Genomic DNA, 1,110,639 nt, shown 5'->3' on the forward strand with positions numbered 1-1,110,639 from the left:
TCCCAAGGCAAACCCAACAGTCTTGTGTGGAACAGACTTTGAAGGATTACAACAGAGGACAGGAAACAACTTAAAATTGGATATCTGATATGAATGTTAATAAAGTTGGTTGTCTTAGCCCTTCATGAGGGCTTGGATGTCCACTATCCAAGATGATGACTCCAGATCCGTCATAAATCAGGGCTCCTTTCTCATCACCTTTCTTCCCCAAGCCTCTGCCTGCTATTACCTCCCTTCCCCCAGTGGTGAGCCCTTAGGCTAACCCAAAGGACACCGAAATTTTCATAAAAATCATGCAAAACCATTTTAGGCCTCTCTTTGACTCAAAGGCATCCATAAAAATAGAACAGGATGTATAATCAAAGGCTCATTAAAGTGTCTTCTTAAAAAAAGAGCAGCTCCCCACTTAGTAGAAGGTCTGCCTTCCTTCTAGGAGGTGGCAAGACTATAATTTTGAAAGGCAGCACCTTTCTTTCTTTGGTTCCACCATGATAAGTTAATCCGAGGATTTATTCCAATCATGGTGGAGGGACTTTAGGGTGCTTAAGGTTTTCTTAAGCATTTCCAGGTGGAGTTTAAAGGTATCCTTGTATCTGGAAGAGAGAGAGGAGACCTTACCTGCAAACCAAGATAGCCTTTGATTTGTTGCATAAACAAAGAGAAGTTCAGATGATCTCATGGACTATGTTCTCCCAGGCATCCCCACGTCTTAATGAGATGGGTCTACAACCTAGTGGGATGGATCTTAAAACTAGAATTCCAAAGAAGACGACATTTTTGGGAAAAGGAGGCGGAGTAATACAAGTCAAGGAGATAGACAGCTATGTTAAAATTCACAAATCTGCTATGGAAAGGTTCCTGGAAAACAAGTGAGTGAGGGGACCAGGACAGGAGGGAGGATGTGTTGTGGTCAGAGAAGGTTGTGTTCTACTGGAGGGCATGGACGGTGCCACCCAGATGCAGATAATGGGAGGTTCCAAGAGCAGAGTGCCAAGAGAAAGTGTTGGGAAGATCTTAAAAAGGAGTGGGGAAGCAGTTATCGCTGTGATGGAAAATCATCTTTTGATCTCAAGTGAAAGGAAAGAGGGAAATGCCTCAAGTAGATCCAATGGTTAATTTGCGGGTTTTATTTAATTTTAGCCCCTGGTACTGATTCCTATATCCTTTTTAAATAGTAGGGGACCTGATGTAACTTTAAAGAAAATTAAAAGTTGGCCTAGCTTGAAGTCATTTTTAAGAAATTTAGTATCCATTTAAAGCCAAAGAATCACAGAGGAGAGAGTATAAAGTCTGTTGCAAATGTGTGCATTCTGACTAAGACTAATATAGATCTCAAGAAATCCCCTCTCTTAACTCAATACAACACAGCCTTCTTGTGGTTTCGGCTCCTTCCCCAAATGACATTAGAACCACCCACGTCAGAGGGTGGAAGCAAGAGGTGCAAGAAGCGGGATATTAACAGAAGGCATGGGATCAGCTTGGAGATATTTGGGCATCCTTGTGAGCATTTGGTGGCTTGTTAAGCTCCAGGAATTGGCTGTGCTTTAGCCTCCTGCCTTTCTGTACTGAGCGACAGATCAGCTGGCTTGCTTTCCTTATCTATTAAATAGGGTCATCCTCTTGGTGTCTCAGATCCTTTGTGTCATTCTCTTAGTCAAACGAAAGATCTGTATGGTTTAGAATTCATCTGCAAATAGGAAAAGAACCCAAGTAGCAAGCCAATTCCTTGAGCAGCTCTGACGCCTCACACAGGATGCTCACGTGGAAAGTCCCAAGTATCCCTTTATTCAATAGAAGTCAAGTGATGTCTCCACCTGATTTAAAAAAAAAAAAAAAGGTAATGCAATGGAAATAAATCAGTATTCTTACACAACTCAGAATTGTATTTTAGAAATAGAGACAAAAGATAAACGGTAAATCAAACATGAATATCATGTGAATATACATACAGAAGAAGAGTATCAAGGAGGTCAGAGTCCTGACAGAGTGACCAGCTGTTCTGGTTTGCGTAGGACTGAAGGGATTCCCAGGACATGGAGTGTTCAGTGCTAAAACTGGGAGAGTTCTAAATAAACCAGAACGGTTGGTCACCCTGGTCTACGATGAGTGAGGTTAGTGACAATGCAAGAGTCAGAAGAGATTTTTTTGTGTGGCCAGCACTAACTACACAGTCAGGGAGAAGCCTAGGAGCTGATCTCCATGCTGTATATTTGAAGGATGATATACTGAAAGTAGAGCGCTCAGACTCCTGCTTTGCTTTTGTTCTGTCTGGAAAGAAGAATGATCTTCAGGCCAAGAAGAATAAAAGCAAAACTGGTTAAGGGTCTACCAAAGCTCAAGATGGATGTAGAGTTAATAAGAATTGACCCAGCTGTTTGAAATGAAATCAAGAGTGCTAACCCAGGAACTTTGAACCTGAAAGAAACAGCAACAGAAACTACCAAATCCTGTGGACAGTATTTAGAGTTCTCAAACTTGAGTGTGCTTGATGTCCTCCTGGAAAGCTTGCTAAAGATGCAGCTTCTGGGACCCCACCTTCAGATAATCTTATTTGATGGGTCTCAAAGTTGGGGGTCTGCAGCCTCAATAAACACACCAAGTCATTCCCCTAAAGGTGGACCTTTATTGTCCACTCTTTGAGAAACACTCTTTTAAAGAACATTGGTGAGCAACCAATTGGTGAGCAAACAGTTGGTCAACACCAACCATTGGTGGACAAACAAACAAAAAGAAAAGATTAGAGATTAAAAAAAAAAAGAAAACATACATATATAGATGTCTATATATACATGTAGGCACACATACATGTTTAAATTTCAAATAAGAAATTTCTAAGATGGATTTCACAAATCCATCTTAATGAGCGGCTTAATGAGCCACTTGCAGGTCCTGTCAGATGCAGGTGATGCCTCTCCGGAGGACAAAGCAGCTGGTACTGGCAGAGGCCACACTTGGTCCTCTGATGCCCAGACTCTCTAGAGACCTTTGGGCTGAGCATTCTTCAGAACCATCTGTTTGGAGTCAATGCCTCCACCCAAAGGAATGAACTTCAAGGTAAGAACTGAAGACACCCTGGACAACCAAAGCTTAATATATTATCACTTGGGTGTATTTTTGTCATCAGCGGGCCAGACAGTTGCAGGTATGCAAATCAGAGTTCTGGAAACCACACCACTGAAAATGCCTGGGCTGGAACCTCATCTCCACCCAGACAGCTTATATTCTAATAATGGCATTTCCTTCCTATCTGGTTGCTAATTCTCTGAGATGCAAACAAAAAAGAAATGAGAAAAAAAGAAATGATCTGCCAATTAGCTCTATGGAAAAATTCCTCCAATTAAGTGAAATAAGTCAGACAGAGGAAGACAGATACTGTATGACATCACTTATATGTGGAACCTAGAAAATACAACAAGCTAGTGAATATAACAAAAAAGAAACAGACTCACAGATATAGAGAACAAATTAGTGCTTACCAGGGGGGAGAGGGAAGGGGGGAGGGGCAAGATGGGGTGGGGAATTAAGAGATACAAACTATCATATAAAATAAGCTACAAAGATATATTGTACAACACAGGGAATATAGCCAATATTTTACAATAACTATAAATGGAGTATAATTTTTAAAAATTGTGAATCACTATACTGTACATTTGTATAATATTGTACATCAACTATACTTCAATTAAAAAAAAAGAAAATTCCTCCCAAATTAAGATTTGTATCTCTTCTTAACTTTGGTTTCTGAAATAATAGCTAATATGTGCATCATGCTTTATTTCTTAACTAAGTCCTTTATGCATGTTATTATATCTTTATCCTCTCACCAGCCCCATGAAGTAGGTAGGTCAGAGAGAGTTTAATGACACCTGCGTCCTCTAGGCTGAGAAGGGGCAGAGCACAAATAATCAGAGCTGAGACTCAACTCAGTCTCCTGATTGCAAATCTGAAACCACAGCCCTCTGAACTGGACAATCATCCCCTTAAATCCTTCGGGGAAAAGGGGAGCAGTGCAGATTACTGAACGAGCTAATTCCTCCATTGAAGAAATGGCTCAGACAGTCGTGGCTGTTCTCCTGATCACCGTTATATTTGTGTTTGCTTTTTCTTAAAATTAACTTCATTATGTTCCTGAGTGGCGGATGCCAATGCGTATCTGCAGGGAATTACAATTCTGGGCTGGAAGGAAGCTCCCTCTTGGACGCCTTGCAAGACCCATCAAAGAACCTGATGGAAATTGAGCCTGTCATTAATGAGACAGGGCAATTTGGCACAGAGAAAACAATCTTCTAAAATGACTGTGTCAGCAACCTCATTGGACTCCCCACTGAAACAGAGCAGGGACCTGTTCCCAGAGGGCAGGGGCCATGTGGTTACACATTTATATGCTCCCTGGTACCAAGCACAGTGCCACAGGCAGAGTGGGTGCCTAGGAATGTCTATGAGATGAACAATTCAGGATGGGTACATGATTTGTGAGCTAGAAAGAGGTGCAGAGAACAGAGCCAAAGAATAATAAATTAAGGTCTGAGGGTTTTCTTCCCAGCTCCAGCCTTGTAAGAGCATTTTACTCTTCTTTCTCACGGGTAAAGTGCTTTAGTGAAGAATAGGACAAGCTAAGCATTTATTTTTCAATAATCTATACAAAATCTGCCAGAGGTGGGTAAGCAAGCAAAGCAATTAAACCACTTTAACAACAGAGGGGAAGCAGTCCAAATTCAAAACCGAGAATCCTAGCTAGGAGAAAAAGCAGTTTAGATCACTTCCCTTTGTAAAACGATCCCACTGGCTAACACAAGGTTGACTATGCTTAAGGGTTAAATGCATTACCAGCTGGCAAACCACCTTCTGGAGAGAGAAAGAGGAAGCAAGGGAGGCCAATGCTTCAGAAGTAACTTATTTAATAAAAATCATCTCCCCCTCACATTTCTGACACCATCGGGCAGTCACACCATCCTGCCTTGGGTCACCAGACTTGGCTCCGTGAAGTCAGAGGAAATTATAGAAATCCATCATGGCTGAGTTTTCTGAGCTGGTTATTACTCGCTGCTTTTTATCTTCCAAACGGTCCCTAAATTTAATTGCTTCGTTGTAATGGATTAACCTCTGAGGTCCACAGTAGCATTCACATTGTGTTCAAAGGGAAAGTTGCAGTTTCTGAGCTCGGTGGAGGAAGTTTCATGAGACCAAAACGTCCCTGCTCAGTTCTGGGTAACTCTGACAGTCACTTGTCTGCAGAGGTCACACAGAAGTCCAGGCAAGGAGTAACCCCAAGAAGACTCTTATTTGACCTAAAGGAATCAATGCACGCCCTCCAAGCTGATTTCAAGATGAAAGAGGAGTGGACAGTGACCATGGGGATTGTCACTCTGCAAATAGATATTAAAAACACTTGGGCTTCCCTGGTGGCGCAGTGGTTAAGAATCTGCCTGTCAATGCAGGGGACATGGGTTCGAGCCCTGGTCCAGGAAGATCCCACATGCCGCGGAACAACTAAGCCCATGCACCACAACTACGGAGCCTGCGCTCTAGAGCCCATGAGCTACAACTACTAAGCCCACGTGCCACAACTACTGAAGCTCACGTGCCTAGAGCCTGTCCACAACAAGAGAAGCCACCGCAACGAGAAGCCCGTGCACCGCAACAGTGGCCCTCGCACGTCACAACTAGAGAAAAGCCCTCTCGCAGCAATGAAGACCCAATGCAGCCAAAAATAAATAAATAAATAAAATAAAAATAAAAATTAAAAAAACGCTGGTTTTCGGGGAGGATTAGACACAGGTCCTACTCTCCTGCTTCATTTATGCCTCTACCTCTTCTAGACCTTTCCCATCAGCAAGCAAACAGGCTCTACTATCTCCCATCTATAAAAAGGTGCCTCTCTTGGCCCCAGAATCTTTGCTATTCTTTAAAAACAAAATTCTTCCAAGTATAACTTACATTCCCCTCCCACTCAAACGTCTCTTACCAGTGACCAACAACCCTCATGGAGTCAGGTTCCATAGACACTTTTTTTGGTTCATCTTCATCACCTTGGTAGCGGCATTTGATACAGGGGACTGGTCCCTACGTCTTGAAACATTGCTCCCTCCTAGATCCCATGAAACCCACCCTCCCCTGGTTTTCCTCCTACCTCTCTGGCCGTTCGTTCCCATGTCCCTTCTCTTGTTTTACTCCTCCTACTTACCTCTCAATGTCAGGTTTTTTCCCTGGGCCCTCTTCTCATTTCTCTCTATCCTTCTTACCTATACTTTCTCATCTGTCCTTATGGCTCTAAATGCCATCTATACACTGATGACTCTACAATGTACATCTCTAGCATCTGACTTCTTTTCTGAACTTCAGACCAGCATATTCATAGTTTATCTGGCCCAAATTTAAATTCTTGAGGATTCACCATCTCAGGAAATGAATCCTACCCCTCTTTACCTCTAATCCACTGGCCTGTCCCGTTGCATCTGCCTCCAAATTATATCTCATTGGGTTCTGACCCAGGGATTAGAGCAGAGGAGAAGTCTTCTTAGAGTATCTGGAAATCATGTTTAATTTTCATATATGTGTTGGAATTGGAAAGGCAAAATCAAGAGGGGTCGGGTGTGGAGCAGATATATCTGGCTTGAGTTCAGGGCCTGTGAGCACAAAGTCTGGGAGACAAGCTTGGAGAAAACAGCATACTGCAGTGGTCACTTTTGCAGTGTCCATAGCCAACCCTCCCTCCTTCTTTCATTCAACCCATTTCTTCCGCGAATATTCACACAATACCTTCTGTGTGTGCCAGACACAGTCCTGGCAGCTGGGGGCATAAGATGGAGAACCAAGGGAACACAACCCCTGCCCAGATAGAGCTACAGCCAAGTGAAGGAAATAGATATTAACAAACACAGACAAATGCTGTATTTCTTTGATTCTAGAACATTATCAGTTGTAAGAAACACTACTTCACCAAAGGTATACGTAAGCTGTAAGACGCAGCCCAGTTCGGAAGCCTTAAAATATTGGGGAGGAGATATGGCACAAAATTGTATAATTGTGAGACATATTATGAAGAAAAAGTACAAAGCACTATGGGAGATGATCACAGGGTGTAGGTGGGACTAATTTAGACTGTGAGAGTCATAGAATCCTTCTTGAAGGAGTGATATTCAAGCTGAGATATCCTTCCTTGAAATTCCCTTTGACTTCCATGTTACTTTGAGGAGTCACTGGAGCCTTAGGTGGTAGATAGTTTTGACATGGGAACACCTCCATCATATTTAAAACAAATCTCTTTTTAAATAATGTAAGGACATTTTAACACATTCTCTTCTCATATGTTTGAAGAGACAGAGCATCATTTGATGATAAAGCAAGAGTAAGTTCTCTGTCCCAAGCCCAGTCTTGCCACTAATCTTCATCATGCCAGGCAGTTCACTTCACAGGCATGGTCTGAGCAACAAGGATGAGAAAGAACAAAAAACTACAAAATATAAATGCCCACATACACAATCAATAATAATAATAATAACAACAACAATGACAACAGGCCATGTAGGACCAACCAACCACATCTTCCTAGTGTTGGTGGTTGATGACCCCTCAAACCTATTTCTCACTCATATAATGATCAGCAAAACCCCAAGTGTGACTCTGCCTAAGACTTTTCCTCAGTTCCCTTCAAACCCATATGGACTTTGAGGTAAATCTAATCCACATGTTTCTGATTCATTTACACTTAACTCATCAAAATGTTGTTTTCTAACAGCTATTTGATGGCCAAGAAGTCATTCTTAAAGCTCTTTTCTTAGAAATAGGATGTTGTGGTTTGCAAAGAGAAAAAAGGCTGAGCCCCCAAAGGTTTAAATTCGACTTGAAACTAAGAAATGGTGAAGTTTGGGCCAAATCTGGTCTAATGCTTTCTCATTATTCTTAAGAACCTTTCTGCCCCAGTTGGTTTTTCAACTCTCGGTTCAGTGTGAAAATGCTTGGACTAGGCAGGGTTGCTGGTCCAGGATGGCCTTTGAGATGAATTTGAACTAGAAAATAGGATGTGTTCAAAAAGGATGTTTTTCTGTTGGCTCATTTTCCCTCCCTTGAAATTCCCTTTACCTCCATAATTTACAGGAAGCCTCTTGTCAGATAAATGGCAGCTCCTTGACTCACCCTGGGGTGCTCCCCCTAGGGTCAGGCTACTCATAGTACTTGGAACCACTGCTTCTTTCTTCGTTTCCCCTTCTCAATGAAAGCTCTGTGTCAAAGCTTTCAAGAAAACAAAAATCCTGGAGCATGAAGAATTTCATGGCCCTGCAAAGAAACAGAAGATACGTTAGATCAAATTTAGGCTGATAAACTCACCAACTCCCTTTAACTTGACTTTAATTGAAATGACCCTTGTAAGGAGGACTAAAAATAAACACTCATTCATGGTTTTGCTCTGGAATCCCATAAAATCTACACGAATACACTACTTCTGGTTTACTGTAGCTTCTCAAGACACCCTGCCCAGATGGATTCGATTCCTGCCATTTGGAATTAAGACAAACCTTTAGCAGCCCTCACAAGCATAGAAACTCTGATCTTCCTCCATGTTTGTTTCTCTTTGGGCAGCTTCCAGACATGGGCCATTGGACACACGATACACTAGTAAGATGAGTTTATGAATTCTCTCTGGTGAAGGAGCAAACTGTGTAGTCTGGCAGCAGTAACTAGGACACAATAAATGTCCAAAAAAATATGTGTTGAATTAATCTCTATCAACAAAACTCAGTGGGTCTACAGACCTGGTGGAATAGAGAAGAGGAAGCATATTCGTACTTTGCAAAGCAAAAGAAGAAATTGGCCATGTAGGGAGGGAATGAAATGAGGAGAAATGCAGAGAGAAGGTACCTAGTTAAGTCATTCTGCAACCCCAGCCATTGGCTTTTCTCCCGATATCATATATGTATATAAAATGTACACACACACACACACACACACACACACACAATGGAATACTACTCAACCATAAAAAAGAAAATCCTGAGATTTATGACAACATGGATGGACCTTGAGGGCATTATGCTAAGTAAAATAAGTCAGACAGAGAAAGACAAATACTGTGTGATCTTATTTATATGTGAAATCTAGAAAACAAAAAAACAAACCCCACCAAACTCATAGAAAAAGGGATCAGATATGTGGTTACCAGAGGTGGGAGGTAGCAGGCGGGAGAACTGGATGAAGATGGTCAAAAGGTACAAACTAGCAGTTACAAGGTAAATAAGTCCTGGGGATGTAATGTACAACATGATGACTATAATTAACACTGCTGTACGGTATATTGGAAAGTTACTAAGAGAGTAGATCCTAAAAGTCCTCATCACAAGGAAAAAAACTTTCTTCTTTTTTTTTTTTTGTATCTTTATGAGGTGACAGATGTTAACTTATGGTGGTAATCATTCTGCAATATATGTAAGTCAAGACATTATGCTGTACACTGTAAACTCATACAGTGCCATAAGTTAATTATATCTCAATAAAACTGAAAGATAGATAAATAAATAAGTAAATAAATGCCAGCAGTTACAAAATTTTAAACACATATATTTTCTTTTATTGAAGTAGAGTTGATTTACAATGTTGTGTTAGTTTCAGGTGTATAGCACAGTGATTCAGTTATATATATATAAATATATATATATATATTTTTTGAGGATAGTTCCCTGTGCTATACAGTAGGTCCTTGCTGGTTATCTATTTTATACATAGCAGTATGTATATAAACATATATATATTTTATGTGAGATAAAAGTTTTTGTCTTTTACTGATATCGATAAATATAGATTGGGCAAATTAAATAAAGCTAGAATTAGTGATAAAAGTGCAGGAGAAATATCAGTTCTTGAAATGGGACAAAACTTGAATCAAAGTCTATCAATAAACTCTCATGAATTTTTATAAGTTTGTGAATTCTTTATGGAATGTGACTGATATAATCTCTGTCAAAAATATATGTATAGGGCTTCCCTGGTGGCGCAGCGGTTGAGAATCTGCCTGCCAATGCAGGGGACACGGGTTCGAGCCCTGGTCTGGGAAGATCCCACATGCCGCAGAGCAACTGGGCCCGTGAGCCACAACTACTGAGCCTGCGCGTCTGGAGCCTGTGCTCCGCAACAAGAGAGGCCGCGACAGTGAGAGGCCCGCGCACCGCGATGAAGAGTGGCTCCCGCTCGCCGCAACTGGAGAAAGCCCTCGCACAGAAACGAAGACCCAACACAGCCAAAAATAAATAAACAAAAACAAAAACAAAAACAAAAAATGGCATTAAGACAAAAAAATCATACTCAAGCTAAGAAATTCATGATAGAACTATAAACAGACCTCTGAATAATGAATGTGCAATCTGATTATAAATTTAGTGTATGGCGCAGAGCCTCTGTTCACCTGTCCTATTCCTTAGGAATTAGTTGCTCACAGCACATAGCTCAGAGCTAAGCACCTTCACAGGTAATTGAAAAAAGGCCTGACTCTTGACCAAGTTAAGTTAAGCCAAGTTAAGCCTTTATCTGTATTTCTTTCATGTACACACACACACAGACACACATACACACACCACAGAGACACTCACATCTGTAGTTAGATTAATGCCTCATTTATCTGACATTATTGTTAGTACATTTCCCAAATAAATAAAGCTCACCCACTGAAAGTTATATATTTTAATTGGAATCACAAAACTTTCTAAAAGAAAATACACACTACTCAAACTTCTTAAACATAAAATTCTCAATATAATATAAACTGTAAACAATGAGTCATGATGGTTCTAATTATGAACATCAGTCATTTTACTGGGCCCTCAGACTCTGTTGAGGCTATTTATTATTTTTAAACTGCATTCTGAACAGCTGAGGCAGTGAGACCTCTCCCCCTCCTTCAGTGCCGTGCATTTGATGGCAAATTTTGCCTTCAGAATAAAACCTGAGGGTTGATCTCTGAAGACAATAGGTGTTCTGCTTGGGAAGGATACAGGTGAGGTTGAGTTTGAGATAGTATTAAAATAAATAGTTTGGTAACTCTAGCCATCACTCCCATTCAATTCTTGGGGAAACAAAAAAATCAGCTCCACCCAGGAGTAAAACACAGTGAAGGTTAATATCCCCAAACGGAAGTCCTCTTTATTTTGCTCCTTTTGGGTTGCCCAGCCTGCCCATGAGGGGTACCCCATGTGGAAACATGTGCCCTGCCCACGTAAGCAGAGTAGGGAGGCTGTCCTCCTATTTATGGGAAGGGACCTTTAGGCAAACAGTCCTGTACAAAAGCAGGGGAACCTTAAACCAAGGATCATCCAATGTGGAAGGAAAGCTGATTCCATAAAAGGGAAGGATCAGGTGAATAAAGAGATCAACTGTTATTCAGAGAACAGAAGTGACATTTTAAAAAAAAGTATAATTAGTATTTGCAGAGAGTTTTAAGAAGATAATGCATTCAGAAATGGAGAACAGGATGCTGCAAAAAAGAAGCATTCAAAGAACAAGAAGGAGTTCCTGGAAATTAAAACATAATAATTTTCAAAATATAACAGTCACACCAATAACAGAACCAAGGTAGTTGTCTGGAATCTATAACTGGGCAAACATTCCATAATATAGAGCAATACAACAAAGAGATGGAAAATGTGATAGGAAAATTAAGAGACCATGGAAGAAAAATCTACTAAATCCAGTCTATGTCCACTAAGGGTTTTAGAAGTAGAGCACAGAGACAAGGGAGAGGAGAAAACAATCAAAGACAGGAGGGAAGGATAAACGTTCCCTGAGCTGAGGAATGATAAGAATGTCCAGATTGGAAGGGGCCCATAAAATCTCAGAAGAATGCCTAAAAAGATCCCACCTCAAGGTACAAGAGATTTCAGGATTTTGAAAAATAAAAAGAAAGGCTTAAAAGCTTCTGAGAGCAAAAGCAGTTTTTATAAGGGAGTTTAAATCAGAGTGACATCAGACTACGGTTACAGTAGATGCTAGAAATCAATAAAGCAGTGCAAACACAGAGTTTGGAGACAAGAAGGGACCCAGAAAATGCACCTGTGTATCATAAAGTAATCTGGGGGCTGACACTGCTAGCTTCTTGCCTTCTTTACCATTTCCTTAGGAAGGGGGATATCAATGTACCCAGCTAAAATTATTCACATCACCAGACTCCCCTGATGCTAAGAGTGAGCACATGACCCAGTTCTGGCCAATGAGTGTAAGCAGAAGCTGATAACTGGAACTTCCTGGATAGTTTTTTCAAAGGAACAGAGTCAATAGCCTGATTTTCTTTGTCCATTTGTCCCTTTGCTCTTCCCCCTGCCTGCTTCTCAGAATGTGGACTTGATGCTTGGAGGTTCACAACCATCTTGTGACCAAAAGCACCACAGTTTACACAATAAAGATGCTAATAGAGAAGGGTGGGAAAAGCCTGGATCCTTCAGGAAAAATAAAATCATAAAAGTATTAAAAGAAATGTGGGGAAATTTTAAAAAATAGTCTTGGAGGAGAAAGGACCATTCTAAGTGTGACACAAGATGCATAAGCCATAAAAAGAAAGATTAATATATTTGATAAATTAAAACTTTAAAATTACCGTACGGGAAAAAGAACCTCATAAAAAGTCAAATAATTAAAGACAAACTGTGAAAAAAAAACATAGCTGCAATTCTAATCATAAAAAGATAATGTCTTCAATATATAATGAAATCCATACAAATTGGTACAGAAAGAAAGACTTGACTCAAAGAGAAAAATAGGCAAAAGATAAGAACAGTTCACAGGCAAAAGAATACTATCACCCTTGTATGAAAAGATGTTCAACTCATAAAAAGGTTAATGTAAACTAAAACTATGGTGAAATACCATGTAGATATAGATATACAGATATATAGATATAGTCTTGTTCAAGCGTGTATATTCATAAAATATTCTGGACAGATAAGTAGGAAAATTGTTCCTGGAAAGAGGAAGTGGATGACTAAGAGACAACGATGGTGGAACATTTACTTTTCACCATATACCTCCTTTTATAAATTAAACGTTGTATTTTGAGGTAATTGTAGGTTCACAGGCAGCTTTAAGAAATAATACAGAGGATCCTTGTATCCTTTACCTAGGGTCCCCCAGTGGTAACAATTTGCAAAACTCTAGTACATTATCACAACTGGGATATCACTGGTGATACAGTCAAGACACAGAACATTTTCATCACCACGGGATCCCTCTTGTTGCCCCTTTACAGCCACATCAACTTCCCTCTCACCCACAATCCCTCCTTAGCCCCTAGCAGCCACTAGTGGACATTTCAAGAATGTTACACAAATGGAATCATATATTATGTAAACTCTTCGAATTGGCTTTTTTCGCTGGCTTAATTCTCTGGAGATTCATCCAGGTTGTTGCATGTATCAATAGTTTGCTGTTTTTATGGCTGAATAAGTTTCATGGTACAGCTTTCACTCATTGAAGGATATAGGATTAGCTTCCAGTTTGGGGCTATTTTGAATAAAGCTGCCATAAACTTTCACGTACAGGGTTTTGTGTGAACATCAGTGGTTTTTTTTCACTCTGGGCTAAACGCCCAAAAGGGTGGCTGATGGGTGGTATACTAGTTGCAGTTTTTCTAAAGAAATTGCCAAATTTGTGGCTGCACCATTTTACATTCCTACCAGCAGTGGAAGAATGATCTCGTTTCTCCACATCCTCTCCAGCATTTGATGTTGGTATTTTTAATTTTAATTTAACTGATATGTGTTTAGTAATATCACATTGTGGTTGTAACTTGCATTTTCCTAATGGCTAATGATTGTTGAACAGCTTTTCAGGTTCTTATTTGCCATTTGTATATCGTCATTGGTGAAATGTCTCTTCCTGTCTTTTGCACATGTTTTAATTGGATTTTATTTTATTTTTTACTGTTGAGTTTTGAGAGTTCTTTATATATTTCAGATACTAGGCTTTTGCCAGATATGTACTTTGTAAGTAATTTCTCCCTGTCTGTAGCTTCTCTTTTTATTCTCTTAACAGGGTCTTTTGCTGAGCAAAAGTTTTGAATTTTAATGACATCCAATGTATCATTTTTCCTTTTGTAAATCATACTTTTGGTATCAAATCTAAGAACTCTTCTCCTAGCCCGAAATCCTGAAGGTTTACTTCTATGTTCTTTTCTAAAAGTTTTATAATTTTATGTTATATATTCAAGTCCATTATTCATTTGAGATATTTTTGTGTAAGATAGGAAGTTTAGGTCAAGTTTCTTTTTTTTTGGAGGGGCCATGGATGGCCAATTGTTCCAGCAGCATTTGTTTAAAAAGATACCCTTCCTCCTTTGAATTGCTTTTGCACCTTTGTCAAAAATCAGTTGGGCATATTTGTGCCCATTTCCCTAATGGCTTTCATTGATGTACGTGTCTGTCACTCCACCAGTACTACACAGTCTGGATTACTATAGCCATAGGATAAGTCTTTAAATCAAGTAGACTGATCCCTCCCTGTTTATTTTTCAAAATTGTTTTAGCTATTCTAGTTCCCTTGCCTTTCTATATAAATTTTACACTTGATCTTAGCCAAAAGGCCAAGAAGTCATTCCATATGAATTTTAGAATAATCTTCTCTATATCTACAAAAAGCCTTCCTAGGATTTTGATAGGGATTGAATTAAACCTGTACCTCAATCAATTTGAGAAGAATCAACATGTTTACTATGTTGTCTTCTTATACATAACATGATATTTTTTCTCCATTTATTTAGATAATCTTTGATTTCTTTCATTAGCATTTTGTAGTATTCAGCATACAATTTCTGAACATGTTTTGTTAGGTTTACATCTAAGTGTTTCATTTAGTTTGAGTGATTTAAGTGGTATTGTATTTTTCATTTTGTTGTCCATGTACTCCTTGTTAGTGTATAGGAATACAACTGATGTTTGTATGTTTATCTTGTATCCCGCAGGCTTGCTGAAATCATTTATTAGTTCTAGGAGATTTGGGGTTTTTTGTAGATTCCTTAGGATTTTCTACATGGACAATCATGTCATCTCCAAATAAGAACAGTTTTATTACTTCCCTTCCAATCTGCATGCCTTTAATTTCATTTTCTTGCCTTATTTCACTGGCTAGCACTTCCAGAACCATGTTAAATAAGAGTGGTAAGAATGGACATTCTTGTCTTGTTGTCACTCTTAGGGGGAAAGCGTTCAGTCTTCCACCATTAAATATAATGTCAACTGTAGTTGAGGTCTTTATTAAGTTGGAAGTTCCCTCTATTCCTATTTTTCTGAGAGTTTTTATCATGCATGTGTGTTCAATTTTGTCAAATGCTCTTTCTGGATCAATTGATATGATCATGTGATTTTCTTCTTTAGCCTGTTAATGTGGTGAATTACATTGATTACATTCTGAGTATTGAAGCAGCTTTGTATCCCTGGGAGGTACAAATGACAAGGATTATTAATGCAAATAGGTTGTGGTATCTTTGAGCCTCACCTAAAGTGTTCTTTCTCTGAGCTCCACCACACTTTCTCTCCTGCTGAAGAGGTGGTCAAGGCTGGCTGCAGTGGACACCGATCCAGGCAAAGATCACCAGGCCATGGTGCCAGCAAGTATCACAGGGAAGCAAGCATGCCAAAGAAGAGAGTGCTGTGGATGCACCAGGCTGCGGGGAGGAGGAGTAAGGAGGTATGCCCACCATGACAAGTTTGCTGCCTGCAGATACCAATGGGATACCAGCCTTCAGCTGGCCAACAATTCTTACTTGAGAACAATGTGGCTGATTAATTCTGACTAACTTTGCCCATAAACATGCAAAGCATGAAGGGAGTATGCGTCCAGCTATCAATGGAATGCAGTACTTGGGCAGAGACACTCAAATCAGCTTACTTTGCCTTGCTACATTCTAAGAATATATTCTGCATTTTTATTTGTATGGAACAAATTGTCCTCAACAAATCCCAGGCTTTGTCACATTAATCTAGTGCTCAGTCATAAAAATACCCATAGATCTTGAACACTACTCATAGGCTAGAGTAATGCATCTGTGAAAGATGAAATTTAGAAACTATTCCTTTTAGCCCAACGTCTGTATAACAGTTAAGCTGCCTGGAGAAAACAGGCAATATTTTGTGTGTGGAGGATCTCTCTCTGCACCTAAGACCCCAACGGAAACCAGAAAATAGAGTCAAATCTCCATTTAGAAGCAGAGGCCATCTGTAAATCTACTTCTTTCACAAGAGTCATCTAGAGAGGGATTTATATATGTCTAGTGAAAGTGGGAAAAAATTGTCCAGCATTTTAGATGGAAAGGGTTCCATTTTTTGTCTATTTTTTCTTCCTTAGATCAGTATTTCTCAAACATGTTTCATTATATCTCCCTCTAAGGCAGCTTTTAGGACATTTCTTTCCTAATTGTCCCCCTCCATCCATGAAATTTGGATACCACAGATATATTGTTTAGTTTGATGGGTAAGGTTGAGTTTTGGGGGACCACAGTTATTGTAATATCTAATTCTCTCCCAACCAATTTTTCCCCCTGGGGAGCAATACTGCCTTGTTAAGAATGCATATCTTAGATAAATGAGTATTTAGATTCTTCACAAAAGCAGAAGAAAGGAATATTCTAAAACCACTTTTAAGGTTGCTCCCATATCCTGTCCTCAGAATTGCAATGACAATTATTCTCCTTTATCTGGATTCAAGTATACATACTTTAGTCCAGAATCAAGTAAAAAGAGATTTATTATAATCAAAGAAATGTCAGGGAAGTCAGTTTTGGGAAGTCAGTTTCAGAAAGTCCTAAAAGACTGGGAAAGTCACGATCAGGCAGCTACCTTCTCCTTAACCTAGTAAGTTCTAGGTGAAGGCTCTCACCTGCTTTTGCCCATTGCTGTGTGTCTCCTGCAAAATCCAAATGCCTAAATCCTTCGTCCACACAAACTTCCAATGTTCCTTCACTGTTATGTTAAGGATGAGGGATAATAGAGGGTGAGTTATATGGCACCATTTATTGTAATATTTGATGGCTGGACTCAGATGAGATGTTTAAGTGGACAAGCTTTACTTAAGACATTATATAAAACCTGGCGTTATGTCTTGGACTCAGAGTCCAACAGATTTTTGGCACATGAACCATGACATATTTATCAAGGGTGGTTAACTGCAATGTGGTATTGAAGTTGGGTATCTGATTCACCCACATTAAAGATTTCTTTCATTCATTTCTATTGGACTTGAGCAGCCATAACAATGATGTCAGGTAGCAGGAAATCTAAAGCTGTGTGGTGGCAGCTCAGCATGCCAAGTTACCAAGGTTTGCCAGGGAAGACAGTTGCTGGGTTTGAGGACACCTCTAACAATCTCTCCACAAACTGGTTTAATGAGGAGTCTCAACTCATTGGGAGATAAACCTGAAACAGTCTGCTTTATTGAGTATCTGCCACCAACCAGGCTCTGTGGACCTGCCCTTCCCCCTGGACGCCACACTACTAACCATAGCTGAGATGGCAGCATACGTGTCCCATCACCTTCAATTATCAAAGCAGTCTCATTTCAGCTCTGTGAGAGTCAGTGCTGTCAATGTAAAATCTCCAATTCCATATTCAAGGGGAACATTTCTCTTTCCACCTTCCGGACTTCAGGGTAGGATACACTGGGAGTTCAACTGGCTTAGCCAGGGGAGAGAAAGTGAGACATGGTCTGCTCTCACACACCTCCTCCTTCCCCTTCTCCACTCTCATTTTGGGGTGGAGAGCAGAGGGTTAGAAGGTATATATATCTTCTTACGTGGCTGCTCACAGTGAGCTTTCAGACTTTTCCCAACTTCATCTTGGTTGGTCCTACCTGCTGACTTGGCTCATTATCTATGAACTCAGAATGGTCAGGTGGTGGTTCCAACAGCCTTGCTGATAAGGGGCTCAATTTAGAGATGCTCTGCTAGGCATAGGTGGTCTCTTGAGAGATGAAGCCACCTCTTTCACTTGTCCTCCAGCCAATGGATTCACCTACTTGCTCTGATATTCCAAAACTATCAATACTTTGGTCTCTGGAAAGACTATGGCCCCAACTCCCAATTACCCTTCCCAACCCCAAATGTGGGGTCCATGACACATATAGGATCTATTTCCCATACTCTCAGGAACTATAGAGAGGCAGTCCTTGTCTCTGCCGGCAGCACACTGTACCATCTGCCCCCAGGGTTCTTTCTGCCTTTCTGGTCACCCTGGTATGGCTTCTCAAGTCTGGTGACTTGATGTCACAACCAGGGAATTAAACATCTAACTTCTTCTACTTGCTGGACTTACTTTCAAGGGATTACATGAAAACTTATGAGGGATTCTCTTGAGGTCTCCATCCTTCGGCTTCAGAAAGTAAAACTTCCTTGGGAAGGGAAAGGGAGGATGACTTGAGAGGCTCATGGCACTCCCTCAAGTAGGAAGTCTCATTCCACCCCCCATGGCCCTCTGATATCTACTGGGAAGAGGGATGGAGAGTAGCAGAAGCCATGCCTCTTGGCAAGCCCGATGGGAGTGTCTGATCCATTAATGATGTGAAAACAGGATCTCTCTCCCCCGCTACATGGCTTCTTTCCAAGTCTCTTGGTTCTTTTTCTTCCACAATGAGAGCTTGCAAATATGGCTTTGGGTTGCTATGCTAACAGATCCGGCCACCAGTCCACCTGACCTCAACTCTATTGCTCAATTCCAACTACCTCAATCTCTGGGTCTCAGTGCAAATTTTCAAGAGAGGGAATCTGATTGGCTCCGTCCTGAACAGACGTTCACTACAGTTTCAACCTAATGTGAACAAAAGAGCAGGTCCCCACGTGAAAACACATCTTCGTAGTCCCACTCATTCACCAGGGTCTAGGTTAGAATTACGGTATCATCACATCAACCAAATTGAGGCATTCCGGAGAGCAAGAGGTAGAGTTACCAATAATTCTCCAGGGACAATAGCATACTTTGGGACTGTCCTGAACAAACAAATATATATATTCATCCAACCCAGAGGAATTGCCAAAGAAGGAAGAGTGGGTAGACAGGTGTACCAGGTACATTTATGATGTAGTGAACCACAGATTAGTCAACAAGCTCCCTGAGAGAAGGAACTGTGTCTTGTACACTTTTATATGTTGGAGTCTTTCACAGTGTCTGTCAGATAGGAGACACCTAATGAATATCTGTTGCATAAATGAAAATAGAACAAGCTCCAATATCTCGGTGAAAAAAAATGTAGTTAATTTTAACATGTGAACATGGAATCTTTTTTCCTGTAAAAGGGAAAAGGTTCATATTATTCTGAGAGATACTTTTATAGTCTTGCTGATCAAGTTGCCCATACAATGCAATGAGAATTTTGAAGCTTGGGAAAGTACCCTGCTTAGAATTTAGCCTAAAACATAACCTGCACCAAAGCAGCATCTTTTATTTCTAATGAGACTCTTTCATTTACAACATTTGTCATTCTCAACTTTCTACGGAATTTCAGCCCTTATCTACAGGGTTATATTGGCAATCCTATGTCAGGAATTTAGGCAGAAGTGTGGTCTCCCTCCCTTGTGGTTGGACACCCTCTGCTGCAGGATAATAAAACAGAGCAGAAAAAATGGAATATGGCCAGGGTTGGTGGATGAAGGGATACAGAAGAGAGAAGTAAGAGAGTAAAAGTCAAGAAGATACCCAAAGACAGGAGTAAGTCCACAGCCAGGAAAGAATTGAGAACAAGCTCTGAACATCATCTCTGACGGGTAGCAGGTAGGTGGTACCTCACAGTGCTTGTGAAAGCTTACCAACTCCTGCTACACTCCTTCTCAGGGACTTCCAGCTCCTCTCCCATGTAGGCTTTCTTCAGGTATCTGCAGCCCTTTCCATACACCCATCTAAAGCCATCTCCAAGAGCAACATCTTTGGAGCCAGCAGAGGCACCCACATGTGGCTGGGCTGATCACCCTGCCCCTCCTCCACCCAAGAATCAGGGTGTCGCTCTCCTTATAGCTGTTAATATGGCCTTGGTCCTCTAGCCCTGTTCGAGAAGGCATCTCTGACTCCATAACAAAAATAATAACTATCAACTCTGTGAAAAGAAACTTTCTTTATTTTGGAGCATGAGACCATTATCTTATTATATATTATTTTGTTTTAAATGGGTTTATATTTAATGACTTTCTGTGAAAATTAGAAGTGATTTGTGTAACAAGAGAAAGAGAAGAGATAAAGGGGGGAAAAAATACATCACCTCCTCCCCCAACTCTCCTTTCATGTTTTGAAGCCACATTTTTTAATTTATTTAAATTGTCATAGATACTTTTTGTGGTTGATTCTTGTACTTATGAATGTTCAAGTTGCTTTATCTTTTTTCCTCTTAAGACTATATAATTTTAATTAAAATATGGGCTGAGTAATGTGGATTTCTCTGGGAGGAAAACCCCCCTCCACCTCCTGATCTTGTTCTGTGGGAGAAGCTCTAATGCCAAGCATTTCCCCTCTCTGGGTGGTTGAATCACAGACATAAAGCCTCAGAGTATTTAACTTGGCTTCTGAGAGTCTCCTTGCAAACTTGAACTTAATGAGGACAGGAAAATTATTACAGAGGTGTTCTTGATGGCGTCCAGAATGAAGGCACATTTGCCATTGGCCAGTGACAACAAGGTTTACCCCACTCTGTGTCACTGCCAACCTCAGGCTCCCAGAATTTCCCTGAGGCCTAGTTGCCTCAAAAACCCAATAAACAGTCCAGATTGTTTATTGGAGAGGGGCTCTGCCTCTCCCCCACCACTCACCATTGCCCTGGGTGGCATGACCACCCTTGCTTTTAGGTTGGGAAAATGGCAGACTCAGGACCATGTGTATGGAAACACTGAATTATCCCCTGTGAGAAGAAAACAGAGAGAGAGAGAGAGCGAGCCTCAAGAAATCAGTTAATCTGGGAATGAGAACATGAATGCATTTATTGCGTAAGGAAAATAGAAGGGTTACAGGTTTTGGTGGGTTTTTAAGATTTCAAAATGTTTTGTGGTGGTTTATGCCCACACGATACCATGTTTTAGACCACAGGTTGGCAAACGCTGGCCTGTGGGCCAGATCTGGCCAGCCATCTGTTTTTATAAATAAAGTTTTATTGGAACACAGCCACACCCACTTGTTTACACATTGTCTATGGCTGCTCTTATGCTCCGAGGCTGAGTTGAGTAGTTGTGACGGAGACCACGTGCGCCACAAAGCCTAAAATATTTACTATCTGGCCCTTTGCAGAAAAAGTTTGCCAACTCTCGTTTTAGACCAACATGGAGGCACAGTCTCATCTTCCTAATTTAACAGGAGGACATTTATATATCAATGCAAAAGTAGAACCTAGGACCCTCCGTTGTAGCTTATGATCACATCATTGTTTTTCTGCACCCACGAGCATGTCCTAGAGTGGAGGTAAAGAGCAGCATCCCGCCTCCACGTTCACCAGGTGTGTAACTTTGGGCCAGCCCCTTAACCTCCCAAGTCCCAGTTTTCTCATCTGTGTATGGCGGATGAGATGGCAGATGGGATGGCGATTGCACCTCGCTCATAAGGTTGTAATGAGATTACGTGAATGAACACACCCTTTGTATTCATGTCAAGAGTCAAGGACACTGCCTGGCCATAATGCAGCCTCCACGCACATTGGCTGTTGAGTGGTCCTTTTTCATTGCCGAGCCATCCTTCAACAACCAACATCCACGAGACATGCATTTCTCAGAAAAGGGGTAACAGGAGAGCACGAAAAAGAGGTAGTCACCCATTGGCAATTTAGCAAGATCTAAGTTCCTACCTCTTATTTATTTTTTCTAAAAATCATTCATAACCATCCATGAACTGGATGTTCTAGGATACGGCCTGCAGAATAGCTCCTATAAAATCCAAACTAACAGTGAACAAGAATGATAATACTTATTTGCACTGGAATCTGTTCAATTCAGTATCTCCCTGGATGCAGCTACTACAACTCACTCTCATGCCCCAGTGGGTTCATTGTTCCTTAAATAGACTCACCCCTGGGCTCAGCACCCAGCTCTCTTCAAAGGGATCAATAAATCAGTGGCTCTCCACGCATACTCACTCGTGTGCCACAAAGTCAGATGCACAGTGTCTGGGCAGACCCTGGCTTAAAAACAGGAAAGCTAATCAAGTCATTGCTCCAAGGGAATCCAAAGAACACGGGAGTAATTTGCCCCAAACACCCAGCGCTACATTGCCCCTCCACAGAACAGCTGAATCAATTAGCCTAATTAAAAGAGGTGGACAATTACTCCCGCAAATAAGTTGCCATGAAAGGCATGTCTTAATTTGGCCTAAGGGAAAGCAAAGAGCTTGCCCCTGTGTCTTGCCAGAGTCTATGAATGGGGAATAATTGGCAATTTATGCGTGTGTGTTTAAGGCCATGGTACAAATATGTTTTCGTTGACAAGCAGCTGAGGCTTTCCCTGGTATAAAGAGAGGGTTCTAATTAAGGGACAGTATAATTGTGTGTGTTGGCTGAAACTCCGCGTGTGTACCGTGGGTGTACACTTGGGGGCCTGGGACAAACCCCACTGTGGGGAGCCTTGGCTGGGGCCAAAATCGACCCCTGGGAGCAAGACCTCACATCAGTCCAGTCAGCCTCTGCTTCCTTCTCAGGGGACGTTTCCCAGCTCAGCAGACTTTGCACGGAGGGTCTGAGGACTCTACCGCAAGCATCCTAGAAAGACAAGCTATGAAGTTAAAAAGTAAAATTAAAAAGGGTGCCTTCATCCCATGGAATCCCATTAGGAATAATGCTGGAGAAGTATATCTCTGAGTGTAGGAAGGTAATCGAAATTACTTGATAAGAAAAAAACAGCTGCATGATGGTCTATGTCATCATGGATGTAGCCACCTCGTTCTTCCATCCACAACCCAGCATCCAACCTCTGGGACCGTCCCAGCCCTCTGCCTGCCCCCAGCCCAGCCCCATCTGCAGGGAGAACTCCGAGACCCCTGCGTGGCTGAGAGGGCTGTAGGTCCTTGGGATCCTCAGAAAGGGACGTCTACAAACCCAGCACAGCTGTCTCCTGCCCGTGTTGGCCCCCCTTGGGCAGTGTAACTTTGATATGCTTTTTTTTTTTGAAGAAAAAGAAAGAAAAATGTCTCTTTTCGATGTCTTTCTCAAAGATCTCTTCCACAACAGGAATGAGGACTTGAACAAAAGAAGGCTATGGGGAAGAAGAAAATCCTTGCTATACTTGGGTAATTGAAAAATTAAAATATTGAAATAATCACAGGATGCAAACGTCTCCCAACACCCTCTTTCTAGGTTCAGGGAAGGACCCAGAGCAGTGTGATTATGAGCCGAGGGGCAGGACATGGGATTCTCAGTCACCCTGGCTTCCTCCTCCCTCAACACCCCACCCCCACCCTGTTTTCCTGGTCCCTCCCATACAGTGCGGCTCTTAAGCCCCTACTGTTTGCCAACTTTTCCTTGTGAACCCAGCTCATCTCCACTGTGGGTTTTTGGACCCTGGACTGTGTCTTACACTCTCCTTTCCTCTAGCTGGGGATGATAAATGATTAGCTAATGACCCAGAATGGGGGAGAATCGATAGACCTAAAGGATCCTTGAGAAGAGGGGGCTTGAGGTGATGGAGGGACCCAACAAACACAATCTTTTAATTGACCCAGGACTAGGGCTGCATGCCCTGCGGATACGAAGAAAATCAGTCCCAGTCCCTCTGTGCTGTGACAGGGCTCAGTTTTTGAGATAGTTTAAGAGGCAGTAGAGCTTGGGGTTAAGAGCATCAGCTCTGAAACAAGCCAGAGGGAGGGAGGAAGAAGGATGGAAGGGTGGAAGGAGGGAAGGAAGGAATGGGGCGTGAAGTGCTAATACCAGTTCCATACGAGCCATGTGCCGAGCCATGTGCCATGCCCTTTACAGACATTATCTCACTGAAGCCTCCCCTCAAACTTATGGAATTTACCATCCGAAGAAGAAGGGAATTTTAAAGAGAGCCCTCTTGCTAAAAATCAGAAGCCATATCATTAAACGTCCCATTTGATCTGTAACCCTCAGCTCATCTGGGACCCTCACCCCCATCCCCGAGCATATTCGATCCTCAAACCCCATCTCACACCTAAGATGAGGCTCAGAGATGTGTGGGAGGGAGGGAAGTGTCTTCCTTCTAAGTTATTCGATCATTTTTAAAAGCTAACATTTGGAGGATTTTCTTTTAGTGTCATAAACTGTAGTGTGAATGCCAAAATCTCTACCATGGCTACCAAAGCGCCGAGTCAACTTACCATATTACCCACCATTATCCCCATTATACAGATGAGGGTCCAGAGAGATTCAATAACTGGCCCACGTTTCCAACGCTAGACCGTGATGGAGACAGGGCTCCAAAGCCACGCGTGTTGGTTTGTTGGAGTGCTTGGCTTTCCACTCCACCACACTGCCTTTCATCCCCGCACCCCGGAAGCCCCACCACCACCCATCTCCCCACCCCCGGCCTGGGCCGGGATGCAGATCTTCTTTTGTGTCCAGAATCATGAACCAGCTTGAATCAGTCCCTTAGCAGCCTTAACTGTGAATGTCCCAGTAGCTTATTGTGTGGAACTGTCTGGAAAAAAAATTGGTCTTGTGAAATGGAAAAAAAAAAATGAAGTCAGATAAGATGCTACAAGAAAAAGCTTTCTTTTCTGACAGGTGCCATTTTTCTCAAATTCACATGGCTTTAAAGTGGACCAGCTACTGCTTCTTTTAATATAACACAAGGATCAGGTAAATGGATCCATGGTACCAGTTTCTATTTTCCACTTGCTTTGAAATTGTTTACATAATGTGGGCATGGTCAGGTGTTTGTGCGGGGGAGAAACTCTGGAATTTGGGACAGCGAGATCTCGCTAGGAGAGTCTGCCAAGGCCTGAACGGGACTTTGAGAACATCCTCGGGCTGTAGTTTTCATGAGGGCTTGTTGAACTCAGATTCTTGCTAAAGCCCTGTTTCTTTTCCTTGCTCTTTATTGATGAAGTTTTCCTTTGAAACCTAAATGCACGAAGCAACAGATCCTTCCGACCAATCTCAAGAGGAGGGCCATAATGAACCAGAACAGACTCTCTTTTCAACTTTTTAGAAATGGGGGAGGGGTGGCAAGAATTTTTATCTTACTTTGTCAAGGGACAGCAAGCTTCCATGGTTAGTCATTTTCCCATTTGATGAGCACACAAGAGACTGAACAGAGCAGGTAGATACCTCCTTGTTCTAGCCCTGAGGTTACTCATGGACAAAATGATTCTAGTGTTTTCTCTGCCCCTTCAAGTCTGACAACCATCGATTGTCCCTCATTTCTCAATGTCTGTCAAACGAATGAGTTTTTTGGAAAGAAATAATATTTGCCACCGTTTAAAAAGGTCTATTGTGTCCCAGACTAAGACACAAGTAGCTAGAGGTTTGGATGGAGATGGGGGAAAATGGGCTGGCTGGAGGCCGCTCTCTGGACTCAGAGCATCTTGGGTCCACTGCGGTCCGATTGTGACACAAGCTTGTGGGCTTTGGCCTCCTGGATCCAGAGACACATCTGCCAGAGTCAGGAAGAAGACAAAATTCTCATCCATCCTGGTGATCAGCAAGATAGAGATAGACAAAAACAAAAAATAAACAAATGAACAAAAACAGGTAAGACACACAAAAAACAGTTTTAAGCCAGAAAACTGCCCTATTCCTAAGTAAAGACAGCAAGGATGCCACACCCATGTCTACACCTTCCCCACACTGCAGAGTAAGTCAAGCCCCACAATGGTATGTTCATGCCCCATCCCCAATAGCATCCCTGGGTAGCAGACTGCCTCAGCTGCCTCTCCATAAGGCTCCAGGACATGGATTCTCACTCCAGGAACCCACTGGGGGCCCCCAAAAGTGAGGGCTTTTTCCAAATAACATTCTGGGGTCCTTTTTAAACCTCTGTATCTCTGCTAAATCTGCAAGGCTCCATGGAGTTGGGTTGGAGCCAAGGTGGGATTAAGTGGAATTGTAGAAGTTTTCCGAATAAACAGTTTCCTACTATTAGCAACTTTGCACCTACAGCAAAGGCTCAACTTTTCCCCCTCCTTTTCTTAGCCAAGAAGTGTATATAATAATTCTGTTGTGTGAGATAAATTTGTTGTGTGGATGCGTGTGCATGTGTGTGTAGTGGGCCACATATGTGTATGCACCTCTATACACAAGAACTGCAAGGCCATATCCATACCTTCCCTGCACTGCAGAATTGGCCAAGCCCCAAAGAAATCTGCATTTTGGATGCCTACATAAGTGTTTTCAGTGTGTATGCATGTGTGCATATTTCTGTGTATGCGTATGTATGTGTAAACACATATAAATATATATCCTTTCTCTCCTTATTGATTCTCTTCCAAAGATTTCATCAGATCTGATAACCATTCTTTTCTATTCCTATCCAAACCAGGTTTTCTGTTATGTCTGCTTCAAACATCACAAAACAAAGGTTAATTTTTTTTAACAGCCTCAGTCATAGGACCTAGAACTGCTGTTTCCCCTTCCTTGCTGGCCTTGACCTCGCTGGGATATCTCCCAGCAGAATTCCCCAGAAACACGCCATCAACCGGGTTGCATGGCCAGGCATCTCAAGTCCTCCTTCTGGGTTGTGTTATAAATTTTGGCTGAGACATTGACACATGTCAACATGTTACTTTCAGTGACATGTTTGTTTTTTCTTTGTTAGCTTTGGTTCAAGGCCGTGAATCCATTTGGAGAATCGACGTTTCCAAGCCTAAGTAAAAGTCTTCTAATCTGCTTCATGGACTTTGGGGTTTCTCAATGCCTGCCCCCTCCTTCCATTGCTCTCCCTCCCCTCTTATTTTTCTTAGAAATCCAAGTGAAAAGGATATTTGGTGATCAAAGGGATTTCAACTGGCAGGGCATGAATGAAACAAACCAATGAGCTCCCGGTGACCTCTGTCTTTGGTTGGATCTTGATGAGATCCATCCCTGGTACCCACGTTTGCTGCCTCTGGGGGGACCGCAGCCATCTCTCTGCTTTTTCATCTGAGCTCTGTGATTCTTTTTATCTTTTCAATGGCAACAGCGATCTGTGCTGAGGTTTTAACCCTGCTTTGTCAAGTCTCTTCTCTCTTTGGTCATTATTCAAAAGATCTTTGATCTATTTGAAGTCAGACTCCAGGGTACCTGCAGCATTCCTTCCAGGAGTTTTGAGAGCTCCAAAGCCATCTCCCTTTGCCCAGACGGGCTGCTTCTCTGCTCATTTCCTTTTGCCCTCGAGACAGTAATTTCCCTTGGTGGTGCTTTCATTAGCTGTCGTGGAAAAAGACGAGCCACAGCAGCTCGGCTCAAACGTGGCTTGGGAAAAGTGGCCTAAAAGTGAAGATGTGTTATGCATTCCTTGGGGCCGGCTGAAGGTGGCCAGCAGGAAGCCAGTTTATAGCAAAAGAAACACGGTTTTGTTGCCTCTTTCTTAAAAAAATTCTTCTTGGGATTTGAACAAATAATATTAATATAAAGCTTGAACACACATCTTAATCATCAACCTTAAATCTAAATCAGTTTTGGCTGTCCCAGAAGTCCATTTACAAAGGGTAAAGATTTACCCCCATTAGGATGGCCTAAGGAATTAGTCACAGACTCTAAAAAAAAAACTATAGCAGGAGACAGCATGTGAGAATGAAGGGGGCAATTAAACCAGAAGTCAGACAACTGGATTCTAACCCCAGAACTGCTTCTGTGTGGCCGTGGGCAACCTATTTAATTACCCTGGGGTTCAGTTTCCTCATCTGTAAAAGAGGAGGGGGGTGAACTTAAACCTCTAAATTTCTATGTTCTGAGCAAGCAAGCAATATCATAATAATCAAGTGTTCTCCTAAGGCAACTACTTTGAAGGAAAAATATATTTATTTGGATATACAAGTTCTGGTGTTTGCTTTAAAAAAAAGATTTTCATTGCTTTATAGTCACACCTCGTATATTCCAGCTCCTGTTAGAAGCCTTTTATGACTCTGTCATTCATAAATTTGTCCAAACTCTTTTTTAATCCATTTACATTTCCTGTCTGAACCGCCTCTCAGGGTAATGAGTTCCATAACTTTATTATGTGCTAGGAGAGTATTATTTCCTTGTTTGCCCTAGCTTACCTCAAGCTTCCAAACTGCCTGCTTGCCCTGGTATTTCAGAATTGGGTGAACAAGTTCATCCATAGTCTTTGCTTTATAAACTGGAGTTAAAATCATTTTAGGCTGCTTCATAAACAACAGCCCACCCCACACCATTCCCCTAATCGTTATAGTTACTTGTGCAATAAATGTGGAAGCTGATGCTGTTAAGAAAGTCCTGGCTTCCAATGACTGAGAGTCAGGAGAGCCTGAAGGCCTAAAGCTTGGGCTCTAGAGTCAGACAAACCCAGGCTCCTATTCCAGCTCTGCTATTTGCCTTGTGGTCTCTCTGAGCCCCATTTCCTCATCTGGAAAAGAGAAAACAGTCCCTACGTCAGAAGTTGTTATAAGAGTTGACTGATATAAATTTTGGAATGTGCCCAACACAAGCCAGGGACGTTGTAAATATCTCTCCAAATCTAGTGGTTGGTTCGGTGATAGTTAACGGATGCCATGACACTAGATATTGGTTCGGTGATAGTTAACGGATGCCATAACACTAGATAGAGTTTAATGGGCAAGGTGTTCTAGAATCATGGCTCATATCGTGAGCATGGGTCTAAATAAGTGGTTGACAAAGAATAATCTAAGCTTCAATGCATGAAAAAAGCATGCAAGGGGAGTGCCGTTCCATACGCGACCAAGTGGGTAGGATTTGAGGGGAGATCTTCGGCAACAGATAGATAGGAAATGTGATCTCAGCTTGAGCTAAAATGGTATCAGATCATGGACAATAAATGTTTACAAGGTAGTAGAGGATGTTTTAAACCAAAGAAGGCAGAGGAAGCCAATATGCTCTTTCCAAAGCAATGGCCTGAGTGTCTCAGAGAATAGAAATTCAACATCTAGATCTTACTAACAAGTTGTGTGACCTTGAGTAATTCAAAGCTGTCTCTAAGTCTAGGTTTCCTTGCACATAGAATGGAATCAGTCTAGTTCACTGACTTACAAACCCTGTTCCTTAGAACCTGTATTAAGGAAGAGAGGAAAGAGAGAGGGATGAGGATAGGATAAAGTCCTTGTTCCTAATTCAATCCAAGTAGCTATCTTTCTAAGGTCCTAAATGGGCTCATAAAGGAAAATTGCATAGAACCAAAATCACACTTTAAAAAACCCTTAAATCACCCCAATGTATACTGTGATAAGTTCAAGGAACCAAAACCAAGTGAAGAAAAGCAAAGTCACCTCTCCTGTCTCACCCTGACTCTGGGGTATGCCATCATTGAGCCAAGGGCCAGGCTGACTTCTCTCTCTCTCTTTCTCTCTGTCTCTCTGTCTCTCTGTCTCTCACACACACATACACACACACATATAAACATACATATGGTTCCATAAATGCATGAACTAAAGCTATTACAATGAACTTCCCTTTAAGATTTAAAATTTGGTTTGTAAAAAGTCTTCCTAAGCTGGAAAGAAACAACTGATACCACTAGATTAGATGCTGAGGTGCCTTCCACTCTAACAGAATGAGATTCCAACCAGAAGAATGTAAGCCCTGGCTCCAGGATTCTTATTAGAGAGGTTTGGAGAGAATCCTTAAGAGGAAATTGGGACAATTTATTTGCACACCTAATCAGACAACCAACCGGTGTAGGAAGTGTATGGAAAATAAGCCAAAATACATAAGCATTTCTGCATGAATGCTGGAAGCCTAAGAACAACAAAAAGAAACACTTGGCATCCAGTAGATCCATAACCCAACTGGTGTCCCCGCAAGAAACTGGTTACAAGAAAGGCATGCAGAAGACTCCATAGTTATTCTCTGAAGACATGATCCCAATGTGTATTCAGCATCAAAATGACCAATAAAATTTCAGGCACATCATCAGCATGACTGCTTTTTAAAAAATACATAGATGCTTTATCCAACCCCTGAATAAAAACATGGTGCAACCCAACTAAGGTAATTTGCATCATTCTCATTCTTATACCTCAGAAAGATGTAATGAGCTGGGCAAGGCAACGCAGAAAACAAAGAGAGAAAACAGGGCAAGAGGAGCAAGAGGAAGAGAGGGAGGGAGGGAGAAATGAAGGACAGACTGAAGTATTTCAAAGAGGGGTATTGAAATAATTAGAGTGATAGAAGATTCTTCAACAGAGAACGCTTGGAAGGGATGTTACCAATATCCACAAACTATCGACAGAATTACAAAGGAGAAAACAAGGTGGCCACGGTCTTTAAGCCCATTCATAAGTCCTTAGAGAAAAGAGTGTGGGGACTCACCAAAAGCATACTCTATCCAATAAAGCAACATATATTTAAAGGATATCTCACAGGTATAGTGTTCACATTTATCCACAGGAAATGCTTGGAACTGGTTATTCCACCAGGAGAATTCAACAGATGTTATAAATAATTCAAGAAAAGTTAGAAAAAAATGTAGATAAATTTGAGAATTTGATTTAAGGAGAATGCAGCTCTTTATACATCTTTGGCCAAAGAACAGTCCATTTCTTATAGGAAACGTTGTCATCTTCAACCTGGAGCATGATTCTGGAGAATACTACTCAAAAGTCTTCACATTTCCGCATTAGTTTGCTAATGTCCAGAGGCAAGGACCAGCTCTTACTCTCCTTTATGTCCTTTGAAAGCTCCTGTCCAGCACAGTACCTCATACATATTCAGCAGTCATTTATATTTGCTGAAAGAAAGTTAATTGCATTGATTCATTGAAAGAGCTGGTTAAGTATGGTCTCTCTACAAGCTTTCTTTCTTTTTTGGGGTGGGGGGCCACACTGCGTGGCTTGCAGGAACTTTGTTCCCTGACCAGGGATGGAACCCATGCCCCCTGCAGTGGAAGCACAGAGTCCTAACTACTGGGCAGTCAGGAAATTCCCTATACAAGCTTTCTTGGTACTTCCAATGTTCCCTTTGGATCCATAAGATCAGTCCCTAATAATCATTACATTTCCTGTCATCTGGAAGACATTCTTTCTGTGTTTTTTTACTTCTTTAAAAGATCCAACCTATTTGGTTCCCCAAGCATTCCATCTAATAAGCCTTTTATAAAAGTATGTGATTTGAATAACAACAGAATAAATGTAGCCTTGGCCTATTGTGATACTAGGAAACAGCCAGTGCCAATCAATTTCAAAACAAATCCCAGAGTTAGTGCATCCAAACACAATGGCAGTCAACCAGCAATTTTCTCCAGAGCATGACCATTGGTGCTGAGCCTGCTAAAGAAAAGGAGTATTTGTGAGCTTTCAGGATTTGTCATCATGTTCTTCGAGGAGCTACCAACCCGATGTGAGAGATGGAAAGTCTAAGCCCAGTTCTATCATGTAGGCACCTGTGGCCTCAGGTGAATGATTTAGCCTCCCTGGGCCTCATTTTCCTCATCCGTAAAGTGTAGAGTTTACTGACTCAGGTCATAACACCCAAGTCCCAGAACTGGATCCTCTTAAATCTATTGGTTAAGAAAACTAGATTTTTTTCTGTTTCCAGAAAGTGAGGTTTTGATTTCTATATTTGAGAATATAGATTCTCTAACTTACTCTAATTTCATTACAGCTCCATGAGATATTTGGAAGCCCAGAAAAGATTGTGTGGGGGGATGGGGGGGGGGAAGGTGGGGAGGGTTGCATAAGGCGAGAGTTTAATACTACCCTCCCCTTCAACTCCCCTGATTTGAGAAGAAAACCAATCTTCTCTGTGATGTGACCGCACTTCATATATTTCCATGTTCATATTTATCAATGAGACAGCCCTTAAAGAAGAAATATTCCTTCCCAGAATCTTCTTAAGATCTATCCTCTACTGCACTACTGGGTGAAAAACTCCTGGAGAATAGACACTTTAGGCCACAGTCCTGAAATGGTTCAAGAAGTGGAAAAGCAGAGTCCTATGTGAAAAGAATGGGGCTAAGAGAGCTGTAAGAAGAAGCTGGCCATGGAGAAATAATAGAAGTCTTACTGGGGAAGTCAGAGAGGTGAGGCTCATTCTAGATAGCTGCAAACCCACAAGAAGACAGAAGCCTGCCTCAGAAGATGTTACAGTCCTTCCAGAATTCCAGTTCTTTACCAGCAAATAGAATAGACATCAATGAATGACGTGCCATGCAGCACTATAGCAATGGGCCAAGACAAAGAAGATGAGGACAAGAAAGGGCATGCTCTTCAAAGGCTCACGGACCAGCATGGCTAGTGATTGGCTCCTAAAAAATGCTATGAGAGTGTTTGTAAATAAATAACATAGAAATAAAAACCCTTGTAGTTCAAAACCCACATGAAATAAGAGCCTGCCACAGACATCTTGGAACGCTTTCAGCATTGCTATCTACAAGACTTATCCATTCATATAAGCAATAGGCCTAAGATGTGACTGTGTCCTAACAAGAATGGATGATGAAAGGTCTTGTGCCCTTGCAGCCAATTTCATAGGACCTGGAGACATGTTTTGCCCTGTGGCGAAAGAGGATATAACAAAATAGAATATGAGGACTCTACCTACAAGAAGATCACAATCCAATAGGTGAAGTAAATTATGCACGTGCCCAAAGTTAAACACCTACCCAAGAGATGCCATCAGACAACGTAAGAAATAGCAAAAGACTAGTACAGACAGTATGTGTGATAAATAAGAAGAATGTGGATGTAAGCAGGTTAGGGACGTTTTCATGGAGAAGGGCTTTGAATTGTGGGCATGAGAGGCATAGTGGAGATGAAAGGAGAGACTTCCAAAAAGCTAGAAGAGTGAGTATAGATAGGCACCAACATCAGGGAAGAATGAACAGTTCGAGCAGGCTAGCACCATTTGGTGGCAGTAAGATATGACCTTACAGTGACTGGGTAGATCAGTTGGCCAGACTAAGCAACTCAGACTTTATCCTGTGAGTAGTAGGGAACCTTTGATGATAAACAATGTAAGCTAGGCTCTTGGTCATCCAAAATTCCCTAAGTGAGTCTAAAATAGTGATCATTGTTCCTTGCTCTATTGAGTCCTTTCTCCTTGTAACCATAGAAACACTCTTCGGAGTTGCCCGCATCACATGTGGTTTTAACAGATTTTCATCCTAAATTACAGGCATCCTTGCAAACGTGAGGAGGATCCTAGAATTGGAAGAAGTCTAAGAAGTTGCCAAATCTATTTCTCATCAATGCAGAAACTTTTTCTACAAGACCCTCAAGAGCAACGTATTCCCCAGGCTGGTAGAATACATTGAAAGTAGGAGGAACCCAGGAAAGGCTGGTGAGTAAGCAAATGAATTCAACCACTTCTTAAACTTGGTCATTCGGATCTCACTTGCAGGATTGGGCAGCATTTATTTCTTAGAAAGTTCTTTCTTCCTTTGAGTTAAATTCTGTCCTCCTATTTCTACTGCCCATTGGCTCTAGTTCTGTCATCCAAAGAAACATAAGAAATTTACTCATTTTTCCATGTCCCTGCTCTTTTACTATTTGGAGACATTTGTTGGGTCTTAGCCTTTTCCTCTCCAACTAAACACCTCCAGTTCCTTCCTAGAGCTCAAAGGAACCAACCTGCTATTGTGAATAATGCTGGATTCCCTTTTCTCCCTCTTCATTCACTGAGAAAGATGGGTTGCAGAAGGGATTGGGTTATAGATTCTAGGGGGAGGTGTCACCCAGAGGCTAGATCAATGAGTTCCTGAACTTTTACATACGTGCCATGCTTCCCTGGGCTGTGTGTTCTGACCCTGCTACAGCTGAGGCCACTTGGCCATTTTCCAGTGAGCCTGATCCTTTCTCCCCGCAAGCTCGCAAACTCCCATGCTATAGGAAGATCTATGTGACCTGTCATCTTCCCACTGCTTCCATTTCCATCAGATGGCGTTTTCCCGGGAAGGAGCTTTCTCAGCGCCCCGCTGGCAGTCTTTACACTAGCCTGTCTACTCTAAATCGCAGCCATTACCATTTAAGCCCACTTCCTCCAGCTTGGTCCCCAGCGCCTCAAGCGAGCAAAAGCAGCTGGTTCCTCACCCTCCACAGCATCATCCTTCAAATCCTCGAAAGCCATCATTAAATCACAATTCCACCAATGTCACCACACCCCTAAGCTTCAGGGAAGGCTCGGCTACAAACCAACCTTCCACCTTCTAAGCAGAGGATCGTAGTCAACATTTCTAAAAAGCAAAACAGAAAGCACTTGAGCTCATCATACTTAATAAACATAAATACGGTTTCTGGAATTTTGGGTTTTTATATACAGTAATATTTTTTAGTTATGGACAAATATGTCCTATAAGTACATAAATATTCTTCAGGCACTGAAATATTAAATGTCTTTGTGTTGTGGGTTTTGGTCAAAAGAGTTTGATAAACACAGTTTTCTGCCAGCGCAAAGCTGTGGCTGTCCCTAGTTAAGGGCTATGTAATAAAAAGAGGGATTCTGAAGGTAGACACCACATCCGTCTTATTCACCTAGGCATCCTCACTCAGTATCTCCATGAAGTAGGTGTCTAATAAATATTTGCTAAATGAATGAAAACCACTCACTGGCTCGGTGACCTCTGAGACTCAGTCCCCTCATTTATAAAATGAATTTTCAGCACTTCTTGGTAAACTTTGAGTCCCCTCAAACCCTACCCTAAGAATCCATGACTATCTCTGGGTCCTAGAAAATGCTTTTGCCATGGCAAAATTTCATTCCAGTAACATCTTTCTTCCCCCAAATTCACACCGTACAAATAACCACCACTGGGTAGGAAGTGTAAGGATAAGCTGGTGCTGAAAAAAGGCTAAGAAAAAAAAAAAATAAAGTAAATCCTGCCCAGTGTATGTCAGGCTGTGGTTTGTACTAGATTAATGAAAGCCCCACATGGCATAATTGTGTTTACAGTGGGCTTATAGGAGTTTTCCCTCAAGGTAGGGAAAGGGGATCGGGTTAAACAAATTATTTAGCTTTTCCTGACCTGAACTGGCAACAGGGATGGGGAACGGTAGTTGAGGAATGGCCTCCCCAATTCCAGCCCAGATTATGCTCACCTTGAGTGCTTTTGCAACTGGAGGCTGGTCTTCCATCAGGGAGGCAGAAAGCAATTCCTAGGCACTACCCTAGAAGGTCTAAAGCCGCAAATTGTTTCCTGTGGGCCAACTGTACCTTGTCCAGTTGTGTAGAAGACTCTCAGCTACAAGGCAGCAAGTAACTGGTATTACAGGAATGAAAGGTCCCGCTTTTTGGATGGAAAAAGTGAAGCAAATAAGCAAATTTGATTGCCCAGAACTAGAATCCTGTTATCTTTATTGCTATGACTCGGCTCTTCTTCCTGAAACAGAAACACTTCATGGAGTTACACGCAGCCCACATCCACAGGAGGGTGACACCCTGAAGTTCTGATAAGAAGGAAACACAAATCTTATCTGCTGAGTCTATACAACACCAAAAATCTGATTTGAATGAACACTTTACTCAATGTATTGGATGAAGGATCTATAGCTCCGGCATAGTTGACTTTGGTCTAAAAGCAAATTAATTTTAACTACAGCTTAGGGGATATGGATATAATGTTGCTTGGTTTTTATGTGTGTGTGTGTGTGTGTGTGTGTGTGTGTGTGTGTGTTTTCAGTCAATCCATAGCCACTGCCAGTTTCTCTTTAGTCTCTGAAGATATTTTTAGGTATGAGACTGTACTAACAGGATGTATGTAATTTATTGGCAGAACTTTCCTGTCAACCCGTCAGTCATTTCTGATTCCAAATTACACGGGCCCAACCCAGGTCTGGGATGCATTCACATTAAATGATTGCGGATCGTTTATTTCAGAAATGATAGGTTGGAGAAAATGTGCTTTGCACATGAGAAATGAAATCCCACAGCACATCAGGTTTCCTGTTTCCTTGAGATCCTCCTTTTTTCCATTTAGTCTCTATTTTCACTTTTCCTCCCTCTCAATGAAAGGTCTTGAGAGGATCCAAATACAGATCAGGAAAGGCCTAACTACCCACTCCCTGGCCCGGGGTTGCATAAGACCACACACGCTCCCGGAGGGGAATAAGGAAGGAATCACAGTCACGACTGACACTTGGTACGGCCCCTGGGAGCTCAGCAAGTCAGGAGAGGCGGTGTGATGACCCGCCTTTGCAGGCTCAGCTGGATTAGGTGACTTGGCCAAGGTCACACAGAAAGGATGAGGATGCAGGAACGTGAGCACGTGCTCTCACGATGGTGTGCTCTTCTCTTCCCACTGTTTGTGAGTTCCCTCGTGGTTCCTTTTACCCAGCACCACATCTGTACCAATAAGCCAAATCCCGTATCAGTGTGGGTTCAGTCAGAGAAGCACAGCCTCTGTGAATGTCATGGAGGACGGGATACCTTCTGCGGGTACATCTTGCTGTCATGGAACTGGCTTACCGAGCTTCTCTAAATCCTTTGCCTGCTGTCAGTGTGGGCAAACAGGAAGGGAGGATGAAGGTGAAGTGGGAAAGGTCAGATCCAACAGGAATGGTGTGCAGCCCTTACCACCTCCAGTCTTTTCTTTTTTTTAACTGAATGGAAGATTCTTTAAATTCCATAGTGCTTTACAATTTTCAAAATTTCACACACATGATTTCATATAATCCTATAATAACCCTTTTCTCCCCCTACGCCTATATTATCCACCCCCCCACTGCTAACGGCTAGTTTGTTCTCTATATCTATGAGTCTGCTTCTTTTTTTGTTTTATTCACTAATTTGTTGTACTTTTTAGAAGCCGCCTTCCAAGTCCATCCATGTTGCTGCAAATGGCAAAATTTCATTCTTTTTTATGTCTGAGTAGTATTCCATTGTATATATATATATATATATATACACCACATCTTCTTTATCCATTCATCTGTTGATGGACACTTAGGTTGCTTCCGTATCTTGACAAGTGTAAATAATGCTGCATTGGGGTTCATGTCTCTTTTCAAATTAGTGTTTTTGTTTTTTTCAGATGTATACTCAGGAGTGGACTTGCTGGGTCATGTGGTAGTTCTATTTTTAGTTTTTTGAGAAACCCCCATACTGTTTTCCACCATGGCTTCACCAATTTACATTCTCACCAACAGCGTGCAAAGGTTCTCTTTTCTCCACGTCCTTGCCAGCATTTATCATTTGTGTTCTTTTGATGACAGCCATTCTGACCAATCACCACCTCCAGTCTTGATGGTGTGAGGCCTTTCCCTGGGGAGCTGCACTCAGGCCTGGCCCAGGAGTTGAAGAAGCTGGGTGAGGAGTTCTGGAGGCCTGGAAGCCACCCTGAGCCAGCGAGGCTAGCCAGCAGATCAGCCCCAAGAGACCTGCTCATACTTCTGTAAACAAAGCTGGCCCATAAACAGATATACAGTTTGGACTTTGTGACTGTTCTTAGGTAATTTTTATTATTATTGAGATTTTATTTATTTAAGTTTTTAATAGAGGTATAATTTACATTTTATGAATCTTAGGTGATTGATACTAATAAACGCATGCATCCATGCATCCATTTAACAGGAACCCCTATCAAGGTACGCTCCATGACTCCAGAAAGTTCCCTCCCAGTCAACACCCCTCCCCCGCCACCACCAGAAATAGCCACTGCTCTGATTCCCTTGGCAGTAGATTCGCTTTGCCTACATTAGAACTTTATATAAATGGAATCATACAGTACTTACCCTTTGGCGTCATGGATTCTTTTATGTAACATAACATTTGTTAGATTGTCCATGTTGTTACGTGTATCAGTAGATCATTGCTAAGTAGTATTCCATTACATGAATGTATATGAATCGATCCATTCACCCGCTAATGGACATTTGGGTTGCTTTTACTCTGAGGCTATTATCACACAATTACTATGAACATTTTTGCACAAGGCATTTAGTGGGAGGGCATGTGATTTCACTTGGATAAATACTTATGGGTGGAATTACTGAGTCATAGGTAGAGGAATATTTAATTTCATTAGAAACTGCCAAACTATTTTTTTTTAAATGAGACGTTATGGGTTGAATTGTGTCCCTCCACAATTCATCTGTTGAAATCTTAACCCCCACAACCTCAGAATGTGACTGTGTTTGGAGACAGAGTCTTTAAAGAGGTAATTAGGTTAAAATGAGGGCATTAGAATGGGCCCTAATCCAATATGATTGATGCCCTCATAAGAGGAGATTAGGATACAGATACACCCAGAAGGAAGACCTGAGAAGACACAAGGGGATGATGGCCATCTATCCACCAAGGAGAGAGGCCTCAGAAGAAACCAATCCTGCCCACACCTTGATCTTAAACTTCTAGCCTCCAGAATTGTGAGAAAATAAACATCTGCTGTTTAAGCTAATCAAACAAAGTTGTGGTACTTTGGTATTGCAGCCCTTGGAGCCTAGCCTAGATGCTTGGCTACCATTTCCAACTCATCCCCTGCCACTGTCACCTTCAATTGTCCCACTCCAGCCACCCTGGACATTTTGCCATTTCCTCCGCACGCCAAACCCACTCCCGACTCTGGGACTTGGCGGTTGATATACTCTGCCTGGAATCCACTTCCCCCGCATTGCTGCCTCCCTTCTTTCATCCTCAGCTCAAATGTCACCTCCTCAGAGAGGCCTTCTCTGACCATGCTACTAAAACAGTCCCCATCGCCCCCCCATCCCTCTCCATCACCAGCTAACTTTTTTACTTCACAAGAGATTTGACTTTCTAACGCATTACATCTGTCTTGTCTTATCTCCCAAGGTAGACTGTAAGCCCTACAAAGCAGACATGGAATTGTTCAACACTGTACATTTGGAACCCAGAGAAGAAGACCACAGAGGGTACTTAGTAATTATTTATTGACTGAATAGTTTTTGTTTTTGTTTTTGTTTTAATTTATTTATTTATTTATTTATTTTTGGCTGTGTTGGGTCTTCGTTTCTGTGCGAGGGCTTTCTCTAGTTGCGGCGAGCGGGGGCCACTCTTCATCGCAGGGCGCGGGCCTCTCACTATCGCGGCCTCTCTTGTTGCGGAGCACAGGCTCCAGACGCGCAGGCTCAGTAGTTGTGGCTCACGGGCCTAGTTGCTCCGTGGCATGTGGGATCCTCCCAGACCAGGGATCGAACCCGTGTCCCCTGCATTGGCAGGCAGATTCTCAACCACTGCGCCACCAGGGAAGCCCGACTGAATAGTTTTTTAAAAAAGAGAGAACAAGTTCTATGCACTGCCTGGCACAGAACCGTTGCTAAACAAATAATGTTATTATAATTCTAAAGCTATGCAATCATTGAAACCATAAGAAAATATCATCACGTGGTTACAGTTCTCAATTTAAGACACAAAAATGGACTTTAAAAAACAAGTATAAATTATAAGCATGTTAAAAACATCCCCATATTCAGGCATTAATTAGGTTTCTCGCATTAAGCATAGTTTTCTTTTCCATTCTTTATTTAAATTTTTTAACTCTTTTCTTAATTGTAATCTATACCCTGAAATTTTTCTGCAAAACAAAACCTCCGTGGTTGAAAGCCTTGCAATGAAATAATTTTAAGTAACACCTAGAGTTTTGTATTTCCCATGTCTTCAGGGTCTGATAGCTTCTGTATGCCTGTTCCCAGGATGTTTGGCTGTGCTGCAATTCCTACCCCTAGATTTCATGAGTATTCCTTTGTAGCTAAAATAATCACCTTAACTCACTGAACTAGAATGATTCTCTTATTTAATAGAACTTCTTCACTGGGTGTCTGTATCTTTCAATCAATCATAAAAAACTAAAAAGAACAAGTCTTCTGTCTTGTAATCTTTTTTCACTTAACTGCATAATGTGAAAATCTTTTCATGTCAACAGGTATACACATGAATGACTTTAAATGGCTACATACTATTCCATTGAGTGGCTAAAATATGAAATCTTACCAGTCTTCTATAATTTGACTTTTAAGTTTCAAGGCTTTGCTTTTCTCCTTACAATTTTTCTTGCACTTTTTTCACATCTTAAATAGCAGTTTATTTCCATAAACTGAATTGCCAAGTAATTCTTAGCTTATTTTAATCAAGTAACTGCAGAGAGCAAGTATACCCTCCCACTGAAAAGATCCAAGAAGTGGGTAACACTGAGCATTACTAAATGTAGCAAAACCACTACCCAACTTTAAAATATATAAAATGATCTTATCTAGAACTTGTTCTAAAAGAGCTGGATACATATTTTCCCCTTAAAAAACAGTAAGTGATGTTCCCAGTAAAAACATCTTAGGAAAATTAAACTTTAATACTTGCTCATTAAATAGTATAAACTTTAAAATCTCTTTGTTTTTTTTTAAAATTTTTATTTCATATTGAAGTATAGTTGATTAACAAAGTTGTGTTAGTTTCAGGTGTACAGCAGCCTGATTGAAATCGTAAACTGGCTTTTGATTAAAAGACAGAACTTGTATATTTTCTTGTGAAACTTGAAAAGGTAAAAGACTTAAAATGAAAGGATTCAAAATAGTGGGGCATTTTATAAGTTCATGGTGTCTGTAATATATCTGAACAGGGAATGGGCTTCAGAATGGGATGAAAAAGAGCTGATGTCACACAGCCTCTGTCCCGACCAGTGCAAGGACAGAGCTGGATGGTGCTGGTCCATTCTGCTGGCTTTGGCAGAAGACCGTGCTTCTAAGAGCCAGATCTGAAATCTCGGATGCTAGTTATCCCTAATGAGGATAATTGGATCCCTCTTTCTCAAATCATAGGCTTGAGAAATTCCTTACTAAAGTGTTCCCTAAAATTAATTTTATTTTTAACTTCATTTTATAGCTGGTGCTCATGCAGCTCTGACTATTGAACTCAGGTAGGTGTGCTTTGCAGAGAGGGGCTGGTGGAGGTGCAGGGGAGCCCATGTTTCTCTCTTAGCTTGTTTTTGCCCAATTGTTACTCAGCCTTTGAACGGAATGGATTCTAAAGGCTCAGAGTGCTCCATTAGCCACTCTAATTATTCCAGAAAAATTGAATTTCCAGGAGTTTAAGTTATTTGAGGAGGGAGAATGACAGGCAAAGGCCTGTGGTCTACAAGACAGAACCAAGAGGTTTCTGGGGTGTCAGCACAAATCACTGCATTGCTCTGGGCCTGATGAGAGGGTTGGGCTAGATGTTCTCTTGTATCTCCCTAAATTCTGAGATTTTGTGACCCAGTTGTCTCTGGGAGAATTCAAACTTCTTTCCTAAAAGACTTAATCACTTCTTAAGTTAATTTGGAAATTCTCACTTTAGCTGGACACAATATGTTGAAAAAGAAAAAAAAAAAGTCATTCCCTTATGACTTCTGTTAACTTCTGTAGAGCAAGCAGTTAATTCTACTTATACTTGGGCTTGGGAGCTCATAAACAGCACATTCTCAGCCTGGGGGCTCTGTGAATCATCATAGCCTCGCCGTCATTTTAAATAATTCAATGGAGTTTAATAGCAAGTGTTTAATTCAACACACTGACTGGAATTCACCAGTCTAAGGCACCCTAGACTGAAGATATTGTGGGAGATAACAGAAATTAATGAGTTTCTTTCTTACTTCATTCAGATGACCAGCTGAAGTTATCTCCCTTGCCTGAGTTAGGGAACTCCCTAGCTCTCCTCTCTTCGGCTTCCTGTTCCCCTTGGGCACCCATGTGCATTTGTGATGTGTGCATATAGGTGTATGGAAAAGCTCAGCTGATTGGAAATCCTGCAGGACTTTGGACAAGGGAGTGAAGATCAGACCACAGAGAGTTAACCTAAAGCACACTACTAACTTATAGCCCACTATTTCTATAGCAAAGGAGCAATTTTAATGCAGAAAAAAATAATATGGCGGCTCTGCTATATCACTTGGATTATAAAAACTGGGGGAGAGGAATCTTCAAAGATGGGAGAGACCTGAGTGACTGAAGCAGTCATGTTCACATTGTATGGAAGGGAAGCATGTTAGAAGACAAATCCCAGAGCCGACGGCAAGGCAGATCGCTGGAATCTTCCCTAGATACCTGCTCAACCTTGGGGCCCCCAGGGACCAGCTGGCTGGGCAATGAAGGGGGTCTAAAGTGATAATGTGGTACTGAGTTTGCAATTTACTTTTCTTGACTTGTTTCAACCTGATTTCACAGACGTAACAATGCTCATTTCACACTACAATAAAGTATTGAATAGGAACTAGGGAAAGGGGCAGAGAGATCTAATTCAGGGCTGAAGTACCATAGCAAGACTGGTCCCAAACTTGAACTTTTAGAGGACATCCCCTGAGGAATTGTAAGAAACGTACATGAGGGGAAAAAAACCTGGTCTAATGCTTTGTCTATGTCTTAAGACTTGTGAAAAAAGATATTGAAAGCTGTAGCATCAGAACTCAATCCATGCAACTGGACTTGGGAAAATGTCATCCTAGGAGAACCTGCTCTGTTTCTTAAATCTCCATTTGTCATGTGGCCCTAGAGAATAATCATTTGTCATCCAGGTAGAAGTTCATTCCTACAGTCTCCTGCTGCAATCCAGTTTTGTAAAGAACGTAGCTTCTATGTGAAGCTTAATTGCCTCCATCAGTGTTTCTGTGAAAAAAAATACAAAAGAATACAAACTGGGGATACTGCCCACTAATATCTCATAACCTACATTTTGTTTTACTAGTACGATTATTTTAACACTTAATTATATAGTGTTTAATTTATATTATTTATACACATTTCAATAAATTTTCAATATGGATAATATCCTGTATGCTTCTTTTTTCTTAGTGGTAGATATCCTTTACATACTTACTTTATGTATTTACATATATAATTACATATCAATACTTTAGAACTTTAGGCACTGAGCTTGCAACATTATAATGCAATAAAATGACTCAGAATAGAAAATTAAAAAGAGAGGTTCTAAAAAAATTTAATTGGAGAGGGGATATTGTTTTGTTAAATGCCTGCAATGTTAGAGTAAAAACATTTGAAAACTAAGTTAAGCTTGAAGCTCCCTTGCAGCCTTGGCAGAAAGGGAAACATATATCCTAATGAGACAAAGCCTTTCCCCTGTGCTAAAATATACTTGGAATATTACACAGAGTCCTCTATTTGAGACCTTGAAAATATAATGGATGTCCTCACCCTGAGTTTTATAGAAGACACAAAAATTGTCTTCAATATGGCCATAAAATAAAATCTGAGGGTACATTATCCATCAAGATGGACAGGAAACTTGAACAAGGGGGCAAAACCCAGCTCTTTTCATGGCAGTTGCCAGGACGATAACAATAACACTAGCAGTGAAGGTAAGATTTCCCCAGGGAAAAATGAAAGTCCCACAGGCAGACCATAAATAACTATAGGAAGAAGCTCTCCACCCTGACACAGAGGATCTTATATTTGAAAGGATAAGTATGAAAATCCAGACATAACCTAATCCTCGCAAGTTGTGTTCAAGAGTCACTCAATTCTCTATGTTTTTAAGGTCTTGCGAAAAACATTAAAATTCTAATTCTTTTAAAATGAATTGGAGCCACTTAAAGCTGTGTTTTGTTAAATCAACACACCATATTATTTTGGTCAATTTCATCTACTAGTGAAAAAGCAAAGCAGTCAAACCACTGATTTCGAATGGTGTAGATACCTCCAAAAAGGAAAGCAATCAGCAAAAAAAAAAAAAAAAGCCTTCCATCTCTTTCCTTCATTGTACCAGAGCACCAGTTACTAAGAATCTCAGATGAGTAGAGAAATAACTATTAAAAAATTGAATTCTTGTCTACACAATGCCAAAACATCTAGTAAGTCTGGTTAAAAAAAAAAAAAAAAGTCAACCCAGATGTTTGGCACTATATAGACAAAACATCCAGATGACTGGCTGAACTTGCGAATAAACTGCTGAAATGGGCCAGATGTTCCGGCTTCTTTGGGCTTCGGAGCCTAGGGGGTCCTTGGGGACATCAGGAGAGAGCAAATGTTCCCTCTGGAGCTTCACCACCTGCATGCCTTCCTTGGAAACTGAAGTGGGGTGTAACAGCGGGGTTTCAATTAAAAACGTCAACGACTGCTTTAGAAAAATCAAGGAAAAAGTACAAAAAGGCCGTAATGTGATATTTATCTGAAATCCATGTTTTGGGAAGTCACTGAGTCACATCTATCTTGAGGCACTGTGGTTGCATATCTAAATATTCTTCCCCTTGAGACTTTCTCTTTCAACCCAAGTTCTGGGCTACCCTTACCCAACCCAGGGGACAGTGGTTTTTTACAGGCAACCGTTAAAGCTGAAATCTACAGCTCTCTGTTTCCCCACATCAATTTTGTCCCTTCCTTGCTCCCTTCTTCATGGTTCCTGTTATATCTTTTCTTTCCTACAGAGGTGTGCTAAGTAGGAAAGGGAGAATCAGAATCAAGCCAGGGATTCTTCTGGTACAGCCCAGCCATGGGCAGACCTGGCAGAAAGGCCCAATGCCAGAGCTGGCAGGGCAAGCAGAGGGGACAGAGGGACCCGGATGCTGAGGAATGCTGCCCTCCACAAGGAAGAGACCCATGTGGCTGCCAGCCAGCCAGCAGAGGCTCCAGCAGCACTCAGGCGGGTATTAACTGACAGGGTGGGACAGAGCCACAAAACCCAGAGTCCCCTCCAGCAGATTTGTCTAAAATGGTGCCTCGCAGGAAACTGAGGGCAGCAGGAAGGGAAGAGTCTCATTAACTACCATGTGATTACTGAGTTCCCAACTGTATTTAGAAAACAGCTTCGGCTTCCATCAGAAAGTTCAGATATGCCTTGAATCCATGATCTAACTTTTGTTTTCAGAAAGGGGTCTGTTTCGTTTCTTTTAAAAAACATCATTAAAAAGATTTCCTTTGAGTCAGTCTTTTCTGTAGTCACCTTCCTTGGGAGACTTTCTGCTTCTCTGTAAAAGAAAAGCTGTGATTGCTTTCTTGTTCCCCTCCAGAGACACTTATTCAGACAATTTCCCGACTGCCACTGGAGGAGGAGTTTCTGCGTCTCTCATCAGGATACAATTAACAGAACAAATGAAGTGATGTGGGAAAGAAAATAGAAAAAGGAGTCATTCCCACTGTCCCTCTTGAAGTCGTCCCTGCACTCTGCTGGGCTGAAGGAAATCAGAACAGCGAACTTGAGAGTTGAAAGAACATTAGCTACACACCCACCCCAAGACCCATAGGACACATCCCGATTTCACTCATGTCAAAAGATGGCACAGACAGACAGGAAAATTTAAACACAAAAATAAAGTGTTATTTTGCTCTCTTTGGATTAACAAAAAACTCCTTCTCCCATTTCTAACCACCCCCTCCCCTGGCTCCCTCTCCCCTCCCCTCGCCCCCTCCTCTCTCAGGGGTTGGCTTTATTTAAAAAACTATATTTCTGCCCAGGCATTCAAAAATGCTGAGTGCCTCAAGCAAAGTAGTAGAATAAGCATGTTTCTTACTGCTTCTTGGCAACTCTGCGGCCCAAGACCTGCTTCCAATTAGGGATCATGTGGCTTCAGTTTAGTATTATCATGAAAATGAAATTACCACTTTAGAAAAGTCAAGTTATTTTGGAAGTGAAAACTGCAGGTCAGAGCCCACCAAAATTCCAAAAAATTTGCTCAAGAAACATCTTATTGAAGGGTCAAACTGGTCTGGCTGATAAACATCCTAGGGTTTGTGATATGTGCCTCTCCTCCGGCAGCTCCACCGCCGCCAACCCGGACCTAGGTCAAGTTCATTGTCCTTGGGAAAAAGGTATCCCTCTGATGGCAGATCCAAGCTTGCTCTGCTTGCAAAGCAATAGCACCGTCTTCTCTGATCCTCTGATGTACTTGAACCAGTGGACCTCATGCACTCACCTGGCTGGGACATAGTCTACCTTAGCTGGCTCTTTCTCTCCTGAGGTTTCTATTCCCTGCCCAGCCCCGACCCCCCCACCCCCACCCGCCAGCAAGATTGTAAATTCCTGAGAGCAAGGGCCATGTCTTTTTTTGTAGCTTCATAAATTCTTAGAACAGGAAGGGACCAGATCCAATTGCTTCATTTTAAAGATAAGGCCTATTAACTAGTTCTGGCACACACGCTCTGAGGACTGAGGTCTCTGTCCGCAGCCAGGTCATCCCTGAGCCCACAGAATGTCTGACAACAAGGATGCCCTTCAAAAGTGTTGCAGACCAGACCCGGGAGACCTTGCCTATCAGCACAGTGGTTAAGACCCTTGAGAGTCAACCCAGCCAAAATAATACATAAATAAATAACTTAATTAATTAATTTTTTTAAAAGTTTATTAAAAAAAAAAGACCCTTGAGATTGAGAAAGACTGGGTTCAAATCCTGGGGCCATCACCAACTAGTTCTGTGACTTAAGACAAATTGCTTTACCTATTTTAGCTTCATTTATTCATGTGTAAAGCTGGGAAAATAGGGTTTGCTGAGGATTAAAGAAGGTAATGTACGTATTTAGTCCATGCGCCTATCATTAGGAAGCACTAAATAAATGGATATTGTTTTATTGTCATTATTATTTGGCGTGTTTGATGGAACCCAAACAGAGGGGTTTCTTTTAGAGAAAGTTCCAGCGTTTGTCATATGAAAACATGGGTTTATTTGGAGGAAATGGTCTGTATCGGCTTTTTGGAACCATCTCTGTTATTATGAAATTCCAGGAACTGGAATAAAATAACAAGGGGGTGGGAGAGAGGGTGAGTGGATGGCTCACAAAGCAACTGGAACCAACCAGCCCGGGGGTCACGAATTGAATGAGCACCCACTGTGTGTCAGGCGCTGTGTCTGGTGCTGCAGGAAATCCAGGCCATGTTAGACGTGGCTCGGTCTTCAAATGCTCACAGTCTACTTAGAGACATAGAATTCACGGGAAGAAAACTAAAATTCCAGCTGTGGGTAGTCTGTCTCAAGGGGTCTGTTGATCACAAAAACTACAGAAGTACAGAAGAAACAGGATGCCTTCCAGGTGGTGTGGGCAGGGAAAATGTCACAGAGAAGGTGAAACTTAAAGAAGGCTTTGAAATTTTGCCATTTGCAGCAACATGGATGGACTTGGAAGGTATTACGCTAAGTGAAACAAGTCAGACAGACTTGATGACATTGCTCATATGTGGAATCTAAAAAATACGACAAACTAGTGAATATAACAAAAAAGAAGCCGACTCACAGATATAGAGAACAAACTCGTGGTTACCAGTGGGAGAGTGAAGCGGGGGAGGGGGGCAACATAGGGGTGGGGGAATGGGAGGCACAAACTACTGGGTGTAAGACAGGCTCAAGGATGTACTGTATAACACGGGGAATACAGCCAATATTTTGTACTGACTGTAAATAGAAAGTAACCTTTAAAAATTGTATAAAAGTTAAAAATAAGATAAAGTAGATTTTGAAGCACTGGGAAGACTGAGCTAGGTGGAGATGAGGAAGCAGCGCTCCTTACGCTAAAGGAAGAGTCTCTGTGAAGTCCCAGGTGTAGGGATTTCAAGATGTGTTTAGAGGCAGTGAAACCAGCCTGGCTAAAGGTAGAGGTACACCTACAGGCTTAGGGAACAGAAGATTAGAAGAGTTGCTTGAACATGCACTGTGAAGAGCTTTGAATGCTTCGCTTATCACAGGGCCTTAGCATGACTGTGCCGAGTATGAGTCACCTTAGCATTGTGCGGTGTACAACCTAAACAACTGTCCTTAGCAGCTTGGTTAAATCTTTGGACTTCAGCTTGCAGGTGGCCATGAGGCACTGAAGATTTTCGAGTAAGATATCAGGGTCTGATTTTTATATATGTTGTTGAGGACATTGCACTCAACTTGGAAGAGCTTTAGAAGTGGGTATCACCAATTCCATGGAATAACTGACCACCCATTACCAATTTGGGTGTGGAGAAGGAGAGAAGTCATGGTGCTTTAAAGCCCTGGCTCTTTACGATTCACAGTCTCTGCACCTTTGGAGTTTAAGGAATCTTGGTCCAAGTTAACAATTTTTCAAAGCTGACTGGGGAGAAAAATCTCAGAATAGAACATATTCCATCTGTCCAATCCTTATTGTGGGCTGTTCTAAAATTCTCCTTCTCTAATAGCAGAATGTCTGAAAGAGTTTAGAGGAGGAGGGGCAGGCTGTGGGGCTGAGGAGAGAGAGACGCAGCCATGGTACCATCTAAACCTCCTCAGAGGCGGGAAATGAAGGAGCAGGTGGAAACGGGGACTCGGTCACGATTCTTCCATTTTCCCTTTCACTGTCTTTGAGAACAATCGTTCTGTGACTTACGTCAAAAATAGAGACAAATCCGGGATTGTGCCAAGAAAAACTCCCCTGGATGTAGCACAATACTGAGTGTAACGTGAGGTGGAGGGCAAGGAGGGGAGACTATTACAAAAGGAAACAGCCATGTGTGGTCCTCCTCACACACATTGGCAATTGATGGGTGAGTTTCTGTATCACAGACTACTTCAAATGCCATCCAGCTCAAGTCTTTAACCCACTGCACCGGGCAGACAACCCCACGGCACCCGGAGGCTCCCAGGCACCCCCGGCCCTGGGTTCCTCGTGTCATAGCTCCTACTGACCACCAGGGAAGACTGAAACTCAAAGGAGAGCAGAAATTTTCTGCAAGGCAGGAAAGGTGTGGAGCAGATGCTGGAGATGGGGGTGCCAAAGGGATGGAAACAGATGCCTGGGAGTTTCTGCCATCAACACCTACTTGTAGATTCGAGTTTCAGCCGTCATTTGCAGATGCCTGTGTAAAATAATCCATCTCCCATGACCTCAGTGGAACATGACTTGGCTGGCGGGGACAAAGCCTCCTGAGGAGAAAAGCAGCTTGCCCAGATCTTCACAGAAAGCTGAAAAGATCCCAAGATGGGCCCCACTGCTTTAAGGCAGGAGGACTGGAGAGAGGTCAGGGACCCCAGAGCTACACCAAAGGAGCCTTTTCAAACCCTGTGGTTGACCACAGGAGAGAGAAAACGTGGAGGGAGAGCCCAGGGGTGGAGGGTGGCTCTCCCGCACACTCTCCCAGGCCCCTAGGGAGCACCAGGGACCATGTCCGCATCTCCTCCTCCTCCATCTGCCACTCTCGGACACACCCAAGAGAGTCAGCTGTTTCCTCAGGAGAGAGCAGCACAGGCAAAGCCCAGCTGACCCCACAGAATCCCATCCCAGAGCTGCCCCCAGCCCAGGGCAGACCCCTAATGGATGTGCCTGGCGGGACCCCGGGAGACCCAGGCATGAAACCAGAACGGAAAAGAAAATGACTCCAGATTGCTGACAGGCAGCCCCGCGTCCGTGGATTGCAGAGGCGGGGGTAATGTACAAACACAAACCGAGCAGCTACCAGAGTGGGGTTCTGGGTGGCTGGCATTCCACCGGCACGGCCACCGGGACGGCAGCAGGGATCAGAGGCATTTAGCCTTTTTGCTGTCATTTCTTGCAAATGCTGCTCGGACCATCTAGAGATCAGGGCCTTGCGTAGGATTCCAGAGCACCACCGGGGCACTCGGTGTGCTGAAAATTCAGGAGGAGAGGATGCCACGAGGCTCCTTGCCTGTGGTCAACACCACTCATTGTGATGAACGGGACATCCGCTCATTTCTCTCTCCTGCCTCTTTCTCTCTTCTGCCTTTTTCTTACACACAGAAGATGTGTGTGTGTGTGTGTGTGCATACATATATACATATAGAATACTGTAAAATACATAAAATATAACATAGTATAATACAAATACAATAGATCCTTGTGTATCAGCATAGTAGTCAAGATCCTTGAGACTGACTTTCGGGCAACGGCCGGTTTTATCAGCCCAGCACTTTGAAAATCAGCTCAGAGCAGGGTCACTTCGAGATCTCTGTGCTACCAGTTTTCAGGAGGAACCAGGTGTATTCCCCTTAAGCGTTCCAAAGGTTCTCTGTGAGTGGATTCTTTTATTCAGCTCACAAAACCAGAAGCTTCCAGTAGCTTCCATGACTGTCACATCAACAAGCTTCCAATGTTGGGCAAACAGTTGGTAACATCTGGCAGAGGCTGGCTCACACTTGAAGATGGGGAAGGGTCTCCTCGAAGTGCCACAAGCTTCTACCTCCTTTCCTGACCTTCTCCTCACCTCACCTCTCCTGCCATAGTGTTTTAAGGATGAACTGTTCCTCCCCACCATCCCAGCTCCATCCACGTCTCTAGATGGATGGCAGCAGGAGCACACCTCACTCTGCTGGGTTGCTGATGCCTCACCCTCCTGGTCTTTTATATCACTGGAGATGTAGAGATAAAATTCTGAAAAAAGTGCTCCAGTATCTCTGGGCATTCAAAATATCCACAGAGGCCATGAAATCTGAATTTGTGCATCACCCAAGCTGTCACCACCGCCTGGAATCACCCCCTTGTCCTCCTGTACCTACTTCGTCTCCAGCTACAGATGCCCGTGTCAAATTCCTTCAAGAGGTCCCGAGCTCATTCATGCATCAGTAAATGTTTATTGAACATGCACTACGTGCCAGCACTGCCTGTTCTAGGCCCTGGGAATAAGGCGGTAGGCAACACTGCCAAAGTCCCTGCTCTCCTGGGTCTTACAGTTAAATAGTGGAAAAAGAAAATAACTACTTCATAACATGGCAGAGGGTGATAGGGGCTAGAGGTAAAAATAGACTTGGTTAAGAGGATTGAGAGTGAACTAAAGGAATTGGGTAGCACAGCAGATGGCAAGGGGCTGGTCAGAGGAGCCCCTCTGAAGGGGAGACACTTGGCAGGGATTGAAGTGCAATCAGAGAGCCTGCACGAGGACATTGTTCACCTATTAAAAAATCCTGAATTCCCTATGGCAATGAAAGGTGGTAATACAAATTAAAGTTCCTACATTATTTCAGCACCTAATCACTTATCACGTGCTTTACACTCACCACTTCGTTAGCTTCTCGCTACTCTATGAGGTGTTATTTGCACTTTAAAGATGCTGATATGGAGTCCCAGAGAGGGGAAGGGACTTTCCCAAGGCCATTCAGAGAAAACCCAGTGGCAGGGTGGGATTAGAACCCGGTTCTCCTAATTCCCAGCCAAATGCTTCCTAGGAGAATAGATAATGTTGGACGACCTCACTGTCAGGCATATTTTTGCTTAAGACTTCAATCAGAGATACATGCCCCAGATATATACCCCTGTCTGTGTGCAGCCCCAATTCCCTTCCAGCTGGACCTAAAATATAACCACATGGTTACAAATAGGCAAATAACTCACTGAAGCACCATAGGTATCCCACTCTTAGATAAATAAGAGCTGAATATATTCAGTCAGAAAGGAGGTAAAGAGCACAGAGTGCCCACTATGTCTACTATATTTGCTGTAACTACTACATACATGTTTGTGGACTTGCTCACCTCTGCATGTTAATAAATGGATGCCCCTGGACTTTTGACACTTGGGTCCCAGCTTTCCCCACAGACAATGGACTATAAGGTGGAAAGTTGCCAGTCCTATGTGACTTTGGACAAATCTTTTCCCCTCTCTGACCTCAGTTTCCTCTTTTGGAAAATGAACACTTTGAATTAGATGGTCTCTAAGTTTCTGTCACTTCCTGACATCTTACAATTCTATACAAACTCGTATTTTTTAGTAATAAATACAGATATGGTCCTAAGTAAGCCCTTGCGTGCTGTGCCACATCGTACCTGGCTAGAGACTTTCAACAATACCTTATCACCTTCTTGATTCATTTTTTCAGCAAAGAGACTCTTCCAAAACTAAAAAATTCCTGAGCGTTGCTGAGACGAGGCGCAGAGAATGTTCATTTGTTTTTCTAAATCAGTGTCAGTTGCTGACTAAAAAACAAGGCAGGGTTAAGCCTTTGGGGATGAGTATGAGGACAAAAGGGAACAACAGGAAACGGGAAGAAAACAAGCAAAGGAGAAGAAAGAGTAAGAGAAGGTGAGGAAAGGACGGAAAAGTAGTGGTGGGTTGTGGGTGATGGAGGGGTGTGGGCAGGGACAGGAAATGTCCTGGAAAGTATTTCCAGAGCTTTGTGATCTGTTTCTTGTATAAGGCATACGGGCTTCATTAATAAGAGTGTGTGTGTGTGTGTGTGTGTGTGTGTGTGTGTGTATGTGTCCTGAAACATGTATTAATCATGCTGGTGACGAGCAGATGAAATCAATGATTCCTGAAACTTCCTCTGAAATCAACTCAAGAGACCACGTACGTGATGTTTCCTCAAACTGGCACCAACGTAGTCATCCTTCATGGGCTGGTGTCCAGGACCCTTTTCTCTTAGGCTTACCCCTCACTTCAGGATCCACCCCCAAACTCTCCCTCCTTCTCCAGCCCCATCACTGATTTCTCCTTCTCTCCTGGAAGGGGAAGATTTGTGTCATCTCCCTAGCCAGCTTTAACCAAGGAAAGTTTTTACTTCTCAACTTTCACACATTTTCTATATGATTTGAGCCTTTTACTCCACTTTCTTCATTCTGGTTCTTTTTTTCATTGAGGTCTTTCCATTCATTTTACCTTCACCTACGTCTATAGCATCTTATATCTTATGGAAATAATCCTCAAACTGGGTGTGTGTACTCCTACGAGGTCCAAAGACTTTCTTTCAGGCAAGAATATTGCAAGAGGGGGCTTCCCTGGTTGAGAATCCGCCTGCCAATGCAGGGGGCGCGGGTTCGATCCCTGGTCTGGGAAGATCCCACATGCCGCGGAGCAATTAAGCCCGTGCGTCACAACTACTGAGCCCCCGTGCCGCAACTACTGAAGCCCGTGCGCCTAGAGTCCGTGCTCCACAACGAGAGAAGCCACCGCAATGAGAAGCCCGCGCACTGCAACGAAGAGTAGCCCCCTCTCGCTGCAACTAGAGAAAGCCCACGTGCTGCAATGAAGACCCAACACAGCCAAAAATAAATAAATAAAATAAATAAATTTTTAAAAAAAAGAATAATGTAAGAGAATACTTTTCCAGACCCTAAACTTCCATAAATTCTCTTAGATCAGCACCACCGGTCTGTGGCATCTGTTTTCACTTCCCCTTTCAAGGTCACCATTTTCTTACTTGACAAAATATGGTATATTTCTTGCCCATCCAAGTCTTGCTTTGGGGTATGACTTTGGTGAGTAAAAACCTCTGGGACACCAAACAAGGAGCAATTTGATAACGCATTGTTCCGAAAGGAACTCCTTGACAGCAAAGCAATGAGGACTTTAGTAAGAATTATTAAAAGGGCAGAACCTTTTTTCTTCCAGGAAACCAATTAATGGCAGGACTCTGTGACTTGAACTGTGGGACTATCTACCTATCTACAAATTAGAAATAAATAATTGCCATAGGAACATATCAACAAGTATATTTGAATTAAAATTTTAAGTTAGATTTTTTTTCCTGACAAAAGACAAGGCTGATTCGACGGATTTATTTGAACATGCGAACCACCTTTGCCAAGGGGGTTTTATGTGAGTGGAAATGTTCTCAAACTGAATGAGTTTCTAAGGTTATGACAAAATATATGTAAAGCACATATGCAATATGCCAGAAATTATAACATTTGCAACTATTAAACTTACTAAAATATTTTAGACGGTGTAATAGATTGTATTTTTATTTCCAATTGTTTGCTGCCCCATTCTTATAAAAGGAATATACTTGGGTCAGGCTCTGCCCTATGACCTGCTTTGGCCCATGGAATGTGAACAGAAATGATGTATGCCATAGCTGCACAGCAGCTTTAAAAGTCACCACATGGTTCTGCCAGAGCTCTTTTTTTCCCTCTGCCACAAGCATGTCATGTTCCAAACAGCAGGTGCTGCTTCAGCCTGGATCCTGGAAGGAGAAGACATATGGAACAGATCCATAAACAACCTGCAGCCAACGTATCAGGTAAGCCAGAAATAAGACCTTGTTACAATAAACCAATAAGATTTGGGTACGTTTGTTATAGCATCATAACCTAATAAAAGCTGACTAAATAGAGCTACAATATGACCCAGCAATCCCACTCTTGGGCATATATCCAGAGAAAAACATAATTCTAAAAGATACATGCACCCCTATGTTCGTTGCAGCACTACTTACAATAGCCAAGACGTGGAAGCAACCTAAATGCCCATCGACATGAATGAATAAAGAAGATGTGGCACATATATACAATGGAATATTACTCAGCCATACAAAAGAATGAAATAATGCCATTTACAGGAACATGGATGGACCTAGAGATGATCATACTAAGTGAAGTAAGTCAGACAGAGAAAGACAAATATCATATAATATCACTTATATGTGGAATCTAAAAAATTATACAAACGAACTTATTTACAAAACAGAAACAGACTCACAGACTTAGAGAACAGACTTGTGGTTACCAAAGGGGAAAGGTGGGGGGAGGGATAAATTAGGAGGTTGGGATTAACATATGCACACTACCATATATAAAATATATATATAAAATTGTATATATATATAAAATAGATAATCAACAAGGACCTACTGTATAGCACAGAGAACTCTACTCAGTATTCTGGGATAACCTATATCAGAAAAGAGTCTGAAAAAGAATAGATATATGTATATGTATAACTAAATCACTCTGCTGTATACCTGAAACTAACATACTGTAAATCAACTGTACTCCAATTATAAAATAAAAATTAAAAAACATAAAATAAAAAAGGAAACTGACTAATTATAGATAACAACTCAGAAACATCTGACGGGAAGGGCAAATAACTTTTCAAAATTTATTTATGGAGTATGAGAGTGAAAAGGTTGCCAACCTCCATTTTAGATCAATGATCATTTCCCATTAAGTAAACCACTTTTACACATTTTGTGCAGCTGTGGCATACATCACTTCTGCTCCAGGTTTATGTTAGACGTGAGCACTGGAAATAAAGACATGAAGAACACATATTCCCCAATCTTAAAGAAATTAGAGTCTAATACAGCAGAGATATACAAGTAGGGTACCCACTGCCTGATGAGCATGACCATAGATATGGGTCCAGAGAACAGAAATATCACAGAGAAAGGAATGATTCAATTTTTCTAAGATAGAAGACACTGGGGAAGAATCACTGGAGGAGGTGAAGTAGGGGAGGACATTTCAGTCAGATACAAACGCCTATATAAATTCCTAGAAATGTAAAAGGAGGTGGTATGTTTTTCAGAAGTAGAAACATCTGGCATTGCTGGGTTCCACTTTTCAGAAACAGTAGAGGGAGCCACAGTCTGTGGCAGACAGACCCTAGATCCCCACCTCCTATTGTTCACACTCTCGTATAATCCTCTCCCTTTGGGAATGGAAAGGGCCTATGACTTACTTCTAACCAACAAAATATGGCAAAAGTGATGGTATTGATTCTAGTCCATTACATAAGACTCTTGGAACACTTGCCCTGGAGTTTTTCCTTCCCTTGCCAGCTGTGAGAAAGCAAGTGCTCTTTAAGTAAGTGGAAGCTCACATGTCAAGAAACTGTAGGAGGTTCCTAATAGCCAAAGGAGACTTCACTCCTGCAACCATAAGGAAATAAATTCTGCTCACAATCAGAGTGAATTTAGAAGTGAATTCTTCCCCATCTGAGCCTCTGATGAGACCACAGCTATAGCTGATAGCTTGATTGCAACTTGGTTGAGGCTCTGAAGCAGAGAACCGAGCTAAGTCAGGCCCAGGCTCCCGACACACAGAAACTGTGAGATAATAAATATGAGTTGTTTCAAGTTGCTAAGTTCATGGTAACTTGTTACACATCAATAGAAAATTAAAACACAGTAAAAGTGTGGGGAGGCACTATTCAAGGAGTCTAGATTTTATTACATGGTTAATGAGGAGCCAAGATGATGGCTCAAGGGAGGGAGATGATACAAAAGTAAGTTTTAGGATTGTCACTCTGACAACAGTGATGGAGAAGGACTTCAAGGGACAAGGTTAGAAGCCTCTCATCTTCCACAAATCCAGGCATACAAATGAGTATGTGACCTCAGACCAAGAAATATCAAGAAACATGTATTTATTGAGCATCTACAGGGTGCTGTGTCAGTGAAAAGAATTGTATGAAGAGTCACAGAGCATGGTCCCCACACTTCAAGATTCTTATGTCAAGAAAGGGAACAAGATAGATGTGCAAACAAGGATTTGTTTGCTTTGTTTCATTTTGTCTTCTTAACTGACATTAATCAGTAAGTAGATAGTACTCGAGAGGAGGGATGGATCAAAGTCTCTTCCCACAGGAGTGGTCAGGGAGGGGTCCTGTGAAGAGTGATTCTGAGGTCCATCTTGAAGGATGAGTAGGATTTGGATGAGCCAGGTAGTGTTTCATGGCCAGCAGACAGTTTCCTGGTGAGAGAAAATACAAGTTGGTTTGGAGAGAAAGCCTGGAACTGGGACTTTTGGAAAGGACTTTAGAGGGAAAGACTGAAGTGAGAGATTAGTCTTTCCCCTTCTTATTTGTTTACAGTGCTGACTATATTTTGTAATTTGTTGAAGGGCCACCCAAGAAGGCTTCATGGAGGAGGTGAGACGTGAACTGGTTCTGAAGGATGGCAGGGCTTAGATGAGCACCTAGAAGTAGAGAGAACCTTCCAGTGAGGAGCAGGGTGTGGCAGTGTAGTGGGGATTCAAGGAACATAAAGAAGACCTATCTGTTTGAGAGACGGGAAGGAGAATAGAAAGAAATACAGGGAGAGAAGGTTGAGAAAGTTGGTCGGTGTCACATTTTTACCTCAAAAGCTTTAAGATCAATCAATATCCTTTTGAGCTTGTACATTCTTAGCCCTTCCACGATCATGTTACTCCCTATTCTTCACCTTTTAAAACTATTAATAGTTTTCTATTATCTTTGGGATAAAGTCAATACTCCCTCCCATGACCTACAAGGCACTGCCCAATCTGGCCTCTGCCTACCTCTCTGGCCTCAACTCATACCCCCAAGACCCCTAGCACCTGGCCTCACTTCCTCAGAACACCCAACTTCTTCTGTCCTCAGGTCCTTTACACAGCCAGGGTCAGCAGATGGAGGAGGAGGAAGCCATGTCCTAGGCAGTATTTCCCTGGACTCTCCTCACCTCAGTTTGGAGTCCTTCTTTGTCTTAAGTGCTCATGGCACCAGCTTGCTTCACAGCACTTATCATGCGTGTCATTACAACCCTGGTTAAGGAGTGGTTGAGTGTCTGTGGGTCTAGCTAGACTCTAGGACTCTAGTCTGTGTTGTCCACCACCATATTCCCAGGCTGTGTTGTGTCTGGCACAGAGCTGGCACACAATAAATATTGACCCAATGAGTGGGTGGATCCATGGGTCCACCCTCAGCTGGAGTGTAACCCAACATAGATGACAGGAACCAAATCTTGAAAGTGATGCTTCTACCACTCATGCTCACCCACCTGGGACAGAAGCACCACTGGACACAAGCACAAACCACTAACTGGCAGTGAGTAAAATACTTCTACAGCCATCCCTCAAAACAGGGAAATAAGAAAGGAAAAAGAAATAAGGTCCGGATTGGCATCACTGCATGCCATATCTCCATGGCTGCATAATGCTTCTATTGGCAAGTGTTCACCACAAACTTATGGGTTGTTTTTTTAAAATCACCCCTCAATAGGTAAGAAACCAAGAGATTATGATACACCTGGAGTCACATGGCAAATTGACAGTGGAACTACAGGTTCAAACTCAAAACCACGAGATAGTCAACATAATCAATGAGCAGGCATTGTTCAAATGTGAGCTCTTTGGTTTCATCTGGTGATTTCATTCCAATTGTATGTAGACTGAGAGAAACCCCAGTCTGGCAGAGGACTTAATATTCAGAATGTAAGAGGATTTAGGACTTTCTGGGGTTGATGCCAAACTCTGTGCTGAGGACAGACAGTGAGTTAAGAGGAAATGAATGCCTGAGAAGGGTGACCTTTTTGAGAGAGGTTAAGGGGGATAGGAGAGAGTTGATAGGACTCAGGCTGGGATGCTGAGCGTCCCAGGAGGTGCCTGTGTAGGGCATGGGTCAATGTTTGGTGCTTTTAGAAACTCAGAAGGGTGGTTTAAACATGGGGCCACTAGTCTGAGTCTTCATCCTGGCTCTTCCTGTCTTAGTGGCCTCAGAAAAGTGACTTAATCTATCTAGTTAACTAGTACCTGCATTATGGGCTTGTTACAAAAATTAAATGGAAAAATTCTTATCAAGCCAGGGTGGCAAAGTTGAGCCACCCTGGGCCCACTGGCTGTTTTTGTAAATAAAGTTTTATTGGAATACAATGACACTCATTTGTTTACACATTGTCTGTGGCTGTTTCACACTGCAGTGGCAGAGTTAAGGAACCACAGCAGAGAACATATGGCCTGCAAAGCTGGAAATATTTGCTGTATGGTCCTTTATAGGAAGAGTTGCTGATCCTCAATATGAAGCATCTATTACATGTTTAGTGTAATAATTTAGTACTAACTGTGTACACATTTAAATATTTATTACACAGCCTGGCACAAAGTAAGTGCTCAATAATTATTAGCTTTTATTATGGAACCCCCTCCTGTCAGATGAAGGCCCAGAGAGAGGGTAAGTGGTTTTCCCAGGGCTGCTGAGCTAGCTTGTATTAAAGAAACAGGGTTCAAGAACGAGAATTAGGTGCCAAACAGGGCAATCAGGAAACTTGCCCCCAGAGGAATGCGTACCCAGGACACAGGAAGTTCAATTCAAGGATTCTGTATGTCAAATCCAGTGTCTTATGAGTTGAGCTGGCTATAGAACCAAAATTGATTAATTGAGAATGAAAAGCTAAGGAGAATAAGTTTCCTCATGTGTTTTTCCTTATTAAAAAAATCCAGGAAGACCGGTCTGGAGAGAAAAGCTATTGTAAAGGATGCCTTTGACTCCTGAGTGATGGTTGTGACAATTTACCCAAAAGTGATGAGAACCTGCTAGCAAATCTTCATCTTAACTAAGGTTGGGGGCTGGCTGGTCATTGCAGTCCACGATTTCCCTTTCAGGAAAGTAGATGGAAAAACTTTGCATTTAATTGTGTGTTGTAACCCAGCAAATACAATCCAGAAGGTAAATAATGAAAATAGGCACTTTCAGGTCAATGATGTCTTTGTACAATCAAATAACCATTTGGGTGCGTCTGAGGAGAGGTAGTTATTGTATATCAGAAGTCTTTGAGCAAGCACGCAGTTTTAACATGAGGCAGCAAAGCTGGAGGCAAAAATAAGCTTGTTACTAGGGTTTATATTGCTTTTTTTTTTTTGCTTACTCATTAACACACAGATGGCAAATACTGGTCCTGTAAATATTGATCGTATGTGCTACCATTCCTCTATCCATGGCAGACGTTACTAACTGATCTTGGCACATTTTCCCACTGATTTCAGACTGCTTCAGAATTTACTTCAATGCCATGCTCTATGAATCTACCAGGTGACATGCAAGATGAAATAAAATTGCCATCCCCAGCTGCATGGCGCATGGTAGGGGCTTATTAAATTTCTCTTGAATGATGAATAATTAATTAATTAATGGATGAATAGGTAGGTGATTCAATAATGGACCTTTCTAAATGCTGCATACTGCTTTGTTTGTTCATATCATTGATCACAAGAGAAACCAATAAGGGGTTGGAGCAGATTGTGGGTTTTTACTGGAGAAAAACAACTCCAGCGCATCCTTGGAGTCTTGAACTAATGGTGACAATGACATTTCTAAAGAATTGAACGTGGGAGGAAATGGCTCTGGAACCAATGTGTTGCAATTATCCAGATGTATGGCTCACTACAGTGAAGCCTCATTCATTTGTTCATTCAATAAATCTTAATTTCCTTAGTCAGGACCCCAGCAGAATACAGATAATTGTAGAAACAGATAAACTCAAAAGGAGTCATTTTCTGAGTTTAATGAAGAGACTATTACAAGGGATAGGTACAGGATCCTGGGAGTAGAAGAAGGGAGGTTTTACCATCCCTGGGTTTGACAGGGGCTGTGGCTGCAGCTCAGAGACTCAGCCAGCTCGATGCTGATATTCCCTGGTGCTTTCATTGGCGTCCAAAGGGAAGCTGGAGGGCCAGGGAGCATGTGTCAACCAGGGTTCTCCAGAGAAACAGAATCAATAGGATATATACAGACATGTATGAGATTGATGATAGGCATTGGCTCATGTGGTTATGGAGGCTGAGAAGTTCCACAATCTGCTGTCTGCCAGCTATAGAACAAGGAAAGTCAGTGGTATAAGAGAACTGGGGGCCACGGTGTAAATCCTGGAGTCCAAAGGCCCAAGAACCAGGATCTCTGACATCTGAAGGCAGGAAGAGGTAGACATACCAGCTCAAGAAGAGAGAAAGAGAATTCACTCTTCCTTGGCCTTTTTGTTACAGTTGGGCCCCCACTGAATTGGATGATGCCCACCCACGTTACTCGGTCTATCAAATCAAATGCTAATCTCTTCTAGAAACACGGTCAGAAACACCCCTGAGAAACAATACTTTACCGGCTATCTGGGGATCCCTTGACCCAGTCAAGTTGGAGCATAAACTTAACCATCACAGAGCCCATGGACATGGTTCATGGCATCAGCCCCGGGGCACAGAATGAGGTGAGAAAAGGTACAGAGTGCACCTGGAGGGGCAAACAGAGATACCCAGCTCGAAGCCAGGCAGCAGCATTGGTGAGACCTTGTTCTGGACACTGAGGACTCAATAGAGAACAAGGCAGACAAGGTCCTGGCTGAAGGTGACAGTCCAATGGTGAGAAGAGAAGGACTGAACTAATGAATAGGTGAAAATAACATGGTTTCACATATTTTAGAAAACCCAAAGCTGGTGGTATTTTACCAATATTGCTTTGGCTACTTTTTCCTGAATTAAAAGATGAACTATCACCAGCAGATAAGGCAAATGCCAACAGAGACCATTCTGACTGATTGGCTGTCCATTCTTGAAAAAGAAACGAGGCACGATTTTCCTTTTTTGTCTTTTAATCACATGCTCGCTTCTCAAAGTCATTCACTCTTCGATAGTTTGAGAAAACAGATTTTTGGTTTTGGAATGGGTGCCTTGTTTAATCCTGGTTTCTGCAATCTTGGTAAATCAGGGAGAAAGATATGTCCAGTGGGCAACACAAGAATGTTTTATTTGCGTAAGAAAAAGAAAATAGAGATTTTTTTTCCGAGTTGCAGGAATCAAGTCTTGACCATACTTTGGTGTTTCACATCCATTCATCTCTTTATTTCCAATCTGTTCTGGATTCTATCCAAAGAGAACTATGACATTTCTCTTCACCGATACTATTTTAGAGCTTAATGCCCTACAGGATCTTTCTTAAATATTGTCAAAGGAGACAGGATTTGGCCAAGGGTTTTGATGGTTTTCTTGGGGGGATCTGAGGGAGGGGTTGGCAAGTGGGAAAGGGGAGAGTTTCTTTTTTTATTTGAGTGTGTTGCTTTGTTTTCTTTTGTTTTTTACCAAGATACCAAGTCCCGATCCCCAAATCAACAAGCCATGCCCAAAGTTACGAAAGTAGAGAAGGGCTGGCTGAACTTTCAAAAAACTTGCAAACAAATTCACAATCCGATGGGTTCACAGTCTTCCGCAATCACAAATCCTACAGTGAATTCCAGAACAATGAAAAAAGAGAGAGAGAGACATAAAGACCCCCAAACCAGCTGAGCCAGTATTTAAAGCCTTTTTAATTTAACAGAACTATTTTTTATGGTATCCAGGATATGTTTCTGGCTTTTCAAGCTGTCACATGATCTCTCGTCCAGATGTGCGGGTGTATATCTGGGACGGGACCGGTCACAAGCTGCAGTGCTTCCCTTCGGCTTGTAGCTTGTTCCTGTAACTCAGGCTAGTCCTATCCGCTCCAGAAGCCCCGCATTAACCTGTGGTAGAACAACAGTCACACAGGAGGGGATAAAGTTAACCAAAACACTCACGTGAATCTGGAAAAGCAGATAGGCAGCGGGTGGGGCTGGAGGGGAAGGAGCGCCAACTCAGAAGAGGTTTATTTGTCAGCTCCACACAACACTGAAAGTGAAACCTCCAAGTGTGCAGGTCTGAAAACTTCCCTTTTTTTCACCTACTGGGAACAGCTTTTACCCGAGGACAAGCCTTCCCCAGGAAATTAGCAAATGCCTCTGTTTGGAACGTCAGGTGGCAGGAACCCACAGCAAGGCCAGCAGTGCCTCAAGAACCGCAGAGAACAGGGCTTCTCCTTCAAAGAAATTTCTGGAAGCCCAGGCCTTCACCGCAGAGCAGGCGGGAATGGGCAGCCAGGGGGCAGCCGCCTGCCTGGAGCGTCTTTGCCGGTGACCTCTGTGGGGACTAACCCGTCAGGCTGCTTGGAGAGCTTCTGGCAATCAGTTAAATTGGTTAAGCCTTGGTTTCTTCGCGTATGAAGTGGGGTTATTAATAGAACCCGCCTTGAAGGGTATTTTCAGGATTTGATGGAATCGCTGTGAAAGCACTTAGCACAGCGCCTGTCACAGATGAGGGTTTTGATTCATTCTTGAGTTCAAAAATATTGGCATGCCATCTGTGCTAGAGGCTTGGGGACATCTGTGAACAAAACAAAGATCCTGGCCCCGAGGACCTTACTTTTGGGGGGAAAGGGGGTAAACATCATAAGTAAGCAAACAAATGTGTGTGTGCAAAGGTGGTAACACGGGCTACAGCAAAGGGACTGTGGGTTTTCTGTGGGTTTTCTCCCCCCTGTAAAGCAAGTAGAGCCCAAGGTCCCCTTTATGATTCTCCACTAAAGGGGCATGAAAGGTAAGAGCCTGAGATTGATTAAGGGGGTCTTTATAGTCTTTTCTGCCTGAACTCACACCCTTACAGTGCCACAGCACAGTTGCCAGAAGGGAATTCTGCCGGTCCCTCCCCCAACCTATTCCATTTTCAGGACACTTTTCCCTCTGCCTTGCAGTGTCAATCCTTCCAAAGCCTCTGTGCTCCACTCGGTTTGACTTCAGCTCCAGTGGTGAGAGGGAAGATTTATTTCCACAACTTTCTGTGCAGAGTGTTTCACAGAAGATGTATTGTTCTGAGTGAGATTTTCACCGGGGCAGTGGAAGAGACGAGAAGTCTCCCCCCAGAAATACTGTCACATTTCTTCAAAATCATTGACTCTGAAAAAGAAAGAAAAACCTATAATCATTTCAGTTACATAGTATGCAGATATCTATATTGTATGTTTAAAAATATGTGGGAGTCTGACATAACCCACATATACACACATTAAATCATATAATCTCGGGGTCAGAAGGGTACGACTAGCAGAAGCCCTCCTCTCGCCGTAATGCGTTCTGAATTACGCCTGCATGAGGTATAACATGGGTTACAGCCAAGGAGAAACATCTACCCTTCTGCAATCTAGCCAGTCTGCGGAAATTCTGCAGATGGCACCCTACAAAGGTAGGATCTTAATTCACAGGCTGAATTATGATAATTAATTTCAAAACACTTTCATTTAAGGTGAGTTTAAAGGCAAAGAAGTTAATAAAATTACTCTTATTGAGTTTTCACAGTGGTTTTCATCTCTGGGTACACATTAGAATCACCGGGACCTTGGTATTTTTAATCCATACCTGTAGAGAATCTGTTTACAGCAAATTCCAGTGTTCACTATGCTAGGTTCATTTTTGCAACAGAAAGAAATATTCTGCTTATAATAATGAAAACTTGCAGCAAGAAGGCTCATATATAATTTCCCTCCAACAATGTTTAAAATATAAATCACTCCCCTCTCCACCCCATAGTCATACCCTGATTATTTTTTCATTGGCCTTTGCAAAAGGCCTTTTGACTCTTCCTGTTGCAGTCGTGGGGAGTAGTTGAAAGAAATCGTGGTTTAGGAACCCAGAAACATGGTCTTCCCTCCTTTGACATCAACTAGCTGTATAGTTTTAGGTGAGGCCTTTGTGGCCTCAGCTTGCTCCTCAATAAAATGGGCAGATTGTACTGGGCAATCTTGAAAATCCCTTCATTTAGAGAGAAAGCATGGAAATTATGGAAGGAGTCAGAGAGATGGGAGTTTGAATCCTGCTCGGTCCCTTCCTAGACCTTGGGCTTGTCTCTGTTTCAGAACAGCCATTGGTAAACACGTCCTGGGAAAATGAATTGAGATGGCATGCATGAAGACTCTTTGCGAAAGACACAATTAAATATTCATTTCCATTCCTTATGGTTCCCTTCCTCCCCTCAGGCCCCTTCCTGAGTTGACAGAAGACTCAAGTAAAATACAAGAAGTGGTTAAGAAACCCACCCAAATGATGAAGGAATTTCTACTTTGGCACATTTTTTTTGTCCAGTAAATTATTCTTTTCTCTCCAGGTAGCCCAAAGGAGACAGGGAGTTGCTCATGCTGTCAGCAGGCCTTCAACATTCAACGTGCTTCCTAGAGTTGATGACTCCCTTGGGGACCCTGATGGTGGGCATTGGGGGCTACGGGAGAGATGTTTTGGAAGCAAGCCCTGGATGGAAACCTCCAAATCACATTCTGCAGTCACCCACTGGTTATTCCAGCGTTAGATGAGCCCGACTGGTCTCAGCAACTGCCTTTCATTGCATCAGGGTCAGGCCCTCTGAGTAGCAGCTTTGGGTAGATCTGATGCTTCCCTCTTCTCATGGGAGGGAAGAGACTATTCATTCAAAGAGGGCAGAAAGGAAAGCAGACGTTTTCTTGCCATCTCTGAAAGCGGTATTCCTTCCAATAGCCCGGGTATCCTGGGAATTTGCCCAGCCCTCTATGCAAAGGGCTTTCTACCCTAAAAGGAACCATCCTTCCGATGAGTCCAGCCTGGCAAAGCCAGTGGTAGATAAAGCAAGCATAATTCCTTGCCATCTTGAGCCATCGTAACTATAGAATATAAGCTTGGTGTGTCGATGGTGTTTTGAGCCTGGCAGTTGGAAAAACATCTACATCGGACTCGTTCCCTGAATGAATATGATCGGGGGTGTTGGGGTGGATGGGAGAAGACAAAAATGAACCGGAGCTGTGTGAAATTCATCAGTTTCAGTTCACAGGGCTTTGAGTTAACTTCTTTCAGTTTCGATTCATGCAGGTTTCCCTCCTTTGGAGAGAAACTTTGACTTTCAGGTTGAAAGAAGCTAAACGGAGCTGAAACCACATTATTTGACGTACTTTCAGGTTGAGTCGAGAAGGAAGGTGGAAAGGTTGCCCCATACTCCTTCCAATTTCTCCTACAAAAATCTGCCGCTGGTTCACCTCCCCAATTCTGTGATTCCTGGTCAGCTGTCCTCCCAGCTAGATTCGAGTTGAATTGGGAACCCAAATTCCTATTTATTTAGCTTCTCCTGGAGGTCCACTCCCCGAGCCCAAGCCCACCCCGGAGGGAGCAGAACCGGTCTGTGAGGGAGGGGCAAAACCTACCCTGAAAGACCCACCTGCCCCCAAATGTCACTCTGTTGACCTTTCTGAAATCCCCCTTGGGGCCTGGAACGGTGATCAGCAGAGAATCTGGGTTGGAAACTCACCTCCACAATTTACTATCTGTATGACCTTGGCGGGGTGGGGGAGGGGAGGTTGTCAATCGCCAAACTCTTGATGCAAATGTTGATGATTTCTTTAAATTCCTAACATTCGTCTGACTACCTCAAAATCACATTGTTGCTCCAAGTTTGGTTCAGTTATTCAACATGTTTAGTGAGGACTCCTTCATCAATCTCTAGCCCAGTACCCTTAAAATGCTAAGTGGTTTGGGGAGAAGTCGGTAATGGAGTAGTTAAGAAACATGTAGGAGAATGGGAAACTCTTAGACAACAGAGAGGAACGAAGATGGGCGAGTACTCTGAGCGCGGGGAGCCCAGGAGGGAGCTGGAGGTTTATGAAGTGGAGCTAGAGGGCGCTGAAGCCAACTCCAGTTATTCCACAATCTGGCCCCAGAGAGGAGTTACACTCATACAAATGCACTCAGTTCCTCCGAAAACCAAGCAGCCCCTCACTGGAGACTGTGACCGCAGGAGACCCTCTCGTGGGTCTGACTGAGGCCATCTTTCTTTCCAAATTACATCCTGTCCCCTCTGAGGGTCCCGCTGAGGAAATGGGTCACAGGGCAGCCAACACCCCTGCCCCATGTTCCATGGCATTTCCAAATAGAAAGAAGGAGGGAAGGAGGGAGACAGAGAGAGAAAAAGAGAGAGATTATCCTCCACGTAGGGGAAATCACTGCTCCCAAGGTTGCTTTGATTTCCAGAAATTAATTAATGTGCATCCCGACAAAATTCCTGCTGCACGTGGGAACCACTGTAGACAGGGATCATTTACTGGAATGAGAAAGCAAGATCGGGTACAGAATAAGAGAAGGAACTCTAATGAACACAGACAGGCCCCAGTCAGTGAGAATGGGATTTGCTCAATGTTTCCAGTAACCAGAAGGTCTACATTACATGGTTAGAAGAAGAGCCTCAAGGAGATTCTATCGGGGATGGTTTTCTCTCTAGAAGAAAAGCAGCTCAAATGTTCAAGGTCTGACCTGGGCTCAGTACCGAGTCAAGCTCATCTTTGACGATGTAAGTTACAGGAGCTGACTCCACAAGCCACCCAGGATACTCAGTTCCTCATGCATACATCTGAGACCCTTGCAAAGTCAACCCAAGGGCCAACGACTGAAGCATACACACCCACTTTGGGAAGTGGGGAGCCTCCACCCTGTTCAATGGCCTGTAGGATGGTGACTCAGAGAGGCAATGGTTTGGGGGTATGGAGGTACTTTTAATGAAAACCCTTGAGGCATGAATCCAAAACCCTTAGCTTGAACCCAAAGACTCCCTGTTACCAAAGCAAAGGTTGCTGAACGGCGTTTCCCCAGAGTCCACAAACTTCCTGTGGCAATGATCACTGACTGTCTTTCTTCTGCAGTCCTTAGATGCGTGATTTTTTGTGGGCCAACTGGCTGCCAGATTAAAGACTGCACTTCCCAGCCTTCCTTGCAATTGTGTGATTGGGTACCTCAGTCCTGGTCAATGAAGTTAAAGTGGTGTGTGTAACTTGCTGGGAGTGGTTTTAAAATCAAAGTCACGCCCTTTGTCCCCACCTCTCTCCCCAGCATTTTTCTGTCCCACTGGCTGGAATGTGGCTATCGTGGTTAGAGCCCCAGCAGCAAACTGGGACCAGGACATATTCTAGAGAAGCCACGCATCACGGAGTATTCAGATGAAAGATGCCTGAATCCCTGTTGCCACGGAGTCCAGGGGTGCTCTGGACTGCCTGCCTCCAAACTTATTGAATGTAAGGTGTAAAGAAACTTCTACCCGGTTTACACTGCTGCTAGCACCTAAACTTAGTCACGACTGATGCATTCCCTTAACATGCTGCGTGTTTTCTCGCTTCATTTCCTCTTCCAGGTATTCCAAAATCTCCCCTTCTAATAATTTCAATTATTCAGTTAACAAAGTTAAAATAATCAGAGCTAGCCTTTGTAGAGTGTTTATTGTATGCCAGGCACTGTTCTAAGTGCTGTATAGGAATTAATTTATTTGTCACCACAACCTGTGAAGCAGGTCCTGCTTTTTTTTTTTTTTTTTTTTTCTGTTCAAGGATGTTTATCATGAGAATGTTTGCAATGGCAAAAAAGTAGGAAATAAACTATACCAATGGGGGACTGATTGAATAATTGTGTGTGTGTGTGTGTGTGTGTGTGTGAAAGGGTTATGCAGCTCTCTCTATATTGATATGGGACAATCTCCCAAGTGTGTAGCTAGTGAAAAAGGCAAGCTATCAAAGTGTGTTTTTACCAATCAGGAAACTGAGGCATAACTTGATGTTACATTTCTTACAGATGGTTTGATACTTGAATCCAAATTATCTAACTTCAACTCTGAAAAGTAAGAGAAAGGGATGGATTGGCCCGGGTCTTCAGCTGCCAACTGAGGTTCACAGTGGTGGGGGGAATCTATCCGCTGAGCAGAAAGTTGAATCAGATGATTTCCAAGATGCATTCTGGTTCTAAAAGTTCCATAATTGCATGACTAGGAGACATTGTAAGATCCTTAGGTCACCAGTGAAGATTCACTGATGTGTATCACACTTCTCTTCCTGAGAGAAAGAGAGTCAACTGGAACCTTTTAGACATATTTTCAATGCCTTTGTTGCAGGATGATTCTAGATTCATCAGAAACTCAGTCAGAACTTGCATTTTCCCAAGTTTCTGATGAATCAAGCCTCGTCTCCATCCAGTCATGATTCATTCAGTCAAGAACAAACCAACAAAATCCTTTCCATGTGCAAGTCACTATGCTACCTGATCAGAAAGACATAAAATAAAATAAAATAACAAGAACATGACACTGTTCATGCCCCCAAACCCTGTGAACTCTTAGCATAAAAGAATCATGTAAAAGAGTCTTAGGCTTGAATTCAGAAGAACTTGGCTTATGTCCTGGACCTTAAGAAAGTCACTTTTCCTCTTTGAGTATCAATTTCCTCATATTTGAGTTGGGATTGATAAGACTTGGATGAAAGAGTTGGCATGAAGATTAAGTAGCACGATTATAACACGCTGTAGATCAAAAAGCACTAAAACCATGTATAATTCTTAACTGCTCTTTATAATCTTCATAAACCTCTTTCACACACATTTTCTATATCATTTATTCCTTATCACAATCCAGCAGGATGTGTCACGTGAATAATGTCACCCCATTTTACAGAGGAGGAAACTGAGACCCAGGAACATGAATTAACTTGGCCAAGTTCACAGTCATTCCGTAAGAGTCAGCCCTTCGAGCAGACACCTTGAAGCTGAAATCCTGACTGTGCCGTCTCCAGATGGTGAAGCCGCAGACAGGACACTTAGCGATTTTAACATGAGCTCTGGAGCCAGGCTCCCTAGGTGTGAATCCCAGATCTGCCACTGCATCCTGTGCAACTCTAGAAAAGTGGCTTAACCTCTCTGTGCCTTGGCTTCCTCATCTGTAAAATGGAGATGGAATAAGGTTAGAAGTGTGATGGAGGTTTAAAGATTCTCTACAGTATTTTGTTCACATACTGAAAGTTTCACTTTCAAATCTCTCCACTGTCTTTCTAAAGGACAGTCCTGTGCTTGGTTTGAAGGAGCTTTCAAGTCTGCTCTTCCTTCTGTTCATGAGGGTCTGGTGTCCACACCTGTTGCAATGGCCCAAAACCTCAAAGGAAAAGGACATCATAAGAGGTACATTGATTCCTCAGCTGGGGGCCAGAACCGCAGGCTGAGAGCTCACCCCGTGCAGAGAATTTCCACCTCTGAACAGGGAAGAGTAGACTCTGCTGAGCAACAGAGGACAAGCAGGAAGGAGGGATCAAATCCTAACTGTCCAGGCTTGACTCTCACCATGTAAACACTCCCTGGCTGCACACGGACACCCACGGCCACACTGGCGTATACATTTACACTGGGACCAAGCAGATGAATTGGCTCAATTCACTAAGACTCTTGTTTAATTTGGAGACTTGAGCGTCCAACTGCCAAGTGAAATGCCTGTCTTAGAAAGCGCCTGTGTATTTTAAAGGAACATTGCATGCATTTTAACCAGAGATTTCCGCTGTGTGTTTATTTCCAATAGTAGAAGTGCCAAAGGGTGGTAAGTTTGTTGCCTCCCGTCTGTGGTTTTTGGGACAAGATGACTGGCCCGCCTGAGGACATTGAATGATGGGCTACAAGGAGTGAACTGGAAATCAGTGGGGTTCCTCTGTGCCCCATTGTTCAGCAACCAGGGAGAGGAAGGGGCTAGTTTTGATCTGAAGTCTAGGGTGCTTGCTGATGCTATATTTTATCCAAGCCATCAATGTAATGTTTGAATATTGCTTTGCAGTTAGAATTTTTTCACATGCATTCTGTATGTCACTGGGCATCAGAAAGGCTACTGGTCTGGTTACATCCTGGGGCATCTCAGGTTATGCACACAGCCTGATGCTAGCAAGAGCCATCACCCTACTTAAACTGATGCCACGTCCCGGGTATGTGGTCTTAGATCACTTAACCTCTCTCTGTGTCTCTTTCCTCATGTCCCTACATGTGAGGTTGTGAGGATTAAATGAGTTAATGCATGTAAAGCATTAAGCACCCAACCCACAGTGAGCGCTCAATAGGTATTAGTGACAACGATGCTAAAGATGGTCATGATGATAAGGGTGGAGGTGATGATGGTGATGACAGGGAGGAGGCTTCTCTCTCCTCCTTTTTGGTAAAATAACAATAATAATAGATTCCAGTCACTTGAGGTCTATTGTGAGCCAGGAAGCCACCCTGATGGGCACTTTATATACATTGTGTCTAATCTTTAACAACCCCTATGTTCTAGCTGGGAAAATGGAGAATCAGGCTGGTTAAGTAACTGGCCTAAAGCCACAGCCCTAATAAAAGGCAGAGGGTTTGGATCTGTGGAAACCTCCCTACCACAGTGCACACACCTCTGCTGCATCTCCTGGACAGTTTAGTCCTCTTAAATGCTTTCCAGAAAAGGAGGTGTGTAATATAAATAAACGAACATACAAACAGATCTTTTGAAAGCTGAGTTCTTGACCGTTTCCCCTTCCTCTCTACATTTTGTTTCACTTCTGTCTTGACTTTTCTACCTCCTACCAGGTTCTGTTCCCAAGTTTCCTGTTCACAATACCCCTCGTTAAGAAAGTGCTTTTGTGACCACCTAGAGGGGTGGGATAGGGAGGGTGGGAGGGAGGGAGATGCAAGAGGGGAAGAGATATGGGAACATATGTATATGTATAACTGATTCACTTTGTTATAAAGCAGAAACTAACACACCATTGTAAAGCAATTATACTCCAATAAAGATGTTTAAAAAAATAAATTAATTAAAATTAAAATTAAAAAAAAAAAGAAAGTGTTTTGTGAAACAAGAGTTTTTCCCGAGGCCCCAGGTTATGGCAATGCCAGTTTGGAAATCCTGGGTTAAGTGGACAATGTATTGATTGGAAATGACAAAGTTGCCTGACTCATTTCAGTGGGCCTGCGGGGACTGAGCACCTGGCATGTGCCGGCAACAGTCCTATGTGTACGAACAAAGCCCCTGCTTCCACCGACCTGCATTCTGGAGGATGATACCTGCAGCTCCCATACACACAACAAACCATCTTATCTTCTGTGTTTCACTAAAGCTGCATTCTTTGCAGGGAAAGCCATGCAGTTCAAAGCATTCATGTCTTCAGCCCATTCTGGAGTCAAGAATTTCAGAATCCAACCCCAGCTGGGAGAGACAAGGAGTTGGGGACACTGAGATTCAAGTCTTGGTGCTACTTTCTTCACCTGTGACCTCGAGCAAGGATTAGCCCCTCTGATCTTCAGGTTAGTCCTTTGCAAGGGAGGTGACACCCAATCCCTCCGTAACAATGCTTTGCTTTTGCCCCATACATTTAACCATCACATTTTACATCAGCATTTCCTTTCATTGTGCCAAGCCCGGCCCCCCAGGTCATGGGAGACATCAGCTCCCTGGATCTCTGTGGAGCGCAATGAACTAGTAGCCACCACTGCACGCTGACCGTTCAGGGGCTCCGCCCCCTTGTGCTGATCGGGACCGAGAATTCCAAAACACAGGCAGCAGCAGGTGCGCCGCCGGCTGAGCTGAGAATGCGGGGTGGCCAAGGCCTTGAGAGGAGACTGGTCCATCCTAGACAAGACAGCATGTGCCCCCCAGACCCTCTTGCTAGCCCACAGTTGCTGCCTAGCTTGTTGATGGAAATAAATTAAGTGAAAGCCATTTAAGCGAAGTGGTGTTTGTGTGTGGTTTCTCTTAGTCAATATCCTGTAGCTAGGTCCTTGTTTTGACGTTTGGGTGTAGTTCCTCAGAATGAAACCTTGACCCTGCAAAACCACTGAAGTTCTGCCTGTGGTCAGGCTGCTTCCTCACTCAGTCCTGCACCCAGATGGAGCAGATTAACCTAGTCTTTGAGATTAACCTAACCGACACCAAAGAGCCCTGAATTCAAGTCCCACCTTTTCACTCATGAGCTGTGTGACTTTGGGAAAGTTACTTGACTTGTCTGTGCCTTGGTTTCCAAATCTCTGAAATAGGGATAATAATATTGGGGGTTGTTTTAAAGATCCAATTAAATAATGGATGTGAAGAACTTAGGACAGCAAGCACTTAGAAACTGGTAAAAGACCAAAAAAAATGCATAATAGCTAATTCTTATCAGGTAGAGTCGGGAGGAAGAAGGGAGGGGGCTCAGGAGAAATAGCTGTGCCCAGCATACATTAAGCATAGGCCCTGGGCAAAAAGGCATGGTAATCTAACCTTGTTTCTGAAAAAGAATGGATATGTATATCCATTGCATGGTGGGCGACAACACTTTCTTCCTAGTGGGGAAGCAGGCAGGCCCAGACCTCAGAGCCCCACAAAACAGTGGCATCTAGCCTATCTTTTTAAAAGCCTGAGGGGTTTCATGTCCCAGAGCAGGCCAGAGGGACCCAGAAGTAGTTTTATATATATATATATATATATATATATGTATATCTGATTCACTTTGCTGTACACCTGAAACTAACACAGCATTGTAAATCAACTAGACTCCAATAAAAATTTCAGAAAAGAATCTAACCTTGTTTCAAGTACCCACCAAGAGCTTGACATCTTCCAGACATCTTGGGATAGATATACATTTCCTGATTTTACAGATAGATGAACAACCATGGCTCAGACACACTAAGACGCTGCCGTCACACGGGTGGCTAGTGAGTGTCTTGAGGAAGGGGACCACTTGGGGCTTATTCATCACTGTATCTGCCATCCCATTACCCGGCACCTTGTTGCTCTGCCTGCCTCGCCTGGCAGCAGGTCCCTCCCAGATGACCCGTGTCTTATAGGCAAGAGATGAGATGATGCCCAAGACGTGGCCATGGCAACTGAGGAAGAGGGAAGTTATTAAAAACCCTACTAACCAGACAACTTCTGTGTCCCTCTGGCCTGCTCTGGAATGTAAAACCCCTCAGGCTTTTAAACTGACAGACCAGATGCCAGCAGTTTTGTGGGGCTCTGAGGTTGGGCCTGCCTGCTTCCCAACTAGGAAGAAAGCATTGCCACCCGCTGTGCAATTGTCCACACAGCTTCCGTCTCGGGCATATGGCCCCCTCCATCACCCACCAGCAGGAAGGATGCTCCTGTCTCCTACCTCTGACTCACATCCCACAGTCATCTCAACTCCCATCTGATAACACTCATACTGGGACCCTTTTTTGCACGTGGGATTTCCTCCTTCCCCCTTAAATCTCAGGGATTAAGACTGCTGGCCCCAGACCGACACCTCTTCTTGGCCAAAGCTGGTTCCACCCCTGAGCGTTGCTCTCCTCTTCACCACATGCCTCCCCTTTCCTCACCTTTCTGGCCAAGCCCCACCTTGGAGCACTTCCTGAGGGTGGGACCTATGTTGGAAGTTGCCTAGCCCAAGCCAAGGCCACATGGTTCCAGGGCAACTGAGACAACAGCACAGTGGATGACAATAGAAGGCAATGAGGGAAGATGCACAAACGGGACGGAGCATCCGCAGGAAGGACAGGTGGTCTGGAGAAGGTTTCGTGGTGGAGGGGCAAATAGACAGGTAGGATATGGACAGGCCCAACTGGGTGTGGAGGAGATGCCTTACTGAGAACCCTGGTGCACTGTGGGTGAAGAGGTAAACTGGCGTAGCCACCAAGGAAAACAGTGTGGAGGTTCCTCACAAAATTAAAAATAGAGCTACCATATGATCTAGCAATTCCACTTCTGGGTATTTATCGGAGGAAAATGAAAACTCTAACTCAAAAAGATATCTGCACCCCCATGTTCATTGCAGCATTATTTGCAACAGCCAAGACATGGAAGCAACCTAAGTGTTCATCAACGGATGAATTTAAAAATGTGATATATATATATATATATATATGAATATTACTCCACCATAAAAAAGAAGGAAGTATTGCCAATTGTGACAACATGGATGGAACTTAAGAGCATTATACTAAGTGAAATAACAGACAGAGAAAGACAAATTCCATATATTCTCACTTACATGTGGAATCTGAAAAAACAAAACAAAAAACCAACCCCAAGCTCCTAGATACAGAGAACAGATAGATTGGTGGTTGCCTGAGGTAGCAGGTGGGGTGAGCAAAATGGGTGAAGGGGGTCAAAAGGTACAAATGGCCAGTTGTAAAATAAATGTCCTGGGGATGTAATGTACAACATGTGACTATAGTTAATAATACTGTAGTGCATATCTGAAAGTTACCAAGAGAGTAGATCTAAAAGTTCTCATGACAAGAAAAAAAAATTGTAACTATGTATAGTGATAGATGTTAACTAGACTAATTGTGGAGGTCACTTTGCAATATATACAAATATCGAATCATTATGTTATATACCTGAAACTAATATAATAGTATATGTTAATTACCTCTCAATTTTTAAAAAAAGGAGATGGCCTGCTGAGAAATCCTGAACCAACTGTTACATCTGGAAAGGGACCCGAGGGATATTGCACCAGCCTGATAATGATGAGACAGAGACCCCAAAGGTGTGACAGCTCCCCAGCCCACCTGGAATCTTGGAAAACACATAGGTTTTGAGGTCAAATAGTCATGAGTTCTAATCCTGCCTTTGCCCTTCTGACCTATGGCACCTGGAGAAAGTCGCTCAACCTCCCAAGCCTCAGTTTCCTTATCTGCAAAATGGGACTGTCAGTATCTATCTCAAGAGAATTGATGAGAGGATTAGTGGCTAGATGTGCATAAATCACTGAGCCCTGAGCCTGGCCATATCCTGAGCTACATAAATGATTCTCTACTGTCCTCAGGATCAAGGGCAAACCCCTCACTCCATGCTTACGAACTCTCATACAAACATATCCATTATTGTAATTTAATTTTATATTCAGAAATTGATTTTTTTTATTGTTGTCATAATACACACCACAAGATACAAAGTTCAACAAAACCTTAGCCAGTAGGGATGCAAATTGAAAAAAGGCCCAGATCTGTCCACAGCAGGAGTCAGGGTTCAGTCAGCATAAAATTGTCATGCTCTCAGTAGAGGGCAAGGGTCTTTAAGATTGAAAATCTTGGACTTGGAGGTCTCCTTAAGGCCCCTCTGGCTACAAGAGTCTAAGTCTGACTTGGGGAAGGCTGGGAGGAGCAGAAGAGAGAATCTTATCCTCCGAGCCTGCATGGGATCGGGGATTGAGGTATGAGTGCCGCACGCAGGTCTTGTCTTCCTTGTCTTCCCTGCAGTGGGGTGTAGGAGTGGGGGCCATAGTAGATTTAGAAGCAGAATGCTTTCTGTGAGCCCCTTTACAACAGAGGACAAATGCCGGAGTCCAAATGACCATCAGTATTCCAGAACTCTCCAGAGTCTTCCTGGAAGTTCTCAAGCCATTAGCCAAGCACTCTCTCAACATTTAGAAGGGGAAAAAAAAAAATTGGCATCTTTTGCTTCCAGAGTACATACTATAAATCTCTGTACCCATCTTCCACCTACCTTCCATCTCCCCTCCCACTTGAGCCAAGCACTCAGAGGATCCTGGGTGGCTTCTGCATCCCTCACACCAAGTTCTAGCTTTCTGGAGAACCAGGGACTAGCCACTACCACTTCCACTGGCTGGACTGCATAGGGGCGTCTTAGGCTTGGTTAGGATATGATGTAAATTGTAGAGATTGAGAAGCAGCCAGACCCCAGCCTTCCCTTCCCCTGCCCAGAGGATCCATCTCCTGTCACATCTGCTTAATCAGAGGGACTGCAGACCCATTTTTGCAAAAGTAGGTTAAGGTCAGAGACAAGACAGCTGCAGAAAGAAGCAAATTGCTTGTGGATCCCCACCTGGGCTATCAGCTCACTCTGGTCCTGGAAATGACTAGACCATGTTTGGGCATCCATGTTGATCAGCTGGCCTCCAATGAAATTGGGTCCCAAGGAAATCTGAGCTTCCATCTCCTTGGAGCTGTGTTGACTCTGGGTGCACCTGTCTTATTCACGTTTGTGCCTTGAGAGAACCATGTGGGAATGGAGAAGAGATGCCCCCAGGCCAGCCTGGGGAGGAGCCTCTGTCAAGTGTATACAAGAGCCATGCTTACAAGGCCAAGTGTGGGAATACTGGATAGCCCAAGCAGGTCATACCCTTGAGCCATGGATGCATCCTCCCCTCACCTGCAACTCCAGCCAGCTGTCTTCATAATAACTGTGTGTAGACAACAAACAAGCCAGGTTAGAGTGTGGGTGGCTCAGGGAAACTCGTCCCCACGACCATAGAAGAACCCAAGCAGCCCTGGGGGTAGAGATAGGCTAGCATCATCTATAAGTGTGGAAAGGACCACTCTTCTCAGCAGCTCCATCACTGTGAGTAGCAAACACCTTCTCTACCCACTCAAGTGCTGGCCAGGATGGTAAATGATCATTCAGGGCTGGAGAAACTGTTTCAGGGAGAGTCCTGATCCCAGACCTGAAAGCAACATAGGGATTTCCCTGAGCACAAGGTTCTCCTCCCCAGGGCCTCTCTCCTCTGGTCCTGAGCTCTGGAGGCGGCAGCCCTGCAGCAGCTTCTGTGACGGGACCGATTGGAAGAGCCTCCTACCTCTGGGCTGGTCGGGGCCCAGGTTTCCACCCATCACATCATTGCACTGACCGCCTTGTGGAAGTGGATGCTCTCAGAATCAGCTGGCTAAGGTTGGATGATCTAGGTGGAGAAAGAGCTTTCCTTTTCAAATCTGGTTGAATTATGTTTTTATACCATTTCTGCTGTAACTATTATGATCACACTTACAGTGCAACATGGGCAAAGATTCGTGTTGACCACAAACAAGAACCTCATAGAAGACAATGTAGTGACACCCCCCCGCTACACGATATCTACTTAAAGGACCCCCTAAGGGCTCCTCACCCCCGAAACCTCTCTCTAGCTGGCTTGTCACCATCCAAGGAATTGCCCTCTTTACAGTTTCATTCCTTTGGGTTAAGGTAGTGTTCCCTGTCAAAGTATAAAAATTCCTGGGAGGATAACACATTGAGTATTGGTCTCCAGCATCTTAGAATCCATTCATCATGCTTTCATCACCCTCACCCAGACCATCGCAGCAGCCCCCTTGCCAGCTGCCCTGGTCTGCTCTTTCCTCCCTCCCACTCATCTTCTCTTCTGCCACCGATTACTTTTAAAAAACTCAGTCCTTGTCGCTTCCCTGCCTAACAACCTCCCCTTCTCCTATAGAATCCAACTCAAACTCCTTAGGGTTCAAGGTCTCTCATTTTTTAGCCCCTGCATGGAGATGGAGACTCTTCACTTCCGTCACCCACACCCTGAGCATTTGTTTCCCGAACAAACAAGCCTCTTTCACATATCTCTTCCCCAGGGTGTTCCATTTGCCCTTCCTCTTCCCATCCAGCTGAATTGAGATGCACCTGAAATTGTATCCCAATTGGGCTGGGTTTCCACATCCCACGCCATGCTTCTATGCACCCGCTGTCCTGCCTTTCTCTTCACCCAAAGATTCTTTTTGGATCCCTCTAGAAAGACACTCATCCCAGGGGCCCATGATTATGTTTGGGTCTATTGAATATAATATAAAGAATAGATTATATTATATTCTTTCACATATATATATATATATAAATACAACAGGTATGATAATATTCCTTCCCCCTTTCAACTGTGAGCTCTTTGCGGACAAGGACTTTGTCCAATTCATCTGTTTGCCCCAAATCCCAGCACCGGCTACACAGCCAGCTTTCAACAAATACGTGTTCTCTGCCACCCCTGACAGTCAGCTAGGAGATTTTGATATGGAAAAAAGGAGTGATGGGGCAGAGTGGGGTAAATGCAATAACATACTTTGGTCTGAATACAGCAAGCAGTCACTTGAAGCCTGGATCCAGGAGAAGAATCATAAAAGGTAAGAAGTCAGGACCGGCATCACCTTCCAAGTCCTGGCCTCCAGGTCAGCCCAACCTTAGCAAAGACTGCTAGCCACTTACAGCTTCTAAAAACTCTCTGCCAGAGTTGACGTCATTCTATCTTTTTTTTTTGGCTTTGTTGGGTCTTCGTTGCTGCTCACGGGCTTTCTCTAGTTCCAGTGAGCTGAGGCTACTCTTCGTTGCGGTGCCCGGGCTTCTTATTGCGGTGGCTTCTCTTGTTGCAGAGCACGGGCTCTAGGCGTGCTGGCTTCAGTAGTTGTGGCTCACAGGCTCTAGAGCGCAGGCTCAGTAGTTGCGGCGCACGGGCTTAGTTGCTCCGCGGCATGTGGGATCTTCGGGGACCAGGGCTGGAACCCTGCAGGGGACCAGGGCCTGTCCCCTGCATTGGCAGGCGGATTCTTAACCACTGTGCCACCAGGGAAACCCCGTCATTTTATCTTGACTCCCAAATTTAAATTTCCAAATATACGTGTGTTATTTTTCTGTCATCAGTTTCTAATTTAATGGCGTTAGAGTCAGAAAACGTGGTCTGTGTGTTCCTCATTTTTTGGAAACGTAGTAACCTTTATTGCATAATATATGGCCAATTTCTATAAACATTTACACAGGAAAGACTATGTAAGCCCCAACTGTGAGGCACAGGGCTCCCTGTATGTCCACCAAATCGATCTGGTTCTGTGAGCTGTTCAAATCCTCGACAGCTGTACTAACTCATGGTCTGCTTAGTCTAAAGTCCATTGTATTTAACATCTGCCCCTGTGATGGTGAGATTCACAGCCTCTCCTCCTAATTCACTCTTTCTCGACAAACATTATCTGCTCACACTTGCCTCAAAGAGTTGTCAGCTCCAGGGAAGAGAGGGTTTGTGAACTACAAAGCGCCCCATGCAGGTTAATTATTACTGCTGAAAATTTTCGCAACGCCTCTCACCATCTTGAGAAGAATAAAAGCCTTTTTTTTTAAATTAATTAATTAATTAATTTATTTATTTTGACTGCGTTGGGTCTTCATTGCTGTACATGCTCTTTCTCTAGTTGCAGCGAGTGGGGGCTATTCTTTGTTGCGGTGCGAGGGCCTCTCATCGCGGTGGCTTCTCTTGTTGTGGAGCACAGGCTCTAGGAGAGCAGGCTTCAGTAGTTCGGGCTTCAGTAGTTGTGGCTCACGGGCTTCAGTAGTTGTGGCTCACGGGCTCCAGAGCACAGGCTCAGTAGTTGTGGCGCACGGGCTTAGTTGCTCTGTGGCATGTGGGATCTTCCCGGACCAGGGCTCGAACCCGTGTCCCCTGCATTGGCAGGCGGACTCCCAACCACTGCACCACCAGGGAAGTCCCCTAAAAGGCTTTTTAATAGTTCTTTTAGGCCTTCTTCCCACCTTCCTCATCATTGCTTCCATGGCTGAACACCTACTGTGTGTGGGCTCTGCTCACTTCATTCTTGGGTTTCCCCTCCGATGCCCGTGAGGAGGTGTCATTAGTCTCAGAGGGAAGAGCCTTGCTCAGATCCCAAGTTCATAAAGCAGCAGAGTCTGGAGCACAGCCCAGGTTGGCCTGCTTCCAAAACCTATGCTTTTATTATGTTTTGTTTCATTGCTTAAATTCTTTTTCTAATGATGAAGTATTTCATATGTATACAGAATCATATACATAACACTATATAGAAAGTATAAAGAATAATCCCTACCAAGCAGCCTTAAGCATAGTACATTCTAGATGCTTTTGAATCCACCTGTGTGCCCACCCCATTCTCATTCCCTCCACCCTTTTCTCTGGGGTATCCACTCTCCTTAATTTTATGGGTATTTTTTTCACCTTGCTTTTTTCTCAGTAGTTTTACTATGTGTGTATATATTATACATAGATGTGTGTAATAATATATTATTGAGTTGTGCATAACTCTGAACTTTAGTTAAGTGGGTTCATACTACACATATTCTTCTGCAACTTGGGAGATTCATCTTTATTAATTTGACTAGAGGGATATATTCATTTTCACTTCTATATAATTCCACTGTATGAATGTATATCACCATTTATTTATTTCTCCTACTACTGGTGGATATATAGTTTGTTCCTACTTTTTGCTTAACAATGGTGCTGTAAATATGCTTATCTCTTGGTATACATATGCAAAAGTTTCCCTAGAGTGTAAATACTAGGAGTGTGTCTTAGCTTGGGCTGCCATAAGAAAATACCATAGACTGGGTGGCTTAAACAGCAAAAATTTATTCCTCACAGTTCTGGAGGCTAAAAGTCCAAAATATAGGTGTCAGCATGGTCATTATCTGGTGAGAATTCTCTTCCTGCTTGTAGACAGCCACCTTCTCACCACTGTGTCTTCACATGGCAGAGAGAGACAGTAAGCTCTCTTATAAGGGCACTAACCCCATCATGAGGAGCCCACCCTCATGGCCTCATCTAGACCTAACGATGTCTCAAAGGCCCCATCTCCAAATACCATCCCACTGGGGGGGTTAAGGCTTCGACATGTGAATTGAGGAGGGGAGCACAATTCGGTCCAAAGCAGAGTGGAATTGCTGGGTCATAGGTTACACCTATCTTCAACCTTATTAGATATTGCCAAACTGTTGTCTAAAGAAGTCAATTCAAACTCCATGCTCCTGACCTGCTTCCTAACTCAGCCACCTGCCTCCTTCAGTATGCCTCCCATTAACATTCTTCACCCAGATTCAAAATGTTCTCTCTCCAAGAGCTTAAGAATCTTTTATGTGTCATGATCTGTTTCTCTTCCCTGCCCCCTTGCCTGGCCACCTTACCTTGTTTGTCTCCTCCCACCATCACTTCTCCCCACCTTCCTGGTGATGACACTGGCTGACACACACCCACACCCTACCTGTGCTCCAGGAATCCAGTGTGCTTCCAGGGGCAGAGAAGAAACTAACATTCCTCTCTCAAAGGTATGTGGAGAGATGGTGCCCCAGCCTTCCTACAGTTAACCACCGTGAACAAGCCAAGCAGTGACAGAATCAGTGGGTGCTGAAAATCTTAGAGGTGGAAGAGGTCCAAGCAATCGTCGTCTACTTCCCCTTTAACACAGGAGGAAATGAACTCCCAGAGGGGAAAATGTTTTGCCCAAGGTCACCAAGCCAGTGAGGGGCCACTGGGCTGGAACAATAAGTCCTGTGTTGTGAGCAGAAGTTACCATCCCGGCAGTTTGTAGGGACAGGGGTGACATTATTCTAATTCTGGTTTTTGGATACAAACAGTGATTCTCATCATAGTCTAAAGAAGAAAATTTAGGTTGTCCCAAATGAATCACCTGTTTGGGGAACTGATTTTTGAGGGCTAATTTTACGTCCAACCAAAGCAGGCAATAATCAGTACATTATAGCAAGGGGTTTGTTTATAGCATAGGACAATGAATACCTTCTTCATATCATCATTCATTCAAAAAGTATTTCTTGAACAGCTGCTATGTGCCATATTCTAGGCACTATACCAGGAAAGCGGGGGAGGGAGGGGAAACAGGTGAAAATCCCTGCCTTCTTGGATCTTACTTTCTAGTGGGTGATAACAGACAATAACAAACAAAAAAAAAAACACAAAAAACGAACAAGCACATAAATATCAGTGTGTAGGTGTCTGTGTGCGTCAAGTGGTAGCGACCACTATGAAGAACAGCAAAGCCAGGTAAGAGAGAGACAGAAAACAAGGGCCAGCAGGGGGCGCTGTTTGTAATGAGGCCTGTGGGAGGGTAGAAGGAAACGAAGTCAGAAAGATGGCAGGACCAGATAGATCATTTGGGTTTATCTCTATTCATTGCTCTATAATAAATTGCTGTAGGCAAACTTTGTGGCTTCAAATATTTCAAATGTATCATCTTGCAGTTCTGGAGGTCAGAGTCGGACATGGGTCTCACTGGGCTGAAATCAAGGTGTCAGTGGGGCTGGGTTCCTTCCTGGAGGCTCCAGGGGAGAAACCCTTGCCTCCTTTTCTAGCTTCCAGAGGCTGACGTCGCTCCCTGGCTCCTGGCCCCCTTGTCTCTACCTTCAAAGCCAGCAGCAGGATGTCAGGTCCTTCTCACCTGAAGTTCCTCTGACCACCTTTCCATACCCACAAGTCCACCTCTCTGATCTCAGCCTGGCAGGGTTCTTCACTCTTAGGGACTTGTGGGATTAGGGTTGAACCCATTCAAATCGCCCAGGGTACCTTCCCCATGTCAAGGCCCATCCTCTTAATCACATCTGCAGCATCTCTTTCACCACGTGAGGTAACACACAGGCTCCAGGCATCAGGCCATGGACATTTGGGGGCCATTAGTCTGCCAACCACCAAAACCACTGGAGGATTTTGGTAGAAGAGTGACCTGATTTCTAAACGGCTGCTTGGCAGGGAACAGACCACTGGAGGCAATGGTGGGGGGCGGTGGCGGGGACAAGGGGACCAGCTAGGAAGCTGTTGCAAGTACCCAGGGCAGAGGAGGTGGCGGGGAAGGAGGACGTGGATAGGAGCCGTGGAAGTTTCAAGAGGCCTTCTTTCTGCGGGTATATTTTAAAGGTAGAGGCAATAGGATTGCCTGACCAACTGGACGTGGAGGGTGGCAGGAAGAGAAGAGTTGTGTAATTCCAAGGATTTTGTTCAGAGAATGGAATTGCCTGTCATCGGAGGGAAAGACGCTGAAAGAAACAAGGGGTGGGGAGGGATGAAATCAGGTAATACTTCCACCCACAAGAGTTAAGCTAATGCCTCTGCTCTGGCCCCCAGCTTTCAGGATTTTATATTTCAGTTGGGAAATCAAGACACACAAGATAACACAACTGATTACTTCTGATACATCAGAACTTACACTTACAAGTGAACACTATCCCCAAAGCTGTCATCTCGGGAAGCCATATACATTTATCCCAAGGCTGCCCAAACAGCCAAACAGCCAAAACAGCCTTGGAATTTCTTTCTAGGAACTGGATTGATTTACGGGCTGTAAAGAACATCAGCCTTGTCATTTCTCCCTTAGAAGTTCAGTTTTAACATTGACTTTATTCACCGGACCCGACTCAACCTCCAAAGAATTAAAACCGTGTTCCCAGGATGATAATTGGCCACCACGGAGGAAAGTCACATCTCTAGCTGTGGCCATGCCACTGGAAAAGTCGGCTACCATCTCCAGGGAGGACGAATTTCCTTCTACAGACCAGTACCCCATCCAGTGGAAGTGAGAGCCACTTCCCTCCAGAAGCTCCAGTTATGATGCCATTAATATTGGGCAGAGATGGTCTTCTTAACAGCCCAGCCCTCATCTGGGTGTATAGATTTGGGTATAATATGGTTTAAAATTGTGCAATTTGGTGATAGTGGATCATCCATACATTTCACAAGAGACATTTTTTCTCTGGTTTCCATACCAGGCATATTCATGTTTCTCATAAGCTACTGGATTGTTCAGATTGTATGGTCCTAGTGAAGATGTAACTGGTCATATTTCTTCCTTCACTCCACAGACTAGAAAATTTTCTGTTTGCTCATTTGTAAAATATGGAAGCTTAGTTTCTAGTGGGTGCTAACAGACAATAACAAACAAACAAAAAAACACAAAAAACCAACAAACACAGTGTGTAGGTGTCTGTGTGTGTCAAGTGTATCTTCTTAGGGTAGTTTTGAGGAGGAAATCAGACATTCCATCTAAAGCACTTCACATGATGCCTAAGAAACTCTTGAGAAATTGTATTAACCTCGGTCCATGTGCAGGATCACGTTTACCAGATCACTGCTCACCTTTTACTTTTCCCTGGAAGAACTTACTCCTTTCAGGCTACAACTGATTGTATTGCTTGCTTCTGACTCTTGCCTGGTTTTCCCAACATTCCCTTTGAGTACCTTAGCTGTCCAGTTGGTTGTGAGGATCAAGCGGGTGAGCAGGGGTCTTCTTTTCCTACCTTCACTACCCTTCCCCTTTCTCCAACGACTGCCAGGCCATCCCAAAGACAGGCAACGGCCCTGCCAAACCAACGTCCTATAAATTATCAGCCCTGCCCGCTGCCTTCACGATTGACATAATACAGAGGTAAACTCCTACCTGGACTTCACCTGCAGAGAACAACAGAGACTTCATAGGCTCCAGGTAGGAAACTTGGTCTTTGCTGATACCTGGATGCCCAGAGAGAGAGGTGAGATCTACCTAAGAAAAACTTTGGGTCTCCATCCCTTTCATTTAAACCAACACCCACGATTTCCATTAACCTGAGGAATAATTACGTGGCGATGCCAGGAGTACCTTTCTTTTTTTTTTTTTTTTAATCAGTCATCAATTTTATACACATCAGTGTATACATGTCAATCCCAATCGCCCAGTTCAGCACACCACCATCCCCACCCCACCGTGGTTTTCTCCCCTTGGTGTCGATACGTTTGTTCTCTACATCTGTGTCTCAACTTCTGCCCTGCAAACCGGTTCATCTGTACCATTTTTCTAGGTTCCAGAAAGAGAAAAACAAATATCGTATATTAACGCATGTATGTGGAACCTAGGAATACCTTTTTTCTCTCACAGGGAATTTTGGGGGCATTTTAACAGGGGCTTCTGGAATCCATGCGTGGTTCATGTTTCAAATCTGATTCACTAGTGGCCCAGTTGTTTGGAATTTTAGTCCAGTGGGGGAGACAGTTTTGTCCAGAATATCCTTTAGAAGCACCCCAAAATGACAGTGAATGATGGCTCATTTTCTCTGTTTGTCCATGAGTTAGAGTGGCCCTAAGGGCAGCGTGAGGCCCTCTCTACCCCTCCTGCCCTCTTTCTCCTCCTCCCCTGTCCCCGCCAGGCCCTTAAAGAGGAGTCATGACCCGTGGTTGATGAGATCATTGTCCGCATTAGATGAGAAAATGGATTTTTAAAATTCTCCACTCTGCTCCTGGCACATAATAGGCCCTTTATTAATGTCAGGGTAATTGTTTCTCCCATCCCGCATGTTTGCCCACCAAAACCATGAAGTTCAGACCCCAAAAGACAATCTTCAGAGGCTCTGAACTGGCTGTGAAGATCCCCATCCTCCAGAACCTTCCCCAGCCCATTTATAATATCACAGTCTCACTACAGCTGCTGATGGACCAGCCATGTCCATCTTTCTTTCTGAGTCTCCAGGACTTTATAGAAACTTCCAACCACTTGATTTGACAAATGACTTTCTGAGTGGAAGGGGGTTTTACATTTAATACATATCATAAGAGACATCAGAGCTATGCTCAGGAGATCAAATAGTTTCTTCAGCTAAGAATGTAAGCATGATCCCCATTAATATCTTTCCAACAAAGGCCCTGAGCTCCCCACCCCCGTTCCTCTATGATCTCAGTTTATTAATGTTGCCGTCCCCTCCCCCTTGTTAAGCTGCCCTCACCGCAGACTCTCATTCCAGTCTGATGTACACCCTCCATAGAACACACCTCCTTGGCAAGCATTTAATGTTAAAAAAAAAAAAGTCCTTCATCATCAAACAACTGAACACCATCTCCTGGGAAATAAAATCTGAAAAGTTAAGAAGGGAAAAAGAGAGGTCTGTGATTATTTTAATCTTATTCCAGATGCTCAAGTACGCTCCCAAACAAAACCCAAATTAAACGTGAGCCTTATTCAAAGGGATGATGACCGTGCAAGTGTCTGAGACAAGGTTCGGCAAATAGTAGGTGCTCAGTTAATATTTACCTAAAAATAAGTAAGAACATCCATACAAGCTGTCCCATGGACCACGCTCTGTCGAGCCCCAGCCTGAACAGACAAGATGGGTTCCTGTTACTGCAGTCCCCACCAGGACCCAGGGTGCTGTGATTTTTCAAAAGCACCTTCATGCTTACTAGCTGCTTTGATTAATGCAGCGTATCGAAGCTTGCACCTGGCCTTGAGAGAAGGGGGCCTCTCCCAAGTCCCTCAAAGACAGGATTAACGCAGACACCCCACACTGACACACACAAACACTGGGAAAATCTGGTTCTCGCAAGGTTTTGGAAGCATCTAAAGATTTTGGAATCTCTGTCAGCACTACAGAAATTGCTGAGATCGGAGCTCTGATTCCTTATCAAAACTAGAGGGAACGAAAACCTCTTTACCACCAACATCAACACCAAAAGTATGTCAGAAGAGTACCGACATTGTAGGATGGACACTTTGGCCCCTTTGGTCAAAAGGGCCAATGTATCAGCCAGAAAACTTCCCTTTCACTTAGCCACTCCAACCCTGAAACCAATGCCCAAGTCATGTTGTTCCCTGGGCCTCAGTTTATTGCATCTATAAAATGGGAACAAAGAGGTTGGCTTCGTCTCCCTGCTGGCATTCTTGGGAGAATAAAATTAGACAGCCTGAGAAAGATTTTTCAAGAATGGAAACTTACACATACAAATTGGCAGCCACCGGTGAAGGACAGATGATGTGGGTACCAAAGAGGGCCAGAGGGAGCTCCTTGCCAACATGGTACTAGGTAACAGGAGTAAGGATGCTCAGATCATCACCGGTTGTGTTCTTCCTTCGAGGGCTCTGTCATATCACCCAGGTTCAGGTCATTGGCGGTCCTGGATGTGAATCCCAGAGCTGTCATCTACCAGCTAAATAACTTCATAACCTGAGCTGGCCCCTTGGCCTCCCGGGCCCTTCACCTCCTTCCATACAAGGTGGACTAACATCTCCTCCCTCATAGAGAACAGCCAGATGTAAGGATCCAGTGAGGGAACGGAGGCCAGCGCACAGAGGTGCTTCACAGATGTTAGCTCAGCCTGCGAGTTTGTCCTTCAAAGAAACCATTCTGCTCTCAGAGACCCTCAGAGGGGAGGAGGAGCTTCCCTACAGCTGCCTGTGGAAATTTGTCTCAAGTTCTGCCTCATTGCTCTGGGTCTCCTTCCCCCACCCTCTCTGTGGCACTTCCACAAGCCTTGGAGGGTCTCATGCTGGGAAGCAAATGGCCCTTCGCCTCATGCTCTGTCCCCTGCTGGTAGAGGCGGTGGCTGGAGGGGAGGGAAGATGGCCTGATGTGGTCGCTGGTGGCAGCTCTGGACCGATGGCTCTAGCATCTCCCGCGGCCCCCAAGCAGTGCCCCAAACAGAAGGGGGAATTGGATGAAATCCTCCTGCACGGTTTTCCCATCTGCATTTCACCACCCTCCCCCCAGCAAGGCCTGGGGCTCCACAAGAAGTGCTGCACCAGGTCATCCCCCCGACCTCCAGAGCCTCCTGTCAAAGCCTCCTTAGACTCGGAACTCTGGGACCTGGATGGGATTCAGAGAGCATCCTATCTGGATGCTAACCTGGGTCACTGAGCCCCTTAAACATCCTGGCAGGCAGTAATAGGGGTACTAGAGACACTCTATTTTAAAAAGCTGTTCATAAAACATACATGTGCCCCATGTGAGACTGGACAGGCTAATTATGTCTCCGTTTTTTTTGGATGGAATTGCATCAATTCAATATAATCATTCTGGTTAGCTGGTGCTGATAAAAGTTCTAATAAGTAGTATATCATTTTTAAATGCAGCAATTACTACTGAATGAATGCTGTTTGTAGCACTGACGAACTTTTCTTTTCTAAACAAGGAGTCTACAGGGGAAAAATGATGAAAAGGCTCCTTAGTGGCAAAAGGGGCAAAACCCACCAACCTGTCCCATTTTACAGGTGAGGAAATAGAGTCGCAGGAGTTAGGCCTCTCCCAAACCCGAGCAGCTTCTCTGGAGTAGAAGCAAGATTCCATATTACAAGCCCAGAGTTTTGCTTCCAGCGCTGTTTGTTCGAGCTGCTTTGTCCCATCCTGGGCCCCGTCCTCTCCACACACACCTGATAATTACCAGGTTATACCAAACAAGGAAACTATACCTTGTTAGCCAAACGATGGACACATGTCAACAGGCCCTTCTAAAACTGCGTTGTCCATTAGGTAAATACATGTGGATATTTAATTAATTAAAATTAAACTTTACAATTCAGTTTCTCATTCATACTAGCCACATTTCAAGTGCTAGGTAGTCACTTGTGGCTGGTGGCTACCATACTGGACCGTGCAGATATAGACCATTTCTATCATTGCAGGAATTTCTACTGGGCAACACTGGTCTAGAAGCAGTGACTTTGACAGGAAAGAGTCCAGACCCTGTGGGTGGGCAGGGCTTGGAGGTACTTCATACGTCACCCAGGCTCTGCATGGACTCCAAGTCTATGGGTCCCCAAGGACCTGGAGACTTTGAGAGAGAAACAGCCTGAAGGACCACCCCCCTCCTAGACTGGTGCTGTGGTTTCTACAACCAGAGCCTCTCTTGAGATTCAGCCAGCCTGAATATTTACAAGTCACTTTGTCACAGGTGAAGAAGCCCTAACATGGGCATCAGAGAGGGGGTTTCAGCCCCAGGGCTGCCTTTTACCAGCTGTGTGTCTTCAGCAAATAACTCCTCTTCTCTGGCCCTCAATCCCCCACTAGGGAAACCATTCTGTCTTCTGAAGCCTGAAAATTCGATGCTGCCCCATCCTCAATTCATTCATCTCTCGTGGGTCTGTGTCTTATCTTTCTTGGGTGTGTGTGCATTTAGAGAAATGTTCATCTTGATCAAGGGCATGGTGGAGAGGGCAGGGGAGATTGCCTTGGCCAACATCAGAATATGTTTTAATGTAGAGAAAAACCTCTGAAGAGACTAAGGCAGCAGAGGGCCTTTGGACTACTGTTTTCCACGCAAGAATCCAGTAGATGGGGCTGCTGCATAGAGACGATGTCCTGACAGGCTTTGCCTTAAGCTTGTCGTAGTGGGTGCCCAAGCTCAGAGGGGAGGAAATGTGTCTTTTTTGTCCTTGCAGGACCCCAAATCTCTCCATATACCCAGACTTAATAAGTCACCGCTAGAAGCCTCGGTACAAGCCCAAGAAAGCCCCTCGTGCCCTTTCTGTGCCTTTAGCCCTGATGAATTTTCCCTTTCCCCTTCCAAATTATAAAACTGAAGCTATTTTCTCCAGTGCCTTATCTAGCAGCTGTCAAAAGTTGGAACCTGACAAAGATCAACAACTTTTTACTAGCTCAAAATTCACTCCTGTCCCAGGTGGGTTTTCCCCTGCTCTGCCCTCCCTCTCCTTCCCCAGTGAAAACTTTCAAAGTCCACCAAGGTTGCCTGAGACCCTGGCCGTGTGCCTCTTTGGATACAGAATGCTTTTAAGGAAATAAAAGTGCATCCCTGCCACTCACTTTTTCCTAACTGCCTCATTTTCCTTCCCAAGTTGACGATGGGACTAAATCCTCCTCCCCAGATGAAGGGTGATTGGCAGCCTCGGTCCACAGTCTCTCACCATCTTCTGAGAACAAGACTCACCCAGCCTCAGCACCACAACTGACAGCAAATGGTTCGTTGGAATTTCCAACTCCTATGATTTCTCCCTTCAGTTCTTCAGAGGAAAAGATGAGAGTAAAATATGTCAAGAAGGCCCCTGGCTGTGCGTGCCCACCGTGGGAGTTTTGGACAGAAGGGTGCACATCCTTTGCAACTTCACAGTGAGACTTGCACAGAAGGGCTCTTTTCCTTGTAAATGGCCCATTTAAGGCTTAAAGTTCAAGAGCGTACCTGGGTCCAGCCTCACTAGCATCACCAGGCCCCAGGCTTTTCAGCGCTGGGAGGAGAGGGGGGAGGGCAGCAGAGGATGGCGACAGCCTGGCAGGGACCCCTTCTGTTGAAACCAGAGGGACCTGTTCTGGTAAGTGAAGCTGCGTATGGCAGCTCGGCTGCTGCTTAAAGCGATGGATGAGAACAGGTGCTGTAGGTGGAGGGAGATTTCATTCCCTGAGGTTGGTCTCCAAGCTGAATAGACAAAGGAGCAAGAAATGGGGAAAATTCTCAAGCAAAATAAGGAGTATTTGCTGGTCTATCTGAGTGAGAATTCTCAAAATATTTTCCAAAGCTCCAAGCTGCTTGGGGACTGCGGCCACAGTATAGAGATAATTGCCCCATGTTCATTAGGAGAGCCTGTGTGTGTAAAGGGAAGAAATAGTCAAGCTTCGGGGCCAAATGTTGGTTCAAATCCCAGCTCCATGAGCTTCTGTTTGGATAACTTTAGATAAGTCACCTGGACTCTCTGAATCTTCATTTTCTCATCTTTTATAGATTGATTATTGCCAACAGTCAATGAAATAATCTGTGTGAAGGCACTCAGCACTGTGCCTGGCATGTAGTAAGCACTCAGATGTTAACTACTATCTTACTTTGCAAATAAAATAATACCACAACGCCCTTCTAAGTAGAAATAGAGATGTATGAGAAAATTCTCTCTTTCCACAAGCTACGGGAATTTCTTTAGGATTAACATCCTAACACTTGTGGAATTTAAGACTGACCCCCCCCAAAGAAAAGTCACAGGGGAGCTTGATACGTGCTCCCTAAAATTTGCTTCCCGTTCTACCCAACAGCCCTTACGAGTTTGGAGTTCTACCAATGAAGCCACGTGGTCAATATAAATGGCAGCATATTCACCAAAAAACAAATATTTCTCAGATCCAGTAAAACCCTGTGAAAACACCACGCCCTTGCCCTCTAAATCAAAATCAGACACGGAGAGACTGGGTCCGTCCTTGTTCTAGCCCTGACTATAATAAAATGACCCTACATTCATGCTATGGAATATTTTGGACCCCACTTAGAAGATCGTAGTGGAGTATGGGATCTGTGTGGGGTGTGTGCCGACAGCCCTGAGGTGGGCAGACACCGCCCTGATGGTGTTAAACAGTATGTGCCTCGTTCCCATTCTTGTTTCTCAGTCAAGGTCAAGTAGATATTCTTGGAGCAGTTCAGTGGCAGCACAATTCCCGAGGGTTCTAACCCCAGCCCAACTCTGACTCCTGCAAATGAGAGTCACATTATCGTGGGATTAGAACCTTGAGTTTGCACAAATAGTGAAAAGGGAAGGAAGAAAGAGAGTGGTTTCCAGGTTTGAAGACCTCAAGATTTTCTAACAAGAAATTCACTATGACACGTGTCCCGAGCGATCAATAGCATGTTGCCACTCACAACTGAAAAGTGCGCTGGTTTATTCATTCATCTCACAAACTTTTATTAAGCACCTACTATGTGCCATGCCCTGTGCCAGACCCTGGAGAATCAAGAATGAATTAGGCACAGGCTCAGCCTTCAAAGAACTCACAAGGGTACAGGGGAGACCGACCATGCAGGGTGACGAGTGCTGTGCAGGGTGACAAGCACCGTGCAGGGTGACAAGCACCGTGCAGGGTGACAAGCACCGTGCAGGGTAAGCACAGGGCACTGTGGAGCCCACAGGAGGGAGAGACTGTTAGTTGTAAGCAACTCTGCCTTGAGCCAGGAGGCCAAGGTCCTGAGATGGGAGAGCCAGCGTGCAGGGGAGGCCTCCTGGGGACATGGAGGAGGAGACAGGCTCAGGTAAGAGCACCTGAGGCCAGCACAGGCAAGAAGGATCAAGTGCAAAGGCTCTGAGGCGGGAGCCTATGATGGGCATCGCAGCCTGTATGGAGGTGGGGGGACGCTAATTCCAAAGCCCACATTCCTCTCCCACACTCACGATTTCTCTGATAGTTACACTTATATTCCAAATGCACAGTCAAAGCACAATTAGCACTGAATCTGAAAAAACACAATGTAGATGCTTATTCTGGAACCAGAAAAGACCTTCAGGTTTCCTAGGAAGTTTATGACCCTACCCCTCAAACACTGAAATGAAGGCCACGTATGAGGTTTCAAAGCTCTCTAACGAAGCACATGCCTCAGCGTTCTTTGATAATAATATCTGAACTCTCTCCTTGAAAATCAGGAAACATTTCTTCACGTGGCCTCTTGTCACATTGTAAGCCAATTGGCTATTAGTCAGCATGCATCAGGAATAGAGCGTAATATCATTCATTTAATATAATTGTTTTAAAACCTCATAGAGTGATAGAATGAATAAAATGCCCGAGGCACTGCACTTAATCCCCTCTCTAAGTCAGCAACTCTGAGTGTGAACGCTGGATGTGAGCTGGTTGAGCCAGTCTACATGCAGATCCAAAGCCAGCTGAGCCCCGCACTTAGGTAGGATTTGAGAGGCACCAAGAAACCTGCCCTCAGTGGCAGAATTCCAATAAGTTATTCATATTTTGAGTGAAGGTAGTGGGAATTGGGGGTTTTGTTTGCTTGTTTTTCCTTTTATTTTTTTTATAAAGCAGTGGAAACCTTCCTTCATGTGAAATCTTGCAGAGTGCCCCATATAAAATCATAATAGCAGATTCTTAAATAGTATTTACTATGTGCCAGATGTTTTAACTTATTTAGTCCAACAACAACACTGTAAGACAGATACAGTGTACTGTTACTGTCAAGATTTCCCAGGTGACAAAACTGCGGCACAGAGAGGTTAAATGACCTGCCCAACATCACGCAGCTGGTAGGTGGTGAAGCTGGGGTTTGAATCAGGGTGGTCTGGCTCCAGAGCCCACCCAATACTGACCCCTCTGGGTGGTCCCAAGGCAGAAGGCAGCATGGCCCTGGTCGGAGCCCAGGTGGAGGGCAGGGTTTCCAGGCTCCATGGGGATGGGGTCACCCTCAGGCACATCCATGGAAGGATTCCATGAAACACAACTTTAAAGCCACTGGATTGAGGTGTTATCTACCAAGGGTCACTTTACGATAACACCTCCTTCTTGGAAGGAGTGACACGTTAGTGCATTAGTATGAATCCGTTTTCAAGAACCTGGTTCTAAGTCCAGGGAAGTAGTGATGGGGACATCCCAGCCTCAGGGCAGGGATGCTGGCAAGGGCAGAGCTGGGTCCAGGGAGGGCTAGACTCCAGAGTCTGAATAGTAGGAGGAGAGGGTGATGGGAGAAATGGCACCTCCAAGACCACAAGCTCCCTGCCTGGCAGGCGAGCGGGAGATCAGGCTAAGAGCAAGGTGCCTGTGAGGCCCATTGGGAAGGGCCTTAGGGCAGGCAGTCTTCTGGTTGCTGAGCACAAAAAAAGGGGGGTAACTCCTGGCAGAAGCATAGCGTGACTAGAGTTGTAGGGGGTGGGTGAGAAGAACAGTCTGACGTGAGAGTGTCAGGGCTCCCCGTGTGGTGACACTCAGAGTTTTTCAGTTTCTATATTGATAAAAAATTTTGCAATTTTCAAAATTGCAGAACAAATAGAACCATGACTCATACTTCACAATTTGCCTGGCAAATTTACTGTAGTATCATGATTCTGACCATTGCATGTTTTTCAGGGGTGATGAGACATCAGGATAGAATATTTGGCACAAGAAGTATGTGATCGTGGGGATGGTGGGACACACATAACCCCCACCTCATGTCTTATGTTCAAGATTAGAAACCAGTGATTATGTGGATTATGAGTCTCAGTGGACCTGGGGGTACAAGTTTTGATGTATCCACGTGTGTCTTTTTGGTCTGCTTTTTAATCAGCTCTGAGCCACATTTTCATCCTCTGTAACTTCATGAGATTAATTACTTTGGGCCCACCATTAAAAGTATTAAAATTTTGAATGGATTTGAAATTTGAATGTTTAAATGGTAGGAGTTTGAGTAGAAACTTTCAGGATAATGTAATTTAAGAGCTGATGATATGCACAATTACATCTTGACACTTTAAAGGAACAATTAAAAAACCAGATTTCTGCCCTTTGGTTTCTAACTGAGGAATCAAGTCAGAAAGTCTATAGTCTCTTGTGGAAGAAATAGACATGGGGGACCAAGTCTTGTCACTGTTAGATGGCACCTAGCATCATGTCAGCAACAGAAGACATAATCGATAATTTGTTGAATGAATGAATGAATGATAAATACATATATGCAAACACTTAAATATACAGTCTCTACAAGTTGAAATACAGGGCCCAATCTTACTATACTTAGGGACCATTTTCCTATTTACGATTTTTCTGGTATTTGTTCCTTTTTAAATGTGTTCATTAATCCTAGAAATGAGTTTATACAGAAAGAGAAACTACTTTATATCTTGCGTTTGTTCAACACCTTTCACTCAGATCTCATTGACATTGTCCATATTTTCAATTTTCAGAGCACCAATGGGCTGTCCAGGCCCAGGGTAAAGGTCATGGTCTCCAATATCTCACACCATCACGTTTTTCACTCTCTCTCTCTCAGGGGCTTTTGTGGAATAGAAACTATTCTATTAACTAAGAGACTAGTTCTCCTTAGAAGATGATTCATTTGAATAGTCTGAAACTAGTATTTGGTGAATTGCCTACCTCTACAGGCATTGGGACAGACCCTTAATTTTTATTTCATTTAATCCTCCCATGTGTAATTTTGCCCATTTTTAGGAGATGAGAAATTGGGGTCAGAGAGGTTTATCCAAGCCACAAAGATAGGAAGGGGCAGAATTGGGATTCCAAGTCAGGCTGAGTCCAATGCCCGTTACCTTTATATCAAGGACAAACAACATTAGTTCAAATGGTGGTGGTTGGAAATGAACACCTTAACAGGGCTAGGAGCCAAACCAGGGATGCTAACGAGGAGGGCTTTTAGGCCAGTGGGTAGAGCTGATATTTGGGGAGACCCTCCTGTTGCACCTCAATTCTCACTGTGTAGCAATTTGGCCAGTTGGATGCTGCAGGGGCCTCCTAACCAGCCAGGAGCCCACTCTGGTCCCCCTCCAGGCCACCTTCCACACTCAGCCAAAGTGATTGAATGTCAATCAGAGGAGGTCACTGCCTTGTTGAAAGCCCTTTAGCACCACCCATTGCACTCAGAATAAAGACCCCAATCCCCACATGCCAGAGGTCCCACCTGAGCGGCCCCACCCACCTCTTTGGGCTCATCTCCCCCTTCTGCCCATGCTCTCTGCTCTCCAGGCACCAGGCATTCACTTCCTCCTTCTTGCCACAGGGCCTTTGCACATGCATCCCCCTCCCTGAGAGCCCCATCCCACCTTGCTCTCCACTAGGCCACCTTCCTCCCCCTTTTCCTGTCTCAGCGTAAATGTCCCTCCCTCAGAGAAGCCACTCTTGATGATGATCAGCTTAGGCCCCCTGCAGTGCATCCCAGGGCACCTTGCCCTGATCTTTAATTTATCACTGTTAGAGTGAGATAATTACCTGCATGATCATGTGTTGAATGTCATCTCACACCCCGCCCAGAGGGAGATTTGGCTTAAGTGACACCAGTGAGGCAGGAACCCATCAGTCTTGTTCATCACTCTATCCCCAGCTTCTGCTTCAGCACCTGACATATAGGAGATGCTCAAAACATGCTTTTTCCAGCCAGGAGGCAGTTCATCACAAAATCGGGCACTTGCCCATCTAGCTTCAGGCCCAGGAATCCCCAGTCATACTTACTATCTGATTTCCTTGAGTTTTATCGGAACCAGTGTGTGAGGAGCCAGGGGAAACAGCGTGTAGCACCCATGTCACAGGAAACCGTTTACCACTTGGTGATCCTCCCTCCCTGCCACGTTTTAATAAGCTTAATAGCAACGGCAGCCAACATTTATTAAGTGCTACATTAGCCAACATTTATTAAGTGCTACATTCTCAGCAGTGTGTTACGAGATTTTCATTCAGCCTAAGTCCACAAGGCATGATGCCGTTTCACTTACATCGGATCCTGGCCTGGCTCCGTTCACCTTCCAGAGACTCCGTCTCACAGGAAAAGCCCCCATTCGAGGCCTGGCCTGCGAGGCCCAGAGGCTTGGTTCCTCTCTGATCTCATCCCTGTGACTCTCCGACCCCTCACTCAGCTCCAGCCACACCGGCCTCCTTGCAGCTTCTAGAACACTCCTGGCAGGGAAACCCCCAGGGCCTGTGCACCTGCTCTTCCCTCTGCAGGGAGCCCTCTTCCCCCACCGCAGAGAGCCACGGCTCTGGCATCATCTGCTTTAAATGTCTCCTTCTCTCCCAGCCTCCCCTGACCACCATCCTGCACTCCCTTGGCCCCTTGTTGCTACATTTTCCTCCATCAGGTACCACCATCTAACATACTGTTAAGTTAGATGTTATATTAGTTATTATGTATCTGTTTATGTACTGTCTCTCTCCCCCCCTTGGAAGGGAAGCACCATGTGGGGAGGGCAGTGCCTGCATGGTTTGCGGCTGTGCCCTCCTGCCTGGCACAGACCAGGAGCTCAGCAAACGGTGACTCCACCGGTGAAGCATCTCCTTTCCTCCCAATGCTCATCCTGAGGGATGCACGTGCCACCCCAACACCTTCCAGGCCACCTGTCTCTGCCGAGGCTAACGCTGCCCCTGCACCCTCTAGAGGAAGAGACCTGGAAACTCAGCCTCCAGAGATTTGGGGTGCACCACGGTCCCCAAAGTCTGATCTGAGGCAGGCGTCCTGTTTCAACTTCCCATTTCTTCAGTGAATCCAGAAGATGAGTTTCCTTCCCCATCAGTCGTGCATTTGTCCATTGTTTTAGCCGAAGCCATCACTTACTCAGATGAAGGAGGCCCCACCCTTGGGGGACTCAAAGTTAAGAAGCCGCCTCCCAACAGCCATGTGAGCTCCATTCTGTTGAACGTGTTTTCCTTCTCATTTATTTTTCTAATCTCAGATATAGATTTTTGCTACCTTTCAAAATATGGGGCATTTAAGAAAAGCAGTCTTTTCAAAAATTGCTCATGGCCAGAACTGATTGCACTTCTTTCATACCTCCCAGTCCCAAACTCCAGGGGTGAAAGGGCTGCAGCTTGGTCCCAAATAGGAAAACACAACATTTGTTTTAACCAGGGAAGGGTTGTGTTTCCGCACATAGGACAGGTTCTGAGCCCTGGGATAGCAGAGAACTTGATCATTTTTCATCTCAGACACCACATCTCTGAATTCTTTCCCCGACCCACGACTGCTCAGCATTGCTATTAGTAGCTCCAAATATGTTGCTCGTATTTAAAGCCTTGTAGTTATCACACAATAAATACCCCAAACGTGCTCCCCTCGCTCCCCACTTCCTGCCTCCGTTCCTTCCACTGGTTTCACAGCTCTGTCCTTTTCAAAGTTGTCCCCTGTACTTACGACGACCCGTTTCTTCTGCTCCATCAAACCACCCTGCTTTCAAATCCCTCCCTCCCTTTAAATCCTTCTTCACTCTTGAGTGAAACCTTCTCCTGGGGTCTCACAAGGAGGGCCCCTCCCTCCTGCCACCCCTCCCTGACAAGCTGGAGAGGAAGGAGTAATAGTAGAACTGAAATAATACATCAGTTTCAGCTAACCTGAGCCAGGCACACTTTCACTAGGTGTTTCAGATCTTGGCTCTTGGGGCACATGAGGATCCAAAAGAGCAAAAGCTGAGGACTTTATGTCCCCAACACCACAGCCTGGAGCGTCAGAGTCAGTACCTGCTTTGGAACGGACAGGGTATGGACTTGCCTACACCCTCCGATTAGAGGAACTAGCAGGGCATCGTGCACCCATTAATTCATCAATGTCATCTTTCAGTTATGTAGCCAATAGTGATTGAGAGGTTTAGTTGTTGGATCGCTGAATGTTTTACAATCTAACTTTCAAGCATGCCCTATCACACTGCAAATCTTCTCACAAGAAATTATGTCTTACTGAATGCAATTGAATTTGATAAAATTCAGTTCCTTCATTTGAATCTCCATGGTATTTTTCGAGGTAGTAAAAGAGCACTGGGCTAGGGCTAAGGAGAACTGGAGAGGAATCCCGTCTATCCTACTTAACCGTGGGAAAGTCACATGACCTCTCCCAGCCTCAATCTCCCTTATCCATAAAATGGGTGCGATACCAACTGCCCTGCCTACATTACAGGAGTTGCTGTATCTTATTCATCTCAGTGTCCTTGGCCATCAATACAAAGCCTGATCTATAACAGCCTTTCCAAAAACATAGATGACACTGAAAAGATGGTAGTTACATTGAGAAAGTAATAACAAAGGACCTTTTTGTTGAGTCAAGCATGACAGACACAAAAGCCTCACCTCTACCTGACAAAATTCAGTGCATCCTTCCAGACCTAATTCAAATGCAATTTTATCCACGAAGTGGCCCATCCCCGCAACCCCAAGACAGAAAAGAGTCAAGGAGGTTGTGTGGCGTCTGGGACACTGGGCCATACCTAGGAGGTACCACGCCCTGGAATAGAGCTCTTGAGAGCTGCCATGAGGAGAGACCCAGTGCAGGTTGCGGAGTCTGGAAACCCAGGTCCTGACCAGGAGGAGGGATGAGCCAAGGACCCAGAGCAGAAAAGGACTCTGAGCTATGAGAGCAGGGATGGATCAGATGGGACATCTGAGGACAAAGTTGGGGGTTTTGTGGAGTCAGTAGAGATGGTCTCAAGGGGGAAATGGATAAGGACAGACTCACACTCTGTGTGTCTGGAATGTTCTCTGAATCATGCTGGACGGAGACCAACTCTCCCTTTCTCAAATCCCATAGCACTTTGCACTACTTGGGGCACTGCCCACACTGCCTGTCTTTGTGGTTCTTTGAATATGCGCATCCCTCCCCTAATATCAACTCTTTGAAGGCAAGTCCAAGCTTTACTCATCTTTGTACCCTTTTCTCAGTCCACACCCAAAGCCTAGCCCAGTGTCTTGCCTATAACCACTCTAATAAATATTTGTTTGATGGATTATGAAAACATTATCCTCTTTGGTTTCCAATAGGATCAAATAAAACATGGTCCAAGATACTATAGAACCTTATAAACTAGTTCACTCATCTAGTTTTATCATCTGGGTTTTGCATTTTCTCCCTTATCCTTTAGCATTTTACAGCACACAGTGTTCTCCAAGAAAATCACTCACTGCTCACCGGGCTGTGTGTTTCATACCAAATAGCATAAGCATGGCTACCATTTATTGAGCCTCGTGGCAAAATGGCCAGCTGTTGGCCAGAAACATTTGGCACCCCTTAGAGAGTGCGGAGTTATTGCTCAGAGGGGCTGCTAAGCTGGGACTACATTTCTCAGCTCTCCTTGTACCCAGGTAAGGCCATGGGACCGGTTCTCATCAATGTAACATGATGAAAGTGGATGCATCTCACCTGTAAGGATTTTAAGGAACAGTAGGGCTTCTCCACTCTCTCTTTCTCCTTTGCCACCTGAAGTCAGAGGACTTGGAGTTTCTAGGAGGTGGGGGAGTCACAGGATGGAAGCCTGGATCCCTGAGTCACCACGTGGAGGAAGGCCTCCTGCTTCCCTATTGAGTCTATTACATGGGCAAGAAATAAACTTTAATTATATGAAACCACTGGAATTTGGCACTTAACAGTTACAACAGCTAGCGTTACCTTAATTATTTCACTAAACCCTTGTAATGGCCCTGCATGGTAGGTACTCTCACCAACCCTCTTTGTATTTTTCAAATCAGTGAACTAAGACACAGAGGGGCTAAGTTACTTAGACAGCGTACCAGAGCTAATAAGTGCTAGAGCTGGAACTTGACCAAGATTTGCCTGTTTCCAAATGCCGTGTTTTTCCCCATTACCTTGTCCTGTCTCCCATCCATCAATGACCTTGGACTCTGTCTTTGACATCATTTTTAAATTAGGGGTTTCTGGGCTTCCCTGGTGGCGCAGTGGTTAAGAATCTGCCTGCCAACGCAGGGGACATGGGTTTGACCCCTGGTCCGGGAAGATCCCACATGCCGCGGAGCAACTAAGCCCGTGTGCCACAACTACTGAGCCTGCGCTCTAGAGCCCACAAGCCACAACTACTGAAGCCCGCGTGCCTACAGCCCATGCTCTGCAACAAGAGAAGCCACCGCAATGAGAAGCCCACACACCGCAAAGAAGAGTAGCCCCCACTCGCCACAACTAGAGAAAGCCCGCGTGCAGCAACGAAGACCCAGCACAGTCAAAAATAAATAAATAAATAAATAAATAAATAAATATTAGGGGTTTCTGACCTACACTCTTAAAAAGAAGTTTAGATATATGTCTCCCCTTTCCTTCACAGAACTCCTTCCATCACCTGAAAGAATTATGAATGCCAAGCCCTGGAGTGTTCTACAAAGAACTTAATTTCTTCCTCACCTGTTCTGGCACAATTTTTTTTTTTTTTTTTTGCTACCAGAATTGAATTATTTCTCTAAGGAAATATTTAAACTTAATACTGCTTGGCTTCTGTGTTTTTCACCAGGTATGAAGGGTAAGAAGAGAATTCATTATGGGTTTTGAGTGGGAGACAGGAAAGAGAATGGGGAAAAAAGAGAAATCATATGGATTCATCAAATCCCCCCTGGTCCTTGCTTGCTTCAGTAAGCTCTCAAAACCTTTGTACTGGTTCTCAGACACTTTGTTGATACAATTTATGCCACCCACGGGTTTGTCTGTATTAGTTCTGTATCTTTTTCACCTTCTGACTGAGGCATTTAAAAAGTTCAGATGACTTATCCAGAATCATATAGTATCAAGGGACAGAACTGAAAAGCAAATTATATCAGCATGAAAAGGAATAGAAAGAAAGGTCAGTATAAACTCATCTGCAAAAAGGAGCTTTTAAAATGACAGGAGTTTCTTTCTTTCTTTTCTTTCTTCCTTCCTTCCTTTCTTCCTTTCTTTCCTTCTTTCTTTCTATCACCTTTTACATATAAAATTAGTTACACAATTTAGAAAGAAAAAAAAAGGAGTAGGCAATCCAGATTTTTTTCAGTGGAGGAGTGTTTTGCTTTCTAATTATTTCATCTCCTCGTTTTATATCAAGTCGTGTGTTGTCATCATTTCCTTGGCCCTTAATTTGCTATTCCTAATCTTCTGTGGGTTGGGAAACGAAAAGATAGATACATACATACATACATGGATAGATAAAAGAAATTGTGATATAACTCAATAGAACTTTTGAACTCTCTACAATGATGGAAGTTTCTCTGTGTGCTATCAACTTACCATTATTGAGTCCTTGAAGTACGGGTCGTTCAGCTAAGGAATTGAATTTTACATTTTATCTAATTATAATTAATTTCAATTAAATTTAAATAGCCATGTGTGCCTAGGGGCTACTGTCCTGGACAACACAGGTCTTGAACAAGGTGCTAAATAAGAGTCAATAAAGACTCGTCTGAAGCTCAAGGGACACATATTTTGAAAACTCAGCAGCATTATTTTTTTTTAATTTACTTCTGCCCTGATATGAGTGAATAATGAAGCCAGTGGAAAGACCCTCCAGCAAACCCGGGCATGGGAGGGGAGCTGCACAATGATTTGGCTCAAGAAGGACAGTTCAGCTTTCGTGATCATGGAAGGAGGACAAGGGTGCTGAAGGTGAGAAGCAGGGAAGCTCAGTCAGGGGTGCGCCTGAGGCCAGGGGAGCCTGGAGAGAAAAGCTGCTCTTTTCAAGGAGCCCTTCCATCCTGGTCACTCAGGGCAGGGAACAGGGCAGACAGAACCTCCCGAGACACCCAGGACCAGCTCAGAGAGTCCCCTCAAGCACAGCACACGCGTGGCACCAGCCTGGATAATGACAGCATGTTGATGTGGGGTTTGGGGCTTTTTTTTAATCCCCAGACTTGCTCACAAGTTTTTCCAACACGAGGCTTCAAGCGACCAGAATTGGCATCAACACTCTTCTCTATCCCTACCCTAAGAGTCAAGGATCCTTCTAATGTCGTTGGGAAGGTTCAGGGTCTATGACCTGCCTAGATACCGGGTCTTCCAGGGCGTCTGTGTCCTGTAGGGGATACTTGGTGACTTTCTGAATAGGATGGAGCAGCCCTGCTTTCTGAAGGGAGTCCATCCATCCTTTGCAGCTTTGTCCCAGGTATTCCCTGGAGCTACCACAACCTCAGCAAGTTAGACCTCAAGGATCCCGCACCAAATTCAGGGTCTATTGTGTTCAGAAATGGCATCTGTCCATCTCTGTGCAGGGGGAGAGAGCCTCAGTTCTGAACATTGACACACACATACGTCTTTCCTGGCCAAGGATAACAGTGCTTGTCTGCGACCTGCGGGTACATGCCACTGACTAGCTCGCCCACCTACTCCCTCATGAAAGGGACAGCTTTGGCCTCAACCTCCCATACTTAGGCACCAGGTCCTATTTCAGCATCAAATCTGTGCAGTTCTTTTCTTTTTGAAATAAAGATATGCATAGATATAGAGTCATGTGTCTATTTAATAGAATATAAAAGCAATAACTGATCATTGAAGAAAATGTAAAAAAAAAATAAGCAAAAACATCCAAAGACCCCCATCCAAAGGCAACCTCAGTTACCATTTGTTTGTTTCTTGCCTGCCATTTCTCTTTGCACAGAGTGTTTCCCCTCTTGACCTAGTTGTAAGCATTTTATAATCAGTATCTTGGTTTTTGTTCCATCATGAGCTTTTCTTGTAATCATACAGATTTAGCAAACATCATTTGTAATGTCTGCAGAGCATCCCGTTAAGAAGAGCTACCATATCCGCTTACTCATTCCCCTCTTGAAAGACATTTTTTTCTAGCATTGCCCATTTCTAAATTATGATAGCAAATGACTCTGTGTGTGCAAAGGTTTGCCCCCGACACACACCAGTTTTGGGAAACTCTCCTTAGGATGGAATCATAGAAGAGGAATTTCTGAGTCCAGGGTCAGGAAGATGGGGAGCCAAGGTCCAGGGTGGACCAGAGCCAAGTTTATGAACCAATAATCTTGACCTTCTTGGCATTCCAGCTCCCAAACACAAGACCTACTGCTACAGGATTATTGGGGCATTTATTTAAAATCCAGGTTCCTGACAGTTGCTAGGTGATTGCTTGATAATCACTGCTTCTGATCGACTGGACCCCCAGGCAGGAACACATTTTGGAGTACGTCTTCCTGAGCTTTCTGTTTATCTGTTGCTATTAAAACTGCAGACAACAGGGACTTCCCTGGCAGTCCAGCAGTTAAGACTCCTCACTTCCACTGCAGGGGGCACGGGTTCGGTCCCTGGTTGGGGAACTAAGATCCCACATGACGCATGGCAAGGCCAAAAAAAAGAAAACTGCAGACAGTAGGCCTATTCTTTTTTTTTTTTTTTAACATCTTTATTGGAGTATAATTGCTTTACAATGGTGTGTTAGTTTCTGCTTTATAACAAAGTGAATCAGCTATACATATACATATGTTCCACATCTCTTCCCTCTTGCATCTCCCTCCCTCCCACCCTCCATATCCCACCCCTCTAGGTGGTCACAAAGCACAGAGCTGATCTCCCTGTGCTATGCGGTTGCTTCCCACTAGCGATCTATTTTACGTTTGGTAGTGTATATATGTCCATGCCAATCTCTCACTTTGTCACATCTTACCCTTCCCCCTCCCCATATCCTCAAGTCCATTCTCTAGTAGGTCTGTGTCTTTATTCCCGTCTTGCCACTAGTAACCTAAGTGTCCATCATCGGATGAATGGATAAAGAAGATGTGGCACATATATACAATGGAATATTACTCAGCCATAAAAAGAAACGAAATTGAGTTGTTTGTAGTGAGGTGGATGGAGTTAGAGTCTGTCATACAGAGTGAAGTAAGTCAGAAAGAGAAAAACAAATACAGTATGCTAACACACATATATGGAATCTAAGGGGAAAAAAAAAAGTCATGAAGAACCTAGTGGCAAGACGGGAATAAAGAAATAGGCCTATTCTTAACCCTTGCCTCTTGGCAGGGGGAAAAACTCATAAGAGCAATCAGTTCATTTCCTAGTTCCTTTTTTGAAGTATTCACTTAAATTTTTGTTTAAATCATCCCACATAAAGATATGGAAATTGAGATCCCACTGATTAAAAGTCCTGCCTTTACCTTACATGATCTTTGAAAGTTAGCCCTTCCCCATGCGGATTTTTATTCCTTTTATTCAGTATTTCCCTTGCTGAGCCCGTCTACAATTCCCACTGCCAGCACTCTGGAGTCTTTTTACTGGAAGACACGGAGGGGGTCTCATCAGTTTTAATCATGAACCTCAAGGAGGTAACTGGAATGTTAGTCATAGAACATTACACGTCCACCAAAGGAAAAGTGTTTGGGAATTGCTGATGGGATCCTCCAAGGAGGAAAAGTGAACCTGGCTCAAACCCAAGATGTGCAAAGAACACTCAAAACTCTTCCATCTCCCTGAACCCAAGCCTGCTCCTTCAGTGTTCTTTTATTAGGAACGATGAATTCACATAAAACAAAACTGAGAAATAAAGACAGAGACAGAAACCAAGTCAAAAGCAGAGACCAATTTTGGAGCACGCAGGACTTCAGGATGAGCTGGGTGTGATCCCAGAGGCTGCCACCCAGTGGAGTTCGAGGGAAGCATCTTGCCTGCCGCATCCTGGCCCCGCGTCAAAACGGCTTTCTCAGGGGAGGCGCTGAAAAGGTGTCCGGGTATTAATTTGTCTGTTGTGAGAGGTTTTAGTGCAGCTGTAAATCACTGCAAATCACAAACAGGGCCTCCACGGAGGTATCCCTGAGCGGCTTGAGCTTGGTGAGGCCTGAAAAGAAGAAACTTCCGTCCATCGCGGGAGGGGTCGGGGGAGCCAGACTACAGGCCAGTGTTAATCACCTGATGTGGTTAAGAGGCAATGGCTCTGGTCCCACAAAATCACCCCACAAAAGTGAACCTGGCAGGTGTAGTGTTTTGGTAGTTGAGAGATTTTTTAAGGAATCGTTTCTCAAAAGTTAAGCTGTGTTGAGACTCAGAGGCTGTGGTTCAGGGTTAAAAGGCCCGGGTCAGGGAAGGGCCATATTCAGTTGTCTGGGAGAGGCTTCCTTTTAATATTAGACAAGCAATCAGCCAAATCCAGAGAGAGAAGTTAAGAGGCTGGCCATTGAGATGGGGACCTGGCCAGGACACGGGTGTCACTTTAAAGTAAAACAGTTCCCTAGAGTTTGAAGTTGCTTCACGCAAGTCTTCAATGATACTCAGGCCGGTGCGTGGCCTGGTACGATGAACCCACCCCAGGGTCCATTCTCTAGTCTTTGCAGATGAAGAGAACAGAGGTCGAGGCAGAACAGCAGGAAGCAAGCGCTTGTGATAAAGCTTATTTTCTAACTTTCTATTATTAAGACGCCCCTTCTCTTTAGAGTGGGTAAGAAAGGCTGGAAATCCCAGGTCCAATCGCCAACCACCCCAAGGGTGGTCCAGGAGTCTGTGATGTTAACCAGCCCCCTTCCGCATCACATGATTCCGATATCGGTGGTTGAAGGACCCGTTGTGACCAGGACTCCCCAGAGCACCAAGCGTGGCTCCACTCGTGGCCCCAACATAACACTTGCAGAGGCGAGCAACCCTCAGATAAGCTCTGTGCTCCTAGGGTGAAAAGGCCATGGTTTCTCGGCCCTTCTTTTGGAATGAATCACAGAAGGAGGACTCTGCATTTATTCTTTGTGCGTACAAGCCAGTGACTCAATTCTGGCAGCAGCATTCTTGTAAGATGGCCTTTGGGGGCCCCATAAGCGAAAGAGATAGTCAAATGCACTAATTCAGCTAGCTGACTGGGGCCACACCTCCCCCTCAGGGTGAACCTTATCAATCATATTATCATTCCCAAATACTTATCCTCCCCTCCTCATTCCAGCAGAGCTGCAACCAAGTAATATGACATAAACAAGAAAGAAGTGTTTATTGTTTTAAACCATTGCACTGTTGGGGGTGTTTTTTACTGCAGCAAAAGCTGCTTGACACACACAGCTCTGCTCCTTGTTAGACACAGCAATGTAGGATTTTCTTTCACCCAGCATACTTCTTTTAGACACCTACTCTGTGCAAGGCATTATTCAAGGATAAATGTACAAACCTTACAAATATAGCATCTGACCACCCCCTGCCATTCAGCGTTAGCCCCTTCTGCTACAGAAACAAATTATGTCATTCCTACTCAGAGCCCTTCAATGGTTCTCCGGTCAATTTAAAATTAAAGCCCAAGTCCTTTATGATGGCCTGGAGGGCCCACAGGGTCTGGCTCTTGTCTCCTCTGTGACCTCATTTTCTACCACCTCTCCATCAACCACTTCTGCTGCCACCCTGGCTTCTTTGCTGTTCCTGAAATATGCCAAATGTGCCCCTGCCTCAGGGCCTTTGCACTTGCTGTTCTTTCTCCCTTGACTCTTGTTCCCCAAGATACCACAGGGCTCACTCCCTCCCCTCCTTTAAGTCTTTGCGCAAGTGTCACCTCTTCACTGAAGCCTGCTTTGACCACCCATTTGAATTGAACCTTCCTCCTTTGCTCTCCAGTACCCCTTCCCAGCCATAACTCGCCCCTTCGCAAATATCACCATCTAAGTAGTTCTCAGAGCATGGTGCAACAATCCTGAAGGTCTCCAAGACACATTCAAACTATTTTCATGATAATATGAAGATGCTATTTGCCCTTTTCCCTGTGTTGAAATTTGCACCAATGGTACAAAGGCAGTGGGGGTAAAACTGCTGGCACCTTGGCGTGAATTGGGTTAGGCACACCAAACTGTACCATTGGTCACTTTGTCCTTCACTGCCACACTCACAATAGAAAAGGTGCTAGTTTCACCTAAGAATGTCCCTGAGGAAAGTGTGTAGATTATTAATTCTACTAAATCTTGACCCTTGAGCACATGTCTTTCTAATATTCTGAGGAATATGCACAAAGCCCTTCTGTTACCTATCAAGGTATGATTTTTTTGTCTCAAGGGAAAGTATTCATGTGATTGTTTGAGTTACACGCTGAATCAGCTGCTTCCTTCATGGACTACATTTCACTCGAAAGAATGACTGACAGAAAAATTATGATCATTCCGACTTGGACATTTGACAGATATTTTCTGGAAGGCAATTGGTATTTGCTGCCAAAGATAAAATACTGGCTTTCAAGCAAAAATTAAAATTTTTGGAAGACTTGTTATCTGTCAGTTCCCAAAACTTAAAGACTTTTCTGGTGAGATTGAAGGTGACATGCATAAGTGTGATTTTGGTATTGGATCATGAAAGGTATGAACATTGGGAAGAATCTGCATAACTTGGTGAACCCATTCTTTCCAAATGATCAATTCGTAAGGCATGGGTAAAAGACCCATTCAAAGTGCAAGGTAGACCAACAGATTTTAATGAAATAGAGTATTGATATGGTTTCAGATTCGACATTGCAACCAACCTTTAAGAGACTACTACTTGTTGAGTTCTGGTGTAGTATCAGAGAAGAATATCCACAATTAAAAGGCTATTCAAATACTCCTCCTTTTTCTAACTACCTATCTGTGTGAGGTCAGATTTTTCACCATCTACTTCAGCCAAAGCAACACATCAGCACAGACTGAATGCAGAAGCAGATATGAGAATCCAGCCGTCTCCCACTTCAACCAGAGAATAAAGAGATCTGGGACTTCCCTGGTGGTCCAGTGGTTAAGACTCCGCCTCCCAGTGCAGGGGGGTACGGGTTCAATCCCTGGTCAGGGAGCTAAGATCCCGCATGCCTTGGGGCCAAAAAACCGAAGCATAAAACAGAAGAAATATTGTAACAAATTCAATAAAGACTTAAAGAAAAAGAATGGTCCGCATCAAAAAAATTAAAAAAAAAAAAAAAGAGATCTGCCAAAATGTCAAACATGCCACTCTTCCTCTAAATTTCTGTTTTTGAAAAAATAGCAATTTTTCACTAGATATATGTTATTTATCCTAAAATGTCATGAGCATACTGTTGCCTTTCAATTTTCATATGTGAATATTTTGGGTAGCTCAGTTTTGATTTCTAGTATTGTAAATTTCAATAGCGATAACCTACACAGAAAAAAAGTTCTTTGAGATCCTCAATAATTTTTAAGGATAGATGGGGGTTTTGAGACCAAAAAGTTTGAGAACTGCTGCTATATATAACTTCTTAGTTATTTTTTGTCTTCCTCTTTTAGAATGGAAACTACACTAAGGCAGTGGCTGTTTTCTGTCTTGTTCACTATCCCCAGAGGTTAGAAAAGTGCCTGGTATTAGTAGGCAGTCGGTAAAGATCTGTTGAATGAATGAATGAATGAATGAATGCCACCCAGCCACACCCTCCACTCCTATGAACATGTCTGTGGCACAGTCCACAAGGCCTCGCTAAGGCTTGATACCCACCCATCTGCTCTCAGATATTTTCCAACTTCCTGCCCTCTCCAAACCAAACCATTCTCGCCCCACTGAACCATTCTGAACTCCCACTCCACCGACCTGTCTCACTCATCCTGACCCCAAGGCCACCCCTTGCCTTGTCTGTGTGCATCCACTTGTCTTCCCACCAGCCTGCAAGGTCCCGGGGTATCGTGTCATGATCCCCTATCTCTTCCTCAGCTTGAAGCCCAGAGCCTAGCACTGAAGAAATGCTGTTGAAGTGAAGAGATGCTTTTTAAATGAGTGAATGATATACCACATGAGCATCCTTTCACACGAAAAAGCACATGTGTACAAACATGCAGAAGATCCAGCAGCCAATCAAAACCTTTCTTCAGTACTGCCTGGATCCCACACATTTCTGTACCTATAGCTCAACCCTTGACTCTCTCCTGAAGGTTCTCTGGCTGACCCTCACTGGCCCATGCACCAGAGCTAGTATCCAGGCTTCTGCCTTGTGGCCGCAGGTCCAGGCATTGTTCCCTTGCAGGAGTCCTTACCTTGGTGATAACAGTAGCATTTCTTGAGCATCTACTATGTATCACTCATAGATACATATAATCCCCCCAGACCTTCCAACAACCTAATTAGGAAGAACCAAAAGGAACTAAGGGCCGTATCTAATTAATTTGTTGTATCTCCAGCCCCCGGCACAGTGCCTGGTACACAGTATGTGCTCAAACAGTATTTAGAGAATAAATGGATTAATGAATGAGTCCCACCCCATTTTACAGATGAGCAAACTGAGCCTCCTCAAGGGTAGGCATCCCATCCATCATGTGATCCTCTCTCCAAATATTCAGGGCTGCCAATGGTATACACCTGGCTTTGCCCCCACAAGCCTCTCTACCCAGTTGGACAAACCCAGACTTCAGGTCACAGACCCTCCTGGTCCTAGCTCATCCCAATGTTCATTCAGGAGCAATCTCTCACTGGCAGCCACCTGAGACAAGGCACCTCAGGCCTCCCAAACCTGCCATCCTTGGCCGAACAAGCAGGTGTGTTTTCAAGGTGCATTAAACCTCTTGCAGGAAATCTCTTGATCTCAGCTTGGTCCAGACCAGGGACTAATACCACCAGGACCAGCTTGCAATGCAGAGAGCAGCAAGCCGACCACAGGAAGCCATCCTGCTTTCAGCGAGAATGAAGCTGAGAGCCCTTCTTTCAGGAACTCCTCAGCTTCCGCTGCTGGGGGAAGAAAAGTGAAGAAGGAGGTCGGGGAAAGGCAGGCTGACCTACACACTCAAAACGCACCCAGCCTCCCCACCCGTGGCTACCGTTTTTTGCTGGAAGGTAATAGACACGTGACCTGGCCAAGCCTAGGGTGGCTTGCTTTCTGAGGGCTTCTAAGAGCTGCACCTGACCAGACGAAACAGAGCTGGGAAGGAGCTAGGAAGTCCAAGGTTGGCCTCCCTCCCCTGTGCCCAGGTCCCCTGGGGAGCTGGCCATAACCATCCTCTGCTCACTTATTGCCACTTACAGCACAGGGAGCACGTGTGCCATTGTGAGAGCTGACCGTGCATCAGAGAAGGAGCGCCAGGGCCCCAGGCGGGATTGGAAGGCCCAGGCCTGTGTGTCACCAAGTTCTCTGGTACTCGTGGAGGTCAAGGGACAGTACCTACTTAGCGATGGGGGAAGAGACACAGGAGGATCGGGCCCTTCCCGGCAAACTCCCCAGACAACAGAATGGCTGTGGTGCCTTCACCAAAAAAAAATTTCTTGCTTTATCACTTTAAAAGTGATACATTTGGGCTTCCCTGGTGGCGCAGTGGTTAAGAATTCACCTGCCAATGCAGGGGACACGGGTTCAATCCCTGGTCCAGGAAGATCCCACATGCCGTGGGGCAGCTAAGCCTGTGCACCACAACTACTGAGCCTGCGCTCTAGAGCCCACGAGCCACAACTACTGAGCCCGCGTGCCACAACTACTGAAGCCCGCGCGCCTGGAGCCCGTGCTCCGCAAAAAGAGAAGCCACCGCAATGAGAAGCCCGCGCACCACAACGAAGAGTAGCCCCCGCTTGCCGCAACTAGAGAAAGCCCGCGCGCAGCAATGAAGACCCAACCCAGCCAAAAATAAATAAATTAATTAATTAATTAATTTTAAAGTGATACATTTTAAAAGTAGAAAATTTGACTAATACATAAAAGCACTAAGAAGAAAACTGAAATCACCTGTAACCCCACCCACGACCTAGCCTGTGAACATTTTGTACAAATCCTCCAGTTTCTTCTTCTACACGTATCTTTATTTTGTAACATATTGATCTCATAATGTTCAGACTGTTTGATAAATGGGTTTTCCACCAAGCACTGCATGGTAAACATTTTCTTCATCAGAGTAAATAAGATTTTGCTATCTTAAAAGCATATAGAGTAGTCCATCATCATCTGGAATTTATTGAGACATTAATTTTTTTTAACTCTGCCCTCTCATTGAACATTTTCACTTTTCTAAACAATGTGCTGAAGATCTTAAACGTAAATTGGGCACTTCAATTATTTCCTTAGGAGGGTGACTAGAAACGGAATTATTGGGTCAAAAGGTGCACACATCGTTACATTTTTAAAACAGACATATTGAGGTATAACTGACATACAGTAAGTTGCACGTATTTAAAGTTTTGTAATTTTTGACATAGGTCCACACCCATGAAACCATTGCCACAATCAAGGTAATGAACATGTCCATCACCCTCGTAAGTTTCTCTGTGCCCCTTTGTCATCTCTCCCTCTCTCCCCTTCCCCCCCTCCCCGGCACCACTGTTCTGTTTTCTGTCGCTGCAGAATAGTTAGCATTTTCTAGCGTTTTATGCAAATGGATCAGACAGTAGGAACATTTTTTCCCTCTCCCTTCTTTAATTAGCATAATCATTTTGTGATTCATTCACATCGTTGCACATATCAATAGCTCCTTCCTTTTTATTGCTGAGTGGTATTCCACACACGCTTCTAACATTCTTGATGCATACCGCCAAACGGTCTGTGGGGATCTTCTTGAGGCCCTCCATCATAACAGTACAGTGATTTGGAGTTGATCACCCCTGAAAAGCTAGCATTGAAATGCCACTTGTTCCAAGAACACCATTCTGCCTCCTGAACTGCCTGGCCTCCAACACGAATTACCAGAAACAAATAAAAATGGCCAAGAAGACATGCAGGAGCAAAAGGGCTGGGGAGGGCAGCCGTGGGTTCTTGGGGTCCTGATGGTTCACACCTCAGCCCTCCAAGCTCAGAAGGGACCCGTTTCCTGGATACTGCACTGTTGGCAGGAACCTGCACTAAATCAGCTTCTGATTGCTGGCAGTAATGGGCATTCATGAGCAGGGCTCTGGGACAATACAGACCACCCCAACAAGTGTTGGGGGGTGCATCTGCCCTCCCTGTAACCGTGCATGAACATTCTATTGATACAGACAAATGTAACTATAAAATAGCAAAAAAACAAACAGCAAACAAAGAGTATTTGCTTTGCTACTAGACTGTAAAACCGCTGGAGGGTAGAATCTATGGCTGACTCATCTTGCTCCACAGCCTCTCACTCTGGTAAATTCTCAATACACTTTCTCAAACGCTGTGGCCTACATGTTCTTTGAAATAGCTCAGCTCCTGCCCGGCACCACAGAGACAGAAATCAGATGACCGCAGGGCAGACCAACTGGGGGCTGCTACATTCGGGAAGGCTGTGTCCTTGAGTAGCTGTGATGGTTAATTTCATGGGTCACACACCAACGTGTTCATAATAAAAGCAAGAGGAATGCTCATGACAATTTCAGTTTTCATTTCTGTAACTGATCACGTGGTCGTAGCTACTGTTTATAATTACCTTCTCCCACTACCCGCTCTGTACTCCCTTTGCCATCCGCAAGCACCTCAGCTGGTTGTGATTCTTTCCCTGGTGGGATGACCCAAACCTTCATTCCTGAAGGGTCTGAGTCATTAGTAGCCCTGTCTGGATTGGGTTGTTGTAGTTTTCCATTGACCTTAATCACAGGACATGGAAATACTAAGAGACTAATTTCATGGGCATGGAATAATCCAGGGCACGGAATACTAAGCCCTAAGCGATCTCCTATATTTCAGACACACCCTTCCTTACCTTCACTATGGAGGCGCAGTCTTATTTCCCCTTGGGAGTCATGTTCAATCACCCCGACCAACACTATAACTCACTATAACTGTGTACCTGTTGATTCAGAGGAAGGAGGAGGCCAGAGTGGCTGGGTGGCTGTCTTAACTTCCAGTTCAGTGGAATCATTATTATGTCTCCCACTGGAAGCCTTCCTCCTTCTGGAGCTAAGACCTCTAAGCCAGCAGAGCATAAAGTCACAGGAACGGAGAGCAAAAACTTTGATGGTGGGTCACTAGGAGTGTAGCCTTCTCCCCACTCCCCTCCCACAAGCTTCTCCGCTTCCTTCAACATACAGCCCCATGTATTCTCTTTAAAGCCACTTTTGGCCTCTCCAGCTGGAGTCAGTCACTACCTCTGTCCCCCTTGTTTTCCATTTTATCGAAATTATTTGTTTATTCATTCGAGGAGTTTATTGGGAGTCTCCCATGTGCCAAGCACCCTGGCCCTTCCCCACATGGAGCCCAGAGTCTAGGGAAGCCAAAGGACACTGAAGACAACTTATCTGACCATATGTTAGGAGCAGTGATGGAAATGTACAAGGGGTACCACAGGCCCACTGAGGAAAGGCGCCTGTCATGGGGTGGGCAGGGAAATAACAAAGGCTTTCTGGAGGAGCTGGGCCCTAAAATAAGCCTTAAAGAATGGCTAGGAGTTATCCTCTTCAGGAGCTCATAATAGCAGTTATCCTGTGTGACAAAGGAGGCAGGGGGCAGGGAGCAAAGGCAGAGAGGTGGTGGGGTGGGGGATGGGTGCAGAAGGAAGGATCAAAACACTTACCCACCAGGAGGACCAGAGGCCAATGCAAAGGGCTGAACGGTCACTCTGGTGGTCAGAAGCATCTACTAAGGGACAAAGCTGGAGAGGCGGGTACCAGCCAGGGCACCAAGGAGCTTGTACTCCATGGTTAGTGGGCCAAAGGGAGCCTTGAAAGCTTGGCTAAGTGACTTAGATGTATATTTTAGGCAAATCACTCATACATCAGGGTGGGAAAGCGATGAAGGAGGATGAGACCAAATCAGACAGACTGGCTATGAGGAAATTGCAATAATCAACGAAAGAGGTATGAAGGACCTAAACTAGGGGAGTCTTGGATGGGATGCAGAAGTAGAGATGAGTATGATGGATGTTTCGAAGGTAAAATTGATAAGACTCCGTGTTTGATTGCAGTGTGGAGGCAAAGGAGAGGGAGACTCTTAGGTTTCTAAAGTGGCTCGAGTGTGGATGGTCTGTCACCTTCAACCAGGACAGATCTGTACCTTATTCACCTCTCCAACCTCAGAGGCCAATAGAATGTCTGAGACATAGCCAGTGCTTGAAATTATTTCTGAATGAATGAATGCATCAGTCAAGAATAGGGCCATAGTCTTACCTCAGTGTCCAACTCCAAGGGGACATCTACACAGAGTGCAAAGTGAATAGTGCCCTGGAATTGGACAGCTGGAGGCCCTGCCCGGAGACCCTTGGCTTGAGGATGGTCCCCTGTCGCAATAGCCTGAGCTTCACAGGGGAAAGTGCTAAATGAGGACTCGCTACAGCAAGGAATGGAAGAAGCCAAATAACCATAAGTAGAGGTGACTTAGACCCTTGTCACTTTCAAGCTATTGACAGCTTATCAGGTCTATGTGAGCAGAATCCCAGGAGCTTGACCTAGAGAGAGAGGAAAGGGTTTGGAGAATTTAGTCAGCAAGAGGGACTGAACATGGACAAGATCCATGTTTACAAAGTCAAGAGGTGGTTCCCCCCTCTTCTTAGTATAAAGAGGTTATTGGAGGTCAACTAAATGGAAATTCTAGTTCCTATAAAAGGGACCACATAAAATTGTTGAGAGGGAAAGATCAAAGACTACAATAGATTTTTTGAAGTGTTCAATTGATGATGCCTGATAGAGTTACCAGAAGTTATTGGGTATTTGTACAGGATGGGAGAGTTGAGTGTTTTTACCCTCCATCCCTTCTCTTTTCGTCTTGGTTGAGGACTCCTCCATGGGCTTTATGGATTCCCACTGGGAGCCTTCCTAGCCGAGTGTCCTTGAGCAAGCTTTCCATCTCTCATTCTTCAGATTCCTCCTGGTAGAACAGTCACAGTAATACCAACCTTGGAGGACTTCTATAGGGTCGAGTAAGATCCTACACATAGTATGTGCTCAATAAATGTCAGAGTTTATTCTCAGAGGCAGAACCCCATCATTAACTTAGAACAGATCAACCTTTCTGAGTTTCCCCACAAAAAAGCATGACCATGTTTTGTGAGAATTCAATGAGATAAAGGAGCGTTTTGTATCCTGGGAAGAATTTTCTAAAGAATAAAATGGTGATTGTTGAGTGGGAATGAGGAAGGAAATTCAGGCCCCCAATCCTCCTGGAGACAGTGAGGATTTTCACTCAAAGAGTGCAAAGTTTTGTCTTTCATTCAAGACCTGTGATTCAGATCAGGGATCTGCACACTGGGTTCCTTGAGGGCTGGCCTTGGAATCTCCCTCCAGGACCACCCAGGAGTCCGAGCAGCCACAGGACGCCTGCAGCTTGTTGACTTAAGAATATGAACCATTGGAATGTACTACACCTGTCTGGACTGGCTACCTAGTCTTTTAGTCCTTCAAGGTGTTTAATTTAATCTGCAGAACTCTATACAGGGGACCCTCATTGCCTCTGAGGTTACTGCTTGCTTTTGTAACATCAGGCTTGGAAGTTATAAAATTGCAGAGTGCGGGAGAAATACCAAGCCCCTAACCTTGTTTTGACCACCTACCAACTCTGTGGTCCTGAGCAGATCATTTCACTTCTCTAAGCCTCAGTTTCCTGGCCTATAATATGGGGCTTCGAATACCTGTTTATCTCGCAAGGTTAGGAGGATCAAGAGAATATTTTGTGCAGTATAAACAATTTTATAAAATAAATATATGAAAATTTTCTGTTCATTTCTGCTATATTAGTTAGGTTAGGTGACACTATGCTCCAAGACTACAACAAAGAGTCATTTCTTGTTTAGTTAAATTTAAATGTGGATTGGGTGGCTCTTGAGGGCAACTTTCCTCCACGCAGTGATTCAGGGATCCAGGCTGCCTCCATCTTGAGATGCTAACACCTCAACATCTGGCTTCCTGTATTGTGGAAGAGGAAGAGATGGATGGTGACCCATCCAGGATGTTATCAAATGTCATGCTTGGGGTGGTGTACAGCACTTCTGCCCACATCCTATTGTCAGAAACCAATCACGTGGCCCCAATGTAACTGGAAGCGAGAGTGAGAAATTTAGGGGAACCCATGAACTAATTGGTGAATACCACTATCTCTGCTACTTCTGCACTAATGGCAATGAATTCACATGTTAAGGAAAATGCAGGACAAAGTACAAAGACCTTAGAATCAGGCAAGGCTGGATCCAAATCTAAGCTTTGTTGCTCACTAGCTGTATGAGCTAGTTTGCTCAACTTTTCAGAACCTCAGTTTCCTTATCAGCAAAGTGATTCAGATATATACATATATATTCTTTTTCGGATTCTTTTACATTATATGTTATTACAAGATATTGAATATAGTTCCCTGTGCTATACAGTATGTCCTTGCTGTGATATGTCTTTAGAATGTACTTTCACTCATTTGTTCTAAGCACTTTCTTCAAATGAGGACAAAGTGGGCGCTAGAGTGTGCTACTGAGAATTACAGATTCAATATCTTGTAATAACCTACAATGGAAAATAATCTGATATATATATGTATATATACATATATATATATATACCTACATACAAAACTGAATCATTTTGCTGTACACGTGAAAGTAACCCAATATTGTAAATCAACTATACTTCAATTTTTAAAAAAATTATAGTAAGCTACAAGTAAGAGAAGCCTGAGAAACAGGAACATAAATAACTTAGAAGTCTCATTTTTCCTCATGTAACTACAAGTCCACAAAGAAGGCTTTCTCAGCATTAGTCCTGTGGCCATACTCTCAGAGACCCAGGCCCTTTCTGTCTTCTCCCTCAGCCATTCTTATATTGTGCTGTCACCTCAGCATCACATTCTCACTCCAGGCAGGAAGAAGGAGTAGGACAAGGGGGGTCCCCACCCCCCTTCCAAGGAGTGCCACTCAATGTTTCATTTGTTTCTCATTAGCCAAAGGAGTGTCACATGACAACTGCTTTCTGCAGGGAAGCTGAGAAATGTAGGTTTTTAGCTAGGCACATGGTTCTGATAGTAAGGAAGAAAGGAGGAATGGACATTGGGTAGACAGCTAGCAGTGTAGACCAGATGGTGTCTGTGACCAGCTGATTGACACAAGGGATAAAGGAGTGATAAAAAGTCTAAGGGGTAAATCCCCACGTCAATCATCTACATCCACCGTAATGCTGCTGTTACTGACCAGGGTCCTTGGACTCCTTAATCAATAGAAATTGATAAGAGGCCAGATGAGGAATTCAGGGAAGGTTTTTATTTTGTTTTGTTTTGTTTATAAATTTGTAAATTTATTTGTTTGTTTGTTTTTGTCTGCGTTGGGCCTCCATTGCTGCACACGGGCTTTCTCTAGTTGCGGCGAGCGGGGGCTACTCTTCGTTGCGGTGCGCGGGCTTCTCATTGCGGTGGCTTCCCTTGTTGCGGAGCATGGGCCCTAGGCACACAGGTTTCAGTAACTGTGGCACGTGGGCTCAGTAGTTGTGGCTTGCGGGCTCTAGAGCGCAGGCTCAGTAGTCACGGTGCCATGTGGGATCTTCCCGGACCGGGGCTGGAACCCGTGTCCCCTGCATTGGCAGGCGGATTCTTAACCACTGCGCCACCAGGGAAGCCCCAGGCAAGGTTATATTGGGGCTTGTGCTGCAGCACAAGGGAGCAAAAACAAGTAGCAAGTACCCTTGCTCGCTACCTGTGGGGGGGCGAGCTGGTCCCTTAAATGGGGTGAGCGTAGGGGTGGATCAGTGGGTCGGGCCAGAGGGGTAGCTTAGGTGGTCTGCCCACCCCTTTGGTGGTGCTGTGTGCAGGGACCATGCTCAGTACCCTACTTTTGCTCCCGGCACCTCAGAAGTGGCAGCTGGGTTTTGGACTTTTTGTATCTTATTGTTCATAATTTGCCCCACCTGCGCATGCCTGCATTAATTTTTAGTCCTTGATTTGTATTCTGTTGCTCGAGGAGATGTTTATCTAGGTTCAAGCACTGCAGTAAAGAGTCCCAGGTCCCAGCCTGTCTCACTGCCTTGCCATCACTAAGCCGCAGTGACACGCAAGAATAAACATCTAGGGTCAGCTGGGGGTCAGCTAAGAGGCTCTGCTAATCTAGGCTGGGCTAACTCATGTGTCTGGGAGTTGGCTGACTGTTGGCTGATCTAGACTGGCCTCAGCTGGGACACCTGGGATGATCTGGCTCTGCTCCTCAGCGTCTCCTCCTCCAACAGGTTAGCTTGAGCATGTTTCCATGGCAATGAGAGGCACAAGAGAGCAAGAGGAAACATGCAAGGCCTCTTGGCATCTAGGTTTGGAGCCAATGCACATCACTTCCACTTTATCCTGTTGGCCAAAACAAGTTCATGACTAAGCCCAGAGGTAGCCTTGGAGGTCAATGTAAAGTTATATGGCAAAGGCATGGATACAGGAAGGATGAAGAATTAGGATCATTTTTACAGTCTTCCCCATCCCCCTCCAGGGGCCATGGGCCCTCAGACCTAGGGGTTAAAAGTGGAACTAAGTGGCTAAAAAGTATTCTCTAGGCAGTAGTGTTCATCACATTCACACTCATTCACAGCTCTGCTGATAGGAGAGTACATCCAAGCAGCACAATCTCTTTATTTCCTATAGCTCATTTGGGGAGTTAAATGTTTTCCCAGGAAGTAGAGAGAGAATGTCAGAATTTATGAAGGGTGGAAGAGCCAGGATGACAAAAGTGGCATCAGGGTGAGAAGGAGGAATACAAATCCTTTAGCTGCAGAAATGGCCCTTCACCTGAACTTGGAACTGATGGAAAACTAAACCTGTTTCAGAGCCGCCTTTCTGCACAGAGCTGCTATTGTGCAGTGGGTGGTACGGATTTAGCTAACCCTACAAAATCCATTTCCCTGGACACATCCTGCAAGGTTTCTGTGGCCCCTGGTGGTAAAACACCAAAATGGAGCTCATTCGTTAAAGAGCGCTGTCGTTTGGCTCCATTGCTCCTAGGGGCACACACTGGAGGAGAGAATTTCTCCTCTGAGTCCTTGGGCTTGTCTGCTCATGATCTTGTAAGTCACAGCAAGGAAAGAGGAAAACGTGGGAGAAATGAAACTGGCCAAAGGAAACGGCCAACTGTACAGACACGGTGCTTTCAGGAGAACGTGACAAGGACCTTCTTTCCCCCCAGGGAGAAGGACAAGAACGTAGTCAGCATAAGGCTTGCACTAGGATGAAGCGGATTGGGTTGCAAGAGGCCTGAGTTCTACTTTAGATAAGTGAGTACCCCTCTCTGGGTCTCAGTTTCCCCAAACAAGCAGATGAAGCAAGGTGGGACTGAGGTCCCTTCCAGCCCTTGGAGTCTGTGTTTGGGGAAAACCTGGAGGCCATCACTTCAAGGGATGTGTATGGTACCACGCACGTGTCCTCCCCGGAGGGGAGAAGATGGCAGGCAAGCTGGACATTGGCATGACTGGAGAAGAGTAAGAGGCCCCAGCCCAGGAGAGCAGACCCCTTACAGTAAGACCTTAGGAGGGCAGAAGGGGCTGTGTGGTGCATCTCCCAGGTGGGGACCTCAAAGAGAGGGGGAGGTTCGGAAAACAAACTTTGCTTTAGAACTCCAGAGGAACCGAGATGGAATTCTCTCTGCATATGTGTGGGCAGCATTCACAGCAGACAGCCTCAGCTCCCAGATCCAAAAGGGTGACCACATCCTACAGGGATAGCCAGATGGCGTTTTTGAACCAGATGTACAGTTCTAAGAGGAGAGCAGATTATTATATTTAGTAATTCAATGTCGGGGCTCAGAGCCCTTGAATGAATTAGATCTAAACATCCAGTCATTGACCAAACATGACCTGATCACCCACTATGTGCCAGTGACACATGGGGCATCTCGTTCCCTTCCTGCCTCCATGCCACGGATGACAAACGCTGTAACCTCTCAGCCACAGGTGGAGACTCCGGCCAGGGAGACACCATGGAGCTGCAGATCAGTCTTGACCGGAAACACAACAGGACGGCCTCTGTTTCCCCAGCCTCCCTTCTAGACTGAATTTCCTGCCCTGAAATGCTGCCGACAGCCAGGCCAAGGAGCCAAAACAAAACAAAAAAAACCCTTTTAAAATTAACGTACTAGGATATGGAGCTGGTGGGAGGAGGGGATGAAAAGAAGGATCTTGGAAGAACTCCAGCTATTTTATTCCAACTTTTTCATTCCAGTTTGGAGATCTGGGACACATTGATTCACAACTTTATAGCTCTTATTCAGCATTGATTTATGGGTTGACCAATCTGGGCCTAATCTGTTGGAGAAGGATTGGTTTTTCGGTCCAATAATGTTATATTTATGAGCCCATGAAGTGCACCGGGGCTGCAGCCCAGCCTGGAGTCAATAGAACAGAACTTCTAAGATCTCGGAGAGGGGTGTTCACAGACCATTTTCTGCTCCCAGATCATGCTTAAAGCTCCCCTGTACATTAAAGGCTTCTGGTGTCATCTCATATTTGAACTCCAAACTGCCTGCCCATAAATCTTTAATGACCGTGAACGGCTCCGGACAGTTGGGAACGTTCCTGGTTCCGTTTGCCTGTCACTCTCCTCCCCCGCGCCAACCCCGCCCCCCAGGTCCTTCTCTGATTGTGGAAGTGACTAGCCCGAGCCTGGAGCTGCAGACACCGCCCGGTGCTGGCTGGAGACTCACAGCTGCGCAGGCCAGGGCAGGATTTGAATGTGCGCCCGGCCAAGGCCATGCAGAGTTCAACGGGGTTATCGTGTGCTTCCGGTTAGACTTGTGGTTATTCTGGTTCAGTAACTATAAAGAAATGAGTGGCCTGGAGAGACAGGAACTTGTGGAGAAGCCTGCCTGCCGTGGTGAATAGGAAATAGAGCTATTCAGAGAGCATGCATTTCTGTGTTTCTCTTTGATGGGAAAGACATTTTCCTTGTCACCCTCTGGGCAGTTTTCTGTTCTCAGCCACCACCCGTGGGTCCTTCCCAGCCTGGTCATTCTGAGGATGCCTCCGGCAGCAACCCCACAGTGGGTACCAGTCGTCAATGTCCATTGCCAGCCTTGACCCCCTAATTCACCATTGGAAGTCTCCAGACAAGGGGGGTCACTGCATGGTCTGTCCTTAGAAGAGAAAAATCTAGCAACAGCAAGACACCACTCAGAGAAGGCACCAGCCTCTGAGGGATGAAGAGAGAAGCTGCAAATTCTAAATTTCAGAGTCCAAGCCCTATAAAGATGACCAGATCGACCTATAAAGGGAGTTTTTAGCATCCTGGGAAGATCGTTTACCATCCCTGGATGAGTAGTGCAATGGATTGTCCAGACCGGGAATCAGCAAACTTTTTTTTCTGCAAACAGTCAGATAGTAAATATTCTTGGCTTTGCAGGTCACATACGGTCTCTGTCACATATTCTTCTTCTTTTTGCAGGATTTGAAAATGTAAAAATCATTCTCAGTTCCCAAGCTAAACAAGAACAGGTTATGGGCCAGGGTTGCCTGACCCCTGGTTTAGAAAACTAAAAAATGTTGTTTTCATTTAAAAATGCTAATGCGTCCTCCGTGTGTGTACACGTGTGTGCTGAGTGTAGGTGCGTCCACTCTGTGCTGGAGGAGGCGGACTGACAGCTCATCCAGCAATGGCAAGATTCACTCCGGGGAGCCAGGAAGAGTGGCAGTTGAAAGAATACAGGATTCAGGGGACATCTGCTCTGCCTGCCACCCTTGAGCAAGTCACCCGACCTTTGTGACGCTTCCTGTACCATCTGCACAGTGACAGGCCAGATGCCATCTGAGCTCCCTCCCAAGTGCGATATTCCATTTGGCCATCTCAAACGCTTCTGGGAACCAAGTGGGATGCAAGAGAAAGGAATGGATAAAATCTGTTAGATCCGTTCACTCCAGCACAAAGCCCAGCCAACTTTGAGGTGACTTAAGGAGACCATCCCCCATCGGAACACCCCGCTTTGGGAGCGGAGCCCCCTGGCACGAGCCTTGCTTGGGGAGACCCTGAAGGAATGCTCGGCCCGGGAGTGCCAGCCTTCCCTGCCATGCTCACCACGGAAACAAGCCATGCGGCCCACGCACCACGCCAAGAATCCAGGCAGCTGAATGAGCCATGCCATTGTGGGCAGACACCGAGGCTCCCAGAAAACAAGCAAAGGCGAGGCCTGGAAGCTGCAGCGGAGGCAGGTCGTCATGACCTTCCCTCCCGGGCCAGCACCAGACTGGCCGGCCAACAGGTCTTCATCTCCATCCAGGCGGCCCTGCAGCCCTCAGGATGCAGGAGGTGGCACCCACCGCTGCCAGACTGGATGCCCGGCGACGGCTCCCTCCGTCAACATTTCTGAGCACCAGCTCCATGCCTCAATGCTGCCAGGCCCCGTGAGGATGGGGCAAATGGGGGGAAATGCCTGCTCCAGAAGAGATGGCTGGGCCAGAGTCAGTGCCCTCCGGAGAGCACGAGGGCAAGAGACACAGCCCTTGGCGCATTTTGGAGGAAGCAGCTGGAGCAGAGAGCCTTGGGTGGTGCCCCTGGTGGCCCCTCATCAGAGGTTTTGCACGTTTGTTTTATGGAAATGGTTTGAGCTGCCGGTACCCCCCAGCCAGCCTCATCCATGAAAGCCAAGGTTAGAGTCAGCCTGCTTGCTGCTTGCTTCTTGCTGGGGCCCTTGCTTTATAGGAGGCTTAGCAAATGCCCCCTGGGACTTGGGATTCTGATGCAGGTGTCACAGTGACCTGCAGAAATCCTTGCATTTTCTGGCTCTCTACACAGAGTTGGTTGTTGGAAGCCAGGTGGCCCGAGGGGGTAAGGAGTGAGGGAAACAAAATACAGTTACGGCCAAGTCCCCTTGTACGCGTAATGTGGCGAATGACATCGACCTTAAAGGACCCGAAGGTTATCAGTATTTCAGAGCCACCGAGGCGGCACAACTCTCCTGGCCTGTCCTCATCCAGTCTTTCCTGTGCCTTGTCTCATCCTCCAGTATCTCCTCTGCCTCTCCACGCCCAGCACACATGACATCATTGGTACTGTGGCCCGGGGGTGGGCGGTCCCCTGTTTATCGTTCCAGTTTGCTGACATTTTCTGATTCTTCAGGGACCTGTTACTTCCAGAGAGCAATTCTGCTGTCACCCTGGGGAAGAATCATCAGCCAAAGGCAGTTCAACAGTCCTGGGTCCTTGACCTACTTCTGAAAAGAGAAAGTCCAGTGTGAGAGGCAGCCCCAGGTGGTGGCACAGCCAGGGCCTTGGAGACAGACAGATCCAGGCTCTGTCGGTTACCAGCTATGCGACCATGAGCAAGTCACATGACCCCCTTTCGCCTCAGTTTCCTGATCAATGAAATGGGCCTTATAGGCGCTAGCTCCCAACTTTGCTTACAGGGATGCTGTGAGAAGTAAACCCAGTCCTGTACATAGCGCACAGCACAGGGCCCAACACCTGGTACGAGCCCGGTCAGTGTTAGTGCGGACGTCCTTTAGATAAAGGAAGATGGCCAAGGGCAAGTCCAGGGTTGGCTTCCTGCTCCCAGAGTGGCAGCACACACCAGTTAACCTACAGTTGTCCAGAGCTTAGCAGCCCGCCAAGAAGGCTCAGAAACCCAGCCCGTCTGCACCTGGCAGCGAGGCCATCTCCTGGGGACAGTATCTCATTGCCACACTCTGGACAGTTGAGTGGCATCAGATAAGAGAGCCAGGCTGCCTGCTGTGAGGCCTTGGGCTGGGTGCAGAGGGTCAAGCAAGCACTCATCTGCTGGCACAGGCACTGCCCACGTGGGTCTCCCTGGTGCCTGCTCTTGGGTGCTCCCGTGGCCGACCCGTTCCGCTCTCGGATAGAGAGCTGCTTTCTTCAGATACACCACTGCTTTGACTCGAGTTCCTGCTGGGACTGTCACTTGCTTATTTGTTGTCAGCTGCATTCCTGCTCTTCTTTGCTCTGTCCTGTGTCATAAGGGCTGAAGCCCCACAAACTGCATCTCCCAGACTCCCTCCAATGGGCCCCCAGCTAGGTTCTGGGAAGAGGAGGCGCTGACAGGGAAGGCGGGAGGCGGGGAGAAGCAACTGTCTCCCTTCCTCCCCCGTGGCTCCCCGGTGGCAGGTGTCAGGCAGTAGCGACAGCACAAGTGACAGCCGAGGATGACGGTGGCAAGGGCTGCAGCCTGGCAGGGTCGCTCCTGGGTTCCTGCTGAAGCAGCTCAGCTCTACCGCCGGGGCCTTGGCATCACACTGGTCCTGAGTCCCCTTGGCATCTCCAGCCCAGGGCTGGTAGCGCTTTCCTGCAGTCACTCCTCTTTGGGTACCCACCTTCCCCTCCACACTCCTCCAGCCTTCCAACACCCTTGCTCCCGATTCCTGAATGAATGCACAGCCCTCTGTGTGCAGAACCCAGATGGCCTCTGTTTCCTGACCAGACCCAGACTAACTCACTGTTCGAGTGACCATCCAAGATCCACATCTTCAGGGTGGTGGCACACCTCTGTCTGGCCCCCCACGCGCCGACTTTAAAGTTCCACCTTCAGAAGGCAGACTTGTTTCTATTTCTCCCTTTTTCCAGTTTCCTGGATGGAACCACCCCAAGGTCCCCGTGTTCCTCCCGCCATCCACTCACTTCCCCTTTTGGAACCTTGATGAAGCCACAGCAACAGCCTAAAGCAAGAAGTAGGAACGTATGCCTTGGATCCCACAATTACACCTCCAGGAATTTACATGAACAACATAGTCACAGAAGAGACAAAACATGTATCCCCAGACACGGTCGTTACAGGACTGCTTATGATTGTGAAAAATCTTGAAGCACAAATAGAAGATGGGCTAAGTAAATCTTGCTTCGTATATAACGTCTATTTTTTAAATAGAAAGATTTTCATCATCTATTATCAAGTTAACGAACAAAACAGGCTACAGAGCAGCAGACATACTGTCCATCTGTAGAATTGGACACACATGTATGTGTTTCTATTGAAACACAGATGTTTCATATAGTAGTTGCCAGAATACTGACAGCAGTTATCTCTTGGGGGTGGAATTTGGGGTGAGTTTTATATTCTTCTTTGTTCTCCTCTGTGTTGTCTGAATTGTTACAACAATTGACAGGTCCCTTTCACAAAACACTTTGTTTTTTAAAAGGCAGTGTGCTGGGAAGACAGCAGTGAACAAAACAGACAAAAATTTCTTCCCTCACGGGAAGCTGACATTCTAAGAACAAAAAATAAAGTAAGACGTATACTGGGTAAGGTGGATATTGGTGCGAGGCAAAAAAGCAAGAAAGGAGAAAAAGAAATGCATCTAGGGAGAGGAGGCTGATGGTTAGGGAGCAGATTACAACTTTTAAAAGGATAGTGATGCTTGAGCCAAGATCTGAAGGAGGTGAGGGAGCAAGCCATGTGATATATCTGGGAAAGAGTGGTCCAGGCTGAAGAAATAGGCAGTGCAAAGGCCCTGAGGTAGGAATGTGCCTGGTACACGGGAGAAGCAGCAAGGAGGCGTGGGTGACCCGAGTGGAGGAGAGTCATAAGAGATGAGGTCAGGCAGGTAACAGGAGACCAGATTATGTAAAACTTTGGCTCTTACTCTGAGTGAGATGAAAGCCACTGAGAGTCTTGTGCAGAAGAATAACCTAGTCAGAGATATTTTTAAAAGACCACCCTGGCTGCTCTGTGGGAATGGAGAGGGAGCAGGGAGCCCATTTAGGAGCCAACTGCAATAACTCAGGTGAGAAAGGATAGAGTGGTTTGGACTAGGTAGTAACAATGGAGAAGTGGTGAGAAGTGGCTGGATCATGGAACTCTCTAGAAGGTAGAACCAATGTGATGTGCTTTTGGATGGGATATAGGCATGAGAGATAGGGAAGAGCCAAGAATTACTTCAAAGTTAGAGTGAAAGAGTCCTTAAATCACTGCCCCACCGAGTGGAGAATCCCTTCTGCTGAAGCACCAGCTGCTCTCCATCCAGTCTCTGCTTGGCGCCCTCCCAAGACAGGGCCCTCACTACCTCACACAGCTGAGTCCGGTAACTGCTGGTAAAGCCTTCCTTGGCTGAAGCCTGCTATCCTCCGCCATAGGTCTTACGCTTGCCTTCAGCGTGCCACCTTGAACCATCGTGTGTTTGTCTCATGCTATGCCCACCCGAACGACACCCTAAGCCTTGGGAAAAGCAGGTATCAGGACAGGTATCGGAGGGAAGTTTCAATCTAGAATCTACAAGACTAGGGAATTCCCTGGTGGTCCAGTGGTTAGGACTCCACACGTTCAATGTCAAGGGCCTGGTTTCAATCCCTGGTTGGGGAACTAAGATTCTGCAAGCCGCACGGCAAAAAATAAAAAATAAAAAATAGAATCTACAAAACTAGATTTCCTTTTTTCTGTCCAGCACCTTCAAACTGATATTTTGTTTGAACTCAATTCCATCCCACCCCCCAGCCCCCACCCCAGAAACTGTCAAATTTCCCCTGGCTGTACCTTCTGCAAGATGAAGGCCATCCTGCCCTCCTAACCTCCTTCAGCCCCATCTTCAAAAACCCTAAACCAGGCGCAGTCTCTGAGGCCCCAACTCACCCAGGACGGGAGCTCAGACTTTTCTCTGGTCTGCCTGGATGGAATCAGTGTTATGTCAGTTCCTTCCTCTGATATCCTCAATCTCAATCTCATACATAGAAATATAAATATATAAATATATATGGGGATTCTGATCAAATGATTCAGTCCCTATATCTAAATTTAGGATTTATATGCCAGCCCCTCTTTGTTCTTGAAAGATTTAGGTTTTTTGTTGCTGTTTTTAATCTCACACAAAAGAAGTCAGTTAAAATTAAAACAAAAGACTGTTCAGATGAGTAAAAACCAGAAGCTGATGCCCTCAGGTGTGGCACTGGCATTCCAGTTCAGCTCTTTCTTCCACTAAAGAGCAGAAGAAAGGCTGGTCCCTTTGGGCCATAGATTCTCTTCCTGGAAAAGTGAAGGGGTTAGTCCCTCAGAGCCGGAAGGCAACTCAGACCTGAGTGTGTGATTCTCACTCCACCTGGTGCCCCCTGACTTAGGACCCAGGAGAGAGGAAGTAAAAATGCCCACTGACCATAAAAAGGCATTTGGACTACACTTTCGGGAGGGCAAAGCCACCATCACGTCCATGTCTGATTCTGATAGGCAGATGCCATCATCCCCATTTGACACAGATCAAGAGACTGAAGCTCAGAAGGGTTAAATAACTCTCCCAAAGTCAAACCTCAAGAAGCCTGGCCTCCTGTGACTGCCATTCTCAACCACTCCCTGCTGCTTCAAATTGTTTACATGCTGGGCTTGATAATCCCTCTCCTTGTGGGACACTGGGCTGGGAACCCCTGGAGGGCAGGGCCTTTATTCTATTCATCTTTGTGCCCCCCAGGGCATCAGCATTGTAGATATCCAATAAATGCTTGTTGGAATTGGTTTGAACTCCACGGAAGCTTTTTTAGAAGTGGGTGGTTAGACTTAATACGCCCTGGCTTTAAAAAGAAAAGTCCCCCAAAGAGATGCTTTGAAAGTTTAAAGGTTGTGGAATCCAGGCCCCTGCAGGGGCAAAGACAAACAGCAGTTTCTGGGGAACAGTGGCAATGCAAAGAGCAGGAATCCCAGAGCAGACAACCCCTACCCACTACTACACAAAGTGTGTCTTGGGCAAGTGGTATCAGCATCCCCTGGCGCTGATTAGAAATGCAGAGTCTCAGGCCCACCCCAGAGCCGCCGAAGCAGAACCTGCATCGTAAGCTCTCCACGCCAAAGTCTGAGAAGCTCTGGGGGTGCCAGAAACTGCAGAAACCTGGCAGCTCACCAGCTGTGCGCCCTGCAAATGCTCCGGGTGGGGTTTTACTCTGTGCAATGTGGTTTCCAATGCTTGGTTTGTTTCTGGAAAAAGAGCAGTAGATTTGCTTCTGGCAAATGAGCACACTTAATTAAAATTCTAATTCAATCCGGAAGGCGAGAAGGGCCCTCTTCCTTATGGGAAGTCAGATCCTGGAGGGCATAGGTTCCTCCAGATTTCTGAAATTCCATCTAGGTCTCCACCAGGGGACACTGACAAAGTCTGGAGACATGTTTGTTTGTCACAGCTGGGAAGGATGGTGTTACCGGCATCTAGGAGGAAAGGCCAGGGATCCTGGCTTCCTCCTTGTTGGCCAGTGAATCGGTTTCTGCTCCAATCCAGAGAAAAAGGGTGGATTTACCAAATTTAGGGAGGTCTGGGAGCTTTAGAAAAGAACCATGACAACCTTTAAAAGCTTATTCTTCACAAGCACGAGAAAAGTTGAAATAAGACTCAAGGAGTAAAGTAAGGCTGGGATAGGTAACTGAGAACAGAAAGAGCAGGGGAAGGAAGAAATGTGGCACCGAAAGGCCAACACCCAGAAAGTACATATAAAAATCTTGTTTATTACACAAAATACTTTCTTATTCATAAGAAAGACTTAAATACCCCCCTTCTCCAAATACATCAGATTTTTCTCACTTTATTTTCCAAACCTCTTGAAATGTGGTTATAATGAGAAAAAATAAACTTCTTTTCCCAAAAATATTTTTTAAAGAAATGTGTAAAAGTCACCAGAGATCAGATACCACATCAACAACTCAAGAAAGGAACACTGGAGCTGCCCTTGAACTACTGCTTTTGTAACATGCTTCGCACTTGCCTTCCCTCCACGGGACTCAGAAGTCACCAATGTGGGTCGGGAAAGGATGGTTCTCTGAGCATCTTGCCCAGGGTCCCACCACAATCTTCAGGCACTTGTCCAGCCAGGAGCTCAAGGCCTTCTCCAAAGCAAGAGAAGGACATCTGAAGGGCCAGGAGAGCTCCCAGGAGTGGGGCAGGCGGGAGAGAGTCGAGAACGAGCCTGGCACGGCAGAAAGTGCAAGGAGCACCGTCATTTCAGATTGAAATGCGAGGGGAGGTCCATTCCTTCCCATAAGTAGGTTGAGCAGAGTAATCCCGTCCTCTGCTGGGTTTGCCAGGCTCAGGGATGACACAGGCAGGGATGTCTGGTGCATTCGGGATCCCTTTACTGCGCGGCTCGGATACACAGTGTGGGGGCAGCTCCATCAGTTGCCATCCGGGGCATCTGGCGGCGGCTGCGGCTGCGGCTGCGGCCCCAGGGACGAGGCCAGTTTGGTGAGGGCCCTCGCTATGACGTCCAGGTGGCCATTCATTGTCCGCAACTCCACCAGGATGTCCCCGACGTTGGCTTCCAAGGTCGCGGCGGCGGCGGCGGCGGCGGCGGCGGGCCGGGCGCAGGGCGGCGGGGAAGCGCCCGGGTCCTCCGCGCCCTCCTCCCTGCCCGCTGCGCCCGTGCGCGGGGCGCAGGTAGCCGGCCGATCACGCTCATCCCCGCGGACGCCGGGAGGGGTGGTCGAGGGGCAGCCGGGCAGCCAGTCGACGAGGCGCGGGGCTCCCTCCGGGGAGGCGGCGACCACCGAGTAGAGGCCGGCGCGCCGGGGGGCGCCCGAGCCCGAGGCGGGAGGCGCAGGGGCGGCGGGGAGCGGCGGCAGCAGCGCGGGCAGCACCGAGGGCCCCGGGGAGAACGCCTGGGGCTCGCAGGACGACGAGGGAGAAGGAAGCGCGGTGGTGGAGGGGCCTGGCTCCTCGGAGGAGAGGAACAAGGTGGTCGAAGACTGGGAGTCCAAGGTGCTGGGCTCTGAATCTGTCAAGGAGGAAACGAGAAAGGGTCACTCGGGCATTTATTGAGTGCCAGCTGTATGCCCGGCTCCATGCTAGGTATAAAGGAACTGAGTTAGAAGGTGGAAACTTATTTCCTACCCCCAGCCTTGTGATCCGATAAGGAAGAGTGGGTTTCAGGAGCACGGGAATCCATAGGCAGGGGAGACCATGGAGTCCAGCAAGGCATCCTGGTGGGTAAGGCTCTCTACTGAGGTCTAGAGAGGGGCACTGCTGGGAAGACAGCGAGGGAGTTCCAGGCAGCGGCGGAAGTTGCAGCCTGTTCGCAGGCAGTCTTGCCAAGGACAGTAGGTCAAGGACAGCTGTGAAAGGAGGACCCCTCCACCGTCCTCAGAAGCAGACGTGTGTTAAGCAGAGGGCTCCCTCCGCTGTCCCAGCAAAGCCAGGCTCTCAGGGGGAAGTTGAAAGAGTTTGCGGCCAGGAGCCAGATCTCAGCGCTGTTTCCCACTCTGCCAGAAAATGCCATGGAACCTTGGGCCAGACCCTTCCCCCCTTGAGGACTTGGTTTCCTATCCCAGTGACCCCCGGGTCCCAACCAGGACTGATCAACCTGCCTTCAAAAGTCTTCAGCTTGAAGCATGGGTCTAAGTTCACAGGGGGCCGCACTCAAAGACTCTATAAGCCTCCTTTTGTGAGTTCTCCCCTAATCCCCTGAGTCCCCATGTAGAAAGTGGGCAGCAGCTCTTTGCAACTGGGTATGGCAGCAAGGTTTACCAACCTCAGATCAAAGGATCCACCTCAATGCCAATGACCTCAGCTGTTTCGGCCGCCCTGTTCCCGCCTTTGGGTAGATGGCTCGTGCTCACCCTGGAAGCGGTTCTGAGTTTTACTGGAGCCCAGTCTCCGAAGGCTTGCTCCCAATTCCAGCTGGAGGGTATGCTCTTGGCTCGCCTCATTGGCAGTTTGGGTGCCCACCTTTATGCCCTGCCCTTGAGGGGTTCCAAGCCTTTCAAAGGCAGAACTTGCTCTATTACCTCAGCCTGTTATCTTGGGTGTGGGGGGTGTGGGGGAGAATGACATGATGACAGAGCCAGCGAGTAAACACGTTCCCCAGTGCTTGTGAACATGTGTGCTCTCGCTGCCCCTCATGAAGCTGTTCCTTCATTTGGGAGCTGAGTCTTGCGGAGACTCAGAGCAATCATCTGGCGAGAGCTTGTTCCCTCATCCTGACTTCAACCCTACCACGTTCTCACAGTACTCACGGGTCCCAGATGTTCCAATGTCCAGTCGGTGTGGTTGTGAATTTGGTCTGATGGGAGCAGAGAAGCGATGGCTCCTCGGGGACCCAGTTGAGGAGAGCCACCCGTGTGCCTGAAAACTCCTCTGATGGAAATTGCATGGGCACTTTCTGCTATTGGCTTTCACGGAACTGCCTCTCTTCCACCAGAACTTAAGGTCCTCTGGTTTCTGTGAGGCTCTTCTTTTGTTAACCACGAATCGCAGACACTTCTGGGCACATAACCCTCATGAGTTGAAAAGAATCAAAGAGAAACCCTACAAACTGTTGGCTCTGCTTTTGCTTGAGAACGATGTTAATAAGCTTCACACATAGCAGACAAGAGGCTGTTATATTTAATCAAATAAAAGTCTAACAAGGAAAATGAGATAGAGGCAAGTACACAAAATGTTCTAGCGCAGTGTTTCCTGAATTTTCATGTGCAGGTCATTCCCCTGGGACATTGTTAAAGGGCAGGTTGTGCTTTGGCAGGTCAGGACTGGGGCCAGAGACTCTGCATTTCTAGCCAGCTCCCAGGTCATGTGGGTGTTGCTGGTCTGGGGACCACACCTTGCAGAGCAAAGGTGTAGACCAAATATACAAGGTTGGCAATAAAGCTTAGGGTTCACAATCATAGAAACTAGAGTAACCAGGGGTAGAGGAGCAACCTAGAAGCCCCATATGATCATGAAGATAGTAATAGTAATGATGCTGATGACCTCGCCTAGCTATCAGAGGAATAAGAGAGGTGGCCTATCCTGCTGTTAGTTTGATGGTTTTCCAGCAAAGCCTTGAACCAGTGAGCACTGGCTTAGGGAGGAATGAAGGTTTCTTAAAGAGGAAAGCCCTCCACTGCTGTTTAAGCTAAATCTTCAAAGATTTCTGCAGTGACCATGCATGAACATGTCTTCCCTTGTCACTGACCTTTAGCAGAAAGTGACTACTTCCTCCCAAGCCTGTAAGTCAAGGTCTTCTGAGTACTTTCTGTTCAATCCTATTGCTGAGTCAGGCTGAATCATTGCTTGGCTGGTAACTATGTACCTTGAACGGCTGACCTTTTCTATCTTTTTTACACCCACTTGGCATTCCCTGTCACCACCACTTAAACCCACCTGCCTGGGCCTAGGCTTTCCCTGGGGAACGCCTGGGGAAAAGGTGAAGTGTGCAGCTGGCTACAGGAACCTACGATTCATTTGCAAATAAACCCTTCAGATCATCCCCTAAAACCTGCTCCTCTTGCTACCTTCCCCTTCTCAGTAAGTGACCTTCCCTTTGTTTAGCCAAACACCCAGGACAAACCCTTGACCCATCTCTTTCCCTTACTCCCCACATCCAATCTGCCAGCAGTGGTTATAGCCTCTGCCTTCAAAGTATATCCAGCATCTGATCAATTCTCACTGGCTCCAGGCAGTGGTCCAGCTACTGGTGGCTGAGCTGAGACCAGAAAACAGGGCTCCTGAGTTCCAGGTCAGTGTTTCCTCTGCCACACCCAAAAGCTTACTGGATTTGAATGAATCATTTAGAACTCTCCCCTGGCTCTATTGTGTCTCCCCAGCCCTCCTGGCCACCCTCCACCATTTGCCCAGGAAAATTGTTTGCTGAGTCTTAGCCTCTTTTTTTATATAAGATAATAGCTACATTTATTCATTAAGTTGTTCAACAAATATTTATTGAGCACCTACAATATGCCCAGCAGAATGCTCCACAGTGTACAAAGCCAGACCTAAATCCTGACCTCACTGTGGAGGCAGAAAATAATCAAATAATTGCATAAACAAATGTGTAATTGCAACAGTGATACAATCTACATGCTATAAGCATCTAAAAGAAAAGGGAGGGTTTGACCTAATCAAGGAAGATTCCCTGAGGAAATGCTGTTGGAGTGGAGTAAGGATGAGTAGTTAAGTAGGAAGAGGGGAGAATGTTGATGCATGAGCAAGGGCCTGAGGCAGAAGGGAGTGCTGCAAATATGTGGGACTTCCAGAGAAAGCCAGTTTGCTGGGAGTGGAGAGAGCCAGGGGAAGGAAGTGTGAGGTGAGTTGAAGCTCAAAAAGGAGAGCAGGGGTCAGGAGATGGAGTGTATGATAAACACTGCCAGTATTGCTCAATATCCATTTTCTTCCTCCTTTTCAGCTGGTCCCTGACCACTTAGCATAAAGATTACATTTTCTAGCCTCTCTTACAACTAGCTCTAGCCATGTCACTAAATTCTGGGCAGGAAAATGTCAGTAGAAGTGCTATGTACAATTCTTTGTTCCTGTGCCTGGGTTTTGGTTGCAATGGCTGGTGCTCAAGCAGCCTCTTTGGACCATGAGGTAGAAACCACATGCTGAGGATTATAGAGCAGAGAACTGAGTCCCTGAGAATTTTGAGGAACTGCTATACAAATTCTATCTGGCTCAACTGTAGCCTTTTTGTACGAGAAAATAAAATCTTATCTATTCAAACTCCTGTTAAATTGGGTTTTCTGTCACTCACAGCCAAACCAAATTCTGATAAACATGGCTTTGCTGAATTTATTAAGGGCTTTTGTCATTATTCTATGAGCGATGGAAAGCTTTGAAAAAGTTTTAAACATAAGTGTGTGTGTCTGTATGTGTGTGTGTGTGATATGATCAGTTTTGTATTTTGAAAAGTTCACCTGGCTGCATTGGGCAAGAAGTAGACAGAATAGAAGCCGGGGACACAAGTTAGGAGGTTGCCGTTGCAGGTGAGAAATTACAAAATGACAGTGGCTTTTGCTAGGGTGGTAGCTAGAGATGCAGAGAAGTAGACAGCTTCTAGAGACAGCTGTGACCCAGAAACATTAGGATTTACTATCAGCAGGGATGCAGGAGGTGGGGGAAAAGGCATCAGAGAAATGGGTGCCCTCCTGGCTGCTGCTTCAGTGCAAGGTTCCAGAAATTCTGTCTGCAGAAGGGGAACTTTCCCTTTCTTGTGCTCTGGAGTCTGGGTGGCCCCTTCCCAGCCCACACCCAGCCATGCAGCATAGCTCAGCTCTGACACACCTCAGCAGAGGCAGCCCGTGGGAACATTTTCCCAGGAGCCTGGAGGGAGGAGAAACAGGGTAGCCTTGGGCAGGGAACCAGAGAAGCAGAAGTCTGTGGGAAAAGGATGAAACCTGTCTGGGGGAGAAGTAACATCTCTCAGCAGTGCAGCCAGGCCCTGGCCTTTGAAGGTTCAGACTTGGCTGGGCCACTGCCTGCTTCTTTCAGAACCCCCGGCACACGAAAGGGAGGGTGAGTGTCTGATGAACTAAACCCAATAATATTCACTCCTTTTATTTTCCAGAAACGTCATGAGACCCACAGGGCAATCTTCTGGTTTTAAGACCTGGTGAGTCACGCCTACAAATACCTCTGACTCAGTGTGATCCCAAGCTCTCACCAGGCATCTCCCAGGAACGTGGCTCAGCAGGAGAGCTGGAGCAGGACAGCCTGGCAGGGGAGAGAAGGGCTGGTGTCTCTGGAGGGGGTGAAAAGGGCCGGCTGCAGTACAGACCATGGGATTCCTGACTTGACACTGACTGCTCCCAATAACAGCCAACATTGACCGAGTGCTACCTCCAAGCCACATGCTAAATTCTCTCTTCTAATCTTCATGGAAGACCATGATGTGGATTCTGTTTTTAATCCCATTTTCTTGTGTAGGAAACTGAGGCGCTGTTATGTTAAGTACCCTGCTCACTGTCACAGAGCCAGGATATGAATCCAGGCAGCTAATGCCAAAGGCTATTGTGTGTGAACTCCCATGCTTTATGGAGTTCGCAGGGATGAGACAAGGGCTGAGAAGGAGAGCTAACATTTGTGGAGGGTCTGCTACACTCTACGCTGATGATTTGTCACCTTGACTGCATATTCAAATCACTTGGGGAACTTTATAAACACTACTGATGCCCCAGCCAATTAAATCACGATCTCTGGGGATGGTGCCCAGGCATCTTATATTTCAAAAGCACCCATTTTATAAGATAACACGAATACGCAGCTAGGGTTATTCGACAAAAGCAACTTTCATACGTTTTCTTATTTAATCCCAACAGTGGCCTTCGTCCCATTTTCAAGCGGAGAAACTGGGGCTCACAGAATTTGGATAGCTTAGACAAAGCCCACAGCCACCGAGACCTGATCTGTATCTGGCTGACTCCCATGCCATTCATGTTGATTCCATTCTCTCTCATATCTGGGCCTCCTCCATTTTTTTTTTTTTTTTTTTTTTTTTTTTGGGCCTCCTCCATTTTGAAAGTGGGTGAACTTTCTTAATGTAAATGTCTTTTGCAATTTGCATCTTTTTTGTTCAGGTGCAAGTACTGTTTCGGCCAGCTGTTGGAGAGTAGCAGTGCAGTCTATAGCTACTGAGTATAATGGGCTGGTCCAGGGGCCTCTGAAACCATGGCTATGGCTTCATCCAGGCTCTGCTACAGCCAATGGACCAGGACATCTGAAGAGATGCCCAGTAGTCCTGGCCAGGATGTGCCTGTGGACTCTCCCAGAACACCACCCATCCACTGGAGTCCCTGCCTCTGAGGAGCCACCCTCTGAAGATCAGAAGGCCCAGCCCTGGGGAAATCCTTAGTCTCTGTTTCCAGCAGCATTAGTGACTTCCCAAGGATGACATGGGAAAAGTCATCACCCTTTTACTTCCATGTGAATTATCCAAGCCTCTAATTTCCTAGTGGCTGAGGGCTGCGCTAATGAGAAGGGGTGTTCATCATCAATCAACTTAGTAAAAAAGCAGCTGGGAAGGCAGAAGGGCAGCCAGAGACTGATTTGAGCAGCCAAAAGATTCTCCTGCCCAAAGAGTGCTTTTTAAAGAGGGGAGGAAAAGAAGTGACAGCAGGGGTCTATCCGCCCATGCTCATGGCAGGATTATTCACATTGGCCAAAAGGTGGATGCAGCACATGTGGCCATGGATGGATGGATAAACAAAATGTGATATTGATGTAATGGAACATTACTCAATCTTAAAAAGGAAGGAAATTTTGATACTTGCTACATGGATAATGCTTCACATTATGCTAAGTGAAACAAGCCAGTCACAAAAGCGGATACACAAGATATTATATGATTTCTCTTGGGTGAGGTTCCTGGGGCAGTCAGATTCATAGAGGCAGAGAGGAGGATGGGGGTTGCCAGGGTTGAGGGGAGGGGGCGTGGAAAGTTAGTGTTTAATGAGTGCAGACTTCCAGTTGGGGAAAATGAGGACATTCCCGGAGATGGATGATGGTGAGGGTTACCCAATAATGGGAAGGTACTTAATGCCACAGAACTGTACGCTTAAAAATGGGTAAAATGGTGAATGTACACTGTATATATTTTACCACAATAAAAAAAAAACAGGTGGGGGAGGTGTGACACAGTAATTCACAATTTTATCCATACACTTGAAGGAAGGTCTATGTAAGAACTTTCTGGGACGGTTTGTAAAACAGGAATAAGAAAAACTGGTAAAATAAATTACTGTTGAGAACATTATAGAGCAGATGTAAACACCCCGAAGACTCCCCTAAGAATGAGAACCCTTTACCCAGATCTGGACCTAAACATCACTGCATCATTAAAGACCGTTCCATTTTCAATCAGCAGGGTGAAAAGTTCTAAAATAGTTTTGTTGTGGATATAGGTTAGAAGAAAGGAAAGTCTGGAGTCTGACACTTTTAGATCCACTTTTAGACTCATTCTACTTTTGGAAGCAAAGTGATGTCAACCCTCCAAGCATTTCGCAGCCAAGCTGCTGGCTCCTCAGGGTCCCCCTTTCTCACTAGCACCACTGGCCACCGAGAAAAAGTAGGAATTGTTTCAGTTCAAGAGCCTCAGGTCCTCAGCCCGGCCCCTAGCCGCCCCACCCCTTCCTCATTCACTCTGCCCCAACTATTTCTTGAAGGTATCAGACATATTTCGACCTCAGGGCCTTTGCACTTGCTGTTCTGCCTGGCATGCTTCCCCCCTCGAACATCCCCATGGCTCAGTCTGTCACCACCTTCAGCCTTTGCTCAAGGTCACCTTCTCCAGCGGTCTTTTCTGGACACCCTAGTTGAAAGGACTACCCTCATTCCCCCACATCAGTTTTCTGTCCCCCTTGCCCTGCCCAAAAGATGCTGTCACTGTCCCATTCATACCCTGGGGCTCATTCCAGGTGGAGGGAGTTATATGAGGCTTGGGGATTGTGGCCTGAAAGACAATTTGAAAGAGCTGAAGTGTAGGGTGCCCAGGGCTGGGAGACTTGCATGAAATGACTTACTAGGTAACAAGGACAGAGAGCTGAGCAGCTGGTCTGCTAAGGTAAGGAATTTGAGCTTGAGCAGGCAGAGGGGAGCCACTGAAGGATTTTAGGCAGGAGAGTGATAGATTTGATTTGCATTTTTAAGCGATTACTCTGGCAGCCGGCCTTGTAGAGGCTGAACTCAGGGGGTGAGGCTGGAGGCAGGAAGACCAAATGTAAAAGGAACCTCTTGGCTGTTCAAGGAGCTAAAATGATACTACAGCAGAAAGAGACACAAGCGTGAAGTCCAGCCAACCAGTATTAGAAGCAAATTTTTTTTTCTAGGAATGGATTGAATTTCAGCAAAAAGAGACTTTCCTGCCACCCTTTATAGACAATACAGTGAAGGCTGCCTTCTGCCCTGGTTCAAGTTGTCCACCCTGGGACTTTCATGCATCAATATTCAATAAAAGCAAGCGTGGGTTTTATGGGATTGTTTGTTATGCGCGGAGCCAAGCTTTTCTACTCACTCAGACAGAACTGCTCTGCCAACGTCTAAATTGGCCGTTTTTTGCATATAGGGTGTGAGGGATATCTCTATGTGTCTTTATGAGCACATCCATTTGGAAGGAGACATATGTGACTATATATAATATCTTTATGTGATTTTTTGAAGAGATGTTTATACAACCTGTATATTCCTTGGCATGAATATGTTTGTAGCATGGAGAAAGGGAGAGACAGAATGCAAAAGCGATTCCCACACCATAACCGACTTTGGCTCACGAAGAAAAATGCAAAATAGATTATGTTCCCTAGCAATGCCTCCAGGGTTGAAAGATTTCCAAATCCACCCATTTAATCCTTCCTCCTGGAAGGGCACTCACCTTTGAACTTTATTTTTTAAAACTATCATTAAAAAAAATAACAATCGCACAGCCCAGACCAGACCCTACTGCAGCCCAGGCTCCCCGCCCCTATCCCACACCCCAACAAGAGAGCTAACCAAAGGGGTCATCTCGCTTGCAAAAAAAACAAACGAAAAAACCCCGCGGGCTGCTTGATGAACTTGATGGAAAGAGTCAGGCTGTAAAAGACGGCATTTTGGCTTTAACAAGGCCAGGAGCCCGGAGCGCTGCCAGCTGGGTAGTCTGAACCAACCCAAGAATATTAGAACCTGGGGTCACCCGGAGCTGGGACGCCACCAGGAATGCGGGGAGGAGAGACGGTCTGGCGGGGGGGCTGGCGCTGGGGATCACTGGGGCCCCGCGCTGCCAGCTCCTTGATGCAAGTCAACAGGCGGACAGAGAGGCCAGGAGAGCTGGGCGGGAGCAGCGCTGTGCCCGCAGCACGGGGCTCGCCTGGGCCCTCTTCACAATACCAGGCTCCAGCACCCCTGGGGTAGGGCAGGTGGACACACACGCGTGTCCACTCACCAGCTCAGCAGGTACAGCACATCAAGGAGGAAGCCTCCTTGGCTTGTTACGATGCCTCCTTGCCATGCTGTTGACCCACAGGAAGTAAGGAAGCAGTGGAGCATCCCACCTGAGGAGGAGGGAGGGGCGATGGTCCCATTTCCCAAAGCCATAGGCAGCAAGGTTCTCAACAAGGGTGTTCCCTGAGTCAAGAGCCTCGCTCTTAACATCTGATGCCTCTGGTGTCTGTCACCTATTTCCACAGTTCCCCCACCCCACCCCCAGCACATAGAAGCAAATGACCCCAAGAAATGGCCCTATGAGTTCTCTCACTGCCCCATCCGGACACTTTTAATACTTGATCCTTTCTCTTGAGAATTCCCTGGAGATTAGATCACCCAGCTGTGCCACTGTGTCTCTCCTTAGGAAAGCTTTTCTAATTTAGGTCCGAGCTTTCCCTTTCCTTCATTCCATGCCATCCCTCCTAATGATAACCCCTTGTGCCAGGCTCAATTACACACAAAGCTCAAATGAGCAGCCGCAACTCTAAACTTGGCCCTGTCCATTGGAAGGGGAGGTCTTGGGCATCTTGCTCTACCCAGAAAGAAAGATGCTGTTTCCCAAGGGGGAAACAAAGCCAAGGATGGGGGGGGTGGAATATCCTGCAAAAATAAAAGTCAAGAATGAAGAAACAGGGACTTCCCTGGTGGCGCAGTGGTTAAGAATCCGCCTGCCAATGCAGGGGACATGGGTTCGAGCCCTGGTCCGGGAAGATCCCACATAATGCGAAGCAACTAAGCCTGTGCGCCACAACTAAGGAGCCTGCGTTCTAGAGCCCGTGAGCCACAACTACTGAGCCCTCGTGCCACAACTACTGAAGCCTGCGTGCCTAGAGCCCATGCTCCGCAACAAGAGAAGCCACCACAATGAGAAACCTGCACACCGCAACGAAGAGTAGCCCCCGTTCACCGCAACTAGAGAAAGCCCGTGCGCAGCAACGAAAACCCAATGCAGCCAAAAATAAATAAATAAATAAATAAATTTTTTTTTTTAAAAAAAAGAAGAAACAGACCAGCTCTGGCTCCCCCAGGGCACTGGGGCTGGAGCCTGATGCTGCATCTTCAGCCAGGCCTGTTAGGACCCTGCCCTGCCCCAGGCATGCGAGAGCAACAGAAGTGCTTTGATTTTTCCCTTTCTAAAAACGTCCTCCAGCCTGACCCTACCTACGCTCTCACTACAGGGTCAGCAGAGGGTGAAATGAGAACATTCTCTCGGAATTTCCTGACTTCTGTGAATTTTTCTCAAGATCTGGCCATGAGTCAATGTGAGGCACTGTGACACATGGTGTGACTTGCAGTGGCTCCCCTCCCTTCTGGAACACCGTGAAAAGCATCTCCCAGCTGAGTAACTGAGGACGAAAATCCATAAGGCCCCCCCGCCTTCCCTGCAACTTTCCTTCTATATTGTCTCCAAATTAGAGGAGATATGGAACTATATTTTATCAGGATATTAATATTCTCTAGAAGCACGGAAAGATCTGTATTGATGCAGTTGACTTCCTTTGCAGAATTAAGCTCTCTTGTATGATGTTTGTTGGTCTTTATGTTTGGGGTGTTTAGAGAATGGGGCAGGGGGCGGAGGAGAACAGCCGTGGAGGAGACAGGAGGAGATCGTTCAGATTTACAAAGTCCTGGCAAGATCCTAGAACATCCCCTGAAAGATCCAGGTGAACCGGACTAGGTAGGCAGGTAGATTTATCGGCTCAACTTTATTGATGTTGACAACCAATCTGAAATAGCCAAACAAAGCAGATTAATTATAATTTTGCATGTGAATTATCTGACTGCCAGGACTGGATATCACTTGCCAGTGGAGACCAGCTACAACCAGTATCTGCTAGTGATAGTTTATAATTCCCCCCCAGAGTTTGGGGGGGAAGTGCTCAGATCAATGACATCTTTCAAAAGATCCTGGAATTAAATTGAAGGGAATACTACTCAGCCATTAAAAAGAATGAAATTTTGCCATCTGCAGCAACATGGATGGACTTGGAGCATATTATGCTGAGTGAAATAAGCCCGACAGAGAAAGACAAATACTCTGTGATATCACTTCTATGTGGAATCTAAACAATAATACAAATGAGTGTATATGCAAAATAGAAACAGACTCACAGATATAGTGAACAAACTAGTGGTTATCAAAAGGGAAAGAAAAGGGGGAAGGACAAATTAGGAGTAGGGGAATAAGGGATAACAAACTACTATGTATAAGGCAGATAAACAACAAGGATATATTGTATATCACAGGAAATTACAGCTGTTATCTTGTAATAAATTTTAATGGAGTATAATCTATGAAAATATTGAATGACTATGCTGTACACCTGAAACTAATGTAATATTGTAAATCAACTACACTTCAATTAATTAATACGAATGGAGTGTTAAAACGAGACTGCTAAATGTTTGTGGAGCCTGGCCTCACTCGGCGTTCTTAGGAACGTGTGTGGAAGCATTTTGCAAACTGTCATATGCTACGCAAACAGCAAGGAATCACCATCCTTAGGGTGTATTAAGACCCCACCTTGGGACCAAAGAAGATTAAGCCTTTTATAAATACAGCAGAGAATTTCTAACCATCCTAGTGAGTGTAGGGGCGAGTGTTTAGGGCCTAGTGCCTCTCTTTCAAATGCAGGAAACGAAGGGCAGACCCTAGGGGAGTCACCCAGACATTGAGGAAAATGAGGCACCTCGTACCCCCTCTGCCTACGTAGCCCCTTTCCCTCCTTAGACCCCCAGGAAGAGCATCCTCGGTTGTAGAAAGTCGAACTTGGGAAGGAAAATCCCAGTTTGAAGCAAAATCTCTCAGACCTCCTACACCTTCTGCTATTCTGAGGTAAACGGAAGATAAATATTTTCTGGGGCTCTTTCAACCAAGGTGAAGTAGGTAACTTTCCTCTCCCCGCCCCCCGTTTCTTCTCCTTCTCCAAAACCCCCTCCCTTCTCTTCCTGTCTTCTCACCACCATCCAAAGAGACCACTCTTCGGTTTTCTTCTCGTTCTAGAAAAAACTGTTTTTCTGAATTGCTGTCTTTTCACTGACTTGTGAAGGCAAAACAAGAGAATTAAATGAGGCCATTGGGTAAGAAGGAATCAAATCTTAAGTGAACTATGATTTCTAAATTTAAAAAAAATTTTATTATATATTGTAGATTTTTAATAGATTTATTTTAAATTATTTTTATTATAACTTTATATATATATATATTTATCATTTATTTTTTTAAACTAATAGAACCTTTCCTCTTCCTAGCCGACCATCTACCATCTTTTTCGTAGTTTGCTTGCTGAGATGCGGCCCCGGGGCAGGCACTGCGGGAGCCGGTATTTCTCTGAGCCGGGGGCAGCCTCTCTTACTGGCAGGCCCTGTAAACATTTTCCTTCCGACTCCGCCCCATCATGCTGTGGTTCCCCTCTATACAAAATGAGCAAAACAGAACTCTTCCCTCCCACAGGCAGGAGATGAGGTGGAATCCTTGCAAATTTGTCAAGTGTTTTAAGGTCCTTGGATTAAAGAATTTACTTGAGAGAAGAAAATAACGATTCCAGAGTGGAATTCCACTCGGTGGTCATGTGTTCTGTCCCTCCCGCCACCCAATCTCCCCCCACCCCCGTGTCTTACATGACTTGGAACAGGACCCCGTGAGCTATGAGGGGTTCAGAAATCCTTTAAGTCATTTCTTGGCCTGCTCTTCTTTACCTTTTAATAAATTCTAGTTCTGCTCCTGCTTTTTTTCTTCTTCACGCAGCCAAAACCTTCTCTCTCCTAATGTGGATTATCAGACGAGGAGCCAGCTGGTTGGAGACGGGCTCCCTCCCATCTTGCTATTTCCTCTTTGTCTCTCACCCCTGCCTCTCCTTTGCCTGTGCTTCCCATCACACCCCCTGTTTTTAACATGCCATACGTTTCGATAAACTGAAACAAGTTTGACTCTGGATTCTTGGCTGTAAAATTTGCTTCGGCCTCCTGGATTGGTACTCTCTGAAATGGAGCCTGGTGCCTCCTCGGGAGTGCGGGCCACTGGGCGGTGATGGAGCTGGGCCCTGCTGTCCCCGAGGAGGCTCCTCCCTACTCAGGGCTTCCCGACCTCAGCATCCCACATGGAATGTGGGAAAACACCGAGGCAGCTGCTAGGGCGGCCGTGAGACGGCGGCCAAGAATGCCCCCGGCCCTGGCCGCAGCTGTGTCCTCAACAGGTGCTGGCTGGCCGCCGGGCATGCCTGCATGTGTCACCCCCTCTTCTGGACACACAGAAACATCCCAGACCAGGGCCACCGACGTGGCCTCTCTCCATTCACCCCGCCAGTCCTGAGGCCACAGAGATTTCGGGCACAAGACAGTCCCAGGTGACAAAAAGCAGCCAGAGTCACGTTTCCTCTGCCCTCCACCCTCCGCCCTCAGCGTGAGGCTCACTGGACAAATGAGAGCAACTCCTCCAATGAGAGGCACCTTCCCGGCCTCGCTGCAGGAAAGGAGGTGTTTCCAGAGAAGGGCAAGGCTGACCCTTCACTGGCTGGCTCCGATCACGGCTCCAGAGAGGCGGCCACCCCACACTTTCTAAGCTTGGGGACAGGACAGAACCTGCCCCTGGGTCCCCTCTGTCACCCCTCCTGCCTTTCTCTCCTTCACCTGCCCCAGCTTCTCACCTCCCAGAGCCCACCCTCCTCTCAGGGAGAGTTAGTTACCCTGGTGGGGCGTGTGTGCGTGTGTGTGTGCGTGTGTGTGTGTCTGTGTGTGTGTGTGTTGCCTCCTCAAGACAAGAGTAGGGACTGTGCCATCTACAGTCATACAGCAGCCCCCCAACAATGGGTTTTTGGGGGGTTTATTATTATTATTTTTGTTGTTGGAGTATAGTTGATTTACAATGTTGTGTTAGTTTCAGGTGTACAGCAAAGTGAATCAGTTATACATATACATGTATCTACTCTTTTTTAGATTCTTTTCCCATATAGGCCATTACACCAACAGTGTTTCATTCATCCCTATAGAAATAAAAACCAAATCAGAAAAACATCACGTGTTAAATCCCGTGTGTGTCTGTATATAAAATCTCCTCTCCCAATCCCGTGTGCTTTGGGAAAGATAGTATTTACTTGTGTCTTCCTTATCTATATTTTACTCTCTTTTATTGTGTTTTACTTTCCATTTCCCAAGGCCTGTTAAGTGGAGTACCATGAAAATTCAGTTCAGTAGAAATGCTGGAACATTCGGAGCTGAACAAAGTTAAACAGGACTTTGTGGCATCTTAACACAGTAAAGGGCATGGCAATCATCCACGAGAAATGTAGAATTCAGGGTTTTCCAAATCTGCTTAACCTCAAAACCCCGTCTTTGGAGGAATATTTCAAGGAACTGGCATCCCTTTGGTCAATGCTTCAGTAGACATCAGCGCCTCTCGTGAATGAGGTACAGCACCCAGCAAGGATCGTGCACAGGCCAATGCTCATTAAAGACCAACGCCTCTGCCTTCCTTCAAGCCAGAAGAATAGAAATGCCTCATCTTCCAGAACTTTTGACAATTACAGGAGGAAGAAGCCCTTTGGCAAATGAGGGATTTGCTCCGGTCTTTGTGTTTCAGCCTGGGATAATGAGGGACTATCCAAAGCTATTCTTTCCACCAGAGGCCCTCATAAAAAGCCAGAGCCCTCAGTTGTTCATCACCAGCAGTACCAGCATCAGGGCAACAAAAGCATTGCAAAGCCTAGAAAAGTCCAGATCTGGCAGTGAGCCGTGATGACTCTTTTAATTACAACTCTTACCCTCCTGCTGGCCGCCTTCTTGGACTTGGTCTAACTTCTTTTGAGCCCCCTCATTAATCAACTCTCACCTCCTGGCACCCCAGAGGCTCTCTTTGGTGGTCCATGTGACAAGGTTCTGGGACTTGAGTCCCTCTTCTGGATGCTTCGAACTGCCCTACAGCCTGGACATAGATCCATGAGCCAATTTTGTTTTCTTCAAATCCGGGGGAAGAGAGGAGTGGTCTGCTAGCTTCCTGGGAATGTTGGCGATGTCGGAGAGTTGGGGTAGGGAGGGGGGAACTGTCGGGGCCAAGCCAAGGGATGGGATCAGGGCATTTGGAGAAGCCAGACCAGTTCCCACAGGGCACCGACTTGGAAGCTTTGTAAACAGAGCTCACTTGGCAAAGGATCTGTGTGGCCACTGCCATCCACGGCAGCATCGCTGCTGGCAGAGTGTTTACTCCCATCACTTCCTCCTCATTTCCCCCTGACACTGTCCCTACAAAGAAGGATGGGAATTGGGTGAGAATCAGGCAGACGATATCCTCTGGACAATCATCAGGGTTTCTAAGAATCACACCAAGCCGCTGCCGGCCAACTCATGTTCCTTCCTCTTCCCCTCCATGGGCGTGAGTACCCAGTGAGGCAGCGAAGAAGCACAGCTCAGGAGCCGCCCACGCTCTGTGAGACGGTGTGGTCGCTTTGCAGCTTGGAGCCTCAGTGTGTCCATCTGGGACATGAGCACAGTGGTTCCCTCCTGGCTTGTCTCACAGGGGCCTCTGAGATGCACGATGGGGAGAGGGGGCTGAGAGAACTAAAGACCAGTCTCCCCTCCATTTCCCCGAAGCTTTCCATTCCTGCCTCTCTCCCTCATGAAGATCAAATCCAGACTCCCTCTCAGCCAACACATGAGGCCACAGGAGACCAAAGGTCCCACCTCGTTAGATTCCAATCACAGAATTACATGGTGAGAGTCCCCTGAGCTGCCTTACCTGGGACTACAAATCATATCATAGAAAAGATAGCCCCCGCCCCCTTACCACTTACCCGCTCTAACTACGCCTGTCTCGTCTCCTCTGCCAAGCTCTTTCCTGGGAAGCTATCAGGACTGTGGCTGAGCATGTGTGACTTTGACCCTGACAAGACTGAACCCAAGGCGACCCTACCTCCATCTTCCTAACTGGTCCGTATGGAGGGAGAAGGCAGGACCACAGGGAAGAGAGAACAGAATGGGTTCATTTCTGCCCCTTCCCTACCCCCCAAGCCAGCCTCCAGATCAGTGCTTCCAGTTACAGACGCTCTGAAGCTGGTTCCCAGAATATAAGTTAAATGGAAGACGCCCAAGTAGAGAAGGTGCCTTTCCCCAGACAGAGGAGCCCTCCAGGGCACCCACGAAGAGCTCAGGATAAGCCCTTCCCGTTTCTGTGCTGCATCTCCTTTACCCTCCTGATGGTAACTCACAAAGCCTGCATCAGCCCCGCCTCAGACTGCAGGGTCTGTAGAAGGAGTCCCAGGCCTTCACACACCCTCTCCATCTGCAGGGACCTGACGGTGGTCATTGTTCTCCGCCTCGTATTTCCCTTCCCTGAAGTCCCAGCAAAACCGCCCGAGCTCAGAGCCTTGGGGTGACACAGGGAAGACACCAGGAGAACCCCAAGCTGTAATGTGGGAGGGTGAGGACCCACTAACCAAGACGTGAGAGAAGTTGGCGGGGGGGGGGGGGGGACACAGGAAAGGGAAGGAAAGGAGAAAAGACAGGAAGGGGTAGGAGAGAAGGGAAGGGAAGGGAAAAGATAGGAAAGGAAAGGAAAGGAAAAAGAAAAAAAAAGAAAAAGAGAAAGGGAGGAACATTTCACCACAAAACCTTTAAAAATGAACTCTCTTCCCCAACGGAGGGATGCAATGGGGAGGGAGGCCACAAAAGGGAGCACAGACAAGTAAACATAAATACGGTTATTTTAGGGCTTGGTGGGGAATGGACGCTGGTGGTCTCCAGCTTCTTCCTGGTGGGTCGGCGCTCATCCCAGGGAGGAACCCTGAGCCATGCCAGCCCTGGCCTTGCGGCCCGACGGGGTGGCCGACGTGGAACCGCAGGGCGGCCCCAGGGGCGGAGGCTCAGCCGCACCTCAGAAAAGCCAGGGTGTAGGTGTGAGCAGCATATCTGGCCGAGGAAGGGCTAGTTCTCAAAGCCCCCATTCATGGACCCTACGCGCAGGATCGGCAAACAGGAAAAAAAATTGTTTCCCAGTCGGCCTCGCAAGGTGGGTTCCTGTTTATTAATCAAAGACCACATCAAGAATGCAGGGTTACAAATGTTCCTTCTCAGGAGCACAGAAGCTGGTGGCTGGATGTAAAAAAACTAAAAATCCCAAACGGTGGACAAAAAGCTGCCGCTAGGGGGGCGGGGCCCCCCCGTGTTAGTTTCCGAAGGAAAATTCTACAAAAGGATGGGGGGCCCAGCAGCAGGCGTCCGTTGCTGAGGGCAATGTGCTCTCCATGGGGCTGGAAACAGGCCTCCTGTTGCCGGAAGCTCTTGGGTGGTGGGGTTAGCGGCTGCCCCGCACCCCCTTTCTTCCTGCTAGCCCCCTCTTCTTCCTTCTGAGCCGGTAGCAGTGAGAAACGCCCAAGGGGATTTTTTTTAAAGATAATTAGCAATTAGTTCCCTGTGGAAATCGGGGAAAATCGAAAGGAGGCCCTTGGAGAAGGTTCAGAGAAATTCATTCACCAGGCAAGGCTGGGCCAGACCAAGAGGGTTTCCCCCCCCCCCCCCCGCCCCCGAGGGTCCCCATCCCGCCCATCGGAGACCAGGCTGCGCTTCCCACCTACAGCAGGGACCGTGGAAAAGGAATTAAAGAAGCAAACTGCAGATAAGACGGAGGCTCCCGCTCTCCTTTGAAGCTTAATTAAAGCAAACTGATCAGCCTTACACTGGGCATGCTGCAGACTTCCCAAATGGCAGCGATAATCGCTAACAGGGAGCGATGTTATTCCCGAATCGGGGATGCACAGGAAGCTCGTTCAGGCTTCCAGTGCGGGTAGAGAAAAATCTGAACTGTGATAATTAAATACAAATCGCGCCTGGGGGCAAACAAATAAACAAAATCCTTGCTCTCTCCAGATAAGGGGGAAAGGCAGCAGCAGCAGTAATGGATTTAGGGCCATCTACATTTAATTTCATCCTCTGGCAGATCTAAACTGATTTCTGGGTGAGGGGGATCAAACAGACCTGTCAGCAGATCACAAAGCCGTCTCGAATACGTGCAGGGTGTACCCCATCCAGCACCCAGACCACCGGTACGTTTTATGATTTCTTGACAATACAAATATTTGGCAGTGCTGAAATCGCCCCAATCAAATCAACCTGGGGCTTCATCTGCAGTTCTGAGGTGCTCTCCAAGAGTTGGCTGGAGCCCAGCCCCAAATAACCACGGCTCATCTTATTCTAATATTGCAGGAAACTATGTCCTCCTTCCCATGTCTGCTCCCCACCCTCTGCAGGGGAAGAGAAGGTCTCCACTTGGTGTGCGTGGTTGTTGCCTTTGCTGTTGACTTGGCCGCTCTTGTTTTCCACACACAGGGCAGCCTAGTGGCCTGAGTCAGAAGACCAAGACTCAGACCTTCCCCTCTAGCCCTTCAGCTGCAGGCCCTCCACCCTCCTGCCTGCAGAAGGAGGCCAAGGCCAAGTTCAGGCTGGGAAGCCAGAGGGGAGAGCAGGCGTTTCTGAGACAGGGCCGAAGTCAAGGCTCAGAAGGGTCCACGTGAAGAGGGGCCGTGTAGGATGAGCAGGGAAGGGAAACAAAGCAGGAGCTGCTGCAGCTGTGATGCCTCAAGGTGCCCAGGGAACACCAGGCAGGTAGGTGCCATCATCCATGAGGCTGCTGTTTGCTTCTTCCACAGAATAAGATTTCACCTGTGTTAAGACACTGACACGTCTGCCTCATCTTTCTCTTTGGAATTAGAAGTTCTTGGAGCATGCAATGTGGGTTTCACTCAATGCCATTTTGGCTTTACTTAGAGAAGATGGTATAATTTTCCCTCTTCACAGGTGAGAAAACAGGTACAGAGAGGTACAGAATCAGGAGGGATCCAGGCAGGCTTCCTGGCCTATAAGGAGGGGCCCTGAAGATCTTTCAGGAAGCCTGGAGAAATCCGTACTTGCTTGCTAAGCACCTGTCTCCAAAAGCCTCAATGTCAGGGGTTACCCGTGAACCTAACCCATGAACTTGATGTATAACTTCCTCCATACGCCCATAAGCTTCAATGACTCACCAACATGTGGTGAGGATGAGGTCCTGGACAGCAGCTAAAGGACCATGCATTCCATCCTTACCCCGCTGAGCCAGGCCTATGAACAGAACAATTTCTATCAGACCCCAGCCCTAAGTGCCCCTGGATCCCAGAGAGTGGAAACATGAAAATCAGCCCTGTTCCTCATCACATAGAGACATCCCCCACCCCCCACCCCGGAAAAAAAGTCTCAGACAAGCCCCATGGCAAAGCCAACAAAATTCAGTGTTTCTCCCCAGGCCACACCATGCTACAAAGTGACTACCAACCCCCTTCTTTTAGTGATTGCCTTGTTTCCTTCCTCCTGCCTGGGAGATTGGTGAGATACTAAGTTACTAAACGGGCTGCACTTTGTGTTCGTGTGCCTGCAGTCCGGAGTAGACCTGGATTCCCTGGTCTCTCCCTGCCATCATTCAGTCTGAGCCCAGAGCTTATAATAAGCCCCTCCCCAGGCCTTCCTCCTGAGAAGCCCGTGGCTCTTTGGGGCATGTTCCCCTCGCTGCAGCAAGTTAGTGAACCTGGCTTTATGTGGTGACTTGCATTCTTGGTGGTTCTTATCTGTTGGAAAGAGCAATGCCGGGGGGGGGGGGGGGGTGGGGGGGTGGGGGGGGGTGGGGAAGTAACTGAGGCTAAGCCTTGGGTCTGACCACAGCCTCTGCAAACCCAGCTTCCACTGGGTTGATACTGATACCCTGCTGAGATATCACCTCGTTATCAACACCTAGTTTTCCACAGGGAGGTCACAGGCCCCAACCGTGGGGTCAATGGCTCTGTATCTTCTTCCTATTTCTCCTGGAGGCCACTTCTCCAGTTTGGGTCCAGGGTTCTGAGAGGGGAAAAGAGCAGAGGGTTACCCTCTGAGCTCAGAAATGTACGTGTTGACTTTGTCTTATTGTTGCTATTTTTTTTAATTGAAGTATAGTTGATTTACAATGTTGTGTTAATTTCTGCTGTACAGCAAAGTGACCCAGTTATACATATATATTCTTTTTCATATTCTTTTCCATTATGGTTTATCACAGGATATTGAATATAGTTCCCTGTGCTATACAGTAGGACCTTGTTTTTTATCTTATTGTTGCTATTTTTAATTTTTACATTGAAAATAGTCCTTTTTTTCTGATTCAAAAATAATAAACAGTGCAAAAAATTCTAACTCTAGAAAAACATAAGAAACTAAAACTAACCTGAAATCCACTAGTCTGTTAATCACCACTAACATTTTGGTAATCCATCTCTTTATATCTCTGTCCGTGAACATACGTATGCTTTCTATATAAGTGGGAGGTAATACGTACTGGTGTTCTTATATGGTGCACACCTTTTTCTCTTTTATGGTCTTTTTTCTTATCTCCCACCTCCCCGTCTTCAACACTTCCCCTGCAGGGCACCAATGCTGCCTAATATGCCCTCCTCCCACCCTGATCTGCATGCTGCTTTCTCCACACAGCAGTGGAGCATGATAAAAGCCCTGCTCCCAGGAAAGGTCTAGATTTTGACAATGGACCCTGGACAAAGAGACAAAGACGGAGATCCACACTTGCAATTAAGGAACCTCTGATAAGAAGTCAGAAGACCTCTAACCCGTAGATGCTGAATGTGGTGTTATCATTTTAAAGACTGTTGCTAGGCCATAACTGAGTTCTGCTCAAAATATACCAACTGGTAGGACAAAAGAGCAGCCCCAGATGTCCTCCTCTTCCTCCCAAAACAAAGTTGGATAGGGTGGGGCGGGAGAGGGCGTCCTATGTGGGTTTCAACACACCCTGTAGCCCCTTTAGATGGTACTTCCAGTCCGTTCTCTGTGTGTGGCAGGGATCTGGACAGGATGGTACCAAACCAGGGTGTTACTAGCCTCCTTGGTGGCTCCACGCCCCACACACATCTCCCCACAGTTGAAAAGAACTCCTCAACCCTACCAAACAGAATTCCCCTCTGCTCCCACAGAGCAGCTTCTTGCTTTCTCTCATTTCTAATTATTTAAGATCGTTCACCGTCTTGTGTAACATCCTCAAGACATCAGCCATGCTCAATGGCCACTTCCTAATGCGCTGCTTTCCACAGCATGTGGGAAAGATGGATGTCATTTTAATCAACTCTATTTTTTGCAAATGCAGATGTACACTAAAGATGAATTTGATGGTGGTTATTTGTTTAAGAATCAATTTATTGCATAAGACAGGGATATCCTAATTGGGGCTACAAAAATACATGATTTGCACCCAACATTTCAGGAGCATATTTGTTGCATTAAAGAGAGATGGGGGCGGGGGCAGGAGTGCATCTGGGTCCCTGTCTGTATGTGTGTGTTTCTGCATCCATAAGCTTGGGCCTCTGGTCTCTGGCCTTTTAAATCAGGACCAGGTTGCCTGCCACATACCTCTCTTCTGCCTGTCACTCACCAGAAGCGGCCCCTTGCAGGCTGGAACTCTGCTGTGCAAACAGGTGCGGCAGAGTTCATCCAAAAGAGTTAAAAAAAAAACAACCCCAAAACAAAAGCTTTCCACTCAGAGCAGGCAAGCTTTACTTTTTTCAAGTAAGTGTTACTTAACAGAAGGCCTTGTAAAGCTCATAAAACCCTGGAACATCTGGTAAACGGTGTCAATTTTACACATTCTCCAACACAGGGTACATGACTCTTGTTTCCACTGGCGTAACTCAAGGATACTGGTGCGTCTCCGGGCATCCTGCCCATCCTGATTTTCATGGGATGGTCTCAAGCCAACAGGTCATCTCTCCTTCCACCAGCCCAGCAACAGACAACAGAAAACCTCAGAACCCAGATCCAAGAGGCAAGGGAGATGGTGGGGGAGTGGAATCAGCCAAGGACATCACTCCTGCTGTGACAGGCGCACACGGCACACTGGGAGACGGGGGAGGGGGCACAGACTAGGGTGCTGCATGTGAGGGGCAGGATGACTTCTCTGGGTGGCTTTAAAATACCATGAGAATCTGCGGTTTTAATATTTAGTCATTTATCCCAGTCGTTAAACATACCACCTTTGGCCTGAGTTGGATGCCAGGGGTTGAGGGTTACTCAAAAACATTTAAAATCAATATTTCCAAAGTTGTCTGGAAATGAGGTCACAGTCCCATCAGCAGATGCTATTTGCTATACATGTTTTTATATTCTGGCTAGTGAGAACCCCAATGGCTCCACTCTGAGATTCTGACTTTGCTATCAGAAGAAGGCTTCTTGCTTCCCTGCTGGACTGTCTTCCCACTGTGTGACTTTCAACCCTAGGGACGGCCGTAAGAAAACGTCAGAGAGACCATCTAAATTTTGAGTCCCCAAGCAAACATCTCAGAAAGCAAAACCTCACCCTTTTGCAAACCCTCACACTCTTGCATGTCCCTTCGGGATGTATTTAGCTCTCAGGATTGTCCCAAAACCCAGGCATCAGGCAGTGCATGCACCCAGGAATGAGCCGAGGACACCTGGCTGTAGGAGGACTGACTGTGTATTCTTGGGCAAGTCCCCCACTTAAGCCTCAATGTCCTCATCTGAGAAATTGCTCTGTGTTTCTCACAGGCTTGATGGGAGACTCAAACAACTTAATACACATGAATGTGGTCTGTAAGACATTCCACAAGGGTTACTTACAGTTATACCTGCGTAATTGCTGACCATTTTGTCTTTTCTATAGTCTTCCCTAAAAAACCCAGTTCTGGCTAATGAATTAACAGAAAGTCTGCTGAAAGATTTCTGGGAAAGAATTTTTGCTGCTGATGAAATACTGAGGTTAGAGAAGAGAGCTCTCTGGTATACCCTCTTCCCTGTGCTTCCTGACTTTGAAAGCAGAGCTGCAGCAGCCATTCTGTCATCATGAGACTAGTGGAGCTGCAGCAGCCATTCTGTCATCATGAGACCACAAGCCCAAGAGTAAAAAGTCCATATGTTGAAGAGGGGAGGGAGGAGGCATAGAAAGGGCTTGGATCCTTGAAGACATCACCAAACCAGTGCCAACAAATGCCTGCTTTTGGACTTCTTGTTATGTGAAAAGAAAGAAACTCTACTTATATAAGTCACTGTCAGTTTTCTGTTCCTTTCTGTTCCTTGCATCAGTCCCTCTGTTAGCCACTTTCATATGACCTTGTATTTTCCTCTGTAGAACTTATCACAGTTATAATCACTTAATATATTATTCAATCCTTAGTGTAATTATCTGCTCAATGTCTCTATTCCCATCTAGACTTTAAGTTCTGTGAAGGCAGGAACCACCTCTGCCTGATTCACTGCTGAATCCTCAGATCCTCGCTCACTGTCCAACATATAGTAGTTGCTCAGTAAATATTGGTTGGTTAAGTGAATAGCTCTGGTTCTAAATGGACGCTGGTCACTTTGCTTCTTACTCCCAGTAGTGTTTAGGTTCTGGGGACGTGGAGAGGCCACTCCACCGTTTTACTTCCAACGCTAACTTGAGTCAGAATTTTATGCCAGTCAAGCCATCTCCCTTGTGGAAGATAACACCCAACACCGAGCCCTTAGAGGACCCTCAGTAAATACTTGTTGAACAGAATTTGCAGCCTCCCAGAGTGGTTTTCAATAAACAAATGCATTCTGCTTTCTAAAGTCTATTTGAATCCTTTCTTCAGAAGTCTGAGCCTCAACCCCAGCTTTGAGAGCAGGAAAACACAGGAAAATAAGTAATACCCACCCATACAGTTTCTGGATTTTGCTTCAAGAACAAGGAAGAATATTTTCTCAGTGAAAAATCTTCCTTTTCTTGCAGCTCCCTGGGCTGTGTTACCACTTCTAGCCTCAGCTGGAACTAGCAACCCAAAAAGCAGCCCCAGAAAAGAGAAGAAAAAAGAATTAAATCACACCACCCACAAGGGATCAGGAGTTTACAATATAGTTTCCCCGTGGTTGGCTGCGAACACCGTCTGGAGGGTGGTCTCTCCCTCCATCGCTGGTCCCCGCGTCCTGCCTGTGCGCCAGGGGTATATATTACCTTTCCCTCTGTTAAATGCCAACACACAAACTCCTGGAAATGGTCCATCAGCAATTCCAAGACAGGATCCCCCACATAAGGCAGGAGGATCCTGAGTTCCAGCTTCCTGTCTCCATTCATAATGTACCTTCCAAACGGAGAGAGAGACTGGGTCCTGAGGGTCCATAAAGCATAACAGTCAAGAACCAGGATTCCAGACCTGGGAATTCTGCCACTTCCTGGTTATATAATCCTGGCGTTTTATCCAATCTCCATAAAACTCACTCTCTGCATTGCTCAAATTGGGAAATAAATGAGATAACCCATGTAAAAGTGCAAGCTTGCCACAGAGTAAGCCTCGAAAAAACTTCAGATATTTTTATCCAGGCTCAACCAGACCCACACTTAACCTATTAAACCATGCTTCGGGAGTTGTTAAATGGCCTTCAAGATTTTTCTTCCCAATTGGCCAGTTCCCCCAGCCCTCTCTGGTCCTGCCTATGTTGCCTCTGAGTGCACCCGCCTCTCCTAGCCTCACTCTCTAAACGGGCTACTCCAGCTTGAGAGATGCCTTTTACAGCCTTTGTGGAGCCTGGAAATGGCTATCTCGGTGAATACCTTAGTCACCCTGAACTTTGCTCTCCAGTTCTCTGCCAGGCAAGTTATCTCCCCTCAGCTTGTTTGCATCCTCTGAACATCAGGGGTAATAATTGCTCACTTGCAGGATTGGTATAAGGTAGAAAAATTAAATAATATTTGCAAAGTGCCAGGCACATACTGGGCACTTAAATTGTACTTAATATTGCTAGTATTAATAAGAATATCATCATCATCAATATTATTATTCAAGCTAATAATTCAATAATAATATTCAATAATAATATTGATATCATTGACATAATATTGATATCATTCATAGCAATATTGATATTCAATGATAGTATTAATATTCCATAATATTATATGTTCATTATTATTATTCATATCATTATCATTATTAATATTGTTATTCAGGATTCAAGTTAGCATATGCCTGAGTTAACCAAAACAAACAAACAGACACACAAACAAACCAGAAGTAAGGGCAAAAAAATTTTTTTTTTTCTTAAAGCCGAGATGCAACTTGGCAGTCGGCTGGGGTCTGGAAAGGGAGCGGGCCAGCCACCCAGCACGCTGCAGCTTCCTGGGAAGATACTGCTTTAAAACCGAAGCCCCATGGGCAGGGTCCAAAGATGCCTGGCCCATAATGGCACCACCACACAAACAAAGAAGAATGTGTGCTTGCAGATACCTGTACAGATTTGGATGAAATAAAGTCCCCAGATGGACCCCACCAAGCTTATATTTTAGAAGGATTTCTTTCTCTCTCTATCCCTCCATGTGTGTGTCTGTCTCTCTCTGGCAATATTCTGGACTCCTGAAAATAGAGGTTTATTATGGAAATGCTGACAGACCCTTAAATAGAGCACTGTATTTGCAACACTGTAATTATGCCTCCATTGAAAAGCTCCAAAGAAAACATGATTTCCTTGAGCAAATAAATCACGCATGGCTCTAAAGGCCCAGATTTAAATCATTTGAACCATAAAGAACAGTCGTCTTCCATATATAAAGGGAATATAAATAATAATGACTGAAAAAAAAAAAAAAAAACTAGGCCTATACCAGGGAAACATAGACAAACTTTTACGGTCTTCATAAAATTGGACCCACGTCTCACTACCATCCGACTGCATAAGTAGGCACCAGATTAGCCTTAGGACAGTGTTGATTTGATTGGCCTAGAAACTGCCCCTGAATAAATAAGAGATCCATATCTTCTCCCATGCACACCCGGCACAGGACTCCCATTTCTCTCTGTCTCCCTCCCTCTCTCCCCCTCTCTTATCCTGACCATACCCTACCTCTCCACCTCCGCCCCCCCTCCCCCCCCACAGCCCTGCCCCTCCCCCCCCCCCCCCCCCCCGTCCCCATCCCACCTACAGACAGGCTCTCACTCCCCGTGGAAAATGACTTGTGCATTTCTCTGTGCTCTCAACACACATCTCATTGAAGACATGAGACCACCGATCCTTGAGACCAGCACCTTGACAAGCAGCGTGTGTTTGACATGTAACCTGTGTCTGCAGCCTGGGCAAAATTCGCTCCAGATTTCACAGTCACCATACCAAGCACTGAAAAAGGGGCCCTTCTGTGACTCTGCAGCAGCTCCCAGCAGTAATCAGAGAAGCCCAACACGGTACTGGAGGACAGGCTTTTTTTTTCTTTTCCAGCCAGATTGTGGTTTGCTTATTTTCAAACAGTTATTGATACTTCCAAATGGCAGTCACTAAATGACAGGTTTCATTTAGATGATTATCAAAAATGAAACTCGTAAAGTTTGAGGCTATAATTCCTTTTCTTAATAGCAAAAGAAAACCTGCGTTATAACTATATAGACCTCATGTGCTTATCCATACTTATTTATACCTACAAAAACCAAAAGTGTTCTATGGCTTAGTTTTTTTCAACAACATAACTATATCCAGATATTTTTCAGATGTAATTTTCATATTTGGGGGTGAATTCACTCCTACGAGGCCTTTCAAATTACAAATGAGAGATTCAATTATGTTCCTTCTGATTTTCTTATCAAGTTTGTTTTATTATATTCTGATCCTTTGAAAATTGGGTAACAGAGAGTAGCCTAAAGCTACATACAACCCCTATAAACTCAGGGCCCCTGTGACCCCCGGCTTGGTACAGGGCTATATTAAAAGCAATTCAATAGAAAACAAATATACTTGAAAGCAATTTAAATCACTTTTGCTTCTTTTTAGAAAAACTAAATTGGGGATGGTGGGGGGAGACACATGTTTAATATAATAAAACGACTTTAAAACCCTTGTATGGACTAAATTGTGTTCCCCCTAAAAATCATATGTTGAAGCCCTAACCCCCAATGTGACTGTATTTGGGGATGGGGCCTTTAAAGAGGTAATTAAGGTTAAATGAGGTAATAAGGGTGGGCTCTAATCCGATATGACTGGTGTCCTCATAAGAAGAGGAAGAGACACCAGGGATGCACGCACACAAAGAAAAGGCCATGTGAGGACACAGCAAGGAGACGGCCACGTGCAAGCCAAGGAGAGAGGCCTCAAGAGAAACCAACCCTGCCAACACCTTGATCTTGGATGTCCAGCCTCCAGAGTTATGAGAAAGTAAATTTTGTTATGGCAACTATGGCAAACAAATACAAGGCTCTTTAGATGTCTTTCATGCTTATTCTCTCTCATACCTGTCATTGCTTCCCCCACAAAAAAAAATCCACTTCCTCTCTCTCTATGGCCCTCAAACTCTCCCAAATGCCCATTTCACCCCTGCTTTCACTTCTCCCTTCCTGCTCCCCTCTGGGGCTCAGCTCTCTATTATCAACTAGGTCACCCTGGCCGTCTTAGCCTTAACCCATCTTATCCTGTCCAATATCAAAGATCCCAGAAAATTAAAAGCCTTCCTCCGAGAGATGGATGGGGAGAGAGGCTATGAATATTATCGCAATCTGCTGTCCTTGTTACAGACTTTAAGATGATAACGTAGGAGCAACTAGGACAAGAAAGAAAGGGATGAAGGTCCAAAGGACAGAAGTGCAAACAGTGCAGCAGCACTGCCTACACGATGTCAAACGTTCAGTAGAAAAGACCAATTATTTCTCACCATTAAAAAAAAAAGAATCCAAATGTTTGACTAATATGTTTGCCATCCTGACAAACTGGACTGAAAGCTTTGACATCCTAGCCACCTGGTATGAAGGTAGCCTGCTTGAAAAGGGTGTGTTCAAGTCTTATCACCAGGCTGGCTCTCGCCAGGCGGAGGCGGAAATGAAGCCAGCCTCATCTGGCCACCCCTAACAGAAGAAAAACGAGGGAGAAAGAAGGGAGCCATAAATGCTCAATGGAATAAGGACCATTTAAAAAGCACCAACAGAAAGTCTGATTTTTGTTTTGGGATGGGCTTGTTTACAATTGACAACCAAAATATTTAGAAATGTCGCGGGGAGAAAAGGTCACCACCAACTCTGACAAATTCTACTGTTAGCAGAGTGCCTGTAAATCTGGATTCAGGCATCTGGGTGCAATTAGGACAGCATTTCCAACACACCCTTCACCTTTAAAGCCCTTTCGCCAGCATTAACTAATGAATCCTCCCAACACCCTGGGAGGGGAGGTGTGATTATTTCTGTCTTGGAGAGAGAGGTAAGGTGGCCCAAAGAGGGCTCCACCTTCCCCAGGCCTGAGAGAGAGGTGACACCTCTGTTGTAGGAGCCACCCAGAGAGGAGGCCACCAGCTTACAGCTGCTGGTCCCCAAGGACAGACACAGTTCCTCTCTCTCGGGGTGAGGAAAGCTCATTTCTGCACCCACATGGGGACCTGTCCTCCAACCATTAGTTTGCAGAGTCTTCTTGCAACACGTGCTGGCTTTGTCTAGTGTCAACTCAGCTAAGCTGTAACTGGGATTCCCAGAATTCCCTTCCCTCTATGGCTCCAGATTAGGGCTGGCCACCAAAGAACTTGGAGTGGGATTCGGGGGGTGGAAGGCAAGCAGCCTCCATCACGTGGGGAAGGTGGTGTAGAGCACCAAGCACCTTGGTGGCCTGCACCTGTTGTCATTGGTCCGCTAGCCCACTTTGTTGGAGGAGAGCCTGCAAGATCGCCTCCTTCAGCTTCTCTGAGTCCTGGGCCAGGCATGCGTGCAGTTCCACGGAGAGACGGGCACCTGCTTCTGCAGGGCATCCATATGGTTAAGGTTAGAGGTGACGAGTGATGCACACGGGTCCCAGGATGTCTTCATGGGCTTCTTGAAGGTGCGTTCCAGTTTGTCCTTGGCTCTCCCCCGCTTCAAATTCAAGCTTTTCTTCCCAACTGTCGACACTGACCTGCAGTGACTTCAGGCCACCATCAGACGGAGGCAACAGCCTTCCATAGATTTCTTCACCAGTTGCAGATGGGTAAGCTATAATCCTTACAGAAAATCTCTTATTGACCATATCGCTCAGAGTGGTTTGGCTTCCTTGATCAAACCCTAACTGACACAGAGCATTTGACTAATTATGCGATCACAGAACCTCCAAACAAAGTGGGGCCCCCACCAGGAATCTCATCCCCAGGAAGCCTACAAGGCATGTACGATGTGGAACACAGGCCGGATGGACTTCCCAGTTTCCTCCATTTCTCTCTCGTAGGTAGTCTGCTTGGCCTCCTCCCCTGTGAACCAGGATCAGAAGACCTGTGAATCGGAATTCTAACCCAAAAGCACATTCTCCCTCATACTTCCTCCCATCAAAGTGACCCCAGCCTGTACTCTTACAGGTCAAGTGTTTATTTAATGAGGTGCTGCCTAAAAGATACTCCACCCACGTACATTTCCAGTGTCAAGGGTGAAGCTAATTTGGGGTGCAGTGGATTCACTAAGCAGTTTACATGTTTTCCAAGAAAGGCCAAATCGGGAAGAAAGAGAGAAAAGATTCAGTACAATCCTCCCAAGGGGCCACCATTTATCTAAGATGAGTGCGGCCATATTGCCTCAAATCCACACCATAAGGAGCACTGGGGGCATCTATGGATGAATGCTGGTCACTTGCCTATTTGCCCTCAGTCCCCACCATTTCCTTGTTCTCTGTATTCAAAGTGGGAGACCCCAGGAAACTACCAAGGCTACCTCGCCCACTGCCACCTGCTTGGTTTGGCCAAAGGGAAGCCCAGGCAAGAGATTGGAGGGTGGATTGGAAAGAGAAGCCAGGTGTTCACTTTCACCCCATCCTGTACTTCGGGCTGAGTCTTCCCCATTCAGCACAACTGTTGAACTTCCCATGGAACCAGATTCCAACAGATAGCCCAGGCTCTTGAGCTTAGGTAATGCCTCTACTCCTCCAGCCCTAGAAAGGAAGAGTAAGCTGTAATTGCTAATATTGGGGTTGCCTTACCCTCCAAGCTTGCTCTTGCAATTCTTCTAAAAATTCTTTGTAACTAATTTCCCCTATTAAATTTCTTCTATGATATTACTCTGCATGAGTTTTGTTTTTTCTTGAGAGACCCAGGCTGATGCATTTGCTTTCAACCCTGAGGAATAGAATTTGCCAAAGCTGACTTCCTTCCAAGATTTCTAAGCTCCCTGGACGAGTATCATTTTGTAAAATTATTGTAGATAACAACACACAAAGTGTTGCAGAAGAGGAAAACTGAATGATAACTCTGCACCCAGCCTTTTTGGGTGGGGGTGAGCAGAGTTGACTCAAGTCTCCCATCTAACCCAATGAGAGCAGACATGTACTAGAGGAGTTTCTCAAGGGATGGCAATGGGTTTCTACTCATGGTAAGTAATGGGTTTCCACACTGTCTTACCTGAAGTTCACAGCTTTCATATAATCACCAGCATATGACCTGCTAGGCCCTGGAGAGTTGTGATAGACAACAATGCTACTGACCTCAAGAAACGTCCAGTCAAGTAGTCAAGCGTGATCATGTGTGTGCTCATTCTAGGATCAGCCCTTACCAGTAAAACAAAGGGAAGTCAACTGGCCCCCCTGGAAGGAGTTTGTGGTTGTGGCTTAGAATGACCTGCTCCAATCAAGCCAACCAGATCAGCTCATTGTAGACTAAAACCTTTGAAGTCACTTGGGTAGGGCTGCTCATAAACAGAAAGCTGGACTCTTCAAGTTCAACCTCACAGCAATGCCCATCGCTAAGGTCATTCAGATAGAAAGGGCAGCGACATGCACCCCCAGGGAGGAAACCATATTCTTCCTCTCAAACTTCAGAGCCCAGTCTCTTCCAGGATTGGACATTCCAGCCCCTCCTTTCACTGCCCTGTGTGCTCTGATCATGCATCAGTCTAATCAACTAAACCTTCAAGGCTTGCCTTGTCTTACATGTTCAAAAGGGCTTATCTTCCCTCTTTCTCCTTCCCTAAGCCAGATACTGACCCCGCCACTCTTCAGGTCCCTTAGGATCATGCCTCCATCTCTTCCTTCTCAATCAGCTCTGTGTCTTTCCTCAGCACCTGGTAGGCTCTGAGACACTGAAGTCCTTTAATGAGTCTTTGCTTTTTGAATGAATGATTGCATGGGTGCACGGATGATTGGTTTGGAGTGGGAAGCAACCACGAATGGATTCCCTAGGAGTTGTCTGCAAAGCACTGGTCTAGAAATCCTGCTTTAAATATGGTAACACATCCACCCTTGATCATCATTAGAGCTGAACGGCAGAAATAAGACTTACAAGGAGGAATGCGGAGTAACGCTGAAACTCCATCCCTGGGCACAGACCAGGACCAGGGTGTGCAGAGGTGACCAGACCTGCAAAACTGTGACCAGACCTGCAAAACTAGTTTCGTCCTAAAATTCAGCCAATTCTAGAAAATCAAGATGTCTAAGGAAAGGTCTGAAGCATTCATTTCGCAGAGTCCCCCCATGAAGCTGGTTCGGTGTGGATCCAATATTTTAAAATCTTCCACTGGCACTTCCAGTTGTAGAAAATATGGATCACAACAGACTAGAGGCAGATGGCTCCTCCGTTTTCCTTTGCCAAAGTGGCCTGCAAACCCAACACCCGCAGACAATGCCCTCTCTCTGCAGAGGATAAGTTAGACCCCAGGGAGGTGTCTGTTAGTAGCTGCAAGACTCTCCCTTTTCCCAGACTTTAAACTTTGGCCTCTAGCTTGTTAAAGATAGAAGGTAGACTCCCGTGGGGCCCAGACTTGTGCCCAGCCTACTAGAAATAATCAGGAAGCCAGAGATGACTCAGCGTCTACTTTAGACCCAGGATGACTTTTCTACCAGCCAGCGCTATTGTTCTGAGGTACCCAACCCTTGGGGTTCCTGACCTTGCTTGCCTTGACCTCCAAGACTTGTTTGCCCTGTCCTGCCATGACAAATCTACTAGTTGGGCCTCAGGCCTGACCTCTGAAGACATCAAGTTCATCATTCCTGGCCTGCAGACCCCTAGTCTCGATTCCTGATCCATCTCTGCATGTCCGGCCCTGACAGGAGCCACCCACACCTCAAACTGTGAGTACCTCTCCCTCAGGAGACAAACAAAACAAGACATAAACCAGCAAAAACCCTAGATAAAGATTAGATGGCAGATTTGCAGTGGCGTGGGCGCCATGCAGAATTAACACGGAATGCCTCGTGCCGTAAGATGAGACCACAGCCCCCAAACAAGCCACCTCCAACCGTCCCCCACTTTGCTGAGACAGGGTGGCAAAGGCCTGCCCTCTCTCTGCCTTCTAGGCAGGAAGTCTTATATGGCTCTTGCATTCCATCCAAAAGACAAAAGAGGGGGTGGATTTCTCTGAACCCTCGCCAGGTCGCGTTGAGGTGGGTGTTGGGTCTTTTGAAACCGTCAGAATGAGTATGCTTCTGATTATGGGGTTCCCAAGACTCTGAGCCAGTTTTTTTTAAAAGCACATACATTTTCTTTCTGGACCACAGCCACGTTGCTCTGGCTATGTTAATCCCCCCAGTAGCCACGGTGCTTCCCAGGACATCCAGGGAGTTGCTTGTTTTAGGGAAATCCTGTTAGATTGAACTCTGTTCAAGAATGTGCCCAGTGTGCTTCAGCCCAGAAGCAAAGTGAATTTTGCCTGGAGAGTTCAAAGCACTTGGGTAATTGGGGGCCGGGCAGGGACGTGCATCTGAGGGGTCAGTTAGCTCAGCCCTGCAGCATCCTGACCTGCGATCTTGGGGATGAACTAGCTACTGGAAGATTCTCAAGATGACCCAATTAATGAAAGAGCCAGTTAGTACTGATGTGGTGTGGGCAGCTGTCAAGTGGGCCTCACTCCACCTTGTGTTCCAAGACCTTCCTCTCCCACTGGGTTCTCTGGGCCCTCTCTGTGCCCGGGAATTCTCAGCGCAATCACTTTGCTGATAGGGGAGTATGTTGACCTTTCCAAACGTTTACCAGAACTTGCCTGACCTGGGTCCCTATGCTGATAATAGGGTATGATCATTAATCCCCGTTAATGTACTTTTAAGGGTAACCTTAAAAATAACTGGAAAAGGACATTTCCTTTATGATGGGAATTTAACCACACCAGTTGTTTGCCTCCTTCATCCCAAGAACTCTCCACTTCTGATTCAAGACCACGTAGAGGTTCACCATGACGGGTATGAAAAAGCAAATCGGAGAGGCTGTATGCTATAGTGGGGAGAACGACACCGCTAGGAATCAGGGACTTCTGTCTCCCGGCTCTGCCATTAACAAGTTATGAGATCCTGGGCACTCACTTCATCTCTCTCGTCCCTTATGTACATGAAGTCCAGGAAGGTCCCAGGAATAATGGCAATTTGGTGGTTCAATAAAGTCACACAGCCCTGAGGACTGCCTGTAAGGGGGTGCTCTCTAAATATTTGATGAACAGATGTGCACCGACCATAGCCTAGCCTGCAGGAGAATTAAGACCTTATGACCACTTACGTATACTTGTATGTTTATCAGATTCTTTCCCAATATTGGGTTTTCTTTAGTTGAGGGAGGGAGAGGGAGAAAATAAAAGAAGGGGGGAGAGACATAGAAAACAATGAGCTGGAACATAAAACAGGCCATCAAGAAAAGAGAAAGAAAGCAGAAAGGGAGAGCAAAGGTAGCAGCACTGAGGAAGAAATGAGCTTCCTTCATAACTTCATTCAACCCTGCTTCCCTTTCTCATCACCAGTTCAAATATACCACACGGCATATGGCCCTGGAGTTAATCAAGCTGCGAGACAATGTTCTGAATTGGAATTAGACTCTCTACCTCTCCTTTTAGAAAAGGTATTTAACCATGATTACTTTCAAGGAAGAGATTCTGGGCATATTATGTTGTGCTCTTTAGAAAATAAGATTTTATAAAATGTGAACATTGGGAAATTTTAGACATGATCAGGTTTTACTGAATAAATTGCTGCATTTATAAAAGTTAATAAATGTAATAAAAGCACACTACTGATATACATGAGGCTCAAATTTGCCAATAGCCTTTTTTTGTTATTAAAAATCTATCCTCCATCTGTGACTACGAGTGAATTATATATGTAATATAACATAACACAAAAATGAATTGTATATATATGAAGTACATAAGCTATCTCTACATGACACAGACAATATTACTTATTAAAATACTGGAGCATACTAAAAAAGACAAACAAACAAACAAAAAAACAAAGGTATTTAGCTTTTCTATGCCCTGACTTCCTCCTTTATAAAAGGAGGTCAACATTAGTACCTAACTCCATGGGTCGTTTGGAGGACTGAGAGTGTAATGCATGTTAATCTCTGCCCTGCTAATGGATGTTTAGCCTTCCTCACTGAAGACTCGCTATTTGTAAGCTCTTGTTAGTATTTGGAAGGAACACGATGCCCTGAACTCTTGACAGGCGTCTAGAGGAAGAGGTATTCCTTAAACAGGAGAACAAGGGCGGTGAGCATTGCAAGGCCTCTTGGGTTGAACCCTGTGACATGGGAAAATGAGCTGTACATGATGAGCTCCTTGAAGGACATGCATGAGGTCGATTGATAAACCCCAAGTAATCCGCAGGCGCCACGTTACCCGGTGCGCTAAGTGCATCCCCCTCTAAAGGTCAGGTCAAACTGATCAGACCTTGAGATTCACCCTTGCATTGAGGTGAGATGCCCAGGCTGCATTGTGAAATGTGATGGTTCTTGACCAGTGAGTTATTTTTAGCTGAGAATGAACAGATAGACTAAAGCTCTTCACAACTTAAAAGGTTATCTAGAGATCAGGTCAGCTGAGGCCTGGGGCCACCACCTTGCTCCAAGGGAGTGAGGATGGGATCCTGGGGGTGTTTTCTTCTCAAAGTATGACTTGGGATTTTTATCACCGATGATAATGTTGTAGACTCACAGCTAGGACAACACACTGAGCTACCAGGGCCTAAAGAAGTTTGAGTGTAAAAGAAAAATTATCTAACAATGTGGTTTAAAAAAAAAAAAAATTCCATAGAGTTCTCTTCTGAAGAACTAATTAAATAAAATCCATAGTCCTCACAATGGCTTCAATCTTCTATGTGACCCAGCCCCTTTTCTGACTCATTAGTGGTCATGAAATCAATGTAATAGATTGAAACAAAATTTTTATGCAATAAATGAGAAAAGGATAGAAAATATCAGTATTTCATAAAACTTGTATTTCCATTTTGTGGAGGTGTTTGTAATGTCACGATCTAAAATAAATTTTTCACTCTGGGTCACCGTTAAAAGGGTTGAAAAGTACTGATTTAGAAGAATTTATTATAGTCCTGATTTGGGGTGATTAAGACCTGAATTGAAGTGGAAGCTATGAGAGAAAGAATAACAAAAACAATAATAACTATTATTATTATTTTATATAATCCTCACAATAACCCTGCTGGGTAGGGTTTATTGTGTTATCCTGATTTTTCAGAGACGGAATAGTAGAGAGTAAGTCACACAGCAAATAAGTGGAAGAGCCTGACTGGAACACAATCTGTGTTCTTGGTTTCTCTGTTTACTCCAGATCCTACGGTCCTACGACTAGGCTATCTGCTTCTTCTCAAAGGGGACTGAGGGAGGCAGAAAGCTAAGAGAATTCAGAGTCAATACTGACACTAAGACTTCAGTCCTGAGTGGCTAAGAGAATGCTTGTACAAATGTCCAAAATGGACACGTCAACAGAGATGATTGGTTTGGGAGGAGAGTGGGATAAGCGTGAATTTAAAGTGATGGAGGGACATCCAAGTGTCTAAGTTTCAAGTCAAAAGCGAACTTCAAGCCCTTGGGAGAGATCACTGGGATTTGGGTTTGCACATCTCTGGGTCAGAGCCAGCACCTGTCCCCTCCGTGCAGAGGAGCACCTCCTATACCCTAGAAGGGCTGGCTGGCCCTTGTGAACTATGCACTGGCCTCATCCTGGTGCCAGTATCCTACTGACACCTTCAAATTCTGAGGAACCATCGGCCTTTCCCTGTGAGCACACCTCCTCACCCCCTCTAAACTGTAGTCCTCCACTCAGAGGTCATAGAACATGCTAGAGTCACTTCCTGTTCTGCAGCTTCAGTCTCTGAGGGCCTCTCAGACCTCCTCTAACTCCATCCCCCATTGCACGGAGAAGCATTCATCAAACCTCTCCCTGGCCTCCATGATCAGCCGTCCTGCACAGCTCGCGCAGTCTCTCTTGCTGCCATGTGAACTGGTTGCTCTCAGAAGATGTGGGCACCAGACAGGCTGTAGCCTTCTGCAAAAAGTAATGACCCAGGGCAACCATATGTTGAGTTAACTGAAAGTCAACCTCATGCCAAAGGCAAAAATTAAGGCTCACCTATGGACCAGGGGTCAACAACATGTAACTAACACAGTTTTAAAAATTCTTGCACCAACATCAGTGTGAAGCAAACTCAGCTAGTGGATGACTCCTCTCCCTCCTCAGCCCAAGGGGACCTCAGAGGTAAGGCATACAACTAATGATTAAGGGGCTCTGGAGTTAGAAAAATAAACTACGACAACAAAATATATAAATGGCTAAGCTGTTCACCTAGGCCATTCCTAACATTTATGGTTAGGCTGTGCAGTCAGCCGAATAACGGTCCTCCTAGAGATATCTATGTCCTAGTTCCCAGGACCTGGGAATGTTACCTTATATGGCAAAATTGCCTTTGCAAATGTTAAAGATTCTTGAGATGAAGAAATTATCCTGAGTTACCCAAGTGGGTCCTAAATCTAATCACAAGTGTCCTTATAAAGAGAGAGGTTGAGAGAGATTTGACACGTGAAGAGGAGAAGGCAATGTGACCACAGAGCAGAGTTTGGAGGGATGTGGTTAAAGCCAAGGAATGTTGGCAGCCAGCAGCAGCTGAAGAGGCAAGAAACAGGTTCTCTCCTCGAGCCTCCAGAGAGAGTATGGCCCTACTCACACCTTAATTTCAGCCCGGCAATATTGATTACAGACTCCTCGCCTCCAGACCTGTGACAGAATACATTTCTGTTGTTTAAGCCACTAAGTTTGTGATAATTCTTTACAGCAGCCATAGGAAACTAACACCGTCTGGAACACAAAGAGATGTGAAAATGCCTGGTGCAACAAATGGTACATAAAAGACACTCCATAAAGGTTTGTTTCTTATTTGCAAGTATTTCTCCATCCCTTCCTTCCTTCATGTGCTTTCTATGTTCTTATCCTCCTTTTAAAAAATATATCCAGTCTCTAGGGCATAGAAAAAGGAACACAGGCTTTGGAACCTTAGCTCAAATTCCACCACTACTCATTAGCTGAGCTTAGGCTAGTCATGTAACCTTCCTCAGTTCTCACATCTGCAAAATGGGGATAACCCCATTTGCTATGCAGGGTTCTTGTGAAAAGCAAGGGAGATAATACACATCAAACTTTATGCAGTTTGTTTGCATCATGTACCCATTTATTATATCTTGTCGTTTCAACTTTCCACATTTGGGGGAAAAAGAAAATGAGAGAAAGATCATAATAGCAGAAAATAACTATTTAAATTGTGTTAGTAATTAAGCCTGGTGTTTTTCTCTATAGTCATTTTCTACAAAGAGCATATAAGATGAAGGATATGAATCTACTCTTCCTTCTGGGACATTCAACCTCAGGTGATTCTGCTGAGTGCATGTTCTGAGTACAAACCCAACATTTAAAGACATATTTTGTTATAGAACATGGTCCCTGAACACAGGTGCACTTCTTCATCTGGTGCCCAGCCCCAAAACAGCAGCATGATCCAACATAGAGGAAAAATCACCGGGATGCCTGACACTCTCCAGTGTGTGCCTTTCTATGGGATTTAAACCAACATTATTAAGCATGCATGGTATACAGCTTATGGCTGACTTCAGAACGTGGACCCAGGGAAGATGTGATTCCGCTGTACTGACTACTTAGTAACCTCCCACACATATATGCACTTGGCTGGCCGGCCCTCTCCTTCCATCCCCCAGGTAAACCATCCCTCACTGAACTCCTATAGGCACCAAAGGCTATTAGCTTTCTGGTCTTCTGGCCACACTGTAACTCTGGAACAATTATCCTGCTTGCCTCTTATCTCCATCACATAATTTCAATGCAAAGTTGCAAAGAGGCATAAAGATTCCCCAAAGTTGGGGAAATGTAGAAAGCACTAAAAAGTCATGAAACTCATCAAACACCAAGTTACTGCTCCTTGCCCTCAGCAATTCCCTCAAAGAAGACAAACATATTTATAGAACATTGGTCTTCCTACAGCATCTCCCACTTCAAACATGATTTCTTTTAATTACCGCAGAACTTATTGCTAAACAACCATGTCTGCATCCGATAGCTTTTTGGGAGGTTATAACACAGATAAGCAGCTCTACTGGAGCCATAACATAGCAAAAACCTAGTCACACCACTGAGAAAAGAAAACCTGAAATGTGCCCTACCCGCCTTAAAATGGGAGTCTTTCAGGGGGAAAAAAAATGTCTCTGGCTTCTTTAAATATCTCTCTGTATTTAATTTCACTGAAAACCACGCTTCTGGTCCCACGGTGCCGGCAGCCTTCTCATTACCTCCAGCAATTTACATTGCATCTTTTTTGAACTCTGAGTTCCCGGACAGAGTGTGGTGCAGCAAATTAGTGAATCATAAAAACTAGAGTCGGAAAAGGCCTCTGGGGTCATAGGGTTATCCTCTGCCAATTCTAGATGGTTCTCTGTGGTTTATTCCTGAGTGCTTTGTTCAAACTGGTTTGAAGTCAACAGTACATCCCACAGGGAGGGGAAAAAAGAACAACAATATATCTCTTGCCTATCCATGCCCCTAGCCAGCCCAACCCAGGAGAGGGAAGCCTGGGGCCACCAGGAAAGGAGGGATGAATCATGGGATACGAGGGCTGGAAACGACTTTGGAGGGCATCTCATCCAACATCAAATTTCACAAATAAGGAAAATGAGGTTCAGGGAGTTTAATGCACAAGCCTCAAGGATAACATGAGACCCATGACAAGGATAGCACATCAAAGGTACTCAACAAATATTGGTTCCATTTCCTTCATCAGTTCATCTTGTGCCTTGTAGTTGAGTTGGTTGTATGCCCACATTAGACTGCGGCTTGTGAACTCCTTGTGGGTGGAGCCCCTATTTTATTTATTTTTATATCTCCCAGAGTGCCTAAATCACTGCCTTGTACATAAAGGATGGCTTAGTGAGTGCTGGTCATGTTGCATTAAGTTACTACAGAAATAGGTTTTCTTATACAGATCTCACTAGCTTGCATCCATGTGTGTCCCTGCCCCCATCTCGTAGACGTAGGAACAACAATCCTACATTATAGGATCAACGTGAGCCGAGCTTTCTATGGATGCCACCCAAAATGGACTGCACTGTCGTGGGAGGTGTGTCAGGCAAAGAAGGGAACTGGACATAGACATAAAGAGGGGACTCAGGAACCCAATCTAGGTTTAGAGTATTGACCTCCGGGGTGCCATCCCACCTTCAAGCTTTTATGATATAAAAGAGCTTTATTTCCAACTGCACATAAGGTTTCAACTAGTTGAATCCCTTAAAAGTCAAAGCCCTCTCAAGACAGACCCCTCTAGCCTCTCACCCTTATAAATCAAAGACATCAGAATATGGCTCCAACCATGGGTATAGGGGGAAAGAGTTGTCCCCAAAGTTTTCTCCCAAATGCACCTCTTGATCTAGCTGAGAGACTTCAAAAGTTATCCTCTGACACACTTTTTGAAACCTCATTTAACATAGTCGAAAGTGGAATTCGTTCTGTGAGTTGGTTTGGCAGAGAGATGAAGTCACATCAAATCCATATTCATTATCGACATCCCATATGTCATCTGGGCAGATGAATGGGGGCTCTCGTGTGGGAGAAAGGGTACTTCAACGGAAACACTCCGGGGCTCACAGACACCTGTCTACAGTCTTCCTGTTTTGCCTCCTTTTTTTTTTTAAGAATTTCTTTTTATATATATATATTTTAAATTTATTTAGTTAGTTAGTTGTGCGGGGTCTTAGTTGTGTCAGGCGGGGTCCTTACTTGCAGCTTGCACGCTCCTTAGTTGTGGCATGTGAACTCTTAGTTGCAGCACGCATATGGGATCCAGTTCCCCAACCACGGATTGAACCTGGGCCCCCTGCATTGGGAGCGTGGAGTCAACCACTGAGCCACCAGGGGAGTCCCTGGCCTCCTTTTAATTGATTTATCTCAAATACTGGCCAGCCAGGGAGACTCATCCAGTTCAGCTGAAACTCTCTCATGTTTAATACTTCTCTTCCCACTCTTAGCACCTAAATAGGCCTTTGAAGACATTTAAACCTTCTTATGTGTTTTTAAAATTAACTTAGTTAAAACTGGGAATGTTATTGTAGAAAAATTAGAAAATGCAGGTAAACAAAAGAAAAACTCTCACCTCCTGGAGAAAATTGCTATGATTATCTAGTAGGTAGGCTTTCAAGCCTTCTTTCTCTGTCTTAGTCCTTTAGAGCGATAGGAATGAGGGTACTTAGAGAATAACTTTATTACCAAGGCTCCACTGAGAGTCAGCTGTAACTTCTAGGTCAACCTCACTCTTGGATACTTGGACAAGCCAACAGTAGGCGTGTGTGGAAAAAACTTACAGAAATGATACAGGCTGTTTCAAACCAAACATCCTCTCCCTCTTGGAAATTATTCAGATTTCCAATCATTATCAATAGAGCTACTCCACATGTAGCTTACTGAACATGTATAATGTGCCAAGCATCCTTCATCTCGTTGAGTTGACATCTTCTAGAGCCTTCCCCGGGGTGTGATGGTAAAGTTTTAACAACTGGCGAATTTGGGGGTAGAGCCCTGACTTGCAACATTTTCCATTTTCTGTGGTGTAAATACTCCTACGGATTTCAAGTTATGACTCAGAGTTGGAAAGAGGAGCACAGCATCCTATAGTGTTTCTGCCACTCAGATGTCATAGTCATAAGAGATGATAGCAAAATAGAGTCACGTAATTAGGAAGTGGTGAGTGTTGTGTGTTGTATATTTATTACTTATGTTTTTAATATATTCAATGGAAAGTTTATATAGCTTAATTTTCATTAATGGCTGTGTTTAACAACTGGCTTGCAAAATTCCTGAAAAGTAATAGATTGGTTCTCGTGAGCCTGCACACCATGGAACCTTCCTCACCAACTCTTCTTCACCAACTCATCAGGTGTAAATAAAACCTGATTCATGAGCTTTTGTTTGACCTGGATTTAGGTTTTCTTTCTCTATTTTCCATCCTCAAGATATTCTTCTCCTTCCCCTCCTCTTCTGATCTTGTCTTTCGGCAACAGGAGATATTGGGATGGGAAATGGAAGCTAGACTCCAGAGGGAAGAGCTTTTTCTATGGAACAAAGATTTGAAGAAAGGGAGAGCGTTAAAGCCAGAAACGTAAGGCAAGTTCAAAAGCCATGCTGTCTAACACGGTAGCCACTGGCTGCATGTGGCTACTAAGCTTAGAAATGTGCATAGTTTGAATTGAGTTGTGCTATAATTGTAAAATACGCACCGGATTTTGAAGACTTAGTTCCAAACAGTATAAAATATCTCATTGATGATTTCATATTGATTGTATGTCGGATGATGCTTTGTATCTGTTGAGTTAAATTATATTATAAAATTGGTTTTACCTGATTCTTTTTACTTTTTAAAAAGACATCCACTAGAAAATGTTAAGTTACATCTGTGGCTTGCTTTATCTTTCTATTGGACACCACTGCTCTAGACAGTTACCAGGAATCAAGGATAACCTTTGCCGAAGGTTATTTTGGGTTATTCAGCCCTAAGTTTCACAAGCTGGGGGCATGGTCTCTGAAACCTGCTGGCTTGGTGAGAAGGCAAACCCCAACCCTAATCCTTAGCATCTTTCAGGAACTCAGGCCGACCCTGGCTTATTTAGTGACAACACTTAGGGACAGTGTGAGCAAGAGCCAGCGCCAATAACACACTGCTGTTGTCATACCACCTGACTTCCTTACTGCGCTATCTCCCCAAGCCCAGCAACATTCACCTGGATCTGATGAGAAAGACCTGAAAACACCTGCAATCAAGTTATAGCCCCCAGCAGTTATTAAACACCTATCATGTGCTAGCCCTGAGCAGGGGCTATGACAGAGTGGGGGTCAGGAGTATTAAAAGAAGTAGATCCACAGGTATATGGCCAATTGACTTCTGACATAGGCGCAAAGGCATTTCAGGAGAGAAAGGAAATTCTCTTCAATAAATGTTGCTGGAATACATAGATATTCCTATGCCCAAAAAATGAACCTTGAGCCATACTTCACACTCCATACAAAAACTAACTCAAAATGGATCCTAGCCCTAAAGCCTAAAACTATAAAACTTTTGAAGAAAACATGGGGGAAAATATTTGTTACCTTGAGTTAGGCAAGGTTAACTGTTGCTGCAGTTAATTCTTTGCTAAGAATCCTAGCAAGTAGACCAGATCGATTCCTTTTAAGATCTGGACCCATATGGCCCCGGTCCAGGGCCAGCCACCAGCAGCCCTCCCACCTCTCTCTAGAACCTTCTCCCCCACTCCCACCTGTACTCCCTCCTGCCAGCTGTTCTGAGCACCCTGTGGGGAGCACAGTTCTCAGCCACTCCCACCCACGGAGGAATTAGTGCCTGAAAAATGTTTGTGTTGTTTCTCTCAGTGGGACCTGCATTTTTACAGATCTGTGGAGCAAAAAGACTCAAAAGGATTCATTTCTAGAGGGGACATTTCAGACTCTATTGGGACTTGTGGGACCTTTCCATCACCTGGGCAATGGGCCACAATCCCCTCTCATCTTCTGCAATCACAAGTCAAGAGACCCTTACTCGGGACTTCCCTGGTGGCACAGTCATTAAGAATCTGCCTGCCAATGTAGGGGACACAGGTTCTATCCCTGGTCCGGGAAGATCCCACATGCCGCGGAGCAACTAAGTCCGTGTGCCACAACTACTGAGCCTGCGCTCTAGAGCCCATGACCTACAACTACTGAGCCCATGTGCCACAACTACTGAAGCCCACACGCCTAGAGCCTGTGCTCCGCAACAAGAGAAGCCACCACAATGAGAAGCCCGCGCACCGCATGGAAGAGTAGCCCCCACTTGCCGCAGCTAGAGAAAGCCTGCACAGCAATGAAGACCCAACACAGCCAAAAATAAATAAATAAATTAAAAAAAAAAAAAAAGAGAGACCCTTACTCTCCAGTTGTGGGAGCTGCTGGCAGAGGGAAGTCGAGCTCATCTCTTGCTTCCTTTCAAACTGACCGCTCAGGAAAGAGCAGGTGGAAGGAAAGCCCTGGAGCTTTTGCTGCCTGTTGGGAACCCAGTCATGCTGGCCACCACCTAAGTTCCACCTGAGATGGTGAGTTGCAGGCTGAGAAGTGGGTAACAAACCCAAAGTCCTATTGAGACAGGCTGGGACCTGGGACCCTTTGCTGCAGCGCCTGCACCTGGACAAATGTCTCCTCAAGCAACAAAATACAAAGAAACTATAAGGGACTAAAAATAACTGCATGCATGCACAGTTGGGGCAAAGTATGGACAACAAGATACAAAAGCGAACAAACAAACAAAAACCAACTACCACTTCTGAAGAGCTGAGAGCAAAAACAGGGTGTCAGGAGCCAAAGCAGGATGCTGTGCATGCACCACCACCACCACCCCCCCCCCGCACACAACAGCAGCAAAGGGGCTGGCAGACCACCTATGTCACCCTTCCGTCCTGACCCCTGAACACGCCGCTGCCCTCACCCCATGTAAGAAACCAGCTCACCACCCCTGCTGGGGAGCGGGCAGGGGGAATTGTTACCTGTTTTTGCTCCCCCCGTGCTGCAGCAGGGGCCCCAATAAAGCCTTGACTGAATTTCTTATCTGGCCTCTTATCAGTTTCTATTGACTGGGGAAGGCCAAGAACCCTGATAGGTATCACTCTGGAGGACACTCCCCGCGAGACTATGCCTGCCCAAGAGTGGCTTGGAATCTACTGGAATGGAATCCTTCTTCCCTCTAGGTAATAATGACGGGCCAGGTTAGCTCCCGATGGGGCTAGATGATGAGCCAGGACCTTGACTCAGAACCTCCTGTGTTTTGACATGGCCCAGGTCAGCCCTGCAAGCCAGCCCTCTGGAGTCTGAACCACCCAGGGCTGGCTGAGCCCCAAGTCAGAGCAAGACAGAAAACAACAATGTTGTTTCTGGAGTTTTTTAAACTGCTCTTTAATCTTTGGACAACTTAACACAGGATCAGGAAATCTCAGTTGGAGGAACAGTAGAAGTATTCTAGCCTGACTACCTTGCTGACACATAATCTCAGCTCCATCATCCCTGTCTGTTCTTTGCCTGAATGCTCCCAGTGACAGAGTTCTATTTTCAAACAAGCCCTAATTGTTAGAAAGTTCTTCCTTATACGCAGCTGTGAAAAAGAATGAGGAAGTTCTCTTTGTACTGATGTGGAAAAATCTCCAAGATATACTATCAAGTGAAAGGAAAGAAAAAAACACAACCCAAAAAAACTGGTGTTGAACAATGTGTACCACATACTAACTTTGGAATTTTTAAAAATGAGAAAAACGAGAAATGACATTCATATCTGCTTATATTATGTGCATTAAGAAATTCTGAAACAATATACAAGAAACTTGAAAAATAAAGGTTACTTAAGGCGGAATGGGGAGAATGAAGCCAAGGATAATGAGAGGAATGAGAGCTAACATGTATTGTGCAATTTACTGCGAGCCAGGAGCTACTCTAAATGCTTCACATGTATGAACCCATTTAATCTTCTCTACAATCCCACATCATTATTCCTATTTTTCAGATGAGGACGCTGAGGCTCAGAGAGGTTAAGTAACTTGCCTAAGGTCACACAGCTAGTAAGCAGCATGGATGGGATGCAAATCCACGCAGCATAGCTTCAGAGATCCAGCTCTAAGGACCCTGCCAAACTGTTCCTTCCAGAATACAAGGGTGAGAAGGAGGCTTTTCCCTGTGTCTGTATTTGTTTTTATACTTTTTGTTAGTTTGGTTGTTTGGTTAGTTGGTTAGTTGGTTGGCTGGTTAGCTTTTTTAACCACATGACTATATTAACCACGTACTAAATAAAATTTTCTCTGGTTGCTATGAGGAAGCAATGTTACAAGCTGGGTGGTGGTGGTGGGGAGTTGGAAAAGAAAGGAAAAAGGAGAAAAAAGAAATGAAAGTTCGTCCTTGAGCTGAGAAAAACAAAAATAAAAACCTGAAGCTTTTTGCTTTTTTGTCCTGGGTTGGTTCTCTGGGCAACTACCAGCTCCTGCTAAATGGACCCTTTCCCAGAAATGGAAAAGGACATTCTCAGTTCTTTCTGCTGATTCCTAGATGCCCTAGACTTTCATACCCTTCACCATGCTGGTCTGTCTTCCTCAAATACACTCCAGGATATCACTGTCCTCTTAAGGGTGAGGCCCCAAACTTGAACCCAGGTCTCCAACACTGGTCTGGCCAGTATGATACTCCCTTGTTTTGAGAACTATATTTCTACTAATGCAGCTTATGTTTACACTTGCTTTTTTGGACTCCTCATGTTTCCATTGCAATTAACTAAAATGTCCAACAACTATTCCCACGTGCTTCTGCTTATTCAGCTCTTCTCTGTTCCTGCCTGGCTGAGTTGTTTTCTGAGCCCGTGTCTAGGATGTTAAATCTCTTCCCATTAAACGTTCTCTTGTTAGTCTGTTTGACCCATTGGTCCAGCCTGCCTCAGTTGGCTCCTGAAATAGTCAAGATTCTTCCCAGCCAGACAGGTTTCCATTTGGCAGGTAAGGAGACTTAGTCCCAGAGAGGGGTCTTGCCTAAGATCTCACAAATTGTTGGTGCCGGTGGGGAGGAATGAATCAAGAGCCTTGACCTCCATTCAGTGCCCTTTCCAGGAAGCCCTGCTGTCACAGGCCGGTGTCTTCAGAAGACTCCGTCCTACAGGCATGACATAGGCCGCCTCTGACAAGAACCAGGAAAGAGCGCACCGAGGTAGCCCTGCCGGTTGAGTGTTGCAGTTAAGAAGGGAAGGCCGGCATGTGCGTGGCACATGTTCATAGTTGGCTGGTGATTATAGCAGCTTAAAACATCATGTTCTAGATTAGCTGCTTGGGGTTTTCTGAAGCTTGTGCCGAAATCAGAGATGCCGTGGGGATGAGATCTTCCTTATCTGTGAAGTGATGCGATGTGGAGTTATTCAACAAGCAATCCCCAGAGACCACAGACCAAGGAACCGTTCCAGGAATTCCACTCTCATCTGCCTGCCCGCCTGCCAGATGTGCAGGTTGAAGTGTGTTTCGATGTTCCGCCTGTCTTCTCTCCAAGAGATGGGATCAGACAGCTATTTCGAGGATGAGTCCAAAAAAGGAGGGGGTGCCTACCTAATCCTTATGCTGGTACAATATCTGATTTGGCAAAGTGGGTAGAAAAAGTGAAAACTGGAAAATTCCCTAAGATAAATGAGTCTTTGGTCATGAAGACCCCAGGAGACAGGGTAAGGGAGACAGAGAAACCTCAGTTGGGCTGATCCAAGTGGTCCAGGACAATCACCCATGGGAAAAGTCAGGAAAGTACAAGTAGCAATGAGTGAAAATGCCTTGGAGATGAGGTGACTCCAATCAGACTCGGAGGCCAGCCCTCTGCAAAGGTCATGGAGGGTTTGTCTGAGACGTGAGACACACCTCAATGTCTCGAATTAAGTCTCAGATGCCATCAGGAAATTTAGCTTTACTGGATCAGGTGGAACTTACAATGAAAGCTTACTAACCTAGACCCCAAGACTGTGGTCTCCAATTCTGACCCTGCCTTACTGGAGGGGCTTTTGAACATTACGTAACCAATGAGCACCTCCATTTCCCCCCTTTGGTGGTGACTCTTGGGAAGGTAAGAGGCCGAATAAGAGAGATGATTAATAATCCCCACTCTGCCTGCCTAACTGATGTCCTATAAATACAGAGACAATAACGTCAGGAAATTCTTCTGAACTACTTCAAGAATGACAGAGAATAAATACGAGACATTGTTACTGCCATTAACCATGAAACTCATAAAACTGCCTATGGGGGTATGTTTTCTGAAATCCCAAAACACAACTTTTTCTCAAGTATGTAACCGACTTCACAATGTCAAAACACTTAACAAAAAGTCCCCGGGACTCCATCATGGGAAATTAAATCTCTGGAAAAGTAGAAAGGCCTCGAAAATATGCCCTTCTGACCCCAAACCAGGAGCAGGTTAGTGCGAGAAGCGGTCTCAAGTATGTTCAGTTGTGAACTGGGTGCAGCTGGCATCTCTTAACGGATGAAACTGGTTCCAAGAATGAGTCATCCTGATTATACCCTTGGGACATCATTCATAAATATCATCTGTCCCCAAAGACTTCCAAAACACAGGAGTAACGGCAAAACACACACACATATATACATGTAAGCAAGGTTTCTAACAATCGGGCCATTGTCCAGTACAGAGAAACCGGGCACACCCTTTACCTAAGATAAAAAGAAAATGCGAAAGCAATCAAATGAAATCTGTCTTGTCCAACCTGAAAAACGGCAGTTGGATTAGAACATTGTCTATGATCCGTTTTCAGCGAGCCACCTTTCTGGGAGCATTTCAGCAAGCAGAACAACTTTTTGGGGGCCAGTCCTCCCCGCCTAATGAAGAAGCGTTCCCTGCCACCTGTACCCAGGTTCCCTTCCATGACTGTCCTCCCCAAATCGGTCCCATCCTCACTCAAGGAGCCCAACACCTGGTTAACTAAACTTTCTTCTTTCCTATAAAATGCGGTCTCAGAAAAATAGCTCTCTTTTTTTCATAGGGAATAAAACTTCAGAAATGTTCATTTCAGCCTTTCGGGCTCCTGTAAGCTCTTAGAGATGGGGCGAGGGAAGGCGAAGGGGATGTGTACACTATCCTCTCCATCTCCTCGAGGAAGAGCCTGCGGTTTATCACCGTGAGGGCGTCTCTCCCACCTCCCCCTTCAATCCTGCACAAACAGAAAGTCGGCAGAGGACTAGCCCTACGCAATGGCCACTTGACCCCGCTGCAGCATCTTACCCGGAACAAAGCTCCCCAAGGATGCCTTTCTGCAGAAAGACCTGAGAAGAGTCAGCAGGCCACAAGGCCACACAGCATAAGGCCAGGTGTAGAATGTATTCATCCTTGCGGAACCTGCAGCCCTGGGGTAGAGGCTGGGAGGCTTCAGACTGTCTCTACCCCCTTGGTGTCCCCGGTAGGGTTCAGGAGCCTTCTGTGTGGTCCCCATAGAGAGACACACATAGAACTCTGTCCCCACAGCCTTTCCCTCTACTCCTCTCCCCACTGCATTTCAGGAGTTGGGAACTAGCTGGAGTCCTACCCTCTCACGTGCAAACCCAAGTGTGGCCATGACCCCTACACCCACATGCTGCTAGAGCACCCATTTTAACATACAAATGACGCCCCCCCCCCATGCCTACCCTTTCCAGGGCATTAGACAACCAACTTCCCACTGGACACACATTTTCTAATTTGCCCCCCCCACCCCCCACCCCCCCCCCCCCCGGGAGTTTTCGCCCCAAGTAGAAAGAATTCTAGTGTTATTCTGCATATTCAAAACACTCAGGCAAAGAGAGAGGCAGAGAGAGGGAGGGAGAGTCTCACAGGCCACCAGGGCTGGGAGACACCTCCTTAGAATAAGCCAGACGCAGCCACTAATTTTTTTTAAATTTCTTCAATGGTTATAGATCTATTCATTTTTAAAAATTTATTCTGAGTCAGTTTTGGTAATTTAATAGGAAGTTATCCATTTAAATGTTCAAATTTATGGCATAAAATTATTCAAGATAGCCTTGTATGTATAGTTATGTCCCTTTTTTTCATGGTTTGCTCATGCTTTCTGTTCTTTCTTGCTTAATTTTGCCACAGATTTGTCTTTTCAAAGGACCAGCTTTTGACTTTGTCATCCCCTCTTGAATCTTTGTTTCTGTTCCTTTAATCCCTGCTCATGCTAGTATTTTCCCCTTCCTTCCACCTCACCTTTATGCTTGCATGTCTCCTAACCTCCTAAGTTGGACACTTCACTCATTAATGTAAGGACTCTTCTGTTTTCTAGTTGTAATGCCCACTCTCACTCAGGTGGTAATTTGTGTCTTCTCTCCCTTCATTTCTTGGTCCGTCTAGCTACATGTTTGTCAATTTGATTGATCTTTTCAAAGAACCAACTTTTTGTTTCATTGAATTTCTTTATTGCTTTTCTGTTTTCTCTTTCATTCATTTCCACTCTATTCTTTATTATTTTCTTCCCTCTGTTTGTTTTGAGCTTAGTTTACTCTTAATTTTCTAGTTTCTTAAGGTATAAGCTAAGGTTATTAATTTGAGGTCTTTCCTGTTTTCAAATATAGACACTTAAAGGTATAAATTCCCTCTAGAAACATTTATGGAATGATGGAGTAAGAACCTCTGAAAATCAACTCTTCCATAAAAGCAACAAGAACATTGGCAAAAATGTTACAAGCAATTTTTTTTTGGAATTCATAACAATCCAAGGAGCATTATGACTTTTAAAATCAACTTTTCCATTTCTGCAAGAAAGGCAATTGGGATTTTGAAAGGGATTGCACTGAATCTGTAGATCAATTTGGGAAATATTACAGACATAACAATATTAAGTTTTCCAGTCCACAAACACAGGATATCTTTCCATTTATTTGAGTCTTCTTTAATTTCCTTCAACAATGTTTTGTAGTTTTCAATAGATAAGTCTTGCATTTCCTTGGTTAAATTTATTCCTAAGTACTTTCTTCTTTTTGATTCTATTATAAATGGAATTATCTTCTTGGACTGTTCATGGCTAGTGTTTAGAAATATAATTAATTTCTGCATATTGATATTTTTCCTGCAACCTTGTTGGACTAGTTTATTAGCTCTAAAAGGTTTTCTGTGGATTCCTTAGGATGTTTTATATATAAGAGCATGTCATCTGCAAATAGAGTTTTATTTCTTCCTTTCCAACTTGGTTGCCTTTTATTTCTTTTTCTTGCCTAATTGTCCTGGCTAGAACTTCCAGTACAACATTGATTAGAAGTGGTGAGAGCAGACATCCGCGTCTCCTTCCTGACTTTAGGGGTAAAGCTTTCAGTCTTTCACCAATATGATTTATTTTAGCTCTGGGTTTTCCATAGATGCCCTTTATCACTGGTGGGAATATAAAATGGTAAAGCTGCTTTGGAATACTGTTTGATGGCTCCTAAAAAATTTAAACATAGATCTACTATATAACCCAACTTCCCACTTTGGTATATACCCAAAATAATGGAAAACACATGTCCACACTAAAAAACCTGTACATGAATTTTCATAGCAGGGTTATCCATCATAGCCAAAAAGTGGAAACATCCCAATGTCCATTAAGCGATGAATGGATAAACTAAATGCGGTATATCCATACAATGCATTATTCATTCATAAAAAGGAATAAAATACTGATACAAGCTACAACATGGGTGAATCTTAAAAACATGCAAAGTGAAAAAAGGCAAACACAAAAGATCACATAGCATATAACTCTATTTATAAGAAACATCCAAAATAGGCGGTCCATAGAGGTAGAAATTGCATTAGTGTTTGCCAGGGAATGGGGGAAGGGAATAAAACCGATTGACTGGTAATGGGTATGGGGTTTCTCTCTGGGATGATGAAATGTTCTGAAATTAGTGGTGAGGGTTGCAAATCTCTCAGAGTTATACTGAAAACCACTGAACTGTACACCTTAAAGGGGCAAGTTTTATGGTATATGAAGTTTATCTCAGTAAAGCTGTTATTTAAACAAATTTCCTTCTAAGCACATTAGCTGCTTCATATAAATTTTGATGATGTATTTTGGTTTTCATTCAGTTAAAAATATTTTCTAATTTCCCTTGTGATTTCTCATTTGACCCATGGGTTATCGAGACATGTGTCATTTAATTTTCAAATATTTGGAGGTTACCCATATTTATTTCTGTTGTTAACTTCTAATGTAACTCCATTGTGTCCAGAAAAATACTTTGTATCATTTAAATGCTTTTAAATTTATTGACAGTTTGCTTTATGACCTGGCATATAACCTGTCCTGGAGAATGTTCCATGTATGCTTGAAAAGAATGCATTCTGCTGATGTTGACTGGAACGTTCTATAGATCAGGTCAAGTTGGTTGGTAGTGTTGTTCAAGTCTTCTTATACCATTGCCAGTTTTCTGTCTAGTTACCTATCAATTATTGGGAGTGGGGTATTAAAGCCTCCAAATATTTTTGTTGAATTATCTATTTCTCCCTTCAATTTTGTCAGTTTTTATTCATACATTTGGGACCTTGTTCTTAGGTGTGCATAAGTTTATAACTTTTATATCTTCTTGATAAATTGACCAGTTATCACTATGAAATGTCCCTCCATGTCCCTTAATAACATTTTTTGTCTTACAGTCTATTTTGTTCGACATTATAGCTCTCTTATGTTTACTTTTTATATGGTATATCTTTTTCCCATCCTTTTATTTTCAACCTATCTGTGTCTTTGAATCTAAACTGCATCTCTTTGTAGATAGCACATGGTTGGATCTTGTTTTTTATCGAATCTGACAAGCGGCCTTTTGATTGGAGTGTTTAATTCATTTATCTTTAATGCAATTATTGAAATCTTAGATTTATGTCTGCCATGTTCTTTTTCTTTTCTGTATGTCTCATGCTCTTTTTAGTTTACTTGTTCCTCCTTTACTACCTTATTTTGTGTCAAATAGATATTTTCTACTGTGCCATTTTAATTCCTTCGTTGAATTTTTAAATTATTTTCTTAGTGGTTAGTCTAGGGATTATAGTTAATATCTTAATGTATCACAGCCCACTTTGGATTAATACTAACTTAATTCCAGTACAATATTGAGTTTACTTCAATATAACTCTGTTACGTAACTCCTTTTTGCTATTTTTGACGTATCTATTACATCTTTCTGTAAGCCCCAAAATACAGTTTTAGAAATTTTGTTTTATGCAGTGATCTTTTAAACCTGACATGAGAAGAAAAGAGAAAAATATATAATACAGTCTTTTATATTTACCTCTGTAATTACCTTTTCCAATGGTCTTTATTTCTTCATGTGGATTCAAGTTACTCTTCCATGTCATTTCTTGTAAGGTAGTTCTGCTAGCAATGAACATTCTCAGTATTTGTTTGTCTGGTAAAATGTTTCATCACTGTCACTTCTGAAGGACAGTTTTTTGGATATAGTATTCTTGGTTGATTTTTTTTTCTTTCAGTGCTTTGAATACGTCATCCATTGCTTTCTGACTTTCAGTGTTTCTAATAGAAATTCAACTTTAATCATGTTGTTCCTGAGTATGTATTGCATTGTTTTCTCTTACTACTTTTAAAGTTTCTCTTTGTCTCTGTCTTTCAGTAGTTGTACTATGATGTGTCTAGATGTCACTACAGTCTTGGTAGTTCAGGTAACTTCACCTATTTTGGTCTTGATCATACAAGATGCAGATACAAATTGTTTTTATTATGTTCAACCCATGGTCCAGGAGCCAAGCAATGTGCTATCATATTTCAAATTTAATCTTCATAGCAATGCTGGCAGGGAGGGAAGCCTAGTCATGCCCATTCTGAAGATGTGGAAGCTGAGGCTTAGAAACATCTCAGTTTTTAAGTGGTAGAGATAGGATTTAAACACTGACTTTAGACTCTACGGCTTAGTGTTGAACATAGTTCAATGTTCTCCTTCAACTGGGATGTCATCCAGCTGAAATAAAGTGGGGAACATGGGACGAGCCTTGAGAAAAGTGATAAGAATAATGCAAGATTTAGGAATAGAAAACTTAACTATTGGGGATTATTTGGTCTAGAAAGGAGCTGAAATAACAATATTTAATATCTGAAGTGATATCAAGGTTTGCTGGTAAGCACTAGATAATTATTTTCACTGAAGGGGAAAAAGCAAAACAAAACAATAGAAAGTGCATTTCTATTGAATATTTCATCGGGAAAATTTTACTCCTTTCAAGGATTCACGAGATGTTAAAGTTTGTTGCCTGAAAGTTTATGTGATCGCATTCTGCAGTAACTCATTGCTTTTCATGTCTCCTTCATATATAGCTTAGGTGAAGGCAAAAGTGGCTTCCCAAGACTCTTTCAGCCCTGCCTGCACTTCTCAAGTTAGAATGACAGGCTCCCCATCCAAGCCCACCAGCGTCTGAGCTCCATATGCCGCTCACCTCTGGTCCTCCACATCGCTCTCTGGTTCACGTAACTAATTAAAGCAAGATTCCTGTATGAAACACCCCTCCAGGCAGGGCCAAACCTCTCTTGAAGAAATAGGCCACCATATGAGTTCTAATACAGAGATGTGTAAAAGCCCCACTTGCTCCAGCTAATCTCTCTGACCGAAAATCCCCTATTTGATTTAATACTTTGAGGTAAGGAATGTGCATCACCTTGGGCACATCTATTTAAGTACATGTGTACCTCCAACTGGCTAACCATCTCTTGGAAAGAAGGAGTGATTCTGAGATAATACCAGCTTAGATCAGGAGAAATTCAATTTGTGGACAAAAAAAGAAGATAGAGAGGCTGAGATTTTGCCTTGATGGAGAAATGAGTCAATGGGGGCTGAGAAAGGAAAAACTGATGAGAGAGGAGGGCTAGCTGACATTCAGAAAACACCACTGTAGACCAGGGATGTGATACTTGTCCTTCACAATTGTCCTTCAGCCCAGCATGGACTCAGATCACGCAACACCTATGCCTTGGGGCCAAGAGTCTGAAGCGAAGACCTAAATGCTGTGCAACTTTGATTGCACCTCAACCAACCAGCTGGAATCATAAGCATATGTTTTTACATTCACTTTTCTATGAACTTCATTTTGCTAGAGATTTCATTAAAACCCACTTCCAGTCTTGATATGTGCAACATGAAATCCTCCAGATGAATTGGGTCTGTAGATGGTGACAACACTCTCGCCACACTCCATGGATCAAATTGCTCTGTATCCACTTAACTTGGCCGGAATGTAAAGGCAAACGCTGAGCAAATGCTATGAAATCAATAGCTACAGAGTGTTGGTTTCTTGGGTTTTTTTTCCCCCCTAGGCAGACCCCAGAGGAGACTGACACACAGATTAGACAAATCACTTTTCATAATCCTAAGGACTGCAGCATGGCACATCCAGAGTATTAATCAAAGGCTAGGACCGAGCAAAATGTGAATTAAATTTCTTAATGGAGAGAGACGTGAACTTTCTATTCTCAGATCTCTGGCTGTGGACGTCTCTAAGGCAATGAAAAATTCAGCTACCCAGTTTATAATATTCTGAGAGATATATCACCAAAGTGACACAACTTATCATGGTTACATTTTCTGTTTCGAGAACTTGGTTTCCGATGTGCTCGAAAGGAGCTCAGGGGCTGCTGGCAGAGAGTTTGAGGGTAGCCCGTGAAACACAAGGTCTTATATATTTGGGGTCATTTAAAGATTCCTTTCACCAGTGTCTGGGGGCCTGTCCTGGGGTCTCAACCAGACTCCAGGGTCTTAATACTTTTTATTTAGTCCATGGAATTGCAAAGAAGTGAAATCTTTTGCTTTCTAAGCCAGCAGAGCGAAGATGAGCTTCAAAGAAATTAGACTGAAAGCAAGTGAGATTTAATACTAAAATTGAAAATAAGCCTGCACCATGGCCTTTTCTAAAGGTCAAACTCACACCACCTAAAGTCCCGGCTAGGACCTTGGTTAAGTTAGGGATAAACAGCAAGAAAAAAAAGTCAGTCATTGTGTTTGTGAAACAAAGGTTTTTTTTCTCAGCCCTCACAAAGATATATTTTGGGGTATGTGGCAGCGCAAAGTCTATCCAGGACAACTGTCTATCTTAGAAGGCGTGGGCACAGCAGCAGACACACCGGATTCCTCCTCATCCGGGACTGTCTCCTGCTCCTTGTGGATGGATGGGGCTACAAACACACATGGAATTTTTATAGGACGCAGTGTTTGTCGTGGACAACTTTCTCCTGGGGAGTTAAAAGCCTTTTATGGGCATTATCTGACTTATCCCCTGCAACCTCGTGGTAGATGGAGGGAGGAGAGAGGAAGCCAGCCGTATAGATTGGAACACCAATCAGAAATCCACAAAGCCTGTTTTAAGAAGTATCAGTGACTTGCCCAGGAGAAAGCAAGCTGGTGGAAAAAGAAATCAGAGGCATTCAGCTTTCCCAAGGAGACAGGGGCTGCAGGATTACACACCTCACACACACACACACACACACACACACACACACAAAATCTGGGCCTCCCTGGGACTCAAGATTACAGTGTACACCTTGCAGGATTTTGATGAAGACTCAGGGAGATGACCTAAGTAAAAAAATAAATAAATAAAATAAAAATAACTGATCCATAATGAACGTCAATCCCCTCCTAAACCCTTCCCTTTCCCTCCTCACTGCCATATCCCTCTAGAAATGGGCCACAGAAGGGGGCAGAACATATGAGGCAGCCAGATTGGCAGCAGGAGGAGCGAAACTTCTAACAACCCCTCAAACAAACTGATTATAGATTCTGTATATTCTGGGCTATACATTGCCCGTATCCATTAAAGCTCATCTCAAATGTATTTTGCATTTTGTCAGACTAAGAGTGCACTGAATCACTGGCTGAACCTTTGGCTGCTTCTGCCATGCCCGTCTGCTCCTCTTCGCCTGTGGTGGGTGGAGGTAGATTTCACCCCCTCCTCACCCTCCCCAGCTTGGAGACCCAGGGATTTTATCAGCATATGTGCAGTAAATCTTGAAGATCTATCCCCACTTGAACGCAGTGTGCTGTAGCACACCGGGTTACAAGATGCATAATTAGAACTCATTCGGCTGACAGATTGATGGGGGTGTAGCAGAGGCCAGATGGCAGTAAATTAGGCAGCTAAACACAGCAAACTCTGGCATAACATCGGCACCAAGTTGCATGTCTTTTGCAAAGCTTCTTCAAAGTGTATCTGTTTTAGGAGGTGTTTTCTTTTCAAGGTACCTCAGCATAAATACTTTTATGGGGAGTTTGTCCTCCTGGTTTTCGCCATTCCACTGCCCCAACTACTTCAGAATCACCTACTTAATACATCTAATATATCACTATGGCCTATTATTGGATGAACAGTCACATGTATACGTGACAACAGTGACTTCTTAGTAGGACTCAGAAATACTCTCCCTAATGAACTGAAAAAAAACACCCTAACAAACTCATGATTTTTGTACAAATGTTCTGATGACCTCATTCTCTGAAAGTCAAATTGGTTAAGAAGAAAGTTAAATTCCAGAGTGTTCTGAGGGATAAATAAATAAACCTGAGTGCTACGGGTGTTCTCATTCTAGATAGGACAGCTCGCCAAGATCTCACATAAGACAGACAAATTCATGCCTAAGTACAGGCAGCAGGATCTTCTCCCCCAGGGTCTCCTAATCTTTTTCACCTTTTTTCCATCTCTGCTTAGATTTCTGCAATTTTGAGAGCATTTTTCGAATCCCGGGCTCCTTTCTGTGTATTAATGAGTCTTCCTCCTTGCCTGTGTCTCTCAACTTTCTCTAAACCAGGGGTCTTCAGGAGATTTTGTGTGTGTGTACCCGCAAAAGAAATTTTTAAAACTACATTTTTCAGATAACATCTACATTTCATCATCGTACATGTAGTTATAAAGGATGTACCATCTGGCAATTGGTGCTCTCTACTTACTTGTACTTTAGCTCTATTCCATCAAACCCTTATTGCAACAGATTCAGGTGATTCCATTTATGGGAAATGTCTGCCATAGGACCTAAATGACTAAGCAGTTCTCACTGCCAATCCAATTAGCCAAATCAGACTCACTTTCTCACAGAGAAACTCGAACTTCATTTTTCATTTCAAATAAGTGTGTTAATATGTGTCCCCATGGCAACTAACTCATTTTTGAATTGTCATTCTAATAGACAGACGAGTGGGTAGATACTGATGGCAGACACAGACATACATACATGGAGACTTGCCATGAATTTGTTATGGGGTAGAATAAAGCTCTGCCCCTTTCAGTATTTCTCCCCAAATCTCTCTTTGCTTTGTTCTCCTGGGACTTTTCCTGGGGTGAAATGTCTTCACAAATTATCCCTTCATTCAGAGACCCAGAGGATATTTAGACCCTGGGGCAATGCTCTACAGTGACACTGGGGTGGGTGAGAGGATGCCTTTTTTTGTAACATCATTGTAAAGGAATGATGTTCTCAGGCTGTTGAGCTATAGAAAAGATGGGAGTGAAGGATCTCAAAACCCATGCCTTGGGCTTCCCTGGTGGCGCAGTGGTTAAGAATCCGCCCACCAATGCAGGGGACACGGGTTTGAGCCCTGGTCCGGGAAGATCCCACATGCCGTGGAGCAACTAAGCCTGCGCGCCACAACTACTGAGCCTGCGCTCTAGAGCCCGCGAGCCACAGCTACTGAGCCCGAGTACCACAACTACTGAAGCCCGCGCGCCTAGAGCCTGTGCTCTGCAACAAGAGAAGCCACCCAATGAGAAGCCTGTGCACCGCAACAAAGACCCAACGCGGCCAAAAATAAAAATAAATAAATTTATTAAAAAACAAAAACAAAAACCCATGCCTTTAAAGCCATGTGCATCTGCATAACCCCTAGAGAATCCAGGTACCCCCAGAAGGATGCATACTGCACTGAAGATGCTGTTCTTGATCAAGCACACAAGATGGGGGTCATTCGGGGGCCAGCAGCGAGAAGCACCTGCTGTACCACCATCTGCCTCTGTTATTCCATCAGTCAAGAGCAAGGGGTGTCCCCTCTTCACTCACTCATTAATTCATTCAACAAACACCTGCTTTGTATGAACCACAGTGCTCTGTAGGCTCCCTTGACATTGTGTCCCAGGGATCCTCTTGAATGATCATTGTCAACAAAATCTGGAGACTCCCATCAGCCCTCATTTGTGATAACTTCAGATCATAACAAAACCAGGGTGTGTGTAGAGACAGCCACTGGTTACTTGGGTAGAAAAACCTGCTTTCGGTATTTCCAGACACTTGAGCCATCTAGAATTCCAGATCCCAAATAAAATAAAATAAAATAAAAGGGGTGGGAGGGGTGACTGAGGGAAAAAGTCATATCCTAAACTTATTGTTAAATTGCTAGGAAGTGTGAGTGATGAAAATGCCCAGAAAATATGATCCTTTGGTGAATTGGGATCTCACTCATGTTTAATTAGGTCTCCTGTGAGACATTTAAATCTATGGGCAGCTATCAAGGGTGAGAAGTCTGCTCCAGGGGCCCCCAAATGATTTCACCTTCACTTTCATTTTAGTGGTGGAGGAAAGCCAGGACATTTGCTAAAATATCTGAACTGTGGGTGTGTGTTTTAAGGCCTGTATGCGTGTGGCGGTCTCCATGGAGGAAATTCAGAGTCCCATGATCACTTTCAGCGTGTTGCTTACCAAAAGCCAGGGCAGCCACGCTGGAGGTACAGTCACCTTGTACATGCCCTGGATTTCTCAGTTTCCCAAAACAAGGTTTTTGTAAGAAGGATGGCTTAGAAACGACTATACTCAAAATTTCTTCAAGTACTTCCAAACCTCCTTCAGGCTGAAATCTAGGTGCTTCCAAATAAACAAAAATAGTTTGCAAAGCACTCCCTAGCTTCTTCACCCCAAACCCATTCAGAATAAAAAATAAACGTTGTATTTTTTTTTTTTTCCTTTTAAATTCTACCTCATCATCACAGGTTTGGGGACTAGGGACAGGGAGGAAAAGCAGTGGACCAGAAGGCAGGAGACTGAAGGTTTAGTCTCAGCTCTGTGCAGGGACTAAGGAGGCTCTGGACAGAGGTTGTGACTCTCCACCCCACACTTCCTTGCCAAGTGATCTTGGATAAGTTACTTAACTACTCTCTGCCTTGGTTTTCTTATCTGTAGAGTGAGAAGCTTCTGAGTGGGTTGTCAAGAACTACAGGAGATACGGCACGGGAGTGCTTAGCCTGGTGCCAGCACGTACCACGAGCTCTGTCATGTTTGCCATTACTGTTGGTGGCATCGGGCAAGTCACTTAGTTTCTCTTCTCCTGCCAATGTGGGGAGGAAGAAAAGCACATTTTATGGTTTTACCACAATAAAGTTTTACTGCAAGGTAAATGGATCAAAAAGCAGTTCCTCCCTCCATTAAATTGCAAATGTCTTGAGATCTAAGACCAGAATCTTGCTTTTATATTCTACCCCAAGCTCCCCTGCCCCCTCCATTGCCCATCAGTACCTTATACATGGTGGGCATCCATCAATACATGTTCGTGGACTTGAAGTATCTCTAAGTTTAACTTTGCCATAAGGGAGTGAATGAGTGAGGCCGATTTTGGGGGGGTGTTAAAGTGTGTCTGGGAGAGTCTGTCTGAGAGATAGTCGGTGTGTTTATCTGTGATTGAGAGAGGGATGGGGGAGGGGTGGCCACACATGGGTATAAACATTTCTGTAATTGCTGAGCCTGCTTTCACTGACCCAAAGACTGAATCCACAGTAACATAAATCTCCAGCTGGCAGATAGAGATGCTGTTATTAAAATTCTAAAAAAAATAATAATAATAAAGAGGCACATTTTAGATCTCAAATGAATCAGATTTTTGACATTGATCTTCCAAAGATAAGTCCGTGGTGGGGGGGAAATGAGTTGCATGTTTTCCATCTTTGCCCTTCCTTGCCTTGTTTTATTGAAAAAATACCACCTAGGAGAGAGCTTTTTCACTTCAAAACACAACAAAAATCAACCCCTGCTTCTCCACAGGCCTCCCCACCACCTTCCCTGTGAATAATACCAAGTGCAGATGAAGCCCTTTGGGACAAGCCTGGGTATCTAAGACTACCTCAGAAACCTGAGGTTAAAAAACACCTCTAAACAGCGGATGTCCATTTCTATGTCTTTTTTATCTTGAAATAAAGGAAAGATAAAACAAAACCAAAACACCCAGTGTTTTACCTGGCATGTGTGTTTGTGCTGACTCACTTCAAGAACATCCGGTGAGGGGAGAAAAACCCACTTCACTTTTACCTCTAGAAAATTCCCTTTTCATGGGAATGAAAATCCCGGCTCCCATGAGCTCAGATCTGGGGACGTGGGGACGTGGGTCGGTCTTCCTGCCCTGAAGCTACGAGCCCTAGGTCAAGGCAGTGCTTTCTCTCTAACCAGATCATATTTTTCCATCTGAACGGTTTTATGATGGGGGCTTAAGCAACTTCCTACAGCCCCGTTGTTGTTCTTAATTTCTTCGACTTGGAGTGGAAACCCCTACAGGGAAGCTGTAAAGAAAATAAAAGAAAGAAAGGAGGAAGGGAATGTTCCTCTTCTCTTTCCTCCCTAGCCCCCCCTCATAAACATCCCACCCCATGTCGCAAAATGTATGGCGAGCGTTAAGCCTTGGCAGTATTTTGACACGATGCGCGGTCCCTCACTCCCCCTCTATTCCTTTGAGGTTCATCTTGCAGCCCAGGGCTCTGTTCCACTGCCAACTTGGTGGGAGTGTTTAGTGACTGGAAGGCTGTGGCTTGCTCTCCCCAGAACTTCACACTTCATTTTTCCATATCCCTGGGAACAGCAGCAAATATTTCACCAGCCTGGTTTGCTGGCTACCAACATAAATCAGACTTAGGCCTCAAAAAAATATCCAGGCCTGTCAAGGCATTAAGCTTTTATTTTCTGACTCCATCCAGTGGTAAATGAGAGCTTGTATTTTCCTTGAAAACTGTAAAGGGATTTTTAAGGATTGTCGCTGGATGGCTGCCAGCTCTGAAAGATACAATACGTAGTGTAACTGGTTAGGAAAGATTTGAAAAAGTCTTAAGTATGAAAAATGGCTTTTCTGAAAGGTTTTTCAATGAAATGAGAAACGGGGCTTAAATTTCATATAGATTTTTTTTTTCCTTTTTTTTTTTTTTTTTTTTTTTCTGGAAAGACCTGAACTATTCATGAGAAAAGCATTAGGAAGAGACGTGTTCTCAGAGAAATGTGAGTTATATTAGTGAGGCGTGCTTCTCTCCCTTGCCCCCGTTCTTCCTCTCTTTCTCTGTGTACACAGACACTTGGGCCGCTTCATTAGGTCAGTTCCTGCCATCATTACTGATGATAGGACAGCAAGAACAAACAGACTGGACAGTTTTATGTGCTGTGTATTAATTGTTTCATAATTGAGGCCAGCAAACCAAGTCCGCTTTGAAAACGCTGGCTTAAAATTCTAAGCAAGTTTGCAAGGTGCAGACCATGCCTCTGAGATCGCTTCTTCATATCTCCCCTGGGTGAGGAATCCAATCTCACACTCCAAATGTCGAGAGTTTTCTTGCACTGGGAAGGGCAATGGAGTTAAATAGGCAGGCATTTGCACCAAAACACCATGCAGGTCCAGGAAATCTGGGAAAAGGTGCAAGGAACCGGGCTGAGATCACAGGAACTTGGGGTAGAAAAACAACCCCGCTTAGATTTTGTGATGTGTCATGTTTCATCGAGGTACATGTTGAATTTCAGTGGAGTAGGATGAAATGAGAATAAATGTAATCTGCCCCCGGTTTCGTCCAGGTCATTGTATAGACTTGCCACCTGGGGTAGCAAGGAGGTGAGGGAAGGCAAGGAAGAAATAACTAAGGAAATAGTGAGCCTCTAGGTTGAAGGTTTCCATGTAGCATTTAAAGCAGGATGAGACTGATCAGGAAGGTAACAGGCCATGTGGACGATGCGATTTGATTTTTGAATCAGGGACCTGGGGATGAGGTGAGTGAGACTGATGGAAACACAGTAGCCATGGATCCAAGAGGAGGAAATGGCAGGTGTGTAGCAGAGTGTCATAAGGAGAAGAGCGGGGAAGACATACCCCGGGCTGACTTTGCAGGGACCCACAGCCCATCCGTCCTGCTTGTGCAGTGATTGATGTACACGGCTCCCACCAACCCCAAGTCGTTAGTTGTATTAAATCTTGGGTGTTCCCAAGGTGGGACATTGTTTCCCTGGGTGCTTTGTCTTCTTGAGAGAGTACAGAAGAATCTGAAAGCAGACTTTCTGGACCAAAGCACTTTGAGCCATGGTTCAAACCTCAGTGCCAGCCCAGAATGAACCCACTTCTACGTTCCTTCCAGCTGATCTGGCTCCACACCTTCAACCCCTTTGGTGGCACCTGGAGCCAAGCTTCCAGCGGCTGAAGCCTCTGCAGCCACAGACCTCACCTCCGGCTCCCACTCAGTGGTCTGTGACCACCTTCCGTTAGTTCTTTCGATTTGCTGAGCTCTCACATGCCTCTAGCATTTTCCCTCTGAAAAGTGTGTGAAATTCAGAATGGATTCAGATTTATGGACATGGATGTCCATAAATCAAGTTTTATTGGGACACAGCCGTGTTCATCTGTTCATCTCACATACCGTCTATGGCTGCTTTCACGGTAGAACAGCGCAGTTGGGTCGTTGTGACAGAGATCGCGTGACCCACTGATATTTACACCTGGCTTTTTACAGATCAAGCTTGCTGCCCTCTGCACCACTTCCCTTCATCAACCATGCACACCCACGCTGAGTCTGGCCAGCCCCTTCCTCTTCCTTCAGAGCTGCCTGCAGACTAGCCCTCAGGCTGGTGGTTCCCGTCGCGCACACTCTGAACTTACCCTTGCAGAGCGAATATGTTGTAAATTGAATTCATTTCTAAATGCTTTGTCATTCAAACTACAAAATGGCAAAACTACTAGATGAAAAAATTAAAAAGTCATCCAGCCACCATAAAAAAAATACCCTACTTGAAAACTGGAATCACACACCCAAAATGTTCATATTGGTTATCCATAAACAGTGATATTCTGGATGAGTTGAATACACTTTTGACTTATTGGCACTTTCTAAATTTTCATAATATGCATCTTCTAAGTTTTCTCTGTAATGTACATGTTCTAAGTTTTCGAGAACATATATTCTATAATGTTTAAATATGACTTTTAATGGGACTTTTACAAAAATATATATTGAGCACCTTTTATATGCAAGGCACTGCGTTAAGTGCCATGGAAATAATCCATGCCCTCAAGGAAGTCTAAAATCTGGTAGTTTACAAAAAATGGACATGCATAATGATGCTGACAATATGCCGACTTTGCCTATTTTGTTTGAGTATTCAAGAGAGCAACTATCATTTGCTGAGGAAATAGGTTTAAGTGTTATGGAACAATGTATATGTGTCTATGTCTGTCATCCCCTATTTCATCTACCCACCCCCTCCCCCCTCCCCCCTGCTGCACCCCCCAACCCCCCCCCCCCCCGCCTAGGGGCACCCACTTATTTATCAGAAGTCCTTGAGTATGTCTCTACCCTTTTTTAAAATGGAGTGTATGTGTTTTCATTTACATTAAAGATATTCTGCTATAATATCATTCTTTAATTTTTACATTCTTTAAAAGAGTTATTAAAATTTCCCAAAAAGGTTTTGAGCAGTCTTCTGTTAGGTTGATTCCCAGATTTGTGGCGGGTTTAGCTGCTACTGTGAGTGGGATCTCATTTTCTATCATCTTTTCTAGTTGGTTATTGCCGGTAGGCCATGAATCTTGAATATGGGCCACCTTGCTGGGGAAGGGGAAAAGTCAGTAAAACACAGAGCAGCCTCCTACAGATCACCGGGCCACAAACTACGGAGTTGAGTCTGCACCTGAGGTCTAAGAGCCTGGGGTAGGGTGGGGCGGGGCAGGGAAGTTGTCTCTATCTGTGTCACCCATCAGCGAGCCCCAGGCTCTTCACAGCTGAGACCCCTGTAGGCCTGCTGCGTGCACCTGGCATTTCTTGACACCACACCACCACCACTCTGACTATCCAACCTCACCACCTACACACACCCACCAAGAAACCCATCCTTCCCTTAAAAAATCCCCTACAGTCTCACTGAGGCTCTAAGCCCGTCCTCTCTGCTATAACTCTGTGGGCAAGAAGCAGCACTGACAGAGCCCTTTTTCTCTTTATACCCTCCCAGCTATCCTGGTAGATCGAATGGCCTCTAGTATCCAGCAGACCCCACTGGGTGGAGCTCGTGATTCTGAGGGCGCTCCTACCGGTTTAATAAGATCTGGAGAAACCTGGAATGATCTGAGCACCCGAGGTTTCCGGTCTTGGCCTGTCCCTGTTACCACCACCACTACCTGGGCTGAATCTTTTCATGGGTATCATAATGTCCTAGTTCTCTCAGGGGTTTGCTGAGAACAAGCGCCATTTTGGCAGGAGTCACACGAGCTGGACAAACAGATACTCTTTGTCCACATCCATGAAATGTTGGGAAGAAGCTTTTGAAAAGCTTGTCAAAGGGCTCTAGATTATCAGACCATCCTTAGCTAATATTTATGCAGGAATAAGCAATGCTACTTCTTACTAGGGCCGGGCCCAACTTTTCCCAGTGATTTGCCCTCTAAGTACAGTTAGTCATCCAAGTTCTTTCAATAACTAGACCAGAGGCTCTCAATCACCTGGGAGCTTTGAACAAATACCAATACTTAGGCCCTACCCAAGAGAAACTGAATCAGAATTTCCCCATCTGCTGGGCCAACGGTACCATGTCGGGTCTCTGAGCCCAAGCAGGACGCTTCTGTCTGTCTGGAGAGATGGAGGAGTGGGGTGGAAGGCCTGTCCTCTGACCCCACCTCTCTCTAACCACATCTAAGTTAAAAACCACAAAACCAAGTACACAGGCAAATGAGGGTGATGCCATGATTCGAAGGAAGGGGGCGTGGTGGGGTGGGGAGGATGGATAAGGAAGAGAGGCCGTGTGTGATGGAGAGAGTCCTCTTCAAGGTCAGAATGGACACTTCACGGCGGAAGTGATCTTTGAGGGTCAGGGGAAGGACGGTGCCACCAGCGCCCAGGCTGGAGAGGGCCGAATCTCAGCTAAGTCCAGGCCAACTCCAGGAGTTCCTGCCCCTTCCTCCCTGCAGACCCAGGCCACCCTCCGGCTCCTCCTCTGTGCCCCCTGCCTGGCTCACACTCACTTCATCACCGCCTATATACTTCTTGGGTGTCCCACCCGCCTCTGGCTGCCGCGTGAGGGAATTCACTTCCTAAAATGCCACAGCAGCCTCGCGGGCGGATCAGGGAACAGCCAGCAGGGTTGGCCACGTGGCTCAGGAGGCCATGTCTCCACCAACTAGAAGTGCCAGAGACTCATTCTGGGTGCCCTTGGGGCGGGACGGTTTGCTCACCAGAGGTGTTTACTAGAAAGGAGGAAATAGCTCTCCCAGGCCTCCTCTGATACTTTCACCAAAGTTACAAAGAAACAGAAAGAACTCTACTTCCATCTCCGTTTTCCTGCTCCAACGACCTCTCGTTCCCAGCCAGGTTCTCTTTGCTTCCTGTCTGTAATAATAAATACCTTCGATTGCATGCTAGCTAGCATTGGTGGCAGCGCGCTGAGGGATTTCTGTGTGCACTCTTCTGTAACGTTCCACGCCTAGATGAAGAAATTGGGGCCCAGGGAAATTAGGCGGCTTGCCTCACATCACATGGCCAGTAGCTGGCAGAGGACAATTTGGACTCAGGCCCATCTGAGACCAAAGCCAGAGCAACCACCACACCACGCCGAGAGCTTTGTAGGCCAGAAACCGGGGTCATCAGTAAAGTCAGAGCTGGTGCTCAAAGAGCCCGACTATCTTCCACCAAACTCACCAGAACTCAGAGCCACTTGGCGGCTCTGGAGGGTAACAGTATAAGCTAGAGTTGAAAGCACCCACAGGCTTTGGAGTCAAACACTTACTTGACTAGCCAAGCTTCAATTTCCTCATCTGTAAACTAGGACAATAGTACTTACTTCATAGAGTTGCTGCAGAAATAAAATAAGATAATCCAGGGGAAAGGTTTACTACAGTATCAGGCACAGCGTAAGAGCTCCATGATGTAGCCATTTTGTTATCAATGGTATTATCTTTAGAAATATAATAACCACCAAACATTTTCTCACTCGTTCGGTGAATATTTACAGAGGGTCCTGCACCAGTCACTGAGGTACACAGTGAAGCAAAGACAGAACAGTGCTGTCATTGGTCAGTTCATGCTCTCCCCAGTCGGAAAGTCCACTCTGCAAAGCAAGTTGCCATCGGAAGGCTGCCTGCAAGTTGTGGATCATCAGAGAAAGACGGCAAGTGTCTTTAAGTTGTGACAACTTGAAGTGGCCCCTTCCCTTCAAACGTCTTTGGAGCCAGGGTTCAGGATGGCCTATTGCATGGAGGAGAATTGGGGAAAGAGGGAACTAAGCCTTACGGAGCACTTCCTGGGTGTCAGGTGCAACGCTCCTTGCTTTCATGCAGGGAAATGTCTCCCTATAATTCGTGATGCAGGAAATGCTTTTAGGCAGCACCTGACATGCTCTGGGCATCATGAAGTCAGAGCATTAAATAACACTGACCCCGCTGTGCACGAGAAGAAATAGACCCGTGGTGACAAGAGCTCTGGAGACAAATCACTTTGATTCTCTCTGTGTCTGTACCCCTAACTAGCTGTGTGCTTTGAGCAAGTGATTTATTCTCTCTCAGCCTTGGTGCCTTTAGCTGGAAAAGGGATAGAAATAACAGGAGTAGCTGTCTCATATGATGGTGGAGTACATGCAAAGAGGGGCTCAACAAACTTGATCCATTACTGTTGCTTTCTGTCAATCTTCTTTACTACACCAAGGAGAGAATCTCGGTTGGCTGTGCTGGTAAGTCTAACACTTGCTAATCTGACCTCTAACAAAAAGAGAGCAAGCCTCAGGCCCACAGAGTTCCACAGACAATAGTACCTAGCTAGGATTTAACAAGCTGACTTTTTTCTTCATTGTGGGGTGTGTGTGTGTGTGTGTGAGAGAGAGAGAGAGAGAGAGAGAGAGAGAGAGGGAGGGAGGGAGAGAGAAAGATTAACTTCTAATTGTGGTAAGTGATACTGGTTTTTCATTTCTGCTAGTAACAGAACGCTTCCTTTTAAAATAAACATCTTTTAATTAAAAGAAGAAATCAACTTAAATGCAAATATTGAGGAAATAAAAGGACAGGTAGCAGGTGGATATGACAAACACCTTGACTGTGACATTTGAATGATGGAAGTTTGGCAAAAAAGGATAGGGCAGCCCCCACGTCACGCCTTCCAATCTTCCAATCTCGTTAGAGACGAGACCCCAAAAGCTTAAGAGCAATGGAGCAAAATGAAGCTTGGAGGGAGGGGTTGTGCCTCTCTCTAGCACCCCTGCCCTTTCCCAGTATGTGCTAGCAACAGACCTATGTCTTTGCTTTCCAGCCACCCATTTTTCAGACCCCAAAGAGACCACTGCCCGTCAGCCATCCCCTTCTTCTAAGAGGTCATGCACCATGACTGTGGTTTCATTCCCTGGAGTTGCCTCCCAGGCTGAGGGATACGGCCCCATCCCCTTGGCAGGATCACGCAGGTTTTCAAGTCTTCTTAGAAACACAACTACAAACCGTCTCTAGGTGTGGCCTACTTTTGCACGTGGCTCACCTCACTCACAGGCCATCGGGTCCAACTGCTTCCTTCCTTAGATGGCAATGGGGGCCCCTGGCTGGAGTTCCTCACGTTCCAACCACACATCTGAGATAAACGAGCATCTCATAAAGTGGGACAGACCAAAGCCCCATGAAGGATTCTGTGTCTATTGTGGCTCTGATTTCTGTCTCTCACGTTAGAGAAAGGGGAACTCTGGGTAGATATTGCTGGATAAACAGTGTTCTTTGGCAAAGCTGTGATGGTGGGTCTTAGAAGTCAGTGAACTAGGGGCCCCAGGGGGCGTGTTGGGAGAGATAAGAATCATAGTATTTGAGATGTCAACGTTCCCTAAAACTACAGCCCCACGATTCTGCTTCACACACAAGGGGAATGAGGCTGAGAGGTTACTCGACCTGCCCAAGGTCATAGGCATCCTAATCAGAACACTGCCACGTTTCCCTTTGGGCCTCTGAACCCAGTTTGACCCTGGGCCTCATTAAAAATTCTTGCCATGTCTTCTTTCTTCAATGGATAATTTAAAATAGGAATAATAAATATAACACCTCGTTGTATATGTGTAGCACCTTTCTTCCAATAAATGGTGTTCTTTCAGCTTGCCCACCCATGCTGCACGGAGCGGAAGTGTTTCCACTGTGGACTCTGACACTGGTTATTGACTGAACCTCGCCTCAAGCCCACACACATACCCCTATCAAAGGTATAGCTCACGGGACAGGGCCCAAGTCCTACAGGGAGCTCTGTGATTCGCTACTTCAGGGTGGTGTTAAAAAAAAAAAACAAAACCCAGCTCTCACACATCATATAAATGAGAGACATATTTAGAAAGCTAAAGTTTTAACTGTTTTTCTTCTATCTAATTCTTTGATTCTCCATGGAATAACAGGCCCTTTTGTGTTTTTAGTAGTTTTTGCTGTAGCGTTTGTAGAATAGTAGTGATAACCATCATTTATTAAATGTAATAGTGATTACCATCATTTATTAAACTTTGACATTGTAGACATTTATATCCAGTATCTTATTTAATCTTCACAAAAATCTTAATGATATAGGTATTATGCTGCCTTACGAATGAAACAAACTAAAGCTCAGAGAAGTAATTGCCTGATACAAAAAAGTAAAGTCTTCTATTTTTGACAATAGGGTCAACTAGATTTTCAAGGAATTCCTAAGAGCACTACATAAAATATAAAATCTTTTTTTTTAATGCATGACAGATTTGGCTAGAAAGTGAAGTAATTCTTTGTGTTGCAGAAATGACCAGAAAGCCCAAATCCAAAGGAGTCATTAGGTGTTGGACTTAGCATTTCCCACACGTGAGGGACAAATCCTGAAGCCCAAGCTGAGTGAAAGGTCAGAGCAGAGACCAAGAATACTGAAGGGAACCGTCTCAGTAAGTGAACCGGCAAAACCCTGATCCCACAGAACAGGAAGGAGGAGATCTGTGACCACTTGTCCTCAGCTCTGTGTGGAGCAGAGAAAGAAAAAGAAAAAAATCCCCCCCCCCTTATTTCTAATTACAGACCTGGACTTTCATGAGTTTGGGGCCTGAATATACACAACCACTGCGGCTGGAAGAAAACATTGAAATGTTAGTTTGAACTGGTTTCAACTTGGTGATACCCTCAGGCACCTGACAGAAGCAAATTCCAATTTTCTGTGGAAGAAAATACTCTTAAATGGGGCCTCAATGAATTCCTACACGTTAAGTTACAAGGAAAATGACTTTTTTTTTTTTTTGTCACTAAACACACAAGGAAAAAAGCCACACTGAGAGTCAGCTGGAAAAAGAAACTCTAGAATCAGACCTTCAGAGACCACAGATACTGGAATTAATCAAACACAGAATATAAAATTAGTATGATTAACATGTTCAAAAATATGAAAGGAGATTGAAAGTATAGCAAAGGAAAAAAGAGACTATCATAACTGGCCAGATTTGATAAAAGATCAGATAGAAATTCTAGAAATGAAAAATGTGATCACTAAAATTAGAATTTTAATGACTGGGCTAAAACAGAAACTAGATGAACTAAAATACTGAAGAGATTACACATACTCTAGTAGTAGAGGGGAAAAAAGCAATGGGAAATATGAAAATGTTTAAGAACCTTAGAGAATAGGTGAGGCTATTCTATAGGAAACAATAAAGAGAATGGGAAAAAGCAATATTAAAAGAGATAACGACTGAGAATTCTCCAGAATCAATGGAAAGGTGCCAGTGCATGGATTAAGAAAGCCCAGAGGATCCCAAGCAGGATAAATAAAAAGAAATCCATTCTTACACATATCACAATGAACACAACAACAAAAACAAACAGAAGATCTTACAGCAATCAGAGAGAAGAAGCAGATAATCTGGAAAAGAATGACAAGCTGACAGCTGAATTCTTAAGAACAGCAGGGAAAATTAGATGCATTAATATCAACCAATTAGTATCAAATAACCAACAATTTAGAATTCTAAACAAGGAAAGCTATTTCCCAAAGGTGGGGGGAGGAGCAAAAATTTTCAAAGCATCACAAACTGTAAGAATTTACTACCAGAACACTCTCACTGTAGGAACTTCTAAAGGAAATGCATTTTAGAAAGAAGGAAATTGATCCTAGAGTGTAGGTCTAAAATGCACGCAATTCGGTTAGCAAAGTAAAACGTTGAAATGTGGCTAAATCTTCATAAACATTGATGGTATAAAACAACAATAATGTCTAATTTATGGGTTTTTTAAAATTAAGAGAGAATTAAAATCCTGGACAACTGGGTATAAAATTGGAGGAGAGCAATTAGAATTCAACGGTTCTTTGCTTCTTTTATCTTCTGGAAAGAGCTTAAATATATTAATTTTCAACTTTATTATGTTAAATATCCATATTGAAATGTCTAGGGTAACCTCTGAAAGAACTGGAATATGGAGAAAAATGAAATTGGGGGTGAATGAAACCAATCAATTCAAAACAAGGAAGCAAAGGAGGAAAAAGAAAAAAAAACAGAAAAAGCAGGAAAAATATTACTAGAAAGTGCAACATAAGATGATAGAAATGAATACAAAGAGTTCAATTATTACAAATGATTTAAATGGACTAAACTCTCTAGTTGAAAGACAAAGACTATCAGGCTAGAGACTGACCTGCAAGGAGTAGTTGGTCCAAGTTGAGGAAGGGCAGAAATAAGTTTGAGAAGGTGATGCAAGCAGTACCATGTCACACAGCGATATAAAAGCTTAGCATTTGACTTTGATTTAACAGGGCTTGCTAGTGTGAAGCATGGGACAGAAGGCTGTTGTTTTCCATTATAAGACTTTTTCTATTATTATTTGAATAAATTTTTGTTTAACATTTGCATGAATTATATGGATAAATATTTTAAAATTAAAAAAGACTAAAAGAAAGAATCTCAAAAGACCAATCCTTTGGTTTGATGATAGATAGAAAGATAGATGATGATGATAGATAGATAGATGATAGATAGATAGATAGATAGATAGATAGATAGATAGATAGATAGATAGATAGGAGATATTTTCCTTTATACACTTCTGTTTGTATTATTTGAATTTGGGACAGTAAGTGTTATTTTTGTGATTTAAAAAAAACTCAAAAATAGGCAATGGGTACTGTAGAATTTTGAGTCAGGGAGACTTGAGAATGGGTTATTATTCAGGGAGTAGACTAGAAGATGGATTGAGAGATCAGGAGACAAAACCTAGAATCAGAGAAATAAGTTGGAACAACTAAAACGATTGTCTGGACCCGTGTGATAAATGTGGCATGGAAAGAAAGGAAAAATCTAAAAGGAAAGAAGTGATGGTCTTTGTTGACTGTTCTTGTTCCTGCAGGTCAGGGGTAGTGAGAGCAACTGAGTTCTTGAAGATGAAGGAAGAGGCAAAAATTACTTAATGAATGATGATGACAATGCTTGTTCTAGTCTGCCCCTGCAGGAGTCACTTCTACCCTAAGCCAGCTTCAGACTCTCTATTTGGAGAGCAAAAGATTTACTTATTGGACATTCTGGAGTGTTTGCAGTGACCCCCAGTTGTACTGTAAACCCCTCCTTGGTATCTTTCCTGGAAATAATTTGGCATAACAGAGGACCAAACACTACTGTAGCCTTCAGAGCCTCCAAAACACAAGCCAACTGGATGAGAACGGGGGGAAAAAAATGCTCATTTGCTATTCTTCTGGAAGCTCCCCTAATCCCAGTCCACAACACTGGAGGATCTGGAAGGATCTTGGAATTCTGGATAAATTGTCGAAAAGGAGAGGACAGTACCTCAACCATGCCACAGGTCCTGGCATAGGACGGGCAGGTCTGCTCTCCATGCCCTAGACCAGGTTCTTCCTGGAGCCACGTTATCCCGTGGTTGGATAGGAGACTCTAAGCCCCAAAAGGCAAGGAACCAATTACCTGAAAATGGAAGCACCTTTATCATCATTTCTGGTGCCTCCAGAATGGTATCCAAACTGGCCATTCCCCAGGCCTTCTAGAACTTCACTTGTGTGACCTGAGAAAGTCACTGAGTGTCTCTGAGCCCGAGTTTCCTCATCTGTAAATGAGGATGGCAGTAACAGGCGTCTAAAGGTTTGTTATAAGGGTTAAATGGGACAATGATATAGAAATCAGGTGGCAGAGGTTTGGCCAAGGTATTAACACTTATTTTTTTAATTAGTGGTTTAAAAAGAGATGATAAAGAGAGCCCTTCTATTTCTGGAGAAATGCCAGGAGAAACGTAAAGGGAAGAGGAGACAGGAAAAATAAAGGGTAGAATCAATAGGACTGAAATAGCGGGAATGAAAGAAACGGAATCTTCATGAATTCAGAAAATATACGCCTGGGCTATTATGTAAAGTGTGCTATCAGCGATCAAAACAAAGATGTCAGGAGGGGAAGTCTTGTCTCTGCAATGGGATCGTAAGATGTTTGAGGCAAGAAACTGTGATTCTTCACCATGGCATTGAGCACAGGTCAAACCTTATTTTAGTTCTAAAAAACTCAAAGTATCTGTTGAGTAAATAATGAATAAGGGAGAGAGTGAATGAATGAGAGGGGAAAGGGGGTCGAGGGAGGGAAGGAAAGAGCACAAACTCTAACACAAGGCAGGTGCCCTCTCCTAGGGTTGGGATAGCAGCTCTCACATGCCAAGGAGGGTGTCACCATGTTATCTATTCCAAAACAAGAAGGGATTCTGAACCTTGAGGCAATTTGGACATCATTAACCAGAATCCTTTCCGAGAGGCTAACATTGTCCCTGAGCTTCGTCCCCTGCTCCCTCATAGCATGTCCAGGGGTCTGAGCCCTAAGAAATGACCCAAGGGCTAGCGATGCACTCAAAGAAGCATGGCCATCATTGGCCTCGCTAGTCACAGGTAGAGAGGCACGAGCTAGGCTGAAGCTTTGGTGCCCGCACTGCTCCAGATCTGGCTCCCACCCCAAAGCCAGTGTCCCCCAGAGGCTGAAGCCCGCCCTGGCTCTCATCACTGGTAAGTAAAGTGGTTTCAGACAACCTTGTGCACAGAGTCAGGACGTGGAAGGAGTTATTTCTTTTCCCTGCAGAGAGTTGGTTCTTCTGATAAACTACAGTTTGATTTTATTTTATTAATGCCAATAGTGGAGTGTGATTTCTCATGATTAGGCTTCTTTTCCTCCCGCCTCTTTAGACTTTGGCTATAAATAGGAGCTTCTTTGTTCTGTCTCCTCTGGGCAATAATTGGAAACATAAAGTGGGGGAGACACCCTCATGCCCTTCCGCATCTCTTGGTTGTTTCTCCACAAGTAGGCAGTCGCGCAAACAAACAGGCTGCTGTGTTTGTATTTTCTCTGAAGTCACAATTTCTTCCACTAAATGTTTACACATTCCAGCATTTCGGGGACTTGAGGACCAAGACTGATGGTATTTTAGTATTCGTTTGAACGCGCGCACTTAATGTGCTTGGTTAATTGTAGTAATTAGTAGTCTTTTCATTCCAAAGCCGTTGCTGAAATTAAATCAGGGTTGTTATTTCTTTTAACGGACTACCTGAAGAATTTTTACTTTGAAAATGAATCAGGATTGACAGACATGAAGTTCAGCTCTGCCACAGAGGAGGAAGGGACAAGGATTCTAGGGACCTGGGGGTCTTTGGGGAGAGTTCCCAGCCTCATTTAGTCCCTCCAGATTTCCATCTGTCAGTAATCACAATGCCCAGTGTGATAATGACTTATCACCCAAACCAAGACACTTCTGAGAATGAAATGGGGTCCCATTACTGATTTGAACAGGACCACAGTCCTAAACGGTCCCAGGCAAGCCAGGACTGTGGTCTCCCTACCCCACAAATGCATAGCTCTTTACACAGGACATTCACTATTTGATCTCATCTGCTCCTCCCCACGAGGGAGGGATCATTCCCATTTAACAGATGAAGCAACTGAGGCTGCAAAGTTAATAAGCCACTTGCCCCAGGCCCACCAGGCAGTGGATAAAACCACACTCAACCACAGCTCTTCTTCAGAGCCATATTCTTCGTCCACCACCCTGACCCACATTCCTTCTGGTCAGCCAGGAACGGCCACAGGGTTGAGTGGTAGCATGTAAACATCTGTGGCAGAACCGGAAGATGGATGGGAAGGTGGCAGAAGGAAGAGCCGCATTAAGGAGCCAGCAGGAGGTCCCAGCCAGGAAGGCGGGTGGACAGCCAGGCTGGGTTTCTGAAAGAGGTTGACCTCCCTCAGGGGCCACGGAGATGGCTACTCTTGTGTTCTGGCCCCAGATGCCACCCCCCAGGTATGCATGCGGCTCAGCTCCAGGGCTCCTGTGTGGCCAAGGGAGCTCTAATTATAAAGGCAATGGCTGTCGTGACAGAATTTTCCAGGAGATAATTTTTTGGGAAACTCCCTGGACTGAGAGGGCTGGCCATACACAGCTGGGGGCTGTTGCGGTGACTCTCTGTGTGTCACCCTCCTCTGTGACTCATCGGCCAGGCAGCACTGCTTCTCTCATGTCTACCTGTTTCTCTCCACCTCCCATCTCTCCTGCTCCCCTCATCCTTCCCACTTGGTGAAGGCAAACGTCCTCTGCTCAGTTTAACTAATTCCCTCTGATATCAGCGTTTCTATCTTTACAGTTTGGCGTCCCTGTGAAGTTTCCCTTTGTACATTTCCCCGTTCCTGTATTCCCATCATTCAGGTATCATCACTCAATAACCATTCGACAGCAGTAATGCTTTTCATATGGAAAGAATTGGTTTTTTATTGATGGCAAATGTTGTGATGAACGTTCACGCCCACTTGGAGCCAAAGGAGCTTTTTATTGGATGAACCGCACTAAGATGTGGTTCCAAGAAATGTCTTTGGAGTGTGGACTGAGATGTACTTTTGGGAACAGGTCTTGTGGCGGGGGGCGGGGGGAAGGAGGGCAGCCTTTCCGTTTATCAAAATCTCATCCATCAAAATGTATAATAGCAACAGTATTAATAACCCCATAGTTGCATAGCACTTGGTATTTTTCCAAGCACTTCCCTGGAATATTATCATTTCCATGTTACAAGTTAAGCAACATTGTAACAGGATGGACTGCCCTCATGAGCAAGGAGTAAGCTGATAAGTGGGTCAGTATCCCATGAGAAGGATAATTTTCAGCATGTGTGAAAACCCATCTTTGGGTGTCTCTGAAGATCAGAAGTCCTTCCCAAGCTAAACTCTTCTCAAGGTCCCCTTTGCCCGGTCAAAATATAAAATGATGGCCGCCATGTCCAGGCACAGGACTCATCTCAATGCCACCTCTGATGCAGTTAAGCATCCTGACACGTAGCCCAGATGCAGTGGGAAACCAAGGTTTATTTAGCAACATATGCCATTGGCATAGGGTGTGGCCAACAGAATGTGAACGCCATGTACTGACTGTCCCAGACTAGAGCCCTTCTCCATTGAAACTAACAAGAGAATGGCAAGCATTGGATGATGGAGGTGGTGATGCTAATGTATCCCATCCACATTAGCCAATTGTCCAGTTTAGACTCCAACCCACCTCTGCATTCCTCAGAAGCTAGCCTTAGCACTGGCCTTGGTAAAACAAGGGAATTAAGGGACTAGATAGGAACTTGGAAGTCATATGGGGCTACCACCATCACCATTTTATTAATATGGAAGCTAAAGCCTCAAGACTGTGGAGGGACTTGCCCTAGTCAGCAAGGCGAGCCAGGGCGTAGCAGTACCAAGAACCCAGCACTCTGATGGAGAATGTGGCTCTCTTCACTCAGCCTCCCACATCGAACCAGAGAATTTCCTAACTCACCCTGCCTGGCTTTTCTTCTTCCTTCTTAACCCGTTGGCTTTCCCTTATTACTGGTCTGCAGCTGGGACTCAGGGACTCGCCAGTCTATCTGGGTTAAGAAGAGGGTATCGTTCTACACATTCGGTTTCCCCAGACACCACTGCCCATCCCACACCATGTCCACATCCTTCATTATAAGGGAGCAAAGCTCCCGGATCAGCAGGTTGTAGTAGAGGCACTTGGAGGCGATATGAACCAGCAGGATGCTGAACTCGACAGGGTGCGTGGGTAGCATCCAGCTGCTGAGATCTGGTCCCAGACACGCTAGATCACGCAGGAATGCACTGGGAGGAAAGGTGCTTTTGTTTCTGCACCTGCTTCCATTATTCATGGGTGTCCCTCACCAGGTCGGCAGCCTCGTTGCTTGTGTTACTAATTGGCTCATAACAGAACATCCAGACTTTCTGGGGCTCAGATTTTCTATCCTTTCAGACCTAACCCTCCCTGGCTCGTGTTTCAAGGGATGTTTTCCTGCCTACCCTTTTGGCTTTCTCTAGTTCTTCGTCTGCTCTTTCTGTTTTGCTTGGCTTATGAAATGTCATATTTCATTCTAAGCCAGCAAGCTGCTCCAATAGCAATTCCATTTCAGTCCCAGAGCATCGAAGAGGGGGCCTAGACCACGATTAGCTTCTCTAGACTCTAAGATCGTAGGAAATTCCATCCACTGCGTCCGCAGCTAATTACCCGTGCCATATGCAGGGCTCTTCATTTATATTTTGCTTGGCAAACAAAGCAACTTATGGGGATTTTCCTCCTCAGTGTCCCCTCAGAAATCAACCATCTAATGCTACTACCACCACCACTGAGTTAAGGAGGAAGGCAAGGCCACCAGCTGGAGCAGTGGTGACTAATAAGGCTCTGGCTTCATGGCTGTTATGGCCTCTCTGCTCGGTTCCATCTAGTCCTCTGTCCTCCCAGCATCTGTCAGGCCGGGCCTTCCTCAATCCACCTTTTCCAGTCTGGTTCCTCTCAGGTTCCTGGTTGAAGATAACTTAGGGGTTGCTTCCTCGTACATACATGGCCATTGCTCTTTACATTAGGGGTATCAAGAATGAAGTACCTATTCTGGGCCAGAGACACTGTGCTAGGCACCTTGTATACATTATGTACATTATCTCACATGATCTGCACCATGATCTTACATGGGAGATGTGAGAACTGAACTCAAAGAGAGTCACGATTACCCAAGGTCCAGGAAAGATTTAAATCATAACTGCCTAATTTCAAAGCCTGTGCACGCTCCAATATTCCCCCAGGTTTTTTCAGGGAGACGATTTGTGCAAGTGGCCCTTCACCAAGAAGGAGAACTTTGACCATCAGCCAGCTTTTCTCCTTCACCTTTGTATTTAGCTAATTCTCATCGTATTGCTGAAGCTGACAACCAGGGCTCTCCCTTCAGGAACGCAGACCCAGTAACCATTTATGATGGCGATCAGCACACACATTCCAATGAATAGATACAGCTTGAGGTGGGATCTCCAAATCGAAAACAGGAAGCCCTCCAACTTCAGCAACGTAGTCCCAAAGCACAAGCCATTCCCAGGTGTAGCCTAGAAGATTCATCTGTGGTTTCTATGTGTGCTCAAACATGGTAAGAGGCTCCAGGATCTCCAGAGATGCCCTAAAGAAAAGGTTCCCAGGTACTTTGCAGAGGCAGAAAGAAAAGGTGCACTGGGCCAGTTCACACCAGCTGGTGAGAGTCAGCTGTGCCCATCGCTTCTCAGTTCTGGTTGTAGTGACGTCGCAGTGGTAGTTTGAACTTGGCCAAGGAGGGAGTATTTACACCACAGAAATCGGCAAACTACACATAAGGGTTTTTGTTTTTGTTTTTATTCTGGCGAGCGAGTGATGAAACATTTACCAACTTTTGGAAGGACGGGTGGCATAATGAGAAACATCTGAGTAGCCAGTTTACATGGGGGGCTTTGAGGGGCTCCCACAAAGCCTCACCTGCTCAAGATTCATTAGCCGTGTTGTCCCTCCACCAACGAGGGCTATACTCCCAGCCTGGATCACTTCTCGGGACCAGACCACAGAGGCAGAGGACCTGCCTACCTAGGACCCCACTTGTAGGCCAGGCTTTCTCTCCTGCCCTGCCCTCAAATGCAGTGGCTGCCCTCAAATGCAGTGGCCAGCACCCCTTGACCCCATAAGGAAACTGCTACTTGGAAGCACAGGCACGGCTGGCAAGGACCCAGGAGGACCACGGGTCCATCCTGAGGAGGACAGCATCTAAGTCTGAAGCTCTCTTACTCTCTAGATCCCTGGTTGTAGGAAGGAGCTACAGGAACAGTTGGGGAAAGGAAGGAAGGACTTTGCAGAGGCAGGAAGCTGGGTTAAAACTGCAAACTCCTGTGTTTGAGATTTCCCTTTTCACCCTCCAAGTTCTGGGAAAGAACTGTTCTAATTTGAGAAAATCCAGGCCAGGTGTGCCCCTCCCCCATTGTACCGTGAAGCCTCCTCCTTCCTGACAAGGACCCCAAGTGCCCCTGCACTCAGCTCCACAATTTAGGTGAAGCATCTGAAGGCAAGAGTGGCAGAGAGGAGTCAGAAAGGAGGACGGAAGAGGAAGAGAAACAGAGGGTAGAGGTAAAGCCAGAAGCAGAGGAGGAGAGTCAGAGACAGCACCTTTGCTTTGGAAACCAGAGTAAGGAAGGAGGAGAGGGTGGGGCTAAGAGAGGACGAGGATGAGAGCAAATGCCACCATCTTGCTCGTTTCTACCATGAGGGCTTTCTCAGTGCAAATGCATTCTGCAGCCAGCAGCTGGATGAACCATCCTAAAATACTGCTTTCAATAGGTCACTGCCACAAACTTTCAATGGCTCCCTTTGGCCCCAAATCACTAGCTTTGCGCCTCAAGTCTCCCTTATCTGGCCCCAATCTCCCTTCTCAAACACACCTCCCACTGAGCTGTTTACAGAGGACAATTCTAAATTAGAAGAGAAGCAGAGGCAGGGCTGCTAATGCAAAATGAAACCCTTGATTGAATCCTAGAATTTTTTTTTAAGTAGCTGTAAAGAATATCATTGGGACAATTTGAGAAATTTAATATATTACTGTTTGTGACATAGTAATATATTTAAATAATATATTTTAATACTTAAATACTCATACATAATATGATATAATATATCAACATTTCCTGGGTGGGATCATCGTATTTTGGAATATATGATGAAATATTTAGGTGTAAAGTGTCATGATGTCTGCAACTGACTTTAAAATGGTTGAGAAAAAAAAGAAAAAGGGAGTAAATGTGGTGAAATATTAATTAGTGAACAAGCTAGGTGAAGAGTATTTATTTTAAAAAGTCTTTCAACTTTTCTAAAGATCTGAAAATGCTCAAAATTAAAAGTTGGATTAAAAATAAAATAACAAAGCCTAAAGTAGCTCATGCCCTCCATCCACCATCACCACCAGCTTCCCCAGTCATCTCAGAATAAAATCCAAAGTCCATCACAGCCTATGACTGGCAGTCCATGAACTGGTCCTGGCTCCATCTCCTACCATTTCCCAGCTCTCTCACTACCCCCCAAGCTCATGAGCCTCCCCGCTGTTTCTAGAACCAAGCATGGGCATTATAACTAGAGAAACAGACAATAATATATAATCTGATAAAGATCGATTATGTGTGAGTGAAAGAAGAAAAACAAAGCATATGCCTGCCTCAGGGCCTTTGCACTTAATAGCTCCTGTTGCTTGCAACAGTTTCCCCAGGGGTTATAGCTTACTCGCTCACTTTATTCAGGTTTCTATTCAAGTATGACCTCTTCAGAAAGATCATTCCTGGCAACCCTACGTGAAACAAAATCCCTGCCTACTCCATTATTCTCTATCCCCTTTCTTTGTTTTTTGTTTATGCAAAGCACTTAGCACAACTTGACATTATGTTATTTGTTTTATTATAGGTTTACTGTTTATCTGCCCTTGTTATAATCTGCAGTGTCTAGAAAAGCAGATGGCATGTATTTTATATTATATAAATAAATGAGTGAAAAACTGAACTGCTCTTTATATATTAATTTGATACATATCATGCCTGACTATGTATTGTTTGTTACCTTGTCCATGTATCTTCCCTCACACCTAGTTCTGGAAAGCTACTTTTTTTGTTAATTGATTCTTTTTTATTTACCACTTGTCTAAGTGACAGTGAGCATAATCATTCTCATTATAAATTAATTTGAAAAGGTAATTTTCTAATTAATAAATATATACCAGTGTAAACTGTGTTCTTATAATAAAATAATTATAAAAGCTGCTGACAACTTTGGAAAGAAAACAAAGGTATTTGTTAGTGGCGAGACCTCATGAAAAATCTGATGGTCTAAATAAGAAAAATGCACAAGCACAATTTCCCCTACAAGGACACTGGTAAATTACTTTTGATTTAATAATTTTGCCTAAGGATCATTTCAGGCATCATATACACAGATTCTCTCTGTGGAAAGTGCACAGTAAGAGAACTTCTGTTGACGGCCTAGCTCGACCATTTACTGTTTATAGAAACTTGGCCAAGTTGCTTAACCTCCCTGAACCTTTGTTACATTGCCTGTACAATCATTACCTACCATACTTTGCAGATCTATTGCATTAAATAAGATCAAGTATACGCATGCTATTTGTAAACTTTAAAGCACTGTAAAAACATAGTCTATTATTTTATCTCTGAGAAAGATCTGGAGAAAATAAACACGTCGAGTACCATTAAAAATATTAATAAAACTAACAATAGTGCTAGTTATAAAAATGTGAATCTTTCTATACTTATTCTCCAAAGCAGCACCGTCCAGTAGAACTTTCTACAATAATGCAAATATTCTATACCTGCACTATCCAATACAGTAGCTATTAGCCACATGTGGCTACTGAGCACTTGAAATGTGGCTGGCGTGACTGGGGAACTGCATGTAGAATTTTAAACTAACTGTATTAATTTTATTCAGACTTAAACAGTCATGTGGCTGGAGGCTCCTGTATCAGACAGCACGGCTCTAAAGCATCATTGCTTCAAATATGTTTTGCAGAAAACTCCTACTTGGCCCTAACCATAAAGGGATTAGGTTTTGCAAGCATCAAGACGCCTGGTGATGGAAATCTTGTGGTTTGGAGTAAAGGAAAAAGTGTGGAATGAAGTGAAGACGGGAAGAGAAGGAAAGGAGAGGATGGCTTCTTTGCCCTGTGGCCTTGCTGATTTTGAAAAAGCAAACAGAATCTACCCCTTTGGAATTCCAGCATCCCTTCTTATGTGCTGTGTGACCTTAGAAAAGATATTTAACCTCTCTGAGCGTCAGTCTTTTAACTATAAAATAGGAATCATGATGCCTACTTCAGAGGCATAAATAAGCTTCATAGGAGTAAATGAAACAGATAAATGATACAAAGTGCCTAACACAGTGCCCTGTACAAAGCAAACTGTGAGCTCTCTAATTCTCCCTTCACTCCAGGAACACAGGAGATGGGAGGCAGCACATCAAGTCTCTTGCCCTGGACCACATGGCTGCTGGGCAGCCTGGCCATGAGTGGGCATCCCTCTAGCTGCATCCAGCCTCAAAGCAGCCCAGCTGGCACACACCCAACCTCCCACCCTCCCTCCATTCATGCCTCCTGAATGCCCTGACCTCACCCAGCACTTTGCTCTGAAGATCTCTGAGGGCTTCAAAGACGCCTCTTTGGATTCAATACAAACGATGTTCCTTCTGGGTATGTACACAGGTTGGGGGAAGGCTAGTGGGTGGGGTCCAATCACCCCTCAAAATGAAGCCACAACTCCCTCTGTTCCCTGCGCTGCCGTTTCCTCTGCTGTTGGTGGAAAAAACGCAAAGTCCGTTTCATCCCCGTGAGGGCCTGGGGGTCCCCTGGGACAGTCTCACTCCCTAAAAAGCAGGTGGTGGTGGTGACCCCATTTTTCACAGGTGTGGCAAATGAATATTTCCAGCAAACTGCTTAAAAACCATAGTTTCCTCTGGATTGCCCAAGGTAGTCCCATTTTCAATTATTGTCCCGTAACCCTTCAAAATAGCCCAGAGTTCAAATGTCCAAGTCTCATCCCTTAGGTTGCCTTTCTCCCCTGGAAGCAGCACCAAAATCTTTGTTAGATGGTGGGCTTTCAGTGTTCAGAAAGCATAATCACCGTATGTCCGTGATGGTTTAACCCCACGAGTGCCAGCTCTCTAACACTCCTCCCTTGAGAGACAGGGTCCCTTCTCCTTGAATCTGGGTGGGCTTGTGACCGCTTGGACCAATAGATATGGTGGGGTTTCCCTGGTGGCGCAGTGGTTGAGAATCCGCCTGCCAATGCAGGGGACACGGGTTCGAGCCCTGGTCTGGGAAGATCCCACATGCCGCGGAGCAACTAGGCCCGCGAGCCACAACCACTGAGCCTGTGTGTCTGGAGCCTGTGCTCCGCAACAAGAGAGGCCGCGATAGTGAGAGGCCCGCGCACCGCGATGAAGAGTGGCCCCCGCTCGTCGCAACTAGAGAAAGCCCTCGCACAGAAACGAAGACCCAACACAGCCAAAAATAAATAAATAAATATATTTTTTAAAAAAATAATAACCTTCCTTTCCCTTCCCTCTCTTTAAAAAAAAAAAAAAACTAGATATGGTGAAAGTGACACCATGTGATTCTGAGGCTCCGGCATTAAAGGCCATGCAGCTCCCCCCAGGACGGCTGGGACACTTGTTCTCAGAGCTCAAGCAAGTACAGGAGAAACCCAGCGACCCTGAGGCACCACACGGGGCAGGCCATGCAGAGGGCCCCCAGAAGGCAGTCCCGGCTCAGACTACCCTTTGTCCAGCCCAATCCAGGCACCCAACACACGTGTGAACACGCCCCCAGCCTTTCAAGTCTTCCCAGCTGAGGCCACTTGTTTACAGTGGAGACAAGCCTGTTCCAATTCCTGACCCACAGAAGCTGTGAGAGTAATTAAATGTCGTCCTCCTGCACCACTATATTTTGGGGTGATTTATTGTTCAGTAACAGATGACGGGGCCCAAGTACCATGTCTCATAGAACCCAGGAGTCTGGAAAACTGAATTCCACAGACTGAATGCCCTGACTGTCGGGGGTAGGGTGGGATGGGGGACCTATGCAGTTCCCACTGGGACTTGTTGATTGAAGAAGAGGCAAAGCCGGACCTACATAAGAGTTGTCTGGAGTAGAATTGGTTGGGGAGAGGAAGCACGCAGAAGAAGACATTTTCTTTTTTGCTTTAGTATAATTCTGGACCCTTTGATCTGTCAAATAATTTTTTTAAATAGAGAAATCGATAGCAGAACAAAGACTTACTAATGTGATTTCAGTGGATGGCTTTACTCAAAGATTTTCATGTTGAAATTTGCTGGTGGTGGAGACGGTTTTTTATCTTATGTTTCGCTAGCATTTTCTCTTCTGGTCACCCCCGTGTTTTTCGGGGTCCTATGGAGCACGCTACTCGAGAATGAAGGCCAAAAGTGGCCATTCTGAGTTGCAACGTGTCCTTGCAACTCAAATACTTTGTGTCCTTAGAGGGACTCAAACATCTATGGCACAGAAGGAAGAACCCTGGGCTGAGAGGAGGAAGTCACCAATATGATGCTTAACCTTGGGCAGCTCATGTTCACAAGCCCAGGCCTCAGTTTGGTTATTCACAAATTGGACTCAGTGATTTCCAAGGTTCGTTTTCTAACATGTTGGAGAGAAAGCAGTTAATACTTATTAAGTGCTTGCCCCGTGGCAAGCACCATGCTAGGCCCTCTATCTAGATTATTTTACTTACTCCTCAAAAAAAAAAAAACAAAAGCCTAAGAACCAGTGTCCCCATTTTGCCTGTGAGGAAACCAAGGCCCAGTGGGATGGAGGTTTCAGCCGCTGGGAGGTGGAGGGATGGAATTCTAGAATCAACAGGGCCACCCTCAGGGGACGCTCCCTCCCCTCTCTGCCCCACAGTGGTTCCCACACCTTGTGCCCAGAGGCTTTGAGAGTCTGGCTCTTCAGTCAGTTCTAATCCTCCATAGTTAAGAGGGAAGGTTCTAACTACATTCCTTTGTACTATCATCAGCTACTTAAAGTGGCAAGAAACAATAGACTCTTTCTCTGCTTTCCTGGAAGGGTGGCTCTTGGACCCTTGCTGAGTCTCTGAGTGACAACCAGGGCAGCCGTTCCAGCCTGACTGCCCCCCAGGTGCCCTGGGCAAGTCTAGAGGAATCCTGCCACCCAGCTCTTCCCTGCAGAACTGTTAAGCGGCGTGAGCTTCTATCTTCCCCTTAACAAGAGTCCCCCAACCCTAGGTTATTTGGCATATACTCGGTCCATCACAAGACTCAACAAAGCATATAATGACTGTTTTTCCAAAATACCGGGGACTCCTCTTTCCTTGACAAACACACACCTTCTCCATTGCCAGGATGTTACTTATCCTTGTGTTTTGCTGAAGAGGGTTCTAACTGTGCAGGATGCCTCATGCCCGAGATCTCTTCTCACACACCTGTTACTGATGTCTGAATCCTGAAATAATCACCCAATGCTGACCAAGTCTCACTGCAATGGGCACTGAGAGGGGTCATTGAGAACTGTGATATCTGAGGGTGTGGCTGCAGAGTGGCTTTGCCTCTCCTCCCATGAAGATTTGTGGGTCTACTTCCCCTCCCCTTGACTCTGGGCTGGCCTCTGTGACTGCCTTTGACCGACAGAACACAGTGGAAGTGGCCTTGCCCATCTCCTCTTCCAAGGTGGACCTTAAAAGATGTGCAGCTTCCACTTCTGTGCCTCTTAGAAGCCTGGGCTGTGGAAGAATTCTGACTACCCTGGGACTGCCATGCCGTGAGGAAGCCCAAGGTAGCCCTACAGAACTGCCCGGCTGAGCCCTGCCTGCATTCCTGACCCACGGAATCATGAGCAATAAAACAGCTGTTGTTCTAAAGCACTAAATTATGGTGTAGTTGGTTAAGCAGAAGCATAGCTAACCGAAACAGAGTATAAGAGGATTAGAGCACCAAACTCACAGTACAGATGACATAATGGTGTCATTGGGCAATTGGGTCAGAATGGTAAGGAAGTCTTCATAGAGGAGGGGGACCTGAAGGTTTGTAGGAGGGGATGGAGTTGGATGAGTGCAAGGACAGGATGTGGGGAGAGGAAATTCCACAAGATCCAACTACTCCACAGGCCTCTGGGAAAATGCCCTGAACTGGACTCCTCGTTTATTTCTACTGCAGCCACCTGACTGCAGAGAGCAAACCCGTAACTCTGGGACATCAGCCTGAGTTTGGCCCAAAGTAACCCATTACAAGTAGAAGATTTCTCCAGAGTCCTGTTTTATCTCTCCAACTCCCATGAATTCTATATTGCATTCCATACTTTATTCATCCATATCTTAATATAAAAAATGTTTGAAATGACTTACCAGTTAGATTACTTAACTTCACCCTACCCCAACCAGTTCAAGGAAAATAGATACTCCAGGAAGAGGGGTCAAAATGAGACGTGAGACTGTGTAGCCCCAGAACACACATGCACCCCGAGGCAGGCGTCATAATCACACATCTTCAGTAGACAAATCTAGCCTCTGGCCTCCCCCTTCCTGTCTCATTCCCAGCTTTAAACTACCCCTAGGTTCACAAGGGGCCCAAATCAGGAGACACTCGGAGGACTCCCTCCAGATGTGGATTAAAAATTAAAGTCACCTGATGCTTTAGCTCTTCTATCTCTGATCCACCCTCCAGGTCAGCCACCCGTAGAGTGTTTGGAAAGCAACCTAGGGTGATTCTCAGCCTTTCCAACACACTGGAATGCTCCCCAAACTTCTTTTTCTTAGACGGTTCACACACACACACACACTCACACACACACACACACACACACACACACTCTCTCTCTCTCTCTCACATCTATAGCCTGTGTAGATACGTTGACACTTGGAAGCAAAAGAGAGGAAAGCTTTTATTATTGTTTGCCATTTGAAAATGATTATCTAGCAGGATGATGTGTATTGAAGGAGACGGCCTGCAGTTAGCATCCCGGGGAGAGCTCCCTTCCTAGACCTGGGTGAGCCTGCACTACCTCCCGGCTTCTCGACTGGGGACTACCTGGTGCCAGACTTGGATGTCGACCAACACAAATTAAAGGAATATACTGCCTCCTAGACAGGACGGGGACGCGGGAGAGTGAGAATGCTGAGAATTTTAAAGGGATCATCACCTCAGCAGGAGACGAAAATCAGCCTCAGAAAGAGCAGCTATCCCAACAGATGGTCACCTCTAGTTCAGAAAGTCTTTGGTTCTGGGTTACCGCGTGATTCCAGATGCTGTCTCTCTTGCACCCCACCACCCCCCCATCCCAGCCCAGGGCCTCCACCCCTCCCCACAACAACTACTCTCTCCTCTCAGTCCTTTCTGGAAATACAGCCGTGCCTTATTTAAAATCGTGAAGCCCTCGCACTGTTGGTGGGAATGTAAATTGTTACAGCCACTATGGAGAACAGCACGGAGGTTCCCTAAAAAAACTAAAAATAGAACTACCATATGACCCAGCAATCCCACTGCTGGACATATATCCTGAGAAAACCATAATTCAAAAAGACACATGCACCCCACTGTTCACTGCAGCACTATTTACAGTAGCCAGGACATGGAAGCAACCTAAACGTCCATCAACAGATGAATGCATAAAGAAGATGTGGTACATATATACAATGGAATATTACTCAGCCATAAAAAGGAACGAAATTGGGTCATTTGTAGAGATGTGGATGGACCTAGAGTCTGTCATACAGAGTGAAATAAGTCAGAAAGAGAAAAACAAATATTGTATATTAACACATATATGCGGAACCTAGAAAAATGGTACAGATGAACCTATTTGCAGGGCAGGAACAGAGACTCAGATGTGGAGAACAGACATGTGGATGCACCGGGGGAAGGGGAGGGTGGGAGGAATTGGGAGATTAGGATTGACATATATACACTACCATAGATAGCTAGTAAGAACCTGCTGTATAGCACAGGGAGCTCAGCTCGGTGCTTTGTGATGATCTAGATGTGTAGGATGCGGGGGTGGGAGGGAGGTCCAAGAGGGAGGGTATATATGCATACATATAGCTGATTCACTTCGTTGTACAACAGAAACTAACACAACATTGTAAAGCAACTATACTCCAATTAAAAAAAAATTTTTTTTAAAGGAAAATGAGAAAGGAAAGAAGAAAAGGAAATAAGTAAAGCACGCAGGCAGGAGGGAAGAAAGGATTCCTTTCAAGAATTGGACCTCTTTTCCCTGGGTTCCATGTTGTCATTTATCTTCATATTTTCTCTCATTTTGCTAAAGCTCATCCTGCAGTAACTAATGTATATGTATATTAAATCATCACATTGCACATCTTAAAAAAATTATATTGTACAGCCTAAATATGTATAACTTTTATTTGTCAATCATACCTCTATAAAGTTGGAGAAAAAATAAAATAAAATAAAATCGTGAAGCCCTAAAACGACACTCTGTGGGAAGGCACTTAACCAACTTGTACTCAAAAATGAATCTAGAGGGACTTCCCTGGTGGCGCAGTGGTTAAGAATCCGCCTGCTAGTGCAGGGGACACAGGTTCAAGCCCTGGTCCGCGAAGATCCCACACGCCACGGACCAGCTAAGCCCGTGTGCCGCAACTACTGAGTCTGCGCTCTAGAGCCCGTGAGCCACAACTACTCAAGTCCTCACGCCTAGAGCCCGTGCTCCGCAGCAAGAGAAGCCACCGCAATGAGAAGCCCGCGCACCGCAACGAAGAGTAGCCCCCGCTCGCGGAAACTAGAGAAAGCCGGCGCGCAGCAGCAAAGACCCAACTCAGCCAAAAATAAATAAATAAATAAATAAATAAAATTAAAAAAAAAAAAAGAATCTAGAGGTGGGAACAGGGAGTCAGGGCTTAATGGGTGCAAGGTGTCTGTTTGGGAGTGACAAGAATGCAGTGGTCATACAATGTGGAGAGCGTACTAAACGCTACTGGATTGTTCACTTTAAAAAATGGTTAATTTCATGCCATGTGAATTTCACCTCAATTTTTCTTTTAAAAAAAAGGATCTTCCAAGAAAGAGTAAATCCTTCTAGAATCCTATTAACCAGCCCACATTTGACTGGACCTCAGTCCCCTGAGGTGCTCATGGGAGGCTGTGGGGAAGAAGCGGGACCCACATTATCCGATGGTTTCACGTCTTGGCAGGACAAGAGCTTCAGAGGCTCCCAGGACAGAGAGAAAATGAAATCAGCAAGCTACCCCATAGGCTAAAATTAACTGACCCTATCTATGACCTGGACTTGGCAAGGGACTGAACTTCTCTCTTGTTCCTCCTCTGTGAGCCCAAACGTGTCTTATGAGACTACCAAGAGGGGCCCATAAAAGTGATGATAAACTCAGGCCAAATCTGGGGCGGGCTATATATTTGGCTCCTATAACTTCATTTCTTTCTCTGCTACCAGCAAGCAGTCTCCAGGAAGTCCCCATGTCAGGCAATGCAGAATTTTTCTTAATATATGATTTTCATCTTCAACAGCCCTGGCCAGTTCAAAATAAAGAGAAGAGAGGATGCTGGGAGCATGTCCCCTACAAATTTTAAAAAGAAAATGAAAGAGGTCTTGTACTCCAACAAGTCGATGTGATACTTAGAAAAGAATCCTTTTGGCCGAAGAATATTTTTACTTCGTGTGTCTATATAAGTAGGCTTTTTTTTTTTTTTAATAGAAAGCACATCACTAGTGTCTAAAACCAAACGTGGTTTTGATTGAACCAGACTTAGTTTATATCTGAAGCTCATTGGCTAACAATAGAACTGGCTTTCCCATTTGCCAACATCAATGTTGACCTGTTTTCACCTAAATTTTATAGTTGTCAGAAAAAGAAACTGTGCGCTAGTCAGTGGCATACCCTGGCCTTTCTCAGCCACACTTGCTTGCATTTTTTGCAGCTCCTTTAAATTCCCCTTGTCACAAATACTAACAATAAGGTCAAGTATTTCAGTGAGAAATATTGAATTATTATCCAACTTTGTCAAACAGCCAAGAGCCTACGAAAGCTAACCACGAACTGTAGAAGGGCGGATTAACCTCAGGCCTCCCCACCCTGCCTCCATGGCTCGAGGAAGGATTTTTGGAACCAGGGGGGCACCGGGAGGGTTGGGGGGAATGGGAACGGGATGGCTCACAATCACGTCCCAGCCCCCATCCCTCGGGAGTGTCTTGTTGCTCTCGTTTGCTGCTGCAAAGAGCCAGCTTTGATTTTTCTTGGAGAGGGTTCCAGGCACCCTAACATCTCAGTCATGCCAACACCACGAGGCTGCCCAGCTCTCCTGATCCCCTGGCCGTATCCCTGTCCATCAAGGTTAATTTCTATGACAACATAAACTTCATTGCGTAGCCAGTAAACTCAAACCTGATGGAACTTGATGTGGCCAGGACGGAGAATGATGAACGGGCAAAATGTCAGGGCTGGAAATAGAACTCGTTTCGCCAGCCAGTGGTTTGGGAGGCATAGAGATGGATTTATGTGCATGTGCATGTGTTTTATTTGCTCTAATTACTGTAATAGATTTCCATTAATCAATAAACTGCCTCTTGCAGAGACAGGAATAAAATGCAAGGCCCCTAACGTAAGCTTCAGGTAGAACCAGGACCCTCTCCCTCATTTTCACTCTAGCCCATAGCAGCTAAGAGCACGGATCCCCTATCACCTCAAGGGATCTGGGCAGGGCAGGGTTCTTGGGCAAGAGAGAGAGAGAGAGAGAGAGAGAGAGAGAGAGAAGAATGAGGATTGGCTTTCAACTGGACAAGGAAGAGATTAGCCTGCAGGAAGGCAGCAGCCCCAGGACGAGATGTCAAAAAAATCATCCCAAGGAAATTTCCTGCTCTTTGAGCAGGGTGTGTGGCTTTGGAAGGAAGGTTTTAGTGGTTCCAAAAAACCTTCCTTGAAATGCAAATACACTGACTCCTCAAAGGTGAGGGTCGGGACAGTTTTGTTTTATAAAAGAGGACGTCCACAGCGCAGGGGTAACTGGTGTGGGCTCGGAGAGAGATGCGGGGTCCATGGGAGGTCCTTCAGGGGCATGGTGGGCCTCCAAAAGAGGGGTCTGGAGGACTGGGTAAAGAAGACCCCCAAAATACGGTTTTAAAGTTTTATGCAGGGTCGGTCATGAGCATAACTCTCGTGACGTTCTTTGACTGTGTCTCATCCAGAGCATCAACATCTCCCAACCATTTATACTTGTCACGCTACTGAATGCTGAAGGGTCCGATGTGCCAAATCATCCCTCCCTTTCTCATCAAGACTCCGGTCCACTTGGTAGTAGAGGTTGAACAATCAGTCGGATAAAATATATCTATACTTTGTCCTGAAAATTTGATATTTTGTGCTGTCATCCCTCAAGATTTCTATAGTGGTACTTTCTTTTGTTAAACATTAAGAGCGCACGTTTTTTTCTTCATGTTGTATATTTTGATAACATAGGTATTTCCTCTGGTTTTTGATGATCTGATATTGAATCTGGTTTCTGAAGTGGGACTCGTATCCCACAGAGGTTCTGATACTGCTCATCCCACCCCCCTCACTCTAACGCCTCTGAGAATCCCTCTTGCCCATCCTATCGGTGGAAGTGTGATTTGGAATGCTACTGAAGGCCACGAGCTGGGGGCAGCCGTCTCACCCTCTTTTCCTTTCTGGAGAGCTGTCCGTGGGATCTCCACGGTGGGGATCCATTTGCTGCCAGGTACCACACTGCAGGGTGGACGTGGGGCTGACACGAGCTCAGCTGCAGACCCAGAATGGCAAGGAATTCCTCAGCCTTCCAGATCCAGCTCAAATGTCATCTTCCTGCTGTGCCCAGGAGCTGCTGCCTGAATGGGGCTCCTCTACCCTTGGCTCACATCACTGTTGTGGCACTGCTATGCCATGTTGTCACTTACAGCTTTATTTTTCTGTCTCTCTGAGCAGATGGTGAGTTTCTTGAGGGCATGCGGTATGTCTCATTCACTGCCATTTCCATCATTTCTAAGAAGTGTTTTTACATCAGTGTTTACTGAATGAATAAAAATGCAGCCCCTCCCTCAAGGTCGGATGAGAATTGGGGATTGTGAAGCAAACAATGACAGCTATTCTCTCAAGCAAGGGATAGGGTAAAGCTACACATTCTTCCTCTTCTTAGCCCTCCACCTCCTTCCACCCTGTAAATGGCTTTGCACTTGTGTCTGATAATCAAGGGGCACAATAAGGCTGTGTCTATCATTAAACAGGCATCAGATGATTAATTACGTTCTAAGTTTTGTGTGATAGCGCTACACCTAGTACCTGTGTCTTCCATCCTTGTCCCACTAGCACGGTTTTCTTCTTGCATCTTTAAAATTGAAGAGATCTTGGTTATAGGTAACTCAGATAGTAAGTAGATAAAAGGTAAAATTTAGATGGAAAATCTTTTTTCAAGATTAGCTGTCATGTACCATTTGTTTAGATGGCTAGGATATCGTGTTAATGAAGTCCAGAGTGTGGCCTCGTCTCTATAGCCAGAGCATGAAAGAGCGAATAGAAATACCTTGGACCACAACAAGGTCATGACATCTACCCTTAGCATTGAGGACAAGGGGGCCTAGGGACATCAGCTTGAACCATGTTGCCAACAGATAGATTATCTTTATCCAGGAAGGAATGACACTGATGCTCTTAGACGGAAGTTCTCACTAAGTCAGACCTGGGAGCTTTATCTATGATTTTAATGACGTCATATATAGCAGGTCATTTTCAATAAGGTGAGCTGGAGTATGGTATGTTGGAAATTAATTCACATGAGTATAAGAAATTTTTAACAGAATCAGTATGAGTTTATAAAAAATGGAAATAGGTTCATAAAACGTACAGAAGTAAATAAGTGCTCAATGAAAAGACAACACAGAAGAAGCTACTCTTATAAAGGAAGGAAATGTCTCTTCCAGTGAATGAGTATGAGAACGGCTTGGAAATAGATTCCAACCCTTCACGTCCCCTGATATGTCTACAGGGTGATCCTGCGTAAGTGATTTGACCTCTCCGGGGTTTCATTTACTAATCCTCTACAAATTGGCCATTTTTGCCAATTCTGTGAGAAACAATGGACCTCGTTCTCTCTCTCTTAATGCTAGGCAGACTCTACCTGCCTCTTAAAACTCCCAATAATTTCTCCATTCTAAAAGCCACTCCAAATCTATAGGTAAGAGTTGCTGCATGGAACCTTAGCATACCATCTAGAAGGTAATATATCACTGCCCACATTTAAGGAGAAGGTCAAGAGAGGTTAAGTGGCTTGTTCAAGGTCACACGTTTAGTTGGTAGGGATCTGGAACCCAGATCTTTTTGCCACTAACTGCTTTCCCCCTTTCTTTCTTTTTTTTTTTTTTTGAATTAATTAATTTATTTTTTGGCCACGACGCATGACATATGGGATCTTAGTTCCCCGACCAGGGATTGAACCCGTGCCCCCTTCAGTGGAAGCACGGAGTCCTAACCACTGGACTGCCAGGGAATTCCCTCTGCTTCCCTCTTTCAATATACCACTCAACCCCTTAATGCAGAGTTGGCTTCATGACTGTGACAACAAGAAAGAGAAAATAGAAGACCAGCTTTCCCCCTTTGATTATATGAAAATCATCCACATTTTCAACACCAAGCCTCCCATATACTGTGGTAGAAATGAAAGGCTTGTATGACTAAATATAGATGCCAAGTATCTCACAAATACTTAAGTGTTCCAGGAAATGAGAAATGGGAAATGAAATTGGCTATAAGCATAAATCAAAACTATCCAAATTGTCTCTAGAAACTAATCACTAACTTTTTAATCTCTGTTTTGGGCAACCTGAAACATTCAGGAATTCGCTTAAGTAAAGAATGGCATGACAAACACCTCTTATTGGGATGGATTAAGTTGAATAGAGATGCTTTCCAAGGTGCTTTGTAATGGTGCTTTTTTAAGCCTTCCACCATACTGCTCTGCCTAGAGTAGGTGTTCAATAAATATTTTCAGAAAGAAGAAAGGAAAGAAGGCAGAGAGAGTGAGAGGGAGGGAGGTCATTTCTGTTCTCTTGGGATTTCAGGAAAATGGGATATTAATTCCATATAAAGTAAACGTAAGGAAATAGTCTAAAAAATGCTTTAAAACAGTTGGAGAGAAGCCTACTTGTTCAGTTAAAGAGATTTAAATGATTTAGGGCAGAGAACACCGGTGCCCCATTCCCAGGCTCCTCCAGGCCCCTGCACAAGTACACAAAGCCGTGCACACACCAGATATCCCATCTCAGGCCTGGGGCCTCCAGGATCAGCTCTCTCCAGTACACAGCACTGCCTCTGAGTGATGCATTTCAGAAATGGGGCATCTGGGTGCTGCCCCTTTATCAGGTGGTAAAAAGGATCCCAGAGCCACTCCTGGAAACAAAAGAGCTGAAGTTGACAGGAATTTCTTGGCTTGGGCTTTCTCTTCTAAGATGAGGCCAATGCTGACAAATTAGGTTCATTAATACCTTCTGCAGTAACAAAATTAACATGAAACTCAACACACCTAAATGGAAAACCTTGGAAGAGATTACAGACTGGGGACTGAGGTTGGGGTAGGGTCAACATTTCTGTTCTGAATGTGCCCGTGTATTTTAAATTTATAGTTTATGTGATGTGATGTCTCTGAGTTCCTACAGGGAAGAACCCGTGGTAAACCAATTGCCAAACTTAGCCATGATGTTCAGTAGAAAATTAGTTTATAAAATATGTAGAAAAATATTACTTTCAAAGAGCAACATTTTTTTAAATGTTAAAAGAATATTTTTTAAAAAGCATTCCACTTGGGGCTCCAGCTCTATTGTGATTCAAACTATTTGGAAACCTTATTGACTCATTTTAAGAGAATCATCTTAGTTATTATGAGTAACAATAATAGGTCCCATCAATTTTATACTTACTATGCTGTGGACACTTTGCTAGGCTTCCTCATATCTCATTAACTCATTTACTTTCTCCATTATACAGATGATAAAGGAGATTGTGTCTAAAGTTTTAGCTTAGGAATATAGTCTCTGGAATCAGGCAGATCTAGGCTTGAGTCTTAATGGCTGTGTAACTTGGGCAAGTCTGAGCCTCAGTTTCTTCATCAGTAAAATGGGGATAAAACCAATACTACCTTCTTCATAGGCTGCTGAGAAGATTGAGATAAGTCATGTGAAACATTCAGCCAAGTGCCAAGGGCATAGTCCAGTGTGCCATGAAAATTAAATGTTGTTAAGTATTATTATTATTATTATTAGATCACATTACCAGTACCAAATACAACTTTTCCCCAAGAGGAAATTAAAACAATGGCCATCAGTGCCATCCCAAGAGGGGAAGGAGGTAAATCATCTTCTGTCTCCATTCCTTTCTCCCCGGGATGTTCGTATTAGTGAGATGAGGGCCAAGCAAACTTCAAGGACAGCTACAGAGGACGAAAATTGTGAGAAAAGAGTTGCTGGGGTGTCCTTTGTGCATTGCAGGGGAGGGAGCGGCAAGCAGGAAAAGGAAGGACCAGGGTTTAGGAGGATGATGGGAAGAAGAAAGGCCATAAGGAGGACTTTTTGGACCTGATTACCGGTACGAGCCTCTCTACCTGCTCCTAACGTCCCTTCCTTCTCTCAGTCCTGCAAACCCCAAGGAGAGACTGTCAGGGAGTACCAGGCACCCCTGCTCTCTGGGAAGCAACTTCTGGGTGGCATGAGCCGGCAGCAGTGTGCAGCCTTGCCCCACAGAGCCCCACAGCGGCTCTGGCAGCTCCCTGGGAAAGAAGAAAGCAGCGTCTTACATGTGTGGCGTATTCTAAAACAAAATAAGAACTGCGAGATTTGATGGACTCTGACAGGGGGAAGAAGGGAGTGAAAAAGATGGAACAAAGATGCCATTTTAAAATTATTGGCTTGGGTTCAGGATTTCACTATTTTCTATGGCAAGGAGCAAGTAAAAAAATCCCTCCTATTGATGACTATTTTTTTATAGTCGGTGAAAGCCGAAGGGCTCGGGGCTTCCGACTATTCCCTCCTGGGGCACCTGGGAGCCGGTCCTCTGGATAACTCAGAAAAGAGCTGGATGGACAGCAGGCAGGAGACTCAGAGGTCCCCAGCAAGCAGCATGAAGGAGGCACGGGTGCAGGAGGACAGACTGTGTTTTCAGCTAGGATTCTGTGATCTTCCTGCCAAACGGGGGTTTACAAAGCAAAAACCTCCAGAGAATTCTCATACTTTCTGGCTTATTCTCCTGGTGTTCATCTTAACAGGAATCAGCTGTTTGCCTTCTCACTTCTCCAGCATGTTGCCGAGGAGAATTTAGCATCTGGTCTGGCTATTATTAAAAACAAGAACATCCTGCTCCGTTGGGAGAACAGCACCACTGGCAAGAAAAGGACAGAGATATTTGCATTCAGGATTCCAAAGATGGGTTTCGGTTCAATATCTGCTCTCCCTCCTCCCCACCCCCTCTCCCCACCCAGGCTTTCATTTTAAAATTTCCCAATGCATCTGTCATTTGCATCGTGGTCTCCTCTTTCTGAAACAGAGAGATGGAGTGTACTTTTTCCTTTCACTGGGAGGCAGGAATCACTGGAGTTGTTCAAACACTGACCCACTCCCGCTGTGTGATAAAGTTGAACTACCAGAGGAAATTTTTTTTTTTTTACAACTGCGGAAATGAAAAAGTAAACAAGACTGGGGCTGCATCGGTATTCAGGCTCCAGCTTCTTTGTTGTTGTTTTTGTCTTTTGCTTTTTTTAAGCATTGGGCTAGGAGCCTGAAGGAACCGTATAATATGAAAAACCCTGAGAGGTTTCATTAGCCAATAAAAAAAAAAACTGAGTTCCCATTAACCACTTAACTCCTTGCTAAAGTTCCGCCCTTTCTTCCCTCCTGGATCCTTCTCTCCCTCTGATGCCCGTGAAGAATAGAAATTTGGTCCATCGGTCTCTCCCCGCACAATCTGAGTTCCCAGTGTGTCCCAGAAGTTGTGGTGGAGAATTACATTCAGTAATTATCTCTGCATTTCTCATCTGTAAAACCACTAATAAGATCTTGATAAGGAGTCAGATTTTCTATGCCCCCAAATCCACACCCAGGAAGACTCCCTGAGCACACTGCTAAAAGGAGAAAGGTCATCGTGATTTTCAAGATTTCAATACTAAATGACTGTTAGAGAAAAACAGAATCGGGCTAAGACATTGCTGGAATATGTCATGATTCTCACAAAAGGCTCCTCTCCTTTCAGGGCAGAAGAATAGAGAGAAACTCACAGAGAAACAGAAAGTGAAACTGGCCAGAGTTGTTACACTGTCAGAGATGGATGCAGTTATAAAAAAAATAAATGACCTAATTTAGGAAGGAAAGGATGTCCAAGGAGATTTAAATCATAAAACCGTTGTATTAAGGCTCCCGCGATTACACATGTCATGCGGTTTTGTGTGTTTGCTTTTGCTGTTTTTAAATAAGACATTTGCACATTTACATCAATCCATCATCCGATTGCATTTTGGGAGTTCCTGGTACCCTCAGCTCTCAAAGACCCCCTTCAGCTCTGCCACTGTATCCTGTATCTCCTAACTCCACTGATCCCACTCTATCTTCCTTCCATCCCCGCATCCGGGCTACCTCTGGTACTTTGGGTTCTCCAGTAGAAATGTCCCAAGGCAGAAGGAGTACAGGGCCACATGAGACCTTGTTGCAATTTTGTGTTCTGGTCTCATTTAGTGTTGTGAAGACAAAACTAGTTCTTGAAGGGCTCGTGTGGAAGAACTTGTGCTCGTCCCCATCCCTCCCCCCTCCTATTTTTTTAGCATTTTGCTAGATGGTCTTGGTTTCTCTATAAGGATGACAGGTTGGGGGGTGGGGGGCAGGGGTGGGATTCTTTCCATCCTATTGGCTGTGGAGTGGCACAGAAAGACCTGGGACAAAAAGACAGCAATCATGACGTGAGCTACCTTTGCAATGCTAAAACATAAAGCAGGTTTTCCAGAAAACCCCACTGAGCGGTCAGACATCATTGCAACAAGATAATAAGCAAATGAAATTAAAATAAATTTTAGTAAAAGTTCAGTGAGTTTCCAGAAACTTGATCCTTCTGCTTTCCAACTGGTTGAGCATGTCCGTCCAGGACAGCAGGGCCGGTTGAATCACAAAACGCTTGTGAATAAATGCGTTACAAAAATGAATAATAACCCTTCTTAGATGTTCATGTCACCGTGCTCCTGACATCTCAGGGAGGCGTCCAGTGTCCCCTGTCCCTTCTAAATAACCTATTTGAAGAAGAGTAATTGCTTGTGGGATGGTGTGTTTTTTTGCAGAATTTGAGGCAAATAAATGCTGTGTCAAGGGGTATCTGTGTGTGTGCTGAGCTTCGTCTTTCCCTGAAGGTTGCTCTGGCACCTCTTCCCATCCCTCCACCTTCCTCCCTCCCCGCCTCCCTCCCTTCAGGTGTGCGTGCACCCATCACACACACACACATACATACACACACAGACACACACAAACGCCCCTTAGTACACTGCCCTTTACATCTTCAGTGGATCCTTTGCCAAATTTTGATGAATTACTTTTTTAAAAATTTCATTTCCAAGGCCTCCCGACTGAATGCTGTGAAGCCCCAGGGGAGCCACAAAGAAGCTGGAGGAGGAGGGAGATGCCCTCGCCTTTGCTCAGAGCTCATAATTTAAATGAGAGCCATCCATGTATTGGTTACTAGCTGGCCTTACTTAAGCATCTTCTGCAGACCCAAGGAGAGAGCCCAGGAAGGAAGAGCAGAGGTGGTGGAGCAGGGATTGGAGTAGCCCGGTGCCCCCAGCACCAGTGAGCAACCAGCTGTCACCCACAGGTCCTCTGCACCAACACCCGGACAGCTCAGGCATCCTTCGAAGGATCCTTCCCGAGCCCTTCGGACCCGATTCGAGGAGCAAATGCGTGTGTTTGCCTGGGGTCTCACAGGAGAGCTGGCCCGCGCTCACTGAAACGGAGGAAGTCAGTTGTCCCCAGAAAAACTTAGAGCCTGTAAGATAGCGATCTTAGCATACCACCCGCCCCTCCCCTCCCCCCCCACCACCAAAAAAACCCTGTTTCCTAGGACAGGTCTCTAAAATGGCTTTAAGTGATTGGGTCAGAGATTGAAACTGGATTGCCCACTGTTAACCTGATCATCTAGGTAGGGTTGTTTGCTTACATCAGACCAGCCGGTACCTGCATTTGCACCCTGGCTCTTGGCTGGGTCAGTGCAATGAACCACCCGCTTCCAGAGGGGATGAAAAATCAACACGTGCAGATCTGTGGGCCCTGCCCTCCCTGTGAACAAGGGCTTCCTCTACCTCCTCCCTGGCCTTTTCAGACTGTTCTCAAATCCCATAAATATAAACATGTGGCTCTTCAACCGCATCTGTAGATAATAACTTCAGGGGGCTTCCTGTTTACACGGCAATACCCATTTCCCAGCCAAATAAACTCTGCGACAGAGAGCTGAGGTGTTTATGGGGCCAGTCTCGGCCGGGATCGAGTTAACAGGAAACACCCACTCTCCAAGAAATGTCTGATGATTAAATATTTGTGGGGCAGGGGGCACAAAGGGTCAAAAACACTGGAGAAATTGCTTTCTTCTTCCGCCTGTCGTTTCCAGTGAGAAACAGAAGCGGCCATGATAAATACAGCCCAGCCGGCCAGGCCTAGCAAAGCCCCACAGCCGTGCTGTTCGCTGGCTGCAGGGCCCGTGAAGCGGGCAAGATGGAGGAAGTGCAGACTGGAGAGTCAGGAGCCTCTGTCCCAACACATACAGCCCTCAGGGTGCCATCAGGTGGAGGGACAGGGCAGGCGGATGGGCATCCATCCCTGGGAAGTCCCTCAGTCTCCTATCTGGCCGTCCTGTTTCCATGAGCAACGTATTCTCGCACCAGCTCTGTCCAGAAAGCCTAAGAAGTTAGAGCCTTTAGCCCAGTTGTTCTTAATCGGGGCGATTTTGCCCCCCAGGGAGCACCTGGCAACGTCTGGAGACATTTTTCATTGTCACGACTGGGCAGACGCTACAGGCATGTAGCAGGTAGAAGCCAGGGATGCTGCTAAACACCCTACAATGCACAGAACAGTCCTCCCTGCACACACGCCGAAGAATTATCCAGCCTGAAATGTCAGTAGCGCCAAGGTCTAGCCCAGTGCCTTTCCGTAAACCAAGAAACTGAGACCCCGAGGAGGAGAGTGACTTGCTGCTGCGGGATAAAGCTGGAGAGGCCGAGAAGGCCACCATGCCCACCTCCTGTGCAGTGCCTTTTAAAGCCACACAGATGTTTAATTTAAAAGGATAAATAAATATACATCCTCAAAGAGTTGCAAACAAGTTCCCTGGCCTAAGTTCACCCAAGTGCTTTTAGGATGTCTCCCAGGCTTAGAAATGAGCTGTTTCCAAGATCTCTCAGAAAACAGTGCCAAAGGGGTAAGAATGAGCAGATCTAAAAGGCAGCCTCTAACTCCTAGCGTGATGTGGGCCCCCCGCCAGTGACTGCGCTTGTCGGCACCGAGGTTTCCCCGTCCCTCTCTAGAACTGTGATAAGCCAAGGCATACGGACAGCACGGGACAGAAAGCAAGCAACCGCTCTACCCCAGGCCCTCGACCTTCTCGCAGGGGAGGGACTTACCAAAAATAAACAGTGGCCCAGAAAAAACGTCTCCAAACTAGAGTTAACCTCACTAGTAGTAGAATTTTACTGAGGCTAGAGCTCTCCAGGCCAAGGTGCGTTTTCACTCATCCTTGTCTTTGGTTGACTTTCTGTTTAAGAACCCAAAAGAGATGTCAGAAGGAAAACAGACTACCCCTACAGCTGGGCTGCTTGAGCTCTTGTGACTACAGTCAAGGGTTCACTTGTCGGCCCCGTTCATGTGCCCAGAGATTCGCATCATGGAACCATCGAGGCTGCTGTCTTTCTACCCTGACTCGTCCCCTGGCTGGAATAAGGGGCTTTACCCAAGGATGGGGTGAGCACTCCTTCCTTCAGACAACAGGCTGATAAGGAAGTGAGCACGCTGCTAGATTCTTCACCCACCCCTCTCTAGGGGTAGGACAAAACAAGAACCCAGCGCTTACCAAGACGGTTTTCCTCTCACCAGTAACATAGGATCTCTGCTCTCATCCAGCCCTGGCAAGTCCTACGACCAATAAGTGCCCAGGTGTAGGCAGGAGTAGGCGTCAGACTAGAGAAGAAACCGCGGATGAGAAAAGACCCAGTGTACACACATAACAAAACCAAAAAAGCCATTTTATTGAAAATTAAATTCAAACTTCAAATTAATATTACAATCATGAGAAAAATGCCAAATAATTCAATTTACAGTTGCAACATACAATACAAATAGTCCCTTTGAAGTTAAGAGTAAACTCATCCACAATCATGACCTGTGGCACAAAGCAGAATTTGTACAATATGTGCACGGAAAGCAAATCTTGGGCAACAGCGACTGGAAAAAAATAAAAATGAAAAGCTTGTATTTACACAAAATGCTACAAATATTTTTGTTCCACAGAAATCTAAGAATGGTAAAGCATATCCAAAAAAAATGGAATTTTATTCAAAATACCTAAGAAATTACTGTAAGTTATGGTTTTGGCTGATATACTTCAAAGTACTGCATGAAGAAGCAAACAGTTATTTGTAAACATGAAGTAAACAAACATCTAAAAAATTCTCACATAGAAAATATCTTTCAAATGTGTTATCTTTTTAAGAACAACAAATTCAAGGTTTGGAAGAGTCGTCTTTTATTTATTTTATTTATTATGGTTCTTTCGAATGTCATAGGTATAATTAATGTTTTTGCTAATGCTTTGTGTTTCCATGTATTCACCTAGACTCTGAGTCAGTCCCTTTCCTGGGAAGGGAGGGAACTCTTTCAGCCAGCACACACGTCTCTTCCCCTCTGAATCTGCAATGGACGGGCCCCAATGGTGTACAGTTCTCTGCTCACTTTTAAAAGGCCCTGGTGGGGGTAAGACAGCCTGAAGAGCGAACCACAGCTGATACTGTTGAGTCTTTCAGTTCAACCTGGATGTCATTTCACACAAAAAAAACTAAAGCTTCGGTACCTGTTCTGGAACTCTGACATAGGTTAGAACAGGTTAAAAAAGTGGCTGTATTGGTCATGCTGTAAACCATGCCTTTTTAATCTGAAGGAAGTAGAGTGCTGGCTAGTTCATGGTTCCACAGTAGCAGTTAAGGCTTTGCTTTGGTCTTGAAATCACAAATCATACACGTGACCCAGTGCAAATTAAGGATTTGGTTAAAAAAAAAAAAAAAAAGAAAAAAGATAGAAAAATTTAACCCCCGGGCTAAAAAAGGGCTGAATTTGATCTAAGAAATGTAAATTACCCCATTGGAATGGTTTGAGTGAGGGGAGAAGGAAGAAGTGCTTGAATTTTTCCCAAGGAAAAAAAAGAAAACTTTTAAAGTGTTTCTGGGTTGCTGCCTGCAGCCACTATACTAACATTTCAACACAAAAGCATCCCTCAAGTCACTTAGTATGTGTACTGTAAACTTAAAAAAGCCCTTTCAACATTAAAAAAGAATGTACAGATATAGTACCTTTTTTATTAAATAGGGTACAGCTGGCACTGGCAGTAACATTTTTTCTGTCAATTAATTAAGATTGAAATGTGTAACCAGACACTGGCTTTTTTAAGTGCTACTGAAACAAACACACATATTTTACACTTACAAATAAATGGACAGTAGCTTGCTTCAAGCTACCACACACAAATAATAAATAGTATCAATTACTACTTCCATCTTCAGTAATAGAAAAGTGGCTTATTTATCTAAGCATACTTGGTATACAACCTTTAGAAGGCAAAGTGTTTTGTTTTGGTTGGGCTTGGTTTTCCCCTCGATCTTTATTAGGAGGAGTCAGGGTGAATTCCCAGGCGAGGAGCACAGGTCCAATGCCCCACGAGCTGTCCCAAGATGCTTGGTGCTCTATGAGGTGGGCTGGACGATGGATGACCGGGGAGCAAGGGGCCTCTGGGGCTGGAGGCAAATCTCTATAAGGTTCTGCCTGGGGGCGGGCACAAGCTTTAAATGAAAGGGCCCTGACCTGTGGGGGAGGTGGGTGGGGATCTGCCTGGTGGGGTCGTGAAGTGGTCCTGGCTTGGATCAAGGATCCACACTTGAGAATCTGCCACGTGGCCGCCAGGAGTGGTCAAAGTGCATCCGACAGGAGGGCTTCGGCTCAAATTCATACGCAGTAGTAGACACCAAATTCCACCTAGCTCTGCCTTCCCTTCGCCCCCCCCCCCATGGTGAGAAATATGAATATCAGAGGCTGTATTCTGGGTCCCCACTGCCTGTATGTTCTCAGATCAGCTGCCTGCTGGAACCTGCCTGCTCCTTCAGAGGACCCTGCTCCCAGAAGACAAGGACTTAACTCTGCTCCTTTAAATGCAAATTCTGTGGGAAGCTGCCAGTGGGCCCCGGGCTAAGGCAGATTTGGGTTCCCCTGACTTACTGTTTGGTAAGGCGTTTTGGGTAACGCTCCCTGGGGCAGTTTTGCTTTCCTGTACCGTGTGTATCACGACTGATCCTTCAGCCACATGTGTGGCTTTAAGCTGACTACGTCTTCACTGGTGATGTCGAGTTTTGCTTTAACTATGAAACCACAGAACATTGTTCTGCAGTTCAAGGATTCACTTGTGCTTGTCTTTTTAATATGACAAGAGTCATCATTATTTCAAAGAAATTAGGAAACCACATCACTCCAGCATTTCATGCCGACAAAGCGCAACGTAAGTGATAAGGACTAAGGGTTGCTTTTTAAATCTCTGATTATTGCTTTTTAAAAGGCAAAGCTGTGTTAGAGGCAATCAAAGATCTGAAAAGAACTAAACATAACATTTCCTTCATACATCACAAAAACAAGCTACATCTAAAATATTTGGAGATGGAAGTATTTTTAAAAATCACATTGTGTCTGGATGAACTGAAATTGCTTAGCAATATTTCAGATATGGCTCTAGCCCACTGAAGAAATTTGTTATTTAATAAAGAGCACTTTTAGAGACCGAAGTCAACATATCAATACACTAAGAAATGTTTCAAGGGTCCAAATGTCATTAAATAATTATAAATATATCTTTAAAGTTATATGACCATTCACGTTAGCAAGTTACCTCAGATTTTACACATATTCATAATTTAAAAAAAAAAAGAAGACAAATAACACACAGCCAAACGCAAACACTATCTCTACCATTATGGCTATAATAAGGTATTGCCATTTTCAGTTTTGCATAAAAGAAGAAGGGGTTAGGTGGGAAGGGGGCAGTCCAGGATCGGATTTCTTTTTGGTTAAATGGGAAAAGGAAAAAAAAAAAAAAAAAGTATAAAAAGGTAAAATAAAATAATCTATCCTGATCGGTACTTTTTGAAGTCACTTTCTTAAAGTAGGAAAAAATTAAAATAAAAAACAACTGAACCAAACAGTTCAAATGAGTACTTGCAGCAAGTGTGAAAGCCAACGTTTGGAACAGTTACTCTGAATGGATGGCACGGGGATGGAAGCGTTCTTTCTGCCCCTCTTCCCTTCGTGGGCACCTGGACCGGCTGTGTCAGCAGGTCTGCCGAGGGCACTGGTCCACACACAGCGGCACCGCGGGGGTGTGTGGTGTCAAAGCACAGGGGACAAGCGTCTCTGCTCTTCCTCCTGAACTTGGGAGTCCCCCTCTCTGAACTGGCATCTGAACAGGTTACTGAGGATAACAGACCAAATGACAACAGCAACAGAAGTACCTTTTCTCCTTTGTTTGCTCGCAAAGGCACATGTTTAAATAGAGAATGATCTGAAATCTGATTAGGATTGTCTCTCTCGGGCCTCTTGCTTCTCAAAAGCTACCCTCTGAGGGTTGCAAGATCATGACAGAGTGAGTGAATGCCAAAAAAAAAAAAAAAAAAAAAAAACCTTCTAAAAAATAGGCACTTTGTAGATAGGCTAGTTGATATACATATATATGCACTCTCTATATATGTATATGTCGATACATTTGGGACGTGGCTCCCAGAGACCGCTGGGCCACTGCTGAGGAAGTTTCAATAGGGCCGCCAAACAGATTCATCCATTCTGCCACTAGAATTCAAAACGGTGGGGGAACTGCTGTGGCTTCCGTCGGCGTCAACGCCATCGCTCTGGTTAGGCAGGTTTGGGTTTAAGAGCGTGCTGCCGTTCGAGGTGGTGGTGCACGGCGGTAGCATTCTGGAAGGAGACCGGTCCCCCCCGGGCACCACGGGGAACTGATAGGATCCTGACGAGGTGCCATAGTAGAGATATGGAGTGCTGCTGGTCTGGAAGGGTCCGCTCTGGCTTTGGGAGGAGCCGGGGTAGGGTGGTGGCAGGTAGGTGTGGTAGTGAGTGGTGGCGGACATACCGAGGGACATGCCTGAGGTGACTGGCGGGGTATAAGTAAAGGTGGCTGGATAGTGCATTCGTGGGTTGGAGAAGCGGCTCTCAGTGAGGGATGAAATGCTTGAGAACTGCCTGGGGTCTGAAAAAGGGCCCAGTTCTGAAGCACCTAAAAATTACAACAGAAGATGGGGGGGGGGAAACATCTGTAAATAGCAGTTAAAATCATGAAAGAATTTATTTTTTTACAAGAAAAAAAAAGAAAACTTTAGCTTTCCCCCAAAGGAACAGCAAGCCACAAACAGACTTTCAAATGCACCGGTCACTACACAGACTTCTGGGGTTTTTTTGTTTGTTTGTTTTTTCACTTTACAGTCTTAGCGGCATTTAGTCTCAAGTTCTTCACCCCCAGAGAATCCCAAAGGGCTTTAAAAACCCAAATGTGTGCTAGGTCGTGTGTGTAAACCAACCCAACACTCTAATCAGACAGATTCACTCACCAGACTGTAAGACTGAATCCTCACTGATTTTTTTCCCCTCTCTTTTTGTTCCTTGTTGTACCTCAGATATTTGAAAGTGACCTTTTTACTAAGTCGGACACGTTTCTTTTTCTCAACCCAATATAAAGAAAATTCCAAAGTGATCCGTTTTGTTATTGGTACTCTTAGCAGGGCCCCTTCGTCAATGAAGGAACGTCAAAAAGATACCCTAGCATGGGCCTATCACTTCAACTCTTAAAATAATGTGAAATCCTGTTTTATTCCTCATCTTGGTAACAGATTTCAAAAAAAAGCAAACTAGATTTCAATGTTTTCTGGAACTATCTTACTTATCTGGGGGTGTATAGGGAGTGTCTGACCCTTAGAAATTCTCCCAAGGGTCATAAACTAGCAGGTTTTGAAAGTGGGTGGGGGGAAGGCTTGGTACCTAGGAATCACTGCATTTCAAGTCTTGATGGGAGAAGTAGGACCTGATTAAGGCCATGTGCCAACAGCAGCTTTGGGGAAAGGCTCGCTGGTAGAGGAGATAAAACAGGAGGGCACCTGACCATCCACCTTCCCGACCCCTGTACTACATCCTACAGAATTAGCTTCAGGCCAGTTTGAACTGGGAACCTGAAGCAAAGACAGTTTTCCTCTAAAATGTAAAGTCCTTTAACTTCTAAAGCTAACAGGATGCCTCCTTAATAGGTATTTCTGGCACTTAACTTATGAAACCACAGTTAGAAACTACTTCATGTGGAAATTAGTTTTCAGAAATGCCAAAAACTTATAGTTGTGATCTTTAAAGACAGGGTTATGAATTTCTAACACTGACAGAATTGTGACAAGCCGTTTTATAATACCAGTGTTCTTAAGATTTTGTTCACACCTAAAATCTTCCAATCCTCTGGATCTCATACATTTGCTTTTCCTACCGCTTTTATCTGTAAGGGAAAGCACTCAGTAATTCTTGAAGGTCTTAGCGAGCAGGTACTTCTTCAGCTTCAATTTTATTTAGCCACGTTCTTGGATACTACAATACTTATTAAACGAATCATCCCAATATTTTTCTTTCAAGGTGCTGATCGAGAGTTGTTCATTTTTGTTAAAATGCACACTGCCTGTGTTCTTTATAAAATGCTCGGGGCAAGCGCCGTGATGTGCACTGATAGCAAGAAGTGACTACTTCAAAGCAATATATCGTTAACAAGGTGTTTCTCACTCATCGGACAGTCCCAATCAGACAGCCCCACCCAGCCCAGCCCAGCAATTGTGAAAAGTCTCACCTGCCTGGCTCTTCTTACTGAGAGTGGAAGGCCAGAGGCAGAAGTCAGAGGTGGCAGTGTCATCATCTGTAAAATGAGGGGATGAGCTCTAAGTTCCCTTCCGGCTCTAACGTTCTATCACCGTGAATCCCAAGACAGGAGGAGAAGCAACTGCCTTGGTGGGGGAGGGGGGGGAGGGAGGGGGGGAGGCAGAGAAGGTCCCACCCCTCACAGTACCTTCCCAGAATCCACAGGCCCATAAGCAGAGAGTAAAAAGCTGGTGAGCAGCTTCTAAGACCAGAAGCAAACACTTTCAAGATGACAAACCAAAACTAGCACAGTCTGGGCAGTTACTCTCTGCTTTTTATAAATTCTTCCATCCTCCACTGGCCTCTCCCTAATCCCTCCCAAATATGAAATTCTGACAAGCTCAGGTGTGAAAAGGTACAAGAAGTGATTAGGACAGAATCGCCAACGGGGCCAGATGAGATTTGCCATCTCCCTGCCCTGTGCTTCTGTAGTGCCTGACACGATACAGGCCCTGCACGGAGACCACAGATGTTCTCGGCCAGCCTGATTTTTCACTGCAGGGCATCTAGGTGAACTTGAGTTGGCAGAGTTAAAAGGGTATAGGCAGGCCACCTCTGTACTCTTTAAGTTCAACACTCGGCCCGTGAGAGAAACCAGAATAATGTGAGCAATTTCAAATGGAAAGATGTCACCCTTAAAGCATCAGCGTTTGCCCCCCACAGGAGCACAGAGCTCACACAGGTAGGCTCATCAATGTAAAAAATGCTTCTCGTGGGTATTTATACTTAAAATATACTGTCATCATAATTAAAATTCCAGGTGGTTTCCCTGATTTTGATGCAGAAGCCTCATTAAAACCCTTTATGTGGGACCCTGCCAGTAAACTCCAGTGTGGTTTTGAATTTCTCTCTCCACCTCCCACCCCCAACTTCTCGATTTTACCTGATACACTTGTCTGATGTTTTTATTATCCATCACATGCCAGGATCACTCTACGTTTTTGGTTTCTAAATGCCAGCTAATGCAAATTGACATTCATTTTTCAATTAATGAGCTCTGGCTGTGGTTTATAGGAAACAATGCAACAAACTTCCGCTGGCTTTACAGAATTTTGACCAATGACTTCTAGTCATTTGAGACTGTCATGTCTTGAGGATTAACTCCTTCTGGGCAAAGAGAGCTCATGAGGACTTTAAAGGGATTATATGGTAATCTTTATAAGTTACAAAAAATAAAATTTTCTGGAACTTAGTTATTTCGTGTTACACTGCAATGTGTTCTGTAGGAAGAAATGTTAACAACTTGCTGCAGTATCATGTGAGATCTCTTATATAATAATCAATGATGGGGAGATGGAAGGAATTCTAAACTTAAAAAGAAAGAACTTAAACCCCTTCCTAACCTTCGATTATTTATAATAATTATTACAGAAGCAAAGGATATAACTAAATTTTCTTTCATTGAATGGGGTTGTACCTGTACTTCTAATCTCCGTTCTGTACAAGAACTGAGTTTTTCTTTTAGACCATCTTCTCAGGTTATTTCGACCTTGTGTCCTAAACTATTCATACCCATGTCACCAGCCACATTACGTACAGCTACCAACTATCTATAGACCTAGATATTATATCAACTAAAGTAAAGAAAATATAATATCTACTTATTAAAAGGATCAGGATGAAAGCCTGGAGAGTTCTAAAAGTACTCTTACCCCAATCTAATTTTAGAAATGTAAAGCCAAAGCTCAGTAACGGCCCCAGTGATCTGCCTTGTAGCCTTAGAGCCAGTTTAAAACTCCAGATTACAACCTACTGATTAAATAAAGCCAGCATTGCCAGGAGTTACTTGAAGCCCAAGATAAACATGGTGCATCTTCCTGATAGGCTTGTCTTACCCAGCATGGAGACAAGGGTATGCTGTACAGTAAACACGTCCATGATATAGAGCAGAATGCAACACTTGGGTGAATTTTCAGACAAACAAAAAATGACTTCAACAAAATTTTGCACTTGTGAAGCTTTAAACTATGCCCCCAGATTCCCTAATGTACCCATTTGTCCTCCTCTGCTAGTTTGGGGTACTCTGGTGAAAAAAAAATCCAAACCCCTCGTTTACTGTTTAGATGATCCTAATCTAACCCGCTGACAAATAGGGAAGCTCAGCGGAGAAGGGAGCCAAAAATGTGCTCTACAAAAATCACAAAGCTCCAGAGAGGCAGAACCACAGCTAGACAAGACCTCTTCGACCTCTAACCACTCTGCAGTCTTAGTCACCCTTAAGGAATTCGGTGGACACAACCACAGATATATATTTGCTGTCTTACAAGCCTATCTGCCGAAATAAATTTGCCTAGAAATATTTAAGTAGGTTCTTCTGGTGCCCATGTGTTGCCCAATGAGAGCGACTGTCCTTGGGACACTATTTAAAAACTCTTTCGGGACTTGTTGATCTAATCTGCTGAACAGTGAGCAACTAATTCAGTTGTTCGTGGCATAATGTGAATGAGACCAAGGTCAAGGGCTTGATTCCCTTAGGACCTGCTGGTTCCCTACAGATGCATTTCATTCCACAACTGCTCGCTGCACCCTTAGCCAGTCAGACAGCTGCAGATTTATGTAGTTATCATAAATAGAGCTGCAAGAACCTTGCTCACTGAAACGGCAGCAGCGGCAGTTTTTCACCACCTAGGGTACCTGGAGAAGAATATATTAATAAAATGCCCGTGAAGCTCAAATAAAAATAAAATCGATGTTAAAAGTAAAAATTTCTTGCTCCTCTCCGCCAAAGTCTATGGGGAAAAAGGAAATGGCCTCCCTTTACCCAACCAGGTCTCTTGGGTCTCCCAAGCAAGTGAAAAGTGTAGGGGAAAGGAGTGAAACCAAGATAAGGGAGAATAAAAGAGAAGCTCTGATCTTTTATTCTTGCAGCCTGCAAGCCTCCACTCAGCGCCTTCCATACTCCGATGGCTAAGGAGAGTTATCTTGGGTCATGCTTGACTCCTAACTAGAGTGAGCTGCGGAGGGCAGTGATTGTCTAATCCTTGTTCGTCTTCCCCTTTGGGGCTTAATAACAATGATACTTGATGTTTCTAGGCCTTTACCAAGTACTTTCACATGCATTTTCTTATTCAGTAGACCGTCAAGACATAATGGTTGGTTGAAAATGGGCCAGGAGAGCTCTCAAAAGAATGGAAATAGGAGTTTGAAAAGAATAGCAGACTGGGGTACTTGCCATTTGGGGCTGTCAGCTAGGAAACATCGTACCCATGTATCACCCCCTCTCAGCGGTGGAATTTACACATCCCAGCCAAGGAGGGCAGGTCGGGGCGGAGAAAAGGACAAGGGGCCTTGAATCCAGGTGGAACACAGATGGGCAAATGCAGAGTCCTCTGCCCTTTTTTAATGCAAGGGCAAAAATATACAGAATGAAAAGCCATCATACTTCTCGGCAATGAGGCGTTAACTTCAAAGCTTCATCGAGGCCTTTTCAATGGTAGGAGTTGTTGCCACACCAAATCTCAAATAACGTCCAGGTACTTTTTATTAACCCCCTCGCAGCATCCTTTCTATTGGAACATATAATACACGAGATCTCCACAGAGCCGCTCTCCTCTAACAATCTTCTTCCCCTTCTACATTTTGGCTGCCACCTTCCCAACTGCTCTATTATATAATTTCCTATTTCACTCCTGTTCGAAATAGCATTTATTTTCCATGTCACTCTTTCGGGCCCTCAGCCACTACTTTACTGAATTATTAGCTGTTTCGTAGCCTGTGCTCTCCAACTACAAAGTAAGCTTTGGATGGTAAGGATGATTTATTTTCCTTTCATATCCCTCAGAACCGTCTACATTACAAGAGCTTAAATTTTTTTAAATATAAGTGTATGAATGGATGGATAAATCAACAAATAAGTAAATTAGCTGGGGGATCAGGAACTCTGCACAACAGCTGGTACATTTTTGACGCATCAAGAAAACAGATATTATAATAAACATTAAGCAATGCTGACATTAAACCTAAAATGTAACTCAAATGTGATTCCATACCTATAAAACCTCGTAAAACTCTCTTTAAAGGGTGTTCAAAGCTCTCCCCAAGCATTGTTACATCAGTTGACCTCACGTTTCAGACAGGGGCCCGCAAATGGCAGTTGCCACTAGTGAAAGGATTCCTCTGTTTTGCCACTGTGCTGTTCCCAATATCCTAAGAGCCCGTATCTGTGTGTAAGTCTACACTGGGGAGCCACGGGGAGAAGAGAGGAAAGAGGAAGAGGGCCAGGCCAGAAATGTACAGCCTGCGGGAAGGCGAGTCAGCAAGCTCCTCTCCCTCTGGACCCCAAGGTAACTGCTGCCACTAAAGTCACGGGGTTTATTTGCAGTGGGTTGCAAAGCTTGCTTCCTGTCTGAATTTCTAGATAGTATATAGAGCCAGTATGTCAGCATCATCCAAAATTGTGGATGACCTTTATAGATGAAGAGATGGCAGCCTGGAGACACGTGGATCTGCGTGACATCCCGAGATGAAAACGTGGTCCTCCTGTCTCAGGCCCGAGTGTGCTACTCCCTGTCTGCATCCCTGACAGTGCTTGCCGGCGGGGAAACGGAGAGCTTCGGCCTTGAGCTTCCTTAGATCTGCGTTCTACAAAAACACACACAGAAGGGGAAAATCTTCCACCTTTTCAGGCCACACAGGGGCAGAGCCTTGAAACCAGAGGGTGTCATCCCGACCCAGCACAGGTCACAGCCACCCTTCACCAGGCGTGACTGAGCAGCTCTGCAAAGGGGGCGCAGAAAATAAGGGTGAGGCTATTGGCATAGTCAGAGCCCTCTGTTCTACTCTTCCACGGTCACGTCCCACTACTGCTGGGTATGAACCTTCCTCTTTGTGGCGGGACAGGTACTCAGGACCCTCACTACAGCTTTGCTCATCCCCAGACTCACGGCCACCTCTCTTTTCTCTGCCAGACCCGGGTACGTAAGCACTGCCTTCAAAGCTTACCGCTACACAAGGACTTCCCAGGTATACAAATCCCTATCACCTTTTCTTTACCCTATACATCTGGAACGTTTACAGATGTAAATTTTACCACGCCATGCATTTTAAAGTATCATCACTGGTTTTAGAGAAGCATTTTCATTTTCTAGCTAAAGGGAAAGCAAATGAAGAAGAACCATGTACCCTTCTTTGAGATCCTACCTAGTAGGGGCTTCCCTGGCGGTCCAGTGGTTAAGACTCCTCGCTTTTACTGCAGGGGGCGCGGGTTCGATCCCTGGTTGGGGAACTAAGAACCCCACACACTGTGCAGCCAAAAAAAAAAAAAAAAAAAAAAAAAGCACCACCCCTACCTAGTTCACGGTATGGTACTGAAAAAAGACGAGTACTTCCAAAACATCTACTAAACGAATCAGTTACTAGCATAGACCCAAGCAAGCAACATGACAGAAGCAGAAATGCTATGTAAACATTACCTAAAAATCAACTTTCGACTCTACGCAGAACATTACTTTGCATTTTCCACATTGAGGTTTTAAGAGATGTTTACATCAGTTTTCTTACTTTCCCTGAATTTGTCCCCTCACACTAAAATGATCAAGTATCAATCACTAAATTAGTTTTACTTTTAATTTCATTAGATAATAGGTGGAAAAATATACCCCACGTGGGAGAAATGTAATGGATCACATTGATGGAGAAGAAAGCAGCAAAATGAGAATTTGAAATCGATTTTTTGAAGATAATGAGAGGTCAGATTAGCAAGCTCCATAGTTTTGCAAAAGAGAGGAAAAGTGCCTCGACTATCCAGTATAAATATTTATTTTCCGTGTTGTAATGAATTGTACTTTTCCACTGCACGCTAACAAATTCTGAAAGACCAGCTGATCCCAAGGCTAAGAAAGTACGCTATGCTGAAGGAAAGAGAGAGAAAAAGGAAAAATAAAAATAAAGCAAAAAACGCACAACCTGGCAATTTTCAGAAACTTCAACCATCCCTTAAACCCACCCAAATTTTGAGGATATGGTTGGAATAATACATTTCCTCCTGGTGAGAAGGAGAGAGGCCATAGATATGCAGTGCGTGTGTGTGTGTGTGTGTTCGTGTGTGCACGGGGAGGGAGGGTAAGAGAGAAGGAAGAAACCAAAGGGTGAAGGGGGGAAAGAAACGGAGGAAAAAGGAGAGAGATCTTCTTGCTAGGCCTTGATTAAGAACTTTTTAAAGGCTAGGAAGGGTGGAGAGTCTTTGAAACCAGATCCGCCACAGGAAGGAGGCCAGCACCCAGGACACCGTGTCTTTCAGAAGGGGCCACCCACAGTGCCGCGGTGGTCATATGACTGCTCTGTCACATCCTGAAGCCATTTCCAGCCCATGCACACGTCTGTGCTCCCATTTAGAGAGGATGGGATATATTGGGAACACACATATGGAAACACTTTCAGAGAATCAGTTTCCATGAAATTCATAATGAGCCAAGTGGCTTCAGATGTGGTTGCGTTCCTCCGATTAGCCAGAAAAAAAAAGAAGGAAGAAAAGGAGGAAAAAGGGACAAATCCACCCTTTCAGACCTTATTTCAGTTTCAGAGAAATTAAAAACCACTAATGACTTATGGCTACCAAAACACAGAGCCACAATTAAGACAGGAGGAACTAGGAAAAAGAGGGACAGAGGTTTAGAAGCTATAGCCTTTCCCTCCTAAAAATAACAGCTTCAATATCAGTAATCTTGTCTTAAATCAGGGGGAGGCTTTCCTGTGACGGTATCTGCCTAGGGTGGCATAATTAATTTTCTGACATCCTGGCAACACGCAGTGCGCACGCGCACGTGTGGGGTGGGACCACGCGGACAGAGGCAGAGGCTAGAAGACCGGCTTTTATTCGATAACATATGTGGCCAATTAAGATTATTTTAAAAATTGCAACTAAATGATAAATTGTTCCTAAGTAAATCTTTCCAAAAAGCCTGAATGCAGAAGGGACAGCCTGGTATTTTCCTGTAGCCTGTGCTAATGGTAACTCAGACTATATTAAAAGCAGAAATTTATGAACTGGTTGAGATGTTATATATTAGACAATCAAGCTTAGCTGATAGGAAGGCATGAAATAGAAGAAGGGAACAACTGGGGGAGGGACTTTAAAAAGGGACATTGAACTGATATTAGTAAGTTAAGACGTTATTTTTATATTAAAACCAAAGCAGATATACTATGGAGGAAAATTCACATTAATTTTAAGGTATAACAGGAGACAAGAAAATGCTCTCCAGGCAAGAGTTGGGGTTGTTTTGGGTTACCTCAGCAGATTGGGGGGCGCAGAGTGGGGAAGGAGCCGAGTTCCCTCTGCCCTTTGGGGTGCTTCAGTGGGAAAGTCTTTCAAGCTTGGTACGTTGTTTAGGAATGCCCTGAGGATGGGCTGGGAACCATCACTGGCTGGTGCTTAACAGACCAGTCTTTGCTCCAAGCATAGGAATCCTCCAAGTGACTTTGTAGTCACAGCATCCCATGGTGTCACAGGTTTTACTAAGGGGAAAGAGATTCGAAGGTTCCCACCTGCAGAGGATCTGTACTCCATGGGAGATGTCTACGCACATTACGGTGAGTCTACGCACATTAAATCCTCACCCCAGCCCTGGGAGGGAGACAGTATCACTGACCCCACATTATGGATGACAAACTGAAGCCCAAAGAAGCAAAGTGATTTCCTCAAGGTTACAGACCCAGTAAATGGTGGCCTGGGACCTGGCCCCAGACCTAGGGGGCTCAGCTGCCACAGTTCCCTCCAGGGTTCAGGGATTCTGTGTCACTTTCATGCGAGTTCTAACATACTGGTGGCCATGCCTACCTGGAGGGCAATGATGGAAAGGGTTCTGATCAATTGTCAGTGACAGGCCTGGGGATGGAGGTGGGGATGGGATGTGGAACTGGCGGGGGGGTGGGGGGGGCTGATCCCTGCCACCTATTTTCCGTGCTCGACTCAGCCGCAGAATTCTCATATGGTCCTTACCGTTGATGTTCTGAGTGATCGTAAGCAAGTCACATTTTATTTATTCCCCAGGTTCTCTCATTGGGTAAGACTCTTGTGAGAACGGGCAAAAGTACACAGCAAATAGTAAACATCTCCATCTCAAAAGGGTATTCCTTCATACGGTATTATTTGAATTAGTAGAGCCAGAGATGAAGGAAAATTTAAAAATTGGGTCCAAGCTAGGAAAGACGTGAGTTGAGAATTAGAATCCTGAAACTCCTGATTCACTCCACACACCCAGCTCCAGGCCCAACCAAACTCTCCTGTTAAAAAAAAAAAAAAAAAGGCCTCTTGCAGTGGGAAAAGGAGGCTAGGAGAGCAAATAATCACCATAGCAACCACATTCCACCATCCCCTAAATGCACAGACTGTTTTCAGATCCAGCTCGATTCTCCCCTTCTTAAAGTAGGTGCAGATAGACTAAATCCAGCACCAATGCAGTTTCAGACTCTCCCTGTGACTGACTCTAGCGCTGACCCAGGAAGGCTCCAGGCAGCAGCTGCCTTGGAGGTAGCATCGTTCAAAATGTGACAAGCTCGGGGCACCATTTTTTTCAAATAAAATTCCCTTCAAAGGGCTTAGCGCCCTGGTGTGGTCCCACAGCCCTGAAGCCATCCTGAACCTTAACGCCTGTGTCTCAAACCACCCGATGTCCCAAGACCCAGAACGTGAACCAGATGACCAAAGTGCTCTGGTTCAGGCTCGAAGTCAGCTCCACAAGGTACAGCTCTCCCAGGCCTGATATGACCCACGTTAATCTGGGATCAAAGCCACAGGCTTCAGCCTCAAGCTGTGTCCTGCCGGGACCTGTCCTTACCTGTGCCCTCTCTCCCTCTCCAGTCAGATGCATCCACTTACCAGCTCCCTCTGCCCATGCCCTGGGATGGGTTCCTGTCCCAGGGAGACCATGTAAGAGGCTTCCTGGTTGTGCCTTAGAACCAAGGTCCACTTGTGTGTGTGTTGTATCTGCTGTCCAGATGGCTTATCAATCCTTGTCTCATCCAACTTGCTGGTTCCTCAAGCTTTCCTACCCATTCTGTGACTTCATGTCACGCTTTTTTACTCGGGTTTGTGTGTATGTTTCTAGATCTCTCTATTAGGCACACAGCAAACATTTGCTGGAGTAACAATCCTGTCCCAACTTACCTTTCCAGTCTCGTTTCTCACTCTCCTTCTTCGGGAGCTCTACAGTCCATTCAGACTGGACCCCTGTCCGTGTTCTGTCCTGTCCACCTTCCATTTTCCCTCCTTCAGGCGCCGGTTTTACGTTATTCCCCTCAGCCCTCAGTGTCCGCACCTCCACTCTATCTCAATCCCTTGAAATTCTAAGCAGCCTGTAAAATCTACCTCACAATCCCCCTCTGCTTCCAAGAGTCTTCTCGTGTTCTTGCTTTAGCCCAGAGTGACCCCTCCTTCCTCTGCACCTCGTTCTTCACTTATATTTCTCTTCTAGGCAGGCATGCACGTGCAGAGGACCTACAATCGCCTCACCACTTCTACCAGCCTGTAAATTCCTTGAGAACGACAACTCTGTCCTACATATCTTCAAACGCACCGTAGCTCCTCTCAGAGTGACATTCGGAAAGTTTTTAAATGTGTGTGAGAGGAAAAAGAGATGGCGATGCCAGGTTTGACCTAAAGCCTTGTCTCTAACTGCATTTTGCCTGTGCCTTCTGATTTCTGCCTGTCTATCTGCAGCCAACGGCTTTTCCTGACCTACTACACCTGTGGTTTACTTGCACCGAAAGGGCTCAGTTTAGTTCCAGACCCACGGCACTGCTCTGCCCACCGGTTTTGGGGTGCATCTCTCGTTCTAACCTGTCCCCTGGGTTTGCTCCCTTACACTAAGAGCAAAAATTTGTTCTGGCTTTTTCAGTCCCAAGCAAACTCTCCTGTCCCACGTCAACACTGACTCTCAACACTGACTCTCAAAAATAATAGTTCAATTAAAAAATCGTGTCGCAAATGTGTACATTGCTTTTTAGGTTGTCACTGTTTTTACATACATCTGGTTTTACCTTCACAAAAAGCCCAACTGACGTGGAAGCTGAGTCAAGGAAAGAAGGCACCAACTCAAGGACGCAGCCAATTAGTGGCAGAGCCAGGATGGAATTGCTGGGTTTCCTAATTTGTCCCTTTTCCCCACTCAACTTGTCCCTTCAGCGTCTACTACTTTTCATCCTAAGAGAAGTCCTGACAGGGAGAAAGATGGTATTTCTTTAACAACAGGGATCATCTCGACTGAATTTTTTTTTTTAAAGTGATGACCGGCAATGCCTTCTCACATTGAAGGTTTATATCCAATAATATCAGAAACCAAACTACTACCTTTCATTTAACTGAAAAACTGACTCACTTTGAAAAGAATTTCTTTTTCTTTGTTGCTAGGATTCAGCCTAAAACCATGTACAAGTCTTCATACTGTCCTGAGACAATGCTCCTTATGTAACTTCCGAATCCAAACACAGTGTTGCAGTAATGCGTTCCTCTGACATTCTGAGTTTTTCCACTCAGGCCCTGCACACGGAATTAACTCAAAACTTCTGCAAGAAAAACGTCCCTTTTAGAGTTTGATTTGGCATCCATTTCAAAGAGCTGTTTGTATATTTTAGAATATGGAGAATTTTCCTTTGATTGAAACCTCTCTTTTCACAATGGACAAGAGATGATTTCTCTTCTGAGTGATTTAAACAAAAACAAACACATCTTAGTTACATAGAACCTTGTTCTCAAAGTGGGTTTTTTGACACAAATCAAACCCTACAGATTGTAAAGCATTTGGCAAAAGCCTTCAAACAGCCAAAGCCAAATAGTGAAATTTTCCTTGTTGTAGGAAATAAACAAATACTAAGGCAAATGGAAAAAAAAAGAAAAAGAGGACCTCCTTTCACTTTCTACTCTGCTCGATAACGTTGTCCTCTCAACACACACACCCACCCCTGCAGAGGGGTTTCATCCTCAATGTTTATTCCTGGTGCTATAGTAATAAACCTGCCGCAAATGGACAATTTCAACATCTGTTTGTGGCTGCTCCCAGACTCCTTGTACTCCTTTAGGACATGAAGACGGCTGTCTCCCAAGTATAAACAGACACACCTAATTACGTATTAAGGTGTCTGAGAGGAGCTACTTGTTTCGATGACCAAAAAAAAAAAAAAAAAAAAAAAAAAAAGAGGGCCTGGTCAGCTCCATATCCTTGAGAGAAACACACAAAAACACAACAAATAGTCCAACAGTAGCTCCTCCAACAGTGGAAGTTCTCTGCCTGCCGAAAACCTGAGCCCTATTTTTCCCCAGCCTGGGAATACCGTCCACTGAGTGCACTCTAGATGTGGCCCAAAACAGCTGATGACCGGCCAGGAGAGATGGTGCTGTCACAGATGTGGAGCAGAGTCTACTCGGTCTATTCATAAGGATTTAATTCGAGGGTGAAAAGAGGAAAGGGGCAAAGGAGATAATTCAGGGTTAGCTTTTTTTTTTCCTTCAGATCACAATGGCCATGTGCAGCAATAGCAAAAAAATGTCAGTGGTCTATTAGATATGTAGCAGGAGAATAGGATTCTAGAGCCTTGGGCTAGCAGTCGGGGTGGGGAGGGTTCTGGTCACAGCAGTGTCCCTAATGGGAAGGGTGATCATGGTGGAGCCCCCTCCCCCCGCCATTCTTCGTCAGTAAAATGATGGAACTTGACTCAATCATCTTTATGGGTTTCCAACTCTAAAATTCTAATTCAGCTACGTATTACAAAACCTTGAGAATTCCAAAAGTACCTTTAAAATTCTATTAGAAGTGCTGTTCCTCTAAAGAAAGGTGCCCATTCATTAAAAAACAGTATTACAGTCTTTTTTAAAATGAAGTATATAAATCCACTGTGCGAAAAATACCAGGTTTCCCTCGATATACAAAATGCCGATTAGAAAATTAAGTTCTTCCACAAAATAAAAAAAAGTATAATTGTTAACAACAGTTTGCAAGGAGGCCAAAAGAAAATGGGAACACTAATAGCTTTTCAAGAAAGTTTTTCGTCATTAAATTTAGCAGTAAAGGGGGTTAAAATTTGCTTTAGGCTCACACATTCAGTGAGAGATACGATGTGAGCTATTTCTCTTTCTTCTTTGTTCTAGACTTTTCCAGCAAATTGTTTTGATCTGACCTATCTGAAATTAAAATAAATATTTATATCCACCTTTCCAACTCTTGCAGGATAGGATATATTGTTATGCATAATTTAAGTAGCTTAAGTTTCCTTGCCCCACACATAAAAATATATACTTTCAGGTTGTAAGATTTCATTAATATGTACACTTTTCATCTCAGAATAAAATTCAGGTTTACAAAAATCAGAAGGTGGATTATTTCCACTGTTGTTTCTGGTAGGAATCTGGTGAATTTTACTTTATTTTGGGTTCTCTGACCTGTAAGCATGAACATTGGCTACTTAGGAAGGATTACTGGTGTTATGTCCCCCGAAGATAGCCTGAAAAGACCAATGCGATAAAAATCCCTCTTAGGATGACACCCAACAGGCTTTGTAGCAAAATCTGGCTCTGATGTGGAGACCCCTATGACAACGCATGGTGGGGAAAGCACACTTGGAGCCCAAAGATGTGGGGTTGAGTCTTTCCCTCCCCCCTCTCCCCATGTGACCTAGAGGTCAAGTCTCTGAATGTCCCCAAGCCCAAACTCCTACTGGCAAAACAGGGACTATAATAACATCTATACCGATGAGCTTCTGTGAGGTTAAATGAGAATGTCTGTGAAAGTCTTTTCTACATATTTAAAACACTATCTAAATATTATTATCATTATTAATACTGAGTTTTGCTATGCACTTAATTTTACTATCACCTTTGGATATAGTTGCTATTGTATAATCCTTCCCGTTTTCCTCTGCACCTAATCTGTTGTAACACGGTGTTCTTCTTCTGTAGGCTTTAAGTAACTTCTGCCATCGGAAAAGTCACTGTTATCGATGACGTGAGCGTCCTGGGTCTTTTCAGCTTCCTCTTGGGAGTTGCTGAATTAGAGCAGCAGAAGAGTTCCAGCTTCCCCACCACGAGGACGATTCTTCCTCCCTGGTGGTGTCTTCAGTTTTTCTTCACACGTTCAGGGGCGCCTGCCCGAATCTCCGCGTCTCCTGGCCGACCCAGCCTTCAGACCAGCATCCTCTGAGCCTGACGTGCTGCTGGAGGCCCCTCGTCCTCAAACTGCACTGGGCCATGGTCCTTGTCACACCCAGTGTGATGCCACCGGAATCCACAGTCCCGAGCCGCAGGTTGTATTTGTACAAATCTCTTTATTCGTCCCCTGTTTCCCTCAAGGCTAACTTGCCTATTTGTTCTATTTGTTAGAGCTCACTTGCCACACTTTTCAGTAACTGCAGAGTTTTACCTCAGTGTGAATGGCTCCAATTTGCCTTCTACATCATCTCAAGTGGTACTTGCTTATTCGATTTTTACAAACTTTCAGAAAGATTCTTTTTCCAACTTCCAAGCGGAAGTTCTGTTATTTACCATTTGAAATGTTACCTTTGTATTAAAATGTTAGCAGGAAGACCCTTGGGTGGGGTTCACTTTGGTGAAATAGTTTTTCTCTTAATTTAGGCACCAGGGAACATGGCAAAGAGCAGGGCAATGCCACGAAGACACCTGCAGGGACCCAGGGCGTAAGCTGTGGCTTCAAGCTGACACTTCAAATACTAGCTTGGAAGGTCTGCACAGGGGCTGAAACACAACCACACCGCCAGTTTTCTAGTTCCAAGGTCCCTAAATAGAGGCCTGGTTATCCATCTCCTTGCCCACTTTTGTAGTGATTATCAGTATAATACTGCAAAGATATAGCAAAAAAGAACAGGACCAAAGCCTTAAAACTGGAGGGCACCATGAGTCTGATCAAGACCACCCCTCGTTTGAGGAAGAAGCAAGTCTGACCATCAGGATTCAGACCTGGCTCCTGGGGAGAAAATAGCCCTCCTTCTCAAGCCTGTTGTCTTTAAGTTTTATTCCTTTTAAAAAGTGACTATTTTTTTTCCCCAGTGGCCTGTTATTTGGTGTTTCTCAATCTGGTTTTGCATCCTCCTTACACTGAGTCTTTTGGTTTCAATCTTCCTTGACTGCTCTACTCTAAACGACAAAGCCAGAGAGAAAGGTTAAGAACGAGCTTCCACAGCGAAAGAAATGTCCCACCTGTTATCCGGAATTCCAATCCATCAAGTTTTCAGAGCCCCTGGAATTATTCTACATGTCCCATCCTAGGAGATGCTGATGCCCTTTGAATCGTACCTTATTTGGGGTCCTTTGGGCTTCCAAAACTCAATATAAATCCATCAAATAAAATTTAAGCGGATCAGGTCACCGAGAAATATGCTCCCCAGACTCTGATTTTACTGCTCTCCTTCTTTCCTTTAAAACAAGCTAACAAATGGTGGTAATGGTTTTCAGGACACACCTCCCTCTGCACCTTGGCATTGCAGCAAGAAGAGGATGCTGGTGTCCACGGAGAGCAGGACTTTTGTTACTTTTCAAACAGGAAATGTCAGAAGTGCTCATATCTTCGTAAGATCTGGAAGCTAATTACTAGAACCACAAATGGAAGGTTTGGGGGTGGGGGGAGGGAAGACTCCCTCTTGAAGGCCCGGTTAAAGTATTTGAGAAGGGAGTGATCACTGACTACAACAGTGACTCTATACGAGAGTCTCAGCTGTTTGAAGATTCCTCCTTTAACCCTAGTTTGTGCTTATGAGATTCTGCTTAGAACAAGTCTCTCATCCCTTATCAACTCAAGTTCTTCCCAATTTAAGCCATGTCCCCATTTCTCAGTCCTCTGGGAGGCAGCTGTCCGGGGTTGTCGACTCCATTCCCAGTGAAGACAAGAACTGGTGTCTCACCCAGCTTTCCGTGTCTCAAATGCAGGAGATGAGCTAGCAAGCCTGATGTAAGGAACCCCCAGCCCCTCGCCCGGGGGTCTCCTCCCTTCAGGGCTGTTGCCACACACGCTTCCCTTGTGATCATCTAATAGCACCGGCACAGCACTTCACTCCATCTTAAAAGCAGTGTATAGCATATAGTATATGAAGGCCATGAAAGACATAAAAACACAATACCTACATTTTTAAGAGGAGGACATACAATGCGGGTCAGTCCCCCTAATTAATCTCATCAGTGCACTTCACTGCACTGCACTATAGTCGGGGTTTGCACGGTGCCAAGGAAGGGGAGCTACTGGAAATAATCAGATTAATGTGTCAATGAAAACCAAATCAAACATTTCAGCTCTCAAAATGGATTGCTGGCCTGAATTTTCCAGGTGGGTGGTTCTGTATTCACCTAATAAATCAAGCAATTCCTGAATTACCACTTCACTCTGGGGTGTATGAACAGCGTCTAAACATTAACTACGGTTTTATAAGATGCAGTATTATTCCTTTTAAAGTAAACTAATGACTGGGGCGGAGGGAGCATTACTGAAACATTTGGATGATACAGGGGTATTTGCAAATACCCCCTCCGATCCGCGGTCTCTCCATCCCCATCCCTTCCAGGTAAGCACAAACCACCGTCCTGTCACCAGCATGACTGCCACAGCCTCCCAGCCACACCCTTGCTTCCTCCCTCATCCTCCTACACAATTCTCCCCCAAACAGCCAGAGTGACCTTTGGAAGATAGAAATCCGTTTTTATCGTGACCTTGCTTAAAATCTGCCAGTGGCTCATCACTGCAGGTACCTGCAAATCCAAACCTCTAATCCTGACCAGCGAGGCCCTGCATGACCTGGAGCCCATCCCTCTGACGGCATCTCACCTTCTACACACTCCAGCCACTGGGCATTCTTCTTGCCCACTGCCTGGGGTGATGGGGCAGGGCTACACCTCCTGGCTATTTGGATCTCAGCTTAAATGCTTCTTCCTCATCACATCACCCTGTTTTATTTTTTTCACAGCACATATCACTAGATAATATTTTCTTATTTTCAATTGCCTACCCTTCCCCAGGAATAGCTAACATGTATTGAGTGCCAGGCATTATTCTAAGGGTATTACATATATTAACTACCTTTGAGTCCTCATAACAACCTTTCAACATTGGTGATATTATTATTACTATTATTAGCCCATTTTACAGATAGAAAAATTGTGGTACGGACAAGCTAGGTAATAACCCCAAGATCACACAGCTAGTGAGTGAAGAGGCCTGTATTTAAACCCAGGGAGTCTGGCTCCAAAGACTGAATGTTTAATCACCACGTCATATGCCATTAGAAAAAGCTCCCTGAGCTTTTATTAATCACCGTATTAATAAAGATTTTTATCATGTGGACGTAAAACACTATGATAGCAATGCATCACTAAAAGGAAATTTGTTATAATTCTAATCATATTTTCTCTAAATATATCTAATTTCTTTAATATAGAAAGTCTGGTCTCTGATCCCATTTATTCTGTTATTTACAAAATTCACCTGCCCTTTTGTTTTAATAACCTTTAGCTTACAAGATTCTCATTTCTCCAGTGAGATAAAGTACACTTCATTATAACCATCCTCTGGTAAAGAGTGTGTAACACAGATAAGTTGCATAAAGCCACGCAAGGGTGTGTAAAATGTCAATGAAATTAAGTTCCTTAATTTTAAATTAAAGCTGGGGTTTCAAAATCTGTCTGCAGACCCTGACACACATGCACATATATGAGGCTTCACCATGTACAGAAGCTCAGCTGTGGTCAAGTGTCAAGTTCTTTGGCATTAATTAACCTGATCTTAGGTTGCTTCTCATCAGAATCAACTGAAGCACAAGACAAAGCTTTCCTTAACATCTGTAGTAGTTATTCCTATAAATTTAGTTCATAAATCAAATACCATACTAGCCTTTATTCTTATTATGGGTGGCAGTATCCAGTTTTCTGATGTGCTTTCAGGCCTTAATTTAGAATCACAGACATTCAAAGCTTTACGAATATCTAGCCCAACTAACTCATTTCACACCTGAGGAAACGAATACCCATGGAAGTTAAGTGACTTGCTCAAGAACTCAGAGGCACATCCACAATTAGATGCCAGGTTCCTCAATTCCTAGCCAAGTGCTGTTTCCAACACACGTCCAATGATGCTATGAGAGTTTAATCACTGTGCCATATGCCTGGGCCTTAGAAGAAATGTTTTTCTGATAAACCAAGTCAATTCAACACAATTTTATTGAACAACTGCTATTTTATCACTGTTGGGTTCTATTCTCTTTGGGGATGCATGTCCCAAATTTAAATGCTTCAATCATTTGCTGGATTGAAAAGATTATTTAAGACTTTACAAACCCTTCAAAGAGATACTAATCCAATTATATCAATAATCACATTGAATGTCAATGGTCTAAATGCACCATTAAGACAGAGACTGTTAGAGTGGATCAAAAAAAAAGACCCAATTGTATGTTATCTACAAGAAAGGCACTTTAAATATAAAGGCACACAGAGATTATGTAGAGCAATGGGAAATCTCATTCATTGCTGGTGGGAATGCAAAATGTACAACCACTTTGGGAGACAGTGTGGCCGTTTCTTACAAAACTAAGCATACATTTACCATGCGATGCGGCAACTGAACTCCTCGGCATTTACCCAAAGGAGTTGAAAACTTATGTCCACACAAAACCTACACACAGATGTTTATATATTGTGAGGTACTCACAATACCCATGAAGTGGTATGGTGTTATTGAAAGACTTGCAGTAGTCATAAATGTACATTGCAAACTCTAGGGCAGCCACTAAAAAAAGGTTAAAGAAGAAGTAGAACTGATATGCTAAGAAAGGAGAGAAAAGAGGATCATACAAAACACTCAATTAAAACCACAAAAGGCAGAAAAGAGTGGAAGGCAAAAATCAGATAAAGAACAAGGGCAATAAAAAGAAAAGAGTAACAAATATGGTAGATGTTAATCCAACTATATCAATAATCACTTTAAATGTCAATGGTCTAAATGTGCCAGTTAAAAGAGACAGTGGATCGAAAACCAAGACCCAGCTAATGCTTCAAAGGTATGGTACTCTTGACAACCTATAAACTTCTAAGGTCAGAAAAAATGGAACTTGTTCTATTAACTGCCCAGGGAGTCAAACTCTTTCCTTTTTGGAATCTTTAAGGCCAATTCTCCACCACACCTTTAAGCAATACTGAGAATCACTGTTTTCCCAAGGTGTAGGGTGGGAGCTTACAGGTTTGTTATTTTTAATGATGAGTACCACAACAGTATCATCAGACTTTTTCCTCTTTTCCAAGCCTGCTTCTATTTCCTCTGTAGTTGTTATTTAGAAAGGGTTCTTCTTAATTACATGTGGATTTATTGTATCCACATCAATGGGTTTATTATTGATTTATTATGAATCACTGCTCTCCTTGGCATAGGGTGGAGTGTTTATAACCATCCCTATACTTGTTATTGTTATTCCATCAATGATAACATGATTATTAATTACAACAGGGAGCTGGAATGGTGACCATTTGGGTTGGAGACAGCTGTAGCCAATGTTTGGATACAGAAACATTGGTCTTATCCCAGTCTACCATGCTTGGCTGTTTCTAAGCTGGTCACTTAAGGTGAAAGTCTCTCTGGAAAAGATATGACACCTTCCTGCTGAAGAAATCCTTTAAGATATTCAGGGACAATGTTGCCTGAGCAGTATTTTAATTTACAGGATGTTCATAGACTTGACATTCATGAATTTCTTGAGAGTCACATCAAAAAAATAATAATTTAGACAGTTTAGTCAAATGGGATCCTAGATTTACCTCAGACCAAGTCACTTATATTCCGACCCAATTTAATAATATATGCCTTCCTATTTGTTTGCTGAAAATGAACTGTTCGAAATAAAATACTACCCAAAAATGACTTTGAACAATTCAAATTTAAGTGCTGTGATCTACATTTTATCACATAGAATTTCAATTATTAAAAAGCGTTTTACTTGTTTAGTCATATCTTTCTAAGTTCTCCCTTATAACTATTTCTACATATTAACAAACCTAAAAACTAACTTAATATAATCATGCAGTTTCTCTTTCCCTTTTTCTACCAGCACTGATCAATTAATATTTCCTGAGAAAGCAGTGCTCAATAAAGTAACAAAATAATACTAATAATGTATTTTTCCTGAAAAAAAGTAAGTAGTAGCTTGGTTGATATTTAGGAATATCCCAAATAAGAGACCTGTCAAGAATATTCACATGTATATTCATTCTAAACGTAGTGAATAGGTAAATACATGCACATATGCATGTATATGTTAGAGCACATATCTAACCAGTGTTCCTTCACTTTAAAAGAGACAGTGGAAAATTCTATAACATAATCATGTGCTAGGACCATATTTGTGTATATGGAATATGAAATTAAGGTAAATGACAATTATCCTTAGTCTCCTATACAGCCCCACTTCTAGATCTATTAGCCAATTCCTAATGGTCAGAGCATAGTTAACCCTGAGGCATGCAGCCTGGACTATTGGGTAGACTTTTCTTCTTCAGGCACGGACTTCCCATGAGCATCTACATGCAGAGCAGAGAGAGACTAATAGAGGTAGCAAAGGATTAGAAGGCCAGGTCCTTGGCCTAAGGGGAGCTTTCAATCTAGCTGGGAAAAGACGAGATCTTATATATTCTTGTCGTATCTTAAGAAACATTATGAAACCACACATGTCAACAAGTGTAATTTTTTTTTCAGCTGAAAATGTAATTGTTGAAGCAATTCAGAGTAAAAATATAATCTGAGCAGAATGGAATTGAATTTTAATTTCCTAAAGGAGAAGACTTTAAGTTTATGCAGGGGCAAAAGAGATTTCCTTTCACTAAAATCCTGAGCATTTTGTGCATATTCTGGCATCCATACGGGCTGGTATCATAATGTAACCATATCATATTCCCATCATGTCTTCTGAATGAGACTGAAACCTTCCTGAAGGCAGAGATGATGTCTTCTATTTTGCTTTTATTCACTGCCTGCCTAAGCACATTTTAAGTCACATACCAAGTATTTGCTGAGCCGACTTGAAATGGCTGAAATGAATTGAGGAAAGACACCTGAGGTTGGAAAGAACGCAAGAGACTACTAATATATTGGGTGACATTAATAAAAATCCAAAGTTCTTGACAGGTAGAAACTATTACCTGAATTAAATAAAATAAAACCTAACAGGAAAAACTATAAATTTCTATACTTGGATGTAAAAAAAAAAAAAAAACTGCAGAAGTTAGAAATGGGAGAATCGCAGCTTGACAGAAAGCGGCAAATATGAGAAAACAGTGTAACGTGGTCACCAAAGAACCAAGACCACTTTAGCTGGCACCAACAGGCGCCAAGAATAAAGAAGTTTGGTTCTGGATGCCAGGCATTAAGAGGGCCACTGAGAAAGTGTAGTTTGCCCAGAGACCACTGACCAGGACAGCGAGGTGATGTGTCACAAAGCCCCATCATACGGCAAGAGTTTAAAAAGGGGGGGGAAGAATAGGTGAAAACAGGAAAAATTCAGAAGACTTTGTGAGAAATGATAGTTGTCCAAACCAGAACTCTTGCTTTGTTTTAGAGGAATAATTTTGCTTCACTTTATGGCTTAGTTAATATAATTTCTATCGTTTTCTCAGAAAAGATTTTGACACTTTATTACATGACGGCTATAATTAATGTCAGACTCTAAATTAGAAATCAAAAACTCTATTTGATCATTTGGTTTCAAGCTGGATCTAAAGTATGTTTTGGCATGATTACTAACTGTTAGCAGCAAGTACTGGAAACAGATGCAGTCTTGATATGTGTTCTAAATGTGAAACACATTGCAAAGAGACTTGGAAATAAAAATATACACTGCTCATGCACACTCGTACTGTGCTATTTCCTGTCCTTATCAGTCATAAAAGTTTCTCTTGTTTTGCCCTTTATTTGTTTTCCCAGGTGAATAAAATCTTCGTTCTCCTTTTTCCTTGTCTTCTTCCATTTTTCCCTACATGCCAATCTTCCTTTTTTTTTTTTCTATTGTCTTCTCCACTAATAGTTTTTCCATTAAACATTCACTGAGCACCTACTATGCACCAATATCCTGTGCAAGGATATGTTAAGACACAGTCCTGTCCTTGGAGAAGCCTATCTCCTACGAAAGGGGAAAGGCATATAATGAAATTATTAAAGGAAAATACATACACATTAGAGGTGTGTCCAAAGTACAGAGACGAGAAATGGAGGCGAGAGTGATTCACTTGGAGGAAAGTGGTGGTTGGGAAAAGGATGCCTGAGTAGGATCAGTCGGGCCCTGTCCAGCCAATGCAGAGAAATGGGGTGGCCCGTAAGTATGAAGCAGCACAGCATACTTGAGGAATGCCAGGCATTCTCAGGAGAAAAGGAGCATCCTTTACCTAGGAGAGTTGAGTATTTGCGGAGGCAGCTATCAATCCATAACATAAATGGATTGGTATTTTTTAGCTTGGGTCTGTGCTGTACTTGAATTGATGGGAACGACCACCTAAAGGTAAATGTTTCTATGGGCAAAAAACCAACGAAAAAAATTTTAATTAAAATATGGGCCAGGGACTTTCCTGGTGGTCCAGTGGTAAAGAATCCAACTTACAATGCAGGGCACGTGGGTTTGATCCCTGGTCGGGGAACTAAGATCCCACATGCCACGGGGCAGCTGAGCCCGCGCGCCTGAACTATAGAGCTCACGTGCCCTGGAGCCCGTGTGCCACAACTAGAGAGAGAAAATACGCATGCCACAACTAGAGAGAAGCCCGCGTGCCACAACGAAGAGCCTGAGAAACATGCCGCAAATAAGACCCGATGCAGCCAAATAAATAAATAAATAAAATGAATAAGTATTTTTTTAAAAAATGGGCCAAAGATAAGGAAAACCATAGTCTGGACCATTTGGGGACAGTTGCTGAGACAGAGGACTTGTTCCCCCAGGCAGGAATGCATGAAATGCTTTCTAAAAAGAAATATCACTAAGTCAGTAACAAAAGGAAATGGGGTGGTAGTATTCAGAGGTGCAGGGAGAACAGTCTGGATGTTTTTTTAAAATTTAATAACATCCTTACAATGGAATATCATTCAGTGGTGAAAAGAAATGAGCTACCTAGCCATGAAAAGATACAGAGGAATCTTAAATGCACATTGCTAAGTGAAAGAATCCAGTCTGAAAAGGCTACATACTGAAAAGGCCAATTATATGATATTCTGGAAAATGCAAAAATATAGAGACAGGAGAAAGATCAGTGGTTGCCAGGGGTTGGGGGGCAGCTGGGGAAGGAGAAGTAGGTGGAGCACAGGAGATTTTTTAGGGCAATGAAACTATTCTCTGTGATTCTGTAATGGTGGCTACATGGCACTATGCATCTGGCAAAATCCACAGGAGTACACAACACTGAGAGTGAACCCTAATGTAAACTATGGACTTTAGTTAATAATAATATATCAATATTGGTTCATCAATTGTACCACACAAATGCAAGGTGTTAATAATAAGAAAAAGTGGCCAGTGGGGATGGTGCGGGGGAGAGATATAGGAACTCTGCACCTTGCGCTCAATTTTTCTGTAAATCTAAAACTGCTCTAAAAAATAGAGCATTAATTTAACAACAAATATATATGATAGTATGTTTCTACTCTTTTGAAGCTAATGAATAACTTAGTTCTTCCACTAGCATTTATCAGGTCAGGCAAGCTTTCTTTACCAAAAGTCCCAAGAACAACAAATCCCTGGACAGACATGATCGTACTCCCTGCAGAACCTCTGAGACACGTAGATGGGCAATTGTGAGTAATTCACTTACACAGGACCATTGAGGCACAATAAATTAACTGACATATCTGAGAACAGTGCAAAGAGTCTTTAGTGACAATGAAATTAAAACTCAGGTTTCCTTAGTTCAACTGTCTCCACCCTCTTCTTAGATCACAGTGAACCACAGAAGCCGCTGTGTCATTCAAAAATTAATACTTTTGGTGAAGTTAGGTTCAAGCTCCCAAGCTTTCTTCTATGAAAAGAAAGGGATTAGAGCAAATCTTTCAGTAAAATGTGTAACCATGTCTTTGCCATCCCTGCATAAGCATGATTGCTTTCATTACTGAGTCTTTTCTCCATATGTGGGTGGTTGTACATGTATCAAAAATAAATCGTCACAGAAACAACTGACAAGAACCACGTATAAAGTCTGAGTCGAACCGTGTACACGGGTTTCATTCTGTGCTTTGGTAGCTCAGTCTAGCTACAAGTAGCAGTAACTAGTCATACAACCAAGTTTAGTCAACTTTGTGAGCTGGGCCAACTATCCCCAACTGATCTCGTAGGAACGGAAACCACTTCTTGCGTCCTCAGCACCAGTAACTCAAAAGTTATGCTCAACTGAGGTCCAGGGATGCCCTGGAAAACTGGGCCTACAGCAGTAAGATAAAAATATCCTCTGCTCGTGTCAGAAAATAGCCCATTTCTAAAGAAAGCAAGATGAATTTCAACTTACGGAATGCAAAAATAACCCAACCAATCACAGTCAATATTATAGGGAAGAATATTGAATGTTCAATTGGTAACACAGGGCTTGCCTTTGTTTAGGGTCCATTAAATTTAATAACTTCCCCCTCTGTGGCTTTAAACAGAGAACTTCTTCAAAATAAAGAGTGGCTCCTATTAAACTTAATTACTTGCCCGTGGCTGCGATGGCAGAGGTGTGTCTACCAAATAGGTGGGTCTTAAGAAAGGAATGGTTCTATAGTAAAAAAGTAGATGGCCTAGTGATTTATTATAGTTGCTTTAACTTTCTGGTTTATTAGTATTAGTTGCTGGAGTTTTCCTTTTTACCTCTCTTAAGGCACCACTCCCTCCTGTGAGTTGAGTGGCCCTGCGAAAATTAATGTCCACATATACTTGACACATTACTGAAGCTGCTGGTTCCAAACCCTCAACCAGGGGAACTGACAGAAACTCGGCTATAAGGGACATTTAAAAAATGAACTACATCAAACACCGCTGGCTTTGAAATGACATGAAACAATCCTCCCGATAGACTTTGAGTGATCAAATGGAGTTTTTCCACTGCAGTTTCTAGATTTTGTGGTAGTAATAAAATAATTTTTAGGAACTTTGTTTATTAGACTAATCTCTATTCTGCTGACCTTTGGAAATATTATAGTTTAGCGACTAAGAGTCATAAAAATGGAGACATCTTTAACAGTCCTGTACAGTTGATTAAGTGGAATTTGTCGATATTTAAATATCTTGAAAGAAGGAATTCAAGACTATTTGCTTAAACAGGAAAAAAAAAATCTTCAAAAAGATTACAGTTCTTAACTCTGTCTCATGTAAAATAATCCTACAACTGCAGAGAAAAATCATCCACACAACCTGTATTGGCCTCTCCCAGGGTACCTGAGGCAGACAATGTGTATGACCTTGCATCTCTAATTCATGTATACTACCACTCTAAGAGACCTCCAGAAAGGATCAGAGAGGTCCATGGGCACAATGACCAAGACTGCAGAAAAATGCCTGTATAAACCCCTTCCACCTCGTGTATGCCAAAGAGTGGTACAGACTTAGGTTAATCTAAGATACTTCACTCAGATGGGTGGGACGGGGAGGAGTTATTTGCAGTGAATAACCCAAGGTACAGTCTCCGTTAGGAGGCTAACAATAGCTCATACTCTGACCCACCAGTCAAAGAATAAGACTCAATAAACAGTTGTGCTTCTTTTCCTAAGAGTATAATTACATAAACTACATTTTGAAAGTCAGTAATTATTTATCCACGTACTATTTTTTAATGAGCTCCAGAAAAGTAATTATAATCTTTGTGTTAAGCCTCACAAGTGCTCAGAACATCAAAAATGCCATGGGTGATAACATGACAACGATGAAGCCGTGCAATGGTTTGGTTTGTTGTCAAGGTTCCTTGCTTGTCTTGCCACACACCTTGCTCTTTAAGAGAATCAGTGAGAAATAACTTTGGCTACCTCTGTGTAGTGAATATTCTTTTAGGATCATATAAGATGAAATGAGATAATGTATAAAATCTCTGGGGATTGGGGGGTGCCACTTAAATACAGATTATTATGTGATAAGGCCATACTTACCATAGTAAGTATGGTGGGGAGGGGAACCAACCCCTAACAGGGCTTCTTCTGCACTAGGTATCTCTAGACTGGTTTCTGCTTGATTTTTATAATTCGGCTGGATATGGACTAAACTCAATACAATAAGGTAGACCCTATTAGTCAACTACACGACAATAATTTACTGTTCAGCCATAACTTACAACTGCTGCTATTGTTCTTGTTATAATATTGAAGGCTTCTCAAGGTTAAGGAAATATTTTCTGAATCTTTGTACTGCCCCTGTGAACTTCAAGATATCTGGGTTTGTATCTTTCTTTGCAATAAAGTAGGGAATGTTAGTAATATATCTTTATCATCTTATTTTATTTACTCCTTGCTTCCATAAAGAATTTGAGGGAGACTGCAGGAGCTATGTGGTATAATAGCATTGTCATTATCATAATTCATTAAGTTCGAGCATTTGTAGCCACACTTGAAAAATTACGCAGAAGAAAGGATAACAAAAAAAGAAGTTGTAAAATTGGATTCTCTGAAGGTCTTTAAACAGATTAAATCATGGTCTTTCTTTGCAATGGTCTTTTAGGATGAAATGGAATTTCTTTAGGAATATTTCTTTCTGAAAGATCTTTCTGGCCCCCTTTATTCCTATGATCCCTTGGAAAAGAACCTTAGCATGCTTAGTTACATGTAAGTGTAATTTAACATCTTCTATTTTCTGACACTATAACTGAATAGTTATTTTCTCTTAGTGCTTTACTGAGATTTTGTGAATGGCTCCCAACTGCTTTTAGCTCTATAAAAATTTATAAGTCTATGGAATAATAATAATAATGACAAACATTTATTGAGTACGTCTATGTGTTAGGCACTGTGTTAAGTGCTTTATGAATGCCATATGAGTATTAACTTGTTTAAATATTTAAATATTTCATGGTGTTTTTTTGTTTTAAATATACTCTGTAGCCATCCATTTTAGAAAGCAAATAATCCCTTTAAAAGTTTCGATTTTTACCTACTGATTCATTTAAACCAGGGCTTGCCTGCAAATTATATACAGACATACAATTTTTACAAAACAATGTTAGCTTCATAATCTCAGCTACAATCTGTTTAGCACATATTGTGTGTCAGGCCTGCCCTAAGCACTTTACACTAAGCATCTCATTTAATCCTCACAGTAGCCCCAAGAGATAAATATTATATCCCTGTTTGACAAATAATAAAACTAAGTTTCTGAGAAGTAAGAAACTTGCCTGATATATGTGTGAGTTAGGATTCAAACCTGGGTCTGAACCTCCAACCCTACTGTATAAGTGAGGAATTTTATTCTTTCTCACCCAAGATCATAGGAGAATGTTTTGTGTATCCCTTCATATAGCGAGATGAGAACTGATTTCTCTACACAGAAAAACAGGAACTGTTCTGGAAAGCATCTCAAAAAGTGAACACAGGACTGCTTGGAGATGGAGACAGAGGTTAATATTTTAGCTGTCTGTGTTGCAGAGACATAGCATCCTGGAACTTAGGGATACCTTTAGATATTGAGGGGAATAAGAAGAAGAAAGTATGTAACTTGGTACCTGAGAACTTATGAGATAGGCTCCTCTCCAAGAAGTGTCCTAGGACCGGTCCCCAGGGAACTGAAAATGGGGCTCACTCCAGATGATTTGGTCCCTTAGTCCACCAGGCAGCGCTCTGGGGTGCAGACACAGCCCCACACCCAAGAGCAAGGTCAGAGAAAGCAAGGCTCCTCCAGTTCCCTTACAGTCCACTTCTAGTTCTTTCTTCCTGATTCCCTACTGCTGACAAGAGGGATTTTCTGTTCTCTTCGCTTTAATGTTTATACAGAACCTCCCACCCTGGCACCATGTTACTTTGCCAGGAACAACTCATAGACATGTTTGGGGTGGGAGGAAAAAAACTGGACTAAACTCAGTCTCAAACTAGTTTAAAGCAGAGGCCCGTTCCCACCACTGGCCTCAGATCAATATACGGCTGGATTATTAACCAGTTTCTGTCTCCTCTGTGAAATGAGAAAAGCTGTGTTGTGTTCGTTTATGGAAATGTTTTAAGTAATTATCAGTAAATTGCCTCCAAATAATCTGGCTGTTCCGTATTACACATGTAAATGATAAAATGCCATTTTCAGTGTTATTTTCAATGGTTTTCCCACTGAATTCACATACGAATACACCTCAGCGAGAAAATGCTGGAGATAAATGTCTCTAAGGCTGCGATCACTCCCTGAGGTTTTTTTTTTTTTCCTCCAGGTACTGCCAGAGGACAAACAGCAAAATCTGCTTCAGCCACAGAGGGTTGGGCAGATGGAAGCCCCAGAGGACCCTAAACAGAAACAAGTTTGCACAAATCTGTCCCAGCAAAGTGTCACCTTGGCCCCATGTAAGACAAAATGGACTCAGTCTAAAATACAGAAGGAATGACCAGAACTAACTCAACACCACCCAACACTATACCTCCGATCCCACGTCAGGCCTGGTTATCCCCCGTGCCTTCCTCATCCTTTCCTGTGTCGTTAACTGATGTTTGCCAGTAGGAGGGAGTCATTCCAGTCAAGGGAAATGATCACTAAAATTCTATACTCTGCACACTTCCCCAACAAATACCATGTGATTCATGACAATAAGAACAGCGGTCGGAATGAAAAGTGGTCACGTGGTTTTCCAAAGAATCTTGAGGTTTCCCTCCCCCACCCCTTCTTTCCCTACTCACCCCTATGGGAGTCCGTCTGTGGCAGAAAATGTGAAGGCATTAGGACCAGAGAGCCCTTTCCTGCTATTTGCTTGAGAAACAAAGCCTTCCCTCCTCCCAAGTTGAAAGAAATAAAGGAGTCTGAGCTAGTCACAACCTGCAAGCCTGCTGGCGGCCCGTCAGCTTGCCAGTGGTGCAACTCAGCGGAGTGAGTACCGGCTTCGAGCTTTGCAGAAAATGAGAGAGGGAGAGAAAACAGAGACAGAAACACAAAGAGAAAGAAAGAAAGGCATTAACCTGGCCAGGAGTCAAACAGGTGCTTGGAGCCCGAACGCTGAGAAGAGTGCCTGACAAATAGAGGATCCAACTGTGTGTGCCTCTAGGGGGCTGCTTCTGTACTGATGGGGCCAGGGCTGCAGTCTGGATGGCAAGGGGTGGATGACAGATTTTTTTTCTTATTCACAGGACTCATATGGTTGGCCAAGAGCCTTTATCTTTCCTCCACTTGTCAGTCTGACATCTTCGTGGATCCCCTCTGGCTCCCTGGGATGAATTCTCCATGAGAGAGAGGGGCAGCCAGGATGCTGATCACACACGCTGCCACCATGAGTCACAGAATTTCGTGGTGCCTTTGGAAGAGGGGATGTGTGAGCCCCGGGGGCTGCCACGTTGACAGCAACAGCAGTGAGCTGTGTGATTCGTGGAGAGGCTGCCTCGGTCTTGAGCTGGCCGCTCAGAGGCCATACGTGGCCTTTTAAGACTCTTACAGCCCCACTGCACTTGGAGTGACACATGTCTGGCAAGGATCTGAAGTTTGCAGGCGCCCTCTCTCAGAACTGGCTACCTGGGACTCCTGGGATTTAAGAGCCTCTAGAAACAGAGGGCTGTGCCCTCAGGCTGTAATTTGGCTTTCAGGCAGATGTTAGGCACAGAAAGGAACGCAAGCAGAGGAAGGCCTGGTACAAGACCCTCAGGAGAAGGCCCCAGTTAGGAGACAGAGCCAACCAAAGGGCATGCAATTCAGTGGGACTGAAACTGGGAGGGCACTGAGTGTCATCTTAGACAAGGATGCCATCTCTGGTGGACTTTCCGTCTCTTGACTTCAATTTAAGTTCAAGCACTCAATAGCCCCATAATTCAGAAGACCTGGTTTGCAGCTGTCAGACCCTTGTCCACATGCCTCTGATGGAGAGTTACTGTGAGTGTAGCTGAGACAGCTGGGCTCATCCCGCAGTCCCAACCCCACCCCTGCACCGGAGTGGGTTTTGAGTTCAAGTGTGGTCTTTACCTGAAATGCGCCTGGGCACGTCGGTGATGGCAGGCAGCCCGGTGCCCCGGGTGGAGGACAGCGGGGTGGTGGAGTGAATGGACGGGGGCGTCATCTGGCTCAGGTACGAGGGGTAGGACTGGTCGTAGGACCACGGCGGGGAAGACTGCGTCTGCCTGGGATCTGGGCAAAGAAGAAACGTCTTTAGCACACCAGCCGCTGTGGCCTTCGAACACACAACCCCAAACTCAGAAAGGAGAAAGCAGGGGAAAATCAGAATATACAAGGACGGTTTATTTCCCACAACTCCACCCTTGCAGGCCCCCTAGGGCACAGAGCTTTCTAGACTTCGAGTCTCTATGAAAGTAACAAAATGGATCGTGTGTAAGGACTATTTGTCTCTCTCACACGTAAATATTTCTATTTGGAAAGCTTAACTGTCATTTAAGAAAACAATCTGCTTTGGTTATCGTCACAAAGTTGAATTCCATTTTATTTATTTTCTGTATTTCCTGTATGTTTTTTAATATTACTCCAATGAATATGTATTACTTATTTCTTTTTTAGAAAGTTAGAAAATTTGGGAACAATTTATTTGTTTAAAGAGCAGGCAGACTGTGCCTCTTACTGCTACACATCCAGCCACTATCTTTCAGCCGTGCTTCTCGGTTTGCAAATGATTCCATGATTTTAGCATGGTTCGCTGTCTTTCCAGGCAGGTCAATGGGGTGGCCCTTTCCAGCCTGGGGGTTAGAAGGCTGGGGTAGAGATGAGCACAGAAGGGGCAGCATGTAAGGAGAAGAGGAAAGAGGGGAGCCAGTTATGTTATTCTCATGCTAAAGCTACGCCAGAAAATAACCTTTAAGAAAAAAACAAAACTTAATTTCAAAGCCAACTAAGAACTGAAAAGCTTCATCACCATCCAGTTTAAATGTTAAGCACATGAGTTTCTGACAGTAAGAAAATGATCCAAAACACAACAGGGAAATGTCTTCAATCCTACTGGAATCTGTTTAAAAGATGTCACGTGTTTGGAATGTGGCCTAGTGTTACCTACAGTCACTATAACGATAAAAATAATGGGCTACCAACTGGTTAGAGTGAACTGCTGAGAATTAGCAATATCTTTTGATTTATCTCTATGGAGTTTCTTGGAGGTACAAACAGAATCATAAGCAAATTTCTCTTATCATTTTTTTTTCTAACTTCACATTTTAAAAATTTTAAACACTCTAATATACCAGGCTGTTCTCAAGACAGCTTTGTATATTAGAATAGCCATGGACTTTGGAATGTGCAGAATGAGGTTCAAGTTCTGAGACTTCTATTTTCTAGCTGTGCGTTCTTGGGTTAATTACTCAGTGACTCTGAACCTCAGTTTCCTAATCTGTAAAAGGGGGTGGGGGAGTAATAATATATGAATCACAGGGATGTGGGAATTGCATGAGAAAACTATGTGGAGAGGGCTAGCATAGGAAGCACTCAGTAGGTATTAATTCTTGTCTTTTAGAAAAACTCTTGGTGACACGAGGATAGTTCCATGGTTAAAACACATCTGAACTGGAGTAAATACATTTGGAATAGGTCTAATTTTAAACTATTCCTCTGTCACCTATCAGCCTCTGAAAACGAAAAGCTCAATTTTTAAAAACTATAAATGTATTTAAGTCAATTCAGGTTTATTGCTACAAATAAAAGTGAGTGTAACAAAACATGGGTTTTCCCGAGATGATTCCTCTTTTAAAGGCTCTCTGTTTTTCTGTACAAAGCAATTTAGTTTCAGCTATTTCTTGTTTATTTGTTCCATTCAGAAATATTTTATTTAAAGACTATCTAAATAGGACATACTTTTCTTGAGTCAAAATAATTAAATACATCTGGATATTTATCTAATGTTACTGTATCAACAGATGTATAGGAAAATTTCATCCAACTCAATTTTAAGGAATATTTACCTGAGTTTGCAATTTGAATAAAAGTATAGTACTGTAAATGGTTAACAGAAAATTTTCCTTCAGAAATCTAAAGGATACTTGATCATTAAAGAAATGAACTTTTGTGCTTTAAAATATTCAAGGCTGACATTATATAGATTGGCAACATTTCAAATCTGAGTGAGTGGTCCTTGTTATATATCTGATACAGCTATACTTCCTTGCTTTAACCATTAATGTAATTCACTATGCAGATAAACGGTAAATGATCTTCAGATGGAAAAAGATGCATTCCTTACAGCACCAGAAAGCAATCTCACAAAGGTAAGGCCTTCTCTCAAGCACTATTTTCAATAGACAAAAAGGACAAGAACCACATAGCAAAATGAGCAGGGCACATGGGACTCAAATTTGGATTTGAGTTCTAATCTAACATCACCAGATGACTCCCTGAGCAAGCAGTCTAACCTCTATCTCCATCCCTCGACTATAACATGTTACCAGCAGTATTGGGCTCTCTGCCTGCAAGTGGGGGAAAAATACAAAGAAATCTAAAGAATGACTAAAATCATTGACATTTAGACATATCACGAAGGAATTAGGGAACTTAGCTTGGATGTAAGATACAGCCTTTCATTTCTCCTTAAGCGGAGAGGCAGGCCAGTACAGGGGGAAAGAAGGGGGCTTTCTGATGAGAGGATCTGAGTTGGAGTCCCAGCTCTGCTATCTGTGAGCTGGATGACCTCAGCTGTATTAGCTAACTCTCTGAACCTCAAGGTTCCTCATCTGGAAAATGAAGCAGCATAACATGGTAAAGTGAACAATAGCAAAGTGCTCACGTGTGCTGGCTGGACAGACAAGCCTAGGCTTGAATCACAGCTCCCCACTTTGCTGAGCAAGTCACTTAAACTTTGGGGGCCTCAATGGCTCATCTGTAAAATGGGAATCATGACACTTATTAGGGCTCTTGTGAGCATTACATGAACTAGGCCTTCTTTAAGGCCTAGTTCTTCTAAGGCCTAGCTTCTAGGTTATCTGACACTCTTGGCACATACTAAGTATATAATAAATAGATATGATTATTGCTATCTGTAAAGTGAGTATAATTATAACTACTATCATTTTTGTTTACACAATTAGGTGAAATAATACAAGTAAAAGCATTTTGTAAAGTACTATATGAAAATGATTATCCTTCTCTCTAGGAGCTCATATCACGTGGCCAAGGCCCTACTGTGTTTCATGGGGTGTTTCTTAATGTTGCTGAGCTTTAATTTCCTCATCTGTAAAATGGGATACTATCTCAGAGCGTGTCGTAAGGATTAAATAACATACAGCAAGTGGCTAATTATCATTATTCAAAAAAATTAAAAATCTGACTCTAAACTATCCAGGGTGGTTGGGTTGTCTAGTGTTAAGTCTTGAAGATTTCCAAGATCAGACTCAGCACAATTCAGTATAATGCCTGGCACATAGTAGGTGCTCAATAAATAACCATTGCATGAACCTCCCAGGGTGGCTGGAGTGAATAATAGAATTTTATAATGAAGTAGTAATTAGTCCTTCTCTAACTTCCCCTTAGGCTACAAAAGAACTTGTTATTGGTGACGTTTTAGCTTTGACATAAACTTCCTGACTGCTGGAATATATACTAGAACAGTCTATCAAAGGATAGCTTTCCTTTGAGTGGAGGTCCTTCCTGAAGATATCCAAGATTAGCAAAAAGAACTTCTCACTAGGCCTAAACAAGTGAGAAGATCTCGATCTCTTTTTTTTTTTTTTTTTTTCTTTCTCAGAGGACAGGCTGCAGGCCAGCCAATCTCTCTTCCAAGTTCACTGTCCTAAGATTCTATGATAATGACCTACTTAAGGAAAGAGAGTTACTAAAGAAAAATAAAACACAAGAACTTCCATATAGGGCTCACTAGATCTAGTCTAAGGAATTTTAAAGGGAACAGTAATCTTTAAAAAATAATAATAATAATGGTCTCCAAGCACCCCAGGGCTTCTCTAATACCCTGTGAATGAGGCCTCAACAATCCCAGCTCCCCAACGTCTGGCCTGTGTGATCTTGGACAAATTACATAACCTATCTAACTTCAAGGTGCTTAATGTGTATAATGGGAATAAATAAGAAGAGCTCCCTCTTAAAGTTGTTTTAAAGATTAAATGAGGTAATGTAGGAAAGAGCTTAGCACATGGAAAGAACCCAATAAATGTTCACCACTGTTATAGCATCTGCTTTACTGAGTCTTCATTCTGTATTTATGTTTCCAGCCCATAACCTCTTATTCTAGCAAAGGGCCATTTTTAGAAAGCTTCCTGTAGTTTTGAAGTCTGCCATTTGGAGACCATATCTGCACTGGTCGCTTTGATACACTTTACAATCATTTAACCTGAATCGTGTTCCTTCTTAGTCTTAGCTTCTCCCAGACCAAGAAATCCTAATCATCTGTTTAGCGTGTTTTCTAATACTGTATGCTTCAACTTTTTTCAAACTTTTAGTGGGGGGAAAAAAAAAAAGGCTATAAAATAGCCATAAAATGTCCAATCACTAAGAAAATGTAATCCTATCATAAATATATGATTACATCATATTTGCTTTGTTGTGGACAATTATTAATGCTTACAATAGAGAAAAGTCACCTTAACCTGATCTCATAAACGATTTCTGAACTCAACTTCCTGAAGAAACCTGAGACTTCTGAGATTCACTCTGAACTTGGATGAGTCAGAGCAGGTGACAGATGTTTTTAGGCACCGCCGGTCAATCCTAAGGTTACTAATAGGGAAGAGTGAGTACAGGGCCTAGCTCTGAGACAAACCTACTAATTAACCATTAACAAACAAGAAACTGTCTTCATCAACCTCAGGCCCCACAGGGCTAGTAGAACGTATTCCTTTCCTATACCCCATGCAGAGTTGTACTGAATGTTCCGTCCTTTTGAGTCTGCAGAAACGTGGAGGGAAGTACCCTGTCCTTCCACTCCAACATAAATAAGAATATCCTTGATTTTTTGGGTCTCAGAGGCTAGAGGTGCCAATCATCGCCTTGATATTACATCCTGGGTGACCTGAGATTACCTATGAGCACCCACAAGTTTTCAGAAAATAACTGAACTCTATTTCACAGACATTCCCAAAAGACAAGAAAACTGCTGTTGAACTTTAAATAGTTTTAGGGTGCTTTAAAAACGAAAATTCATTATTTTCCTATGGCAATCTTCGGAAACAGCATCAATATTATTTTTATTACTATATTCTAGAAATTCAAAGCATTGACAGAAGTTTTTATATAGATATGACAATTTAAAAACAAGACCCTGGGTGTTGGCTTTTTTATGGGCACATACTCTATTGTGCTTGGGAAACCTGAAATACTAAATAGCACAGGAGCATTTTAATAGGACTCCACCCCTATTTCTCCCCAAACTTCTCTCCTATCACCTAACAAAGGGGAGGGGGGAGTTTAAAGGGAAGTCGTAATCAAGTACGACCTGTAACATAAACTTCAGAGAGAAGATCAGGTCTTCCCTATACAATGGGCTGCTGTGCTCACAGCAGGATGTGACTAATCACGATGACTAAATGAGAGAGAAGAGAAAGAAGCAGAAAACCTAGGGCAGGGCGGAGCTCCTGGAGGCGCTGGGGACGACACCAAGGAGAAAACAGTCCCCAGTCTAACTGGGAACGCATGCTAGGAACCGCCACCAGGCTTCGGAGGTCAGGCTAGTGACTGGACACCTCAGACCTACAGCTGTACACTTCCACAAGAAACGGTAGACCAAATCTAGCTACTAAGAGCTCAGGTTAAATAAAGAGGAGCCAGTCACTTGACAAAAAGAATCCCTTCAGCATTTGTTCCAACTGAGGCAATATCTGTTGGACAAATTTTAAAAAGACACCAGAGAGGCACAAACTATTGGGTGTAAGACAGGCTCAAGGATGTTTTGTACCACAAGGGGCATATAGCCAATATTCTGTAATAACTGGAAATGGAAAGTAACCTTTAAATATTGTATAAAAGCTTAAAAAAATTTTTTTAATTAAAAAAAAAAAAAAAAGACACCAGAAGTCCAGGGGCCCACATACACTTTGCACTTTCTCTCCCAACTCACTAAAGTTGAGGGCAAGGTTCTTATTTAGCTATCCCTTTTTCACCTACAAATTACCAGTCGTTATTACTGACACCTTAACAGGGCTTTCGGGGTGGGAGGGGGGCAGTTTTTACATGCTATTCTGGTGAGTCAGCAAACTATCCATTTTTATTGTGACCAACAGCTTCTGTACGCCTACATGGCAGTGCGATGGTCTAAGGGATAGATAAGTAACAAAAGACATTTCTTGCCGTGCAAAAGCTTATACATGCAGGTGGGGAAAGTAAGACTAACAGATATAAAACAACAAGTAACTTAAAAATGTTCAAAGCATGTACCTGTGTTTTTCAAAAAGCTCTAAAGATAGACATGAACCACAGGGCACCAATATCAGTGTGAATTTTATAAGATTTCCTTCTAGGGCGGTGTTCCTTCAGCTTAGGCTACTTGGAGATTGGGCCATCTGCTTTCCATTCTATAGACCCCAAAACATAAAAGTACAGGAGGCAACATTCCCAGGAGATGCTCAAAAATTGATGCTACTTGGGGGAGAAGTGGTTCACACGTCTCAGGTGGTCTTTGCATCAGGCAAAAAATGGAGACAACCATTTATTTAAACCGTGGATATGAGGAAAGCAAGCTCTCTCCTTTGAGTTGGACCACAGCTTCTGAAGTTCAATAACGGATATGGGGAAAAGGAAGCAGGGCCATGCATTTCCTAAAATGATTTGTAAAGAGTCATGGGCTCTAAGAGTATCCAGGCTTTCAAATGACTGAGAAGCTAAATTTCATGTCTGCCTACTTGAACTCTGAACACTTGCGGTCATAATAAGAGAGGAATGAAGAGACAGATGGTTAGAAAAAAAGGCACCATAGGAAAAAGAACTGACTCCAGGAGAACAGGTAGAAGTCTCTTAATGAAGAAGTTTGAGTGGGGAGAGCAGAGTGGGCAGAGAGCTTTAGAAAAGCCCAGGGAAACGTACACGTGGAAACTCAGCGGTTGCTATTAACGAGCCCCCTTTGGTAAACGCTCTGGTTAGACACCTGTGGGTGTGAATGAAGGGCTGCTTTCCTAAGAACCGCTCGCAACGGGGCACACCTTGGACACAGTGCTGAACTTCACGCAGAGACGGGAGGAAACAAGTCAACAGGGGCCAAGCCTGAACCAGCGCACAAGCGGCTCCTTCCTGTGGGCGCTGCCGGTGGGCTGCTGTGTAACGTGGCAGGACAGTGGCCGGTGGTTTCTGCCATGTGCGCCCCAGTGAGCACCTGCTATATCTGGGGAGCCCAGTCCATTCAGAGAGCAGCACATTCCCACCCCTTCTCCTCCACCCACTTCCCCCTCCCCAGCATTCAACTCGGGCTGCGCAAACCTCCAATATTTCGTGAGAAAACTGGGGGACTTAAAATGCACTGCACAGATAGTTCTCCTAGTTGAAGATTGTGCCTCTCCATTGAAACCAGGGTCAAAGTCAATCATCTCAATGGAGAGAGGCAGCTTTACAATTTCCTACCCTAGACTATTTCTGTCATATTACTGTCATTCATAAGACAAATACAGTCACATTCTTACCTCCGTGAACTCCCATTTCCAAACATTTACGCTAAATGCTAAATCTTACATTCTATGTCTTCTCTAATAACCCTGCTACCTAGACTGGAGTGTTAGAATGAGCTTTCCCACTCACTTCCCGTTCTCCTGACCAAGAGGGAACACCGTCTGAAAACAAACAGGCACTTCCAAGTGCAGGAGGAGCGCTGGATGGGGGGCTCTGGCACTAACTGTGCAGCTGTGCACCAATAATTCACCTTCTCTGAGTATCGCTGTCGTCAGGTGTAAGATGAGAATGGATGGGTTATCTCCAAGATGTTCTCCAGCAATGAAATGCTATGATTCTAACTACTCGGAAAATTGGGCTCCCAACCCTCAGTCCTTTCTGGAGTAGGTAGTTGCAACAGCAAGGACCGAAGCCGCCCTGAGCTGATCTGGGGCGGCTGGGAGAGGAACTGATGGGGGCTGACACTCGTGGTGTGTCCCATCACAGAGCGTTGTGGCCCACCTCGGCAGAGAAGGCACCGAGAGCAGAATTTTGACTCCCCTCCTGTCCCCAACCAGGCTGTCTCCAGCCGACTAAGGTGGCCACCAGAATTGCTCGGCAGAAGACCAGCCCAGCCGATTCCAGAGCTTAAGGCTGAAATCTGAGAAAAAAGCAGCCATCTGTTCGGATAGAACTGGATGCCACGCAGGGTGCACCAGGCATGACGAGTTATGTGTCAGTACAAACAATGGGAGGAGGGGGACTTAGTGAATCCTAGGGGACCATGGTGGGGAAGAGAATGAGAAATGACAGGTACAGCCTGAGACGTCACAGCCCCTAACAAAATGCCAAAAGAAAAACCAGAAGGAAGTTAAGACAAGGTAATGAGAAGTGCCTTTTTTCAGTACCACCAATTTGGGGCTGGATGGAACTCATCACTGTCTTACAGAAAATGAGGGAATTTTCTTACTTTCTTTTTAGTTAGGGCTTCTCGTTGACAGAGCAGAGTCTGCAGAGTTCTTCCTTATATTAAGGAAAACATGTCTCCCCGGAACTCCACTCACTCCTCATCATTGCTGCCTGGGATTCCTCGTGCACATGACAGTTATTACATTATTTGAAGATAATGCTTTTAAAGCTTACTACATGATAGACAGTACTTTTACATTCTCTTACCCCATTTACCTAGAAAAACCTAATAGAAGAAACAAGAGGCTACACCATACGTCACACCTAACCTGGCCTCAGCCTCGGCACATCTGGGACCTCAATGTAAAGGTAGCAGAGGGAAGGGAACTAGCTACAAACAGGTAGGACCAGAATTTGAGAAATAACTGGGATGTGGTGCTGGCCAGGGGAAGTGACCTTAGTTCAAATCACAGTATTGAAGTGGATGCAGGAAATTCAAGTTCAAATCAGGCTATTAACATCTAGTGGGTGAGATTATAGCAGTCGGGGTGTTACAGAAGGTCCCCAGACATGGCGAATCCTGTTGTCGGATGGATGATGGTATTGTCCATGGTTCCAAGAACTGGCTTCTACTCCTTCATTCAAAAAATATCTATTGAGTACCTCCTCTGGTACTCTGCTAGGTTCTAGAGATATTAATGGTGAATAAAGACTCTGCCTGCCCTCATAGAGTTTACAGCTTGGTGGGAGAGGCTGACATTAATCAACTAATCATATAACTGTCATAAGTGCTAAAAAGGAGGTGTCCTTGGCATCATAAGAATGTACAGTGGGGGACTCCAGGCAAGCCTGGGGAAGGCTTCTCTAATGATGTGATGGTTAGAGAAGGGCAAGCAGAAGTCCAGTGGATACGTAGGTGGGGATAAGAGGGCTTTAGGTAAAGCGAACAGCATATATCAAGTTCCTGGGACGGAGGCAGTATAGCTTTATTGAAGAGTTGAGAAAGCCAGTGTGGTTGGATGACTGACAAAAGGTTCAAGACAGTGTGAGAAGAGACTGGAAAACAGGCAGGGAGGACCCAGGCTATGCAGAACCTGCTGGGTCACGCGAGAGGTTTTGGTCTTTATCCTAAGTGCAATGGAAGGTCACGGGGGTGTTTTTAAGTATGGGGTGACATCATCAGATTCACATTTTTAAAATCTCCCTCTGACAGCATCATAATAGAAACAGGGCAGAAGTCCAGCCCAGGACACACACAGGGAAGGGTGTGTAGGGAAAACAGCAGCTGAAACAGATGCAAGGGTGGAGTCCAGGAGCTGCACTCGGGGAACCAGGAAGCAGCCTGAGGCACTCAGCTGCCTCTACACATGGTCCAACCAGGGGGATGAGGTCCTGAGATGCCTCAGCTGGATCAGATTGGCTCTGGGTGGGCAAGGTGAGCCCGCGATCAAGGGCCTTGGGCCTGCAGCTGTGATCTGGGCAGGCTCCACCTCATACATTCTGGTTCAGGGGTAAAGCCTGGGCATCTGTACGTGTAACAAGCTCCCCAGGTGATGCTAATACACGCCAAAGTTTGAGAACAACGGGCATCATTTTTACTGATGATTGTTAGAAAGGAAAATTACCCAACACTACTCCGAATTAATCTTCCCTATCAGGAAGAATGATCTTCAAATAGAATGAGCAGAACAAACATGCTTAAGAGGAAATGAAGGCCCAAGAGACGTGAGGAGATAAGAGAGAGCAACCTACTGCTTTAAATGAATTCAAGCTCCTGCTCCAAGATGAATTACGCCCCACAATATTGCAAGAATGTATGGAGACTGGCAGACAAAGGGCTTCTCTTTGACAAAGCAGGGTCTGCAAAGTTCTTCCTTGTATTAAGGAAAACGTGTCTCCCTGGAACTCCACTCACTCCTCATCGTAGCTTCGCTGCCTGGGATTCCTCGTCCACATGACAGTTATTATTTGAAGATAATGACTTTAAAGTTTACTACATGATAGACAGTACTTTTACATTCTCTTTCCCCGTTTACCGTTCCTGAGAATGGCATTGCCATGGGTAAAAATCTAAATTGCAACTAAGTTTTTTGGAGCCATTGCTTGCAGACCACTAAAAACACTTGAGTCCCTTTCAAAAGCCTGTGTATAATCAACACTTCACACTTGATGCCCAAAGTGACTATCAGAAAGCAGAATGGGTTCACTAAAAACTTGTTCCCTAGGATTACGAGAGCAATAGGTTAAAAGAAAGCTCCTCTGTCTGCTGTGCATCTTAACCTCAGCAAGATACACACCTTACTTCTAAAGGGATGTACAGGTAGTTAAAAGGCCCATCAGAAAGTGGTTGTTGATACGGGTCACGGTCAGGTTCGAGAGAGGAACACAGTGGCATATTCAAGGGCATGATAATCCTAGTTACGTCCTGCATCTTCAGCAAAGTCTTTAAGAATGAAAAGCAACCTTCCTAAGCTTCAAGATGAGACAAAATTGGGAGAAACAGTCAACATACTGGATGAGGAGCCAGAACTATAAAATAACCCTACAAGATGGAAGGAGGAGGTGAAAGTGACACAATGAAATCGACAAAGAACAAGAGTACAGTGCTGCATTTGGTCAGCTCCAAGACGGGATGGGGGAAGCCTGCCCTAAGAGCAGAGTTTTTCATGGACTGCAAGCCACAGTGTGATGGGATGACAAAAAGTCAGCACAATCTTGAGATGGATTAACAGAGCACGAGTGGACCCCCACCCCACTGGTCAGTGCTGGAGGGTTGTGTTTTCTCGAGGTAGGGTCAGCCCAGAGCCCTGGAGAAGACAGAACAAGGCATGGGACCTCCATCTGTCACACGAGGAATGGTTAAGGAATGGCCAAGAGCTCCCATCTACCCTCAGCCTTTCCATGGGACACCTACTTCCCACCTGAACTGAAGCTTGGATTTCCCCAGATCCTTCCTCCTAACCTTACCACTTGGCTGTTGCTCATTCTCCAAGGCCACAAGAGGAGCCAACTCCTCTTCAGAAGTTCTTCTGTCTTTACCCTAACCTACCAACCTCCAGAACGTTCTTCCACGTTGGTAAGTGGCTCAACATCTTCCTCGTTTCCCTGACTTGCACCGAGTCCTACTGAGTCCTAGAGAAACTGTCATTCCCACTGACCATCAACCACTGCAGAGCCCACTTCTGTTCACAGGCTGCAACCACTTCAGGAGACAATCACTGCTGACTGGCTCTTCCCAGCATCTCTGTCCTTACCTGGGTCCTCAGTGATGCTCAAAGTCATCTTCCTTTCCCCCCACTCACCTTGCTGACAGCCCCAAAGGTGTACTGTTCTTCTAACCCTTTCCCCTACACCCTCCCCACCTAAAACCACCTTGTCAGACTTCACCTTCCCGGGACACTGATTTCTAATTTCAGCCCTGAGAGTTCCAGAATCTCCTGGTGCCTAAGTTTTCTTATTCGCGAAACAGGGTTCACAATACTGACTCTTCTGTGAAATCTGTTACAACCAACTGTTTTTAAACAGTTAAAAAGCAAGTCCTTATCAAAATAAACAAAGCCCTGGAAAGAATCTGATGGTCTTAACTGGGAATAGTGCCACACAATTTTATTCCTGGAATACTTCTGCATATATTAAAATGAAAAAAACGGAATGAAAATACTTTTCAAACTGATAACATCTGTAATATAACGTTGCTGCTATTAATACCACATAGTACAATAAACTCCAGCTCTCTATTTGAAGGCCTGGGTGCCCATCCACAATTCAACATCAAAATACACCATTAGAGCATCCATTATATCAAACCGCATGCCTGACTCGCCCCTCTCCTGGGGTAGCCCTGGAGGTTGAATATTTCATTCAAAGTTAGACTCCTATTCTGATCATTCTTCCCAGAATCCATAGCAAAAGGTAAAAAGGGGCAAGTAGGGTCCCTAGGCAACTAGTAAAGACACGCATACATGTGTGTACACATATACATATATACATATATGTAAAGCTCAAACTAAATATAAAACTAAAAAGAGAAAGATGATGCTTTGGAAAAGAATGAGAGAACGAAACCCAGACTTCCTCTGGGCAGAGTCCTGAAGTCCGGCTAGAAAGGGAACAGTCTTGGGGAAGGACAAGGAGAGGCATCATGAAGGAGATCGATTCTCCTTATCATGATTCGATATTAACTGAGCATCTTGTATTCCAGACAGGAGAACATTAACATGACAAGATTTTGGAACTCAAGAGATTGATTTTTCTTGGAACATTACCCGTCTTTTGTTTTTCTAAAAGCGTAATAAAGTCAGAGCATCTTCAGTTAATAGGGAATTCCAACCGACAGAAGTCCAGAGACCTTTAAGGAGCTCATCTATGAATGATGCCAACAGTTGCAGTGACCACACAGCACATTGACAGCCAGCCCTTCACAGGGTCGTACTGAGCTTTATCCTTCAAAGCCAGCCCAGGCCGGACCTGAACTCCACTCTTCCTTAGTAGGCGGCTGCCAGAGTTGAAGAGATGCGAAATCGTGTTCACACACAGGATTTGTGCTATTTCTTCATAAGAACTGGAACCAGCAACCTCCTCTGAAGAGCTTTCCCGCTCACACGTGTGCGTGGCAGCAGCAAATTTTCCTGGCTATTCTGCCCAAAAGATCTCGAAGGAAGAAGGCAGGACAGGACTCTGCAGTAACTTCAGAAATGAAAACACAGCACCACCCAACTGAAAGAACAGAACTTCCAACCACCTGCCTTGAGTGTGGTGATTTCAGTTCCTTAAGACACAAGATGCCTACAGGTGAGTAGGACCACAGTGATCGTAAGGCAGGGGACCTCATTTGACTCCCACTCCCCACATCCTACAATTCTTCTCACGCTGAAGGCACCCGCAGTCATCCTTCCTGCTCAGTAACAGTCACTGTGCCCCTTGTGGGTTCATCCTCTTCACACTCACAGCCACCGCCACCCACCCTCGCCCGCTTCACCTCCCAACTTGTTTCACCCGAAAGAATCGCGGGGTCACTCGGCACTTGAATAGGACGGTAGTTTGGGACACGGCTGCTCAGCTGTGCTTTCCTATTTCTAAAAGGCTTTGCTAGTAAATGTTTCAGTGCAAGCACAGCGGCCTGAGGGCTAAAACAGCCAAACACATACACAGCTGAAGCCCAGCTGGCCAGGATCCTCTTAATGCTTAAAGGAGCATGTTTGCCAAGGGGACACAGCAGCAGACTGAAGTTGGGCGGAAACGACTTCGCTTCAGGCAAGGTAACTGCTGATAAGATCATCATCATCCTACATGATGCCTGGCAAGTTGATTTTCAAGATATCCCTAAAAAGGTTACCTTGAATATAGGCTCATATATAACTGTCCTTTAATTAGCAAAAGCAATTATATTGCATTTTAAAGCTTAATTCAGATACTCCTAATGCATCCCTTTTATGAACATTTCGTCTCTGAGGATCCTAAATAATATTTGATGGAGAAAGAAAAAGACATTGGTCCATGAGGACACGTGCCACTTAGACAGTCAGCAACATGGCCGACTCAATGGCCATGAGGCTGGTTGCCCACTAAGAGTCTGGAACTCACAGTCAACTATAGTAGCTCAAGAGGCCTTTAGCAGCTCATTTCTCGAAGAGTCCATTTCCTCCATCTATAAAATATGTACTTTACAGAATTGTTTTAAGGCTTTAACAAGAACTTTATGTAAAACTAGTTTGTAAATGGTAAAGAGCTGCACAAATGAAAGTCTGAAATGGGAGGAAACTGGGCCAAGAGAGACGTATGCTTCAGCCTCCTGAGGGTGCCTGGTGGTTGAGTGCACAGGACCCTCCAGCTACATAAATCTGGCCTTAATTCCTGTATTTATGACTCACTGGTGTGTAAGTGGGACCTTGAGCAAGTTATTAGCCTCTCGGACCCTCAGTTTTTACAACAACGCTACCCATCTCATAGAACCGTTGTGAGAAATGCCTGCTACACGATACACAGTCAATAAATGGCAGCTAAGAGTAATCCAATCAAATAGGTACTAGAAAAATATTCAGGGTAGGATAATAATGGGTCACACTTCCTGAAGAAGTCAAACACCTGTTCATTCATTCATCACCAAACCGAAAGTCACCAAGCAGTGGGCACCACAGAAGACAACGGGGACACAGAGGTCAGTAAAACATGGCCCTAGACTTTGAAAGTTCAAACTCTGACGGAGGAGACAGACGTGTACACAAGTAATTGTCACCACGTGCAATGGTGGTATGGGAGCCTTAGACTCAGCTTGGGTGGGTTGGAAGAGGCCTGACAGAGGTGCCAGCATTTGACCTGAGTTCTGAATGCGACCATCCTTAATTCCCTCTGGGGCTAGTGCAGTCACTTCTTAAAGGAAGACCCTGCTCCTACCACTGCCCCCTTATGATCCATGCTTCACACAGCAGCCAAAGGAGTTCTTAAAAGCATGTGAATTAGATAATGTCATTCTCTTGCTTCACATCCTTCAATTGCGTCCCACTGTGGTCTGGACAAAACCCACACTCCTTACCAGGGCCTTGAAGACTCTCCTTAATCGAGCCCCTGGCCGCTCCCCTTTTTCACTCCGCTCTACCTACCCTGACCTTCCTGTCCCCTGCACACACCGCATCACTGCTCCCTGAGAGCCTTTGCCTGAGTTCCCCCTCGGCCAGAAATGCTGTTCCTCAGACATCTTCAAAGCTCTTCAAACTTTCCAATCAAAATTAGCTTCTTCCCTCCCTACACCGCTGTCTCTCCCATTACTCTATTTCATTTCCCCAAAGCTTCTATTATTATCTGAAATTATCTTGCATGTATGCTTATTGACCCAATCGCTGACTATATGTCACTAAAATGTGAGCCCCTGGTGAAGAGAAACTATACTATCTTGTTCTCTTACATTAATGCCTGGCAAAAAATAAGCACTCAATAAATATGTTTTTAGGAATGAATAACAGAATCGCAGAATGCCCACCCCCAAGGTTACATGAATTTCCCAATCCGCCAAGGGCCTGAGTCAGCTTTTTTTTTTCCTCTAGATGCGGCTCACCCATCCAGGGAGTACTGAGTTCAAAACAGTGCTTATCTTGAGCAACATCTCCTAACATAGCCTCCCTACTCCACTGCTACCACCATGTTCTGAATCAAAAGAAGTGGACATTTGTGACAAGCTAGGTGTTTCCTAGCACCCAGAGGCAGGCAACCGATGTCTGAAAGATTAAAAAAAAAAAGAGGTGCAGAGGAAGCAACTTCCTCAGGAAGCCGTGGGGAGGCCCTGGGCCCTCAGGCAGAACGTCAGCCATTAAAGACCTCAACAGAGTGACAGGTCAGACCGGCACTGCAAAGAAGCCAGCCCACCACATGGCCAGGACCTTGAGCCCTAGGAACTGCAAGACACACTAATATGAAACACTAAAGGCTTAGGACTTCTTCACTTTACAACTCCTAATTTCATTTCACGCTTCTGGGAGTTCGACTTGCCTTTTATGCTGGCATGTGGGAGAACTCAGAGTGACTATACAACCATGATCATTGTCTATAGTTTGGGGGTAAGAGCTTGAGATATCAAGAGAGCCAAGCCGATCGATGAGAGATAACTGGGCCCTTTCTGTTACAAATACCTTTATCCAAAGGATTACGTGAACCAAAATGCAGGTGTGGCATATTGCAAAGAAGTTACAAAATCCAGTCTCTTAAGGAGAATTTAAATTTAATCATGTGAAAATGTAGACCCTAAACTGAAATGATACCAAATCGTTTAACCATGTACATGTTCTACTGAAATGTGATTTCTGCTGTTATTGTTCATCGGAAGGGAACAAAGGCACCCTGGGATGGGAAATCAGAAAGAACGGTCAACACGAACCAGGCATGATAGTCCAACCCTTCTTGCAATGATTTCTTCTTATCTAAACTTTCATTCATTCAACATTTAATGAGACGCTAGCTACCACTGTGCTAGGCACAGAAGAAAATAAATGCCTGGAATAAATCCCTCAGAGAATTTCTAATCTAGAGGGGAGATACACAGAAGCCATAAAATAAGGCTATCTCAACTGAAGCTTAGAGGATGGAGAGGCAGCCTCTAGATGAAGGTTCCAAGAGTTTCATGAAGAAGATAACAGTGACCTTGAAGGATGGGTGGATCTTGTCAACAGAAAGAGACCGCCATAGATAGAACAGTGTAAGTCAGGGGGTACAGAAGGAAGACGTGTACATTATAGCCTTGGGATAGAATGTGGCTGTGCAAGGGCTGGGAAAGATAACTCTTCACTTAGATTTTAACTCAAGGACAGAACTTTTCTGCTCTCCCCCGTGTTCCCTAAGACCCAATTCTCTACATGTGGTTCACTCTAACTCACACTTATTAAATAAGTACGAAAATTAATCCAGGGAGAAAAGAATGATCTATTCAATTCACTTTGAAGTTGCTGCTGCTACGGATGTTTCTGCGTTGTCCTAATAATCCAGGTCATTGTAGAACTCCGCACATCCTTGGTTATGGGTAGATACTTGTCTCACTAATGACATGTGGGGGTTTAAAGAAAGGGCATGTGGCCAACAGTGGGTAGGGGCGGCATGAATATGTGTGTAAGTCTGCAAATTTGGAAAGTTCAAGGAAGTTTTAGGGCCCAATACCTTGTGGATGCTTAAAAAAATGAGGAGACTCATCTATGAATCAATTCTACTGATGCCATCATCCCAAAATGCAGAGCTAATACTCTTGTACTATAATTCCAGAAAGTGATATTTTCATTTTTAAGAATACATCCAGTGAATATTGAAATACTGTTTTTAAATGATCATGATGGAATTGCAGCATGATATTGTATAAGACCAAACATACTGCCTTAGGAATCAAGAGACCGAATTCTGCTCTGTCACTAACTTGCTGTAAAACTGCAGACAAGGAGCTTAACCTCCGTGAGCCTCCTGACGGGGAGGAGGCGGATGCCTAGAGGTGAGCAGGGTCGGTGGAGGTGGCCAGGCTTTTGCTCGGCTCACATGCTCACCTGGCAGCAACGTGCCCCGGGCCTCCTCGGAGCCTCCCTCTCTGCACTCGTATGTGGGGTCAGGGGTGCTGCTAAAATGTAGATCCTCTTCACAACGTTTACCTAGCTTTTGGTTAATGATATCTAAGGGGTCTTTGGATTCTAAAATGTCCTCTGGGTCCTATTTTCTGGTGTCATCTTTAGGTTTGAGGACAAAGCCTTGAGAAAAGCATCTTCTTAAATGAATCTAGCAACACACAGGTTCCGAAGGCCATTTTAAAGGCTTTAGCCATCAGCAAAATATAATTAGTAAACAGGACTAAAATACAGAAATCACACATTTAAAGAACCCAGGGGTTGCCAAATCATAGAACATATATTTTTCTTATATATATCTTATTAGCCATCATAAGTCCCTTACAAATCATATATAAACACTTTTATATATGTATACACATACTTCTACACACATACACACACACACACACACACACACACACACACACACAGAATCTAAGGATTACTATAAAGACAAAAGGACAGCTACTATGAACCTTAATCAATGATCTAAAATCCATCACTTTAACAAACTACTGTATATAAAATAAATAAGCCATAAGGATGTATTGTATAGCATGGCGAATACAGCCAATATTTTATAATAACTATAAACAGAGTATAATCAATAAAAATTTTGAATCACTACATTGTACATCTGAAACTAATATAATATTGTAAAAACTATATGTCAATAAAAAAATAAAAAATAAAAAAATTAAGTCCATTACTTTAAATGTAGTAGCACGCATAGCGACAAGCTTCAAATTCACAAGTTGGTGTGAATTTCACCCTGGCATTTTCATCGAGGACCCATGTCTAGTGAACACACTAACCTGACTCCTACATTTCAATAACTGGAGATTTATTTAAACTTAACACATGGCTATTCTTCACAGAGTTCTAAGTTTCTTCTCTCATGCAGATATCTGGTTCTCTTCAGTGTTTAGATATTTTATTTTTATAGTTCTATATTATTTTAAAAATACATACTCAGGCATATCCATATATTCAGACTAATATACATAGACCTACAGAAACCTAAGTAAATATCCAAAAAGACATAACACCTAATAAGGGCAGGACAGAAGGAGAGGTAGGTCATTTCGTTTATAAACAGTTATGCTTATAAACCGTTAAAGACACTCAAAACCTAACGGCTACAGACAAAAACCTAACCATTAGAAAAGATCCAAGTTGAGAGTTTATTGTACATTTTGAGTTATTTTCCTTCCGATCTAGTCGCTCTGCCAACAATAGTAACTAGATGACATGTTGAGTTCCTTGCTGCTCTCAGTACTGTGATCTGCAAATTAAAGAGCTATGATGATTAGCGCACTCTCTTGTCACCATGGCATAAAAGCAAGCAGATTAGTCCTACAGGAAGATCTGCTTTTGCCCAAGTGGGGCAGGAAAAAAAAAAGGGTTGGGAGTCTTAATGCACCAAATGTGAATGATTAGTCTGTAATGCGATGCTGATATTCATTTTTAAGAAGAAAGGTAAAGCAAGCAGCACACTGGAATGCATAAAGAGAAATGTCACATGAAGAACGGGAGCTCAATGTGAATCAGAGGGGAATTCTGTCTGCCCGATGGGCCGCTCCTTGGTCTTGCCTTATAACCACCAATTAAGGCTACCTGTTAGCCCAGGGCAATTTTCCAGCCAACTTAATGAAACAGTTATACATGTAAGAAACATTAGCCCAGATCTGAGACGGTAATGCTAATTTTCTAATAGTGAGGGTGTGATGTTATCCCCTGCGCCACCTGGACACAATATAGAAACTGACAACAAACATTCTCCCAGACAGCATGGTATTACCGTCCCACCAGTGTGCAGACTGACATCGCTACAGAGGACAGCATCAGTAGAAACTTCCTCCAAATTTTATCCCAAAGTTAGTGAATACTGGTATTTGGTTTTTATTAAAAAGAAAAAAAAAAGAAGGCCAGTGTCTTCAAGTGTTGATTTCTTTCATCATAAGCCATTTCCCAGCTCCAGAAGCTTTGAAGTGAACGCGTCTCATCTGTCAGGCAGCCCCTCACCCCCAGCCTGCCGGAGTCTGCGAAAGTGAGACCTATGAGTCTGTCTTACCTGTAATCTGACTCTGTCCTTGTGGATTAAAAGGACTTGGTGCAGAGTTCAGGGAGGGCCGTGGGTTCTGAGGCGGGACACCTACTCTCATACTGGGATGAGGAATGCGCCCTAAATCACTGAGGCGGTCAGAGAACAAACTAGGTTTAGAGTCATCAAGCTTCTGTCTGTGCCCTGGAAACAGCAAATCATAAAATAAAAGCATATTAATTAGCTGAACAATTGACCATGCTAAATAGATACGTGAACATACATACTAGGGGTTTAAGCCAAGGAATTGTCAATACTGATCTTTATAATGATGCGTCTATATAATGCCTTCCATTTCAAAGGGCTTTGTAATAAGCATCTTCCGGTGGCAAGCATCCCTAGTTCTGTTCTAGGAATGGAGAGCGGAGGGGCCCAGAGGGTGACTCTGGGCCAAGCATCAGCGGTGAGGCCCAGACACCAGAGTCCAAGAGGGACTCTCTGGGCGCCCCCTCTGGCCTCTCAGGAAGGCTGGGAAAGGTGACTGTGTCCTGGGCTGTGTTTGCTCATTTCATGAAGGAGGAAACCTCCCCTGAAAGTTCAGAATCTGTGCATGGGACACACAGCGGGCCATACTTGGGGCAGAAACAGAGACAAACACATCTGTTAAAGGGACATTTCCATGATGACCATAAGTGACTTTTTCTTTTTTATGTTACCACTGTACCTTATGGAGACTCCTTTCTGAAAAATTAAAACTCAAACCGAGAACCCCTTTAAGAGGAAAACAGAAATACAGGCAAGGAAACTCAAATCCTCGAGAGGAATGTGGATATTTTGTGATACGCCAAAGCCTGAAAGCGTATAATAAACTATGTTAAATCAGAGAGAATGCTTTTTTTATTTTAAATCTAGTACTGTGGTTCTGTAAGAGAAACTGAAAAATACCGTTTGGGTTACCATGTGAATGTGAGAATCCACTATTTAAAAAAAAAAAACCAAAAACCTCACTTTGTCTCTCTTCTAGTTTATTCAAGTGTAAAATCCACAGAAATTCTAGATATTAAAGAACTATGTAAGTTGAAATATAACCAAGGTACTAAGACTTTTTAAAAATCATCCAATCATTCTTAGCAAAGAGCATGGTATTGCCTTGGTGCAGGTATAACTGGAAAACACCTGAATCTTGACGCGACATTAGTTAAGTGTAAATCCGTAGAGTGGGACTGTGGTGAACAAGTACACTAATGCCTACTGCCTAAGCAGAAATATATTCCATATTCTGTACCAGTGAAGCCCTGGTATGTTGCCCCAACAGTTTAGTAAAATGTTAAGTAACTGAAGCTGATTCAAAGAAGAGTCATTTAAGATGATGACTAGAAGAAGAATTTGCAGGAAAAGTTAAGGGCATTAGGAGGAGTATCTATAACAGAAGAAAACCTTGAAGGAGGATTATTAAGAGCCTTCGAGAATGGGAAGGTAGATTCTACAAGTAGCAAGAACACCTGGTCTCCCACTTAGTACAGGACAAGAGGAATATATCAGAACAGGGTTAAGCTGAACATTAGAATTTCCCAACTATAAGCTGTCTTCCTAAGACAAATTCCTTATTTTACTTGCCCCCAAATGTATTTTCCTGTCTCCTTTTTCATTGCCTACCCAGCCCAAAGAAAACAGACAGGAAGCCAAGGCTTGGTAATAGGAGTGTAGCTGTCTCCCCAGCCAAACATGTTCCAACTAAGGCCCATTAACTGAAATGCACCCACCACCCTATTTCCTGCCAGTGTAAGTCTGGGGCATGTGCTACAACTGAGGGGCTAAGACTGGGAGAAAAATGATCAGGAAAAACTAGGGAAACTCATTGTTTACTGATAGTTGTTTTCCCCACCATTTATGACTTTTTATCCAGATTACACATAGATTTTAGAAATCTAAAGGACCTTTAGGGATTACCCAAAACAGCTCCCAGACCCCAGGAAGTGAGGTGTTCATAGATGAAGTGACCAAGGCCTGCAGAGATAAAACAACTAGCCCATGGGTCTTAGCTATTGACTATTGACTAGCTCAGCCTGGACCAGGATGCAGCCCGGGTCCTAGTGGACTCAGCCTTCCACACATCATGTGGCACCATCCATGCTGGGTCCCAGCTTCTCCCTTCCTCTCCCAGCTGCTACGAAGGACTGAAAATATCCAGATCGCCAGAGTGAGGCACCTGAGGACTAAGCCCTGGGAGGTGTCAGGCTGGTTTTCAAGGCAGGCAGAAGCAGCAGCAAGGATTCAGTTACAAAGTTAATAGCTCACCCATTACCCTAAACAAACTTCCATCAGTACACCTCGCTGTGTCTTACAAGGTTCACGATTAGAGAATCATACAGTACTTGTCACACTTAGATCCATGGATTCTGTTCCTCATACACATATCAAAAAAAAAAAAAGGATTGCTGTGGTGTTGATACAGCTGTAAACATTAACAAGAAAGCTTATGGAATTGTCCCTGGAAGTTATTTAATAGGCCATATTTTTGGAATGGCAGATTCCCTGAGGGCTGGGGGGGGAGGGCTACACGATCTTGCATGGTTCCTTCATATACTGGGGCTTTATGTGGGCCATGGGTCACAAGAAAATTTAATAAGCTTTGCCTCTGCTTTCTACAGCCCTTTCGTTAGGTTTTCATGGAGACCGTATGAGATGTGAACTCAGTACACAAATGTGTGAGGACACATTTATTTTCTCTGAGTCCAGTGCTTCGGGGCAGTAATAGGAGGTCGTAGGCAAGAATAAAGGACTTGGAGGAGCACGGATGTGTGTGAGAAATTCAAGGGCAGGTGAAATTTGAAAAGCCTCCATCACCTTTTGGAAATGATCTTCGAAGGCAAGCTACCGAGTATCTACACACACCCTAGAGTAATTCGGGGAACATCTATCTGCAGCTGCATCTATACAAAAAACATACCCATTTTTCTTCCTAGAACGTCTGCCCCTTCACAGCCACCACCACGACCACAACAAAATTCTTACAGGAGAATGAAGAGCAAAAGCCAAACGGGTTCTTCATCTTTCAACCATGACAAATAACTGCTACCGCTAAACCACATCAGGGTGACACAGGAATGACGGGCTGAAAGAAGAGGTACTTAAATCCTCAGCACCCAAGCCATCCCTTCGGAAACTGGGGACTCGGAAGACAAAGGGCACACCGACTTAAATCAAGGACAGGGTACTCTGCCACGGTACAGGGAGAACCAAACCTCATCCAAAGGGCCAAAGAGTGGATCTTCCAAGCAGGAGGAAGCTATAAAGAATGGAGAACTGCTGTCTCCATGTTGCACAGTCTTGCATATCTAAGACTATGCAAAAGCTCGGTCCTGGATCTCCTTTTCTAGTTGCACTGCCTGCCTTGATCAGTGGCTCTCCCATCCAAGCTGAATAAAAATATCCTCTACGGAGCTTTGAAAAATATAGATGTCCATCAGCTCAATTAAATCGGGAGCTCTGGAAGAGGGTCCTGGGGAAAGTTATTCTTTAAAAGCTCACGACATAGTCCCACGTGCAGCTGAGGTAGAGAGCCACAGCCCAGGACGATCCCACAACCCCACTCGCTCAAGGCCACTGACTCACGTCCATGCCTCCCCCATCGCTAGGGTGGGCCCTGACCTCTGTCCTGAGTTCCAGGTTTGTGTGTCCCTCTGCCTACTTGACTTTGACTCTCCCCTGGGACATCTCAAAGGTATCTTAAATTCAGCATATTTAAGACACAATTCTTGCTTCTTCTCTCCAAGAAACCCCGTTCCTCCCTAAGAGTCCCCCATCTCAGTAAATGGCACCAGCCACTCAGTCCCTTAAGCCAAAAACCTTAACACTTCCCTTGATTTCCCCTTATCCCTCACTCCCCGCATTCAATCCATTAACAGATTTTGTCATTTCCATCTTGAAAGTCTATCTCGAATCTGTTCAGTTCCACCAGCACAACTCTCACCCAGGACCCCATCATGTCTCTCTGGGCCTCTGCCATTGTCTCCCTTAGTGTCCCATTCCAGGACTTTTCCATTTCCCTGAAATGCTCTCCCCGGGATTCTTTGTACAGCCCACTCCTTCTCATCCCTTAGACCTCAGGGTGAACACCACCTCCTATGAGAGGTGCCTGCCTACTAGACCCAGAGTAGGTGCCCTCCCCTCGAGCACACCCTGTTTATTTCCTTGATGGCTGTAACCACAATCTGTAATTATCTCATGCGTTGATTTGTCTCCCCTGCAAGACTATGAGTCCAACAAGAACAACTGCTCTGGCATGTTTACAGCTGTAATTCTCACAACCCAGTTCAGTCCCTGCCATACAGTAGGTGCTCAATAAATGTTTATACAATAAATGAATGAATGTTCTCCTCTTTTAGATAAATGTCTTGGTTGAGAGAAATTTTTCTGGCCCAGGATATCATATTATAGCACTATCTTTCCCAGAAAAACTCTTCCCTTCTTATTTGGCAGTCTTGTGAATCCAGCAAGGAAACCCCTTTTTTAGAGACCAGCCTTTATTGATGTTTCCTAAGAAATTTCCCTGAAGAATGTTCATTTAAGTGAAAGCTTGCTTGCTTGCTTGCTTTCTGAAAAAGCCGCATTTGCTCTTACTATAATTCTTAAGCATTGCTGCAAGCCATTTAGAATCATAGAGCTGAAAAGGACAAGAGAAGTCATTTTGACTCTCAGTTTTAGAGCAGGGTACTTCTTTAATGGAGAGGACTCTGAGTCCCTGAGAGGGGAAGTGGCTTGCCCAAAGTCACATAGTTAGTGGCAAGATGAGAACTCAGGTCTTCTGACTGCTGGTCTGGGGCTCTTTTCCCTCCCATTTGCCAACCAGCTTGTTTTAGATTAAAACAGCACATCATCAGTCATTCAGAAAAAATCACAGTCAAAAGTGAATTTCAAGTGGAAAAGAAAGTAGTTTTCAGAACAAATTTCATTCAAAAAGTTCAGTGTGTTTGGCTGAATATGACTTTTGTTGCAACAAATTCAGGGGCACAAGAAGAAAGTGTGATGGAAAAGGTCACAGCATTCACACATCCCTAGAGCAAAGACACATGAGGAACGGTTAAGTCACCAACCAATAGTCTAATGGTCCCATTCTTCCCCACCCGGCTCTTTCAGTCCAAGGGCAAGTCACCCACGGTGAAAGTTGGTAATGTTGCCTTTAGAACTTCTGCTTAAAAAATCACGCTTCTGAAACTGGTCCGTGAAGACTCTGAAACCGTGGTATGTGAACTACGAAAACAAACGTGCCACTCTGATGTAACCCATTTTGCCCATTTTTATAAAAGTCGATTGAGCACCGCTTCACAACTCTGGAGAGGTGGGTGGGCGCCCAGCCAGAACCTCACGCTCTGTGCCCTGTATTCACAGCGTGATGCACTATGCCAATTAGTGAGCCCTCTTGAAGGATGCCCAAGTGCACTTACAGAAGGGTACGCCTTTCACAACAGGCAGGGCATGTCACAGCCCCTCCGCTCTCACGTGGCACAGAAGGGTCATTTTGCTGGTCACTAGGGCATGACGTTTGACAGCTCTTCTCTTTACAGTAGTATTTTAAATCAGTTTTAAACACTCACTTGTTTTATTAGGTATCTATCTACTTGTATCCTGGGTATCAGGAAGATACAAAGTTTAAATAAAATAAAGTTAAAAGGCAGATCTGCAATAAAGCATCAATCAGGAATCAGTATGGCGTCCATATTCAGGTCAGTTAGTCTAGCTAGTGTGTGCTGGGCATCTACCATGTGAGTCTCACTAGGCATTGTAAGGAGGAGCGGGGAGAAAATATATAAGATCACGTCCTTGCCCTCAAGCAGTGCACAGTCTAGTAGGGAAGAAAGGTAAGCAGTTAAGTCTAACTGCAAAGGGCTGTGTGAGACAATCACTGAAATGCTACAGTTTGGGAATCAACTGAAAAAATATAAATATGGACTATTTCAAAATATTAAGGAAGAGGTGCTTTTGGTGATTATGTAAGAGTATGCCCTTAGGTTTTAGAACGGGTAACTAGAGGTTAAATGTCCTGATGTCTGGTATTTGCTCTAAAATATTTCAGCAAAATAACAAATGAAGCAAATACAGCAAAATGCTATTAATTATAAAACAAGGCAATGGGTACCTGGGGTTTTATGAAATATAATCTCTTTGAATGTATGTTTGAAATTTTTCACAATAAAAAAAACTTCAAAAAGTAATAAAATGCCGTTGGAAGAACAGGGGAACAACTGATGCTGACTAAAAGGGAAGAGGAAACCCTCACCGATGAGATCATTACGTCCTTGAAGGTGGAGGAGGATCCTGATAGCCAGAGAAGGAAGGAGAAAAGCTAGTTGGAGGACAAATGACAGAACCATGATAACAGACGTCCTGTGAGACAAGATGGTGCTGAACATATATGTGATATTAACCTAACCAGAGGCAAACCATCTTCAAATCGCTTGACACTTCTCATTTGACAACATTAATTCTTCTCAACGATGCAATATATATGGAAATCTGTCTTTTAAGACAGATCTTTTCATCCCCTGACCAATAAAACAACACTTTGGCAGCCCCTGAGCCTCCTGTGTCATGCCGTCAGGCCTCCCTGGAGGAGAGGGGGGTCTGGGAAGACATGAGCTAATTTTGCTGCCAGCAAGTCAAGTGACAGAATGAGATCTGGTCCAATACCCCAGGACTCAAGCCACAGGGTAGAACCATCTAAGAATGTTGTGACAATGACTTAGAGAGTAAAAAGGAAGAGGGGAGAGGACTTGAACCAGAATTACCATTTTTCAGAGTAAACTGGTTATATGCAACAGAGATGCTATTCCACAGCGGTTCTGGGGGGGACAAAAATGATGCCTTCAATTCTAATCTCTCTACCCTGAAAGTGGCACATGAAAGAGTGTTTGCAGGGAGGGGTTAGGGAGCAGGGTGACTAATATTAAAGTCGTAACTCAATTCCAAATGAAATTACTTGGAATTTTACCTCTAAGGATGAGCGTTACTACATTCCCGCAAAAATGGAAGATGACACGGACTCAAGTGAGTTCTTAGGGAAGCCAGGCAAAGTTTGGATCCAAATACTTTATTGAGGCTCTAGGTTAAAAACCTTGATTTTCTGCGTTCCTACATACATGTGAAAATGAAAATACTATTGAGAAAAGTGAAACTCTTATCTGTTTACATTCAGATGACTACATTTCACTGGTGGTTTGCGAAAGTCTAAAAATCGAAGACCTGTACCCTTGTCATGCATCCAATGTTTAGATAAGTTCTTCGCCTCTCCCTGACACACCTCCCCACGCCACTACAAACAGTCCCAACCAGCTTCTCCTCTAATTTCCCTGTTTCCATTAATATAACTGTTTTCTAGTCTCCCAGGCTCAAAATCCAGCCTAGGTCTTTTCCACCTCCCTTTCCTAGACCCCAGCATCCGGTCAAGCCCATGCCTGTAGTTTCTGCAGGTCTAGCCCATTTACAGGGATGAGCCCCCAGTTTCCATTCCCACTAGGACCACTCCTAACCTCTCACTTGTGGTTAAGATACCAGAGCAGCAGGCTGGCATATATGAAAGGGCACCAACCAGCTGTATGACCACAGGAAGGGTTTAATGGAACTCTCTGAGACCTAGCAAAAATGAAGAGTTAGTTCCCATAATTTCTAAAGTCCTTTCAGTCCCTAAATCCTAACATTAACGTTATGTACCTGCTCAAACCCTTTCAGTCGTCTTACAGTGTCTATCAAATTAAACAGAGCCCCCTGAGCCCAGTAAACAAGAACCTGGAAAAGACGGTCTCAATGTACCTTATCACGCTTTCTTCCAATGGCTCCAACCATACTGCTCCCGGCCTAGGCCCCACTCACACTGGACGCCCCCACAGTTCTTCAGAGTCCCCGTGCCTTCGCCCAAGCTGCCTCCTCCACTCAGAACTGCCTCTCCCCAGTACCTCCATTTGGCCAAATCCCTTCCCAGTCTCAACCTGGTCACCACATTTGTTCTGGTCTTTTCTGTCTCTAGGGCCTCGGTGAGCCCTCTGGTTTCTATCACAGCAAACTGAGAGCAGCTACAACTGCTTTTTGTCCACTACATGTGGTTATACTTAAGTGTAGTAGGCATTCAGTAAGCATTAACTTTCTGTGAATTGATATAAAATATTTATATAAAATTTCAAACCCTAATATCTTAGCTTCTCCTGGACTTGACTGTGAACCCCCTGAGGATGGGTGTCACGTCCTACATCTGACACGCGTAACTTTGAGCATAGGTACAGAGAAGGCACACAACAAATACTTGTTAAATTAATAAATAAGAACATTGTTACATTTAGAATTATCTCTCCTTTTGTCCAGTAAAAGTCAGAGAGGAGGTGGAAAAAAAAAAGGCTGGTTATTGGGCAACATTTCCCACAGTTAAATTGATGAGTCTCTAATCTTTGCTGGGAAAGGCTGCTGAGTCATCCTTTTTCCTAAGACTATGCTGTCTGGTTCAGGTCAAAAACTATTTCAGGACTAGAATAATGAAATGGACTAAGAAACTGTCTTCATGTTTAAGGAAGGCCTGGAGCCCCTCCGAGCCACTGGAAATTAGCAGCCGTGGAATATGATGTGTGCATGGGGCCCCAGAGCTCACACGGGACGGCCCGTGAGACAAGACAGCCCTAGACCACTGTTAGTGTGTGGCTTCAGACAGAGGACCACAGATCATAAACAAATCCCCTTCCAGGAGATTCTTCTCTGATGGCATTTCAAAAATGAACTAACAGATCTTCCCTCTAAGGGCCTTCTTAATATATAAACCAATTTCTAAAGGAAAAAAAAAAAATGATAATCACTACCACATATCTTCAAGAGCTCTCTTTCGAGCCCTTGAACAGAGTCAGGCATGTAGAATTCAGAGTTTATCAGGAAAGAAGAGAAGAAGAACAATTTCACCCAAGAGAGGTCTGAAGCCTTCCAAGTCTCTTGGGTAAAAACATAATTATGGGAAGAAAAACATAATCTACTCAAGAGACATAATTACATAGTTAAGCCATAGACTCCATAGAAATATTCTAGGAACTCCAGTTCATAGAAAAAAATGTTAAAAGCTTGAATTTGCTTTCTTTTAATAATAAGAGGCGCCAGTTTAGATCAGTGAGTAAAAAGTTCACTCTCCCAAACGCGTATGGAGTCATTTTTTAAATATAATTAGATGCATGAGAGAGATCACTGAAGGACAGCCTCTTTCAAAATGTAGGCTTCTAAAGGTTAAAGAATTCAAGATCTTTTGATAAATACACAAATGAAAGAATTGTGAGATATTAATTCGCATGTATATAAATGCAAGTTACTCTATAACTTTTAGATTTTAGGCTGTGGCAGATCCCGACAATCAAAGAATAAGTATCTGGAAGAAAGGACAGTCGCTCACCAGGGAATAACCCCTGAAAAACATATGCTTCGAGTACGATCCTTTTTCTTGAAATAATGGAGTCAAGCAACCTGAAATATCCAAAGAAAGAGAAATTCATGGGAGGTAAGGAGAAAAAAGGATTTTAAAAATGTAAAGAAAGACCCGATGAAAGCGTAATGGAAATATACAGGAGGAGATGTAATATTTTTGCAGGCGGTGGAAAAAGAACTAAACCGGGAACCTGGCTGACTTCAGCTCGGCCCCTCTCCTCTGTCCTAATACGTCTCTAATCTACTCTGCCTCTTTACCTCTAAATTCTCTGGCACTTTCTTTCTAGTTCCAATCCTGCTACCCTTGACCTTGCCTGCCTGTTGTTTCCAAGGGATGCTTCTTTCCATCTTTACTCGCATTCAAAATAAGATTATATGAATTCGAATTTTTCAGAGCTGGAAGAGAATGTGGATTTCACCAGACCATGTTTTATTTTAGAAAAGGAATTGATGCCCAGAAAACCCCTGTGACTTGTTTGAAGTCACGGAAGTAGGCAGTGACACTGGACACTAGCCCCTGACCAGCCTCTGTCCTCTTTTTCATATGCCAGGCTGCCATACAAGGAAAGAAGGAAAAAAAGGCTAAGGAAAAGAGACCTAAAAAGAACAAAATAAGAAAAAGCAGAGAAGCTTAATTCAGAGATTTTGTTACATTATACCCAGTCTTACTGACTCCGTTTTATCACAACACATCTTGTTCTACTAATTACAACCCAACATCCACAACTGTCCTGGGCCATCAGAATCCGCATCTCTCCCTTCAGTTTCTGGGAAATGAACAAAAGATCTCTTTCTCTATGTCTACACTTTACTCACAAAACTTAGTAAAACTCGGGTGTGTTAGTTCTGAAAACATTTCCTTTGCCTTCTTTGACTATAATATATTCCTACACACCACAGTTTTGTGTTACTGGCCTTTACAGAGACCCCACTGAGAGATGTAAAGGTTTTTTTTCTTAACGGTAACGTTTTAGGCAATGGAAATGGTAGTTTCCATAGTTGAACAAAAAGCATCACTGTTTATTTGCCAATAATCCAGCTAAACATGGATGGCATTATTCTTCAAAGAGTCTAGTGACAACTAGCCTACAGACTGTCACGCAATTCCTGGATCCTGGCTGAGTTTCCTTAGCATGCGATCTTCTCTGTTTCTCTTTCATTATTACGGTTTGGGGCATGTGCTGTGTGACTGTGTGTGCGTTTCGAGCAAAGAAAAAAAAGCACTACATCGAAGCAATTAAAAAGTGCAAAGGGCTCCTCTCTTGACATTTGCTGCTACAGCCGAGGAACATCATTTTCAATTTTCCCCTTTCTGTTAACAGGAAGAAAATGTTAAAAAGTAATAACCAAGGAAAAAGTCAGCCAGCTCCCGCAGCCTGGTCTTGCTGTGCTGAATGGCAGTGAAGATCATAGAAGAAGAAAAAAGAAAAAGACAGGGGAGAAAAAAGAGGGGGAGGGGGAGAATGTCTTGCTTAAACTGGACCTAGTCCAGCTGGCAAGAAGAGGTGGTTTTCTTAACGCTTGCAAAACCTGATTACTTTTTTTAAAGGAATGAAGAAGAAGGAGAGGTAAACACAGCCATTAAGACAGATTTAAGGTACTTAGTTTTAATCTGGTCTAAGGCCTCTCCAATTGTCTGCCGCTCTGCAATTCTCTGCTCGCTAGACAGGAATACGGGGTATGTCAGTGTCTTCCGAGCGGCCAATGCTGTCAGCTGAGCTCTGTGGTTACCCTCTCAGGTCAGGCATGGAAGGAACAGCGGCTTAAACAATAATGGATGGATGTCTGTTATGTGCTGTGTCTGTCAGAAGTCTGTTCTACTACATTAAAGGACTGTTGTGTTTATATCTACACAACAGGTCTCAAACAGATTGTTTAAACGTGCTTAAACAGGAGATGTCTTTGAAATAACCCCCCCTAATAAAAGTCAGATGGGTAAGGAACTGAAAAATGCCATCAACAACATTAAAAAAATAACAACCTCATTTCTCTCTAAACTGCAAGGGTAACATGATATAAACTCCAAAATAAAACAGTTTACAAGTTAAACTCAGAAAAATTCCCTCGTGAATCAGCAGCCTTTTCCAATGGAATAGCGCTTATCCACCCATCCATACACCCTTCCTAAATGCTGTTGCACAAGGTACCATAGTCTTGATAGACAGATAATTGCTTTGTTCAGCCATGTGTAATGAAGGGAGTCTATTGTGTTAATCCCAGTACTCTTATCTTCTGCGAACTCTGAATAAAGAACTGAAAACTCTACCCTCTTCATTCCAAAACAACCAGCGTTTACTCAGTTTCAGATCTGCTAAAGTGTTCTTACATTCCACTCTGTCACTAAAGGTGCCAAGTATTTTGAGTAGGATCAAGTTATTGTTATATAAAAGGGAATCTAAAGTAGTGTTAAATGGAGTTAGAAGATAGCAAGTTTTACCTTTTTTTTTTTTTCAAGGCACAACAGACTAGAAAAGTGCATTCTTGTCAAACCCAAGGAAGTGGGTTGGTGGCCATTTTTTCAGAGCTCATCATCAGCGCCCCCTCAATGAAAGAACATGATAGAGACACCAGCTCAATATTTTTTTAAATATTAAAAAAAAGAACCTTCAGGTGATTAAAATTAAACCTTTTTTTCCAAAAGCAGATGTAAAGTGTTAAAGATTTTTGTCTGCTGGCTTCGTGCTGAATTATCTAATCAGTAATGACAGTTGAAGATTTTTCTTTTGTCTGCGTAAAATGTATAAAGTATTGGCTTTTCCACATACACATGTATACGGTTATAAATTTACATTATCTCTATTACATGCATACATATATATGTACAGAGAGAGAGAGCCCAGTGTAAGGGACAGAGGTACCACCAATGTCAGTTCCATGTCTCTTTCCAGGTAACTGCGATGTTGTCCTCTTGAGGCCCAACATGCTATATACTCTACTTACACCAGGACACCACAACCCTTCTGACTACTGAACACACCATCAGCCTAATTAGATGCCTTGGTTTTATTTCAAAATGGCACATGCTCAAGAATCCAGGAAGCCCACTGGAAAAGAAGGAATATGGTCTGGAAAGTGGGGTAACCAACGAAACAACGTCATCATTTGATTCTTTCCCTTCTGGGTTCTATCACTTTCATGGACCTTAATGGTCACAGAAATGATATCCTTTCTGCTCCAAAGGTAGTCTCTTCCCAAGAATTCACTGGCCTAATGGCTCAACAAGTCCTACTAACAACCCATGAGATTCAACTGTAAAACTCTGTCCAATAGAACTGAGGATTGCCCAACATGTAGTAAGAAAGATAACACGTGACTAATCGTCAGGAGATTTGGGTTCTGCCACTAATAGTAGCTTGTGAACTTCTCGGGTACAGAATTTTCTCATCTGTAAGATAACAAACTGCCTAACTTACAATTCTAAGAATCAGTGATGCCATGGATGCCTCACGTGTCACCATGGGTTGCACACACACACACACACACACACACAATTAGTGAACTTAATGGAATAGTTAAAAGACCAAACCACCGTCTGACTAAAAGCAGAATCCCATATCTAAATCTGGGCCTGACTTTACAAGGATCAGAAAATCTGGAGTCTGTTCCTGGCTTTGCCACCAACTTGGCTGTGGAGCTATAGGCAAATAATCTATCATCTCTATGACTTAATTTCCTCCTATGACTCAACTTCCTCATCTATCAAATGAGGATCAAAGTATTTACATCACAGGGACATCATCAGGATGAAATGTAATAGAGGTGAAAATGTCCTACACGGGGGAAACCATGATGCAAATACAATATTCATTTCACAATTAAAATTTCCTAAGCACTTACTATGTACCATGAACTATGCTACACCAGGGGGCCCAGCATATACTTGGGGAGGCATCGTATAAACAAATAATGACAGCAATGTGACAAATAGCATAACTGAGGTCTGAACAGGCAAAGGGGAACCGAAGAATAAATGCTTAACTTCCAAGAGCGGACAGGAAGGGCTCACAGAGGAGATGGTATTTGAGTAAACTTAGAGGATGAGTAGAATTCAGTCAAGCAAATGCAGAAGAAAAAGACATTCCAAGCAGAAGGAACAGCAGGTGCAAAGACAGAGAGGTTAAACAAGCATAGAGGGAACAATTTGGCGTGGCTGGGGGTGTGGGAGGGAGGGGGTCGGGCAGGTCAGATGCTGAAAGGCCTTGTCCACAATGTCACAGCATCAGAACGTCACCTTGTAAATAACAGGGGATCACTGAGATATTGTAGGCAAGGGTGTGCCATGGGCTGATTTATAGTTCCAGAGGACCACTTTGCTTAAACGGGAAAACAGATCTAAAAAGCAGTGCAGTTTGAGGCATGAAACCAGTTAGGGGATTATTTTTTATATTATAGACCAAGAGACAAACACTGAGAGTGTGAACTCAGCTACAGCCAGGCTAATGGGTATGCAGGAAAGCATTTCAGACACAGAACGGAGACAGACAAGACAGTAGAACAAGAAGATATAAGAGGTAAGGTGGAGAGGATGTTTCTGGTTTGGTCAAATAGGTGACTGTGGGGCGTTCAAAACTGGTGAAACTAGAGGGGGTTCCTATTTGGGTGGAGAAGTTTGGTTAAAGTGAAGGTGGGGGGATCCCGAATATTGTAGGGGACATCAGTTGGAAGTACCTATGGGACATACTCAGGAGATGCCCAGGAGGCAAACCAGAATTAACAGTCTGAGATTCCGAAGAGGACGGAGATGCATTTTCAGTGGTCACAGGAACATGAAGCCATCGGTGTAAATGACTCGGTCCCTCGGGGAATGGATATAGAGAATGAGTGGAGGAGAGTATCTTAAAAGGAGTCTAAAAAGCACAAACACTTAAGGGGTTGGCAAACAAGAGCAGCCAGAAAAGAGATGGAGGAAGAGGAGGAGGAGGGGCCAGTGGTGCCATGGAAACCAAGAAGCAGGAAGCTCTCCTCCTGAAAGGACACAAACCAGGAACCACCGCCCCACTGCTACTTCAGGGGCCCGAGGAAGCCTGGAAGAAAGCATCCTCTCCTTCTACTCCGGGACCAAGGGCACAAAGTTAATTCAGCCACAGTGGTAAAAAATATAACTCAACTCCACTGCCTCTGTACCCATTCCCCAAGTGACCTCATCCACATCTATGGCTTCAAATGCATCTCCAGCCTCTCCTGAACTTGAGACTCACATTTCTAGTTGCCTCTGGGCATCTTTTTAATAAGAATACCAGTGACTGCAAGTGTGCACAGTGTCTTCTGAGTTCAATCTTGGTCATGTGATTTTAAAGGAATATTTTAAAGCCTCAGAACTGCAAAGCGATCAGCCCTCTTTGGGCCAAGTCACAAGTCAGACTGTGACTCTGTACCTGTAACTGGCACAGGTCAGAGGGTAACCAAAATGTGTTCTGGTCTAAATATTACACTGGGAACACCTAAACCAGTGTCCAAGAGGAGGGGAAGCAAAAGAAAACATGAGGCGACAGCAAAAATCTCTAAAACTAACCGTCTTTCGCAGTATAACTTTGGAAAAAAATCCTCCAGAATTCTGTGCAGCAGTATATTTGACCACTTCTTAGCCTGCCATTTGCACTCCAATAAGCTTAAGAGAAATACAGAAACAAAATCAAATAAACCCAATCCCTCTTCTGCACCCTCCCCCTTTCTGCAGTCTCACTCCCAGTGTCAATCAGAAAGTAACCAACCCTGAAGAATGTATATGGGGATGGAAGGAAAGAATCCATCTGCTATGGATGGAGACGTGGCAGGGGTCCAATGCAAATAGTAGGAGTGATAGCATTTAGAGAACTGCAAACTTAACTAATGAACACATATCAAAGGACTTTGAAAAGAAAGTCTGAGCCACCAAGTTGGCCTGAAGATCTTTAGACCTTTTCCTTTCGCCTCCATGAACGCTGAAGTCCAGAGGTTGCTAAAGTCCAGACCAATTTACAATTTCCCTTGAAAAAACATGATTATCACCTCTACTGATTCTGCAATGGGCTTTTTTTTTTTTCCTGTTAATTCAAAATGAGGTCCTAGGCTGGTCAATGATTTTAGGTACCAGGTCACAGTATAAATTTGTATTCCTTAATACTAATCTGAAAAAACAAATTTCAGTGTGTGTTTTAAAAGTTAATTCAATTACCTGATCTACTTTGTTCCACTGAATTACCCTCAACTGAGTATCTACAAGGGGCAAAATGCTATTTGAACTTAGCCCTGAATGTCTAGGAGGCCCCAGATGAATAGAGAGGAACGCAGAAGAGAGTTAAAACCGAAAAATACCACCCCAGCCGAAGCACCAGGTCATAACTTCCATCAATGGTCTGCAAAGAGTCAAGATGGAAAGGTTTCTGCTTTTTGGGTTTTTAGGGGGTCTTTTTGGCAGGGGGTGGTAGGCGTTAATCATAAAAATAAAAGAGATTTAGTGTTAGTCTTCTGAAAGTCACCATCTATCTACCTAGAATTTCATATTCAAGAATTTCTGCCAGTAAGTTTAACTGCTGATATTCGAGATCCAGCTCACAGGCCTTCACATCCATAAAACCTTCCCTCCACCCCCCAAACTGAAGTAAAGCTGCTCCCAAACTTCCCTGTCACTTCCACAGCCACTATCTTATGCCCCTTCTCTTTTCCTATCACTTTATGTTACACAGGCACGGGCATTAATACCCGTGCTTTCTCCCCTTATCTAAGCTGCCTTCCGGGCAATCTATACAACTAAGTCATCTCTGCATCCCCACAGCCGTCTTTAAAGTACATATAGGTACCCAACAAGTGTCTGTTGAATAAATAAATGGGCCAGTGACTGACAGAATCTATATGCTAACAACCATTCTCTCTAGTAAAAAACAGTTCTCATTACAAAAACACCAAAGGCAACAGGAAAGCCTCGTAACCATACCTATCTTGCCTTCTTTTTCTAGGATAAGAAATGAAAAGTTGTACTTAATATCTATGAAGTGCTCCCTGGGAGTGTGACACTTAAGGAGACACTCTAACTTCCTAGTATTTTCAACAGCCAGACGAAGCTCTACAGATTCTGATCATATTTCAGGCTTATTAACAGAAATGAACAAATATCAACTTATATTCCTTCTACAGCAAACACTAGACAGGAAGACAATCCTCCCCCAAAAAATATGAAATGCACAATGATTCCTCACAAGGTACACATTGTACTGTGTCCTTAAATACTTAAATACATATACATGTATAATATGAAAATACTGTATCCTTTAATATATTTACCAAACCTAATTCTCCCTCAAATATTCCCTTAGCCATTATACAAACTGTACTCTAATTCACTTTACCCTTCCCTCTAAGATAGCTATATCTAGAGCACACCAGTACTGTGACAAGTAGTTCAGAGGAAAATATTACAGCCACTGATGCTGGACAAGGGGAAAAAATAGCAAAGCAACTGAATCTGCATTAAGGGTTTGAGCAGACAGAATATAATTATCCTGACCTTAAGATGTGCTTTCGGTGTTGACAAATCACATGTTTCACTGGATTAAGGGCAATTTTTCTTTGCTTTTAAGAACAAAATCGCTTGGCCCAGATAATAATTCAAAGTGTGTATACCTGAGATGGCTGGACCACTGCAGCTCCGCCAGCCCCGTCCCAAGACTTTATACCTGTTGCCCGAGGTGGCATTTGTGAAAAAGGCAAGAGAACGAACATCTGACTTTCACAACTAAGCAGGAGGCAGAAAATGTTCTCAGACATATGTGACTCCTTTCAAGAACTCCTGACTCAAAATTTTAGAGGGAAGTGGCCCTGTAATAACATCTCTTCTGAGAATAGTGCCATATGGTTTTAACAGAGGTTTATTTCCTGAACCCAAAGAGGGCTGCTGATTCTCAATCCAAGGAAAATAATTATGCAGACAATTTCACTCTATTACTCTCAGTGAAACCCATTCTGTGTGGTCCACACATGCCTGCTGACACCTTCAAAGAGACATTAAGCCATTTTTATGTACCGTACCCTTAATGGGTAGAATGCAAGGGAAATTTCCCTTTAGATTAGCACCTGTCGCCATGCATAAGCGTCCCCCACTTTGACTCTCACATGTTAATGCTCTGAGGTCAGGAAAGAGGAGGGAGATGAACAGAGCTTGCAAGTAACAACTAATTATCAGTCAGATAGTAGGGCAAACACACACACACACACACACACACACACACTGAAAACCTGAAATACTGCATCTCCCAAAGTCAACAGCACTGCTGCGAAATTACTTCAGACACAATTGGCAGGTAGGAGGGCTGGGGGAGGGCAGTGGGGGGGGGGATGGGGGAGGGTAATGGAGAACCACTCCCTTATGTAAATTTTAGCAACATTCAACTGCTAACCTTAAAAAAAAAATCAAGAGAATAGGAAAATAAAATCCCTCCAGTGCCAAAGCCGAACAACACAAATGCTGTAAAAATAAAGATTTCAACCAAAGAACACAACCATTAAATAGCGCTTTCAAAGAAGACCACCCTTTAAGCCTAAGAATATTCCCTTAAGACCAGAATACGCTGAGCCACGCCAGGTTGCCCCTGAATCGGAATTTTATTATAGCAGTTGGCTAGGAAATGAACTAGTTTCTCCCTTTCAGACGATTAAAGATCACCGAGTTTGAACATGAACCCAGGAAAACTATTTTTTATTTTGCTAGCGTACTTGGCACCTTGCAGAAAGAGTCTCTTTTCCCCGCATTAGATCTTTGCCTTCCAATACCTACCCACCTCTCTTTGAATCAGCAGAGAAACAACCAAAAAACAAAAGTAAAGTTTCTGGAGATGTCCACAGGAATTTCACAAAATCGAACCAAAATCACAAATATTCCCTGAGAGAGAGAGACAGAGAGACAGACAGCCTTGTAGGGCAAGCAGTGTCCAGGCCCAGGGAGCAGGAACCAGATACAAGCGGTACAGTATTCACTACGAGGCAGGCCAGGACTGTTTTCTTTAGACTGCCTCAAAGTCTTGCCAAGAAACAGACGGATGCTGCTGAAAGAATATCTTCCACAGCTGGGCATCTGGGTTCTGTGACAGACAGCCCTGTTCCTGTGTGTGTGGCCTGTAGAACGTCTCAAAAGCTTGGGAGGGAGCTCTTAGCACAACAGGAGAAAACCCAAGGATGTTCTTTTTGGGGGGAGAGGGAATGAAATTCCAACATCATACACATCGGAGTGAAACTTTGCCTCTGTTGCCGACACCCCAGACTTAAACTTTGTTTCTCACTTGCGACCCTGTGTCTGCTGTCTGCTGACTGATCGGGCGGAGAAATCTCTCTGCTCACTTTCATTTCCAGTAAGACTTTTACATCTCGTTATTGTGCCAGCCAACACTAAGGCATTTTTGTTTGGAACAATCCAGGAGAATGTTTAAATAAAAAACAAACTGGAAATCTTGAAATTTCTTAAAAACAGAAACAACTGGAAACGGCCTAGCCATACCTGAGAACTATGCTGCCAAACAGGTTTCGGTTGAATTTTCTTAAATTAAAAAAAAATGCGACTTACCTTCCTTGATCAGATTTCTCAAAACACTTAGCAGTACCAAAGTTTTACTTTGACAGTATACTGGCTAAAACAGTAAAACAAAAACAGAGCCCTGATAAATAAAAAAAGTCAGCCTCTATTGTGTGTCCTTCAGAGTAAAAAGTCAGAGCTCAATAGAGAAAAGGAAGGCAAGCCTGGAAAATTAACTGTTAATAGAGGGTAGCAGCCAGCTTCCAATCTCAATGGAATAATAGGACACCACCTTCTTGCTTATTCCATTCAATTTAAATAGCTTTGAAGATGCCTGGGGTGAGGCATACAGGTATCGCTTGAGCTCATCAGAGAAAAAAGACACATGTACAGAACACAGACCCTGCTTTTCAGAAATTTTAAAATAGAACAATTCTCTGATTTATATCCATAAACATCACCCAAACAGTAGCATTTTGTACGAAAGCCATACATACTCCTTATAGTCAGGAATTCCTCTGGTCTGGACCTGCTTTTTGATATAACAAATCTGGTGAAGCCAATGACTGGGAACCACCCTACCCAATTTAAAAGTTGAGGCACTTTTGCTAAAAAGAACGGGAAAACACGCGGTAATCTGCCACCTCCACTCCCGACACCCCAGCGTCGCCCCTTCTTAAGACGGCTCCTGGGTTGGTTTTCTATTTTCCATGGTTCTAACTGGCAAGACTGAACAGTTATACCGTTTTAATTACCGCAATACATTATGTAAGTTTTTGTTAAATCTCAAATTTGGGGACTTGAATCCACAAAACCTGCAAAAATTTCCCTGGGTGGTGGAGGGAGAAAAGTTAAAATGAATCCATTTCATTCCTATGGAAACTTTTTGCCTTCCCAGAAGCCACAGTACCTGCCAGAGTCCTGAGCTAACAAACGTTAAGAACTACAGACAGTTTGGGGCATGTCTTCAAAGAGGTGTATTATGAAAAGGAACAGGCCTGGGAGTGACCCATTTTTAATGCCCTACCTCGGTGTTACAGAAGACACAGTGACTGAGCCCCAACGGAAGCTCATAGTCACCAAGAGAAGTATTCCAGGTATCAAAGGAGGACAATCTGATCAAAGAACCACTGTCGACTCAGAAAGAGGCCACGATGCTTTTTCTGAGTATCGGGGTCCACAGTGATCTTGTCCCAGTAATCTGCAGAACTCTGGTCTGTATCACTCCCCTGACATGTATCATATACTTCTTTTCTTTGTAATCTCCCCTGGCGAGTATTTCTCAACTTTCCAGCTCTACGTGAGGTCCCTGAAGACAGAGCCCATCTTTATTCTCCATTATATCTCCCAAACTACATGAAGAGCTGGTTTTTAATTGACTCATTTGGCCGGAGTCTGAGCTTTTTCTAACGAGATGGGGTCTGAACAAGGCTCAAATGCATATGAGTCAAGAGAAGGAAAGAAAATAATGAAAATTGATGATGTCATTTGGCTGTATCACTTTCTTAGATCACTTTACATGGCCTTTGCTTTCAAAGACAAATACTTCCTACTTCAAAAAAATTATGTAAACAAAGAGCTGTTAATTTTCTCGTAATCTTCAACAGTAACAATGCCTTTGTTGATGAGCACCTATGGCCTGACTCATTATTTAATACATGAAAACACAACCATCAAAACTACAATTTGCCAGAGTGCTGCAGTTGGATTGACAGAAAAAATAATATCTACTTTTCCAGTGGCAGTGGTGGTGTGCAGTAGCTTAAATGTGGTTTTCATTGTCGAAGGGGTCTGATTTCTTTCATACGGATATTGTTAGGAAGCTGAGGATTGGTGATGGAGTTAAGATGACAGAAAATGAAGCCGTGGCAGGAGAGACTGCACAAATGCTTCATGCGCCTCTAGTTAGAGATGAAAGGTGTGTGTGCAGTGAGCCCTGGGCTCATGTCCTTGGAGAGAGATGCTCAAAAATGGAGTACAAAGTGGAAAAGTTGAAAGCATTGAGTTCTTGGAAATCTTGCTTATGCTTTAGACCCTATGTGTTAGAAGTAGATCTTGAGGGAATTACCCATAGTGGTTTTGAGGTTTGAGTAAAGAGGGAAAACAAGGGAAATTGCACGGGCATCCTGATTGACTTCAAAAGTTGATTTTATCTGTACATTTCAGAACTGAATGAAAAAGAAGCACTTTATCCACATTTTCCCTACAATGTTTGAATGCTGGTTTAATTCTGCTCCAAACTCTTGCTCTGGATAAAGAACTGTCTTATCTTTAATAATAATTCCAACAAACACATATCATAAAATATCATAAATATTTAGACAGACTAAACCTATAGACCCATAGACTTGTTATATGCTTTTCCGATATTAATTTGTACTATAAGAAATTTGTGACGTGAAGGTAAAATGTAAATATCACTTAAAAAGTAAGTTTTAAATGCTAAAATCAGAACCAATCTTTCCTTTTGTTTTTCTCTACAATATTCTTTACAAACTATCCATTCATTTACCTAATAAACATTAATTGGGTATATACTATGTATAAGGCCCTTTGCTACAAACACTGAAGAAATAACCTCCCATAATAGATGGTCTATATCCTCAAGGATCTTATAAGCTGGTAAGTGAGATAATACCTATACATAAGTAACTAACACAAAGCAATATGTTTTAAGAATGGTAAAGTGTTGCAGTCAAGAATGCTGCAAGATTTTAGATGCCAGGCATTCCTCCTAAAGGAAAGCTTAATGGATTATGTACCATTTGAGCTAGAGAGGTGGGTGAGGTTTCAAAAGATGGAAATGGAGGAAGCATATTCAAAGCAAAAGGCACAGCATGAAAAGAAACCTGTGACTGGGGAAGGGCAAGGCACATTCAGGGAGCAGTGAGAACAGTTTGGCTACAGCCCTGGTTCTCAACACGGAGAGTGCCAGCCCCTGGGGGAGCTTCAGAAATTCGTGGAGGTGGTTTTGATTGTCACATGGCTGAAGATGCACTACTGGACTTTGGTGGGCAGAGGCCAAAGATGCTAGTTCTCCTGCTACGCATGGGACAGTCCTACACAAAGTAGTTTTCCCACATCCCTCAGGACTTTTGGAAAACCCATCATGCATTCAAGTAGGTGGAAAAAATCTGGTTATAATTACCTGACCCTACAACCTAACTCTACTTAAATATAAAGTTTTTTTTTTTCCCTAAAGTTTTAACACACTGGATTTTCTGGGAATAAAACTACCTAGAAGTCAAAGGAAGAGCATACTTTTTGGTTAGGAATTTTACCTAGAGTTGTACAACATTTCAGAAAATCTTCACCAACAGTAATGTCATTCTGGGTGTCTGAGCCCCTAACACACACCTGGATCAATCTCAATTTGTAGCTGTCCCACGTGAGATGGTTCTACACACGTTCAAGCAGCTGGTTAGTTCATTATGTTTTCTAGCCTATTCTTCTCCAAGTATTTAGATACTAAAATATATAAATATAATTTTGTTTTAAATTAAGTTCCTTGATTTTTCCTTTATACTGCAATCCTGGCATTATGTTGCTCTTTTGGAAATGACTATCTAGACAGATACAGAAAACCTATGATTTCTTTTCAGGATAAGTAAAGGGAGACTATTGAGTTTTTGTTATAAAAAGAGGGCGCTGGCTCTAATACATTTGAGAACTACTGGACTAGAAAGTGTGTAGGAAAGTGATGGGAGATGTAAAGGTAAGACAGAGCCAGGTGATTGTGGCTTTGAGAAGCCTGTAGGTGACTGGGTAACAACTAGAGCCCCACGAGGGCGACACAATAGAAAGCCCTCACGTTGACATGCTCAAAGCTGAGCCTTAGGAGGACTGAGCTGCAACTCTGGGTAAAGAGAACTTTAAGAGGAAAGAGTCTGGTGGCGACAAGAACAGTTAGTGACCCTGGCTTGTCCCTACAGTTCTCTATGTTAAGGTAAGGAAGGGATAGTTTTTACAGGGATATATTATTTAAAGATCATAGGTCAAAAGGATTTAAAGATCAAAGATCAAAAGGATTTTGTGGCATTCGTTTTAGGGATAAGGGAAATGGGGCAATTGAAGATGGTTAGGATGAAAGATAACGATTTGGAGGGGTGTTCATAAAATCAAGGTGATTGGGCTTCCCTGGTGGCGCAGCGGTTGAGAATCTGCCTGCCAATGCAGGGGACACGGGTTCGAGCCCTGGTCTGGGAGGATCCCACATGCCGCGGAGCAACTAGGCCCGCGAGCCACAACTACTGAGCCTGCGCGTCTGGAGCCTGTGCTCCGCAACAAGAGAGGCCGCGATAGTGAGAGGCCCGCGCACCGCGATGAAGAGTGGCCCCCGCTTGCCGCAACTAGAGAAAGCCCTCGCACAGAAACGAAGACCCAACACAGCCAAAAATTAATTAATTAATTAATTAAACTAAATAAATCAAGGTGATTGCTCATGTGACAGTGCCTTAAATGAGCAGGCAAGGAAACAGAGAGAGGAGAGCCAAGTTCAGAACTCTGGGTGACGTCCACTTGTAGGAGGAGGTGGGAGTTTAAAAGCCATAGCAAAAAGAGACAGAGGAGCAGTCAGACAGGCAGGAGGAAAGCGGAGTCCGATCCAGCAGAAGCCAAGGACAGAGGCGGAGGACATAATCGGCAGGGTTAGTGCGCAGAGAGGTCGAGGCTGGAGACCAGGAGGACGGCTGCCAGAGGCTCAGGCCTTCCTAGCAGCCGTCCGGACAGTCTCAGTGCAGCCCAGGGAGCGGAAGCCAGCCTGCAGGAGGCCAGGGGCGAGTGGGCGTGAGGAAGCGGAGGCGACAAGTCTAAGTGACTCTTTCAAGAAGTTTGGTGGTTAGAAAGAAGAGAAATAAGATATTAGCTCAAAGGAGGAGGAAAGACAAGGGACGTCTTAGGATGGTAAATCTGACCAGATAAACAACAAAATGTTGCAGGGACTGGTTTTCAGTTTCTTTATCTGTCAAGTAAATGAACTGAGCTCCAGGGGCCTTGGGTACAACCCTAAGATTCTCTGATGAGTGGCTCGGGATAAATCACATTGGTTAGGAAATAAAGCATCGTAACAAAAGTCTTGGGTCATGGAAACAGGGTTTATTTCTCCATGAGATTTAAAGAGGGAAAAACAAATGTCCCACTCCTATGAGGCTCCTTCTATAGATTACAAAGCATTATAATACTTGAAGGGCTCACCACGCCCACCATTGAAGAGGTGTCAAAAGCCAGACCACCTCCCTGCTTGGGGACCCGAGAGCCCACTGAGCGACCACGTCCCAGCCTGGCAGGAGCTCAGGCCCTGACTTCGGTGCTGGATTCCAATCGTGGCTTTGCAACCCACTGAGTCTGAGGACTTGGACGTGTTCCTTAACTTCTCCAAGCCCTTTCCTTTTCTTTCACATTTAAAGTGAAATCCTACCAGCATCTAGTCGTAGGGCTGTCATGTATATTATATAATGTAAGGTATTATTATTGGTATTCTTAACATCTCAAGATTAGAGTTACTGCTGCAGTTTAACAGGTACGGAACTGAGGCATGGAAAGATGAAGTGGCTTTCCTAAGTTGCCACAGATGCAGAACGGAAGGCAAATTTCTAAGCTAGCATCACAGTGACCATACCAGCTAGCCCAGGCTCCTTCTTAACTGACTGAATAGTTTGTACCAGCTCAGATCAACAAAGTATTGATAGTGATCCATAAGGTAAGCGTGGTACCAAAATTAGAGTCCTTGAAGAATAAGACTCTTGTGACCAGCGATGTTTACCTCTTTCTAAATGCATCAGGCAAAACCCCCAAATGCTATGTAATTAACCGTGAGAGATGAATATTTCAAAAGAATGGATTCAAAGCTGTAATGTTTCCATTCCACCGCCCTCTTCTGACCTCGGAAGCCCGACCCACCTTACCCACAGGCCAGAGCAGGGTACGGGAGAGGAGGACATCTGGGATCTGGTGACCAGAGGAGCCCAACTGGCTGGCACTACGCCCACCTGAAGGTGTCCCGGATGTTTGGCTAGTGTGTTCTTCTCAGGACTAAGACCCCCTGGGATCACTATAGGAACCTGCAGTTTTCAGAGTATCTATGGAATGCCCACAAAGAGCGGCCTGGGCAAGGCTTATAAATATGTCACAACACAGGTGACCTGATTTCAGAAACAGGCCCCAAAGCCACTGGGTGAATTACAAGAAACTACAGTAGAGACAAAAGAAAGAGGGTCACACGTAAACTCTAAAACATTTCCCTTGGTTTATAAACATGATTTGCTATAAAAGATAGCAAATCATGTATACTCAAGTATCAGTGACGCTCTCCTTAGAGTTCCCTTGTGTTTGAAAGCAGTGAGGCAGCCACATTACAGACAAATGTCCCAGATACATAAGACGCTGCCATGGTCTCACTGTGCAATGAGAGAGATTGTGATTCACACCCAGCAGATGCCTTGTCCAGACAACTTAAAAATTGTAAATCCAACTGAGACACAGTCAGGTGCCTATAGCTATCAAAACGACAATGTCTGCTATAACTAATGATAAGAGGATATTCATTAGGGTAAAATGAGCAAAGTGAATGAACAGGCTATATAGATCTGCTCAATTCTATACAGATTCTAAAGAAGGAAATCCCTCCATTTCCTGTAAGAAAGCAAGTATTGGATAATGCTGTGACACGGGTCGCAGCTGGTTTTGCCAGCTCTGTAAAGAGCGAAGAAAAGCACACAGTAATCTGGTTTGAGGCAGCTCATGCCAACCAAGGACCACTGAAGATGCAGCTTCGGAAGGCTGACACTGCTCAAAATGAAATAAAGGATTTGCATTTCATTTTACATTATTCTCATGTCATCATCTTAGTCTGCTAAAGACAAAAAACAAACATGCTTATATTTAGGGTGCTTTCTTGGGTTTAGCCATCACTTAACAGTTCATTTACTCATTCTAAACACTAGAGTTAACTAGTACCTGATGTACTGAGCCGGGTACCTGTACATTAGGATAAAAAGAGACGTGGTCCCTGATAAAGAACCTATAAATGTTTGTTTAGGAGCTCAACTATCTCAGTGGTTGAGACATTTTTCTAATTTTCAACACAATCTACAATGAGTCCAACTCATTGTCTAGTTGGTCTTATCCCACAAATTAATAAAGGTAAAAATTTTCCATTAATTAATTTATTTCCAGGATAAAATAAAGACCTGGATGCAAATATTTCACTGTATTCTTCTAGTTAAAGAAGAAAAACAAATAAACTGAGCTACCCTCTTCTTGCCAGGGAAAGCTAAACTGAAAGAAAAAAAAGGAACAAAAGTAAGAGAAGAATTAATGTTTTAATGAAAAGCACTTAAATATATGTGAGCATCATTGTATCAATTTCTTTGGTTTATGACTATGACACTTATGCTGAAGGAATCCATCAGTTTTACCTCTACTGGCAAGACAAAAGAAAAAAAAAATACCCAACATGTACCAAATGAAATAAAGACTAATGTGGGAAAGATTTTTTTTCTCCCCAGCTAAAAAGGAAGTATCTCCATCCTTTTGGAATAATAAGGGAACTTAAAATGCCTTAATGTCAACCTGTTTAGCATATAACCCACCTTATAGTGTTTACTATTTACTTAGTCAATTCACTCAATTTTTAATATGCCTGCGGATGATATGAATGCTTCCTTGTATAGACGTTTCCTCTTGCTTCTGTATGGAAAGATTTTATTTCTATTGGAGAACAATGGCATGCGTTTTATTTCCATTAGAAGGTATCAGAATGTCTTGTTTCCTGTACTCATAAAATCAAAAGGGAAGACAAAGAAGTAACCAGGAACAAAACCATTTGGTAAAGACTCCTCCCCTTTAAAAAATCACTGATCAATATTTGGTGGAAAGAGAAACTGGCTGTGACACGCTCCTGTTTCAGCTCAGACACACAGTGGCTGCGGTTCTGAGAGGCTGCCTGCTTCAGTGCATCATTCACGCAGGTCCAGATGGGGATAACTTCAGCCTCGGGTTCTGGCCTGTCTGTACAAGCCTGGGCTCAAGCAAGTAACTTGTCTTTCCTGACATGAGTACAGAGAGACAATATTACACTATGGCTCATACAAAGCATGCGAATTGGTGATGCTTTCCGGACATCAGTGTCAAAATTAACTTGCAGTTGATGCCTACTTGCTTACGTTTCCTTCGTCTGAGTTCAAATTCTTTTGCTCCAAAAGGGAAATGTTTACTCTTGTACACATTTTGGTTTCAACCTCTGAAACCATTGCTAGAAATTAATCTGAACCACTGAACATCTGCTGTAAAACCCAAACCCAAATCCATCATTTTAATGACATCAATTACAAGTATACTGTTTATAAAATTCTACTGTGAACAGTTGTGCATTGTCACCACACAAGCCATTAAAGCCAGCACCTTAGTCCTGATGAATTACTCAAAACTGTAGTTCACAAATTAGTGAGTGCTCATCATCTCATGCTGGAAGCTAGTTTTTAGCCAGTAAAGAGTTCTCTTATTCATGTATATGTCCATTCTCACCTAAATCTCCAGGTGCATTGTCATGTGGTCTTCTTCTACATATATACACAGACCTATCAGCTCACCAATATCAAGGAAGAACAATGACAGAACTGCCACACCCCGTCAGCTTAACACTGAAGGAGGGACAGTGGATCAGCCCCCACCCCCCATTCCTATTCCCTTGGTAAGGATCAAACCAGCACTTCCCACCGGATTAGAAATAGAAAACAGCTTACTTCACTGATATAAATAACTCTGCAGTGCCCTTCATTGAGTCTAAAACCTTTCATGTATTTAAACCAATTTCCTTAAGAGAGACTATCAGAAATGGAAGCTTTTTTTCCCCTTTATTCTGAATCAATGTTTCTCTGTATGTTTTCTGAATCTTAGTTAATATCTTCTATTTTTCGTGTTTACTTGTGTGAGTGTCAAATGAATGGTGACGGGGTGGGGGGGGCCTGAATTTGATAGTATTCTAGTTGGACAAGCCAACTGTGGTCATGCGTCCTAACCACAGCTGCCCTGGGAACATTTTTAAGGCTAGTAATTAATGTCTACTGACAAATCATGTTTTTTTAAAAACTGCGGCAGCAGATTAACATGGCTAATTCATTCAACAGGTATTACAGATTCATGTAGCAAACTGTGTGATAGGCACAGAAGAATATACAGAATCCCGGTAAGATGTAATCCCTCACAAAACAAAAAGACGAAAAGAAAAGGAAACTTAAGCTCATTTTTGTCACAGTTTGGCTTCCTCCCACACATTTCCTGCCATCAAGGGTATGTAGTCCATGCTCAGATGGCGCTGCGAAGAGGGCCCAGAGGAGGGCCGAGAACTGCAATGGCACATAGTAGGTGCTCAATAAATACCTGTTGACTGTATGGAGACACACCTTCCTTCTGCACTGTCCTCTCCACGGTGTTAACACAGACTTCAATGGCACAGAAACTCCCAAACAATAAGGTTCAATCAACCCTGATTCTCACCACACTTGGGTCGTGGAAGAACCTTTCCAGCTGGCCTCCTTGCCCCCGTATGCTCCTTACCTCCTGTTTCCTCCTTGTTTTTGGTTCCTCCTGCTTCCCCCACCAAATTAAAACATTCCAGTCACAACCCACCGCTGGAGCTCCTCCACAGACGGAGGCCGAATTCGCTGCAGTTCCTGCAATTCCACATGATGTAGAAATCCAAAGCCTTCCACTCCCACCTCTCCTGCTGGCAAACCCACTGAGCCGCCCTCCGGCTGCCCCATCAACTCAGGCTCTTCTGTACAGCCGTCCAGCCCTGCATCCTTCGCCCAGTTCTACCATCAGCTGGATTTTCCTCTTCTCCCCTCCATGCATGCTCTGCCCCACTCTGGCCTTGCTGCTGACTCCCTCTTCACACCGCACGGTCCCTCCCTTCCCTGTGCCTTTAATGAATGTCTTCAGTTCACCCAGTAATTCACACCCACTTCCTTCGGGACTCAGCTTCCTCCAAATGATCACATCTTTCTTTAGAATTTCTACCACACGTTAAAGATGCTAAGACTTTGACATTTATGTTGCAGTTTACAACTGACAAACTTATTATACATGATCCCCTATGATCACCATTAGAGATAGGTTTCAACATTCCCATTTTTCCATTGACGATACCAAGGCCCCAAGAGACAGACAGAGCGGTTTGTCAAGGACACTCCCTCCTGAAGGATCGGCCCTGGGGCTCCAGGTGTGTAACAAAGTCCAAATGGTCCTCCCGTTGTGCCACCTCCCCCTCCAGGTCCTCTCCGCTTCCGTAATCCCCTTACAGTGAACACTCTCAAAGGCTGTGAACTTTCTAAATTCTTTTCCCACTTCCTGTCCTCCGTCTCCTCTTAAACTTTACCAAACCATCTTCTGAACCTGTCCTTCCATGGACATTTCCTGGCCAAGATCACCGATAGCTTCTGTATGGCCAAACCCAATCAGCAGAATCTGACACGGTTGGTGACCTTATTCTGGAACTGAGTCCCTGGCTTTCTGGCCACCACAGTCCTTGGGGCCCCACCTACTCACTGACTGTACCCTCTCGGTTTCCCTCACTGGTCCCTTCTCCCGATTCCAATTTTCAAATGTTGGGAACCACCCCAGGGCTTTGTCCTTGGCCCTCTTCCCTTCTCCATCTAAAAATATTTCAGGACTTCCCTGGTGGCACAGTGGTTAAGGATCCACCTGCCAATGCAGGGGACACGGGTTCGAGCCCTGGTCTAGGAAGATCCCACATGCCATGGAGCAACTAAAAGCCCGTGTACCACAACTACTGAGCCTGCGCTCTGGAGCCTGCGAGCCACAACTACTGAGACTGCGTGCCACAACTACTGAAGCCCACGTGCCTAGAGCCCGTGCTCCACAACAAGAGAAGCCACCGCAATGAGAAGCCTGCGCACCGCAACAAAGAGTAGTCCCCACTCGCCGCAACTAGAGAAAGTCCGCACACAGCAACCCAATGCAGCCAAAAAAAAATAAATAAATACATACATTAAAAATAAGTAAATAAAAAATAAATAAAAATACTTTTCAGTCCCATGGTTCTAAACACCACTCCAGACCTGTTCTGTAGCCTGAACTCCAGCCCCACAGTCTAAATCTATTGGGTTGGCCAAAATGTTCGTTCGGGCTTTTCCGTAGTTAAACGAATGAACAAACATTTTGGCCAAACCGTATATGATCTAGCCTTCCAGCACCGGCCTCTGCCCCCGACTCACTCTGCGGCCTCCTCGCCTACCACTTTCCCCTTCACTCTGCTACAGCACACAGGCCTCCTTGCCACTCCTTGAACATGTCAAGGAGCTTAGCCTCAATGCCTTTGCTCTTGACATTCCACTGCCTGGATCCTTCCCCAGATATGTAATTTAATTCAGGTCTCTGCTCAAATGCCACCCCATCAGCAAGGCATGCCTGACCTACATGAAAGAGCACCCACCTCCCGTCCGTGACCTCTATCCCCTTACCATGCCTCCTTTTCCTTTAAACCACTTATCACCACCCTGCATATTTGCATATTATATATGTATGTGTTTGCTTATGCCTCTTCCAATAGAATGCAAGCTCCATGAGGGAAAGAAATTTGTCTCTTTTGTTAAAGACTATCTCCCTAACACCTAGAAAAGTGTCTGACATATTGTAGGACCCAATAAATACTAGTTGAAGGAATGAACATATGATAACATCACACAAATGAATAAGTATGTATCATCTAATTGTTTAGTAATTGTAAATGCTATCACCTGAACCATGTTTTAATTCCTTAAGGGGAGAACCTTGTGCCTTACATTCCAAATGTGTATGTAGTTGGCATAGTTGTGGGCACGCAGTAGGTGTTCAATAAAGACTGTGGCTGCCTGACTGATTTGAGCAATGCAGAGAAAAGCAGGACCAGAATTTCAAGGATATTCAGCAAGTCGTTATTTTTAGGTAATTCTATGTGTGCAGGTTTTTACAAAGAAAATGAACTGACAAGAGTCCCTGCCCTGTGGGAATATAGTTGTATGATATTGAAAATGGAAAATCATAATGTATGTGGAATTTTAAAAAGTATATAAATAACTAAAAATAGGTCAAACACTTATGGCAAGAACCCAAGCTGAAAGAAATTCAACTAAAAGATAGAATAGGGGTTAAGGCTAAAGGGGGAATATGGGATTTTAACTCAAGAAATCTAGATAAAAATAAGAACTGAAGAATGTTCCATACAAAGAGGAGAGGGGAATTAATCCGGAGAGAGGAAGGAAGAAGGTAGTGGTCCAAAGCTACAGGTGCCTGTCAGGGTTTAGGACCAAAGAACACAGCCCCACATCCCTGTGGAGAAGTATGTTCTGAGAGGAAGGAATGTGAGGTTTTGCATCAGTGGCACCACTGACTTGAGAATCAGAATCATTAATAAAAGAGCAGCAGCTCTGGAATTTCAGGGTGCTGGGAGGTTCTGTAACGTTTCCAGATCATGCTTCAAACCAGTCCCTCTGTCCTGCCACAGATCACTCCCAATCAGTTTTATTTACAAAATGAATAAGTAAAACTTGACAGGTTCGTTGAGCTAACTACTAGATGATTCCTTTAGCAGTCTGCTATTCACATACTTTTAATAGAATTTTTTATACCCGAGAGGAAAAATAATCAAGAAATTATTTTTGTTGACTTAATTTTCATGGCAAAAAGGATTAGAAACTGAAGAAGGGCATACTGTATTTGCCATTGAACACATTGTTGGCACTGAATAAAGGTATAATTTGTGGAGGTTATCATAGCTGGTTCCCTAGTAACCCGGTATTTCTTTGTGATTTTTCAAGGTTACAAAAGTGAAATAAGAACTCTAGGTAGTTCCATCAAGAATTTAAGGTGCTTAACAAATACTCTGCATTGCCTCTGAGTTAGCACTGGCTTGTTTTTATTGTTTTTTGTTTGTTTGTTTTGTTTTGTTTTTGGTTGCCCACAGCATGTGGGACCTTAGTTCCCTGACCAGGGATCAAACCCTCACCCCCTGCCTTGGAAATTCGGAGTCTTAACCACTGGACCTCCAGGGAAGTCCTTGGATTATTTTTAATTTCCTATCCCAGAACACATCATTGCCTCTGTCATAGGATCAGAGCACCTTTATTCGTCCTAGTCCAGGCCCATAAGCTTCCTTGTCTTATTAACAGGGAAAACGACTTTAGAACGACCTCTGCAAACTTTTCCCAGAGCTTTAGACCACGAAGATTGACTGAGCCTCTCCTTTTTTCCCCTCAGTCACAGGCCCTCCTCAGCCAAGTCATCATCGTCCTGGCTTACTTCTTCCGCCTGGTTCTGTGGGGCAGACTCCCCAACTCAGCCTCCCGACGTTAAGAAGTCTGACACTAGAAGGGCTGGTTTCGTTTTCACAAGCTTTGAATAAAAAATAATAATAATTCAAATGACATTTCCAGGTAGATGAAGTAGCTTAACACAAAGCATCTGCCAAACAGGATGCTTCTTTCTTTTCCAGATATCTTTATGAACTGAGCAAGTTTTAGATTTTAGGGATTTCTAAGAAGTTTGAATATTCGTTGTATCATCTTTCACGCTTCTAGAACTTCAGAAATAGGTAAAGCCACTGTCTGACATTGGATCTTCCTTTCACTTGCCCTTCACCAGACACCCTCGCTCCCAAGGAGACAGGCCAGGAGAGAACGAACAACTGGTCTACCCACTGACTCTCCCTATAGCCTTCTGTCGGGAAAGATGAACCACTATCTTTCCCTTCCATTCCTGATAACATGTGAGCTTCTACACTGAAGAGACCATCTCTTTTCCTATATCTATTTTCCTCCATGAATAGATTTAAATTGTTTTTTTTTTCACTTGTATTTGATCCCTACTTACTTTTGGAAAAAAACGGCATATAAAAAGGATTAATTTTTCTAGTTAGAATAACCTAAAGTCATTCTGACTGTAGTAATGTTTTCTGCACTTTGCTTTAAATTCTCAGTAGGAAACTTTTCTGGAATTTGTTTTGAGTCATACTAAACTGTTTTTAAACATTAAATGTTCAATCAAGATGTGTGACCCCGGGCAAGTCCCTTAACTTCTCAAGTCTTCTTCCTCACCTGCAAAACGACATCTTCTCTGCCTACTTCACAGGCTTATTGTGAAATCAAAAGAGTTAACATAAACTTTGGAAACTACACAAATATAGCATATGATATCCTAAGTGAAGGCACACAGGACCACTCCGAAAGAGGACGTATGGAGATGGAGCCTCTAAGAGGCTTGAGAAGAGACCCTCAAAGCATGATTATGGCACCCAGCATAGCATATTCTTGGTCATTTAGCATACCGGACATCACGTGAGCACCTATAAAACAGAATAAAGGTGAAAGGAAAAAGAGACAAGAAAAGCAAGGAGGAGAAAGTTCAATTAATGTAAGTTATATTCTGAGACAGGCAACTATATCAGGAACTAAATAATCCCAGGAGCTATAATATTTTTAAAGGAACCAAAATAGGAAATTTTTTATGCCAATTTTTATAAGCTAATTTTCACCATGTTTATCTTTACCAAACAGAAGATTTACCATTTTGAGATTAAGAATCAGGATGCAGCCCAATTCCTTCCAATAAGTAAAAAATAAAATCAGCTTGGAAGATATGAGCAAAATTTTGTCAACTAAAATGTGTGAACATATATGCATACACACAAATATGCACTTAGGAAATATATACATATATGCATATACACAAATATGCATTACGAAAAATATTAAAAGTAAAACATCAAAATACTAACTGGGGTTATATTCGGTGTTGAATTTCAAGTGACTTTTACTTTCTTCTTCATATTGCCTGCATTTTCTGAAATTTCACAGCAAATGTTTTTCTTATGTAGTAATTAAATTAAAGCAAATGTTATTGTGAGTGGATAAATAAGCTGTGGTATATCCAGACAATGGAATTCAGTGTTATAAGAAATGAGCTATCAAGCCATGAAAATGCAGGGAGGAATCTTAAATGCATATTACTAAGTGAAAGAAGCCAATCTGAAAAGGTTACATACTGTATGATTCCAACTATATGACGTTATGAAAAAGGCAAAACTATGGAGACGGTGAAAAGATCAGGGATTTTCCAGGGTTTGAAGTGGGGTGGGGAGGGATGAATAGGCAGAGCACAGATGATTTTTAGGGCAGTGAAACTACTCGGTATGATACTATAATGGTGGACGCGTGTCATTATACATTTGTGAAAACCTACAGAATGAACAATACCAAGAGCGATCCCTAATGTAAAATAAGGATTTTGGGTGATAACGATGTGTTAATCAATGTAGGTTCATCAATTGTATCGAGTACCACTCTGGTGGGGGGTGTTGATGATGGGGGAGCTGTGCGTGTGTGGGGCAGGGGGTATACAGGAAATCTCTGTATCTTCCTCTCAATTTTGCTGTGAACCTAAAACTGCTCTAAAAAATTAAACCTTAAAAATAAACACGATTTGAGTTGGGGGTTTTTGAGCACAAGCCACCTGTTCTCCTTGCTTGGCCCTGCAATAAACCTTTCCCTGCTCCAAAAAAAAAAAAAATTCTACTTAAAATGTAAGAAGAAACAAGTGGGCAGCACTGAACATCATATATGTTTTTGTTACTATTCCCACAAATGTTGTATTTTCACCAAAACAACATATTTTCCACATAATCTAAACTACCGAAAAATAAAAGTATTATTACTTCTCTACTATGGCAGAGCATTTATCCACGATGGCATTAAAGACTAACAGGAAAAAACAAATCCTGTTTAGTAGGTGAGATTATTCGTCTCCTGTGACTAATAACAATTCTAATTTCGCTAAGAAGAAAAGATGGCTACATAAAGTTAAGCAAGGCTCAGAGGAGTCCAAAGTGGTATCGCTGGTTGTCACACGAGACTCTTTACCCTGGTCCCCCACCTTGCACCCTAGTCCTTCACAGCTCACACTGAACAAAGGACAAATCAAACGACTACAAAAAAATATGTGAGTCTAAGTTAGCTTTGTCTTAACCCCTGATAGAAATCTCTATAAAGTTTCCCCCTCAAAATACTCACAGATATTCAAAGCCTTTGTTATCAAACAGCAGAAAAGGGGACTTCCCTGGCCGTCCAGTGGTTAGGACTCGGTGCTTTCACTGCTGGGGCCTGGGTTCAGTCCCTGGTCAGGGAACTAAGATCCAGTAAGCCGCATGGCTTGGCCAAAAAAAAAAAAAAAGCAAAGCAGCAGAAAAAGTACGGACCTGAAGTGAGAAAACGGAGTCGACTTTCTTAGTGTGAAGGACTAGGAGATGCAACCCCATGAGGTCTCAGTTTCCTCATTTGTAAAAGAGAAGTTAATAGACATAAGGCATCCAGCCCGGAGCCTCGTGAACAAATGAACATTAATTTTTGTCCTCCCCAAGCCACCCCCCAGCACAGACACACTTTAAATTGGATAAATTTTGTTACACTCCATTCAGCTTTGGAACCCTTTCTTAGAGTCAAAATGTACTTGGAAGGCCGTTTTGTAAGGCGGAACCCCGCTCCCGTGGAAGGGAGTGGTGAAGCTCAAAGGTGCCGGGAAGGAAGCGGGTCTGGTGAGGGACAAAGAAGTGAAGAGAATGGAGCGACAGGATGAACTGAGATAAAGTGGGAGGTGGTGGGACTGAGTTCTCAGTGAGGGCACTGAAGGCTGTAAGGAAATGCGGATGTGGCCAGAGAGGGGACAGCTGACTATAAAGTATGACAGGTAAATCGTAAAGTTCTAAGTTACTAAAATAAAAGCTGGGACCCCGCTTGTTCTCCCTACAAATTAAGCGCTTTACATCCTGATGTGTTCAAAATAATACTGTGCACTACCCTTGGCTCTTTCAAGTTAGATTCTCAGTGATTCCATCAGCACCCAGCATTCAGAGGCTCTGACACAGAGCAGGCTTGCTAGAAATGTTTGCCCAATTAATATAGATACAGGCTGACTTTTCTTCCTAAGGTTATTTTAACTACCAAAGTCATCATGAACTAAAGGGTCGAAGTATCAACATTGGGATTTCACTGCATTGCTACAGGTTCTTTGTAAGTGTGTAGAGGTCTTGGGATTTCAGATCCTAATGTACAAATAAGAATATTTTTTAAAGCAGTTATTTTTAATAATTTACAAACCATGAGTCATCCAATAGTCTGGCTAAATGTGGAAGAGACTAGTATGACTACATTTTCCTGAGGTGAAAACTATCAAAATCCATTCCCAGAACTGGCCAAATAGTACCAGGGATAGAACTAGGAACAGAGCTCAGCTATGGTTCGCCTTCAGAAGCTCTTTGTAGTAGCAAAAATTTTTTTTTAAAGTTGTCTTCCAATAGATTTTTTTAGTGCAATTTATTCCTATTCTGAAAAGAATGAAAGGAGACATATATAAATGAGCCAGAAATGCCACCTACTCCTTCCAACACAAGGATCTCCCCATTCCCCCATAAAAGCCTTTATTTACAGCTGAATTTGGCTCATCCTGTTGAGTGCCCAGCCTAGAGGCACACAACAAAAGTGGTAACAACCAGACGCATCTATCTAGATCATCAGATTTCCTTCCTCTGGTCAGTGTGTGCCACAAATCTCACGCTGCAAAAGCTACAACTCATCCTTCACTGTCAGATTTCTTCCAATTCAGTTGCAAATTTTTATTTACTTTTATTTCAGTTCCCCCAACAACGGAGAATGCAGAAGTGGTCGCCTCCACACCACATAAGGGCTTCTCCTGAGCCGATGGTGGAAGGTGGACCCGCAGAAAGAACAGGTGGCCGGTGCTGCTATATCTCGTCCCGTTCTATTAGTAACTTCAATTCGCATGCCACCACTGGGCCAGTATGTGACAGACAAACTACAATCAAACTGAATCCTCAGTACAACTCCTAGACAGCCTGGATGAAAGCAAAGGGAAAAGGCACGTGTCCGGCTTGGGTTATTCCAGCTACTTGGCTCCACCAAGGAACGGTGGAATCGGAGCTTACAATATATAGAACCAACATAGAACAGATTAAAAAGGGGCCAAAATACGTTCTGTAAATAATAAAATGGGTATATATCCTACATTTTGGTCCATCTATGCTTTCCTAATTATAGACTCCAAAAACTCCTGTATCCCTGGCCCCAGCAAATTTCCTTGCTACGTCTGATCTGTGCCAGCAATGTAGAGTTCTAAAAATACCCACGGAGACCCCACGCGGGAACCCCCTGAGAGGTGATCAAAGCACAGGACCTTCCGCCAACACGCTATCCAAATCATCCACCTTTGCTCCCTTTGGACCTTTATAAAAACCTTTGTCCTTCGTGATTGTGCTTTAGACATTACCACGGCCATGTGTCCAACCTTCTGTGAAGTCCTGACCACTGAAAGCTCTCACTCTGCCTCTATCACAGTTTTCCTAAAGGAATGGGAGGTTGGTTCACAAGTCTTAAGTCCTCAGGGAAGAAAGGAGCTCAGAGAAGAACAGACAACCGGACAGTTTCTGTGGACACACCAGTGGGTTTTCTGTTGCTTCAGATAAACCAATACATGATCAGTTTCATGGCTCATTCCTCGGGGAAACATAGCCAGCCTCGGTTCACAGTATTTCAAAAGTATCACAGAAAATAAGGAATAAATTCCCTTCCACTGCCCACATATGTATAATGAAGAGACTTTTCCCATAACAAAGAAGGATTCAGAAGAGGGCTCCTTCTTATAATAGGAGTAAACCACATCTCTTGTCAGTTATTTTTCCTTCCCACTATCAGTCTCTTGGCCTCAAGAGCAGAAAAGAAGGGCCACTGATCCCCTGTAGGTCACCTTTTCCAGTGGAAAAGGCAGCTGTAGGTTTTAAGAATCTTTAGGATGGGGTTTTGAAAATAAATTATCTGGGGGTGAGGGATACCCAAATGTAGAAATCACAAAAATAACTCAATAAAGTCCCAAAGTGCCAAGGCCACTAAGAAAATACCACAGTCAAGGAAGAAAGGAGGCCCGTAAAAGGAAGGAGGTTGTGACTTCTGACCCAACCGCGGGCTGTGGGTGGCTCTCCAATGGTCAGCGATGCCTTGGAAAGGTCAAGTGTAGTGGCTCAAGGGTCTAAATGTGCTTAATGAACCAAGGAGCCCAAGTTATTTTGGGAGGAAAGAAAAATATGTTTTCTGAGTATTTTTCCTTTCCCCTAGCTTAGCACCACACCCACCTAGCCTTTCCAGTCGTGTCACCTGTTTCAAAGTCTGTTTCTTTGGTCTCTCTGATTATTTCTTTTCCTTTAGAGAAAATTATATCCACTTAGTTCAAAACAAAGAACCCATCTGAGAACACTACATATGTGTGTGCTTTGTTTTTCACAGTGCTTCAAGCAAACCATCTGCAGGCGTGCTAATTTATGATTACAAAAGTTGCTCAGACAGGTATTTAATCAGTGAACGAGTGGATTAAGGCATAAATTTTAAAATAGAAACTCTGACACTTGGCTTCACGAGAAAGGTTAACCCAGGAAGCTGGGCTCTTTGCTTCCCTGCGGCGCCAGCTCCATGGTGGAAAGGAACAGTGTATAACGTCAGCCCTTCTCAGATTCGCTCTGCTCAACTTCTCCCCTGCTCTGCCAGCTTTTAAATGCATGAAGGTTTGTTTTCAGAAATAAATCCTGCCTATTTCCCCTCTCCTTCCTTCTCCGTGCCGATAAATTCCTTGAGGGTGATTTTTGCATTGCGTCTCTCAAGCTCCAGGTTATATGAACTTTGGTGTCACCTGGAAATGTTTTTAATTTCTCCCAGTATGGAGGGAACAGAGAAAAATGAATCGACTTCCTAAAACTTTACCTTCTGAATATGGCATACCCAAATCAAATAAACCTGAGTTTTTCTAAGGATAAAACGGTCTCGCCCTCACTTGGCCCCAAATTCTTAATAATGCATCTCTTCTGATTATCAGTAACAATTTTTTTTGACCATGTGGCAGATCCGTTTCTCTTGTTCGTCATATTTTTTCTCAATTAAAGATTCTAATGGCCACTGAAGCAAGACAAATTACCCTCATCATTTATGTCTACAAACCTCTGTGACTCTGAGCTTCAGAATTATAATGGGAAACAGAAATTGTGCCTTTGATTTTAAAAGCAGAAAGGTGGCACTTTGTTGCACTTCATAAACACACAGAGAATCGAGAAAACGAAAGAGATTCGAATGAAAAGCCCTCCAGTCAAAACCTCAGCCTTCAGCCACCCGTTCTATTTAACAGTTCTTACAGTCAAGAAGTTCTTCTTTAAATCTAACCTACATCTATCATGCTTCAGTGAAAACCTACTCTGTCTGTGCCAGAAACAAAACAGCTGGTCACCATACACAGCTTAATAACTCCTCATAATTTTGAAGTCTGTTATTAAGTCATTTTTTAGTCTCCTCTTCTTGAAGCTAAATAATCCCAAGTCTTTCAACTTATCCTTATAGGTTCAATTTTACAATCCTTTAATCATCATCAATGCTCTTTGCTAAACATTCTTAAGTTTTCCACATTGCTCTTATGTTTTGAAACCCAGCTCACCTTCGGAATTGCTTCTCGTCGTCTATAAAAACCCAGGACTTTAGTGCATTACACACAACCCACAGAATGTACTCGAATAGGAAACCTACTGCTTTGTTTGGGTTCTTTTTGGTACAAACCTACTCCGGCGGCTCCTTCTCTAAGGAAAACATGTTCTTTGGGAACAAGTGTTCTCACTCCCATGCGTTCTTCCCCACCGGAGCTCTTCACGGCCTTTCTCAACTCACTTCCCCCAAACCATCCTGTTATACAATGAGTATCTAGCTAATCTGATCCACTTATGTAAACCAAGTTGTTAACCAAAAAAAAGTCTTAAAATATGCTATGCCTTGGGCTTCCCTGGTGGCGCAGTGGTTAAGAATCCGCCTGCCAATGCAGGGGACACGGGTTCGAGCCCTGGTCTGGGAAGATCCCGCATGCCGCGGAGCAACTAGGCCCGTGAGCCACAACTACTGAGCCTGCGCGTCTGGAGCCTGTGCTCCGCAACAAGAAAAAGCCGGCAATAGTGAGAGGCCCGCGCACCGCGATGAAGAGTGGCCCCGCTCGCCGCAGCTAGAGGAAGCCCTCGCACAGAAACAAAGACCCAACACAGCCATAAATTAATTAATTAATTAATTAATTAAAAAAAATATATATATATGCTATGCCTTGCAGATAACATCTATGAAGGTCCTGCCCTCAAAGCCTTAACTCAAAGAAGAATCTCCGGCACCTTCTCTGGTGAGAATCACAGGAGGGGGGTTGGGGCCAGTCGGGATGCACGTGGAGACCCCTCCTGTGCTGCTCAAACTGCACCACACCAGCCGTGGGTAGAAACGATTCTAGTCAACTCTCTCTGCAACCTTCTCCAACCACGTAGGCATTCCCTATGGCCTCTCTTCTATGGAATGAAATATTAGATGCTGACACTGACCGTGCCCTTCACCTTGAAGCCTCTTCCTCACTCTTCCTAGAGCTGGCTCTGTCTCACCCTCAGGTCTCTGCTCTAATGGAATCTCCTTCCCTTCACACTCTAGAATAGGTTCCTAGCTGTCCCCCAATGCCCCATCCTTCTTTATTACTACATCAGTTCCCTTTACAACACTTGTCACAACTTGCAGTTAGATGCAATTATAGATAAAGGTTCGTTTGCCCACTTCTTGACTGTCTTGCCCACCGAAGGCTCCTCAAAGGCGGGGGTCATGTCTGCTCTGCTTTGTATGACTGGCACTGGCTAACAGCACACACTCAATTTTTGAAGGAATAAATGTCTCCACTGCCGGAAATATTTACATTTTAAAACATATCTCGGGGGCCGGGGGGGAGGGGGAATGGGATGAAGGCCATCAAAAGGTAGAGACTTCCGGTTATAAGACAAATAAGTACTAGGGATGTCATATACAACATGAGTGATCTAATTAACACTGCTGTCTATGATATATGAAAGCAGTTAAGAGTAAATCCTAAGAGTTCTCATCACAAGGAAAAAATATTTTTCCTATTTCTTTAACGTTGTACCTATAGGAGATGATGGATGTTGCCTAAACTTCCTGCGGTGATCATTTCATGATGTAGGTAAGCCAAACCATTATGCTGTACACCTTCAACGCATTCAGTGCTATGAGTCCATGATACCTCAATAAAACTGGAAGGAAAAAAATATCTCTGTCTTTTAAAGGGCTCTGTCAGCTATTATAAATGGGGGTGGTATTTTGGGGGGGGTGGTATTTTTAGCAGTGGGACAGGGGGGTGGGATCGGACAGGGTGGTGGGAGGGATCCCACCCAGATCCGTCTGGTTTAATCATTCAGACATGGCCAGGGCCACGCCCCGCCCTACCCCACCCCCCATCACGAGACAGCTGCTGCCTCTTCCAAGGCTTTAACTGGAAACTGTGGTCAGTCCCATCGTCTTGCTTCTGCTCCTTAAAACAATTAATCTCGTGTCCAGTTATTCTCTCTCCTTTCAGCTTCAACATAGTCACGCCTCTTGTAGCATTCCCATCATCTTCCTGATGCTATGTCCTCATGGCTGAGCCCTTCACAGAAGAGCCGGCATTTAATTTCTATGATAATTTAATGAGTAATGAATATTATTTATTAATATCCAGGATGTATCATTGGCAGTGGAAATCTTTGGAGATGCGATTATGGACCTTTTTAAAATTTTCTTCTTTTGATTAATTTTTATTCTCTAGTTTTTCCACCATGTACTTGGTCTGCATTTTCTACTTGAGTGATTTTTTTTTTTTAAGGTTAACTAGCTTTATTTCAATGGTATTCAAAGTGAGATTCTCCTGAGGGTTAACTTACAAAACTTGTGTTCGTCACACAAAATTCAGTGTTTTCAGCTCTGTTCAACTTTCATCTTAATGAATTCAAGACTCATTCAACAAACATATAGATATTCACACACACACACACACACACACACACGTTTACCTATATATATATGTCTTCTGTGTGTGAGGCCTTATACCTTGGGACTTGTTTACTGTACAGCAAGGCTACCACATCATCAGGCTTGCCTCTCAGGTAATACTACTTCATAACATCAACCAAGAATACCCCGGGCACGATACCAGGAGCTCCCACAACTTTAATGACGAAGCATCAGGGAGTCTGAGCAGTGAATAACTGAACAGAAAGAGACCTGGGCTCCTTGCCTACCTCCATAAATCATCTGCTGACTTGCAGACCGACATGCAGCAGATGAGTTTTCAAGTGCCCGTGCCTCAGTTTACCCACCCATAAAATGCATAATGCATCCCTCAAAGGGATGTAAACAGAATCAGTGAGGTAACATCTAAGCCTTTGGAACTCCTTGGCAGGAAGGTGCTACATAATTACTATTTGGTATTTAAGTTGCCCTTCATGTGTGCCAAGTACTTTACGATCATTCCTTAGGAGTTACTCCCAGCTATTCTGCAGTTGTCTTCATGTCTATTTCCACTAAAAGGATGAAGAAATTGAACTGGAGAGAAGTGTAGCGATTTGCTCAGGGTCACTAAGATGGCATTGAGGCCTCAGATGAGGACTTTCCAGGTCCTCCAATTCCCTCAACCATACTGAACCCACATCTTCAACACAAACTACCAATACAGATGAAATCCCCGTTAAACTGCTCTGAAATAGCCCTCATGGTACCAAAAAAATTGTAACTTGTTTTTGTAGAATAGAGTGAATGGCAAGGAGGTGAAACAGAAACCAAAGCTCTAGAATTAGTAACCCAGACTTCACAATCAGCCTTTTTTTTTTTTTAACACATCTATATTTCTCCTCACTTCCGGTATAACAGTGTTTCAGTACCTTCATAATCTCTCTGAAGGGCCCATATTTTTCTACAAATAGTTTCCAAGACCAGCCCTAAGGAGGCATAGAGCCCAGGTTAAATCACCCTGAGTTTTGACCAGCAAAATACGTACTGGCATTTTCACCCAAGTTGTAGCTCATGAAAATTAGTGTCAAGAAGGTAAAGAATGAGAAGATGCACGTCACACAGGGTGCATATACAGTCCGAGGAGCCATGAAAAGGTGGAAAGTACCAGCTTGCTTGAGTGTTAGCTGACCTCTTCCCACCAGCCACTTCCTGCATAACTCCAAGGAGGCGTGCACAGAGCCAACACTGGAGTCACCCCATCTACTTTGCTTCCAGACAGTCCTACCCAAGGTCATGGCCCTGGTTCTCCTGAACCATGCTCCTCTAGCCCACACACCTGTTTTCTCCCCCTGCTTCATTCAAGGACTCATTTACCTTCTTTTGCTAAATGAAGCATCTTTTGGCTCTGAATCCTGTACTCTCACTAAAATGACAGAAGACGTGTGGACACAACATCTAAGAAGTGCTGCTCTGGTTGTTCAATGAGCAGCAGCCAGATGACCTCAGAGAGTCAAGTGCAGTGACGGAGTTCTTTACCATAAATGTGGATAGAAAGTTCCAGAGCACCACGGGCCCTGCCCAAGGCAAAACAGTGAAGTTGGGGGTTGAATTTCCTCTCCCTAAATGTCCCTTCCTTTGAATCTGTCTGTGGGAACATTCCCTCCCACCACCTCTCCACCCACTGGCTCTGGACTTTTCAGAGCCCCTATTTCCCTTCATCCATCGTTCATGAAAGTATAGCTGTCCTGGATTCCATTCCCTTAACTACTGCTCCACTAACCTGATCATAATGGCCTGAAAGTCTCAGCCTAGACAATGGCTAGGAGTGAGGCTCCCGGACTCCCCGTAGGGTGCCTCTCACACCATGTCACGCTGGCAGCCAGCAGCCACAACTGCTAACGTTTTCAGGGAAAAAAACGGAGTTTACGACAAACAGGTTCTCGCTGAAGGAGCTACCAAAGGACCTACATCAAGAAAACTGAATCCAGAAGGAAGAACTGAGGTGCAAGAAGGAATGGTGAGCGAATAAATCGATAAACATACAGGTAAATATGAAATAAACAATTTAAATCCTGATGATGACTAATTCGGGGAGCATAAAACAAAGATAAAAATATCAGACAGGGACTTCCCTGGTGGTCCAGTGGTTAAGACTCCACGCTTCCACTGCAGGGGGCACGGGTTCGATCTTTGGTTGGAGAACTAGGATCCCGCGTGCCAAGCCGCGTGGCCACAGGGAAAAAGAATCAGACAGCGACATTAGGAGAGACAGAGTCAAACTTACAGTTACCAAAGGGGAAAGGGGGGGATAAATTAGGAGTTTGGGATTAACTTATACACACTACTATATATAAAATAGATTACACAGCAAGGACCCACTGTATAGCACAGGGAACTATACTCAATATCTTGCAATAACCTGTAATGGAAAAGAATCTGAAAAAGAATATATACATACATAACTGAATCACTTTGCTGTACACCAGAAACACTGTAAATCAACTATACTTCAATTAAAAGGGAGAAAAATAAAACAAGATCTCTCTAACTCCAAAAAAAAAAAAAAAAAGAGAGAGAGAGCAAGAGAGTGACTGCAGTTAAAAGTATGCTAAGGTTCTTCTATTATCCAAGAGGTAGACAGAGATTATGATGAGTTTTATTAAGACAGATATACACTTTAGAATAGTAATGATAATTACTAAAAGAAAAGAAAGAAATTGAATGATAATTTGCAAACCAGGAGAGGAAAAAAGCCGGCACATATCTAGAACAAAACTAGATGAGAAATACTCTTATTAAAGGGAAATGTTTGCAAAAGGGGGAAATATGGAAATATAAAAACCCAAACTCACAGCTTGAAATTATAAAATCCTGCACTCTTAGTAATACACCAGACCTGAAAAGCATCAGGAATCCACACTGCAACAGCTGACCTGCAGCAAAATTGCAACACTTGAACTTGGCAATGACTGCCTTCCAGGCTGGCCAAGGCCCTGCCTGCCCACTTGGCTCTCTGTTTACTTCTAGTACCCAGGACTTGGCTGATTATTCGCCCTTTATCTCCCCAAGACCGCTCCCAATAAAGGATTCAAGATGACTTGTTTTTTATCTTAATATGAATTTAAGTCTGAGTTACCTTTCTCAGAGGTGTCTGGATATAAGCCGTAATCCTGAATTTTAATGAAGTCCTTTTGTCTGCTAGCAAAGAGTCTCACCGCCAGTGCATAGCAGCAGAGAAATCTGGAGGGGAATGGGGAGCCCTTCCTTTGCTACTTAAGTACCACATCCCAAATAAATACAGTCTCCTGCATATGACCTTGAATTAATATTTTCAATTTATGTGCTTTTTTATGAACTCCCTTAATTTCCAAGTTTCTCGAAAAACATGAGCAATTATTTTCCATGCCTGCCTAAATAAAAACTTCCGAGATTTTATGTGAAGACCAAAGATAGGCTTTAGTTGACATCATAAAGGTACACTATAACATGCGAGGTAGGGACAAGTATGAATATGAAGAGCAACATAACGAATCTTTTTTCTCTGTTATTTTTAAGTATTTTCTATTCTCCTCTGGTCCATCCCTTCCTGAAGCAAACGCTAGAGTACAAACAAAATAGAAGTAAAGTAGTTCAGTGATCTATTGGGAATTCTCTCTCTTGGGAAGGAAAATTTATTTTTTATAAAATAAATAAAGCCAAAAAATTTTATCCTCTCTCTCAAGCCCCTACCACTGTTTTAAGAATGAATGATTTCTGACTTACAGTGAGATATAAACCAGTGACACACTTGGATCCAGTCTGTGTGTGTTTTGAGAGCATATATCGCTTGAAAACCTGCCACGCTATATTTAGTTAGAAGTAAATATATCAACTGGAACTGTGTCTGTGGACAAGGTGTTCTTACTGGGAAAGCCACACTCCTTGTGAACACATGTCCGATACACTGAGAAAGCACATTTGGAACTGGGAAGCCAGGGGAGAGTGCAAAGGAGGGACACGAGCGTGTTTTAACGGCTGCGACAATTTGCCATGAAAGGATGTGAAGTCCCGGCTCCTTGCTGCAGCATGCCATGTGCTGCTGAATTCAATTACTGCCATGCCGTCTGCGAGCAAAGGAATGTGTAAACAGGCCATATAGCCTTGCATCAGTTCCACAGAATGTTGCACAACCCAAAATGCCTCTCGATGTGTCATTTCCTTCTTGGCCATCTTCCCAGCTCCTGACAGTCAGTCAACAGAAAAAAATAGTACTGAAAGGGATTTTAAAATGCTCTTGTCAAGAGTACATTCCACCAACCACCAGACTTAACCTCCACCAGCGCTTCTGACTCTCCCTAACCATCCTCCTTAAGGAAAGGGGGAAAGGGAACAGTTTTTTAAAACTGTGATTATTCTCTTAAGTCAAAGATGTTCAACAAGACTTCCCTGGTGGCGCAGTGGTTAAGAATCCACCTGCCAATGCAGAGGACACGGGTTTGAGCCCTGGTCCGGGAAGATCCCACATGCCGCAGAGCAACTAAGCCCGTGCGCCACAACTACTGAGCCTGTGCTCTAGAGCCCGCGAGCCACAACTACTGAACCCGCGTGCCACAACTACTGAAGCCCACGCACCTAGAGCCCGTGCTCCGCAACAAGAGAAGCCACTGCAGTGAGAAGCCCACGCACCCCAATGAAGAGTAGCCCCTGCTCGATGCAACCAGAGAAAGCCCGCATGCAGCAACAAAGATCCAACACAGCCAAAAATAAATAAATAAATAAATAAATTTATTAAAAAAAAAAAGTTCAACGATGTTTTGTATACTAGTGACTAAAGGATGAATATTTATGACCATGAAACTGCTGCTTGTGTTTGCTGACTTGTAAATATCAAAACATGACATGTGGGCTTCCCTGGTGGCGCAGTGGTTGAGAATCTGCCTGCCAATGCAGGGGACACGGGTTCGAGCCCTGGTCTGGGAGGATCCCACATGCCGCGGAGCAACTAGGCCCGCGAGCCACAGCTACTGAGCCTGTGTGTCTGGAGCCTGTGCTCCGCAACAAGAGAGGCCGCGATAGTGAGAGGCCCGCGCACCGCGATGAAGAGTGGCCCCCGCTCACCGCAATTAGAGAAAGCCCTCGCACAGAAACGAAGACCCAACACAGCCAAAAATTAATTAATTAATTTTTAAAAAAATTGGATGCATGGATGAATGGTCCAGGAGCCCATCCCTCTCATTTAAAAAAAAAAAAAGCATGACATGTACCCATCACGTCCATTCCTTGGGCACTTCAGAGACAGGGAAGAACCACGGGAAGTTTGCAAGTCAAGAAGTGAAGGGCTTTTTTGCAGCAACATGGATGAACTTGGAGGGCATTATGCAAAGTGAAATAAGTCAGACAGAGAAAGACAAATACTGTATGATATCACTTATATGTGGAATCTAAAAAATACAACAAACTAGTGAATAAAACAAAAAAGAAGCATACTCACAGATATACAAAACAAACCAGTGGTTACCGGTGGGAAGAGGGAAGTGGGGAGGGACAATATAGGGGTAGGGGGAAAAAGAAAAGGGTTATTATGGGATTCTATGAAATCATGTGTGTGAAACTTTTGAAAACTGTGAAGCACTATAGAATTTAAAGAATCTTTCATTAAAAAAAAAAATTTTCCCATTAAAAAAGAGTTAAAGGCTTTTCTACTAATACTTTCCACCAAAGACTAAAATTCAGGTCTGTGGCCTCAGGAGTATGGTACGAGGCTTCGCAATAGCAAGGGTATCTCAAATTGTCTTCACAGACAGCAAGAATGTGAACGCAAGAACTGTGTCCAGATGTTTCAAATAGCTTTAAAACAATTCTGCTGTCCCTCCATCCAACACACTTTACATGTCCCCCATCTTCTTTCACAGGTGACCAAGCTTTATAACAGCATCCACCATGGATAAATAAGGAAAGGTCATGGGCCAGCCGTCACCAAAAGCCTATTCCTTCACCCAACTAGGATGAAGAGCAGTGAAGGATAAAAGCCAGCTGCTGCTGACACCATCTGCAATAAGGCAGAGAAAATGCCAAGCTCGCCATTCTCGCCACCCTTCACGGGACTGCAGGTGACCCAGTCTCAGAACTGGGTGGAACCGCATAGGAGAAAAATGAGACGATTCTGTGCCCAGACCACTCTGTTTTGATTAAATCTGTCACCTTCAGTTTATAAGGTAAAATGTCTGCAACTGGAAGCGCCCAAGAATATGGAAAAACAAAATGTTCTCTAAAGAATTAAAAATGTGCTGATGAACTGGACCACAGGTGAGAAGGAACAAGCGGGAAAAGAAAACAGTTTGGCTGCAGGACACAAGCCTGACAAGCTGGGTGAAGCAGGGTGCTGAGGCAGCTCTAGAAACACACACGTACCCTGCACGTCCAGAGAAGCTCTCACTCACCTAAGCACCAGCCCTACTGAAGTCACAAACGGAGCCAAGCAGAGCACTGCTGCAGCCATGCGCTCCAAGCCTACAGGAAAGGAGCCGGATGACGAGAAAGAAAAGGCGGGGCTTCCCCCTTCTCCCACCAGGTCAGGACAGGTAGCTGGCCAGCAGTGACCGGGAGTGTCCCAGCAGTAAGGACACAGGTGATGGCTCTGGTCTCTCCCTGAGAGTAACTATTAACTATGATTTACTTCCCTGGGGCACAACACACAAAAGCTATTAGAAACCCATCCATGTGTGTTAGGTGTCAGGTTTGCAGGTGTGCTGGCAAGTGAGACTTTTCAGTGCTGGGTGATGTAGAATACAAAGCCTCCAGGCTTGCTCATTTGAAGAGTCATAAGATACTTTGGCTACAGACTTGCCATGTTGCCAAGCAAGGCTAATAACCTCTTTATGTTGAAAGATCTAATGTTCTTCTCAAATAAGAGTATTGATCTGGCTTGGCTTGCTATTGACCTGTTAATACCAAGCACCACAAGGTAACACCCACCCTTAATTCATCCGGTAATTACCAAATTAGTCCAATTCAGAGTGAAGCTACTATCACCGAAACTTGGAGTCACCTTGTAGAACTTTAAATGTCTCCCAGATTAAAAAGTCAAGAGATCTTTTCAGGAGATGGTACCTCAAAAAATTATTTCTCCTGTTGCAACAATGACATTTCCCATCTAAGCACTGATGGAAGTTGGTGATATTGGTGGTCCGGTGAACCACTGCCCCCATCATTAATATCTTTGTGGGGTTCCCCCCCACCCCCTTGAGGCTAGGCTGCACCTGTATCTTGCTTTAACCAACAGAGTATGAAAGAAGTAACTCCATACTAGTTCTGAGCCTTAAGAAGCCTTACAAAGACCTGAAAGCTCACACTTTTGCACCTGAGGGAGACCTGAGCTGCCATATAGGAAGTCAGACTCTGCTGGAGAGGCCGCATGGAGAGGGGGAGGCTCTGGGACTACAGGAGAGAGAGAAGGGCCCAGCTGTCCCCTTATTCCACCGAGCCCAACCTTCCAGCCATCCCACCAAGGCACCAGACATAGCAATGAGGCCATCATGCATGTTCCAGCACTAGCCACCATGTTACTGCAGACACAAGAAAGACGCCAAGCAAGACCACAGAAAACCCATCCAGATGAACCCCAGCCAACCCACAGAGTCGTGAGAAATAATAAACTGGTTGCTGTTTTAAGCCATTATGGGGACTTCCCTGGCGGTCCAGTGGTTAGGACTCCGTGCTTTCACTGCCGAGGGCCCAGGTTCGATCCCTGGTCGGGGAACTAAGACCCCACAAGCCGTACGGTGCAGCCAAAAAAAAAAAACGTAAGAGCCATTATGTTTGGGGATGGTTTGTTATTTAGCAATAGATAACTGACAAAGCAGCAAGAGAATGAAAAGGCTTCTGACTGTGTAAAGTGATTTACTTTTTCCATCCTCTGCACAGCCAATAATACCCTTCCCATCAGTCCTCTTCCCTAACTCAGAACCACTGCAATAGAACATGACACTGCCGAGCAAGATTTCACCTTCCTGGAGAAATTCTTTCAATCAGACTGCAGCTGGAACCAAGTGCATACAAGGAACAAAGGATCCTAATAGAAACTGATGTTTAAAAGAGGTATCCAAACGCATTGCTGTTGCTGCTGCCCCACTGACTTCTGCTGGCGAACATACGGCAGTACCTCGCCAGAGCTAACTTGCCAACAGGAGGTCAAAACGCCTTGCCTAAACACAAGACTTACAAATTTGCGATCTTAAGTATGATGTCATGTCTTAAAATGATAAGCTGGCAAAGAAAATAAATGGCATTCTGTAAAGATGTGCACCTTCTCATGTTTACGCTACTTAAGATTGAAGGTTCTAATAAGTTATCGGCTATGTTCCTTTAAAGGGAAGTTTTATAACTGAGATGAATCACAACTGCAAAAGATCAAAGTTAAAAAACATCAGTGATGCCATGGGGTACTTTTTAATCTTGTAATGAGTGATGATCATGTGCTCTTATGAAGTTAGTCCAACTGCCAACGCCAGATGTGTATATTAAGAAAAGGAGTTGTTTGTGACGTGACAGCACCAGTTCAGCTGCCAGAGACAGAAAACATAGAAGGATGAAACCTTTCTGATTTTTGAGTGAAAAGCAAGTCTTGGCAGATGTGCTGATAAGCAGGGCCTCCAAGGAGGGGTACTAGTGCATCCAAGCATCCTCTCTTGGACTTTGCTGCAAATAAATTGTTTATCATCAGTTCTGTACAGCTGTCCCCAGGCAGCATGAATACCTGCTCAAGCACAATTTATAGCACTTATTAGTGTTATTTACTGATGAGCAGAAATTAGTAAAGCCATCTGCAAGAAAAAAAAAATATTACCCTAGAGAACAGAATCTAGATGGTATCTATTTCCTGGAAGCGTACTCTAAGCAAAACTACAGCAAACTTCTGACACTGAAATTGATGTAATAATAGCTCACGCTTAATTAGCACTTACTACACGATAGTCACTGTGTTGTGCATTTTACATACATGACATCACTGAACATCTTTGCAGCAACTGATGAGAAAGATACTATTATTCTTCTTCTCACTAACTATTATTATTATTCTCACTTTAACAGAGGAAACTGAAGCAAAGAGAACTTAGGTAACTTGCCTACCACCACACAACTGGTAAACAGCGGAGCCGGGCTTTCAGTCCAGACAGCCTGACACAAAAGCCCACACCCTTAATCACTATGTTATTGCTGAGTAAAGACCCAACCAGTTAACGCAGAACTCGTCCTTGTTCAAATAGCTCATCTACCAGAAGTAGCCTGTTCAATATATACTATGGTCTTCCAAAGAAGGACTGAAATTCCATTAACAGAAATCAAGAGCACGAAACACTCAACCCCTTCAAATCACTGCAGCAATAAACAGGCGTACATTCTTTCGATGACAACCACTACTTAAAGAATTAAAATTCTGTGGGAGAAGATGCTAAAACAATTGCATTCATTGTCTTTTTTTCTCCCCTCAGGAAAGCCTTTTTCTGAAGTCCTTCTCTGTTAACGGTCGAGAAAATAAGCCACTTTGAAGTCTAGAGCAGTGATTGGCAAACCACAACTTGTGTGTCAAATCTCACCCACCACCTGCTTTTGTAAATAAAGTTTTACTGAAACACAGCCATAACCATCCATTTATGTATTGGTGAAGGCTGCTTTTGAGTTACATTGGCAGAGCTGAGTACCTGTGACAGAGATCGTATGGCCCAAAGGGTTGAAATCATTTACTATCTGGCACTTTACAGAAAAAGTTTGCCAACCCATGTTCTAGAGGATTCTCCATTTACCATCACATACACGAAAATCAGTCAAAATCCTGTCATACTCACAGTTGAAGGAAGTTGAAAATCCTGGGCATTTTCCACACCTGGGAGTCTCAAAATTAAAGAACAATATTGAGATGAGAGCTATACTTACAAACATTCAGTGCCCAGATGGCCAAGAGCAGGGCAGAAGGAAATAATCCAGTACAGAGAACCCAGGTTGTAGGATTAAAATGTTACTGATACCAGACCCTTCGTTACATCCAGACACTGAGTTTGACCAGTCACCTCGTGATGTCAGACAAATGACATCACATTTCCACAGATATTTTTGGATCATGAGCAATGTTACTCAGGCTGATCTAGGGCGGTGGTCTGCCACTCGACTTCTGTATCTGCTTCCCCCTCCCACCCTCAGCAGCACCCAAAGCCTGAACTCAGGTCACACAAGTACCAGCCGCCCCCTCTACCCCTAACCCTCATTGCTTTCAGAGCACTTCTCTGCCTTCGCAGGGCAGTGAACCTAGCAATTATTAATTCTGCCAACAACCTCTTGGGAATGAGGTAATACTACCCTCGCTTGAAAGAGAAGTGACTTTCCCAAAGCTACTGTACCTCCTCCCTTTTGTCACCACTTTCAGAATTAGGCAGCACCCACCTTTCCCTGCTTCCTCTCCCAACCATCAACTCTGAGCATCAACCCGTGAACATCTGGAGACACACACACACACACACACAAACATATACACACACACAATGATGGTTTTTCCAAGAACTGAGAAAAGCAGCTGAGATCAGCAGGAAACATCTTTACAAGACAAGTATTAGTCGTGTTAAATGTTAAAAGACTACCATCCTGCTTTATGCATTACTAAGAGGGATGTCCCTGCCTTTCCAGGAACGCAGGGGCTAATTAGATTAAATGCTAGAAGATGTCTTCCATCCTAAGGCATCGTCCCAGATGGATGGCAGTCCAGAAAAGTCAGACAAAACCCCAAACCAGGCCAGACGGCCCTGCGCTGATCGATTCACCTGCACTGCATGACCACTAGCCCTGACAACCGGAGACCTGGGGCGACCAGAGACGTGTGTGTGGCCACAGCCTAATAGGACATTCTCAAACTGAGCAGACAGGTCCAGCACTCCCAACGTTGGAAAACCTAGAAGAACGCCATACACATGAAAGGCGGAGAAAAGAAAAACCTCAAAGACTGGCCTTTGAGGCAGGAAACCTCCCTAGTTCAGACAAGCAGTCAGCCTTTGTGAGAAGAAACAGCGGCCAGAGGAGCGGAAGGCAACACGTGTTCCCACCGCTCAAGGACAGGCTGCCAGGGGTAGAGGCAAAACTTCACCAGCCCTTTGCTCTTGGTTTTAGGGGAAGAAGAGCTATGCCACTCTCACTGTCTAGGCAGGTGTATTGTTATATAACAAATATTTCTGCCAGCTGTCCCTCCACCACAAACCAAATTAAACTCTCCAAACACAATGGCTAGGCCTCCAATGAATTCACTCATCAAAGGCAGAGTTCTGTATGATGTTTCCATTGGCACAGAATTTTTAATGTCGTATATATCAAATAATCTTTAATCCTTAAATATATTTAAATACTGCTCTGGTGAGTATGTTGAAATTAGTTTTGGGGGCGGGGCAGGGAAGGCAAACCTGTTTTAATTTAGGTTTAGGAGGAAAATGATATTAGCCCAAATGGATTGTGTGCACTGCCTTAAAATGATGCTGGTTCAACCTTCTAGATGTCTCAGGAGACATATAAATCAAGGTGGATTTAAACCTGGCTTGACTCTGTTAAAGAAACTATCTATGGCAATTACTAGAACAAGACCAAACAACAGTGTTGTAACAATCAAGCAAGTTATCATTTGCAAATAAATTCTTTGTAATTAAGCAGTGTGCTCTTTATAAAGGGAACTGAGTGGGCGAGTTAAAAAGTTAAAACACATTCTTAGACCATGGGAAACACACGCAAATGCTTTTTGACTAAGCTCAGGATTTTTCAATTTATTGTTTTCTTCCTCAGCTCTCGTGGGTCTGTTCTGCCTTGTCTATTGTGCCCAGTGGATGAACAGAATCTTTAGCAAAAAGTTACAGCGACGGAAAGTCACAAAGTTATGTAGGGCTTAGCAATTTTGCGGCAAAGGTGAAAAGTGTAATTTGATTTTCTACTAACTGTGAAGTTCTCCTAATTGTCCCTCATAAAAATATATGCAGATAGCAAACTTGGCAAAGAAACTATGTGAAAGTAGCACTAACTTATTTGGGATAAATTCCTCACAGGGTCTCTGCAAACTCTATTCCCATTTCCAGTAGGAAGGCAAGCACTTACTTCTGGGTTCCCGGGGTCCATCCACTGTAACTTTAATAGCTCTGTGATAGGTGGCGACTTGAGGAGGATTTGTGAAGACAGTTATGGTCAAGGTGAAACTCTTGCCTGCAGATAGAAAAGGGGAAAGAAAATCCACAGTGAATATAAAAAGACAGTATTGATGATAAAAATAGCAGTACAGATGTCCAAACTGCATTTAAGCATCGCTGAAGAGGGAACAAAACAACAAGGGTCAGGACTCCTTATTCTAATGAGAAACCCTCTGATGGCCACCTTAGGGAGTTGCTAAGCTCACTGAGTGCTAAGATCATCATCTTCATGGCAGTCCTGTGCAAGGAGGCTCCAATTCCAAAAAAGAATTGCTCAGTAGCAAGAGCCGTAATGAAAACAAAAACTGGACCTCTTGAAGAGGGTTCTCTTTCCCTTCAGTTTTCTCCAACATCAGGAACACATCCAAGCAGAAAATTTTAGAAGTCTTTATTTAGGATTAGGTCATGACCCCGTGAGAGAACAATAGTAAATCACTGTTGATTATGCTATTGACTTCACATGGCTTTAGCATTTCATTTGCTTAACTGCACTACAGTGAGAAGATGAAAGAGGAAGGTTCTTATGGGAATCATTTTAACAGGAGCCAGTGTCTCCCGTCCTGGCCTTAATGTGCCTGTGGTATGATGATTTCATCATTACTGGAACAAAGTTTTTCTCCTCCCTGCCCACCCCTTCCCTAACATACATCCTCGCTCAGCAGCAATCTTGAAATGACTCCCTGACAGTGACTTATTTTTGGCTAAATGTACATGACATCTCCCAATGTAAACATGAATACTTGCTTTTAGCAGAGGGTGTACTTCATCGAAATATTACATCTGATGTTTCAAATTAATGAGCTAAAGGTGATGAACAGAGGTGGGGGGGAAGACGGGGGGGTGGGGAGGGGAGTTTAGGAGCAGATTTGGATGTTTGCTTTCTCCAGAAGAAGATACCAGACTCTGTTACCCAGACTCACTGACACTTGTAATCAGTTAGATTTGCGACGGTTAGTCATGTCAGATAGTCAAAACTGCAAACTGTTACAAGACAGGAAGAGGTGGGCGTGAAGCAGTGACTCAATAAAACATTCAGCAATCTCAAGCCAGAGCATTCATTTAGCCTGCTCCTGGGACAGATCTTTAAAAAGCTCATTTCATTTTGCTTTGTTTTTTGGTCAGAGACTGTTTTTCCCTTTACTGAAAGCAGAGGGTATGAAATCAAAACACAAATCTTAAACAATATGTAGCAATGCAAAGTTTAATGCAATCTTTTCAAAGCTTAATATGGAACAGGTTATATACAGGGCTTAATGTGGAACAGGTCTTTGGCTGTCAAGTCTAGTGAATGGGTTTTCTTTTCAACCCAGACCACGTAAGTTCCTAAAATATGTTTAAGACACATATCATTTGTTACTCTGTATATATAGTTTTAAGTCTCTTTGGCTATACTTTGGCCAAGAAAAAAAAAAAATAGGAAAGAGAGATGCAGGGGGAGGGGGTACAGGGAAAATGAATATTGATTAGAAACCTATTAAGTGCCAGTCACTTCATATACATTATCTCATTTAATACTACCCAGTCAGGTTTATCACCCCCATTTCACAAATGAGGAAACCGAAGCCCAGAGAGTATTGGTAATTTAACCACACAACTAATAAGTGGAAAAAATCAGGACCTGAATCCAGGTCTTCCAGACCCTAAAATTAATGCTCTTCCTTTTAACTTTATCAGAGAACATTTTTAGAAATTAATAGGTAATTTATTACTACATGTGTCCCAAACAGCTCTATCAGACCAAGAAGCAAATATAAATCTACTAATGTAGTATGTCAGTCAGAATGATGAAATCATCTATTCTTAAAGTGTCACTGATATATCATATTTCATCCATTATATATTGAATGTTACATGGATTTAAGTAATTTAATTGTCTGGTTGGGGAACAGAGGATTTATTATAAACATTAAGACTAACCAGAAGAATAAGGCAGCCAGGAGTCTAAACTAGTCACAGAAAACTGAAAGTCTACAGAAATGGAGATTAGAAAGTTGAATAGGAAGCCACTGGATCCAGATCAGGACCTTAAAACAATGGGAAGTTCTGGAGGAGTGAATGGGCTGAACCCCTAGATTGAAAGTTAATTTGCATTAAACCGTAAAAAGATCCATTCTGGGTTGGATCAATGGTCTGTGAGTCAGGATCGCATTTCTAACAGTGGCTTTGAGGGCAGTGCTTGGAAGACAGCTGTCATCTGTGGCACAAATCTTCATAAATCAAGGATGTACACATCTCAATTGTCCTTAATGACTCTAAATAACCTGCTAGAGACACTGCCCATGAGTTTATATAAACCTGTTCTAAGAGTATTGCTGTTTGAGACTTTTACAATGCACTTAGGATATTAAAAGGCATCGATGCTTCTCCCAAATTCAGAGGAACACCTTAGGTAGGAACAAAAGCCAAATATAAAATTCACCCTCCAAGATAAAGCATCTAAATGTTCAAAACAGAACCAGTTTTCTACAAAGACCTCTTTTAAAAAGAGGTGGGTTTGGGGGAAAGGAAACAAGTATTTGAGTCCGACAGCGGTCTTCTAAAATCAAATCCTAAGGATCAAGATGTACTTTAACAACTAAAACAAAAACCAAGGAAGTTCCTTCCACTTCTCATTGCCCCTTCAGAAGGAACATGAACGTAATGTTCAAGAAACTTCCACCCAACTAGGTAATTTGTTCTTTCCCCTATACATAGTGATACATTTCCTAAGTCAGATGTTTATATGCATATTCATGACTTCCTTAAATTAAAAAAAAAATTTCCAAATCCCATTGTTCATTATTTTCCATAATAAGCGATAAAAATGCAGGCTCTTAAGGAGCTAGCGCTCATTAGACAACTAATTGTAGCATCCTTGGCTTCATCTAGGAACTAGTTCTGCAATGTGTCCTCAAGTCATATATTTTCTGAGATACACATAGGAACTGTCATTGAAAGACAGTTCCAACCTAGCCCGAGGGCCTGTCAGAAATTGTCGGGAAAGTTAAGACTATAAGCACGGGTTGCATCCTAAGTTGACAAAGTACCATGCTCTGTACACTACAGGTGCTTAGAAGTGCTTGTAAATGAAAAGCAACATGCTTGATGTCAAAAGTGAGGAAACACACCAAGAAAACTTAAGGACCAAAGTCACTTTAAATACTCCTGTTTCAAATATAAAGGAGAAAAAAGGAAAAGACAATTTAAAAATATAAGCCACTCCTCACTTAATGCTTAAAGTTTCACCGATGCTCTACTTTTATTCCAAAGTACTTCATAAAAGTTGTGGTCACTGGATAACCCACAATGCCAGAGTAAATAGTGATGTGACTCCCTTATAAATCAAAAACTGTTTTGCAATTTCTGAGAGTTTATATTTCTACCAGTGAAAAAAACTGCACCGTTTGAGGAACTTGGTGTTTTTTATTTTTTAATGCTACTGAAATAGAAAATTTAAATAGCTGGGGAAAAAAATACAATGGTAGCAGCATGTTGACCCAGACTTAAAAACCTGAGAGAAATGTAGAAGTGTGAAAATCAAAGAGGAAGCTGGAAAGAGTCTGTTAGAAAGCAGGTCAGGTACACAGGCAGGTTAAAGGGTTTCCTGCCACTGAAGAACTGACCCATTTTTTTTTTTCAAAGAGTGGTATCTCTTGTCAGTATTCTCTGTCCTTTTTTCCTCTTCATTTCAGCTTGATATTACTGTTTCCTTTCATATAATGTTAATGTCATGATATAAAAATCTATTATTAGTGATAAATCCATTTTTCTTTCTCTCTCCACCCACTCCCCCCGCCCCCAATCTAAGTCTCGAAGACAAGTCTGGACCAATTTCTCCATCCTGCCTCTGGCAGCAAACTGTAGCATTTCAGATCCTCCACCAAGTCCCGGCTGCTTCAAAGGAAAAATCCTACTTTCTTCAGTTAAGATCATAAGAAATATAGGGGGAGGGGGTCAGCTCTGTTTGGACATAATTACACTTCATCAAAAGAAGCTTTCTTCATCTTCCATGCGTGAAAAGTCTGCAAGCAGTTAAGTCTGTCTTTTTTTTTAAATATAAAAATTGCTATTTGGGAAACCAGCCAAAACTCAGAAAGCCAATATAGTAAAACAGTGCACACCCTTTGTTTCTCTTTGAAGTTTCTTAAATAAATATGTTGAGGGTTTACAAAGTACACTATCACTTTGCCATAGTTTCTACTCAAATTGATCAGAGAAAAGTTATGGAGCATCTATATAATACAAAAGCAAGATAAATGAAAACACTAGTTTGTATCTGTAAAGTAAAATGAAGTATAGCGCCCGGTCTTTTAAATACTAAAATTCATTACTCTAGTTCAAAACAAAGTAATATTACATAAGGAGAAAGATGCAACTCAGAGCATACAGGTAAATCATCGTGTTCAAATTTTTCTTGATTCTTACTAGATAAAAGAAATTTTAATTGTACTGTGGACCTGCACCAGTAACTGAGAAAAAAAAAATGAATACACACACATACACACTTCACACCTAATCAGTCAACAGTGAGACAGAATGTGTCTTTTTTTTTTCTTTTAATGAAAGTGAACTAAACCTGATGCTGAGATAACCCCTTGAGTTTTGATTCTACCAGAGGCTCTGAGCCTCATTTTATTTCAAACCTTTCAGTAACAGTATCTCATTAGCATGCATCATTTTTTTTTAAGTTAAAAAGTACAACTTCTTGGCCGTGTTCCTAGAAAGTACACTAAAACTACTCATCGGAAACAGCCTTGCCTGAACTTCCCTTATCAAGTTTTTACAATGGTAATAATTTGACATCTGATCCAAACTAAAGGGCAATTATTGGACATGGTTTAAAAATTGATGCTTCTTATTTCCTAATTCAAACCTGGGGTGAAGTCACCCCATAGGTCTTTATAATTTATTTCACCCCAGTCCTAAAGTGGTCTATTTTCTCTCTTCTCATCGAAATACTTAACATGGAAATATTAGATTCAATCAATAAATAAATGAACATAATACTTCTAATGAATGATGATTAAAAGTCTCTCTATAGAATAAGTAAATAAAAGCCAAATATTGGTTTTCTTTGAGACTTTTTTAAAAACATTAACCCCATTTATGAAACAGCTGTAAAAACCCTAAAGGGGAGTATTTTCTGTTTTATGATCTTTTGATGGATTCCTAATATTTGAATGGGGGTGTGGATGGTGGAAACTCTTAAATAATGTAGAAATATTTAGAGTTCTGATCATTCATCTACATAGTCATACTAACATAAGTAACACCTTATTCACTTATGCGAATGAAAAGCCTTCTGTAAAAAACCATGATTTTTAAATAGGTTCTTATAGAAGTAAATTAAATCCTATAGAGGTAACATATGTGACAAGTGAAGAGCGTTATACTTGCTGTCCTTGCTACAACTTAGAGCAAAATTGATATTACCAGGAAATTGATCCAATGCATTCCCTTTCCTTTGCCCTTTGCCACTGAATGCACTCAGTTACTTGGCTCCTCGTAACTCAGAACTTGAACCTCCAACTGTTCTTCGCTCCACCTTATATGCTCACACCCAGTGAAATTAGGAACTGGTTCTTCGGAAAACACTGTTTGAATTTTCAATATCATAAAACAAATGAAAAAGGCCTGAGTACTCACTAAAACACTCAACCTCATCTGGACGTATTTAAAGAAAACCTTTAGTAATTATATTCGGTAGAAGGTACTGATTTGAATACAGACAGGCCTACATTTCATCAGAGGATCCTAATGTGTTTATTCCATTATCCATATTAAAAATCAGAGACCTACCTCGTCCACTCCGGCCCACAAATCTCAAATCGTTGAACCTTGCTACTTGGTTTTTCATAACAGCAGAGGCATTTCGGAGCTCAGCAGAATAATTTTCATCATTACCCGCCATGACGGTAACCACAGTCCCATCTGGTACCTCTCCGAGGGCTACCACCTACATAAAACAGGAAACACAGCAACAATAATGGCACATCAGAAAAGCTTAAAAACTGAGAATATAGTCTCATGGTAAATGATGCATCTTATCAGGACTTAGTGCTCTAGTCCAGTAATGGCAGACAGGAATGAGGCATCTGCATATGGGTTCGGATGCCACTTCAAAGAGACCAGCGTTTCAGGGTCCACCCATTCCAAAGGCAGGCAAAAGTTTCCTTCATTTGTTGTTGGATTCTTCACAGAATGCATGTACATTTTTATTAAATCCCCATGTTAAGTTGTCCATAGGAATTATGCCACAGAAGGAAAGCTGATGCCCCATCTGCAGATTGCATCGTACATATTAAGGCACCGCCTGTCTGCAGCCTGGAGCGCCCTGAGGTGTGGTCTCATCCAGATCACAGGCCAAAAAAAAAAAAAAAGGAAGTCTGGTCAGCTCTATGGGAGACGATATTTAGGGGAAACCTTACAGTTCCTGACTATAGGGAAGACTAAATATAGTGTGGTATCCAGAACTACATTTCATCTCCTTACTTTGAGCTACATATTCAGCTTTCAATCACACTGCAAAGAACTACTGAATGCCCACTCTGCAGTGGGACCCATGGAATATACAAAGCCATCAAGAAGCCTAAAGTCTAGGTACAGGATAAAGATATATAAGAGGCTGAAAATAACCACCGACAAATGAGTGGTATAGACAGAAAATACACCCTTAGCCAAACTTCTGTCTTGTCCCATCTGCCATCTTGGAATGACACACTTGCCTCCTTAATCTTCAACAATTAACCTGCAGCCGATTAACTCGGGCAAGTCAGGATCCAGGATAATCAGTCTTTGAGTCTAATAAACATTTTCACTGCTGCAAGGCAAGGATCACACTCCAGGGTTGGCTAACTTGCAAATTGGTGCCTCTGATTAACATGGAGCCCGGAAGGGAATGTCGGTGCAGAGTCTTTGTTGTCATATATAAAACACACTATTCTTAATCCATGAATTAAGGCCTTGCCCCTTGATAACATCCTTTCTCTCAACTAACTTCCAGGATCCTATAATATTCAGATGAGTTCCATCTCTTGCTCATTCGGCTTCCAGATGCCCATGTGGTGACTAAGCCACAGCTCTGGCTACAGTAGCCCCACTACCCTCCAATGACAATATCCATGTGTGCTTGCCTGTCTGGCAAATATTACCCTCATCCTTCTGCTACTCTGTCTTTTGTCAAGATGTCCATAAGGCAAACCAAAGCATTTAATTCCATGCTCCCAATACAATTTGTATGTTAACTCTCATTAAAGCAGATTTCTTACAATGTGATGAAACAGACATTAACACCACACTTTAGAGCTGCATTTCCCTCACCCTTGAACCCTACCCCTAACACCCCTCCACTATACCCTCTGCTCAAGCCAGGGAAATAACCAAACAAACAAACTTGTCAGTATTTTTTTCACCCTTACTGTTCTCTTAGGCTGTTCCATTCCTTCTTTAGCACTTTTGTTATTCAGTTTAAAATCTTAAAGCCGTCCTTAAATTACAGAAACCACTTCCTGAGCATCCCACTGGACTCAAATGATCCTCATTTCAATGTACATATAGGAATGACCCATCTACTCCTTTTGATATGCTAGCCCAAAGCTATGAGACTCCCTCTTAGGAGCCCAGATTGTATTAGACTAGAAATTACACAAGGCAAGGGCCTTCATCTGTCTTGTTCACCACTATACACCCAGCTCCCAAAACAGTGCCTGGCACAGAGTAAGTGTTTGATAAATATTTTTGAAATAAATAAATGAAAGAGCTCCACAAAGAGCACCACTTCCCACTGCCAATAGTCTATGAGAGAACCAGTTAAAGGTTGAGTCAGCATCCCCAGCTAGCGGCAATATGCCCTTGCTCCAAACTAGTTTTCTGACAACTTTTTCCATCCCAGAAGAGAGGGAATCATGCCCACTATCCTTTACCCGGAATATACGATTACTCTATTCAATCTGAGAAGTCTCCCAGGTCAAGGGTAAATCCCTTGAGAACATGGCTTCCTTCCTGCATACTTGACCTAGTGCCTCAAGTGGCTGCTGAACACAGGTAACGCTGTACCCCTGATGGGGGCAATGTACTTTTCAACTTCTTGAATTCACAATGCCAAAAATGTGCACATTCGAAAAATACTGAAATACTGAAAAAACTGACTGTTTGCCAGTATTCATCTGAATGCTTGACATTTTTTACACTCAGCATATTGTGTTTTAACACCTGCTGTGAGGCTTTCTATGTCAAAGTAAATATGGAACCAGTAAGTGCACTAATGAAGGTAGAAAAGTTGTACTGTTTAGAAGAGAATTAATGCACCAAAAATCAAGAGGCCCCACTTCTCCCCCACCTCTGTTACACATCTGCTATGATCTCAAGTAACTTCATCTCCTGAAACTACCGTTTTCCAATATAAATTGGAAATCGTTTTTTTAAAGTCTGTAAAATGTAGAAGATACTATATAACTATAGAGTACAATTATAATCATGTACTTTTTGTAAGATGAGCAGGATAACTTCTGTTCCAAGTCAGCTGTGTGCTAAACACAGGCTTTTACTTATAAGCTTCCTTAAAGGGTTCAATTGAATATGTAATTCTTTACTTCATGTCCTGAGATATTTTTTGGTGTTGTTGAGAGATACAGGAGGACTGCTGATGGGTTTCACTCCAGGCTGGCTAAATTTCATTAAAAAAAAAAAGCGAAGAAATGTGCCCCAATATAAAGATTTTTAAGAGCTCTGGGACATTATTATTTTACTGCATATTTTTAACATAATGGATTTCTTTTAGTTAGAAGAAAAGGAAAATTGATTCAATATGGGAAAATACAAAAGAAAATATCCCTAAGCGTGAAATACATAAATCCATTTTTCTTTGCTTAAGCAGTATAATTAAATATTAAATATTGGTATGTTTTATGCATTACATTTAATAACAAAACAAATAGGTCATCACAAAGTGTGTGAGTCTTCTATGAGGTTTACAACTTGGCCCGGAAAAAAAAAATTGCTAACTAACAAGATATAGTGACAACTTTTCCTGTTATGGCTGAATTCTATTTTAATGGCTAAATATATTGGTTCTTTCTGCTATTCACTCTACCAAAGCAGATTGCCTAATGTTTTTCTGAGGAAAAAAGGGGGGATAAGAAGTAATGTATGTGACTTTATATCAATCAGAAGTGTAATTATATGTTTGAGGGTTTAAACAAAAAGTAGATCTCTGAAGCTAAAAAGTTTCCCTTGGAGATTCTCGACTGTGTTTATCTAAAAGAAAACCAAAAGAATCAAGAAATTTTTACACATTTCATCTGTACCAAACCCAAGCAATGGAAAACACTTTAAGGGGTAGAGAGCAGTCAAAAATCGCCCTTTAACTAGTTAGGAGTTAGCACGCATTAAAATTAGTTTCCACACTACCCAATACAAAAAGTTGTTCTACAAAGAATAATTTGTGACGAAAACTTAACAGTTACTTTTCTAGGTGCTTTTAACATATAAAATCTACAAATTCAAGAAACTTCATGGGGAAGAGGGAAGTAATTTTGTGTCCTGACATTTTAGAATAGAGAAAGAAGTTCCTTTATTTAGCGCACCTCATTATAACTAGCATTTAAATCACATGATGCGGAGCTTGTGCAAAATAAAGTAAAAGAATATTTAACTCTAGAAACGCTATTGAAAATTTTTATGAGACTCCCTACGACTAAATCGGTGAGTTACTCTGAAAGAGGAACAATGGAGAATTAACTCAGGCCCTTAAAATTGTTTTTGTGGTCTTATTATATGGAAATTTAAATTGCCTATGACATTTCCACGTACAGAAGTCTAGTCTTCGCTAATCAATTCCTCTTACAGACCAATATCACTGGGCACATTGCACTTGGAGCAAAATTGAAATATAATTATTTTTCAAGATAGAATCTTATCAAATCTTTCTTTGGAATACACAGAGAGGTAAGGGAGTAATTGCAAAAAGGAAAAGTTTTATTTCTATGATAATTATTTAAAGATAACTAACTATCAAAAAGTTTCACAAATATTAGTTATTTCTTAGAATCTAACTTAGAATTTAGAAAAAACCTGGTTGAATTGTAGAGAAAAGAGTAAATACAATATAAAATATCATTTCATAATTTTTTAAATACATGTCAAAGAGAAATTTGATGGAAATTATTACAATTTAAGCCAGAAATTTATGAGCCATGTATCAAGCTGGTTTAGATCATCTAACAATGGATATTCTGGAATTTTGAAAGGATACAAACAGCAATGCCAATGGGGAGAAAATAATGAACAATATTTTACCATGCCTGTTTTCAAATATAAGTTTTCTAAAATTTTTGAGTATTTATTTTCCATCTAAAATTATTTGTTTCCATTACCTTACCAGTAAGTTTTATATACTCAATCCTAAAATTTTTAACTTTAAATAATTTTTATTGCATTTAAAGGCATAACACAAAAATGTGTCTGTCTTTACATAACTTGAGATCTATTACGATTTACATAATTTTGCACAGCAACTCATAGTGGGTTTAGCAAAGTTTTAACAGGTTTAATAACCTTTTTTTCTTTGTTTAGGTATAATTACATTCAAAAAGACACAAACATAAAATCTGATCATTAAACATGTAAGGAAACTACAACTCATTATGTCAAATAGTTATTAGCTACATACTTGCTTATGAAGAGAAAAATGGCCAATGATGTTGAAAAATTATTTTCAAATAGAAATTGCTCCATCATTTTGAAACCCTACTTATGACAAATACTGAAAGGTATCATTAAACATGCAGAATTAACTATGAGCAATAGATCATATATCTAAAACTGTGTTTTTTTTCTTTAACATTGCCAGAAAAACATATGATATTGGTAAATATATAGTCCAGCGTTTGCTAACTTAAAACAGTGCAATAGTCTTACACTACTTTTAGCTTTAAAATACACATCTGGACTTAAATTTTCTGCATAGTGTTTCAGCTTGAAGCTATTTAAAGCAGCTGAGTTATGAACCCTGAACACCAGGCTTCAGGGTGGAAATGCTGACAGACCCCTAACTTACAAGGGTGCTACTGGATACAGGGCTAACATGTTCTCTCCACTATTTCTACCTGACCATTAACTAACGAGCTGAATTTGCGTATTGCTTTTTCATCACTACAATTACCTAGGACAGAAAGGGCCTGGGATCTTCTAATAGTATGCCTTAACTATTTTAAGCTTTCAGTGAGATACACCTGAGAGAAAGGTTAAAAATATTTATTTCCATTTCCTTGACACCTGGGAGCACTGAACATTTCAAAACTGCAGAACTTTGTTAAAAATATAACGCTAATAAACAGCTTGGTGTATTTTAAAGTATACAAGTTGTTTTTGCACTTTTACATGTCAGAGTATAAATGAATTAACTACTTTCGTATAATCCTAAAACAAGATCAGATGAACAACTCTAATACATGACATGTCTTAATACAATACATTGCCAATATCATTCTGAAGTGCTGTTTTAAGTTAACGTATCACAACACAGTCTACTGAATTCATTTCTGATTCTCTACCTTGCCGAGCTCAGTGTCACGGACATAAAATATGAGCTCAATAAATATTATATTGATTTGAATACCAGACTTCTCAACAATTAAGTTCTGTATTAAACATATTTACCTGTCTGCTATCTACCCAACAACACTATAATTTACTTTGTACATAGCTCTAAATATGACAGCCAAATTGCTGTCACCACTTTTAAAACTGAGACTTCTTCATATTACTTCTTCTTTGCACATGTATTTGATTATGTTGCAAGAGTCTAGAAAGTCTACAGCTCACAGGCTTTTATCTCGAAAGTAAGGTAAAAAGAGGTTGTTTTTACTAACATTCAGATGAAAACAAAAAAATTATTGTCAAAATCTGGATGTTCCAAATATCTACACATGTTTTCAACAGAGACAGAACTTCTATACTGAGTGGATCTCAGCTGTCGCCCGCTATTTGAATTTTGTTCAACACAGGTAGGGGGGTGGGAAAACATGAAAGTCAAGTTTTTGGTTAACTCAATTTAACTTTCAATTAATATGAATTAAAACATTCAATTTAATATGGCCGTGTGTTATCTATGGTTTTGTTTACTGGTTAAAAGTAAACTTAATCTGTAATTAAAAATAAGTATGATGAATAGCAGAGAAGCAATTTATTTTTAAAATAATTTTAAAAGGGTGGTAGTGAGAAAACCTGGAGAGACAAATTATCTGAGAATAGCTTTAACTAAATTGTATTCTGTCTTTATGCCAAAAACATCCTTTCTATCCAAAATATTAATGCTCAGTATCAATTCAGCACCATATATGTAAGAGTATAGTTCAAGACAGTTATACCTTAAACATGTTTAGCAGGACAAACGGAATGTAGAACATCAGACATCTAAATGGCATCTTTTAAAAATGTAGGCACCTATCCTTAATTTTTTCATACCCTAACTTGTGGCATTTTATATATAAAATATCTATTTATTTGTATTATTTGCTGTTTTCATCCAGTGTTGTTTTTTTGTTTGTGTCTTGAGGGGCTTGTGGGGGGGGGCGTGGAAACAAATTTCCGCTCTCATATAAGGCCTATTAGAAAATTCTGGGCCCTTGGAGGATGAATTGTAAAAGATATATCTCATGTGAAAATCCAAATTTCTACGATTCGCCTATACTCTGAGCTTTTCATATTTCAAGGAAGAAAAGCTTAACCTACAAAATGGGTGGTTTATAAAAGGAGAAATGGGACGGTTAAAACACACACACATTTCTTGAGCCAACTGCAAAATGAAACTTGCCCCAGAGTGCAACATCCCCTTTCCATAACAATTCATTCGATTTCTGTTCTGATACAAGACATAGCGAGATAACCAGCTCTAATTGACCTGGAGTCCTCTTTCTTTCCACGCCACCCACGCACGGAATCTGAATTGGTGCGCGTGGGGAGGGGGTGGTCAACAACCGGGAACTGCCAGTGGCCCGTGGGAGTTTGGCCCCAGGGTCCACAAGGGAGGAATTGGCAGGATTCCTCCCTTCCCCCCCCTCCCCCCAAGGCCTGGCTTACCCTGCTCTCCACAATCCCAGAACCCAGGGGACCCAGGCCCACCTTCGCGGATTCAGAGGCTAAACAGGGCCGGAAGCATCTTCCTGGGAGCGCTCTCGTCCCTGTCTGGCTCACCGCCGCCTCCATCCCAGGCGCCTAGTCCCGAGAGGGAGCACGGCCCGGGACCCCATCTCCCCAGCAACCTGGGACGCTCCCGGCCCTGCGGGCTCCGCGAGGGGACGAGGGCTGCCCGAGGGAATCCCGATAGCCTTCCGGAGAGACTCCGGACTCTACACCCTCAACCTGCGGAGCCGCTGCCCGCGACTCCGGCTGCTGAGACCCGCCCTCAAACTAACGGGCCGGGAGGGCGGAGGAGGCCGCGGGGCTCGCGCAGGGCGCTCTCCAGCCCGGGAGTCACTCCCTCGGCGCCTAGGCCACGGGCCCGAGCCTCCCACGACCTCTCAGAAGCGGGAGGGACCTCTGGGGTCTGAGTCCTTAAAAGTAAGAATAAGGCGAATCGCACAATGTCACCTCAGTTTTCAAGGCGGGCGAGCCGAAGGCATTTCACAGGTTTCCCTTCTCCCTCCCGGGCGCGGCGAGGCGGGGAGCGGGTCCGGGTGGAAGAGGCGGCCCGAGCCCCCGCCCCCTCCACTGGCCCGCGCCGCCTTGCACTTGAGGGTCCGGCGCCGGGGACTCCCGGACTCCCCCGCCTCCGGGCGCGCGGCGACCCCTGCAGCCCCGCCTTCCTGCCGGTAGCGGGAAGGGGCGCGGGTCTGCAGACGGAGAAAACGCCCCCGTCCTGTCTGCCCCTCACTCGCTCCCGGAGTCCCTAGGTTCGCCCGGGACCCTCTCGGATACTGATAATGCGGCCCACGCGCCGCAGCCAGCAGCCGGCACGCGGCGCCCCGCCCCGGGCGCAAACGCCCGGCGCCGGCACCCCACCAACACCGGCCCCCGAGTCCGGGAGGGGCCGGAGCCGCCGAGGCGCAAGCGGGTCAGAGAAGGGGGCGCCGAGACGGGCGGAGGGCGTTCGGTTGGGAAGGGAAGAGCGCGGAATCCCGGGCAGGGGCGGCGCGGCGGCCCGCGGTGCGGGCCCGGCCGGGATGCCGGGGAAGGGGACGCGGGAGTCTCGGGGGAGAACGCCGGGGATCCTCGCTCCTGGGGAGTGGGGGCGGGGTGGAGCACGTCCCGGCGGCGCCGCCGAGAGTGGGCACCTGGGGGCTCCTGGGGGAGGGGAGACCGCTCAGAGGAGTGGGTCGGGACGTTGGCCGGGAGGCTCCAGGGGTGATGAACGGATAAAGGGGACAAGGGCTGAAGTGGTGGCTACGGGCACAGGTGGGAGAGGGAAGGATCTGCGCGGGGTCACTAAGCCCCGAGCCCGCTGTGGGATCCGGAGGAGAGGGCCAGACGGGGGTCCCTCGGGTCAGAGCCACCGAGGTAGGAGCCATGGAGGCCGTCCGGGTCAGGGGCCCGGCCCCTGTGGGCTTGGAAACGCCGGCGGGCAGGTCCCGCGGCGCCCGGCCGGGGGCGGGGAGCGGGGTGCGGCCGCAGCTTCTTACCTTGAAGGCCACGGGCAGGGTCTTGTTGCAACGCCAGTGCGAGGGCAGCACGGAGCACAGGAAGTTGGGGCTGTCGGTGCGGACGAGTTCAGCCGGGTGGTCAGCGATGATCTCCACCATGGTGCGGTTGTCGTGCGGCGGCCGCAACCGGGGCACCGCGGCCGCCGCGGCCGCCGCCGCCGCCGCTGCCGCCGCCGCCGCCTCCTGCTGCTGCTGCTGCTGCTGCTGCTGTTGCTGCTGCTGCTGTTGCTGCTGCTGCTGCTGCTGCTGCTGTTGCGCAGCCACCACCGGGCTCACGTCGCTCATCTTGCCGGGCTGCAGGCTGCTGGAGGGGGGGCTGAAGCGCCGGCTGGTGCTCGGATCTACGGGAATACGCATCACAACAGCCACAAGTTAGCGAAGTGGCCGGGGGAGGGGGAGGAGGGTGGAAATGAGGGGCGAGGAGGAGGAAATTGGGGGGGTGGAGGCGAGACGGGGGAAAGGGGCTGGAGGTGACGGGGCTGAGGAGGTGAGAAATCAAGTTCGATGAAGCCGACTGCCAGGCGGAGTCTGACGGGAGCCAGAGGTGGCGGTGCGGAGCAATCGGGTTGGCGGGTGGGGAGACCCGGGAGGCGCAGATCTTGCCGGAGCCTTTGGAACACCCGGGGTGGCAGCTGCGAACGGGCACCGGGATGTGTTTGGCCCGGGGAGGCGGGAGGCTTCAGTTTGCAGCAGCTTGTAGTGGGGTCCCGTGGGGCACCGCGTCCTGGGTGCGCTGGCGCCCCCTCCCAGTTCGAGTCCGGCGGTGGAGCCGAGTGGGTTCAGCAGTCCAGCCCCGAGGCCAGCATCGCCGCGCGCTGCCCGCCACCGCCGCTCCGCGCCGCGCGCTGCTGCCCAGCTGCAGGCGTCCGCGCCGCCGCCGCCGCCGCCGCCCGCCCGCCCGCGCCGCTGCCGCCGCCGCCGCCTCCTCCGCGGCGGCCGCCGCTCCCCCCGCGCCGGCAGCACACTCAGATTCCTCCCGCGGCGGCTGCCAGCCCGGCTCCCCGGCTCGGCTCCTTCCTTTCCCTTCTCCTCTTCTCGCCCTCTCACCGCCACCTCCTCGCATCCACTCTCTCCTGCTCTTTGCAAAGCTCCCCTGACCCTCGTGCTTCGAGGTGCCAGGAGGTAAGTCGCGGGCAGCGGATCTCGGGGCAACGGATCTCGAGCCTGCGAATCGCAGCCGCTGCCGCCGCCCGCCGGCCGCGAGAAGGAGCCCCCGGGGCGCCGCGCGCAGCTTCGGAAGCCGAGAGAGGCGGCCCCGGTCTACGGGGATCTCGCCTGGTCGCGTCCTCTTGCTTCTCGCCTCCTCCCCCCAAGACAAGGAACCCCCTCTTGGTCGGAGGAGGTTGAAGTTGAGACGCCAGAGAGCCGCCGGCTGATCTGACTGTCGTTATTTTTCGTTGTAACTTCAGGAGAGGAGGAAGGAAAATTCTTGAGCGTCTGTGCTGACTTCCCAGCTCTCTTCACCCTTCCCCCACCCTACCCCCCCCCCCCACCTCTGCCGGAGCGGCTCCCGAGGGAAGAAAAGATTTTGCAGGGTTTGGGTGTGTTTTGTTTTGTTTTGTTTTTGTTTTTTACTTAAGTGACACAAAAACTTGGGATGGAGGGGACACTTGTCAAAATACTTTTTAGAAACTCAAGTGGGTGGCTGGACACTTTTTTCTTCTATATTCTAACTAGTCGTTCCTAGAGAACAAGGATGAGTTTTTTAAGGACTGGAAAACTGTCAGCTTGATGATTAAAATAAGTTGCAAAAACCCTCGCTGGGGGAAAACCCCAGCAGTTTTCCTTGAATCTCAATCTTTTATTGTCTATTTTGCATCTAAAACTAGGTCTAATGTCTTAACTTTCTCCCCCACCACTCCCGGGGAAAAAAATAAAACTACAAAATAAAATATTCAAAATGCTTCAATGGCTATTTATTTATGTATTTATTTCCCAATGTGGGTTTAAAAAGCGACTTTGGATCCCCCAAAAAGTTGTGGTCGAGAGGATGAAGGAGCGCAGAAAAAAAATCCGGCAGTTTTACCTAAAATGTGGTTTTTGGAGGCTGGGATTTCTAATGATTAGGTTTTTGTGGTTTATATAGACACGACTCTGGCTAAGGCGATCATTACGCTGATGAGAGTCAGAAGCACGTGGGTGTCTCCGACCAGCCTCAAACTCTGAGCCTTCAAAACAAATAAAACAATGTGGGGCGCCCGCAGAAGCCGGGAAATCCGCTTGAGGCTATTGCACCCCTAAGAAGGGGGCACTGGGCCGTTTCCCCTCCTCGTAGTGTACTGCTGAGTTCCTTGCTGTCAATCTCCTTTAAACCTCGCAAAGCTTGAAAACTTGTCTGCAAAATGAATCATCAGTTGCCAGAGTTTCAAAGATTCCTAACAGCGTAGCTGACACTACACAGTAATACGTAATTTTATAAAAGAAATGAAGTTATAGTGCCTCCTCTTCGGAGTATTCAGGAAGAAACATAGTTGAGTCATCACTCATCGCCCCCCCATCTTACTTAAATCAATCCACGTACCCATTAATCGGCATTTTTATTGCTCAGCGCAAACGCCTCTCTCACCCTGGTAGCGACCTGCCACGACTCTCTCTCCCGCTTTTTAAAGCGTCGCTTCCACTAGCCCAGCGGGCGCTTGTGGGTCTGCGCCTTTGAAGGGGCCTGGAGAGCGTGGGGGGCGCGGAAGAAGGGACCTGGTGTCTGTCAAGGTCTCTGGAGCCTATTTCAAGCGCAAGATGAACTTGGAGAGCTGTAGTTGAGTGGCTTGGGGACCAGGATTGCCCTCTAAATAGATGCTCCCTCGACTGAGGGGCCTCCAGCCGTGGGAGCGGAGGTGGGGCGGGGGTGGCTCGGCGAGCGCCCTCGCGGGGGTAAGGATGCGGTCCAGGGGACACTGCTCTTTCCTCTTAGGGGCTTTAGTTTTACCTTCCCTTTCCCCATCCACAACTCCACGCGTCCCTAGTCCGGCTTTCCCTTCCCCAGTTTTCTCCCCCACGTTCCCGCCTCTCCCCAAAAATACCCCCGCAGACGCGAGCCTCCTCGCCGCGCCCCTCCCGCCTCCTCGGCCTCCCCACGGCCGCCTGCCACCCTGGGTGACTCATTCTGCATCACCCGCTGGGACACCCCCTGCCCAACCTACTCCTCGCCGCGGCCCACTGGCCTCGGAGCCCGGGCGCCCCCGGCATGCGAGGACCCACTTATCCCGACGGACTTGATGCGCAGCGAGGAACGGAGCTGTCTCCTGCGCCTGTGATTTTTAATTATCTTTTCGGTCACAGGGGAGAGCTCTAACCCCGGGCACTGCCGCGCTGCAGGCGCGCGCCAGGGTCGGGTCTTCCCAGCCTCACGCGGCCGACCAGCGAAGGGAAGCCAGGCTTACCCTTCCAAAAAAAAAAAAAAGAGAGAGACCAGACTGCCTGCGTTAGTTTCCTACCTTACACCCCCGCCCCACCACTTAGTCACATGCACCGGAGCACACACGCCTCACACATCCCCACACTGAAACATAAATACACATACGCAACTCACACACGACTTTTTTTTTTTTTTTTTTTTTTTTTTTGCTTTTTAGCGGGACAGTTTTATTTCGGGCGCGTTGCACCTCAGTCTATCAAAGATCTCTGACTTTTTTTGTTGCGTTTTTGAATGTGCAGGGGCTGCAAAGGAGGAAAGAAGTTACCGGAAGCTGATTATTTCTGTGGTCAAAGGGAGATAAAAATTCAGTAACTACCGTAGTCGGTGTTATGCCGCCTTCTTTGGAGTTGTCCTTCTCCCTGGAAATCCACAGGACCGGGAACTACCAGAAAATGTGGTGCTCAGTAACAGTCAATATTTCAAATATGGGCGACCAGACGGGCTTTTTTGAATAAGAACTTCTAGGGCAGTTGAACTTAAGTAATCATCATGGGGGCTTTTCCTCCTCTTTCTTTCTCCATTGCTGTTTTGTCCGTTCTTTGTTTTACTTGGTGGATAGCAAAATATGCAGGCCTCAATGTTTGGGTGCTTTGACTGGGGATTTTAAGGGCTATTTAATCAATGGTGAATTATTTATTTTAATTAATCATATCCGGTAATTCAGCTTTATAGCCATCCTTGGACATCCTCCCTCCATTTCACATTTCAGTGGAGCTAATATAAGCAACTCTTGGAAGTTACTAGTCTTGGATCCCTTAAAATATCCTACAGTTATTTATAATGGGGAAATGAAATTTTCCACCGAATACCCTAACAACGTTTCAGGTATCTGGCACAGCGGATTTTCAGTCTCCTTTCAAAAATATCCTCTTGCTGAACATTCACACTTTCAACTGAAGCTGACTGAGCCTGGAACAGATGATGTCTTGGCTCAGAGTGTTATACTTAAAGGAAGAAAACATTTTTACAGACCCCTAAACTGAACCTCTCCTGGTAATAGTAGGCACAGAGGGAAACTGTGAAATTTTACATGTGTGTATTTTGTGCTATAGTTTGTATGATCTCACTCTTGGGCTTAGATTTTTTTTTCTACCCTGAAATGTTCAGAACAAATCACCCAAAAGATTTCTCTTCAGAAGCATGCCTCTTTTCTGTTGTATGTTATGGCATAAAAACATGCACACGCACACACACATGTTTTTCTGAACATGTGCCTGTTCCGGAAAATATAAACATAATTTTTCCCTCCATCTCCTTTAACGTTTACTATAACTGTTTAGTAACAACACCTGGAAATTCTGACTTTCCAGACAAAGAAAATGAGATGTGAAACGGTCAAGTTATTTATCTAGTCAAAGAACTGAACTCCCAAAACCAGGACAAGAATCCATGCTTCTTTCATTCAGGTTTCATCTTCTAACCACTAAATTATTTTATATATACTTTTTTCTTGATGAAAAGTGAAAACGTCACTGTGAAATTGTAAAACAGTTTTCAATGGGCCAGCTAATAAAGTGGGACAACCTTTCAGACGTGCAGTAAAAAATAATGGACATATCGATGATTGCTAAAGTTTTGAATGGTTGTATGGGAAAACTTTATAAATAGAACCATCTTTAGAGAGTTTTCCTTTGAACTGTAATTGAGTGAAAGTCACCCAGCCCTTGTAGAAGTAGCACTGCCAGTAGACCAGGTGTTGTCACGCTACAGCCCACAGGCCAAATCTTGCCTGATGCCTATTTTTGTATAACCCACAAGTTAAGGATGGTTTTTGCGTTTGCAAATAGTTGGGAAAAAATTAAGAGAAGAATAATATTCATGACACATGAATCTGATGTAAATTCAAATGTCAGTGTCCACAAAGTTCTATTGGAACACGGCTTTATTCATTTAATTATGTATTGTCTGGAGCTGCCTTTGCCTAAAACAGCAGAATTGTGTAGTTGTGAAAAGGACTGCATGGTCTGCAAAGCCTAAAATATTTAATATCTGGTTCTTTTTTAAACAGAAAAAGTTTGCCAATCCCTGCCCTGAAGAGAAAATGATGCAGGATTCTGGTGGAATGGGACAGCAGAAAGAAGTAGCTATTTCAGAAAATGGAAGGATGGAGTGTGTATAAGGTCCAAATTGGTTCTTTAAAAGTGAAAATTTTTTCATTTAACTTATTCTTTTCTGTATAAAATGTTAATCAGTTAGAATAATATTTTTCACTTAATCATTTTAGATGGGCCAAAATGAAAATCAGAGAATGACAAGTTAGTGCGTTTGCGTGAGGTCTTTAAGCACCATTGTCTTTCTTACACATCTCTATATGTCAACATCTTCCATTATCCTTCACAGTGAGAGCACATTAACTGCATAGAGAGACAAGAGTAAAGAAACTTCCATGTAGTCTGAACGTGAAAAAAAATATGTATGGCTTGTACAGGTTTATTCCATGTGTTCTACAAATGATTACACAAGAAACGTAAATGAGCTTACTAAGAATTTTCTGGTATACAAGATTTTCACAAGTCCTATATATACTTTTAAGATAGCTTAATAACTTAAGTGATTCCAAAACTTTCTGACATATTTTTTCATTTTGATTTTTTATACAGTTCAATACTATATGATTTGTTGTAAGCTCGCTCAATTTTTCCCTTTGTCAATGGACCTGTAATAATTTGCATGGCTGTAACAAGAGATGAATGTTTGTAGTTAGAGGGCTTAGCATCATAAACCTTTCCTTGTTGTTCCAGTTAGCATTCCCATGGACCATTTTCAGGTATTTATAAGAGAGTACAGCATTGTCATAAAAAGGCTGATGCTTGCCATATCATTACCACATTTATGGAGCACCTGTCTAATTGTACTTCAGGAACGACGCTGACTGGAGTGGCACATGTGTTTGACGATAATATCAACTTACTAAATGACACCCTTTTTACCTCAGGCGACCAATATAATTTCTAAAAATCTCATTTATTACCCAGGAGTCAGAGAAATAAAACTCATCTTCTTAAATCAGCCCTTTGGTATTTTGGTGTTGGTAATTGTCCTATGTTGGTGGCAGTGATCTCCGAGAAGTAGTGGAATATTATATGTAAAAGTTGACAAATGTCTGTGATGAGGCATCTAAGAACACCCTAAAAGGAAGTAATAATTTAACTTCCGTAGTACTTTAACGTAGTAATTTAAGCATTCTTTATTGATGTGCTTGCATTTTACTTTCAAGGCACCAAGGCAGGTTGCTATCCAATTCTAATCCCATTGCCCACGGTTCTACAGTTTCACTCTAGACTTTGGGATGGTGGCCTGAACCATTTGTCGCCTCTCTCCAACTTGCCTTCAGGGTGAGAAACATAAATCGTAGTAGTCTTAGTCCAAATAACAAAGTACAAAATCAGCATTTGCGCAGTCTGAGAAATTTGAATTACCAACTAGAAAGGTAGGAAAAATGGAAGAGGAAAAAAAGAACAGAATAGCAATAATCCAACGTGGTTCTCTTAGCTGCAATCCTAGGGGTTGCCAGTTCCGGGTCACCATCCTAAGTGTTTTATTCCTCTGTATTTCATATTCAGAAACTCTTCCTCCAGTGTTTTCCCCCAGGATTTCCTGAACTAGACTTTTCTCAGAGAAAGCACTTTCTTTTTCCCATCTAGCCATAATCAAGTTCTATACGCAATGCTTCTTTTATCTTTTTTAACTTCAGATGAATTATTTTTTTGTCGGGCGGGATCTGTTAATCACACTCCTATAAGTCACAATTTTTCCCCAGATCATTTTTCTTCCCTAGAGGAGCCAGTTATCAACTTATTACCTCTCAGGTCCAAATTCATCTTTTTACCTGCTCTGTGAAAATGGATCTGGGCCCTTTAAATATTTCTCCTTACCAGCTGGCATTGACATTTTGTCAGTAGGGGGCATTGGAGAAACGTTACAGAGGGAAAAGGGTTTGCTTCCTGGTTCCCTTGTTCTCAACAGGGCAGGCTGCTACAGCCCTTCACGTGTAGCTTCTCTAGCTCCTAGCTTGTCCAGCACACACTCCAGCAGTTTCCCCAGGGCCCAGCTGCTGCAGCGAAGTTGGTTTCGCCAGTGCCAGGCTCCTGCTGTGCACAGCCAGCCGCCAGCAGCACCCAGCATTTTCCCCCAGCGCCCTCCACCTTTGACTGTTTTGTAGCAATGTGTCTCTGGTAAGTCACCTACTTGGGAACAGCTTTCCCTAGCGGCCTAGAGGGCAGATTGCCAGCAAGTTCCACCAGTGCGACTTCTCTGCCATCCAGGGAGTCAAGGCTGTGCTCTCCCAATAAGATCTGTATCTCAGCCCAGGGGGAGGAAAGAAGAGGACTCTTTCTTGGTTGCTCTGTTTCAGTCCTGAGGACAGTGGATGCTCTTATTCCTATAGTCTAGAGTTCTCTTGACTTCTTTCTAGCCACTTCTTTGTTACTCCAATCCATTTTTATAGTCCACAATTATATTAAACTTTCCTTGTTCAAATTACTGTGTGGTCTCTCTTTCCTCATTGTTCCCAGACTGATGTTACAAGGGTTTAAAATTTTCTGGCCCCCATGATGTACTTGTTCACAGTGTTTTCCATTTGCGGTCACACCTTTTGGGTCATTATAAGATGAGCATTTCCAACGTTACATCACATCTATTTGACTTATCTCTACCTGAGAAGTGTGATAAATATATACTTAGAAGACATTGGGAATTCCCCTGGCGGTCCAGTGGTTAGGACTCAAGGCGCTTTCATTGCCGGGGCCTGGGTTCGATCCCTGGTCGGGGAACTAAGATCCCACAAGCTGCATGGCACAGCCAAAAAATAAAAAAAGAGGACACAGAGTAGTGGTAAAATGGGTCAATATTCTCCCCCACAGAGTCTCTTGACATCTGTCATGAAATCCCATAGTCCACACTTCAATTAAAATATACATAAATAAAATCACACACAAAAATTCCAGAGCTGCTCCATGCCTAGATTCAATAAAAAGCCAGAATCAGGGAAGGTGGATAGATATCTTGCAGGATCTGGAGAGCAAAATGCTACTGCCCAGGAAAGACAGGGAGCCGGATTAAATGATGCTGCCTTATTGTACTTGAAGTCAGAGACTAGGCGATGCTATGTTTCTACAGTAAAATAAACCAGAGAAACACTGAATGAAACAAAATAAATAGACTTAGTACTGCCAATTTTCTCCCAGCTTTTAATATGCTATAGGTATCTTGAACCACCACGGAAGAAACTAGAATATAGCATTTCCCAGATTTACTTAATTATTTCTTCTGAGCAGATTTAAAGTTCTTTGAAGTGTTTTTAGAAAATCCATAGCTAAATCAAAGTGGAAAAAAATTGTTGGAACATTAAAGGGACTATCCTGTCTAGAAGGGAATATTGTAATGTAGTGGGGAAATAAAGTTGGCTAAGCTACTTATAGCTAGGTCACGGGGACCCTGGTACCATGATTCCTACCTTTGTACACATTTACAGGAGGGACAATGTTTAGGCTGCTTCTAGAAGCCTTGCTCTTGGTCCTCATCCCACTATCCCAGCCCATTCACCCTTCTTGATCTGAACAGAAGAGTTGAATGGAAGCTTTTCTGGGCAGGGCCAGTAGGAGGGTGAGGCAGAAGAGCCTGCAAGGGCGGGGTCCAATCCTATCTTATTTTATTTTATTTTTTATTTTTTGGCCACACTACAGGGCATGTGGGATCTTAGTTCCCTGACCAGGGATCGAACCTGTGCCCCCTGCAGTGGGAGCATGGACTCTTAACCACTGGACCGCCAGGGAAGTCCCCATCCTATCTTTATTTAAAGTTTTGATACTTTGCTAATCGTGGATCTTTTGGTATTAAATTTGATTTTTAAGAATACTGCATGAAAATATTATCTTGAATAATGGGTTTCTTGGAACGCCCTTAAATTTTGCACTCAAGGCTAGTGCCTCAATTCATTTCATCCTAATCCTGGCCCAGCTCTGTGGGGATGCGGAACTTACAGAGCAATTCCTGACCTCCTTGCTTTGTCACCATCTTTCCTTTTTTTAATATATTACTAAATGTAAATACAAATTGCAATAATTCCATATTCTCCCACAAAAGAACATACCTTATAACTTTCAGTACCTAACTGAGGTTTCAATAGCAGATATAACAGAAGAGTTTGACCTTCAATAATATAAAAAATAATATGTAAGGGTAACTCTGTGTGTGTGTTTACCTGGTTATCACTCTTTGGCAACAAAAATACAAATCATCTGATTTTAATTATGCAATTTTTTTGGCCACTTGGTTGTGGGATCTTAGTTCCCCGACCAGGGATTGAACCTGGGGCCTCGGCGGTGAAAGCGCAGAGTTCAACCACTGGACTGATAGGGAATTCCCTATTATGCAATTTACAAAAGGCAAAAATGTGTCTTCTTTGTAGTTTAACTCTGTTTTAGAAGAACTATCTTCAATTTTATTTAAATTAAATACGTTGCAAACACGATACACTTAGAGCCTGTTATTTTTCATTTCTGTAAGTGCAGTATTGGTGTTAAATTCATTAGATTCTTTTAATAAGTTAAATGGATTCCATTATCAAATCTTTATAGGAGTTTTACAGGAGACAATTCCTACTGGTGTCAATGTGGTGGAAATAAACTTTCACCAGAATGGGGGGAAAAAAGTAAGATATTAAAAAAAAAAAAAAAGCTTACTTGGCCACTGTTCTTTCCTCTGTCAATACAGTTCTTTTTCTGTTAATTCACATCTTTGCCCAAAGAATATATTTATTTCTCTTTCCTAAGTAAAATCTCTAACTTTCTATAGTTTTTGATGACCAGGTTTGAGGCTTAACCGTGACGTGTTGATTCTTAGGCATTCTGAAATATGGATTTTTCACATGCCTTAAAATCAAACTTTTTACTTGACTCTTCCTAGCAAGTCTTAATTAGGATTTTGACTTCAACATTTAGGTCAGACTTATATGTATACGGCTAATGAACAAATCTAAAATCTTATTTGACGCTATCCTCATTATTGTCAAGTAAAAAAGAAACTGATGAAATGTTCCAGATCTTCTTCTGATTTACTTAAAGTTTAAAGCTTATTCTTCTCTAAGATTGCTGAAAATGTGGGTTGCATCTAGTAGTTTCATTGAACATAGCTGTTTTTTCCTGTTTTTAACTTGCTTCACTGTTTATCCTTATTGAAGGGTATTATTATGGTGTACCCATAACTGTAAACATGGAAACTAGTTGAGGTGTTACAATTTATTACATATTGTCATTCAAGATTTAATCATGGCTTCTTTGATGCTGACAGTATTGTTGACACAAAAATAAATATCTTTTTTCAAAGGTATCTGTGACAAAACTTGAACTATGGAAAATATATTAATAAGCAGATAATTACTAGAAGTATGATACATAGGGCCATAACTTAGAGTCAGCTTTGCAATTTGAAAGTTTTTCAATTCTCAACTTTGTTTTACAAACTTTTATAAACTCAACAATAAAATTTCCCTCTGGCAAGAATATTTCCATTCAGAACTAAACTTTCTATAGAAGATTTCCTACTGTCAGTGTTACAAATTTAAAAACTGGAAGAAAAATAGTTGGGAAGTTGCTTTGCACTTGTCACTGAAAAAAGGGGGGGGGTGACTTATATCTAAATAAATTAAAGTCTAAACAGTCCATCAGCGATTTTTATTACACATGTATGAAAAAAAAAAGGAATTCGCTTTAATTCATTCACTTCACACTTGAAATCATTGTATTATGTGAAAATCTTATGTGGCCTTGATAATTTTAATACAAGTTGCTCAACTTTCTTTTCTTCTCTGTCAGAGAGCATGCAATTTGAAGCCACTGAAAGAAAAAAAAACTTTCAGAAGGTTTATATTGGAGTGGAGACTTGGGCTCTTCCCTCTGAACTCCCTTCCAAGAGCACAGCAACATGACCACATGTGAGCTATAGCTCTTCTCGGCACATTTTAGAAGAGAGGGTAGAGGTGCAAAATGGGAAGTGTACTGGCACATCTTTTTAACTAACTCCCCGTAAAACCTGGAACAAGGGCTCCAGACCAACATGTCCTATGACCTCACAGAAATTTCCATCTGAAGATTCATTCCATAAACCAATCAAGGTCAATATGTCCAATATACCTAGCTCATTGTTCCAAGCAGAAAGGGAAACAAGGGACAACATTTATACTGCAAAGGCCCACTGTACACAGTCCTTATTTCCCCCCATCTTTATTAATACTCCTACGGAACACAGGATTGTGAACTCTGTAATGGTAGGGGCTATATTTGTTTGGCTCACAAATAATCTGGAACCATACCACTGAAGAAGTCCAGGGAATTCCATTCCTACTATGTTCCACATGTACACAATGTGAATAATGTTCCCTGGAGTGGTGTAACATGGTAGCCCTAGATAGCCCTGGCAGCTAGCGTAAGGCCTGGCTTATAGTATGTGACCAATATATATTAGTTGACTGAATGAATGAATATTCCCTGTTAGGCAGAAACTTGGGTATCAAGATAAACTAAGAAACTTGAGTATTAAGATAAACTAGTCTTCTCCATCATTTTCCACTTCTAGTCTATCACCTAATTCTATTAATGCTACTTCCTGAATATCATTCATATCTATTTTCTTTCCATCTCCATTACCACTGCATTAGTTCAAGCCTCTATCATCTTGAATCTCAACTGCAAGAGACTTCTAGTTTATCTCCCTGACACCATTCATGCCTGCCTCAATCCCAAATCATCCTCCATGTTACCATCAGGGGTCTCATTTTATAACACAATTTCAACCATGTCATCGCATGGCTTGAAACTCTTCAGTGGTTCTATATCATCTATCACATGGGACAGGGGATAAAACCCTTCACGATCCGGCCTTCTCAAGTTATCATCACAGAACCACAAGTACAGAGGTTAAAAGGTGAAACCCAAATTTGAAAACAAACATATCTTATGAAAAACCCCAACCTACACATCTCCTACTATCCCTTGCCCCCAAATCAGCCACATTTTCTCTCTCTCTTTCATCAATGCTATTGCAATTTGCATTTACTTCCATTATTGCACTCATCACCTGAATTCTCTGTTCACATACATGTCTGTCAAAGAGAGTGTAAATTCCTTGAGGGCAGGGATTGGTTTTATTCATTTTTCATCCTCAGCACTTAGCATAATGTCTAGACTACAATAAGTGCCTATAAATATTTGTTTAAATGAGTCAATGTATAAATAAACTTACTTAAAATTCTGTTTCGACCTGAATTTTCTGTCCTTTAAAATAGGAACTTTTCGTGTTATTAAATCCTATGGTTCTGTCTGAAATGATCAAATACTGATGAGGATGTGGAGCAATGGGAAGTTTCTTACATTTTATTGAGACTGTGAATTGCGGGGAAAGACTTGGGATCACAGCTTGGTAATATCTAGTAAAGGTGAAGCTGCACATATGCTCTGTGACTTTGCAATTCCACACCTAAGTATCTACCCTGGATAGGGAACACATAGAAAATGACGATAGGTTACACGTTTTACTGGAGTAAAGGAATGAGAGGCTTGTGCTTGCAGGCAAGGAAGTGCGGCTTCCACTACTTCAGCCCACCCTGTGTCCTGAGTGCTCAGGGATCAATACTTTTTGCTGTATCAGTGGTCTTCAAACCCGGTGTAATGTGGTTTGCTGTATTATTTAAGAATACTCACTCTGCTTTAGAAAATCAGAGAAGCAAATGAGGATAAATGAAACTAAATACAGAAGCTAGTCGTTTGTAAGACACATTAGACATAAAGGAAATAGAACGTATGTGTACTTAACGTCAATTGGAAGGGCTAGAAGGACCAAGAGCATCAAATAATCATGACACACTAAGTAAATATGAGGCACTCAATATTCCCAGGGTCTTAAATGGGCATCCCATTGATGACATCCATTCTGGCCCATGTGTCCTCTGCCCAATAAACTCAACAGCTGTTCATCAATCTAATGGGTAAGCTACAACTATGACCGGGTGTACCATAAGCAAGTGTGTACTGGTTCTAGGTACCTTCCTTCTGCAGAACACTGTTGCATAAACCTCCACTCTGGCTTGTAACCACACCATCAGGAGAATGTTAAAGCATCAGAGAAAGAAATGAAATATACAAACTTTGCATAATTTGGAAATATGCACCCTATCCTAAGTGTATCAATCTATACCATCTCTATCCTCTTGCTTCTTCCTCTGATTTCAATTAATTCAATCAATTGCATGATTCAAGATTCTTAATGTGGTCTGTACGCCTTTAGTTCAGGGACAAATAGGTTGCCTCAGTGTTCTTAGAGGCTACCATTGATTGCATCAAGATAATTTCCCACATAATGCTGGGTTACATGTACCCCTACAGGACATGAGAACTTTCCAGGAACACAAATTGTTTTAAGAATTAATTTTAAAATCCTCAAAGTCATATATACTTAAAAGTGATCTTCCTGGGAACTTGCCTGTGCTTCGCATTTTCTCTCTTTATATTTCCCTTTTCCCACTTCACAAAAGAAAGGATACCTCCTGGCCACCTTCCCTTCCTATTGCGCATTGCCCCAGGGCAAATTAAAAATCTCCTGGCTGCCACACAGAACGTCCATTAATCAAGACACCAAAAGCACCATTTCACTCTACTCCTTAAGAGAGGCATTTCCAAAAAAAGTTTGACTTTCATGTTCAGTAATTATTTATAAAAGAATATAATGTATTTATGCTGTTTTCATCAGTTGTATACTATGGGAACACTAATAATATAATAACTCAAACCAGAAGAAGTATTTTAACAATTAGAAACGTATGGACCTAGGAAGCTAACAATTTCTAATTTACGTACCTGTTAATTTATGTACCTATTTTTGCTGCTGAAAAATAGTCCAGCATTACTGGTTGAAGATTTTAAAGCATAAAAATATATTACATTAAGACACTTTCTGTGCAGGATGTATGATAGAAGTGGGATGAAAGGAAACAATGTAAAACTTTTGACTGACAAGGATCTTGTTCATATATTTTTACATAATGGTCTCAAATCACTATGATATTTATCTTGCCCTGAATACTTCTGAAAGAATGATATATAGGTTTTATTTTTAAAGTAAAAATTTACAATACACTGGAAATAGCATCCTTGGCAGATATTTAAGCCTATAATGAAAAATGTTAGGTGTTTTATCAGTCAAGTCCAATGAAGATAACAGAAACATTCCCAGGTATTTTTTTAATAGAGGGAATTTAATAAAGGTATTTACAAGCTATGGAAGAGCTGAGAAGTCAACAGGGAATATGAAGCAGTCCAGAAGTTAGCACCAGTTGGAGTTCCTCCCAGGACTGGAGGAACAACGAGAGTAGGTTTTGTTACCAGAACTCACAAAGCAGGGCCACTTAGGAGCCAGAAGCATGGTGGGACCACACTGAGGATATGGGAACCACAAAGGGAAGAGTTATTTAGTGTACTATGGAGTCACAGAGGCAATACAGCAACTGCTAGAGATACTACCTGAGGCTGAATGAGAAGGAGAGAAATTCTCTGGCTTTCCCCCTCCTATCTGTTCTCTAATCTTCCATTAGTACGTCCAGTGGTTGACCCTACCTGGGAGCCAGTTGCTAAGGGAGGCTGGGAAAAGTAATTCCCTGAAATACACAGCAGAACATGGGAAAGAAAGACAGACAAGTGCCCAGCATAGGTGTGAACCTAAAACTGAGTAAGCAGTATGCAAAAGAATGAAGTTAGATCCCTACCTCACATTGTATACAAAAAGTAACTCAAAATTGATCAAAGGCTTAAGTGTCAAAGCTAAAACTATAAATTTCTTAGAATAAAATGTAGGTATAAATCTTTGTGACTATGGATTACAGTGGTTTCTTAGGCAGTGGTTTATTAGATATGACACCCAAAAGACAAACAACCAAAGAAAAACTAGATAAATGGGACTTGATCAAAATTAAAAACTTTCGTGCCTCAAAGAACACTATTAAGAAAATACTGTACAAAGACAACTAACAAAATGAGAGCAAATATTTGCAAATCATGTATCTGATAAGGGCCTAGAATCTAGAACATACAGAGAACTCTTATAACTCCACAACAAAGCAACAAAAAAGGCCAAACAACTCAGTTTTAAAATAGGCAAAACATCTTGATAGACATTTCTCCAAAGAAGAAATGCAAATGGCCAATAAGCACATGAAAAGATGCTTAACATCATTAATCATTAGAGAAATGCAAATCCAAACCACAATGAGATACTGCTTCATATCCACTAGGATGGCTATAACAAAAAAGATAAACAGTAAGTGTTGGAGAAGATGTGGAGAGATTAGAACATTAATGGTGGGAGTATAAAATAGTGTAGCCACTGTGGAAAATAGCTTGGCAGTTTCTTAAAAAGTTAAACATAAAATTACCATAAAACACAGCAATTACACCCAAGAGAAAAGAAAACATACATTCACACGAAAACTTGTACACAGGTATTCATAGCAGCATTGGTCGTAATAGCCAAAATGTGGAAACTACTTAAATGTCTATTGACTGGTGAATGAATAAATAAATATGGTATTTATTCAAATAAATTCAATATAAAATATAAATAAATATAAAAATATAAATTCAAATAAATATGGTATATATTCAATGGAATATTATTCAGTTATAAAAAGGAGTGAAGTACTGATCCATACTCCAGCATGGATGAACATTGAAAACATTATGCTAAGTGAAAGAAGCCAAACACAAAAGACCACATATTGTGTGCTTCTGTTTATAGGAAATGTCCAGAATACAGAAAGTACATTAGTGGTTGCCAGGGGCTGGTGGGAAGGAGTAAAGGGAAGTGACTGTTAATGAGTATGACATTTCTTTATGGAGTGATAAAAATATTCTGGAATTAGATAGTAGTGATCATGGCACAACCTTGTAAATATATTAAAAAACTACTGAATTGTGTGCTTCAAAGGGTGAATTTTATATAATGGGAATGATATCTCAATTTTTAATTAAATTAAATTTTTTAAAAAATGAATGATTGGGACTAGAAATATATTGGGGGAAAGGAGCCATAGCACTTCAGCTGGGAAATTATTCCCGAAAGAAACCTGTACATATGTGCTCTAGGAGAATATATGAATATTCATAGCAGCACTAGAAACATCAACAGTAAAGGATAAACATACAGTGGAATACTTATGCCATAGAACTGTCTACAGTGAAAATGAATAGACAACAGCTACACACAGTATCATAGATGAATCTCAGGAAACCAATATTGAACTAAAACAACAAATTGCTTCAGTATAAAGACATAGAGGAGAATGATCATAGCCATGCTCTTCATAATAACCAGAAAGGAAACTACCCAACCAACATCCACAGTAGAATGGATAAATTACGATATATTGACACAATGGAATACTATGAGCAATGAGAATGAATTAAGTTCAATCTACATGTAACAATAAGGATGAATCTCATAAAAATAATATTGAATGGGAAAACCAGAAGTGACAGAGTGCATACTGTATGTTTCTCTTTATAAAAAACTCAAAACCAGGCAAAACTAATCTACAAGGTTAAAAGTCAGGATGCTGCATACCCCAGGCAGAAAGGAGGGTAGTGACTGTCAGGGGGCCAACAGGGGCTTCTGGGATGCTGATAATGCTGTTTCTCTATCTCAGTGAAGGTTAAATGGGTATATTCACTTGCAGAAATTCATCAAGCAGCACACATATGAGGTGTACACTTTTCTGTATGTATGTCATGTATCAAATGAAAGTTCAAAAAGAAAACAACAATCACTTGCTAAAGAATTATTAGTTAAATATGATACCATTTATGTGAAATTCAAAAACATATAAAATTAAATAATATATTGGAGAAACTGATATTTGGTAAAATTATAAAGATAAGAAAATAATAAACCCCAAATTCAAGCTTGTGGTTACCTCCAAAGTGGATCAGAGACCAGATCAGGGTTTCACAGATATAAGTAATATTTTATCTCATATGCGGGGTGGTAGGTACACAACTTTTCATTGTATTGCTATTCCTTACACTCAACAATATTTTATAAAATCCTCTTGATACTACTCAATATTTAATAAAAGCTGTTTTTAAAAACTCTATGGCTCTGAGAGCCAAAGTCTATAACTTAAAGCACATATGCTTCCCAGTTTGGGGTTGGGCTGGAGATTGGTTTGGAAAATCTGTCATTATATTTCTTATCTTTACATACTGTTAATTATTCTATTGGTTGATTCAAGATCTTAGGGAAGAAAAAGTTTTTAGTCAAATCCTGTGTGAATCAGTTAACCCAGAAAAGTCAACCTATTCGTTAGCTTCCAAGTATACAATTCAGAAGAATTGTATTCTTAAATTTTGTTTGCAAAAGGATTTTGGGGAGTTGGGAATACTTTTTCCCATAAAACAGTATTATAAATATTGGTCAAATTCCCATCTGGCCCAGGAAAGCCTATTTAACCTGCAGTATAGCTAAATATAATACCGAGTCTTATATTCTTCCATTGATTCTGTGGAAAATGAGGCTTAACTTTTGCCTGTGAAGTCAGGATGCTAGAACATACCAGCTACTGATACAGCCCCAGTCTCTCAGCCAGTGATCCTCTCCTGTAAATATCTAGAGAGAGAGATTTTCATCCTGTGGTCAGCTTCCCTTATCGTAGGGGTAGGTGAAGAAGAATTCACTGAGGCAGCAGAGAATGTGTCCTACTCTATACAGCAGAGGAATTGTGGGAGATGATGGTGCAAAAATCAAGCATGGTTATATTGTGGACTTCCTTGAAAGCTTCACAGAGCAGCTGAGAATTTATGAGATAGGTAGATGGATGATCTAATAACAATTAAGCTATCAGTTATTGAATATTTACTATGTATCATGGATTTTTTCCAAGTAGTGTACATGCACAAACTCGTATACTCCTCACAACAACTTTATGAAATATGTAGATAATTCAATATCCTTATTTTCAGATGAAGAAACTGAGAGGCAGAGCAGTATCAGATGACTAAGAAGCAGAGTGATATTTCGCCCGATTTCACACAACTAGTAAATGGTAAAGCCATATGCAAACCCAGGCCATTGATTTGTAGCATCTGCCAATTTCTATGGTGTAAATACTTCCATCACAATTGACCTTAAGCTACCAACATGATGTCACCAACACTGGGTTGGAAAGGGATATGCACAATTGGCTCTAGCAAAATGATATGAGCCAGCTCTAGTGAAAAACTGAACAATGATTTATCAGTGCTTATTGTATACAAGAAGTACTATGCTAAAGCAAAACAGTTGTTCAGGCTCCAATTCCTGCCCTTCTGGTAGTGACAGGATGAATGGAGAGACAATATTTACATTAACGAAATATTGAATAAAACATATATATGTAACTTTATAAGAGGAATGAGAGTTCACATTTAATTGTCAAATAAATGTTGTAGTTTAGAGGTGGAAAAAAATAGCAGTGGCCTCTATGGACAAGTAAGGTTTTATGGAGAATTAATGTTATTAAATCATTGCAGAATTTGCGTGGGTGAAGAGGAGAGCATTCTAAACAGGGGTAAGAACATGAACAAAAAGCACTATTTAAGTGAATTAATGTTTTTTGAAATCAGTTCAGTTCACTAAATCAGACTACAAAAGGAAATTGTAGAACCTCTCTTAATGGAAATTTTTTTCAGTGACCTAGATCAGCTTCAACATTGATTTGCCAAGAGGCAGGGGGATGAACCGGATGACATTCTGAAATCTTTTCCAAGTTTTCTAATTCTTATAGCTGTAACTCTTTAGCCTTTCTGATCTTAAAATACGTTAATGGAGAGAGCATTTAAATCTAATCTTTCAAAATGCGATGTTCTGGTTCTGGAATGCTGAGAATCTTCCTCTGGCTAAAATACGAATTTCACATCCTTTTTTTGGTTAAACTGTGAGTAATCAATCAAGTTGGTCTGTTATGTTGATGTCTAGTGTGTTGTTGACAGATATCCTAAGAATTGGACATTCTATTCAATTGCATGGATATTTTAAAGAATGAATTAATAAATGTCAATTGACAACAACACTATCAAAAAGAATGAATGAGCGCTTATAGGGAGAGGAGCAGAAACCGGTTTCCACACAGGCTGTTTTTCTAAGCAGGTAGAAGGAGAAACACCACGGAAGGGAGCAGAGGAGGTGGAGAGGCAGGGATTGAGGATGGAGACCTCTCAGAGCAAGAGACCATCTCAAGAAGGTGGGTCCTTTGCACTTGCATTTCTTTATGCCTGGAGTACTTTTCTCCAGGATATCTATATAGTTCACTCCCTCATCCTTTGTTTTTTTATTTTTTTGGCCTTGCCAGGCAGCTTGCAGGATCTTCATTCCCTGACCAGGGAATGAACCCGTGCCCTTGGCAGTGAAAGTACAGAGTCCTAACCACTGGACCGCCAGGGAATTCCCTCCCTCATCCTTTAAATGTCACCTTCTCTGAGAGGCCTCTATAGACTGTATATGTTAAATAGCGATTCTGGCCCCGCCCCACATCTCACCAGCTGGCTCCCTGATGTCCCTTCCCCTGTGTTGTTTTTATCCATGTCTCTGATAGTTCACCATTTGGTATACCTGTTTATTTCCTTATAATCTGTCTTCCCTCTTCCGCCAACTCACATATGTATTAGAACGTCAGCTCCATGACAGCGTCTCTGTTTTTGTTTACAGCTGAATCCACAGCATCTGTTACAGTGCCTTAAGACACACAATACGTACCCAATAAATACTCATGTGAATACAAGTAAATGAAGATGGGGTGATCAAATGAGCCAGAGATATTCTGGTTCCTCAAATAGACTACATCTCTAACACTGGTCAGCTAGATTAAACACACCTATATCGATTATAAGGAAAATCAAAATGATTAAGTATGCAAGAAGACAGCTTGAGCCCACTGCCAACCGCTGAAGATAAAACAAAAGAAATCCTTCAAACCTATTTTTGTGTTAATGACACAGGTAGTACAATGAACTTGGGTCCTTACTATAAGGTCGTTGTGATTATATCCTTGTAAGTGTTTTATAATCCTAAGAAGAAAAATGTCCTGTGAGTGTGGGTTACTTTTTTAAATCACATAGTTCTGCCAAAATGTTTTGCAGACATTGTGGTAAAGGTACTTTAAAAAAACAATCTACGTTTCTGCCTTTCCAAAAAAACCTCTTAAATAGATATTTAAGTATTGATTTTTAGGTCCAAGATTTTTGAAACATGCTCTATATAACTGATTATTATCTTTTGGCATTTTATAAGAAGCTTTATAATTCCTAAAATATTAACTAAGAAATATAGAAAATATTAATATGCATTTAACTAACTTGGGTGAAACCATTTCAGGGCCCTTTAAAATCTTTTGTATTCTTCTTTTTAAATGTTGGTTTCAGATGACTTTCTCTGGGAAGACATCCTGATATAGACTGGTCTTTCATAATCCAGCTTGTGATATATAATTTTGGCAACTCCAAGACCTGTAAGAGGTCATATGCAAAATTTGCCAGTTGCTGAGGGAACAATTATTTTTAAATTCCCATTAATACAATCTTCAGCTAAGGAAGTAGACAAGTTAGAAGAGGATAAGGGATGCTTACACTGTTTTCACTTTAACCAACACCTTGCATTATCTAATTTATTTCTCATAGTGTTTGAAAATGTTGAATCGGACATTTTTTTTTTTTTTTTTTTTTTTAATTAATTTATTTATTTATTTATTTATGGCTGTGTTGGGTCTTCGTTTCTGTGCGAGGGCTTTCTCTAGTTGCGGCAAGCGGGGGCCACTCTTCATCGCGGTGCGCGGGCCTCTCACTATCGCGGCCTCTCTTGTTGCGGAGCACAGGCTCCAGACGCGCAGGCTCAGTAATTGTGGCTCACGGGCCCAGCCGCTCCGCGGCATGTGGGATCCCCCCAGACCAGGTCTCGAACCCGTGTCCCCTGCACTGGCAGGCAGACCCCCAACCACTGCACCACCAGGGAAGCCCTGAATCGGACATTTTTTGATGCTGCAGAAATAACTATTAGAACCCAAGGCACTAGGACCTAAAGCTAAAAACAAAGAGAAGTTGGGTATCCCCATTACCACCTGTTTGGATTGACATGGATGCATGAGATTTGTTTGTGCCAAGTGGGCACTGCAGACAGTAACAGTACTAGAACCATCTGGGCAGTAGCTCATGGAAGAGGGCTGCCACTAGTCTTAGAAATGGGAAAGGGAGAAGGAATGCCACTGGAAGAGGCTGAGCTGCCACATGAGGAAAATGTACTGGCTTTTGAATTCCTGTTGTTCATTAGCCAGAAAGGCAGGGACACCCAACAGTCAGTCACATAAACAGGTTCTGCCCTCTTTTCATTATCCAATAGTTCAATTACTGGTTCTAGTTTTTAAAAGCCCACATTATCCAATTTAATTCTTAGGGCAATTCTGTGAGGTAGGCATTTAAAAAAAATCATACCTCTTTTTCAGATTAGGAAACTTGGAAATGCACTCAGAGAAGTTATACAGTGAGTCCAAGGTCACACAGTTAGTGAGAGAGCCAGGACTTAAACCGACTTTTTTAGGCTTTGCCCTCATTTAATGTATTCAGTATCTCTTTTGGACAAGGCACCATTAAATGCATTAAAGATTATACAAATATCTAAGATGGTTCTTGCTCTTAAAGAATTCTTAAGGAATTGTTGAGGAGAAGATCTTAAGTAGCTTGGGTGAAAAGACAATAAAAGTACGATTAGTAGGAGGTAATGCAACAAAGAAAGCTGAACTGCTTTCCATTAGAAATAAACAGAAATTTTGGCAGGGTTTCCCCACTATAGACACAATCCAGAATTGGAGAGCGAGAGAGTAGGATGAATGGCTGAATGACTTGGCAAAGAGACAGAAGGGATTTTTTTGGTTTTGTTTTTTGTTTTTTCCAATCTTTTATTATGAAAAAAATTTAAACAAACAGCAAAGTTGAAAGAATTTTTACAGCCAACACCCATTTTCTTACCCACCTATATTCTACATTAATATTTTATTACATGTGTTTTATCACACATCTGTACATCTATCATCCCTCTATCTCTCCAGCAATTCATCTTTCTAAAAAAAAAAAGATCTCAAAGTAAATCGTGGACATTAGTACAGCTGCAGGCATTTTAAAAACAGGGATGTATTGTATTCCATTTAAAGTTATCTGTGTTGCTGCACTGTAATTCTTCACGTCTCCTTACCTTCAGTAAAGCTCACTCTACACAAAGAGGCCTTGTAAGAATGGTGTTTTTAAATAATAGAAGTCAAGGAAAGTGGCTGACTTCCAAGTGTAAGTAGATGTAGAATTTGAGATAAAAGAATGTACAAGACAAAGGGGAGAAGCCAAATTTAGTGGGATCAGGAAGTCAGAACTAGAGGTGAACACAAGATTATCAACTGCCTGTACTGTGGAGGAGTCTTGGGGAGAGCATCCAACTTTGCACAAGGCGGAATTAGGGATCTGAAGCTGTCTTACACAGATCCTTGAAAGGCCAAGCAAATATCAGTTGACAAGTAGATTACCACCTCTTTCTCAGTTACCATTAACTAGAACTAGAGGTGTTCCATCACTGGAGGCAACAACACCTGTGATTAGAAGGAAGTGGCAAGGCGGAGAGGAAAGAAAACCTTGACTTGAACCTTAAGACCCAGCCACTGCCCTGGGTCTCCCCTGTTTTCCCTACCCACCCCCTACACCTCCTAATTTTTCTTCCTTCCTTTCCTCCTTCCTTCCTTCCTCTCTCCCTTGTCTCTCTCTCTCCTTCCCTCTCTACTTCTCTTACTCCTTCCTTTCTCTGGAGGGTGAAAGAAAGAGAGAAATAGGGGAAGATAGAAGAAAAAAAATTAGGAAGAAGAGAAAGGGAAAAAGAAAAGAAAAAAGGAAGTCACTTTGGAATCTGGGCCTTTCTCTCTGCCTCCAATCTGATCAGGCTTAATTTCTGCTCCTACTTTAGACCATTGATTAGCACAGATAAGACAAAGAGAGGAGGAAACGAACTACTCCTGGTAGGGGGATGAGGTGTGGAGCCAGTAGAAAAATGGGAGAGAAGAAGAGGAAAAACTTGTGTAAGAGAAATCACTAATTCTTCTAAGCAGTATTCCTACCCGCATAAACCCAAACTCAGTCCCAGAGAGTCAGTCTTACAGTCACAGGTACCTCAGTGACTTTTTATCCCTAATTAGAAATTTCTTTACAGTTTTCTTTTGTAAACAAAACTTCAAACACCTCTTCTCAAGTCACATGAGAGTCACACAAACACTGGATTAAATACAAGCTCTTTATTTACTTGTTATGTGCCTGAAGAAAATTATATAACTGCCTTGAGTCTCAATTTCCTTGCACCTAAAATAGGGCCAATAATACCTCCTTTCCTAGGTGGTTGTGAGGATTAGAGATAAAGGGGCATTAAAGTACATGCCACACAGCAAGCCCTCAATAAAAGACAGCTGTTACTGTTAAAAGGCGGTAAGCCCTAAATTGGAACTCTAGGTGACAAACTGGTGTTCAGGTTTGAGCAGCTCTTTTGAGGGACTGCCTGATTTCAAAATAAAGATTTAAGGTGAATTAGAAAAGAAAATGTTTTATATAAACCCGGGGAATGATGATAGACTGTGGTAAAGTAATATTTGCTAATATTTAAGGTTTAGTAATAAAGCTACCATATTGTATCTTGTTGCCAATCTCTTTGAAACTTCGCTGTTCACATGTCACCTTTTGAATATTGAGACTGTTATGTGTTTTGGTTTCAAAAGAAAGGATACACATATAAGTATATTTTAGGGGAAAATTGAGGGGGAAAAGCAGCTGACCTACCTCTCTGTTAATCAAACCTATAGCTGAAGTCTGGCTGTTCCGACTCTAACAACCAGTTAGAGTAATAACAGCTAGTCTTTATTGAGCACTTATTTTGACCAGGCATCGTGCTAAGAGCTTTATGTGGGTAGCCTCATCTCCTTCTCACTACAACTCTATTCAGCAAGTATAGTTAATAGGTGACGAGCCTGGGGACTGATAAAAGAGACTAAGTCACTTTCCCAAGTGTACACAGAAAGTCGCAACACCAGGCAATCTGACTTTATAGCTTGCACGCTTAACTACTGCATTATACTGCCATGTGTCCAAGAGCCAAGGAGGCAGCTCAGTGGAGCCCCTGACAAAGTTCCACGGAGAAAAATAACTTCACACGTTCTGAATTTCCAAACCTAAGTGTAAACTGTTTAATAACCATCCACTGAACCCACAGAATGTTTTAGACACAGTGCTAGGTTCAATGTTAGATGCAGGAAACACTAAGATGAGATAGGATTCTTGCCTTTGAGGACTTCAGCAGGTCAATATTGATATTCTGTTGTGTTGTTCTTATTTAATGTTATATGGTTAAAGATAATTAATTGTACTACAATTATATTCATGTATATGTGTAATTCCTGAATAAAAAAATCAAATTGAATCTAAATGGTGTATCTGTAATTCTTTAATTTGGGTTCCTTAGAATATTATGTAACTAGCAAAAGATTTGGATATACATTTCACTAGAGAAGGTATACAAATGGCCAATATGCCTTTCTTGGAATATTAACAAGTATCACAAATCTGGCACCATTAGTCATTGGGGAAATGCAAATTAAATCTACTATGAGATACAATTTCACACCTACTAGAATGCCTATAATCAGAAAGACAGTAACAAATGGTGGCAAGGATGTGGAGAAATCAGAACCCTCAAACATTGCTGGTAGGAAAATGTTAAATGGTGCAGCCACTTTGGAAAATAGTTTGACTATCTCTTAAAAAGTTAAACATAAGAGTTACCATGAAACGCAACAACTCTTATTCTAGGTTTATCCCTACGAGTAGAATTGAGAAATGAAAATATACATCTACACAAAAAAACTGTACTCAAGTATATATAAGTATTATTCATAGCATTATTTGTAATAGCCAAAAAATAGAAATGACCCAAATGGCCATCAACTGGTAGATGGATAAACAAAATACGGTACATCTATTCAATGATTTCTGTTATTCAGCAATAAAAAGGAATGAAATACTGATACATGTTACAAGATGGAGGAACCCTGAAAACATTATGCTAAATGAAAGAAGCCAGACACCAATGGTCACATATTACATGATTCTATTTTTATGAAATGTCCAGAAAAAGCAAATCTGTAGAGACAGAAAATAAATTAGCTGTTGTCTAGGGCTGGGAATGAAAGCAAGGATTAACTGTAAATGCACGTAAAGGATTTTACTGGGGTGATGAAATGTTCTAAAATTGGATTATGGTGATAGTTGCACAACTTGGTAAACTTACTTAAAACTATTGAATTATACAATAAATATAAGTGTATTTTATGATATGCAAATTATGCCTCAATAAAGCTTATTTTTAAATCTTAGACAAAATAAAACAAAAAAACAAACAAAAAATTTTTTAAAAACATTAAAAAAAAATCCTAAGCAAGTATGGAACCGAAAATCTGCAGTATTTTAGTTATTAATAGGAACTATTTTTGTTTTATATAATATTTATTTTAACAAATATGTTCAATAATATATATAATAATTATATATTATTAAAATATTATTATATATTATATATAATTATATAATAGAATAGAATATGGGGGTTTTCTGTACTAAAGCTTTATAATTGCCTGTCACTTGATCATGTATATTCAGGTTTAAACTCTATCTCAATTTTAAAGCAATTACTCAATTAAGAACTAGTTTCATAAAGCAAATAATCTTTTTATAATTAATATAGTGGTTTAAAAATGTCTTGGATTAAATAGTGCATGACTTTTGAAATGTTTACTTTTACAGGCTATAGTATAAAGTAAAGAACCATAGAAATTGCCTCTTTTTTCATTGAATTTTTGTGACATTTCTTTCTTGTCCAAATGTTTTCTTATATAGTCTTAGTTTACCCTCCAGTAAGCCTATGATTTAGGAAGAATGGATATTACCCCCATTTTACAGTTGAGTAAATATGGGCTCAAGTGGGTTGGGTGACTCAGCATCCAGGAGGGTTAACAATTATATCTGAGCAGAAAACAGTGTGTCCTTCAACGGCTGGATACTAGAGTGGCTTCGACTGATAGAAATTAGGATTCTAATATTCACAGATTATTTCTATATATGAAATCAGAGTGGACTTCCAGTCTCCAGTCCGACATATAAAGAGCTTGGAAGTTGTCGCTCTCCCATCCTTACAACAACAGAAGAAAGCTGAACATATTGAAAATCAACCATTCTTCTTAGATCTATCAGAGAATTGAGGTTGCAGGGCAAACCACTGCCCCAAACACTGGAGAGACAGATGTCTTTGCTTGCCCTCAAGACAAACTATTTTATCAGAGTCTAACTGACCTGAGGGAAAGGAAATACCTAATTCCAGCCCCCTCTAGCCTTATACCTGGAGGAAGAGAAATACCAAATTCCAAACCCCTCTAGCCTTCCTCTCCTACTTAACAGCAGGGAGTTGGGGAGGAAAGGATGAGCTCTCAGGAAGGTCACAGCCCAGGGACACAGGCTGACTGAAAACCTGAAACGTAATCATAGGCTATAGAACACTCCTCCTGTCCCATACTTCACCACCATGTCACTCAGATTCCTGTATGAAAACAAACGATTACAGCTAAAAGAACTGCAAGCCTCAGACCCTACTAAAGAAGGACTCTCTCAGGGAGACAAAAATAAGGACATTAGAGGAATTTTAGCCTCTGACACTATGGCTGCAGCAACAGTAAACACAACCTAACTCCTAGCCAGATAAACACAAAACTTCACATTGAATGCCCTCACTTACTTCTACCCAATACATCATGTCCGGCTTTCAACAAAAAATTCCAAGGAGTGCTCAAAGTCTAAAAACTCAGTCTGAAGAGGCAAAGCAAGGATCAGGACCAGACTAAGATATGGCAGAGTTTTTGGAATTATCAGACTGGGAATTTAAAATAACTATGATTAATACGTAAAGGGCTCTAATGGAAAACGTGGACTACAATGCAAGAGCAGGTGGAGAATGTAAGCAGGAAGATGGAAATGCTAAGAAAGAATCAAAAAGAAATGCTAGAGATTAAAAAAAACACTGTAATCAAAATGAAAAATGCCTTTAATGGGCTCATCAGCAGAAATGATACAGACAAAGAACGATTTCAGTGAGCTTGAAAATATGTCAATAGAAACTTCCAAAACTGAAAAACAAAAAGAAAAAAAGAGGGAAAAAGTCAGGACAGAGTACTCAAGAACTGTGGGACAATGAGAAAAGGTGTAACATAACTGTAATGGGAATACCAGAAAAAGAGGGAAGAGACAATAGAAATATTTGAATAATGACTGAGCATTTTCCAAAATTAATGACAAACACCAAACCACAGACTGGGAATCCCAGAGGACACCAAGCAGAAGAAATACCAAAAAAAATCTACACCTAGGCATGTGGTATTCAAACTACAGAAAATCAAAGGGAAATTGGAGCATGGATCCAAAGGGTAAAGGGTTTTTTGTTTTGTTTTTTCCAATTAATATGACAACTAGGGCTTCCCTGGTGGCACAGTGGTTAAGAATCCGCCTGCCAATGCAAGGGACACGGGTTCGAGCCCTGGCCCGGGAAGATCCCACATGCCGCGGAGCAACTGAGCCCGTGCGCCACAACTACTGAGCCTGAGCTCTAGAGCCCGCGAGCCACAACTAGTGAGCCCACGTGCCACAACTGCTGAAGCCTGCGTGCCTAGAGCCCGTGCTCTGCAACAAGAGAAGTCGCTGCAATGAGAAGCCCGTGCACCACAACAAAGAGTAGCCCCCGCTCACCGCAACTAGAGAAAGCCCACGCACAGCAACGAAGACCCAACGCAGACAAAAATAAATAAATAAATTTATATTTAAAAAAATGACAACTACTTGGTCTCCCTTCTTTTTCTTCTGACTTCCCCCCACCACCTAAAGTCTCTCTGTCTGGGGAATATGGTAGAATTGTTACGGGGGCTGTATAACTTAATTATTTCCCTCTTTAATAAGGAAATTATTTAAATATAAAGAACAAAAAATAGAATGTTCTATTAGCTTTATCTCTCCAAATGAACTGTAGATTTCTTGAAGGCAGGGATTATATACTGCATAATTCTGAATCCCTTAGAGTGTGTAGTGCCATCTATAGTGTTGAAGCAAATGACATCCTGTTGTTTTAACTGGTTGGAAGTAACTGTAAAAGCCTAACTACACTGGGACCTGCAGGTTGGGACTGGAGCCTGGTGAAGAGGAAAGCCACTAATCAAGTGGATTAAATAGTTTTGAAGTATTCTTTAAATATTTAAAAAGTAAAACTCATTCTCTCTATGGTCCCATAGTATGCTGTGCCTTTATAAGACCTGCAATGATTTGTTTACAAGTCCATTTAGCCTCTTAAAGTGTAAGCTCCTCTAGGATGGGGTCACATTTTTTTCCTCTTTTAATTGTGAGAGGCACTTAATTCACATTTGGTAAATAAAAAGTTGAGAGATAACTGATGAGAGGAAAGAGAGTCTAAAGCCATTCTATAGTAATAAAGCTATGCATTTAAAAGTACCTAAATGTCATATTTCAGAGGAATTTTGAAGGAGTTTTTCCCAGAGAAGCGATGTGACCCCTTTGCCCCAAAAACCCAGTCTTCTTAGGGAGCCTGGATTCCACTCAGCCCCTCTTCTTCTACCCAATGACTTCCATATCTCTGTTTCTATTGGCTCCTTCTCTCTTTTTTCCTGATCTAATATCCTTTTCATGGGGGTGGGGGGAGAACCCAACAACAAAAGAACCAAACCTCTTTCCATTTGCACCATTACCCTTTCCACCTCCCACCTTGCTTCCTTCCTTTCTTTAACGGCTAAACCTCTCAAACGCGCGATCTTCAAGACATTCACATTTCCAACCCCACCACAGCATCAAGACTAGTTATGTTAAGGTTAAAGGATTTCTGACTGAACCCAGAAGTCATTTCTCAGTTTCTCATCCACTTTAAGTTCCCTGTGCTTCAAAATACTTTCATAAAGTAAATGATCCTTTTATGAAGTGAATAATCACATGCTCGTTTATCTGTTTCCTGGAGTTGTTCAGAAAGGAAGGCAGGTTTCCAGGTTGGGGTGTTGCCAAGGAGGGCTGTCTTAGTCGCTCCCAGTGGAGCTGGCGTTTGGGCTTTGGCTCCCCAGCCCTCAACAGGCAATATTATCCCTGTTTCAGAGCTGACTCACCCTGACTCATAAGAGACCCAGCATAAAAACCGAAATGCTGAGTTATTGATTGGTAATGAGGAAATATAACTGTCGGGTGGAATGAACCGTCCTATCAGCCTGGTCATCCTATTTCTTGGAAAGCTTCATGGAAGCCAAAATAGCTAAAGATTGCTGGTCACAACAGAATCAGGATAAGAAGAGTTAGCTACCTAATTTGAATTCTTGAATATTAGGACTCTGATAGCCTGACTCATTTATCATTTCCCACTCGTCTCCACCATACAGGAATGTGCTATGCCAATTTGTTCTAATTCTGCTTTTTCTGTGCTTTGTAACTAACTAACCTCTCTTCTTATTTACATACTATTTTAATCAGGTCATAATTAAGGCTTGTTGTGTTGATCTATATCCCTTCTGCGATGCATTTCTTGTTTATTGTACAAACTGACTTTCAGAGGTTGGTCTTATTGGTAATTAGAAAAATGTCTCACTGTCATCTGCACCTATAGATTGTAAATATGGATTTCCGCATATTATGTCATATTTCTTAAAGCAAGGTACACCAGGATAAATCAGCCTGATCACCCACCTGCCTACTGGCTGTAAAATAAGTCTTTAAGGTTCTTCTAGATTGTGACTGTTGGCTTTTCCATTGTTTAAGGTATTCAAAAGAACATCCCCCCCAGATCCTGAAAGTAGTTCTAAGTTAGGTTCCAAATATTTGAGCAAAGGCAACATTGTTGGAACAATGGTAGTAGAAACTGACTATATTTTTGGTATGTAGTATAAAAATCACAGTCACAAACATGTGTCCAATTATAGAGAAAATATTGAACTAAGTATGACTGGCTAACTTCAAGTTTCATTAACATTCATTTACTATTCGTTCACTTATTTTGTAATCTATTAGCATTTTTTTTTTTTGCAAGATAAGCAGTTACAAGGGCCTAAAGTTTAAGAAAAATTTATGGGAGAATAACTTAAAATTGAGAAAATTCAATTCATAAACTTTCTCCCCATGAATTGAGAAGTGATCTCTATTATTAATTAGAATGGGATGATACTAATGCAGGAGCATAATTTGAGAACTGCTACTATATGGTGAGTTATTGAATACTTTTGATGGAGTAAATAACAATTTTATTATTTCTATTATAAATGTAGAAATTGAGTAGAGAGGCAAAAATGTTTTACAGTATTTGCTTGGTAGAACTTAGAAGAAAGGATTCTCTTGGTTCAGATTTTTAATCTTATATGACATCCATTTCCAGAGAGAAACCAGCAGAGTTTTTTAAATCCTTAAGGATATTGTTCTGAATAAATATATTTTACTATGATATGAAAAATGTTACTAAAAAATAACTAGAATATGGTCGAGTAGCCTAGTTTGTGCTTTGTTATTTGCTTGCTAGTTGCGGGAAGTCACAAGTTCTGTAGAAGTTATTTTCAAACATTAGGGAACCTCAAAATCCTTTGGAGGGCTTGTGAAAGCGGATTGTTGAGCTCTATCTCAGAGTTCCTGATTCTGTAGGTGTAGGGTGGGCCCCAAATCTGTATTTCCAACAAGATGTACCAGATTTTAGGACCACTGCTCTATATACCCTGCTCCATTTAACAAGCTCTTGTTTATCTTTCTCCCATTCCTCACAGTGGTTTAACCAAACTTTATCACCTCATACCCATTTTACTCTATCATCCCCACTTTTTCAGCATCCCTACTTTCCTACATTTCAGGGAGAAATTGGGGTCATTGGGTATGAACTGCCTCAAGTTCTTATTCTTTTCTTCCAGTTAGTCCTTTTCCATTTTAAGGTTCATCCCACTTCCTGGACTCTTGATCAAAAACCTTCCCATTTCTTCCAGGATCTAATTCCATCTTTATGTCCTAAAGATTTTGCCATTGGCTCTCCTCTATATCAAGTGTTCAACCTCTTTACCAGCTTCTTCTCCAAAGCTCGTGGACGAGCTCAAGGCCATGATCTTAAAAAATCTATCCTGTGACCTTGAATATTTCTCTAGCTACTCTCTTTCTTCTTCACAGACCAAGTTCTTGGAAAGAATAACACACTTGATTTCTCAACTTCCTTATCTACTCTTCCTTTTTCAAGTTACTACAACCAAGTTTCTAATCCTACCAATTTATGCTGCTTTGGAAAAGGTCATTTTGAACTGGCTAAATCCAATTAACTCTGATTCTTATTTTAGTACCTTTAATTTCTCTTCAAAACTCCTTGCTCTCCTGGTTTCCATGACAACACTGCTTCCTCAGTGTCCTTCATAGGCTCTTCCTCTCCCTCTCCTACTGAATGTGGGCATCTAGAATTCAATCTTTTACTCACTTCTCTTTGTTCTATGCGTGCTCTCTTGGCCATTTCATTGTCTCTCTTGGCTTCAGTTGTGCCCACAGATCCTCATGAGAATGTTTTCTGGCCAAAGCTGGGAAAAGGGCTGAATTCTACATCCAAGTGATGTGTGTGGAATGCTGTACGCTACTGGTTCCCAAACCTAAATGTCCATCTACCCTCTTGAACTCCAGACTTTATTCTGTCTTCTATCACCACCATTCTGTCTGGATAGTCCAGTTGGCTACTGGTTTATAGCCACCTGCAATTTCGTTATGGTCAACTTAAACTTACCAAGGCTAACTTGCCTCTCAGTAAGTTGAGAAAACTTGGAATCATCCTATTTCCTCTTTGCCTTACGTCCACCCTGATATCTTACCAGTTAGTTACTGGTCCTATAAATTCCACTCCCTTAGTATTTCTTCCATCTGTCATCTTCTATCATTTCCTAGTCCATTGATGTAGCTCAAGCCCATATCAGCTCTTTCCTGAGTTGTTAACTTCTTCCAGTTTTTCACCCTTCCAATATTTCTTGCACATTACTGCCAACTTACTAACAGGCAAATTTAATCATGTCATTAAAAAAACATATTTCCAAGTTTCCCCATTTTTTATTAGATAAAGTCCAAATTCCATAAAGTAATGCACAAGACTTTCTATGATCTGGCCCTTCCCAAGTTTCTGGCTTCCTTTCTTACACCCTGTGATCCCATCATACTGGACAGCTTGCAATTCCCTCTAACACACTGTGGCTTTGCTCATGTTACTCCCTCTGCCTAAATAATCCTTCCTCATTTTGTTCCACTATTACTCACTTTTCAAGACTGAGTTTTGAGTCATTTTTTCAATAGTAATAATGCTAATAAAAAACAAGATGTATTAAGTGCATGTTATGTACCAGACACTTTACATACATTCTCACTTTACATGCAATCCTCACAACAAAACTCTGAAGTTTATAACATCCTTGTCATAAATTATGCTAATAAGTGGCATGAAAGCCCATATTTTTTGGGTTAATGAAGTTGTTTTAAGTATATTCTGGAAAGAGAAAATATACCTTATGCTGCATCTATGAAATACTAAAAATAAAGTAACTTGGTCAAAATTTTTGGTATAAATCCCTGATCACTAGCAATTGATCTGAGCATTCCTTAGTCAGTACAGGTTTATTGCATCCAACTTCAGAGTATGAACTAGGAATAGCAGGCTGCATTAGCTATACTGTGGTTTATTTCAGTCATGGTACTGATTCATTTTGGGCCCTGTTTCCATGTATCATAGAAAAATAAATGTATATGCATAATATAAAATGGAGGCAGTCATTCAAATAATTCACTGAATTAGATCCAGTTTTACATCTAAATTTTTCATTGATAGTACCTTTGGGAACTGAATGTTTCTGTATATTTGTCTCAACTGAATTCTCTACTTTATTTTCAGGTATTGATAGACACCCCCCCGCCAAAAAAAAAAACCAAAAACAGTTATTGTTTTCTTTTTCTTTTCTTTTTTAAACAAGGGAATGTTTAGCTTTCCTCACCTCTTCTTAAAGCAAAAATAAAATATTCCTTGACATATGTTAAGTCTAGATGGACCTCTATTATGTGAGCAGGATTAGAAATTAAATTATTATTAAAAGAGTTACAAATACAAACTTTCCTTCATTTCCATAAGAACTTACTTATGATGGCAAAAACATTAAAGATAATACAAACACTGTACTTAATTACTTATTTATGCCTAAAACTGGATTCTTGATCTCTTACACTTGGATTTTTTTTTTTTTTTTTTGGCCACAGCCACATGGCATACGGGATCTTAGTTCCCTGACCAGGGATGGTACCAGCGCTCCTTGCACTGGAAGTGCAGAGTCTTAACCACTGGACTGCCAGGGAAGTCTCTGGATTCTTGATCTCTTATACCCACCCAACATACTCCATCCCCAGTCCTTTCCATCTCAGTTCATGGCAAATTCATTTTTCCACTTTCTCCGAACCCTTGAGAGTCATCCTTAATTCCTCTTGTTCTCTAGAATCCCAAATCCAATCTGTCAGTAAATCACAATGAGTTTCAAACTATATCCAGAATCCAACCACGTCTCATGGCATCTACTGTAACAACCCTAATACAAGCTACCGTCATCTCTTGCCTGGTTACTGTCTGTGCCTCTACAGACTATTTCCAGCCCAGCAGCCAGAGTAATCATTTTAAACCCTTAACCACATCATGTCAATTCTCTGCTAATAGCCTCCTAGTCCCAGGCACACAGACCTTCCACCATCTGGTCTCCTAATTCTTCTGTGACCTCATATTACACTATCTTCTTTCTGGGTCACTATTCTTCAGCTAAAATGGCCTCTTGGCTACTCCTGCAACTTACCAGCCCCATTCCCACTACAGGGCTTTGGCACAGGTTGTTCTCACTGTCTGGAAGGCTCTTTCTTTAGATATCTACAACTACCTTCTTCACCTTCTTCCTCAAGTCATTATTCAAATGCCACTTCCACAGTGAGCCCTACCCTGCTTGCTCAATACAAATATCACAGTTCTCCTATTCCTCCTGTGCTTTTTCTAATTCCATAATCCCTTCCCTGTTGTATAAAATTGTCCCCCTCTAACACTCATAGCCTTTTAACATATTACACAATTTGGGTATTTATTTTATTGTGCAACTCCTCCTTCTAGAATGTGAGTTTGATGATGGCATGGAGTTTTGTTTTGTTCACTGCTATATCTGCAGCTCCTAGAATAGTGTCAGGCACATGGTAAGCCCATCATAATAATTGTTGAATGAACGAAATAATTAGCACCTATCACTAACACTCAGCAAATAGACCTTATTTTCAAGGGGAGAAATGTAAAAGTTGTTCGTTTCCAGTACAAGAGGTATTATGTATTGGATTCTATGGGAATGGGAGCAACTAAGTTTCCATATGTCTAGAGAGTTCAGGGGCCCCATGAAACCCTGATGTTCTATGATTCCCTCCCCATCTAAGTCTCAAAAATGATCATTTTCTAGCGGCCAAGCACTAATTTTAAAAGATCCTGGAGTGTTAAACCTGCAATGAGAGATTCCTAAGAGGATGGTTCATGATTATAGTTCTACAAGCTGCTCAGTACTGCAATTCTTAGCATTTCTTCTCTCATCACTGTGTTGCTCTTCCTCCTTCAAAACATATGAATATAATTGGAAGGTATGGGAAGCCAATTTGATTACACTCTGAACAGTTATGTGATGCACCCTCCCTCCAGTGTGTCAATAAATTTGATTCATATATATCTTTTCATGTTGGGCTTTCTTTTGAAATACATAACATCAGTTGATCCAAGTTGGCCTAAAGCAAGAGTCCTGCATAGTCACATAATTTTTGGTAGCATAAATATAAATGCTGAAATTATTCTGTACACCTTTAAGATTCATCTTTTGGTTATTCCTACTTTAAAGAAGCATAGAGTTTTAGGACTACAGGTTTTATGTTATTTGGTTAGATCAACTCATCTTACAGATATGAAAACAGAGGACCCATGATATAGAATGACTTGCCCAGGTACCACAGAGCTGAATAATTGTTTTGGTCAGAACTCCTCGTTCTAAAGATAAAACAAGGTACCTTTGAGATTGCAATTGAAAAAGAGTTCTTAATATCAGAAAATTAACTGAATATAGCAACAATTTCAATATGCAATTCTAAACAATATTCAGTTCTACCTGGTTTATTTCCATGGTGACTACATAAACATTAGAATAGCAAATATAGCAGGGTAAAATAATTGATAAATAGGAAAAGAAAAAGCCTCCACAAGCATCCTAATACATGACAGTCATGGGTCACAAAAGAGTAAGAATTTGCAGGTCACCTGGAGTAAACTGTCCGCATGGCATCCACAGGAGAAGAAACCACTTCATCACAGAGATGGCTCCATACTAGGCATGGCTTCTGCTATTATTTGGAGGATTAAGCCTTCTTTTATTATCTAATCTAGTCATCTTTTAAGATGCCAGGAGGCATTTTTGCTTAGATATGTACCTTTTCTGTTTTCATTAGTCAGTCTATATGAAGGTTATTATACCAGAGGAATGTAAAAATCTACAGTAACAATGCTTCATTTTCCTTTAATGGCTTTGTTCAAGGGATGAAGACATTTTTGTGGTGTGATGAATTCACTTGGTCTCCTGATGTGTTTTTTCCACATGCTTTGGAAATCACGTGTTTTTCTGAGCGGTGGTAGTCATCAATGTCTTAATTTCAGCACCATTGCTTTAGCTTTGTTATAATGAAGATAACTTAGTAGCATTGATAATTTAGGATCTTTGATATTAATCGAATGGAGAATATTTTTGACCCATTGCGGGCAGGAGTGCTCTCAAACTACAAACAAAATTATGACTAAATCAAATTTTTAAAATAGATTTTAACAGATTCCAGGAGGTAGGAACACTAGGATAACTCATGTGACTGCAAAGCTAAGATCTCCGCCAACAGCAAAAGTCACAATTTCCTAAGAGTGAAATTTTGAGCTCCCTTTACCAGGGCCTGTTTAACTCGGTTTCCCTTCTCCATGGCACACTTTCATTAACTCCTGTTGTGTGTGATTATATGTAGGTTAGACACCAGTGGCTTGAGAGTAAGGTCTGGGTTCTGTCCCAAAAAACTAGGTCAAATCTGGCCTCCATGTGATGCAGGTAAAACTCCCATGAAAATATCAGTACGGCAACACTGATTGAACATAATTTTACTTGAAAGGATCTCCTTCCGGTTATATTTTCTTAGATGTACTATTAATATTTTTCTTAATTTTCTTCTATTTTCTTGCTAATGTACTTGAAAGGGCTTTTCAACTATTGTATAAACCAGTCTTCCTTCATAAGAAATTATGACGATTCTCTCTCACTGTTACTTTCTTCCCCTATACACTTTGCCCATCAGTGGATTGAGCCCTGATTTACACATTATGGTGAGCTTTTACATCCTAAACAAATTTATTCTTTTGGAACTTTATTTAGCAAGTATTTAAGTGTTGGGGAGATTAAAGGAGAGCTAAAAACAAAATTAACAAGAGACTCAACTACAATCCACAGACGAAATAACCAAATAAGTTGCTATTTTAAACAATGTAAGCGAATAGGAGGAAGGGATTATTTCAGAACACAAATATTCATAGGCAAGAAAATAACTGAAGTAGTAATGCTTAAAGAAGACTTGATGAGGGTTAGTAGTTGAATCTCTGAAATATAATATTTGACGTCATAGGCATGGACTTAAGTGGGTAATAGTTTTCTTTCCTGAGCAGCTGAAAAGAATGTTAAAAATATAAATAACAAGACCACGTAAAATAAAGCAACTGAAATCACTGTCTTATGACTGTATTATTTAAAAAAATACATCTGTATCAATCAATTCTGAGAGGACAGGATGTACAGCTCAAAAGTGGGAGTGCAAGATTTTAAAATAAGGAGAAGCAGGCTAAAATTCTAAGGAAAAATAAATATAGGATCATCCATTCAGAAGCCTTGAAATAGCAAATAGTTTTCAAAAAAAACGTGGTCATTAAATGCTTGAGCTTGGTAACATGAATAGGAGGAAAAATTCGCTGCAGACTATCATCTCCCACTGCCTCTGGAATGACTTTGCGCAGGGGAAAGAAGGATGGGGAGCGGTGATGTGCGAGGGCCGGCGTACGAGGGGGTGTTTCACGGTCCCAGAAAGGGTCGCATATCCACACCCCGGCACCGCGGTCCTTTGGGGGAGGAGGGCCTTTCTGATGTCTCCGTTTCCCTGCATCGTCCCGGTAAGATCCCGGTTCACCCCAACTGCGCACAAGACCGTTACAGAGGCCAATCTCCGCCCTGAAGCTGAAAACAAACTTGCAGCCTCGGGCACTAAGTCCTCGAAAACCCTAGTCCTCTCAGCTCATTCTTAAGGAGTCCAAGACTGGCCTTGACCACCCTCCGATTCTCAGCTCATCCCCACTCATCTCCCAGCAGCCCCCGCTCTAAGGGCCGCCGCGTGGCTCAGTGTCGCCCGCCCCCGGCCCCGCGCAGCCAGCTCCGCGCAGCCCGCACAGCCCGCGCAGCCCGCATCCCCCGCACCGCCCGCGCAGCCCGCACCCCCCGGCACCTCCCGCGCAACCCGCACCCGCCGCACCGCCCGCCCGCACCAATGCAGCATGGAAAGCGGCGGCCGGCGCGCTCCGCGACGCCCCGCCCCCAGCGAGCGTGGCGGAAGTGGCTGCCTAGAGAAAGGAGACCGCGCGCCACCTGGCCGAGCGCGCATGCGCCAGCGCCCGCGTCGAGAGTGGAGGGGGTGTTTGTGGCCCTCCCTCCTCCACCTCCGCCACCCCCGCCCCACAGAGAGAGTCGGGCTCACGCCATCTTGCTCCCCCCCTCCCCCACGTCCGCGCCCAGCCACCCTCTCCCTTTAGACACTCTCAGCCCCCTACCCCGCCCCTTTCCAAGCGTGTCCCGAGCCGCCGCCGCAGAAACCGCACCATCTCTATCCCCACATTCTCCACGCGGGACGCGCAGCCGGGTCTACAAGTGTTCTTAGAACAGAGGTTGTAGGGGGACCGGGGGAGGCGCGGGGGCGGGCGGGGGACAGGGCTGGGGGCCGGGAGAGGCGCCGAGCCCAGCGTGTCTGGGCCCCGCCCCCCTGCCCCCGGGAGCTGCCGCGGGGGGTCCCGGTCGTTCGCGCGGGAGGCTGAGGGACGCACAGAAGCAGCGTCTCCCGAGGCGCTGGCCCCGCGAGTCGGCCGGGTTCTCCCGCGGCGTGTGGCGTTGGCCTTGACTCCTCCCCGTAGGCGGGTGGGCGTGGGGCCAGGGGAGCTGGGCGGGCGAGCGGGAGCGGGCGTCGCTGGGTGTGTTCAGAAGCACCTTTCGCGTGTCATCTAGGTCGTGTTTTGGGGGGAAGAATTCTTAAACAAGGAAATTGTAGCTTTATGGGCGAGGTGGAAGAAGAGTTAGGTAGCGTTAGTAGAAGTATAGCATCCAGGAAAAGGAAAAGATCGACTCCCTTCTCTCTGGGGTGAGCCCACATCTGTGACCCTTGGGGAAATTATTTAGCGTGTCTTTGGCTGGGTGTTCTGGTCTGTAAAATGGGGATAGTAATAACCTAGCTCAGAATTGTGAGGATTAAATGAGGTAATACAGGTTAATGCTTATAACAAGCTCCAGGCACTGATCAATTACCTGTCATTTTTATCTCCCTGTTTAAGGAATTCAGAATGACTGTGACCTGGCTTTCTAAGTGGAAAAATCAAGAAACTGGTGTGGATTTTTATAGGGGCAGTGGAATGTAATATCTGACACTCAGAGGCGATCCTGGAAATGTGTTGTTAACGTACACGTGGATAAATGAGCTTAACTCCGTGAGGCTATAGAAACTTCAAACTCTTTCGTTCCAGAGAAATGAGGATGTATTTATCTGGGAGGAGAGGACGTAGGGTTTTAGTATATGTGAGGACAGAACTTTGGAAACAGAATTAAATTACCTCTGTAAAGATTTACTTGAAGACCAAATTGAGGATGGAACTTGTGGAATTTCTGGTGGATGTTTTAGAGAGGCTGGATTTCACTGAATGTTATGAATAATTTCCTGATAGTTACTACTTTGCAAAAATAAAGTGCACTTCATTGTGTTATGGCAAGTTTCTTATCTCTGGGAATATTCAAGAAAAGATCTAGAGCAGCCTAGGTCTAGAGCAGCCCTGTCCAATGGAACTTTCTATCGTTGTGGAAATATTCTGTAATCTGTGCTGTCCTAATATGGTATCCACTAGACACAAGTGGCTCTTGAGCACTTGAAGTGTGGCTAGTAGTGCACTGAGGTATTTAATTTTTAATTTTATTTTAATTAACTTAAATATAAATAGCCACATGTGGCTAGTGGCTGCTTTATTGGACAGCATAGGTCTAGAATCTAGCCTTTGAGACCTTTTCCAGTTCTTGATTTTGTTGAGTTTTAAGTCAGAGAAGCCAACTCTTAGAACATTTGTTGCTTTAAGGAATTATAATTATATTCAAATAATGCCTTTCATTCAAATACTGTAGTTCAAAGCTTGGGTCTGTTAATACTTACTTACAGCTTGAAAATTAAAGCAAAGCATTCTTTTGACTCCTAGGTTGTACGGCTAACGGCAGATTTGTTTGGAGAGTCACAATAATACTAAGTGGAGTTTCCTTTAATCATTGTACTGTTTCGTGACTGTGGGTTTCCACTATCTTTTATCACTTCAGTTAGTTTTCAGTGAAAACCTTTCAACTCTTTTACTCCTGAGTTTTTTCAGTTTGAAAGATGGTGCTTTTTCCTTAACTTTTTGTATAAAAAACAATTTGATAAATTATAATAGTAAACTGAGCGTTGGGCCATTTCAGAAGTAGTTTTGTGGTTATTGGTATTCAAAACTTTTGAAGAGATAAGTCTGAAATTTGGCGATATTTTGCAAGATTGCTTTCTTTGAAATACATAGAGTGGTTTTTTTCAAGCAAATGTTTATAAAATTAAGTTTGAAAGAAAAACATAACAAAAAAAAACCCCACTTTGTTTATAGATAACACACCCTTAACTCTGGCCTGATGTTTGTGAAGTGGTACCCTTGGTCTCAAGGCTGATGATAATCCTTGGATCTGCAACAAAAACTTAAAGCTCACGAATTAAGCATATACAAAGAGTAGTCCATAACACACAAATCAAAATGGGTTGCTCTTATGTATACCCTGCTTTTTCTGGGGCAGTCATGGTTTAGAGTCTGTTTGTCTCAGGATAATTATTAATAGAACTCCTTTCATTTTCAAAAATGTTCCAGTTGGGTCTACTTAATAATATGGTCACCCTCCTTTCAGGCTTGTTGAAATTTGGAATATATGATTTTAGGAGGATTAAGCGTACTGCAACCTCAGAAATGTACTTGCTTTAAAGTAGTGACAACTTTATTGCTTATGTGCTTAAATAACAGATGAGCTATCTGGAATAAGGCCAGCAAGTGACCTGTCCATTTAAGCCACAGGTAATTAAACTTTTCTACTTTTCTCCATATAATTGGATAGAAATCTTGGGCAGCTTGATTTTTGGTTCTCTCTTGATTTTTGGTGTAGGAATCTGCAAAGAAAGTTAGGCCATGCCAGTTAAATCAGAACATTGAGTATTCCTGTTGAAAATAGTACCTGTTTTACTTTATGGTGAGGTTGAATAGTGAAATTAGTTAGACATCTACTTATTATATTAAAGACTGGTTTTGCTGATGGCTCACCTAAATAGTAAAGAAAAATAATTCTACTTAATGTTTTATTGTATTAATTGAATTTATACTGTAGTGGATAAAATATTTTATTGAGAGTCAAACACATTTGGTTTGACTCCTTACTGCTGAGGGTTAAATGAAGTAACCCATGTGATGTGTGTTGGGTGCAGCGAAGCACGTAAGAAGTATGTACTCAATATATATTGGCTGCTCTAGCCTTAAGTTTATTGAATAATGGATCGGGAGAGAGATTAATGTTCTGAGATGCATTGTGGATAGGTGCAAAGAGCACTTAAAACTAATTCCAGAATCTAGATGTAGCCCTTTTCTGCCCTCATTCTCTCTGTGTGATTTCAATTAAGGTATTTAACTTTTCTGAGTCTCAATTTCCTCATCAGTAAAACGGAATTAGTACCTAACCTTATCCCACCTCCTCCTAGGATCGCTGGAGGCTTCAGATGAGAATTACGTAAATTGTTGTATTGTTTTACAGACATTTAACTATTTAACTGGTTTCCTCTCAACTTGTCTACCGACTAACTCCAGTAAATCTGCAAAAACTGTTTACACATATTTTAATTTGTGAAACAGCATAGAGTGTAATAGACACTGTTACCTAAGATCATTCTCTTTGACAAATAATACTGTATGCCCCAGTAATGGTGCTATATTGATCTGGTTACAGTATATTCCCTGTACAGAACAACTCCATACTACTGCTAAGGGAGAACCAACGTTTTCATGGGCACTTGATGTGTTCCAGACTAATGCTCCATCTCATTTATTTATCGAAACATATCATTCCCACTTAATAGGTGATACTGATGAGTCTCTTACTTTCTGGAACGGATCTGTAAGTTTTTTTTGCATTATACTACTGTCTCTGATAGAATCTGACTGATAGTGGATATTGAAGGTTAAATAAGGTTATGAATATTAAAATAATATGCTAACTGGCTTATAGTATATACTAGTTGCTGAAAAACTGCTGTGTTCATTGAATTCATAGGGCAGTAAATATAAAATATTATACAAATATAAACTATTTAAAAATCTTGAAGTGTACTTTTGCTATTTCAAATGCTATAGCAGTTTTATGACTGAATCCTTTATATTTTACTTTATTCATATTATTTGTTTCTGAATCTTTAAAGGACTATTCCTAATCATAATATTCTTCCCCTGAGAATATACGTGTTTAATAATAATACTTTGTGATATGTTTTCAAGAAGCTATACTTTTGCTTGGATTCTTCATCATCATCGTCATCATCATGAACTGAGTGCTTTCTAGGTACCAGGCCCTGTCCTAAGTGCTTTGTATACATTACTTGATGTCACCTATGAGAGGAGTATTTTTAATCTCCTTTTTAAAGATGAGGGAACTGAGGCAGGGAGGTGATGTGACTTGCCCAAGGTCACCTGGTAAGTGTTAGAGCCTGTGTTTGAATTCCAGAGCCCAGCTCTTTACAGCTAAACTGTGAGTCGGCATAGACAGATACTTCACAACAAAGTTCACTATGACAGACACATTGTGGAGGTCTTGTGAGTTAATTATAATCAACTTTTATTTGTGTGTTCCTTGTGGGATAGTAGAAAGAACTCTGGACCAGGAGTCAGGGGACCTCAGTTTTAGTCCCAGCTGTATCACTAAATAGTGATGTGTCCTTGGGCAGTTCAAGAAACCCCTCTGGACTTCAGTATCCTCACCTGAAAAATGAGGGATTTGGATGAAATTAGTGATTTTCAAACTGTAGTTCTGAACGTCAGCTGTCTTTGGCCCCCCCTCCCGCCAATTTCCATAGTTATACTTTGTCTGTTATAGTTGTTTATCCATCTGCCTAAGATTTACTTTTAAGCAAAGAATTCCTGAACTTAACTTTTAAAGTCATCAGTCTCCAAGAAAACTTAATGACAAGTCCCCTGGCTACTATGTGTACAACTTCTCAGTAATTCTATATTATTTTAGTGTGTTAAAACTAAGGCACTAAAATGGTAGGGGATTGGTAAATTTTTAAAAAATATGTATGTAGATGGACTGAATATTTCAGGTTACCTGGGATCAAAGCCTGTTTTTTGTGTTAGATTTGTTACCTTCACCCAGTGTTTTTACTCTTAGCTTCTTCATGAATAGGGGGGAGATACATGCCTAAGAGGGTGGTTGTGAAATATGTGAGCTAATACAGGCGAAAGACCCCTTATAAACTCCGAAATGCTTATAACAAATTCACTTCTTTTTTACATGCCTTCTCCAGTAAATCTCCCACTCCTTTTTAGTCACATGAACTGTGTTTTTAACCACATGAGATCTTTTATTGAATTGTTTATATTTAATATGGACTTCTCATAAGGTTTAATATTTCTAAAATGTGAATCTGGACTGGAAGAGAATCTTGATGTTTAAGAGAGCTCCTTTTTTGACATCCTTGTCAAATACACTTACTTCTTACTATTAGAAGTATAATTGATTCCAAATTTTTGCATATATCTGGAACGTTAACCATTGTCACTCAATTATATAATATTTTATGTAAAAACAACAGTGTTTTCAATATTGGAAAAGTAAGCTTGCCATTTTTTCAGGGTTTGGATGTCACGTATTTTAGGATGATCTGATAGGCCCGTTGGCAGTGCACTTTAAGAACCATTTTTGCAAAGAATAAAATTTATTTTGAAACTCAGTATTTCTTTGAGAGTACTGGATATGAAAGCACATGGAGTAGAAACCTACATTAATATCAGACTAAAGAAGAAAAATATAATAATAGAACTTCACGTGTCTCTGAGCAGTGTGTCACGGCTTCTGTGTCTGTAGGTTTAAAAAAATTATCGCTCATGTAGCCAACTGAGATAAGTAAACTCAGTTTACAGTCCGTCTGTCTATAGGGAATTTTCATAATTTACAGGTGTTTTGATGTTTTCAATTCACGTATATTTTTTGAGCGCCCATTATGTTGCAGCCACTCTCTTCTTTACAACACTCCTCTGAGACAGGTAGAAACTATTCTTGACGGATGGAGAAACTGAACTTGAGAGATTAGTTGATCGTTATTACCAGGTTCTACTATGTTGATTAACTTGAATTGGGGCATATATAAATATATTGGAATTATCATTGTGTTATTCCAAAACTAAGTATAGAAGTTTTAAAATTTTGCACATTTTAATTTTTTTTTATTTTTTGCATTCTCAGTGATTGAATGATCGTTTGGTATTATTTTTGCACAGCAGGAGAAATTTAGATCATGATGTAACTTGAGTTTTTTTTTTAACAACAAAACTAAAATATAGTGTCTAATAGTGTTGGCTTAACCATAATCGCTGCCTGCCTTTGGAGTTCTATGAAAATGAAAATGTTCTGATTATAATAGTTTTCTATTAATTTATATTATGTGGGATGCTCAGATTATAAGTGATTGAAATTGAGACTGTAGATGTTCAGAATCAGTACATAGGTCTGCTGAATTAATATTTCTCAGGAGTGAAACAATTTAAAAATTCCACTGTCTTTTAGTAAATGGGTAGACTGATGGATTTCACAATCCAGATTTTTGACACTGTTTTGAGGGTGTTGTAACTAGTTGTAACTAGTAATAACATTTTCAACTCTGAGGTATTTTAAGCTGAAGATGTTTCATGGTATTTCTTCTTTGGTCATTTAGTCACTAAAAATATGAGCTATAAATAGAAATGCACTAACATGTTCATTACATTTTTGTTTAATTCACATTTGTGATGTATAACTTTACTACAGTTAAAATTTTTTTGCGTGGTATTTTCTGAGAAAAGGGGCATATCCTTAAATTCCATTATTATTATTAAAAGATGTCAGTTTTTCTACTCTGGAACAGAATTTTACGGGTGTGACATAGTATTGGCTACTGGCTTAATAATCAGGTTTAAATATAAGTATTAATCAGAGATGAACTTATTCCTTGAGTTCACATTTAAACTGTGGCATGTTGAAATAATCTGGGTCTCCATCTGCACATCTGAATTCATTTTGTAAAATATGGCAAACAGCTGCATTTCAATTGAAAGCTAAAACAACTGCAGGACATTAACCCATTGAGAAGATTACAGTAGGTTTTCAGTTCCATGTTAACTGTATTTATTAGAGAAAATTGACTTGAGTGCTTCTGCTTTTAACCGACATTTTTTTTTTAAATGTCCGGGAGATAGGAAATAAAGCATTGGAATGATAGGACTTTGATGTGTAGAGAAGTTAATGTCTAAAGAAGTTAATTATCTAAAACATCAAACAAAATGTGTGCACAGGAAATAATTATTTTAAAGATTCTAATGCACTATCAGCTCATGATGTCAAGAAAAATGTTATTCACCTGTTTGATTTAAGAAGTAAATAACTTGACTGTGAAAGGCTGATCGTGGTTATAATAAACTAAGATTGGGATCTTTTCACTCTTACCAATACTCTTGATACGAAACGTTTGCAGTAGGGGCACAACCTAAGAAAGCTGGGGTTTTAGTATGAATTTACTTTCTGAAATGTCTCTTCTTCAGAGAGTGTTAAAGCAAGGTGACTGGATTTGCAGAATGAAAGGGGTCAATAACTCCAGCAGTGTCTCAGGATAATCCCAAGAATGGCATGCCTTCAAATCTGACATGAGTCAACTTAAATCATAGACGGGTTAATTCATAATCTTTGAGTTTAACATCTTCTCCAGGATGTCATATCTCTGTCAGTCTTCTCTTGAGACAAGTGAACCATTTTCTAAGGTCACTGGAAAGCCAAGTTCCTTTTTGAACTTGCTTTCCTGTCTTATTATTCCCCAATCTTGGACTGATGATGCGATTTTTTTTTTTTTTTTTAACCTGAGTTCCAAATGGTGTTGCTTCTTTTCCTCTATTATTTGTAGAAAAAAGTACTTATTCCAAAAAAGTCTTTGTGAACAAATAGGACAAATTTACGCTTAAAAAGACCGGTGGTCTTTCATAGCACTAGCTTCTTTATGTGTTTTAGAACTTTGGTTTTCAGGTTCAGTTTGAGTGAAACTTTCTTCCTTCTCTTTCTCCGCTTTTGCAGTCTCTGTCTAGTGGTTTTCGCCTGGCTCCTAGGGACCTTAGGTTAGACCAGGGCTTATATTGGCAGAGAGTTGGTCCTGCCGCAGAATGATATTGGGACATTCCAGATCTAGCCACCCAGCTAGTGTGCTGCTTGTCTTAGGTCTCTGTCCTTTTGCCTTCTCAAAAGCTTCATATGTGGCCCATCTCAGGCAGTGGTTTGTAGTAGTTAATTTTTTCAGCTTTCATTCATGGGACCCAGCCTTTCCATCTCAGCCATCAGTGAATGACCCTGGTTCAAGTTTCCTTTATCCATTTTAAGCCTCCATTGCCCACAGAAGTGGTCAGATTAGAGGATGTATTAAGAAGATAAATTTGATAGCAGTGTGGAGAATGAACTGAGCTGCAAAGAGAGAAGCTATAAATAGAGCTCAACAAGAAAGGGAGGAGGTAAAAACATAAAGTAGAATTTATTTGGCTTCTTACAAATTATAGGGTGCAGGAGAAGGAGTCAAAGATGATGACTGAGATTTTAAGCCAGGCTGACTAGTAGCAGTAGTGATGTCAGTGTGAAAACAACTTATTTTATAAGGAAACTAATTAATATTTGTTGAATTGTATTGAGGTCTTTTAGTGAAAATATTCAAGTTTCTTAAAGTTTGTGATTATGAAATAAGGATAATCTAAATTTGTCACAAAGAAGTTAACATTGTGTACTGACTGTGTGCTAAGAACTATTCTGAATGCTTTGTTTATGTTAGTTCATTTAATCCTCACAACAACCCTAAGAGTGTGCGATTATCATTCCTGTTTTACAGATGAGGAAACTGAGGCACAGAGACGTTAAGGAACTTGCCCCGAGCCCTAGTAAAGTAGTAGAGCTGGGATTCTAACCTAGGCAGTCTGACTTCTGACACCTAATTATTTTACTGTACTTAAAGTTCTCAGTACTCCTTTACTTTATTATATATTTTAAATCTTAATTCTTCTTTAATCAGCAAAGTATTTTTTAAAGAAAATCATAGTATTGCAAAATTTATATATACATGAAATGATAACTAACATTTATTGAGCACTTACTGTGTCCTTGAGGTAAAAGCCTGAGGCTTTTATCTACTTCTATTACCTTAATGTTATTTTCACTACTTCTTGTTTGTGGGACTGCCACATGTAATAAGTAAAATGATGTATATTAGGATTAGCATCTAGTTTTCCCATTATGCATCAGCTTAATTTTATTGGGAAAAAAGTCACATTTTATTTTATTTTTTATTTTTTTAAAAGTCACATTTTAAATTGATGAGTAATTTAACCATAAGATAATAAAATATCACAATGCTTACTTCTGATCTACTGATTGGCTTTATTTGTATTATTTGTATTTTAGGCTATGGTTCAAATGGGAATTAGATTATGTTTTGGTTTTCTAATTTTGTATCTTACAGCTGTGCAACTCTTTCTTTAAATGAAATCTTACTTGGAACCCCAATATATGAAATAGAAAAATCAGAGTTCTTATGTTCTGGATGGAACTGCTTGGGGGCCACTGAGAGCTCACTGAAATATTGCTGGGGAATCTTTGGGCTCCATGGATTGGAGTTTGAAAACCACTGAACTTTATTAAAATATTTTAATGAGTATTTTTCTTCCAATACTTATTACAAAATATGTAATGAAAATTTTATCACCCAAGTGAGTAATTTTTTTACGTCATATTTGACTAAGCAGTTTTCTACCTTACTGTTTCATTTTAATAAAGAACAAGTATGGACAAATCAGATTTACGTAAAACAAATCAGAATTTTAAAAATTTCTATACTTTTTGAAGTAACTTATAATTGCTTCCGTTTTCCATGCATTTACTTATAGCTAAATACATTTTGTAAGCTGAGTTCTCTTTTTTATTTAGATGAATAACACTGCAGCCAGCCCAATGTCTACTGCCACTTCAAGTAGTGGAAGAAGTACAGGGAAGTCTGTAAGCTTTGCAGCAGAATTGCAGAGTATGATGTAAGTATGGCTCTGTATCTCAGTTATTACTATTTTAAGTTTATTCATGTTGATAAAAGACAATAGAAATAACGAGATTTATAAAACTTAACTTGGAAATTTGTACTTAAGTAAAAATGAAATAGTCTGATAACATTTTAAATAGCCGTATACGGAAGGGACAAATTGGTTAAAAATGCTACAGTGATACTGTATTCAAAAAGTAAGTATTGGTTCATCTTCATAAAAGAATGAATACTCATGTAGACATTTGTGCTCTGATTATTATCTGCCCAAATCTGTGTTATGGATTGCTTATTGCTGTTTTAGTTTTAGATTTAGAAAATTTTGACATTGATTATATTCTTGGATAGTTGGAAATATTTTCACAGAGTTCTCAGTTTTTCTCAAGTGTCAGTCATAATCATTCTGTGAGCCTAATTTAGTTTTCAGTTTTGATAATATTTGAAATCACTGTGTTTCAGAACTTGAGAAAAAACTTAGGACATTTAAAAAACACATTTATTTAGTTTTTGAGAAATTGCATAGTCATTAACATTTCTTTCCTAAAGCTCTTTTAAGCTTGATTTCTGGCTTCTTTCATTGAGTGAGACTGCATATCTTGATTTGATGAGAGGTAGCGTATTTATTAGAAATGTCTGCTGGCGCATATTAGTTTTTCTTTATTATTGGTCCAGGAGACAATTTTCTGCATAAGGGGGACAACACATTAGAGCTCTTCTTTTCCTATGGATACATTATTCATGACATACCCAGCAATTTTAAAAGAATGTTTCTGTTGAAGGTTTAAATGGGTATATATTGATAGCCTTCATAGTGGATTAACTCCACTTTGTGATGATTATTGTTCAAAGGAAAAATGAGTTTGAGCATATATCTAATGGTTGCTTGGTAAACATACTTTAAACAGCATCAAAAATGTTCAGGTCACAGGTTCTCAAACTTTGGCCTCGGGATCCCTTTATACTCTTAATTATTGAAGACCTTAAACAGGGTTTGTTTATGTGAATTGTTTCTATTCATATTTATTGCTTAGAGTTTAAAACTGAGAAATAAAAATTATTTACTAATTTATTTGAAAAAATAATAAACCTATGATATGTTAAGTGATGTATGCCCTATAAAATAATTATATTCTAAAACCAAGAATTGGTAACACATTTTGTTAGCTAAGATGAGACTAATAAAATGTGTTAATTTAGGAGTTGTATGAGGTGAGGCTGTCTGTTAAATTATGGAAAATGTTAAGGGTTTATGCTTGTATATACTTTTGTATGTTTAAATTTTTTAGCTATGGTCTAGTAGCTTTATGTTAAACTTGTATGTTGTACTATGTTGATTATGTTTAAAAATACTAGACATGTTTTAGAATGTTTATAGTAAAGTGAGGAAATTAATTTTCCTGTAGAGCCAATTCATTGATCTACTTTGTATTTTTAAAAACTTTTAATTTTGAAAATTTCAAACTCATAAAATTATTGTAATAGTATAATGAACTCCATGCATCCATCATCAGACTAACGCTAATTGTGTTTTGCCAGTCGTCTTCTTTTTTTTTTAAATTAATTTATTTTATTTTATTTTATTTTTGGCTGCATTGGGTCTTCGTTGCTGCTCGCGGGCTTTCTCTAGTTGCGTCGAGCAAGGGCTACTCTTCGTAGCAGTGTGTGGGCTTCTCATTTTGGTGGCTTCTCTTGTTGGGGGTGCACAGGCTTCAGTAGTTGTGGTGAGCGGGCTTCAGTAGTTGTGGCCCGCGGCCTCTAGAGCGCAGGCTCAGTAGTTGTGGTGCATGGGCTTAGTTGCTCCGCGGCATGTGGGATCTTCCTGGACCAGGGCTCGAACCTGTGTCCCCTGCATTGACTGTGCCACCAGGGAAGCCCCTTGCCAGTCTTCTTTAACCTTTCTCTCTACTCTTCACTTTTTTTTTAATGAAATATTTTAAAGCAAATCCCAGACATCATATTTCAAATTTGGTGTTATTTATTAAAACAACGTATTTATTAGTAGGTAAAAAAACATGCTTTATAGTAGAGGTCAGCAAACTGTGGCCATAGACTGGCTGCTTGTTTCTGAAAATAAGATTTTATTGGACCACAGTCACACTCATTATTTATCTGTTATTTGTGACTGACACGATATGGCCTGTAAAGCTGAAAATATTTACTATATGGCCCTTTACAGAAAGTTTGATGACCCCTGATCTATAGAAACAGCTCTCTGTAAGAAGAAAGCTGTATTTCCTTTTGTCATTTATACTTAGGAGAGGTTCTACTTAGCGCATTGGATAGACTGCAGGCCACTTAAGAAAACAGAAAAAAATAAAATAAAAGCTAAATTCAGCACTTTCTTATGAAATACTTTTGCAAACATCTTCCCAACTAATGTGCTTAAGCTAGATTCAGAATGCGAAAGTTATTGTTGGCCACAGCTTTGGAAGAAATGTACATTTTCCTTCTATTTCAGACCTCATAGAGAGGCCACTCCTAATAGTTATACATTCATCATTTATAGTCTGAAGTTATTTTTTCTTCTTATGAATTGCTTCATAGAACAGGAAAATAGGGCCAAGATTAGGGGAGTCCTTTTTTTATTTACCAATATTTTCTATTGGCATGAGGTTTTCAGGCTTTTGATTATGTAAAATTAGAATCAATATGCATTTGATCCTTGCTTATGTGATTTTAAATGAGAAAATGCAGACTTAAGTCTCTGTGTTAATTTTGTGTTGTAGGAATTTCATTCTGTGGATCTCTACTTTTTTCCCCCTGCATTTTCACAGTTCTTCTAAGCCTGTTTGTGTTGTATATTGCTGTTTTTTAATCCTCTGGCTGCTGTCTTCCCTACCCATTCACTGCTAATGAGCTGGTTTTTCTTGGCTCCATGCCCTCTAAATAAGTAACAGTATTGTAGTGTCATTTCCAGGGAATGGCTTCACTGAAAGGCATCTAGTTGTCAGGCACAAATGTGATTGTCAGGATCTGCTGTTAAATATAGAACTGGCAGCCGGTTTGTTCTCCTATTAGAGCCTTGATGGGACTGACCACATTATAAGTTCGGGTGAGAAATACTACGACTGCAGCATTCTCTAGGAAATGCTTCTACAGATTTTAAACTAAAGGATTGGTGGTCAGACAGTTGCTGGTGGGTTGTGGATGACAGCAGCTTTCCCTTACCTAGTGCATGTAACTGAGCACGTTTGCTATATGCTCCTTATCACAGCTCTTAGAATAACATGTGCTGGAAGGGTCCAGAGGCTTTTCATTTTTAAGTTATTGAACTCAAGTAGCCTGTAAATTAGAAAGTGAAATCTTTTCAATCTACATTGTAGGTGTTTTGACAGACTTCTTAAGAATTTAAATTAATTTAAACTCGCTTCAAGGAATCTTCATTGGACTTTCTTTTCCTTATTTTACTCATTTATAAATTTCTTTGCCTTGTTATATTGTACTTTTGCAGGTTTATAGGCCTGGTGATAATGTCAGGTTTCACTGCTTGGTAGCGTTTAGTAATTCTCATGTGACCAAATTTAAAAAAAAAAAAAAGGATTTTGTTTGTATGCTACTTACATTTTATAAGAATACTTCCAAATGAAAATTTCATCCTTATTTAAAATCCACAGATTGAAAAGAAAATTTCTAAATCAGAGTTTATTATAAACAATAAAATTCACTCTTAGTTGTACTATTCTGCAAGTTTTGCATTTTTTTAAAAAAAAATCAACATTATTAAGCCCTTATATAGCAGGACCTAAATGCCTTCAAGATAGTCTAGCAGTAGAGACGGGTTGTGGAGACTAAAAATTGTCGTGTAATAGGATGTGAAAACATCCATGGTAATACAAAGGAGGGAGTGATGAACTTCTGAGTGTAAGCTTCCTAACTTTAGGTCTGTACTTTTGACTGCTTCCTGAACGTCCATTAAGTATTCTGTTAGCACCTCAAACTTAGTATATCCAAAACTGAACTAATAATTTTCTCAGTAAGATTCGCTTCTTTTGGGAATTTTTGAGATAAATAGCAACAACCATTTATTCATTGCTACACTAGAGTAGGACATAGTTGTATATGTGAAATGGTATCATTTGACTGTTATTTAACGTTATGAAGTTATGTGCTGTGAAAGAATGTATTCCCAGTTCTATCCTTACCTTAATCTGACTTTAAAGGGACCTAATATATAAATGAATCAATTAGTAAGAGATGTTTATTAAACTGCCACAGGGTTCCTTCAAACATTGAGTTTCCGTGGTGCATTTAAGGTTTTCAGGAAACTGGAGGAAAGAAATTCTTAATGGTAAAAAGTGCTAACATTAATATATTATAGTTTCGGAGATGTTTTAATAATGCCAGTGATAATAGCGACTGCTCTTATGTGTACCAGGCATTCTCCTGAGTACTTCCACATACCATTTCATTTACTCCTCCCACAGCCCTATGAGGATACTGTTAGTCCCTTTTATAGATGGGGAAACTGAGACCCAGAGGTTCCTAACACCAAAAATTGCCATTACAGCAAGTGGTAAAACCTTGATTTGAACCAGGAAGCCTAACTCCGGAGTCCATGCTCTTGACAAATTACGCTAAACTACATTTCAACCAATAAAACTTATTTTGATTTGTAAAATTTAGTTTACAAATGAACTTTTACCAACTTATGCATGACTAGTGTGGTGTAATGAGGTAATAATGGGAAAGATGAATAATTGTTCAGTTAATTACTGTTATTTGTGATGAGGTCTAATTTTTATAATAAATATTGGATTAAGTTGCTAATTTCATATTATCATAGCACTCATTTCAATTTCCTATTCCTAACCACCAAATCTTTTTAAGCAAGGCCATATCGGTAACCAAGAGAAAGTATAATTTTTCATAGAAATTGAATACTAATATACTCCTTATTGGATGCTTATATTTGTGATGGTTCATAATTTTGGATATAAACATGGCCATATTGTTGAATATTTAAATGTCTATCCTACTTTTATATTTTGTCACTATTAAATAATAATTTATCTTAATTCCTGACATTTAAATTACATTAAAATATGTGGATAAACTTATCCTTGTACTTTTTGTGAACTGTATCTATTTGGAATGTTTTAAGATATGCACTGGTTTATAAGTATAATAATAATGAAGATTTCCAAATTATAAAATTGGTCACAATCTTTCCTGAAAGTGAGAAAATGTGCAAAAGTTAATTGGGAACATAAAAGCACTGTGTAACTGAAGGTTGTTTATACTTTTTTTCTTTCAGAAATGAAACAAGGTAATGTTTAAGTTGCTAGATACAACTGAATTAAGTGCTTGCATTGAAAGAATGTATCATTTTATAAATGTGACAAAATACAATTTTGAATTTATATTAAATATCTCTATCAATTGTTTCATGAAAAGAAAATACCTAGGCCTTTTATTTTAGGATACATAATTACAAGAGGGAAGAACATTTTGTTCAGTCTTAGAAATGAATTCTTGAAATTCAGGGAGAGTCATTTTAATAATTCTGTGTTGAAAATCCTTAGTTATGTGGGGAAAAATAGGTAAAAATTCATGGATTTGTCATTCTAAAATTCTGGTATTGTATAAACGCAAGTTATTACACTGGTCAATGGGAATATCTGTTCTGAACTAGTTTGATGGCAGAACCAGGACCTAACTGATATGTGGTTATTTATTGACTTCACTTATCTTTGGTGTTAATATTCATACATTCTTCTGTGTTCCTGAGTGCTTCCCTAGACCCTGCTGAGTGTGTTATGTAGCATATGGTTTTGGTGTAGTATTAACTTTCTTTTTTTTTTTTTTTTTTTTTTTTTAATAAATTTATTTATTTATTTATGGCTGCGTTGGGTCTTCGTTGCTGTGCACAGGCTTTCTCTAGTTGTGGTGAATGGGGGCTACTCTTCGCTGCAGTGCGTGGGCTTCTCATTGGGTGGCTTCTCTTGCTGTGGAGCACAGGCTCTAGGCACATGGGCTACAGTAGTTGTGGCACACAGGCTCAGTAGTTGTGGCACACGGGCTTAGTTGCTCTGCGGTATGTGGGATCTTCCCGGACGACGGCTCGAACCCATGTCCCCAGCACTGGCAGGCAGATTCTTAACCACTGCGCCACCAGGGAAGTTCCTAGTATTAACTTTCTAAATCTGAAAACTTCCGAATTGTGAAATACATGTTTCAGATAAGGCATTGTGGACTTGTATCTACCTCATAGGGTTTATATGAAGATTAAGTGAGGTATTGAGTCAAAGCACATAGTATTGTTCCTGGCACATAGTAAACACTGTCCTATTAGCATTTATCATTGTATTTAAAAGAATAATTAATAATCATCAACATACTGATTTAGGAAGTTATAAAAATATTTCAGGTGCAGGGGGAAATGTTTACAGTTTTATGGGAAGAATTTTTATAATTATAGAGAAAAAATTGATTTGTCTATTACAGCATGCTGCCCGGTAGAACTTTCTATAGTGATGGAAATTTCTATTTCTGTGCTCTCCAGTGTGATAGCCACGAACCACATGTACCTTTTGAGTACATTAAATGAGCTCGGTAACTGAGCAACTGAATTTTGCATTTTATTTTAATCAATTTAAATAGCTACATGTAGCAAATGGCTACCATATTGGACAGCACAGAAGAAATATGGAAAGTACACAGAATACTTCTTTTCTGGTATGCTTATATTTTTATTGAAATTGGGAAAATACATTTTACATGTTACATGATTTTATTTTGTATTTACTCTTTTTTTAAAAAATAAATTTATTTATTTATTTTTGAGTGTGTTGGGTCTTCGTTTCTGTGTGAGGGCTTTCTCTAGTTGTGGCAAGTGGGGACCACTCTTCATCGCGGTGCGCGGGCCTCTCACTGTCGCGGCCTCTCTTGTTGCGGAGCACAGGCTCCAGACGCGCAGGCTCAGTAGTTGTGGCTCACGGGCCTAGTTGCTCCACGGCATGTGGGATCTTCCCAGACCAGGGCTCGAACCCGTGTCCCCTGCATTGGCAGGCAGATTCTCAACCACTGCGCCACCAGGGAAGCCCCCTGTATTTACTCTTAACACTGTCATCCATTTACTTTTTACTTCTTCCTCTTATTTTGGATTGTCATTGCCTCGCAGTTCTTTAGTGATTGGGGCTGTTAATTTTTGGTTACTTTGGCAGGTCAGATTTGATTGGTAGGTTTAATATTACATTCGTGTTCCATTTTGTAGGCAGTCTGGATAATATTGAAGTGTGTTTCTTAAAAATGTTCTTTTGTATATTTACTTAATATGTTTATACTTAGTCCTTCTGAAAATCCTGTGACTATAGCTCTGGGTATATTGTATTGCACTTGATTATCATGCCAGTTGTGTAACTGAATATGTAACAGCGTTGTAAGTTTTGGGCACTCGTTTTCATGTAGCTAGATTTGCAAAATTTACTGGTAGCTATAAGTTAGCAGTATGTTACGTAGCATTTTGTCAATTCATTGTTTTTATTTTTATTTTTAATATGCTGAGATTTTGAAAACTTATTTTTAAATGTATATAGGTCAAAATTAATCTTTGAAAAAGTTACTCGATAAAAATGGATTCTTCAATACTGAAAATATATCAGAAAGTGGTTAGTAATTTTGGGTAGGAAATTAAAATTCGTTATCTATGATTATGTGCTTTCCTCCTTACAATAAATTCTGTTGATACAGAATGTAAACTCTTAAAATTAAAAAGTTGTGATTTTATAAAAGAATAATAGATTCTTAATATAGAATAATGGATATTTTTGATCTTGACTCTGTTGAGTCAGAGGATCCATGGCTGTTTTTAAGTTTACAGAGGCACAGTTCTGATTCTCTCTAGATGTGAGACATGTGCAGTTTTATATTACCTCCAAAGAAATGGGAATTGACTTATTCTGTGGTGTGTTTTAGTATGTCAACATACCTATGAATATGTGTGTGCATATTTTTAGCATATTTAAAATACATCACAAAAGTATATATTGGTATATATATTGGTATGAGTATGTCATCTTTTGCAAATTTTTCTTTTTTTGTTTGACATCTCTGCATAGACATTTAAACAATCTCAAGTAAAACACCATACGCCTTTTTAAAAATACTGTAGTAATTAGGTTTTCTAACTGGCATAACGTTTTTTCCCAGGACAGAATAAATAGAGTTTACAAACCCCGGTTCCCCGTTGCAAACCCTGGTTTACAAACCCCGGAAGAGTAGTGAGAACTAATCCTTAACCTGTTATCTTTGAATAACTGCTTTCTTCCTGTTTCTCTGTCTTGAAAGAACCAGGTTATGACCAGTTTTTGAGTGTTACTAACCTTTTGTGGCTGTCTACCTATTCCTAGATTACGTGGGTTGGTAATGTGTGTTTAATAGGGATAACAGTATGCTAGTAATATGTTTCTGCCAATTGTGGATTAAACTTTTTGGGCTGGCCTGGCAGTCAATTAATACTTATTTCTACAACAAAAATAACATTCTTTTTGTGTGGAATTACTTCCAAACAGTCGAACTTGGAGTACAACCCATTTCTAAGTCAAATACTGTTTGTATTTTTTAATTTTGCCTCTTCCAACCTAGAATTTGGGATTATCAGTATCCTTTATGTCTCTAATCCTTTAGAAGGATGTGAGCAGAGATAACATTTGTTTTAAATATACAATAAAACTTCACTTATCTGGAATTTGTAATAAAATATAAATGTTTTAAAGGGTAAATTAACATTAAGGACAGTAATACCACATATAAGTGAGTGATTAAGGTAACATGGTACAATGGAAAGGATTGTATATTTGGAGCCAGAAGATTTGGTTCACTTTTGTATTGGTGGATTTCATAATGTTAAGAACAAAATATCAGGCTTCCCTGGTGGCACAGTAGTTAAGAATCCACCTGCCAATGCAGGGGACCTGGGTTCGAGCCCTGGTCTGGGAAGATCCCACATGCCACGGAGCAACTAAGCACATGCGCCACAACTACTGAGCCCGTGTGTCACAACTACTGAAGCCCGCACCTAGAGCCCGTGCTCCACAACAAGAGAAGCCACCACAGTGAGAAGCCTGCGCACTGCAACAAAGAGTAGCCCCCGCTCGCCGCAACTAGAGAAAGCCTGTGTGCAGCAACAAAGACCCAATGCAGGCAAAAAAAAAGAAAAAAAAAAAGAACAAAATACCTGCCTCCCCCCAAAAAAAAAAAAAAAAAATCACAAACCATGCAAATGTTATGGGTAGGGGAATTATTATGTCAATATTTTTTTCAAAATGAAGTATTTTTTTATATTTTAGAAGCAGTTGTTATTTTCTGAAAAGAAAATACAGAAAGATAATAAAGAACACTTAAATGTTCTTAAGTGTTAATAAAACACTTAATAAAGAACACAAAAACACTGTTAATGCTTTGCTATTTATCTTTCCACTTCCTTTCTAATGCACATAAAAAATAAATGCCAAAATCCCATATTATAGCTGCTGTTGTGTAACTTGGGTTTTTACTTATTATATAATATCATAGGCCCTTTCCATGTTGATAAATATATGGCATTATCTTCGTAGCTGCAATAGTTTGTATTCCATTATGATGTCTTTAAGCAGTCTTGTTAAGTATTGATACATTAGGTTATTTCTAATTTTTCAGTTTTATAGATAGGATTGTAATGAACTTCCTTTACTTACAGGTATAGATCTCTCTCCTCCCTTCCTTCCCCTTCTCTTTCCTTCCTGCCCTCCTCCCCGCCCCCCCTTTCTCTTCCTCTGTATCTATATCTTTGAGCATGTGACTGGATATTTCATTAGGAATAATTCCTTTAAGTTTCTTTTTTTTTTTTAATATTTATTTATTTATTTTATTTTTGGCTGCATTGGGTCTTAGTCCCGGCACGTGGGATCTTTGTTGCGGCACGTGGGATCCTCTGCAGCTGCTTGTGGGCTTAGTTGCCCCTCTGCATGTGGGATCTTAGTTCCCTGACCAGGGATCGAACCCAAGTCCCCTGCATGGGAAGGCGGATTTTTAACCACTGGACCACCAGAGAAGTCCCTCCTTTAAGGTTTTTGGTGACCTTCCATAAAGGCTTTAATGAATTATAATCCCACCAATAGTGTATGTATGCCTTGCCAATATTGAGTAATGTGACATGTATATGATATGTATTATTTATATATAAATAAATTTATATTTATATATAATCTTTTAATTTATACATATTTAAAATATATATTATCATGAAAGAATTTAGTTTAGTTTTTAATTGGTAGTAATTTAAGAATAGTTATACAGTAAAAAGTTTTCCTATTCCTGTTGCCTGATTTCTTCCCTTTAAGTAACAACTTTTATTCTTTCTTGGGTATTCTTTCTGACTTTATTTATCCACATTATAAGCATATAATGAATATACGCTTAATTTTTCCTTTTTACACATGGAGTACCATTCTGTAGACATTCTTTTATGTTTGGTGTAAAAAAAAAATGCACCAGGAGATCTCTGCATAGCAATATGTGGGGGGGGGGAAGGAGGAAGGGAGGGAGGATGTATTTAATTTAAAGTTTTTCTAGCATTTTTTTGGGGGGGGGGTTCACTTTTTTTTTAATGTTTTTTTATTTTGGTAAAAGTCACATAATATAAAACATACTATTTTAAGCATATTTAACTGTATAGTTTGGTGGCACTAAGTACATTTGCATTGTTGTGCAACACTCACCATCATCCATCTCCCAAATTTTTCACCTTCCTAAACTGAAACTCTGTCCCCTTTAAACACTAACTCCCCATTCCCCCCACTCCCCCGACCCCTGGCCCCTGGCATCTACCAGTGTACTTTCTGACTATGAATTTGACTATTCTAGGTACCTCGTATAAGTGGAATCAAACCGTATTTCTCTATACCCAAGAATATGAATGACTAGTTTTTTAAAGCCTTTATCAGGAATAGATATTTTATCAAGTGCCATTTTAGCATCAACTTTTTCTAGCATTTTGTAGATGAGTTACTGTTTTATGAACTCTGGAGCCTAAATAAAGAAGGGAGACCTTTATTTTTCGAGGAAACTTAGGCAACTTCTAAATGAGTTACTTAAGTCAGAAGAGGTAATAAGGTCCTCACACAGATAAGCAAAAAGAAGAAAATAAAAGTTATCTGTAATCTTTTACCCAGAGATGCTTATATTTTGGGTGTGTGTGTATGTGACTTACTGAAGTCTAAAAGTCTAAAAGCTTTTTTGATAGTAACTTCCTAATTTTTCCTCCAAGAAAGTTCGATTTTTTACATTTCTATCAATAGTTATGAGAGTACCCCCCTCCATCTCTCTCTGACATTTTAACAGTAGAAACATTCTGCTTTTCTCTAACTATTTTACATTACAGCTTTCCTTTGACTAATGAGTTTGAAAATATTTTGGCCATTTATATTTCTTCATATGTGGGTGTATGTTCATATTCTTAGCACAATTTTACTGAGTTCTTGTTTTTTCCCATTGTTTATTAAGGGCTTTTAATATATTAAAGACACTGAGCCTTTATTGATCATATAGGGCAGTCTCCCCACAATCCCCCATACCCTTCATCATTTGGTTTCCTTAAGGTTTATTTCTTTTTAATATGTTTGTTTTCATTTTTAATGTAGTTAAATCAGCCTTGTACTTTATTCCTTCCACTTTGACAAAGTCCTACTGTCAACTTTTGTACAAATTATCATGTACTACTTATATTTCAGGCTTTTAGGCTTTTCAGACTTCTTATATTTCTGGCACAGGGAGGGTTCGAAGTTAAAACAGTTTTACTTTAAGTTGGTTTGCCAGTGGTCTCACCACCACAAATTATATAAACCTCCCTTTTCTCTCAGAATTGAAATGCTACCTTTATCAGATAATAAATTATTATTTTTGAGTTTTCTGCTTTGTCCACTGAATTGTCTATTCCTTTGCCAGTCCGACATTACTTTAGTTATTATAGCTTCTTAATATGTTTTAATATTTGGTATTACAGTTCAGGGTCACCTGCATAACTTTTCTTTTTAAAATATTTCTTGTCTCTTTTCCTATTTTTATTCTTCCAGATGAATTTTAAGGAATCATTTTATCAAGTTCCAAAGCAAATTCTAAGTGCAAATTTTAAGCAGTTTCATTTTTCTTTTCTTTTTATGCTTTCTGCTGTATACTCAAATTTCAGACATTGGTCTGTGTGATTCATTTTACTTTTAAAGTTGATTAATAAAATAATTTTACTTTTAGAAAGTTTATTTGAAACAACACTGGATAGAAACTGACTAATGAGTGACTTGGTTAACTAGTGTGTGATTAGAGATGCTGAAGAACTTCTCAGTTTTCTTTAGTATTTGTTTTTCTTGCTTGAATGTAGAATTGTGCTGTGCCTGCAGTATGTAAAAATCAGCCAAACTATCTCCTCAGTTTTTAAATCGTGCAGTTATTGTCTTATTTTTGAATGGAGAGCATGACTAGAAACAAAAGACTAGCTTAATTTTTTTATAGGGATATAAATCTGTATTCTGACTAATAGAATTAAATACAAGGGCATCCATGCCATATATATCATAGAGAATAAACATTTAATATATTTATTTTATAAATACATGAGTTAATCTAAGTGATGAAATGGATCTTATTTTGACCATTTTAATGAAAATATTTGTATAGTAAGTTTATTATAGCACATTTATGACTATGTATAAATGGAATACCAGGTACAGTTTAATCTTTTTTTAACTGAAATTTCATTGTAAATATCAGGTGTTGCAACCTACTTGTACTATAGTGATGCCTTAGGGTACCATAGAGGCATAAAGTGTAGTTTGCTCCTATGATAAATAGTCCTACTTTGCTATGCTCTTTGAATTTATACTTTTTTTGGGTAGAGTTTTATGTTTTCTCTCTTGTTTGCATGTGCTAATTTTGTTGCTGTTCTTGTGCCATAGTCTGGCAGTGTTTCACCTCCCCCATCTTTTGCATGCTGCTTCCAGCCTACTATAGACTAGAAATTAAATTTATTAGATTTCTATCTAAAATAAGAAGTCATACTCTAGGAAAGCCTGATACACTTTCTCTTCTGAGAAAAGTTACTTGATCTTTGGTACGTAAACTTAATATCAATTTTGAGAGTTGAGTTTACTTATTACTTTTGGTTTTTGGCTGTATTTTTAGTAGCTGAAATTGTCAGGTAGCAGGTCAGAGTTTATTTTTAAGTCCTTTGTTTGGGACTGAATCTGTTTTCACAGTGAAACCATCTTAAGCATGTTAGGTTTCTGGGTTAGTTCAGTACACACAAATTTTTTTTTTACCCATAAAATATAGTCTGAAGTAATATTTTCAGCTATGCGTAATTATCATTCATACCATTTTGAAGAAGCAGGCAAGGCCACTGGCTGGGGTTGGCAAGGATGGGAGGGAGGGAAGCTTGAGAGTGGTGAAGGTTTGTAATGGCAACAGTGGAGTTAGGGAGAGAAAGCTAATTAGGAATATGCTTAGTGTTACCTAATTTGTCAAGGGCTCTGCAGAGCTTATAAAAGGGCTCTAATAGCAAGGTTGTATAATTTTCTATAGCAGTGCTCAACGGCTGGGCATAGGACTGGAAAAGAAAGATGATTGGATTGATTTAGGGATTTGAAGGGCAGATGTAACAGAAGAATATTGAAATTCGAGGTGTTTGAGTCTCTGATCACTGAGCCTAGGCTGGTGTGGAGGGATGGAATAGAAAGGTATGAAGGAGTTGATCAATTTGTAGAAAAATGGGAGAAGGAGAAGGGTTTGGAGAGTTCAGTGAAATATGACATTAAGTAAAATAGAAGATTAATTAAGAGAACCGGAGGTATAGAAAATACAACAAAATGGAAAACATCAGCTTGGATGATTCATCTTCCAAGAAGACGTCCTTGGCCTGTCCAATCTTGTTAGTTCCTTTCTGTGTGCCATGGCACCTTGTAGTATACTCTTATAAAAGTCCTTATTTTACTGTATTCCAGGGATCTATTTACTTGTCTATTTCTATTCCTCACTGTAAGCTTCATGAGTACAGAGCTTGTTTTAATTTTCCTGTTTTACAGTACATGGTACCTGTTAGGTACCTAGTAGGTGTTGAATTTAATAGAATGAATAGGAAGTTGTGTTCAGAGCGGGATAGTATAATTTAGGAGGATAATCTCCATGGGAGTTGCTAAAGCTGAAAAGAGGTTAGGACATTTTTATGTCACTCATCACCTATCTATTTTGCTTTCTTTCTTTTTAAAAATTTATTTACTTATTTATTTATGGCTGCGTTGGGTTTTCGTTGCTGCGCGCGGGCTTTCTCTAGTTGCAGCGAGTGACGGCTATTCTTTCATTGCGGTGCACAGGCTTCTCATTGCAGTGGCTTCTCTTGTTGTGGAGCATGGGCTCTAGGATCACGGGCTGCAGTAGTTGTGGCATATGGGCTCAGTAGTTGTGGCACACGGGCTTAGTTGCTCCGTGGCATGTGGGATCTTCCCGGACCAGGGCTCGAACCCGTGTCCCCTGCATTGGCAGGCGGATTCCTAACCCCTGCGCCACCAGGGAAGTCCCTAACGTTCTATATTTTGAGTGTCTTTGATTTACTTGAAACCTCTACTGCTTCCTTAGAAAATTGTAGCTATATGTCATGTCTGGTTTGTAGAAAGAAGGATGGTCTTGTGGAGTCATACAAATCTGAGTGAGTGCCATTAGTTCTCTTTTTTATATTGCTGGGGATTCTATTTGTAAAGTTCAGATAAACATATACATCTCTCAGATTTCTTATGTGGATTGAATCAGATTGTGTAAATCATTTATATAGAAAATAGAAGGGTGTTCATTGTAAATCTCTATATAAATGTCTATACCTTTTAATTAGTTTGACTTTACAGGGTTATAGATAGAATTGAACCTCAGCATATTTTTGTAGGACCACCTGTCTGCCTTTATTCAGAAACAGAGGAATCCGGGTAGTATCAATTACTTTGACTGAATAGAAAATCTGAGAGTCTTTTTATTAACTCCTGAGGAAACTGAAGAACAGTGAGATGAGGTGATTTGCCCTAGAATGTTAGTTTTAGGTTAGTTTTGGGTTCAGGGCTATATACCTGGTCTTCTGAATATCAGCCCAGTTTACTTTCACAGAGCCTGTCTGCTATAAATTAGTGTTAATTTGACTATTCCTCACTTGTTCCTCATTTTTTAAACCGCCAGCACTGGCTCAGTTCTTTGTTTTACTTTTATATTTGAGATGACACTACGGTATTGGACTCACTTAAAAGTAAAGAATGAAGTATATACTTGAAGTGTTTATGTTAACTTAGAGCATAACTTCTTTACGTGCCTTAATTCCTGTGATCATCTATTATAAACTGCTCTGAAAGTATAAAGACTTCATTCATTTAGACACTACTGGGATGTCTGAATTTCCTGATTAGAACCTGCCATTCGGTTGACAAAAAGAATTTATCCTTAAATTTTTTGTTGCTTTCATGTTTCATAAGCTTCCTTTAAAAGACACAGTGACCTAATTATGACCACATTTGAGCAGCCAGACATTATTTTTACAAGTTATTCCTTGTTTTGAAGTTAGTTTTTTTTGTTTTTTGTTTTTTTTTCCCTCTCATTTCAGCTCCCAACATTTAGTCTAAAGAGGTGCCACCCAGTGTAGCCAGTATGTGAACTGTTTCTCATTGTCTTTTATGAGATAAGTAGCTTGAGCCGGATTGTAAAAGTCCTCTGCTTCCTTCGTTGAGATAGTTTTCCTGTGTTACAAGAGGAATTAAATGATGTGCACAGTGATGCACATTCTGGTGCAAACTCTTTAACTCATTGTGGACTTGTAATAGTCTGAGACTGTCACTTGTAAGCAGACCACATTTGATATAAATGCTAGTGCTTTTCATTTATTCATTCAACAAATGCCTGTTGAGTGCCTACTGTTTGCTAGGCGATATAGCGGTGAATAAAACAACAAAACCCCCCCCAGATCTCATGAAGTTTACATTCTAGTTCTGTTAGAAATACCATTATTATTTCTCTTTTCTCAGAAGTTCTGTTGTTTTTGTATTAAAACTGTATTTTTGCAGTTTACAGTCTTATGCATTTGAAGCTGTGACTTAATTCTGTATATGTTTACGTATAGTGGTAACACTACTATAAAAAATTAAATTTTAAAAATTTAATCAGCTTAATTTTTTAGTGGATTCTCCTGAGCTTTCTAGGTAAGAGAATTGTATTATCCACAAATAATGCTTCTCTTTTAAGTCAGAACTTCCAGAACATTAATAACTAGGAGTGAGGATAATGGATCTTTTTATTCCTGATTTTAATGGAAATGTTTTTCGTATTCACTGGTAAGCATGATGTTGACTTTTGGTTTAAAATGGTTTAAATCACTTTGAGGAAGTAGTTTTATATTTCTGGATTTAAAAAAGAAAATGAAGGGGAGTTGAGTTTTATCAAATGCCAAAAAGGATATTTTTGAGACGATTGCTTTTTTCACACTTGACCTACTGATGTGTTATATTATGTTAATAAGTTTCCTATCATTAAACCACGTTTGCAATCTTGTGGAAGTTTACTATCATTTATTAATGAATTATATCTCTGAAACAGAGATTAATCTAGAACCCTTTTATATCTCTAAATATTAATCTAGAACCCACTTGAATCTTTGACTTAATTGTGTATATCTTTACATATAGTGGTAATACTTTTAATTACATTTTTGGCTTAGATCATTTTCGCTTTCCTGTGACTTATAAAACCTTTGAAAACAGTATTTGTATTTTTGTCACCTTCTAGCTTTACTCGAAGTTAGTGGTTCTGAAGCAAGGACCTTTTTAGGAGGAGATGTAGAGGGAGTTAATTTATAGTAAAAGAAAACAGTGACATCATGAATTGACTACACAGCATATCTGGATAGAACAGTGTATTAAACAGTCATTCTTTGGTTGTCTGTCTTATGTTTCTGACACATGTCCTGTTTCTGATTTTAGAGTGTTTTAGAGATTATACTCCAATATTAGAAGTTTAATGATGAACTATAAAGCCTGGCAAATTGATGAAAACCGATGAAACAGCCTATTGCTTATAAAGACTAAATCTGCTAATGTGATGGTTCTCAAACTTCAATGTGCATTAGAATCACCCCAGAGCCTTGCTAAACCCTAAGACTGCTGGACTTCACCTCCAGGCTTTGATTCAGTAAATCTAGGGTGAGCCCAATAATTTGCATTTCTAGTAAATTCTCAGATGATTCTGGTCTTGATGGTCCAGGGACCACACTTTGAGAGCCAGCACACTAATGTTATCTAGCAGCGCTCCCTGACTTATCAGTAAATAGCTGATTTAATCACAATTCCAGCAGGTGATGATTAAAAGGAAACTCAGTGGGTAAGCTAAAAGCCAACAAAGAAACTTGAAATTTTTTTTAACCTTTATTTTTAGTAGACTCATTAATGGAAGATCAAAGGACAAAATGTAGTTACTGTGATTCTGTCATTGTGACTAAGTATGTAGAGGTAGACTGAAGGACCGGTGATGGGATGTTCTTTTCTTTCCCTCATGCAGTTCCCCCAGAAGTACTAAACTCAAATTTAGATAGCCCATTCATATCACAGTCAATAACATTTATAATCAAGATCCCACTGATTATATAGAGACAAAATTTTAATGATATCAGTGGGAAGATTACAAATTTAAACATCTTTATTCATAAATTAATTAATTTATAACTTACTAAGTATATATGGTATGCTATGCACTGTGGATGCATTTGTATAAATAAATAATTATAAATTCTGATGATTATTAAAGGAAATGTACAGGCTACTATGAAATAGTGGAATATAGGAACTTAATTTAGGGAAAGCCTCTCTAAGGAAGTTCATTTAAGCTGCAGCCTGAAGGATAGGTAGGAATTTTGGCTACAGGAAGAGGAAATACTACTACCATCACTACTACCATCACTAAATAGGCATTATGCACTAACATCGTTCCATGATTTCATTTGCTAGCCCTGTTAGTTGGATAATATTATTCGCAAATTTTAGATGACAAAACTGAAGATTAAAGAAGTTAAATAACTTTTCCAAAGTTACCCAGCTATTAAGTGGTGGAGCTGGGATTTCATTAGGTCCTCCTGACTCTACAGCCAAACTTTTAACTGCCATGTTACATTAGGGAGATTTGAGAATATTTTCTAAATTATCAAATTATATGAGCTAACTTCATATTTTACTTTTTCTCATTTTTACACCAGAGCCCTGCTGTTTCTATAAATTAGACTAGAGTAGGCCATTTACAAACATACATATTCAGATATACACATCTATACATACATACGTATTTATATTTTTGTAACGTTAACTTTTTCTCATTGTAAGGTAACACTTCTGAGAGATTTTGAAATCTCTAGAAGAAAAAAGAAGGAAATAATTTCATCATTCAGAGATAATCATTTTGACATTTTGTTATGTTTGATTATTTCAGTATTAGGCATTCATTATTTTTAAAAAATTGTAATCATACCTTGTATACAAAATTATTTACTGATAAATAGACCTACAATGTTCACATGAGATATATATCTGTTTTTGGAATGCTAGTAATTTTGTAATAGTTTCATTTCATAATGTATTGACTTTAGCCTTCATGTAGTTAGTGAGAAGGGGAAGGGGTTTCACATATTTCATGAAGTCAGATTAAAAACATTCTGTTATAGTGATCTTTGGGAGTCAAATTTGGTAAATCATTCTTTAACCTTGTTACTCTGATGGAGTGAAGTTTTTAAAAGAGATATTTGTAATCTAGTTTTTGGGCTGTTTTTCTCATTTTTAAAGGCGTATAAATAACTTTAAGAATAAGATATAATCTTGACTTGTAGTTTACCATTCAAGAGTATCGTGCTAATAGTGTCACTAATTTTTTTATGCTGTTACTTTTCTCTTATTGATTTTTATCCATTGCATGAAGTTTTGTGTGTTTGTTTTGTGAATATAGAAAAATCATTTAGATTTCAGCCCTCTATTTAAACCACAGTCCAATGGGATTATGTTTATTTGACTTTTTTTTTTTTGTCTCTAGCATGTATATACTCCTTTGCTTTTGTAGACAGACCCCCAAGGATGCAAGAGTTTAAAAATCTGTGGACTGTAAGCCTTGCCACATTTTATGTTTATTAACCAATTTTCAAAAATATTAAAGGTCAGATTTTGTTTTATCAAACTTAACATCTTGCCTTTAGTGATATATGCCTATTCCTTTTGGGTTCATTATATGTCATAGTGATTTGTGTTGAGGTATTTCTTTTGTGTACATGTACCTCCAAAAGATTTTAAATACAGTTGCAGAACTTTACATTTGTAACTTGAGAAACAAGGAAACACATTTTAAAAAGAAAATCAGAACACCATTCCATAACAGTCATACATAAATCAGTGAAATAAAATTCATTTAAAGAAGCATGCTGATCGTTCACTATAGTTTAATTTAGTATAACTCTTATTTTTAAGCTGTTGGATGTAAATTGAGTTTAGATATTAGCCAGATAATCATATTATTCACACATAGGCCTTAAAATGATGTGTGTAAATAATTCTTTCATGTTAGCTTCTTTCTTTGGTAGTAAATTTTTACTGAAAAGTCTCCAGTTTTTAAATATATAAAGTACCACTTTTTTTCTTTTCTAACCATAAAAGTTATGTGTAAGGTATTTTCCTTTTTTCTAATATAGTATTTCTCTAGCATGTCTTTTTTCTGTACTTGTTATCAAATCCCTTTTCTAAGTCTTTTTATGTTTTGTTTAGACAACTGTTCATTCAGCTGTTCATCCACTTATTAATTCATTCAAGAAATGATTATTTAATTCCTATTATATGCTAGGCATTTGACTACATGATGTGGAAAGAAAGTACGGGGAGGAAAAAGGGAATGGGAATTCTTTTGTACTGATGCATGTCTTAGGTGTGAAGTATGACTTTTATGTGTCTTATCTCATGTGGTCATCACATGAGATAGATTTACCATTTCCATTTTGCAGATGAGGATTTAGGTTCAGAGAGATTAAGGGTTTGCATAGAGAACATAGTTTATAAACAGCAGAGCTATGATTTGACCCCAGGACTATCTGATTTTACACAGTGTTGCCTTCCTACATGGGAGATAGGTGAATAAAGTGAGTATACTGCTTGTCTTCACAGAGGGTGTGGTTTGGTGTGCTGTATCTCTGTGCTTTGTGAAGATGTCTGCAGAGAGCGTGAAGTTCTAGCTATCTTCTCAGCCCTTCTCCCTTGCAACCAGAAAAGCTCCTTTAAAAGTCCACTTTCCTTATTGGGCTTTCTCATAGCATCTTATGTGAAAAATGGATTTTACAGCTAAAAAAAAAAAAGGGCTTCAGAGTCACTGGTCTAGGAGAATTGTATATGTTTACATATTTGTATAAGTAGAGAGATAAATAGTCTTATACACAGATAGAAACAGAAAGAGAATGATAGGAGATGAATATGTGAAAAATTAGATATACTGGTTTCGGAATACAGAGGTAGGTTAAGGGGATTTTCAATTTGGAGTTTGAAAGCTTGTTAAAATAATGCCATTTGAGCTCTGTCTTCAAGGATGGCTAACATTTGGCATTGTAGAAATCTGGAGGTAGTGTGGCAGTGAGGATAGGTAGGGGACACTGCAAGTAAGGGAAACGGCATGATCCAAGACCCAGAGGCAGAGATGAGGCATATGCGACAGAAAGTTTAATGTGTCCAGAGAGAAACTTGATTGTAGGATAAAACAGACAAAACTGTTGATTGGTATCAGAATGTGGCAAGCTTTGAATGCCAGACTAAGGAGTGTAGTCTTTTCTGTAGGTAGTGGGAAACCTTTAATAGGTGTTTGAAAAGATAAAGGTGTGATATGTGGTGATACTGATTAAGAAAGATTGATTGTAAGCAGCATGTAAAATGGATTGGCTGTGGGAAGACCTGTTGTACTATAATAGTCGAGGTGAGTGGTAATGGCAGTGGGAATGAAGAATAGGAAATGATTATAAGTGATAAAGCAGAGGCTAGATTGTTAGGTATTGGGGGCTGACGGAATTAGTGCATTAGTTACCAAAGCAAATTCCGAGGTTTCCCTCCTGGAGGAATGGGAAACTGATGGTGCCAAGTGGCAAGTTTGAGTGTTGAGTTTTATCATTTGTATCTTAATTGATTCCAAAAAGACTTGAGGAGTTTGTCATAGTTGTTTATAATAGAATAGGATAGAAAAAATGAGAATCAAAATTAAACCTAAAAGGAGTGGAGGTGCAAAATTAATACAGGTGGTGAAAATGCACTGAGATGCATATAATAAAGTCCCTCTCTGATTGCTGAGTTGGGACAAAAGTTTTACTGTTAAGCTTCCTAGAATATAGGAAAGATAACATTGTATACTATACTGTCTCAAAAGTAACTAGATTCACAGTCCATGATATAACACATAGTTATTAGGAGTTTAACATTTATTGGTACTGAGGCCTGAGAAAATTTTCTTCCCTGGAAGCCTGCAGAGGGACACTTTATTATATAGTCAACAGTATCCTTAACTGTGTATCGGCAGTAGATATAGTCCTGAGTATTCAGCTGATTCTTATAACATCTTTGACTTCCAGCTAAGGAAACAGCACTATTGAGTAAAAGCACATTTATTTATTTATTTATTTTTTGTACCTTTTTTTTGAATTTTTGAACTTTATTTTATTTATTTTTTTATACAGCAGGTTCTTATTAGTCATCCATTTTATACACATCACTGTATACATGTCAATCCCAATCTCCCAATTCATCACCCCCCCCCCCCCACCACCACTTTCCCCCCTTGGTGTCCATACGTTTGTTCTCTGCATCTGTGTCTCTATTTCTGCCGTGCAAACTGGTTCATCTGTACCATTTTTCTAGGTTCCACATATATGCATTAATATACGATATTTGTTTTTCTCTTTCTGACTTACTTCACTCTGTATGACAGTCTCTAGATCCATCCACGTCTCCACATTTATTTATTTTTAAAGAGGTTAATGGAAAGTCTGATCTCAAGATTAGTTGTTTCAAATTGTGCTTTCTGGAACTGTAGGTGTTTCATCACGGACCTCCAGGTTCTGGTTCCCTTATTCCCACTTTAATCAGAGCAGCTCTGCCTTTGTTTGTTTTATAGATTTGGTTTGCATTTTAAAATTTGGTGTTGGAACAGAGAGTTCCATAGCTTAAAAAAGTTTGAAACCACTGGCTTATAACAGTGGTGTCAAAGTAGAGTTCAGGGAAAAAATATTAATACTTCTATTTATATATTTTTTCATGCCTTAAATTTTCTGTTTTCATGAATAATTTATAAGGTAAATAATGTGTTAGAAAGGTAACATATATATATATATAATTTATAAACAAATGTACAGTGGTGGTCATTACATGTATATTTTATTGATGGGTTACATTATAAAAAAGAGGAGACCCACTGAGCTAGAGGAATGTATAGACAAAGTAACTCTGAGATAATTTTTAATGAATATTGTATCACAAAGTTTAGTCTTCAAAACTGCTTGGTTTGCTGGAAATTTTAAAGTTTTATTCTTTGGTAAAAAACTGGCCGGCCCATATCCCCTATTGTCATTTAAAGGCACAAGCATTTTTTTTTGGCGTATTCAAGTTTGAACTTTTTTTTTTTTTTTTAACAGTACTAAATTGTAATGACTTCATATGATATACGTGAGATTTTTTTTGAGCTTTGACGTATTGTATCTCATTTAAATCTCAAAACATCCATGCAAGGCAGGGCAGGTAGGTGGATTTTTCCTCCTATTTCACAGATGGGGAAACTAAGGCATGAGGAGGTGGTTATTTTTCTAAAAGCCATGCAGGAAAGTAAAAGGGCTCTAGAATGAAGTTCTTCCATCTGTCTATCTTTTTCATTACCTTTCTGCTTCTAATCACTGCCCTGCTAATGCCTCCTTAAAAGATGCATCTAGGGCTGCAGAAGCAAAAACTCAAAATAAAAGATTGATGTCAGGATTCAGTAGAAATGAGCATGGTTAGATGAAAGTCAGGAAGAAGAAACTGAATTTTAAATGGAAGGATAAACCCTCAGGCATGTAATGGTAAAAAACTTCTGCAAATTCCTATTGTTTATTAGTGGCTCCCTGAAGACCAGAATTGAGAAGGATTGTGGTTATGCAGGGTCTCAGTGGGAAAAAATGCCTTCTACCATGATATCTGCTATGGATGGCCTTCTGCTAGCCAGGAAGTACTATTAGAAATAATCTTCTATCCTGAATGTAATAAGTATGGCAGAGACAGAGAATTTGGAAAAGCCATAGAGAGTTTTATATAGTTCAATACTGGTAAGCGATGAAACTGAAGCTCAGAAAAACTGTTTGGTCTTATATCATTGTAACTCTGTAACTAGATCTTAATTCTCTGACTTGCAGCTTAGTCCTTTAAAAATCCTATCATACTAAAAAAGTTGGGATGAGGTGGGAAGCTTGGAAAAAAACAAGAAAACTAAACCATGTAAAGAAATCAAAAGGAATAATTTATTAAGACTATGTCCTGTGACTATAATTAATCTTTCACTTTGACTTTCTGATATCCTGGCTGGCTATCATACTTTGTATTTTTAAGTTTGTTTCCTTTGTAGGGCTACCTATTAGATATTCAGGTGTGCTGAGCAAGCAGATACTGGTCATGAGGAACATTTTAATATACAGCCCTTTTGTTAGCATAAATCAGTTTGTTTGATTTTGATTCAATTAGGTTCAATGGAGACATTTCTAGACTCATAAGAGTGAAGCCTGCTTTAGAGAATAGTATATAGCAACTACTAAACCACGCTGCTTATAAATAGTCCCTTACACATCAGATTTAAAAATTCTCAACTTCCACTTGTTTTATTGTCTCCCTTGTCTAACTCATCACATTCTTTATTTCTTAAATGAGCTTCCTTTCTCCATCCACTAAGTATATTCCTGTTGTTGTCTTTAAGGCCAATTCACCTTTCATATTCAGGTTTCTTTTTCTCTAAGTCTTCCTAGCCAAGAGTAAAATGCTGATTCATACACAACTTCCTTACCCAAAAAGTTGACATGCTTTTATCTGTTCTTAATTTTTAATGAATTTTAAATTTGTGGTAAGCCTTTCTGTGGGCTTTTAATCATTATAGGTGTGCCCATCCTAAATTTTACTATTCTAGGTAATTTTCAAAGGGAAACCTACACATATGGACCCTTCCCTGGAAGTTTGGAATCTAAGGCTGTGCTCATGTGGACATGAATGAAAAGAAAGTTCAGGTAGGAGAACGGAAAGAAGAAGGCAGTACCTGAAGGGGCAACTAAGGGTATGTCCTTTATAAGGGTAGAGAGCAAGAATAAGTATATAGGTAAGGGGAAATTTAGGCTGAGTAAGTGAGGGAGTTCTCAACTGTACAAGAAATAAAAGAAAGTTGAAAGTTCTGTTCAAAGCAGTCTAAGAAATCCTTCGGAGGAGATCAACTTCTAGGAGCTCTGTAATAGTCTAAATCATATTAGTGTACTGCTGAATCTAGTAGATGTTCTTTTTCTTTGTGATACTACTTCATGCCACTTTTTATTACTCTAAGTTAGGAAATTTGAATTGCTATTTTGTCTGACAATTTTTCATATATACAGTTGTCTTCTGTGTTTCCTGTTTCATTCAGTTAGTTGTCATGGAATGGAAAAAAGACAAGACTGGGCACCTGCAATTGTAAAATACTTAACAGTAAATAGTATAAAATATCAAAGAGAGGAATTCGTTTTCAGAATCAAAGTCTGAATACCTCTCAGCTTGAGACCTCTGAGATTCTAGAATAGGTTCTTAAAGACATGATTTGTGAGCCACCTAGAAGGTGAGTACTAGAAGCCGAAAGGTTGTACTCAGCAGTAGCCATGCCTCACAAGCTCTGTGCTGTCAGGGATACTGGGTAGCCACCTCAGGAACATGGGCCAGATAGAGTGTTTTTAACTTTCAGTAAGGAATTGAGAAGTTTGCGTTGAGACTTCGTGGACAACATGGGTAAATATAGCCTGGTACCTAGTTAATACAGTTGTGCAGCTTAATAATTTTTAAAGTGTAATTATCAAATTTTTTAAAAATTTGAATTTATTGAATTCTTAAAGACATTGTTTCACAAGAGAGAGTTAGGTACCACAGGACCTGCTCGGTGGATTAATTGAGGGGTGAACATGAGAGTTCTCTTTAGGTTTGAAAAGTATGTTTTGGAAGTGGAAGTAGATTAGACTTTCCATCGGTTTGTTGCAAGTCTCTCAGAATTAGGAATTAAGAGTAAACCACGAGGTACTCTTCACTCAGCATCAGAAAGAACTCGGGGACAGAGATGGAGTGGAAAAGTTCAGGGAGCTGGTAACTCCTTAATTGAGTGTTATTTGGAACAGGGCTTCTCAAATTTTGTTTTTCCCGGGGATCTTGTGAAAATACAGATTCTGATTCAGAAAGTTTGGGGTGGAGCCTGAGGTTGTACATTTTTATACAAACTTTCAGGTGATGCTGTTGCTGCTGGTCTGTGGACCACATTCTGAGTAGTCAAATTTAGTCTTTTAAGAGGATTTAAGAATTGGAAAGTTGATTATGTGTAATAACTGCAGTGATTTTTTTCTGACTGGGTATGGGTGCTTTACACGTGTTACCTTACTTTTCACAGAAAACATTCAAGGTAGGTGGTAATATTTTTCTGGATGAAGAAATTGAGACACAGGGAGCTTAAGTAGCTTGCTCACGGTTTGTAATTGGTGTGACTGGGATTTCAACTTAAAAGACACCAAAACCCTTCCTAGGTCTGTCATATTTCCATGAGATTCTGTGGTTTTTGTGAAACTGATTTTCACACTTAAAAATAGCTTCTAATTGTGGGAATTTACTCTATTTCATGCATGGGGGGAAAAAAAACAACCCAACATTGTTTCCAGTACCAAATTTGTTGTATGGGTTCAGGAAAAATAAGCTTTTTAAACATTAAAGCATACTGTCAACTAAATTTTAAAAATTATAGAATTTATTCATTCTTTAGTGGAAAAATATTGGCAAGTATAAAAAAAGTTTTTCATAATTCTTCTGAATTATCTAAACATAATGATTGCCACTGTTTTGAGTTTTTCTGATACACATGCATACCCCTGTATAATTTTTTAAAAATTAAAATTGTGTTGTGTACACCTATTTTTTCCCACTAAGCACAACTTTAATAATGACATAACAAAACTCTACTTTACCCTTTCCTGTTTTTCTCTTAATCATTGGCAACCTCACCATTCTCTGCTAGGCTGCAATCAAATTTTCCTTATTCTTCGTCTCTCCCAGTAATTGCTGCCAAATTCTGCTATTTCTTTGTATTATCTTTGTAACTTGCTTGTGTTTTTCACATTCAGGCTTGATGTTTTTTCTACTAGTTAATGATGACTAAATCACCATATAATTCTTAAATTCATTCTCTGCTTCATTGGTTGACTATTTTGGCTGCACACAGAACCTTTAGTCTTCTTTTCTCACGTCTTTTTAGTGACTTTGATGAAATCAGTGTGAATACTTGTGGAGTTTAAAGCCAGTGAAGTATCTGACCCTATTAGCTTTTATTTCTAACCAAAAATTTTTTTTAACTTCTTGCCTCCATTGCCAGATAAGGCACTGGTTTGCATGTTTCCTTTTCTAAAATGTAGTATGTGTGGTTTTACACTTGCATGTGTGTTTATTTAATTTTAATAAATAACTCTACCTTGTTTAGGCTTTCTCAAGTTGTTGGTTTGATCATTAAAACTTTCCGTATCAAATTAAATATGGGTGCAGAATGACTGGAGAAGTCTGTTGATGTTTGTAGATGCTCAAACAGTTTTCTCTTCTCCTCAGTTCTTTATTCTTTGCAAAAATGTCTCATCTACTTATCATCACCTATGGCTTCCGGTCAGTGCATCTTCTCTCAGTGGATCCATGTAGATTGAGAAATGTAATCTCACAGCTTTAATCCTACCCTCTGCCAGAAAAAAAAAAGCATCTAGAGCTCTTTTGTGGCTTTTCTAAGATTTTTTTGTTTTGAATAATAATGGAGAAATGGTTGTGGATGAAATTGGGATGAACAGTGCATGTCAAAAGATATACTTCCTAAAATCATGTATATAATCTCTTTGGTAGGTAAAGAAAAATGTACCCTTATCCATGGATCTTTGGGAACATCAAAGATTTAAGTGAATAAGAATTTAGGAAAGTATACTTAGAAATTAATATTTAGAAATTAAAGTTGTCTCGGTTACTTAGCATAAGTGTGTGCATATAGGCTTTAAATTTTAGGTAGGACAGTGAGACCGTGGTAAAGGGAATATTGTGGATAATTACAGGAACTAGGATTTGACTCCAGATCTGACTGACACCAAAGCCTGTGATTGAAATGATTATCGTTTTAATTTCATAAATAAGGAGGATTATAAATTCCTTATGTTCAATTTAAGAGCTTAATTTTTAACTCCTAAAATTGTATTTTCATCTCATGTTAAGTATATACTGTGTGGTGTGGACATTAAATAAGATTATTGATTATAATGATTGGTTAAGAATTATTTATTTCCTTGGAACTTTCATTTTCTGATTAAACCTGACCCAAATCTTATCCCTTGGTATCTTCTTGTTTCATTTTTTCTTAATCTTTTTGATTCTCACTGATCAGTATTACTAAAAGTTATACTTTGGGAGTCTTTGGAGATGCAAAGATTCTCTCTTTTTTTGTATTTTGTCAGTTTAATAAAACTAATTATGTTTCTGAGAACTAATACCTTTACAGATGAAATTGGGGATTAGGAAGTAACTTCCTTAAGGTTAGGTTTAACACTATAAGGTAGTAATTAAGAGTGAGAAGGCTTGGCTTTGAATCCCAGCTCTTTAACTGTGTGACCTTGGGCAGATTTTATTACCTCATTTTCAGTTTCCTCATCTGTAAATAATTATAATGCCCATCTCATATAAGAGAGTTGTGAGAATTAAAGGAAATAATGTTTATAAAGGGTTTAGTGTAGTGCCTGGCACAATAAACAGTCAAGAAAGAAAAGCTAACATAAAAACAAAGTACAGTTTCAAGGTATTTTAGGCACATATATTTTCTTAAGATATGTTACTGTGAACTTAATTAAATGAATTTAAAGTTTAAAATACTAGGTTTGTAGAATAGATTGAGATGATATACTTAGAATAGCTACTTAAACCTAAAATAAAAATATTAATTTGGGTGGCTCTATTCATCTCATTGAATTGTCTATGCTTCTGATTTTATTTTCCTTATTAATATTACTTGTTGGACACATCACCATTGACTAACCTCTGCTTGAAGAAGGGGAAGTAAAGTAACAAACTGAAATTTTAATGGTTTCTATTTTGTGAACAAGCTTTATAAATGTTTAGGGAGGAGACAGTTTGGAAATTTATATAATTAATATGTATAACTTGTCTTAATAAGCTTATTATAAGTTGACTATTGGCTCTCAAACTTGGCTGATTTACCCGGAGAGCTTTGCTTAAAAAAGTTCCCAAGACCGCCTCTTCTCCCTTCCCCTCCCCAAGACCTATTCCTCAAGTGATTCTGTTGATCAGTCAGATCTGGATGTCACTGGGCTACAACAACTCAAGTGTAGCTCTGTGAACCCTATAATGGAACATACTCAATTCTTTTTTTTTTAAAAACAATAAGGCAACTTAGTTTACTTTGAAAGATATTTATGGCAAATATAAGTCTCCTTTAAAGAAAATTTGTGCAGTCTCAGAACTCTTAACTACTCATTATAATATACAATGATTATTTAAAAAATATTTACATTTAAGTTGGAGTGGTTCCTTTTTTCTTTTTTTAGAAAAATATAAATCAGATAAAGATAGAAACTTACTTTTAAATTATCATATTTCTGTTTATGATACCTTGCTTAGAATATGTCTCATGAAATGCTTTACGCTCATGTGCCTCCAGAGGAGAACCTGGGCCTAGAGTGAGGCAAGCAGAGTGTCCAGGGCACAGCGTTTAAGGAGGCACTCACTGTCAGGGCTGTGCCTGAGGATCTCCTTAAATTTTGAACCATAGGCGCCTGCTTGCTTGCCTCACTCTTCTTCCAGCCTTGCTCCAGAGAAGTAGGCTGCATATAAATTATTTTAATTTTAGTTTAGCATAATCTTATGCATCCTTGTATGTTTCATAAAAAAGAATGATGATGAAAATAATGTAGCCGAACCCAAATTTATACTACCCAGAAAAAAATAGGTTAACTATTTGAAAAAGATAATATTATGATTTTATTCTTGCATGTTCAGTAATTGTCAGAGTGTCAGAAATTCCAGTTCAGTAGAATCTTGTCTCACACTGAAATGTGCTTGTTTTATCTACTGGCAGCTATATGAAATCATTAGTGCTCTATCATAAGTTTCTTAATTTGATAAATAGTACATTCAGCTCTTAAACTTATGGATGATCATTGAAGCAATAAGTGGTAACTCCAGTTTTACCATATTTTTATTAATAATTTTAGAATTCTTTGAGAATTTGCCTATGATTTTTCTTTTTTTTTGAGTGCCACATCTGGAAATGCTCAAAACTTGTTTGCCTTTTTAAGAGAACAGTTTGCAGTGAAAGTATAACTTCTTTAGAGGTGAGGTTCAAGTTAACGAATGATGAACCATAATGTGAGGAAGCATAATATTGTGAATTATTATTTGGCAAACATAACTAATGCAGGCATTAGCTGCCGAAGCCATTAATAAAGTACCACTTGCAGAAAGCTAGAGAGATAGGCAACACAGAACTTTCTCTGTAAACTCTCAGAATGTAAACTACAGTACAACCTAGTTTATTCAATAAGGACTAAATTCTTTAAGTTTGATATGTTTGTAGGTTCCATGATTAATGTGTAACTAGAGTATAAAAGGAGTATTTAGAATCTGTTAAAATTTGTAGATGTGACATCATTGTCAAGTCAGGCATTTTATTTCTTAAAGTTAGAATTTATTAAAATGCACTTTTTTTTTTCCAAAATAAATTTTTAATTTCTACTTCCAGTGGTGCCAAAGTAAGTTTTCCTAAATAAAATTATTTAATATTTAGGTCTGTTGATAGTGTTTAAAGTAAACAAAAGTAAACCCATAACAACCAAGAGTGGAGGAGTATCTAGATTTGTTTTTAGCTTTCTTTTTCATGGTTTCTCAGAAGTGTATCATATTATAAATACATTCAAAATGTTTTGCTCTGAGGATATGTAGCATTCCTATAAAGGTTAAATCAATAAAAATGATTTGGACACATTCCTAAGCATGGCTAGAACAGGTAGCCCGTTGTTTTAGGTACCCTTGAGTTTTTGGAGCAGATCATTATGGCGTAGCAAAAGAACTTACTAAAAGTTGCTTTCTATGTGTAGATGCGTCAGCTTAAAAAAAGCAAGATTTTCTGGCCTTCTAGAAATGAATATTTTTACAGTAGCCTGTGAATATTGGTTTAATGATATGTTTTAAACTTTGTTAAAGTTTGAAGCTTTTTTTTTTCTCTTCTCCGAATGCTGAAGATACACCATAATTGATAAGGAAGAGGTACGTACAGGAAAAATGCAATGGGCAAGCCTTTCCAGCCAGTTTAGAATAAATGGTAGTCTTATGATTAAAGAAAGTATCAAACATTATAATTGCAAAATTAGGAATTAGATGTGATTCTTTTTAGTCTTGCAAGTTTAGAAGAAAATTCTGTAATCACTGGAATGTTATCTGTTCAAAATGTTCAAATGCAAGTTTGCATTTGAACGTTTATTTAAAAAAGCGTATGTGTTTCTCCTATGCTCAGGGTTGACTTCTTAGTGTGGTATTGTTGCTAGGTAGAGTTTTATTTTATGCCATTTGTTTGCTGTTTTCTTGTTCATTTCATATGTTTGAGTATGTAAGTTTTAAGTTCCTATGTAAGTTTTCAGATCACACACTTTTCACAGCTACTTTTCAAAAAATTCCTTTCTGTCAGCTTACAATAATAAGATAATTTTTCTTAAAGTTTCCTTTAAAACAGCATTCAGGGTATTAGATGTTTTTTGATCATGGAAACACAATGAATTGACCATGTATTTGGCTGAATAAGGTTTAAATCAAAGTGGAGAATTTGAGTTATATATATTAGTTTCATTATAGAAAATCGCTTATCATTTTGTACATGTAATATATATTTACTTTGTACGTAAATACTTTATCAAAAATACTATGTTATTTGTTGGAGCACATGATTTCATTTCATAGCCAAGAAAATAGTTTGAACATGTCTGAGTAAAAATGATTTTTACACATATAAACATATATAGAATGGTTTAACCATTTAATAATGAAATAATTTAGCAATTTAAGCCAAATATTTTGCTCTCTTAAAAAATAGTTATAGTATCTCTTGATATATTCCGATTTATCATTACATTGAAAAGTAAGAACATTTATAAAAATAAAAATAAGCTAAAAATCAGCATATGTCTCAATTTTCTTTCTAGATACGTGTGAATGATGATTAAAAATAAATCTCCGTATGTGTTTTCTTTGGTCCTGTTGGTGCACTAAAATATTCTGCAATTTGCTTATACATAGTATATGGGAAATATATTGTTAAATCTTTATTACTAAATCAAGAGTGATGTTCTGACAACACCGATTGTCTTGATCTAGCTTAGATAATAGTATTTTTAAAATAAATTGGATACTTGTGGTAAAAAGTTTTAAAAATGTTATATTTTCCTCCTAAAATAGAATATATTATGTGTGTTTAGTTTTAACAACTGAGGGAATGTAAAGAATTCTGTTTAACACTGGAGTTTTAATAATATGAAAAAGAAGAGTTTCTACTATGAAGAGAAGGTTGGATTAATGATCAAAGGTTTGGATTACATTGACTTTCACGTTTATATTGCTTTACGAACATACTGTAGTACATTGTCTTTGTAAGTATATCTGTTTTATGGATTATCTTCTTAAATATTTTAATTTTTGTTTTGAACTCTGTAAGAGCAGTAGCAGTTTTTCTGCATTTTGTCAAAAGACGAATTACCTAAAAGCTTTACAAGTTTCATGAGAAGTAAAAATTAATCTTGCTAGATTACCTTTTGTAACCAGTTATCTTGCCTGATATTAGGATGGTACTGTCTTGATGGAAGTTTTCTCATAGATATCTTCTTATAGTGTCTTAATATTTTTGAATCGGGTGCTAAGGTCCTTAGTATGAAATGCTTGAATATTTTTACATTTATACATTTTATGGAAAACAGAGTGATTGATAATAATGTAGACTATTAGCATAAAGAAGTTTTCTTTCTGTGGTAGTATAATATTGCAGATTTCTGTAATCTGACAGAAGTTTATAAAATAAAGTGAGAATTCACTTTTCTTCAAAAAATAGGTTTTCTTTAAGGTGTGTTTACAAAACTTATCATAAAGTTATTATTGATTAAAGGGAACACGTACCCTGTAACTTTTGCATACTCTTGTGTCTAATTCTGGGATCAAATTATACTAATACTGTAAAACCAATGAGATAAATATTAATTGTAAAATACAGCACTTTTTTCTTTTCAGGTTCATAGTGAATTCACTTTGTTTAGGTCCATTTAAGTAATTCTTAATCATTTGGTAGAAATGATGATACCTTTCCACTTAAAGATTATCTGGAAATTTGAAGTTTAAATTGGGAACTTCAGTAGAAAAATTTAAAAATAAAATTAATTATAATTATTACTATCAAAATGAAATAACCAAATTAAAAATCACAATGCCTAATTTAACTTGTTTACCTAGGTTATATGGGCAATGAGTAAATATACAGAAAATATACCTGTTTAGCTTCAAGCCAGAGTTGTTCTTTGAGATAATGTATGTAAATAGGTATCTGTTAGCAGATTAATTACATTCATATTTTCCCTTGTGAACTGTAATAATTTGTTTAACTGATACCAGTTTTTAATTTAAGTTTATAACTGGAAAATAATGTCTTTGTGTTTTACAAGTACAGTTTTTGATTATTTTAATCTTGTATACCCTAACAGATGCCTAATCTCTGTTGTTGGTTTTACAGATTAACATTTCTCTGTTAGTATACATGCAAAAAGTAATTGATTATCTTTCCAATAGAACTGCAAACGATGCCTCAGTTAACTAATTTACAATTGTTTTCTTCCTGGTTTACAGTTATTATCCCAAGTTTCTCTAGTCACTTGTGTGTATGCATTCATGTGCACAGGTAAATTCATATACTACATATTAAAATTTTCATAATTGAAAGAAATTGAAGTTGTATTTATGTGGCAAATATTTAGCTTCTGTATAAAAATATGTCCATGTCCATAGAAAGTTCTGTGGAATACCGCAACATCATTATTCGAATTTTTCCAAAGAAAGACTTTGCATATACATGCCTTAGAACCTTACTGATTGTTATTGTGATTTGGCTAGCATTTTTCCTTTATTTCCCTTTTTTTGGGGGGGGTTTTGCTTTTAACTGAACCACAAAACGGATTTAGTTGTAAGATACCTGACTACAAGGAATATCTAACAATAAGGAATGTATAAACAAAGTCTGGCACACTCATGGTTCATATGGTTTTCGTGAACCTGAAAATGTGTATTTAAATGTTTGAGTTTTTAGCTAAGTCTTTTATGTAAATATATTTTTATAGTTGAGGGTATAATGGATTTCAGTAGACACCACTGATATAAAGACTGAAAGGTATAAAATAAAATTAATTTATTTGATTTTGTGGTAAAAATTATTGGCCTTGCACAGGATACTTGGATGTACCTTGTTAGAGTCTCACTTCTCTAATGTAACTCTTATGTATAATTTCCTAAGGGATGGCAGTAGAAGTAGTGCAGATAACAGTCTTTAAACTAATTGCCACCATAATCTTAAATACATGTCTGAGAATAATGTAACTTGGTACATTTTCTGACATCAGTATAATAATTTTAAAATATCTTAAACATCATTAAAATTGCATTCACTTAATATATGTCTATATGGTGCAGAATTCCTTGTTTTGTGGGCAGTTGATTTAAAAATTGAAAATCACTTAATTAGAGGCAAAATCACACTCGGTATGATTTTTAGTCCTGGACTACATATTGGATGTTGGATTTATGAGTATTAACAAGAATAAAGAGTACTTATAGGAGGTGTATCAATAATGAATTTTTTTTTCACTGCAAGTATTAAATGCTTATCTGGACTCAATTCTACAGCTCATTTTATTTGGGAATTATCTTAACATAATGGTGAATGATTAGGTTTTTATTCGTATAAGACAGCATATTTATGAAAAAATATACTTTAGAGTTAACATCCTGTTCAACAACAATAAACACCCGAAATGATTGATTTGGTATTGCTTACATTCAGCACTGTCCAAAGTTGAATCCTACATCCTTAGTAAATAATACAAAGGGGAGAAATTCCTAAGAATTCAACATAAGATGAAGATTTTGTATACAATGTAATAAAAGAGCATTTAATCTCAGTTGCTATACAGATCTTTAAAAAATTATGTGGCAATGTATGTGTGCTTGCTGTTAAATGGACAAAAGCTTGTGGTCAACTGTGGTTAAAATTGTAAGTAAACTCCCTTTGAATAAGGTATAGAATTTCCCCATTATTTTTTTGAATGGTAATACATTAATCAAAATACATATCCACTGAATTCCATAAACTTTGAAATGGCAATAGATTGTATCAAGGTGTATATTTTCATTATGTGAGACTTCCTTTTCTGAAGATTTGTTTTAAAACATTAAATATTTCCTATTTCATGAAGAATTTCCATATACTTTAGACAGCTTAGAATATTTTGCTCTTTAGAAAATACTGAATATGGAGTTTATTGTTATCCTTATTATGGGAAGCTAATGACAGGTTTTTTTTTTTTGGATGAAGTTTTATCTTCAGTGGAATTCATTGGTATAGGAGAAAAAGGTAGTGCATTTGGGTAACCTAGTGGGAAGACTGCTTAAATTAGAATTGGTTTTGTTAGCACCCATTTACTAATAAATCTTGCATGGCAGATGACTAGAAAAAATAGTTACGCTTTGTCACGTTTACAGGTTTATTGTTTGTAGGAAGGATTCTTTCATATTGAAGGTATTTGTCTGTTTGACCATATGTGTATTATTTTTACAGAGACACACTGTAGAGGTAGACTGTTCCAGTGAATCCCTTATGTAAAAATATCTCTGTAGACTTTTGTTAGGTAATTAATTGCATTTGCAATGAATGCTTTTGAGGAGATTTGCATGACCTCACTATTGACTTAGAGTTGTCACATTTTAGTATCTTGCAACAGGGGTTAGAACAGCATGGAAGGTTGGTATTTGTATGCTTTGGAGAGGAGTTTGAGATGTTACCCTGTTTTGCCATCAGTTTTCGAGTATGCATGGGTGCATCATTAATCATAGGAAATGCAAAAATAAATAATCCAGTCCCATTGGATTTTTTTATATGAATACTTACCTTTTCCCTTTTTCGTATATACAGTTGAGGTATTTAGGTAACCCCTAACCTTTTGCTTCAACAAAGAAGTACAGTATAAAAATATTACCACAGTTTTCATGTGAGCAGCTCTTGAGAGGAAAAAAAAAAGCCCTCTAGATGAATATTTGTTGAAAAAAAAAGTTGTGATACAGAATGTCTTAACTCAGCCCCAATACAGTACTTGAGGACCACCAGTGTATAAAATTGAAAGCACATGAGTTTTGAAGCACTAGAAAAGGTTTGTAATTGATTAGCGCTGCTTAAAAGTACTGAAGTACAGTGAGTTTTGATTTGTGAATGGTTCTATTCAATAAAGATTAATTCTGTGTGTTTGATAAAATCTTAGTGCCTTCAATGAGTTAGTTTTTTCCCCCCTCTGCAGTTTATTTAACCATCAAATATTTCAGTGTTCTTTTAACAAACTGGAACATTTCTATCTTACTGAATTTAACTTTAGCATGACTGATTTAAACAAGTCAAACTATCAGTGATTAGTTTGAAGGGTGTAATTGAAGAGATTAATTTTTTTCTTCTTTTAAAATAACTAAAGTATATCATAATGTAACCATGTATATTTCATGCTTTCTTGTGATTTAGAGACTATCAAGAGATTTATATAGACTAACGATATTTTTCTGTGATTTGTTTTAAATCTTCTACATTCTAAAATATTTTTAATGTTTAAAAGTGAAATCTTTACCAGTTTTCATGTAAAATTATGATTATTTACTATAATGTTAAATAATACATAATAAGAGTCTTTGGAAATTGCATCGACATTGTTAGCTTTTAATGGGAGTGGTCTTCTATGTATGCTCTTTTTAAATCATCTCCCTGGATTTTGGAATTTATCTCTCTTATTTTAGAAGCAAGTTGTGACGCTTTGTCGCTGTTAAATCTTGAAACTATAAAATCACTATCATTGATATGGACCACAACTATTGTTTTGGAAATCAGTCTTCACACATCACGTTCAGTCGGGCACTACGGTCAGTTACAAAGGTTTTATGTAGAAATTTAGTCTGTCAGCTGATATATTTTCGTAAATAAGTTCTTAATGGTAAGATACTCCATGAGTTACATCTATTCATTTTAACAGACTTCATTTATGATAAATAATGGACAGATTTTGAGTAGTGCATATTGAAAATTCACACACACACACACACACACACACACACTCTTTTCACTCATTATTTTGAGGTGAGGCAGTTGGTCAGCATGTGCTTTTGTCCCTTACCTAGGAAGAGCCTGAACTTTTAAAACTATTTTACAAAATTGGAGCACATACTTTTGACATTTCATTAGGTTGTTTTGATAATCCATTACTTAAGAATTTAAAGCCTGAAGTGAGGTTTCAGACTTCAGATAGATTCCAGAAGGGGGGAATGTTTGTAGTGTGATGATAACCTATACATTATGTCCACCACCCACCTGTAATTAGTCCCATGTAGTGGGTTCATCTTATGTTCTCTATCCAGGCTCTCAAATACTATTTGGGAGTGGGAGAGGGTAAATTCCACTTTTCAGAAGAGGAAGACTTAGTTATGATGTATAAAAATATGTGATGTGATAGAAGATTATTTAATTCATTATCATGCCTGTTTGAAACTGGGTCAAGTTTTGAAAATTTTACTGTAGAAATAGTTACTAAGGATGTCACAGAAATGTAACACTCCCTCATATGACAGAATAAAGAACGTTTTAACATATTCTTTGTGACTATATTAGTAACTTTACATCTAATGCTGAAATAGTCCTTGAAATTTGTGTTCCCAATCTGGTTTGAAAAATTATTATTTTTTTAAAAATAGAGTGACATTGTGAAGAGTAACTTAACTGCTTGAGATGCTGTTTCAAGTTATCCCTCCATATAACAATAGTTTTAAGCATTTTTTTCCCCTCTTCTCTTGGGTGGGAACAGCAAAAGTTTCCATGTATGAGCTATAATTATATTAGGGGTTGTTAATGCAGTCTAGTTGTGTATATGTTCTGCTTCCTTAATGCAGAAATTTACAGTAATGCTTATTACCTTCCATTAAGTTAAAAAAATAATCTGTGATTACTGTATTGTATGTGTTATAACTGAGGGGGCCCACTTAGAACTATTGAGGGAGTCACTACAGCAATTTTACATTTTTTTTGTAAAATACATAGTATATTTCCTCACCCTTTTAAGAGAAACCTTTTTTCTCCTTCAGGTTTAATTATTTCTCTTTGACTGAAACTAAGACTGATCCTCTGGTAGCCAGTTAAAATGTGTGAAGTAGGAGGAGTAAAAGAAACTCCAATCGTTAGTTGTAAGTTATAAAGCAAAGTTAATACAGGTATACACAGCAAAAGGATTTATTTTAAAGGATAAAAGAAAATTTTATAAACTTGCCTTGTAGAACATGTTGGACAGCATAAAGAAAATCTTGTAAGTGTTTAGATATTTTACTATAATACCATCTTAGCTGATGAATGTTGAAGTAGTTTACTTTTGTGAATTAACACTAACTTGAAATTAAATATTAATACTATATTATGCCTGTTTTCTTTTAAAGTCCAGCATGACTTAATTGGTATGGCTCTTTTAAATCATGCAGAGTATCCTTACAGAGTTTTCTTTTTTATGAGACTAAACGATACTCATTTTGGTAGGTCAAAGAATATGATTAAAAGAATCCTAGACGTTTTAATGTTTGCTATGTTTATAACAGTTTCTACTTATGGATAATAGTGTGTAGATGTAAACTAAAATTGTATAGAAAGTTATGATTGCATGTAAGTTTTTGACGACTTCTGTGAGCTTTTTAATATCCTGGATATCCTGGGCAACTATAAAGATCTTTTAAAAATGGCTATTACATACTTATCATAATTTTATTTCAGTTGAATATATGCTTCAGTTATGTAAAGTTGTTTAGAAACAAACTTGTGCATATATCTTATGATGCAGTCTAAAATTATAAGTAGATTTCTTATAGTTGAGCTGGTTAAAATGTAAGTTATACTGCAGGTTTATTTCTCTGTTTTACATAGTAGAGTATAATGTCAAGATAATTCTGTGGTCTGTTATTTTGTAAAATTGCTTCCTTTTAAAAGTTTGCTCAAATATTGGGAGCTGCCGGAGTGAATACTTCACAATACTTTGATTAATTTAGTCTCTAATTTTATTTCAGTGAAGGTTAATGAGAATATTAAACTTTCCTTTACTGTTTCAACTCCCTCATTTCTATAGCTCTAGAAAACATTTAGACTAATGTGAGATAATTTAATTTTTTCTATTTCAAGTCATTAGTCCGAGAAGTAGATAAGTTACAGATGCCAAAAGCAAATTTGTATAGCAATTTCATTTTTCAACTTTTAGTGCAACAAAATAGCATCATTATGATCTTTAATATAATGTTAGCTGGCAAAGCTAGCAAGTTTATCCGAGAAACATACCTTTATGTTTAACAGGTTCATCTCTTATAGGATTTTAAAATATGATAACACTTACCCCAAAAGAAGTTTTGCTGACATGGTGTCACTGTGCTGAAGAGGCTGTTTGATGCCATAGTCCCTCCTTTTATTTTCAGATAGAACTTGTACCCTCTGTTGTAAATTCTGCTTGCAGCCTTAAACTGAAAACACAAACCATACCCAAACCTTGTTTTAGTTTTACAGTATGCCTGCAGTACATAGACTTGATATTTATTTTTTTCTGTCAAGAAATTATGTAGCTGGTAACATGTGAAAAGCAAGGAAACAAAACAAAAAGAGAATGAGCAAATATTGGAAGGACCTACTATTACTGCATAGACTGTGGTTAGAGAGCACTCACTGACTCTGTTGGTCTCGGTGGCTGGTAGTGACCTGCGGAGATTAACCATTTAAAAACCAGAGACTTCTTGCTGTCCTCCTGGAGAAAGTTTGCACCGCACTTGTGGTTCTGTGGTTGTTTGTGAGGCGAATGAAGCATTCACACAATCCAAAAAAGCAAAAGCTTTCAAACTCCTTTTTTTTGCAAGCACTATTACTGGAGAGACAGAATCATGTGGTTTGTGACCTCATAGTACTCACAGTCAAGTGGGACTGCCTACCACTGTGGCTTTCCCCCCTTGCTCATGCTCTCTCTCTCTCTCTCTCTCTCTCTCTGACAAAAGGCTTGTGGTAAGGCCCTTCCTGGCATCCAGAAGGATATAGCTTTTTAATTTTTGTGACTCATGAGGATTTGGATAGAATACAAATGCTGAAGGAGCCCAAACTCCTGTAAGGTTAAGCGTTTGTAGAGCAGAACTCTGCTGTTGTGGGCTTTCCTTTCTATCCCCCCACCCCTACTTTTTGTGCCTCCTCCTTTTATTTAGTTCATTATTGTGTCCGTGGAAAAGTGAGCAAAATTGGCTCAAGAGGCTGTGTGTGAAATCCTGAACAACAGTGATGATTTACAATAATTTACATCTTTGGATTGTATCACATTCTGGGGTCTGCTTCATATTTGCTGGGTGATTGGAGTCCTTCTGTTTTTCTTTTTCTTGTCTTCTTAAACTCATGAATCTGTAACTCATTGTAAAAAAGTTTACCTTTCTTAAGGTCTGGTTGCAAACTGCTTGCTGGGCTTCACTGTAATTGGCTGTCATGAAAGTGTTAGTCTGGGGATTCCTTTACAAATATTAAATCATGTCTGTCTAGTTTATGTATGATCAATATTAGGTGCCGGTTCCTACAATAAAGATTAAATATAATTAGTATCTTTTGTGTTATGTTTACCTTTATCTCATGGCTAGTTTGAGTATCTTATAAAAATGAATAGCAAAAATTGTAGCATAGTTTATTGGATGAATCTTAGTTTTCTTTATGTTTGTAATAATTTTTATTTTTCAAGGAAATATACTCATTTTGTATACTCTTTGTGTAGTTTACTTGGATATTAACTTTAACAGAGTCTTTGATAGCAAGTCTTATACAAATATAAAGTAAAATTCTTATGTTGTAACTTAGATTGTTCAGTGTTATTGATTTTTCTAAGCTCAGAATGGAGTGGGTTAACAGAAGCTGTATTTTTTGTTTATAATAGAAGCTTTTGAAATAAATTACAAAATGCTGTGTGTAGTAAGGAATAATGCACACAGAGTATGTTAGTCGTCTCGATTTGCTAATTCTGATTCAGAAGAAAATTGGAAACATCTTTGGGAAACTATCTCCTTTTTTGCCCCTTTGGACATGTATGTATAGAACTCATTTTCTTATTAGGATGATTATATATCATAGGCAGAGAATTTCATATTTATGAATAGAGCTTCCTGTTTTCATCAGTTGAGAGCGATGGGGTATTTTTCAGCAAAAATTATAAAGCTGAACAGACCAATTTTCTAGGCATTTTTTTGCCATTTATCCACGCCACTCTGAATTTGCATGTTAGACTTCTTCCTAGTGTGATAGTAACCAGGAGTGGCATGAAGTAAATGAGTGGGAGGGTGGGCGGAGACAGTGAATTACAAAACATTATTTGGGGTGTATAATGGGGTAAGGGCTGGGAAATACTGAGGAGGATGTAAGAGCCAAAATACCCCTTCGTATGGTCATCCTAGCACAGTTCATTATCTGCTTTTGGTTTATATTCGATAAAGATAAATGTACTCATAAGTTTCTTACAAAAAAATAATTTGCCCAAAATACACTGGGAGGACATGGGAATGACTTTAATCCTTTATTATTCAAATATCTAGAACTTTTCCATAATAAATTTTTAGTGATAAAAAACCAGAAATACGTTTTAGTGTTTTATTTAAAATACAGATTTATCGTGCCTCATTGTGTATGTAAACAGGTTTTACATTGAAAAAAGCTTTCATTTAACATGCAGTTATTCATGCAAAAGGGAAAATTTATTCATTGATCCTTTTTCATAAATAAGGCGTACAGTGGGATCTGTAGCTCTAATTAATATCTAAAGTAAGTTAAAGGAGGGTTTTGTCTATATAATTTGTGGAATTTTCAAACATAGTTCCATATGCACATACAATAGCAGCAGAATCAGGCAATTGAAAAAATTTAGTAGTCTGCTAAGTAAATGCTTTTCTTTTTTCAGAGTGAGTTTTCAGTTTCTGCGTTTGGATTTGCTGACATCTTATAACTTTTTGCTAAATATTTTCTCCCTTAAAATTTTTTGTTTTTATTAAGTGTACTTTGGCCCTCCAAATTAACTGTATATGTATTTGAATAAGTTTTAACATCTGTGTGTCTCTTACCTGCTTGTTCTGTTTTTGCAGGTAACCCTCCTGCACATAATTTTTGGGTCAGGGTAATCACTCTTATTGCTTAAGAGTTTAATAGATATTGTTGAATATGCCCTTTCTGTTCTGTGTGAGGCCCATCGAATTCTGGCAGGAGAAAGTAGTGAAGTCATGCTCTTTAAAGTTTGTATATTCATTATCCACACACACACAAACACATGCACACGTACATACATACATATACTTTTTTTCTTTTTATAAATTGAAAATCTATCCTCTTTGGAGCAAATATTACTTTGTGGTAAAAATTTAAAAACAACAGTGATAACTGGTGCACATTTGATAATTGACAGTCTGTTTCATTAGAAATAGCTTACCACATGTGTTGAAGAGAGACTGACTCAGAAAAGTCACTGCAGATAAAGCTCTTAATTATGCTTAAAATCAGAAATGCAAACCACAGGTTTTTTTGGTTTTTTAAAGACCCTCAAAACTTCATTCTTTTAGGGGATATATTAGTATTTGCTATGTTGAAGTAAGTATCGAGTTTAAGTCTGCTGTATAAATTAAGTATTATAATGCCATGGAAATGAAATATAGCTTTGAACTTGCAAACAATTTCACAAAAAGTAAAGAAGTTAGTTATTTGCTTCCCCATTGCCTTGTATTTAATAAGTTTGTCAACATTGGTCGAATTTTTTATATTGTATATTGTTATATGGTATAAGACTATAATGTTTTAAATGCTACATATATATCTTCATTGTTACCTTTTGAATCATTTTTTAATTTTCTGAATTAATGATCCTATTATAATACAGTAGTTTTATCAATATCAGTCTTGTGCCCATTTCTATTTTTTTTTGATTGTTTTAAACTTATATTTGTTGCTGTTCTATTTTTCTTTTAATTGAAAACAATAGAAGCAAAATAGGTTTGATGTAGGAATTTTATAAATTGTAGAAATCCTATTTTGGCTTAAAATGTTCTCATTGATTATGACGTTTTAGCAAGGAATTTTCTTAATTTATTGTTTCAACTTGGTATGTGACAATTTTTTTTGGATTTGATGTATAGCTATTGAGACTTACATAGCATTTATTGGGCCTTGTATTGATGCTTTGAAAAATTTTTACATTAGTAAAATATGTATAATTTTATTGCTATTTTAAATTATGATGATTATGAGAGATTTAATTCCACTTCCTTATTTTAATGAGGTATATATCCATGTTCACAGCTGCGCACACATGTGTGGTTGTATGTGTGTACAAGGTATTATTTTGTGGTACTTTAAAAAATTTACATATATGTGTGTGTGTATGTATATATATACTAAAAAAAGTGGCATTTTTTGTAATCAGAGTATTCTTTGTTTTTCTCCTCAGTTTCTTTAAATTTTGTAAAAACCCAAAGCACTACCATATCCATGATTGTTTGAACAACTTCATTTGGTTATTATTAGCAGCTCTCTGTCTAATGTGAGATAATGTGGAAGTTGGATGCCAAAAGAGAAAGTAGTTAACTTTTGTGTCTCCCTCTCTCCCCTACTCTCTCCCCTTCCACTCCTCCCCCTTTCTTCCCTCTCTCCTCCAGGCTTTTTTGGTTTCTCTTTCTCTGTTTTGACATTTCTATAAAATCTCAAAGTAGATTCTTAAGGTTCTAGTAGGGGATATTGACATTAATCTTCACTAATGAATACGTAACAGGTTTGAAGCTTCTAACATTCAAGGCAAATCATTGTTATATCTTGTTATAGTACACCTCATTTGTTAGATGGTATTGGCATCTGATTACAGAGATTTTTTCTTTTAACATTTTTTAATTCCTTCCTCTGTGTTAATTTACTTTAACATTGTTTCACATGAATTTAGCCCTTTAATTATGAGGATTACTTTTTTCTCCCTTTGACTGTTTTTCAAAGTACACAGTGATCCATACTTGTTTAATGTAACTGTATAAATAATTCATGTTTCTTATAATTATTAGAACAATTCATCTTCTACTGCTGTCATTTTTCTAAGAAGAAAAAAAAGTCGAGAACTTGCAGAAAATATGGGAAACATGCTCATATGACAGCTGAGGATGTGGCTAGGGTAAAGCAGGAAACTACTACCCACAATGCAATGTTACATATACTACCACTTAATAAAATTTATATCAGACATGCTACTGACAAAACCAAAGGAAAATAATATCCCAGCTATACTAGTTAACATACTAAATATATCTAGGGAAAAGTGAAACTAATCTTTTTGGAACCTTTGTACTTAGAGAATATAGTAAATGGAAGTGTGGGACATCATAGTACATTGGAGGCTTTGTGCTATGGGACTTGTTTGTAGATGAAGCTCTCTTATAATGAGAACTTTTTGGATATTCACTTTCCTGGAAGAGGCACAAAAGGGCACCCTTTTTCTTTTTTGATTGAATTGTTGCAGTATTATATAGGGTTCGAGGACATTGTCATCTAGTAGGAAAAATAAGTTAAATTATGGGATGTTTATCACGATTATTTAAACTTTTCACCCAGCCAGGTATATTTCTTTACATTTTGCTTTAAGTTGTTTTTTATTGCCAGGTTTGAGATGGAGCTTGAATTGTTCACTGAAGCATTTTTCTTTTCAAAGTAATTGTTTTTCTTGCTCTTTCTTTTTATTTATCTTAACCTACCTATAGCTTACCTGACCCGTTTATATGCTTTACTAAAAGGGGGGTTAATCTAAAGCAGAAAACTGCTTTTATAATGTGGTTGAAAAAGATACAAAGATATCTTCTAAAAAATAAATCAGGTTTTAATATATTTAGGTTTCTGTTTTTAAGTCTTAATCTTTTGTGCTCCTAACTGTCAGACTTTAGTAATTTTGATGAATTTAGTACCTTAGTAATTTAGATGAATTTTGAGGTTTTATAAGGGAGGTTTTTAAATATTTAAATAAGGGAAACAATAGTTTTTTGAATTGGTAAATAATGTATAGAAATTGTATTAGATAAAGAATAGAAAAGACTATTAAGTTAGTGTTACTTATGAAAGCTTCCTTAGTATTCCAATATATAAGTTGTCACTGTTTCCGACCTGGCATGGTATTTGTCATCTCACCATTTAAACATTAATATATTGTCTATCTGTCTATATCTCTATTAAGGATGATTTGCTTAATTGTTTGAAGTATTTTCTCCTTAAGAGACTGCTTATCAATAACAGCTGTAGCACTGTGGCTTTTCTCCATGGACTCATGGTGGTCTTTGGAACAACGTTCTTCAACTTTGACAGGTGAGACAGAGGCTCTCCAGTGCCACTGCATTTGGATGAATCTAGCTGTGGTTGGAGAAAGTGCATCTTGCCAAAATATATGGGTGAGACCACACACAGCCTTTAAAATAGTTATTGTAGGCTTATTTTTAGGGATACATGTCTTGACAGTTCTTTTATTTGCATGCCAATTTCATTGCTGTGTATAGATTTTTCATTGGTTTCTGTGAAGGCAATTGCAGATTTAGGTCACTATTTGTTAAGCCTTGTATATAATTTACACTGGAAAATACTCTGAGTTCAGCCATAATTAACAATATAGAGAATATATTGGAAATGAATCACTAGAATACTGATCTTTTTGTTTTTATAAATTTGACAGTATTCCCATTGGAAATCTCAATTTCCCAGGCAGCTTAGTAGTCAAAAATTGCTCCAATTTGAACTTTAAGATTAAATAAATTATGAAAGAATTTGAAAATATTTATATACTTTAATTATATTAATAATAAAAAATTTGTGGTTCATGTTATTCAGAAGTACATATTTTTATAATGGTATAATAAAGCATTGTTCAAAATATAAGTTTTACACTTTAGTAAAAGCTTGAAAATTTTGAAACAAATTGCCAAAGAAGTCGGTTTCTTAGTTCATGGGCATAATATGCAAGCTATTCAGTCTTTTTATGGGATGATTAAAACTTTATTTAACTTAGTGAACTATAAAAATTGACTACAATTTTTTAAAAAAGTATGTTTTGTCTTCTAAAACTGGCTTTTTCAGTGACCAGTAAAGAGCACGCTTTAGACTTTTAGAAAATATTGTTTCTTTTCATAAGATATAGTATTTGGATAGTTATTCATGATTCTTATTAAGTTATTAGTGATAACAGTATTAAAGCTTAATTTCTTAAGTCCTGGCATGTCTTAGTCACAAGACTTTTCACTTGATGATCAATGAATGTTGGCTAGGTATATATTTATAAAAAATGAAATCAGCTGTGATAAGATTGCAATTTCATTCTAGATATTTTCATAGCGAAAACAGAATCTACTGAGATAATTGGAAATTCAGTTTCCTCCCCACCATTATCCCAATACCTTTCCATTGCTGAATGGTTCTGGCAGGAAAGTACTGGGGAAATTGTGTTCCTACAGCTTTTCCAGAGAACAAGTTTTCGGAAAGAAGAGAGAAGATAGTATACACAAAAAGACTGTTTAAAGAAAAATTTGGCCCTTGTCTCTCAGAAATTGGTCATGTATGTGAACCTTGACTGGATACTGGATTTTTTAAAAAGCTTCGTAAGTCATTTTTAGGATATTTGAGGAAACTTGAATATGGACTTGATATTGATGATACTATGGAATATTTGTTAAGTGTGATAATGCTGTTGCACATATATAGGAAAATATCCTTACTCTTAAAAGAGGTGCATGATGAATTATTTTCGTGAAGTCAGTACTATACTTAAATTCATACATAAAACAGATGTGGCAAAATGTTAACTATTGGTGAGTCCAGGTGAAGGGACTTTTTTTTTTTTTTTACTATTTATTTTAGGCATTTATTCTGCTATTTTTCATCTTAAACAATAACTTTTTTTTTTTAACATCTTTATTGGAGTATAATTGCTTTACAATGGTGTGTTAGTTTCTGCTTTATAACAAAGTGAATCAGCTATACATATACATATAACAATAACTTCTTAAAGGTGAAACATGTTTTGGAAAAGGTGTATGGGGATTTGATTTCAAAATGAAATCAGATAGATGGGGAAAATTCATTTATTTTTATAAATAGTAAGTTTTTTTTTTTTAAAGAAGGGAATATGGATAGCCTGGGCTATACATAGCAATTTTAGGTTTTAGTTTATAGTTTTATTTTTTACATTGAAATTCCATTCACATTAAAACAACTAATTTTCACAAATTTATACGTGGCAAATATGAATTGAAAATGGTAAAATATTTTTGAAAATAGCAATATAAAAATTTTACCTTTTTATTATAGTAACTCAAGTCTAGACCAATAAGCTAGAGGTTTTTATAGAGGATCAAAATAAGCATCTGTTATTACTATGTCCTTGTTTATTAATTGGATGCGTCTAAGATATGTAAAAATGCCTTTAAAAGTTCATTCACATTAAATAAATACTAAATTGTACTACTGCTACTAAATTGTTTATACTATTAAATTATACTCTTTGAAGAAGTATTTTAATGAGCAGAAGCCTATATTTCTGTATTTAAATTATTCTGAATTTGTGTTTTTTTAGTTAACACCCTACCAGAGATGTTTACATTTTTTCTGTAGAGGGCTAGATAGTAAAGATTTTTGGCTTTGTGTGCTGTAAGGTCCCTGTTTACTACTCAACTCTGCCACTGTAGTCTGAAAGAGAGACCGTAAGTAAATTAGACAATAGGTGAATGAATGGGCATGGCTGTGTTTCAGTAAAACCATATATGCATGAATAGGCAGCTGGTGTGCCATAGTTTGCCCACTCCTGCTACCTCTATACTTTTATGTATAGAACTTGTGGCCTAGTGGATAGCCTCTTTTATAGAAGAGGCAAGAACAGTTTGAAATAATGATCAAACTTTTAATTTACTTATTATAATGAAAATCTTTCCTTAAAGTATTTTAAAAATCTGGGTTTTTTTTTTTTGTTTTTTGTTTTAATTGATTGTTATGTGAAAGATCATATCTGTGGGGCTTTATAACTGTCTTTTGAATTGAGTAGTGTAATTTCATCTTGATCATATAATTATATTGTGAATAGTTTTATAAGGCACCCTAAAATTCTTTTAGGAATAGGGTTGGAATCCAAATAAATAATCTTGCTTATAATGTATCCCCAAATTATCATAAATCTCAGTATTTATATTAGTCGTTCATTATTACTAGTAAGAAGGATGGTAAGATTCCTATGCCTTTTGTCCACAGAGATGTTTTCTTTTCAGAATTCATGGGATTTAATGCCCAAGCATAAAATATTTAACAGAAATCTTATCAGAGATTATGAGCTATTTTCTCTCTTTTTCATTTATATTTGAATTTAAATCTGAGTAAAGGAATTAATTATTTTTGGTATTACTTAATCTCTAAAACATTCATTGCACCCATCACTGTACATATTATCCAAAGTAAACTAGCTTTCTGAGGATTCACCTACATTAGCTAGACTGACTACTATTTATTGAGTGATGATGATGATTACAACAACTGAGCAGGAAAAGAACACATTTTTTTCAATTGGTAAAGAGCAAATGAACCCATATTTTGATCTGAATTTGAGACCTTTAGTGTATTATTACTACTATATAAATCTCATAAAATTTCATCATAAAGTCTTCCTCCCTTCTTTCTCTCCTGCAAGCTCTGGTCATTGCCTGCCTGCCCTCATTTATGATAAAGTTCTAACATGATTGTTTTTACGCCACACCCCTTTCCCCAATATTTAATTATAAAACAGACACATAAATCATTGCAAGTAATGAGAATAGCCTGTCTGGGGACTAAACACACAAAAGTACTAGTAAACAAAACCTCAAAAAGCATCCTCCAAGGTCATTTAATGTGGATTCAGACTACCCTATCTACCTTAATAGATTTTTTTAAAAGGTGGCACTGTGCTGAAAGCAGTTTAACAAACAGGAAGAACATTTTATTAAACATACTTTGTTTAAAAAGTTAAGGAAATATTTAATATGTAGGCAAGATTTTTATAAATTAATTCAAAAGAGTTTTGGCATTTAAAGTTATAATGTTCATTTAGTAGGAAGATTAACCTTTGAGGAATAAAACCTGGCCTAAAAATTAATGGTTAAATACAGATTTATTATGTTTTGCCTTCTCTTTGTACAATTTTAAATTTCCAGGGTTCTTGTCCTTTTAGCTATCAGTTCAGTTTTTAAAAAATTAAGAATCCTAAAGTTTGCATATTTCTGGAAGAGCTTATGGATTATTCCATATAATTGATATATATAACAGCACTGCTCTATAGTTATTTACTGTCTGAAATCTTTATAAAGCTTAATACTGGAAATGTCAAAAAGAACCATTTAAAAACTTAATAGGTTTTAATTTTTAGAGCCATTTTAATTTTACAGAAATTTGAGCAGGAAGTACCGACTTCTATATACTTCCCCCAGCCCTCAGTTTCCCCTACTATTAACATCTTCCATTGGGGCCTGTGTTTGCTACAATTGATGAACCAATATTGGTATGTTATCTCCTAAAGTCAGTAGTTTATATTAGGCATCATTCTTTGTTGTGCAGTTCTGTAAGGCTTGATCAAATGCATAATGTTATTATATACCCATTATTATAGTATCATACAGAATATTTTTTTCTAGAAATCGCCATAAAATTTTGGTTCAATACGCATAACAAAATTCAGCGTCTTAACCATTTTAGCAACTGGTGTTTTTACTCTCTCTATAGTACTGTCTATTTCAGAATGTCATATAGTTGGAATCATACAAAATGTAGCCTTTTCAGACTGAATTCTTTCACTCAGCAGTGTTCATTTAAGGTTCTTCGTGTGTCTTTTTTGTGGCTTAAAAGCTGATTTCTTTTTACTGCTGAAAAATATTTCATTATATGGATGTACCACAGTTCGTTTATCCATTCACCTATTGAAGGAAATCTTGGTTGTTTCCAGTTTCTGGCAATTATGAATAAAGCTGCTATAAATATGAGTGCTGGTTTTAGTGTGGACATAAGTTTTCAACTCATTTGGGTAAATATCAGTACTTAGGAGTGCGATTTCTAGATTGTTTGTTAAGACCGTGTTTAACTTTGTAAGAAACTGCCAAACTGTCGTCCAAAGTAGCTTTTACCATTTTGTATTCAGAGCAGTAAAGAATGAGAGCTCCCATTGCTCCACCCTTGTCAGCTTTTGCTGTTCTCAGTGTTTTGGATTTTAGCTATTCTGATAGGTGTGTAATGATACCTCATCATTGTTTTAATTTGTAATTCCTTAATGGCAAATGGTGTTGAGCAACTTTTCATATGCTTATTTGCCATCTATATATCTTAGGGAGGTATCTGTTCAGATCTATCCCCCCTTTTAAATTAAAATTTTTTAAATTGAGTTTTAAGAGTTCTTTGTACATACCACATTTGGTTTGTACATTCATTTGTTGATGGACACTTGAATTATTTCCACCTTTTGGTTATTGTCAATAACGCTGTAATTGAACATTGATGTTTAAGTATCTGTTCAAGTTCCTGTGTTCAGTTCTTTTGAGTGTATACCTAGGAGTGGAATTGCTGGGTCATACAGTACTTCTGTGTTTAGCTTTTTGAGGAGCTGCCAAATCAGATGTGTGTTTTGCAAATATTTTCTCCCAATCTGTGGCTTGTCTTTTCATTCTCTTTACGTTATCTTTCACACAGTGGAAGTTTTTCATTTTAATGAAGTCTAGCTTATCAGTTTTTTCTCTCATGAATCATACTTTTGATGTTTGTATCTAAAAAGTCTTTCCAAATTCAAGTCATCTAGATTTTCTCCTATCTTCTCTTCTAGAAATTTCATAGTTTTGAATTTTACATTTGGTTTGTGGACCATTTTGAGTTAATCTTTGTGAAAGATGTAGGGTCAGTGTCTAGGTTCATTTCTTTTACATTTGGATGTTTAGTTATTCCAGCACCATTTGCTGAAAAGAGTATCTGTTGGATTGCCCTGCTCATTTGCGTGCATCTGTTTCTGGGCTCTCTATTCTGTTCCATTGATTTAGATGTCTCTTCTTTTGCCAATACTGTGCTGTCTTGATTACTGTAGCTTTATTATGGTGCAGTGACATATCAGTTTGTTGATATTCGCAAAGTAACTTGCTGGGATTTTCTTTGGGATTGCATTGAATCTATAGATCCAGTTGGAAAAAACTGATATCTTAACAGTTTTGAGCAGGAAAGCTGTGTCAGTGAGCACAGAATGTCTTTCCATTTTATTTCAGTCTTCATTGATCTCTTTAATTAGAGTTTTGTAGTTTACCTCATATAGATCTACATAGTTTATTAGATTAATATTATATATAAGTATTCATTTTTTTAATGTCAAGGTAAATGGTACATATTTTTAAAATTTCAAATTCCAATGATTGATTCCTGGTATGTAGGCAAGTAATTGGCTTTCATATATTTACCTTATATTTTACAACCTTGCTATTATTAATTGCCTATTGTTTCTAGGAGTTTTTTAATTGATTCTTTGTAATTTTATACATAGACAGTCACGTCATCTGTGAACAAAGATAGTTTTATTTCTTCATTTCCAATCTTTATACCTTTTATGTCCTTTCCTTAGCTTATTGCATTAGCTAGAACTTCTAGTATGATGTTGAATAGTAGTGGTGAAAAGGGAATATCCTTGCCTTGTTAACTGATCTTAGAGAGGAAAGCATCTAGTTTCTCACCATCAAGTATGACATTAGCTGTAAGGTTTTTGCATATGTTCGTTATCAAGTTGAAGAATTTTAATTTGCTGAGAATTTTTTATTATGAAGGGGTGTTGGATCTTGTCAAATTTCGTCTATTGATAGGAGCATATGGTCTTTCTTTTTTAGCCTGTTGGTATGATGGATTAGATCAGTTGATTTTCAAATAAATCCCACTTGGTTGTGGTGAACACTTCTTTTTATACAATATTGGATTTTATTTGCTAATATTTTGTGGAGGATTTTTTTGCATCTGTGTTCATGGGAGATATTGTTCTGTATCTTTCCTTACTTACAGTGTCTTTGTCTGGTAACAGAGGAATGGTAACCTTATAGAATGAGTTAGGAAGTGTTCCCTCTGGATCAGATTGTAGAGAATTGCAGATAATTGCTTCCTTATATTTGCTAGGATTCACCAACGAAGCCATCTGGGCCTGGCGCTTTCTGTTTTAGAAGATTATTATCTATTGACTCAATTTTTAAAATAGATATAGGCCTATTCAGATGATCTATTTGTCATTGTGTGAGTTTTGGTAGCCTGTGTCTTTCAAGGAATTGGTCCGTTTTATCTGAGTTATCAAATTTGTGGGCATAGAGTTGTTCACAGTATTCCTTTATTATCTTTTAAATGTCCATGGGATAAGTAGTAATATTCCCTCTTTCTCATATTAGTAATTTGTGTCTTTTTTTCTGAAACTGGCTAGAGGTTTATAAATTTCATTTTTTTTTCAAAGAATCAGCTTTTGGTTTCATCAGTTTTCTCTATAGATTTTGTTTTCAATATCTTTAATTTCAGCTCTAAATTTTATTATTTCTTTTGCCTACCTTGGTTTTAATTTGTCTCTTTTCTGTTTTCCTAAGGTGGAAGCTTAAATTACTGGTTTTAGATCTTCTTTTCTGATATTAATATATGCATATAATGCTATAAATCTCTCTCTAAGCTCTTCTTTTTCTGAATCCACAAGTTTTGGTGTGTTGTATATTTTACTTTTCATTTAGTTTGAAATATTTTGAAATATTTTCAAACTTATCTTGGGACTCTTTCTTTGACCCTTGTGTTTATTGATGTAGTTGGTTTAATATCTACATATTTGTAACTCTTGTCTATCACTGTTCTTGTTGTTTGTTTCTCTCTCTCTCTCTCTCTTTCTCTTCTTGGCTTCCACTCTTTTTATGCCTTTCCTGGTTGGTGTTAATTGAGCATTTTATATGATTCCATTTTCTTTCCTCTCTTAATATATCAATTATACTTTCCTTTCTTTAAAAAGATTTTTGGGGTTATTCTGCAGTTTGAAATATATGCTTAAAACTATTCTGAGTCCACCGTGAAATAATGCTATATGGCTTCGTGGGTAGTGCAAGTACCTTTTTTTTTTTTTTAAATAAATAAATTTATTTATTTATCTATCTATCTATGTATCTATCTATCTATCTGTTTTTGGCTGCGTTGGGTTTTCGTTGCTGCGCGCGGGCTTTCTCTAGTTGTGGCGAGCGGGGGCTACTGTTCGTTGTGGTGAGCGGGCTTCTCATTGTGGTGGCTTCTCTTGTTGTAGAACACGAGCTGTAGGCGTGCGGGCTTCAGTAAGTGTGGCATGCGGGCTCTAGAGCTTAGTCTCAGTAGTTATGGTGCACAGGCTTAGTTGCTCCGTGGCATGTGGGATCTTCTTGGACCAGGGCTCGAACCCGTGTCCCCTGCATTGACAGGCAGATTCTTAACCACTGTGCCACCAGGGAAATCCAGTGCAAGTACCTTATAAAAGAGTATTCCCTCCTTTATAGCATTGTTGTCATTCATTTCCCTTCTCTATAAGCTATAATCACGGAATACATTGTTGCTATTATTATTTTGAGCAAACTAATATTTGTTAGATCAATTAAGTATAAATAAAATTTAAAAAAGTTTTATTTTACCTTTTTTAGTCCCTGTATAATGCTGTTTCTTTCCCTATATAGATCTATGTTTCTGACTTAATCATTTTCTTTCTCTTTGAAGGATGTCTTTTAGCATTTCTTGCAAGGCAGGTTTGCTGGTAACGAACTCCCTTAAGTTTTTCTTTGTGTGTGTGAGAAAATCTTTATTTCTTTTTCAGTTTTGAAGAATAATTTTGATGGACACAGAATTCTAAGTTGGTGGCTTCTTTCTTTCAGCATTTTAAATATTTCATTCACCTCTCTTCTTACTTGCATAGTTTCTGAAGAGAAGTCCAATATAATTATTATCCAGTATTATCCTTGACCTCTTTAGGTAAGGTCCCCCCCCCGCCCCTCTGCCCCAACCCCCCGTGAAATGGCTGCTTTCACCAAAATTTGCCATTGTTAGGCTTTGTTGCAAATCATGTTTATATACTAGTTTAGAAAAATGGCAAAATGTTACATAATATCAAGAACAAAAAGCACTCATAATTCTTTTTCCTAGAGATAAAAATTTTAAATCAGTGTTTTTCCTTTTTGTATGTATTTGAGACATCTGTATTTATACATATATATGTGACTTTTTAAACTTAATTTTTAAGTTAACATTATGGTATGTTTTCTAAATATATTAAGAATCTCTATAATACCATTTTAGTTACTGAATAGTATTCCTCCTTGTGGGTATTATAGCATTTTCACATGGTTGAACTTTTAGTTCTCTGTTTTTCCCTAATGTGCATGTGTATATTTAAAACCTGTTTTTGTATTTGGGATCTTCAATTATTTTAAGATTTCTTTTGTTTCAGAGGCTGCTTGTTTTAGAGCCCGTTACTGCTTTTGTTTTTAAATAGTCATCAGTTTAACATCATTGCTTCATGTAATTCTGTTGAATACAAAACATTTTTACTTATTTTGATGCTTTTTAAACTTTCAACTTCTGTGGTTTTATGGCTTTGTGCCAGGGATAATCAAAAGCCACAAGATTAAAATGACCCATATTTTTGAAGCATCAATTTTAATTTCTGGTAAGTAATTTTTAAAATATAATTATAAACATGGATGTATTGTGAGATCAAGGTAAAGTTAACAGGAAATTTAAATATAAAACTGGAGATTTCAAAAAATTTTGATAAATTCTAGTATTTTGGTGGAGAGTTTTGAGAAATAAATTGGTTTAATTTGCGACATAACGATATTTTCAAATTTTATCACTTAGTTCATGAAATAGTGATTATGTTGCTCATCATCAGTCATTTATTTTTCTCATTTGAGCAGACCTAGTAGCTATGTATGTTTTACAATGTATTGTTACGGACTTTTGAGTTATTTGTCATTAAGAATTAGGTAACATTTTAATAAATATTCTTTACATTTGTTAGACATATCTTGTAAGATTTGTTCCTGGTTTTTGTAAATGATTGTTTTGATATGTTTCAGGTAGATCAAGACACAGATGTCTGGGAATTAACTGTGAAATATCTTTAATTCTCTTCTTCAATCCCTTCTTTTTCCTTCATTTAAGCAATTAAATTAAAATTAAATGAAAAAGAATATTATCAGTAGTTTTTCCTGTTATGAAGTTTATACCTGTATTTTGTTGAAATGTAGAAAACAAAATTTCTTAATGGCACCATCATTCTTCCAGTCACTGGATTTGCTATTTTGTTCTTTGACTCCTTTATTTCAGTTGATTCTTATCACTTGTTTCCTTATAGCCTTTCTTTCCCTTCTGTTTTTCCAACTTGGTTTATACTCTAAACTTCCTGACCCTTGCCTTATGAATTATGACCTCATTTCTCTGTCTCGAAATTTATCCACTCTAGTACTTTTCTGTTTTTACTTTTGTTACTACAAACCTCTTATATACTTATGTATAGTTAGGTAGGTTAAATGCTTGTTCTAGATAATGGTGCCAAACATCATTTTCCAAACTTGTTTCTTGCTGTCTTCACTTCTCTTTATTCCTGTGTTTGTAATAGCTTGCTTGTCTCCACTTTCTGAAGTCCTGGTCATCCTCCAAGTTATCACAAGCCCTGCCTTTCCTTAAAACTTTTTAGTGAACTTCAGAGTGAGAACAACATGAGGTTCTAGAAAGGAAACAGCTCCGGAGTTTGTCAAAGCTGTGTTCCATCCCTGGCTCTGCAAATGATCGACTCTGTGATTCAACCTCTGGAATTTTCTGCTTCTTCATCTCTAAAGTGGGCATAATTATTTTATGAATATTATGAAAATTAGATAATGTTTGTAAAGTGCCTAATACGAGGAGCTGATAAGCAAATTATGTTGAATCATTCATTCAGTACATATGGGATGTCTACTCTGTGCTGGGTTTTCTCTAGGTGATGAGCTGCACAGGGAAGTAGATGTTGAAGTTTTAAAATTTTACCTACCATTAGTAATTTAGGGGAGGGGAATTATGAAGGTGAGAGAAAGTGAGATTGTCTTTTATGTTTTCAGTAACAAAAGCAAAAGTCCCTATGATTGAATGTCAGAAAGGCCTACTCCTACTGCAGCTTAAGAGACTATGGACAGAATGTTGATCAACATATCTTTAGGTCTTTTGGAACCAGGGCAGCTTTAGGATGGTGTGGTTTTGGGTAAACCTCAACCTCAGTGTTTTCATCTATAAGATAGGGTTAAGAGTGTGCTCCCCCTGACCCTTGGACTTCTGTAAGGATGTGATTAGATAATGTATGTAAACAAATTAGCACAGGGCTACAGTGCTGTTGTAAGTCCTCACAGTAACACTATGAGAGATGAGGAAATGGAAGTACATGAATTCTAAGTGACTTATCCACAGTCTTGCAGTTAATAGTAATGGCAGCAAAGGCAGCTGCCATTGCCACCTACCTCTCTCACTGCCTTCTGTGAGTTTGTAGTTTCTGGTCTCACCAAAGTTTTGTCCATGTTGTTTTTAATGCAGATCTGTGTTACACAGGGGAATAGGCAAGGGGAGAGAATCACAGTGGCTTTTCCTTGGCAGTTATGGTTGATAGGAAGTTGCATATCAGTGATATTTGCTGATGGTCAAGAGTCTAGAGAGTCTGGAGAAATACTGTATGTCCAGAATTACTATTAGATTGCTGAAAGGTCATAGGATTGATAATCTCATTGTGGTTCAGATTAACTTCTAAGAGAACTCTTTGTTCTACTTGGTGATACCGTTGATATAAGAGGAAAGCTGTGTTATCTTTGAATTTTGAAGGGTATAATTTAAATTTTTCTTCTATCACTTAATAACTGTGACTTTGGATAAACCACATAACCTCTGAAATGCTATCCTAAATCATTAAAACTGATGATAATGCATCTTGAAAGATTATTGTAAGGCTAAAATGAGATAAAGTTTAACGCCCTCTGACATAATGCTTAGCTCATAGTAGATGTGGCATTCATGAGTTATTTCATTCCTTTGTCAGCTGTGAAGATTCTTTGTATCTCCGTTTTGCAAATGAGGAAGCAGAAGCTCAGAGAAAGGTTGTGTGAATTGACCAAGGTCACACAGCCAATAGGTAGTGGATCTAAGATTGGAACCCAGATCTGTCTGCACCTGTTGCTAACTAGAATTCTGTATAGAAGAGTTATGTTTTAGGTGGGGTTTAGACCGGAAAATGTTTGTGAGATCTCTGTTCGATTTTATTTTCTCAAGGCCAGCCTTCTCAGTTTCTCTCTTTTGCTTGCAGTGTAGTGGTTGAGGCAGACTTCTTGGGGAAACTTGGCTTTCCCATTTATTTGCTGTGTGACTGGATGCGAGGTACTTCACTTCCCTGACCCTCTGGTTCCTCATTTGTCAACTGGGAGTAGCAAGGTATCTCTCTCAATGGGATTTGTGATGTCATACTGTGGAATGCTTCAGTATATAGAATAAACCCTCAGTTGGTGTTAGCTGCTGTTATTATTTGACATTAGAATCAATAGTGTGGAAAGAGTTTGGAATTGGATAGACCTGGAATCTGGTATAACTCTTCACACTTTTTAGCTTTGAGTGAGTTAATTGTTTGGAAACTTAATTTTTTTCTTATCTTTAAAAAGAGATAATAAGACCTACTGTACAGGATTTTTGTTGATGTTTAAAGGATAACATATTTAAAACAGTGCCCAGAAGAGTATATACAAAATAAATGTTAGCTTTTTCTCCCATTCTACTCCCCACTCCTGCCTTTTTTTGAAATCTTCAGCATCCTGGTCCTTCTCCAGAAGGGATTCATTTGGTCCTAGGACAGCGCAGTTCAGAACTGACTGCAGCACTGCAGATGTAGTGCAGCCTGTGCCTGGCAGACAGTCTCAGTCTCAGGTCTTCTGGGATAATTATAGGCCATATTAGCTTAGTAGTTGTCTTCCTTTTTGTCTCCAAGTGAAAGCAAGAGACCTTTTTACTTCACAAATAATTTTAAAATTTAGACTGAGTTTGTCCAAAGAAAGATAATTGTATTTTAATATTTAAATAAGAAGTTGTTACTGTTAAAAAAAAATTCATACTTCAGTCTTCTCTGTACTGGTGTTAACAGCTGACTATTACGATTTTTCTTTAAAGTCTTTCAGCAAGCATATTTAGTAATTATCTCACCCTTAGCTGTCAGACTCACCGCACATGACATAATGCAGGTATTACTGCTGGATATTTTCTTATAGTTACCTCTTTTTTAGGAACTGAGGATAAGAAAGGTAATTATGCATAAATATTTTCTAAAAAGTCTATACATTAGTCTATCAGTTAATATATTATCTGACTTCTCAATAAATTATTATGATATCTTTTGAATATAATACCACTAATGATTAGATAGTATTTCACAGATTACTTTCTTAAAATTTACATGGTCATTGTGAGAGTAAAATTTTACATTTGATGAGACCCTTGAGGCTCACCCCCTTTGACTAAGTGACTCAAGTCCCATTGTGTATGTAATTCCCAGAGCCAGGACCAGATCTCAGATTTTAGTTGATATTTTCATGAAAACGTCATTATTTATTTATAACCTTCCTTGTTCCAAAAAGAACTTAAAATGACTTTTAAAAGTGGGAACAGCATTGTAAGATAGAATACATTAAGAATGAGTTATAAAGTGAGGCAAAAGGAATATAAAGTCGGAAAATAAGATGGTGTTCAGGAGTCAGGTTTGTATGTGAAATGCATACAGAACATAAAAGTTTAACTCTTGTTAAAGTTTGAAGCAGCAATAAACCTGAGAACCTCTCACATAGGACCGGAAACTGAGCACAAATAAATATGTATAAAGTATTCATTGCAGCATTGCTTGTAAAATCAAAAATAAAAACCAATCCAAATATCAAATAGGGGAATGGATTAGTAAGTAGAAACAAATACATAGCATGGTTGTTGTTGGACAGTTTAAATGAACTAAGTCAATAGGTACTAACATGAATGGATACATTTTAAAAGCAAAGGAGTGCAAAAAGTAGACTGTAGAGGGACATGTACAATAATGACATTACTGATGCAGATTTTTAAAACAACACCATACCATGTTTTATGCATAAGAATAGTATTCCAAAACATGGTGAGAAGGATACATACCAACTATAGAATAGTGGTTATTTCTGAGAAGGGAAGGAGAGAGAGTGAGGGAAGATAGTATAAAATGGATATCAGTTATATCAAACAATGTATTTAAAAAAACTGGTGGTGACTTCTTAGTATATTCTCAGTAATGTCCTATCTTTAAAGTAATTCATAATTTAAAAAATGTTAGCATGAGAAGTTTTAACAAAAAGCAGGTAGCAGTGTATCATTAGAATTTAATAACATGTTCTTATTTTTACAGTTGTCTTTATAGTAAATGATTCTGGATTTTTATTTATGGTAGTGAGTAAAAAGATTCCCGTTAAAATTGAAGTAAAAAAAAAAAAGGGTTGATATTTGAAGAAATTATTAAGTAAATAAGAATGTAATAGTATGTTGGTATGCAGAATTGTTGAAGATGGAATATGAAAAACACATTGGGAAACACCAAGTTTTAAGATTCAGTTTCTTACAAGGTTAAAAGAAGTATGTTACTCATTCTTTCCTGATGCTGAGACTAGAAATTTTCCTATGGCTCCTATAGGGAGGACAGTATATAATTTAATGTGTGTGACTTGTATCATAAATGCAGGACGCAGTCGTAGGTACGCGTCTCCTACAGTGCCTTGCTATTGACTGACGTTATCACTCCAAAGTGCGGTTAAGTGGAGGAGAGGAATGTTAGTTAGGTGGGAAGATGGGTTGATGGACAGCGAATGGGCAAAAAGTTGTGTTCTTTCTAATGATTTGTCTTTATCAAGGGATGGGTTTTAAGAGTATCTTAAAGTAGCCCATAGCTCGATTATTGCAAGGAATAGTTGGATTTATAAATAGTACTCAGAGAGTATTGAATGTAGACTTTAATATGTTATGCCAAATATGCATGCTACTGTATCTCTGTTACATGTAAAATTTTTGTGACTAGTAAAGTACAAATACGTTTTAAAACATTACTGGATGTGTAAGTAGCTTTTGTCATCTGTATTCTTCATCAGTGTGACATAGCTATTATGTTAGAACATGTGACTTTTTTAATGTTAAAAAAGCAATATGCTGACTTAAAATGGTTGGAAATCACTATTGTTGAATTGCCAAACTGCATATGCTTAAGTCTCTTTTTAAATATTGTTACTTTCAGTTCTCAGTGATGATTCTTGAAAGGTACATAGATTGCAGCCCTTCTTGGTTGCTGATCAAGTAGTGACTTATGCCTCGAGGTTAAGGTGGAACAGATTTGACATCATGTTGTGAAAGTTGAGGAGCTGAAGTTAGATGTGCCAGATAAGGGAGGTGAGCTCAGGAATTACCTGATGGCAGCACTGGGGTTTTCTTTAGAAAATAGTATTAGGTAAATTTTAGTAGGAAGTGAGTACTTGAGGCCCCACAATTTCGTATAATAAAAGTGTGACCATAGTAATGTTAACCTGGAAACTTTTTAAGGCAAATAGAACAATTAGCCTTTCTCAGCCATAAAAAGATGAAATTATAGGAAAGCAGTGTGCAGCATATCTAACTCTGAATAATGTATTATTTTAGTATACAAAATTAATGCTTAATATTTTTAAAAAGTTACAAGATACACAAGTAATAACTAAGTGTGGTGGTTTGCCACAAGTAATAGGGTAAATCAGTTAAAGTTGGGAAGATGCAGTTTAGTTTTGGAAATAAGAAAAATTTGATTTAAATTTATTAATGTTCATACACATTTAAAAATTGTGGTAACAGACATCTGTATGTATATACATAAATTTTGCCATTTTTACCGTTTAGAAATGTACAGTACAGTGGTCTTAAGTATACGGAATGGTTGTCTAACCATCACTACCATCTATCTCCAGAACTTTTTCATCTTCTCAAATTGAAATGCAGTACCCATTAAACAATAACTTCTCATTCTTCTCTTCCCCAGCCCTGGCAACCACCATTCTGTTTTCTCTCTCTCTGTGAATTTGACTGTTCTAGATACTTTATATAAGTATAATCATACAGTATTTGCCCTTTTGTGACTGGCTTATTTCCCTTAGCATAATGTCTTCAGGATTCATTCATGTTGTAGTGTGTTTCAGAATTTCTCTCTTTTTTTTAAAGCTGAATTCTATTGTATGTATATACTACATTTTGTTTATCTATTCATCCTTTTTGTGAATTAGGATAGGTGTCCTTTCTGGGCAAATCAATTAGAGTTCCATTCTGGGCTAAAAACCCTTGACTATACAGACTGGTGAGAAGATGACACCTTTGGATTAAAAAGCAAAAACCAACAACCACTCCCTTCTTCTGGTGTACTTTGCCTTGCACCAGGGTGCACCCCTGGATGGTTCAGCTTGTACCTACTCTCTCAGCCAGGTGCTTTTGTGCAGGGTATAAATCATCTAACCATGCTTGATAGTTCTGCTCGTTTAAGTATTTCATATCTTTAAAACCATGTGCCTTATCCTTTACTACTTCATTTTTTTTTTCATTCATTCCTTGTTCTGGTTAAGTATATATAGTATGTGTGCTTAGTGCTGGAGATATAGAATGGATAAAGGACATTAGAGTGTATTAGGTGGTGAATGGATGAGCAAAACAACATTATAAGGATGACAGAGGAGGGGTACATAACTTAGCCTCAGGGGATAACAGTTGGGCTGGATGTGATACTTAAACTGAATTTTAAGAGAGTAATTATAGCTAACACTTGAAGTGTATCTTGCATGGCTCATACTCGTTAAGGCTTTATATACATTAACTCATTTACATCTCAACCTTATATGATAGCTACCATTATTGTCAAGGTTTACATACAAAGAAGCTGTGACACAGAGAGATGAGGACTTTGCCAAGATGATACAGGATTTAGTTCAATTTGGAATAAGGATTCAAATTCAGGTAGTTAGCCCCAAAATCTGTGCTCTTAAACATTTTGCTGCACTGTATCTCAGGACTCGTGGAGTCCCAGGGTTGGGATAAGAGAGAGGGTTGTGACACAAGTGGTGGTCATTGTGGGGTCTTTAAGGGAGATAAGTTTGGGAATTCCAAAGAGATGGACTATCTAGATGGAACATCATATGCAATGTCCTAGAGGCTTGAGAGAGCACAGCCGTTCTGAGGGAACTGCAGGTTCTGTGCTTGGCCCTTGGCTGATATATGTGAAGGGTTGGTGGGCGATGAGACTGGGAAGTAGATGGATTTAGATAATGAAGGACTTTGTATACCATGTTGACATTATCCTGAAATCCTCCACTGCTTTGAGGATGTTAGTCTGTATGTTAGTTCCCTCGGTCTATGTTTAAGTCAAAATTTATCCCCACGTCTACCTTCATTTATAATACATCTCTCTGAGTGGAGGGAGTAGAGGTGGGGCAGGGCATGTCGTGGAAGATGAGATTACAGACATATGAGGGGCTCCATGATGACGGGCTTTTGAATAATATAAGTGAAGAACAGGATTCCACAGAATTTTAATTAGTGATAGTTTTCTCATTGCACTTGGGATCTGGAAGTTTTAAATTTCATGAATTATTTGAATATTTTTTTCCAGAAAGATTATTCAAATATTCATCTTGTTTTACTTGTGAAATAAGCTAGTTATCAAAAATTTATATCACAACTCCTCTGTCAGTTAAATTATTTTTATATTGCTTAAAGGTCAAAATAAGCACTTTCTGTGTTTACTGTCTTATTCATGAATGATTTATAGTTCTCCTCAATATGTCTGCTTTTTGCCCAAGAATGCCACAGTCAAGTGTTTTTTAACTGATTGTTCTGTCATTCTTTATAATCATCTTTATTGAACAAGTCACAGACTTATCATTGTACTCTCCTCAATGTAATTCTTGCTCATAAATTGTAGTGCTTTGAAGAAATCATTCAGTTCTTTTGAAATGACATTTAAAATGAAATCAACTTTTAGTTGTTAGAAAAAGTAACAGCTGTGACTTTGTAAGCTACTGTTAGTGGCTTTGGAAGCTAGTTGGTTAGCTAGTTGTCAAAATGAGGTCATTTTCCAAAAGAAGATGAAGTCATTTGCCATCTTGTTTTAGTCATACTGGGCTTTTTCTTTGACCAAATATTTTCAAATTATACACTCCCACCCACTTATTTTCATAGTTACTAATACCTTCATGGAATAAGATAATGATGGAACTTTTAAAAGGCAACAGTTTATACTTAACATGGTCAGTATGTGATTTGTGTTTTATATCAGAGTTAGAAAAAGACCTCTATAGACTTGAAATATTATTAATTTATATTTCCTAATGGGAGAGCCAAGTAGTGTGCGGTATTGTGTGCAGAAATCTCAGCACACAGAATTTGAATTCTACCAAGAATTTTGTTCTCCCAAGTCCCTGTAAGTTGATGATCTAATCAGATCCATGTAATCTCTACCTGCTTGAATTCCTGTTTTTTTTTAATTAACAATGTTAAACTTTTTAATTAATTAATTAATTGATTAATTTTATTTTTGGCTGCGTTGAGTCTTCGTTGCTGCACGTGGGCTTTCTCTAGTTGCGGTGAGTGGGGGCTACTCTTCATTGCGGTGTGCCGGCTTCTCTTTGCGGTGGCTTCTCCTGTTGTGGAGCACAGGCTCTAGGCGTGCAGTCTTCAGTAGTTGCAGCATGTGGGCTCAGTAGTTGTGGCTCGTGAGCTCTAGAGCGCAGACTCAGCAGTTGTGGCGTACCAGCTTAGTTGCTCCGTGGCATGTGGGATCTTCCCGGACCAGGGATCGAACCCATGTCCCCTGCATTGGCAGGCGGATTCTCAACCACTGAGCCCCCAGGGAAGCCCTTGAATTCCTATTGCTTCACCATATGTCACTCTAAATTCTTTTCTGGTCTCTGGCCCTCCAGATCCACTTGTGATGGAAAATTAACAGGTAGTAGAGATAAGATGCAACTATCCCAGTTATTCCTATCTGTTTTTTACTGGTGCCTGAATTATGTTTTCTTCAGGGTTGTAGCCCATATAAACCTGTACGTTTATTTCAGCCTCATGATTCCAGATGTATCAGAAGGGCTGATTCTAGATACTTGATGACTGTCTGATCCAAGTGTCCTTTTCTTTGTGAAAGAAGAATAATTAGTATATGGTTGTTATTCAATAATATAAAAATAGTTATATATAATTTAGAAAGATACTTCTGTAATGAAAACTCTGAGGTATTAGAATTTATCTTTAATAATAATTAATCTGAAATCTGGGATAAATGGAGAGCCCCAAACTAGATTCAGTTGCAATTAAAAATTTACTGTAAGAACCATAAAACAAGAATAAGTAATTATTAAATAATGTCACATTGGATTACAGAGTTTAATATAAAGATAATATAAGAAAAACTTATGGAAAACAGAAATGCATTCTGTCTTTAGAGGTATTATAATGAAGAAGTAATTTCCTGACAACCAAAGTACTAATGTTAAAGTAGTAAATAGGTATCTTGTATAAGTTATCTATTGTCACAATAATGCTGTACTGCAAACCACTCCAAACTCTGATTGTTGTCCTACAACAACCATCAGTCTTTATTGCTCATGTGCCTAGGATGGTCAGTTAGGCAGCTCTGCTGATCTAGCGTGGCTTTGGCTGGAAAAACTGGTTGATTCAGTTTTACTTTGTTTCATCATTCAACTGGCTGTCCTCGTATGTTCTCATGATGATGGCAGAAGTGTAATAAAGAGCAAAAAATGCAATGCGTTTTGAAGCCTGATGTTGTAGGGGGCGTACCGTCACTTCCACTCTAATCTGTTGGCCAAAGTAAATCTCCAGGCCAGCTAATGTTCCAGGGATAGGAAATAGACACCATCTTTTTAGTGAGAGGAACTGCAAAATCATGTGGAAAAAGGTCTAGCTATGGGGAAGGGTAAAGAATTGGGGCCCATTGCAGCCAACCTAAAACATAAAAAGACCAAAACAAATGAACAGTGATTATTTCAGTGCATAGCTTTCTTCTCTTTACATGTCATTTGATCTTCTTATATGTGGTTTTATAGCTGGGGTTCCTTTTTTTCTCTTTTTTAAACACTACGAATTTGTTTTCAGTCGTAGTAAATATGTCTCTATATTATAATTTTTAAAAGCTGGAATTTTTTAAATACTGATTTTTGCATGTTAAATGATTCTTGCGTTTCTGGAATAAACTTTACTTAGTTTTGCGTTATCACCCTGTGTATATGTCTGGATAGCATTTTGATGGATGTTTAGTCCAGTTTTTATTCACCTTTTAGTCTGTTTTATTTGTGTACGTTTGTTTGAACTTTTTGTATAGTAAACAGTGATGCTGCAAATATTCCTGCAGCAAAATCTTTAAGCGCACTCTTTGCATAAATTCTGTGACTGGAATTACTGTATGAAAAAGCTATTTCTGGGAGAAAATAAAATGCATACCTATCCATTTATGTATTTGCTTGCATATACATTAAAAAAATCTCTAGAAGGGTATACAAAAAACCAGATAATATTGGTTGCCCCTCAGTTAAGGAACTGGATAGATGGCAAATGATTGTAGGAGGGAGATTTTTCAGTCTGTGTAACTTTTAATTTTTTAACTCATTGAATATTGAGTCATGTAAATGTATTTAATCCCAAAATAAAATTTTAAACTTTTATTTTGAATTAATTTAAGCTTTTCAGAAAAGTCTCAAAAGTAGTACGATGAATTCATGTATACTCTTAACCCATCTTCCCCTGATGTAGCAACTTATCTATCCATAGTACAATTATTAAAACCAGGGAATGAATTTTTATAAAGCTATTAACTAAATTACAGACTTTATTTAAATTTCACCAGTTTTCCCTTACTCGCCTTTTTCTGTTCCAGGAATCAGTCTAGCATCCCGCGTTGCATTTAGACGTTCTGTCTTTCCTTTTGTCTTAGTTTCTCCCAGTCGGTGACAGTTCTTAATCTTTCTGTGTTTTTCATGACCATGATACTTTTGATGAGTACTAGCAACCATTCTGTAGAATGTCTAAGAGATAACTTTTTAAAAGGACTTTTTATAAGAACAAATTTAAAGATATGTCAGTGATTTTTCCCTTTTTCTAAAAAACTGATGACATAAAACACACATAGAAAAGAACATAAATCATGAGTACAGCTCAGTGAATTTTCGCAAACTGAACACACCCATGAAACCAGCATGCAGATCAAGAAATAGAAGATTGTCTGTGTCTCAGAAGCATCCCCCTTCATGCTCCCTTACAACCACTGAGCCCTTCACTACCCTGCTTCCCAGTTCATTTTATGAAGCTAGTATTTTCTTGATAGCAAAACCAGAAATCACAAGGAAACCATAGACTATATTATCTCTTACAAATGTAGGCACAAAAATCCTCCAAATTGCTAGCAAACTAACATATAAAAAAGATTACAACCAAGACCAAGTTGGATTTATCCTAGGAGTGTAAGGTTGGTTCAACATCAAAAAAATCAATTAATGTAATAATGCTATATCAATAAGGGACAAAACCACATGATCATCTCAGTAGACATGGAGATAGCATTTGACAAAATTCGACATATTTTTCCAAATAAAAACACAATAAAGTAGGAATAGAAGAGAACTTCCTCAACTTGATAAAGAACATCTACAGAAACCCACAGCCTACATCATACTTGATGGTGGAAAACTGAAAGCTTTCTGTTTAAGGTCAGGAAAAAGAGAAGGATGTCTTCTCTCACCATTTTCTTTTTCTTTCTTTCTTTTTTTTTTAAAATTTATTTCACTTATTTATTTTTGGCTGCATTGGGTCTGCGTTGCTGCACGCAGGCTTTTCTCTAGTTGTGGCGAGCGGGGGCTACTCTTCGTTGCCGTGCGCGGGCTTCTCATTGCGGTGGCTTCTCTTGTTGCGAAGCACGAGCTCTAGGTGCGCGGGCTTCAGTAGTTGTGGCTTGTGGGCTCTAGAGTCCGGGCTCAGTAGTTGTAGCGCACGGGCTTAGTTGCTCCGCGGCATGTGGGATCTTCCCGGACCAGGGCTCGAACCCGTGTCCCCTGCATTGGCAGGCGGATTCTTAACCACTGCACCACCAGGGAAGCCCTTCTCTCACCATTTTTATCAAGCATTATACTGGAGGTTCTAGCCAGAACAATGAGGCAAGAAAGAAGGAGAAGAAAGAGAAAGACGTAAAACTCTTTCAGTTCTTTCAGGTGACATGACCTCCTAGAAAGAAGATCCTAAGACATCCACAAAACAACTGTTAAATCTAATAAATGAGCTCAGCAAGGTTGCAGGATACAAGATTAATATACAAAAATCAGTTGTATTTCTGTGCACTAGATTGAATAATCTGAAAATGAAATTAAGAAAATAATGCCATTTATGATAGCATCAAAAAGAGTAAAATACTCAGGAATAAATGTAACCAAAGACCTGTAAGACTTGTACCCTGAAAACTACAAAACACTGTTGAAAAAACCAAGACTCAAATAAATGGGAAGACATCCTGTGCTCCTAGTTTGGAAAACTCGCTGAGTTGGCAGTATACTCCCCAACCTGATCTATAGATTCAATGCAGTTGCTATCAAAATTCTACCTGCTTTTTTAAAATAGAAATGGACGGGCTGATTCTGGAATTTTTATGTTAATGCTAGATTCTAGCATGGAAATGGCCCATATTCTGGGTCATATGGGGCACAGATTAGCCAAGACAGTCTTGACAATGAAAGAGTTGGAGAGCTCATGCTTATCGATTTGAAAACTTAGTATAAAGCTGTTAGTAATCAAGGCAGTGTGGTATTGGCATAAGGACAGACATTTAGTTTAGGCCAATGGAATAGAATTGAGAATCCAGAAATAAAGCCCTCACATTTATGACCAATTGATTATTGACAAGAGTTCTGAAACAGTTCAGTAAGGAAAGAAGTGCCGTTTCAACGAATGATACTGAGACAATATGCAGGTGGAAGAATTTAGACCACTTATTACACCATATACAAAAATTAATTGAAAATGGAGTATATAGATCTAAATGTAAGAACTCAAGCTATAAACTTCTTAGAAATCAATATAAAAATAAATGTTTTTGACCTTGGGTTAGGCGAAGCTTTCTTAGATATGACACCAAAATCACAAGCAACCAAAAAAATAATTTAAAAAACCCCCAAACTCAGCCCAATTAAAAAATGGGCTAAGGATCTGAATACATGGCTCTCCAAAGAAGATTTACAAATCACCAATATACACATGAAAAGCTACCAGTCAGTATTGCTGGCTATCAGGAAAATGTAAATCAAAACCACAGTGATAGGCTACTCCACACCCAGTAGGTTGTCTGTGACTAAAAACACAACAACATTGATGATTTGGAGAAATTGGGAAATGGAACCATTTTGCGTTGTTGATGAGAATGTGAAATGGTGTAGCTGCTTTGGAAAACATCTTAGCATTTCCTCAAAAGGATAAACAATTTTACCATGTGACCCATCAGTTTACTCCCAGTGAAGGGGGGAATGAAGAGAAATGAAGACCATACAAAAATTTGTACACACGTGTTCATAACAGCATTGTTCATAATTGTAAAAAACAACAAAAATGTCCATAAACTGATGAATTGATAGATAAATGTGGATTATTCATATAATGGAATGTTATTTGGCAATAAAAACAATGAATTACTGATATTTGCTAAAACATGGATGAACCTTGAAAGTGTTAAGCTAAGTTAAAGATGCTAATTACCAAAGACCACATATTGTATGATTCCCATATCGTCTAGATACTTCTATTCTGAAGTGTCTAGATTAGGTAAATCAATAGGAACAAAATACATTGGTGGTTGCCCAGGGCTGTAGGCAAGGGTCAAAATAGGGTTGGGATGGGGGAGTAACTACTAATGGGTACAGAGTTTATTTTGGGGTAATGAAAATGTTCTAGATTTAGATTGTGGTGATGGTCGCAAAACTATAAATTACTAAAAACCATTGAATGGTGCAATTTAAATATGTGAGGTGTATGGTTCATGAATTATATCTCTATAAAATTGTTAAAAATGATCAATAGCCTTTGCCCTTTAAACATCTGTCTTGTATGGGAAACAAATGTGTAAAGCAATTAAATTTATAATGTGATGAGTTAAATAAAGTGAAGGTATTGCGAAGCTTGAAGTTTGACTAGTTGCCTATCTGAGAGACCTGGGAAAGTGTTCCCTGTAGACAGAATTGTCTCTGCTAAGCATACAAGTGTGAGAGGAGACGATACTTTTAGGGATTGACAGATAGTCCTGTTTAAGTAGGAATAATGTATGTGAATAATATTCAGCACTTAGTGACTCTCAAATTGTAGCTGTCATGATAGTTATGATGAGACAACAATATTAGTGATGTTAATAATTTTTTTTTAACATCTTTATTGGAGTATAATTGCTTTACAATGGTGTGTTAGTTTCTGCTTTATAACAAAGTGATGACGTTAATAATTAAAGTGGCATAGTCTGCAGAACTAGTCCTTCCTCAACATTAGCCTTTTCTTTAATGCCCTGAGTCGGGCATCCCTTTAGGTGCTTCTTGAAGAAAAGCTGCTAAGGTTAAATAAGTTTGAGGAAAGTGGTATTTTTGGTGCTTAACACTATATGTACTCTATTAAAGGCTCTGAGTAGTCCTGCAGTAAAGAAACTATTGTTTTAACTCTAGGTTTCCCAAACTTAGTTTATCCACCGTTCTTTTGTTTTCACCACACCTATTAACATGTTTTGCAGTTTGCGTTCCCTGAAACACATTTTAGTAAATGCTGCTCTAATTTCTTTATCTTTTTCCCAGTTATGTTGATGGTAGTATGACATACCCAGGCTTTACTTATTTGGGTCCTTAGATGAGTGACTTTACAGAACAATACCTTCAGTTACAATGCTCCCGTTTCTCTATCAAAAAGCCCTGTATGACACTGTCCTTTTGAAGATTTGAAAAAAAGTTATATTTTCCTGACAGATGCTTGTGCTTCATTTTATTAGGTAAAACAATGGGAGCCATATAACCAATATGCTTTTCTTTTAACTTTAGTTGGCATGATGTTCAAAACAAAGATCTGTGTTCAGTTTATTAACTCAGACTAGGTTGTCTGAAATAATTTTCCTTCCGAAACTATCACAGTTATCTTCTTAGTTATCTAGCCTTTTAGTTTTTTATTTTATTGTATTTTTATTTATTTATGGCTGTGTTGGGTCTTCGTTTCTGTGCGAGGGCTTTCTCTAGTTGTGGCAAGCGGGGGCCACTCTTCATCGCGGTGCGCGGGCCTCTCACTATCGCGGCCTCTCTAGCTGCGGAGCACAGGCTTCAGACGCGCAGGCTCAGTAGTTGTGGCTCACGGGCCCAGTTGCTCCGCGGTATGTGGGATCTTCCCAGACCAGGGCTCGAACCTGTGTCCCCTGCATTGGCAGGCAGATTCTCAACCACTGCGCCACCAGGGAAGCCCCCTAGCCTTTTAGTTTTGTTGAATAGTGTCGGGTTTTGTTTATCTGTTCCTTTCTTATAGTTTACTTTAAATACTTTCTTGAAAGTAGGTGAACTATACATTTGTATAATAGCTCAGAATGAGAAAAAATTCATATGTTGATTTATACAAGAAAGTGTTTTTTTTTTTTTTTTTTTTAATTTCTACCTCTAAAAAAAAAAAAAAGAAAGTGTTGTGGTTATGTTTGGGAGATTATATTTTAAATGACCTCCAGTTTACCTTAATCATTCATTTAAAAATATTCTAAGGCATTTCAACTGTACTTTTATGTTGGATGAGGTGTCTTTTTCTTTATCGTGTTAGGAGGTATACAAACCATGTGTTTACTTAGATGCTAAGCAATGGAAAAACACATCATTTATCATTAAAATTTGTTTGAATTTTCATAGTTTGGATGATTTACAGTTATTAATTGTAGTGTTCCTCACATGCCTCTGATTTTTTTTCTAAATGTGTTTGTTGGAGTTATAAGATATAAATTATTTGGGTTTCTGAGTCTGTCATTTGTCACAGCAGCAGGATTATGACTTCATACAATTATGGAGATAGTGAAAGGAAAAGTCTAATTTTTTTCAGTGGTGTGTTTACTTTAACAATTTTATTCCCGTTTGGTTGTATGTTTGGAAATCAAGGTATTTGATTCTATGGAAAGAGAATAATTTTATATTGTTGATGTTTCAGTTGGTGCCAAAGAGAATAGTCTACCTATAACTCATTTTGCTATTGCAACAATGTCCCAAAACACAGCCTATTTGTTTATCAGTTGACTGGGCTTACTCAGTCAGCTCTGCTTCTGACTGCACACGTGTGGGTAGGTGGGGGTGGCTCTACTCCCCTTGACTTTCCTCTTTATTTTATGGGGTACCTAGGGAATGTTCTTGTTTTGGTGACGGCAGAGTCTCAGGAGGGCCTTTTCAGGCCTTGGTTTATAACTGGCACATTTTGTCACTTCTGCCCATTTGTCATTCGCAAAAAAATTTCACATGGCCAATTTGAAGTCAAGAGGCAGAGAAGTACATTCCACCCGCAGTGAGGCCATGGCAGTGTTGTGGCTGGAGACATGGAGCCCATTATGTAAACTACCACAGTTTGAGAGTTCAAAGGAGATAAATTAATTAGACACTTAAGTGATTTGAATATTAACTAAATTCTCCTAATCACCATCCCCTAATATCTTTTTTTTAATTTATATTTTTTTAATTGAATAAATATCAATTAACTGCCCTGACATACTCTAATGTTAGGATCATTTTAAAGCTTAAAGTAAAAACAGTACACTTAATGCATGTGCAAGAGTGTGTGCATATATGTATTTATGTATGAATGTGGTAGAGAGAGAATTAAATATTTTGTTTTCACTCTAGACCTATTTTATAAATTAGAATCTGAGATATGTGTGGCATAGTCAGCCTTTTAAAAAAAAATTATTTATTTTTGGCTGCGTTGGGTCTTTGTTGCTGCACGTGGGCTTTCTCTAGTTGCGGCGAGCCGGGGCTACTCTTCGTTGCGGTGCGCCAGCTTCTTATTGCCGTGGCTTCTCTTGTTGCCAGGCACGGGCTCTAGGCACGCGGGCTTCAGTAGTTGTGGCTCACGGGCTCTAGAGCGCAGGCTCGGTAGTTGTGGCGCACGGGCTTAGTTGCTCTGCGGCCTGTGGGATCTTCCCAGACCAGGTCTCGAACCCGTGTCCCCTGCATTGGCAGGCGAATTCTGAACGACTGAGCCACCAGGGAAGCCTTAGTCAGCCTTTTCATTAATACTATTGTATTAACTTTGTCAACAGTTTTAGTAAAGAAGAATTTCCATGATGGCTATCTCTGTTAATGTTTGAAAATATAGTTTTCATCTTATGCTTTTAAGTTGGTATATATACCTGAGTATAGTGTCCCTGAATATAAGGCAAATTCCTTTGTACTGGATGAGAAGATTGAAGAGTTTTTACCAACTTGAGCGTGAAAACTATGAGGGATATAGATGTCCTAAAATTTCTGTGCACGATAATTTCATTGTACACATTTAAATTATTATATAAATAAAAGTAATTTAGAAATGTGATTTTCCCATTTAAATTTTATGAATCTTCAAATTGTTCACATGCACCTGACTTTAATATCTTCATCTGTGCTAGAGCTGTGTTTAAGATTCTTGATTGAGGTACAGCATAATTTAATGTAATAATTAGAAATTTTTACCAAGTCCTAAGTAACTATTTATTCTTTGTGGTATCTACATGATAAGTACTTTGATCTATTTCTTTTTTAGCATTAAAAATTTTTTTTTACAGTAACATCTAGCATTTCTAATTTTAAAGTAATTCTCCCAGGAATAACAGTTAAACTTGTATTGAATTCCCTTGTTGCTTCTCTCTCTCTCTCTCTCTCTCTCTATTTTTTAAATCTTAATTTTGTTAGGTGACTTTTATAAGCTTCCAGAACTAGTATTGAGTGAGGTTGATTCAGGCTCCTGTATGTTTCCCAAATTATACTTTTTGATTCTAAATAAAATATCGTGGTAGAGTGCCCTGTAACAGGAGAACCTTTGTTAGGATTCTAAGATGAGACAACTCTTTTTCTGAAAGATAATTTTGTGAAGAAAAGAAGTTTGATTTATATTTGGGCAAAAGGCATACAAAAGTTCATTTTTGATCACCTTAAGAAGACAAATTTTAACATATTGATATTTCTATCTTCTTCACATATGCATTGTTTCTTTCCTTTAGTGTAGTCTTGTTTTTAACTATTTTCAAGAGATTAATTGATCAAACATAATATTCTTGCATGCATAATATATTCAGAACCTCCACTAAAAGAAATGGTGTCATTTTCATTGGATTGCTGCAAGGACCACACAAATTTTATGTGGTTTTTCATGGCCATGTGACATCGTTTGTACTTTTTCTGAAGAATTATTTCCAAAGACAGGCAGTAGAAACCCTAATTTGGTGTGCTTTGCATATTTAAGGATTTTTAAAAATTACTTGACTTTAACCTTAATATGTTTAAAGGTATTATCAGTGTTGCTCAATGTGCAGTCCTTTCTTGCTTACTTGAAAGCTGTGATTGCTAAGAAGACTTATATCCTAGGAGATATAAAGGTTAAAAAACTATTAAAAATATTTTAAGACCTCATCTACTAAAGTCATGCTAGATGTTACTAAATTAGCCACAACAATTGTTAGTTGCTTATATTCGACAGGACGAAGTTCAGTTTAAGCATTCTCCGTCCATCAGCAATTTAAAAAAACTCTACATAAACAATGGAATACACATGTTTATTTTTGTGACACCATAAAATGGAATTGAAATTTAATATGGAATGAAACAGATATAAAGTCTTAAGAAAATCTCTAAATATAATTAGTCATTTAGTATGGTTTTATTAAAATTTATGATCATTTACAATAAACTGATAATGTTAGGTGTCTATTGTGTGCTTTTTTGTACTGTATGTATTCAATTCACTTTAAAAAATACTGCATTAATCAAAAGAATAAAAATTCTCTTGAGGAAATATACTGGTCTTGAAATAATTGTATGTATGCCAAGGAAAACTTTAATTATAGCTATTGTCTTCTCAGCCAAACACTTCATAGGGGAAATTTCAATTCAAATTAATGTAATTAAGATGATTTTTTTTCTTTCAGTAGGTAAGTTTGCCCTATTTACATTTATTGTTCTGATATAAATGTATCAGGTCTTCTCTCACTTAAAAATACTTTTTCTTCTTTTTTTTTTAAAACTGGTTCCTGTATTTTCTAAGTTCCCCCCCTTTTTTCTTTTCTTCCTTTTTAAATTTTGCCTGGAGAACATGTCTTGCAGGGTAGTCTGCTGGTGATGAAATTTCTTAGTTTTTCTTTGTCTGTGAAAGTCTTTAGTATTCCTTCTTTACTTTTAAAGGATAATTTCTCCAGATATAGAATTCTAGGTTGGTTGGTTTTTTCCTTTCAACACTTTAAATATTTCACTTCTTTCTCTTCTTGCTTGCATGGTTTCTGATAAGAAAACTGTTAATTCCTATCCTTGTACCTCTATAGGTATGGTATTTTTTTCTTCTTGCTTTTTTCAAGATTTTCTCTTTGTTTTTTGTTGTTTTGATTTTTGTGTTGTTTCGGTGTGACACACACACACACACACACACACACACACACACACGTGTATTTTATTCTTCTAGATACCCTCTGAGCTTCCTGGATCTGTAGCTTGTCTGTTATTAGTTTGGGAAGATTTTGGCCATTATTATTTGAAATATTTCTGTATTCTCTCTCCACCTTCTGGTGTTCCAATAATGTGTGTGTTATACCTTTTGATTTTATTTCACATTTCTTGGATGAACTGTCTGTTTTTGTTTTGTTTTCATGCTTTTTTTTTGCTCCTTGCATATCAATTTAGGAAATTTCCATAGACCAATCTTCAATTTCACTGATTCCTTTTTTGTCTCTGTTGAGTCTACTGATGAGAGCCCATCAGAGGATTCTTCATTTCCTTTACCGTGATTTCAGTTTCCTTCTTTATCATTTCATTTTGATTCTTTCTTAGAATTTACAGGTCTGCTTATATTACCCTTCTGTTCTTACAAGTTGTCTACTTTTTCCATTCGTCATAGTTATTTTAAATTCCCTTTTTGACAATTCCATTATCTATGTCATATACAGGTTTGTTTCTAATGATTGCTTTGTTTCCTCTGTGTTTGTTTTTACCTTCCGGCATACCTTGTAATTTTTTCTTGACATCAAGACGTCATATTTGGTAACAGTTACTGAGATAAATACATCTTTATGGATTTGTACCAGTCTGGCTGAGAGTTTGCCTTTGTTTGCTTTATCAGTAGGTGCCAGAGACTTCAAATTCTTCTGATGTTCATGATTTTGTCTCATCTTGAATTTGGGCCTCTCGTAGTGCTACCCCTGATAAAATGTCTGTTTCTTGGAGCTGTTTCACCTGTAATCCACTGTTGTGATACTGGTTAATGATTTGAGATCTTTCTTCCTTTTTAATGTAAGTATTTACAGCTGTGAATTTCTGTCTGAGCATTGCTTTTGCTTTATCTCATAAGTTTTAATATTGAGTTTTCATTTTTATTCATATCGAGGTATTTTCTTATTTCTCTTGTAGTTTCTTCTTTGACCAAATGGCCGCTTAGGGGCGTGTTGATTAGTTTTGACATATTTGTAAATTTTCCAAATTTCCATCTTTTATTAATTTTATTGACTTCTAATTTTACTTCATTGTGGTTGTGTATGATGTCACCTGTTTAAAATTTATTTACACTTGTTTTGTGTGGTTGCTAGGATATTGTCTCTTTTGGAGAATGTTCTATGCAGTCTTGAGAAGAACAAAGTGCATTCTCTTGTTGGTTGGATTGGTCTATAGATGTCTATAGGTCTAGTTGGTTTATAATGTTGTTAAAGTCTTATATTTTCTTCTTTCTAATTGTTCTATCCACTATTGTAAGAGGAATTTTTTAAGCCATTTTTTTAATTGAAGTATAGTTAATTTACAATGTTGTGTTAGCTTCACGTGTACAGCAAAGTGATTCAGTTACATATATATATATTCTTTTTCAGATTCTTTTTCATTATAGATTATTACAAGACATTAAATATAGTTCCCTGTGTTATGCAGTAGGTCCTGGTTGTTTATCTATTTTATACATAGTAGGGTATACATGGAGAAAGTAAAAATGTCTTGGATCATTACAAGTTTGCAGCAGTTATATTGAATTTTCGCTGAAATTTAGACATTTCTAGGCCCCTGGTTTAGACTTAATAATGTCTTAATAATTTGAGCTTAATAATAAAATTTTAGTTATCAAATATAATGTTAATATAGTGGGAAGCTTTTCCAGTAAAAGGATCGTGCAATGATTTTGAAGAAACTGTTTAGTCCCACTTATTACTATTCTTATGTCATTTATTGAGAAAGTAATTTGTTTTTCCTTCCTTAACATAGGCTTAATTTTCTTGAGAAAGTTAGCAAATGAAAGAAAAAATGTTGGCTGATGAACTTTTCCCCCTTTTCCTTCACCACAACAGTTTAAAAATGTGTATAAATACACTTTAAATAAAAGCTGGCTCACTTAGTGATGCAGGTAATATAATGGTGGATAATTTCATTTGTTTAGATGAGGAATTTATTGCAAGGAATTGGACTAGGACTGACATGGCTGGGTCAAGTCTTTCCCTCTAATTCTTATCTTGGTGACTTCCCTTGTAGCCCAGTTAAGCCTTTCACGTATTTCTTACTGGGAGAGCAGGTGTCTGATTGTGATGTTTTGTTTGGCTATTTAGTCAGCTTGGTAAGAAATTCTTCTGTTGTTCAGATGATCTTTTATATAGGTAATCGACGTAAGGATTTTCAGGGATTTCTGTTTTTCATAAAATAGCGAGGTTTCTATGAACATCTTTGTACCACTGCTCCCCAAGAAGTTGGCAAAAGCTATTACATATTCTTATGCAGTTAATGTTAATTCATTGTTTTATTGGTTCAATTAAAATGTAGGGATAAAAGACAAATGATCTGTATTATGAAAGACCTAAATAATAATAAAAATCGACTTATCGTTCAATATACTTACAGGTTTTATAATGATATATTGCCATTCAGTCAACAATACTACTAGAATGCTGTCACTTAGCTTAACTTTTTTCTAAATACGTTAAGTTTTTTTTTAATACATTTGTTTATTTATTTTATTTTTATTTTTGGCTGTGTTGGGTCTTCGTTGCTACGTGCGGGCTTTCTCCAGTTGCGGCGAGTGGGGGCCACCCTTTGTTGTGGTGGGTGGGCTTCTCACTGGTGGCTTCTCTTGTGGAGCACGGGCTCTAGGCACGCGGGCTCCGTAGTTGTGGCTTGCGGGCTCTAGAGCGCAGGCTCAGTATTTGTGGCCCACGGGCTTAGTTGCTCCGCGGCATGTGGGATCTTCCCCGACCAGGGATCGAACCCGTGTCCCTTGCATTGGCAGGCGGATTCTTAATCACTGTGCCACCAGGGAAGTCCCTAGGTTATGTTTTTTTTAAAGACACATTGATTTCTGATAGGAATAAATTGAACGTGCAGTGACTGTGGTGGCTCTGGCCATAATTTTTTTAGGTAAACCACAACTAATTCATAAAGGGCTGTGGACCCTTTAATACCTACCAGAAGTGGGCAGGCTGTCAATTTGGAAGATTCCATCTAAAACGTATTCCTTTACTTGGCCCTTGAAAAACTCTCCCGCAGTACACTGCATAGAATGTAGTTTATTTATTGAGAAGAAGGAATGGTTGAGTCAACTCACAGGAGATAGATCTGTGGTAGGTGTTACAGGCTGATTTTTAAGCCACACACCATCTCCCTCTTTTAGTTTATTTTACTTGCTAATATGTAAATTTTATTAACGAAGCCAGGAGGGCTCATTCAGAGATATTTTAGACTTCTTTTCAGTGAAGGAAAACGGTGCTTTTGTTAGGCATGACAAATTAGTTTTGTCACTGAGTAAGTGCAGGGCTTTTAGGAGGGGATTAAGTTCTTTATATAATCTCTATTAAAACAGGAGAAAAGTAACTATCCAGTGTTAATTTATATTTTTAATAGTTAATTTACAGTGTCAAATGGTTATATCCAGTGTTACCTTCCTTTAGATTAACCAGTAGAAATGAACCTGTTATTTTCAATATCAGTTTTGAGCATCAGTATTAAGCTGCCTTCAATGGAGAGGATCATTGTGTATAACAACATCTAGCTTCCAGCCAAGGCCCAGACCAGGCACCAGAGTAACTAGTTTTTACATGGCTTGATTAAAAAAGAGGAGGCTCCTATGCACTGAAATCTTCTCTTTTAAAATGGGCACATTTCCCAGCATAAATATGATACTTCTATACTAATCAGGATGGAGTCTTATCCTGCAATGGGACTTACATTTTGGGCTTTTCACCACATCATTGCTGTTTTCTATGTGGTCAAAAATAGATATAGAGTAAACCAACCCCAAAAGTCAATTACAGGGTTTTATAGTGATGTACTGTGAAAAATTTGGTCGTGTTTTTCATTATACAGAATGTTCTTTCCAAAGACGTAAACAGAAAAAGCACATATGTTTGATTTTAAAAATAACTCTGCTTAGCTCTTTAAAATGCTGGAGACATTTTGGATACTTTTAAATGATCAGCATTATAATTACATGATAAACCCTCTTTCTAAAGGCAGGCCTGGCTTGTAATTATTTATTCAATTTCTCCCCCAACCTTAATTTTTTTTTTTCGTGAGGGATCAACATAGATGCTTCGAAAGTATTTCCAATATATATTTGAATGATCTGGTAAACTCATCTTATTTTCTAATCTCTTCCCAAGAAGCAAATGCTTATATGTATTATATCATTTTTGGAGCATATATGCTAATTTACAAGTAATATACTATAAAATGTATGCAAAATGAAAACCATTTGTTGATTATGAATTAGTACTTTATTTAAAATATGATTTATGAAATCTATTTGCTAATATAGTTGCTAAAGTAATATAAAATAGTACTTAAAGTTGTTTTAAGTTAAACTGTACATTCTTAAGGAAAGCTTATCTAAGCCTCACAGAACCTTAAAGTGAATGAAAAATTTTGTTATAATGGTATTTTATTGGAAGAGAGACTTTGAAGCCTTATAATTTAAAATGTTATTTTTTTATTAATGATTATTTGTCATTTTCCAGCTTTAAACTGCAGTTAATTTGTATTTTGGCTGTTTGAAAATGTACAAATAAATGTTTCATATTTAATGCTTTGGTTCTATAGTTAAGGCTTAATTTTCCATAGCCAGATTTCAGCCTAATGCAAGTCTCGGTTTCTTTGCTTTATTGAAATGGTTGCTTTCGTTGTTATCTAAGTCTTTTACTCACTGACTGACATTATAATTATCCATTTACTCATACAAGTAACACTAGCACAGTAGTAACTGAGTGGTAACTCTTTTTAAACCCGTTAAATTCACTCATTTCTGAGATGGTATAAACAAGAAAATCAGAAGTTTTGTTTCTTTACATATATATCTGTAGTAGACATTTTTGATTTGACTGATAAAGAGCCATTCTTACCTTCTTTCTTTCTGGAAGAGTCCTGATTTTACAAAAAAATCCTGAATAATCTAAACCAATAATGATGACCCTATTCTTATCAGTAATTGGTTTAGGAAGAGTCATGTGACCCAAACATGGTCTATGAGATATGAGAAGTCTGAATGGCTCCTTGGGAAGGTTCCCTCACTGTTAAAACAAATTACCTGGAAAAGGCTGCCCCTCTTCCCCTGGATGGAAAACATTGGAACTGCTGCACCATTATAATGTAAGACATTGTGCTGTGAAACCACCCTGCCTGTGTTAGAACCATAGCTTTTCCCTTACTAGCTTTGTGACCGTGGGCGGTTTATTTCATCTCTCTGTATCTCAGTTTTTCTTATTGTAAAAATGGGGCTAATACAGTTGGAACATCAGTCATTAGAGAAAAATCATTATCATCACTAGTAATTAGAGAAATCAAAACCACAGTGAGATACCACTTTATTACCCACTAGGATGGCTGGAGTCAGAAAGTCAGACAACAGCAAGTATTGGTGAAGATGTAGAGAAACCAGAACCCTCATACACTGCGGGTGGGAATGTAAAATGGGTCAGATGCTTTGGGAAACAGTATGGTAATTCCTTACATGATTAAACATAGAGTTAACCATATGACCTAGCAATTCCACTCCTAGGTATATACCCAAGAGTACTGAAAACATATGTCAACATAGAAACCTGTACACAAATGTTTATAGTAGCATTATTCATAATGGCAAAAAGGTAGAAACAACTTGAATGTCCCGTCAGTGGATGAATGGATAAATGAAACACAGTGTATCAGTACAATGTATTATTTGGCCACAAAAAGGACCTAAGTACCTTTGATACATGCTGCAACATAGATGAACCTTGAAAACATTATGGTAAGTGAAAGAAGCTAGTCACCAAAGACCACATACTGCATTATTCCACTCATATGAAGATCTGGAGTAGGGAAATTTACAGAGATGGAAAATAGATTAGTGGTTGCTTAGAGTTGTGGGTGGCAGTAGGACAGGGGACGGGAAGTGATAGCTAAAGGTTACAGGGTTTCTTTTTCAGGTGATAAAAATGTTCTAAAATTGACTATAATGATGGTTGCCATTGAACTGTACACATTAAATCAGTGAATTAAGTGATATGTGAGTTATATTTCAATAAAGCTGTTAAACATGGGGCTACCTTATAGGCTGTTGTAAGAAATAAGTTAATGAGCATAAAGTTCTTTGAATAGTACTTGGCTCATAGCAATAACTCAAATAATGATAAGTATGCTAAAAATTAATTAAAGCCCCGAGAAGAGCTAGTCAGGAAACAGTATACAGAAGAGAGAAGGTCCTAGAGTTGGAAAGGACTCAGGCTGCCTTGCTTTGGGGCTACTTATGTGATAAAATAAGTTGTGTGATTCAGGTCTGTTTCTTGAAGCTGAAGGCATCTTACTGATATAACACCTTCATTTACTCTATCTCAGTGCATGTTAGCTGTCCCCTTCTCGTTATACTTAAGAGGCTTTAACACTTTGGCCTTTGTATATGCTAATATCTGTATTTTTATTTTGAGTTTGTATGTCATCAATGAATTAAAAATTCTTTGCTTATAGCATGGGCTATGTTTTAAATTTTAATGTCCTTTATATTGCTGAGCACAAGACTAATAGTTGCTAATAGTTTGTGGTTAATCATTTGTTAGTAAGAGAGAAAAGGAAGTGACTCCTAGGTTTTCTTGGCATAATCTTAACTGACTTTTTATTTTTGTAGAGTAATATACTTTATTATGAAAGCCATCTTTCTCATTATATTTTTTAATTAGTGGAAAATAATCAGTTTCAGTTGCAACAGAATGACCCATATTTAAACTAAGCAGTAAATCAGCATCAAAAAACTGTATATAACAGCTTATAGACACCAAATCATGATTCTTCTCTAGGATGTATCTGTTTGTAGTCATGATTTTATGGTTAATATGCAACTACAATAACAGCCATAAAATTGACTTATTTTTGGATGCTCGTTTCCTCTGCTTCTGTCTTGCTCTTGTCAGCGCTTCATGATTGAAGCCTCTCTTTGCAGATTTAATACAACCTGAGTTCCTATTTAGATTATGATTGAAGTAGAAAAATGTTTAAAATGCCGGTAGTTACCTGCCCCAGCCCTTTACCTCGGTTGCTATATAGAGAGGAAGTTGTTGTTGTTGGTTCCTGATTATAAAAGTAGTACATACTCATTTACAGAAAAAATGCAGGTGTAAAGTATTTTTTAAAGGTACAAAATACTAGTAAACTCAGCATTTCAAAATAATTTCTGTTGTTTGGTATATATTGCTCAAATATTGATATAGGTATAAGTATAAATGTGTGTGTGTGCATGTATGTGTATGTGTGTGTGTGTATATACAGAGAGAGAGAAAGAGGGAGAGAGAGTTTCAGTGCTTACATTTAGTTTTGATTGTGAGTTGGAGATGGCATGGGGGCAGATGAAGAAGTGGATTAACTAAAATTTAAAACTTGACTGCTCATTTGTGCTCTTTTCTAGGAGTTTACTTCAAACTGCCCAGTAGTGCTTGGTAATTAGGTAGTCAGCAAATTATCCCTGAGTACAAAATGTTTGTGACTTCTAGATCCCGACACTTGCTTCAAACAGACTAATTTCTTTGTGAATTATTTGTTATTTCTTACTCATTTTAAAAAGATAGAGATGTTTATATTCCCTTATTGAGTTATAAGAACTCCACGTATTAAGGGAAGTTCTTTAAACCTTCATAGTTTGTAATTCAAAGCTTTATTAGTTTATTATTTGAAATAATAAATTTGCATGTTTATCGTATGATTTTCATTCAGAAGTTTTAAAATCTATATGTCAATATAACATTCTTTTTTTTTAATTAATTTATTTTTGGCTGCGTTGTGTCTTCGTTGCTGCATGTGCGGGCTTTCTCCAGTTTAAGTGAGCGGGGGCCACTCTTTGTTGCGGTACGCGGGCTTCTCACTGCGGTGGCTTCTCTTGTTGTGGAGCACAGGCTCTAGGTGTGCGGGCTTCAGTAGTTGTGGCACGCGGGCTCTAGAGCGCAGGCTCAGTAGTTGTGGCGCACGGGCTTAGCTGCTCCGCGGCATATGGGATCTTCCCGGACCAGGGCTCGAACCCGTGTCCCCTGAATTAGCAGGCGGATTCTTAACCACTGTGCCACCAGGGAAGCCCCACATATAACATTCTTATCTGTGGTTTTCTGACTTTGGTTCATGGTTGGTGAATACTCTCGATAGCATTAGTATTTAAAGTCACTTCATAGCTGATACGAATATCTCATTGAAGATGGTAGGCTTACATGTTGGCATTTTTGGTCTTTTTTAATGCTCATTAGACCTTGAACCAGTTCTCCCGGGAGTAATCTGTAGGATTTAGAATATTTGGTTTCTTGGCTTGTTTTCCTGTGTTCTGATACATTATCCCTGATTTTCTTCTCTTCTTCATAACCCCAATCCTAGTTACTTACTAATGTCCATCTTGTTACTTGCCACTAAATATGACTGGCATATAATAGGATGGTAGGAAATATTTTTGAATGGAGAAATAAACTTCCTGAACTGGTTTAAGAGTCACCTCTTCTGGTATACCTTTTCTGAGAGCACCCCCCTTTTTTGGTGCCTATTTGTATTATACCTTAGAACTTTTAATCCTTTCTAATTTATATGTTTAAGTGTCTACTCTGCCATTTCCAGATCTGAAATTCCACTGGAGAGAACTTTGAGCACCAGAACAGTGCTTGCCATATAGTAGAAAATGACAAATATTGAACTGAACTGATAAGCAAATTGAGCAGAAAGACAGCATAGAGACAACTGGCAAATACCATTTTTCCTTGAATCTGTGTTATTTCATTATTTCAGTAGAAGTATTATGGGCTTCACAGCATCATAAACACGTATTCAGATGAAAGTATAAAATTTCATTTTAAAATTGTGTGTAAATGAGTTCCGGACCAGAACAACATCAACTGTAGAATTAAATCAGAAGCTTCTTCTCTGTATTAACTGTGATCTTGGACAAGTTAATTAATCTGTCTCATCATAATTTCCTGTCTAAAATAGAACTAACACCTGTTGATGAGGATTGAGCGAGATTTCTATAGTACAATATATGGCACACAGTTGAGAATAAGTAAATATTTGCATGTTGTTGTGATCCAGTTTCCTTTTGGACCTAGAGCTAAATTTGGGCATGTCCCTTCATCTTCCAGTCAGTTGGCATTTTTTTATTTTCTTCATTTCCACTCCCTACCCCCCTCCCCCATATGATATTTCTTTATTTAAACATAATTTATTGAAATAGAATATTTGAGATAATGGTCTGATTATGTTCTCTTTTAGATAATCTTTATTATCTCAAAGCCCTGTCTTTTACACTTAAGAAAAGTTAATATCTAAACCTTTGGAGACCAATATAGCCTAGTGGAAGTAACACTATAGTTTATCATCATGGTAATTCATTCAATTAACCTGGCTTTTGTCAGTGGTAAAATGAAGCCTTCTGGCTTGACATACCTGTGTGAGGTATGTGGAAGTACTTTGAACTTCTTAGAGAAATAATTATTATGTTTTGTGAATATCAGATGGTGATATTTTATTGAAGCATATCATTTTCTACTTGAAAAGCTCATCTTTTCTATCAAATCTATCCATTTAAATTTCCCAATTTCAGTGTACTCTATTATAAAGAGGATTTTTGGGGACTTGAAAATTCTGTCACTGGCTTGCTGTTCTGATGGAAACTGACAGGCATAAATTTCTGTGTAGTGAACTGTACATGGGGATTACCCACAGCAAATTTTTAATCTTACTCTGGCTTTCTGCTGGCATTGAGCACTTTTCTTGGCAGCTTTCCTTCATAGTCATTTAGTATCCACTTAAAGAAGAGACTAATTTCAGCATTCGTTTTAGAAAAACATAATTTAGATGTTAACTATTGTTGAAAGATAAACATGAATTCTAAAGCCAAGTGAGAATGGAATACATACCATACATTTCAGATCATTTGTGTATACTTTTCAAATCATTTGACATAGGTTTTGAGTTGCAAATCATTCTCTTTTAAAAGTCTGAGGCCTTTCTCCCACTATTTTCTAGCTATTATTGTTGCTATTGACAAGTCTCATGTCATTCTGCTCTAGGAGCCTTTATATGTGACCATTTTCCCCCTTACTCTTGACACTTTTAGGATCTTTTCTTTATCTTTTGTATTCTGATATTTTATGATAATTTTGGTATGCTATGGGTCTTTTTTCATCCCCTTTGCTGAGTACTGTTATCTTTCAGGTTTTAGAAATTTTCTTGAATTATTTTGCTAATTTGTCTCTCTCTCCCTCTCCCTGTGTATTTCTGTCTCTGTCTCTCTGTGTCTCTGTATCCATTTCTCTTTCTTCATTCCTTCCTTCCTTCTCTCCATCTGTTTGTCCATCTTTCTGTCTTTATTTCTCTCTCTCTCTCTTTCTCTCTTGAAGCTATTATTCAACTGTCAGATCTCTTAAACTGGTTCTTCAACTTTCTTACCTTTTCTATCCCATTTACATTTTTGGTCTACTTTCTAGGAGATTATCCTTAACTTCATCTTCTAAATTTTTTATTATATTAGTATTTTTTCTAGTCATAATTTTAATTTCCAAGAGTTCTTTTTTGATTCTCTGAATGTTTCTTTTACTTATTTATTTAAAAAAAAAGTCCTCCTTTGTCTTTTCATGAGTGTAATATTGTATCTCAAGAATATTTACGATTATATGAAGTTTTCTTTTAGAGCTTTTATTTTCTCTGCTTCATTTGATTTCCTTTTTATTCTCTTTGTTCTGGTTACCATCTTTTATGTTAGAGGCTTTTCTTATTTTTGAGTTTGGAGGGTTAATTATATATTCTGGATACCAGTCCTTCAGAAGTCTTTTGCCCAATATGTGATTTGAAAATATTTTCTCTGAGTTTGAGCTTGTCTTTGATTCCTTCTACAGTAAGTTCTACAGAGCAAAAGTTTCTTATTTCGATTAAGTCCAATTTATCGATTTTTCCTTTTATGTATTATGCCTTTGGTATTGTATCCAAGAACTCTGCCTATCTGAAGATCACAAACGTTTTTTCCTGTTTTGTTCTAAGAGTTTGATAGAGTTCTTGTGTTACGTTTAAGTGTATTTTGAATTAAGTTTATATGAGTTGTGAAGTATGGGTTAAGATGGACTTTTCCTGCTTACGGACGTTCAGTTGTTCTAACACTATTTGTTGACAAGTCTGTCATTTCTCTATCGGATTGCCTTTACACCTTTCTGAGTAATCAATTGACCATACTTGTGTGGGTCTATTTCTGGACCCTTTTTTCTGTTCATTGATATTTGAGCCTAGCCTTTCTCCATTACTGTACCATCTTGATTACCACAGCTTTATAATAAGTTCAAAAATCGCTTAAGATGAATTCTCCAGTGTTCTTCTTCTACAAATTTTTTTTGGCTATTCTAGTTTCCTTACCTTCCTCTATGACATTTAAAAGTGGCTTGTCTATTTCTATAAAAATTCCTGCTGAGATTTTGATTGAGTTTGCCTTAAAGCTATAGATCAATTTGGTGATAATTGTTATCTTAACTGTAGTGAATCTTCCAACCCCAACTGATACTTAAATGTTGAACCAGCCTTGCATTCCTGGGATGAATCATACTTGGTTGTGATGTACTGTTGTTTTTATATATTGCTTGCTGGATTCAATTTGCTAATATGTTGTTGAGGATTTTTGATCTATGTTCATGAGGGATATTGATCTGTAATTTTTTTGTATTGCTCTTTTCTGGTTTTGGTATCAGGGTAATGCTGGCTCCATAAATGAATTGGGAAATGTTTCTCCTCTTTTGTTATTTGGGAGAAATTGTGTGGAGTCAATGTTATGTCTTCCTTACATGTTGGGTAGAGTTCCCCATTGAAACTATGGCATGTGAGATCTTCCCGGACCAGGGCTCAAACCCGTGTCCCCTCCATTGGCAGGTGGATTCTTAACCACTGCGCCACCAGGAAAGCCCTAATATATGCATTTAATGCTATACATTTCTCTCTTAGTAGTGCTTTGTTGTGTCCCACAAATTTTGTTTTATTTACATTTTCATTTAGGTAAAAGAATTTATTAATTTCCTTAAGACATCATTTTGACCCATGAATTGTTTAGAAGTTTGTTTCATAATATCTGATTATTTGGGAAGATTTTCCAGTTATCTTTCTTTTATTGATTTCTAGTTTAGTTTACTTGTGGTCAGAGAATATATGTTGTAAGATTCAATTATTTTATATCTGTTAATATTTGTTTTATGACCTTGAATATGGTCTGTATGGGTGAGTTTCCATGTGCATTTGAAAAAAAAATGTGTATTTTAGGTCATGTTGTTTGGTGGTGGTCTTCAGGTCATACATATCCTGCTAATTTTCTATCATCTTGTTTTATTGGCTACTTGAGAAGAATGTGTTGAATTGCTCATCTGTATGAATGGATTTGTCTATTTCTCCTGTGAGTTTAATCAGTATTTGCTTTATGTGTTTTAATGCTCTGTTATTAGGTGCATACATATTTAGGATTGTTATGTCTTTATGATGAAGTACTGTTCTTATTTATTCCTTGTAATTTTTCTTGTTTTGAAGTCTATTTTGTATGATATTAATTCAGTCACTCATTTCTCTTGATTAGTGTTTACATTTTAGGTCTTTTTTCATCCTTTTACTTTAACCTATCCATGTCACTTTATTCAAGCTGGGTTAAGCCTTCCTTTTTTCTTTTTGATGCCTTTATCTGTTTAATGGATTAGGAAGAAACTTGTCTTTTTGTACCCATAAATGAAGTAAAAGAGATGTTTGGGGATTGACCAGGAATTGAGGTTATTACTGGATTTTTATTTTAGGATGTGGTTGTAATTAGATTGCGCCACTGGACCACAGTCCAGTAAAGTAGTAAAAAGGATGAGAAAGTTCCTTCTAAGAGCAGTTACCAGGTTTTCTATTCTGAGGCTTTGTTACAGGCTTTTTAGCACTCTCCATCCCTAGGATCCCTAAGCACAATAAGCAGTGTCTCACTGACAATTTGAAGTGCAGGTAGAGGGCTAAGAGCATTATGAGTAATATCTAGATATTTTGGGCATATGGTTTTGGTGTTAAATAAAGTTTGCAGGAAATCCATAACCTTTTCTTTCTCTCTTGGTGCTCTGTAATTTCTTTTACGTTAGCATTAAAATAATCACATTAGGTTAGCATTAAAATAATCACATTAGGTTCAGCTTAGAGCCTGTGTCTGCCTTTATATCTGTTCTCTTTCATCTGCACTCCCATATATTCTGTACAGCTTTGTGGAATTAATTTTTCTGGGAATATACACACAAATCACAAAAATATGTTATAATAAAATATTCCTCTGTGTTTTTGGAAATGGAACTTTAGATTTTCAAATGCAAATCTCAGTGCTTGTATACTAATTGTATAGGGAAATAATTTCCCTGGTCTTTACTTTGTCTAGAATCTTTATCAAGGGTATCTACAAAGTAAATTATCCATAATCTTTCTCTAGATTATCTCATCTTTTCAATTTAATTAATACCATTGATATTCTCATGACAAATTTATGTCTTTGCTCTATACTTCTTTCCTGATTTACAGATTGTTATATCTAACTGCCTACTTGATATCTTCATTTGGATGTTTAATAGTTTAAAACAACATCCTTGATTCTTTCTACCAAACATTTTTCTTTTCTACTTTTTTCGTCTCAGTTTGATGTCAAACTCCTTAGCATAATTCTTGATTGTTCTCTTTCCCTTATTCTCTAAATCTACTTAAAAACAAGTCCTCTCACCTGTATCTTCAAGATATGCTTAAATCAGGCTACTATTCCCTAACTCTAGAACTTTCTACATATAAATATTTCCACTTCTTTTAAGATTCAACAGAGGATATTGGTTAAGATCATAGACAAGGGAGTCAGACTACCTGCGGTTGCAGTTCTAGTTTTACAATATCCTAGATGTGATCTTTGGCATGTTTTTTTAACCTCTGTGTGTCTCAGTTTCCTCACCTCAAAATAGAGATGCAGTACTTATCCCGTAGAGTTGCCATTAGAATTAAAGGATTAATATTTATAATCTTAGAACAGCACTACATATTTGTTAGTTAAAGTATATGCTTATCCCCCTCAATCTTTTTTTCTAACCAGTAGCCATGTTTTCCTTAAAAAATGTAAATGATTCATTATTGTTCCTATGCTCAAAAACATTTTAGTGTTTTCCTATCCCAATCAGTGTAAAACTCAAACTTCTTACAGTATTTTTTAATATCCTACATGAATTAGTTCTAGTTATCTCTCAGATCTGTCTCCTGTGCATATACCATTCTAGCCACACTTTCTTACTGTTTCTTAAACATAACAATCACATTTCTCCCTCACCATCTAAAACATTTTCCCTTCTCCTCACAACTCTTTATTCTCATACCCTTTTATTTTTCTTCACAGCAGTTATCATTATTTGGAATGATATTTAGTATCATTATATATTACATTATAATATATTACATATTTTTTTGTTTGTTTATTTGTCCTTTTGTTTGTTTCATATCTTATCCACAAGGATGTAATCTCTCTGAAAACAGAGACTTTGTATGTCTTTGTCTGTAATCCTTAGTGCTTAGAACAGTGTTGGCACATAGTAGAAGTGAAATTAATTAAATATTTTTTGAACGATTGATTCAGTGAATGAAACAAAATAAAACAAATTCTGTACAGTCATTCTCTAGACAGTACAGGCTTGGAGTCAGGGAAGTTTTTACTCATTGTTTCCTTAAATATATTTATAATTGGAGGGGAAATGTGAGACTCTCACATTTTATTACTTTCTCTTAAAATTAAAGAGAATGAATGAAGGCAGAGTTAGGAAAAGAACTCACATCTTATGACTGTTTGTTCTTTTCACTATTACACATTTCTTTCCTGAAGTATGTGGTGATGGTGGTGGTGGAGGCTGAGATCCCAGTACAGTGTTTTGGTTTCATACAACATAATAGCATCATGTTTTCCTATTTTATTTTATTTTTGGCCACACCACACGGCTTGTGGGAGTTTAGTTCCCCGACCAGGGATCTAACGTGGGCCCTCGGCACTGAGAGTGTGGAATCCTAACCACTGGACCGCCAGGGGATTCCCATGTTTTCCTATTTTAAATTCACATTACTTTTTATTTTTACATCCTGGTAGGAGTTAAAGTAAATATTTTTTCTTTATTCTAAAGAGTAAATGCTTTTTATAATTTGGAGAAAATTAACCAGGGAACTGATAAGTTTAACTTAGTTGCAGAGTTATGCTCTATTTTCTGTTTTGATCATATATATATATTTATATATATATATATATATATATATAAAAAAATATATATATATAAAAATATATATATATAACTTATTTAGATAATATTTTCATGTCAACTTAATCACTGTAAAACATTGCCCTTTCCTTCATGATAAAATAGTTATCTTTTTGGAAAAGATTTTTGAATTTCTCAAACAGAAAAGTTTACATTTTTGCTGAATGTTATATATTGAAAATCTGTCTTACCCTATCTTAGTTGTCATACTTCATGATCAGGAGAAGTCACGATGCGAGTACCATGCTTTTGGACCTCCCATATAGGATGGTGCTTTGGAGTCATTGTACTATACAGATTGACGGTTGATGAGAAGCGTAAATTTAGATTTTGTCACGACCTGTATTCTTGCCTGATCCTTATCCGTATTGTTTTCCGAAGGGTTAATATCTCCTTTTTCTAGCCTTGGCCTCACAATGAAATACTTTATGCTATAACAAAGTCTGTTATAATGGGGTTCAGTGTAAATCACTATATAGTTAAGGTTAATGTAAAAACTCTTCATTAGTTTGGAATTTAATGATAGTTTTCTACTTTTGAGTAGTTATATTTCAGAAGTTCACTTGTAATGATCAGGGACTTAAATGTAAGAGCTAAAACTATTAAGACTGTTAGAAGAAAACACAGGGGAGCACCCTCATGACACTGAATTTGGCAGTGATTTCTCGGATATGACACCAAAAGCAACAAAAGAAAAAATAGGCAAGGTGGACTTCATCAAAATTAACACCTTTTGTACACCAAGGGACACTATCAAGAGAGTGAAAAGGCAACCCACAGAATGGAAGAAAATATTTGCAAGTCATATATTTGATAAGAAGTAAATATGCAGAATATATCAAGAATTCCTAGAACTCAACAACATAGAAACAACCCAATTAAAAAAGGGCAAAGGACTTGAATAGACATTTCTCTCAAGAAGATATACAGATGACCAACAAGAATATGAAAAAATGCTCAACATCACTAATCATCAGAGAAATGTAAATCAAAACCACAACGAGATACCACCTCACAACCATTAGGACGGCTATTAACAACAACAACAGCAACCAGAAAAAGAGAGAGAGAGAAAAGAAAAGAAGCCTTGGCAAGGCTGTGAAGCATTTGGAATGCTTGTGCACTGCTGGTAGGAATGTAAAATGGTACAGTTGCTGTGGAAAACAGCGTGGTGGTTCCTCAAAGACTAAAAATAAATTACTGTTTCTAAGAAGTTACTTCTTTTCCCTAATAGTATTTGGATTAGTATCTACAAACTTTTTTCTCAGAAGTGATGCTCCTTGAGCCTTGCAGGTTTCAGAAGAGTTTATTCTGGATTTTGGTAATGTTGGGTGAAAAGACATATTTATATAGAGGATGTGATGTAGTTTGTCCTTTACCAGTAATTTAAACTTTTGAGACATTACTACTGTTGATAAGTATTTATAAGGAGAAATTTTTAGTTTTTAGCCATTTAGTTGATCTCTGTTATGGTTTTTTTCCTAGGGTCTTTCTTTCCTTTCTGTCTTGCTAATCTAATTTGTGTCCTTTTTTTAAATCTGAAAAAAATTCCCAAGGGAGATATTTTCCTGTTGGGGAGGTTAGGGCAGAATTTTGCAGGATGTCTGGTTTATTTGGCTGTTATATTTTATTGAGAAGGCCTTTGTATTATATTGAACTGTTTTTAGGGGTTTTAAGAACATGAAACTATTCAGTTTTATACAGATCTGTTGTAACCTAGAGAAGCCTCTGATCAGCAGAGATCTCCTTGGAAAACTTATCATTTAAATGAAGAATATTATAAATTGGCTAGAAAGGTAGTAACTTGATATCTAGCTATAGTTTGTTTATACTTTCAAAGTCTTTAAGTATAATAATTTTAAATTGTTATGCTGTAGGGGTAGTGATTAAGCTAGGTAAACAAAGAGAACAAATATATAGTATTTCTACCAAAGATTAAGAAAGTCTCAGTAATTGTTTAATTTGAAAATAAGTATTCAGTCCAGTAAAAAGTAAGAAACTTGAAGTAATATACCTGCTTTTATTCAACAACTTTGCTGTGGCTTACCAAAAGATTAAAGTATTTTAAACAATTGAACAAAACATCACCATTTACTCAATAATGTATTTTATGCAAGAGTTGAGTATACATAGGTAACATTTTAAAAGAAAATGTTTGGAGTTTTTATTGGTTCACGAAGAGAATACTTGCTATAACTTCATAGCTGTTTTAGAATTTGGTACATATGTAGTGAATATCTTTCAAGGAGTGCCCTACCATTTTTTTAAACAATAAGAAATATTCGAGATTATGTCTTTTTTTTTTTTAAGTGATGTCTCTGAGTCTCAGAATAAAGGGCAACTATTTTGAATGTAACTTATGGTTTCAACCATACTGTTCTAAAAGATTTACTGGAAAGTAACACATTTCTCCCTAGGGTAACTGTTGGTATAGTGTAGTGTGAAAAATGTGGGCTTAGAGTCAATCTGGAATTTGAAGTTTTAGCCGGTTACTAGTTGTGTATTTTTGGAATAGTTGAGGTGTTTGGCTTCAGTTTTTTCATATTCAAAGTGTGGCTGATGATGTTATCAAGGTTGGAGGCCGTTTAGGAAGAATAAATGACATAATACGGATGAAGTATTTAGAACACCATCTATGTCTGGAACATAGTAAGTGCTCAGTACATGTCAAATATTGTTATTTTGTTGTAACCAAATACATGGCTCATATTTATATATTTCTCATTCTATGTATTATCTGATTAGGAGGCCATATCACCTCTCAGAATGAAAAATTCATCTAAGTCAGAAAACTGCTCTTTCAGTGTAAGTTGATTTATACTTCTCCTAGGAGAAATAATGATTTCTAAAGGCTTTTGGCCCCTCCTCTGATACATACAGAGTCCCAAGAAGTTCATTAAATAAGTAGTTACTTCAGTGAAAATACTTATTACAATAATAATAAATAAAAGTTAAAAAAAATAAACAAAATCAGTAATGTTTTTTAAAACTTACTCTTTTTAAAATTCATGACTTTCATACAACAGGATGCTATAATTTTGATTTTACATATTTTTTAAAATGTTAGTATTCATCCTAATACATTTTAGAGTGTTTGTTAATTCACTGATTCAAATAAAATACTTTTGTGCAGGATTATTTCTTTTCAGTGTCATTAGCTTCAATAATCCTGTTGATAAATTGATTGTAAAGAATTTATTTTTGGAAGATGTATTAGTCAGGGTTCTTTAGAGAAATGGAACCAATAGGTTGTGTGTGTGTGTGTGTGTATGTGTGAAGAGATTCATTGTAAGGAATTGGCTCATGCAATTATGGAGGCTGACAAGTAAGGCTGGAAGCTTCCGGACAACTAGGAACAGCTGATGTTTCAGTTTGAAGGCTGTCTGGCAGGAAGAGCCTATGTCCCAGTCGAAGGCCATCAGGTGGGAGAATTTTTTGTTATTTGTAGGAGGGTCAGCCATTTGTTCTGTTGAGACCTTCGCCTGATTGCATGAAGCCCACCCGCATTATGGAGGACATTCTGCTTTTTATAGTCTACCGATTTAAATGTTAATCTCATCACAGTACCCTCATAGAAACACCCAGAATAATGTTTAATTAAATATCTGGGCACCCCCGGTACATTCAAATTGACACATAAAATTAACCATCATAGAAGATAAGCAGAAAATAATAAAAGCGAACTCCATTGACTTGACTTACTGATTTTACTTGAGGAACAGCTGGAAGGTGATTTAGTTGTAGAGGTCACTCCTTCATATGTGCTTTTGCCATGGCATTGCTCTTACTGTGTGTTTTCAAATTGTCAAAGGCTTAATATGCACTTTGAGTGTAGATATTTTGTTTTGCTGTAGCTTTTCTTCCCCATCCATCTTATTTTCATAAAAAAAAAATAGAAAAGATCTTTTATTTTTATTTTTTGGAATATATTCTTTACACCCACCAAGTCTCCACCATCCTGTCTGAAAACATTAGCCATTCTAAAGCGCTCTATAACTTCTGTGTGTTTTTAAAAAATTTGTCCGGGCAGACAAAATGGTAAATTAAGGAATAGTTACTGTTGAGTTGCTTGGTGACTTACCCAGTACCTGTATCTTTGTCTTTCTTTTATTTCTTACCTTTGTCTCTCACTGTTCGTAGCATAAATCTACCAGGTGGCTCTTGGTATCTCATCTCTCTAGAAAACCAGTTGTGATCTGGGAATGCAACAGGTGTCTGGTCCATCTTTCCATTACCTAACGTTATATATAAGTTTCAAATCTGAAAGACAAAATGGAAACTGAAAGCAAAATATAAATATTCTTTTTCTTGGAATCAGTCTAAAACCAGCAGAAAAACCTAGTAACTGAAATTCCATAAATTTTATTTTTTTAATGAGTAGTATCTTGTTTTCTGGTAATCATTTGTGTATTTTAAAGGCTGAGATCTAGAACTGAGTTAAATAACTTAAGCATAGTTCTGAAGGGATAAGCACATGAACTTCTTAGGGTTAAGGAATTCATCAAATTAACATCTTACAAATACTGACTTTCTGAGAGGAAAGAGAATTTTTTTCCTAGGATATCTAATACAAGTAATTTTTTTGTAACTATTTTCTAGAAATTCTTCTGCCATGAAGACATCATTGTAGTCTCCTTCAATCACTGAATTGCCTTTTAAATGTGACTAGAATATGAACCTATTTTTATGATGTAAGAATTTTGGCTTCTTGGAATAACTGTATGGATATAGAATGTGGAACTGTCCTTGGATTGCTTTACTTTGAATGGATATTTTCTTTCGCTGTTCCTTTTTCAGTTAATTAAATAGGCTTTATGATAGTGTAAGTGGAGAGAATTTTCAGTATTCTTTAATTTCATAGACTACAAATCATTAAAGAGATCAAAAATTTGAAAATGTATTAAGCCTCTTTTACCAGCACATTGAATCATTATACACACTTTCTTCTTTTTTCCTGTATATGAGTAAACAAAGTTTTATATATATATAAAACTCATATATATATAAGTCATAGTGTATCCTTGATGGCAGAAAACTAAAACAATTTAGCTGCCTTAAAACAGGAACATTTTCTGCAACAAAATTTACAGTTTTTTGTTTCCTTTTTTTAAAAAATAAATTTATTTATTTATTTTTGGCTGTGTTGGGTCTTCGTTTCTGTGCGACGGCTTTCTCTAGTTGTGGCAAGCGGGGTCCACTCTTCATCGCGGTGCGCGGGCCTCTCACTATCGCGGCCTCTCTTGTTGCGGAGCACAGGCTCCAGACGCGCAGGCTCAGTAGTTGTGGCTCACGGGCCCAGTTGCTCCGCGGCATGTGGGATCCTCCCAGACCAGGGCTCGAACCCGTGTCCCCTGCATTGGCAGGCAGATTCTCAACCACTGCGCCACCAGGGAAGCCCCAAATTTACAGTTTTAATACACTCAACTCAAAGATGTCATTATTTCCTGGATTTGATATGTCTGTTGTGAAATTGTAGCAGTAGTGTGTAGGACTATTGAGAGGATAAGGTTAGTTAATACGTGTAAAAGGCATGGTTCTTGGTAGTTTTAAGTGCTCAGTAAATCTAGTACTTACTCTCACATATCTGAAGATTACTTTGATATATTGAAGTCTTATGAGGATGATAGTATTTAGGTTAGTTTTTTTTCCTGTAATGGATTTATGCTCCCTCTCCAATTGTGCTAAACAGTTTGCTTCATGCTAGTCACCTATTATGTAAAATAGGGAGTTTTTTAGTTGTGTATTTTAGTTTCACTAATAAACCACTATAGCCATGTGGAAAGGGGGAGGGAAAGCTGTATGTCTGTGTGTCTTTTGGGAATGTGTCTGATATGTGGTATAGTAAGGTTTTCATACATATTTAAAAGTATGATGAGGATCAAATATATTAAAATTGTTGCAGTTTCTGTGAAAAAGTGGAGTTGTATTATGCATTCTTAATGAATGACCTGAGACAAACTTTCAAGATATTATCAGGGTTGGAAAAAAATATACTAGCTAACCACCTATTTAGTGATGAGGAAGAAGATGGTAGGGGAAAAAAGATAGTGGTAAATTCCAACCAGCTAATCTCTCTTCATATTTGAAATGGATACAAACATTTTTACGTTTTAATTTTAATAAATGGTAAAACACTTAGTGACTGCAACTGGGGTTGGTATTGACAATATGATTGAATAGGTCTTAGTGTGCTTTGGTGTTGAACCTCGGCCTTGAAAATTAAGGCATATGAGAAACTCCATAATATGTAGATTAAATCAGTTTGCTATTTTTGCCTAAATGTCCTTTTGGCTTTGTAGTAAAGAACATAAAAATCCCTTTTCAGTTGATTATTAAAAAGTGTTTAAAAATAAACTAAACAGTTGGGAAGTTGTATATGTTCAAAAAGATACATAATTATGAATAACTTTTTGCTCTTTCCTCATTCAAAATTTATTGTAATGTTAATGATAGATATTATAATAAGTAAATTTTGTTGCCTGTATTAATACTCTGTAGAATTTGGTATAGTTTTAATTAACTGTTATATCCCTATTTGTCCTTTCGTGAAATGATGATAACATATAGAGATTTAATTTTTTTGAGATAAATTGGTGCCAAGATGCTATATAGTGTGAAGTGTCAGTACTTTTTTCTTTTTTTGATAGTAAACTCTTTATGTGGGTGGTGGCAGAACCACACAGGGAGAAACATTTTTTTCACTGTGTCACAGTTGGTTCTGCTCAAACCATGAAGTACTGTAGATCCTTTAATAATCCCATTGAGAGAATTTCATGCTATTTAGGGGGAGTACTTACATATGGGTAATGACAACATTTTTAATTAGGCTATACAATGGGAACGGGAAAGCTTCAGAAATAGTGGATGATAAGAATGATGTTGATTAATTTTAAGAGGACATATTTACATTTTATATGACTACTATGTTTGATTTTGAATCCTGTAATGAATTTTAACTGAAAAGATACTACCTTTGATTTTTTGTGGAATTTGGTTCAAGAAATGTGTTTTTGGTGGATTATCAGTTATATGTCCTAAACTTAGTATATACATATTATATATTTTTCAACTCAGATATTTAGGCATATTTTATTATGATTTTTTCATGTAACTTAATCTTGATAAGTATATCATATTTATAAGATTGTAACTTGTAATTTAACATCATTAAATTAAAGTTATGGGGACTTCCCTGGCAGTCCAGTGGTTAAGACTCCGTGCTTCCAATGCAGGGGGCGCGGGTTCCATCCCTGGTCAGGGAACTAAGATCCGACAAGCTGCACAGTGTGGCCAAAAAACTAAAAAAAAAAAAAAAAATATATATATATATATATATATATATATATATGTGTTTGTGTGTGTGTATATATATATAAATTAAAATTACAGTACTGTTTTTGATTCAGAAATTTAAAATAAACTTGGAATTTTGAGCTTCACAGTAAGTTCTTAAATAGAATTCTAAATTTGATTTTACTAATATGTTTGTGCAGTAAGTATAGTAAATGCATTCTTAAAGTTAAACTTAAAATATTTGCTACTTTGAGACTTCATTGATTCAGAATTTCCTGGAATTTGATATAGCATACAGCTTAGCTTTAGTTTATTTGTTATAACAAGGTTCTTTTTCTTTTGTTTGTTTTTTAAATTATCTTTTAACCTTGAGATGATTGTAGATTCAAATTTAGTTGTAAAAAATAGTACAGAGAGATGCTGTTTATACTTTACCCAGTTTCTCTCAGTAGCTACATCTTGCAAAAGTGTAGTACACTGTCACAATCAGAATATTGACATTGATAAAATCCACTTATCTTATTCAGATTTCTGCAGTTTTACTTGTACTCATTTGTGTGTGTGTGTATTTTTATTGCATATAGTTCACTTGTGTATGCATTTTCATTACGCATAGTTCCGTATATCTAATACTACAGTCAAGATACAGAACAGTTCCATTACCACATGATTCCTTTTATTACCTTTCTATAGCTGCTTCCCATGTCTGCCATCACCATCCTTATCTCCTGGCAACCACGAATCTGTTCTTTATTTCTTTAATTTTACCATTTTAAGAAAGTTAAGTGGATTTCTACAGTATGTTATCTTTGGTATCAGGTTTTTCATGCAGCATAATTCCATGGACATTCATTCAAGTTGTCCCATGTATCAATAATTCATAGCTCTTTATTGCTGAGTAGTAGTCCATGGTATGGCTGTACCACAGTTTAATATTCACCCATTGAAGGATATCTGGTTTTTTGGTTTGTTTTTTGTTTTTGTTTTTTTTTTGCAGTTTTTGGCTATTACAAATAAAGCTTCTGTGAACATTTTTTTTATAGGATTTTGTGTGAAAATTAGTTTTAAATTTCTCTGGAATAAATACCCAAAAGCATGATTGCTAGATCATATGGTAACTGCATATTTAGCTTTTTAAGAAACTGCTAAGCTATTTTCCAGAGTATCTGTACTATCTTACATTACCATCAACAGTGTGTGAGTGACGTATTTTCTCTGTATCCTTGCCAGCCTTTGGTATTGCCACTGTTTTTTATTTTAGTGATTCTGATAGGCACTTAGTGATAATTTGGGGGTTTTCATTTGTGTTTTCCTAATGGTTAATGTGTTGGACATCTTTTCGTGTGCTGATTTGCCATCTGTATATCCTCTTCTGTGGTTTTACTGTTGAGCTTTGAGAGTTCCTTTTAGATGTACGTACTAGTCCTTTGTCAGATATGTGGTTCACAAAAATTTTCCTCCCATTTTCTTTTTGTTGCTTGTCTTTTCATCCTGTTAACAGGGTCTTTTATAGAGCAAAAGATCTAATTTTTGTGAAGTCCAATTTATAATGTTTCCTTTTGTGGATCATACTTTTGGTATCAAGTCTAGCCTTTACATCCCAAAGATTTTCTCTTGTTTTTTTTTCCTAAAATTTTGATGTTCTCCATTTAGTACTGTGATCCATTTTGAGTTAATTTTTGTATAAGGCATGAAGTTTAGGTTGAGGTATATTTCTTTGCCTATCGTGTGCAAATGCTCCCTCACCATTTGTCGAAATGGCTATAATTTCTCCATTGTACTGATTTGTATTTGTGAATCAGTAGACTATATTTGTGTCTATATCTGTGTTCTCTGTTTCATTCCATTCCACTGTTCTGTGTCTCTATCCATGCAGCAGTACCACAGTGTCTTGATTACTGTACCTAAATATAGTCCTTGATATCATGTAGAGTGAGTCTTCCTACAATTTGTTTCTTCTTCTTTTTTTCTTTAATAAATTTATTTATTTATGGCTGTGTTGGGTCTTTGTTGCTGTGCGCGGGCTTTCCCTAGTTGCGGCGAGCAGGGGTTACTCTTCGTTGCGGTGCACGGGCTTCTCACTGTGGTGGCTCCTCTTGTTGCAGAGCACAGGCTCTAGGCGTGTGGGCTTCAGTAGTTGTGGCATGTGGGCTCAGTAGTTGTGGCTCACGGGCTCTAGGGCGCAGGCTCAATAATTGTGGCACACAGGCTTAGTTGCTCCGCGGCATATGGGATCTTCCTGGACCAGGGCATGAACCTGTGTCCCCTGCATTGGCAGGCAGATTCCCAACCACTGCGCCACCAGGGAAGTCCTGTTTCTTCTTTTTAAAGATCATTTTATCTATTCTAGTGCTACAGTGTGGAATAAGATTCCTCATGTCTACAAACAACCTTGCTTTGATTTCAATAGGTATTGCATTAAACCTGAAATTTTGGGATAACTGGCATTTTTTATTATGTTTATTATCTTTCAGTCCATGAAAACAGTGTCTCTCCATTTATCTGGGTCTTCCTTGGTTTCATTCATCAACATTTTATACTTTTCAGTATATAGCTCCTGTTCATATTTTGTTAAATTTATATCTAAGTATTTCATTTTCTTTGGAATTATTATAATTTGGAGTATTTAAAATTATTTTCACATGTTCATTTTTAGTGGTTAGAAAAAACTTGATATTTGTGTGTTGATCTTGTATTTTGTAACCTTAGTGAACTCATTTATTAGTTCTAGGAGGTTTTTTGGTAGACTCTGTGGAATTTTCTTTGTAGAAAATAATATTTTCTAAAAACAGTTACATTTCTTCCTTTTCAATCAATTGATTGATTGATTTTCAATCAATTCATTGCCGCTTGTTTCTTTTTCTTGCCTTAGTGCAATATCTAGAAGTTCTAGTAGTATGTTGAGTAAGAGTGATGAAATGGACATCTTTGCCTTGTTCCCAGTCTTTGGGAGAAAGAATTTAGTCTTTTACCATTAGGTCCAACGTTAGCTCTAAGTTTTGTGCAGATACTCTCTATCATGTTGAGGAAGCTTCCCTGTATTCCTAACTTGCTGAGAGTTTTTAATCATGAAATGATGTTGGATTTTGTCAAATGTCTTTTTCTGCCTCAATTGATAGGATCATATTATTTTTCTTTTTTAGCCTGTTAGTATGATGGATTACATTAGTTTCTTAAAATGATGAACCATCCTTGCATACCTGGAATAAATCTCACTTGACCATGACGTATATGTAGTTAGGTTTGATTTACTAATATTTTGTTGTGTTGTTTTTTTTTAACATCTACATTCATGAGAGAAAATGAACTGTGGTTATCTTTTTCTGTTAATATTTTGTCTGGTTTTAGTATCAGGATAATATTAGTCTTATAAAATGAGAATCATTTTCTCTATTCTTTTTCTTGAACAGATTGTGAAAATTGATGTTATTTCTTTTCCACATGTTTGCTTGAATTCTCTACTGAAAACATTTAGGCCTGGTGATTTTGGGGGTAGCTTTTAAATTATGAGTTAAATTTTTTTAGTTATTATAAGACAATTCATATTATCTATTTCATCTTGGTTATGTTTTGGTAGTGTTTGATTTTTAAGGAATTAGTTTCTTTCTAAATTGTCAAATTTACAGCATAAAGTTGTCTGTAGTATTCCCTTATTATCCTTTTAATGGCTGCATTGTCTGTAGTGATGTCCTCCTTTTCATTTCAGATGTTTGTGATTTGTCTTTTATCTATTTTGTCAGTCTTCCTAGAAGTTTATCAATTTCATGCATTTTTTTCCCCTAAGAACCAGCTCTTTTATTGATTTTCTCTATTTTCTTACTTTCAATTTTTTGTCTTTATATTTTCCTTTCTTTTGCCTGCTTTGGGTTTATTTCCTCTTCTTTTTTCTAGTTTTTTGAGATAAGAACTTAGATCATTCACTTTATACCATACTTTTTTCTGATACTATTAGCGTGTAATGTGCTCAGTTTCTTTCTCTACACTGCTTTAGTCACATCGAACAAAAATAGATGTGTTCTGTTTTTATGTTGTTTCAGTTTTATGTATTTTAAAATTTTTGTTGTGACTTCCTCTTTGACCCATGGATTATTTGGAAGTGTCCTATTTAATTTCTACGTGTTTAGAGATTTTTTTTTCATTATCTTTCTGTTATTGAATACCAGTTTGATCCCATTATGTTTAGATGACATGATCTGTATGACCTTTAAATATATTGAGATTTACTTTATAGCCTAGGGTATAGTCTGTTTTGGTGGATGTTCCACAGGCACCGTTGTTGGGTGGAGTATTGTATATGTTTCAGTTTGATCCTGTTGGTTGTGCTATTCAAATTTTCTATATCCTTTATAATTTTCTGATGAATACTTCTGTCATTTGCTGAGAAGGGGTTGTTGAGCCCCCAGTCATAATTGTGAATTTGTCTCTTTCTTTTTGCAGCTCTATTTTTCCCTTATGTATTTGGAAACTCTTGTTTATTGATGTGTGAACTTTTGTAGGATTGTTATGTCTTCCTTGCGGATTGGTCCTTTCATCATTATGTAGTATCTTCCTTTTCCTCTTGCAGTTTTCTTTGTTCTGGAATCTAGTTTATCTGATATTAATATAGTCACTCCTGCTTTTTATTAACTAATGTCTACTTGGTATGTCTTTCTTCAAGCTTTTGCTTTCAAAGAATTATTTTCATGTGTTTTTAGCCACTCTGCCAAACTGTGCTATTTTAATTGGTGAATTGTTACCATTTCCATTTAAGTTACTTATTAATATGTGCTAGCTTGTCTTTCATTTTATTTTTTGTTGTTTGTTATTTTCCTTCTTCTCATTTCTCTGTTTCTCTTTTCTGGCTTTCCTATGTGTACTTGAATATTTTTTGGGATTAAATCTTGGTTTTTTTATAGTGTTTTTGAGTGTATTTTCTATAATTCTGTATAATTTTTATAGTGGTTGGTTGCTTTGAGTATTATAATATACATATATGAGCTATCTTAATTTACTGGTATCAACTTTTTTTTACTTCAAGTGACGTGTAGAAGCCTTATTTCTATTTAGGTCCCTTTACCTTCCTCCCTTTTACATATCATCTTTAGTATCAGATGGTGTTATAGATTTTGTTCTAATCATCAAATATGATTTATAAAACTTGGGGGAGTGATAGTCTACTGTACATACCCATAGTTCTGCTGTTTCCTTGCTTGCGCTCTGAGGTTCCTTCTTTTTCATTTCTTTTATTTTTGACAGACTTATTTTAGCCAGTTGTCAAGAACAAACTCCTTCATTTTGTTTTTAAATACAAGATTATGTTTTCAAAGTAAATGTAAATGTACTATATACTAAAGACATTGTATGTTTTAGTGGTATGAGGAACATTAAAACATTTTCTTATACAAATGAGATATTTTGTACTTGGTGAGAATGAATAAAAATATTTTTGGACTGTAAGAAAATGCTGTAAGAACATGTCTGATTACACTGTCCTAGCTTTGAAATAATGATGATAAGAATGAGTAAGAGCTATTTTCCATACTTTTTTTTTTTTAACGTTAAGGGAAGATCAAAGTGTTGTAATTAGGCTGCAGATTAGTATGTTCATCTGTGCTGATTTCTACTCTACTAATAGTGTCCTATTAATAATACACACAGTTTGTACTTGGTCTATAATGTTCCCCACCAATTCATATTATAAGTGAAAGAGTAAGATTTTCAAGTTGAGATGTCAAAAAATAGTGTGATTTTTAAAGGTCTTTCTTGTTTTGGGGTTTCTTAAATTAACTGGAGCTCTGTTTCTTTGACAGTATATCTATATAAGGTGATGGCTGTTAACTTTGTAAATAGTTACATGTGAATTTTGGTACCTTGTAGTGAGTTATGGTTATAAAAATTGTTACTTATGTTTTATGTGAAAGCATTTGACTTCTGTTCAGTTGTATAAACAGATGCTATTGACTGTCCTTAATGTTTTCACAAATGTGTTTTTTCTGAATTTTTACAAATGTCTGGAATGGGATAACATTTATTCTCTATTTCAAAACAGTCTATACTTTATGATCAAAATTTATGTATTTTTAATGTTTTAAATTAATAAATTCATCTCTAGACAAAAATTTCTGTATTTCTTTCAGATAATGATGATTTCCTTTTATTAGTTTTTTATTATTGTCAGTTTTTTTATTGCTGTCCATCAACTCACTCTCGCATTTGGCATAATTTATAGTTTTCTTCATTTTTATATCATTTTTCCTGTTATTTTTTTCCTGTTATTTTCGCTCCACTGTAACTACATGGATTGGGAATGTGTGTGGTCAGATATTTAAATTTTTTTTCATAACGTGTTGTAGAAAACCCATTTCTTTCTTCTGAGCTGTTATGTACTTGGGTGGTCACTGAATCGTTTGATACCATAGCTGTGAGCTGTGTTTGCTCATTTATACATTGCTTTATTGTTTAAAATCTCTTCCTGGAGTTAATCGCTTTCAGTCTATTGACTTGTTTTTTTTTTTTTTTAAAGTTTCCCAATCTCAAAAGTCTTTTGAATGCTGTTGTGTTGGCATAGTTGTTCACATTATTGATGTGGATTTTTATCTTTGAGTGGTAAATTTTGTAAATTTACACAAATTTTAGAAACTTCGAAATAAATCCTGTTTAGTACCAACTTTCAAGATTCTCCATTGTATAGTAATTCCTGTATGAGAATTTAAGAGATCTTTAGGTTAAAATGATAGTTCTTTTGTGCTAAAGACTATTATCTTAATTCTCAATTTGGAGTAATTTTTTATGACTTAGACTAAAAATCTTCCTAGTGACGCAAGATTATTTGCTAAACAAATTCAGGATGATTTTTTTTCTTTTGATCTTTTCTGTATTACACACATATTCAATATGATTTCAAAATTATCTTTATAATCAGAAAGATGAATAAAACTTTTAATTTTGGAAACAGAGACATACAACCTTTTTAAACCTTGTGATAGGTTGTAGACATCTTTCCTTGTCATTATTTACAAGTCCCCTTTGTTATTTTTATATCTGCATAGTTATCTATTCTTGGCAGTCTCTGTTGGACATTTGGATTGTTTCCAGCTTTTAAATATTTTAGCCAACACTTAATGGACTTCTTTGTTCCTGATAATTTGTTCAACTTATTATTACAGGATATATACCTGGAAGTGAAACCACTGTTTCAACAAGATTGGTCATTTAAAGTTGTGATTAATTTTACCAAATTGCTTTATGAATGTATTGATTTATACTCTTATTAAAACAGTGGCTATGAAAACTTGTTTCTCCAACAGCTTTACCAACACTAGTGTTTATCTGTTTTATTATTACCAGTATAGAATTATAGCGTATTTAATTTACAATTTTTTTTAGTAAACATAAACATTTTTTCAAAGGTTTTGGCTATTTATAGTTGCTCTTCTGTGACTTACAAACAGTTCATTCTTCTTTTGAGGCATTGATCTTTTTCATATTAAATTTAAATGGCTTTTTATGTGTTATAGATAGTAATCCACTTTGTAATATGCATTTGTCGTATTCTTCATCCAGCAGTTTGCTTTAGATTCAGTTGAACACCAGAATGCTTGTGTTGAGGGGTCCTGTTGTTTCAAAACCATACTCAGTCTCTCTAGACACATTGTGTGGTGATGTGCTCAAGCTAAATGAGACATGAGGGGACTGAATCTGAACATACACTGACAGGGCATATACATAGTTGAATTGTGTGGCAAACAATTGTTTTCTCTTTCTGGCTCTTGTTTTGCAGTATTGAGGAGAATGGCACTTGTATGGCTAAACTGGTTTGTGTGTGTGTTTGTGTGTGTGTGTGTATGTATTTTTTGAAAAACTTTTCTCCAATTTTTTTATTGTGACAAAATACACATAGCATAAAATTTCATCATAATCATCTTTAAGTGTACAGTTCAGTGTTATTAAATACATTCATAATGTCTCTCAACTATCGCTACCATCTATCTTCCTAACTCTGTCTTGTAAAACTGAAACTCGATAGCCATTAAACAATAATTCCCAATCCCCTCCCTCCTTCAGCACGTGGCAGCCACCGTTCTATTTTCTGTCTCTATGATTTTGACTTCTTTAAGTACTTTATATAAGTGAAGTCATACAGCATTTGTCTTTTTGTGACTGAATTATTTAACTTAGCATAATGGACTGCAAGTTCATCTCTGTTGTAGCATGTGTCAAAATTTCTTTCCTTTTTAAGTTTGAATGATATTCCATTGTTATATTCCACACTTTGCTTATCCATTCATCCTTAGATGGATACTTGGGTTGCTTCCATGATTTATCTATTACGAACAATGCAGCTATGAACGTGGGTGTACAGATATCTCTTTGAGACTCTGCTTTCAATCATTTTGCCTGTATACCCAGAAGTGAATTGCTGGGTCATATGATAATTCTATTTTAAATTTTTAGGAACTGCCATACTGTTTTCCACAGCACTGTACCACAGGAAGCTTTAGAATCTGTAAAAGGCACCTCAAGCCTCTAGAAGGAATGCAGGCCTATTGACACTTTGTTTTTAGCCCACTGAAACCCATTTCCAACTTCTGATCTCTAGAGCTATAAGATAGTACATTTGTGTTGTTTTAAGCCTCCTAGTTTGTGTCATCAGCAGTAGGAAAATAATATAGCCATTAAGCCAATATCAGCAATCACCTACCTCTGGGCTTCTCATTATATGAAAACAAACCAACCAAAACCCTTATGTGTTTAAGTCTTCCTTATAAACAGCCATGAACAATTCTAGCAGAGAGGAGGAGTTTCCCCATTTAATGCCTCTTTAGAACCATTGATATCAGGTTAAGATTATGTGTTTGCAGACGGTTTTATTTAACTCAGCTATGAAACTGTCTAGGCCTGTTGTGTGTGTGTCTGTATGTTTGTGTGTTTGTAGAGGGGTAAGGGTTTGGTTTGCTTTTTTACCTGCAGATTGAGTTTCTTTAACAGCCATGGGTCATTTAGGTTTACTATTTCTTTTTTATTCATTTTATTAAATTACAATTTTCTAGGAAACTGTCCAGTTCATTTTGTTTTCAGATATATCTTACTAAAGGTATATATAGTATTTTCTCTGTGTATGGTAGTGTTGTCCTTTTCATTCCTAATATTGTGTCTTCCTTTTCCTTGATCAATCTTGTGTAAACTATTTTCAAAGAAGTAACTTTTAGTTTTGATGATACTAATTTTTTTCATTGTTTTCTATTTCATTGTTTTTGCCCTCATAGCTGTTTCTTTTCTTTGCCTTTCTTTGGACTCACTCTCTACCTCTGCAGCATCTTGAGTTAAAACACAGAGCACATCGATATTTCATCTTCTAAAGTATGCTTTTTTGCCTTTTTTCTATAGTTTTAGTTGTAGCCCACATTTTGGTATGATTCTGACATCAGTGCCAATGTTTGTGTTTTTTTCCACACCACCAAGCCATATCCCACAGGTTAATGGCTCAGTCCTACAAGACTCCCCACTCCCTCCACTTCACATGTCAGTCGCAAGTCCAGGTTGTTACCAGTGCTTCTGACTGACCAGCTACACATCGTGCCATTAGTCCCCTCTCTTGAGTTCGATTAATTTGCTTGAGTGGCTCACAGAACTCAGAGAAACATTTTACTTACTAGATCACCAGTTTATTATAAAAGGATATAACTCAGGAACAGCCAGATGCATAGGGCCCGGTATGTGGGAAGGGGCATAAGAACTCCATGTTCTCTGAGCGCACCACTCACCTGGAATATCCATGTGTTCAGAGCCCTGAAGCTCTCTGAATCTAGTGCTCTTGGGTTTTTATGGAGACATCAATACATAGGTATGATTGATTAAATCATTAGCCATTGGTGATAGAACTCAATTTCCAGGCCTCTCCCCTCCCCAGAGGAGGTAGGGAGATAGGAGTGCTGGACTGCAAGTTCTGACCTTGGCAACCAGCCTCATCTTTAGGTTACCTAGGGGCTTTCCAAGTCACCTCTTTAACACAACAAAAGAAACCTTTGTTACTCTAAACACTTAGGATGTTACAGAGTTTTAGGAGGTCTGCCAGGAACTGGGGTGAAGATCAAATACATATTTTTTATTATAAATCACAGTATCACATTTGGTACATGAGCTTTCAGTGTCAGCCAATTCTAAATATTTTCTAATACCTATTATAATTTCTTTTTTGAGACATTTATTTGACATCGTATTTTTAAATTTCTCAACATTTGAGAGTTTGGGTTACATTTTTATTTGTTTCAAATTTAATTGCATTTTAATGGGAGAATGAGATCATTATATTATCCTCTTACATCTGTGACCTTATCAAATTACCTAACTTCCCTGAACTTTACCTTCTCTACTCATAAGATAATAATTATTCCCTTTTGGGTTTTAAAGTCTTGTGAGGTTAAAATCTCTGTAGAGTTGATTAATATGTAAATGGATATGTGTAGTAATGGATACTTTCTGGATCCAAACATCTTGTCTTTCACCTTACTTTAGTTACTAATTTCCCTGGTCCCATTTTTAATCTTGTTATTATCAATATTGGCAACGATTTTATAAATTCAGTTTCAAGACTTCTACTCTTTGATCACTTCTGTTTCTCTTTATAGCATACCTCTTTACTATTCCAATTTAACAAACCCATTGATTTGGCCACTTTTTTATTCTCTTGTCCTTCTTGAATTCTTACCTTCCTCCTTTACCTATCTATAGACTATAGTTTGTCATTATAATCATCACAGTGCAGATGCTCTCAACTCTTCAGTCTCTTTGGCTCTTTCTCCTTCCTCCCTCCTCAATTGTTTTGCTCCTCTCTCCCTCCTTCCTTGGATTAAATTCACCTGTCTGCCTTCTCTGTGCTTACATAGCACAAGTCAGTGTGTCTGAAGAAAACACACAATACTGATGTTCTGATTTAAATCATGACCACTAATCTCAACTTGTACTTCTTTGCAAACTTTCATTCTCCTAGTCCATTCCCTATTCCATTTTTTAAAATAACCATTTCATACATTCTCCTTTCTTCTTAAACCTTCAACACCTCTTCCCTTATCCTTACTCTCAGTTGCTAACTTTGCTCTCTATTTCATTGAGAGGATGAAACTATTTACTAGAAAATTTAAGTAAGTTCCCAGCACCAAATATACATACCCATTTGTATCTGTCTATGCCCACTTCCTAGCTCTTACTGTGGATGAACTATCTGTACTCCTATCTAAGGCCAACCCCTGCACATATGCATTTGATTCTATTTTCTCTCACCTCCTCAAAGACATTACACCAGCATTTCTTTTTGTTTCTTATTTTACTGATCAACAGCATACGAAGTTGCATAAGTTTCCTCTTAAACAGTAAATAGCAACAACAACTACAGCATACTGATCGTACATCACTCTTACCATCCCCATTACTCTGCTCCCTTTTTAACAGAACTCTTCAAAAGAGTTGTCTGTTCTCACGGTCTCCAGTTACCTTCCCTTTCCCTTGAATCCACTTCATTCAGATTTTTGCTTCCATCACTCCACCAAAAGTGCACTGCTCAGGGTCACCAGTGACCTCTGTATTGCTAAATCTAGTGGTCATTTTTCAGTGCTTACCTTCCTTGACCTATTAATAGCATTTGACACAGTTGATCACCTTTCTTGTTGAAAGACATTATTCATTTGCATTTGAGAATCTCACTCTTCCATTTACCTATTTAGTCACTTCTACTCATCTCTTGGATGTTGGTTGCTTCTCATCTCCTCCTGGTCCTCTGAACAATGGGGTGTACCCTTCCCTACCTTATTTCTCACCTTATTTGTCTTATATATCACTGTTTGACACTGTAAATATTTAACTTATTCATTCATTCATTCATTTATTCTTTCATATTTTATCACTTTCCCCTACTAAAGTGTTTTTTTCATGAAGGTGGATATTTTAGTCAGTTTTGTTCCCTGCTCTATCCCTGGCGCTCAGTAAATATTTGTTAAGTGAATGTTACCATTCTGCACAGGTAGGAAGACAAATAGCTAAAAATTACTGTAACCAGGTTTTTATTTTTCCAGTAAGCTTTATGACCTATATTCAAACTCCTGCAGTCTGAATCTAGAGCCCTGTCATACGCCCTTGTACACTATAAGGTCTCCTCTGAAGGTAGTTGGAATAGAGCTGGACTAGAAGGAAAAGGGGTATGCTGAGCTGCTAGTGGTCTAGTTCCTGGCCTACCATTAACTTTGATGTGTGACCTTGAACAAGTTGCTTACTTTTTGAGTTTCATTTCCTCATCTGTAAAATGCAGGTTGTAGGGTATATGTTATCTAATGTCTTTCATAACCTCAGTAATTTTATGTTGTGTAGTTGTGAGATTTTATGCCAAGATTTAATGTACCTAAGAAGTACAAAGAATGCGTCAGAGATAAAGATGGCTCCTATAGTTTACACTTGTCAAACTAAGAACATGAAGTTCTACTCTACTGTGTCTAATGTGCCTCGGGAACTTAGGCCATGCAGCTTTGGATCTCTGGTTTAGATAGGCAGAGAGGAGAGGTGTAGAGCATCCTGCTTGAATGATGACGATGTACTTTTGAGAAAACTGATCAAAGAAGAAGGAGGTCTAGTAGGTTGAATAGGTGTTTTGGGCAGGTTGTAGAAGGAGGATTTTAAAAACCAGGGAGGGGAATTTGGTTTTGTATGATATTAAACTGGAATCCATCAAAGATTTCTGTTACGGATACAACAAAAGTACCACGTGAAAGAGAGTTCAACATGGGTGTTTTTAAGGAAGGGGAGGTTGGAGTTAAGTAAGCTGCATAGGATTAATTACAGTAGTAGTAGTAATTACTACAGTAGCTGCTGTAGTAATTCCAGGAACAAAAAGGATCTAGATCTGTTTTAGCCTGGCAGGAGTGGAAATGGGGATAAGGGAGGGAGGAATTACCAGGATCTGGTGACTGATCAGATGTGGAGGAAAAAAGGAAGCAGAGAATTAAGATGATTTGAGGTTTTAGCCAGGGTTACCAGGGTGGTTTCTATTAGTATGTTAGGATGTTAGAAGTGATGGCTGGAGGAAGGGATCCAATATGAATGGAAGGCCTACAGGTCAGAATTTGGAAATTATTTAGCACAGAGGTTTTCAAGGTTTTTTTTTTTCCAAATGAAATGTTGTGTGAAGACACAACATGTAAAAATGCTTAAAAGTGAAGCTGATTTGGTTGGATCCAGGGCAGAAATTTGTGTAGATGGGACCGACATCTTGCTGGCTGGCCCTTCTCCTGTCCTTTGAGGCACCTTGTTGAATCTGAGGGCTCTGATGAGTATAGTCAGAAACTACTGAAGTAAATCATCTGTAAATGCTCCTCTAGATTGAATATTTGGTGACCTGAGAGTCTGTTATATCCTCTGAGTTTTCTGGGTGACAACATCTTCTTGTGTCTCCTTGCCTTAGCATTTAGCAAATATTTATTATTTCAGACTCTTGTCTAGGCCCTGGGGAATGGTAGAATACAAAAAAGATATAGTCCCTCCCCAATAGAACTTACAGTTTATTATTATAGAAAGCCACCACTTAAAAGATAATAAAAGGCCATCAAATAACTATAATCCGTAACGTGCTGTGACAGTGAAGTAGCAGTTGATCTGAGCTTTTAAGAACACCTTGCTTAGTCTGAGGGATTGAGGAGAGGGATGATCAAGGAGGACTTCTTTGTGAGTGTTACAGTTGGGCTTGTTGGAGATAAAGAGGTACAGAGAGCAGGTTGTATCTGCTGCTAGTGTATAAGACTTTATGAAGTTAGCTATTTAGAAAGGCTTATGGACAAAATTGTTTAAGCAGTCTTCCTAAACTGGACATTTGACTGCTTTATGCAAGAGATTATTGGTTAAAACCAATCCATTAACGTTGTAAATGCTTTTGAATTTACTGTTAGATAAATAGTAACCTTAAATTTTCATTATTGTAGATTTTTGCTTTTTAAATATGTTTCATCAAGAAGTGCATAAGGCCTTCACTCTTTTCCTTTCTTCTCTTTGTCCTCTCTTTATCCTTTCTCTTATAATAATTACTTTGATTTTAATACACCCTCAATCTGAAACTTCTTTGAACTCATTCATAATTATCTGAAATATAATTTTGTAGACATTCCAGTGAGAGTATCATTGTTAATTCAAAGATTCCTAGGTCATATTTTAATACTGCATATTTATTTTTAATTTATAATTCTTGAGTAGATCAAAATAAAAGTAAAATTTTGAAAATTGATAGGATTCATTTTAGCATCTGAATTTGCAAACTTTGTATTGGAGAAGATATATTCAAAGTGAAATTAAAAGTGAATTCACATTGATTCTAAAATATAATGTATCCCATTTTAGGAAGTTGCCTGAAGGTCAGTTAAAATCAAGTGGAGTTTCAGAAACGTTGGAAATAACTGATGTAAAATGTTGATTAGGTATGCATATGATACTATTTTTTAACATGTTAACATAATTTGAAAATTTGAACTATATTTTATGAGCTTAACTAGTTGTAAATTAAAACAAAATAAAACTACAATATTTTAAAAACTAAGCATAAGGCATTTTGGTAAAGTTTAAGAACATGAATGTTTTAGTTGGAACAGATGTGAAAGACATATTATTTTGAAGGAAAATGAGGTCCACAGCTATCTGTTTGGAAATGTCTTTCAATTACAGTGGCGTCCATGAATGTTGGATTTGAATGAAGATTTGGCTAGAACTTTTCTATATCCTATTCTGTATTTCCTTTTGAATAAGAAATAGCATGTGTGAAATACATTTACTATAATCCATTCCATACTGTGTAATAAAAATTTTGTGAAGAATGATTATGCACGGTATGAAATTATCCCGATTGTATGTTCTTTTCACTTTTAGCTAGCTAGTATTTTAAAGTTTATATAAATGTTATAGAGTGTGTTGATATATTAATTTATTTTTCAAAATGGGAATATGGAATAACATACTCTCATTATAGATAATCACATTCCATTGGTGGTGTAACTTCCTGTATTTAGCCAAACATGAAACATTGTTCACTGCAAAAGAATTAAGAGATTTACCTGAGTGAATAACAACCCAGCAATTAGAAATGAATTCTTGCTGAATGAGACATTCAAGGGAATTGCTGAACAATATTATTTGCATTTAACAATTCTTGTATTAAATTCTAGAAACAATATTATTTGCATTTAACAATTCTTGTATTAAATTCTTATATTAAATGGCCTTCAGTTTTTTAAAATGCAGGATAATTGAGTCAGTTGAACAGGGTAACTTTTAGTTCACAGTAAAAGTAAAGTGAATGATTGCTATATTATCTATTATTATTCATTTAAACTTACATATTAAAATTTCAGTAAATAAAATGTGGTTTAATATATATTGAATTATTTTATTATTTAGGTTACTAATCATCAGAAAATATTTTTATGCTTGATTTTAATAAGTTTAGTTGTATTGAAATCCTCATGTTGTTCCCATAAGGAAGTTGTATACATGTGCTTGTGTGTATATGTGCACATATGACTGTTTAATTTAGATCAAGTCTATTCAAACTTTAGAATAGGTAAACATTTGATTTTATTCCTTTGAATGTAGAAGATACATAATATATAGAATGGCCATTTGTTACAAGTACTGTACCATAATTTTATATAAGGCTTAAGGTATGTATGTATGCTCATATAATAATCTTTTACATATTTGATCCAGGCATTATGTTAATGAATATCACATTTTTCTTCAAATTTTAAAAAGTCATGTTTTACTATGATGCTTACTATGACAGACCTCAAGAGCATGGACTTAGGAACCAAACAGTCTGCTGATTAATAACTGTGTGACTTTTAGTAAGTTACTCACTTCTAGTAAGTTACTTTTCATCATCTATAAAGTGAAGGGGTGCTTTGACTACTAAGTTCAAAAATATAAAGTCTTTAACATCTGTACCTTGCATGTAAGAAGTGCCATCAGCATAAAATATATGTGAGATTATTATACTAGCTGCACTTAAATATGTGATTTTGGAATCTTGAAAGTCTACTAATTTTAAAAAATGTGAGTCAAAATTAGATCTGCTTTAGCTATTTTACTGGACATTTTGATTGTGGGCTCGTTTTTCATTAATATATTAATTTATACTTGTTTTCATTTAACATTGGGCAATTTAACTGTCATTTAATATTGGTAACTTTTTAGAAATAGACAATAAAATATACATGACAATTATATGGACAATATTTTCTACAGTAATCCAATTAGAGAACAAATTTCAAGATGCTTATTATGGAGACCCATAGCATTTGATCAAACATGGAACTCATTATGTTCACATATTGGAGTTTCATTAATATTTGCTGAGTTAAATAGAAAATGTTACATAAATGTATTATATAAATGTATAGGTGTGTTATTGCTAATTAATTTTTAAAATTATAAATATTTTATTTCCTCCATCAATTTGCTTTTCTTTTATCTCTTATCTGTTGCATAGAGTAATGTTTGTTACAGTCTATGATTTCATTGAAGGGGGATGCAGCATTTGATTGTCTTCCTTTGCACATATCTATATGGATTGAAGCTAGATGGTGTTTAAGATGCAAACTGACTGACTTTCCTTGGAACAGAAAAATTTTTGTCAGTTAAGCCACAGACTCACATAAATAAGGCTCTGGTCTTAAAGAAACATAATTTTTTTTTTTTAATGTTTAACTGATCTTTGCGAAATCTTGAGTTTAAAGTCATGCATTGCAAAAAAGGAAAACATTTCTGAATTATGAATGCTTTTTGTACTGTAGACAGATAAAAGATATTCCTTTTAGAGTTTAAGATAGAAAAAAAGCACCCATAGCGAAACAGAAAATGTGTTATAGGTTTAACAGTGGTTTCAAGTAATGTGAAAAATTATGCTACTGTGAAACTACTGAAGAATCATCATCTAACTATTGAATTACCTACAAATGTCAATCTTCAATATTTGGTGGGGTTTGTTGCCTGACCATAATGTAGGAAAAATAGTCTATTGGATTACCAAGTATTTTTGGTATATACTTTGTTCCAAAACAAGTGACTTTTTTCACTATAAGCCCATGAAATGTTTTTCATGTGGTTAAAGAGTAAATGTGCAAATAATATTTTTTTTTGTAAAATTAAAGTGCTGCTGAACTGTGAAGATTCATGCTTTAATTGGTAATTTCTCAGATGATCAGAGTAGGTCTCAGGTTACATTATTTGTACATGATTTAAGTTTGTAATGGTGTGATAAAATATTTTAAAATTAAGCTGAATTTTTTTTTTTCTGGTAAGGAAAAATAGACTTAACTCTGTATTAGAGGTATTCATTAACTATATACATACTTTACTCCAACATAACAACATTTAAAATAGTTTTTAAAAATAGATCCATCATATTATCCTTGGGTAAATAAATTTTGAAATATAAAATTATTTGTATTTCTAATTTTAAGGAGACTCCATCCCTAAAGATGACAGCAGTCTTAATAAGCACTTAATATTTTTTTCTTATGATTTTAACATGTTATAAAATAGCACAAATATTTGTAAAAGAAGTAACAGTACAGGAAATAAAGTGTTATAATCAGTCTGTTTGTTGTGCTTTTCTCGCATTTTTCTATGATTGAATTCCATATTTTTCAGAGCTTAGAATAAAAGATATGATTAGAAATTAATGTGTCTACTCAAAAAGAATAGGTAACTGTTTCAATAACTAAGACATTAGTGTTCCAAATGTTATAATTTCAGGTAGTGTGACTTAACTCGGAGTAACTCAAGGACTATGTATATAGAATTAACAAGTTATATCTCTTTACATGGTCAAAAACTATTCATGTAGGCTATTGTAATTAACTTAGGATCAAACGAATTTTCTTCAAAATCTAAGTTATTTTACAACTTAAGAATGAAAGTTCTTTTCAGTATATCACTGTTATTATAGATGACACATTGATTCATTGTATGGTTATTCCCAAGTTCTGAAATTTGATTTGATTCACAAATGAAATATTCAGCAAATTATTGTAATGTACTAAAGACTGATTCTTTTTTTCTCTCCATTTACTTACGGTTAATTTTTTAAAGTGTATTTTAATCAAAAGCTGTTATATTAGGAGACTTTATACTTTTAAATTGCAAGGTTTGTATGTTCCAAAAGCTGCTAGTGTTTAATTCTTAACTTCTTTCCACCTCATAACTTGTGATTATAGCAAATGAGGTAGACATTTATACTTTTACTCTCTTTTTTCTACCGTTGATGAATAAAAAATGACATTCAATTTTTGTGAAAGTGATCCTATTTCAAATCAGAAAACTGCATCACTGGGATATATATCCCTATTTTGAAAAGCTATTTTTAAAAATATTATTTTCTTTGTAGCTTTCATATTGATTCGACCATCTCTTACTTTAGGAAAATATGATTAAGTATCATTAATGGGCAATTCAAAGCAGCTAACCTTTCAAATGATATCTTGTTCAGCAGAAAAGATAAAAGGTAAGTTGAGAACTTTGAGAGGTTTCTAGATAATTTCTAGAAATGTAATGGTGCAGGATTATCAAGTTTGTATTAAACAGCATTCAAAGTAAGAAATTAAGTCTGCATGCTTTTAAAAGTTCACAATCTGAATAGATGCTGACTGTAGATGAGAAAAATATATTGTTTCTTAATTTGTGATGTAATTTGGGTTTTTTTTAGATTTTGGTTAGCAGTTAGGTTCACTTTCCAATGTGTAAATTCAAAGAAAAGCAATTGTCTCGCAAAAATCAGATGCCTCTTACAAGACATGGGGTAAGAGCAATGTTTACATAACATATAGGGACTTAAAAATACAAAGCATAATAGTTTTATAGTCTTGACTTTATTTTTTTTTTCAGTAAACTAAAAATTATAACTAGTTTCTTTTTCTGCAAGTACCCCAGAACTTTTGTCTTTCTCATTCAGTTTGTAATTTTCTTACATTGCATATTTTAATCTGAATTTTTCCTTATATATATTTTTTACTTTATAAAACGTATAAGGGAGATATAAAAGTTTTCATTGAATCTAATAAGCATGTACTTAGTGAATCTTTGAAAATATTTCATAGGTAAGTATTTTTGGTAAAAACGCATATAAAGAGGAACCACCATGAAAATTAGGAGCCGTTTAAAAATTCCTTGGTAGTTTTATTTTCCTTTCAAATCTTTTAAGTAATTAGAAGAAAGTGTAGACTAATTGTTCATCAACTTTTGAATTATTCATTAAAAAAAATCTCATTAAAAGCAAAAATTATCTGAAATAACCAAGTGCCATTTTCTCCCCCATTTAATCATTTGTTCACTCAGTATTTATTCAGCTTTTTAAAAATTTTATCAAAAGATGAACAAATAATCCTTCAATATTCCTAGCACTGGTATTTGAAAACCAGTTTAAATATGTAGTGGCAGGAATTTTAATGCTGTGAGGAGAAATAGAGTATTGAAGAATCATTCCTAATAACAAAACTCTTTCTCCATTGTTAAGTTTAACAGTAAATATTATTTATTTCAACCTTTGGTACCAGCTTGTTTTTCTTTTCTTTCTCTGCCTCAGAAGCTGAGGATATTTTATGTTAGATAAACCGTATCAGGGAAGAGACACTGAATCCATGTTGTTCTTTTTTTACATATTTTCTAAAACAGGCTTTTTTCTCTTGTGCTTTATAACATCACAGTAAATCAGTCCTCTCTATGTTTCCCTGAATCACTTTCATATTCTCATCGTTTAGCAGTAGTTTTCACAATATTTTTGTGGGACCAAATGCCTAATAATTGTAACACACACGTAATCTTCTAAGAAGTTATGAAAATACAATTCTTCTGCTTAACGATATCCAGAAAGCATAATATTCTGAAAAAAGAAATCCCCTTTAGTCAATTTAAAATTAAACACCCTAATGCAAAAGGATATCTAAGGTGAAAGATGTTTGTGTAATGCTAAACATAACCAAAGAAACTGTGGTTTTAGCAAAGGTACTATTGCTCTATTTTATCAAGTGCCAGAAGTTGCATAATGAAAGTCTTTCAGTTAGTGAAAATATAAGTAAAAAAACATAAAAATACCACCCAGCTGGTAGAGATCTTCCTAATTTTTACCTGATTGTATTTCTGAAGAAATATGGCAGGACTGTCATAAATTTTCGACATGAACTGCATTTTTGTTGCCAATTTCCATATCCTTTAAAAAGTGCTGAAGCGTGCATTTGCTATTTATGTTTGCAGTAGACTGAGTACACTTTTACTATTTGTGGTTTTAGAAATTGGAAACAACCAAACAGTGGTGCTATGGTCTAAAAAAATAAATTTTAAACAGCTGTGGGGACAGTATTTTTAGAATGGTAGGAGTCCTTCTAAAGCAGTATTACTGTCCCCCACCCCCTTTAAAGATGGAATATGGTCACATATATAAAGTCAGGGTTCCATTGTATTTTATCTAGGATAGATAAATGAAATGAAAAGTATGCTTTTGTTATATGTGAAACATACTTTTAGCATCCTAGAGTCAACTGTCTTTGCTAACCAGCAGATGTTTGTTAATCTACCAGGCTAATCACTTTATAGACTTGAATCCTCACAAAACACCCTTCTGTGGATAAGAATTATTATCCCTGTCTTACAAATGGGGAAACCGAGGCTTAAAGAGAAGGTAAGTAACTTGTCCAGAATCACAGGAGACAGCAGGCCAGGGGAATCTTGAGTACCCCTGGCCCCAGCCAACCATTCCACAGGCTGAGGGGATTGAAATCTATGCACCTATACCCAGTTGCACAGGAGATGCAAAGGACCTGGGCTGGAAAGCTCTGATCATTGCTGTCTTTTCCCTTGTGATAACTCAATTTCCTGTGACTTTATTCTTGTTATTATGAAATCTGTCTGTAGTGTATCCTCACATTATTTGACCACTATTTGCATATTAAGGTAGCATCATTCCATATTCTCTTTTCCCTGACTCCCCATTGTTGTGCCACAATTAAAGAGGCTTTGGCTGCCACTTCATTATTTTTTATTGACATAAAAATTTAATCATGCAGGAAAATTACTGGAAACTTGCAAATTCCCAAGAATTAGGTCCACAGTCTTCAATTAAGAGACACTATTCTGCTATTTACAGGTCTTTTCACAGTAGTTTAAACATTTTAATGTGTTTCTTTTGTGACTTGGTATCATGGACACATAAATTTGCTAAATGAAGTAGTCAACCTCTTATGGAGTAAAAATTACTAAGCAGTGTGAGATTACATGAATACTACTTGGGATGAGATTGGGTTTAAATGGGGTTGATTTAAGTCACTGTAATAAAAACATCACAGCAGATTCAGCTTAACTTTCTACTGCAAAACTCGTTAGTTTTGTTGCATACAACCATAGTATATTTTCTCTAGAACCAAATATGTATTTATAGTAGCTTTGATGCCAATTTGGAGAGCTGATTTTGATTGTGTATATATGTGAGTATTTAACTAAAATGTTTTGCTGCATGTACATATAAAGGCATTAGAAAATAAACCAATTTTACTGTAACAATTTAATTATAGAGATTTGAATAAAAATTTTATTCTTTTTTTGGTGATAAACAGTCATCACCAATACAATAAGCACTTGGATGATTTTCTTTAAACTTATGATTTTTAAATAAACAATTGGTTAAGCAAAATAAGTACATTTATATATATGGTTGAATACATAATAGAGGTGTGTTTTTTTCCTCCCTGCACCACTGACAAAACTTTTAGATACCATTCGGAGTGTTGATTTTTTTTCCTGTTAAGCAAGGCCATAAAGCATTGTTCTCCTGGAGAGAGGGGCATATGTGTATGTAGTTTGCAAAATATAGTTAATTTCAGAAGGTGGTTTGTTTATTTGGGAGATGGAAAAATTGTATATATTATATTTGTAATACAAACTACAAAATATAAAGTTTGACAGTATATTTTTGATCGTTAAGTCATGTCAGTTGTGAAACACTGACACAGGCTATGTAAAGACCTACAAATGATCAGTAAGAATTTGTTCTTAATTTCTAATGCATGAATGAACTGGTAAAGGAAGGTGAAGACCCTGACGCATGACCTGGTATTTTAAGTTTCTGATGTGAACAGATAGATGATCTGCTCAATGTCTGTATAAACAAAGACCTATCTTATATAAGACAAAATAATTAAAATTTCAAAAGCCATATATAATTAGTTCTTATAGAACTGAAGTTAATTTCTTTGTTGTTTTAGTCTGTATAAGGTCTTTTAGTCTGTATGAGGCTCACTTTCTCTAAGAATTCTATATAATAATCTTTGGATTGAATTCCTGGTATAGATTATGACCTCCTGTAGCCATAGACCTTTTCTATGAAAGCTAATAGGAATACATTATCTTATTCAGTTTTGTTCAGCAATCAAATATTTATTGGATTCATACTCTTAGCTAGGCCCTGGATATAAGAAAATGAATTTAGTACAGTGTCTTAATATTTAACTTGATATTACAGGTCTTGTTTTTTATGATACAGTCTTGAAATATTAAAATATCTTTGATAAAAATACCCAAGATTCTTAATAAAAACAACCCATTTTAAAATTTGGGACTGCATGTTAAAGCATCATATTTTATTTAGGACTTCACACAATTTCTGATCATGGCCTATTTACAAACATTACATTTTTATATTAAGGACCAATGAGCATTTTTTTTTTTTTCAGGTCACGTGAATTCTAAGAATTTATTTGCCAAGTTAAAAAAGTTTGATTTCTATTTGTTACAAAATGATGAGATTTTTATCTCATTTGTAAATCTTATAATTTACAATTTAGATTCTTTGTAAATAGTAGACTTTGTGTGTGTGCATGTGTGTAAATAGAGCAAGGAAGAGATAGGTGCAAGAGAAAAGAAAGAATCTGCGAAACCATGCTGTCATGGTTTCTTCTGACCTTCATAAAGTACGAGAGATACTTGCAAGTTTATTTGTACTCTAAACAATGCCTGTTAATTTGGCTTTAGGAATGCTCCATAAAATGCTTTTTCTTAAATAAGAATTTCCCATTGTAATATTGTCATCAGTAGCTTATAAAAATTCACTTGAGTTTTGCTTGCATTATTTTTTATACCATATGTACATATATGATCTCTCTACAGAGTAAATTACACTTTTATTGGGCAATAAGAATTTTGACTCCTTCCCCCCAAAATTTTTCAGCTAAAGACCGTTTTATTGAATTTTTTACTTAGGATTTTACTTATTTATCTTTGACTCTTTTCACCCATTCCTCTGACTCCCTCTTCCCACCTCTGGAAACCAGCAATCTGTTCTCTGTATTTATGAGCTTAGGTGGTGGTGGTGTTTTTTTTTTTATTTTTTATTTTTAAAGATTCCACATGTGAGAGAGATCATATGGTTTTTGTCTTTCTCTGTCAGACTTAATTTATTTAGCATAATGCCCTTGAGGTCCATCCATGTTGTTGCAAATGGCAACATTTCATTTTTTTGTAGGCCTGGATAATATTCCATTGTGTATATATGTACCACAATTTCTTTATCCATCTATCAATGGACACTTAGGTTGTTTTCATATCTTGGCTATTGTAAATAGTACTGCAGTGAACGTGGGGGTGTGGATGTCTTTTCCAGTCAGTGTTTTCATTTTCCTTGGATAAATACCTCTAAGTGGAATTGTTGGATCACATAGTAGTTCTCTTTTTGATTTTTGGAGGAACCTCCATACTGTGTACTGTAGTGGCTGCACCAATTTACATTCCCACCAGAGTTGCACTAGAGTTTCCTTTTCTTCACATCGTTGCTAACATTTGTTGTTTTTTGTCTTTTTGATAATAGTCATTCCAACAGGTATGAGGTGATACCATATTACAGTTTTGATTTTCATTCCCCTGGTAATTATTGATATTGAACATCTTTTCATGTACTTTTGTCCATCTGTATGTCTTTTTTGGAAAAATGTCTATTCAGATCTACTGCCTATTTTTAAATCACAGGTTTTGTTGGTTTTGTTTTGCTATTAAGTTGTATGAGTTCTTTATATATTTTGGATACTAACCCCTTATCAGATATATGATTACATATATTTTCTCCCATTCAGTAGGTTGCCTTTTCATTTTGTTAATGGTTTCCTTTGTTGTGCAAAAACTTTTTAGTTTGATGTAGTCCCACATTTTATTTTTGCTTGTGTTGTTTTTACATTTGGCATCAGATTCAAAAAATATCTTCAAAACCTATGTCAGAGAGCTTATTGCCTTTGTTTTCTTCTAGGAGTTTTATGGTTTCAGGTCTTATGTTTAAGTCTTTAATCCATTTTGAGTTAATTTTTTTTTTTTATGGTGTAAGATAGTGGTCCAGTTTCATTCTTTTGCATATGGCTATCCAGTTTTCCCAACAATTTTTATTAGATAGACTGTTCTTTTCCCATTGTACATTCTTGGCTCCTTTGTTGTAAATTAATTGACCATATAAGCATGGGTATATTTCTAGGCTCTCTATTCTGTTACATTGATCTGTGTGTCTGTTTTAATGCCAGTACCATACTGATTAAATTACTACAGATTTGTAATACAGTTTGAAATCAGAGACCGTGTTGCCTCCAGCTTTGTTCTTTCTCAAGATTGCTTTGGCTACTCAGGGTCTTTTGTGGGTCTATACGAAGTTTAGGATCATTTTTTCTATTTCTGTGAAAAATGCCATTGGAAATTTGATAGGGATTGCATTGAATCTGTAGATTGCTTTGGGTTGTATGGACATTTTAATTATATTATTCTAATCCATTAACATAGACTCTTTCTCCATTTTTTTTTTGGTGTCTTCTTCAGTTTCTTTCCTTAAGGTCTTGTAGTTTTTAGTGTACAGTTTTTTCACCTCCCTTGTTGAATTTTTTCTTAGATATTTTATTTGTTGTGATGCAATTGTAAATGGGATTGTGTTCTGATAGTTGGTTATTAATGTATAGAAATGCAATTGGTAAAAACAACCAACCCAATCCAAAGATGGGCAGAAGACCAAAATAGACATTTCTCCAAAGAAGATGTACAGATTGCCAACAAACACTTGAAAGAATGCTCAACATCATTAATCATTAGAGAAATGCAAATCAAAACTACAGTGAGATATCATCTCACACCGGTCAGAATCATCAAAAAATCTACAAACAGTAAATGCTGGAGAGAGTGTGGAGAAAAGGGAACCCCCTTGCACTGTTGGTGGGAATGTAGATTGATATAGCCACTATGGAGAACAGTATGGGGGTTCCTTAAAAAATTAAAAATAGAACTACCATACGACCCAGCAGTCCCACTACTGGGCATATACCCTGAGAAAACCATAATTCACAAAGAGTCATGTACCACAATGTTCATTGCAGCTCTATTTACAAAAGCCAGGACATGGAAGCAACCTAAGTGTCCATCGACAGATGAATGGATAAAGAAGATGTGGTACATATATACAATGGACTATTAGCCATAAAAAGAAACGAAATTGAGTTATTTGTAGTGAGGTGGATGGACCTAGAGACTGTCATACAGAGTGAAGTAAGTCAGAAAGAGAAAAGCAAATACCGTATGCTAACACATATATATGGAATCTAAAAAGAAAAAAAAAAAGGTCATGAAGAACCTAGGGGCAGGACGGGAATAAAGACACAGACCTAGAGAATGGACTTGAGGACATGGGGAGGGGGAAGGGTAAGCTGGGACAAAGTGAGAGAGTGGCATGGACACCTATACACTACCAAATGTAAAATAGATAGCTAGTGGGAAGCAGCCGCATAGCACAGGGATATCAGCTCAGTGCTTTGTGACCACCTAGAGGGGTATTGGGATAGGGAGGGTGGGAGGGAGGGAGACAGAAGAGGGAAGAGATATGAGGATATATGTATATGTTTAGCTGATTCACTTTGTTATAAAGCAGAAACTAACACACCATTGTAAAGCAATTGTACTCCAATAAAGATGTTAAAAAAATGCAATTGTTTTTTTAATATTGATTTTCTATCCTGCAACATTACTGAATTTATTAGTTGTAACAGTGTTTTGTTGGATTCTTTAGGGTTTTCTATATATGATATCATTTCATCTGCAAAAATGACAGTTTTACTTCTACCTTTCCAATTTGGATGCCTTTTACTTCTTTTTCTTGCCAGATTGCTCTTGCTAGGATTTCTAATACTATGTTGAATAAAAGTGATAAGAATGGTTATACTGTCTTGTTTTAATCTTAGATGAAAAGCTTTCAGCTTTTCACCTTTAAGTATGTTAGCTGTGGGCTTGTCATATATGACCTTTATTATGTTGAGATACATTTCCTCTATATGTGCTTTGTTGAGAGTTTCTATCATAAATGGATGCTAAATTTTTCGATTTTGAATTATTTCAAATTATTTTTCTGCATCTGTTGGCGTGACTATATTATTTTTATCCTAAATTTTGTTCATGTGATATCACATTGGCTGAATTGTGGCTGTTGAACCATCTGTGCATTCCTGTAATAAGTTCCAGTTGATCATGGTGTATGATTCTTTTAATATATTATTGAATTCAGTTTGCTAATATTTTGTTGAGGATTTTTTTTTCATCTCTGTTCATCTGGGATATTTGCCTGTAATTTTTTTTTTTCTTGTGGCGTCCTTGACTGTTTTTGGTATCATGGTAATGCTGACCTCATAAATTGAGTTTGGAAGAGTGCCCTCCTCTTCTATTTTTTGCAAAAGTTTGAGAAGGATTAGTATTAATTCTTCTTTGAATGTTTGGTAGAATTCACCAGTGAAACCATCTGGTCATGGACTTCTGTTTATTGTGAAGTTTTTGATTACTAGTTCAATCTCCTTAATAATAATCAGTCTATTCAGATTTTCTATTTCATGATTCAGTCTTGGTAGGTTGTATGTTTCCAGGTATTTATCCGTTTCACATAGGTTATCCAATTTGTGGGTGTTGTAATTGTACATAGTGGTCTCTTATGATCCTTTTTATTTTTGTGTTATCAGTTGTAATATCTCCTCTTTTATTTCTGATTTTATTTATTAGAGTCCTCTCTCTTTTTTTCTTGGTGAGCCAAGCTAAAGGTTTGTCAACTTCATTTATCTTTTCAAAGAACCAGGTCTTACTTTTCTTCTTCTTTTCTATTGTCTTTTTATTCTCTCTTTCACTTCTACGCTAATCTTTATTGTTTTCTTCCTTCTGTCGACTTTGGGCTTAGTTTGTTCTTCTTTTTCTAGTTCCTTCATGTGTAACAATATGTTGTTTGAGATGTTTCTTGTTTCTTGAAGTAGACATCTGTTAATGATCAAATTCCCTCTTTGAACTGCTTTAGCTACATCCCATTAATTCTGGTAGTTTATGTTTCCATTTTCATTTGTCTTAAGGTTAATTTTTGATTTCTCTTTTGATTTTTGTTTTGATCCATTGGTTGTACAGTTTTATGTTGCTTTTAATCTCCACATTTTAAAATTTTCCAGTGTCCTTTGTGTAATTGATTTTTTGTTTCATGTTGTTTTGGTTAGAAAAGGTGCTTGATAAGATTTCAGTCCTCTTAAATTCATTAATATTTGTTTTGTGGCCTAATATATGATCTATCCTAAAGAATATTCCATGTGCACTTGAGAAGAATGTGTGTTCTGTTGCTTTTGGATTAAATGTTCTTTACATATCTTTTAAATCTATTTGGTCTAACATGTTGTTTAAGGCCAATGTTTCCTTATTGATTTTTTTCCTGGATGATCTATCCATTGATGTAAGTGGGATATTATAGCTCCCTCCTATTATTGTATTGCTGTCTGTTTCTCCCTTTAGATCTGTTACTATTTGTTTTATATATTTAGGTGCTCCTATATTGGATGCATAATATTTACAAATGTTATATCCTCTTGGTAGATTGATCCCTTTATCATTATATAACACTGTTCTTTGTCTCTTAATACATTCTTTTTTAAAGTTGATTTGTCTGGTATAAGTAGCACTGTCCCAGCTTTCTTTTGGTTTCCATTTGCATCGAATATCTTCTTCCATCCCTGTACTTTCAGTCTGTGTGTGTCCTTATATCTAAAATGAGTTCTCTTGTAGGCAGCATATAGATGAGTCTTGTTTTTTAATCCATTTAGTTTATTAGGGACCAGTGTTCATATATTTATACATAAATGTGTGTAGGTATCTTTCAGATGTGTTTTTGTGTGTGTGTGTTTATGAATTTGAATCAAAAGTTTCAAAGAGCAACACTTATTCTTAACTACGCATACATTGAACTTGATATTTCACTTTTGAAAAACTGATGATCATGATCCCCTAATGATTCATAACCTGCAGTGTTTGAGAAACACTGTCAAAGAGTATTCTTTGGAACCCTATCAGTATTATTTCTGTTTTTGTCCTGATTTGTATGGTAAATACCCTCATCAAATCTAGAATATTTGAGCTGGTCACAACGTCTTTTTATATGGCTTAAAGAGTAAAAGGGTGGGATACATTTTCTCAGAATTTTACATTGCATGTTTGCCTGTATTCTAGAATACTGGAAGTTAAAGTTTGTGTTGTTTTGTCTCTTTTAAACTTTATGGAATTTTATATTTCAGAGTTAACATGTACATTTTAGCTAAAATTTCTCCAGTAGATATCTAACATAGTGTGAAGTGGTGAGTCATAATCAACAAGCTATTAAGTGCATTGTACCTTTTATTCTCAGGGATAGATAACCATTTTGCTCTGATTAGAAATATTAATTCAGAAACATTTTGAATTTTGCTTTCTTATGTGATCAATCTTATAAAATGTGTAAAATATTTCTTTCCTGAGACCCAGGATTAAGAACACTTATTTAAGCAGTTTTAATTTATTAATAACTATCTATATGAGAAACAAAAATATTGCCTAATTATTCACCATCGTTAGGCTGACTTATTTGAGATATAGTTAAATATACTCCTTTAAAATTAAAGATCAAATAAATTTAAACTTACTCTTTGAAGTAATTAAAACTGACTCAGTTTTAATTTTAAAATGATCTCAGTTCCCCATTCTTATTTCAAAGCACATACTTCTTACATTTAGTCAGATTTTTGCTTTTCAAACCCTTTTGTATTAATAAAAATGCTATGTAAATTAGGAGGATTTTTTCCCTCTAAAACCCTGATTTTTTTTCTCACAAAATTAATATTAGAACCAGGATCTATTATGCCATAATTAGAACATTGACTTTTCCTTTTATCAGAAAACTAAGAGAATTCAATTGACTAATTTAAATTGAGTAAGAGTTCAAATGTCTGCTGCAAAAGTTATTAGAAATGTCCTGGGAATAACATTTCTAAAAAATCTAAATAGAAGACATTTAGAGAATGGGAGTGCTGGACTAAGATAGGTGATGTTATTACTGTGTCATAGCTTTCCTGTGAACTAATGTTACCCTTTTGGATGCAGCAGTCTCTGTGACATCAGTTTACTCAGTAAATTAAGTGAATATGAGGTGACTGCGATAAAAAGTGTCAGACACATAGAGCAGGTGTAAAATTTGATGACATCAATTAAGACACTAGGTTTTAAAATATTTTTTACTCTCATGACCTGAGTTGTTTTAAGCCTTGGACACTGGGAGTCCTGGGATAATATTCTTTCCTATTCTGCTAGAGTAGATAACATAAATATTTAAAAATTAGCCTTATTGTGGAATTTGTGATTTATTAAAAATAATTATTCCAAAAAATTTGAGTGTAGATAACGTTTTTCTTCCTTGAAATGCTTGCTTTTACTTTATTGTGTTATTTAAAATTTTATAGTCTATTTTTTAAGAGCAGTTTTAGTTTTAGAGAAAAATTGAGCTGAAAGTACAGTTCCCATATACTCCTTCTGCCACCACTGCTCCCCCCCCATTTCAATTAAAACTGAATAGCCAATATTGATACATTATTTTTTTAATAGATTTATTTATTTTATTTATTTATTTTTGGCTGCGTTGGGTCTTCCTTTCTGCGTGCGGGCTTTCTCTAGTTGCCGCGAGCAGGGGCTACTCTTCGTTGAGGTGTGTAGGCTTCTCATTGTGGTGGCTTCTCTTGTTGTGGAGCACGAGCTCTAGGCACGCGGACTTCAGTAGTTGTGGCACGCAGGCTCAGTAGTTGTGGCTCACGGGCTCTAGAGCACAGGCTCAGTAGTTGTGGCGCACGGGCTTAGTTGCTCTGCAGCATGTGGGATCTTCCCGGACCAGGGCTGGAACCCGTGTCCCCTGCCTTGGCAGGTGGATACTTAACCACTGCGCCACCAGGGAAGTCCCGATACATTATTTTTCACTAAAGTCCTTAACTTACATTAGCCGCTCATTCTTGGTGCTGTATATTCTATGGGTATTAACAAATGTATAATGACAGGTATCTACCATTGTAGTATCATGCAGAGTAGTTTCACTGCCCTAAAAATCTTCTGTGTTCTAACTGTTCATCCCTTCACTTCTCCTGAACCCCTGGAAACCACTGACCTTTTTGCTGTTTCCATAGTTTTAACCTTTTCCAAGATATCATGTAGTTGGAATTATACAGTATATAGCCTTTCTGGTTGGCTTCCTTCACTTAGTAATATGCATTTAAGGTTCTTCCATGGTTTTTGTGGCTCCATAACTCATTCTTTTTATCTTGTTGAATAATATCCCATTCTCTGGATGTACCACAGTTTGTTTATCCAGTCACTTAACGAAGAACACTTTAGTTGCCTTGAAGTTTTGACAGTTATGAATAAAGCTTCTATAAGCATTCATGTGTGGGTTTTTGTGTGGATGTAAGTATTCAACTCACTGGTTAAATACTAAGAAACATGATTGCTAGAACATATGGTAGGAGTATTTTAGTTTCTTGAGAAACTGTCAAATTGTCATCCAATGTGGCTATGTCATTTTGCATTCCCACCAGCAACGAATGAGAATTCTCATTGCTCCTCATCCTCAACAGCATTTGGTGTTTGACAACACTAATGTGTTGGGATTTGGGCCATTCTAATAGGTGTATAGTGGTATCTCGTTTTAATTTGTGTTTCCCTGATAACATATGCTAATTTGACATCTAGATGTCTTTTTTGTTGAGTTCTCTGTTTAGATCTTTCTGTTCATTTTTAAATTGAATTCTTTGTTTTCTTATTGTTGAGTTTTAAGAATTCTTTGTATAGTGTGTTTACCAATCCTTTATCACATATGTGTTTTTCAAAGATTTTCTCCCACAATGTGGCTTGTCTGTTTGTTGTCTTTAAACATTTATTTTAAAAATTTTCACTCATAGACTCTCCGTATTTTTTAAATCTCTGTTTTCTTTCTTACCTAAAGTATCTACTCTTAATTTATTGAGAATGACCCAAGAAAGTCTACTACTTAACTAAATAGTGAAGTATATTTTCACAAAGTTTAGCACAAATAATTGGCCTGTTTACAGAGTTTATATATGTAAAAACATTCATAAAAGTTTAACATCTGATTTGAAAGCACAGGGCATTTGTTGTGTCTTGCTTCGGGAAGCTTTGCATTGAACCCGCTGATTTCTGTAGGCCAGTTAGAATTTTTCATCCATCTTAGTTTGTACTTCTAATAGCGTTTCTCAAACTATATTTCATGGAATTTGAATATTTTTCAAGGTATATATAGATTTTTACACACTAAGTTTTTATTCCTTAGTCATATATTTTGGGAAATAGTCATACTTTATCTCAGCAGTTGAAGATTTGCAATGCATATTAAATCTTTAAAAGCAAGTCTTTATAGTAAAGAAATGTATTTTATTTGTTTAATGCAATGGTCCCAGAAGTCTTTGATGATGGAACCTTCTTGGGGTGAACACTTACTGTAGCTTTCACAGTGCTGTTCTGCAGAAAAGTAGTGAGGAAAATGATGCCCTGAAGTTGCATCCACTGGGAAGTTCCCTTCGCCTAGTGCCAAAGGGAAGATAAAAATTTTAAATATGTAATTTTTAGTATGAGAATAAAGGGATTTTAAAAATTCTGTTACTGTTGATAGTGTCCAGTTGTGTTACACATAGCTTTTGATATCAAGGGACATGGAGTTACTACTTAATGGCTTTCCAATCAAAATAAAATAATTTTGCTCTTCTTGTGTAAAAAAGGGGTTTGAAACTTAAGGGTTTTGATTTGTCTCACAAATAAATTCTCCTTGACGGAGTATTGTTTTCTTTGGTGGCGAGGACTTCCTCTTTGATTTTATTAGATTTGTCCAGTGAAAATGTCTTTGGGTGGTCTTTTAGGCTGGGGGGTTGATACAAAATATTAATTTACCTTTTCTGATAAGTAGTTACTGCAGTTCTCTTATTTAAACCCCATCTTATGGTTTCCTCTATAGATCTGGTGAAATGAGTAGAAATGACAGATGTGCTTTTCTGAGGGTTGCTTTTGAAAAAGGTAACCATGTTTCTCTGAAGTCTTGGATTGATGAGAACCTTAACATTTTTCATTAGTTGAACTGAAATGAACCTGAAATATAATTGCATTAAAATTTGTATTTGTCACTTTAGAGACTGATATTTTCAAAGGGTTTCTTTCTGATTGAAGACTCTGAGCCTTTAATGCCAAGTTATGATTTATGAACATGGCATGGAAAAAATAGAACATCTTCCTTTTGGTTTTTCATTATTCCTTAAAGTGTTTTATGCTTTTGAAACTTACAGATTAAATTTATACCTAGTGTTCTTTGCGTTTCCTTGTATGCTTATTCTCTTTCTTTGAATATTTTGCTTTTGCTGCATCGTTAAATTTTTTCAGTACATACATTATGTGGTTAATTATTTCATGTTGTAGGAGATAGTTGAGGATGGTTTGTAACTGATTGGCTTTTAAAAATGATTTCTTAAAGAAAGGAGGAAATGGGGAAAACTGTTTATTTCAATCTTTTATCAAATAATGGGTATTAGAATAACTAGGTAAGAGCCCTGAGTGATACAGTAATTATCTAAAGGATTTTATTTTTCTTCCCAGTGTTTTTAACATACAAACTTTGCTTTTGCTTAACATAATTTATTTTGTTTGGGAAATAAGGCAAATTAAATGACCTTTGACCTTTTTTTTCCAAGTTCTTTCTAAGAAAGTGCCAACGTTATTAGCCACTTTAAAGAGGATTTATTATACAATGAATTATTTTTTTCCACCCATAAAACAGAATAAAAAGACTGCTGTAAGGTGAATTCAAATTACTTGTAAGAATGAGTAACATGGTTTAATGGTGGTAAGCTCTGAGGTATATGCTGTGCTACAGTGGAAAAGGGATATGAACCAGAATGCAAGGAAACTGGGTTTTAGATCCTGAAATACATCTAGCGTACGCCCCCCAAAGACCTTTTTACTTGCTGCTTCCTTCTCCTGGAATTCTATTCTTAGTTGACCCCTCCCAATGTATGCAGTATTTTACTCAGGTTTCTCCTAATGTTTCCCCTTCTGAGATTACTACACTAGCCACTACCTTATTTAATATAATACTCATCACTTTTTATTCTCATTTTAACTCTATTTTATTTTACTTCATTGCTCTTACTCCTGTCATTATATTATACATTTATTTGTTTTTCACTTTTTTTGTTATCTCTGTTAAAATGTAAGCTAAGAGTGCAGGGCCAGTGCTTTTGCTCTTTGCTTTATCTCTTAATCGTTTTTGTATCTACCATAGGTTTTTGCTTACAGATTAAAGACTTAAATATAAGACCTGAAACCATAAAACTCCTATAAGAATAGGTGGTAAGCTCCTTGACATCATTCTTGGCAGTCTGTTAAAAAGAACTCACAAGAGAAGATATTCTAGAGCATTTAATAGAACTTAGACACTAAGAATATATTCTAGGAAATACTTTAAGACATTGGTTCAACCATTTTAAAGATGTACCTTTAAAAGTATTTATTTCATACAAAAAAATTTTCCATTGGACTCTAGGAGTCAAGAGCCTTGGGTTCTAATTTCTAATTGATTTGTGATTGTGACTGGGCAGATTGCCTAACCTATTTGAGACTTGTGTTTCACATTTGACTAGAATAAAGAACACTATAATTTTTTTCAGCCCCACAATTACAGGATTCTGTGAAATATCATATGTCCTTGATTCTAAGATATGTGTTTTAACTTACTGAAGGTAGTATGCCTCTTAAATTGACAAGTATCTTTAAAGTGATATTTGTTCTTATTTTACATATGTAGCTTTTATTAATCAATGGTTTCATATTTATAATCAGCAGTGTCTCAGATTTAAGGAGAAATGTCAGTTATCTATTTTAGTGGTGTGTATTTAAAAGTAACATTTAATAATCTCAGATTAAAATTTAGTTGCAGAGTTCCACATTTTGCATGCACATATATTTTCTGTAATGTTTATAAATGTCTCTACATAGAGAACATGATGGTAATACAAATCATACACTTTTTTTTTATGAATTAACTATTAACAAAATATAAACTTGAAACTGTATTTTATGGAACCATACTATCCCTGAATTATGACTAAGAAATTGAGGTGGTAGAAAAAAATACTAGAAATAGACTTGTTTGTAAACTTTGAATCTAATTTTCGCTTTGCCACCAAATTGTTTTGTTATATTGGCCAAGTTGCTTAACTTTTCTGTTAATTTTTTTGATTAGAATTAAATTATCTGCCCTCTAATTTTAAGACCCAAATGTTGTAATAAAGCTCTTCAAAGATTATATGTTTTCAAGACCTTTGAAAATTTTGAAGCCTTACACAAATGCATGATTTGGCCCTGTTTGTAGCTCTAAAGTTTTCTCTGTTTTTTCCCTCCTTCTCTTAGTGAAAAAAAGAATAAGAATACTCTCCTACCTGAAATAACACTGCACTTCCCTTTTCATGAATATCTTCTAACAAAGCTAAGGAAAAAAATAATGGAACATTATATGTTAAGATCTTATGGCTTTAAAACTTATACTGGATTTTTAAAATTAAACTTTTACTTTTGAGATAATAGATTCACGTGCAGTTTTAAGAAATAATACAGAGAGATCCTTGGCACCCTTTGCTCATTTTCTCCAATGGTAAATCTTAAAAAATTATACTTCAGCATCACAGTCAGCACATTGACATTAATAAAGTCAAGGTCCAGAGCAATTTGTTTACTACAAAGAGCCCTCTAGTTACCCTTTCATAGGCATACCCACTGCCTCTGCCCCCAACCCCCATCTGCTCTTACACCCAGCAACCACTAGTCTCTTCCATTTCTACAGTTTTGTCAATGCAAGAATTTTATGTAAAGGGAAACATACAATATGTGACCTTTGGGGATTTTTTTTTTTTCTCTCATGGTAATTTCCTAGTGTAGTTGCATGTATCAGTATTTGTTCATTTTAATTGCAGAGTAGTATTTCATTGTACTGTACCAGTTAATTGAATCACTCCTCTGATGAAAAACATCTGGGTTGCTTCCAGTTTGGGGCTGTTATATAAAGCTGCTATGAATATTTGTATACAGCTTTTTGTGTGTGAACATAAGTTTTCATTTCTCTGAGGTAAATGCCTAAGAGTGCAGTTGCTGAGTCATTTGATAGTTGAATGATTAGTTTTATTAGGTACTGCCAAATTGTTTTCTGGAGTGGTTGTACCACTCTACACTCCAATCAGTAATATATGAGAGATCCAGACATTGATGAGTGATCTAGTTTCTCTGCCTCTTTTCCTGCATTTGGTGCTGCTATCGTTTTGTTTGTTTGTTTGAGGCATTCTAATAGGTGTGTAATGGCATCTCTTTATGACTTCCATTTGCATTTCACTAATGACTGATGATGCAGAACATTTTTCATGTGCTTGTTTTCCATGTATTTCCTCTTTGGTGAAATGATTGTTCATGCCTTTGCCCATTTTATCATTAGATTATTTATTGTTTGCTGTTGAATTTTAAGAGTTCTTTATAGATACTCATCCTTTATTAGATATGTGCCTCACAAATATTTTTCTCACAGTACTGTAACTTGTCTTTTCATCCTTTTACTAGGGTCTTTTGCAGAAAAAAGTTTTAAATTTTGAACGAAGTCCAGTTTATCAAAATTTCCCTTTATGGATTGTGCTTTTGGTGTGAAGTTTAAGAACTCTTTGACTAGCCCTTTATTCTGAAGATTTTCTCCTGTATTTATTTTTCTAAAAGTTTCATAGTTTTAGGTTTTACACTAAGGTCCATGGCCCATTTTGAGTTAAGTTTTGTGTAGGGTATGAGGTTTAGTTTGAAATTCTTTTTTTTGTTTTTTGCCAATGGATTCTCTATTGCTCCTGTACCATTTGTTGACAATGCTGTTTGTCCTTCCTCCATTAGATTGTATTTGCAACATTTTCAAAAATTAGTTGGGCATTTTTTTGTGTGTATACTTCTGGGTTTAGATTCTGTTCCATTGTCCAATGTGTGTATTTCTTTGCCATTTCCATACTGTTTTGTTCATGTAGTAGACCTGAAGAGTAGAGAGATTGATTTTTTCCACTTTATTATTTTTTTAAGATTGTTTATTCTAGGGCCTGTTCCTTTCTATATAGATTTTAGAATTAGCTTATATGTCTACAGATAACATTGCTGGGATTTTGAAGGAAATTGCATTGAACTTAAAGATTGATTTGGGAATTGATGTCTTTACTGCATTGTGCCTTATAATACATGAAAATGAGGTGTTTCTCCATTTCATTTAAGTATTCTTTGATTTCTTTCCTCAGCATTTTCTAATTTTCTGCATATAGATGCTATACTTGTTTTGTTAACTTTATAGCTAAATAGTTCATTTTCTTCGTGTGATTATACATAATATTTTAATTTTGGTTTCCACATGTTCCTTTTTGGCATATAGAAATTTAATTTTGTGTGTTAGTCTTGTATCCTGTGACTTTGCTAAACTAACTGAACAGTTTTAAGAGTTTTTCTGGCAAATCTGTTGGAATTTTCCATGTAGAGAAGCATTCATCTCCAAATAGAGATACTTTTATTTCTTTTTACTGTCCTATTGCAGTGGCTAGAACTTTCAGTGCTGTGTTGAATAAGAGTAGTAAGAGCAGACAGCCTTGCCTTGTTCACATCTTAGGAGGAAAGCATTTGATGAGAATTTTTATCATGAAATGATGTTGGATTATGTCAGATGATTTGTCTACATCAATTTACATGATCTTATGATTTCTCTTATTTAGTCTGTTGATATGGTAGATTACATTGATTGATTTATAAATATTGAACCGGCCTTGTGTACCTGGAATAAATTCCAGTGGTCATTGTATGTAATTCTTTTTATATTGATATATTGCTGGATTTGATTTGCTAATATTTTGTTGAGAATTTTTACATCTAAATTTATGAGAGGTACTGGTCTATAGTTCCTCCCCCCTTTGTTATACTGTGTTGTGGTTTTGTTGTGCTTTGGACTCCTTTTGTTTTGGTATCAGAGTAATAGTCCTGAAATAAGTGGGCACATTTTTCCTCCTTTTTGATTTTCTGGAACAGATTGTGTAAAATCTATATTAATTCTGCTTTCAATGTTTGATAGAATTCTCCTGTGAAACCATCTGGGCTTGAAGATTTTCTCTGTCATCTTAACTATAGCATTGAGTTCATCCAATGAGTTTATTTCTTTTATAATATTTTTTTCAGTTCTATGCTTTCCATTTGATTATTTTTAAAAACTTATTAATTTGTGTTAACAGAACTTTAATGGCTTGTTGAAGCATGTGTTGCAGCTGCTTTAAAATCCTTGTCATCTGATTCATCTGATTCACCTTGGCTTGACATTTGTTGGTTTTTTTCTCATTCATGTTGTGCTTTCCTGGTTCTTGGTATGGCAGTGATTTTTTCAATTATATCCTGATATTATGAGACTCTTGATCCCATTGAATTTTATATATATATATTTTTAAATCAGCTAGGCCTCCTGTTGAAGTGTAACACGAGGGTTGGGTGTTTGTGTATGTTCAGAGTCCCACTAGGTTCCTCCCCAACCCATACTCCAGGACCCCTGTAGCAAAAGTAGGACACTGACTCCCACTGCCTTGTTGCAGATGGTAGGTTGGATATTCACCTTACCCCCTTGGGGTTTTGGGTTATAGTGTCAGTTTCCTGCTGAGCCTGCCATCATCAGGATCGGGATGGAAGGAGTGGAGTGCCAACTAGCTCTGCATCCCACTACCTCCTTTGGCCTTGTGAATTCAGAGTTGGGACTCTGCTTCCCGCTGAGCACTGCTGACACCAGGGGAGTGGGGAATAGGAGTGTTGACCAGCCCTGCTTGGCACTGCAGGGTGGGTACGGAGATTCAGCTCCCCACTGGGCCTCAGTGACACTAAGGGAAGAGGGAAAGTGAAGCAGGGGCTAGTCTCCCCTTGTGCAGTCTTGGTCAGTCTCATTGATTGTGAGGGAGTTGAGGCTCAGCTCCTTCGTGGACTGCACTGACAGTAGGAATCATGGTGACTCGCTCTGCCTTGGACTGCCTTCTTAGTACATCTCATTGCTGCTGGGTAGGGGAGGAGGCTCAGCTTTTTGCTCTGCCTTACAGATGCTACTTCACTGGGGGCATTCTAGCGACTGAGGAGAATGAGCAACAGAGGGGAATCTAAGATCAGCTTCCCCTCAGCCCACTGACAGTTTCCCAGCAGGGGAGTTAGTGCACCCCTTGGTTTTCCCTGGTGGAGGATGGAAGATCAGCCTGCCCGCCCAACTTCCTGATTGATTGCTGGTGGGTGAATGAGGCTGACTGCTGCTGTGTGTGAAGGATAGGGTGGGGAGGGGTTGAGGCTGGAACTTTAACTTCTCATTTGGCCTGCTGAAAGTGGAGCATGGTTTTTCCATTAGTGATTGGCTGGAGGGGGATAAGTATTGCCAAAAATATTTTCTGTTGTTGGTCTACCCTTTTCCTGGTCCTTGGCTGGGGGGCGGGGGGAGGCTTTTCTTGGAGGTCCTGCAATCAGTCTTCTGCAGAGTACCCTGCCTGGGACACGTGGGGGGCAGTAGGAAACCCAGGGCACGCACTGCCATGTTATTCCTCCAGAGGTGAGGTCTCTAGGCAGCCAACCTTCTTTTGCTGCCTTTCAGAAACTTCCTATGCTTCTTTGTTGTGTTACATCTAGGGTTTTTTAGTTGTGAGCAGAAAGACTTGGGAGGTATGGGGCTTTCCATCATGACAGAACCAGAAGTCCCTCAAGAAACTGCTTTTGTCAACATGGAGCACTTAAAAGTAAAATTAAATATTCTTATTATAGTGGAATAGTGTCTCATGAAAATTTTTTCCATGAAGATTTTCACTGATTTCTACATTGGATTGTGATTCATTATTAGCATTTTTTCCCTAGAATCACAGAATTATTTTCTTATCAAACAAGGAGTGTCTCAGATCCTTTTTATTGTGGTAAAATATATGTAACATAAAATTTGCCATTTTAGCCATTTTTAAGTGTACATTTTGGTGGCATTAATTATATTCATAGTGTTGCACAACCATCACCATTATCTATTTCCACAACTGTTTTTTATTAATTAATAGACTTAAAAAAAAACTGTTTTAGGTTTATAGGAACACGAGTGGAAAGTACAGAAAGTTCTCACATACCCTCTTCCTTCTCCCCTCTCCCCAACCTTTCCTCTATTATTAGCTTCTTGCGTTAGTGTGCTACATCTGTTACAACTAATTATGTGACATATACATTTTGTCGGTTTTGACAAATGTATAATAACATGCGTCCACCTTTACAGTGTCATACAGCATAGTTTCACTGTGCTAAATATGCCCTGGGCACTACTTATTCATCCTTCCTCCTTCCCTGCCCCACATTTCCTAGGAGCCACTTATCTTTTTACTGTACCTAATTCAGTACCCTAAAATATCCATATATATTTTTAAAGTTCATCAAAACATTTGGAGAGTATATTTCAGTTTCAGAACAATAAGAAGGTGAAATATAATGTAAAAACCATTTTTATAAATGTTCATTTTAAACAGAGTCTGTTACTACGAACTATTCATGTGTTGTTCTGTTAGTGTTTTGCAAAGGTGGTATTTTGATTGATAGCTCATAAAAGTGAAAGGCCATTTAAGCAGTTAGCATTATGCACCATTATGGCAGTCGATGTTAATGTTTGCTCAGTTTTCCACTTACTCACCTCACTTTTTATGCCTGCTGATTCTTAAAATGCCTCATGGTCTGTATCTTCTTAGGTTTGGAGCATGTGTTATAGATTAGCAAGAAAGGGGTCAGACTCTGAGATAATATGATTAAAATATCCTTATGTTATAAAGGAGGAACCAAACTCCAAAGATGTAAAAGGTCAATTTTTTATTTTATTCATTTAGAGAAAAGCAAAACCTAACATATATTAGATACTTATTTTGCGACTGTAATATGTTTTCATGTATTTCGTGTATTGACAAACCTGAGGATTAGAAAAATGGGTAATCTTGCCCACGATGGTGCAGGGAATTCATGAGCAATTAAAACTGTGGGCTCTCAACGACTGTCTGATAATTCAGCCAGGAAGGTCTGATACAGATGTTCTATTTTCTAGTAAATTGTGAGGGTATGGGAGGCACAAAGATAAAAAGGCAGAAGGCAGTAGGTTGAGTAGAACAATAAAGTAGATAGTGACAGTACAATGCGATTAGCGCTGTGATAGAATTACTTTTGGGTATACAAGGTAGGACATCAGGGATATCATCCCCTAAAAAAGAGACAGCCAAGCTGAATTTTGCTCTTGACATCGTTAAAGACATGTTACTGTCTCTGAAGCATCTATCTGTAGGACTTTTGAAATGTATTTGTGGTCCTTTCTGGCTCTGTGCTGACAACAGTCCTCCCCAACCTGCTAAGATTCTAAGCCCCAATTGAGAAAGCAGGGTTTGCAGTTGTTGGTTTAGAACCATTAAAAAGAATCATACACTACAGGGGAAAGATGTTTGTGACAGTGCCATTTAATGAAAAATAGCTTGTTTTGTGGTAGTAAGAGTTCAGCTCTGGAGTTAAGTAGAGCTGATCTGATCGAATCTGGATCCTGCAATTATGTGACCATGGATAAAGTGGATAACCTTTGTAAAACAGGGACACTACTGTTTTGTAGATTAAATGAGATTATGCTTATAAAGCTCTTAGCACAGTGCTGGCGTATACTGAGTACTGCGTTAGCTGCTTTTATTAATAAATGAGCCTTACCTAACTGTGTTTGTAATTATAAAAATATAATATTAGTACATGTTACTTCGGTGCTAAATTTGTGCTTAAAATAGTTGGGAAAATGTTTTATTTAAGTTTATGTAGACTTATAATAATATTTCCAATAGTAACCGTAAATATAAACACGTGTGAAGAAATGAGAATTAAGAGCAGTCCTATTTTGGTAAATAGATATTATACAGTGTTTTTCTAAGAAAACCACAAAGAATTTACCCATAGAGTTCTTCAGTGTGTGGCATCAGGATGTTTAACACGTGATTGTTTACGTGTGCCCTCTCCAATAGTTGGAAGTCTATATGCTTTGTGTACATTTTTATTTCATCACATCTTTGGACCCAAAAGTTTTTGATAAAGAAACTTCTTCTTTCATTTCTTCTTTTATCAGGGTGGAAGGATTCCAAGTACAATTGCTCAACAACTAAATTTTTTAATGTCTTCAGACTTGTTTTTCTTTTTTTTTTGAGTATATTGGGTCCATTGTTAATCATAAGAAAGTTTTGATTCCCGGCTTAAAAGAGTTTGAAATCTGAGATGAAGAAGATTGATACAAATATACACAGAGTAACTTAAGGATAATATTTTACAAATAATACGAATAAGAAAATAAATAAATGACCATATTCTACTGGAATCCCATCCCATCACTTTAAAAAAAAGCAAGTGGAATTTTTGTGAATGCCTTACTAGAAAAGGATAATTTCAAAGAGCTGTCTACACTTTAAAAGAGCAATGTGTTGGTCTTACCCTAGATTGTGATCTTACTTTTATCAATCTTGAAGTGACTCACTGTTCGAGTTGGGGGCACTGGTTTGAAAGGTCCTCTTCAGTTATAAGCCGTAAAAATGCCATGGTGGTTTGGGGTTTTGATTAAAAATAGAGTGTACTGATTTCTGTGTAGGCGTGCTTGCCATATTTGTTTACATTTATTCAGTGTTGGTATTGCTTTTATTTCTAGCAAATATTTCTGAAGTGTATTTTTGTCTTGTTTGTGTTAAAAACAGAAAAAGCAAAACTAAAGGTGTAAATTCATACACATTTTGTAACATGTTAAATAAGGTATTTGTTTTTGCAGATAACATAAGAGAAGTTGCCCTTTTTTTTTTTGCCTCTTTTTGTACTTTTGATTAATAGAGCCCTGAGATTAATTAAAATCTGTTGCAGTTTTGATCATTTTAAAGCTGATGCTTAAAACTAGTATAGGCACAAAAACTGACTGTTTTTTAGAAATTTAGTTATTATGCACATGAACTGTTCTGCTGGAGAGCACAATACTCAGGATTCATAATCAGTGAAATCAGATGTGACAGAAGTGGGCTTATTTGGGTGTCTTTGTGATTTGAAGCAAGTCTGTAAGAACCTTTTGTTGATAGTCTTCATTGGCCAGAGACAGAGACTTTTATAGATTCACTTCAAAATGCAAATTAAGAAACACCAGCAGCTAACATGTATGTAATAGTTTACTATTTATAGAGCCTTGTATGTACAGGATGTCCTCTTGATCCTACCATCAATTTGATGAAGGGGTATTATTATCTCAGTTAAATTGATTTGCTCATGATCATAACACCTAGTAAGTGACACCACCAAGATGTTAGGCTAGAAATTCCATGTTCTTTTCTACATTCTCCAAGAATATGTCTTGACTTTAAAATTAATCTTACTGAATATTGGACTCATGATATCTCAGAATGATTTTGTTTGATCTTCCATTGCATTTTGGAAAAAAAAATTAACAAAAGGTACCCCAGCATTCTTCTGTTACTAGTCAGAAGTGACAACTATAGAGGTGCTGGGGAAGTGTTAGGCCCTATGGAAATCTAAGTAATTGTAGGATCCAAGTTAAGTAAAAGAAAATTATTTTTACATTCTCAACACAGAACCAAGCGAGAATTTCAAATTCAGTATTTTAAAGGAAAATAAAATAAAAACAAAAAGAAAACTTAACCAAGACACCAGTTTTCCGTGTAGTGATGCTGTACTAATATGCCTTTTAAAGGTAGTGATGATGTACTAATACATCTTTTAAAGATGATGATAAACTGCACAGATGTACTTTAATTCCCTTAAACAGGATTTCCTTGAACTCATTTCACCTACAAGGGAATTGTGGACTTAGTCAACAGTCAGTGAACATAAACATTTCATTTGGGTGGAGAGGTCAGAAAGGTTTTTCTGTAGGAGAGAGAGGAGAAATGCTCTACATATGGAGACTGAGGAAAATTTCATATGCTATGATTTTGTTTTAGTCAGAAAAAACTTTAAGGAAACACAGGTCATACCTAAAGTCCTCCATTGCTATTCCATAAGGCTCACATCTGTGCCCAGTGTAGGACTACTCTTACAAAATTGTTCAAAAATGATTTTTTTCTTTTTCCACCAACCCACGAATAATAATTCCATCTCTGTAGCAAATATAAGTTATTGCCAGTATGCCCTTTAAAAGGGTAGATTTCTTCCCTAGAAGTCTACCAGAGTTGTTTTCCAAATCATAGCCTTTCCTAAATCAAAGTGAGGCAACTTGGTAATACTTCCTGTGTTGAAAGATAAGAGTGGGAAGTATCAAAGCAAGCTGCAGGGGGCAGTTTCCTATTCCCACCTCCTGGCGCTGTGCCCTAGGGATCTATTTTGAGTTGCCAGACTCAAAGTAAATAATTTTATTTAGCATCTTCTTTATATAGTGGCTTGTAGCTTAACTTTATAAATTAAAAATATATTACATTGCAGGGCGATTATCCTTCTTAAATGATTTTTGTCACTTTTCATATATTTTGACTGCAGTTCTTGAAATACTAGGATGAGTCTTATTTACTGTAAAAGAAGTAAAGAGATTTTAAATATATTATTGTTTTGGCTAGAAAATATTAAAACTACATTTCACAGACTGAGTCTTTTAGAGGTTAGAAAGAACCATAGATCACTGACCAGGGAGCTATAGAAGAAGAATCTGAAGAACTTTTCCACAGATTTCCCCAGGTCATTTGATTGAATGGTTTTGAGGTGGCTCCTGTACATGGCACATTTTTATAAAGCTTCTGAGGAGATGATTCTGATTAACATTCACAGTGAAGAGCTACTTCATTTTACTGTTTCAAGTGATGCCCAAAGACGTGAACTGGCTTGCCTGGAGACTGCTGATGGCGGAGCCCAGAACAGATTCTGGTCCTGCCTCAGGTCCCATGTGTTGGGTTTTTTTTTCCCACTTTATAAAGTCACTTCCCAATTTGGATGTTTACACTAATACTGGAAAATCCTCTTTTCTTTTCTCACTTGTTAAACTTGTGAGATTGTGGTTATGTGAAACGCATTTTTTAAAAAATAAATTTATTTATTTATTTTTATTTATTTATTTTTGGTTGAGTTGGGTTTTCGTTGCTGCACGTGGGCTTTCTCTAGTTGCAACGAGCAGGGGTTACTCTTCGTTGTGGTGCACAGGCTTCTCACTGCAGTGGCTTCTCTTGTTGCGGAGCACGGGCTCTAGGCGTGCAGGCTTCAGTAGTTGTGGTATGTGGGCTCAGTAGTTGTGGCCCGCGGGCTCCAGAGCACAGGCTCAGTAGCTGTGGCACACAGGCTTAGTTGCTCTGCGGCATGTGGGATCTTCCTGGATCAGGGCTCGAACCTGTGTCCCCTGCATTGGCAGGTCGATTCTTAACCACTGCACCACCAGGGAAGTCCCAAGATTCTAGCTCTGATATCAAACTTTAAGTAACTTCAAGATAAGGGCTGAAGGTAGTAACTTCTTTTTTTTGACCTCTGACCAATGTTTTACATAGTTCTTATATTGTAAGCACTTGATAAGTGTCTATTCAATGAGTAGTGATTCCTTTAAGTAATTATAAATGAGTAGTCTTTGGAATAATGTAACATCTAGTGCAATACACATTTGGTTCTTGGCCGGTGTTCAAGAATATTTATTGAATAAAAATCAGTCTTCAGGGAGTCTTCTTACAATATTAGCTATAAATGTCCTTTTCCACATAATTTCTGCATAATTTAGAATAATTTTTATGATTTAGAATGATGTTTATCTTCCCAGAATAATTGCTTTGTGTTGCTTTTTGTGTAACAGTAGCATAGTTGTTGCTTCTGATAATAAGATCACATTTGAGTAGTTAAAAGAGTAATGGATTTAATGTTAGATCAAATTGCATTACTATCTTGGGCTTAATTTTTCTCTATCTGTAAATGAATGAATTAAGCTAGATTTCAGGTCTAAAATTATGTAAATATATTTTGTTGGCTCTGTTTCTCTCTCTATATATAAAGACATATCCTGTTGTCTGTGTTTCTCCAGAGAACCCTGGCTAATATGATCTCTGTCTTTCTTTTTTGTAGAAAGTGTAATGTAAATGGTGGTAATCCTAAGCACTTTGAAGGACTAAAACAGGAGATAGAGGACCAGAGCGTGATGGGAAGTGCCATTTCAAATAGATAGTCAGAGAAGACCTTTCTGAACAGATGACATTAGAGCAGAGTCTTGAGAAAAAGTAAGGGAGTGAGACATAAGGATATCCTAGGGGTAGAGGGAAGTGTATGTCTGTAACAGCTTCATTCATACTTAGTCAAAACCGGAAACAGTTCAATGTTCATCAACTGGTAAATGAATAAACAACTTATGGTACCTCTATACAATGGAATCTAGCCAGCAATAAATAGCAACAAATTATGGATAACCACAGCATGAATAGATCTCAAAAAGTATTATACTACATGAAAAAATTAAGCCATAAAAGAATACATACTGTCTGATTTTATTATTACAACATGCTAGAAAAGGCAAAACTATAGGAACAGAGAACAGATCAGTGGTTGGCAGAGATGGGGGCAAGAATTTTCTATAAAAGACACAAGACTTCTGGGAGTGATGGAAATATTTTATCTTGATTGTGGTGGCAGTTACACATCTATATTCATTTGCCAAAACTTAAACTATATATTCAAAAAGGGTGAATTTTACTGCATGGAAATTATATCTCACTAAATCTGCCTTTAAAAAATTATTTGTAAGTTACATAATATGAAGTAAACCTGATGCCCACTGAAGGCATGCCATTTGTGTTTTATGACTTTCTATTGTCCTTGGAGATGGAAATATACCTGGTTCCAGTTTGAGAAGCATGGGGCTAAGAAAATTCTCACAGATAGTTAATCATGCTACTTATGATAGCTAATTTATGAACAATTTCTGCTGTAATGAAGTACTTCTTAGCATAAATTGTGGAAGTCTCAGAAAGCAATAGTTTCTTGAGGAACACAGGTAAACAATGCTCTAATCACAAACTAAAACCAAAAGATATTGTTAACAGCATGATCAGGGATACAGTTTCATATGATTTGAGAAGGGAGCTTTAATTGCCAGTGTCAGAATCAAGACCTGAATCAGGCTATTGCCATGTTTCATCAAAAGTTCAGGAAATATTTCTCTTAATGTTTTCATCATCTTCTAAATTTTCCTTATTCCAGGCAGAAAGGAAAAAAATCAGCCAAAATCACCAGTCTCTTCCTTCCTAGGGTTTTAAATTATATGCCAAAATCCCTAAAGTAATAAATGTTGAGTCTAACCAAAAGATGCAGATGATTAAGACTTGAGAAATATAAAGCAGCTAATTTAGCACTTGAGCAAAGATACAAAAGATTAGTAAAACAGAATTCATCAAGCCACCCCCAACTCCCCACCCCCCGCTTTTGTTGGTCACACTAACAAAACTTACCCTTAAAAAGTTTCTTAACATGACCGCATCCCAGTCACTCAGAGTTATGGATTCTAGCAGCTTTACAGGAAACACAAATGCTTAGTTATCACTTAGCAAGCCCGTTGAGAGCAATGGGGCCAGATGTAAAGGTCCAAGGGAAATTCCAAGAGAGCATCAGACTTTGGTATACCTGAAATACACACTTTTTGTTGTCATCACTTCTTTCCCTCTTCCTTCTAGCCATAGCATTAGTTTAAAGGTGGAAAGAAAATAATGACTTTGGCTAGGCTTCAGAGTGCCTATGATTCCTATTCATTCAAAGCATTTAACCCATTTGGGGAATCCTGCCCAGGAGCAGTCTTAGGCGACAGGGTTGTATCGTCTCAGAGATCCTAATATACTCCTGACAGTTCAAATTTAAGGCTATTTTTTTTTTTTAACTATTTGGTTACCCTATTGGGTAAATAACCTAGGAGTGGAATGGCTTGGTCATATAGCATGTGTTCAGCTATATAAAAAAATCTGCCAACGTAGTTTCCAGAGGGGTCGTGCAATTTGACTTCCCCACCATCAGTGCATGAGAGTTCTTGTTACTTCACATCCTTGCCAATGCTTGGGATTGTGTCTTTTAAATTTTAGCCATTCTGGTGGGTATGTAATGGTATGTAAGTGTGGTTTTCATTTGCATTTCCCTAATGACTAATGATGATGTGCATTGTTTCATGTGCTTATTAGCCATTTGAATATCTTTTTTTGTGAAGTGTCTATTCAAATCCTTTGCTCAGTTTTTATTGGTTTTCTTTTTATTCGTGTGCGTGTGTTTGGGGAGGTGGTCTTTTTATTATTGAGTTGTGAGATTTCTTTATATATTCCAGATACAAGTGTTTTATCATGTATCTGTTTTACAACTATTTTCCCCCAGTATCAGACTTTCTTCTCCTTCGGACATTCCAATTTTATGTATGTTAGACCATTTAATATTATCCCACTGCCCTTGGATCCTCTGTTCTCTTTCTTTTGGGGTTTTTTTTCCCTTTGTATTCCAGCTTGGATAATTTCTGTTCACCTTTTCAAGTTTACTGATTCTTCCCTTAGCTGTGCCCTTACTGCTGATGAGCCCATCTAAGGAATTAATCTGTGATATTCTGTTTTTTATTTTTAGCTCTTCCATTTGACATTTTTGTAGGTTCCATCTCTCTGCTGCAATTCCCCATCTGTTCATGCATGTTGTGCCTTTTTCCACTAGACCTTTAATATATTGCTGATAGTTATTTTAAATTTCCTATACAGTATTTCCCACATCTGGATCATCTCTGATCCTGGATTTGTTGTCCGCTTTATCTTTTGACAATTGGTTGCTGTTTAATTGCTTTTATTGTGTGTTTCATAACTGTGATTGAATGCTGTATATTGCTTGTAGAAGAACAGTATGTATTTTGCTAAATAGTATTTACTCCTGGAAATGGGCACACCTCTTCTGCTGTTAAGCATGGGTGATTGAGTCAACCAGCAGTTGAGCAGAGTTTGGATTTTTTTGTTGCTGCAGTCACCTTTAGGGCACCAGACTTTGATTTTCTCCAGTGGGAGCTGATGTTACCTTGTGCTTATTGTGGGGTCTGTGGTGCTGGTGGGTTTTTCTTTCAACACAGAGATGCCTGCATCACAGAGAGGGCATCTCTCTCTGTGCTCTTGCTTTTCTCCCAGCAGTAGAATGCTGTTTCTTGTTACTGGATGTGGGGCTTGTGGTGAGGACAGGATGGAAGTTTCTCAGTTCTTCTTGTGCAGCCTTAATCTTCGGTGGCCCTGTGCACATGGGCCTTGGGAGTGTGGCCTTCTCTGTGTACTGGTTCATCCTCCTGTGGAAGCAAACTTTGCCTTGTATCTGTGGCGTCTTAGGCTTTAGCAGACTTACACCAAATCTGGGCAAGAGGGTTTTCTGCTTCTCCCCTAGTAGCATAAGCTTTTGTTTAGTATAAGATAATGTTCTGAGGAGGTGGATGGGGTTTTATATATGTGCCACTGAGGCCCATGCTCACCCTTTAAAATTCATTAAAATTTTACCTGTTTTCTTCTTACCCACTTTTATAGGGGCCACCTCTTTCTCCATTGCTCCGTCAGTGGTGAGATAGTTTGTGTATCCAGTCTCTCCTGAGAGGCTTTTGTTACTCTGGAATTTCTTTACTTGGTGCCTTGTAACCCCAGCTCTCTGATGGGCTCAAGAAAAGTTATGATTTTATAGGTTATCTGGAGTTTTCTCATTCTTCAGTTTGGAGCAACATTCTCTTGTGGTTTTCTACATCCTAAAGCAGAAGCAGAACTCCAAAATAATTTTTATATATTGGGATGAGTTTTTAATGATAAAATATGAGTCTGTAAAGGAATAATCTGTTTATGGCACGCTGTTTTGTGGCACATTCCTCAAACTGTCTGGCACACATGTTCTTCTCCTCTGACATTGGGGGAACTTTTGTGGAAAGTTTGAGAGCACTGAATCTTAGGCCAAGCAAACAAAGGCAGAAAAATTCACCTTAAAGCATTGGTGAGTCATCAGTGACGTAGACACTTGTAGGTTGGCCACTCATTTCCACACCCCTTCCATGTCTACCTCTATAGAGAGATGCCTGGAAAATGTAAATATGGTTGATTCTTGTTATTGGCAAAAGGTAGGTTCTGTAAAGTTGCCAGGAATCCTGAACCATTGCTCCTATGGGAAATATGTGCGCGTGCACACACACACACACCCCCCGCTCACACAGACTGTAAATCCTAAAAACAACTCATCTTAGTAGAGTCTAATTTCTTTATTTTATAAAAGAGAAAACGAGGCTCAGAGTGTTAACTCACTCACTGAGGCTTCCCCACTGACAGGTCCCAGACTTAAGATTCAAACCCCATCCAGCTGATCCTAGAGTAGGAGCTTCTTGCACTACATTCCTCTGCCTCCTCCGTCCCCATCTTCTGGTCACCTCTGTATGAGAGCTGAAAAGAGAAGGCACACTGTCACCTTGTTAGACCTCAGCTGGGATTTCGTATATCAGCAACTCAGATTTTTCTGCACATGTCCGTGAATGATTGTGGAAACACTGCAAGTATTGATTTGGGGATTATAAACAGATTTTAGCGAGTAGATGAATTTGCAAATATGGAATCCGTGAAATAGGATTAACTGTATCTTTTCCAATCACCCTAATAGTTAGAGGTGGGTAAGCTGATGAGTAGTAAGTAAAAGACTGCTGTAGGGCTTTTGCTTTTTTTGATAACGGTTGCAAAGTGACTGGTACTGCATCACCCTTTTCCTTCTGAGATGACTGTTGATATAAGTTGCAGAGTGTGGCAGTAGTCCTCTGACATCTAGGTGACAAGCATGAGGATGAAGAGCAGAGTTGTAAGGTGGAAAGATCATGATCCTTGGTTGTACCTGGTGAGCAGCTAACCCCATTCTCACAATGGAGAGATTTCACTGGTGTCTGTGCTCTTAGAAACTTCTCTTATAGAAAAGTATTGCCCTGAATAGGAGTCAGGTCTCCTGAGGTGAGTGGAGTCAACCCAAAACTTAGAATGTGGCTATGAACTAGTGTTCCTTATTCTGTGGCCCAAGAGTCATGTTTATAACCAGGCCCAGGTAATGCTTCCTTCTAAACACCATCATTTATCAGTTAAACAGGGTAATGTTTCAGAGGCAGGAAAATTTGTGGACTGGTTAAAAGATTTTGTAGAAGGAGTTTCTTATCAAGACCTAGAGTAGAATCTTTGGGTATCTAGATTTTTCCTTGTATAACAAAAGCATTGTATCTCCTACAAAGTACACCTCCTTTGCTTCTATGAGTAGTCTTACTGTGTTCTTTTTTTTTTTTCTTTGTACTTACTTTAATTTCTTATTGTACTCTTCTCATTTAAACATACAAATTTTACAGAATTTTTTTTTTTGTTTCAATTCAGTATTCATTTCAAGCAGTTAGGAAACTCACCGTAATTCACTTACATGTAAAAAATGTTTTTACCAGCTAAAACAATATTTTTAGTTTCAGATTTTGCTATGCTTGCAGGATCTGTGTGTTGTGCTCATTCATTTTTATGGAAAATCTTTATATCTCTAGACAGTAGACATAGTACTTATATTTTTGGTCATCTAATTTTAGACTAATTTTCAAGAAAACATTTGGTCATGCGTTTAAAATGTTTTCTCTTCTACTGCAAAGCCCTACTCTCGTGCTACTCCTCCAAATACTTGCAATAGATCTTTTTGTAAAGGCCCTTTTAACATTCCAGTAAGTTTTAACTGCCTTGTTTGGAGACCTACGTCATACTAACAATTTTTCAAAATAAACAATTAGTGAGTTTGTATCTTAATTGAGAAGAACATAAATGACTTACATCTCTGCCTGCCAAATGGCTGTTTAAGAGAAACACATTGGTATCTTTGTTAATGATCTTGGTTTTAACCATTTGAGAAGTACATGCCATGCTTTATAATAGCCGTTATGGTCCCTACATTTCAAATGATATTTTCAAGTTCTATTTCATTTCTCTGATGACTAGACCATAAAGGACCCAAATTTCTTTTGTTATTTATAACCTGTAACTAATTTGGGGGATGTTGGGACCATCTTGTTGTTACTTTTGTGTTTTTAAATTGTGGCTTCTGTTTCTACTTCAGGAAACAGGCTTAGACTAATAATTGTTTTTGAAAAATTCCTGAACTGAGCTGAAATGTATTAATATTTCAATCTTACATTTCTGAAACCAACAGAAAATAAAATAGTTCAAGAGAGCAAGACCCACCAACCAACAAAAAATGTAATAGGGAGAAGCTAACTAAATATGGATCTCAGTGTTAATAGCTAAATAAAGAAAATAATTAAAATACTTTAAAGATCATAAAGTTATGAAAGAGTTGTGTAGAAACTAAAAATTTGTAATCTATTTAAACTAACATGGAATTGCTGACTGTTCAGAAACAGTGAAGTTGAATTGTGGGTTATGGGAGAATCTGCATGGTTCTAGCTAGTCTCCATGACAACTGTCTCTGAAGAAAGGTTGATGTTTAGGTATTGGGTGAGGCTGTAGATGACAGTAGATCCAATGATGGTAACTGCCTATCAGCAGATCCTTTCCCTGGGATGCCAATTTTGATCTGCACCTCAGATAATCTGAAAGGTCTCATTGACTGTGAACCTTTAGATGCCCCGCTGGCAGCCAGTTAAGTATTTGGGTTGTGATCTCATGAGAAGTAATCTGAGCAGGTACATTCAAACATGCCCAATAATCTTTCACCAGAAGGAAAGGTGGCTTTACCAAATTCAGTATTGCCATGCATCACAGGAAAATGGGCCTGTTGCATTGCCAAAAAGCTTGAGCAAATCTGGCATACTGTCATATTTGATGGCAAACTGACCATGAATTGTAGAGGCTTGGCCACCTGCAAAGATGACTGGAGAACTGGATAGCTTGGTCATGCCCTTCAGTGGGAGTGGGAGGGTAGGGATGTGAGGCAGGACTTCAACACAGTTGCATAGATTTTTTGACGTACTCCATTATGGTTTGTGGAATGCAGCAATGAGATGGATACTCAGTCAAATCGAGAGCCATATTCGTTACCACTTGGATTTGAACCCCTTTGCTGTCTGTTATTTCTTTGATATTTCCCCAGTGAGAGACCCCCAGTGCCTAGCAGGGACCATGTGCCTCAGGGTGACTGGTAGTGGTGGGGTGTGTGTTGTTGTTGTTTTCCCACTGTCTACATATTCTGGGTGCCAGGAGCTCTACCATGTGTTTCTATCACGGTATGACTTCTGGCTTTGCCCCTTCATAGCATAAAATAGATGAGTCAATACAGTGGGAAATAGGACTATTTCTGGAAGCCATTCCTATATGCTGACAACTGACAATAACCATACAAGGACTGTTAACCACTAAATATATCACACTAACCCCAAACAAAAGGTATCCCCATTTCATCCTTCCCTTAGCTGGATTCTAAAACTGCCTGTGACCACTTCAAAGTCACCTAGCAAGAGGACACTGTGATGGATGGAAGTTAGTATGGAAAGAGCTTTCTTAACTGACTGTAGTGAAAATACTTTATTTTAGTTGATTTTTTAAATAAAATCATATGACCATGTATCTTAGATCTCACCAGGCCCAGGGAAAGAGTTGATACAAACAAGGAGACCTGAAGCTTAATTTTGTTAATAACTTCATGGTAAATCTACTCATGTATGTTTGTTAAGTGTGTGTGTAAGATAAACTTGAAAATTATTGCGGGATCAAGAAGACACAATGCAGATAGACAAAACAATATGAGTTTATTAATATGGTATTGTGAAGTAGTAAGAGCTTTTTCTCACAATTTACATATATATGTATATAGTTTGCTGAATAAGCTATGTTAAGACCTCTGACTTGATTTTTTAATTTAAATCAAGTATTTATTTTAGGTCTAGTCTTTACTCAGCCTTATGTTGGGGTTCTGTGGGATTACAAATATAATTCTTGTCTTTAGGGAGTTTATAAGTCCTATTGGACTAATATACTCATGTGGAATAATTTAAGAGTAATTTACAACATTATGATAATTATACCTAATAACTGTGTGTGTTGTTTATGAGAATCATGTTATCCTCACAACTCTCTGAGCTACCCTGAGAAAAGAAAGTTGTTTTATAGCTGCAGAAACAGAATCAACAAGTAAATCTTGGAACTAGGATCAGGATCCATGTTATTTGCCTCTTTGTCTTTTTTTCTTAATTAAAAAAAAACTTTTCCCTCTTTTTGTAAATAATGAAACACATCTTATAGTACTCTGTTTCCTAAAGTATAATTGTACTGTGTTCTTTCCTAGGGCTGCTAGCAACAAAGTATCACAAACTGGGTGGTTTAAAAGAAGATACATTTATTGTCTCATAGTTCTGGAGGCTAGAAGTCTTAAATCAAGGTGTCAGTAGGCTTGGTTTTTTTCTGAAAGCTCTGAGGGAGAATCTGTCCCATGCTTCTCTTCTGGTTTCTGGTGATTCTAGCTGGCGACCGTTGGGACTGGTAGGTTTTAGATGAATCACATCATCTCTGCCTCCATCTTCACATGGTGTTCTCTCCATGTCTCTGTGTCTTCACGTGGTCATTGTTTTATTAGGACTATAGTCATATTGGATTTGGGGCCCACCCTACTGCAGTATGACCTCATCTTCACTAATAACATGGATAATGACCCTATTTCCAAATAAGGTCACATTACACGGTACAGGGGATTAGGACTTCAGCTTATCTTTGCACAATGCAATATACCTGGACAGATTATTTTTGTTTGAAAAATCTCATTTCCCTGTTTGAAATTCTGTCGATAGAAAATTAAAACAATTCTGAATTTGGCCACAGAAGCCACATTACTTTAAGTGAACCCTTAACCTCTTGCTGTACAGGGATAAAACCCTGTTGTGTCTGACTTACAGTGTGCCTTTGAGAATCAAGTGAGATGATACTTTAAAAATGATACACTTGAGGGCTTCCCTGGTGGCGCAGTGGTTAAGAATCCACCTGCCAGTGCAGGGGACACGGGTTCCAGCCCTGGTCCGGAAAGATCCCACATGCCGCGGAGCAGCTAAGCCCACGTGCCACATCTACTGAGCCTGCGCTCTAGAGCCCGCAAGCCACAACTACCGAGCCTGCGTGCCACAACTACTGAAGCCTGCGCACCTAGAGTCTGTGCTCCGCAACAAGAGAAGCCACCACAATGAGAAGCCGGCACCACAACGAAGAGTAGCCGCCGCTCGCCACAACTAGAGGAAGCCCGTGCGCAGCAACAAACATCCAACGCAGCCAAAAATAAATAAATAAATAAATTTATTTTTAAAAAATGATACTACTTGAATTTTCCAAGGAAATATTAAGCACCTTTTATTTTATTGAGGCTTTAGCTTTAAACATTGATACGTAGTTATTGAAAAGCTAATTTCTACATAAAGCCCTTTTCAAAGTGTTCCTTGTAGGTTAGGATTAGAATTATTAATGAGGCACATTGGGGTGCATGTATCTTTTTGAATTCGTTTTCATCTTTTCTGGATGTATGCCTAGGAGTGGGATTGCTGGATAATATGGTAGTTCTATTTTTAGTTTTTTAAGGAACCTCCATACTCTTCTCCATAGTGGCTGCACCAATTTACATTCCCACCAACAGTGCAAGAGGGTTCCCTTTTCTCCACACCCTCTCCAGCATTTATTGTTTGTAGACTTTTTAATGATGGCCATTCTGACTGGTGTGAAGTGATACCTCATTGTGGTCTTGATTTGCATTTCTCTAATAATTAGTGATGCTGAGCATCTTTTCATGTGCCTGTTGGCCATCTGTGTGTCTCCTTTGGAAAAATATCTATTAAGGTCTTTTGCCACTATTTATAATAGCCAAGACATGGAAACAATGGAAGTCCAACAACAGACAATTGGTTTAAGAAGTTGTGAGATATACACACACACACACACACACTCTATGGACTCTTATTCAGCCATAAAAAAGAATGAAATATTGCCATTTGCAGGAACATGGATGGACTTAGAAAATATCATACTAAGTAAGTCAGACAGAGAAATACAAATGTTATATGATAGTTCTTACAGGTGGAATCTAAAAAATAATACAAATGAATTTAAATACAAAACAGAAATAGTCTCACAGATACAGAAAACAAACTTATTGTTACCAAAGGGGAAGGGAGGGGGGAGAGCTAAATAAGGAGTATGGGATTAACAAACTACTATACATAAAATAGATAAGCAACAAGGATTTACTGTATAGCACAGGGAAATATATGCAACATCTTATAATTACCTATAATGGAAAAAAATCTGAAAATAAATATATTTATAACTGAATCGCTTTGCTGTACACCTGAGACTAACACAATATTGTAAGTCAACTATACTTCAATTTTAAAAGGAAGAATTAGTAATGAAGAAAGTTTTAGTGGTATTATGACTTGACAGTTTTTGAAAGAATTTTGCATGACAGTTGTGGAACCACTTTAGATACGTAAATGTGTACACTGTATAAAGTAATCAAAAAAGGATGTTTGGAGGATTCCTTATTAAATAATCCATTTTATTTTATTTGATAAAGAAGAATGCAGAGGTTAGAAAATGAATGTAGATCAGAGTTTCGGAAAAGTGACTGTGTTAGGGCTTGAAATTATAAAATAATTATATTAAATAGTTTTCAAAAGTTATAATTTTAGATATCTAAGTTTTAGAATGCTGGTCTTGACCTAGAACAGTGATTCTCATCCTTGACTAAATACTAGATTCACCTAAAAAGCTTTTTAAAAATATTGATGCCTGGGCCCTACCCAGACCAACTGAATCAGAACATCCTGGGGGTGGAGTTCTGGTATTAGTATGTTTTTCAGATCTTTAGGTGATTCTAATGTGCAGCCATGTTTGAGAGTGACTAATCCGGAATGAGGGAATTTCACTTATAATACATTATAAGTAAAATGTTAAATTGTATATTTATTTTTGGAAACTGATTTTAATTACTGCATTTTAAAATAATATGACATTTTAATATAAAAATTGACATTACTTTTTCTGAGTCATATGTTGTTAAGCCTTTTAAATTATTACATTATTAAAACTCCTTTCTGAAAACAATGTTATATATAAACAATAGAATTGAATAATAATCCTTTGAAGGTGAAAGAAGGAAAAATGAAGGTTTCGTCATTGTTTATAACAGAAAAAAATTTTTACTTTTGCCAGCTAATTGCATTTTCATTGAAAATTATTAGAAGTGGAATTCCATTTACTTATTAGTGTTCTCTGATGAAATCAGCAGAGATCAAGGATATATGGTGATGGCTGTTAAATTCTTTGCACTTGTATCTTGATTTTAACATATTTTTCAGAATCCTGTGTTCTTTTTTCACTAGTACTGTAGAAATTATGGTATTAAAAAGTCACAGAGGGGCGTTCCCTGGTAGTCCAGTGGTTAGGACTCGGTGCTTTCACTTCCGTGGGCCAGGGTTCAGTCCCTGACATCTTGCAAGCCGTGTGGAGCGGTCAAAACAAAGTCACAGAATTACTTATTACATTTTTTAATCAAAAAAATTACAAATTATTCTTTCAAGTTAGTTATTCCAAAAATCTTTCTGATCAAAAGTCAAAAAATTCATTATTCTAATATATATAGTAGAGAAGTCCTAGATACTTTTTTATGATATGTATTTTTTTTTTTCTCACACTTGTTTGTAATCCTGTCATGGACTTGGAGCACTTAAAAAAAAAACTTGGTTCTTGTCATGCTCATAAAATTGTTAATATTTTATTTGGATTGATGAATGGATACTGCAAAGCTGCATTGATTTAAACATTTTTAAAAGCAGAGAGCCCAGAAACTTTTTTTCTAAAAAATAAATTTATTTATTTTATTTACTTTATTTTTGGCTGCATTGGGTCTTCGTTGCTGCACGCGGGCTTTCTCTAGTTGTGGTGAGCGGGGGCTGCTGTTCGTTGTGGTGCGCAGGCTTCTCATTGCAGTGGCTTCTCCTGTTGTGGAGCACAGGCTCTAGGCACACAGGCTCAGTAGTTGTGGCTCGCGGGCTTCAGTAGTTGTGGCTCACGGGCTCTAGAGCGCAGGCTCAGTAGTTGTGGCGCACGGGCTTAGTTGCTCCGCGGCGTGCGGGATCTTCCCGGACCAGGGCTCGAACCCGTGTCCCCTGCATTGGCAGGCGGATTCCTAACCACTGCGCCACCAGGCCCCAGAAACTTTTTGAAATCAATCTTTATCATGTGAGTAGCAGAACAGAACAGGGAAAAGAAAGGGAGATAGCGTTTTGAAATGTGTGTCAGTCATTGAGCCTGGGCCTTTAAATGTGGTAATAAAGGTTGTCCAGAGAAGTGTTTGCATTGAGCCTTTTGACCATTCTTGAACTCAGGAAGGATGCAACAGTTTTGTTAGTTAAAAAACACTATACAAATGTTGAGGATGTCTGCATGACATTAGGGGATTGAAATCATTTTGTCATCCTGTGATAAGAACAAGACCAGGTGGCTCTATTCTGTGGCTTAGGATGTGGGTTTCTTTGGCTGTACTAGTCTCAGACACTGAGGGAAACAAGTTACATATGCAAAAGGAGCTGTTTTTTTATGGTCCATGTAGCTTGGTAATATAATTACTGGCCATGGGATCTGTTTTATTGACCATTTCGTGACAAGCTATGTTCTATTTTGCTTTTTTGGCTACAGTGTAGATAGGTCATGCTGAGGAATTACGAATATATTGTTTAAGATAGAAGAACTGAGTTTGGCTTTATTCTTATTGTATTTGAAAGTCAGATGAATTATTTGCTGTAATGTATATTTTGAAAATGAAAATTGCCCAATTGAGGGTAGAATGGCCTCTGATGTTTAAGGCAACTTTTTTTGATGCTCTTCAGCAGAATGCCTCATACTGGCCTCTAGCTGACTTCATTGCCCCAATTCATAGTGACCCTAGGATCTCAGTCTTGTCTGTTAGTCTTTCTTTTGTTTTAATTTGCTTTTATTCATTGAAAAACAACATTCTCAATCACTCATTTGTAATGCAAAATCTACTTACTATTTATGAGAAATTTATGGTTCAACCTATATATTAACTCCTGCAGTCATCTTTGAACCTCCATTTCCTTATCTTACTATAAACTAGCACGTGGACTGAAAGAGGCATTTTTCCCCTTTGGAGTTTTTCCCCCTTGGAGTAAGTGAGATGGATATTGAATCCTAGGGGAATAAACAGTCAAGCTTTCAAAGTCCCTCTTCTTTCCAGACTCATCCTTTTCCCTCCATCCCCGTGCCTAAAATATATCCATTTAAATTTTACCTATTGGGCTTTGATGTAAGATTTCAGTTAAGGACACGATTCCAGCTGCTTAAAAAAGAAAAGTAGTTTTAAGTCACTGGGCTTGGTCTTTTCTTTTCCTCCCTTCTTCACTATTTCCTCAAAATAAGTCTGTTATTCTAAGATTATTCTAAATATGAGGACAAAATCAAATTGAATTTTCTAGAAATTTAAATTATGTGATGGATACACTCTTCCATATTGTGTTAACAACAAGTAGATGAATTATATAAAGGATTTTTATGTTTACAAGTCATTGTCTGAGTACATTTTGTATGGTGAAGGATGATTCATGGAAATACGTGGTTAGACAGGGTGGGGTTATAGAAAAATCCCCATCTCATGTTAGTACAAAAAAACTAAACCTAATGGAGTGAGTGAACTTTTAAAACCTATTTTAATTATGGAGCTATGGACTTGGCAAGTCAGACAATATAGTACTTCGTGAATGTTTAGCAATAATTTTTGACCTGTCTCTGGTAACACAAATATACACAGTCGTTTTCCCTTTAATATTGAATAATGTATTATAGTTCCTACGAAGGTTTAGTCATCAGTTTTCTCTTTATTATTCCATTACTTATTATACTTTATTATCTAAAGTTGTTTAATGAACAACTTTAATGAGAAATATAGTCTAATGTCTATCTCTTGTCCCTATTAAAGTGACTAATTCTTTTGTCCCGATTAATGTCCTTATTAAGAGGTAATTCATTCAACAAATTTTATTGTATACCTACCATGCCTGAGGCAGTGTTCTAGCCACTGGGGCTGCAGTTGTGAACAAGATGAAGTTTCTGTTTTCATGAAGCTCACATTCTAGTTGCAGAGATAGACAGCAAGTAAGTAGATATATGATATATCTGATACTGATAACTCCTAGGAAGAATAATTAAAGCAGGCCAAGGGACTACAATATAATAGAAGTGAATATTTTCAATATGATGGCCAAGAAAGGCCAATCTGAAAGATGATATTTGAGCAGAGATATGAATGGAGTTATGCCAATATTTGGGGAAGGAGCAGTTCCCATCTTAGGGAATAGTGAAGGTAAAAGCTTTTAAGTGGGAACATATTTTGACTCTTCAAGGAACAGTGAGAGGGCTGTTTGGTAAGGGAAGAAGGAATTTGGTGGATAAGGGCAAAGAAGCCAGACCTTGCAGGCCATCGCCAGGAGTAATGATTTTATTTAAATATATGTTTTTTAATTGGAGGACTTTGATTAGGGGAGGGATGTGTTTGTTTTTAAAAGGCTCACTCTAGCTGTGGAGGAAGGACATTAGGTGGGACAAAGGTGTAAACAGAAAAGCCAGGTAGGAGGCTATTGTAGTAGCCCAGGCTGGAGATGATGGTAGCTTGGAATAGGGCAGTAACATTTGCAGATGTGAAAAGTGGTCAATTTCTAGAAATATTTTGAAGGTAGTTGGCAAGATATACTAATAGATCAGATGTGGGACATAAGAAAAAAAGAGTTGATTCTAAGCTGATTCTAAGTTGATTCTAAGGCTGAAGAATGAATATCTAATTCCAAAAATCTTTCTGATCAAAAGTCAAAAAATTCATTATTCTAATATATATAGTAGAGAAGTCCTAGATACTTTTTTATGATATGTATTTTTGGTGAATAGATTTTGGTGAATGAATATCTATAGTCACAGTAGTACATGTGAAAGAGAATTGGAAGTTTAAGATGTTCAGAAAGCACATCGTGTGCTAACTGTTTGGGATGAGTACATAAATAAAGGTGGGAGACCCCTTTAACTTAAGAGCATTGACTCTGATATGGGCAAACTCAGATATCACTCCAGAAGAGTTAGTTCTGCTATAATGCAACATAACATATATGTTGCTAAAAAAATCATCATGCTATGCAAAAATCACACAGCGAAAGCCACAGGACTTATGAGAAAATGAGATTATGGCACAATATTCAAAACCTTGTCAGTGATATATTTAAAAATTTTTAAATGTTAAATGGTTAACAACTAAATAGTGCAATACATTTGACACTTTACATTGCAAAATACGTTATTCCCTCATGGGAGTGGCTGTGGAAAGGGTTGCAAGATTGTGAGTTTCTTGGAGTAAAGGAAGCTTACTGAAATCTAAAGGGAAGTTGTGACACCAGATGTGAACGGATGTGATTCACACCTCACGTGGTGAACTGGTAGCTGGTAGATAAATGTTTGAGGCGTGTGCTTTTGGCGTATTCCTACATGGCCTTGTGTAATGGGGTGCAGTTTTCTGCATTTACCTTATGTTTCTTGTGGATGAACTTGCTCATAAGCAAACACGAAATGTGAGTTATATTCACACTGTTCCCTACTATATCAATTGCATTGGAATCAATTTACATTTTCAAAATTAAGTGTTACAGCAGAACTAGCTGTACCATCTAGTGACCTTTGGCACTTTGCATAACCTCTCAGAGCCTTGATTTCCTCATATGTAAAACAGGGATAATAGTATTGAACTTTTGTAGGGTTTGGGAGAGGGTTAAATGAACGTAAACATGTAAGTTTAGAATAGAATATGGTATATATTTGTTAAAAATGAAGCACTTTCCTATAACCTCTGTGTAAAAATTTAGTTTCCTATCTGAGGAAACTAAAAATGTAAAAAGATATGTTTTTGTGATTTTTATTTCTCTAGTTAGGCATAGATGTAGGAGTATAGATTTAGCTATTTATAGGTGGTTTAAGCCTGTGCCGGTAATTCAGTTGCTATCAGTAATAATGCCATGCTTTACTATGGGACTACATGGTAGAAAGTTAGTGTGCGATTATTGCTTAATTTTCTCTATACTGATAAATTTCTTCATTAAAATAGCGTATTTGTTTAACTGCTAACTAATTGACATGATTTCTTTCATCTTCTTTTCTTTTTCCCTTTACTTCCAGTGTCTCAGTTGAGGCCTTAATCTTTCATCTTTAGTGTTACCATGATGGAATTGGATTCTTCTGTCTTCTGCCTCTTTCCCTGTCCCTGGTACTAAGATGTACCTTTTTCCTCCATTGCCCCAATTCATCCATCCTCCATACTGCTGATAAAGTGACAAAATGATAAGGCCACTGCCTTGCTCAGAATTCTCTCCTCACCTTCAAGCCATCTCTTCCTATGACACCGTACACTGCAGCCATCCTGGATGATCTAGTTCTTGGCCTGTGTTGCTGGAGATGTCTGGAGTGTATCTGTCTGTTCCAGTCCCATCCACCCTTATGTACATCCGTCATACAACAATTACACTATATAATAATTCTTTTCCAATTTATGGCCTCATAGAAGTCTAAGCCTTTTGTTTTCAGAGATTTTGATTTCTTGTTATTTCTTGGGTCTAGCACATAGTAGATGTTTGATAAATATTAGGGAATTAAGTGAAGGAAAGAAGGAACAAACATGTAGCCAAATGTAAATTAAGATTTTAAAACTTGAACACCTGGGTTCAATGTTAGTAAGTTATTCACTTCAGCTTCTATTGTTCATTGTCTAACTTAACTTCAGATTCCTTTATTTTCTACAACCACAACAAAGTATTTTAAATATCTTAGCAGTATAATGTAGTGGTTAAGAACACAGTCTCTGGCCAGACTGCCTTGGGTAGATTGCTAGCTCAGCCACTTATTAGCTTGATGACCTTAGGCAATTTACCAAACTTCTCAGTGCCATAGTTTCTTGATCTGTAAAATGAGAATAATAATAGCATTTACCTCATAGCTTATTGTGATGGTTAAATGAACTTCGAGTTGAAAAGTGTTTAGAATTGTAGCTGTTTAGAATGTAAGTCATTCCTACTGTTCTCAGTTATTATGAACTGTCCTGAGAACAGATGCTCCTTTGCCTTTCCTCTTTAGGTACTAGGTTCCTCAAGACATGTTATTTTCTGGCTTTTCCAAGGCTTCAAGGCAAGCTCTGGCAGGCTTTTCACCAGCTCTTGTCTCAGCCAAGGGTTCCGGATGGTATAATTTGCTGTTAAGATTCAAGGACTTTTTCCCTTCTTTCACTGGAGAGCATCTTTCCTCCTGCCCTTCTTTTGATTTGATACATTTATATGTTGGAATTTGATCATCACTGTAGTGTTGGCTAACACCTCTATCACCTTGAATAATTATTATTATTTTGTGTGTGTGGTGAGAACAGTTAAGGCCTAATTTCTTAGCAAGTTTGAGGTCTGTAATACAGTATTGTTGCCTGTAATCACTATGCTGTGCATTTGATGCTATCTACTAATTGCAAGTTTGTACCCTTAAACAATATCTCCCCAGTTCCCCTACCCTATACTCAAAGTACATCTCCCCAATTCCCCCACCCGAAGCCCCTGGGAATCACCTTCTACTCTATTTTTACAAGTTTAGCTTTTTTATATTCCACATACTGATAATATTATGTAATATTTGTCTCTGTGTCAGACTTACTTCACTTAGCCTAATACCCTCAAGGTCCATCCAGAACCACCAATGACAGGAATTCTTTCTTTCTCACAGCTGGATAATATTCCACTGTAATATATGCACCACATCTTCTTTATTCATTCATCCATTGAAAGACACTTGGTTTGTTTCCATATCTTGGCTATTGTGAATAATACTGCAGTAAACACAGGAGAGCAGATACCCTTCAAGATCCTGTTTTTGTTTTCTTTGGATACGTATCTAAAAATGGGATTACTGGATCATATGATGGTTCTATTTTTAATTTTTGGAGGAACCTCTATACTATATTCCATAGTGGCTGCACCAGTTTACATTCTCACCAAGCAGTGTACTAGGATTCCCTTTACTCTACACCCTTGCCAACACTTTTTATGTCTTCTTGATGATGCCATTCTAACAGGTGTGAGGTGCTATCTCATTGTGGTTTTGATTTGCATTTCTATGATGATTACTAATGTGGAGCATCTTTGCATGTACCTGTTGGCCATTTGCATGTCTTCTTTGGGACTAAATGTTTATTAAGTTTCTTTGTTCTTTTAAAAATCAGATTGTTTTTATTTGTTATTGGATTGTACACATTCTTTGTATATTTGGATATTAACCCCTTATCTGATATATGATTTGTAAATATTTTCTCCCATTCTGTAGGTTGCCTTTTCATTTTCTTGCTTTTAGTATTTCTTATAAGGCAGATCTGCTAGCAGCACATTCTCTCAGTCTTTGTTTATCTGGAGACATCTTTATGAAAAATAGTTTTACTGGCTATAGAATTCATGGTTGATGATTTTTTTTCTTTTAGCACTTTGAACATGGCATTCCATTGCTTCTTGGCTTCATTGTTTTTTTATGAGATGTCAGCTGTTAATATTGTATGGAACTACTCATTTCTCTTTTGGTACTTCTAAGATTTTCTCTGTCTTTGGCATATAAAATGTATAGCTATGAATCTCTTTGAGTTTATTCTGTGTGGAGTTTGTTGAGATTGGATGTATTGGTTAATGTTTTTTATCAAATTTGGTTTTCAGGCATTATTATTTTAAATGTTTTTGTCTTCTGCATTTTCTCTAACAACTTATGGTACTCTTTTTATAGTTATATTGGTATACTTAATGTTCTCTGAGGTTCTGTTAATTTTTTTTTTCAATCATTTTTTCCTGTGTTTTTCAGAATGGATAGTTTCTGTAGGTCTAATTCAAATTCACTGAATCTTTCTTTTGAGAGCTCAGATCTGCTGTTGAATCCCTCTGGTGAATTATTCATTTCAATTATTGTACTTATCAACACCAGAATTTCCACTGTTTATTAAGTAATATTGCCTTATAATATTCTATTTAGTAGATCATTGTTGTCATACTTTTCTTTAGTTCTTTAAACATGGTGAAGCATGTGTAGTTCTTTGAATGTATTTATAATAGGTGTCTTGATGTCTTTATCTGTTAAATCCAACATTCAGAGGTAGCCTCAATTGATTACTTTTTTCCTGAGTCAGTAGGTTACACTCCTTGTTTCTTTGTATGTCTCATAATTTCTTTTTGTTGAATACTGGACATTTTAGATAATATTTCATAGCAATTTTAGATTCTGAGTTTTTTCCCCTGAGGTTTGTTGTTATTGTTGTTCTCTTTGTTTGTGTGTTTGGTAATTATCTAGACTAAATCTTCACCCAAACTGTGTGGCCATGATCTCTCTGTTTAACTTTTTTTTTTTTTAACTCTATTTTTAAGCCTGGCTCCCTAGGTGTTTTCCTCTGTTTCTACTTAGCTTCATCATCTTCAGTCAGCTATTGGTCAGAGATTGTGATCAAATAGTTTGAGCCAGTAAGGCTTCCTCTGTCTAGTTATTGATCTTTTTGTGGTTTGGGGGGTACAAATTTCATGCTGTTTTAAAGTTTCTCCTGGCTCTTATTTTCTATTGGGCTCTCTTGTGTCTCCTCTGTGTGTTAGCTCAGGTTCTGTCTTCTAAGGATGTATGAGTGGCTTGCACCACTCCATTTTCTGCTGTGCATATATCACCCTCAGTCAGTGTAACATACTTGTTGATCTCATCTAGCACCATGGCTGTCTCACCTTCCAGAATTACCTATTAAATTCCTTGCTTGCCTGACAGTCTGTTGCTTGCCTGAAAAAGAACAATACTTCAAACTAGTGGAGGCAGTGGCCTTCCCTCTTCATGTTCCACTAAAATCACCATTTTCACTGACAACATTTTAAATCAAGTGAGCTCCACTTCAACAGCAGCAGGTGAACTTCCAGTTATTCATCTTGTCTTGCCCTAATTGAACTACTGCATATACAGAGCTGAGAGCTTGTCAGAACCCTCAGGAAAATCACCACAGGCTTGTGCTTTTCTTACTCATAGTTCAGTGATTTTTATGAACAGCCACTTCTCAGTTTGTTGTAAGCCTATGGTCAATGTTCTGAGTGCTGAAATGGTTGTTTTTGACACTTCTGTTAAGCTGTATAGTTTTCTGGGAGTGGCAGAAGACTTCTCCTCCCATCATGCAGGAGTGAATCTGCATTAGCTTTTTAACCAAGTATGTGGTGCAATTTATTTTCAGACCTAAAATGATTTAAATATGATAGATAATCAGAAATTCAGGTTTGTGTGTCTGTCCTCTCCTGCTCTCTGAATATTCTATATTGGAAAGAAAATTTCCACTAGGGAAGAAAAGAGTCTATTAATTCACATTTCAAAACACTTTTTGAAGTTAGGACTGCAAGAGACTAAATATCTGGGTTGAAGATCTGAACAAGTTGTATGGAGTATTAGCAAGAAGAAAAGATGTTTGTGTCAAATCATTTGTTCCTCAAATTTAGAACGTTTATACTGCCTCCTCAATCTAAGTGAGTCCTGTAGGCTGAGCAGTTAAGTACACTTGGGCTGAAAGTAAACAGATGAAGATTATAACTACTAATTGGGTATGTGTGTTTACTTTTTTTTTTAACATCTTTATTGGAGTATAATTGCTTTACAATGGTGTGTTAGTTTCTAATGTATAACAAAGTGAATCAGCTATACATAAACATATATCCCCATTTCCTCTCCCTCTTTCGTCTCCCTCCCACCGTCCCTATCCCACCCCTCGAGGTGGTCACAAAGCACTGAGCTGATCTCCCTGTGCTATGCGGCTGCTTCCCACTAGCTATCTATTTTACATTTGGTAGTGTATATATATCCATGCCACTCTCTCACTTCATCCCAGCTTACCCTTCCCCCTCCCCATGTCCTCAAGTCCATTCTCTACGTCTGTGTCTTTATTCCTGTCCTGTCCCTAGGTTCTTCAGAACCTTTTTTTTTTTTTTAGATTCCATATATATGTGTTAGCCTGCAGTATTTGTTTTTCTCTTTCTGACTTACTTCACTCTGTATGACAGTTTCTAGGTCCATCCACTTCACTACAAATAACTCAATTTTGTTTCTTTTTATGGCTGAGTAATATTCCATTGTATATATGTGCCACATCTTCTTTATCCATTCATTTGTTGATGGACACTTAGGTCGCTTCCATGTCCTGGCTATTGTAAATAGAGCTGCAGTGAACATTGTGGTACATGACTCTTTCTGAGTATGGTTTTCTCAGGGTATATGCCCAGTGCTGGGATTGCTGGGTCATATGGTAGTCCTATTTTTAGTTTTTTAAGGAACCTCCATACTGTTCTCCATAGTGGCTGTATCAATTTACATTCCCACCAACAGTGCAAGAGAGTTCCCTTTTCTCCACACCCTCTCCAGCATTTATTGTTTGTAGATTTTTTGATGATGGCCATTCTGACCGGTGTGAGGTGATACCTCACTGTAGTTTTTTTTTTTTTTTTTTTTCACATCTTCATTGGAGTATAATTGCTTTACAATGGTGTGTTAGTTTCTGCGTTATAACAAAGTGAATCAGTTATACATATACATATGTTCCCATATCTCTTCCCTCTTGCATCTCCCTCCCTCCCACCCTCCCTATCTCACCCCTCTAGGTGGTCACAAAGCACCGAGCTGATCTCCCTGTGCTATGCAGCTGCTTCCCACTAGCTATCTATTTTACATTTGGTAGTGTATATATGTCCATGCCACTCTCTCACGCTGTCACATCTTACCCCTCCCCCTCCCCATATCCTCAAGTCCATTCTCTAGTAGGTCTGTGTCTTTATTTCCGTCTTGCCACTAGGTTCTTCATGACCTTTTTTTTTTTTCCTTAGATTCCATATATATGTGTTAGCATACAGTATTTGTTTTTCTCTTTCTGACTTACTTCACTCTGTATGACAGACCTTAACTCCATCCACCTCACTACAAATACCTCCATTTCGTTCCTTTTTATGGCTAAGTAATATTCCATTGTATATATGTGCCACATCTTCTTTATCCATTCATCCAATGATGGACACTTGTTGCTTCCATGTCCTGGCTATTGTAAATAGAGCTGCAATGAACATTTTGGTACATGACTCTTTTTGAATTATGGTTTTCTCAGGGTATATGCCCAGTAGTGGGATTGCTGGGTCATATGGTAGTCCTATTTTTAGTTTTTTAAGGAACCTCCATACTGTTCTCCATAGTGGCTGTATCAATTTACATTCCCACCAACAGTGCAAGAGGGTTCCCTTTTCTCCACACCCTCTCCAGCATTTATTGTTTCTAGATTTTTGGATGATGGCCATTCTGACTGGTGTGAGGTGATATCTCATTGTAGTTTTGATTTGCATTTCTCTAATGATTAATGATGTTGAGCATTCTTTCATGTGTCTGTTGGCAATCTGTATATCTTCTTTGGAGAAATGTCTATTTAGGTCTTCTGCCCATTTTTGGATTGGGTTGTTTGTTTTTTTGTTATTGAGCTGCTTGTAAATCTTGGAGATTAATCCTTTGTCAGTTGCTTCATTTGCAAATATTTTCTCCCATTCTGAGGGTTGCCTTTTGGTTTTGTTTATGGTTTCCTTTGCTGTGCAAAAGCTTTTAAGTTTCATTAGGTCGCATTTGTTTATTTGTGTTTTTATTTCCATTTCTCTAGGAGTTGGGTCAAAAAGGATCTTGCTGTGATTAATGTCATAGAGTGTTCTGCCTATGTTTTCCTCTAAGAGTTTGATAGTGTCTGGCCTTACATTTAGGTCTTTAATCCATTTTGAGTTTATTTTTGTCTATGGTGTTAGGGAGTGTTCTAATTTCATACTTTTACATGTACCTGTCCAGTTTTCCCAGCACCACTTATTGAAGAGGCTGTCTTTTCTCCACTGTATATGCTTGCCTCCTTTATCACAGATAAGGTGACCATATGTGCGTGGGTTTATCTCTGGGCTTTCTATCCTGTTCCATTGATCTATGTTTCTGTTTTTGTGCCAGTACCAAACTGTCTTGATTACTGTAGCTTTGTAATATAGTCTGAAATCAGGGAGCCTGATTCCTCCAGCTCCGTTTTTCTTTCTCAAGATTGCTTTGGCTATTCGGGGTCTTTTGTGTTTCCATACAAATTGTGAAATTTTTTGTTCTAGTTCTTTGAAAAATGCCAGTGGTAGTTTGATAGGGATTGCATTGAATCTATAGATTGCTTTGGGTAGTAGAGTCATTTTCACAATGTTGATTCTTCCAATCCAAGAACATGGTATATCTCTCCATCTATTTGTATCATCTTTAATTTCTTTCATCAGTGTCTTATAATTTTCTGCATACAGGTCTTTTGTCTCCTTAGGTAGGTTTATTCCTAGGTATTTTATTCTTTTTGTTGCAATGGTAAACGGGAGTGTTTTCTTAATTTCACTTTCAGATTTTTCATCATTAGTGTATAGGAATGCAAGAGATTTCTGTGCATTAATTTTGTATCCTGCTACTTTACCAAATTCGTTGATTAGTTCTAGTAGTTTTCTGGTAGCATCTTTAGGATTCTCTATGTATAGTATCATGTCATCTGCAAACAGTGACAGCTTTACTTCTTCTTTTCCGATTTGGATTCCTTTTATTTCTTTTTCTTCTCTGATTGCTGTGGCTAACACTTCCAAAACTATGTTGAATAATAGTGGTAAAAGTGGGCAACCTTTTCTTGTTCCTGATCTTAGTGGAAATGGTTTCAGTTTTTCACCATTGAGGACAATGTTGGCTGTGGGTTTGTCATATATGGCCTTTATTATGTTGAGGAAAGTTCCCTCTATGCCTACTTTCTGCAGGGCTTTTATCATAAATGGGTGTTGAATTTTGTCGAAAGCTTTCTCTGCATCTATTGAGATGATCATATGGTTTTTCTCCTTCAATTTGTTAATATGATGTATCACATTGATTGATTTGCGTATATTGAAGAATCTTTTTGCATTCCTGGAATAAACCCCACTTGATCATGGTGTATGATCCTTTTAATGTGCTGTTGGATTCTGTTTGCTAGTATTTTGTTGAGGATTTTTGCATCTATGTTCATCAGTGATATTGGCCTGTAGTTTTCTTTCTTTGTGACATCTTTGTCTGGTTTTGGTATCAGGGTGATGGTGGCCTCGTAGAATGAGTTGGGGAGTGTTCCTCCCTCTGCTATGTTTTGGAAGAGTTTGAGAAGGATAGGTGTTAGCTCTTCTCTAAATGTTTGATAGAATTTGCCTGTGAAGCCATCTGGTCCTGGGCTTTTGTTTGTTGGAAGATTTTTAATCACAGTTTCAATTTCAGTGCTTGTGATTGGTCTGTTCATATTTTTTATTCTTCCTGGTTCAGTCTCAGCAGGTTGTGCATTTCTAAGAATCTGTCCATTTCTTCCAGGTTGTCCATTTTATTGGCATAGAGTTGCTTGTAGTAATCTCTCATGATCGTTTGTATTTCTGCAGTGTCAGTTGTTACTTCTCCTTTTTCATTTCTAATTCTATTGATTTGAGTCTTCTCCCTTTTGTTCTTGATGAGTCTGGCTAATGGTTTATCAATTTTGTTTATCTTCTCAAAGAACCAGCTTTTAGTTTTATTGATCTTTGCTATTGTCTCCTTCATTTCTTTTTCACTTATTTCTTATCTGATCTTGGTGATTTCTTTCCTTCTGCTTGCTTTGGGGTTTTTTTGTTCTTCTTTCTCTAATTGCTTTAGGTGCAAGGTTAGGTTGTTTATTCGAGATGTTTCCTGTTTCTTGATGTAGGCTTGTATTGCTATAAACTTCCCTCTAAGAACTGCTTTTCTGCATCCCATAGGTTTTGGGTCGTCGTGTCTCCATTGTCATTTGTTTCTAGGTATTTTTTGATTTCCCCTTTGATTTCTTCAGTGATCTCTTCGTTATTAAGTAGTGTATTGTGTAGCCTCCATGTGTTTGTATTTTTACAGATCTTTTCCTGTAATTGATATCTAGTCTCATAGCGTTGTGGTCGGAAAAGATACTTGATACGATTTCAATTTTCTTAAATTTACCAAGGCTTGATTTGTGACCCAAGATATGATCTATCCTGGAGAATGTTGCATGAGCACTTGAGAAAAATGTGTATTCTGTTGTTTTTGGGTGGAATGTCCTATAAATATCAATTAAGTCCATCTTGTTTAATGTATCATTTAAAGCTTGTGTTTCCTTATTTATTTTCATTTTGGATGATCTGTCCATTGGTGAAAGTGGGGTGTTAAAGTCCCCTACTATGATTGTGTTACTGTCGATTTCCCCTTTTATGGCTGTTAGTATTTGCCTTATGTATTGAGGTGCTCCTATGTTGGGTGCATAAATATTTACAATTGTTATACCTTCTTCTTGGATCGATCCCTTGATCATTATATAGTGTCCTTCTTTGTCTCTTGTAATAGTCTTTATTTTAAAGTCTATTTTTTCTGATATGAGAATTGCTACTCCAGCTTTCTTTTGATTTCCATTTGCATGGAATATCTTTTTCCATCCCCTCACTTTCAGTCTGTATGTGTCCCTAGGTCTGAAGTGGGTCTCTTGTAGACAGCATATATATGGGTCTTGTTTTTGTATCCATTCAGCCAGTCTGTGTCTTTTGGTGGGAGCATTTAATCCATTTACATTTAAGGTAATTATCGATATGTATGTTCCTATTTCCATTTTCTTAAATGTTTTGGGTTTGTTATTGTAGGTATTTTCCTTCTCTTGTGTTTCTTGCCTAGAGAAGTTCCTTTAGCATTTGTTGTAAAGCTGGTTTGGTGGTGCTGAACTCTCTCAGCTTTTGCTTGTCTGTAAAGGTTTTAATTTCTCCATCAAATCTGAATGAGATCCTTGCTGGGTAGAGTAATCTTGGTTGTAGGTTTTTCTCCTTCATCACTTTAAGTATATCCTGCCACTCCCTTCTGGCTTGCAGAGTTTCTGCTGAAAGATCAGCTGTTAACCTTATGGGGATTCCCTTGTGTGTTATTTGTTGTTTTTCCCTTGCTGCTTTTAATATGTTTTCTTTATATTTAATTTTTGATAGTTTGACTAATATGTGTCTTGGCATGTTTCTCCTTGGATTTATCCTGTATGGGACTCTCTGTGCTTCCAGGACTTGATTAACTATTTCCTTTCCCATATTAGGGAAGTTTTCAACTATAATCTCTTCAAATATTTTCTCAGTCCCTTTCTTTTTCTCTTCTTCTTCTGGGACCCCTATAATTCAAATGTTGGTGCGTTTAATGTTGTCCCAGAGGTCTCTGAGACTGTCCTCAGTTCTTTTCATTCTTTTTTCTTTATTCTGTTCTGCAATAGTTATTTCCACTATTTTATCTTCCAGGTCACTTATCCATTCTTCTGCCTCAGTTATTCTGCTATTGATTCCTTCTAGAGAATTTTTAATTTCATTTATTGTGTTGTTCATCATTGTTCGTTTGCTCTTTAGTTCTTCTAGGTCCTTGTTAAATGTTTCTTGTATTTTCTCCATTCTATTCCCAATATTTTGTATCATCTTACTATCATTACTCTGAATTCTGTTTCAGGTAGACTGCCTATTTCCTCTTCATTTGTTTGGTCTGGTGGGTTTTTACCTTGCTCCTTCATCTACTGTGTTTTTTTCTGTCTTCTCATTTTGCTTAACTTACTGTGTTTGTGGTCTCCTTTCTGCAGGCTGCACGTTCGTAGTTCCCGTTGTTTTTGGTGTCTGTCCCCAGTGAGTAAGGTTGGTTCAGTGGGTTGTGTGGGCTTCCTGGTGGAGGGGACTGGTGCCTGTGTTCTGGTGGGTGAGGCTGGATCTTGTCATTCTGGTGGGCAGGACCATGTCCGGTGTTGTCTTTTGGGGTGTCTGTGAACTTATTATGATTTTAGGCAGCCTCTCTGCTAATGGGTGGGGTTGTGTTCCTGTCTTGCTAGTTGTTTGGCATAGGGTGTCCAACATTGTAGCTTGCTGGTTGTTGAGTGAAGCTGGGTCTTAGCGTTGACATGTAGATCTCTGAGAGAGCTTTTGCCATTTGATATTACGTGGGGCCAGGAGGTCTCTGGTGGACCAGTGTCCTGAACTCGGCTCTCCCACCTCAGAGGCTCAGGCTTGACACACGGCTGGAGCACCAGGACTATGATTGTGGAGGCTTGGTGAATCCAAAAATCTGATGTAGTAGACCAGCTGGCCAGAGACTCTGGGAAGAGTTGCAGCCCAAACAAAGGCTGCTGGCAGAATCCCCTGTGTGTTTACTTTTAAGAGACTACTCTCTCTCACCCCTTTATTATCCATGAGACATTTAAGTCTCACTTTTCTTTTTTGTAAAGGGATGATAATAGTAATATCATTTTCATATTCTCTGAGGATTGAAGTACATTGTTTCTATTATTGTTATAGTTTTATTAATTTCTAGGCTGACACTTCTCTAGGCAAAGTGTTGAATAATTTTGAAAAGCAAAGAAAATTTCTGTAAGAAAATAATTTCTTCCTAAATTTACTTTTATCAATTCAGGTGCATTGTTTTACATTCTATCTGAAAATTTATTTTTGTGAATTCAGATGGGTCGTTCTCCATTAGGTTGTTCCAAAGCATAGTGTGCTAGTATATTTGGATTTGGTTTTTTTTCCCTATGAACAATCACCAATGAAAAATGAAATGCTAATCTGATAAATCTTTTGTAGAATTATAACAATTTTCAGTCAATGTTTAACACATTTTATTTCAGATAATTTAATATGTAAAATGCATTGGTCTCAGGAGAGGTCCAAAGGTCAAAGAGAAATGTAAGAAAGTGAAAAAAAAAAAAGGAGGATTCTTTTTCTATTCTGTTCTGTCCTTTATTTCCTTGGCTGGACTTTGGAGTAGGCTATCAGGTATACGTTTAAAGTAGGTGAAATCCGTGGCTTTATTTTCTGCTTTTGTTATTGGTTTAATATGGAGACAGACATGGAGCCGTTTGAAGTCATCTTTTGCAGCAATTTTGAATGGGAAAATAGAATTGAAAAAGGCCTTACTATTATCTGACAGCCTGTTTGTGTATCAAAGTTAATGAGAGGTCTGCAAATAGTCTGAAGAGGCAAAACTTCCTACCTCTCAGTTTGGACTGCTTCCACAGAATACAGTGATCCAATTTTAGAGGAGATTTGGAATTGCCAGTACCTAGGACTGGAAAATAAATCCAACATTGTTCCAACCAGCCTGAAATGTCTGGTCACTATAATTATACTGAAATAATACTTAACTAAAGCTGTAATTTACTTGTTCTTCTCTATTTCACATTGCTTCTTGGGAATAATATTTATTCTGTATGCTTAGCTAAATTACAATTGTTAAAAAGTAATGAGTTAAGAATGGTATTTGATTTTGTTCTTTGCCCATATTTTTACATTGACATTTAGATCTTCCAGCAATCTGATAATATTTTTATAAATGATGTAAGGTTATAGGCTAAGTTTTTTTTCTCCCAGATTGCTAGTCAGTTTATTAGTAACACTAACTGAATAATCCATTCTTTCCTCATTGACTTGAGAATACATGTATTGTCCTTACATATAAATGGTGATATTACTGCATTCTGTTTTGTTTCATTTATTTATTCATTCATTAAGCAAATAGGTCTTGAGTACCTACTGTGTATCAGGTGATATGTTACAGAGTAGGAATACATTAGTAGTTGAGACAGCCATTCAGTAAATGTTTTATATATAATGTAAAATCGCTAATAAGTGCCACAAAGGAGAAAGGTGTTTAATGCTATGAGAGCTTACTACAAAACATTTATCTGTTTCTGAATGTTACACTGTTTTAAGTATACTGTATTTTGATATAAGATAGTACCTTCCTCATTAATCTATTTCAAAGTCTTTTAGGTAGTTTTATGTATTTTACTTAGATTAGTTTTAAAGTTTATATTAATTCCTTTTGAAATTGTATTGAATTTATGGACTAACTTTGTGAAAACCAGCATCTTTATAATAGTGAGCCTTTATATCAAAAAGTATATGTTTTCCATTTCTTCTATTTTCCTGTATATGTATCTTTAAAATAATTTTTTACTGTGGTAAAATACGTATAACATAAAGTTTACCATCTTAACCATTTTTAATTATACAGTTCAGTGGTATTAAATACATTCACATTATTGTGTAACTATCTCCACCATCTACCCGCATAACTCTTTTCATCTTGTAAAACTGAAACTCTGTACCCATGAAGTGATGTCTCCATTCTCCCCTCCCCTAGCCCTACCATCCACCATTATACTTTGTGTCTTTATGATGATTTTGACTACTCTAAGTTCCTCATATAAGTGGAATCATACAGTATTTGTCTTTTTATGACTGGCTTATTTCACTTAGCGTAATATCCTCAAAGTTCATTCATGTTAGCATCTTGTAGAATTTCCTGTCTCTTTAAAGTTGAATAACATTCCATTGTATGTATATACCATATTTCGCTTAGCCATTGATCATATAGTAATTTTATGTTTAATTTTTTGGGGAACATGATACTGTTTTCCGTAGTGGCTGTACCATTTTACATTTCCACCAGTGGAGCGCACAGGGTTCAGTTTTTCTACATCTTCACCAGCACTTGGTGTGTGGTGTGCGTGTGTGTGTATGTTTGATTTTTGGATAGTAGCCATCCTAATTGGTATGAAGTAGTGTCTTTTCATACTTTTGATTTGCATTTTCCTAATAATTAGTGATATTGAGCATCCTTTCATGTGCTTACTACTCATTTTTATGTCTTTTTTGGAGAAATGTCAATTTAAGTGTTTTGCACATTTCTTAATTGGTTCATTTCCTTTTTGTTGTTAAGTGTTAGGAGTTTTCTGTATATTCTGGATGTTAATCTTTTATCAGATATATGACTTACAAATATTTGGTCTTATACTGTGGGTTGCCTTTTTATTCTGTTGGTAGTGTCCTTGAATGCACAGCACTTAAAAATTTTTATGAAATCCAATTTTTCTGTGTTTCCTTTTTGTTATTTGCACGTTTCCTGTCATATCCAAGAAATCATTGCCAAATCCAATTTTGTGAATCTTATGGCCTGTTTCTTCTTGTAAGTGTATAATTGTTTTAGATCTTATATTTAGGTTTTTAATCCATTTTTGACTTAATTTTTGTATATGGTTTCAGGTAATGATCCACCTTCATGCTTTTGCATGTGACTATCTAGCTTTTCCAGTATCATTTGTTGAAAAGACTGCTTTTCTCCCGTGGAGTGGCCTTGGTACCCTTTTTGAATTGACCGTATATGTAAGGGTTTACTTCTGGGCCCTGTAGTCTATTCCATTGGTCTAATGTGTTTTTTTCTCATGCCCATACTACACAGTTATGATTACTGTAGCTTTGTAATAAGTTTTGAAATCAAGAGTCCTCCACTTTTGTTCTTTTTCAAGATTGTTTTGGCTGTTCAGGGTCCCTTGAGATTCCATATGATTTTTAGAATGGGTTTTTCTGTTTCTACATGAAACAATATTAGAATTTTGATAGGGATTGCATTTGAAGTAGATCACTTTAGGTAGTATTGACATTTTAATAATGTTAAGTTTTCCTATCCATGAACATGGGATATGAGTCCATTTATTTGTATCTTTTAAAATTTCTTTCAGTAACGTTTTGTAGTTCTCAATGTGTAAGTCTTTAACTTGTTTGGTTGAGATAATTCCTAAGTATTTTATTCTTTTTGATGCTTTTATAAATGGAAATGATTTTATAATTTCCTTTTCAGATTGTTTTTCTTTGTGTATAGAAATGCACCTGATTTTTGTACATTGACTTCATGTCTTGCTACTTCACTGAATTCATTTATTAGTTCTAACAGGTTCTTTTTGGAATCTTTAGTGTTTTCTACACATTTGATCATATCATTTGCAAAAAAGATAATTTTACTTCTTCTTTTCCAGTTTGGATGCCTTTTGTGTCTTTTTCTTGCATAGTATCTCTGGCTAAAACTTCTAGTACTATGTTGAATAAAAATGATGAAAGTGGGCATCCTTGCCTTGTTCTTGATCTTTGATTAAATGTTTTCAGTCTTTCACCATTGAGTATGATGCTCGCTGTCTGTTTTTTGTATTGGATTTTATTATGTTGAGGTGTTTTCTTTCTATTCCTGTTAAGTGTTTTTATCATGTAAGCGTGTTGAATTTGTCAAATGCTTTTTTTCTTTTTTGCATCAATTGAGATAGTGATGTGGTTTGATTTTTTTTTTTTCTTTCATGCTGTTGATGTGGCATATACACTGATTGATTTCTCTTTGTTGAACTTTCTTGCATTCCAGGAATAAATCCCACTTGGTCATGATGCATAATCCTTTATATGCTGCTGAAATCTGTTTGCTACTATTTTTTTTTTTTTGAGGATTTTTGTAGCAATGTTCATAAGGAATATTGGTCTGTAGTTTCCTTTTTTTATAGTGTCTTTGTATGGCTTTGGTATCAGGGTAATGCTGGCCTCATAAAACAAGTTAGGAAGTATTTCTTTCTCTTTAAAGTTTTGGAAAAGTTTACTAAGGTTTGGTATTAGTTCTTCTTTGTATGTTTGGTAGAATTCATCAGGGCTTTTCTTTGTTGGGAGATTTTTGATTAATTATTCAATGTCCTTACTAGTTATAGGTCTATTCATATTTTCTTTTTCATTATGATTTACTCTTGATAGGTTTTATGTTTTTAGCAATTTTTCCATTTCATCTACATTATCTAATTTATTGGCATACTATTCTTTTAGTACTTTCTTGTAATCCTTTTTACTTCCTTTGAATTTGTAGCAATGTCCCCCCTTTTCTTTCTCATGGTAGTAATTTCAGTCTTCTCTCTCTCTCTCTCTTTCCTGAGTCTGTGTAGCTACAGGGCTTTGAATTTTCTTGATTTTATTTTAAGAAACAACTTTTGGTTTCATTGACTTTTTTAAATTGCTTTTGTATTGTCTTTTTTGTTTATCTCTGCTTTAATTTTTATGGTTTCCCTCTTTCTGGTAGTTTTAGGTTTAGTTTGGTCTTCTTTTTCTAGTTACTTAAGTTTTAAAGGGAGGTTGTTGATTTGAGATCTTTCTTATTTTTAGTATAAGCATTTATAGCTATAAGTTACTCTCTCAGTATTGTTTTTGTTGCATACCCCATTATCCTGATACTAAAACCAAAATATTTTAGGAAAACAACAAGTCATTGTCTATCGTGAACATAATATGCAAAAATTCTTAGGTAAATCTCAGCAGATCTAATCCAGCAATATATATAAAGTAAAGACTATGAAGAATTTATCCCAGCAATGCAGATTTGTTGCAACATTAAGAAAATCCATCAGTATGTTTCTCCACTTTAACAGTATCTAGGGTAAAAACCATAATCATCTTAATAGATATACAAAAGATACTATAAATGGAAATATGCTTAAACTGATTAGGATCATGTATGAAAGCCTGCATATAATATCATAATTAATATATTAGATAGAACATTTTCCCTGTAAGATCAAGAACAAGGCGTGATGTTTGCTCTTACCACTTCTATTTGATATAATACTGAAAGTCTTAGTGCAGGAAGGCAACTGAAGAGAAAAGAAACATTCTAATTGAGAAGGAAGTAAAATTGTCTTTATCCACAAATTACATAATCTTGTATGTAGAAAATGCTAAAAAATGATTGAAACAATAATAGTTTAAAGACTACCGGACCTGGGACTTCCCTGGCAGTCCAGTGGTTAAGGCTCCATGTTTCCATTGCAGGGGGCACGCGTTTGATCCCTGGTCAGGGAACTAAGATCCCACATGCTGCATGGTGCGGCCAAGAAAAATAAAGACTACCGGACCTAATAAAAGAATGTATTAAGATCACAGGATATAAAGTTAATAAACAATTCATGTATTTCTATAACTAAGCAGTGAAGAATTAGTAAATGAAATTTATTATTCACAGTAGGCAAAACATGGAAGCAACCTGAATGACCATCGATGGGTGAATGGATAAAGAAAATGTGGTACATACATACGGTGATACTATTATTCAGTCTAAAAATAAAGGAAATCCTGCCATTTGCGACAATAAGGATGAACCTGGAGGACATTATGCTAAGTGAAATAATTCAGGCACAGAAGGACAAATACTACATGATACTACTTACATGAAGAATCTAAAACAGTCAAACTCATAGACGTAGAAAGTAGAATGGTGATTGCCAGGGACTGGCAGGAGGGAAAAACAGGGAGGTATTATCAGAGGGTACAAAATTTCAGTTATAAATCATTTCTAGAGATGTATATAGCATAGCAGCTATGGTTAATAGTACTGCATTGTATACTTAAAATTTTTCTAAGAGGGTAGTTTTTAAAAAATTTTTTTTAGGGAGTATGATTTTATTTCCTTCTCGTTTATATTCAGATGCTTTTAACAGAAGTTTGAAATTATCTTTCTCTGATTTCATCTCAATAGTTTCTAGTGATCTTAGTGCCACTGTAAATACATATACACATGCATATATATGTATGTTTCTAATAAACATACCTCATAATTATTTCTCTATACATGCATTTGTACATTTTTGATTGTACTAGATGGTAATATGAAAATGAAAAATTCTTTCAAAAACTACCAAATTCAAGCATCTGCTTGGATTGTTCAATATTAAAATTTGGGACTTAACCCGTGGCCTAGAGCTCTGTATTTAGTACCTTTGACTCAGTCAACTGAACAAGTTCTTGCTGCACATTTTGTGGCTTTTTTCTTAGGCCAGCTGCAAGTGCCTGTTTGCTTTGATATTGGTCTTTTACAGTTGGTGCCTTCTAAATATCACAAAATTGGCTGGTATGGATAAGGATAAAATAGCCCAATCATTTAAAATAAACATACATGAGATCCATTATGATGCTCATTTGGGAATTTTGTCTGCACTTTAGTTAAAGTTAATAGATCTGAGGCTTCCTTATTCATGGTTCCTAAAGTAAATCTGCAAGTCAGATCCGCAAATCATTAAATGTAATTTAAGTGGGCTTTATTATAAATTATACTTGTTTTTTAAACCACTTTATTGAGGTATGACTGATATAAAAAATCTATACATATTTAATGCATACAACTTGATGAATTTGGAGATGAGTATATATCCATTTCAGTGAAACCATCCCCACAATCTATGCCATAAACATATACATCATCTCCAAAAGTTTCCTCCTGTCCTCTTTATTTACTTCTTTTGTGTGTGATAGGAACGCTTAAAATAAGATCTAGCCACTATGGGTTTAAAAAACAAGTGTAATTAAAATAATAACAAGGGGCTTCCCTGGTGGCGCTGTGGTTAAGAATCTGCCTGCCAATGCAGGGGACACGGGTTCGAGCCCTGGTCTGGGAAGATCCCACATGCCGAGGAGCAACTAAGCCCGTGTGCCACAACTACTGAAGCCCGCGTGCCTAGAGCCCGTGCTCCGCAACAAGAGAAGCCACCGCAATGAGAAGCCCGCACACCGCAACGAAGAGTAGCCCCCACTCACCACAACTAGAGAAAGCCCGTGCGCAGCAACGAAGACCCAACGCAGCCAAAAATAAAATAAATAAAATAAATAAATTTATTAAAAAAATAATAACAATTATAATTAAATGATAACAAGTATAATAAACAATAAGTATAATTAAAATAAAAACAAGTATAATTTAAAATAAAGCCCATTTATAATAGCATTAAAAATCATACAGTAGGAATAAACTTAAAATATGACAGATCTATACAGTTAAAATTACAAAATATTTCTGAGAAAAAACAAAAGTAAATGGAGACTTATACCACTTGAATTTATGTCAGTTCTCTCCAAATTGATTTACAGTTGAATGTTATCCCAATCAAAATCACAGTAGGCTTTGTTAAAAATAGACATTGACATGGCTATTCTAAAATTTATATGTATGCAGAAAATAGCCAGAACAATTTTTAAAAAGAATAATGTTGGAGGCTTTACACTATCCAATTTCAAGACTCATTAAAAAGTAAAATACTACAGTAATCCAGACATTGTGTAGTGGCAGAAAGATAGACATATATATATCAGTGGAACAGAATGGAGAGTCCAGAGATGGAGGCACATAGACGGCCAATTGATTTTCTACAAAGATGCCAGGGTAATTCAGCCGTGAAAGGATACCCTTTTAACAAATTGTGCTGGATCTACTGAAAACACATATTGAAGAAAATGAATAGGTAGGCCACAGACTGGGAGAAAGTGTTTGCAGTACCTATGTCTGACAAACAAAGTGTATCCAGAGAATCTATGTCACTCACACTTCAGTAAAAAGTTAAGCAAACCAATAAAAAAATTGGGGAAAGACTTGGCATTTTACAATGGAAGGCATACGAAATGCAAATTAGCACATGAAAACTACTGAACATCATTAGTCTTCAGGAAAATGTAAATTAAAACTATAATGCGATACCATTACATACACCCTGTAGCAGTTTACTGTTCTTGAGATTCTTATCTCTCTGGTTCTCCATGTACTTGTTGTGGCTTCTTTCTCTTTTGCTATATTCCTCCTCTTTACTGTCCTCTTTTCTGTCTTGCAGTTTTTGATTACTTGGACTGCTTTCCTTCTTGTGTTTCCTTACTTTGCCTGTTCTACTTCCTGTTGACTTTGTCAGTTTTCCAAGAGAATAAATATAATCGGGTAATACTTTATTGTATGGCACAACTAATATGTTTGTCCACCTCATTATCCGCCGGCTTGTCGATAGATATGTGCCTTTAAGGTTAAGCATTCGTCCCAATTAGGTACAACCTGAGTACTCTTGAGATTATCAGGGTAAGTGCCTATTTCATTCCTTGCTTTATGCCCAGTGCCCAGACCAATTGTTGTCCCTAACAGGATGTTCAATAAATAATTTGTTGAATGAATGAGCTACCTCTGAGGATGAGGTTGAATGTGGCTCCTTCCTTTGTAAGGGGACATGATATGTCGTGTTCAGAATATAATTCTTCCAAAATGATACTTTCAAGGAACTATGCAACTTCTTGTTCTTTTTGAAGATCTGGAATAGCCTAATACTTAGGGGCACTGACCCTGGAACCCGAGTCTCAGTTTGAATCATAACAGGCAGTTTTACTATGTTTGTGACTTTGAGCAAATTACTTAATCTCTTAGTGTTTCACTTCCCTTAGGTGTCAATGGAGATAACAGTATCAACCTCATAGCATGTATTGTTGTAGGGATCAAATAATTTAATGATATCAGGTGCCTAGGAAGAGTACTTGGCACTTAGTATGATGGGAGGGTTCATAGCTATTATTATTACCATTATTATTATTATTATTATTGATTTGGAGGGGGAAATCATTACTAAAAACAGGTACAGAATGTAAGTCAAAGTCTTCAGAGCCCACAACTTCTTTTATCAATGTAATTTTTTTTCAAGCAAGCCTTTTCTCTTTTTTTCCTCTCACTCCCCCTTTTAAGAGAAGAAGTTAAATTACAGAGGTATTTAAACATTAGAAATCACTGTGGAATCTTACAAAAACACTTTGAAGTCAGTAGAGAAAAGATGCACAATAAAGCTTTGCTCCATGTCTATTTCATCCTAATTTCCCTTTGTGGCAACTACTGTGTATTTTTTTATTCTAAATTCCAGGCCCCTCCCTTAGAGGACAGGCATGCTCAGTGCCTTAACCCTCACATCTCTGATGCTGTCATTCATATCTTTTTCGGGGAACCTTTAATTATCAACCCTAGAGCATCCTATAAATCGTCATTAGGAAATTCCTTCTGAACTTTTGCTGAAAAGTAGTTACTGTGCGCTGTATGTGTAGCAGCTGTTTGCCTAAGTTAAAAAAAAGTTGACCGTTTTAATTTGCTTTAAAAATATCCACTGGCACTGGTTCTCATTACAGATGTGTGGTTGTAACATTTCATTTTTAAAATGTGTATCCATCTTTTTTCAGTTCTAAAGGAGTCCAAAGAAACCATCTAAAACCTTAAAAATAACCACTAAACCTACAGTGTTTTTGGTTTTTAAAAATTCTCAAGGGAGGACATTTTTTATCTTGGACTTAAGCTTCATACAGGGTGGCCCATTTAAAAGAGGCCCTGTACACAGCCACATTATTAAATAGGAACTGTTTTAAATGGGCCACCCTGTAAATCAGGATTTTTTTTCCAATGGATATTTACTTCTTTGCACACTTGTGAGTTCAGTTCAAGTTTTCAGTTACTATGCTTGATAAGCATCCCTGAAATTTAAATTTGGGCACCTAAGTGACATTGAAATGCACAAATCTGAGTTCAGAGACATTAAGAAACTTGTAAATTCGTGTTTTGAGAGATCATGTTTGGATCTCTTTGAAAATTTGGCCAACATTCTATGCGAATCTCCTTTTTCAAAACATTTTTTTAAATGGATGAAATACAAATAAACTGAAAATGGAAACTTTAACATAAACAGTAATACAGCTTTGGACTTTCTTTTACTGGAAATCTTTAAAAACAGGAAAGATGTCCACTTTTTTTGGAATAGGTTAGGGTCAGTAGTTCTTAATATTTTTAATCCAGAATTTCTAAACATACTCTATTCTTTTTACTTACCAAAAGTTAAATCTGTGCTAGAAGTGAGATAGAAATAATACCTTATTTGAACCATAATGTATCTGATTCGGGTTTTGCTCAAACCTGCTCCCCAGAATGTGTAGGGCAAAGAGTAAGAATTTAAATGAAGGCACACGTACCATGTGTCATCATAAATATACCTGAAATCACAAATCAGAACAGGAAGAGAGGCAAGAAAATGAATCATTGGCACTATTTGAAAATGGTGCTTTGTAATGCAAGAATCTTTTGCATTCATGCTATCTCAGAGAAAGATTTGAGAACTTCAGCATTTCTACCACTTAATCCTCCCAACTCCCCAGAGCAGTGTGCATTTCCCATGTCAGTAGTAACACAACCCACAAACTTTTGTGGCATTCTGATGCAGTAGCCTTTTGTTTTGAGAAATGTGGAGAAATTTTTCCCTAGGGGCTGAACGGTGTCATTCATGAGAATGGATGATTTTGGTTATGTGCCAGTGATGAGTATTGATGTAGTTGTGTTTGTGACATTTAGTCTCAGGTAGAGTTCTCGCTTACCACATCTTAAGGTAATACTGTTAGACTCAAGTATGAGTTTTATTGATTGATTGTAGAAAGCTTAACTTTTACTTTAAATATAAATAGAATCTGTGTCTCCAAATTTGTATGCCTCTACTAATTTATTACCACAGGGGTCTTTCTGTACATTTCCCCGACTCTAATATTTGCCCAAAGAAGTTTTTCTTATCTTAGTACATTATAGGTCATTATCATCTTGGGACCATGGTCAATGGCTTGGATGGAACCTACCACCTTGTTTTAATTCTACACATTATAGAAAATAGTACATTGGGAAAACAGATTAGAAAAAATTCCAGCTAAAGTGTTTGTATAAAGTGGAAACCTGAGAAGGAAAAACAAAATGAGGAGTTATAACAGCTAAATCTGGCCTAGATCCGTCGGCTTTCTCTTTAACATTCCTAGTAAACACATTTTCAGAGATGTTCTGTTAAAACATAGGACGAAGATAACAAGTGGTATCTTATAATTTGAGTTCTTCTTAACTCTTAAAATATTCTACATTGTACAAGCCAAAGTTAAATGATTGATGTATACTCTTAAAATAACAAAAAGGCAATCTGACAACTCTGTGGTAGCCTTGATGTTGCTGACTGACTTTATTTTTACTGAGTGGCCTCAATCCAAGACAATGTCCTGATTATTATTTTTTTTCCTAAAGAAGTATGGCTTGTGCTCAGATTTAAAGCATTAACAGACCATTTAAAGGAAATGTTATAGCATAACTACAGCAAGAAAGAGCTCCTGGGCAAGGTAGCTATGCTTTTATTTGCTTGAGGAAAAGGTTTCTTTTATTCTTTAATGTGAAGCTCCATCTTGAAAAAAGTATTGACGTGGATCCAAATGAATTTCCTGGTTGCTTATGTTACCCCCATTGGGAAAGAAGGTGGTCTTGGTGGTCATTTCTTGGATTACTCAGGAGCACGCTATGCCTGATGAGCAGAAATATGCCATTTTGACATTGAGGACACCTGGGCCCCTAATTGCAGCAACTTAATTACTCAGCTGCTTCCTTCAGGAAACTTTCACCTGACATGAAGAGGCAACAAGATAAATAAGTACGACTCTGATTTTCTGTCTGCTTGTTAGATGTCCACCTTAGCCAAAGAACATCTGGTTTGAGGTATTGAGGAAAAAAATAAAAACAAAAAAACAAGGAATGACTTGTTTGGTAGCCGTATCATGCAAAGAAAATCCATTTAATTTTAACACGACAATTTTAATGCACAGTTTATTTTACTTCAGACTTAATATTTTATTTGTTCATTAAATGATGACATGTTATTTGAGTACTGTAATGATAGTCTTACAAAGTGAAAAATGGCCTTAATACTTTGTTATGTTTGTGTATTAGTTTCCTAGAGCTTCTATAACAAAGTATCAAAAACTGGGTGGCTGAAAACCACAGAAACGCATTGTTCCATGGTTCTGGAGGCTAAAATTCCAAAATCAAGGTGTCAACTGGACCATGCTCTCTGAAGGTTCTAAGGGAGAATCCTTCCTTGTCCCTTCTAGCTTCTGGTGTTTGCCAGCAGTCCTTGACATTCCTTAGGATGTAGATGCATCACTCCGGTCACATTGCTATCTTTTCCCTTTGTGTCTGCACCTGGTCCTCCCTCTGTGTATCTGTCTCTGTGTCCAAATACCTCTTTTTTATAAGGATATTGAATTAGGGCCCACCCTATTGAACTTGCTTTAACTTCATTACCTCTGTAAAGACCCTATTTCCAAATAAGGTCATATTCTGAGGTACTGGGATTCAGGACTTACACATATCTTTTTTATTTTTTATTTTTGTTTATTTTCTTTTTTTCCACATATCTTTTTTGATAATCCATGACTGTTTGTTTTTTATTATTTTAAATGTGAATATACAATATTTCAAAAATTGGTAAGCTGTACATACAGCTTAAACAACAGTATGATGCTTAATTGCTTGTTGTTTACTACATGTTTTGACAAAATAATGATTTTTTTCCACAGAGTGGAACAACTTTCTCGCCTATGCTAACTAGATAGAAGCTGCAATAAATGAGTTCTTGTCCTTAGATCAACTCAGGCTCTAGCTCAAGTTCTTCTTACTCAAAGAAGTATTTCTTGATTGTTTGATCTTATTCCTTTCTTCTCTCTGAACACCAGTAGCAGTTATGGTCAGTACCTTCTAGAATCACTGTAAATTCATGTATTATTTGGTATTGGTGCTTGATCACACCAAGAGTTGGCAAACTATGGCCCAAGGGCCAAATCTTGACGGCTGCTTGTTTTTGTACATCATGTGTAACTAAGAATGCTTTCTACCTTTTTAAATGGTTGGAAAAACATCAGAGGAATAATAATATTTTGTGACATGTAACAATTAAGTGAAATTCAAATTTTACTGATCATTAATAAAGTTTTACTGGAATATAGCCATGCTTCTTCATTCATTAATGGATTGTCAGTGGCTGCTTTGTTGCTACAGTGGCAGTTGTGTAATTGCGAGACAGACCTCATGGCTCACAAAGGTGAAAATATTTACAGTCTGGCCTTCTATAGAAAAAGTTTGCTGGCCCTGGATTTACCAATAATTTATTCCCAACCTGTTAGTCTACCTCACATATGAAAAAAAAAAAAGTAGGTAATCAATATAATTTTATGTTCGACTATAAAAAGGACAATTGTACTGGTTTATTTGTGTGCTTGTTTACCAGTTGCTACATATTATTTTTAAGAGTTCACAAGGACTTGGTGTTATTCATGTTTGTGTTTCTCAGCCTTTAGTGGAGGACTGGTTATGGTTCAATGAGTATTGTTAAACAATTAAATTTATATGTAAATTAAGATGTATATGTGTGTTGGACAACTAAGTAGCATACCTAGAATATTTAGCTGATGTAAAGAAATTTACCCCAGGTCCTCCAACATATTGATGATAAAGCTAAAAGTAGAGCACATACAGACTCTTAAATTTCCACCTTTCATCTATAATATACAATCCAAAATGAAAGAATTTAGTGAGTTGCAGATGATTATTATTCTTGTTAACTGGATCTGGGAGTTTAGTATTCAATGTGATTTAATCTTAGAAAGAAAATACACACAAAGCGCTCCTCCTTGTTTAATTTGAAAAACACCTCCTTCTGATGTGACTCCTCTCCAACAGTACTCCCATTTTGTTTCCTTTTCACAAAAATTAAAAACAAAACTCTTTTACGGGGATAAGAGCAACCCTCTCTTCTATCTTTGCTCTTTTAATTATCTGTGTGGTGATTTAGCCTTAAGACATTAGGATGAAGTTAGTTGCCAGAATAAAATTAATAATAGTTGGTTTAGTACCCTTTCAAAAATCTACTGTTTTGTTTTCTTAGCAAATAGATTAAAAAGAGACATTTTAAATATCGATATTTTATACATTTAAAAATATAAATATTTTTATAAATATAAATATTATTTTTATTCCAGAGGTGCCACCAAATTGTTCTTAAATTAAGTTTTTTAGAGGGAAAATGTATAAGGGCTTTAACTATAAAGCGTATGTGAGTTTAAGAAAATTGAGGTAGTTATACTAAATTGAACCATGGTTTTTCTGTTATGTGTTATTCCTATAACATTTACTAAAAGTGCTACAGACAACCTTGTTAGTTTTCTACTTCCTCACCAATCCCCTTCTCTCACCCCAATCTGGAATAGATTGTTGTAGACTATTGCATTTTAACAGCATAATAAAGCTGTGAAATATAGCGAATATACCTATGTGAAAATATAATAAGGGTAAACAGATTAATTTGGCACTTTCTTTTTTAAAGTTAAAGCTTACGTATATAGAAAATTCGTGTTTCCTCACTCTGGCACTCTTTATTTTCCTCTTTCGTTTTTAAAAAATGAAACATCTCTTTCACTTAACTTTTTTCACTTAGGGTTTTAAGAACACATCTATAAGTAGAAACAAGCTCTCTGAACTTAATGAGGAATTGAATAGTACAATATGAACAATATAATTTGAAATGTTAAATGTTATTTCGATTCATCCACATGTGAAAGATATATTTTGACAATCACCTGAACATAATTTCTTAGCCTTGTGAATCTTTCAAATGGGGAGGAGCTCCCTGAAGCTGAGTGAACTCAGATTGTGTTATTTCATATTCTGGTTCCTTATTAATACTGAGGGAGACAAATTGTTACGCTTGTTTGAATCTTGGGAACCTCTGGGCTCCAGGGCGTGGAGCATTACACTTTCCCCTTTTCCCTCTCAGAGTGGCCTAAGGATTCTGTCTATAAAGGCTAAGCAGAAATTCGCCAAGGGGTTTGAGATATGAAATTTGTTCACGACAAAAGAAGCTCGAATTCTTCTGTGGGAACCTGGAGTTATTTGGGGAAGCCAAATTCTTATGGGCTGAGATTTTTCTGGGATTTTTCTCTGTTTATCAAACACTCTGTGTTTGTTATATGAATGGTATTGGTGTCTTTAAGCTACAAGGAAAATTTCACTATGAATATAATAATAATCACATACCTAATTAATCAGCCTGTCTCTAAGTATCAATTTTAATCTCTGTGTAATCTTTATTATAACACATCTAGTATGATGAAATTAACCCTACACTTACTGTTTTAGTATTTCTGCATTAAATCATAATTTCTACCAAGTTTTAGTTTGGGAAAATTTTACATTAATTAGTAGGGTGATTTCTGAACTTTGTTCCAGAACCCCAGTGATTTATGCATACGCATCTGTGATTTATGCATAAGGGTGCCATGGATTTTCCCAGTTATGCATTTTTAATATTTACAATAATTCTTGAGACTTAAAAGATGAATTTCATGTCATAAGCGATTTGAATAAATAGAGAGGAAGCCATTGATTTGCATTTGACTTGGAAGATTTTTTTGTTTAACCTTCCAGTAGATTTCTTTTTCTGGGTCTTGATAGGAAAAGCATTTGATGTTCCAATTCTCCATGTTTTTTCCTCTTAATCCTATAAACTTAACTATTGTAGCCTGTTATATACATTTGTTTATTTTTCCATGTGTTCCACACTTAATTGTCAAAAAGTCATTCATAATTTATCTAAGTGTCATCCAACAACCTAGTGCAAGCACCCTAATTGGATATATGCTTACATCATTTTAAATTTTTTATTTTATTTTTTATTGTTTTAGAAGCTGAAATAAATGACGTATGAGGTCCCTTCAGTTCCTATGAAAGACAGTATTACAGAGTAGTCAGGGGGTTGATTTTTAAAGTTTGCGGTTAGACTGGTGAGAGTTGGAATCCTATTTCTGCCACTCATTAAATGTGTGACCTTGGATAATCTAGTTAAATTCTTCAAGCCTAGAAATGGAAATAATAGTACCTACCTTATGGGCCGTTTTGACATTTAAATCAGTTCAATAGTGTCTAGCAAATAGTAAATTCTCAGTACGTATTATAAATATCATTTGCTGTTACTTTCCTCATTGCTGTTATTATGGTGACTATAAATCTTATGTCCTTTCAGATGCATTGATTTTTTTTCTTTTCTTTTTTTATATACGCTGCTGTGAAAAAATTATATCATAATCTGACACTTTTTTGAATAATTTTTGCCTGTTCCCCAAAGCATACCAACTATAATAAAATTTTTAACATTTTTTTCCTTGTGCTGTTGTTTTATTCAGTAAACATTTATTGAGTTTCCACTATGTGCTGTTTCATTTCATGATGAAAAAGATCAAGTCTCTACCATCATGCAATTACCACTAATGTAGTAGTCTTATGCCATAAACATATGTGTACAGATTTCAAAGGGTATAATTAGTTCTTCTTTGGATAGGTGTTAGAGATGATTTCATAGAAGGGGAAACATTTGATCAAGACCTTAAAAGATATAATGGTATTAAACAGGTGATAAAAGGTGGTGGCATGTTGAGGGAGTACAGTAAGGCCTTCTAAGTAGAGGCAAAGTTGTAGAAGCAGTGGTATATGTGTATGGGTTTACAGGAGAAAACAAATGGGGGCTCTTTTCCTTTGGCATCTTTGCAGTTCTGCCTGCTACCTCTACATGTGAAAATGTTAAGATTTCGAACATACATCCTTTGATTCTCTGCCCTGTTATCTTCTACTGTATAATGTAAGCCACCCCATGCTGTTGGCCAGAGTACTACAGTTACTGGCCCTTTCCTGCTAACACCGTATTCACAAGTCACATGGATTGTAGGTATTTTTTCTAATCTAAGAGGCAGCTATCTATGTGCTTTAAGGTTTTGATCTACTCTACCAGTATTTAGTGTGTGTGCCCCATAGGGCAGAAGACTCCTTGGAACCTGAGATCCCAGTGAAATCAGATGGGAGGTAAATCCCATCGAAATAGCTGTCCTTCATCGCCTGTATGTTTTTCCGTAAGAATGTTTTCTTCTTCAACACGACAGTCCTTTTGATTCTTTCTTTCTCGTTCTCACCTCTTTCCATCCCTCTTTCCTTCTTTACTTCCTTCCCTCCCTCTGCCTTTCCCCCCTTATTTTCACAAACATATATTTCATGCCTACATGCAACTGGCATTGTGTTAGATGCTGAGAATACAAATTTAAATAAGACACGCTCTCTCCTCTGCAGTCTAGGGGAGAAGAGATAAATGAGTCACTATAAATGTGTGATGTAATATGTGCTATAAGTGCTGTGGAAGCATCTAGGAGGGTGGATCTGTTATTTACTACCACGATAGTGCTGCATAACAAAAAGCCATAAAATGTCAGTGGTAAAACCTCAGCATTTGTGTTTATGTGTCTGGGATAGTAGATTAGGCAGCTCTACCAGTCTTGACTGGGTTCTGTCATCTGACTGATCTAGGGTGTCTCGACTGAGAGAACTGGAGTGACTCATCTCTACTTCGTGTGTCTTTAGTCGGCCAGCATACTAGCCTGGGCACATTTTCATGGCAGTGGCAGAGTGCAGGATCACAACTTGAAATGCTTCAGTGCTTCTTAGCCTCTCCTCTGCTTGCTAACATCCTATTGGCCAAAGCATGCAACATGATTGAGTTCAGAGTTATAGCTTGAAGACACTTGAAGTTACTTAGCAATGGGAATGGATATAGTGTGTGGTAAAGAGTTAGGGCTATCAATGCAATATACCACAGAGAAGCATCTTAATTAAACTGGGGATTAGGGAAAACTTTACAAGGGTGGTACCCCTTGAACTAAGTTTTGGAGGAATTAGTTGAATGAAAGAAGAAACAAAGGCCAGAGAGAACATCACATACAAAGGCCAGAAGATGTGAAGCTCATTGTATCGTCAGCTATCTTCAGGTAGCTTTTGATATGTCAAATGGGAACAAAGGATGCATGGCTGGAAATAAGGCCAGAACTGAAGGCAGAAGCCAGATTTCAAAGGTTTTTATATACAAAGCAAAGGAGTTTGAAAGTTGTAGGATTCTGTGATGGTTCTAAGCCTAGGTGTTAACTTCTATTTTATTGATATTAATGATTATTACTATTTTTATTTGCTACTATGGAGCTAGTCCTTATGAAGATAATATATAGACTGGTAGTTGGTACATGACATATGTTTTAATATTTTTAACACGTTTGAAGACTGCACGTTATTCGTTGTAAGCAACTAGAAATACAGACTAAGAATTTCATAATGTTATTAATTTAAAGATTAACTCATGACTTTCACTGATAATGTGTGTAAATATCTATGAAAGAGTCTTATTTATACATGCCAAAATTTTAAAGTAAAACCAAGAGATCATTTATTATATCCTATATGTTTATTCTCAGTAGAATTGTTATATATAATTGTCCTAACGTCTTTCTCTTTTATCACTTTTTTATCCATGTTCTTGAGAAAGACTTAAAATGCATTTTTTCTGGGCATACTAAATTTTATTTTGATTTGAGGAAAATTGTGGAAACTAGAGATAAACTTTTTCATAGTTTTCTCAGACGGAAGTGACCGATAATTGTCCAGTTTACATATTCTAGAAAGATAATTGTCTTGTACACCTCCTGATTGAAACTGAAGCCCTTTGTGAAGGAGCAAATGGGAGGTGTTATGTACTGCAACTGGAATATATTATGTATTTTCCTGTTGGCAGTCATGAATATTTGTACAATTAATTTCTGATATAACAGTTTTGTACTGTTTTCCATATATTTTAATTTACAGATTTATTTAGTCAGTATTATAGTATATGAGACTGAAACCATTGTTTTGGGTGATAAATTAAATCCTGGAAATAAAAGTACATTAGGAGAGAGATTATTTACAACAGTGGTATTAATTATTACCAGGTGGTTTTTCTAGAATACTATTTAAGGAAGTGTAATTAAGTTATAATTTTGGCACAAGTTTGCTTCAATTAAAAAAATGACAGGGGAAGGGAGGTTTCTAGTCATTACACCCTTGTGAATTTGACATCAATCTCAATAAAAATTCTGGGATCTGTAATGAATGAGTAGGAACCTACATGAATTCACAGTTCATACTTGAGTAAAATAATTTCCCTTCCTGATAAGAGTATGGCAGTAGAGTACAAAATTTCAACAAGATGTTCTTATGGATGAGATGGAGAATTATAGTCCAGACAAAGGCAGCTTGATAGTTGGTTCAACTCTTCCCGGCCCACAAAGCGTTGATTAGTGAATCTTTTGTCTCAAGGATATCTCTTAGTTTACAGGATTTTATATTTGGCTTATGACTTGTTAAACACTTAAATTATAGGTTTTCATTTCTTTTGTTTATTTAAAAATTTTGGAACCTTTTTCCATCAAATGAAATCTTGGGCAGGACCCCAATATCTAGGCCAAGTAAATGCCGAACTGCTCTGATTCAAGAGAGGATTGGAAGTGGTGGTAATTGGAAAAGGATACGCCCCTTTAGAGAGAGGGTGCATGGTTTCTTCAAGTAGATTAATGGTTGCCTGGGGATAGGGGTGAGAATGGGAATTAACTGTAAATGGGCATGAGGCATTTTTTTGGAACGATGGAAGTGTTTCTAAAACTGGATTATGGTGATGGTGGTACAGTTCTTTAAATTTACTAAAAATCATTGCATTGTACACTTTAAACCTGAATTTTATGTTATATAAATATCTCAAACTGTTTAAAAAAGATCCTATTTACCCGAAAAAAAATTTAAGAAAACTTTTTTTCATATTTTTGAAGACCCATCATGTAAAAGATACATTTGATATTTTATCTAGTTCTAGGTGGCAAAGCTAAGCCCAGTGTATGGAAGTTAGCAAACAGAACTTCACTTACTGTAAGGAATGTCTCTCCAGGAGGCAGAGGGATTGGCATAGTGATAGTGGGTTATGGGGTCTTTAAGAGGTTTAAATGACATAATTCATGTCAGGCACATGTAAAGCACTCAATAGACATTTACTGTTCAAAGAAAAATAGAGATGAAGATCCAAGTATATATGTATGTAGTGTGTAATATGTTTTTGTACGCATTTATATAAATATGTGTGAGAAAGCAAACGTGCTAAAATGTTAACAGTTGGTGATATTAGCTGAAGGATATATAGGTGTTCATTGTGCCATAATTTCAATTTTTCTGTTGATTTGAAATTTTTCAAAATAAAAAGTGGGAGAAAAGAGAGGAGGGAGGGGTTAGGCTGACAAGGTTGTGAAAACGTTCTTTCTCAAACACTGTGTGAAAGTGTAATGAGACCATCATTCAACATTAATATCTGAAATAAAGAAAACTAGATTTATTTTTTATTACCGTAAAGGAAAGATATATGCTGGTCAAGCACGATCTCGCAGCAGGGAAGATTGCTGATCTTACATAGAGTTTTTGGGAAGCATGGAGTTCAGGGATTGATTGGTGTTTTCTGGAGGCTGATGTCATCTGTAGACGAGAGGTTACTCAGATGAGACTGACGTGCATTGGTTGATACTCAGAGGCAAGTTGAGTCCATTCCTAATTGGCTTTCGGAAGTAAAGAGCTGCCACTGTTAGGTGATCCAGATGAGCTTTAGGCAGGTTCTGGCGGCTGCTGACCGGAGCTACAGAAAAATCCTTAGTTTGTAATAACTTTAAAAATTCTCAGCTGGTGTAAATTTCTTTTAAATAAATTTATTTATTTAATTTATTTATTCTTGGCTGTGTTCCGTCTTCGTTGCTGTGCGTGGGCTTTCTCTAGTTGCGGCGAGCGGGGGCTACTCTTCATTGTGGTGCGCAGTCTTCTCATTGCGGTGGCTTCTCTCGTTGTGGAGCATGGGCTCTAGGCGCATGGGCTTCAGTAGTTGTGGCACGCGGCCTCAGTAGTTGTGGCTCACGGGCTCCAGAGCACAGGCTCAGTAGTTGTGGCGCATGGGCTTAGTTGCTCTGCGGCATGTGGGATCTTCCCGGAGCAGGGCTCAAATCCGTGTCCTCTGCATTGTCAGGTGGATTCTCAACCATCTACGCCACCAGGGAAGCCCCAGCTGGTGTAAATTTCAGTGCCTAACGTATAGAACCACAATGAGTATCTATAGAATGAGTAAGGGAGAAATCAGACAAACCAACTGCTTTTGATTATCACCACCATCATCTCATTGTTTAAAACTGAAGAACCTTGGGACTTCTCTGGCAGTCCAGTGGTTAAGACTCCGTACTTCCACTGCAGGGGGCATAGGTTTGATCCCTGGTCGGGGAGTTAAGATCCCACATGCCACGTGGCATGGCCAAAAAAAATCAAAAACAAAAAACTGAAGAACCTTGACCTTCTAGCACCTTAGGCTGCAGTGTATTTGGAATCCCATTACTAAAGTTTTTAAGTCATATTGGACTCTTTTTGCTTATGTCGGTGTTGCCTAAATTGATTTTCAGTGCTTCATAACTAAGTGGGCTTAGAAAAATGATTATATACACAGTAAATACCTTGAAAACCAAAAGTTTCTTTCCTCCAGAACTTTTCAGAGTGTCTGAAATAGTAACATGCATTGCAAATCTAGAGAATAAAATATATTTCCTAAATTTATTTAACTATGGAGTAGTGTTTTTCTGGGTAACAGTTTGGGAAGTGCTGGTATATAGTATGCTCACAGTTATCCATTTTGCTCATTTTCTAAATATCTGTATAGTGCAAAATTCTCCTATCTCTAAGTGACCATCTCACAGCATGTAATTCTGAAGTTTACTATAGCTAACGCCATGGGCAAATCTCTTTAACTTTCTTGAATCTCTGATTCCCAGTCCATGAAATGTGCTTGAAAATTTGGGTTAAATTTGTGATTATACTGTGTCTATATCCAATGTTATAGAAAGTTAATTTTTGACTGTTAAATTTCAGCAATAATAAGATAGTTAAATCCTTGTGTTATTTAATGTTTTGCGGGCCTAAGGGACTAAAAATAACTTTCTTGAAGTTATTACGTATCTGCCTACAAGCTTTAAAAAATTATTTAGTTATACAAATTGAACCGAGTTTCCTTTATATTATTTTGTTAATCGTAATCGTAGATAAATGAGCATTTAATGTTAATTTGTCTAATTTGTTACAGTTTTTGCACACTTACCGTGGTATTGCACAAAAAGAATTCTGGACGAAATAACTTCTGATTTGTGACCCTGAGATGGTTATTTAACCTCTCCGACCTTTATTTTCATTCTCTTTAAAGCAAGATGGACTAAATCTTTTAGGTCCTTGCCTGACCTAACAAGCAGTGATTGGTATACTTCTCATTCATTCTTTTTTCTGTCCTCAAATAAGGAGTGCTTATAACCATTTGCTTTATGCTGCTGTTCATTAGAGTTTGAATATGGGGCTATTTGCTTCTTAGGAATAGCCCCATATTCTTAGGAATGTAGGATATGTGAGAAAAATTGCCCTAGAATTGTTAGAAGAAATTCATACACCTATTAGGCTAATTTTGTAAACTTCCTCAGATGCATATTTCCATGCCTTGTGCTCTGTTAATTCTCAATGAGCTTTCCTAGGTGAGTATTTGGTTTTTACCAAGTTTTTTGATTTTTTTCTCTTTCCTATTTCTTAAAAGCCATTTCTTTCACACATAAAAATTAATAAATGTCCATTTTAATATTCACACTGCCTCCCTTCCCCTATCCCACACTTCCCATTTCCTGATCCTGTTCTATGTTTTCTTTTTTCCTCTGTCATCTTTTTATCATATAAATCATTTATTTAGTAATTTATCATGTATATTGTTTGTTTTATCCTTTCCTCACTGGAATGCAAACTCCACTCATTTTTTTTAACCTGTTTTGTTCATTGATGTATCCTAAGCAACTAGAGCAGCACCTGTTGCATACAAGGTACTCAGTAAATATTTGTTGACTGAGTATTAATACCTATAGTAATGAATACTTATAGGTTATTTAAATGCTTACTTTTTCAAAGTTTTACCCTGTGTTAACTTTTGTTTTACTTTAAACAAATGTATTTATTAATATATCTCTTTTTTCCCCATCAGTATTGTAAATTTTGCATTGTGATGATAATTTCATAATCTTGCTTTTCTTTTTTTTTAACCTTTTTTTTTTAACATCTCTTTGGAGTATAATTGCTTTACAATGGTGTGTTAGTTTCTGCTTTATAACAAAGTGAATCAGTTATACATATGTCCCCATATCTCTTCCCTCTTGCATGTCCCTCCCTCCCACCCTCCTTATCCCACCCCTCTAGGTGGTCACAAAGCACCGAGCTGATCTCCCTGTGCTATGTGGCTGCTTCCCACTAGCTATCTATTTTACGTTTCGTAGTGTATATATGTCCATGCCACTGTCTCACTTTGTCCCAGCTTACCCTTCCCCCTCCCCGTATCCTCAAGTCCATTCTCTAGTAGGTCTGCATCTTTATTCCTGTCTTGCCCCTAGGTTCTCTGATCATTTTTTTTTCTTTCTTTTTTTTTTTTTTTAGATTCCATATATATGTGTTAGCATACAGTATTTGTTTTTCTCTTTCTGACTTACTTCACTCTGTATGACAGTCTCTAGGTCCATCCACCTCACTACAAATAACTCAGTTTCGTTCCTTTTTATGGCTGAGTAATATTCCATTGTATATCTGTGCCACATCTTCTTTATCCATTCATCTGTTGATGGACTCTTAGGTTGCTTCCATGTCCTGGCTATTGTAAAAAGAGCTGCAGTGAACATTTTGGTACATGACTCTTTTTGAATTATGGTTTTCTCAGGGTATATGCCCAGTAGTGGGATTGCTGGGTCGTATGGTAGTCCTATTTTTAGTTTTTTAAGGAACCTCCGTACTGTTCTCCATAGTGGCTGTATCAATTTACATTCCCACCAACAGTGCAAGAGGGTTCCCTTTTCTCCACACCCTCTCCAGCATTTACTGTTTGTAGATTTTTTGATGATGACCATTCTGACCGGTGTGAGATGATATCTCATTATAGTTTTGATTTGCATTTCTCTAATGATTAACAACATTGAGCATTCTTTCATGTGTCTGTTGGCAATCTGTATATCTTCTTTGGAGAAATGTCTATTTAGGTCTTCTGCCCATTTTTGGATTGGGTTGTTTGTTTTTTTGATATTGAGCTTCATGAGTTGCTTGTATGTTTTGGAGATTAATCCTTTGTCAGTTGCTTCATTTGCAAATATTTTCTCCCATTCTGAGGGTTGTCTTTTCGTCTGGTTTCTGGTTTCCTTTGCTGTGCAAAAGCCTTTAAGTTTCATTAGGTCCCATTTGTTTATTTTTGTTTTTATTTCCATTTCTCTAGGAGGTGTGTCAAAAAGTATCTTGCTGTGATTCATGTCATAGAGTGTTCTGCCTATGTTTTCCTCTAAGAGTTTTAGAGTGTCTGGTCTTACATTTAGGTCCTTAATCCATTTTGAGTTTATTTTTGTGTATGGTGTTAGGAAGTGTTCTAATTTCATTCTTTTACATGTAGCTGTCCAGTTTTCCCAGCACCACTTTTTTTTTTTAAACATCTTTATTGGAGTATAATTGTTTTACAATGGTGTGTTAATTTCTGCTTTATAACAAAGTGAATCAGTTATACATATACATATGTTCCCATATCTCTTCCCTCTTGCATCTCCCTCCCTCCCACCCTCCCTATCTCACCCCTCTAGGTGGTCACAAAGCACCGAGCTGATCTCCCTGTGCTATGTGGCTGCTTCCCACTAGCTATCTATTTTACGTTTGGTAGTGTATATATGTCCATGCCACTCTCTCACTTTGTCCCAGCTTACCCTTCCCCCTCCCCATATCCTCAAGTCCATTCTCTAGTAGGTCTGTGTCTTTTTTTTTTTTTAAAACTTTTTTTTTTTAATTTTTATTTTTTTAAAATTTATTTATTTATTTATTTATTTTTGGCTGTGTTGTGTCTTCGTTTCTGTGCGAGGGCTTTCTCTAGTTGTGGCAAGCGGGGGCCACTCTTCATCGCGGTGCGCGGGCCTCTCACTATCGCGGCCTCTCTTGTTGCGGAGCACAGGCTCCAGACGCGCAGGCTCAGTAATTGTGGCTCACGGGCCCAGTTGCTCCGCGGCATGTGGGATCTTCCCAGACCAGGGCTCGAACCCATGTCCCCTGCATTGGCAGGCAGATTCTCAACCACTGTGCCACCAGGGAAGCCCCAGGTCTGTGTCTTTATTCCCGTCTTACCACTAGGTTCTTCATGACCTTTTTTTTTTTTTTTTTCCCCTTAGATTCCATATATATGTGTTAGCATACTGTATTTGTTTTTCTCTTTCTGACTTACTTCACTCTGTATGACAGACTCTAACTCCATCCACCTCACTACAAATAACTCAATTTTGTTTCTTTTTATGGCTGAGTAATATTCCATTGTATATATGTGCCACATCTTCTTTATCCATTCATCTGATGATGGACACTTAGGTTGCTTCCATGTCCTGGCTATTGTAAATAGACACAGCATCACTTATTGAAGAGGCTGTCTTTTCTCCACTGTATATTCTTGCCTCCTTTATCAAAGATAAGGTGACCGTATGTGCATGGGTTTATCTCTGGGCTTTCTGTCCTGTTCCATTGACCTATATTTCTGTTTTTGTGCCAGTACCGTACTGTCTTGATTACTGTAGCTTTGTAGTATAGTCTGAAGTCCGGGAGCCTGATTTCTCCAGCTCCGTTTTTCTTTCTCAAGATTGCTTTGGCTATGCGGGGTCTTTTGTGTTTCCATACAAATTGTGAATTTTTTTGTTCTAGGTCTGTGAAAAATGCCAGTGGTAGTTTGATAGGGATTGCATTGAATCTGTAGTTTGCTTTGGGTAGTAGAGTCATTTTCACAATGTTGATTCTTCCAATCCAAGAACATGGTATATCTCTCCATCTATTTGTATCATCTTTAATTTCTTTCATCAGTGTCTTATAATTTTCTGCATACAGGTCTTTTGTCTCCTTAGGTAGGTTTATTCCTAGGTATTTTATTCTTTTTGTTGCAATGGTAAATGGGAGTGTTTTCTTAATTTCACTTTCAGATTTTTCATCGTTAGTGTATAGGAATCATAATCTTGCTTTTCTTATGTCTTAAGATATTTATACTTATTTCATGAAGGGTTATAAAATTCTAAAAATATTGTCAAAGTTCATTTTAATAAGATATGAATATATACTAAAGTAAAGGACGGGGGATGGATGTTGAAAAGTCAAGCAAGCAATGAGATAAATGATCATATTTAGAAAAACTGTTGGCTTAGGTATTTTTTAAACATCTTTATTGGAGTATAATTGCTTTACAATGTTGTGTTAGTTTCTGCTGTATAACAAAGTGAATTAGCAATATGCATACGTATATCCCCATATCCCCTCCCTCTTTCATCTCCCTCCCACCCTCCCAATCCCACCCCTCTAGGTGGTCACAAAGCAGCAAGCTGATCTCCCTGTGCTATGCAGCTGCTTCCCACTCGCTATCTGTTTTACATTTGGTAGTGTATATATGTCAATGCTACTCTCTCACTTCGTCCCAGCTTACTCTTCCCCTTCCCCATGCCCTCAAGTCCATTCTCTACGTCTGTGTCTTTATTCCTGTCCTGCCTCTAGGTTCATCAGAACCATTTTTTTTTAGATACCATATATATGTTAGCATATGGTATTTGTTTTTCTCTTTTTGACTTACTTCACTCTGTATGACAGACTCTAGGTCCATCCACCTCACTATAAATAACTCAATTTTGGTTTTTTTTTATGGCTGAGCAATATTCCATTGTATATATGTGCCACATCTTTATCCATTCATCTGTCAATGGACACTTAGGTTGTTTCCATGTCCTGGCTATTGTCTTAGGTATTTATTTAATTATTTTCAGTTACTTGTCACTTTGGCTTTCTCAGAGCCATTGCTAATTGAATTCATTTCTTCCTTTGGAAAACAGGTAGATAAAATCATAGAGTTACAAAGGTTAGTGGTATTAAAAATTGAAGAGGAAGGAGAATTTGCACGTGTTTATGACTGTCTGATTGCCTTAAATGACTGCTCATGGTCAAACTTCTGTACTTTTTTTCCCCTTTGGACAGAGCGTAAATCAGTCTCAACAAATATTGGGTACGAATGACATAAACAGTATGATGTCTGTGTTTGCGTGTGCTGTCTAGTACCAGGTTAGCTGACTGGAGTGTATGCTAGGGCTCCAGCCTGCTATTCACTCTAATTCCAGTTAGGAGAAATTCCTGGGTATTATAGTAATACCTAGCCTATAAAAGTATAATCAAATAAGTGGTTTTAAGAGAAAAAGGAAACTTTCTTTTGGGGACAGAAAGTCACCCAGGGCCTTCTTACATCAAGCAGTAGTCACAGTGTCCATTCCAAAGTAATATCAATTACCTGAGGTAGAAAATGTTCAAAAAACCAGAAGTTAAAAAAAAAAAAAAAAAAAAGCAGTTACTAGCTCCCAAGACCACAGCAATTACTTAACCACAGTATCCAGAATAATTTAACCACATTAGAGTTTATAGCCAGTGGTAAGTACTGAAAGCAACTCAGCATCCAAGAAGACGCACACAAGGTAGTAAAGAAATGTCTCTTTGTCCTTTTATGTTTAGTTCCTGGATCTTTATGAGCAGATCTGCTTGTGGGCCTTGTGTTCTTCAGGACTGTTCTAGCAGGCTCTCTGTCATGGATTTTTACTAAACTTACTTCCTTGGCTTCTTTTTCAGACTCTCTCCGCACACCCCAGCTTTACTGAAGTATTATTGACAAATTGTTAGTTATTTAAAGCGTACAATGTGATGCCTTGATATACATATACATTGTGAAAGGATCTCTTTAATTGAAGAATCCCTTTAATTAAAACTTATTCAGTCCTTCCACTCTGTTCTTAATCAGGGCTTGAAAATTTGAAAACAAGTATTTTAGACTCAAAAGCTGACCCTGTCAAATATACTAAAGAAGAATAATATAGAATTCTGTGATACTTTCCCCAAGTACAGGCACTATCTTGTTTTGTTTTGTTTTGTTTTGTTTTTAATGTCTTTTAGGGGGCAATGGAATGTTTCTTGGAAATTATTTCCACATATAGGGCAGGAATAAATTTAGCTTTATTGCTCTTCCTCTAATTGTTTTTATTTGTTTATTTCATTCTGTGTTACCTGTTAAAATTTTTTTCTTTTTTCTTAATTTCATGATTGTTGCCCAATTTACTCAGTTTAGTAAGATTTAATTTTCTTACAAGAGTTATAAAAGTGATTTCCTTAAAATATAATTTTCTTATAATTCTTGAAGACAAAAGTTTTTGGGATTTAAGGATTATAGCTGCTTGCATACCCAGAATAAATATCTGAAAACAGATCTTTAAAATCATTGAATCCAGTCCCCTCCTTTCATTGTGGAGGAACTGAGGTACCCAGAAATGCTACTTGCCCGAGGTTACAGTACTACTTAGTCACAGAGTAGGAACCAGAACCAGGTCATCTAACTTTCAGTCTAATTTCTTTTCATCATAACTGATTGCCTCTTCTTTGTAGCTGATGGCCAGGATGCAGTGAGACTTTGAGCTGCATTATTGTAATCTTCCTAATTGGATACTGGCCATATGAATTGTATCTGTTTATTCTCAGCTCACATCTCTGGCCCCTTATTCAGCTGGTGCTGTTTCTTCTTTGAGTGGAGGCAGTGACTACAACGAGACTCAGCTGGGTTGCTACTCCTCCTGCCCTGAGTACCCTGCCTTAGTCGTCAACTGAACAGCATGGAAAGGCATTATCTCCAAATGAAGGGACAAATTCCCCAGGTGCTTTTTTGGGACTCTAGAACAAAAATAATAGGGTAATTGTTTGAAAGTAAATAGTATACACATTTTATGTATTATTCATTCATTCCCTTAAAAAAATAAAATTTTCTGGCTTTTTTTTTTTTTTTGATAAAAAATGTGTCATGACCTTTTAGTATTAATTAGGCTGATTTCTTTGGTAGAAAATAATTTGGAAAATCCCTGTCTCAGGCAAACTGGGAGTGTTGGTAATGCTAATAATTTATATATATATAATTAATCAGAGCAAAAAAGTTTTCTCATTTCAATAAAGAAAATAATACTTATTTAAAAATATTGTTTGATACATTTTTACCTCCTTTGAAATTTCTCTTTTGTTTTATACTGTGTTTTTGTACTAATATCACATGTATGTTTGTATGACTTAAAAAGAGATAAATATACACGTATTGTATATGCTTACTGGAAAAGTTTGTTTTTCTTACAGTTACAGCCATTAAAAGAAGGGGTTGACGCTCAACATCATACATCATTAAGGAGTTAATTGCAACTTAAAACAACAATGAAATACCACTACACAGCCATTAGAATGACTAAAATCCCAAACACCCAGTGTTGGGGAGGATGTGGAGCAACAGCAACTCTCCTTCATTGCTGATGGGAATGCAGAATGGTACAGACACTTTGGAAGGCAGCTTGGCAGTTTCTTACAAAACTAAACATACTCTTATTATATGACCCAATAAACACACTCTGGTAGTTACCCACATGACTTGAAAAGTTACGTCCACACAAAACTTGCATGAGTGTTTATAGTCACTTTATTCAGAATTGCTAAAACTGGGAAGCAACTAGTATGTCCTTCAGTAGGCAAATGGATAAACAAACCATGGTATATACAATGAAATTATTTAGTAATAAAAAAGAGTTATCAGGCCATGAAGACACGAAGGAATCTTAAATGCATAATGCTAAGTGAAAGAAGCCAATCTGAAGAGGCTACATACCATATGTTTGCAACTCATGACATTTTGGAAAAGACAAAACTATGGAGACAGTAAAGAGATCAGTTATTGCCGGGGATTGCAAAGGAGGAAGGGACGAATAGGCAGAGCACAGAGGATTTGTAGTGAAACCATTTGTATGATACTATAATAGTGTATACATATCATTATACATCTGTCAAAACCAATAGAGAAACTCATGCAGAGTTACCCTTAATGTAAACTCTGGACTTTAGTTAATAATAACGTATCAATTAATACTGGCTCGCTAATACAAAATGCTAATAATAGAGGAAACTGGGCATGGAGGGAGATGAGGGGATATATGAAAACTCTCTGTACTTTCCACTCACTTTTTCTACAACTGCTTTAAAAAATGAAGTCTATTATAATTATTTTAAAAAATAGAATTTGGGGTTGATTTCTTTTCAACAGTTGGTGATAAGTGGATGTAAGAAGAATGGGTCTGTGGGTAGATACATCATCAGATATATACATTTACATAGGATCTGGAGGTTAGCAAAAGATTCTGATAAAGAATAATGTGTCAGAATTTCCAGAGACATTGAAAGTATATCACCATACTCAGGAAGCATCTAGGCATAAATTTCTGACTAAAGATGTCAAATAGGGGTTCAACAGAGAGTAAGATAGCATATATCTAGCATCTTCCTTCCTTTTTTTTTAAACTTTTTTTTTTTTTAACTGAGGGTAGAAGCTATTGAAATGAAGTTTTGTTTTTTGGAAACACATAGTGACTGTAGTAATATTCAGTGTGTAGTTTAAAAAATTTGTTTTCTGTGTTTTGGAAATGTTTCTGTAACTAGTTCTTACTCTGTTTTACTCTGTACTTTCTATTAACAGATTTTTCTTTTTACTTTAATAGATGTCTATGTAAAGGCTATCTCCCAATTTTAGACTGTGTTAGGCTTACACATAGCACACAAAAATACTGAAAGGCTTAGTGGTAAGTTCTGCAGAATTTTTGGAACAGTATCCCATGGTTTCGTTCAGCATACATCCTCCTCTAAGTGTACAGAATAAGAAGTATAACTTCACCTCATGAATAGTCTTGTTTATTTCATACTTTCATTATGCACTTGACAAGGGAATTGCAGAGTCAGCTGCCCTAGTGATCACTGAAACATTTGATCCTGGAATTGAATAAAACCAATCCTGTTTGGGTGAGAGGATAGGGTATAAGTGGCTGTGCCACTGTCTTGATTAAGTGGAGTCCAGCAAGAATGCTCTGGACTTACTTGTTGTGACCATGGTTATCAAAGTTACATGATAACTAAAATAGAGTCTTGTGAGTTATAGCAACGAAGCTACTGCAGAAGACCAAGGGAGGGACAACTTTTTCAGGAACGTTTCCTAAAAGACCTTTAGTGGAAGCTGGTCCAGCAGTACTGATGTTGTTATAGGCATCTAGGCAGTATGTGAAGGAATTGAGCATCAGACCTTTTTGGTTGGGAATAGGCCCAAGACAAGTCAGTCAAGGCATCAGTGAGTAGTAAGATAGGTGTTTAATTGGGGGGGGGAAATCAAAAGATATGTATAAGTACCAATTACTTGGATTTTGTCTTTAAGTGACTTAAAAATATTATAAACATTGCAGAGCAAAAAGTGGTGACTATGGCTAGGTACAATGGCTTTCATTTCTATTTTCCAGAAACCATTAAGACAGTATCTAGCTTTCTGCATGTGGGAAAAAAAACTTAGCAGAAGTAATATGAGAAAAAATGCAAATTAAAGCTGAAGAACTAACAACCCTGAAAATTAAAATAATATACTCATCACAATCCCATCCCTATTTATATCTTTAGCTGGTTTTAAGTACTCTACATGTTTATGTTAATGATGATTATTTTTAGTAGAAAAGTATATAAAAGCTTGAGGTAAAACTTGGTAATTATTTGTACGTTTTGTTAATATAAGAAGTATTTTAAAATATTCTTTTTACTAGAGATGTGAATTGCATTCATTATTTTATCTTTGAGTCAATTATTTCCCTTTGATAACTTTGTACTTTTTCTTTGGTGTGATTTAAATTAACTTAAAATAATGGAAGAGAAACTGTTCCAGCAGTCCAAAGAATTAAATATTGAATATGTCAGTGAACATAACAGAAGATTTTTGCCATTGTGGAGTTTACTCTCTAATGGGGACTTTTTATTCTCTTTCTGTTCTGTTGGTTTATTTGTTTGTCCTTGCACCAGTAGCACACTACCTTAATTACTATGGCTTTATAATAAGTCTTGTAGGAAATCTTCTACTTTGTACTTCAAAAGTGTCTTGACTATTCTTGGCTCTTGACTCTCTCACATAAAGTTTAGAGCCAATTTATATATTTTTAATTGCATTTTCTATCTTTGTGTGCTGTTTTCCCCAACTTTATTGAGATATGATTGATATTGTTTAAGTTTAAGGAGTACACATGTTGATTTGATTTACTTGTTTATTACAAAATGATTACCACCATAGCTTTAGCTCACACCTTCATCACGTCACACAGTTACCATTTCACTTTTGCGGTGAGAACATTTATGACTTACTCTCTTATCAACTTTTGAGTGTATAATATAGTACTGTTAACTATGATCACTGTGCTGTATGTAACATTCGCAGAACTTATTCATCTTCTAACTGGAAGTTTGTACCCTTTAAGCATCATCTCCCTGTTTCCCCCACTCCCAGCCCATGGTAACCACCACTCTGCTGTCTGTTTCAATGAGTTCTGCCTTTGTGTTGATGATATTTAGATTGCTCTTATAGTTGAAAAACTTGCTGGCTTCCTTTATTAATTGAAATAATTTGTCTCCCCATTATTTTGAGTTTTCTGTGTAGGTACTCAGATTATATGTGAATAAGAACAGTTTAGTTTTTTCTTTTCAATACTTATATAGTTTAAACCTTTTCTTGCCTTATGTTGTCGTTGTAATCTTAAGTACTGTATTGACTAAAAGTGGTGATAGTGGGAATCCTTATATTGGTCTGAATTTCAAAAGGTTTGAATGCTTCTGAGTATGTTGTTCCCTATATGGTTTTTGGTAGATTCTCTTCATCAGATTAAAGAAAATCTTTTTAGTCGTACTTTGCTAAAATTTTTGTCGTGAATGGTTGTTTAGTGATTTGCCTACGTCTATGGATATGATCATACAGTTTTTCTATTTTAATATTGTATGTAGTTAATTATATTAATTGATTTATGTTTTACTCTTGCTTTCCTGGCAGCCAAAAAAAGTATACCCAGCAAAGTTATCCTTCAGAATTGAAGGAGAGATAAATAATTTTCCAGACAAGTGAAAGTTGAAGGAGTTCATAACCACTAGACTAGCCTATAAGAAATGTTAAAGGGACTTCTTTGAACTGAAATGAAAGGATGCTAGTCAGTAATAGTAAAATGTATAAAAGTACAAATTCCACTGCTTAAATTCAGAATACACAAATGTTTTAATGGTGGGTAAATCAGTTATACATCTAGTATGAAGGTTATAAGACCAAAGTAGTAAAAATAATCACAACTACAATAATTTGTTAATGATACACAAGGTAAAAGATGTACATTGTGAAATCAACAACATAAAATGTGATGAGGGGAGGGTAAAACTACAGTATGGAAATCTGAGAAGCAGTAGAGCTGATGGTGTCCCAAAATGAGTTCAAAGGCAGTCAAAGACCAGTCCCAGCTTGAAGATAGGCAGAGGGTGAATTCCCTCTTACTCCTCCTCTTGTTCTGTTCAGGCCTTCAATAGATTGGATGAGGCACACCCACATTGGAGAGGGTAATCTGCCTTACCCAGTTTACGGATTCAAATGTTAATCTCACGCATAAATACCTTCAAATACATATCAAACTAATGTTAACCACCCCATGGCCCACAGTCAAACTGAGCCATAAAATTAACCATCACCCATATCAACTTGGGCGCCCATATCTCCTTAAGCTATACTTAGTCTCCAAATAAAGACAATAACAAGGTCATAGTTCTGCCTAACGTGATACAGTTATCCAGCACACAACTGAAAATGCGCTAACCCCTTCCCCAGAAGATGAGGTTAAGTCCTTGAGTGACGTTTATACTTCTCCTTGGTGTTCCTCGCTTAAATACTATGATATAAAATGAATAACAATTAAATACTGTAAGGCCAATACATTTTATGTTACATGATGAGGGAATAAGAGAGGGAAGGAAACAGCTATTTCCCCAACACTCACATTCACACACACACACAAACGTATTCATAACAAAATGAGGGAATACTCATGACCGTTACAATCCTCTTTCTATAACTGGTCATATGGTTGTAGCTGGTATTAATAACTACCTTTTTCCACTACCTAATCTGTATTCCCCTGCCTTCAGCAAGCACCTCAGCTGGTTGTGTTTCTTTAACTGGTGGAGTGACCCAAACCTTCATTCTTGAAGGATCTGAGCTATTAGTAGTCCTTCCTGGATTGGGTTGTAGTTTTCCATTGACCTTAATCACAGGGCATGGTAATACTATGAGACGTCCTAAGGGATCTCCTATATTCCAGAAATACTCTTTCTTACCTCCACTGTGGAGTACCAGTCTATTTTCCACTGGGTAGTCAGTATCACTCACCCCAGCCAACACAGTAACTCCTTCTTCACTTGTTGATTCAGAAGCATGTGGAATCCACAGTGACTCAGCTGCAGTCTTAAGTTTCATTTCAATGGAATAATTGTGTCAATGGTATAAATGTGAAAGCATTCCTCCCTCTGGAATTAAGACCTCTAGGCCAGCAAATCATAAGGCCATGGGAACAGAAAGCAACAATTTTGCTAGTGGGTCTCTAGGAGTAATAATGAGTGGTGCCTCTCCCATTCTATCCCTTGATTCCTAGACCTGTGAATTCTATGTGTGGGAGAAGCAGCACCATATATTGGATGCTGGTTCTAGACTGTATAGTCTTCTGGAAAACCTTGCCCCAGATCTACAAGGTATTACCAACTTGCTGGCACTGTAACTCAGTCTTCAAAAGGCCATTTCATCATTCCGTCAAACCAGCTGCCTCATGATGGTGGGGAACATGTTAAGAATAGTGAATTCCATAAGTGTGGGCCCAGTGTAGCCCTTCTCTTGCTGTTAAGTGAGTTTCTTGATCAGAATCAATGCTGTATAGAATATTATGACAGTGGATAGGCATTCTCTAAGTCCACAGATGGTAATTTTTGCAGAAGCATTGCATGCAGGGATGCCAGTTCCATATCCAGAGTGTCTATTCCAGTAAGAATAATATACTTCCACTGCCATGATGGAAGTGGTCTAATGGCATCAGCCTGTTACCAGGTAGCTGACTGATCACCCTGAGGAATGGTACTATATAGGGGACTCAGTGTTGATCTCTGCTGCTGACAGATGGACACTCAGCAGTGGCCTTGGTGAGTGGAAGTCCATCCTTCCCACCACGGCCACCTTGTTCATAAGCCCATTGGGCAATGATGGGGTGATTCGGGAAAAGCTGATGGTATCCACTTGATTGTTAAAATCTTCCTTTGCTGAGGTCACCTATGAGCATTCACACAAGACACAGATATCTTCTTTTTTTTTTTAGTTTTTTTTAAATTGAAATATAGTTGACGTCTTCACGTTGTTGTTGTTGTTGTTTTGCCTATTTAGAGACATCTGTCTACCTCTTCCCCAAATTTACCAATTTCCCAAACATACTCCTTCCATGTCCCTTACCATTAGCCACTCATTGGTCATAGCCCATGAATCAGTATAAAATTACACATCTAACTATTTCTTCTTTCAAGTAAACAACTAAGTGCACTGCTGTAAGTTCTGTGCACTGGGAGGATTTCCCTTTACCACTGTCTTTCAGGGATGTTCCAGAAGGGGACTGTAGCACTACAGCTGTTCAGTTTCGGGTGGTGTCTACATATCATGCACATTTCTACAGTGGCTGCACCATTTTGCATTCCCACCAGCAATGTACAGCATTTTCAATTTCTCCATATCCTAGCCAACACTTACTATTTTCCATTTTGTTGATAGTAGCCATTCTTATGGGTTTGAAGTAGTATCTCCATGTTTTTTTTCATTTGCATTTCCCTAATGGCTAATGATTTTGAGCATCTTTTCATTTGAAATTGGCCATTTGTTTATTTTCATTGGAGAAATATCTATTCAAGTCTATAGCCCATTTTTAAGTTGGGTATTTTTGGGGTTTTTTTTGCGTTGTGGGCGTTCTTTGTATACGCTGGTTATTTATCTGATATATGAGTTTCCAACATTTTTTTTCCCATTCTGTGGGTTATCTTGTCTCTCTCTTAATAGTGTTCTTTGATTTATAAAAGGTTTTAATTTTGATGAAGTCCAATTTATTTTTTTCTTTTGTTGCCTGTGCTTTTGGTGTCACACTTTAAGAAACCTTTGCCAAATCCAAGGTCATGAAGATCTCCCCTTCTATTTTATTCTAAGAGTTTTATAGTTTTAAGTCTTTGATCTATTTTGAGTTTATTTTAATATATGGTACAAGGTAAGAGTCCAACTTCATTCTTTTGCATGTGGACATCTTGTTTCCCTGCACCAATTGTTGAAAAGACTGTCCTTTCCAGATTGGGTGCTCTTGTCACCCTTATTGAAAATCAGTTGACCATTATATGTTTATTACTAGACTCTCTGTTCTTTTCCTATAGTCTGTTTGTGCCAGTACCACATTTTTTTTCTCTTTCACTCAACCTGGGGTAAGACAGGCAAAGTGCCTTCTTTGGAGTGGTATTTTCCTAGTTCACACACTGAAAGTATCACCATCTGGGTGTTGCTTTTCTCAACTTCAGAGTAGTTTCCTCAAACTGACCTCATACCTCTCTTGAGGTCCCAGCCCTCTTTCCTATACCTTGAAAACTGTGCTGGTTGAAATCCAGGCTATAGGCTACTATAAAGAAGTAGATGCTTTCAGAATAAATTTTGGCTCCAGGGCTCTCTTATCCTGTGAAACTGTGTTTTCTCATTTTCTCTGACTTCTTTTTTGTTTTCTCTACTGCTGGTTAAAGTATGCTTTAAATATAAGTCTTTAATATATTACTGTATATTTTCAAATGTTCTTTACCAGGACCATCTAGTCCACAATATGAAAATTGAGAAGAGGACTTTTAAGATCAGCTTTGTCATCCATTCTTGATAATCTGCTTGTATATAATTTGAAATAATAGTTTACACCATTTACATGCATTTTTCTTAGCAGTTTTCATTTTAATTACATCACATGCTTTTTTAGTTTTCTACGTGGCTATTATTGTGTTACTGTACAGTTGTCCCTCAGTGTCTGAGGGGGATTGGTTCTAAGAACCCCCTGCAGATACCCAAATCGTCAGATGCTCAAGTCCCTTATATAAAATGACATAGCATTTACTATATAACCTATGCACATCTTTCCATATACTTTTTTTAAATTTAATAAACAGAATTATTATTTGTAGTATTTACACACATAGTCTTCCATGGTAATGTTAAAGTTACCATTTTCTTCAAATGCCTCTCAAAATAACACACTTTGCCTTCCTAAGTGAATCTTGGACAAGGAAATTCAGTGAAAGTAATCTACTCATGACTGTGTCCCATGTCTCTTTTCTTTTCTTTTTTTTTTTTAACACCTTTATTGGAGTATAATGCTTTACAATGGTGTGTTAGTTTCTGCTGTATAACAAAGTGAATCAGCTTTATGTGTACATATAGCCCCATATCTCCTCCCTCTTGCGTCTCCCTCCCACCCTCCCTATCCCACTCCTCTAGGTGGACACAAAGCACGGAGCTGATCTCCCTGTGCTATGCGGCTGCTTCCCACTAGCTATCTGTTTTACATTTGGTAGTGTATATATGTCCATGCCACTCTCTCACTTCATCCCAGCTTACCCTTCCCCCTCCCCATGTCCTCAAGTCCATTCTCTACATCTGCGTCTTTATTCCTGTCCTGCCCCTAGGTTCTTCATAACCTTTTTTTTTTTTTTTTTAGATTCCATATATATGTGTTAGCATGCGGTATTTGTTTTTCTCCTTCTGACTTACTTCACTCTGTATGACAGTTTCTAGGTCTATCCATTTCACTACAAATAACTCAATTTCGTTTCTTTTTATGGCTGAGTAATATTCCATTGTATATATGTGCCATATCTTCTTTATCCATTCATTTGTTGATGGACACTTAGGTTGCTTCCATGTCCTGGCTATTGTAAATAGGGCTGCAATAAACATTGTGGTATATGACTCTTTTTGAATTATGGTTTTTTCAGAGTATATGCCCAGTAGTGGGATTGCTGGGTCATATGGTAGTTCTATTTTTAGTTTTTTAAGGAACCTCCATACTTTTCTCCATAGTGGCTGTATCAATTTACGTTCCCACCAACAATGCAAGAGGGTTCCCTTTTCTCCACACCCTCTCCAGCATTTATTGTTTGTAGATTTTTTGATGATGGCCATTCTGACCGGTGTGAGGTGATACCTAATTGTAGTTTTGATTTGCATTTCTCTAATGATTAGTGATGTTGAGCATCCTTTCATGTGTTTATTGTCAATCTGTATATCTTCTTTGGGGAAATTTCCATATACTTTAAATTGTCCCTAGATTACTTATAATACCTCATACAAAGTAAATGCCATGTAAATAATTGTAAATACAATGTAAATGATATGTGAATTGTTGCTACCACATGGCAAAATCAAGTTTTGCTATTCAGAACTTTCTGGATTTTTTTTTTATTTCGAATATTTTCAATTGGTGGTTGGTTGAATCAGAGGAACCTGCAGAACCTGAAGATATGAAGGGCCAGCTGTATTGGTTATTTGGATATGGTAACAGTTTTCTGGTTGCCAATATTATAAAGTGGTTGTCTTTAAAATTTTGCATTTTGAAATAGTAAATGCCCTCAAAAATGCCTACACAAATCAAGAAATAACATTGATGACACTGCACTTTTCTCTGGAAGTTTCAGCTTATGTAGGAAAGATGCAATTCTTTGTCCATAGAAAATTGTATACGTACTCTGTCGTTTGAGAGGACAATTTGTACTTTATTAGACAGTATTATGATAAATATTTTTCACTTTTGCCTTTCTTAGTTTTACAGTCCTTAATATTGGTATGTTTGATTTTCTTTGCAGGTTTTCTCTAGGTGATTCTAGGAGGCCTCTTCATGAAACAGCAGTTTTGGTAGAAGATGTAGTACACACTCAGTTAATTAACCTGGTAAGAGCATATAATCTTATTTGGTATCTCTCCTCTGCATTCCGCTTATATTGGCATCACAACCCAAGATATTTTTAAGAATTTTTTTTTTTTACATTTTTTTACATTTGGAATTCTTTTTTTGTCAGCTCTATTGAAGTATAATTTTCATGTAACAAAATTTCACCAGTGCATGACTTTTGACAGATGAATATTGTCATGTGACTAGCAACGCAATCATTATATAGAAATATTTCCATCATCCAAAAACATCCCTTTGTACCCTGTGTAATCAGTCTTTTCTCCAGCTCCTGACCTCGGTTAACACTGATCTGTTTTTTATCATTATATCAGTATAGTTTTTTCAGAACGTTTAAAAAAACTTTTATTCTGAATTTTAGATGTCTGGAAAGAGAATTGCACAAGTATCACAGAGAATTCTCATATACAATTCACATTCCTCTGTTAACATCTTGCATAACCATAGTACAATTATCAAAACCAGGAATAACATTGGTACAATACTGTTAATAAAATTACCAACCTTATATGTATTTCATCAGTTTTCCCATTAATGTCCCTTTTCTGTTCCAGAAGCTAATCCAGGATAACACACTGTAGTGAGCTGTCATGTCTTTGTGGTCTTCTATCTGTGATAGTTCCTCAGTCTTGCTTTAAAGTCTTTCATGACCTTGACATTTTTGAAAAGTACTAGACAATTATTCTGTAGAATGCTCTTCTTTGTCAATTGGTCTAATGTTTTCTTATGGTTAGAATGTGGCTATGCCTTTTTGGCAAGAATACCACAGAAGTGATGGGCTTTTCTCACTGTATCATATCAGTGGGTTCATGTTGTTGATGTGTTGTTTGTGATCTTAAATTAACCTTGATAACTTGGGTAAAGTGGTATATGCTGAATTTTTCCACTGTAATGAAGTTTTTTTTTTTTTTTTCATTTTGTTGTTAATAAATGTCTTGTGGGAGATATTTTGTGACTATGCAAATACTGTTTCTCTGCAAAATTTTGCCTATTAATTTTAACATTCATCAGTGGATGTAGTCTGAGACAGTTATTACCGTGGTATTTGCATAGTAATGATTTTCTATTTTCTTCTTTCCTTTTATCTTTTTTAATTGCAGTTATTCTGAAAGGAATAGCTATTCTTTATCACCATTTATTTATTAAATTTTTAATGTACATATGTATGGACTAATGTGTATTTAAATTTTATTCTTTGGTTCATTATGCAGTAGTATTATTATTTATTTTTATTTCTCAAGTTGTTTCAGTGTTGGCCACTAGGAATGCTTTCATGTCCTTTCCTCATTTTTCTCTCAAGTTTTTGGTCCTGTGTCTCATAAATATTAGGTATATCAGTCCTTTGTGGCATATGATACAAATATATTCTTCTTCTGTGTCAGTTACAGTTATCTTTTGACTTTGTTTTTATGAGCTTTTGGGGGGGCATACAAGTATTTTAATGTAGTCGAATGCATCAATCTTTTATTTCCTTTGGATTTTGAGTTATAGTTAGGAACACTTTTCTTATACTGAGTTTAAAGAGAAATTCATCCATATTGTCTTCTAGTATCTGTATGGTTTCATTTTTAACATTTAGATTCCTAACCATTTGTGGTTTATTCTTGTTATTGTGTGAGATATGGATCTAACTATAGATTTTTCCAAATGACTACCCAATTATACCATCATCATTTATTAAAAAGTATCTACTTTCCCTAATGATTTGAGATGCCTCCTTTATCATTACTAAATTAGCATATGTATTGGGGTCTATTTCTGATTTTATATTCTATACCAATGGTTTATTTGTCTACGCATGTGCTAATACAACATTTTTAATTATATAGGTTTTATGGTATATCTTAAAGATTGTTACAGCTAAGACGCCCCTTCTAATTTTTCTCAGTGTGTTCCTGATTATTCTTATATGTTTATTTTTCCATGTGAACATTAGTATTGAATTTTCTAGCTCCATAAAATAACTTGCTGGTATTTTTATGGGGATTGTGTGAATTTATAAATCAGTTTAAAGAGAACTGCATCTTAATGTTGAGTCAGTCTAAGAAAAGGGAATGTCTACATTTTTTCAGGACTATTTTTGTGTCTTTCATGAGTGTTTTAACATTTCTTTTTATAGGCTTCACGTATTTCTTGTTAGATATATTCCTAAGTATTTAACCTTCTTATTTGCTATTGCAAATAGGCTTTCTGTATAATTACATAATGGCTGAAAACATCTGGAATTTACTAAAATACTTAAATCTATAGATTTAAGAAGCTGAGCAAACTCCAAAAAGGATAAGCCCAAGGAAATGCATGTTCAAACTGCTGACTATGAACGGCATAATATAAATTTTAAAAGCACCCAGATTTATTACCATAGGGGAACAATGATTTGAAAGACAGCAGAATTTTCATGAAAATATGGAGACTAGAAGGAAATAGCACAACAGTTTTAAAGTACTGGATTCCCTTTTCTCCACATCCTCACCAGCACTTGTTATCTCATGTCTTTTTCATAATAGCCATTCTAACAAGTGTTGGCCTAAAACATACACGTAGATCAGTGGAACAGAATAAGAGCCCTGAAATAACCCACATATATGGTCAATTAATTTACGAGAAAGCAGTCAAAATTGGAGAGCCACATGCAACAGAATGAAACTAGATGCTCTTTTACACTGTACACAAAAATTAACTCAAAGTGGATTAAAGACTTAAATGTAAGACCTACAACCATGAAATGCCTAGAAGAAAACATAAGCACTAAGCTCCTTGACATAGGTCTTGGTGATGATTTTTTGAATCTGACCCCAAAAACAAAAGCAAAAATAAACAAGTGAGACTACATCAAACTAAAAAGCTTGTGCACAGCAAAGGAAACCATCAACAAAATGAAAAGGTAACCTACTGAATGGAGGAAAATGTTTGCAAATCATATATCTGATAAGGAGCTAATATTCAAAATATATGAAGAAGTCATACAACTCAGTAGCAAAAAATAAACAATTAATAAATGGGCAGATGATCTGAATAGACACTTTTCCAAAGAAGACAGACAGCTGGCCAACATGTACCTGAAAAGATGCTCACCATCATTAACCATCAGGGAAATGCAAATCAAAGCCAAATGAGATATCACCTCACACTTGTCAGAATGACTGTTATCAAAAAGACTAAAAATAACAAGTGTTGGTGAGGATGTGGAGTAAGGGAGCCCTTGTGCGTTGTTGGATTGTGCATTTGTGCAGCCACTATGGAAAGCAGTATGGAGGTTTCTCAGAAAATTAAAAACAGAACTGCCATATCATCCAGCAATTCCAATTCTGGGTATTTATCCAAAGAAATGAAAATACTAACTGAAAAAGGTGTATGCATGCCCATGTTCGTGGCAGCATTATTTGTAGTAGCCAAGATATGGAAACAACCTAAGTGTCCATCTATGGATGGATGGGTAAAGAAATCGTGGTATAACTATGCAGTGGAATATTATTGAGCCATAAGAAATAATGAAACCTTGCCATTTGCAATACCATGAATGGACCTCAAGGATATTATGCCAAGTGAAGTAAGACAGACATAGAAAGACAAATACCGTATGAGCCCTTTTATATGTGGAATCTAAAAGAAAAACAAATCAACTTCATAGAAACAGAGAAACAGATTGGTGGTTGCCAGAGGCAGGGGGTGGAGTGGGATGAACGGTTTTTTAGTTTAAATAAATTGAATTAAAAAATTTTTTTAAATAAATTAATTTTTAAACATTATGATAACTGGTACTGCTGATTTTCACAGGGAGAGATGGGGGTTTTGACAAGAGGTATCTAGCCTGGAATTCTTCTTGTTTTTGTATATACATGTCTATATAAAAATATATGTTAAATCTTTCATAGGATTCAACATATATTTATTAAATTTAATTCAGGAAAGTAAGCATCAGAATAGAGGTAAAAAACTCTTGACCTATGCATAGATGTAGCATAGAATCTGGTTTTACTTGCACTATATTAAGATACAAATTTAGTTGCCAACATTTTAAAATTAGATCACTTTTACATAAAAACTTAGGATTTCTGGCTATTCTTGAAAGATTAAAATTGGAATGTTTGACAGCATAGGTATGACTTTTAATATGGAAATCTGAGCTCAGGAGCCACTTCTACCTGGTTTTTACCAGGCCGACTTCATTTGCTTAACCAGGAAAGTATTCAGTGTTAATGGATTTATATAGCACATTGTTGCCATATTTCCCGTATCCGTCTTCAATTTCAATTTTTCAAGAAAACATACTTTTTAATTTTGGAAGGAAATGATGTTTTTTAAAGGAATTTTAGTTTTCCTCAAAAGCTGTGGAAACAGTGTTATGTATGTCACAGAAGTTCATAGACAAATATAATAAGGAAGTTGTTTTTATGTGATATACTTTTTCCCCCTATGACTTTGCTCAGTTAATGCTAGAGAGATCTGTCAAAGTGCTTTGATAGTGTACTATCAAAGGGAATACATAACTTATAGAAGAAATAAAAAGCATTTAGATTCTTGCTACAGCCTATTTAGAAGAGAAGAATGTGATTCCACTCTTACAACCTCTGTGGTGCTGTGTCTCCTGTTCAAAAAGCACCTTCAAGTACTGGGGTAGTGAGCTAGAACTTCAGTTGAGTCATTCTTTCCTCAACTGCCGGCCCTTAATACCTTAATCTAAAACTTTAAAGGGGAAGAAAATCCATTCTTCAGTCTCTTGGATCATTTTGGCAGCGGTTGCGTGTTGTTTCATTTGGGAAGAGGTTTTCTTTAAATCTTTTCTTTTGTCTCTTGTTTCTTGGACCTGTGATTCCCATTTGAGACCTGTGCCCTCTCATCCTACCCCTGGTTCTTTCTCAGTTCTTCAGCCAGGCCTGCCCTCCAGTCTGAGTGATTCCACCTAACTCTACTCTGTTCCACTTGCTAGGTTGTGACCAGCTCAGGCCCCAGTTAACTGTTCTTCACTGGAGTTCTGCGTGAAGATTATAGAATATGTTAAATCATGAAAACATATAGTTTAAAATCTATATAAAGCTTTTGACTTTATTCAAGAACAAGTTAGAATATTAAAGTCATAGGACTTTAAAGTTGAATTATACTTCAGAAATTATTTGTTATATAATAGTTTGAACCAAATGAAATTGCCTTTTTTATAAGTCATGAATGGTTAAATATCAGCAATTTTATGATTCAGTGCAATACTAATTAGTTGTCACTAGAGAGAGTTTTCAAAACTTTTAATTTTCTTATTTTGTAAAATAACAATACTAATATTTACTTTTTACAGTGGTTATAGAGGGTCATAAAAATTAGATATATTGTATATTAAAGGACTTAGTGAAGTTTCTGGGGCATAGTATCCTTTCTCTAAGTTAGTAGTAGTAAATGGTTACTATCGTGATTAATTCTAAGGTAACAGGGCTATTTAATGGCATGATTTAGATTAGAATTGGATTGAAAAATCCATTGAAATGCTCTTTCAAATTTTCCAGAAAGATGCAAACATTTTCATATCCTAAGCTTCCCTCTTCTCCCACTCCACAGGGTGAGCTACATCTGTTTGAAGTAGGTAAAGATTTATGCCAACTTGAAATTGTGTGATAGAGTTGCTATTATGATGCTGTCAGTAATAATATCCATTCAAGTTCCAAAACTGTCATGACATCTGATGGCTATATAGCTGCTTTCATTTTTTTATTCATTCCAAGTTAAATATCAGAGGACCCTCTTCATTGTATGCACAAAGTATAACTATCTACCATTCCATTTCAAAACATATCGGATTTTCACTTTGTAATCTACCAGGCAACTAGTAAGCTCCTCAATTTGTTGTACTGTTTTCACATCAGAACAACTTTCTCAGGGTTATTCTAATAGTCTTCAGTTGTGAAAATTAATAACAAATTTATATGTGTCAAAAGTGATTGCTTAAGTCTCCCATCTGGATTAGCATACACTGAGTCATCGCTTCCTCCACCCCACTTACTTGTAATGCTTTTTAATTTGACAGTTTATCTTCCTGGTAGAAGGAGCTCCTGCAAGGCAATGTTCAGTCCTCATCACCACTTCTGTGGGGCTGTCACTTATGTCACCTCCGTAATGGTTTATGAGTATGTTTTAAAATAGCGATAGAATTTCCTGTGCAGAACTTCAGTTATAAGGGTTATAAAAATAGGACAAACTAATATAATTTGTGATTGCATAAAATAAAGGAAGTAGAGGTACCATGGGGACCTAATGAATCACAGAATGGAAACAGTCTTTTAGCTGACTAAACATTCAGACTTTGTACTAAGTCAGAGCGTGGATATGTAACTCAGCAAACCGGAACACACCACTCTGTGTTTACATGGATGGGATAGAGAAATTCACAAATACCATCTGGGAAAAAATTCTTGGCTTATTTGTCTGTTTCTACTGTAGAGTAAATGAAGTACCACATATTTAGCATAAACAGACTGAAAGCACACCTGCTTTGTGGAATATACACACACATGTGCACACATACACACACAGCATTGTTCAAAATATAGAACATTGTATGTCATGAAAAGTGTTTCCTTCTTTTTTGCTTCTTTTTAAATAATGTATTGTGGAAAATGTACTAATTGTTTTGAATGGCACTTGTTTCTGATCGATTGCTCTTAATATTTTCTATTACTTAGCTGGATTTTCTCTTATATTACTACCTCATACCTCAAGAAATAGTATTGTATCTTCTCTTTTTTAAGAAATAATGTTTGTATTGCAGATGACAGATATTTAGTTTTTAATCTGTGACACAAAATGGGCGTATTCTAAGTAGATTGCTTCTTTAGCTACGTTTTCCCCGCCAATTCCCCTGGGTAATTTGCTACGGGCATAACCTAGAGGACCAACCAGGAAAGAATTTCCAGTCCTTTCCCAACTCTCAGCGTGTCTTCTTTTTCTTCCTGTAGTATATTCTACTAATAGTCAATTGTTCAACTCTTCAAGGTAAGAGAATCTCAGCGTACAAATTGTTCATAGTTCCAAGAAAGTTAAAAGCACTGTTTCATATTATTATACATGGTTTTCTTAGCAGAGGTATAAAACTGTGTCTTCCCTCCTTTCCATGTGTGTCAAGGCTTTTCCTTCAGTGTTCTTCATTTATTCCTGCTGGTCAGCTAGGATCCTGTTACCTAACTTAAGCTAAGCTCTGCTAGCTACTTGGATCCTATGCCAAGTTTGGATTTCTGACCTGTGCTGAAACTCAGTTCTGGCTGCAGCTCCTATTAAATGCCTAATGTGTAGTTTCCAAGAATTTCAGATTTACCAAAGACATGCAGACCATTCATAAAATACCCTCTCTCCAGACTGAGTTGCATCAGTTAATTAAAATAGGTACAGATTTGTGCCAACTGGAAATTGTGTGACTGAATTGATATTATATGCTGTCAATAATATGCTTTTGATAATACCCATTTTTGCAGTTCAAAAAATTCCATAATTTTTGATGGCTGTATACTACTTTTATTTCTCTATTTACTCACAGTTAAATATCAGAAAAATCGCTTTGTTTTATACACAGAATATAATTATCTACCATTCTACTTAAAAGTCATACTGAGTTTTCACTATATGAATTTATCAGCCAAGTAGTAAACCATGCAATCTGTTAAATTCTGTGTTCATATATGAATTGGTTTTCAAAGTTATTCTAATAATCTTTATGAAAACTAGTAAAGAATAAACTTAACATGTGTGAGGAGTGACTAACCTCCCATCTGGATTAGCAGGCACTGAGTTTCTCCTCCCCTATCTGTTTGTTCTTCTAATGCCTTTTACTTTGGCAGGTATCTCCCAACTACTGTATTCTCCTTCATCACATTTTGTGTTCTGTTCTGTATCTGAACCAAGAGACTTGTTTTCAGACTCCTGTTCTTCAGTACCTTTTCCAAGGTCTTTGAAAGTCTTTTATTTATTCATAACCCTATATCTTCTTTTCCCAGAGTTGCTGTTTCTCTTGATTAGTGTGGAGATTATGCAGAGAAGAAGGAAATAAAAGTTAGTTCATATCTACTTTGTGCCAACCAGTCTTCTAAACATTTTTTATATATTATTTTATTGTAGATACATAGGCCATTTTCCAGGTTTAAAAAAATAACAACTATTATTTCTATGTAGCTTTCTAACATAGTTTAACCCAGTTTGACATTGCCTTATGTGTTATATAGATATCATTAGACAGCTTTATTTATTTCCCAGATCCAAGTATTATATATTAGTCTACACTTGAAGAATATGTAACAGTTCTTTTTTTAAATATGTTTTTTATCCCTTCAGATATTCACATTCATCCTGATGTTTTATTAGGGGTTTTATTTTACTGATTGTGATAGGGAGCAATTTGTTTATGCTTATAGTTTCAAACGTTTCTAGTCATTTTTATATCTCTCGATGAATTTATAAATCACATTCTGTTTCCTAAGAATGCACTAACTATCCTTAGATACTTCTCTAGAGTAAGTGGTTCTGAAATTCTAAGTGATGTAGATAATCTGAAATTCAAAAGACATTATTTATGTTTGAAGACTGATATAAAATTGACTTCCGATTTTTAAAGTGAATAGAAAGAGAAATAAGGTCCATCAAATAAATGTGTCAATTAGAAAAGACTTAAGAGAACATGTTAAGAATGTTTTGAGACTAAATTTGAAAGTAATGTTTTATTATGAGTAGAATCTTGCTGACTTTGCGCTTCTAATCCAGCTAAGAATCGGACAGTAAGCGACAGAAAGGCAATAGACACTACTGTAATCATGCTCATTACTCAGAGTGGGTTTAATCTAAAAGTTTATATATTTTTCTTTTTCACAGTAGAGTAGATGCAGCAGAATGGTGAGGAGGCAAGTGCTGATAAGAAGCAGCAAGAAGTTGGGAGAGTGTAGGAGCTAAGAGGGAAATGATTGCTAAAAAACAGAACTACACAAAATTATAGGTATCTAATTGGTCTAGGAGTACAACTTATAAACTATGTTCCATAAAGTATGCATTGAAATACCTAACGTCTCCTAATACATTTCTTTGGTTGTAGAGACCATCACTCTTATATACAACAAGTATATTGATTGATATTCATATTGAAGGCTTGAAACAATTAGAAAAAATTGATACATTCAGGATGCTCTTTGATAGTAAAGATAGTGTGTGATACACTTAGAAAGATGTCTCTCAATAATAAAGTTTATTTTTTTTAATCTGGAAATTTAGTCATATATAATATAGCATATATTTCTCAAAAGATCAAAAAACTTTTTTCCCTAAAACTTTGTATAAAGATTCCTTGATTTAGTAATGTCCTTAAGAAAATTTTAAAAGTATATTTTCTTTCTAAACTTTCAATTGTGCATACTTTGAGAATGACATCTCTTATAATAAACATTTTACTTAATATTTGCGATAAACCTGGAGAGTTAGAAAATATTTTGTAGGTGTGGAAACTGAAGAACAGAAAGATTAAGCAACTTGGCAAAAGTCGCACAGTTTATAAAATAGGAGATGTGAAATTCAAGTAATTTCTTTTTCAGAGAGTTTGAGGAGTCTTTAGGATGAAAAATTCTGATTCTTTTATTCTGGTACTTACTGACTGAATTTACTATGTATCTCTAAGGTCCCTTCTACTTTTGAATATTCTGTGGTTCTCTGTAGTGAAAAGTATTGATTTCAGAATAGATTCATATTTTGCAGAGGGTTTATGGAGAATAGTGAACAAAAAGAAATGGTTAGAAAAGAGAAGCCCCAAGAAAAGTAAGTAGAACCTTCTTTTGGTGTGGAAAATACAAATTCAGTATCAAGTATCTGTTAAAGATATCCTGTATTTTAAGTCTGTAAAGAGAAAAAGTAACATTCTTCAACGTGAGAAATGGTCGTAATAGCCAGCAAAACATTTTGGGCATGATGAATAATTTTATAACATTAAAGTAGGCATCATTTGATAGATCTCTGGACAAAGGTAATTAAATGTTAAGAAAGAAGAGATTAAAACATACTCAAAAAAGATATTTAAGATATTGTGAACTTTTCTGGAAATTTACCATTTGCTGCTTGCGTTGGTCATTGGCTTCAAGAAGAAAAGTTTTAGATGTTGTCAGGAGTAGAATTCCTACTTTTAAATGTCATATAAATTGCCCAGAGCTTGCATTTTATGCCAAGAAATCAAATTTAGCCATTGGTTTATATGAAATCACCTTGATCAAGCCATGTGGATATCGCACTGGAATATAATTGTTTCTTAAATGCATTCTGTAGAAAGGGATGAAAAAGAAGGTTGGGACTAGATATTCAAGGTCATTGAATTTCAAACTGAGGAATTTTTATGTAATTCTATAGATTGCTGGGGATATTGAAAATTTTAGAAAGTGGCATAGTCAGGAAAGTGGATAAAATAACCTGGCTGTTTTATATAAGGTAGTGAAAGACTCAAGATGCCACTTCCAGAGAGGTCTGTTTGAAGAAGGATGTTGAAGTATTTAGGTGAGAGATATTACTACCTCTGAGTTGGATGGTGACAGGTTTCTGAACTATATTTGCCATCTGTAAACAGTAATCCACTATGGCTGTAAATTAAGTCCTGTATCTGTAAGAATAAACAAATTCAAAACAATATATCAATCAAATCCATTATGACAGACATCAGTGTTTATCTGAGTAAAAAACAGGTAGAAGTTCTGAGTTCTAAGTACATTTAGATGTACCAATTTGGCATATTCTCACTTACTAGTCATTGTTCTAAATGTGACTCTCCTGGTTACTTTTGCAAAACCCACAAGAGCTTTTGAACCTTCAGCTGGGAAATGCTGGTAGAGTGGAAAGCTTTTGGAGAAAGACATCCCTGGGTTTGAATTTTGGCTTCCTTCATAACTTGCTAGTTATGCATTATTGAGCGTTATTTCTTAATCCCTTTGAGTCCTGGTTTACTCATCTATAGGAATTTACCTACCTCGTAGGCATTATATAAGATGATGTACATAAATGGCTTAGCACTCATCGACACTGTTGATGAAAACATGATTTCATTAATGCCAGCCAAAAATTTTAATCAAAAAACTATACAATTGGAGTAACACAGTGTTAAGGGCAAAGACACTAAAGAGCCAGAAGAGAGCTTGAAGAATCATATGCTGTATGTATTTCTGGGGCCACTTTCCTGGCTTTGAATGTCACACTATATACAGTTCTGTCTTGATTTCTCCTACTTCTACTTCTCACTCCTGGTATGCTTTAGATATCTTAAAATTCTTAGATATCAGTTTAAATAATTTGTTATATGTGAATTTCCCTGTTCTTCCTTGTCTGTTCCCATCTAACTTTATGTCCTTGAGAAGAAACCGTCAGATACAGAGTGGTTTAAATTGCCTTTGTTTGAATCCTGGGACTTGGAAGGCTTTTCCATAAGCTTCATGCTTTCTCCTCTTATGACTGCAGTTCAAATAGAACTTAACTGTCAGTGAAACAAGAGTTTCTCCATTGGATACTTGAATGTTCTCCTAAATGATTTTTTGAGTCCCAACATTTTGTATTTTAGTGATGACTACTATGTTTAGTTTTTTCCTTTCCCCCAAATGAATGACTTTCAGAATATTGTATGAAAAAGTTTCCCAACATGCTTGAAAAACACATGGAAAGATTTACTAAGTCGATAGTTATGTGGAGTTTGAGAGATGAAACAGAGAAATGGATAAATGGGTAGGTGAGAGAGGGTTCAGAGGACAGAAAGTTCAAGCCCCCAAAATGACCACTGTGCTAATGAGTATAGATTTATTGTATAATTATTTTGGGACCTAAATCAGGTATTTATGAATATAAATGAATATACTTTATAAAATATGAGGCACTATATTTTATTATTATTGCTAATAATAATATTTTCAAAACCTATTTTGAAAATCTTTACCCTGAAGAGTCTATAGAGAAAGCTTTTTATCTGAAATATTGTTATAGTTAATAGATGCAGTTTTTATTATCAGTATTAGCGTTCATAGTTAAGTTACAACCTCTAGGTACCAAAATTTGGGGAGAGTCAATCATCCTTCCTGTGTTCATGTGTTCTTTTCTCTGTGAATTGACCCTTTAAGCATCTTAACTTCTAATACCTTGGTATTTATGTAGGAGACTTCGGAGAAAAAGTTAAAATTCAGTATTTTCAAATTAATCACCCAGCATTATTTTTTTAAATAATTGTTTTCTACCAGCTAAAGTCATGCAACATAATACTTCCATACTTATACCTGTATTTAACACCATTCTTCAAAATATGTATTCTTAAAAGTAAAAGTACTTGCTGTGCTTTATGTAACTGAAGTTACAAAAGACTTGTAACTTCTAATAATCAGCTTAATCTGATCTTAAACTCTTGATGGTTTTGGAACAGGAATTTTTGTTTGAAAGAGCTTGTTAAATGAATTATGCAATTATAAGTAAATGTGGTCACAGCTGTTTTTGATTTCTTTGTTATACACCTGATTGGAAACAAGTTTTTAAAAATATTTTTCCATTTCTTACACTGACACCTAGTGTTCACTATTCCTGATATCTTGAATATCGAAATTTAGTTATTAATAACTCTGGAACTAGAATTACATTAAAACTTTTTTTTTTAGCAGTGCACCTGTTCACAGACCAATAACTCCTATTTTCAACATCAGTGAGACAGAATTTTTTCTAGTTATGTGTATGACACCGTTATGAATCAATTGCTGAGGCTATTTTGAACACAGCAAAACTCAAAGAAGCATAGAGTTTTAGAGGTGAAAGGAAATTGAGGACGTTTTTAAAACCAAGATTCTTAAGACCCCAGTGCTTTGTTATGTACACAATTCCTTCAAGTCCAAGTGGATGGTTTTGTTTATGTGAATTTGGTTCCTGGGCGATAGAGGTAACAAATCACATTTAATCATGTAAGCATTTAAGATTTGATATTAGTAGTTGGCCAGGAAGTAAGACTGAGTTGTTTCTGATTTTTTTTTTATTGAGGTATAATTGACATAGAACATTATATTAGTTTCAGGTGTACAACATAATGATTCAATATTTGTATATATAGCAAAATGATCACCACAGTAAGTCTAGCTAACATTCGTCACCATACATAGTTAAAAAAAATTTTTTTTCTTGTGATGAGGACTTTTAAGATCTACTCTCTTAGCAACTTTCCAATTTGCAATACAGTATTATTAACTATGGTCACCATTGCTGTACAGTTTCTAATTTTTGTAATGGGTAACCTTGTGATGTTATGTGTTTACTATTTCCTGTGACTTCCTAAGGATGATTTAAGTACTCCAGCCTTTCTGGTAATACACTTTAAAGATCTAGAAGGTTAATATCAGATTATCTGCAATTAAGTGAAAATGTATATATAAGTTGGAGAAAATTTATTTATGCAGTAAGCAGTTGTTAAACCAGAAATCCAGTTGGCCAGTGCACATAGTGAAATTTGTTCATTTCATTTTTTATATTTTTTATTAAAGTAGGGAATGATATTATCGGTAAGATGAAAATTTTAAAGAAGCTTGAACATTTAATTTGCTTAAGTATTTACAAAGTCAGTGACAGAGTAGATTTCAAGTCATTTCTAATTTAATTTGCTGCAAACTTCAGAGTATTTGAATATAGAAATGTATCTTTCAATGGAGTATAGTTTTCTCATAAGTAAAAATCAAACATTTTAAATATAGGAGATAATCATAATTGAATTAGATTTATTGTTAGTAATAGTTATGATGTTTCTAGGTAATCTAAGAACTTTGAGAGGGGAACTCTGTCACATAAGCTGTTGTTTTATATATAATTTATAATTTATATTTATGTAATTAATATTTATAATTTATATTTATCATCTGCTATTTGATAGACACTGTTTCTGATGCTTGAGATAAGTGTCTAATGAGGTCTTCATTCATATTGTTTTGGTTAACAGAAATGATAAGAATAAAGAAATGTAGAAAGAAATTACAAAAGAATTTTGATTACCATTTCTTCATTTTTAATAATTTCCAATATATTTCTCACATTATTTGGGGGGTTGGATTTCAATACATTTCTGAATTAGTGTTTTCAGGATTATCAAGTTCACCCCCAAATCAACCAAGTTCTTGGAAAAGAGGTGCCCGGTCCCTTTAACTATGTGACATGAAAGGACCTTGTCAGATATAACAAAAATGAGTAATGAAGTAGGTAGCAGTTGTGGAGTACATAGTTTTTCCTTGGCATAAATGTGTTGAAGTTTTTAATTTGGAATATCAGATCCATTAATGTTGAATGAAGATTGGAGCAGTAGTAGATAATGTACATAAATACAGTGATTCTCTGTGTATAGATACTTCAGAATATTTAGTCAAATATTTAAGTCTTTCTGTTGTAAGTCAGGGCAGTAGGATTACAAATCACATTTTTCCCAGGCACTTAATTAAAATGCGTAATGTGGCACTTTTTAAATTTATAAGTTCATTGGCTCCCATTTTATTCAAAATTGCTTATTTCATTTAGAAGCCCAAATAAAATTAAAGAAAGGCATCACACTCACATATAAGTGAGTAAAAGTTCACCTGGCTTTTTCCCCTTTCTGTTCCAGGTGCAAAAATTGGTCGAAACTGCTGGGACAGGCAGTTATTTTAGAATAGTTTCTGGTTTAATGTTTTATCAGGCCCAATAGTAAAATATTCTGCAACTACGGCAATTTTATATTGCTACTCTCAAGGCAGAACTCTGTTAAAAATAGTGTATAATTATGTGGATTCTGATATACGTAAAATCCTGTCTCCTCAATATACTGTGTATACAAGAGGTAGAGTTAGACTGGATGGGATTGTTAGCCTCACATGGGTTCCATCATTCATTGGTTCATCAAAGATTTACTGATGAATGTGCCAAAGCGTTGTTTCAGGCATTGGGGATGTCATGGTACATAAAGCCCCTGCCCCCATAGAGCTTGTCTTTTGGTGTGCAAGAAAGATAATAAATAAATGAATAAATAATATCAGATAATGTTAACTGCTATGAAGAAAATAATGCAGGGTAAGGAAAGGGAGAGGTAAAGTTAGATTACTTCAGAGGAGATGGTATTTGAGTAAAAAATTAAATAATGTTGAATAGAATACCATACAAAGGTCTAGGGGAAGAGCATTCCAGACTGAGTGACAGGAGGTATAAAGGTCCTGAGACTGGAATGTGCTTCAAAAACAGAAATATCAGGGTATTTGGAGTGAAGTGAGTGGGGTCAAATGGTAGGAGATGATGTGTAAAAGGGAGGCAGGGGCCAGATTATGCATGCATTGTGTTTCTCTGTGTCACTTTCACTGTTTGACTTTGTACGGACAGAAGTTTTTAAAAGGTTTGATTTACATTGATAAATCTTGCTAAGGAGTTGCATTTTGTTCAAAGTCTGATAGGAAACTACTAAAGTTTATAAGTAGGGGAGTGATTTGTGCTCTCATTTAAGGGTATTTTATTTATCTTTTTTTAGAATTTATTTGACTTTGAAACAAAAGCACTTGAGTTTCAAAAATATTTTTGTCCAAGTGAAGTAAATTCACTAATTCTTTTTTCACCATTCCAGCAATTTCTAAATGTGCAGTACAGTATTTTCAACATGTACATTGTTGTGCAACAGATCCCCAGAACCCTCTGGATGATTTAAGATTTTTAAAAGATCACTCCAGCTGGCTGTAGGTGTTTCGGAGTGGAAGCAGGGAGACTAACTAGTTAAGAGACTTCAGTAGTGGTTTCTGGTAGCTCACTCACTGTAGTGGTGAGAAGTGGTCCAATCTGGCTTTATTTTGAAGGTGGTATCAACAGGACTTGCTAATAACAGAGTGGATATTAGATGTGAAGATATGGAAGAAATCAAGGATGACCTCTAGAATGTTTATCTGAGCAGCTAGATGAATAGCGGTTTGGGGCCAAAATTTAGCATTTATGTGTTAAATGCATTTATCATATTAAAGTTGAGAAGCCTGTAAGACAGCTAAGTGGAGGAGTAGAGTAGGCAGTTTAATATATGACTTGAATTCATGAGAGAGGTTGGTGCTAAAGATAAAAATTTTGTAGTCATTGGCATATTAATGGGATTTAAAGTCATATAAGGTAGTATGAGGTCTCTTAGGAAGAGAAGAGAGAAGACAGAGAGAAGACTGGAGAGCAGCCCCAGGAGGTATCCCAACACACACAGGTTGAAGAAATGAAGACCCAGGCCAGGAGATGAGTGACACCAACCGTATGGTATCCTGGTAGCCAAATGAAGAGTGTTTCAGATCCTGTTGAGAAGTTGACTAAAATGAGGACAGCGAGTCGATTATTGCATTTGATAAGTTGTGGCAAGAATAGTTCCAGTTCAACGGTGGGAACAAAAAGTCTTTTTAGAATTAATTACCAAGGGCACTGGAGACGAGAAAGTGAAGGCAGAAGTAATAGTCAATCTTGAAGGGATCTTTGCTCTAAAAGTAGTATAAACGCGTCCTGGCTTGCTCAGGGAGTCCTGCTTGGTGCCCATCATCCTAGCATAATTATTATCAGCACTCCGTTTACTGTCAAAGACTGCGAGGGAATGTGGTATCAAGGGAGGATTTTAGTGAACCTGATTATTATTCTAATGGATCTAATAATATAAATGAAATCTTACAGTGTATATTCTTCTGAATCTAGCTTCTTTTACTCAACATCATGTTCGTGAGATTGATCATGTTGTTATTCTCGTGCAAGGTGGCATTCCATTGTATAAATTTGACACAATTTATTTATCAGTTTTACTTTTGATAAATACTTGGGTTAATCCAATTTAGAGCTATTATTAAAAGTGCTCCCGTGAATATTCTTGTACAGGTATTTTGATGAACACATTTTTGTTGGTTATACTTAGGGGAAGAATTTTAATATAGTAGGATTTGCTTTTCTAATACTCATATAATGTAAGGTAGGTTGGTATTCTACAAAATGATTAAGGTATTATTTTATTTTGTAATTTAGAAATTCTCAAAAAACAAAGCAAGACCTGATTTTAAGTCATTCCTTTGGCTCAACTGTATTGAGGTCTTCTGAATGTCTTATATTGTACTTTAGGGGTACAATGAGGGCTAAAACCTTCAAAAAGTACCATATAGGATGACTTCTATGGATACCTTACCAGAGAGGTTATATACAGTCCAGCAGAGGATATGATAAATTATTAAATGAATATACTACTAATGAAGATGTAATATATGAGGTGTTACAGTGGTTCAGTGAGAGAGAAATTAGTTCTTCCTCTAAGAATCAGGAAAAACCTTATGAAGGAAATAATTTTTGTGCTGGGCTTAGGAATTAATGTTGTCTGATCTCGTAGAGACTAGAAATAATCTTGGAGTTAGATAGTGGAAGGTATAGATAGGAGAATAGTTTGAGAAAAAGGAGTAGTTCATTTTGAACTATAGCATCCATGAAGAGAAACGAAAGGAAATAGAAATTTTAAAACTCTGAGACCATATTTAATAGAAATTGAGAGTCTCTTGAAGTTTTGACCTTATTTTTCAGTTGCTGTTTTTAGATGACAACCTAATATCAGTACATGGAGTAATTTGGGACAGAGAGACTCTTGTTGGGGGCCCTGCTAGGATACTGGGCATTTAGACTCCCCAGGGCTTGACCTTAAGTTAGATGGTTATAAGATATGGTGTGCGAACGTGGCGTATGCAGTGGAGAGCGAACCTTTTGTTCTGAGCTGATTGTAAGAAAACATTAATGTTACTCAATAGGCTGCAACTTAGTCATTTTGACAGGAAAGAAGAGCTAATAATTAAAAGTGTTCATGTAAATTTTTTAAACGTTTGGTCATGTATGCTGATTGTAACCTTATTTCGCTCTATTATCAGTACAGAAGCATTCTGATGCTAAAGAATCTTTGACTTTGCTGGCCAGTGTTAGATGGGAAGAGCCTATTTGTACCACAGAAAACATCAGAATCTCTGCCCAAGTTGTTTTTTTCCCTTCTTATAGCGTATGCTCTATGATGTCAAACATAGTAACAGGAAGAACATCTCCATCTGGTAATCATTACCTGTAGCTTGTATGTGTCTTCTGGAAGTTAACTTTTAATGTTAAACAAAGGAAGCTGATCAAAACCAGCTGTAAAACCTTTACATAGTTCATATTTTATACAGTCAGCATTAGGTTACCATTCACATAACTGCATGTCTGAAGTTTAAAAAAAATAATAAGGTAAATCTTTTCCTTTTATTAAAATAAATGTAATCCTGATTTTATAGTTGACACAACTTTAATTGTTTTCCTGTTTGGCAGGAAAATTTAATGCATTTGGCATCATTATGTATGTATTTTACACACCTTGGAGAAATAATGGGTCATTTATTAACTATATGTGCCACAATTAATATATTTTGGATGTAGTCAAAATAAAAACATTCGGTTGAAATAGAATTTTCTAATATAAAATTACGGGGTTAGTAAATGTAGAAACTCACCAGCTAAACACGTAACAGGCCATTAAATGTATTATGTGAACTAATTCTATAGATAATGAAAATTACTCTAGTAATACCTCCTTTGACACATGGCATTTATTATAATTCTAGATACATGAAAACACAGTAATTTTAGATCATTATTGGTTATGATAAGAAATGACTCAGTGAATTTTAAATCAAGATGACTTTTTTTCTTTAATTGAATTTAGAAGAACTAAAGAATTTGGAAAAATCGGAACATTCTGGGCCGTGTTTTGCCTACTGTTGGTACATTGTGTATGTTTAATAACAGTTTCTTCTGCCTGGAACTTGCAGTTGTTATATATATAGAAATTTTGAAATCACAAAGAAGCACATGAATTTGTAATAGCACATACTTTTGAAATATCTGTAACAACAGTATTGAGGATTTGCTATCATGAAATGGAATTTCCTATCAAGAAAATGCAGCAGATAATGTAATGACTCAGGCATAACAATCTAGGCGGAAGACAGTAAGCATTTCTCTACCAAAGAAATATTTTGAAATTCAGTGGTTCTTTTGCAAGTGATTAGCACTGTTTTGTTGGAAATGTTCTGGTCTGTAGCAACCTAAGTATTGCTCACAAATACCATTTAGGCAGAGAAGCCAAGGACAGTTCTGACCATCCAAGTATAGCACCATATCAAGTGTGACCAAGATTTGACAATCTGTTGTATAGGTGCTTTTCTCAGGCCTTGGTTAACTATCTAGCTTTAGAAAGGTATTCTAAAATGTATAAGCACATAAATAGAAAGTAATTGACAGCAAACATTAATAATTATTAAAATAATGTAATTGTAGTTTTCATTTCTGCAAATAGGGGCGTATTCTGTTTTTAAAAGATATGGGATATCTTGTATGCAGAAAAAGTACTGAACAATGTTACCATCAGAGAATTGACAAGTTACCATTCCTTAGGAGGGAGATTTAAAGAGTGTTTTACTTTAATCATAGTATTTGTATTGGAACATTTTTTTTTTAATTTATTTATTTTTGGGTGTGTTGGGTCTTCGTTTCTGTGTGAGGGCTTTCTCTAGTTGCGGCGAGCGGGGGCCACTCTTCATCGCGGTGCACGGGCCTCTCACTGTCACGGCCTCTCTTGTTGTGGAGCACAGGCTCCAGACGCGCAGGCTCAGTAGTTGTGGCTCACGGGCCTAGTTGCTCCGCGGCATGTGGGATCATCCCAGACCAGGGCTCGAACCCGTGTCCCCTGCATTGGCAGGCAGATTCTCAACCACTGCGCCACCAGGGAAGCCCTGTATTGGGACATTTAAGTCAATTTAAGATATGTTCATTTCTAACACAAAAACAAGTAATTTAGCACATGCTAGGAACTCAGTATATGTATGTCTATTAAGTTACTCATTGTGTAAAGAAGGCTTAGCTAAACTCAGTACTTTTTCTTAGACTACATATATATATATATGTTTTATATAGAGAGAAAGAATATATATAAATATGTACATGTATGTAATATAAGTAAATATACAAATTTGTACATTTAAAATTAGCACAAGAAAATGCACATTTTAGTTGCTCAGTTCAGGGAGCTTTTACAATTCTATATTACCGTGTAACCATCACCCCAAACTTAGGACTAACATTTCCATTCCTTAAGGAAATTCTCCTTTCCAGTCACAACCTGCCTGCTGCCCCCAGGTGATTGCTCTCACCATAGATTAGCTTGTCTGCTCTTAGATTTCATGTAAATGGAATTGTATAGAATGTACTTTCTTGTATCTAGCTTCCTTGGGTTTGTTAGTCTTTTTATTTCATACATTCTAGTGGGTATGTAGTGTTATCTCAGTGTGATATTTCCTTAATGATGAATGCCATTCAGTACCTTTATTTCTATTTCCTTAATGATGAATTATATTCAGTACCTTTTAATATGTTTATTGGCCATTCATACATCTCACCTTGGGATATATCTGTTCAGTTTTTTTGCCTGTTTTTTTCATGTTATTTGTACTTCCCATGCCTTGTCCAATGAATCTTTGTGTACACCAAGATCATGAAAATTCTCTCTCAGGTTTTTTTCTGGTATTTTTATCGTTATCGATTTTATGCTTAAGTCTGTGATCTACATTGAATTAATTTTTACTTGTGGAATAAGATAAATATTGGAGCTTATTTTTCCTATCCAGTACTTACAGCCACATTTGTTACCCATGTTTCAGCAACATTTTGGATAAAAGACCATATGACTTTTAAATTATTTGTACAATTCATCAACACTTCAATTCTTAGCTCCTTTTAATTTAATTACAGTTTGTCCACTAGTGAATTCACTAAACAATACCTGCTCACAACATTTCAACGAGTTGGTGTCATCATGCATTCTAGTTCTCTGTTCTCTTCCATTTGTATACTCATAGACCAATTACTTCTATTTGTCAGTATGCAGTGACTTTTGGTGAATTTGTATCTAACTTCTATCTTAAAGTTCTCCTCAGAATCTCAGTTAATCTGTTTTTCCTGCTCTTCTCAAAGCTAAGTGTAAAGACGAACCCCACAAGCCATAAGATCTTAAGTATTTTCTAAAACTATTCAGCTGAATTTTTAGAACATGATGCCCCTAACGTGTTTTAGGTGTGGTAGTGTAATGTAATGGTTGAAGCCCAGTTGCTCATCTATATAAGATTTCTTAAGTTTCTGTGTTCATTTTAAAAACATTTTGATGACTCCCATAAGTGAAGTTATCAAAACACTGATTTGCAGTTTTTCAAATTAAATAATCTTATTTAATTGAGTAGTCTATTTTCACCCTAGACTTAATTTATAAACTGATTATAATTAATTTGATCTTTGGTTTAAGGCTGATTTTTATCTTTATTATTCTTCTCTATAGTTTCCAAGCTTTCCTTGATAAACATGTATTGCTTTTATAACCAGGAAAGAAAGAGTAGCCATTAACAATGTCCAAGAGTGCAGTATGTTCTCTAAACTTCTGGCAATGCCTAATTAACTAACAAGACATATTTAGATATCAGAGTATTTTGGCTAATGAATTTTCAAATTAATATAAATAGGAGATGGAGAAAATTGGGCTTCTAGAATGCTTTGAGTTGGTGTGTTTAATTATATTGTTTGGGCTATATAGATCTGTATATTTAAATAATACTGCTTGTGGACTACCCATACATCTTCTATGTAGATAATGAAGACTGTCTGCTGAAGTATCAGCCAAAATGTTGTTTATGAGGGACGAAAAACAGACTACAGGGGGAAAAGTAGTTTTTTTCAGACTTTTATTTGGGTAAATAAACAGTTGAGAGCATGAAGAAATTTTAGAAATGACAGGGGAACAAATGATACCATTGTTTTATGAACTCTGAGCTGATTTCTTTTTTACCCTGGAACTTTCTGATGTTTGAATGTGTAGTGACACAGCTCTCATTGCCTGAGTCCTTCTTGTAAGATAAAGAGGGGATCCAAGTTTGAAGAGTGCTTGTCCCTGTCTGGGATTAAAACCCAGGAGCTGACTGTGGAACAGCCTTGGTAACAGAGGAGCATGAGTACAGATGACTCTGCATCAGAAACAGATTCGGAAGAGTCAAAATTCTAAGTCAGTGCTTCTTAAACTATTTGAAGTAAAAGTCCAGTTTTTATTGTTATTGTTGGTATTTTTTACCTTTACCACATTTATAAAATATAATAAAAAATCATAGTGATGTCAAAATATTATAAAAGTTTCTAAACATTCATTTTCTGTTCTTGTCTTGCTGAAGACTGACAACAGTTTGTGGTGTGGTGCTAGTCAGGGCCCATATTTTGAGTGGCGCTGATAAGAAAGCATTGTATCAGTTTAATTGGCAGTGTATTTTTTTTCTTAGTGCTAAAATAATGGTGATCTTAACACTTGATGGTATTAGAGGTTTGATGAAATATTTGGTATATATGGCTTAATTTCTCTGAAACCAGAGTTTCTGGGGTCAAACTGCCTCATTAATTTGGGGGCAAGTCCTGCATCCTCAATCTCCTTGTTGTAAAGTGGGGATATTGTCATTCCTAACCTCATTGCATTGTTTTGATGATTAAATAAGAAAATTCATGGCAGTTGCTTGGCATGACATAGTAGGAGTGTTATATATATTAAGCCATATTGTCACTCTCACCCAGACTTTTTATCCTAGGAACTCAATGACAGACCACTTTAGAGGAGTGATTAGCATGCCAGGTCCCGTTGGGAAAAGTCACAGGAGATTACCTCTCTTTGTAGAGCTGGCTATCAAGCACCAATAAACTCAGGTTTAATTCAGGGAATACCAACAGCCTGTGAGTTTCTTCTGGTAGGTCTGGGCATCAGGTATCTGTGTCAGATTTAAGGAGGGATATCTATACGGGCTGAAGCAGGTCTTTAGGAAGCAATTAATACAAAGTCAAGATCTGCCTTTCCAGGGGAAGGGATCCAATAAAAGCTAAGATGGGTCACCAGGACTCAGTTTCAAGAGACTGATGTTCATGACAAGACTCTAGCCCTAGAATAAAACTGGAGTGCATGCTAATAACCAGAAGAGGTACCTGGTCAGGAGGTATGGTATACATGACAGAGTTCTGGGAAAGCTGCGTCTTGGTTGACATGTGAACATATAAGAACTTATTGTGCACACTGGATAGCAAGCTAAAACAAGAGACTCTCTTTTGCCTTTTTTTGGCTGATGACTCGTTCTCATTGGCTCCATACCTAGGAAGATGTGAGTTTGCAGGTTAATGGTCTTTAATAGATATAATGGGGCAAGGCAAAGATAGGCAAATAATGAAGAGTTATTTGGTTAGGTAGGTTCCTCACCTGTGACTTTTGCAGCTTTTTCTAAATGTTTTCTGAACAATAATTTCAAAATGTAGATTGGAGCTTCTTGATGTTGACCTTAAGGAATCCTTAGTTCACTGTTCTACGGAATGAATAAAAATGTGGATTTCCCAGATGTCTTTTAACCATGGCTTCGTTATTCCTATCACTCAATAAACTTGAAACTCTTGCCAAATAGGAACCTGCCTGCAAAGAAGATACATATCTTTCTATTACTTTATCCATTTTTCTTCATCTTACATTTTCCAGAAAGGTAGGCAGAAATAAAATACTGAAAAACTTCTTTTTCAATCAAGGGTTTATTACTCTTTATCATATTTATTTTAATTTAAGTATAGTGAACATACTGATTATGTTAAGAATAAATAGCAAGAGAAGACATAAAGGAATAGGAAGTTTGTTTTGTGGCTCAGATGTTTGTTGTTTATTCATCTGCTTCATTTCCTGTGATTTCATTGGTGGTTTTGAACTCGTGGGCGTCTTGCTGTATACTGGTAGTGACAGTTGCTTCCATGTCATCACTCCAGTTTGTAAAAAGAAATTGCTTCCATTTTGAGATGAAAGGATTTCGTTTTCCCATGTCCATGCATGCAACCCCTTCAGCAGAAACTTAGGTCTCTGAACACTGAATAAGAATAGATAGATCCTACAGTTTACAGACCGGCTTTGGGGTGGTCTGAAAAAATCAGAAATCTACCTTTTGATCTAAAAGCTCTATAAATTCTCATAAATTTCAACATGTTTTAACTCCCGTCTAGATAGTTAAACTATCTAGACTGTTCCTTGGATAACATGGGTTTGTTGGATAAGCAATGATCTTTTTCCCCTTAAATTTCCAGATTATATGAAATAAATGATGATATGCTATTTACTACATTCATAGCCAATGAAAATGAGCAGATTTTCTTCAGTGCATTCGGTAACTTCAGAGCAGGCTCTGTTAGGAGTCCTTTCTTGGAAACAACTGGCCAAATGTAGTGTTTTGATACATGGCATTGATCTGAGGTCTCTTCTACATGTGGCCACTTTGTTGCATAACTTTGCTGAAGTGAGCCGAGCCATTTCCCTCTCCCAGCAGTTAACAAATGCTGCTACCAGTAGCTACTGGTGGTCTTCTCTCTAAGCATAATTGAAGAGGTGGAATGGAGTTACTGTGTTTTTCCTTTGTGTCAGAGTAGTTACCTAAGACCTGCAGAGGAGAAGGTAGCCCAATATTACCAAATATTTTTCAAAAAATAAAACCAATTCAGTTACTTTAAGGGTTCTCTACAAAATATAATTTTGTTAAACTGTGGATTTTTTGGTGGTTTCCTCCCACTCTACTCATATATCTCAGATTCTTTTGGTATAGTGCTGAAGCAGTTACTCTCTAAAAAAAAACTCTTAACAGGAACTTTCTAGGAAATATGGAGGCGACTATGAGTATACTGTTTCCTTCCATTAGTTTACATGTACTTATATGAATCATACGTACATTTTTTCCCTCCCAAACTTCCTAAACCAGGCCGAATATGCTGTGCCAATTTATAAGGGCCTATAAATCTAAGCAGTATTAGGACCGCAGATCCATCCTTTTTTCTCCCTCTTCCTACAACTGTAAAATTAGTCCACGTGGTGATCTCTGGATTTCAGTCCTAGCTCCCCTTCTGACACATGCTGTTAGTCCGTAAACACAACTTTTATCATGTCACCCCCCCCACTCGAGCCCCCCACCTCCCACTCAGAACGCTATACTGTTGTTTAACACCTTCTGCTTTTGTTCATTTAATACCTTTGTTTGTATTGATACTATCATTGTGGTATTCACAATTTGCTGCCTTGTTTTACTATCTTTGTAATGTTTTTGGTGACAGGATCCATAATTCTCTTTATCTCCCCAACTTCTAATTCAGCATTTTATAGTCACATATTCTATATTTATTGACCCTCTGCTGTGCTCTGGGCACTGTAAAGTACATTGAGGAAACACAGACGAAAGCTGTAAAATACACTCCTAAGAAGCTTGAACTACTTTGATGCTCCATATAATGTTTGTTGGCTGTAATGTTGGTGAGTATCTCATAATGCTAAGGAATTTGTCTAAGAATAATAATTTTATAATATTTACCAGCATGCTCTGCTTTATGCTTTTAAAAATTGAATTTATTACAGTATACTAATTTTTATTATTTTAATTTTTGCAGTGTTGTATGTGTTACTTTATTTCGTAAGTACTTTATAAATTACTTTGTAAGATACATGGTTCAACTTTTGAAAAAAGTGCTACAACAGCCTTGTGTTTATCATGGGCTGGATTGAATGATTAGCTTAAAAGACGCATCTGTATCCTTTACCCTATCAGACTCCAGTGTAAACACTAGGTAAGGTGTATATTCATATGAAAATTTGTGTACTCTATATTGGGAAGTAGATTGACTCTGGGTACTGCTTAAATTGTTTAAGAAAATTTGGTATGGAATAACTCTTTCATTTTAACAGTGTGTAGATGTTCATACAACACATTATCACTCAGTTGAATCCCCTTCAGTTAGAATTTGGGCTCTTGCCAAAAAAGCACCTCAAGGATAAAAAGCTTACTGTACCACAATTGGTTTTGGAACAGAACTCTGAATTTAACAGCTCAGAACAGTGGGTGCCTCTTTCAACAGTGGATAGCATGGCTAGAATTCTTTTAGACATGAATGTTATTTAAAATATATTAGTCTAATGTTGATTTATATACTCATATATAATGGATTTTTAAGCTATTATACACATATAACATTGCAAAAGTTTAAAATAATAAAAATTATGGATATACATTGTAATAAGTTCTAGTTTTAAAAGTATCAACAATTGATAATTTCTGAATAGGATATGTTCCAATGCAGTCTACCAAAAATTGTGCTAAATGTTGGAGGAAAGCAAAGCACAGATGAGCAAAACACAGATCCTACCCTCCTGATGCTTCCTGTCTCATTTCTATGAAACATTATAAGTACCATAGAAGAATACAAGGTGCTTAGATATTCAACCAAGGGAGAGATCAGATCTACTTAAAAGATCAAAAACATCTTTATAATGCATAGGGAATTTTGGGGTGAGTTTTGAATCGGATTTCAAGTGGAAAGATGGATAAATGAAGAGGGCAGACATTCAAGGCCAAGAGGAATAGATAAGTGTGAACATGTGCATTTGAACAACTTCACTAATTAGTAAATAGTGAATAATGAGTTTGGCTAGAGCTAAGAACGATGAGGGGAAAAGGGTAATGAAACTGGAGAGTAGCTGGAGTCATACTATAGACTTCTCAATGTTTCTCAATGACAATTATGCCCTCCTTTTAGTGGGAAGGGTTAGAACCTTAGGATAAAAGAAAATCAATGTGTATGTGAGGTTTTAAAGAGCCCCACAGGTACATCTAATATGGCCTTTCAGGTATGTGTTCTCCCTAAAATTGAAAATCACTCTGTAGACTCTTACGCTTCATGTCAGACACTACTCTAAGTACTTTGCTCACGTTGTTAATACCATCTGTATTACGATGGGCCTGAGCCTGTCTCCCTAGTCTTAGACACTTATGAGCCCTTCACATATTCATCTGAAACAAAATTCCTTAGCTTACCTTCAGATTCCTCTTTGCCAGCAAATATTTAATTTCTCATGTGGGGATACTGCCTTTTACCGAGTTAATAAAACTAAAAACCATAAAGTCATCCTTGACTTCTTATTTTCTCTCCTTCTCTCTCTCCTCACTCTCTCCCCTCTCTCCCTCCTACTCCCCACTCTCTCTGCCTGCGCCTCACTCACTCACTCACTCACTCACACACACACACACACACACATATACCTTTTTCTTGCCTTCTGCCTTGCTGATACTTTCTAATGCCTAGAGCACTCTTTTTCTTTTTCATACTCTTCTCCCATCCCTCCTTTTCTGGTCTGTCTTGCCCATCAAAGTATGACCTCCCTGAGGATGAGGACCACATTTTAGTCATCTTTGCATTCCCAGCCTCTTGTGTAGCATCCAGTACACTGGAGATCCTCTCAGGAGCATGAGGTAAGGTACAGTCAGTCTGTGGATTTGTTTCTCCTGACAGTAGGACTAAGGTAATGTCTCTTAGTAATAATGGGGCATTTTCTAAGAGCTGTATTTATGTAGAGGTTTTGTTTTGCTGTGGCTTTAAACTTGGTTTAATAAGAGTGTCTGCATCAAAGGTGTTTAATTATATTGACAATCATCATCTACTGAGAAATGCAGTCTGTACAAAATTCTACCATTGGTATGATTGAATTTTTGCAAAGCTATTGAAATATACTCATGCCATAATTTGGAAATTATATTCAGCACATTCCTAGAGAAACTTTGAGTGAAATTTGGTATGAATGTGTATCTGTTTAACAATCTTTCTGAGCTCTTAACACCTCTGAGAAACAAAATCTTACGCCCTTCTGTAATGTTAATTTAAATTTCTGAATGAATCAAATACAGCAAAACAAACCATAACAATCTTATTTTAAATATGCTTTTTCAAACTTACAACTCCATAATGGCATAATTCTTCCACCCCATTAATTATCCCATTTCAGAAAATGTGTTTTAAGTCTTCTATCACTGACTCATCTCAAAAAACCTTTTTGTTCACCTCCCTATTATAACTAAAAATATTATTCCATCAATAATACCTAGATCATTCCCTCTGATTTCTTAAAAGATCTGGTTCATTTTCCTGTCCAGCATACTCCTCTTGGTCAGTTCAGTAGTTACATACATGATCTTTCCAATACCCCGGTCTTTCACTTTCATTTCCTCTTCTCCAGTGATACGGTCATCCAGCCTGCTTCAGCCAGAATTCCCATGGTCATACCTGGGACCTTGTCAACAATAACTGCACTCCCTCTACAATTTCACTTTAAAGTGTTCTGCTCTCCAGTCACCACCTCCCCTTATCTTTATACTATTGAGTCATCCTATCTATAAATAAGGAATGTTTTTTTCATATGTTCAAGTCTATAATAGTTTCTAGGAGTTTTAAAAATGTTTTCCTCCTATAAGTTTTGCACATTTTTTTATGCTGTTTAGTCCTAAAGTTTTTTTTTTTTTCACCGAAAAAGGGTGTTTTCTTCCATTATCTCTTTATAGTTATTGTTTGTGCATCACAGAGCTATTGATTTTTGTATTTTAATGTTATATATCTGTGTTGCCTTATTGAATCATTTTGTTTTTGGAATCCAATTTTTATTAGACTCTCTCAGTCAGATTTCACCCTCCCCCACCTCCTCTGAAACTGCTCTTATTGAGACAAGAGGCCTCCATGCTGCTGAGGCTGGTGGTGATTCTCAGTCCTCATCTTACTTATCAGTCGTATTTGATACAGTTATACATTCTCTCCTCTGTGAAACAGTTTTTAAATTTGCTTCTGGGGCACTACACTCTTTTATTTTCCTTTGCCTCACTTTCCTCAGGCTCCTTTGCTGGCTGTTCTTCTCAGTCTGGCGTTTCCCAGATATCGGTCTTAGCACTTTTTTGCTTTGTCTTTACTCTCCCTCCTGGCTGTTCTTTTCTAGGATACTGCTTTAAATACCAGATATATGCTGGTAAGTCCCAAATTTGTATCTCTAGCCCAGACCTCTTAACTGGTCTCCAGACTTGTATATCCAGTTTACAGTAGGCTTTACAACTAGTCTCTCTGCTTCTCATGTGTCCTCCCTAGAGTTTACTCTCAACAGAGCGGACAGAATGATCGTTTTTACATGTACATCAGATAGTGTCACTCTTCTGCTCAAAGCCCTCCACTGTTTTCTCATCTCACTCAGTATAAAAACCAGAATCTCACAGTCACCTGTGAGGCCTACAAGATCTAGTTTCCCGCCACGTTTCCTCATGCTTTACGACTTTTACTCTGTGCATTCCTGCCTCGTGGGCCTCCTTGCTGTTCCTTGCCTTTGGACCTTTGTATTTGCTACCCTCCTTGCCTAGAACATTCTTTCCCTAGGTACCTGCCTGTCTTGTTCCCTCACTTCCTACAAATCACGTTCTCAGTGAATTCTTCTGACTACTCTGTTACCAGTAACAGTATCCCTCTTCCTTCCCAGTGGCACTTCTTATGATCACCTGACATACTTCTGTCTTTTCCTTATTTATTTACCTCTTTCTCCTTACTAGAATATAAGTTCTAAGGTGAGAAAATGATTTTAGACTGTTTTCTTTTCTCTTCCCACTGTTGTATCCTCGGCTCCTTAAATATTCCTGGCACATAACCAGTGACTGATAAATATTTGGGTTCTTACTGCAGAGTATCAAGACTACTTTTCTGTGGCTCATAAACTTTTAGAGAAGGCAGTGCTCTCAGTGATGATAGCCTTATAGACTAAGAATATAACCATCTAGACAGGCTGCTTTAAGTGACACACTGGTTTGGTTTTATTTTGTTTGGATACTGACATTAGGAATATCTGATAAAATTCATTTATTAAGTCCTATTTTTCCAGAATGACTGGTGGTTCCACTGCTAAAAAAGAAAGAAATTTAAAAAGCTAAATAAGAGCTGCGTTTTTGTGTACATATTCTGTACAGATATCCATGTTCACACATATTAGAAATTCAGTGCCTTATTAATTACAACTGTATAACTACATCCCATAAACAAGGTAGTTTGGGGTTATGACAGTATTTTAGAAGAATTTAGAGGTCTTTAATACTTCGGTATTTTTGGCTTAAGAGGACAGTGTGTTCCCCCAAGGGGGTGGGGAATTGAGTTCCTGAATTACTGAGGAGGAAGCAGTTTCATTTCTTATAACAGTGGTTCTCAAAGTGTGGTCCCCACAGACCGCTGATGGGCTCCTCGGAGTCTCTGGGTGGTCTCCCAGCTGGTTTCTTCTAAGGTTTATAATATGACAGTTGTCTGTAGTCTGTTTTATGGCCTGGATTAATAACTTAATGACATTTCTAAAGTATTTTCTCAGATGCCATTCTTCCCATGAGTAATGATGAGGTTTCTTTTCAGTAGCAAGTGAGTATAGATGGGGTTGGTGGTCCACTCATTCTTTTTTCGTCTCATGAAATAATCCACAGGGTGAAATTGAGAACGGCTACCTTAGAGATAGCAAACTGTTTATATGATTATTAAAGCTTTGAAAAGTCCTTCACTGGCAATTTGAAACACTAAAATAATTTTTTTCTAAGTGAAATGCCGGTTTGCATGATTTAAAATGACTCTTCATCTGGCTAGAGGGTGGTGGCTCTATTTTCATACTGGAAGAAATCATGTCTAAGAATCTAAGATCATACTTTCAGTTGGCAGCATAGGGTCACCTGGCCTGAAACCCAGCAGGCCTAGATTTATTCCTGATTCCATCACCTAGTAACTATGAGACCTTAATCAAGTTATTTTCCATCTCTGAAATTACTCATAAAATGTTGAAGTATTTATTATGCCAAATTGAAATTCCTAGAATAGTGCCTGACACATTCATTCATTCAACAAAAATATATTGAATGTGTATTCTAATGCTAGATGCTGGATAAGATGTGATTCCTGACCTCAAGGAATTTTGCAGGTAAGTGGTACAGATAGAAAAGGAAATCTACCCTTCTGGTTCAGAGCCATCATTTATTCAGCAGTGCTCCAGGCATTCTGAGAACAGGGGATTAGGAGGGGTTTCCTAGAGGACATGAAGTCTGAGCTGAGTTTTGAAGATTGAGTAGGAGTCAGCTAGACACAATTGGAAAGGTTATTCAAGCCTGATGGAACAAGAGATTCAAAGGCATAGCAGCAGGACTTATGTGGAGAGCTTTTGGCCTGGTAGCAGTGAACAGTGGCTGGGGAGAGGGGTAGGCGATGAAGATAGAGATTGGATTTGGACAGGGGCTTCAGAAATCAATAACTAGATACTACACTGCCACTACTATTTTACTATTATCATTTCAGATGGCTAGATGAATGAGAGGGAACTGTAGCAGCTCCACTTGAATGAAATCATTTAGCTCACTTTGTTGCAATTACAAGTAGAGGAAAAAATGTCTTTTCCTTGAATCACATACCTGATAATCGTTAGATTCTCTTCCTAAGTTACATATTTCTGAGTTTCTCATTTTTTAGAAAGGCAATGAATGAGTGGTTCCTGAAAGCCCTTCCACCTTGGAAGGCTGACTTGTTTGTAACTTCAATACATTTAGTAGTCAGTTCTCTTCAGTGAGTAAAAGCTGAATTTCCATGACCAGCGTGTCCCAACAGTTACAGATTTGAAATTAGTGAAAGCTAAATTAATGTGATTTTATCAAATAATAGTTATGCAGAGCTATAATCAGGTCATATTTATTTATGAATTTCTGTATGTTTATTTTCAGCTTCTGAGATGTATGTATGGGCTCCCACACTGGGATAGGTTCCCTAAAGGCAGGCTGGGGCTTTATGCTTTATAGTTTTCCACTCTCTTTTATTCTTGTTTTATTCTTAACTCTAAATAGCATGTGTAACATGTGCTGTGCAAGGAGAATAAAGCAAATGTTCAGAATTTTGTCAGAAAGGCTTTTTTAACTTAACGTATAAGTCTGATTATTGCTCCCTGTGGGAATTTTGCCTAAGGAGGAGAGGGGCTTTTTTAAAAGAACTAACAACATTAAAATACTTATTTCCACTTGTGTGTGTGTGTGCTTATGTGTATGGGTGTTGTTGTTTATCTTATTTTCATGGATGGAGAATAAAAGGCAATTAAATGGGGATTAATTAAGGATTTTAAATTCTCTTTATAGTCAGTCTTGGTTTTTTGTTTGTTTGTTTTTTAGATATGTCTCCCAGAACAGAATGCATTTTACGTGATAGTCCAAATAACCAAGGAGACAGAAAAGATCCTTTTTATATATGTAGGCCAGATACTACACTGTTTTAAATATTTAGAAAAGGAAGGTAATGCCATTTTGTAAAGTCCTTTTTAGGACAAAATGTTAAGAAAGGGATACTTCTTTAATAAAAATAATTCCATGTATATAACTTAGTACTAGTAGTTTCTTAAGCACTAAGGTAGTTTTCCCTAATAATACCTTACCTGGTGTGCCCTCCCTGTTCTAGGCAGATAGTAAGCAGTCTTAAACCATGTTCTAGGCATTTTGCATACATTTACCACTATAAGGGGGAATTAGACTAAATGGGTTTTTAAGTAAGTTTGACTTTTTAAACGTCTTATAATAATGAAATTTAATTCTGTACCATCATGTAATGTATTCTGTACTTACTATCTAATACAGTTGACACTTCTGGAAGATGTGCTGCATGTTTCTTAATCTTTAGCTTTTTTTACCTTATTGCATAGGTCTCTGGAGTATCTTTGTACCCTTATAGGAGAAGCCCATAATCATCTTATAGTAACCTAAGGAGAAATAATTATTATTATCTCACATTTCGAATGAGGAAACTGAGGCCCAGAAAGACAAAGTCACTGAGTCCTAAGAATATACAAATACCTTTGTAATGTCCTATTGGCACAAGACAGTTTTACCTGGTTTCAGGACTTGTGACTAGTAGTGAGGAGGAGATGTTTAGACTTCTATTTTATCAATCAATGCAGGATAAGAATAAGGGCACATTCTCTCTTTTCATTTTGTGTTCCTTGAAATTTCCGTTTCATAAGCAATTTTCTGATTTGGAAAGTTTGCCATTTACAATTTATTAATTTTGAAGGTTTATAAAGAAATGCATCTGAGTTAAACTTTGAACTTACAGACTTGTAAATTAATGAAATATTGCAAATCTATGAAAACCTTATCTGTTATTGATTATATTGGTCTTTGTAAACTAAGGAAGTAGATATCCAGAAATCTGAGTTTAGCTTTACATATCTACTCCTTGAAGGCAGAGACCATGGCTATTTTTTTCAATATGGTAACCTAGCTCCTAGCACAGTGTGTAGTGTATAGTAGGCACTCAATAAATACTTGTTGAATAAATGAATGAATGAAGACAAATTGAAAGCCAAAGCTTGCTTTAGTCTTACTTCTATAAGACATGACACAAAATTGCCACCTGTTCTCAGTTGAAATTTCTTGGAATCAATACTAACTCACTTTTGAAATGGAAGAAATAAATGACACATCAAGATCTTGACATCCAACTTTTTGACCGCACATACAAAGGAGGAAAAAATCTCTGAAGAGAGAGGAGATTGGGACTTCCCTGGAGGTCCAGTGGTTAAGTCTTTGCCTTCCAATGCAGGGGGTGCGAGCTCGATCCCTGGTCGGGGAGCTAAGATCCCACATGCCTCGCGGCCAAAAAACCAAAACATAAAACAGAGGCAATATTGTAACAAATTCAGTAAAGACTTAAAAAATGGTCCACATCAAAAAAATTTTAAAATCTTTAAAGAAAAAAAAGAGAGGGGGGGGGATAATTAATTTAAATGTAACAAACCCAAAGCTATTGGCTCATTGGGGGTTTGTATTCTGGATTCCTTATCACTGGCAATATATTTAATCAATTATACATCTTAACGTTGTGGTGATTCTCTGTCATTCAGCAGAATTATTGATAATCAGTATCAGGAGAATATAGTAGAAATACAATATTTAGTGTGTTGCTCAAGAGTACAAATTTCTATTTGAAAAAGGTTTTTGTTTCTGTTTTTGGTGCTATAGTCTGTGTAAGAGTAAAAGCATTCAGAGAAGATAGGACTTGGCAAGTGTACACTTTTCAAATAAAGTTCAGAAGTTCTGAATGCTATTTTAATAAAATAGTTTATAAGACCATATCAAAACTTCTGAACAGCTAATATAACTAATCATGTGTTTTTCCGACTATTCTGTATGTGCATGTACATACATGGATTACATATTTAAACTCTTATGTTTGTGTTGGGTTTTGAGTGCTTTTTTTTAGTTTTGTTTTACTTTACAGAATAGCATTGTTTTTCTAACACAGTAGATTTTTATATTTTCCCCATGATACTTTAGACCAGGGGCCAGCAAACTATGGCCCATGGGCCAAATCTGGCCCTTTGCCTATTTTTGTAAATAGAGTTTTACTGGAACACAGCCATGCTCATTCATTTATGTATTGTGCATGGCTAGATGTGTGCTACAGTGGCAGAGTTGAGTAGATGTGACAGAGAGTATGGCCTGCAAAGCTGAAAATATTTACTCTTCGTCCCTTTACACAAAGAGCTTGTTGGCCTCTGCTGCAGATCATATGAAGGCTGTGACCGTGTCTGATCTGTCCATCACTGCTCATCTGCTTAGTGCCCTGCTAGAGTCTGGCCAACTCCAAAATCCTCTTGCAGGTTAAAAAAGCTGAAAGTCTTTATTCTTATGTCCATAACCATTGTCCTGAACTTGGTACATCTTGTAAATTTTATCCAAGCATGGCAAAGATAAATCCTACTTGTCTAATAAAATTTTCTTAGCTGTGTTATGTCAGAGTTTTTTTGTTTGTTTGTTTTTTGTTTTTTAAGTAAACTGATGGAAACATTTCAGAGCAAAACCTAAATTCTTTAATACTACAGAAATACTCATAAATCAATCCTAACAAGCAGTTTTTTATTTCTTCCTTCAGTTTTGACATTGCTATTTTATGGTTGATTTTTGTTGAAAGCCTTTCACACCTTAGGAAAGTAGATTTGAAATGTTTAGGCAATGCCTATCCACATAGTAAAACACTTTTCTTCCCAGAGGAAGTATAGTAATTTATTCTTTTAGGGGTGTTGTGACTAAAATGCATCTTTTTCTTCCTGTTTCTTGATCCAATGTAATTAAATAATAGATTTTATTTCATAACTTTTCAGAAGGAATAAAGGGGAAATTATGTTCAGCAGACTTGTTTATTTTTTTCTGTGCCCTTCTAAAGTTTAAATGGGATCCTTTCTCTCTACACTAAAGGGAAGTAAAATAGCCCTTTCAAATCAGTGTTCCTGGAAAATGAATGTTAATTAAAATACACTTTAAGAACAGAAACGTAATTTTTTTCTGGAAATATCTAATGGTTAAATCTAAGTTAAATGCTACACTGAAAATAATACTAAGATTTTTAATAACATTTAAAAATCAGTGCCATAATATACACACAGTGAGGTGTAATTTAACTAGTTGCCAACTTAATCCTTATCAAGTAAGTCTTAGTTTTTATACCAAGAGAAGCAGGTACTTAAACCTTCTAAAAATCATGCCTTCTCTTCAAATTGTATTTTTTATTTAATGTGCTACATTCACTTATTTGTGTTATATATGTATAATATAACATAATATACTTAGGTTATGTATGTATAAATATACAGAAACATCAACATATATAAGGTGTTTCCCCCATCGTTACTTTTTTATATAAAAATGGGACTATATTATATACACTTTTCTGCATCTTGTTTTTCTTGCTAAAAAATTCTTCATGGCAATTCCTTTCAGTCAACTAGTGAAACTCTATTTCATTGTTTTTTAATGACTGCAGGATGTACCATGACATAGGGACACCTTAATTTATTTACCTTTCCTCTGTTTAAGCATTCTTTTTTCATCATTAGTTTATTTGATTAATCTTAATATATAGTCAGATTCTTTTCCTCATATTCCTGTTAACAATAGAAGTTGTAACTCCTTTTCATTTTTGCCTGAATACTGACTGGAAGAAATAGCTCGTTTTACTTGAATTTGCAATCTGATTACTGGTAACTCTGAGCGTCTTTGTGTTGGTTGACATTTGGATTTGATCCTCTTTAAATTGCCTGTTCCTATTCTTTGTCCATTTATCTATTGGATTATTTTCTTATAAATTTCTAAAAACTTTTATTAGATATATTACATCTCTTTAATTTACACGGCAAATTTTTTTCAAATATTCCATGAAAATGTTTTAAATTTTTATATAATCAATTGTGTTTATATTTTCCTTTTTGAACTTCCAGCTTTCAGTAAGGATGTCTCTCTAAAACTTAGATTGTATACATTGTGTCCTAGACCATCTTGTAAGATTTTTATTGTTTTGTTTCTTGCTGTGTAACAAACCACCTCAAAACATGGTGGGATTAAAATCAGAACTTATTTTGTTGTTTCTCATGGTTCAATGACTTGCCTTGACTGGGTGTTCCACTCGTCTTGCTTGTGGTCTCTCACATGGTTGTGCTCTGGTGGCACCTGGAGCTAAGCCATCTGGGGTCTTGGCCAGGATCCTTAGGAAGGCTGGACCTCTCTGCTTCACTGTGTAGACTCACAGCCTCTCCTCTCCATCTGGTCTGGTCTGGTCTCTTTATATGGTCTGTCAAAAGAGTCTTACATGGTATCACCAAACTCCCAAAAGTTTGAAAGTAGAAGCTTCCGCAGCTACCTGCTTACCTAGGCAGGTAAGTCCTGGAGCATCGCTGCCTCTACACTCTGTCCATTAGTACGAGTTGCAGGCAGCCCAGATTCAGTGCTGGAGAGAAGTACATGAGGGCATGTGGGCATGAGGGACTTCTTTGGAGACCAGCCACCACAACATCTACATTTTCTATGTGAGCTTCTAGCCACGCCTACAAATGTCTTCCATACTCTTGGATTGTATACATAGTTCCCTAGATAATCTTTCATGATTTTTATCATTTTGTCTTTTACATTTTAAGTTTTGCTTTTTTTTTAAGGTAGTAATTAAAACTGCCCAAGCAGCAAAATTTATTGGTATTGCACTACTAAGAGTAAATTTAACATGGTAATGTTTTTACGGAAAGCCAATATTTGAACAATCAACTGTAAAAATGTTTTAAAATACAAAGGAAACCTTCCATCATTCAAACCGTATTTAAGGTAAAAGGTTTCTCATTTCTCAACTGGTGTTACTTACATCAAAAGCTTTCAAAAAGAGCATAACTGTTAAGACACAGGACTTTGTTCATTTTCTCAGTGGAGAGTACAGCTGGCATTTCTAGTCGACTTTGGAAGTTCAGTAATCCTGCAAACATTTGAACTCCTGATTCATAAACATGAGTCACTGGAAATCCTTTACTTATGATAGACACACTTAGTATAAGTGAAAATCAATATAAGTAAAATCCTTATCCTTTCATTAACACTGAGGGGAAAAGAGAAAACTATTCAGTCAGAATGTAATAAACCCTGAAACACAATAAGTAATACCACTCTAAAGGTTATCAATTCATTTAACTATAAGGTGCACCAACAAGGTTGGTTTTGGGGTTCCTTTTCTGCTTTTCCTAAATGTTTGACAATCAAAACAAGCACCAAAAACTTCATTACTACCATAGACAGAATCCTCCAATGGTTTACTTACACCGTCTTTCTCTAAACATTAAAATGCCCTAGAAGGTAAAGTAATAAAACGCTGCTATAATTAAGGTAAAAATTAAATGTTAAATCATGTTACACAAGACAAAAATTATTACTGAATAAAGTTTACAAACCTATTTAGTTATCACATTTACTCTAAAGTTCAGTTTTCTCAAGTGGAATATCATGTCTAGCGAAACCATTTCATTAATTATTTTCTACCAGATTTTGTAGGTCCCAAATTACTTGTTTAACATGACTCAGCATAAATATCTTCACCTTTTTCAGACTAAAACCTACTCCCAAGAAAACTGTTTTAAGACTACGTATCTTCCATGCACATTACCTAGTCTCCACAGCATCAAAGACACTTCAAATCTTGTTTTGGAAATAGGCGGGAAATATAAAGAAATCAATTCTTATTCCCTTTCCCATCCAAACTAAACTGTATGCCCTTATTTTGATGGTCACTTAAATTAGTTAATACATGAACCATAATTCCATTTGATTAATCATTTTATTCTGAAATAAGACTTTTAAATTTTCATTAAACAGGTAAAATTAAAAATCTGAGTTGTATTAATCAATAGATAGCAAAGACAAATTTTTTATAAAGTATTAAGCTAATAAGCAAACTTCAAAAACAATTAGAAAAAATACGTATATTGTGTGTATATATATACACAAATATATGTATATGCAAAATAGTTCATGGTTTTATTTTCCTTCCCTATTTATTACTGAAGAAAAACAGTTTATAATATTTATAAAATGGAAGTCAGGTTAGCTGTCTCCTGTCCTAACTTTGGAATTAAATTAGCAAAAAAGTAAAATTAAAGAATCAGTTCTTTGGGCTCTCACATTTGAAATTAAAAGGTACTTGTACAAGATCCAAACACAAACCTAAAATGACCACTAGAGACAGCAGTGCCCTGGGACAGTAATGAAATGCACAAAGAAACTCTGCCGATATGTCTTTTGTGCTTTTCTATCAGTGCATGTCGTATGTGTTAAGACATGAAGAGTACTGCTACTCTTTTGTTCCAAAAGTATTCAATATTAACACATCTAACTAACCAAACTGCTGAGGAATAGTTACTACCTTTCTCAATTTCATTCACAGTTGAGAACCTTTGCTTCCATTTCCTGCCATTTTAAGTTTTTAATTCATCTGAAATTTATTTTTATATATTGAAAAAGATGAAATCTTTTTTCTCTTCAGATAGTTAGCTGTTTTTCAAACCATTGATGAAAAATTCTGTTTTCTCACTGAAATAAACTGTCCCTTTCCTTCTGTCTTAAATCCTCATCTATTTCTCATTCTGTTCTACTTTCACACATAACCTCTTCCTTCCTTTTTATTCCTTTGCCTTTCCTTTTCTCCCTCCATCCATCACCCCCTTTCACTGCAGCCACTTCGACTCCAAGTGGGAGGTGTTCTCCTCCAAATAAACTATGTGATCCAGCGATAGAAATTGTAATTACAGATTACAGTTATAAGTTCAGTAAGTTTTTTAGTCATTGTTTACATTGTTTTGACTTTCAGATCACCTGACTTCTTAGCTGAGTTGTGTAGTATACCATATTTGCATTTTCTTACTTGTAATTTTTGTTTTAGTTTCCTTGAAACAATCGTCTTAACTTCTTTTTAGTTTTATTATTTATCTACCAGTAATTCATACCCAGATCTCCTCAAGTGTGTATCTCCTTTCAGTATAAATAAAAAAGGTATGTCCCATAATTCCATCTGTTTTAAGGAACACCTCTCCCAGCTCCCTCCAGTCTGGAGAGGTTGCTCTTTCGCTCGTTATACGTCTGCCATCCCGGGTAGATCTACTTTCACATCATGGGAACTTCCTTCATTCTCTGTGGGATCACTTATGTCTTACATTACTTCCTACAAGGCAGTAAATCAAGGAAAATTCTTCTTGTTTCTTGGTTTATTCCTGTGTTTTGTTGGAACACATTGTCCGTTAGCTTCCTAAGAAAGAGTCCACGGAAGGTGAATGTTTATATAGTTTGCGTGTCTTAAATTGCTTTATTCTACCTTCACAGATTTTTGACGGTCTGCCTATGTGTGAAAACTTATAGGTTAGAAATTATTTTACCTCAGGATTTTGAAGGCATGTCTCCATTACTTTCTGGTGTTAAAAGTTGTTGTTGTAATGACATTCTAATTATTTAACCTTTACATGTAACCTCGTTTTTTCCTTTCTTCTGTAAGTTTTTAATATCTACTGTTTGTCCTCAGAATTCTGAAATTTCATAATGATACATCTAGAATGTTTTACATGACATGCACCACTCCCCCTTGGCCGCTTCTCTGATTTTAACCCTGACTGTTCTCCTCTCCACAGCCAGACTAGCCTCCTTTCTCTTCCTCCAGCATGATCATGCATGGTCTTGTCTCAGAGCCTCTGTGCTTCCGGTTCCCCCTGCATGGAAAGTTCTCCCAGATATCCGTGTGGCTCACCCCCTTATTTCTGCTCAAATGTTACACTAATAATGAGTCCTTCTCTGATCACCCTGATAAAATAACAACCCACAGGCACCTCTCCAGTACACCTTATCCTACTCACTCTTTTTATTTTGGCAAAGGGATTATTATGACATCTTAATTTGTTTATTATTCGTCTCCTGACCACTAAAATATAAGCTCCATGACAGTGTGGACTTTGTCTATTTTGTTCAATGTTGTATTGCTTAGAATCGTGCCTGGTTCTCAGTAGAAATTTGTGAATGAATAAGTGAATGTGACTTGGTGTGCCCTTTTACATCCATCGTGTTGAGCAATTAGTAGATTCAGTTTGGAATCTTATGTTCTTCAGTTCTGGGAAGTTCTCTTGAATTATTTCTTCACCTCCTTTTTCTCTTCTAGACTTCTGTTTCAGGATGGTAGACCTGGATTAATCCTCTAATTTTTCATTTCTTGTCTTAGTTAATTACTTATACTATATACTAGGTTAAGTGTGTTGGAGAAGTAAAAACGCAAAGTGAGTTTTCTACTTACGATTATTTTTTAATCTATAGTAATTACTTATATTTATTTACCAACTGGCTTTATCACAGAAGTAAATCATTTGGGGTGGTTTTTCGTTTCTAATTCATAGCTATGACTGTGGCAATACATATGTAAAAAAATTATTTAAACAAATACATGTCATAAATATTGATAGGGGCAGGTGAAACACCAGAATCTATAAGTATATGACACCTGAATCCAATTAGTTGGTGAAAATTCCCCTTCCAACCTCCACCCTTACCTATAAGGGGGCAGGGAGAAGAGCTTCTAGTCAGGTTCTGTGCTAGTAGTTTTCACATTAACTCCTACATACATCCTTTTGGGAAGAAAATGACTAAGGTACAGTAGGAATGAATATTTCTTGAGAATTTGATATGAGAAATGGTACCAGCCACTTTGCATATATAATTTAATATGGTCCTTACACAATCCTGAAACACAAATGTCATCACATCCATATTAAAAATGGGAAATTGCAGGTAAGACACATTAATGACTTAGCACGAGGTCACACAATCAGTATCAGATCTGAAACATCAACTGGTAACTTTGAGTTTAAAGTTTTTTATTTTATTGAAGTATAGTTGACTTACAATATTATATTATTAGTTTTAGGTATACAACATAGTAATTTGATATTTTTATAGATTATATGCCATACAAAGTTATTATAAAATATTGACTATATTCCCTGTGCTGTACATTACATTCTTGTAACTTTGAATTTTATGTCTAGTAGTTTGTATCACTTAATCCCCTTCACCTATTTTGCCCCTCCCCCCAACACTCTCCCCTCTGGTAACCACTAGTTTGACCTCTGTATTTGTGAGTCTGTTTCTGTTTTGTTATAATTGTCTAAATAGCAATGTTAAGACTTCTAAAATAATTGCTATGTGTCTAAGAGTAGATCTGTATGGGCCATATGAAAAATTCTTTTCCTACTCCAAAAAACAAAACACGCTTACACAAAAATATTTACAGAAACTTACCAGAGACTTTAAAAACGCCATTAAATCTATACTGAACTGCTAATTCTAAGTCCTGGAAAGTGCTACATGTTGACTGGTCGAGTTACTGAATTTTATGTATTTAAATATTATTTTATATAAGGATACTATTAAGTGTAGTTTACATGAGGAAAATGGAAAAGTTAGCTGTCAACTAGCTGTGGGATACAGTGGAAACAGAGATATTGTCTGACAGACTTGGTCTAATCCCATCTTAGTCATTTAAATGCTCTGAGCTGCTGATTCCTTATCTATAACAAATCTATAAAAAACTAATATTGCTTAACCTGTAAGATTTTTGTGAAGATTAGAAAAACTAACAATTTTTAAAATATGTAAAAAATGTCAGACATCTTGTAGTGTATTCAATAAATGCTAGTTTATGTTCTTGTTACTCTTAGTATTGGTGCTATCCTTTCTAAAATTAAGTATTGAAATCTGTAGTTACAATTTCTATTGCTGGATCACATAGTTTATTTGGAGGAGAACACCTCCCACCCATTTCTATATTTAAATTGTCTGAACAGAAATATTTTTGGCATGGGATGAAAAACATTCTGCTTTAGGTGTTTGGGGGAAAAGTGGCCCTAGTAAGGTTATCCTTGATAAATCTGAAGACTCACGTGATAGTGGATATCTCATGTTTGTCCCTCCAGATCCACTATTCACCCTTCCTCCTTTTCTGTAACCTGGGAGGCTCATCTCTTTTAATCTGCTTGCCCTCTCACTTCTGGTTCAGTGTGGCCAGTGGGAGACGCCAGCAGGAGACCTGAGAGTGGTATGAATGTAAGGCCAAGGTTGCTTGTGTCCCTGTCAGGTGACTTTTCCAGCTTCTAGGTTCATAGGACGACTGCCTTTCCCTTAACCCTCTAAGCCTAATTTAACAGTGGTTTCCTGTTGTTGTTAGATCCAGGAGGATACCACACTACCCCTTGGAATTTCCCAAAACCCTCCCCTCATCTTTGTAAATAGTTTCTGTTTCAGCTCTTCCTCCAGCTACCCGGTTTAACTATGCTTTTTCCTTCCAGGCCCCTGACTGATAAACATCAAATAACTATCAACGATCCCATGTGGGTCATCCCCAAAGATGCCCCAGACACACATACGTTAGCTGAGACTCAGCCAGATAAATTCTAAAAATTGAGGTTTTCTCTAAATCCTGATTAGAGACTAGGAGGCACAATTTGATTTGCCTTTAGGCTGGAAATTAATCATGGCTGATATCTTAACTGAACTAACTCCAGTGGAGTCAGGATATTTTTTTTAGGCATTTTAGATAATTTGTAGCAATGTTTTGGGTCTCTTTTCAGATTAATAACCTTAATGTAGTGTGTGGCTTCCTTGTGGAACATTTGCAAAGGTGTTAGCTGATTGTACTCTTCAACACAGTATACAAGTTATGGTACTTATTTCCCAATTCTTTGATTTTCAGCATTAACTTGTTTAACTTATTTTAAATAAAAATTTTGTAATGTATGCTATTATTTATTATGCATCTTTACTAAAAAATAAGCACAGTCTATAAAATCTATGAGATTAGGAACCATGTTTTGATTTTTTTTTCTTGTTGTTTGCTTGCTTGCTTTGCTTCTGACCAGTTCCAAGCCCAGTGGTTGGCCTATACTAGGTGCTCAATAAATATGTATTGAACAAACCAAGGGCCAGTGTTCAATTAAAAGTGATAGATTTTTAACCTCCATGCTTACTTATTTCATTTTCGCCTCATCTACAAGACTACAGTTTGAAAGGCTGCCCTTCCGTGGCTTCTCTTTTTGTAATATCACTGCCCTGCAAATCCACAGAAGGAAATAAAAGACTAATATTTGGGAGGCAGATAATTATGTTTTAGGCATTATCTTTTCTGTGTTCATTTTTTCTTCCTCACTTGTTCTTTTTAACATCCCTGTTACAGGATGTTAAAAGATAACTGTTATTATTCCTGGATTTGTTTGTTTGTTTGTTTCGGCTAGCACAGTCTCAGTTATGTTTACTTACTGGCCACGTTCACACAGAGCTCACACGAGGACCAGCGGCCCTCAGCCTTCTCCCTCTAGTCCCTGCGCCAGTTTCCACGCGCCAGTCATGCCGCTTCTTGTTTTACGTGGCTTTTGCCAAATTGCTTAACTACCGTTTCACGTTTTTCTAACACGTTTTAATGGAGAGTTTGCATTCTGGAAGGGAAGCCTTTATCTCGTAAAAAGATCTTTACAAAATAGGGTGATAATAGTAAGCTGACTGAAGTCATACAAGGTCCCCAGGAAGCACAATGGAAAGGGGATGATTAGGTCTGTGCTTGAGTTAGAGGAGATCTCAGAGGCTGTGGCACCTACCTTGCATTTTTTTTTTTTTAACGTCTTTATTGGAGTATAATTGCTCTACGGTGGTGTGTTAGTTTCTGCTTTATAACAAAATGAATCAGCTATACATATACACATATCCCCATATCTCCTCCCTCTTGCGTCTCCCTCCCACCCTCCCTATCCCACCCCTCTAGATGGTCACAAAGCACCGAGCTGATCTCCCTGTGCTATGCAGCTGCTTCCCACTAGCTATCTATTTTACGTTTGGTAGTGTATATATGTCCATGCCACTCTCTCACTTCGTCCCAGCTTATCCTTCCCCCTCCCCGTGTCCTCAAGTCCATTCTCTACGTCTGCGTCTTTATTCCTGTCCTGCCCGTAGGTTCTTCATAACCAGTTTTTTTTTGTTTTTTTTGTTTTTTTAGATTCCATATATATGTGTTAGCATACGGTATTTGTTTTTCCCTTTCTGACTTACTTCACTATGTATGACAGACTCAAGGTCCATCCACCTCACTACGAATAACTCAATTTCGTTTCTTTTTATGGCTGAGTAATATTCCATTATATATATGTGCCACATCTTCTTTATCTATTCATCTGTCGATGGACACTTAGGTTGCTTCCATGTCCTGGCTATTGTAAATAGATCTGCAGTGAACATTGTGGTACATGACTCTTTTTGAATTACGGTTTTCTCAGGGTATATGCCCAGTAGTGGGATTGCTGGGTCGTATCCACCTTGCATTTTTGAAGGACATAGGGTTCTATCTTCTCTATGCTGTCTGCTTTCTTAGGATGTGACTGTATGAATATTGTTGGAAAGTTGTACCCTTTTATGTCTGATGTGAATGAATCTTTTCAGAATATCCTGTTTTGGGTTTTAATAGCAAATCTAAAATTTTCTCTGCCTACCAAATTATCGGTAAATTTTTTTTCTTTTCTTACGTCGACTGCTATTCCACCTTATTCATCTCCACGCAGTATCTTATGCTGGCAGAGTGCTTGGTAGCTCTCCAAGTGCCTGCCCTACATCATTTCATCTCATCTTCACGGTGACCTATGAGTGTAACAAGATCTGTACTATATCACCTTCGTGAGCCCATTTTAATAAATAACCTTTTTAATTCTTGAGTGGAATATGGGACTGACGTCTGAGCCTCGGAAACCTGATTCTCATTTAGTTTTACATATACTACAGCTAATTTGATAAATACTATATACAACATTGATTGGTTTGCCTATGTAAGCAGTGTTTGGATACAAAATTTGAATAAGGGCTACTTTCTCTGACAGACTAAGGGGGAAGTATGTACAAATTACCTCTGCTCATCATATGATAAAAGCATAGGGCACAGTGGAAATGGATAGAGATCAGTCTCTTCTATGCATTAGTAACTGCATTGCTTTAATCCCATTTTGCAACTGTCTTTGGCTTTCAAATGTATCTGGAACTATTGGCTAGGATACTGGAATAGTTAACTTATCACCTGTGCCACACTCATACAGATAGTTGGATTGGTTGCCATTTCCACTGGTATAACTAAGAGGATTTTCCTTTGAAAATTGACTCCCATCTGCCTCTCACCAAGTTGTACTATTTTTCCTTGCATTCTTCTTTTTTATTTCTTCTCTCATTGATGCAAGTGCTTAATTATGGAGCCAAAAGTAAAGTACACCTAGGTTTAAATACTAGAATCAGAAAGGAAAAGCCAAAAGGCTTTTCATTGTTCACATCTGTTCAGTTCCCACTTGAAGAACTTGAGGATCAGAAAGATCAGCTATTCTGTTCAAAAGTATAGCTTCAAAAATGTATGCACACGAACACATGCATTGTACTTCATGGTGAGTTGATTCCACAAGAGAATTTATTAGAGAAGCTATTAGTTCTCTATCAAAAGAAGTCCATATAGTTTTCCCCGTTAAATTTAGGTAGAGTTACTTTCTTAAAACTTGTAAGAAAATGGTTCTAGTGATATATACACATGTGTATATGAGTGTGTATATACATACAAATAATATGTGTGTGTGTGTATATATATACATATATATACACATACATATAACTTATCCACACAAATTATTTACATTCTAAATTTGTTTATGGTAAAATCATAAATGCTAAGTAATAGTCCAGTAGTAGCCTAGAAGTTATAAACTTTTTTATGATGACCCTGAAATTTAATTTCTCATTTCTAAATAAATGTAGATAGCCTTTATTCAGGGCTTACTATATGCCGCATGATATAATCTCCCTTAAACATCAAACCGTAGGCATTTTAAAAAATTTTATGAGAGGAAAGAAGTTAAGATGGTTTTGGAAACTTTTTTAAAGTAATGCTTTTTTAAAGCTTCTTTATTAAACTACTTGTGAAATCAATTTGTATAGTGCCTTACATGGAGATAATCTGTTGAGTTAGTTAGATCTTAAAATGGAGGCAATAATCTAAATTCTCTGGAACTCTCTTCAGGATACACAGTACTGACAGAGAAAACCAAACTTTAACTGAGTTTCATAGCAGACCCTTGCCCTCCTTGTGCATGTATGAGGTTCTGAGACCCAGCATGGGTGCAGTGCTAAAATTCTAAAGTTGGCACTTTATCCATGTATTTTCTCAACAAAAAGACAAAATTATAAAATTGCTTTTGTCAAAATAAGGGTGATAGTAACAGAGATATCAGTTTTCCTCATTCCTCATGATTATTCTTTAACATTATTCTTTCCATTTGGTAATTTTTCCAGTCATTACATTGGTCTGTGTGTGGTCTGGTGTAATTCAGTGCTTTTAATACCCTGATCTAAACATGAAGATTTAGGACAAGACCTGTGTTTATTCCTAAACACTCTAGGGTGAAATGAAACCAGGTTATCATGTGAAAAATTAGGTAGCATTCTGAAGAAAAGTAATTAACTGAATCTTTGTTATTTTTTTGTCCTTTGGAGAAATAAGTTATGGCTACAGTTCTTTTGGTAGATGCCTTTTTAAAAGTGTGAACAGAAGGGAACATGGAGGGAGGCACAAAGATGCCAAGAAATAAGCAGAGAAAAAAAAGAGACATTATTAATTGTAGATAAAGAAAGTATACATTTTGTAGGCTACCAGAAATTATGCTTCTAAAATTTTAAGAAATGCAAATGTACATATTTGTACATGTAAACGCTACCGTTTTTCAGTTATTGACTAACGGAAAGATAGCTGTATATAACATTGAACAAATTGAAGATCTGCTACCATCTGTGTACAATTTTAATTGTATTTTAGTTTAAATAGTTAAGTAGTAGTTTAGTTTTAATAGTTAAATAATAAATAAATTTTAAATAGTATTAACTATAGTTAATAGCATAATATTTAAATTATAGTATAGTATAGTATTTAAGGTATAGTATAATATTTAAATTATAGTCTAGTTTATTATTTTAATTTCAACCTTAAAAAATTTTCAAAATATCCTTTTGCTTTCAAAACCTGATGTGTTTAGACTTGAAAATTGCTTATGAATAACTTATATGCAAAATAGTTTAAAAGAAAACTTTCAGATGGTTGTTGTTCTCCCACTTTCACATTTAAATAAGAATAACCAAAGAATTAGTTTCTTGTCAGGGTTGCTGTTCTCATTGGACATTTTTTAAGCATTGCAGGCTTATATTGATTGTGTCTTGGTCATTCTTTAAAATGCATATATAAATAAATATGAATTATTTGAGTCATGAGATACTGATAATTATAGCCTTATCATATTTTTAAAAACTTGACTAACTGTGTTTGACTTACTATTCTAAAAAGAAGAATTAAAATGGAATTCTAAAAAGTTAGGCACATCTTTTATCAATTTATATACTTGTTTATGTTTCAAATGTCTAAGACAGTGGAAGACTAGTCACCAAAAAGAATAAGGAGATCATATGATAGGAAAAGACTAAGTCAAATATCTTACATTTATAGTATTCGGAATGTTGACTGTATTTAGTTACAAATCCCTTTCCTTTCAAACATTTGCTGAGTTCTCAATCCTTAAGCTGTGTCTGCATGAAGCAACTGACTTGAATGTTTTGATCCAAACCTTCTTTTTTGGCAACCATTTATTTGCCAGCAATGAAAATGTTTTGAAAGGCAAATAAATGTTTTTGTGGGTAGATTTTCTATGCAATGTAAAACTTCATTAAGCCTTACATACCTTCCTGTATTCTGAATAAGAAATTAATCTTGGAGAGAAAGATGAATGGCTTGATGTTAAGCATTTATTAATTAGTACCAGTTTTGTGTACCTGGACATCTCTCATAGGTTTGTTGTGAGGGTTAAATGAGATGATATATAGAAGGCAGGAAGCGTAGGATAGTACATTCAGTAAATGTCAGCACACAAAAAGAAGCAACAGCTTCTGTTTAAACATAGGTGATACATTGCTTATCTCCAAACCTTCTCAAAACCCTACTAAATGACAGCAAAATAATTTTTAAAAGCATAAATCTATGAAGATCAAGAAAATGGGAGATTAAATAGCAGATGAGACATATCAAATAATCATGGAAGTTTAAAAGTGGATAGAAATGCTTAAAGGTTTAACAGATTTGAGAAAAATGAAACCTTGGAACCTAGAAAAAAATCAGCATTCAAGATACCTCTGAAGAAACAGGAGCACTGGTAGAAAGTAAAGGAGCAGTTTTATTCCAGTGCCCTATCACAACCACATAGGCAGTCAACTGCCTCTTTGCCATTCTGACAAAACAATGTAGGTTTACCTCTGGAGAGGTTGAATAGAAAGAACTCCGGTATTAGAGATCCCAGGCACAAAGACCACTGGCATTTGATTAGTAGATATTCTGAAAAAAATCCAGAAAACAGAAGGAAGGAAATTTTCAGAGTAATCCCAGAAAATTTCCCAGACTTGCAGGACAAGAATATATAGGTTACAGTATCCGTGTGAGTACCAGGAAAATGTATGAAGAAAGAGCCTCACCAAGACATAGCACTGTGAAATTTTAAAATTTCAGGTATAAAGAGAACAGTAGTAAAAGTTTCTCATTGGCGGGGGGGGAGGGGGGGGCGGTGCAGGGGAAGTCACCTAAAGGCTTAGGAATCAAAAAAAAAAAGACACCTGACTTCTCAACAGCAACATTTTAAGCTGGAAGACAATGGAGCAATGTGTTTAAATTTCTGAAGGAAAATGATTTTTAATCTCAAATCCTATATCTAGGTAGATTATAAATTGAATATAAGGGTGGCATAAATGAATTTTCAGACATACAGGATCTTTAAAACTTTATTTTCCATGCACCCTTTCTCAGGAACCTATCAGAGGTATTTTTCAGCTGCAGCCCACCACTGGAGGAAGGAGATAGATACTGCAGTTTGAATTCATTTTACTTATCTGCCTGTTTAAAAAAATTGATCAGTATTCTTCAGAGGAGCATAGCAGAATCCAGAGTCCTTACAATGTATCGTTTATAATATCTCAGATAAACCACAGATTATCCTTAAAATATGAAGTAACAGGGAAGCATGACTCATAGCCAAGAGAAAAGACAAAATGGTGACTGACTCTAAGATGACCCAGGTATTGAAATAGCAGACAGGGATTTTATAAAGCAGCTATTGTAGCTATGCTCGAAAACAAAAAAGAGAAACCTCCAGGGAATGTGCTCTACCAAAATAAAGGAAGTAAATTAAGAACAAAATGGGATCAAGAAAACAAAAATCCAAAATGTAATTGTTGAAGAGAGCCTGGCAGACTCCGGATGAGTCTCTGAGGAAAAACAAAAAACAATGAAATTGAAAGAAATCCTTACATGTTTCAAATCTTTTAAATAATGTAGATGAAATAGTGTTAGATTCACAATAAATTAAGCAAAAAAAGAAAAGGAAATTTGGAACTACAAAAAAATTTTTTTTAATTTATAAAAAGAAATTTGATCATGGTGGCCAAGCTGTAACAGTGTTTATGCAGTCATAATAATATAAACACTAGATATTAATTTAACAAAAAATTACATTTTTAAAATAATATCAAGAGGGGAGGAAGGAGATGGTAAATATGAGACATCTGTGAACACTAAATCTTCATCTTCCTTAGTAAAAAGTCAATCGATAGTATTTAAAGCTGAAAAATAAAACAGCCTTGTAAGCATATTTCACATGTGGAGGTAAATAACAGAAGAACAAGCTAGAAAAGTTGAAAGTATTTTCCTTCGGAAGTAGAATTACAGATTGGAAAGAAGTATGGCTAGGTATTTCTGTCATTATAAAACTTAGAGTATTATTTGACTTTTAATATTATATACATTTTAACTTAGATAATAATTTTAAAATTAGAATTAAATATTTATAATGCACATAGCACAGTTCCTGTACTGCCTAAGAACAAATTAGGTACTTAATAAATTATTACTACTAAGATTTTTTATTAACTCTCCTTCTAGTTGTTAAAATCATTGCTTATCCATTTCAAATGAAAAAGAATACATAAACCTACAAATCTAGGGAAGTTATTTGAAGTATCTGAAGTTATGTAGTTACTTAGTGGCCAGAACTGGAGTCCAGATTTCCTATCTCTTAGTTCTTTCAGTCACAACATGGAGGATTCAGAGAGGATCTTTGAGGTTATCCGTGGCTGACAAATATGGTTGCAAGCAGAGCTGTTCTTTCCTAGCCTAACCTCGTATCTGGCCCGATAACTAGTGTGTGATAGACAAATGGATAGAAAGACAAATAAACCTTAGGCCAAGTGATAACCTACCCTAAGATTTTACCTCTTCATCACGTAGCTTTTAACAATTCCTATATGTACTATGTATTCGTTTACTATTTATTCTCAGAAAGGAAGGATCCAGAGATTTAGCCAGAATCCAAAAGAAAGAGGTGCAATAGAAGTGTAGTTAAAATGAAACACCTTCAGGATGCTAATGATTGTGAAATCATTGAATTGATTTTGCTGTACTTTTGAAACTTTTTAGAACTTTAGAGAAATCTTTCTGCTGAATTTACATGGGCCCCAGCCAATTGCGGGGGTTATTGACTTCATCTAGCTCAATTTATTTATATTATAGATGGGAAAACTGAAAACAGTCAAGGGGAAATGGATTGCCAACATTTACCCAACATTTATAAACTGCCTGTTGGGGGAATGGCGGTCCTGGACCTAGAGATATTATTCAGAAGGAAGTTGGGAGGTGAGAGCATTAGGTAACTATCTGGTTGAGGAAGATAAAGAAGAAACTTGTTCACAAGTACAATTAAGATACTGTAAACTGAGCATGTAAGTTCCATGCCTAGGTTAGGTAATAAACACTATTGTATGACGATAATCATAGATCTCTTATTTTTTTGGAAAATTATTTTGAAGTCTGTGTTTTAAAGGAGAAAGTGCTGCATCCCATAAAGAATCAAGAATTTCTCATAATTCGAGTATAGTACTATATTAGGAGTCTCCAGAAAAACAGAACCAATAGGATACGTGTGTGTGTGTGTGTATGTGTACACAGATAGATAGATTTATTATAAGGAATTGGCTCGCATGGCTTTGGAGGCTGAGAATCCCAAGTTCTGTAGTTGGCATGCCAGAGACTCAGGAGAGACAGAATGTAGTTCGAGCCCAAATCCAAAAACCTGAGAACCAAGAGATGGTTTAGTCCAAGTCAAAAGGCTAGAAAGGTCTATGTCCCAGTTCAAGGCAGTCAGGCAGACGGACTTCCCTCTTATTCAGCCTTTTTGTTCCATTCACCTCTTCAACTGATTGGTTGAGGCCCACTAACATTAGCAGGGGCTGGTGGTGGGGAGTGGCAATCTACTTTACTCAGCCTAGGGATTCAAATCTTAATCTCATCCAGAAATACCTTCACAATCACACTCAGAATTAACATTTGACCAAATGTCTGGGCACCCTGTAATCCAGTCAAGTTGACATATAAAATTAACTGTCACAAGTACACAAAGGCTTAAGATAGAACTGAAATTATTGGAGCTTAAATGTAGAATAATGACAGAAAAACAAGAAATATAATGAAGAGAATGAAGGTATACGGAAAAAAATCTGTCAGTCAGTCAGTCTTTAAAGACCGCACTGAAGTCAGTAACACTGAATTATCATAGATCCTGGAACAAGAATTGTGGACATTATATTTGAAGAAGATCATGTTAACACTTAATATAGGAGACATTGGAGACATTGAAATTTAGAAAGCAGTAAGCAAAAAGCCCCAGAGGCCTACATTCAGATGAATACTGTGGAAGTAGAGAGCAAATTCAAGACCCTGAGCCAATTAAAACAACAAAATCAACAGAAGTTGGTGAAAATAAAATAGAGAAAAAAAAATTGTTCGATTGTTAGTGTCATTGATAGAAATGAGAAATTGAGAAGAGATTTATTTGTGGTCTCAAAGATGTAAAGTTTAAAGTGTACCTTTTATGCTCAACCTGCAAATAAAGTATCATAAAGTATTTAAAATGCAAACATGATGAGTGTTAATATGCTAGGGGAAATTATTTTCTTTGAAACAGTTGTTACAAGTATAATATTATTTTTAATTTACTTTGAAAAATAGAAATAATATTTATCAGAAACAAATAAATGCTGTAAGAGTTCCTTTTGTAGAATAATGCTTTTAGCAAAATATTTTACTAAGTTACAAATAAATCCATAAAGTTACTATCACCATACCTTTATCCATATAGTTAAAAAAATTTGTATACCCATTCAACCAATAATTGGTCTTAAAGGATTCCTCTGCTCTGTCAATTCTTGCATATTTTATAAATGCAATTAAATGTATACTACTTTAATTGTAATAAAAAAATCATAAAATGTACTATCATTTCATGTCATTTTAGTTACTGCCAGAAATACTTGTTGCAGTGAATAATGAAGTACAACTTCCATTTATTTTCAGGGATTAAAAAAATTGAGGGGTTTCTTACAATATATTGATAGAATCAACTTTTTTTTTTTTGAACACTGAAGGTATTAGAAATATTTCTTGATTCTGGTTTCCTGGTTCTAGTATTGTTTTCACGCTGAGTGCACCGGTCCTGAGCTCAGCCTCCTGTGGAACTGGACTGCCAGGCTGCTAACTTGCTTTTTAAGCTTACGTTGTTAAAGAGAAGTTTCTTTAGTCTTTTTGGTAATTGTAGACAAAAGTTCTAGAAGTTAGCCAGTGGGCAATACACACTTCAGTGTGATCATTGTAATTAGTTAAGAAGCTTGCCCTCCTCACTTTGTAGAAAAGAGGTGAGAGTGTGGAGGAGGTGATTTTGGAGTGTGGGACACGTCGGGGCCAGATGGGCTTGCGGTGCAGTAACGCAATGATAACTTTCAGCCCTGAGGACTCACTGCATGGGAGTCCAAGGCATACTGGAGGGTGCCAGCAGTGCCAGTGCTAGTGAGGGTACTAGGTTGGGTGAGGGAAATTAGTAAATAAGGTAGATGAAAGCTAAAGATAAAGTTTTCCTGCTAATTATGACAACATAACTGTGACATAAATTCCAGATCTCTACCATAGTTGTGTACTGGTTTCGAAAAGGTGTTTTAAAATGGCTAACTCTTCTATGTGTTTATTTTCCATTTTCTTCTTTTTTTTCCCTACTGAATGTGTTTATACACTGACATTTTGGAGAGTGTTATAAATACAGATTATTTACATGTATTGTGGATAAACAGTTGATTTATTGGGAAGACAATTTAGGGAGGTATACTTATCCTGGTCCTTTCTTAACATGAGTAAAATTACTTATATCTGTATAGTATTTTAGAGTTTTCAAATCATCACCATCCTCCATTTAAGAAAATAAAAAGTTACTTGACAGTGCGGCCTCCTGGTTCTCTGTGTCCAGACAAATGGATACTGAGCCCATATTCTTCTCCACATTGATTATGTGTATTTTATTCTGTCATAGAAATGTTTTTGTTTGAAAAAACACATGTACACATATTCCCCTGACATTCTTCCAGTTTTTATAAAAATATGTTCACATTTTTCCCACTGAAAACTTAGTTTCTTTCTGGGTAGATATATCATCTTTTTAAAAACCTTTCCCCCAAGATTTCTTTTTAAATGGTTCACAGTTAAATTTAAATTTCTATATTTAGGTAGAATTATGTTTATATACCAACCACCAGTATCCAGGAAATTCAGTGGTAAGGCTGACACATAGGGAGTTTATAGTCTATTTTGTAGTCTGTGTATTTAGACAAGGTTTGAAGCTTACTTAGCAAAATCTCTTGACCATTCAGAATTTCTTTAGTACAAATGCACTATTTGATTTCTTATACTTGTTAAGATAACAGTGTGTCATTTTTTAAAGATTAGTTCTTAGGAATATGTGTTAGATTTATTCCTTTCAAAGAAAGATGCATTCAGGAACAGCTTTTATATGTAAATATTTTTATAATATTGGATAGAGTTGGTTTGGTGCAATCACCATGGTTTGATCAAATTTGGAAGAAGTTACAGGCACATTTTTGTAGTGTTTTCTCCAGCATCTTTATTTTTTTCAGCTGGATGTATTTTATGTTCCTTCTAACTAATCAAAATAAGAAACTGATTTTGCCTGTGCCAAAAAATAGAACTATCATTTTTCACATTCTTTTATTTTCCAGGTCATTTTCAAGTAAGATTGTGTTTCTAGGACTTCTGAATCCCAGAAAACTCTCAACTTTGTAGATATAAGCGCCCAGATGAACATTTCAGGGGGAATCTAACTTTTCATGCAGTATGTTTTGTGTTGTGCATTCCAGATACAGTTAACTTTTTGTGTGTATGTGATTAGTGTGGAAAGAAATTAATGCAGTCCAGTATTATGATTTATGGACTGAATCCTTTGCCCACTGAAGACTTGCCAAAACTAAAACTATTTTTTTTCCTTTGGATATTAGAAACAGCTACTGTTTTTGTTGATCTTTTAAAGTTCTGAATGGGCCTATTTCAAATCATACCAGCATGGGAGCTCAGATTAATAATATACTTATTCAACTAGTGATACTGAGCGAAACCATTGCTCACATGGATATGAGGATAAAATTTCATAAAATTATTTTCAGGTGCATTAATGCATTTCTGGAAGCTGCATATGATTTTTCTTTTGCATGAAAGAAGTCAAGGATTTCTCTTTATTGTATCAGTTACAGGTGGGCGTATAAGTTAATTTAATTGCATTTTTTTATACCTTAAAACATAAGACATTTTGCTTTTAAAAGCAGTACTGTGATTGCTGGATTATTCCCAAAGGTTTTTAACTCTTAGAATGTTTATCTCTCTTGAGACATCTTGACTGTAGTATATTTAATTTAGATTATTGAGAAAAATTTCCTTTGTTGTTAGTTACAGCAAGCTGCTGAAGTTTCTCAGCTTCGGGGAGCAAGGGTAATCTCTGCTGAAGATCTTCTATTTTTGATACGCAAAGATAAGGTAATATAAAATAATTTCATCGTATTGAAATGCCAAGCTTGGTGATTAATTACACTTATGTAAGGAAGCTACCCTTGTTTTCTAGCTTTCACATTGGAATCATAACCGTTGAACTGATATTTGAGTCCTCATAGTTTGCACAACAAAATGGTTTACTACAAAAGAATTTATTTTTTATTTTTACATGGACAAGGGCACTTATGTAAAAGTGTGCTGACAACTAATTCTCACTTATCCTTAAATATATATTTAGACATTTTCATTGCTACATAATGTTCACTAGATATTGACCAGGTGCTTTGTTCTGGTAACTGGGATATAACTAAGTGGCATATTTATTTTTCTTCTAATTTTATACAGGCTTTCATAGAATAGTTTTTTTCACTTGAAATACAAAGTTTTTTCTGTGACACTGGTTAAAAGGAAAAAAGCAAATCAATCAAGATGAATATTGTATAAGATAAATGTATACCATAATATCTAGGTTTTTTAATAGTTAAAGATCTATCTTTCTTACTCTTTAAACTCTGGCATTAAAATATTTATGCTGGTATTTACATGTACAATTGTGTCATAACTATCTTCCAAGAGTAGCTAGTTTGAAAATATTTTGTGACATTTTGCATGTTTTTAATAAAATTTTCATCTAAAAGTTACATGTGGAAAAACTAACTGAATAACCACAGCATGTTATGGTAGACTCTAACCCAAGTGAGCATGCAGTGCTTAGTTCCTAATGTTCCATCTTTCATTTCTCCATTGTTTTCCCCTGGCATTTTAATTACATTTACCCATTTTTGTATGTGTGTGGCTCTGGTTTTTATCAGAAGGCATCATCCCATCTGACCTTCTGGATATCCTGGTTAACATCCTTTCTGTGATACCCAGTTACTTTATATCTGTGAAACCTTTCCTTCTGACTGACTGAAGATTGACTAAACTTGGATGACTAAACTTCTCTTCCTTCTGCAGTGGGATTCAGAGATCTACAAACTGCACCTTGACCAGTCTACCATTAAATTTTATAAATTTTTAGTTCATTAACTCTTATATGGTATGAGGACTATAAAGAGAAAAGAAATGTCTTCACTATCAAGAAGCTATAATCTGGTTTAGGAAATCTGTATGATTTAGTTGAAGAAGCGTTTTGAGACTCACAGCATTTTAAGGTTGTGTGATTAGATTGGAGAGGCTGTAGGATTTGTTGAAGTGGCGGTTTCTGCCTAGGGTGAGACGCATGCAGCTATATGCAGCTATATGTAGAATGGAACTAACCAGGATGCAGGCTCAGTAATCAAGGCAAACTGTGATTAGTATGATGGCTCTGAAAGTGGATGGGAAGGAAGAATTCAGAGAGATGGTGAAGAGTAAGAATGTTCAGGATTTAGTGACTTCATTAGGAAGACGGAGAAGTAGGCACCATATAGCAGTGGTGCTGTGAGGAAAGAGCCTGAAGGTGCCGTTGGCAGGAGCAGGGACCTTGAGCCAAGATCCTTTACGAAGGCAGCTGGAGGGCAGTGGAGTTCGCATCAGTACTTTACAGAATATGTCCAGTCAGTTTTTCTTTTTCATCGACAGAGGTAAACAAGCCAGCACAAAAAATAGTCCACATTGACACTTTTTCCTGCCTTTCGGGGAAGTCAAAGTTTTAAATCCTATGGAAACTTCAGGAATACACACTGATTGTCAAAACCCTTCTATTGTCTAGAAGGACTGTTAATCAGAACCTTTTTAGCAACCAAGAGCCGAGCTGTAATATGATAGTTGCCAGTATTCTCATCTTTCTCCTCAAAATAATAATTTTATTTATATGCTGGTGCGTTCCAAACAGAATTTAAAGTAGTTTACATGACTGTAATATGAGACAAAATAAAATCTAAAGTACTGAATTTTCAGGAATCAGAGGAAAGAGAAAAAAAGGATAGCAAACACCTATATACAGGTATATGTTTTTTCTCTTAATAATTCTGGTTTATATTCAAGCAGAAGTCATTGACTGCCTACTATGTTTTACATACTGCACTAGGCAGCTTCACTCATTTTCTCATTTATTCCTCACAATAGTCCTCTAAGGTAAGTACTTTACTTACTTTGTAAATAAGGAAACTGGGGTTCAGAAGTCATGTTCTACTTCTGGTCCTGCTATAAGCTCCAGTTGTGAGACTATCTTTAACCTCAGTTTCCCTATATATAAAAAGGAGATGATTATATTTGTCTGTATCTCAGGGCTATTGAAAATTTCAAATAGAATGCATGTAAAAGAGCTTTGTAAAATACAATTTATTTCAGCTGTCATTAGGAATCTTAAACATGAAGATCAGGAACCAGTAATAATCCATTCTAAGTGTAAGCATACAACAGATGACAAAGTATTATCAGTTACTTTTAAAGTTAAACAGTATTATAGTCTTCTAATAAACCTAAAGAAAGCCATCATTAAGACTCAACTATCATTCATCAGCTTTGAGTTTCATAAAAATATGTTTCTCAGATTACAGAATGTTTTCCAGAAATATAAAACATAAACCAACTCTTCTAAATAAAAGCTTCTCAGAGAATAAAAAAACAATAAAAAGGAGAGTGCTTGGCTTTTTAAAGCAGTTGTTACAAACTCCTTGTCTAGCTGTTTGTAAATCATTTTAAAAAATAAAATTTGGTTCTGAATGTGTACAAAATTCCATAAAGTCAGTATTTTCAGCATAGTGTGTAGAGTTTATCACAATCTTCAGAAGGAATTTAACCAAAAAAACCAAAAAAACAAAAATCATTGTGATTCTGGAGTATCTGGATACTTGCAAATGAAAAGTGCTTTTAAAAATGCTAGTGTTGTAGCTTTTATGTTTAATTTGATGACTAAATTTTGTATTCACAGTACTATGCTGAGAATTGCTATACCCCCCCCTGCAGTGATCCTGGGGTACACGTTATTAAATTTAGTTATCACAATAGTCTTTAATCAGTAAAGCGAATGTATGTGTAAGGTTTTTTATTTACTTATTTCATATTTTTAATAGAAAAAACTTAGAAGACTGCTAAAATACATGTTTTTCCGAGACTACAAATCAAAGATTGTCAAAGGCATCGACGAGGATGATCTTCTGGAAGGTAACTTAAAGCACTAAATGAAAACCAATATAACACATGTATGCTGATGACACATTTATACAATGTCAATGTAGATATTCCCATCACAGTAGAATATACGTACTTCTGTTAAATAATGTAGTTTAGAAACTGTCCAAATATTTATATAGTTGGCAGTTAAATCTTGTATTTTCCAATTATGTGACTTCAGAGTAATCTGGTATTTTAATTCTTTTTTTAATAAAATGACCTGCTTTATACCAGAATATCATGAAACTAAGAAAATTGTGTTGATTTAAAACATAATTGATTTTAGCAAGCATAATTTTTCTGTCCTGAATGGAGGGAGCTAGAACTATTATATCTTTGAAATTGGCATGTATGGTTTTTTGTTAATTTATTATAGAAATTATCTGATATGTTTTATAATGTAAAGTCACCTCATTTTAATGTGTTATTTCTGTGCTGTTTGAAATCTAACAAAAAGTCTGACACAGAGTGGGAAATTTTCCTTAGCTGATTTTCCAACTCAATTCCCCATTTTAGGATATTTAAAGAAAATATTTATGTTGCAAAATCAGACAGTGATAAGCTGAAAATGTATAATTATTAAATAATACTTATTAATCAAAATAAATATGTTGTATTTTTGAAGTAATTCATCTATTTTGTATTGAATATAGTCACTGCATTGTAGTATCCTTTGCTAGTAGATACACTGATAAAGTAGCTAAACAAACTCTACTGTATTCAGAAGAATTCCAGAAAATTGCTCAAAACCAACTGAAGAGTTAACTAAATTTGAAAGAGAACCAGTTACTTTCATTGATCCTCAGTAAGTCAGCAAGTGTAATGACGATGCCAAAAAAAATTCTGATCAAATGTCTAATCAGTGTTGTCTATTTAATATTCCTGCAGTTCTCATAGAATTTAACTCCAAATGAATTTAAATGCTTCCCTTTATGGAGAGCATAAAGAATACAGACTTGGAGCAAAACAGACCTAAATTCCTATTAATCCCAGTTCTCTGCTTTCTTTCTATGTGTCCTTGAGGGTCAGTTTTCTCATTTGTAAGTCATAAATTATACTACTGACCATGAGAGTTCAACATAATGTATGAAAAGCACCTGATACATTCCCGCCACTGAATAAGTGATAGCTGTTAATACTATGCTTCGAATACCAAGAAGCTCAGAGTAGTGAGACTAGTATTCAGTTTTACTAACACTGTCATATCAGTTTGATGCCCTCTCCTCCTTAGTTATTTCAAACCTCTCCTCTTTATCATTTAAATTTTCTAATCTTGTGTGTCTCATATAAAGTTTTAAAATACAGTTGACCCTTGAACAATGCAGGGGTTAGGGGTGCCAACTGTCTGTACAGTCAAATCTGCCTATAACTTTACAGTTGGCCCTCCATGTATGCGGTTCCATGTCCCCAGATTCAACCAGCCCCATAGAGTCACGTAGTACTGTAGTACGTATTTAATGAAAAAATTCATGTGTAAGTGGATACACGCGGTTCAAACCTGTGTTCTTCAAGGGTTCACTGTAGTTGATATAATTTGTAAGATAAAATACTCAGGTAAAATACATCTAATACTGAGATGGGAGTTCTAGAGTGGCCTTGTGAGGAACATGGTAGACTCTTTTCCCAGTGAAACACATTTAACTGGTGAACATTTTAAAAAATAATAGTTTAAAATCTTTAGAAATTGTCCTAAGGGCAGACAGCAAATGGAGAAACATATTCAAAAAAATCTACTAAATCTAATTAAGAACAGTGAGAGTCTGTTGTGTTTGAGCCACAATATACTCCCCTCATTTCTCTCCTCCCCTCCTACCCTGCTGCCCCAGATCAAAATGATAGAAGCTTTACTCTGGGCAAATGTGTCCAAGAACCATGGGCACCTGCTTCTCTACCTCCCAATCTAGGGTGACAGGTTCACCCCAAGAGGGGCAGGAGATCAGCATCTCTCATCTCCTTCATCTCTGTGTTGCAGAACCTCTGTGCTAGGCAAGCACAGCTAAAAGGACTGGGCCTTCCTCTCATCTTCTAGTCATAGGGAAGCTCTACCCCAGATGGACCCTGCTCGCCGCATCCTGGCTTGCTCACAGGGAATAAGCTTCACACCAGAAGAGACAAGCCTTGAAGACAAGGGGCTGCCATCTCTGTCCAGATCCTCACTCTTAGATCCAGGAGAGTCTTTCAGGGAGAAGCTGCTTGCTATTCCCAACCCCAGCTCTAGTACTGAAGTACAAAGATTCAGCTTGTAAGAGAGAGCCAGCCCTTAATAACAGAGAGCTCTGCACCTCTCCCTGTAGGGACTGACTATTTGGAAAAGAACATTTGAAGTTCATGGCTAAGGGTGTTTTAAAACAATGGAGATCCTGGTGGTGAACAATTAAGGGGAAGCTGGTCACTCTGTGATACTACTAACAACAAACAAAACAGTGCACCGGCTAAAAGTTTAACAAAGGAAAGAGATAGCTAAAAAGAGTCTTCCTGGGGTCAGAGCAAAACTTAAAGGCTGGCCAACCTTGACTCTGCAGAGTGACCTGAAATTATTTAGATTAATCTGTGGAGCAATTTATGCCCAAGAGTATTATCAAAACAATAGAACTGTCAGCCAGCAGTTAGTGGAAGGTAACAGCTGTGTATGATACCAATAGAGTCACACCAGCCAGAAACTTAGTGGAGAGATCAGGAAAAGTGACAGGTAAAGAGAACTTGACTAAAACCACAGTCATCCCTGGTGATTGAGGAGACTGTTCACATGCTCAAGGCTGTACCCTCTGAGGAGCAACATCCAAGGCTGCACACCGAGAGGGAAAGAGACTTTACTGAATTAGCCCAGCCAAGTCACTAAGCAAATAAACAACCAAACAAGCAAACAATAACAACAAGCCCCAGGAAGGAGAGGGAATAATTATCTAGAGTTGCTCCAATATATTACCTAAAATGTCCATTTTCAACAACAACAACAAAATACTAGACGTTCAAAGAAACAGATATGTATGATCCATGAAAACAGGAAGAATAAGCAGACAACACAAACTGCCTTTGAGGGGGTCCAGATGTTAGGCTTAGCAGACAAAAACTTTAAATAGCTATTATAAATGGTGTTCAGAGAACTAAAAGAAACCATGTGTAAATAACAAAAGGAAGGTATGGTTACTGTGTCTCACAAAATAGAGAATATCAATTAAGAGATAGAAATTATAGAAACAAGTGGAAATACTGGGGTTGAAAAGTACAATGACTGACATGAAAAATTCAGTAGAGGGGCTCAATAGTAACTTTGAACTAACAGAAGGAAGAATCAGTGAACTTGAAGACAGATTGTTAAAGATTATACAGTCTAGGGCTTCCCTGGTGGTGCAGTGTTTGAGAATCTGCCTGCCAATGCAGGAGACACGGGTTCGAGCCCTGGTCTGGGAGGATCCCACATGCCGCGGAGCAACTAGGCCTGTGAGCCACAACTACTGAGCCTGCGCGTCTGGAGCCTGTGCTCCGCAACGGGAGAGGCCGCGACAGTGAGTGAGAGGCCCGCGCACCGTGATGAAGAGTGGCCCCCGCTCGCCGCAACTGGAGAAGTCCCTCGCGCAGAAACGAGGACCCAACACAGCCATAAATAAATAAATAAATAAATAAATAAATAAATTTATAAAAAAAAAAAGATTATACAGTCTAAAGAACAAATAGAAAAAAGAATGAAGAAAAATTAATAGTGCTTCAGAAAAATATGAGACACCATTAAGTGAGCCAGCATATGCAATGGGACTACAAAAGGGAAGGAAAGAAAAAAAGGAGCAGAAAAAATATTCAAAGAAATAACGATGGAAAACTTCTCAACCTTGGTGAAAATTATTAATCACATCCAAACAGCTCAGCAAGCTCCAAGTAGGATAAACATATAGCGATCCACACTCAGACACATTCTAGTAGAAATGCTGAAAGACAAAGACAAAAAGAAAATCGTGAAAGACGAGAAAATCACCTCATCAAATACAGTGGAACCTCAACAATATCAACAGCCGACTTCTCATTAACAATACAGGTCAGATAGCAGTGGGATGACATATTCCAAGTGCTGAAAAGAAAAACTGTCAACAACAAATATGTCAAGAAACATGTTCAGCAAAACTGTGTTTCAAAAATGAAGGCAAAATAAAGATATTCTCAGATACACTAAAACTGGAGAATTTTTTTGCTAGCAGACCCATATAAAAAATACTAAAGGAAGTTATTCTGGCTGAAAGCAAGTTGTACCAGACAACAATTTGAATCCAGACCTACACACACCACACACACACACACACACACACACAACAAAGAGTATCTATAAAGATAATTATGTAGGTAAATATAAGAGAATATATAATTGTGTTATTTATTTTCCTTTCTTCTCTTAATAGATTTAAAAGCAATTGTATAAAACAAGATATATAATTGTAATATTGGGTCTATAATATATAGATGTATAATATATTTGATAGTAGCAACATGAGTGAGGTGGGTGGTAACAAAGCTGTATTGGAGTAGGGAGTGACAGTTTTTTTATTCACCCTAAGATGTTTGGGTTGTCTTTATTTGGTATAGGAGCACGTAATTTGTCACATTAAAAAATAATCTAGCTCTTCCTCACTAATTCACACTGATACTTTTGTGTATTAAACTGTATTAATTACCTTTTGCAATATTACATTCCTTCCTGGCTTTTTGCAGTAACTTTCTCAGAGTTATGTTTTGCTTCTAAATAAGTATGGTAGTTTTATCTCTTATGAGAAAAAGAGTAAGATCTCATCCCATAGGTTTCAAATATATTGCCACAGTAGTGTACCTAGTATTTTCTTCTTTTAATTTCATGTCTCAATCCTGATGTTTTTTATTTATGTCTTTGTTTTTATTTATTTTCTTAATTAGGCTTGCTGTAGCAGGATTCTTTTTCCAAATCTGAGAGCCTTTCCTTTTTCTTTTTTTTGTAAGGAACTTTAATCAATCCATTCACACTTATTGTGCTAATTGATCATTTGGTTTTATTCTCTCAATCTTATTCATGACATAAATAGATGATTTAATTCTGCATGACATATGCTTTTGTTTTGGATGCAAGGATTCTCCTTATGAAGATTATTTTGAGAGAATTCCAGTTCTGAATTTTATATGCAGTATTCAATACATATGATGATTGGGGCTGATGTAACCTATTTAAGAACATTTCTTTTTTCCTTCCCTTATCTTCATGAAGACAAATTGAGTGGCAGTAATAATGCGAACAAAAGACAAAAAATCGCTCAAGACTTTCTCAACTCTATAGACCAAACAGGAGAACTCTTGGCAATGTTTGAAGATGATGAAATTGATGAAGTTAAACAAGAAAGAATGGAGGTATAGTACATGCTTCCCTTTTTAGGGTAATAGAATAACTGCAGTGCATATACTATTTGGTTCTATTCTTATGTTCTTTAAATGTGGTCTGAAATGTCCAAATCAGTGGTTTCATGTCTGAAGGCAGCATTGTACAGTGGAGTAACCCTGGAAAGGATGTCAAACTCTGCCTTCATAGCTGACTTTGGGAAACAACTTCAGTTTTCTGTTTCTTTGTTTCCTCCTTTGAATATGAGTAGGTTTCCCTAAGCTTCCTTCTGGATCTTACTTTTACTGATATTATTTTATTCCGTAAAAGCTAGTTTATGATTAAATATTTACTTAGTTTTTGTACCAAAGCATCCAGTTATCTTTGTGGACAAAGGTAATCCTTACTGCTTTTGTGTTGGCATGTAGTGTGAAGAGCTATTTTTCCAGTTGTAGTTGCAGCCTCTGGTTGGACTCACCAGATAAGGTAGGATCCAGGGCAATTCCATGCTTTATATCACTGTAAAACACAGTTAGTGACATGTGTTTGGATTCCCTGGGTATGTTTTAACAATGAATATGAAAATTGTATGCCTTCTATTTACCCTAGCTTTCTATTCCTAAAATGGTTTCCTTAAATACTTGTGGAAAAATAAAAGTAGTGATTGATTTCATCTGAGTGCCTTCCAAAATATAAGGCATTATTCTTATCATTCTTATTCTTATAATACTTTTACATGTAAAAAAACAAATCTCCATTTTTCCCCTTCTCTTTAAATTGGTCAAGAAAGGTAATTCCAGAGCTCCGAAAAGATCGTGCTAAGTGCTGACTTTATCGTAGTCTGTGCATGCTAAAAATATAATTATTTCATGTTAAATTTTGGAGGAAGTCCAATAGACATATATGCTTTATAAAATTTAACCACCTTCTTTAAAGAATTAGTATGCTTAGATCATGAACTGTGATCTAAAGGCAATGTTCTTCTTAGGTATCAATTACCTTAGAAATGTGTGGTTATCTTGGTTTGAGGCAACTGCAAATGATTTTAGTTCGCCTTGGGCCAAAAACATGCTAAGTTGTCCAACGCAGATGATAAACATGTATTTCTGATGTCATTATGGCCTAAACAGGATATGATTGTTTCGTGGCATGGTTTCACTTATGATGCATTACACAGAGAGCAAATATTGTTTATGCTTTATTTTTTAAACATTTTTATATTATACAAATGGGCATTAAGAAAAATTTATTAAGGAAGGACTCTACAGAAAACATTAGTAAAATTGAACAAGTAGCCTTTCAGTTTTGAAGGGAAGATCTCTGTCAACCAAGCCTATTGCCCGGAAGGGCATTTCACAGTCAAGGAGAAGAGAAGAAATGGAGCATGTTGTAACACTGAGCTCATAATAGCAGGCTACTGTAGGCCTGGAGGAGTGATGAGCCAGTAAGGTACAAGTTCAAGTGAATAAAATATTTGGAAGTGCAGGATAGAAAAAGCTTGGGAGCTTATGTGGTTTATATTTCTCTCCCCTGTAGTTATATTGTATATTACATAGTGGTAACCAGGATAATAAAATATCAGTAGTTGATAAAAATAGTTACAAGAAAGTCAGCTTCACCTATACAATAAAAATTAGATTGGCAGTTTCTCTAAGCTTTGTATCATAACTAAAATCTCTAACCAAGATAACAAAGAGTAGTTTTGAGATTCTCTTCATCCAAATAATAGAGTTTAAACTGGATTTTAAAATGCTGAACTTGTAGACATAACTATAGACAGTAAAAAGTGGAACCGTTAAGAGCATAGGCCTTGCCTGCTTCTAATTTGACAGGTTATAGTTTCAAGCGTAAACCACAACTGTGGCAGTCCATATGAAACCACTTTGGACTCACAGACTGCAATCCCTTGCTTTTAAAGTGCAGTAGAATAATCAGTCCTGGCATCACTCAGTGATTTAATTTTCCTCTAAGCATCACTTACAGTTGTAGAAACTTTGTTTACTACCTTCTCCCCTAGAATGTATGAAAATGGTATGGACCTACCAACAAAGCTTGTTATTGGTTTTTTTTTCTTTTTTTTTCATTTAAATGTAATTTAGAAGACAAAAAAAATTTATAGACACAAGCTCACTTGGGACCCTAGATTTTTCTCAAAATATTGAGCAAGCATATGAAAAACTGAGTTCTTTCCCATTGTTTTCAGCTGATTTCTTTGTGTGCCTGGCTTTGTGTTTTACTCATAATTTACTTCATTAAGTATTATGTGATTTGAAATATAAAAAATGTCTGAATTTTTATATCCATTTCTACTTGCTAGTCCATTATCATATTAACTAATGCTTACCCCATTTATTTTTCTCCAGCACCAAATTTTTAACACTTTGCTGTGTGTGTAGTAGAGATCTGTGTGATCCATGACCTCTGAAGACCCTTCTAAATTATCAAATAAAGATTAAATAATGTTCAGAATTGCTTTAGTGTATTTGAGGGACTGGGAAAGAGAAGCAGGGAAATGTTAAGCATAATACATATAAATACAACTCCCCTCCAACCACCCCTCAGACCCCCTAAACCCACCCCAGAATGACCCACGTGTGTTTGGCTGTTGATCCTGTTTCTTACATTCTAAGTTTTTGAGATTTAATCAACTAAATGTGACTGTGTCAACCAAAGGCCAAGGAAGGGTCACTAAAGCCTGCAGATAGCTTTGTGTTTTCTTACCAGAGGACCTGTGGTCACTCACAGAATAGCTTGCCTAACACCCCACTGCTCTACTGTGAAGGAACTTGGAGAAGCTCAAGTTTGTCATTAATCAAGTAAAATATCTGGTCTACTGAACCTGCTAGGTTTTGTGAAGAAGATGTAAATAAGGAACGCCTAAAAAATTGGGTGAACTCTCTACCTTCTGACTAACCCTCAAACTGGTAAAATAAACAGGAGAACAAAGATTAGAGCTCACCAAAGAGCAGCCTTTAAACAGCTTAGGGGGCTGAAAATCCCAAGTGACTGTTTATCTTGTGTTTTTAAGTTAGAGGCCTAATTCTGGAATCTAGAGAAAAAGCAGAATGGAATACGTAAAATGTAAGGCAGCTTAAAAATTGTTTGACTGAAAGTTGAGTAAGATCCCAGGTGGTCATCTGAATTTAACCTGAAGTGACTAGTCATAGATTTTTTTTTTTTTAATATACCCCTTTTTAATTAATTATTTATTTATTTTGGCTGTGTTGGGTCTTCGCTTCTGTGCGAGGGCTTTCTCTAGTTGCGGCAAGCGGGGGCCACCCCTCATCGCGGTGCGCGGGCCTCCCACTATCGCGGCCTCTCTTGTTGCGGAGCACAGGCTCCAGACGCGCAGGCTCAGTAGTTGTGGCTCACGGGCCCAGCTGCTCCGCGGCATGTGGGATCCTCCCAGACCAGGGCTCGAACCCGTGTCCCCCGCATTGGCAGGCAGACTCTCAACCACTGCGCCACCAGGGAAGCCCTAGTCATAGATTTTTTAAATACAAAGTTTCTCATAAAGGTTGAATGATCACAGAAATCAGGTATACCATTCAGTTATGCTCCAAGTGTAATAAGCTTATGATCCCTGGGGGTTTTGAGTCCCAGTGTTATAGTTTTTGGAGCTCAGTAGACTGGAAACCTCGGTGAGAGAGGTGGATGACTATAGAAGTTCTCCATTTTCTCCTGTTTATGAAATGTGATAGTTCAACACTTCCCCTTTTCTATCTGTCATGGATTTTTAGTTATAAAGGAAAGTAAAATAAAATGCCTTCAAGACTGAGTTCAAATATAATATCTTAGATAAGATTTATCATCAAAAGGCTAATCCCAATAAGATAAATGTTTACAAATACCAAAAAACTTGAAAAGATTGAGTTAAAAAACTGAAACCCAGAACAAAGTTTAAAATGTACATATATATGGGATTAAGAAATGCAGAATTTATATACTAGAGAGATATAGTTTATATACATATATACATTCATGATATATATAAATATGCATATATATTTACACACATGCATATACTATGCCTACATGTGTGTATGTATGTATCTTCCAAAACCCCTCCCACCCACAGCAGCTGATAGGATGACATGCCCTGATTGGCTTAGCCTAAGTCATATGCTCCATCTCCAAAGAGGGTGCAGTTAACCTCTGTAAAAGCATGGATCCCTGAAGCTTTAGGAAGAAGGAATGGATGCTGGAAAGGCAGCCACGAAGGTTCTTAAGTGTAAAGGACCTCTACGTTATGTGTAAGAATTGAGAGTGGTGCATCACAATCTTGACTCTCTGCTCAGATCTCTGGGAAGTTTTCCCTAAGAGACAGCGTGTTAGAATGAGTGGAAATCATTTTCTTTGGATTCAGGCAAACCATCCACCCATCCTTTCACTCTTTAATTCATTCAGCATTTATTTGAGCTTCTTTTGTAAATCAGTCACTATTTCTAGGTCCTGAGCTTATGACTATGAAAAAGACAAAATATGGTTTCTGCCCTCACAATCCTTTAGTAGTAACTGGCAAATCAAAAGGTAACTAAGTACTCTGGTGAGGGGAATACAAGCCCAATAAATGGTTGCCATTTTTATTATTATTACTATATTTGATCTTGAATTTTGAACCCTCTAGGTGGATTATTGGTTGTGTGATGGAGCCATGTATATTCTATTTCACTTGCTATTTTATTTGAAATTTTGTTTATCCTGAAGTAAAGCACATTACATCTTCAAGAAGTTTTTTATTATTAACTTCAGACAGGTCCATAGAATTAACTTCAGTGTGGTTTGCTGAAGAGGACACAGAACAGAAAAATTAGAAGTAGGCTCCATTTTAAAACATGAAATAGTGTAATATGTCAGGATTAGTTTCTGAAAGAGATTCAAGAGAACACATCAGTATGTCTTTTTTATTCTTTTGAAAGTAACTTCTGTTCAGATAATTTAAAAATACTCTATGAAATCATTCTTCAGGGAATATTAATAGAAATACCACCCAAAACCTTTGGTAATTCTAGCTACACAGAGCAGAATTAATGTAACTTAGTATATGTTTTTCTGGCCTAGAAACTGCAGAACAGGGAGTATTACGTGACTTTAGGAGAACCCAAAGTTTGGTGTAATGTGTAGCTCTGAAACTGATTTCCAACTCTATCAAACTACTTTTTATCCACACCTTCTGATTATGTAATGGTAGAGATCTGTATATTCATTACCATAAAACATCTGGAGAAGACATTTTTCAATTAATGACATGAAAAGTAAGTTACAGATCTTATAAAAATAGAACATTCCCTAACTCTTACCCAGGTACTTATCATTCTGTAGCTTAACACATCAGATTGGACAGATGGTTCTCAAGGGATTCTTTTAGGCTTTTCTTAACCATGTGAACTGAGGGTAGAGTCAGACTTCTGCTTTGCTCAGAGTGCCCCACATACCAGGTGTGAAGCTAGAAGTGGTTGGGTGGTGGTGGTAGTAGTTTAATCATTCTCTTACATTCAAGATGTTTAATCTGTTGGGTTATGCTTTGCTATAGAAAAATTTTAGAGCAAGATCAGTCAAATAACTACCATCTTTATGATAAAAAATTTAGTATCACTTCCATTTTTATCTTCCACCCTCAGACCCATTTAGAATTTTTTGCTATTTAGTGTGGGTGAAGTTTAAAAGATTCTTCTCCCTGCCCTTTCCCTAGTCTATTGAGGAGTAAAATACATGGTAACAGCATTGAAACAGTACTCATAGTAGTCATATTTCCTTTAATGCAAATCAGGGCTTATGATCTGATGTCCACAAGTATCTTTTGTTATGGAGACAGCATATTTTAAATCAGGCCTTGGTAGTAAAATATAGGAACAGTGATTGCCATTCACTTCCACCTTCCCCACCGAGGAGTTTCAGCTTCAGTAAAGTAGAGAATCATTTCTAGGGTGAAGATATGCACCAGTACTGCAAACTGATCATCCGTGTCTCCCAGCGCTGATGTGCCGGTGCGGGCCTTACTGCGCTGCACTGTTCAGTCTTGCTAAGTGGATATTCGACTAACACACCTGAATATACTGTCCAGTTAAGTTTTTAATAGAATCAATATTTTCTTTCTCAAATAATTTCAATTTGTCCTTTTGAAAATGAAACCCTTCTCTTTTAAAAGATACATTTCAAGGGTTTTCTCAGAGATCACTCCACCAGCTTGTGTATAAAACACCTTGGCAGGGAAGAGTTTTAAAATATCATCGAATTTCAGAACGCCACAGGATTTACCACTAATTTACATTTAATGTTTGTAGTTCTCAAGTTGTGGCTGTTGTAATAACCAAAATGTTTTTTCCCTGAATATTTTGTAGATTATGTTTCCTGATTCTTTCTCCTTCACCCACATTCCCCACAGTAGGCGGGCAGATTGTTGTTACATAGTCTGGCCTTTTTTTATCTTATTGGTTTAATCTCAACAAGTTAGTCCTTCTAAATATGAAAATAAATTTGTTCTGTGGAAAGAGTTTTGTCTTTTTAATGCTATCACTTCTTTAGTGGCATTAACAGATCATTAATTGTTTGGTATAGATAATTTCCCTCTATCCCTTAATTTATTTGCTGCCTTAAGATCGGCTCTTATTGTTCACCACTTTATGGTAAATCATGCAAATCAAGCTGCTTAATGCAATTAGACTTATTCTTAGCTCATTGTATTCCTCATTTAGAATTCTGGAGTAAGCTGTAAATATTTAGTGATCCGTGTAATCTGTTGCATGTGGATGTCTGTTGGGAACTCTCCTTTTCATAAGCATTGGTCCGAAGGACAGATCAGGTGCTGCCAGGCTTCTGCTTTTCATGACTCTCCATTTTCTACAGTAGAAGCTTAAGTCCTTAGCACGTTATTCATGCATCTTTCATGATCTGGCCCCAACAGACCTTTTCATCTTCATCTCCCACCATTCCTGCTCCCCCCCCTTTTCCCATATTACCTCCCCAAACACACATGTATACACACACACACACACACACACACAACCACCACCACCACACACGATTTAAGGAACCCCCTCGGACTTATAGTTCCCTAAATAGGCATTCAGCTTTTCTTCCCTTCCCCTGAGCTTTCTCCATCTGGCAACATCTCAGTTCTGATATTTTAGTATGTGATAGATTGTAACTAGTAGTTTTTTCTTAGTTTGACTTACTGAATAAGGTCCTTGAAAGCATGGACTTATTTTATTTACTTTCATATCTTCTGTACCCAGCACAGTGCCTTGAACATTATAAACTTTCATTAAATATTTGTCCAAATATGGTGAATAAAATAGGTGATATATGCAAATATTATTAATCTATCCTTTGGATGATGTGAATGTTTTTTTCTCTTTTGCTTAAAGAATGCAGTTTCTGGGTGTATAAAGTTAGTCTTTTCTTCTGATTCACGTAGGATTACAAAGAAAGCTATAGATCTTTATGAAATTTTTGTGTCAGGAGCTCTTCAACACATCTTTTACAGGTGCTTTCCAGTTGCTAATGGTTTTCATTGCTTGGATAACTTCCTGTTCAAATTAGACTAGTGGCTTTTCCACAGTTCTAGCTGTAGAAGTTCTCCTAACCACACTGCTTCAGTATTGACCTGCAGTGTTCCAGATCTGTCTGCAGGCTGATACTGAGCATCAGTTCTAATTTCAATTAACAGACTTTTTTTTCAAATGGGCCAATACCATATGTGACTATTGGTTCATTCTCTCTAGTTACCAATTCAGAACATTTGGTAGTAAATGTTATACACTTTTCCTTGTGTATTTGCTATTATTATAAGATTTTATGATTTAGCATCTTCAAATAATAACATATGCTTATTCACTTCTCTGATCCATTAAATATCTCCTCTGGACAATTCTTTTAGTTATTGGTTGATTTCTACTTAGAAAATATCAATAGTTTGAATTTGCATATGCCTTAGGTTACTGTTGAATTTTTTGTGGCATGGAAATTTTGCATTTCCATTCATTCTACTTCATACAATAGGAAACTGTTGTTTCACTCAGTCCTTCTAACACTAAGGAACAATTCACCAACAAATCACCAAATTCACAAAAGTTACTTTTGCATTTATCTGCCTCATCTACTATATTGATAAGACTGTGGGCTTGAATTTAATATTCAATGCAAATTAATATTACATTCATCATTAATTTTTACCATCACTACTTTGGCTATTATATTCAGTTACAAAGGGAAGTGTTTTGCCATACTCCCACAGTTAATAACATAGCCATGTAATGAACTTTTTAAAGTGTGGTATTTAATTTTAAAGTGACCAAGTAATAAGTATTAACAATTTGGGCATTTTATCCTACTCTTTAAAAATATTTATTAAATCTTATTTTAAACGCCCTTACTTTTTTAAATTTTTTATTCTTTTGGTTTCCATTCTTTTGAAAATGTTAATATATCTTAGACACTCATCATTGTACAAATCAATCAACAGATTATGTTAATTCTATTAAAATTTTGTAAAAAATCTCAACCAGAATTGGTCTTTATCATTTCTCATGTTGAGTATGGTTAGCTGCTGCGTCTCTCAGATGAGTCTAATATCATTTGCTTAGATCAGTGGTTCCCAATCACATGGGGAGTTTTGGTTTTTTTTAATTGGAGTATAGTTGATTTACAATGTTGTGTTAGTTTCAGGTGTACAGCAAAGTAGATCTGTTATACATATACATATGTCCACTCTTTTGGGATTGACATATACACACTACTGTATATAAAATAGATAACTAATAAGGACCTACTGTATAGCACAGGGAACTCTTTGCAATACTTTGTAATGGCCTATATGGGAAAAGAATTTAAATTTTAAAAGTCCTTTTAAAAGTCCTTGAAGAAAAGACATCTATTTCTTGTAGTAATTCTGCACCTTAAATAGAAGACAGCCATTAATAGTGGGTTTATTGACCTCTCAAATATGGAGAAGCTGTACGTACAGAAGTGACCACCTTTGGGAAGACACACTGTGGAAAAATCCAAAATCACTGAGGTAATTGTTTTAATTTTGAAAAAATATCTTATTATATAAAAGCTCTATCAGAGCTTTTAAATAATTTAAAATTAGACTTTATTTACCAAAATTCAGTAAGTACACAAATATCTCAAAATACTGCTGTATTCCTTTGTTGTATCTGTGGAAATTATCCAAGTGAGGGAGAGACTGAAAGAGGACTAACAAGAGAGGGAGGGAAGGAGGGAAAGAGGGAGATGGAGATGGAGACAGAGAGAGAGAAAGAGAGTGAGAGAGAGAGAAGGAAAGAGGAAGAAAGAAAGAATTGAAACCATTTTCCCTAGACAGTAGCTCTGTGTAAAGTTCTATTATCCATCTGGGTTTAGCAGGGAAGATATTTGAATCTTGGAAGACTTGTTCCTTGTAGCCCTACAATAAGTTCATTACAATCAAAATAAAATAGCCTAATGTAAGACAGTTATCACTCTTCGTTTAAAAAAAAAAGGCTTCAAGTGAAATTTTTGGGAATTTCCCCCATCCTCTTACGCAGTTCTTTTTTTTTTTTTTTTTTTGGCTGTGAATGTGGGTTCTTAGTTCTCCGACCAGAGATTGAACCCGTGCCCCCTGCATTGAGAGCGCAGAGTCTTAACCACTGGACTGCCAGGGAACTCCCTTAAGCAGTTCTTATTGATAATCCATCGTATGTTTTTTGTTTGTTTGTTTGTTTTTTATTTATTTATTTTGGCTGCATTGGGTCTTCGTTGCTGCGCGCTGGCTTTCTCTAGTTGCGGCGAGCAGGGGCTACTCTTCGTTGCGGTGTGCGGGCTTCTCATAGCGGTGGCTTCTTTTGTTGCGGAGCACGGGCTCCAGAGCACAGGCTCAGTAGTTGTGACTCACGGGCTTAGTTGCTCTGCGGCATGTGGGATCTTCCCGGACCAGGTCTCAAACCCATGTCCCCTGCATTGGCAGGCGGATTCTTAACCACTGCGCCACCAGGGAAGCCCCATCATATGGTTTTGAAGTAGACAATGTAGTACATCATTTGTATAATTAAATATTGCTTAAACTTTTCCTGTGACTTATAGAAACTCATCATTTAATTTATTGTAACCAAAGAGTGATGAGGTATCTTGATGGCCTGGATATTATTTCTTTGGGCTATCGGTCATCTCAAACTCATCAACTCTTTTAAAAAATTCTTCTACTAGTACCCCTTGGTATTATTTTAAATCCTTCCATCCACTTGTTTGGGACTTGGGTACTTTCATATATAATGACTATAGGCCAGTTGGTTATCTTCAGGAGTTATTCAAAGAATTGTGGATTCTCTGAGGCAAGAAAATTTATAACTCATTTTAATACACTTTAATAATAATGAACCTCATCTCTCAATCTACCCCCTTCCTTCCCAGAAACCAAACCAAAGCTGGGGGGGGCGGGGGGGTGGGAATCACATTTTATTTAAGCTAGAAAATGTTTTTGTTTAAATTGTACCTAGGATTATTTAATGTTCACTTGGGTGTGGAGAAATAGACTACATTAGTGGGAACATAAGTTGATATATAGCTTTCTGGAGAAAAGTGTAGCCATATCTATCAAACACATTAATAAAAAAAAAGCTATATGCCTTTGATCCAGAAATTGCCTTTCTAGGTACTATATTAAGGATATAATTGAACAGAGACTTTTTTGAAAAATCAAATGTATTCATTGTCTTTTTATAGCAAAATTTTTGTTTAACAATGGAAATATTAAAGCTGTAAAGTTTCTTCTTAGCATAGCTTTTGCTATAGCCCATAGATTTTAACAATATATAATACTTCTATTATTTAAATACTGTTTTGTAAATATTCTCTAGAATTGCCCTTTAGCCTAATTTATGTAGGAGAATATTTGACATATATAGGTATACATTTTCCAGGCTGGATGTTTTGTCTGTTTCAGCCTCTATTTGGGTGTTTTAGTAGGTTTATTGCATAGTAGTCAGATTGTTAGCTATATTATTTTTAGTGTTAGGAATTCATTAGAACTTAGTAGGTATCCCAATATGTTGCAACTTTTTATAAATGACTCATGGACAGGGTAAGGAGATGTTTATGCATCTATTATATCATTATTATTAATAGTATTCACTTGCTTTTCATCTTCTTTCTTAAAAGTAAGCCTTTTATTGCTGTGATGTGTTTGTAAATATCTCCTTTAATGTCCCACCATTTTTCTTGTATATAGTCCAGTTCTCCTACATTAGGAGGGAGAAGTTCAAGAGTTTTTCTTCATTGTTGATAGACTCTTCATCAGTAGAAACTGGTTCTCTTGGTCCAGTGAATACCAGGCTTGTTATATCTTTGCCTGTCTTTACTGTTAATTTTTCTGAACCAATTAGTTTGGGTGTAACTGTCATTAATAGTATATTAAGATTATTTCCTTTAATTTCTTTCAATTGATGACATTACCCTATTTACCTTTATTTACATAGCACATACGGTTTTTTTTCTTTTTATTATTTTTTTAATTTAGTTTTTATTTTATATTGGAGTATAGTTGATTTACAATGTTGTGTTAGTTTCAGGTGTACAGCAAAGTGATTCAGTTATACATATACATATAACCATTCTTTTTCAGATTCTTTTTTTTTACTTCTTTTTCTTTTCCCTGTAATTTTTTTTTCACACACACACACTGTATTTTATTTTTACAAGAGATAAATAAACTGACACCAAGCATTGTAAATGGATGACCACAACAAAAGCAACAATGATTGCAATTACCAAACACGAAACACACTCATACTATGTCATAATATTGACATTCAGTCCAGTAATCCTCCACTGTAACAGCTCCTTTACTTTGCAGTGAAAATTGATTTGTATATTTTTTGCCTCTGAGTCCTTGTGGGATTTTTTTTTTTTTTATTCAAACAGAAAGTCACAAAAATTATAATCATCCTCATCAGTTCACTCAGTCCCATGTAATTAATTTTTTTTTCATCTTGATCTTTTGTTAGCACTTTTATGAATTCATCAGTTTTCCATTAGAGTTCTGAAAATGCTTATTCACTCAGTTCAGCAGTATAGTCAGTTACCAGAAACCTGTACTTGTCAGAGTCTTTTCCATGAATTCCTTGAAGATGAAACCCTTTTTATAGGAACATTTTTGCGAAAGCATCAGAGTACACCCAGAACTGTCTGTAACTGACAAAAGACTTAAAAATGACCATGGTTAAAGATTTGATGAAAGTTCATAATAATGCAATTGACAAGGATATTTAGTTATTTCTGAGATATACATTTTAAAGTAATAACTAGAACTATGACTTATAACATTATAGCAAAACATATAAGATTTTTAGAAATTTCACGTAATGTCTGAAACATTTGTTTTAACATACTTCCATACAAACAACCCAAAGAAAGTTCAGTATTAGTTTTTTTGTTTGTTTGTTTGTTTGTTTGTATTGCAGGTTCTTATCAGTCATCAATTTTATACACATGAGTGTATACGTGTCAATCCCAATCGCCCAATTCAGCACACCACCATCCCCACCCCACTGCAGTTTCCCCCCCTTGGTGTCCATACGTTTGTTCTCTACATCTGTGTCTCAACTTCTGCCCTGCAAACAGGTTCATCTGTACCATTTTTCTAGGTTCCACATACATGCGTTAATATACGATATTTGTTTTTCTCTTTCTGACTTACTTCACTCTGTATGACAGTCTCTAGATCCATCCACGTCTCAACAAATGACTCAATTTTGTTCCTTTTTATGGCTGAGTAATATTCCATTGTATATATGTACCACTACTTCTTTATCCATTCGTCTGTCGATGGGCATTTAGGTTGCTTCCATGACCTGGCTATTGTAAATAGTGTTGCAATGAACATTGGGGTGCACGTGTCTTTTTGAATTATGGTTTTCTCTGGGTATATGCCCAGTAGTGGGATTGCTGGATCATATGGTAATTCTATTTTTAGTTTTGTTTTTAGTTCTATTTTTAGTTTATGTTTTTATCTTACTGTATTCCTCTGCTTTTTTTGCTTCCGTGCCCGTTTCCTTTAATTTTTTTTAAACTGTAGTTTCAGAATTAACTTGCAGTTAAATCTTTCAATGGTTATTTTTAAATTCTGAGGAATCATAAATCTATATGTCTTAGTTTATGAACCTTAAAAATGAATTCGGTTTTTGTTTTGTTTTATTTTGTTTGGCCATACTGCGCTGCATGTGGGATCTTAGTTCCCTGACCAGCGATCAAACCCATGCCCCCTGCAGTGGGAGTGTGGCGTCTTAGCCACTGGACCGCCAGGGAAGTCCCTATTTTATTTTTTTATGCCAGCTACTGTACTAGATCGTGGGGACATAAAGTAATGTTCACAATACAGTTGTTTTCTTGACAGAACTTGTAATATACCAGAGAAGTAGACATAGTAGTAATAACAACAGAGTCCTATGCGGTACATGCCACACAGTGCCAGACACTGTTCTAAATCCTAACATAGACATCAGCTCACGTCACAGTCTACTCATGAGGTCGGTTCTGTTATTATTCCCCTTTTGCAGTGAGGACCCTAAAGCACTTGCCGAAGATCACAGTTACAAAGCAGAAGTGCTGGGAAGGAAAACTCATGGGTACCAGCACTATCTGGAAAAGGAAAATAGCAGGAAAGTGTCCTGTTTCTTCCAACCTGGAAAAATGTATCTGGAAGACATTGAGTTATATTGTATATGATTACTAGCCTCCCTAGCTTCAAGGCAAAGAAAGTTATTTTGTTTTACTTTTGCTTTTCTTTGGCCATTTCAGGTAATGTCTGAACAGAATCACACATTTTAAAAGATAACAGATTTTTTCATATTTGTTTTAAAAATGTGAAACCTCATTATCTTAAATCCACAATTTTCAAAGCCATAGTTGATAAGAGATTACTGTTTCTTCTTTCAAAATTTTTAAAAACACATGCAGGGCCAAGGACACTCGGTTATTTACATACTGATGTGAATCAGATTGCTTACCTCTTAATCATTAGCTGAAAGGGTCTTTCTTTAAAGACTTTTAAAGGTCAGCAAAGAGAATAGGTAAAGTAGTTTTGAACTTTAGAGAAATTTAAAGAGTAGAAAACATTAAGCAATGTGCTATATTGTATGTTTGCAGGAAAGAGAAAATTCAAGAGAGGTATGCTAGGAAGTTGAGATTTCAGAAATAAAGTGAGAAGACGTCAAACACCAACTTTGTGTTTTTATAATTTTGCATGATACTGGACATGGACAAAATTCTCAATTAATTATGCCTCTTCTGATCCTTACATAAACTGGATATAGTCCAGATGCACGTGGGTGTTAAAGAGGTTTTTGTAAGATTACTTGGGAATCTACCCACCATTTAAGATAATATTTCTATGAGAAGATACAGTCTGAATTTAAAGCAAACTTTCAGGATATAATATAAGTTGGAGGATTTTGTATTTTAGTTTTAAAAGTGAATTTTTACATGTTTCAAATTTTCAGTGCAACAGGACTGCTTATCATCTCTAGAAACTGTGTTTTCCGGCTTGTTTTCTCTGGAAGCAGAAAACTACTGGTATTAGAGACCAGTAAAAAAAATTGGCACCTCCACCTGATATTTTGTAAGGTTACTTAGGATGATCATATTTCCTACTGAGTGAAGGACTTCATGATTGCATTTAGGACTTTATATAATTTATGTCCAAGCTACTGGCAATGTCCTGATGGTAAATTAAAGAGGTGTATTAATTCAGTGTGCTATTAAATTTAAAAAGTGTTGGTTCCATATAGGAAAGAGGTCAGTTTTTTTCAGGGTGATGATGCACAGTTGTCATGGGAGTTACACTTCAGTAAGAGTTACCACTATTCTTTCTGTGATTGGTGTACAGACTGTACAAACATCATGGATTCATTTAGAGGCTAAGGATGACAAGCTAAATTTGTTCATTCACTTATAACCCATTTGATATGTTGTTTAGAAAAATATTTAGCTCTGCACATAGACAAATTTATTGTGTAAGGATCTATATCTTCTAAGCAACCCAAAAACGGAAATACAGGTGAGCCTCAGGAACTGCAACTCAGACACCAATGAAATCAATGTTTTGTTCACTGTTTCTGATCTCTTGCCTCTCTCTCTCTGCATAGGCTTAATTTTTCTCTTCCTGTCAACTTACTGCTTGGATAATATTCCACCAGCAGGTGCTCCCAACTTAGCTTCCTCACCTAGAGAGAGGCAGACCCAGCTCTCTGGGATAACAATCTCAAATCTCAGCAAATGACATCTAATTGACCCGGTTTGTGTTGGGTGTGCAGGCTGGGGCCTGGCAGCGTGGCTGGAAGCCAGGGCCATGCTGTAACCACTCTGCTGTGAAGGTTTGTAGGGCAGCCTTATAGTGATGGAGGCAGCAACACTTGGCAGCCAGTACGTTAGGTGCTTACTGCACCCAGCCATCCCTCCATTCATCCGCTCATCATTTATAGCGTGCCCACACATATGGTAGAGTTGACCTTGAGACTGTGAGTGTCTTACTTCAAAAATGATTATCTTAATCTAAATCTAATTTCATTTTAAAAGCTACAGGGGATACTATCCAGTTATCTTAGACTTAAAAGAAAATGGCTAATGAAAGAGTAAATATAAAAATCCCGCTAAAGTTCACAGAACGACAAAGAAAGTAAAATATTCTTCAGTCAAGCCTTTTCTCATAAAAAATACCCTCACTTAAAACTGTAAAACATTTCAACAAAAACATTTCTTCAAATATGTTATTTTAAATACTATATTACTTAAGCAAATATTTAAATACTATATTAGTTTCTCTGAATACTTGAATTTAATTCTACCTGTCTGCCAAATATGTTGAAACTCCAAATCCATTTTCATTTGCCAGGTTAAATGTTTATTTTGTTTTCCCACATAATATGTTCTTTAAAGTGTCACAGGCATACCAAATCTGATTTCTTTTTAATGGGGACTTGGTAGGGATTTTTTTCTTTCTTCAGTTAATGGTAAAGGGTATGCTTCTCTTAAGGAATATGCAAAGGTATATTCACATTTCCTACCTACAGAAGGTGTCTACTATGTTAGCTGTTGGAAAATAGACATTAACTTTCTTAAAGGAAGTTTAAAACGTGTCCATTGCGTTTGCCTACATTTTTGAAGCCTCACTGTTATTTCCTTACAATCAAAATACCAAAGACTTTTCTCGTATTGTAGAGTGTCTAGTTTTATCTAACAAGTGACTCTGTATAGACTAGTACAATGAAAAAGTATTAGGCTACAGTAATTTATTTGATTACGAGGTTTCCCTTTCCTTCTGCTAATCTATGTTTATGTGATCAAACATCCATTTGAAAATTTTGTTCTTATTTTCAAAGAACATTTGTATACCTTTGAATATTGTAGTCTCTTAGATATACTTATCTAAAAAGAACTAATAACTTTCAACGTATATCTTATTTATTTTAAAAAGATTTACTATTTAGCCTTCATATGAATTGCATAGTGGTTTGTACTTTTTGCAAAGCTTATTAGTACATCTTAGGTTTCTTATATTGGACCTAACTCACTACAGTAAGAGCATCTTGAGGGGGAGGTATTTGAAGCCATAGTGGTAGTGATCTCCCTAACCTCTAACTTGCCGGAAAAAGTGTACCTAGAATTCCTTTTCCTTTCTCCATCTATAATGAAAGTACAGATTCTTATGAATGCCACAGTCTCTCTTCAATTATCAGTATTACAAGACCTCCTGATTTCCTAAATCCAGTGCCCTTCTGTGTGAGAGAAGGGAAGCATAACAAAAGTTGATGCAGTAGTTAATTAGCTGTCTCATTTCTACAGGTGAAGTGGTTCACACACGTTTTCAGTTTTGAAATATGTAGCTGTTTCCCAGAAGTTAGGAACCTGATGGCTTCTCCCAGTGATATTTCTTCTTTATAAGAATCACTGCAAATAGACTGAGGCTGTTTTCCAGTGTGGACTTGAATAGGTTGTCTGATCTCTGAAATCTTAGGAACTCTGGCTCTGAAGTATTTCTAAAGATTTCAGGACTTCCCTAAATACAGGATACACATAGAACCATGGAACATCAGCGCTATACAAAGAAGAGAGAACTCAGTCACAGTGAGATGAAGCACCTTAACCTAGAGATTCCCATTTTGTGTTAGAGGCAAAACAAGACCTAAAGTACAGGTCTTCTGATTCCCAGGTCAGCATTCTCTTCAGTGGTCACTTTAGTATTTTTCTTTTGGAATAGAATGACTCTCAGTATTATATAAAAATATATATCAGAGCTTTAGATTATGATTAAAACTCAGTAGTTACTATTAAGAACTGTTGATTTAGAATATATAGAGATTGAATTGGAATTGTATTAACCCTATAATGTACCCTATCCATTCCTTTTCAAATATATCTTGAATGCCATCTTATTTGCTTTCTGTTTGTATCTTTTATCATCAAAATAAAACAGTGCATAAAAGGAGAACTTCTTGAGATGTATACAGTGTTCGCCCTTTATTTTTTTTTTTTGGCAATTTTAAGTTTTTCATTAAGAAGCGAAGCAGTATTTTTCAGTTATTATGGCCTGCATCTTCATTAAAATCCATCCTGCATTTATTTATATCCATCTCTCAAGATATCCTTTATTACTTTCAAGTTCTGTTGTTCTCAGGATCACTTCAGCCCTCACCACCCCCAGTCTGCTTCAGTCATCTTTTCTCTCATTGATGAAGTTTGAGATGGGTGGCTTTTCATTGGCTATATCTAGGATCCCACTAAAGCATTAAAATAGGACAGGTCAAAAGCAGTGTCCCCATCCTGCCAGCCAACATTTATGTAAAATGCATAGATTAAAAATGGTAAGCATTTAAGCACCCCTTGGAGTGAATTGTTTGTCAAGCCCCTTGTCAAGTCACTCACCTTTGTTGAATTGTTTTATGCTATCCCTAATTGTGAATAGGTAAATGCAAGTAAATCTATTTCTTTTTAAACTAGAGCATCTCAGTCTTTCTGGAGTTAGGATAACATTATTGGTTATTTGTTTGACTTAATGTTGTCCTATCCTTATCCCCTGAACGCACTCCCTGAAGTTAAAAAATATATAAAATAAGTTGCATTTTTAAAAAATGTTGGTGAGTGTTGTGAGGAGAGAGAATCCTCACTCTTAAGCTCATTCACAATCCCTCTGACTACTAAAAATCCGGTCTAGAAATCAATATAATAGATCACATAAATGTGTAATGACTTTTATACTTCAGTCTTACACCAACATGATGGAGACAGCTGCTTGTCACCCAATATCCATCCTCTCCATCTTTCTTTGTAACAAAACTCTGATTTGTAGCTGGATATATTGCCATCCAAAGTATCACATCCCTCTTCTTACCTTGCAGCTAGGTTTAATCGTACCACTGAGTTGTGGCCAATGAAATGTAAGCATAAATATTCTATTGGACTTCCGTTAGTTTTCTTAGAGGGGAAGGGGTACACCTTTTTTCTTATCTTTCTACATTTGATTATACAGATGTGATACCTGGAGCTTTAGAAGCCATTCTGCATAATGAAAAGAAAGCTACAGCCTACACAATTTTATACATCAAATGTATCTCAGTAAAGCAGGGGAGGGGGTGACGGGGAATGAATGAATGAATGCATAAATACATATATAAATAAAAGGTGAAAAAAAGCCACAGTTTAGAAATGACAGAACAGACGCTGGAAGTGACTGAGGTTCTCGCAATGTCAGCAAGCAGTTATGTTAAGCCTGAATTACTTGCCTCCAGAATTCATATATATGAGGAAAAATAAACTTCTGTCTTGCTTAAGAAACTATAATTTGTAATCATATTGTATTCAGCCAAAAATATTTAACTAGTAAAACCTGTGAATGAGACCCCTAGGTTGATAAAATTGAGAATATACTTCTAGAAAGTAATTAGTTTCTTAGGGTAGACCTGGTCTGGGTCTTTTACTTAAGGCATTGATTTTTTTCCCCTTTGTTAATTCCAAGATAATTGACAAATTAAGTCTGTTTTTCATATTGAAGGAATATTCTGTCATGTGGCCTGTGATTTTCAAAGAACTGTCATAGCCACAGGACAAGCGTTAATATCTTAATGTGTTTCAGCCTAAGTCTCATATTAATTAAAAGAGTTTTGTTTATCAAAACTTACCAACATCAAAAGGTTGAAGAAATCACTCACCATTTATTAATATGTTTCCTGCTTAAATTCCAGAGGAAAATACAGGAAAGGATTTGATTTTAGATTTTCTGTTTGTTATTCAAAATATCCATCCTGCTACTTAAGAAATTAAAATACTGGGCTGTAGAAAATAAGTACCATCTGGCCTGTGTGTTTTTCTACCTCCTCTAAAGAATACTATGCAAAGGAGGGTGTGCAACGTAACAAGGCATGCTTCATTTAACTATACTTATGGGATACCTGATGTGGTAAATAGGAGTATTACTTAAAAATTGTATATAAATTTATAAATAGCAAGGTTCTGTTGTATAGCACCAGGAACTATATTCAGTATCCTGTGACAAACCATAATGGAAAAGAGTATGTAAAAGAATATATATATATATGTGTGTGTGTGTGTGTATATATATGTGTGTGTGTATATATATATATATGTTTGAGTCATTTTGCTGTACAGAAGGAATTAATACAACATTGTAAATCAACTATACTTCAATAAAATTAAAAAAGAAAAATGTTGTACATAAATCAAATTGTTGTTTATTTCATCATATTGTAAACCAGGAAAGCACCAATATAAAACAACTCTAGAGGATTGCTTTTGTGCTATGAAGAATCTTAATGTGTTATTTTGTTAAGGTCATCATTAACAAATGTCATCATTCATTTCAATGTTGTCTGTGTGTTGTTTTTTTTTTAAATTCACCTCTAACATTTGGGCAATCTGGTTATGAAACCTGTAATATGAAACCCCAGTAATCATCAGTGTTATTGGACTTCTCTAACTGGCTAATTAAATTCTGCTCTCCCCACCTCACTTTCACCCTGATCCTCCCACGTGGAGCCTTCTTGTTGCTTCTTACTCTTTGGAAGAGAATCATCCAAGACAGATGAGAACATGCTTATGTTACTACAGTGCATTCCCCACTTAAAACCTACAAACTGGACTTCCTTGGTGGCGCAGTGGTTAGGAATCCGCCTGCCAATGCAGGGGACATGGGTTCGAGCCCTGGTCTGGGAAGATCCCACATGCCGCAGAGCAACTAAGCCCGTGCGTCACAACTACTGAGCCTGCACTCTAGAGCCCATGAGCCACAACTGCTGAGCCCGCCTGCCACGTGCCACAACTACTGAAGCCCATGCACCTAGAGCCCGTGCTCTGCAACGAGAGAAGCCACCGCAGTGAGAAGCCCGCGCACTGCAACGAAGAGTAGCCCCCCGCTCGCCGCAACTAGAGAAAAACCTGTGTGCAGCAATGAAGACCCAACGCAGCCAAAAATTCAATAAATAAATAAATAAATTTATTAAAACAAAAAAAACCCCTACAAGCTAACAACACACACACACACACACACACACACACACACACACTACATGTTCTCAAAGTATTTAGCCAATGTATTTGTTTCCTTGGCATCACTTTCTTAAGGATGTCAGTCATCACAAAAGAGTACAAAGTCTTTATTATAGAATGACAGTTTTTTAAAATCTTTTACCAAGCTATTACCAAGCATGGTATTATGATCAGAGCATCAGCTTTGGGGTCAGACAGACCTAGGTACTCAAATCATGGTTCCGTCCCTTATCTTGTCCAGGGTATCCTTGTTAGTACCCTAGAGAAGTTACTTAATGTTTCTGACTCTCAGATTCTTTAACTGGAGCCACATCTTAGAACTGTTGGGAAGGATCTGTGAAAACGTATGTAATGTACCTAGTTCAGTGCCCGGCACATGTGAGTTTAAGAAACAGTATCTGTCTTCGACAAAATCTTCTTTATAAAAATGTACAATAAGGCTGCATTCCTGTGGATATACATACAAATGGGATATAGTTTAGGTACCGTCTTCCTTTCATAGTGACTACAATCAGAACCAGTCAAAGAATTTACAACATATATGAAAGATCAGGTTACTGGGGTATCTTTCTAACTTTGACTGCTATCTCTCAGTAAAATGACTCAGAAAATGTACAGTGTATCTTCAGAAGGCACTATAAATATCTTATTCATGTTAGAATGCATTTCTAAATCTTATCAAAGCCACACATAGCTCAAGTTTTAGGGTTTTCGGAGCCACTAAAGTGCATTTCAGGTAGAATTTTTTAGATTATTGCACATTTATACGTGTCTAGAGTTATAACATGTGGTAGCAATCTCCAGTTGAATTCTTTGGATAATTTTACTTGGGCAAAATTTACTTGGATAATTCTATCTATATTCAGGCAGAAAATTTTATATCTGAGCAAGGAATTTTGTTCTAGAAGTCAGAGATATAGTGGAAAGAGCACTGGTTTTGAAGAAGGAGCCTTAACTCTTTCTAGCAATATGCCTTACCTTAAGGAAAAGCCACAGAAACTCATCCAAGAACTGAACACACCTGACCCTGCTTGGCTGCTGAGATCAGAAGGGACAAGGAGTCTTTGGGCTGGTGGTGAAGCTGGGGGAAGAGTACACAGGAACTCTCTGTACTGTTTTTGTAAATTTTCTGTAAATTAAAATTATTTCAAAATGAGAAGTTGTTTTTTAAAAGCCACAGAGGGTCAGTGACATCAGCGTCTTCATCTATAAAATGGAGATGATAGTAATAGCTGACCTTACCTCACACAGTTGAAAGAATCAACAAGTAAAGCAATACATAAAACTCAACAATGCTGCTCTTCTGTGCTGAGTCTTCCTCTCTTGACCTCACCTGTTTTACCACCTCTGATCTTCCATTTTTCTTGCTGCCAAAGTTGTCTTTGTTTCTTTAAAACTTTTGTAGTTACTTTATGTAAGGTGAAGCACTGCCTAACATCACCAGTTACTAAAACAATTCTCCTTTCTTCCTCTCTTTGTAATCCATTCCACACCCTCTGTGGCATGCCTTCTTTAAGCCTTCTTACTGAAAAACCCAGCCTAATGGCCACTGACATTTAATCAAATAACAGTTATGATACATTTACTCATGAGTAAAGGCTGATTTAAACTTGGGCACCGACATCTGAGGATGGGAATTTCATCATCAAATATCTTAATAGAAACCATTTTGTTAAATAACCATAATTATAGGTTTTACATTTATGATTCTAGGGGATTTTGCTGTTCTGCATTCTTTGAAGCCCAAGAGGCTGTCATAGCATTCAGGCTGCTTGAAATACTGAATCTAAGTACATCCAGGGCTTCTTCAGGAGATAAAGCCCTACAGGATTTCATCTTTCCAAGGTTTTGAACCCACAATTATCTTAAAGATGATTTCTGGTTTTGTTTTTTTTTTTTAATTAGGTACAGTTTTTTAAGGTAAGAAGTGAAAATAGACATTAATTTTTTTAATGTGTAGACATTTCTGCTTTTTCCTGTTAATAATTTAGGAATTTTCATTTATTACATTTGAAACAAAAGCAGTTTGGATAGCTATGATTTGTCTTGTATTCTCATTATAGTCATATTTGGTCAAGTCTGTTTCTGGGTTTTTTTCAGTGAGCACATCTTGGCATAGTCAGGAAATCCTTTTCTTTCTGTTTGGGGCTAACTCATGCTTGCAGCTACATCAGTCTCTGTGGCAGGTTTCTGTTGATGAACTTGCTCATTTCTGACTCATGAAAACAGCTCAGCCAGTTATGAGAAAAGAAACGTCAGCTTTAAAATGATTAAGAGCATTCTCTTCAGGGGAATAAACAATTTAATCTGGTTTTGTTTCTAATTCTAACTCAGATGGTGTCCAGTTATAAAAGCATATTTTTCCTCTATAACATATTTCCTTGAGAATTTTTCCTAGATTGGTGACTTTGTTTCTTCACTGGTGCATAATGTAATAGACTTCATTATTCCTCTTTTCATAATTTCTTCTTTCTTCTTTTTTAATTTTTAAAGCATGTGTGATTCAAATTTATTGTTAAACATGGTTTTTTGTATCCCTATTTATCTCACAGTTTGTTTACAGCAGTATTTTCCTTCAGTTGAAAATTCCTAAATGAAAAATTCAACCATCTTACTAGAATACCTTCTTAGCTAGAGTACTTAAGGTTTACTATATGAAGTGCCAATTTTCTTTTTTGGCTGCATTGGGTCTTCGTTGCTGCGCGCGGGCTTTCTCTAGTTGCGGCGAGCGGGGGCTACTCTTCGTTGCAGTGCGCGGGCTTCTCATTGCGGTGGCTTCTCTTGTTGCGGAGCACGGGCTCTAGGCGCGTGGGCTTCGGTAGTTGTGGCACGTGGGCTCGGTAGTTGTGGCTCGCGGGCTCTAGAGCACAGGCTCAGTAGTTGTGGCGCACGGGCTTAGTTGCTCTGCAGCATGTGGGATCTTCCCGGACCAGGGCTCTAACCCATGTGCCCTGCATTGGCAGGCGGATTCTTAACCACTATGCCACCAGGGAAGTCCTGAAGTGCCAATTTTTTAATTGCTTTATAAACTAAGAGATTGAAACTATCAACATAAATTATAGGAAGCAGAGACTGTGAACTGGTTATTCTAATCCATCACTGAGCCAGTTATCTCTGCTACTTCTCCACTTTTCTGGCAGCAGTAGTGTAGCTTTGAGATAGGGAGTAGGATTCTGATGAGAGGCGAGGGCAGGTCCTGGTGTATTGGTCCAGGAGGGTTGAAAGGAGCAGCGTTTGTTCTGGTCCCTGTTTTAGGAGCTCTCTTTCGTCCGTGCTCCACAGATAAGCCTGTCCTTTTTGCAACAGACCATGATGTCAGAACCAAGGAGGGATTTGATAGAAATGACACATGACTGCATTTTTGAAAGGTCACTCTGACTGGCATGTGGGGATCAGTTGTTCCTTCAGCATCGTGGTCATCCCGTGAGTCTCACAGGTGAAGTGGCCTCTGTTTTGAAACCAGATGTAGAGGCACAGTGCTTGTTCCTTGAAGGGCAGGCAGCATAGGACAGCACAGTGCTTTTCAGGTTCTGCCCTGCAATTTTTGGAGTTTCACTGAGAAATACCTTGCAGAGGAGAGGGAAAATTGGAGGGCTCTAAGACTCTTTCCCTCCCTTCTATCACCTCTGCTTTAACAGTTTCATTAATGAGGATTCACAGTAAAAAAAGCATAGACTTTCGAGTGAGACAGACCTGGTTTCAGAATGCACGTGCCTTACCTGCTTAGCAAACTTAGATCTAAGTTACCTAACGTATCTGAGCCATAGATGCTTCATTTTAAAAACAGGGACTATATCTGCCCATTGAGATTATTGGAAGAATTGAAAGAGATAATGAAAGGACGAAGTGTGGCACCCACACATAGTAGTGAGTCAGCCGGTGTTAGTCCCCTTCCCCCTAGACTAGTGATTCTTAACTGGGTGTGATTTTGCCCCCATTGGGACATTTGGCGATGTTTAGAGACATTTTGTTTTTCATAGCCTACGAAGTGGTGGGCAGATGCTATTGGCATCTAGTGGGTAGAGGTCAGGGATGCTGCTAAACATCCTACAGGGCATAGGACAGACCCACAACAAAGAATTATTCAGCGTAAAATGTCAATAGTGCCAAGATTGAGAAACCCTGCCTTAGAGGTATTAATTTTTATATATAAAAAATATAGAAAAAAGTATTTATGGGTTTGTTCCACCAATATTTATGAAACACTACTATGTGTCAAGCTCTGTAGAGGCTGTGAGGATTTAGCACTGAATAAAATAGACATAGTCTGTGCTGTCAGGGAACTTACATTCTAGTTGAGGAGAAATAGACAATAAACAAATAAGTATATAATGTTATTGTGGCAGATGGTAGTAAGAGCTATGAAGAAAAATGAAGCAAAGTAATGGATAGAGAGTGACCTGGGGGAGCTGCTATTTTATATTAAGTGGCCATAAACTGCTTCTCTGGTAAGGTGACTTTTGAACAGAGACCTGATGGAAGTGAGGGAGCAAGCCAGACAGTGATGTGGGGGTAAGATATTCTGGACAGAGTATGATAAATGCAAAGGCCCTGGTGTGGGAATGTATTTGGCATTTTCTAGAAAGTTCAGGATAGGCCAGTGTGGCTAGAGTGGAGTGAGAAGGGGAGTGGTAGGAGGTGAGATCTGAGAGTAATAGGGAACCAGATGACGTTGGGATTTATAGGCCATTCTGAGGGTTTAGGCTTTTCTTCTATGTGTGATGAGAAGCTGTTGGAATTTTTTGTTTGTTTTGTTTTAATTTTTATTTTATATTGGAAGGAATAGATACATGGAAGTTTTGATCATAAATAGCATGATCTGATTTTCATTTTTTAAAAGATCACTCTGGCCATTGCTTGGTGAATAGACGGTCAGGGGTGGGGATAGGAGAGGAGGAAGAGTGGAAGCAGGAAGACCCATTAGGAGATTATCGCAGTAATCCGAGGGAGAGATGATGATGATGATGGCTTGGACCAGAGGAGTAGCAGTGACAGTGGAAGGGCATGAAAAGTAGTTTATTCCAGATACATTTTTAAAGGTAGAGCTCATGGAAAACCATAATTCAAAAAGAGTCATGTACCACAATGTTCATTGCAGCACTATTTACAATGGCCAGGACATGGAAGCAACCAAAGTGTCCATCGACAGATGAATGGATAAAGAATATGTGGCACATATATACAATGGAATATTACTCAGCCATAAAAAGAAACGAAATTGAGTTATTTGTAGTGAGGTGGATGGACCTAGAGTCTGTCACAAGAGTGAAGTAAGTCAGAAGGAGAAAAACAAATACCGTATGCTAACACATATATATGGAATCTAAAAAAAAAAGAAATGGTTATGAAGAACCTAGGGGCAGGGCAGGAATAAAGACGCAGACGTAGAGAATGGACTTGAGGACATGGGGAGGGGGAAGGGTAAGCTGGGACGAAGTGAGAGAATGGCATGGACATATATACACTACCAAATGTAAAATAGATAGCTAGTGGGAAGCAGCTGCATAGCACAGGGAGATCAGCTCCGTGCTTTGTGTCCACCTAGAGGGGTGGGATAGGGAGGGTGGGAGAAAGGAGATGCAAGAGGGAGGAGATATGGGGATATATGTATACGTATAGCTGATTCACTTTGTTATAAAGCAGAAACTAACCATTGTAAAGCAATTATACTTCAATAAAGATGTTAAAAAATAATAATATAAATAAATAAATAAAAATAAAGGTAGAGCTCATGGAACTTGCTTAGAGGGAATTAATCAATGAAGTGAACTAAGATAAAAAATGTTATTTTCACATATTAAAAAAAAATCCTTGGTGAAAACACTCAGATGTATCACATAGTAACAACAAAGGGAAATTTCAAGGGGGACTCTCCCTTGTTCTGTGCAGAGTTCCATGGATCCTTGAAGAGGATGGTGAGGGCCATGCTGTACTGACAGGCTCCCTGCTTCACAGGATTTTATTTTAAAGGTGCCAGACTTTCCCACTATATAAGTGAAGCCAGCCTGCGTTCAGTATGCGTGTTGGACTGCTTGAGAATTTGCTCTTGACTAAATCAAAATGGAAAGGTCTGCAACTCTCACTCAAGATTAAAGAGAGTATGAATTAAATTTTGTGCAATAGTTGCTTTATATACATATTTTCCAGTTGTAAAGTTTTACCCTAAATGACCAAAATATTTAACTGTATCCTTGTACATTTGCTAGACTCTAAAGTTATGTCGACTCATCTGGATATTACATAAACCTATGAGAATTTTTAGGAATATTATTCAGAATACCTAAAGAGCCTACATATATTAACCTGATATGTTCACTTTTGGATATACAGCCAAATAGAAACCACAAGAAAGGGTTATAGCACCCTCAATCAGGAACATAAAAAAGAAGTCAGTCTTCTATCACTTTAAAGAACTAGTTTGGGCAGAAACTCACATAGCTTTTTATATTATTTGCCAACTTAGTTATTACAGAGCATGTTTACAATTTCAGGAAAACATCAGTAAAAATTAGTACTAATACTACATGAGGGTTTACAACTAAACATGGGATTAGGTTGTTTGGTACTAAGTTATTGAAAAAAAGTAATACTTTTCTTAGCACACATTTTATCCCAAGACAGGAAATATTTTATTGGGAACAATTCTCCCCACTACTAGCTTAATAAATTCAGATTAAAAACTTTGAAGCAGGCATTACCCCAATTTAAAGTGTAGTATTTTGATTTTTAATAACAACTGTATTTTCCTTATATAACCAATCATGCTCATTCTTCATAGTTTAAAATATATAGAAAATTAAAAAACTCCTATATTAACATTAATATATTTAGACCCAAAGAGTATAGACCCCAAAAAATCCAATATTTTGAAACAACTCTATTATGAACTAATGTCACAAATATCCTTTTGTGTATTTCTCAATCACTGATGCTTTGTACTTGCTGAGAATTACTCACTTATTTTTAGCACAAAATTCCTTTTAAATCCCTTGAATGTTCTCCTAGAGTCTACAGCTATTTCCTTGGGAAACTTCATATAGCTATTACAATACATTCTTAATACCTTGGACACATAAAACTGGTGGATTATAAAAATCACTCTGGGGGAGCAAATCAACACCAACGGAAACCTTTATTTTTAGACTAGGAAATATATTGTATTTTTATTCAGTTAGAAAATTCGGGGTCAAACTTAAATGAACTTTTGATTTCAAGATTACATCAGTCAGAATTCCGAGTTGGCTCCCTTAACATTGCAGTAACATTCTCCTTTCTCTCCCTCTTTCACTCTATCTCACTGAGAACATATATCCAAGCCTCTGCTATCTCTCTGTGATTTTCTGCCTCTTGAGTAACCACTTTGATTATTTCACTGCATATGGACATTTATTTAATGACCTTCTGTAAGTCAAACAAGATTTCTTTACTTTCAAAAATCTTTTCTTTCCTGATTGTAATTCAGTTAAGAAAAAAAATTTTAATTACTGCAATGTGTACCTGAAAAAGTAAAAGTTCCCTATAATGTTACCCCTGAGATTAATACTATTAAAAGCATAATGTATATACTTCCAGATGTTTGCATACGTGTATGTATGTCTCATGTGCACGCTTGTGTGTTTAAACGTAAATGGGATCAAGGTACATACATTCTGATTCTCAACTTGCTTTTTTCAGTTAATAATACATTCTCGCAGCTATAATCTCTGAGGGGAGACAGAAGGAGGACACACAGAAAAGTGCAGGGGTATAATATTATCTAGAAGAACATGTATGATTCGGAAGAGAGGAATCAATGTGACCTGGAATCTTGAGGGAAAAGTTGCTAGAGGAAGTGGTACTTATGCTGAAAGGGAAGGAGTTAAGTTACCATGGGGATGGAAGAGGGGGTGTCCAGCACAATCATGAGGGAGGGGTAGGGGACAGCAAAACATGGCAGATGTAACAAAGAGTAACCTTTGTGCCAAGGTCTTTTCTCTTCATTTTTACTTAAAGTAATTGTACCCAGGTGGGTTGGGAGAGTTAAAATATTTGGAAGGAACCAGCAGAAACCTGTTGCAGTACTCCAGGCCCAAAATGATGGGCACTGCAGTGGGCGTTAAAAGCAGGGGAATCTACCAGATGTTTTGAGGGAGACTCACCTAACTCTTGGGTAGGGGAATCTAGTAAATTACAAACTGACTCAGCAAGCAGAGCCAGTGCTCACCTGCGTACCGGGTTGCCTCTGCAATGATCCAGATAAACCCTAAAACCTTTCTGGACCTCAACTTCCTTATCTACAGTGCGTGGGGGGGTGTATGAGGTTTCCAAGGTGCTTCAGCATTCTGTCGCGTTTACTGATCTGTGAATATCCTTCTGCTGTGTACCACAGCATACATGAACATGCATAAACATTCCACAGTTCACATGTTGTCACATTGCTGGATGCTGCTGCAACCACTCTGTATGAAGTTTTCAAGTTCAGCAACCAGTTCCTGCCTAACATGAGGTATTTGGTAGATTACCATTGGCATTTGGCCTTTTCCATGCAGAAAGGACTTTGCATTTCAATTGTAAGACTTCTACGTGTAATCAAAATAAGATTTTTTTTTAAATTCAAAGTGGAAGTGAAAGCAGATGAAAACTTTCATCTTGGTTTAAAAGTTATGTTCTGTGATTCTGTGTTGCTGAAGAAAGTCATGTGTCTTGAGAAGCTGCCAAGAGATACGCCAGCACATAGTTTCTCTAACCTTTACGTATGCTTCAGTGAAAGCATGCAGAGAATTTAAATGAAACTGCATGCTGCAGAAGTAATCCAGCCTCATACCTCAAACTGATATAGGCAGGGGCAAATGGTGATTGTCATTGCTGTCCTTGAAAGTATTTTTCAAAGACACAGCAATTTCACATCCACTGACATAAAAACTTTTCACTAAAAATTTAAATTAACAATTATATACTGACAGACTGTTGTGTTCAGGTATTGAACAAGCAAATTACACTACATACTGCATTTGTAGGGATATTTGCTCCCCTGTTTTCATTTAGGTAAGACCCAGAAAGTAAGTTTATCTGACATGGAATTGTGCCTTCTGTTTTGCAATAACCAGAAAGACCTGTAACCTTGATAATGAGATGAATGAGTATAGCATAACTATTCTCTTTTACCTTTTTTTTGAAGCTATTTCAATTAAATTTTGAAATATTGTTGGGTATTTGGAAAATGTTAGGAATAATTCTTTCAAAGGTAATGCATCCATGTATGCCCCTACATGGTAATACTTTGCTATGTTGTAGTACTAGTAAGGTTCAATTTCAGAGAAGCCTCTGAGTTATTAGCATATTTTTATGAGCGTTCAGAAGCACTGCTGATACCTAAAGAAAGCAACGAGTGGGTAGAAGCGCCAGATTAAGCAGAAGACGAACTGGACTTGTAGATGCAAAAGCATGAGTAATCCAGAGATGACCTTACATTTATGTGGCAGTCTGAGATCATCCTCATGTGAGGATGTTCAGGAAGAATAAAAGCTGTGATTAACCTGATATGATTATTTAGTGATATACCTCAGAATAGGTCATTCAAGACCAACCCAAGTTTTACTTCTCACTTTGCCTCTTTATTAACTATATACTTTAAATTTCTTTTTTCTTTTTTTTACTTCTCTACATCTGAGTGTGCTCAAGCTCATCTTGTAAAATGGAGCTATGAAAACTGTTTGTCTTAAAGGTTATTGTGCTGCTGTATGTAAAGAGTAGGCATTGTTATTCTGGTTATGCTATTTTATTAGGCTTATGATTATTTTCCCGCTTGAATCTTTTTCCAGAGATTTCTTAAAGTTCCAGGAATAGAAGAGGACGGCCACTGTGTACTTTAGTGTGAATTACAGAGGGTGATCTGAAGAGAGGCAGAAGGGAGGTGGATTTAGGACAACACAGAAAATAAGAGCCAGCCTTAGTTAATTGTTGGCCAGTGTCTTGTTTTTTATGGGTCTTTGGCTTAAAAAACTGTCTTCCCTCTCTGGAATTTGTACAATTTGATTACAAATATTACAGTTCCTGTTTTGAGATCAGCCATCAAGGATTTATATGCATTTCTTTTGCCTCCATCTACCCATCCATCTGCCCAGTCATTCAGCCAGCCAGCAAATGTTTACCGAGGCCCAGGTAAATCCAGGCTAAGAAATCTCAGCCAACACTGAGATACAGAAGCAAAATATAGTTACTATCTTTGAAGAATACATAGTCCATGAAGATTAGGTATTTTCTGACTTTCCCAGTATTTAAGGTGATAGTGTAAGATCAGGAGATAATGTAATCAGATGCTGAATGATTTGGATGCTTTTATGAGACCAAATTTGTCCCATTTTTTTTGGTTATTTGAAACAAGTCCTGGGGAAGAGAGAGGAGTAAACAGAAATTAGCATGAGGAGCGGATCTGAACCATCCTCATCAGCATCAAGTCCCAGTTAGTGTCTCTGATTTCCTGTTGAGCGCACTTGACCGTGCTGTGAATAGCATGCATGCCCGGTGACATTCAGTGTATATTCTGAGGACATTAGTAGGAGTGCTTCCCAACCTCTTTTATGTCATGGCACGCATAGAAAATGATAACATTTTTATGCCAAGGTAAATGCACAAGGCAGCTGGTAGCCAGATACCAGCCTGGGGTTTCTGCTGCCTCAGCCTTGTGAGGCATCCAGAAGGTTGAGGGGAAACAGTATCCCTCCACACATGTGACGTGTTTGCAGCACCCCCATGTACTGTCAGGTACATTACAGTTTGTACACTCTGTACTAGGCTATCCCCAGATCTGCCTTCTTTGCTGACCCAGGGCCTCACTAATTTCATTTTCTCGTGAACAGTTTGGGCATGTTAATTACAGTGGCTCCATAATACCTTCTAGTAAGATAATGTATAGAGTTTAGAGGATCCCAAAGAAAAATATTGGAGTAAAAAATTACTGTATGTTGGAGACAGCTCTTTATAATGAAAATAGGCTTCCTCAAGGAATTGAGAGTCCTGGGCTTCAGTTCTAACTTGGTCACCTTTCACAAATCATTTCCCTCCGAACCTTAATTTCCTTATCTTTAAAAGAGAGAGATTGAACAAGATGAACTTTATGCTGCTCTCTAGCCGTGATTTTGTACTGCCTATAAATCTTTGCTGTTGAGTCAACTGCTTCACATTGTGTGTTTGCTGTATGCTAGGCGCTTGGTGAATAATTTCTACGCATACCCTAGTAGCTTCACGGGGCTCCCGAGATCAAAGGTTACTGCGTAGACGCTAGAGGACTTAAAATACATCAACTTACCATAACGATGGATACATGTCATATATTTGTCCAAACTCGTAGAATGTACAACACCAATGGTGAACCATAATGTAACCTGTGGATTTGGGGTGATAATGATGTGGCAGTGTAGGTTCATCAGTTGTAACAAGCGCACCACTCTGCTGGGGGTGTTGATGGTGGGGAGGCTGTGCGCATGGGGGAGCACGGGGTATTTGGGAGCTGTCTGTACCTCCTTCTTAATTTTACTGTGAACCTAAAACTACTCTAAAAATTAAATCTTTAAATATGAAAAAATAAATAAAATAAAATACATCACCATCTAAGCTATCTAAGAATGTATACAGAAGCCAAATCTTGAATGTCCAATTTTTGGAGGAAAGTTAGTATTAAGAATCTCCTTAGGAACTTTCTTTTTCCATAGTCATCTGATTCCTTTCTGTCTAGCATGTGTTTGGTGGATGAGGCTGCCTAGCTGGAGAGTAGCAGAGAAGACCTGGAGGAACACATGGATAATGAAGGATTGGCTGCATTATAGCCATTTGCCTGCATCATAGACCAAGATGGTAGCATTTGTTTATTCCACAAATGTTTTATTGCTCATTTACCTTGTATCAGATATTTTTTAGGAGCTAGAATTCATAGTCAGACACAGACAGTCAGATGCACATACAGACATGCATACATAATATGTACATACATTAAAGATATCAGTCTCAGAGGTTTTTTGTTTTAATAAACACATTAGATTTGTCATGTTCAAAACACATAAATTATCCCTTCCTTCCTTCCTGTTTTCCATTAGCAAACATTTATTGAGTCATGTATCAGATACATTAAAAAGGACAAAACTAAATCATGCATTCATATATCAAAAAATACTTCTGAGTACATAAAAATTTATCCAGTAATATACCCTTAAGGAAACATAATGTTTCAGATACACACACAACAGGATACATGTACACATACAACACATACATATACCTGCACGTGTGTGGGAGTAATATTTACTTGTACGTGTTCAAAAAGGATACTTGAACCTAGAGAATAAATAAACAAGAGAAGTCTGGGTTTGTGTCAGCACATATATGTGTTTGTGAATATGTGTGGAGGAGGTTAGGAAGGAAAAGGTGGAGGGGAGAGAAGGAAGGGAAAAAATAATCAGTGGTCTTAGAAGGAACCACAGTAGTTAGTAAATTTTGCCTTAATTCCCACCCCCCATCTATCTTTTCTCTATGAAACTGCAGCTAGTGTGCCATTATTCATTTCATCAACTGATAGATCATTGGAATTAAATTGTCTACTCACCCAAATCAAACAAGATGAAAAAGAATAATTTCAGTTTTAAAAAAATGTAAAAATATCCACAGACGTTAGAAGTGGTACTTATGTATTCCACCAACTGTGATAAAGAAAACTTGCTGAAAGTCCTTCCAAAGCAGAAAAAAATTTTAAATCTCAGGGAATTTTTTTTCCTTTACTGGCCAGAAATTCATTCCAAGAAGTACCAGCCTGTCTCATTTCAAAATGCTTCCCTTGCCAAGGAAGCGGAAGCGGTCATATTCTTTCCCACCAAACTATGGGTGAATTATAATTATCCTACCTCTTGTGGGACAATGAAGCAGCAAACATCTGCTATACTGAATCCAAAAACCCACGAATGAAACTATACCAAACTGTGAATCATACCTGGACTCAGATTAAAGGATTTGTGTTGTGTTTACCTTTTTCTTTATTTTCTTTGCAATTTAAAATATGGATTTGTTAGCTCTGGCTGTATGTTCTAACTGAGGGGAAATATATGGATTCCATTCGTTGACTCCTATTTTAACATTGAAAAATCCCAGCTTTAAGGCAGATAGGCAATAAGAGTTCATAACAAATTTTCTGTTTGATTTGTTAACACCTCACAGTTTTCTTTTTCTTCAAGAGTGTGGTACAGTTAAAGAAAATTTAGAAGTGCAGAGTCTTAAGAAGTGAGGTCCTTTAGTTTTTTCTTCCACTGTAATAAAAATAACAGAGGACTGGAAAATGGTTTTTAAACTTTATTTCCAAGAGAAACAAGCTTCAAAACTACTGTTATCATAATTTTATGTATCATGGTATTTATGGTGGTACTAAACTATTCACCTAGAGTAAGAAAAGGAAATGGAACTTCAGTTCTGGGTTTTAGCTGTGAAAACATAAAAGTCTACTTGCTTTAAAAATTGTGTGTCTTTTTATTTTTATCTATTAGAGAGCAGAAAGACAAACTCGAATTATGGATTCAGCTCAATATGCAGAATTCTGTGAAAGTCGACAATTAAGTTTCTGTAAGTAAGCATTTAACTTTGCTTCATTATACGTTTGAGATTATGTGTTACAGATACACTAAAGTACAGCACCATCTGTGTTCCTTAGAAATTGGTGAGTTTAATACATATATGCATAGTTATAACTATTATGGAAACAGCCTCTGCATTGTAGGGGAGCCTATAAAAGGTTTTACCCCACTCTGCTGTTTTGCAGTTAATAGTACTAAGAGGTTTTTAAGGGTACTGGTAATACACAGAGAGCCATGTTAATTATTCACATTACTTTTAGTCAGAAAAATTCCATTTTTTGTAATATTCCCATTTAAATTTCTTTTTTGGTTTCTTAGTCATTTTTACACTAGCATTGCTGATTGTACTTGACCCGTAATGGACTGTAGTAGTATAGTCATGACATTTAAAAGCCCCTAATAGTAATAAATACCAAACTTTCCCTTCATGTGTGCATTCTCATATTACCACAATAGAACATATCAACATAAACAGTCTCTTGCATCTTTGTCTGTAAGCTCCCGCTGTGACGTGCATTCCACGTTAGCAAATTCATTAGTCCACCCTCTTGTACCTATGGCAAAATTAGTGCTGTCTCACCCCTGCACACAGCTTACTAAGAATAGATAAAGGCTCTTGATAAATAGTGGGCTGGATTGTGTACAAAACATCCTTACAGCAACAGTTCAGTGATGACTAAGACTCTCGGGGTGAAGGTCGAAGAGTAAGTGTGATGAAAAGTCCAGTTAAAAATATGACAAAGTAGCACATGACCCTAATCTGAGGGATCATGGACACAATGGTGTCTTTAAACGAAAAGCTATTATGTGGTCACAATAACAATGTATTTGATTTGGAAAAAGAAAATGAGAGCTTCATTTATAGATCATAAAGTGCAAATAAATGACACATTTCAAATAGTGCCTCATGTAAATGTCAGTAAAATATAGGAAAACATGTTTGGGAAGATTTTTTTTTTTCCTAACTAAATATACTTTGCAGCCTGACTAACAATTTGGCATCATACATCTGTGAAGCATTAAGTAAATGACACTTCAGATCATGGCAATTTCAGCAAATGAGAGGTTTTTGTATTGTAAATTTTAGGTTTAAAAATGGCATTCAAGTCTTTTATAAGTATAAATCTCCATTTTATAAAGTAACATTTTAAAATTTTTTTAAATTATATTTTAAATTTAATTTATTTAAAGGAACAGAAGTGCTATTTCACACTAAAACATGTAGTCATTGACGTGTCCTAATACATCTTTTGTTTAAAAATCTGATTTTTCATAACAATTTTTTGATTCGTAACTTAGTAGTAAACTTAGTAGATTAAAAATTAATACGTTCCATTTCTGTATAAAATAACTGTAGTATAAAGAGTATCTTATGCTTAGTTTTTTTTTCTTTAAAGAAGAGGGATTTGGGCATTTAAAAATATTTCTTGATATGGTACCCATAAGTGCTTCATCATGAAACCTTCGTGGGAGAATCTGTTTTATTATATGCCACAATACTGTCGTTGGGAATGCTCAGTCCAAGGGGGTCAGCAATTCCAGAGCCAGACTCTTTGCATTCCTTGCCTGATAGATTACCAAGATATAGGAATTGTGATCCAGCCATTTGTGTCTTTTTAAATATCTGATCATAGCACTCACTAGTTGAGACTACTGGTGCATTTTAAAATAACATGTCTATAACTTTATAGGCTGAGGGTAAGTTGTAAAACCAGGACACTGATCATTGTTCACCAGTGTTTTGTTTTTATATTTATGTAAGTCAGATAGTCATTTCCCTTAAAGTCTTTTAAAATCTGATATTAATTCACAAAGCTTTAATTTAGTTATAATTTGACAAACCTGTTTCCAGTCCCTTCAACCTGTTGTTTTATGTGTGGATTTTGTAAACAAATACCTAAATTTTCTTTTTCGTTAATCTGAGAGTCTCTTTGTATTTTAATTGATGAGTTTAATTTATATGTATTTAATTACTTATACATTTGGGTTTATATATGCTGTCTTATTTTGTGTTTTCAATTAACTGTGCTTTTTTATTTGGTTTTCCTCCTTTTCTTGGGATTGATTGGGTTTTCTTCATTCAGTTTTTCATCAACCAGTTTGTATATTATATATTCTGTTGCTGTTATTTTAGTTGCTATCCTTAATTTTTCTAAAGTACACCCCTGACTTAAAATTTTTTAAGTTGGTAACTACAGGCATACCGCGTTTTATTGCTCTGTGCTTTATTGTGCTTCACAGATAGTGTGTTTTTTTTAGGAATTGAAGGCTTGTGGCAACCCTGCATCAAGCAAGTCTATTGGTGCCATTTTTCAAATAAGATTTTTTTTTTTCCAAACAGGATTATTTTTAATTAAGCTATTTTTTTAGACATAATGTTATTTTACACTTAGTAGACTACAGTGTAGTGTATATATAGCTTTTATATACACTGGAAAACCAAAAAATATGTGTAACTCACTTTATTGCAATATTTGATTTATTGTGGTGGTCTGGAACCAAACCCACAATATCTCTGAGGTATGCCTGTATCTAAACTTCCCTTCTCAGCCTAATTTTGTTTTTCCCAAGCCTCCGTAAGTGCTTAAAGCACTCATTTTTGTCTTAAAAATGTCTTTATTTTGCCCTCCGTAAGTGCTTAAAGCACTCATTTTTGTCTTAAAAATGTCTTTATTTTGCCCTCATACTTAAATGATAGTTAAGTAGGAAATTGTAGACTAATAGTTACTGGTTAAAACATGATCCCATTGTCTTTTAGCCTCTGTCGTTGGTTAGAAATCTGATGTCTACTTGTTTTATGTTTTCCCTGTGGGAGAAAGAAAGAGAATGAAGATATGCCCTCAGGTATATGGGGAAATGAACAGGCTGGCAATCAGTAGCCGATCAATAAATATGTATAAAAGGAAAGAAAGAAGGAACCCCTACTATAGAAGTTTCCAGGGAAAACCATGCCCTCTGAGGAAGGTTATTTTCGATTTATTCAAAGAACAGTGATTTTGAAGAGATAGAAGTTGCAGAAGGTTTTCTTCAGAGTGGAATGAGCATTACAGAGGGCTCTGCGGGAAGGATCAGGAATGGAAAGGCTGGTGAGAAGGGATGTGGTAGAAATAATGAAATAGTGTGCAGGGGTGAGAGAATGGAATATTGAGAGGAACTTGAATTTTGCCATTGATCACTGATGAGAAAGGTAAAGTGTATGAGATTTGATAACCTTAAATTTCCATATGAAATTATTAAGTAAAGTAGTCTTATTTCCAGCACAGGCTGAAAACTCAGGTTGTGTCAGAAAGAGGATAAGCCCAGGAATTTTTGACCTTTGGTCAAGGTTCTATTTAGACTGTTGATCAATTTCCAGGATTACCCTTTCTCCTGATATATTGAGAAGAGGGGTGAAGGAAAAGGAACTCATTCAGTTTCATGCCCCCTTACTTCTGGTGAAAACAAACTACCATGACTAAGAGTATCTGTGCCTCTTTTTTTTGGAACCAGCGTCACCCTGGAAAGGTCCATCTCTGAAACGGTCCTCCAGGTGACAGGGAGGGAATTAGCTCAGAGAACCTTCACCTGGAAGATTGCTGGCATAGTAGTAACCCAAGTGGTCTTACGCATCTTTTTTGATGTATGGAAAAGTTTGGACCCTACCCTTTTATTAAAGGAATATCTTTCATTTGTTCATTCATTCATTCATTTCTTCCTTCTAGAAATATTTATGGTGAGTGTGCTAATGTCAGGCACTATTCTGGGTGCTGGGATACCATGGTGGACCCATGGTCCTCACCTCTGCATTCTCAGTACGTAAGATCTGGTGGGAAAGCTGACGATTCTGTTGCTTAGGTAGGCAGATCTGACAGAGTACCAAGAACTCGTCTTTCCCTTACTTTTAAAATAAAGTGTTTAGAGCACAATCACAAAATACCTGTTTCCATGTTACTGTCTGTCAAAGGGAGAAGTGAATAGGGTACATTTTATTGATCTTGCCAAATTGCTGCCTGTTGACTTGAACTTCAGAAGTATTCCACAGATGTTAACCAAGTGTTTGTGAGCTATTGCAGCTTACTAGTTAGATGGAATGTTGCATGTCAGAGAGCATTGGGAAGATTGATTACTTTAGGGAGATAGCTTTAAGCGGGATTATCATAATTCTGCCACAGTTGACAGTTTTGGATATGTGCTTCGATAGCAGGACTTAATGTCTCCTGTGATTTATTTCACAGAAAACTCTTCTGTATGTGGAATCCATGAAGACTTTATCTATAAGGATCAAAACATCATGCTTGGAGTTACTGTTAAGTGTTTTATAGACCTGTGGGACCAGATTAATCAAAAGAATAATCATTGGATTTTTAAAAAGATGATTAATTTATAGATATGATAAAATCTTCACTATCAATCTTTTCCCTCTGGGTTACTAGTTAAATTAGTAATATCTAATGAAGGATCTATGTCAAGTTAGATTCTGCTTAGCACTGTGGTGGTTTAGAGATATTTAACAGAAGGTTCCACATGTGCTTAGTACTGGTAGGTATGCAGAGAGACGTGACGCGTGGTGTTGGTCCACAAAAAACTTGTAATGTGGCTTGAGAAATTATAAGCAGACACAAAAGGATCTCTGATGATATAAGTGTTCAGTAAATGACTAGAGTTGAGGATGTATACCTTTGGCTTGTATGGGCAGGATTCATATGAATGAAACAGAGTGATAGAGTATCCCATGCAGGGGTGAACACAGAGGATTATACTCACGGCCAGTGACATTTTAATAGGGAATAATATAAAGGCAGATTGGAATCAGCCTGGGTGGTTTTGAGGGTCAGGCTTAAGAATTTGGACATCTTTGCAATCAGGAAAATGTAACCACAGATTTAGATCAGGCCAGATATCAGTTTATTCTATTTAATTCTAAATTCACAACTTTGAGCCTATTCAAGTAATAGACACATTTTGAAAGGTATTAAAAATACAATTTCTGTATGTTCCTTTTTTATCACTGGTTCTTTCTTGCAGGATTTTCTTTCCACAAGAATAAATTAAAGTTACATCAAGCAAGTAATTCTCTGACTACTGTTATAACATAAGCTATGGCCAATGATAACTTATTCTGACACATTGTAAGAAGTACTAAACATTAAGTGGTTTAGTATACAGTGTTATGTAGCAGAGATACTAAAGACGCAAATGTATAAGGGATTTCTTGGGGCTAGAATATAAATTCAGAAATGTTGCATATTATATGCATTGTTTTTCATATGCAATTATCAATAGAAATGTTTTTCATTTTGTGATAGTAATATGCAGTATTAAAACACTTCCAAAGCTAAATTTTCTATACTTTTTTTTTTAATGGCTAGCCAAAAAAGCCTCCAAATTTCGAGACTGGTTGGACTGCAGCAGTTTGGAGATAAAGCCCAATGTTGTCGCTATGGAAATTTTAGCATATTTAGCGTACGAAACTGTGGCACAGGTAAGAATTCTAATCTGTCATATCAGGCCATACATAGCTGCTTTCTCCCTATCCCTGTCCATCATCAATTCTTCTTCCACCTGCTGCTCTACCAGGAATGAGAACAGCCACGAGTTCTCTCCTATGATGATCTCATCATTTTCTAAAATTTAGTTGTTATGTTTCTTTGCATCCTCAGCCCCGGTGGGTGTTAGGCTAAAAGTGACTGTTTCTTGCAACTTTAGCCAAACCAGAAATGGAATACTTGCATACTTTTCCTCAACACTGAATTCTAAGTACACATCTCTCTTGTTTAGAGATTATTTTTGAGCTTTGAAAAACAGCTTTCTAGAAATGTACAATCTACTGAGTGCTTACCAAAATCTGAGTCTGGAATCACTGCCCTCTAGTTTCTCAGAGCATGGTTCTTAGACTACAAGCATCAGCATCTCCTTGGTTCTTGTTTAAAATGTAAATTTCTCAGCTACACCCCAGAGCAGACCTACTGAATTAGAATCTCGGAGCTTGGAACCCAGAAATATGTATTTTAAAATGTTTCCCAGGGGCTTCCCTGGTGGCGCACTGGTTGAGAATCTGCCTGCTAATGCAGGGGACACGGGTTCGAGCCCTGGTCTGGGAAGATCCCACATGCCGCGGAGCGACTAGGCCCATGAGCCACAACTACTGAGCCTGCGCGTCTGGAGCCTGTGCTCCGCAACAAGAGAGGCCATGATAGTGAGAGGCCTGTGCACCGCGATGAAGAGTGGCCCCTGCTTGCCGCAACTAGAGGAAGCCCTCACACAGAAACGAAGACCCAACACAGCCAAAAAAATAAATAAATAAATAAATAATAATTAAAATGTTTCCCAGGTTTTCCCTGGTGGTCCAGTGGTTAAGAATCTGCCTTCCAGCGCAGGGGACACAGGTTCAATCCCTGGTTGGGGAACTAAGATACCACATGCCACGGGACAGCTAAGCCCCTGTGCCACAACTACAGAGCCCATGCACTCTGGAACCCACACACCGCAACTAGAGAGCCCTAGCGCCACAACTAGAGAGCCTGCATGCCGCAACTACTGAGCCTGTGCACTCTGGAGCCCATGCACCACAACTAGAGAGAAGCCCCCGCCGCAGTGAAACATCCCGCGGGCTGCAACTAAGACCTGACTAAGCCAAAAATTAATTAATTAATTAATTTAAAAAATTAAATAAAATGTTTCCCTAGTGATTACAAACTTTGAGAACCACTCCACTAGGAGGTCAGAATATATCATTTATGTTCATGGGTAGGTCCGTTTACCAGCCAATGAAAGCATATGCTCATGTCCACAATGCAGATTTTTAGGCAGACAATATTATCAATAACATTTGGGATATATTGCTTTTAGCTTTACCATTTCAGTGACACTGATGATTATTTCCATTTGTGTGACTTTAGTTTCATTGCTCTGATCTTCTAGTTAGTGGATCTGGCTCTTCTTGTGAGGCAGGACATGGTAACCAAGGCAGGAGACCCCTTCAGCCATGCCATTTCTGCCACCTTCATTCAGTATCACAGCTCTGCTGAGGTAAGTATTAAAAAAAAATCTGTCTTTGACCCATCTGTGGATTTTTTTCTCATGTCTGGTATTTACATGTAGTTCTAAGAAAAAGATTGTGTAGGAATATATAGCCTTCAGTCAAAGAATCTTAATACATTCAACATTCAAACAAATACCTACTGTGTACCAGGCCCTAACAATCCACTTAATACAATGATTTTTTTTCACCTTCTCCCGGCCTTATTTAGCTTTCCTGGCCCTTCGGTGAAAGCACACCTCTCATTTCCATGGGAGATAAACACCTGGTTTAGGTAATTGAATAACATTGAGAAAAGTTATTTCTTTTTGCTTCAAAGATGAGAGAATTATTATTATTCGTGTAATAATAATTCCTGGCATTTATTGATAGTTTTACTTTCCAGTTATTGATTTATCTCTAAACATGATTTAAAGAAGCATGGCTCCATTTATCCTTTGTGTTTCAATTGGCCCTATCATATGATAATCACATCCTTTCTGATTCCATTTATGTTGCTGGGGTCCCCACCTGTGGAGACTATAAAGTCATCTTGCCAACTTTAAGACTTTGTGTAATAACGGTGTATCATTTTTGGCATAAAAAATATTCTCTGTAAGCAGCATGTGCCTAAAAACCAGAAATGTAATATCTATTTAATGAATTTGCCAATAATTTGACTTTTTTTTACTAACATAAACATCAGTTTCATATAATTCAACCTAATAACCATGGAGAAGGCAGCAAGGAGCTTAGGTTAACATCTGCATGTATAATTGTGAAGTGAACTTTGGATCAAGTTGGGTGAAACATATAAACTGAAAATGGCTAAGCCATTCAAAGAATCTGAAGAAAACTGTAAATCCTTTCTCCATAAAGACATTTGCAAATTTTGTACACAATTTCAGGGTGTTGAGAGACCGTCTGAAACCATTCTGCAGATATAAGGGATCTGTGAACCCAGTGAACTCCAAATTTAGATATATCTCTGCTCTAGGATACTTATAAAATATATAAAGATATATGCCTATATCTTATTACATGCCAAAAGTTTGACATCTTTTTATGCCCCTTGTAGAACCAGATTGGCTTAGAACTAAAGTAGGAATTAAAATGTTTATGCTCATTAAAAATCCATTTTTGTCTTGGAAAAGGTCATACATTATTATCAGCGAATATACTTTAAAAGTCCCTAAAGCTTACCCAGTTGATTAAACACTATTTGTTTTCTTTATGTTACAAACCCAAATTATGATGTCAAAGAATACCCTTTAAACTGTCTTTGATACATGTTCACTTTATGAATATGTGTATAAGTATGCTTTTCATTAACATCAGACAAATTCGTTGTAACATTTCTAATTGAAGAAATTTACGGTGAACATAACAAGCCTAGTTTTCCCTTAACATTCAAGGGATTGCTTACGTGGCTAGGAAAACTCTTTATGTCCCTCCCACTTTCTCAGTTCTCCAGGGTGGCCAAGCTGCCCTGGGCAACTGCTCAGCAACCACAGCTGCTATTCCCAGCTACCCAGCCGTTAAGAAAGATGGCTTATGTGTGCTGAATTTCCTGGGCTCTCTGGAAGGTGGGAGCATGAACGTCAGGAAGTATCCTGGCTAAATATGTTAGTACAAGCCTCAAGCTTTTCCCTGACTCGCCAGACACCCCTCCTCCAACGTGAGTGGTGGTCAGAATGAACATTCGGAGAGACTGGAAGTCTTTCTGCCCTTTATTACCTGACACGACACAAAAAGAATGGCCACTCTAGAGTAGGAATCTTACACATCAACATTGCAAAGCAGCAACCACTATCAAGGGCCTGCTTTAAGGACTTTACCAAATTAGGTACAAATGGGGGCTCTGGAGACTAATATGATCTGTATTTAGGGAGATAGAACATTCTGTAAAACAACCAAGGAAGTAAATTAACAAGCAAACAAACAAACAATTCAAGATTGTATGTACTAATTTCCAAATGAGTGGCATAGACAGAAATTTCAGAGATTAAAAACAACTCCCTAATTACCATGAAAGAAGACTTCAGAGAGGAAGTTGGGTGTTGAAGGAAAAATAAGACTTTTATGAGATGGTAAAAGTGGGGAAAATACTCTAGGCCTCAGAAGCAGCATAAGTGTAATTGTACTGGGGGGAGAAAAACTGTGATTAAAATATTCAAGCCAAGAATTCATTGAGAAGGGGTAATGGGGAGTTAGATTAGAAAATAAAGACCTTAGACGCTTAGAGTTATTAAGGAAGACTTGAAAGTTTCTTGGCTATAGGTTGATGAGTTCAAAAGGTTATTTTAAGAAGATCCAGATGGAGGTGCTATGTACAGTCGCTTGGAATTGGAACTCAAGGCATGGAGTTAACACAGTGCATTCTATTTTAATAATTATCGTTCTTGAACACTAACTATATAAGGAACTGAGCTAGTTAAGCTTGGGTTTCTCAGATTACCAAGGTTAATTTCAATTTGAGTTAATTTTCTAGATTTTGTTTTCTAATATATGGTTTATATACTGGAAGCAATGATCTCTAGGAGTTACCTTGTTTTTTCTAAGAACAACTCATGCCACATTAGGTTTATTCCTTCTTGTTTGATGTTTCTAGGCAAGCAGATCAAAGAAATACTATTGAAAACAATATCTGAATTTCAGCAAAACATTTTACAAAGCCTAGCATAAGTTTTAAAATACATTACAGAGAATTGTAGGCCAGTAGATAGTATGAGGATAATGTAGAATTAACAATACCATACATGAAAAAGACTTAGAAACTTTTATTTGCCTGTACATTTCTTAGGAGCCAATATTGTGATGTTACTGAAAAGAAAATGTTTTTTGTTTTGTTTCAGTGTTTAGGCACCATCCTATAGGATGAACATTGACAAAGTGAAGGATGTCTAAAGAAGAGTAATGGGCGGGAGGAGGAACCTGAAAGCATGTCTCATAATAAGTGGTGGAAGGAACTTGAGGTGTTTGACCTATAGAAGAGAAGAGGCTGTGAAATAAACAGTCTTCAAATATTTGAAGTGCTTCCACATGGAAGAGAGAACAGACTTACAGTCATAACCAAAGAAAGCAGATAGATATGAGGCATATTCTGAATGAAGGAAGGAACTAGGTGTTGGGGGAGCTAGAGATATATCTACAGTGACCCTAAAGCACTGAGTTTGAGTTACTAGGCGAAGGCTGTTCACCATGTTACAGAGAATGTCTGGAAGGCATCCTGTTTGGGGGGAAAGTTTAGAACTTCCTTTTGAGTAAGTTTGAAACACTGAGAAAACATCTCAGTAAAAATATCTCTATTTGACAAAATCAGCAGAAATTTTGGAAGCTGTATCTGAGGAATCCTGATTTTTATCTAAATGATCAGACAGATTAAAAATTAATATATTTAGACCCTTAGGGGTAAGATGGTGGCATCATTTCTGTGGACTGGATAATAATAAACTGTGTTTTTATAACTTTCAAATATTACTGAATTCATGAGATGTTAAACTCAAATGTTAGTAGAAGTTCTGGTTGCTTGATTTCAAAGCCACATCTCTTTGGACAGGGGTCTTGCCTAAGGTCCTACCCAGAGTCTCCTGAGAACACACCTCCTCCTACACCGAGCGCTCCATCATCTGGATCACAGCTCTCAGGGAGAACCACATCAGGATCCCTAGGGAATGGGAGTGCTGGACAAGACTCAGCTAAAACCAAACAAAGGAAAAGAAAAAAGGTCAGTGATATTTTTTCTTTTTCCTTTTTTTTTTTCCTTTCTTTTTTCTTTTTGGTGCAGAGTGGAGAGGTCTTGTTGAGTATGGAAAATGTGTTCTATTTTTCTCATAAATCTGATTTTTAGAAGCAGCCAGTTTACAGCAAGATAATTGATTTTTTCTAATGTAAAAATTTTCAAACACAAAAAAGTTAAAAGAATTGTGGAGCGAATACCATATGTCTGCCATCTAGATTCTACAATTAACATTTTTTTTAAAGTTTTTTTTTAGAGTAGTGGTATCTCAATGTGGTTTTTTTGTTTTGTTTGTTTTTTTATTTATTTTTGGCTGTGTTGGGTCTCCGCTGCTGCACTCGGGCTTCCTCTAGTTGCGGCGAGTGGGGGGCTACTCTTTGTTGCGGCGCGCGGGCTTCTCATTGTGGTGTCTTCTCTTATTGTGGAGCACGGGCTGTAGGCGTGCAGGCTTCAGTAGTTGTGGCACGCGGGCTCAGTAGTTGTGGCTCACGGGCTCTAGAGCACAGGCTCAGTAGTTGTGGCGCACGGGCTTAGTTGCTCCGTGGCATGTGGGATCTTCCCAGACCACGGCTCAAACCCGTGTCCCCTGCATTGGCAGGCGGATTCTTAATCCCTGTGCCACCAGGGAAGCCTACAATTAACATTTTACTATATTTAATATATTAACTATATATTTACTATATTTGCATTTACTATATATATGCATCCAGTTGTTCTTTAATCCATCCATCTGTTCATTTTTTTTAATACATTGAAAAGTAAGCTGCATACATCAGCTTACTTTTCATTCCTAAACACTTCATTATGTATAATTTGTTTATGGTTCCTTTTTTTTAAAGGTAACATTTATATTCAGTATACCACTCAATTCTTAAGTATACCATTTGATGAATTTTGACAAATGTATAAATTTGTTGTTTTCTAATCCCTTCTCAAGATAAAAAACATTGCCATCAGTTCAGAAAGTTCCTTCATACCTCCTTCAGACAATCCTGTCACCGTCCTCAGAAAGGCAAACACTGTTCTGTTTTTTTCATCATACATTAGTTTTTTTCCATTCTAGAACCTCATATAAAGAGAATATAGTATGTATACTCTTTTGTGTGAAATTTCTTTCAGGACATTTTTGAAGTTTATGTTTTTCAGTATAAGTATAATTTATGCTTCTTTATTGATGAGTAAGTTGCTTGTATATATCTGTTTACTCATTCTCATTTTTGGTGGACACCTAGGCTATTTCCAGTTTTTGAGGTATTATGAATAAACCTGTTATGAGCATTATTGTACAAGTCTTTATGGACAAATGCTTTCATTTCTCTTAGGTAGATAGCTAGGAATGAAATTACTGGGTCATAGAGTAGCTATGTGTTCAGTTTTCAAAGAAACTGCAAGAATTTTCTTCCCAAATGGTTGTATCATTTTATACTTTCTTAGCAATGTATGAGAATTTCAGTTGCTCCACATGCTCATCACCATTTGGTGTTGTCATTGTTTTCACTTTTAACCATTCTGATGGACATTTAATAATAATTCACTATAGTTTGAGTTTGTATTTTCCTGGTGACTGATAATGCTGAGCATTTTTTTAATGTGCTGATTGGCCATTCATATATCTTCCTCAAGGAGGAGTCTCTTCAAATATTTTACACAATATTTTTGAGGTAAGGTTGTCTCTTGTTACAATTTGTAGGAGTTCTTTATATATTCTGTAAAACAATCCTATGTCAAATATATGTTTTTCACATATTTTCTCTCTGTTTGTAGTTCACCCGTTCATTGTCTTAATGGTGTATTTTGTTGAGCAGAAGTTTTGAACTTCTAATGAAGTCTAATTTAATCAATTTTTTCTTTTGTTTATTGTTTTCTGTGTTCTGTCTAAGAAAGCTTTGGCTACTCCCAATTCATGATGATGTTCTCCTGTGTTTTCTTCTGGAAGCTTTTTAGCTTTACCTTTTATGTTAAGTTCCATTAACCAAGTCAGATTAAGTTTTGTGTCTTTTATGAGTTGAGGCCATGTTCGCTTTTTTACATATATCTAGTTATTGCAGAACCATTTGTTGAAGACTCTTTTCTCCCATTGGATTGCTTTGGTGGCTTTGTTGAAAATCAAATGACCATATATCTGTGTCGATTTATTTCTGGGATTTCAATTTTGTTTTATTGACTTGTCAGTTCTTTTGTCATTGTCATCTGCCTTGATTACTGTAGCTTATAGGAGGTCTCAAAGTCAGGTAGTGTAGGTCCTCAAACTTTTTCAGGTTTAATATGGATATGTTGTATCCTTGCATTTCTATGTAAATTTTAGAATTAAAATTTAGTTTCTACCCAAAAAAAGAAAGAAAGAGAGGGAGATATAGAAAGAAAGAAAAAGGAAAAGCCTAGTGGGATTTTGAAGGGGATTGGATTGAAATCTTAAATCAATTTGAGGATATAAATGTCTTCACAATACCAAGTCTTATAATCCATGAACATGGCATATCTCTTCATTTACTTATCTTTATGAAATCTCTCTTTTCATCTCTGGCAATACTATCCATCTTGAACTGTCTTATCTGATTACTATAGCTATTCCAGCCTTCTTATGCTATTTAAATGATATATGTTTTTCTCTCCATTTCCTTTCAGTATATCTGTATCTGTAATATTTAAAGTACATCTCTTGTAAACAAAAAGTTGTTGGCTCTTGCTTCTTTTTCCTTTCTTTCTGTATCTTTTCATTTTAGTCTTTAAATCTGTGATGCTTAATGTATGTATTGACATGATTCAGATATAGGTCAGCTATTTTGCTGCTTGTTTTCTCTATTTTTTTTTTTTCTGTTTTTCTTTCCTATCTTCTTTTGGGTTTAATTATACACTCCTTTAGAAATCCATTTTAATGTATCTACTGATTTCTTAGTGATATCTCTTTGCATCATTTTTTAGTGGTTATGCTAAGGACTACAATACAGATCCTTAAATTTTCAATGTACTTAGAGTTGTTATTGTACTGTTTTACTCACATGAAATGTAGGTTGATATACATCTTACGTTGACATGTTATAAACCATAACACTATTTTTGCCTTAAATAATCAAATGACTTTAACATTTACCATTTCCACTGTCCCTCTATTTCTTTTTGATGATCAGACTTTCCTTCTGGTATCATTTTCCTTTTTTGTTCTACTAAATTTTATTTAGCACTTGTTATAGCACTTGCTGGCTGGTGATGGTTTCTCTTAATTTTCATTTTTCTGAAAATATCTTTACTTTTCCTTCATTTCTGGAAGATACTTTCTCTGGCTATAGAATTCTGGATTGGCAGTTTCATTTTCAGTACTTTAATTATATAATTCCACTGTTTTCTAACATCCTTTTTCTTTTAATCACGTCAGTAGATTTTGTAGTTTTGTTTCTGTGTATGTAATGTGTTATTTTTCTCTGGATGCTTTCAAAATTGTATCTTTATTTATGGTTTTCAGCAGTTTGGCCATGATATCCATAGAAATGGTTTTCTTTTTTATTTATTCTGCTTAGGGTTCACTGAGCTTCTTGAAAATGAAATACTTTTAAATTTGGGAGGAATTATCAGCAATTATTTCTTAAGATATTTTGTCTACCTCATGCTCCCTCTTCTCCCCTTCTGAGACTCCAAGTACATATTCGTTAGTTACTCGGATATTGTTCCACATATCCCTGAAGCTTTGTTTAATTTCTCTTTCAATCTTTTCTCTCTGTTCTTCAGACTGGATAACTTCTATTGATCTTCCTTTATGTTCCAAACTCTATCTACTGTCAGCTTCAATCTTAACATTCTTCCAGTAATGTCTTAGTTCTGATATTTTATTTTATAGTTGTATAATTTCCTTTTGATTTCTTTTTGTAGTTTATATTTTTCTACTATTATTTTTTATCGTTTATTACAAGTTTATTTTATTTCATAATAGCTGCTTTAAAATCCTTGTATGATAAATTAAATACCTGGATTATTTTAGTCTCCATTGAGTATAAGTCACAGTTTCTTGTATTGTTGCATGTCTAGTAATTTTAAATTATATCCTGGACATTGTGAGTAATATATTGTAGAGATTTCAGATTCTGTTATATTCCTATGAAGAGAGTTGGTGGTGGTGGTGGTGGTGTGTTCATATGTGTGTTAAGCAGGCAGTTTACTTTTCTAGATTGAACTCTAAAGTCCAAACTCAAATTCCTCTTCAGCAGCTAGATTCTCTTCGCTTCAGTTAACTTTACCTGATTACCAGGGTTTTTTGGATTTGGTACCACAAAGGAATAGTTAAGAAGTTAGTCAAAGACTGGGTAAAATTTATACACTGAATTTGGAACTTCCCTTCTTTGATTCTGTCCTTTTTGGGATTTTCTTTTTCACCTTACACATACTATGGTTGCCCTGAACTCTGGCCTATAGTTCTTCATGCCTCTAAGGTCATGTCCTCCCTATACTGACTGGAGCCTACCCTTGGGCTAAAACAGTAAAAACAGAAAACTCAACCCACAGCCATTCCCTTCTTCTAAATATAGGTACGCCCCCTTTCAGTTTCTGCCTGGGTTAGATCAGTCTCTTTTGCTTTCAGGTACTGGTTTTTTATAATTTGTCCAAAGTTTATACTTTTATCTACAAGTTCGTTGGCACGATAGGAACCATTTGCCATTACTAGTAGTGGAGCTATGCCAAGATATAATTTTATAACTGATAGTAAGCAGATTTAAATTTCATCCTCACATCTGAACTCCCCCTTTTGTTTTCAAAATGACAGAGCTCACTGATTATTTATAAAGGGAAACTCTGAACTATAAGGAACTTCTATATTATAAAGTAGTTTTAAAGATTTTCAGCTGTAGTGCTCTCCAACTCATTCAATAAATAAAACTAGGCTAATAAAATGTTACCTAAAAGACCTCTTCAGTGGATTTGCTTTACAAAGTATGTAGGAAGTTGTAATTAACCTGGTTATTATGCATACATAAAATAATTAATTTTTTCTCTATTTACTCATCCACATCTTTCTACATTCAAGCTCTTGCTATATTTTGATTTTTACTCACTGGAAACCTCAGCTATGTTGGTAACATGGTACAGTTCATTCTACATAAAATAATAAAGCCTCTATTATACACTAGCTATGTGTACTAGAAGCCAAGGGATTTGATGTATAACCATATCTTAATACTATCATTTTAATCTTGGAAGTGTCCCTTATCCTCACTCTCTCATCTATAACATAGGGAAGGAGTTGGGGAAGTTTAGAATAGATAATATTGTGTGTTTTTTCTAAATTTTATAATTATGAATCCTTGAATTTGGTGATTCTTTTTTGTCTTCTCTTCAATACCTTTTTTAGTTTTAATTTCCTTAGTTAAAAAAAAATCTCTTCCTAGTTATATAGAATGACAAATTTAACATCTCAATTAAATTTTGAAATGAGAAAATTAACTGTAATATACTATAACCTTTGGCCAAAGAATGGCCCAACTTCATCTGAAATGAAATCCTCTATACACACAAATCACTGAGAGAGCTCTATGTACAAGAGTGAGGAGAAAGAAGACACTTGCCTGCCCACTCAGGTCATACATCAACCCATGTGGTCGGTGAGTGACAGAAGTCAGTAATAGTGCTACTAACCTTTCACTTGCTCTAACCTGAGATACGTATTACTCCTCTGTAAAATCTAATGTTTCAAGTTTAACGAAAGATCTAGTCCACCATTATGGATGTGAAAAGAATAAGAGGCAATTATCTGAGATTCCAGGTCCTTCTTAAATATTAGATTACCCAGCAAGGGGAAGGCTGAGAAAGGATAAAATTTCTTTAAAAGCTGTTTCTTCCCAACAACTCTTAAGTTCAGAAGAAAAGAGTCAGGAGAGGTACAGACTTTTGTAAGAGATCCTGGGGCAACCGAAGTTTCAATGTAACTTCTTGTACCACAGTTGAGAGTTCAAGCTGTTGGGGAATTTTATTCAATCCAAGCCAGCAAGTACAAGCAGAGGGACAATACTCAAATGTGGGAAGCATGGAGGACTCTATATGATACTTCAGCTTCCAGTACCCAGCAGCAGTTTCTGAATAAAAAGACATAAATAAAAATGAAATGGAAGAATACAAGAATGGAGTATGAATGCAGCCAAGAGGAAGAGTACCTAACATATGAAGAACTTTACGAAGCACCTTGTACTTTACTTTAGGAAATAAAGAGTTTAGTCCCCACAGAGATTTTGACAAACACCCTATAGACAACAGCACTCAGTATTTTATCAAATATGTGGGTTTCATTTTTGAAAATTTAAAGAATATTCTATAATGTGGGCACAAGCAGAATGAGAAAGCTGAATTGGTACATAAATGTAACGTTCTTTATGTGTATTTATAACATATAATATTTTTATATTAGGTAGCAAATATGCAAATTTAATGCTAATCCTGTAACAATTTTGAAGACTATTACAAGATTTATGAAGTCACTGCTGAAGTAAAAATTCTAAACTTAATATGAATTTTGGATTTAAACAGATTTCGAGTACCTTGGTGTGAGGGACTAGATATTTACAGAAATGAGAAGATACTTATTGCGGTAGAAACAATACTGCAAATACAACATTTTAGATTTAAAGGTTTCCTTCCAAAGAACTCAGTGGGCAGATCAGGAAAGTGTAGAAGCACACATAGTAACTTATGCTGATGTTTGCAGTTGCTTAATTATAGCAGGTAAACCTGAAACTGGCAAGATAGAAATTTTAATGACATTTTTCACAAAAATGAATATTTTTATTTTTATGTAGGTTAGCAGTGATAACATGATTCAAACAGGCCTGGCTTACGTGTTACCACATCTTACAAATAGCAACCACAAGTAGTTTCTAACTTATGCTTCCTACTTCAGTGTTCTCAAGTCCCGTTGGATCGCCATGCCAGAGGTCTGAGAGATTTTGACCAAAATGTTCTATACCAGATCCAAATTTATTTGGGAAAGTAGAGGAAGAGTAGACTCTCCATTGGCCATGGAAAAAAGAAATGAAAAATAAATCCAATTTTCAGGGAGAAAGGAGCTTCCACAGAGGAATGCACTGGAAGGACTCCCCACCCACTTTGTCTGCAGGATATTGACCCTCTTGATGTCCCCCTTTTGTGTTTCCACTTGCGTTTCCACTGGAAAACTTAACTTTAGATTCCAAATCCAGCTAATTATTTGCATTCATTTCCACAAATGAGTAGAATGCCTCAACTTACTTCACAAGTATTTGTTATCCCTAGCAGATAATGAGTCTGTATTAGTCATATTCACATCTTGGAGCCAAGTGGACTTAACAGAAGAGTCTTTAGCCTTACTGGGTACCTGATAATTGCATTTATTTTAATATATTCCAACTGAAACAAAGTATTTGGAATGAGAATCAAGAAAGCACAATTTAAAAAAAAGAAAGAAAAAGAAAAAACTCTGTGTGTGCACTTCTATATGAGTGCCAAAGTGAGGGGTTAAGATAACTTAATCCTTGTTATTGTGGGCATAGCTGATGTGTTATTTAGGGTATTGTTGGAATGAAATTGAGAAAGATACCCTAGAGTAAATTCCTATCTGGCTTATTTCAAATCTTGTTAAAATAATAAAAATAATCAAGATCTGTTTTGTTTTATTTTAAGTCTTATTTCAGGTTCAGCTTGTATAATTAGCTGATGCCCTTCATAGGAATTTTTACAATTATTTTACTAGTTTATAATAGAAGAAGCACAAAAAGTATATTTAAAAGGTACAGAAAGATATACAGTGAAAAATATTTCCTCTAACCCATGTCCTCCAGACACCCACCTATACTATAAGAGATAAGCACTGTTAGTGATTTTTGGGGTACCTTTGTGGAAATATTCTAAGCTTAAATGAGCATATAATGTTCAGCTTTTTTTTTTTAAACAGCTGGTTAACATAGTTTTCCAGTTGGTCACCTAGTATTTTTTCAAACAATGTATCTTAGAGATAGCTCCATAGGAATATGTATGGAACTGCTTCATTCTTTTTGGTGTTGCTGTGGTTTCTGTTGCATTGAATGAATGTATCATAATTGATTTCATGTTCTCTCGTTGATGAACATTTGCTTCATGAATTCAGATAGTACAGCGGTGAATATCTACCTATCTATCTATCTATATTATTTTGTACCATGTAATGTGTCTGTAGGATAAATTCTTAGAGGTGAAATTATTGGGTCAAAAAGGGTTGTGTTTTTTCATTTTGATAAGATTTGCCAAATTGCTGTCCATAGAGGTTGTACTAGATATACTCCTATAAGGAATTCTGAGAGTGGTACCTCTAGACCGGAGTTATAGTAACACAGAGGCTACTATTTCTTTCTCTTGATTCTTTAATGTTGATGACCTGGCATCTGGTATCCACTGCACTTTTAAGTAAATTAGCTTATCATTTCAAGAACATGGAGGTTCCATTTTTAATGTAAATAATAGCCTAATGCTGTTAATAGCTAACATGTGTCAGGCACCGTTCTAAGTGGTTTACACATATCAACTCATTTAATTTTCACAGCAACCCTATAGAGCAATTATAATTATTATCCAGTTTACAGATGAGGAAACTAAAGTGCAGAGATACTACATAACTTGACAGAACTGGTAACTGATATGGCTGGGATCTGGACCCAGGTATTTGGGAAGCCAGAGCCTACAACTGAATCATGAGACTATAATGCCCCTATTTTACTTTTTTAAAATCATGTTCCATACATTTCTTGAGTTGATATCCATAGTCTTATGGCAAATAATCTTTCTGTTTCTTGTGTTTCTTTGTACTTTCAAACCTGCCTTTTACAGATGAGGCAGATTAAAATAGAAAGTTTTTGTTTTATTTTGTTTTTGCCTGGAGGATACCTAGAAAACTAGGAACCAAGTTGAAATGATCTTTTATGACAGTCCACAGTATTATAAATATATAGCAATTTTATATTTTTTATTTTAAAATTGATGACCCTCAAGTTATTTCAGAAATACGTCCAACAGGCTCCCAAGAAACATTTATAATAATAAATGTTTAAATGTTTTTTTAAAAAATAGTTTCCTGTGGTTCTTTCAGCAAGCCCCTATGACACTTTTCATCTGCACGCAAGTGGCTGTATTCTTCTGTACCTTGACATGTAGGCCTAGGTGAAATATTGGGGGCATAAAAATTGCATTTGGTTGGTCTGCTAGGAAGGGGTCATGTAAAAGTCATCTTTGATGTGTTAATGGAATTTTTTTTTAGATGTAGTATATGGCGGCAATGATGTGCATCCTAAGGGAAAAAACCGTCCATTTTATGAAAGTTTATTTTCATATTTTATACACTGTAGTTCTGTTATGTGTTTTTGATTTAGTAACAATTTATGTGTTTTTCTGTCGCAGAGCACTGCGGCCTGTGGTGTTGAGGCTCACAGCGATGCCATCCAGCCCTGCCACATCAGAGAGGCCGTTCGACGCTACGGCCACAAGATTGGCCCCCTTTCCCCATTCACAGTACGTAATAACAGAGTTATAAAAAGTTATATTTATAATCTGAAAGAATTTTGATTTTCAAGTGGTCAAATGAAGCAGCAGTGGAATTGTTGAAAGCAATTTGTGGTGACTGTAATTTTGTTGTATAAAAGTGGCATAATTCTCTTGGGAAATAAAAGTTAGTCATTTTTGTCTCTTTTTGGAAGGACAACTTTTTTTCTACAAAATATTATTTTCTTTCAATTACAAATTATGCTTTTTTTGTTGGGGCTTATATTTTCTATTTTTTAAAGCTTAGGTTTATAAAACTTTTTTTTGTCAAATTATATGTATCCAAATATTGCTAGAAGCACTTTATATTTTAAAATTGGTTAGATTGGCAATACCACTTCTATCAGATGTTCTGCTCCTAAACATACTTTGAGTTGGAAGAAGAAGAAATGATTTCTTTACTGGCTTTGAAGTAGACTGAAAGGCAGACAGTCTTCCACATCTTCAAATGGTTTTAAAGCTTATAATCAAGGTTTGTTTTGTTTTTTTTTTAATGGAGAATTAAAGACTTTAATTTCAACAGCCTAAAGAAAGTGTGTGTGTCCGTGTGTGTGTGTCTGTGTGTGTGTGTTTTAATTAAATGCTCATCTTGTGGCCCTTTTTAAAAAAATCTTTATTCATGTCAGTATAACTTTCTCCAAGTCCTTCTCTGTTTATAAGGAATTGGTTTGATTTTCAGAAAGTTAGGTTTGATTTATGACTAAGGAACAGTAGAATTTACCATTTGTTTGTTGTTGTTTTTGTTTTTTAATTAATTAATTTATTTTTGGCTACGTTGGGTCTCAGTTGCTGCGCGCGGGCTTTCTCTAGTTGCAGCGAGCGGGGGCTACTCTTTGTTGTGGTGCGTGGGCTTCTCATTGCGGTGGCTTCTCTTGTTGCAGAGCATGGGCTCTAGGCGCACGGGCTTCAGTAGTTGTGGCTCAAGGGCTCTAGAGCGCAGGCTCAGTAGTTGTGGCGCCTGGGCTTAGTTGCTCTGCGGCATGTAGGATCTTCCCGGACCAGGGCTCGAACCCGTGTCCCCTACATTGGCAGGCGGATTCTCAACCACTGCGCCACCAGGGAAGCCCTGTTTGGTTTTTTTTGGATTCACATCTGCTTTAACATACTAAAGCAGAATATATATGTATAACATTACACATACATATTTACATAAAATAATATGTTTTTTCCTAAGAGTGGATTTTACTATTATCTGTTGATAGAAGTCGTGATTTCTTATAAATTATATCATCTCCTTTTTTCTTCTGTTTCAGTTAAAGAGAATGCTTTCTTACCATTCTTTGTTTTCATTGTTATTGTTAATTGTATGCATTCTCCGTGTGACAGCAAGAATGTGTCAAAACTTTTTATATATGTCTCTAGAAGCTTTTTGTAATGGTGACAATTATTTTTACTTCTGATTAATATCTTAAATTTGTCATATATTATAAGAACGTGATTTATCATATTTATATTAATCATATGTTGCTGATTAAGCAATATATCCTTTTGCATGAGTGGTTTTAGATTATTACAATTGAAAACAATGAAATCAATATCTCTTGTTTTATTTTTTCCTATATGACAGGTGAGGCTATTTAAAGCAATAAGCCAAAAGAGATGAAATTTAGAAAAATATGAGATGATTGGAAGAATTTAAGAACCAATTGAAGTTGAAAGAACCAATTCATAACAAAGGATTAAAGATATCAAATCCATAGATACGAGCCAAATAATGACTAATAGGCTGAGGCAGTGGAGCAGAGAGAGAAGAAAAAGGCAGAGTCGATAATATCTAGAAGTAATTAAAGGGTAGCAAGGGGAAACAGGATTTTTGAGAAATAACCTAAATTGGTAACTAAAAGTAATGGATAAAATTAGATAAAGGAAAATATATCTAATGTAAGGGGAAAATCTCCTAATCATGAAGTCTGTGATGTTTCCTCAAAAGGAAGTGGTGGCAGTGGTAACTGCTTAATTCTTCAAGTTTTTTTATTTTTAAAAAGACTGGACAGATCACTTGAGAATCATCTTGGTTGATGACATTTGTGTGTGTGTGTGTGTGTGTGTACATGTGTATTCTTTCTTCCATGTCTAACCTGATGCTCTATTACTCATGTATTATTGCTTTTATAATCTAAGATTGTAGTATATGGTCAGGAAATATACTTGAAATGTTCAGAATATATATATTCAGATATAGTTTAAGCTAATTTTTGTCTAACAAACATATAACCAATATGGTTTTTTAAACTAATAATGCAATTTTAAAATGCTTAGTTTAAATAGATCTGGAAAATAGAACAAATAAGCCATGGTCTTGAAGGTTCACTTAGCTGCTACCAGAGCAGACGAGCAAAATCAACAGCAGATGAGAAAGAACGCCACCACAGAAGGACACTGAGTTTTCATCACTCCTCGGAAAGGACCCACCTTGAAAGGTCTACTCCATTACCTGGAGTTATAAGAATTTGCCCAGCCTACAGGACTGAATATACCCACTCCGTTTTATGTCATGAGTAGTAGGATCAGGCAGACACAGTTTCTTGGTATATATTACAATACTTAAATCTGCCTTTTAAAGTTAAAAATTCTCTTTAAAGTAGAATAGATTTGCAGACTGTGTATGTTAACAGTGTGAACACCTGTCCTGGCTCCCTCGTACCTTCAGTGCTAAAAGGAGGTGCTCCTGATGCTGGGGAGAAGCTGATGCTGAGTTCCCTGGTGCCCACTCCCTGAGATGATACTTTATGCTGCACTGGGGACACTTTGCTTCCTAGGCTTTGAGCTGCGGCTCCTAAGAGGAGGCATGTGGGCTGTGTCTATAGCAATCATAGACAGAGACTGAATTTTTATACAGGAAGGCTGAGCTAACTTACCTCCAGTATAAAATTTCCTTTGTAAACTAAAATGGCCATGAACAACTAGTTTACATTTTTGCAACATAGAGGTTTTGTCTTTGCAGCATTTCATTCTAAATCTCAAGTGCTTGTCTAATGTATATATATAAATGAGATATCTAATTTAGAATATCCGTAACTTGATTGATATATAGCTAGTTCCCAATAACTTGAAATTGATTTGGAGAATTAAAATGACCGAACCAGTAGGTTACATGGAAACTGAATTCCAACATCAATCAATAAACCAAGAAAAATTTGTTTTTGGTGAGGCATCATTCTGTCTTCTACTGTATGACTTCTGATGATCAATTTCAGGAATACAATTCATTGTATAAAGAATTGTAAGTGAGTTCTTCCCCTTGGGAATTAGTTGAAATGATAGAAGAAAGGAATAATTAAAGCCACATTAGGTAGAGGGGAGAAAAGAGTACAAACAATGCTTTGCACTGAGTAGCTGCTGGAGTGGAGAGAGAAGGGGCCTCATGGCGGAAACATCAGTTTCCTGCCATTCATATGAGGGCTATGGAGACACTTATAAACTACCCATCCCCACTCAACCAATTATAACTATGCTGTCTTTGGCATGTTGGTTTTAATCGATGACTTCTTTCTTTTCTGTGTTCTTATTTATTCTTAATCCTATGCAGAAGATCAGAAGAGAGTATCATACCTAGAAGATTAAAGTAATTGTCCTGACATTAAGCTATTCATTAGATTTTTTTGCAACTGTTCCCACCCCTGTGTACCTGATCTTCCATATACACGTGCTAAAGAACATTTAAAGAGACTAGTTTACCTTTTGCTTATTATTTATTTTTTCCTAAATAATTCTGAAAATCGCTTCAGTCTGTGATGTGTAGTCATTACTTTAGAGTACTTATGCAAACTGGGGGTGTCCTAAGTCATTTTGATGCTTGTCATCTTATCTTATCCTTTTACTCATCGTAGTTGGCATTATGTGAGGTTATATTGTGTGGTGGTTAAGACGGTTGATTCTAGAGCCAAATTGCCCAGATTCAGATCCCAGCTCTGCACCTATTAGCAAAGTAGCGTAAGGAAGTTTCTTAACCTCTCTCTGGTAGGATAGAACATACCTCATGATAGAATCCAATGAGTACTATGAACTTGAGTGGTAAGCTCTTAATGTATTATATTAATAATAGTGGAAGTCATCATAACACTAGTAGCTGTAGTATATCTTCTAAAAGGTTTCAGATAGGGATACAAACGGACTAAAGTAGAAACCATTCCCCCCACCACCAACCACACAGACATACAAACAAACACAGAGACCTCACTTTGTAATGCTGGAAGAAACTAAAACTCGAATTATAATGTGATTTCTTTACAGAATTACAATTTATACCATTAAAACTTAAATACTATTTAAAGATTATTGTTCCTGAGAATAAATTAATGTTCATTTTCACTTTTTGAATTAATCGTGGTTGAGGAACTTTAATGGATTTTTTAAATCACCACTGTCACATTAAAAAATAAGGTCTCAGTAACTGAGTGTACATAGTTTCCACTCGATGTTTGCATACTAGCTCCTGTGAAATAGAAACCTAAGGAACAAACAGCACAGCCTCAGATTTATAAAGCTGCATCAAATGCAGTTTATATGAGTTTATATATTTGTGTAAGTTACTAAAAAAGGTTTTCAGAGACTGATGTGTATATCAAAGTTGGTGGTAATTTTTTAAACATTAATTATTACTAGCCTCATTTTTCTCAGTTTTTAAAATTTCCTCATTTTACTGATTATGAAAGTAATGCTAGTATGTTAGAAAATTAAGAAAATGTAGAAAAATAAAGGATAAAATAAAACTTACATTAAAAAGAGCTTCAGGGCCTAAAAAAAAAGTTTAGCGAAAGCTTTAAATGAATTGTCCTATCAGACAGTTAACTGGTATTTAATTGTTTTAATTGAATTTAATTATTTAACTGAAGAGTATTTTCTTGAAGCCTAAAAGTTCAAATGCTTTTGGTAATGGTTTTTTAAAGAATTCTTATAATTATGCGGGTCTAGAAGGGAAAAGCATTTTAAAATTTTGAGAATGAAGTAGACTTTTATAGTTAGAGCATTTTGGTTTTTCTCTCAGAGAAAATACCCCCAAAGAGTAAGCCAGTGGACTGTGCTGTCTATCATGAAAAAGATGGTCAGACATGTGTTTTATCTGGATCCTTGCTGTGTACAAGCAGTGGGTGGTGCCCATGGTTACCTACTCTGAAGCCCAATCCCAGCGCTCAGCGAGAAGTGCTGGAAATGGCTGATAGAAAACCAGGTCTATAATTTTGAAAGCCAGAGAAAGCAAACTGTGTACACCAAATGGGATGACATAATCCCGTGTGTAATGCCTAAATATATTTTCGTTTCTCCTGAGTGAGATTCACAGTAGAAAAATATCTCACCCCTGCCTAAGCTTACATATCAGGTGTCTTTCTATTGAAGTAGAATAGCAAAACAATAAAATTTCTCATTTAAGCATGGTCATTCATCTAAATGGTACCTTAAATGCATCCCTAAAAGTGAGTGGCTTTAAAATCCACTCAACTGTATTAAATTGTGAGACAGCTGGCTAAGTATTTTAAAACTGGCTAAGACTTGAGAAAATCAGTTAAACTCAGTCTCAGAGATGCTTTGCCTTGTACCCGGTGGCACCTTGTAAGTGAATGCCGGGGCTGACCCTGGAATCCAGCCTCCTGACTCTCAGCTGACTGCTCTTCCACTGTGGCCATTTAGCTTGATGTATATATGTCTATTAGGGGTGCTAGGGATGCTCTCATATCATTGGTCCTTCAGAAATGTTCACAATAGACAAATAAGGATCAAAATTAAAAATTTCCTTTAAGAATCCCTCACATTAAACTTTTAAAAACAAAAGTGGCATAGCAGATTGCTTTGACTATTTTGATCTAGAATTTCACATTCATGAATAATTCTTATGTCTTGAGTGCATTTGATTTTGTCTGCATTTTATGTGTTCAACCTGGAAAATTAAATGTCACAAAATATTAGAGTAATTTTCAAATGTAAATACCAAGTAGAAACTGGGTACGAATTCTTAAATATTTTTTAAGAATTTTGTTTTTTACTGGAAGTAAGAATTTCTCAATAAATTTTTTGGAGGTACTAAGTCTATCGTTATAGGTTGGAACCGAGTACTTTTTCATAGTTATGGGCCACTGGTTCTCAGAAAAAAAATTAACATGTGGTATATTTATCATGTAAGAATAACCTAAAAGTGGGCCTTCTCTAGAAAAAAATGTAAATATTTTAATTTAGTTTTTAATTTTAAAATAAGGTGGGGCGGAAGTTACAGTTACAAAACTTATTCTGTCAAATTATATAAAATAACAGTTTCCCTAGGTCATAAACAGTTGAGTATCAGAAATTTTATATGGTTCAACTAACACAGTGTTCAATTTAGAATTAGTTAGGGAGAGAATGTTTGAAAAGTGGTAATAAAAACATTAGAAGAATTTGGGAGAGAAAATCATTAGAATCCGAGAAAAGTGTTGGGTGATCAAATAATAACTTATATAATATTTTTAAAGAAACTTTTCACCTGCATTGTGTTATTCTTATAACACAGCAAGATGAGTGTTGTTATCCCCACTTTGTAGATGAGAAAACGGATATTTAGAGAAAAATCAAGTAACCAGCTTAAGGTTACATTGCAAGTACCAGAGCTCTATCTGTGGACAGGAGCTAAGTACTCTGTGGTTCACTGGGACCACAGGCTCCAATGAATTCTCACGAATCCTCCTCATTAAACTCCGTCTTTGCAGACCGGCCTCTATTCTTAACTGTTTAAGCAGTCTTATCCTGAAAATGTGAGATAGCATTTCCTAAACTACGTTGCGTAGAAGACAAGTGTTGCAAGAGGCATTAAACCTCCATAAGAGAAGGGTTTCTTTATCAAATATTCCAGCAACTCTGTATGTAGAAGATCCACTCTTAAAATCTCATTCAATAAGAATAGTGAAGGTGTTTGAAAATCAAAGTTATGATGTAACGTTATATTAATCACAGTATCCACTTTATTTCCATATTTTATTTTATTTACACACTTCTCTTTATTTGAGAAGTTTTCATTCATAGATATAGCAGTTTTTAATAACGATCTACGCAGACCTCCAATAGTCTTGGCTCAAAAGAGAAATAGTGAGAATTTTTTGCTCAAAAGTTGTTTCACTAACAGTATCTAACAAGTGCTCACATTTTTAAACTGATAATGTTTAAAGGGAATCAATATATGGATTTCTTATCCAGTATGTAACTCTTCATGGTTTTCTGGAAATATTTTTAAGGTATCTTAAAAACACTATAAGCTATTCAAAGATGTCATAAAGAAAATCTCAGTCACCTGAAAATCCTTCCCTGAAAAATACTTGTTTAAAGTTTCAGGGTCATATTTATTTTGCTTTGCCTGTGGAATCCAAATTTGCTGAATTCATTACTGAAACTTTTTCTGCTGTTGTAAGCACAGCATCATAATTCTGGGTTGGCATAATCATGTTACATTGTAAAACTGTTTAGTTAATGTTTTTTAATCATCAGGCAGCATGCAGGGAGAAGTGAAGAGAGATCTTATGTCATTTGAACTTTCTGCAGCAACACCTTAAATTGGGACAGACAGTGAATTTGTTTACAAAGAGTTATCCAGTTCCATTTTTAAAAATTATGATGTTATTAACAGCTGGTTTGTCTCTTCAGTAAACAGTGACTATTCAAACACATTTTGCTTTTTTCTGCCTTCACTTTTATATCAGCAGTAAAGACCTCACATTCAGTTCAGCATGGGCTATACACTCTAAGGTGACGTACTCACTTGCACAGTTTTACATAGAGGATTTATTTGGGCTGTTTTAAATACCAAAAAACAAAACTAACAGACCAGAATTCCAAGACATAATTTCCTAAACAACAAAACATTTACAGGAAGTTCAACATAAAACACAAGATGACAGAACCTTTATTTCGAATAGCACAAAAAATTGGAAATGGACATTCTCGTCAAACATCTATGAGGCCCCTAAAAGTCCTGCAGAGAATCCTAGAATTTTCAGGAATATAATTTGAAAAGGAGACAATCAGTGTTCTCTAATGGGAGACATGAATTTGAAGTCGTTCAAGAAGGTAACATATCTCTATTCATTGTAAACGGAAGGCTGTATCGTGGAGAATAGAGGAATTTGAACATGAGTACAAGGAAAGGAGTAGTTGACAACTAAGAGAAACTTTTTGAGCAGAATATTCTAAAAGGACCACATCTTGAGATTTGAATGTGTTATTATGGTTTCTAGGTTTTTGCATTCTCCTAAGGGAATGAAGATAGAATAGAAAAATATTTTGAGTGACTCCCAAAAAGAAATTTTTTCTTTAAAAAAAAAAAATCACAGGACTCTTTTAACTCACAAATTCATGAAAGCAGCAAGAAGATTAGTTGGGAGGAACTAAACTAAGCTGAGATATTTCTAAACTTAAAAATTATGCTCTGCAAATGGCAAGAAATTTTCCTTTTAAGTCTATAAATAAGATTGTAAACACTGAGTTAGACATAAACTCAATACATTACATTGGTCAGGTTCACCTAGCAAAAATACCATTTAAATTTTTCAGTTAACATTTTATATCTAAACTAGATGAATATTAGAAAAGAACACAATGGTTTTATTGGGATAGATTCTTTATTAAACCATTGCCAGAAACATCTAACAGTCATAAGCATGTTTTGTTTAAGTGAAATATTTGCGTACTGTTTTATTGATAGTGTGACAAAAATTCCCTCCAAACAGCCATGATGAGAGCCTGTTGAACTGGAGATGATTTACTTTTTGATGATTTCTTAAATAGTTTTATACACTTTAGTCACACAAATATAATCATTGAACTGTCATTTAATTTACTGATGTAGTTGCAGAGTTAATCCTACAACATAATAAGTGGATTGTTCTAAGTGGAAAGTTTACACCTTCTAAAAACGAAACTGATACCTAGCTGTTATTGTGCCCAACATATATTTAAGGCTGTATCCAAGGTAGGGAAAAAAACGCAGGAAAAAAATAATTATGCCTTGTTTTCCTGACTGGTGTTTTAATTATGATTTGATTTAAACCAAATCCCCTAGGCTATGTATGTGCAGATCAAATATTCCACTCCCACACACCACCTCTGCATGACCCCAAGCTGTGAGAAGAGAAAATTCATAGCCCATATGTCAGTCAGATGTTAATTCTTGCCCTGGCACCTGGATAGGCTCTCCCACCTGATTGGAGTGCATTTGCAGTTCTGGGCTTATACCCAAAATGTGGAGTAGGCTCTCCAGGTCTGGAAATATTTTGGCTGATTAGTTGGCAGAGGTCACGAGGGCAGAGCCCAGTGTCAGTCTCTGAATTTGCCCAGGTGCATTCAAGGTGACAGTTGGGCAGCTGTGCCCCTGCTGGAAATACCAGGGAAGGAGTATTTGAGTTGCCTCTCTGGCTCCAGAAGCTCACAGCCTGGCCTACAGGTTCCTGTCAATTCCAATTCAAACACTTGTGCAGATTTTATAGTTTCCAGGAGAGAAGTTAGAGACTATATTTCTGGCTCTGATTTAATTCTACATTCCTGATCTAACCTAAAACACCCACTCCCATATTCTGGGCTAATTAGGTAAGAGCCTAATAAGTAAATAAGTTATAGTTGACAACATTGCTCATTGAAGCAAACTTTTGGTGTTTAAAAAAAAAGGCAGGGGCGGGGGGGAAGGTGGGGGAGAAGAGGAGAAAAAAGAGAGGAGGGGAGAGGAGGAAGAAAACCAGCCTAGGCTCCACACTGTGCTTTTCTCCGAAGCCACTGTCTAAAGAAGACAGCATTAGGGATTGATCCTCATGTGGGTAAACTAACTACACTTCCGTTTTTGGTGGCAGCAGTATCTTTCACCCACACAACCAGCTCACAAATGATTAAGAGAAAAAATGAATAAGGAGGCAAGGCAAGACTATACTGCTCCAAGTCAATCTGTCACCTGCAACTGCCGAAAAACAAGTCAAAGTACATGCCTTCCTGAGAGGATGGAGGCACCCTTCACATACAAAGGATAGCACTTGCTTTCTGAGTTTGGACTAGGTAATGACAGTCCATTTGGCAGAATCCTCATTGGTAAGATTGAAGTAGACATGATTTAGAAGTGGAAGGACCAGTGGTGACATCCCTACGTGGCCTAAGATCCTTATAGCTCTGGTATCTCCGTTTATTAATTCAATGAACAATTGCCAAACGCTGTTTTAGAAATCTGTTGAAAGGGGGCTATGGGATATGGAGATGAGTAGCTGGGTGCTCCAGTATAGTGAAGGAGATGCGTACATAAGCCCTGCCGTGTGGTTGGCACCGTAACTGCGGGGGGCGGGATGCAGTGCCTCTGGCGCAGAGGAGACCGAGATCTGCCTGAGGAAGTCAAGGAAGCTTCCTCAGATCACTAACATTCGAACTGAGTTTATGAGACAGAGGTGAGGGAAATGAGTGAGAATTGCGAAAAAATAATTCAGGCAGAAAGAAGAGCAGGAATAAAATCGGGAGTGGGGGGAAATATAGGAAAGCAGAATGGCTGTCTGGGCCAAGGTGAGGAACTGAGGAGTCCATCGAGAGGAGGTGAAGCATCAAAGGGAGGCTGATGACAACTTGAGAGGGACTTTGAGTCACATGGCCTCATGACGCAGGTCAGCAGTTACCTAACCGTGCTCTGCAGAAACCCTGACTTATTTTACAGGTATTCTGCAAAATAATAAAGCGTTTTCCCTAATCAATACAGATCAATTTTTATCTCTGATAAATATTGAGTTTTCAGTAAGATTTAGTTTGGAAAATTTCTTTTTAAACAACGGATACAGTCATCAAGGAGCGATTTTAGAGTTTCTGAGCAAGGGATTGATATGAACAAATTTGTATTCTAAAAAAATAACTCAGCTGATGGGATGGAGGAGGGACAGGAGTTAGGAGATGTAATTGGCAGAGCAATCAATCGGGTGGCCGATGCAGTATTGCAGGCGAGAGGGCAGAAAAGCCTCTGCTGAGGCAGTGACGTTGAGACCAGAGAAGATGGAATGTATTCGAGAGATATTTGGCATAAAGAATAAGTAGAACAAGATCCTGAACGAAAGACAAATAATAGATGACAAGTTGGTAATTTGGGTCAATGCATAAAACATAATTAGAAGTAGTCTCAAGAATAAATTCATTACCCAGATGCTTACAGAGAATTTGCATGAAGTTTAAAGAGTCAACAAGAAAACTGATTTCAAGGGGATTTCCTTGGGGGAAGGGGAGAAAGCTCAATGCATTGTTCACCTGAACCTAAAAAAGGAAACAAACACAGACATTCTACCTTTCTGTTTGAACTTCTGGGAGTGTTTAGATATATGACCAGAAAGTCCCACAAATTATTATGCTGTTTGGATGAGCAAATTGACTTTCTAATCCATTAATGAATTTGGTCACGCATTCCTGAAAGATGACTATAATCTAGCCAGATTTTGAAAATATTTTCATCATTAAAGCCATGCCTCCAATAGCTTTGTGCTGGTGTAAGTTCCAAAGCATCATTTTTCCAAACTTTGATTAGTGGCTTTCATCTCTGTGTGAACCCAGTATCCCTTCCCCACCCCACCCCCCAAAAAAGAAACTCTAAGGGAAGTAATGGGAGCAACGCTGACTCAGTCACCAGATTTTGGAGGACTGATGGAATGATATGTCATTAGCATTTTTCCCTTGTTTTAACAGAAATCCAGTCTTACTGATGGTAGCGATGCTTCTAAATGGAGACGCGCTATGCACAGTTCATCCTCACCCTACACTCCCTCCTCAACAACACGTCCATCTGTGAGAAGCTCAGTCTCAATTTCAGACTTTCTGCCCTTCCCTGCTATGACTCCCTCCTTCAGATTTATGAAAGAAAACATTTCTTTCTGTGAAAGGTTTTTGTACACCCGCATCTGGAAGTGTTTATTTCAGTGGCATGTAAGCTATCTGTGGATTTAGTTAGCACCAGACCCCCTTTTGTGTACTCCTGCCTTAAAAATTTTATAAATGATCTTATTGAATTTGTGCCAGTGTGCACATGGTTTGGCTGATTGCTGCATATATCCTTTACCTGCCAGTCACCTTTGATTTATGTTCCTTCTGCTAAGCTTTTACTTTCCAAAAATGGTGCCACTGAACTGTCCTCTAAATCATCTTATTGGTTAAATTACTCCAAGACGAGTTGGTATGTTTTGGGTTGCCTACAGACAGATGAATTTATGGTTTTCTGCCCTTACCCACTTCTAGTAAAGCCACTTATAGAGGAGGATTGGGCATGTTATGTCATCGATCTCTTTATTCCAAATGAATACCATCTGAAACACTGTGCCAAGACCAAAGTGACAAAGAAGTGTTCTTTAGCATCCCCTTCTGTTCTGAGACCTTCTTTTACACATAAGTCTGTGCCTTGAACTGAATCTGATGTGAGGACTTTTCATTGCTCAGAAAAGGGGAAATAAAGTCTCTCAAACAAAATAAGTAAACTTCATCAGAAAGACTGAGACTTTGTAAAGTCTTTTGTTAACTTGTGAGTTTTATGATGTTTCCTGGAGAAAAGCAGGTGGCTTGGCAGTTATTTTAAATGTTGGCTATTTGTGGTAGTGGTTTCGAGGGGTTTCATGTTTCTGAAGAGACATCCTGAAAAGCTAATTCTTAAGAGTGTTTGACAAAATGATGCATCATTTTGAACTAATTTTCCAGGAGTTCTTTGGTCACTGAACATGCCGTTTAACTTGATCTTGCAGGTTACCAGCTATCACCACAGGGGGTAACCTTAATACTTAGGGTGAATTTGCTGACTAGGAAGCCAGTACTGTGCTGACAGAGCAAAGCAATACTGATAGAATTTTAAAAATAGCTTTTAGACATGCAAATATCTCACTTAAAAAAGCTTTGCAAAGAACTGCTCTTTTTCCGTTCTATGTGGTGATAGGGGAGTATTTTTAAATTTCATGATTGTACTTGAAATGATGTGGAAGCATTTCAAGTACTTGGATTACACAGATCTCAGTGTCATAGTTCACAAACTACTGGAAGCAAAGGATAGAGCTTCTAGGCTACTTTGCTGTGCTCCCACCAAGCCTGGAGGTATTTATTCCAAAACACTCAGGAGGCTTCATTTATACTTCTAAAACTTTATGCGGGGCTCCCTGTGTTCTGCCAAGGTGAAAGATGTCTCAGGAGTGTGTCAGTCACATTTGCGCAGCTTAGTCAGTCATCCTCCTGACGTGCTTTTCAGAGACGTGGGGGACTGCGGTTGTTAGGAAATGAGCACCAGATATGTGAGCAATGTATTTCCATTAACATGTCACTTTGATTAAAAAATACATATGTGTGTATATAGTGTTTTAGATAGGTGTAATTTATATATGTATGTGTATGTATACACATACACATATATATATAGTCTCATTTAAAAAGATTGTCTTGGGACTTCTCTGGTGGTGCAGTGGTTAAGATTCACCCTGCCAGTGCAGGGGACACGGGTTCGAGCCCTGGTCCGGGAAGATCCCACATGCCGCAGAGCAACTTAAGCCTGTGCACCACAACTACTGAGCCTGCGCTCTAGAGCCCGTGAGCCACAACTACTGAAGCCCGCGCGCCTAGAGCCTGTGCTCTGCAACAAGAGAAGCCACCGCAATGAGAAGCCCGCCGCACCGCAACGAAGAGTAGCCCCCCCTTGCCGCAACTGGAGAAAGCCCGTGCAGCAACGAAGACCCAACGCAGCCAAAAATAAATAAATAAATTTATTTTAAAAATATAAATAAATAAATAAAAAGATTGTCTTCTAAGGGTTTTAAATGTATGATATCATTTAATCATTACAACAACCTAGAAGATAGTATGATTATTAGTATCCTAAATAAATAAATATTAAAAGATTGTTTTAAATGAACCAAAAATTTCACTGATACTGTTTCATGTAAATCGCTGTTTAACATTCTACTGTCTTTGATGGTTGGAGTCAGATGACTTGCCTGAGCGTCAGTTTAATCATTTGTAAAAAATAAGCGATTTTTAGCAAATATCAATATTTAGTAACAAGACTTGAAAGCTCCTAGCACTGTGCCTAAAATATAGAACATGATCCACAAATGCAAACACAGTGTTTTCTTTTAAAATGATTATCATCTGAATAAAACTTGAGTAGAGATGACAAGGCTAGTTTCCCAACAGTGCCCTTCTGAGAACTGCAGAGGGAGGCCCAGTCTGATATGTGAGTGTGGGGTGGAGACCCACACCCACTGATTGGCTTTCTTTGTAGCCTTCAGAGAATTCCTACTGTTTTTGTGTCCATTTTCACATGTATAAAATGGGTAATAACATGTTCTTTATAGTTTCAGAGTACCTTGAGATTCATGACCGCTGGACTCCTTTCCTGCCCCATATTTCTGCCCTTGTGTGGGCAAACAGGCCCATGCTGAGGACCATTTTACTTCCGGTGGTGGTGGCATTACTGACCACATATGGGAAGTGAGGCTTAGATGCAGAAAGAGTATGGTAAAAAGATGAAAAGCTACAGAAATTGTGGGTTGCAAAAAGTGACTGCCAAAAGCTTTTCCAGGAATGAGAACTTAGAGAGGTTGGAAGATTTAGATTGAAAGGAAAGAATCAAAGATATAGTACATTGCAAACTGACTTTAATTATAAGTTTCCAACTTGAGGATCAGGGAAGGACCCTTACCTAGAAAAGTTCCTATTCCTGCTTTCACTGATTTCCTAAACTTCTACTAGGAGAGTCATTGACTTCTCTTAAAAATATATTTTGTACCCATGTGAAGATTTAACTTCAGATATCTAGGTAAAAGGATTCATAATTCAACAAAACTGTTTGGTGATACTTTAGGTTTAGTAACTAGTATGGTCTTGGTGCATTCTCTCAGTCCATTTCAGTAGGATCTTACTTAAGTTATTCAAGATAAATGAGAATTTATACTGTTTCCAAAAACCTCCTAAATATTTAGCTGTGAAATCTCTATTCCCAGGTTATTCCAGTATCTATTCCTTACACACTTTTCTTCCAACTTAAATTGAAAATTTTTCTTTATTTCTCCTTCGTGGAAAGAGAAATACTGTAATATTATATGAACAAACTCTCTGAGGCCCTTTCTAATTTTAGTAGCAGTATTTCTCACACTTGCTTGGAAGAATTTTTTCACTGTCTCCACTTTAGTCTCAAGACAGCTTCTGTACACCCATACTTTTAGGGGTTGGGGTCTAGAGGAGGAAACCTTTCCAGACTTGGAAAGATCTAAGCCCGGGAGCTCCTGGTGAGTCAGGGCATGGTAGAAAGAGTCAAGTCCCATCTCTTTCTCATTTCCTTGACTCTCTCTGAAATGTTTTCTCCTTTAGAGCCAAATTCTAAACTTTGACCCACTTTCCTCCAAGATACTTTGTATTTCCCAGTCTGATCAAAACCTACTGAGGACCTATCCCCAGTAGACCAAGGGACCATGTTTTAACCATCTTGTATCTCCCTCAGTAAAGTACAATGCTTTTTGCTTAATTGGAGCTCAACATAAAAGAAGGATGAATGGATGGACAGATGGACGAAATGATGGTCTGAAGAGAGAACAACCTTCCAATGGACAAAGTCCAATCTTAATCTCCCTGATCAGTTTTAGGCCCCCTGAACTTGGTATACCCTATAAATGTGGATACTCCACTACCTTTGATTAAACAGTTTATAGATCACTGCAGGGCAGTAAAAAGAATGATATGGTTGCTTCATTATTACTATCCAGCATTAATCATTGATTCCTCTGGAATCTAAGGCAAAATAATGCCCAAGTTATCTCATCAGCAATATCTATTTTAAAATTAATTTGTTCAGTGGGTAGTTATGTACCAATCATATTGAAGAATTCTTAGCTATTGGGAAAGTATGAAGCTCAGCTCCTAGCATCATGTTGGAGCCATAATCAGAGCTAACATATACCTGTTTAATTGATTGACCTTTGCACTCTGCACCTCGATCAGCAATGAGAAACAAAGCTCCACATACTCAACCAATAAGAAGGAATTTTGCTATCGGTTGTAAGGCTGCAAGGATTATCTTTTAACATCACTCTTCAATCATTTTGCAGAGTGGTTTTAGGAAATTAGATAATATATATAAAACATCCAATCCTCACAGTTGTTATTTTTTATCACAGAAACTGATCTTTTTTTTTTTTTTTTTTTATGGCTGTGTTGGGTCTTCGTTTCTGTGCGAGGGATTTCTCTAGCTGTGGCAAGCAGGGGCCACTCTTCATCGCAGTGTGCGGACCTCTCACCATTGCGGCCTCTCTTGTTGCGGAGCACAGGCTCCAGACACGCAGGCTCAGTAATTGTGGCTCACGGGCCCAGTTGCTCCCCGGCATGTGGGATCTTCCCAGACCAGGGCTCGAACCTGTGTCCCCTGCATTGGCAGGCAGATTCTCAACCACTGCGCCACCAGGGAAGCTCACAGAAACTAATCTTGTTTACATAATTGTTATTTTTTTAAATTAATTTATTTATTATTTTTGGCTGCGTTGGGTCTTCGTTGCTGCGCACGTGGGCTTTCTCTAGTTGTGGAGAGCGGGGGCTACTCTTTGTTGCGGTGCGCGGGCTTCTCATTGCGGTGGCTTCTCTTTGTTGCAGAGCACGGGCTCTAGAGCACAGGCTCAGCAGCCGTGGCGCACAGGCCCAGTCGCTCCGCGGCATGTGGGATCCTCCCGGACCAGGGCTCAAACCCATGTCCCCTGCATTGGCAGGCGGATTCTTAAGCACTGCGCCACCAGGGAAACCCTACATAATTGTTCTTGATGGTAAGATTTATATATATATATATATATATATATATATATATATATATCCAGGAAAGCAATGCCCAATTATTGGGCTCTAGAAGTGGCCTTGTTATAGAAAATTCTTCTTTGTAGATGAAGTCAGATTTTACTGGTATGGCTATTTTATGAGCTATTAAACTGATAACATTTAAGGAGGACTAAAGTTGATAGTTAATAGGTTGTTTTTTTTTTTAATGACAACAATTATAAATATGAAACTATACCCTGGTAGAGGTGGCACTGAAACATCGCTATTCATTCAGGAAGCTTGTGGCTGAAAAATTATAGGCACCAGAAATAACCACTCAGAAAATAAGATGTGAAGAACCCAAAATAACAGAATTATTTGGATATTAAGATACGTCTATTTGTTAGATGATTATGAATTCCCATAGACACAACCTAACGTTTTTGATAAAAGTGCCTTTGTTAGTGATATGCTCCTGTACAGTTTCAGACACATTTTTATGATACATTTTTATGCATGGCCATCAATTAGGAAAAGAGTCTAGACATCTTGTTTTCAAATTTGGAAGAATAGTTTTCTCATTGGATAGCAGCTTCGCATGCTACCATGAAATATGTCAGGTTCCCACACAGACTGTAGTTGTCTGCATTCTTAGTGAGCGGCTTTTCTCTCGCCCCATTAAGAAATACGTTCCCAGCAGATAATATTTTGTGCTAGAAGACTAAAGAAAATCACTGGACAGCTACAGTTTGAAGATGAAGCTTCACGTTTCCTCACTGGAGGAGAGTTCATCTTTCTTTTTATGCCAAAGAAAAGCAGACATCCACAGGGATGCTGCGATTCTGCTTTGGGAGAAATAGAATTCTCAGGATTGTAACAAAGGAAGAATAGCGCAAAGGAGTATGTCCTGATATACTGGTGATTCAGGGCATGGTAGAAAGAGTCAAGTCCCATCTCTTTCTCATTTCCTTGACTCTCTCTGAAATTTTTTTTTTTTTTAAACAAACATAATTGCATTTTATTCCACTGTGTCCAAAGTCTAAGCTTTAAATTGTATAAAAATGAGAACGAGAAGTAGAATGCCTCCAAACATTTGGAAATTAAGATGCACACTTCTAAATAATCCATGGTTAAAGAGGAATTTCAAGGAAAATTTTTAAGATAAATAGAACTGAGTGAAAATGAAAATACAACACATAAAATGTGGAAGGATCCAAATAAAACATTATTAAGAGGGAAACGAATGGCACTAAATGCTTATATAGAAAAGAGGGAAGGTCTCTTCCCTCTTTTCAGTATGTACATCCAGCTGATGTACACTGTCAGCCAGAAGGATGGTGATTCTGTTCCAAAGGCAGATGGAGATAAGACTTGGGAAGGAAAAGAAATCACCCCTCCTGCATATAATTAGGACACCCAGTTCTCTGCGCCCTCTGTCTTTTTCCTGACGGGTATGTTTGTTCGACTCTTCTCACCGGGCAGGGAAATCAGTTCCCCTGATGGGCAGGGAAGAATAAAGGTCATGAGTAATTCACATATTTTGTTAGGAAGAAATCATTTTCCATTTAAGTGATTAATCAGCTATAGTTTTGAATTCCTGGTAATGTGGTTAGTGCCATGTTAGACACTGGTGAAGAGAGGAAGGAAAAAAATGAACATCTCCTGAGTGCCATTACCTAGTGCGGGAACGGGCATGCTGAGAGCCAGTCTTCATTTCCTTCTCTGTTAACTACCAGCACCAACGCCTGGGAATAGAAAGAGAGCTTGAAGTTCAGTTGGGGGTGGGGAGGGGCAACAGTAACTCTGTAGATAAATATTACACTTTACTTCATTGATTGCAGGTGCTTTAGGAATTCAGAGGGAAATATACAGCTGGATTAATCAAGAATCTCCATCAGTGATTTTTGTGGGGTAGGAGTACCCTCCTAAACCCTGGTGGGAAGGCCTCCTGCCTTAGAGCCCACATTGTGTGGAGAATCTCCTATCACAAACACTGCTCAGGCCCCCTTCTCCATACCATGCCCTTAATCAAAAGGCAAGCACTAATGGATGAGTAAACAAATGTGGTCTATGCATACGGTGGACTATCATTCAGCCGTGTAAAGGAATGAAGTGCTGATCCGTGCTACCACATGGATGGATGAACCTTGGAAACATGCTAAGTGAAATAAACCAGACACAAAAGGACATATATTATATGGTTTCATTTATGTGAGATATCTAGAAAAGGCAAATTCATAGAGACAGAAAGTAGATTAGAAGTTTCCAGGGGTGGGGGAGAGGGAGAATTATTGTTTAATGGGTACAGAGCTTTTGTTTGGAGTGATGAAAAATTTGGGGAAATAGTGGTGATAGTTGTACAATGTTGTAAATATAATTAATGCCACTGAATTATGAACTTAAAACTGGTTAAAAAGGCAAATTTTTTTGTTATATATATTTTTCACTCTCCCCACCCCCAAAAACGGCAGCTGCTGCCGAATGCCATGAAGGTCTATGGATTGTGCTGCTGCCAGAGTCTTGGGGGGATATTGCTTAAGTCAGAGTAAGAGGAGGATTTGAGCTGCAGAAGCTTTTAATAGAAAAGGCAAATTAACTCATCAAATCCTTCTCCTCTTCATGTTCTAGTTCAAGATTCAGTATATACTCATAAAACAGTATCCACAGTGGTTGCGTGTGTTGGCTGAAAAACAGTATGACTCATATTACTCTTAAATTCGTTGTTATATTTGTAGGTCTAGATAATAAGTGCATGAAGTTTAGTAGTCATTCTTTATATTGGCAACTAGATGAGCATTAAACATTCAAATTGCAAATATATCTTAACAATATATAATGATTCCATTAAATTTTCAAAAAATTAAAATAGAAATTTTAATTTTATTTAAATAATTTAAAAGCATATCAAGGGCAAGGCCATCATAATGGTATTAACACAGCTAGTAAAGGAAAAAGGTATACATGACAGAATTTTGGAAAAATGCCCATAGTATTTTTTTATGCTTTGCGCAATGCATAGTCTTTTGAATTTGTTACTGGAAGTTGTGGTCACGACTCTGCAAATAACAGTGACATTCTTTGGAACAATTTGAAGGTTACTTATGATATTTTCTGGATCTACCCAAAGAAAGAACATCTTGATGAAATAGATATCAAATTTGACCTTGCAATCACCGTCAAACACATGGTGGGAATGCTGACTAAAAACAGTTAAAGTGATTCTATTTAATGATCGAATGATAATGAGAAGATACAAGATGAACCAAAAAGAGAATGACAGAAGTTTCTCAAATCAAGAATAAACCAAGGTCTTTGGAGGAAAAAGAAATCAATTTTAAATTGTGCTATCCACAAGTTACTTGGTATGAACTATTGATTATTGTGAATAATGGTAGCAAAAGCTTACCAAAAAATTATATCTAAGTTTGGCTAATTCACTTATAAAAGAAGTTAACTTTTTTTTTAATTTAAAAGAAAATAGTTTTCTAAATCAAAGGTAAATTCAAACAAGGAAATGAAAATATTTGCCTAATTATGAAGGAGAATTTTCACAAACAATCTTAAAACTAATTTCTGTAGAAAATATTTTCTGTTAATTATAGATCAAGGTATATTATTCTAAGAAAATCATTTCAATGAATCTCTTATCACTTTATTTGTTTTGTTGTTATTTCTGGAAAAGTTACTTAAATTCTATGGGGTGAGTAAGGGGATAGGCATTGTTTGAAAAAGTTTATCATTTAATTTTAATTTGGAGAACAATATTAATTTTGAAGTATAAACTATATGAAATAAACAGTTGTCTCCAGCAGAATATGTGGTGGAGAAGCTTTGGAAGATAACCAGATTGGGAAAGGGGGAGAGGCACGTAAGAATGAGAAGCTAATGCGAAAGGTTGGGAAACAGGGGAGGTGGGAATTCCGTGAGGCCTTCACAGCCCTAGGATTCAGAGTCTGAGGGAAAAGAGGCAGGAAGGAGAAGGAAAAGGCAGGGAGATTCTGCACATGGGGGAGAGATGAGCCATGGCTACAGGCAGTCAGAAGACAGGGAGGAAACAGGCCCAACTGCAGCAAAGGATCTCAGGTCACAGTGGAGGGAAGCGTAGCCTGTGGCCCAGAAATCCCAGTAGCAGTTTTCTTTTTCCTCTAAAACATTTTAAGACCTCTGGTATGTATCGCCCAAATCCATTCTAAAAGGGCTATGCCAGTTTACTCTCCCACCAGCAATTTGTGAGAGTTCAAATTTCGCTGTGTTCATGCCAGTATTATTATGTTTTAAACTTCATTAAAAGTTTAATAATTTGATAGTCTGCCAACATTTCTAAAATGTAGCGTGACACTAAAACTAAAACCATCCCTGTTTGTAAAATGTTCCTTGGAGAATCACAGTGCTCACTGCCTTTGGTATGGGGGGAAGAACCCTTGCCCCCCAGCCATGAGGACAAGTCCACGAGCCTCTCTCTCCATCTGTAATGTGAGTCATAATATAGATCCTGCTGAGTCCCAGAGTGGTTAAGAAGATTAAAGGACATGATAAAAGTGAATATTCGTAAATAGTAAAATGCTAGATAAATGTAAATTTTAAGATAATTGGTATATATTATATTAGCATAGCATATGGTAAAACTTAACCTGAGTACCTACTTTATAGGATTGTGTGAGACATAAATAAAGATACATCACTTCTGACCCCAATTTTTAAAATCCAAGTTTGAAGTGGGGGATGGAGTAAATAGGCAATCCTAAAGTTCATATAGAAAATCAAATATGTAAGAATAGCCGGGAAAATTCTCAAAAAATATAATCGGGGGAGGGAGTATTAATTAGCCAGGCCAAATATTAAAACATAGTACAAAGCTATAGTAATTCAAAGTTTGATGTTGGTGCATATATAGATTAATTGAGAAGCCTGGAAAGACCAAAAATATACCCAAATATGGATGGTGAATTTAACACATGATAAAGATAGAAAAATCATCTCCAAAAATATGTTTGTAACTGAACCAAAACAACCACCAAAAAAACCTAAGATATAAAGCAACAGAAAGGTATATTCTGTTATTATTTATATTAAGAGGGGTAATTGAGGAGAATATCTGTCTATACGAATATGTCTTTGTCTATACACATATGCTTGTATATGCAAAGAATTATCTGGAAGGTAAAAGTGGTTGTCGATGAGTGAGTTCAGAGATGAGAGGGAAGTGTACTATTTAATGTTACCCTTTGCTATAGTTTGAAGTTTTTGATCCAATTTCAAGTATTACCTATTTTTAAATATTTTAAAGAAAATAGTAGCTCAGAGTAAGGCAGAGCCAGTGGGAAATTTTACAAAGGATATATCTTGATGATTTTTTAACTTTTCCTCAGGTATTTTAGTGTACTGGTATTAAATGTATCAGGAGTTGTATAAACCTACCTTTCTGCAATTCTTTGCATAGTCCCAGGCACAGAGTTGGCTTGTAGTGAAGAGTTTCTGGAGTGTGAAGGTAACTTTCCTTTACTATGGAATGGGTCTAATTTAAGAAGCAGGGTTGCAGAGTTGGCAGTCCTCTTAAATACCTTCCCCATAGTACCAGTGTGAAATATCAAACTTTTGGCAGCCAGGCGAGTTCCATGAATTCATGTGTAGCATTTCTTTTCTGTTTAGAATTGAGATCCAGTGCCCAGTGCTTAGTTTTTAAATTATCTTTCTGAAAACCTTGCTACATTTTTGCACTGGTTGAAATGAAGCCCTTTGAACACATGGGAAGTTGTTAAAATTTCTTCCTTTGGGAAGTCACTTCTGACTGGATTTCTGCGGAGAAAGTTGTTTCTTGCTGCTCTTTCAAATTCTCCTTGTTGTTTTTGGTCCTTCCTCACTCCCCTACAGTCAGAGCCACGACATCAGAACTTATCTTCAAAAAGTAAACTCAGCATTTTCTCTTTTTTAAAACTTAACATTGGAGAAAATACAGATAAACATATATTACCAGTAATTGTATCAAATCGGGAATTTTGCAAGCCCATGAAGTCAGCATCTCAGAAAATGGAGACAGCCATGTTGTATATATGATCATCTTGAAAAATATCACTTCCCAAAATAATAATGCCTATAACAACCAAATATAAATCAGGATGTAATGATGTAACTGCTGACTTCTTGGCCAACTGTGATCATTAATAGTAGTAGGGTCTGTAATAACTGAAGGAATGATGGTGGTTTATGGGCGATAAGAGAATCACTGTAAGCTGTTGCATGCTCTCAAGGTTGGCAATGGTATTCATTATCTGCTGTATCATATCTGTAATATCTGTAACAACCCCAGAACTTAGTGTCTTGAAACAACAGTAATCATTTAATATCGCCTAATTATTGTGGGCTAGGAATTTGGGAGCAGCATGGTTGAGCAGTTCTGGCTTGTGGTTTCCCGTGAGATTGCAGTCAGGTGTCAGCCAGGTGCTCGCTGAGGCCAGACCGTCCACTTCTAAGGTGACTCACTTACATGGCTAACATGGTTAGTGCTGCCCATTGGCTGAGACCTCAGTTCTCCATGAGACTAATTAAGTGTCCTCATTGCATAGCAGCTGGCTTATTCAAGAGCTGGCAACCCAAGGGAGCATGGTGGGAATCACAGGGCCTTCTGTGACCTAGTCCAAAGGTCACGTACTGTTACTTTCACCAACCCTGATTCAGTGTGGGAGGGAGCTACACAAGGGCAGGAATGCCAGGGGGCAAGAATTACCCAGGGCTGTCTTGGAAGCTGGCTACCACAGCAACCCAAGCAGGATATAGTCTTTAGGAAAAGAGCAATTTGGGCTCAGTTTAAAAAACAACAACAACAACAAAAAATGCGACACAAAGTCAGAAGCTTCATCTCATCTCCAGAAGTACAAGTGCTGAAGATTAGGCCATATTACATCCAATAACTGGTGATTTTAAAGGAGGACATTTCTATTGAGTAAAGGACCACAGCCAAGAACTGCTGAATGGGTTCAGTTTTCCCCCCACTAAATCTTAAGTGAACATTTTTCTATCATTAGATTTCTGTAGGATGACTAATGGACTGTAGGGTAATTCAGCCATTGTTTTTAAAAATCCATCTTGGCAAAGAAAGCTGACATTCTGCTGAAAGAGTTGAGGCTAACCCCCACTCTTTGAAAAGTACTGAAGGGCCTGTGTGTCTTCTCCACAGAGAAAAGGCTCCGTTCTCCATGACTAGCCCAAACCCCACACTACCTAATCTGCCTGGCCTTCAGTTTCTCCTGTTTCATAGGACCTTGGGCTGAGTCAACACAACTGGGATTTGGAATCTTGACGCCAGAAAGTCTGCATTTTTTTAAACCTCAGGCTCAACCATTCTCTGATTTTAAAGCTAATAACATTTTAAGTTCTATATTCTAAGGTAGATTTAGCATTAAATGAGATAGTGTACATAAGATGCTTTGGCACAGTGACCTAAAGAGAATCAGGTTGCAATAAATGAGGTGGTATCAGAGTCATCCTAATTGTGTTGTCATTATCACTATCATACACTTGACCTTGACCTTCTGTCCAGCTGTACTACATGCTGACCGAGGTATCCTGAGTTTTCTAACCTGTTTTTTAAAAAGTAGAAGACAACTCTTCGGACTTTTCTACCCTAGAGAAATGTAAGTGAAAGACTATTATGAAAATTACTTAGAGAAAAGCAAAATAGGAAAGAGGTGCTTTTAAAAGGCCACAAGAATAAGATCTAGGAAGGTTCAGTGGTTTCAGTTAACAGGCTCTTTTGTGAACCTTAGATGCCTCATATTTACAGTCAGAGTTTAAGACTAGATGATCATAAAGATCCCTTTCATCCCTCATCATCTGATTGATTTTGTATTTGATCTCACAGCAACCCTATGGAATAAGAGTTATCTTTGGGCAGATTACTCCCTGACTCAGTTTCCTCATGTAGAAAATGTGACTAATAATAGTACCTTCTCATGGGTTTGTTAAGGATTAAGTGAGATAAAATGTGTAAAGCCCTTAGAACAGTGCCTGGAATGTAGTAAGAACTCCATAAGTCTTATGGTGCTGATAAGCAATGGTGCTGATGATGATGTTATGATGATGATTTTGCAGATGAGGAAGCTGAGATTCATGAAAGTTAATAATTTTTTCTGAGCTCACACAATAGTAGAGCTGGAACTTGAATTCAGGTCTTCTTTTAAACCACATTACTTGTGCATGTATCTTTCAGACCTTGTTGTCTATTTTTTAAATATAGAATTGATTCTCACAGCATCTAAACAGCTCCGCCAAGATTGTCTTACAGAAGAAGGTAAAGAATGAGAAGATGGGGTGTTTTTTGTCCCTAGGATTCTGAGTCTGTGGGACATATGGCCATGCCGCCTTCAAAACTAAGTCCCCCCAGGGCATCGCCACCTAGGAAGGTGGAAGAGAATCCTACTTAGTTCCCAAGGACTATTTGAGCTGCCTCAGTTGTGCTAACACTGCCTGTGAGGTAATCACTCATTTTACCCTACCTCAGTTACGTCTTCACATTTCTCACTTATTTGGATAAGGAGGATGAATTTCATTTTAGACTGTACAGCCTATTAAAGCAGTAAATAATGGTTTGGTTTTAAAATAGATTCTTTGTTCTCCAATTTTCCAGTCTTTTCCACTAACCGTGATTCTGCTTTGGGTGAATGCTCGAAAAGCAAGATCTCATTGTCTTCAATGCAGTTATTGCATTAGGAGTGGACCACAGCCCCAGACAATGCAAACATCATTTTAGCCACGTTAAAAAGACAGGGGAAGCTAGAAGCAATCTGACTAGTTTTATTATTCTTGTTTGTTTTGTTTTCAAATATAACCAGAGCATTATTGCTCGAGGCTGTGTCTTTCAAAACTAAATGTCCTTGAATAGCTCTCAGTTCCAAACAGTGCTGCCTTTACTCAAAATAGTTTTGAAATTACTCTTTGGTAATTATCTTCAGAGCTTGCAACACATTCTTTTGAAAAGATTCAGTGGTGACGAATCAATTATTTTATTAGCACACCATATAGTTGTAGATTCGAACTACTGCTGACATAAATATGAAAAGAAAAATTATGGAATGGATTGTCTTGTGGCTCAATTCAGTAGCTGTGTATAGCGAAACTAAGTTGACGCAGAAAATTAAAGAAATGTTAAAGAAAAAATTTTAAATATTGACTGGTAATAATAGATTATTACCATTTCTGGACATCACTGGCATATTTCCACTGTATCCACATCATTAAGAGTATTTATCTTCACACACTTCAGTTTACCTAGTGGAAAAGTTAAATAAAATGTTCTGTAAGAACTTTTTTTAAAAAAATAATGTTCAATTATTATACTGTTCAATTTTTATATTTTATATTATTTTTAAATGTTATAAAAATGTATTATTTTATTGCTCTATAAAACACACAGCTCATTAACCTGGTTTTCTCGGTCTATTTATGAGAGTGTTTTATCAAATGGATATTTTAAATGTTGTAAAGATGTAATACTGTGCTAAATTAGACTATAAATGATTAATTTGGAAAACAAATACATTGTTATTATTTTTCTAGAATGCCTTTATATGTTATAATAGGCAACTATTGGGAAGTAAGATGCCTTCCAATGTACACATATGCTATCTTTGGGCACACAGGCCTCTGCTGTAAATGAATAATTGAGTCACCATTTGTCCAAATTTAAATGTTTTTGCGTGTATACTTATCTTTTGTGTACTCACACACGTTTTTTACTTGTTCAGAAGACTTTGCTCTAGTTTTTATTCTGTGTGAGTAAATTGATTTGTAATAAAAAAAATAAGAGTAGAGAGAAAAGTACAAAGTCAGAAAAATGGAGCTAAATTCTTGAAATAGATTTCAGTAAAAGGAAAGAAATTAGATTTTTGGCTGCTAACACTTGGCTCAAGGGGTTTGATTTACTGAAGCTGTGTGGTGTGGTGAAAAGAGCAGAAGTCAAGAGGCTTGGGCTTAAAATCCTTGGCTCTGCCACTAATCTTTCAGAAGGATCTCAGATGAATCACTTGACCTCTTTGAGCTTCTGTTTCCTCGTCTGTAAAATGAGAGTTTTGACGACATGGTTGCTGAAACCTCTTCCAGCTAGAACATTCCATCGTTCTAATTCTGAATGTACTGATTCAGATCTTCTCCCTCTGTGTTAATTGCATGCAGACTACTAAAATATCCACAGATGGTTAACTTCCAGGCTTTGTATTAGTCAGCTCAGGCTGCCATTACAGAATACCATAGACTGAGTGGCTTAAACAACAGATGTTTATTTTCTTACAGTTCTGGAGTCCAATATCCAGGTGCTGGCCAATTTGGTCCCTGGTGAGAGCTCTCTTTCTGGCTTGCAAATGGCCAGTTTCTTGTTATCACCTCACATGGTCTTTCCTCAGTGGGAGAAATCCCCCTCTTCCTCTTATAAAGCCACCAATCCTATGAGGTTAGGACCCCACCCTTCTGACTTCATTTAACCTTAATTACTTCCTAAAAGTTCTGCCTCCAAGTAGAGTCACACTGGGCTTAGGGCTTCAACATAGGAATTTTGAGGGGGAAACACAGTTTAATCGTTAGCAGTTCCTCTAGATATTTCCCTCTAGACCTTCTCTGCATTCCAGGTGGTTTGTACTCACCATCCTCCTTTTTAGGTTAAGAAGAAAAAACATAAAATTTCACGAGCTTCCAAAATCAGAGAAATAATAAATATACCATCAACAAATGTGTAAAAGAAATAGAAGTGGAAATGACTTTTTGATGAACCTTTTCCCCAACATTACTATGGAAACTTTGTAACATAAAACACACAGGCTTACAGAAAAGTTGATAGAATTTTATGGTGAGCACCCATATACCCACCACCTGTATCCACAGTTAATATTTTACTCTTCTTGTTTTGTTGCAAATCTGTCCATCCTCCATTCATTTGTCAACCATCTCTTTTTATTTTAAGCATTTCAAAGTAAGTTCCAGACATCAGTACTTAAGCATGCATATTATTTGCTAACGTTCAATTTTTTTTCTTTTAGATCACCATTTTAAATCGCGCTATGTTGTATATACATGTTAACTGAAAGAGTTATGAGAAAAGAGACACTGCTCCATTAGTAGAAGCTATTTATAACTTATACTAGTTTTTGAAAGCATCATTATTTCAATCACCAAAAAGGACCGAGCTGGGAAGTAGGAGAATGAAAAATGTCAAAATTATTTTTTTAAAAAAAAGGCAAATTTGGCAGATGATTAGGAAAAAACAGGTTATAGGCATTTGAGTACTTTTTACATACATATATAAATAATATGCTTTCTACCTTTGCTTTGATTTGTAAATGTGAGGATAGGGAAATGGAAAAAACATGTTGTTTCTCCTTGTACTCTTATCCCTAGAAATTCTTTCTCAACCAAGAGAGAATCTCAAATGTTTCCTAACACATGGTTGTCACCTTGTAAACATGGATAGATGAATGAGTGAATGAGTGAAAATGAATGAGTGACTGTCATTAGCAGTCAGAGAGTCCTTTCTAGGGACTCCTTAACTGATGGCTATGAGATAATTATGATTATCTTCTGATGGATCATGCACTGCCGTCTCTAAAACTGTGAGAGTAAGGGATTCTAGGCAGGTTAGAAAAGGGCTTTATCATTCATAGGCATGCATAATTGGCTTAGTTTTGTTGCTTTTATATACAGTAATACATATAACATAATTAAATAATACAGCTATATGTAACATACATAGATTTGTAGTTATATACAGACACACGTTGTCTGAGCATACGAGGAGTAGTCATCAACGGGCCTCTTTTGCTAGTCCCTGAATTAGTTGTAGATTCCTCAGAACAGTTGCAATTTAAAGTCTGTCTGAATCTGCTGGAGTCTTAGTTGCTCTTAGTGGTTTATATCTCAGCTCTTTGTTCACCACTCAGAGCTCACCACTGTCTTAATGAGTCATCCCAGCATCTAGCAACATCCAGGGCTATTTTTCTGCCAAGTCACTTGAAGTGAACTCCCAAGCACTGGAAGGAGTTGTTTGTACAGGCGACAGTTGGTAAAGGACTTTCTTGGAATTGCCACAGTCCTTGGGGTGTGATATGCTATTCCAAGCAGGCGCTCTTAGAGGGGGGGAAAAAAGACAAACCAACCTATTCTCAATGTGGAGAATTGTTTACGTCTGATGTTTGGACAAGAGCTGGCACTGCTAGAGAGGGTCTGCCTTTTTAAGCACTGCTCACGCCATCCACAAGGGCACGAAGTCTCATCAGCACTCTCATCCTACTGCTGATGGCTTCACATTGTGCAAGTGGGTAATGGAAACGTCGGTGAGATTTGGTCCTTTTATTCAGAGCAATCCAGAGTGACAGAGAGGAGCCAGAGTCAGCAAGTAGGTCCACCATCTGGGGTGGTATAGACAGTTACCAAGGAAGTCGTCATCACAGAAGCCCTGCCTTGAGGCCAAAGCACGGGGATCAAGGATTGCACCAATTGGTCTGCAGTTGTGGACCTCAGACAAAAAGCAGCACTGGGGATCTATGACTGGGTGACAAGGAATCTATCCTATCAGGAGGTTGGGGCACAGGAAGCTGTGGCTGGGGTGAAGTGCAAGAACTAAGGAGCCCCAAAAGATAGGGAGACAGGCAGGAGTCAGCAGGTATGGGAATGCCCGTGGGCAGAAAGGACAGCTGACAGGATGCCAGCAGCGGAGTCCCAGTGGGAATGGTGGAGTAGGGTGGGTGGCCCAGCAGCTGCACAGTCAGTGGAGTGGCAAAGTGCACAGGGCAGGGGCCGAGCAGAGAAAGTCACCTACTCACAAATGATTTTCGTGTCATCCTGCAAGACAGAAGCATTGTGAGACGCAGCCTCATCTAGGCAGGCAGGTGGTGACATCATCCTTAAAAGGCTGAAATGGATGGTTCCATGCTTAAGAGTTTTTTCTTTAAAAAGTATAATTACTGGGGCAAGAAAAAAACGTTTTGAACTTGGTTTTTAAATTTTACTTTACATTTTCTTGGGGTTTAGTTCTGTTTGCTTCCAGCATGATCCAGATACCTACTTCAAAGCAAGCATTCTAGCAAGAACTTGTTAAAAGGAAGGGAAACCAGCTCCTGTGGCTTCTTTAGTGGCGCTCACAGAACCACGTTTGTGAGTTGAGTGTAAATGAATCCGAAACCTACAAATTAGATTTCCCTTGAAATACACATGGGTTTAAAACCTTAACGGGAAAAGAACTTGGCAAGTCAAACCTGACCATATTCAGTGAAACCTCACTAATTTGCACTAATGACCAGGAGACCCATTGAGAATTACTGATTTTTTGTATGTTAGCATGGGAACAAATACCAAAACAGGGGTGCGGGGATGAGGGGGTATGGAGCAAGCGTGGGAGGGGGAGAGTCAAAGTTGCAGCATCAAACAAACACACTGTCTGGTACAATGAAGAATGTATTTGAACAGTTCCTGGAATGAAACTCACTAGTTTAATGAGGGCCTGGCTGTGGCGCGCCTGGCAGCTGCGGGGGCAGCCGTGTCATCCAGGCTGCCTGAGCCAGCAGTTAACGTGCACTTAGCTTAAGAGGCTTCTGCTTTCTCACAAGTTGGGGGGTTGTGGTTTTTGCAGGGGTGTGAACCAATGAGATTCTGCCACGTGTCACACACGTGTGTGACGCGGGCTTGCACAGACAAGCTGTGATTGCAAATCGGCATTGGGGTGGGATTGCTTATCACCACTTAAAAGCAAAACAAAACAAAACACAACACCAAGAAGTTGCCAGAAGAGATAGAGAGGGTGGTTGGAATTCTGACTAGCTGAATCTTCCTTAGATGTTAGTGAACCATACTTGTAGTGGAAGATATTTAATTTAAATTTTTCTGAGTTGAAGATTGACTATTTAGTAGACGTTTATCTTGATGTGTTTTTATTTCACTAAAAATAAAAGTTGTGTCTTCCTTTACAAGCAACTACCTAAAAAGTTCTTTGAAGATTTAATTATCTGTGGCCCGAATTTCAGTAATTATAGTGACTTTTTAATTCATTTCATTTGAGAAATAGAATACTTTCTTCCAGTTGTTACTATTTAACAATTACAGTTAAAGGACAGTGGTGCTTCCTTTGACTTTCCTCTCCATAATATCTAAGAATATCTAGGGTTTGGATATTCTTTGCAACTGAGGAATTTCTCTTAACTAAATGTTCTATTCCTCTGACTTAAGAGCAGCCCAGGTAATGATTTGTGTTTGTACTGATTTCAATCGCTCCTTCCTACTTGCCTGACTGGGAGCTAATGTTTTACCAGCTGAAGAATAATTTAGAACTTCCACTCAAGCAGCCATGGAAGGCTGTGGGGAATAATAAATACATGTAGCCAGAGCTTTCTTTAGGACCTAAGTCGAGCAAATAGTTTCAAGTCTTCTCGTGCTTCCCCTGGACCAGAAAAGGAGTTGTCACCCCAGCTGGTACAGAAAAAGACTGAGCCTCACTTGACTCACACTAAAACCTTCTGCTTTCATCATTTTTAATCTTTTCCTTCTTCCCAACTACCCAGTTCAACAATAAAACACGATTCATGCAGACCTTTTGTGCCATCTCCCCTTAAGTCAGGGGCGGGGAAGTGTGGACACGTGAAGGGTTTATATGTCATTAGCATCCCCAATAGGAACTATACCAAACTGACAACTCTTCCCAAGCCCCCAGGTTTGCCCCCATGACTCTCGGCGGGTGATTTGCTTTGCTTTAAAAAAAAAAAAAAAGGAAACCCAAGGCCAAATGTAGGCTTTCTAAATTACTTTCTTCTCCACCTCAAAATTTCTGTAGTTAAATTCCTTTTTTCTTTCTTGGACCTGTTTCTGAGGAAGAAGTACTCATTTCTTTGTCAAGCAGGAAGCCTGAACTCCCCACCCCCTGTCTTGAGTTCTGTTTTTGACATTTCAGTTTACTCTTACTGTTGCTGCCCTTTTCCAACAGAACTCCTTAGAAGGTTGGAGAACATTCTACTTCGTGTGTGTGATGTACTCCAAGTCTTTCCCTCTAATGCCCTACATGATCTTGCCCCTGACAACCTCTCCTCACTCATCTCCCATCCCCGCCCTCCTGCCCATTCTGCTGCAGCCACGCCGGCCTGTCTCCTGTGCCTCAGATGCTCCACTTTGTCTCTTACCTCAGGATCTTTTCACCTGTAATTCTCTCTACCTAGATTGCTCTTTTGTCCTATAGGTGCATGGCTTACTCCCTCATTTCCTTTTGGTCTCCGATCAAATGTTAGCTGAGCTGACAGGCCTTCCCTTCCTCACATGTAAAAGTAACTCCATCCCCTCTTCAGGGTCCCCATTGCCTTTTCCCAGCTTAACATTTTCCCATAGCACTTATCACCCTATCATACCATGTGTGTATTGTTTGTGTGTTGTGTATTTCTCCCACTGTAATATGTTGCATAAGGGCATGGACTTTGCCTATATTACTCACAGATGCATTCCCAACACCTAGAAGAGTGCTGGTGACTAGTGGGTACTTGATAAATAATTAACAAATGGTTGGCTAAAAGATATAATATAGATACATTATAGATACTCTACAAGTACATACTGACCCTTTCTCTGGTTAACTTTATTATTTTGGTTTTGGTTTTGAATTAATGATTTTTTTTCCAGTTTTTTTCTTTGAGGAAAGATTTTAAAACAGTTTTTAAGTAGAGTGCTGTTCTCTCTGACTGAACCTTCCTACTGCTTCATAACAAACAGATAAAATATCAGTCAAATCCTTGCCGAGACTCATTTCTTCATTAGCTTGGAAATAGGATTTTCACAACAAGAGAATAAGCTGTACATTTTCAAGGGCTTTTTCAGAATTTTTTTTTTTTTTTTGGCTGTGTTGCGTCTTCTTTGCTGCACGGGAGCTATCTTTTTTTTTTTAGTTGCGGGGAGCAGGGGCTACTCTTTTTTAATTTATTTTTTTATACAGCAGGTTCTTATTAGTCATCCATTTTATACACATCAGTGTATACATGTCAATCCCAATCTCCCAATTCATCACGCCACCACTCCCACCCACTGCGTCTTTCCCCCCTTGGTGTCCATACGTTTGTTCTCTACATCTGTGTCTCAATTTCTGCCCTGCAAACCGGTTCATCTGTACCATTTTTCTAGGTTCCACATATATGCGTTAATATATGTTATTTGTTTTTCTCTTTCTGACTTACTTCACTCTGTATGACAGTCTCTAGATGCATCCATGTCTCTACAAATGACCCAATTTCGTTCCTTTTTATGGCTGAGTAATATTCTATTGTATATATGTACCACATCTTCTTTATCCATTCATCTGTCGATGGACACTTAGGTTGCTTCCATGACCTGGCTGTTGTAAATAGTGCTGCAGTGAACATTGGGGTGCATGTGTCTTTTTGAATCCTGGCTTTCTCTGGGTATATGCCCAGTAGTGGGATTGCTGGGTCATATGGTAATTCTATTTTTAGTTTTTTAAGGAACCTCCATACTGTTCTCCATAGTGGCTGTATCAATTTACCTTCCCACCAACACTGCAAGAGCGTTCCCTTTTCTCCACAACCTCTCCAGCATTTGTTGTTTGTAGATTTTCTGATGATACCCATTCTAACCAGTGTGAGGTGATACCTCATTGTAGTTTTGATTTGCATTTCTCTAACTATTAGTGATGTTGAGCAGCTTTTCATGTGCCTCTTGGCCATCTGTATGTCTTCTTTGGAGAAATGTCTATTTAAGTCCTCTGCCCATTTTTGGATTGGGTTGTTTTTTTAATATTGAGCTGCATGAGCTGTTTATATATTTTGGAGATTACTCCTTTGTCCGTTGATTCGTTTGCAAATATTTTCTCCCATTCTGAGGGTTGTCTTTTCGTCTTGTTTATGTTTTCCTTTACTGTGCAAAAGCTTTTAAGTTTCATTAGGTCCCATTTGTTTATTTTTGTTTTTATTTCCATTACTCGAGGAGGTGGATCAAAAAAGATCTTGCTGTGATTTATGTCAGAGGTGTTCTTCCTATGTTTTCCTCTAAGAGTTTTATAGTGTCCGGTCTTACATTTAGGTCTCTAATCCATTTTGAGTTTATTTTTGTGTATGGTGTTAGGGAGTGTTCTAACTTCATTCTTTTACATGTAGCTGTCTAGTTTTCCCAGCGCCACTTATTGAAGAGACTGTCTTTTCTCCATTGTATATCCTTGGCTCCTTTGTCATAGATTAGTTGACCATAGGTGCGTGGGTTTATCTCTGGGCTTTCTATCCTGTTCCATTGATCTATATTTCTGTTTTTGTGCCAGTACCATATTGTCTGGATTACTGTAGCTTTGTAGTATAGTCTGAAGTCAGGGACTCTTATTCCTCCAGCTCCATTTTTTTCCCTCAAGACTGCTTTGGCTATTCGGGGTCTTTTGTGTCTCCATACAAATTTTAAGATTTTTTGTTCTAGTTCTGTAAAAAATGCCATTGGTAGTTTGATAGAGATTGCATTGAATCTGTAGATTGCTTTGGGTAGCATAGTCATTTTCACAATATTGATTCTTCCAATCCAAGAACATGGTATATCTCTCCATCTGTTGGTATCATCTTTAATTTCTTTCATCAGTGTCTTATAGTTTTCTGCATACAGGTCTTTTGTCTCCCTAGGTAGGTTTATTCCTAGGTATTTTATTCTTTTTGTTGCAGTGGTAAATGGGAGTGTTTCCTTAATTTCTCTTTCACAGTTTTCATCATTAGTGTATAGGAATGCAAGAGAATTATGTACATTAATTTTGTATCCTGCAGCTTTACCAAATTCATTGATTAGCTCTAGTAGTTTTCTGGTGGCAGTTTTAGGATTCTTTATGTATAGTATCATGTCATCTGCAGACAGTGACAGTTTTACTTCTTCTTTTCCAATTTGTATTCCTTTTATTTCTTTTTCTTCTCTGATTGCCGTGGCTAGGACTTCCAAAACTATGTTGAATAATAGTGGTGAGAGTGGACATCCTTGTCTTGTTCCTGATCTTAGAGGAAATGCTTTCAGTTTTTTACCTTTGAGAACGATGTTGGCGGTGGGTTTGTCATATATGGCCTTTATTATGTTGAGGTAGGTTCCCTCTGTGCCCGCTTTCTGGAGAGTTTTTATCATAAATGGGTGTTGAATTTTGTCCAAAGCTTTTTCTGCACCTATTGAGATGATCATGTGGTTTTTATTCTTCTATTTGTTAATATGGTGTATCACATTGATTGATTTGCGTCTATTGAAGAATCCTTGCATCCCTGGGGTAAATCCCACTTGATCATGGTGTATGATCCTTTTAATGTGTTGTTGGATTCTGTTTGCTAGTATTTTGTTGAGGATTTTTGCATCTATATTCATCAGTGATATTGGTCTGTAGTTTTCTTTTTTTGTAGTATCTTTGTCTGGTTTTGGTATCAGGGTGATGGTGGCCTCATAGAATGAGTTTGGGAGTGTTCCTTCCTCTGAAATTTTTTGGAAGAGTTTGAGAAGGATGGGTGTTAGCTCTTCTCTAAATGTTTGATAGAATTCACCTGTGAAGCCATCTGGTCCTGGACTTTTGTTTGTTGGAAGATTTTTAATCACAGTTTCAATTTCATTACTTGTGATTGGTCTGTTCATATTTTCTATTTCTTCCTGGTTCAGTCTTGGAAGGTTATACCTTTCTAAGAATTTGTCCATTTCTTCCAGGTTGTCCATTTTATTGGCATAGAGTTGCATAGAGTTGTAGTAGTCTCTTAGGATGCTTTGTATTTCTGCGGTGTCTGTTGTAACTTCTCCTTTTTCATTTCTAATTTTATTGATTTGAGTTCTCTCCCTCTTTTTCTTGATCAGTCTGGCTAATGGTTTATCAATTTTGTTTATCTTCTCAAAGAACCAGCTTTTAGTTTTATTGATCTTTGCTATTGTTTTCTTTGTGTCTGTTTCATTTATTTCTGCTCTGATCTTTATGATTTCTTTCCTTCTACTAACTTTGGGTTTTGTTTGTTCTTCTTTCTCTAGTTCCTTTAGGTGTAATGTTAGATTGTTTGTTTGAGATTTTTCTTGTTTCTTGAGGTAGGCTTGTATAGCTATAAACTTCCCTCTTAGAACTGCATTTGCTGCATCCCATAGGTTTTGGATCGTCGTGTTTTCATTGTCATTTGTCTCTAGGTATTTTTTGATTTCCTCTTTGATTTCTTTATTGATCTCTTGGTTATTTAGTAACTGATTGTTTAGCCTCCATGTGTTTGTGTTTTTTACATTTTTTTCCCGTAATTGATTTCTAATCTCATAGCATTGTGGTCAGAAAAGATGCTTGATATGATTTCAATTTTCTTAAATTTACTGAGGCTTGGTTTGTGACCCAAGATGTGATCTATCCTGGAGAATGTTCCGTGCGCACTTGAGAAGAAAGCGTAATCTGCTGTTTTTGGATGGAATGCCCTGTAAATATCAATTAAATCTATCTGGTCTATGGTGTCATTTAAAGCTTGTGTTTCCTTATTAATTTTCTGTTTGGTTGATCTGTCCGTTGGTGTAAGTGAGGTGTTAAAGTCCCCCACTATTATTGTGTTACTGTCAATTTCCTCTTTTAGAGCTGTTAGCAGTTGCCTTATGTATTGAGGTGCTCCTATGTTGGGTGCATATATATTTATAATTGTTATATCTTCTTCTTGGATTGATCCCTTGATCATTATGTAGTGTCCTTCCTTGTCTCTTGTAACATTCTTTATTTTAAAGTCTATTTTATCTGATATGAGTATTGCCACTCCAGCTTTCTTTTGATTTCCATTTGCATGGAATATCTTTTTCCATCCCCTCACTTTCAGTCTGTATGTGTCCCTAGGTCTGAAGTGGGTCTCTTGTAGGCAGCATATATAGGAGTCTTGTTTTTGTATCCATTCAGCAAGCCTGTGTCTTTTGGTTGGAGCATTTAATCCATTCACATTTAAAGTAATTATTGATATGTATGTTCCTATTACCATTTTCTTAATTGTTTTGGGTTTGTTTTTGTAGGTCCTTTTCTTCTCTTGTTTCCCACTTAGAGAAGTTCCTTTAGCATTGGTTGTAGAGCTGGTTTGGTGGTGCTGAATTCTCTTAGCCTTTGCTTGTGTGTAAAGCTTTTGATTTCTCCATCGAATCTGAATGAGATCCTTGCTGGGTAGAGTAATCTTGGTTGTAGGTTCTTCCCTTTCATCACTTTAAGTATATCGTGCCACTCCCTTCTGGCTTGTAGAGTTTCTGCTGAGAAATCAGCTGTTAACCTTATGGGAGTTCCCTTCTATGTTATTTTTCATTTTTCCCTTGATGCTTTCAATAATTTTTCTTTGTCTTTAATTTTTGCCAGTTTGATAACTATGTGTCTCGACGTGTTTCTCCTTGGGTTTATCCTGTATGGGACTCTCTGCGCTTACTGGACTTGGGTGGCTATTTCATTTCCCATGTTAGGGAAGTTTTCGACTATAATCTCTTCAAATATTTTCTCGGGTCCTTTCTCTCTCTCTTCTCCTTCTGGGACCTCTATAACGCAAATGTTGTTGCGTTTAATGTTGTCCCAGAGGTCTCTTAGGCTGCCTTCATTTCTTTTCATTCTTTTTTCTTTATTCTGTTCCGCGGCAGTGAATTCCACCATTCTGTCTTCCAGGTCACTTATCCGTTCTTCTGCCTCAGTTATTCTGCTATTGACTCCATCTAGTGTATTTTTCATTTTAGTTATTGTGTTGTTCATCTCTGTTCATTTGTTCTTTAATTCTCCTTGATCTTTGTTAAACATTTCTTGCATCTTCTCAATCTTTGCCTCCATTCTTTTTCCGAGGTCCTGGATCATCTTCACTATCGTTATTCTGAACTCTTTTTCTAGAAGATTGCCTATCTCTGTTTCATTTAGTTGTTTTTCTGGGGTTTTATCTTGTTCCTTCGTCTGGTACATAGCCCTCTGCCTTTTCATCTTGTCTGTCTTTCTGTGAATGTGGTTTTTGTTCCACAGGCTGCAGGATTGTAGTTCTTCTTGCTTCTGCTCGAGCAGGGGCTACTCTTCATTGCGGTGTGCAGGCTTCTCATTGCGGTGGCTTCTCTTGTTGTGGAGCATGGGCTCTAGGCACGCGGGCTTCAGTAGTTGTGGCACATGGGCTTCAGTAGTTGTGGCTTGAGGGCTCTAGAGCACAGGCTCAGTAGTTTTGGTGCATGGGCTTAGTTGCTCTGCGGCATGTGGGATCTTCCCAGACCAGGGTTCGAACCCATGTCCTCTGCATTGGTAGGCAGATTCTCAACCACCGCGCCACCAGGGAAGCCCCAGCATTTTTGAAATTAAAATGTTTTGGTCAAGTTCAAGATTTTTTTTTTATTCCCTTTCAATGTCTTTATTGAACTTTTAGGCACTAATATTTTAACAAATGTAGAAGAGAAAGGCTTTGCTCAGAAGATGTTTATAGCCCAGTTGAAATAGACAGTGTAGAATTACATGATTTCATTATAATGTTTTATTACTGTGATAATCCGTCACGGGACCAAATGGGAGCAAGTTTGGGGGTTCAGAGAAGGCTTCATAGAGGAAGGATTGCCTGAGCTGAAGTTTGAAGGGTAAAAGGAGTTTAGCCAAGCAGAGGGACGAGATGCAGAGGGAACATGAGCAAAAGTAGAGATCCAAGGAGGTGTGAAACAGCATCGCATGGTCAGGAAATGACCAACAGTTTGAAAATATTAGCGCATGGAACACATGGTGGGAATGGCTGGAGATGAGGGAAAGAGGGGAGATGGGGGCTGAGGCATGGAGAATGCTGTATTTAGGAGCTTGGACTAAATCCTTGATGGGGTGTAGTTGCAGGACCTTTCAGCTGGGGAGTGAATATCAAAGTTAGAAGGAATATTGTAGTGCTTTAACTTTTTGGTGGCTTTGAAACTTTAACACATAACTTGTTTTTCAAACAAAATCTTACATATTAACTTAATATCAAAATCAGATCAAAGCAGAGCTGCCCAGTTGAGGTTGGGGTGGAAAACTCGGAACTTCCTAGCTTGGTCCCCCCTCACTCTTCTCCTGGCCCCTTTGTCAGCTCCTAGGGCACCGTCATAGAACCTCCATGGCTTCTCTGAGCACACTTAAAAAAAAAAAAAAACCTTTCAGTTTATAGACTAGAAAACTGGGACTCAGGATGTTAGAGTATCTAAAGTATTGATAATTCATGGAAGAGCCCAGAATAGAACCATGTCTCTTGATTCCAAATTTAGTGGGGGTTTTTTCAGTATAACATACTATCATTGGAGAAAATTTTACTATTTCATATAACAGAAATTCCTCGCTCCTGTTATGCAGATGCAATATATGAGACAAAGAAAAATATAAATAATTGTCCAAGTTAGAGTTAATTTTCTACATTTAGTACATGCTTATTAATTTTATGCAGGTTTTTTTTAAACATTTTCGATTGTTTTAGAACTGGATCCAGTTTATACAGTTCCCTTTGCCTTTTCATGCTGAGAAAGTACCAAGTAATCCCTCAACTTGAATTTGTAGGAATTAGATACAGGGAGTTTACTGTTAAGGCCTCTTGTTATTGGAATCCCTTCCCATCAAGTGTTGATAGTGCCTGGGTTTACCGACCTTGTCTAAATAGTATATCATGGCTGAAGCCTGTTCTAATGGCAAAAGCAGTGGAATAAGAGTCAGGAGACCTGGTTCTACTCCCAGTCCAGCCATTAACTGGCTGAATAACATTTGGAAAAGTCACTCAAGCTCAACTGTACAATGGGAAGATTGAACTAAATTACCTCAAAGGCCCATTGCAGCTCCTACAGTCTGTGATTCTAATTACAGCACATGTTGTGTTTTATCTTTGAGAGTGCTGACGTTTTATAGACTGCCATAAGCTGTCATTTTTGGTGGTCCTAAAGACTCAAGATAGTTGGGTACATGAAGCAGCTGATTATGAATATCTTGAAAAAGAAGTGGGCATCTACTCATTTACTCATCAGGCAAAGGATATATGCTAATGAAATGAGTTAATTTTATTTGCAACTATATTCCCAATCTGGGAATTTGAGTGGCCTCAGTGAAATTCTAGTAATACATTCCCCATGACCTTATCAATGGACAACTCAGCCTCGGACAGCCCACATAGCAGATAGGAGGATGTTTACGAAAAGCTCTGCTTATCTCTGTGAAAATCATGGTATATAAACTCTTTCAAGACTCAGAATTGTGGAAGTCCTTCAGAGTCCTTCTCTGAACTCCCCCTTCTGTTTTTGATTCCCCAATCTCATTTTTCTCCACGAGCCCTTCCTCAGTGTGCTATTTAAAGTCCTTTCACATCAAGCCCTACTACTTTAAGAATAAGTGTGATGTAACAAACAATGACATTATTATAGTGTAAGGACAAGAAATAGGGGGTGAGTTATAAAGCAGAACATTTTTATTTACACAGCAGTGTTTTAATAACCAGTAAAATTTTGGAAGAGAACTAGAAAAATAGTTAAAAGATAAATGGACTTATGTTTCAATGTTATGATTTTTCACATACACTAAAGTTCATTTTTACTTTCTTTTTTTAAATCCCTGAATTTCGGACAGGACCCTGGGAGAGTTGTTGGCATCCTTTGGTCAACATATTTGTCAGGGTATTTTTTTTCAATGTCCTTCTATGGTTCTATTAAGCAATAACCTCATTAGCAACACATTCTGAGTGGTATAGTGTGATAGCTTTACTACAAAGGGGTTCTGTATTTCAGTTGCCAGGATATAACACTCTTATGACAGGGGAGAAAAAGAAAACTTGCTATGAAGGGGAAGCTTAGACATTATTTACTCTAAATATCGGAGCTTTCCATTTGAAAGTTTACAGAGGCTGAAGAATTGTTGAATTTGGAGATTTCGAAATAAAAATCTCCAGCGAACTTTAAAAATGTTTCCACCTTGAAAACAAATTCTATTCCCTCCTGTGAGCATTTGCCTTACAGAGTTTGGGATTAGCCTATAAAGTATTTTCATCACAAATACCTTTCACTAAGAGACACAGTATCACCCTCTTCTGGAGTGAAACAAATAAAACATTCCGATTCAGGGCGGGGCAACTTGAGAACAGACTGTCAGTTGTGCTGAGTTACACAGAACTCAAAAAAAGGTAGACTTTTTCTTTTTTTTTTTTAACCTCTTTATATCAAGTCTATTTTTTAGGCCACACCAGGTTGGAGCAATGCAGGCTCCACAAGGCCCAATACAAATTAACCCTGGCAATATTCCAGAAGTGCTGGAAACTAGCAAATTTAAATCATTTTCAACTCCAAATTCTTTTTGTTCTTTTGTATATGAGTTAAAACTATGGAAAAACATGTTGTTACTGATTTTACGCCTTTTTGGGCCCTTGGCTTGGTCTACATAGGCAGAATGTATTACGACCAATGTCATTGTTCACAGAGGGTTATATATGGCAAAGAGATCATTAAGTCTCAGACAACCGCAGAAACAAGGCTCTGTTGACACAGTTTAAAAGAATCCTATGCATAAATGCTCTCCGTGGTCCCTATCATGTACCTGTCACTCTCCAGCATGACAGTATGTAGGACTGTGGTGTTTTTCCCAGCTGTGGGTGCATGGGGTGGCGCACACGGATGAAGACTAAGCTATAGCTGAACTCCATACGTGAGGTCAGAGCATATGAAATTGCCATATTTGTAAGTCAAAACCAATTGAATGTCAACAGTTTCATATGATTCAACCTAATAATTATTTTGATCTGTTTCAATTCAACTTTGTTCCCAGCATATTAGCTAAATTCACCTAAATTGACAAGGATTTCCAAAACAAAGCAACTCAGAAAGATGCAGAAGGTTCTCTGTTTCTTCATCTATAAAATGAGGATGGTCATGGTGCCTGCCTTGTAGGATTACTGTGAACATTAAATGTAAAGGGCTTAGGAGAATAGTGCTTGGCACATGATAAGCACTCAATAAATTTAGCCTTTATAAAGCATTGTCATCATTATCAGCATCTTACTAATTTATCTGTTCGACAAATATTTATTGGTATTTGACTACATGGGAGGCTGAGTGTCTGGTGCTGGGACCAAATTTCTGAAGAGGCTGTATTCCCTACCCTAAGGAGCTTACAAGCATGTCTGTGGCAATTATAATGGAGTGTGGTAAATGCCTACTGTAGGGTCAGCAGGTGCTGGGGACACACGTAGGTGAATCCTATCTCTGTCGTAACCATCAGGGAAGATTCTGAAACCCAAAGGACTAGTGGAAATTAGTCAAGGAAAACCAGAAAGATGAGTCTCATCAGCATGAGTAAAAAGTATAGAGGCCTGAGGAAGAGGAAGCATCATGTGTTCAGAGACCTGCAAGTCGTTAAATGTGGCCCGAGCAGGGAACAAACGGTGAAGTCACTAATTCCCTCCTGCTTTGCTCTCATTACCCCATCCATCAGCAGGTTTCATCTGTTGCCACCACAACAGAAACATATATGATTTCTACCCATCTGATCAAGAGCTTATTGCCAGTTGCCAATTCGGATAGCTTGAGAGCTCTTACCAAGGGATTCTAACTATAATGTTTTTGTCCTGTACAGAAGGGGCTACATGTATAAAGGTGTTTTTATATAGCAAAGGTCCTAGGTAGGAAAAATAGACTAAAGAAAACTGACCTCTGGAATAAAAAAAGGACTTTGAAAGAAAATCTGTTCAGAATGCCACATCATAATAGCAATAGTAGTATGATTGTAGAAGCTGGATCACCCATTTATCTGAATAATCAACAGGCACATTTTTTTAAAAACAAAGCCAGTTAACATTGAGCTAAACATGGCCTTTAAAAACATGCACATCAACCTGGCTGATCTGGATTTTTTCTTCTCTTGAACAGAGTAAACCAGTGAATGCAAAAGATTGCTATAGTCAGGTCCCTTCCAGCGAGGCTGTTCCCCCAAACAGAACATCCCTTTCCTTCACCAAACCCATCTGTGTTCAGAGGATATGTTTTTCGTTCTGCTTTTGTCATCTTACTGAGGTAGAACTTGCACGTGCATTGTGGTACTTTATGTTTGATACTGATATTATAAGTGACGTCTTACTTTTCTATTGTATTTTCAGAATATCTATTTTAGAAAGATTAAAAAGGTAAGTAGTGTGGAAGAAGCAAAACATAGACAATAAAAATGAAAAAGGTAATTTACCCATCAGTATTCCATTGAGCACCTGAATATTTAAGAAAGGGATGTATTTCTTTCAATCTAAAAAGACTGCTTACTGTTCAGCCTAAATGTTTTAGGTTAGTTTATGATATAGAAAATTGATTGAATTGAAATGTGTATCTTTCTCCCATATAATAACATACCTAACTCTATACTCATAAATGCTACAGTCCCCAAGATTTCTTTATTACAGATTTTATTCTCATTCATGAGTTCCATGTTAAACTGTTAAATTAACGGAATCATCACCTTAGCCTTAAATTAGCATAGCACATCATTAGGGAAAGCAATGCTATACATTTAATTGCTGTTTTTAAAAGTTAAATCATGTTGTCATGCCCTGCATTTGTGTTCATATGTTACCGTGTTTAATTTACAAGGAGTTTGTTTAATTTACAACAAGTTTCTGGGCTGCTTCCTGTTGTTCGCTAGCTCCCTCCAAGTGCAGCTATTTGGTAATAACTGTGGCTATTGCTACGTGAATATTTGAAATATAGTGAAAACTCAAGTGATATAGGATAAGAGAACACATGTTAGAGAATTGGAAAAATAGAAAAACAGTGCAGCATGAAATGTTAAACCACATTTTAGGGCACTTTTTACTCTGTTTCCATAAATGCATGCGGGAATTATGTTGCAAATACTTGAAACTGTTTGTTTTCATTTTTGGCCTGATTTTCTAGCATTGAAGAAACCATGTCTAATGATCTTGAGTGTTCTTAAAGAAAAAGAAATTATATTTTACATAATGGTTTGCATGTGTGAGTTCCCTCTGGCAGCAGCACTATAATTAGGGTGTCGTCTCTCCGAGGAGAGACTCTCTGTCTTAAAGATGCCATGGCCACATCTGACTGCCGGAGCTGAGTGCAGAACATCATGATTTCGTTAAAAGATAAACACCGTCTCTTTTCGCTTATTCATTCCTTCTCCTTCCTGCTTCTTTGGCTCAAGCCGAAGAAGCAAAGGACAGCTGAGTACAAACCGTTTTCTTCCTTCCTCATTCAGCAAACCATGGAGAAAGATCTTGGCTTCTTGACATTAATAACTTTGCTTCAACTCTACTTGGAACTATTTGGGCAGCTTTTCAAAAATGAAAAAGGTACAATAAAAGAGGACTGAACTTCCTGTTTTACTCCTAAAATAGCAGATTCAGCGAAGTCTCACTGTCTTATGGGAATGACCATATTCTTCCCTGGGGACCCACGATTGTAGAATATTATTTCCTTGCACAACTTTCATTGAAACTATTAAAAGGCAATCAGCTTGAGTAGGCCTAGTGGCAGACAGTAGGAAGCTTTTCAGTCTCGTTATTAAATAAGTGTAACAGTCATATAAATGTTTGACTGCCTTTTAGACAGTCAGAAATGTCCCTGATCAGAGGAAGGAGGGGGAAACCTAAAGGCTGTTCTTGAACCTAAATAGAAAAAAATGCCAACACTTATATAAGGGGTGTATATAATGTATGAATATATTTGACATCTATCTGCCTTATATACACATGCTCACAAAATCATACACACACCATCTCTGTCATAGTGACCATTGCTGTATATTAATTTTTGATTCCCTGCAGTATTTGAGAAACTGGAATTGTCCAGGGGTCAAATACAGCACATTTCAGGTCAATACCTGTGGCTGCACAGTAGGAGGAATGGCAAGATGTGAAGAAACCATTCTATGACTAAAAATGACAGTTTCATTAGGAGAGCAAAATAAGAAAAACCGTGCCTTCTGATTCTGTTTTGCATTAGTTTGCATTTGTTTCTGAGCGCCCTAGAGACAGGATGTCTGCTACCCCTTATCTATTACAGTGTGGGCCATCAAGCCCGGGAGATGAAAAACTGCTGTCTCAGTAGAAGCATCCGCCAGTCAAAACTGGCCAACCCAAGAGATGGGGTTCAAGCCCATCAGCAGCCCCCTCCTCCACGGTAGAGAGATCCAGGTGGAGGCGGGCAGAGTTCAGCGTGCAGTGTCCTATGACCCTCTCAAGAAAGCGCAACATGTTTAGATGCAATTCCGTGTGATGGAAAGAGCCTAAGCTTTGAAATCAGAAAACATGAGTTCCTCCTTCAGGCCTGACTGTTCTGTGATAACCCAAGAACTGCAAGTTGCAGAACAGAGTGGAAAAGAACGAACTCTATGGTTGTTTTCATTCTAACATGTACCTCATCGGGAATACATTTTGTGCTTCCTCCTTTTCATTTTTATCTTTCAGATAAGGAAATACTGTTTTTATCTCTGGGGGGTTTCTTGAAACTTAAGGAATACAGCTAATCCTGTTTCATAAGCTAGATCTTCAGGTATTTGAAGACAGCTATCCTGTTCCCAGATTCTGTTCGAAAATCTTTAGAAGATAAAAGAATTATCTAAATGGTAAATGAGTTTCTTTTTATCTTTTCTATGAATAATATTTTTAAATCACCCTTTAGATATATTTTAAATGCTTGCACTTTTGCTTTAGTGTGTTTTTGGTCATGAGCAGAGACAGGAACAGGGCGCAGAGAGAGGCTGGCAAAAGCAGGTTGGAGCCGGGTCTACAGAGGCATAAAGAGAAGAAAGGGGGACTCTGGCCTGGGGGGGCGTAGCATATGGGGACAGGGGAGGAACCTCTGCAGAGGGAAGCTGTTCAGTGGTGTCGACCCCACTACGCAGTCCCACCACGTAGGAACTAGGTTCAGCCAAGGAGCAGAATGGGCTCACAGTATCTACTGTTTGGTATTCGTTTTTCCTGATTGATTGCTTCTTTTCAAAGTAGATGATACAGGGTCACTGACTGCTGTGAAGAGAGTGTCCCATAGGCCAGAAGAAAAGCGGGGAGACGAGTTCAGAGGTTATTGTAAGAGTCCACAGAGAGTTGTTGGTACAGTGTATTTTGCTTTGGGAAAGTTGATTTCAGCCAGTTCTTTTTTTGCCTGTTACTGCCATTTCTGCATTCACTTTTATTCCCCTACTTGGGGCCACCTCTGTCTTTACTTTTGTAATTTGCCCTGCGTGCATTTCCCAGCCCCAGGCATTGTGTAACTATTCATTTGTTGAAATGACCACATGCCATGCCAGTGATGTCTGTGCCTCGTTCATTCTTCTATCTCTAGTGCACAGCCCAAGGTTAGGGATAGATTCAACACTCAGCATGCGTTTATTACATGCATGCATTCAGTGAGTGCGTGTTGCTGTGATGATTTTAGAGCTTCCTGAGGGTGTCAGTGATTCAAGGCCAGTATGAAATACAGCTTGAGAACATGGGCTCTGGAGCAACCGCCTAGGTTCACATCATGGCTCCACCACTTAGTGGCTATGGGACCTTGGGCACGTTATATAGCCTTCCTAATAGCACCCACCTCATAGAGTTGTTGTCAGAATTACGTGTGTTAATATGACTAAAGTACTTAGGACAGTGCCTGGCACAAAGGAGACACAGTATGTTAGCCTTTATAATTATCATAAGGAAACAAAAGCTTATTTCTCTTTTATCTCCAGAAGAGCAAGGCAGCCACTAGGTGAAATACTTCTACAGCCACTAGGACATTGTTTAGAAATGTTTAAGATATCAGTTTAAACCTTTCTGTTTAGAATAGTTTTGAACTGGGTCGTGGAATGGAAGCTCCCTAAGACAAAGGGTGAAACTCCATTGTTGGGCAGTGAGATGATGCTCCAGCAGCCCTTCCCTCCGCCTCTCCTAAGGTCAGCTTGCAAAGAAAAATACGACGCAGCATTCACTTTACGCAAATTAACTACGAGTTTTGTGGGGGAACAGGACTATTTGTGTGCTGATAGTCTTTTTGTTTAATAAAACACTAAAAGGTAAAAAATATAGAGAATTTATCATAACCGTTCTTCTATGAAAATAATCTCCAAATTAGAAGAATAGGTAAACATAGCATAACTTTTAAAATGTTTTCATTCTGTTCTGATGTTCATGAATACTGTTTATTGTGGAGTGGTTGGAAGGGGGCATAGTGAGAGGAAGAGGCATAAGAGAAGAGAGGGTTCCTTCTCCACTCAGTTTTTCAAAAGATTCAGTCCTTCAATAGCCTTACAATCAGAAGTTTAAGTAAAAATGCAACATTGAAGCCTTGCTAAAACTTGACCTCTAAAGCTGTTTTAAGGTGGGTGCCATATTATAGGCTCACAGCTCCATGGTGTAGCTTTCAGGATAGTTAATGAAGCTGACCAAAGTCTAAGCATGTCACAGCCAAGCATAGTGCATAATTAGGGGAAAAATAGAAGAGTGGAATTAGTTGAAAGGTGAAAGAAAGCAAAATGGAAAAAGTGACTGTAGTGGGGAGTTTGTCTAGTGTCACCAATAATTACTTTTCCTCAAGTGCCCATTTTCCTATTCTGGATTAACGACTTCTAAATAGTTGATTCTGAGCCTCTTCCTTCCTCACTAGAATACAATAAAAATTAGAAGCAAAGGTCTTTTGAGTTTCCCTAGGCTGGAAAATAGGAGATATGGGATCATTACCATGAATTGGTCTTCAGATGTCAGAGGATGATGGATTTTCCATTTCCTTTGGCATCCAAATTTATAGGAAATGCCTGTGGGCCCCTCTTCTTTAAACAAGGAGTCAATCTTCATCCCTTTGGCAGGTTAAGTTCCTGGAAAAGACCTGACAAGTCAAAATGGTATGAGTCAATCTTAAATTTTCCCATAGAAAATGTTCAGTAGGAGTTTATACTCTTCACCAAGGGCTTGATGCCCAGCTTTTTATAGAAATAACTCCAGACACCAAGATTTCATCAACTAAATCAATTAAAGAAGGGGCTCTGGTGTTTCAAAACTTAAGACTTTTATGTATTTTTACTATAAGGTCATAGTAGACCATATGGAATCTTTTAAAAAATTATTTCTATCACATTTTTATTTTAAGGAACTAGAAGGCGACAATATGTCTACCTTAGTATGGAAATTTAAAAGGTTGTTTGGAGAATATTTTGACAAGTTTCTTCAAGGAGATGTAGGGCCACTCAATGATGACTCTTTAATAAAGAAATCACACTCTTCTCATTGCTAATTCCATTATAACCAGCACAAGTTTTAGAAAACGAGTGCTTTGGTAGAGGAATTTGAGGTCCGATTCATTTCCTCATAATTGCCTTATAAGTCTATCTGTACTGCCAGCCGTAACTGCTGCGGATACTAACACAGGCCTGCTCATTGCCCTGAGTCACATCTGTGTCCCTCCAAGACTTCCTGTTTACCAATGAAAGAGAATCTCTTGTATCCCCACGTTCCACTCATCCCAGCCAGTTTGGGAAACTCTCTTTATTCCTTAGATGTTAGTGTGGCTTTATCCTACTCTTGTATGTAGGTAAATTTTATATATAAATTCTTCAAAAAATATATCTATTGATAAAAAGTCTCATGGAAAGATGTCATTCAGAATGATTGGAACCATTCCAATGAGGAGAGCTAACAGCTATTCGCTTCCTATGGTCTCTGCACATGGACAAGTCTTCACGCCTTGATGCTCATATCTAGAATTCCATCCCATAAACAACATTCGGGGTTCATTTTATATCACCTGCCAGTGGTCACAGACTCCTCATTAAATCTTGATCTCCCGAAAAGGGGAAGACTTATTCTATGGGTGTGATCCCTTCACTAGCAAATCTTGAACATAATCTGAATCTGTACCTCTAGAGGAGTCAGTAGCTAATTATGAATATGTGATTATTCAAGAGGTAACTGAAAACCATCAGTTACTTTCAGAAAACTGAAAGTCACCAGTGGTGACTCCACAGCACCTGTACATGTGTTGTATACACACACAAATACAGATGCATTTAGGTAGATAGATGGATAGTATATTAAACCAATAACAAAATAAGCCCAGCTTCCCCAGACTCTGACAAAGAACAAGATAATTGAAAAAAAGAGAGTTCAGTATTTCAGTCATAAATTTCCAAGACTCATTTCTATTTGAGAATGTTTTTGTCTTGCTAACCACAGAGAACAGTTGGAGCGAGTGGGTCATTTTCTTTCGATTGCTTCTCCAGCACTGACCCTGGCGGGACAGATGTGATGATCTAATAGGTCATTTCCACCCCTAATATCTATAATTTTGGCTACTCTGTGGTAGCTTCTTATTGCTTTAAATAAGCCATCTTAATTCAAAAAACATACATCTGGATTTGACCTGCCTAATATATGTCAAGAAGTGTGTGTCCCACCAAAGCCCCACCAGGAACTCTCTGAGAGACTAAAGAAGCTGAAAAGAAGCAAGAAAAATGAGCAGGGAGAAGTGGGGAGACTGTGAGTCAAACAATTTTCTGTTTATTTTATTTTTCAAGAATGAGATCGACCCTTAGGCCTCTTTAAATCTTTTTTTGTTCTGTTAAAATCTAATCTAAACATTCATACATCTTATTTTAGTAATTTTTAAAAACAGTTGATTCATTTTCTTAGAAGTTGTCTTATCATAAACTAGCATTTTGATTCTCAGATCATCTCTGGCCAATTCTTGGCCTTATATCCACTTTGCAACTTCTCAGATTGAAATGCCTGAAGAGGAAGTGGCATCTGTGTCTGGCTCCAAATGTCAGCCAGTTGTGGTCCTCTGGCCAGGTATGTTGGGAGCTTTATTACAAATACATAATAACTATCCTCTCCCCAGCTAAATACATCACCAACACTATGAATTAACTTTTATGAATGTATGAATACGCAGCCTCTATAGTTGTACTTCAGGTCATAGATCTGGTTGACCGGCTGGAATAGCTATCCTTTATTCTTCCTGCACAGTGATTTTCATTTAATATGTAGCTTTTTATAAGCTGTTGTCAGTTAATATTTTCTTCTGCACACATTTAGTTACTTCCTGTAGAGAACCATGTCTGTGTGTCTTATTGTCCATTAGTCTGCCTCTGTCTTCCTGCAAGACTAATCCAGCCTCAGTGCTGAATTACTTTTTCTGACCCTTTCTCCAGATCATTAGGGTTATAGGCAGATCAAACCAAGATGAAAATTGGGATTCATTTGGAGTGCTTATCTTTACAGCTGTTCTCTATAGAAAGGTCATATCCATTGCCAGAAGTAAGTAGGATTTTGCACATTTATTCACTCAACAAATATTTGTTGACCACATACTATATTCCAGGAACCTCATTAAATTACATTAAACTGATTCCATATACAGCACCCAGTGCTTCAGCTGTCACCTATCCTCTAATATCACATTTGAAATGAAATGAGGCACAAGATAACAAAGTCACCTCTCACTCACCTCTATTCTCCTTCAGAGGAAGGTCGGGTGGAACGAAATCACGGAATTTGTGCTGGGTTGGGAGTTAGATGTCCTGCCTTCTAGTCCTGCCTGTGTGTGTGCCCTAGTCCTTCCTGAACACTGAGATTTAGACAAGTCATTTAATTTCCCTGAGCCATTTTTCTGATGTAAAATGGGCAGAATAATCCCGCCTGCTTTCCAGAATTATGGTGAGGTGCACATGAGCTAATGCTTACAGAAGGACCTTGTCAACCATAAACCATTGTGCAAACGTGCACATAAAACTTTGGTGCCAGCTAAGACTAAATGATGAAGATAAATCAAGGAAAATGTCTCAAAAGCAAGCAGTTTGGACTTCTTTAATATCTAATGGAAAAAGTTCACTTATAAGCTAACCGACAGAAAAACCCTGATGAGAAGAGGCCAGTTGCAGATATTCACACAACAGTGTACACGGAATACAACTGTAATGTTATTTGTGTTTAATCACAAGGAATTCAGGCAGCAGGGAATTAAAACTCAGAATGAGCCTGAAAGACAAAAGAGGGTTTAATTGTTTTTCTCCTCTGTCAGTGGTTCTCTACCCTGACTGAATGTTGGAATTGATGCCCTGGCCCCACTTCCAGAAATCCATGATCTGGGGGTGCCGTCTGGGCCTTAGGATTTTATAAGATTCCAAGGTGGTTCTAATGTAGAGTCAGCTGGTAGTGAGAAAAATCACTGTGCTAGAGAGATTTAAAAAAAAAAAAAAATCTCTAAAAGTCTAGTTATAAAGATGAAATTTATGGGCACAAAGAGATACCTGTCAGCAGTAGAAGAATATATGTGTCTAATGACTGTAGAGAAAATTGCTGGGACCCATAGGCCTCCAACAGTAGTCTTACAGGAGCTTAGCTGACATCTCACCAGGTGGAAATAAGGGCAGCAGAAGAAAAGACGGAGTTATAAAAATCTTCTCAGAATTGTTCAAGTTTCCATTTGAAAAATGAGTTTCCAGCCAGTAATATGATAGCTATAGAGTAAGTCAAGTGGCAATAGGTATACGTAAACATGAGCATTAAGTGTTCTTTTCACAATTCTTGTTTCCTCTAGTAAATATTTATGTAACGGTTAATCTGAGTTGTTATAACTAATCATGGCCGGTTCCCTTTAACGCGCAGACACTTTGATTGTGACCAGACTTGTAGTCTCAGGTCATTTACAGAAATGCCAAAAAAAAAAAATCTTTCCGCAAGAAAGACAGTGGCATTTTATGCTTAGCAAAACAACTGTATCAGCATTTGGAAAAGTATATAGTAGTTAGCACAGTCCCAAAATAAAATGCAAGAAACAAAGCATTAGCCTTTCATTGTGGTGCACGCAGTCCAGTTCCCAGAGCATTGTCCTGATTTATGCCCAAGGGTTCAATCTGATCCTTAACGTCAGTTACCGGGAAAAAGTTACATTTATGTGTTTTCAAGTTCTGTTTTTAAACACAGAAAAAGCCAATAAAGTCAAATTGTAATGCTTAAAACTCCATTCCTTTAAAAAATATTTTCAATTGGGAAAAGACAAAAATATTCGGAAGGGCCAGGCTTCCCATGTTCTCTGCAAAGACCCTTCTCAGTTTCCCTGTAGTATATACACGCCTGTCTCCATCTTACCTCCTTTCCCCAATTTTCCCGAATTCTAAAAGCTCTCTTTGTTTCTTTTGCTGTCTGCTCCACGTGGTTTATTGTTGGGCTCTGAAGTTCCTCCCCAAGGCTTTTTGGTGTCTGTACTACTCCGGAGCCTCTTGTCACTGTCATCTGTGGTTCACTTGTTGGGATATTTGGAAGTCTAGCTCTGGAAGAGATCAGAGAACCCAACTGCTTGTATTTTTAACTAGCCTTTTGCATTAAGTTGAGGAAAAGCTCATGATTGTCAAGTCAAAAATTATAGTGCAGAAAGGAGCAAAGTTAGAGAGCAAATTGGTGAAAAGCACCAAGGGTCAGAGATGGTCCAAAACAATTTTTCAAAGCCTGCTGCTTCATACACTTTTTATCAAAGGACAGTTCTCCAGAATTAGATTTCAGGCACTCCACCAAGCAGTACCATTTCCGGGCTTTTTACTGATTGCTAATAATTTCCACTGATAGAGTGTGAATGGATGGCTTAGATCTGCTACATGTGAGTCCCTGGAGATGCTTTTTATGCCTCATCTGTTTTCCTCCCACATGGTGCCACAGCCAGTGCCTGATACATAGTAGGCATTCAATTAATGTTTGCCAAATTGAATTGATTTTATAAATATATACACATTTAACTTTGGTTTTAACAAAGTAATTGTAGCCACATATTTTTTCTATTCAACTAGACCTCTCTAATGAAAACATAGAATGCTGCCTTGGAAACTTACTAAGTGTTATCTTTCATTTCCTAACACTGTTCAAGTCCGAATATTCTTCCTGCCTGTGATGTAGATATCCTGACCATCCCCAGAAAAGCATATTTATTTGTTTTTTGTTGTTGTTTTACTGAAGTATAATTTACATACAATAAAATTCACTCTTTAAAAGTATATAGTTTGATGTGTTTTGACAACTGTATATGGTCATATAACCACCATCACAATTAAGATACAAAGAATTTCCATTGCTGGGAAAAAAAAAAAAAATCTTCATGCCCCTTTAAAATCAGTCTTCTCCCCTCCCATCCCTAGCCTTGTCAACTACTGATCTGTTTTCTGACCCTATAGTTTTGCCTTTAGAATGTCGTATAAATATGGAATCATACATTTGTACCCATTTGAGTCTGACTTCTTTCATTTAGCGTAATGCATTCAAAACCCATCCATTCTTTACCTATGTATTAATAGACATTTTGAGTTATTTCCAATTTGGGGCAATTATGAATAAAGTTTACATTAAAATATGTAAACATTCACATATAAGTCTTTATGTGGGCATGTTTTCATTTCTCTTGAATCTGTAAGTTTTGAAGAAGTCCAAGTTGTCAGTTTTTCTCTTTGTATATAAGTATTAGCTAAGAAATCTTTGCTTATCGTAAGGTCACTAAGATTTTCCCCTTTGTTCTTCTAGAAGTTTTATAGTTTCTAATGTTTGGGTCTGTGATTCATTTCTAGTTAATACAGTTGACCTTTGAACAATAGGGTTTTGAACTGTGTGGGTCCATTTATATGCAGTTTTTTCAATAAGTATACAGTTGGACCTCTGTATTTTCCAGTTTCGCATCTGAGGACTCAACACACCAAAGATCGAAATTTCCATCTGAGGTTGGTTGAATCCACTGATGTGAAACCCGTGGATACAAAGGGTCAATTATGGAACTTGAGTGTCCTCGGATTTTGGTATACTCCTGGTACAATCCCCAACAGATACCAAGGAATGACTACTTGTATAGGGTGTGAGGTAAGGATCAAGGGTTTGTGGGGGGGGCTGCATATGGATGTTCAATTGTTTGAGTTTTATCTTTTGAAAAGATTATTCTTTCCTCCACTGAATTATCTTGGCACCTTTGTTGAAAATAAGTGCACCATATACATGTGGCTCTGACACTCTCGCATCTGTTCTATCTACATCTTTATGTGTATGCTGTTACCATGCTGACTTGATTACTTTAGCTTTCTACTAAGTTTTGAGATCAGGTAGTGTATGTCCTCCAACTTCATTCTTTTTCAGGGTTTTTTGACTGTTTAAAGTCCTTTGCCTTTTCATTTAGAATCAGCTTGTCACTTTCTACAGAAAAGCCTGGTGGGATTTAGAAAGGAATTGCACTGAATCTATAGATAAGTTTGTGGAGAATATCTTAGCAATACTGCTTTGTGATCCACGAACATGGTATAGCTCTTCATTTATTTAGATCTTTTTAAATTTTTCTCATTAACATTTGGTAATTTTCATTGTACAGGTCTTGGATGTATTTTGTTAAAATTTTCCCTAAGTATATCATGTTTTTTCATGCTTTTGTAATTTCTTAATTTCATTTTCTACTTGTTCATAGCTAGAATATGTAAACTTGCTAAACTCATTAGTTCTACTATCTGTTTTTTAGGTTCTTTGTTATTTTCTGTGTAGACAATTGTGTTGTCTGTAAATTGAGGCAGTTTTATTGCAGTGTTTCTAATTTGTTTATTTCTGTTTTCTTGACTTATTTCACTGGTATTGATGGTGACTAGGAATGGTGAGAGTAGATATCTTGCTTTATTTCTGATCTTATGGGGAATGTGTTCAAATTTTCACAATTAAAATTGATGTTAGCTGTGGATTTTTCATGGATGTTCTTTATCAGATTAAGAAACACTGTTGTTTTTAGTCTGTCTTTTTCTGTGTATGTGTGTATGCCTCATTTGGAATTTCTAAGTTTTTTTTATGTATGTCATTAGGGTACTAATACAAAACAGCTTGTAATTCTACCACCAAGGAGTCTTTTGTTATCATGCCAAAGTGTATCTGTCCTGAAACTAGACTTCTAGTTGTTAATATTTCTAAAATGTCTGTCAGTATTGGATACTTTCTTATCTAATCCATCTTGTTATCTAGGTGGCCACAGTGTGCCCAGGTAACAATATCCTTCCACATAGCAATATGTTTCTTTTCAAAAGTCAGTGGACTTGAGTCTTTTTCATAGAGCAATGTCTCTTTGTTCCCACCAAAAGCAAGTGACATCATTGAACATTTGAAATGATTCATTCTGATGTGAGCATTTATTCACAGCCACTACCATAACCTTTGCTGCTATATGGTAATATGATACATGGTCCCCTCGTATCTTACAGGAAACTGGATAAGCAAGCCTGTCTGTTACCACACAGTAATCATATCTCCTTGTGTGAAAGCACTGACCATCAAACTGCTCTTATTATATCACTATCATTTAAAATTTTTTTCTTATCTTTGTATATCTTCTTATATATTTTTTTAATATATAGATATATATATATGATTTTTAAATAGGTATATGAAAGCATGGGAAGCCTTTGAATGATTTATGGCTGGTAATATCTCTCTCTCTTTCTAGTCATTTCCTTATGTTGAAATAATCCCAATTGGGCAGCACTGAGCAGCCTCATGATCTCGTGTTCTCACAGATTTCTTATTAAACTGATACCAGTTACCCATTTTTCTATAGGAAGCAGAACTTTCACATTTATTTCTAAACCCAAGGTACTTTAGATAGGACTTCAACTATCCATGCCCTAGCATTCTCAACAGTTACTAAAACCCCCAGTGTCTCCTATTGAAAGAGTTTGTATTAGTTGCTGTGGATCAATGAGCTCTCTATGAGACCTCAAAATTAAAGAAGTGTCAGGACATGCATAATGTATGATGTACTTTGAGTTCCTCGTAAAAGTGATATTTGTAGGCTGGTCTATCTGAGTCAGAGTTGCAGATAAGTGCCCCAGATATACACCATCTCTTCCTCCCAGATGACTTGACAGTGGAGATGAGATCAGGGCACATTTTCCTTCTTGGCATGTTGATGTTCCCATGCTGTGTGACGCTGGTTGGTTTAAAGGACTTTGTGAGGGAAAGATATCACTAAAAATCTAATATTCTCTGGGGAAAGATATGTTAACTGCTTGAATTGTATTGAGAGATTTTTTTCATTAAAAATTATTTGGAAGGTGGTTTCTTTCTCATTTGCAAATATGTTACTAGAGAGCTCACACTCAGCCCTTGCCAATGAGCATTAGAACAAACTCCTGAAAAACAGCCAGGTTTTTTTTTGTTTTATGTTTTTTTTTATTTGAACCTATGACTCTGTCACTCACATGGGACTGAGCCAGGCTGTAACCAACCTTCTAGAAAAGGTTGTGTTTCATAGTTTATTTGCGCGTGAGTGCATGTGCATACACACACAGGCATACACGTATACATCTAAGTGACTTCCCCCCTCTCCTTTCCCCCTGACCCAGAGCAGGAGCCTAGTAAGAAGAGCCATGATTGGATCACTGCTTCAAATCCTCAGAGCTTACCAGGTGCCTTTCACGCAGGATATACACAAGAAAATGCTGAAAGGAAGATATTTTCAGCATTACCATTGTCATACCAAGGTTTCCCTTTCAAATATGATTTCTCTTATGCCCCACACACACTGCTGCTATGATTCATAGGCCATCTGCTCTTTGGAGTCTGCACGGCTTCCCTCCCTTACTTCATTCGGGCCTCTGAATGTCACCTTATCAAAGAGGCAACACTCCCACCCCATCTCTGTCTGTCCCCTCCCCCTACCTTATTTGTTTTCATAGCACTTATCACCATTGTCATAGTATGTATGTATGTATGTATGTATGTATGTATTTATTTATTGACTGTCTTACCTACTAGAAAGTCAGATTTAGTGTATTCATGACGTGCCCCCCAGCACTTAGAACACTACATGACATGTCGTAGGCACTCAGTAAATACATGTAAATGAATAAATAAGCAAATGTAAGCTGGGGGGGCCATTTTCAAACCTGTGAACCTGAGTTCCCCAAGAGCCTTATAGTTAGAATGGGACATCCCCAGACCCAAAGACACATAAGTGCTGTCTATAAAGAGGATAACTGATATGTCTTGATGTGTTTTCAACCGTGTGTAGGTACTGTTGTGATTAATAACATTCATCTAAACCCATCATTGCAGGATTTTGATCATTTACCTATTTTCTCAGTCAGTGGCTACCAGAAATACAACTCCCATATGTGTTTTAAATTTTTTAAAATATTTCCCCATACACAAATTTTTTCACCATAATATATGTGTTTAATATTCTCTTACACGTTATAAAGATGGGAATTACTGATCCTAGGCTTCACTAGGTCAAAAATAAAGTAACTTGATCTTAGTTATTAGGTTAGCCTTAAAGCAGAGGACTATGGCGCGATGGCCATTATCAGGAACTTAGCTTTAAAAATATCTCAGACTTCTTCCTTTAAAGGCCAATGCCTTGATATTCTCTATTCTTATACTTTTACACAGTGTTTGAGATGAAAATGCCACAGTTTTGAAGATATCACTTTAAGTTCTTTCCCCCCTAGATTTATCATTTAGGAAAGACTTGCTTAAAAATACATTTTGTTTCAAGTGGCCATGGCACCCCTTTACCTGCTGTGAAAGCCAAAGGTAAAAGTCTGGCCAAGTGGAAGCAGAGCTGATCTCATTTGACCCTCTCAGCCCAGAAAAGTAGTGGTTTTTTTTTTTTTTTCTTGCAAAAGCAGCTGTTTCTACTTCTTAGACTGAAAGGATTTCAGCAATGGCCTTAGTTTCCAGACTATTTGTTTAAAACCATACTAATCTATAAAAGAAAATAGTGAATGTATATGAGTTACCTTAGTTTTTTAAGACTGCTGTATAACAAAGTACTACAAACTGGGTGGCTTGAAACAACAGAAATTTATCATCTCAGAGCTCTAGAGGCTAGAAGTCCGAAATCAAGGTGTCAGCAGGGCTGGTTCCTTCTGAGGGCTCTGAGGGAGAATCTGTTCCGGGCCTCTCCTAGCTTTTGGTGATGACCAGTAATTCTTGGTGTTTTTTGGTTTGTAGATGCATCTCTCCAATCTCTGCTTCTGTCTTCACATGGTGTCCTCTCTGTGTGTCTATCTCTTCTTTAAAGGTCACCATATTGGATTAAGGAACACCTTAATGATCTCATCTTAACCTGATTACATCTGCAAAGACCCTATTTCACAGTCACTGCTGCTGGGAGTTAGGACTTCAACTTTTCTTTTTGGAGGACGCAATCTAACCAGTAACACCTTCTCCTTACCATTATATCAAGATGGTAATTGTAAACAAAATTAGTCTCAGCATAAAAGCCATAGAAATGGCTTTGCTGATTTTATTATGGTGAAACAAATAATGAGAAGGAGAAGGAGAAGAAATTTAACGTGGAACATTAAAATGAGGGGTAAACAAATTTACCATCATTACCTCTCCATTGTTAATAAGAATTTTCAAAATGACTGAAAAAATATCAGTACAACGTAACTCTAGAACAATGCAATCATGGAATACCTTCCCTCCACCTGCTCATTTATAGTCGAGAATGGTCTTTGATATTGATATCCTCTCATCACACCTTTCTGCCTCAGCACAGAGCACGCTCAGGTGGCCTTAGGATCTGAGTCCAGATAGGAGGTTTTAGGAGCTGGTCACTCAGCCTACTCAAGGAACCAGTTCTCCCAAGTTCCCTCTGCCCTTGAATGCCAGGACCCTGCCATTTCTTGCCATACCCTACCTGGATGGCCCATCCATGCTCTGGGGCAAGGCCACTGATTCCCAACTATTTGTAGTATTAGGACTTCACATAAATATATTTTATGGATACCTACCTCCTTCCCCATAATAGCAGTTGTACAACCCTTTATTTAGGAAAATTTACTCTGCCTTTTGTTTTATTAATCACAAATATAAAGTAGTATATGTTTGAGAAGTTAAAATTCTCAATTTATGAAATAAATCATTTTGCAAATACAAGTGTCCACCTATATTGGTTTTCTTTACATGAGGACTACCCAAGTTTAAATAGGCTTTATCTTATTTACCAAATATTTATTGAGCATCCAAATGTAAGGCATTATGGGATCTATAATAATGGCCAAAATAGAGCTTGAAAGGTAGAAGTTATTAATTAATTAATATATTGAATTATATTAACATTTTCAAGTAGAAATATGTATTATTAGAGAACTATAATCAAAGTGCTTCTGGAGTTGAGAATATGCATTTCAGTGAATATGCATTTGTTTAAAAAATTCTCCAAGCATATGATTTGATTATATATCATTATAACTGGGATAATAATACATACTGTATACAAATCCAAACACCCTACCCTTATAGAGGGCTTCGCATTTTACCAAATACTTTCATGTGCATTATCATAGCCAAAACTTCCAAATCTCTCTTCTCCAAAGTTAGATTGCAACATCATATTTTAAGGCATTACAACCTTACTTGACTTTTTTTCATTATAAGTTTGACTCTTTAATATCACCATATAATTATGTTTACATGAAGAATTGGAAAGAAGGCATAGAGTCTCCATATGTTCATTTCAGCCTGGGTGGCTAAATGGCTTATAACAGTCAATGCATGAAAATGGTCTAGATTGAATAAATTAGCAAAATCACAAAAGGAAACCACTGTAGGAAATAGTTTTACACATGTAATTGCTCAAATCCTCTAGTGAATGTGTCAATCTGTACTAACTAAATAAATTTGTTTATAGACATGTTCTGTATTAGCTTCCACTCTTTCACAGCCCTTTGCCAAACAAAATCCCACTAGAAGTAGGATGTTCACACCCGAGTAGGAGTTTCTTGGGTAAATATTTTTACTATATTGAGACCAAAACCACTTCTACAAATTTCAGACTTTGATTGAAATACTATATTTCTTTAGCTTTTTTTTCCCTTCCATCTTTTCTCCTGGCAGCTATTCATGCATTAGCTTACCTCCCCTCACCTCCCACGGCTGTGGTGTACAAGAAGAGGCGGGCTGCGTGCACAGGGGGCCTGTGGACCCTGGGAATGACGGGACCTGCCCATTCAATCGCTCCTACCACCACATGGACTAGACAGACAGAGAGAGACTCGTGTACAAAAGAGCTTTCCCTTCCCTTTCCTAAAACCTGGTTGAAATGATTCATTGAATTAATTTCAAAGTAAAGATTACACATCCTGAGGCTATGCTTTATAGAATGCCTGCTTACATTCCATTTGGGTTCTCCGTGAATAGAATACATAAAGGTAGAATTCACGCAGCCCTTCCTAAAGAAATCAGGGTAAGAGTTCTTGAAATATAACAGCCACATTCTTTCGGAAGGATGTCTCTGATCTCAACTTTCACCAACAAGAATCTCAACTGATTTCTTAGTTCCCTGGTCCGTGATTGGTGCTGAATTTTTCATAGGCCTTTTGAAGATCTATTTTTTAATTTTTCTGGTGGCTAATAAAATAATTCAAAAGAAAGTATTTTTAATAGTAATAACTCTGTTAAAAATGAAATTAAGAACATTGCTTTTTAACGTGCTAAATCTAAACCTTCTCAATGTTTTTGAGAGACAGAATAACCAGTAAACAGTAGACTCAAACAACAGTGGAATAGGGGTGATCTGAGCCAGTGCAGTATCCTAGTTATCATGACCCGAATAGCCCACCTTTTAGGGTTAATTAGCATAATGCCCAATAACATGAGCACTGTCACTGCTGTAGAAATAATATATCTGACGTGGAATGATTTCATACTTCAGGAGATTTAGCCATTTAATATGATAGCTCTGTTCAAAGTAATCTTTCACACTGGAGAACACACTTTGGTTATTTACGATACTTGCAGGTAAATATTTTAAATGGCTAAGGCAGATTGTAAATGTCTGTAGCAAATTCCATTAACACAACTCTGTTATAGAAATAGAGGTGTATAATATGTACAAAAATATGTTCATAGTGCCTCAAGAACACTTAATTAGGGAAGGAGACACAAAGGCATGGAGGAGGCATGCCTGTCATTGTCAGTCAGTACACAGCAGTTTAGTTTTTTTATACTTTTTTAATTGACGTATAGTTGATTTACAGTGTTTTTCAGGTACACAGCAAAGTGATCCAGTTATATTCTTTTTCAGATTCTTTTCCGTTATAGGTTATTACAAGATATTGACTATAGTTCCCTGTACTATACAGTAAATCCTTGTTGTTTATTTTATATATAGTGGTGTGTATCTGTTAATCTCAGATTCCTAATTTAACTCTCCCCTCTTTCCCCTTTGGTAACCATAAGTTTGTTTTCTATGTCTGTGAGTCTAGTTCTGTTTTGTAAATAAGTTCATTTGTATCATTTTTTTTAGGTTCCACATATAAGTGATATCATATGACAGTTGTCTTTCTCTGACTTACTTCACTTAGTATGATAATCTCTAGGTCCATCCATGTTGCTGCAAATGACATTATTTCATTCTTTTTTATGGCTGAGTAGTATTCCATTGTATATATGTGCCACATCTTCTTTATCCATTCATCTGTCAGTGGACCTTTAGGTTGCTTCCATGTCTTGGCTACTGTAAATAGTGCTGCTGTGAACACTGGGGTGCATGTATCTTTTCCAATTAGAGTTTTCTCTTTTTCCAGATGTATACCCAGGAGTGGGATTTCTGGGTCATATGGCAACTCTATTTTTAGTTTTTTAAGGAACCTCTATACTGTTCTCCATGGTGGCTGCACCAATTTACATTCCCGCCAACAGTGTAGGAGGATTTCCTTTTCTCCACACCCCTTCCAGCATTTATCATTTGTAGACTTTTTGATGATGGCCATTCTGACTGGTGTAAGTTTTGATTGTAGTTTTGATTTGCATTTCTTTAGTAATTAGCAGTGTTGAGCATCTTTTCATGTGCCTGTTGGCCATCTGTATGTCTTCTTTGGAAAAATATCTATTTACATCTGCCCATTTTTTGACTGGGTTGTTTGTTTTTTTGATATTGAGCTGTATAAGCTGTTTGTATATTTTGGAAATTAATCCCTTGTTGGTCACATCATTCACAAATATTTTCTCTCATTCCATAGGTTGTCTTTTCGTTTTGTGTATGGTTTCCTTTGCTGTGCAAAAGCTTTTAAGTTTAATTAGGTCCCATTTGTTTATTTTTGCCTTTGTTTCCATTACTCTAGGAGATGAATCCAAAAAAAAATGTTGCTGCAATTTATGTCAGAGTGTTTTGCCTTTGTTTTCTTCTAGGAGTATCCAGTCTTACATTTAGGTCTTTAATCCATTTTGAGTTTGTTTCTGTATATGGTGTTAGAGAATGTTCTAATTTCATTCTTTTACATGTAGCTGTCCAGTTTTCCCAGCACCACTCACTGAAGAGACTGTCTTTTCTCCATTGCATATTCTTGCCTCCTTTGGCATAGCTTAATTGACCATAAGTTCGTGGATTTATTTCTGGGCTTTCTATCCTGTTCCACTGATCTGTGTCTGTTTTTGTGCCAGTACCATACTGTTTTGATTATGGTAGCTTTGTAGTATAGTGTGAAGTCAGGGAGCATGATTCCTCCAGCTCTGTTCTTTCTCAAGATTGTTTTGGCTATTCAGGGTCTTTTGTGTTTCCGTACAAATTTTAAATTTTTTAGTTCCTGTTCTGTGAAAAATGCCATTGGTAATTTGATAGGGATTGCATTGAATCTGTAGATTGCCTTGGGTGGTATGGTCATTTTAACAACATTTAGTCTTCCAATCCAAGAACACAGGATATCTTCCCATCTGTTTTGGTGGTCTTCAGTTTCTTTCATCAGTGTCTTATAGTTTTCAGAGTACAAGTCTTTTGACTCCTTAGGTAGGGTTATTCCTAGGTATTTTATCCTTTTTGATGTGATAGTAAATGGGATTGTTTCCTTAATTTCTCTTTCTGATATTTTGTTGTTAGTGTATAGAAATGCAACAGATTTCTGTATATTAAATTTGTATCCTGCAACTTTACCGAATTCATTGGTGAGCTCTACTAGTTTTCTGTTGGAGTCTTTAGGATTTTCTCTGTATAGTATCATGTCATCTGCAAACAGTGACAGTTTTACTACTTCCTTTCCAATTTGGATCCCTTTTATTTCTTTTTCTTCTCTGATTGCTGTGGCTAAGACTTCCAAAACTATGTTGAATAAAAGTGGCGAGAGTGGGTATCCTTGTCTTGTTCCTGATCTTAGAGGGAATGCTTTCAGCTTTTCACTGTTGAGTATGATGTTACCTGTGGGTTTGTCACATATGGCCTTTATTATGTTGAGGTATGTTCCCTGTATGCCCATTTTCTGGAGAGTTTTTATCATAAATGGATGTGGAATTTTATCAAAAGCTTTTCCTGCATCTATTGAGATGATGATATGGTTTTTATTCTTCAATTTGTTAATGTGGTGAATCACACTGATTCATTTGCAGATACTGAAAAATCCTTCTATCCCTGGGATAAATCCCACTTGATCATGGTGTAATCATGTATTTTAATGTATTGTTGGATTCAGTTTGCTAGTATTTTATTGAGGTTTTCTGCATCTTATTATTTCTATTCTTAATTTGCTCCTTTTTTTCTTGTTTCCTAATGTGGAAGCTTAAATGAATGACTTTAGATCTTTCTTATTTTCTAATATGTGCATTCAGTGCTTTAAATTTCCTTCTAGAAATTGCTTTTGCTGCATCCCACAATGTTATGAGATGTTATGTTTTCAGTTTTATTTAGTTCAAAATATTTTAAAATTTCTCTTAATATTGCTTCTTTGACCCATATGTTGTTTAGAAGTGTGTTGTTTAACTTACAAATATCTTGGGATTTTCCAGCTATCTTTCCATTATTGATTTCTGGTTTAATTCCATTATGGTCTGACATTGTATGATTTTCATTCTTTTAAATTTGTTAGGATATGTCTTATGCCCTCAAATGTGGTCTATTTTGATGAATATCCCATGTGAGCTTGAGAAGAATTTATAATCTATGATTGTTGGATGAATAGTCTAAAGATGTCCATTATGTCCACTTAATTGGTGATTTTGTAGAGTTCCATGTCTTTAGTGATTTTGTGCCTGCTGGATCTGTTTGTTTCTCAGAGGGGTATTGAAGTCTCCAGCTACAATAGTGGGTTCATCTATTTCTCCTTGAAGTTCTGTCAGTTCTTGCTTCATGTATTTTGATGCTGTATTGTTAGCCGTGTATCTGTTGAGGATTGTTACATCATCTTGGGAAGTTGACCCCTTATCATTATGTGATGGCCTTCTGTCTCTGATAACTTTCTTGCTGTAAAGTTGGCTCTGTCTGAGATTAATATAGCTACTCCTGCTTTCTTTTGATTAGTGTTAGCATGGCACATCTTTCTCCATTTGCTTTTAATCTATACGTGTCTTTATATTTAAAGTGGGTTTTTTTTTTTTATACAGCAGGTTCTTATTAGTTATCCATTTTATACATATTAGTGTATATATGTCAATCCCAATCTCCCAATTCATCACAGCACCACCACCCCCACCACCCCCCACCGCTTTCCCCCCTTGGTGTCCATACATTTGTTCTCTGAATCTGTGTCTCAGTTTCTGTCCTTCAAACTGGTTCATCTGTACCATTTTTCTAGGTTCCACATATATGCGTTAATATATGATATTTGTTTTTCTCTTTCTGACTTACTTCACTCTGTATGACAGTCTCTAGATTCATCCACGTCTCTACAAATGACCCAATTTCGTTCCTTTTTGTGGCTGAGTAATATTCCATTGTATATATGTACCACATCTTCTTTATCCATTCGTCTGTCATTGGACACTTAGGTTGCTTCCATGACCTGGCTATTGTAAATAGTGCTGCAATGAACATTGGGGTGCATGTGTCTTTTTGAATTATAGTTTTCTCTGGGTATATGCCCAGTAGTGGGATTGCTGGGTCATCTGGTAATGCTATTTTTAGTTTAGTTTTTTTTTTTTTATATGAGTTTGGTCTTTTTTTTTTTTAATTAATTTATTTATTTATTCATTTATTTATTTTTGGCTGCATTGGGGCTTCGTTGCTGCGCGCAGACTTTCTCTAGTTGCAGCGAGCAGGGGCTACTCTTCGTTTTGGTGCGCAGGCTTCTCACTGAGGTGGCTTCTCTTGTTGCAGAGCATGGGCTCTAGGCACACGGGCTTCAGCAGTTGTAGCTCGCAGGCTCTAGAGCGCAGGCTCAGTAGTTGTGGCTCACGGGCTTAGTTGCTGCGCGGCATGTGGGATCTTCCCGGACCAGGGCTCGAACCCGTGTCCCCTGCATTGGCAGGCGGATTCTTAACCACTGCACCACCAGGGAAGCCCCTATTTTTAGTTTTTTAAGGAACCTCCATACTGTTCTCCATAGTGGCTGGATCAGTTTACATTCCCACCAACAGTGCAAGAGGGTTCCCTTTTCACCACAACCTCTCCAGCATTTGTTGTTTGTAGATTTTCTAGCCCATTCTAGCTGCTGTGAGGTGATACCTCACTGTAGTTTTGATTTGCATTTCTCTAATAATTAGTGATGTTGAGCAGCTTTTCATGTGCTTCTTGGCCATCTGTATGTCTTCTTTGAGAAATGTCTATTTAGGCCTTCTGCCCTTTTTTGGATTGGGTTGTTTGTTTTTTTAATATTGAGCTGCATGAGCTGTTACTGTATTTTGGAGATTAATCCTTTGTCCGTTGATTCATTTACAAATACTTTCTCCTATTCTGAGGGTTGTCTTTTCGTCTTGTTTGTAGTTTCCTTTGCTTGCAAAAGCTTTTAAGTTTCATTAGGTCCCATTTGTTTATTTTTGTTTTTATTTCCATTACTCTAGGAGGTGGATCAAAAAAGATCTTGCTGTGATTTATGTCAGAGGTGTTCTTCCTATGTTTTCCTCTAAGAGTTTTATAGTGTCCGGTCTTACATTTAGGTCTCTAATCCATTTTGAGTTTATTTTTGTGTATGGTGTTAGGGAGTGTTCTAACTTCATTCTTTTACATGTAGCTGTCTAGTTTTCCCAGCGCCACTTATTGAAGAGACTGTCTTTTCTCCATTGTATATCCTTGGCTCCTTTGTCATAGATTAGTTGACCATAGGTGCGTGGGTTTATCTCTGGGCTTTCTATCCTGTTCCATTGATCTATATTTCTGTTTTTGTGCCAGTACCATATTGTCTGGATTACTGTAGCTTTGTAGTATAGTCTGAAGTCAGGGACTCTTATTCCTCCAGCTCCGTTTTTTTCCCTCAAGCCTGCTTTGGCTATTCGGGGTCTTTTGTGTCTCCATACAAATTTTAAGATTTTTTTGTTCTAGTTCTGTAAAAAATGCTATTGGTAATTTGATAGGGATTGCATTGAATCTGTAGATTGCTTTGGGTAGCATAGTCATTTTCACAATATTGATTCTTCCAATCCAAGAACATGGTATATCTCTCCATCTGTTGGTATCATCTTTAATTTCTTTCATCAGTGTCTTATAGTTTTCTGCATACAGGTCTTTCGTCTCCCTAGCTAGGTTTATTCCTAGGTATTTATTCTTTTTGTTGCAATGGTAAATGGGAGTGTTCCCTTAATTTCTCTTTCAGATTTTTCATCATTAGTGTATATAAATGCAAGAGATTTCTGTGCATTAATTTTGTATCCTGCAACTTTACCAAATTCATTGATTAGCTCTAGTAGTTTTCTGGTGGCAGTTTTAGGATTCTGTATGTATAGTATCATATCACCTGCAAACAGTGACAGTTTTACTTCTTCTTTTCCAGTTTGTATTCCTTTTATTTCTTTTTCTTCTCTGATTGCCGTGGCTAAGACTTCCAAAACTATGTTGAATAATAGTGGTGAGAGTGGACATCCTTGTCTTGTTCCTGATCTTAGAGGAAATGCTTTCAGTTTTTCACCTTTGAGAATGATGTTTGCTGTGGGTTTGTCGTATATGGCCTTTATTATGTTGAGGTAGGTCCCCTCTATGCCCACTTTCTGGAGAGTTTTTATCATAAATGGGTGTTGAATTCTGTCAAAAGCTTTTTCTTCATCTATTGAGATGATCAGATAGTTTTTATTCTTCAATTTGTTAATATGGTGTATCACATTGATTGATTTGTGTCTGTTGAAGAATCCTTGCATCCCTGGGGTAAATCCCACTTGATCATGGTGTATGATCCTTTTAATGTGTTGTTGGATTCTGTTTGCTAGTATTTTGTTGAGGATTTTTTGCATCTCTATTCATCAGTGATACTGGTCTGTAATTTTCTTTTTTTGTAGTATCTTTGTCTGGTTTTGGTATCAGGATGATGGTGGTCTCATAGAATGAGTTTGGGAGTGTTCCTTCCTCTGCAGTTTTTTGGATGAATTTGAGAAGGATGGGTGTTAGCTCTTCTCTAAATGTTTGATAGAATTCACCTGTGAAGCCATCTGGTCCTGGACTTTTGTTTGTTGGAAGATTTTTAATCACAGTTTCAATTTCAGTGCTTGTGATTGGTCTGTTTATATTTTCTATTTCTTCCTGGTTCAGTCTTGGAAGGTTATACCTTTCTAAGAATTTGTCCATTTCTTCCAGGTTGTCCATTTTATTGGCATAGAGTTGCTTGTAGTAGTCTCTTAGGATGCTTTGTATTTCTGCGGTGTCTGTTGTAACTTCTCCTTTTTCATTTCTAATTTTATTGATTTGAGTTCTCTCCCTCTTTTTCTTGAGGAGTCTGACTAATGGATAATCAGTTTTGTTTATCTTCTCAAAGAACCAGCTCTTAGTTTTATTGATCTTTGCTATTGTTGTCTTTGTTTCTATTTCATTTACTTCTGCTCTGATCTTTATGATTTCTTTCCTTCTGTTAACTTTGGGTTTTGTTTGTTCTTCTTTCTCTAGTTCCTTTAGGTGTAAGGTTAGATTGTTTATTTGAGATTTTTCTTGTTTCTTGAGGTAGGCTTGTATTGCTATAAACTTCCCTCTTAAAACTGCTTCTGCTGCATCCCATAGGTTTTGGATCATCATGTTTTCATTGTCATTTGTCTCTAGGTATTTTTTTGATTTCCTCTTTGATTTCTTTAGTGATCTCTTGGTTATTTAGTAACATATTGTTTAGCCTCCATGTGTTTGTGTTTTTTACATTTTTTTCCCTGTAATTGATTTCTAATCTCATAGCGTTGTGGTCAGAAAAGTTGCTTGATATGATTTCAATTTTCTTAAATTTACTGAGGCTTGATTTGTGACCCACGATGTGATCTATCCTGGGGAATGTTCCATGCGCACTTGAGAAGAAAGCGTAATCTGCTGTTTTTGGATGGAATGTCCTATAAATATCAATTAAATCTATCTGGTCTATTGTGTCATTTAAAACTTGTGTTTCCTTAGTAATTGTCTGTTTGAATGATCTGTCCATTGGTGTAAGTGAGGTGTTAAAGTCCCCCACTATTATTGTGTTACTGTCAATTTCCTCTTTTATAGCTGTTAGCAGTTGCCTTATGTATTGAGGTGCTCCTATGTTGGGAGCATATATATTTATAATTGTTATATCTTCTTCTTGGATTGATCCCTTGATCATTATGTAGTGTCCTTCCTTGTCTCTTGTAACATTCTTTATTTTAACATCGTTTTATCTGATATGAGTATTGCTACTCCAGCTTTCTTCTAATTTCCATTTGCATGGAATATCTTTTTCCATCCCCTCACTTTCAGTCTTTTTGTGTCCCTAGGCCTGAAGTGGGTCTCTTGTAGACAGCATATATATGAGTCTTGTTTTTGTATCCATTCAGCAAGCCTGTGTCTTTTGGTTGGAGCATTTAATCCATTCACATTTAAGGTAATTATCGATATGTATGTTCCTATTACCATTTTCTTAATTGTTTTGGGTTTCTTTTTGTAGGTCCTTTTCTTCTCTTGTGTTTCCCACTTAGAGAAGTTCCTTTAGCATTTGTTGCAGAGCTGGTTGGTGGTGCTGAATTCTCTTAGCTATTGCTTGTATGTAAAGCTTTTGATTTCTCTGTCGAATCTGAATGAGATCCTTGCTGGGTAGAGTAATCTTGATTGTATGTTCTTCCCTTTCATCACTTTAAATATGTCATGCCACTTCTTCTGGCTTGTAGAGTTTCTGCTGAGAAATCAACTGTTAACCTTATGGGAGTTCCCTTGTATGTTATTTGTCGTTTTTCCCTTGCTGCTTTCAGTAATTTTTCTTTGTCTTTAATTTTTGCCAATTTGATTACTATGTGTCTTGGTGTGTTTCTCCTTGGGTTTATCCTGTATGGGACTCTCTGTGCTTCATGGAATTGGGTGGCTATTTCATTTCCCATGTTAGGGAAGTTTTCGACTATAATCTCTTCAAATATTTTCTCTGGTCCTTTCTCTCTCTCTTCTCCTTCTGGGACCCCTATAATGCGAACATTGTTACGTTTAATGTTGTCCCAGAGGTCTCTTAGGCTGTCTTCATTTCTTTTCATTCTTTTTTCTTTATTCTGTTCCGCAGCAGTGAATTCCACCATTCTATCTTCCAGGTCACTTATCCGTTCTTCTGCCTCAGTTATTCTGCTATTGATTCCTTCTAGTGTATTTTTCATTTCAGTTATTGTATCGTTCACCTTTGTTTGTTTGTTCTTTAATTCTTCTAGGTCTTTGTTAAACATTTCTTGCATCTTCTCGATCCTTGCCGCCATTCTTTTTCCAAGGTCCTGGATCATCTTCGCTATCATTATTCTGAATTCTTTTTCTGGAACGTTGCCTATCTCCAGTTCATTTAGTAATTTTTCTAGGGTTTTATCTTGTTCCTTCATCTGGTACATAGCCGTCTGCCTTTTCATCTTGTCTATCTTTCTGTGAATGTGGTTTTTTTCCACAGGCTGCAGGATTGTAGTTCTTCTTGCTTCTGCTGTCTGCCCTCTGAAGTGGGTTTCTTATAGACAACATATAGTGGGGTCTTATTTTTTGATCCACTCTGATAATCCCTGTCTTTTGATTGGTGTGTTAAGACCACTGACATTCAAAGTGATTATTGATATAGTTGGATTAATATCTACCATATTCGTTACTGTTTTCTATGTGCTGCCCTTGTTCTTTGTCCCCATTTTTGTCTTCCACTCTTTTTCCATCTTTTGTGGTATTAACTGAGCATTTTATATGATTCCATCTTCTTTCGTTTCTTAGCATGTCAGTTATACTCCTTTTTTTTAATTTTACTTTTTTTAGTGGCTGCCCTAGTGTTTGTAATAACACATTGACATCTAATCAAAGTCCACTTTCCAATAACACTTTACCACTTCACAGGTACTATTAGTACCTTATAAGAACAAAATAATATTGATTCCTTCCTCCTGTCCCTTGTATTGTTACTGCAATTCATTTCACTTATACATAAATATACAGAAACATGGGTATATATGCAATGTAATTTAATACATTATTGCTATTATTTTGAACAAACCATTATCTATTAGATCAATTAAGAATAAAAGTTTTTATTTTACCTTCACTTATTCCTTCTCCAGTGTTCTTCCTTTTTTTATGTATATCCAGGTTTCTGAACTATATCTAAAGAACTTCCTTTAACATTTTCCTGCAAGCAGGGCTACTAGCAAAAAAAAAACTTCCCTCAATTTTTGTTTGTCTGAGAAAATCTTTATTTCTCCTTCACCTTTAAAGGATTACATCACAGAGTACAGAATTCTGGGTTGGTGGATTTTTTCTCTCAACACTTTAAATATTTCACTCCACTTTTTTCTTGCTTACATGGTTTCGGAGAAGTTAGGTGTGATTCTTGTCTTTGCTCCTTTATAGGTAAGGTGTTATTTTTCTCCGGCATCTTTTAATTTTTTTCATTTTTCTGTAGTTTGATATGCCTAGGTGTAGTTTGGTTTTTGTATTTATTCTGCTTGGTGTTCTCGGAGCTCCCTGGATCTGTGGTTTGGTGTCTGACATTAATTTGGGAAAATTCTCAGTTGTCGTTTTTTAACATATTTCTTCTGTTCCTTTCTCTTTTTCTTCTTCTGGTATTCCCATTATACATATGTTATACCATTTGTAGCTCTCTCACAGTTTTTGGATATTTTATTCCATCTTTTCTGGTTTTTTCACTCTTTGCTTTTCAGTTTTGGAGGTTCCTAGAGAACAGTTCTTGGATATTCTGTTCTTTTTTTCCAGTCTTTTTACTCTTTGCTCTTCAGTTTTGGAGGTTTCTAGTGCAGTATCCTCAAGCTCAGAGTTTATTTCCTCAGTCATATCCAGTCTACCAACAAACCCATCAGAGGCATTCTTTACTTCTGTTACAGTGGTTTTTTATCTCTAGCATTTCTTTTTGATTTTTTCTTAAAATTTCCATCTCTTTGCTTACATTGCCCATCTGTTCTTGCATGCTGTCTACTGTATCCATTAGAGCCTTTAGCATCCTAATCATAGTTGTTATAAATTCCCAGTTTGTTAATTCCAACATACCTGTAATAAATGGGTCTGGTTCTGATGCTTGCTGTGTCTTTTTAAACTGTTTTTTGCCTTATAATATATCTTGTAATTTTGTCTTAATACCCAGACAGGATATACTGTGTAAAAGGAACAACTATAAATAGGTCTTTATTAATATGGTGGTAAGATGTGGGAGGAGGGGACGCATTCTATACAACTATGATTAGGTCTTAGTCTTTTAGTGAGCCTGTGCCTCTGAACTGTGACCTTCACAAGTGCTTCTTAGTGTCCCACCCACCAACCTATTAGTCAAGGTGGCTACAGTGGACTGAAGTTGGGTATTTGCCTTTTCCCAGGTCAGTTAGGCTCTTATAAAACCTCTGCAGGTTAAGCTCTGGTTAAATAGTTCCTCCTGTAGGTAGACCTTGTTAAGAAGAACAGTATGCTTTGGTGTATTTCAAAATGCCTTTGACCCCTCTCCCTGCATGAAGCATGAGGAGAGTTTTCTGTGATACTCACTTTGAGAACCTGGTAGAGCTCCAGGAGGTAAAACTCAGAAGAGTGTGGTCCCCTTCCCCATCCCCCATGATTGAGTCCCCCTGGAGTTCTATCTCCCAGGTTTGTCCACACTACAAACCTAGCAGTTTGTCAGTTACAGTTCAGTTTTCTCTACCCCAGCACTGGTCCCCACAGAGGTTTTTGCTTATAGATTTGTGCTCCATTAAGTTGTGACTCTCTGTATTTGCCTGTCTGTCTCTCTGATTTTAAGGGCATTGGTTTTCCCTGTCACTTCACTTCTCCTTTGGATCTAAGAAGAATTGTTGATTTTTCTGTTTGTTCAACTTTTACTTGTTGTTAGGACAGAGTGGCACCTTCCAAGCCTCTTACATGCTACCTCAGAAACGAGAAGTCCTCCAGTTATTCTAATTTAATATAAGGAGTTTGTATCAGGCTCTAAAGTAATGATTCAAAAGAATTGGTTGAATGTTTATATAACATGAGCATTTCTTGCCTGAATTTTGATAAACCCTTCAGTGGTAGGTGGTGTGGGTTGGTGTCTTGGATTTAATATTTATTGTGACAAGCATAGCCTGTAGACTGGCATTTGGGAATAAGATAAATCAGGCTCTCTCTCCTCTGGGTCTTACCTAGAACATTTTTCTGTCCTGCTACGCATTCCCCTCCCATCCCCAACTCGGGCCTCAGCTGAGGGTCTTTTCCTTCAAGAAGCTTCCTTGATCACCACCACCCACCTCTACTATCCTCTTATATGGTCCCATTACACTCTATTCTCACTTTGTAATTCCCATTACTTTTGTCATTTCTCATTCAATATGTCTCCCCCACTAGACTGTTCAACATATGAAGGGTAGGAACCACTTCTGTGATCACTGCTGTGATCACTACTGCACCTCACAGCCTATGTTATTAAATAAATGAATGAATGAATGAATGAATGAATGAATGACAGTAGCTTCATACAGAAATATACCTTCTCAGGTGGCTACCTCAGTGATTGATATTAACTACTGTGTCCTGATAGTTCTGTGTCATAATTTTATTATTCACTGTCTTCCAAAAATTCTTGAATATCTTAATTATAATTTATTTACTCTTCTAAATTGGTGTCTTGACCATGGGTAAACAGCTGTTGCTATTCGTGTTCTTATTCCTCATGTTGTATTTTTTGATGTGGCAAAGGCCATTGAGGCAGTATTTTCTTTTAATTTTTATTGTATCATTGTTGACAACTTTGAAAATAAGAAATACAATTGAGCAACATTGCCACCCAACCACGATTGTTAAAAAATTATTTTATACTACTATAAACTTTTCAGTAACAGAATATTGGAACTTAAAATGTTTAGATGCCACAAAACAATTTAACAGTGTTGTTTTAGACGACTTGGATTTTTTTTTTCTGGCAAACAATTCAGTTGGCTCCATAGATAACAGAAGTTTTTACTCCTGGCAGAAAACAGTAATGAGAAGCCCAGAAATGCTCCCATTGGGAGCTGTGAACTAACATCAGAGTAACCCTTTGCTTTGTTGCATTGCTTATGATTGAATTATTAAGGTCACTAATTTATTTTTCTTAACAATTGCTGCTGACGGTTATCTGGTGAAATGATAAGTGTGTGGTCTAAACCTAATTTTTCAGAGCTGAGAATACCCCAGCTCCTGCTGTCATGGTGAACACATGTTAGCATTTCTCGTTGTCCGGAGGAAACTAAGGTACTTGCAAGTCAAATGCATTCATTCATTCGATGATTGTTTATTGAGCACCTACTTATGTGCCGTGCATTGGGTTGCACCCTGGACATACAGAGATAAATAAAATAGCAACTTCCTGCCTTCTGGAGAGCTTTGGGTCAAACAAGAAAAATGAGAATTAACTGTTGTTTTACTAAACTGCCCCCCCAAAATGGAGATTTTGATTACTAACTCCTGCCAGTTTGGCACTGTTTATACATATACTTATATGTGTTTGCAGCTTGGAACAATTCGGACATCTGTGTTTTGTTTACAGTATAGGTAGCTGAAGAAAAGTTTAATATTATTGCCATTAAATTATTATTACCATAGATGTATTTAAGTACATACAATATCATGGAAAGAATAGTTTAAACATAGAAATGGCACACTTTTAGTTAGACTCATGTAAAGTTGCTAAAAATGACATTCACAAAAAACTTTTCTCTAAAATGCAATGCTACTTGTATCAACCACATAATTATTTTTCTCAGCAACAACAAGAAATTAACACATCTCTCATATAATTTGATTGCAATGACTTGGGCAATTAGAAATGGTAATTTTTAATAATTAAATTTTAATTTAGAGATGTTTATATTCAGAATCCTGAAATAACTTATAAGAAGAATATGATACAGACTTAGAGAAAAACATGCATAAAATGACACGTTCCTCAAGATTTATAGGCTCCAGTTACTTGGAATAGAATGGGAGTTAATGCTATGTCTTATTCCTATTCTGCCAGCCAGAGAAGACCTCTTATTTAGAGGGCAGGGCTCCCTCCACTGTCTTAAATCAAGGCTCTGCTGTCTGACAAACTGCCCTCCATGATTTTCACTGGATATTTATAACATGGGGAAGTACACAAAAAAGGAAAATGTTTAATGAAGAGCTTTGCACGTTACAATGCTATACATCATATGGTTCAATTTAGATTCTCTGAAATATCAGTTAGAATGAAATTATCAAAAAGGGGAAAGTCACATGGCATTGGTACAAACAAGATGTGCCTATTTGTATTTATGTTTGCTAATGAATTTCAGCCATGATCCCCACTTTGATTTTAAGAGTCTCAGACCACCATTCGGTTTTATTCATTGTAATTAAATCTCTTGCCCACACGCAGACACAAGGGCAGCAAGAAAAGGGGAGCATATTTTATCTTTTCAAAAGCTATTACGTAGCTTTGATATGAAGCTCCAGAGGTCCAAAGATTTATAGTATTAAAGCAAAACAGTGTGTCTCTCAGGGCACTGTCACCTCCTTCAGCAAATGGAGGCGCCGAGAGAGGGCTTGGACTCTGAATCCAGTGACCCCACGGAGGGCAGGGCTGAATCTGTGCTTACGGGAGCAGTGGAATTTGAGGCAACTTGGTATAGTCTCCGATGTTGCTACCGGAAGAGAGGTAGAAAAAGGCCAGATAAAAGCACAACTGGTTTCACAGTAACTTGGGAGTGAGTTGGGGCAGAGAGGAGGGCTAATTCAGCTGTCTTGTGGAACAGCATTTATACGTGAAATGCAGAGATGTACATACCTTCCCAACCCCAGCCAACCGAGTGTTCCAATAAATAGAACACTTAGGCTAACTTAATTAGTAAGGACTAGGGAAAGACTGTTGCTTTCGGTTACTCTCCAACCTCCCTCACCTTTTCCTTCCAGCAAAGCCAAGCCAGTAGCTGTAGAACCTCTGCCCTCTGTGCCCTCTTCATCCTTGTGGAGTGGAAAAGAGCTTTTGGGAAACCACCAGGCCCTTGGTAACCAGGGCGGCTCCTGTGGCCCACAAATCATCCAAAATGCAGAGAGTCTACCCTACACTTAGTTAATTGGGAGTTAACGGTAGTTTGGGACAGGGTGAATGTATGCTCCAAATCTTTTCCTTGTCCTTCTTCTACTGGATTTAACCCAAATTCGCCAACTCCAGACAGACCTAGGCAGGCCACATTATTTGCTTGGCCCTAAATCAGACACTGAGCACAGCCTTAGTAAGACTTCAGCATGAACAAATGGTACGTCTTTCCCTTGAAGGTTCTAAAGGTGCATACTTTTGCCACAGAACCTTTCAGCCAAGTTTATCTTAATTATTTTGCTATTTCATCCATTTATCAAAATTATAATTTGGGGCACTCAGGGATATTAGGTGATTCTCTAACGGAGAGCTAATCACATAGCAGAAGAGGCAGAAGTAGAACTAAAAGCTCATGATGGCTGCCTTGTTCTAACTACTCAGCTGTCCTGTTTTGGACGTCATGAAGTCCCTCCCTTCGCCCAGTCTCTTCACTTTTGTTCTGCTCCCAAGGGTACTTTATCTGGAAAAATGAATTTTTCCCCTACATCTGTTTTCCCCATTAAGGTCAGAGGAGCTGAACACACAGCTTTGGGCAGAATGAGAACCATCCTGGGTTCTCCCCACATGCCCATGGATGTGTCTCTCTTTCCCTCTGGGCAATGGTTTTTTCATCTGTTAAATTAGGAATTGGGCTAGAGGAGTTCACAAAGATACTTTCCAATTCCAAAATTTTATTGTTCCTTGATTTTAGATGTAAGCAAAAGATTTGTTCAACTTGGTTTAGTAGGCTTAATTTCCAAATCCCTTTGCCATTATGGAATTAAACGTGGTGTGGCGGTCTGAAGGACTGTGCTGCCTAACAGCAGCATCCCAGCATCTGGGAAGGAGAAAAACAATGACTAGTGTACAGATGACCCACAAGTAAGAAGTGTGAGAGATAACAGGTAACCCGTCTGCTGTCTGCGTAAAAGGCATGGTCCAAAAACCTAATTTCTGTTTCTTCTGTATTAAATTAAATGCTAAGATTAGGATTTCCATTATGAAATATTGTTTACTGTATAATCATGACAGACTCTGAGAGGGTTCCATTTATTGACCAAACCATTTTGGGGTCCTGTTAATGGTGTACTCACCTATTCCACCACCATTCTCAGCCCTCACCAGCATCCAGGTCACTGGGATTGCTTCTCAAACATTCCAAACTCGAACTCCACTCAGACCAATTGACTTTAAAGAAGTGAAGCCAGAGTATCTGTTATTTTTGTAAAGCTCCCCAAGTTATTTGGATGCACAATGTTTTTTTTAATATACTATTCTTTAAATTAGTCTGGAAAATAAGCTCCAGTTGAGCGGGCCTCCAAACTGAAGATGATTTAGATTCAGGTCCCATCTTTGCACTCTGAAGGATTGTGCCAGACTAATCTAGTTAATTTTAATTTACTTTAAGTGATCTTTAGCAAGAATTGAGTTTATTAGGACTAGGAGAATATGTATATCTATAGTAATCTGGATGGAATAAATTAGGCCAGATTTCAGGGGTTTTTTTGTTTTCTTTTTTTTAATGTAAGACAGTGTGGTATAATGAAAAGAATACCGGCCCTGGGTTTTGAATCCTAAATCTACTCATCACCCACTAGACATGTCACTTTAAAAAGGAGAATAACAAGACCTTTTTTTTTTGCTAGTTGTGGTAAGGCTAAATTAGATATGGACATGGAAGTATTGTACTGCATAAACCATTTTTTTTAAAGTGTAGTATTTTTTAATATTTGCCCCCCTGCTTTAAGAAATATACAATCTCATGCCCTTTTAAGTGTTATTTGAAATTAAATATTATGATTAAAAGTAAAAGAGAAAACAAAAAGGCTACCTTGTTTTTTTCTTTCCCACCCTTGAAAATGACCTCTCAATGCATTTTACTGCTGGTGGTTAAACCATTAGCATTAAATTGGAAGCTTTAGTGACTGCAGGGACTGTGTTACTTATCCTTGTGTCGTTTGCACCTCCAAGCACAAGTGGTGGTGCAAGCAAGCACCACCAAGCACCAAGCTGGAACTCTAAATAAAGAGTTGCTAAAATCCAATTCTGCAAATTTATAGGAATTCAGATAATAGAACCAAAATCTTTTGTCTTAGGCCTTTGAGGAATGAAGTATTTGTAAGTGAATTTGGGGCCTGCTATAATGAAATTTTACCCCTTTTTTTCCAGCTTTATTGAGGGATAATTGAAATATATAAGGTTATATAATATATAAGGTTTGGTTTATTTAAAATCTTCCCTTTTTAAAAAAATTTTTATTGGCGTATAGTTGATTTACAATTTTGTGTTAGTTTCAGGTGTACAGCAAAGTGGTTCAGTTATACATATACATATATCCACTCTTTTTTTTTTTAAGATTCTTTTCTCATATAGGCCATTACAGTGTAGTATTGAGTAGAGTTACCTGTGCTATACAGCACGTTCTTATTAGTTATCTATTTTAGTAGCAGTGTGTATATATGTGTGTATATGCCAGTCCCAGTCTCCCAATTTATCCCTCCCTCCGCTTATCCCCTGGTAACCATAAGTTTGTTTTCTACATCCATGACTCTATTACTGTTTTGTAAATAAGTTCATTTGTACCCTTTTTTTTTAGATTCCACATATAAGCAATATCATATGATATTTGTCTTTCTGTGTCTGACTTACTTCACTCAGTATACAATCGCTAGGTCCATCCATGTTGCTGCAAATGGCATTATTTTCTTCTTTTTTATGGCTGAGCAATCTTCCATTGTATATATGTACCACATCTTCTTTATCCATTCCTCTGTTGATGGACATTTAGGCTGCTTCCATGTCCTGGCTATTGTAAATAGTGCTGCAATGAACACTGGGGTGTATGTATCTTTTTGCATTATGGTTTTCTCCAGGTGTATGCCCAGGAGCAGGATTGCTGGGTCATATGGTAGTTCTATTTTTAGTTTTTTAAGGAGCCTCCATACTGTTCTCCATAGTGGCTGTACCAATTTACATTCCTACCAACAGTGTAGGAGGGTTCCCTTTTCTCCACACCCTCTCCAGCATTTATTGTTTATAGATTTTTTTGGTGATGGTCATTCTGACCAGTGTGAGATGATACCACATTGTAGTTTTATTTTGCATTTCTCTAGTAATTATTGATGTTGAGCATCTTTTCATGTGCTTTTTGGCTATGTGCATGTCTTCTTTGGAGAAATGTCTATTTAGATCTTCCGCCCATTTTTTGATTGGGTTGTTTGGGGTTTTTTTTATATTGAGCTGCATGAGCTGTTTTGTATATTATGGAGATTAATCCCTTGTCAGTTGCTTCGTTTGCAAATATTTTCTCCCATACTGAGGGTTGTCTTTTTGTTTTGTTCATGGTTTCCTTTGCTGTGCAAAAGCTTCTAAGTTTAATTAGGTCCCATTTGTTTATTTTTGTTTTTATTTTCATTACTCTAAGAGGTGGATCAAAAAAGATCTTGCTGCGATTTATGTCAAAGAGTGTTCTGCCTATGTTTTCCTCTAAGAGTTTTATAGTGTCCAGCCTTACAATTAGGTCTTTAATCCGTTTTGAATTTATTTTTGTGTATGGTGTTAGGGAGTGTTCTAATTTCATTCTTTTACATGTAGCTGTCCAGTTTTCCCAGCACCACTTATTGAAGAGACTGTCTTTTCACCATTGTATATTCTTGCCTCCTTTGTCATAGGTTAGGTGACCATAGGTGCGTAAAATCTTCGTTTTTTCTTAATGTAGGCATTTATCACTATAAGCTTGCCTCTTAGAACTGCTTTTGCTGCATCTTTTTGTTTCATCTTGAAGAACTCCCGTTAGCATTTCTTCTAAGGCAGGTCTAGTGGTGATAAATTCCCTCAGCTTCTGTTTGTCTGGGAAAGTCTTTATCTCTACCCGGGAACTACTTTCCTGGGTAAAGTGTTCTGGATTGGCAGGTTTTTTTCTTTGAGCACTTTGAATATATCATCCCTTTCTCTCCTGGCCTGCAAGGTTTCTTCTGAGAAATCTGCTGATAACCTTATCTGGGTTTGCTTGTATGTGATGGCTCTTTTTAAACTCTTGCTGCTTTCAAAATTCTCTTTTTGTCAGTGATTTTTAAGAGTTTGACTATAATATGTCTCAGTGAATAGCTCTTTGGGCTAAATCTATATGGGAATTCCTGAGCTTCATGTTTCTGGATGGTCATATCTCTCCCCAGATATCAGAACTTATTTCTTTACATGAGTTTTCTGACCCTTTCTCTCTCTTCTCCTTCTAGGACTCCCATAAATCAAATACAGTCATCCCTCAGTATCTGTGGGGGATTAGTTCCAGGACTCACCATGGATACCAAAATTTGCAGATGTTCAAGTCTCTTATATAAAATGACATAGTTTTTGCATGTGGCCTCTGTAAATCCTCCCATATATACTTTAAATCATCTCTAGTTTACTTATAATAACTAATTCAATGTAAATGCTATGTAAATAGTTGTAAATACAATGTAAATGCTATGTAAATAGTTGCCGGCTCACAGCAAATTCAAGTTTTGCTTTTTGGAACTTTCTGGAATTTTTTTTCCAGATATTTTTGGTTGGTTGAATCTGCAGATGTGGAATCCGTAGATACAGAGGGCTGACTGCATTATTTCACTTAATGGTGTCCCCTAATTTACACAGAATTTTTTCACCCTTTTTTCATTCTTATTGCTTTTCTCCTCTTAATGGATAATATCAAGAAATCTGTCTTCAAGTTTGCACATTCTTTCTTCTGCTTGATTCTGTTTTTGAAGCTCTCTCTTGCATTTTAGTTCCAAAATTTTTGTTTAGTTCTTTTTTATGATTTCTGTCTCTTTGTTGCATTTCTCATTTTGTTCATGCATTGTTTTCTTGAGTTCATTGAGTTGTCTGTCAGTTCTCTTAATCTCACTGTGCTTTCTTAAAATAATTATTTTGAATTCTTTTTCAGGTAACTCACAGATATCCATTTCTTTATGGTCAGTTACTGGAAAATTATTGAGTTCCTTTGGTGGTGATATGTTTCCTTGCTTTTCCACGTTTCTAGTAGCTTTGCATCGATGTTTGCACATTTGAGGGAGCAGTCAACTCTTCCAGCCTTTTCAGACTGACTCTGGAGGGGAAAGACTTTCACCTGAAGGTGTCTGTGAGGGCTCTGGCAGGATGGGGTTCAGCAGCTCTGATTCTGGGGAAAGCACAGTGGCATAATCTCTGTGCAGCTCCATCAGCTGAGGTCAACTTGGGCAAAGACTGCAGGGGCCCAGACTGCAGAGGTCCTGCAAGTGGCAGTGACATCTAGGGCTGTTGGGGTCCTCGATGGCAGAGGCTGCTGCTGGGGTCTTTCTTTTTTGCGTGTGAATGGAAGTTCTAGCCAAGGGGATCCATTTTGGTACAAGGTTTAGTGAGCTGGCACTCAGTGGCAGTGGAGCCGGTGTTCTAGGATCAGGCACATGTGGAACTACCTTGGTCCTGGGGCACAGGTACACTTGCAGTGATGGCAGTGCCCGTGTCTGAGGTGCAGGCTTGTGTATATCTTCCAAGGACCCAGGGTCTGAGTCCTTGGGGCTCACCACAGTGATTTGGGCCCCAGGGTGGGGAGATACAGCAGTGGCACCAGCTGTGGGGTGACAGGGTACAGTAGTGGCTTGGGCTCAGGGTGCAGCAACAGCACATCCTGGGGATGGTGGGTCAGAGTCGTAACTCTGGCCCCATGGGACAGGGTGTGGAGCAGCAACAGCTCCGCCTCAGTGATGCCAAAATTGATCAGGAAATGTAGTAGTAAGAATAAAATACAGGTCTGAACTGAGGGGCGTGGTTTTATCTATAATTAAAGCCTTACTAATTAGGCTAATGGCATAAATAACACACACATACAATCATATTCAAACTGCAGGCTATGTTTTAGAGCATATTTATCTTCTTTTGCTAAAGATAAATATTAACCTTTTGCTTTTTAATATTAATTGGCATTCCTTAAAATGTGTAATTTATGATGAACCATAAAAAAGCAGAAGTAAACCAGTTTGGGATTTAAATGTTTTCTCTAGCTTGTTCATTGTCCATATGATTTTTTTTAAGCCATATTTTAAAAGTACACCCTTAATTAGTTCATTTCCCCACCAGTGCCCAGTGCAGCAACTAGAATCTATGTCTGTTTATCCAGGTAGATTGAGATTCCAGTAAAAGGTCATAATTTGGAGCTGAATGAATAAAAGAATGTCAAAAATGGGGAGCTAGCTTGATACTCAATTTTAAAAAAAAAAGCCTAAGAACTACAATTGGTCCTTTAAAATATATATATATATATCATCTTTGCTGGTAACTTTGGGAGATGCTAAAATATCTGAGCTGTTCAGTGCATTTACATAGGAGCCAACAGTAGTTGAGAACAGAGCTCTATTAAGTAAGAAGTAAAGCTTAAGTGGTATATAGCAGTAAGAGCTGGTTTGGGGGGGGGGGGCGAGGTCTGTGTTATTGATTAATTTATACTTTTCAGTAGTTGGGGAGGTCCTGGCTTTTTCTGGTCAAGGTCTGGGTTTTACTAACTAAGGATGTCTGTGAATCATTCATAGGATCTGACAGTAGAGAGTGAGTGGGATACAGAGTGTTTCATGAGAATGTGGCCTCTGGAAGGCCCTCACACCAAGAATGTTTAAATTTAGTTTCAGCATTCGCAACACAAATAGAGAGAAATTTACAGTTGACACAAAGATGAGTTGTCTTCATCCATCTTCCTTTCAAGTTGCTCACTCTGGAAGGGATGCCAAATTTGGGACATTCCCATAGTTACCCTACACAGACAGACAACATACATCCTTTATACATCAAAAGGAAAAAGCAGTGACTCAGGGTGGAGGACCCTAGGGGATTGGTTTGCTGAAATTGCTCTTCACTAATTACACATGCTCGTTTGTTTCTTCTTTATTTTAGAATTAGAACAGGAAGAACTTATTCCAGAAATCTGGGTCAGCTCTAAACTTTGGTTTTCTCATTAAACTTGGCTACTTGAGTGTCTATGTTATTACATAAGCCTGTCATCTTTTACTTGTTTGCAAACAATAGTAATCAATTATCTGTGAAGGTGGCTTGATTTTTGAAAAGTGACCTTTTCAGTACTGGAGCGAACCATTTCATATCGCCCACCCTGGAAAGATTTAATGTGGTAATTTCTCAGGTGAGCTCAGCCAAGACTCAGTCTTCTCCCGAGCCAAGACTGCTTTTTCAAGGAAGGCTCACCTCAACCGTTTACCTTTAAGAGGAACCCAGCTTTATTCCCAGGTCCATTTATCTCCATGTAAACCATCCCTGTGCTTTCAATATTATGTTATGTTAAAGGTTGTCACTGTGGTTGTAAACTGTAAAATATCAAGGTTAAGAAGCTGAAAGTATTACTTTGGCGTGAGCCTCTCGAAGGCGGCTGTGGCGGAAGGGGCTGTTTCAAGGCCTGAGGCTCCCCTGCCTGTAGTTGTGGGAAGACACCTTATCCGTTCCTGCAACTTATTTGTGGCTCTCCAAGGAGCTCACTTAACCACTGTTCTCCGGTGCACAATCTTAGGAGCTAGAGCTGGAATTTTCTAGCCTTTGTTAGAATGTTTGCTTCAATCTGAAAGTGCCCTGTGGCACAAAAAGTCCAATGGTAGGATGGAGCTCCCAGAGATCCCTGAGAAAGGAAACTTGGAATCTGCCACTGTTTTCTCATCCTTGATATGCTGATCTGGAGTGAACTGTGTAACAGCATAACCCACCGATGAAATTTCAGCCAGGGCGCCAAAGCCTGACAACCATAGTAAATCCTGTGTAAGCAGGAGATTTGGAGGGAAGGTTTTGAAGTTAATTGAATTTTATGATTAACAGAAAGTTATCTGGAAAACCATTTTTGTTTCACCTCATATTGGTAGAAGTCTTTCTAAAAAGCTTGGGTCCACTTTCCTTTTTTTTTTTTTGTATAATTAAAAATAATCATGTTTTTAGAATTAAACTCTCAGCACCTTCATAACATTATCTTAACCATAAAAGCTTATTCTATATTTCCTATAATATGGCTACTGAAGGTAAATTTATTGGACCGAAAGTTTACAGACTCCAGAACAGCCCAGAGTTACTAGCTTAAAGGAAAAAAAAAAATCCCTGATGTGAGATTTTGTCATTTTTTCCATTTTTCTGAAAACAGATTATAGAAAAATTCCATTTAATTGAGGGTTATGAATTCTCTGAACGTTGCTGTTCCTAGTTTAAATAATGAAAACTATGGTGGTGAAAAGGGGTATTTTATTCCTAAATCCCGGATTTTAATTCTGCTTCACTCTGGGTCTCATTGTGAGTATCAGGACGAGTCACAGAGGCCCTGTATGGCCCAACTCTTCCAACTCTGAAATGCAGAATATATCTCTTGGGGTGAGAAATCACGCCATTTTACTTTCTTTACTGGAATATATTGCATTATTGCAATTAGTAGCTTTTCCCATTTTTCTTTTATGGGAGTATTTTTATCCCATCATGCATATCCATTTATACATCTATATGTACATGAATGTATATAAAATTATGTAGGATTCAAGTTTTCCGTAATGTCTATAATGTACAGAACTCCTTAGAGATCACCATATTTGTGGTGGGGGGGGGGCTCTGTTAGTATCTGTTCCCATAGCTTTTCGCTGAGACTGTAAATTATGCCTGGGAAGGATATAATGAGTCAGTAATTTACAGACTATTAAGAGACTTAGTTAGAAGTGATTCTTGGGCATGTCCAATAGAGAGCACATGTTTATAAAGGACAAACAGATTCAACACAACATGTCTTTGGCCTAACCAAGCCCAATCAATTAACAGAATGGGATGTCTTATTTTAGGTATCTCCCACTCCCCCAAAATAGAATCACTAACCACTTGTTAACCACACTGACTTTTTAACAGAGTGGCTGCTAAAGCTTTGCCACCAGAAATGTTCAGATTAAGCACCCTATTAGATTGTAGCCAGCAGAGTCTACAAAACAGGAAGAAAGTTCTGTTTGCTCTTTTGCTTCCTTTCCTGGTTTGACTTGATGTGATAATTCACTGCAGATTTCTTTTGCTTTGACAGAGTGCCTACCGCAGGAATGGGATGGCTTTTCTGGCCTGCTGATGTGACTGTGAGTGCGACAACAGGAAAGGCAATGTTATATTAAGGTGATTTCTGTTCCCCTCCTTGGGCAAAATAAAATACAAGTTTACCTTCTCCGCATCCTTGGGAGTGGGTTGGTTTGTTGTGACTATCAACTGGCTGACTCCAGCCCTTTTCCAGCCCCCTCAACACTTAGTCTTGTTTACTGGATGGGCCATTTAGCCAATTAATGGCAGGATGTTTGGGATGGTGTGTAGGTGGGCAAGCATGCACATCACACAATTTTGAAATTGTGATTTGGAATAGATGTACTGCTCTCAGCCCACATAACTTACAAGCGGTGACTTTTTTTTCTCAGTGTTTAGTCTGTGTTTTATTTGATGCATTTTGTAATCCAGGTTTCGGACAAAGGAAACAAAAGAACAGTCAGTCTTCCCCTTGCACTGTCCCACCAACTCTACCTTCTGACATTTGATGTCTAGATCTACATGTATTTTACAGACAAATGTCCATCTTATAAACTCACACTAATCAAAGACCTAATTGGCCTGATGAACTGTCTGTTCCCATCTTCTCTTCCCTTCACCCCACGTGTAGTATATATGTCATTTTCATGGCTTCTTCCCAACTTTCTGAGTATCTGCCTATCGTGTGTTTTTCCCCTCGTAGACCCTCTTCCCCATCTTCATTTTTCTCCTTCCCCTGTCCCTCCGATCCCCAGGCCCAGCCCTCACACACACGCTGTACCCATTTAGAAGCAAAGCGGTTAGAATCAATGGATGGGGAGCCAAGTGATCTGCTTTCTCCCTCCAAAGCGCTAACACCTAGACTGAAATGTGGGCTGGGCAGTTTCTTGCTGGTAGCAGCTGAGTTATCCTTCTGGCATCTATACTTTCTCCAGTAAACAAGGAACAGTAACGAAGCAAACCAAAATATAGCAGTTATATACAGTTCTTGATTGAACTCGAATTGCAAAGAAGGAAGTTGTTTCTTTCATTCTTTATGAGTTTTGTATAATTTTACTTTTATCGTGGTTTCTACACACACTGAGATAGGCTTTGTAAAGAATTAATAAAAACAGAAATGAGAAGCATGAAAGATTTTCCTCCTGTGACCAAATCATAGTGAGGCTCAGTTAATGTGATTGTGCCATATTATTCACATTTGTTAACTATCACTTACCTGTTCTATGTTAGTCCTTCTGGAAAAAATCTTCATGTCAAGAACAAAAAAATGCAGATATATAATATCAAAAAATTGCCAAAGGGTTTTGATGTTCCATCTGTGCTTGGTGAAATGTATGATTAAACTTTTCTTTTTATCATCATTCTTATTTTTCTTGGCGTCCCTAATCATGGAAAATTATAAGCTTGCAGTAAACATCCTAACTTTTAAAACGACAGCATTTATTGTATTTGGTTTCTATGCCAGGCTTATAGATGTATAAAATTTTCAGGAGCCGATTTTTCACATCAAAATTCTTCCTCTCCCACATTATACATTTTAAAGTATGCACAAGGCAGAAAATATAGGGTTTAGATTTTTTTCCCTTCATTTTATTCTACCTGATCTCCTTATAGTCCCAGAGAAGGAAGACTCAACGTACATTTCTCTCAGAAATATGACAGGTCTGTGTTTTTGTTGGTCTGGCGTATGTTTGTCTATCTTGAACAGTCTGACAGGTAATTATTTATAAAATCTGGTTTTGCCCAGTAAGTCCATATAATAACCTTTCACTTTTCATCATAAGCCAGCGAGCTGAATTTAGAATAAAACAAGGTCATTTATGTCTGTCCCGAACCAGCCTAGATGTCCCCGTAATGGCTCAATATTAATATTTGTAATTCTATTTTTTTCTTTTCTACACTTAGGTTCTTTTTCTGACTCTTTCCACAACACTAAATTTGAAGTGAAATAAAATTTCCTTAAGCAGTGAGTATAGGGGGGAAAAAAACTTATAAAGGGAAAGTTTCAGAAAATGTGACTTAAATAAATTTCTTTAAAGATTAAATTGCTATGTAGAATCATAAACTGTCAGAGTGGAAGATGGTCTTAAAGATCATTGAAAACAACCACTCATTTTACAGATGGAAAATGATGGCCTGGAGAGGAAAACTGACTTTACCAACGTCACTCAGCAGTGCCATGACAGACCAGAGACCAGACCATGGTCCCTAATTATCAGTCTGTCTAGTCTTATACTCCACCATACTGGGTTTGCATTAGATATTACCAAGACACATCAGGGTTTTATGGCATGTTTATCTTAGACAATAACCTAGATTTATTTTTTAAATGATTCTAATTATGGACACATCCTAAAGCATAAGCATTATATTAAAATCTTCTTCAGAGGGACTGTGATATTAATTAAATAATGTGTTATATGCCAGTTATACATCAATTTTAAAGAAGAGGTCTGTAAGCAGGGGAGAGGGGAATTAACATACTTTGAGCACCTACTTTGTGTCAGGAACCTTACCTTTGGTAGTTCATTGATCTTCCTAATGACTTCGTGATGTTGATGCTAGAATAATGAAAATAAAAACAAAAATAAACAAATGGGACCTAATTAAACTTAAAAGCTTTTGCACAGCAAAGGAAACCATAAACAAAATGGAAATGCAACCCACAGAATGGGAGAAAATGTTTGCAAACGAAGCAACCGACAAGGGATTAATCTCCAAAATATACAAACAGCTCATGCAGCTCAATATAAAAAAACCCCCAAATAACCTAATCAAAAAATGGACAGAAGATCTAAATAGACATTTCTCCAAAGAAGACATACAGATGGCCAAAAAGCACGTGAAAAGATGCTCAACATCAATAATAATTATTAGAGAAATGCAAATCAAAACTACAATCACCTCACACCGGTCAGAATGGCCATCATCAAAAAGTCTATGAACAATAAATGCTAGAGGGGGTATGGAGAAAAGGGAACCCTCCTACACTGTTGGTGGGAATGTAAATTGGTACAACCACTCTGGAGAACAGTATGGAGGTTCCTTAAAAAACTAAAAGTAGGGACCTCCCTGGAGGTCCAGTGGTTAAGACCCCACACTGCCAATGCAGGGGGCGCAGTTTTGATCCTTGGTCGGGGAGCTAAGATCCCACAAGCTGCACAGCGCAGCCAAAAATTGAAAAAAAATCAAAAAATTTTTAAAAATTAAAAATAGAGCTATCATATGATCCAGCAATCCCACTCCAGGGCATATATCTGGAGAAAACCATACTTCGAAAAGATACATGCAACCCCAGTGTTCATTGCAGCACTATTTACAATAGCCAAGACATGGAAGCATCCTAAATGTCCACTGATACATGAATGGATAAAGAAGATGTGGTACTTATATACCACATAAAAATATATGGACTATTACTCAGCCATAAAAAACAATGAAATAATGCCATTTGCGGCAACATGGATGGACCTAGAGATTATCACACTAAGTGAAGTCAAAGACAAATATCATATGACATCACTTATATGTGGAATCTAAAAAATGATACAAATGAACTTATTTACAAAACAGAACAGACTCACAGGCTTAGAAAACAAACTTATGGTTACCAAAGGGGAAAGGTGAGGGAGGGGTGGTAAATTAGGAGGATGGGATTAACATACACACATTACTGTATATAAAATCAACAAGGACCTACTGCATAGCACAGGGAACTCTACCCAATACTCTGTGATAACCTATATGGGAAAAGAATCTGAAAGAGAATAGGTATATGTGTAGGTATAACTAAATCACTTTGCCGTACACCTGAAACTAACACAACATTGTAAATCAACTATACTCCAATAGAAAATTAAAATTTTAAATAAATAAACAAAACAAAAATAAACCAAAAGTCAGGCTTAATTGTAAATCAAATGTGAATGCACAAAATAGTTTCTATTTCTGTAGGCCTGTGTTTGGGAGCTGGAATTTGAAAATAAATAAATAAGTAAGTAAATAAATAACTTCTCTTATGGGAAATTGGCACTGCCTTATAGACTTGAGGATAAAGGAAACAGAAATATATTTCTCCCTTCACCTGAATTTGGAAATGCAACTTTCTAAACATGCCATTTTGAGGATATGTCATTAACCTTCTGCCTTCACGTATTGCAATAGTTGAGATTCAAAAATAATGTTCCAGTTTTAGAACCAAGAGTTGTTATTTAAAAACCATCAGAAGCACAAATGTTTTTTAATGGTGTATATACTTCCTGTATCTGGGGAGGATTCTTCATTTATTACTGCATGTTCTTTGTTCCTATAAAATAATAAACAATCCACGTTTAATGCTTTTACCATGTAGAAGACAAATAAACATAACTGGTGATTCTTGGTCTGAAAGAAAACAATTTTACTTGTCTATAAATTATAAAATTTAATTTTATGAAAAAAAATTTTGTATAGTTCCCAAATCAGGTATTTCTTTCCAGTTCATATAACCCCTTATGTAAAACTGAGTCACTACAGAGAAAGTATTTCCTCATCTGCCCTCCTGGAATTTAGATAGAACCTTCCCAAGTTGCATTTAAAATTCTACCATCAACCATGTATACATCTCATAAAATATTTTATAGTTTCCTGTATGCTCTGGCTGAACATTTCATAGTACATAAACACTTCTGCAAATAATATAAGGGCATCAAGTTGAATATGTCATAGCAGTGGCAGCCACATAAAGCTGATTCTACCTCAATTTATTTTCTTATTTTTATCTTCTTATTTGAAGTGCAAGGTGAAACTTTCTGTGCTTTTCTTGTACAGTTGGTTGGGGGCGGGGAAGGGGGGCAGACCAGGGGACTCTAGCAGTTTCAGTGGGGTTGTGTTCATTAAAGCAAAGGCTTTCTGCAGAGGGCATCAAGCCAAGCTTAAACAACAAAACCATGCCTGCAGAAATTGGATGTAAATGTGATGGTTAAATAAGGGCCAGATGCCTTTAAAAACTCAAATATGAAAAAGTCATATCTCTTAAAGTAAGTTTCTAGCGTCGTGACTAGGATAGTGATACTATAGCACTTTAAAAAAAGAAGAAGAAGAAGAAACAAAGAAAGAGACTTACATTTGTCTTCTGGAAGAAAATATCAAATATTCAGCCTGTCATAAGTCATGGGGATTTTGGCAATTGAAGCATATTTTAAAACAATCAATTCCTACAAAGTCATGAGAAACCCAGATACAGTATTTCATTGTTGGAAACCGCTGTAACTCTGTATACAGTATTATATTCATGTTCCCTTTTCTGCTCATCACCACCACTCATTCACTATTCCCTTTTATTCAAAGGAAGATAAAAATAGAAAAAGATATAGAAAAAATCAAGAAGCAAGAGGATTACTTACTTATATAACTGTTCAAATAACAATTTACTTGCTATCAAAAATGATGATTTATTGTATCAGTATTTTAATAATAAGTTTTACATAATAATTGTAGGACACCGTGTGCCACCCTGTATACTAAGCACTTTGTGTGGCTATCTCATTAAATCCTCACGACCCCACTATGAGACATGCATTGTCATTCTCCCTGTTGCCCAGAGGTGATAGAACGCAAATTTAAGAACAGAAGCTTCACTGCCTTATGCAGAAGTGCCCAAGATGGCGCTAGCATTTGTAGCCAGCACTTTGACCCCAGAGTTCATGCTCTTAACCACTGTTGTACAGCACGGATTGTACTAAAGAGTTCTGATAACATATTAAAGAGAATTGCTGCCCTGAACCTAGAAGCACTTCTCTACTAAAAAAACTTGATTACAAGAAAATTTCATTTTAACTTAACATTCCTTCCCTAAGGCCAAGTATTATGTGTATAATAGAATATCATGTAATGTATAATATACTATAATTATATAGAATGATGCCAAGTCCTCTGTAATGTCTTAAACCTTAAGATAAATACATATGATCAATGCACATACTGAGAATCCCTGTACAACTTATGAGAAAAACTTCCTCAAAAATCCATGTGTACAAAGCCTCTCCTTTGTGGAGACCAGATTTCTCCAGAAGGCTCTTATTACATAGGCTACTATTTTATGCTTTCATACAAGGTATTTATCTCATGTTATAAAGTAATCCCCATCTTGTGTACATGTGTTTGCAGTGGCAGATACAGAAGTACGTATGGCAACCCCTTGCGACTTTATACAAATGTCCCTTTTAGATGTTTGCTTGTTAGTTGTGACATAGTCATTGTTTCTCCTAGTCCAGGATGTGTGTGTGCTTGGGGGGAGTGGTGGACAGAGAAAGGAAGAAAGTGGAAAGAAAGTTGCTGAAAACAATTTGAATTAGAAATGATGGTTTTCATAATTCAAAAAGACACATGCACCCCAGTGTTCATTGCAGCACTCTTTACAATAGCCAGGTCATGAAAGCAACCTAAATGCCCATCGACAGACAAATGGATAAAGAAGATGTGGTACATATATATGATGGAATATTACTCAGCCATAACAAGGAACGAAACTGGGTCATTTGTAGAGACATGGATGGACCTAGAGACTGTCATACAGAGTGAAGTAAGTCAGAAAGAGAAAAACAGATACCGTGTATTAACGCGTATATGTGGAATGTAGAAAAATGGTACAGATGAACCGGTTTGCAAGGCAGAAATAGAGACACAGATGTAGAGGACAAACGTATGGACACCAAGGGGGGAGGGGAGGTGGGATACATTGGAAGATTGGGATTGACATATATACACTAATATGTATGAAATAGATAACTAATGAGAACCTGCTGTATAGCACAGGGAACTCCACTTCGCTGTACAGTAGAAACTAACACAACATTGTAAAACAACTGTACCCCAATTTAAAAAAAGAAAGAAATGATGGTTTTCCTCCCTCATCCGTGATTAGCAGCTTCTTTAATTCAACCCTAGGTCTGTTCTGCCTCCGAACAAGTCGCTTTCTGATTTTTGTTTGTTAAGATGCCAACTAGCACTACAGCAGCCTGGGGTACTACGTACCTGCAGCTTTCTTCTCTGAATGGCGTTGATTTACTTCTTCCAACCACTTTACTTGGGAAAAGTTAATCACTCCTTCCAGACCTGTATGTGCCAATCCATCGAGCAGTCTCTAAGCAGCAGTGACTCCTGCAGGTTGGCCGGCCACACTTCCATAGGTTTGGCCTGGGAGGAGACAATGAGCCCAGATGGTGCAGGAAGTTTGTGACTTACAGGGCAGCCTAAGCAAGATCAGCATGGTGTCAACTTTCCATGGTCCTAATCCCACAGGAATATACCAAATCTAGGGTCCAGATGACAGAAGACCAGAGTGATGGGTCACTGTGTCATGGAGACACCAACTCTAAACCACAGCCAAGCAGTTTACCAGCTTTCATCCATACCTAAAAGGAGGGCGAGGTGGAAAATCCCATGTCTCTCCAGAACCAGGGAGGCAGATGATTCCTTGTGGCAGCTCCTCCCAAGACTGGCTGTCTTGCCGCATCCCTGGGATGATCACAGAGTGAAGTGGAACCTTGCCTACGTGATCCAGATGGAGACATGCAAGGTCACTTAGGGTGCCTTTCCCCTGCAATATACAGAGTCATGTGTCTCTGTGAACCATATGAAAAATCCATCTGCCTCTTCCTCCCTAGGTTTTCAAGGTGCTCTCCTTCTCTAGCTCTTTTCCATAAAGCTTCCTGCCTGCCTCAGGGCACAGTGCCTTCTGCATCCTCTGAATTTTTATGCCCCTGTTGGTCTCTATACTTCCTATTTTCTGTCCCTAATCATCTCTCCGTGTGCTTTGTAGCCTGCCTCAAGAAATTAAGAATTTCTTGAGGGCAAGTCTTAAATCTATACCTCTTTGTAATCGCCACATGCACATATTAGGTATTCAATAAATATTTTTTGGTTGTTTAACAAACATGAGCACAAAATTCTTTCTTTTTCTTTCTTTTTTTTTTTGGTTAAGTCTTTGTTTAATCTCTTATTGATGCTTGTTTGACTTATTTGGCTGCAAATCTCAAGAACTATAGATGATCACAGCCTTTTTCTTAAAGACAATAATACAGTGTCTCAGAGAAAGCAATTCAAAGCAGGCCATGAGTCAGGTTTCTTGTGGCCTTTATGAGTAGGTCACTCTGACTACAGTCTTATTTGAAGGGGTTAATGACCTCAGAGAGGGAGGTAACCTTAGTCACATTTGTATACTACTAAAGACCTAAGAACCTTTGTGTCCTACTTGAATCTATACACACTTGAAAAAGACTTACAGACATACTCCATTTTTGTTTATAGCAGCATCTTTGAAAACCTGCTAGGCCTCCCACTAGTTTGCTTTAAAGACAACAAGCTATTTTAGGATGAGATTTCCCTAAAGGTAATAGAAATAACATGTTCTCTGAACTTAGAGCAAATGTGAAGATCTGTTTAGACTGAAAATAATGAGATTTTGTGAACAGGAAGCAACAGTTTTTCACCCAACAGCTTGCAGTTAAAACGTCTGCTTTCTTTATCTCTGTTCATTCATTCATTCATTCAAAAAAGATTTTCTTAGCACCTATGAAAGCCAAACAATCAACATGGTGTCGACAGTTCCCAAACAGTGAAGCAAGGACCTAGGGGGACCCGTAGAGTTCCAGAAAAGGGCTCAAGAAGCCACCTACATTAAATTATCTATAGATTAAATATGTTACATGTTTTGCCCATATGGGTGCCGCTCTAAATATTTACATGCGTGCCATTGTGATTTATGAAATACAAACATAAATTTATTTAAAAATGACACTGAAATCCTTGTAGCTTTTTGACATTACATTTTTTTTTTCATTCAAGAGGTAGCAAAAGTACAAGTTATAGAATGCATGAGTCAGGGAATTTGTTAAGGTTAAAAAGTGATTCTCAAGGTCAAAAAAAAAAAAGATAACTATTGCCTTCTGTGCTTTTACAGTAACTGCCATTGTCTCTGCAGCCCTTCAGTGGTGAGTAAGTTGTGCCCTCTGAAGGTTTTAAGCTTCTTTAGCTTAAATTTAAGGGTATTTTTTTCTTTTGACATTAAGTATCACCCGAACTTTTTTCATATGTCTTATTTTGGGGAAAATTCATGATCTTTTTAACATTAGGAAGTTTTCCTTTTCCTGACATTTTATTGCTTTGCATATTTGAAACATTTCAATCCCAGACAATAAATATTATGTGATTATTATTTTCATATGGATAGGCTATTTCCTCCTGTTTTTTCTAACCCCCTTTCCTAGCTAATACTCAAAAATTTATTAACATTAAACTGTGCCATTCAGCTTTTTCAGAATCATGTATAATGAAAATTGAAAGAGGGGCAGGTTTGAGAGAGGAGAGGTAGTAGTAGTTGAAAATAAATTGAAGTGTGTGGTTTTCTTTCAGTTGGATTTCTAATATTTCTTGTTTGGTTGAAATGAAGATTATATTTATTCTGTAAATCATTTTTATAAATTGACATAACCAGTTATCACATTAAGTGGTATCTTTTTATATCGTTATTATGGAAGCTAAATAAATGGGTCTCAACAAAGTGGATGGATGTTAGCTGAATACACCATGAGAACACAGTGTTAAAAGCACCCACCTTTAAAAGCTCTCCTCGTGGCTCCCTCACCTGCATCAGTTCTTTTCTCAAGTACCTGTTCTTCAATAAGGCCTTCTCTAACCCCCCTTTTAAATATTGAAGCCCCAGCCTCTGCCTTACATACGATATCCCGCTTCCTTGTTTTCTTTTTTTTCACTAACACTTCCGTACCATTTCTTAGACTTATTTATTTTGTTTATTATCTCCTCCCTCTAGAATGTAGACTGTCTGAGATTCAGGATTATGGTCTGTTTTGTCCACTGTTGTGTCCCCAGCACTTAGAGCAGGGCCTGACACTAGTGCATGTTCCGTTAGTATTTTCCAACATAAATGAATGATTGATCAGTCCTTAATTCTGCAAATTCTTGCAACACTATACCCATGTCATTGTCCTCTGGTTCTTCTCCAGCCTTTAACTGTTTCTTCTCACTTCTGTCCTGGCTTGTTGTCTGACTCCATGCCTCAACTATTTGCTTTCCCTTGACTTTCCAAAGTCCTCTGAATTTCTTCAACTGTGTTCTTCAACATAACTCTTTTTTTACATTTTAGTACTTCCAAATTCACAATACATCTTCAACAGAATAAGAAATTTGACCACCACAAGCAAGAGTTATTATGATGTACTTAGTTTTTCATAAACATTATTTCAAACTTTTTGATATATTTCACTACTTATTGAATTTTTTTCACAACTCCAAGTTAGCAATTTTTTTTTGGCTGCACCGCACGGCTTGCAGGATCTTAGTTCCCCAACCAGAGATCAAACCTAGGCCCCAACCGTGAAAGAGCCGAGTCCTAACCACTGGACCACCAGGGAATTCCTGGGTTAGCAGTTTTTTAAGTGCATTTATTTATTACCTCTTATGTTGCAGTAGTTTTTTTTAGACACAGCACATATATTTATTTCTTTTTAAAAAATTAGCTTAATGTGGTATAGTTTACATATAGTAATAACCCCTTTTTAGATGTATGGTTCAATTCAGTGACTTCTGACAAATAAGCACAGTTGTGTAACTGCCACCATAATCAAGATACATGAATGCCAGAAAGTTCTCTCATGTTCCTTTGTAATTGATCTACCACTCATCACTAACCCCTGGCAACCACTGATCTGATTTCTGTCTCTGTAATTTTACCTTTTCCAGAATATCACATAAAATGGAATAATTCTATATAAATTTAGATTTAAAGTTTTTGTGTCTTCTTTCACTGAGTGTAATGCTTTTGAGATTCATCCATGTGGTTGTGTGTATCTGTAGTTCATTTCCTTTTCTTGCTGAGTAATATTCCTTTGTGTGGATGCACCACAGTTTGTTTATCTATTCATTATTAAGTGTACCTTTCGATTGTTTCTGACTATTAAGAATAAAGCTTCTATGAACATGGATAGACAGAGCTTTGTGTAGATTTATATGTTCATTTGTAATGGGTAAACACTTAGGATTGGGATCACTGAGTCATATGGTAAGTGAATATTTAATTTTATAAGAGACAGACAGTGTTTTCCCAAAGTGCTGTACCATTTGGCACTACCATCAGAAATATGAGATTTCTAGTTGCTCCATATCTTTGCTAGCATTTGGTATGATCTATTCTGTTGTTTGTTTTGTCTTGTTTTAATTTTAGCCATCCTGATAGGCAAATAGTGGTATCTCACTGGGGTTTTACTTTGCTTTTCTCTGGTGACTAATGATACTAAGCACTTGCATGTATTGGTTTACCATCCATATATTTTCTTTGTTGGTTCAAATCTTTTGTCTATTTTAAAAAATCGGTTGTTTGTCTTCTTATTACAATATAAGAGTTCTTCGTATATTCTAGATACAGAAATGTGTTTTTCACATATTTTCTCTGAGTCTGGGACTTGACTTAAAGAGTCTTTGGAAGAGCTGAAGGTTTTAATTTTGAAGAAGTTTGATTTATCAATTTTTATTCTTCTATGGATCATACTTTTTTGTGTCTTATCTGAGAAATCTTGATCTAACCCAAGCTCACAAAGGTTTTCTCCAATGTTTTCTTCTTGATATTTTAAATTTCAACTTTTACTTTTAGGTATTTGGTTCATTTTGAGTTTACTTTTGTATATGGTGCAAATTAAGGTTTAAGATCCCTTTTTTTTTCTTCCCCTGCACATGGATGTCTGTTCCAACACCATTTTTTTGAGGATTATTCTTTCCTCATTGAATTACCTTGACACCTTTGTCTAAAACCAATTGACCATATATGTGTGGGTCCATTTTGGATTCTGTTTTGTTCCATTGATCTATATGCTTATCCTTAGACAGCACCTCACTGTCTTGATTACTAAGTCATGAAATCAGGTCTTATGAATCCTTCAGCTTTTCCTTTTCAAAATCTTTTTTTATTCTAGGTTCTGTGATTTTCCATATTTCTACAAAACACTTGCTGGGATTTTGACTGGAATTGCTTTGAATCTATAGCTCAATTTAGGGAGAATTGATACCTTAACTGTATTAGGCCTTCTGATCAATGAATATGGAATAGCTTTTCATTTACTTAGGTCTTTTCTGATTTCCTTCATCAATGTTTTATAGTTTTCACAATGTAAATCCAGTACATATTTTATTAGATTTATCCATAGATATTTCAATTTCTGGTTCATTGCTAATATATAGAAATAAAATCAGTATTTGTATATGAACCTTTTTTCCTGTAACCTTGCTGATCTCACTTATTAGCTATAATAGTTCTCAGGGTTTTTTGTTTTGTTTTCTTTTTGTGTATTCTTTGGAATTTTCTACATAGATGATTGTTATTTGCAAGTAAAGACAGTTTTTTTTCTTTCTTTCTAATCTGTATACTTCTTATTTCTTCTTCTTGCCTTATTGCAGTGACTACCATCTCCAGTACACTATTGAATAGTCATGGTGAAAACAGACATCCTTGCCTTTTTCCTGAATTTATGGGGAAAACATTCAGTCTTTCATCATTAAATTAGCTGCAAGATTTTCTTAGATGCTCTTTATCATATTGAGGGAAGTTCCTTTCTTTTTTTTTTAAATAAGTTTATTTATTTATTTATTTTTGACTGCGTTGGGTCTTCATTGCTGCACGCAGGCTTTTTCTAGTTGTGGCAAGTGGGGGCTACTCTTTGTTGTGGTGTGCGGGCTTCTCACTGCACTGGCTTCTTGTTGCGGGGCATGGGCTCTAGGAGTGCAGGCTTCAGTAGTTGTGGCACACGAGCTTCAGTAGTGGTGGCTCACAGGCTCTAGAGCGCAGGCTCAGTAGTTGTGGTGCACAGGCTTAGTTGCTCCGCGGCATGTGGGATCTTCCCAGACCAGGGCTCAAACCCGTTGTCCTGCATTGGCAGGCAGATTCTTAACCACTGTGCCACCAGGGAAGTCCCAGGGAAGTTCCTTTCTATTCTTAGTTTGCTGAGTGTTTTTATAATGAATGGATGTTGAATTTTATCAAATGGTTTTTCTGTGTCCTTGGAGATGATAATATAGTTTCTCTTTTTTTGGTGGTACATTGCATTGATTGATTTTTTAATTTAAGTATAAATGACTTACAACATTATATTAGTTTCAGGTGTACAACATAGTTATTTGATATTTATTTACATTACAAAATGATCATTGGGATGCATGTATCTTTTTGAATTAGCATTTTCATTTCCTTCAGACATATCTGATTTATCTTTCTTGGAGTTTATAGAATTTCTTGAATCTGAGGCTCGATGTCTTTCATCAATTTTTTTTAACATTCTCAGCCACTATTCTTCAAATATTCTTCTAGGATTTTAATTACATGTATGTCAGACTTTTCACCATGTGCAAGATGTCTCCTATACTCTTTTTGGAATTTCCCATCTCTTTTTCTCTCTTCTTTATTAATCTGGATATTTTCTACTGACTGACCCATCTTTATTAATCTTCTCTTTTGCTGCATCCAAAATTCTATTAAGCCCATCTAGTGAACTCTTAATTTCAGGGTTTGTTTTTTTTTTTCAGTTATGCAATCACCATTTGATTTTTTTTTTTTTTTTTTTTTTTTTTGGCTACGTTGGGTCTTCATTGCTGCATGTGGGCTTTCTCTAGTTGCGGCAAGTGGGGGCTACTCTTCTTGTTGCGGCACACGGGCTTGTCATTGAGGTGGCTTCTCCTGTGGAGCACAGGCTCTAGGCACGCAGGCTTCAGTAGTTGTGGAGCGTGGGCTTCGGTAGTTGTGGCTCCCGGGCTCTGGAGCGCAGGCTCAGTAGTTGTGGTTCACGGGCTTAGTTGCTCCACAGCATGTGGGATCTTCCCGGACCAGGGATTGAACCTGTGTGCCCTGCATTGGCAGGCAGATTCTTAACCACTGCACCACCAAGGAAGTCCCCATTTGATTCTTTTTTTTAAATTTTGCTTTAAAGTCCCTTTCTGATTACCCCAGTGTCTGGGTTGCTTATAGACCTGCTTCTGTACTCTGGGATTTTTTCCTCTTAGTTTTCAATCACTTTGTTCTGTATCCCACTGTGCCTAGGATTTTTTTGCTGAATACCAGACCTTGTATGTGAAAAAATGTAGAAGCTCTGGATGATGATTTCTTCCAGAGAGGGTTTAATTTTCTGGCAAGCGGACAGGGATGTAGTCAGATCAAGGTTGATCTTTTTCTACTTTGCCCTTATTCATAGAAGGTATACCTAGGGTCTCAGCTGAGAGCCTGTGGTGTTTACCAGACCCTTCAACCTTGGTGAGCACTGAAATCCAGCCCCTGACTCCCTGGACCCACAAGATGGATGAAATTTCTGCTCACCTCATTCGTCTCCCAGCTTCTACTCTCACTCACCCCACACATGTGCAGCTTTGGAGTTGACATATATTTCAAGGAGGAATTTCATGTAGAATTATAGGCTCACTTCTCTGCAGTTACCTCCTGTCTAAGATTGTGGTCCCTCATTACCTCTGTACCTCAGCCCCAAGCTCCAACCTCTGCCTCTCCAGCCCAGTGAGACTGCCGCAAGCCCTAGACCACTGCTTCCCATGCAGCTTCTCTTACTCTCACAGTTAATTGGCAAATTCCCTGAAGGAAAAAATGAACTTTCCTCTTCTTCAATTTCTAGTCCCTCAAACCCTGACTGCCTTGGCTTTTTACTGATGCCTCAAATAAAGTGTGCTTCCCAAAGATGTCCACATTCACATCCCTAGAACCTGTGAAGATGTCACATAACAAAAGGGAATTAAAGTTGCAGGACTGGAATTAAGGTTGCTGATCAACTGATAATCAAGGGAGATTATCCTAGGTGATCCAGGTAGGCCCAATCTAATCACATGAGCTCTTAAAAACAGAAGAGGGAGGCAGAAAAGTGGGGAAGATAGTGTGACATCAGAAGGACTTGACACTGCTGGCTTTGAAGATGGAATAAGGGTGTCATGAGCCAATGAATGTGGTGGGCTCTAAAATGGCTCTTGTAGCCAGTAAGAAAACCGGGACTTTGGTCCTACAGCCAAGAACTGAAAACTCCCGACAATCTGAGTAGGAAGTGGTTCTCTCCTACAACCTCCGGAAAGTAACATACCTACCAACACCTTGATTTTAGTCCACGAGACCCATAGCAGACTTCTGACCTATAGAACTGTAAGGTAATGCATTTGTGTTTAAGCCGCTAAATGTGTGGTTATTTGTAACAGCAGCATAGAAAACTATTACACAATTGTTTTGCATTTTGTCCAGCTTTTCTAATTGTTCTCAGGTCAACGATTAGTCTCGATGTATCAGTCAGAGTACAGTCAGAGTCAGAACCACTGTGCTTATGGGATAAAGGTTTTATTATAGGAATCAGATCTTCCAGAGCTGTGGGAGGATTTGGGAAAGTGAAACCCTAGGAAGGAAGTTGGAGGATCAGAGAAAAAGTCCACAACCCATCAATTTGGGAAGCAAAGCACAACCACCTGACAAAGTAGCTGCAAAGTGACAGCTCACAGGAAGGTCTGTAGGAAGCCATGCTTCTGTAGAACTGCTACCTCTGTGAGTCTGCCACCAAGTGTCTGGTAGTGAGCTTGGAGCCTCTGTTGGGAAATAGGATCCTCAGTCAGGAAGAAGAGCTGGATGGAGAGTGGAGGAAAGGGAGGGTAAGCTAGAACCACCAGTACTTCTGTGGCAGTAACTGCATCTAACCACAGTGAACTTCAAAGGTTAATAACTGCTTCACTGCCGTCTTCCAAATCTTGCATAAATTTCTCTTTTGGCCAACTCTACTCAGAACCATATAGGGAAGGGAAATCTGGAAATGTAGTTTCAGTTTCACCAAGTTGACACAGTACCAAATAGTCTACCCTTTGTCAACTTGGTATCCATACACCATACACTTTTAACCGTAGTATTAAATCCTCCAAATAAAGGCAATAGCAAAATGCTTCCCCCTAGCATGACGCATGCTAACCCTCTCCTCCAAAGAGGATATCAATACCTTTGTGGTCTTCCTCCTGAAAATCTATAACCTCAATCTAATCATGAGAAAAGCATCAAACAAATCTCAGTTGAGGGTTATTCTACAAAACACCTGACTGTACTCAAAACCGTCAAAGTCATCAAAAACAAGGAAAGTCTGAGAAATTATCACAGCCTAGAGGAACCTAAGGCGACATGTCATAAGTAAATGTAATGTGGTGTCCTAGGTGTGATTCTGGAACAGAAAAAGGACATTAGGTAAAAACTAAGGAAATCTGAATATAAGTATGGGCTTTAGTGAATGATAACATATCAAAATTGGTTCATTAATTGTAACAAATATACCATACTAATGTAAAATATTAATAATAGGAGAAACTGGGTGTGGGGTATATAGGAACTTTGTATTATCTGTGTAATTCTTTTAATAAATATAAAACTATTCTAAAATTAAAGTTTATTTTTTTAAAAAAGGATATAGTCCCATATGATGCATCCATTTGGGCATTTGGGGTGATGTTTGTTCTTTTCTATGAGTTAGGATATACCCCTTTGATATCCTGCAACTTAAATACTGAGATATATGGCTAACCACTATTAATACCTGATAATAGGGGAAAGGGAGAGGGGGAAATAATAAAGAATTGTTTAATACCTAAACAAATACGCTGTATTCACATTAAAGTAAGGAAGAGACACTCGTAACCACTCCTGTCATCATTTCTGTAACAGGTCCAGTGGTCATAGCTAGTGCTTATAACTTCCTTCTTCCACTAGCCAGTTCATACTCCCTTAGCCCTCAATAAACACCTCAGCTGGTATGGTCCCTTGCTTGATGGGGTGAGCCTGCCTCTTTCTGTTTCAGTTGTATTTTGCTGTATAACAAATCCCCCCAAAACTTAGTGGCTTAAAACAACAATGATTTATTATTTCTCACGATTCTGGGGAGTCAGAGATTCAGGCAAGTCTTGACTAGGTAGTTCTGCTCCGTATGGCATCATCTGGTAGTTATCAGCTGCGTTTAGCAGGCAGCTGAGCTGGACCAGAAGGATCAAAAAGGCTTTGCTCATCAATTTGGAGATTTGGAGCCTCAGAGCTCCACATGATCTCTCCTTTTGCTTCTGACAACCTTTGGCTTCCTCACACATGATAGTTTCAGAGTAGTTGCATTTAAAAGACAACTGGCTTCACACAGATGGCCAACAGGCACGTGAAAAGATGTTCAACATCGCTAATTATCAGATAGATACGAATCAAAACCACAGTGAGGTATTACCTCATACTGGTCAGAACGGCCATCATCAAAAAGTCTACAAATAATCAGTGCTGGAGAGGGTGTGGGGAAAGGGAACCCTCCTGCACTGCTGGTGGGGATGTAAATTGATGCAGCCACTATGGAGAACAGTATGGAGGTTCCTTAAAAAACTAAAAATAGAGTTGCCCTCTGATCCAGCAATTCCACCCCTGGGTATATATCTGGAAAAAACGAAAGCACTAATTTGAAAAGATAATGTGCACCCCAGTATTCATAGCAACACTATTTACAATATTCCAAGACGTGGAAGCAACCCAAGAGCCTATCAACAGATGATTGGTTTAAGAAGATGTGGTATATACATACAATGGAACATTAATCATCCATAAAAAAGAATGAAATATTGCCATTTGCAGCAACATGAATGGACCTAAAGAATATCATACTAAGGGGGTGTAGGCATGGCTTCTCCTACTCCCAGGGTCCTCCCGTGTGAGGAGGGGTCCTCAGTGCCCCTAGAGGCACTCCATCTGTGGCCCAGGAAGCAGTAACTTCAGGGCAAGAATGTTCTGGGCATTTGTCCAAATGCCTAGCTGGTCAGGTGTGATGCTGGTGGTGTTCCCTCTGCACCACGGCTCTCACACTTTTATAACCACGATCATTTATGAAGCACATGGGAAAGCGTGTGTGTGTGTCTCTAGGCTCATCCCTCAGAGATTCACATCCAGTAGTTGGGAGAGACCAGAAATGTGCATTTTTTAAAAATGAGTCCTTCCAAGCAACATGGATGGACCTAGAGATTAACACACTAAGTGAAGTAAGACAGAGAAAGACAAATATCATATGGTATCACTTATATGTGGAATCTAAAAAACAATACACATGAACTTACTTACAAAACAGAAACAGACTCAAAGACATAGAAAACAAACTTATGGTTACCAAAATGAAAGGGAGGGAGGGGATGGATAAATTAGGAGTTTGGGATTAACAGATACAAACTACTATACATAAAATAGATAAGCAACAAGGATTTTCTGTATAGCACAGGGAACTATATTCAATATCTTATAATAACCTATAATGGAAAATAATCTGAAATATATTAATAAATATATATATAACTGAATCACTTTGCTGAACACCTGAAACTAACACAATATTGTTACTATACTTCAATTAAAAAAAAAAAAAAAAAAAGGCAGTCGTCTTCCAAGAGGGATGAAATGAAAACTGTGATTCTTCTTCAGGTGTGGCTCTGAAGTTCCAGAGCATCATTTCTGTATTTTGCAGTCAAAGCTGGTCACAAACCCAGTCCAGGTTAGAGGGGAAGGGCAATAGGCTCTATCTCTTGGTAAGAGGAGCAGCAAAGAATTTGCGCCCGGTTGTAATCCACTAAACTGGTTGTGGAAATCTCTGTTTATCTTCTTTAAGGCAAATTCTCAGAATTGGAATTGCTCCATGGAAGGTATTCCTCATTTTAAAAGCTTGAGACTTATCCAAATGGCCCTCCAGTTGGGTTTTTCCAGTTTTCATTCTCATTAACAATGTTTGAAAGTCAGTTTCCCTGTGCCTTCACCAACACTAGGTATCATTACCTTTTTTAATATTTTCCAGTTTAAAGAAGGGGAAGGTCTGACCACTGCATTTATTTGCATTTTTTAATACCATTGAGGTTGAACATTTTGAATGTGTTTATGGCCATGTGTCGCTGTTCTTTTTTGAATTGCCTAATCTTGTACTTTGCCCATCCCTCTCTTGGGCTATTCCTGGGTTCAGTGCTGATGTTGGTCCGAAAACTGGGTTACTAAAGTTTAATTGACCTCAAACAACCCAACTAGGTTTTTAAATATTATGAATTACTGTCACCCAAAAAAAATCTATCTCCATTTCCATTTTTTTATTCTCTACTTCCCTAGATCATATCACCTTTTTCAGTTCTTTCTTTTCTCAGATTCACAATATTAGAACTGCAGAATCACCTCATTTTTCAGTTGAGGCTTTTGACAACAAAAGAGGAAAGGGTCTTGTCCTTTCTAAAGGTGGGGAGTCTATTCAGTTTGAATGCATGGAACCTCTCTTTTGGCTTCTGGTCAAAACTACACCAACAATGCATTTAGCCCCTTTACCAAAAGGGTTGTGTTCTTGTGTCTGGCACTAAGAAATTCAGTCTATCCATAACTTTTGCCTCATGAATAACTCAGATCCTAAATTCCCCCTGCCCCTACTTGGCTGTGTGACATTTTATAAATTGCTTTAACTTTGGGGCCTTGGATTACCCATCTGTTAAGTGGGAGCACTGAACTTCTACTCAGTGATTCTGAGACATACTTTTTACTCTTGAAGTCTGTTGTTTAAGAGAGCATTAGAGAGAATGGATTAGGGGAAACCAGCATAGGTGGAAGTTGACCTTTAAGAAATTTATTTCAGCCTACAATGTCTATTTTTGAAGGTAACCTAATCAAAGCTTTTTAAAAATAGTTTTTAATTATAGGTTTGAAACTTTGTGTTATTTGTAATACCTTTTTAGAAGCATGAAAATAGCATTTCTCTCTGTACCAGCTTTGTGCTTTCCCATTTGGTAAACACTGATTTTATTTCTATCTGTTGCCTGTAGGAGTAGACCAAGCCAACTCAGTACTTCCTGTTTACCTCCTGGTCTTACATATGGTAGATTGCCACAGACCTGCTCTCAAAATAAGCTTCCTTGGTTTAATTCTGCATTTTCTGGTTAGGCAACTGGCCTGTCAATACTTGAACAATGAAACAATTTGGCTACTGAAGACTTGTTCTGACATTCCCCCTTCAAATTGTCAGTGGAAAGGAAAGTCACTTAATGTAATGGCAGGAATAATATAATAGTAGGATTTACATTTAAATGGGGGCATCACACAGTACCTTTCATTTGAGAATATCAAAGCATTTCCAACTCTTAAACTTGGAATGTGTGACATGGGCAAACACAAAGATAGATAGTAAATAACCTGATTTCCTCTGGAGATTCTCAGTGCTCTAAATATCTATTTTTTAAGGAGGAAGATTGAATGTTATGTGTATTGAGTGAATAGAGTGTAAGCTTAGAAATATTTTATGTTCCCATCATAGTTGATTCTGCTTAGCATAAATCATCAGTGCCAACCATAACTTACCATTTACTGGAGCTTTTTTGGTTATATTACACTTTTCAGTTGTATTACACTCATGTCAGACACACCTTCGTACAAGTCCCTCCAAGGTCAATAGTTTAGAAATTCTGCCTCTTCCATCCCCTTCTCCACTCAACACTTATGGAAATATATGCTAAATGGAACAGAAGCAGCCTACCCAACTAACAGGGTTAGACCACTCTTAACACAAGATTAATGAAATAGAAGTTTAGGGTAAAAATAACATTTTTCAAGCCCTAAGAGTGTAGATGCCAAGTAAAAGCCAACAGCTCTCCAGGATCAGTCAAATCCCACGCTTTGCCCTCCTTCAACTTCGCTCAACGGAGTTGAAGAAAAGAGGAAATCCTGTACGCCCACCGTTGCTCTGGCCGCTGGTGCCACCCTCTGGCCCTCCCACCTTCCCTGAAGCCACAGCTCAGCAGTCACCATTGTGGAAAACAGGACCGCAGACTCAAGGTGAAGAATGAGACTCTACACATTGTTTACTGAGGTGACACGCAAGCAGGAATGATGAGGCACTTGTGCACAGGTAGCTACCTGTATTCATGGCCGGCCTTTGTAGGTGTGAGATTCATGTCCATAAGAGGGCATTTAGAGACCACAGATATTTAAAGTGACAGATATTGGCAAGAAGTTGAGTTTGTGAAGTATTCTACATTGCTGATTTGTGACTGAACCATGGGTTAAGAGACATCTAGAGCTATCAGAGGCTTAGAGAACAGCATTTGCTCAGAGGGAGAAGAGCCTAAGGATCTTATCAGTTTGCTGAGACTGGAATTGGCATCCTGTGTGACAGATCTGTAATACTGGGGGTGAGGGGGCTGATTTCCTTTTAGATTTCCAGGATCTTTCAGGATCCAAAGGCAGCCTTCACCTCTGGATACTCAGCTCTTTATAGACACCCTGAATTCTTCCAAACTGACCAATCACACTGGAAATAAATTTTACACACTGAAAAAGTGATACCCTTTCGCATCTAGTACCCAGATCTTAGTTTCTAAGTATTCTGCACTGATATTCAGGCTCCTCGGAAAAACAGGTGATTCCAGGACTGGGGCAGGGAGAGAGGCCTTGAAAAATTAGCCTGGAACATCCTAATTCACCAGAAAATAAAGAGTTGCTCAAAGAACCACAGGGAAATATCAAAAATGGGAGCTTGAAGAGGCTCCCACTGGCTAAATCTGGGAAAATTTGATTATAGTAACGGGTCATCATGCATAGAATAAGATAAGTAATTTTGAGTTCATACAATATAAATAAGTAAATAAATAAGGGAGAAAGTGAAAGCTCTTCTTTGCCATAGAATGCCAACTAATAAATATAGCTGGAGTTATGGCATTAAAAGATCATCAGTGGGGGAGAAAGACTGATAAGTAGTAGAAATTTACATAGTCTCAAATTATCTCCCCACAAATTACCTATTAGTTACAAAGGAAAACTAGTAACAGCAACAACAACAAATCTGATGTTCTTTCAGTTGTTCCTTGTAAATATTGTTAATTAAATTTTTTTATTGTTTTGGTTCACAAATGTTAAGCATTTCTTTTGCTTGAATTTTGTCTTTCTTGGGGTCACGCCATTAAATAAGAAATGCAGACAGAAATTCATGTATAGCAGTTCAAAGAATACCTCCAATGATGACAAATCCTTTGATAAGATACACTTTGGGTAAATGCCTAATCCCGTTCTTTTTGTTCAGACCTATTGAAATTGTTCTCCCCTCCGAAAGCCAGATCAGGCTAACCCCGCAGCACAGCAGAGACATAAAGGAGCAGAACCCACCCTCCACCTCACGCCCCGCACTTGGATTAGAGGGCGCCCGAGAGCTACAGCACTGGGTGGGCAGAGAGGTGGCTGTTCCAGGCTGGCCACTGAACTACACCTGGTCCCTCCCCTAGGGAGGGTTCTGACCTTCTTTACTTCTCCTTTTGTTGTCTGTATAAGACCAGAAACACTGTTCCCAGTTACTGTGATGGTTAGGTATCTGTGGCAGGCAGGATGCTGGTATCCAGAGAGGGCAGGTGGGGTAAACAGAACCCCTAGATATTGCTGGCCCAGCTGGGCTCCCGGCTACCTGGTTATGTGATGAACTGCACCAGCATTCCAGGGAGACGGGACAGGCACCTCGAAGACTACATTCAGACACTGAAATACACACCCACCAAACAGCCATCCCAGACCTCTAATCTTACTTGATGACCAAACTATAATTACATTACAGCAATTACTTGAATATTACATTTTTATTACTGTTATGTCATTATGTCTACTAGGAAAAAATATGCCTACTTTAAGCATTAAAATTCTTAATGAATCATTTAAGCTCATTTAAGCTACCTGAAACCCCTGACTTAAACATTTTGGCCAAAATAATTTTTAGAGCCTGGGGGGAAGAAGAGGGTTAATCTCCATCTATAGTGTTGCCCAAAAAGCAAGAAAACTTTCACTGGTGGATGTACTTCTAGAGATTAAAAAGTTCCAGCCAAGGCTGATCAGAAAGTTCTGATAGTTACATTTAAGAGCTCTGTTTATAAAGCCATCAATTCTTTATCATCTATTGATCAGTTCCAACTACTGGCAAAAAGTAGAGAACTCAGGAAACATCCATGTCTCCATCCTCCAAATGTGTGGAGGCATATTTCCCATACTTCCGAAATGTCAAGCAGGAAGATTCTTTAGAGGCCAGCTTGGCCCGTTTTTCAGCCCTTTCTCTGGAAGCCAGTGGTTTATTTGGAACTCACAAAGGACACTCCTCAAATAGTTACTAATGTAAGTTACATTTTCTAATCATTATATTTTACTTCATTACCTCTTTTTAGGTAGTTTCTCATTAGGCCTGATCTTGCTGAAAGATTCCAAGCTGTCAGACTCAGTATATTTTCTCAGCAGGGGGCCCTTTGACCCTAACCACTTTGCAATTTAACCCAAACCGTGTCCCTTTCCCAAGCAGTACAGGCCCAGACAAGCATATGATGCCTCTTGTCTCAAAAATAAATTCTATACTTTGAGAGCCAGGATTCAGACCCTTGAATTTGGGGAACTTACCATATGAGCTGATGAGTCAAAATATCCAGTTTTAACCACTTTTGAATTTTTTTACACATACATTTACCCCTAAATACTCTGTGCATTGAACAAGCACTTTCCTACAAGAAAATGAAGCAGCTCACAGGTTTTGCTTCCCTGAGGTAAACCAAGCCCAAGGTTTGCTTTTTGCTTCATTTTTTAAAAAGTCCTTTTGGCAAATATATGTCCTCTATGTTACTGTGTAAAATTCAGTGCCTAATTCTAAAGTTATGTACATCTGCCGGACATATACGCCGTTAAACATTCATGGCTGCCTACCAATGTGAAAGGTATTACCAGGTCTATTTTTAACATTGTTTTGACAAGGCTGTTGCTGTGGAAAAAAAAAAAAAAATTCCTATAGAATTCTTAATGAGAAAACTGAATGATTCTTTGAAATGTGGTTGTGATTCCCTGACTTATTCAGTGGTGATGTCACAGGTGCTGAGAAGCAAGAAACGGTAGACTCGCTCGTTTGCCAGCGCGCTCTCAAGATGCACCAGAGGGGAAATGAAACTCATCTCGCGTGTGGTTTGTGCTGAGCTGTGCTTCCCACCACTGCTCCGGGGGTCACACATGCCCCTGCTCGGGACATGTCTCACACACTCGGTTTGTCATCCCCGTGAGCCTGTGTCATGGAAGGGTGCGCTGCTTGCATGTGTTTCTTATAGAACTTGATCGGCCCGCTGGCCTTTCTTCTGTTCATTACCCACATTTGTCTTAGAAAACAGCCACCTAGTTCTAGCTGTTGGAGAAAGACAGGGCTTTCCTCCAGCTCACCTGAGTCCCCTCGGTCGCTTAATTAGCAAGTGGCAAGAAGTTCAGAGAAGTCTGTCAGGACAGGAGAATGTGCTCCGGCCTCCTTGTCACCTAATTTGAATCCTGGGCCACACTCTTGGGCAGAGGACACAATGGCACATCAGGTGGTGTCCTGGTCAGGTCTCAGGTGGGTTTGTAATATTAAAAGAATAAAATAATATTAGTGAATGGGAGGCGGTATCTGAAAGGAAAGCCAACGTTCCCTTGACGTTTATAAAAACATTATTGTAATACGTGAATTCTTTCTGTGGAATCTGTTAAACTAATATGCAGTAAATATAATGGTTCAAAGTCAAAATCCCATTCTTGATTTATGGATTTACCAAATTAACCTGCCAGACTCTGATCCTTCTTGCAACGGCAAAACTACAGAATCTTTCCACAGTCACACTTCAATCTCCGGCTACACATTCCAATCCCAGACCTGTCGCTGGCACCACGAATGTTTTCCCCCTTCTCCTGATGTCGTCTCAACATCTCAGGGTCGTTGGCGTTTTCTCAAGACTGTAACCCTTATGCAGTCGTTTATGGGACCAGCTGGTGACCTCACACACTCCCCAGCTGTGCTGCAGACCATTTCAACACAACCCCATGCCTCGGAGTTTTGATAACTTGACCTGGAGCTCCTGGGTCTGTAGCAACTTGGGGGCAGCTCAGTACTTGCTAAGGTATCGCTTCCCCCGCCCCCGGCCCCCCAAAAGGGCTGTAAAAGGTTAGGGTTCTGAGAGGTGGGCAGAGGCTGTGGCACACACGCTCCTGGGCCCACAGAGGAAGGCCTCCTTCCTCCTCCTCCCTGGCACATGTTCGTTCTGACGCCTCCTTTGCTCAGGGCCATGTGCTCCAGACCAGCAGCCACAGCAAGAGGGGCCAGGTCTGGGGTGAAGAAAAGAGATGCCGAGGCATTCTCAGAAGGACGCTGTCCTTCCCCTCACACATCATCCGCTGCCCGCAGCCCAGCTCCCCTGAAGCCCTGGAGGGGCGGCCACGGGCAGAGTGAGGCTGACTCAGAAATGTCCCCTTTGTGCCTCTTTTGCCAGTAGCAGAGCTTCAGTAGCAGAACTTGATCTTTCAGGAGTCTCTTTGGGAATCGCTGGGTCTTCTGCTTTTCACAGCTAAGTGAAGCAGTATCCCCTTATAAAAGGAAAAATGCCGCTTCAAGATTTGCTCAAGACAGAATGATGACACTTGGCAAGTCCAAAAAGAAGAATACTTCGCTGCCCGCTCTCTGCTCCCAGATGTTCAGATCACTGAGAAATGGTACAGCCAGGGTGAGGGGGTGCGAACTGCTTGTTTATTTGGCGTCTCCTTGGGGGGTTATAAAAAACAAACAACAAAAACACACACACAAAAGCTCGACACAATACATAAACCATTGACAGTAACCTAAGACGAAGCGCTCCTGCGAGCTTCTGAACCTGTTTGTTGCCGTTCTGCAGTTAGCCGAGGATGCTCGTGGATTGTGCTAACGCAGCACTGAGCCCCGGGCCAAACACCTTCTCAGGTTTTTTTCCCCTCTGCGTTTTGCTAATCCCTGGATGAAACATAATCGCAGAGCAATGTTCAAGGTTGGACGCAACAGGGAGGAACTCGGCGTTGGCTCCCACCCAGTGGAAATAACATGCCATTGGACTTGACAAGGCAGGAGGAAGGATGTTAAACAAATACACTCCCTCCAGCCTCCCTAGCAATGGCTCGCTGCTCACCACAGAAGCCCCAGGTTTCCCCAGGCTGCTCACTCCTCTCCCAGGTTTCATCACCTGAGATATGTTGTATAAGATAAATAGGCAGGGAGGCCAACGAGCAAAAATTCCAATCAGGAAAAGAATGGAAAGAGAATTAAGTCATTTTTTCCCCTCTAGGGCAAAATTAAAGTTACAAAAGTATTTGTATATAATAAATATATAATTATATATAATAATTAAACTCCAGCCACTTGCAGTCATCATTCTTTTTCCCTTTCTCTCAAACCAGAGGAAAACATTTCTCCTTATTGTGGTTTCAGGTGCAGACTTCTGAATCAGAAGTTCCAGGTACCACCTGACTCCTTGTCATCTTGTGTTCTGATGACAGTATGGGAAAGGGAATCAGAGAATGGGACAGAATTTTCTCCAGTGAACAGAGAGGGAAGGCTGTCTAAAAGTACTCATCTATTCCACATAAAGTTATCTAAAATATACACACACGCAAGTGTATGTATTTGTAACTCATTTAATCTTTTTTTAATAAATTTATTTATTTTATTTTTGGCTGCGTTGGGTCTTCATTGCTGCACGTGGGCTTTTCTCTGGTTGTGGCGAGTGGGGTCTACTCTTCGTTGCGGTGTGCAGGCTTCTCATTGCAGTGGCTTCTCTCGTTGCGGAGCACGGGCTCTAGGTGCACGGGCTTCAGTAGTTGTGGCACGTGGGCTCAGTAGTGGCTCGCAGGCTCTAGAGCGCAGGCTCAGTAGTTGTGGCGCACGGGCTTAGTTGCTCCGCGGCATGTGGGATCTTCCCGGACCAGGGCTCGAATCCGTGTCCTGCGTTGGCAGGTGGATTCTTAACCACTGCCCCACCAGGGAAGCCCTCTCAGTTAAGCTTTACAACAACACTCTGAGATTGATACTGTTACTCTTATTTTACAGATGGAAGTCTGGGGCGCAGAGGGGTTTAAGACCACACAGATTCAACCATGGAATGCACTGGAGATCTCCATGTGGTTCTAGACAGAAAAGCGGGCTCCGAGGAGTCAGGGAAGCAAAGCTAGAGGTTAAAAACAGTAACAACAGCAAATCCCCCTACTGTCAGGAGACTAACAAGCAAATAAATAATAAATAATAGAACCTGGCCTCAGTGCTCGACCTTTTCCTGAGGAGCTTAGAAAGTGCTCAGAGGTGATCTTGCGTCTTGTCCAGTTATAGTTGAGTTGCGTTGTAGGTTTGCCTGAGGGCATTATCATAAATCTGTGCTGAAACCAAACCTGGAGCAGGTCTCCCCTCTCCTGTTGGTCCAGCTCTCACGAGATCAGATGTGATGGAACCAGGAGGAGGAGCATCAGCATTTTTACCTGATCCTGGGATGGAGAAGGTAAAATGGTGGCCTTTGTTACCACACCTCCCAGAGTGGATCCATGTGGCCTTTCACTGACTCCCTCTGGGCTTCTCTCCTTTCTTCTGAAACCATGAATCCTCTTTGACCTCAAGGCCATGAAGCCAAATATGACTGCTGCCCCCGGACGAGCTCCTATGGCTGTTACCAGTGTCTGCAAGCATGGCTATCACTCCATCTTCCTGCAGATCATCCAGGACCCTCTGAAACAGCCTTTTCTCTTTTATTCCGCGAGCCCTCAATGTGTCAAGCACTGTGCCACGTGGCACAGGAAGGACGCAGCTTCTGCAGTGTTTGCTCAGCCAAGTAAAGTGAAGCTCGTCTCAGTGTAGACTATTCACTATGTGATTCTCTCAGCCCTACTGCCTACCGGAGTTTGCTGAACTTTCCTGGACATGGAGACGAGGTGAGGTAGTGAGAGCTTCCCTCCAGGCTTTGAGTTCTGGCTCTGGTCCTGGTCAGCTCTCCAGCCTTGGGCATGTCTCCTGACCTCTTGGAGCTTCAGTTTCCTCATCCATAAAAGGGAGGAGATAATTCCTACCTCACAGGAGTTGAGGTGGTGCCACTGTGACCCCACCTCCAGCTTTCATCAGCATCTCTCTAACTTTCTGGTTTATTCTGAAGATTCTTTTAAGTAATCACCAAAAGCCAAATGTTCCATCCACTCCTTGTTTTTTGTTTGTTTTTTGTTTTTCATTTGATGATTTCCTTCAGAAAAGTGTTTTGCCTGTCTCCTGGGTGAACGTATCCCTTGCCAACTTCTTTGAAAGCCTTTGACAGAGGGGAACACGCTTCTACTAAATGCCACCGGGGAAGAGAATGGAGGGAGGGACAATACCCCCCCTTCTACCTAGACAGCCTTTCACAGACGCAGTACTTCCTCACCTGCAGCCTCGGCTTATCCCACAGCAGCCCTGGGAAGTGGTCAGAGCCGAGACCATCAGCCCATCTTACAAATGAGGAAACTGAGGTTCGCAGAGATTGCGTGGCTTGTCTGGGGCACACAGCTGACACGTGAAGCCAGATCTCTAAAGCAGGTCTCCGACTCCACATCAGTGCTCCTTCCACCACAAAGAACCTCTTCGGGGAGAAGTCCTTTTTCTGGTTGCAAATCCAAGAGGGAAAGTTTTTGACTATGGCCTAGGTTATGAGAGTGGGGTGGCAAGGTGACCCAGGCCTGCCTTGCCTCCTGCATCTGCTGGAAGGCTCTTGCTATAGCTTCCTTTTCCAGGGACACAGAGAGTTAGGGCCTCTGTTACTGTAAGTGCTGGAATTAATCCAAATCTGGAATCACTATAAGTCCAGGATCTCATCCACCAGCCCAACCTCACCCAAGTCTCCACTTGTTACTTCATGTGAGGGCTTGCATGAGTAATTATTCTCTTTGAGCCTTAATTTCCTCATCTTTTAATTGGGGATAATAATACCTAATTCTCATGGTTGGGATGACGTATTCTCATATGTCAACAATTACCATATTGTAGGCATCTTATGTGGGTGTGTTATGTGCCAGGAATTATTCTATGTACTGCAGGTAAACAGTGAACAAGATAGAAAGGGACCTTCCTCTTGTGCAGCTTACCTGCTAAAGGGGGAAGGTCAATAATAACCTAACAATGAACAAGATAAGTCCCAAATAACTGCTGAGGGGATGTATGATTGAACATATAAATGAACATTTAAAAGTACTCAAACTGAAAGAAATAATCTTAATTGAATATTGTATGGTGAAACAGCCACACAGAGAAAACAATATTTCAGGTCATTTTTTAAATACAGTATTCTGATTATACATCCCTAGTAAGATATATTCCCAGGACAAAAAGAACCGTAAAGAAATCTTAATGTTTATTCAGTAGCCTTCTTATAATTTAAAGTTACATTGGAAAATTAATATGAGTTCATAATTCTTTTTTCTCTTAAAAAATAACATATTTCCTAGCTCTCTCTAACCATTGAAAAGGCTTAGAAGCTGACAACCCAGTAGCAATAAGTTCCTAGTTTTGTGGTCTCTAAATCTGATTTAGTGAGCACAATAAAGGAGCCAAAGATTCATGGTGAAATGGTTGATTCCAGGTCTAAGGCAAGAGATGTATTACAAGATGAGCCTTGGATATCTTGCACAAGAAAGCAAGGAAACAACCAAAGACTAATTTTAATGCATCTATTCAATAGAACAGAGGACATAAAAGAGTCTTCTTGAAGGGGCTTCTCTTGGCCTAAGGATAATTTGAACATCGAAAAGATCAAAACACAACAAATATATATATACATTTTAGCCACAAGGTTAAAACAATTCTAAAACAAAAAGTCACATGTTACCTCTTTGCAGGTCACTGAGCCACCAACTCTGAAATTTGCTTTTAAATTTGCTTTTAAAAATTGAGAGGAATTAACCATTTATCCCATCTTTGCTGCATTTTGGTATAACCAAATTGTTGTTAGGGGACAGTTTTTCTTTGTAGAAGAATTCCAGGTAATAAATGCAAGAAAGACTTATAGAAGTATAAAAATCACCATTTTGAAACTCAGTGAAATAATGTATCTAGCAACAATCATTGAAGGCTGCCAAAATCATTGGGTAAAAGGTTGATGGGGTGCTTTATGATGGAAGAGTCAGGCTGGCACCACCTCAACCCCGCAGTCAATCTTAGCATCACTAAAGGTAGAACAGCTGAACGTGGTGTGTTTCATGATGTGATGTACCCCTATGAAGTATCACCAAACAAACTTGAATCTGAGTCTGTAGATCTAACTACCAGTGTACAGGAAGTCCAACGGACAGAGGAAAAAATCAGGGAAAACAATCAACCAAATTGAAAATGTGGGACCTCCTTCAGGTCAAATAACCTGATTTCTCCATCAAATAGATGACGTTAAAAAGGTAGGGAAGGAAACAACCTAAGTGTCCATCGATGAACGAATGGATAAAGAAACCGTGGTGTGTAGAGAGAGAACGGAATATTAGTCAGCCATAAAAAATACAAAATCTTGCCATTTGCAACAACATGGATGGACCTCAAGGGCATTTATACTAAGTGAAATAAGCATAATAATAAGTCAGACAGAGAAAGACAAATAATAAAAATACCGTATGATCTCTCTTATATCTATATGGAATCTTTAAAATAAAAAAGCTTTAGAGGGACTTCCCTGGTGGTCCAGTGGTTAAGACTCTGCGCTTCCACTGAGGGGGCACGAGTTCAATCCCTGGTCAGGGAACTAAGATGCCACATGCAGTGTGGCATGGCCAAAAAAAAAAAAGTTTATAGATATCAAAGACACAGACGACAAATTTGTGGTTGCCAGAGGTGGGGTGTAGGGCTGGGAGAAAGAGGGGAACTGTTTTTGTTTTCATTTTTCAGTTTAAATAAATTGAATCAAAATAGAAAGAAAAAAAATAAAGAGGTGAATAGAATATCCATGGACTGGGGGACAACTTCAAGAGGTGTAACATATGCATAATTGGAATACAAGAAGGAGAATAAAGCAAGAACAGAACAGAAATATGTTTGAAGTAGTAACAGCCAAAGTTTTTGAAAAATCAATGACAACACAAAACCACGGATCCAGGAAGCTCAGAGAATACAGTTCAAGGTAAATACCAAAATTCTACATCTAGTATGTCATGTGTGTATTATTAGTCAGGGTTGTCCAGAGAAACAAAATCAATAGGATACATTGGATTGGCGGAAAAGTTCGTGCCATAGGATCTTACGGAAAAATCTGAACGAACTTTTTGGCCAACCCAGTATATGTAGCTATGTAAGAGGAAATTTATTATGAGAATTGGCTCACATGATTATGGGTGAAGTCCCACCCATAATTATATTAATAATTATAAAAAATAAAATTAAATTAAAAGGTGGGGGGGTGGTAGGTAGGGCAGGTTTTAAAGAATGGAAAAAAAAACTTGGGAGATATAAAAACCAAGTGCCATGTGTCGGTCTTGGTTGGATTTGAACAAACCAACTGTAACAAATCAGGAAGCTTTGAACATGGACTGGCTATTACTGATTTTAAAGATACAATTTTAAACTTTTAAAATATGATGTCACAGAGATATACCTTAAGCGTTAGAGATGGACACTGAATTATTCAGGGTGAAATTAAATGATGTCCCTGTGTGACAGGCAGAATAATAGCCCCCCAAAATGTCCACATTCTAATCCCTGGAGCCTGTGAATATGTTACTTTACAAGGCGAAGGGGATTTTGCAGATATGACTGAGTTAAGAATCTTTAGACGGAAGGATAGCCTGAATGGGTCCAGTCTAATCACATAAGTGTTGGAGGAAGGAGGCCAGAACTCAAGAATGTGGGAAGCTTCTAGGAGCTGGAAAAGGCAAGGAAACAGATTTCCCCCGAGAGCCTCCAGAAAGAAACACAGCCCTGCCAACACCTATAAAATAATCAATTTGTATTGTTTTAAGCCACTAAGGTTTTGGTAATTTGTTACAGCAGTAAATGAAAACAATGCATATGGGATCTGTTTTAAAATGCTTTAGAAAAAAAAAAGTGAAAAATAGATGAAAGATTAGAAAAATATCAGTAACTGTTGAAATTGGAAGATGGGTACTTTGAGATTCATTATACTATTCTGTCTACTTCTACATTTGAAAATTTCCACAATAAAAGGGTTTTGAAAAATGACTGGAGGGTGGGGAGTAGTTGAGGGGAGAAGGAGGGGGTTTGAAGGACAGGATGCTTTCATGGTACAGCATGAGATTAGAGGTCTCAGACCAAAGACCACCAAGAGTGACACGTTACGTGGATTAGAGAGCTGGCTCCTAGTCACCAGTGTGATGCTGAATGCTCTCTGTATGGACCAAACCAGGAGTAAAGGACTCTCTCCAGAAAGAACAATAAATCGCTCATTTACTGAACGTTTCTTGAGCATCTACTGTGGCATTGATCACTAGACGTAGCCCTCGTGCTCTAAGATCTTGACCTCATGAAAGAAACAGAAATGTAAACCAGAAAGATGGCGGAATTCAAGGCCTGCTCATTGAAATCACACACGCCTTTGGCGGAAGAGGTAGGAGTGAGGTCTCATTTGTCTCTGGAGGGGAGAAGAATTTGTGTCCATCCAGCCCTGGCCACACCCCACCCCATGAAAAGTATTTGTGTGCTCACCAGCCTGGTTGGCACCCATTCCAGCCAAATGAGCTCCTGGACCCTTCACACTACCTCGGGTGGGAAAAAAGTAAACATTCTCTCAAACTGGCTGAAGGAAAAGGGGGTTTGGTAATGAGGAGTCAGGGCAGTAACTAGGGCAGACCTTACGGGGGACGGCCACTGGGACCGAGCTGGCTGTAGAAACACAACTTCTCCTGCCAGCTCTGCCCACCAGTGCTCTCTCCCTTGTGTGGTGGGATAACATGCTGAACAATTTGCTTTCCTTGGACCAGATCCTATTCAGTCAGTGGCATCCATTGTCTCGGAGTATTGGGGCTGTTAAGCTAAAAGGAAGGGGAACAGACAGAAACCATCAATGCCCGTTTTTGGAAAACAGACTTCTGACATTAATAGCAAAAACATTAGTGCTGAAAGCCAGGGCTTTTGATTGGCAAGAACCAAGCTATTGTGGGAACAAAAGAGTCTGTTGCACTCTAAAAACCAGATTTAGGAAACACAAAAGGCAAAATCCTGAAGAGCTCTTGTGCCATGGGCTAGACTGATGGCCTCGATGATTAGGAGAGGAAAGAGACCACCAGGTCCCAGAGATTAACTGATCTACAGGCTGGGAAACAGATGGGACAAAGGGAAATCGGCAGGGTCCAGGGTGAGAGGATGGAAGTGGGCTCATTACCTAGAGGCGGCCAAGCCAGCGCCTGAAGACTCCTGGGTCCTATCGCCTGCCTGGAATCCCAGTGGGGAGTCTCATTATAAGTCAAGTATCTCCATTAGTAGCAGCCTTCCAGCCCGAGTAATGCCCCAAGACACTGCTCAGCCCATCCTAATTGCATCTACTGTAATGGTGCAGGACACATATGAGCTCCCCAAACGGAAGTGACACACATAAGGGGGTAGAGTATGGAAGTGAAGGCTCCCAGCACCTTCCTTTACATGGGACTGAACGGCCCAGGATCCTTCCCTAAGCGAAGAGAATGGTGAAACACTGCCCTCTTAGAGAAAACCAGCCACTCCAGACCCAGAGGCACCGACCCATCAGCTGGAGTCACTGCACTGAGTCCTCAGGCTCCGGATGGACAATCCAACTGGCTCAACTTGGGTCAAGAGCCTCCTGTACCTCCCACCTGTGGTTGGCCTACAGCTTCCTCCCCAACGGCATGCGCTCTGGTTCCCCCCATGTCAAAACCTGTTCTCCAAGTCTCACCCCTTGCCACTGTGGTCATCAGTGACCCCACACTGCCAAGTTCAGTGCCACTCCTCTCCTTAGCCTCTCAGAAGCTTGCGGCCCAGCTGACCACTCCCCCCTTTTCCATACTCTCTTCTCTTGACGTCAGCGATGCCATCCTTGGCTGGCTTTCCCCGGGAGCTATAGACCCCCGGGAGCTATTCCTTCTCAGTCTCCTGGCTGGTTTCTCCTCCTCCGATCACACATTTACTGTTGGCAAGCCCAAAACTTGGTCCTTGATCTTTTCCATCCACAGTGTCTCCCTAGAGATCACACCTACAGATCTTCCTGGACTTACGATGGGGTTACATCCCAATAAACCCATTATTAAGTTGAAAATACCGTAAGTCGAAAATGCATTTAATACACCTAAACTACCAAACACCATAGCTTAGCCTAACGTACCTTAAACGTGCTAAGAGTGCTTATGTTAGCCCACAGTTGAGCAGACTCATCTAACACAAAGCCAGTGTTATAGTAAAGGGTCGAATATCTCATGTAATGTATTGAGTACGGTACTGAAAGTGAAAAACAGAATGGTTGTCTGGGTATAGAATGGTTGTATCGGTTGTTTACCCTTGTGACTGCATGGCTGACTGGGAGCTGTGGCTCGAAGCGGCTGCCCAGCATCACCAGAGAGGATCGTACGGCATATCCCTGGCCTGGGAAAAGATCAAAGTTCAAAGTACAGTTTCTACTGGATGCGTATTGCTTTCGCACCATCCTAAAGTCAAACCATCATAAGTCGAGCCATCGTAAGTCGAGGACCGTCTGTGGTCTTATGGCTTTGAACACCATCTCTTTGCCAGCAACTCCCACATTGATATCCCCAGCCCTGACTTCTCCAATGAGCATCAAACTGATATATCCACTGCCTACGTGACATCTTCATTTGGATATCCGATTCAAACTCCACGTGGTCCGTGATAACTCTTTACCAAATTTATGCCAGAAACTTGTTCTTCCCAGTTTCAGCAAATGGCCCCAACGTCCACCCAGGTGCTTGAATTCGAAATGTAAGGCGTCATCCTCAATCATCCTCTATCCCCAAACCTCATAGCCAATACATCAAGCCAAAAAATGTCCCCTTATTCATCTACTTCTCTCCATCTCCACAGCAACATCCCTAATCCAAGACCCCGTTACTTCTGAACTGAGCTCCTGGAATCTTCTCAGTAACTTCCTGCTGCCACGCCTACCTGCCTACAGACAGCACGTGGTTGCTCCCTCCCGTCTTCATATCTCAGCTCGGTGTCCCCGCCTCGGCGTCCCTCCCTGACTGCCTGAAGCTCCCCTCCACTCAGCCTCTGCCACATCACACTATTTTACTTTCTTTATATCATTCAACTACTATCTTGTTAATTGACTATTTTATAGTCTCCTCTCACCAAAAACAACTTTTATGAAAGCAGGGACCTTGTGTCCCCAACACCAGGCATTCAACAAATATTTATGGAGTGAAGGAATCCACAAACTCATATGTAGCTGGAGTCAGTCTTTCTTTTCTCAAAGAAAGTCTGGTTTACGAGTACAAGACAAGGATGGGTGGAGGTCAGAGGGAACCTAGTCCAGGCTGAGTATACACAGAAGGAAAACGGGCTGTGACGATCTGGGAGAGATGACAAAAGCAACAGTGCCTTCCATTTTGTAGCACTTTCCCAGGTGTCATCTTATTTGGCTGTCACAAACCGCCTCCCAAGGGAAAACAAGGGTCATCCCTCATTTTCTTCATTTTTTTCACTAATGAGGGAATCAGGAGGGGTGAAGTGATTCCTAAGGTCACACAGCCAGTTGATAGGACGAGGGTCTGGAGCCCAGATCTTCAGACTCCCAGTTCAGTGCTCCGTCATGACCACATACAACACGTGTCCTACTCGTGGGCCTCTGGGAAGGCTGAGCAATAAACCACCTGAGTGCTGTGAGTTCTGTCCTCCATCCCCTGGGAAGCTCCCCAGTTTGAGGACCTGGGCAGGACAGGAAGGCGCCAGATGTTGCTTTGCTGCAGACGGCCCACTGCACAGACCCCCTTCCTCGGTCCCACTGGACACCTGCTCGGGATCTCATCACATAATTACCCCCAAGCTTCCATCAGGGCTTTGAGCCACAAAAGGGACATTAGATGATTTGGTCCAAACCTCTCATTCTACAAATGAGGCACCCAAGACCCAAAGAGGGGCGTGACTTGCCCCAAGTCACATGGGGAATTAGTCACAGAGCTGGGGGACACCCAGGTGACCTGCAGACAGAAGAGTATAGTGAATAATATACCTGCGTCCCAGCTCTGTTGAATTCTTACATTTTGCAAAAATTGGCTACAGTTTCTGTTTTTAAATAAAACACTGTGACACAGTAGAAGGTCTCTGGGTGCCCTCCCCAATTCCATTCCTCTCTCCTCTTGCCAGAGGTTACCACCATCCTGAATTTGGTGGTTCTCATTCCCACGTTTTTATACTTTTGCAACACACGTATAGATCTCTAAACAGTACGTAGAATCATTTTGTATGCTTTTAAACTTGATATAAATGGCATTACACTGCACAGGTTCTTCTGCAACTTGCTATTATGGTCTTGAGATTGAACCATGATGATACATGCAGGGCTGGTTCAATCATTTTAACTACTCAGATACCATGATTTATTTATCTTCCCGTGGATGGACATTTAAGCACTATTTCTTCACCGTTACAAATAATGTTGCAATAAGCATTCAGGGGACAAAATTTTTCCATTCTCCTGTCCATGGATGCTTTTTTCCCGATGTGTTGCTATCTCCGCCAGTGCTGCAGTATCTCCTGGACATGTGGCCCCAAGATTCTCCCGGGACTTCTCCTGAGAGGAATCGCCGGGCTCCGGGACAGGCGTGGCTTCAGCTCTACTAGCTATTGCCAGTTTGCTCCCCAAAAGTGGTTGTACCACTTTACACTCAGCTCAGCAGTCTTTCCATTATGCCAAGCTGCTGCCTTATTCTGCTTTCAATTCTTTCTAATTTATGAAAGGAAAATATAAAAGAGGTGCTATTACCTTATTAAAAAATCCAGCTTCCTTTCCCTGCAGAAAGGAGAGGAGGAGAGATGGGGAATTGCTTGTTGGATGAGGGCCTGGCACGCATTCATCAACTTTATAGTAGCGCCGGCTTGGAATTCAGGTCTCCTGAGGGGGGAGAGCGGGGCCACTGGAAACAAGAGATACTTTCACCGTGGCCTCCTCCAGGAACGCAGATAGAATTTACTCTAAGGTACAAAAACGTTTGCACTTAAAGCCTCCCTGGTTCCAATCAGGACATGAAGGGAAAGTGCCAAGACACCAGAGAATAAGCCAGTTCTCATAAACTTTCCAGCCAAACGGCAGACTCTGGAAGGTAGAACTGAGACTGGTAATGAACTCGAGCACTCAGCCCAGGGCAGCTCTGGGCAAGGGTCCTCACTTCTCCCCCCGAACCATGCCACCCAAATGCCCCGCCAACCTCCCTGACTCCAGCTGTGTGTCTGCCCCAGGCCAGCACCCTCTCCCCCTAAAGGAAACCGCTGGGCTCTTGGTCTCCTTCGAATCCGTCTCACCCCCACCCCCCCACCCCCGTGCTCATCTCTGTCACGGCAGTTAGAGCTTCGTCAACTGCCTTGATCCAGACTTGATCCAGACTTGTGGATCTGTGGTCCCTAAAGCCTGTGGTGCCCTGAAGGCAGGGATTGCGTCTTCCTCACTCTGGTACCCTGCCTGGTGAGCACCCACGGGTTTGCTGTGGGAGGGGAAAAGGAAAAGAAAGACAAACAAAACCACCAAACAACAGTGAACGGGCCCTCTTCCAGCTCCCTCTGTTCCTTTCCATCCTGCACTGTCGCTCTAATCACTCCACGTTGCGATTATCTGCTACAGTTTTTTGTACCAAATAAAAAAGGACAGTCGAGTTTCCCTACTAGGCTGTGCATCACTGGAGAGCAGGGGCCTTGCTGTGGGTAAGTGTCAAGTGGGGACCAAATGGCACTTAGTAGGTGTGCATTGAACGGGGCGGCGTTGACGTGTCAGTTTCAGATTCGACCCCGTTCCCCCGTGTCTAATTAGGCACAGGTACCTCTTTACTGGTAGAAAGAGAACGGAAGACTGCGTTCATTAGAGTTTGGGGTAGAAGGAAAGAAATACGAGCCCTGATGATGCCCTGAGCGAGACAGAAGATGAGAGAGTGCCTGAGGGGAAGGAGGGAGAGACCCCTTTCAATTGGAAAGCTCTTTCTCATTTTCCTTTTCTTCTTCTTGTTTTTAAGTTCCAGTCTTGGATCCTAGAAATTACAGGCTCTTTCAGCATTGCCTCTGTGGTTGGAAAAAATGCTCATTTCACTTTTAAAACAAACAATGGAAAGTTCCTTTCAAAGGAAAAATCTTATTAGCCCAAGTCCAAAGAAATCTGCGAGAGTTTCACTCAGATGTGCAGGGCTGGTCCACAGGGCAGGGGTGGCCCCCCAGGAGGCAGCCCCAGGGAGGGTCTGTCTGACCTCCTCGCCCTCGAGGGCTCCCTTCTCCGGAGAAGCACCCATCCAGCCCTCCCTGCGGGGCCAGGAGTACAGAAGACCTCACAAGGAACACAAGCAGGAGGAAACCACTCAGACATGAAAGGGCGGAGAATATCCTTTACCCAAATAAACAGCCAGACGAAGATGCAGAGGGAAGCAAATCCCATCAGACAAAGCCACAAATTAAGATCACAGAGACTGGGCTTGGGAGTCGGGCTCTGTCTTTAAAACATCTTCCAGGAAGCTGCCCCTGGGGCAGCCCTGTCATCCTGCCTCTCCCTCTGCTCGTGCCAGGCCTCTAGTGGTCCTACAGTGGGTATCCGGGCATGTGCTGAGTCATCAGTGATGTTGGGAAGTTGGAGGGGGCTTGAGTGGGGTGGGGGTGAGATGGGTCAGTCTAGGTCAGTGATGCATAAGGGGGTCGGTGGTTGGGGAGATGTGGCCCTTCACAAAACCCTGGGTGGCGCCAGACAAGAGGAAGGTGGCCTGGGCCCTGAGCTCCCTCTCTGCTCCTGACAAGCCCTCCCTACCCACAAGCAAGGCTGCAGGCATCTGCAGAGACTCACATGTGGCCACACACCTGGATTCACCATTTTGAAACTGGCTCTGCTCAAGCTGCTCATCCCTTCCCCCATCACAGCCTTGGACATGGGCCAGCAGTCAACTGTGGGGCAAGTCCCAGGATCAGCCTGTCTCCACTGAGATGCCACCACTTGTGTAGTGGAAAGAGTGTGAAGGCATTCTGATGCCACCTGAAGGCTCACTGGTCTTGTGTAAGAAGGAAAAATAGAACATACCTGCAGATACTGTAGAGATTAAACAGATAAGAGGATATCAGGAACAACTTTATGTCAGTAAATTTAAAAATTCAGATGAAATAGATAAATTTTAGAAAAATGCAACTTACCAAAAGTGACTTAAGCACAAATAAAGAATCTGGGTAAACCTACAACTATTAAAGAAATGGAATCGCTAGTTTAATTTTCAAAAAGGAAACATCAGTCCAGAAGGCTTTATGGTGAGTTCAATAAGTCATTTAAAGAATCAATCATTCCAATACAAACCAAGGAATAAAGTAAGAGAAAATTATCCCCTCCTCTCCAATTTATTGAGGAGACTAAGGATGAATTCCTTACAAAGCATTAGGTAAAATTCAAAAATTCATGAGAAAACAATGGTTCTTAATAATAGAATTAAGAATAGAACTCTTAAGTCTGACAAAGAACATCTACAAAGAACTTGCAGAAATCCCAGGTGCCCTTTGAAATTCCAGAAGCCCTCCCTTTCAGATCAGAAAGACAAACAAATTTAAGGATGTTCATCCAACTCATTAGAGTGAGTACCAATTGGAAATAAATGAGAATGTGAGTCAAAGAAAACGTGGACATGGAATAAAATAGAATGAGAGAAGGGTCTTGCTGGGGCTGGTGAAGATGGTGCACAGTGAAGTAGGGCACATGACTATCTCTATCCCGCTCCTGAAGTCTAACAGGGAAAACAAAACAAACAAACAAAAGCTGCCAATGTTACCTCAATGAGAAATCCCTGAACTTGACATTCAAGGCTGTTTCATTCTTCTTGTTCTCGGTATCCATGATGATTTTGCGAAATGTCCCAAAATCCCATCATAGAGTGAACATATCTTGAATGAGCACCATTTTATAATTATTAGGTATTTTAGGTTGGATTTCCTAGAAGCGAAACCTGAGACAAGGATTCTATGTGTAAGTGTTTTCTTGAGGGAGTGAAGAATACAGGATAGGACAGGGGATGAAATTCGGCAAAAGATAGGTTCAGGGCTTCCCTGGTGGCGCAGTGGTTGAAAATCTGCCTGCCAACGCAGGGGACACGGGTTCGAGCCCTGGTCTGGGAAGATCCCACATGCCGCGGAGCAACTGGGCCCATGAGCCACAATTACTGAGCCTGCGCGTCTGCAGCCTGTGCTCCGCAACAAGAGAGGCCGCGATAGTGAGAGACCCGCGCACCGCGATGAAGAGCGGCCCCCGCTTGCCGCAACTAGAGAAAGCTGTCGCACAAGAAACGAAGACCCAACACAGCCATAAATAAATAAATCAATTAAAAAAAAAAAAAAAGATAGGTTCAGCTGAAGTCTAGCCTTCCTCTGATCCCGTGGAGTGCTCTGGAGTATGGGTGATACCAAAAGTTTATTTATGCCTCTTACAGGCAAAGAGATCATCTTTCTGTATCCCAGTATCAGCCAGGTGTACTGCGAGTCACACCAGGGGCAGGTGTAACATCCCAGGTATTTCCAGACAAGGTGACTCCTAATGGGGGTCATCTATGAGACCGGCTACCACAGTCTTCCCTTTGCCCTCCCCTAGATCCATATCCCCTCCACATGCAAAACACTCTCACCCCCTCCCAAGATTCCCAAATGTCTCGTCCCAGTACAGCATCAGCTCAAAGTCCAGAATCTCATCATCTAAGTGAGGTCTAGGTATAAACATAGTTCCTTAGGTAAGCGCCTTGAATACAGTACCTTTCTATTTTAAGCCCTCCAAACAAGACAGACAACTTATTCCCCCAACAGATCATGTGGGAACATGGTAGGATAACTATAGGTGTTCCAGTTCAATATGGGGGGGAATGGGAGATGCAAAGGAGTCACTGGCCCATAGCAATTCTGAAATCCATTAGAGAAAATGTTGAAAGTTCCTTGATAAGCACTCAGTCCTATTTCTTCCAGGAAATAATTCTCCATGCCTCTTGACTCTACCTTCTGGGCTCTTAGTTCTACTCTCCGGAGCTCTCGGCTTCATCCTCTGAGTCATCCTTTACCTTTTTTTTTTTCTTTCTTGCCGGTAGAACTTTAGAGGTTCAAACCTCTATTTTGTATTGTCTCTGTCCCTTTCAGTCCAACCTGAAGATATTGTTGTGAATATAATTATCTTTAAAAATGTGTGGTTTTCCTATGAATGATCTTGGGGTTTTCTCCATTAGACAAAAGCCACACACACAAATCTCTTTGAGATAAGCTCTTCTCTACCTTGGGCTTCTACTTCAATGACTAAGCTTACCTGTAAGCTTCTTAGAAGCCCTATGTTTGATTGAGAGGATCTGAATCAAACATCAGAGCACCTTTTGTCTAGCTGGATGGTACTCTAAGGCACTCTCTTCAGTCTTTCTGAGGTCTTAACAAAGGATTTAATAGCCACATCCACAGCTTTATTTTTCGACCATGTTTTTCTGGCATAATTTGCTCTTTGGTTGAAAGATATTTCTTAATCTTACAACCATTTGGCTGCTGGAGTTTCTTGGAAATTTCAAAATCAGCAAGTCTTTGTTCCCTTTTGTTTAGTTAATCTTTCCTTTAGTGCATCTGCCTCCTGTTGCATTTTAGTACAAGGAGCAAGAATCAGGGAAACTTTTATCACTTTGGCTAGAAATATCTTAGCTAGCTCACCCAGCTCATTGGGTGCATCTTCTATTTCCACATAACTACAGGTGACACTGTTGCTAAACTTTCTGCCACTACATATCAGGGATTCTCCTTTACCCCGTTTCTAATAGTATGCTCCTCATTTCCTGTTAAGCCCACACCGGGAGCCTCCTCAACACCCAGACTGTTCAAGGCACTTTAGGCTTTCATTTACACTCTCATCAATGTCCTTCTAGCTTCTACTCACTTCCTGGTTCCAGAGCCACTCCCAGATTTGTAGGTATTTGTTATGGCAGACCCCCCACCCCTTCCAGGTACCAAAAATCTGTATTACTTATGGATTACTGTGCAACACTTATTACCACACATTTGCTGGGGTTCGGGAATTCAGGAGCAGTTTAGCTGAGAGGTTCTGGCTCAGGACCTCTCACAGAGTTATTGTCAGGATATTAGCAGAAGTCAAAGTCATTAGAAGGTTTGCCTGGGACTGGAGGACCTGTTTCCAAGATGACTCACCCACATGGCTGTTGGCAGGCAGCCTCCATTCCTCACTGCATGGCCCTTGCCTAAGGCTGCTTAAGTGTCATCACGACATGGCAGCTGGCTTCCCCCAGAGCAAGTGATACAAGAGAGAGTCTAACTTTACATTTTAACAGGGATCATTCTCGCTGTTGTGTGGGGAGCCAAGGGCAGAAATGGGAGACTTATTAAGAAACTAATAAAATGATGCAAGCAAGCGATGATAGTGGCTTGGACTGGAAAGGAAGCAGTGGACACATTGGAGAATGCTCAGATCCTGGCTATATTTGGATATTTTGCAGGCAGAGCTGATCAGATGTGCCGATAAATTGGATAAGGAATCTGAGAGAAGGGTCAAGAAGATCAATAAGGTTTTGATCTAAGCAAACTAGAGGAATGAAATTACCCACTGACCAATATGGCCACCCTGCATATAATTTGAGAATCTTTATTATCCATATTTTACGAGTGAGCAAAGTGAGATTCTGAAAGTTTAAGTCCCTTGCTGAAAGGCTCCCAGGTAGTAAGTGATGTAGCTGGTTCTTAACTAGTGTACACTATTGTCCACTGAGCCGGGAATATTACTAGATGGAATCACTTGTCAACATCCTTCAGTAAAAGCAGCTGGCAGGTGCCTGTGTGGCTTCCAGGTGGCCGGCTCAGCCGTCGGGCGGGGGCAGAGAGGGAAAGTCACTGCTCCATTAACACGCCTGTGCCCCTGCTATCCTGGGACCCTGCAGGGTCCGGTGCTGCATGTGAGTCATACTGACGGGGAAGCTTCCGAAGAGGCACCGAATGCCCCAGAGAGAAGGCGAAGCTCAAGGGAGACCGGTCCCCCTCGTGCCACCAGGCTGCCTGCTTTCCAGCTGGAGAATGTTAGCACCACTTTAGGAATCCACCAGCAGGGCCAGCTCTGCCCTAGAAGACACCGAGGGCAGGAGCCTGAACCATTCAGCCAGGGCCCCTGAGACTGTCACTTCTGCAGCTGCCCACAGCGGCACTGCCAGGGGAGGTGGAGTCTAGCATTTCCTGCTCAAACTCAGTTTCCACCCTCACCTCCTAAGCCACAGTCCAGTTCCTGAGGAGGAGGGGGAGGAGGAAAATTCCGAGTGGGCTCCCTAGGGAGTAAGGGATCTTGTTTCCGAAGGTTCCCCATTCACTTTGTCCGTGCTTGAGAATCCCTTACAGTTTCAGGAGTGAAATGTTTTCCCTTTTCTTTCTTCTCCTCATCCTTCCCTACAGGAGAGTATGTAATGGATGCTTTATATACCTGATGAAATTTGTGGATAAGCCCCAAAACAAACAGTGGATTTGTTTCATCCTGTATTAAAGAAAAAAAAAAACCTCAAAGGGGCCAAGCAAAGAACATTTCAGTGGTTCCACCTGGGGCCTAATTAGGAGAGTTTCCTGGGGGCATCTAGAGTGCAGGGACCTCGGAGTCTCCTGTTGACCCGGGAAGGGGTCTGGTGTCACCACTTTTTCATTTCCAGTAGAAAACACAGAGACTCAGAGGGAGACCAGCAGTGAGGACCACAGGTCTCTGAGACCCTGTCCAGCCTCACTGGGAGTGGAAGAGGCACAGTTAAAAACAATTAACCACTTTTCACCCATCAAATCAGCGAGGATGTTGTAAGACAGCTGTTCCTGCAGCTAAATGTTCACAACTCTCGGTAGGCAGTTTGGCAGTTTGTATCAAAAGTCTTTAAAACACACCTGCCCCTTGAACCCTTAATTCCTAAACTACAGGTGTGCTGTAAACAAATTGTCCTGGATGTGCACAGGGCTTTGGCTAAAGGAGTGTTTGCAGCAGCTTCACTTACATGAGAAAATAGTTGGAAACAATTACAGGAAATTGGTTAATAAATCATGCATCCAAATGCTGACATTAAAACTTGTGTGGTCGAAGAATATTTGCTGATACAGGAAAATAGACATCTTGTATTGTCAAATGAGAAAGCAAGATACAAAAAGGGGGACACATAAGATACAGTCATATACTGCTCATAGATCTACATCATATCTGACCAACAACAGCCTATCAAAATGACTAAGGACTCAAAGTCCATAGTCACGTAACCTGGGCAGTCTAACTGACTCTCTCCAAGCCTCAGCTTCCCCACCTTTGAAATGGGGCTCAAAGGCCCTTCCTCATGCCCGAGCTCAGAGGGCTTCAGGCCGCCCACCCCTGGCCATAGCTCTGGTCAGCAGTGGGTCGGGAGATCACGTCCCCTCGGTTCCCGTTCTAACTGTACAGTGCCAGGCCCGGTCCCCTCCATGCACACAGTTAATTCAGGCAGTGCTAGAGCACCCATGGGCAGTGCCGGGCTGTCACCGCAGAGATGGTAAGTGCCCACCGGAACCAGAAGTTTCGCACTGAGCCAGGACCACCACCTTCACCCGCTGGGCTCCCCTGCCCTGAGCATCACTCCCCTTCCTCTTCTCCCCCACCCCCCGCCTTGACCCTCCCCAGCCTTCCAGGCCACACTCCAGCCTCACCACCTTCAGGAAGTCTCCTGGGGCCGCCTTAGGCCCCAGTGTGTCCTCCACTGAACACAACCCCACCCCTCCCTTAGCACACTCTTCCACCCCTCAGCCTCCATCCCCAGAAACGGAGCTGGCTGCAGGCGTCCTACACGTGTGCCCGCAACAGGTCACCTGATCCCGCAGGGGCTCCATTTCTCATCTGTAAATTGGGGATAATCCCGCCACCTCACCAGTGCGTCAGGCATGAGAAACAGAACCCGCAAAGCAGTAGCGCTGGGCGCAGTCACTCGGTGAAGGGTAGCTATTGCGATTCGAAGCCCAAGGTTCCTCTCCTGGTGGCATTTGCTCTCCCGTCTGCAGAAGAGTGAGCAGGCTGTGGCTGGAGGCCTGAGGGGCTCAACCGCGGGAGGGAGGCGCACGGACCTCTTGGCGGCTTGGGTTTTCTGCCTCCTTCCCAGGTCTCAGCTGAGAGTAGTTGAGGGGGTTCCCAGCTTGTTGCGTGATTTAACCATTTTGTACAGGTTTCTGTTCCCCTTTGGAAAGTGTGTTTCACCTCCAATGCCACACGCCCTGAATTTGAGTAAAACTCTCCAGGACTTTCCAGGTTTTGAAAAAACTGCTCTGTGACAGAATTTCCCACCCTGGTGAGTCAGTTGAGGAAGCAGCATTGTCTGAGACCACCTGTATTTCAGACATAAATAAGCAGCTGGCGTGTGTCTGGGAAGGACTCACCTAGGAGACCCCAGGCATGCAAACCACCATCCAAGCCACAGTCCGAGGGGTGGCAGGGCACCTCTCCAGCGGGAGGAGAGGGCAGTCACAGGTGGCTTCCAAGGTCGGGGCCTGGTGACACAAGGAACATAGGCTGAGCTAAGAGAGTATGCAGTGGGGTCCACTTGGAGGCCTAATGGTCTCCCAAGCTGGGTTTCACCATGTCTGAAATTCCCCCAGAAGAGCTTCATTCCCCTGGGTTCCTCTCTCTCTTTGCCATGAACATAGCCTGGGTGAGGAATCACTCAGCTACCCATGCTTACCTGCACTGAGACGTTGCCAAGAAGGACCAAAAACTCAGCTGAAACATGGCCGAAGGGTATGAACAGTGAATTCACAGAAAAGAGAATATAAAGGACCCCTACATATATAAAGAAGTAGTCAGTGTCACTCAGCGTTAAGAGAAATGTCCATTGAGGTACCAGTTCTCACCTATCAGGTTGGCAAAAATGCAAACGTTTGACAACACACATTGAGGTGTGCCAGTTATTAAGTTATTCACTCAGGTCCAAACTCCCCCTCTCTCTTGGGCTTTGTGACGCTGAGGCTGAGACTCTGCAAACCACACCTCGGCTTTGCCGGCAGCTCTCTCTCAAGCTCTGCCATTAGGGGGCGCTAGAAGGGGCCTGCAAGGTCGGAGGAGGGAGGAGGAACTTGCTCCTTCCTACCTACTTTGCTTCCTGCCTGCTTCCTACTTGTTTACTGTTCTTGAGAGGATCACCCTGGCCCTTGACTGATAAAATTGGTAAAGCTGGTGAAAGCACAAAATGGTACAACCCTTATATAGAGAAATTTAACAATATCTAAACTACAATCCAGTGACCGTTTGGCCCAGTAATCAACCCTTCTTCATTCTAAATGGCACATGTTCAAGATAATCAATTGCAGCATGTTTTGAAATAGCAAAAAAATGTCCATTTATAGGGGACTGGCTAAATAATATTCACACAATGGCTACTCTACAGCAGTAAAAAAGAATGAGAAAAACTTAGATTACTAACTAAAAAATGCAAAATGCATAATGACGAGTGCAGGTTCTGCTTTTATGCAACAACAGGTTAAGATTCGAAAACATATTTATATTTGCTTACAGTTGCCTATAGAAACCCTGGGCAGATACTCAAGAAACTAGGAAAAGCCGTTACCCGGATGATTGGAGTCGGGGTGTTGGGAGACAAATCTCTGCACATCTTCTGATCAGAGGCCCGACACTGTTTTGTTGTGAATTATCTTTTCAAAGACGTTTGTGTAGAAACAGCCTTAGAAGATATAGTGTCTCCCTCCAGAGCAGAAAACAAGTTTGTTTGCTATCTGATAAAATTAAGTTAATATCTCCCTGCAGGGCAAAGATTGGGCAGGTTTGTTGTTCTCAGCCCAATGTCAGAGATTGGGGGTTCCTAAGCTCGGGGTTCCTCAGCTGTGAGGCAAAACCGCTGTGTGTGCAGCATCTACCTGGGCCTCTCCATGTGGCCCCCATGGAACCTGGGGGTGTAGAGGACCAATGTGAGCAGCAGGTTTGCTGCCTGCTGGACCATGGGTAATGAAATTCCTGTCTCTCCCTAATTGTCACATGTCTCCTGCCATGAAAAAGTGGCAGCGTTACTTGTTAGCTCACAAGTAGGGTAAAATCTAAGACCCTCCACAGTTCTAGATGGGCAAGAGGGGAATGTGATATTTGGGGATGGAGTCGGATGAGACTTCTTATGGTATATCTTTTCATATTATTCTGTTTTGAACCACATGATTGTATTACCTGCTCAATCGTAAGTAACATTTAATTTGAACTAAAAACACTACTCTTATATGAGTCACAAAACTTTAGACTTCTGGACCTGCCCATGAGAGGGCATCAGTTACGACCCTGGACTCCCACAGAGGAGGAGGGCAAGGTCAAGGGTCACGACGTGACACCCAGCTCGTTGCTGGTGGTTCCTGGAGGAACCCAGACTCCTTGACCTCCCATCCAGTGTCCTTTCTAGCATCCAGGCTGGATGGGGGAGACCATCAGATATAAGTGAGATAAGGATGTGGAAAATAGGGATGAAGACCATGATTATGACTTCACAATTTAGCCCAGAACCAGTCCCACCTGAAATTATCCTACCAGCCTCTCAAAAACTCTCAACATTTTGTTCTTACTGTAACATCTACTGTAAAACATACTCTTATAGTGAATGGCCTCGAACTGTGTTCAGAAGCAAACAAAACATTTAAAAGTTGCATGCTGATGTGCTAGTCCGACCTAAAAGACTCACCCATCCTGTCATAAGCAACTATGGAGAGAAGACAGATTCAAGGCTTCCTGGAATTGCCCCAAATTCCTAAAAGTCAGTGGTGGCATGAAATGGAAAAGATAAATGTGGGATATAGGGGTTTGGGGGGTGGGAGTTCTTGGAGGAAGATGTTCAGAGGCCAAGAATGAGGTCCATCTGTTCAAGAATCATTCCTGGCCCTTCAAAGGCACAGTGGCTATAGAATGTGCCTAATACAGGTCTGTCGAATGAATAAGTGAGAGAAGTAAGTATTGCTATCACTCGGGTAAATTTCTAGAATCAATAATATCAGGCTTGCTAATATCTGATAGCCCGATAAGGACCACACCATTGTTCCTATTGCCGTGGAGCTTGATAATAGTGTAGAGAAAGGATACAGGATGGGCCCTGGGAAGATGCCTCTTCAATCAGACCAGCTCCACCTGATTCCATCCACCCATATAGCCATCCATCCATGTATCCATCCGTCATCTATCTATACATCCTCTAACCAATCCTGGTCCTCCAGGAGCTTCGAGTCTGGGTGGAAGGGAGATGTGCAGATATCACTAGAATACAGTCAGAAAAGTGCCGAAGAGTGCTAATATCTAATGCAGATATGTATGAGGTAGAAGGATAATGGAAAATGTTGTTTGTCTATTGCCCTGTCTGTCTTCTTTACCAAATGGTGAGCTCCTGAAAGGCAGTAGACTGAACTTTATTAATTTCTGTCTCCTCTGGGTTCAGGATGGCACATAGTAAGTCAACACTTGTTCAATAAAACAATGCGTGTATGAGTTAGTATTAGTCAGAATGAATTAGGTCATCCTGTGGTAACCAATAAAACCAAAATCCCAGTGGCTTAGAACAAACACAAAAGGTTGACTTCTTGCTCATGAAACATGTCCTTCAGTGGACCAGGAGCTCTAAACTGCCATCACACTGGACTCGGGTGGATAGAGCAGCCATCATCTGGACCAGTGCCTGCCATCATGGCCGAGGGAGAGCTGGAGAATGGTGAGCTGTCCATTGCCCAGAAGTGCCCCTCCTTACCTCTGTTCACACGTCATTGACCAAAGCAAGTCACCAGGCTGCACCACCAGGAGAGAACAGTCCCCTGTGTGCTCAGAGGGGGGTCAGGAAGTACTCACCATGGGATCGTCTGCCCTTCTGTTCACAGAATATTTGACTCACCCTCCTCATCTCATGAGAAATCAAGTCCCGTCCTCCCTGGGGAGACAGTTGGAAAGTCCCCTCAGACGTCTGGTGGAGGTCCAGCGGCTCTGGGTGATGCACAGTAGCTCCTTGCCAGGTCTATGCGTGGCTCTTCCCGATAACTTGATGTCAGTTATCTGCCCCACACCCCCAAGGTACCAGGGGGCCTGGGGCAGAATGACTCTGCAACCCTGATCGGGAGCAAAGGGAGACCTGTGCAGATGCTGAGGTCCCAGCTTAAGGATGCCCATCCTCCGACGAATTGTTTCCTCTTTAGGCCCTGATTTCACTCTCTGGAGAAGCTCCCGTTGCTTTCTGAGACCTCTGGATCAGCTCTCTGGAAGATTCTTTGTCTCTCATTATCCTCTTTGACCAAGTCAGGAGTGAGCTTTGGAGACTCTGTCCCCCTGGGGGGCTGAGCAGCTTTCCCGAGCCTCCACTCTCATGGCAGAGGGGACGCTTGGGCATGGAAGTCACATGCTGGCTCTTAACGCTTCCACCACGAAGTGACACGTGCTTCTAGGGTTCACATATTTCTGGTCAGAGCATGTCACCTGGCCAAGCCTGGCTCCAAGGGGGTGAGAAATGTAATCCTCCCAGGTGCCTGGAAGGAGAATTGGGAATCCCGGCAAGTGAGTAACCTTTGTGGTGAGTAACTAACTTTCATCTGCTTCCGGAGGTCAGGCCAGCCCTCCAAGAACTGGCCTGTGGTTAATTTAGAGAAGGTGCAGAGAAGGGCAGCTTTGACCATAAAGAAGTGAGAGGAGAGGAAAGGAAGCCTGAGCCTGGGGCCCGTTCCCTCAGGACCTGAAGCTGAGAGGGTTGAGGTCCAAGGAGAGCGGACAGGCACCCGCACCCACCCCACCCCGACCCCGTCAGTCTAATATGAAAGGTTCTGCTGTGGGGGCCATGGAGTTGAGTTCCAGAAAATCAAAGGAAGGTCATGTCCTCCATGGGGAAGTGGGGACCGTGTTCTCCCAGCTGGGGATTCACGGAAGACCCTCATCATCTCTTAGGTGACGCATGGGGGCCCGAGAGTCAGGAAGCTATATATGCTCGGAAATGTCCCTCACCTCTTGAAGGCGGTGTCACCACATCTTCCAGCCACGTCCCCCTCACCCTGCCTCTGGCACTGGAAATCAGAGGGGACCTGGGGACAGCTGGATGGCAATCATTATAGGCCTACTGCCTGTGAACTCGCTGGAAATAAATGGACTTCATAAAAACTCTCAATTACAGACTGTTCTTAAGGCAATCAAACAGTGTCTAAAGAAATACAGCTTATTCCTTCTAAGGACAGAAAGTAGCCTGACACAGGCTGTTGGCCAGGAGAGAGCCGTGGTGCCGCCTTTGGTGCAACAGGGAAGAATGAAGTGGAATTAGCACCTCAATTGGTCACGCGTAAACAACGTGTCTCAAGTACTTAAAAGCTGTTTGTTCTCTTAAGGGCGTTAAACGGCTCTCCTCCATCTTTCTTTTTTCCCCCTTACATCTTTCTGCAGTCAGTGAAACAGGCAGCGCTGGCCCAATCTCGCCCCTTCTCTGCCACCCCTAGGTTCTCACCAGTTGTGATGTTACCCTGCTAGCAAGCATCATTTTCTCTAGGCTGGCTTCTGCACCTTGCCCAGAACTGTCTTAAATTGTAGACTATTTCTCTAATCAGTAGCAAACACAGGTGTCTGAGGTTCCTGGTCTTGATTTTGAGTAACTTTAGCACTGTGTCCATGGTGAGGAAACCCTTCTGGTCAGGAAGGGTGCAGGGAGTGAGCAAACACCATTTGCAGGTGGAGGTGCTCAGGGAGGAGGCTGGGGTCCCCTGAGGTTACATTTTTGCAGCTAAGGGCCTTCTCTAAGCCCTGGGTTCAAGGAGCTGTGCTCCCAGAGGTCCCAGGAAAACCCTTCTTGTGGCAACACAAACTTGCAGCCGCCCTCCTGCGTCTGAGCCATTTGAAGCGATTTACTGGGGGAGAAGCCACTGAGACATTCACGTGTGCTGTGTTTGTCCCTCTCTGTGGCACGTAGGCAGCCTCTGTGCTCCTGCCCCTCTGGAGAGGCTGGCAGTGCAGGCTGGTGGGTAAAGGCTGCTTGGGGACAATCCATCTTCCAGGCCTTTGCCTTCCAGAAACCAGAGAAGCTTAAGGGGATCAGGCAGTGGGAGGGAGGGCAAGAAACAGGGAGGCGAGGTGGCCTGTGGACTTCCCCTAGTCAGTAGGACCCGCAGCCTCCCACCTCACACCCCGCGGAGGTGACAGGACGTCCCAGAGAAATGGTCACCCAGGGCACCTGGGTGACGGAGGGGGGCAGAGGGTGACCCACCATTCCAGTTTGCCCAGAACTGAAGGGGTTCCCCAGACAAAGGACTTTCATCTCTAAAGCTGGGAGAGTCTTGGGCAAGCCAGGACCACTTGGTCACCCTGGGTGGGGCAGGTGTCCCCGCTTACCCTAATGTGAGAGCCTCCAACTCTGAGCCACAACCAAGAGGAGCTAAAAGTGACCCTGCCCCAGTTTTCTGCCCCACCGACTCCCTGATTCCTGTGTCAGCCCAATAGAGGAGCTCCCCAAGTGGCAATGGGGACTCAAGGTCAGACTTAATTTGATATACAGCAAATAATGAAGTTTGACCTTCCTTCTACACCAAGAGCTGTCTGCTTATCTCTTTCTGTCTCTATGTCAAGCCTTCCTCCCCTCTCTCCTGTCCCCACGTTAGACCAGATGAGATCTCCCGTTGGTTCAGGGCCACCAGGGTGACCAAGGATGGGCCTGAGCATCTGGCTTCCCTCTTAGCCCCAAGCCTAGAACCAAGATTTTTGTGTCAAAGAGATGCTGCCCCCCAACCTCCCCAGCCCATCCTCGAGGGCAAGGGGGAGCCCCACACAGCAGCTGGGGGTGGAGGACTCAGCTCGCTCTCAGAAGCTGGCTGCATCACCCCCTCCGAGGGGCCCTGCCTCACAAACGCTCGGACAGGAGGGAAGTCCTTGGCAGCTGTTGTTGCTCAGATAACCGGCAGGTCCCGGAGCGTGCCAGCCCTCAGCAGAAATGAGCAGAAATCACTTCAGTGTGTGCCATTTGTTCTCCAAGGCTCGGCCTGACACTCACAGGCTGCAGTGGGGGGCCCTGAGCTGTCAGGAGGCATTAAGGCGCCAGCCAGCATCAGCACGCTCCAGGGAAGCTGCCGACACAGCTCTCGCTCACAGAAATCGCCAGAACCCCACCAGCCGGCAGAGGCCAGGTGAGGGAGACCACGATGGGGCTCCAGCCCCAGAATCCCAGCTGGGACAATGGCTGTGCGGTTAAATACAAATTCCCATAGAAGCCATCAAATCCCCCCCAAGACTTGCAAGGTGACATAACCCTGCTGTCACCTAGGGCCACCTGCCCCTTATGATACAGACCTGACAGGCTTGTCCAGGGCCTCCCCCCCACCGCCAAGCCTTTGGGAATTCTTGGAGATTCACATTTATTCTGGCCTCCTCTGGCTCTGATTCCAGGCTTCTGCTGCAATGTCCCCCTCTCTGGGTTTTGTTGCTCTTCCTGGGATGCCTCCCCAGCACTGACCCAGAAATGGGAGGACACTTTTCCCCGAACCCCAAGCCTCTGCATACAATCAGGCATGGAAGTTGGGTGTAGAGATTTTTCTGAAGATTCAGGGGCGACAGCAAGAAGCATCCGTCTCACTCCAAGCTGCAGAGAAAATAAACAGTGGAATTTGAAGTTCTTAAGAAGTCCCTGGAATTCTTTCCTTCCCCTCAGCTTCAGGTCCACGCTGCTCTAGCCCTCTCTCCCCTACACCCATGATCACCTCCTGGTCCTTTCTTATATAGACTGGGATGTTCTCTATTCTTCCTCTTCCTCCAGCCTCCCTTGGGGAGCCCCCTCCCACCCCTAAATGTCCTGTCTGTGCATTTTCCTAAACTAAGATTGTTCCTTTCCTAAGTGAAACTGATGCAGGTTGTGGTGAAATGGTCATTTTCTTCCTCTCAGAGTACCATTCTTTGGGGATAAGGACATCTGGGCTCAGACAGGCTAAGTAACTTAGTCAAGGTCACACTGCAGGTAAGGAGCAGAGCTGGGCTCCCACTGGGATCTGTCTTCACACAAAGTTGCATTTCCTCCTGCGCTGACCCTGGGCCTGGCTGAGGCCTTGACCTGTAGGAGGCGGTGACAGCAGGAGGAGCCGGTGGTTCCGAGAGGGGGTCTGCACGGCCCAAGCAGGAAGCAGAGGTGCCTGGAGTCCCGAGGGAACAGGCAATCCTGAGATCTAGAGAGCCCATTGTAGGCGCTGGGCCAAGACCACCAGGCCAGGGCCTGGGGGGAGGGGCTGGCAGAAGGCAAGGCCGTGGCCCCCAGGCAACAGGATTCAGGGTGGAGGGAGTCAGGGAGGAAGAAAGCAGGCAGGCCTGGGAGGGTTGGGGGGAGCCCTTAGCTCTACACAAGCTACCCATCCCCTGGGCTCCTTTACCTGCCCTGCAGGGAGGCGGGGGACCGATGAAAATACAAAATTGGAAGCACTTGTGCATCTCAGATGAAAAGCGCCCCGGTCAGAGAGACAGTCACAGCCGCATTGCTGTCCCCTGCAGGTCACATTGCTTTGGGCAATTTCTATGTGGGTGTGAGGTTTAGGGTTTGAAGGGAAAACGCAGCCCATTTCATAGAGCTATTACGGGATTTTCTCTGTAGGAGCAGACGGTCTCTGCGCAGCCCTGAAATGTTTTGACAGCTCAGGCAAATCCTCAGGGAAACCCGAGGCCAGAGCATGCCAAGGAGATGCTTATCACTCGCTCTCCGCAGCCCCAGCGTGGTCCCAGCATGGTCCCGGGAGCTGCCCCTGCCGGCGCCCCGCCCGCACAGTCGCCACCCTGCCCGCTGGGACCCATGCACAACGCCCCGTTATGAATCAAGCTTGTCCTCCCGTTCCGATGCGGGAAAATGGGATGATGAATTCATTTCCATCACCACGCTGCCCATAAGTCACAGCTCCAAAGGCTTTTTTTTTTTCTTTCGGAGTTTCCAATGACAAAGATTTCATTATCCGAAGCAATAATTTTTAACCAGAGCAATGCAAGGCTTCGCTCTACCTGAATTAGGCCCATATGTGAGAGGGAAGCCCAAACGTCCGTGTCTGGAGGAGCAGAGGAAGGGGTGGGGGAGGGTTAAGCCTCCTTCTGGGTTCTTGCCCCTCCCCCCATTCCCTTCCTTTTTCTCTCCCTGTGTCCTGCACCCTCCATGGTCTTCTCCCCCAGGCCATAACCCCCTGTCCCAGTGACAGCCCCATTCCCCGGGTCCACCTTCTCTGTCCCCTCTGCCTGCTGGCTCTCTCCTCCCCCACTCCAAACCCCTTCCCCCCGACATCAGAGCCAAAGAAGGACAGAGTTGCATGTCTTAACCTAAACTGGCACTGTTTGCAGATGACATGATACTATACATAGAAAATCCTAAAGATGCCACCAGAAAAGTACTAGAGCTAATCAACGAATTTAGTAAAGTCGCAGGATACAAAATTAATGTGCAGAAATCTGTTGCATTCCAATACGCTAACAACGAAAAATCGGAAAGAGAAATTAAGGAAACACTCCCATTTACCTTTGCAACAAAAAGAATAAAATACCTAGGAATAAACCTACCTAAGGAGGAAAAAGACCTGTACTCAGAAAACTAAAAGATACTGATGAAAGAAATCAAAGATGATACAAACAGATGGAGAGATACGCCATGTTCTTGGATTGGAAGAATCAACATTGTGAAAATGACTATACTACCCAAAGCAATCTACAGATTCAATGCCATCCCTGTTAAATTACCAATGGCATTTTTCACAGAACTAGAACAAAAAATTTTGCAATTTGTATGGAAACACAAAAGACCGCAAATAGCCAAAGCAATCTGGAGAAAGAAAAACGGAGCTGGAGAATCAGGCTCCCTGACTTCAGACAATACTACAAAGCTACAGTAATCAAGACAGTATGGTACTGGCACAAAAACAGAAATATAGATCAATGGAACAGGATAGAAAGCCCAGAGATAAACCCACGCACATATGGTCACCTTATCTTTGATAAAGGAGGCAAGACTATACAATGGAGAAAAGACAGCCTCTTCAATAAGTGGTGCTGGGAAAACTGGACAGCTACATGTAAAAGAATGAAATTAGAACACTCCCTAACACCATACACAAAAATAAACTCAAAATGGATTAAGGACCTAAATGTAAGACCGGACACTATAAAACTCTTAGAGGAAAACATAGGCAGAACACTCTATGACATAAATCACAGCAAGATCCTTTTTGACCCACCTCCTAGAGAAATGAAAATAAAAACAAAAATAAATAAATGGGACCTAATGAAACTGCCCACGAGATGAATCCTCTGCATTATTTTCAAATGGAGCCAAAGGACTTTTTCCTTCTAAATGGAAAACCATTTTCAAAACCACTGCAAGAGAGAAGATAGCCAAGGGGCTGGCTCTTTCTAAAGCTCTGGGTGTGCCACCTTCTGCCAGACCCCATCTGCCTCCTTGTTCATTTTCACGCTGAGGCCTTCTTTATCCAAATCCAAAGTCTGACGTCATAGAAAGGATAACTAGGAATCTAATGAGGGAAATATGGGGACCTTCCACAGCAGCTCAGGAGGAGCTAGGACACCGCCCTCTGCCCTCAGCCCTCCTGGGAAACAGTATTTTTCTTCTGGGGTTTCTTTTGGGGAGACTGGGAACCCTGCCAAGAGGGGCTCACGCTTGGGTGGGATTGGGGTGCCTCTGGCATCCCCCACTGTCCACATCCCCAGCCCCACGGAGCCTCTCTTCTCCATCTTTCTTGCCATCATGGCCCTGCAGGGAAATGCTTTCCTCTTAAAGATGTTGCCTCCACCAGTCCAGGGACGGGCCCAGGTCACATCGCCCATTTGAGAAGCCCAACCTGAAACCCTGGTGTCAAATGAGGGAGCCACAAGCTGCAGGTCTGCATTTAAACAGCAACTATTGGTACTGAATACCGACCAAGCGCCAAAGAAATAATAAACGCATAACATTCAGTTCACTTTCTCAAAGACCAAATGCAAAGCGTGTTTGATGCTGGAGTTTTTTTAACCAGATGACCAACCTCCATCCACACCTGGGTAGAGTAAATGCCAAGGAGGAGGTCCAGGCAGTTACCTCACAGGCTGGAGGGAGGTCTTCCTGGAAGAGGTGGTGCCATGTAAAACAGGGAGCGGGCCTGCTGGGGGCGCCGTGGGAGCCTAGGTGTGGCAGTAGTAACGACCCTAGGAAGTTCAGGGGAGGGACAGTGTGTCCTCCTGAAGGAGGTGGGTGATATTAGGGAGTTATGGGACCCAGCAGTTGAGCTTGGAAGCCCAAGCCGAAGATTTGGCCTCAAATAGTTCCCAGTGAGCCACGGTGTATGTGCCTCAGGACTTCTCTGTTCCCCCAGTTCTCAGCCACCACTATTACGTATGCTAACTACCCCCCTCAAAACGCAGTGCCAATGTGCCTGGGGACAAGGAGAGAAGAGAAGCTGGGAGGGGCGGGGCCTGCCCTGGGCCGGCTTCTGTGCCCTCATTGGCTAAGAGCAGCCCTTGTGGGCCCTCCCCCTGCCTCCTGCTGGCCCTGTTACAGGCCGGTCCCAAACTCCTGCCTTGACAACCTCCCAACCACCTCCTGTCACGAATCTGGAGTTCTGGGTGAGTAGTCGGAGGTATGAAGGACGTATGTGTATGCCAAGGTGCATGAGATTTGTAGGCAGTGGGAAAAGTTTTTTGATTAAAAATTTCTTAAGGTGAAATTCACACAACATAAAATTAACCATTCGAGAATGTACAGTTCAGTGGCACTTAGTACGTTCACAACGTTCTGCATCTACTGCTTCTATCTAGTTGCAAAACGTTTTCGTCACCGGAAAGGAAACCCCGCACGCCCATTAAGCAGTCACTGTCTATCCCCCTCCCCCCAGCCCCTGGCAATCACTGATCTGCTTTCTGTCTCTATGGATTTACGTATTCTGGACGTTTCATATAAATGTAATCCTACCATATGTGGCCTTTCGTGTCTGGCGTCTTTCACTTAGCGTAATGTTTTTGAGGTTCGTCCATGTGGTAGCACGTGTCAGTACTTCATTCCTTTTTATGGCTGAATCATATTCCATTGTATGTAGACACCACCTTTTGTTTATCCATTCGTCTGTTGGACATTTTTTTTCCACCTTCGGCTGCTGTGAATTATGCTGCGATGAGTATGCGCATACAAGTATTTGTCTGAGTCTCTGCTTTCAATTCTTATATACCTAGGAGAGGAATTGCTGGGTGATATAATAATTCGATGTTTAACTTTTTGAGCAAGTGCTGACACGTTTTCCATAGGAGCTGAGTCATTTATGTTCCCACCGTGGAAATGTTCTGAGAATCCTCAGACAGGTAGCAAGTGGTGGAGGGTTCCTCTGGGGGTTTTGTGTGATGCGGGGGAGATTGAGATGGGGCCCCTACCTGGTGTTCCCGGGGCCCCCAAGTTCCCTGCCTTCGGTGCCCAGAACAGTGTGGGCTCAGAGGCCCTCAGAGTCCGAAATGAGAAGGAAGGGGAGGCGGGATGGGGGCTCTAGGGGGGCAGTCATGATAGAGGTTCTGGGACACAGAGTTCTGAGACACGACAGAGCCACACTGAACGTCAAGGCCAAGTGCCCGAGACTGGGCAGACTTCCCCACTTGGGCTCCTCCCGCAGGCAGTGGTCTGGGGAGCCGGACGCCTCTGCAGATCCCATTACTGGAGATCAGGCTGCAACATGAAATGATGAAAATGTAAAACATGAGGGAACAGGCTGTAAATCACTTATTGGCAGCCCGCTCTCCTCCCAGCTACGCCCGATCCGAGGGCGATGCTGCGGCCGCTGAGGATTTCCTAGCCGCCTGGACCAGGCTCTCCCCTCGGCCGCCAAGATCCTGACCTGAGAACTGAAACCATGTGAGGAAAACACCTCAGGGCCTGACTCATCCCGCCCTCCAGCCAGGAGCATCACCCCCCAGGCTCCTCCCGGCAGGAAGGCCGCCAGCCCCAAGCCTTGAGAAAACCCTGCCCTTCCACGCCTGTACTTCCCCAGCTTGTGACATGGTGACGCTTGGCTTGACAGCCTCCCAGGCCCTCCAGCATATTCCAGATGTGTCTTGGGTTCACAGGATTTCCCGCAATCCTGGCTCTCCTCACTTGGTCCCAGGGAGGAAATTGGGAAACAGAGAAAAGAAGTGACTGGTTCAGGGAGGACGTGTGGGGCCAGTGTCTGCAGTGAGGTCCCCGAGGCCAGGTGTCCGCCACCCCTGCTGTGCTTGGCTCGGCCAGGTGGGAAACGGGGCCGCCTGGGAACACGTAGGAGTCCGCGCACAATGCACATTTCCTCAAATGTGTGCTGAAGGCATGGCTCCCTGGAAGCCACACCCAGATTAAAAATCAACTAAGAAGGAGAGTCAAGGACGGGCTGCCTGCTTTCTGAAAGGACTCCTCTCACGCCTTTCCATGGTTTGCTTCAAGTGGGATTGTATGTCCACACTCACGCAGCATCCTGTGCATCGTCTGAAGCAGAGATTCATGTATATAGCATTGCTTCAACTGGGTGCACTTTTCCAGTCCTGCTTGGAGCTGTCCCCTTCCATCCAGCTTGGCTTCGCCACCAAAGCAACACTGAGCTGGAGCCGGGGACAGGAAGAGAGCAAGGTGGGAGCTGGGGCCGAGAGGCCCTCGGACCACAGCTGAGCTGAGTGATGGAGGCGTTTGGAAACCCACGTGCCCTCCAGTGAGCCTTTCTCGGCTCTGGGCCTCAGAGTCCTTCCCTCTACAGTGAGGACATCAGCCCCAGGAATCTCTGGTCTCTCAGCTCCACGTTCTAGGCTGTGGGTCTTCAAGGAGCCGCCGAGTATTCATGAAACTCTGGGCAGGCCAGTCCCAGCCAGAGCCAAGAAGCACCAGCAAGTCCCCCTCCCGCCCCCTAAAGAATGAGGGCGGTGAGCTGAGCAGACTGCTCAGTCCCCCATCTCATCTGCTCTCTTTGTTCTGAGGGCCCATGTAAATGGTTCCCTTTTAAGCTCACGGGGAATCAAGTGTCCTGCCACCTGAATATCATTTAGCAAAGCGGGTGTATGGCTAAATGAAGTAACAGGTCAATGTGTCCAACCGCTCCATCCTTGTTCACCAAACATATCAGCTAGAACAGCTTTGCTGTGCGGTGACATGTTGGGGAAATCAGCTGTCTTTCCTCCCCGTGCAGTGAGTTTACTGTGATGCTTCTTCAGTCTTACTGCGTGCAGCCGTCTCGGCACCCCAGATTCATCCTTCCTCATCGGAGTCCTTTCATTATCAGCCCCTAGTGCTGGGCACATAGCGGGTGCTTAATAAACGCGTGTGGATTCGTTTCCAAGAGCTGTCCTGGAAAGGAAGATAGTATTTCAGTTACCTGTGGCTGCTAAACAAACCACCCACAACTTAGTGGCTTAAAACAACTAGGATTTATTCTTTCTCATGAATCTGTGGGTTGGCTGGGCTCCCTCAGCAGCTGCATTCACCTAGGAGCTGGATTGGGTCTCTGTGGTCTCATCTGGACTTCCTAACAACATGGTGGAGTGGTTCCCAGAGGGATCATCCTGAGAAGACAAGTCCCACGTACAAGCCCTTATTAAGCCCCTGCTTGCTTCACATTCGCTCATGTCCCTTCAGCCAAAGCAAGCCAGATGGCCAACCCCAGGGTCTATATGGGAGGGACCACACAAAAGTGTGAATTCTGGGAGACGTGGTCCATTGCAGGCCACCAATGCAATCATCCACCACAGCTGGTGAGTCCCCCCAGGTGGGGGCAGAGCCATGATACCCTGCCCCATCCTCCCTTCTTCCCAAGGAGGCAGATCACAGGGCAGGTTTCTCAGCAGACAGAGACAGTCCCTAGAGTCACCCACTCTCGAGGTGGGGGAAGGTTCTTCCGGTCTTTATCACGGTCATGCTCAAATCTTGCAAAAAGCATGCCGGGATTTCTTTTCGGATCCTGGAGGATAAGCGGGGCCTGTCACTTGCGTGCATGCCTCCATTCTTTAGTTATTTCATTCATTCACTGAATACAGTGCCTGAGCACTGCTGTCACAGGGCACTCAGGGGATCAGGGTGTCACAAGGCCACGCCTGCTACCACTAGCAGCCCATGCTGGTCCTCCCACGCCCTGTGGTCCATGGGGAACAAGAGTGTCATGCAGAGGTTAAGAGCATGGACCCCGCTGTCTGATGGCTTGGCTTCACACTCCAGCTCTGCCACACACCAGCTCTGTGAACTTGGGCCACCTGCCCGACCTTCCTGAGCCTCATGTCCCCCGTCTGAATTCTCTTGAGGGTTCAATCCCCGTACAGCACTCAGAACAGCACTGGCAGGAAATAAGCACCAGACAAGCGTCTGTTAATATTACTCCTGATGAATCCTCACAGAAAGAACTTTTTTCCAACTTACAAAAAATATATAGACTAGATGTAAAAAAGAAACAAACCAACCTTGCAATATCTGAAAAAGAGAAAAAGAAAAAAGGCACCCTCACTATCCCAGCATCCAAAGAGAAGCCCAGGAACCTGGCAAGGGCGCTGAAATACCACACGTGTCCATTCTCTTCTTTATAAAAAATTGTCTCAAGCTATTCATACTGTTCGCAGCCTGTCAAATAAAACTCAATGACATGTCGAAAATGTTGGTCATAAATATTCTACAATTTGATCTTACTGGCTACATGTATGTGTTTCCTTGTTTGATGGATCCCTTATTGTGAGACATTTATACGATTTGGGATTTTTCATGCACATATTCTGTTGTGTTGAATATCCTCACCCCGTGTCCCTGGTTATGTCCTCCGAACGAACTCCTAGAAGTGGAAATGCCAGGTTCAGCAGGCAGGCCCAGCTTTAGGGTTGTTTGGTTCAGATATTGCTGGACTGGCCTGGAAAGAATGAGCATCCCTCGAAGGCACAGCAGCAGAGGGGCAGGTGCACGTCCTCCCATGTCTTTGTGGGCCATGGGGATCGCCTTTTCCTTACTGCAGAGCAATCGTGTCAGCCTGGAGAGCCATGACACCCTGAGCAGGGCCATCCTCAGGGTGTGGCCCCCTCCTCTCCCCCCGGAAGCGAGCAAGGCCAAAGCCACCTTCAAAGCCCCAGGAGCCTTCTGCCTGCCCGTGACCACTGATGTGCCCCAGGTTCCCACCTGACCCTCCAGCAGCCCTCTCTACACACCGGATTTCCCCGGCTTTGATAGCCACTCTCCAGCAGGTAACCCCAAACCCACACACCCTGCTCTGATGCCCGCCTCCCGCCTGGACCTGTATCTCTGCCAGACCGTCCCACAGGGGCCTCGCACTCACCGGTCTAACCTGACCTCCTCACCTTTCCCATGCCCTGCTCCTGCAGGCTGCGTGAGCCGAGGCCCAGGCGTCAGGGTCAGGCCGCCTGGGTTTGACTCCTGGCTCTGCCATTTTCCAGCTAGGTGACTGTGGGAAGGTGACTTCCAGTTTTTCCCAGCTGCAGAATAGAGATCGTAATCCCGGCCTCTCAGGGCTGTGAGGATTCAATGAGGTGACTTCAGGTCCTAATGCAGAGTCAATGCTTAACACGTGGTAACAGGAGCAAGGTTTATTATTATTCTTGTCACTACTACCCACTGCTCCAGTTGGAAACCTCCTGGTCACTCTCCCTCCTCCCAGGGTCTCTGCTCCTCCACAAACCTCGGAAGTAAACTCAGAAATAGCCCTGCTGGGGACTTCCCTGGTGGCGCAGTGGTTAAGAATCCACCTGCCAATGCAGGGGACATGGGTTCGAGCCCGGGTCTGGGAAGATCCCACATGCTGCAGAGCAACTAAGCCCATGCACCACAACTACTGAGCCCGTGCGCCACAACTACTGAACCCGTGCGCCTAGAGCCTGTGCTCCGAAACAAGAGAAGCCACCGCAATGAGCAGCCAGCGAACCGCAACAAAGAGTAGCCCCACTCGCTGCAATCAGAGAAAGCCCGTGCACAGCAATGAAGACCCAACACAACCAAAAATAAATCAATAAAATAAATAAATTTATTAAAAAAAGAAATAGCCCTGCTGCCCTGCTCCGTGCACGTGCGTTCAGAGGGCTCCCTGCCAGCACACAGCAGATGCCTGGAAAGCTGCTTGAGGGAAGTCCTCTGGTCCCAGCTCTAATGAACCGTGTGACTCAGCAGATCACTTCCTCCACGTCTCTCTCTGGACACTGCTTCCTCGTTTGTAAAGTTATCTCCCAGGGCTCTGGCCCCAGGGAACTCGGGAACCTGGCCCCATCACTCAGGCAGGCAGATTCTGAGCGGGAGTGGACGAGATGACAGCTGCGGAGATAACTCCTCTTTTCATCTCCTAAACCATCAACCCTCCCCAAGATTTCTGGACTACTGTCCCTTGGCTGGCTCAGACATTTATTAGCTCTACCGATATTTTCTTTTGTAGTTCTGTAAAGCAAGCTCAAACTCGGTGAGCGCTGCCTATGCAAAGACCTTAAACCGCATGTTTATTTTCCTAAGCTATAAAACGTTTATAGGGGGAGCTGGACTCCTTGTCTGACACCAGGCTCAGAATCGCTACTGCATTCCACAGGAAGACAGAGGGCTCTGTGTCAGCCCCGGGGGCAGTGGGAAGGGCTGGTGGAAGGCTGTCCACCCCCCGTGGAAAGCGCACAGGGCGTGGGGCTGGACAAGGGAGTTGCAAACTCGTGGGGTGGAGGGGGCGGTAGGGAGGGAGGAGGGGAGAGGATGGAGTGTGGACCAGCGTGCCGCGAGCTGACGCAGTCAGAATGCAGAAGGCGTGCTTTCTCCCAGTGTCTTTCTCCTGTCCAGGCAGCTTTGGGGACACTGAGTCAGCAGAACACTGGGCTGGCCCTGGCGGAAGCTCACCTTCTGACATAGTCCCTTTATCCTAGAATATGGAGTCGGAGATGCTTGACTCTGGAATAAACCACCAAGAGTAGACACCTTCGCTCAGTTGCTCTCCAGTTGACACTGACCTCAGCCCATCTGTTTACTCATCTCCACCCAGCCCAGTGCTTCCTGAGAATCAGACGCCCGGTGTCATTCGGAACTCAGGCACCAGGACCTGCACTGAGACACAGTGTTTTAATCCACCAGCTTGGATTTCTGGGATCCCTGATATGGACTGAGCCTTTGAAAGTAGAGTATTTCCACTTGGCAGGCAGGCCTGGGTTTTGCCACTGAGCTGGTGCCTGGAGCTTTCAGTGGACATCTTAAGTGGCTCTTGGACCCCAACATCTATAACACCTCCTGCCGAGACCCGTAAGACTCGTGGAGTTTGAGTCCTTGGTCCTCCAGGCTCATCTCGGGCTCTGTCCCATCCTGGCTGCATCACAGGGGTCACATCACGGGAGAAAGGAAGCAGACGGGGGTGTGAAGACCCCCAGTCCTCACTCCTACAGCACGGATTTGAGCCCTGGATGGAGGCAGGGGCAGGACCGGGTGCCCTTCAAGGTCTCTTCCAACCCTGAAATCCTATGATTCTTAGGAAAAGAAGGAAACTGCCATTTACTCAGAGGAGGGATTCTCAGCCTTCTCAAATGCAATGCCTCTCCTCTATTATGAGTAGTTCATAATGCTCCTTTACTTCCCAGAAAGGAAAGGAAAAGGTAATATGCCTCTACATACAAAATTTCAAAAGGACAACATCTTGACTCTAAAAAAAAGAAAGCAATTTATGATAAATTAATATGCATTGCTACATGCAAATGCCCGGGCATGACTCTTCTGGAAGCCCCAATGAAGCTTGGTGGCACCTGGGACTGATTCCCCCTCCCCACCCCCACCCCCAATGAACCAGCTACACCACTGATGCACAGCGATGCAGGTGGGTCATCCTGGGATTCAACAACTACCAGCTGCATTTCTATCAGGGAAAAAATTTAACTAAATCCTGAACCTTGTTGAAGTACAGTTTTATGTACTGGTTGCATTCCCGGGATGTACTCTAAAACCATGCGAAAATAATTTCTTGGGTTCTGGTATAAGATGAGAAAAGCAGGCTTTCCACCTCCCAGAATGGCTGTCCAAGGTGGGCATTTGACAGTTGTTCAGGCCAAGGGACAGTTCATTCTGTGGGACAGTCTCAGGAATGGCAGGCGTCAGGCATCCTTTGGCCACCTGCTAAATGCCAGTCCTGGCCCGCTGGCTGGTGGTACCATCCTGTTCAGAACGGCCGAAGTGGAGTCTCCTCTGTGCCCTTGAACTGAGAGGCAGGAGGTGGGGACACGGGGCAGCACAGGGTTAAGGACCTGCAGGATGTGCCAGGACATCACTCTGATTTGCTGAAGCAGACATGGCGGTACCCAACCATGCCCCTGCCCCCTGCTTTGTCTCTCAGGTGGTCCTCCGCCTCTACCCCAGCACCACAACATCTCAGGTCTCATGTAGCTTTAGACCCATTTATAAACCAGGCTGATGCCACGAGTGGCCTTCTCTTATATGGGATGCTTTCAGAAGAAACTGGACACCCTCACTTTTAGACCAGACAGTCCTCAGGGGTGTAATATACAGCCTAGTGACTATAGTTAATAATACTATATTGCATATTTGAAAGTTGCTAAGAGAGCAGATCTTAAAAGTTCTCATTCACAAGGAAAACAATTTTGCATCTGTGTGTGGTGACAGTTGTTAACTAGTCTTATTGTGGCGATCATTTCATTATATGAATTATCATGTTGTACACCTGAAACTAATATAACGTTAAGTGTCAATTATATCTCAATTTTTTTAAAAAGGAGTGCTAAATTTCAATTTGAGGAGAGAAAAATAAAAATGTACTTTGCTTCTTATCCAAATTGAGGGCCCCTTGAAATCTCAACCCCTGATTAGGAAGACCTGTGCTGGAGAGACATCCCTGGGGGAGAATCTTAGAAATTTGACAAGTTGAAGCTAAAGGAAAAGGTCTGACAGATGTGTGAGTCCACCTTCCAACCATGCTGGTGACAAGGCAGAGTGACCCGGCAGGTAAATGTCCTCCCCATTACCCCAAGTCCATCCTTGGTCATTGGATGAACTCAAGCCATGATGAAAGACACTGGCCAGGATTTGCAGAACGTTCACGCACACTGCCCTCTGCAGTCCCTTGCAGCCTATCCCACCTTGCTGAGCTTTGACCTCCAAGTGCTCTGGAGAACATCACCCCCCAGGTCACATGGTCCTTTCTGGGAACCCCTCACTGCAGAGGAGGCGAGGGATTGCTCTTCTGGAGGCCCAGCCATGGGTACCACACCACGGTGAGAAATGAGGCTGAGACCAGGAAGGGCCTTTCGAAGCCCCAGAAGTCAACGACTCAGTCCTCCCGGCCACATCTTGAAGCATTTTTACTATCAAGAAGGATCTGCATGCAAATTTCAGAACCTGTCTGCCGGTTCCCTTCGCAAAGAGTGTGGGAACCGTGGCATGAAAGGAAATCCAGAGAGACAGGGTAATGGGTGTGGGTGACTGCTAATGGGACCCTCAAGCCACTGGGCTGTCAGCCCTGTCTCCCTTAAGCATGCATTTGGAGTTCAAGTTCAGCAAGGTGGAGGTGTGCTCTGATTTGTTGATTTTGGGGGGGGAGGAAAGAAGAGAAAAATCACTCATCTTATTGGAGTCTTTGTTTTTAAAAAATTGAATATTTTAACCATTCATGTATCCATTGAGGGCAAGAGCTTATTTTCAAACATTAGGTCGTGGGACTATTATGAACAATTTTCCTCATATGCTAAAAATTATTTCTTTGTGTTCTGCTCCACACACTATGTATTTGGGAAGAAAGAGTCACATTGCTCGTGAATGGGAGGATATTTCTTTATAACTTCTGTTACTGTTGTTTATTTTCTTTTTCCCAACAGCTTTTTCCTCCTCAAGATGAAATATCTGAAGATGGAAAATTAACCCGAAAATTGTCATAGGAATACACTTGGGATGTCTAATTTCACAGTTTGGGAGTCAAAATATAACCCCCCAGGACTGCCTCAAAGGCAGTGCTTGAAACTGCAGTGTGTTAAGTCTCTCTCTCAAGCCCGTCCCTCTCTTCACCCTCTTTCCCTGTATGTCAAGGAAACTCCAAAATGTCAGTCTGGCTGTGCCCAGTGGATCCTAGCTATGTAGGGAATGAGAGACTCCCTCTCTGCTTATGGCCACTGCCTTAGTGTAGGAAGCACTGTGGCCATTAATGAGGGTCCTGAGCCCTGATCACAGCTTCCTCACTGGTTTTATTTCAGGAGGTTATGCACTCCCGCATCTCTGGATCATAGCCTGTGGTTTAGCTCCATCCTGACTAATGTCCACAACTTGACCTCTTTGGGAAGAGGGACTGAGGTTACATTCTGGTTTCTCCCAGCAGGGTCTTGAGTTCCTTATGCAAATTTAGTCACGTCTTCCCAGTAAGTTTCAAGTTAAGTCATAGGCAAGCTGCCAGGGCAATCAGCCTGCTATAGATGGTGTATCAGTTATCTTTTGCTATGTAACAAGCCATCCCATAACTTAGTGGCTTAAAACAAGAACCACTTATTTGCTCATGATTCTACAGTCTGGAGGCTGCACTGAGGCTGAATAAATCAAGAAAGCCTCACTCGCATGCCTGGCCCTTCAGTTGCTGCGGCTGGAACAGCCCAGGGCTGATGGAACCTTTCTCTCTGGAGGGCAGTCTGACTTACATGGGGTGGCTCAGAGTTTCAGACAGCAGAAGCCGCCAGGCTTCTTAAAGCCTCGGCTCAGAAGTCCTAGAATGTCACTTCCACAAGGTCAGCCCAGATTCAAGGGAGAAGGAATAGACCCTCCCTCTCAATGCCCATAGGGATGGGAAGAGTTGTTATTGATTGTATTTGCAGACAATCTACTCCAATAAGAATAAGTCTTTTTTAAAAAAAGAAATACAGAGGGAAAAGAAATCTAATATTCAAATACTTGCAGATCCCATACACATTAGCTTTCATATCGTCATACTAATATGCTTCAGGACCATCTGATGATTATAGTCTTACAAGACCACGTGTGCCCCAGGACCAGATTCATTCATAACTCAGACTGACACATAGACATGCTTTGTAATCATTTTCAATTGAAAATTTCGAAGTTCTTGTAAAACAAATACGTATTTAAATATCTGTATTAGGAGCTTCCCTGGTGGCGCAGTGGTTGAGAATCTGCCTGCCAATGCAGGGGACACGGGTTCGAGCCCTGGTCTGGGAAGATCCCACATGCCGCGGAGCAACTAGGCCCGTGAGCCACAACTACTGAGCCTGCGCATCTGGAGCCTGTGCTCCGCAACAAGAGAGGCCGCGACAGTGAGAGGTCCGCGCACCGCGATGAAGAGTGGCCCCCACTTGCCGCAACTAGAGAAAGCCCTCGCACAGAAACGAAGACCCAACACAGTCAAAAATAAAAATAAATAAATAAATAAAAATTTAAAAAAATATATCGGTATTAGTATTTTCTTATGCAATTAAACAGCTGAAAAACAAAAAAAAAGAATAAGCCTTACCCCTGGACAATTTTCCGGAAATGACTAGTGCACTCCAAACTGGCAGAATCCGTGACGGTGTGGGAGACTTTGAAGGCTGCACCCAGGTGTGTGTGAGGGCGAGACACAGGCGCAGTCGTGGGGCAAGGTGCGGCAGGGGAGGACACCTCTGCTGTTCTGAAAGGCGGGATCTCTGGAACCCCTCTCCCATAGGCCAGCTCAGAAAACCTTAGCAAAACTAGAAGTGAAAACAAGAAAAAAACCCTCAAAGCCTGCGGAAACCATTTCACGCAATGTTCATAACTGACAACATAATAAGTAGTTAATAGAAACACAATTTTGGTTAGTAGGGAATTCAGCCTGATCAAAGGCAGGAGGGGGCCACAGATCCTCCCACACCTTCCAAATGAGGACTGCAGGGAGATGAGAAACACCGGCAAGCAGAGTATGAGGCAACTGATTTTTGGCCCATCAGTCTTTTATTGGCAGAGCACTTGAAGTTTACCGTGTGCTTGGCCATTACTTATTTAATATGGCTGATTTAAATCCATCTCAGAAGCTGATAGCTCAGGCTCTAAGTTCATGATATTTTTATTTACCCACAACCACTGTTTATCTTCATCAGGACACACAGAAGAGGCCTCAGATGCAATTTGGAGTCATCTGGGTGTGTCTGGGAAGCTCATGGGCAGGGTCACGAGAAGCAGACGTGACCAGAGGAACAGGCAACACCTGAAGGAACACAGCCCAAGAAACAAGGCAGCTATATGGGACCAACTTGACCCAGTTAAGAAAATACCCACTGGAGTCAGAGGGAAGCCAGGGTTCTGAAGAGTTTGTGCTTAAAATCTGTGACTCTTGTTTGTCACCTCTGAAACACACATCGATTCGTTTTGGGGACCTAAGAAGATAGAAGGCTGAGGGCAAACAAAAGATGTTTCACTAACAAAATCTGGAAGCAGAACAGTGGGGGGAGTCTTCGACAATCCCAGATAAGAGGGGGCCACTGCCCCACAGACCACAGGCTGTGTCTATGGGGACAACTCCCAGAAATACTCGGCGGGGGCGGGGGGGGGCGGGCAGGGCAGAGGGATCCTTCCTGAGCAAACAGAGGTGACAGCCAGTGAGAGAGATGTGGGTTCTTACCATTTATGGGCCTCCCTCCCTCCGTGCTTGTAGCCTGGGGACACGGGGATCCCTGGGGGAAAGAATTAGACCTGGAAAAGTGATGTAAATAAAATCACAGGATGTTCAATTACTAACGGTTGTTCTGTTAGGGACCTAAATCTCTGTTCAGTTTTTGAGATACGCTAAAGGAAAGTTCGAAAACACACTCCTGGATGATGGATCACCAGGGACTTACCAGGGAACTAAGGGATCCTATTAAGACATGTATCCACCCTCCTGAAGACAAGGAAATGGTGGAGGTTGGAGCAGGACACCAGACAGCAGGAATCCCGTTGGTATTTCTCGTGCCCTCACGTGACGTGGGGTGACTTGGAAATTCACTTAACCTCTCTGGTTCAAAGTAGTTGGGAAAATATGTCTAAATGCAATTTTTTAGTGGATGGTGCCAACATTTTCTATAAATTCAGCAGTTTTCACATAGGGTGAGGCTGGAAATTAAAATACATCAATGGGCATGAATTTAGAGCAAATATCTGCTGAACTTTCAGGTTAAGACCTGGTTCTGCTGCAGACTCTTCCAGGTGCCTGTGGGTTTGGAGGTAAAGCTCTTATGCTGCTTATTACAAAAAAAAAAAAAAAAAAAAAAGACAAAACCAAAACTGTCTCTGCTGTGGTCCTTCCATGTGGGAGACACATGGTTCTGAGGCCTCTAAGGCTGTCGTGTTTCGAGATGCACAGGAGCCATGATTTTCAAGGAACTTTTTGATGAAAAGCCTGAGACCCCGGAACTTGCAGGCTCGCAGATGCGCTGACCTCTCACTAGAGCCTCACTTTGCTCTCTTCCTGGGCATGCTCTGGTGAGCAGCAGAGAAACAGCATCAAAATCCCATCGGGCTTTAAGCAGAGCCAAGCTGTGTGCCCCCCAAATCAGCCCAAGCTTCTCCTTTCAGCTAAAAGCCAAACCAAACCCAAAGGCTAGTTTGCAAAGTTTGCCACTCACCAAACCAAAGATTTTCCAACAGCCCAGCAAACCTACTTTGAAAAAAACAATTGGACCTGTCTATATTTTAAAAAATGAAAATAAAAACCTGAACTGGAACAAAAACAAAGCCTAAAAGTGCTCTCCAAATCAGACAGTTATTTTACTTGGTTCAGGTGTCTGGTAAGTATAAGGTCATAGTCTGTGTTAAGCTGTAGAATTCAGTCAGAGAAAGCCTGTTTCTTAAAATAAGAGTTGTCTTCCTGGGAGTTAGGTGACTTCTCATGATTTTATTCATTCAATTTCCCTAATATCTATGAGACAGTTTCCATTTTTGTCCCCATCTTTCAGAAGAGGAAACTAGGACACAAGGAGGTGAGGAAGTCGCCCTTGACTAGCTGAGCCACCAGAGCTGCATTTGACGGCTTTGCTGTACCTCCCGGGTGACAGAGGCGGCCCGTGAAACTGTACAAGTGGGACAGAGCAAGAGGCTCCTTAGCGGAAACATTGGCACTGAGGAAGCTTTCATCATATGTGGAATATGAAATGATATTTTTATTACCCAGTCATTGATGTGGGTTTTTAAATGAGACAGCTCAGGAAATAGCAGCTTATAATTTTGTGGCACATGTTTAAACAGATTTGACACCTTGGAAGACCCCTCAGCTCCCATGAGCAAGGCCCCAGGCCCCGCTCTGGAGCTCCTGGGAATCTCGAGGATGCTGCCCTTCCTCCTTCCTCTGTTCATCCTGTTCCCTCTGCTGCGGTCTCTGGCTGCTCGTTGCCTCCCCCCACCCACCTCTCAGTAAGGAGGCTCAAGGCAGCCTAGCGTTTGGTCATCCTTGCCTTTGCTTTGGGCAATGCCATTCAGAACTTCCCTGGCTCCATCCAGCAGCCTATGGGTCCTTCCTGGGCCCATGGAGCCCCTCCCAGGGGACAGCTCAGGGGAGGGGGCCTAAACCTTTGGCCAAGTGGAGGCTCCAACAGTACTCAACCCTGAGGAACTCAAAGCATGTCCCTAACTCTCTCAACTCCAAGGCCACACACACCCCTGGGTGGTCGATAACAGCCGTGTTTTATCCACCTTGCAGAGGGAGAGAGGATTTCTTGGAGAGGCAGGTGGATGAGGATGAGCAGAGCCGTTCCTGTGCCTGAGCCCAGGACCTCCAGAAATACCTGGGTGAGGGGGATAAGGTCCTCCACTCGTGCTAATAGGGACGTGGAGCCATCGAATGTTGGATATTAATGTTGGCGGGGCTTCACTTGCACCCTGCATTTGTGAGTGTGGGCTAAAGTGTTGTGACAAATAGACCCAAACCGTCCTGTCTCAGCACAATACAAGCTTATTTCTTGCTCACATAGACAGTTCTGGACAGCTGTTCAGAAAGGTAGGGTGATTCTCTTCCATGTCATTCAGGGACCCAGCCTCCTTCTGTCTCATGGAAGGAGAAAACTATCATACATGGTGGATCATACATGGGAGACTTTATGATCAGGCCTGGAAGTGGGATGCCTCACTTCCTCTGAATTCCCTTGGCTAAAACTCAACCACGTGACACGTCTTCCCAGCGAGGGAAGCTGGGAAATGGGGCTGGTCATGTCCCAGGAAGAAGGAGAGAAAGGATTTTGCTGAGCAGCTACAAATCCCTGAGACTTCCTGAGACCATTTGGAAGTCACTTTATAAAGAATTTAAGGGAAAAGAAAGGAAATCAAGAGAGAAAGAGACATAAACATGATTACTGACCACAATGAACTAAATAAATGCGAAGTTACAGGTTAAAATAACTAGCCCAACCTAAAGAATCTATCTATCCTGAGAAAGTCATTCTAAATCTTTTATGCAAAATATGTTAATCACTGTTTTACTGTTTTATGTGTAATAATTGACTATGAGACAGAAAGTAAATTCCCATTCACAGGGGAAAGATAAACTGAATCTTGGGTATATCCATCCCTTTAATAATGAGATATATATATATATATATATATATATATATATATATATTTTTTTTTTTTTTTTTTTTTTTTTTTTTTTTGGCTGCACGCCGGGCATGTGGGATCTTAGTTCCCCGACAAGGGATGGAACCTGTACCCCCTGCATTGGAAGCTCGGAGTCTTAACCACTGGACCACCAGGGAAGTCCCAATACTGATATTCTTGGTGACAAAGTAATAACCTAAAAAATGTTTAGGTTTAAGTGAAAAAAGCAGGACAGAAAGTTATATATACAATATGATGTCTGCTGTGTAACACTTTCAAAAACCTGCACAGAGAAAAGGCTGGAATAAATGCATCAAAATAATAGCAATTGTTGTCTTTGGATAAGGGCTCTAGGAGATTTGTTCCCCACAGATCTTAATTTTCTGTAATATTTACAAGTTTCCAAGAGAGCATGCATTGTTTTGTAACGGGGAGAGGGTATAGAAGAAAAAGTCAAATGCCCTGAGAGGCCCCCCCGCCCCTCGTCTGTCCCAGGTCAGCCTTCCTCCCGCCCTCTCTTTCTCCCCTTCATGCCCCAGAGTGTTGATCTGGATTAGGCAACACTGTCTTGTTTCCCCCTGTGCAATGGAATGTTCATGCTTCCCAATTCATTTACCAGTGACAGCCGGTGTCCCAGCATCCCATCTTCCACTGTCAGGAAAGAGGAGAGAGGCCCTTGCCCACAGGACCACCATGGCCAGGGGTTCCTGAGCTGGGAGGGTCCAGGGTTACAGTTGGCGTTTTCGTTGTGAGTATTTGTTCATGGACCCCAACACTGTTCCCGTCAGCCCCTCTTCACCAGTGCAGTCCTCACCAGGGTCAGGAGTTAATGTACGTGTCATGTGTTGATGTTGTGTGTTCGTGTATGTGTACATGCAGGCAAACGTACATCCGTGTGCTAACAAGTATCAAAGGCTAAACAGAAATTAAGATTGGTGCCAGAAAACTTTTCTATTTTCAACTCTTATCAATAGCTGACTTCCATAAGAGGTCTTGGGGCTTTGGGTCATTATTATTAACTATGAACAGATAGGAGAAGGCTTTTAAGCTGAGACTTGAAGGAAGCAGGAGGAGGAACCAGTGATGTGTGTCTGTGAAGGGCTTGAGATGGAAGGACGGGGCATAGGTGATCCCAGGGAAGCCGGGATGGAGTGCAGAGGAAGACAGGGAAGCAGGGGTTGGGTGGTGCAAGGTTTAACTGTCACAGTGAGAAGTTTGGATTTAATTCTAACTACAGTGGGAAGACACTAAGCAGTTTTATTCAGAGAAATGCATAAAATGCATCATGATCTGAATTATGTTTTGAGAAGAAAGACAGCCCCTGGGGCAGTTTTGTGGAGAATGAATTGGCGGAAAGGCAGGCAGAACAGCAGGTGGAGATGGTGGAGGCCATCTTGGAGGGGATTGAGGTTGTCCAGGCAGAAGACGCTGGTGGCCTGGAGGATTCAAGACTATTGGGGGCCTGGGAGTTACACTTCCGGGACTTCCTGATAGACTGGATCTGAGGAATGAGCGAGAGAGAACAATCAAGGAGGAATCTGCGATAAAATGTAAGACAGTAACAGAAACAAAGAGTCCCAGTTTAGATGTGTTCAGTGGGAACTAATCAATTAATGAATGTTTTTGACTTTCATGGAAGGACCACAGTTAAGCCTGTGGTGGAGTGTCTAAAATTTTCAGTAGAAGGGTAAATTCAGGACAGACTCTGAGTGATCCCCAAGCACTTTTCATTCTGCTGTCCTTTGCAAAATATCATGTCCCAAACTGGAAAGCAGGCTTGTCCTTTGATGTATGAAGAAAGCTGTGTGGAGGTGGTAATCACAGACTTGGGTCAGTTTTAGAGAGAGTCACCCCGCAGAGCAGACTGGAGAACCAGGGGGGCAGTAGCTTCTCTTGAGAACCCTGCAGATATGGAACAAGTGCGGCCACGTGTGTAGGAAGAGCAAAGACGAGCCCAGGGGCCACTGCTGGGACGAGTCATGGTGTCCAACTCCACTCCCACTTTTGAGCTCAACAGAACCCCCCATGCATTTGGGCCCCAAACGCCCTCTCTTCTGCACAGAAGTCCCTACATATTTCAGGGAAATCTGTAACCGATTTGTGAGCAATCTGCCTACCCTGGAGCAACTTTGTCACAAAATATAGTATTTTCGCATTCTTGTTGAAACCACTGATGTGTCCGCCCCCGCCCCCGCTCCCCCAGCGCACTCCCAACCCCACCAATCAGGGCCTCTTTCCACACATGTAACGGTTGCAGATCGGATGCCAAACCCAGCAACTGGCTATCTCCAAAATGCTTTCCATCTCCCATGGGGCCATGTACTGCAGGGGCGTCGTTAAGAGAAGGTATACTGTAAATTAGAACAGCTTATTTTCAGAAGCCACGTTTTAGAAACTTGATAGCAGCTCTGGTTCTTGATAAACACGCTTCTGGAGGGCCGCGCACATGTCCCCTGCGGACGCTGGGCTGGAGACTCCCAGATGAGCTGGTCTCATCAGTCAAGTGGCTCAAGCCCCTTGTCCTGTATTTGGGCTCATGGAAACCCCAAACACTCCCCCTCCCCACCCCCTCCCTCTGGGTTGAAATTCTGTGTATTTCAGATAAATTTTATCCATCTGTTTCTGATTCGTTTACCCCAACTCATCATGATATTTGTTTTGCAAGAGATATTCAACAACTAAAAAGTTACTTTCAGATTCTTCATAGGCAAAGAAGGGTGTCTGATCTTGTCAAAGTACCCGAATCCCTAAAGCAGAGTCAGCAGAGGAGCTGAGATGGTGAGAACAGAGGTCCAGAATCTGACTGCATGCCTAACCCCCATTTTTGCCAAGTCCCAGTTGTGGACGAATCAGAAGGGGACCAGCTCACGTGGGGTTCCAGGCTTCATTCCTGGGACGCAGGGTCAGGGAGGGGGGAGCAGACACGTCCCAAGTGATCACCCTGGAGTCACGTGCTAAAGCCAGCAGTGGTGCAGGGGGTGGCAGCATGGGGTGAGGGGCTCCTAGCGGATGGGGCAGCGGTGCCAGCTGAGGGCAATCCGTGGAGACACCCAGCTCCGACCCCACAGGACCAAAGATGATATGGGATGGTTCCTCTAATTATGACAAACACCCTGCCTTATTTCAGAAAGGGTTTGAGGCTGCTTATGATAACGGGTCCAGAGGCCACAATACAGGCAGTACACTGGAAGGGCAGAGTCCTCCCGACTCAGAAGAGGACCTCTGCACGGCCAGGCCCCTCCTCGGTGGCCGGACTTGGTGGGCCCCAAGAGCATGGCCATGAGCAAGTGAGGAAGGTGACCCTCAGAGGAAGGAGGCACATAGCCCCTCAGAGGGCCAGACGCAGGAGCCCAGCCGCTCTTAAGGGCACTGGCTCGGTGGCTGGCCATTTCCATGATGGTAGTGGGGTTTTTGTAGCCATCCGCCCCTCTTGCCAATGGCCTCGACCTTCTGCTGCCCCTGTGCATCTGGCTGCGGCCACAGCCAAGGGGACGAGGGTCCGGCTCCTGTCACAACCAGCATGTCTGCCAGGCTGGGGCTGAGGCTCGGGGAAACACCGAAGCCCGGGCAGAGGCAGGCGCCATATGGGAACAATTAGAGTCTGACTTTTATCCCGAGACCTTTATAAACCATCCATCAGGGAGGCCAGGAGAAAAAAAAAAAACACAAGCTTCTTTCCCTTTTTATTTATTTATTCTCTGTTTTGTTTATAGTGACAGTGGTCAGTTTCCCTGAAAGGAAATCACTGAAAATTACAGGGTGTTTGGTTGGACTTTTTAAAAATTAATTTCCTCTATTTTTGCATGAATTTGATTTGCTCTCATTCCCTTCCCCTAACTCACGCTTAGTGAAAAATCTCTTTTGATTTGTTCTTAATGTGGAAAACGTTGGCAGTCCCACATGGCAATTGGAAAAAATCCGAGGAGCACAAACCAGGTAGAGCTTTCGGCTGGCTTCCCAGGGCGAGGAGACGGTCTCCCTGAGACCTTTGCCCAGCTCAACCCGCAGGTCTTCCCGGTCCAGCCTCTTACCCAAAGGCCTGCTGTGTTTCTCCCGCTCTCACGGCTCCCTTCTCTTTCCAAAAGAATTTACCCTGTTAAAGACCCACTTCTCCTGCAAGGTGTCCCCAGACTGGAAATTCACTCTTCTGAATTTAGCTCAAGATGCTGCCTCCTGAACTGGGATGGCTGCTATAAGCCCAAAGTAAAAGGTCTTCAGGATTCAAAACAGGTCCTGCATCTTACTCCATCACAAAGATGAAACTCCCAGACACTGGGCATCGAAGGACGCAGTGGCCTCCAAGGCAAGTGCCAGGATTGGGGCAAGAGCTCCCGAGGGAGATTCAGAAAACCTGGTTCCAGACCCAGTTCTACCATTTCCTGACTGAGTGACCTTGGACGGGCCACTTTACCTCCCAAAGCTTCAGTTTCCTTAAGGATCGTCATCGTTATCGTTGTTATTATTATACCTTCTGTGCATGCAGGCCGTCCTGTGCCAGCTCAGAGCTGAGCTCTTTACTCACCTTGACTGCCTTCATCCTCATAACAACCCCAAGGGGTAGGCGTTTTTAATCCCCATCTTACAGATGAGGAAATGGAGGGTCTGAGAGATTAGATTGTTTTTTGAGGATTAAAACCTGGGACTCAAACCCAGATGGCCTGATTCTAAAGCAAATGCTCATAACCATCACTGTTTTCTTCTGCCTACCTTCTGATAATAAAAGTGAATAGTTCTTGGGCATGTACCCCATTCTATGTGTCTTCTGTGGCTTAAGTCCGTTAGCCCTCACCAAGCCTTTTGAGACAGACCACCAGGAGGGGATGGGGCCTGGACCTGAATGTGAGCAGTGAGTCCAGGATGAACGCACCAACCACAGCACAGGGAGGGACGGATGGAAAATGTGTCACTCGGATTGTTATTTGAAAAACAAGGATGGTCAAGCCTGAGCAGCACCCAAGGGTCCAATTCTGCAAGCACCACAGGGCCCTGTAAAAGCCTCTCCTGCAGAGGGCAGTTTAAACCAGGTACTCACGTGACCCCAGTTCTCATCTCCTGCGTGGAAGCTCCATTCTTGGTACCCACACCATGGTACCATGCACACCATGGCCCCCGCTGTCCAGCATTGTCCAGCCCAGGGGTAGATCTTGTTTAGGTCCCAGGTTTTACTAGGGTGTCTGCATCATGTCCCTGAAATTGACCAGAGTTCCAAGCAAGCTAGATAAAAATAAATCCACCACCCAGAACACCAAAGACAATGAAAATATAACAAAAGCAACTAGAAAGGAAATACCTTTAAAAGAATAACAGACTGATGGTAGACTTCCTTAAGCAATAATAAAGGCGGGAGTTCCCTGGCGGTCCAGTGGTTACAACTGCATGTTCTCACTGCCGAGGGCCTGGGTTCAATCCCTGGTCAGGGAACTAAGATCCCACAAGCCGCATGGTGGCCAAATAAATGTCCCCATAGGCAACCCTCTAGTGTGTTTCATAGGCATCCTTGAATTTGTATACTCACTTTTTTTTAAAATTTTATTTATTTATATTTATTTATTTATTTATTTTTGGCTGTGTTGGGTCTTCGTTTCTGTGCGAGGGCTTTCTCTAGTAGTGGCAAGCGGGGGCCACTCTTCATCGCGGTGCGCGGGCCTCTCACTGTCGCGGCCTCTCTTGTTGCGGAGCACAGGCTCCAGACGCGCAGGCTCAGTAGTTGTGGCTCATGGGCCTAGTTGCTCCACGGCATGTGGGATCTTCCCAGACCAGGGCTCGAACCCGTGTGCCCTGCATTGGCAGGCAGATTCTCAACCACTGCACCACCAGGGAAGCCCTGTATATGCACTTTTAAATGTGCAATGTTGTATTTAAACATGCAAATATTTACTTTGTATAAATGATCTGGTCCCATGAACCTCATTCTGTTTCTTAGCTTTCACCCCCACTAAACGCCATGTTGTTAAGACATACTCACGTCAGGCCACGCTTCCCTGCTATGCCGTACTCCGTAGCGTGCGTTCACCAATTTTACTCTTTTACATCAAGGTTACCTCCACCTCCTGCTTCCACAACAATCTGACGTGAACATGCTTATACGTATTCCCTTATGGACCTGGAGGATGAATTCACTGGGTGACCTGTGCAGGAGTGGGGCTGCTGAGACCATAGCACGTAAACACACCTCACTGACTGTTCCCGATTGTTTTCCAGCATGAGTACACCTATCTGCACTTCTACCAGGAGTCCACAAATTTCCTATTTCCCCAGATCCATGCAACTTTGGCATTATCCAGCTTTTCAATTTTGACATCCCAGGGTGTGTAAAGGGTTACACTATTGCTGATTCAATTTGAATTTCTCTGATTTCTAATGTGTTCGAGCACTTCCCACCTGCCATGCTTCTTTAGCCATTTGGGTCTCCCTTTTCTGTAAATTGCCAGTTCACATCCTTTGCCTATTTTTTTTCTATTTGGGTTTCCTTTGTAATACATATTAATGTCAGGTAAGGTAAGTCTCTCCTTTTTGCTCATCTTTTGTTGATATAACTATCTGTGGACTTCTCTGTCTCCATAAAAATTTTAGAATAAATATATTGAGTTTCTCAAAAAATACAACAGATTTTTATACATTAAGGTCATATTGAATTTGTAGATCATTTGGGAGAGATATTTCAACCTTATAAGGTTATGCCATCCCAACTAAGTGTATGGAGTATCTTTCCCAGTTATTTAGATTTTCTTTGGTATCCCTTAAAAGAACTTTAATTTTATTCCATAGTGTATTCTTTAAATTAAGTATTGGATACATCAGTTTTCCTGTTATTAACAATCATATTTAATCTTCTCTTACATTTTACTTGTCTATTGGCAGGAAAAAGAAAACCCTATTAGTTGATTTTTTTTTTTTTTGGTAAGTTAAACTTATCTAGCAACCTTGCTAATCATACTTATCAGTTTTGAGTTTGCTGATTTTTTTTTTCTTTTTTGCAAGTAAGGATAGCTATTTCTTCTCTGCTAATCTTTATGCCTTTTCTTATTGTTGACTTGTTCCATTGTGGATACTGGCGGGGGAAGGGGAAGGGAGGGTACTTACAGTTTTGTTTCCAGGACTAGTACTTTGCTAAGTCACAGCAGCAATAGTGAAATCCCTGTTTTGTTCCAATATTAAAAGGGGGTGTCTAACGTTTCTCCATTAAATATGTTGTTTACTATAGCTTTTTGACGTATATGACCTTTACCAGGTTGAGGGAGTACCCATCTATTTCTAGTTTATAAAGAGGTTGTCTTCATCCTTTCAGGCTGCTATAACCAAAGAGCATAGACTGGGTGGCTTATAAACAACAGAAATGTATTTCTCACGGTTCTGGAGGGTGGAAGTTCAGCATCAGGAGGCACACGTGATCGGTTCCGGTGAAGGTCTTCTTCTGGGTTGCAGACTTTGTCCTCAAATGGTGGAAGGGGCAGGTGGTCTCCACCATGTCCTGTACCCGCCCTGATCTTCAATGCCCCTCGGACCTGTTGAATCCTCTCTGGTCCCCGGTCAGTTGGAGAAGATGGAGAGAGCACAGCAGGAAGCTTTCCTTTCTCGTGAAAGCAACGCTTTTCCCTGGAGGAGGGAAGACCTCCCTGGCCACTGCCTGCCGCTCTACACGGTATATCCTCGAGCCGGTGGGGGAGAGACGCAAACTGCTTCCTCCGAGAGGCCAAGGACCTTGAACAGGAGGTGAGCACATTATCCTGCACATCTACGCTGCTCTAAAGAAAAGGGAGGCCCCTAAGTCTAAGGTCTTGTTTTCATTGGAATATAAATGAGACCTTCAGGAATTCCCTGGTGGTCCAGTGGTTAGGACTCGGTGCTTTCACTGCCTTGGGCCCAGGTTCAATCCCTGGTCAGGGAACTAAGATCCCCCAAGCTACATGGCATGGCCAAAAAAATAATAAATTAAAAAAAATAAATGAGACCTTCATAACCTCTTGGTGGAAAATAACTTATCTTTTCTCCTGAATTTCTTTGATTCCTCCCGTGTCCCCAGCTTTCCCAGGGCTGGGTTCCTTGACCCTGTGGAGACCACTTCTCAGAAATGATGGGAAGCACTTCGGAAGCTGGAGGGGGTCACGGCATGAAAAGCAACTTGCAGTGCATTCCCCTCCCACGTGCAGAATCTGCAGAGTCTCCCTCAGCAAAAGCAGCCACATATAGTGACACTTGTAATAGGTCCACGGAGCACTGTCGGGGGCCACTAAGTGTCATGAGCTCATGTAATTAACTGACCAACCTGATAGGCCGGCCTATGAGCCCCATTTTATAGATGGTGCAAGCACGGTTCATTGAGGTTAAATAACTCGCCGAGGGTCGTACTGCTTGCTGTGCATGGAAGGGCCTGGATGTAAACCAGCCTGTTTTACTGCCTCCCTGAAGCTTTTAAGTGACATGACAGAACTGTGCAGACATCTCAGAAGAGAGAGCATGATAAAGGAAGTCCAGAAACCCAGTCTCCTCCCACCTCTGCCCCCTACCAGCTGTGGGCCTCTCTGAACCGCTGTTTCTTCATCTATCCAGTAAGCAGGCTGAGGAGATGACTTTTAAAGGCCCTTCCAGCCATGCTTTTAGGGCCAAGAAAACATCACACGCTATTTCACACTAAATTCCACTAAATTCCTCACGCCCAGAACCAAGCGGCTCACATGGAAGAGCCTCCAATTAACAGCTTTGTGGGTCTGGGGTGTGGACGAGCGACCTCTCAAGCAAACAAGCCAAAACCATCCCACAGGCAGAGACCACCAACGTGCTTTCCAAACCTGTGTTCTGAGCGGCTGGCCCTGATGGAAATCTGCAATTAGCTGTTTTAATGCCTAAAATAGCTTTGCTACTGTTGCACATAGGCATGTAAGAAAAGGAAAAACCAGGGGCCACCACGGTCAGGTCAGGGGGAGTTGGAGGCTCAGGGCTCCGAGCGCCAACCTTCTATTGGAGTCGTGTGTGGTTGCAGATAATGTTCTGATTTCCAGCGAGCTGACAGCTGGGATGAACGGCTGTTCAACCCGATTAGATATGCCTCGGCCACAGACTCTGGGGCCACAGACAACTGCTCATTTGAAATGCATGCCACTGGCACCCGACAGAAAGAATAAAGGCCGGCCTCAAACAGACAACACATTCTTGGATGCAAACCTTATGGTTTCAACACAGCTAAAAGGGTTTATAACCGCCTGGGGTTCCTTTTCACTGATTATTCTTTGTCGAATAGTGTTTAGATCAACTTGTAACTTTAGCACTTTCCTGTAATTGTAGCTTGTCATTTAGGACCTGGTGGTATGTGAGGAACCCAGGAGGCGAGGGGGTCGGTGGGGGGAGCCAAGAGCTACTGAGTTCCCCTGGGGGTAGCTCTTGACCTTCCCCATCAGGACCCTGGTGGAGCCAAGCAGCCCTGCTGTCTTCCTGCTGTTGTCAGGATAGCACGGCATCTATTTTACCACCAACTGGAATCGCTGCCCAGAGGATATCTCCACGTTGATGCGCCGGCCCCCTGCTCTGTCCTGGTTCTTAGAAGCACAAGCCTCTGGAAGCATCTCCGGGGGATGTTGCAGCATCCAAGGTAGCCCTGTGGATGGTGGGAGGGATCGGAGGGACTTCTTTGAGTATTTTTATGGGCCATTTAAATGCAAGCACAAGACATTATGGTCTGAGCACACACTATCGGCCTGGTATAGAGGACTACACCTCTCTAGAGCTCCCCCGGAAGGACCAGCTTTTCCTTCTGCCCGTCTCTCCAGGGAGCCCTGGGGCCCATGTGTACAATGGAGGTGCACATCACACCCACAGGAGCAGCAGGGAATCCGCTCCTTCACAAACCACATGTCAGAGCCAAGTATACACACTGAGGCATATCAGTCATCCTTCTACACTTTGAAATGTTTTTTTCAGAGACTGGAGCCTACTCAAATACTTATTGTAAACTATGAATCTTAAATCCTCCTGTTTGCTTGTCTCCAAATGATGGACTTTTGCAAAAGTCCTTTAATAAGACCTCCCTGCCTTCCTTCTCACCATAGTAGTTTGAATCTACCTCTACCTTGCGTTTGAATCTCTCTCAGTCTGAGCCTCCGTTTCCTCATCAGTTAATTGGAGATAGTATGAGTATCTGCTCACAGGACTGTTGTGTGTGCAAAGCAGGTGGCAGAGGACCTGACTCACACAATAGGCTGAGTGAACCTGAACTATCATTATTGTCATCAATAATCCATCCTCCACCCAATCATCAACTTTGACTTTGCTTGAACCCCCCTTTGACTACTTTCCTAACTTAAGTTGCCCCCAGGGGGGCAGTATTCTGCCCTGTCCGGTCATTGTTTGGGTACTTGCCTTATTCGCTTCATTAGAGTCATAAGCTCCTGGCTGGCAGGAATTGGGTCTAATTCATCTGTGCATTCTGTGCCGGGCTTCTCACACAGCGGGCTAGTTATAAGTTAGCCCTGGCTCCAAAACCCTCCAAGGCGCTCCAGAGCCGTCTGAGAGAGGTCCAGGCTCCTATCTTGATGTCTGAGGGTCTTCACTTAGAGCTCCAACCATGCCTTGAATTCCTACCCCCTCACACATTTGCTCATGCTGTTCATGTTGCTTAGTACCCCCTTCCCACCTCTACTTCTTGAACTCTTATTCATCCCTCAAAGCCCAGATTAAATCACACGCTCTCAGGACAAAGGTCAGATGGGCTTCCTTCTGCCTCTCATCTCAGATAAAATTTGACTCTAGTCCAAGGGTCAGCAAATTGCTTCTGTAAAGGGCCAGATAATAAATATCTTTGGCTGTGTGTGTTACAGTTACACAACTTTGCAAAAGCAGCCATAAAGAATATACGCATAGGGGCTTCCCTGGTGGCGCAGTGGTTGAGAATCTGCCTGCCAATGCAGGGGACACAGGTTCGAGCCCTGGTCTGGGAAGATCCCACATGCCGCGGAGCAGCTGGGCCCGTGAGCCACAATTGCTGAGCCTGCGCGTCTGGAGCCTGTGCTCCGCAACAAGAGAGGCCGCGACAGTGAGAGGCCTGCGCACCGCGATGAAGAGTGGCCCCCCACTTGCCACAACTAGAGAAAGCCCTCGCACAGAAACGAAGACCCAACACAGCCATAAATAAACAAATACTTTAAAAAAAAAAAAAAGAATATATGCATAAATGGGCATGGCTGTGTTTCAGTGAAAATTTATAAAAACAGGTGGCAGACCAAATTTGGCCTTCAGGATGAAGTTTGCTGATCTCTGCCCTAGTCTTTTATGGTGTTCATCACAGGCTGCCTTTATATTATGCTTATTTGAGGTCACATTTCCTCTCAACTTCTAGAATAAAAATTCCTTGAGGGCAAGAACAGTATTTTTCTGTTGCCGTCACTCATAATAAGCACATAGAAATTACTTATCAGATTTTTGAAAACAGGCAAGAGAACCCCCAGCAGAATCTTCCCAGTGCAAAGGTATAGGGAGATTAAGAACAGAGTATTGGGACTTCCCTGGTGGTCCAGTGGTTAAGACTTCGCCTTCCAATGCAGGTTCGATCCCTGGTCGGGGAGCTAAGATCCCACATGCCTCATGACCAAAAAACCCCAAAACATAAAACAGAAGCAATATTTTAACAAATTCAATAAAGACTTTAAAAATGGTCCACATCAAAAAAAAATCTTAGAAAAAATAGAACAGAGTATTATCGGCTGAATCGTGTCCCCCGGAGTTCACGTGCTGAAGTCCTAACCCCCAGTGCCTCAGACTGTGACTATATTTGAAGATGGGACCTTTAAAGAAGTAATTAAGTTAAAATGAGGCTGTTAGGATGGGCCCTAGTCCAATCTGACTGGTGTCGTTATAAGAAGAGGAAATTTGGACACACAAAGAAACTCCAGGGATGAGGGTACACAGAAAGATGACCAGGTGTGAACACAGGAAGAAGGCAGCTGTCTGCAAGCCAAGGAGAGAGGCCTCAGGAGAAACCAGACCTGCCAACACCTTGATCTTGGACTTCCGGCCTCCAGAACTGTGAGAAAATAAATAAATTTCTGTTGTTTAAGCCGCCCCAGTCTGTGGTATTTTGTGATGGCAAACCTAGCAAACGACACAGAGAAAGGCCAATTAGAAAAACAGAGAGGTAAAGCCCCAGTAAATGTTAATGATTTCAAATATTTTGCCTGTTATTTCTCAACAATTATAGCTTTCTGAGGACATTGGGATTTTATTCTGTTGGGAGGTGAGGATAGGGGGTAGTTAAGAATGGATTCAGTTTCCAAATCCTGGGTTTCAAGTTTGTAGCTCCAGGCTTGCATTTCTAATACTGTCAAACCCTGATGATTCTGACGAGGGCTGTCCCGGCCGCTTCCCCACAGTTTTCCAGAAACATTTCTTACATATCCACTCAAACTTAATCACCGAAGTACCTGCCATTTCTCATGGACTTTTGAAGGGTCGTGTTTGCTTTGTGGAGTTTAAGGAAAGCATTTGATTTTTCTTCCCTTGTAAAAACTCCAGTTGGAAGAAATCATTTTATTTTCCCCTCTAGGTTTATTTTGTTTAGCTAAAGCTATTAGAAATAGCTTCAGTTTTACATTTTTCTTGTCTGTTTGCAAAGTGCGTTGCCACGGTGGTTGAATTTCAATGGTTTGGATTGTTTTGAATGACTTCTGTGTTTTTGTTCCCAGTTCCTCAAATACTGGTTGCTATCTGGGTGACCAGGTGAATGAGTTAATTAGTAATAGGCATTTTCACTAAGTATAGGTTTATATGTATATTTTGTAAGTTGAAAATCTGATGTTCCCATAGACAAGACAATTTGTGTACCAAGAGACCCAGACAGAGGCCAGTATTTCCTCTCCGGACCAATTGACTCTGAGACCTCACAAAGACAAATCTTTGGGGCGCGGGGCTGTGGCCTCCATCCCTGGGGGGCACATCCTCTGCTAGATCAATATAGGTCAGTAACCAAAACCACCTGGAAGGTTGTGCTTCCCTGGATCCCATTTTCTGGAAAACGGTGCCATAGGAAGTTTCCACTTGACTAGTATAATGTTGAGGTGCTCATGCAGATTTCTGGACTTCATTACATTTTCTTGACAATCCTCTGGAGTTAGGTCCTGTTTTTGTTATCATCATCCCCATTCTATAGATAAAGAAACTAAGGATCAAAGAGGTTGTCAAAGCTGCCTTAGATGTCAGTTCTCTTTTGTGACTGTGCCTTGCCAATCAAAAGCTTGCTGGTGGGGGACCAGGACCTGGTTTCTTTCACTCCTCGGTGTCCCCTCTTGGTACCTTGTAATATTAGAAACAGCATTGCGTGTTACGATTTTCACTAGTACTTGCAATTTACCAAAATTAACAAAATCTTAGGCTGAGGGATTTCAGGGATCCGTGAAAAAAGGCAGTATGGGAGAAATTTTTTTGACCTTAAACTTTCCTAAAGGCATTCCTAAAATCACACTACAATGGTGGCAGCTAATCCTGCCCCTCCCAACCCATCTCATAAACCTGTTTCTTTGTCAGACAAACATGCCCTGAGGTGCACTCACTTCCCTAATAAAATTCTGTCTGAGATGGATGAGGAGGGAGGGTCCCCAGAGGGAGGCCCTCCTTCCCAAGTGGAGATGCTCTCTCCCTGTGGCCGAACAAGAAGGCTGTCTCCTGAAGTGGGTGTGCAGGAAACGGCAGTTGGGATTGATCCCTACGAGGAAGGTTAAGTTTTGAAGGATGAACGTCAGGCCTGGGAGAAGTATGAACTCCTACCCACCAGGAGATTTTTTTCCCCCTTTCTGCCAGTTTTGGGGTATCGGGAGTTCAATTTTGCTGAAGAAACCAAGCATTTATGCACACACATCAGATTAAGAGAACAGCCTCTGAGTTCTTGCCGTGAAAAGAGACTTCTGCCTTAAGCATTCATTCCGAATTGGCACTGTTCCCTTATCAACTTGGAAAGCTGCCCCATCCTGACAAGGTCCCTCAACTGACAGCGCCCCAGTGCTCTGGCCCAGATTACAGCCCTCGCCCCCAGCGGCCTTCACACCTGCGGCTCCCTGATTTAATGAGGGCTGTCGGGGATTATCAAGTCATGAACTCGCTTGCATCCGCCAGACTCTCATGAATGAGGCATTTTGTTCGGCTACCTCTCGTTTCGTGTTTCTTGGAGCCAACGCAAAAGGAAAAGGCAGTAAGTGAGCAGCTATTTTGGGCCAGCGTCTAATAGTTGAATATTGCATGATGAAACAGTGGACCTATCAAGTCTGTTATTTTTGTGACTTTCTTTTCTCTCTTCCTCCCACCCTCAGCCCGGCCTTCTTAGCCCTGCGATGCCCTTGCCGGGGGGCTGGTAACTCTGCAGCCAGTGAGTCCCAGCTCGGGTAATTGAAATGGAGAACATCTGCCCTGCAAATCCCATGATGAACGGTCACCGGAAGTGGACCTATGAAGAGGAGGCCGTGGGCCAACATCTGAGCTCCCTGAGCCAGGCGGATTTCAAGCCCGACCCACACCGAATCCTTCTTGATCCAAGTTAATTTTCTACGGGAAATCCGACGGGGAAAGGCTTTCTAATTTAGTGGTGTTTTGAGACTTAAACAACACTGGTCAATAACAGAAGGAGAAAATGGTAGTTTGGATATTCAATGGCTTTTGGTTGACAATATTTTGATCACGAGGAGTTAGGGGAATTTTCAGTGTGAGGCCCTCCTCCCGGGAGAAGGCTGAGAGCACAGCAGGGACAGCCTTTGGCCTCAGGCAGGATTCTCCTTATTCCAGTAATAATTGCCGTTATTAACAATTATAAGCAATTATTCTTCGCCTGTTTTCTAGCCATCAACCTGGCAACCCTCGGCTGCCATTGGAGGAGAGATCACGGTGGTGGTTCTCATTACCCTTCAACACCTCCTTGCTGCCAGCCCGAAACTGCCTTGAGTGGGAGTTTACGTTTCATAGGATTCTTTCCCCTATATTCCAGGCAGAAGGAAAATCCTATCTTGGTTTCAAATTTTTCTCCAGCTTTAACATTATTTTTCCATCTACACTGAGGAAGTAGTTCTTTCTTAAAATACACCAGCCTCTGGAACCTCAGAGAGTCTGTAGACAGAAAGACGAAGATGGAAAACAAAAGGTAATGTGCCTGGAGGTTCATAGGTGAGAGGTCAGGGGGCAAGGAACCACTGTGGAGTTTGTGATTATTATCACAGGATGGGAGCAAGAAAGTAGCTCTTTGTGGCTACTGGACTGGCTCTGCCACAAACCATTGGAACACTCAGCTTTGAAGGATGAAAACACCAGCCCTGGACTTTGGTGTCGTCCTCCGACCGGCAGAGGCTGTTGGCTAGACGCGTGTCACGTCACGTCTGACGCTCGATGGGCACAAGGGAGCTGCCCCACCCCCTTGCCCGCTCTCCATCCGGCGGGGACCTTGGCACTTGGCTCCATGGCCGGGGCAGTACGGCCGGGGTAAGGATGAGTGCGGCCGTGCACAGCTGCGCACTGTGGCTGAGGCTTCTTGTGATTGCTGTGGACGGAGTGGCGTTGACTGTGGTGTCCTGTAACCAAGATTAGTCGGCAATTCCGGAAATCGGAGGGTAAAAATAACTGCAGAGCCGCCAGCCCCCGGCCGGGGCCACCACTGGAGAGAGGAATGGTGTCTGGAAAGTGCTGAGTGTCATGATCTTTGCTTCCTTCCGGTGGTGGGAGGTTCTCAGAATAAGATCTGGGCTTTGGATTTCCCCCAAAGGGTTTCTCAGTGCTCCACGGCCTGCTGAGTCAGTGGAGTCGAGCTCGGGTGAACTTTCAAGGAGGGATGTTGGGTTTTGAGAGAGGGGGCGAACGGAGCGGCCAACCGGGGCTGAGCCCGGAGAGGTAACCGCTGAGGGCGCCCACTGGTCGTGTGGACCTCCTGTGGCTCCAGCATCTGTCACCGAGGGTTCGTGGCCTCCCAACCACCCTCCGAAGTAGATGCCTCAGACCCAAAGCCTCTTCCTGCTCCGTTGTTCTTGCCTCTTGGCCAGCTCTGCCTCCAGACATTGACATCTATTGACTAACATCCTCACCCAGGTTCTCCCTCTTCTGTTGCCCCAGGAAATCTGGTTAAATGCCAAGTTCATGGTCCAGTTCCCATTCCTTTGGTACCATCACACGTGCTCTGCATTTGGTCTTAACCCTGAATCCCTCTGTACCATATTCTCCATGTTTTTCTGGGAAATGTTCATTGCAAAAAACCGCTCTGGAACCCCCTGAGAAATAGAAAACAGAAGCTTTCTACTCATGGCCCACAGAGAAGCTGGACTAACTTGGACTGAGGGGAACGTGCATTTGAACTGAATGTGCATCTAAATTCTAGAACATCCCAAGGAGGGGCAAGTCTTATTATTTAAAAGCTCACATAATAATTTCAACTAGGCTTACTAAAGTTGAGGTGGTATCAGCCTTTTGATCTCTTGCTTTGATATCCAACTTGATGGGAATAATTCTAATCACTAAATTAATCTCTCAAATTAAAAGTGTTTCTGAAGGAAATGTGTTTCTAAAATTGGTGATTGTGGCTTAAGCTTTTTTGAACCTTGCCAAACCCAATTCATTCCTCTGGTCACTGTGCTCATGCAGAACTTGATTTTTTTAATTAAAAAATTTAAATGTTGTGTGTGTGTGTGTGTGTGTGTGTGTGTACACTTAGATGCTTGTCTCTGGGCTGGATTGTGAGCTCCCTTTGAAAGGGAAAGATTCATTCAGTTCTGTATCTCCAACACACTTATGAAATGTTTATTGAATTGTAAAGGATTACATGGATTAAAGGTTCTTCTGGGAAATCCTGTTTACATTATTAATTTGCTTGGCAAGTTCTTTCCTTCTAGATAGCAACAAGACACAATTCATTACCAGCCTCTGTCCAAATTTAAAATTCCACCTTAGTGAAGCGCCATCATCTTTCTATGGGTCTGTGGCTGAATGTCGCCAGTCAGGTCTTTATTTCTTCTCCAAGTGTTCCTGGGAGGACTCCAGCCTGCAGTCTGGCTTCATTGCCTGGAGCGTGAGGTCCATGTGGCCAGAATCAGGTGTTTGGCCTGCTGTGTCCGCTCAAACCCATAGGCCCCATCCTGTGCCCTTGGCCCAAGTGGGCCACTGTACACTTGGTCTCAGAGGATGGAGTGAAGTTGGAACGGCCCATCTGGTACCCATGGGGGTGGAGGATGGTGTTCTGTGGCCTTTGGCACCAGACCCAACTGGTACAAATCTTGGCTCCCGCACTTTCTCTGTGCGTGGCCTTGGTCAGTTCAATTATTCTCACTGAGTCTCAGTCTCCTTTTCTGTAAAACGAAGAAACTAATGCCTTACCTGTGAGAATGCTGAAAGAATTGGAAATAAGGATGCAAAGTGGCTATTGCAGTGCTGGGTAGCTATTGATGGGAGGGAAATCTTTTAGAGATGTGTGACACCATCTTTACCAAGGTCAACGTTGAGCTTCAGAGTCAGAGGCCAAGGAGATGCTGAAGAATCCAGAGGCCAGGTCCGGCTGGCAGCAAGCAGTCTTGGCCCACGAAGAAAAAGTGTGCGTCATGATGATATGACAGATGTATACATTTTGAAAGGATTCCTCCCATCTAGTTAATTAACACATTCATCACTACCTTTTTTTGTTGTTGTTAATTTAATGGGATGAGGACATTTAAGTTCTACTTTCTTAGCACATTTCGATTATGTAATCAGTGTTATCAACTATAGTCACCATGTTACGCACTAAATACTCAGGCCTTATTGATCGTATAGCTGAAAGTTGGACCAGCCTCTCCCTATTTCCCTCACCCCCATCCCCTGGCAATCACTTTTCTATTTTCTGTTTCTATGAGTTTGATTTTTTTTTTTTTTAATTCCACATGTAAGTGACCCCTTGCAGTATTTGTCTTTCTCTGCCTGACTTATTTCACTTAGCACGATACCCTCAAGGTCCATCCACGTTGCTCTAAATGTTAGTACTCACAACTCCCATTTTACAGATCAAAAAGCTAAAGCTCAGAGAAGCTCAGTAACATGTCCAAGTTCACCCAGCCAGATGAGGTCAGGTGAGCTCCAGATAAGAGCCAGGTGTTGCTCATGCAGCTTTTGGTCTCACAGCCTCAGCGGCACCCCTGACCTCTTGAGATCGCCCCTTCTGTGGGCCCCATAGCTGGGGTCCAGCTCAGGGCAGGCACACAGGTAAAAGGAAAAACAGGCCAACAGGGATGGTAAGAGGTGAATGGAACCACCCTTTCCATGAGGAGGCAGAGGCCTACAGAGGTGAAAGGAAACCTTTGTCCCTTCCTGTGACTGGTTAGGGCAGAGCAAGGACCAACCCAGCCCTTCCGTGTGGGGATCAACTAAGCGGGAGCGACCCAGCCCATTTCCGTAGATCCTTCCTGACTCACGCCTTACACGCCTGCGGGGTGGGGCGGGAGGAGGAAAACTGACAAAACCAGTGATAGAAAAAACCCGGATTGGAACATTTAGCTTCGTTAGGGACCAACTCTAACCGCACCTCTGCCTGCCAAGCCCTAATCGTCATCCCATGTCAGAGTCCCTTCTTAGTCACTGTCTGCCCCTCCAGAGGGACTTGTAAGACAATTACAAGAATTCAGTGATAATCTCTATTTACATCTTTCAGTTTTTATTTCCCGGCTTTTCCAGAATTTGCTCTCATTAAACATCCAAACCCAAAGCCAGCCGAAAAGGCTTTTCAGCGTATGTTACTGTCTCCCTCTGCCTGATTCTATTACTCAGATCGAAGTCCCATCACAGTCCTGGGGTTTTGTGTCAACTTCAGAAAGATCAAAAAGGGAAGAATAGGCCCTTGGAAGGGAACAGGTGGGAGGACCTGTGAGCGAGCTGGGCTACCAGTTCCGTGGCCTTGTATGTTGGTGTTGGACGTGGAAGGTCCAAGCCAAGAAGGGGCTGCCTGCTGGGCACAGGGGACCTGCATCCTGAGGGGCATAACCCAGTGATGCTGCCCCCTGAGGTCTGGGGAAGAAGCCAAGTCTGGTGTGAGAGCCACAATCCATCACAGCTGGGCGATGGACACAGAGAATGAAAGTTAGAGTATGGCTTCCGTGGGGAGCCCTGCTTAGATCCTGCACCTCAGCCCTCTCTAGCTAGCCCTCACAGCACCACCCATGCACGCACGCACACACACACACACACACACACACACACTCTCTCTCTCTCTCTGCATCAAGAGGGAATGTTTGGAAATGCTTTCAGAGGGGAGTCCTGGGACAACAAGGACTTACAGACACTGCTTCTTTGAAAGGCTGCCCCCACCCTTCTGAGGTTAGAACTTGGTTGGGACTGAGGGGAGTGGTCAGAGCTATGGGTTATGGAAGGCCCGTGAGACCCCCGCAGTATCGTTCCTCCAAATCCCTGAGAACCACCCCTTCTTCTGCTGGTGTCTCATCACCTTGGTCCTTTCTACACGTCCCCGAAAGGTTGGATCCTGGAGAGACGGATCTAACTTTTCCTCTTGGATTCCACATACCACACCCTGACCTTGACCTTTTATAGTTTTAGCAAAATACACCCTCTGCAAAAAGTAATTGAGGAGTACCTCCCAGACTGGGGTAGTAGTTACGACGGAGGCTGTGTAAGCTGCTGAAACCAAGAGCCCAATTAGACTGAAGACTATTTCTCTGTCTCATGACAGCCTGGAGGTGAGGGGCCCAGGCCAGCTGGGAAGCTCTGCTCCACGTGGTCACTCGGCCCCCTGGCTCCTTCTGTCTCGTTGCTCTGCCATCCTCCAGAGAGTTGTCTTCATCCATACTGTCAGAGCTTTTGCTCACGGGAAACAAGGCAATTTATTTTCATAGTAGAAGTGGAGGGCAATTTATTTTCATGTACAAGTGATGCAGAATTTACACACCTCAGTTCTGCCTGTATTCCACCAGAGAACTTAATTACGTGGCCACACCTAGCTGCAAGGGAGGCTGAGCAATGTGGTTTCTAGTAAGGTGACGGTCTGTCACTGCAGGAGTTAAGGTTTTGTATAAAAATGTGCATGTGAGCTCTTCACTGACAGCGCTAGACAATGAGAGTTCATTCTTCCAAGGATGACTCTGAGACACTGCTAGATCCCTATCTATCTATCTATCTATCATCATTCATCTATCTATCATCAATCAATCATCTCTCATCTATCTATCTACCTATCATCTATCAATCTACCTATCATCTGTTTATCTATCAATCAATTATCTATCTATCTATCTATCTACCATCTATCTATATCATCATCTTCACTGAGAATATGGTGGAAAGTTGGGCAGAAAGATAGACTCAAGTTTAAAACATCAAGTAAACTGACCATCATCTGTTCATTCATTCAACAAACATTTATCAGGTTCCAGGTGCTGTGCTGGGCACTGAGAGATACAGAGGTGGAAAGCATGTTCATGGCTCTGAGTAACCTCGTCTGTGGTTTCTAAATTTGCCAATCCACCCAAACTCCCAAAGGGACAGGCGAATTTGTTTTTAAACAGACCTCAAATGATGCTTCTTAGCTATCTCTGTTTAATTGAAGGGTAACCTAAGATTGAAGCTAATTAAAAACAATTACCATTTGCAGCTACTTACCTTCTTAATGACCTGCAACGACAGCAGTTGCAGATTAAATTGAATGCTGATGTCCATGGGATTATAACCGTCAGCCCTAATCCCGAATTTTCCATTTTGAGGTCCATCAAAACAGCACCCCTGTGCTCATTTACGGGCTCTATAATACACCAATGTTATAAGACTGAACTTTAAAAAGTATCATTTTTGGTGATCTCACTTTCTTTTGACAAAACTACTGGAAAGATTTAAAGACCAGTGGAATCAAGCGTCTAGATTGTTCCAGTGCAGAGGCTCTGTGGCCCCCTGATTCTCTGTGATGCCTTGTGGGGTTCGATGCGATGTGGGACCACTGAGAGGCAAAACAGCATGAAACAGCAGGGAGAGGTCGGAAAGATGGGTAACTTGGTGGTTTGTCAAGAGCCCCAATCGAGAACTGCAAGTGGGTGAATCAGAAGGTTGCCCTCACTGCACCTCTGGTGCGGAAACACCCCTGGGCCAGGGCCCTACATCTCCTGCAGCTGCCAGACTGTGTGCTGAAGGACAATTATGTTCCTCTCAAATATGTGCTTGCAACCTCCACTGGTGCCTTGCATGTGGGCTGCAGCAAGCGCCTGGGCAGCCCTCCCCAGACACCCCCAGGGCGACCGCCAAGAAAGGCTGGCCTAAAGCAACCAACGAGTGTGATGCCAACAGATTGTCACTCTCCAAAGCGTCTAGAGCTGAAGTCGATTTGGAGGGTTTTAACATCGTCAACCTCCAAATCCCAGAGGGACATGACGATGACCTGGCACAGCCTCTGGGTTCCAAGAGCAGGAGAGGAGATGCCTGAGGTCACATGGCGAGTTAGTGGCTGTGTCAACATCCCATCCCCTGTTCTCTCCAACATGTCAGCCGTCTTGGTCAGCACAAACGTGCAAGTGGTTTAATAAGGAGCAATAACTATCACAGTGACAGCCCCCACGGACAAAGCTCTGTGAGCCCTCTGTGTCATTTTAATCGTGCGTATACGATGCTCTGTTCCCTCCCGGCCGCTTTACAGAGTAGACAGGGCAGGGATGATGCACAGCTTCAGAGGAGGCAGGGGTGGATGTTGAGAGTGTAAAAGCCTGAGCACGAGCACGCTTGCGATCCACGTAGTATCTGTGATTTGCACCAGATCTCCCACCCCGTCCAGCATGCTCCCTGCTCCACTGCTTGGCAAGTTGCCACCTCCTTGGGTCCTGATTGGCTCGTCTGCTAACAAAAGGGAGAAGAAGAAAACAAAGAAACAGTGACAGTGTCTAAAGACATCTACTGTCCTAAGGCTCATAACCAGGGCTGCAAGGTGCAGCGAGATCCCCCAGCACAAGGCACACGGATGATTCCTCTGTCCCAACTCATTACCAGGCAATGTCTGGATCGCACCCAATCTCTGCAGGGTGCTCTCTGCATGCTAGATGCTGCCAGTACTTGGGGACACACAGCAAGGCCTCTACCTTCGAGGAAGGGGAAGAGAACTGAGGAAGAAAAGTTAGAGTAGTTGCCAACTGTGCTAAGAACCCCACGAGTATCTTTTCACTTAATTCTCCCAACTGCATCCTAAGGCATGTGTGATTATCCCCCTTTTACGAAATCAGAGGTTCAGGGAAGTTAGGCAACGCCTGAGGGTCATACAACTAGTAAGTGGCCAAACTGGAATCTGGACCTAAATCCACCTGAATTCATGAGCTTTCCAGGCTTAGCGCTGGGTCTGGTATGCAGTAGGTGCTCAATAAGTGTGTCAAATAAATGAGTGGGTGGAGTGAGAGCAGGCCAGGCCGAGGAGGGAGACGTGAATTGGTGGTTCCTGGTGCAGTGGATGGAGGTTGTGGTCCTCACTACCAGGAAAAGGATACTGTGGTCCCAGGGAAGATGGGGGGTGGTGACAGCACAGCCACCGCTAGGGGGGTCAGCCTTCCCGAACAGAGGACACAGCTGAGGAAGGCGGCTGTTTTTCTCTGCTCCCGTCCTCCATGCCCACTGGGCCAGGCAGCCACGTTCATGTGCACGGTTGTCCCCCAGGAGTGGAGGTGGTGCCCGCCTTGTCCCCGCTACCTTCCCTCCCCTGAGAGAGAGGAGTCACGCGTGCCCGGCCGAGTCACACCTGGGAGCTCACTGCCTCTCTGCCCACGCCTTTCTTTCCAGAGGTGATGTAAGAATTAGCAGCCTGAGAAGAGGAGCCCCAGGGCCCAGGCCCACCTCCGAGATAGTTTGATGCTCAGGGCTGGGTGCCGACAGCCGGCTCAGCCGAGACACATCTCCAAACCGCGGGCGTGGCCGGCCCTGCGTGAACTGTCTCTGAGCCTCCTTGTGGGGTATCGTGGCCTGACACTGTGGTTCCTAAAGAGCTGACAGATTCTTCTGTGCGCTCTGAGAGTCACAGGAGGATTATGACTGTCTGCCCCATCCTATTACCCCCTCCAGCTGCCTGGGACCCTGAAGAATCCCTTTTCAGTGTTTAAGGATGTCACCATCACAGCCACATTAAAACCATTTGTAAGTGACATTCTCAAAACGGGAGCGTGACTGATGTATGTGTGTGTGTGTGTGTGTGTGTGCGCGCGCACCACTCTAAGCCATGAATATTTGAAATACATCCCTCTGGCCTCCCGGGGTAAGAGAAAGGGTTGAAGCAATACGTGAACTGTCCTTAGGGTCCTGTCCAGGTCTTGGTCCTGACTGTGATGAGCTTTTCCTCTCTCAAGACCCCCTGTCCCCAGTCCTCCAGCATGAAGGGAATCCATGGTCCAAGAGGGGCCCTCTGGAAAGGCACATCTGGAGACCAGCCTCGCAGGCACAGCACAGCAGCACGCCGGCCTCCCCTCCTGTTCTGCACCCCAGCACGCCGCCCTCCCCAGCCCACACCTCCTGCACCGGATGTGTGTCAGAAGTTTCCATGGGAGCCCCCCCTCACTCAGGAACTTCATCAGACCTGGCAGGTCTGGTTGAGCCTCATGCAATCGCTGCAGACGAGACTCTGGTGTGCGCTGTCCCCGGCGAGGCCAGAACAGGCCTGTGTCTGTGTTGGTCTGGCTCCAGGATTGTGGGATGTCCCCCGTGAGCTGGTGGGGTGCAGAGCCAACAGGAAGCTGGAGGGAGACTCCTGTCTGAATGGAGCAGGCAACATCCCCACGACGGGTGACACCCCACGTCACTGGAGAAGAGCCTGCACCTTCCAGACTTGGAGCTCGGGTCTCCCAGGAGCAGCAAGGTGGTGAAGCAGATTATCGCCGATCTGGAGCAGTTTTCTTTTGCGGAGACCTAGGGAGCAGGCTTTCTCTGGGGGTCCTGTCTCTGCCATCCCAGGAGGCCTGATGTCCCTACAACTGTGCACAGCATCCTGGGCTTGAAGTCAGGGGTCTCCGTTCCCAGCGAAGATGGGGAGTCCCTTTCTATCCCCTGAGACCTATGCCTGGAAACAATCACGGATCCTGTTCCCTCGACTATTTCCTAAGTTTTATGAAAAACCGTGGTTATGATTCAACCCCAGACAATGACCAAAAGAAATCGGTATATTGCTTTGCTGAAAAAAAAATAAAGTGTGGGTTGTGTTATTTTAAGTTCTCCTGTACTTAAATTGGTTTCTACCATCTATCATTTATTATTATATTAGGAGTACCCTCTGTTATGGTAGATGCATGGGCACTAATAAAAATATACAACCACTCATTATATATTATACATTTAATACTGTTATACACTCTACATCTCCATCATTGAAGGAGTCATACAAAATCATTTTTAATGATTGTCATATTTAATTAATCAGCCTCACTTTATTAACTTTGTTCACTTTTAACCCAAATTTTATTTAGTCATACTTCAGAATTCAATAAATCAAAAGAACATAAACATTCGTTATATTTTTCATTTTTTTGTTGTCAAACAATAGATATTTTTCTTCCTTAAGAAAAAAAGTCTAATAGTTTTTCTTAAAAAAAAAAATCTAACACAAATAACAAATGTTGGCAAGGATGTGGAGAAAAGGGAACCCCTGTACTCTGTCAGTGGGAATGTAAATTGGTACAGCCACTGTGGAAAACAGTATGCAGGTTTCTCAAAAAACTAAAAATAGACCTACCAAATGACCCAGCAATTTCACTCCTGGGTATGTATCTGAAAGAAACAAAAACACTAATTCGAAAAGATACATGCACTCTGTTGTTCATAGCAGCATTATTTACAATTGCCAAGATATGGGAACAACCTAAGTGTCCATCAACAGATGAATGGATAAAGATGTGGTGTATATATATATATATATATATATATATATATAATGGAATACTACTCAGACATGAAAAAGAATGAAATCTTGCCATTTGCAGCAACATGGATGGATTCAGAGGGCATTTTGCTAAGTGAAATAAGTCAGACAGAGAAAGACAAATACAGTATGCTGTCATTTATATGTGGAATCTAAAAAATACAGCAAACTAAAAAATACAACAAACTAGAGAATATAACTAAAAAGAAGCAGACTCACAGAGGACAAACTAGTGGTTATCAGTGGTGGTGGGGAGCAATATAGGAGTAGGGGATTAGGAGGTACAAAGTACGGGGTATAAGTTAGGCTCAAGGATGTATTGTACAATATGGAGAATAGAGCCAATATTTGGTAATAACTATAAAAGGAAAGTAACCTTTCAAATGGTATAAAAAATAAAAATTTTAATAAATAAATAATTTTTTAAAATCTAATAGTTTTTCTTCCCCCCTTGGAATACTCTTTTTTTGTTGTTTCAAATGGATATAAATCAGTCAGGGTCTCAGCAGGAAACAGACCGCACACTCAAACTGGGTGATTGGAGTAGCATTTAGCAAAGGGACTCAGAAGGGTGGCCAGGAAGCGTGTGGCACCCAACAGCTGGTAGCAGTGGGGAGACCTCACTCGGCCCAGGCGTGAGGGAGAGTGAGCTGGGTGGGAAGGGCAGCTGCTGGCCCTTAGTCAGACTCCCCCAGGGAGGGAACCGGCTATGACCACTCTGACTTCAGACCTCTTCCTTTCTCAGACCTCTTGCTGATCCTCCAATTTGCCAAATCCCATGGGCAGACTGAGTGCCTGGGAGCCCGATGAGCCCCATCAGGTCAGCTTTGCCAGGACAGAGAGCAGAGCAGAGAAGAAAGGAGAGAGGATCTTTGGGGACAAATAAGAGGGTCACCTGCTTTGTCTCTGTGACATCTTCTGCTTCTCTTTCCTAGTTTCCCATATTTACTTGTATATACTGTCCCCAAATTAACCATCACAGAAACTTTTTTTTTTCTTATAAAGCTCAGGAAAGAATTGGTATTTTTGTTAGGATACCATTTATTAAAGCTGCATCTCTAAAAAATTATTTTCAAAATGTTCAACTATTGCTATCCATGATTTCTCTTTAAAAATATCCAAATGTTGACACAATTTTCAACCTGCTTTTGTAGCTCTTACACTGTAAGAGGCCTCTCAAGGTCTCAATATTCTTCCAGCTTTTATTGTTTAAATTCTGAGCTCTTCGTATTATTCAACCCCTAATCATGTTTTATTTGTAGAATAAAAGTTTATGGAAGAAACATTTAAAGTGATTTACTTTATTTACATCTTCCATTGCATCTTTCAAAGATATCTGAACACAGTGACTTACCAAGTTAAAACAGACTGGAAATTTTTCTAAAATCTTGGTCGAAATCTCAGATATTCTCCATAGCATTATACTGGTACTCTGTACAAAATCCAATGAGATTTTCATATAATTATTGCTCAGTGGAAAATTATTCTTCTTAAGCACTGATGATGTTTAGATATATTATTTCAAATGATACTACTTCCAGTTCCATAAGATAAACAAAATCTATTAAACTAATTTCAAAGTCTTAAATTTCACATATCAGTAAATTTTTAACACTTCAATGTGAAATAGCTGAAGCTTTGTCAACGATGACTGACATTTTATTGCTTTGATATATGTTTTCCAAAAAGCAATTTCATGTTTTAGTAGGTAAATGTTTTATAACAATCAGGACCATAAATCTAGACTATAATAATATGCTCATATTGAAATTACTGTTTTTTGAAGTCTATTAGATATTTTATATCCGAAAATACTGTTTTTTTTTTAACTAACCACTTGATATTGTTACAAAGCCTAATTAATAGTAATCTCAAAATTTTTTATTTCTTTATTGACAGTCACTGATAAACTTTTTTTCACAAATTTTGATGATTTCAAATGCTGTTTTGTATAAAATTGACTCCTGGTAATCTTTTACTTCCTTCCTCCCTGATGATTGCAAACTTTCTTTATTGGGACCGTGAGCTTCACTGGAAGAGAATTACCATTCTGATTAGAAAGCGTTTAGCACTTTCAACTTTTAATGGTGCAGTTTTTGAGCACTGTTTGCATCCCACATTTCCACTACCAGCAAAATAAGCTAGTCACATTTTTGTTGAAATAAGTTGTAAATTGTTTTTCATTCCAGCAATATAAATGATCTGGTTTATTTTGTACCAATACTTCGACAATATTCACAAGACATTCTGTTTGGGTTTGTGGCATGGTGTTGGGAGATGTTCCAGGCTACAGTTGATGATTAATATCCTATCTTCTTTGTTTTCCTGCAGAGTCAGAAGATTCGCATGTATGATATTTTCAAAGGAACGTTAAGAAACTTATCGCAAATTTGATGTGTTTTCATTCTGAGTGTTCAGGGTTTTGTTTGCTTTTAAGTGAACACGTATCATTAGTGGAATCAGCAAGATGGTAAGACTGATTCAAAGAAAACGGGAGTGAGCCAACTATTTATACCGACTAATATAGAAACATTAACTGGTTAATATCCCACAGAGCAAAAACACTGTAACCTTTGGAGTTATCTTTTCTACCAGACAGAAGTAGTTGTATCTCCTCTGAACCAGATTCGTTTATATTGTTATTGGACAAAAGTCATTTGTGTCACTCTTAGTTTTCTAAGGGTTAACACTTATTTTTGTGGATCTATAAAATATCCTAAATCAAAAGTAAGTAGTCTTTTTCCTATTGTCTCGCTCTATTTCCCATAAAACCTTAGCCAGCTTTGGCAAAATTTTACATTTTACATTTCATTGCCTTTTTTGAGACATTATTTGTAGGTATTATAATTCAAGGCAAATAAAATTCTCTTTTCACAAACCTTCTACTACTTCCTCTGTTCATAGCAGTTTTTTTCTGTAAGAAACCTTAGCTGTGATTATAACTTGCTATTAGTTTTATGAGTTCTAGCAAACCAGCAAACTTGAAGATAGTCTTGAGAACTTAGCTCTTTTCGAAAATAAGAAAGTCTTGTAGTTTGCTATGTTAAAAACAATCAAAAGCATGAAAACAATAGCACTAAGTACAGAAAGTCATTCTGAAATATGGAATCTCTGCCATCTAGGTAAAGAAAAACCTTTTACTACCACTTGTTAAGAGCAGACTGGGTACTCCAACACCAATTTGTCACCGTAGTAGAAAGAAAACAAAATTCTGACTTTTGCATTAATAGTTGGCAGTATATGCATAACAGGTTTCTGGGGGTTTTTTTAATCTTATGAATAAACCCATAAAACCTTAGCCAGCTTTGGCAAAATTTTACATTTTACATTTCATTGCCTTTTTTGAAACATTATTTGTAGGTATTATAATTCAAGGCAAATAAAATTCTCTTTTCACAAAGCTTCTACTACTTCCTCTGTTCATAGAGGTTTTATCCCTCCCAAAGCAAGAAGTCCAGAAGAGGAAGTTCCTAGTATTAGTTCAGAGGTTAAGGATTCCAAGGTTGAGGTCTCAGCAATTTCGTTGGCCTTTCCCTCCTGGTCACAACATGGCTGCTGAACCTCCAGCCACTAAGTCCAAATTCTAACCAGAAAGTAGAAAATAGGAATAAAGAACAAGGAAAAGGGGGCAATACTGGTATCGGAAAAGCAAAATGTTTCCCCCAAATCTCCAGTAGACTTTTGCTGTGGTTTATCGGTCAGAATAGTACTTGGACATGGCTGCCCGGCTAAAATCGGGATTCTATTCATAAGGAAGAAGGTATGAAGGGTATTGAATATGTGTATCTGTCAGAAAACCAGAACCCAATTTATGTAGTTCAAGGAGAAGGAGAATTGATACAGGGAATTGAGTGTTTACAAGACTGTTGAAAGGACTAAAGGAGGGAAAGGAAGGCTGGTGCTGGCTCTCACATCCACTGCTAGCTTTCAGGACATCAGGAAGTTACTACCACAGGAAACCACTACTAATTCTAGAGCTCCAGCTACTAGAACTACCCATAGCACTGAGGCAGGTGATTCACAGGGGGAAAACCAGAGTTGGCTGCAAAACCCCACATCTGCCCAAACCAATTTGTCTGCCCACCACTTCTGGAAGAAAAATGTGGTCAGTGTCTCCCCTCTGCCTTCCAGTTCTCAGATGAGTGTCCTTCACTGGGGAATCTAAACGGGAAGCCTGCTGGCAGTGGATTCTGGGAAATGTAGTTCCCAGGCTCCCAGCCCCTGCCTTCCAGAGGAGATGGGGGCCCGAAAGGTGCTGAGTACAAAGAGTCCATTTGGCACGGAGGCAATAGCAGTGTTTCCTACACCCATGCAGAGTGCAGGCGTCAGACTCTGTGCAAGAGTGGAAGGGTTGGAAATCCCCCCTGGTGCTCCTACTACAGGATCACTTTTGAGAATCACTTCTCCAAGGGAAGTGAGGTACAAATGCATATGCTTGGTGCAAGGACAATGGGTTATGTCCAGAGGAGCAGGGAAATTCTTAAAATAATTCGAACCTGTGTAACTCAGATCATCCTCTCTTTTTCATGCTCCTTTACCCAAAGCCTTCCAACGTGAGTTACCTGGACCTGGGCCAGAGTTCCACAGAAAGGAGGTTGGGAGAGAAAAAGGATTGTGTCACAGGGTCACAGCTGATCACCTTGGGGCTGTCAAGGGGTGGAAGCACGTTTGTTCACTGTAGTCCATCGGCACTCAGGACAGAGACAGGACTGGAACAGAGGTAGCAATCTGGGAGCTCCCGGCCAGTGTCAGGGGGAGAAGAACCCTGAGTGAAAGAGCCACTGAGTCACCCAAGTCTCTATGTAGAGCAGCAGCCTTGGAGCCAGAGACCCACAAGGCTAAGACACAGGAAGATGTCACAGAATGGCCAGGATGACTGTGATTGCGGAGCTGGGGGAGGACCTGAGACAGGGTTGTCACAGTTCTGAGCTACAGAAATACTGTTTTATTACTGTTACTGTGGCCTTACTGGCCCCTCCCCAAAGATAAGGATCAAACCTCACCATCCAAGTACCGGATCTTATGAAGCTTATTACACGAACTGCAATGAGCGGCTCCAGGCAGAAAACTAGATCCTGCGATAGGAGGGATGAAAGTGGTGAGGCGTGAGTTCTGCCTCTCTCCTCCTGGTGTGGCCTCCGAGCAGCCAAGCTCCTCTGTTGCTTTCTATGTTTTGAAAATACGAACATATTTAAAGGGGATTTGAGAAATCCTTGGTTGGTGGTTGCAGGGATTTCCGCAGAAGGGCTCCAAGGAGCCAAAAGCATCACGGGCCTCTGTCCTTTCCCTCAGAACGTTGGAATGGTCGTTACATGAGCTGCAGTTGACCTCAGCGGCTGGGGAGGTTTGCAGAACTTAAGTAGCTCTTTTTAGGTAATATGGAGTAAGTAAGACCAGCGGCTTTGGAGCCAAACCCTAAAGTGGATGTGAACTCGTCAGCGGAGCCAAAGCGGAGGTTTCTAGAACAAGGGTGATGTCACAACTGACTGGAGTTCACCTCAGTTGCTTGGCCCTCCGGTCACAAGTCTGAGTTATGGCTGGAGTCCAACCTCGGCTTTGCAAGCCAGAGGGTGGGAGGGAGGGAGGGAGGGAGCGACAAGAAAGCACAGAGGGGAAGGAAGTGACACACAGGAGCCTAGATAGAGCTTGGGACTGACGTCTGGGCTTCCATCCCTGGAGCCACTACTGGGGGGCTTAGAGGGGTGACGACCGTCCCATGGAGAGGAAAGCCCAGATCCTCAGTGAGTCCGAAGACTGTGGGTTGGGGGGGCTTGCTGACTTCTGGCCGAGGAGCTCTGGCGGTCATCTCCCTAGGATGGACAGAGCTGGCGGACGCCGCCAAGGAGGCTGCCGTGGAGTTTGTGAGGAAAGGACCTACCTCCGCTGATGGCTCCCCTTTCCCTTCTGGGGAACCAGAAGGTGCCCCCTATGACTCTTTCCGGAAAGACGTGGGACCCCCAGTGGATCCAGGTCTGCTGGCCCAGACTCCCTCTCCTGAGTCACGATATCGTCTGGTATACAGTAGAGCTGAAGCATAAGAAATAAGAGGAGAGGGACCCCTTCCACACTGGGTGCCTCTTGGGTATGTGGGTGGGGTGGACCCCAGTTGGAGGAAGGAACCAGCGCTCCAGGCGGGACCCAGCACCGGTGCCCTTCGCCAGGACTCTCAGCTGGTAGCATTTGGATTCTGCTTAAGAAAATGTAGACTCCTCCAGGGTTGACCTTCAGCAAACCACAGGGTGACCCAGCAACCACAGGGCTGGGATCAGAGCACAGGGGCAAGCTGGGTCAGAGAATGTGCATGGACTTCAAAGAGCAGCTTGCCCGGTGGAGCGGGGCAGCAGGCAGGGGGCGCTTAAATCGCGGCCAGGGATGCCCAGGAGCTCCTGGGGCATGGGGGTCAGAGCCCACACTGGAGAATGAATGAGGGGCCCCGGCAGGATGCGCGGCCACAGGTGCAGGGAGGGAGTGGAACAGGCCCCCAGAAAGCTCTCCGCTTGTGTGAAAGGAAGTAACTGCTCTCTGACAGCTGGATGTACCACAGGTCTCTCCATTCAACAAATATTAAGCACCTACTGTATGCAGAGCTTGGTCTCGATGTTGGGGAAACAACCATGAGCAAAACAAAGTCCAAGAACAAACAATGCAACATCGTGTGGCGGCGAGGAGACACGGCCACAGGCACAGCCACGGAGCAGCCGTGTGCCTCTCGTGCGTCACCCCTGTGTGCTCTCATTTAATTGAGGTGGGCTCAGTGTCCTTATCTGGGGATGAGAAAAGCAAGGCTCAGAGAAGAGAGAGGCAGATTAGGATAAAATTCCCAAGGCCACACAGCAGCAGGTCAGTGGAAGACCTGGGAAGCCAGTGCTTGACCTTAATAACTCCATCCCCAGCATCCTCACTTTGGATAGGGAAGTTAAAAAAAACAGCTTCACACCACCCCTCTTCTGCCTTCTCACCTCCTTTCTAGAACTCACTGTCACATCTTTACAATAATTGACTAAGGATTTGGGTCTTGTCACCAAGTGCCCAGCCTCATTTTAGCCTTTTTAGGAGCTACAAATAATAATGATAATAATAATGGTAATATTGAGATGTACTCTCTGACCTTGAGGAGCTTATACTGTACTGGCAAGTCTGATTGCACACCTCTGAATTAGCCTGAGGCTGCTTACAGAGCAACCAACACCACAGGTGGAAAACAAAAAGCCGCTCTGCTAATGGACACCAAATAATAGGGCATCAGGGTAGAGCTGGGGCAATAGGGAAGGCTTCCTGGATGAGGTGGGTTTTAAAAGGGCATTTTAGCAGATACAATATACCTAATTGTTAAAGAAGCGAGAAGCCTGCGTTCTGAGAAGGTGTGAACTAATCACAAAAGTAGGAAGGGTCTGGGGAGCAGGGGAACAGGACTTTGGCCCCTATGACCTTCACTCTTGATGTTAACACATGTGAATATGTTATGTTACGTGGCAAAAGGAACCTTGCAGATGGAATTACGGTCAGGGACCTTAAAACAGAGAGATGAGTCTGGATTATCAGGGTGGACCTGTTCTAGTCACGAGTTCTCAAAAGCAGAGGACTTTCTCTGGCTGGAGTCAGAGAAATGAAGCAGAAGAGGAAGGCAGAGATTCGAAGCATGAAAAGAACTTGACTCACTTTTGCCACTTGAAGGTGGAGAGAACACGATGACAGGGAATGTGGTGGCTTTAAGAAGCTGAGAGAGGCTGCCAGCTGGCATCCGACGAGGAACCAGATTCTGCCAACAACCTGAATGATCCCGGAGGTGAACCTGCCCCAGAGCGTCCAGATAAGAGCCTAGACCAATGGACACCTTGACTTTAGCCTTGTGAGACCCTCGGCTGAGCCACACCATGCCAGACCTCTGCCCCGGGGAACTGGAGGTAACAAATGGTGTTGCTTCAAGTCTCAGAGTTGGTGGTGATTTGTCACAGCAGCAATGGGAACTGACACCTCCTTCCAGCTGGCTGTGCAGAGCCTTGATGGCAGCTAATGCCTTGGCTAGTTCCTTAACCGTATAGGAGATATACACTACCTGCTCTCCATTCTGTGCTCCTATGGCCTGGGAGTCATAAACTAATGCCTACTAATCTGCAAATGGCAGTGACACAGGTGTCTTCTGGCTGACGCTTTGGAGCAGATTGAGTAGGAGACTTGCCCGCGTTTGCAGGAATCAGGGTGGTGGTGCAAGCCAAGCCATCCGAGCTGACCCCTGTCCCAACCCCGCCTCTGCTTATAGATCTCACATCTGCATCACTTCTGAGAGATCCAGTCACCGGAAATCGCCTGCAGGCTGAGGGAAGCGCCCTTTCCGCTGACTCAGCTGGGTCTTATGGGATTTGAACCCCAGGCTCCGGGATGTTTAGGACTGGGACAGGAGACCACAAAGACAGCATCCCCACCGGATCCAGCCAGGGCTGACCTGCCAGTGAATGCCTCCTTATGCTAAGTGGTGACTGCCTTTGTTTCCCGGAAGTTTTCTCATCAAAGCTTTTAATCATCTCCTCCTCCGGGGAGACAACCACCTTGAAAGACAAAGATCTACACGGCCCACTGGCTCTCCATCTGGCCTCTGCTGGCTCATAGGCACAGCCACACCACTTCATCCAAGCCACAAACGAAAACGCTCATTGGGACAGAGTTGAGGACAGCTTTGCCGGAATGCTTGGTTCCAACGTCCTAGAATGTGGTTCTCCTCTAGAAAGTGCCCTCCAGGTTGACACCATCCAGCCTCTGCATCCCCATGAATACAGCTGTTCAACCCGTTACCCTCCCCTGCAACTGCAGCACATGGGCAGAGTTCTCAGTCTTGGCCAGAAACATAGAGATTTCTACTCTTACTGATTTGCTCGTTCTGAAACCCAGTCGAGGAAGGCAATGTAGATGGACTGACATACTTGCTCCTAGAGGGTCAAGCTCCTCTCCAAGAGGCACTCACGGGGAAGAAAGTGTGGTGCAGTGGTTAGGGCCCAGGCCCTGCCACGGGGCCCCCTCGATGTGAGTCGGGCTGTGTGTTCTAACTGCTCACCGGGCAAGCTGTTTAACCACCCTCTGCCTCACTACCCTCATCTGCAGAGTCGAAGTAATCATGGTACCCATTTCATAGAGTGGCTGTGAGGATTGAAGGAGCATAGAAAGCCCAAGTATTAGCGATTATTTTTGCTTCTTGCTTCTCTAGGTATAGGCAAAGCTCTCCCTTAATAGTCCATTCTAGAAACCTGGCCACAGGGTCTTGAGTTCAGGGTTGATATCTTCTTTGGCTGCATATTCCAAGAGCGTCCCTTATTCCTGCTGGGTGGCTATCGTTATACTCAAGGACAGTACTGCTCATTTTAAACATAAAAAGGCACCTTTCCTCGAGGCTGGGAACAGTGACAGGGACACATCTGACCAGCACGCGGAAGTTTTCAGATCTTGGGCAGAGAGGCTGTTTGGTTTCAACGTACTAGGATGCAAATCCACGGGGGTGACAATCCTGCTGTCTTCATTTTCCCATTGTCTCCAGCATGCTGCCCAGCAGATGCTTGGTGCTCGATTGATGTTTTCTGAATGATTGAGTGAATGAATGAGCAAATAAATGAACTGAGAAATACCACACAATAAAAGGCAAGTGTTTTGGACTCTTTCAATGGAACGCCTACATCTTCCTGTCATTCTTTTCGAGAGATTGAACTTGTTGGTAAAGCGTGGCTCTGACAATTGGAGCTTTTTTCCCCAGATATGGCAGAGTGCAGGCCATTTTGGAAATATCATCCATTGGGTTATCTAGTATCCAGAAGGCCCCTCACCCCTGAGCCCAGCTTTTAGGCTTGAGTCTGCATCTCCACAGCCGAGCTTTGGAGAGAGAGGTGCTCAGAGGTCCAGCCATCGTCCAGGAGAAGGTGGCCTGTTTGCCTGGGTCCCAGGCAGTGGTTCTCCATCAAAGCTTGTGGTGGAGAAGCAGAGCGGTTAATCTGTGTGGGACCTTTGTCCTCGGAGGTGCCAGCTCCACCCTGGGTCATTTCTGTGGAGCAGAGCTACATTTGGAAGCCAGGAGACACGGGTGACTAATGGCCCCAAGGTGAAGGATGGAGACTTGCATACAGGTAGGGTGCGCCTCTGTGGGCTGGATTAAGGCCAATTTAGGAGTCTAATAATAGGCTTTCCAACAGGTAAACTCCTGAGGCTGGTTCAATCCTCCCAGACTCTGGTGCCTGGGATTGGCTCATCTTTCCAGTGCCCTGGGCAGGTTTCTATAAAGGTGCCTTCCTTTGGGGAATTCAGATGCTGGGTTTGCTATCACCTGGGCGAGGATCACTGCTCAGTTTGAGGCTGTCAGCACAGCTCATGACAGAGGCACGACCTTGACCTCATTGAGATCATAGCGTCTTTCCGAGCAGGGCTGTTGGGCTGGGGTTCTGTCCCCGAGCCTCCTTCCCTACCCTGTCCGGTCTGCTCCCCCGTTAGAGCTCAGCTCTTACAGCTGCATGGAAATATAAGGATTACCATAAAGGCCTTCACAGATGCATATTAGGAAGTCTGGAGCATTCATGGGCTTCCTCCCAGGTTCCTTCTCTCAGAAAATCTCACCAGCCTCCATCGAGTCCTCTCTCTCTCCACCCCAGCACTTAACTCTTGAATTTGTCCCTCCTTTCTGTTTTTCCTGCCACCCTAGTCTGAGCCATCACCATTTCTCTCCCATAAAAGCCTCATGAAGGATTCTATTTCTGCACTTTCCCCTATAATCCATTCTTTCCATGGCAGCCAGTGGGTATTTTTAAAATGCAAATCTGATCGTGTTGCTTCCCTTTAAAAATCCTCCAGTGGTTTCTCATTGCTTCAGGAATAAAAACTCAAATCTTTAACCCTGCCGATAAGGTCCTGCATGGTTTGGCCCTCACTCCAAGCCCTCCTTTGATAAAAATCTCATCGTACTCCTTACTTTTTCTTCATTGCATGAATCTGAGTTTTCAATTATATAATGGTGGGTGTTTTGAGTAGAGAGTGTGTAGACCACTTTGTGTGGCTGTACAAGTTGTGCTAGGGGGTCATTTACTTAGATTAGGATGTGACTGGACACCTGGAATGGTGCAGTGCACAACCTGTACAACCATACATGGCAGCTCATGGTGTTTTCAGCTCCTACCAAAGTACCTGGCACTTGCTAGGTGCTCAGAAAATATTGGTTGAATGAATACATGTTGATGCGACTTCAACAACCTGAGAGGATGGTATGAGCATCCTATAAATCTTAGTGAACCCCATATATAATAAAAAAATAGATCTTAGAATATTATAGCTGTAATGAAGAGAGACCCTTCAAATACAAAATATTTTGTTGGCATTTGACCATAATAAAAATAATATTTATCTATAATCCTTTACTCCTTGACACAGTCCTAGGTTGATTGCATGCTTTATTGTACTCAGTCTTCACAACAAACCCATGAAGTGAGACCCATTATTATTTCCTTATTGCGAATGAAGAAATTATTCCTTGGGCAAAACCACACAGCTCTTAAATGGCAGCACAGGAATTGGAACCAGGGCTGTCTGACCCCAAAGCCCATCTCATCCCCTGAAGCATGATATCCATGTCCAGGATCAGCACTGCTCCTTTATTTCTTCCCAGAATCTCACTTGGTACTTTGGAAGCAAACAAGGTTTTCAAAGCCTCGTGCCTGCCAGTTCTGAGCGTGTCACCTGGAATAACCTCTCCCAGGATGCCCTGGGGTAGTGGATGTGGGGATCAGCTGTACCTCCATGGTCCCTGACTCACCAAATGCCAGAAGGACTGGAAAAGGCTCAGCAGGTCACCTGAGGCTTTTGAATTGACCTCTGGCTCAGATGCAACCCAAAGGGCTTTTTCCTTCCAGTAGGGGGCAGTGGTGGGGTGGGCAAGGGACAGACAGAGCCTGCCACTGAGCTCAGGAGTTTAAAACTTCTCATATCACAATTACTGCTACCACCTATCGGAGGCCCTTGGTGTCCAGGCATCACACAGATCTGCATGTATTACTTCTCTGGAAGGCAGATAGAATTATGCCATTTTACAGCTGAAAAAACTGAGGCTCATTGAGTTTAAGTGACTTTTTAAAGCTTCCTTAACCTGAGAGTAACTGATCAACTGTTTCAAGCTCCGATGATTTGAGCTCCAAATTGGGTCTGTCAGGACCTATAGCCCATGCCCTCCAGCTCAGATTATATCTAAGACCAAAGACCAGCTCCCTGGGGAGGTGGACAGTGTGGTGGCCTTCCAGCCCCCCTCCAGCCCTCTCCCACATGGGACAGCCATGTTTGTTTGGGGAAACTAATCCCTCTCCCAGATCCATAAACGAATCAGCACAGTCTCATCCTTCTCGCCACAGTGATTTGTTCAGGGATGGGAAGGAACCCAGGCCTAAGCCAATGAGACCTCAACGTTCTCCAGGCCACAGTGACTGGCTCAGGCTGGCCCGATCAGAGTGAAGTATGGCACTCTTGTTGAATATCTGGGGGTGAGGTGGGGCAGGAGAGCTCTCTCTCTCTCTCTTGCTCTCTGTGGTGTGGTATGGGGATGTGAAGCCTGGAACTGTTGCAGCTGTTTTGCCACCATCTGGGAAATCAGGCTTCAATGAATCCAAGCCATCCAAAAGGGCAGAGTCAAGAGGATCACAGAGAAAAGGAGACATAGCCCTGATACAGCCACGTCTGAAGGTTGAACCACTCCTGGACTTCCATTCCTTAATGTACTATTTCTTCACTGATCAGGTCATTTTTGAGCTGGGTTTTCTAATAATTGCAGTAGAAATTATCACACCCAGAATCTCCAAGAAGTTGGCTGGGTTTGTCGCTTCTAACAGAAGTTTGCAGATGGAGGGGAGAAGGAGTCCTATGGAGGACCCAAGGTACAGGGAAAGAAAGGGAGCTGGTGTGAGCAGGTGAGGGATGAGGGAGGTGATGGGTGAGGGATGAGAGAAGGCAGTGAAAAGTGAGAAGGCTGAGGGGGTGAGGGGTGAGAAGCAAGGGGGTAGGAGCCATGAGAAGAGTAAGGGATGTGATGGGGTGAGAGCGTTTGGGAGGGAAGGACAAGAGCGTGGAGCTAAAGAGTTGCAGAAAGTGAGAGGTGAGAGAATAAGGGGATGAGGGAGGTAAAGCCCACAAAGGAGGCGAGGGGGCAAGGGAGTGAAGGGGGTGAGGAATTGAAGAAGGTGAGGAATTGGGGGAGGTGGCCTCCCAAGGGCTGCCCCAGGCCAGCCGGCTGCGGGAAGTGCCCCTCTGGCTGCCGGCCAACCCCACACCTGCTGGGCAGGAGCTCTTGTGGGGGGGTGGGGGGTGGACCGGGAGTGAGAACACGGAGCCTTTGACATAAATCTTTGCCTTCCATATTTTCAGTTCCTCTTTGCTTAATCAGAGGAAGCAAGCCCTGGGTTTTCAAGACCCTTGTTCCAGAAACGTAAGAATTCACCTGCTTCAGGGAGAAGGCAAGTTTTGGAATGAAAATGCTCCCACACCTCCTGCCTCAGCCTTTTGTCCAGAGAGCGAAGGGAAGAGCTTGAGTGAGACTCCATTGGACGAAAGGGGCCCCATGTACATAGACGCTGGCTGTGAAAGTCTGGAATTACAAAGGAGAACTGAGGGACCAGCATGATTACAGAAGGCTTTCTGTGACAAAGACAGGTTGTATAGTTGTCCTGTGAATAATGAGCTATCCAAGGGTCTTTAAAATAGGTCTCAGTTTACAGGAATCTGGTCCCCTTTTTGACAAAATCGATCGCTGATTAGAAAGCAAGGCACACCCAAAGACAGAGCACATCTAATGACATCCCCAGGAGAATGGCCTCAGTTAGCCTCCTCTCCAGTCCCTCCCTCAGCAGCTCAGCCTCTAATCCTTCTAAAAGTTGTGCAGCCAGGGTCCCTCAAATGCCCCCAGACTGGCATACTGGACCGCCTCTCTCTAAAAGACACATATACCTCCATCCCTTCACCAGTCCACCCTTCTTTCAAAACTACCCTGCAAGTTTTAGGTCATGGAGTGGTAGACAAATTAAAAATCTTGTCCACATCTAGCTGTGTGACCTGAGTTATGTTTCTTAACCTCTCTGAGCTTCAGTTTGTTTCTCTCTAAGTGGGAGTAATTATGTCACAAGACACTTGTCATATTAAATAAGAAAAATGTGCATCAAAGCACAAATTCTGACACCAGTAGATGCTGAATAAATTGTTTGAAGAAAAGAATCTATCTGGGCCATGAACAGATACATTGACCTGAGTCAATGGATGGATTGACCTGACTTGGTCTTAGCTGCAGACAACAGAGTCCACTTTAACTGGTTCACAGAGAAAGGATTTATTAGAGAGTATTGGGGAGTCTGTAAAATGTCTTTGAAGGCCAAGGAATCAAGCTAGGAACAATTCAGACTGAGGAAACACCCAACCACACCGCAGGACAATTTCAGTAGAAACTCCACACCTGTGATGTTGGGGACCAGTCAGGACGGTTGCAGAAAAAGCAAATGCCTCCTCCAGGGAATCTGACGTCCCCACACCCAGCAGCCACCTCATCTTGCTCACTGCTGCCTTCCATGCCTTATGTGGGACCACCATTTGGCATACCTGGGCCATCATTAGAACTCTGGCTACAACAGGTCAGATTCTAGGATTCAGGAAGACTGGTAGGGCAGATGTTTAGTGAGCCAGCCTGTGGGGTTGGCATCCAGGTCCAGATGAAAAAGGTTAGGCTACAGGACCTGCGTGGTCCCCAGCACTGGTCTATAGCCAGTAGCTACAGCGTCAGTGTCGGCCATGCTCACTGATCTGCTCCAAAGGCCTCCCAGAAGCCAGCCCAACCTGCTCCCTCGGCCTGGCCTTCTACCTCTTCTCTGTAGGAATCCTCTCCTCCAGGCAGCCGAGCTGACTAGCTTCTGCCTCCTGAGATGCTGTGGGAGATAGGGGAACGGTGGGTGCTGTGCATGCAGGCGCACAAAGCCTTGATTTCAAGTCCCGACTCTGTTATTCATTTGCTAGCTGTGTAACTAGGACACATGATTTCCTTTGGGATTTAAATTCCTCATCTATAATCAGGTGATCATCATGACACCTGCCCTGATTGTGAGACTCCAAAGAAAGAATAGGTGGGAAAAGCACTTGGTAAATTGTAGAGGGCTTGTATCATCATTCAGAGCTTTCCTGCCCTTCAAGGCTCAGCTCAGTGCTGGCCTCGCCCTCCAACCCCATCGGGATCTCAATTCTTCTGGAATGGCTCCCAGAGCCTGCTCAGCATTCTTGGAAATGTCCTCCAAAGATTGCTAGTTCTCATTATTTGAGGGTTGATCTGATATTTAGAAGCAATTGAAAGCCATTTGAGTCCAGTCCCGGGGAATTAGGTGAGTAATCAAACTGGGTAATAGAATTTTTCGGTCAATAACGAGGTGAGGCAGAGTGGTTTATTTTTTTTCCATGTGGCCCACACAAATGGACTCTGAAGGCAATTCCAAAAGAGATGCCACACGGTACTTGAGCAAGGGCAGCCTCCCTGGAATAGGATGGAGCTTTCCAGTGGAATGTCTTTGGAGTCCTAGTCTGTTTGCTGAAAAAACACAGTCATTATTTTATAATCACAGCTTGCATAAACATCAGCTTTTCTCTCCTGGCTCTGAAACTGGCATATATAAACAGTGTTCCCTCAATTTATTTTGAGCAAATGACCATACTCAACAAGCAAGAACCTATAAAAACAGAATAGATGTATGTAGAATTGCAGTGTTGTAACTAAATCAAACTTACAGTGCAGTGAATCTGATACATATTTAATCATTTACATAGTTGTTGCTAGGCGGCTTGGTAATAAGGCATAAATGTTCTTCGTAAATATTGGGCATAACAACTTGAAGCGTTTTGGACATCGGCTGGGATAGGGCGGGGGCCGGGGTGGGGGAGGGTTTGGGGCCTCCCGGAGCCCTCTCCCCTGACATCCCTCCCCAGCGGGTCTGATCCTGGCACGGGAGGCTGCCTCGCCTTAAGCTAAGATTGAAACTGAGCAGGACCCTGTGGGGATCTCTTCTACTTCACCCAAAACTCTGTCTCTGACATTCAATTCGGTACCAGTGTACGGAGGCCGAACTTCGGCTCCAAGATGTGCTTCCGGTACCGAGTCTGTGGGCCGGGCCTCCGAGGACAGTGGGCTCTGGATGCCCAGTCCTGTCTTCTGAAGAAGAAAAATGAGTCAGAGCTTGGGAAGATGCTTCTGAGGCCTCAGGAGACAGGCGGTTCCTGCCCTGTAGGCTGATGAGGCCAGGTGTGGACCAGGCACGTGACCTCGAGCACCCTAGCAACCTCCACAAGGCTCAGGGGCCCCCGTGATGCAATCTCAGGATCTGTGGGGCATAAAGATATAAATCTGGGTGCACAGTAGGTGCTCCATAGAATAAGTCTGTCGTCCCCTCTCCCTTCTCTCCCCAGAGAAGCTAAGAGGCCACAGAAGCCCATCAGCAAGGTCAGGGGCACCAGACGGGAGGCAGGCCCAGGATGTCATCAGCAGAAACTACACAGGGCTTTGGGGAAGCTCTGCTGAGGAGTCCTCTATGGGGGTGTTCAGATGTGAGACCTGCCTCTTCCCCTCCCGTTATTTATCAGAGTAATTCCTAACACCAGCAGTAAGGGAAGAGGCGTTTTTATGGGGGAAGAAGAAAGAAGAGGCTCCCTCAAGAAATAATTATGGAATGTGGAGTACTTCTGAAGTGCCCAATGGCTGAGTGATGCCTGGGGGCAGGGGGGCAGGCCTGGTAGCAGGGAGAGGGGGCCTGGAGAGTGGGCTCGGATGGGGCGGTGGGAGAGTGGTCTTTAAGGTATAGGAGGGAGACTGGGGGAAGGCTCCAGAAGCAAGATGGAGGTCTTCCGCACTTTCTAGAAGCTAAGGGATTGTTCGTTAACCCTCTGATGGAGTAGGACCAGTCCTCCTCCCCCGAAGGGGGGTGCCCTTGTTTTGGGGAGCTGATAGAAGGCAGACGCTAGGGGATAAATCAGAGGTGGTGGTGAGAAGCCGGACTCCAACGAGACCCTCCGCAGTGAGGTATGGGGTTGGCCTGGCATCCCAGATTCTGGGAGAATCCGGCTACACATCCCTGTAACTTGGCTGGATGCAAGGTGGGCGGTCTTGTCCTGGGGCCAGGAGGAGGGAGGAGAAAGGTACTCAAGCCGTGTTGCTTATTAATGGGAAAGAGCCCTTCTCAGGACACAGAGACAAAGAGGAAGAGAGAAACAGCAGTGGGTCTGAAGAGTCAGAGAAGCCAGAGAAAATGAGATCGTCAGCTCTCTAGCCCTCCCCAACTCTCCTTTCTGGAGCATTTTAAAGGCCTAAAGATGACCGTGACTCATTCATTAATTTGAAGAGAAAACAAGAGAAGAAAACAACAGAATAGTCCAGACACAAGCATTCTTTTAATGCCTTCCATTCCCCAAACACACATTTTCAACCAGATTCCTTTGGCTTCCCAGAATGTCTTAATTTTATGCTTTCATGAGTCATTAGAGAGAAGAATTTTGAACCCTATAGAAGGGGCAGCAGTCAGCAGTTAGTGATATTTAAGGACTGAGGCTTGGAGGCTTGCATGAAAGAGGCTCAGCCTGTGGGCCTATCCTTCAGGCAGGGGGCCTGAGACCTGCACCCACTCTCACCCTTGCCCCTTCCTCCTTTACCTTCCCCTCTCCTTCTCTTCCCTCCCTCCCTTCTTCCCTCCCTCCCAGTACTTCCCTTACACTCTCTCTTGCCATTTCTCTCCCTCTGGATGTCCCTTAAGGGACGGGTCACCTTGGGTCACCGGATACAGCCCCTTCCCCTGTCCTACAAAGCTCTGGTTCCCAAAACCCCAGCCATGCCAAGAAGAACGGTCTGCCCAGGCTCCTTTGCAATGCAGAACAGACTTACCTGGCTTTATGCACGGCTTAACCAATTATTTTAAAAAGAAACAGCCAACTTGGAACACTATGTGAAGGGACTTTTCTTTCTGCTTTTGCTTTTTCCTTTTTTTTTTTTCTTTTTTTTTTTAACCAGCATCTTCTCTTACCGTCCCTAGCTCCTTCTGGACCTCTCCTCCCCCAAATGCTTGCTTTGGCTTGGGGAAAAGGTTTTCGATATCTGACACCTCTTGAAAGTGCAGTTTGGCAAAGGAGACTAGAAATCCACTCCAGCCGGCCAGGCCTGCACTGGGGGCTGCATGAAAACACCTGGGTACCTCCTCACGCACAACGAAAACCAGGCCTCCTGTCTACAAACACAGCACCCTGGTCTTTCCACCGTCCCGGCCCGCTCCATGCTCAGCTGACGCCCTGCTCTCTGGAAACTGAAATGAATTGAAAACAAAAACAGGTGGTAGAAGCCAGCCAGAGGAGGCCTGGGCAGATTTGGGGGGTGGCAGGGGTGGGGGGCATCTTGCAAGGGGTCAGACAGGGGACGTTTGAGGCTGGGCCACTGGGTTTGTTCCCTCCCCTCCCCCTCCTCCTCCTCCCCATCCCCCCCCCCCTCCCCAGGGTCCAGCCTCCCCCCAGACCCTGCCACAACCATCCTCAAAGCCTGGCAGATGTTCAGACTGATTTAAGACATTCCTGGAAATGACAGGGGAAATTGTCAAGGTGTCTTTAGCAGGCCTCACCAGAGAAGCCCCGCTCCCCTCTGACTGCTGGGAGGGCTGTTACAGCAGCTCCACCTCCCTCTCCCTGGGAACCAAAACTATTTTCCAAGTCCTGGATGTGGGCTGGTGTCGACTGCCCTACATAAAATAGCAAACAGCCCGTCTGAAGAAAACAGTTTTTAAGGTTCAGCAGAACACACCGTAATGGAGAAAATTCTGGACAGGCAAGCCATGGAGGGGCAGATGGAGACACGTGCTAGAGGTGTGAACTGTTAAACCAACAGGACGGTTCACACGCCGGAGTGCTGGGCGGAAGGGGGACCCACTTGCAGACACACAAACACACACACACACACACACAACGTGTGCGCGTGCACATGCAAACATTCCCCTGCCATGACAACAAAGGAGTTTTGCATCGTGTGATCTGGACTTTTATTGTACCCATCATATACCTCATATTTAAAATCTTTTTCTTCTGGGTGTAAATGACTAGGGGAGAAAAAGAGCATGAATTCCAGTTTCTCAGTTGAAGTGTGTTCCCAGAACAGAGTCATGTTGCCGAGAACCGTGGACCTGCAGAGGCACCAGCACTGGGGCCCCCGGCGCCTGGGTTCTGTCTCAGTTTCCCCACCAGCCAGCTGGGTGGCCTGAGAAAGTCCATTGTCTCTGGACCTCAGTTTCCTGCTCTGCTATAAAGTGAAATTTTAAAGCTCTTTCAGCATTGGGTGGTGGCTTAAAACCATAAAATGCAAGCTTCAGCTCCTTTGCAATTTACACTTTTGCCCCCATGCCCTTCCAGCCCAGCCCACTGCCTTTGCTTATTAGGCTTGAAGCCATTCTCTTTGGGACAGGCTGTGAGCATTTCTCTGGGGAGGTCTGTCCTGGTGGCTCTGGAAGGGAGAAGGAGAAGGGTGGCTAGGCAGCCTCGGGGGCGCTGCAGCCTGTGTGAGGGCCACGCCGGGCCAAGTGCCAGAGCCCCTCAGTCCCCTGGGTCACTGGGCAGGCGCAGGCAACATTCTCAGAGCCAAACTGTTCATCTGGACAGCTTCAAGGCCAGACCATCTAGACTGTACCTGGGATTTCTTATTTATCTAACTCAAATATCTCCATGTACAGGGCTGGGGGAAAAAAAAAAAAAAAGCCGTGAGCGCAGCTCAGTCCCTCTCGGGCTAGGCGCTTAACTTTTCTTTGGCCCCAGACGCGTGTTCCAAATGCGAGGGTTTACATGTAGACATATCTATTTGCAGATAATTTGTCTGAGCCCTTATTATCCTGTAATTGGGTTAAATACTGCTGTGTAGGCAGCAGCATACCAAAGCCATTGCCGAATCCTTGCAAGGCATCAGACCTGCCCCCCTCGTCCCCCTTTCCTTCTGCAGGCCTATTGGAAGGAAAAGGTAGAAACATAAATTAAGGCAAGGAGAGCATATTTCTTTCTTGGAATGAGCTATTTAAAGAACAAGCCAGATGGTGCAAAAAGCCATTTTCCCTTTGCTCTTTACATTTTCAAAGATTGTGTGTGTGTGTGTGTGTGTGTGTGTGTGTGTGTGTGAGAGAGAGAGAGGCTGAAATATACCATTCTTCTCTGCCCACGGCACCACCGTGCTTTCCAATAAGCGCCCCTTGGGTGTTGGGTCTGATGGCGGCAGGTTCGGCCGGGAAGCCCCTTGCTGCAGCAGTAGCACCGGGTCTGTGCTCTCCACAAAGGCCACCCACACAGGCCTTCTCCCCCAAAGACTTTTCTGCTTTCCATGAGTCTCTAGGTCAGACACAGGCCTTCCAGGGGATCCGCTCACCGCCCTGGCAACTCCCCTCCTCCTGCCAGGAATGACAGGGCCTCTCCGGGAGCCCGTACTCCCAGTGGCTGGAATACAGCTTTTACAGTCCCCACTGAGCCTGGGAACACCAGCTCCTGAGTGACCAGGTTTTCCCCAGACAATGCCCTTGGATACTTTGCTTTATGGAAATCTTTCTAAAACATATTGTGCCTTTCTGCCTTATTTCCTGCATATTGATTGTGCTGAGCATAATTTAACTGAAGACGTAAAATGAAGGATGACCCTGGTGGTCTGGAGCAGGCTTAGGGCTGGGAGTCAGAGCTGGGTTCAGATCCAGACGGCATCACTTACTATCTATGACCTTGACAGTTCCAGGAGTCTGTCTCCTCACAAAGAGAAGGTTTTGACCCGCAAGGGTGTGGGGAGGATTAAACGACATAATCCTGTCATCCCCTTTCCCTCCTCTGTGTCTCCTCTGCCTGCACACACACTCTCCCTTGCTTGCCTGGATTACCGCCAACAGCTAAGTTAACCTCTGCTTTCGTCCCTCTCCTCTCCCTGATGCTTTCGTCCAAAATAACCTTTCCAAAATGTAAATCACACTATGTCCCTCCCCTGCTTAAAATCTTCAGAATTCCCTCTGGCTCTGAGAACAAGTCTTGAATGTTTGGTGTGTTGCAGAGCATCCTAGCTTGGCCCCCCCTCTCTCCCTCCACCCCACCCCTCCAGCCTGTGTGCAGGACTCCAGACCACACTCCTTGCTGGTCAGAGTGGCTGGGTCCTTCTGTCCCCCTTCTACTTGGCTACTCCTCTTCAACCTCCTCCAGGAAGCTTTCCAAGATTGCATTTTGTCCACCTGGTTTGGGGGCTTCCTCAGGGAATTCATCTCACCCCACTAAAATCCTGCCTGTGTGCCCACTTGAACCTCTCAAGGGCCGGGGCTGTCCTTTCCCTGTGCTCCTCAGCGCTCAGAGCAGTGATGACCAACCAGTCAGCCCTCTATCCTCTCAGCGCCATCTTCCTTCCTTTCTTCCTCTTATGCCTTAGACAGCGCCCTCAGTTCTGATGACTGCAGTGGTAATTACAGCCCTGGTGCTACATGAGTAAGGCTATTTATCACCACCCTATATAGGCTCAGATCACTGGGGTTTTAAAATAGTCCTGTTTGTTCTCCTGCTGTCAATTCTCACCTCTCGCTGTTGACCGTGTGTCTTATTTCACGCCCAATTATTGGACGAGAGCCTCTCCTGTCTTAAAAACTAAATTGCCGAGCCCTGAGCTGTTTTCCTCCCAATGCAGGAGCCTTGTTCTCTACCTTTGTCTCTGTGGCTTTGTCCTCAATCGTTGGAGTGGCAGGAATCTGGCTTTTGGACAACTGATGGGGGACGCTGGGTGGGGGGGGGGTGTGAAATACCTCCTGTAGATCTGGGGACAGACAGCGTGCCCACTGCAGAAACCAGAGCTTCCAGGCTGTTCTAAGGGCTAATTTGATTAAGAATAACTTTAATTCCTGGAACCTGCTTTGAAAGCCTGCATCTGTGTAAATGTCAAGTTTCTTAGTGTCAAATTCAAAACCACAAAAGGACAGATGTTTTGCTTAAGTCAGAGGATGACTTGTCCTCTTGGGAGAAGGATGCACAGGGAGGCCAAATGGGGCCACCGGGAGAGTCCGTGCCCCCCGCCAGTGCCTCTCCTGTGATCGGAGGGCTCCCGCGGCGGTTCCCGCGGCGGTTCCCGCAGGCGGGCCCCGACTGCAAGGCGGGTCGGCCAACAGCACAGGGACCCAGCTGAAGGTGAGCAGGGGGTGCAACCACTGAGGACCATGCCCGTGTGTGTGAGGGGCCCAGGCACAGGATCCACCTTGAGGAAACGTGGGGCGATTGAATCACCAAGTTGTAGAACATTCAGAGTTCAGAAGGATGTGTTGAACTACATCACAGAGGTACAAGGAGCACATCCAGGGCAGGGGGACTCTGGAGGGCCTCCATAAACTGGTTTCCTCAACCAAGAAACTGCAAGAAAAAAAGAGAGACAGGTGGAACCTCCAGGTCAGGGTTTCTCAATGTCAACACTCTTGACGTGGGGGTAGGATAATTCTTTGTCGTGAGGGCTGTCCTGAGCATTGTAGGATGTAAGCAGCATCCCTGGCCCCCATCCACTAGATGCCAGTAGCATCCCCCCCACCAAACCAATGGCAACAACCAAAAATGTCTCCAGACTTTGCCAAGTGCCCCTTGGAAGCGAAATTGTCCTTAGTTAAGAACTACTGCTATAAACTAAAAGAGACTTAAAAAACATACTGACTTGTCACAATGCATGGATCTTATTTGGATACTGAGTCAAGCAAGTAAAAATTCAACTGTTTAAAAATAAAAAGGAAACATTCATGAGACTATACAGAACTATATATTTGAGTTTATTAAGGAATTGTCATTAATTTTTACATGTAATGGCATTACGGGTATCTTTAATAGTCCTTTTCTTTTATCAATACACATTGAAACATATGAATGAAATGTTATGGTGTCTAGGCCTTGCTTCAAAATAATCCAGAGCGGGGGACAGAGAGTGAGACAAAGATGAAATAGGATTGGTCAAGAGTTAAAGATCACTCATGTCTGGTGGGGTCATGGGGTTCATTACACCCTTCTCTCTACTCGTGTGTGTGTGCAAAATTTTTCACACAAAAATATGTAAAAGAAAGAAAAAGAATAAAAGAAGGGAAATAGTAGCTGGGATTCTGAAGCTGGAGATACCTTTTTCTCCTCAAAGAACTGCTGTCACTTCTCCCCAGCTTTTCCAAATCTGCCCTTTAATCAGATCCCTCTGGGCTCCTGTGTTGATGCGCCCACCACCCTGAAAGGCATCAAGCTGCGCAAAGAGAAATCACATTCCGCTGAGTCCTTGCCTCATGAGAATTTTAACAGTCAACGGTATCTGCATGGCCCATCTCATCCCAGCAGTTCTTTCCATAATGAGTCCTGACAGTGTAAGGTAGACACTCCACAGATGGTTTTTGCATGCGGGCATCCGTGAATGAATGAACTCGTGAATGGGCAGAGTTCAAGGTAGTCTGCTGGGCTGTGGGAGAGACATGGTAATAAATAAGTCAAGGTCCCTGCCCTTGAGAAGTTCACCGTCCACTTGGGGCCAGAGATGTTTAGACAACTGTCATGAAAATAATTCAGAATGAAGTCAATGCTAAGTAGACTCTAGGCAATGGCTGATTTCGAGGAATGAAGAGAGCAAAGTCCCAGCTAAAACCTTGGGGTCTGATCTCAGTAAAAGCATCACAAATTCTTATGACATCTAGTTGCTTTTTTTTCACGTCTTTGAGTTGTGAAGTCATAAAAGCCGCCATACTCGAATAGAGATTCACTGAGGGCACTTGGCTGGCTGCAGAGGGGAAAGTCTGTTTACACTAAAAAGAAAAAAATATCAGTTCAACTACTGTAAGAAAACCAAAAATCAGAAAAAGCTGTCGATGGCTTAATATGCTCTTTAGCGGCTTCAGAAGATCTGAGTCATGCCTTTTCCTAATATGTCTTCCCGTGTCAAAATCCACCACCTCAAAGGGGAGCGGAAGACAGTCTTATGGAGACCGCGCTCAAGACAGCCGCATGTGAATGGTGCCAATGTGTTAGCTCATCGCCCGGAACACAAAGTCCTTTTAGGAAATTGATTTTCCTTGGATAAAGTCACTTCCCCTCTCTGCACCTCCGTCTCTTCCACTGTAAGATGAAGCAGTTGGATGAGATCAAGCATGGCAAATTTGTGGCATACTTGCTACTCCCTACCCCTCTGCGCCCACAGCAGACATTGCTAATTGATCTCAGCATCCTCCCCCACCAAGCCCAGCCACACTGGGTGTACTCAACAGAGGGTTCCAGGCCCCCACAATCCATCAGAGGGAACTCAAACCTCCTTACTATCTCTGGCCTTCAATTTCCTGGAATGCTGAATTTAAAAGCCCTGATCAAAAATATATCACTGGAGAAAACCCAAGCACACCATTATTTAACACTGTCGTTATCAACAACTCTGTGGCTTGCTGAGGGCTGTGATAGGAGCTGAGATACTGGCAAAAGATGTGGCCCACTCACCCCCCTCCTCCTCCTACTTAAGGGGATTATGATTTGGGTAGGGAGAGAGGAAATACAGAGGAAAGACAAACCACAGTGCCACTCCAAGGGCCCGGTGAGTGACCATGGATAGCCAGGCTGCAGGAGGTGGAGGTGACACAGAGGGAGGGGGCAGTTGGAGCAGGTTTCCTAGGAAACAGAGACTATTTAAACCTTGAAGGATGAGCAGAGTAGACAAAACAGTGAGCAGAGCCAAGGTCACCAAGAAATCGGGCCCTGCTCTGGGCTCTCCCTCTTCTCTCAGGAGTGATAAGATGTAATGTCCACAGGGATGTTAGGTGGTGAGGTCATCCTACAGCATCCATAATGGGAAAGGAAATTAAGGTTGAGAAATCTACACTCAAAGTCATCTTCCCTCCCCACAAAGGGAATAATACCTGGAAGAAGTTTTCTGGTCGGTGGGCATTTAATCTACTTCCCAATGTAGACTGTGCTTAGCACAGAAGATGGAAGTGAAAGGGCTGGGGAGTCCCTGATCTTAACTGCATAGACACAGGAGGTGAGGAGTCTGGGTGTCTGCAGGCTGGGATTCTTTCACCTGGATCTTTTGTTTGTTTTCAAAGCAGCTGCCCCAAACCTTCATTCCAGAAATAGGACTGGCCAAGGCAGAATCTGCAGATGAAAAGTCTGCTTTAGCTGTGCAGCTAACGGGACAGACCGTGTAACAGGAAAAGGCACAATTTAATATATGTAAAGAGAAATATATTTTGATATACTACTGATTTCTAAAGTGGGATAATTTGAGAACACACCTCAGCCAAACTGTAAAGGGATGTATTGGAGGTTGCCTTCTGTGTCTCCCTGGGTCTGGCCAAGGTCAAATGGACAACAGACTCACAGCATGTCTTCTCTGCACGGTGGCCAGGTTTGGGTGAGAGCTGGAGCTTACCACATCCTAGGACTGTGAGCCCTGGGCAAACCAGGATTCATAACACACTGCCTTGAGCAGCCCCCAGACCACCAATTATCCACTTGGTCAGACCTTCTCCCCACTGTGCGCTGAGCTCTCTGTCCCTTAGCATGACTTAGATTACAGAGGACAGGACGGCCACGTGGGCCTGGAGGTGTGCCCTTGTGGGCAGAGGAAGCAGCTGTCCGTTTGGGGTCCAAAATGGCCGGGAGAACAAGTGACTGAAACTTGGGAGCTGGTCTGGGCTTTTCTAACTCTGTGACCCTTTACCTGTAAAGGTCCCCAGTTCATTTAGGAAGAGGATGCTCAGAGGTGCCTTGCTTCTCTCACTGTGTGTCAAATCATAGTGTGTCTGAGCCATGGACATTTCAGGGATCATTTAGTCCAGCCTCCTCCACCAACATGTCCCCACCCCCTCTATTTCGATGCTTTTCATCTGCTATTGTCTGAGAAATCCACTCAACACGTTTTTGGACTTGAATGTCAATTAAAAATACATAGCTTGGAAGCTGGAAAGTACCCAAATGTTCATCAGCAGTTGAATGGATCTATAAATCCTGGTGTAGGCACACAGTGGAATACTACACAGCCATGAAGATGGACAAGCTACAACCACACACAACAGTGCGAAAACAGGTAAGAGTAATCCAGGACACAGAAGTCAGGAGGGTGGTTCTTTATGAGGAGCAGGGCTGAGAGGTAGAATGAAGGGCTTCTGGGGGGTGGTAATGTTCTGTTTCTTGATTTGTGTGCGGGTTAGTTGGGGGTGGTCTATTTATGAAAATTTGTCAAGCTATACAGTTAGGATCCGTGACTGTATGCATATTATACATCAATAAAAGTTTTTAAAATCTGTATCTTACATAAGAAGTTACACAGTGTATGATTCCATTTGTATGAAACATCCAGAATAGGTAAATCCAAAAAGACAGAAAGCAGACCAGAAGTTGTCAGGGGCTGGGGCAGGGTGGTGGGAGGGAGTAACTGCTTAATGGGTAAGAGGTTTCCTTTTGGGGTGATGAAAATGTCTTGGAACTAGACAGAGGTGATGGCTGCACAACATTTTGAATGTACTAAATGCCACTGAATTGTTCACTTTAAAATGGTTAATGATTAATTTTATGCCATGTGAATTTTAGCTCAAAAAAATAATCTCTATCTAGGATGGGCCACCTGATAAAAGCCATCTTTGTTGCTGTAATTCCTGCAGCTTGACCGTTTCTCCATCTCTCCCAGCTCTTGCTGTGATCACAGATGGCTGAGCTCAACGGGGCTCTGATCTGAGCTCCAAATAGCCGGGGGTTCCAGGGTGATGCCTGGTCATTACAGTGAGCAGGCTCACAAGACTTCAAAAGCCCATCACACCTTCAGGGGGCCCTTGGGTGATGGAGCCTGGGCTCGCAGAGGGCCAAGCTTCATCCTACTGTCGTGTCAACGACACTCCAAGGCCAAGGACTTCCCAGGTGGTCAGCGGCGTCCTCGCCCCTGTCCTGAGCCAAGCTGGGTCTGGTGGGTTCCCTTCGGCCTCGCATGGAAACTCACAAATGCAGCAGTGAGCGAGCCCCGGCTGGAGAGCGATGGTCGCTCACACTATTATCCCTTTCTTAGCAATAATGTTTAGGTTCGGGAAAGAGTTCCAAGATATATATAATTCCTCGTGCTGAGTAAGGGCTCCAGCCCTGACTCCACCGCTGCCCCGACTACTGCTCTATCCAGGAATGTTATTACACCAGCCGTTGGCCCTGGTGCTATGGATGGGTGTCTCTCAATGTTCTCATTATGTGCTCCGTATTTCAGGTCATGTAATTCAGCTGTAAAAATTTGCCCCTGGCTACACCTGGCATAGGAGTGGCACCGAGGGGTGTGTTTATTTTTTTAAGGTGCTGTTAAAAATAAATTTAATAAGAGAAAGAGAGAGGAAGAGAGCAAGCAAGGGATGGAGACCGTGTTTAATTTGAACGATGGAGGAAAAGACATGAACAGAAGGTCTGAGATTCTCGTGCTTTGGGCGTGTGTGTGTGTGTGTGTGTGAGAGAGAGAGAGAGAGAGAGAGAGAGAGAGAGAGCAGGCGCGGGTGTTTCTCCTAACTCAAAGCCAGCTTTGTTTATTAAACCGAGATTTTCCAGATCGTTAGGTTGTGATGTGGCTTAGTTTATACTGTGCAACATCCCATCTTAAATACACACAGGTAGGTAAGTGAAAACCAACAGAGCTACTTCAATTAGTAAGAGTATGGGCAGCAATTAGCGTTAAATGAACATTTTCGTGAGTTTTTTTCCTTCCCCTTCCTTCCCTTGGCCATGTAATTAATGAGTCTCTGAATGAACTCAGTCTCTGTCTATGAGACTAGAAGATTTTTGGCTCTGGAATCCACAACATGAAGATGCAGAGGAACGTAAGGGTCTCCAGGCCGAAAGCTTAGGTGGCAGGGGGCCTGTCCTTCTGGGCACACCATGGGTGAAAGAGTGCCACCTCCCCTGCCCCACAGCTCCCAGCCCTTAGGAAGATAAGATGCACCTTGGGTGGCCTTATCATCTAAACCAAACCCCAGAACATTTAGGCTGACGGAGGAGTTCTATTCTACTTCTGGCTGAGAGAAGTTGTTTGGGAACTACCATGTTGAATATTGGGCTTTCTAGACTATTTTCAGTGATTTATGAGAAAAGCTGGGACGTCTGAAATTAACATGTCCTGGAAGGGCTGAGGTAGTGCCAGTAATGGGATGATAGGGGAGGGAGGGGGGATATTGACACATCAAGTTATCCTTTCTCCACTTGAGCTACGTTGCTACGTTATGGGGGCTGTCGTGTTCCCTGGACCCGAGATGTCCATGTTTGCACCCAAACGTGGTACCACACTGAAATCAAGAATCAAGGCTCCGTGGACAGTGGGAGAGGGGAGGGGGCCATGGATGGAAAAGCCTCGCTTCTGAGGGGCAGCCCCCGTGTCAGAGTCCTCTCCTGCCCTCCCTGGGCTGAGATTAGAAGCTTGGGGTCTAAGGAGGACCTCTCGGATGTAACTGCATGCATCTGCTGGTATCCAACAAGGGCACCGTGGAGGGCCACCCGGAGCCAAGGAAGGGCTGGGAACGGGGAGTCCCAGATAAACCGAAGGAGCCCTCCCCCTCACACACATCTTCCGCGTCCTGTCCCCCTCACCTGCCTGGCGGGACCCTGCGGCCACAACCCCTGCCTGGTCACTCTGCCTGGGGCAGCCGGAGAGTGGCCTCGGGGGCTTAAGGTTGAGATAGGGCACCCTCATGTAGTTGCTCACCGAAGTGTCACCCGACCGGAGCTGGGACACCTCTCTTTGGCTGTCGGTCACCTTAATCCACTCTGTCTGACAGTGTATGGGTTGTTCTTTCCCCTCAGAAAGACCCTCTCCTGAAGCTCCCCATTTGGCCTTACTTGGCCGCCACCTGGTGTCCAAGAGTGTCACTGCCGGTGGGTTCCGGCCAAGTGGAAAGAACAGGAGGTTTTCGCTTTTGTCTTTGTTTTTCCTGCTCTTCTTTTAGGCTCTGTGGTGAAAGGTGGGGCTGGTCTGGATTACAGTCGGGAAGCAGGCACAGCTAACTTGGGACATTCCCTGCCCCAAAGGACACGCTGTGCTCTGGGTTGGTTCTCACACGGCACAAGGAGCTTTCAGAGGCCCCCAGCCAGTGTTTTATTTTGTTTTGTTTTTAATAAACAGACATATATATATATATATATATATATATATAGAGAGAGAGAGAGAGAGAGAGAGAGAGAGAGAGAGAGCGGAAATTTGGGGCTAAAGGATCAGTTAGGAGCCAGGCTGGGTTTATGTCTTATCTCAGCCACTTACGAGCTACGTGATCATGGGCAAGTTACTTTCATCACTCTGAACCTCAGTTTCTTTCTCTGAGAAAAAGGAACCATACCCACTTCAGAGGGTCCATGAGATTTAAAATGAGAAGTCCTGCCAAGTTCTTGACCACTGAGGGTGTTCAATAATTGTTAGTTCCTCCTTTCCTCAGCAGACATAGGGAGCTGGAGATAATGACCCAGGTAATAATTAAAGTTTAGTGACCCAGTGAAAGTAGGTTTTGTTTTTCTTGGTGTGTGTGAGGGGGATGGGCAGAGCAATGTGGGGGGAGGTAATGGAGGGAATGTCTTCATTCTCACTTCCTCCAAGCTTCTCAGTCTTTGCAGGTCTGGGAACAGGAGTCTGGACTGTGTGCGGTGACTCTGATCACACCTGCATTGGAGAGATTAAAGGCACACGTCACTCCAAACTTTACACCGACTGGTTAATAAGTAATAAGGCAAGTCATTGAGGACTAAGCGTTGTTTGGAAAGTTCTCCAGAGACTAGTGTACCCAGCTCAGATCAGCTTTCACCCCATAATGCTCATCGCTATTTACTGAGCCCCTATATAGGGGGGGCACAGTTAAGAATGTGACAAGCATTGCTCCTGTACTCTTGTGACAAGCATCGCTCCTGTACTCTTGTGACAAGCATTGCTCCTGTACTCTTGTAACAACCATTCCCAGGTCAGTATTACTGTCCCCATTACATAGACGAGGAAATTGGGGCTTGGGGTGATCAAGTCACTTGCCAAAGTTCACGCATCTAGGAAGCAGTGAGGTCCACACAGCTCTAGATCCAGTTTGTCCCCTTCCTGCTTCTCCCAATGTCCCTCGGAGTCCAGGGGTCTTCTGGAGCAGCAGCCTGTCTCTGAACCAACCAGCAGCAGCTTTCTGCCCCAGCCCCTGGCATAAATCACGTCTCGGTTCCTGCCCATGGGTCATTGGTTGGGCTCCCAGCTGTCTTCCGCCTAGTTCCAGGCGTGCGGCTATATTAAGAATGTGAACCGTGACATTAACACTTTAAAAAAATCCCAAAGAGAAAAGCAGAAAGAAAGAAATACCCCTAAAGAGTCTAATGTCAGGTCCAGCCAAGGGTCATAAATCAATGTCGGTAAATTTATAAACAGTTCATAAATGTAAGTGCTTTTTACAGGGCTGTTTGTTATTGTGGCGGGGCTGGGCTGGGGCGGGGCCGTCCATCCATCTGTTTTCCAGTCGGGAGCCGCTCGGATGGCTCCCGCACCTCCAGCAGCAGAAGCAATAAGAACCGGGCCAGCACGGCCAGGTGATCTCGGCACGACGGAAACTTGCCGGAAGGTGGGAGAACCAGCCTGGATGATGCGTGAGCTGAGCCCTGAACTTGAACTGAGGTTTCGAGGACATTTATAGCAACAACATCACAAAGATGAATTTTTCTCCCGGTTCTCCTTTTGATTTTTCTAAGTCTTCTGCTTTTAGAAGCTCTGGTATGTCCTGAGCTGAGGTGCATGGCCGAAAGGGAACACTCCAAAGCAGAGAACCAGATCCTTCACACGGAGTTCCCCCTGCGCACCTTAGTGGCATCCCACCTCACCTTCACTCGGCTCATTCCAGGACCCAAAACCCAGAGACTGGGTTTAAAGACAGGCTTGGCCGGGACATACCCTCTGCCACCGCCGGAGAGGTTCTGGCTAGAAATTCCTGGTTTCTTAAATGAAAGAGGGGAACGGTGACCCCCGCCTCCTCCCATTCTGTCGCCTTGTTGAGAAGCAGCAGTGCTTGGGCCCTGGGAGTTCACAGAGCAGGTCTTAAAAAGAGCTTCTTGGCTTCTCTCCATCAAGACTAGGAAACACACAATATTCCCTCCACCATCTGTATTTTTCTCTCCTCCTTTGACGTGACCACAATCCACTTCCCCATCAGCCCCAAACCAAGACCCTATGCAAATGAGCTCTTGCCAATGGGTCCTGGGGGTGGAGGACAGAGAGTGGGGTTGCCTCCCTCTTCTCCCCAAAAGCTCCAGTTTCTAGAGCTCCGGCGCTGGCCCAGCCCAAACACCCTGTGGTACGTCTACCTCGACACCTGCTAGCCAGGTAGCCGGTTGGTAAAGGTGGAATGCGTGTGGGTGTTGACCTCTAGCTTCGGCCGCCCACTTCCAAGCCCTGGTCCCCTGAGCTAAGTCATTGATGATCAGCTCAGAACAGTCATGAAGACCTGAAGGATCAATCCAAGCTGAGCCAATATGACTTTACTATTATACTCCACAAACTCAAGGTCTTGTCTCTGTGGATCTTGAAGGTAGGTGATAGTGAAAGTAGGTGCGTAGATCCAGTGCCTTCTAGAAACTTCTCCCACAGCAATTCTGAAACACATACATTTCTGTTTAGCGATGATATTTCTGACACAAAGCAGCTCTTCTTATAGTGAGGCTTTTAAAAAATGCATTTGCCCATAAAAGTTGTTTCATTATTCTATAACCTTGCCCCCCAATTTCCAGGAGACTCTGGTCACTCTTCAAGAGGCCGCTGGGTCTGGGAGAACCATCTCATACGGCCAGAACTGCCCATGAAAAATCCCTTAACCAACTGTACCTTTCCAGGCCAGTGCTAAACAGGGATTTCATTTATTTGAAAAGTAGGTATTAAATATGTCAGAGATAGGAAGTTAAATGTAATGGGCCCAATTCCACACTCGGTTCCATATGCGTAAATCCCACTGATGGAGAACAGAGTGTGGCTGGCGCGGCAAAAGCGAGGTCCCTGGTCTGTGGGAGGAAATTGCGCTCTGGATGGATCTTAGCTGACATTCTCATGGACTTGGAGCCGAGGCTCTTAAAACTGGAAGGGACCCTGAAGTTCCTGGTTGGGTTGCTTGGTTTTTGTTTTTGTTTTTGTTTTAATCTTTAGGAGTTGTCACATTCCTGCTTTATTCCTCGGTTTTATTTTCTAACTCTCGGTAAACATTTGCCATTTCTCCTCAGTTTTGTTCCAGTTCAGCTGTGCTTGAGTGCAGTTTTCCAAGAGGGTGGCCAGGTGCTCGGCCAAGGAACAAGCAAACGTTTCAGAGCCTAAGTTTGGGGAGCAGTCTGAAGGCCCCCAGCCACTGAAACTACATGTAAAGTCTTGCTACTCAAAGTGTGGGCCCCGGCCCAGCAACATCAACATCCCCTGGGAACTTGTTAGAAATGCAGGGTCTCGGGACTTCCCTGGTGGTCCAGTGGGTGAGACTGCGGGCTCCCAATGCAGGGGGCCGGGTTCGATCCCTGGTCGGGGAACTAGATCCCCCGTGCATGCCACAACTATGAAGTCTACATGCCGCAAATAAGAAGCCTGCATGCTGCAACTAAAGGATCCCGCATGCCTCAGCTAAAGATCCCATGTGCGGCAACTAAGAGCCGGTACAGCCTAAATAAATAAATAAATATTTTTTTAAAAAAAAAGAAAGAAACGCAGGGTCTCAGGTCCCACCCCAGCCCTACTAAATCCAAGTCTGCATTTTAACACAATACCAAGTGATTCATGGGCAGATTACAATTTGAGAAGTCCTGGATTAGAGAACAGAAACTGGGCATGACCCCTTCTTTGACACGAATTTATCACCAGGCATTATCTTAAGCACTGCAAGAATCCGGTTCAGATGTTTGTGATAACTCTGCAGTGGTGACTCACCAGCCCAGTGGCTCTCTTCAGTGGCTGTGCCTTAGAATCACCAAGGGAACTTTTTTAAAATGGGGATGTGCAGGGGGCTTCCCTGGTGGTGCAGTGGTTGAGAATCCGCCTGCCAATGCAGGGGACGCAGGTTCGAGCCCTGGTCTGGGGGGATCCCACATGCCGCGGAGCAGCTGGGCCCGTGCGCCACGACTGCTGAGCCTGCGCGTCTGGAGCCTGTGCTCCGCAACAAGAGGGGCCGCGGTAGTGGGAGGCCCACGCACCGCGATGAGGTGTGGCCCCCGCTCGCCGCAACTAGGGAAAGCCCTCGCACAGAGAAGAAGACCCAACACAGCCAAAAATAAATATAAATAAATAAATAAATTTAAAATGAGGATGTGCAGACCCAACCCAAGAGATGGTGATTCAACTGGTGGCTGGGAAGGGGCTTGGACATCTGTATTTACTTAGAGCTCCAGGTGATTCTACTGTGGAGTCAGGGCTGGGAGGTCCTGGGATAAAATATCACCTTGCATAGTGAGACTTCTTTAGGAAGGGGAGTGATGTAATTTTCTGATTCTCCCAACATTCATAGCACGCTGGACCCCATGCATGATACAGAAATGGATACCGTGACTGCTCTCCAAGAGCTTGCAGTTCAGTTGAGGATAAAGTGAGATGCATAGCAAGAGGTTCGTGGTTTTGAGAAGTGCCAATGTTTTGTGAGGAGGGTTGAGGGGGTGAGTTTATGGCAGGAAAGGATGGAACAGGACGGAGCAGAAAGAGCTGGAGTGCTAGATCTCAGAGGAGATGCATTCACACGTCATGTGAGAGCTGGGAGGACCTTAGGAGTCTTCTGGTTTTGCCACAGAATACCGTAGAGCAGGGGTTTTCAACCTCAGCACCATCAACATTTGGGGCCCGATAATTCTGGACCAAAATAACAATGTGGGGATGGTCCTGTGCATTACAGGATGTTCAACAGCATCCCTGGCCTCTACATGCCAGGAGCATCCATGCCCCAAAATCTCTCCAGACTTTGCCAGGTGAGCCCTGGGGGCAAAATTGCCCCTGGCTGAAAAGCACTCCTGTAGAGCAATCAGGGAAGATGGTGGTAGGTCCAGACACTGACTCGGAAGGTGCGCTGGGATGTGTTGTTAAGAATAAAAAGTAAGTTGCCCACAATATGGATGTTAGTCCCAATAACAAGGGGTGTGTTTGTGTGTGTGTATGCACACTTGTGTGTATGTCCAAGGGTTGGGTGCAAACAGTGGAAGTGGTATCTCCTCTCTAAGTGGTTAAAGCATGGAGGCTGGCACTCAATTACCAGGGCTCCAATCCCAGCTCTATCACCTATTACCTACCCTGACCAATGTCCTTAATTTCCATGTGCCTCAGTTTCTCCATCTTTAAAATGGGACTAGCAGTACCTGCCTCAGTGGATTTGTTATAAAGATTAAGTTCAATCGTTCCATGGAGATAAAGTACGCGGTAAAGCAGTTCCCAGGTTTGAGCCCTGACTGACAGCATCATCTCTGAAGACACGAGTGAAAGACAGGGACAGAGGACACAGGGAGACTTTCAAGTTTTGCTCTGTAAACTTCTGTCTGTTTGAATCCTGTCTAATGAGATTTCTATACTAATTGTGTAATAAAGCACACACACAAAAGAAAGAAATGTTCTTGTTCAGCCCACCTCGTCTTTTTAAATAAACTTTTTATTTTGGAATTTTTTTAGATTTACCCAAAAAGTTGCAAAATAGCACAGAGTGTTCCCTCACGCTTCTCACCTGGTGTCGGTTTCCCCTCATGTTATCATCTTACATTTCCATGGCACAATTGTCAAAACTGAGAAATATTGGTACATCACTATTAACCAAATTCCAGACTTCACTTGGATTTCACCAGATATTTTACGAATGTCCTCCTTCTGTTCCAGGCGCCCATCCAAGACACCACAATGCATTTAGTCATCCTGTCTCCTTAGACTCATCTGGGCTGTGCCGGTTGCTCTATCTTTTCTGTGTGTTTCATGACCTTCACACTTTTGAAGAGCGCTGGCCAAGCATTTTGTAGAATGCCCCCCAATTTAGGTTTGTCTGTTGTTTTCTCATGGCTAGACTGGGGCTATGGGTTTGGGAGAAAACCACAGAGGTGAGGTGGCCTCCTCGTCCCATCATGCTGGGGCCACAGGCTGCCACCACGACTGTCACTGGTGAGGTGGACCTTGACCTCACCTTGACCACCGTGGTGTCTGCCAGGTTCCTCCACCGTAAAGTTGCCCCCTCCCCCTTCCCACACTCTACTCTCTGGAATCCAGTCACTGTGCAGTCTACACTCCAGGAGGGGACAGCTTAAGCTGAGGAGGGAGTGTCTAGGTTTTATTTAGAGTCCTTCTGTAGGAAGATTTGTCTCTCCTCCCCCATTTATTTACTTACTCAGTCATTTATTTATACAAGTATGGACTCATGGATATTTATTTTAGACTTGGGTTTATAATCCAATACAGTGATACTTATTTTGTTGTTCAAATACCCACTTCATTTTCATCAGTGGAGAAGCCCTGAATTGGGTTGGGGGTTGGGATGGGGGAGCAGCAGATTTGTAGATCAGGGTCTCCAACAGGGAGATGGATCACGAGTTACAGACACAGAGCAGGGTCTTTGGTTTGGGTTGGTCTCCGTGAAGGCCACGGCCAGCGGGGAAGCAGAAAGGACCAAGTCCATGTGGCCTGTGGCGAAGCTGCTGCCAGTGTGGCTGGGGGATGGGGGGAGCTTCAAGGGTGAGCGGTGTAGACAAGGGGACCTAAATGTGCCATTTCAAGGCACGTGCCATCTGTAAAATCCTGGGGGAAGCCAAGGCCATGGTGCGGTTGAGAAAGAGACGCTCTGGAAACCCAGGACTTTCTCAAGGATCAAAGAACAAAGTCTGTCAGAGCTGTAGGCTCTGTGTTCTGTGGAGGAAGGAGACGCAGGCCTGCTGGAATCCCCAGGGTGGGGAGTGGGGAACACAATGTGGTGTGACAAACACGGAATCACGGGCTCTGACGTTCAAGGGGGTATATCAGCCTTGCTGCCGTTAGTCAAGCTTGAACAGGGAGCCCCATTGGACCCAACAGTCTTGACTCCAAGGTTGAGTCTTATCTCCTGCCCCATCAAGAGTCCACAGAGATGTGGGAGGCCCTCTTCCCTACCCCTGCGGCTTCCCAGTGCCTGGACCTTTTGCTCCCTCCCCCAGGGTCCCGCCTCTCCCTTCTCCTGGCCTCCCATGTGGGCTCTCAGGCCCTCTCTGGTCATTCTGGCCCCACTGGTCTGAGAGCAAGGCAAAGAACGGGGGAGGAGGGAGCAGTGCTCAGATCCTGCGAGCTGACCTCGTGCCAGAGCTCGGCCTTCCAGAGCCAAGCTGGCCTCTCCCAGCGCAGCCCTGGGGGCCTAAGGTTCTGGGGCTCCTCCCTGCCTGGAGTCCCCTCTCCCAGGACTCTCTCCCCCCCCAACTCCTCCGTGCATTTCTCCAGGAGGGAGAGAGGACCACCCGTTTCTCTCAAATTCTTGTCAGACATCCTATGGGAAGAATCAGAGACTCTATTGTTTTCACAAAGGAAGAGACAGAAAGGGCAGCTCTACAGCATCTTCTTGGCTGGTTGGCCTGTGCCTAGAGGGAGCCCACCTGCAGGGTCAAAGGAAGCAATGTATGTAAAATAATCACCATTCTTAACTGGAGCCATCACACTATCCTTTGGTGGCAGGGGGAGAAGTCGTGGGGTTTTAACATTTATCAGAAAGAGAAATGGGTCACAGATCAAGTGTGGAAGCTCAGGCCTAGTCCCAACCCCGGGTTTGGGCAGGTGAGTGGACAGGCCTGGGATGGAGGGAGTCTTGAGGGGTCCCCTTGAGGGGTCTTTTCAGCTGACTGGAAGCCGTGGGCTTCTTCAAGACTTCGTCCCATGGGGTCTGGCTGGTCAAGGCAAATATAAGTCACACTGGAAGGAGAGGTGAGTCAAAGAGGACGGCTCCCAGGAGAGGGGAGAGCAGACTGACCACAGACAGGCCCCCCAGGCAGCTTTCGACTCCCACACATCATGGGAGAGCCTTCCTGGAAGCCGGAATCCTCTGGCCAGGAAATGGTTTTTTTCAATACCAAAGTGAACCATATGTGGGTCCTGGGACCATCGAAGAGGAAGAGGAGGAGGGATGAGAAAGCCCTCGAAGAGGATGGGATGCAATTGCACTGTCCACAGATGGGCTCCCAGAAACCACCAAGGAGGTGCCATGGAAACGGGAGGATGCCCCTGAGTGCAGGAGGGGGCTTAGCGTGGCTCAGCCAGGCGTGGCCACCTTTCCTGACCACTGCCCTCCAGGAAGGAACCCAGCCTGGCCGCCCCCAGCTGGAGGGGCTCCCACTGCCCAGCAGCCTTATTTCTAGAAGGCGCAGGTTTCTGTGAAGGTGGAGAGGCTGCCGGCCATCCTCTCTGGCAGGAGCACAGGAAACACACATGGCTGATTCTGTTTCCAACAGGAGGTGGTAACGGGGCTGCACAGGACATGGGAGACACAGTCCCTCCCCTCGAGGAACTGACCGTCTTCTTGAAGAGACAAGTCTGGTCTGGGAAATAGCACAGCCTGGGGGTCCAAGTGTGAATTGGAGCCTCAGTGAGGCCCTGGGGGTTAGCACCTGCATAGATGGTGTCATGATTATCTTCCTCATGTTACAGGTTAAGAAACAGACCAAGAGCAATGCACATTACATGTCAAGAGAATCAGCTGAGGGTCTTGGAGGTGGGCGGGACATGAGGGATGGAAAGAGGACAAAGACAAGCCCACGAATAACTTTCTAGATGGACTGCAGAGGGCCAGCTCACCATGGACACAAATCTGGTTGTGACGTCACAGATTCCTTCTGCAAAGCAAGCAGTTATCGCCCTCTTGGTAACACGCCCTGGTAGTCCCTTCAGCCTGAGGACAGGTGTCCTGGCATTCCCTTTCACCTCTGCTTTTCAGGCCATCATTGCCCTAGGCCACCTGCAGTCAGTGTCTGGGTGGGAGACTTGATTACCCAGGAAGCCTACAGTCTCACTGCCACCATTCCTCCGGAAAGTGCCCTGAGGCTGGATCTGTCATGGAGCCTGTAGCTTCAGCCCCAGGCCCACATCGCCTTCCTTCTCTCCTGTCCCAGGGAGGAGAAACAGGCCCTCTTCAGGACTTGCAGCTCCTGCCCGGCTTCTCATCCAACCTCTCCTGACACCAGGAAGCCTGGCTTGGAAGACCCTAGGTGACTCCCACTGCCCCCAGACTCAGCCCAAGGAGGAGAGTGACCTTCAGGTTTCTTCCAGTGTCTCTGAAACAGGAACATGCTGGAAACCCCGGAGGCCCCAGGAGCAGCAGTCTTGGGCAGAAATGTCTCCACAAATACTTCCCATGGGGGTTGATCTGACGTTGCTACACCAATCTTGGAAGCCCTGGGACAATCGTAACTGAGAGATTCAGGGAAACCGTGTCCCATGTTTCTGTGCAACTCCATCTTTTTCTCTTTCATGCTTAATTTTTTTGACTCTGGTCCTGGTGGAAGTTTGGGTAGAATTCTCCAGCAATAGTAACCACATCAATGATGATGGCTACTGCACTAAACACTGGCATGTATGAACCAACACCTGGGCTAAGTGTTTTATAAGTATTATTTCTCTTCTTTTTTTTTTTTTTTTTTGGCCCCTCCACGCAGCATGCGGGAGCTTAGTTCCCCGATCAGGGATCGAACCCATGCCCCCTGCAGTGGAAGCGTGGAGTCTTAACCACTGGATCAGCAGGGAAGGCCCTACAGGTATTATTTCTAATCCTTATAAGAAACATGCAAAATAGGTGATAGTCCCATTTTACAGATGTGGAAATTGAGGCCAAGGAAAGCTAAATAACTTGCTCAAGCTCACACAGTACATCGGTGGCTGAGCAGGGACGGAACCTAGGTCTATATGACACAGAATTTTTATTTTTTTCACTAGATCATTCTGCCAATCTCGACCAAATCCTATGGTACAGATACTCCATCTCAGGACCTCCCAATCTTTTTCACGTGATGGCACACATAGGAAGCACAACATTTGTATGGCACAGGGCAGAAAACAGGTGAGGCTGCTTGTTGAGGCAGTGACACACCTGGGGGCTCTGGCGGTCCCACACCTGGCTCTGCAGTGAGGGTGAGTGGACGAGGAATGTGCACTCTGTGACCCATTCCCAGGACCCCTTCTTGGAAATTCTGTCCTAAATTATTGATTCAAGTAGTAGTTTCCGACTTTGGCTAGTCACTAGAATCACCTGGGGAGCTTTAAAAATTGCCTAAGCCTGGGCCACCCATACTCTCTGGAAGTGGGGCCTCGTTTAGGTATTTTTGAGAAGGCATTGGCTCTGTGCTGTTCTTGCTGATGACTCAGCCACACTCCCCCACCCACCCCCTACCGTTGTCCAGTCTCATGTTCCAACTCCCTTCACGTATACATGCACATACACTGCGTGCCCTACAAGAGCGAAGACCATGTCTGTTTTGTTCACCACTGGGCCCCGTGACTAACATAGTGTCTGGCACGTAGTAGGTGCACAATGGATTCTTTTTTAATGAATAAATGTTGAAGATCTTGGAGAGATTTCAGGCAAGGGTCTTCCATGTTTCTAATTGAATGGCAACTTTTTACATAACACAGTAGTTCATGTCACATAGAGGGCTAAGATTCATTCAGTTAACTTTTCTTTCTCCACATTTAGAATTTGAAACATCGGTTTGTACTTTAACACAGATGTCTACATACTGATCACAATTCTTATCACGTGTGTATCTAAATATACTACCCACATTGATTGACTTGCAGATGTTGAACCATCCTTGCATCCCTGGGATAAATTCCACTTGATCATGTTGTATGATCCTTTTAATGTACTGTTGGATTCAGTTTGCTAGTATTTTGTTGAGAATTTTTGCATCTATGTTCATCAGTGATATTGGCCTGTAATTTTTGTGTGTGGGATATCTCTGTCTGGTTTTGGTATCAGGGTGGTGTTGGCCTCATAGAATGAGTTTGGAAGTGTTCCTTCCTCTGCAATATTTTGGAATAATTTCAGAAGGATAAGTGTTAACTCTTCTTCCAATGTTTGGTGACAAGAACGTATTGTACAACATGGGAAATAAAGCTATTATTTTGTAATAACTGCAAATGGAGTGTAACCTTTAAAAATTGTATTAAGAATTTCAAAATAAAACGTAAAAATAAATAAATATACTACCCAGACAAAGTGTTTTTATTCAGTTAAGAAAAATGAGCTTTTCTTCTCCCCTGGCTCATGAGAAAGTATTTTGTTGACATTCAAATAAAGTAGAGGGAGTGACGTTTGCCCAGTGATAGTTATAATGTTGTTCACTTACTTAGGAGGAGAGAAAACAGGGAGGAACCAAAGTAATAGGGGGAATGTAAAATATGGCACATGAGGAAAAAGGGAGAGCAGGAAGCTTACCATCCTATGTAAATGGGTCAGCTCCGGGTCTTGGATAGGCTAGAAAGTGAAAAAAAAAAACCCAGGCTCAGATGGTCTCCCAGCTGGGACCATCCATCACCCACTGATTAAGACTCAGCTGTCTCCAATGCCAAATGATTAACTTGGTTAAATCCAGTTGAGGCTCTGAGGAGGAAGAAACCCTATAGGCTGAAGAGGTTGTGGAATGCTTCCTAGAAAAGGTAGGATTTAAACTGAGACCTCTGTTTCTAGCAATAAGGTAGACCAGGTGTCCAGGCTAGACTTCCTGCTCAAAATACTAAAGATGCAGGGGAAAATATTGCGGTTTTTTCACTATTTTCAAACACCTCCATGAGTTAGCAAGAAAGTATGGAATACTCTGGCTAAAAAAATAAGTAAATAAATGAAGGCAGAACTCAGAAGTTGAGAAGGGGACTGAAGCCGGCATCTGCCTTGAAGGAATTTTCTGGATCTAGTGAACTTGAAAATTGATGTTTGGAGCCTTATGAGGTTTGGTGGACAGGAGACCAAACCCAGGTCTGCCCAAGGTAGATGGTCTAATAGGAGATGTCCCATAGAATTAGAACTTCCAAGGGCCATACATTTAGTGTAAGGAAGGACTGGAAATAAACCCAACCTCCTTCCCAGATTTGGGGAGCAGGTAATACCTGCAAGGAAAATTGCTTATCTTGCATCGTGGCACTGGAGCAAAGGGGGAAATATCTGTCCTGAGAACTACAAGCCAGAAGTCTTGTGTATTTGTAGCCTGAATTCACTATACATGGGTCATCTGAAAAAAAAACAAAACAAACAAACAAAAAAACAACAACAAAAAAAACCAGGCAGAATGTTTAAAGTGATCCCAGACTAGACAACTAAGGAAAAAGCAAACAGAAATTTTATTTGAAGGTGTTCACCTTTTCCCTAGGCCTCCAAGAATTCCCAGCAATTTCTAAGGAAGATGAGAAGCTTGCAGCTAAAAATCACTACAAATATAAGGAAACAAGGCACCAAGATCAAGAGCCAGCAGAAATGACAGAAGAATCAGCCTGCAAGGACTTCTGGTTTGGGAATTATCAAATGGAATATAACCTATTTTCAATAAATGGCAGAGAATCATTTAAATATGAGTGAAGGGGCCTCAGATTTATAAATGAATAAAAAGAACTTCTGTAAAATAAAAGTCTGGAAATAAAATAAAATAGAAATTAAAAACTCAATGGAGACAATTAAACAGCAAACCAGCACACAAAGAGAGACTTTGTGACCTGGAAGATAGTACTGGAGAAATTATACCTTCTCATAGAAGGCAGCCCTATGAGATAAAGAGGTGGAAAATGTAAAAGAAATTAAAGGCCATAGAAGACAGAGAGAAAAGGTCCAAGATATGTCTAATCAGAGTTTCAAAAGTTAAGGAAGAAATAGGACAGAGGCATAATAGCTGAGAGTGTCCCAGAACTTAGGACTGACCCCAAGCCACAGATTCAGGATTTGAGCTGAGCTACAAAGATAGAAAGGGTGGAATTTGGATGCTTGGAGATGAAGCATGTGAAAAGCAGCAGGACCTCAGAGTGTGCCGATGGGGCCAACACCCTGGGCACTAGCCTCCTGGGACCGACAGAAGGTTCGGAGCCTCGGCGAGGTGTCGAAGCACGGAACCTCGCCATTCCTCCCGATGGAGAATCAATGGGAAATATGCCCTGCTCCCAGATGACATAGCAAAAACAGCAGGGGTAGTTCTATTTTGTCCTTGGGGGTCAATATCCTTCTGAGAAAGGGAGAGAAGAGATAGTATTGATCTTGATGCGTTGTATGGATTGGGGAACTGAAGCACAGAAAACAGAGATTCTGAAAACAGAGTTCTAAAAAAGTTAAGTGGCAGCCCCGGGATCCGAGCTCTTTCTGTTCATCCCTGGGGCAGGCACCTCTGGGTAACTCACCCAGACACTCTGATTCACTATGTGTTTGGTAGATCAGCTGCAGAGTTGGATGGAGCCACTGGCATCCTTTTCAGCCCTGATGAGACTTTCAAAAGCAAAAGTAAAGCAAAAAGCACTCTAGGACCCAGGTCTGGATGCCTTCCCTACAGACGAAGTCCTAGTTACCCATGACTGCCTACACCTGATGACTTGGACCAGGCCGATTGTGATGCAGTGTTGACATCTATGTGAGTGACGTGCACATGAGTACATCTGGACCTAACAGCTGTCACTGGGATCTGAAAATGGGTCTGACACATATGGTTCTACATGCAACGTGGTGGAACAGCAGACAGAAACTCAGCAGTGCCGAAATGCGTGGGTGTGTCTGGTTCCTCCTCCACCTCTATCTTAACTTTCTCCTTGGTCATTCCAAGATGATTTTGTTTGTTTGTGTTGCTAGTGGTTATGTTCTCCAGCTCATCTGAACTCTAATTCCAAGCCTATGACCGTCACAAGTTACTTAACATCTTTAAGCCTCAGTTTTCTCACCTGTACGATGGGCTCTGTACTATGTCTTGGAATTAAGCAAGACTACATACATTTTGGTACATTTATCAATAAATAATATCAGGCTTATTTCCCATATTATGATTAAGTTAAACAGCCAAATGATTCAATTCGCCTGTAATTAGACATGGTTAATTTTGGGTTAAAGTTTAGAAGGAAGACTTAGAAAATTGTCGTTGAATTTCAAAATGAAGTAGCAAGAATGTCAAAAGAAAGAATAAAAATGCCTAAGGGGGAAAATTAAGTGAGTTAGAGTTTCACTTTCTTTAGGTTCATATTTGACAGTGATTCTTAGCTGGGACAGCCTAACCTTTTTCTGGGTCTCAAAGACATTCTTCCTGTTTTGCCACATTCTGCATTTTCTTACTCCACCATGCTAAATTTGGCTCAGAGATTGAGAGTAGGGCTGTGGGACCCTGGCACAAAGAGGTAATGTTTGTATGTGTACATATTAGAGAATCAACAGTGTGGTCAGACAGATGGCTGTACCTGGAGCATGTCTGAGTCTAAGGGATGGGACGGACCCCAGTGCCACAGACATAACTGCTGACAATTCAAAAAGTGTGTCAGAGACCAAATAATGTTGGGAAATTCCAGTCTATGCGTTTGAAGAGCAGGCATAGTGGGTGGTCCTAAGGGATCCAGCAAGCACATGACAGTAGGAAAAGAAGGAAAGGAAAATTAGATTCAATCAAAGGGAAAAAAAAATTCCAAATGGTAAGTTCGTTCTATTTGGCTACGGTATAACCCCTCCAGGGAACATGGTGGAACTTGAGTCATTGAAACCTTGGCTGGGAAAAGTCATGAGGATGTACAATAGACAAAGCTGGAGTTTGGATTAGTCTGGTGGTGAGAGCAAGAGACCCAATAGGTGATTTGCCTCCGCATTGCTCTGATTCAGCAGACATGCCCCCTGCCGACAGAGTCTGCTGAGAGGCTGAGCTGGGCCAGGAGGATGGGCTGAGCCTGGATGCGTGTGAATGGCTGTGTGTGTAAAGGGAAGTGTTTTCCAAGTCATCATTGCCTCGTTTCCTCAGGCTGACTAGGATGTTTGGATAGTTAGCACGTTCCCTCTCATAATAAATTTCACATTTCTTGCAGAGAGTTTGTTTCACAGAAAAAAAAAAAAAAAGAAGCAGGGGAAGGATATTCCATCTGAGTTTGCAGGAAATAATCTTTTTAATTAGAAAGCTTCCATACATTTCGGATTTTCCAATAGTACTTAAGTTCACTGCCGTCATGTGTATGTGTGTTTTTTAGGAAAGCACACTACGTATTAGCTATTTGCTTTTCCTAGAAAGTACTGGTGGAGGTGTGATTTCTCTGAAATTAGACCATTTTGGGTGGTCCATGTGATCAATACAGAATAGCATGTTCTGTGGAGTTGGGTTCATAAAGTTATTTGAAGCCAGGAACCATCACTGTAAATATGGTATAAACCAAGATTTTACATCCAATATCATCCATACCTAGCACCAAGCTGAGTCAACAGACAGCGGTCAATAATTACATGTTGATTGATTGATTGATTTGGTAAGTTGCCCAAAGTAATATTTCCTCCAGGGTCTCTGTAGCAAGCAAATCAATGATAACTAGCTTTTTCAAAACCAGTTTGCTTTTCATTTCAGAAATACACAGGAATCCAAATGGAGGGGTGGGATCTAGATTTTACATTGAGACCTGGATTTGAATGCCAGCCTTTTCATGATTCATCAAAGGACTTAAGCAATAGCCCACCAGCCCACCCTGCCTCGGTTTCTGAATCTATGAGATCAGGGAGCTAGTTCCGGTGCTTTCTGCTGTTCCCCTAACCTTGCGACGCTTTGCCCTGCCTGGCAACAGCCAGAGCCACGCTGCCAGTTGTTATCCAGTCTGCAGCTGCCCAGGAGTCAGCGATGGGTACCACAGCTGCTATTTTGAGGAAAGATGCAATGAGAATATTCTCATAAAGTAGTAGACGGGTTACCCTGGGTGGTTGCCAACACAGCAAAGCAAAGAGAAATCAACAATAAAATTAAAAAAAAAAAAAAAGAATAAGGACCCCCAGGTTCTGGCTCTAATTCTGTTTTTGACCTGACTTGCTATCCGATCTTAAACAAGCCATTCAGTGTAGGTCTAGACCAAGTGTTACACAAATATAAAGGGGCATGATCACAATTATTACTAGCAGTGATTCATTAAGGGTATGTTTGTCTCCTGTTTTGTTTGTTTAAGCAGCTTAAAAATGAGGTAACACCCTAAAGAAAATCCAAATCAGACCCCCTTATCTGGCTCTCTCTCAATACTTTAATGCTGGTTGTTAAAAAGACAATGGGCCACTGGTTGTCCTGTTCCTATCCAGGTCCCGCTCACTGACCCATTAGTCATGTAACTAGGGGAAATCACTTCAATTTCTGGAACTTGGAGTCTGCGGTGGTTCTAAAACATATCCTCAAATTCTTTACTCCCTTCCCATAAAGATATGATGCCTCACTCACCTCCGTTTGAATACAGTCAGCTCAGTAACTCACTTCTAACTCACTAAAGTACAAAGTGCGGTGGAGGTGACGTTACGTGACTCTAAGGCTAGGACTGGCGCGCTCTCGCAGAACACACACCTTTAGACCCCTGAGCCGCCCTAAAGCCACCTTGCTGGAAAAACTGCAAAGAGACAGAGATAGAGAGAGATGCCTGTGCCCCCAGCCATTCCAGTTTCCCAGTTGAGAACCAGGCATATTCATAAAGGAGGCTTCAAGATGATCCCAGCCACTGGCATCCTGTGACTGCCCCCAAATTCCTGACCCACAGAAACGGTGAGATAATAAATGCCCAGGGTTGTTTTAAAACACAAGCTTTGGAGAGATGCGTTAGCAGCAATGGGTACCTAATACGGGGACTTTCCATCCTCCCCTCTCCAAGGAACGCCTAAGGACTCAGCATTATTCAGGGGGTGGGTCTCAGGTGGCAGTCTCAAACGCATCTTGGGTTTCCATTACCAGAACCCACATCCTATGGTTTTCCTGAAACAGACCTGGGAATCCAAGGAGCTGGAGACTCTTAACTCTGATACTGATCTTGGGCAAATCAGTTCCTTCAGACCTCAGTTTTCCCTGCTGTAAACAGAAGAGCCTTTCTCTTCTCTTTGTACTTCCCAGGAGTATAAATTATACAACCTGGAACTCACAGGTCCATGAAGCATTTTGAACTCCTCCAAAGGTCCTGTTTAAATTCAAGTACTGTCATGACGCGTCTTCCCCACAAATTCCCTATGCGGGCTCAGCATCCTTCCAGGAGGCAACAGGAGGAAAGGCCTGGCTCTAGTTCTCCTGTTCCTGCTCTTTCCAGCCCTTGGCAAGTCACTCCACTGGTCACTGCTCTGAGCCCCATCTTGCCTGTAAGATGGGTGGATTGGCCAACATCCTCTCAATCCCTTTCGGGCTATGAGATGCTACAAACAAGACAATTGAAAGATAGGCTCACTGCTTCTAGATGTTTCCAACCAGTGAAGAGGCAGCCCAACTATTGCAAACACCAGGAAACGATAGGCAATTTAATATGAGATGGGGTGGCATTGAAGACAGGCACATCTGCAGAATCCAAGGCTCCGGACAGGGTTGTAGAAGTTTCTTCAGCTGCTCTTGAAGGACGGTGCTATGGATGGAATGTTTGTGTCCCCCCCCAAAATTCATAGGTTGAAGCCTATCCCCCAATGTGATAGCATTAGACGGCGGGCCTTTGGCCAGTGATTAGGTTAGAGGGTGGGGACCTCATGAATGGCATTAGTGCCCTTACGAGAAGAGAGATGATACCCCTCTCCACCATGTGAGGATACAAGGAGAAGATGGTCATCTGCAAGCCAGGAAGAGGGCCCTCCCCAACACCAGATCTGCTGGCACCCTGATCTTGGACTTCCCAGCCTCCAGAACTGCGAGAAATAAATGTCTGTTGTTTACACCACCCAGTCTGTGGTATCATGTTATAGCTGCCCCAAATGACTAAGACAGATGGAGTAATAGCCACAATCCTTAGTTGCAAACAACAGAATCCATTCTTGTTCATTTAAGGGAAAAAAGGAGTTTAATCAAGATGATTAGAGAGCTGGCAAAATGTCCAGGAGGGCCTGACTCTGAAGCCATCAGCCATAAAGTACCCAATCACAAAAAGGAGTTTCTTAGAGAAGACCCCACAGCCACTCTGGACCTAGGACCCTCTGCCCTGGAAACCAGGAGCTCAACCCTACACCCTCCAGAATCAAGGGTCTCTGCTGCCCCCTTGTGGTTCCCCTGATGGGGGCACCACCTCAAACCCAATTCTGATGTGGACGCGTCAGGTACAATTCAAGGCACAGAGGTCTAGAGATGTTTTCTAGCTTCTCCCTTGATAACGCAGGATTTGTAATGTGGGAGATATCCCAAATGTAGGGAGGGTGTGCAGAGATGTGCCCTAGGTGACAAATGCCCACAAAGATGGGTAGAGTGTGAGTCAGGAGAGGATGGAAGAGAGGGAGCCCTTTTGAGGGAGGGGCCAGGCCAGAAATAATGCGGGGACAGGACGCCTCCTGAGCTGGTGTGGAAAGGCAGGCCGAGTGGCTGAGGGCACAGCCGAATGGAGTGGGGCTGACAAGCCATGAGCCCCACATCTTGAGATGCCTGTCGCCTGGCTGTCTGCGCCCCTTCCTCCTGGCTCGCCCCAGTCCCGTGCGATCGTTTGGAAGCAGCCGTTCTTCCCAGAGCTGGCGTTTGGCAGTTGGTAAGAAGCACCCCACCTTCTCTCAGCAGCCGTCCGCCTTCTTGTCTTCCCCTTTCCATCGGGGTGAATACATTTCTCTTCTGCTGCACATGCCAACATACCTCGAATTTGCTGGCAGCAGGCACTTCTCATGTGTTGGTTTTGGAACCTTTTGAGCAGTTTGTCCTATTTCTCTTCCATCTGGGCTAGAAACATGCCAACCAGGATTTCTCTGGATTTTTTTCTTAATCCCAGGCTGCAACCCAAGGGAGTGAGCATCCAGGACCCCCTGGGTCTCAGGGTCCATCACCGTCTGGTACCTGCCTCCCCTCCCCGGCTGTCGCTGGGCACCAATGACCCTCGGTCCCCCAGGCGTAGTCCCAACTTGTGGTGACCTCTCAAACTTAGTGCCTGGAGGCCAGGTTATTACAAAGGGACATTTGAGCTTCCACTGGAAATTGGTCATATATATTCTTGGCAGCAGTAAGGACAGGCTGTGAAAACTCTTTTAGTGTTGGACTTCTTTTAAGGAGTAGAGTTTGGTTTTAGCATACTCCCAGGCAGTGAAATGGGAAAACCAGGCTAAAGATGGAGATGTACAAGGGTGGCAGGTGGAACCCAGAGCCCTGGGTCTGGAGAGCATCAGTGCCCGCCACCTGGTAGGGGTTCAATAATCATCTGCCGCTTGGATATGACTGGATGAGTTGTAGCAGCAAGCAACACATGGCGACACGTCAGCTTCACTTTATTAGACCGACTGAGTCCCATCAGGGCTACCTCCTAACCTTCTAGGTCTGTATCGCCCCTCCCCGCTCCCCTTCTGCAACAGCTGGAATGCCTGACCTCAACCCCTCCCACCAGGCTCCTGCCCCACTTCGTCCCGGGTCCCCTGGCCTCCAGACCCAAGCCTCTCCAGTCCACTCTGAAGACCACGGCTACTGTTTATCTTCCTAAAAACAGAACTGCTAAACGTGGGATCCTGGATGGGACCCTGGAACAGAAGAAGAGCATCAGTAGAAAAACTGGGGAAATCTGAACAGAGCCTGAAATTGAGTTAATAGTAATGTATCGATGTGAATCTCCTAGTGTTGACAAATGTATCTAAGACATTAGCAATAGGAGGAACTGGGGGGATGGGTAAACTGAACTCTCTGTACTATCTTTGCAACTTTTCTCTGAATCTAAAATTATTCTTACAACAAAAAGTTATACCAGGGGCTTCCCTGGTGGCACAGTGGTTGAGAATCTGCCTGCCAATGCAGGGGACACGGGTTCGAGCCCTGGTCTGGGAGGATCCCACATGCCGCGGAGCAACTAGGCCCGTGAGCCACAACTGCTGAGCCTGCACGTCTGGAGCCTGTGCTCCGCAACAAGAGAGGCCGCGATAGTGTGAGGCCCACGCACCGCGATGAAGAGTGGCCCCCGCTTGCCGCAACTAGAGAAAGCCCTTGCGCAGAAACGAAGACCCAACACAGCCATAAATAAATAAATAAATAAAATTAAAAAAAAAAAAAAGTTATACCAAAAAAGCAAATCTGACCATATCACTCTCCTGCTTAACATTAGGGTGACCAATAAGCTTATCTACGAAACAGAAACAGACTCACAGACATAGAGAACAGACTTGTGATTGCCAAGGGGGAGGGGCGTGGGGGAGGGATGGACTGGGAGTTCCAATTCTAGAATCCTACTCCATAGAAATACATATGCCTCAAGATGTATGCACAAGGGTATTCTGCTATAGTGAAATATTGGGAATAATCTGCATGTCCATCGATAAGGAAATAGCTATATAAGTTGAGGTAAATTCATACAATGGAATACTGGGTAGCCATTAAAACAATGAGGTAGATCTCCATGTATTAACAGGAAGAGATCTCCAACGTATAATCTACGTCAGGGGTCGGTAAACTAAGTGCCATAAGCCAAATCCAACCCCTGTCTGTGAATGTACTGCCCACGAGCTAAGAATCGTTTTTACAGTTTTAAATGGTTGAAATGCAATCAAAAGAAGAGTAGTATTTTGCAATACTGAAAATTATATGAAATTCAAACTTCAGTTTCCATAAGTAAAGTTTTATTGGAACATAGCCACGACCGTTCATTTACATATTGTCTATGGCTGATTTTTTGTTTAATATATTTATTTATTTTTGGCTGCGTTGGGTCTTTGTTGCTGCACACTGGCTTTCTCTAGTTGCGGCGAGCGGGGGCTACTCTTCGTTGCAGTGCGCGGGCTTCTCATTGCCGTGGCTTCTCTTGATGTAGAGCACGGGCTCTAGGCGCGTGGGCTCCAGTAGTTGTGGCACGCGGGCTCGGTAGCTGTGGCTCGTGGGCTCTAGAGTGCAGGCTCAGTAGTTGTGGTGCACGGGCTTAGTTGCTCCGCGGCACATGGGATCTTCCCGGACCAGGGATCGAACCTGTGACCCCTACATTGGCAGGCGGATTCTTAACCACTGCACCACCAGGGAAGTCCCTATGGCTGATTTCTTGATGCGGCGGCAGAATTGAGTACAGGTGACAGGGACCATAGGTTCACAAAGCCAAAAATATTTATTATCTGGTCTTTTACAGAAAAAAAATTGCTGACCCTAATCTAAGTGATAAAGGGCAAATCACATATTGTATATGTATAAAATTTCCTTCATAAAATATGCTCATAAAAATTATATATATACATATATGTATTTAAGTATGTAAATTAATAGAAGAAGGTATGGGAGGACCCACCCTAAATGGTTAACAATGGTTCCTTATGAAAGAGGAGCAGGATTAGAAAAGGAAAATGGATAAAGGGAGATTACATGTTTTATTACTTTATATTTATATATGTATTTATAGTCTTTCAATTTTATACTGAACAAGTATATATATATCTCCAGTCAATTCTTGTTATTTGCAGTAGTTACGTTCTATAAAGTCAAGGAAAACACTGAAGTACAGAACACTGAGCCGTTGCTTCCAGGGGAAATATGGGGTTAGGTTCCTGGGAGTCTCTGGTCACAATATTTTCATCAGCCAATCAATCCATAACCTTGTTTTATGTGTGATTCTGTATAAAGACACCTGATTTAACATATTTTTTTGATCCATTAACACTGAACTCACAGCCAACAGCTCTGTAACTCAGACCTGAATGAAGCTTACTTAACACATGTATTTTTTCTGTAAGGCACATCACAGCCTTCTTTGATTTAGCAACACTAGACAGATTTTTCAGCACTACGCTTGGGGGCCATTTTAAACAACAAAATCACCAACAAAAAGCACAAAAACGCAAAAAACGTGGCACTCGTGAGATGGGGGAAAGGATCCTTGTTGACAGTATGAGAGCTGAAACAGCATCACTTTGTTTGACCTCAGCTGGGGCTGTGCTCATGGGTGACTCAAATCTTTTGTTCCTCTGCCCATGTCCACAAATGGCTGCGAAAGCACCATGTCTATTGATTTGTGGGTCACAAATAAATTTCAGTGAGTAGAAAAATCCACATAATGGAACTGGTGAATAAGGAAGACTGGATATATATATATATATATAAATACATATGCATTGCTTTTGTAGTTAATCAACAAAAAATGTGTTTACTATTTGCCCTTGACCAGAGTTGTCTGCAAAGTCTTTCTTTTGGGCAGCAAGCAGAGGGTCCCGAGCCATGACTCTGATGGGTAGAGATGTTCATTTTTACATTAAGACAGCCCACCTTTCACCAGCACCCCCAACAGGGCACAGACAGCACAAAGCAGAGGACGTGTTAAGGCTTCCTCATGGCTGTTTCCCAAGTTGCAGGGTTGACTTCTTGGGTATCTGTGAACAGCTGTGTCCTGGACACACACGGTTGGGCCAGCCAGAGGCGTGCAGTGAGGGGTTTTCCTCTCCTCACCCGACTTCCATTTCTTCATTCATTCATTTACTCACACCATTCATTCATGCAGTCAACACATTCATGAAAGACAAAGTATCATATGACATCCCTTATATGCAGAATCTTTCAAAAATGATACAAATGAACTTATTTACAAAACAGAAACAGACTCACAGGCTTAGGAAACAGACTATGGTTACCCGGGGGGGAAGGGTGAGAGGGAGGGATAGATTGGGAGTTTGGGATTGACATGTACACACTGCTATATTTAAAACAGATAACCAACAAGGACCTACTGTACAGCACAGGGAACTCTGCTCAATACTCCGCAATAACTTAAATGGGAAAAGAATTTGAAAAAGAATAGATATATGTGTATGTATAACTGAATCACTTTGCTGTACACCTGAAACTAACACAACATTGTTAATCAACTATACTCCAATATAACATAAAAATTTAAAAAATAAACTAATAACTGGTAAAAAAAAAAAGAAGATCGCAGGGGCAAAAGGGTGCTGCTGTAGAGAAGGTGCACGAGTCAAGTAATATTGTTTCCAGGTGGAAAAGCTACTTTCAACTCTTCTCCTAAAATGAAAAATGTAACTTCAGCACTGCACAGGGCACTAACTTACATGTATTCATCTATTGTCTAATGGGGTTTTGATCTCTGGCTCACCTTCCCACCGGCCTTTTTAGAGTCCCGTGAGTAGAACTGTGTCCTCCTGTCCTCTACATTCCCACAGAGCTTATGGAAGAGCTGAAGGGAGGGGGCGGGTGGGGGGGAAAATCAGAACTGGTCAGCAGGTGCAAGTCAGACCGAGTTAAGGCAATCAGACAGGAAAGAGAGGCACACCCGGGCCCACGTGAAACGAAGTCTCAGCCTGACCTGAAGACATTGAAGGAATACTAGACCATCAGGGCTCGGGAGGTGAGGTCCGGCGGTCCTTAGCGCTGGACACCACCCCTGAAGCTGGGGCTCCTACAAAGCGCTGTTGCCACCTTGTGGTGAGCAGAGGTGGGCCTCGGAGCTTGCTGACTTCTCCTGCAGGTTCCTCTCAGGTAACAAACTCCGGAGGTTGACACACATTCCTGGAAACGCATCCCTCCCTAGGGCTTCGGCTACTCTACATCCCACCCCCCAGACTGTGCCCCGGACCAGGCTCCAGGGGATGAGCCATGTGGCCAGAGGTGACTCCTCTCTGGGCCCTGTCCCTCCTCTGTGAAGCTGCAGGTTGTCCTGGCATCACGAGCCCCCAGGATCCCTTCTAGTTTGTAGAGTGAGGACCCGGAAGCTCTAGGAGCTGCCCCTCGAAGCACTCAGCCTCGGGCTGGGGTTGCCCAGAGACTGTGCCCTGAACCAGCCTGAGGCGTAAGGGCCTTACTGCTCTTCCTTTGAGAATTTCCACAGTCAGTGTCTCTTTGTAAGTAGGGAAGGTGAACATGTCTCTTCTGTGTCTGCACTCCACACCCAAAGTGGAATGCACTCTCTCCACATGTGGTGGCCAGAGGGACAGAGCAGGTAAGACCTGGGAGAGGGCGTGCAGGTGTGTGTGTGTGTGTGTGTGTGTGTGTGTTTCTGTGTGTGCGTGTCTGTGTGTGTGTGTGTTCCGGTGCCTGTTCCCCTATGAGAAGAGACCAGACCTGGAGGAAAAGGGAGGTTACAGAGGAGCTGGCCTGATGGCATCTGGGGAATCGAACAAAGCCTGCTGGCTTTTCTCCCATGAAAATCGAGGCTGCGCCTGGGGAAGCAAACAGTTCCAGTTCCCAGGGGTGGCCCTCAGGAATGGAAGCTGCAGCCTTTGTGGCCATTGTTTCAGCTGCGGGTGAGACTTGTATTGCTTGTGACAACAGTAGCAGAGTGTCCTACTGCAGGGCAGGGACCCCAACCGGCGTCTTCCCGGTCCCCCCAGCAGATCCCGCGCCTCACGCTCTAGAACGCCCCTCCTCCGTCCCTCTGTCTGTCACCTGCGCTGCTCCGTCCTGGGACCCAGCCGGCGGGCTCCACCCCCGTCCCGTCCACGCCATCTCGGGCTCACAGCCAGGCTCCATCTCTGTCACGGTCCCTGAGCAGCCCTGCCAGAATTCCTGGGAAGAGGTGGGTCCTCCCTGTGAATGCAAGAGCGGTGACTGGAAACTCTGGGAAGTTTGGTTTTCATACGTTCCAGAGGGAATGTTGCTGAACCCCGCCCGGGTTGGGTGGAATGGGGAGACAGGGACAGAGTACCAAGGGGCTGGAGTGGTCACCATTCCACTGTGAGGGAAAACAAGCCCGGGTCTGGGGAGTCTCACAGGTCCCTAGGAGCACTGGAATTAATACATGAAACTTCTATACCCTTTGCAAAAGACGATAAGTCAGTATTACTGTGTCCATTTTACAGGAGAGAAAACTGAGGTGTGAGTCCATTCATCCATGAGGTTCATGATTTCAGTAGTAATACTATTTATATACATATATTTTATGCTTTACTATATTATATCTATCTATATATACACACACACGCACACTTTTTACCTCTATTTCACATTTTCACTTTCCCATCATCATTCTTGATCCCGACAGCTCTGTGAGACAGAAAGATCAGACTGACAGTCTCTCAGCCCATGACAGAGCTCTGCTAGAACAGGTCCCCTGCATTTCTGGTTGGGAACACAGTTGATTGCTTAACTGCTTTCATTTCCAACTCACCGTCCCCCTGCCTTCCTTACAGAGTCCAGTTAAAGCCTCCCCCTGTCCCCCACCCCCGCCCTCATGTCATGCCTGGGTCCCAGGGGAATCTGATCCCAGCAGTTAGGGTGACTCAAGTCTCTTTGCTTGTGTTGGGTTCAGGGGCCTGGGTTAGGCCAATCAACCCAGGATATCAGCCTAGTGGCTGCTATTATCCAGGTAGTGGCTTAAACTGACCAGTTCAAACTGAAAGGAAAAGGTTTCCTCTCCTTCTCTCTGGACATGACCAAAGAAGCAAGTGCCAGAGCTGCTGCTGGCAGCCATCTTGCAGCCATGAGGCGAGTCAGCCTAAGGAAAAGAATTAGAAGAGGGCAGAGTAAGCAGGATTACAGGAAAACAGAATTAGCACCCTGATAAAACCCTACCTGAAGCCCTAGCTCTGGGCTACTTGTTAGATCCTATAGTAAACTCCTTATTGTTTAAGTCAGTTTGCATTGACTTTTCTCTTCCTTGTATCCAAAACCACCTTAATGGGCAGGTCTGGACGGACACACTTTCTCCCACTTCTGCTGTCAGACTTCTCCTTGCTTTCCTCTGGCTCCTGTCAGAGCCAAGTCAGCACACACTGAAAGGGCCAGGGCGGACTAAATGCGTCTCCTGGACACCACAAATGTCTTTGTGGTATCTTAAGACGTTAAAAACTGTGCAGGGAGCTGCGGCCTAGCTCGGTCCTGCTTCCCATTAGGATAAACACATCCCGCAGCAGAGCGACCCATGCCCAGCTCCAGAAATAGCCTGCCCACCAGAGAAAATGCACTTTGTTTGACAGGCTTCCACAGCCATATCATTATCATATAATCTCTTTTATCCACCCCTTTCCCCTGCCCTGGAACTCAAATTGCATCTTTAAAATGTCTAAATAGCAGTTTGGTGATCTTCAGTGATGCTATACTTGATACTGAGCTGGGAAAATCAATGTCAAATGCCCAACTTCAGAGAAGTTTGGGTGAGGGGTGAGAGGGATGTTTTACGTCCAATTACTTTTCTGTGAAGAAATATGGGTTGAAAATACTTGACAAGGGACTAAGTTTCAACGTCCACAAGTCCAGCTTTTGACTTCCTAATCATCAACATCAACCCCACAGACCTCGCCTGAGCGCCTGTGGGCGACTTTCCTCCCTCATTTCCTCCTACAAAAGTAGGAGTAGGTGGGGACTCCTTCTTTTGGCTTCCTCCTCCCAGGCTAGCACAGCCCTGCATGGGTGTCGATGCCCCAGGGGCTCCAGGAGAAATCAGGCAAGACGCAAAGAGGCAGCCCCAGCAACAAGTAGTGACGGTATCCAAAAATGCCCATTGGTAAGGGACAGCGTCAGGACCGTCCCCGTACGGGCTGCTCAGGGCAGTCACAGCATCAGAGTGAAACAAAGGAAGCTCTCCAGAGGAAGAGGGAGTCTTCCCCGGGGGTGTGGAGGGCTGAGGACGCCCTTTTTGGGAGGTGGGTGAACTCCATTTACCCAGGGCCGGCTCTGAGCAGCATTGGGAAGTGGGCGGGAGCCTGTCTCCGAGCCGGCCCATCACTCTGGGCCACAGGGCCCCGCCAGGTGGAGCTTTCACATTCCTCTTCCTGTTACTGAACACCTACTCCAGTTCCTTCCTGGACCTGAGTGACAGACTCCAGCTCCCAGGGCTGAGCGAAAGGCCAGGGAGGCAGCCAGGATACAGGAGGGTGGCTTCCTAGAAGGGAATTAAGCCTTCCTTCTGCCAAATCCATTTCCAGCAGCAGCCTGGAGGACTTGGTGGGAGAGGAGAATGTTGGGCTTCTAATCCCCTGAGCACCCACTCCGTACCCGACACTGTGCTTACAAGAATTGCATATCATGGAGATCACCGGGCCAATTTACAGATGAGAAAACTGAGGCTGAGAGAGGTCAAGGAACTTTCCCAGGATCACACTAGCAAGTAAAGTGGCCGGTGAGATTCAAGTCTACGTCTTCCTGCCCCTTGAGGCCTGGCTTGTTGTACTACCTACCCTGCTTGCCTGCTTAGGTGAGGTGAGCTCTGACTTTCCTAACTGCCTCTTAAACTGACCTGGGGAAGCAAATAACAACTCCCTTCATTGGAGCCCACAGTATGCAGAATGGGGCAGGGGCTGGTAGTTACAGACCTAAAAACCAACCCTTTCCTCTTCCTGCAAGTTGCTCCTGATCAACACTGGGCACCCCTGGCCATCGCAGGAGAAAGGGCAATATGGAACTTCCTGGAAGTTCTCAGGATCCCCACCGTCCCAACGCACACACATACACACACATACACACGCCTGCACACACAGAGATGCACACACAGACATACACACACAATGATCAATTTCTCTTGAGACCAAAATAAATGAGCTATATAATCATATTTTCTTCAAGATTTCTGGAGTATCAAAAAAAAAAGACCATTATCCCTACACTTTTGGTTGAGGAAAAATTCAATCATCAAAATGAAGTACAGAGAAGCAGAGCAGGTCTGTTTCTCATGAAGAAGGTTTGGGGAGAGGCAGCTCTGCTGCAGGCACGCGTGTGTCCCAAGTGCCTTCCGTTGGTGCACGTGCTGCGGGTAGGGTGTTGTCCTGTTTGATCGTGACCCCGCATGCAACTCCATGCGCCTGAGCGTGTGTGCCGAAAGATCCAGAAGCACCAGAGCCCCTCGTCCAGTCAGAATCAGGCAGCAGAAAATCTGCATTTAATTGCAAATGTTGTAAAAATAATCACGCAGAAGACCGAGCTAGCAATGCAACTGTGTGTCCTTGACTTAGTGCCTGAGTGTGGGACGTCTTTCTGCAGAAATGCTTATAGAGCTGTAAACTCTAAGCCGAGATTTCTTCAAGAACATGTCTTCTCTCGTTAGGATGATTTTACTTTGGAGGGTGTTCCCAGCCTTTTCCAGGAAAAGAAGATGATGGGGGGTGGACGTGGGGGACTTGTAGGGTGAAGAAGGGGGACAGGGAGGCAGACTCAGATGTGTCTTAAAGATGTCTTTGTTTTTAATTATCCGTGTCCTGGGCTACGGCGCAATCAGCCTCTCTCCAGAGTTTCAACTCAGATCAAATGCTCTGTGCTGCAGTCTTACTCTCCACCTCCCAGACGGCGGCCTTTCCCCATTTGAAGATTATTTATTGCTTCTCAACCACCTTTCATGCTGCTAAATGTTTCTCCATGCTCAGTGAAGAAAACAGCCCAGCGGGATTTTATTTTATTTCCCTGAGTGCCGGCCTGTCCTCCCACTTCATCCCAGGGAGCATTTTAGGCTCGACAGTCTGCACACACCCCCTCCCCTCCTAGAGGAGCTCCTCGGCCTGGGCCTGGCCAGGGGAAAGGTCCCCAGGGTCCACTGGTCACATGGCTGCCTCTGGGCCTGCACGACTCTACTTTCAAAAGAGGGGGAGAAAGCAAACTGCTTCTAGAAGCTTGCTGAGAAGGAGCTCAGTCCGAAATGCTTCCCTTCCAACTCCTCCATCCCCCAGGATATCCAGGGCACCCCTCCTGGACTTGAAAATGCAGATTTAGCCTAAGTGGGGTGATGCCAGCCACCACCCTGACTCCCCACCCGGGTCCGAAATAAATTCACACCTCCTCATTTCTGTCCTATTAATCAGTCAGTCTGAGGAAAAACAAGCCAGCCAAGCTGGGCCAGTTGGACGAGTCACAGAATACATGTTTTCAGATATTTTAAAATTAATTCTATTTCCTGCTCATATTTAAAATTTTGCTTCCATTACCAGAATGCAACTGTGCTGGACCTCTGGTAAGGAAAACTGCAAATTCTATAGTTAGATTTCCCCAACCACCCCCTGAGACTCCGTGCTGCTCATCCTCATAGGCTGTAACCCTGGGGGCTGGGCGGATCCCAGCCCCTTCCTCCTTCAGCTTCTGATTTTCAGCTCTGGCCCCCCTCCCTTGCTGGGCCTTAACTCTCACTTCCTGGCCCAGCTTGGATGGCGTCCAGGGGGCCCTGAGAGCACCACCCACTCCCTGGCCTTGGGGGTCGAGGTGCCCCCATGTCAGCCTTGTCCCCCAGCTGCCCTGCTCTCCCCACCTTGCTCCTTGTCTTTGCAGCGCTTGCCCTTGAATGGTCCTTCTTCCACTCCTGGGTCTCTTTAAAAAAACAAGAAGCCTAAAGAGCCAGTGGAAAAATTTTTTTAAATATATATTCTTTTAATATATGAATACAAACAATAAGTGAAAGAACAACTACCTTCAAAAGTATCTTTTCTGTAAATTAATCTATCCCAATTTTTAAGTACAGAAAATGCTGGCATATGTCACAATATGCTAGGAAGAAATGATTCTTGTTTTATGACTTTAGGTTTGTTTTTCTTAATTTTGTTTGTTATCTATTTTAAATATAGCAGTGTGTACATGTCAATCCCAAACTCCCAGTTTATCCTTCCCCTCCACCCTTCCCCACTGGTAACCCTAAGTTTGTTGTCTAAGTCTGTGAGTCTGTGTCTGTGTTGTAAATAAGTTCACTTGTATCTTTTTTTTTTTTTTTAGATTCTGCATATAAGCCATATCGTATATCTGTCTTTCTCTGTCTGACTTACTTCATTTAGCACAATAATCTCCAGGTCCATTCATGTTGCTGCAAATGGCATTATTTCATTCTTTTTAATGGCTGAGTAATATTCCATTGTACACATGTACCACATCTTTTGTGTCCACTCATCTGTCGATGGACATTTAGGTTGCTTCCATGCCTTGGCTATTGTAAACAGTGCTGCAATGAACATTAGGATTAAAGACCTAAATGTAAGACCAGAAATGTTTACAAGAAACTTTAAAATGCTCTCTACAGGCAGAGACCATATTAATAGCAAACACTCACTAGAGTTTACCGAGCTCCAGGCATTCTCCTAAGCACCTTGCATGGATTAGTTCATTTACCACCCAGATGCTGTTATCATCCCATACGAGGGGGGCCGAGGAACAGAGAAACCAAAACTTGCTTGAGGTCACCCAGCCAGGATGCGGGAGGGCCGGGCTTTGGACACAGGCAGCTCTTAACAATTGCATTATTCTACCTCTCTAAGGAGAAATTTTCTCTAAAGGGAGAAAGGCTGATTTTAGCCTTCTTACTAGTACAGTGATATTCCATTTGTAAATTGGTCAATTACTTGATAATCTCAACCATACAGGCCTCGATCAAGAACTGCAAACATAAGTAAAGGAGACCTTTGAGAAACTAAAAGAATGTGTCACAAAATTCAAATCCAAAGTTTCCTGAGGAGAGCCGCTCAGGCCTTCGCACAGGATCTCCAGATGACAGCTCTTACCTTACATACAGTCCTAACAGGCCTGGAGGGTGTTTGCCCAGCCTCAGCCTATTAGAAACAACGAATTAGAAAGAAGGTAAAATCAACCTTAAAGGGAAGCATGTTAAACCATAGCATGGTGCCCAGTCAATTGGCTGTATTTATAGCCAATATAGATGACGTTTGTGATGAATTTTAAATTAATACAGGGAAATGCTTATATTATATCTAAAAATAAGCTGGAGGCAAAATTACATCTACAGTATGACTTCAACATGTAAAACAAGCAAACAAAACTCAAAACGATGAAAAAAGAGAAAGTAGGAATATACCAAAATGCATTTTTCTCTGGATGCCATGGGTGATTTTTTTTTTTAATTTCTACTTTTTTTGATGTTTTTGTTTCAAATTCTGTGTAGTGTGTGTGTAGTCTTTTAAGAATGCAAAAACTCCCAATCAACTTTAAGAAAGAGACATAAGGAAAGAGGAAGAGAGAAAGTCAAGGGAGGTTGGGGGGAGGATGGAGGGGAGAAAGCCACCCCAGTCAGGTGCAAGCCCTACCATGGGTGATAAACCAGAGGAAGAGAAACTACTGAATTCACGTCCAAGAAATCAGAATGCCTGACGGTCTAGGCGCCACTTCCTGGAAGGGCAAATTGCTCTCCATAAATCAATCACCTTGAAAATATCACGATATAATCAACTGGCAATTAGAATAATAATTACTGTTGACTAAGCACTTACCTCTTTCCATGCAAGCGCTTTACTTACAAAACCACTGGGCCTCAAATAGGCCTTGTGAGGGAGCTATGCCTTTCCTCAATTTACCCCTGAAAACCTGAGGCGTGACAGTTAATATCCATTAGAGTGAAGGTTTGATTCTGTTCATGAGATCCAGCTAAGAAGGCCTAGAAGCAAGAAACCAAAAGTAGACAGATTCTCATTTAAAATATCAAAAATGAATGAGAGCCTTTTATTCGTTAAAGGGTGAGTTTCAAGTGTGAGAACCACTTACCTAGCACACCTTGTGGTGCTAGGTTGTGGATACCTGGGGATTCCAGGTGAAGTTCGCTAGAAACCCCCCAGCCCCTACACCCTGCGGGATCACAGCAGGACGAGGAGGGCTCCTCCTCATCCTGCTGGAAATGGGTCCAGCCTTCTAGCACCTTGAAGGGGTGCATTCCCTTCTGCGAGGGTTATACCTAATACTGCCCTAACACTGGGCTTCGTGCAAAGGATGCTCTCAACACAAGGGCCACTGAAAGGAAAGAAGGGGCAAGGGAGGGAGGGAAGAGGGGAGAGAGGAGAGAGAAAGGTTCTGTGACCCGGGGGCCTGCCTGCAACTCTATTGCACAGCCCCAGCTACTCAGGGAGCCTCAGGTAATGACATCCAAGTAATCCGTTAAAATAGAAATGGGATCCAGGAAGGCTGCTTAAGCCATTAGGTCAGCTCTCTAATGAGCATCGTGTTAGGGAGCAGAACATGGGAGGGATCAATTTTGATGAAGGAAGAACTTGGTGGGGGCTTCCCTGGTGGCGCAGTGGTTGAGAATCTGCCTGCCAATGCAGGGGACACGGGTTCGAGCCCTGGTCTGGGAAGATCCACATGCCGCAGAGCAACTAGGCCTGTGAGCCACGACTACTGAGCCTGCACGTCTGGAGCCTGTGCTCCGCAACAAGAGAGGCCGTGACAGTGAGAGGCCCGCGCACCGCGATGAAGAGTGGCCCCCGCTCGCCGCAACTAGAGAAAGCCCTCACACAGAAACGAAGACCCAACACAGCCATAAATAAAAATAAATTAATTAATTAAAAAAAAAAAAAAAAGAACTCGGTGTGCCTGGGGAAGGGAGATTTTGAGTCTTTTCCTTAGAGTCATAGTTAACTTAAAATAAAGTTGTTTTCATAGCATCATAAATTTTAGCTCTGAAAGATACCTTAGCCATCATCTGGTTTCTAGTCCAATTTCCTTCTTTTACACATAAAGAAACTGAGTCCCAGAGAGGGGACTTGATCTACCCAGGGGCACACTGCGAATCTGTGGCCAAGCCTGAAGCAGAAATCACTTTCCTAACTTCTTGCTACATCAAACTCATTTTGACGGTGGGAATCTGAAACTGTAGTTTCTCTTCAAGGCCAGCTTGCTGCTGCTCTGTTCTTTCAAATTCTCTGTGAAGTGGGTTCCCTGGCCACATCCTCCTGCCCTTTCCATCTGGGATGGCTTGAGATAAGGGTCTTGCAAATGACCACCCTGTAAAACCCAAACCAGAAGGGGCCTCCACCCTGGCCTAACCCTAACCTGCACCCAACCCAAATACCAAGCTTTTTGCTGAACCACAAAAGGAACTAAAGTCTTTCAGAGAAACTCCTAGGGAAGCGTTATGAACCAGAACCAAATGGATATGCTTTCAACGCAGCTAAAGCAGAACAGAACCTGGCATGTCAAAATGTTCTCTGACACTGAGAAGTTCCAGCTCTGGGCCATTAGTGGGATGTGGATAAAGAAGAGAGGAGGCAGGGGTAGGAAGAAAATTCTCTCCCGGTAGAGAGAAACGGAAGGTAGTGGTCAGCTACCCGCCAACATGCTCTTCCCAGGTCCAAGCCCTCTTAGGGCATCTGAGACTCCTGTTTATGGGGAGGAACAGAAAGCTGAGCTCTGTGCCTCCGTGGCATTGATCCTGGGGGGGTCAGACACCAGACTCTCCCTCCTGACAGAGGTGAAGCCTGAAGACAGAAGGAACATCAATGTTGTATGTGTTTTGTGCAAGTGGTTGACCTGTGCTCTTGGTTATAGAGGTGATACTGAGTTAGAAGACCGTATTCAAAGAACCCAACGTGAATTGTATCTGGCTTCCCATCAGAGGGGCAGCATTTTAGGAATCTATCAACTCGTTACATTGAGGTGAAAGCAAACAACACATGTGCACTTCTGTGAACCGCTGGAGCATGTACCTCGGGAATGCCAACGTATCATTTGAGGCCCAAACTCTCATTCTTCTTTCACTTTCCAAATAAGTGTCCTTCCCTCCACTGAATGCACTTGATTATTCCACATACCCCCACGGTGGAAACAAATCCTCTCCTCTGAACACTGACATAAGTATAGCTATACTTCTCCTAAAAGGGTGAATCGCTTCTACTTCTGATTATGGTTCTAGATGCCTGTGAGCAACTTGGGGAAAGGTCCCCTGCCTGCCCTTTCTCCCCTCACACAGCACCCAGTGTGTGACAGCCACACAGGGAATGTTTACCGAATGAACAAATGGATTTTTAAGGTTGCTACCTCTTGAGTGTGGATTCTTAGCCTCCAAAGATGGGCCAAAGAGGAGTCATAAACCCTCTGAAATCATATGCAAATTTATGCAGACAGTCCATGCATATGTACTGTTTGGGGAAGAGACTCCAGAGCTTTAATCAGATTCTCAGGGGTATCCAGTTTCCAAAAAGGTAAGAATCATAGCTCCGGGATTGCTGTGAGGACAGACCAAATGACATGGTGCCTGTGAGAGAGCTTGGAATTCCACCTGGGGAATGTCTCGTGTTGAGCTCCTGGAAGTCAGCAGACAGGCCACGCTTCCACTTTCTCCCTCTCTCCACACCTCACTCAACAGTAATAACGTTAATAACCACCACCATTTTTCAAGGGCCTATTGGGCGCCAGGCTCTGCTCTAGTGTTTGCTGCATTACAGATGAAGAAACCAAGGCTCAAAGAGGAAGAGGTCACTGAGGGTCACAGCTGGTGAGTGCAGGGCTGTGTTCTGAACCCGAACCTTACTCCTCTGAGGTTGCTAAGAGGACACATGGAAACAGGACTCCAAATAGTGCTCCTGGGATGGCAGGGAACTCCAATTAGAAACTCCCAAAGTCCCAGCTATATAAAGTGTGTGTGTGTGTTCTGTGTAACAAGAGATGGATAGATGGATGGGTGTGTGGATGGATGGATGGATGGATGGATGGATGGATGGATGGATGGATGGATCACTGGATGGATGGATGGATGGATGGATGGATGGATGGATGGATGGTTGGATGGATGGACTGGGGAGAGAAAGGAACCCACCTTTAGCTTCTTCTAGATGTTTATCATCCAAATTCATAGGTGTGGCACAGACTCAATCAAATTGACACACCTTGATTTGGAGAACAATAAAGTCAAACAAGAATACAATAGTCTCTGTTATGGGTTGAACTGTACCTTCCCCACCAAAAAAATTCATGTGTGAAGTCCTAACCCCCATACCTCAGAATTTGACTTTATTTGGAAATAGGCTTGCCGTGGACATGATCAGTTAAGATGAGCTCATAGTAGGCTAAGGTGGGCCTCTAATCCAATATGACTGGTGTCCCTATAAAAAGGGGAAATGTGGACACAAACAAGGAGGACATTACATGAAGGTGAATGTGCCCTGCAAGCCAAGAAACACCAAAGATCACCAACAAACCTCCAGAAGCGAGAGGAGAGGCAGGGGACGGATGTTCCCTCCCAGCCCTCAGAAGTACCCCGCCCTGCGGACACCTGGATCTGACTCCAGCCTCCAGGACTGTAAGACAATAGGTTTCTGTTGTTGAAGCCCCGCCCCCACCCCCACCCCCCACTTTGTGCTGCTTTGTGATGGCAGCCCTAGGAAACACATACCCTCTCTTTCTTCAAAAGCAGAGTGAAGGTGTGAAAAGGTCCATGTGTGCTGAACTCTAGTCCTGCCCCACATGCCAAATTTTAACCTTTGAGTCCTTTACCCCCCACAAAATGGAGACAAACAAGTCAGCCAGCACCAGCGTGGCAGGACTGAGGGAAAGCTTTTCTGAATGGATTGCATTTTAGCTTGGTTTTCATCAAACTTGTGTTAGATTGTGTAAACTTCTTCTTCATTCAAAACACTGTTCTCCAGAGGTTGGCATTGCTTATGTACTTGTACGCCTTCAATGGATTAACTAACCAAGGTTCTGGAAATCTGGTTGGAGCACACCTTCTCCCAGTGTCTAGCTTTACGATGGGAAAACCCTCCAGCCTTAATTGGGACCCCAATGTGCTGGACCCTGGGCATGTTTCACCGAGGGGGAAGGAAAGAGGCCTGAGGACAGCCCCTGCCCACAGGGGTCTGCAGCCCAGCCAAGGAGGCAAGACTGAAGGGTGACACACAGCACAAGGTCTGAGTCATGACAACAGGCAATAATTTGAGAGAAGTCACAGCAACAGCCAAATGGAAGATGCAATAACCAAGGTGATGAGTTTGGAAAAGGGAGCAAGAAGTTTAGGGACATCAAGAAGATGAGAACAGATAAATTAAAATGTGCAATAGCTTGAAATTCAGGCTTTGCCCAATGCAAGGGGAACTTGAAACTCAAGTTTCCAGATCACATCTAAATTTAGAGCCAGAGTTTTCAGTGGGTTTGAAACCTGGCCAGATTGCCTATCTTTCAGGTTCTCTTGATATATTTGAAGCCACAGACGTGGCATTTCTAAACAGAGGAACTAAAAGTTAAAGGGAGTCAGCTGGGGTGGGTCCCTTAAGTATCATTAGTGTCCCCGGGTCCCAAAGGAACAAGTCCTTCACCCATTGTAAGGGAAAGACCAGGCCTATTGTGTTTCAGATGGGTTTTCGACCTGCTATCACTCCCCTGGGCTGGGGGTTATTGAGCACTTACTGTGTGCCTAACAGGGCTTACCAGCCATCAGCTGAGGAGCTTTGTTCTTCCACAGGCTTCCCAATCACCCCAACAGGTAAGCCACAAATCACTTGAGAGGACCAATGACTTCATTCAAACCTCGTTCTAGAAAACTGTGAAATGCTATTGGTATGAGAAGGGCTGATGGGAGCATCCTGCAAAGAGGAAAGGCACAGGCCACAGAGCAAAGAACCCAAGATAAGAGAACATCTGTATTTTTCTGATCAGCTACTGGCTGTTGAGGCAGAGGTGGGCTTCCATGACCCCCCAAGAAGTAGGGGCTCCCAACTTTCAAGTAGGAGTGCCTCTTTCTAGTGTAGAAGTTGATAGTAGTTATGTTTTTTCCATCTGTGGTACAGAAAATTCCTACCGATGAAAAACTACTAAAATTCAGTAACATTTTTCAACTGATTTGCGTCTGGCTCCTTTCAAAGGACCCACATCTGTAATGTACTTATGTGCAATGTCAATGATTCTCTAAGACTAGATCAAGACATTGGCTTGCTTACTGCATGAACTTATTTGGTGAACTCACTGGCACGGCTTTATAGCTTTTGTCAATTTGAAGTTTGGTTGAAAGAATGAAAGTTTCTACCCTAATCTGGCCACACATCCAGTGTGTTTTAGAATTTAAAGTTTGGTGCCATGTGTTTAAAACAAGAGCATCGCTTTACAATGGGAAGCCCAGCAGAAGCTCAGAAATGCCCAAATGGTACAGAACAGGTGGGCTATCTCATTGCAGAGATAAAAGAGAAAAGTCATCATTTCATTTCCAAAAGCCAGAAAAGAAATTGTTTCCATCAGGCACAAATGAAGTACTAACAATAAAAAAAAATTAAAAAAAAAAACCAAATCTATTATTCATGTGTGTCAGTTGGGAAGCAGGAGCAGTTAAACATTCAGATTTGGAGATAGACCTTAGTTGGAATACCTCCCCTGTCTCTTATTAGCACTCTGACCTTGGCAAGTTTCTTAGATTCTCTGAGCTTTGGTTCTCACAAATTGAGATGTGTTCATTCTATATTGGTGCATAACGAATTACCACAAACAGTGGCCTTAAACAAACACTCCTTATCTCACAGTTTCTGCAGGTCAGAATCCAGGGGGAGTCCTCTGCTAGGGAGTCTCAAGACTGGAATCAAGGTGTTGGCCAGTGTGCACTCTCCTCTGGAGGCTCTGAGGGAGAATGTTCTTCCAAGCTCATTCAGGAGTTGGCAGACCCAGCTCCTAGCAGCTCTGTGCTTGAGGTCCCCGTGTTCTTGCTGGCTCTTGGGCCTGACCTCTCTTGGTTTCTGGAAGGCGCCCTCAGCTCCTGGCCATGTGGCCTCCCCCACTGGCCCTTCACAACATGGCGGCTCACTGCTTCAAGGCCAGCAAGAGAGTCTCTCTCCCTGCCTGTTAAAATAAAGTCTTATATAACCTAATCATGGCATCAACAATCCCATCCCCTTGGTCTTATTATGTGACCTAATCAGGAGTGACATTCTGTCATGTTCACAGTTCTGCCCACACCTAAGAAGAGGGAATTAAGTAGGATGTGTACACCAGGAAGCAGATCTCTGGGGCCATCTTAGAATTCTACCTACCAAAGCGTTGTGGGTTTAAATAAGACACTTTATGTAAAGTGTTTAGCTCTGCACCTGGCCCACAGAAAGCTTCCCCAAGTGGTAGCCGTAGTCACCACCATCAATGTGTATAGTAGGAAAAATAATGACCCCCTCCCACAAAAGATGTCCTTGGAAACTGTGAATATATTATGCTACATGGTAAAAAGAATGAAGGTTGCAGACAGAATCAAGGTTGCTAATCAGCTGACCTTAAAATGGGAAGATTATCCTGGATTAGCTCCTTGTGTTATCACAAGGGTCCTTCCAGGTAGAGAGAGAGGCAGAAGAGTCAGAACCAGAGAGATGGCAGCATGAAAAGACTTGGCCCAACGTTGCTGGCTTTGAAGATGGAAGAAGACCACAAGCCAAGGAATGTCGGCGGCAAGGGATGTGGCCAAAGCTGGAAGGGGCAAGGAATACATTTTCCCCTGGAGCCTCCAGAACACAGTCCTGCTGTCACCTTGATCTTAGCCCAGTGAGACCCATGTCAGACTTCAAACCTCCAGACTTGTAAGAGCATAAATTTGTGTCGTTTTAAGCCACATTTATAGTAATTTGTTACAGCATCCATAGAAAACTAATACAATGTTATATATTTTATTGGGGCTAAAGAAAAAGATTAAAATGATAGCTTTCAGGGTGCATATTGATTCACTGACCATTTATAAAAGCTGGTTGGGAAACTGTGAAATGGAGAATCTAAAGTGGGGTAGGTGACAGTTTCCCTGGGTCCACCCTGCTTAGCCTGAGTGTATGTGTTATGCGGCATATGGAGCATGAAGACCAGCAAAGCGCTTCCAAAGGAGACTGATGTGTCCCAGAGATAACAGTGAAGAAACTAGGGCTGAAAAGACAGCAGTGCTGTGGGGATTGGATGGGGTTGCTGGGAAAGATTTGATGAACTGTCTTTTGGAAGAGAACTTAGAAATGTCATGTACATTCCCAAGGGGAGATCTACCGGATGGAAGCTACCAGAACTCAGCACTCAGCACAGTCCAAGTAATTGCTTCCTGGAAGTCAGTGATCAGTAATTACAGAGACCAGAACTAACAATGGCTTAAACAAAAGAGAAGTGTCTTTCTGTTATGGTAAATGCCTTCTGGAGGTGAGTGGTCCAGGACTGGTTTGATGGTTCCATGACGTCATGGATCCAGGCTTCCTGATGCACTGCTTCCCCAAGGTTGATGCTCTCACCCACAAGATCCAAGATGGAGAAGCACATCCGCATTCCCAGCAGCAGGAAGGGGGAAGACCACAGCCTTTAAGTTCACATCCCAGAAGTTGCATCCCTCACTTTTACTCTCATTCCAATGTCAACAACGTAGTCATATGCCCTCCCCTGGCTGCAAAGGAAACTGGGAAACTCATTCTTATTCCGGGTGGCCATGCAACCTGCTGAAAAAATTGGAGATTCTATGACCGTGGGAGAAGAGGGGAGAACTGATATTGGGGGAAGGGGAACCAGCTAGCTCTGCACAATGATGACAGGGTTATTTTGGATCATCCTCCCTGTGATATGGCCTCTCACTGGTTTGGCACTCCAGTAGCATCCTGATTCCCTTTTTGGAAATGAACTTCTCTCCCATGGAACTGTGTGAAGGGACTATTAACAGAGGTGCTTCCCTGCCATAGCCAAGAGCTCCATCACTCACTCTACCTCCAGCCTCAGGGAGAGACTGATTCCTGGTACTCCTGACCCGAACCGCCTAGTACCTGCCCTAACTCAGACCAGGTCTCAAACCTTTCCTTGCCTGTCCAAAAAATATCCTTCCAGCTTTGATCAGTTAGAGGGGGTTTCTGTTGATTGCCACCTACAACTCCTCACAGATAACTCCTGTTCCTGGGTCTTCCAGCAGAAGCTTGCAACATCTTGGCAGATCCGGAAGCAATCCTGTGGGAGGGCAGTGCACTTTCTCCTATTGCATCAGAGAGTCAGAAAGCAAAATACCCACTAAATTAAATGATTCATGCAGGGATTTATATTGCCATCAGTAAGACACTCAGGGATAAGCAATCCAGAGTTGGCACAAGTTTAATCCCCTGTTGGCCATTAAACAGGGGTCGGCAAACTTTTTCTGAAAAAGTCAGACCATAAATAGTTTAGGCTTTGCTGGCCACACAGACTCTGTCACCACTACTCCATTCTGCCACTGTAATGTGAAAGCAGCCACAGATAATACATAAAGGAATGGGCATGGCAGTGTTTCAATAAAGCTTTATTGACAAAAACAGATGGCAGGTCAGGTTTGACCTATGGGTCCTACTTGGCCAACTCTGCTGTTAAGGACCCAATTCCTTCTCTCTCTTCCTCCTCTGCTTTAGCATGTGGCTTTTGTCATCATGCTTGTCCCATCATTGTCACAGGTGGCTACTCCACCTCTAGCATCATCTCCTTTTAAAGAATCTTGCTAGGGCTTCCCTGGTGGTGCAGTGGTTGAGAATCTGCCTGCCAATGCAGGGGACACGGGTTCGAGCCCTGGTCTGGGAAGATCCCACATGCCATGGAGCAACTGGGCCCGTGAGCCACAACTACTGAGCCTGCGTGTCTGGAGCCTGTGCTCCGCAACAAGGGAGGCCATGACAGTGAGAGGCCCGCGCACCGCGATGAAGAGTGGCCCCCGCTTGCCGCAACTAGAGAAAGCCCTCGCACAGAAACGAAGACCCAACACAGCCATAAATAAACAAATAAACAAACAAATAAATAAATATAATAAATAATAAATAAATAAATAAATAAAATTAAAAAAAAAAAAAAAAGAATCTTGCTAGATCCCACCCAGTGACTCCCACCTACATCTCACATGACCACCTCTAGCAGCCAATAAAAAAATTGAAACATAGTGGTTTTTAGAGGGACACTTTCCACCCTGAATAAACCAGGGTCCATCATGGAAGGAAGAAAGGGAGGGAGGAAGGCAGAGGGCAGGGAAGGAGAGAAGAGAGAAAGGGAGAAAGATTGGATAAAGAGTAGGCACTGAGCAGTGTTTTCCGCACGTCCTGTTCACCCTGGTGCCTCCACCTTCCGCACAGCGCCGGGCACACGGCGGCGAGGAGGAAGAGGATGGTAACCGCTATAGAATCAGGTGCTGGGCTAACCCATTTCCACTCATTCATTTGTTTAGCCCTAAAACCAACCCTGCAGCATAGGTGTCATTATTCTTTCAGGTTTACACACTGCGGAGCTGGAAGTTAAGCATCCTGCCCGAGGTCACAGTTAGGAAGTAGCACAGCCAGGATGCAACCCTGCCTCTGCCTGACTTTGAGCCAGCGCTCAAAGCCACCAGGACATGTTTATGGAAAGACTGAGGCTGAACCAGACGACCTTGATGTTGACAGCCCCTCCACCCTGATAGGCTGTGATAGCTACCGTTGCTTAAGCAAACTGAAACAGAGACTCTCTGTGGTTTCCACCTCATGCCCAGGACCAGCCTCCAATTACTGTTCTTTCCAATTTCTCTCTCCCCAGTTATGCTGACCATATTTTCTGAAACAAAAATCAGGACACATTCATCTGGCCCTGGCCTGACACGTGGCCTCCCAACACAGCAGACTGTTTGGAATCAAGACTTCTTGGAAATTCTGGGACACAGAGTGGCTGCCCCGGGGTCCCTCTGAATCGGGGATGAAGGCTTCATCCAGCCAAAACACAAGGACCAGAGCCACCACCTGTGACTTTCATTTTCATTTAGGAAAGATGGAGGGTGGCTGTGGACATTTGGAAAATGATGGAACCCAAAGGTTTTTTTTGCCTCAGAGCAGAGATCAGGCGATCAGAAATCTGCTGGAAATTTTGGGTCTCTGGAGTATGAGATTCTGCTTCACTGAGGCAAATATTCTCAGAGAATTGGAAGGTAGGAGCATCACAATGACCATGCGGGTTGTCCCTGGAGAGCCAGGAAGGAAACCACAGAGGTGAGTTCAGACAGGAGCTAGCCAGATAGACTCACTCAACTTATGGACTCTCAGAGCAGGAGTGAAGAGGGATCCGTGACCACCTGCATTTGTCTCCCGGCATCCTCCTCCCCTTCAGAGACAAGCCCTCTTCTGCCTCTGCGTGTCTCCAGGCACCTCCATGCTGCCCCCCAGGCAGCCCAGCCTCCTCCTGGAAGGTACCTGGATATAACACCCCCTCCCAAGAAGCCCTTCCCCTATCTCAGCTGCCTGGTCACCAAACAGGTACATCTACCTTCACGCCCTCACTTATTTTATAGCTGAGGACACAGTGTCACTAGAGATTGAGTGACATCTCACTGTAGTCCAGAAGAGGGGCTGGAAGATAAGGCCTAGAAACCCCCATCCCGACTCACGGGCTTGCTGGTCTCTCTAACCCACCCTGAATGCAGACCCAGAGGTGCATGGGAAGACTTTGTAAGCAGGGCAGGTGCGTGGGAAGCTGGTGTGAGGACTGACAGGGGTCACCACAACCCTCCGGGCTTGAGCTGAGCAAAGAGCCCCGGCCAGGCCGAGTATCTCCCCTAGACCTCCTCTGACCATGCGCCAACCACGTGACACTTGCAGATTCCCCGAAGGACCAGGATGCCTCAGAGCTTCTATCCACACTGCTCTCTGACCTGGACTATTCTCCCCCCCGAGCCCCCTGCCAGAAAACAGGACCCTTGAGGAAGGGAGGCCGTGTTGTGTGATCCAAAAAACACTACTGTAGAGCACAGGGAGCTCTGCTCAATGTTATATGGCAGCCGGGATGGGAGGGGAGTCTGGGGGAGAATGGATACGTGTATATGTATGGCTGAGTCACTCTGCTGTGCACCTGAAACTATCACAATATTGTTAATCGGCTGTACTCCAATATAAAATAAAAAGGTAAAAAAAAAAAAAACCCGAAAAACCAAAAGCACTATCTCCCATCTGTAAATTGAGAGAGGAGGGTCACCGTCATGAGCTACCAGGAAGATCTGATAAGAGGATGTAATCAGAGTACCTTGAACCACACCAGCCATAGTGGAGCCAAGGGCAGAAACATGGAGAAGTGAAGGGTTCTGGGTATCTGGACCATCACAAAAGGAAAGGGACAGCCCAGGGGGAGAGGACGGGGACTCCGCAGCAAACTGTGTCCATGTCACAAGTTGTCCTAGGACAAGGGGGGACAAGGTTCTTTTCTAGCCTTGATATAAACTGTATCTTCAGACAGAGGCAAAGCGTGGACTATGGAGCCTGCCGGCCTGCGTTCAAATCCCAGCTCTGCCACACTACCACTTGAAGAGAGCAATACAGACACATCCCACCCATCCCTTCTCCAGAGCAGAGGCCATGCGCCCCTCATCAGCAACTCCTAGCATCACAACCTGCCCCAACAGAAGCCCTACAGCCTGGATTTATTCTCTGTACCAGAGTCAGCACCTCAGAAGAGAACCAGCAAATAGGCTGTGAGAGCCACCAGTGGGGAGCTGGCCCTCAGGAGGTTCTGACCTCCCGTGACCACCCTACATCAGGACCCCGCACATGCCAGCCCTCACCACCCAGTTGCTGATACCATACACCTGTGAGGGGCTCAGACACACGCATCTTTTTTTAATTGAAGTATAGCTAATTTATAATATTATATCAGTTTCAGATATACAACATAGTGATTCAATATTTTTTTTTAACATCTTTATTGGAGTATAATTGCTTTACAATGGTGTGTTAGTTTCTGCTGTATGACAAAGTGAATCAGCTATACGTATACATATATCCCCATATCCCCTCCCTCTTGCGTCTCCCTCCCACCCTCCCTATCCCACCCCTCTAGGTGGTCACAAAGCACTGAGCTGATCTCCCTGTGCTATGCGGCTGCTTCCCACTAGCTATCTATTTACCTTTGGTAGTGTATATATGTCAATGCTACTCTCTCACATCGTCCCAGCTTACCCTTCCCCCTCCCCGCGTCCTCAAGTCCATTCTCTACGTCTGCGTCTTTATTCCTGTCCTGCCCCTAGGTTCTTCAGAACCATTTTTTTTTTTTAGTTTCCATATATATGTGTTAGCATACAGTATTTGTTTTTCTCATATTTTTATAGATTATACTCTGTTTAAGGTTATTATAAAATATAGGCTATATTCCCTGTGCTGTACAGTATGTCCTCATAGCTTATTTATTTTACACGCAGTAGTTTGTGCCTCTTACTCCCCTACCCCTATCTTGCCCCTCCCCATTTCCCTCTTCCCACTGGTAATCACTAGTTTGTTCTCTCTATCTCTAAGTCTGTTTCTGTTTTGTTATATTCATTTGTTTGTTGTATTTTTTAGATTCCACATATAAGTGGCAACATACAGTATTTGTCTTTCTCTGTTTGACTTATTTCACTAAGCATAATATTCTCTAGGTCCATCCATGTTGTTGCAAATGGCAAGATTTCATTCTTTTTTATGGCTGAGTAGTATTCCATTGTAGATGATAGATAGATAGATAGATAAATAGATAGATAGATAGATAGATAGAGATAGATAGATATCACATCTGCAAATGATATGACCAATAAGGGGTTAATAGCCAAAATATATAAACAGCTCATATAACTCAATATAAAAATAAAAGGCACATGAGTCATCTTAATGTCTCCCCAGTCATGGTTGAGAACCATTGGGTCAGACCACCTTCAGTGAAGGTCTTTGAAGGGCTCGTGTTAGGGGTTGATGGTTAAATATGTCTCCATTCAACCCTCATTTCTTGGAGAACTGCTCTGTTGCATGAACTTGTGCCAGGACCTATGGAGATGCACAAGGCAGGCTCCCAGCTGAGAGTGAACAGCTGGGACAAGACGACGACCTCTAAGCATCTTCTAAACCTACGATCCAGGGCGCCGTGATGCACAACTCTGGGGGTCACCCTTCACACCATAGACATTAGAGATGTCTCCAGATGGTGCTCCCAACATGGAATAGATGCTTATGATGCCCAGCAGCTGTGCTACCTGGAGCTCCCGCAGGAACCTGAGTAGATAATGAAGGCAGAATGCTGGTTCCCTCTTTGGACACACATGGATCCCAGTAAGGCACTCGCCACCTGCAGTCCAGCTTTATCTCACTTCACTCATTCCAGAAACATGAGCTCACTACACTGTGAGCTCCTGGCAGCATTTTTATACTGAAGATGAACATATAATGTATGGTGCATATAATGTAAGAATTATATGTATATAAGAATTACATCAGATTCTATTACATGTTTTTCTCCTTTCCCTGTTCACTTCCTGTATTAGTTATCTACTATTATATGACAGATTATCCCAAAACACAGAGGCTTAGAACAGAAAAAAAAAAAAAAATTACATCAGAACAACAGGTATAAGCTAGGACCGCCCCAAGCAATGGAAAGTGTGCCCCTCCCACCCCCTCCCACTCACAACTTCTATTTCTCCTGTATCCCCCTCGGGGCTGGCAGAGAACTTTGCATATAGGAAATATTGAGAATATTGAATATTCCTTGCTTGATGGATTTACTTCCCTCTTAGCAGCTGACCCAAGTACAATCTTCGTTTTGAGACTGTCCTGCTTTATAGCACCAAAGAAGCAGTAGCCTGCTCAGGGTCTCTGCGTTGAATTAACTTCCCTGGTAGACAGAGCAAAACCAGGTTGCAGGTTGCTTCCACACCCAGAGAGCACAACGAAAGGGCACACATCCAATTCGCCCCACCCCTCAGGGATGGTCAAGGGGCAAAGTCATGGCCCCGCCCTCCAACATGGAGCCTTGAGAGGGGATTAGTTCCTGATGTTTAGGTCGAACTGGGGGAGACGGGAGGGGAAGTTCCACTTCCCTTGCAGAACATAGTAGAATAATAGGAGAGCATTGGCAGAGTCGCCAATTAATTTCTAGTTCCACGAACTTTTGGACCAACGCGTGGCCCTGAATCCACAGTCGTCGACCAAGACAGTGAAGCCCGTGAAATCGGGACTTATTACCTCTCTGTACTTCTCAATACAGTTTTGCTAGTTGCCAGGTCCCCAAGCGGCTCCTCCCACTAGAAACTTCCTCCACTGGCCGCAGGGCTTTTCCCGAACTCGTCCCCGTATCAAAAGGCGCCTGTCCTACATACGTTAATGCCCTTTACCGTGGACCCTCCCCCTTCAAAATATAAAAGCCTGCTCGGATGTTGATGCCTGCTTACGGTAAAGCAGGCTGCCCCTCTCTGGTTAGCTGTTTCTTTTTGATGGGAGCCTTCTTGACCTGAAGGCATGTCTCCCAGGAGGAGAATTTCTATTTCAGGCCAAAGGGTAGTTGGACATCTTTGAGCTCTTCAAAATTACATCCTATGTAAGTGGACACTTCTCGCCCGACCCACAAAAACACGGAGGACCGAGTCCAAACCCATCAGTAGCTGGAAAGTGGTGCTCTGGGGCGATGGTCCCTGTTCTCTGGTTTTGTTTGTGACTTGCTCACAGCCCAATCTCTTGAAAACAGACCCGCTGCCATCTCTGTGGCTCACGTCTGTGTGACTGGTCCGGCCACAAAGCCCATCTGAAATGACAGACACTCGTACAGAGCAATGCAGGGGATCGGCCCCAATTGGGAACACCGAGGGCTTCTTGGGGGTCAGGGGATGAGAGCACAGGTCTGTTGGCAGGTATTATGTTCCCTGGCAAGTTTAGAAGAGAAGTAAGGAGAGGGCAAGAAGCCCAAATGGCCAAGTGTCTCCAAAAGCCGGAGGGTTGAAAGGCAAGGAAGAGAGCTCTCTTGTCTTTTTTTCCTGGCTCTCCTCACATCTGTTTTTATTTTGCCAAATGTACTGAAATTAAAATGCTGATTAGAATTAGAGTCTCAGTTTGAGGCTTCAAACAGGACTCTCTCTCTCTAATTAGGGGACTGCATCTCATCAGCTACTCAGCAAGGAACACATGGTCCCCACTTGTGGGAACTGCAGCGCCCCTCACCCGTTGCAAAAGCATCCAGGGACTCCGCCTATCTGCCCCAAGTTGATGCTTCCGGGGACCAGGAAATAACTGTCCCCTGCACCCCCCGAGAGCCCCGATTCCCTGAACTGTTGAAGATCGCCCCGTCGCCCCCGGCACAAGACACCCTCAGCCCATCTTTCAGCGCCTCCTCGTCCCTGCTTCAGTGCCCTCCCCCAGGGCCTGCCTGGACACTGTCCCTCCCTCAGACCTTTTAGGGAGAAGGAACATTTGTTGAATAGCAGGTAGTGCACTCAGCACCTAACACTCACCATCACATTTCCTCTCCATGACCCCGACGCAAAAAGACAGCAGTATCTTTCTGATCACCCAGATGTCCTTGTGGGAGTGAAAATCTGAAATAATCTTGATAGCTCCAAAGCCCATGCTCATCTTAAATCCCTATTTCCTACTCCCCCCGCCACTCAAAACTTAACTGTCAGCCTTTCTAAACCCTTGGCATCTAGCTTTCTGATTAATAAAAGGCAGTAAGTGCTCAATTGTTCGTAGCTGCTAATGGTTTCAAATGGTTTAAACACCTGCCCCTTTCTTCCTAGCTTTGTCCAAGATTGCTGACTTTCAGTTCTGGATACCCAGGTGATGCCTCTCTCCCCACCTCCATCGCCCCCTCCCTTGTCTCTCTATCTGTTGGTGACAGACCCTCCCCTCTTCCCCAAAACCCAAACCCAACACCACATGAGGGAGAAGCCAGTGAACTTCGGTCCAGAGGGAGATGAGTGGAGACCAAGCAGGGCCCTTAGCTATTGCTGTCATGATGAACAGATCAAACATACTGTGGATTCAGGGATGTTTCCATCTCCCAAAGGCCTTCCCTCTGTAAAGAGCAGTCTGACCTGTGGGTTATGGGCCCTTGGTGCCCTCAGACTTATTGCAAACAGTTTGTGAATCCATATATATGTCCAGCAGTGTTGGTATGTCACATAAATGGATATAAACGGAGAATATAACATACTACTTCTCAAATGTATATAGATTAATAAAGCACAAATTTATTTAAAAGCACTTTGTACTTTCCAAGTATAGCTACTATTATACATGTATCTGTGAAATGTTTTGAGCTTAAAAGAAGCCTACTGAAAAAGGTTAGGAGTCGTGGATTAAAATATTACACAAGCTTCATCCCAACCTCAGCATCCTCAGCTTATCGACCTTCAGTTCATTCAGCAGAGGTTTGCTGGGTGCCCACTGTATGCCAAATACCTTTCTAGGTGCTGGGGTGGTATCCATGAACATGGTAGACAAAAACCTCTGCCTTCGTGGAGCATACATTCTGGTAGGAGGAGATAGAAAATAATAAACAGGCAAAGGGTATTGTATGTTAGGTAAAAGTGCATAAAGACAAAATAGGGCAGGATAAGGGGAATTGGAAGTTTAGGGTGGCAGGACCGCAGTTTTGAACGTGGCAGTCAGGTGGACCTCATTGAGATGTGGCTTTGAGTACAGGACTGATTGATTACGGGCTTTCCAGCAACACTGTCAAGCCAAAGACTTCACTTTGGGTAGGCATTTCCAGATATCAAAAGGGTGCTAGGGAGATGTTAAGGGGCCCAGTGGGGGCTTTTAGAACCCCACAAAGATTCCTCACAGACCACCACATAGGCACAGTCTGTCCTCAGTGCCTGGCCTCACAGAACATGAAGGGACTGAATGACTTTGGTCTTTCCATTACCTGAAAGAAAACAACAGAGCTCCTTCCTAAATACCCTTGTGGAGGAGAGCATAGGCCCCAACATTATTCCTTGTGGTTCCTTTAGGCCAAGAGGCCAGACCCCTCACCATGGGGCCAGCCACACACAGGCAGGCCACCCACCCCAGCACACTCTTGTTCCAGAACCACCTGCCCATCCCCCACTCCATTCTCAGCATCCTCAGTCTGTCTGCATTGCCTTGACCTTGACCAGCCTGGCACCACTTCCCAGCTTCCCACTGCTCTAAGTCTAATGTGGGCCACACCCCTTTTTGCTCTTGACTGGTCAAGGGCAGATGCAAATACTCCAACTCCAAAAAGCAAAGGTGTCTTTACAGGCCCCAGGCATTGAGAATCATGAGTTTTCTGCACCTATTTTCCACTCCCAGGTCGCCATCTTGTAGATCACCAGTAATGCTTTCTCTTTGGAAGGTCTTCCTTCACCAAGAAACAAAGTCCCGAGGTGCACCCATGAGAGGAGAACAGGGGTGCTGGCTGTCAGGTGACCCCCTCCCCCATGCTCCCCACGGCAGCAGCGATTCAAACTGAGCCTCAGTAAATTTCCCAGTTACCTCCTGGGACCAATCAAACTCCGGAACTACCGATGCTTTGTCCACAAACACCAGGGGCCAGCCTCTTGCGTTATGCCCTTCGTGTCGGATAATTTGCCAAAAGCCCTACTCATGGTCCCCTCCTCATGAGTCAGGTGGGCTCTCTGGGCCCAGGGGCACCTCTCAGTGGCCCGGGGTGGGACCCATGTAGGGGGAGCTCTCAGATTTCTCCCTTTGGGGAAGGGAGCCAAGGCATGGAGTGCATAAGGGATCAGGAGCTCGAAAAAGTCCTGGAACAGAAAGAGCGTCCCTTCTTAGCCTGGGTTCCAATCCCCTCTCTGGCACATTTCAGTCCTGGTCTTGAATTTTTCAACGTTTTTTTCCTTTATTATAATAACTGTCGTCTTCTGGTCATAAAATATCAGGACAATGGTCACCTCTGGGAGACACACAATAGGGAGGTTCCGGGGTGCTGGTGAATATTCTGTTTCTTGACCTTGTGGTGGTTGAAAGGAAGTTGACTTCATAACCATTCAGTAAACAGAGCATACATGTTTTATACTTTTATATATATTTATTACATTTTAAAAAGATGTTGACATGAAGACATCACCTGGTCCTTGAAGGGCTGTGGTCTCCTTAGGGCCTCACTGGCATGTGCTCCTGACCAGACGCCCTCTCCTCCCTCTCCTCCCCCTCCCCCTCCCTCACCTCTCCCTCCCCCCACTCCTCCTCGTCCTCCCTCTCCTCCTCCTCCTCCTCCTCCTCACCCATCCTTTGCTGTTGCCTGCCCTTCTGGTTTCTCTTCCTCCCCACCTTCCTGCAGACATCACTGGTAGCCCACAGTCCTCCACGCCTGCCCTTTCCTTCTATCTTTGTCTGAGATTGCTGACTTTCAGTTCTGGGTACCCAGATGGTGTCTCTCTCCCCACCTCCATGGCCCCCTCTCTTGTCTCTTTTTCTATCTGTTGGTGACACACCCTCCCCTCTCCTCCCAAACCCCAAACCAACACCACATAAGGGAGAAGCAAGTAAGCTTTGGTCCAGAGGGAGATGAGTGGAGACCAAGCCGGGCCCTTACCTATTGCTGTCATGATGAACAGATCAAACCTACTCGTGGACTTGGAAATGTTTCCATCTCCCAAAAGCTGTACCTCCGTAAACAAGACTAGAACTGATAGAGAGGCAAAAGGAAGACTCAAACAAATGAAAGTCACAGCACAATCTTGGAGAGGAAGATTCAATGTCAAAATAAAATGTCAATCTCTCCTCAATTACTGTTTTAATTAAATGAATTCCAAAAAAAAATGCTAGCGTGTATCTTTTGAACCAGATTATATGGTTCTAAATTTCATGTGGAGAAAAAAACAAGTAAGAATAACAGACAACACTGAAGAGGAAGAGAAATGAGAAGATCTTACTCTACCAGATACTAAAACATGTTCAGTGTTTTAAAGAACTGAGATACTGGCACATAAATAGATACACTGATGGAACAGAATAGAAAGACCAGAAATGGGTCCAAATAACGTAAGATTTGTTATGATAAAGGTGGCCTTTCAAATCATTGGTAAAGAAACTAGATTATTCAATAAATGGCATTGGAATATCTTGCTAGCAAGCTAGATAAAAATAAACTTGGACTCACTCAATTAGAAAGTTCAAAATTGATCGAGGACTTAAAAGATAATAAAACTATAAAAGTGCAAGAAAAAGACATGGGAGAATTCTTTAAAAACCTTGGAGTAGAGAAAGCCTTTCTAACTGTATCAGAATATCCATATTATAAAGAGAAAGTTTGATTTGATTATGTGAAAATCAAAGCTTCTGCATGGCCAAAAAAAAAACAAACAAACTAATCCTAAGCAAAAAAAAAAAAATTTTTTTTAAGTCAAACCAGGAAGAAACATTGACAACTTATCCCATTGACAAACAGCTAATGTCCATAATAAATAAAGAGCTCCTGCAAATTAATAAGAAAAATACCAATGGGGGGTGGTGGTGTGATTAATTGGGAGATTGGGATTGACATACATACACTAATATGTATAACATGGATAACTAATAAGAACCTGCTCTATAAATAAATAAATAAAATAAAATTCAAAAGAAAAAAAAAAGAAAAAGACCAACAACACAGCACAAAAACAAGTAAAGGAGAGAAACATAATTTTTTTTAAAAAAAGAACTACAAATCTCTCTTAAGCATTTGAAAATACATTATAACCTCACCCATAGTAAGAGAAATGTAAATTAACACTATTTCACTTTTTTCCTGTCAGAATGACAAAAGTCTGAAAGTTTGAACACACATTCTGTTGGTGGAACTGTGCAGAAAATGGCACTCTCACATACTGCTGATAGGAATAAAAATTGTCACAATAAACCCCTATAGAGGGCAATTTCGTATCTATCAAAATATAAACTACATATATCCTTTGACACAGCAATTCCTCTTTTAGGGGTTTACCCTTCAGGTATATTGAATACCTGCAAAATGGCATATGTGGAAGATATTCACTGCATGATGATTTTTAATAGCAAAAGGTTAGAAAAAACCTAAATGTATATCAGTGGGGAACTAGTTAAACAAATCGTGGCATTCTTACAATCTATACATCTGTTGAAATGAGAGAGAGCAAGCTTTATGCTCTTTATTATTGAATGGAAATACTTCCAAGATGTGGTAAGTGAAAAAAGCAGGATGCAGTATAGTGTCACACTATTCACAAGAAAAGCAAGGATAAAAATAATGCGTATTTCAATTATCTCATAAATTTACAAAATAAAATCTGCACGGGAATAATGAACTAACAACAACAGTTACCTGTCAGATGGAAGGGTGGGGACATGGGTGGGAAAGTGCCTTTTTATGCTATACTTTTAAATATTTTTTAATGTTTGAACCCTATATATGTTATCTATTCAAAAAATAAACATAGAACAGTACAGAAAGAGAAAAACAGAACCAGCACTTACGTGGCTTAGCTATAAAGGATGTGGCTGGCAAACAGGCACACCCCAAAGAGGGCCCCCAAAGCAGGTTGAGCAATGACAGTCTGGTTAGAACGAGGGGCAGCTTTGGGGCAGAGGGTTCATTGGACACCTCATTCCGCCATGTTTAATTTTTTTGCAAAGTCTCAATGGTTTTATCACCACTCACCTTCCTATCCAGAGCACACCTAGAACCAGGCACATGAGTCCCCAGAGACACATTTCCATGGTCCTACCTCCCTGGTGCTGGGTGTCTTACCCAGGGCCCCCCTTGCCTTCCAAGGGTCCAAAGTTGGCCATGAGGCTAAGGATATGGAAGAAGGAGCCAAGATTCTCCTTGAAACTCCCCCTTCTTTCCTTCCTTCTACCCCACTGTCAGCCTGGCCCCCTACCTGGGTCTCTAAACCAGGTGGGCGGTCTCTTCATTTAGCTCTTATCGCCCTCTCTGTGCTTCCCCTTAACTTTCAAACGTCCTGCTGCTTATTTTCTAGCGGCATGACCTTGGGCAGTTCACTGCTACAGTTTGCTTATCTGTAAAATGGGAAGAATGGAAACCAAACCACTTCCTAGGGTTGTTATGAAAAGCAAGTGATAGTATATAACTGAAGGGGCTATTTTGATGTAAAGGGTTACATTCAACAAAGCAATTAATGTTAGCAACCAACTAGTAAGCCTCCAAATCTCGGTGACTTAGCACAATAAAGGCTTATGTCTCACTCAGGAAAATTCCAGTGCCAGTTGGGCAGCCTTTCTCCATCTCGCAGTTAGCCCACCTGGACCACGTGGTCTCCAGGGTTGCCGTAGCCTTTGGAGAAGCCCAAAGAAATCTCATCTTTGTCCTATTCGATAACCCGCAGGATGTCAACACATCATCTGTTTTCCCTCCACCCCCTCCCACACAGGAGCCAGGCAGCCTTGCTGGGCGAGGAGGGAGGGGGCAGCAGCCAAGATTCCCACCTTACCGTGGCGCCAGGTGAGCCCCTTAATTGGCTCTACCTGGGGTAAGGCACTGCCGGGGAGGACAGCAAAGCGGACAGCTGCGTGGCACCAAGAACCAGATCAGCAGGGACAATGCTGTAGGGACCAGAGTGAAATGGAGCCACTGGGTCTCCTTGCCTTTTGCCCCTGACTCCTCGGCTGCCATCGAGCCCAGCTCCCCGGCTGACTGCACCAGGCGTCCAGCTGTTGGAGATACCTTGCCACTTGGCATTTGTGTAGGACCGTGGGGTCCACGAGGGGCTGTCACACATCTCATTCTCTTTGCCTCAAAACTCCCGTTGTAGGTGGCCTCCTGCAGCCTTTAGTGAGAACCCAGCCAGAGGAGCCAGGAGAGGTTTGGGGGTCAGGGAGTCTTTCTTTGGAGTGTCCCTGCCTTTCTCTGGGAAGGTCACTTTTCCATTTTGAGGCCAACACGGCAGTGAGGGTGAAAAGCAGGAAGACAGCACATCAGGGAGATGAAGCACAGAAAACCAAAGCAAATTCTGTCCCCACCCCCAGCTCCAGTCCTCACATCCCTTCCTTCCCAGAAGAGCCTTGCGGAGGAGGAAAGACATGGGCAGAGAAGGGCGTCCTCCCCGGGGCTCCCTGCAGCTGCCGGCCGCCGCCTGCATAGCCAGCTGCGAGGGCTGCTTCCTCTCCTGTGGGCACGTCCTCGCCATGCTTCCCGGGAGGGTGGTACTTTCAGTCAGCCACGCCGGGGAGGAGCCCCCTCCACATGCCAGGTGGCCCTCGCCAACTTCCTGGGGCCTAGACCACCCGGGCCCTCCCCTAATAGCCAAACAGAGGGCTCCAGTCTCATCCCATGTGAATGTCGGAGAGCAGCTCTGCCCCCTGATCCAGAGACTCCTGGGAGGTGTCCATCCCCAGGGTCGCCCCTCCCGTGGCTGCTGTCCTCCTTCTGTGCCCCGACATGACCCCCACGGCTCGTCCTCCCTTCCTCAGGGTACCACGAATCCACACCTGCTCTTGTGGGAAAGATCAGGCCAGGAATCCACATAACAGCCAGGGTGAGACCTCATTGCTCTGGAGGGCCCGGTGCCCAGCCAGCCACCAATACAGACACACTCACATACTCACACTTACACACTCACGCACACTCAAAGCAGACTCTTGAGAGCTGTCTTCCTCCTCGGGCCTGGCTCCATCTGTCCTCCCTCTTGTCAGAGCCCTGTCTCTGTGGCCAAATCTTCTCTCCTTTCTAGGACCCCTAACACACCTCCCCCACCTGCCAAGGACAGGTTGCAAATTCGTAGTTTCTTTATCACCTGGAGTGTTTCCTCTTGCAAACATCACAAGGAGGCAGAATCATGGGGTGGTGAGGAGCAGGAAAAGCCTGGGCCACCCTCTGGGGTTCATAGGCCAGCTCTGCCACCAGCTGGCCGTAGAACTCTGACAGTTACAGACCTCTCTGAGCCTCCTCATCTGTAAAACCAGGACAATGCTATTACTTACCCCACAGGGTAACCACCGTTTGAGGATTGAGTGGTGTAATGCATGTAAACCACTGCAATGGTTTGAATGGTGGCCCCCAAAAGATGTGCCTACATACTAATCCCCAGAATCTGTAAACACGGATTTATTTAGAAAATGGGTCTTTGCAGATGAAATTAAGTTAAGGATCTCGAAACAAGATCATCCTGAATTACCCGAGTAGACCCTAAATCCAATGACAAGTGTGGATTTACAGCTGGTTCTCTTACAGGCAATTTTTAATGCTCCTGGGATCGGTTTTTTCATGGGTGGTGGTGCTGTAACTGCCTCAACCCTGCATAGTCCCAGGAGAATAAGAGAGACAGAAACCTGAGCTTTCATTCCACAGGGAATGAGCACTGGGCCTCTGAGCAAGTCTCAGTTTTCTCATCTCTAAAATGGGAATTTAACCTCTCCTATTCACTTCATAGAGTATTGTGTGGTTGGGTAGAAATGAGCCCATGTCTGTAACTATGACTCATTAAGCTCGTTGTTTGAACAACGATTTAAAAAAAAAAAAAAAAAAAGACAAAGGGCATCTATTGTAATGACATCACTCTTTCTACCTCTGCTGCCATAAGAGTGTCCAAGGATGAATTTGCTTCTTACAAAGGCTTCAAGATTCAGGTGTCCCAGCCCCCAGGGAGAGCAGGAACTGGCTCCAGGAGCTGGAGGAGGGACCAGGGTGGAGCAGCGAGGTTTGCATGTGGCTTTGATTTCAAGAAGTTTGCAGCCGAGAAGATGATCCTTGCAAAGGCAGTGGCCTTACGAAAGGCTTAAGGGGCAGGATGCTGGGACTTGAGATGGAATTCAGCATTCTTGAAGTTCTGAAGCCTGACACTTTTTATGTTTTAAACCCTCTCCCTTATTTCCTGTTACTCTTTTCTTCCTGGCTGTAATCTTACCTATTAACTTGGGAGCAACGTGATTTAAAGACGACACGGGGTTTCAAATAGTTTCAAGGTGCTCAGAGTTTTAAATAAACCACTCAATTCTCTCTCCCTTTTTTAAACTTTTATTTTGCAGCTCAGAAAAAAATCTGGTTTTTTTTTTCCTTTCAGCACTTTTTGATCAAAGTCCGATTGATAGAGTTTTTTTAAAGTAATCTTTTAAAAGACAGGCTGAATGGACTTCCCTGGTGGCACAGTGGTTAAGAATCCGCCTGCCAATGCAGGGGACACGGGTTCGAGCCCTGGTCCGGGAAGATCCCACATGCCGTGGAGCAACTAAGCCCGTGCGCCACAACTACTGAGCCTGTGCTCTAGAGCCTGCAAGCCACGACTACAGAGCCCACGTGCCACAACTACTGAAGTCCTCACGCCTAGAGCCCGTGCTCCGCAACAAGAGAAGCCACTGCAATGAGAAGCCCGCTCACCATAACCAAGAGTGGCCCCCGCTCGCCACAACTAGAGAAAGCCCGCACGCAGCAACAAAGACCCAACGCAGCCAAAAATTAATTAACTAATTTTAAAAATAAAGCTATAAAAGTAAAGGAGCTGTTGCAGTGGAGGATTACTGGACTGAATGTCAATATTATGACATAGTATGAGTGTGTTTCATGTTTGGTAATTGCAATCATTGTTGCTTTTGTTGTGGTCATCCATGTACAATGCTTGGTGTCAGTCTATTTATCTCTTGTAAAAATAAAATACAGTGTGTGTGGAAAAAAAAAATAAATAAATAAAGCTATAAAAGACAGGCGGAATAATATAGTTTAACTTTATTTTTCCAAAACTGATGTACAGATTATTTTCTGTGTTTCCTGTGTCTAATGGTTACAGCCATCATTTAATGTTGTTTTGCTAACAATAATTGTACTCAACATTTGGTAAGGACTTTCACCTTCATTACTCAATTATTTTTCACTACCACATCATTCCCATTTTACAAATAAGGAAACTAAGGCTCAGAGCCCAGGGTTTCACAGCCAGTAGAGTCACATGTCAAACTCTAAGTTGCTGTTCAGAGGTAGCTCTCAGTCCCTCAGAGTTCCAAGGCATGCCCTTGGATTGTATTTCTGGAACCTGGAATGCAGCCAAACAGGGCTGGCTTGAAAAGACCAGAGAGTGGAGCCAAGAGGTTGAGTTCCCATGACACAGGTAAGCCCCCTGGGCTGGAAAGATCATGAAGGTGAAGGTGCAATCCAAAGGAAGCCAACTGAGGCAAATGGAGCAGAGTACTGTATCCTCCAAGGGCTGACAGAGAACAAATGAGTGTGCCCTGGTCCAATGCTCTCATCTGGCTCCTAAGAGGTCACATATGTAAGATTCAGGCTAGGGTACGACTTAAGAGCATAAATTAATGGGTCTGTACCAATGGGGTATTTATTGAGCACTTACTATATCAAGCACTGAGCCAAGTGTCATGGGAACACAAATGGCTCATAAGACAGGTTCACCGTCCTCAAGGGACTTCTGGTCTAGTTAGGCAGGCAAGACTAAAACATGCAATGGCAGAAGAAATGATGTCGGTATTCAGTTTCATAGCATAAACTAGAAGTTGCGTAGGAATCTAGAGCAGAGGAAGACCTATGGGGACCAGAGGCCATTAAGAGACCTGGAGGATAGAATGAAGAGGGCTAACATTTCTAATCAGAGTTCCAGAAGGAAAGAAAAAGGAAGCTGGTGAAGAGGAAATTGTCAAAGAGATATATGGCCCTGAATGGGATGTCAGGACCCTTTTCTATTTAGTTTCTCTAAAGGAAGGTCTTTTCGGTGGGTATTTGGGGTTCAGGTGGCCACTGCAGTATAGTCAGCTGGTAAATTCTCCTGAATGCCACATCCTCTAATGCAACCAAGGGTAGGGTGTCAGGGAGAAGGCCATGCCAGAGGAGGCTGAGTTTATCAGTACAGCTTTAAAGCTGGTCTTGGTCATGTCTACACCTGGCTTTTGCCTTCCTAGTTCTACGGCAACCCACTCTAAATTCTCTCCACCTCCACCATTCCAACTCTTCAATATAATAAAACCTCGAGTAGCCAAAAATCAAGATGATAACGACAACTACACTCTTAAGAGAAATGGTCTGCATTTTCTTTGAAAGCTCAGCTTCCAGAATAAACCCTGGGATCAGTTCACATTCAGCCCAAATTCAACAATTCCTTTAAGTGATTATTTATGCTCATAATTCTATCTCTGAGTAACTCTGTCATTAAACAAAGACTCGATTGTATTCACTATGAGAGGCTACACCCTCTGCAAGGTGACAAGGCAACTGCAGACCTCAGGCCTCGGTAAACCAGGTCCCAGCTCTCCCAGCACAGGGATGGGGACTGCCCTGCCATCACATGCATCATTCTCCACGTCATTCACAAAGGGCAGTTTGCACGGACTACACAATCTAGGTATCCTTTATATTTTTGTCTTCTTTCAAGGAGAGACATTGTGTCTTAGGGAATGTCCAAGTGCAGAATCTATTGAACCAGACATTTTTGGCTATGTGCTTCGAACAATTTTAAAAGCTTCTCTACGCTATGTAAAAGATAAATTAAATGCAGCTTTACTTCCCTTCTGGAGCTGTTGCCCAACAATGCGCTGCGTTGAATGTGTGAGGCTGACAGACATTTGCCCCATCAGGTCACAGCCAGATTTCAGCCAATCAGGATTCAGCAGAGCCTGGCCCTCTCGCTCTTCACTTCACTCCTCCCCACAGAGCCACTCCTCATTAGTCAGCCATGAAAATAAACCCAGAGCAAAGCTAGAGCAAGAGCAGACGTAGCCCTTTAGAAGCATCATGGATCCACTGAAAAAGCGAACTCATTGCGTCTAGTAACTAATGATAATAAAGTTTTACCTTTTACAAAAATGTCAAGAAGTAGTAGAGAAGATGACAAAGGTGGACCTTATTGGACCAGGTTGTGTAAAAAATAGACAAAAGATGAATTTCAGAAAGAGCCAACAGCTTTATACCTTATTTCTGCCTGAGACCTTGCTGCTTCCAGAGCTGCCTCTCCGTCGAAGTCCTCTTACGAGATGGGGAAAGGGGCTGATAAATTCTGCTGGGATTTTCAGCCCTAAGATTTAAAAAAAAAAAAAAAGATTGCTTGTTAGTCAATCAGCTATTCAGAAGATTCAGTCAAACAAAGCCGTTTCCTGGACTTCCCTGGTGGTGCAGGGGTTAAGAATCCGCCTGCCAATGGGGACAGGGGTTCGATCCCTGTTCCGGGAAGATCCCACATGCCGCGGAGCAACTAAGCCCGTGCGCCACAACTACTGAGCCTGCACTCTAGAGCCCGTGAGCCACAACTACTGAGCCCGTGTGCCACAACTACTGAAGCCCGCGTGCTCTAGGGCCCGTGTGCCGCAACTACTGAGCCCGCATGCTGCAACTACTGAAGCCCACACACATAGAGTCTGTGCTCCGCAACAAGAGAAGCCACTGCAAAGAGAAGCCCGTGCGCCGCAATGAAGACTGGCCCCCACTCGCTGCAACGAGAGAAAGCCCGCGCACAGCAATGAAGACCCAACCCAGCCAAAAATAAATAAATGTTTTTTTAAAGTCTACTGTAAAAAAAAAAAAAAGAAGCTCAACTATATATTAAAAAAAAAAAAAAAAAAAAAAAAAAAGCCCTTTCCTTAAGCCTGGAAGGGACTCAACAATTAGGTCTATAGGAGTGCAAAAAAATCACTTTCAGGTCCTGAAGCTATGTTTTCATTAGCAAGCTTTAAATACTAACAGTAATAATAACAACAGTAACAACAACAAGCGTGGGCCAAAGTCTGAGGCTCACAGTTTAGACAACAATGCTGTTATTTTCTAAAAGAGCCTGTCATCAAGCTAGAACTTTCGATTTAATGAGCTTGAGTTTCAAGGACCAGGAAGTAGACTTGGGTTTCTGCTCTTTTCCAGGTGACAAGTATGAATTGGCCCCTCTCCATGGGACAATGGGTATTAAAGTGTTCTTCCTCCTAGGAAACACATGTAGGGGGGCTTGTCTTCAAGCAAATCCTGTTTGTTCCACTTCGGACCTATTTTCCTTCCATATTACCGCACAGGAGGGATAAGAAGATAAAACCTGGAGAGAGAGAGTGGAGGCCACACAAATTATTTTCTGCCTGGCCCACAGTGACTGGCCGTGGTTAAGTCTATGCTCCCTACCAGCTTCTTCGAAGGCCCTGCCCCTCCTTTCTCACCCTTCACACCTTTAAGACTCCAAAGCCCCCGGACATGGTAGTTTATCAACCTCAGCCAATCACAGTTGACTGGCTTCAGTGATTGGCCCAAAGGGTGTATCACATGACCAAAGACCTTTCCTGGTGCTTTTAAAGCTAGAGCTAAAGAGAGAAGCCCTTCCCTTTTCAGTGATAAATCTGGGGAAAGTGAGTCAAGAGCAGGCAGCAGCTATGGCTCCACTGTGTAGAGAAATCCCATCTGAGGTAGGTGAAAGTAGAGGAAAGCCACAGAGAGACTTCTAGCAACTCCAAGTTCCTGGTTGCCACCTCCCCCAGCCCCACCCCTTCCTTTCCAGATTGCATGAGTGATTGAAGTCCCTTTTTGCCAAGGTTAGTTAGTTGGGTTTCTGTCACTTATAGCATGGAGTCCTAACTAGTGCAGGAAGTGCCCTGTCGAGGGTCCTCAGCTTGTTGGTGCCTGGGCTGAAATAAGAATTCAGAGCTCCTGATTCCACCTCATCAGGTCACAAGGGCCTTCAGCTGGCTGAGTGACCTCAGACAAAACATAGCCCCACTCTGGGCTGGATACAGGGTTCAACTCCATGATCTCAAAGGTTTCTCAAGAAATAAAATTCTGTGGGTTTTTTGTTTTTGTTTTTTTTTTTTTTGGTTTTAAAGCATTGAAGAAGGAGAAAGAAAAAGAGTAAGAGATAGTAGACCTGTGTGTGTGTGTGTGTGTGTGTGTGTGTCTGGGGAGAGAGAGAGAGAGAAAGAGAGAAAGAAAGCAGCTGCTTGGAAAAAAACAAAAAAAGGCACAATCAATCCTTGATCCCTATTAGAGGGTGGAGAAGTGAGAGGATTATTAGGTGCTCCAAGACAAGCTACATCAATCAGTTGTATAGAAAAATTGATTTTTTTCGTTAGAGGATGTGCCACCCCAAACCAAGCTTGTGGAGAATCAAATGACACAGCTTAAGAAGAGCCAACATTGGTAGCTCAAGTTGGTGTGGCAGAAATAGCAGGGGGCTTTTAGGCCTTTATAACTTGGTGGACAAAATGTTGCCTAGAATAAGTGGGTCACCAGCCAAGTGCAGAAACTTCTGTGGCTCAGGGATTTCCACTGTTACTGGTGTGAGTGATGGCAGAAGTGAAGTAATTCCAGGTCACCTGTGAGGGAAGAAGCTTCCAGATAGGGTCAGTTCTACAGCACAGTTCTCGGGAGTGTTCCTGGAAGCTTACTCTTGAGTGTGTTTCTCCAGTTCTCCCAACGAGTCTCGGAGTTAGTCAATATCTCTTAATCCAATCCTTTTCTGGTTAAACTAGCCAGAGTAGATTCTGTTGCTTGCAACTGAGAACCATAATATGCAGGTATCTGTATGGTAGAATGGAGCTTGGTGAGGAAGGGAGTACCAACCATATGCTGGGAATTGTAGATAGCACAAACATGACCATGTGTATCATCTCCTAAGAAGCCCACGAGATAGGTACTGCTGCCTTCATTGTACGAGTGAGAGAAACGCCAATCAGAGAAGTTAGGTAGCCTGCCCAAAGTTACCCAGCAATTAGCAGAGTCCAGATTCAAATTCAAGACTGAACCTAAAGCCTATGCTCTTTCTTCTGCTCCAAATATTTCTCATATATGTCCAATAATTCACTTCATTAAAAAGCCAATTTTCATTATATTTAAAACTGACTTAAGAATTCCATCTGATAGATTCAAAAAACAACCATGGGATACCCCAACCTCACGTGGCCTCCCTCAGCCATGTCTCTCTGTGTTCCACTTTTTTTTAGGGCAGTGGGTTGGCAAATTGACCTCTTGGGCTACCTAGATCTTGCATGACCTGAACGCTGCCTACCTTTCCAGTCTTGTCCTGTACCATTCTCCCTCCTCACATTGTTTTTTCTGTGGTCTGAATGTCACTGTCTCCCAAAATTCATGTGTTGAAACCTTAATGCCCAATATGATGGTATTAGGAGGTGGGGCCTTTGGAAGGTGAAACTCTCATGAATGGGATTAGTGCTCTTATGAAAAAGACCCCACAGAGCTCCCTAGTCCTTCCATCATGTGAGGACACAATGTGAAGTCTGTGACCCCGAAGAGGGCCCTTCCTTGACCATGCTGGCACCCTGATATCATACTTTGAGCCTCTAGACCACTGAGAAATAAAAGCTTGTTGTTTATAAGCCACCTAGTCTGTGGTATTTTGTTGTAGAAGCCCGAACAAATGGACTAATATAATCCTCACACTGGCCTTCTTTCATCTCCTAGAATATTCTAAGACCCTCCCTGGCCATTGGTTCAGCATTGTATCTCCAGGGATAGCACCAAACTTGGCACTTAGTAAGTAAATGTTCAATAAATATTTATTGACTGAATGAATGGATGATTCCTCTAAGGGGGTTGCTATGTTGAGTCTTACCATATGGCAGAAGGGGTTTGGAAGAACTCAAGTTCTACTCCCCAGAGCCCCATGACTGAAGTGCTATGAGGTATAAGATCTGGGCCATTTCCCCTTAGTTTTGGGGAAAGAGACAGAGGAATGCAAAAAAGCAAAGACCCTCTGGGACTTTTCTAAAGGATCTCAATGATCCTATGCATTGGGTTCATTCCTTTCCACTCTCCAGTGGACTCAAGCTGGGGGCATGGTTGGGGAGCTTGGAATTGCTGGAGAAGGGGGTCTCAAGACACCCTCACTGGAGAAATTCATTAGAAGAACATTCAACTCTACCCAACAACTATGTATACACATGTGTGCATGTGAATATACAACTTGCGTAGTTGATCCACAAATCTGGGTAGATAACAAACCGTCAGGAAAGGGAAGAAGAGATGAACAGGTAGAGAACTATCTACTGGAAAGATGAATAAAAGTTACATAACATTTCTCAAGGAAACTTCGATGGAGCCTTGTCCCCAACCAGCAAACATTTGTGTCTGGTCCCAGAGACCTGGTTTGGGTATCCCAGGCTGGTCTCTCTGGATCCATCCTTATGCCTTCTCACTCCCATACTTCCTGGCAGTGGTGATGTGAAACAAGCATCATCATAATCGTATAACCCATCTTGGTTCTTTTGTGGTCACTGCATCTAAAAAATCACAGATTCTTTGGAAGTTAACAAATGATTTATTTGCTTTCTTCTTAAGTAATAGAACAAATCAGTCTAAAACTCACAAAATACCTTGGAGACCACTGAATGTGGTCCCTCCTAATTTTAAAGTATGGGGAAACTATATCCCAGAGAAGGGAAATAGTCTGCCCTGAGTCACACTGCTGGCAGAAGCAAGCCTCAAGCCCAGGTCTCCCAACACCCAATCTGGGTCTCTTGTCACAGCACCACATGTCCAGCCACCCAGGACCACCAGCTTGATTTACACCGCAACCTGTGAGCTCTTACAGTCTCTAGCTGGGGCTCCCCACCACGCCATGGGGGTCTGGATATGCCTCTGACCTCACACGTTGACTTCAGCAACACCACCCGATTGGTTGCTCTGCCATACAGCCCAAGTCTCCCATTGTTAATCATCTTTTAAAAGAGTTTAACATCTGCTGCAGGGAAATTTACTGGCCTCAAGTTACCGGCTATAATTTTGGTCATTTGGGGGAAATAATGATGCTATAGTCGTCACTTTCCAAATGTTGCAGGAACCTGACCCAGATCAAGAAACCTCTCAATAAATCAGCTCAAAAACGGCATCAATTTCTAGCCCTGCTATGTAGAATGTTGCGGCTCTGAATCAGTGTCTGGGCTGAAGAAAGCATCCAACTCAAAGCCTCTAGATTTTAATAATAGCTGCCATTGTTCAAAGAGGGATTCATAACTCTCAATGGATTCCAGCCAAAAATCTGGAGCCAGACTCTGTATTTATGTATGTTTGGATGTACTGAGTGCTCTACAAGTTTCATGAGTGGCTCTTTCAACATGGGAGATACCCAGATCTCCAAGCCTTGGTCCTGCTTGTGGACATCACCCTGGACTGAGCCCTTCCTGCTGACAAGTCTTCTTTGGCTCTTGATTTATGTACAGATGACCAGCATCATTGTACATAAGGACATAGGTCATTAATAATAAAAATAACAGCTAACCCTTACGGAGTGCTTGCTCTGAGCCAGGAGTCATTGCATGAATTCATGTAACCCTCACAACCCTATCAGGCAGGTACTACTATTCATTGTACACATGAGGAAAGTGAGTCACAGAATGGGTAAATGGTCATACATATGGTAATCAGAGGAGCTAGGGTTTGAACTCAAGCAGTCTGGCTACAGAGACCTCTCCCCTCTCTCTTTCCTAAACAGCTTTACTGAAATACAATTTACATACCATAAAATTAACCCTCTTACAGTGTATAATTCAGTGTTTTTTAGTATATTCACAGAGTTGTCTAATTATCATCAATATCTATCTCTAGAACATTTTTATCACCCCAAAAGAAACCCTAGACTCATTAGCAGACATTTCCCAATTTCTTTCATCTTCCACCCCTTGCAATCATTAATCTATGTTGTGTCTCAATGGATTTGCCTGTTCTGGACATTTTATTTAAATGGAAGCATGAAATATGACCTTTTATGATTGGCTTTTTTCACTTAGCATGTTTTCAAGATTCATCCATGTTTTAGCATGTATCAGTACTTTGTTCCTTTTTTATGACCAAATAATATCCCATTGTATAGATATACCATTTTTGTTTATCAATTCACCAGTTGATGGACTTTTGGATTGTTTCCATTTGGGGGCTGTTATGAATAATGTTGCTATAAACATTTGTGTACAGGTTTTTGTGTGGACCTATGTTTTCTTTTCTCTTGGGTATACCTAGGAATGGAATCAGAGTCACATGTTAACTCTGTGCTAGGTTTTTTCTGGTTTTTTTTTGAGGAACTGCAAAACTGTTTACCAAAGTATCTACACCATTTTACATTTTTACTAGCAAACTAGCAGTGTATCAAGAGTACAATTTCTCCATATCCTCACCAACACTTACTGTTTTCCATTGTTTTGATTATAGCCCTCATAGTGGATGTGAAATGGTGTATCATTGTGGTTTTGATTTGAATTTCCCTAATGACTAATGATGTTGAGCATCTTTTCCTGTGCTTATTGGTCATTTATATATATTTTTTTCCTTGGAGAAATGTCTATTCAAATTCTTTGCCCACTAAAAAATGGTTATGTGTCTCATTGTTGTAAGAGTTCTCTGTACATTCTGGATACAAGTCCCTTATCAGATAAATGATTTGAAATATTTTCTCCCATTCTGTGGGTTTTCTTTTTACTTTCTTGATGGTGTGCTTTGAAGTTTTAGTTTTCACAAGGTCCAATTTATCTATTGTTTTCTTTGTTTGCTTGTGTACTTTATAGAGTATCTAAGAAGGCTTTGCCCAACCCAAGTTCATAAAGATTTGCTTTTACCTTTTTGTTCAAGAGTTTTAAAGTTTTAGGTTTTATATTTAGGTCTTGATATGGTGTGAGGTAGAGGTCCAACTTTATTCTTTGCACGTGGATATCCAGTTGTCCCAGCATCATTTGTTTAAAAGACTATTTCTTCTCCCATTGAATGGTTATAGCATCCCAGAGGGCTCTCTTGACTACTACACTCAACTGTCTTGAAAGCTTTTGGAGGATGAACACCCGTGTGTGTGTGTAACAAAAAGCAGCTGGAACTAACTAAAGCAGTAACCTAAAATGCTAGCCTCTCCTGAACGTAAATCATCTAATGGCTGAAAGTCTAAAGGGTAAAGATGATGAAATAAGACCAAGAGCAGAGTATCCATCTGTCCTCCAAAAGCTGAAACATCATCGGAAAGGAGATAGGGTCTTAGTAAAAGTCTGAAAAATGAAACTCCCTCAAGGAAGGAAGAAGGAAGACAACTCCATGAGAAGATGCTGCCTAAACTAGCAGACATCCTCTCACCTCTTAAGTGGACTCTAGGGTTCTCTGCCCAACACAGCTGAATGAACATATAGAGTCAGATGATGAGACTGGAGTTTCAGATCTGTGATGATTTCTATCAGTCCTTCTTCTGAGATCTTAGCATTATTCTCTTCTTTGGCACAATCCTTAATATAATAACTTCCTAACTGAGTCACTCTGCTGTACAGCAGAGATTGGCACAACATTGTAAATCAACTACACTTCAATTAAAAAAAGATGGAAAAAATATGTATAGTAACTTCCTGCCCATCATTTGGGCCAAATTCTGCCTCATCAGTGACTTAGGGTCCCCAACTCTTAGCCACTCCTAGAGTGGAGAGGTCATGATTTTATTACCCTGCCCCTTTTACAAACATCTCTTCAGCCTCAGAAAGAGCCCTGACATTATCCAGTTAGTGATTCATTACCTCTTCTCTAAAGACAGCACCTCATACATAAGGGGCATTCAGATAACTCAGAAGGCCATGACTTTCAGAAGTGATTCCTTTGGGGTAGGGGTGATACCATATTGAGAAAGACATCATACTACATGGGACTTAGAAGTGGTCAAGGCCCAATCATTTTGCCTTGAAGAGCTTTTGTAGGGTTTGCTTTCCTTTCCTCCACTTTCATCATGAGCCACTTCCTCACTCCCTGAAGTGTTATCTAAGTCAGGGTAAATAACACTAGTTGCTGTAACAAATAATCCCCCAAAGGAAAGTGGTTTAACTCAATAAAAGATCATTTCTCTCTCCCACAAAGTCCAATGAAAATGTTCCTAGCCAGTGGGAAGCCTTCTATGCAGCCACCCAGTACTCCAGGGTCCTTCCATCTTATGTCTCTGCCACACTCTAAGTCCTCTGCTGGACCCTTTCCATCCAGCCAGCAGATGGGAAACAGAGGATATGGAATCACTCAATGGTGTTTATGGGCTAGGCCTGAATGACATGCTTTAGCCACATTCCATTGGCCAGAACTCAGTCACAGGGACACACCTAACTCAAAAGAGGCTGGAGGAACAAGATCTCCTGTGGCCAGGAGACAAAGGAAATGTTTTTGGTGAACACCTGGTAGTCTCTGTTGGCAACTATGAAGACGCAGAAATCAGCTGCCACAATGACAAAATCTTTATGCGGCATCCTGGCTGTCCTAGTGTGTTCCTTCCTCTGAGCTCAGAAAGGTCTCCCTGGCCACCTGCCTTCATTAAGTGTGACCAGATCCATGTGAAGAAGGCTCACAGGCAAATCTGCAAGCCAGACAGTGAGATGAGTCTGGTCAGAAGCTTTCCTTTCCCTAATAGTTCAATGCTATCAAACAAGAATTTTACAAATACCTAAAAATGGTCAAAAGTCAAAAAGAGATTCTAAAAGCCTGAGCTTAGATTCTATCTAAGAATGACCAGAGGATGTCTGCCAGTTTAGACAGCATCTTCTCCTCATAGAGTTGTCTTCCTTCCTTCTTCCTTGGGGAAGTTTCATTTCTCAGACTTTTCCTGACCTGGACTGGGTCTCCTGGACAGGAGACTAAGGTTGGACATGTAGGCTGAAAGGGCATGGCTTAGGGAGATCAGGAAAAGCCATGTCACTCCAGAGGGCTGAGCACAGAGGCAAAGCCAGATGCAAGGCCATGGAGCAGAGCCTGGACATCAGAACAAAGCATGAATGAACGAATCAGTCTAGGCATTGAGAATCCACAGCTACTAACATCACAAAAAGAGAGACGACCAGGCATTTTGAGGCTCCTGATCAAAGAGCACACGACCACCTGTCATCTAGGGAGAAAATCAAACCAGAATGTGATCAAGCCTCTAAGTCCAATTACTAATTTGCCAGAAATACACAGGGTGGAAGAACATGCTAAATGACACCACGAGGATGCAACCAACAAGATCCAGGCTGTGCATAAAAAAGAACAAGATAATGCCATTTGCAGTGACATGGGTGGACCTAGAGATTGTCATACTGAGTGAAGTCAAAGACAAATATCGTACAATATCACTTATATGTGGAATCTTAAAAAATGGTACAAATGAACTTATTTTCAAAACAGAAATAGAGTCACAGATGTAGAAAACAAACTTATGGTTACCAAGGGGGAAAGGTAGGGAGGGATAAATTGGGAGATTGGGATTAGCAGATACACACTACTATATATAAAATAGATAACTAATAAGAACCTACTGTATAGCACAGGGAACTCTACTCAGTACTCTGTAATGACCTATATGGGAAAAGAATCTGAAAAAAGAGTGGATATATGTATATGTATAACTGATTCACTTTGCTGTACAGTAGAAACTAACACAACATAATAAATCAACTATACTCCAATAAAAGTTCATTAAAAAAAAAAAAAAAGATCCAGGCTGTGGGAAGCCCTACAGAGCAAATGACTCTGGTTCTTCAACAAATATATGACGAGGAACAAAAAGGGGATCATGGAGGAATGTTTAAATTAAAAGAGACTTAAAAAGATATATCAAAGATGTAGGTAAAACTAAGCCTTAGTGCTTAGGGATGCAGACTTGTATGATAAACTATAAAAAATTGTTTACCACAAAAGCCTGCCACCTTCACGTAGGAGGACAGTCTCTGTGTCCCATAGTAGCTGAGGAAGTGACCTGAGCTCGAGAGAATCGGGTTCAGTTCCCTGTCCTATTTCTGGTTATCTGTCTCTCTCTAAAGCTCTTTTTCTTCAATAACAAAAATGGGGTCACCTATTCCAATTCTGCCAAACTTCCAGGACTGTCCTGAGAACAAAGTGATCCTGTGCCGCCCACCTACTCCTTGTCCCCCAGTGAGCCGATCACCCTTCAACGTCTGCATTCAACCCCACCTGATCCAAGAGATGCAAACCCTCCCTTCCTGCAGCCATCAGCTCATCACTCTGCCATTACAGCAGCAGTGTCGCCAGCACCCAGCAAGGAACTTGGACACAGCAGATAAAGTCTGTTGTAGACAAAGTCAATAAAGTCTGGTGAATGAATCAGATGAAGAAAAGTCTCTGTAATGATTTAAGTGTAGTTACAAATGTAAATTATTAAAGTTATTTGTTACCTTCACTAAGCTGTAGGATTAGGACACTAGAGGGAAAATGTCATATTATTAAGACTGGGTGTTTTGTCAACCTGTTGCCTTTCAGGTAAAGGAGATATTTTGATTAAAAAAGGGGGGAGGGGGGACTTCCCTGGTGGCGCAGTGGTTAAGAATCCACCTGCCAATGCAGGGGACAAGGCTGTGCTACCAGCCCTTACAGTGAGCTCGAACCTTCAGTGCTTTCCCCCTGGGCTAGTGGGCTTCACTGGCATGAGTCAAAATCACATGGGGCCCTGGGCCAAATGGTGCCAAGTAGGTCCAACCAACCATTAGCCTTTCTAGAAGCTCATCCTCAAGACCTGTATGTCCAGTAGGCTATATGGGGAACCCCAATACTAAAGGATATTTAACAGTGATAAAGGGAAAGGGTTGAAGTCTGAGAAACACTAGATTAAATAGAGTGAAATATATTCCTTCATTGCAGAACATCTCAGAGCCTTGAATAGTTTTAAATGTGTTGTCAGTCTCCAAGAAAGTAGGCAGCATTCCTCAACTTGGGGGTACCTAAGAGCCCTTTTTAATGAAGTATCTTATAGGCTTTATGTTCCAGAGAGTGGTTTTCAGGAAAGGCTGGTCCAGACAGATGCCAGAGTTGGGGGCTGGAATGTTATTCAACCTTAAATATGGGCTTGCAGGGCTGGATCTCATGCAGTGACATAACTGACATTCACACGAGCCACCTCCTTTGTTCTCTGGGGACTTGTGTCCACTCACCTTCACCTTCTTGCCCAGCACCTTGAATGGATACTTTAGTTGGAGCATCTTCTGGGCTCTCAATTCCGGCTTTCCTCCAGGTGCCACAGGGAGGCTCTTTGACAAGACAGGTTTTAGGACAACAGTTATTTCCTCTTCCTAAACGAGGAACTCGAGTGTACTGCAATGGCCCAGTGATTCCCAGACAGCCAGGCAGTGTAATAGGCCCGCCCACTCCAAGGCTAGACCCCAGAGGTATCTCAGACACATGTGGGAGCTGTACAACCCAGGAGTGGCAAGAATTGTTCTGGGGTAATTTCTCAATCCAATGGCATCACTTTCCAGAGGCCAAAAGGCACATATAAGAGAAGTAGCATTTCAGATGCATCCCCACCAGCAAACCCTCTTGCCTGTGAGGCAGGCTGTCTGTGGCAGTGTCTGCAAGATGATATCAGAATTTCCTGAGAGTCCTCCGCTGTGTCCCCAAGACTTAAGAATAACATCCCAGGGACTTCCCTGGTGGCGCAGTCATTAAGAACCCACCTGCCAATGCAGGGAACATGGGTTCAAGCCTTGGTCCAGGAAGATCCCACATGCCGCGGAGCAACAAAGCCCGTGCACCACAACTACTGAGCCCGAGCGCCACAAGTACTGAAGCCTGTGCGCCTAGAGCCCGTGCTCCGCAACAAGAGAAGCCACCGCAGTGAGAAGCCCACGCACTGCAACGAAGAGTAGCCCCGCTCGCTGCAACTAGAGAAAGCCCGCGCGCAGCAATGAAGACGCAGCACAGCCAAAAATAAATAAATTAAATAAATAAAAAATAAATTTAATTTAATTTAAAAAAAGAATAACATCGCAGCCCTCTCTCTGTGACAAGCTTTGGAAAAAGTGAACTGAGAGTGGGCTGGAAGGAGGTCCATGAGCCACGTCCCAAGGGCAGGTCTGTGAGGGAGAGGGAACAGCCAGTACCAGCTCCTCCGCCTGCTGTTGCCGGGCTCCTGTTTTCCCAGTCACCGCCAGCAGTCCCTCCTTTCAGCTGTGGCTTGAGTGAGAATTATGGAATTGCTATTATTACCCCAGCCCGGTGTCCAGGGTTTGATGGCTGCTGCCCTGGCAGCTCCCACCCAGAGGGGAGCCAACTGCAGTGACAATAAAACAAAGTCCTTGGCAGTTGAAGCCCTCTCCTCTGTGTAGCTGGGGCTGATGAACGGGATGGGGAGCCAACCCGGACTCGCTCCTTGGGAAGTCTTGGAGCTGGAGTCTTGCTCCCCGACATCTGATTCCAAAGGCATTTTTCAGCCCAGCTGGGAAGGCTGTGACACTCTCAACAAGGCTCCCTCTATCAACCTTGAGAAATGAGCATCTGCCAGCCTCGGCTATCTGTCCAGGGCCTCTTCTAGAAGAGGAGATGGATTTGCTCTGACTTGGCTGGCTTTATCAATCAACCCACCACCCAACCAAATGCACAGCATTTAGAGAGCACCACTGCGTGCAAGGGATCACTCAAGATGCATTCATCCAACACGTCTTCCTGCAGCACCTACTTTGTGTGGGGTATTGTGCCAGGTCCTGGGATTACATCCAAGCACAGAGGAGGTGGAAAGCCCCACCCTCCTGGGAGCTTATACACGATTGTCAGGAAAGAGAGGAGGAACAGAATAAATGTGTGATTTAGTAACACGGAAGGTAGTAAGTGCTATGCGGGAATTTGAGCAGAGTCAGTGAGATTGGGTGTGTAGGATGCAGGCGTGAGGTTAAATGTGTGGCTAGGGAAGGCCTCGCTGAGAAGGTGACATTTGAACCAAGACTTGAAGGAGGTAAAGGGTTAAAAATTAAACCCCCAACTGATCTGCCTTCCAGGAGTTTACCAGCTCTGCGGGAGAGCAGACTATTTCATAAACGCCATACAGCAGAAGCCTCGTGAAGCACCAGACAGAGGGGTGGTGGGCATTCAGAGGAGGAAATGATTATAACCCACTGTCACCCAAGGAGGAGAGTGACTCCACCCTTGGAACTGCTCCCTAAAAGCACTTCATTGCTTGAAACTTGGGTGAGATGCCTAAGACTGGCGGGTGTGACCAGAAATATGAGGAAAGGATGTGAGTGGAGCACAAGAGAGCAGAGTAGGGGACGTCCAAGGGAAACGGCAGGGCCAGAGGCCCATCCCAAGGCTGAGGCAGTCCAGGGAAGAGAAATAGCCAGGCAGGTTTAGCAAGCTGAGCCCGTGGGACATGTGCCTTTTTCCCACTCAGAACAATCTGATTATTGTTCTCCTAAAACCAAACCCACTACACCAGAGGGCCTCAAACCTGCCTACCTGTCGGTATTACCTGGTTTTTAATAATACAGGTTCCTGGGCTCCATTTTGGACCCATAAATCAGAATCTGAGTTTTTAAATTTTTTAATTTTTTTGGCTGCGTTGGGTCTTCATTGCTGCACACAGGCTTTCTCTAGTGGCGGCGAGCGGGGGCTACTCTTCGTTGTAGTGTGCGGGCTTCTCATTGTGGTGGCTTTTCTTGTTGCAGAGCACGGGCTCTAGGGAGCTTGGGCTTCAGTAGTTGAGGCGCGCAGGCTCAGTAGTTGTGGCTCATGGGCTCTAGAGCACAGGCTCAGTAGTTGTGGCGCAGGGGCTTAGTTGCTCCACGGCATGTGGGATCTTCCCGGGCCAGGGATCGAACCCGTGTTCCCTCCATTGGCAGGCAGATTCTTAACCACTGTGCCACCAGCGAAGTCCAGAATCTGAGTTTTTTAAAAGCTCTCCAGATCGTTCCAAAGATCCATCAGGTTTGAGGTCCACTACTCTGGCCTGACACTGTCTGTTTTTACTGCCTGAATCCCGTCAGAGGCAGCTCATGGGATAAGAAAAGGGTATCAGGGGATTTCCCCACTGAGAGGGAATGATCTGTTCAAGCATCAGTCTCCACCATGAGACTGTGAGCCCCTGAGGGCAAAGACTTCTTACTTCTCTGTGTGAAAACTCAGGCCCTGAACCATGATAAATCTGCTCTGAACTGAACTAAGCCCAGTTCCACTAGCCATCTGGCTGTGGCCATGACACTTAACCTCCCTGGGCCTCAGTCTGCATCTATAAAATGGGTACAATGATTCCTGACCTTCCTGTCTCACAGGATTTCTGAGAGGCAATGGATATACTTGCAAGAACAGCTGAACAGTTTCCCAATGGAGGGGAAGCTAGGCACAGATGATTTAAAATAGATCACCTTAAAGCCTTATTTGACCTTGGAATCCATCCTATGAGTAGGTTGACCTTCCTGAACTTTTTCTTTTGCTTTACCTAAAACTCACTCATTCATACTGAACAAAGAGTTAAATAAGAATCGACTATGTGTCACACACCGTATTTGGCAATAACTCACAAATGAATAAGACATAATCTGACTGCTGCAGAGCAAAAATTTGAACTGGAAGGAGCAAGCACATGGACAAAGAATGCTGATATAAGCAAGTGGGAGGGAGGATTATGTTCAAAATCTTTACTTCTGGACATGAAGTAATGAGCAGAAGAAATCGCCCAGAGTCCAAGGCAGAAAGTGCACAGTGGCCAAACAAACGCAATGAGATAGGAAACAGCGAAAACAGCCCTTTTAGGACCAGCAAGTCAGGTGACACGACCAGAGTAAGGAGTGTGTGCAGAAGATGCAGGGGAGTGGCTGAGAGGGGTACACAGCCTGAAAGACAGCACCTGCTGATCCCTGCCTCCTGGTGTTCATGCCTTTGTATAATCCCCTCCCCTGGAGTGTGGACTGGATCTAGTGACTCATGTCTAACAAGTAGCATATGGCAAACATGATGAGATGTCAATCCCAAGACAGGCTGCAAAGAGACTATGGCTTCCTTTGTGGGTGCTATATCTTGCTCTCTAGCTGGCTCGCTCTGAGGGCTGCCCTATGGAGAGACCCACGTAGCAAAGAATGGATATCTCTGGCCAACAGTCAGCAAGGAGCTGAATCCTGCCAATGACCACATGAGTGAGCTTGGTCCTCCTCCATTTGAGCCTTCAGATGAGACCGCAGCCTGGCTGCCACCTTGATGGCAGACTTATGTTACCCTGAGATGGAGACCCAACTGAGCTGCACCCAGATTCCTGCTCCATGGACACAGGGAGACAATAACCAATTGTTGTTTTAAGCTGCTAGGTTTGGGGGCCATTTTTTACACAGCAGGAGATAACTCATACAGGTGGGTCTCGGACATTTCAAGCAAGAAGGTGAACTAATCAAACCTGGTCTTTAACCATTGGGTTGACTGGCAGTGAGGGGCCTCTACAGGAGCCCCAGAGAGGAGTGATGTGGGAGAGGGAACAGAGAGGGACGAAGGAGAGATCTGGTGAGGTAGGGCTTGCTTCCAGGAGGCCACACTGCCCATTCATCTGGTTACTCAGACTGAAAGACCCAAAGCCGTCATTGATTGCTCCTTTCCTCACAGCCCATGCTCAACCACCAGTAAATTCCATCTTCACCTTTCCCTCCCTCTCCCAGGACTGCGCTCCCCATGGCAGCCAGATCGTGCCACATTCCCACTCAAAAGCCACCGATGACTCCTAACTGCACTTAGAATAAAACCCAAAGTCCTCCCCATGGTCCAGAGCCCCTATGCGGCCCAGCCTGCGGCCACTCACTAAGATATCTCCTCATTCTCCCACTCACTCAGCCCCAGCCAGACAGTCCCTCGCTAGCCTCTCTGTCTGGAATTCTCTTCCTGCAGTTGCTCTGTTTGCTCCACTCTCTCCTTCAGTCTCTTCAGAAAAGTCTTCCTGATGAGAAGGGATTAACGCTGAGATCCTAAAGAAAAACCATGGAACCTGCCATCTTGGATGGCTTTGGGAAGTTAGCTTCATTGCTTTTGAATCATGTCGCCTGTGGCAGGATTAGTAGTGTTAGATGGAGCAAAAGCTTTCCTGGATGACGCCAGGACTGTGGGGCTGGGGGCCTGATGACCAGAGAGAATGGGAGGTCATTACCCGTGTGGGACATCTCAGCAGGAGCCCCTCTGTTCTAACTGCCTCAGACCCTTCCCCTTGGCCGATGGGCCTGATCCACAGACCAGGCTGCAGGTGTGGCTGAGCGGTCGGGCGACAGAGGCACAGGGAGGTGAAGTGACTCCTCCAAGCCTTTCTTGTTCCCAGTTCAAGTGCACTCATCATCCTTGGGTGTTTAAAACAATGAGCACTGGACAGGAAAAAGTAAATAAATCTTAATAAGAAATGACATGTACACAGTGCTTTGTCGATTGCTATTCATTTATAACTACTTTAACTTATTATGTTGTGGGTTTGAAGCAGTCATTCATTAAGTGGACCTTCACTGGCCACCTACAAACCGTGCGGTCAGGCACCGTGCTAGGCAGCAGCTACTCACCGTGCGTGCTCAGGATGTGCCCGGGCATGGCCCGTGGGGCTCAGGGTGGGGCTTCTCAGTCTGCAGGGCTGGGGTGGTGGGGCAGTGGGCCTGGAGAAAGGAGAGCTTTCTGGGCTAGCTGCCTGGAGCTGGTGAGAACCACAGCCCCTGTGGAGCTCTTCATCATCTGCTAGATGAAGGGTCTTCACAGCCCGTCTCCATCCACTCAAAGCCAGCATCGCACTGAGCTCTCGGGAGGTCTCCTGCAGGATGCTGGACCCAGCCAGCTGGCAGCCAGGCCGCAGCAAGTATGGCGACATTCTCTTGGCAGTGGGCAGGGCCATGGTGATGTAAAACAGCTCCACGGAGCAACCTGTGAGCCACCAGTGTGCCCCTCCCCCCCCCAGTCTTCCACCTCATCATCTCCCTTACAGGCCACCCACGATGTCCTAGAAATGCCAGCTCTTCTATTTCCACTTTTTCCCTAAAGACAGAAGAAAAAAGACAAGAAGTTGGAAAAGCAAAGGGTCAGGTAGTAAGCAGGGAGGCACCATCGGGAGGAGCCAGACAGGGTGGGAGCAGAAGGTTTCAGGGACAAGGGACCTTCAGCCCCACCTGTGCTGACAGGAACCCCCCAGAACCCCCAGGCCAGACCCAGAAGGGGCTTTAAACACCATCTCACCCAACCTTGGTTTTGAGTCAACTGATGTTCAAAGACGTTAAACAAATTGCTCGTGTTGGTAATTAAGTCAGATTTGTTCTGGCCTTAGAGAATGGAAGAGAAAGTTGAAAAAATAGTTACCTTGGACAGAAAGCCTGCGTTTTAAGGCACTCAACCATATAATGACACCTAATCATTTACCTATGATCGGTCTCCGTCTGGTTTCCTCTAAGCAAGTCTAAGTGCCTTAAGGGCAGGCTGTTTCCAAGAACCTCTTGTGTCACAGACACCCAGGAAGCACTGGCTCACACAGGTGAACAGAGGGAAAAAAGAACAGAAGAGGAAGCCCAACCAATGAACAGAATAAATGATGAGCAAAGAGACACCTCCTAAGGTGCCTGCAGCTCACTCCTGCTGAGAAATCAAAGCAAAATAAAAAAGCAGTGTGGTTTACAGATAGAGAGAACAAACTAGTGGTTACCAGTGGGGAGAGAGAAGCAGGGAGGGGTCATATAGGGGTAGGGGATTAAGAGGTACAAACTCTTAGGTATAAAATAAGCTACAAGGACATACTGTACAACACGGGGAATATAGCCAATATTTTACAATAACTATAAATGGAATATAACCTGTAAAAATTGTGAATCACTATATTGTACACCTGTAACATATATGATATTGTACATCAACTATACTTCAATAAAATTTTTTAAAAACAATTTTTTTTTAAATTGTTTTAAAAAGCAGCATGGTTTAGTGGAAAAACACAGAATCATAAAGAATGATAGTCACATTATTAATAATACCAAGAAATGTACGCACACAGTTTAGTCACAGAGCCTCTCCATCACGACCAAGGACTGCCGGCCGGGGCAAGTTGCAGGCAATGCCCAACAAACTCAATTTCCACACCTGCCTTGAATGAAAAATAGCATTTTTCAGTGCCTGCTTCATGTTCATCAGACTCTCCAGGGGATATGAGAAGCTTGGAAAAAGCAGGATCTAAAATTACCACTGATTTTTTTTTTTTTTGAAGTCCCTATTTCATTTATTCTGAAATTTCAAGAGAGGGCACAAGACTTTTTTAACGCTCATCAGGAGGGGGTCCAAGTTGGAAAGGCTGAGACATCCCACAAATGTGTCTGCTTCTGCTGGGGGCATGCTCCCCACTCCCTCGTGTCCCCGAAAAGAATGCAGAAGGGGTGAGCTGGGGTTTCCTTTCCTCACCGTTCTCCTTGCGAGGGTAACAAATAGTCCTCCAGCTGTGTGAGAAAATCACTTTCATCTTCCTCATTTTATTTGATCCTTGTGAGATCTCTGTGAGCCAGGCAGGAGCCCAACTTAATTCTACAAATACTCCTTGAGGGTGACCATGAGAGGCATGGCGCTCAACAGACAAGAAAACTGGGCCCTAAGAGTTTAACAGTCCTAACTCTGAGTCTGAAAGGTGTTACTGAGGCCACTCCCTTCCCAGATGAAGAAATGAGGCCCAGACAGGGAAACAGGTTGTTCTCTGTCACCCAGTTGATGCTGAAGCTGAGACCAGAACCCAGGTCCCCCAAAGCTTCACAATCCAGTGTTCTGTCACCACATCACACGGCCCCTCCGGGGGTCCCCTGCCCTAGAGGGGAAGAGGGAGGAGGAACAAAGGAGGAAACTAACACGGACTGCGCACTGGATCTGCCATTTACTGGAGATGGTTTCTAACCCCATTCTTTGCACTTCTGTACTGACTCGGAACTTCCCTATCTGTGAGTCATTTCACCCCACCTCCTAAGCACTGTGAGTCTCGGAACCCCAGGATGTCCTGGCTCTTCATCTGTAAATGGCCATAACCCCACATGCTGCCCAGGGTTGTAGCAAGGATCAGTGACCTCAGGTCTTAAACACCCACCCTCCCCTTGTGGGCTGCAAGATGTCTCCTTGCCCTTATCTTGCATCCGAATTACAGAGATGGGGCGTGCCACTGCTGGTGGTGACATCAAGGTCCCTGACTCCCAGCGGAGGGTCCTCGCCCCGAGCTGCTGGGGGACCAGACTGCAGTGAGCTGGGTTTTCCCTGTGTGAGAGCACAGGGGAATTCTAACAAGAAACAGAGCCCCACTGTCCCCACACAAGCCAACCTGGAAAGCAACCACTGCCCAATTAGGCCAGGCATTTTATTTTCAGCATCAGATTTTATTTGTGAGGTTTGCTTCTTTCTCCATCGTCGAGGTCTGTCTCAGGCGCTTGAGACTGCTTTTAGGGTTTGGGATTTCTGCTGAGGCCCCAGAATAACAGGAGCAAACATCCTGAGGGCACAGCAGTTCAGGCTCTGATACCAGCTCTGGGGCCATTTCTCACTTGTGCACCTCATTCCCCACCCCACTGATACAAGAATGTTCCCCGGCTTGCTGGTTTGGAGTTCGTATTCTTTCCTTAAACCACCCTCTTTACGCTTCCTTCTAGATCTGCTGGGTGGAAACTTGGTGCAGTTCATCGCAAACAGGAAGTTTCCAGATGTCAAAAAATTGTTCTCACTTCACTGTCTTCTTAGAATATGGGTGAGGGGGATCCAGATGGCCATAGCGCAGCTGGGCAGTACAGCCGGGAAGGTACTGGCCATGGGGTCTGGCCGTTGGGCTCTAATCCCAGCCTTGCCACTCTGCTGTGTGGCCTTGGGCAAGTTACTTCTCCTCTCTGGGCTTCAGTTCCCTAGTTTATAGCCTAAACTGCTTGTTGGAGGTGAAGTCTGGGGGGCCTGTCTGCTCCGAGTTTGTAAGACTCCAGGGTCCCCGAGAGCCAGGACTCAGGAACCAGGGACATCTTGGGCGAGCCACTTAACCTCTCGGTGTCTGGGTAACACTGAAATGGTGATAATAAAATGCCTGCTTCTTTGGGGGTTGAGAGGAGTAAGTGAATTAATCCATGCAAAGTGCTTAGAACAGTGCTTGGCACACAAGAGGCACTAAGGATTAGCTTGTACTTTGGTGACTTTGACAAGGGTTGTGTCTAACTCATCTTTGTGCCCTCAGCACCTGGTGAAAGGAGCACTGAACGAGAGAAGAAACCAAATATATGAAAGGGGAAGGGAGGTTCAAGGGGGGGGCAGCTGTTCTGTGGAGCGGCAAACAGATTCCCTGCCCCTGGCCCTTTGAAGTGTCTGTGTCCCCATGGTTGGAATGTAATGTCCCCAGCCCCTCCCCACTTCTGGAGCCCCAGGAAAGCCTGGCCCCTGACTCCCAGTCTGTGGTGGCCACCGCACAAGCCCGCCCCCCAACTCAGCCCACCTCAGTTGCCCCTCCGTCTCCTTTCATCCCATACATAGTTCATCTTCAAACTCAAGGGAAACAGTAGTCAAAAAAGAAACAGCCCTCCGCCCCTCAGCCCCCGGCCAGTAATCTGAGCTGCAGAAGGAAAGGGGCAATTATGGTTTGGGATTTCTCCCCCTCCTTTTCAAGCTGCTTGACTCAACTTTTCATCTTTCTTCTGCCTTTGGAGAGCTCAGCATTGAGCTCGAAGGGGCTGCATTCTAGGGGTGGCTGGAGGTGGGGACACGGCAAGGCCCTCCATCCACCTCCTCCTGCAAAGATGGGGCGCCAGAGCGGCAGCCCTGGGGGCCCTAGTGCCCCTCTGCCGATCCACCGCCGGACCACTCTCGCCAAGCACCTGGCAGGCTCAGCCCTCTCGCAGAAGGAAATTTATTAGCCGAGGCTGCAGGGAGGGCTGGGGTTACTGAGACTTCATTACTCTTACAAAATATACTATGGGACGTTTACTAGTGTCCCGTGAAGTGTGCCCATAAATCAGGGGCTCCGCGGCGTTTGTCAGAAGAAATGAGGAAAGTGCGTTTGCTCACGCTCACCGTGGCCTTGTCGTTGACCCCGGCCCTGAGCAAGGCCGCAGCATTGGGTACAGCCCCACCACTGGCCGCCCTCAAGGGCATCCTCCCGGCCTCAGGGCCGGACACAGGTCTGTCCCAGCTTGCACGGTCTGAATGAAAACGTCGTCCAGTTTCAAATCCACACATATCACACGTTGAATCTCTCCTGGAAATAATATTTCCTCTGCCAATTTTATTCCCCCGGCCCTAGGGACCTACAAAACTTCTGTGCAGCTTGATCTTGTTTCTAATATATACATATATGAAGGAAATACACCCGAAGGTTAACAGTGATTCTCTCTGGACAGAACAATTGCGGGTGATTTTTATTAACTTCTTTATACTTTCCCGGATTTTCCACATTTAAAAAAAATAAATATGTGTGACTTTCATGATCAGAAAAATGTTACTTTTTTAAAAAGTAAATTTAAGAACAAATCATGGGGAAATATGAATATGTTCATGTTATTTACCAAAAAATAAGGTAAAATTATAAACAACCTACATGTGTAACTGTTATTTCACATTACCAGGACAGAACATCACATAGCCACTTAAAATACTGGTTTTGAAGAAGTGAGGAAATGCTTATGATTTAATGCTTAGAGGGGAAAAAAAGGCAAAAAACAGGCCATTTGTGTATGCATGTGCTGATGAGTAGTATATAAAAATTGTACATAAGAAAAATGCCTAGAAAAAAATATTACTGTTGTATTAAGGTGTGGGCTTCTGAAATATTTTCTTTTTCTCTTCTCTGTTTTCCAAATTTTGTGTAATGTGGTTATACTTCTTCTGTAATTTGTAAGTGTTTGAAAAGAGAAAAGAAAATGCAATTCGGGTCTGGGGCCCCTGCTCCCCCCTCCCCCCATGGCTCAGTACCACACACGTGTTCTCACCCCACATTAAAACGTGAGGCCCGGGGTGCCGTGGTGGGTTCAGTTCCGTTGCAACAATCTGGGACGGTCAGCTCCACCAATGAACTTTTTATGGAGTTTCTGACTTTGAAGCTAAGTAATGAGACTTGGCCCCTGACCAGGCCTTGACATGTTCAAAGTGGTCTCCCCCCATCAATTAGCTAATCCAAGATACCCGAGGTGGGCAGGCAGGCAGGGCAGGCGGGCAGCACAGTGAGACCCCGGTTTCTGGTAGGTGTCCCTGCCAGAGGCCGGGCCAGGAGTTTGAGGGTCCCACTCTAGCCTATGGCCAGGCCCCCTCCCCCAGCTCAGCAGCCTGCGTGCACAGACCCCTTCCTCCTTTCTTACATTAGGGGGCAACTCCAGAGAGGGAGGGAATTCTCAGGGCTCTGAGCTGGTCTCTATCAGAGAAGTGCTTCGTTTGGAAAGGAAACGTCTGTTTGAAGGAAACAGGCTGGTCTCGAGCGCCCCCTGGCTGCCTGGGATGTCCACTGTGGCAAACCACCATCCCACACCTTAGCACAGGCAAGAGGTGCCAGCACTGGTCTCTCCTCAAAGTCCCTGGGAGTTTTCTAGATGCTGGGTACCAAGGAGTTCTCCCTCACCCCCACCCCAAGTATTTAAAAGTAAATCGACCTTCTTCAGTGAAGAGATTCCTCGACCCCAAGAGAGGGGTGCGTTTTGCTAGGTCTGGCTTTTTGGTGGTCGTCCCCACCTTAATTGTTTATAAGTAGTCACTCTCTCCTGACCTGATGGGCGTGGGGCAGGTGAACCTCTGGCCCACCCTGGTCATCTCCCTTCACTCCACATTTTGAATGGATCTCACAGCATTTGGAATTTCAATGGCATTTGGTTTTGATTTTTAACAGGAGGGGAAAAAAAAAAAAACAGTTTGCCTTGAAGCAATGCGTTCTCTTGGCAGCTCTAGGGAGCCTGGCAATGTTGAGACCTTTCCTGGCAGCGCTAAGAAGATGAGCTGGTTGGTTGTGGTGTGTTTAGAAGTTTAGAAGCAAAAAGAGCACGGGTTTGCGGGAGGTGGGTCTGGACTGGGGGGGCGGGGGGTGACAGGACCTCCAGATCGGTTCTCTTCTCTACTGTAAATTACAAGCCTGCTTTTTTTAATTTCCTTTCCCAGAACAATGTTATTCATTCAATTCCAAAGTAAACATTGGGCTTAGATACTCAACAGTTTGGGAGAACAAACTGTCCTCGTTGTTAAGGTCTTTACCTGTCAGGGGCTGATTAAACCCATATATCTTCATGGCAGCCATCGGCAGCCGTCGGGGGCTGTGAGGAAGGACCGGGCACCAGCACCCCCGTTCCCCCACGGGCGAGGGCAGCCCCTCGGTGCCAGCCCTGGGCTCGGGGCTTCCCCTTTCTCCGGGGCGGCTACAGTAGGGTGTCTGTGCAGGGCTCCAGCCTGACCCTGAACCTCTGGGATAAGGGGACAGATCAGAGGAAGTGCTGAGGCCCAGAGGGCACCGGGAAAGAGAGAGGAGGAGGGGAAAGTGGTGTTTGAATCGCCTTCAAAGTGATAGATGTCTGTACTATAGAAAAGCTGATTTGGGGAGAAATGCAAGCCTTGGGTAGTAAATCATGCGATCCGACGTCGGAGCTAAGAATATGGAAGCCCATTTCCTTTCTCCTAGGGGAAGGCTGCTTAATTAAGAGATCTCCGGGTACTCGACTTCCTCATAAATTTTAGAGAGCTGTAAAACTCAGAGTGTGTGTGTGTGTGTGTGTGTGTGTGTGTGTGTGTGTATGCTCCCGTGTATGCAGGGTAGGCAAAGAAGAGCACGTTTGGAGCTCTGTTCGGAATGGCAGGCACACCACTGCTCGCCCTTTGGTGCCTCAGTTTCCCCACGTGGGGAATGACAGTCACATGCTGCGTCTCACACCCCAGCTCTCAGTAAGCATCAAGGTACAAGGCTGGAAAGCTCCTGGCGCTCTGATTGCTGAGTGAATGGACGGGAGGGGGCCGGGCGCCCACAGGGAGAGAAGGGAAGGAGGGTTTGACCCCACTGCCTGTGTTGGGTAGGGTGGACCCCGAGCCTGGCCCCAGATGACAGTTTCAGATGACAGGGAGCAAGGCTTCCCTCCTCCCCAGCCCTGATCCCAGGGATGCCGCCGGCTCTCGGGTGAGCCTTCCTCGGAAACACGTGGCTGGAATCTTAGGTTTTCTGCTCTCCTCTAAGGTTAATTTCCCAAGTACAGTCTGTTTCTCTTTCAGAAGAACTTGCTTCCCCCCTTGGCTTATCTGATGGTGGGAATCTCAGGGAGCAGCTTGTCACCTGTCATTTTCCGAAGTGAATGTTAACAGTTGGGGAGCTGCGAGGGGGGATCCTGAGGACCCAGTGATGCCACCCATGGTAGGGGCAATGCACGCGAGATACAGGAGGCCAAGGAAGGGCAGAAAAGCCATCTCTCCTTGAACAACTCAAGCTGAGTCAAGCTTGTGCTGGCATGGAAAGAAAATCCTCTTATGTGGCATGTTCCCTCCATAGCGCACTTCAACTCTCATGACCTTGGATCCCACAGCGTCCCAGAGGACGGGACACGGAAGGCCAGAGTATTGTCCCACATTGCAGAGGGGCAGCTCAGCTGAGGAAACGGAAAGTAGCAGCCTGTTGTAGATCACGCTGACAAGTTGGTAAATCCAGTCCCCTGACCCACTTCTGCCAGGCCCTTGTCACACGTTGGGTCAGCCAGTGTCAGCACAGTGTCAGCTTGCAAGGGCTGGGGTGATGCTTTGTTTCCGGACCGCTCATGAATGGCACTGTAAGACAGGATGCGACAAATGCATGGAAGCTGCTGACTTCGTGGCTCCGATGCCCTTGACGTAGGGCAGATCCCTGGCAGTGATTCCCAGTGTCTGGGATGGTTTGGGTGCCCCCTGGACTCCCAGCTGACTGGCTTAGTTCCTTTAAGCCCTAGATTCCATTTAGTGGGGAGCGCTGGTGAGGATCAAATTAGGCATGTCTGTGAGCATGCCAGGCGGGGTTGGTCTCCCAAGACACACTGGTTTCACTCTTCCAGAAAATGGGAACACACATCTGAGCCAAACAACTGGCGTGCTGCAGCCCTACCCTAAGCCTTACTTGTCGAGGAAACAAGATAAGAATGCTGGCACTTGGTTTGTTCATGGGGCTCCTTCCTTCAAAGAAAATAATGCCAAGGAGACAGAGAATGGGGATCCAAACACTGAAGTGAGGTCTGGTGCCACAGGAAGAGAGCTGAGGTTTCCAAAATATTCCAGCCCGAAGCGTGCTCTCCTTAGGTCCACAGTCCCATCACATTATTGTTGATTTTTTTTTTTTTTTTGCTTATTTGGTTTTTTCTACAATAAATATGCATCATATTTATATGCATACAAATATGTATAATGCATGAAACAATAAAATGTTTTTAAAAGAAAACTCACATATAGAGCACATAAGACCCCTAGTTCTTTTCCTTTCCTTGCACTCAGGTGCCTTATAAAGTAGGTTAAAGTTATGAAAACTTTGTTTAGACAGACCTTTGGAAGCATTACACGGTTTAATTGATGAACGTATACTGACCGTCTCGCCTGCGTTGAGCACTGCACTATCTTGTGGTGACACGGAGGTGAATAACTCACCCTCCCTGATCAACACCACACCACTTAAAACAAAGCCCTGCATGTTCTTTACACCTTCTACCTCTAGAACGTGTGGGAGACCTAAAGACCCACCCCAGACTTCTGCCTGGCCAGTGAAATGTGCTGGATATAGGCCTGGACCTGGAGTCAGAGAGGAGGACTACGGTCCTGGCTGTGTGACTTTGGGCAAATCCCTTCCCCACTCTGGGCTTCAGTTTCCCCATCTGCACCACAACAGGTTGGCCTATAGGATTCCCAAGCTTCCCTCCAGCTGTGTGGTCCTGGGATCTGAACCCCTTCTGGCCCAGGTCTGTCCTGGAGTCCCCCATCCCCTGTCGTGTGCTGTCTGGGCCTAGGGCTCGCCTCAATGTACCCCCCACCCCCCGCTTGTCCGCGCCGGGGACTCGGGTGGTGTGGCTGGCTTTCCTGCTGCTCTGCGTCCAGAGCACACAGCCTTTCCAGAAGGTGAGGGATGGCCTGTCCTCCTCCCCTGGCCTCCTTGCTGTCTCCAGCCCTGCGTGCAGAACGACAGAGGTGAAAAGCAGTACAAAGAAGACCCAAAACACACACATTTGAAGGAAATATGCATCAGAGGCAGAGGAAGATGGGTGCCCAACTACAACACACTTTGCTGAATTACAGGCCAAAGTTTCAACTAGACATAGGCCCCCGTTTTCCATATCTGCATGAGAAATAAGAGATGCCTGCTCCGAGCTGATATTTGCCCCCTCACATTTAGCAGTGTGTCCCTCTGAATGTACACACCTGCCCAAATTCACTGTATCTACATATCGACGCCAGTGGAAAGTTCTCTGACCTAGAAAACCTGCTTCAGGTCCCTCTACTGACCAACCGGTGACTTTGAGCCCATCACCACCACTCTCAGGGCCTCAGATTCTCCTTTACACACTGGAGGAGCCCCACTACATCCTCCCTACATGGATCTCCAAGGCCCTTCCAGCCCTGACTGCTGGGATGTACAGGGCTGCAGGTGAGCCTGGCTCTGGTGGCACCACAGCCCCAGGGCATGGAGCAATGGCCCCAGCTGGCCTCCGAGGTAGTGACCAGTCACCGCTGGGTGGCATGGTGACATGATTCAGGGCTCTGCTGTCTTCCGTTCTGCATATTTTGGAGGCCTCCCTGAAGATCTTTGGGGTAGCCAGCATCGCCCCATACCTTCCTCTGATCCCTGTGGAAATAACGTGGCCACATCGAAAGGCCTTTGAGAGAGATTTAAGGCTCCATGTGGGCCCAGCCAGTACCCCAGAGGCCCAGCTGACCTCCCACAGCTCGATTTGCCATAGACGAGCCCAGGGTATGCCTTCTGTTTCCACGCAACTATTAGCACTGCCTCAGCTCACACTGAAGTGTGATCCACTTTGGAAGATAAATATCTGGTGACCCTGCCCTTGAGGTAGAGTGGCCTTCCCAGAAACAAGAGTCTAGATCTCACCTCACCACGTATGGGGGTACAGACCCACCCTAGGCCAAAATGTAAGGAGCACTATAGGGGTTAGGGTCTTCTCGTGTCCCGCACCTAATTTCCAGTCTGAGGCATTGTTTCATACCCTTCCCAGTCATCGGTATCTCAGATTCACGCATTCTCCTAGAACCGGTTCTCAAAGTATGGTTCCCGGACCAGCATCGTCAGCATCACCTGGGAACTTGCTAGAAATTCAGGGTCCCCAGATCTATCAGATGAGGAACTCAGGGGGTGGGGCCCAGCAATCTGTGTTTCAACAGACCCTCCAGGGGATGCAGACACCTATAGGAGAATGAGAACTGCTGCCCTAGACAATGTGAGAACTGACCTCGAAATTCCCCAGGCCTGTGCTTCCTCCACTTCCTGTTACAGATGGAGATGCTGGGAGCAGTGGAAGCGACGCTGCAGCCTGAATTCCCACACAATGCTCCCTACACCTCACCTGGATTGCATCCGACCACCTGTGTTTCAGTCCCGCAGGAATAAGGTGTCAGGTTGGTCAGTGGGGCTGTCATCCTAGCAAGATCCTTTCTCCTCTGGGCCTCAGATTCCTCATCAAAACAACTGAGGGATTTGCTCAGATGATCTTTAAGGTCCCTTCCAGGTGTGACATTCTTTCTTTGTTCATAATCCTCCTCCAGATGATGTCCATACTTCATGGGAGCCTCAGGGCTCAGGCTGTGATGAGATGATTCCAGATAATATTTCAAGGCAGAGGGGCTTCTGGTGACCCTCAAATCCATCTTAGAATCAGACGGATTTCAGAAACTTGAAAGAGGCTCAAGGGCAGACCCTCAAAACCACTGGAAATTTTGCACTGATAATTCTTTGTTGAGGGACCATCCTGTGCACAGTAGGATAGCACCCCTGGCCTCCACCCACTAGATGCCAGTAGCACCCCCAAGTTGTGACAACTGAAGCTGTCTTCAGGCATTGCCGCATGTGCCCGGGTTGGGGGATGTGGTGCGGGGGCAGTCACTCTCGGATGAGAATCCTGCCCCATAGGCTCTCTGGGCTGCGAGCACTCCTACTCTGCTCCCCAGATTTCCCCCCATCCTCTCCCAGGGCAGGAATCTCCCACAATGCTGGCTCAGCTTACAGGTGTCAGCGGGGATGCTAAATGCCTTGGGAGCCCTACCAGTGCTGCTTCCACGCCAGCCCTACCCAGGCAGGAACGTTCATCCAGTCCATTCACAGTTGAGGGCTGCATTCTCCTGTCATCACCACTTCCTACTTATGCAACCTTGTACAAGTTCCCCAACCTCTCAGAGGCCCACTTTTCTCATCTGCAAAATAGGAACAATCCTCTCTACCTAGTTGGTACTATGATATGGCTTAAATGAGATGTACATAGAGCACCTGTCTGCTTGGACTCAACGATGGTATTATAGATGAGAAATGGGAGTCAGTCTTTCTTTCTGCATCCAAATTACAATTTTGTCTTCAATCCACAAAGGTAGATTTGCCCCAGGAGAGCTTCTGTTTGTTTTGTTTGGATTTTCTTCCCCAGCGATCGTAGCTGCCTGCCACCATTGACAGATAAAGATGGAAGGACACTTCTCAGCAGCTTCGGGGGATGAAGAGAACTTAGGTATGTGGATCTATGCCCGGCCCAGCTTGAGGGAACAGAAGAACCCAGACCATAGACTCGAGGCCTCAGGGCCAGACAGGACATGAAGGAAGGATGGGATGGGAGGGCCTGGGGACCTGGGCAGGCACCGGGCATCCTTTTTAAGGGGAACCACCTCTAATCAGCTCGAGATAGTTGTTCCACAGGGGAACGTGGACAGAGGTTGTCATGGCTTCCTCTTATTTATGGGAAACTGAAACTGCGTTTTTATATGAAATTTCCAGATTTTTAAAAAAAAAAATGTGTCAATTTAAAGCCTCTGGTCGAGAGAGATCCTAAAATAACTCAGTAACTTAATAGTCACTCAAAACAATCCTATGAAATATGTGCTGTGATTATCCCAATTTTATATTGAGGAAACTGAGGCACAGAAAGGTTAACTCACTGGCCCGAGGTCACACAGTTAGAAGTGGGTCGGGGTGGCTTCCCTGGTGGCGCAGTAGTTGAGATTCTGCCTGCCAATGCAGGGGACATGGGTTCAAGCCCTGGTCTGGGGGGATCCCACATGCCGCGGAGCAACTGGGCCCGTGAGCCACAACTACTGAGCCTGCGCGTCTGGAGCCTGTGCTCCGCAACAAGAGAGGCCGCGACAGTGAGAGGCCCGCGCACCGCGATGAAGAGTGGCCCCCGCTCGCCGCAACTAGAGAAAGCCCTCGCACAGAAACGAAGACCCAACACACCCAAAAATCAATCAATCAATCAATAAATTAAAAAAAAAAAAAAAAAAAGAAGTGGGTCGGGGGAGAGCCCTGCACGGGAGAGGTCTGTGTTGAATAAAAGGAGACAGAGCCAATTTTTCTACCATAACAGTAAATTGGCCCCAAATTAAGCCAATACCCAGTTCTTATTGCTTCTGCAAGGAATTAATAAACCATGACATCTCCTGAAATGGGGGAAGGCCAGCTGCTCAGAGAATGTCAGAAAGCCCTTTATGGGCCTGGAGCTGTTCTGCCTTAGCAAGTAAAACGATTATGCCACAAACATGCAGAGAGGGGAACACAGCGGGGCCTGCTGACGCCTGTGCCAGCTCCTGGCTCGGCTCAAAAGCGTGCCCACCGCTAGGAGACAAGGCTTTGCAGTAGCCAGCTCCCGGGCGTTAATGGCTGCGGCCTCCCAGAGAACATTCTGGAATATGTTAGGTTTATATTTTGCAGATAGTGTGCCAAGTCATTCCCTTATTCTGCCTATTAGATGGTTAGTTTCCTTTTTCTAGTTAAAGGATTAACTAGAATTACCAGTAATCATGAGCTTCCCCCAAGGACAGGTCAAAGGAAATTAATGGAAACTGCAGGAGTGGGGACATGGGTTTGCTCCACAAGAGGAATTCCTGACTGGGAGGATTGTCCCTGGCATGGGTTACCAGGGGGTGGAATTAGAACCCATCATGGAATCCGGGCAGAGCTGGAAATTCCTACAGGCCCTGGCTTGGAGAGGAAGTTATAGGCAAATAAGAGAGCGGAAGGGAGGCTGGTTCAAAACTTTACCGTGAAAAGTTCTAGAAACTTGGAGCTGAAGGGAGCCTTTGAAATATTCCAGCCTGACCCCATAACCTATAGAGGAGAAAACTGTGTCCAGAGTTGGGCAGGGACTTGCTAAGGATCACACATGTAAGTAACCAGTAAAGCTGGAACTCGGGCCCCTGGTCCAGCTATAGTTTCCCAACTTTGAGCTGGTAAAGTTCACCAGAGATGAGACTACAGGCTCCCAAGATCCTCAGTTTGTCCATCTATAAAATGGAGTGTTAGACTTAGCACATCATAATGCAATTGTCTCCTTACATGTCTCTTCCCTCTCTAGGCTGGAGATGAATGCTTCAAGGATGGAGACCAAGACTTCCTCACCTAAAAAGAATGGGTGGCCTCCACGTGGCCTGGCATACAATGGGCCCTCAGTAAGTCTTGCGGAATTGGGTGAATAGTCACATTCGAAGGTGCTGAGGCTTATCTCACGTGTGTACACAATCTCTCTGAAGTGCTAGACAAGATGGATCATTGCTGCCATTGGAGCAGATAGGAGACCTGGGTTCTGGGAGCTACATCAAATAGAGCAAATGCTATTGACATTTGTTAAATCTAGGCAATGGGTATAGGAGCGTTCATTACACTATTCATTATATTCAAAAGGATTCATTTTACTTTTATGTTAGTTTGAACATTTTCCTAAAAATAGTCAAAAAAAATTAAGAGCAACCTAAAGCTTATTCCTAAAAAAGCACATGCCCATGAAGCTTGGTTCTAGAAAATAGCTACCTCATTCATTCAGTAGATGTCTATTGTTGCTAGTGGGATGAATGTTCCTGATTTTTTTTCTTTTTTTTTTTTTAATTAATTAATTAATTTATTTATTTTTGGCTGTGTTGAGTCTTCATTGCTGTGCACGGGCTTTCTCTAGTTGGGGCGAGCGGGGGCTACTCTTTGTTGCGGTGTGTGGGCTTCTCATTGCCGTGGCTTCTCTAGTTGCAGAGCACGGGCTCTAGGCTCGCAGGCTTCAGTAGTTGTGGCTCACGGGCTCTAGAGCGCAGGCTCAGTAGTTGTGGCATGAGGGCTTAGTTGCTCCGTGGCATGTGGGATTTTCCCAGAGCAGGGCTTGAACCCATATCCCCTGCATTGGCAGGCGGATTCTTATCCACTGCGCCACCAGGGAAGTCCTTCTTTCTTTTTTTTTTCTTTTTTTTTTTTTTTGCTGCACTGCACAGCCTGCAGGATCTTAGTTCCCCAACCGGGGATTGAACCCACGCACCTTGCAGTGGAAGCACGGAGTCTTAACTACTGCACGGCCAGGAAGTCCTGTTCCTGATTCTTTGGTGGTGCAAAAGTGAAGCAGACTCAGTCTCTGCCCTCCAGGAATCTGACAGGAAATGAGACTCAGGCGACACTGCCACAAAATAAGGCAGATGTGAGTGCAGGGGAGACATGTGGAGAGCTGGGTCAGCCAAGGTCCAGCCACGGACCAACCCCTGACCAGCACCACTGACTCTAACCCACGCACACGCACAGTCACACCACAAGCAGGTGTGGAGGCAACCAAAGGCTGACCAGGATCCCCCCCAACGAGGAGAGCTTGGGACCCTTCACCACCACCACCCTCACTTCCTGCTCTAGAATATTTGCACAGATGATCCATGAGGTTTAAGTGAAATAAAGAGGGAAATGAGCCCCAAAATGGCACACGCGTGTGGATGGGGGAGAGCAGGGTCACTGCTGCGGGGTCGTGTTTTGGAAGGGGGAGGGGAGCCGTGTTTATGGGTTGATGATATGGTTAAGAATGCCACTGCCACAGCAGGGCACCCCAGGTCCAGGGTCATGATTGATGGGCATATTTGTAAGCCCTGGGCTGCAGCATGAGAGCATAGAAAAGCACCAGATTTAGAGTCAGGCGGCACTAGATTCAAATGTGAGCTCTACCACTTACTGGCAGTGTCCAGCAAGTTGCTTAGCCTCACTTTTCCCACCTGTAAAATGGGGTTAACAATGAGTATCTGCTTCACAAGGCTTGGGCAGGTGGCTGCCTAACTCAGTCTCGCATAGAGTGGGTGCTCGGTAAACGTTCCCTAACCCACCCACTCTTGCCCCTCGACAAGGGCACCTTTTGGTTTCTTCAACTGTAATATCAAGAGAGTTGCAATGATGGCCTCAGAGTTCCCGCTCCATGATTTTTATGCTGTCTGCTACCATCCCAGCCCCTGGCAGGCATTCCCAGAGGTTGATGGACTAAACAGACATGCACTGCCCCAAGCCAGAAGCTGTATCCACTCCTCTGTCTGGTGGAACAAGAGACCCAGCTGTCCTCCCAGAGAGCAGCCGAGGACTAGAGGGCAAGGTGGCAGCCAGCAGAAGCTTAACAGCAGAGAACTGAACTCGGGGGAAGGAAGCTGAGGGCAGAAATGGCAAAGACAGATCTGTGTGGATAGAATCCCCAGAGATCACAAAATCCATCCCACTTAAGACCGCATTATGCCCTTCAGAGAACACAGGCTACTTTTAAAGACCTACAAAAACCAGACAACCCCTGACCCTGTCACTGTAAATTACCAACCATGCTGTCCTGAAAAGTCAGAGACAGAGAGAGGAAAAAAAAAGTAATTGGTCTATAGTTTCAAGCTGAAATGTCCAAGCCTCAGGTAAATGGACAGCTCAGGGTTTCAGCCAGGACCCTCCAGGAGCTGCCTGCCCTCCCCATGAAGGGCCACAAGTTGCTCAGAGGACCCTTTGCTTAGTCTCCCTCCTCTGGCTCCAGGCTCACTAGAGATGGTGAACAGCTGTTTGCTATTCTGAGTGGAGAAGCCTTTTATATACTTGACGACATATTAAATCATATCTTAATGATGACTGGGAAGACTTCTTGTTACAGCTACCGCATGGATAAAACGTGATGGGCCGTCCAGCACTGATGTTAATTTCATCTGGGCTGTGGACATGCGGGCACATGGCAGAAATTGAACAAGTAAAATCGTTTGGTTTTTAACACTTTGTGTTCAGGCAGAGAGACTGTTAAAAAAAAATGTACATTTCTTGAAAAGACTAAAATATTAGAAGCAGCCTAGTTTGGGGTGGTGGAAAGGTAAGTGGATTTCATTTCTACGTATTTTCTAAATTATCTACCATTTAGCGTGAATAATTTTTACAACCTGGAAAAGAGAAATGATGTATTCTTCCAAACACATGTGGGTTTTTGAGCAGGCTGTTAGTTTAACCTGCTGAGATTTTAATTCAGGGCTGTTTTTGAGATGGTGGTAAGACAGAAGTAGCAGAGAAGCTAAAGGAGAAAAGTCCTGAAGGAAAGGTAGCAAATTCCCCAGCAAGCACATAGTGGGCACACAACAATGATTTGCAGGAACCTATTACTTGCCCAGTATGTCTTAAACTCAAAAAGCTTCCCTTTATCTCAAGAAAATAGTAGTTGGCAGACAGACACAGCATCTCCTGAGGAAGCTTTAGAAGGAGCGATGTGTGTTAGAAGGCCTCTGACTATTCTTTTTATTTATTTATTTAGTTCCATGGGGTCTTAGTTGCAGCAGGCAGGCTCCTTAGTTGTGGCATGTGGGCTCCTTAGTTGTGGCATGCGAACTCTTAGCTGCGGCATAGGAACTCTTAGTTGCGGCATGCAAACTCTCAGTTACGGCATGCGTGTGGGATCTAGTTCCCTAACCAGGGGTCAAACCTGGACCCCCTGCATTGGGAGCGCGGAGTCTTATCCACTGCACCACCAGGGAAGTCCCAAGGCCTCTGACTATTCTTACCATCGAGTTAAAAATTGTCTTTAGCTTCTGGAGTATGACTCAGGTTTATGGGGATACCCACATTTGCATGGGATAGAGGAATTCCCCAAACATGAATGCACTCTCCAAAAAAACATGAGCTAGAGAAATGTTGATAATAAAATGTTAAATGAAGAAAGCAAGTCATAAAATTCTATGTATACTATGATCACAACTCTGGAAACAATATATTCATAGAGATAAGGTCTCAAAAAAGTCAAAATAGTTGCTATTTGGGGGTAGTTGAATAATAGGTAAGATTTTTTTAAAGTTCTTAATGTAACTGTTAGCCATTCAGGGGTTTTAGCCAACACTTTATGAAAAATTTCAAGCTTACAGCAAAGTTGAGAGAATTTTACAGTGACTCCCCATTTACCTGCCACATAGATTCTGCCTTTAATGCTGCTTAGTTTTTAAACTATTTAAATTGTTTTAAATTGTTTTCCATTGTGTGATATTTGGCACTTACATTAACATGTGTAAATTATAAAGCCTAATTATAAAATGAACACCTACGAACCCATCACCCAGCTTAGGAACCAAAACATCACCTTCTGTTTTGCATCTCCCCGTGTGCTCTTTCCTGTTCCCAATCCATTTGCCTTCCCCCAGGAGCAGACATATCCTCAGCTGTGGGTTGATCGTTATCCTTGCCTTTCTCACAGCTGTTGCGTGCGTCTGCGCTGGCCAGGGCGGGCCAGGTCACGCTGCAGTAACAAAGCAGGCTAACATCTCAACTGCTTAACTCGTCAGCCAAGGTTTGTTTCTGGCTCAAGCAGAATCCACTGCAGGTACAGCTGGCTCTCCAGGACAACTGTCCCACATCCTTCACAGTCCAGGATGCTTTAATTTTCAGTGCCACCATCTAAATAGGAGGCTCCCCCAGGATCACCTCAGCAGCAAGTAAAATGCTTCAGCCCAGGAGGGCATGTGCCTCTTTGACTCACAGCTTACTGACAGAACTAGTCACATGGGCTGAGTCCACTGCAAGGGGATGTTCCCATGTGCCTGGGAGGAGAGGATAACAGGACAGGGGTCAGCTCTAGAAATCTCCATAGTGCCCCCGAGCAACATATGGTTTACTTTTTGCTTGGGTTCTCTTAGTTTTTGAGCTTTACCCCTCAAAAAAAGAAAAAAAGAAAAAATATATATATTTACATTTATATTTATATATAATAAATTATATATATTTATATATATATGGTATACAGTGCTCTGCAATCTGCTTTTCTCATTCACTACCATGTCTCTAAGATTTATCCATGTTATTGCTGGTAACTATATTGTCATTCGTTTTCATTGGTGTATAACATTCCATGTTGTGAATACTATATCTCAATGTTTTGTCCATCCTCCTATAGGAACACTGGAGTTTCCAGTCTTTTGCTATTACAACAATACTGTCAGGGACAGGGTTTCCGGTGCTCATCATGCTCAGGAGTTTCTCTGGGGCACAGGTTTTTGGGTTTTTTACAGCTAAATTTTTTAACATGAAGGAAAAGAAAACAAAGAAGCAAAAGGTGGGACATGTTGCATTGGCATTTTTCCATTTTGCAAAGGGAGGTTGCGACACAGGATTATTTAAAAGAAAAAAAAAGGAAAGGCAGGCAAATGTCAGGGTGCAGAAAGATCACAGCTTTTTATGCTCCTCTTTAACAAGGCACACAGGTTGGATTGAGGAAGAGTAAGTCAGAGATTAAATACATGTCTGCATAAAACTGCAATTTACAAAGAAGAAGTAAATGATGAACCCACGTAGCTTTCTTTCACACAATTTGGAATTTTTAAGGCAGTGTTTCTCAATGTCAGGATGTCACCATTTCAAGAGACAACCTGAGTTCTCAGAAGATTTCAACGTGAAGTTAATTTTCATTTGCTTCCATTTTGAAAATAAATGCCATACTGTGATTTTTTTTTTCCTTTTTTTACTGGAGGGAGGCATGTCTTGGAATCAAAGAAATAATGACAAGGTATTTCAGCTCCCCAAAGATTGGTAATCACCAGCATATGGCCCTGGAAGGAAATAAATGAAGCAGGGGAAATAAGGCTATTGGTGACCGATTTTGACATGGGCTAAGGAACAACGCTAATCACATAAATTATCCTACCAGGTTCCTAGTAGGATCCCTCATGTTGGCAAGAGACTATGCCCTTGATGACATTTGTTTTATGTTCAATTTTGGGGGGTAGCAGGAAGAATCTGGCAACCCACCTCTTGACAAGTCAAGAAAGAAATTGAGAGTAGTCCTAAACAGCTTTGGAGTAGATGGCCGATGGGCAAATTGGATGAATGTTAGCAGAAGTCTGGGAATCTGTCACCCTTGGTTTTGCTGACAAGAAAGAAGATGGGCTGGGTCTTAGCACTAACCTTAGAAGACCAGGACACAGAGTTGGCCTCTGACCAAGGGCAGAGGAAGAGCTTCCAGAGAGCTTTCCATGGGAAAGGAAAGATGATCAGCTGCCTGTGAATTAGTAGGAGCCATAGCTTGTAATGCAATGATCAAGAAATGGGGCTCTATCAAGATGAAACAAAAGTAGATATATTGTTCATTGTTGCTGCTACTAATGGGGCATCTCTAAGTGTCATCCACTGTGCACTGTTTCCTCATTTCTCAGGGCAAGCCAGTAAGGTAAGTGGAGTTATCACTCAGGCTTCTTGGTAGCAAGTGACAGAAACCAGCTCCGGGTGGTTTCAGCAGAAAAAGCAGTTTACCGAGAGGATATTGGGCATCTCATACAATTTCAGGGAATGTTTGGAAAACAGGAAGGAGCCAACAGAAACCAGGAGCTGAGTTCAAATCATAAGCAGCTAATGCCATTGCTGGATGGGTATGCCTGGTGCTGCAGCCCTACCCCCATCCGGCATAGTAAATGTGGCCGCTGCCACTGTCTCTGCAGCTGATGCTGCTAAATCATCCTCCACCATCCCCGCCTCTGCCTCACATGTCCCAGATTCAGAGTTCTGGGGGGAAGGGTGGGCTTACTTAAGCCTGGGGTATGTGCCGATGTCCTGAGCCAGCAGGTGGAGGTGGAGGCTGGCAGCCAGCAGGGAGAGGCAAGGGGCTGCCTTTTAAGCTTTCTTTCTTTGAAGCTCCCTGCTTCCCACCCAGACCCACATGGGGGGAAATTCCCCAATTGTAGGAAGGATGTTCAGATTCTGGGCAAAGGCAAAAACCTGGCAAGTGTCCCCCAAAGTAGGAGTTATTGTTATCCCCATTTACAGATGAGGTGTCCTGACATTTCCTGTCGATGCATCATGACTGTGGTGATTCCTCACATCTATATCTGCATCAGGCAAAGGAAGAAGTAAGATGCCCCAAAATTAAAATGAGGCAGTGTGTAAACTGTAATGGCCAGCATTTTATGGTGCTTTACAAAGTGCATTCATCTATTTGGTTCACTTAATCTTTATCCCCCAAAATCCTTGCGTCCACCCTGATAGGTGCAGAGGGCGGGCGTGCTGGTCCTCCCATTTGGTACATCAACACCGAGGCCAGGTGAACTCAATGACTTAACTGTGAGTAGAGGCTAAAACTAGATATTTTGACCACAGTCTTGATGCATGTGATTATTTAAGTACTTGGTTGATTTTTGTTTGGTATCTTGCTCCATTTAAGGTTTTTAATGGTTATGAAAGCAGGACTTCTCAAACTTTAATGTGCACAGGAGTCACCCAGGGATCCTTTTAAGATGCAGATTCTGATTCAGTAGGTCTGAAGTGGAGCAGAATATGCATTTCTGACCGGCTTCCAGAGAATGCTGATGATGTTGGTCCAAGGACCACATTTTGAATAGTGAAGACTTTTAGAGGGTCAGTAATAAGGATGACAAGGAGTACGCGTTTAAATCTGTATCACACAACTGCTATATTTTAATAACTTAATGAAGAATTGTTTGTGGTGTAGTCGAGAATTTTATTTCTTCCAGGTTTTGATCTTTTGTGTTATTTTTTTTTAATATTTTTATTTATTTATTTATTTATTTTTTTTTTTGGCTGTGTTGGGTCTTCGTTTCTATGTGAGGGCTTTCTCCAGTTGTGGCAAGCGGGGGCCACTCTTCATCGCGGTGCGCGGGCCTCTCACTGTCGCGGCCTCTCTTGTTGCGGGGCACAGGCTCCAGACGCGCAGGCTCAGCAGTTGTGGCTCACGGGCCCAGTTGCTCCGCGGCATGTGGGATCTTCCCAGACCAGGGCTCGAACCCGCGTCTCCTGCATTGGCAGGCAGATTCTCAACCACTGAGCCACCAGGGAAGCCCCTGTGTTATTTCTTGATTAATTTTAAAAATGGAGGTTTGACAGTGCAAGGTATTGCACAGATGAAGTGGCTCTTGTTTCATTAATGTTCTGGTCTAGAAAGAGGCACAAGCAGAGGGTGACACAACAGCTGGCGGGGCGGGCCAGGTTTGGAAATGCAGCGCTACTGCTCAGAAATCTGCCGGTCATCAGAGCGGGAATTTCACAGATAATGTAACTCAGCATGCAGCCCGAGAAATTCAGAAGCAATTCTCTCATCTCAAAAGTAAGCACTCCTGAAAAGTTTATAAACACCCAATATCCCTGCATGGAGAAACACAAATAGAAGAGAGGAATAACAAAACAAATTAAAAAACCTTCACAGGGAGAAACAAAAGCCACACGACTCTGAGGGCCTCCATCAAGCTTGAAGAAACAGCTGGACAAAACCCAGCTGCCTTATTGGAACCAGGTAGGTCACCGATAGCCCCGCAGAATGAAGGTAAGTGAATGGACGGAGACAGTTGAACAGGAGATGAAAACAATGCAGACCTAAAGAAAGCAGAGGAGGGTTAATAAAAGCAACCGTCTCCTCGTGAAAGTAAACAAAGACAAAAAGAGAAAGAAGAAAAGAGCAACCAGATGCAAGGTTTGCCTGAAACCCCAGCAGCGGTGGCAGAGCCGGGAACATCAGCTGGGGGCAGGAGGAAGGGCTGCAGATTAGGAAAGGGGAGTTGACACCACCCAACCCTTAACAGCTGTGTTTGGGGACAGGGGACAATTATTAGAAAGTTACTTTTGTGTTTTCCTTTGTCTCTCGGAGCCACCAGCCAAAGCTCCACATATGCTCATCTGTTTGGGGGCCTGAGAAAACAATGCTGATTTCACCAAAACCCTTGAGTTTTTAAAAATAAGAAAAGAAAACACCCTTCTAAAGCTTCCACGAGTTTCAGTCCTTTTCCAAAATACATATTTCTTTGCAAAAGGATATTACTCCGCAGTGTGGTTTGTTTTTCTCCTCTCTCTGACTAGATTGCCCCGTGTTTACACATCGAAGTAAGAAAACACGGGTGGAATATTTTTACATCCCTAAGTTGTAGCCTTTGAGGGTGGGGATCATGCCAGGTCTCACCGTTCGGAACAGTGCTGTCCATCACAGAAAGGCTATCCTTCCCCCACAGACTCCAGCCTCCTCAAAGCGCCCCTTCCCACTGCATGACCCACACCCTCCCCGACCCCGCGAAGTGTGACCCGGGCTCTCTGGATGGCCCTGCACTCAGTCCTAAAGAACCAGCCACCTTCCCTCTCACCCTGGGCGATTCTCTTCCCTCCTATTCCCCGTCCTCCTTCTGTGATGTTCTCATCACCCTTCTTGGTCCGCATTTAGAAACGGTAGATTTTTGCCCCTACCAACTCATCCGCAAGTCCTGTAAACCCCACTCATGTTCTTCTTTTTTTTTTTTTTTTGGCTACATTGGGTCTTCATTTGCTGCACGGGGGCTTTCTCTAGTTGTGGTGAGCGGGGGCTACTCTTTGTTGTGGTGCATGAGCTTCTCATTGCAGTGGCTTCTCTAGTTGCGGAGCACAGGCTCTAGGCGCGGGCTTCAGTAGTTGCAGCACGCGAGCTCAGTAGTTGCACTGCACAGGCTCTAGGGCACGCGGGCTTCAGTATTTGTGGCTCGCGGGCTCAGTAGTTGCGGTGCACAGGCTTAGTTGTTCCGCAGCATGTGGGATCTTCCCGGACCAGGGCTCAGACCCGTGTCCTCTGCATTGGCAGGCAGATTCTTAACCACTGTGCCACCAGGAAAGTCCCCCCACTGATGTTCTTCAGATTTAATTGCTCCCAGTCTCTGCCTGTAGGTCAATACTGATGGGTGTTATTGTCTAGATACTTCCTCATGGGAAACTTCAGGCTCTTGTCTCAAGGTGTCGGGGGGAAGAGCTCCCCAGTGTAGCATATGAGGGTGTCATCCATGAGCATCCTATGGGGTGTCATCCTATGTGGTGTCATCCTAGGGGGATGTCCTCACACACCGTGGGGGGGTCCCCTCCAAGTCTCTGCTCATAGCATTATTCCCACCTACCCATGCTTACCTTCCTCTTATTCAAATCCTACCCATCCTCAAGGTCCCCCTTAGGAGGTAGCTCTCTGAGCCAGCCATCGAAGCTTAGTCTCTCCCCAAGACACTATCCCCCGAAGGTGAGTTCCAGAAGCTTCTAACTCTGAGAAAGTCCAGAGCTCACCTCATGCAAGATCCATGTGTAACTGGACGCTGTGGCGTCAACACTCTGAATTGAAGAGTCTCATGTCTGTACTGTTGGGGCTGCCTGCTCTGTGCTAGACCCACCTTTGGCCCTCCAGGTAGGAGGCAGACCTGGGAGGGAGTCTTTCTGTGTGTGGCCCCTGGATATTTCATCTTTTCTTGGCTGATCACTGGGGAGTGGGAGAAGAGGGACTACAGAATCGGCTTGATCTCCAGGGAGATGGTCAGGTGTGGTTATGTTATACACTCTGGTTTTTCCTTTCTGAAATCCCATCAGACTGTAGAATAGCATGGTCTACTGCTGACCCATGGTCTACTGCTGTCCACTCTGTCTATCCAGCACCCACATCCTCCACGAATCATCCCATGACCCCAATCCCTACAGATGTCTCCTGTCTATGAACCCCTAGAGCAGGGGTAGGCAAACCGTAGCCCACAGGCCAAACATGGCCTGCCATCTGTTCTTTTAAATAAAGTTTTATTGTAACACAGCTACACTCATTCATAGCCATTGCCTGTGGCTGCTTTTGTGCAACAGTGGCAGAGCTGAGTAGTCACAGCAGAGGCCCATATGGCCCACGAAGATCAAAATATTTTCTATCTGACCTTTATGGGAAGAGTTGTCCAAGTCCTGCCTGGGAGTATCTTCCATCACAATTTAACACTGAATACTTTGTGGTTTTCTGTGTAGTTATCTCATGTCTCCAATAAACACTTAAGAGCTCTGAAAAGCAGGGATGACATATACCATGTGCTCTGTTGTTTCTCTATCCTAAGAGCTTGGCATAGTGATGGTAATAACAAATACGCAATTATTAAATAGCTGTGTCAGAATGCTTTCCCCTTCAGGTCATAGAAACACTCTCTCAGACTCACTTAAATAATCATGGTACTTCAGAACCATTTTTTTTTTTAGATTCCATATATATGTGTTAGCATACGGTATTTGTTTTTCTCTTTCTGACTTACTTCACTCTGTATGACAGTAAAGCAATTATACTCCAATAAAGATGTTAAAAAAAATAATAATAATCATGGTATTTATTGTTTCACAAAACAAGAAGTCAGAGGGAGGGAAGAGGTCAGTGGTGACAGATTTAGCCCCTCAACCCAAGTTCTTTTCATTTCTCTGCTCTTTCAGCAGCAGTGCTGGCTGCCTCCCAATGCTATTTCCCCTCATGGTCTCAAAATGGTTGCCAGCAGCACCTGGAGCAACATGCTTCCCTGTTCACATCCAGTAAGGTGGAAGGAGAGGGCCGGTGGGACAGGCTGCTATTTCCCAGAAGCCCAGAGCTTCTCCCCTGGAGTCTCACTGACCCAAATTCACTCACACCTGCCAAGTGGAGTGGAATTAGCATGACTGACTTAGGCTGCCTAATCATCTGGGTGCAGTGGATGTTGGGGAGTCAACCATAGGGTTCCTACAACTGAAACGACAAAAATCGTCTTGTCACATCTTCACGTCCCAGTATACAATGTTTTGAAATATTTCAAAACCAAAGCCAGATTGGAATTTAATCACTAAATTGGTGGTGTATTTTGTGTGTCACCTGTTCCTCACGGCATTATTAAAACTGTTGTGTGGGCTTCCCTGGTGGCGCAGTGGTTGAGAATCTGCCTGCCAATGCAGGGGACACGGGTTCGAGCCCTAGTCTGGGAGGATCCCACATACCGCGGAGCAACTAGGCCCGTGAGCCACAACTACTGAGCCTGCGCGTCTGGAGCCTGTGCTCCGCAACAAGAGAGGCCGCGGCAGTGAGAGGGCCGCGCACCGCGATGAAGAGTGGCCCCCGCTCGCAGCAACTAGAGAAAGCCCTCGCATAGAAACGAAGACCCAACACAGCCAAAAATAAATTAATTAATTAATTTAAAAAAAAAAAAAACTGTTGTGAACATTCACTTAGTCCTGGGATTCCCCAACACACACAGGCTCTGCCTTCTGGAATTTCACCTAAGATGACCCCAAAACATATACTCTCCACATATTACACATTTATATTTCAAACCAAAAACACCTAATGCCAATATATTCTAGAACTTTTAATTTACTAAGCCACAGAGATTTTCCCCCAAGACTTTCATTTCTAGAACATTGAAACGGGAGCCTTTTCCACACCCCAACCCTGCAGCTAACTGGGATTCCAAAGGACCCTGACAACCATTTAAGGTCAAAGGAATATACCTGATACATCTATGAATGAAATGTTCAGCCTGCTTTAACATTCTGCTAACTAGCTCAGATGTTTTCCAGAAGTTGCTGGACTGTTATTTCATTATACAGAGAAAAAAAGAAAAGAAACAAACAAAAAATAAAATAAAACTAATAATTCCTTCCAGAAAAGAGCAAAAAGGGCAAGCCCACTATCACTTTGCCCCCCTGCATAAAACACAAAGAAACATGGGGCAATGGCTTTAATTACACTGCTGCCCTGATTTCAGATTCATGCCAAGGAGGCTGTGGATTGGATGACTGTGAATATTCTGTCCATAAATGGTCAGTGAGGCCATGACCAAGCATTCATTCCCCTCAAAGAAGAACAAGGACCCACAAATAACAAGCCTGCGGTAAGTAAATGGGCAGCCCTTGCCAGAATGTGTTACACAAGATGCTAAAAATCTACCTAGAGGCAGCCGTCTCGCCATCAGACACAGGCCCAGACTGAGCTTGAATTTTCTCCTTAAAATCAGGCAGAGCTGACATGTGCAAAAAGAGGGGAGCAGAGCTGTTCTGCTACACGTAGTAACATGTCAGTGGCTGGGCCGGATGAATTACAGGCTGGGGACCTGACAGTGGTCTTCTCACAGGGGAAGGGCATGAACCTACCTCTGAGAGTAGTTCTCCCTCTCCCAGGGAAGCCGTATGTCTACCACCCCCAGTGAGGCCCCACTCTGATGAGGGGGGAGAGTGCTATTAAATTATGTCACTTTGATATAAGGGTCTCTGTCTAGAAATTCAGTGTTGAATCATGGCGGGCTTGGCTTGAACAGTATTGAGGGGGGCCGCCCAAGTCCCCTGGGTAGGTCAGCCCAGGTCTGGACTCCCGTGCAATGATGACATTGCTGCTGACGTGAATAATAAGTGTGATTTATTTGTTCAAGTTCCCTATTCCAGGCGGGAATGGCTTGTGGGGCTGACGACCTGCAAATTGCAAAGCAGAAAGTTCAGGGGCTGATTTATGGAGAAAGTGAAGGGCCACCTTTCTACACAGAAAACAACTAAGTGCCTCCAAGGCAAGGTCTTGTTCTTATCAGGCCAGCTTGCATCTCCCAGAGCCTGTCCTACCTGTAAAGGAAGGAGGCAGGTGACCACAGAATCTCTTTAGACTCTTACTGCTGCACAGCGCTCGCCATGATTCCCCCAGAACTGGTGCTAATATTCCCACTGGGGACATCCCCATCGCTGTCACCATCACCCACTGCCATCATTGCCTCTGGCACTCCCGTCACCACTCTGATGACCACCAGCATTGTCCTCACCTTCACCATGACCCTGCCACCACCATCATCCTTACTGTCCATCTCCCATGACCACTGGCAATACCACTGTCTTTTCAAAACCTCCACCACAGCTTCACCGCCACCTTCACAATTCCCTCAGTCCCTTTGGAGGGTCGTAAATCATCTGACTTTCTCCAGTATGACTGAGCTGAGAACAGGCCATTCCAAAGAACACAGCCCAGAAGAAGCAAATACATGTGTTTCCACTTCATTTCTTAATGGGTTCACAAGCCTTCATAGCATTCCCTACTATGCTACAACTCACCATAGCAGGAATCGTATGGTTTTGTGGAAATGATACTTTTTTAATTACATTCATGTTGATAGAGGCTCCAGGAAACAAGACTATACACCCTCCATGGGTCTCTCATGTTGCTAAGGCCTTCTATTGGCTCTGGGCCCATCGACCTCCCTGGGTTGTAGAGATGGAGACCTGACCTTTTCCGGTACCATCTCCTTCTGCTAGCCCAGGTCATTAACTCTGAGAAGCCTAATGGTGTCATTCATATACAGAAGACCTTTCTGAGTTGGGAGCCCTTTCTCCCTAGGGATTTACTAAAGTTATACCTAACTACCCACCCTCATTACCAATGTCCTTCCCACCATATCCATGACTGGTATCCTCATCTTCACCACCGTCACCATCAACACTGATATCACCCTGACCAACAGCATCAGCAGGAAGGTTAAGTTTGAAGCTGCACAAGGCACTCTGCTAGGTAGGTACTTCATGGAAAACTTGAGAATCCTAGTTTCTAGAAGAGTGGTCCCCAAAGAGTAGTCTTCAGAAAATAATCCCAGGAGACAGGCCATATCTAAGACAGAAACAAATTCCAGTACCCATTGAATTTGGGAAACACTGCTTATTGACAATGGACTTTTGCATATTAAAGGCTCTGAAAAGTCCTTCAAGACAGATATCTATTTAAGGCTGTTTGACCCAATATTTCTCAAGTATATTTTACCACTAAATCATGTTTTCTACCTAACGACTATTAACGTCACAAGGAACCTTTGCTCCACCAAACACACTTTGAGAAGTGCAGCTCTAAAAGCTTAAAACTGGGGACTTCCCTGGTAGCGCAGTGGGGACATGGGTTCAATCCCTGGTCCGGGAAGATCCCACATGCCGCGGAGCAACTAAGCCCGTGTGCCACAACTATGGAGCCTGCACTCTAGAGCCCGTGCTCCGCAGCAAGAGAAGCCACCGCAATGAGAAGCCCACACACCGCAACGAAGAGTAGCCCCCGCTCGCCACAACTAGAGAAAGCCCGCGCGCAGCAACAAAGACCCAATGCAGCCTAAATAAATAAATAAATAACTTTTTTAAAATAGCTTAAAACTGTGCAGGCAGTGGTGACATGGACACGGATGTACTCATAGGCCACCAGTGTGAATCCTTCTCAGGTGCACATTATAGCACCCAATCACAAAACCTACTCTTCCATCCTATTCCAAAAGGGTAACCTTCCCTTAGACCCTGGGAGATGGGGGTCGTTGTCATCTCGGCCTCCACAATATTCACTGTGTCCTCTGAGTCTCTTATGGGTACAAGCATTATTCATCTGTCCTCAATACATCCAATTTCCCCTCCCAGATTTAGGACATCCCATACCTCTGTATGTGCATTTTCTGGGGCAAGAAGTAACTAAGGAACATTTCACTGACAGCTGAACCTCCACACAGCCATCCCCAAGTGCAGATCGCCCCAGTCTCCAAGTCAGGAGGGACCGAGGAGAGTTCACAGTCCAACCCTCAAGGACCTAGAGGCCCAAAGAGGGGTGAGGACCCCCAGGAGTCACAGTGGCTGCCACCCTCCCCCATGTCCTTCTGGCACAACAGTGGCCCCCCAGCCCCAGTCCAGAGTAGGGGCTAGTCTGGGATGGTTTTCCATTGGCCCAGGATGAAAAGGAGAGAAAAATGCCCCTTTAGTAGATCTGGCATAAAGTTACATGCATTCAACGCAAAGGGTGTCTTGAGATTGTCCGTCCTACTTTGAGGGTTAAAACATCCGTAAATAAGGGAGATATTAGATGATGGGTATATTAGTTTCCCAGGGCTGCCATAACAAAGTACCACAAACTGGGCGGCTTAAACTACAGAAACTTATCGGCTCACCGTTCTGGAGGCCAGGAGTCCAAAATCAAGGTGCCGGTAGGGCCAGGCTCCCTCTGAGGCTCTGGGTAGAATCCTTCCTTGCCTCTTCCCAGCCTCTGCTGGAGGCCGGCAATCCTTGGCGATCTTAACTTGCAACTGCATTGGGCCAGTCTCTTCTCTGTCCTCACATGTCCTTCTCCCCTGTGTCTCTGTCTTCACATGGCCTTTCCTTTCCTCTGAGTCCAAATTTCCCCTTTTTAGAAGGACACCAGTCATATTGGATTAGGGGCCCATTCCAGCATGACCTCATCTTACACTTAAACCACTTACATCTGCAATGACCCTATTTCCAAAAAAGGTCATATTTGCAGGTACCAAGAGTTAAGACTTCAACATATTGGGGGCGGGGTGGAGGGGGGGGGTCACAATTCAATCCATAACAGTGGGGTTTTTTCCTAGTGTCCTTACTGGGCAAAAGAAAACGTTGGCAGTCCTTAAACTGAATCAAGATGTTTGTTTGCTTTCTGTTTATTTTCCTTGTCTTACAGGTGAGTGAAATCCCACCACCTGGAAGATATAGGAGGGGACATTGTCCTCAGTATCCACTCTCCCACCTTGGCTGGGCCCCCGTCCAGGCCTCACCCTGAGGGTTCCTCATAGGAGCGAGGGCTGATTTCAGCCTCAGCCTGTTCTCCCCGGGAACCCAAAGGGCACAAGCGGCCCCTCACCCTCCCCTGGCAGGTGAAGAGGGTTGGCACTGAGTATGGAATGGCCGTCCTCGGCATCCCTGCCAAGGCCCCTTTCCTGAAGGAGAAGGAGGCTCTACTTGGACTCAGGCAAGCTGACCTCACCAGGCTTCCTGCAGGGACCCCCCGCAGGCAGGTTCACGTGCCACAACTGGCCTGGGCCTCCTGGCTCCAAAGCACAGAGGGTAGGTTGATGTTTGAGGCCTTGTCGGCCAGGTGAGGGCGAGAGCCCTCTCGCCCACTCTGGGCCTCGCTGGGCTGACAGCTGCCTGGCATATTGTAGGTGCTCAAGAAAAACTTGTGGAATTGAACGGAATGGAGCTGAATTTCATTTTCCCCATTTGCATTTCATTTATTTGAGAGGGCCTCCTGCTCCCTCACACCGAGCCGCTCTGCCCACTTTCCCTGTGAGGCCTCCTCAGCTCCAACTCCCATCACTTTGCTCATTGTACCTGGTGCTTAGAACCTTTTCCCTTCCTCTGTTTGGGCAAATTCCAGGCACATCTGAAAGATCAGTGTAATGCCTATACCTCCTCCACAACCCTGCCAGCCTCCAGAGTCGAGAAGCTCCGTCCCAGGCTTTTGGGTCCAGTCCTTGGCTTGTGCTGGCAGCTATCTGCTTATCAGAACAAAGGATCTCTCCCCTTTGCATAGGAAACACGCCAATGGACAACTCTAGAAACAAATGTTAGCAGCATCATGGATGCAACTAGAGATTATCATACTAAGTGAAGTAAGTCAGTAAGAGAAAGACAAATACCATATGATATCACTTATATGTGGAATCTAAAATATGGCACAAATGAACTTATCTACAAAACAGAAACAGAGTCACAGACATAGAGATCAGACTTTTGGTTGCCAAGGGGGCGGGGAGGTGGGGGAGGGATGCACTGGGAGTTTGGAGTTAGCAGATGCAAACTATTACATATAGGATGGATAAACAACAAGGTCTTACTGTATAGCACAACTATATTCAATATCTGGGGATAAACCATAATGGAAAAGAATATAAAAAAGAACGTATATATTTGTATAACTGAGTCACTTTGCTGTACAGCAGAAATTAACACAACATTGTAAATCAACTATACTTCAAAAAAAATAATAAATTTAAAAAAAGAAACAAATGTCAAACACCACTATATTCTCCTTACTCCTCCCCCAGGCCCTGGGGCACAATATCATGGGAAAAGCAGGAGGCGTGGCTTCAAACAGCCTTGAGCTCAAATCCAGCCTCTGCTTCTGACTAGCTGTGTGATCTTGGTGAATGTCATGCCCTCTATGAGCCTTATTTGTAAAATAAGGCTATGAAGACTGCCTTGTACATTGCAGACACAAAGATGCAACTCTCAGCTCCCCTGTCAAAGACACATTACTGCCCCTGGTTCTGGGAGTGCAATTAGCAGACAGCCCCTAGCTGTTAGCACCTCAGAAGCTGGCTCCCTAGAGAGCTCTCCCCCTTCCCCAAGGTCACCCCTTCCCAGGACAGCCTGCATCCGATTACAAAGCCAGATGGGGAGATACACGCCCAGCCACTTCGGCCGAGCGCTGGACACTCTTAGGGGGCAAATCTTGCTCTGTGCTCCCACCAGGCCTGTGTCATAATTCACCTACTTCTTCTGCACATCCTGCTTCCCTACCCCTTAATCCTAAGCCCTCACAAACATCTTGTTCCCCAAACTCCATCTCTACATCCGCTTCTGAGAAACCAACCTGTTACAGAGTTTGTGAACTACAATTTATAATCCAAAAGCGCCCATCACCATGCCTGACACATAGTTGGTGCTCAGAAACATCACTCCCCTCCTTGCCCACCCCCCATCCCCCCAGTCCCCACCCCCACCAGTGAAGAAGAAACAGGAGGCTCTCCGGAGGCAGTTTGAGTTGAATCTCTCTAGCGGAATAGGAGAGCCTCAAGAACACCACATGCCAAGTTCCCGGGGAGGCTGGGCAGGCAGAGCCCAAAGACATGCAGGGCCCTGTGATTAAAGAGACAGAAGTGGATTCAGATGGCCAGGAAATATCGAAACTCACCACCACAAGGAGTAGCCGGGGAGAAGTGGAAATCTATACGCGGAGTTAATGTTTTCCAGCTCCTGCAGACACTACTGCCCTGCAGACTTCTGCTGTCTGCCCGGGAGTGGAGGGCTGCTCCACTTTGAGGAGTTTTTCCTATAAAAAGAGCCCCCTGGCTATTATTCTTTGCAGTGTGAAATGGAAAATTAACTGGATGGGGTTTCACGTGAAGCAGCAAGTTGTTAGAAACAGTTGGAGGAACATCTGAGCTGAGAACAAGGTATGAAGCAAGCAAGTTATTGGGGCTGCAGAACTAAAGGGAAGAGAGGAAAAAAAGGAGGGGCATGTGGATCTGACCTCATGTGCCTGGTGCCCAAGTCTCCTTGGCATGAGAAGCTGAGATCTGATTGGTAACAAGCCCTCCTGCCCCACTTTTAAGATTCCCTTTGTCTGCCCTCACATCAACTCTCCAACCTGAACAACGTGTAGGGTGGTTTCTATCAGAGACCCAAAGGAGTATGAGTGACCCAGGCAGAAGGCACAGCTGATATGAGCACAGTCTTCAGAGCCAGGCAGCCCCAATCCAGCCTCGGCTCTGCCACTTTGTAGCTGTGTGACCTTAAGCAAGTTATTTAACCTCTCTGGGCCTCAGCTAGCTATTATTGTCTTTATTATCATGGTATTCTTGCATCAAGAGTTACAATCTCTGGGCAAAAGGATGAACATGGCTCAAAACAAGGGCAAATAGTGTGCTCTGCCAAAACCAGTACAGGCCAGGCTGCAGCAGTCTAGGTGGACTTCATGAAGGAGGTGGCGTTTGAGTGGGACCTTGAAGGGCAGGCTTTGGATGGACCTGGGAAACAGAGGAAGCAGGGGGCATAAAATATTCAGATGAAACCATAAAGGCAGGAATGGGTGTGAGAATCTTGTGAGACAGAGAAGATCCTGGGGAACCACAGATGCAGCATCTTCTCACTGGCTGTGAGGATTCAAAAGCGAGTGATACAAGTCTGGAGGGGCAAGAGAAGTGAACCTCCTAGGTGAATCAAGGTCCAGTCAGGGAAACAGAGACCCGCAGAGGACAGAGAGGTAACCTGGATTAGCAACATCCAGGAACCAGAGTCAGCCAGCGGGGGCTGAGGCCATGGAGGAAAGGCAGACCCTGCCAAAGGCTCCACCAGAAGAGAGTAAGAAATACCCTGGCTTCCTCCCTCCTCGTCCTCCAACCTCCTGCCATTGCCTCCTATTGATGAGACCTGACAGAAGCCGTAACTAGGGAGGACACCTGGGAAACGTGGTTTGCAGAGGTCAACCCCCTGTGGTGTGGAGCTGAGCAGATGAAGGCACAGACAATATGGTGATGACCCTGATAGAAACATTCACAATTGCCACGAGAGTGCTTGGCAGGGTGACCACCCACGGCTGAGGGCTTCTCAGAGGAGGCAACACCTGAGACCAAGCTGCCAGAGAAGACGTCAACAAGGAGAAGACAGGGAGTCTCTGTGTCGGGCCAAGGAGCAGCAAGTGGACAGCCTAGAGGTGAGCAGCCATGGCGCCCAACATACCGGGTGGGGGCATGGTCCCAGGGAGGCAGGGAGATGCGTGGAGGCCAGAGGCCAGAGATCTTCCTGCGGCACCTGGGCCCAACTTTGAAGCCTCCTGGGAGCCCTAGAAGGTCTGAAGCAAGAGTGGCCCAGTCGTGCCTGTGTGAACATCACACGCTGGCCACACTGAGAGGCCGGGGAGTGAAAGGCTGGGGGCCCAGGGCTGCACTAAGATGCTGAGATGGGCATGGAAGGGAAAGGAGCTCTCGGAGATATTGCCGAGGTGAGAGCGCCAGGGCTTGAGGGGCAATTGGATGGCGGGTGAGGCAAGGGTTCACGTCAGGGTGACACCCAGGTTTCCTACCTGAGCATCCAGAAGCCAGGGTCTCTTCACACAGCACCTCGCCTAACCTTCACATGACTCTGAGTTGGTCGGTATTGTGATTCCCCACGTCCCAGGTGAGAAAATGAGACTCAAAAGGGGGAATTTACCTGTTGGGTTCACCAGCCAGTAACATACATGAGGCCCTAGAACAGGGGCTCTGAACCTGGGCTCCACGCATGTGGAAAAGTACGCCTTTCTTCTAATTTCCACCCGAAGTTTAGCATTTCCTTCCACTACAGATGTGACCACAGACACTGAACGGCACCTGGACTTCGTCGCCGTAGCCATCTTCCTGTTTGCACACCACACAACAGTCCTCACAGACTCTCAGACACTGTTCATGCCCCTCATGTCTTCAAAACTGTCCTTACCAACTGCCGCTGGATCTGGCCATTTGATGATGATGAAGCACAGACTGTTTCAGCACCATGTTTATAGCTATTTCAATACAATTGGTTTCCTTTGTAATCCTTTGCTTTTATCTTACGCTTTTGAAAATAGTGTTCTGAGAAGCATCCATAGGATCCTTGCTTCACCAAACAATCAAAGAGAAACCTGACCTAAAAAATGGGCTCTTTGCACAACTCCACCGTTCCTCAGCTAACGGCCCATCAAGGTACCTAGAGGGTTAATGTATGGGGGAGAGGGCTGCCCTAATGCCCGTAAGGCTCTCAGGACAGAATGGAGAACTTTCTTATTTTATTTCAATTAACACCACGTGGGTATGTCAGCTTCATCCCCTGATTTTTCAGCACGACCCATATTTGTCTTTGTCAGGCCCTGGGTCCCAGACCGGGGCTTAGACGCCAAGACCACAGAACCCAGGAACCCCTCAGGTGTATAGCCAACCTCCTACAGCAGCCGGTGGGCAGGGGAGGCAGAGGAAACGGGAGGCCGGAGAGGCTTTGAAACTCAGAGCCTGGGGGACCCCGTCCCAGGGCTCTGCCAGGAAGTGGGGAGCAGGTCAATCTGGGCTCCCCCTGACTTAGGGTACTCAGGTCACCACCCGGTGCTTCCACAGCTGCCCACGAGGACCCAGTGCCTCTCCAGGTGTCCGCCCTGAACCGCCTGCACCCGCCACGGCTCTCACTGTCACTCTTCAGGACCAAATGCATCCCACGTGGCAGCCAGCTCGCGCTTTCCCCTGGCAGAGGCCAAGGGGCTGCGAAGGGACCCTTTGCCTCACATCTGACTCCCCCAGAACAATGCATCTCTGTCCACAGCACGCTTCCCTGCAGAGGGGAACACTGATGAAGGCTGAGCCCCCCACCTTGTCACCACGACTCCAGCCCCCTGTGGCCCGGTGCCACCCAGCCCCATCCCCCTTCTCCAGATCACTTCCAGAGCCCGGATGGGTTCCCTGGGATCCAAGACCCAGCAAAGGGGCCCAGAAAGGAAAATGATCTTGAAATTGCAGGGTCAGAGGCCCAAACGAAGGCAGACAAAATGTGAGTGCCCAGTGGAGAGTGGCCCTGGGCAGGAACCTGAGGAGGAAGCTGGAGTCCGTGGGTGTGATGGGGCAGCCCCGGGGGTTCACGAGGGCTGCGGGCACCTGGATAGACCATGCTGCATCTACCGACCCTCTTCTGTGCTCCATGCTAGAGGTACTCACATCACTGTGTCATCACCATCTCTGTCCCAGCAATGGCTGCAGGCCCCCAACCCCATGCCACGCATGCGTTCATCCAAGCCCGTGAAAAGGATGGAAGAGCAGAGAGTGGTTCACGCTCCTGGGGGAACTGGGACACTGTCATGTACCATCCAGATCCCCCTCTGAGGAAAGACTTGCATCCTCAGCTGCTGGGAGCTGTCTCCTCAAGGTTGTGCCCTTTCCAGGCAGCCCACATCCATGACTGATCCATCTGGGGTCCTGGGAAGAGCGACTTCAGCCAAAAGCAGGTCTACTGCAACCAGGCCATGCCGGCTACAGAGCCCCCCGAGGGGTCACTTGCTTTCTCCCTCTGCCCATGCCTGCTTCCCCCTTCTGCCCGATCCCAGGCACCCAGGGTCCTCCTTACTCAACATCCTGCACACAAACTTCTTCTCAGAGTCTGCTTCCCAGGGAACACAGCCCGCAGCAGCTTTCCCCAAAGAGGTGGCAGCAATGTGCATGGCGTGCAGGGACGAAGGCAGGAAATACACACCTTGGTGGCTGCTTCCACTAGCAGCTGGCACCCCCATGCTGAACGAGAAGTGGTCCCCGCTTTCTCAAAGCTGTGTTTAGTGGGCAGCCAGTGTTTAAAGGGCAACAGTAGGCCTATTCTGGGGAGCACGAAGAGGTGCCCAAAGGGGTGAGGGGTGGCTTCCATAGGAGCTGACGTTGAACTCGGCCTTGAAGGAGGAGAAGAGTCCACAGGCAGAGCAGAGAGGGAGGCACAGGGTGGGGTCTCCCACCCCAAATATTTGCATCATCACAGATGCCTAGAGAAAGGAGGCCTGTTCGGGAAATTGTGAGATGATCAGGGAGATGCTTCCAGAAAGGCAGGCAGAGACCAGACCATGAGGGTCTTATTCAGACTTGAGTTTCTGGACACTAGGGAGGCTTTTAGAAGTTTCAAGCAGCGGAACATCAACATCAGGTTTGTCTTCGGGGAGAATAATGAAGGTGGCAGAGACACCTGGAAGGTGAGAACCCCATCATCAGAGGACTTGAGGGAGAACCAAGGTGGCTGAACTCAGCAGTGGGGGAGGGGTGTGGGGTTTCGGAGTGACTGCTGATTGGCAGAGTTTAGAAACGGGAAGCCTGGGTAGGAGCCCTGCCCCTTTTTACTAGTTCTGTGAACTTTGACATCTTATGACCACATTGATTTCTACGTTCTTTCCCTCCTCAGTGAATACCCAACTCGCAGCACTGCGGTAAGAAGCAAACTCAATAATATATGCAATAATAATACATGCGATAATACACGGCTTGCAGGAAATCCTCAATGCCTTTCATTTTCTATTTCTTTACTTTCCAAACAGGATTTTTTTTCATCCCAGGCTACTGATGAGGAAACTGAGATGAGTTTATAATCTAGAGACCGAGTAACCAGGCTCCTGGCCTGCCCACGCCTGCCATGTCCCACTCTGCCCACTGGGCCCCCATCCTCACTGCCCAGGCCAGAGGTTAGGGTCGAGCAGGCTCCAGAACACACTCAGTTCAGTTAGGAAACAGTCACACCCCACGAGTTGCCTTCTGGTCTGGTCTGTAGCCCCAGAGGGTGCAAAGATGGGAGGGTTTATGGGCGCAGGTATTCAGAGGGTGGAGGGGGAAGTAGGGGAGGGCGGCTCCTGCCACTGCCTATCACCAAGTCTGGGAGTTAAGGGACAGGAAGGCCCCACAATGAGAAAGAAAAAGGGGAGAAATTAGAGGCAAAATGTGAAGTTAATAAAAATACTTTATTCAATCAAACTCCAAAAGCAGCTGCAGCCTTGTAACGGCAGCCAAAGCCGGGCACTCTGATTTTTCACTTTGGTTAATTACCTAATGGTTTGCAGGGCTCCCTGCTACTTTATGACTCCCACATTTTTCTCTTTCTTCTCTCCTCCCACCCCCACCTTCCTGCTCTGTTCTTCCCTCTCCGGAGTCTACCTTCCCTGGAAACCAGCTTTACTCCGTCTCCTCTTTGTCAAGGGGATGCTGAGTCATCAATGGGAATTTTCTGGACCTCAATCTGTTCTGATTGAGCAGGTGTCTCCGGGGAGCACAGAGAATTACGGGTCTGGGCCCTGTCTCTCCAGAGCTGGTGTCAAGGTGAGACAGTCTCTCACGCGCACACCAGGTACAGAGAGTGAATACATCTCCGTAACCAGCCATGCGGTGAGGGCTCAATGCATTCTGAGGGGCAAAAGGGCATCTCCAACTCTGACTGCAGCAATGGACACCATCCTGGAAGAGCTGCTGGCCGTGCTAGGTGCTGTGGGATGTGCTGGCCAATGGAGGAGAGGGCGGGGGTAATGTTGTTCTGGGAGGACTGAGCAGCTCTCGTAAAGAGGCCAGGGAACAAGATTGCATGTTGATGGGGGCAAGTGGGAGCCGGCACTAATTACAGGCTGGTGGTCAGAGAGGAGGCCAGAGCAAAGAGATCTTTAGCCAGTTCACCCTTGCAAAAGGAGCCAAACCACCAGGCTGGAAATGGAGCTGTGCCATGCAAAGCATTTGGGTCTCGATCTTACGGGCAACAAGAATAAGATATTGTCTTGGGCTGGGCTCTTCTAGAAGCAGAGCTTGAGATGAGGATTTTGGTGCAAGTGGTTTACTTGGGAAGTGATCCCAGGAAGCATCGGTAAGGGAGTAGGGAAGTAAGACAGGGAAGGGAAGGGGTATAGTAATGAGCAGGTGGCCGCTGAGGGTATCTGGGGCTCAGTGCCACTGGCACCTCTGAGATGCTGAGTAGGACATGTCTCAGAGTTGTCCCACCTGAGGGGCAAGGGAGCTGGGGTATTTATACACCACTGGCATTAATGGAGGGCTGCTCCCTGGAGTACAAATACCCCAGCGTTTCCAGCCCAACCCTCAAGCAGCAAGTCATGAGTGAGTGCTGCAGCCGGCGCCACCAGCACGTGGGAATGGTGAGTGCCAGGTGCTGTGGGCAGGGCACCAACTGTGTCCCTACAGATGCAACCAAAGGGAAATTCAGCTCTCCTTACGGCCCATGATACCCACACGGTCCTGTGAGAGGGCTGGGGGGTGGGGGCCGGGAATCTGAGCTGAATGGAGAAATGCAGACTCCAGAGATATGGGAAGGAAGAGAGGAAATTCCTAAACAAGAGTGACAGTCATTTTTTAAAAGGCCTGAACCAATGGTGGAATGTGCAAGATTGTCATGGAAAAGACAATCTGTGCTCGGTTCACAGAGCCAAGGTTCACCCCTCCCGTTTCTACTCAGTGGATAAACTGAGGTTCCCCCTCCTATGTACCAGGTGCCATAATGAATACAGAGGTGCAGTCCCAGGATGCAGAGCAGGAAGGGGGAGAAGACAAGCTGCCACCAAACCAGAGAGGACTCATGTGAGGGACCATGAAGCTTCCTGGAGCTTCCCCACCGATGAGCTAGGAGGGTGGTCCACACCCAGCACATGCAGCTCAGACATGGGAGTAGTGGGCGTGGTGGTAGGAGCAGGGCTCAGGGCACATTCAGGAATCAGCAAGGGGTCTCGAAGCTGTGGCGGGAGCAGAGGCCACATGGAAGGGTGGAGGAGGGAGAGGTTGGTGGAGTAGGTGGGACCAGCTTGCAAAGAGTCTGGAATTCCAGACCGAGCATCGTGCATTTAATTCATCAGAAAACAGGAAGAAGTTGAAGGGCAATTTTGGGGGGTTTTGTTAAAACAGAGAAGAGACAGGCTCAGCTAGAGACATAGGGAATTGCTTAGGGAGTTCTAGACCGCAAATGGCTTCACCTCCCACTCATCTGGTCAATGTGGGTAAGTAGGGATTTATCTCCAGTGGAAGCCAGGCCAGGGCAGGGAGGAGGGTATGAGCAGAGATGGAGATGGCCACACTCTGGGGCCACATGCCAGGGAGGGTTGACCTACAGGGGAAGGTCTTTGCCCCCCTGGAAAGTCCAGGTGGGAGCGGGCACCATGGTAGCAGAGAATGAGGGCAGGGTGGGGGGCGGGGGGGGTGGCGTGCTGGGGAGAGGCTGGGGAGCGGCCTCCAGGGAGAGCTCATCAGGCCCACAGTGTAAGGAAGTCAAAGTGTGCAAGACCTAGCAAAGGGTTTCAAGAGCAAGGACACCAGACCGGGCAGGAAGGACGGACTGAACCAGCCCGGGAGAGATGTGTGAGTGACACCTCCCGCTCCCTGGAGGGAACTATTTCTCTAAATCCAGCTGTCAGCCTGAATACCAGCTCCCTCTAGCCCTCCCCATCACGCATCTCTGGGCAAGGCCTGCCCCAGGGGCTCTGCCTGGGCCAACAGCCAGGCTCCGACCAGCACATCAAAAACCCACCAAAGATGATTAGAATCTGGATTTCACATGACATTCCTCCCCATTTACTCCTTCAGGTAACCCTAAACCTTAAGATGTCTACATTATTATGCTGAAAGCGAAATCCAGTCCTTTCTAGCAGCAGGCGGATGCTTCCCAGGGAGCGCATAGGCCGGCGAGCAAGGTAATGGTTACCAGATGCAGGTACAAACCCTCCACCTACCCAGGTCAGCAGCCCCCAGACCCCATCTGCACTGATGTCCACCTGCACATACCTAGAGGTGCTTAATTCACATGAGCTGGGGCCTAAGGAGCACCCAGTTTAGTACATGATGAAGTCATGTTTAGCTGTTGCTATAATCCTTCAAGGCCCTGATGTGGCCAGAGGATCCACAAATGTGACCTCTGGAAAAAACTACCTCTAAAGTATATAGTGTCATCCACTGGTTTAAAGAGTCTTGTTTTAAAAAAAAAAAAAAAATTAATATTATTTCCAGACCCCAGGTATAAGACAGAAGGGGAGGCCCGCTTCAGGAGGGGCAGAGGTAGGCTCCACGCCCACTCAGCAGGGCCAGAGGCAGCCACTAAGGAGACTCTGTGACACAATTCCCTGCATGGCTCAGAGAGAAGAGTGAGTTGGTTGTGATCAAACGGCCGGTTAACAGCAGCACGAGAACTCAGACCCAGGACTCCGTGCTCCTAGTGCCAAACTTTCTTGTTTCTACCACCCAGCCCTACCCAACCTCCAAACCAGGCCACTGAAAAGTCACATCACGCTGCTTTCTTCCTTGGGGTCTGAGGGACTACAGAACATCCAGAAAGAACCAGCTGTAAACGCAACGGATGTGACAAATGGCAGGTACAGAAATGTACACACATTGTGCCTCCAAAATCAGAAATGGCAATCATTTCTTAACCACACCACTGATTGATCACTGTGGTTTGATGTTTTGCTTTTTCTTTACTATTATTATTATTTTTAACAGTAGTAAAATTCATGAACCTTCCTCAGTCTTTCCAGGAAACCACCTTATCTCAAAACTGATGTCACTTCAGTGATTCTCACTGTCTTTCACCTCCTGTGTCCAGCTGGTCACCAAATTCAGACAGATATTTAAAAAGAGCTTTCCCCCCATCCCCTACCGCCATCCTGGTTGCTGCCCCGGCTCAGCTCCTCATGTCCCCTAGGAACTCGCTCCAGCCTCCTCCGTGGCTCCCCACCCTGCCTGTCCTGTGCCCAAGATTGGTGGCTGTCCCTTGAGGCATACAGCAGTGTCTGAGTACCAACAGGAACTTATGCCTCCCGCCCTCCCTCGAACTCTGGGCGGCTCTCAGCACTCCTAGGACGAGGCTGTGCTCTGCAGCGGGAGCTGGGGACTCTACTAGGTGAGGTAGGGTCTCCTCCAGGATGTTAAATTCAAAAGGTGTAGGCACCTCCTGCCCAGAACTCCCCTTGATACCCCTTTATAGCCCATTCATGGTTATCTCAACCAAGCCTTCTTGGAACTATCTCCTGCTTCCAGCCTAAATGTCTTGTCAAGGTAGTAAGTTCTCAACATTTACTCTCACATCTGTGTTAAAATTGTCCAGAAACCATAAACAAAAAGAAAATAAAATCCACAGAATGTTTTGCAAACAAAGCAACCAACAAGAGGTTAATCTCCAAAATATACAAACAGCTCATGCAGCTCAATATCAAAAAAAAACAAACAACCCAATCAAAAAAATGGGCAGAAGATCTAAATAGACGTTTCTCCAAAGAAGACATACAAATGGCCAAAAAGCACATGGAAAGATGCTCAACATCACTAATTATTAGAGAAATGCAAATCAAAACTACAATGAGGTATCACTTCACACCAGTCAGAATGGCCATCATCAAAAAATCTACAAACAATAAATGCTGGAGAGGATGTGGAGAAAAGGGAACCCTCCTACACTGTTGGTGGGAATGTAAATTGGTACAACCATTATGGAGAACAGTATGGAGGTTCCTTAAAAAACTAAAAATAGAGATACCATATGATCCTGCAATCCCACTGCTGGGCATACATCCAAAGAAAACAATAATTTGAAAAGATTCATGCACCCCAATGTTCACTGCAGCACTGTTAACAGTAACCAGGACATGGAAGCAACCTAAATGTTCGTTGACAGAGGAATGGATAAAGAAGATGTGGTATATTTATACAATGGAATATTACTCAGCCATAAAAAAAGAATGAAATAATGTCATTTGCAGCAACATGGATGGACCTAGACATTGTCATACTGAGTGAAGTAAGTCAGACTAAGACAAATATCATATGATATCGCTTATATGTGGAATCTAAAAAAAAATGGTACAAACGAACTTATTTACAAAACAGAAATAGAGTCACAGATGTAGAAAACAAACTTATGGTTACCAGGGGGGAAGGGGGGTAGGGATAAATTGGGAGATTGGGATTGACATCTACATACTACTTATGTATAAAATAGATAACTAACAAGGACCTACTATACAGCACAGAGAACTCTACAATACTCTGTTATGACCTATATGGGAAAAGAGTCTAAAAAAGAGTGGATATATGTGTATGTATAACTGATTCACTGTGCTGTACAGCAGAAACTAACACAACATTTTAAATCAACTGTACTCCAATAAAAATCTAAAAATAAAAAAAAAATTGTTTTTAATTATCCAAACCCACCTTCTCTGAGGTTTAGGCAATGCAGGGTCTGGGTGTAGTTGAAGGTCCTTAACTCCAGTGAACAAGTTCATAGCCCCTTATCCATTCCCTTCATGATTGTTTCCACATCTGTAAAATGGAGACAAATAGTAGCTACCTCTTAGGATGATTGTGGGGCTAAATGAGAGTAGGCATTCTAAGCACCAAGCACAATGCCTGGCTCAGGGCGAGTGCTCAATAAATGTTAGCTTAAAGAAACAGCACTCTGGATGCCTATAAGACCAAAAAGGAAAGAATATTAATATTTCTTGAGCTTCCCTACTGGCAAGGCATGGTGGCAGGTGTTCTCATAAGTTATGTCATTTCATCTGCTCAGCTACCCCTACTAACATTTTTATCCCAATTTTTACCATTTCATAAACCAGGAAACTGAAGAACTGTGAGGTTTCTTGCTCAGAATTTCTAAATGAGTCAGACTTCTTTGGGTTGCAAATGATTAAAGCCAACTTGGCCAACCTTACACACAAATGGACTCAATGTTTCCGAAAACACAGCTTCCCCCCACTGTCTGAAAGTAGTGCTAAAGCAAAGAGGCAATTACCTTAGGACTCATCTTGCTAAGGGATGCACAAAATAAATCAAGATAAAACACAGATGCTCACAGACACAGTTCAAAGTTATGGCGGCTTGATGCTTAGATGCTGAGCATAGTTCCCGGGGCAGGAGCTTGGTAGTGCCACTACCACTGCTTGGGGTGCACGCTGCCTCTGCAATGCTGGCGGCAAAACAAACACTGTACGCTATTTTTGCTTTTCCCTTTTTTCATAATAGCAAAAATCCTCTTCAGATTTCTCTCGGTTAGCAAAAACAGGTACTAATGCTTTGCTTTCATAAAAGCAAAGTCGTGTAAAGTGAACTTTCAAAAAGCGAGGGATACCTATATAATCAAGTGTTTAAGAAGCAAACCACACATGGAGTGGCAAGGGGCAGCAGCCTGAGAGCAACCAGAAGCAGTGGCTCAGATACCCCAGGCCTCTCTCCCCACCTCTGGTCTTTGCTCTCACTGCATGTGGCAGGAAGTGTGTCTGCCTACATTCCCTCACGGCTGTCAACCACAGCCTTGGCCAGCAGAGGACTGACTCCATTCCTCAGTTCCAGTTTCAGAAATCCCAGGGAAAGACTCTGATTGGCTCAGCTTGGGCTAGATTCCCGCCCCTTAACCAATCAGCTGTGGCCAGGCAGGGTGTGGTCATGTGAGATGTGCCGCTTCCCCAGAACTACCTGGTCAGCCTCCAGAAAGGGAGTGTGCAGCTCCCAAAGGACAGGGGCGTGGGGCGGGCCACAAAATAGTAGCGCATTCTAGTTTCATCGCCAGTAAGTGGAAGAGTCTGGATTTATGCCCAGGTTTGTTGGGCTCCAAAGCCCACATTCATTCTCTGACGCATGCTGCCTCTCTGAGACTCTAAATGTCTACTCCTGTATTAGGAAATCAGAGTTGGTCAGTTAGCCTCTCAAGAAAGTTAAAACAAATTTACCAACTAGGCAATAATAGCCATGGATACTTCTGGCATCCAAAGTCAGATGAAGGTTGGCACTAGACTTGGAGCCATATCGTTCATCTTCTATTTCATAGTCATTGTTATCACCACCTCTATGACCACTTTTTTTTATCATCTTTTTTACTAAACTCTGTCCTCAGCCTGGCTGGAAAGTGCGGGTTTCTGGCTAATAGAGAATTTCTTTAGGTATTATATTTAGGTTCCCAATTTTCCAAGTATGGACATCGTAGATTGCTAGTGATAAGAAGAGATCTCAAAACTATTGAATATCTCCTTCCTTCTCATTTTACAGATGAAGGAATGATGACCAGTGAGGGAAAACAATGTTCCCACAGCTAGTTGGTGGAGAGCTGGACTGCCATCCAGGTCTCCTCGTTCCTGGTCCAGTGCCCAGCCCCTCTCCCACTCTGTCTTTTTTGGAACACACTACAACACAATGTTGTATTGTATTATAATTTTGTAACATAATTTTGTACAAAATTTTATTTTTAATGATCCAATAAGCACTTCTGTTTTTAATGGTGGAACAAATCCCATAAATTCCTAAATTTCTCGTAGAAGTTCATAACATTCTTCACCTCCTGGCCTTACCTGAAATCCTGCTGGCCTCTGAAAACATCACTTCTTTTGAGCCCTGTCAAGTAAAAACCATTCATCCTCATACCTGGTGGACCAGAGGCTTGTAAGTGTTGACAGTTCTCCATGGGTCCTTCATCTTATAGTATGTCTTGCCAGCAGAGGCATTGACTCCCTTTATTCTGGACTTTCTTTTCAAGATGTTTGTATAGCTTGGAAGATATAGATAGTGTCTTCCTCCAGAGCAGAGGGCAGGCCAACTTACTGCTCTTTATAAAAGAGTCAGTCTTTAAGCTCAGGGTTCCCATAACCCACTTCATGTGCACGTATCACTTGACCCTCTTTGCATCACCCTGTAGGAATTGGGGCTCAAAGAATCAATGCAAGTGATAATCCTCCGGCTACTGATATTGCTGTGAATAATAAGCCATCCTTTGGCTCTGACCCAGGAGTTTCAAATCTTCTGCCAGCATCCATGAAGCTGTGTCAGTCCAACTTAGCTTGTAAGTGGTGTAAAATCCCAGACCCTACATAGTTCTTGACACAGAGGTGAAATCCATCTCCTCACTCCCCAATGTCACTTCCAGATCACTTCTTCTCTGCTCCTGTTAGAATTCCTTGCTCCATTATGTATCAATCTCATTTGGCAAGACTACTCTAACTTTCTTCACCTCTTGTCATCTAATAACCTTCCTCTCATCCAGTGGCCTCCCTACCCCAAGTCCTGCCATAATTCTGGATGAGTTCACAGGTCACATGAACAACCTACCCAACCTCCAGGCCTCTCAGTTCCTTCATCACCTCAGCTCCTTTGAATGACTCCTGCACTCCACCTGAGCCACATGCTCCCACTGGCCACACTCTGGACAATGTCAACACTAGTAACTGCTCTGCCTCAGAAGGTAGATCATTCTCTATTTTGATTATTCTCTATTTTGATCAAACAGATCATTCTCTAATTTGATTACTGTATTTTTTAATTCTAAGAATTCTATTTGATTTTCAAATCTGTGTCATTTTTATGGTTTCCTGTTCCCTGCAGATATTTTTCAGCTAATTTTTTTTATTTCTTTAAACAAAATAAGCGTACTTTTAATAATCTGTGTCTGATAATGATAATATCTGAAATCTGTGGGTCTGTTACAGCTATGGGTTGCTCATGGTATCTTATTTTTATGTTATTTAGTTATCTTTGAGTGTGTGCTAGTCATTATATTTGAAAAATTATTTATAGAGAATATATATCTGGTAACCTTAGTCTAGAACCAACATTTAATCCAAAGTCAAGGTTTGAGTTTCCCTGGACCACCTGTGTAGTACAAATCTGAGCTGCAAGACCATGTAAGAGTTGGTTTAATTCAGTTCACCTGCTTTAAGGCTTCTTAGGAGGCCCAGCTCATAATGGAGAAAGATTCCTACTAGATTCTGCACTTTGTGCTGCCTTTGACTTCAATTTTGTCAGATAAAACAAAGGTTCAGATTTGCTAAAATGTCAAATTCCCTCAGGGCAAGAGCAGATTCTGTGCTCACCTCTCTGGCTTCTTATTTTCCTTAAATGTTGGCCTGGTAATTCCTTACAATCTTGTCTTTTCTTGTTACTTTTAAGAAGATGTTTTTATATTTTATCCAGCATTCTTGGTTGTTTTCAGCAGGCAGGATAGTCCAAAAAACCTAACTCACTGTTACCTGGAACCAAAGTTCTAATAGCCATTCTCTATCAACAATCACCTATTTCTTCTAGTACTTTTCCTCCACTAATTTCATAGCATCTGTTTTTAACTTCATTGAGACCTCTAGACCTTTGGCTACTTCATTTCTTCTAATATATCAGACCCTCTGTCTCCATTCCCTTCTTTAGACCATGATTCATCACTTCAGCCTCTGTCTTACAAAAACTGTTAATCCCTTTGCCCCATTTTCCTTCCTTTAGATCTACCTGGAAAAAACTAATCCCAGATTGAGGCAAGCTTCTCAGCGTTTATACTCATGCTGCTCAATACTTCTGGGGAAACCCACCCAACCACTCGTTTTGGTGCTACTCTTCTCTCCTGGTCCCTGACAACAGCTGGGCCCCCATCACCGCCCAGTAGACACCCTCTATGACACAATCGGCCACCATGCCCAGCAGCTTTGTTAAACTTTCCCCTCTCAGAAAGCCCTTCACCTTCTCCTCACCCCCCACACTCTCAGAAGATGCTCACACCTCCTGGTTCACCCAAAGCAGTCACATCTTCCCATTCCTCCACCTCTGGTTTCTTGTCTGCCAGCTCATCTGCATCTGTGTCCACCCTTGTCTCTTTCTCATCTGCTTCACAGGCAAGATTCTCCTTCCTCCTAAGGCTCTTCCTTCCACCTGGCTCCATCCCCTTCCACCTTCTAAGGAACCTCAGGCCAATAACTTCTCTCAATCCTTTCTCTTTTCCAGTGGCTCCTTCCCACCATCTTGTAAACACTCTTAACTTCTTGCTATTTTAAAAAGGAGCTCTTTCCTTCAACGCTACAGTCCGTCCAAGGATGTATTCTTGGCTCTGCTCCCCCAATATAGAGTAGTTACTCCTCCTACCAGTTCCCACTGCACCCCAGGATTATAGTCTGTTTCCTTGTATTGCAATTTCTCCCTAAGATGAGTTCCTTGAGGGCTGGGACTTTGTCTTAACCACTGTTGAATCCCCAACATCTAGCACAGAATTTGTGGGAGGAGCTGAAGAATAAGCTGGGGTCATTGTTAGGCCCAGCAGCCCACATTAATCTCTGTGTACTAGTTACCAGGGAATTCTGCTTTGATGGGAGGCCAATTGGCCGAGTGGTAAATTTATAGCATTACTGATGCTATGTAATTCTTTTCAGTCTATGGAAATTCTGGCTTTATTTAGTTAGTATCTAATTTGCGGGTTAATAAGTCTTTGTCTGAAGGTCTTGGTGCACAGTGCAGGGCTAGGATCACCTTTCTCAGACTCCCCTGGGGCTTGGGGTGGGGGGATAAACGTGTTTTGAGGCACTGACTCTTTGTATAACTTACAGGATCTCAGTCTGGGTATATTACTCATTAGGGTTTATTTACCTTTTGTGGTGGCCTAGAAAAAGCCAAGCTTAATGAAGTGGTTAACAAAAGCCTTTAACATCATATTTTCCATAGAGTTCATAAAAATATTGACAGTGGACTTTGCTGGCACATTGGGTCTTTCAAAGAGATGAATAAAAATGATAGTAAGTATACCGATTTGGTTTTTTATAAAGCCTTCATAGCAAGAAGGCTGGTGGGCTTTATTCTCCATGACAGCAAGTAAGCCCTTCCAATGGATGATGAGTAAGTTGGCCACATGGCCTTGGCTGTGCCACTGTCCCTCTCTGGGTCTCAGTTTCCTCACTATAAAATAAGAATCTTGGATAAAATGAGCTTTAAGGTTGTGTGTGTTTCAGAATGGAATGATACTATTCTTTCTAAATTCATTCCTAGGACAACAACTGCCTTCGCTTTAAAGGGAGGGACAATGAGGAATATTATTTTTATCTCTAAGATGCCCCACAATCAGCAGAGATGGCCATAAAGTTGAGGGAAATGGTGATGGTCCTCAAGACCCAAGTCCCATGCTCTCAGTAGGCTTTCTTGGCTCCAGCCTTCCTGGTTTACAGCCTGGCTTGCCCCAGGGCTGGCTTACATTGAACCTTTTCAGATCCCCTCACTTCCTGCTAAGGTGTCCTTGAGAGCCTTCCCTACAGACTCCTTGGTAGGGAGAAGAGAGACTGATCAGAGATGCCTTAAACCTCATTGCTGGGTAAACCTTAGTGATCATCTGGACTGTGGTTTTCAAAATCACCTGAATAAAAGGTCCTCAGATGATGATGATGATGATAATGATGATGACAATGATGATGACAATGATGATGATAATGATGGAGAAGGAGGAGAAGGGAAAGGAAGAAAAGGAGAAGTAAGAGGAAGAAGAAAAGAAGGAAAAGAAGGAGGAGGAGACAAAGAAGCTGGTGTCAGTGATGATAACGTTGGTGATGATGATGACGATAATGATGATGATGAAGGAGGAGGAGGAGGGGAAATGGTAAGATGATGTCAGTGATTATGATGATTTGGATAATGATGATGTTGGTGATGACAAAGATAGTGATGTTGATGCTGATGCTGACGATGGTGATAAAGACACACCACTACGAAATGATGTAAAAAGTAATAGCTGTTAGGCATGTGTATCAATTAGGATGCATTTGGCTGCAAGTAATAGAAGTCCTAATTGTTGGTGGTTTAAATAATAAATATTTTAATGATCTCACATCATAATAGCAAACCCTTATGCAGTACTTACTGCCTGCCAGCCTTTGTTCTATGTTTTCTTCAAGGGAAGTGCTGTATGGTCTCCATATTACAGATGAGGAAACTGAGCCTCAGAAAAGTTAAGCACCTTGCCCAAGGTCAAGTGAGTGGTACAGCCAGGACTTGACTGGTTCCAAGGTGGTGTGGCCTCGGGGTCTACTGTCTCCTGCTGCTTTGTCATGGCAGGGCTTGAGGTATGGGTTCTTGGTTAGATAGGAGCTCGGTGACGTCAGGGTGCTGAGTCAGTGTCTCTGTGATTCCCTTGGCCTTCCCCTCAAGGCTACCATAGCTCCGTGCCTCCCCCCACTACACGACAGCTTCAAGAGCAGAAAGCTTGGGGTGGAGGACACAAGACTTTTCCTCACACTACCCTCACCTTTTTCCAAGAAGAAAAATCTGTTCCCAAATCACCCAGAGAGTTCCTCTTACATCTCATTAACCAGAACGGGGTCTCACGGCAGCGCCACACCAACCCCGGCAAAGGGAAATGGGGCAGCCATGTATAGCTTGTTTCAACTGAACCATTTTTGTCTCTGAGGACTAAACATGCTGTCACCTGAATAAAACTGGGCTCTGTCTTCTGGAGGAAATGGGGATGGATGGTGGGTAGATCCCACTAGGACTGGCACAGCATGGGAAAAATGGCAAAATAATAGCAAATTGCACTGAGTGTTATGGAGGACCCATACAGGATGGTGTGGTAGATAACTTTAAGAAGGGATCCCATTTGGAAGAGTCAAGGAAGACCACCATGAGGAGGTCACATTTAAACTGAGACCTGGAAGGTGAGAAGGAATTAGCCGATGACCAAGTGGGGAGAATATTGCAGGCACAAGGGACCATTTGTGTAAAGGTTCTGAAGCAGGAAAAAAGATTCAATTATTTAAAGAATCCAGAGAAAGCCAGTGTGCCTGGAGCATAGGGAAGAAGGGAGAAAGCTGAGGGCCAGAGCAGGCAGGCCCTGTGGGCCATGGTGAGGAGTTTAGCTTTTCTCACAGGAGCAGTAAGAATCTACTAGTGGGCTTACGAGGGTGGTAACAGCCAGTCCTTGGGTAGAAAGGAGAAGAGGTTGCCTTTCAGAAGGCAGAGGTGCCAAGGAAGAAAACAAAGGCTGAAAGTCTACGTGGGATGGTGTCTGAATGCTAACCAAGGAATTATTCACAACGTGCTTAAACCCTCCCAACGACACAGAAACTGTCATGTGGGCTATTTTAAAGCTCTGTGTGTGTGTGTGTGTGTGTGTGTGTGTGTGTGTGTGTGTGTGTCTGTTCCACAAAATCCTTGGAAATTTTAAGCACTAATAAAAAGAAAAGATACTGAGGAATTTTAGGAGACTTTAAACAGCTTTCACAATTAAAAACCACCCTCAAATCCAACACCCACACGCCTCCTGATAAATGTCAGCTGCAAAGCAATTCATACTGAAGCCACACCCAGGTAAGAGGAGGGGGGTCAGTTGAGCTTGCATAGCCATTCACAGACTCCCGGACAAGGCAAGTGACAGGGGCTGGGTGCCCAGAGAGTAGCACAGGAAAGAGACTGCCTCTCCCCAGCAAACAAGAGCACAAAGTCCTCCACCCCATTACGTATGAAAAGTTCAGTGAGAGTTTGATGGTATTACGCCAGGATTTCTGGAAGCCAAGTGAAAACGACCTTGAAAATAAACCACATGCTGCTGCTAATTAATCTTAGTTCCTGGCTCTTTCCAATCAGACCCTGAACTATAATCCATCTTCATTACACTTCTTTTAAAGCAAAAATGGTGCATTTCCGAAAGTCTAATTAAGGGAGGAACATTATAAGGCCTTGGTCATAACTCTCTTTCTGTCACACGTGCACACGTCTGCTACACACACACACACACACACACAAATAAATGTTTTTTAAAACCCTATATGGCCTGTTTATTTCAGTCACAAGCAGGCCACTCCAGAGCTGAGGGATGAATGAGATAGCCAAACTGGGTGCCATCACAGTCGTGTCAGCCAGTGGCCCTCCCTACTCATGTCCCCACCTTGCACACATCTACCACCATATTGCTGCATACACACCTAGTGGGCAGCCATGGGCTCAGGAAAGGAATGCCTGCCCTCAGTCCCAGGGGATGAAGCAGGGTTAGTCTGAGCTGGGAGTGGCAATCCAGGGCTCTTTGACAGTGGTTGGTTTTAAGGTGACATTTGATCAACTTCTTCTGACAAAAGGAAAGGTCTTTTGGAGGTTTCTGGGAAAGATTCTCCTCCATGAGAAAAATGATGAACCCTGAATGTGGTTGGGTGTATGAGGGTGAGATGCTTGTCTCTGTAGCAGCCAATATAGTGAAAAACTAGTGACCACAAAGAGGAAAGTTTCCTACTTGTGTGGACCTCCCAAAGACATGACTTTGGGAGTTTGGAGAACTTGGGGGAAAAGTGTTGGGATCAAGTCATGCTGTCTTTGAGGATTTGTCTGGTTATCATTGTCTAAATCCAAGATTTTGACTTGGGATCCCAAGGAAAGGTTAGAATGGTTCAAGACTCATCTTTGGGTTGGACTTCACATCGCAGGTGGGGACCAAGGTCATGTTTGAGAGTCTAGTGATAGGTGTTTCCAGCTTGGGATGGGTCCTTTCCACTGACATATTCCTCACCCCCATTTCCATCATCACCCTCACAACCCTAGATGAATCATAAGATAGATTTGCATTTTCCCAATTGTTTATGATTAGAGGGTTCCTACAAGCCTCTCACTGATTTTATTCATCTAAGTCCATGTACCTATTGACCCTTAAGGAGCCTCTGAGATTTACTGAAGTCTGACTCTCATTCACTCATGCCCTCTCCACCTGAAACCCAACTACCCCTTCCTATCCCCTACTTATTGCTGCAGTTCCTGTCTGTCAAACCCTGGAAGAACCCCAATTCCAGTCCTAGCGTAAATTACACCAACAATTACACATCATGAAGAGAGATACACCAACCCTTGAATTTCCTGCCTGGAAAATTTAACAATCCATCCAGATGATTCCCCCTCATCACATGACCAGCTCAGCCCAGAGCTGGTTCATTCACACTAAAAGAATATACGCAGGGCTTCCCTGGTGGCGCGGTAGTTGAGAATCCGCCTGCCAATGCAGGGGACATGGGTTCGAGCCCTGGTCTGGGAAGATCCCACATGTCGCGGAGCAACTAGGCCCGTGAGCCACAATTACTGAGCCTGCGCGTCTGGAGCCTGTGCTCCGCAACAAGAGAGGCCGCGATAGTGAGAGGCTCGCGCACCGCGATGAAGAGTGGCCCCCACTTGCCGCAACTAGAGACAGCCCTCGCACAGAAACGAAGACCCAACACAGCCATAAATTAATTAATTAGTTAATTAATTAATTAAAAAAAAAAGAAAACTTTAAAAAAAAAAAAAGAATATACGCCATGGCAGTTTAGAAGGTGTCGAAGATATCTTCTTAGAGACCATATTTACACACATATATTTGTGTGTATTCACATGCATAGTGTGGGAATCTTCAAAGCCAGGCAGGAGAAGGGGGCCGTTGAGCTGCCAGCAGGTTATATTACAACTTAAAGGAACAACCCCTCACTATACAGATGAGAAGCTAAACCCCTCACTATACAGCTAAGAAGCTAAATCCCAAGAAGGAAAAAGTCTTGGCCAGCATCCCAAAGCCCCATGCTTAAAATAAGTGAAAACAAGTGAGTTAATAGTGGTGTTAAGGATGCTGGTTTCCTATGTAATAAAGTAGGAGGAATGACTTTGTACAGTACCCAAGGTCAAGCCTGGCTGTTGTGGTGGAATTTCACAGAGCACCATAGACACCTCTTGGGTGGCTCCCTGGAATGCCCCCTTCAGTAGTGGACACAGCCAGACATTTCAAGGTGGTGCCCAAAGGTCATGCTGTGTTACATGATCTGGCCACAGCTGACTGCCCATGGGAGGATGCATGACCCATAGTGGATCAGAGACATTCTGCTTCCCAAGAATTTGACATCTGTATCAGCACACGTGGGCTGGCGATCTTTGGGACTGAGTGGTGTTAATGGGAGCCCACCAATAGGATCCAGGAACTCCAGCTGCTGAGCGATCAGGGGCAGCCATATTTCGTTCCAGATCTTAGTTGTTCAAGTCTTCCTTTGATTTGTGAGGTATCCCATAGTCCCTCTAACAAATTATTGTTTTTCTTTGCTTAAGCTAGTCAGAGGGGATTTCTGTGGCATGCAACCAAAACAGAAAACAAAACAAGAGGAAAAAAAAGCTTAACTAACAGAACGACAAGCCTGGTGTTCCACAGGTGTCCCAGTTTGCTGCTCCATGGACAGCATGTCTTGAGAGTTCCATGAAGCTGAACTAAATAGAGTCACATGGCTTTAAATCCCCCAGAGCTATTTACTGGGGCAAAATTAATTAATTAAATGAATAAGGCTACAAAGCATCACCAACCCAATGTTTTAAAGAATATGTTGGGTTTTATTGAGAATATTTAACACTGTACATAAACATTGTCCCAAATGGATGACATTTTTGTCTAGACAATGATTAAGCTTAGGAGGCAGACCCTGGGGAATGGGTCATCTATTCAGAGACCTCAGGCCAAATGTCTGGACTCCAAATCCAGGGTTCTGTCCCTGTCCCAAGCACTGCAGACCCCCGATCTTTGATCTTTATTCCATCACAAACTCACTCTCTAGCCAGAAACAAGCCATTTTGTCTCCCTGGAAACAACTTCCTCCTCTGTAAAATGGGAGTGTAGAAATCAATTACTTCTAAGTTCCCTCATAACTACAAAATCCCCCAGTTCTATTACACCAGTCATCAGAAATCTGTTTATTCATATTTAGGCACTGATTCCAAAAGTGGTCCTTCTTGAGCTCATTGAATGGGTTATGTCTCAAAATATAATGATCTTAGGTTAGGTCTTTGTGGTCACCAGCCTCCAAGATGGCCCACAGTGATCTTTGCCTCCTACTATTCATGCCCTGTGTGGTTTCCTCCCTCACTGAATCACTGTGATGTGTATGACTATGGCATATTGTGGAGGGGACGGGGTGTGACTTCTGAAGCTAGGTTATCCAAGGCGTTGTGGTTTCCTCGTTGGCCTCTTGGATTGCTCATGCTGAAGAAAGTCTGCCGCCATTTTGTGAGGGTGCTCAAGCAGCCCTGTGGAAAGGCTTCTGTGGAGAACTGAGACCTCTTGCCACCAGCCAGCACCAAACTGTCAACTGTGTGAGTGAGCCACCCTATAAACAGATTCTTCAGGTGGCTGCAGCCCGATCAACACCCTGAGTGCAGCCTCCTGAGAGACTCCAAGTCAGAACCAGCCAGCTCAACCACTCTCACTTTCTTGACCCACAGAAACGATAGGAGATAATAAATGTTTATTGTCAGTTTAAGCCACTTAGCTTTGGGGTAATTTGTTGCCCAGCCAAAGTAACTAATTTCATCTCTAAAAATTTATATCTGATTCATTTGATGTGAAAATAAGAAATTCTGATAAAGGTAACAATAATGATTGGATGGTTATGGTATTTTTTTTCTTCTAAAGGTCTGAAATGTTTCCAAATATCTGTCACAATTTTCCCTGAGAGATTGTGCGAGGCAGTAGGTACCCTCCTTCTTGCTACCTGAGAAATCTGTATATTCCTTTTAAATTGTAGTAAGTTTGGTCAAACATCGATAAGCTGATGGGTACCTCGGGGTTCATTATGTTACTCTCTTTACTTTTGCATACAATGAAAGAATGCTACGCTCAGAAAGATTGTTAAACCTTTACTAAAGTGAGTGTGAGAGGGAGAAGCCCCTGGCGGTAGGCCTTGCCTGCCTCCCCATCTTCATCTTCTCCCCTCTCTGCTCCAGTTTCACTCTTCTCCAGCTGCACTGGCTTCCTCACTATTCCTTGAACACACCAAACTCACTCCCCGATCTTTGCACTGACTGTTCCCCCTGCCTCTGGCAGAGACCACTAGCTGTCCACCAAAATCTATCATCCCCTCATTCCAGGGCACATGACTACATTTCCTAGGCTCCCTTGTGGTTGGGGTGACCATGTGACCAAACTCGCTGTGGTGGAACATGAGCATAAGTGATGTCTGTCCTGGTCAGATTGGCCCATAGAGATATCCCACGATGTTCCTCCAAGCTCTTTGACCTTCCAGCCAATCAGGATGGTGATGCCTTAGAAGTCAAAATTTGTAGCTGATAGAGCAGTCTGGGTCCCTGAATGACTCTATAGAGGAGAGCCATCCTATCAGCCTGAACACTCATCCTGCAGAGTTATGTGAGAAATAAAGAAACTTATTCTTTAAACTGTTTGACTTTGAGGGTCTATCTGTTATATCAGCTCAGCCTATAAATAACATTATATGATTACAATTATACAGTTATTATTACAATATTATGTAACTAACATTATAACTATCCACATTGCTCATTCGTTTACATCATTCAGACCTGCTCAAATGCACTTGCTCAGGAAGCCTTTCCTCTCAACCCATCTAAATTGGCCCCTCTCTAAAACTAAAAATAGAGCTACCATATGATCCAGCAATCCCACTCCTGGGCATATATCCAGAGAAAACCATGGTTTGAAAGGACACATGCACCCCAATGTTCATTGCAGCACTGTTTACAGTAGCCAAGACATGGAAGCAACCTAAATATCCATCGACAGATGAATAGATAAAGGAGATGTGGTACATAGATACAATGGAATATTACTCAGCCATTAAAAAGAGTGAAATAATGTCATTTGTAGCAACATGGATGGACCTAGAGATTATCATACTAAGTGAAGTAAGTCAGACAGAGAAAGACAACATATGTTATCGCTTATATGTGGAATCTAAAAAAAAATTATACAAATGAACTTATTTACAAAATAGAAAGAGACTCACAGACTTAGAAAACAAACTTATGGTTACCAAAAGGGAAAGGTGGGGGGAGGGATAAACTGGGAGTTTGGGATCAACATATGCACACTACTATATATAAAATAGATAACTAACAAGGACCTACTGTATAGCACAGGGAACACTGCTCAATATTCGGTAATAACCTAAATGGAAAAGAATTTGAAAGAGAATAGATACATATATATGTACAACTGAGTCACTTTGCTGTACACGTGAAACTAACACAACATTGCTAATCAACTACACCCCAATAAAAAATTAAAATTTTAAAAAATAGAAAATAAAATAAACTGGCCCCTCTCCAGCCTCTGTCACATTACCCGGTTTTCTTTTGCTAAACAGCATGTACCCCTACCTGAAATTACACATGTATGTGTTTAGCTGTTCATTGTCTGCTCTACTAGAAGGTAAGCTCCCTGAAGGCAGAGACTCTGCCTGTATCCCCACAGGGCCCAGCACAGAACAGGTGCTTGCTCAGTAAATATCTGTTGAATAAATACAGTGGGCCGCGTTGGGAACCTAAGCTGGGAGGTCCTGAAGCATAAATAAATTTAACCAGTTGGTTTCCAAATCTTGAGGCCATGTCACCTTGGGACACTGTGCTTATTAAAAGCACAGTTCCTGGGTCCCATGCCCAAAGGCTCTAACCTGTCAGCTTCAGGCATGGGGTAGGGACCAAACCTCTGTGTGTTAATGTGTGACCAGGTTTGAGAGTCGCTGCTCTGGCTCTGGTCAGGATCTGGACGTGCTGCTCAGAAAGGAACTGGAGCATCCACACAGTGGAAAGGAGACAGCCTCCATCGGACCTCCAATGGCTGGGGGAGATTGAAGATGACGAGCTCCCAGGAAAAAGTGCTCCTCATGGGCAAGAGGGCATGTTATTTAGGATATAGACTTGGCTATGATGGACAGAGGTCTCGCCTAGCAGCGCTAAACATCATGGTCGATGATGACACCATTTCTCTCTGAAGGAGAAGGCTGAGCTAGGATGGCGGCCGTACTCATCAGGGCCCAGCCTCCTCCCATCTTGTTGTTCTGCCATCTATAGAGTGTGGCTACCACTCACAGGGTCAAGAAGGCTCTCCACCATGCCCACCGTGTCCACTGGAAAGGCGGAGGGGTATGCCCTCCCTTCCGTCTAAGGACATGATCCAGAAATTGCTTTTCCCATATTGCATTGGCCAAAACCTGGTATATGGATGCACCTGGCAGGGAAATATCATCTCTGTTCTGGGCACCACAAGCCCAGCCAAAACTTCTCTAACAGCAGAAGGTGGGAGTGGAGATTAGGGAGCAATTAGCCTTCTCTGCCACAGAAGCCATGTGGCTGCTAGAGGGAAGCCAAGTGAAGGCAGGTGCACAATTACAGGCCTAGGAGTCAGACTGCCCATCCAGCCTTAAGCCTCTGCCCTCGGGCCTCAGAGGCCATCGGGGTGACAGACAAGCAAACAGTGATACTACTGAGTGTACCATAAATGAACTGAAAGGCCTCTGGAAGCACAGAGGACAGTAGACTGACTTACACTGGGGGTTGGGAAGGCTGTTCCCAAAAAAGACATTTCTACTAGTACCAAACGGATGAGTGGAAATTTGTAGGGGAGGGAGCCAAGCAAGCAAGAACCCCACGGGGGAGAGGCCAAAACAGGCAAATGTCAAGAAGTCTAGAAAAGCCTGGGGTCTTCAGAAAAGAGAAATAAATTCTGGGTTTAGATTCTAGGGAGCTTAGGGGAACAGGAGATGAGGCTGGAAAAGTAGGTGGGCCCAAACTTGATAGAGGCCACATTCAGGTGCCGGGCTGCCTGGGTTCAAATCCCGGCTCCCCATTTACTAGCTGTGTGATCTTGGCCGTGTTGACATAACCTCTCTGAGCCTCAGTTTCCTCGTCTACAAAATGGAAATAAATAATAATCCTTCATCCTAGGCTTTCATGAAGATTCAATGAGTTAATACTGGTGGAAAGCTTAGGAGAATGTCTGCAGCTGCTGGGGGCTTTTATTACCGCCCTACAAAGGGATTTGCTTCATCCTCAGTTTCTTAGTAAATTCCTTTAGGCGAGTCTCAGAGCTTTTGGCTGAACTGGGAAGAAAACAGAAAAGGGACTTTTTCCTCATGCTTATGTCCAGAGCATTAAAGAGGGTGGTCAACAGTATGACTCAGAGAGAGGACATTTGGAGAAACCCAAAAGGAGGGGAGTGGGGAGAGTCTCCTCCTTTGTCCCCGGAGAGCTGGGTGACTTCTTGGAGGGGGCTTTCCTCACCACCTCAAGCTGCTTGTGCCTATTTTATGAAAGAAAGAATATCAGCCCAAATCAGCCAAATATCAGTGTGGCCCCAACATCCAGCAAGAGGAATTCTGCAGGGTTCTGCTGCTATTTGTACAACGTGAGGAAGACTCCACAAGGACGAACAGTGGGTGTCTCTTCACTTGTCTGCTTGATTTTCCTACTCACATTTGACCAAACCTGAAAGGCTGGGAGCCCTGGCTTTTGGTACCTTTTCAGGGAGAGAGACAAACCGGACTAACTGGCGGCTCTGAGGTGGGCGTGGCGGAGGGCAGTGCCCTCCCCGCTTCCCGGTGCAGAAAAGAGCCGGCTCTGAATCCCACCTCCCTAATGCACAATTATTGACTGAGCCCACGCAGTGAGCGGGCGCCGTGCTTCAGGGCCTCATGGGTTCTCGTTAGGGACAGAATGGGATGATGCAGCCAGCAGGTAGTCAGGGAAGGGAAGCTGTTTCGCATTCAGCACCCAGCAAGGTGATTGTCCCATTACTCAGAAAAAGGGAGCTGTAGCTGGACACATCTTCTTCTTCTGAGATGGTCGTCCTGGTCACCTGTCCACGGGGAACCAGCCCCCAAACCCATGAGTCGGCCTGACCAGAGACAGCCTCAAAGGCCATTTCCTGCAGAGGCCAGCCTGAATGGCACAGAGGATGGGCAGTCCCAGGGCACACAAATCCCCACCAAGGCCATCGAGTGCCAGCTCCAGCACTTTTCAGAAAGACCTCCCGCTTGCTCCAGGGTGGGCAAGGGTTCATCCCCCCGAGAGATCGTAGCACTCCATTGCACTCCATTACCGAGTTTTACAACAGGCCAGGGAGCAGGCCTTCCACGTGTAGCTCTCCCTGATGAGTAATAAAAAATGTCCAAACACAAGAGTCAGATGTGCTGTATGTTAGGAGTTTTCTGTCTGCCCTCAGCCTCTGAGTGTCCGCCAAGTCCCATAAATTAGGCAAACGTCTCTGAGCTCAGGAGCCACAGAAGGAGACTTACCAGCAGCCAGAGCAGCAAATCCAAGGAACAGGAAGAATAAAAGCAACGTCAGCCTGGCCTCGGGGGAGGAGAGTTGCCCACCCCTGAATTTCCCGAGCCTCCCTCAAGAGGATTTGGTGCCACTTCAAAATTATCCAGGATAGTGATTCTCAAAGTGTGGTCCCCGGACCAGCAGCTAGAAATGCACATTCCCAGGCCTCCTGCATCAGTGACTCTGGGGCTCAGACTGGCAATTTATGTTTAACAAGCCCCCTTAACCAGCCCTCCAGGTGATTTTGATGCCCAAGCAAGTTTGAGAAGCAGCGCTTCAGAGGTTTTCCTGTGTAACTGAAATCAGCATGAGGCCAGGAGGAGCTCCTTTTTAAGGCCCTGATAGCGAGCGTGTCATCATCCCGGCTCTGGGTGGCGACGGTATACGGATGGCCAGAGCTTGTAGGGATGGTCGCCGGAGCTGAGTGGGGGCATTTGGAGCCCGGGAGAGGTGGTGATCTCTGGAACCAGACTGCTCACAGCCCGGAGAAGTGGGGAGGCTGAGCGGGAAGGTTACTACATAGGGATGGCTGGCGAGGCCAGGAGCAGGGAGGCCACCTGGGGAAGGTCAGGGACTCGGCGGGGCAAAGACTCATCACCTGTGAGCATCCACGGGGTAGCCGACCCGGGCCAGGCACTTCGCCCGTTCTCCCACTGGATGCCCAGTGGGGAGGACAGCAAACCGTCGCCCCACTTAGCCAAGGAGGAACCCAAGGCCCTCAGAGGCCCGTCATTCACCTAAACTCATCCAGAGGTGAGTGGCACTGCCAGTTCTCCATCATCCCTGCCCACTGCCCCCGGGTGACGGCTGTGGGGAAGGGGCGGAGAGAGAGTGCCTGTGCCAGGCAGAGAGGAGGTGCAGGAAGGAAAGAGGGAGCCTCCCAGGCTGTCATTAAGGCAAAAACTCCAGGTCTTTCTCCTGATGGTTTTCAAGAGCCTTTCCTTCTCTCCACAAAACCCTGACAGCAAATCTCACGTTATGGCTTTTACAACTATTGTTTCGGACGTCGAACGCCTGCACAACAACTGTTTCCCTTCCCTTTGCTTCCTACTCAATCAGTCCTCATCCCCACAAGGCCACGGGGACTCCACTGAGGCCCCGGGGGAGGGAAGCACAGAGCTGGAAGGAACCTTAGCGACGACCCTGTCTAACCCCCTCATTTTATACACAGAGAGGGAAAGTGACTAGCTCAGGGTCACACAGCAGATTGGTGACTGAACTCGGGCTGGAGTCTGGACCCAGCTCTGTCTTGCAGTGAGAGACACATCCGACCTGGCACTGCTGCCCGTGGCTGTCTCCATGGACCAGACGGGGTTTAGCACTCCTCTTCTGGGTCTTTTTATTATTTTTTCTCTTATCTCACTAGTGTTGCGTTGTTGTCAACATCTTTTCTTCTGAAACATGAGCTATGTATTAGTCAGCATGGGCTTACTCTGTGGTACCAAGTAGCCCCAGAATCTCAGGGCCTTCACACATACAAGCTTGTCCCTCCCTTCGCCTTCGCTCCCCAGTAGGAAGTGGGTGTTTCATCAGCCCAGAAGGAGAGAAGAACCAGACACGATTGAGTCCTATTAACTGAACCAGAAATCACTCACTCACTGCTGGAATGTGTGAATGAATGAACAAATGAGACAAAATAAGAAAGGGACTGAGAGGACAAGGGAAGGATGGGCCTGACTCTCCTCTGCCTCTGATGTCATTTAGACCCTTGGCAGCAGGGAGGAGTAGAGAGAGCTTTGGGCACAGGGTCAGGAGGGCTGCAGAGATGTCCCAGCTCTGCCATCAGCCTCGCTGTGTGGCTTTGGACAGGTGGGAAATAATAAAAATATATATATATTGGTCTCTGCTCCTGGTTCCTGGCACAGAGCTCCTAAAACCCTGGTAATTTTCTGAGTGATAGGAGCATCTTTTGTTCTCATGAGGTGACTCTCAGTGCTCTCCTGGATGCAGGCTGAACCAGAAGGACCAAGCTGTTTGAAGCTTGGAAATTTCAGCCCCACTCCTCATCATCTGGAGTGGGGAGAGGGGCTGGAAATTGAGTTAATAATCAATCATGCCAATGTGATAAAGCCTCCATTAAAATCCCAAAAGTACAGGATTCAGAGAGCTTCCGGGTTGCTGAATGCATGAAGGTGCGGGAGGGTGGTACACTTGCCTGGAGAGGGCACGGAAGCTCCGAGCCCCCTCCCATACCTCGCCCTACGTATCTCTTCATCTGGAGCCTTTATCATATCCTCTATTATATAATAAACTGAGAAACATAACTAAGTGTTTCCCTGAGTTCTGGGAGCTGTTCTAGCAAATGACTGAACCCAAGGAGGGGGCCGTAGGAACCCTGATTTACAGTGGATTGTTCAGAAGTACAGATGACAACATGCACTCCTGACTGGCATCTGAAGTGAGGGCAGTCCTGTGGGACTGAGCCCTTGCTTGTGGGATTGGATGCTAACTTCAGGTAGATGGTATCAGACCTGAACTGAACAGTGGGACACCCAGCTGGTGCCAGAGAACTGGAGGGTGGGGAAACACATACGGTGAGCAGAAGTGTGAGTACGGCAGTAGCAGAGAGTAAAGGAAGAAGCCTTTTTCTTTACAATAGGTCACTTCCCTTCCCTGGGCTTCCATTTTCTTACTAGTAGACTGATACAGCCGGACCATCAGAAAACAAGCCCTAACGCTCTGAAGGTCCACAACCATCCATGACCAGGAAGAAGCCGCGGGGTGGACTCCTGCCAGATGAGTGTGCAGTTGGGTTTTTAGAGGAGCAAGTATAAGGATCTGCATTGGGGGGAAATGACCCAAACTCTGTGTATTGCGGATTCTGTATTAATCATCAGTTATGATTCAAGAATTCCTAATGATAATGGCCAATATATTCTTTGCCCCAAAAGGCGGAGGTTATTTGAAGGGGTGCCAGAAATTGGAGCCTCTCCTGGCCCAAGGCCCCAGGGCAGTTGGGTCTGGAATGCCTACTTTGCATGGAGAGAGCTGGAGAGAGTGCAGGGGAGGGCACCACCGTGCCTTCGTTTACTGCAACCCGTGCACTCTCTGCCCTTCCCCCTGCTCCAGGACCCAGGGAGCCACCCGTGAGCTACGTCCATGCCCACGTGTCCTCTGGCCTCTGGTTGGGTTCAGCCCATGCAAGGCCCCAGCAGGAGCTCAGAGGACAAGAGAGAGTGAGGCTTGGTCCCTGTTCAGTTTCCCTCCCTGGGCCATTGCCCTGGCCTGGTGATGTCACGCTGCTTCTCCAGACAGCTCTCCTTCCCGGTACCAGTAACTGCTCCTCCCCCTCCCCCTTGGGCCTCATAGTGGTAACAGCTGGCCTGTATTAACACAATCCCTATGGCTCCTCTCTACATCCACACCTTTGCACAGAAACCCTCCTCCAATGTCCTATTTTTAGCGTGCCACCGGTTTCCTGTGGGAATGTAGGGAAAGGTCACTGATGATGCAGGTGTACTAAAGAGTGGGCCTGCCAGCCTGGAGGGGGAAGGGGTGAGGAGACAGCATGAGGGTCTGCCGAGCTAGAAGGGGCTGATCCTGGGGCTCACAGACTTGCTCCCCAGACCCTGGACCATGAGATCAGGGGGAAGGCTCCCATCAGCAGAACACAGTCCTGTGACAAATATGAGAAGGTATCATGCAGATAGCCCCCTTCCCTCAGAGTTGCCCCTCCCCATAAGATCAGCTACAGATGGTCTAAGGGGGCATGTCTGGCCGTACAACCCAGCCCTCCCAACCTCACGGCCACCCCTGGACCAGGCACGGGCAACTGGCACAAGGGGGCCAATCATATTTACTCCATCTCAAACTAGGAATTACAGACCCAGCCGCTGAGTCAGGCAGTAACCGATAGGTCTGATAGGATACACTCTATCACCTGGCTTGTAAACTGATAAAAGTGATCACTCTAGAAGGTGATAAAGACCAAAACCATAGAGGAAGAGATGGATTTGGAGTTTGGGATGAGCAGATGCAAACTATTATATAGAGAATGGATAAACAACAAGGTCCTACTGTTTAGCACAGGGAACTATATTCAATATCCTGTGGTAAACCATAATGGAAAATGATATGAAAAAGAATGTATATATATGTATAACTGAATCACTTTGCTGTACAGCAGAAATTAACACAACATTGTAAATCAACTATACTTCAATAAAATAAATTTTTAAAACTAAAAATATAAATAAATAAATAACTTAAAAAAAAAAAAAGACGAAAAACATAATGCAAGACAAAACGTTAGATATATCCAGGACCATTTACTAGAAACAGATTTGGATTTCACCCATGTCCTTTTATATACACAATAAAAATATACATATAATATTTTAATATTATTTTGTATATTAATATAATTCTATTAATGTATATAACTATATATATAATCTACATAATTTCTCCTCAGCCTTTCCAGAATAGATTCTTCAAGCAGCCGGTTGTTGGAAGTGAATGGGAGTGTGGGAACAGGCCCTCAGGTTTACCGAGCACTGTTCTGCACCAGGTTCAATGCCATGTGCTGTACATAAATGTTATTATTTAGTCCTCACAACCCCCCTGAAAGTGACAATAATCTCCCTCATTCTGGAGTTCAGAGACTGAGGCTCAGGCCCTGGGCAAATGGTTTTTGAGCTCCTACTATGTGCCCAGCACAGGTCCATGTGTCTGTGAACAAAGCTGACCAAGTCCCACCCCCACGGAGCCCACATTGCAGTGAAAGAGGGACAAGAGCTAAATACCTGGACCGTGTGGCCCCTCGGCTGACACACGTCATGAGAAAGCACTTGGAGTGGCAGAGAAGGGGCGTGGGGTGTCTGTGATTGGGGGGCGGGCACAGCAAGAGAAGGGCTTCAGTGGCGCCAAATGAATCCGGATTGTACGGAGGTGAGCATGTGAGACACACAGTCCTCTGGGCAAGAGTGTCCCAGCAAAAAGGAGATGTAAATGCAGGGCCTGAGGCCAGTGGAGGAGCAACAGGGAGGCCAGTGCATCTGGGCCAGAGCGAGCGAGGGCGGGAACTAGGAAACGATGTCAGAGGTACAGGGGCCAGAGGGAAGTGGGTGCCATTGGAGGATCCCTAGCAGAGGAGCGACAAGGTCTAACAAGGTCTAGGTTGGGTTTTGCAGGATCCCTGGGGTGGCTGTGTAGACAGTAGACAGAAGGGGGCAGTTAGGAGGCTGCTGCAATAACCCAGGGGAGAAATGAAGGTGCTGGCTTGGGCTAGAGTGACGGCAGCGGAAGTAATGAAAAGCGGTCAGATGCTGGATGCAGTTTGAAGACACATGCAACAAGATTTGCATACAGGGCTTCCCTGGTGGCGCAGTGGTTGAGAATCTGCCTGCCAATGCAGGGGACGCGGGTTCGAGCCCTGGTCTGGGAAGATCCCACATGCCGCGGAGCAACTGGGCCCGTGAGCCACAACTACTGAGCCTGCGTGTCTGGAGCCTGTGCTCCGCAACAAGAGAGGCCGCGATAGTGAGAGGCCCGCTCACCGCAATGAAGCGTGGCCCCCAGAGTGGCCCCCGCTCGCCGCAACTAGAGAAAGCCCTCGCACAGAAACGAAGACCCAACACAGCTAAAAATAAATAAATAAATAAATAAATTTTTTAAAAAAAATTTTCATACAGACTGGATGTAACTGTGAGAGAAAGAGAAAACTCAAGAATGACTCTCAGGAGGTTTTGGTATGGCAACTGGGAAGAGCGTGGTGCCTCAGCTACCCACTGCTATGTAACAAACTACCCCAAATCTTAGTGGCATGAAACAACCATTTGTGTTGCTCATGATTTTGTGAGTTAGGAATTAGGAAAAAGCTGGCTGGGTAGTTTGTCTCTGCTCTATGAGGTCCACTGGGAGGCTGGGGAAGCAGCTCCACCACTCAGATGGCTTCCTCACTCATGCTGACCGCTGTTTGGTCTGTTTGTCTGTCTGTCTGTCTCTCTCTCTTACACACACACACACACACACACACACACACACAGAGCATGGTAGTCCCTGGGGAGGCACACTTCCTACATGGCAGCTGCCTTCCAAGAGCTGTGAACTAGACTATGCTAGTAAAGGGGTATGCCCCAAACTGACACAGTGTCACTCCCACCCTATTCTATTACTCAAAGTGGTCACAGGGCCTGGTCCATTTCAAGGGGGTGAAAAATTAACTCTACTTCTTGATGAAGGTCACATTGCAGAAGAGCGCATGGGATGGTAGATATTATTGTGACCATCTTTGGAAAATACGATCTGGCACGGATGGCATTAGCATTTTCTAAGATGGGGAGGGCAGCACGGATGGATGGAGCCCCTGCTGCCCTCCCCAAACCTGCCTTTATCCATCCACCCGCCCATCCATCTGCAAGTCCTTTAGGGAACAACCAGGACTCGGTAGTTGGCCTTTCAGTGGCTGAACAGTTTCAGAGAACTTTCATAGCTTTCTGTTGGGGAGGACAGGAGACAGAGATGAGAAGGGAGACCAAGACTGCTTCCTCCCAGGCAATGTCAGGCGCTTTATATTATAGTTATAATAGACCCTTCTGCTGGCTCCATCCAAGGCCCCAGCCCCAAGGTGTTGTTAAAAAAAGGCTCTGAGTCAATGAGAGGCAGCTGGCTGAAGCATTTCCCAGTTTCTCATATGACTCATAAACTTGCTACACGGTGAGGAAATTCCCTGAAAGCTTTTTGGCAGTCTCATCCAGTCTGACCAGTAGCTAAGAAACACATAACCTTCCAGTTGAGAAAAGGAAAGAAAACACACAAGGCTTTGACACAGGGCTTAAATGGAGGGTCACTTTTAAAAGCTTTCCTTCCACCGAGTTCACAACACCTTTCTGGGAGAGATCGGAGATTTATTAGGAAGTTTGCAGTTAAAACCAGACTTGAAGTGGTAGATGGATCATGGGGAGAGGCATGTGAGTGTGTGTATAAGTATCCACATGCCTTAAAGACTAAGGCCCGGCTGAGGTAGATAAAAAGAGAATTAGTCCCCTGAAAGGCCTTTCTCCATTTGCTGAGAATGCATGACCTTCGCCCCAGACACACAGATGTCCAGCCTACCCCTCGTAAAGTCAGGGCCGGGACAGAGCCAGATTATGAGGTCAGCCCCACCTTTCCTGTCGCTGCCCTCACAGGAACACTGCCCACTCTGGGGGCTCATATTCCAGCTGGTAGAGAAGGCACCAGTCCCTTTACCTAGGGCGTAACTTCAGGCAAACTGCCTCACCTATTTGTTAGAAGCCAGGATGATGGTTACCTTGGGGAAGGAGGGTAGTGCCCAGGAGGGACACAAGGGGGCGTTCCTGGGGCACTGGTGATGTTCTACCTCTTGTTCTGGGTGGTGGTCATCAGATGTGTTCACTTTGTGCTAATCCATCAAGATTTTCAATCAAACCTACTGACTCTTTTAATGGTTTTTTTAGGCAAGTCGCATGCTACTTGACATCTTGACAGCACGTGGGTCTGTCAACCCATCTCTTCTCCCAGCTTCTGGGACAGAGCTTTCTCCATAGAATGTGTTCTCTATGTGTATACTTGCATTAAAAGTTTATTTTTTTCAATTACCTTTTCTACCTGCTCCTCAATTTCCTCATCTGTAAACTAGAGATAGTCATAAACACCTCTTGCCTCATGGGGGTGTGGCGAGGATTAGAGATGGAAAGTGTCCAGCACAATACCATCACATAGTAGACACTCAGTGCCTGGTGAAGCTACAGGTGACAGAAGGTGTTCAGGTGTTGATCTCCTATGATAGGACAGGATTGTCACAATAAACCATGGCGTCCACTGCCCTACCCTCTCATCCACTCCCAACCATTAACCCCAAGGTGTCTGTTGGTTGTTTGGCATTGGTATTATTTTCAGGGTTAGACTTTCAGAGTTAAAATTAGTAGGCCAATTAGTAGGAATGAAGAAAAATTAAGGGTTTGAATATATTGGCTACTTAAATTGTATTAAAAAAAACAGGAACCATTGAAAACCCAGTGGGTGTTGCTAATGTTGAATAAGAAGCAGTGAGGATATTCTAGTGGAAAGAATTCCTTGTACAAAGGCTTGGAGATAAGGAGGCAAGGAAGGGCCTGGAACACACACAGACAGAGGGAGAACATTAGTCAGAGCATCAGTTGATGGGCACGAGGGTAGACAGGTAACCCTACCTTTCCTGGTACAGAACTGGATTTCCCCTGAAGGCAGTGGGAGAGACTCTGGGTTTTAAAATAAGTGTCAGCGTTGGAGTTGCACCTCAGAAAGAAAGCAGGGTGGTGGGTGAAGATTGCAAGGAAGGGGCAGGATCAGGAGATGCTTAAATCACTTTGTTTAAATTGTGATAACAAAGGCATATAAAATTTACTATCAAGTGTGCAGTTCAGTAGTATTAGGTATATTCACATTGTTGTACAACCCATCTTTAGAACCTTTTCATCTTGCAAAACCAAAACTCTATACCCATGGAACAACAACTCCCCATTCCTCCCTCAGATCACTTTGATAGGACTTGTTGACTTACTGGATGTGGGGATAAGGAGGAGGGAGGAGCGAGGAGTGACTCCCAGATATGCGGGTTAGAAGACTGGTGAAGTGGTGGTGCCATTAACCACTTCCGGGGATACAGGATACTTCAGTTACCTATTGCTCATAAACCACCCCAAAACTCAGTGACTTAAAACAACAAAGATTTATTATTGCTCAGGATTTGGAGGGTTAGCTGGATGCTTCCTTTGCTGGCTTGGTCTGGGCTCACTCACTGGGCTGCATTCAGCTGGAGGGTCAGCTAGGCTGGCAAGTCCAAGCTGGCCTCACTCGTGAGCCTGGCAGTTGGCACTGGCTGTCAGTTAGGGCACCTCAGTTCTCATCCTCCTCTCATCCTCCAACAGGCTAGACTGGCTTCCTTGCATGGCAGCTGGATTCTCTTAAAGCCTAGGCTTCAGAACTCTCACGTGCCACTTCTATCACATTCTATCCATCAAAGCAAGTCACAAAGCCAGCTCAGATTCAGGGGGAAGGGAGCTAGATTCCACTTTTGGATAAGAGAAGCTGCAAAGAAGGTGTGGCCATATTTAATCTGCCATATAAGAGGAGGACCAAGTTTAGCAAAGAAAATAAGTTTATGGTCATAGGGATAGAAGAGAAAGTTAAAATTAACTCAAAGGAAGAGATTTCCCAACCCAAAGGGAACCATAACACTTAAAGGAATTTAAAAGATAGATGGAAAAGATGGACCCAAGGAGACGCGACAAGATGGCCAGAGGAGTAGAAAGAACCATGGGAAAGCTCTGCCCTAGAAGCTGAGAGGAGAGAGTTGTTGACAGAATCATATGCTACCAAGATATTAAGTTGCATGCAGTTTGCCTTTAAAAAAAGAAAAAAGAATTATTAGACATGGTGATTGCAGAGACCCTAATGATCATGTTGAGAGACTTTGGGCAGAGTGTGAAGAACAGACACAAAACTGCTCTGGCTGCTGAGTCTGAAGGCCGAACTGTTCTTTGTATAAGTACCCAGGACACATCACACCCGTAAGTGGAGATGCTGAGCTAGAATCTTCTGGTAATAGGATTCTTCTTCTCCACCCCATTGACATCAGGCTTGTGACCAGCTTTGGTCAATAGGATGTAAAGAGTCATGTGTGCCACATCTATGCAGAAGTGTGAAGAACCACATGGGGTGCCCCATTGCTCTTTTTCCCCCCACCTTGAGAACAGCAGGTCCCAGATGGAGGCTGCTCCTTCAGCCTGGATCCCAGAAGGAACAGGCAGTGTCACAACCAGCCTGCAGCTGACATGGAGGCTATTACTGTAAACCACCAAGATGGTGGGAGTGTTTGTTAACACAGTATAACCCAGCAAAAGCTGACTGATATGATACTCAGTAAATGTTCATGGAATCCTGTCAACTCAAGACAAATTGATGAGAGCCCAGAACTGGGGGTACTTAAGTAGAACTGAGGTGATGATCAGAGAGGGACCCCAGAGAAGGGAACATTTGTTCCAAACCTTGAGGTCTGGTCAGAATTTAAAGAAGAGGCACGGGGGATGTGGTGTGATAATGTCCTAATAATCAAGACCACGGATGCCTGGTTGTTTTTTTTAATGTTGTAACTCCTGCAGAAAAATTTTCTAGTTCCTACGATTCCTTGTTTTATAGCATGCTTTGGTTCTCTCTTGAAATACGCTTCAAAAACCTGTCACAGCAAACAGGGGCTGCGTAAGAATGGCTTGGCCCAGCCACTCAGGAAAAGGAGGTCCAAGTAAAAGTGGAGTTTCAGAGCAGAGAACATAAAGAGGGATCTGAAAAGAGCTCCAGATTGTTACCTGAAAAACTATTCTCCTTTTAAAAAAACAGACATCTGACACCCACAAGACACTCATCCATAGAAGCTGAGCCCCCTTCAGAATGTGGGCAATTAGGACCATGGGGGGATGGGAGGGTTGGTTGACAGGGCTTCCCATGGCCCGGCTGACAGTTCCCCTCTCCCTCCTCAGAGCCTAGATGGCTTCAAAACATAGCAGGAAAAGGCAAGCTGTGCACAGGTTGGGGATAAACCGTCTGGAATTCTGAGGCTGAACCAAACCCTTGGAACAGAGTATGTTCCAAAGCCTTGGGTGAGCAGACTTGGTGGGGGTGACTGTGAACGTGCATGTGTGTGTGTGTGTGTGTGTGTCCGTGCGCACATGCACACACATTCAATTTAGCAGAGGAAGTCAAGGCAAATAGTTTAATCACGACCATCCCTCGGGGCAATTTGGAATAATTTTCTCATTAGAGAATATAACGTGCAGCATGACTAATGTTCAATCAGACAGTAGCTTCCAGCCCCCTCGCTCACTGCCATTACGCGGTCGGCTCTGATTAATGGGGGAGGGGTGTCTGTCTTTCCTCTTCAGGGCTGGGATGGTGGCTAGAGTCCAGTGATGGGGAGGGGAGAGGGGAGGGAAGGGGAGATCTTTTTTCAAATATAAACATGAGAAATAAAATAATGGGACCTCTCAGGGCTTGAAGCAGACCTGATTAAAGCTGGAAGCAGCGTCACCCCTGGGGGACCAGGATGCCGGGGCAGGACTGCCATCTGCAAACTCCGCCCCGATGGAAGCAGAGCTGGGACCCTCCCCTTCTCCCTTTGCCCCCGCTCTTCCTCTCCCCTGCCCACACTCTCCCCGGCTGTCTCCCTACCTCCCTCACTGTTCCCAGGCCTCTCCTCCTGTCTTTTTCCTATCCACAGCATCCCTTGCAATGTCTACTCCTGGCCACATGGTGCCCACTGTCTGTTTTCCAGTCTTTCTTTCTGTCTCTGCCTCCCCTGGTGGAGTGTGTGTGTCTGCGTGTGACCTCTGGGCCCAAGGCTGTTTGTTTGAGGAAGCCCAGCTTCTGTGCTCTCACTTCAAAACTGCAGCCCAGGACATTCTCATTAAAAGAGCTCTTGGGGATTTTCTAGAGCTTTGCTCCCCCAGGGGTGGTCTGTGAACCAGCAGCATTGGTATCACCTGTTGCTGGTCAGAAAAGCAGATGCTGGAACCCCTCCTCAGATCTAGTGAATCAGAACGGGCATTTTGTCAAGACCCCCCGGGGAATTCGTGTACACAGTAAATCTGAGATGTGCCAGCCTCACTGCCTCACTTCACAGGAGATGCCTGAGGCCCAGAGTGACACAGCTCACTGGAGTTAAAGACTGTCACAGCCCCAAACCCAGGACGCCTGATTCACTGTAGTCCACGCCTCCACCGCCACAAAATAAGAAGCTCTGTTATTGTCGAGGTGCCTCTCATTTTAAGATGACCAGTTTTCAAGTGTCTCCTTCAGAGAGAAGGTTTACTCCCTAATACAAAAGGGTCCCTCACTTTGCAGGGGCACCTCGGAGGTCTGGAGTTGGGGAGAGTCTCTAAAATATTTACACTCTGCAAACATGCCTGTTCTCCAAAAGCACTAAGTTCTGGGCATTCAGAAAACCAAATAATGCACACATGTTTTGATGCACCTATGGGGTACAGCAAATGCACCCATTTTTAGGCCATGACAGAGACCCATAGAAAAACTCAGAGCTTGGTTCTTGCCCCGAAGAAACGTTCATTCCCAAGGCCTATCACCTGCCCCAAGGTACACCAATGCCTCAAGTCAGGTGGGGGATTCCCCAGGTGCCACACACACTTCTGTGCATAATTAAGCCCATTTACACACACACACACGTCAAATAAATCAAATAGAGCCAGAATGGAATTCCTGGGGCAGATACACAGTTAGTCAGGCAAGACTTCCATGAAGCTAGAACTTCTCAAAATCTGGAAGTTGCTTTGGGGCAAATTGCCTCCTTCCAGCCCCAGTTTTCCCAGTGTAAAAAGACAGCAGGAGGGAGTCACTCACGATAGTGTCCTCTTTTCTTTCTCCCAGGAGTAGGAGGTTTGCCGAAGCACCGGTGAGACAGCAGCAGAGATGGAGCCCAGCCACCCCATCTCAGCTTTTCCCCTTCTCCCCTCCTTGGCCCAAATGATTGACAGGTGATGGAATCTCAATTTATACCAAACAGCTGCCAAGACCAGCACAGAGCCAGGCCCACCGTCTAACCTAAATCCTGCAAATTCAAAGCGGAGGAAGCCGAGCTCTGGGGTCAGGCAGACCTGCTGGATCCCCATCGGCCTCTTCCAACATGGAACCGCGTGTGTTCCTTGGCCTCCCCTGGCCTCACCAGCCTCATCTGTGAAACAGGAGCATCAAAGGGTGGGTGAAGGCCTTAGCATGTGCGTGTGTCCACGGACCCCAGGAGGTGCTCCCAAGGGGTTGTTGGCAAAGCGGAAATACTTCAGAGCCCCTCTACAGCTCCAGGACCCCAAGGCACCAGGCCCAGAGGTGCGGGTAAACGCTGGGGTCTGCTGAGTGTTGATTTTCATTAAATAATGCATGAGGCCTCAAAGGTCCGCCAGGCCTCCCCCGCAGGGAGCAGGAGCCGACTGGGTTACGCCAGGAACCTGGAGCCTCACCTCCCAAGAGTCAAGGGCACACGGGAACTATCAGCGCCACCCCAGCTCCTGCAGGTTGGGGTGGGAGGTGGGGCATCAACACCAGTGAAACCGCTCCTGCCAACTGGCTCCCACCGAAGCTGCTGGACAAGTCCCCAAGTTCAAGCCCCAAGTTCAAGGTGCAAAGGTCATGGGAAGCATCCATGAGGTGAGTGAGGTTGGCTCCGGTGCTCCCACTCCCTTCACGTCCAAATCTTCCGGGCAGACACCACCCACTGCCAACACCTCCCACTCTATCTGCAGCTGCCCTCCCCTCAACATCCCCATCCAGAGCCTCCAGGCCCCCCAGTTGCCCAGACGCCCACCTGCACTTCACAGGGTGCTCAGTAGCCCTCAAAAATCATCAGCGACTAGAGTAACCCCCAGCTTAGTGAGGGACTGACCTTTTACCTGCCTCATTTAAGATTATTACCCCGAAGTCACAACTTAAAAGAGCAGTTCAGCCCTAAATCGAGAGCAGGTGCAGTGGGAGGCCAGCGGGAAAGGCGGGCGGAGCAGGCAGGGTCCATCAGGGACGTCAAGTCCGCAGCTGGAGGTCGCTACTCAGGCTCTGAACAGGGCAGGGAAACAGCCCTCAGGGAGGAGTGGGCCCCAGCCCCAGCCCTGCCCCCACTGGCGGCATGACTCTGAGCGAATCCCTCCCCAGTGTGAGCCTTGGGCTCCTTTCCTTGCCCCGGGGAGGGACTAGCAGGTCACTGAGAGGCCACTCCCCCACCAGCCCCTCACTCCTCGCATCCTGAATCAGCTGGGCTGTGAGCTTCCCCCCACGGTGAACCCCCCACAGGAGCTCTGATGTGGCTTCCAGGGTCCCTTTGTCCCTCCTCCCTCTGAGGTCCCCATCCACTCAGTGCCTTCAGCATCTCCCCTCACAGACCGCTCCCAGGAAGCGATGGTGGGGAGCACAGCTGTCACCTGGACGTGGGTGGCTTGGTTCAACCACCATCTCTCCCAAGGGTCCAATCTCTGATTTTGAAGACTAGATGAAATGGACGATGTGAGCGTGACTGGCATCCTGAGTTACCTCCCCTTCTTCAGGGCAAGGACCCTGATTCCTTCATCTTTGCATCCCCCTACAGCTTCTAGGACCATTCCTGGCACATGATAGGAGAGCAAAAGACATTTGCTGGCTGGATGGCTGGCTGGCTGGATGGATGGATGGGTGGGTGGATGGATGGATGGATGGATGGATGGGAGGGTGGGTAAGTGGGTGGATGGATGGATGGATGGATGGATGGATGGATGGATGGGTGGATGGATGGATGTGTGGTCCCATGGCTGGGAAGCTGCAGCAGGTAGGCTGGCAGGCAGAAGACAAAGAAGCATTGGCTGCCAAACCCAGTGAGTGGTCAGCCCCCCTGCGGACAAGACCTGGCAGTTGGGCCCAGTTAAAAGCTTTGAACAGCATTCTGTTCAGAAACCAATATGGAATACTTGCCATTAAATCCATATCAATCTTTTTTTACAAGGCCTCTTTGCACAGTAAGGGGCACCTTTGCCGTCTGAGGCCCTAGCCATCTTCCCTGGTTCAGCTCTTCAAATCAAGCTCTGCAGGCACAATGGTGAGATATAGGAAGACATAGGAAGAAGGAACTCGGACAGGGGATGGGGACCAGGGTCCAGCAGCCACCGGCCTCCTGGGCCCACCCACGTGGAGAGGCCCGAGTGGGATGCAGAGTTGTGGCATCTGGCTCAGTCCTGGTTCCCCACCCTGAGCCTCAGTGTTCTGAGCTTGCTGGCCTCTTGGGTCCCTCCTAGCTCTGACGCTGGGTGTGCCATGGGTGTGTCTGGTCTTTGGCGCTTACGGTGATTACGGTCAAAGTGCCCACCAGCCTGGAGGTCGATGACGGCCCACACACCACAACTGTATCCCCTCGACTCCCCCTTTCCCCCTTAAAAAGCCTCTGGACACTTGTGATGCTAACTAAACAAAGCCTTGCTGCTCAGGTGTGGTCCAGACCATAGCATGGGCACCACCTAGGAGCTCGTTAGAAATGCAGAATCTCAGGCCCCCACCCCAGACCAACTGGATCAGACTCCCCATTTTAACACAATCCCCGCGGCATGCACACACACAGAGAAGCGGGGCTCTAAGGCTCTCTGAGCCCGGGAGGAGGTGGCCACGAGGACGTCTATTTGAAATACAAATTTAGGGGCTTCCCTGGTGCCCAGCGGTTAAGACTCCGCGCTTCCACTGAAGGGGACGCGGGTTCAGTCCCTGGTCAGGGAACTGACATCCCACATGCCGTGTGGCACGTCCAAAAAAAAAAAAGAAATACAAATTTAACTAGGCATCCTGCTTGGTTTCATGTTATTTTGTTGTTTTGTTTGTCTCCTTGCTAAATCTGGCTAATCTAATCCCAGAACAATCTTTGGATGAGCAGGTAGTGAATATGTCATTATCCCTACACCGCCGAGAGGAAACAGAGGTGCAGGACTGGCCACTGTGCTCACACTCCCACAGCTGGTGAGTGGTGGGGCTGGGATGGGACCTCAGGTTTCAGATTCCAGCCTGTCCTTTCCCCACGCCGATAGCTCCCCATCTGCCCCTGCACAGAACTTACTGAAAGTAAGAATGAGACGGAAGAGAAAGGGATGCACCCAAACTGATGGTGGGTCCTTGAAGGGAAACAGGAAGGCTGTGCTTTTGTCTCACACACCTTCATAGGAGATTGGTTCTCCTTGGGCATGCGCTGCTTTTGTGATTCTTAAAACGAAGGAAAAAAATGAGCAAATGCGCTCCATATTGGTCAGGGGCAGGAGGTGGGTGTGTTGGGGGAATGGAACCCAGCACAAGGGAATGAGCTAAGTATTTCAAAGTCTCCTCTGGAGTTTTCTCACACACCCGGGAACTCAGCTCAAGGAAGCAATCAGACTTGCAGACAAAGATTCCTTTATGCGTAGCCTGTACAAACCACGCTTTCAAAAAATATTGAATGTCACGGGAAAATACTCATGATGTTCAAAAGGAAAAGGACACCGAAGTGAGTGCGTGGTACTCCAGATAGAAATGTATGTATAATGCTAAAGACTGGAAGTTTGCAGAAATGTTCAATGTGATTTTTGGAGGGAGGAACCGTTACGGTGATATTCTCTTAATTCTCTAAATGTTCTGAATGAACATAGAGCCTTCAAGATATTTTGAAATAAAAATAAAGATACTTGAGTCCCACCTCAGATAGACTAAACCAGAATCGCTGAAGGCTGTGAATCCTAGAAATCTGGACTTTTAAAGCATTTGCGTGTCCTCCATGCCTCCACCACGCCAGTGCTTTAACTCGTCACTAACAATCAAAAGCCGGAAGAGGTCCAGCTCCTGCCTGTGCAAGATTCAGGCCACCCGACTCATTCTGCCCCTCCAGGTGGTTCTAAGGAAGGAATAGGTGGGTGGAGAGGGGAGCCCATGGGCGGGGAAGGTCACCTCCCAAGCAAATGCTCACCAGCAGGTGACTTCCTCTGACTTGAAAGAAAACAGAGCTCTTTGGCCCTATGGAAATCACTCTGCAAATGAAATGGAAAACAGGGCCTTGGAGACTGCCGGCCACACAGCACACCCCTAGAGTCCCTCGTTTGGAAACACAGTTAGAGCCAAACAGGTGGCACCACCCCGTGTAACTCAGAGTCTTCTCTACGATTCACACATCGTTCTGCCACGGGGCCGCCATTCTGGATTTTCAGTCCAGGAGGCCCTTGTGCTTCAAAAGAGGAAAGGCATTTGCACACCTTCAAACTGAGTCAATGATTAGATGGTCTGGAATCACTTGAGCCAGGGGTCTAGCGGCACCTGGACAGAACAGGAGGCGGAACAGGCCAGCTTGGATGGCTGAGAGCAGGTTGACCTCAGAGGTCTCCTCCCACCTTGGCATCTCTTCCCCCTCCCCTGCCCCAAAGTGCCCAGAACCCCCTCCTGCCGGTTCCACCACACCTCGGTCCCACTGAAGGTCTGTTTAGCCAAAATTCCCCCCCCCCTTTTTTTTTTTCCTTTTTGGCCATGCTGCGAGGCTTGCAGGATCTTAGTTCCCTGACAAGGGATTGAACCCAGGCCCTCGGCGGTGAAAACGCACAGTCCTAACCACTAGACCCCCAAATTCCCTCTTCCTTAATCAATCTTGTCATCCAAACTTCCAGCCCCTCAGTAGGCAGGACTCAACTACCTACTGAACAGAAAGAAAATGATCAGATCAATTCACTTGAAGGTGACATGGACTGACCCCTGTGAGCCACAGGAAATGGACAAGCCACGGAGAGAGGCTTGGCTCCCGACCCTCGGGGACGCCTGTGTCCCCCCAAGAGGTTGGGAAGAGAGCAAGGTTCTTCAGGATAACTTCCGCCATCTAGAAAGGATGCTTCTTCCCTGGCCACCTCTCTGAGCATCAGCAGACCTGGAGCCCTGAGGAGAGACTCATGGGGCAATTACATCAGCACAGGACGCCTTTGTTTTGAGCTGAGGCTGGTTTTCCCACAAGCGACTGAAATAAATTAGAGCGTTTTCAACGAGGGCGGTTGAAAGCGGCACTCTTGGAAAAATCTCAGCAGCTGCTCTTTATTGGATTATAACTAGGAGCAAAACACCCCAAACCACACAATCGCCTGCAAAGGGGGGAAAAATCAAATCAAATGCAACATTGTTGTAGGCTCTGGAAAATGTTTCCCCAGGAAAACCAGCTTGGGAACCTGGTCAATGTTCTCTAGCTGGGCTGCTTGGGGAGACAGACGCTGCTCCTCGGGGGTCAGACGCAGTTTGTCTACACGTAGGCGGCCAGAGACACCGACAGACAGCCACACACAGGCGGGCTGGAGACGGCGGACAGGCGCCCCAGTGCAGGCTGCCACCACGGGGTGCACAGAGGCCCCAGGAGAGGGTCCCCCCTGCAGGGACCCAGACACACCCTCTTTGCCAAGAGGTCTTTAAAAATAGGTGCAACCACCCTGCTCGTGGGGTGAGCAAATCCCATCGGGCCCTGGGAGCCAGAGGTGGGTACATTCCCTATGAAAGCCCGTGGAGGCATTAAATCCATTGTTGAACAGATGGCTGGAGATGGAAAGAGGGAGCACTCGTCTGGAAGACCAGAAAGCTGGGTCGTTCTAACCCTGCAACTGCCTAGCTCTATGAGTTCAAGGAAGTCATTTGCGTTTCTCTGATCCTCAGTTTTCTCATCCATAAGATGGGTATTATCATATTTGTCCTCCTTCTTCCAGGGTCGGGGAGGAGGGTTGTTCATAGCTTCAAACAAGAAGCAAAAGGGGATAGAAATGAGAACAGTGGTTGTCTGGGGGCGGGGCGGGGGAGGAGGGGATGGGCTGGGGTGGGACAGAGGGAACTCGAGGGGCTGAGACAAATGTGCTGTATCTTAACGGGTGGCGGGGGCGTTCCTTGAGTACATGCATTTGTTAAAACTGGTCAAAGTGTACATTTAAGATCTGTGCATCCCACTACACGTAAATTATACCCCAATTTTTGAAGATAAGAAGTAAAATTGAACACACGAAAGCTACCATAAAGGAAGCTCTATTGGCCTGCTGTGAATAGGACAATCTCAAGCAAATAAAGTCTCACTTCGCCCTCGGATAGGAGATTATTTTGAAGTTCAGGTTCAATAGTTTCAGAAAACACATGTGTTTGTGTCTAGTTCCAACTGGCTTGGTTGGTATTTAAGAAAAAAACATTAGCTCAATTCAGAGTTCAGTCGAAAAATAATAATATTTGGATTCGGTTTTGGGTTCGGTGAATCAGGGCAGTGTTTTTCCAATTTGGGGGTCATGGTTCGGTTCAGTTCAAGTTCTTGTTAGAACAGCCCAGCATGGGGCTCGGCCCCTGGGACACGGCCAGCCTGGCCCCCTAGCCATTGTCCGCACAATTTCAGCCTTTCCAGATCAGCATCAGTCAAGTGAGTCCTTTCCAGTCTCCTCCCCGAGTCTTCCAAAAAGTGAAACCAGAACTGAAGAGGAAAAGAAAATAGCTAAATTTCTTGGCTATGTAAAATCAAACTTGGTCCACACTCTGGCACACATGCACACGTGGGCAAGAGGCGGGAGCTGGCCGCTGAAATGCTGCCACCCACCAGGAAAAAGAAAAAGTAATCAGGACATCCGGGCAGTTTATGCCCTGGCCACTAGCTGGGCGGGAGCTGCTGTGCCTTTTTGCAGGTGGCAGAAGAACCCGGGGGAGGGGTGTGTGACTCCCGCAGTGCCCTAGGCAGGTCTACACAAGCAGTGGGCAGGCATGAGAAATCTGTCCAGATCACCCCAACCACGGGGACCAGCTCCTTCCAAACCCCCATTGCACCCTCTGTCCCCTGTAATTCCCAGCAGGCACACATGCGGGGTCAGGAGTTTCTTCTTCAGACTTGACATTTCTGCTTGAGAGGAAGGCTCCCAACATCTATTTCCAAGACTTCCAGCAGGAACAGACACGATAGGCAGAAGACAGAGCTCAGGACATTGGCAGAGGTCTCTCGGGATGCCTGGTATGTAGTATGGGAATAAATATCAGGGGAGCCTACAAAGGGCTGCCTCCCCACCTGGCCTCTCTTGCTGTCCCCTTCTCTCCAGCCCGGCTCATCCCATCCAGGTCTCAACCACAGAACAATGCCCAGAAGCCCAGGCCCCTGCCCACCTTGCCCCCCCACTGTCTCCACCTTGCTCCCTACTCTCCAGGCAGCCTGGAGATTTCATGCCTCCGTGCGGTATTCCTTTGTCCAGGAGACCCTTCCTCCTCATCTTCCCCAATAACTTCTCCTGAGTGCTTCCCAGGTGGAGGTGACCACTTTGTGCACAGAGGGGAGACAGGTGGAGAGAGCATCGCCCAGTTCTCAGACAACTCCAGCTTCACTCCTATGCCCACTCATGCCCGGCACTCTCCTCCTTTCTGATGAATTCTCTCCCAAAGGGCTTTTCAGTCCCTGACACAAACAGGCTTCTGTCAGCAAGACCGCCATATACAGTTGTGCAGTTTGTGCACTGCACAAAGGCATCCAGCGGCGGGGGCTAGTGGGGACTGAACTCTCCTTGCAAACTGTGCTGCTGAGAGCTGTGCCCACCCAGAGGGGACCCTTTTCTCTAATTCTCGCCTGCGAAGGCAGTAAGTAGCAGCCCTGCTCAGCAGACAAGTACAGATTCCAGGAGCAGAGGGTTGACACCTTGGCCAGCTACCTTGATAAGCTTGTCACTCATCCTGGGTGCGGTGACTTACTGAGGGGACAGGAGAGCTGGGGCTTATCTCTGTAACACTAGTCCTGAGCACCGCACCCAGCCTGGGCAACTGCCGGCTGACAAGAGTTGGTTCTCGGAATGAATCCAGGACCGTGTGAATCACTTCATTTGGGTTTTCATACTCAGGTTGAGTGTTTTTCCAGCTTCTCTGTCAGAACCTGATACCTTTTCATGACAAGCTGTGAAGGTGGCCGATGCTGCCCCTGCCTGCCCGCAAGGGAGACCACAGTGAGCTTCCATCAGGATCTGCTCCTTCCTGCCCACTCCAACCCCCCCCCCAGCTCAGCCAGACAAACCCTCTTCCCTGTGCTCCCATACCCAGGGCCTGAGCTCACTGGGCTTGGGGCTTTTATTCTTGTACTAGAAGGTACTCTAGATAAATGTCTGGGCTCTAGGGAAGGTAGATGAAGTCACCAGGGCCTTCTTGGTGGTGTGGTCTGGCCTTTCTCCAACTGGTGGTATCAAGCCTGTCAGCCCAAACATGCTCCCTTGGCCTGGCCTCCTGTGTGCTTTTCTGCTGCCTGTGCCCTGACTGCCAGATCTACCCAAGTCCCATCTCCCGTCAGTTGCCAACGGGCTGCTTCCCCCAGAACTCCAAACCCTTGAGGAGCTCCTGGGCTGCTGCCCCCGCTCAGGCAACCACCACCGCACGCGTTGTAATTATCTGTGCCCACGACCCACAGCTGCCTACCGTCTGGGCCTCACGGATTGGCCTGTGAAAGCCGCTGCTCAGGTCCCAACCTCAGAGGCATCAGGAGACAGCGGCAGGGGGGCGGGCGGTGCAGCAGACAAACACACATCAAGTGGACTTGCGTTCAAACGTCAGTTCCTCCCTCCCCGTCTGAGGCTTTGGGCAGCTTATTTGGCCCCTTTGACACTCAGTTTCTTCTTCTGTACAATGGGGATGATAATACAACCACCGATGTGGAGTAAAAGAGATAATGCCTGAAAAGCGGCTGGTACCCAATTAGGATGACCAAGTTTTTCCTGCTGCCCTGGGGTTTCTGGGGTTTAGCACCGAAGTCTTGCATCCTAGGAACCCCTGAAGTGCTGGGCAAATGGGACAAGTGGTCACCCTATAACCCTATTCAGGTGAGCTGCTTCCTTTTCTCCTAATAGTCAGAGGAATGGCTGAAAACATGAGCAAGACCCTTGGTACAGCCTCTGGAGTAAAGAAAACCAGGCTGTGGAGGAGATGGACTCAGCTCACTAGGCCTAGGCTGGGCCCCCTCTTTGTTACACTTGCTAACTCCCCTTCAAGTTATCCCATCTGCCTGCTGGATTATCAAGTTATCCCATCTGCCTGCTGGATTATCAAGTTATCCCATCTGCCTGCTGGATTATCAAGTTATCCCATCTGCCTGCTGGATTATCAAGTTATCCCATCTGCCTGCTGGATTATCAAGTTATCCCATCTGCCTGCTGGATTATCAAGTTATCCCATCTGCCTGCTGGATTATCAAGTTATCCCATCTGCCTGCTGGATTATCAAGTTAACCCATCTGCCTGCTGGATTATCAAGTTATCCCATCTGCCTGCTGGATTATCAAGTTATCCCATCTGCCTGCTGGATCATCAAGTCCAGAAGAGTGGTGCCCCCCACGGCCCTTCATCCGTGCACCCCAACGGCTCCCCAGGGCAGAGCAGGCAGTGGTGCCCTGGGGAGCCAACTCCTGAGTGATGATGCCACACGCGCTGGCCAGCCTGAGTGAAGTCCTCCTCCACCTGCACCTTCCCAGCCTTTTGGGGGAAGGAGGAGAGAGCGTTTCACTCTTTTTCTTAGGCAGAAATTGTGGGGAGTGGGGTTGGGAATGGTGGGGACAGGTTTCTAACTCTGTCATTTTAGAAGCAAACCCTTCGAGGCTGGCACAGAGCAGCTTGATCCTGCGCGCCCGGCCCTCCGCTGGGGCGGCAGTGACACCTGCTGGCCGGGGCCGCGGTGGCTGCGGGCTCCGTTGGCCTAATGCAGCCGCTCGGCAATTCCTGGGGGCCACCGTTCACTGCCCCAGTGAGCCTCCCCTGGACCCTCGCTGGCCACAGAGGGGAGGCCGGGCCTGCCTGACCTCCAGCCCTGTGGCAGAAGCGGGGCCGCAGGCCCTGGGGTGAGGGTGCCCCAGCCAGGCAACTGGGCTGGAGATGCTCATGGAGCCATGGCCTCACGGCCTTGGGGAGGGAAGGACCAGTGGCCGAGAGGTCCAGCTCTAGGGGGCGGGGCCTCCCACAGCCTTGAAGAGAGGCTGAAGCAGCGGACCCACCTGCCAGCCTTGCAGCCACAAACACCCTCCCCCCAGTTCACCCATTTCCTCTTCAAAGCTCCCCCAGTGCCCCTAGCGCACACCATTTCTCCCAGGACACTTCTTCGTTGTGATAAGGAATCTGCACTGTCTCTGAATTTTCATTTTCGCTTTGTCTCAGTTCTAGCACTCATAGCTGGTTTTCTCTTCAGGGCTTCCTCCAGAAATTAACATTTTGGCCAATCATGAGCACACTGGGAGGGTGTCTCCCCGGGTGCAACCACGAAACCGTGTGGAGGTAGGGACACCCACCATCCGCTGCCTCCCGGGTGGCTAGGTGACCACTGCCCACACTCCAGCCCCCCAACAGCAGCTGTTCAAAGATGAGGCCTCAGCAAAATCACAGGCCATCCCGTGTCTCCAGGGTGAATGATCGACAGAGTATGCTGTTCCCATTGGACAGATGGGGAAACTGAGGCTTGGGGCAGTGAAGTGCCTGGCCCAGCATCTCACAGCTCACTTCCACTGCTCTATGCCAGGTTTCAGGCTCCTGGAAGAAGTCATAGACATGTCTGGGAATGCCATGATATCAAAAAGAGAAACTGAACACAACCTTAAATGTTTATCAGTAGGGGGATTGGTTACATAAATAATGCGTATCCACTCAATGGGATACTGTAGAATACTATGCTCATCTTAAAAAGTAGATCTAGGGAATTCCCTGGCGGACCAGTGGTTAGGACTCGGCACTTTCACTGCTGTGGCCAGGGTTCAATCCCTGGTTGGGGAACTAAGATCCCACAAGTAGATTTATATATACATTTATGCTACTTTCTACACACACACACACACACACACACATATACACATATATATGCAGATTACAAAACAATATATTATCAGTCAAGGTCCTGCAAAAGGAGGGGGGTGATTTGAGGAGAGTTTAATAAAAGGGTTTCTTTATGGGGTTTAAGGGATGAGGAAGCACACAGGGGCCAGCAGCCATCCCTAAGGATGAAGGGTGAGGGAGGAAGCAGTTATGGGAATCCAGGAGGGGAAGCTGCCTGACAGGAGTTCTGCCCCACAGAGCAGCCGAGGGCTGCAGCCAGCAGCTGATCTGGCAGAGAGGGGGCCGGCCAGGGAAAAAATATCCCAGCGGCCATGCCCTTCCCCTGCAGAGGCAGAGCAGGGGGGCAGGGCGGACGGGCCTGGAGGAGTGCCCAGGAAGAGACCCACGCGGGTTGGATACATGTGAAAATGACCAAAAGGATACCCGCCAACGAGATAAAGTGTTAAGAGTGTTCATCGTGGGGGGAGGGGGCGGAATTGCAGGAAGTAGGGGAAGTGACATTTTGACCTTTTACTTCCTATGTCGCTGTATTTGAATTTATAATAACTGCCATATATGAAATGTATAATCGTCAACGATAATTAAAATATTGCATTTGGGGAACAGCATATAGACCTATGGGAGAAGGAGGGTAGAGGCCCCACCTCTCTTCCCACTCCGACCACCCTCATCCCTCCCTGCTCAGGGCTCCAGTAGGGAGGACTGGAGCTCAGGTTGGGCTGTTCTGGACGGTTCCACTTCAACCAGGCGCGTGTATCCACGGCCAGAGAGCAGCCACCTCAAAGTCCTTGCCAATAGCCCAGCGCTGGGCACAAAGGGGTGCCTGGTAAATACGTACTCATGACAGACAGAACGTGCCAGCTCTCTGTCACCATAGGAGTGACCTGGGCTGTGTGTCATTAACTTCGGAGCCCTCCTCTCTCAGGTGCAAAGATTGATGGAGGCCTTGCTCACCTCCTGGGGCTGCCGTGAATTGGAAACATTCTGAAAAGGCAAAAGCACATGTAAACCCAAGGTGTCAGGAGTAACACACTTGGATTCATGCACCTTTGCGAATGCTTTTCTTTTCATTATTTTTTTTAAAGTGTGTTTAAGAAGAGTGATCACCTCTCCTCATTTCCTGCCCTCTCCCCTTCACAGGGGCAGAGACGTTTCATTCAGGGTTGCAGATTCTGTTTCCGTCTGGGGGAGGCAGGCCTCCGGGGAATGACTCCCTTTAGGAATTTATACCGGCTGGGAAATATAATCCAGTGTTTTCCAGCCATCATTTAGCAAATAGTTGTCATCGGAGTGGTTCCCTCCTGCCTTCCCCGCCCTCCCACCTTACCCCCTCCCAGCCCCCGAAGGACCGACTTGGTGACTTCGTAGTTATGAACAAGCAAATCTGCGAAAACTTAGGAGGCCTCGGCTGAACCGAAACGTTTTTCAAAGAAACACTTTCCAGCCCAAGAAAGGTAATATCCTGGAGGGCTGCCCGCCTTCCTGCAATTAACTAGAATACCACCCAACGGCGCTTTTGTTGGCTACCATTTCCCATGGAAATACCTCAAATGCTTTTCCTCCTGGTGGTTGAGCAACTAGAGACATGGAAACAGACAGCGGCCCTAAAATGGGACCTTTGTCTCTTTCCTGTTCAAGCCGCAGAAGGGCAGCCGGGACCAGCAAGCCCTTCTTCCACCACCCGCCGCAGCCCAGGCGCCTGGGCAAGGGGCGAGGGGCCTGGCTCCCGGGTGGGCTCTGGAGGCCAGGGGCACCTGGGAGGGGAGGGAGGGGAGGGGAAGGGGTGCTGTCTTGAGAAAAGGCCGAGGGTTGAGACTCTACCCAATGTGCATTCAAGTGCAGCCCCACCAGAGAGCTACCAGCTCTGTGACCTTGACCAAGTAACTGCACCTTCTAAGCCCCCAAACCTCCACTTCTCCATCTGTTAGTTAAGTGGGGTTGTTATGGAGATTAAATGAGGTGACGCTTTGCAAGTTCCTGACACGCTGTAGGTGCTCATTACACCCTAGTTTTTATTGCATTCTCTGGGTTAGAGCATTGCCCTCTCCTGCTGCCCTACTGTCTCCTTTGAAAATACAAATGCTCCAGGAAGGGATAACCTTGGAGGGTTTCCAGCAGCCTATCAGGAAGAGTAAAGGAGGTGGTGGTGCCAGTCAGGGGAGCCAAAGGCGACGACATGTCAGAGAAACAAGCTGCAAAGCAGCCTATCTCCTGCATTAGGGCCAGTGGCGGAGAGGTCCCCCGGGCAAGTTTTGGGGCACCTGAGCCCCCTGGACACCTACAAAATGCCCTCTCTGGTGCAAGGGCTGCAGGAGCCTCCTTGTCCCTTGGCCCAGGTGTCTGCACGTGCCATCGGAGTTCTACCAGTGATGAGGTCCAGAAGGGGAGCTGGTGTGAAGGTCATGTCCCTTCAACTTCACACCTGCCCTGCACTTCCTTCCAGGACCCCAACACCTGCCCACTGCCTCCCTCCCAGACTGTCCCCTCCACTGGTCTGCAGCAGCCCTGACGCTGGGTTATGAGCTCCAGGCCTCTCACTTCCACCAGGCCGGCCTTTGTTCACCCAGTGCAGCCTGACCAGTCCAGTGAGGAGCCCTGCCCAAGTGATCTAACTGCAACGTCCGTACCTGAAATGACAGCACTAGCTGTTTATTTCCTTAAGCAGGAAATACACAATTTTTTTGAAGGATAGTTGATTTACAGTATTATATTAGTTTCAGGTATACAGCAAAGTAATTCAGTATTTTTACAGATTATACTCCATTAAAAGTTATTACCAGATAATGACTATAATTCCCTGTGCTGTACAATACGTCCTTGTTGCTTATTTATTTCGTACGTAGTAGTTTGTACCTCTTAATCCCCTGTCCTATCTTACCCCTCCCCACTGCCCTCTCCCCACTGGTAACCACTAGTTTATTTTCTGTATCTGTGAGTCTGCTTCTGTTTTGCTATATACATTCATTTGTATTATTTTTTAGATTCCACATATAAGTGATATCACATAGTATTTGTCTTTCTCTGACTTATTTCACTAAGCATAATATGCTCTAGGTTCATCCATGTTGCTGCAAATGGCAGAATTTCATTCTTCTTTATGGCTGAGTAATATTCCATTGTGTATATATACCACAACTTCTTTATCCATTTGTCTGTTTCAGGTACACATAATAGTGATTCGATATTTATATACATTACAAAATGATCACCATGATAACTCTAGTTACCATCTGGCACCATACAAAGTTATTATAATATTATTGACTATATTCCCTATGCTGTATATTACATCCCTGCAACTTATTTATTTTATAACTGGAAGTTTGTACCTCTTAATTCCTTCACCTATTTCACCCAACCCCCTACCCGTCTCCCCTCTGGCAACCACTAGTTTGTTTTCTGTATCCATGAAACTGTTTCTGTTTTTAAAAGTACAATTTGGTCAGAAAATAACAGATTTACTAACTGAACTGCATTTTTTATTGTGTGTGTGTGTGTGTGCGCGCGCGTGTGTGAAAGCAGGCTATAAACTGCTAACCTTTATAAATCCAACATCTGGACTTTTGTCAGTTTCTGAAAAGCAAGTTAAAATTGGAATAAAAGAAGAAATTTTTGCTATTACAAAGCAAAACTTTGGATATTTATGTCTTTCGGACATCTTCAAGGAAGGAACAATTCTGAGCCCCAAAGAGAAAATAAAACAGCTGGGGGCTGAATGAAAAAGGAAGAACATCGCACACCCGTCAATCACCTGTCTTGTTGTACAGAAAGTCAAGCACAGTCAAGTTCAGACAATGGGGAGCAGAAGCGGCCACAGAGATAGTGGTAACAAGGGAGTTGGGGGACACAGGAAACAAACTGGAGTGAGGAATTTTGAAGATAAAATTACCTAATTTGCAATTTTAGCAAATTGGTTAAGAATGCTGCTGGTGCCAAATGACACCTTAGTAGATTTATTTGTTTATGGTGATTTTTGTTTAAAGATGTTGCACAATTGAGGCTTTCAAAAATGGTTTGGATGACCCAAGTTTTCTCCTTCTGGGAATTTTTTAACTCAATACAAACAAGTACGTATAAAGAATAATAACAATCACTCAAATTCATACCACCCTGAATTAAGAGTTGTTCATTTTCACAGGGAAAATAAATATGAGGTATGATCATGCCTGCTCTGCTTTTATTATGGATCCATGACAAGGGAGCTGTATTTAATAGTGCCCAGCTATACTGGTGGGAAAAAAGTTGAAGTTCTTACATACCGGTTGGTGAATAGCCCTCGCCCTGGGCCCTTCCCTAAAACTCCTGCACCTGTCTACAACCCAGCACCTAAAGAGTTAGCACCTGGCACAGCCCGGGGCCCCAGGACCTAGGTTACTGTCCCATTGGCCCTCTGAAGCTCCTGAGTGTAAGATTCCATCCCTACATACCTCCTTGGCCACAGCAGCCTGGACTCCTTAGCAGTGATGTTGACATCCTGCGTGGAAAAGACCATCCTTCCACCCCAACTCCCAAAGGCTGTAGAGGCCCCTGCCCACTGCCGCTCCCCTGGAGTCACCCTCACATGGCCACATGTAGGCACTGCAGCCTCTGCAGGACTGACACTCAAGAGTCAGGAGAACAGGTGGGCAGCCAGCAACAGGGACCATTGGTCAAATGCTACCATTTCCAAGATGGGTCACCTATGTGACAGGAGGAAGGGATACAGGATGGCCCGGACCTGTAGAGGCAGTTCAGGGCCAGAAGCCACCCGGAGTATAGCTCCCCCTTTCTGTAATCCCTGTTGAATTTCACCTCTTTTTAATGGGACAGCTGTTCATCCACTGGCATTAACCATCTTAATTTAATTAATAAAAATGAGAGCTGACACTTACATAGTACTATTTCACTGACAAGCACCATATTAAATGTATTGTACTTTACTGAGAACAATCCACATCATCGTTATCATCATCCCATTTTTATAGATGAGGAATCTGATGACAGAGATAAGTGGCAGAGCCCAGGAATCAAAACCAGGCAATCTAGCAAAAGAGCCCATGCACCAGGCGAGCATGCACCCCATCTCAGCCACCTGAGAGATTAGACTTGACCTAACTAGACATGACGTTTCAAGGACCAACTTTCAGTGATTTAGTCAACAATAGAGATACGGAATGTGTGGAAAGCTCGGATAGCTTTATGAGGCCTAGAAGATGTTTAATTTAATTGCTGTTGGTTTAGCAGAATCTGAGAAGAGATCAACGCCATTTATAATATCGTTGACAGTCGGAAAGATTTTCCACTTACTGAGGCTACAAGTTACCTAATGACTATAATTTAAGAGGGAAATTGTTGGAAGAGTTTGATGCCATTTCCTGTATCAAATCATGGCCCAGACACTTGCATCATTTCAGTAGGTCAACCACACCAAACAAAAGCTCACACCAACAATTCCTATACATGAACAAATCATTTAGAAATTATCTGATTTATTTGACGAATCACCATTTGTGCTACCACTTAGAGAATAAAAGGGAATATATTTTTAACTTTTGATGTGTGTGTGTATATATGTATGCCTGGTTTACATTATCATTCCAGTTAAATATTTGTGTATCAGCTCCTAGTCCTACCCAATGAACAAGTGGGTTAGATTTTCACAAATGCTGTCTTGCTAAGTGTATGACTCTGCATCCCATTTTTCTCGGTAACTTCTTTCAATTGCTGCACAGCAATTCCTCTTGAGACCTTTCCACATCCCATGTACCCTTTCCCCACTCATGGATGTTCAGGTTGCTTCCAACCCTGTACACTTCTCCCTGTGCACAAGCTGAAGAGCTTCTCTTGGGTATAAATGCTGACATAGAATTGTTGGGCCACAAAATACACACATTTTCTATTTTACCAGGTTCTGTGGAGTCACTCTCTCCCACCTTCAGTGTCTGGAAATTACCATTTTTCTTTTCATCCTCATCAATACTTGATATTGTTAGACTTTAACTTTTTCAGTCTGATGAGTGAAAATGGTATCCCAATGTTGTTTTAATTTTAATTTCCCTGATTACTGGTTGGGCACCTTTCCTGCGTATTAGCCATTGAGATGTCCTCTTCTATAAATTGCCCGTTCATATTTTTTCCCATTGAGTCATTTGTCTTTTTCTTTAATTTAATTGGAGGAGTTCTTTATGAAGTCTGGTTACCCATCCTTTGCCTTCTATATATTGTAGATTACAAATTTGTTCCTTGTCTTTTCATTTTTATGTGATATCTCTGGCCATTCTGAAAATGACATCAAATTGTTCTTTCCCTTCGTGGTTGGAGAGTGGGGTGGTAATCTTATTTAACAGCACCTTCCCTTCCTAAGTTCTTAAAGATAGTTTTCTATTTTTTTCTAATAGTTTCAGAACTTATTTTTCATGTTAATTTCTTATGGCATCTGGAATTTATTTTTGTGTATGGTGCGGGGTAGGGAGATAAGGCAAGGAGACCCAGAAGGGAATTTTGGAGACAAGATGGCAGCCACAAAAAATAATAGTACAGAAAAAAAAAGTAATGACATGAAAAGATTTACCATATTATACATTTTTTAAGCCAATTACAAAACTGCATGTATATTATTATTGCACTTTTATTAAACTATATGCATATTTTTGAAGGATACATCAGGTCATCCTTGGACTCGTCCTCCCTCCTGGTGGTCCTCATCTCCCATCAGTGTTTCCTCTCCTGCAACCTTCTCCCAGGATTGGTCTTTTCTAGTCTCTGTGAAAAGAAGAACTGCTCCCCTAAGAATCACCCTTTGACCTTCTGAATAATGGGATAGCCAGTTTGCCTGGGACAGTCAAGTTTCCCCTGATTTCTCAACTGTTGCAAGCACCCCTCCTCACTCAACATATTTGATACCCACAGTCATCATATTTTAACTCATCTCACTTTTTACATATTAAAACATTGATTGATCTAAAATTTGCACTTATCAAACAAAAATATTACAACTCACCATTTGCACTGTTTGACTGTTTAATTTTTGAATACAAATAAAAATTCCAAGTGGTCACAGTGTCAGAACTGAGCTGGATTGTAGGACACCCAGTGGGTGTCTGGAGAATTGGAGAACAGGCTGGAGTCAGGGGGCAAACTACACATTTGGTGCCAGAAATGTAAGAAAAACAGTGCAGAAAGAGGGAAGGGCACCCCCTCTCATTTTAAGAACACATCTCTGACATTTCTGCTTCCGCCCCTCTGGCCAGAACTGAGACGCACAACTTTTTTTATATGGGCTTGGAAAACTGGCTGTTAAAAGAGTGCCGAGAATGTTCGCTGAGAGAGTGGTAGTTATTTTGGAAAAATACAAACCAGGCTTAGAGGCTAGGCCATGTGTAGGAAGTTTGGGGCTTGTAACTTTGGATTCCTTTCCTAAGAGACATGGAGAATTTATTCGTAAAGCAAGCGCATTAGCCAGGATTAAGTTCAGCTGTAACAGATAACCCCAAAGTAACAGTGGTTTGGTTCTGTATCCCGTTCCTGACTGTATGAAAGTGATAGTTAAACCTCCCTTGACTGGAGGCCCACTGTGTACCGGGTGAGGTTCCAGATGCTTTACATTTAATCTTCACAAGACCCTATAAAGGAGCACCCCACTTTACAGGTGACAGACTGAAGCTCAGAGAAGGTAGGTAACTTGCCCAAGGTCACACAGCTCCTTTGTGGTCGAGCCTTCATGAATCCAGAGCTTTTTCCACTCAGGGGACAACAGGTGCCACCCTCACGTCTCCCCCATTAGCGCTAAGGAGGGAGGGACAACACCCAGCTTCCGTGCAGTTGACAAAAGCGCATTTTCCCAGACTGGCTTTTAGAACATATGTGTTAATGGTTGAAAACTAAAACTGAAATGTGTTTCCACACTCATTACCACACTGCTCTGTTCATTTTTCTAAATCCCACAGAGCAACATATTTTGGTTGTGTCTCTGGTTCACCAAGTACAACTAATCAGCACATCCACTCATTCAGACAGAAACCAATGCCAAGGACATGGTGGGTCAAGACACCAGGGATGGTGAGCCTGCAAGCGCTCCCAGCCTCTCCAGCCAGCCCCCTCCTCCTCCACAGACCACGCTGCGGCTCCGAATCTGGTGTGAGGCTCTCTCTAGGTTCTTTCTCTGTGGGCTCCAGTCAAGAGGTCATGAAGAGGGGCTTCCCTGGTGGCGCAGTGGTTGAGAATCTGCCTGCCAATGCAGGGGACACGGGTTTGAGCCCTGGTCTGGGAAGATCCCACATGCCACGTAGCAACTGGGCCCGTGAGCCACAACTGCTGAACCTGCGCGTCTGGAGCCTGTGCTCCGCAACAAGAGAGGCTGCGAGAGTGAGAGGCCCGCGCACCGCGATGAAGAGTGGCCCCCGCTCGCCGCAACTAGAGAAAGCCCTCGCACAGAAACGAAGACCCAGCACAGCCATAAATAAATAAATAAATAAATTTTTTTAAAAAAAGAGGTACACCTGTAATGCCTAAAAAAAAAAAAAAAGAGGTCATGAAGAGCCCAGGAGGTAGGGAAGCCTTGCAGGTGTGGGCGCTCGGCGGCTTACCAACCACACCAACCTAACTCTTGAAACGGTCCTTCAGGAGAGCAGGCACAGCCGCATTTCACACAGAGAAGTTCAGGGACATCAAGTAACTTGCCCTAAGTCACACAGCCTAAAAATAACAGGGGCAGGACACAAACCCAGGACTTCTGACTCTGAGAACAGAGCTTGATCCTGTTCCCAGGAAGTTCCTCCTCAGTGCTTCCCCTTTTCCCACTCCCTGTTGTCAACTGGTAATTTCCAAAGTGAAGGCTCATCCTGCTGGTATGGGTGCCAGAGGTGGGGATCTGGTATTTGTGGACCAGAGGCACCTAGAGACAAGAAGAGGAAGAGAGAAACACACAGAGACACAGAGAGAGAAGCAGAGACAGAGAGACAGACTGAGGGAGCAGTCTTCATTCTGGACAGAAGACATGGTTTAAGCAGCTTATGATCTAGCTAAAGAGCAAAGACACAACACAGGAAGGAGGACTGAAATACAAGAGACCAAGCACACGTTGGCACCATGGGTGACAGAGGAGGGCTGAGTGGGGGAGGGTGGGCTGGAACTGGCCTGGCTGGGTTTGGACAGAGCCCAGTAGGAGGATGGAGGGAAGACCAGCCCGGAGCAGGGTGAGCAGGGGAGGCCCCTCCGCCCGAGGGTGCAGGGCTGCACAGTACTCCTCAGTATGGGTGTTGCCAGGATGCATGGAATCAACTGATGGACATCTAGGTGTTCCCAGCTTTTCACTTACACAATGTGTAATGGATTTCCCTTATGTTGTAGGATAAATCCCCCAGGAAGACAGGGATTTTCCTGTAGGAAGACAGCCCCAGGGCTGCTCTTCTGCTTCTTCCCAGCTCAGGGACATGGTAATTTGTGCCCTGACCACGTATTTGAGGAAATGTAGGGAAATTAAGGTTTACAAACATATTCTAACCTTTTCAAATGTACCGGGTCTGTAAACTCCACATTGACTCAAATATAGTGGACAATCACTCTTGTCTTTTATGTGGTTTGGGAAAATGTCCAAGTTTTCAGATGGATCGGTATTTGCAGGGCTTGTTTAAAAGGGTGTGGGGAGGACATTGTCCTCTCGCAGTGACTTCCACAACCCCAGACACAAGATGGCGAAGCAGGTGCAAGACTGGGAACTGAGTGGTCACAGATCAGGGCTGCACTGTGTCAGCCTCTTAGACTGTGTCACAATCCTAACCTTGTCTTTCACTGTCGATCCTGACTTGGACATCCCTTCTCTCATCCACTTCAGTGTCACTTAGAAGTGTGTACCTGTTTTCACAGCATCTACAAGATGTGATCTCAGGTGAGTTTGAAATATGTTGAGATATGCTATGAAAGACCAATGTACATTAATTTAAAAAATGACCAGATGTAAGGCCACGAAAACAAACAAACAAAAATACATTTCAAAAAGCAGGATGAGTACAGATAACTCTCTAATCACAACGCACGAAACTAGAAAGTAACAGCGGAAACGGGAAACTGAAAAGCAATACAAAGTTCAAAATTAAACAAAAAGAAACAAACAAAAAACTATACCTGGATGGAATATTATTCAGCCTTGAAAAACGAAGGAAATTCTGACACATGCTATGACATGCATGAACCTTGAAGACATTATGCAAAGTGAAATAAGCCAGTCACAAAAAGGCAAATACTATATGATTCCACTTACGTGAGGCATCTAAGTAGTCAGATTAATAGAGACAGAATGTGGAATCATTGTTTCCAGGGGCTAGGAGGAGTAGGGAATGGGGAGTTGTTTAATGGGTTTAGAGTTTCTATTTTACAAAATGAAAAAGTTCATCCTGCATACTGCACAACAACATGAATATACTAAACACTACTGAACTATACACTTGAAATGGTTGAAATGATAAATTTTGTGTTATGTGTATTACAAAAAAAAAAAAAGACCAGAACACAGACATAGGATTATTTCTTAGACACTGTTTTATTTATACACAGGGAGAAAAGAAAAAAAGCTTCCCCTTAGCGACAGAGAAAAAAATGCAGGACAAGGTGCCCTGAATTTTAGGCAGGAAATGTATAGACACATTTTACATGAACAAACTCTTACCTAAAACGTTGAGCTGTATAAGAATGCAAATACCTTTGTGTTTTAAAATATCATTTTGCTGAACTGCCAAACTAAGATTTTGTTATGCAAAACAGCCAGCATCAGGGTTTGGTTCAGACCTGTTAAAATTGAATCACAAAAGCAACACTAAACTTCTACAATGTCATATTTTAATACAGTTTAAGAAGCTCACTGATGCCATGTTCACCCCTGAGTTTTCTTCTAGAGAGAATAATATGCACATTATGGGAAGTGCAGGGAGACAGGAGTGTATTTTTTGTTGTTGCTGCTTTCTTTAACTAAATGAGGATTCATGAAGGTTTTCATCTTCTCAGCCCATGTGCAATTCAGAATTGCACAGTCGCTCTCTCCAGCACACAAGCACACGGCCAGTCAGCGACAGACACCGTCCTTGTATGAGGAGACCACTAGTGTTACCAACTGTCCAGTGTGACACAAGGCAGACAGCAACACCGGTCTTCTGGCTCTGGGCTCCGTATGTGGCCCGCAGCTCCTTGTCACTCCAAGAGGAAGTGGGCACAGATGCCCGTTTTACTTCCTGCCTTCAAAGCACCAGAGTCAAAAGGCACACTTACCCACCCAGGCCTAGCGAAAACCATGCAGACTTTCAGGCCCCTTCTCGTGCAGTTCAATTCTGCATTAGAAATAAATTACTACATCTTAGCAGCCAACATGCCTTACCACCCGACATGACTTTCTAGAAGAGCACTGCCCGACAGAACTTCCTTGAGGGTGGAAATGTGGCTACTGAACACTTGATATGCAGCTAGGGTGAGCGAATGTAAATTTGTTTAGTCTTATGTAAATCTGATTAATTAAAATGTTCATTGTAACAGCTGTATGCAACTAGTGTCCATATCGGACAGCACAGTTCTAGAAGAAGTAGCACCTTTCTGAACTTTTATTTTTCCTTGGATTTGTCTGCGTCTTTGTCAAAGTACAAACATAGGAACTACGGATACAGCAAGAGCCCTTGTCCTCCCCATCCTCACCCCCAATTCCCCCTGCCCTTTCTACCATTCCCCCTTCCACCCAAGTTCTCTAGAGGTTTCCAGGACCAAATATTATTTCTAATAACAGAGTTTTCTCACTCCAGTTATAATCACAAATCCCTCTGGGGAGAAAGTCTTATAGCGAAACAAACGGCCTATCCAAAGGTTTCAGAAAATTACTTTTTAAAAACTCTTTGGAGTGGACTATGCAGGGAAATGAAATAAGTATCAGGTTGGTTTGAGTAAGTTATCACATATGCCCCATGAGCTTCAGGGCATGTTTTGAGAAGGTTTTTCTCCCTGCTCCCAAATAACGGACAAATTGTTGATGTAACGAGTGATCGAAGGAAGGGCCGGTTGGCAGCCTTTGGAGCAGGAAGGCCTCTGCAGGGAGGAGAATATTAATCAAGGTTTCCCGAGCATGGGGGCAACCAGGAGAAAAACAAGCTTCTCCTTCATGTACAAGGCAGCACCTGGGGACAGTTCCAACAGAGCTTCCCAACTTTAATGTGCATGCACGCCGCCCAGAGAGTCGTGTCAGAACGCAGATTCGCATTCAGCAGGGCCGGGTGGTGCCAAAGATGTGGGTGCAGAGACCACACTTTACATAGTGAGCCTCTAGGCCTCGATGCTCCTGAAGTCCACTCAGGACATCTGGCAGGCGGCTGCCAGGGCCCTGACTCCCAGCCCACCCCTTCCTGCCGAGGGCCAGTTTCTCTTGAAATGATCATCTTGGAGCCTGTCTCCTAGGAATTCAGCCCCGCTTTATAAACTCACCTGCTGCAACCAGAAATCAACAGGCCTTTTCAAAGTTGACCAAACATATAGGACCAAAGCCCTGAGAGACCAGTGGGAGGCAGCAGTCTGAGTGAATGCATCTGCTCCACAAATTCAGACTAGCCCACAGGGGGTCTGCTCTGAGGCCTGAGGGTCGGGGGGGTTCCTGTTAGCACAAATCTAAGCTCCATCCTCCATTCTAGTTTCATTGATAATAACATTGGTGTTTTCACTTATTTCTTCTTGTTCCCTATTACTGCTCACTTAATTCAGGATGAAATTGGTATAATCTGCCCTTTCAAACCATTTTATCTCCATCTACAAAATGAGGAAACTAGGGCACCTGTACCTCTCAATTTTGTGAGGATTGTTAGTGCACAGAGGGGTTTAGCACTGTCCAAGTATGACAGATGCTTACTAAAGGCAAGGTGTTATTATAGGTATTTTATGATGTTTGTTCCATGAATAAGCACAGATTGGGGGGCTTCCCTGGTGGCGCAGTGGTTAAGACTCCGCCTGCCAATGCAGGGGACACGGGTTCCAGCCCTGGTCCGAGAAGATCCCACATGCCGCGGAGCAACTAAGCCCATGCGCCACAACTACTGAGCCTGCGCTCTAGATCCCGCAAGCCACAACTACTGAGCCCGTGTGCCGCAACTACTGAAGCCCGCGTCCCCTAGGGCCCACGTGCCGCAACTACTGAGCCCACGTGCTGCAACTACTGAAGTCCACACGCCTAGAGCCCGTGTTCCACAACAAGAGAAGTCACTACAATGAGAAGCCCACGCAGCACAACAAAGAGTAGGCCCCGCTTGCTGCAACTAGAGAAAGCCCGTGCGCAGCAAGGAAGACCCAACACAGCCATAAATAAATAAATAAAATTTTTTTAATTATAAAAAAAAGAAAAAGTACAGATCGGTCTCCAATAACAATCTCCCTCTTCACCTCCAGACCCAATGCCCGCTCGGTATTTCCACCAGAAGCAAATGTTTCATCTTTTCCCCAAAAATCAGTCTCCCTCGCCATCCTGTCAGAGGTGCCATCACTGTCCCTCTCAGAGGCAACTAATCCACAGCCATCTTCTGCCTCCATATCCAAGTACACTTCTCAGTTCTGCCTTCACAAAGCCTCTTGAATCCACCCTCTTCTGTCTCCACTGCTCACACCTTGTCACCTGTTCTTGGACTCCTGCAATCAATACCTTCTCACCAGTCTTCCTGCCTTTGCCTCTCTCCTTTCCAGCCCCATTACAGGAACTGCCTCCAGGTCAATCTTTCCCAAGCACCACTGGAGGTTTCAAAACAATCCCGATACGTAGTTCCAAAGACTTTTTTTTTTTTTTTTTTTAAAGCAATGGAAGCATAGTTGCAATAAGTGCCTGACTTCGTAAGGGACTACTTGGGAAAGGGCCACACACATGTATCCTGATGCTTATGAAATTGCTCCACAATCACTGTGGTACCTTACAGCCACGTCGCAGGTACAGTTAGAGAGACGCAGATCTTCACTGCCGCACCCATACTCAGGGAGCTCCCTATAGTAGCTCAGTCTATTGAGGGAGACTTAAGTCTCAGGTTGGATGAAGCTGTTTCTCAGAGAGCACTGGTTTTGTTTGGGTTTTTCCCTTTACATATCTGCTGTGGTTTTGTCATCAAGCAAAATCATTGCTATTATTTCCTCATTAACTGCTAGGGATTTTAGGACCTAGTATTATTTTGGAATTCATCTAGTTCAAAATAAGTATTTCTGAAAGAGCAAGTTCACTTGAAGATAGCGATGACATTTGAGAGTGAACATGCTCTATTTTTCAAATTTGAAGGGCCAGTTGTTGGTCCCTCAGTTAAAAGCAACTCCTCCATTCAACCACTAGATGGCATTTGAGCCCTGGTGACAGAGGAGTCAGTGGGAATTTGGAAGAGGTAGGCCACGACTTCCTTAACCTACCATAACAGGCTTGTCACTTCAGAACTAATTCTTATTAAAGGCAAGAACAAAATACTTGATTACCATCAAAGCAAGAGCGGAAAATAAAACCAGACAGGTGACTGGGAAAATAATTCCACACAAGCGTCTGTAAGTCATGATGCTCCCTAGTCCCACCCTCTAGTTCCATTCCCCCTCCTTCTGAAAATGACAGATTCTGCAGGGTAAATGCCCCCAAATCCCTCTAGTTTAGTGCCTACTCCCATCTGCAGCCTCATCACTGCTAAGATCCCCACCTTCCCTCTGAGCTCAATTCTCCAAAGTGCAGTCCTGTTAGTACTCAAAGGGAGTTCATTCACATGGGCTCCTCCTAACTCACCAAGCAGAGAAGCAGCTTGCTCCTGCCACCCCAATGCCAAATTAAACATGGCTGTCATTCCCCTTCCACAAGATCTTATGAACCAAGTCTGAACTCTGGGGGCAGACACTGGACACGTCTATGGAGATTAAAAACTTCTAGATTTCTCAAGAAAGCACGCAAATCCTAAATCTGAACAGGTTTTCTTGACCTCTCCCTCCTCAGGTAAAGAGGTTTGTTTTGTTTTGTTTTGTTTTTTAATTCGGCCGCGCAGCTTTCGGGATCTTAGTTCCCCAACCAGGGATCAAACCCGGGGCCCAGCAGTGAAAGCAACGAGTACTAACCACTGGACTGCCAGGGAATTCCCTCAGGTAAAGAGTTTTAAACACAAAACTACAGTTGGCAAACCTGACCTTTTTTATTGGTGAGCAGGAAGTTCTCCTTGGAGTAATCAAATAACCATCACCCACATATTTTGAACAGTTCTGCTCTCAGTCAGATATTAAGTTTCTTTGCAAGGGCTACTCTGGAAGCAGAGAGTAAATTATACGTTTAATCTTCGAATTAACCCATCATACACCTCCTAGAGGCAAGCCACATGCAGCGTTTTTAAAATCTGGTCCAACTTCTGTTTTTTAGCCACTTCATTACAGCAGGACAATCTTTGAGTACATTCAGCCAAATGTTCTCAGTGGAAGAGAGGGGCAGGGGCAGAACATCAAGTGACGTTTGGTGGAAAAGGATGACAACTACTTTTCCATGAATTCAGTTTCAAAGGTTACCAGTACAAGATACACTCCCAAGATGTAGAAAGAACCTCCATAATTATTCATGAATCAAAGAGGTGGATTCATGTGTTCCAATAAAATTTTGTTTACAAAAACAGGCATGGGCCATAGTCTGCTTTAAATCAAGCCTCAAAGGATTAAACTGATCTGCAAGTAAATTAACTACCTGCTAGAATAAAGCCCAATATAAAGAAAACAAAAGCCAGCAATGTAACATTAACAATGTATACCATCCTTTGTAGGTACTAGACCTACAAAGAACTGGAAAATGACCTTCCGAGAGAAAAATCAGTTAATAGAAATAGACCCAGAAATGACAAATGATGGAATTAGCAGATAAGGACATTTAAAAAGCTATTATAGCAAACTATTACATATAAAATGGATGGACAAGGTCCTACTGTATGGCACAGGGAACTATATTCAATGTCTTCGGATAAACCATAATGGAAAAGAATAAAAAAAAAAAAAGTGTGTATATATATATATATATATATATGTATAAGTGAGTCACTTTGCTGTACAGCAGAAATCAACATAACATTGTAAATCAACTATACTCCAATAAAAAATTAAATAAAAATAATAAATTAATGATGCATTTTCCAATCCAAAAAAAAAGCTATTATAAACTTTAAATGGAGTATAAACTACAATAATATTGAATCACTATGCTGTACACCTGAAACTAATACTGTAAATCAACTATACTTCAATAAGAATTACATATATTAAAAAATTAAAAATAAAAAGCTATTGTAAACATGCTCTTTATGCTCAAGAATGTAAAGGAAAATACGAATACTGTTAGAGAAATGATGTAGAAAAGAACACACTGGAACTGCTAAAGACAAATGAAATATCTGAAATGAAAATTTCACTGGAAAGGAATAATAAAAAATAGATACTGCAGAAAAAAAAGATCAGTGAACTTGAAAGACTGCAGTAGGATTTATGCAAGATGTGGAACAGAGGAGAAAAGGAATAATAAGTTTTTAAAAGAACAGAGCCTCAGTGACATGTGGAATATCAAGCAGTCTTAAGAGACATGCCTACCACAACATGATAAAACCCACCGTAACTGTAAGGATAGAGAGGTCAAAAGTAAAAGGACAGAAAAAGATGCATACTGACATAGTATCAGATAAAGCAGGCTTCAGGACAAAAAATGTTGCCAGATATAAAGGACATTTCACAATGACAAAAGGGACAATTCAACAAGAAGACACAATAATCCTAAACGTGAGTGCAGACAATAACAAAACTCCTAAACGGAAAAAGCAAAAACTGACAGAACTAAAAGGAGACATATATGCAAATCCACAACTATAGTTGGTGATTTCACCGTATCTCTCTCAGCAACTTACAGAACAAGTGGAGAGAAAAAAGCAACTAAGTATATA

The 1,110,639-nt window shown here is 41.3% G+C and overlaps 2 protein-coding genes across 11 annotated transcripts; one reads left to right on the forward strand and one right to left on the reverse strand.

Annotated features, from left to right (window-relative positions):
* Window positions 1–232,398: 232,398 nt before the first annotated feature.
* On the reverse strand, window positions 232,399–439,236 carry RUNX2 (RUNX family transcription factor 2). Of its 6 annotated transcripts, none has more exons than XM_061195018.1 (8): window positions 439,164–439,236; window positions 351,833–352,194; window positions 343,014–343,170; window positions 337,147–337,251; window positions 283,261–283,434; window positions 263,659–263,820; window positions 234,551–234,616; window positions 232,399–232,951 (listed from the first exon to the last, which is right to left on the reverse strand). In XM_061195018.1, exons 1-8 carry the CDS (start codon window positions 439,219–439,221, stop codon window positions 232,473–232,475), a joined length of 1,563 nt encoding a protein of 520 aa, XP_061051001.1. In that variant the 5' UTR covers window positions 439,222–439,236; the 3' UTR covers window positions 232,399–232,472. The 6 variants fall into 6 exon arrangements, with proteins under 6 accessions (XP_061051001.1, XP_061051003.1, XP_061051004.1 ...); XM_061195020.1 differs by lacking the exon at window positions 439,164–439,236 and adding an exon at window positions 352,901–352,975; XM_061195021.1 differs by lacking the exon at window positions 234,551–234,616 and having other exon boundaries at window positions 439,164–439,221.
* SUPT3H (SPT3 homolog, SAGA and STAGA complex component) lies at window positions 390,273–838,154 on the forward strand. 5 transcript variants are annotated; one of them, XM_061195027.1, is made up of 13 exons: window positions 390,273–390,437; window positions 400,054–400,154; window positions 608,993–609,077; window positions 664,270–664,356; window positions 667,371–667,461; window positions 672,692–672,831; window positions 706,837–706,912; window positions 712,272–712,384; window positions 713,824–713,931; window positions 717,480–717,647; window positions 727,041–727,151; window positions 811,229–811,314; window positions 838,131–838,154. In XM_061195027.1, exons 2-12 carry the CDS (start codon window positions 400,054–400,056, stop codon window positions 811,268–811,270), a joined length of 1,122 nt encoding a protein of 373 aa, XP_061051010.1. In that variant the 5' UTR covers window positions 390,273–390,437; the 3' UTR covers window positions 811,271–811,314; window positions 838,131–838,154. The 5 variants fall into 5 exon arrangements, with proteins under 5 accessions (XP_061051010.1, XP_061051009.1, XP_061051011.1 ...); XM_061195026.1 differs by lacking the exon at window positions 838,131–838,154 and adding an exon at window positions 818,497–818,569; XM_061195028.1 differs by lacking the exon at window positions 838,131–838,154 and adding an exon at window positions 392,835–392,885 and having other exon boundaries at window positions 811,229–812,534.
* The last annotated feature ends 272,485 nt before the right edge of the window (window positions 838,155–1,110,639 follow it).

Source organism: Eubalaena glacialis, chromosome 7 (genome assembly GCF_028564815.1).
Source record: "Eubalaena glacialis isolate mEubGla1 chromosome 7, mEubGla1.1.hap2.+ XY, whole genome shotgun sequence".
NCBI lineage: Eukaryota > Metazoa > Chordata > Mammalia > Artiodactyla > Balaenidae > Eubalaena > Eubalaena glacialis.

Coding starts and splice junctions, on each gene's coding strand:
- SUPT3H (XM_061195027.1), top strand. CDS start 400,054: ATGAATAACACTGCAGCCAGCCCAATGTCTACTGCCACTTCAAGTAGT. Junction 400,155..608,992: donor GCAGAATTGCAGAGTATGAT/GTAAGTATGGCT, acceptor TTTTCTTTGCAG/GTTTTCTCTAGGTGATTCTA. Junction 712,385..713,823: donor CGTACGAAACTGTGGCACAG/GTAAGAATTCTA, acceptor CTGATCTTCTAG/TTAGTGGATCTGGCTCTTCT.
- RUNX2 (XM_061195018.1), bottom strand. CDS start 439,221: ATGGCATCAAACAGCCTCTTCAGCACAGTGACACCATGTCAGCAAAAC. Junction 352,195..439,163: donor TCAGCAAAACTTCTTTTGGG/GTAAGTGTTATC, acceptor GTATTCCCGTAG/ATCCGAGCACCAGCCGGCGC. Junction 337,252..343,013: donor TGTGGGCCGGAGTGGACGAG/GTAGGTCTCTGA, acceptor TTCTATCTGCAG/GCAAGAGTTTCACCTTGACC.